This window comes from Typopeltis vanoorti, chromosome 17, assembly GCF_054136105.1.
Source record: "Typopeltis vanoorti isolate ZY-2024b chromosome 17, IOZ_Tvanoo_1.0, whole genome shotgun sequence".
In the NCBI taxonomy this organism is placed as follows: Eukaryota; Metazoa; Arthropoda; class Arachnida; order Uropygi; family Thelyphonidae; genus Typopeltis; species Typopeltis vanoorti.
This window is the reverse complement of record NC_143565.1, coordinates 3,598,067-4,730,700: the sequence shown is the minus strand read 5'-3', so window position 1 is coordinate 4,730,700 and position 1,132,634 is coordinate 3,598,067. Positions and strand designations below refer to the sequence as shown.

Here is a 1,132,634-nt window from a genome sequence, read left to right as displayed (position 1 = left end):
AAATATATTCAAGAATTTAATTTAAGAATAGTCCATCAAGCAGCGTCGCACAATATAGATTGCTTCAATGAAAGCAGTTTTTTGTAAATTATATGGGTTTAAACTGTTGATGTTTAATTCGTTTCAATTGTTAGATAGCTTCTTTGAATTGCAAAACGTACGCCGATTACAATTGAACGACCTTTGTCTGTTAAGCCACAATCAATTAACTTCGATTGCCAAATCTCGATATATCATAATTTTTTTAAGTTCTTTGTTGCTGATGTTATCACTGGGAGCTGTGATGTCAATAATTCAAACATGTCGAAATTCGATATTTGTAATGTCTGGGTCAATTGTGGTCTCAAGGAAGAACAATTTTTATTCTAAAGTCATAGAGAATTTTTGAAGATTCATTTTCACTGTTATCTCCATCTATGTTGCAAAAAGTTATCAGAAGTAGAAAACTAGATTTTTGCATACATGCAATGTATTTTGATCATTGTTTAGAATATCTGAAGGTATTTATCACGTTTTATCCAGTTTCATTCACCTGATTGCATAATCTGTATTTACTGTTATTACTGATTAGAAAATCAGGAAAAAAAATGATCTGATTTTATTAGTTTGTGACCCCTGTTCTTTAGTGGCTATAATAAAACTTTTTGTCGATTTTAATATATTCATATTCCAGCCATTGCCAGGTCTTGTCAATTTTTTCCTCATATCTCGCAGAAATCAGTCTATTTTTCCAACACACATAACTGTTATCTTGATGTTCTTTCTAGTATTTGAATACCTTCTTGTGAAATAGCTTGGAGTATTTTTTTTAAATGATGAACCAAGACATGAAATATTACAATACCTATAACATTACAGTGCCGTATGTGAGTAAGGGTTTACTGAGGAAGAAATAATCAACTGACATACTTTTTGAAGAATGGGAGGCTGTACTCAGTAGGGAAAACAGAATGGAAAAGATTGTCCAAAGAATAGATGTGGATAAAATGAAGGATGCCGATAAGATGTTTATTCAGTCTTTATGAAATCAAGCAATGCATTAGTGTTGGGAAGTGACTCTTCTAGTTATTATGTGGTTAGAATAAAGTGGCGTAATGGAAGTTGCCGAATAAGAGAAGCGATTCACACGAAGGTACCTACAGAAAAGACACATACGTGGCCTATACCTCATTGACTCCCTTCAGAGTGCTCATGATAAAGTGACTGAGGGCAGTCTGTGAGGGAAGGGTAATCTATTTAGTGGATTGCTCTCTGCTGAATATATTAAGAATTTTTTAGAAAGGACTTTGGGCTCCACCCGAAATGTGGCAACAGTGCTCCAAAGTTGTTCGAAACTGAGACGTATAAAGTATTAGCAGTGGAGAGGAACAGCAAGAGACCAGATGGTTGACTGCCAGTTGAACAACAGGCAAGTTTATTTAGTTTCATTATTATGAAGTTCTGCTTAGGAATCGTTGATAACTTTACGCGTATTTCTGTATGTTGTATAGGCTGACTGAGAAGCTGGTGCTTTTAATTTAAGTCGCTGAACAAAAGCAGCATTTTTGTCATACTGCAGAGGCACATTGAGAATGGAAGCTTCGATCAGGCCTGGGATTTGCAGGGGTGTAGGAAGACGCTGATTCCAATGAGAATTTTTTTTGGTTACTATTTCAGGTATGCAGGTGTTTGGATCGAGAGAAGGTAACCTTACAATGGAAGTGAAGAATAAAAATTCCAGAGGACATCCCAGTTGACACAGTTATAGTGCCATAGGGCAGAGCTGTCCAACCTGTGGAAATCCGGGGTCGCATTAAAAAAAAAAAGATTTTTCCTAGCCGCATTCAGAAAAATAAATACAGTACATATATTGAAGGGGTGCTTAAGGTTCAAAGCTGTATAACTGAGAGGAGACCTCCACATAGCCTTTAAAGGAATGTGGAGAACCGACCAGGGCTTCTGACCTAATGTCCAATCCTCACCTTCTCGGGGTGCACCCTGTTGGGTACCTACTTGGATACTGAACGAAAGAGGATGGGCTGGCAATTTGGGATTTAGCCGACCAAATTGTATTCTTATTGGTTAAACTAAAATAAAAAATGACGGTACAATATTACAACACTTCATGCCGGCTGCGGCGACGCCCGGTTAAACAAGGCCCCCGTTGTTTTCGCCACGGAACCAGGGCGAACAGTGAAAAGTCAGCTACTGGAACAAATCTGAACACAAACCACAACTCAACATCACCAGAGTTAAAGATCGGTACTATCAATATACGAAGCCTGAATGGCAAAGAAACGGAGCTAGCTGAGGAATTAGATAAGTACCAGATTGACATAATAGGGGTGACTGAAACAAAAAAGACTAGTATTCAACACAAAATACGAGGCTAATCTTCTTGAATGGCAGTCAGTCTCAAGTAAAGTAATGTGGGCAAATATGAGAATGGGGAGCTGGACAATGAGACTTATTTGTGCCTATGGTCCCAGAAGATTCTTCCTCCTCCACTTCTACCTTAGTAAGTAGAAGTGGAGGAATTTTTGAGGCTTTAGAAAAAGCAACTGACACAATGAAAAAGGAAAAATTGGTCCTTGTTGGGGATCTAAATAGCAGAGCAGGAAATGATTGTGAGACATACAAAAATATTTTGGGAAAATTTGGAGAAAAGAGCAAAGCTAATAATAATGGCAAATATCTGTTGGATTTCTGCTCAGGACATGGATAGGTTATTACTAACACCATGTTCCAACATACAAATGTGCACAAATTCACATGGAGAGAAGAAAAGTCTCATTGACTATGTTATTGTTGATAGTGATGTTTTCTCCCTGGTGCAGGACAACAGAGTGTACAGAGGATTTGAAATTGGAAATGATCACTATTTAATCTTGAGCAGGATAAAATTGAATTTCATCTTGAAAAGAATGACATGTAAGAAAGTTTTAAAGCGAATAAAAGTTGAGCGGCTCTCAGATGTGAACTGTAGACTAAAATATAGAAAGATTATTGAAAAAAAAATGAAAAGTTTGAGAACTGGAATCAAACCTTGGAGATTCAATGGCAAGTCTTGAAGAAAGCACTGATTGATTCAGTTAGAGAGGCATGTAGTGAAGTTGTCTGCAAGGATAGAAAAATTAGAACTCCATGGTGGACACATGAAGTTAAAGAAGAAAGCATATCAAAAGTTCTTGACAAATAAGTGAGCTTGTGCTCTTAGAGAATACTGGGACAAATGCACTATTCTAAACACCACGTAAAACTAGCTAAACAATAGCAGATGATGTTATACTTCTAAATAAATCCGCTACAAGTCTGCAAGATTCTCTGGCTAAATTGAATAGCTGTTATAATAGATATGGTATGAAGGTCAGCAATAAAAAGACAAAGACAATGAAAATAGGCAGAATCACTGAAAATATCAACTGTGTTGTGAATGGAGAACCTGTGGAACAAGTAAAACATTTCAGATACTTAGGCACGGTTTTTACTGAAGATGGTGAATTAAATATAGAAATAGACAACAGAATCAGCAAAGCTGGTATGGTGGGAAGTCAATTGAATAAATTCATATGGAATAAGAGAGAAATTAGTTGGAACACTATATTAGTTGTATACAAGACAGTGTTCAAACCAGTTTTAACTTATGGATCTGAGAGTTGGATCAGAAGTAAAACACTTGACCAAAGACTAGAGACCGCAGATATGAGAGTCCTGAGAAAGATTAGAGTCGTAAACAGATGGCATCAATGGCAATATCATATTAGAAACGAAAATATTAGAAAAGAACTTGACATTGTCAGCATCCAGGAATGCATTAGCAGAGCTAATCTCAGATGGTATGGTCACTTAAATAGAATGGGAGAGAAAAGATTAGCAAAACAAGTGTTTTCTGCCAGGTTGGCAGGAAAACGACCCAGAGGAAGACCAAGATAAAGGGGATTGACACGGTACAAAGTGCCTTAGACGATAGATATATAAGATCTGATAATGTTGGAGTCTTGACAAGTAACAGACTGATTTGGTGGAAAATTATAGATAGGAAGTTAGTAATGATGTAATTTTTTTCATAAGATAAGGAATCGTGACGTGAATGTTTGTTGTTATGAGATGTAGATAAGTGACATCATTTGTTAGTTGTAAATAAGTGACGTTATTGTTTTGAATGGAAAGGGAGATATAGTAGTGTATAAGTAATGGTGTTGTCATTGGTGGACACTTCTGACAAGATCAAGATCAAGATAAGATAAGGAATCGTGACATGAAAGTTTGTTGTTATTGATTTTGGAATTTCGCTGGGGTCCTTGTCTGTCAGAAATATCATGTAATGTTTTGGTTCGTTTATTGCCTTGTGGGTGATATTTAGAGATAAGAATCCTGACGTTATGTGTTTGGAAATTCACCGTTTCGAGGTTTTCTGAATAATTTAATCATATGCTATGTCACTCAAACATACAGTTTTTTTTTCTTCTATAGATGGTTGTACTAATTTTCCAATACATTTTGAGGTATTTCTTTCCTGTTAAGCGGTGGGATTCTTAGAGTAAGTCGCGATGGCGGCAGTGTAATAAGCTATTCGAGCTTTTCTGAATAATTAATTATATACTTAAAATACCTGTCCTTAAACACACACACACACACACACACACACTAGACATAAAAATCGCTAATGTATCCATGTTGATACTCTAATATATACCCTATGATTATTCTTATGGAAAAAACTATTCAGTATTAGAATTACGCTTACCAAACAACATGCCAGCAGTTGTTATGTTTAAGTTAAAAAAGTACTTACAGCTTTCCAGATGACTCTTCTAAATACGAATATTCCAAAATAGTTCAATTTTATATCCACAACACAACACAAACACAAAAACCACAAAGAATGAAATTTCTGTAAATACTGTAACCTGAACTACTTACTTCGTCCTTTAGATTACAGACCGTAGATGCTGTGGTTTCGTCATTTGCAATATCCCCCAGCGAGCGGTTTTCTTCAAAGGGGATGACATGAGTCACATCCGTAAATTGGGGTATTGTTCAAAAGGTAGCATTTCCTCAAGTTTGGATATTTCTCAAATAATTACATATGACTAAGGACTTAGTATCAAGATGTTTGAATAACACATATCCTAAAATTATTCATTCTTCGTTACCGTCGGAATTCATTGGTGTTGTTAATTAATGCTTACATTTAATTTTAATTTAGAGTACTATCCGATTGGTTGTCTGTATTAATTCTTTCCCACTGTTGCCCAACTTTGGTGGGAAAGTCTATGCGCCGTTTTGTTTAGAGTAAGTGTTATTTCCGGTTTCGAATTCCGATTGCTGTTAGAGTATGGAATTCAGACAAGTGAAATTTTTATTTATTTTTTTTTCAATTGATTCGTTATTTTCTGTATTTTACTTTTACAGGTCATATTCTAACAGAATAACTGAGCAGAATTAATAAATATATAAAGTATGTGAGAATTTATTTTCCAACACTGTATATTTCTCATTAAGTCGTACCTTTAAGGTATCTATCTTATCCGGTCGCCTTTTGTTGTATGTAGGTGAGAAATCGTGCGTTTTGTTTCGAACTCTTGGTTTCTGTTGGGAAATTACCAATATAACTATTAATTTTACCTTCGATTCCTTGTGCTCGTAACCTATTTCTGTAAGTAGAATTTATTTGTTTTTTTTTCCCACACTGTTAATTTTCATTCATTAACCTTGTTTGTAGATAACGAACAAATAAGACTTTTAATTCAATGAATCAAAAGAAAAAATTCTCTGGTTACTTTGTGGCATGAAATTTCACAAGGGAAAAAAAAATGTTATCTTCCTTCTTAAATTTGTATAACACATCTACGACACCCAATTTGTTCATTTAATTTACACATTTTATTGAACGAAATATTATTTACAAATTGTATTTACTGAATCTAACAATACAGAAAATAAATAAATTGAAAAATACATCAAAGGTTCTTCCATGGTTGTGGAATTGCCATCGTATGGTTTTGACAATGTGACTCTCATCTGAAAGTTAATTTTCATTTGGTGTTTGTTTGTTGGGAATTTATTACTGTAGTAGTAAAATTAAGGGTTGCATATTTATATTTTCGAATCCAATACGTATACTTCAGAGAATTATTAAAAGCACAGAATCTTTCGTTATGTTTCCAAAAGCATTTAAAAGTACACATTATGTTTTCACGTTTTGGGCATCCAATTTCATTTAAATCAAGAACAGGCCTCTCTATTAACCTCGTTAATGTTTTTGATTTTTCTCTTCCTTTGGCAATTAATATATGATATTTGCATGTTGATTCTATCATCCAATTTCTTAGTTTGTCCAGAGATAGTGAACCAATTTCCCTCTTCAGCTGACGGTTATATTTTATTAACCAAGAATTCTGTTTTTTTAACTCTTTCAGGTAATTCTTTCCAACTACAAGGTGATTTTGTCACTGCATATCTTACACTAATTCCATCAGAAATACAAATTTCTTTAGGAAATAAATTTGAACTCTTATTCAACAAATATTGTACATCAATTATCCGAATGATAACTGAAAGTTCGTATTTTTCACCCACTGTAGATTTTTCATAATCGTTTTCCTTCATTCTTCTTCTTCTTCTTCTTCTTAGATTACTTCATATGGCACCCCAAATAAATAGTTATTTATTGTTATTTCACTGATTATTAGCTCTGATCGTATACTTTATGGTAACATTCGTTTACAAAATTCTAAACAATTAGAACTTTTCACAAAGAAACTTTCAAAGAATTTGTGGCTCACCCATTATTTTTGCATTACCAAACACAAATCACAAAACTGCAGCTGCAGTGGATGAACGATTACCTTAAGTCCAAAGTCACTCGACTCTCTGGTATTTTCTTATAGTACTGTTTACACTTACCATCCCCTACCCTGACCCTTCCTTCAAAAATGAACCTTTTGCGCAGATGACTCAACGACATGTTTTCACATTCTGTTGGATATACTGTTGGTGTGTTTTTATCTTACTTTGTGTAGGGAAAGGTAAAATTTGTATATGTGTTATCTGTAGAGTACAAACATTTTCTCTATGCCAAACTTTAAAGAAGTGTTAAAGTCACGTTTTGTTGGTTTAATTAGGTGCTTCTTTCTTTCTCTCTGTAAAAATAACCAAATTCTAACAGTTCGTATTTTCGATTATGTGAACGATTTGTTTTCAGATAATTCAAATAATGTCAATAGGTAGCATTAGACAATTTCTAAAATAATCAATACATGGATATTCCTTTTCAACACTTTTTTTTCCCTGTCCTGGCATTAATTTCACAGTTGTCATGTTTTGTTTGGCTATGGAATTGTGGGTGATGTTTTTGAGATAAGATATCTTGGAATTTTCCCAGGGTGACATCTTAATGGTGAAAAGCAGAAAGAAATCCATAGTGGATCAGTCAACGCCCGCTTCATCAAGAACTGCGTCAGATGTTGGGGATCCTGGACATCAGGCGAAAAATGGGCTACAGGACCGAGCTCTCCTTGCTGGACAACCAATGCACGAAGCTGAAAAAGAACTGTAGATACTAAATGTAAAAAAAAAAAAAATGTTGAAGAAAACAGAAAAGTTATGAAATGCTTTTAGAGATCAACACCAGAAAAACGGGGTATTAGAAAGCTTATGCATTTAATTTCGAAAGAAATATTCCCAGAATCTGCAATAACAGAAGATTAAGCGCCTCCATAGCGCAATTGGAAGAACGACGGTACATTGCGCCTTCGATTGGAATAGGCCTAAGTTCGATTCTCGTCGCGACGGGAGGAATCTTTATCTGGTCGATTTCAATCGATGGTGAGTTAGCCGATCTCATACGGAGGTAGCAGGGTTTTTTCTCCCGGAAACTCGGGTTTTTCATCCCGCATACATACAAATCGGCCCTTCAGAACACACGCAATTTACAGACAAAAATTACTAGTTGTGGTGGTGTTGGAGGTGGGCGGTAGATGGCGTTGATTCGTAGTAGAGGTAAGGTGTAGAGACAGTTGAAGATGTCCTCCCGCGATGAGTCTTCGGACTCCTTGGAGGTATCAGGGATAATAATAATAATAATAATAATTTATGGATCAAAATAATTTAATTTTCCGTAACAACGTATTTACTGAAATTGAGCTGCAAGAGTTGCGTAATAAACGAGTTGTGTTTATATACAGTTATGATAGTGTTACGTTGGTGTGTTAGTGTTTCGTGTCGTGTATTATTGATGGCGAATTGTGAATTTGACTGATATGTTTTGATATTTTATGGCTGTGTATTTCTCAGTTAGGTGCTTCTTTCAAGTCAAGCATGTTTATTTTGTGTCGAGTATTTTTGCATTTGACATAATTGGTTTGTATTTGGTATCAGATTGTATGATTATGCATCATTGTAGTTAAGCCTAATCTCGCTATTGTGACAGCTTGTGGCTGTTAAATCTTCTTTTTAGCTACGTATGTAAACCCTTGTGTTAGATATTTTTGGTTATTCATATAATGATGTGTTTGATGAAACATTTTGAGAATGATATGTTATAGTGATCGCGTTCTTGTTGTTAAGCCTAATACTGCCATTCTCTGAGCATATATACTGGATGTTAAATGAAATCTGTTGATTATAAGTGTATAATACTGAGATAATTATTTCAAGCAACGTATGTAAATTTTGTTAGGTATTGTTTAATGTTGTTTAATATGAGTATTTTATTTTAAACTTAGTTCAGAACTCAATATGATAACAAGATCACAGACAATTTGTTTGAAAGGGCACAATCACACACCTAATATATTATCTGTTTTTAATAAATTACTTGCAAGTGAAAGTTTGGTGGATGTAACATTATCGTGTGAAGGAATGACCCTTAAGGCTCAGAAAATAGTACTATCTGCAAGCAGCACTCTTCTGTACAGCTTATTTTTAGAGAACCCAAGTAGTCATCCTGTTGTGACATTAAATGACATGAAGTTCAACGACTTAAGGTTGATGATCCAATATATGTACCGTGGTGAAATTAATATTTCATGGGATATGCTTCCATCATTGTTAAAATCTGCAGAGTTCCTAAAAATGAAAGATTTTTTGAAAGTTGCTAATAAGTACAATGATTCTGTGGAAGGCACAGCAGAGCGCTTTAGATTATGATCGTCACGAAGCAGGGAAACCGATCATTGTTCACTTGGTTGCTGAGGGCCAACTGTCAGGTGAAAGTGTGCATACGGGTGTATTGTCTTGTTCAGTGTCTGATGCTACAGTTGATTCTCACCTAACAGTCACAACCTTGGGTAGTGATGACAACAGTCCTTTCATCAATTCAGGTGAATGTGTGCATAACGGTGTGTTGTCGGTTTCTGATGCTGCAGTCACGGTTTTTAGCGGTGATGATGGTCCTTTCATCAATTCAGGTGAATGTGTGCATGGCAGTGTGTTGTCGGTTTCTGATGTTACGGTTGATTCCCGCCTGCCAGTCACAAACTTAGGTATGTCATCTGAGTTAGCCATTTCTTCTGTGGTTGCTGGGGATGTCAATCCAGATTACTTAACATCTTGTGTTTCTATAGTATCCCCTCTTGAATCTGATGTCAAAGTAGAAACGAAAGATTGTGCAGTCCATTCCACATCATCTAATATATCAAATGTTTTGCCTGTATTAAGTGACTCGTATGATCGCAGAAGTTTTAATGTAATATATGATGATACATCTGGTTTGACTAATATCCCAAGTTTAAGTGATCATCAAGACTTCGCAGTTAGCTACCATCAGTCACATAGGGAACATACATGTTTTATACAGCCATATCCCAATGTATCTGATAGAAGCATGTGGAGTAGACTGTGTTGTGCAAGTTCTCCTGAAACAAATGAACGGACATTTTTAAATGACTGTAATATATTTTATAATTTTGATCAGACCAAATTGTATAATCTATCTTTTAGAATTCCAATATGTTCTGATATTTTTTATGGAATAGGAAGTATGGGGGGATTAAGAATGACAAAGTATGAGAATCACAGAAGTGAATATGTGCATGGAATAAATAGTGCAGAAATAGATACACACATATTGCTGAGTGATATACTAAAGAATGTGAGAGAGGTTCAGGAACAAAAACAAGCATCAGTGGGAGTAAACGATGTCAAGTTAAGAAGAAGCAAAAAAGATGTTATACTGTATGGGAATTCTATAATTAAGGGTGTGAAGGATGGTAGAGTAATTAAAGCGTGTCATCCAGGGTCAAAGATTAAGGATATAACTGGGGCTGTGAAATTGCAGAAAGATAGAGTGAGTGAGATTATTGCAGTTATAGGGACGAATGATCTACGTAGCGAAAGATTTTCTGTAAGACGGGATTTGAAGAATTTAATGATAGCAATGAATGCAAAGAGTGAGAGTGCAAAGATCATGAGTGTGCTACCACGATTTGATTGTGATGAAATGAACAGAAGAGCAATTATAGTAAATGGAATGGTGTCCAGATTGTGTAAAAGGTTTTGCAAAGAAATGAATCTGAATATTCATTTTATGAATGTCTGGGATGAGTTTGATAAAAGGAAGGAGTATTTTAAGAGAGATGGTTTGCACTTAAATGGATTAGGAGCTTGTTATTTAGAACATTTATTGATAAAGGACAGAGTAAAGGGTCATAAACAGGGAAATGGGATTTGCTAGGGAGGCAGGTGATAGAGTCAGCTGTAAATAGTACTAAGGTCATTAATCGTTGTGAAACTGGGATTAATTGTTCGCAGAATGTTAGCAGTATACAGAGTGGGGTAATTCGCACACAGGGATATTATGGGAGGAAGGGAGTATTGCAGTTTATGTATACTAATGCTCGAAGTATTAGGAATAAGTGTGAAGAATTTTTGTCATTACTTAGTACAACATGGCCAAAAATTATAGGAATTAGCGAAACTTGGTTAACCAAGAATGATATAGTTATTGGGATTGAATGTAAGGGGTACAGTATTTTCAGGCAGGACAGAGATGACAGAATGGGGGAGAGGTTTTATTAATGATAGACGAAACATTAAAGCCAAAAAAGATAGAAGTACCTCACTGTGACAGGTATGTAGAGGGTAGTTCATTGGAGGCTGTTTGGTGCGAGACAGAGATTAACAAGGCGAAATATGTAATTGGTTGTTGCTATAATCCAAGGGGAATAAGGGAGAATGTAGATAGCATGTATTGGCAAATTAGCACGATGAGTAAAGGTCAAGTAATTATTATTGGGGATTTTAACTTTGGGGACATAGATTGGGGGAAGGAATGGTCACAAGGAACAAAGGAAATGGAGTTTATACAATTTTTAAGAGATAATTACCTGAGACAGCATGTGATGGAAGGGACAAGAGATTCTAGAGTGTTAGATCTGGTCATAACATCGGAGAACATATCAATAAGTAATTTAGTTACAATGTCTCCACTTGGGGAAAGCGATCATGTGGTCTTGACCTGCGAGATTGAAAGACGTGCTGAATATTCTATTAAGAATGGATATATGTGGAATTACAAGGCTGGTGATTATGGCAAGCTGAGAAGTCAGCTTTCAGCTGTATTATGGCATGAGAAATTCAAGGGGAGAGATGTTGATGGTGCGTGGGAGATTCTCAAGGAGTATTTGAAGAAAGCTGTATCAGACTGTATTCCCAGAGTCAGAAGGAGAAATCAAGTAGGAGTAAAATGGATGACAAATACTATTAAACAGGAGTTGCAGATAACGAAAAGGTTGAGGAAGACGTATAAAGAAAAAGGTGATGAGCGTTCCAATCAGCAATATAAGGTTCAGGCAAAGAGAGTAACCTGTATGGTAAGGAAAGCCAAAGCTAATTATGAGAGGAAGCTAGCTGATGAATCCAAAAGAAACCCTAAAGAGTTCTTTCGCTATGTGGCTAGTAAAAGGAAGAATATCCATGGAAAGATTACTTTAAAAAGTGTTTATGGTAAGGAAATTACTGAAGCTAATCAAATAGTTGAGGTGCTTAGTGATCATTTCGCAAACGTGTACCATTTTCGTAGTGATAGTGCAGTGCCAGATGTGCCATTGACTGATGAGAGTATAGAGATAGATGAAATTGAGGTGCTTAATATATTAAAGAACCTTAATGCTAACACTGCCATTGGGTTAGATGGCATATCGGCCCATGTGTTACGAGAATGTGCAACAGAATTAGCAACTCCTCTAACCAGGATGTTTAATTTAAGCCTCAGTTCTGGTAAAGTGCCAATAGAGTGGAAAGAGGGGAAAATAGTTCCATTGCACAAGGGAGGCTCTAAGACTGAGGTTGCAAATTATAGACCAATCAGTATATCTGGAGTGGTGGTTAAGATTTTGGAGAAATTAGTTAAAATTAGAATTCAGGACTGGGTGGACAGCAATATGATACTTTATAAGGGGCAACATGGTTTTGTGAAGGGTAGATCTTGCCTAAGTAATTTGCTTACGTTCTATAATAAAGTAACAGTGGAGTTGGATAAAGGAAACCCTTACTCAGTGATACTGCTTGACTTTGCAAAGGCTTTTGACAGGATTCCACATGGAACTCTGTTACATAAATTAGAGCAAATGGGTTTGGATCAGAAGATGGTGATTTGGATTAAAGGATGACTGGCAGACAGATATCAAAGAGTGGTTTACGGAGGAGCTGAGTCCAGGAAAAGGCAAGTGACTACTGGTGTACCTCAGGGCTCAGTTCTTGGTCCTCTATCGTTTAATTTGTACATCAATGATATTGGAAATACCTTGAATGGAAATATCCACTTGTTTGCTGATGATGCGAAATTGGGAAGAGCGATAATCAATTCAAATTATGTGGATATTTTACAGGATGACTTAAATAGGCTGACGCTATGGACTGAGGTAAATGGTTGTCAGTTCAACGTGGCTAAGTGTAAGGTGATGCACTTCGGGAGGATGACATCGCATGCTGTTTACTATATTAACGGAACTGAACTGCAGGAAGTTGATGAGACAAGAGACTTGGGAGTTATTGTGGACAGAGAACTTAAGTTTAAAGGGCATATTGCTAAGATTGCCAAAACATCATATCAAATTACAGTTGTTGAGGAACACACTAACAAGCAGGGATAGGGAAGTTATTGTTCCACTCTATAAGGCATTAATAAGGCCGCATTTGGACTATTGTGCACAGATCTGGTCGAAAGGATTTCTTGGTGATGCAGAAGTGGTAGAGAGGATTCAGAGGCGGGTTACAAAGATTGTTGCAGGTCTGTGGGATGTTCCCTATGAGGATAGATTGATGATCTGTGGGCTCCATAAACTAGCTGATAGACGTATGAGAGGAGATATGATAGAGGTATTTAAATTGTTAAAGGGATTTTACAGGATTGAATTTAATATCTAGAATCTAGAATGAATTTAAGGAGAGGTATGACAGGTATTGTGTAAATAATGGTTAGTGTGTTAATGTCGGGTCTCCCGCGATGAGTCTTTTGAGTCCATGGAGACACCGTTAAAATAATAATAATAATAATAATAATAAACAAAGAACTCTACTAATATCAGGAGACAGATATATCTAGCTTTGGAATTCAAAGTACATTGTACAATGTGCAATGTACTTTGGAAGATATGAATTTCATAAATGAGCATAGGAGATTACTAGAATTAAAAGTTTACATAAATCTAAGCTACAACAGCTCCTTTTAGATGCAAATGCTAAGATAAACCATCACAACGAACAGTATAAAGGAAATAAATCATCTCCTGTACAGCACAGTCTATATCATTACAGTGAAGCTTGGTTTCAAAGTGCATGAGTATGAAAGAGCTACTTAAAGAGTCTAAAAGGACCACTGAAAAATAAAAGCATCATAAACAAACTGTTAGACACATATAATTTGGCAAACAAAACAATTGTTGAAGTTACCGAAGAGTTGAAACAAAAAATTATAGCGACTGCACAGAAAAGTAAAACATATGAAGCAAGAATAAATCAGTATGTACAAAATATGTAATTTGCTTAAGCTATTCACTGCAATCACAACAAATTTTATATTCTAGTACTTTTCTGATAATCAGATTTAACCCATTAAACAAAAAGGGAACTTTCAAAATTCTAGAGGGAAACAATAGACAATATCCTTATTAATAAAATGATCATAAGAAATTCAATAGGACGAAAACTAACCTAAACATTGCATGGATCTATAAGACAGCATTCGATTTCCTCCCACTCTCCTGAATCCTAAAATAACTACAAATATTTGGAGTAAGCAAAATCATACCTTCGTTTCTGGCTGCTGCTACGATATCATAGAAAAAAATTTAATAGTCAATAGTGAACGATTCGGAGATATCAGAATAAAACGTGAAATTTTGCAAGGTGATTGTTTTCACTATTGCTCTTCACCATTACTTTGATAACTTTATCTATGATTTTGAAGAAAATAAAACTTGGATATAAAATTCTTGAATACATTATTATAATTTTCCATCTGTTGTATATGATGACTTGAATTTATATAAAAAATCGGCACAACAAATAGACACTTTACTGAACATAGTTCGTATTTTAAGTTAGGACATCAAATTTTAATTTGGGTTTAGATAAATAAGTAATTTTATTTATAAAACGAGGAAACATTAATGACACTAGCATTAATCAATTTCAGCTAACGAACACTTATATACATAGGAACATATAAGCAGTGATATTCTACACTCGGAAGTTTAATAACAGGCAGCAGCAGAATTCACCAAAAGAGTTAGAAATATTCTGAAAACAAAACGAAATGGATTAAACACAATTATAGCAATAAACTCTTTGGCTATACCATTTATCCTATACACCTAAATTAATTATTATGCATCGTGCATTACAATCACGAATTAATGTTGACTGGTTGAACCTACCAAGGAGAATTGGTGGACGGGGCCTGTTGCAAGTGAGGTAAATTGTGGAAGAAGAAGAAATTAGTTTAAAAAGTTACGTCGACAATAGTTCTGAGAAAATGCTTCAAGCCATTTCACGAGAGGGTCTTCTAGAACCAAGAGGAAACAAATCCGATTACAAAAAGTAATATCCGATTTGTGCACTGGAAAAATAAACCCTTTCAGGGCCAATGTCTGCGAGATACTGAAGAAAACGTTACGTGACCAAGACACCAAGACGTAGCAATGGCTACAATATGGATATATCAAGAAAGCAACAGAAGGATTTATTCTAGCCGCTCAAGAACAGGCATTACAAATTAAAATTTTTGAATATCAATAATAACAGCAAATGCAGATTATGCGATTAGAAATATGAAAATGCAAAATATCTAATCAGTCCAAGATAATTCGTTGACATGTATTCAAAACATATCGCTTTCCTTCTTCTGATAACTGGTGGCAGCATAAAATAGAGACATTATTGTCTGAGACTTTAGAATACAAACGGATCGGCATTTGGAACACAATAGACTTTACTTCACAATTATAGAACATCGACAGGATTGGATCGTTGATATCGCTGTTCCCAGTGATAACAACACTAACAACAAAGAACTGGAAAAAATTTCTAAATATCGAGATCTGGCAATCGAAGTTAGTCTCCTGTGGCTTAAACAAATCAGAGTCATCACAATAGTTATTGGTGCAATTTCAAAAATGCTATGCAACTATTTACAAGAATTAAATATCAACGACGTCATTCCATATGATCTACATAAAACGGCATTACTTGGAACAGTCCATATTTTACGACGCTACCTGACAGGCTATTTTTAGATTCTGAATTATTCTCTCACCAGTCAAATTGCTGTTTAAATGATATCTTGTTCTGACTGTGTATCGATTATGTGAATAAAATAATAATAAGAATAATAGAAATAATAATGTAAGAAAATTAGAAAATAAGAAAAAATAAGCAATATGTTATGGTGAGTCAATCCTGAAATTTACTTTTCTCAAGGAGTCGGTAATTCGAGCTTACCTACTCGAAGAGAAGCAAAGGAGATAGCATTGCTTGTTGGAGCTAATAATTTCAGTAGACGTAACTATATTATAAGAGAGGGTATAAAAGAGTTGTTGGAATACGGAATTAACAAAACAGGGAAAGTATAAATTGTTGAATAATTACCGAGGTACGAGGCACTGAATTAAGAGGGAAGCTTTGATACCAAACGGTTCAAACAGCAGGCTGTGTAGAAGAAATGTATATGAATTTTTGGACGTGAGGAGTGAGTTTGATAGAAAGGGAAAGTCTGCAGTTCGGTGAATTTTGCATCAGGAGCTTAAAGAAGTTATTTATTGAATTAACACCTAATGCGGAGATCTGGGGAAACATCATCACGGAAGGAATGGTGAGAATCATGTGTGCAATTTCAGTTATGGTATGCAAACGAGGCAATGATATGAATGCCATATGGCATGGTTATGAATCTATTGGAGTGGAAATGTAAACTTTGTGATCACACTTTTAAAGTTTTTGTGTGTCTGTGGACGCAAAAAGAAAGTTATCCACCTGGTCAAGCAGACTTTAGATGTAGATGTATGATTATTTGCATTTGTGAAACCTGGCTATCAGGATCAGTTGTATTAATTGTAATCGAATTTCAAAACTTATAGTATTTTCAGGAAGAACAGAGGCCATAGGAGATGACGAGTGTATTGCTAATAATGTCAAATTATTTGTTTCCACTTAGCATAGAAACTAACGAAAGCAATAACAGAAATAATGTCTCATGTAGAAGTGAGTTTGAGGCTATCTAGTGTGAAGTTGAGGCTTAAAGATTAGTATATGATGGGGTGTTGTTGATACTGGCTTGGATCTTCATCTGCAATAGACGAGGAAATGCATCGCCAAATATCTCTTGTGGGTACTAAAGGAGTAATTATTAAGGGTGAATTAAATTATCTAAATATTGACTAGTTAGAAGAGAAATCTCTTGATCAAAATGAAAGAAAGTGCTTTTGACAACTTAGTCAAGCAGCATGTGCAAAAAGGAATTGGAAATCAAGGCGCATTAGAGGGGTCTCAGTTATGAATGTTACTATTATACTACCAATTGGTGGCATGATCCTTCCATACCATCCTAAGAAGTAGCTAACTATAAGGCTGATCCGATTCAGGCTGGTTACATAATTAAATCATCATCATCATCACCAATGTTTTCACATAAGACTACAAATCTGGTTTTCCATTTGCACCTGTCCTTTGAGCTGATCTTGCTTCCACCCAGTTCGCACATCCTACCTCATAGACCAAGCTCGATAACTGTCTTCTGAGGTCTCGCAAGTCACTTCTGTTGCCAGGAGCATTTGTTCATTCTGATTTGCAGTTTGCATAATCAAATAATTTTTTTGCAGGTAGTGGTGATTACCCCTTCGCCCAATCCCCGAAGGGGAACAGGCTATATCCCGGGGATTGTGTCTCCATTAATCGCCTTAAGATAGCAGGAGTGCACTTGGTGCATTCCACTACCCGCACCAACATGGAGAACGTACTTAAGTGCAAAACTAGAAATTATGTTAAACTGAGATTGTTCTCTTTGGTCACATGGTGGTATTCAAAGAATGGAAACAAGCCGACTGAAAACTTTCAAGAGGTGCTTAACTGACGCAGCATCTTAATGTTTCCCAAGAATTCGAAGAAATAATTGTGGGAACTAAATGGATGCCCAGTATTATTAAGAGGTTCATAAGTTCGATTCCCGTCGTGAGGAAAAGACTCTTTATATGGGCTTTGTCAATGGAAGGTGAGTTATTCGATCTCATACGCAGGGAGGATTTTTTTCCCCGGAAGCACGAGTTTCTCATCCCCAGTACAGGCAAATCGGCCATTAGATCACATGCAACTTACATACAAAAAATACTGTTGTTTGTGGTGACGGTTGGTAGTTGGCATTAGTACTTGTGTTGTTGTTGTTGTTGTTGTGTTTATTCGTATAATTGAATAGTGTGTGGGGGTTGAGATGTGTGAAGCAAAGTGGATTAGAGTGTCCTCCGGCGATGAGTACTTTGATGTGTCACATAAAAATAATAACAATAATAATAAGTGATGATGTAGAACGAATATCGTGAAAATAGGAGGGAGACGAGAGATATGAAATGCACTGGGTGATCAGAATTAAAGTACCCCTGTTTAAGGTCTTGTGAATGCCTTTTAGTGATCGAAATACTGTGAAACTTTGCAGGAATGAATTGTGCGTGATGCAGTAGCGATATCTGAAAACAACTTAGTTCCAGAGTTCACTACCAAGGAGGACACTGTAAACACCAAAGGCATGATACTTGCTTATCAACACGCAACTCGGAATGGATCAGGATGGTTAAATAGATGGACACAAGATTTTTCCCCTCACTATGGTTGTTAATACCGTCCAAAATGATGGCACTAAACCTGTCCAAACATGCTCAGTTCAGCGTCATGAGCAGCTCCTGCTCGTGAAGCTGTACTACCTAAAAAAACCGCAATGCTGTTACTGCACTTCACGAATTTCGTCGCTTCAAGAAATGGCGACGAGGTCCAATATCTCCATGTGCTCTGCTGCGAATGGTTATTCGTTTTGAACGATAGTTGGGAGATAGATCTGGAAGAGGTCGCAGACTAGTCAGCTAACAAGTGAATGAAGATGCTATTGCCGTTGTGGAGTAGGCCAAGAATAACAGCGTTGGGTTTTGCAGTGCATTTGCTGTATCACGACATATGAATGTGCCTAACACGACTGTTCTGGAAAATTATACCGAATATTCTGCATTTCTACCCATTCGAAATAACCCTGACACAGGAGTTTTCACCCTGAGGAGTTTGAAAATCCACTGACATTCGGTTTAACATTCCTTACTTGAGTGGAGTTAGACACTCTGTTGGTGGTGGGTGGTTTTGTGGGACGATGAGGCTCACTTTCACCTGAACTGAGCTGTGAATGCCTATAATTATCGGTTATGGACTACAGAGCCTGAATGCAGCATTTGAACAATTTCCATTGCATTCACCGAAAGTTACTGTCTGGTGTGTGGGTTAACAGCTTCGTTTAACATTGGATCATTCCTCTCTGAGGCCATTCTCCAGTTGGGTTCTGTTATCTGCTCAGTTACTACCGAAAGGTATCGCGATATGATGAACAGTTTTGTTGTGACATTCGTATATCAGCACCTGTGCATGGATTCCGTCATTTTTATACAAGATGGGCAGGGGTGTAGTCCTAAAAGAAATAGTGCCAGGGATCTACCTGGGAAACAAAAATTCAGAGCATGAAGGTGCATTATGGATTATTATTATTATTATTATTATTATTATTATTATTGCAACTGCCATATGGCAGAGAGATTGCATTGTTTTCTAAAACGAAAATGACAAGAACGGCAATCTTCTAATTTTTGACCGAACGCTGGAAATGGATTATAAGTCTCGTTATTATAATTCTTATAATTTATCGAGCCTGTGTAGCTCAGCGGATGTGGCGTTTGCACACCGCCGCGCTTGGCCGCACGAAGGAAGACTTGGTTTCGAGTCTAGTCGGCGACTAGAGGAAATTTCCTAAGCCTTTTTTCGACCGGTTCTCGAGTTAGTCGATCTCTGGCACGGGCAAGCAGATTTTTCCTCTCGGAAACTCGGGTTTTTCGTCCTGTAAACTCAAGAAAATCGATCGTAGAACCCACATTATTTCAGACATTAAATATATTGTGTTAGGGTTAGGGACCACGAGATGGCGGCACATTTGAGCCGTCTCTCTTCACGGCGTACCGCTTAATTAGTGATAGCCTTGGGCCATCTGTCTCAGATTGGGTACCAGTGGAGATTGAACTGCCCACTCAGTCCCCAAAAGTTAGATAGGGCTAAATGGCCTCGCCTACTCCACTATACGGGAATAAAAAGGCGTTAGCTGATATAATTTATTACAATGAATTTAAAAATTTTGATTAAAGAACCTCCTGTTCTCAAAGAACAGGAGGTAATTCAGAAATAATTAGAACATTTAATATAAGTATTCGAAAAATAAAATCCTCACAGAATAACAGATAATAAATTAAATTATATAAATATAGTTGAAATTTTTTAAATTAAAATTTTAAGGTTTTTGATTTCATATTCACAAAATTAGAAATGATGGTCTTAATGTCTAATTCCGCACATATAACATTTTCAGTAGCTATTAACGCCAAACTAACAAGCCTTTTTTTGTGACATACTTGTTCTTAAGTAGGTTTTAATCAATTTCAACTTGGAAAAGCTAATTCACCGCTCGCTAAACTAACAGGTAATGTTAATAGTATTCTTAAAGCAATTGAAAAGTTAGGGAAAGGTAAATTATCGGATACAATAACATTAAGAATATCTAAAGGGTTTTGAATATTTAAATTATCCTTCCGAAAAATATCCCGGAAAGCACATAACTCGTCATATAGTTCTATTGCATTTACGTCTTTATTGTCGCCGTCCTTCAAGAGAATCTCTAATTCGTCACAATTTTTTCGTAAATCTTCGTTATTAATTTGTAGTAATCTATACTAGAAATTGAAATTATCATATGTTTTTAGTTGTTCAAAATTCTATTAACGAACACATTGCAACGTCTAGAAGTGTATAAAACACATTCACTCTAAATTTATCATCTGGCGAATGTGGCCATTCGTCATGAAGCTCGTAGTCAAGTTGTCGTGTCTTCCTTCGTCGTCAAACTTCCATACCAGTTTTAAATTCTTGTTCTCCATCCACCTCTTCACTCAGTTCTTTTGCCGTTTTTAGAAATAAAAAATAATCACCTAACGCCTTTTTATTCCCGTATATGAGAGTAGGAGAGGCCATTTAGCCCTATCTAACTTTTAGAGACTGAGTGGACAGTTCAATCTCCACTGATACCAATCAGAGATAGATGGCCCAAGGCTATCACTAATTAAGTGGTACACAGTGAAGAGAGACGGCTCAAATGTGCCGCCATCTCGTGGTCCCTAACCCTAACACAATATATTTAATGTCTGAAATAATGTGGGTTCTACGGTCGATTTTCTTGAGTTTACGGGACGAAAAACCCGAGTTTCCAGGAGGAAAAACCGCTTGCCCGTGCCAGAGATCGACTAACTCGGGAACCGGTCAAAAAAAGGCTTAGAAAAATTTCCTCTAGAACTTTTTAGCCGTTTTTAGAACTTCTTTAAAATTTGTAGCTGATCGATACTCTTGTAAGAATATTTTTAAGTTTTCGATAGTTTCTAAAGCAAGTGTAATGTTTATAGTTTTGCCTTGAAGCACTTGCCTCACAGGGTTTATTATGTTAAATCATGCCAAATTATAAGAGAGCAAATAAATTTGTAGTTGTTTATTTTAGCACATAATGTTTGTGCTTCATGCTGAGTTTATTAAAATTTCAAAAAGTTCATCGTAAATTTCTCCTAACTGATATCGTAGAGGGCGGGTTGTATTAATTTTACTTTCCCATCGCGTTTCTGATGGCTGTTTCAAGGTTACATTTTTTACGAACTTTAAAAGGATTGCCCAACGTTTGTAAGAGAACGAAAAGAAATTGTATATTTATTGAATAATTGCAAAGAAACTAATTGTATCTGCATTCACTTTGACTGCATCGTTAATGATTAAATTTAGAGTATGTGCAGCACATGGCACGTAAAACGCTCGAGGATTTTTGTTAAAAAGCAAATTTTGGAGCCCGTATTTTTTCCCTTTCATATTTGCCCCATTGTCATACCTTTGACCTCGCATGTCTTCAATGGGAATGTTCCATTTTTCCAGTTGTTCCATTATTGCACATAAACCACGTCCTGTGGAATCTGATATATCTGGAAAACCTAAAACGTTTTTCCTGATTTTGACAATTCCATTGTCACAGGAAACAAAGCGAATAATAATGGTCATTGTTCCGTTTAACTTGCAGGTGTGCAGTCTGAAATAATGGAATAATGTTTAGATTTTCGAATTGATACTAAATTTGTATACTTGATTGCGTTTATATACTTAAAGTTTCTAATAATTCATTTTGACTGTCTTTACTCAAATAGTGCCCTCTCTTGTTTCATTGTAGGGCCCTTTCAACAGGATTTTCCATAACGGGATCAAACTTCGCAAACAGTTCGACTAATTTTAAAAAAATTGCCGTTATTCCTTTCATATAATTTATCAGGTGATCCGCGAAAAGCTAAATTTTGGCTACCAAGGAATTTTATAATTTCAATCAAGCATTTTAAAACACTCGTCCAATGTTTCTTTTCCATTTCATATATGCTTTGAGTTTCGCAATCAACAGTAGTTTTATTTTTTAAATTTTTATCAAGTTCCTTCCATTTTAAGAAATTTTTCATGTGAGTTAAACTAGTCTCATGTCTATGCAAAGTTGTACTTACGTTTCTCCAATCATTATAACTTTCTACAAGACTACTTGATTCGGTAGGTGCGAATGGTTTGCAACAAAAGCAAAAAACAGAATTTAAAATTTCGGAATAAATGAGCCATGTTCTTCGCACAAGCTGCCCGTTTTCCATTGTTCTATTATTATACATGTTGCCAAATTTACGACCATATGTATTTCTGGGATATATTATATTTTTCTTTTGAACAGGTCCCATTTCAATTTAAACAACTCGTAATTTTTCATCAATATTTCCCCATTCACTTGGATCTTCGAAATTTACAGAGACTAACAATGTGTTAGTTTCGTGATCAACTACAACTAAATCTTCTCCTAACTGTTTTTCACTTAAATCATGCGTCTTGTTATCTTGTTCAATAGTTGCAATAGTACTTTCATGCAAACTTGATGATGTGCACGGTTCGTCAACTCTGATTTCTGATGTATCGAGTTGGTTACAATCTGCATCAGAATATTTTAATAGTTTAACAAATTTATTAAGAGCCCCAGTTTGTTTCTTAATATCTACTTCTTTTGCAGCATGACGCTTACGGTTTTGTGTCCGGATAACTTTTTTTAAATTTTTGATTCCATTTCTATTTTATACCCACAAGAAATTATTACACAACACGACACAGACGAAATGATTATTCGAGTTGGTTACAGTCTACATCAGAATATTTTATGAAATTTATTAAGAGCCCCCGTTTGTTTCTTAATATCTGCTTCTTTCGCAGCATGACGCTTACGATTTTCTGCACCGGATATATTTTTTTAAATTTTTGATTCCATTTCTATTATATAAAATGCGTTAGTTGATTTTTTTTATATTTTATACCGACAAGAAATTATTACACAACACGACACAGAGACGAAATAATAGTCCGCACTGCGCTACTATCAGTAACCTACTGAGATGCATACCATATGACTGGTTTACCTAGCAACAAATGTTTTGTACGAAATTTCGTTACTGCGCATCTTCATCGTTCCACTTTAGATAGATTGCAGTAGGCACAACATTCTGCAGGCAAGCGTCTGCTCTCGCTGCGAAATTGTAAACAGCTGGCAGATCAAACAGGTGGCAATATAAATTTTTTTTAATTTTTATTTTTTGTATCCGGCCTTATTTATTTTAATATTGATCATTCTAAGAATTTGTTGTTTTTATGATAAAAATTTTGTTTCTTAAAATGAACTTATGAACCGTGCCCCAGCGGCGGCGCCCCTTCGTAGCGTCGCCTGCATGCCCGCTTCGTCGGCCCTGGATATAACTTCTTCTCTTTCTGTACTGCCTACGTAGTTTCTTGACTCTACCATGAAGATCAGACTTTACGATCTTCAAACAAATTCACGCCATGCAATTCAGTCTCAGTCAACATATCCTGCAGAGTTTTTGAACGAGACTTTAACATTTCGTTGTTTTATTGCTTTCATACACTAGTTTTTTTTTCCTCCAAGAATAAATTTTTCTCTCGAATATATTTCCCAACAGTAATTTATGTATTACTGAAGAAAGAATGTATTATTTATATTATTGTAATAATTTAGGTTGCAGTTCACCTGAGAAAGCTTCTCGGTTTCGATTCTTTATGGCGCTTTTGTATATAATAAGGCCGCATTTGGACTATTGTACACAGATCTTGTCGCCAGGATTTCTTGGTGATGCTGAAGTGGTGGAGAGGATTCAGAGGTGGGTTACAAAGATTGTTGCAGGTCTGTGGGATGTTCCCTATGAGGATAGATTGATGATCTGTGGGCTCCAAAAACTAGCTGATAGACGTAGGAGATATGATAGAAGTATTTAAATTGTTAAAGGGATTTTACAGGATTGATACTGATGATATTTTTAAGACCAGTGCAGGAAGTGAGAGAACGAGGGGCTATCCCTGTAGATTGTGTAAGAGTGTGGTTAACAAGGGTGTTAGGACTAGATTTTTTACTTGGAAGGTTGTGAATGGGTGGAATGCTTTGTCAGAGGTGGATGTGAATGCTTCAACTGTGAATGAATTTAAGGAGAAGTATGACAGGTATTGTGTAAATAATGGTTAAGGTGTCAATGGCGGGTCTCCCGCGATGAGTCTTTTGACTCCATGGAGACACCGTTAAAATAATAATAATAATAATAATAATAATAATAATAATAATAATAATAATAATAATAATAATAATAATTTATGGATATGTTTTTCCTTTTCAGCATGATGCGAAATTAGAACCAGTAAGACAAAATATACAGTTGCTTGTTGCTGTAGGCCAGGAAGTTCCACAGATGATCTGGAAGACATGCATCGCCAAATTGATACAATGAGTACAGGTGTAGTTTTATTATTATTATTATTATTATTATTATTATTATTATTATTATTATTATTATTATTATTATTATTATTATTATTATTATTATTATTATTATTATTATTAGTGATTTCAACTATGGAGATATAGATTGGAAGTAAGAAACTCACATGGCAGGAAAGAAATAGAATTTACACACCTGCTGAGAGATAATTACTTAATGATGAGAGATGATTACTTACTGTGATGGAGAGGACTAAGGGTGGGAGAGCATTTGGACCCGGTCATAGGATCAGAAGAGCTATCCATAACCAAGGAGACAACATTGCCTCCAACTGGTGAAAGCTACCATGCATTCTTCGCTTGGGAAATTTTAAAACATGAAAAATATTCTATCAAGAAGGGGTATTTGTGCAACTACAAGGCTGGTGATTATGACATGCTTTGGAAGAAGCTTAAATCTGTACCATGACATAAAACATTGCAGGATAAGGATGTTAGTAGACATCTAGAAGAAGAAGTATTAAATTGTATACTTAAGTTAAGGAGGTTTATCGGGTAGGATTTAAATGGATGAGTAATATCATTAAGCACAAGTTGCAGGAAAAAATGCTGCGAGGGTATATAAAGAGATAGGTGACCAGCAAACTCTTGAACAGTACAAGGCTCAGGCAAGAAAGAGAAAATCAGATTATGAGAAGAATTTAGCCGAGCAGGCCAAAGGAAATTCCAAAAAGTTGTTCCGTTATGTGGCAAGTAAGACGAAGGGTGACTATGAAAGATTAGCATTTATAGGATGATGGTCACGAGGAGGCAGAAACGGATAAAAAATTGTTGAGTTACTGAGTGACCACTTTGCAAGCATATCTTCCTTGTGAGATCATTGCTTTAACCTATGTGACACACACTAATGTGGGACACAGAGGTGAATGAATTGGAGGTTTTAGTATATTGCCGAATCTCAATGTAAATACAGTTGTGGGATTAGATGAGATATCAGATAGGAATTTGAGAGAATGTGCACGGGAACTGGCAATGCCTTTGACTAAGCTATTTAAGTCTCAATTCTAGTAGAGTTCCAATGGAGTGAAAAGAAGGCAAAATAATTCCTTTGCAATAAGGGAAGTTCTAAGACTGCATAGCAAATTATAGACTAATCAGTATCTCAGGCTTGTTGGTAAAAGTACTAGAAAAAGTTGTAAAGATGAGAATTCAAGAATAGCTAGATAAAAATCTGATTCTGTATGAGGGTCCACATGGTTTTGTGAAGGATCGGTCGTGCCATAGTAATTTACTAACTTTTATAATAGAGTAACAGCTGAGTTGGAAAAAGGAAATGGCTACGCGATGATTTTGCGAGTACATTTGTCAGACTACCACATGGAACACTTTTACTCAAATTAGAATTAATGGGGTTGGATATTACACTGGTTAATTGGATAAGAGGGCGTCTGCTGGGCAGATATCAAAAAAGTGGTATATGAAGGGGCAGAGTCGAGGCGAAAACAGGTGACTAGTGTATGCCACAAGGTTCATTGACGGACCACTGCTGTTTAATTTGTATATAAATGATATAGAAAATAACCTGAAAGAAATTATTCAGTTGTTTGCTGATGATGCAAAATATATAATCAAGATTTTTTGCAAACAGGTTTTTGCTACAGGTTTGCAAATAATCAAGATTATTTGCAAACCTGTACATTTTGGTACTATTGTTATGGATAAGGATATGTTTTCATTTTCAGCAATGTTATATATGTACTTTTCGTATTTTTTTAAAAATCACATATTCTGGAAACTCTACTCGAGAGACCAAACTTGGAACGTTTTCAATCCACTTCAAGTTTTCTTCGTTTTTGGTACTCCAACTACTCCTTCCTCTTGATGATCGCTGTCTCCAAATATAACATTTTGCAGTTGTTATTATTTAGAAGTTGCTGTTTTAAGGATACTTGTGACATAAGACTGAATGATATATGCACGTAACCACAAGTAAGATATTTATTTAACCAAATATTTCGGTCAAATCATTACGATTCAGGTTGGGACGATGGAGCAAGGCCTCCACGCTTTCCTTGAACAAACGTTCGAACCTATAACGGGATCTATGTAAGAGGCGAGTCCTGGACAAAAAGAATTTTAAAGAAATATGATTTAACAGCTACTTATTCACCTATTAACAAATTGTCTTCTCATTTTCCTTCTCTTAAAGACAAACTCTCAACTTTATCTCTTCCTAGAGTTTATCAAATTCCTTGCAACTGTGATCTCTCCTATTTTGGACAGACTGGACGTTCTCTTGAAAAAATAATCCATGAAAATCAATCCTCCATTCTTCACAACAAACATGAAAAGTCTGGATTGGCTCAACACGGGATTGAAAGTGACCACAGCATCTTTCGGTCCAGGACTCGCCTCTTTCATAGATCCCGTTATAGGTTCGTACGTTTGTTCAAGGAAAGCGTGGAGGCCTTGCTCCATCGTCCCAACCTGAATCGTAATGACTGACTATCTATATCAAAAATCTGGGAAAGTCTAGTCAAGATTACTCATTATTTTTTTTTTTTCAATTATGTCTCTACTTCAAAATATTCCGTTTCATACTTAGTGATATAACATCACACGGCGTGTTCTATTTTCAACGATCTATTATTATTATTATTATTATTATTCCTGATACCTCCAAGGAGTCCGAAGACTCATATCAAAAATCTGGGAAAGTCTAGTCAAGATTACTCATTAATTTTTTTTTTTCAATTATGTCTCTACTTCAAAATATTCCGTTTCATACTTAGTGATATAACATCACACGGCGTGTTCTATTTTCAACGATCTATTATTATTATTATTATTATTATTATTATTATTCCTGATACCTCCAAGGAGTCCGAAGACTCATCGCGGGAGGACATCTTCAACTGTCTCTACACCTTACCTCTACTACGAATCAACGCCATCTACCGCCCACCTCCAACACCACCACAACTAGTAATTTTTGTCTGTAAATTGCGTGTGTTCTGAAGGGCCGATTTGTATGTATGCGGGATGAAAAACCCGAGTTTCCGGGAGAAAAAACCCTGCTACCTCCGTATGAGATCGGCTAACTCACCATCGATTGAAATCGACCAGATAAAGATTCCTCCCGTCGCGACGAGAATCGAACTTAGGCCTATTCCAATCGAAGGGCGCAATGTACCGTCGTTCTTCCAATTGCGCTACGGATTGTTAGTATTCTGGCTTGTATTTTTTTAAACTGTTTTGTAATACCACTGAGGATGGTCTGCTATTTCCAGACCGAAATATTTGGTTAAATAAATATCTTTCTTGTGGTTACGTGCATATATCATTCATTATTTAGAACAATCTCACCTGTTTTATCTTCTTTGTTTTGTTATCACCGCTTTTGTTGATCTGGCACCTCTTAAGTTGATTGTGCTATCTTCACCTTTGCTGATGCTGTGTTTTGAGTTGTTTTAGCAGCTGACCTTTAACTGTCTGCCCTGGTTTCCTGATGAAAACAGCATTGTCACTTTTCATGTTTCTCACATTACAGGTTTTGCATGACATATTGTACCATCGTCAGAATACCATTTAGTCAGCTAAATTCCCATTGCCATCCTCATCCTTATTCCTTTAGTATCTAAGTATATAAGTAATAATTGGGTGCATGCTAGCAAGTTGAGATTTGTACATTATTTATATAGTAGGATGCCACCACACTGAAGAAATGTGTCTCGACTTTCATTCAGTGTGGTGGTGTCCTCCGAGTTATCTAGCTTTGATCCTTAAGTGATCTAATAATAACTTCCTACTGTCATTTATACAGCAGTAATGGCACACTGTATACTCTTCACTGCCCATCACCAGGAAAACGTCAGAAGACTCCCGAACAATCTAAATACCAAAAGTTTTCCTGGTTATCATTGTATTCCATCATCTGTTATCAGACAGTTTGTGCTGTGGAAATAACTCCCATTCTATACAATGTCTATGCTCTTTCATACTAATCGGACATTTACCTTATAACATTTAAGCAAGCCTATATTCACTTCGTTACAAAAAAAAAGAAATTCTATCTTAACGTCATCTATTTATTTGTCTCTCCTCACTCCTTTATATATTAATAGAAAATATCTTTATTAATATATTAATAGAAAAAATATTAAATAATGACTATCAGGATGAATCCTGCCCTCTCTAGATTTACAGCGGATCTCCTAGACTACATCACACAAGTCATAGAAAGGTTCTTTCCATGGCCTGTGGTGAGATACTTCTGGAAGTTGTTTCACTAACTGCCATTCACCATTCCTGCACTTTTAACTAAGCCAATAATAACATGAGCAGCTGTCGTAAACAGATTCCTAAACAATCCACTAAATCTGTTACCTCTACACTTCTTTCATTTAATCTGATTCCTGATTGATATTCTTTTTGAATAGCTGTAGGATGTAATTCTTCCCAGTGGAACTACGCCCTATTTAAAAATTAACATCAATACTTTTCTTCTCTCTCTTTTAAGAAAAAACTAATGTGTTTGTACTCTTTTGTTATTTATTTCTCTATAACTAAACTGTTCGCCTTTTTATGTTTTTGATGCGATGTAATATCGTTATTTTTATTCTACCCCATTTCGCGTTTTCTTATAACACACGCTAACTTACGTTAAGGAGTGACAACAGCGTTTGTTTACACGCTTGCATTCCTGCCATATAACAAATAGTATGCCGTGATATGATTATTAAAGCTTGAAATGTATTCCAAATGGTTGATTTTAAATTATTATTTTTCTTTTTTCAATTAACAGTCGATAACGATGATGCATTTCATAGAAGCTGACACCTGCAAGTAAATTCTGAATGCTCAAGCTGCTCTACTAATCTCTTGCAAGAGATTCGTTTTAAAAAACTTTATAGTGCACTTTAAATAAAGGAAATTAGTTTCTTCACCTCTGTTGAAATGAAACAATTTCGAAGTGAAAATACCGCGAAATCTGATTTCAGCAATAGTAATTAATTCACTTTGATTTCAGTTTCCTACATAATATCCGATCATTGCCTCCAGATTAGTTAACTATAATCTGTGATCGTAGCAATAATAGTCAACGTTCCGTTATCAATACGAAATTAGGAGGATCTTGTTTTTCCAAAGTAAGATTTCTGATCAGTAATTTTTTAAAATAATTGTACAATCGGTTATTATATTACTTACTAAGTTAATTCTTAGAAATCATTACTGCTGCTTGCATGAAGACAACAGTGGTAATTTTGATTTATGTACCTTTCGTTTATAAACGACATTGTTTTTCTCTTATTTCCGGTTAGCATTTCATCATTCCATCTGGCGAGGGCACTGTACCTTAGTAATAATTGAGTTCATTTGCGAATTCCTTAAGGCCCTAGCGGCGTAAGAGCACGTGTAGTCTTGAGATTTCTATATAAATGTATGCGCATAATTTAACTATTGTGCCGTATGGCTGATTTTAAAATCAGTCATGTTATTTGAGTAATTTTAAAATAGGTTCATCAGCGTTAGATACGGATGGAGTTTAACCACCTGAAACATTGGTGGTATTAGATAATAGACTTAGTTTATAAATAGAAGATGATAGGGAGGTCTTATTTTTGTTTGAATTAACAAGACTTATGTCATTAAATATATCGTGTATTATGCAGATTTTGTTAACCAACAATTAATTTCCAGTCATTTACTGGGCAGGAGATGAGATTGGATGCAAATACCATCTGCCAGATTGTTATGGGAAGTCCCAATCAGTTCCATTGCTAACACATTAAGCTTGAAGGAATTTGAGGCTTTTTTAGAATATTAAGTCTGAAAAGTTGTAAGATTTCTTTAGTACAGTAATGTTAAAGGATATTGATACATTTTGCACCACATGATTTTATTTTATTTAATTTTTTAAAGTGGAGATAGCTTATTCCTAAAATAATAACTATTTTTGTTTTCTGTAGTAGGGGTATCAATCTGAACCCCTGGAGAGTCTGAAAGAAACCACCGAAGAAGTTTTAGGTGATATGCTGATCTATATAAATATGGTTTGGAGGTCAGAGCTTTTGTGAGATGAAAATAAGTGAGACTTGGTTGACAAAGAGAAAGTTATTAAGTCTACTTAATTTGCTTATTATTATTATTGTTCAGCTATCTCCAGGGAGTCAGAAGACTCATTGTGGGAGATCTACACTAATTTCTACACAATACCTAACATACCTCTCTTTAAACTTATTCAGTGACTGGGCACTCACCAAGGGGTGCCCAGACACTGAATTCTCCAAGCAAAAAAAATGTAGTCTCACACCCTTACTAATCACACTTTTATACAACTTCCTGACCTCTCGTTCTTTCTTTCTCTATCTCTCTCTAGTCATCATGTATTGAAAAATTTCGTGTCAATCTTATAGAACTCCTTCAATAACTTATAAGTTTATATCATGTCTCTTTTCCATCTGTCAACTAAACTTTGCAACCCATACACCTTCAACTTATGTTCAGAGAGCATTCCTTAGGAAAATTAAGCACAGAAACTTACATTAAATGAATTTATTAGCTTAAAATGTTTACCTGTCTATCATAGGAACCTCAGTATGTTGAAAATGGAACACAATATAAAATTACAATTTAAGAATTATTTTAAAAAACATTACTATAGCATTAATAGGACAACAAAGGATCAGTAAAATTTCCAGTTACTTAATATTTAATTGTTTTATTAACACTATATTGGCACTTTTTAAAAATGATTCTTTAATTGTAATTTTATATTGTGTTCCATTTTCAGTGTATTGAGGATGCCTATGATACATAGGCAAAAATTTTACAGTAATAAATTTATTTCACTTAAGTTAAAGTTTACGTGTTCAATTTTTCTAAGTATGTCAACTTACTTACCGATATTAAATCAGGGAGTATTTCACAGACTAATTACTAGCTTGGTCATTCATCTCTGAATTCTATCCTCCACTTCCTGATCTCCAATAAACCCAGGTGACTAAATCTTTGCACAGTAATCAAGGTGCAGCAAAATCAGCCTTATAAAGAGAGATAATGACCTTCCTTGCTTGTCAATGTGTTCTTCAACATCTAACTAATCCTTTCAACTATTTTACCAACTTTTGCAGTATGTCCTCTGAACTTCAACTCTCTGTTCACTATCACTCCCAGATTCCGAGCCTCGTCAATTTCCTGTAATCCAGTACCATCAATATAATACAAAGTATGTAATCTTTCATTCCAAAGTGCATTATTTTACTTTTGCAACAATAAATTGGCAGCCATTTTCCTTTGCATACACTGCCAATTTATTTAAATTATCCTGTAGGATAAATTAATGATGCTTAGAAATTATATTCTTAGTTTCATCCTTTATCCAAGTGTAAGCAAACAAAATTTGTGCATGAAGTCATTTCATGACTGGGCCACTTGTATATAGAGGCTAATGACTTCATATCAATTGCCTTAGTATCCCACAATACAATGCATATATTCTTATGGACATGCATAACGTTATACATTATGGGAAGGGCCAATGCCCAGACTAGTTTCGACCTTTATTGAGGCCTCATCAGTGGGAGCCAGATCCAGTAGCGATAACAAAGTTGAAGTAATGCAGAAGTTATATTTCCATACACAAGTAGCCAAAAGATATCACACCTTATTACTAAAATACTCTAGATTAGAGATAGATGGTGAAAGTTTTTTCACTTGGTTGTACTATAAATTAAAGATGCCAAGAAATTATATTCTTGGTTCCATCCAGTGGCAGCTTGTCCATAAGAGCTGGAGGGTTGCATTGAATGCAGCTCCAGCGTTGGGTATACTAGCTTCTCAAGTTATTGCACTGTTCCAAGATGCCTCTTAAGTATCATAATTACCAACATTATAATTTGCCATAAACCCTTTCCTGACAGAGAATTCCACATGTTTAACAACTTCCCAAAACAAGACTATGGTCACTCTCCCCCAGTTGGAGAAAGTGTCTACTTTGGGGATGCTTTTACCAGATCCAGCACTCTCTCAAACCCCTGGGTCCCCTCTATAACATGTTGTTTCAGGTAATTATCCCTTGTATGTCCTGCCTCTTTTCTTCCCTCCAATCTGTGTTCCCATAGTTTAAATTTTCTATACTATTTGCCCAGTCTGTACTCATTGTGCTAATTAAATGCATGGCATCCACATCTTCATGTAGATCCCTTGGTCTATAACAACAACCAACAATATATTTTGCCTTGTTGGTATCTATCTTGCACCACTTAATCTGCACACCATTCTTCAGCTGTCAGCAATAACCCACCTCCAGTCCTATTCGTTCTGTCCTCCCTGAAAATACAATATCCTTTACATTCTATCCCTGTTACCATCTCATTTTCTGTCAACTAGGTTTCACTGATATGTATAATTTTTAGCCAAGTTGAGTTGACCAAAGCTAAAAACTCCTCTCCTTTATTTATGACACTTCTGGCATTCGTTTACATGCATTTCAACATCCCCTTGGATCTAGTTCCTCTTGTGTGATATTATTACCATCTCATCCAGATTTTAAACCTGTGAAGCTGTTCAGCAATGCACACTTACGAGGGTGTGTTGAAAAGTTGTGATAATCACCATGAAGGAATTGAAGTAGAACTGTGTGACTTACACAATATTCTACATATTCTCCATGAAGTGTTATACACTTGTTACAACACTGCTGCATCATTTGCAATCCTCTGAGAAAAAAGGTTTCCCTTGTTGCACAAACCAGACCTTAGTTGCAAATATCACTTCATCATCTGTAAATTTTGTTCCTTTCAAGTGTTTCTTTAAATTTGGGAATAGGAAATAGTCAGATGGGGCCAGGTCCTGTGAATAGTGTGGATGAGACAGACAGATATCTGTATCCCAAAAGACAATGGCAAGAACCTTCTGCTGACTTTTGGGTTTGGAACTTCTTTTGCAAAGTTGTGTATTGTCTGTTGGGTTTCATGAGCAGTGTGAGCAGGTGCATTGTCCTGCAAAAGCAATATGCCTCTGCTCAGTTTCCAGCGGTTTTTCCTTCAGTACTTTCTTCATTTCCTTCAGAGCTGTTGAATAAACTGCTGCTATAACAGTTTGACTGTTTTTGAGGTACTTGGTAAGGATTACACCATCCATATGCCAAAAGACAATGGCAAGAACCTTCTGCTGAATTTTTGGTTTGGAACTTCCTTTACATTGGAGAACCTTTGTGTCTGCACTCCATTGACTATTGTTTTTTGTCTCTGGGTTATAGTGATGAAACCATGTTTGATCAACAGTCACAAAAAATCTGCACCTGATTTTTCAGAATGACCTAAACTTCCTTGAGATGACAGCACACGTTCTCTCTTTTGGTCCATTCAATCATTTGACGACCCACTTTGCTGAGAGCTTCTGTATGTCCAGATGTTGGTGGATAACGACCCCAACTTTTTCCCTGGATATATCCGGAGTTTTTGCAATGTTTTTGGCTGGTATTCATCAAGGATCATGGTATGCACTGCATCGATGTTTTCAGGTGCGATCACTGTGGAAGGTCTTCTTTATCTGTGAACATCAGTTGTTTCAGGATGCCCAGTTTTAAACTGAGCATCCTGAGACAACACATGTCCCCTAAAGTCTCACACAGAGTTTAGTGAATCTCAGTTGCGAACTTTTCTTGCAGCACAAAAAACTTGATGACGGCCCACACCTCTGTGTCTTCAAATTTCTTCAAAACCTCTGACCTATCTTCTAATGTATCCTACAAGAAAAAGAACAAATTATTAATTTGATGAAATATGGGGGTTAAAGGGTTTTAATATATGTTCTTTCTTGTGGTTATATCAGTTGCTTTAATATCATTTTTGTTCTAGGTGTTTATCAGAACTTTTCACCCCTCTCCCCTTGTATTTGTCTCAGGAATGGCTGAATCTCTGAATTTGTCAGTTGACTGTATAACCCCCCAAGTGCTTCTAGTTTTCCTATTTTTGCACTTCCTGTTTCTCACTGAAGAGCATTTCTTCTAAACACCTTACTCCAGAACTATTCAAATTCAGATTGTCAGGGAAACACAAGTTCTCTCAAATTAATTCCATATATATATAAACTTCACACCATTCCTCATGTACAATTTTCTCATTGATTCATTTGCCATCATAGACCTTCTTCTCAATTCAGTCTTGTCATACCAAGGTATGCAGACTCACAATCTTTACTTTTTTACTTTTCTTTATCACTTCTATCAGCAACTATTTTATATCTTCTCTCATTGCATATTTCTCACCATTCAAATCATTCATTCCAGCTAAAATTAACAGTTTCACTAATGTCCTTGATCTTTGCACTTGAGAAACATGCTTTCATCACTTTCTCATTAAGTATTTGTCTTATTACCAAATCTCTATATGATACTTTCTCCTTACTCCCAGTTTTTCACACTTTCATACTTTTCTCATTCATTTTTTTCTTTCATTCTTCCTCCTGATGTAACACACGATAATTGTTTCTCCAGTCACTCTAGCTCATGTTTTGATCTGTGAAGGATGCTGCATCAGTATGCTATTTCACTCCTTACTTTCATCCCATCATTCACCCCTATTTACTTAATTCATACTAACTAAACTTAATCTTCTGTCTGTTGGCTGGCCTGTTATATATGTTTGCTACTATATATATATATATATATATATCTTCAAATGTAGTAGATTCTTTATATATATATATATATATATATATATATATATATATATATATATATATATACAGTTCATTTCTCATGTTTGTAATGAGTCTTTGTTTGGTGAGGTGAACAATCCAGAGAGCTTGTTCTGCAGATGAAAGTAACAGTCATTTTTGTCTTCAGACAAGCAAATTGTGGTGCTTCACCAGTAAAAGTTATCTATTACATAGAATAAGGTATCTGAAATGTCTTGAAACATTTCAGATACTTTATTCTATGTTTTTTGATGTTTGCTCTCAAGATTGAGGATTGTTCAACAGGAGTGTATAAAATTGCTCTCAGAATTGCATTTGTCAGTACTGGTATGTGACATCTCTTGTAGATTCTTATTTTTGTTTCTTTACTTATGTTGTTATTTTCCCTTATGATTCTTTTGAGATATCTAGGTATTCTACTTGCTTTTATTGCCTGTTAAGTACAAGAACAAGCTATAAAAGCAAGTTGTGTTATTTAGTTCTGTTCCTAAATATTTTATCGTACTATTTATTCATTTATCCTTTTGACTTCTAATTTACATCTTGTGGTTTCTCTATCAAGTGTCATTATTTTAGTTTTTTCTGTTGATATCTTCATATTTTTCTTTTCTGCTGCATTACTGAATGTGCTTAGTAATCTTTGTAGATCATCTTAATGAATGGAATGGGTCTGCCGGCAAAGGTTGGTCAATTGGTAGAGCTTCTGCTACTAATGGCTCAGTTAAGTAAGTTTGAGTGCGGTTAGTAGTTGGAAGGGGACCAATTGTTCGATGCTGTTGGCACACTCTCCCTCGATGAGTCTTTGGACTCCCTGGAGGTGTCAAATAATAATAATAATAATAACTTAAATAAAAATAAAATGGGATTTAATGAATTACCCCCATCTAATTCCTCTGGTTATTTTAATTTTTTCCAACTCTGTCCTTGTTCTGAATTCATTATTATTATTATAACACTCTCCATGGAGTCAGCAGACTCATCGTGTGAGGTTTATTTAACTGATTACATGTTTATCATATAGAATCTTAAAACCCTTAACACTCCTTGAATTAACAACACATTCTGGTAATTTCTTCCATTCACTGACAGTTCTCCATGTAAAAAATTTGCTTTTCACACCCCTCCTCACCACACTTTTACACAACTTCCAAGAATGACCTCTGGTTCTTCCTCTCTCACTATCTATTCGTTTTATAATTCCCCCTGGATTAATCTGATAAAATCCTCTCACTAACTTTAAATGTCTCTATCATATCACCTCTCTTCCTCCTATCCACCAAACTGTGCAATCCACACTTCTTCAATTTCTCCATAGCCAGCATTTCAAAGTCCTGATATTGTCTTAGTCACTCTTCTCTGAACCCTCTACAATGTCTCCACATCACATTGAAAACCAGGTCACCAGATCTGACACAATAGTGTAGTCTGACCAGTGCCTTATATAGTGGCACAACCACTTCCTTATCCTTACATGTTAAAGTACTTATCATAGCAGCACTACAATGTGCAACCTTTGCAACACTAGCAATATGCCCTCTGAATTTCAGTCTATCAACCATCACTCCCAAATCTCTAATCTCATCCACTTCCTGCAGTACGGCACCATCAATATAGTACACAGCCTTATATTTCTGCGCTCCAAAAGAAATAACAAGCATATTAAGCATAAGAAAAACATGAAAACAAATTTCAGAAGTAATTAAGAATATATACACAAATAACAGTTTTATAAAAGAAAATGTTATGGAGGAGGTACAGGGCAGTTAATGGTGATCATATCCATGAAGAGTATAAAGTGCAGGCTAGAAAGTAACACTTTGCACTTATTGATATTAAAACTACAACCCTGCTCTTTTGTCCAAGTAAAAAAAAAAAAAGTATTCAAATCATCCTGAAGGGAATTAACATCAGCAGTGCTACTTATAATTCTTCTTAACTTTGCATCATCAGCAAATAACTGAAGATCCCCACTCAGTTTACATGATATATCATTTACAAACAAGTTAAACTGCAGTGGCCTAAGAACAGAACCCTGGGGCATATGACTGGTTACCCTTCTTTTTTGCGACACTACTCCATCATACATAACCTGCTGGTATCATTCAGAGAGCCAATCTCTGATCCATCTAACCAATATACTATCTATTCCAACTTATCATGTAGTGATCAAATGCTTTTGCAAAGTCTAAGAATATCACTGTATATTATTCTCCGTTATCTAACACACTTGGCTCCTTTTCATAAAATGCAAGTAAATCACTAAAACAGGACCTACCCTTTAGGAATCCATGATGACCATCATAAAGAATGCTATGTTCATCAACCCAATCCTGTATCCTATTCCTTATCAATCTCTCCAACACCTTGACCACAACCATAGTTATACAGACTGGCCTATAGTTGGAGACTTCTGTCTTAGAACCATGCTTATGGAGTGGTACTATTTTGCCTTCTTTCCACTCTTTAGGAACCCTACCCACTGCAAGACTCATTAAATAACCAGGTCAGGGGCATAGCCAACTGTGGTGCACATTCCTTAAGAATACGTGGTGATATGTCATCCATTCCCATAGCCTTATTCACATCTAACCCAACGAACATCTGATACACCTCTGTTTCTCTCACTTCCAGTTCTCCTAATACCTGCCTCTCTTCTATATATTCCACCACATCATTTACACCAGTATGATATACACTGATAAAGTGCTTGTTCAATAATTCCATTATATTCTTTGCAGCTGTTAGTCCGCTGCCATGACCAATGTTAATCTGCTATAATTATTCTTCCTCTTGCTTGCCATATAGCAGAAAAATTCCCTTGAGTTTACCTTGGCCTGGCCAGCCAATCTCCTCTCATACTGCAGCATTTCTTTCTTTACCATGCTCGTCACCTTTCTAGCCTTCACTTTATACCCTTCATGGGTCTGATCACCACTAACTGCCTTGTACCTCCTCCATAACATTTTCTTTTATAGCACTGTTATCTGTATATATATTCTTAATTACTTCTGAAATTGGTTTTGATATTTTTCTTATGTGTAATATGCTTATTATTTCTTTTCATCAATAAAACACGTGTAAAAAATTTATTGTTTGTATGATTATTGTATTATTTGCTTTAATATCAATAATTGCATCAAGTGCAAATCTTCGAAATTCTTGAACTAAATTGAATAACAGCTATAACAAATTTGGCATGAAAATCAGCAATCAAAAAATGAAGAGGTTAGCCTATAAAAAAAAACTTCAGCTGTATTCTCGATAGAGAATCTATAAAACAAGTAAAATATTTCGGTTATTTAGGCACAGTTTTTAGTGAAGATGGCAAATTGAACATGGAAATTGCCAACAGAATAAGCAAAGCTGGTATGAAGGAATTCATATGAAATCAGAGAGAAATTAGTCAAAATACTAAACTAGCAGTATACAAGGCAGTTTTTCACATTAGTTTTAAGTTATGGATCTGATATTTGGGTTAGAAATGAAGTACTTGATCAAAGAAACTAGAGACCACTGATATGAGAGTTCTGAGAAAAATTAGGGGAGTGAACAGATGGCATCAGTGGTAGAATCATTAAAAATGAAGATATTAGAAAGGAACATGATATTTTAGCATACAAGAATGTGGGAGCAGAGTAAATCTACTGTCTCTGGATTAGAGATAGTCAGCTATCTCTAATTCAGAGAATTTTAATAATAAGGTGTGACACCTTTTGGCAACTGGCATATGGAAATATGACTTCTCAATCACTTCCACCTTAGTATCACCACCTCTGGGTCTAACTCCCACTGCTGGCAAGTATGACAAGCTTAGGAGATTGCTTGGTTCAGTGCCATGGCATGTAAAACTGCAAGGGCTGGATGTTAATAGGGCATGGGAAGTGGTCAAGGAGCATTTGCAGGAGGTTATGGCGGACTGTATATATAGAGTCCGAATAGTAAATCAAGTAAGGGTTAAATGGATGAATAAAACCATTAAACTTGAGTTGCAAAAAAAGAAACAACAACTGTGGAAGGAATTTAAGGAGAAAGGTGACCTGTAGGCATATGAAAGGTATAAAGCGCAGGCCAGAACGAGTGTGGTGAGAAAGGCAAAAACAGATTATGAAAGAAAATTAGCCATGCAAGCTAAAGAGAATCCCAAACAGTTCTTTCAATATGCTGCTAGTAAAAGAAAAACTGTACATGGCAGAATAATTTTAAGGAACACCGATGGTAGGGAGGTCACTGAATCAGTCGATATAGTAGAATTACTGAGTGAGCACTTTGCAAGAGTATTGATGAGAGTATTGATGTACCACCTTACCCCAGTCCTGAAGATACTTTCAGGTGCAAACTTTGTTTGCTCACACTTGGATAAAGGATTAAACTAATTTTATTATACTCTAACGAAGCAAAAAATAAACTTTCAACATCTTTCTCTAAATCCAGAGTAATTTATTAAAAAAAGGGTGGCACACCATTTGGCAATTCCTATAGGTAGAGATGACCTGCTAATGCTTCTGCCTGGTATCTCCACTTGGGCCTGGCTCCCACTGAAGAGACCTCAATAAAGGTTGAAACTAGTCTGGGTAGTGGCCCTTCCCTTAATGCATAATATTAGACATATCCGCAAGGAGATGTGTTTTGCATTATAGGAGATACTGAGATAGGAGTGTTGGTATCTTGCTCCACCTTTGCAATGAGTTGTCCTGGTGCTGTACCACCTTACCCCAGTCCTGAAGATACTTTCAGGTGCAAACTTTGTTTGCTCACACTTGGATAAAGGATTAAACTAATTTTATTATATTTGCAAGAGTATATCATCCAGGTGGTGACTGGAGACTGGTGACTAAAGAGAATCCCAAACAGTTCTTTCAACATGCTGCTAGTAAAAGAAAAACTGTACATGGCAGAATGATTTTAAGGAACACCGATGGTAGGGAGGTCACTGAATCAGTCGATATAGTGGAATTACTGAGTGAGCACTTTGCAAGAGTATATCATCCAGGTGGTGATGTTGAAGGAATGAAGGAACCATTAGTTTATATGGGAATTGCGGTGAATGAAGTGGAGGTGAATAGTCTATTACAGAACCTTAATGTGAATACATCTGTGGGATTGGATGGTATATCGGTACGAGTGTTACGTGAAGCGGCTAAAGAATTGTCGGTGCTCTTGACCTTATTGTTTAATCTGAGTCTTGGGTCTAGTTTAGTCCTGAATGGGTGGAAAGAGGGGAAAATAGTTCCACTGCATAAAGGAGGATCCAAGACTACTGTTGCAAATTACCGACCGATCAGCATATCAGGAGTCGTTGTCAAGGTCTTGGAGAAAGTAGTCAAGGGTAAAATACAGGAATGGATTGATGAAAATGAGATACTGTATGGGGGACAGCATGGTTTTGTGAAGGGTAGATCATGCCTGAGTAACTTGCTCAGGTTTTATAACACAATGACGGCTGAACTGGATAAGGGTAATGGGTTTACAGTGATACTGCTGGACCTGGCTAAGGCCTTTGACAGGATACCACATGGAAGTCTAATCCGTAAACTGCAACATATGGGAATGGATATAGGATTGGTGAGATGAATAGGAGGGTGGTTGATGGAGAGATACCAGAAAGCAGTTTACTCAGGAGTAGAGTCCAAAAGATGGCCTGTGACTAGTGGGGTGCCACAGGGTTCTGTTCTTGGACCACTGCTGTTTAATTTGTTCATTAAAGATATAGGGAAGGAGCTGAGAGGAACGGTTCATTTGTTCGCTGATGATGCTAAGTTGGGTAGTGCAATAGCGAATGCAGAAGTGATCAAAATTTTGCAGGATGATTTGGATAGATTGGAGGTATGGGCTAAGGAGAATTGATGTAAATTTAATGTGGCAAAATGTAAGGTTATGCATTTTGGGGTGGAACTGTACTCAAGAAAATTGTTGAGGCCAGGGACTTGGGAGTGTTAGTGGATATGGAGTTAAAGTTTAGGGGGCACATTGCAAAAGTGGCTAAATCAGCTCATCAAATCACTTGGATGCTGAAAAATACTTTGACAAGCAGAGATAAGCAAGTTATTGTTCCTCTGTATCGAGCCTTGATAAGACCCCATCTTGATTACTGTGCCCAGATATGGTCACCTAGGTTTCTGAGAGGATCCAGAGGCGAGTGACCAAGATGATAGCAGGTCTATGGAATGAACCTTATGAAAACAGGTTGAAGATTTTTGATTTGCAGAAATTGGTTGATAGGCAGAAAAGGGGAGATATGATTGAGACATTCAAATTGCTGGAGGGTTTCTATAAGATTAATTCAGAGGATATTTTTGAGAACAGGACTGGTGGTGGGAGGACTAGGGGACATCCATGGAAGCTGGGCAAGAGTGTGGTTAGTAAGGATGTTAGAGCTGGGTTTTTTACTTTTAGAGTGGTGAATGAGTGGAATAAGCTGCCAGAGTCTGTTTGGGTGCTATGACAGTGAATTAGTTCAAGGCAAAGTATGACAGATACTGTGTGAATGTCGAATAGTTGTGATGGACATTATGTTTAGGGCCTACCTCGATGAGTCTAAGGACTCCTTGGAGTCGCCTGGAATAATAATAATATGATGATGATGAAAATATCGTGTACATAACGAAGCCAAATTTTCAGTTTTTTATGATAGTTGTTTAATGCATTATTTTCAAAATTTTCCATATATAGGTTAGCTAAAGCTGGGGATAGGGGGAGCCTATTGCCAGTCCTTTTTGTTCCCAAAATTTGTCTTGATACATGAAAAACGTATTTTTTATGCAATGTTTATATAGTTATGCAATGTCCGGTGGAAAAAGGTCTTCAAGGAGATTCACTGTTTCATTTCTGGGAACATTTATAAGACTCTTACTACATCCAAACTTGCCAAAATTTTGAAGATTCTATGTATATATCCTTTACCTTCTCAATAAAATGTGCACTGTTCTTAATGAATAATGTTGTTTTTCCTATGTGTGGTGAAATCCCACATAGGAAAATTATCCCACCTTTGCCACAAGTTGCCCCAGTCCTGAAAATACTTCTTCAGATGCAAATATTGTTTGCTTACACTTGGATTAAGGATTAAGCCAAATATATAATTGGTAGATCTGATAATATTGGAGTGCTGACAAGTAAGTTGGTGGAAGATTGTTGATAGATGAGTAATAATGTAAGCTTGATTACTACTCTCATGGTAACTCAACCCTTGAGAGGACATATCAGGAAATTGATGATAATTGAAGATACATTCATATTTACGAATTTAGGGACACAAAACACACGTGTTGAAATGATTATTTTACTTGTTATTAATAAAATAACAATTGACGTTTCGACCCCTGTATTGAGGTCATCATCAGAAAAATACATGTGTATGTATTTTTCTGATGTGTATGTATGAAAACAAGCTACATGCTCTTGCGCTCTACAAAGGTAAATTGAATCTATTCTGTTAACTGATCTTTTACTTAGCCTGACCTCTAGTGGTAAAATAAAAGAAATAAAAAAAAGCACTACACTAAACCCTGCTAAAGTGCTCGCGTATTAATTTTTTTTTTCTGGACTTGTACAGTTCAGGTTGCTATTGAAATTGAAAGCAAATTAAAACCGTTACACTCAACGACAAAGATTTATTAGTCAGCTATGACATAACTGCCCTTTTCACCAATGTCCCAATCAATGATACTATGCTCCTACAGAACATATTTCCATACGACATCACAGCCCTCTTTGCCCACGTACTCCCCTCCAGATATTTCGTGTGGCAAAACAATTTTTACCTTAAAAAAAAAAGGTACAGCCATGGATTCACCTCCCCCCCCCCAATAGCTAACTTTTATATAGAGGACTTTGAGCAATGAGCTCTAGAGTCAACGTGCCTAAAGCCCAAAATTTAGCTTGATATGTTGATAATTTCGCCTTTTGGCCCCATGGCCGCGAAGCACTAAATACATTCCTTAGCCACCTAAACAAACAGAAACATATCCAATTTACCATTGAAATTGAAAAAACAACTCTCTTCCTTTCCTAGACAAACTCATCACGTCTTCCCTCATGCTGTCTCTCCTTCTCAGTCTACCGCAAACCTACACACACAGGCCAGTGCATACACAACTATTCTTACCACCACCCAACACAAAAACCACGTGTCATGAGCACTCTTAAACACAGAGCTCAAACTATTTGTTCAAATGAGCAAGCTCTAAACCAGGAATACAAGATCATCGACCATGCATTTATAAAAAATGGATACAGTAAAAAAACTATTCACAAGATCCTCCACAAAGACACCACTAAAAACAAGAACAATTTCAAGAATGCCATTGTCATACCTTATGTTATTAGAGGCATTTTGGAAAAAATAGACAGAACATTACACAAATACAACATCAAAACACCTTCAAACCCCCGACAAAATTAAGACACCCACCCAAAGATCCTCTTCCACACTTAGCCCACCCAGGGGTTTACAGAATACAATGCACATGTAACCTACCATACATAGGGGAAACAGGGTGAACCATCCCAATTAGGAAGGACGAACACAAATGACACATTAAATACCTTCATTTTGGAAAAACTGGCTTTTCAGACCAATCACTCCAGACATACCACAGAATTGATTGGAAAGGTACCAAGTCCCTACATTGCACCAAAACCTGGTTTGAGAGGAAATTTAAAGAAGCATGTGAAATGCTCAAACACAATTCTAACCTGAACAAAAATGGTCATTTTTGTTCAGGTTAGAATTTGCAACTATTATATCAACCAGAACAAGCCAAAGAAAAATCTCAATACAAGAAGACTTGAAGTTTTTTTGTTTTTTTTTAAACATTCAATAGCAACCTGAACTGTACAAGTCCAAAAGAAAATCTTAGTATAGCAAACTGAACTGTACAAGTCCAGAAAAAAAATTTTTTTTTTTTAGGAATTTAGCAGGGTTTAGTTAGTTTTTTTTTTTTTTTTTTTTTTTTTTAACCACTAGAGGTCAGGCTAAGTAAAAGATCAGTTAGCAGCGTGGATTCAATTTACCTTTGTAGAGTGCAAGAGCATGTAGCTTGGTTCCCTATACACATGTATCCTTCTGATGATGACCTAAATACAGGGGTTGAAACGTCAAGTGTTATTTTATTAATAATTAATAAAATGATCATTTCAACATGTGTGTTTTGTGTCCCTAAATTTGTAAATATGAATGCTGATCACAGTATAACCTTAAAAGAAAGTCATAATTGATAATAAATAGTTTCATTTGTTGACCTTTTTTCCTAAAACCTTGTTTCACCTCAGATAATTCAAATTATTTATGACATTTCCAATTATTTTTGTGCATTATTTTAATAATGTGCAAAGTAGGTTTATTCCTCTGTAGTTCTCTAGATTTTTCCTCTCCTTTTTCTTAAGGATTGGTATTGTTAGGCTCTTTTGTTGATCATTTAGTTCTTTCTTTAAATACTGTATTTAGAATATCACTGTTCTTTTGGTATTTGTTTCCCTCAATATTTTAATAGTTCATTCTTATCTATTATTACGGTTTTTCATTCTTTAAGGATTTGTTCGGTATCTGTTTTTGTTTTTTCAATAGTAATATTATCCTCTCATAAACATCGTTATCTTTTTTTATGTTATCTTTACGCCTTTCTGTGTATAGATTTTAAAAATAATATTTCAATTTATTCCTTATACCTTTATTTAATTTTTGAGTTTGCATTATTTTATTCTTCAGATTCTTCTTTGAGTAGAAAAATATTATGTTCATAATTATAAAAATGATGTTCTAATTCTTTAGAGTAGTTATTCCAGTATAGTCCAATATAGAAATAGCCCAGTATTTCTGTTTAATTTTCTTTATCTCACCATTTCCATTATACTGTGTAGTTTTATATCCATTATCCTCATTCATTTGTCCACCTTTCCAGCCTATTCAAATTCTTTTGAAGAGCCAAATCGTCACTAATATTATTAATTACTCTCCCAAGCTTCACATTATCTGCAAACAGTTGTATATCTTCCTATAGTCCTGTCATGAAGATTGCTTTGCAATCTTTATGTCAATGACAGTATCATTGACATAAAGATTGCAAATCAGTGGTCCCTTTATTGAACCCTGTGGAATTCCATTGTAACCTTCCTACTTCCTGATATCTATCAGTGAGAATCACCAATCTCATCCACTAACCTAATATCTAAACTCATATGTTGCAACTTTCTTTGCATGGAGGGTTGCTGAACCATGGAACGTATTGCCCGATGGAGTGGTGATAGCAAGGACGGTCGATGAGTTCAGGGAGTTGTATGAGAGACTTTGTGTTTCCTAGGAAGGACCTCCCACAATGAATCTTTTGACTCCATAGAGGCCTGAATAATAATAATAATTTAAAAATGAACTTGTCATGTGGCACCCTGTCAAATGCCTTTAAAAAATCCCCCCCCCCCAAAAAATGAGTGTATGTAGCCTTGCCCTCATTGATTACTCTTGTTACTCTATTGTAAAAGATTACTAGTTTAAAACAGGAGTGCCTTTTAACAAATCCATGCTGGCCTGCATAAATAATAATGCCTTCATCTACCCAATTCTGTATGCAATCTCTTACCAGTTTCTCCAAAATCTTAACAACTACAGAAGAAATACAAACAGACCTATAGTTTTATGGAAAGTTTTCAGTATCAAGACCACATTGCAATATAAACATGGATTTTATTAAAAATAAGCAATTAAAACCAGAAGTTTCATGCGTCATAAGACTTGCATCATCGGGTTATGGTACATATGAGGATGTTCTGAAAAGTTCTTGGTCTAACAATGAAAAAACGGATTTATAATTTCAAATTTACTTTTATTTTTCAACATAATCTCCCTTAAGACTAATACATATATTCCAGTGATGCTCCAGCACCATTATCCCATCCCTATAATGGTTCTCAGTAAGATCTGCAAAATACCCCTCTACAGCTGCAATCACCTCTTGATTCGAAGCTGACCAGTGAGGAAGAGTTTTTGTTTTGGGAAGAGATAGAAGTCAGAGGGAGCCAAATCTGGGGAAAAGGGTGGATGTTCCAACAATTCATGCAGATCCCTTAATTTTCCCGTTGCCAAAACACTTTTGTGGACAGGTGCATTGTCCTGATGAAAGATGATTTTTTTCTTCTGCAATCCGGGTCTTTTCTCACAAATTTTTTTGTCTAGTCTAATATTCCCCGGTTATTGTTTTACCCATTTCAAGATAATTAATAAACAAAATGCCTTTAGCATCCCAAAACACCAATGCCAGATGTTTCCTGCTGATGGAACCTACTTTGTCTTCTTTGGTGCTGAACAACCGGCTTCTGTCCACTGTTTTGATTGCTGTTTGGATTCTGGTGTGTAATGGTGAATCCAAGTCTCATCCATAGTAATAAATCGATGCACAAAATCAGTTTTATTCTTGTTAAAAGTCAGGGAGCTCTAGTATGATGAACTCTTAATTTTTTAATAGCTCATCAAATTTTAATAGTTCTTGGTCTTCATTTGAGTTGGATTTCTGGAGTGGAATATAAATAAATGAAGTGAAATGATCTCAAAGTAGAAGTCAAGTTGTCTAAAATATTTATATTTATCGTGAACCATAAATCTCACGCCCTATGTCAACTTTGGTTATAACTGTACTCTTATTGTGCTTTAGCAATGACAAACAAAAACATCATTATTAGATAGATTGCTATGAAAAGGTACAAGTTTAAACAGGATATATGCTGCTCTTGAAAATGAATATTACTGGCAACAGAATAAGGGATGTTATGAAAGTCTTTTTCAATACAAAACGTAAAGTCCATGATTGGAATGATTTTTGGAGCTACAGTATAATCTAACCCTTTTGATACTACAGAGATTTCACTGCCAGATAAAGGATGCCTGAAATGTTAATGACAGTTCTTTCAGTGTCAATATTTAACTCTAAGGGGATGATGATCTTTCTTGTTTAATAGTGATTGACATTTTTGAATATGATGCTGAGTCTAAAAAAAATTTGTGGACAGTATTGTATTCTTCCATCAGTTTTTCTTCTCTCTCTCTCTCTCTCTCTCTTCCTCTCAACAAATTCACATTGGGGCAAGAAGAAACGTCTTGAAGTACCCTTGATTGTTAATGAAATGTTTTTCTCTTTTATTCTCATATTCTGTATTATCTGATCCTCGCATTCCTTTACAAGTTCTTTGAATATAACTAAATTGGTGCAGGAGGTGGGAAGGCTATTGCAGTTAAATGTTAGTCCAAGCAAAGAGATCTGATCTTGCCTGGTGATTTTTGTATTACTGAGACTAAGGATTGCTGAGCTGGGATCTCTTTTATGTGAAAAAAGGCTGTGTTTTGATAGTATTGAACATAAGGTTGTCCTCATCCCATTTAAGGATAGTATGTAGATCAATGTTTAAGACACTAGTTGTAGGTGATCGCTTAGCCCAGGTATCAGTGTATTGCATGGTTTGTCAAATGAGTAGGATGAATGGAGAGTACTATCAACTGCAAAGCTGTGGATAGGATTAGTGGTTATTGTGAGTAGGTCATTTATGTACAGGAGAAAGAGAGCATTGGTGGTGAAACTTGAAGAGAGGGAGCCATCTGCCATGACTGCAGAAAACAACTAGGTTGAATACCTAACCTAACCTTTTGCCCCATCTATATTACCTTGTGCAGAGTGGCAGAAGGGGATGGTTTATCTGATGGCCATGAGTGTGTGTGTGTATGTGAATGTCAGTTGAAAGCATGATGTTTTGAAAGAGGAAGGTGAGAGAATGGGAGAGCCAGGGGAAGAGAGGAAATTAGAGAAATTTTGAGCTTATTTGGAAGTGAGGGATAGAGACGTAATTGGAAGGAAAGTGGGAGAGCAAGGAGAGAGAGAGAGAGAGAGATATTGGAAGCAGAAAGAGTCATGGGTGCAGTGAGAAAAGAATGAATGAATCTGTTCTCAAGCATGGAGATTCAATGATTCAGGGTGTGTGCAGAGTAGAGTAGAGAATGATAGTGTGGTAGTGAAGAAAGGTGAAAATATAGAGGAGGTGATAGTACTAGAATGAATGACCTGAGAAGTAGTATGAATTGCATTGCATGAAATTTGAGATTGATGTTAGGGATAGTACAGTAGAAATGTGTTAGAGGGTAGAAATGTGTTGACCTAGTATGATAATGCGGAGTGGAGTAGCGATAAAGAATGAGATGACAGTGAGAATGTAGACAGAGAGAGAGATCTGGAATATGTGAATGCATGAAGTACATTTGCTGATAGAAGAGAGCTGTATGCAAGAGATGGATTACATTTGAATGCAGAAGGATGCAGGTATTTGGGGAGACTGTTGTTTTTTGGACAAGTATGTTAGACATGGAAACTAGAATTGTAAAGCTGGAAGGCAGCAGGGATGAACTCATAGGGATAGTGGCTTAAGGAATGAGAGGGTGTATACTATATTACCAGTTAAGTGGAGTCTATGGTGATTAATGATAGCTATGTGAATACTGCAATGCAAGGCATTGGTTTTTCTGTATACAAATGCCTAGAACAATAGAAATAACAGAAAAGAGTTGTGGCATTGATTGACTCATTCTCTTCAGAGATTATTGCTATAGTGAAATGTTTAACTGAGGAGAATGTTCTAACTGGGATAGAAATTGAAGGATATAGCATAATTTGGCAGGATAGGGAAGGTAAATATGGTGGTGGAGTGTTACTCCTAAGAGATTATTTGTGTCCTCTCAGAGTGGAGAATTATAGTGGAAATAACATTTGTTGCCTTTTGCCCCATCAGAAAAATCTCCATCTTTCTCACTTCTTCTAAGGACATGCTTCTACCGCTCATTTATCCAGGCATCTCCAGATTCCTTACTCTTGTGAGTTATCTTATTTCAGACAAACAGGAAGATCTGCTTTTATTCGGCTTGAAGAACACAAGTCTTATATTAAATACCATAAGCCTGAACGGTCTGGACTTGCATAGCATGTTATTGACACTAAACATAGCGTTCATTGGAACAAGATAAGAGTTCTTCATAAAAGTCATTTCCTCATAGAACAGTTTTATAAAGAAATGTGTGAAACTTTACTTTACTGGCCTAACTTAAACAGATCTTTTGACCTTATTCCCCTTTGTGGGGAATGGGACTTTTTAAATCAGCTAATCTTTCCTAATTTTATTTTGTCTAAACATATAATTTAAAAAAATATAATTTAGGAAATGATTGACATTTTCTTGTTATCTTACATTAGCGACTCAGGTGGTGCTTTTTAGAATTATCTGTTAATGTTTAATTGCCATTCTGTGATCTTGTACTGACAGTACCTATGATACTTAAGCAAAAATTCTATGTTAATAAAGTTTTTTATCTGATTTTTATTCCAGTTTGATAATTCTTTGGAAATAACATAAATGGCTTTGTGGATATATATTACATGAGATAGAGATGTTTATAAGACAAGATATTTAATTGGGGTGTTGCTATAGACCAGGGAATATAGATGGAGTTAACAGAAAATTTTAAGCACATTAGTTTGGCAAGTGCAAAGTGAGTGATCATTATGGGGACTTCAACTATAGCAATATAAACTGGCCAGAGGAGGCTGTATGCAATGCTAAGGGAATTTTTGGATTTCTCGAGGGACAACTGTTTTTGGCAGCATGTGGTGGAGGGAACATGAGGATCAAGAGTTTTGGATTTGGTTATAGCATCAGAGGATTTGATTATAACTAAGATGTCATACTTGTCCCTAGTTGGGAAGAGTGACCATGTAGTTCTGACTTGAGTATTGAGGCAGGAGAATTTATGTGGAGTTATAATGCAGGAGACTATCATAAACAAACTTAGAAACCAGCTTGCAGCAGTACAATGGATGAAAGAATTTGAAGGAGGAAAGATCAGTAGTGCACTGGAGATACACTGGAGAAAGTAAACAGGAATTGCAGGTGAAAACAAGATCAGACATATAAAGAGAGTGGTGAGAACAGTTGCACGAGGAATATAAGGCTCAGGTAATATAAGTGCTATGGAAAGGAGCACTGCAATCTAAAGAGAATCCCAAGGAGCTTTTTTCACTATGTGGCAAATATGAAGAAAAATGGTTGTGGATGGGTTATCTTGCTGGATGGCAATGGGACTTGGGTAACCAATGTAGATGACTTAGTTAAGATGATCACTTTATTAGATTGTTGCATTCTGGCATAGCAGGCCTTATTCCTTGAAGGATGAGTGGTGAAATGTTAGAAGTGAATGAAGAGCATGTATTCTGAATGCTGAACATCTAGTTTCCTCTGTCAGTAAGGCAGGGGAAACTAGATGGATTTTTTCCATATGTTTTAAAGGAATGTGCCATGAAACTGAACCATGCCATTAACTTAACTGTTCAAAGAAAGTCTTCTAATGGGTGAAGTTCCTGGAGGGTGAAGGTGGGTTAGATAGTGACATTGCATAAAGGTGGTGATAGAATGTATGTATCAAACTATAGTTCTGTTTGTATTTCTTCAAAGATTTTGGAGAAATTGATAAGAACTCATACAGAATCGGGCATTATTCTTTATGTAGACCAGCATCAATTTATTAATGAGTGCTGTTGTTTTACAATAGAGTAATAAAATGGATAAGGGGCATATGCTGTAATTTTTTTTGCATTTGGCAAAGGCATTTGACAGGGTGTCAAATGACACGTTTGCATTAAGTTTGCAATGTTAGTGGATTGGATTGGTAACTGGCTTTCTGATAGACATCAGAGAGTTGTATATGGAGGAGCAGTATCATTGAGTAGGAAAATTATAAGTATAGTTCTGTAGGGTTCAGTACTGGAACCATTACTAATCAATCTTTGTTAGTGATATTGATATCATAGAGTTGTATATGGAGGAGCAGTATCATTGAGTAGGATAATTAAAAGTATAGTTCTGTAGGGTTCAGTGCTGGAACCATTACTGATCAATCTTTGTTAGTGATATTGTCATGGCTACAGGAAGATATACAGTTGTTTGCAAATGATGTGAAGCTTGGGAGGATTATTAGTAATAGTACCGATGTTTTGTTTCTTAACAGGATTTTGAAGAAGTTGGAAAGGTAGGAAATTGAATGGGGGGAGGGATGTCTGTTTAACCCTACAGAGGGCACGGCTGATCTGACAGATACAAACATTGTTTAATATAAATATTCTTACACATATTTAGTATATAGCTTGGAGGGCATGACTAGCTGCGCATGCATATGATATTCCACACTGTTTATGCTGTCAATTTTGGTTTAACACGTGCTATGTAAAGGTTTGTGATATTTGATAGTAAATTGTATCTGAGAGATACCGCAAACTCTGATGTCAGTATAGTATTGGTTTAGTGTTTTTTTTTTTTTTAATTTACCATTGAAAATGGCTGAAAAAATATATCGATTGAATAATCCATCAGATGTTGAAGAGATTCAGCGAATGTTACTCGGGTCTGATGATGAGAATGATAGAGTCGAATGTGAAAGTGATATTTGATAGTAAATTGTATCTAAGAGATACCGTGAACTCCGATGACAATATAGTATTGATTTAGTTGTTTTATTTTCCTTTGTTTCTTTGTTCAATAATTTGTAGGTTGTAACTGAAAATAAATAAACCATAATGTATTATATTTGCAGTGTTGTTTTTTTTTTAAGTTTTATCATTCATTATACTAGTAATGAATGTATCTCTCAGATACACGCAAACTACGCTGTCATTTTTTCGACCGCGACCTCTGCAGGGTTAATGCAACCAAATGTAAGGTTTTTGAAATTTGGGATCCACAGATGGGATGCTTCATATTCACTTGGTTGAGTTATACTGGAGGAAACAAGGGATCTTGGGATGAGTGTAGACAGAAATTTTAAATTCAGAGAACATATTGCAAAAGTTATGAAGATAATCCAGAGAATTGCTGCAGTATCGAGGAGGATGTTGACCACGAAAGATAAATGGATGATGGTTCCATTGTATAAAGCTTTGATCAGACCATACTTAATTTCTCTACTCAGATCTTGTCACTGCAATTTGAAGAGGATGGAGTGGATACAGCAATAGATAACAGAAATGATATCAGGCCTGTACAGTGTTGATTATAAGGATAGACTGAGGGCATGCAGATTGCAGAGTTTGGTGGATAGAAGACAAGGGGGAAGTAATATGATTGAGACATTTAAGCTGTCATAGGGTTATTATCAGATTAATACTGGGAGATTTTTCATATGGTAGAACGAGGTGAAGGAACAACCCTTTTACTCAACTTCCTTCCCTGGAAGTTGAGTAAAAGGGTAATTATTATTATTATTGCACTCTCCATGGAGTCAGCAGACTCATCATGGGAGGTTCATTCAACTGACAACATATTTATCATACCGAATCTTACAATCCTTAACACTTCTTGCATTAACACATTCTGGTAATGCATTCCATTCACTGACAATTCTCCATTTAAAAAAGGTACTCCTCACACCCTTTTTCACCACACTCTTGTATAACTTCCAGGGATGACCTCTTGTTTTTCCCCATCTTGCCTTGACCTCTTTTTATAATCTCATCTGGATTAACCTGATGAAATCCTCTCAACTAACTTAAATGTCTCTATCATGTCATCTCTTTTTCCTATCCACCAAACTCTGCAATCCACATTTTTGCAATCTGTTTTTATTTATAATTTTTTTTAAAAATTTCTGTAATCATGTGTTCCAGTTATTTAAAAAACAAGCGGTCAGCTGTGCCATTGTAAATTTTCTATTAATCTCTGTAAACATTGTTTTACACCAAGTGTTAAATAATTACACAAAAGTTTAAATACAATTGGTGCAATGACTTTTAACTCTATTCCTTTCAGAATTTGGAAAATCACTGACTCAAGACCAAATATAAAATATATACATTTAATTGAACTAAAACATTATATACATTTAAATAAAATTATACAAATAACTACAAAATTAATTGGATCCAAGGCCTTCAAATCTACTTTATAGAATTTCTTATTCTAAAATATTAAAATCGTTCATTCTCTGATTCATTCTATTACTGGATTGTTTAACATATACTTATTCATGTCTACCAGACTAAACACTTTTTTTTTTTCACACAACAACAAATGTTAATCAGAGTCAGCTTTCTTGTTAGGTCCTTTCCTGAAAACATAGAACTACCTCTTCACTTCCTTCCATAGGATCCTTTTTTTAAAATTCCTTATTTAGCATGCAATTTTTTCAATCATTCCTCCCATTTCACTGGAGTATAAATATTCTTACCTCTTGCAGTTCAATTTGATGCATCAATTACCAATTTTTGCACCAGAGAAAGTTGTTTCTTCTACTACTTCATAAACAACAACATGAAGAGCTCTTCATGTTAAGCCACTTTACAGTTTCAGATTTCAGCAATTCCACTGCTTTTTTTCCCATAGAATAATAAAATATATCTGGCATCCTTAAGACGGAAGACGTAACTTTTCATTCAATGTTTCCTCAAACACTGAATTAGAACATCAACTTCAATATCTCTTTTATTTACTGAACACTTGTTGACAGTCTCAACTCTTCCAGCTTAAAGATTCACAATATTACGATTCCTTTTTCGAATTTTCTATTAATATTCTCCTGACTGTCATCCTATCCAACAAAATTCTCTGGCTGCCATTTTCAAATTATCCTTCTCTCCCTACCTGTTTTTTTTTGTTTCCCCAGATACCAAATGCTGTCTCTGTCAGCTGTCATTCACCCATCATTCTCCTTGGTGAGCATGTAAATGGCAAGCGAGAAGTTATGTATAATGGCGGACACATTTTTCTTCATTAGCGTAACAAGAATGTCTTTACAAATACCTCAACACTTAACAATTTTAAATTACAATAAAAAAAATTGAAATCATTACTACTATCAGAATATAAAAAGTGCATCAATTTTAAATGCTTTACGTTTCATTTTTACAAATCACTAATGGGCACCTTGCAAGTGATGCCCATAAGTTCTATAAAACCAAAACTAATAATATACTAACCTATATAAAGAAACAATTGTAAAAAGATTCATAATTTTAAATGATTATTTTTACACACGCATGTTAGAGTACTGTACTTCTTATCATATCAGCACTTATGATGTGCAGCCTTTACAACACTAGCAATATGCCCTCTAAACTTCAGTTTACATTCAACCATCACAAATTTCTAATGTCATCCACTTCCTGACATACTTTGCAGAAAGAATAAGCTACTCTAAACGTACTCTAGCGTTTTTTATTGTTATTTTTTCTTTCTTTTATGCGCAATTCATTAAATTAAAATTATTTTTTACAGTTTTCCTTAGTGACATAAAATTCAATTTCTGTTTATGTTTTACCACTACACTGGATGAAGAAATAGAGATGCACGAGGAGGAGGTTCTAGAGAGCTGTTACATAACCTGGATAAGAATTCAGTATTTGATACAGATGAGATATCAGCACGTGTGTTAAAGGAATGTTCAGCTGAACTAGCTAGGCCCTTGACATGTTTGTATAATTTCAGTCTTAGCTATGGAAAGAATGTATGAAATGGGTGGACAAAGAAGCTGTACTTTGCAAGGAATAGTATGGGTTTACAAAGGGAGGTCATGTCTGAGCAACTTGCTTGTATTTTATAATAATGTTTTGGCTGAGTTGAATAAAGGGAATGGATACACTATGATACTGTTGGACTTTGCTGTGGCATTTGATAGGATACCACATGAAAATCTGTTGCATAAACTAGAGAATATGGGATTGGAATATAAACATTAGTTTGGATAAATGGATGGCTGACATACAAGTATCAAGAAGTAGTATATGGGGAAAATGAATCTGCCAGATTTGTGGTGACCAATGGTGTGCTCTAGGGATCAGTCCTTGGACCATTGTTGTGTAATTTGTGCATTAATGATATTGGAAAGGGACTGACAGGAGATCATTTGTTTGCCGATGATCCAAAGTTAGGCTGGGCAATGAGATGCTACTGATATACAGCATTTACAAGGTGATTTGAATAGGCTGGAAGTGCAGGCAAACGATAATGGCACACAATTCAGTGTTAGTGAACATAAAGTTATGGACTTTGGCTTGATATGATATCCAGCAGCAGTGGTGGCTCGTGGTTTGAAATCGTGGGGGTGCTGCAACTTTAGAAATATACATACACTGTAAGTACATTGTATACGTGCTTGGATAAAATATCAAAATTATGGTAAAAATTAAAAAAAAAAATTAAACATGAAAAAATATTGTTTATTATTGATAAAATTATAGTTTGGTATAATTCAAAATTACTTAAAAATAAAATATATGCTTCTTGTTTTATTTCATGAAAAAATATTGTTTATTATCGATAAAATTATACACAAAATTATTTACAAATAAAATCCATTATCATAACCCCAATAATGTTCTAAAATAAAAACTAACAAATGTTTAATTGTAACATCCAGATATTTATAGAGACAGAGTAAACACGATAAGCACTACTAACACTCTACTACTGGTGCAAACTGCATATACTGTAAACAACAGTGGAACTGTGCGATGGACAGTGCTGCATTACGCTAATAGCTTGCATCTCACTATGACATGCATAGCAATATGGCACTGTGGTGAACACAGTGCTGCTAGCGTCCTTCGCCCTCCAGTGCTACAAGATGAATTTTTATTATTTTTTATACAAATAAGAGAATTGTATAGGATTGTTGATGATAAAATTAAATATTACAAGCAAATATAAATAAATTAATAAATATATTTATGCATAGAGAAAAATTGGGGGTGCTGCAGTTCCACAGTGCCTATGCACGAGCTGCCCCTGTCCAGCAGTATATTGTATTGGTAGGATTATGTTTAGAATAACTGATGAGGATAGAGATCATAGGGTTATAGTGGATAGAAAGTTGAAGTTCAAAGGTCATAACCAAAATTGCAAATACAAATCAGAGGATAACTGTGATGTTGAAATGAATATTAATATTTAATGATATGGAAGTCATTTTGCCTCTTTACAAGGCTTTAATACACCCACACCTTGACTACTGTGCACAAATTTGGTCTTCTTGGTTCCAAAGGAATAAAGAATCTATGGAAAGGCTGCAAAGAAGAGTTATAAAGATGATATTGGAATTGTGGAATGTAGATTACAAGAATAAATTGACTGCAGACACTAGTAGACATACGTGGAAGTGGGCATGCATGGGAGTTAAGTGTGTGTGTGTGTGCGTGCTCGCGTGTGCACAGTTAAGAAAAGGGTAAGAGCTAGATGTTTCTCTCATAGAACTGTGAGTTAGTGGAACAGTTTGCCTGTCAAAGTAGTGAGTGTATCCAGTGTGAATGAGTTCAAGGGAAAGTATGACAACTGGTGTGGCTTCCCTCTATGAGTCCTTGATTCCTTGAAGATTGAATAATAGTAATAACACTGGCAAGAGACTTAAATGCAAGGAACAGAAACATGTTAAAGATTTGATGAAACAATTGGCAACTAATGGAATAAGATTGTTTCATTGTTTTAAGGATACTTGCGACATAAGACTGAATGATATAATCACGTAATCACAAGAAAGATATTTATTTAACCAAATATTTCGGTCTGGAAATAGCAGACCATCGTCGGTGGTATTACAAGAACAGTTTAAAAAAATATACAAGCTAGAATACTAACAATAGATCGTTGAAATTAGAACATGCCGCGTGATGTTATATCACTAAGTATGAAACGAAATATTTTGAAGTAGAAACATGATTGAATTTGCTATAAAAAAAAAAAAAAAAAAAAAAAAAAAAAAAAAAAAAAAAATTAATGAGTAATCTTGATTAGGCTTTCCCAGATTTTTGATATAGATATGCAGTCATTACGATTCAGGTTGGGATGATGGAGCAAGGCCTCCACGCTTTCCTTGAACAAACGTTCGAACCTATAACGGGATCTGTGTAAGAGGCGAGTTTTGGACCAAAGGATGCTGTGGTCAGTTTCAATCCCGTGTTGAGCCAAACCAGACTTTTCAGGTTTATTGTGAAGAATGGATGATTGATGTTCTTGGATTCTTTTTTCAAGAGAACGTCCAGTCTGTCCAAAGTAAGAGAGATCACAGTTGCAAGGAATTTGATAAACTCCAGGAAGAGATAAAGTTGAGCGTTTGTCTTTAGGAGAAGGAAAATGAGAAGACAATTTGTTAATAGGAGAATACGTAGCTGTTAAATCATATTTCTTCAAAATTCTTGCGATAGGTTCTGAAATACCGGAGATATAAGGAATAGGTACTCGACGTATTGAATCTTTGTTGTTTTGTGGAGGATTATAAGATGTAAGAAGACGTTGAATACTTTTTTCAGAAAAGCCATTGAGTTTCATGTGTTGCTGGATAGTAGAAAGTTCTTTCTGTAGATAATCAAAAGTAGAACAATTAGTTTTGGCTCTTTTGATGAGACATTTTATAATTCCTGTTTTTTGACATGGATGATGGGCTGATTCTTTCAGAATATAACGACCTGTGAATGTTGGTTTCCTGTATACTGTAGTTGTAAGAATATTTGAAGATGATCGGATGAGGAGAACGTCTAAAAATGATAACTGGTTGTTTTCTTCTAATTCCATAGTAAACTTTATGCGATGATGTAAGGAATTAATACTGTTTAAAAAGGACGATAAAGTGTTTTTACTGTGAGGCCAAATAGCAAATATGTCATCTATATATCTTACCCAAAAAGATGGTAGAGGGAAACTAGATGTGAAGAGGACTTTTTCTAAATGTTCTAAATAAAAGTTGGCTAAAGCTGGAGAAAGAGGACTTCCCATGGCTGTTCCTTCTACTTGGCTATAAAATTTGTTTTGACATATGAAATAACCAGAATGTATAACGAAATCGAATAGTTTTATAATATCTTGAGGAAAGATGTCAGCAAGTAGTTTTAAAGTTTCCTTAAGAGGTACATTGGTGTATAAAGATTCTATATCAAAACTAACCATAAGATCTGTAGGTTGTAATGAGACATCTTTTAATTTTTCTAAGAAATCTGAGGAGTTTTTTAAAAAAGAACTCGAGTTGCCAATGTAAGATTTCAGTAATTTAGCTAGATATTTGGCTATACGGTAAGTAGGAGAATCAATGCAATCTACTATTGGACGAAGAGGATAGTCAATCTTATGGATTTTTGGAAGGCCATAAAATCTAGGAGGTCTTGCAAAATGAGTTTTAAGTCTTTCAATTGTGTCTTTATCCAAACTGATGACTTCATCAAGGAGAGAATTTAATTTCTTTAGTTGTCTGTTCAGAACCTATCGCAAGAATTTTGAAGAAATATGATTTAACAGCTACGTATTCTCCTATTAACAAATTGTCTTCTCATTTTCCTTCTCCTAAAGACAAACGCTCAACTTTATCTCTTCCTGGAGTTTATCAAATTCCTTGCAACTGTGATCTCTCTTACTTTGGACAGACTGGACGTTCTCTTGAAAAAAGAATCCAAGAACATCAATCATCCATTCTTCACAATAAACCTGAAAAGTCTGGTTTGGCTCAACACGGGATTGAAACTGACCACAGCATCCTTTGGTCCAAAACTCGCCTCTTACACAGATCCCGTTATAGGTTCGAACGTTTGTTCAAGGAAAGCGTGGAGGCCTTGCTCCATCATCCCAACCTGAATCGTAATGACTGCATATCTATATCAAAAATCTGGGAAAGCCTAATCAAGATTACTCATTAATTTTTTTTTTTTTTTTTTTTTTTTTTTTTTTTTTTTTTTTTATAGCAAATTCAATCATGTTTCTACTTCAAAATATTTCGTTTCATACTTAGTGATATAACATCACGCGGCATGTTCTAATTTCAACGATCTATTGTTAGTATTCTAGCTTGTATATTTTTTTAAACTGTTCTTGTAATACCACCGACGATGGTCTGCTATTTCCAGACCGAAATATTTGGTTAAATAAATATCTTTCTTGTGATTACGTGATTATATCATTAAGATTGTTTCAGTTTTTCACAGATAATGAATTTGAAATGAATAATAGTATCTTTAATCACAAGAGTCAACACAAAATAATGGACAAATAACAGAGGACAAATGTCTACCATAGGTTATATAATAACAAATAGAACAGAAAAACCAGATGAAATATTGGATATTAGAGTTCTAACTGGAAGTGATCATGGGGTATTGATCGGAAAATTTCGAATTCCAGCAAAATGTAAATAAAGGGAAGTATAACGGGGAATTATTACAAGATGATAGTATAAGAATACTTTACCAAAACAGACTAAAAATGCAATCTCAAGAAAATATCAGTAATCAAGGCAATATAGATTCTCATTGGGAAAAATTAGAAACTAAAAAAAAAATTAATAATATAATTTAATAAAAAATAATTCAGTAAAATAATATGAAATAAACAAACAACAATATAAGACTCATAAAGACTCATTAGGTGGTGAAATATCAAGAAGAGGAATAGCGTTTATTGCAGAGAAGAAAACTAATAAAAACATCCATATAATCAAAAAATCAGATAGAGTAATGGCAATTCTGGTGAAATCTAAACCTAGAGATATGCTGATCATCCAAATATATGCTCCTACAGAACAGAATGAGGAAGCAAAAATAGATATCATGTATGATGAAATAGAATGGTGTATAAAGGAAGTCGGTGGCAAGAAAGATCGAGTTATTTGTGCTATGGGTGACTGGAATGCAAAAGTTGGATCAGAGAGAACTTCTACACACGTGGGTCCAATTAGACTAGGAATTCGGAATGAGAGAGGACAAAAGCTGATTGATTTCTGTAACAAGCACAATCTCATAACTAACACTTATTTTGAGCAAAAACCAACAGCAAGATACATATGGGAAAGTCCGGATGGAAGATACAAAAATCAATTAGACTATATTGTAGTCAGTAAATGTTGCTTCAGTGGATTATGGAATTCAAAGGTGATGCCAAGTGCTGACTGTGGATCTGATCATAGACTGGTCTTAATGAAGATGAATATTCGCCTGAAAGAATAAAATTTAAAAGAAATCAATCCCTAAAATTGGATCTGCAAATGGTACAAAATCCGATTATAAAATTAAAATTTAATGAAAATATTTCAGAACTACTGTCTGCAGAGTTGCAAAACAAAAATGAACCCTCTAAGTGGAATAGACTACAAGCAGCTATCATAACATCTGCTAAAAACCACATCAATAAACAAGAAGAAAGAAAGAAAAAACCATGGATAACTCAAGAGGTAATCAACCTTATTGATGAAAGAAGAACATGGAAAAGAGGAGCAAATGAAGAAGAAAGGTTAAGATATAAAACTTTGGATAACAGAATCAAAAGTTATGTAAAAGATTGAAAGAAAACTGGATAAATAGGCAGTGCACTGAGATAGAAGAATTACAAAATAGGAACAAAACCAGAGAAGCATTACTGAAAGTGAAAGAACTCAATGGAAAAACAAAACGCACACAGTCTAATAACATCAAGGACAAAGATGGAAACATACTCATTGATAAGGAAAGTTAAATGGAAGATGGGTGGAGTACTTATCAGATCTCTATGATGATAATGGTAACATGTTAGATGATTCACGACACCTTAAGTTAAACGTAACAACAGATACCACTCTACCCACAAGAAAGGAGGTAGAATATATAATTAAGAATCTTCCTAATAATAAATCCCCTGGGCGTGATAATATTCTGGCTGAGCTGCTGAACGCTTTGACTGGCAATAATAACTATTTAGTGGAATCCATTCAGGACATCTATAAAACAATACAATTACCTGAAGTTTTTACAACATCTATCTGTATACCAATTCCAAAGAAACATGATGCACAAAATTGTGAGGATTACAGAACTGTGAGCCTAATATCCCATGCATCTAAAATTATTTTAATCTTCATTAACAAACAAATTGAAAGAGCCATAACCAGATTGAGTGAACAACAGAAATGCTTCAGAAGAGGAATGGGAACCATTAATGCTATCCTGGAACTAAAAATACTAATAGAAAGATCACTTAAAAGAAATAGGAACATTTACATATGCTTCATAGACTTTCAGAAGGCTTTTGACCGGGTAAAACATAATAAAATGTTCAATATAGTAGATAAATTAGACATAGAAGATCATGAACTTAAGATTATAAAAATGATTTACACCAAACAGAAAATGCAGCTGTTTAACTCTGAGACTTCTGAAGTGAAAATAAAAAGAGGAGTTAGACAAGGTTGTATCCTTTCACCAAATCTATTTAATATCTATAGTGAGACAGTGATGAAAAAGATCGAAAAACAAAAAAATAGGAATCAGAATCAATGATATAAAATACAATAATCTTAGATATGCTGATGATACCATTCTAATAACAGAAAGAAACTAATCAAATTACTGCAGCTACTAATTGAAGAAGGTAAAGAATTTGGATTAGATATTAATGCAAAAAAAAACAAATTTATGAAAATCTCAAAAGAAAGCAGATCCGAGCCAGAAATATTCATAAACAATATGAAAATTGAACATACAACAGAATACAAATATTTAGGCACCTACTTTACTGCAGATGGAAAGCAAGATAAAGAAATAAAAATAAGAACAGCCATAGCTAAAGATGCATTCTGGAAAAATAAAGATCTGCTCAGAACTTCTGAGCAGTTCTTTATTCACTATGGAATTTTCACTATGGAAGTGAGACCTGGATATTCAAGAGAGTAAGGCAACAGATAATGGCCTTTGAAATGTGGTGCTATAGGAGAGCTCTGAAAATCCCATGGACAGAACATGTGACAAATACAGATGTCCTACAGAGAATGAGAACACAGCAATCTTTTTTACAGGAAACGATCTAGAGAAAGATGAGATTGGCAGGATATGTACTGAGAGGATATTAACAGTTTTAGAAGGAAAAATTATGGGAAAAGGATCAAGAGGCAAAAAACGAAGGACATGGCTTGAAGATATAAGATCATGGATAGGATCACATGGCTATGCAGAAACAAAAAGGAAAGCCACCAACAGAGAGAACTGGAAGGACATGGTGCTGCACCCTCTCACTGAGGAAGCTACATGAAGAAGAAGAAAGACTCACTGCGAAGGTTACAACTGAATATGACTTTTACGAAGCACAGAAACAAGTGTAGAGAATTATCCAACATTTAAAAAAAAAAAAAAAAATGTGAATATATAAATATAGCCGCCATAGAAAGAGAACAATTGGGGGGGGGGAGGAATATTATATATACAGGGTGTTCGGGATAAATTTGACAGTTTCGTAAGGAAAAAGAAAATCTTCTTTGTATCTATTAAATTTAATGAATTGACAAAAAAACATTACAGGCAGAGTTAATTACAATACTATCAACAAGATTTACTCAAAATAACCACCATTAGCATCGATCACAGCTTCAATTCTGCTTCGGAACCTCGAACAAGCTGATGCTACAGTCTCCCTGGGAAGGGCCGCAAAAACTGTTTTAATTTTATCCATTAACTGGGCTTTTGTATTACTGGAAGTGCGATTGGTGTCTTTTTCAACTGCGCCCCATACCAAATAATCCATGGGGTTAAGGTCTGGGGAGTTTGGAGGCCAAACATTTGGACTGGTGAAGTCGTAGAAATTTTCAGACAACCATTTTTGACTTTTCCCAGAGGTGTGGCAAGGGGCCGAATCCTGCTGCCATACATACGGCCTACCATTGGCTACCCTTGTTATCCAGGGCTTGACTACAGTTAGCAACTCCACGAACAAAGCCCGAATTCCAATGCCAGGGTTCTTCAACACCTGTTCCTGCAGATTTGCGAGGAATTCTGCTGTACGAACGCAATCAGATCGTCTGCTAGGGATCTTTCTTCTTGCTACATCCTCGTAGTCACCATTGCAAGTCTCTAGTTCATGCCTGATTGTTTTTACTGTATTCAGGGAGCATTGGGCAGCAGTCGTAATATCCTTATTTTGATGGCGGGCACGAATCATCATGATACAAGTTATTCTCTTCCATGATTCAGGTGGGTTCCAGCTATCCATCCTTTCTGACATCTTGTATATGAATGAAGAAGGGTCCAAACTTTTAAATGAAGAGAAGTGTGTGTTAATACATGTAACTTACGGAAAAATATAATTAATTATAAATATGTCAAATTTATCCCGAACACCCTGTATATATATATATATATGCCATCATACTCAAAATTACCAAACGCATGAGAAATTTAAACATATCTGTCTTTTCTTACAGACAGATTCCCAATGAATGGAGAATGAATATTACAATACCAGTATTTAAAATCTGTACACAATCTATTGAGGGATAAGCTTTTTGTGCATACCTTAAAAATATATACAAATATTATCAAAGAATTAGAATCAAGACTAAATCATAAGAAGGCAAGGATTGAACATTAGGTCAGAATCCCCAGTTGATATGCATTATTCAAAAGGCTGTGTGAAGGTTTCTTCCTATTGCCTTTTAAGGAAACAATTTGTGGCATGGAATGGTAGATAATGCCATCACGTGTAAATGAATATAATGAGAGACAAGGATTCTGTAAGGGAAGATTATGTACTGATGCTATATTTGTTATAAAGCAAATAATAGAAAAAAAGCAATAGAATATAGCAAACCAATATGTTTGTGTTGTTGACTTTAAGAAGGCTTTGGATAGATTCAGATTACAGGAATTTCTGAAAGTACATTCAGTCCTCGACTTACCTTAAAAGTGTATGTTACTTATGACCACTCCTATTTGCAACAGTCATCCTGTTGTAAAAACATTCATGCCATATTTATTGCTACAATAAAACCTCTACTATACTTTGACTTTCAACTGTGTAGTATGTCTGTGGGGGGGAGAATGTTTGCTTGGGTTGGTGCAGTACAATATTCATTTTTGCGGAGGAATGGTTTTTGTTATAGAGATCATTTTCATTCCATTACTAAGCTACCGATATATACAGATGCTGTTTATTATTAGTTAGTTTAAATTACAAGGCAAGAGGAGAAGAAGCCATCCCTGAAAGTTATATAAGAGTTTGGTGAAGAGGGATGTGAGGAGCAGATATTTTACATGGAGAATTGTCTGAATGGAATGCATCACTGGAATATAATTGTTATTGGAGGGAGTTTTAGGGATTTTAAGATTCAGTATGATATGTTGTCATTTGAATGAACCTCACATGATGAGTCTGCTGACTCCATGGAAGGTATAATAATAAGAAGAAGAAATACAGAATTTCTCTTATTGCTCTTAATTATTGGTTTCTAATATGTCCTAAAACAGAATTCCCCCCCCCCATCTACATGGTTTTGATTTTGATGGAAATGCGTACCACAATTTGTGCCGTGCCCATTCCAAGAACAAGTGCTACACGAGGCAGTTTGACCATGCTTGTGGCAAACATGTTAATCTCATGTTATTTTCGACTTCATACACTTTGTCATAAAGTCTAATGGCAACCACTCCATCTTCTGTACAATAACATCTATTCATTTGTGATTTTCTTTAGTAGTTATTTCTTTGTGAAAATGGCCATCAACCACAAAAGTGATTCTTGTTGAAAAGAATCACTTTTTCATTCCTATTGAATTAGGAATGAAAGTGAAAATAACACACACACACAGGCTTTGATCACCTCCTGATCCCTATGAGGAATGTTTTCCACCAGCATGCAGAGACATCAGGTGGAATTTATTTCCATTCCTCCATCAAAGAAGCACTGAGTTCAGCAACAGGACTCTGCACAGGTCAGGATAGTCGTTTAACACCATCTCTCTATACCATTCCATAACAGCTGCAGCTTTGTAGCATGGGCATTGTTGTCTTGATAGTAACACGGGTCTGTTCCATAAAAACACCTCAGTGTAGGCAGCACCTGATTATACAGAATATCAAAGTACTGAGTTGCCTTCATGGAACAACGACCAGCGATCCCACTCCAAACCAGTTGAAAAAACCTACACCATTACTCCTCAACCACCAAACTGTACTGTGGGTACAACACACTGTGATAACACGCTTTCACCAGGCGGCCTCCACACCTGACATTAAACTGGAAACAGGTGAACCTTGATTTATCACTCCTGTTTTCCATTGGTCAATTGTCCAGCTCACATGCTCTTTGCACCAAGTCAGACAAGCCACCTTGTTCATTGTTATTGTTATTATATTCAGATTGTGTGCTGCTGCTCTTCTGTGGAAACCCAGTAAATGGAGTTCTTTTCTACACAATTAGTGCTGACCATGATGTTACCGGCACTCTGGAACTTATCATAGATGGTCTGTGTTGATTGTAGCTGGTTTTTGCTTGCCATCTGTTTTATAACACCCTCCTGTCCCTGTCAGTCATTTTTAGCTGCCACTCTGGCATCTGTTTTTGCTTGCCATTAGTGAAGAATCACAGAAAATTAAAGCAATTGATCTTGAAATGAAGTTGCAAGTTATATAAAGCAACATGAAGCTGGTAAGCCCGTTAATGTGATCGCATATGATTTCGGATGGTCTCATTCTGCAGTGACGACCATTTTGAAAAATAAGGATAAAATCATAAAGGCATGCAAAGATCTGCTTCCATTAAATCAACGATAGTGATGAAGCAACGACAAGGTTCTATCGGTGATATGGAAGAACTACTTGCATCATGGATAGACCTGAACCAAAAGCACATACTCCTTAGCACTATGACCATAACTGCTAAGGCACTAAGTCTGTTCAGCATGTTGAAGGAAAAAACAGGGCATGATTATGACTACGAATTCAACGCTGCTTCCGGTTGGTTCATGAGATCCAAGCAGCTTTTTGTGCTGCATAATGTGAAAATGTAATGGTGAATCTGCAAGTGCCAATGAGAAGGCTGCCAAAGATTGTAGCTGGTTTTTGCTTGCCATCTGTTTTAACACCATTCTGTCTCTGTCAGTCATAATAGCTGCCACCCTGGCTGTTTTCCTGCACTAGTGATGCCAGAACATCTCAATTTGTTGATTACATTGCGAACCGTTGATTTTGGATGCTCCAATTGAGTACCAATGGCATGTATGGACATACCACCAACTACTGTTCCTACTATCTGTACACCGTTTTTTTATGTTATTAACAACCTGGAATGTTCCATAACTTCAAATAACAGGGATGTCTGGACAATTATTGGTAGATTGTGTGTGCACGCGTGTGCAGTCATCTCTCTACTTACATCCATTTGAGTTATGTCCATATGAAGATACATCTGTGATCCCATAAGGGAATAACATTATCGACTATACTTCAAAAATTCTTCAAAAAAAGACGCAAGCGAGTGTAAAATAAAAAGGTTTCTATTTAGGAACAATGCACTATGTGCAGTGGCAACAGTGCATTCAGTGGCAACCTCCTTGGCAGTTGGCATGTGTCTTCAAAAACTACTTGCATCATGGATAGACCTGAACCAAAAGCACATACTCCTTAGCACTATGACCATAACTGCTAAGGCACTAAGACTGTTCAGCATGCTGAAGGAAAAAAACAGGGCATGATTACGACTGCAAATTCAACGCTTCTTCCAGTTGGTTCATGAGATCTAAGTAGTGTTTTGTGCTACATAATGTGAAAATGTAATGATGAATCTGCAAGTGCCGATGAGAAGGCTGCCAAAGAGTGTGTAGAGAAATTGAAAAAATTATTATGGAGGAAAATTATTTGCCACAGCAAATATTTAATATGAGCTACATCCAAACGGAAGCCCATACATTTTTCCTACTGCATCCCTTTGTGTAGTATGTAATGATTGAGAATGTGAAATATTTCTTCTCTGTTTTGGATGACAAAGTTCTACAAAACAGTATATCATCATGAATATTGTTATCATGTGCATATCTTACGTAGCATATTAACTGCGCATCATCTGTAACATCAGTAGTCTCGTCCATTTGTAACGCATAATAAGGACGCTTCTTAACTCTTCTGATTAATTCTGCATCTTAATTAAAAATAAAGAATTAATATGACGTAGAATCCTGAGATTCTACGTCATATTAATTCTGCGACTGACACTGTCATTTGAAAGAGGAATCAAACATCTTTTAATAACTCTTTGCCAAACATAGTTTTTACCACATCTTTTATAGCTGGAAGTAGTAAATTTTCCTTGATACAATGAGGTTTCCCTGTTTTCGCTATGTGCAAACTTAAGTGATAGGATGCTTCCAGTGCCTTGCTATTAATCTAACACATGGCTGAAACTATATCTTTCCTATGATTTAATGTCCCTAAGCATCGCTGAAAAAATTCAATTTGCTTATTTTTCACATCAATGTTTAATTTCTAAATGTTGGAGTTTCACAGGTTTCATGCACCCGTTCGACAACACTTCATAACGCAAAACACATTGAGGTTTCTGTTCACTTTCCTCTCCACACCAAATAAACCCGAATTCCAGATATGACTGTTATATTTCCTACTGTATTTTTTCTTTGAACTGCTTGTTTCTTCTACTTTAATAGTATCAGATTTACTTGCCATTACAACACGTGTATCACAGTTAGGGTTAGCATCACCTGTTCCATTTGCTCTTATTTTCAAAGTCCTAGTTCTAAGCCACTTTTCCATTATTAAAAAATGTTTCCAAAAAATATATAAATACTGGGGTTAACTCACGACACACTTTGTGTAAGTAAGTATCACTTAACACTTCTGAAGATATACCGAGCCTTGGTTGAAGGAGGGAAATCTTCAGCAATTGGTTGAAATGTGGATAACACATGTTCATTTCAAATCTGACAAAACAGCAAGGGAAGGCTTAAGCAATAAAACTATATTGTTGTTCACTTTACCCCTCTTTTATTATTCGTCATTCTGCCAATACAAAATTTAGTGGCAGAATGATGAATAATAAATGATGGGTGAAGTGAACAGCAATATAGTTTTATTGCTTCCGCCTTTTAACATTCTGACGCTATTTGTTGTTGTTTTTTTAAGTCTCCATTTGATTTCAATACTTTTTACCTACTTATTCAATTTTAATTTTTGTTTGGATAATTAAAAATACATATTTATTTAATTAATTTAAGTCTGCCTGCAGACCACCTGTGGTCCGCGAACCACAGGTTGAGAAACACTGCCCTAAACATTGATCTGAGTATGAAAGCAGTATATGAGTACTGTCTTATGAAGACTAGAGAGCGATATCACTTTCATTCTTCATACTTCATGACAAACCTTGTGGTGCTGAAACATTTCAAGCTTCAAGGTTATCAGCTATCAGTGACCTAAATACTGATCTTCGTATCCTCCTTCAGTACTGCAATAACAACCTAGTCACCTTTAATGCTTCCAAAACAGTATTTTGCAAACAACTTTGCCCCCCCCCCCAAATAAAGTGTTTACAAGGCAGATTTTTGCCTGAAGAATGACGTTTTCCAAGCAAAAAAAAAACTTGTTCTCATGCCCTTGTCAACCATACATACCCTTATACAGCTTCCAGGAATGACACCTTGTTCATTCCTCTCCTGTCATGTATTGAAAAATTTCTTCTACAGCTATTCGATAAAATCTCTATTCAACAAATTATTCAGGGGACTATTATATTATTCCTTCTTTTCCACTATCGACCAAACTCAGTAACTAACTTGCAGTTCATAAGGAACATGCCTCAGACCAGTCACCATTTTGTTCACTTGTCTCTGAATTCTCTTCAACACTTGCACATCTCCAAGAAATGCAGGTGACCAGATCTGAGTACTGTAGAACAGATGTGGCTGTATCAAACCCATATAGAGAAGAATAACCTATTTGTAACTTTCTCTGCTTGTGTGTTCAACAGACTTTTTCTGCTGTAATTTTAGTATTTTACTTATTACTGTAATTTAATCATGTTATTTGCTAGAGATGAATTTTTAGAGATTCTATAATAATGATGCCATATTTATTTCTCTTCCATTTATATAGCACTTCATGTTTTGTTTGCAAAGTGAACCTATTGATTTAATCACATGTATCATTCCTGTTTTCATTTTGTTGAGTCATTGCTGGGAAAAGGGCATAAGAAAGAGGCACAGTTGGCCAATTCTGGAATGGTACAAAACATTTATCACGAGAGACAGGTGAAGGAGTTATGTGCTTTGCATGCTCTGAATAATTTATTTCAAGATGGAAGTGCATTTACTAAACACACATTAGATACCATATGTCATAAGTAAGTTTTTATCATGTTATATTTCAGTTTTTTTTTTGCATTTACTATATCATTTTTATATTACTGAGAACATTGTGAATTACTTCCTACTGGTGAATGAAATGCCATTTTATTTATTTCAGATTTCTTATTTTTTAATTCAGTTTAAGTAACATTCGGTAATTTTTTTTGTTATTGGAAGAACAGTGTGTCACTATTCAGGCTTTAATATGACAACTGTGCATTGTCTTGGAAGTGCATTACCAACAAATGAAATCGTGGAATTAATTTTTAGTATAAAATTCAAGGAAGCAATGAGATTAAGTTCCTTGATTTTTTTTTTCTTTCTGAAAAGACTTGTGTGTGTATAAAATCTACAGGAATAAGTTTTTAACATTTTGATATAATCATGTCATGTGCACACATGGCAGTTCTTCCTTATATGTATTATCAGCTTTTCAGCGAGAGGTAGTACAACCTGTAGTACAGGCATTCCCAACCCTATTCCCACGGGCGCCATGGCGCCCATCGACCAGTTTGAAATAATCACGCAACAATTAATGGCATGCTATATAACGTATGCGTTAGTGACACATGACGACTATTAAACGCATACAATGTAAAGTAGACATGCATTCGAAGTTGTTCATTATCTGTTGCTAGTTATATGCGCATAATTTTAACGGTGTCTTGTAATTCAATTTTTAATCCTAAAATGAGTGAATCAAGTAAAAGACAACGAACCTATAATTTTAACACTGACTGGGAGGAAACACATTGTTTCGTTAATTTTAAAGATAATTGTGTTTGTTTGTTGTGCAACAGTAGCTTTGCAATTCCGAAAAAACATAATGTTGAACGTCACTTCCAGACAATGCCACTTTTAATACGAATTATCTGCTTAAATCTGAAATAAGAACGAAAAAAATAAATCAACTAAAATCGAACCTGTCTGCCCAACAGTCTGTTTTCACTAGACATGTGGTAACATCTAAAAATGCCACCATTGCTTCTTTAAAAATTTCTCACATGCTCGCAAAGAAGAAAAAACCGTTCCAAGATGGCGAGTTATTAAAAGAAGCATCTTTGATTGGTGCTGATTATTTAATTGAGGGATTTTCCAACAAATGTGAGATTATGTCAGCAATACAAGATTTACAATTGTCAAATACCACTGTCACAAGAAGAATACCTATAATTTCAATGGACATACAAACTCAGTTAAAAAGTGACTTGGAAATATGTAACTGGTTATCTTTACAATTTGACGAGTCAACAGATGTATCAGACACAGCACGGTTAGCAGTTATGGTGAGAATGGTATTTAGTAACTTCACCGTAAAAGAAGATCTACTGAAAATATTACCCATTAAAGGACAAACAACGGGTGAATATATTTATAATACATTCAGAATATACATAATAAAGTAACACATAAAAACCACAGTGAAATCTTTAATTAGTAAAAAGACAGATATTTCGTACTGAAAATAATAGTACATCTTCAGTGTCTGTAACAGTAATAGGAATGGAATACAGGCAAACGTTCAGTGGATCACCTTTTAAATTACAATTGTTACTGTATGCTAGGAAATAATAGAAATAACAAATTTCATCTATTAAGATAAATGGTTTTTTACATAAGATAAAAGTCTCCCAGATCTTTGAAAGAGACATACAGTCATTTCTATTTAAATTCGGTCGGTGTAAGATAGTTTCACAACTTTCTTTGAATAAGTGTTCATATTTGAATCTGCATCTATGGAGGAGAACTGCTTTATCCCACTGGACACTATGAGTAGAGTCAATACTGTGCTGTGCCAGACCAGACTTCAGAGGTTTATTATAATCAGTATAATATTGATGTTCTTTTATTCTTTTTTCCAAAGAACGGCCAATTTGTTCAAAATAAGAGACATGACATTCGCAAGGTACTTAGTAAACACCAGCGAAAGATAGAGAAGACAGTTTATCCTTTGTAGAAGGTAATAAAGAAGAAATTTCATTGATAGGAATATATGTTGGAATCAGTTGATACTTTTTCAGAATTCTACCTATAGGTAGAATTCTGAAAAAGAATTTAGGTAGATTCCTGGAATGTACGGAATAGGAACTTTGTGGACTGTTGAAGAAACTGTAGGTGTTGGAACATAAGAGTCAAGTATCTGTTGGATTTGATTGGAGTTGTAATCATTTGATTCCACTAACTTTTTAATGATGGAAAGTTCTTGTTGTAAGATTATTGGGGAAGAGCAAACTTTATGTGCTCTATGAATTAGAGATTTAAGAATGCCAAATTTTTGAGACATGCGGTGCACAGACTTTTTGTGAATGTATCTGCCAGTAAAAGTGGGTTTTCGAAAGCCTCTTGTAGATAAGGTACCAGAAGATGTTCTAGTAAGGAGGATGTCCAAAAATGGTAAAGTACCAGAGTTTTCTTTTGCCATAGTGAATTGGATGCATGGGTGAAGGTTATTTATCCATTATAGAAAAGTGGAAAGTTCATCTTCAGTGTGTGGCCAAACAGCAAAAACATCATCGACGTAACGGTACCAAAGAGATGGTTGAGGATGAATGGATGAGAACATAGCATCTTCGAATTGTTTCAAATAGTAGTTTGCCAAAGGTGGAGACAGAGGGCTACCCATGGCAGTACCTTCAAGTTGTTTGTAGATTTTGTTTTTCCAACTGAAATAACCTGAGTGGATGACATATTCGAATATCCTTGCGATATCTGGAGGGTAATCTTCATATAATGAATTGACTGTGTTGGTTAATGGGATATTGGTGAACAGAGAAATGATGTCAAAACTGACTAATATTTCAGAATCTGTAATTTTTATATCCTTGATTTTTTCAAGAAAATCTGAGTTTTTTATATAGGATCTGGAATGACCAGTGAGAGCACTTAAGGAATGTGATAATACTTTTGCAATCTGATAAGCTGGAGAGTCAATGCAATTTATGATGGGTCGTACAGGACAGCCTTCTTTATGGAATTTTGGGATCCATAAAGACGACGAGTTCTTCTAAAGTAGGTGCGTATTTTATCCATGTAGTTCGGATCCCAACTTATAACCTCATCAAGTAATTTATTTAGCTGTTTATTTTGCGAATTAGTAGGATTACGTGTGATCTCTTGGTAGGTCATGTTGTCTTAATAGGCTGGATACTTTTGTCTCATAGTCGGTCTTATTCATAATTACAATAGCTTTTCCTTTATCGGCCTTATAAATGGATATTGTATTATCTTTTCTTAAAGAAGTTAGACCTTTTATTTCAGCATTTGATAAATTGCATGGAGGTAATTTGCTTTTGAATAACGAAGTCGCAACTTCAAAACGTAGTTGGTTGGCATCTTCGCTAGGAAGTCCTGACAAATTGCGTTCTACATTATGTAAGATATCAAGATAAGGAATGCGTGAAGGAATAACAGCAAAATAATGGCCCTTTGCTAAAGCACTAGTTTCAGTGGTGGATAATGGTCAATCGGAAATGTTTACAATCCATTTATTTGTAGACGTACTGTCAGAGGTAAGGTTTTTCTTTTGCTTGTTATATAAAGAGTTGTATTTTTGCATAAGATTTTGAAGATTTCTCATAAGACCGGGATAGGGATTATTTTGATAAGCGAAGAACAATATCCAAATAATTCTTCATTAAGAACAGCTGAAATGTCTTCTTCGAGAACTGATATAGAATTGATATTAGAAGCTAATTCTTTTTTGGCAGTATGAAGTTGATTACGAATTAAGGAAAAACGTGTGTGTATATAAATAGAGTGGGCTCCAGGAGACAGAATTGTTTCTTTAAATCTAGCGAAAGTGGGAATAACTTGAGTATCACGTCACTTTTTGAGGAAGGCAATCCGTGCTCGAAGCATACCTTGTAGAACCGATAAATTTCCTAATTTTCTTGTTAGTTTAGTAAACTCTTCCCATTGAGGATGATGATTCTGATTTTTAATGGAACCTGTGGCATAGTAATTAAATAATAAAGTAATTAAAGATTTTCACTGTGGTAAAAACTACAGTGAAATCTTTAATTAGTAAAAAGACAGATATTTCTTACTAAAAATAATAATACATCTTCAGTGTCTGTAACAGTAATAGGAATGGAATACAGGCAAACGTTCGGTGGATCACCTATTAAAATACAATTGTTACCACGTGCTAGGAAATAATAGAAATAACAAATTTAATCTATTAAGATAAATGGTTTTTTACATAAAATAAAAGTCTCCCAGATCTTTGAGAGAGACATATAGTCGTTTCTATTTAAATTCGGTCAGTATAAGATTGCTTCACAACTTTCTTTCAATAAGTGTTCATATTTGAACCTGCATCTATGGAGGAGAACTGCTTTATCCCACTGGACTCTATGAGTAGAGTCAATACTGTGCTGCCCCAGACCAGACTTCAGAGGTTTGTTATAATCAATATATGTTATAACCGTTATGTCGATGATGTTTTTGCTGTTTGGCCACACACTGAAAATGAACTTTCCACTTTTCTACAACGGATAAATAACCTTCACCCACGCATCCAATTCACTATGGAAAAAGAAAACTCTGGTACTTTACCATTTTTGGACATCCTCCTTACTAGAATGTCTTCTGGTACCTTATCTACAAGTGTCTTTCGAAAACTCACTTTTACTGGCATGTACATTCAGAAAAAGTCTGTGCACCACATGTCTCAAAAATTTGGCATTCTTAAATCTCTAATTCATAGAGCACATAAAGTTTGCTCTTCCCCAATAATATTACAACAAGAACTTTCCATCATTAAAAAGTTAATGGAATCAAACGAATACAACTCCAATCAAATCCAACAGATACTTGACTCTTATGTTCCAACACCTACAGTTTCTTCAACAGTCCGCAGAGTTCCTATTCCATACATTCCAGGAATCTCAGAACCTATAGGTAGAATTCTGAAAAAGTATCAACTGATTCCAACATATATTCCTATCAACGACATTTCTTCTTTAAACTGTCTTCTCTATCTTTGGCTAGCATTTACCAAATACCTTGCGAATGCGATTTCTCTTATTTTGGACAAACTGGCAGATCTTTGGAAAAAAGAATAAAAGAACATCAATATTATATTGATTATAACAAACCTCTGAAGTCTGGTCTAGCGCAGCACAGTATTGACTCTACTCATAGTGTCCAGTGGGATAAAGCAGTCCTTCATAGATGCAGATTCAAATATGAACGCTTATTCAAAGAAAGTTGTGAAACTATCTTATACCGACCGGATTTAAATAGAAATGACTGTATGTCTCTCTCAAAGATCTGGGAGACTTTTATCTTATGTAAAAAACCATTTATCTTAATAGATTAAATTTGTTATTTCTATTATTTCCTAGCACGCGGTAACAATTGTATTTTAATAGGTGATCCACCGAACATTTGCCTGTATTCCATTCCTATTACTGTTACAGACACTGAAGATGTATTATTATTTTTAGTATGAAATATCTGTCGTTTTACTAATTAAAGATTTCACTGTGGTTTTTACGTGTTACTTTATTATTGAATTACTATGCCACAGGTTCCACTAAAAATCATTCAGAATATATGGCAAGTCGATAGATATGCCTTTTCAAGCTGTCTGCGATAACTACTGATGGGGCACCAGCAGTGGTTGGCAATATCAATGGATTTATTGCACTCTGCAAGAAAGATCATTCATTTCCAAACTTTATGTCCTACCACTGTGTTATCCACCAGGAAGCTTTGTGCCCTTTGGACATGTTATGAAAGTTGTTACAAAAATAATCAGCTCCATTCGAGCAGCACCGACTTTTCAAGGCTCTATTGCAAGACATTGAAGATAAAGAACCTAATCTCATCCTGCATAGTGAAGTACGTTGGCTCAGTAAAGGTAAAGTCCTTACAAGATTTTTAAGCTTAATTGAAGAAATAAAAAAAATCTTCACTTCAAAAATGAAAATTTTGATGAACTAAATGACTTTTGCTGGCTGTTGGATTTATGTTTTCTCATAGACATCATGGAAAAATTGAATTCTTTAAATTTAGAGTTGCAAGTTAAAGATAGACATGTTGCTAAAATGATAGGCTCTGTAAACTCATTTAAAGCAAAAATGGATTTGTGGATATCACATCTGCAGATGGGATCTCCCATTCATTTTACAAATATGAAAAAAATGGTAGGCGATAGTGAATTTAACTTGTCACCATTTGTTAAACATCTTCAAGTGCTTAAAGAACAGTTTGAAAAGAGATTTCAGAAATTTACTATCATCGAGCCAATGATCTCCTTTTTTATCAATCCTTTTACTTGCCAAGTAAATATAATGGAAATAGCTGCATGCATTGCAAAGCTTGTTCAAGTAAATGCTGAAGAACTGGAGCTAGAAATTTTGGATCTTCAGAATGACGTTACGCTAAAATCCCATAAAACAGATGAAACTTCTGGAATCTAGTGGATAGAAAAAAGTTTCCATTCTTAAAAAGAGCAGCATACAAGATAAAATCATTTTTCGGTTCCACATGCCTTTGCGGATCATTTTTTTCAACCATGAATATCATAAAATCAAAATATAGATCACGACTCACTGATGAGCATCTTGATGATTGTTTAAGAACTGGAATATCATCATATTCTCCTAATTATGAAGCACTGGCCAATGAAATGCAATGCCAAAGATCACACTAACTTACATATATATATTTAAATTTTTATATAATGTAAACTTTTAACTAATAAAACATTTGATTATAAATTGTATGTATTCATTTAACAAAAGAATTCAAAAAATTTGCTTGAAAAAATAGATGGTGCCCGTCGCCCTACCGGTATTTTAGAATGTGCTCTAGGAAACAAAAAGGTTGGGAACCCCTGCTGTAGTACTTCAGTGTCATATGTGGGCCACTGATTAAATAGAAAGAAGGCACCTGTTGATACTTTTCTTGATCAGCTGGAAGTTGTAGTCTTTGGGAAACAGACAAAAGCTGTTCTAGCTAGAGAATGATGAAATTTTTGTCCTTCAAAAAATGATGGAAGGAAAATAATTTGGTTCAGTAGATTTGAAGATGAACAGCATTAACCAGCATCTTTTGTATTTTTATTTGCTTAAAGGAAATTGGAGGGATAATTATTGTCCATGAAAATATCTATAGAAGAAGCATAAGGCAGAAACATTGTGTCCATGAGAAAGTGTTTGGAGTGAGTCTGTGACAAGTTTCTAGTAACTGGATTACTTCTTCTGATTAGATGCTCGTCTTGGATTTCATTTAATAAATAAAAATCTTATTTATTTAAATAATTAAATAAGATAATTTAATTATGTTAGTGCTAATATTTTGCTGGTTTATACCCAGCATATTCAGAGCACAAATAGTTAGTTGCAGTGTGCAAACAGTAGCATTTAGTTAATACTCAGAATGGTTGAAAATTGTAATGAACAATACAAAGAACTAAACATAATAGATGATGCACTAAAGTTATTTGGCATCATCTATTGTTGGATAAAAATAAGATTTACAAGTATTAACACAGTCTTAAAATGACTATCAAAGATTTTTGGCTAATCAATAAACCCATACTTGAGGATTGGGGAATGTTTCAGAGCTGCTGTGTTCCAAAATTATTTTTGGATTTTTTTTTTTTTCTTAATTTTTTCCCCATCTAATCCCATGTGAAGGGTATTTCAAAGCATGAGCTATCAGTGCCAACTTGCTGTAATGATAATAACAAATCAACAGATCTTCTTATCTACCATAGCAAGACAAGTCACAAGTACAGGCTACTTCATTAATCCTGGAGGTGTTAAGGATACAGTTTGTCCTTGAATATGGTGTGAAGATTATATTTATTAAGTATTCTGGATATCTTTTCGGATGTGCCCTGAATATATGTGGTGGTATGTTGAACTATAGTCTTATGTATTAAGGGGAGAGGAGAATTGGAGCATATCATCATCAATTCCTGCCATGTACAGGATATGATAGTACTACATGAAAAATTTACATCATTACTAACTTCCTATCTACAATTTTCCTCCAAATCAATCTGTTACTTGTCAAGACTCCAACATTATCAGATCTATTTCTATTTTCTAAGGCACTTTTTACCTTATCAATCCACCTATATCTTGGTCTTCCTCTGGGTCTTTTTCCTGCCAACCTGGCAGAGAACACTTGTTTTGCTAATTTTTCCTCTCACATTTTGTATAAGTGACCATACCACCTGAATCTAACAGATAAGCTTAGGTGTTGATGGTTATTCATGACTTATTTTTCACGGTATTAACAACACCACAAACACTTTTATCAACAAAGATGTTTTATTAACGCTTATATTTCGCTGATTTTCAGCTCAGCATCATCAGAGCACAACACACTTGTAAACGTGACAGTGAGTGAGTGAAACAATATAATTGCAAAAGACAAAAGATCTAAAGTCCTATTTTTTGGTGCCCTCTAACGAAAAAAAAAAAAAAAGCAGTTATCCAGGAGTTTTTCTTAGGATAACCGTCTCCCAAATTTTTGGCTAATTAATGCAACCATATTTGTTAAGGTTGGGAGAATTCTTCAAAGCCATTGCTGACTCAAAAAATAATCTTTCAGATCTATAACGACTCCTAAATAGCACATTCGTTTTCCTCCATCTAATCCTGTGTGAAAGAGTGTCCAAAGCGGGGTCTGCCAGTCCTGACTTGCCATGGTAATAGTAGCGAATGTATCTTTCATGTTCTTCCAGGCGGATGTTCAGTGATCTTCCTGTTTGCCCATAATAGGCCAAGTCACAGTCACACAGAACTGCATACACTCCTGGGTGTGCTAAAGGGTGAAGTTTATCCTTAGGCGAGCGGATCAGAGTTGCCAGCTTGACATGAGGTTTGAAAGTGGTGCGAAGGCCATGTTTCAACAATACTTTGGCTATCTTTTTCGATGTACCTCTGATATAGGGAATAGAAATGGTCATGTTGTATTCTTGTGTATTAGGGGAGGGCAGAGTAATGGGCCTATGTAGTATTTTATCTATTTTGTAGGGATTGTAGCCGTTGGCTAAGAACGTATGGCGCAGGTATTGGAGTTCAGTGGTCAGAGCTGTATTGTTAGAACAAATGGCTTTGGCTCTGTGTGTAAGTGTTTTTAAAATGCCGTACTGTTGGACTGGATGATGATGTGATTGTTTACGTAGGTATCTTCCTGTGTGTGTGTGTAGGCTTTCTGTAAATAGAAAAAGATAGTGATCCATCTGAAAGGCGGGTGACTAATGTGTCAAGAAATGGTAAACAGCTATTTGATTCTTTTTCTACTGTGAAGTGAATTTTGGGGTGTTGGCTGTTTAGGTAGGTGACAAAAGCATCCAAAGTGTCTTGTCCTTGTATGTAGCTGTGGTACCACAGCTACATACAAGCCACAAGTGTGGTTATGCTATGTAGATGGTGTTTGCCATCTGGCCCCATGGATAAGCCATTTGAAAGGTGTACTAGTGTGTCTCATATTAACAGACAGTTATTTGATTTTTTTTTTCTATGATAAAGTAGATTTCTTGATGTTAGCTGTTTAAATGCACTAAAAACATATCTCATGTGTCTAAACTACGTGGCTATAAAGCAAGCACATCATCTACATAGCACAGTCAAACCACTGTTTTGAGTGGTGTTCACTACTTGGTTCTCTAAGTATTCTCTACAGAATTTGGCTAAGGGAGCATTGCTCTCCCATCTAGTTGTTTGTATATTATTATTATTATTATTATTATTATGTGACACCTCCAAGGAGTCCAAAGACTCATCGAGGGAGGGCACCTACTCTATAACATCTCCACCTCTCAATCCACCAACTACAATGAACCACGTCATCTACACCAATGCTATCTGCTGTCCACCATCACCACCACTAGCATTTTCACAGACTTTCACAAACATCCATGCCACAGCAGGATTCAAACCCACAGCCTTTTGGCTGGAGAGTGGATACATTAACCATTCAACCAACCAGGCCAGCATGTATATTTTTCCTTTTAGCATGAAATAACTAGCATGTACCATAAATTTTAACAATTCAAGTATGTCTGATAAAAGAGGCATTCATGGACTTATTCTGTCGTCATGGTATTGACATGGTATACATAACTAGTCATTAAGTATTTTGTTTCTGTTAAACAATGTGGAAAAATAAACATCTTAGAGTAGAGACAAAAACTAGAATTTATAAAGCAGTAATCAGGCCTATTATGACATATAATGCAGAAACAAGACCAGATACTAGGAAAACAAGACAAATGTTAAACACAGGTGAAATGAATATATTAAGAAAAGTAGTAAATAAAACTAGATTAGATAAAATAAAAAAATACAGATATAAGAAAACAGTGTGACATATAAGCAGTAAACAATTGGGTAGCAACCCAAAGAATAAAATGAATTGAACACATAGAAAGAAGAAGTGAAGATAGAATAATAAAACAAGTAGTTTGAAACCAAAGAATAAGAGAAGAACAGGAAGACCTGGAAAAAGATTAAAAGATACTATTAAAGAAGATAAATAGCAGTGGCTCTAATCTCCCCTCTCCCCAATATCAAAGCAAAATTGTTACTATCCCATATGTTCAGGACATCCAGATATCCAGAGTGCTTAATAATTATAAGCTCCACACCATATTCAAACTTGTATCAAATTAGCAACCTTCATCAGTTCATTCATTTAAGGACAAACTCTATCATCTCCTGGTATACAGAATGCCTTGTACTTGTGACTTCGCTTATTCTGGATAGACAGGATGATCTGTTGATTTGCCACCATTGTTTTGGCAGTTAGGATAGACTGCCTTGCACACCCTTCACACAATATTAGATGGGGGGGGGCATAAAGTCATAAGTAAAAGAGACTGTTTTTTTGGAGTCAGCAATAGCTCCAACAAAACATTCCTCAAATCTCAGTAGATATGGTTATATCACTTTGCCAGAAATCTGGCAAAGTGACAGCTGTCATTTTAAGGTCAGATTAATACTTGTAAAACTTCTCTTTATCCACCATTGGATGGTACCAAATGGGCATTTCAGTTCTTTGTGCTGCTGCCCATTACAATTTTAAACAATTTCTTCTGTTAACTAATTATTGCTATTTGGGAACAATGACAAATTGTGTGCTCTGATTTTTCTGCAGTTTAATTGATAAGGAAAAATAAGATATTTAATTATTCTTATTACGATGAGACTTCCATGGAGGTCAAACGACTCATCACGGGAAGTCTTCCATCACACACACATCTTACTGTGACTTGGTTAGAATGCATTACATTCTCACCATCCATAAATCTCCATCAAAGAACCTGTTCCTCACCCCATTGCTCACATCCTCTTATACAGCTTCCATGGCTGGTGCCTCTTTTATACCCATTTTATACCTCTTTTACCCATTTTATGAAAAATCTGATCCACATTAATCCAGTAATAATCCCTTACAAAATTATGTCTCGATCATGTCCAACCCCCCTTTTGCTCTATCCACTAGACTGAAATTTGCATTCCCATAATCTGTCTTCATGCTAAACATCCCAGACCCTGACTGCCTTACGGATTTGTCTCTGAACTCTTTTCAACATCTCTTCATCCTTTGGTAAACCTGGTGACCAAAACTGTGCACAGTAATTTATATTGTTGGATTGTACATCCTGGCTCTGAATCCGCCATCTTGTTAGAGCGTAGTTCTTATTTAAATTATCTGTTTTTTATTATCTTAATTAATTGTTGGTTGATTACTAATCCAAATATAGAGAAATTTATATTATCCTGCGCCACCCTATATTCAGATTAGTCTATATAATATAGGGGAATCAATCATCAACTAACTTTAGCAATCTCACTTTTCTACAGGCTGAGTTTAAAATTAATATTTAAGGCTTCCGCAAGGTCCGATAAACTTTATGAGCGGTGCAATGAAGAAAAATCAGGCAAACAACAAATTGAATCCAATAAAATAAACATTTAATACAGGGTTATAGAACATGTACATTTAAGTAAAACTTTAAAAACGAGATAATGCAAATCATCATAGTCCAAATACTCATAACAAACATAAAACATTAGGCATCGCACATTCAGCTGTCAATACTATATTCATCCGAATAATTGAAGATGGTCCACACAGTTCAATGTTACAGAATCTCACAGTAATTATTCTTAAAGCAGAATTCTCTAATTCTCTCTTAGTCAACTAACACTTAATTTAATTATGAGGCAGTTATCACTTCAAGGGGGGGGGAGAAGTCCGACCACACCTCCTCGCGGCCCCCCCGGACCCTTGAAGCTCTTGACCAAATTTCTTATGGTCCGATTTCAAGGTGACTAACGTGGCAACGGCACCCATTTTCTAATGAAGAGTCATAAAAGGTTTTCAACCAATGCTACTGCGTCCGGGGAAGCCGACGCATCTGGGGCTGCAGTCCGGGCTCCTGATGATAAATATGCTACGAGGACTCATATTAACATTTTGCAACTCAATATCAACGGTACTCAGAGAAAAATGGATGAACTCAAATACATGCTATATAAAAATAATATCCATATAGCTTGTCTACAAGAAACAAAACTAAATAAAAATTTGAACTTCAACATCAAAGGATACACAGTTCTTAGGAAGGATAGAGAAGAAAGAACAGGTGGCGGGCTTGCTATCCTTTTGAAGACCCCAGAAATCAAATTCAAAGAAATCACCCTAAATCAATATTTAAATAATGACAGTTCAACGGAAGCTCAAGCTGTTGAAATACATCTACCAAACCATTCTATTTCAATCACAAACGTCTACCATCCTGATAATACAAATATTGATACAGACATCATTGAAAAGCTAAGCGATTCTCTAACTGATGCAACCATTATACTTGGTGACCTAAATGCAAAAAGCCCAACATGGGGCTCCCCCAATTTAGACCATAAAGGTCAACAATTGGAAGACCTCTTTACAGATTTGGAACTCACAACAATTAACAATGGACAGAGCACCTATCTTTCTAAAACTACGGGAACTGAATCTGCTATTGACATCACAGCCATTAATTATAGTATTGCATCAAGTGCACAATGGAAAATTCTGGGAAATGCCATCAGTGACCACAGACCCATAATAACAACACTAAACTTCAAGATTGAACAAGAACAGCAAACCAAAAGGACGTGGAACTTCAGAAAAGCCGACTGGACAAGGTTTACTCAAACCTTGGAGAGCCTCTGTCAAGATGAACCTGTCTCTGGAAACCTCGACAGAAAATTACAAATCCTTACTTCACACATCAGTAAAGCTGCCAAAGCAACAATACCAAGAGGCCAGCGGAAAAACACCTGGATACCATACTGGAAAGATCACAATATTGATTCAATGATCACAGAAAGAGACAATATCAATGAACAATTCAGAATTAATAAAACTGATGATTACAGAAAGAAATTAATGGACATAACACACAAAATAGAGCAGGAAATTTGGAAGTGCAAACAAGAGAAATGGGCAGAACTTTGCAGTAACCTGGATCCAAGAAAAGACAGCCAACACTGGAACATTATTAGAATCCTAGACAATATCAAAAAAGAGAACCGACAGAAAACAAACTTCATCATAAATGCTGGGAAACAAGCTATTACAGATCAAGAAATTGCAAACACACTGGCAAAAACCTATTCAAACAACTCCAAACTTCAGTATAACAGAGAGGACAAGCGCCTCAATAAACTCACAAGTAAAATGCTAAAACAAGCAAGAACATACCAAACTATTGACATCTTCTCCGAAGAATTTACACTAAGTGAACTAAATTCATCAATCGAGAAAACTGCACCTAATAAATCCCCTGGTAATGATCTTATCTTTGGTCATATGGTCAAACATCTTGGCAAAAATGCCAAAGAACAACTTCTGGACATTCTCAATACCTCTTGGCGAACAGGCAAACTTCCAAAAGAATGGAAAACATCAGTTATTGTACCCATCCTGAAACCTGACAAAAATGCTGCAGAATGTCAAAGTTACAGACCTATCGCATTAACTAGCATACTTTGTAAAATTACTGAAAGAATCATACACTCCAGGCTTATGCACTGGCTGACAAAAAATAAGAAAATCAACTACTACCAAACTGCTTATAGAACTCGTCATTCGACAACAGATCAATTATTCCATTTCTGCCAAACAATAATAGACTCATTTCAGGAAAAACCAACAAAAAAGACAACTGCCATATTCCTTGATATGACTGCTGCTTTCGATCGTGTTTGGATCAAAAAATTAATACAAACAATACATGATATTGGAATTAGAGGAAACGCTTTAATCTGGATTGCTGATTTCATCAGAGGAAGAAAGATCAAAGTCAGAATCAATGCAGCAATATCAAAAGAGCGGAGAACCTGGGCTGGTGTTCCCCAGGGCTCAGTACTCAGTCCCTTACTATTCCTTCTATATGTCAATAATATTCATCCCTACCTTACAGAAGACACAAAAGTAACTTGCTATGCAGATGATATAGCCATCTGGTACACTAGTGCTAAAATCAAAGAATCAGAGGAAATTCTAAACAAATCCATGAGAGGATTAGAAAAATGGTCAGACGAACTCAAACTCAAAATCAACCCAGACAAAACAAAACTAAGTACATTTAGTACAGACAGGAAAAATAGACATTCCTACAATCCCAAAGTCATGATCAATAACAAGCTAATTGAAAAAGTCACAAATCCAAAATACCTTGGTATTACGCTTGATCAGGAATTACGTTTTGCACAACACATCTCTAACACTTCCAACAGAGCTCTAAAAAAATTAAACATACTGAAAAGGCTTTGTGGAACAAATTGGGACGCAAAGCCAAAAATCCTCAAAACTACTTACACTACACTAATAAGGCCAATAATGGAATATGCAGCACCTATCTGGTCACCTTCGGCCTCATCGGTAAAGAAAAAACTAGACAAAATACAAGCAAAAGCATCCAAGATTATCATTGGTGCAGTCTCATCCACTAACAACATCAGAGCCCAACAGGAATGTGGGCTTGACCTGCTGGAGGACAGACGAAAATTTGCCACCATAAAATTCATAAATAATATCAGAAGCTACCAAAGTGATCATATCTCCCTAAAATCTTATGAACATTGGAACCAAATTTGCAGACTTCACAGATCATCGACTTTACAATATGATGACACTATCAGGAAAGAAATAGGTCTTGATCAGCTAAATGTCCACATAAACAAAGAACCTCTATTTTCCAGTCCTTTACCTTCAAATACCTCCATAAATCTAAACCTTACCAATCTCTGTACAAAAAAAGAACCAAAAGAAATGCTTAAAGAAAAAGGCCTAAATACCATCAACCTTCTTTCATCCTCCAAACAGGTTATTTGTTATACCGATGGATCATCAGACACCAATATGATTAATGGAGGCGCTGGTGTTCTCCTTCTACTCCCGAAAGGTGAAAAACTTGCAATAAAAGTTGGATCTGGGAGAATCGCTTCCAATTTTACCAGCGAACTCTACGCAATAATTAAAGCACTAGAAGCCTACTTAAATCTATCATCATCTCAACAATCTGAAGGAATTATAATTTACAGTGACTCAAGATCAGCTATGGAGGCAATCAAAAATGGCAATACCAAGCTCACACAAGACATCCATAAACTCTTAAATCATCTAAAGTGTTTAGGTAAAAGTTGCATTTTACAATGGATTCCTGCTCATGTAGGCATTGATCACAACGAAGCAGCTGATAAATTAGCAAAAGAGGCCAGAGAACTCAACCAAGAAACTCATATGATAACTCTTGCTGATGCCAATGCACTAGCAAAAGCTAAACTAATTCCATTGAAATCAGTGATACAACATCAAATTCCCGAGATCAATGCTGACAGAAGGACCTCCACCACGATAGCAAGACTACGAACAGGACATTATAGAGGAATGAAGATCAATACAGATGATACGAGAACATATAGAAACTGCAACAACTGCCCCAATACTGAACTGACACCCACTCACATCTTTACCTGTCCAGCAATTACAGCAGCCTTGCAAGAAATAGATCCTAATCCTGAACAACAGCTCTATACAAACAAAATCACAGACATAGCCAAAGCAGTACAAAGAGCACACGGAAACATCTAAGACTCTTCAAAGGACAAGACAACAACAACATCACTTCAAGGGGGGAAACACTTTAAAGCTCCATACTTCGGCTATTTTTAGTAGAACGCCACAGTTAATGTTAAGATATATCAGGCGGAGCTAACTCATATCTTCACGCTGAAATATAAAAAAAATGGACTGCTCTTACCGGGTTACATCTTTTACACATTGGATTCACTATAGGCACACTTAAAACTGTAGTTAACTATCACTCTGAAGCAACACTATTCAAAAGTAATCTTCACTATAATAACTGAAATGTTAAACATAGAGCTTCATAAGTCATGATGCACTCGTATTAGGTAATCAACTTATTCCTTATTTTCTTCTACGCATTAATTTCAGCTTTGCACTATTCTTCCTCAAAACAATTGGAATTCGACATAATTTTAGAATTCTGTAGAAATATTCCGAATTGCCTATTAATTTTCTGGTCCTTACATAATTTATTTACAGCATTTCTAAATCCCCATTACTGCCACCCTTTACTTTACTCCTTGCTGTCCATAAGCTTTCTCCCCTGTTTACTTTCGTTTTCCAATAAAATACCTTCATTCTTCCCACCAAAATCTGGTTCTAGCCAGTCCAGCTCATATCAACTCCTCCCTTCGAATACCGTAGCTCACGCTCCACCACGCGCTATCTAAAATTAACTCCATTTCCTTAACAGTGACCAATCAAATCTCATTAGCAGAAGTTCTTAAATTTACTTTCACTTTCATTTACAATAAATAAAATGCACATATTACAGTCCACTCAGGATACATTTACAAATTATATAATGAATTTATACAGAATAAATAACTAAAAAAATTTACAATTATTATTTCAATAAAAAAAATAACAGTATTTAAATTAGAATTTACTTAGGAGTAAAATTAGTACAGGATATGCAATTTATGTTAAATCATGAATGAAGTATTAACAATCATAAAATTCTTCATTCACAATTTAACAATATGCAGTCTGATCAAAGCCATATACAATGGAATCAACCAATAAAATAAACATTTAATTGTTAGTTTTCCTCATCATTGCCATAATGGGCTGTGCTGTCTTCACAGTTTTAGCAAATGGTCCCAAAATTCCAAGTCCCTATCCAGCACCGCTCCCAGATGTCTTATTTCCTCTATCTCCTCTAAGACATCCCCACCAGTCTTATACCCTGCATCCTGTTTGTGTTTCCTGAACGAAACAAGTGGACTTGACAAGACTTTGCTTTGTCAAACTAGTCGCTCCAGTCACAAAGTCTTGTCAAGTCCACTTGCAAGGCTACAACTTCCGTTCTGCTCCTCATAGCTCTCCTCAACTTTGCATCATCTGCAAACAGCTATATATCACTATATTCAAGCCCTTCCCAGTTTCATTTACATACAAATTAAACATTAACAGACTCCCAAGGCACACCATCAGTGACTTGCCCTTTCTGGGATATCTCCCCCCCCCCCCCCATACACAGCTTACTCATGCCTATCAGACAACCAATCTCCAATCCAGTACACTAATCTACTATTCAGCTCATCTGTTCCAGTTTAATTATCAGCTCACCATGTGGCAAATCTTATCAGAGGCTTTAGCAAAATCTAAATATATCACTGTGTATGCTTCCCCTTTATCCAATGCATCTGCCTCCTTGTTATAGTAAGTGGATTGCTAAAATGTGACCTTTTTTAGAAAATCCATGCTGTTTATCAAATAGAATGTTGTTGTTGTCAACCCCATTCTAATCCTGGTCCTCATCTAGCCTCTCTTACACCTTTAGCACAACTCCAGACATACAGATTGGCCTCATTCGAAGATTTAGTCTTATCACCTGTTTATGAAGCAGAACAATTTTGCCCTCTTTCCACTCCTTTGGAAGTTGGGAAAAGCTAAAACTTGTGTTAAAGAGGTAAGTTATAGCTGTTGCTAACTCCCTGGAACATTCTCTCAAGCCATGTGGTGATATATCATCAAGTTCTACAGCCTTATTGACATTGTTTACTCAATTCCTCATGTACACTGCTCAAAACAGTTAGAGGATATCTTAGTTTCTGTCGGATAATTATAAATTTCTGCAAATAATTATAACTATTGGGAGCTTTATACATGAATAAATATTTCTTACATATGGATAGGGTGTAATTGATGAGATATTGTTTAAATAATCAATATTTATTACAAATTTAACAAATTATACATTTTAACTTGAAATAATTTTAATAAGAATAGCCAAAAACCCTTTTGTTAATTTTTAATAGGGCATATGGTCTCCATTAACAGCCAAAACAGTGGTACATCTTGATTGCATAGACCGGATAAGATGATCAAGCAGTTCTTGTGGGATATTTCCCCACTCTTCTGTGAGAGCAATTTTGAGCTCTTGAAGCGATCATGGTGGCACCAGTCGAGCAGAAACGTGCCTACCTAAAGCATCCCAGGCATGTTCGATTGGATTACAATCCGGTGAACAGGCAGGCCAGTCCATTCGTTCAATATCTTCTTCCTCAAACCACTCTTGTATCAAATTTGCATGGTGTGGATGAGCATTGTAATCCATAAAAGCGAATTCTTGGCCAATTGCAACAGCATATGGACGAACTATAGGTTCCAAAATCTCATTGCGATACCTTTGGGCTGTTAAGGAATCATTTCTGATAAAATAGAGATCAGTATGGCCACCTATACTGTTCTCTGTTTTATCAGAAACCGTTCCTTAACAGTCCATACCATCAAACTCCACACCTCCATGTTGGGGTCTTTCATGAACAAACTGTGGATTATTTCTTGTTCTGCTTTCATGCTATATCAAGATACATCGGTTATCTGGTTGCAGACCGAACCTGGACTCGTCACTAAAAGGTACGTGAGCCCAATCATCATTTGTCCAATTGCCGTGTTCTTGTGCTCAAATTTTTTGGGTTCTTTTGTGATTTGCAGTAAGTGGAATGCAAACCATTGGTCTTCGAGCATATAAATCTATGGCATGAAGATGATTTCATGTTCTCTGTGTCGATACCAGCTTCCCTGTTGCTGCGGCAAGTTTGCTTCGAAGTTGTGTTGCGTTAAATGTTTGATTTCTTCTGGAAAGTAATGACAAATACTGATCGTCTGTTGTAGTTGTTGATAATGGGAGACCTTGACCTTGTCTTTGGCAAACATTTCCCGTCTCCAGAAAGTGATTCCAAAGTCACAAAATTATGCTTTGAGATACACGACATGCTTGAGCGACAACTTGCTGTATTTGTCGCTCAAGTTTACTGCAAACGAGTTTACAGTCGAAGTGATAATTATGCACTGTGGAAGTGAGCACAACAAGCCACGCTTTTATACCCCCCCCCCCACATGCTAATACAGTTAAGGCACGTTTCGACAAATCTTAACATGATGTTGTATGCAGTTGCGTGTTCTACACTGTTGTATATTCAGAATATTTTAAAATAAATGTGTTACATTTGTAAATTATTTTTATAACTTTATAATTTACAAGAAAACCAAACTATCCCCAGTTGTTTGGAACAGTATACTTCCTGCTCCCTCACCTCCTGTGGACTCTTCCCCCTCCTCATTGCTCTGAAATTCTGCATGATGTAACTTTCATGAAGATGAAATACCTTTATGAATTGGTCATTTAACTTCTTTCTAACATGGATTTGAGACTAGGTAGCCTGTTCTGGTCTCATATCATCTCTTTCTTGGTCTTCTGATTCTTCTTTTTCCAATTATTTTATATTTGTATAATATTTTCGGTAGTCTGCTATTGTACATCTCTACTATATCCTCCTCTCAGCCATTTCTCCAACTAGTATTATTTTTCCATAGTCATTCTTTCTTCTACTGTGACTAACCACCAAAAAAACTCCATAGGATTTCTTTTGGCCTTGTTAGCTAATGACTGCTCATGCTGTACTTTTGTTGTCTCCCCCTCCCCCACATCAAGCAAGTTACCTCTCTCTCTCTCTTGCTTACTCTTTGTACTCTTCATACCACTGTCCATTATCACCACTCATCTTATGCTACCTCTGTACCAAATTACATGCTTCATCTCATTATTCATCCATTTCTTATCCACCTTATTTAACCTCCTGATCTTTGGAATACATTCAGACATTGCCTTTGCCAGACAGTTCCCGAAAGGTCTCAAGCAGCATTGATTTCTTCTCATCACTACTTCCTTAGCAGAAATTATATTACTTCCTTAGTAGAACATTCTTTGGGACCATAGGAAGAAATAAATCGCATTGTTTGGTTTCCCCATTTTGATATTACCCAACATCGCTCTACTTGATATTGCATGCCATTCAAGATGATTATCCTTATATTTAATGTTGAATACCATAGTTTCATCTTCTTGTCCCTGACTTGCCATTGCCTGAATATAACATTTTGTATTTGTTGCTTATAAATAGCTCACCTGTTTTTGTATTCTTTGTTTCGGTGACACCTATTATGTTGATCTGGTATTTATTCAATTTTTTGCTGGTTCCATTTCTTTTCCATTGATGCTTCTCATGTTAATGGTGCCATTCTTGATCTCTGCTGATGTTGAATTGGGATTTGTTCCAATAGCTGACTTTTTGTTGTTTGCTCTGGTTCTTGATATTTAACAGGAGAGACATTTCAATATGGAATATGTCCACCCTGAACTGGAATGCAGCTCAACATCATACTGTCATTACATAATATCACCAAGTGATGCGATTCAGGAGTTCTTATTTAATTGGGCACTGCTTCAGCTGGTGTGTAATCCTGTCATCTTGTGCCATCATTTTTCAGTATGGTTTAACTCCCAAACCGACCAGGACGTCTATAGATGTCCAGCTAAATCTAGATACGATGCATGCTATCTGTTGAAAGAACATGGATAAGAAGTGCAATTCAGCCTGCATGTCCATTAGAAGGTGTAATAATCCCTCACACTGAAGAAGCACTTAATCAGATTATCTCAGGCTCATAGCTGTGACTCAGTTGCCTATAACAAGAAATGCAGTTCCTCGTTCTATGCTGGATAACTGAATCTTAGTTATATTGGATAAACTAAAAATATAGAAATTATTTTTATTTTCTCTTTTTATTGTACAATACAATTTTAATGCCTGGACAAAATAAAGATCCTTGCATAGTTTCTTCACTTAAATATTGCCTTACCTTCGAGAACCAATTTCATTTTTATTTTTATTTTTTTGCTAATTTTTTCTAATCGCTTACTCCACAAAACATTTTCTTTGTTCTCAAAGAAATTAATTAATGATAATTATTTGAAATATTATTTAAAAAAACTGGCTGCCGACATTCGAGATTGTTATATTTTTGCTCAAAATCATGTTTCGAAGAATACTTCACAGATTTCCCGAAGGAACTGCTCGAGGGACTTTGCTCTATATAGAATAATGAAATTCTTTAATCATATCACTAAATTTTTTTTCATTATATTGTAATCTACTGTTCTTTGCACTTTCACCTTCTTGGTTTCCCTGTATAATTGGTCATTACAAAATGAAATTAACAGTTATGATTTAAATTGGTATGCATATATTTTCTGCTAGTTCAGATATTATGCTCTAATTTTATAATAAGCGATACTTATATATATATATATATATATATATATATATATATATATATATATATATATATATATATATATATATATATTATTATTATTAAGAGAGACCTCCAGGGAGTCAGAGACTCATCGAGGGAGGCCACATACTACACACACCAGCTATCATGCTTATTCTTGAATTCATTCACACTGCTTGCACTCACAACATCCAACGGCAATCCATTCCAATCACGCAATACCCTCTGAGAGAAAAATCTAGCCCTTACACCCTTCTTGGCAGCCTTCATTCTTCCCAGCTTCCAAGGATGCCGTCTCATCCTTTCCCCACCCTTCATAAATTGAAAAATCCCATCAATTGAAATCTTGTATGACCCTTTCAGAAGTTTGTAAGTCTCAATCATATCACCCCTCTTTCTCCTGTTTGCTAGTGTTTGCAGTCTACAAATTCTCAACCTGTCTTCATAATCAGTATTCCACAATCCTGATATCATTTTTAACACTTGCCTTTGTACTCTCTCCAATATATCAGAATCGCGTTGGAAACCAGGAGACCAGACCTATGCACAATAGTCCAAGTGAGGTCTTATCAAGGCCCTGTAAAGAGGCAAAATAACATCCTTATCTTTATATGTGAACGTTCGTTTGAGCATTGCAATTATCTTTTGAGTTGCATTTGCAATCTTTGCCACATGGCCCCTGAACTTCAACTTCCTATCTATTAACACTCCAAGATCCCTAGCCTCATCAGTTTCTTCTAGCCTAATCCCACCAATATAATACGACATTGGATAGGTAATCATGCCGAAATGAATGACTTTACATTTACTGACATTGAACCGACACCCATTTTCCCATGCCCACAATTCTAGCTTATTCAAATCATTCTGCAAGGACTGCATATCAGCAGCATTCATGATTTCCCTGCCTATCTTTGCATCATCAGCAAATAACTGTATGTTGCTTGTCAAATCCTTCCCAATATCATTAATGTACAGATTGCATAACAGTGGACCAAGCACTGATCCTTGTGGTACACCACTTGTTACCTTAAACCTTGCAGACTCAGATCCCCTGTATACCACTTTTTGATCTCTGTCAGTCAGTCATCCTCTTATCCATGCTAATGTTGTATAACCCAAACCCATTTTCTCCAATTTATGCAGTAGTCTGTCATGTTGTATTCTGTCAAAAGCCTTAGCAAAATCCGAAAGTATCATGGTATATCCATTCCCCTTGTCTAGTTCAATGGTAACATTGTCATAGAATGTAAGCAAGTTGCTAAAACATGACCTTCCCTTAGTAAACTGTTGTTCATTGCAAAGTAGAGATTCACTGTCAACCCATTTCTGAATGCAGGCCCTAACTAATTTTTCTAAAATCTTCACCACCACTCCTGAGATACTAATTGGTTGATAATTGGATACATCGGTCTTTGCACCACCCTTATGCAATGGAATTACCATACATTCCTTCCATTCCTGCAGAATCTTCCCTGTTCTGAGACTCATATTAAACATCCTGGTCAAAGGAATGATCAATTCAGCTGAACACTCTTTTAGCACACATGCTGATATTCCATCAGTCCCTATTGCTGAATTCTTATTCAGTTTGCGCAACAGCTCTAAAACCTCGGCCTCACACACCTGCGTTTCTTCATCTAGTGAAGAGGGAAACAGTGAGCTCAATGTTGCATTCACTAGTTTGATAGCTTTTAACAAAATGGGCACTCATTAACTGAACAACCTCTTCTGCATCAGTAACCCTCACTCCATCTGGATTTAGAAGAGTTATTCTTTCATATTCATTCTTTCTTTTACTTGCAGCATATCGATAGAATTCTTGTGGGTTGTCTTTAGCATGCAGAGCCAGTTTCTTTTCATATTCAGACTTTGCTTTCCGTACAACAGTTGTGACTATTCTAGCCTGCTGCTTATAACGTTCATAAAGGACATCATCCTTATGCAAATTGTATTCCTTCCACATCGTCCTTTTCTTACGAATCTCTTGTTTAATATGATTACACATCCATTTGACTCCTACTCTATTTATTCTTTGAACTCTCGGGACACATTCTGATATTGCATCATTTAAATATTGTTTAAATGCTTCCCATACACTGTCGATATCCTTTCCATCCAGCAACCGATCCCATTCCACTGAACTCAGTATACTCCTCAGTTGGTCATAATTTCCTGCTTTGTAGTTCAACATGTAACCTTTTCTGAATGGAACATTCATAAACTCAGTCACTTCCCAAGTGAGTACTGCATGATCACTGTCACTATCTGGAGGCAGAATAGTTACGTCTTGAACTGAAATGCCCTCTGACACTATAATCAAATCCAGCACTCTTTGATGTAGAGGTCCTTCTGTCACATGCTGCATGAGGAAGTTGTCCCGCAGCAGCTCACTAAATGCATTTTCATTCTTATGAGATTCTACTGTTACCCAATCAGTATTTGTATAATTAAAGTCTCCCATTATGATTACTCTTTTTGCGCTCACCTTTTCTATTTGGTGATGCATTTCTTCATCACCAGCAACCAATCCACCAGGTCTGTAGCAACACCCCACTGTGTAATTTGTTTTATTAGATTCCACCTCACACCAGATGGCTTCAAACTTACTGCCACGTGAAATATTGTTAGCAGTATTACTACAATCATAGGTCTCAACTCTAACTGGATTTAAGTCATCCAATATCATTAGCAGCATGCCCCCTCCTCTCCTATCCACTCTATCGTTCCTAAAAATTCTGTACCCATGACACTCGATACCAGTTAATAGGCCTCTGATTCTGATAGCCAGGTCTCTCAAATTCCTACAATTTGAGGTTGCAACATATTGACTAAGGCAACAAACTCTACCCCTTTGTTTCTGATACTCCTAGCATTCATGTACAGACATAATAATCTACCTTCATGTTCTTTAGTATAATATAATCTGTCCTTTTACTGTTTGCAGTCTGCCTGACCCAATTGTACAACTTGCAGATCTCTGTTCTTCTCTAATGCCTTACACATGTAGATATCTTTACACACATATGACTGGTCCGAACCAGACGAACACAAACCTAAAATTGTTCTCACCTCGTCAACATTCCCATGACAAATCCCATTCCCATCATTAACACAGTTATGTACCATTTTCGTATATGGAATATAACAAAATAAACTATCTTACACCGACCAAATTTAAATAGAAATGACTGTCTTTCTCTCTCAAAGATCTTGGAGACTTTTATCTTATGTAAAAAACCATTTATCTTAATAGATTAATTTGTTATTTTCTATTATTTCCCACAGTGCAACAATTGTATTTTAATAGGTGATCCATCAAACATTTTGCTTGTATTCCATTCCTATTACTGTAACGGACACTGAAGATGTACTATTAATTTTAGTACGAAATATTTGTCCTTTTACTAATTAAAGATATCACTATGGTTTTTACGTGTTTCTTTATTATTTAATTTACTATGTTCCTCTAAAAATCACAACAATATTATTGTCATATTTCTTTTTCTCGTCTAGGAAAAAAACGGTAAAATGTCACTCTTATAATTGTATCAGATGTTATAATGGCAAAAATAGTAAGAAAAAAAATCATTTATACTTTATTTTCAAAACACAAAGAAAGAACATTGTAAATTCACCCAATGAAAAAGAAAACTACATATTTTTCTTGTGTTATTTGATTTTTTTTTCTTGTAGTACAAAGAAGAAATCACTGCCCCCTAAGATGGTAGAATACGAGAGGGCAAAAATCTGTAGATTGATTACGTTATAACTAATACAGAAATCATGCCAGAAAAAATGATTTATGTAAGCGTTCTAACATCAGTAGATATAACGTCATTTTCTTCTAGTTTAGATACATGGCATTGTTGAAATAGAAACCTTTGCTACTATTTACACTAAAATGAATGGACATGTTTCCCCAAGTGATTTACGTTCGTAACAGTTGTCTTGCAAACGATTTATAAAATAAATTCTCTGAAATATCTGCAGATTGAATAAGTCAATAACCTCTTCCCCCACCCCACCCCAAAAAAAAATAAGATTATGTGAAGCATATGCTCTTTTCTTTTAAAATAATTCAAGTCCTCTTTTTCAAGATAATTGTATGAAATAATTTATAATTTTTCGATAATAAAAATGAAATTGATCATTATAAATTAAGAACTTATTTTAGCATAAATACTGTATCAGCCAGAAATGTCTGAAAGAAATGTCTATTTTTTTCTATGTTAGGATGTCTACTAATCAACAATTGAAAATGAAACATGACATTCTTGATGTATCTCGCATTATAGCTTGAGGCACTTTAGTGTCCCTTCTGGCTAAGTGTTCTCTCTTTTCTTTCTCAATAGTGCTGAGAGTAATCTAAGCCTTTAACTTTTCCTCCAGCTAAGAGGATTACTATCAAGTGTTTCTAAGACATAGATTACTTCAGAAATAGCAACCAGAAGCATAAGTAGAAGTAAAAATATTTAGATTATTTTAATACTAAATAGTTTAGGAAAATAACAATGTAAACTAGGATATACATTAAAATAACTTTTTAATATAAATCCAATATTCCGGCAACGTCACGTTGCCATTTTCAACAGGAACTTGTGAGCAAGAAACGTGCACGCAGGCACAGCAAACAGTAAATGAGGACGAAGCAGGAAGCTATTCTTTCTCCTAAAGTCCTATTGGTGCCAAATTACAAATAATCATTTGTAATTTGGTTTCTTAATTGAATTTTTATGATGGTCATATTTGAAAAAGCGGATTCTGACCACGACAGAATTTTTCGCATAATATCAGATAACATTGGGAATTTTTCATGTGCATACTTACAAATGACTTCATTGTTTATTGATTTTAAATGTAAACTATTCCGAATGTTTATTATCTCAAGTTCTACTTCAGCTTGGTTTATATCAAATAGCCCACTAATTTTATTTGAAATTTCTGTAATGTTCAAGTTTTCTTGAAACGGATTATTGATAAAAGATACAATCATTTCAGTTTTATTAAAATCTTTAAATCTTGAATTTATTTCTTCCTCAACTAATTCTATTTCATGAATAAATTCTTTTAAATCATAGCGAAGCATTTCTTGATTTTGTTCAAATTTTATTAATAAATATGGGAGATGTCTAAATTCGTGGTCATTTATATTTTTCTTTAATAAAAGTAAGTATTGTTGAACTTAAGTATTGTTGAAAGTTTTTATTGAACTTCACATGTCAATTAAATTTTTATCTCTACCTTGTAACTCTAAATTTAAATTGCTTAATTTTACAGAAATCTACTAAAAATGATAAGTGTAACAACCATCTTTTATCACTCAATTGTGGATAAATATCTCCTTTTTCATTGAGAAAATTTTTTATATCGTTAATTAATACAAGAAATCTTTCTAAAAATGGACTTCTGCTGAGCCAGCGAACATTATTGTACAACAGAAGTTCCCTATCATCATCTGCCTGTAATTTAAATAACTACCGTTGCAGGGCTTTTCCTCGAACAGAATTTACAATTTTAAATGTAATATCCAAAATATCTTTTGTGTTTAATCTTTTACTACACAGTACTTGTTGGTGAATAATACAGTGGTACGTTAAAAAATCTGGATATTTGTCATCGTTTTTACATAATGAAATGAAGCCTGATTTATTACCTATCATTGCAGAAGCACCATCAGTAGTAATAGACACAAGTTTAAAAGCGGAAGTTTGTGTTGTTACACAAATTCATCAAATGTCTTCTCCCCTAGTCCTTCCCAATAATGGTATAATTTTCAAAAGTTCTTATTTACTTGAATAATCTTGAAATACCATGCAAATAAATACCATTAACTGAGCAATATCAGTGAAGTCGTTTGATTCATCAAATTGTAATGAAAACGCAACACACTGGTAAATGTCTGACATTAACCTGGCCTGGAAACTTTTCTCCAGCAATTGGAACTCTTCCTTTTGGCAATTTGAAACCTTGTCTGCGGTCTAGAAGTAGTCTCTCTCTCTCTCTCTAGCAACGACTCGAACCGAGAAGCACCTTTCTCAAGCAACGTGGATCTGGGCAGTCGCTCTATGATGGCGACCCTGGACCGGGCAGCCTCTTCTCTGAGCAATTCTGGAACCGGGACCCCTTCTGCTTGCTTCAGTCCCTTTTTATTAAGCCTCCTCTGAGACCTCGCATGAAGTTTGGCAACCCCCCAAAGAATCGATATGAGTCTTTCATTTTAAGTTTCATGTTCGGCATGCCTTTGGTTCTCCTCCGCTTTCTTTTGATTGTAAGTTGCCGGCAATCAGAAAGTTGTTTGAACTCTTTCTGACTGACTTTGGAGATGTTTACACTTAGAGCCTGCAAGCCTTTCTCATACATTCAAGTTTCAATAACAATCTTTCTAATGCTGCCATGTACAGCTTCGGCAACAAAATCATTGCCTTTGTTTTTAACACTCTAACATATTCTTATTAAAACAGCATATACAGTTAGCTTCAAAAGAGTTATTTACAAAAACATCTAATACAAACTATACAGAAACAAACAAAGTTTATTTTTTTACCATATTCACATGGGACTTAAGTAAAAAATTGATGTAATGTGCTTTGGAATATTTAATATTTAAGCTACAATCGAGTTTTTACACTTTGCTTATAATCGTATTCACTCGGCTTGCTGTTTGACTTCTACTAATCCAAATTAATTCATTTACCTGGACTTATAAGAAAATTACTGATTTGACAATTTTAATGAAAAATAAATAAACAATAGCAATACACTTAAAGCGAATTAAAAATAATGATAAATAAAATATTATGTTTTCAGTTTTAATTAAATTTGTAAGTAAATCGCTCCACGATCGACGGGTTGAACACCCCTGGCCTAGTGGTTTTGCACTTTGCAACCATATGACTGGGGAAGGATTCGATTCCCATCGACAACGTGAGGAGCTGAAGGATTTTCCTCAGCCATAGCCAAGTGAGCCAGTCTTGGGCGCGAACAGCAGGGTTTTTTCCGCCAGTTTATCTGGCGTTTTTTCATCCTGCAAGCAGGCAATCCGGCCCTGTGAACACACAGGGATACAGCCAGGAATACTTCGAGGCATAGGGGGTCACCATTCTATCCTCATATTTCGGTTATTACGAAATCCAAGCATGCTTAAAGGCCTGGTAAAGCTATTAAGATAGATGTAATTGAATTCCAGGAAAGGATAAGGAGGGTGGGGGTGTAAACATTAGAAAATCTTCAAAATGAGCATAAATTTTGAATCATTCTGTATACGATATCCTTCATATTATATTTTCGACATATCTATGCTGGTTATGCACTGGATGTTATCATAATGTGCATCCTACAAAACAAACAAACAAAAAAAGACGAAGGCAAAGAATCCCTGCTAAAACATCATTGGATATAAATTTTTGATACTGAAAAGACCTCACAATCAGAAACAGAGTTATGCAATATAACATTGTTTGTTGTTCATAAAACAAAACAAACAAACAAAAAAAAATCGCTTCTAAAACTGAAATGTGATGATCCATATAACAGTATTTTGCTAGGAAAGAAAGCAAAAGGTCATATTTATTTCAATAAATATTATTTCATCATTATCATCAAATTCCTGCCATGTACCCTCAAGAGGTGTACAGAATATGATAGTACTACATGAAAAAAATTACATCATTACTAACTTCCTATCTACAATTTTCCTCTAAATCAGTCTGTTACTTGTCAAGACTCCAACATTATCAGATGTTATATTTCTATCATCTAAGGCACTTTGTACCATATCAATCCACCTATATCTTGGTCTTCCTCTGGGTTGTTTTGCTGCCAACCTGGCAGAGAACACTTGTTTTGCTAATCTTTCCTCTCATAAGTATATATGTATAAGTGACCATACGACCTGAGATTAGTGCTGCTAACTCATTCCTGGATGCTGACACTGTCAAGTTCTTTCCTAATATCCTCATTTTTAATATGATATTGCCATTGATGTCATCTGTTCACCCTTCTAATCTTTCTCAGGACTCTCATATCTGCGGTCTCTAGTCTTTGGTCAAGTGTTTTACTTCTGATCCAGCTCTCCATAAGTTAAAACTGGTTTGAACACTGTCTTGTATACAGCTAATTTAGTGTTCCAACTAATTTCTCTCTTATTCCATATGAATTTATTCAATTGACTTCCCACCATACCAGCTTTGCTGATTCTGTTGTCTATTTCTATATTTAATTTACCATCTTCAGTAAAAACCGTGCCTAAGTAGCTGAAATGTTTTACTTGTTCCACAGGTTCTCCATTCACAACACAGTTGACGTTTTCAATGATTCTGCCTGTTTTCATTATCTTTGTCTTTTTAATGCTGACCTTCATACCATATCTATTACAACAGTTATTCAATTTAGTCAGAGAATCTTGCAGACTTGTAGCAGATTTATTTCAAAGTATAACATCATCCGCATAAAGCAAAGAGCTGACATTAACATCTCCAATTTCGACATCAGGTTTAATACTTTTCCTTCATAATGTGATCCATATAGATAATGAATAACGGAGGGGGTAATGTACATCCTTGTCTCACCCCAGATTTAACATTAAACCTCTTCCTGTACTTCCTTCAATTCTAACTGCTGACTTACAACTCAAATAAACTAAGTATTGCTTGATATAATGCCCCATTGACACCATATAACTGTAGTGTATTGAATAGCTTCTCTCTTGGCACCTTGTCATATGCCTTTTCCAAATCGACAAAACTTAAATGCAGATCTTTGTTATATTCCCATGCTTTCTTGACTATTTGTTGTAAAGTGAAGATCTGAACCTGACAGCCTCTATTTGGCCTGAATCCAACTTGTTCTTCACCAAGTTTTTCTTCCACAATTCTTCTCAACCGTTTCTCAAGCATACTTGCATAGATCTTGCCAGGAACACTCAGTAGGGAAATACCTCTGTAATTCTCACATTCAGTTTTATTTCCCTTTTTATATATGGGTACTATGAGAGCTCTATTCCAATCATCGGGAATTCGTCCCTTTGTCCAGGCTTTCTGAACTATGCAGTGCAGCCACTGTAAGACTTTTATACCACCATACTTCAGCATTTCTGGTTGAATATCATTTACTCCTGCTGTCATTCCACATTTCAAGCTTTTGATGGCTTTTTCTACTTCAAGTATGGATATGTATTCCTTACTACATGCCTGGTCAGTGTTTTTTACCACTGTGCTGTCATCACTGCTTGTTTCATTTAGCAGTTTTTCAAAGTAATTACTCCATACTTCGAGGTTATCTTTTTCTCCCATTTTCATGTCACCTTTATCATCTGTAACTCCTTTTTACAGCACTCTTTCCTCTATTCCTAAACTTCTTCAACAACCTCCAGAATATTTTGCCACCTTCTTGATATTTATTCTATATTCTTGCCAAAGTCCTCCCATGACTTTTGTTTAGCTAGTTTTACACACTGTTTAGCATTCTTGCATTTGTCTCTGTATTTTCTAAGAGCAGAAGCTGACTTATTTGCCAGGAACTTTTGATATGCTTTCTTCTTTTCCTTCACTGCCTCTTTAACTTCCTGTGTCCACCATGGAGTTTTGATTTTTCTATCTTTGCAGACAACTTCATCACATAAGTCTCTAGCTGAATCAATCAATGTTTTCTTCAGAGTTTGCCACCGAATCTCCAAGGTTTGATTCCTGTTCTCAAACTCTTTCATTTTTTTTTCAATAATCTTTGTGTATTTTAGTCTACAGTTAACATCTGAGAGCTGCTCAACTTTTATTCGCTTTAAAACTTTCTTACATGTTACTGTTTTCAATATGAAATTCAATTTTATCCTGCTCAAGACTAAATAGTGATCACTTTCAATTTCAGATCCTCTGTACACTCTGGTGTCCTGCACCAGGGACAAAACATCACTATCAACAATCACATAGCCAATGAGACTTTTCTTATTCCTTACCTCTTCTCTCCATGTGAATTTGTGCACATTTTTATGTTGGGACATGGTGTTAGTAATAACCAGTCCATGTCTTGAGCAGAAATCCAACAGATATTTGCCATTATTATTAGCTTTGCTCTTTTCTCCAAATTTTCCCCAAATATTTTTGGTATGTCTCCCAATCATTTCCTACTCTGCTATTTAGATCCCCAACAAGGACCAACTTTTCCTTTTTCATTGTGTCAGTTGCTTTTTCTAAAGCCTCAAAAAATTCCTTCACTTCTACCTTAGTAGAACCTTCTGTGGGACCATAGGCACAAATAAGTCTCATTGTCCAATTCCCCATTCTGATATTTGCCGACATCATTTTACTTGAGACTGCCTGCCATTCAAGAAGATTAGCCTCGTAATTTGTGTTGAATACTATGACTACTCCTTCTTTTCCTTGATTGTCACTGCCTGAATATAACATTTTGTATTTATTGCTCAGAAAGATCTCACCAGTTTTTGTCTTTTTTTGTTTCAGTCACCCCTATTTTGTTGATCTGGTACTTATCTAATTCCTCAACTAGCTCCATTTCTTTGCCATTCAGGCTTCTTATGTTGATAGTACCGACATTTAACTCTGGTGATGTTGAATTGGGGGGGGGGTCAGATTTGTTCCAGTAGCTGACTTTTTGCCATTCGCCCTGGTTCCCTGGTGAAAACGACGGGGACCTTGTTTAACCTGGCAACGCCCCAGCCGTCATGAAATTTTGTCATGTTGTACCATCATTTTTTATTTTGGTTTAACCAATAAGAATACAGTTTGGTCGGCTAAATCCCAAATTTCCAGCCCATCCTCGTTCGTTCAGTATCCAAGTAGATACCCAACAGGGTGCACCACGAGAAGGTGAGGATTGGACATTAGGTCAGAAGCCCTGGTTGTTCTCTGCATTCCTTTATAGGCTATGTGGAGGTCTCTTCTCAGTTATACAGCTTTGACCCTTAAGCACCCTCCCCTTTATTATTATAATAATATAATAAATAAATATTATTTAAAAATATAAATATGTGACATAATATGTTCAATGCAAACATTTGAAAATTTGCAAAAATAGTTGTTTCTATATTGTGAGTAAATTGCAAGAACAACCAGTGTAACTGTTCTGTTGCAATGATTTGAAAAATAAATTTATAATACAGTAAATTTACTATTACTAAAGAGATTCATTGCAAAAGCTGATCGATGGTCATTTCAGGAGTGATTATTTTTGCACGTGAAATTCGTTTAAATTTTTGGGAAGAAACAATAAATCATTTTAGAGGCAAAAAAAGTCAAATATCTTGGGCAGTAAAAGAAATTCCAAGTAAAACAGTGTGTGTAAAGACAGGTGACATAAAAGTCAGGCACTAACAGTTAATCCACTAATGGCTCTAAAATAGCCGTAAAGGGATTAACGGCGGAGGGAGGTAATGGCATGATAAAAGGTACAATGCCGATTAAGTTTTGATCCATGCCGATGCTATGGTGAGCTGGATATTTCAACCACCTCAGCCAGTAAGAATAGAATTTGGTTGGCTAAATCCCAAATTGCCAACCCATCCTCCTTCATTCAGTATCCCGATAACTAACAGGGTCCACGAGAAGGTGAGGATTTAGCATTAGGTCAGGAGACCTGATCGGTTCTCTGCATTCCTTAAAAGGTTATGTGGAGGTCACCTACCAATTATGAAGCTTTTGACCCTTAAGCACTCTTACTTTTAAATCACTTACAAATTCCTGCTTTAAGATTTTTTTGATCAGAATTTTATTTTAAATTGTGCACAGTGAAGGTGATTACGGGCATGTATGTGGAATTATGCAGTATGCAGTGACATAATGATCAGTTAGAACAAACCTCAGTCACTCATGAGGCTTGGCGATGTGAGTGTGTTATTCGTAGTTTTCTTCAATTACACCTGATTTTTTATTTTTTTTTATTTTTAGCTATAATCCTTTCACCTTTCCAATGATGTCAAAAAAGAAGCAACAGTGCAAAACCAGAAAATGAACAAAAGAAACAAAAAAAAAAAAAAGCAATCACGTTAGAGAAAAAATACAAAATTATTACCAGCCATTAAGCCCACACTGCTAAAGTTCTTTCTGAGAAATTTTCTCTTGCCACTTCTACAGTTTGCACCATTTTAAAGGATAAAGAAAAATATTTTAAAGAAGTAAAAACTGTGCAATCTATGCTGTCTACATGGTTGCATAATAAAGAAATAGGCAGTATAATTCCTCATATGGAAAAACTGTCAACTTCTTGGAAAAGTGACCAAACTCAAGGATTAAACATGCCTATTATCTATGCAACGATTTGTACTAAAGCATTAGCCATTTTTAAAATGCTGAAAGACCAAAAAGACGATGACTGCAAAGAGACTTTCTGCAAGTAGTGGGTGGTTTGACCACTATAAAAAGTGAACTGGTTGGCATAACATTAAAATACTTGAAGCTGCAAGCACTGATAGTGAAGCTGCAAAATCTTATCCAGAAAAATTAGAAGAAATAATTAAAGAAGGAAATTACTTGCCATTGCAGATTTTGAATTTTGATGCAACAGGCCTTTTTTGAAAATGGATGCCTGCAAGAACTTGCATTGCAAAAGAAAAATCCTCAACACCAAGTTTTGAAGGATCAAAAGATTGCATCACACTGCTATTAGGAGAAAATGCTGCTGGCAATTGCAAGTTAAAATCCTTATTTGTGCATTGATCAGAAAATCCATGCAGCTTAAAAGGAATTAATAAAGATAGTCTCCTAGTAATATGGAAGGCAAATAAGAAGGCTTGGTTCATGGGTTCCCTATTCCAAGATTGGCTTATGCATCGCTTTGTTCCTGAAGTGAAACTTTATTGTGAGAAAAAAACAAATTTCATTTAAAGTACTTCTGATAATTGACAATGCACCTATCCATCCCTCATCAGTAGCTTACATTTGTCCCATTGTAAAAATAGTCTTTTTACCTCTAAATACAACTTCTCTTTTACAACTGGATCAGGGAGTGATCGCGATGTTTAAAGCATATTATCTCAAAGAGACTTTTGAAATGTTAATAGAAGCAACTGATAAAGATGGAAACTTTTCTATCAAAGAGTTTTGGAAGAGATTCAACATTATAGATGCAATTCAGATAATGCTTGGCATAAAGTTTCCGAAAAAAAAGATGAAAGGAGTATGGCAGGGGGTCTTCAAGCTTTCAGACAGTGTGGGCCGCATTAAAAATTTCAATGAAGCATGCAGGCCACTAAGTTATACTGCAATATTTAGAATTGTAAGATACTTTCCAGAACATCGTTCCTTTTCACAAGGAATGCTGTGCATTTGATACACTACATAAAATCCTATAAAAATAAACTCAGATTTAAGAGCATAGGTAGGAGTTGGGTTCATGATAAGTAAATACAATTAATACTTGAAAAAAGATAATTTAATGAAGAAAACATTCATTTTTTACAATGCGAGTGGGTGGCAACTTAGCAATGTTTTTCCTTAACCAGCTTGTCGATGTTAGCATCAATGTTGGAAATCGCTACGCACAGAGTATTCTTGAGATGTTGGTCTGTAATCTGAGTTCTTGTCTTGGACTTCACATGCTTCATTCTGGAGAAGAATTGCTCACATAAGTATGTGCTTCCTAACAAAGTGCACATCTTCAAAGCATGCCAGCGAAGATTAGGGAATGCGTGCTCAGAAATGTAGTCTTTGTAAAATGTAAACAAGGGTACGTTGAATAATTTTTCTCTCAAAGAAGAGTTGTTTTGCAGCTCAAGCAGCTCCATTTGTACTGAACCTGGCATTTCAACAGCATTGACACTGAATGGCATTGAAAATAAATCTAAATTAGACTGTTGGTTAAAAAAATCGCTAAATCTCTCTTCGAACTCACTTTGCAGCACAGCTAATTTTGTAGCATAATCATCAAGAGACAAACAGTTGGACTCAGCGAGAAGCTGAAAATGAGTTGTCTTTTTTTTTTTGCGAGTTGTACCTCCCAAAGTTTGAGCTTGGCCACAAAAGCTTTGATGTGATCAAACAGAGTGTGCACTAGTTGATCTTTGGATTGTAGCCGCATATTTAGGTCATTCATATGCAATGAGATGTCGGTCACAAAGTCTGTCATCCACTTCTGATCGTTAAATTCTGCAATCGGATTTCCCTTGGTTTGCATGAACTGCTGTATTTCGCTCCTTAAGTCAAAGACTTTTAAGAACTTTCCCTCTGCTCAACCAACGCACATCACTATAATAAACCACATCGCCGTGATCTGCTTTGAACTTTTGGGTCAAAAACTCTTGGAATTGATGATGATTCAGTCCTCTTGCCTTAATAATGTTGACGACAGTCACAATGACTTTCATGGCATTCTCAAATCCAATAGTTTTCGTGCACAAATTCTCCTGGTGAATTAAACAGTGGTAATGGACGAAATCTTTTCCTTCTAGTTCCGGTTCCTTTCCGTAGCAGCGCAACAAAACCTTCATTCTTTCCCACCATAGCAGGGGCACCATCAGTTACCACACCCTCGAGATTGGTTAAGCTGAGGTTGAAATGCTGGAGCGTTTTCTTGGCGACATCAAGAATATCAGTGTGCTAGCAGTTCTTCTGTCACATTGAATTGTTGATCAATGCCACGGATAAAGATAGCCAGTTGAGCTGTATCCTTCACATCTGTGCTCTCATCTAAAGCAAGTGAATATGACATAAATCAGATGGCCGTTTTTTTTTAAAGTTCCTTTAATGTCATTGGCAAGTTCTTTAACACATCGTGCTACAGTTAAACCAAGGCAAACTCGGTTTTTTAAACATTTCCTTATTATTTGGGCACAAAATATCCCCAGCAGCGATGACACTCTTTCACAAACTTGCCATCCAAGAAGGCTTTTGATTTTTTAGCAATTTTTTCAGCTATTACATAACTTACTTTGATGCACACTTTGCTCTCTTCTCTCTGCCTTTCAAATGTACCCTTCTGGCATTTTAAATCAATTTGGAGACAGTTCACTTTGTCTACACAAAGCTGCCCTTGAAGATGATTAAAATTGGATGCATGCTTTGTCGCATAGTGTCATTTTATATTGTATTCTTTTGATACTGACACTGACTCACGACAAATTAAACACACTGACTTATCGTTGATCAGCACAAAAAAGTACAAATTGGTCCACTTTTCATTAAAAACCCAACAAGAATCACTTGATTTATGCTTTTTACGTGTAGATGCCATAGTGATGGAAGGTGAACCCAAAAAATGATCCAAAATGGCCGTGTAACGGTTATTATCCACTGAATATATCCTACACTAATGAAAAAAGTCTGGCAATCTAAAACCACAATAGGCTGTGGCTGACTTGACGAACCTGCATGCGCTTATACACGAATATCACACTGTTCACGACTGACTGACTGTGGATGAGATCCTCTTGTATTTATATGAAAATAACGAAGTATCGAGAACCTTTGAGATGTATCTGGAAGGCACTAGACAGCACACTAGAACGAACTACTGCTTCAGCCATCTACCTGCGACGTTAGTACTAGCACTTAAGCACTACTTGGTGCTGGTAGATGGCTAAAGAAGCATGTCTATTTAATATTTATTTTTATAGGATTCTTCATTGAAATTATTTTTTATTTAATCGTGTTTTAATGTTAAGTAGTTATTTTTTCAAAATGGCTGGTGGGGCACAGTAAAGAGCTCTGCAGGCCACCTGTGGCCCACGGGCCATGCGTTGAAGATCCCTAGAGTATGGCATAAACTTTGTCCTCAGTTTAATGTAATGATAATTTCAAAGGCTTTGAAGACCCAACAAAAGTCTGAAACTCAAACGATGTTAGGTATGGCTGGCTAATCAGTTGCAAATGGAAGTTTCAGAAGGTGATGTGATGTTAATGAGCTGCTTCAATCTCACACTGTGAAACTCTCACCCAATGACCCCTTTGAATTAGAGGAACAAGAAAGAAACGAAGAAGAAAAAGACAAAGAAGATAACGAATATGAAGCTCCAATTCGGTTTTTCACTTTTACAGGCTAGAAGAAGCATTTAAGGTTCTCGAAAAAGCTCAAGCAATCTTTCAATCACAAGATTCAGACTTTGAATGATTTAGTAAATTTTCCTGCGAAATGAATAATGCTTCTGCTTGCTGTCAAGCTATTTTAAATGAAAAAAAAGTGAAAGTCAATGAAGCAGATGACACTCAAGGCCTTCTTTGAAAAAAAATATGCACCAAAGCTTACTAATATATCTCCTACTACCTCGACAGCTGCCGATTCACCTGGTGAGATAGAAATTAGCTAATTTTTTTTTTCAAAGAATCTTTTTTAATTTAAAATTTTTCTTATGTTATTTTTGGAATATGTAAATCTTTGGCTAGTAAAGTCTTTTCTTATCATTTAAATAACACAGTGTAAAAGTAAGGCCATAAGATGGCAGTTTGTTCAGGAGACCTTGTTCCAGACACAATCAAATGCCTTAGAAATATTGAGAGTGATAACATGAGTTTTTCCAAATCTTTCCATTGCCTGAGTCCAAAGGTGGGTGGGATTAGCTAGGAGGTCAGCTGTAAAACAAGAATGGCAGAATTCATATTGGTGATTACTAATTAACTTATGAGTCTCCAAGTAATGAAGAAACTAATTGTTGATAACATTCTCCATCACTTTTATAGTACTGAGGTGAGAGCAATGAGACGATAGTTAGATGGCTGACCTTCTAACTATCGTCTTTATCTATCGTAACTTTCTTCCTTTTAGGGCACAGACTGGATGTGGGCTTGCTTCCATGCTGTTGGGTAGATGCTAGTAGAATATGATGGTTTATATAGATGGTACAGAATGGGTGTCAGTTCTGGAGCAGAGTTTTTGAGCACAACTGAAAGAATACCATCTGGACAGGAACCTTCTTAGTGTCGAGATTAAGGAGGGTTTTCTAATGTCCTTTTGGCAAAAGTTCAGTTGAGACATGCAGTGGAAGTGAGGGAGGTGATTTGCTTTGGTCTTCCAGGCTAAAGTTGAAGAAAAAAATTGATGTCAAGTAGTCCACCCTTTCCTTGGGTGAGGTTACCATAGTGCAGGAGAGGTAGCAACATGGAAGGGCAAAAGTTACAGCCAATAGCCTTAGCAAGGGACCTGAAAGTTTGACTGTCAGTGAGAGCAGGAGGTGAGTTTATTCCATTTCATTCTTACAAAGTTTGCTTTGCAATCATTAAAAACTTTTTTACACATTTTTGGTTGTTGTGTAAGCTGAATGAGAAACTGCAATGTTTAATTTAAGCAATTGAATATAAGCTGCATTTTTATCATGGATGGCAGAGGCACAATTTTTTGAGAACCAGGGCTTGGATACAGGTTGGAGGTTTGCAGTGGAGTAGGGAATGAAGGCCCTCATTCCAATGAGGATTATTTCAGTTACTAGGTCAGTGCAGATGTTTGGCTCATGAGAACAGAAGCAGTAATCTGACCATGAAAAAGCAGTATAAAAATTCTAGAGGTCACCCCCAGCTGACACATTTATAGTGCCATAGGTACAAGGCTAAGATTGGGTGAGCAGAAGATGAATTGTAGAGAAGGAGACCCACGGTATATTTGAAGGTAGAGTTGGTTAAGAAAAAGGTCAAGATCATTGGTAGAATGATGAGAATTGTCTTGTTTTCAGCCTGATAGATTAACGATTTGTGTTAGGTCATGACTAATGGCAAATGATTCAGCTTCCCTACAAGCTTGATCTATGAAGTTGGAGTAGGGGAGCCAGTTTGTGTTATGGACAGTGAAGTCCCCAAGGAGGACAATCTCACAATTTGGGTGGTTAGTTTGACTTCACATCATTGTCTTTATATCACGTAATGCATAGTTCACTTCCTTTCAGATGTGTTTATGTGCGGGTACTTTTGCATTATAGAAAGGGTTATTACTCAGACCAGTTTCAGTCTTTGTTAAGGTATCATCATCAGTGGCAACAAGATCAAGGAATATACTAAGTTTAAATAAATGCAGAAGTCATATAGTTTCCACATACAAGTCATGAAAATGGAATGTTTCAACAAAAATCCAAAACTTCTGATGCCACATCAGTTGTTTTAAATCTCTCAAAAGTTTAGCATGAATGTTTCCTGTCCAGGTTAAAATTTTTCATCTGACTGTTGTATTTAGTTACATTTCAGTTAATTCATCATATCATCATAATCAAGGGATGTCTCCGAAATTGCTAAAAAATAGTATATCTGATTTGTAGATAACCTTTTTATATTTATTAAAAATAGGAACTTATGAACATAAATATTCAACACACAGTACTTTAATGAAATTAGTCTTACAAGGCCAATCTGTTTATTTTTATTGTTTTTAATTTTCTTTTTTTCTCTCTTTTAACAGTCTTTCTCCTGATAATTTTGTAAACCCACACAAGAGCATGCTAGGGCTTGGTAATTATGATGTTAATGTACTTATGGCAGCTTTACAGCAGAAAGGATATGAAGCTGTTTGGTTTGATAAAAGAAAGTGAGTAAAACATTTCTAACTTTCACCTTATTAATATCAGGTAATAAATTTTAATGAATAACACAAAGAATCACAAAAAATTGTGCCTAAATAGTTAAAATATTTTGCTTGTTCATTCATTGAAAATACAGCTGAAGTTTTCTATGTTCCTGCCTATTTTCATAGTTTTGGTCTTTTTATTGCTGATTTACATGCCAAATTTGTTACAACTGTTATTTGGTTTTTTTAGAAAATCCTGGAGGCTTGCACTAGGAGTACACCATGATCTGCATAAAGCAAAGAGCTAAATCTGATATCTTTGATTCTAATATCAGGTTTAATGCTACTTTCAGTCATAATGCATTCCATATAGATGATGAATAACAACAGAGATAATGTGCACCCTTGTATGACACCTGATTTTATATCAAACGTCTTCTGTATGTCCATTCTTACTAATGTTGGATCCTACTTCTTAATTTATACTTTGGATCCGACATGTTAGTCACTATGATGTTCTTAAACAAAATTATAAGTTGCTAGTTGATTTCTAATTCAATATAGAGAAAATTTATATTTATAGACTGCGCCACTCTATATCTGAATTAGTTCAAGAATTGAAGAAAAACCAACTCACAACTATCCTCTTTTATATGAGTTATTATATATACTGGCCGAGTATATTTAACTTACTTAATTTTCCCCGCTTTGGTTTGAATATTTTATGAATGGTGCAGTAAAAGAGGTTCAGGCAAAATACAACTTTAGATAAACAAAAACATTTAATTTTAAAATCACAAATTATACACTTAACTTCAGATCAGTAATTAAGATATCACAAACTCTTCAGCTTCTCCGATAAGTACAATCATACAAACTCTGACAAGATAAATCTGTTATCTCTATATCACAGTCTTTCATAGTTCGTTAAGTTCCAAATATAATAAATATTGCAGTAATACCTCTTCATAAACAGACACTTTTAATTTTACGCTTCTTTTAATTCTCCGCGATAGTTACTGTTAACATCAGGGAATTCTAAGATGAAACTCGTACACTTCTCTGAACAGAAATATTAAAGTTGGAATAATCTTACCGTTAATCTTCTTCCTTCATCAACATACACAGAAACACTTTTTATAACTGTAAACACTTTTAACAATAAGCAGCACTCATTAAAATAAATCTTCTAGCATTAACTGAATTAATTTACGGGCACAATACATAAAATCAGATGTTCTTGTATGAAGCACTACTGATTACTCTTGAATTAGGGCAATACACAATAATTCTTTAACTTGGGGTTTTATATGTACAGATGTTCATTCCTCCGGCATTCAAATAATTCTTTACGCACTATAATTCTAAACACCGCTATCATTAAACACAACCCTGTTGCCTCTATTTATTCTCTAGTTACTTCTTACTATGCTTCACGTTTCAGTGTGTCCTTGAAAGGTCGGCCCTGAAAATAAATCTCAACTAAAGTATCGCTAGTCATTCAGTAGTCGCTCAGCTATCTTCCGTTGCTTTATTTGTTATTCCGAAACTTATTAGCTAACTGCTTCTCAACTTGTAGACTTTATTTAGTTGCTTGAGTGACTTGCCGACTCGCTATTATCGCACTGTGATTTTCGAATGCCCGATTCCAACCTAATGCCAATCCTTCTCTAATAAATCTCTAATGCTCCAATCTCCTAATTCCTAATTCCAGCGTTCATTGCTTATATATCTGTTTTTCCCCCTAAATTGCTCACGTCATTTGTTTCTAAAATTCTTTTCAATAAACCTCACGTGGTGTTCCAAAACGTGCTCGCTCACTTACATACATCTCCATGACAACAAAACAAAATATAATAAAATTGAGCTATTACATAACGTTAAACTTTACAAACAGGAATAAATGAGGAATATTTACATTTCAAATAATACGCAGTTAATTTATCAAATACAAATTCTTATAATATTAACATAGTAATAAATAAAATAGCTTAATAATATTTAATACAGTCTTATCACTATTAATACATATATCTTTGATTAAATAATTAGATATTAGACAAAATTAAAGTAGTCATATGAATATTAAAATGTAAAATAAGTTGTTTACATTAAATAATATTTACAAGTCTAGCCTTTGTGATGGAAGATCATGTTGGATTCTGAAGCAAATAATAATTACTCTAATCTCTACATAATCAGAATCCAACACCAACCTACATTCAAACCATAATTGACAAAATCATATGTGGGTATGATATCAAAGTGGCTTTCATCCTGCTTTACAAGATTTCCAGGTTTTTACAATCTTTGAAGTCACCGTACCCCCCCCCCCCAAAAAAAATTATATATTTACTGCTCTTATTTGCTTTATTGGCAAGACAGGACATTGCAGATATCCATTTATAGGAACATATTAAGGATGCCAAAAAGAAATGAGAACACAGATCGAGATTAGTCTTTTATATAGCCAACAACAGTCATTACTAGCTATTATGGCAAAAAATGAAATGTCTTATATCGATCACAATTGTTTTGTAAGAAAATTCAAGGCATTGTAGAAAAAAGCTCTTCACCCCAACACAGTACAACAAAAACCAAGGCTTGATATTGTACCAAGCCTTTTTGAGGGATGCTTAAGGGTCAAAGCTATATAACTGAGAGGAGACCTCCACATCACCTTTAAAGGAATTCGGAGAACTGACCAGGGCTTTTGACCTAATGTCCAATCCTCATCTTCTCGTGGTGCACCCTGTTGGGTATCTATCTGGATACTGGACGAATGAGGATGGGCTGGCAATTTGGGATTTAGCCAACCAAATTGTATTCTTATTGGCTTAAACCAAAATATGAAATGATGGTACAACACGACAGAATTTCATGTTGCTGGGGGCATCGCCCGGTTAAACAAGGCCCTCCGTTGTTTTCTCCAGGGAACCAATTCGAACAGCAAAATGTCAAGTACTGGGACAAATCTTAAAACACACCCCAACTCAACATCACCAGAGTTAAAGGTCAGTACTATCAACATAAGAAGCCTGAATGGCAAAGAAATGGAGCTAGCTGAGGAATTAGATAAGTACCAGATTGACATAATAGGGGTGACTGAAACAAAAAAGACAAAAACTGGTGAGATCTTTCTGAGCAATAAATACAAAATGTTATATTCAGGCAATGACAATCTAGGAAAAGAAGGAGTAGCCATAGTATTCAACACTAAATATGAGAATATCTTACTTAAAATTATAATAATGAATTAACTTACATAAAATATTATTTATTAGTAGAATTTTTGCCTGAGTATCACAGGCATCTTCAGTACATGTAAAAAAGGCTAATTAAACAATTGCAGATGTATGACTTGTGTTCTTCTAACCAGATAGTTGCTGATCTGCCTGTCTGTCCGAAGTAAGCTAGTTTACAGGCACAAGGTAGAGTATATACTCCAGGCACTGAGAGAGGAGGGAGCTGGTCTTTGGTAGAAAGGATAAGGGTAGCAAGTTTAGACCAGCTCCCTCATCTCTCAGTGCCTGGAGTATACTCTACCTTGTGCCTGTAAACTGGCTTACTTTGGACAGACAAGCAGATCAGCAACTATCTGGTTAGAAGAACACAAGCCATACATCTGCAATCACAATTATGGTCAATCTAGCCTTGCAGACCATGTGTTGGATACAACCCACAGGATCTCCTGGGAAAAAACCACCATGCTCCACCATAGTAAATTCAGAAAAGAAAGCCTATTCTTTGCATCTGCACTCAGGAATCAACTGAATTTAAACAAATATGGTTGCATTAAACTTCCCAAAATTTGGGAAACATTAATTATCAGAGATCCCTCTTTACATCCTAGGCCATCTGCAAATGCCTAAACACCACCTAGATAGAACTTTAGTTTCACGTACACACACACAAATATAATACTATTGTATTATATTTGTGTGTGTGTTGTTACAAAAGGTTTTTTTGTAATCCTTGAGGAAGTCTCTGTGACAGACGAAATATTGGAAGTATTAAAATTGTTTTTAATCCTTTCTTAATGCTGATAATATTCCATTAAACCTCCAACATGAAAAAATTAAAGAGTTTGAGAACAGTAATCAAACCTTGGAGATTCAGTGGCAAGCCTTGAAGAAAACTCTGATTGATTCAACCAGAGAGGCATGTGGTGAGGTTCTCTGCAAGGATAGAAAAATCAGAACTCCATGGTGGACACAGGAAGTTAAAGAGGCAGTGAAGGAAAAGAAGAAAACATATCAAAAGTTCCTGGCAAATAAGTCAACTTGTGCTCTTAGAGAATACAGAGACAAATGTAAGAAAGCTAAACAATGTGTAAAACTAGCTAAACAAAAGGGAGGACTTTGGCAAGAACATAGAAAATAAATATCAATAGGTAATCATATTAATGATACCTATTGTTGAGAAGAGGGGGGGAGATGATGGTCAAGTTTGTGAATGTATTATGTATCTGTGTGGGTGGGCTTCTTGTATACTGAAAAAAGTAAGGTTCCCATTGGATTGGCATGTTACCTTCCCCCAATCCTCAACTTTCTCTTCAGAAAGATTTTGATAATGCTATCATTATCCCCTATGTCTGAGGCACTTCAGAAAAACTAGCTAGTCTTAAAGAAATACAATCTCTGTATGGCTTTCAAGCCCCACCAAAAGCTTTAATACTCCCTGGAGTATACAAAGTGCCCTGTTCCTGCAAGTTGGTCTACTGTCGACAAACAGGAAGATCAGCCAACATCGGTGTATGGAAGAACACAAAAAGTACAAGCTCATAGAATCATTGCAAAAAGACCACCATGCTCCTGTAAATTTAGAAGAGAAAGACTATTTTTGGAATCTACAGCTGTTCTCAAAATTCATCCTAATTTAAATAAATATGGTTGCATAAAACTTCTCAAAATATGGGAAACACTAATACTTTGAGAGCCCAGTTTACATTCTACACTGCTAACAGGTGTCCACAGAGGGCACCTCACCTAGTTAGGGCTCTAGTGTTTTATCCATGTGTTTCACTTAGTGACTGAGACAAAATATTGGAAGAATTAAATAATATTTTAATCTTTTCTTAGTGTTGTTTCATCCATTAAGCTTCTAACATGAGTTTCTCCCAGTACTTAAGCCTTAACACAAGGAGTCAGAATTACTTCATTTCCTGGAAAAAAATACTCTTTTTACTCCTATATCAAGTTCACTATTGAATGTGAATCCAGTAGTCATCCACCCTTTTTTGGATACTTTAATAATTCAAAAGCCTATAGATCCTGTTGAATTTTTGGTTTATCAAAAGCCAACCTTTATTGGCAGATATATTCACTTGTCCTCACACCATCATTCATTGCAGAAGATCGGTATTATTCAGAAATTATGTACATAGAGCTCATATGAAATGTTCTTCTGATTCCCTTTTTATAGATGAATTAAATTAAAAGCAATCTGATGACTAAGGGATACAAAAAAAAATACCATTCAGAAAATTATCATCCATTGACCAGACTACAATCTGATGTGAAAAGAATTTCAATACCCTACTTTAAAGGAACCTTTGAACAAATAGCATGGATTGTTTGTAAATTCAATCTATGCACTTTCTTGCCATCTAAATAGATACATTACTACCTCTCTCCTTATTGGGTGAGGTCTCAAGCACTCATGTCATCTTTACTACTTTGAACAGACTGGCTGCTCTGCTTTGATTAGAATCTATGAAATCAATATTATATTGCATTTTTGGAATCTGACATGTCTGGCCTTGCTTCTAATGTTATCGACACTAGGCACAGATTTCTTTGAAATCAGAGAAAGATTCTTCATTCCAGCAGGCTTAAATTTAATCATCTTTTTCTTGAAACATGAAATACTACAAAATCCTCCAAACCGCAATTGTTCTGACTTGATTAGTATTAACTGTTAATAATTTTTTATACATGCATAAACTTTTACAGAGTTGCTCTTTTGAACTCTAATAGTAATCGCATTCATGTTTTCAAAGTAGTTACTGGTCTTTTTCTCTGATGATGTCCATGTTACATTAAATGAAATATATCTCTCATCTCATCTTCATTATACCTTCTTTTTCCTTGCATTGTTGAGGGTTTATGAATCATCGGACCTCAAACTGTTCACAGGATAAGGTAGTCAGTCCTACGCCCCGGTGTATCCTATGTCCTGTAGTGTTAAGTTCTCAAGGCTGGTTTGCCTGCTTTGTGGGATGAAAAACCCCAGGATAAACTGGGGGGGAAACCCTATTCTCCACGCCCAAGACTGGCTAACTTGGCTATGGCTGAGGAAGATCCTTCAGCTCCTCACGTCACCGATGAGAATCAAGGACACTCCTTCCCCGGACATATTGGTTGTGAAGTGCACAGCCACTAGACTAACCACGTGGACTATGAAATATATCAGTTTTTTAAATAATTTCTATATTTTTTCTACATGTGTAAGCTATATAAGTATCTATCATTATTATTAATTATGGCTCAGCATTCTGAGCCATAATTACTATGGCTCAGAATGCTGGATCTTAAAGGGGGGGGGGATGGATAAACTCAATGCTTTTAAAATGAAATGCCAAAGAAAAATCAATAGAACAAACTGAACAGAAAGAAGAACAAATGAAAAAGTCAGAGAAGAACTTAACTGAGCAACTGAAGAACAACTGAGCCCCAAAAGACTACCAAACATATTAAATGGTAGAATTGAAGGACAGCCTAGCAGAGGAAGACAAAGAAAGAAATGGATTGACAACATCAATAAATTCACTTAAACATCATAATAGAACTACATAAAAAGACAGCAGACAGAAAGAAATGGCAAAAATTCGTCCTTGAGGAACGCAACATGCCATGAGCAGAAGAGAAGAATTATTATTATGAATGCTCTTGCAAGGAGTTCAAGGAATATCATTGAAGGAGAATGTGTTAAGACATTTGTACTTAAATACCTATGATCTCTCTCTTGGAACATGTTTATCGAATGCACACAACATATGACAGTAGCCCATTCCCTGCACTTACCACATGCCATGAGAAAACCCTGGACCTCACATGCTCCTTAGCCAGATTCCAGTAATGATTTTCTTAGTTTTACTTCTATCATCCATAAGCTTCAAATTCTCACTTGTGTTTATCTGTGGAATCTCCCTATTCTGTCTATTATTCAAACATCAAAGATTATATTTCATCATTCTGTTAAATATGACATCATCATCCGATATGATTTTATCATTTGTGGTAAATTTTGTTCCCTTCAAGTATTTCTTTAAATTTGGGAAAATGAAATAGTCAGATGGAGCCAGGTCTGGCAAATAGGGTGGATGAGGTCGACATTGAAAGCCCAAGTTGTGTTTTGTCTGTTGGTTTCATAAGCAGGTGCATTGTCCTGCAAAAGCAGCACACTTCTGTTCAGTTCCAGCAGCGTTTTTACTTCAGTGCCTTCTTCAGTTCCTTCAGAGCTATTGAATAAACTACTGCTGTAACAATTTCACCAATTTTGAGGTGCTTGGTAAGGATTACACCATCCATATCCCAAAGGACAATGGCAAGAACCTTCCTTGCTGACTTTTGGGTTCGTAACTTCTTTGGTAATGGAGAACCTTTGTGTCTCGATAAATTAAAGGTACCAAGAAATTATATACTTGGTTTAATCCTTTATCCAAGTGTAAGCAAACAAGTTTGCACCTGAAGTATTTTCAGGACTGGGGCAACTAGTATAAAAAAGCTAATGACTTCAAATCACTTGCCTTTGTTTCTCATAATGCAAAGCACATCTTCTTGGTATATTTAATTTATACTATAACCAAGTGGAAAAACTTCCAACAACTTTCTCTAATCCAGAGTATTTTAATAATGAGGTGCGACACCTTTTGGCTACTTATGTATGAAAATATGACTTCTGCATTACTTCAGCCTTAGTATTACTTCTGTGTCTGGCTCTCACTGATGAGACCTCAATAAAGGTCAAAACCAGTCTGAGTAGTGACATCCTTCCCATAATGTATAGCATTATACATGTCTGCAAGGAAATGTGCTTTGCATTATGGGATAGTAAAGTAAGTGATGTGGAGTCATTAGCTTTTTTATGAGTCGTCCCAGTTCTGATTATAGTTCAGGCACAAACTTGTTTGTTTACACTTGGATAAAGGATTAAAACCAAGTATACTGCTCAAAACAATTAGGGGATATTCTCGTTGTTATTCTTATTAAAATTATTTCATGCTAAAATGTCATCATCATCATCATCATCATCAAATTCCTGCCATGTACCCTCAAGGGGTATACAGGATATGACAGTACTACATGAAAAAATTACATCATTACTAACTTCCTATCTACAATTTTCCTCCAAATCAGTCTGTTACTTGTCAAGACTCCAACGTTATCAGATCTTATATTTCTATCGTCTAAGGCACTTTGTACCGTATCAATTCACCTATATCTTGGTCTTCCTCTGGGTCGTTTTCCTGCCAACCTGGCAGAGAACACTTGTTTTGCTAATCTTTCCTCTCCCATTCTATTTAAGTGACCATACCACCTGAGATTAGCTCTGCTAACACATTCCTGGATGCTGACAATGTCAAGTTCTTTATTAATATCCTCATTTTTAATATGATATTGCCATTGATGCCATCTGTTCAAGCCTCTAATCTTTCTCAGGACTCTCATATCTGCGGTCTCTAGTCTTTGGTCAAGTGTTTTACTTCTGACCCAGCTCTCAGATCCATAAGTTAAAACTGGTTTGAACACTGTCTTGTATACAGCTAATTTAGTGTTCCGACTTATTCCATATGAATTTATTCAATTGACTTCCCACCATACGAGCTTCACTGATTCTGTTGTCTATTTCTATATTTAATTTACCATCTTCAGTAAAAATCGTGCCTAAGTAGCTGAAATGTTTTACTTGTTCCACAGGTTCTCCATTCACAACACAGTTGACATTTTCAATGATTCTGCCTATTTTCATTGTATTTGTCTTTTTATTGCTGACCTTCATACCATATCTATTACAACAGCTATTCAATTTAGTCAGAGAATCTTGCAGACTTGTAGCGGATTTATTTAGAAGTATAACATCATCCGCAAAAAGCAAAGAGCTGACATTAACATCTCCAATTTTGATATCAGGTTTAATACCACATTCCTTCATAATGTGATCCATATAGATAATGAATAACAGAGGGGATAATGTACATCCTTGTCTCACACCAGATTTAACATTAAACCATCTTCCTGTACTTCCTTCAATTCTAACAGCTGACTTACAACTCAAATAAAGACTAAGTATTGCTTGATATAATGCCCCATTGACGCCATATAACTAGCATATTGAATAGCTTCTCTCTTGGCACCTTGCCATATGCCTTTTCCAAATCGACAAAACTTAAATACAGATCTTTGTTATATTCCCATGATTTCTCGACTATTTGTCGTAAAGTGAAGATCTGATCCTGACAGCCTCTATTTGGCCAGAATCCAACTTGTTCTTCACCAAGCTTATCTTCCACAATTCTTCTCAACCGTTTCTCAAGTATACTTGCATAGATCTTGCCAGGAACACTCAGTAGGGAAATACCTCTGTAATTCTCACATTCAGTTTTATTTCCCTTTTTATATATGGGTACTATGAGAGCTCTGCTCCAATCATCGGGAATTTGTCCCTCTGTCCAGGCTTTCTGAACTATGCAGTGCAGCCACTGAAAGACTTTTATACCACCATACTTCAGCATTTCTGGTTGAATATCATCTACTCCTGCTGCCTTTCCACATTTAAAGTGTTTGATGGCTTTTTCTACTTCAAGTATGGATATGTATTCCTGACTGCATGCCTGGTCAGTGTTTTTTATCACTGTGCTGTCATCACTGCTTGTTTCATTTAGCAGTTTTTCAAAGTAATTACTCCATACTTCAAGGATATCTTTTTCTCATGTTTTCATGTCACCTTTATCATCTCTAACTCCTTTTACAGCACTCTTTCCTCCATTCCTAAGCTTCTTCAACAACCTCCAGAATATTTTGCCACCTTCTTGATATTTATTTTCTATATCCTTGCCAAAGTCCTCCCATGACTTTTGTTTAGCTAGTTTTACACACTGTTTAGCTTTCTTACATTTGTTTCTGTATTCTGTAAGAGTAAAAGCTGACTTATTTGCCACGAACTTTTGATATGCTTTCTTCTTTTCCTTCACTGCCTCTTTAACTTCCTGTGTCCACCAGGGAGTTCTGATTTTTTTTATCCTTGCACACAACCTCACCACATGCCTCTATGGCAGAATCAATCAATGTTTTCTTCAGAGTTTGCCACTGAATCTCCAAGGTTTGATTCCTGTTCTCAAACTCTTTCATTTCCTTTTCAATAATCTTTCTGTATTTTAGTCTACAGTTCACATCTGAGAGCTGCTCAACTTTTATTCGCTTTAAAACTTTCTTACATGTTATTCTTTTCAATATGAAATTCAATTTTATCCTGCTCAAGACTAAATAGTGATCACTTCCAATTTCAAATCCTCTGTACACTCTGGTGTCCTGCACCACGGAAAAAACATCACTATCAACAATAACATAGTCAATGAGACTTTTCTTATTCCTAGCCTCTTCTCTCCATGTGAATTTGTGCACATTTTTATGTTGGAACATGGTGTTAGTAATAACCAGTCCATGTCCTGAGAAGAAATCCAACAGATATTTGTCATTATTATTAGTTTGCTCTTTTCTCCAAATTTTCCCAAAATATTTTTGTATGTCTCACAATCATTTCCTACTCTGCTATTTAGATCCCCAACAAGGACCAACTTTTCCTTTTTCATTGTGTCAGTTGCTTTTTCTAAAGCCTCAAAAAATTCCTCCACTTCTACCTTAGTAGAACCTTCTGTGGGACCATAGGCACAAATAAGTCTCATTGTCCAGTTCCCCATTCTCATGTTTGCCCACATTACTCTACTTGAGACTGACTGCCATTCAAGAGGATTAGCCTCATATTTTGTGTTGAATACTATGGCTACTCCTTCTTTTCCTTGATTGTCATTGCCTGAATATAACATTTTGTATTTATTGCTCAGAAAGATCTCACCAGTTTTGGTCTTTTTTGTTTCAGTCACCCCTATTATGTCGATATGGTACTTATCTAATTCCTCAGCTAGCTCCATTTCTTTGCCATTCAGGCTTCTTACGTTGATAGTACCGATCTTTAACTCTGGTGATGTTGAGTTGGGGTTTGTTTTCAGATTTGTTCCAGTAGCTGACTTTTCGCTGTTCGCCCTGGTTCCCTGGCGAAAACAATGGGGGCCTTGTTTAACCGGGAGACGTCCCAGCCGGCATGAAATTTTGTCATGTTGTACCATCATTTTTTATTTTGGTTTAACCAATAAGAATACAGTTTGGTCGGCTAAATCCCAAATTGCCAGCCCATCCTCGTTCGTTCAGTAACAAAGTAGATACCCAACAGGGTGCACCACGAGAAGGTGAGGATTGGACATTAGGTCAGAAATCCTGGTCGGTTCTCTGCATTCCTTTAAAGGCTATGTGGAGGTCTCCTCTCAGTTATACACCTTTGACCCTTAAGCACCCCATGCTAAAAAATGTATAATTGCTAAAATGTATAATTTGTAATAAATATCGATTATTTAAACAATATCTCATCAATTACACCCTATCTTGTATAAAGTACCCAATAATTATAATTATTTGCATAAATTTATAATTATTATAATTATTATTATTATTATTATTACGGGTATCTCCATGGAGTCAGTAGACTCATCGTGGGAGACCCAAACTAGCAAAACAATATCTGTCATATCTCTTCTTGAATTCATTTACAGACGAAGAGCTCACAACTAAGTCAGGCAATGAATTCCACTCATTCACCACCCTCCAGGCAAAAAACCTTGTTCTGACACCTTTGTTAACCACACTCTTCTTTAATTTCCAGAGATGACCTCTTGTTCTTCCATCACTATCACACAGCTGAAACATTTCCCCTGCATCAATCCTATAAAAACCTTTTAGTAATTCGAATGTTTCTATCATATCCCCTCTTCTTCGCCTATCAACCAATCTCTGCAATCCTCAAGCTCTCAATCTATCAATGTAGGGAGCATTTTTTTATATCACTCACCAACTTGGTCACTCTTCTCTGAACCCTCTCCACAGCCTCCTCATCTCCAAGTAATCCAGGTGACCAGACCTGAGCACAGTAATCCAAATGTGGAAGTATCAATGTTTTATAAAGGGGAATAATAACCTCTTTATCTCTGGATGTCAGTGTGTTCCTCAACAACCAAGTAATCCTATGTGCAATCTTGGACACCTTAGCAATGTGTCCTCTGAACTTCATCTCCCTATCTACCAATACCCCTAAGTCCCTAGCCTCATCAATCTCTTGGAGTACCTTTCCATCGATGTAGTACACAGCTGGTAATCTTTTAATCCCAAAATGCATGACTTTACACTTTTCCACATTGAACTGACATCCATTTTCTTTTGCCCATTTTACCAGCTTATTTAAATCCTCCTGCAAACTTTCAACATCGGCTTGATTTTTTATTGCATTACACAACTTTGCATCATCAGCAAACAACTGAATATCTCCCTTTAAGCCGTTTCCTATATCATTTATATACAAATTAAACAACATTGGCCCAAGCACAGAGCCCTGAGGCACACCACTGGTCACCTGCCTCATTCTGGACTCGGCTCCTCCATACACCACCTTATGGTATCTCTCCCTGAGCCATTCTCCTATCCATATCACCAATTTAATATCCATTCCCATCTGCTCCAATTTGTGTAACAGTGTTCTATGGGGTATCCTGTCAAAAGCCTTAGCAAAATCCAGAAATACCACTGTGTAGCCAGTTCCTTTGTCCAACTCAGATGTTATTCTATTATGAATAGTTAATAGATTGCTAAGGCAGGATCTACCTTTAACAAAACCATGTTGGCCTCTATAGCGTATCATATCCTGATCCACCCATTCTTGAATTTTGTCTTTAACCAACTTTTCCAATACTTTTACCACTACTCCTGAGATGGTGATTGGTCTGTAATTCAATACCGCAGTTTTAGAGCCACCCTTATGCAAAGGAACCACTTTGCCTAACTTCCACTCCCTAGGGACCATACCAGAGTTCAAACTTAAGTTAAATATCCAGGTAAGAGGGGTTGACAATTCATTTGCACATTCACGCAACACCCGAGCTGATATTCCATCTAAGCCTACCGCAGTGTTTGCATTTAAGTTTTGCAATATATTTAATACCTCTGATTCTTTAGCTTCAATTCTCACATTAAGTATTGCTATAGGTATAGAGATATCCTCACTTGGGTGATAGACTTTTGAAAAGTGATCACTCAGTAACTCGACTATTACATCTGATTTTGTCACCTCAATACCATCAGCACCCACTAAGGTTATCCTTCCGAAGTCATTCTTCCTCTTACTTGCCACATAGCGGAAGAACTCTTTGGGATTACCCTTGATCTCTTTGGCTAAGGTCTTCTCATAATCTGATTTAGCTTTTCTTACTATGCTGGTAACCTTCCTAGCTTGAGCCTTGTACTGCTCATGGGTGTCCTGATTGCCTTTCTCCTTGTAAATTCTCCATAACATTTTCTTTTTTTGCAGTTCAAGCTTGATACTACTGCTCATCCATCTAATGCCTGCCTTGTTTGACCTCCTAACCATGGGGACACAATCTGATATTGCTTTCCTCAGATACCCGCTGATTTTATCCCAAGCACTGCTAACATCTTTCCCTTGCAATATGTTCTGCCATGGGATGGCTGCAAGCTCACTCCGAAGCTTGTTATAATTGCCTAACCTGTAGTTCCGTACATACCCCTTCTTAATAGAAAAATCCACAGATTTTGCAACCTCCCAAGTCAATACCACATGATCGCTTTCACCAACTGGAGGTAACGAGTACACCTTACTTATGCATATAACCTCTGAACCAATAACCAGGTCCAACACTCTCACACCACGTGTCCCTTCAGTTACGTGCTGTTTCAAGTAATTATCTCGTAGAAGATGTATGAACTCCATTTCCTTTTTGCTACGTGATATTTCCTCCTTCCAATTGATATCACCATAATTAAAATCCCCCATAATAATCACTAAGCCTTCACTCATTGCACTAAGTTGCTGATGCATGAATTCAATATCTCCCCCCGTACTCCCTGGCCTATAGCAGCATCCAACTGTATATTTGGTTGCGTTGGTCACTATTTCGCACCAGACTGCCTCAAATGAACTCTCATTCACATGTCTATCATCATGATATACTACTTTCTTTGGCTGCAACACATCAGCTATCATCAACAGTACTCCTCCCCCTGTTCTATCTTCTCTATCCTCCCTGAAAATACTGTACCCATCACATTCAATTCCAGTGACCACATCTTCTGCTGACAGCCAAGTTTCGCTAATGCCTACAACTTTTGGTGAGATTTCACTGACTAATGCCAAAAATTCTTCTCTCTTATTTCGAATGCTTCTAGCATTGGTATACAAAAATTGCAGATTCCCTCTAGATCTTGTACCGGCTTTAGAACTGAAATATAAGTCACTAACTACCATAGTCCTATGCCGATTTTTATCCCCTCTCTTCTGCAATTTATTCAGCCTATAAGGATCAATAAATACACGATCGGTGCTAAAGTTTCTCTCTCTTACACTCAACCTTTTCAATATTAGTTTCCCTGCCCAATAACTTCAACCTGTTCAGAAAACAATAACTTCTTCAATCGCTTATGTCCTTCCATGTTAAGATGCAGTCCATCTCTAGCATACAACTGCCTTTTTCCTTCAAACACACTCCAAACATCAACAAACACCAGACCTCTTTTTCTGCACATTCTTGCAATCATATCATTCATTATCATTGCTCGTCTACTTAACTCGTAATTGTCAAAACGAGGCAGCACACACACTATTCTCCCATTGACACTTTTCCTCTTCACAATATCTAATAATGTTCTTAAATCTTTTCCTACCCGATTTATACTACCTCTCAGGTCATTCGTACCCACCATAACTATCATCTTGTCTGCTTCATGCCCTCTCTTTATTGCTAAAGCCACTATCCTCTAATTGTTTTGAGCAGTATAATTTCTTGTATTCTTTAATTTATAGTATAACCAAGTGGGAAAACTTTCAACAACTTTGTCTCAACTGTATCGACTGTTGTTTGGTCTTTGGGTCATGTTGATGAAGCCATGTTTCATCAACAGTCACAATACAAATCAATAAAGTCTCACACAAAGTTTGGTGAATTTCAGTTGCAAACTTTTCTTACAGCATGGAAAACTTGATGATGGCCCACACTTTTGCATCTTTGAATTTCTTCAAAACCTCTGACCTGTCTTCTTATATATATATTCTAAAAGAAAAAGAACAAATTATTACAATTTGATGGAACATGGGGTTAAAGGGTTTTAAGTTCTTTTTTATGGTTATATCAGTTACTTTAATATCATTTTTGTTCTAGGTGTTTATCAGAACTTTTCTGCCCCCCCCCCCTTGTATTTCTTACAGGTACTTTATTCCAAAATTATACCTTATTGTAATGCTGAAATGTGTTGTATTTATAAATTAATTCATTATATATATATATTATTTCATTTCATTGTAGAGATCCAAGTTGTGTGGATTTTTCTAAAATTGTTGGCCTTATTCTGAACATTCCCAGTGAGATGAAGTTTGGTTTTCTTTCCTTGCCTCTTAATCGAAAACACTGGATTGCTGTTAGAGAAATTGGTGGTATGTTCTACAATCTAGATTCCAAGTTAGAGTATCCTGTTGTTATTGGCAAGGTCAGTATGTGTGTATATTTGTGTATATATATGTATATGTTACCGCTAAAGTGCAGAAATCAGTTATTCTGCAGGTTATCTAGGTATTGTGCAGATTAACTATGGTGATCCGTTAATGTGCAGAAAATTGTTTCATTTCTCAAATTACCTAGGTAATCTGCACATTACCTACTAGGCACTCGTTAAAGTGAAAATAAGATCTTTGCTGGAACAACAGCAACGTTTCTGTATGCTTAAATTAACATAATGTTATTTATTTATTTTTCGATATCTAAAGAATCAAGTTAATACAATCAAAAATCAACAAATTAGTTGATAGAATCAATCATCAATCAATTAATATAATACAAGGAATCAAACGGTTTAAAATATTATTACAATTAAGGAAAAAAACATGATAAAATTATGTTTACTTATTAAAAAACCAAACTAAAAGTGGAGGGAGAGGGGGGAAGGAGTAGGGAAAGGAAATGAGAGAAACAAACTTTTGAACTTTAACGATACGGAAGCCGTTAATGTGCACATTACCTAGGTAAAATACGGAAAACTCTTGATTCCGCACGTTAATGGAGCAAATCAGTTAATCTGCAGATTAGCTAGGTAATGTGCACATTAATGGTTTTCGCACTTTAGCGGTAACATATATATATAATTAAATGATAACTAGTTTTAATTTTTTTTTTTATGTTGACCTCACACATGAAAGGTCATAGGATTTAGAACACTGCATTGCCATGTGTGGGTAAGTGATTAAGGAGAAAATGTAGAGGCCCCCCCCCCAGTAGGTTTATAATAACCTTTCATGGGTTTGAACTACACATTAAAAAAAACGATTCTCCTGTTGATGCATTTGTACACTCCTTTAATCTTTCTGAGAACTATCATATATGTGGTCTCCAGTTTTGATCAGTTGTTTTATTTTTAACCAAACTCTCAGATCCATAAGTGAAAATTTATTTGAACCCTGTCTTGTGTACAGCTAATTTAGAGTTTTTAATAATTTCTCTTTTATTCTTTATAAATTTATTCAGCTGACTTTCTACCATTCCATCTTTGCTAATTCTGTTTAATTTGCCATCATCACTAAATTATGACTAAAGAGCTGGAAAGGTTTACTTGTTCTATAGGTTCTCCATTCAGGATGGATGCAGTGAATGTTTTCAAAGGTGTTGCCTATTTTGATAGGCTTTTTTACTACTGATATTCATATCAGATTTCTTACAGCATTTATTTATTTAGGAATCCTGAAGACTTGTACTGGATTTAGTTAGATTATATAACATCATCTGCATAAAGTAAAGAACTGAGATTATTATCTCCAATTTTGATATCGGATTTAATGCACTTTTCTCCATAGGATGATCCTTATAAATGATGAATAACAGTGGAGATAATGTTCAACCCTGTGTGTCTTGTGATTTAACATCAAACCATTTTCTGCACTTCTTCAAACTGCTCAACAACTAAAATATAGACTGTATTTTAGTTCCATTTACACATAATGTTACATTTACACCATATAATTGTATCATTTTGAGCAGCTTTTCTCTTGGTACCCATCTTTTTTTGCATATACCTTTTCAAGATCTACAAACTTTAAGTATGGATCCTTGTTTTATTCTCATGAATTCCTAATTATATGTCTTAGGAAGAAACTGGTGCATGCAGCTAAGAACCTTAGAGGTTCAGCTAGCTAAAGAAGATGTCTTAAAGTGAAAATATGATTTAACAACCTGTATTTGACATGAAGCTAACTTGTTTTTCTCCAAATTTCATTTGAATTTTCTCAGCTTCTTCTTCTCAAGTATGCTAGCATAAATCTTTCCCAGAATTCTTATTATATAAATTCCTCTGTAATTCTCACATTCAGCTTTATTCCCATTTTTCAGAGATCTACTCCAGTCATCTGGAATTCAAGGCCTTCTGAATTATGCAGTGTTGCCACCACAGAAATTTTATATCTCCTGATATAAAATATCTCCAATGGTCAAATATCTTCTGATATTTGAACAGAAATGGTCAAATATCATCTACTCCATCTTCCACATTTTAGGCCTTTGATAACCTCAAGTATTGATTTGTACTCCTGTTTGCATTCCTCTTGAATATTTTGTACTGCTGTTCTCTGTTTGTTTCATTTAACAGCCTTTCAAAGGAATTAATCCAAAGTATCTGTATCTTTAGTTTTCATGTTACCATTATCATTTTTCATTCCTTTTACAGTACTCTTTTCTTCATTTCTAAGTTATTTCAATAGCCACAAGAATTTTTTGCCACCTTCCTGATATCTATTTTTCATGTTCTTACTTATCATTTAGTGTAGGATGTTATATTCAATCAAGGAAAGGAGGGAATAGCAATAGTATTAAACACCAAACATGAAGATAAACTTCTTGATTGGAATTTGTGCCTATAGTCCCACAGAAGGTAAGGAAAAAGTGGAAGGATTTTTCGAGTCATTAGACCAGGCAGCTGACAAAGAAAATGAGGTCCTTGTTGAAGATTTCAACAGCAGAGTAGGAAATGAATCTTACCAGGTATATAGGAACGTTTAGGGAAAATTTGAAGAAAAGGACAAAGCTAATAATAATGGCAAGTATTTGCTAGACTTCTGTTCAGGACATGGACTAGTCATCACTAATACCATGTTCCAACACTAAGATGTACACAAGTTCACATGGAGAAAAGACAAGAAATAAGAAACAGACTGTCATTGTTGATAGTGATATGTTTGTGTTGATTCAAGGTACAAACAAGTGTGTAGAGAGGATTTGAAATTGGAAGTGATCATCACTTAGTTCTAAGTAGGATAAAAATAATTATCTCATTGAAAAGAACAGTAAGAAAGTTTTAAAAAGAATTAAAGTTCATCTGCTTTTACAGGTAAACTGTAGACTGAACTATACAAACATTATTGAAGAAAAGTGGAAACAGTTTGAAAACAAGAACCAAACCTTGGAGTCTCGGTGGCAAACTCTGTACAAAATTGATTGATTCAGCTAGGAAGGTATGGGGTGAAATTGTCTGTAAGGATAGAAAAATATGAACACCATGGTGGACACAAGATGTTAAAGAAGTGGTCTTGAAATGAAAGCAAAAAGTTTGTAGGAAGCAAGTGGTTCATGGGCAATTCATTGCGGGGGAAAATTCATCACAGGAACTATTCATCATGGAAAAAATTCACTGAAAACATACACTAGAAAATTGAAATGATACTGATAGCAATATATGAAAAGTAAATGCATTGCAAGATAAATTTCACAAAATATAGTTTATGTATTTATGTATTATTTGTTTAGATTTTAATTATATTTTCATTCTTATACAATGAAAGTATATGCTTCTACAGAATGTGCTCCACTAAAAGACAAAGACACCTATTATAAAGATCTTTCTGAAACTGTCATGAACATCCCAGTTCACGTCACACTCACTGGTGATGATTTTAATCCCCAAATTGGTAAAGACATTGCTAGTACTACTAAAAATGTGAATAAATATACTTATCATGAAACTACAAATAACAATGGACATGCTCTTATGAACTTCAGCAATAGCCATAACATGGTAATCACCCAAACCAAATTTCCACATCCAAAAGAAAGACTATGGACCTAGGAACATCCAAATGGTTCTCATTCCCAAATAGAACTTTTCACATCCTAATCATTGGAAAGTGGATCAGATCAATCAAGAACTGTCGAGCATATAATATGGTTGAACTAAACTCTGATCACAGAATAATCAGAAAAAACATTATTGAAAACTAAATAACCCACAAATTGTAGCATCTTTCCACAGCACATTAGAAGACAATATGAAAAACATTCTTAAAGATCCAGTTAATGAAAAGTATAAGGGTATCATTGAAGCAATAAACATAACATCCAACAAAATTCTTGGAAACAGCAACAAAAAAAAAACACTCGGGGGGGGGGGGGGGGGGGGGGGAATTATCCCTGAAACTGAAAAATATATAGATGAAAGAAATAAAGCAAGGAAACTCTACCACTTAAACAGGAATGAAATAAATGAAGATAAACCAGACATTTTAAATAACAAGGTCAATGAACTAATGATCAGAGACAAAAGAAAATCAAATAAATAAATACTGCAAGGAACTTGAAAATGATAATAAAACTGGTGTTGTGTCCCAATTTATGATTATCATTCTATCTAGTGAAATTCTGCTTATCTATAATCAGCTTTTATCTATGTACGAGATATCACCCCAAAATACAAATATTTAAGCTATTTCTCCCCTTAGTGTCCCTAATATTTATATTATACTGCGCCTTTTGGGACATTTAGTTTGAGATATTAAATACAAAAACAAGGAGCAATTACTAAAATATGTCTGAATGTGAAACAATATTGCAGTCGTGACACTTTATCTCGTTTTTTTACATATTAATTTCCCGCATGATTAGGATCATACGTTTTTCAAGTGGTGCATTGGGCAGCAATTTCAGGCAACTGTTTTTATCAAAAATTTATTATTGAATAAATAATAAATTTAATTATTATTATTAAATTTATTAAACTCATTAGTATGGTACAATTCAATTTCTAATATAATTCAATTTAATACTAAGAAAATATTTACAAAATAACATTAGCTAATCACAAGTATTTGGCTAAGATCCTATGGGTATTACGATCATGCCGCCATAACAAATTCAACACATACAATCCTATGTATAATCCCAGATCTAATTAACACCTTAGTTAACCCTGTATTAGTCTGAATATACGCTATATGTTGTAGCACATGGACATATATGATCAATTCACTCTATTCACTCAATTCACTCCAATCCCGCCACTCAGGAAAACCATGTGAATACCTATACGAAGGAGCTCGTGAAAAAACTATCCAGGAAAAAAGCCTTGTGGGGGGCATTTCTAACCTTTTTATACCTTGACTCCTAACGGCACCTTCTTTAATTTCTTTTCTCCGCCCCTTACTTGATTCGACTTTACCGACCAATTAGGGTGGCGTTTTTCTGCCAAACATCCTTTGGTCGGCGAGCCCGTGACGATGTCTCAAATCTGGGAATCGACCCTGAGTGATAGTCTATTGTTTTTCTTTTGCTAGCCTCTAAATTAATCCCCCTTCCAAAATTTTTCTATGAATTTACTTAATATTTTAATCTCTAGCCTCTCACATACAATTTCTTATGACTAATCCTTTCTGTCTTGCTTAGCTAATTTTTTTATATCACAACTGTAATACATTCCTTCTTTTATTAGTTAGTTCAACAAACACTTTTTTGTTATATATTTTACTTGGATGCAAGAATATTTTTCTTTCTTTAAATAATTTATGTATTCGCTTTTATACAGAGTTTTTATTTAATTTTCTCTTCATGTTACACCATGATAACTGAACATTCCACATAGTGAAGGTATCAGGGTGTAACACTGGGGATACTAGAAACACTTTTCAAATGATAAATTATATCTGTCACCATAAAACAAAAAAGAAGTGGAAATATTGTCACACATGACAAAAATGGTACATGGCTATCAGTAAATTTGAACTTGATGAAAGAATGGAGAGACTACTTTCAAGAATTACTCAATGTTGATAATCCCCAACATTCAAGTCGGCTAGCGGACCTGCATCTAATCACCGCTCTACCAATAAATTGTGAAGACTTCACCGAAAAGGAACTAAAAATAGCAATAGATCAAACAAAGTCCCCAGGGATTGATGGAATCAGCAGAAGCTTTTAAAAATGCTGGGTATAATATATATATTCCAATCTCCTTGCCATAATGAATCAAGCTTTAAACACTGGGATAATACTCAACAATGGAAACAAGGCCTTATTGTTCCTGTACCTAAAAAGGGCAGTCTTAATAGAATGGATAACTATAGAGGTATTACTTTGCTATCACCACAGTTAAAATATACAATAGGATGATACTCAAGGGAACAGAACCTTACTTAACACCATTTTAAGAAAAAACCAAGCTGGATTTCTAAAAAAACGACGTGCAGTAGAACAGATACATTGCATCAGAAGAATCATAGAAGGTTCATGCGATAAAAATTTATTGCTTATTTTAACCTTTATAGACTTCAAAAAAGCCTTTGACCCCATTAATAGAGAAGCAATGTTTAAAATACTCAGCTTCTATGGTGTACCCTCAAAACTCATACAAGCAATCTCAGCACCTTATAAAGATTACAATGCTACAGTAATCTTTAAAACAGAAACATCTGAATCCTTTCTGGTGACAACAGGAGTCCTGCAAGGTGATGTACTAGCACCTTATTTGTTTTTAGTATGTTTGGACTACATCTTTTGCACTATCAACACAAAAGATTTTGGTTTTAACATCAGAACATCCACCCACGCCATGCAAATAACTGATCTTAGCTTTGCTGACGATGTTGTACTTATTGATACAGAACCAAGAAATGCACAAAACATCTCAATCTACTAGAGGCACTGGCTAAACGTATTGGTCTGCAGATCAACATCCAAAAGTCCAAAGTATTCTCAATAGGTTGTGAAAACTTGATTCTTCATACCAACAATAAACCTAAACCCTTAGAAAGAGTAAAGGACTTTCAATACCTTGGATTGTACATCAGCAGTACAGAAAATAATATTAGAAAACGTAAACAGCTGGCTCTAGTCTTCCATAACAAACTCCATGCCATCTGGAAATTATCATTAATATCATTAAAGACAAAATTAAGACTATACCATGCAACCAGTAGATCCATTTTCTTGTATGGCTCTCAAACCTGGACAACAAGCACCAAAAAAACTACAGATCTAATTAACTCTTTTGGAACTACATGTCTCAGACTGATCCTTGGATACACTTAGACTGACCATGTTACTAACTCTGCTGTGCTAAACCTGGCTAAGCAAGAACCACTTGTCAATATTGTCAAAAAACTACAGCTCACACAGCTTGGGCATCAACTCAGACATACTGAAGTCTCACCCTTTTTGGAATCCCTCATCCTGTACAAACCAGAAGATGGCAATCGCAGTAGAGGAAAACCATGCAAACAATTTTGGCAATACATATGTGAAACATCAGTAGGCTGAATTGTAAAACTCCATCTGATATCTACCAGTTAGCTCAAGATAGAGAGACTTGGAAGACCATAATTTTCAATATTTAATTTTTAATATTCTTTTCCCTTTTCACATTGTGAATAAACTATGATGATGACAATGAAAGTAATATATTTATTGATCAGTGAGTTTCCTAATTTCAGTTTTCATTGTAATTTTTATTTATTTTAACCTGGTTCGGAAATCCTGTTCAAATTCCATGACCAAACATGGAAACCACTCAAGCCACTTCAGGCCTCCAATAAGCAGCGCTGTGGTCTCACATCAGATGACAAAATTCATCTCTTACCTAAAAACAATTACGAGCATCCATGCCCATTGCGAGTTTTGAATCCACAGTTCATTGGTGGGAGAGGGTATGCTATTTCATCGGTTGTTAATGACATGATAATTCTGATTACAGTTTCTTTTGGAACGTTCCATAAGAGAAGTAATTAATTACATATTTCACTTTGGGAGCATCCATCTATATATATATATATATATATATATATTTTTTTTTTTTTTTTTTTTTTTTTTTTTTTCAGTAAATAAAGAAGCTAAATATAAAATTTCTTAGTGTTATAAAATGCTAGTATTGGAGGAAAAGGTAAAGACTAATATTGCACCCTCAGATGGTAATTTAACTTATGCATCTTTACATAATGATGATAGGATTTACGTAATTTTATTATAATTTTCTTTAAAATAATTACTCAAAAGTGAACCTATGATCTTAAACTAGCTCTGTAAATGATAGTAGTGTACGACATGTCTTTCGTTATGCAGGTAAAGTGGAGTCATTTTCAAAATACACATGTATTCAATAACTGAAACATGTCACCTTCTGAATTAGTTCTGATAAAATAAAAAATAAAAATAAAAAAATCATACCTGGATGGATGTCTAAATGCGCAGAACAGAAAACTAGTCAACGGCTGGAAGAATAAATATTCTTAAATATTGTGCCTTTTCTCCTTAACTATTCCTAAATATTTTATTCTCCCTAATAACTTTTCTAATTATTAATAGAATAGTCAATAGGAATATGTAAATAGTTAACTATAAATATTAGTTGGATATAACTATTCTCCCTAAATATTCTTAAATATGGTGCTCTTTCATCCTAACCATCCTATCTCAGTTCTGTAATAATTAATATTCCATCTTCAGAGCCTATAGTAAGAAAGAATATTAATAACTTTATATGGAATAAAAATTTGCAGAAAGCTAAATTTTTTAAAATATTTCTTTTAAAAAATATATCCGCAATGAATTTTTGTGCAATTACATTTCCCCTGATGAATTATCAGCGATCAGTTTTCCTGTAATGAATTGTCCGGACATAGAAACAAGTTGGTAAATCTCCTAAAAGAATGTAGAGAAAAATGTAAAAGGGCACTAAGTTCTGTGTAAAAGTAGCTAAACAAAAGTCATGGGAAGACTTTGGCAAGAATATAGAAAATAAATGTCAGGAAGGTGGCAAAATGTACTTGAGGCTATTGGAAAGTATAGAAACAGATTAAAGATTATTGTAAGAGGATTCATTTGATAAAGGTGACATGAAAACTGAAGATAAAGATATGAGTCTTGGACTCCCTGGAGGTGTCAAATAATAATAATAATAATATTCTAGATGTCTGAAGTAATTACTTTGAGAGACTCTTAACCCTCCAACCAGCCATGACGTCTATAGACGTCCAGTTAAATCTGTATACGATGCTTTGACACGTATTGAATAACATGGATAAGAAGTGCAATTTGGTCTCACTATTTCATCCACGTCAGCCAGTAGGGAGGTTAAATGAAGCAAGCAATGACAGAACAGTAATAGAACATATTTAAGAGAAATGCAAGCAGTAGTGCATAACAATACTTAAGTAGAAATAGCGATCAAAAACTTGAAATGTGGAAAAGAAGTTAGAATATATGAGGTTTGACCAGAAATGCATAAATATGGAGGTATAAAAGTTTTGCAGTGGCTACATTGCATAATTCAGAGGGTCGATTAGATGGTTGATTTCCAGTGATTGGAGTAGAGCTCTTATTGTTCTCCATCTATATTAAAAAAATTGAACAATTCTGAATGGCTACTACAGAATGTTTCAGGTAAGATTTATGCAAGCATACTTGAAAAGAGGTTGAGAAAAATTGTGGAAGAGAAATTTGGAGAAGAATAAGCCAAATAGAGGTTCCCAAGATCAGATTTTTACTTTATATCAAATAGTTGAGAATTCATGAGAATTTTACAAGGACATACAAGGTACACAGAGAAAAGCTTTTCAAAACAATACAATTATACCAGGTAAACAGAACATTATATAGAGCAATGCATAGTCTATATTTAAGTTGTAATTCAGCAATTAATATTGAAGGAAATATAGGACAATGATTTGATGTAAAAGCAGGAGTAAGACAGGCTGCGCATTATCTACCCTCTTATTCATCATCAATATGTATTGCATTAAACCTGATATTAGAATCAGGGATATCAGACTTTGCTCTTTTGCAGTTTATGTTGTACTCCTAAACACATCCAGTGGAAGTCTCTAGGGTTCGTTAATTAAATTGCATAACAGTGGTGACAAATTTGACATGAAAATCAGCAATAAAAAGACCAAAACTATGAAAATAGGAAGGGACCTAGAAAACTTCAACTGCAATCTCAACGGAGAACCTATTAGTACACGTAAAATATTTCAGCTATTTCGGCATTTTTTTAGTGAAGATGGCAATAAAATATGAAAATAGACAACATGATAAGCAAAGCTATTATGATGGGGAGTCAGATGAATAAATTTATATGGAATAAGAGAGAAATTAGCCGAAAGCACCAAATTAGCAGTATAGAAGGCAGTGTTTTCATACAAGCTTTAAGTTAGATCTGAGAGTTGGATTAGAAGTAAAGCCCTTGATGAAAGACTGGAGACCATAGATATGACAGTTCTGAAAAAAAAATTAGGGGAGTGAACAGATGGCATCAGTGGCGGAATCATATTAAAAATGAAGATATTGGAAAGAAACTTGATATTGTTAGCATTCAAGATTGTGTGATCAGAGCTAATGTAAGGTGATATGGCCCCTTAAATAGAATGGATAAAGAAAGGTTAGCAAAACAGGTGTTTGATGCCAAGATGGCAGACTTCTGACTGGATTGATTCAGTTCAAAAGTACAATGGATACACAAAATGTTAGCTATGACAATGTTGGAATGCTGTCAAGTAACAGACTAATTTGGAGGAAAATTGTTGATAGCAGATTAATAATCGTTTAAACTTAATCATGTAACACTATCATAGTAGCCTGAACAACCCGTGATGGTATATTTCAGGACATTGATGATGCTCTAACAAAGGCTTCCCTTGATTTTTTTTTTTTTTTTACCTAGTTATTTTAGCTTTGCTTTCTTGCATTATTTTCTGTTTTCTCTCAGAGTTCTTGCTTACTACTTGCCAGGAATTTTTGACATGCTTTCTTATTTTCTTGATTGCTTCTTTAACTTCTTAAGTCTGCCATGTGCAGATTTTTCTATCTCTGTAGAACAACCTCATCACATTTCTTTCTGGCTAAATTAATCAGTATTTTTTTAAGGTTTGGCTGTCCAAATTTTCTTCTTTTATGAGACTTGAAAGCAAAGTAAGCTGTCCTACAAATTGGTTGCTGGCCAAAGTGTAAGTCCAGTGGTAGAGCTGCTACCTTTAAGTCTCTGGACCAGCTTATTGGATGAACAAACAATAATAGAATATATCCACAACTATAGATGGAAATTGAAACAGCATATTGGAAGAATGGACAATAGTAGAATCACCAAACAAATCCTTGAATACAAACCCGTGGGGAAGAGATCAGTCAGAGGACAATATAAAAGATGGAATGAGACCGTAACAGGTCCCGAGGCCTAATACAAGATAGGAAGATGATGATGATGATTTTCAAGGTTTGCAACTGAATCTCCATGCTTTGGTTCTTGTTTTCAAACTCTTTCAGTTTTTCTTCAATTATAATTGTGTATTTGGTCTACAGTTCATTTCTGAAAGCTGCCCGACTCTGACTCTTTTTTTTTAAAACTTTCTTACAACAGTTTTCTTTTCGGTATGATATTTCATCCTGCTGAAAACGAAATGATTACTTCCTGTTTCAAATCTTCTATATATATATTCTTGTATCCTGAGCAGTGTGAAGATATCACTACCTATAATAACATAGTGATTAAGACTTTTTTATTATTATTCTTGTAGAAAGGCTTATACGTTGGCAACACCTGACTATTAAATTATTTAAGGAATTTACAACGTATACTGGAATATTAATTAAAAGAAACTTTAATAAATACTTTCTGTATTTCGGTAATGTCACATTGCCATCTTCATGGGAACATACAAATATGACACCTGTACGCAGGCACTACAAAAAACAAAAAAAAATTAAAAAATAAAAAAGTATTTTATTATTTATTTTTGCTTTTTGTAGTGCCTGTGTGCACGTGTCATATTTGTATTCCCATGAAGATGGCAATGTGATGTTGCCAAAATATAGGAAGTATTTATTAAAGTTTCTTTTAATTAATATTCCAGTATATGTTATAAATTCCTTAAATAATTTAATAGTTTTTATTATTATTATTATTTCTTGTGTTTTCTCTCCATGTGAATTTGTGCATGTGTTTATGTTGGTACGTGGTGTCAGTAATGACTAATCCATGTTTTGCACGCAAGTCTATTATGCACTTTCCATTAGTATTAGTTTTGCTCTTTTCTCCAAATTTTTTCAATTCATTTCTGTATGTCTTGTAACAATTTTCTGCTCTGCTGTTTCCATCAAGAACATTCTTTTCCTTTTTTTATTTGTGTTATGTTTGTAGCATCATTTCATTTTGGTTTAAACAAATAGGAATATAATTTGAATCCCAGATTGCCAGCCTATTCCTTGTTTGTTCAGTATCCAGGTTAGTACCTAATAATGGGTTTTACCACATGTGAGGATTGGGCATTAGGTCAGAAACCTCAATTGGTTCTCTTCCTTAAAAGGCTATATGGAGCTCTACTTCCAGTAATCTGGCTTTGACTCTTAAGCAACTCCCAAATGGAAATAAACCAGCTAAAAAAAAAAAAAAAATCAATTAGAAAATGAAAGACCTCATCTTTCTGAGAAACTATGCCATGCCATATGTACTTAAAATTCCATACCCTTAAAAAACACCAACAACAATAACAAAAAAGACTAAGTGTTAATTTTAAGTTAGTCTTTTTTTTTTTTTTTTTTTTTTTTTCAAATGGAAAAGTGGCATCTGTTAGCAGAAAGCAATATAACTGGTCACTCTTGACTATCCCTAGTGGATGAAAACATGAGGACTGCTGCGAGTTTGATAGGCTTCTTTAATTGAGCTTTGTGCAAAGCTTAATGCAGTTATTAAATATGTATAAATCTCACAAATTTGAATTAATAATTATTTAAAATAAATTATGTTCAGAATTCAAAGTGACTTTTTTTAGATTCTTACTCATCTGTAGATATGATAATATAGTCCTGGCCTCTGTAACAAAAGTATTCATTAAAACCATTATGTGGCTTTACATATAAATTATATCTAAAGCGTATTTTTTTTTTTTGCATAAATTATGGAATCTTGCTGAAACATGGAAATTTTTAGAGAAAGAAAAAAGGCAGGGGAGGACTTTATATATGAAAAAAAATTTTTTTTTAAGTTTTGTTTTTCTACTTTATTCATATATAAATGTTAGATATTTTAACTTCTCAGTTTAGTATTAGCAGAATTAATGCAGTTTGTTTATTTATTAGGAACCAGAATTAATTAGTTATCTTTGTGAACAAATAAACTGCAAGGATAAGGAAATATTTGTAGTTATAAGCCAAGAAGTGGGACATAACAGAACTTGGAGGAAAGACTTAAGACAACTTGAAACCTCTACAGGATCTAAAAATTCAGGCATAGTTGGAAATATGCAAATACCCCTCTCTTCTGAGAACAGTGCTGTATCTGTTACTATACATACAGGTAATGTTATTCACAAAGAAATAAATAATGATACTGGTCGTGATCTAACAAACTGTAAAGGTGGAATGACTTCATAGCACTTGCATTTCCACTTAATTTATAGTGCAATATATATATATAAATATATAAACTTCCTCCAGAAGTTTTAATCTAACTAAAATTTTATCAAAATAAATGAGCATCATTTTTTTTTTCATTATAAAGCCCATCTCTCAGTTTTATTTACAATATGCAACAAAAATTAATGATGACGATGAATAAAAATAACAATAATGATGAAAAAATGCAATCCTTTCTTAATGAAATATCAAAAATTAATATCACTCCCATAATTAAAAGCAAGAAATTAAGCTAATTTGATGATAGGAGATTCATTCAGCTGAAAAAAAAATGCCATTTTGCTGGTGCGTCATCTACATGGAACTTGCATATCAGATAAACTGAAGTATTGGTTAGAATAATTCATAAACAAACTAGTCTTGTGAGAAGAAAAATTAAATCAGAATACCACAAAATGTGTAATCATCAAATTATAACAGAAGTGAAAAAAAAACATCATGGTAATATTTTTTTTTTTTTTGGAAAAGATTACTTTTCTGATGTCATGCATTATTGAAACTGATCAAGTTATATTGATGTTAGTTTGCTTTCATTGTTTCAGTCTAATATCTCTCTGAAATTACTGTCTACATCTTTCTAAGGAAAAGTTAATGAAATTGGATCTTTTGAAGTATGCATCCACTGTCTTTCATTTATCTAATTTGCTATCAGATGACTAAAGAAGTACTGTTTCATTCCACTAAACCAGTATGCTTAAAATGTGTGTGTGCACACGTACAGATGGAAACATCTGATCTCTAGACATCTGAAGATTTCCCAGACTTAGTGTAACGTAATGTAATGTTATTGCTTTGTTTGATTTCAGGGTCAATTTGTCTATTTTATTGGCCTACCTTAAATGGCTCAAGTTGAGATGAAGATATATCATAAGGAATTGATACATTTTAATTCTGCTTTATCTAGTATTTATTTGTTACTATTTTGTTATGACATTACCACTACAAAAGATTGGATATATATGTATAGTGTATATTGATATTGTGAATGGAATTAAGACAAAACTCTGCTCCATAATTTTTTATGTATGCAAACTTAACAGGAGAATTCCACAATATTTTTTTTTAAATGGAACAGCAATTTTTTCACTTGTAAATTGATATGATTTTCTTGACAAATTCGAATTTCTTTCTTGCTAATCATTTATCAACTTATGTCACAACTTTCTTTTAGGTTTTTGTGACTACTTGTGCGGAGTCAATATATGTATATAGGTAAATGCTGGAATCCCAATATCTTAGGATTTTTTGAGCGTAAAGAACAAAAAGCATATTGTTGAAAAACTACTTAAATTCAAAATCTAGTTTTTGTTTATATACATATATATATATATTATTAGCAGACAAAAGCTGCCTTTTGTTCAAAATTTCAGCCTCTGTAGTCCTATGGAAAGCAAGTAAATATTTTGATCTGTCAGGTTGCTAGTCACTTATCAGTGTACATATAACAAGGTTCAACTAAACCATTGTTGTAATCTCATTACAGATGCAACAGATTTTAACCATTAGCAGGTGTTTCAGAAACATCATATTCATTTTTTAATCCCAAATTTTGTATATAATAAGATATGAATAAATAACAGATATTTCATTTTAAGCAGAATAAAATTTATTCTTCATATACTAAAATGCCATTTTATTTAAAAAAAAAAAAAATTGAACAGATGAAGGGTGCTTAAGGGTCAAAGCTGTATATCTGAGAGGAGACCTTCACATAGCCTTTAAAGGAATGCGGAGAACTGACCAGGGCTTCTGACCTAATGTCCAATCCTCACCTTCTCGTGGTGCACTCTGTTGGGTATCTACCTGGATACTGAACGAACGAGGATGGGCTGGCAATTTGGGATTTAGCCGACCAAATTGTATTCTTATTGGCTTAAACCAAAATACAAAATGATGGTACAACATGACAAAATTTCATGCCGGCTGGGGCGTCGCCCGGTTAAACAAGGCCCCCGTCGTTTTCGCCAAGGAACCAGGGCGAACGGCGAAAAGTAAGCTACTGGAACAAATCTGAAACCCCCCCCCCAAATTCAACATCACCAGAGTTAAAGGTCGGTACTATCAACATAAGAAGCCTGATTGACAAAGAAATGGAGCTAGCTGAGGAATTAGATAAGTACCAGATCGACATAATAGGGGTGACTAAAACAAAAAAGACAAAAACTGGTGAGATCTTTTTGAGCAATAAATACAAAATGTTATATTCAAGCAATAACACTGCGTTGTGAACGGAGAACCTGTGGAACAAGTAAAACATTTCGGCTATTTAGGCACAATTTTTAATGAAGATGGTAAATTAAATATGGAAATAGACAACAGAATCAACAAAGCTGGTATGGTAGGAAGTCATCATCATCATCAAATTCCTGCCATGTACCCTCAAGGGGTGTACAGGATATGATAGTACTACATGAAAAAATTTACATCATTACTAACTTCCTATCTACAATTTTCCTCCAAATCAGTCTGTTACTTGTCAAGGCTTCAACATTATCAGATCTTATATTTCTATCGTCTAAGGCACTTTGTATCGTATTAATCCACCTATATCTTGGTCTTCCTCTGAGTCATTTTGCTGCCAACCTGGCAGAGAACACTTGTTTTGCTAATCTTTATTCGCCCATTCTGTTTAAGTGACCATACCACCTGAGATTAGCTCTGCTAACGCATTCCTGGATGTTGACAATGTCAAGTTTTTTCCTGATATCCTCGTTTGTAATATGATATTGCCATTGATGGCATCTGTTCATGCCTATAATCTTTCTCAGGACTCTCATATCTGCAGTTCTCTAGTCTTTGATCAAGTGTTTAACTTCTGACCCAGCTCTCAGAACCATAAGTTAAAATTGGTTTGAATACTGTCTTGTATACAGCTAATTTAATGTTCTGACTAATTTCTCTCTTTTTCCATATGAATTTATTCAATTGACTTCCTACCATACCAGCTTTGCTGATTCTGTTGTCTATTTCTATATTTAATTTACCATCTTCAGTAAAAATCTTGCCTAGGTAGCTGAAATGTTTCACTTGTTCCACAGGTTCTCCATTCACAACACAGGTGACATTTTCAATGATTCTGCCTATTTTCATTGTCTTTGTCTTTTTATTGCTGACCTTCATACCATATCTATTACAACAGCTATTCAATTTAGTCAGAGAATCTTGCAGACTTGTAGCGGATTTATTTAGAAGTATAACATCATCTGCATAAAGCAAAGAGCTGACATTAACATCTCCAATTTTGATATCATGTTTAATACCACATTCCTTCATAATGTGATCCATATAGATAATGAATAACAGAAGAGATAATGTACATCCTTGTCTCACACCAGATTTAACATTAAACCATTTTCAATTCTAACTGCTGACTTACAACTCAAATAAAGACTACTTATTGCTTGATATAATTCCCCATTGACACCATATAACTGTAGCGTATTGAATAGCTTCTCTCTTGGCACCTTGTCGTATGTCTTTTCCAAATCGACAAAACTTAAATATAGATCTCTGTTATATTCCCATGCTTTCTCGACTATTTGTCATAAAGTGAAGATCTGATCCTGACAGCCTCTATTTGGCCTGAATCCAGCTTGTTCTTCACCAAGCTTTTCTTCCACAATTCTTCTCAACCGTTTCTCAAGTATACTTGCATAGATCTTGCCAGGAACACTCAGTAGGGAAATACCTCTGTAATTCTCACATTCAGTTTTATTTCCCTTTTTATATATGGGTACTATGAGAGCTCTATTCCAATCATCGGGAATTCGTCCCTCTGTCCAGGCTTTCTGAAGTATGCAGTGCAGCCACTGTAAGACTCTTATACCACCATACTTCAGCATTTCTGGTCGAATATCATCTACTCCTGCTGTATTTCCACATTTCAAGCCTTTGATGGCTTTTTCTACTTCAAGTATGGATATGTATTCCTGATTGCATGCCTGGTCAGTGTTTTTTTACCACTGTGCTGTCATCACTGCTTGTTTCATTTAGCAGTTTTTCAAAGTAATTACTCCATACTTCAAGGTTATCTTTTTCTCCTGTTTTCATGTCACCTTTATCTTCTCTAACTCCTTTTACAGCACCCTTTCCTCCATTCCTAAGCTTCTTCAACAACCTCCAGAATATTTTGCCACCTTCTTGATATTTATCTTCTATATTCTTGCCAAAGTCCTCCCATGACTTTTGTTTAGCTAGTTTTACACAGTGCTTAGCATTCTTGCATTTGTCTCTGTATTCTCTAAGAGCACAAGCTGTCTTATTTGACAGGAACTTTTGATATGCTTTCTTCTTTTCCTTCACTGCCTCTTTAACTTCCTGTGTCCACCAGGGAGTTCTGATTTTTTTATCCTTGCAGACAACCTCACCACATGCCTCTCTGGCAGAATCAATCAATGTTTCCTTCAGAGTTTGCAACTGAATCTCCAAGGTTTGATTCCTGTTCTCAAACTCTTTCATTTTTTCTTCAATAATCTTTGTGTATTTTAGTCTATAATTCACATCTGAGAGCTGCTCAACTTTTATTCGCTTTAAAACTTTCTTAAATGTTGTTCTTTTCAATATGAAATTCAATTTTATCCTGCTCAAGACTAAATAGTTATCACTTCCAATTTCAAATCCTCTGTACACTCTAGTGTCCTGCACCAGGGAGAAAACATCACTATCAACAATAACATAGTCAATGAGACTTTTCTTATTCCTTGCCTCTTCTCTCCATGTGAATTTGTGCACATTTTTATGTTGGAACATGGTGTTAGTAATAACCAGTCCATGTCCTGAGCAGAAATCCAACAGATATTTGCCATTATTATGGCAAATATCTGTTAGTAGGAAGTCAATTGAATAAATTCATGTGAAATAAGAGAGAAATTAGTCAGAACACTAAATTAGCTGTATACAAGACAGTGTTTAAACCAATTTTAACTTATGGTTCTGAGAGCTCGGTCAGAAGTAAAACACTTGATCAAAGACTAGAGACCGCAGATATGAGGGTCCTGAGAAAGATTAGAGGCATGAACAAATGGCATCAATGGCAATATCATATTAAAAACAAGGATATTAGGAAAGAACTTGACATTGTCAGCATCCAGGAATGCGTTAGCAGAGCTGGTCTCAGGTGGTATGGTCACTTAAACAGAATGGGCGAGGAAAGATTAGCAAAACAAGTGTTCTCTGCCAGGTTGGCAGGAAAACGACCCAGAGGAAGACCAAGATATAGGTGGATTGATATGGTACAATGTACCTTAGACAATAGAAATATAAGATCTGATAATGTTGTAGTCTTGACTTATTCTTATTATTAACTGTAACATGAAGTTACAGTTAATTCATACAGATATTAACTGTAAAATTACAGTTAATATCTGTATGAATTGCTGGTTTTGGTCATTTCTTTCTGCAAACATGCTATACAATCCAACAAGTAATAGAAGAAAATTATATTAATCCATAGTTTCTGATATTGAAGAAATTTCTCTACTTGAGCTCCAAGGAGTTGAGGTCAAGAAATTTCCAGAAATACTTAATGTCAGGAAAAGTCTAAAAAAAAAGTTCTTCATGAGCAGTGATAAATCTTCACTATACTATACTATCCCAGTAATGTTTATGGCCTCCAACTTCAAGCAACAAAATTCATAAACAGTACTGTTAAATTACTCAGATATTATATTCTGTTTCCTACTTAAGAACATTACATATTTTTTCTCTCTCTCTCATACTTTATAAAATGAAAACAAAGTCACATATTCTATTAATATATCAAAACAAATATCCCGGAAATAGATCAAATAAAATGTTTCATATATATATCTGCATGATTATTGAGTTACTTCACAAAGGACATTGTGATCATTCCTACTAATTAATAGATGAAAATTTTCATTCAAGGTGATCAAAATGTTTCCTTTATACTTCATAAATTACTTCATGTTAATGGCAGTGGTAAATACTAGGAACAATAAGCTTACTCTGTGCATATTAATTTATACAACTATAGTAAACTAGCCTTTTTTACCATTTAACTTGTGCTTGATTACAAAATATTTATAAAGTTAAATTTAAAAAATTAGTGACATTTTAGTTAAATTTAAAAAAAAATTGATTGCAATCCTAAACATTTATATAAACAGTTATTCATCTATTTATATTTTTGTTTGATTTGACAGTAAATGATAGCTAATTCTTCATAGTGCCATGCCTAAGAACTAAAATAAAACAATTAATTCCCTTTACTAATGCCTTAATATATATACCTCCACTTCTTTTCTTACTGTTTGTGTCTGTGCTCAGTTCCTCACAGTTAATATATAACCTATATTTTACCCAGATTCTCCTTTTATCCGACAGCATGAATCATCCAGGCACATGTAAGACAACTCCTTCTCCTTCTTTTCACACTTATTAGTTTTGTTTTGGTGCTTAGGCTCGGTGGTCTGAGGCATTAGCTACCATATTATAAATGGAGCATTTCAAATGCATTTAAATGTCCAACAATTAATATTATGTTTGTTTAAACAAGAGCCATAAGTCAGAATTTAAGTTATTAAGGTTATATATGTATTAAAATTAATAAATTAGTAGATACATACTGAAGAAGTTATGCATGCTTAAATAAACTTCCTTCTATGTGTCATCTCCTATCTAGGAGGTTGGCTATCATGATTGACTACAGGCGTAACAACATGTGGTGAGGACCCTATCTCTTCCACATAATAAACTATTTAAACATATTTCCAATCCTAAATATTATAACAAATTTATAATAACTGAATTAAGAGCGTCACTATGAAAATGATTATTCTAATAGTTTTCTATAAAATAGCATGTTTTGCACTTAATGTTTTCATTAAAGATGGGAAATATCTGAATTAGTCAGAGCACAGTTTATTGTGCTTATTGCAAATAAGTCTTGAGAGATGATCTTTATGGTGAATGTACATTAGCTGTGAATTTGTGGATCTTTTAGGCATGAATTTGTAAAGGAACTTATGGACTGTGCATTTTAAAGGTAATAAAAGGGGGGGGGGGACTATTGGAAAATTATCATCCGTCCATACTTTCTTGGTTTCCTACTTGTGTATGAATTGATTTTTGTATTTCATTAAACTTAAACATTTATGGTTAATTTAAATGAGCCAAAATGTTTATTAATCTATGCAGTAAACCATTATAAAGTTCTATAATGTGCATACCAAGATGTTCAATATGTGCTGTGTAAATTATTTTTCAAATAACTAACAGTTTTTTAAAATATTTTATATCTAATTGTGTACAGAAATGTGTGTATACAAATTTAAATACAAATATACTATAATAAAATTTTAACTATATTAAATCATACTTAGTTTAATATATATAATGCAGAGTTATATATAAATGAAGTGTTGACAATTGATATGTTTATTATGATTCAAGAATTGTTTTAATCTTAACAAGAGATGTAATATGGAAATAAAATAACATCAGGCATTTTTAACTCTCTAATTATTTTTGCTTAATAAAATCTTATGTCAAGCTTTACAAACTGAAGTAACATACTATGAAATTTGTAACATTATTATTGACACCTTCAAGGAATCCAAGGAAAAAATTAAAGAGGGAAACTTAAACTTACATGAAATAAATTTATTAACTTTAAAATTTTTGCCTAATTGTCATAGGCATACTCCTACAATAACAACAGTGGAACAAAAAATAAAATTACAATAAAAATAGATTTCAAAAAGCACTACTATGGCATCAGTGGGAAAACAAATGGTCAGTTAATTCCCAATTATTAAAAAAAAAATAAAAAAAATCACAGTAACGTAATAATCAGGAATTTGCATAAAAATGATATAATAATATTTCCCATAAAGAAGATAACCAAAGGCCATCAGATCTGTTTAAGTTCAGTAGAAAGGCCTCGCAGCCCTCCTTATATAACCACTATAACGAATCTGCTTCTACATAAAAGTTTAGTTTTCTTCCAAAAAAACTATGTCCAGTTGAGATGTCATGTTCTGCTAGGTCAGACTGCTCATGATACTGGATAGACGATTTATGAAATGTTACAGATCTATTAGAATGTCCAAAGTAAGATAAACTACAGGAGCATAGGATCTGGTAGAAATGTGGAAGGTTGAGGGGAGAAAGCTTGTCTTTAGGTAAAGAAAGGAAAGTAGAAATCTTCCTGACAGGACAATGGATATTGCAATACTAAGAGATTTTAGAACTTTAGCTATATGTTCAGAAATCTCTTTAATATGTAAGAGTGGAATCTGAGTGATATCTTCGGGGATCTAGGGACTGGTTGTCTAAAGCTTTTAAAGGCTTTCTTGATAAAAGATTCACCAAAACCATTTTTTATAAAAGCAGATTTGATATAATTCAATTTTTGTTATTAAAAGGTCTGGCAGAACAAATATTATGAGCACCATGTAATAAGGTTTTAATGGTTCTGACCTTTTGATTAGGATGATGATGATGAGAAGTAGCATGGATGTAATGATCAGTATGAGTTTCTTTTCTGAAAACACAGAAACTTGTAACTACCATCTGGTTGAAAAAGAATTAAAATATCTGAAAGGGCTAGGTGATTTTTTTTTTATTTTTTATTTTTTTTTTTTTAAGTAATCTGAATTTTTGGATGAATCTTATTTATTTTTGAAATGAATAGTTTTAAATCTGCCTAGTAAAATCTGTCAGACACTTAGATGTCTGACAGATCTGCAGCCATCCATTGTGAAGAACATAAATCTTATATCCAGTATTATGAATCTGAGCAGTCTGGCCTAGCATAACATCCCATCTCAACTAAACATTTTTTGGAAGAAAATTTAACTTTTACATAAAAGTAATTTCGTATAGAGCGGTTATATAAGGAGATCTGTGAGGCCTTTGGTTGTCCCCTTTATGGGAAATATTATTATTATATCATTTTTATCCAAATTCCTGATAGTTATATTATTGTTTCCCCCCCCCCCCTGGGAATTTAGTGACTGTCTGTTGCCTTATTGAAGATGTAGTGGTGCTTTTTGAAATTAATTCTTTTATTGTAATTTTCTTTTGCATTCCATTATTGTTATCATACTGAGGATGCCTATGATAATCCTGCAATCCATGGACCAGGTTGTTATTGCTTCCTTCAAAGCATTTACATGCTTTTGCTGAGGGTGAGAAAACCCTCAGAGACTTTTTTTTTGGAAGGAATAATATCTTGCATGGTACAAAGAACATAGATGTAGCATGAAGTTAGGTGACAGTAGTATGAAGCGTTTGGAAGAAGCTGCTGAAAAAATATATATTCATATGTTCACAAGATTCGACAAAGACAAAGTCTTACAAGAGATTATAAGATCGTGTGCTGCTAGATAAAGAGTTGGAGGTTGATGATGAAGATATAGAGCAGTTTGTGGAAGCTGTGGAAGAAGAACTCTCAGTTGAAGACCTTATAGAACTAGAACTACAAAAGTTGCAGAAGAAGAAGAAAAGGGAAAAGCAAAAGTCAAGTCCTCAAAACAGTTTACATTAAAAAAAATTGGCTGAGACATTTACCACTGTTAATAAGGGAATTTAAGACCATTATTTTCTTATCCTTATGGTTTATATGGAGCTTCCATAGCTTAGTCAGTTTAGACAAAGCCCTTTGGTCTGAAAGACCTGGGTTCGATTCCCATCCATGACATGAGGAACCTTTATGTGGTCTCTTTCAACTAAAGATGAGTTAATTAGTCTCATATGGAGGTGTAGGGTTTTCATCTCTCAAAACAGGCAAATTGGTCCTGTGAACACACACACACACACAGCTATAGTCATGAACATTTTCGGTAACACAAGGAAGGCAATAGGAAACCACCTTGCTTCATAATCATCTCCCTAGTACAGCAGCATATTGCTATCTCACCAACCATAAGGTTGAAGGGGAAAATACTGCATAGTTCATATAGTGATTTCTAACTTATGACCTATTCTACTTATGATGGGCTTGCTGGAAAACAGAACCCAATCATAAGTTGAAGACCAGCTGTATTGATATGTTTATAATCATCCAATGCTTGGTTTAATCTTAATGTGAAATGTAATATTGAAATAAAATACAATCAAGCACTTTTAACTAATTATTTTTGCATAATAAAATTTTAGTAGTTTTATATGAACTGAAGTAACATACCTGAAATTTGTGACATTATTGTAGTTATTATGTGACACTCCAGGGAGTCCAGTGACATGACTCATTATAGGACACTCCACAACACACAACCCTTCATCTACACATATGACATCTACTACCCAGTAATGGTATTTTTGTCTGTTAATTAATTAGTCCTGATCTGCATATAAGATGAAAAACCCTGCCACCTACACATGAGACGAGCTAACTCACTTTCAACTGAAAACGCCTACCTATAGATTCTACTTGAAGAGTGCTCTGAAAACAATTTATATGAAAATAATTTTTATGATACAGTAATGAAATTAATTAAAATGAGAAGTTATTAAGAATGAGCTTCCATCATTGTCATCAAGTTCCTGATTTATACTCTCAAGGGGTGTATGGGACAGTATGATTATACCACAAGAGTTTGTTATTACTAATTTGCTATCAACAATTTTCCTACAAATTAGTCTGTTATCACTCCAATATTGTCAGAGGTGATAATCAGAATTGTCAGATCTTATACTTTAGTCTTCTAAATAATTTTTTACTGCATCAATCTATCTACATCTTTGTCTTCCTCTAGATCTCTTTCCTGCAATCCTGGCATTAAAAACCTGTTTTGCTAACCTTTCCTCTCCTGTTCTGTTTAAGTGATGTACCACCTGAACTCAGCTCTATTCACACATTCCTGCAATGTCAAGTTTCTTCCTAAATCTTCATTTTTAATATGATTCTGCCATTCATGCTCATTCCCCTGTTTTTTTCCTCAGAATTCTTATTTCTATGGTTTCCAGCCCTTGATCAACTGTTTTATTTCTAGTCCGGTTCTCAGATCCACAATTTTAAATTGGTTGAGTTCATAGTATAGCATTGTGACAAATTTCCCTCTTATGCTAATACATTTATCCATTTCACTGCCTTCCAACTTTGCTAATTCTGTTGTCTATTTCCATATGTTGTTTGCCATCTTCACTAAAAATTCTGTCTAAATAAGTTCTCCCTTTCACAATGCAGTTAATGTTTTTGAAAGTTGCTGCCTATTTTCATAGTCTTTGTCTCTTTACTGATTTATTTAGCAGTATACATTGTTTGCATAGTGTAAAGAGCTAAAATTATCACCTCCATTTTTCATATCGGGCCTAATGCCACTTTCCTTCATAATGTGATCCATGCAGATGATGAATAACAATTGGAGATAGCATGTACCCTTGTCTCACACACCTGATTTTACATCAGACTATCTTCCTGTACTTCTATCAGTTTCAACTGCTGACTTAAAACTGAGATGTAGACTATTATTGCTTAATATAATGCTCCATTTTTTTAACAATATTTCTCTTGGCATCTTGTCACTTGCCTTATCTAGATCTACAAAACTTAAATCTAGATCTTTGGTATATCCTAACAATTTCTTCACAAAGTGAAAATTGAATTGTGAACCTAACTGTAATTGTCTTGAACCCAGCTTGTTCTTCTCCAAGTTTCACTTCAACAATTTTTCTCAACTTCTTCTCAATATACTTGCATAAATATTGCTTGAAATACTCAGTAGGGATATTCCTCTCTAATTAGCACATTCAGTTTTATTTCCCTTTTCATAGATTACTATGAAAGTTTTATGGCAGTCATCTGACATTCAACTTTCTGACCAGAAATGTCCAAATATAGAAGGATAAAATTTTATACTTGTATATTTTAACATTTCTGGTCAAATATCATCTGCTCTAGCAGTCTTTCCAAATTTCAGCTTTTTGATGTCTTTTTCTGTCTCAAGCATTGATATGTACTCTTGATTGTTCTTATTTTTATTGTTACATGGTGATCAGCATTCATTTTGATAAATTATGGGGTAAGAATAATTAATATTTTGTGATCAACTTGTTGATCTTCAGCAAGTTTACTTTCATATTAAATTTTCCATCATCTGGAGTATACACATATGTATACCAGTTGGTGAGGTTTCTAGTTATTGTTTTATTATTATTTAAAATGTTAGAAGTTTCTAATTATATTTTATCAGCTGTTTTATTTGGGAGAAACCTTACACTTATCTCAGTATGGTATATAAAATTCAACTTGCTGTCTGGTGCTGCTATTTGAGCAACATGTTTTAGAGTCCATTAATTTAAAACCGAGTCTGGCTTAAGTACGGACAGATTTTGTTATCTGGCCCCATCATCACCAGACTTGAGACACCTTCCTCAGCCACAAGAACAAACAACACAAACCCATACAATTGAAATTAAAAGTCAGAACACATTTTCATTTCTGGATATACTTTTTGTGTCTTCCTTCTAGCGGACTTTGCTTCACTTACCGTAAAGGAATTACATATTCTTCTTCTTTTCAGCCATTTTCTGTCCACTACTGGATGAAGGCCTCCTGCAGTTCTTTCCACCTTTCTCTGTTCTTGGCAATGGTTCACCAATTTTCCCCAACAAAATTATGAGGAAGAATGATATCAGTGACGTGAGTCTGGCTTCTTATGTAGGTGTTTCGCTTATCTTTTAATGTGATGCTTAGCATCAACCTCTCCATTTTTCTTTGAGTTGTTAATTTATCTGCCAGTGCTTTTGTTAACGATCAAGTTTCACAACCATATGAGATGATTAGAAGTATACACTGGTTAAATGTCTTCCTTTTTAAACAGAGTGGGACATCATTGTTTTGAAAAGTGCTTTTCAATTTTCTGAATGCACCCCAGGCAAGTTGAACTCTCCTATTTATTTCCTTTTGGAGTCCACAGTTTAGATCAATGAGATGACCTAAGTATGTATATGAAGAGACTCTAAGAAATTATTTTCTATTATTATGTTTTTTGGTGTTACAAAATGATTAAACATGGTTTTAGTTTTTTCTCTGTTTATTTTTAGACCGACTTTTCTGCTTTCATGATATAGGTCTTCTATCATTATATTAAGGTCTTCTGGAGTGTTTGCAAAAATTATGATATCATCTGCATATCTCAGGTGTGTTAAGTTTCTGTTATTAATTTTTATACTAAGATTTTGTCCAGTTTATATTATTAAATATTTCTTGAAGGACTGCTGTAAAGATTTTGGGTGATAGTCTTCTTGTCTGATACCTTTTTCAGTTGATATTTTATTGCCACTCGTGTGCCTACATATATTAGCCATTATATATGCATAAACTATTACCACAAAACTAGGTGTCATTAACACATTAAAAAACAGAGAGCTTGAAAGATTTGCTTCATTGAGCAAGCACTTAAGCATGAATTAAAAATTAGCATACTTTCCTTAAAAAAGATGACTATAGCAAAAACACTATCAACAAAGTTCTTCACAGGACTACACCTAATAATTAAAATAAACTAGATTACAATTAAAACTGTAGCCATTCCATATATTAAAGGGATACGAGTTAAACAAAATACTACACAAATACAACCTTAATGGCACCTTTAAATCTCTTGCAAAATTAAAGAAGTTATTCACCTCCTCCAAGGACCCTCTGGTGCATACAGTTTTCAGTCACCTGTAACTTTCCTTATATAGGTGAAACTGGATGCACAATTCCTGTCTGGAAAAAAGGAACAAATGGCAGTTAATAACTATGGTAAATCTGGACTTGATGTTCATATCCTGGACACTCTATGTTGAATTAACCAGAAAAGCACCTGTTCATCCATGACAAAACTTGGTATTAGCTGAAATTTAATGAGGCATGTGAAATTCTAATCAACCATCCTAATTTCAGCATAATGATGATTGTCTAAAAATTCCAAGAATATGGATGGCACATGTTCTACTCATCTTTTGTTCTCAGAGGTCATTATAAATTATTAGGACTATAGTGCCCAGGATCTGAGCCTTAATATAACAAACACTTAAGTTAAATTATTGATTGGGCCAGACTATTGCTACATTAAAAAGTATTTTAAAAAAATATGAATTTGTTCTCTGGCCATGTAAAAATGGGTAATAGCTTTGATGCAGGTTTTTTTTTTCTCTCACTAGAGGTCAGGCAAGTAGAATAACAGTTGATTAAATTAGTGTCACTTTGGACTCCTGTTTGAATTGCAATGTAGCTTGTATATACACCGTGTGGAAAGAAATCAAGGGACATCCCCATGGGCAAGGTGTATTGTGCCACATAACACAGAATAGTGATAGGATGGACCACCATGGGAAAATTACAGAAAATTGGAAAAACAAACAAGATATCTAAGCAAGCCAGAATCAAATTATATGAATCAATAATTATACCAACAGTCATCTAGAGCAGAAGCATGGACAGTTAAGAAAAGAGAGGAGAAAAAACTGCTGGCATTTGAAATGAAATGCTTAAGAAAAATAAATACAACAAGTTGGATAGAAAAGAAAACAAACAGCACAGTCAGACAAGAATTATTGTATAAAAAGATAATAGAAAAAATTAGAAAACAACAACTGAGATGGTTTGGTCACGCTGTACAATGGATGCAGACAGACTTTCTAACGTCCTAATCAATACTTTTCCAACTGAAAAAAGAAGACCAAGAATTACCTGGCTGAAATTAATAAAGAACATTTCAGGATGCAGAAAGTATAAGGAACTTTTTCGAACGGCAAGGAATAGAGAAGACTCAACCCGTCTTAGACGGAAGAGAAGAAGAAGATAAATTTATTCAGTTGACTTCTCACCACACCAGCTTTACTAATTCTGTTGTCTATTTCTATATTTAATTTGCCATCTTCACTAAAAACTGTGCCTAAATAGCTGAAATAATATACTTGTTCTATAAGCTCTCCATTCAGAATGCAGTGAAGTTTTCTCTGTTTCTGCCTATTTTCATAGGTTTGGTCTTTTATATTACTGATATTCAAGCCTAATTTGTTACAATTTAGTTAGCGAATCTTGGAGATTTGCATTGGATGTGTTCAGGGATACAACATCATCTGCATAAAGCAAAGAGCTAAGTTTGATATCTCCAATTCTAATACCGGTTTTAATGCCACTTTGAATATGATCTCCACTATTATTCATCATTGAATAATAGTGGAGATAATATGCATCCTTTTCTTACCCTTGCTTTTACATCAAACCATCAATCCTTACTCTCGCACCTAAACAACAACAACCATGGGTTCAACGCCCTTAGGTATCTGATGCCATCTTGATATGATTCTTCCATTGCATTCTATTTTGTGCAAGATGACTCAGTTTGTGTATAGAGTTTCCACACCATTTGACGATATCATCGACCCATTCTCTGTTTGGTCTTCCTCTTTTGTTCTTTCCTTCAATCATCCCAAACAGCAGCGTTTTTAATTTCCTCTCATCATTCATTCTACATATATGACCAAAGAGGTAGTTTATTCTCATGCTATTTATTGAAATGCCTCCACCTTCTTCTTTAATCTTATCTAGTGTTCTTCCCAGATGTGTGATGAAGATGATTCTTATCACCTTATCATATACCTTTTCCAGATCTACAAAATGTAAATATAAATCCTTGTTCAAGAATTTGTCTTAAAGTGAAAATCTGATCCTGACAACTCTGTTTGGTCTGAATCCAGCTTGCTCTTCACCAAATTTCCCTTTCACAAATTTTTCTCATCTCATCTTCCTTTTACCCTCTTTTACATTGCGTGTCGAGGGTTTTTATTAATCATTGGACTCAAACCGTTCACAGAATAAGGTGGTCAGCCCTATTCCTCCTGGTGTATCCTATGTCCTGTAGTGTTGAGTTCCCAAGGCCAGTTTGCCTGCTTTGCAGGATGAAAAACCCCAGATAAACTGGGGAAAAAAACCTACTGTCCATGCCCAAGACCGGCTAACTTGGCTATGGCTGAGGAAGATCCTTCAGCTCCTCACATCACCAACAGGAATCGAACCTAGGACACTCCTTCCCCAGGCATATGGTTGCAAAGCGCACAGCCACTAGGCTAACTGCATGGACTTTTTATCAAATTTTTTAGCTGTTTATTTTATTTTTATTTATTTTTTAATGTGATTCTACCCACAAAAGGTTATTAGTAAACCTGTAGTATATTTGTATCATGGGTGAACTAAGGATTTTTTTTCATTTTTATCTATTTTATATACATATTTTTTGTAATTTTTTATTTATTTTTACATAATCCAGAGACCAAACAGAACTTTTTCAAGCCACTTCAGGCCTCCAATAAATGGGGCAGTGGTCTCAGACAATCAGAGACACCCATGCCCATGGTAGGATTCGAACTTGCAACTTGTTGGTTGGAGAGCGGTTACACTAACCACTCGGCCAACCAGGCTGCAAGTTTCTCGAGTATACTTGAATAGACCCTACCAGGAACAACACTCAATAGGGGAATACCTCTGTAATTCTCGTATTCAGTTTTATTTCCCTTTTTATAGATGGATACTATTCTCTAATCATCGGAAATTCAACCCTCTGACCAGACCTTCTGAATTATCCAATGCAGCCACTGTAAAACTTTTATACCCTTTTATATTTCAGCATTTCTAGTCAAATGTCATCTACTCCAGCTGCCTTTTTGCATTTCAGGTTTTTGATGATTTTTTCTGCTTCAAGTATGGATATGTATTCCTGACTGCATTCCTGTTGGGAGTTTTCTACCATCATGCTGACACTGCTTGTTTCATTTAGCAATCTTTCAAAATATTTATTCCAGACAACTAGAATATCGTTATCTTCAGTCATTATCATCTCAGATTTTTGTCCATTTATAAGCTTTTCAATAGCCTCCAAAATATTTTGCCACATTCCTGATATTTATTTTCTATGTTCTTACCAAAGTATTCCCATGGCTTTGCTAGTTTTAAACTGTGCTTCACTTTTTTTTTGCATATTTCTCTGTATTCTCTAAGAGCACAAGCTGACTTACTTGCCAGGAGCTTTCAATATGCTTTCTTCTGTTCCTTGACTGCTTCTTTAACTTCTTGAGTCTGCCATGAAGTTCTGATTTTTCTATCCTTACAGACAGCCCCACTACATGCCTCTCTGACTGAATCAGTTAATGTTTTCTTCAGGATTTGCTAGTGGATCTTGAGCTTCTGTATTTAATTAAATATCATCAGCTGATTTTTGCAGAAATTAAATTGCTGATATTGGGTTGGTTTTAACTAGTGATATCCAGCTGTTTGCAGATGATGCAAAACTGGGGATATTAATGCAGAGTTAAGCAGATATTATTGCCTTACAACAGGACCTGAATAGATTGCATGAATGGGCAGGTAAGTGGAACTATCAGTTCAATGTTGCAAAGTGTAAGGTTTTGAGATTTGGTAAACAATGATGGGTTGCAAAATATACACTTGGTGGGGAAACTTTAATGGAAGCAGAGGAGATGAGAGTAATGGTGGACAAGGACTTGAAATTCAGGACACTACATAAGTTGTAATGTAGTTGCGATGATGCGGAGGATCCTGACTTGCAGAAATAGTGAGGTTATGATACTATTGTATTAAGGCCTCATATGGATTACTGTGCCCAGATTTGGTCAGCTAGTTTTCATGGTGACAAGGATATGTTGGAAAGGGTCCAGAGAAGATTCACAAAGGTGGTCAGTGGTCTTTGGAATGTGGAGTATGAGGACAGATTGTGTGAGATTTGAGATTTGGTAAACAATGATGGGATGCAAAATATACACTTGGTGGGGAAACTTTAACGGAAGTAGAGGAGATGAGAGTAATGGTGGACAAAGACTTGAAATTCAGGGGCGACACTACATAAGTTGTAATGTAGTTGCAATGATGCGGAGGATCCTGACTTGCAGAAATAGTGAGGTTATGATACTATTGTATTAAGGCCTCATATGGATTACTGTGCACAGATTTGGTCAGCTAGTTTTCATGGTGACAAGGATATGTTGGAAAGGGTCCAGAGAAGATTCACAAAGGTGGTCAGTGGTCTTTGGAATGTGGAGTATGAGGACAAATTGTGAGAGCCTTGTGAATAGGAGGAAGACGGGGGGAGGGATATGATTGAGACATATATGCTAGTCAGGTGCTGTTATTGGGTCAACATGGAAGAGATTTTTCATAGAATGGGAGAGGGGAGTAGAACAAGAGGCCATTGCTGGAAACTGTATAAGTAGGTGTGAACAGAGGAGTGAGGAGTAGCTCCTTTGCATGGAGAGTAGTTGGTGAGTGGAATGCATTGCCTGAGTATTGTGGGTGTAGACACATTGAATCAGTTTAAAGTACGGTTGAATGAGCATTGTGTGCAATAGTGTGTACTTCCCACAACGAGTCTTTGACTCCATAGAGGTCAGATGTTAATAATAATAATAATAATGCAGGATGATCTCTGGTTCTCCCTTGATCTCCCACTGTTTTCTGTAGAACTTCTCCAATATTGATCCTATAAACCTTTACTAACTTGTAGGTCTCTATCATATCTCCCCACTTCCTTCTATCCACTACACTGTAAATTGCATCTTCTCAACCTTTCCTCATATTTGACATTCCAGAGGTCAGAAACTACCTTAGTCAGTTGCCAGGTGACCATATCTGTGCACTATGGTCCATGTGTGGCCTAATCAAAGCCTTATACAATGTAAGAAGAATCTCCCTACTTCTACAAGTCACTGTCCCTGCCCCATTCACAAGTCTTTGTGTTGTGTTCACAATTTTGGCAATGTGTCTCCAAAAATTTCAGATCCTTATCCACTAACACCCCAAGATCTCATATTTCCTCCACCTCTGACAATATATCCCCACAAAGCATAAATTCTACATCCCATCTTTGTTTCCTAACTTTTAAAATCTTAAATCTTGCAATATTGAACTCGCATCCCCATTTCTGTGCTCGATCACTCAATTTATTCAAGTCTTCTTGTAAAGCCACAACATCTGCTCTACTCTTCATAGTTCGTCCCAACTTTGTATCATCTGCAAACAACTGAATATCTCCATCTAAATCTTCACCAATATCAATATCATTAATATACAAATTAAACAGTAATGGTCCTAAAACAGACCCCTAAGGTACACCACTAATGACTTTCCTCTTCCAGGATATTGTCCCCCCCCCCATACACACCTTGCTTATACCTATCAGATAACCAGTCTCCGATCCAATGCACTAATCTAATATCCAACCCCATCTGCTCTAGTTTGACTATCAACTTATCATGTGATAATCTATCAAAAGCCTTTGTGAAATCTCAGTATATTACTGTGTATCCCTCTCCTCTGTCCAAGGAAGCAGTCACCTTATTGTAATAAGTAAGTAGATTGCTAAAACATGACCTCCCTTTAGCAAATCCATGCTGTCCATCAAAGATAATACCATTGTTGTCAATCTAATTCTGGATCCTAGTTCTCATCAGCTTCTCCAACAACTTAAGCACACCTGACACACAGATAGACCTATAATTTGATGCTTGAGTTCTATCACCTCCCTTATGAAGCTCATTTTTAAGATATGAAGTGTAAAGATAACAGAAAGTAAAATTGCTAAAATATCATTTTAAACATTTTCACTACATGGCCTTATTTTTGGTGTTTTAGTTATGCTTAGTGAATCTCACTGTGGCTGAGGGCATGTGACCTGTTACATTAGTCTTCTCCATCTGGTTCTGTTATCTCTCATTCTAAGTGCATTCTCCAACTGTAGTCAAGTAAGAGTATAAATTTGATCTAGCCATCTCCCATGGGTCCTGTCTTACTTTTAGCCCCTGCATCTTGCCCCGCATAAAGAGTTTTTGCAGTGTTCTCTCCTCTCTTATTGGGATGTGTCTACAATATCTGAGGAGGATTCTTCTCTCCACCATGCAGCAGAGACTCATTTCAAGATTCATTTGACCTCTGATATTCAGGTTGGTTCTTTTCTTTGTCCAATCCAAGGAATTTGAAGCATCCTTCTCCAGGCCCACATTTCAAAAGCATTTTGCCACATGCTGTTTCAAGTAATTATCTCTTAGAAGGTGTATAAATTCTATTTCCCTCTCAGCATGTGATCTTTCCTCTTTGTCAATATCACCTTACTTAAAATCCCCCATAATAATTACTCGACATACATTATTGCACTAATTTGCTGATGTATGTCTTCCACGTTACTCTTGTACCCCTAGGCTTATAGCAGCAACCAACTGTACATTTTGTTTCTTTGGCCACTATTTGAAACTGCATTGTCTCAAAGAAAATACCACTCACAAGCCTCTCTTTTTGATATCCTACTTATTTGGCTGTAGTTCTTCAGCTGTAATCAGCAATATCCCCCCCCGCCCCATCACCACCACACACATACGCCATTCTATCTTCCCTGATTATACTATACCCATCACATCAATTCCATGACTGCCAACAGTAACCACATCTGCTGTCAGTCAAGTTTCACCACTGCCTATAACGTTTGGTGAGATTGCACTGACTAATGCCAAAAACTCTAGATTCCCTTTAGTTCTCATACCACCTTACACCTTATATGCTTTTCAGTATTTTCAATACTCCAAAACCGATTTTTATTCACTATATTATCCAAATTTTTCAATTTTAGATTCCACGCTCAAATACTCAGAAAACAGCAACCTTTTCAAACACCTTCCACATTCAGATGCAACCCAAACCTCAAAATATTACAGACCTCTTTTTCTACACATTTTTGCAATCATATCATTCACATATTCACGATAATAAACATTGTTCTTAAATCTTTTGCTGTCCGATTATTACTACCTCTCATGTCATTTTTTTTTTTTAAATTTTCACTGAACCATGTATGGAGGCTTCAGAAATCGGAGTCCATGTTACGCTTTAAGGATGGCATGTCGCTTGATGAGAAAACTATCGCCGCGTCATCAGCATATCTGATTTGGTTCCCTTTCAATTGCATTGAACAGAGGTCGTTTATATAGATCTTATAATAATAGTAGTAATAATAATGATAATAATATTATTATTAAACACCCTAGAGTGAACCTTGGGAAACACCAGTTTTGATGATTTGGTATTCGCTGAAGATAATGTTTATTGGAACTGCTTGTTATCTGTTTTCTAAATATGATCGAAATCATAGTTGATGGAAATTCTCAGAAGGAAATTTCATTTCTAAACTAATTTTGACTTAAAAGTAACCTAAAAAAATAACAGCTATGCAGATAAATGATTTGAATTCGTACATTTAGTTTACGTAATCGGGAGTATTTAATAAAAAATAAAAAAATCCTGTAAAATTGATCATAGCAAACATATAGCACTCTGACCTTACAAATAAACTGTATAAAAAACACCACAGTAATAATACTAGTGTTACCGGCATGGGAATAAACATTTTATCCTCCGCATTTTACATAATTTATTATGTGAAATGAGGGGGATAATGCATTCAATTGCCACCGATACATTTGGATCCGTGACAATTGAAGGCTTGTATTTCGCACTTAATCGCACTTGCCAAAATTCACGGTGCTTGTACTTGCATTTAAACAAATCCAATCAGGGCCAGTTTTATTTAAAAAAAAAAAAAAATTAAAATTTTATGTTACTGTTGTCTGCCATATATCAGCACCTAATCGATGTTATTCAGAAGTGGATAAAATTTAGTTTTTAAAATGTTTTATCCGCAAAGTCATGATTTTTAAAAACTGCAGAAACGGAGAAAAGAAAAATACTACAACTCATCTAAAGAAACTGCTCAAAAGAACTACAGCGTCTTACTTTTATCTAGATTGCCAAGAGCTTTTATCAGGACTTTTCATCTGAAGTTAAGTTATCAGTCTCACACGAAGATGGAAGGATTTTCCTCCCTGAAACGTGGTTTTTTCTTGCCGGAAAACAAGCAAAGCGGATAAACACACACACATGCGCGCGCCCGCAGGTGTGTTATAACCGGTTGCTCCAGCCGTAATTGAAAACAAAATCAACCCAATCCTCTCACGCAAAAAGTTAAGCAAGTTTGAGCGCGGGTAGTAGTTGGAAGGAAATCAATCGTTCGATGAGTCTTTAGACTCCCTAGAAGTGTCACATAATAATAATTCCATTTTCCTTTAGTGCAGTGTTTACCTGCACATAGTCCTCCGACCATTGATTGACAGACTTAGACGTTCCGATGCGATCTTCCAAACGCTGCTCATCTGAATATAACAACAGATGAACATGATTCAAAAATCCAAGTTTTTCTGTTACTTTACTCATTATTTTTATTTTATTACTTTCCGAAAGAACCTTTAACTTTTCTTTTTAACAAACTACACCAATCACCTCAACCCAAAAAATACACTCATATGTATATTCAACATATGTATATTCAGAACACACGCAATTTACAGACAAAAAAAATTACTAGTTGTGGTGGTGTTGGAGGTGGGCGGCAGATGGCGTTGATAGAGATGATGATTCGTAGTAGAGGTTAGGTGCAGAGACAGTTGTAGATGTCCTCCCACGATGAGTCTTCGGACTCCTTGGAGGTATCAGGAATAATAATAATAATAATAATAATAATAATAATAACATTACTCTTAGTTGACTGCAGTTACTTGCCTTCGAGGACATTCGAGGGATAACTGCATACGGCACTGCTGTCCTTGAGGGATAGCAGAAACAGGAGTAAACAAGTGAAACATAATTCAATGATTTTTCATAAATGATTTTTGTTTCAAGCTTTTCTAATTTTTTATTTGAATCCTATATATATATATAGGATTACGTTTATCGAAATATCAGTACCAGGAGATAGTCGGATTGACAACAAAGAAAATGAAAAAATTACAAAATATCGCGATTTGCAAATCGAAGGTGAACGAATCTGGCAAAAGAAAACGAAAGTTGTTCCCATAATAATAGGTGCTTTAGGTGCATCCCTAAAACATTGAAAAAACATCTAGAAGCACTCGAGTTAGATGGATTACAAATTGGGCAGCTGCAAAAGGCCGCTTCGTTCGGCACAGCTTTCATTTTCAGAAAGTATTTCCACAACTCATAGGCCCTTGGGTAGGGCCCGAATTAGTGGAATATAACCAGCCTTTTCTTAAGACTGAGGAAGCAAATCAAGCTTTGATGAATATTATATATATATATATATATATATATATATATATATATATATATATATATAATATTTTTAGCGAACTATACAAATGGTATCCTCAAAAATCAGCAAGGTATATACTCGATAGCAGCGTTTTTCAAACAATTTTTTTTTATCTCGACCCACAATAAGAAATACGTTTTACATTGCGACGTAGTATACGCGCGCACACAGAGAAGAAATGAAACAAAAGTTTCAGTAAACTATAAGTGCCTTACATATAAAACTAAAACACAAGATGTAACAAAATATCAAATATAATTTTATTAACATTTAAATGCAATATAGAAAAATAAACACTAAAAAAACAAACCACTGTGGTTGCAGCCAGTACCCTTCCTTCACTGTATTCTCGGGATTCTTCTTGTAGTCTTTGGAATTGTCCCACAGTCTGTGAATCATGGAACGACTTGCATGCAATCATCTGGTTTCCTCTACGTGACTTTAACCGGCCTCTAGTGTTATGATGGCTCAACACCTGAATTCATTTCTTGGAGCCATATCCATGAGTTTTGCTATTGCAAATTGTCTTGCTCTTACTATAGACGAAATGAAAAACTGCTCTAAAACCTTTATGCTGTAGTTTTTGCATTTATGCTGTAGTTCCTTTGCATGTATTGCGGATAACGCCACTCGCTTGTATACGACGATCTGATTCAGTGTCACTTTCTACTAATGCACCTGACTTTCATATATATTTTTTCTTTTTCTCCCGAGTTATCGCGATTTTTCTTTGTTCCTTATGGAAACCAGTGTATGTAGCCTTCTTGAAGTTGGCAAAAAAGGTGTTCCATTGAGTCCTGTAATAGATTTCAGGGTTGTTTATTGTTTTGCACTATGAATGCAAATCTAAGCTTAATATTTAAATATTAAGTTTAGATTTGCATATTACTTATACAATTTAAATACTTAATATTCATAGATTTGCACTATGAATGCAAATCTAAGCTTAATATTTAAATCCTTAAAGTATAGTTTCATATTATGACAACTACTATTGTATTTTTGTTCATTATGAATAACAAATCCAAGGAGCCATCCGACTTGAGAGTGATCTTTCTCAATATGGAACATTCACGCTTCTGACATTCCCAACACCTTGCACTCTCACCAATCTCCATGTAAAAAATTTATTCGCAAATCCATCATCTTACTACTTGCTGGGATGGGATATCTCATCCCCCATTTTACCCTTTATATTAACATTGCAAAATTCCCTCCCCAACTTAGACTCTACCATACCATCATTTATGTCTATCCAGCTAACTCCTCAATTTACGTCTCCTCACCTCTCCCCATAACCAAAATTCTAATCTTGATATTATGTAAGGTCACTTAGCTTTGGACTCTTTCCAGAAGTTCCATATCTCACAATGGAAACCAGGTGACCAAATGTCTGTATATCCGCTGTTGTGTAATTGATGGGTCATTGCACCCTTGAATTGGAAAAGACCGGCCTGGTTTCATTTCGCGTGACGAGAGGAATCTAAATATAAACTTTTGCAATGGAAGGTGAGTTAGATTGTCTTCTAAGGAAGAAGCAAAGTTTTTCATCCCGCATATAAGCAAATCGTCCCTAGTACACATGCAGTTGATACTATTAGTGTAGGCAGATGGAGCTGTATATGTATTTGATGGATTGTGAAGTGTAGATGGAGATATTTGCAACCTAGCCTTCCATACTCTTTGGATGATGATGAACAGCCTATTTTTCTACCCACTGCAGGGTGAAGGCATCGCCCATTGAGGGAGGTTTGGGTCTAGTACTCCCATGGTGACCCAGTCCATATTGGGAGAGAGTATCTTTTCTTGGGTGAATGAATGTATGAAGGTGGAAGACAATCACAAACATCCATGCCTACGCAGGATTCGAATCCACAGCCTCTTGGCTGCAGAGTGGACACGCTAACCACTCGGCCTACCAGGCCATATGTCAAAATAAAATCTATGCACAGAGCCCTACACCTCTGCATATCATAGCACAATAACTTGCACTATGCTATCAATATTAAAATTACAAGCTAACATATATAATAAGCTAAAAGTGTAATTAAATTTTCCTGGAGGTATTTGAGATCGCATCACTCCTTATAAGTCTCACCAGTTTTCCTTCAACAACCACATATTCCTTGTACACATCTAAATATCATTAAGATACACAGTTGAATTGTAAGAATAGGACTCCACACCACACACCTGGTTGCATTCCTTTTCTGAGATACTGCCTTACTTTAGATATACTTTTCCCTTAATGATGAGAGTTGTGTACACTTAATCAATAATATATGAGTATAATTAAAACAATATAAAGAACTTCAATAAAAAAACACACTAACGCCTCTTTATTCCCATAGGGAATAGGCGAGGCTGTTATAGTCCTATCTAACTTTTAGAGACTAATGGGTGGGGGAAGTTTGGTCTCCACCATGGCCAATGAGAGAGGGCCTAAGAATATCACTAATTATTAACGGTATAGAGTAAGAGAAGCAGAGAGGTAAAGAAATAGTTGACACATATTTAAAGCTGAGAATAACATCACCTTCAGTGGTACGCGAGTTGGTACAAAGTTAAAAATGGATTACTGAAAAAAGTGAGCCGCGTGATATATCGAAAAACGTGAGACTAGATTAAAAATCTCTATATACAGAAAATCTACTCATACCAACAGATATCTGCATTATTTTTCTCATCATTTTCCACCACAAAAACGTGGAACTATATCTACCTTAGGACACAGAGCACACTCTCTCTTGAATGAACCAGATGAACTACAAAAAGTAATAAATCACCTCACTCTTATCTTTAAACAAAATGGATACTCTGAAAAAACGATTAAGAAATTTCTTCTGGATCCTCCTAGGCAGTGCACAACAGAAATTAATTTTAAAGGTAGCATCTCCATTCCATGCATTAGCACAGTCTCTAAAAAATTAGTCCTTAAAAAATACAATATCAGGACGTTCACCACACTTCCTAAAATTCGTTCTCTAATCAGCCATCCAAAGCCTACTCATCACAACCTAAAATATCCAGGTGTATATAAATTATGGTGCGATTGCAATATCCCTTATTTTGGACAAACTAACAAAGCTATTGAACAACGTACAGAAGAGCATAAGAGAGACATCTCTTACAAAAGATCTCATGCAACTGCGTTATCCAGTCATGTTCTTTTTTCAAATAATCCTAATGTCAACAAAGCCACTCCGTTTGCTGGGATAGATCAGAAAATATTTTTCGCTGTGATGATGAGTTTGAAAGAAAAATTGTAGAATCAAGGGAAATATTGCTGAACCCTGTCCACTTAAACAACAATTTGAGTTATAACATCCCAGATAGCCATGCTGCAGTTATTCAATATTAGGGTTCACGTGAGCCTTCACGCACACTTGCAATAAACAATGGCCCTGTTAGAACAACTTGAAAAAATACAACGCTTTTTATGTATCAATTATGTGGCAATTTTACCTGTAATTTCCAGTTTTTTAGATACTTCAATGTTTATTACTATTCCTTTCCTTTATGAATACCTGAAGAAGGCTGTTATAAGCCGAAACTAGTTGTATTATTCTCATTAAAATCTTTATAAGTTATCTCGGTTTTTTAAGTCATTAAATCTATGTTTTTAAAATGTATCACAACAACCGAGTAAAAGCCTATGATCACATATATATATACAGGGTGTTCGGGATAAATTTGACAGTTTCGTAAGGAAAAAGAAAATCTTCTTTGTATCTATTAAATTTAATGAATTGACAAACAAACATTACAGGCAGAGTTAATTCCAATACTATCAACAAGATTTACTCAAAATAACCACCATTAGCATCGATCACAGCTTTAATTCTGCTTCGGAACCTCGAACAAGCTGATGCTACAGTCTCCCTGGGAAGGGCCGCAAAAACTGTTTTAATTTTATCCATTAACTGGGCTTTTGTATTACTGGAAGTGCGATTGGTGTCTTTTTCAACTGCGCCCCATACAAAATAATCCATGGGGTTAAGGTCTGGGGAGTTTGGAGGCCAAACATTTGGACTGGTGAAGTCGTAGAAATTTTCAGACAACCATTTTTGACTTTTCCCAGAGGTGTGGCAAGGGGCCGAATCCTGCTGCCATACATACGGCCTACCATTGGCTACCCTTGTTATCCAGGGCTTGACTACAGTTAGCAACTCCACGAACAAAGCCCGAATTCCAATGCCAGGGTTCTTCAACACCTGTTCCTGCAGATTTGCGAGGAATTCTGCTGTACGAACGCAATCAGATCGTCTGCTAGGGATCTTTCTTCTTGCTACATCCTCGTAGTCACCATTGCAAGTCTCTAGTTCATGCCTGATTGTTTTTACTGTATTCAGGGAGCATTGGGCAGCAGTCGTAATATCCTTATTTTGATGGCGGGCACGAATCATCATGATACAAGTTATTCTCTTCCATGATTCAGGTGGGTTCCAGCTATCCATCCTTTCTGACATCTTGTATATGAATGAAGAAGGGTCCAAACTTTTAAATGAAGAGAAGTGTGTGTTAATACATGTAACTTACGGAAAAATATAATTAATTATAAATATGTCAAATTTATCCCGAACACCCTGTATATATGTTATGTATATTATAAATTAATTAATTTTGTACTAATTTTTCCTCTATTAAAAACTGTCTGGCACGTCAGCAACTGGATATGTAAACTTTTGGCACACGCACATAAAAAGGTTCGCCACCACTGACATATTAGATCTGAAATTGCTGAAATATGCAAAAGTCGAAAAGCTCAAGTATCACATTAAAATAGGCTCCATTTTTATAAAAGGCAAGTCGATCAAAAAAAAAAAAAAATCAGCTAACGCCTTTTTATTCCCGTATACGGGAGTAGGCTAGGCCATTTAGCCCTATCTAACTTTTGGAGACTGAGTGGGCAGTTCAATCTCCACTGGTACCAATCAGAGACAGATGGCCCAAGGCTATTACTAATTAAGCGGTACGCAGTGAAGAGAGACGGCTCAAATGTGCCGCCATCTCGTGGTCCCTAACCCTAACACAATATATTTAGTGTCTGAAAATAATGTGGGTTCTACGGTCGATTTTCTTGAGTTTACAGGACGAAAAACCCGAGTTTCCGGGAGGAAAAACCTGCTTGCCTGTGCCAGAGATCGACTAACTCGGGAACCGGTCGAAAAAAGGCTTAGAAAATTTCCTCTAGTCGCCGACTAGACTCGAAACCAAGTCTTCTTTCGTGCGGCCAAGCGCGGTGGTGTGCAAACGCCACATCCACTGAGCTGCATATTTTTATTGTTAGGTTTATAACCTTAATGCTTTTGGTGTTCCCTAAATTTTTCTTATAATCAGAAGTGTTCTGTGAGTTCGAAAAGGTTAAGAACCACTGCTCTAGAGGGAGTAGGAAGGGCCGCTTTAGCCACATCTAGTTTTGGAGAGTGAGTGCGCAGTTCAATCTTCAAGGGTAGCCAATCAGAGATGGTTAGCTCATGGCTATCACTGATTTAATCGGCACACAGTGAAAAAATGGCTAACAAGGGCCGCTGTCTCGTGGTCCTTAACCCTAACACAATATTTTTAATGTCTGAAAATAATGTGGGTTCGACGTCGATTTCCTTTATGGAAATAAACGGAGTTTATAGAACAAAAAAACCCGCTTGCCCATGCCAGAGATCGACTATATCAGGAACTGGTCAAAAAAAGGCTTATCAAATGTGTTTCTAGTTGGAGACTAGATTTGTACCCAAGTCTTCTTCCCTGTTGTCAGTCAGATGGGCTAGCACCTTTCATTCCCTTACAGGGAGTAGGCAAGGCCTTTTAACCCTGCCCAGCTTTTGGAGACTGAGTGGGCAGTTAACTCTCTCTAGGAAATCAACCCACACTTTCACACTCTCAAATCCTGTTTGGGTTAGGTACCAAGAGATGTCAGCAGTTGTTTGCCAGTCTCTTTATCAATTGCCGCTTATAATTAGTGATAGTCTTGGGCCTGTTATTGCTGATTGACTATTAGTAGATAGTCAATCAGCAATAACAGGCCCAAGACTATCACTAATTATAAACGGCAACCGATGAAGAGACTGGCAAACAACTGCTGACATCTCTTGGTATCTAACCCGAACAGAATTTGATAGTATGGAAGTGTGAGTTGATTTCCTTGAGTTTAAGGGACGAAAATCACGGTCCAGGGAGAAAACCCGCTGGCCCATGTCAGAGATCAACTAATTTGGGAACTGGTTGAAGAAAGATTTACAAAAAAAAGTTCCTCCATGCAGTGACTAGACCTGAACTGATATCTATCTTCGGGCAGCCCAGCACAGAGGATGCAAATGTTACTTAAACTAAGCTACACAGATCTTACTTGGTAAGAAGTCAGCAGACATTCCCATAGGCAAGGTACATCATGCCATGTAATGAACCACATGGTTGTAGCTGATCATCATAGTCCTGCAATTTTTTTCAGGACTATGATGATCCCAAGTCAATTCAACTATGCCTGGTGAAATTGCTCTGAGACGGAAACCGATTGAGTTTGAAAGAGACATTGTGAGAGGATGCCATGTTGCTGGCCAATCTGTTTGGCAAATGTTTGACAAATTGGGGAATCCCAGGTCAACAATATGTAATGCTATACTCAGAAAGAAGTACACAGAGTCAATTGCAAGTGCTACATGCAGTGTATGACTCACCTAACGTGACCGTAGTGTGCTACATTGCATATTATGCAAAAACGCCATTCCTTGGCTAACATGTTGAATGCAGACTGGAACACGAACCTGCAAAACAAAACAAACAAAACATTCAGAACCGAGGCTCACAACATGAGTTTCATTGGTAGGATCACAATATGCAAGCCCTGTCTTACCCGAACCAAGAAGCTCAGTGAATATCTCTTCTAGGAACCCCAACTGTGAAATTCAGAGGTGGTGGTATAAGAGTATGGTCCTGTGTTCTCTGAGTTATCCCCGAAACTCTGTTTGTGGTGCTATGAACGTTGAACTCCGAGAGGTATCTGAGCATTCTGGACAATGCAATACTTCCTATATTGTGACGTTTCTATGGAACTGACATTGTCTCTTTCAGCAAGACGATGCATTGTGGCTTAATTGGGGACGTTGATGTCCTCAATAAGGATGATCCTGCTATTAAGATATTTAGACTGCAGTTTTCAGAAAAATAAGTTAAAGGGATCAGAGTGATCAGAAGGTGACAGGTTACCTTCTTAAGGAAATTTTGAGCAAATGCAGATCGAATAGGGAGGTTTCGAGGTTTTGCAATCTTTGACATGGATGTTGGCTCTGATGAATACAGAAGGGTCACCCTTGTGGTGTAAGAAACTGATATATGCAGTTTGGGCAGTTGAAGTGGAGGATGGTTGTAGAGATTGCAGACTGCGGTTAGGAAGAGTACTCTGGTTTAGAAAACTGTAGGCGGTGCTGCACATCGTTAAGTTGATGTTTTGGCCACGAATTTGGTAAAGTGGATACAGATTTTTTTTGTTGTTGTTGCAGTTGCATTTTGGCTTATTTGGTAAGATTTTTCTTGTTTTTTTATGATTTTTACATGCTTCTGTGAGAAATTTTATGATTGCAGTAAAATTATGTTTCTTTGAGAAATTCGTAAACAATTCGTAAACTACTGAGATCTCCAAAAGATAACCATCCTTTCTATAAATATGCTGGAGTTTACAATATTCCATGCTCATGTGGTTCAAGTTACATCGGGCAGACATCAAGAAGCCTCGAAATTAAACAGAAGCACATTGGTTATGTCAAAAACAACAGACAAGACATATCAGGCCTGTCATCTCATTTTTCTATAACTAACCATGTCATTGAGTGGGATAAAAGCTGATCCCCTTACATAGAAGACAACCACTCCCGAATGTTTAAAGCAGCTACGGTGGCTCGCAGAGATACGGGAAAACCCTAATTAGATCTCTTAACACACAGGAAATGAACTTCAATGCAACCTACAGAACGTCCCTTAGCAACAACTAGTTAACCATGTACACGCGATACGTGTATCACTCAAGTTCAATGCTATTTTAGTTTGTAACTATATAATCGTTAGAATTTTACAGTTATTCATATTTGTGTAATGTTATTTTAACCTAAGTGCTTGTACTCCGAGATGCCAACAGCTAAAGTTTGGTGAAACTAGTAGGTTTAATGAATATTTGTTAGTTAACACTTGATCTATTTTCCAAATAATTACTCTAGTTAGATGATCAAGAAAATAAACATTTATTATGTGTTTCTTTGAGTTGCAATCCATTGCATGTGGAGAGGAAAAAATAATTAAGAAAAACGGGCATGCAACGAGAGGTGTCAGGTTCGCAAACGCACAGAGAGAGAGAATCTGGTTTTCTGTACACATGACCGCGACATTCTCCCTTTAACCACAGTACTTTGTTTCTCTCCATTCAGGAAAGCACGGACGAAGTAAGTAGCAGCAGGATTTGGTGTTAGCTGATCGCAAAGACTCCGAATTCGTTACTAAGCTATCATCTGAGTTTGGGCGGATCTGTGCGAGTGGCATTTCACTGAGGATGTCAATGATATTACATGTGGAGAAAAAGAAAGGGTGTGTGTGTGGTGGGGACCAGAACCCGGAACCCTTGCTATAGCGACCAAACATGACTGCAAGCTACTTCAGGCCTATAATATAATAAGCAAGCTGGTGGTGGCGATGAACGTCATCTGCAACATGGAGATCCAGTTGACATTTCGGTTAACTATGGAAGGTATGCGTTTTCTGCAGCAACTCTCCAGGTATGCCAAAGTTTCGACAGTACTCTCTGCTGTGGAAACAGGCTATATCGCGAGAAGGTGGGTGCGATTGACCGTGAGAAATTATGTATTGCAATTCGATACCCTTCATTAGCCATATGATAAATAGACAGGAAAAATATATTGGTGGCTGATATGGATCACACTATTCCAGATTTTTTGTCAAGGAGGGGCAGTCGTTCTGATTAGGGTGATATGTTGGGGCTTGACCACTCTCTCTAAATGAGGGTTGAATAAGAGTTAGTAAGCATACTCTATATCAGAAGATTCTGTATTTTCGATGCCAATCCCATTCTCTCTGGAACATGTCTGAAATTTATTATAATGATGTATAATGATGTATTATTGGTATTCTTGTAACCTTTTCTCTGCAGAACGCTCAGTTTGTCCAATATAGGATAGGTAGCAATCACTTGGAACTTGGTAAACTGCAGGAAGGGAAAGAGGAGATCGCTTAGCTATAGAAGATAACTATGAAGATAATTTGTTGATCGGAAAAATATAGATTCTAGTTTGTATTTTTTAATTTATTCATTTGGTTTTTTTTTTTAGGATTTTTAAAAAGGTTCAGAGATACTTGACAGCATTGAAAAAAAATTTCTGTACTCAGCGTTTTTTAGGGCGGCGTCTATTGCAGAGAAAGCAAATGTTAATTTTGTTATTATTATTACTACGTGACACCTCCTGAGTTTTATTGAGTTAAACAGGCATCTAAGAAATCTGGAGGGTTTTTTTTCTTTTTATTTATGAATGAGCGGGAATTACCAAACAGGGAGTATAACTGTCGAGATTTAAAAAAAAAAGAAGATAAATCTGGACTAATGCAGCTTGAGTATGACCCCAACCACAGAATCTTCTGGTCTAGAACTCGCTTACTCCACCAATGACACTTCAAATTCGAAAGTACGCTGCTCATTCTTTTAAATTGTCCATTGGTGACGTAACTTACAAGTACTAGTCTGCTATTTAAAGTTGGCCTGTTATTTTCTGGTTGAAATATTTGACAAATAAGTTTTTTTTTTTATTTATGTTTCAATATTCTATGTCTGTGTGTACACAGCTACCATGAGACCGCCTGCTCCTACCCCTTTTCAATTCAAATACATACATTTGGTATCATACAACCAATCTCCTATCTGACTAACCCATCCCTCCAGCTTGCATATATCAACTGGCCATTCAGTAATCCATCAAATGCTATTTCAAATTCCAAGAAAATTACCATATATGAATCTCCAACACATCTGTTACTTCATCAAAAAATAGCTTCATCTGCCTTTCGTTATTCTGACCATCACGGAGAACCATATCTCTGTTAATTCATCCACCACTCCTGTATGCTGTTATTGCTAATTGATCGTCCGATTATCCCAACTACACAAGCACATGGTCTGCAGTTAGACACAGATCTCCTAGCACTATTTCTGTACAATAATAGCAATAGTTTTGGTAATCTTTCTCCTCCTTGGTACAATAATGCAAAATTCATTATATATAAACATAAACAGCTAAGATATTACCTAGCTCACTAAGGATTGATGCTTCACATTTTACAGATTATGCAATCGTGAACAGGTTTTCTAACATTTTAATTTGCATTGAAGAATTCTCGAAACCAGAATATCAGAATCACAGTATTAAAATACTATGATTTGGTAAAGGTTGCATATGGCATATCATATACGAGGGTGTTCTGAAAAATTCTCGGCCTTGACCATAGATCGCAACACTATCGGCAAGATTTCCTTTTTCTAAGTTGGTATATCTGTCATAAGCATCCGGGTGAAACTGCAATTCATTCTATCAAGTAGTTTGTATTATACAGCTGTCTGAAACAAAAGTGTTATTTGCATGTATCCCTTGAAATGCATAAAATTGAGTATCGTGCGGTTATAAAGTTCTTTGCAAAAGGTTTAACGCCGAAAGAAACTCATTCGAAGTTCATAAAAGTTTATCGGCAGTCTTCTCCTTCGTTTTCGACGATCAAGAAATCGGCTGCCAAGGTTAAACGTGGTTGTACCTGCCTTGAAGATGATAAACGTGAAGGACGTCCAAAAAATGTAACACCAGAAATCATTGATCAAGTGCACGATATGGTATTGGATGACCGGCGAGTCAAAGTGCATGAAATTGCTGAGACTATAGGCATTTCCAAAGAACGTGTAGGAAATATTTTGCATGAAGAATTGAAAATGAAAAAGCTTTCACAAGATGAGTGCCGTGCTTGCTCACAGCAGATCAAAAACGCATTCGCATGAAAATCTCTGAACAGTGCTTGGAACGTTTTAACAAGAATTAAACTGATTTTGTGCGACAATGTTTTACTACGGATGAGAATCGGATTCACCATTACACACCAGAATTCAAACAGCAGTCAAAACAGTGGACAGAAGCCGGTTGTTTAGCACCAAAGAAGACAAATCGGTTCCATCAGCAGGAAATGTCATGGCATCGGTGTTTTTGGATGCTAAAGGCATTTTGTTTATTAATTATCTTGAAAAGGGTAAAACAATAACTGTGGAATATTATTCAGATCTTTTAACCAGCCTAGACGAAAAAATTCGTGAGAAAAGACCTGGTTTGCAGAAGATTATTATTATTACGGGCGACTCCAGGGAGTCCTCAGACTCATCGAGGGAGGCCCTACATAATGTCCACACAATTATACATTCTCACAGTATCTATCATACCTTGCCTTGAACTCACTCATCGTCATAGCACCCACAACAGACTCTGACAGCTTATTCCACTTATTTACCTCTCTAAAAGTAAAGAACCCAGCTCTAGTAACCTTGCTAACCACACTCTTGCCCAGCTTCCATACGCGTCCCCTAGTTCTCCCATCACCACCAGTCCTGTTCTCAAAAATATCCTCTGAATTAATCCTATAGAAACGCTTTAGCAATTCGAATGTCTCAATCATATCTCCCCTTTTTTGCCTATCAACTAATTTCTGTAACCCACAAATCTTCAACCTGATCTCATAAGGTTCATTCCACAAACCTGCTATCATCTTGGTCACTCGCCTCTGGATCCTAGGTGATCAAATCTGGGCACAGTAGTCAAAAGAATTGGGTCTAGTTTTATTGGACTGGCAGCCACACGATGCCTGTTCACAGACGCGATCCCACTACTGTACGACGCGGAAGCTTTTGCCTGCTACGTTTCCACCCTGGGCCGGTATGCTTTTCATTATTCAACCTGGTGACTCTAAGCTCCCTCGAAGCCACCATATTGATGTAGTACTGAGCGCAGGCATCCACTCAACACAGGATCGTTGGAAAGCAGGACTCCAGTCCTCAAACTATCCACCAATTCCAGCCTCTAATCAGCTGGATCACAAGAGCCCGCCACAACTTCCAGCTAATATCATTTATCATCAGGACAATGCACCTGCCCATAAAGATGTTTTGGCAATGGGAATATTAAGGGATCTGCACTATGAATTGTTGGAACATCCACCTTGTTCCCCAGATTTGGCTGCCTCTAACTCCTATCTTTTCCCATAACTAAAACTCTTCCTTGCTGGTCAGCGTTTTTCTTTGAATCAAGAGGTGATTGCAGCTGTAGAAGGATATTTTGCAGATCTGACTGAGAACCACTGCAATGACGGGATAATGGCGCTGGAATAAATGTATTAGTCTTAAGGGAGATTTTAGACAAGGGTCCATTCCTGAACCCTGCAAAAGAAAGTATTGGGTATGAGGTTAAGAAACAAGTTTTCTGCATGGAAAGTGGTAAGAGATTGGAAAGCGTTGTTTGAGAGGGGGCAGGGTCAAAGCAATAGCGCACTCAGGATTTAATCTTGGGGGGGGGGGCGATTGAGTAGACGATTTGAGAATACACACTACGCATCGCATACGACCTATGACTGAGCATCTGCAATGATCGCTAATTCATAAGAAGTATGGAAATAGAAGACTTGACACAACATAAATAAAAAAATGAATTTTAATTAGGAAAATATTTTTGGAAAATTTTCTAGTGTTTTTTCTTTTCTTTTTTTGGGTCGGTAGAACCCCTTGTCCCCCTCGGGTCCACGTGCAAACATTCGAAAAGTTTAAGAAATGGTACAACATATAGTATTATCTAGCACTGATCTCCAACGATGTATCTTATGACTCTGTACAGCTTTAAGTTTCATCTTGTTGCGTCTATAATACATAAATGCAAGCAGTCTGTCCATAATTTTCTTTGTCTGATGACTTGACGTTTCGTATTTGGTTTCCAGCCCCTTTTGTTAATTTAACAAATCTTTTCTGAGTCATCATTTTTTCATTCCTTCTTTTGTGGGAGCGTAACTAACATTGTTCCTAAATTATTTCATTTTTTACTATATTATTATTATTCGTGATACCTCCAAGGAGTCCGAAGACTCATTGTGGTGTCCTCGCATAATGAGTCTACAACTCTGCCTCTCCACCGATCCTCTACATCAGCGCCATCTATATAACACTTTTTTGTTTTATTAACGATTTTTCTTAATGTTTTCATTAGTAGAGCAGCGCTTCCCAAACTGTGGGCCGTCAGTTTTATCGAGGGGGGGGGGGCCGTGAAATAATCAAAAACAAATTTAAAATGTTTTAGAACTAAGTGTGCCATGTCAAATGCGTATGTAAGATGCTGAAAAGTAATATTTGCAATATTCGCCGTGTATGTTTTGTATTGAATATAAATACAACAAATATAATAACATATGTCTGTAATACGATTTTTTTTATTTTCGATGGGGACCGTGAAATATTTTAATTTTTCTAAAGGAGGGGGCTTTACATCCAAACGTTTGGAAAGCACTGTAGTACAGGATCGCTGTAGTGGTGAACAATCTAGCGATGATGGGATAAAAATCCAAGGGAATGTCCATCTCACCACAGAAGTTAACAGTGGTGGAGAGGAAGAGTTGCACAGTGGGTATCCTCCTGCAATATATACCATGGATACGAAGCTTTTGAGGGTGCTTATTTGATTTTTAATGGCTGGTGTGCATGTAGTATTTTTGATCTTTCTATTCTTGTTTCACATGCTTAAGTCAGTATTTCTCGAACTATTGTATCAGTAGCGGGTTATGTTCCTTTGAGGCTCTAGGCGCAATTTTGTAATAAGGCCCTTTATTATTATAATGATGGGCAACTCCAAGGAGTCAACAGACTCATCGAGGGAGGCCCTAACATCATGTCAAGAACAACTATTCGACATTCACATAGTATCTATCACACCTCGCCTTGAACTCATTCACAGTCATGGCACCTACAACAGACTCTAGCAGCTTATTCCACTCATTCACCACTCTCCAAATAAAATACCTAGTTCTACCACCCTTGCTGACCACACTGTTGCCCATCTTCCATGTATGGCTCCTAGTCCTCCCACCACCAGTCCTATTCTGAAAAATATCTTGTGAATTAATCTTATAGAAACCCTTCAGTAATTTGAATGTCTCAATCATATCACCCATTTTCTGCAACCCAGAAATCTTCAACCTGTTCTCATAAGGTTCATTCCATAGACCTGCTATCATCTTGGTCACTGGTCTCTGGATTCTCTCCGCCTACTCCCCATCAAGAACAAACCCTGCCATCCATATGGGGATGTGAGTTCAATGTTGCAAAATGTAAGGTTTTAAAATTTGGAAAACAAAGATGGGATGCAGAATTTATGCTTGGTGAGAATATATTGTTGGAAGTAGAGGAAATAAGAGATCTGAGGGTGATAGTGGATAAGGATCTAAAATTTAGGGGACACATCGCCAAAATTGCGAAGACAACACAAAGACTTCAGGGAATGATGCGGAGGACACTGACGTGTAGAAGTAGGGAGATTCTTGTTCCATTGTATAAGGCTTTGATTAGGCCACACATGGACTATTGTGCCCAGATTTGGTCACCTAGTTTTCAGAAGGATGAAGAGATGTTGGAAAGGGTCCAAAGGCGACTGCCTAAGGTAGTTTCTGACCTCTGGAATGTTGAGTATGAGGAAAGACTGAGAAGATGTAATTTGCAGAGTCTGGTGGAGAGAAGGAAGAGGGGAGATATGATAGAGACCTACAAGTTGGTAAGGGGTTGTTATAAGATCAGTGGTGGAGAAGTTCTACAGAGAATAGTGGGAGATCAGCGGAGAACCAGTGGTCATCCCTGGAAACTGTATAAAGAGGGTGTGAGTAGGGGAGTGAGAGGCAGGTTTTTTTCATGCAGAGTTGTGAATGATTGGAATGCTCTCCACAGTGTGGTGTCTGCAAGGAGTTTGAGTGTGTTTAAGACACGGTATGATGAGATGTGTGTGTGAAAAAAGGACCTCCCAGATGAGTCTTTGACTCCATGAGGTCTTGTTTAATAATAATATCTGGACACAGTAGTCTAGATGGGATCTTATCAAGGCTTGATACAGAGGAACAATAACCTGTTTGTCTCTGCTTGTTAAAGTGTTTTTCAGCAACCAAGTGATTTGATGAGCTGATTTAGCCACTTTTGCGATGTGCCCCCCCCCCCCCCCCCCAACTTCAACTCCCTATCCACGAACACTCCCAAATCCCTGGCCTTGTCAATCTCCTGAAGTACGGTTCCACCAATGTGATATACTGCTGCTAATCTTTTCACTCCAAAATGCATAACCTGACACTTTGCCACATTAAATTGACATCCATTCTCTTTAGCCCAGTCCTCCAAACTATCCAAATCATCTTGCAAAATTTTGATATCCTGTGCACTTACTATTGCTCTACCGAACTTTGCATCATCACCAAACAAATGAACACTTCCTCTCAAATCCTTTCCTATATCGTTAATGAACAAATTGAAAAGTAGTGGTCCAAGAACAGAACCCTGCAGCCCATCACTAGTCACAGGCCGTCTTTTGGACTCTACTCCTGAACAAACCACTTTCTGATATCTCTACATCAACCACCCTCCTATTCATCTCACAAACCCTATATCCATTCCCATATGCTGCAGTTTACTGATTAGAATTCCATGTGGTATCTTGTCAAATTCCTTAGCAAGGTCCAATAGAATCACTGTAAACCTATTACCCTTATCCAGTTCAGCCGTCACTGTTTTATAAAACTCGAGCAAGTTACTTAATCATGATCTACCCTTCACAAAACCATGCTGTCCCCATAAAAGTTTTTTTTTATATATATTAAAAAGACAATAAAATTCTTAAATAATAAGTTTTTTCTTTATAATTAATTTTTTGTTAGTTAATATTATCTTACAATGTTACCTTTCGTGCTTTTAAATATGCAAATTGATCGATACTGTTATCATAATGTAACATATTAACTACATCATTTTCTATACACATTATGGATAAATCATTTAAATGAGTCTGCCCTAAACTAGATGCTTTGAACAAACTCAAAATAATGCAGAGCAGATGAACACGATTCTGCTGCACGTGTTTTGATTACATTCAGAGAATGGCTACTATTGCTTGCACATAAGTTGCTGTTTTCGAATGATCTTTATGAAATAAAATAGAAAATAAATATTAGCTATGTAAAAAATATATTATATTACAAATTAAATAAATATAAACGTTCACGTTCACTAAATTTTTAGAGGCATATTATATTATGTGACACCTCCAGGGAGTCCAATGACTCATCGAAGGAGAGTATGCCAACAGCATCGAATGATTGATCCCCTTCCAACTACTAACCGAGCTCAACTTGCTTAACTTTTTGCATGAGCCATTAGTAGCAGAGGCTCTACCAATCAAGGAACTTTTGTAGCATTTTCTTCGACTGGTTCCAGTGTCAGTCGATCTCTAACACAGGAATTTTTTTTTTTTTTTAAATCCTTAAACTCAAACAAATCGAGTGTAAAACTCACAGTATTACACACAATATATTGTTAGGAACCATGATACGTCAGCAATTGTCTGTCATCTCTTCACCTGATGTCTTTTGCAACTAGTGATAATCTTAGGCCAGCCATCCCTTATGTGCAAACAGTGGGTTCAACTATCCCTCAGGCTCAAAAACTTACATTTTAAAATGGCCTCACCTACTCCCTGTGAGAATAAAAGGAGTTCGTGGATTTTTATTAGCCTCGAGGCATTGTTCTTCTACTTAATTCTGTCTTATACTTTCTCTGTTCACAGTTATTCCTATGTTTTTTTTTAATCTCTCTGTTGATATTTTCACTTTTAAACTGCTGCACACCTGTTCGAATTTGAATAACTGCTTTCAGACATCAAATTTTCTTTTTTGATGTATTCCCTATAGTTTCTACACTGGTTTCCATACATTAAGAAAATCACTATAACTGAAAAACTGTATGATGAATTTTTAGGCAATTCAGTGAAAAGCAGTATGATATGAGATGTGAGAGAAAATGTACAAACATTATAAATGAATAGTCGAATTCATTAACAAATGGGTACATGAAGACAGTGGTCAAAGACAATAGGTCAAAATAAGATGTTCAAGTGCCTCAATAAGGAATATGATCATAACTTACAAGTGCTCAATTGGTAATGACCACCATTGCTCCTTAAAAGTTCTCTTAAGTTCCTCAAGGTTTTGGAGGGTAGGTTGAGAACAGCAATACATGCTTAATAGAATTTAGATTAGGAGACCTGGCTGGCTAGTCCATATGTACGATAATCTGCTCTTGAAGATATTGTTCCATGAGGTCCCTCAGTGAGGACAAGCTCTATCGTCTTCCAGGACAAATGTCCTCTATTGCACCTGCATAAGGACATATAGAGGTGCAGGATCTCGCTTCTGTAAGTTGCAGATTCATAGTTCAACTAGGAAGCACATATAGGCTGGTGTGTCCACCCAATGAGATGCCTTCCCACACCACCTCCAGTGGAAATGTTCCTTTCACGGATATTAGAAGGACGATAAGCTGTTCCTGGTTCTCTTCTGATCAGAGTCTGCCTGCTATCACTTTGTACGGCTGGGATGAGGGTGTAAACAATACCGATCCCAGTAGTCTTGGGTCCAGATGAAGATGAGCCTGGCAGATTTCAAACGTTTTTCCTGTGACACAGGGATAGCAGCATACAGACCATTTTTTTGAAGCTTTCTGTGCATGGTGGAAGCAGATAACATTCCTGTGGCGAACACAATGTCAGATCGTAGCTGATTACTCCTGTTTAGCCAAGAAATCAATTGGAAATATCGGTCATCCACTGGGGTTGTAGCCGGTGGCCTTCCTTCCCTATATTTCCCAGATGCTGTTTGTGGTGGTTGGAATTGGCCCCAGTCTCTGAACCAGGTAATGACTTACATGCAACCAAATAGCTACCTCTGCCTGGCCTCTAATTTTACAATGACTCACACCTGAATTCATGGGTTAAATATCTTACAGCCATATCCACGAATTTTGCTATTACAAAGTATCTTGTTCTTAATACAGACAGGAAATGGAAAACAGCTCCAAAACATCTGCTTTTATGCAGTAGCTCATTTTGCCTATACTATTAATAGCACTATTCATTTGTACACAATAAGCAAATCTAACGTCACTTGTTTTACATAATGTACCTCACTTTCATATGTTATTATACTTTTCTGCTGCGAAAAGAGAAAAAGCGCAAGGCATCATGATTTTTCTCTTTGTTTCTTAAATAATGGAATCCAGTGCATTTTGTCAATGTTTCAAAGAAAAAGTCTTTTCCTTATAGGACTATTTTGTAATTGTGTTGTGATATCTTATTACACATTCATGTTTTTGTGTATATGCATGCAGTTTCCGACTACATAAGTTGAATTTTATGCAAGTCAGACTCTTATTATCATTAGACCATGGAGTCAAGAGACTTATCGTGGGAGTTCCCCGTCATACACACAGCTCATTATGCCTTGACTTATTTAAATGCACTTGTATCCGAACTCACCACAGTTTCAGAAAAAGCATTCCAATCAATTATCACTCTGACTCTGCAAGCAAAAAATCTACTCCTCATCTCCTTGCTCACACTCTCCTTATACAGCTTCAAGGAATGGCTGTTCTTGTTCTTCTCCATGTCTGCAGCCATTCATTCACATTATCTGGTATTAACCCATTACCAACTTATATGCCTCGATAATGTTCCTCCCCCCTTCTCCTCCTATCCATTTGGATCTGCAGTTTGTATTCTCTCATTCTGTTTTCATGCGGAACATTTTAGAGGCCTTAAACTGGCTTATTCAATCATTTCTGAACCCTCTCCAACAACTCATCATCCTTCTGGAAATCACGGGACTAAATCCGTGAACTGTAATTCGTATGCGGTCTGATAAAAGCCTTGTATAACGTAATCACAACAATTTTACTTCTGCATATCAGTGTCCTCTGTATCATTGCATAATCTGCTGTGCTATCCTCACAATTTTAGCAAAATATCTCTAAAATTTCAGGTCCTCCACCGTCATCGCCAGATCTTTAATCTCCTTCACTTTTTGTAAGATATTTTCTACCAATCTATACTTTACTTCCCAAATTATAAAACCTTACATTTTGCAATACTGAACTGGTAGCCTCACAGATTTGCCCATTCAATCAGTCTACATTCTATTTAAGTCCTATTGAAAGACTATAGCATCTGTTGTAATCCTCATAGCTCTCCGCAAGTTTGCATCATCAGCAATAAAATCTATATCAGCATCCAAGCCCTTCTCAATGTCAATTTCATACAAATTAAACAATAAGTCTCAAAGAGACTCCTGAAGCACCCAACTACTGACTTTCCTCATCTGGACTATCGCTTTCACCGTACACAACTTGCTGATCCCTATTAGACAACCAATCATAATGCAATGCACTAATTTGCCACACAACTCCATCTGCTTAGTTGCCAAATTGTCATGTGGAAATCTATTGAAGGCCTTTACAAAGTCTAAATAAACTACTGTGTATGCATCCCCCTTTGTACAATGCATTTGCCACCTCATTATAATACGTAAGTAGATTACTAAAACATTATCTTCCTTTAGCAACCCATTCTGTTGATCAGAGAGAATTCTGCTGCTCTCAATCCAGCTCAGAATATTGGTCCTCACCAGCCTCTCTAACACCTTGACCTCAATTCCAGACAAGTAGATTGGCCTATACTACTTGTCTTATCATGTACCCTTTATGAAGTGGAACAATTTATCCCTCTTTCCAGTCCTTTGTTACCTGAGTTAGTTTGACTCAGGTTAGAGAGGCAACTTAAAGCTGTTGTTAATTCCATAGAACATTCCTTCAAGACATGTGGTGATATACTATCAATTCCTATGACCTTATTGCCATCGAGTTTACACAATTCCTATACCTCCTGTTCAATTTCTATCAGTGTCCCTGTAAAAATTTGATATAGCTTCAAAATGATAAAGTATTTTCATCAATTTTTAGAGGTCAAGTCCTATAAGATTGTTACAAAAATGACCTTGTATGTCTGTATATAGTTAAAGCTAAATGTTAATGTAAATATTCCTATGGGAATTAATTGTGCTTACTGCTCTAAGCAGGAAATTTCTAGAATGTCATGAACTAAGGCAATACCTTGCCACCAGAAACGTTGTATGATAGCTCCTTATAAAGACATATGAAAGTTGTTTGCGAACTCCACTTGTAAACTCCTTCAAGGTCAGTGTCAAATGGACCAACAATTTCAGACGAGCTTCCGCTGCCCAACGAAATAGGATTAAAAGAGTGCAGTAGGAGAACAAAGAAATGGTCAGTGCAAGTGAAAGATCAAGAGATCGTGCCAAAATGTTCAGGGTCCAATATCTTTATGCAGGGATCTGAAAGAGGATGAATAAAAGGCGTTGGCCAGAAGAACGGATATCAGTTTTCCATCGGTTGTCTAGTGGAGGTCCATTGGATGTCAGCCATCGAGGATGCGACTTTCTGGAGAAGTCATGCCAGAAGTCTGAAGGGACAATGACAGGAGCCGATCCACCAGGCAGAGATTAGACCTGATGACAATCTTCGCCGGGAGCTATTTTCCGAAGAGAGGAATTTTCGGGCTCGAAGAAACTGCTCATTACATGAACGCACACACACTCCTCATGCCGAACCCTTTCGCCTGAAGTGCCGGAGAGACAGCGTCCCAGAAGCTGTCAGTGTCGAAAAATCTAATGCCGGTGTACGAAGGGAGTCAAAACCTGACATGGAAGGAAAAGTCAGAACTCCAACTCGAAGGAATAAGCCAAGGAATTCGATCCTTTTATTCTATTTTGTGAATTATAGGAGAACTTTAATAGTTGGATATTAAGGCCACAGGGGATGGAGGTATAAGTGTTTCATAGATTGATTACAATGATATGGAAGACAGGATCATGGCCTAGAGATTGGAAGAAGTCAGTTTTCATACCACTACATAAGAAAGGTGATATGAAGGCATGCAAGAATTATAGAACTATTAGTTTGATATCTCATGCAAGCAAAATTTTATTAAAGATCATGCTAAATAGGATTGAGGCAGAGATGCCCAAGAACAAGCAGGTTTTAGAAAAGATAAGGGCACCAGAGATCAGATCCTTTGCCTTAGACAGATCATAGAAAAATATAAAGAATTCAGACTCCCTCTGGTAATGTGTTTCTTAGACTACTCTAAAGCTTTTGACTGTATTGAGCATGTGAAACTGTGAGAAGTAATGAAAAGAATGGGTTTTCCTCAACACACTGTCAGGTTGATAGCCAACTTATACAGGGAGCAAGAAGCCACGGTAAGAACAGGTGTTGGACTGACTAACTTCAAGTTGAAAAAGGAGTTAGCAAGGATGTTTACTTTCTCCTCACTTGTTTAGTATATATGCAGAGGACATCATGCATGAAGCATTGGATGAGCTCAGGACAGGAATTAAGATAGGAGGTAGATTGATCAGTAATCTGAGGTATGCTGATGATACAGTACTTCTTTGTAATGACATGGAAGAACTAGGACTAATACTTGACAAAGTTAACAAGATCAGTAATAACAGAGGACTTCAACTCAATCCTAGTAAGACAAAGATTATGGTTCTCAAAGGAAATACAAACAGAGAAGCTCTTGAGAAACAAGTGTACCTTAATGGAGAAAGAATTGAGGAAGTCAACAAGTTTGAATACCTGGGATCCATTATTAATGTGAAGAATTGCTGTTCAGAAGATGTCAGAAAAAGGTTAGAAATGGCTAAAACAACAGTCAGAGAACCTGTCTAAAATCTGGAAGGATGGATCCATCTCCATGGGAACAAAGTTGAGGATTTTGGATGCAGTTGTTTTTCCAACAGCAACTTATGGATGTGAGACTTGGAACCTAAAGAAGTCAGATAAGAAACGGATAGAACTAGAGGTCGTCCCTGGAAACTGTATAAAGATGGTGTGAGTAGGGGAGTGAGAGGCAGGTTTTTTTCGTGCAGAGTTGTGAATGATTGGAATGCCTTGCCTGAGAGTGTGGTGTCTGCAAGGAGTTTGAGTGTGTTTAAGACACAGTATGATGAGATGTGTGATAAAAGGACCTCCCAGATGAGTCTTTGACTCCATGAGATCTTGGGGTAATAATATCAGAATCACAACGGAAACCAGGAGACCAAATCTGCGCACCATAGTCCAAGTGAGGTTTTATCAAGGCCTTGTAAAAAGACAAAATAACATCCTTAACTTTACATGTGAACATTCGTTTCAGCATTGCAATTATCTTTTGAGTTGTATTTGCAGTCTTTGCCACATGACCCCTGAACTTCAACTTCCTATTTATTAACACTCCAAGATCCCTAGCTTCATCAGTTTCTTGTAACCTAATCCCACCAATATAATACGACACTGGATATCTAATCACACAGAAGTGAATGACTTTACATTTATTGACATTGAACTGACACCCATTTTTCCCATGCCCACAATTCCAGCTTATTCAAATCATTCTGCAAGTACTGCATATCAGCAGCATTAATGATTACCCTACCTATCTTTTCTTTGCATCATCAGCAAATAGCTGTATGTCGCTTGTCAAATCCTTCCCGATATCATTAATGTACAGGTTGAATAACAGTGGATCAAGCACTGATCCTTATGGTACACCACTAGTTATTTATTTTATTTTATTAATCTTTGTACTGGTTATGGGCAGTACTACCCTTACATCACATCCAGACTTGATATAGGCCTAAGCCTTTACAAGTGTTTTATCCTATACCTGTTCTAGTTATCATTGTAGTCATTATCTGGTGGCAACATCATGACATCAGTGTACCCTGTAGGGCCCTCAAGGAAAGAACTTTTATATCCTTCTGCATAAGCCGAAGCTGTTTTAAGCCCTTATAACTATCTGCACTCCATACGCTATGTAAAGAGATAGTGGCGCTGGTAAACCTCGGAGTTGCCCCATGCTCCTCCCATATCTTACTAACTAGATCTTGGTTATTTTTATAATAATTTACTTTATTATTATGGCTATAGGCTAGTGGACACCCTGTTCCCACCACCTGGGCATCAATTTTTATATATTTTTTATATCTGTTACATCTTTTTTATATCTGTCAGTCAGCCATCTAGTTTCTCCAATATAAAAATATTAGAGAAACTTACTCCACACTCACAGCGATGGACTAGTGACTAAAATATGCCTGGGAAAGCTGGCCCATGATTCCAATATTTTACATTATAAAATATTTTATAAAAAATTTCTTCCTCACAATTCCATAACAGCATCTTCATTTATTGTCTTTTTTCACATGATATTATACATATAAATATTTAAACATTATTTTAAAATATTAATACACCTAAGTACATACATTAATTACTTTTCTTTAAAAATTATTTTCATGCTAGTTCGTTAAGATTATCCTCATTATTCTTTTCTTTTAGTGTTGCATGGTGATTAACATTCATTTTAGAAATTATGGAGTTTACAACCGTGTTATAAATAACTATTTTTAATTTCTCAACGTTTTGACCTTATTATCAAGGTCATCATCTGGAGTATATACAAATATACAAGGACAAGCAGAGTTACATTTCACACAGTAAGTTAAGAAACAATGATTTGATCACCGGTTATTCTACTGGCATGACCTCTAGCGAGAAAAAAAAAGATACAGATAAAATTAATTAAATATTTAGAAACTACATCAAAGCTAAATTCTATTTAAGATAATATGGGAGAAACATTCTTTCATATTGATTATTTTTCTTACAGTAACAATGATGTCCTATTTTTAACATGAGAGTTGTTATATTAGATTTAAGATTCTGGATTATCTACAGTCCTGTTTATAGTTAGCTCTTAGGAAGAAAGGTTCCGTGGGTAGAATATGTGCCTTCCCATATGCTTGAGATTTTTAGACCATCATTATTGTTCAGATTGGGGGTGGCTGATAAGAATCTCACAGGCTTCCTTAAATTTACGTTCTTACCATGCTTTCGTGTGATGTAAACAACTGGTGCTTTTTCAGTCAATTCTATGTAAAGTGTTCAAAGCATGATCAGAAAGGCCAACTTCACCACAGTTATGTTTAATGTGTCATTTATGTTCCTTTTGTCTGAGAGGAATTGTACATCCTGTTTCCCCTATATATGGTAGATTACAGGTGCAATAAATTTTGTATACTCCAGGGTGGGCCAGAGGAAGGAGTGGGTCTTTGGATGAGTTGAGTAAGCTTTTTAGTTTTGCAGGAGTTTAAAGGTGGCTTTGCAGTTGTATTTCTGTAGTATTCTGTTTATTTTATCTGCTGTCCCTTTAATGTAAGGAATGGTTATAGTTTTATTGTAGTCTGGTTTATCTTTGTTTTTTATTGAGGTTTTGTAGAGAATTTGTAGAACTTATAGAGAAATTCTTTATATTTATATATATATATATATTTTTTCCCTAGAGGTCATGCCAGTAGAATAAACGGTGATCAAATCATTGTTTCTTTAGCTTACTGTGTGAAATGTAACTCAGCTAGTCCTTGTATATATTCCAGATGATGACCTTGATATTATTATTTGACACCTCCAGGGAGTCCAAAGTCTCATCGAGGGAGGGTGTGCCAACAGCATCGAACGATTGGTCTCCTTCCAACTACTAACCACGCTCAAACTTACTTAACTGAGCCATTAGTAGCAGAGGTTCTACCAATCGACCAACATCGAAACGTTGGGAAATTAAAAAGTTATTTATAACACGGTTGTAAAATCCATAATTTCCAAAATGAATCCTCATTATTCATTTTACTGCCTTTTTTTTTTTTTTGCATGAAATTGTGAAGAATTCAAGATGTGACTGTGCAACAGTAATTTCTCAGTCTGTTGAGAATATATTTCATTTTAAGAAAGACTTCTCACAGGCTTACATGAGTTTAAGATAAGGTTAACTCATATATATTTACTAAAAATGCATCTGCATGTGCAAATCAAATTAAATTTAGTTAAAACCTGATAAAAACATGACATGCGGATTTTGGGATAGAAGTAACAGTTTCACTATATAATTCATCATGAAATTTTTATACAGTACATCTTCATGAGAGATGAATTGAATTTTCTCCATTTTCTTGCATAATACATCAGTTGTGCTTCTAATATTTCTTTTGTGATATCACTGCTAATTTTTTTAATAGCTCCGTTTTAGGTCATTTTCTGGGAAATGATTTTTAGTGTTTTCAGAATTCCTTGGATTGAAATATAATTTTTTTTTATATAAAGATTAGTGTTTTAATGAAATACCTTTCATTAAAACAGTGAAGTATTTTAATCATTGATAATTAGAAATATTGACGTGTATGCACATTTATACAATTCAACATTTCTTTTGGATTTTACTGTATTGTTATTGAAACCAATTTCTCTCTCACCATATTTTTTTTTTTGTTTAAATCTAGTCCATTTATTTTTAAATTTGTTTCAACAAATACATTGACATTTATGAATTCTAAGCCTTTCTTTGCTATTGTTACAAATTTTGATGCTGTGAGGATTTATTTAAAATTGCTGAATTTTATTATTATTTATATGGGCACTCCATGGAATCAAAAGACTCATCATGGAAGGAGCCACTCTATCCATTAACACAATACCTATCATACATCTCCTTAAACCTATTCACTGTTGGGGCACTCACAACTACCTCTGTCAATCTATTCCACTCATTCACCATTCTCCGAGTAAAGAACCTAGTCCACACACCCTTACTAACCACACTATTAGACAGATTCCAAGTGTGACCCCTTGTTTCTCTCTACTCTTCATGTATTAAAAAATTTCTTCTGTGTCAATCTTATCGAACCCTTTAGTAATTTATAAATTTCTATCATATCCCCATCTCCTTCACCTGTCAGCTAAACTCTACAATCCTCAATCTATCCTCACAGGGAACATTCCACAGACCTGTCACCAGTGTGGTCACTATACTCTGAATCCTCTCCAAAACCCCCCAATCCCTAAGAAATGCATGTGACTAAATCTGTGGACAGTAGTCAACATGTGGCCGAATTATAGCCTTATGAAGAGGGATTATAAACTTTACATGTCAATATGTTCTTCAGCATTCAAGTAATCCTCTGAGCTGTTTTGCCAACTCTCGCAATATGTCCTCTGAATTTCAAATCTCTATCCACCATCACCCCAGATCCCTAGCCACATCAATTTCCTGTAAATTAGCACTATCGATATGATACAAAGGGTGTAATCTTTTCTTCTCAAAGTGTATTACCTTACATTTCACAACATTCAATTGACAACCATTGTCCTTTTCCGGCACTGCCAATTTATTTAAATCATCGTGCAAGATAACTACATCATCTTTATCAACTATTGTCCTACCTAGTTTTGCATCATTGGCAAACAACTGAATATCTTCCCTTCAAATCTTCTGCTATATTATTAATGCAAATTAAAGAGTAGTGGTCCTAATACGCAGCTCTGGGGACACTCCACTATTTACCCTTATTCGTTTTGATTCCACTCTGCCCTACATCACCCTCTGTTTATCAGCCACCTCATTATACATGACACCAGCCTCATATCCATTCCTATTTGCTCCAACATATGTAATAGTTTTCCATGTGGTATTCAGTCAAATGCCTTTGACTGAATACCACAGCAGTACAATGGTAGTGGTCCTAATGTAGCCATTTCCTTTATCCAATTCTGTAGCCACATTATTATAAAATGTGAATAAATTACTGAGGCAGGACCTACCCTTCACAAAGCCATGCTGCCCCTTATAAAGTATCATATTCCTACCACCCATTCCTGAATTTTATTTTAACCAACTTTTCCAATACTTTAACCACCACTCCACAGATATTAACTGGTCTGTAATTTGCTACTTCTGTCTTGGAGTCACCTTTATGTAGGGGAACTACCTTATCCTCTTTCCAGTCTCTTGGAACCTTGCCAGAGCTGAGACTTAGATTAAACAACTTCATCAGAGGTACTGCCAGTTCTCCTGCACATTCTTGTAACACATGAGAAGTCATACCATCAAGACCCACTATTGTATTCACGTTAATATTTTTCAATATACTGAGTACCTCCTGTTCATTTACCTCAATGTTCACATCAGTCTCTGTCATCTCAGTAACTGCAAAGTCACCAGCTGGATAATATATCCTTGCAAAGTGATCACTTAGTAACTGAACTATGTCTCGCTTTCCTACCATGAGCACCGATTAAAGTTATTTTTACCTAATCATTCTTTCTCTAACTTGCTACGTAGCAAAAAAACTCTTTTGGATTTACTTTGGCCTGCTTAGCTAAATTTCTGAATTTTTTCTGAAATAACTAAATTCTAAATCTGATTTAGTCTTCTTTATCATACTAGTTACCTTTCTTGCTTGTGCTTTATACTGCTCATAGGTATGCTGATCACCTTGTTTATAGTCCTTCCACAATGCTTTCTTTTTTTGCAGTTCCTGCTTTGTATTGCTAGTCATTTAATTTATTCACCTGACCCTGGGCATGGTGAATTCTGCTACTGCCTCACTCAAAGAATCCTTGACCACTTCCCATGAACTAATGACATTCATTCTATGTAGTTTTTTTATTCCATGGCACCACTCCAAATTGCCTCCTAAGTTTGTCATAATCACCAGCTTTGTAGTTTTGCCTAAACCTTTCTGGACTGAAATTTCCACATGTTGAGCAACCTCCCAGTACAAGACTGCATGGTCACTTTCCCCGATCAGAGGTAGAGTCGATAATGCAGTTATATTATTATTATGTGACACCTCCAAGGAGTCCAAAGACTCATCAAGGGAGGGCAACTCCTCTACAACTCTCCGTCTCCACCATTCGATCCACTGACTACAGCAAACTGCAACTACACCAATGCCATCTACTTCCCACCACCAGCATTTTCACAGACAATCACAAACATCCATGCTCATGGCAGGATTCAAACCTGCAGCCTTTTGGCTGGAGAGTGGACATGCTAACCACTTAGCCAACCAGGCCAGCAATAGATCTTTTGATACTGTTACCAGATCCAATACTCTGAAACCCTAGGTCCATTCCATCATGTGCTGTTTCAGGTAATTATCCCTTATTAACTGTATAAATTCCATTTCGACATGTGCCCTTTCCTCCTTCCAATCTACATCCACAAAGTTGAAGTCTCCCATGATAATTGCTAGGCCTGCATGCTAATCTGCTGATGCATGTTGTTCAGATTTTTTTCTGGACCCAAGTCTATAGCAGCAACCAACAATATATTTTGTTCTATTTAGTCTTCAGCAGGATAAAATTGAATTTAATATTGAAAAGAAGAACATGTAAGAAAGTTTTAAAGCAATTAAAAGTTGAGCAGCTGTCAGATGTGAACTGTAGACTAAAATAAACAAACATTATTCAAGAAAAAATGAAACAGTTTGAGAACAGGAACCAAACCTTGGAAATTTAGTGGTAAGCCCTGAAGAAAACATTGATTCAGCCAGAGAGGTATGTGGTGAGTTTGTCTGCAAGGATAGAAAATCAGAACTCCATGGTGGAGTTCTGATTTTCAGGAAATTAAAGAGGCAGTGAAAGAAAAGAAAAAAGCATATCGAAAGTTCCTGGTGAATAAGTCAGCTTGTGCTCTCAGAGAATACAGAGAAAAATGTAAGAAAGATAAACACTGTGTAAAACTAACTAAACAAAAGTCATGGGAAGACTTTGGCAAGGACATAGAAAATAAACATTAGGAAGGCGGCGAAATATTCTGGAGGCTGTTGAAAAAGCTCAGAAATGGAGGAAAGAGTGCTGTAAAAGGAATTAGAGATGATAGAGGTGACACAAAAACTGGAGGAAAAAAAATCTTGATGTATGGAGTAATTACTTCGAAAAACTGCTAAATGAAAGAAGCAATGATAGCACAGTGGTAAAAAGCACTCAACAGGCATACAGTCAGGAATACATATTCATACTTGAAGTAGAAAAAGCCATCAAAAGTCTGAAGTGTGGAAAGGCAGCAGGAGTAGATGATATTATTATTACGTGACACCTCCAGGGAGCCCAAAGACTCATCAAGGGAAGGCACCTACTCTACAACTATCTGTCTCCACCAACTACAACAAACCTCATCATCTACTGCCCACCACCATGACTAGTATTTTCACAGACAATCACAAATATCCACGTGCATGGCGGAATCCAAACCTGCAGCCTTCTGGCTGGAGAGCAGATACGCTAACCACTCAGCCAACCAGGCCAGCATTGAAAGTGAATATTTAACCAGGAATGCCCAACTATGGATGTATACAAGAATTTATCTTATATTCTTGGTTTAATCCTTTATATAATCTTTGTGCATTGTATAGATCATAGATCACACCACATATTATGTGACTGTACCTCGTATAGCAGTAACTGGTAATTAGTTTACGGAATTATCAACGCATATAAAGCATATTAATTAAAGGTAACTTTAATAAATAACTTCTATATTTCGGCAAAGTCACGTTGCCATCTTCAGGAACATAAAGATATAGTATGTGCACGCAGGCACTAACAAAAGCAAATGAGGAAAAAAGCAAGAAACTAATATTGTTGGTGCCCTCTGGTGGGCTAATTTGGTTGACTTGGCAGTTGGGCTGAAGATCTCAAAATGTAAGTCTCCCAAATTTGGGGTAGTTTCATGCACCAAAATTTGTTGAGGTTAGGAACGTTTTTTAAGCTGATGAAGATTCCTCGAATAATCTTTCGTATTTAAACTTGCTGCGGTGTATTATTTTTGTTTTCTTCCAACGAATTCTATGGTGGGTATCTAAGACATGGTCTGCCAGCCCAGAGCGGCTGTACTGGTGAAACCGGATGTAGTCTTTGTGTTCTGAAATCCTGATATTTGTTGTTCTGCCTGTTTGGCCAAAGTAGGACAATTTGCAGCTGCAAGGGACCTGGTATATACCAGGTAGGTCTAGGGGAAGTGGTTGGTCTTTGGTAGAGCGGATAAGGGATGCCAACTTTTTATATAGTCTGTAACAAGAAGTAAGGTCATATTTCCTGAGGATATTGGTTATAGATTGGTTATAACCAATATCCTCAGAAAATATGACCTTACTTCTTGTTACAGACCATATAAAAAGTTGGCATCCCTTATCCACTCTACCAAAGACCAACCACTTCCCCTAGACCTACCTGGTGTATACCAGGTCCCTTGCAGCTGCAAATTGTCCTACTTTGGCCAAACAGGCAGAACAACAAATATCAGGATTTCATAACACAAAGACTACATCCGGTTTCACCAGTACAGCCACTCTGGGCTGGCAGACCATGCCTTAGATACCCACCATAGAATTCGTTGGCAGAAAACAAAAATAATACACCGCAGCAACTTTAAATATGAAAGATTATTCAAGGAATTCAGCTCTAAAAAACGTTTTTTTAGAGCTGAAACGTTCCCCAAATTTGGGAGACTTACATTTTGAGATCTTCAGCCCAACTGCCAAGTCAACCATATTAGCCCACCAGAGGGCACCATTAGGACTATAGGAACAATATTAGTTTCTTGCTTTCTTCCTCATTTGCTTTTGTTAGTGCCTGCGTGCACATATCATATCTTTATGTTCCTGAAGATGGCAACGTGACGTTGCCGAAATATAAAAGTTATTTATTAAAGTTACCTTTAATTAATATACTTTATATGTGTTGTTAATTCCGTAAACTAATTATCAGTTATGTATGACCAACGTATAAGCCTTGCTATTCGTATAGCAGTATAATGACCTAAAGCTGTATAATCTCTACTTGTCAGTATGTTCCTTATTTATAGCATCACTAATTATGCAATAACATTATAACTGTGTTGTCTTTTCAACAGCTGAAACGTGTGCTTTGAACTTTAGACCTCTGTTGACCAACCCTATATCCTGAAATTCTTGTCCATTCCCTCCTGCAGAACAGTTCCATAACACAGTACACAGCCATATATCTCTGCACTTAGTAATGTCAAACTGCAATCCCACACTAAGCTAAACTTATCTATATTATCATCTGTTTTTATACGTAAATCTCCATCTTAAATCATGGTGCCTGGATTTTAAAAACAAAGTTTCTATACTTCATATTGCACTGAGAGATATACTGGTCGGTGTAGATCAGTGTTTTCCCAACCTATTTTTTTCTTTTCCTGATGAAGAATTCCTAAAATAACTGAAAACTAATATTTTTTAGCTTTCTTTATAATATTAGATACTCATTCTTAATATCAAGCAAAATTCACAATAAACACAAAAACAGATAACAAGGTAGACTGACTATACCAAAGAAGCAAGTAGCAAAAACAACACACAATGGCCAGTTTGTGTATTTCCAATATACCACCACAAGCATGACCATATTTGCTCAATCAAGTGCTAGTTTCATATCAGTTCAACTGAGTCCACCGTGGATACCACAGTGCACTTTCCATCAAGACTGCTGTTTCCATCACAAAATGTCATGGTGCCAAATTATAACAATAGTATAATTTGGCATCATGTCATTTATTGTTTTCCACAACTAAATCATAATTGAAATGTGAAGCCCAAGCTGGAAAATACTAGCCTCAATAGTTTTGTTTATCAACATACCTTTAAAGATATTCTAAATTTATTTAAACAAGACTTTCTACTTGCAATTAATTGCCAGTTTGCAAAATTTTGTGAATCAACTCTGATTATTTCAATTATCAAAATAAAACTAGAAGCAAATAAGAAGTTTACATTATCTAACTATTCCATGAGAATTTGGAACATTTCTATTGATAACATTTTTTTGCTCTATGGAAAGGTTTGCTGCTGAGCTCCAAATTATGTCATTCATCCAGGAATTCAGTTTAAGTCTGAAACGCAAAATAACAATATCGTATTTCCTTCTTGGGCCCCCCCTTCATTCTTCACCAGTCAGGAGGAGTCAGGTGCTTCACTACTTAGATTTCTGGAAGAAAATAAACAAGACATTCATACATACTTTATTTTCCTGTTATCAGCATAAAAAAAATCTAGCTGTAAGAACTTCCATTGGGTTCACTTTCTTTGTTTCACAGATTCTCTGTAGCAATAAGAACAGAACACAAAATATAAGTTTTTTGATTCAGTGCTTTCAATAATAATTTTCAGACTGCTCTCTTTTGAATAGCATAAAAAAACAATCTGAGAGGAAGGTTAGTACACCACCCCACATGTGGGAACAGTATTCAATGGGTGAATAATTTGTGATTTATACAGTTTTAGCAGTTGTACAGGTGAGAAGTACTGACTTAAGTAGAATTTTATTTTATATTATTATTATTATTTTTATTGAAGAAGATCAGGAAATGATGTCATGACATATTTGCAGGATGTATTTCCAGGAAAGATGAAAAGTGCAAGTTAGCTTAAAAATAAAAATCTGATCTTGGTATTATCCTTGATGTGGACATACAGGGGTTTCATGTGGACTATATGCACAGATTTGGTTCACCAGGTTTTCATGGTGATGAGGATATATTAGAAAGGGTCCAGAGAAGGTTGATTAAGGTGGTAGCTGGTCACTGGAATGTGGAGCATGAAGGCAGATTGAGAGAAAGCAATTTGCACATTCTCACAAATTGGAGTTGGAGAGGAGATATGATCGAGACATTTAAATTAGTAAAGGGTTGTTACCAGTTAATGTGGAAGAAATTTTTTCTAGAATGTGGAAGGTAGAACAAGAGGCCATACCTGGAATCTGTATAAGATGTGAGCAAGGGAGTAAGAAGGAGGTTTCTTTGCATGGAGAGTGATTGGTTAGTGGAATGCAGTGTGGTGAATAAGTTTAAGGTATGGTTCAATGATCTTTTTGCATGAGTGTGTGTACCCCTGTGATGAGTCTTGACTCCTTGGAGGACTGATGCTAATAATAATAAACTGCATTGTCAAAGGTAATATCAATTAAGTGAGATCTGTCTTGTGAGAAATAAAACACGACCATGTTTAGTAGCACTGATGGTCACAAAGTCTCAACCCACTGTAGAATGGTAAGGAGATCAGTGTTTAAGACATTGGTTACATGTAACCAATTACATGCTACATGTAATCTGCCATGTAAATTGGTTACATGGAAGATTACAATGAATAGAAGCTTAATGATTGTTCACTACAAGATCTGTCAAAAAATCTAAAAGACTGCACTCTCATCAGCAAATTTATGGATAGGATTTGTGGCCAGGAGAGCAAGGACATTTATGTACAAGAGCACAACTGAAAGTGCAGAAAAGCCTTGGGATGCTCCAGCACTGGTGAGAAAAATTGAAGGGGAGTCACTCAATGAAAAGAGTAAAAGTTAGACATATCATGGTGGAGTTTGGTGAGCAGGTCTATGCATCAGATTCAATCAAATGCCGTGGAACTGCCAAGAGTGACAATGAGTTTCTAAACAATTCCATTGCTTGTGTCCAAAGGTTTGTTGGTAGCGGTTATGAGATTTGTGAGAGAATTCATATTGCTAATTGCTAATTAATTGGTGGGCCTCCAAGGTGGTGAAGAAGTAGACTGTGGATAGCCTGCTCCATGATTTTTGAAGAACTGAAGCAAGAGCAATGGGATGATAGTTTGATGGCATCTGAGATACTTTCAGAAAAGAGTTTACACAATCCACCTAGATCCTGGTCTTTCTCTGGGTCTTTTTTTCTTGCCATCAAATGCCTGCTTTTCTAACCTTTCTTCTTCTATTCTGTATAATCACCTACCATCTTAGCTTAACCTGGCTCACACAGTCTTGAATGCAAACAATGCCAACTTCCTTTCTAATGTCTTCATTTTTAATATGATTATGTCACTGATGCCATCTGTTCAGGATGATTTTTCTCAGAACTCACATATCTGTGGTCTCTAATCTTGATCAAGTGCTTTATTTCTAATCCAAATCTCAGACAAAATATCTCACTTTCATCAAAATCAAAAAATATACATGCAGCTTGAAATGAGCCCTTTGTAAGATCTGTGAACTAGTTATTCTAAGCCCACACCCGACCCCTCCAAATTAACTTAGTTTTTATCAACCCCTTAGAGGGTGTTTGATAAGATATCAGTTCCTTTTCAGTTACAATTCAAACTGTAACTGCTGTGTGTTTTGCACAGTTGTAGTTTATGTAATTTAAGATACTGGTTTGAAATCTAATGAAACATTAATGCCTCAATAATTTATTTATTTTAATAATCAAAAAAAGAGCTACATGCTTCATTTCAGCTATTTTAAAATAGAGAGAAATAAGGGATATTAAAGATCCATCCTTATTTCATAGCAAAATAAATACAGAAGCATTGAAAGTTTCTGTAAATTGACCAGAGAGCTTATGAGAAAACAATCCAAGGAATTGGAGTTGCCTTACTAGCACCACTTAAAGAACCCAGTGCTAACCGGGTTCTAACTGGGTTCAAGGCATCTGTTTAATCATCTTTTATTAGTGATTTTAATAAAGGTTTCACTGGCCTGACAATTATTTCAATTGGATGGTTTTAATCAGAGACCAGGAAGAAACCTTAAGATGGCAAGAATTCTCATTCAGTACCAAAGCAATCCATTACCAGAGAGTTGTATTTTTCATAACTCTTGATCAGGGCATAAATTGTAATAATCAAAAAGGAGTAAAAAGCTTCATTTCAGAAATGTTAAAATAGATATAAATAGAATATATTAAAGATCCATCCCTATGTCATAGCCAAAGAAATTGGCAACTCTGATGCCTGGGATTGAATTCTCATAAGCTCTCTAGTCAATTTTCAGATACTTTCAAAGTTTCTATTTTTTTTTTTTTTTTATATGAAATAAGCATGGAACTTTAATATCTCCTATTTTTATTTATTTATGTTTAAGAAATGTATATGCAGATCTATTATTATTATTATTAATATGATTCAGGCCTCTATGGAGTCACAAGACTCATTGTGGGATGCCCACTCTAGAAAACACAAAGTCTATCATACCACTCCTTGAACTATGTGACTGTTCATGATCTCACCACTCTATCAGGCAATGCATTACATGGTTCAACCACCTTCCATGCAAAAATAGCAAAGAAACCATTCCTCATCCTCTTGCTCACAACTTCCTTTCGTAACTTCCCCTTGTTGTTGCTCCTTCCCCATGTTCAACCAAATGAAATATCTCTCCAGTGTCAACCTTGTAACTACTTCTCAACAGTTTAAAAGTCTCAATCATATCACCTCTCCTCCTATCTATCAAACTCTACAGTCCATATTCAATCAGCCTGTCTTCATTACTAACATTGGACAGTCCTGATACCATCTTTGTTATCCACCTCTGCACTCTTTCCACGGATACTTTATCCCCTTTCAAATCCTGGGACCAAATTTGAGAACAACAGTTCAAGTGTAGTCTGATCAGGGATTTATATAATGGAATGACAACTCTAGAACATTCAAGATTTTTGAATGTTCAGGGTAACCTTCACTACATTTGCAATTTGTTCCCTGAATTTCAGGTTTCTATCAATTATCATTCCCCAGATTTCTTTTCTCCCCCATTTCCTCCAGTACATCCCTACAACAGAGTATACAGCCTCCCACTGATGTATCCCAGACTTCAAGACTTTACATTTAGCTGCATTAAACTGATATCCCCCATTCGTTTGCCCATCAGTCTGGTTTATTCAAATCCTCTTGAAGGGCTACCACATGTGCATTATTACTAATAACCCTTCCCAGTTTTACATCATCTGCAAACAAATGAATATCACTCCCTGCAATCTACTGACAATTTCATTGAAACAATACAGATTCCAGTACTGAGCCCTGTCGGATACCACCTGTAACCCTCTGCCTCCTTGATACTGCTCCCCATACACAACCCTCTGATATCCATCAGAATAGCCAATCCTGAATAAAGTTCACTAACCTGGCATCTAAACCCATATACTCAACTTTAAATATCAGTTTATCATGTGGTAATCTGTCAAATGCCTTTCTAAAATAAAATTTAAAAAAAAGAAAAAAAAAAAAGCTAAAATATGCCTTTCCCTCATCAACTGCTTTTGTCACTTTATTATAAAGCACAATCATATTACTGAAACTAGAGTGCCCTTAACAAATCCATGTTGACTCTCACAGATAACATTATCCTCATCTGCTCAATGCTGTATATGATCCCTTACTAATTTCTCCAAGATCTTAACAACTACTGATAAAACACAAACTGGTCTTTATTTTGACACTTCCAATCTGCTACCACCCTTATGTAATGACACCATCTTACCCTCCTTCCACTTCTTGGGTACCTTTCCCATAGCCAGACTTTCATTGAAAAGCCAGGTAAATGGAGTTGTCAATTCTTTAGCACATTCTCTCAAAACCTGTGGCAAAATTCCAACCAGTCCCACTGCTTTTTTGACATCTAGAGTACAGTATTTGAAACACATTCTCCTCTTGTACTGCTAAACCTCGAACCTGCTATATCACACTAGTATTAAAATCTACATCTTCAAGATGAAATACCACAATAAAGTGTTCATTGAACAACTCCACTATGTCCTTTGCATCGGTCACTCTATTCCCATTTTTATCCAACAATATCATTCTTCCACAGTCATTTCTCCTCCTACTGGTCACATAGCAAAAAAAAAAATTCCTTAGGATTTTCTTTGGATCTCAGGGCCAATCTCTTCTCATATTCCAGTTTAGCCTTCCTATCATACTAGTCACTGTCCTGGGCTGAATCTTACATTCTTCATGCATCTGCTCTCCACCCCACCCTTTATCTCTCTTCCATAACCTCTTTTTTACCTGCAGTTCCTGTTTGATATTGTTTTTCATCCACTTTACACCAAATTGTGTTCTCTTCTTCCATCACTGTATACATCTTATTATTGTTGCTAATAAATATTCTTTCATAAGTTCCCAAGCACTGATGATATCTCGCCCTTCCAATTCCTCCCTCCATGGAACCTACCCCAAGTTGATATCTAAGACTATTATAATCACCTGCTTTATAATTTCACATACTTTCTTTCTCTTTGATACTTCTGCATCTTCCAAGTCAAAACTACATGGTCACACACACTCTCTCCAACTGGGGAGCAGAGACACTATCTCAGTTATAATCAGCTCTTCTGATGCTAATGACCAAATCTAAAACGCTTGAACCTTGGGTTCCTTCTACAACATGTTGCCTAAGACATCTGTCCCTCAAGAATTCTAGAAATTTCATTCCCTTATTACTACATGCAGTTTCCTCTTATCAATTTATACTGCTGTAGTTAAATCTCCCATAATAATCATACGTCTTGCATTTGCCATGCTCAACTACCTAAACATCTCCTGCTCCTCACCCTCTATGCTCCCTGGCTTGTAGCAACACCCCACTAAATATCCTGTCTTGCCCATCTCTACCTCACCAATATGCTTTCAAAACCATTAGTGCTACTGCCTCCAAATCCTCCACTCTGAGAAGACATAAGTCATTACTTATCATAAGCAGTACTCCATCACTGCATTTTCTCTTCCAAATCCAAAGTCAAAAAATATGTACTCTTCTACTTCTGTCCCTGTTAGTTTATCATTTTTCATCAACCACGTCTCAGAGATCCCAATAATCCTGCTGACCAAATCCTGGCAGCCTGGTTGGCCGAGTGGTTAGTGTATCCACTCTCCAGCCAAAAGGTTGTGGGTTCTAATCCTGCTGTGGGCATGAATGTTTGTGATTGTCTGTGAAAACAGTAGTAGTGGTGGGCAGTAAATGGCACTGGTGTAGATGCAGTTTGCTGTAATTGGTGGATTGGTGGGAAAAGAGGGTTGTAGAGTAAGTGCCCTCCCTCGATGAGTCTTTGGACTCCTTGGAGGTATCACATAATAATAACAATCTTTGGACAGGCTGATGCTATCAGTGCCACCAATTAATCTCCTTTATTCAGGATACTTCTGGCATTAGTATAAAGAATCAGGGCATTGTCACTGTTTCTACGAGGGTGGTATGAAAAGATCTTGGCCTCGACCATAGATGACAACACTATCAGCAAGATTTTTTTTTTCTAAGTTGGTACATCTGTCATAAGCATCCATGTGAAATTGCAAGTCATTCTATCAAGTAGTTTGTTTAATACAGCTGTCTGAAGCAAAAGTGTTGACTGTATCCCTTGAAATGGATAAAATTGAGTATCGTGCGGTTATAAAATTCTTTGTAAAAGGTTTAACGGCAAAAGAAATTCATTCGAAGTTCATAAAAGTTTATGGGCACTCTTCTCCTTTGTTTTAAACAATTAAGAAATAGGCTGCCGAGTTTAAAACGTGGCCGTACCAGCCTTGAAAATGATCCATGTGAAGGACGTCCAAAAAGTGTAACAACACCAGAAATCATTGATCAAGTGAATGATATGGTATTGGATGACTGGTGAGTCAAAGGGAATGAAATTGCTAAGACTATAGGCATTTAAAAAGAAGATGTAGAATATATTTTGCATGAAGAATTGCAAATGAAAAAGCTTTGCGCAGGGTGCTGTGCTTGCTCACAGCAGATCAAAAACGGACTTGCATGGAAATCTCTAAACAGTGCTTGGAGCATTTTAACAAGAATAAAACTGATTTTGTGCATCAATTTATTACTATAGATGAGACTTGGATTCACCATTACACACCAGAATCCAAACAGCAGTGAACAGAAGTCACTTCTGTTCACTGCTGTTTCTGTTCAACTCAAAACAGTGAACAGAAGTCAGTTGTTCAGCACAAAAAAAGATGTCTGTTCCATCAGCAGGAAAGGTCATGGCATCGGCGTTTTGGGACGCTAAAGGCATTTGTTTATTAATTATCTTGAAAAGGGTAAAACAATAACCGGGGAATATTATTCTGATCTTTTAACCAGACTAGACGAAAAAATTCGTGAGAAAAGACCTGGTTTGCAGAAGGAAAAAAAAAAATCATCTTTCATCAGGACAATGTACCTGCCCACAAAGGTGTTTTGGGGATGGGAAAATTAAGGGATCTGCACTATGAATTATAATAAATTGAGTTTAATCCTTTATCCAAGTGTAAGCAAACAAAGTTTAGAGAAAGATGTTGGAAGTTTTTCCCACTTGGTTAGACTATAATAAATTTAGTTTTAATAAATATATTATTAATTTATTAATATTATTATTATTATTAATAAATTTAATAAAAAACCAAATTTATTATAGTGTAACCAAGCGGGAAAAAACTCCCAACATCTTTCTCTAAATCCAGAGTAATTTTATAATAAGGTGAGACACCTTTTGGTAACTCGTATAGGTAAATATGACTTCTCCATTGCTTCCACCTTAGTATCACCACCACTGAGTCCTCAATAAAGGTCGAAACTGGTCTGGGTGGTGGCCTTTATCTCAATGCATAGCATTATACATGTCCACAAGGAAATGTGCTTTGCATTATGGGAGATACTAAGACAAGTAGTGATGAGAGCATGGTCTGCCTTTACCACGAGTTGCCTAAGTCCCGAAGATACTTCAGGCGCAAACTTTGTTTGCTTACACTTGGATAAAGAATTTAACTAAATTTATTATAGTCTAACCAAGTGGGAAAAGACTTCATGCACTATGAATTGTTGGAAAATCCACCCTATTCCCCAAATTTGGCTCCCTCTGACTTCTATCTCTTCCCAAAACTAAAACTCTTGCTTGCTGCAAAATACCCCTCTACCCCTTTACAGCTGTAGAGGGGTATTTTGCAGATCTTACTAAGAACCACTACAGGGACGGGTTAATAGCGCCGGAATAAATGTATTAGTCTTAAGGGAGATTATGTTTGAAAGATAAAAATAATTAGAAATTATAAATTCGTTTTTTCATTGTTAGGCTGAGAACTTTTCAGACCACCCTCGTATATCTATCATTATCTCTAGACACTCTACTGGATTCAGCATTACCCAATGTATTCCCCCTTCTCCCAAGCACCTACTCCCACAAGAGGCCACCCCTTCTACCATCCACCCTGATAATTCTAGTTTCCCTGCATTGACACACTGACTCGTTCCGAGAAGAACATTCTCTCCAAATGCCTATGTCCTTCCTCATTCAAATGCAAGCCATCTCTCGCATACAGTTCCTTTCTGTCCTCAAATACCCTCCAAGCATCCACGTAATCCAAGCTTCTCTTTCTACACATTCCACCTATTAATTGTTAATTATTGATGCTTGATGCTCATCTAAGCTAAGGTGATCTGGTAACTTAAAAAAAAAAAAAAAACAGGTGAAATAGCAAAACAGGTATTGGCAGTAAAAATGACATGCACAATTGCAGAGGAAGAAAAAAATACAGATGAACTGATATTAGAATGACTGCCTTTGATGATAAGGTTCTTATATCTGACTAAGAAAGGCAACAATGGTTAATTAAAATGTACAGTAATGAAATATGGATTGTAGTGGTTTATTATATCCTCTTACATTCCTAATATATAGTATCATGTATACTCTTAGGTAGCACATGCTAAGAAATGGTGAAAAAAGTTTTAAGTTTATATAATATCTACTTCAATACAGTTCAGTATTCAAAGAATTGGTAAGAAATTTTTTCATTATTAATAAAATAACCACATTCAACTGTTTGAAATATCATAATGACTATTTCTATCATTGTCTATCAGATTGCTAATAAATTACTAATTAATAGTTTTATAACATTTTTTAATGTTCAATAGTTGCTTATATAATGTCTTTGAAATATCAAATACTTTGGTACAAAAATGTTTCATCAGCAATAGTTTACAATTACCTGTTGTATTTAACTACTAAATTATCAAAATAAAATTCTCAATGTTTCATTCTTTGTAGCCAGCTACAAAATATGACTTTTTGTAATATTATATTAACACATCAAAAAGAAATTTCAAAATGTATCAGATCCCCAAAGAATGGTATCTCTGCTATTTATTCAGTTTCAATGATATGTATTTACTGTATTATCATGACTCCAAGTCTTGTTTATAGCCGATTCATTTAGAGGCAATCTATTTACATCACATTTCACATACAGTACTTAAATATATCTGTAGATAAGATTTGATACCTACATCACTTTTCACATATTTACTTAAATATATAGATAAGATTTGTTACCTTCAAAGAGTTTGCTTTTTCTTATGTTATGGCAGTGTGCTTTTAAAATACAGTTATAATGCACTATTTAATTATCACTTTTACTAGATTTCCAACCTATAAACTTTAAGCTAAGTTTTCATGGATTATTATAATTCATAACACAAAATTATCTTTTAAGGGTTCTTTTCACACACACATATGTATGTATGTATATATATATATATATATATATATATATATATATATATATATATATGTGCTAAGGAAGTAACAGTTCATTTTATATGTACATAAAAATATTTACACAAGGAAAGATTAATGATTAACATGAAAATTCCTTTTCATAATACCATTATTGTAACAACTTTTTGAATGTGCACATACTTCCAAAAAAGCATAATTAATACTTTAATAAACATTGTTAAAAATAAACTTTAATTGCAGTTTTACATTATTTTCTAACAATATCCACAATGGCATCTTACCTACATACATATATTTTTGCTTAAAATAAATCTTCAGATTGATTGTCTTATTGTAGAAATGGATAAAATATTAACAGTTGAGATTTATATATACATATATACTTTTCTAGGTACATACATGGACTGTTAAAGAAAATTTAAGATGATGAATGACTTTAGATCTGAAGTTTAAATTATAATTAAATAATTTAAACTTAGAAATTAAAATTAGAAATTTAAGTCTAGAAATTTTACTCACATTTGTTTTAATATACCTTTCAATCATCATAATTAAGTGTGTATGCATGCACACATGCATGCATATCAGTACTTTCTGAATTTAAGAATTACATAGCTTGCCAAACACTTAATATCACAGCTACTCCAAATGATTATTATACTACTGGCCATAAGCAGTGAACTTTTCTCCTTTCACAACTTGAGAATAAAATAACTACTAATTAATTCCATTATATCTAAAACATAATATACAGGGTGTCTCAAAAAAATGTATACGCACTTCAACAGCTGATAACTCACTTAATTTTCATTATTTTGCAGGTTTAATGGATTTGAAATAATGGCTGAAACCAGACTAAGCTTTGAGAAAAGAAAATTCATCCTAAAATGCTACTGGAAGTATGAAAATGTAGTGGAAGTGCAAAGACAGTTTAGAAGAGAATTTCAACGAGATCCACCTACGAGACTTACTATCACTCGAATCAGAGATAAATTTGAAGAAGATGTAACTGTTCACAATGTCCATAAGCAATGTTCAGGAATACCACGAACAGCTACGAGGCCCACAACAGAAGAAAGGTTGATTGAAATATATCGTCAAAGTTTAAGAAAATCTGTGCAAAAAAATCTCATGAGATAGGCGTATCAAAATCAAGTGTCCATCGCATGTTGAAACGCAGTCATTGGAAAAGTTACATTCCAAGAAGAGTACACGCTCTCAACGAAGATGATCCGGATAGGAAAATGCAGTTTTGTGAGTGATACTTGGAAACCATCCGGATGTGAGGGCCTATCTTGATGAGACTCTACCCAACAGATGGATTGGAAGAAGAGGTTCTGTAGAATACCCCCCCCCTCCCCCCCCATTCACCAGATCTCAGGCCAATGGACTTCTTCTTATGGGGATTTATTAAGGATAAAGTTTACACTTCAAAACTGGCAACAGTCAACGACTTGAAAGCAGCAATCGAAATAGAAGCTACAAGATGAAATGATTCTCAGTGTTTGCAATTCCATTGCTGCATGTTATCAGCAGTGCCTGGACCAGGACGGTCATCAGTTTGAATACAGACGTTGAGGGATGAAAAGTACATTTATGTAGTGTACTTTACAATGTGAAAGTTAACTGTATTATAATAAATACCAACATTTTGATCATTCAAAGTGTGTATACCTTTTTTTGAGACACCCTGTATATATATAACATTAAAAACACTTTTCGCTGCTTACATGTTTCAAATTTTGGTAATTGTAAACCTAGCAGTATTAGATATTAATATACAAGTGGACTGCATGAAGTTCAAAATATTTTCATGCTCATTGTTTAATTATATTTGGTCATTCAAACATATAATTAAAATGAAATATATATCGATTCTTTAATTAATGATTTATAAACATCTAATACCAACAAGTTTCGCCGACGGTGCTGTCCAGCTTCTTCAGGGCTTATAACAGTAAGAGAAAAAAAATTCAAAACTAGTACAGAGAAAATGGAGTAACACTATCGTATAAATTAAAAATTAAAACAGAACGCGTAACATTACATACATGGAGTGTGTTGTGTTAGTCACTGTTATGAGAGCATGCTCTGTAGTTTTGAGTGAAATTAAATTCTGGCAGACTGAGTGATCTTATTAAGGTTTTCCATATGTCAGCTGTTATCATTCCCTGGTTTCTGTTAAGATTTTCTCCAGAACAGAGGACTTCCTTGAAATTTCTACAACGGAAATCTTCTTCTAGGTAAGGCATGGAGCTGCTGTCCCAATCAATGGAATGGTTAGTAATTGCAAAATGATGGGCTAGACCTGAGTTGTCTGTTCTGTTGTTATTAACAACAAAGAACTATATGTTCTTTTTTTCGGATTTCGAGGCTTCTCAACGTGTCCTTTGTGATCTTTGTCAAAAAAAGATAGCAAAACTTTTTAAAACTTTCAACATCAGAGTTGTGTTCAAACCGATCAAGATTGTCTGCCATGTTTTAAGATCGCCAAAAGACATTAATGCTTTTTTCAAACACGCTGGAGTGTACAACATCCCATGTGCTTGTGGTCTAAACTATATAGGACAGACGTCGAGAAGCCTCGAAATCTGAAAAAAAAAAGAACATAGTTTATACCACAAGCACATGGGATGTTGTACACTCCAGCATGTTTGAAAAAAGCATTAATGTCTTCTGGCAATCTTAAAACGTGACGGACAGTCTTGATCGGTTTGAATGCAACTCTGATGTTGAAAGTTTTAATACATATAGGAGATGTTCTATATGTTCTCTGTTCTAAGGTATTGAACAGAGAGTTTTTGATCTTTTAGGTTTCTGCCTAGTCTATGATGAGAATCCAACAGTTCGAAATGATTGTCAGGCCAGTGAAACTTAATTTAAGCATTAATAAAAGGCAAACATATGGGCTCTCAGGTAGAATTTATGTCCTTTCTTCTCCTCCTCAAGGATTAGGTATTTACCTGTTCTGGTAGCTTGTCTTCCTCTCTCTCTCCCCTTTAGTCTATATTTATCCACTTCTTTTAGTAGCCAATGTCTTTCTATCCTAAATAGATGCTCTTTCCATTTCTCTGTATATTCCTTTATCTTTTCATTTATGTTGTAAATATCTAATTCTCTTCTGATATCTTCATTTCTTATATGGTCTAATTTTGTGCATCCTTTCATTGCGCTTAAAATTCTCATTTCTTCAGCTTGTATTTCACTTTCATCTTTCTTTTTAACAATCCATATTTCTGAACCATATAATAGTGAGAGTGGCCATTACTTGAATAACATTTTAGTTAAGTTTCTTGTCTTGTTTCTTTTTTTTATTCAGTACCTTTTTAATTGTTCCAGAGATTTTCTGAATTTCTTTATTTTTTCATCTATATTTTTATCAATATATCAATATATAAATAATAATAAATATATTGATATATTTATTATTATTTATAATAATAAATATATCAATATATATTTATCAAAAACCAAACCTTGCAGATTCAGTGGCAAACCCCAAAGAAAACTTTGATTGATTCTGCCAGAGAGGCATGTGGTGAGGTATCTGCGAGGATAGAAAAATCAGAACTCCATGGTAGACTTGGGAAGTTAAAGAGGAAGTCAAGGAAAAGAAGAAAGCATATCAAAATTTCCAGGCAAGTAAGTCAGCTTGTGCTCTTAGGGAATACATTGAAAAATGTAAGAAAGCAAAGTATTGTGTAAAATTAGCTAAACAAAAGTCATGGGAAGACTTTGGTAAAAACATAGAAAATAAATATCAGGAAGGCGCTAATATATTCTGGAGAAAAATTCTATTGAAAAAGCTCCAAAAAGAAGGAAAGAGTACTGTAAAAGGAATTAGAGATGATAAAGAAGACATAAAAATTAAGTATGAAGATATTCTTGATGGGTTGTTATGTGCCATCTAGTTGTTTTTGACTCTTGGTGATCCTGTGAACAAAGGCTCTCCATCTCACTTAGCTTCTTGTCCTTTCTTTCAGTAATTCTAAGTTCAAGTTGGTAAGTTCTTTTATGTTGTCCATCCAACTCTTTTATGGTCTTCCTCTTCTTCTCATTCCCATAATCTTCCTCAACATAACAGTCTTCTCCAATGATTCATCAGCTCACATAATGTGACCAAAGTACATCGACTTCGTTTAGTGATCATCGCTTCCAAGAAACATTCTGTCTTTATATTCTTTAAAACCTTCTTATTGGTCATTCTTGCAGTCCATGGGATTCTTAATAGTCTCCTCCACACCCATAATTCAAATGAGTCAATTTGCTTTCTGTCTTTCTTCTTAATAATAATGTATTGAATCCCATTGAATAAATTCAACTGGATATAAATCTTGGCATTCACAGGCTGATGGTTTATACTACAGTCAACTTTTAATACAGCAAATTTACTTGGAATATTAGTTGATAAGGAACTTTAGAATATCTATTGCACAGGTGGCAAAGATAACTGTTTTGACGATGCGAAGGACAATGACATATAAATAGAGAAGTGGTAGTTCAGGTATGTTAGACCACTACGATTACTGGTTAGACCAGTAGTTCAGATGTTATCCACACTGCTGTACACAGTTTTGGGAAAGATGAGAAAACCTAACAGAGTTTAGAGGTAGGTAACAAAGTCAATATTGGGGCTGCAGATTGACAACTTTGAAGTTAAAGAGAAAGATGATATAACTAAGACAAATTATTGAGGGAAAATTACAAGATAAATAATGCTGAAATCTTACCAAGTACAGAAGAAGGAGCTAGAATAAGAACCTAAGAAGAACCAAATGACATCACTATGGAATTATATAAGGGTTTAATCAGAAAGGGAGGAAGAGTAGGTTTTCATGGAGACTAATAGATGAGTGGAATGCATTAACAGAGAGGGTGGTGATAAAAGAATTTATTAAAGTACAGTGTGACAGATATTGTAACAATTAGCTATGGACTGCCACAATGACTCATTTGTGGTCCCTTCCCCCTGAATGGGGGTAATACAATTAATTCTCACTATATCAAACTTTCGGTAACCACAAGAATAGATATTTAATGGACAGTTGGTTATAGTGTATTTCCATTATAATAGAACTGTGCCTATGAGACTCTGCAGAAGTTTGTTATAATGGTATTTGCTATAGTGAAAACCAACTGTAATATTAGCAGTGATAGTAATAGAAATAGTAATAAAAACCGGGATGAATTTTCATGTGTGACCTCTACATTAGTAAGCCAAATTACAGAATTTGATGGTAACCACTTACTGTTTAGAATCACCTGCACAAAAATTCAAGATAAATTCTATCTTCCACTTTATTGATTATAGATTTTGCTTTTGTACCAAAGTTTCAGAAAGAATCTATTTTAAAGATAAATGGTTGCAAGCAAGTAATCGCTGAAGGATATTATTATTATTATTATTATTATTATTATTATTCAGGCCTCCATGGAGTCAAAAGATTCATCGTGGGAGGTCCTTTCTAAGAAACACAAGTCTATCAAGACACATCGAGGGAGGTCCCTCCTAGGAAACACAAAGTCTATCATACCACTCCTTAAATGCATTGACTGTTCTCGCTCTCACCACTCCATCAGGCAATGCATTCCATGGTTGAACCCCCTCCATGCACAGAAACCACTCCTCACCCTCTTTCTCACAGTTTTCTTTCATAACTTCCACGGGATGGCCCCTTGTCATGACTCCTTTCTGCTGTTCAACTAAGCGAAAGAACTCCCCAGTGTCAACCCTGTAACCATCCCTCAACAGTTTAAAAGTCTAAATTATATCACCCCTCCTTCTTCTATCCACCAAACTCTGCAGTCCACACTCCTTCAGCCGATCCTCATAACTAACATTGTACAGTCCCGACATCATCTTTGTTATCTGCCTTTGTACCCTTTCCACAGTTAATTTATCCCCTTCAAATCCTGGGGACCAGATCTGAGAAAAATAGTCTAAGTGTGGTCTGATCAGAGTCTTATACAACGGAATTATAACCATTTTATCTCTGAAGGCCAGTGTCCTTCTCATTATTGCAGCAATCCTCTGCGTTACCTTCACTACCTTTGCAATATGTCCCCTACTTTCTCCAGTATAACTCCTCCTATAGAGTATGCAGTGTCCCATCGATGTTTCCCAAACCCCAAGACCTTACATTTTGCTGCATTAAACTGACACCCCCATTCATTTGCCCATCTATCTAGCTTATTCAAATCTTCTCGCAGGGCTACCACATCTGCACTATTACTAATAACCCTTCCCAGCTTCGCTTCATTCGCAAACAACCGAATATCCCCTTGCAACCCACGGACAATGTCATTGATATAAAGGTTAAACAATATAGGTCCCAGTACTGAGCACTGTGGAACCCCCACTTTGATATTGATATACTGCCTCTTTGATATTGCTCCACCATACACAACTCTCTGATACCTATCGGACAGCCAATCCTGAATCCAGTTGATCAATCTGAACAATATTACTATAAATAAATGCTTCACACATATTATATTTTGTTGATTTTTTATACTACAAATATGCAAGCTTAAGTCAGATTTCAAACCTTTTTTTTTTTAAATCAAGAGATAGCTGCACCATCTTTTATATGTCATTAATTTATTAATGCATTTACTCAACTTGAAAGTATAAGGACTATGTATAGCAGAACAGAACACATTTTTTTATGTTTTTTTTTGTAATAGATATACTTATTGGAGCTGCACAGTTAGGACTACAGCTGCATTTGTAAAAACTTTTTTCATTACTTATAAAATTAAATTTTTTTAAAATAAAAAAACAAAGAAAAATAAAATAAAACTTTTACTTATAAAAGTTTTATTGTTCTAAAGAAATGAAAAATTCTGTGGTCTCCATAACTGATTAATGTAGAAATATGAATATGAGGTTAAATGAAAACTAGGATATCTCACACACACACAACAATAATAAAATCAAGTACTTTGCTTAAAACATTGAATGATAACGGTTGCCTAATGAAAAATATATTAAAATAAAATTATTTTGAAGGAAATATAATAATCTTATTAATAAATTTAATATTAATAATAATAAAAATAATAATCTTATTAGAGACAAATTCTGATTATGAAATATGTATAATATATATATATATTTGATAAGCAATGTTATCAACAATAGTCAGATACACATGGAATAATCCATTGCTTTATTTACATATACAAAAATGTTATTTTTAGCACAAAATAGTGCCAATCCTCATGAGGTAATGAAATATCAAGAAATATTGAATACAAATAAAGAATATGGTTCTATTAAAATTATTGACTAAATACCAGCAGAAAATATTTTATATATCTTTAACAATCAGAAAATATGTTTAAAAAAGGTTATGTATAGTTACAAGAAATAATTTTACACTTACATTTCATTCACCAAAATACAAACAGTTATGTAACAGTGATATATTATCATTATCCAGAAATCTTCATGAAGTCCTAAGACCTTGTCTTAAAAAGAAAAGGAGTAACTCTGGTTTGCATATATCACATTTCTTAAATTCATTCATTACCTGTTCACTTGCCACAGTAGCTCTATAGCAGTTGAATCTCTGTGGGGGAGTACCTACACTAATTTGACACAATATATGTGGTGGAGTGTATAATGGATAGATGACACACAGCATATCATTTGGGTGGAAAAGACCTATGCTCAGTTTTTGTAGTGATGTGAAGAAAATTTTTTTACATAATTTTTTATCCTTAACTGGACTGAGAATGTACAGTGAAGTTGGAGAATAATACTGGGGCCTATAATGGGTTTATTATTATTATTATTATTCAGGCCTCCTGGAGTCAAAAGACTCATCATGGGAGGTCCTCCCTAGAAAAGATTGTTCTTGCTCTCACCACCACTCTATCACACAATGCATTCCACAGTTCAAACACACTCCATGCAAAGAAACCACTCCTCACCCTCTTGCTCACAGCTTCCTTTCGTAACTTCCAGGGATGGCCCCTCATTGCTCCTTCTCACAATTCCACCAAGCGAAAGAACTCCCCAGTGTCAACCTGTAACTACCTCTCAACAGTTTAAAAGTCTCAATCATATCACCTCTCCTTCTATCTATCAAACTCTGCAGTCCACATTCCCTCAGCCGATCCTCATAACCAACATTGTACAGTCCTGACACCATATTTGTTATCTGCCTCTGTACCCTTTCCACAGTTAATTTCCTTCAAATCCTGGGGACCAATTCTGAGAACAATAGTCTAAGTGTAGTCTGATCAGGGTCTTATACAATGGAACGATAACTCTTTTATCTCTGCAGGTCAGCGTCCTTCTCAGTATGGCAGCAATCCTCTGGGTTACCTTCACCACCTTTACAATATGCTCCCTGAATTTCAGTTTTCTATCAATCATTCCCCCCCCCCCCTCCCCCAGATCTCTTGTCTCCCCTACTTCTTCCAGTATAGCTCCTCCAATCGAGTATGCATCCTCTCATCGATGAATCCCAAACTTCAAGACTTTACATTTTGCTGCATTAAACTGATCCCCCCCCTCCCCCTTCATTTGCCCATCAGTTTACTTTATTCAAATCCTCTTGCAGGGCTGTCACATCTGCACTATTACTAATAACCCTTCCCAACTTCACATCATCTGCAAACAACTGAATATCCCCCTGCACACTGACAATGCCATTGATATAAAGGTTAAACAATACAGGTCCCAGTACTGAGTCCTGTGGGATGCCACTTGTAACCTTCTGCCTCCTTGATATCACCCCACCATGCACATCTCTCTCTCTGATGCCTATCAAACAGCTATCCTGAATCCAGTTGATTAACCCGACATCTAAACCCAAGTGCTGCAACTTGGTTGCCTAATTAAGGGTGTTGGTAAGAATAGTACAGAGCAATGGTTCGCGAATTGTACACCATGCTGCCCCAGGGCACTGCAGCAAACTATTACAGTATATGTTATTTTTTTAAACAGCTACTAAGTTGTTAGGACACAAATACTTAGTATATTTTATTAACTACTTAATTTTATTTATATATATTTAGTTAATATTTATTTATATAATAACTACTTAATATTAAATATTTAATAAAACTGAATAGTTAGGTATTTCTTTTGATTCAGGGGTATCATGAAAAAATTACTGAGAGACATTAAGGGCACCATGAAGCGAGAGAGATTGGAAATCTCTGGTATAGATGATAGGGAATGTAGATTTGTGCTGTGGTTGACCAGATGGAATCTGAATTATGGACTAGAATATTAAAAACTTGATCTGGGAGAAGAAAAAAAATCAGGAATCTGATTTTTTCCTCATACATAAATTTGTGTCTGAATCTGATTGTCATAAACAAGAACATGAGATATGAATGTATCTATAAGAAAGAGGAAGGCAGAATGATAGGAAGGTAATCGACATGAGATATAACCCCCTAGATTACTTCAGGCTGTTGCAACTACATTCCAATTCATGCAACAATCAACCACCACCACCACTCTTCATAAGAAAACCTACTTCCTACTCATCTCCCTTCTAACTGTATGTCAGAATTTCCAAACTGTGGAACATGACATTGTCAAAGGGGGTGGGGAGGGAAGCAAAATAATGTCCCAATACCAATTTCAATTATATAATTTCAGTATGGTACATTTTAGTTTGCTGCAGTACAACATACATTACTAACGACATCAACAATTTTCATTTGAAAAGACTATAAAGGGAGAATTGGAAATGTTAATTTCCAGTTGTATATAAATTAAGAGTTGCAATTTGTAAACACAGTAATTTCTACTTATTTAATCATGGAAAATTGATTTCTGGTAGGTAAACTAAGGATATGATTAACTCTGTGTATAGTTGCATACTGCTGTTTGGAATAATCAGCAGTGCCAGCTTAGCATGATAAGCAGGCGATGCATTGCATCAGGGTGACTTCTTCAAGGGGCGCTGAAGTGAGTAAAAAAAAATAAAATAAAAACACATTTTAATATTAGCGTTTCTTAAATGTGGATATTTACTAAATATATTGTAATAAATACTATAACTTTTAATAACAAAACATTTAGCAAAAATTGCATGTGGTTTTTTGCTACGTGTAGTATAGACCGGCAGAAGCACTAGATGAGCCAAGCACTCTCGCCTGGGGTGTTGTATTACAGGCATGCCTTACACTACCAACTTTCTCTTTAACAATTTTAAAATGTAAAAGAAATCAAGAAAAGTAAACTTTTAAATCATTTAATTTTTTCATACATTTCTTTTTCCATTAAAAATTAAATGATTCTTGTCATTGTGCAATTTTTCTAGTTTGTACGTCTCTAGTTATAATAGCTCATGGCCAGTAATTGGCAACTTATCTTTCCATAATTCTAGTCTATGTGCATTTTTATATGTTTTGTGATTTTTGCTGTTGTTAATATATGTATTTTTCAAAGCACACAATTTTACATAAAAAAATATGTGTTTTGATTTTTTAACCTTTAAATTTTAAGAACATTTAAAAGAAAAGTAAGGGGCACTCAACTTAAAATTGCATTGAGGCACCAGGATCCACCCTAGAGCTGGCACTGAAAATCAGATGACATGCTAATCTATAACAGGATTAGTTAAGTGAGAATTTGGCCATTTGAAGATTAGACAATTAAGAGATCACTGTAAAACCGGAATCTGCAGAGTTTTTATACAACAAAATAAGTACCGTTTTGTAAATTTTAATAAAATTCAGAATGGTTAAAATTTAAATTTTAGAAACAAACATAAAATAAAGATGTAGTATTTGTTATTTTAACTGTAAATTTGTAACAATTACCATTCCATTTATGTGCATTGACCCCAAACTTTCACATAACCCCATTTATGTGCATTAACCCCATCATGAACTGTAAGTTAAAAAAAGTTTTTACTGTGAACTGAAAAATAAGTCCAAATATTAATATATCTATAGATATGCTAATTTTTATGCATTATTCTTTTTTTGCATGCCATAGCAAATGCAACATCAGTTCTGAAATGCATTAATTTATTAATATATGCTGCATGTCTAAAATCACTTTCATTCTCCAATATTAATTTTGGAAACTAGTATTTATGCTTTTACTCTCCTTAAATTGGTAAGATAATATGATAATATAATATAATATACAAGCCATTAGGAAAAAGAAAACCAGGACGTCCTCTTAAACAATTCAACGATGACTTCTAAGGCCAAAACAGGCCATGCTAGGCCTAAATCCTTGATATGTATGATTATGATGACTCTCCTTAAATAAAAAGATGAACTGAAATTACATTGCATATATTTTTAATGCGATTTATCAGCCATGTCATATTTGATTGTTTCAGTTAAGAGTGATACCATACTATATATTGTCTTTGTAAGAGAAGAGAGAGGAAGAGAGGTGAGAGATTAGTGGATGTCAAAAGTGTGTCTGTGTGAGGGGAAAGAAAGTTGCAGAAGGGGGGATTTGCATCTGTAGCTGCAGAGAGAAGTGAAAGAGTTAATAAAATTCTCATAGTTACAAATGACTTGCAAGATGACATAAATGTTATTGGAAGTAGTGTGTGTGAGAGAGAGAGAGAGAGAGAGAGAAAGGAAAAAAAAAAAACTGTGTGAAAGGCACAGAAATGCAAACGTGTATCAGTGAAAGAGGAATATGAAAATGGTATTGGGATGAGACTCTCATTGTAGAATATTTGAAGGATTCCTACAGAGTGACAGGAATTATTACAGAGGTGACCTGGAAAAAAAAAAAGCATTAATCCCTGAGAGTGAAAATGAAGAAGTGAAAAAAAAAAGTGAATTTGAAAATATGAAAAAGGAAGGGAATTTGATGTCATTATGACTCAAAGTATGGCTCAATGGTTCAAAGCCTGTATGGTATAGATTTATGCATAAGCATAAAACAGGATAGCTCAAAGTAAATGACGGATTAGGCAGACATTAGTATTTGGCATATAAATCTGGACAGTACAAGTATTTTAATACTTCTACCCTTCTCTTCCATATGCTAGAAGCATTAGGAAAATAGGAGAGGCATTTGCAACATTGAGAGTATTAGATGGAATGAAAATTGTAAGCTTAAGTAATATGTGAGTACCAGTACAGGATGAGCTGATGGAAAGGAAATATGGAATTCAGCATTTTCAGGAAGGACAGAAAAAAGGGTGCATGATGTGAAGTGAACATGAAATAATATTTGGTGGATATAATCAATATAATCATTGCTATGGGTCTGACGATGAGGAAGAAACTACAAAATGGCTAAGCTGATAAGATTAATAGGAAAATGGAAGATGATCATCATGAGAGGATAAAAGAAAGCATAAGAAGGAAAAATAAGTCTCACAAGCTCAGATATTATTAAAAGGAATGTGATACAGGACGAGATGAACATGAACTCTTGACTTGGTGATAGTGTCTCAGGTTGCTGTTCAGTAAATGAGGTACCTGTGCTTCCTCTAGTGGATGAACATGAACATGCAGTTCTGACAACTGAGGAATTAGCCAGAGCACATGCTTCAGTGAAAATGGGATATGTCATACTACAAAACAGGAGATTACAATACACCGAGGAAACTATTTGAGAGAAAGAAGTAGATGACAGCCAACAACAGAATTGCCAAACATAAGGACTACATCCATTTCCACCAATAATTTCTAATCCTTAGTCCTTATCTTTCTCCACAGTACTAATGTACAATAGGTTTATAATCTTTCATAGGTAGGATGAGCACACATGCGCACGCACGCACACACACACACACACAGTGGGTGTCCACTTATTGTGACATCTGTATTACTGTGGGCATTGCTGTGATTTTCAGAATCACTTTTTTTTTTTAAAACTAGTTTAAACAAGTGAAATTTGATGAACCTATTAGCAATAAGTATATTTGGAAGTAAAGCAATGAACCCACACAATGTCATGTTACAGAATATATGGATTTTAAATAGAATGTATATTTGCATATCTAATGCAGACAATAATTCAAAGGAAAAAGGAAACAAGCTTTTTTTTTTTTTTTTTTTTTTGGGACACAGGTTGAAAACAGCAGGAAAACCAAAACCTTGATGTCTACTACAAATAAAGGCATAAACAGAAGAAGATGGCCAAAACGAGAGCAGGTAGATGATATGAAGAAGTGGTGCAGAAACAGTTTTCAGGATTGGAGTCACCTAGCAATGAACAGAGTAGAATGGCAAAGAATGGTTGAAAACTGCACTGGATGTCAATAGGCATTTCACCTATGGGCACTGATAATGATGATGACATTTGTATATTTATGTATCATTAAATGAGACAAGCTAATTCTTCTTTAACTTTTAACTGAAAAGCACTTATAAATTTTTTGCATCCAGGATGGGATCTGAAGCTACATCTTTCAGAAAAAAGGGTACTGTTGAAATGTATTGCTACAAAGGGGATTCCATGACTAACATGATTATTAAACAGATGGCCTAATCATATTCTTTCTCATTGCCATTCAATCACCATTCTTTATGAGAATATCAAGATAAGGAAGCCATGCTGGTTAAATGGATAAAAAGTCAGAATCTATACTTAGTTTGTAATGTTAAAGAAAACAAGTTTCCATTCTTCTTAAGGGAAGAGAGGGTATAATCACAACCTTTGCTTTAGCAAAGGTTAGAACTGCACCTTTGATAATGATTGCAGACAACTCATCAACAAAAAAGTACTCAATGGTCTGAAAGTTCTTAAATATAGGAAGTTGTATCCCAATTAGTACCTCTACTGACAAACTGGGATGAAATATTCACAAAACTGACTGGAGGTCCTTTGTAAAGTTAGTTGACTCTAACTTGATGTAGTTCAAACTCAATGATGGCAACTATGATTGATTTGTTATTGAGGCTACCTATTGAAAAAGACTATATCCTGGATGGAATGAGGAAAACAAAAGATTATCTCAAGAATTACAGGACTACTTTCACATCCACAGTTACCAAACCATTATCATCTCTTGACAAGGTTAGTAAAGACAACTGGATAGAGACCACGAATAACACCAGCTTCACATATTTTGTCACAAAAGCCTAGTTTTGAATAAGACATGATCAGCACAAGCACTTTAAACCCCCACCAATGTTAATAAAATTGCAAACTATATCATTTTCCTAACAACTTATCTATGTTACAAATGTACAACAAGAGTAGTGAAAGCAAGACTGAAATCAAAAAGAAATATATCCCTTATTATCAATTCTTTCACAAGCTTTCAGATATCTAGATCAGAGGATACTGAATCTTTGAAAACTAGGCAAGTGATTGGTCTGAATGGCATTCATCTAGAATTTATAAAAAAATTGCTATTTGTGGAAAAATATAAGCTGATGATATTGCAATTGTGACTCAAAGCACTTCCTTTCAACTTGCAAAGAATATATTAACAGAGGACTTATCAAAACTTGACAACTACCTTAAACAATGATGTTTTACAACTCAGTATGAAATGTACTTCTTTCCATTTAAACAACAGCCAGTCTAACTATGCACCTAGAGTATAGCATACTGAAACACAACAAAAGTCACTATCTCAAAGCGATTCTAGACAGATCCTTGATATTTATAGAGCACTTGACAAAGTTTGCTGGTAAATTAAGAACTCATAATACATCTTCCAGAAACTAACAAGCTCTTATGGGGTGCAGATACTAGCAGACCACACACACACATGCAAAGCTGCTGCTTTGTGTAGTGTGTGTGCTCACACTACACACACAGCTGACTATGTCTAACTATGCACCTAACTAAGTATTCCTCAATGAGTCCCTGACTCCCTGGAGGTCTTTCTTAATAATAATAATTCCTTTTTGGGTGATTCTGACTTCAAATAATGCATTTATCTACCTGGATTTCTGCAACATCCCCTCCCACCCGCAATGCTAATTTAATTTTATTTTTTTACTTTAACATTACTTCAGCATCAAAACCACATTATCTTTGTAGACATTTGATGTACTAATTAATACAACAGATAAAGGGGGGGGGAAATCCAACTCTTAAAGAATTTTGGAAACAATTCTATATTTTAGAGGGAATCAAAATAAATAAAATGAATCTGGGAGAAAATTACAGAGAACATGATGGGCATTTGGAATAAACTGTCTTCAGTTTATTGATAATTTTGAAGGATTTCAAGAAACAGCAGATATTGTACAAAATGAAGCAGCTGTTAACATGGCTAACCATGTTAACAGCTGTTACATGGTTAGCTTGAGGTTTTTACAAATGACATCATTGATCTGCTTCATGCATACAGTGGAAAGCTGACAAATGAAGATCTCTTTGAAATGCCAAAATGTGAAGACCCTGAGGAAGAAGATTTGATAGCTAAAACTCTTGTTCCTTCCTGCACTCTCAAGGGGCCTGAAGAAGTTTTCAAGCCAGAGAAAAAGCAATTGAGATTTTTGAATCTGAAGATTCAGATTTTGAGCACAAATTAAAAAAAAACGGTTATGTATAATATCCTGAAATTTATAAAGAAAACAGAAAACTGCCTTGGAAATAAATGATTCATAATTTTCTAGAATATTTTTTAAAATTTCTCTGGAAAAATAAATCATTGTTTAAGCATGAACATCTTGTTGTCCTTTATTTAACATTACGTGGCTAATTTTTATTGTTGAGAATGTAACTCTTGCTTTTAACATTATGTCCAGAGGAATAAATTCTCACTTTGTGAGCACATGCTAGGAATGAATTAACTCATCAGGAAAGTCAAGGACTACCTGTATTTCACAGAAGAATACTGTGCCCAAGAGTGGCTAGTTAGGTGACTTCATCTGAACCATTTATTTGTGAATAGATACTCTACAAATGGAAATGGTTTAACTCTCCAATGCTATAATCACATGACTGTGGTTATTAACAGATCATTAAAAACACTAAGTGGATGTCCTCTATATTTTGATTTCAGAACTTATATGAAGGATCTTTTTCATGTTAAAACTGAAGTTTAACCTAAAAAAAAAAATACCCTCCACTTTTGTTATATAATTCTACAGTTTATTCTTTTATCTCTTTCTATAAGTGCATTATTTGCTAAAGACAATAAATAAAGACGAAAAAAAAAAGTATCAGATCATTTACTATCTTTATTAAATGATATTAATAGGACTGGTATACATGTTGGTATATGGATATTTGTGATGGTCTGTGAAAATACTAGTGGTGGTGGTAGGCAGTAGATGATGACGGTAGTTGCAGTTTGCTGGAGTTGGTGGATTGAGTGGTGGAGATGGAGAGTAGAGTAGGTGCCATAATAATAATTTATTCATGTTATAACAGAATGACAGTAGAATTAGATAAGGGAAATTATTATTATTAGACACCTCAAGGGAGTCCAAAGACTCATCGAGGGAGGGCACCTACTCTACAACTCTCCGTCTCCACCACTCTGCAACTACCTTCATCATCTACACCAACGGCATCTACCACCGACCACCACTAGTATTTTCACAAACAAACATCCATGCCCATGGCGGGATTTGAACCAGCAGCCTTTTGGCTGGAGAGCGGATACACTAACCACTCGGCCAAAATTACTTTCTCCCTGGCGGGGAATCGAACCCCAGTCTCCCACGTGACAGGTGGGGATACTAACCACTATACTACCGAGGATTTACAAATGGCTACAATATGATACTGCTGAGACATATGACAAAGCTATGCATAAAACTATTTAATAAGCTGGAGCAAATCGAATGGATATGAAGTTGGTGACATGGAGAGGGTGATGGTGGATGACAGACAGATACCAGAGAGTAGTATGTGGTGGAGTTGAATCAAGGGTGCCCTGAACTAAGGCCACTGCTGTTTATTTTGACTATTTATGATATAGGAAATTATTTAAGTGGGAATATTCAGTTATTTGCTGATGATGCAAATCTGGGAAAGGTAATAGTTGATTAAAGTGAAGTAGACATCCTGTATGATGATTTAAATCAATTGGCAGTGTGGGCAAAGAAGAATAGTTATCCATTTAATATTGCAAAATGTAAGATTATGCTCTTTGGAATGAAAATATGGATTATGAGGCATCTCTGAATGTGAATGGTATTGGGCAAAAGGCAGAGTGGGAGACTGTGAGCATAGGTACAGAAACAAGCATGACTGATGGTCAGGCAATGTGCGAGGCTGTTGATGAAAAAGGGAATGCAAATGCAACTGGCAACGTGATAGCATAGAGCAGAGGCAGTAAGATAGTAGGCATGAAAGGCAGCAAAAAAGAAAGTACAACTAGTATTGTAGTGAGTGTGAATGCCTGCAAAAAAAAAAAAAAATAATAATAATAGTCAAAGACACAAAAGTGGAGTTGGTGAAAATGAGATGATGTAGAGTGAAATGAGAATTACAGATTTGCATGGAAGAGTGAGGAGAAATGGAAAGAAAGAAAGATGGTCATGTGAAAGAACTAACAGATGATTTGAGAGTAGCTCTGTATGGGGATTCGATTATTAGCAATATGGTGAATGAGAGGATGCACATGGATTGTTTTTCTGGAGGGAGAATGAGCAGACTGATTGAGGCAATGGATGTGAGGATGAGTTTGGATACGAGGCATAAGCAAGCAAAAGAGTTGACAGTGGTAGGAATGGATGATTTTGTTGGGAACAAAGAGAATATAAGGCTGGATATCATGAGGTTGTTTGAGGAAAGTAAAAGATAATAGTCGTAGGAAAGGGAGTCAGTGTACTGCACAAAGTATGACAGTGATGAAATGAGATGAAGATCATGCTAGCAGAGTTGTGCAAGGAGAAAGGAATGCTTTTTGTGAATGTGCAGGATGAATCTGAAGGATGGACAAACTGTATAAAAGAGATGGGCTGCATTTTCACAATTTGGTGTGAGTCAGTTGGAGAGACTGTTACTGGAAGGGAGAGTAATGACTGCAGTGAACACAAGATCAGAGGACATAATAGGTAATATGAAAGAACAGAGAAGTAAGGGGAGCTTGTGAACGGTGGTTGAGTAGCATGAATAAAGAAAATGAGAGGACAGAAACACAAGACAGACAGGGAAATGTGGGGGGGGGGGGGTTAGGGTGTACAGGGCAGCATTATGAAAGAAGCATGCATGTTGGATTTAGAAGTGATCGTCTTTGAGACATGATGTCTGTGGACTTAAAAAAAAAAAAAAAAAAAAACAGAAAACTAGTATGTTGGTATACAAATGCCAGAAGTATCTAAAATAAATAAGGGCAACAAAATTTTTGCACTGATTGAATTTGTCAGCCAAAAATTGTTGGATAAGTGATACGTGGTTGGATGAGGACGACATCCTGACAGGAATAGAGATGGAAGGATATGATGTTTTTTGAAGATAGACAGGGCAAAAAAGGAGGGATGCTGTTGATAGTGGTAGGAGTTATGTTCAACCATAGTGTATAAATATCAATAACTGTTAGTGTGTAAAAAGAACTGTCTGGGAGCTTGGAGCTAAAATATCTTAAGAACATAACGAGTGGTTGTTTTTGCATTTATACAGTAATTTTTATTCTAAGGTTTAGGTTATTTTAAGTTTATTAAAAATATACCTATTGTGTCCTAGCTGTGTGACAGTTCACTAGGCATGAAAGGTAGCAAAAAAGAAAGTACAACTAGTATTGTAGTGAGTGTGAATGCCTGCAAAAAAAAAAAAAAAGAAAGTGTCTTCACTGTTTTACAAAATGAAAACAGTGCCACACAACCACAATTAGATTGAAGAGAATATGAAGCTTAGTATTTTTTCCTCTGCCTTTGATCTGGAAGTGTATATACCGTATGTATGTATTATTATTATTATTATTATTATTCAGGCTTCGATGGAGTCAAAAGACTCATGGGAGGTGCTTTCTAAGAAACACAAGTCTATCAAGACTCATCGAGGGTCCCTCCTAGGAAACACAAAGTCTATCATACCACTCCTTAAATGCACTGACCGTTCTCGCTCTCACCACTCCATCAGGCAATGCATTCCATGGTTCAACCATCCTCCATGCAAAGAAATCACTCCTCACCCTCTTTCTCACATTTTCCTTTCATAACTTCCAGGGATGGCCCCTTGTCATGACTCTTTCCCGCTGTTCAACCAAGCGAAAGAACTCCCCAGTGTCAACCCTGTAATCACCTTTCAACAGTTTAAAAGTCTCAATCATATCACCCCCTCCTTCTTCTATCCACCAAACTCTGCAGTCCACATTACCTCAGCCGATCCTCATAACTAACATTGTACAGTTCTGAAACCATCTTTCTTATCCGCCTTTGTACCCTTTCCACAGTTAATTTATCCCCTTCAAATCCTGGGGACCAAATCTGAGAACAATAGTCTAAGTGTGGTCTGATCAGAGTCTTATACAACGGAATTATAACCATTTTATCTCTGCAGGTCAGTGTCCTTCTCATTATTTCAGCAATTCTCTGTGTTACCTTCACCACCTTTGCAATATGTCCCCCTAAATTTCAGGTTTCTATCAATCATCAACCCCAGATCTCTTGTCTCCCCTACTTCCTCCAGTATAACTCCTCCCATAGAGTATGCAGTGTCCCATCGATGTTTCCCAAACCTCAAGACCTTACATTATGCTCCATTAAACTGACACCCCCATTCATTTGCCCATCTATCTAGCTTATTCAAATCCTCTTGTAGGGCTACCATATCTGCACTATTACTAATAACCCTTCCCAGCTTCACATCACATGCAAACAACTGAATATCCCCTTGCAATCCACGGACAATGTCATTGAAAGGTTAAACAATATAGGTCCCAGTACTGAGCCCTGTGGAACCCCACTTGTAACCTTCTGCCTCTTTGATATTGCTCCACCATACACAACTCTCTGATACCTATCAGACAGCCAATCCTGAATCCAGTTGACAAATCTGACATCCAGACCCATGTGCTGCAATTTGAATATCAGCTTATCATGTGAGACCCTGTCAAATGCCTTTGCTAAGGCTAGGAAAATGGCAGTATATGCCTTTCCCTCATCTACTGCTCTTGTAACTACTAGCTAGCATATTGCAAAACAAGAGCACCCTTTCACAAATCCATGCTGACTCTCACTGATAACATTACCCTCGTCTACCCAATGCTGTATATGGTCCCTCACTACTTTCTCCAAGATCTTACTAACTACTAATGACACACAAACTGGTCTATAATTAGACACTTCCAGTCTGCTACCGCCCTTATGCAATGGCACTATCTTACCTTCCTTCCATTCCATGGGCACAAGATTATGCGAACATATATATACATTTAAGCAACTCCATATATGTGTGTTTGTGTGCGAGTTGTTTAAGGCTCGAAGCAAGATAATTGGGAGGAGAACACCACATTGCCTTTAAGGAATGTGAACTGACATGGGATTTTAACCTAATGTCCAATCTCATCTTCAAATGCCATACCCTGTTAGCAGATATCCACTGTGTACTGAATGAATGAGGATAGGCTAGTAACTTGGGACTTAGCTGACTAATTACACTTCTATTGGCTTAAATCAGAAATAAACATGGTGGTACAAAATGATATTTCATGATGTCTAGAGAGTTGCCCTGTTACACAAGCACCCCCCCCCTCCCCCATTGCTTTTTGTCAGGGAACCAGGATGAAGAGGGAAAGGTCAGCTGCTGGAAAAACTCCAATTTAACATCTAGTAGAAGAAGAAGAAGCATAAACCAGAAGGATTGAAGATAGGAATGATCAACATAATGAGTATTAATGGCAAGGAAAGCAAACTTGAAAGTACCACATGGACATAATTGGCATCACAGAAATCAAGAATACAAATGAGATCCTACTAAATAATAAGTATAGGATGTTATGTTCAGATAATACTGATCAAGGAAAGGAAGTAACAATAGATTCAACAAAAAAAAAAAAAGTTTCTCGATTGGAAGGCAATTTCAAGTACAGTTACATGGGCAAATTTCAAAATAGGGAAATGGAAAATGAAACTATTTTGTACCTATAGTCCCACAGAAAGTTCACCTAAGGAAAAATTGGAAGAATTAGAACCACTTTCTGTCAACTGCATACTCTAAAACTAGTGGTCCTTGATGGAGATCTAAACATCCCAATAGACATACAGAAACATTTTGGGAAAATTTGGAGAAAAGATGACGGAGTAAAGCTCTCCTAGTTTCCATCTATAAACAGGGGAAAAATCTGAATGTGGGAATTACAGAGGAATTTATTAAGTGTTCCAGGTAAGATTTATGCAAACATACTTGATAAGAGGCTAAGAAAAGTTGCAGAAAAGAAACTTGAAGAAGAAGCTGTGAGTTCAGGCCAAATAGAGGTTGTCAAAGAACATATTTTCACTTCATGACAAACCATGGAGAAATCATGGGAAGTATCTAACAAAGATTTGCATTTACATTTTATAGTTTGAAAACAGCTTTTCAAAATGCTACAATTATATGCAATAAATGGAAGATTACATAGAGCAATGTATTGTCTATATTTAAGTTGAAAGTCAGCAGTCAGAATTGAAAGAAATACAGGAAGATGGTTTGATGTAAAATCAGGTGTAACACAAGGGTGCATACTTATCTCTACTATAATTCATCATCTATATGTACCACATTATGAAGGAAAGTGGCATTGAACGTGATATTAGAATCAGAAATATCAAACTTAGCTCTTTGCTTTATGCAGATGATGATGTACTCCTAAAAACATCCAGTGCAAGTCTCCAGAATTCTCTAACTAAATTGAATAACATCTGTAAAAAAGGTATGAAAATCAACAACAAAAACATAAAAACTATGAAAATGGGCAAGGACATAGAAATCTTCATCTGCATTCTCAAATAAGAATCTATATAACAAGTAAAATATTTCAGCTATTTAGACACATTTTTAGTGAATATGGAAAAATAAACATGAATGTAGGCAAAATAATAAGCAAAGCTGATATAGTGGGGAGCCAGATGAATAAATTCATACATAATAAGAGAGAGAGATTAGCCTAAACACTAAACTAGCAGTATATGAAACAGGGTTCAAATCAGTTTTAAGTTATGGATCTGACAGTTTGAGAAAAATTAGGAGCCTGAACAGATGGCATCAACGGCCAAATCATATTAAAAATAAAGATATTAGGAAAGAACTTGACACAGCTAGCATTCAAGAATGTGTAAGCAGGACTAATCTAAATCGGTATGGTCACTTAAACAGAATGGGAGAGGAAAGGTTAGCAAAATACATGTTTGATAACCACATGGTAGGGGAAAAAAAACATGTTGGAAGACCAAGATCTAGGTGGATCGATTCAGTCAGAAGTGGCAACAAATAATAGACCAATTTTGAGGAAAATTGTTGATAGGAGATTAGTAATCATATAAACTTAATCATATAATAGCCTGTACCTCTTGAGAATACATATCAAGAAATTGATGTGATATATATATATATATTTATTTATTTATTTATTTTTATTTTTTATTTTTTTTAATGTGCAAAATAACCTGACTGCACTGCTAATTTAAACAGTGCACTGATGTCAGATACATTATTAATGTGCTTAAACAGCCCTTTCTACTGTAGGATTTTATTTATTATAATTTCTCAGGCATCTCCATGGAGTTAAAGACTCACTGGGAGACCTACTCTAAACAACTGTTCATGCAATAACCACTGAACTTAGTCACTGACCAAGCACTCACACCCACCCGAGGAAACTAATTCACTGCCCTCCAAGCAAATAATCTTATCCTAACACTCTTGCTAACTTGCTGCCATGTACTGGAAAGTCTTTTTGGTGTCAATACTATAAAACTCTTTTTATAACTCATATGCTCTATCATGTCCCTTCTTATTTGCTTTAGTTTTTGAAGCTCACTGGCTTTCAATCTATTTTCATAGGGGAACATTCCAGAGAACTGCCATAATGACTCACCTCTGGATCCTCTCTGCCATTTCTTCATCTCCATGGGATCAAGGTGATGAGATCTACATGCAGTTGTCTAGATATGACTTTGTTAACACCTTATACAAGAGAATAACAGTCTCTTTAACTCTGTTTGTCAGTATGTTCTTCAACAGTCACATAATCTGATGTGACTGTTTAGCCCACTTTTAAAATATCTTCTCTAAACTTCAACTCCTTGTCCTCAAGGAGTTGAAGTTTAGAGAGTCTAGACAGCAAACACTGGAAAATAAAAACACACTAACAGATCACTAAATATTTATTCATACTTACATCCTGCACAGAAATATGGCACAATAAAAATGCTAACACAGAATTTCAGCCATTTGCTCTAATAGCATCACAATAACTGGACAGTGAACACACTGAACCAACAAGGCTCAGTGGTTAGTGTGTCCACTCTCCAGTAAAGAGGATGTAGGTTTATATCCCACCATGACATGCATGTTTTCTGAATTCCTCTGTTGGTGGGAGATGAATGTCTGCCTTGTGTGGCTGATTATGTGACTGTTGAAGAACATACTGACAAGCAGGATTAAGTAGGCTAGTGTAGAGTTTGACAAAAAAGATTATTGCAGACTAAAAGGGACCATTACAGACCACTCCAAATCAGCAGTAGTTCCCTAATGCTTGAGAGACTTCTAAAAGTATCAAAAAAAAAAAAAAAAGTACAAGCAACCTAGAAACACACTAAATCTATAAACAGTCTTCAAACTAGCTTCACTTATCCACTCTTCTAAAGATGAAATCCAACCATTAACTAATATTAGTGCAAATATTAGTAATAAAGTACTTGTTTCTTTTACCTGTTGTACAGAAATGGATTGGGAGGAAAATGGCTACAATTTAACATAGATGAACTTTGTAAAGCATTTGACAGGATCTCATACAGATGCCTTTTATGTAAACTGGAGCAAATACGGATGGATAAACCTGGTGACATGGCTAGCTAATGGTAAAACATCAAAATGTGGCACACAGTGAGAACCTAATAGAAGGCAAGTGACTAGTGGTGTGTCACAGTACTGTACTTAGACTATTACTATTTAATTTTTAATGATATAGGAATAATTTGAGGAGGAGATGGAATCTCCAGTTTTTTGTAGAGCATGCAAAACTAGGAAGACAATATTTAATAAAGGATGTAGAGATGCTGCAGGATGATTTAAATAGAATGTCAGTATGGGCAAAAGATAATGCTTGCATTATCCTTTGCCCAGAAATTAATATTTACAATTTAATGTGGCAAAATGTAAGCACTTTATAAGATATGTATTACATTGATGGAAATGGATTTCAAAAAAACTGATGAAATCAAGTTATTCACCCCTCAAAGTTGTGTAAGAGTATGTTTAACAAGGACACGAGGACTAGATTTTTTGCCTTGAGAGTGATAAGAATTGGTTGATGAAATGTTTCATTATATGGACAATAGCGAGAAGACAAAGTTTGTGTACAGTTAAGAAAGGGATGAGTGCTATAGTTCTCTTACAGAGTGAGTGAGTGAGTGTAAGAGTTTGCCTGTTGAAGTGGTGAGTGCATCTAGCATGAATAAGTTTAAGAGAAGGTATGACAGTTGGTGTGGGTGATGTTTGGCATTTCTTGATGAGTCTTCGATTACTTAGAGGTTTGCTAATAATAATAATAATAATAAACAAGTGGAATGAGCTCTCAGAAGAAGCAATAAGTGTTTGGCCAAGTGGATGAAACAAAGGAGAGATGACAGGTATTGGGTACATAATGAGTCTCACAGTGGGGATTATTGGACTTCATGAAGACTTTTATCTAATAATGATGATAAATAATAATAATAATAAAAGTATTGTGATAAGCCATTAAACCTTCATGTATAACTTCATGTACTGACAGATAAGTCTAAATATGCAGTATTCTTACTACTCCATTTACAATTTTTCAAGGAAGAACATTTATATGAAAATTAATTTCTTTCATTGGTATACTATGAATATATAGCATATTTCAGACTTCTGCAATTTTTTTTTTTTTTTAAATTTTCAAGTTCCCAATTTTTAGAAACTATACTTTAATATAATTTTCTGTATACAATTTGAAATGAATATATTTTAATTTTTATTTCTTTTCCATATGTATTATATGGATGCCAAAATAATACTTACGAGTCTTTATATGTACAGTTCTAAGGCATTGTGTTTTAGGAACATAATAGAAGCAAATATGATACTTAACACCAGAAAAAAATTGCTTTATTTATTATTTATTTATTTATTACTGCTTTATTTTTCCATGATACTAAAAAGAATTTTTATTACTTTAAGAATCACTGATAAATGAAGAGTACATAAAGATCAACATTACCATTATCAACATAATCTTTATTTTGCTTCAATTAAGATCTGATTAGCAAATAAATATATCAAATATATTTTTAAAATACATGTGCATTTTTTGTTTTTAATGAAAAAAATCTAGCAAACTAAAGAACTTCTTATTAAGTACTTTATGTATTATTTTAATAATCCACATATTCATAATTTCTGTACATTGAATAAATATATTTTTGTATAATAGATATCATGTGACTATGTTTTTCTACTAGATAAAACATATGCAAAATACAATATTTACATAATTTTATTTGTAATAATACAAATCAGATGCTACAAAAAAAAAAAAAAAAAATCAGAAAGTTGGAATGCATATGCTATAATTATCTTTTTTTTTTTTTTTGAAACAAAGTATGCAGTTAATTGTCTAACTTCATGTGACAATACTTTATCCTCAATTCATACCTAGGAGTCCACTACTAAATAAATAAATAAATATACAAATGTGTTTCTAAGCATGTATTTGAGGGAGAAGATGAAAGAATAAATGAAGATTAGAAATTGTAGTATTACATATGCATGTCTGTCATGCTGATTGTATATACATTGTTAACTTATACAAATTATATAACAATATGAATCAATATATTAATCACAGATTTAGGTTCAATACACTCCTAATCCATGATTATCAGGTTCTAATTCCAGACACATTAATTTCACATTCCAACTAAATCATATTCTCAAAATGAAAACTGTTTTGAGTTATAAGAAGAAAATCATTATAGTTTAAAAATGAGTCAAATTCCTGTGTCATGATGCAAATGATCAAAATCTGCAATTTATATATTATTACACTATACATACAACAATTAACAACAAACAAGGATAAATGGTTCACACAAATCAGAAATTATACACTATATACAAATTTTAGTATTAAAAAAAATGTATACTTAACACTTTATATAATGCCTTTCATAATTGGTTTGATTGTGTATTCTGAAATATGCAATTTCAAACTACATTTCATACACCAGGAACTATAAATGTAATATAAAAGTTTATCACCTTGGTAGGAGAAAAATTCTGCCACTACTGATTACTCTCATCCATATCACAATCCTGTATAATGTTGAACAGGTCTTTCTTGGTTCTGTTGGTTGGAATTTAGACCAGGAAGTCTCAATCGATTGCCAGGTAAGACACTTGAATGCTTCTGTTTTTGTTCTGATTCCTGTTCACTAAAAAATACATTTTGAAACCTGACATTAACATTCTTTAACAAAATGTTAACTTATAAATTAAAGATGTCAAGAAATTATATTCTTGGTTTAATCCTTTATCCAAGTGTAAGCAAACAAAGTTTGCATGTGAAGTAACTTCACGACTGGGCAACTCATATATAGAGGCTAATGATTTCACATCACTTGACTTAGTATCCCATAATGTATAGCACATATCCTTACAGACATGTATAATGCTTTGCATAATGGGAAGGGTCACTACCCAGAACAGTTTTGATCTTTATTGAGGTGAAAAAGTAAGAGGTACTCATCATAGGCCTATAGTAGTTAGTATGGACCTTTACTGAGGTATGTTTAAGTGCAGGAATACCTCTTCAAAAACTCATGTGATCCCTCAGATTACAAAACAATGAGTGACCCGAAGGATCATTTAACCCAGTGGTCATTCCACTCAATGACAGGCTCACCCCACCACTGAGCAGATCCACTTATATCTCAAGAAAAGCAACCACCTCAGTACAAAAGCACATCAGTGAGAGCCAGACCCAGAAGTGATACCAAGGTTAAAGTAATACAGAAGTCATATTTTCATATACAAGTGAAAATCATTATAGTATGATTTTCAAATAGTAGCCAAAAGGCACCCCTTATTACTAAAATGCTCTGGCTTAGAGATAGAAGTTGAAAGTTTTTTCACTTGATTATACTATAAATTAAAGATGCCAAGAAATTATATTCTTGATTTAATCCTTCATCCAAGTGTAAGAAACTTTCAGCATCTATCTTTAATCCAGAGTATTTTAGTAATAAGCTGTGACACCTTTTGGCTACTTGTATATGGAAATATGACCTGTATTATTTAAACCTTGGTATCACTTCTGGGTCTGGCTCCCACTGATGAGACCTCAATAAAGGTCAAAACTGGTAGTGGTTTTGACCTTTATTGAGGTTAGTGGTAGTGACCCTTTTCATAATGAACAGAATTATACATGTCTGTAAGGATATATGCTTTGCATTATGGGATACTAAGGCAAGTGATGTGAAGTCATTAGCCTCTATATAAATATATATATATATACACACGAGTTGTCCTGTCATGAAGTTACTTCACACATAAACTTTGTTTGCTTACACTTGAATTAAGAATTAAACCAAGAATATAATTTCTTGGCATCTTTAATTTATAATACAGTATAACCAAGTGGAAAAACTTTCAACAAAATGTTGACTTTGTAAGAGAAATGTAAAGTAGCAAATTTATGTAAGCATTTTCATGAAGTTTTCAGACATGAAGCAGTCTGACTGAAAACAATCAGTTTTGTAATAAATTTATCATTACAATATTATCACTATTATTCAGGACATAGATGAAGTCACAAGACTCATTGTGAGGCCCATTTTAGATAAATTATGTTATCTAAGATGTGTCTGCTACAATGTCTTGTGACTTTCTCATGCACTCACCACCACCCTATCAGGCAATGCATTTTTAAGGGGCAACCATTATCCATAAAAAAAAAAAATACTTCTTACCACACCCATTAACAATATCTAGGTCTCTTGTTTTTGTTTCTTCCCCTTGCTCTACCATATGAAAGATCTCCCCAGTGTCAAACTACCTCTCAAAATAAATTAAAGATGCTAAGAAATTATATTCTTGGCTTCATCCTTGATCCAGGTGTAAGCAAACAAAGTTTGCACATGAAGTATCTTCATGACAGAGCAACTTGTATATAGAAGCTAATGACTTCATATCAATTGCCTTAGTATCCCATAATGCAGCACACATCTTTACAGACATGTATAATGCCATGCTACCTCTTAACAGTTTAAATGCCTCAGTCATATTACTTTCTTGTCTTCTATTCACCAAACTCTTCAGTCCACATGCCCTCAGTCTATCCTCATAACTAACATTGTACAGTATTGATATAATTTTGTTATCCACCTCTATGCTCTCTCTCTCAAAGATTATTTTATCTCTTTCAAATCCCAATTACCAGATCTAAGCACACTAATCAAGAGTTGGTCTGATCAGGTTTTTATACAATGGAACCACTACTCTTCTTTCTTTGTTGGTTAATGTCCTGTTAATATTGTAGAAATCCTCTGGATTACCTTCATCACCTCTGCAATATATGCCCTAAAATTTCAAATTTTTATTAATCATCATCCAAAGATCTCTTGCCTTCTCCATTACTTCTACTATGATTTCATCAATAGAGTATGTAACTTCCCAATCAGTAAATTTCAAATACTGATTTCAAACATCTCTCTCTCACACACACACACATTTATATCCAGCTGTTTACTAATTACAGTGTTCTTTTCTCTCACAAATACTCCAGCATGCATAATACTTCCAGTTCCGCTTCAGTCATGAAGTGAGGGGAAACCATTGCCATTACAGGTTATTTTATGGTACTTTGCTAGAAAGCGATAAAAACTCACATTTCCAGTGAATTAAGTAAGTCTTTTTAACTTATGTATTTTAAACATAGCTAAATATCAAACTGTAATTTTAAGCACAAGATTTAAAAACTCCATCAACCTCACAAGAACCAGATCATTTCTGGAGCCAACATTGGCAGTGACCACAACATGGTCATCACAACTATGAATATGGAAATGAGGGAAAGATTACCTACAAAATCAACTCGTAAAAGATATCATATAGAAAAATTAAAAGATCCCCAAATAAATATACTATACAAATACAAATTAAAACAAATTTTTGACACAAGCTTCAAGAAATATAATAGCATCGAATCTAAAACCAAATACTTCTCACAAAAGATAACTGAGACAGCTGAAGAAATCCTTGGATACAAAAGGAAAATAAATAAACCACGGATAACCAAAAATATTTTGGACCTATGCGACGAAAGAAGATATTTGAAATCTCATATCGGTGATAACAGAGAACAGTATAAAAATATTACTAAGATTATTAAAAAAGAAATCAAACATGCTACAAACTTATAGATATTGGATGAATGCAAAAATATAGAAGAGGACTTAAATAAAAATAATTCTAAAAGTGCTTTTCAAATTATCAATAAGTTAACCAAACCTTTTACCGCAATTAATTGGAGCATAGAAGATGAAGATGGAACTCCTATCATGGATAACCAGAAAATAGTTGATAGATGGAAATGTTACGCAACCAAACTTTTTCAAAAAGACCCTCAACTGACTGATGATATTTTGGACGGAATTTTGCCAGGAGGTTCGGAGGAAGGAGATTACCCGATATTAAAAGAAGAAGTTATTGCAGCAGTTAGCTCCTCAAAAATAGGAAAATCACCGGGAAGTGATAGTGTCACAGTGGAACTGATACGCAAAGGAAGTGACATCATCATAGACACCTTGCTAAATTTATTCCAGGACATATGGAACACAGAGACTTGGCATTCTGATTGGCAAACTTCTGTACTTGTACCTATTCCTAAAAAGGGAAACAGCAATAAATGTAGCAACTATAGAACAATAAACCTTATTAGTCATCCAAGCAAAATCCTGTTAAAAATACTATTGTCAAGAATCGAAAAGAAAATAGAAAGCAGACTATCAGATGAACAAGCAGGTTTCCGGAAGTCCAGAAGTACAATTGACCATATTTTTACAATACACATATTAGGCGAAAAATACATAGAACATAACAAAATAATCTGTCATAACTTTTTAGACCATCAAAAAGCTTTTGACTCAATATGGCACAAAGCATTATAGAAAATTTGAAAACATTATGGTATTGACAACAAAATCATTAGAATTATTAAATCTCTTTATTCCTCCATCTGATATGAGAATTGAAATTAAAAATTACAGCAATGAACCATTCCGGGCAGAATGGGGGGTAAGACAGGGATGCATCTTGTCCCCTCTTCTTTTTAATTGTTTTCTGGAATATGAATTCATAGATGAAGCTCTTTATGAATATGACACTGGAATAGTAGTTAGCGGACTAAGAATAAATAACTTACGTTTTGCTGACGATATCGATCTTCTGGCAAAAAGTGAAGAAGAATTACAGGAGATAACCAGACGTGTTTTCGGAACATTAAAAAAATATGGATTATACATAAACCTACAAAAAACAAAAAACAATGATAACCTCAAAATGAGACATTGAATTCTTAAAGATACAAATTGGCAATAAGTAAATTGAGAATGTAAAGAAGTTCACATATCTAGGAAGCACGCTGAGTCAAGATGGTCGTTCAAAAACCAACATTAAATACCAAATTGCTAAGGCAACCGTGGCCCTACAGAAGTTGTGGGGAGATAACAGAATAGCAATCACAACCAGACTAAGACTAATTGACACCTTGGTGAATTCTGTCCTCTTGTATGGATGTGAGGCCTGGACTTTATTGAAGGAAGATGAGAGGAGACTCCTGTCTTTCGAAAAAAACTTACAGAAGACTTTTGAGAATTCACTATACTGCTCACGAAACCAATGAAAATGTCTGAAAACTGATCGATTCAATAGATGGGAGAAAAAGGCAAAATATTCTGACAGTCATCAGAAGAAGACAGATGAAATGGTTCGGACATGTGGAGAGGGCTAATGGCATTCCAAAGGAAGCACTAGAAGGAATCATTCTGGGATCAAGGGTTAGGGGCCGACCTCGATTAAAATGGACTGATAACATCAAAAAATGGACAAATTCCTCCCTTTCTCAAATGATGACATCAAGAACAAGAGACCGAGACGACTGGAGGAGGCTAGCAAAGAGTATCACCTACCAGCCATGAATGACCCAACGATTCATTTAGGATTACGGGGGGAGAAGAAGAAGAAGAAGAAGAAGAATTATCTCAGATACAGTAAACTACAATCAAATCTTCTACTACCTTCAGTTATTAAATGTTAATGCTACATATTATGTTAACAAGTAAGTTGCAAATGTTTTTGCACCTTAAGTTTGCAAAGATCCCTTGCCTTCTCCACTACTTCGAGTATAGCTTCACCAACAGAGTATTCCGCCTCCCAATTGGTTGATTCCAAATTTCAAGACCATATTTTAGTTGTAATAAACTGATATACCCATTCATTTGCCCATCTTACCTACTTATTTAACTCCTCTTGAAGGGTCACTAACATCTTTACTATTACTAATCACCATTCTCAGTTTCACATCGTTTGCAAACACTGGATATCTCAATGCAATCCACTGAAAATGTCATTGATATAAAGGATAGAGAGGTCCCAGAACTAAACTCTGTGGAAACCCCCACTTGTGACCTTCTACTTCCTTGACAATGCTCCTTTGTACACAACTCTCTGATATTTATCATTTAGCTAATCACCAATTCAATTCACTAACCTGACATAAATACACATATGCTGTAACTTAAATATCAGTTTATCATGTCAAATGCCTTTGTAAAATTAAAAACAAAGCAAAACATAACTATATTATTATTATTACCCCATGAAATCAAAGACTCATCTAAGACATCATTTTATCATACACACAGTTCATCATACCACACCTTAAACACACACTAATTCTCTGCAGACACCACACTCTCAGGCAAGGCATTCCAATCATCCACAATTCTGCATGCAAAAAATCTGACTCTCACTTCCCTGCTCACACCCTCCTTATACAGGGATTACCTCTAGTTCTCTCCTGATCTCCCACTGTTTTCTGCAGAACCTCTCCAGCATTGATCCTATAACAATCCCTTACTAACTTGTAGGTCTCTATCATATCTCTCCTCTTCCCCCTATCCGCCAGACTCTGTAAATTGCATCTTCTCAACTTCTCCTCATATTCGACATTCCAGAGATCAGAAACTACATTAATCAGTCTCTTCTGGAACCTTTCCAACATCTCTTCGTCCTTTTGAAAACCAGGTGACCATATTTGTGCACAGTAGTCCATGTGTGGCCTAATCAAAGTCTTATAAAATGGAACAAGAATCTCCCTACTTCTACAAGTCAATATCCTCTGCATCATTCCCAGAAGTCTTTGCATTGTCTTCACAATTTTAGCAAAGAATTTCATAAAAATCAGATCCTTATCCACTATCACCACAAGATCTCTTATTTCCTCCACCTACCAACAGTATATCCTCACCAAGCATAAATTCTGCATCCCATCTTTGTTTCCCAAATTTTAAAACCTTACATTTTGCAACATTGAACTTGCATCCCCATTCCTATGCCAATTCACTCAATTTATAAGTCTTCTTGTAAGGTCACAACATCTTCTCTACTCTTCATATGAGATTGGTCTGAAAAGTTTTTGACCTAACAATGAAAAAATGAATTTATAATTTCAAAATTATTTTTGTTTTTCAACATAATCTCCCCTAAGAGTAATGCATTTATTCCAGCGATGCTCCAGAACCATTATCCCATCCCTGTAGTGGTTGCTCAGTAAGATCTGCAAAATACTCCCTCTACAGCTGCAATCACCTCTTGATTCGAAGAAAAATGCTGACCAACAAGGAAGATTTTTAGTTTTTGGGAAGAGATAGAAATCAGAGGGAGCCAAATCTGTGGAATAGGGTGGATGTTCCAACAATTCATAGTGCATATCCCTTAATTTTCCCATTACCAAAACACCTTTATGGGCAGGTGCATTGTCCTGATGAAAGATGATTTTTTTCTTCTGCAAACCGGGTCTTTTCTCACGAATTTTTTCATCTAGTCTGGTTAAAAGATTGGAATAATATTATCCAAAATGCTTTAAGCATCCCAACACCGATGACATTACCTTTCCTACTGATGGAACTGACTGTCTTCTTTGGCACTGAACAACCGGCTTTTGTCCACTGTTTTGACTGCTGTTTGGATTCTGGTGTGTAATAGTGAATCCAGGTCTCATCCATAGTAAAAAAATCGATGCACAAAATCAGTTATATTCTCATTAAAACACTCCAAGCACTGTTCAGAGATTTTCATGCGAGTGCGTTTTTGATCTGCTGTGAGCAAGCGTGGCACCCATCTTGCACAAAGCTTCCTCATTTGCAATTCTTCATGCAAAATATATCCTACACGTTCTTTTATAATGCCTATAGTCTCAACAATTTCACACACTTTGACTAGCCGGTCATTCAATACCATATCGTGAATTTGATCAATGATTTCTGGTGTTGTTACACTTTTTGGACGTCCTTCAATGGATCATCTTCAAGGCTGGTACAGCCACGTTTAAACTCGGCAGCCCATTTCTTAATTGCCAAAAACAAAGGAGAAGGGTGCCCATAAACATTTATGAACTTCGAATGAATTTCTTTTGCAGTTAAACCATCCTTTACAAAGAATTTTATAACCACACGATACTCAATTTTATCCATTTCAAGGGATACTGACAATACTTTTGTTTTAGACAGCTGTATAAAACAAACTACTTGATAGAATGACTTGCAATTTCACATGCATGCTTAGGACAGATGTACCAACTTAGAAAAAAAAATCTCTTGCCGATAGTGTTGCCATCTATGGTCGAGGCCGAGAACTTTTCAGCCCACCCTCATAGTTCATTCCAACTTTGCATCATCTGCAAACAACTGAATATCTCCATCCAAATCTTTGCCAGTATCATTAACATGCAAATTAAATAGTAATGGTTCTAAAACAGACCCATGAGGTACATCACCTTCCTTCATCAACCACTCTTGTTACTTTATTATAAAAGGCAATCAGATTATCAAAACAAGAGCTCCCCCCACCTTAAGAAATCCATGCTGACCCTTACAGAGAACATTATCATTGTATACCCAATGCTGTATACAATCTCTCATTAATTTCTTTAAAATCTTAACAACTACAGAAAAAATACAAACTGGTCTATAGTTTGACACCTCCACTCTACCACTACTACCACTGCAATGGCAGTATCTTATCTGCATCCCCCCCCTTCCCCCCACTCTTGGTACACCTTAAGCAGCCAAACTCATTAAAAAGCCAGCTTAATGGAGCTTCTAGTTCCGTAGCACTTTCTTTTAAAACACACAGAGAAACTCAATCCAGTATAGCTGCCTTATTGATATCCAGAGTACTTAGTATTTGAAACACATTCTCCTCATGCACTTTTAAAATCTTAAAAAAAAAAAAAAATATATATATATATATATATATATATATTTATGTTAAAGATACCAAGCTATTTTAAATATAAACCTGGTTTTTTACTCCATTTCCCAGGTAAGCAAACAGACAAGTCAGTCAATTTTGCACCTGCAAGTGTTGCAAGTCTAGCTGACCTTGCAGGTAGTGCAAGTCAAGGCAACTCGTGGAAAAGGTAGAATAGGCTCTGATCACTATTCTTAATATTTACCCTTAATGCAAAGCACATCTTCTGGAGGAGATGTATGATGCTATGTATTAAAAGCAAGAGGCCACTACCCAGACCGTTTTCGACCTTTATTGAGGTCTCGTCAGTGGGAGCCAGGCTAAGAAATACTAAGTTTTAAGTAATACAGAGCTTATAAATATTTTACCAAAACAAGTTACCATAAGGTGCTTTGACCTTATTAAATAAAAATCTCAGGATGAGAGATAGATGTAGAGAGTTTTTTACCTTGGGTATAACATATGTTAAAGATACCAAGCTATTTTAAATATAAACCTGGTTTTTTACTCCATTTTCCAAGTAAGCAAATAGACAAGTCAGTCAAGTTTGCACCTGCAAGTGTTGCAAAGGTAAAAAACTCTCTACATCTATCTCTCATCCTGAGATTTTTATTTAATAAGGTCAAAGCACCTTATGGTAACTTGTTTTGGAAAAATATTTATAAACTCTGTATTATTTAAAACTTAGTATTTCTTAGCTTGGCTCCCACCAACGAGACCTCAATAAAGGTTGAAACCGGTCTGGGTAGTGGCCTCTTGCTTTTAATACATAGCATCATACATCTTCTCCAGGAGATGTGCTTTGCGTTAAGGGTAAATATTAAGAATAGTGATCAGAGCTTATTCTACCTTTACCACGAGTTGCCTTGACTTGCACTACCTGCAGGGTCAGCTAGACTTGCAACACTTGCAGGTGCAAAATTGACTGACTTGTCTGTTTGCTTACTTGGGAAATGGAGTAAAAAACCAGGTTTATATTTAAAATAGCTTGGTATCTTTAACATATATTATACCCAAGGTAAAAAACTCTCTCTCTCTCTCTCTATATATATATATGATCATTAGTTACATTGACTCGGTGATTAGATATGTTCATCTTTTTTTGATTGACTGAAATCGAGAAAATAAATAACACGTTAATTTAAAATGGAGCACACAACATTTCATCAAAACGACTTCTTCAGATGTATTAACACTTAAAGCAAATTAAAAAAAAACATAAAAACACTGTGCCATTATAATAACAGACTTGTAAACAGAAGTTAAGTTTGAATTGTCGTTATAGTCCATTCTGTAGTTCTATTGTTGTGCAAATGATAGTGTATCAGTTCAAGCGTATGCCAGTATCTAATGCAGAACTATGCGAGTCAGGTAGACTATAACTGAGATTGCTGTTGATGTGAAAAGGGTCTAGGACAATTTCTTTAGATTCCACTATGCGCCATTCCACTTTGTCGTGACAAATATAAACGTTTGATGTTGTGTGACAATCTACTCCGTGTTGGCAGCCTTCATCGTTTGTGTTCACTGAAAATAAGAAGCGATTGAGAGTGTGCTTGCTCTGATTCTATTGTATGAAATGTCTCTCTGATGTTCCTCTAGCCATAGGAGGATTGACTTCTCAATCTGGCCGTAGTATAGCCTCCCACAATCACATATTATTTTATATACACCAGGGAACTGAAGATGGGTATGAGCTTGTTTTGGGTGGCTTAGAATTGACCTTAGTTTTGGAAGAGTTGAAAAACATGTTTTTATATTAGATTTTTTCCAAAATTCTTCCTAGTTTCTGGGAGAGTAAGCTGATTTGTGGTAAAGAAATATAACCCTTGGGATAGTTAGGGATTTCTGTGTTGTTTCAAGGGTGCTGGTACAGTTGCCTCTTAATGTTTTTGGAAGAGTATCCATTATTTAAGAAAGTTCTTTCTAGATATTTTAATTCTTCTTCAAAGAGCAATACTGAGCGAGTAGTGTGAGCCAATGTGGAAATGATATCTAACTTTTGTGGTTAGTGATGTGAGGATGCATGTAGGTATCTATCCATATGTGTTGATTTCCTGAAGATTGAGATCCTTAAAGAATCAGACATTTTAGTAAGCTTCATGTCTAGAAATAGAAAGGGAACCATTTCCTTCAATCTCAACGGGTAAATTTTATGTCTTGGTGGAAGACATTTGTTTAAATGATTTAGGAAGATGTGAAGATTCCCTACACCATGCTCCCAAATAAGGAATATATTGTCCACATAGCGGAGCCATGTTCTAGATTTTAATGTTGCTTTAGAGATGGCTTTTTCCAGGAAATCCTTGAAGAAAATGTTGGTCAGTATTGGAGACATAGGGCTACCCATAGCTAGTCCTTTGTTCTGTTTATAAATTTTCTCTTCGAACTTAAATACTCCAAACTAATACAATATGAGAGCAGAGCAAACATCTTTTTAGAGATCTTGTTTTTTAAAATGCTGAGAACATCTTGCATTGGAACATTTGTAAAAAAATGCCACAACATCAAAGCTCGCCCAATAATATCGGAATTCTTCAGCTTTATATCTTTGATTTTAGAAGTGAAGTCCATTGAATTTTTAATGTAAGAGGAAGATTTTCCTACTAGAACTTTTAAGGAAGATGCTAGATATTTTGATAATTTATATGTCAGTGAATCACTACTATCAACTATTGGCCTGAGCAGACAATTTGCTTTATGCACCTTTGGAAGGCCTATAATCATGGAATAAGTGGATGTAAGAACCGAAGAGAAAGACCTGTGTTTCTTGGAAGTTCCGTTGTCATCTTAAGGAGATTGTTTGTTCGATTATGTCTCTCTCTCATTGGGTCTCGGTCTAGTTCAGAGTAGGTATCTGATTCTAGTGACATCGGGATTTTTTTCCATTAAGCTGTTTTATTTAGTATGACAGTTCCATTGCCCTTGTCTGCTTGGAGGATAATAATATCTCTATTCCTTTTAAGTTTTTTGATAGCTAGTCTTTCACCAGGAGAAATGTTGTTGACTGGTGGTTTTATGTTGTTAATCACAAATATTGCCTTCATACGATGTAAATTTGTGTCTACTGTAGGAAGCAGTGAGCTAGCTTTTTCTATCTTAGTAAGAAACAATTCTCTAGGGATGGATTTTGGCGAAGGAACAAAATTGAGAACTTTTGGGAGAATATGCTCTTCTTCCGGACTAAGAGTGTAAGATGATTTGTTTATTACTAATTTTATTTCTAGACATGAAGCTTACTAAGATGTCTGATTCTTTAAGGATCTCAATCTTCAGGAAATCAACACATACGGATAGATACCTACATGCATCCTCACATCACTATCCCTCACAAAAGTTAGGTATCATTTCCACATTGGCTCACACTACTCGCTCAGTATTGTCCGATGAAGAAGAACTTTCTTAAATAATGGATGTTCTTCCAAAAACATTAAGAGGCAACTATATCAGTGCCCTCGAAACAACACAGAAATCCCTAACAATCCCAAGGGTTATATTTCTTTACCATACATCAGCTCGGTCTCCCAGAAACTAGGAAGAATTTCGGAAAAATTTAATATAAGAATGTGTTTTTTAACTCTTCCAAAACTAAGGTCAGTTCTAAGCCACCCAAAACAAGCTCATAACCATCATCAGTTCCCCGGCGTATATAAAATAATATGCAATTGTGGGAGGCTATACTATGGCTAGAGGAACATCAAAGAGATATTTCATACAACAGAATCAGAGCAAGCACACTCTCAATCACATCTTATTTTCAGTGAACACAAGCGATGAAGGCCGCCAACACGGAGTAGATTGTTACACAACATCAAACGTTTATATTTGTCACGATGAAGTGGAACGGTGCATAGTTGAATCCAAAGAAATTGTCCTAGACCCTTTTCACATCAACAGCAACCTCAGTTATAGTCTACCTGACTCGTATAGTTTTGCCATTGGACACTGGCATACACGTGAACTCATATGCTCGCATTTGCACAACAATAGAACTATAGAACGGACTATAATGATAATTCAAGCTTAACTTCAGTTTACGTCTGTTATTATAATGGCACAGTATTTTTATGTTTTTTTAATTTGCTTTAAGTGTTACCACACTTGAAGAAGTCGTTTTGACGAAGCATGTTGTGTGCTCTATTAAATTAACTTGTTATCTATTTTCTCGATTTAAGTCAGTCAAAAAAAGATGAACATGTATATATATATATATTAGAGATGTTTTTGACTTTAAAATTCCAGAAAGAATTAATTCATAATAATTACTGACAAAGAGATAGTTGTTATTGCTATCATCATCATTATAATTATTATCATATTATTGCTATCATCATCATCATCATTATTACTATTATTATCATCAAAGGACTCCATGAATCAGAGAACTGAACATTGGGTCTGTTCTATATATGATAGAGTCTATCATAAACTCTGTACACTCAGACTCTCTTAGACAATGCATTCCATGTGTCTATATTATCCATTCAAAGAACTAATTCTCACTCTCTTGTGCAACTTTCAATTAATGCTTCTTGTCCCTTCCTCTTTTCATACTCTTTGAAAAATCTTCCCAGTGTCTTCATCTCACAAATAAACCTCTCATGAGCTTAAAAGACTTAATCACATCACTAATACATCAACTATATAGTGTACTCCGGAGATTTTATGCCCTCATCTGTCATCAATATTCCACAATCCTGATATCAATATTTTTTCCTACCTTTGTATCCTCTCAAAAATTTCATCATCATCTTCAAATTTAGGTGAACAGACCTGAAAACCGTTTACCGATTTGATCAGAGCCTTAGACAATGGAATATAATAAATTTTATTATTATTACATTTATTATGACTATTTACAATAGCCACTATAAACATAAGAAGTATCGATGAAAAGAAGCAGAACTGGTAGAAGAATGAGAGAATTACTACATCAACATAATTGGTGTTACTGAAAAAAAGAGGACCAAAAACAGTGCCATTCTTGTAAATAACAACTACAAGATATTATATTCAGGCAATGATGACCAGGGAAAAGAAGAAGTAGCTATACACCAACATAAAGATATGGGCTATCAGCAATATGACAAAATTGGACAGACTTATTTGTGACTATGAACCAAAATCGTTATACTAATAAAAAAAAAAGTGGAGGAATTTTTCAAGACAATATAGAAGGTAGTGGATAAAAAAAAAAGAGGAAAAGTTGATCCCTAGGAGATAGAACAACAGAGTAGGGAATGACTACAAGACATAAAAATGTGTTAGGAAAATTGGGACAAAAGAGCAAAGCTAATAATAATGGTAAGTACCTGCTTTATTTCTGTCAGGAGATGGACAAGTCACTATCACCATATTCCAACATAAATATGTACACAAATTTACATAGAGAAGGAGATTTCATTGACTATATTATTGTGGATAACAATATCTTCATGTGATTCAGAATACTATAGTATACAGGGGATATGAGATAGGAAATGATCATCATTTAATTTTGAGCAGAATAAAACTGAATATCATATTGAAAAGAAAAATGTATAGGAAAGCTTTCAAAAGTATAAAATTTCAGCAGCTTTCAGAGATAAACTGTAGACTTAAGTATACAAATATTACTAAAATGAAAATGAAGAAGTTTGAAAACAATAATCAAACCTTGGAGACTCAATGACAGAAAACATTGATTCATTCAGTGAGATGCAAATACTGAAGTTGTCAAGGATAAGGAAGTTGTCTGTTAGGATAGAAAAATAAGAACTCCATGCTGGACTCAAGACCATTAAATAGGTAGTCATAGAAAAGAATAAAGCTAATTGAAAGTTCTTAGCAAGTAAATCAATATGTGCTCTGAGAGAATACAGAAGGGGAAAAAAAAGTAAGAAAGCAAAGTAGTGTGTCAGAGAAGCTAAACAAAAGATTTTGGTAAGAATATAGAATACAGATATCAGAAAGGCAATAAAATGTTCAGGAGGCTATTAAAAAAAAGCTTAGAAATGGAGCAAGGAGTATTGTAAAAGGAATCAGATGCGGTAAAAAAAAAAATTCAAGAGGAATGCAGTCAGAAGTACATATCAATACTTGGGGTAGAAAGGCCATCAAAAACTGGAAATAGGGGAAAGTAGCTGGAGTAGATGATATTCAACCAGAAATGCTCAAGAATGGAGGTATAAACGTTTTACAGTAGCTGCACTGAATAATTCAGAAGGCATAATCAGAAGATTAAATATCAGATGAATGGAGTAGAGTTTTCATAGTACTCATCTATAAAAAGGAGAATAAAACTGAATGTAAGAGTTAGAGTAATTTAGCTACTGAGTTCCAGGTAAGATTTATGCAAACATACTTGAGAAGAGGCTAATTGTGCAAGGAAAACTTGGAAAAGAACAAGCTAGGTTTAGGTCAAGACCATTCAGTGGAAATATAACAAGTATTTGTATTTAAGTTTTGTAGATTTGAAGAAGGCATATGACAAAATGCCAAGAGAAAAGCTGTTTCAAAACACTACAATTCATCATGTATAGGGATCATATTATGAAGAAATGTAGCATTAAACATGATATAAAATTAGAGATTATTATTATTATTATTAACATCTGATCTCCATGGAGTTAAAGGACTCAGAGGGGGAGGCCCACACTCTCTCATGCAAAAAATCACTGAACCATACCTTAAACTAATTTAAAGTTACTGCACTCACCTCACTTTCAGGCAATTCATTCCATTCATCAATCACTCTCCATGCAAAGAGTTGCTTCTCATTCCCTTGCTCATACCTTCCTTATGCACTTCCAAAGATGGCCTCTTGTTTTGACATTGTCTCCCTTTACTCTATGAAAAATCCCCTCCACATTTATCTGGTAACAGCCCCTCATCACAATTGGAGATGTTGATCTTAGTACTTTACTTTGTGCAGATAATGTTATTTTCTTGAATTAATAGCAGCTCTCTAGCTTAGCCATGACATATACTGTGTTGCTAAAAGTGTCCGGACACCCCTATAGTTCTACATTGCTTTGTCCATATGATGCATAGAGATGTCTGCAATGCTATATAAGCATAGGCACATGGGCATTAGCAATGTAGACATTCTCTGCTGCCAGGATGAGTGAACAAAAAAGAGTCGAGTCCATTTGAGCATGGTATGATAGTCATAGCCCACAAGTTCGTTCATTTGGGACAAGAGATTTCTACCACATTGCAAGCATCCCAGTCTACTATCAACTATCAGTGAGGTTATCATGCAGTGGAAATGTGATTAAACCACCAAACCCCTTCGCTGAACTGATAGGCCCAAGAAACTGACAAATCGGGACCAGTGACCTCTCAAGCATGATGCCATGGTAAATCATCAGTCAGCCTTAGCAACCATCGCAAGGAGCATCCACATGAGGTCTGGAATGGATGCCAGACATGAAGACTATTTGTCAGGAGGTGTTTGCCCTTGTTCATAGTTGTGCTGCAGCTCACAAGCCCTTGATTACAGGGTGGGATAAGAGATTTCTACCACATTGCAAGCATCCCAATATGCTCACCATAGTCTGAAATGGTGCAAACAACACTGTCACTGGACTGTGGATCAATGGAAGGGGGGTTCTGTGGAGCAGTGAATCATGGTACATGATCTGGCAATCTGATGGACGTGTCTGGACCTGGTGGATGCCTGGTGAATGATGCTTACAGGAATGTCTTGTATCGACCTTGAAAATTGGAGGTGGCAGCATAATGGTCTGGGGCTGTTTTTCCCGGGCCAATTGGTTTTTGTGTGCAGATCCTCAAATGCTGATGCCTACCACAACATTTTGGATGATTCTGTTTTTTCCTGCACTGTGGTAACAGTTTGGAAAAACTGTTATCACAAAGCAATGGCTCTAGCTCCATGGTTTGAAGACATGGAGGTGGAAGAACAAAACTGGCCAGCCCAAAGTCCCAACCTCAACCCTACTGGAGATCATTGGGATGAGATAGAGTGGAGGTCGCATGCCAGGCTTATTTGCCCAACTAACACTCATCAACTGTTCATCATACTACAGGAGGAATGGAAATGAATTCCGGTAGCAGTTTACCAGAATTTAGTGGAGAGCATTCCCTGAAGGGTAATGTCTGTGATAGCAGCAAAAGGAGGCCTGACTAGTATTGGCAGCAATGCTGTAGTGACACGAAATATAAAATGTAATCTGTTTATCCCAAAATGCATAACTTTACATTCCTCCACATTAAACTGACACCCATTAACTTTTGCCCATACTGACAGCCTATTTAAATCATCCTGCTAGTTCTCTACATAACCTTAATTAACTATTACTCTACGTAATTTTGCATCATTAGCAAATAACTGAATGTTTTCTTTCGGGTTATTTTCTATATTATTTATGTATAAATTAAACAGTAGTGGTCCCATCACTGAACCTTGCAGCACACCACTAGTCACCTGTTTTGCGTTGATTCTGCCCCTTCATTTGCCCAGCAGTCACCCTCTTATCTACATAATAAGTGTCACATCCATCCACATTTGTTCTAATTTGCACAACAGAGTTCCATGTGGTATTCCGTTATGCAAATCTCCCTTGCCCTCTTTTCACTCTCATGGAACTTTACCAGAGATGAGATTTACATTAAAGAGCCTAGTCACAGACATTGCCAGTCTTGCAAAAGTCGAGATGATATCCTATTAATTCACAGCTGTATTTACACTGAGATTCTACAATATCCTAACCTAAGAACGTCCAAATCATCCACCTCTGTTCCCACATTAGTGTCTGTCACATAAGTTAAAGCAGTAACCTCACTTGGATGATATACCCTTACAAAGGGGTTGGTTGCTCAGTAACTCAACTATTTTCTCTACATTTTGTCACCTTGTGACCATCATCACTCATTGACATTAATCTTCAATAGTTATTCTTCCTCTTATCTGCCACATGACAAAAAAACTCTTTGGGATTTCCTTTGGCTTGCTCGGCTAGACTCTTCTCGTAATCTGATTTGACCTTCCTTGCCATGCTGATCACTTTTCTTGCCTGAGCCTTGTCTGTTCATGAGTTTGCTGGTCATCTTTCTCCTTATATACTCTCCAAGGCAATTTCTTCTTCTGTAGCTCATAGTAATGATGATGATATTATTATTATTATTAACATCGGACCAAGGATTCAGAGATTCATCATGGTAGTACATACTGTTACGCACAATGTTCATCTAACCATGCTTTAACACATTCGCTGCCAAGGTCCTTGGGCATAGTTTGTTACCGCACACCAAGCAATTTCACTTCTTCAAGGTCAGTACGAGTAATCTCGTTGCCTGCAGTAATCGACATACGAGTATATTCTTAGTTGGCTTGTGAGGCTCATATAGCAACTACGAGTATACTCGTAGTTGGCAGTGAACATGTTAAACTGATTCAATGTGTGTACATTCACAACACACTCAGGCAATGCATTCCATTTATCAACCACTCTCCATGCAAAGAACCTGCTCCTCACACCCTCTTTATACAGTTTCCAGAAATGACCTCTTGTTCTAGCCCCCTCTCCCATTCTATGAAAAATCTCTTCCATGTGAACTTGATAACAACCCCTGACAAGTTTGTATGTCTCAATCATATCTCCCCCCCCCTCCACCTATTCACAAGTCTCTGCAACTTACAATCTGTCCTTTTCTCAATCCGTCCTCATACCCAACATTCGAAAGGCCACTGACCACCTTTGTGAATCGTCTCTGGACCCTTTCCAACATATCCTCATCACCATGAAAACTCGGGGAACAAATCTGTGCATAATAATCCATATAAGGCTGGTTCAAGGCCTCATACGATGGCATTATAACTTCTCTATTTCTGCATATCTGGGTCCTCTACATCATTTCCATTATCCAATGTGATGCCTTCACAACTTGTACAATGTGGTCCCTGAATTTCAGGTCCTTGTTCACCACTCCCAGATCTCACATTTCTTCTACCTCTTTTAAAGTTTTCCCACCAAGTGTATACTTTACATCCCATCATTACTTACCAAATTTCAAAACCTTACACTTCACATCATTGAACTGATAGTTCCAGTTATCTGCAAATTCATGCATTCAAGTTCTCCTTTAAGGCCATAACATCTGCATAAATCTTCATTGCTCTCCCCAGCATCATCTGCAAACAGCTGCATGTCACTAGTTAAACCCATCCCAATATCATTAATATATAAATTGAACAACAATGGCCCCAAATCTGACTCCTGTGGTACACCACGAGTGACCTTTCTCTTTTGGGATACTGCATCCCCATATACAACTTTCTGATACCTATCCAAAAGCCAGTCACTGATCCAACTCTGTTATTCAGTCTCATCCGTTTCAATTTATTTAACAGCCTGGTATGTGGCAGTCTATCAAAAGCTTTTGCAAAATCCAAATACACCACTGTATATGCATCTCCCCCTGTCCAAGGTATTTGTCACCTTGTTATAGTACATAAGTTAGTGAAACATGATCTCCTCTTAACAAACCCATGCTCATAACCACAGAGATTACTGCTGTTATCAACCCATTTCTGTATCCTACATCTCACCAATCTCTCCAGTACCTTTGCCACAACTCCAGATATACAGACCAGTCTATAATTTGAAGTTACAGCCGTATTACTACCTTATGAATTGGAACAATTTTACCCTCCTTCCACTCCCTTAGACCTGTGCTGTTGCAAGACTTTTATGAAACAGGCATGCCAATGCTACTGAAAATTCCTTGGAACATTCCCTTAAGATGCATAGTGATGTGTGTCATCAAATCCTGTCACCTTATTGACATCAAGTTTATTTATTTCCTCAATTACCTCTTGCTCACTCAATATTAAGCCATCCCCTCTATGTCCTCTACACTTAAGTTCCTCCTGATTTCGCCCTGATCAGAATGAAACACACTTATAAATTGATCACTGAATACCTCACAACAATGTCTTCTGCAGCAGTTACCATTCTACCACATTCATCCATTAACTTCATATTACTATGATCATTCTTCCTTGTACTTGCCACATATCTAAAAAAAACTCTCTAAGGTTTTTCTTTGCCTGATTTGCCAATTTCTGCTCATACTCTACTTTTGTTTTCCTTAATAATTGAGACACTCTCCTGAATTGTTCTTTATACTCTTCATGCAACAGATTATTACCATTATTCACGTCATACTTCCTCCAAGGTACCTTCTTTTTCCAGATTTCATGCTTAATTCCTCAGAATACATTCGCACATTGATGCAAGCATTTCTTTGTCAGTTCCTATGCAGCACTTATTTCCTTACCGCTCAACTCCTCTTTCCATGTTATAGCTCCAAGCTGTTTGCTAAGCTTGTCATAATCACCAGCCTTATAATTCCACATATATCCTTTCCTCACAAAAGTCCGGATATGACCAGTCACAACACAGATCACTTTCAAGAACTATGGAGGAAAGTGTGAAACTCTCTCCCAATTACATCCTCTGATGAAATTATCAGATCTAGAACTCTCATTCCTCACATGCCCTCCTTTACATGCTGCCGGAGATAGTTATCTCTCAAGAACTCGAGAAATTCATTTTCCTTATTCCAATTCATACTGCCATAATTAAAATCACCCATAATAATTATCCTTCCTTTGTTCACTAATCCAAGTTATTTATACATTTGTTCATCACCACTCTAGACATTCCCATACCTATAGCAACATCCAACTAAATATGTCTTCTTCTCAACCATCATGTACACCACACTGCCTCGTAACTATTGCCACTATTTCTCTCTTTCATGTCTACCTTATGTGGACTCAGTTTCTCTACTATCATCAGCAGCACTCTCCCTCCCTTCTTGCTCTTTCTATCCTTACAAAAAATACTGTATACTTCCATTTCTATCCCCTTTATGTCTTCATTCAACTGTGTTTTGCTTATTTCAATGATTTTGGAGCGAATAAACTCAATCACTAAAACCATTTCCTCCCTCCTTATTTCTGATACTTCTGGTATTTGTAAACAAACACAGTACTTCATTTTTAGATCTATAACCAGAGTATATATTATTCCATATATTACTCTGCATGTAACTCCTACCTGATTAACCCTCTTTACCTTATGTATACAATTTAATATTGCTTCCTCTAGATGACCCTTAGCTATCTCCTATGAACTACATCCTTATCCTGCAGTGTTTTATGCTATTGCACAGATTTAAGCTTCCTCTATGCTTGCATAATCACCTGCCTTGTGGTTCCACATATGTCCCTTCTTAACAGAATGTTCCTCATCTTTTACAATCTCTCTCCCAAGTCAAGACTGAATGGTCACTTTTGCCAATAGGACGAAATGTGGCAACCTTGGTTATGAATAGCTTTTCTGATCCTATGACCAGGTACAATACTCTCACTCCTATAGTCCTCTCCATCACATGCTGCCTCAAGTAATTATCTCTCAGTAGGTGTATAAATTCTATTTCCTCCCTGCTATATGAGCTTTCTTCCTGCTAGTCTATATCTCCATAGTTGAAGTCCCCCTACAATAATCACTCGACTTATACACATTAATTGTTCTCATCTGTACCATTAATTTTAATGGTACAGATGAGAACACAGACTGATAAGAATATAATTATTTATTAATTAATATATTGCTGTTATTTCAGTGGTTTTCTAACCAGAATCTTCAGAGCACAAAACCAGTTTGTCACAATATGCGCAACAACAATCCAGTATAACAATGGGACTAGTTTGAACAATTGTAATGTACAACACAAAGACTAAAGTCCTAATTAGGCACTATCTATGTTGAGGGGGGGAAAAAAATGAGAGAGAAAGCATGTATTAATTAGTTCTTAAGATGTCTGTCTCCCAAATTTTTGGCAAATTTATATAGCCATACTTGTTGAGGTTTGGGGAATGTTTCAAGGCTTCTGTTGATTCCAAGAACAATCTCTCTGACTTATGACTTTTGTTTTTTTCCAATTGATCCTGTGTGCAAGGGTATCCAAGGCATGGTCTGCTAGACCCACATTGCCATAGTAATGGTGCCAGATGTATTTTTTTATGTTCACTGAGGTGGATGTCTACAGTTCTTCCTGTCTGACCATAAGCTTGATTGCACATACAGGGTGCTTCATAGACTCCTGGATGTGATCAAGTAGAGATTCTGTCCTTGAGTGAATAGATGAGAGTTGCCAATTTGACATATGGTTTAAATACAGTAAGTAGTTGATGTTTAATTCAGCACTCTGGATATCTTTTTGGATGTGCCATGAACGTATGGAATGGTGACAGTTTCGTTGTAATCTTTTGTGGTAGATAGTGAGGAGGGAGGGATTTCTGGGGAGCATTTAGTATTTTGTCTATCTTGTCTAAAATTAGTCGGCATGTATGATGAACACATAATAATAATAATAATTATTATTATTATACATACCTCCATGGAATCAAAAGACTCATCGTGGGAGGTCCCTCCTAGGAAACACAAAGTCTATCATACCACTCCTTGAACTCATTGACCATTCTTGCTCTCACCACTCTATCAGGCAATGCATTCCATGGTCCACCCTCCATGCAAAGAAACCACTCCTCACTTAAAAGTCTCAATCATATCATCTCTCCTTCTATCTACCAAACTCTGCAGTCCACACTTCCTCAGCCGATCCTCATAACTAACATTGTACAGACCTGAAATGATCTTTATTATCTACCTTTGTACTCTTTCCACAGTTAATTTATCTCCTTCAAATCCTGGGGACCAAATTTGAGAACAAACAGTCTAAGTGTGGTCTGATCAGAGTCTTATACAATGGTTTGATAACCCTTTTATCTCTGCAGATCAGTGTCCTCATTATTGCAGCAATCCTCTGTGTTACCTTCACCACCTTTGCAATATGTCCCCTAAATTTCAGGTTTCTATCAATCATCAACCCCAGATCTCTTCTTTCATTTGCCCATCTGTCTAGTTTATTCAAATCCACTTGCAGGGCTACCACATCTGCACTATTATTAATAACCTTTCCCAGCTTCACATCTTCTGCAAACAATTGAATATCCCCCCTGCAATCCACTGACAATGTCATTGATATAAAGGTTAAACAATATAGGTCCCAGTACTGAGCCCCATGGGACCCCCTTGTAACCTTCTACCTTCTTAAAACTGCCCCACTATACACAACTCTCTGATACCTATTGGACAGCCAATCCTGAATCCAGTGACCAACCTGACATCAAAACCCACGTGCTGCAACTTAAATATCAGCTTATCATGTGGCACCCTGTCAAATGCCTTCACTAAATCCAAGAAAATGACAGTATATGCCTTTCCCTCATCTACTGCTCTTGTAACTTTATTATTAAAGGCTAGCATATTACTAAAACAAGAGTGCCCCTTAACAAATCCATGTTGACTCTCACAGATAACATTACCCTCATCTGCTCAATGCTGTATATGGTCTCTCACTAATTTAAGGAGACAGGTGAAGAGCAGATGCATGAAGAATATAAGACACAGGCCAGGAGAGTGACTAGTATGGTAAGGAAGGCGAAACTGAAATATGAGAAGAGATTGGCCCTAAGATCTAAAGAAAATCCTAGGGAATTTTTTTATCTATGTAGCCAGTAGGAGGAGAAATGATTGTGGAAGAATGATATTGTGGGATAAAAATGGGAATAGAGTGACTGATGCAGAGGACATAGTGGAATTGTTCAATGAACACTTTATTGGAGTATTTCATCCTGGAGGAGTAAATTTTAATACTAGAGGGTCCGGGCAGGTTCGAGGTTTAGAGGTGCAGGAGGAGAGTGTTTTCCAAATACTGAGTACTATGGATGTCAGTAAAGCTGTGGGACTGGATAATATTTCACCATAAGTTTTGAGAGAATGTGCTAAAGAACTGACAGCTTCTTTGACCTGGCTTTTCAATGGGAAAGGCTTTTACATAAGCCTTTCTACACATTTGTATGTCTTCCAGATCACCTGTTTAACTCCCTGGCCTAATTATGTATATTTTGTTTTACTGGCTTTAATCTCACACCAGGACTGCTTTCCATTCTTCCCTCCATCCTATCTTTTCTATTATCCCTGAAAATACTAAACCCATCACATTCTATCCCTGTAACTATATACATCATCTGCTGTTAGCCAAGTCTCACTAATGCCTAACGTTTGGTGAGGATGCACTAAACAATGCCAAAAACTCCTCCTTGTTCCTGATACTTCTGCATTATTATATTGAAACCATTGTGGAATCTATTTAGGCCCCTACCTACCTTTACTTACTGAAATGACTAGCCTATTCATTATTTTTACTTGAGAGAAGAGATTCAGCACTTGGTCATTCTCACACTCACTCGCCTCATGTGAAGCAAGTGAGTGCTTCACTCACTTCACACAAACTCACCTGCTTTTATCCTCTTAAGTTTTTCTGGGTTTGCACTGAATTTGAACAAAGCTCTCTCCAGACACCTAATACCAAAATCATTTAGATGCAATCCATTAGCGTTATACAATTCCTTCTTTCTGTCAAATACAGACCACAGATCAACAAATTCTACATCATTCTTTCTGCACAACCGACATATAAGCTCATTAGCTAGAAACACCCTCCTCTTCAGTTTGTCTTTATCATAGGAGACTTACAATCTTCACCTTCTCACTCTTCAGTTTTGCCTCTTCCAATTCCTTTACATCCTCCTTCAAAGAATACGTCTCATCTCTCAAATCATTTGTACCAACCAAGACAATCAGTTCCTTTGCCTCCTTATCTTTTTGCTCTGGATGGCGTGACTAATGTCGTGAATTTTTGCACCAGGGAAACACGATTTTGTCGCGCTTTCGTTAAGTACTTCCCTGATTACTGAGTCTCCATACATAATTTTCTTCTTAACTTGTTTTTCTTTTTTGTTCATCCAGTCTTTATCACTACTTTGGACTGCTTGCTTCTTTCTCTTAGCCCTGCTAGTCTTTAGCAGCTTCTGCAATTTTTCAATTTTGCACTTTGTCCTGTGAAGGATAACATTCAAGCACGCTATTTCTTTATTTATCTCCATTTTGTTCTCCTTTATTTCCATGCCACACATTTCACATTAATTTCAACATTTCCATCTTACCATCGATATTGTCCACTCTACTAATATTTACTGCATTCTGGTCACCTAATAGGCACTCACTCACTTTTGAGATATTTAATACATGCTGTTTCTCCAGTTTCAATTTCCTTCCAGATATCCTTTAATTTCCATGACAAATACATTTCACACACACTTCACTACACAAAATCTTGCAAATTCAAATTGCCCCGCAACATGGTCTTTGCAGTTATTATTGTACCATGCATTGGGGCCATGCCCACTATATCATATTTAAAGAAAAAAATACAAGGCTTTCTTACAAACTAAATAACCCAGTCAATAACACAACTGTTTAAAACAATAATATTATCCACTAAAATATGAAAAAGTTACTTATCCTTCTGGAACACTAATAATCTCTCTGCACACACAATATGTCACCTGATGGCAATTAAAATGTATGCATGGCAAAATGTGAAAGATGGGTTTGTGGAGAGACTAAACAGGAGACAACAGAAGGTATGGATTTATAGAAAGTATGATATTTTGGTAGACTATGAGTTATCAGCAAATGCGAAACAACTGAAGGAATAAAAGTTAGCATAAATGTGGGTGCAAAAGATAGTGTGAATAATAGAATAAAAACTAGCGTGATTGAGACAGTGAAAGAAAGCAAGTGAAAGAAAGTAGGAACGATGAATCAGAAGAAAGGTATGGCAGAATGAGAAGGAATAATACTACAGGAATGACAGAGAGTGAAATCACCAAAATGCAAGATTTCAAGAAAGAGCTGCTCAAAATGAAAAGATGAATATGTGGAGTGATATTACACATTTAGAGGAAATAAATGAAGGAGTACAAAATGAAATAATGAATGAAAAAAAAAAAAAAAGAGCTGCCTAATTAATGCCTCAAGAATAGCAGTGAATAGGGATTCCATTATCGGAGGATTGGTTAATAAGTCTGCTTACCAAGAAGGAAAATAAGCAAAATAATTCATCCTTTAGATATGAAGAGGAAACAAGCAAAATAATTAGTGGTGGTTGTGTGAACAAATGATTTAGTTGGACATAAGGAAAATGCAAATATCAGGGGATTATTGAGGAGAGTGAAAGATAACAGTATAGTGAGAAAGGATGTTAGTGTGTTGCCAAGGCGTGACACAATGATGAGTTGAGACGAAGAGTGAGAATCATGAATGGTATGCTGGTAGAACTGTGTGAGAAGAAGAAGAGAATGTAGTTTGTAGATCAGGCATGTATTTGAGGGAAGAATGGAATTACATTACACTGTTTGGTTGTAGCAGGATAGTTTGCAACTGTAAGGGACCTGGTATACTCCTGGTCAGTGCTTCCCAAACTGTGGGCCGCGGCCCCCTTGGGGGCCGTGAAATATAATAAAAACAAATTTAAAACAATTTAAGACTAAGTGTGCCATGTCAAATATGTATGCAAGATGTTAAAAATGAAATATTGTATTTGATTTTTGCAATATTTGCTGTGTATGTTTTGTATTGAATATAAATATAATAAATATTATAATAATATATGTCTGTATCATGAATTTGTTTTTCGATGGGGGGGGGGGCGTGAAATCTTTTAATTTTTCCAAAGGGGCCTTTACATCCATAAGTTTGGGAAGCACTGGTCTAGGGGATGTGGCTAGTCTTTGGTGGAGTGGATAAGAGATGCCTACTAGGAGTATACCAGATCCCTTGCAGTTGCAAACTGTCCTACTATGGCTAAACAGGCAGGACAGCCAATATCAGGATATCCTCACACAAGGACTAGTTCCACCAATACAGCCACTCAAGACTTGCTGACCATGCTTTCGACACCCACCACATGATATGCTGGAAGAAGGCCATTGTATTACACCACTGCAAGTAGAAGCATGAAAGACTATTCTTCGAATCTGCCTCAGCTCTGAAAAACTTTCCAAACCTCAACAAATTTGGGTGCATGAAATTGCCCCTTTCTTCAGCCTCATTTGCCCCAGTGTTAGTGCTTGCATGCACATATCATTGTTTTTTGTGATCCCTGATGATGGAAATGTAAAATTGCCAAAATATAGGAAGGCATTAATTAAAGTTTTTTTTATAATTAATATTCTAGTAGTGTATGTTGTAATTTCCTGAAAAATTAAAAGCTATGTGTAACCAACGTACAAGCTTATCTACAAGAATTAAATTCATCATTAATGCAGGCTATTTTACATGGTGTAATAAGTTGTTCACACAGATCAAAGGAACTGCAATGGGCAGTCCTATATCACAGCCTTAGCTGATTATTTTATGGAGCAGTTACACAAACAACTCATTCACACTATATTTCTCAACCCGACACATGATTACTTGATTACATATGATTAATTGGTTTCAACAATATGAATGGGTCACTTTTCTAAGTCTAAAAATATCAACATTAACTGTTTGCATAAATGAATTTATTATTGGGGTGACAAAAATTAGAGGAGATAATTATTAGATATAGGGTGAAGATTCATGGAGAGATGAATGCCAGTGGTATCCCAAGTCGACTGGTATAAGACAAGACATTAGAAAGCCTTGGTCATTGAAGCAACGGAAATTAAGCACCTCCGTAGCGCAATTGGAAGAACGACGGTACATTGCGTCCTTCGATTGGAATAAGCCTAAGTTCGATTCTCGTCACGACGGGATGAATCTTTATCTGGATGATTTTCAATCGAATGTGAGTTAGCCAATCTCATACGGAGATAGCAGGGTTTTTTCTCCCGGAAACTCGGGTTTTTCATCCCGCACACAGACAAATCAGCCCTTCAGAACACACGCAATTTACAGACATAGAATACTAGTTGTAGTGGTGGTGGGCAGTAGATGGCATTGATGGAGATGATTCGTAGTAGAGGTTTGGTGTGGTGGTTGAGACAGTTGTAGGCATCCTCCTGCGATGAGTCTTCGGACTCCTTTGGAGGTGTCAGGAATAATAATAATAATAATAATAATATTGCTTGTCGGATTATATTAAAAGTACTTCAGTGATGATTTATAAATGTGTGTTAGATATTGAATATTTAGAAGTGTTTTGGGTAAATTGACTACCTTGTGGTGAGATTGGCATTTAATAGTAATCTAAAAGATGGAAATCCAGAAAATTTGTTTAAACGGAACAATTACTAGACCAATGTATTAGCCACCTTTTAATGGTTACTTTCGAATGAAGTCCTGGTAGATGTGATATTAATGTGCGAGCGATTGAGTTTAAAGGCTCACAAAATGGTGCTATTTGCATGTAGTCCTTTCTTTCAGAGCTTAATTAGAAATATTCTTGTAAACATTCTAGTATTATCCTCAATTACATGAAATACACTAACCTGAAAACAATTGTTGACCTTCATGTACAGTGGAAGGATTAGAAGACATCACAGGGGAAGAATGTGGTGATTTGGTTATATTTTGTGTTATATTTCATGTGGCGAAAGAAGTAGAGTGTGTAAAGAGGATGCCCATTTCAGATAAGTTTTTTTGAAATAATTAAAAATATATAAGTGTGTGTTCATAAGTAAGAGTTGCTGTAAAGGTTGTGCACTTGTAGCGTTATTAGTGTGTGGGATATTTTGTTTAAATTTATTTACAAATTTGTTGATATTAGCATAGCATAGTAACTGGGAAAGGAAAGATGGGGATGGCTTTGTCCATGCAGGAATTTAACTTTGACTTCAGTCGTTTGGTGAAATGTGAGGAGTGCTATATGTACTCATTTGATTACATTGATAAATTGTGGATATTTAAGGCGGATAGAAGGAGGGTGTGTGTGAAGTGTGAGCTGAATTAGGACTTGAGTGCTAATATTTTGATGACAGAAAGTGTTAGTAGCGAGAATGCCACAAGGAGAATGAGTGCTTGTCTGATAGAGAAGGATGGTGTAAAATAGCAATGGAAAATTGTTAAAAAAGTTTTGAAAACTTTTTTAACAATTTTCCATTGTTAAAAAAGTTTCCATTCTGAAAAAGTTAATCAATGGTAAGAAAGACGAAAGTGATGCAAATGTGGCAGAAGTGTAACGCAAAGTTCGAAAGCTTGAAACATCAAAAGAATGAATGAGAGAAAAAGTGTGATGAAAGGTTCGAGAGTTCAAAAATTTGGAAGAATGAATGAGAGATGAAAGAGGCAAGAGATGAAATGGATGTGGAATGAAGTTAAGAAAATTTGAGAAAGTATGGGAGAGCGAAAATGATGAAAACAAATAATGTTGGCATAAAAGAGGTAATGAAAACCTGCGAGTGGCATTGTATGGTGATTCAATTATTAAAGGTGTGCTGGACAAGAGGATGCACAAGGTATGTTTACTGGAGTAGAATGAGTAGAGTGATTGAGGCATTGGATATCAGAAATAATCAAGCAAAAGAGTTGGTTGTTGTAATAGGCACAAATGACTTGACTGCAAACAAAGAGCACGTTAGATTGGATATCAGAAGGTTGTTGAGATGGATAAAAGAGAATAGTGTCATAGTAAGCATGTTGCCTAGGTATGACAGTAGTGAGATGAGGCAGAGAGCAAGGATTATGAATGATATGTTAGTGGAAATGTGTGAGGAGAAAGGAGTGCAGTTTGTGTGGAATAAGTTTAAAGGACGAAGTGAACTGTTGGAAGGTAGAGAAGCGAGTACAGAGAATGCATCTGATCAAGTGGAAAGTGAATGTAGAAGAGCAGAAGAGTAAGACAGAAGAGATTGAAGAGATGGTTATGAATAGAAGTGAGCAGAATGAGAGAACGTTTGTGCAAGACAGACAGGGAAACGAGGAGGCTCAGGATGGACAGGGGAACACAGTGTGAGAAAGATGGATGCTCCAAGAGGATGTGAATTCACGTGTAGACAGGAAAGGAAGGGGATCAAGAGGAAACAGTTGGATTTGAAGAGGATTCTAAAATGAATAAGAAGAAAGGGAAAAAACTTGACTCGAGCATGGAGAAATCACATCTAATGAGTGGCATCAGTGGAAAGCTATAGATCGAGGAATGAGCTGCTGTGTTTGTATACAAATGCCAGAAGTGTAAGAAACAAGGCAGATGAAATGGTTGCATTAATTGAGTCAGTTCACCCAAAAATTGTTCGAATAAGTGAAACAATGGCTGGATGAGGATGATATCCTGACAGAAATAGAGATGGAAGGGTGTGATGTGTTTTGTGAGGATAGAAAGGGTAAAAAGGGAAGGGGGGAGAATGCTCTAGATGATACAGAAAGAGCTATGTCCATACAAAGTAGAGATGCAAGAGGGAAATAGTGCCAGTGGTTTTGAGGCAGTACAGTGTGAGATTGTGAAATAGAGGTGAATAGAATGAAATAATTGATTGGATGTTGTTATAGACCTGGTAATGTGGATGGTAGTGACTATGCAATGTATAATCAAATTAGCCAAGCAAATAAGAAAAGGGTAATCATTATGGACAATTTTAATTATGGCAATATAGACTGGGATGATGAGATAGCAACTGGAAGTAAAGTGAATGAGTTTCTTGAGTTTTTGAGGGACAACGACCTTAGACAGTATGCAACAGAGAGCACACGAGGATTGAGGGTCTTGGATTTGATCATCTCATCAGAGGATGTAATTATAAATGAGGTGTCGAATCACCCACCAATTGGTGAGAGAGTGACCATGAAGTGATTACCTGAGTGGTGACCAACAGCGTGAAGACCTCTGTGAGAAAAGGGTATATGTGGAACAGGGGGGTGATTACGAAGAGCTCAGGAGACAGCTTGGGGATGTAGCATAGAATGAGGAGTTAGCTAGAAAAGAGATTAATATGCTTTGGAAGATATTCAAAAACTATCTAGTTTAACAAGGGTTAAATAAGGTAGATATGAAATGGATGAATAAAGAGATTAAGCATGCAATACAGAGAAAAAGGGCATTATGGAAGCAGTGTAAGAGAAGTGGTAATAACTAATTCCATGAAGATTACAAAGAGCAAGCAAGGTGGGTGACTTGGTTGGTAAGGGTAGCAAAAGTGAGGTATGAGCAGCAGTTAGCTAATGAAGCCAAAAATAATCCTAGGGAGTTCTTTCAATATGTAGACAGAAAAAAAAAAAGATTATGGAAGGATGATATTGATTGGAGGAAGTGGAGATACTTAAAGAGCAGTTCGTAAGGATCTTTCATTCTTGTGAATGTGACTTCATGGAGAGATTGAGAGCAGTTGATGATGGGAAGTAAAGACTGACTATAAGTGAGCAAGAGGTATTTTGGAAGTTGAGCAAACTAGATGTTAATAAATCTGTGGGGCTTGATAATATATCATCATGAATTCTGAAGGAATGTGCCAGGGAGTTGACATCTGTCTTGACATATTTTTTTAATATGAGTCTTGCACTGGGTCAAGTTCCTAAGGAGTGGAAGGAGGCATGACTGTGCTGCTTCATACGGGAAATGATAGAACTCAAGCATCAAATTATAGGCCTATCTGTGTGTCAGGTGTTGTGGTTAAGTTGTTGGAGAAATTGTGAGAACTAGGATTCAGAATTGGGTTGACAACAATGGTATTATCTTTGATGGACAGCATGGATTTGCTAAAGGGAGGTAATGTTTTAGTAATCTATTTACTTATTACAATAATGTGACAGCTTCCTTGGACAGAGGAGAGATTACTGCATGATAAGTTGATAGTCAAACTAGAGTGAACGGGGTTGGATATTAGATTAGTGAATTGGATCGGAGACTGGCTATCTGATAGGTATCAGCAAGTTGTGTATGAGGGAGCAATATCAAGGAAAGTCACTATTGTTGTACCTCAGGGGTCTGTTTTAGGACCATTACTGTTTAGCTTGTATGTTAATGATATTGGCAAAGATTTATTATTATTATTACATAGCACCTCCAGGGAGTCCAAAGACTCATCGAGGGAGGGCACCTACTTTACAACTCTCTGTCTCCACCAACTGCAACTATCTTTATCATCTACACTAACACCATCTACCACCGACTACCACCACTAGCATTTTCACAGACAATCATAAACATCAATGCTCACAGCGGGATTTGAACCCTCAGCTTTTTAGCTGGAGAGCAGATACGCTGACCACTCGGCCAAAAAAGGCCGACGATTTGGATGGAGATATTCAGTTATTTGCAAATGATGAAAAGTTAAGACGAACTATGAAGAGTAGAGAAGATGTTGTAGCCTTATAAGAAAACTTGAATAAATTGTGTGGTTGGGCATAGGAATAAGAATGTGAGTTCAATGTGGCAAAATGTAGGTTTTAAAATTTGGGAAACAAAGATGGGATGTAGAATTTATGCTTGGTGAGGATATATTGCCAGGGGTGGAAGAAATAAGAGATCTTGGGGTGATAGTGATTAAGGATCTGAAATTTAGGGGACACATCGCCAAAATTGTGAAGACAACACAAAGACTTCTGGGAATGATGCAGAGGACACTGACGTGTAGAAGTAGGGAGATTCTTGTTCCATTGTATAAGGCTTTGATTAGGCCACACATGGACTATTGTGCCCAAATTTGGTCACTTGGTTTTCAGAAGGACGAAGAGATGTCGGAAAGGGTCCAGAGGTGACTGACTAAGTTAGTTTCTGACCCCTGGAATGTTGAAAATGAGGAAAAATTGAGAAGATGCAATTTACAGAGTCTAGTGGATAGGAAGAAGGGGGGGGGGGTCACATGGTTAACAGATGTGATGTCTCGATAGGAATAGAAGTAGAAGGATATATTATTTTCCAGCAGGATAGGGGGTGGCAGGAACAGGGTAGAGGTGTATAAATTAAAGATACCAAGAAATTATACTCATGGTTTAATCCTTTATCCAATTGTAAGCAAATAAGTTTGTGCCTGAACTATTTTCAGGACTGGAGAAACTTGTACAAAGAAGCTAATGACGTCACATCACTTGCATTAGTATCCCATAATGGATAATGGATTAAACCAAGAATATAATTTCTTGGTATCTTTGATTTATAGAAGTATAACCAAGTGTAAAAACCTACAACAACAACTATCTGTAATCCAGAGTATTTTAATAATAAGATGTGACATCTTTTGGTTACTTGTATAGGAAAATATGTTTTCTGCATTACTTCAACATTAGTATCACCTCTGGGTCTGGCTCCCACTGATGAGACCTCAATAAAGGTCAAAACCAGTCTGGGTAGTGACTCTTCCCATAATGCATAGCATTATACATGTCTGCAAGGAGATGTGCTTTGCATTATGGGATACTAAGGCCAGCGATGTGAAGTCATTCGCTTCTTTGTACAAATTTCCCCAGCCCTGAAAATAGTTCAGGTGCAAAGTTGTTTGCTTACACTTGGATAAAGTATTAAACCATGAATATAATTTCTTGGTATCTTTAATGTATAGTATAACTAAGTGGAAAAACCTACAAGAGGAGTATTGCTTATGGTAGCTGATGAGATTGCACCCTCTAAGAATAGAGAGTCAGGAGGGATATAATGCACATAGCTTTGAGGGTGTGTGTGGTGTGAATTAGAGGTTGGCTGGACTACACTAGATATATAGTTGGATGTTGCTATAGGCCAGGGAATGTAGAAGGGGGAACGAACAGGAAATGTTTAGACAAATTGACTTGGTAAGTGGAAAGTGGATGTTCATTATGGATGATTTCAGTTATGGAAATATAGATTGGACAGAGGGAATAGCTTGTGGTATTAAGAAAACTCAAATTTTGGGGAGGGAATGCGAGGATCAAGAGTTTTTGGATTTGATTATAGTATCAGAAGATTTGAATATGACCAAAATGTCATATTTATCTCCACTTGGTGAAAGTGACCATGTAGTATTCATCTGAGAAGTGTACAAGAATGCAAAAGTCTTAAAGAAAAAGAAAATGGCATGGAATTATAAGGCAGGCAATTTTAATAGTCTTAGAAATCAACTTGGAGCAGTGCCATGGATGGAGGAATTAGAGGGTAAAGAGTTAGTGGTGAATGGAAGCTAGTTAAGGACCATTTGTTAAAAGTAGTAGCAAAGTGTATACCACACATGAAAAAAAATTAAAGAAATTGGGATAAAATGGATGATTACTGAGATTAAGAAAGAATTTAAGAGAAAAAAAGAGGTTATACAAAGTTCAATCAAGAAAGGTGACTAGTATAGTCAGGAAAGTAAAATTAGAATATGAGAAGAGGATGGCACTACATTCAAAGGACTAAGGAATTTTTTCATTATGTGGCTAGCAAAAGAAGGAATGATTGTAGATGAATAGTCTCGCTAGGTGGAAAAGGCGACCTAAAGACTAAGGCGAATGATATTGTAGAGCTGTTTAATGAGAGCTTTATTAGTGTTTCATTCTGGGGATGTGAGTCTTATTCCAAAGAGGGTGGTGAGGGTTGATGAATTAGAAGTAAGTGAATGTATTTACAATAATAAGTACTCTGGATGTGAACAAGGCTGTGTCAACTAGATGAAATTTCACCATGCGTCTTAAGGCAGTGTGCTAAAGAACTAAAAGTTCCCTTGTTCTTGGCTATTTAACAAAAGCCTTGCAACCAGAAAGGTCCCTGGGGAGTGAAAGGAGCGTAAGACAGCGCCCCCCCCCCCTTATGTAGTGGCGCTGTCTTATGCTCCTTTAGAATGCAGGCATCAATTTATAGACCAGTTTGTTACTTTTGTGGTTGTTTAAGTATCAGAATAATTAATTGGTAAGAGCTCGTATACAAAACTGGGCAGATAAAAATAATATTATCTGTAATGATCAGCATGGATTTGTTGAGGAGCATTCTTGTTTCAGTAATCTTGTTAACTTCTATGAGAAAATAACAAAAGTGGTTGATGAGTGAAATGCATGCACTGTAATTTTTTTAGATTTTGCAAATGCATTTGATACAGTACTACATGATAAACTGATATTTAAGCTGCAATGTATGGGTTTGGATATTAAGTTGGTGCAGTGGATGGGCAACTGGTGTCTGATAGATATCAAAAGTTTGTATATAGAGGAGCAAAATTGAAGGAAAAAATGAAAGTTACTAGTGGAGTTCCATAGAGCTCTGTACTGGGACCACTACTTTTCAACCTTTATATCAATGATATTGTCACTGAAATGTAATGAGATATTCAGCTGCTTGTGGGTGACGTGAAGCTGGGGAAGGTTATTAAGAGTAGTGCTGATGTAGTGACTCTTCAGGATGATCTGAATAAGCTGGAAACATAGGCAGATGAATAGGAGATGCTAGTTTAATGTTGCTAAATCTAAGGTTTTGAATTTTGGGAACTGCAAATGGGATACTGTATAATCTATATGTGGAAGTATGATGGAGGAAGATGAGGAAGCACGAGATCTCAGGGTTATGGTGGATCAAAATTTAAGGGACACATTACAAAGATGATTAAGACTACTCAGAGTATTGCTGCAATATTAAGATGAACAATAACCAGCAGAGATAAAATAGTAGTGATTCTATTGTATAAGGCTCTCATCAGACCACATCTGGACTATTGTGCTCAAATCTAGTTACCAGGATTTAGAAGAGATGAAGATACTTTGGAGAGGGTGCAGAGGAAGTTGACAAAAATGATTACACTGTGGAATGTTAGCTATAAGGACAGATTGAAGTTATCTGCAAAGTTTGGCTGAAAGAAGGCGAAGGGATGATATGATTGAGGCGTTTAAGCTCTTAAGAGGTATTTATCACATGGATACAAGAGAGATTTTTCAGATAGGGGAAAATAAAGAAGTGTGTGTGTGTGTTAGGGATGAGGACTAGAGGCCATTCCTGGAAACAAAGAAGTGGTGAATAAGAGGATAAGAAGTAATTTTTTTTTTCTTTTTTTATGTGGAGAGTGGTGGGTAAGTGGAATGCATTGCCTATATATGTTGTGAATGCTGAGTGTGACATGAGTTTAAGCTTCAGTGTGACAGATATGTTACAGGCAGGAGAGACTTTCTGTAAATCTGTGGACTTTTGTAATATATGTATACTTATTTCACATTGTAATGTAATATAATGCATATTTCTTATATAATGCATGTAGTTGTTAATGGTATAAACCTTTCTCTCTCCCTCTCTCAATGAGTTTTTGATTCCAGGGAAATTGATGTAATAATAATGCAAAGCACCCATTCTTAAAGACATGTACGATACTATGCAGAAGTCATATATTACCCATATACAAGTAGTCAAAATGAGTCACATATTATTATTATTATCATCACACCTTATTTAGTTATACCAGTGGTTCTCAACCTTTTATGCTTCACACACCCCTGAAAGTGTGTATGTAACTGGCGTACCCCTTATATATATATAGATAAAACTATAGTTATAGTATAAGGGGGACCGGAAAGTAATAAATTATTTTTAATAGGTCCTTTTTAGCCGATTGTTTTTTCTTAAATAACACATAAATTATTAAATTTGATTTTTATTTAATATTAGCATTACTTTTCTATTTAAAAAATCTGTTTTTTTTTTAATTTTAGATTATTATTTTTTAATATGGCAGACTTTAAAGTTGAAGAGCACCATTTACATCATTGTATGCTGTTTTTGTTTCACCAAGGAAAGAATGCTACTGAGACTACCAAAATCATTTGCTCAACTTATGGAGAGTACTGAAGGTTAACAAATGTCAGCGATGGTTTAGGAGATTTGCAGAAAATATTTTGATCTCTCTGATCATCCGTAATCTGGAAGACCTCTCACTCTAGATGACGATGCTCTTAAGACTCTCATTGAATCAGATCCAAAACAAACCATACAAGAATTAGCAGAGAAACTAAATTCATCATGGTCAACTGTCCAAGAGCACTTACATAAGAGTGGCAAGGTTCTTAAACAGGGTGTATGGGTACCGCATGAACTGTCAGAAAACAATAAAGCACAGAGACGGGTGATTTGCAATTCATTGTTGACCAGACAACAAAATGACCCCTTTTTGACGATGCTCTTAAGACTCTCATTGAATCAGATCCAAAACAAACCATACAAGAATTAGCAGAGAAACTAAATTCATCATGGTCAACTGTCCAAGAGCACTTACATAAGAGTGGCAAGGTTCTTAAACAGGGTGTATGGGTACCGCATGAACTGTCAGAAAACAATAAAGCACAGAGACGGGTGATTTGCAATTCATTGTTGACCAGACAACAAAATGACCCCTTTTTGGAACGAGTCGTAACTGGTGACGAAAAATGGGTGCTGTATAAGAATAATAAACACAAAAATCATTGGCTTTCTCCAAATCAAACTCCAATTCCAACACCTAAAGATGGACTTCATCCACAAAAAGTTCTGTTGTGCATTTGGTGAGTTATTCATGGAATTATTCATTACGAACTCAAGGAACAAGGTAAGACTATCACAGTAGCCATCTACTGTGAACAATTAGAGCGACTACATCAAGCATTGTTAATCAAACGTCCTGCACTTGTCAATCGCAAAGGGGTAATTCTGCAGCAAGATAATGCAAAACCACATTCTGCAAGAATGACTCAAGAAAAAATTAGGCAGTTAGGATGGGAACTTCTACCACATCCTCCATATTCGCCAGATATTGCCCCTAGTCCCTATCACTTATTCAGGTCCTTAGAACACAGCATAAGAAATAAAACCTTCCATTCGCAAGATGATATCCAAAGGAGTTTGATATCATTTTTTACATCCAAAGAAAAAACTTTTTTCAAAAAAGGAATTTTAAACTTAGTAGATCGTTGGAATAAGGTTATAATTAACAATGGTGATTATAGAATTGAATAATATTAATTTGTTCTTTAATAAAATTTATATTAAAAATGTAGTTCAAAAAATTGATTACTTTCCAGTCCCCCTTATATAACAATGGGAATAAAAAAAAACATATATATATATATATACATATGTGTATTACTAAAACCTTGGTATTTAGGGTCTAGCTACTCACTGAGGAGACCTCAAAAAAGGCTGAAACCGGTCTGGGTAGTGACCCCAGCCATAATGTATTGCAGTATACATCTTCTAGTAAGATGTGCTTTACATTATGGGAAATACTAACAACAGTGATCAGAGCTTTACCCACCTTTACAATGAGTTGCCCTGGTGTTGTACCATCTTTAGACTTGAACTATGTTTCAGGTGCAAACTTAACTGTTTGCTTATTTGGGATTAGGAGTTAAATAACCAAGCTTATAAAATTACTTGGTAACCCTAATATATATATATATATACATGCAATAAATTTAGTTTAATCCTTTATCCAAGTGTGAGCAAACAAAGTTTGCGCCTGAAGTATCTTCAGGACTAGGGTAAGGTGGTACAACACCAGAGCAACTCGTTGCAAAGGTGGAGCAAGATACCAACACTCCTGTCTCAGTATCTCCTATAATGCAAAACACATCTCCTTGCGGATATGTCTAATGTTATGCATTAAGGGAAGGGCCACTACCCAGACTAGTTTCGACCTTTATTGAGGTCTCTTCAGTGGGAGCCTCTAAGGCTCCCACTGAAGAGACCTCTCTTCTAAATTTATTATACTCTAACCAAGTGAAAAATAAACTTTCAACATCTTTCTCTAAATCCAGAGTAATTTATTAAAAAAAAAAGAAAAAAGGGTGACACACCATTTGGCAACTCCGATAGGTAGAGATGACCTGCTAATGCTTCTGCCTGGTATCTCAACTTGGGCCTGGCTCCCACTGAAGAGACCTCAATAAAGGTTGAAACTAGTCTGGGTAGTGGCCCTTCCCTTAATGCATAACATTAAACATATCCGCAACGAGATGTGTTTTGCATTATAGGAGATACTGAGACAGGAGTGTTGGTATCTTGCTCCACCTTTGCAACGAGTTGCCCTGGTGTTGTACCACCTTACCCTAGTCCTGAAGATATGAAGATACTTCAGGCGCAAACTTTGTTTGCTCACACTTGGATAAAGGATTAAACTAAATTTATTATACTCTAACCAAGTGAAAAATAAACTTTCATATATACATGCACATTAAGTTTTGTATTCATAAATTACATATATCAATAAACACAAAGAGTGACACAAACAATTTAACAAATCTTATAAAATTATAAACATTTTACTGGGTAATCAGAGATATGGTTACACTTATACAGTTCATCTTGCTAAGATAGAGTTGCAAGTCATCATCAACATCCAGCCTGTTCCTATATTTATTTTTTAAAGCAGTTAAAGATGAAAAACCAGTTTCACACAAACAAGTTTTGAAAGGTATAGTTCGCCCACCGATTTGAGGTCCTTCGACACTTCTGCGCATGTCAGAAAAAGGAGAATCCATTCCGATAATAGGGTAATCAATCTGTCTTCTGGGATGTAATAATAAACAAACTGAGTTTGTTTATTATTACAGGTCGGAAAATTTAGCTTTTCTTTTACGAACATTGCTGTTTTTAAAGTGTAACTATTTTGCTTGTATAACAGTTGGAAAAATGTACGTAGAGTGTTATAATACGTGCAAATACTGCGTTCTACATAAAACAATGTCACTTCGCTCCATGATAAGTTTCCTTTTATTCTGGGACTTTTTAAAACAAAATTCGATTTCATGAAGTATTTTCCTTAAAGTTTCTCATTTCCAAGGAATATTAATTTTTTCTTTAAGCACAGGAATCAATTTCGGAACAGTTGGCACTCTTTTCTCGACCACGTAAAATTCGTGAATAGCTCTTCTTATAACGTCTACATCAAAATCATTCAAAGCTACGGTTTCGATGGTTTTCTTTCTCTGGCGCTTTTTTTTAGGAGATTTAAATTTTGGCTTACCTTCACCTTTTGATTCCCTACGAATTCTTTTAAACAGTCGACCCCGATACGCCCGCAATTGCACTTGCACGTTTTATGACTTGAGAAAGAGGAACAAGAAGACGGCCTTCTGCGATTCTTTTTCGCAGAATGTCAGTACATTATTCAATATTCTTTTGCAAGAGCTACTGAAACGTGTAACAATAGAACTTGTTGACTGTACTGGATCCATCATACAAATTAATAATAAAAAAATAATGCAAAAAAGAGAACAACAAAAATCAAGCTAGTGCTAGTACAGCGACAGACAAGAAAGCATGTGATTTCGCATGTTGGCGACCAATTCGTACATCCTTCATTTCTTTCTCCCCTTCAGCATGAATCGACTATTCTTGGCACCAAGCCAAGAAGGGATCTTGAAATGGTGGGCGAACTATAACAAATATTTGACTCCAATTTTTGACAGTCAGATATTCCTCCTCCATTCCAATCCAAAAACTAATCAATGGCTTTTTGGAATGAATAATTTTTAAACTACTGTCACAAGATATCTCAATCAACTCTTCTTTATTGGAAATGTGTATGTAACTGAACAATGGAAGCTTACATTTTCCCAAGTCAAATGTAAAGGAATCTCAATTCCATTCTTGCATTTCATCAGGGGGGGGGGGGAATGAAAAATACTGCCTTGTAAGAGTTTCAAGAGTACTTAAGTGAACGATTATTTGGTGATTGACTGATGTCTTCAAAAACTGCAATCGTTTGCTCTCATTTTCTTTAAGAAATGAATCTAGTTGCTGAAATTGGTCACAGCTGTCTTTTTAATTCTGGTTTCCCAGAGATAAATTTTTTTACCATGGCCTCTGTTTTCTTCTCAGAATAGAACACAACAACGTTGTTGGTTTGCCATGATGAATTCAAAATATTCATTTTTTAAAAAATATCAGCTAAATATGCTAACTGTAGAAGTCATTCTAAGTTTTGTATTCTCAAAGAAAGTTGAAATTCGTGGCCATGAAAAAAAAGGGGTATACTTCACTGTGGAGTTCAAATAAATGACAAAGAACATTTCCTCGTGACAACCAATGTAATTCTGTTGTGAAGCAGCAATGTCTTATGAAGGCTACCCATTTCCTCAGAGATAATTGAAAAAAGTCGAAACTTCAATGGTGAGGTTTTGAGGAAATTAATCATTTGTACACTTTCATCCAGAACTCTTTTTAAATCATCAGGGATAAATTCAGCTATCACCACTTCACAGTGAAGACAATGGGTGAACTTATATTCTGGTGCAACTTGTTTCACATTAAAAATATCCTTACCCATAGTAGAAGTTTTGAGAGGCTTACAAAATAAAATATCTTCAAATATTGCATACTGGAATTTTCCACGCACAAAAACAAGTAATTGAGCTAGCTCAACTACGTCTGTCGACTCATCCACTTGAATGGCAAACCACAGGCTACATTGAATAGCTTGAATGAGTTGGTCCTTAATATTACAGGCCATATCATTAATTCTCCTGGAAACTGTGTTGTTTGACAAAGGAATGGTTCTGACAAGGTTTGCCTCTTTTTGACCAAACATAAAAGAAGCTATTTCTTCTTCTGCTGGAAGAATGAGTGACTAGCCTATTATGTGAGCCTTTCCAACTTTGGCAATTTGAAGGCTTACTTTGTAAGATGCTTTCATTTTATTCTACACCAGAAAAATGCTTAATTATGGTTGTTTTTTTTTGCTACTTGAGTAGTCTTCCAAAAGATGTTCAAAATAGCTTAAGTGCTTATTTTTTAAATGCTTTGTTTCGTTTCAAAGTGTTGCTGTAAAAGAGACGGTTTCATAGAATTTCTGACAGGACTTCAGAGCAAACAACGCACCATGGATCTGGTTCTACTAAATTTCCTGTCCATGTAAAGCTAAATGGTAAATATAATTCATGATATTTACATTTTTTAATTTTTTATCACTTGATTGTTTAACATTTAATGTTCTTTTAGTTACTGCTGAATCCACCTTTTTACTCACATGGGATGATGACATAGATGTAGAAGCAATCGGCTGCGGCTCCATATTACTTTCTTCTTGATTATCCATTTATCCATGTTTCAAGCCACTTTAGAAAAACGTTCATTTAACTGAACATTAAAAATAATTTTAAGCACAGCAAGTGAAATAAATCACAACAAATACACAGAGCAGTAAAAAGGCACATTCACTCACTTAGAATGGATGTTTTGACTGGACAATCAGCTGTTCGGGTAGGTTCAGCTTTCAGGTAAGGAAGGGGAGGGAGGATTGACAAACATATATAGACATGAACTATAGTGGTGCACTTCATCACTCAGTTTTCAGAAATTAATCAGTATCAGTGTTGCCAGTTTAGTGACTTTGTTACTAGATCTAGCGACTTTTGAGCTCTCAAGGCATCCCCCCCAAAAAAAATTTTTACCACGTACCTCCAAGGGGTATGTGTACCCCACATTGAGAACCTCCACGTTATGCTATAAATTAAAGATCCCAAGAACATTCAAGAACATTGAAACATTAGAAGATTGGAATATTGGATCACATTCCTTTTCTTCTAAAGCCACGCTACTTAAAACCATAACTTTCCCAGCTTAGTCGTACATAATACACATTACAGATATTACAGAAGCTGGAGAAAAGCAATTATATAGGAAGCTGTGCAATTTTTTTGGTCCAGCCAAGCAGTTAAAAAGGAATTTCTTCAACTACCAAAGATGCATGGAGGCTTTGGGCTTCCAGTCTTACAATTCTGGTATTTAAGAAATACAATTTCACAAATCAATAAAATGTTGCACACAAATCACACATGTGCAGACCTTCTCCAGTACTACTTGGGTTTTCATCTTTCTCTGTTTGGAGTAAATGATTATAAAGGTTCAAAAGCTGAGATCATTCCTGAATACTACAACATTATGTACTTAGCTCTAAGATTGTTACAACATTCTGGCATTGACACACTTTCCATTAATAAAAATAAAATTTGGTATAAAGAAATCATTAACCTCTTTTTTCACGAACTTCCACAGTTGGATACTGACAACACCACCTTGTATTCTAACTTACTGAAGTTACAAGGATACCCTAACAGGAGGGATCTTGCTTAGAGAATTGTACATGGTTGCCTTCCAATCAATACCATCAAATGGAGGAACTTTAACATCAGAGATCCAATCTGTGACATCTGTTACCAATTGGAAACAGTAGAACATGCATTCTACAGCTGCCCTCTTGCCCTGCATATTTGGAACAAATTATGTAATGTGTTGGGCATTCCATTACTTACAACAGAACAGGCTCTTTTTTTTTTTTTTTTTTTTTTTGCATGACCCACCTGTCAACAATGGGAAGAAATTTTGATTCTTATAATGAATGAATTAAAACACCATTTATAGAAGGTTAGAAAGAAATATGGATTTGAAAAACAACAATAAGAGATGCAAATGCTTTACAATATTGTATTGTGGAAATTTTATTGTTCAGTCAGACAATTTTTGTATTTAGAAAGAGACATTCTAGGAGATATCAAATTTTTGGCTAGGTGGCGTAGACCACCCACGTTATGCAAAATTCATCATTGGTAGATAAAATTCTGTCTATTTTTACTATGAAAGGTTTTTTAAAATGGTTTTTCCATCCTCTTAGTTCAATATCATCTTATGGTGTCAATTTCAAGGATGACAGGACAGCAACCCCAGACAGAGAAGGCCAACTCAAGGCAGTTAACTCAGATAACGCTAACTACCTGGGTATCAGCCATCTTTGCACTTGAGTTTCAACTGGTCTTTTGGTTGTTCATCTGCATATGACTGTAGAAAAAGGAAAACTGATAGTATTTGGTTATATGATGATATAAAAGAACTGACGCCTTTCTCTCTCTCTTTCTCATACTATCAATCTGTCTTTTCTTTCTCTTAATACTATCAGGATCTTGCACCCCACACTAACTACTCTAGGCCTATGATAAACACCCTTTACTTTTTTCATCACAATATAGGTCTGGCTTTCACTTATGGATCTGGCTCCATTGACAGCAGCTTGTTTAAAGGGAGGTAGAGAGGCTCTGCCTGGTGGCTGGGGTTATCCTCTCCTGGAGTGATGAGTTTAGTAGTGATCTTTTAGATCACCTAGAGTTTTTGGAGAGGTATCCTCACACTTTAGTATACCTCAATAAAGGTTGAAACCAGTCTAGGTAATGGCCCTTCCCATAATGCATAGTGTTAGACATGTCTGAAAGGATATGCACTTTGCATTATGGGATACTAAGGCAACTGGTGTGAAGTCATTAGCTCAATATATCAGTAGCCCAGTCGTGAAGATACTTGATGTAATCAAATGATGTGCAAACATCATTTGCTTACACTTGGATAAAGGATTAAACTAAGAATATAATTTCTTGCCATCTTTAATTTATAGCATAACCAAGTGAAAAAAACTTGCTGTATAACTATTATCATTACTGCTTTATCAAGTTCCAAATTGAGAGGACACAACTCTTCTGAATCAGAAGTAATATTCAGGATGACCTGGTAAATTTTTTACTGGCTTGCTTAAACAAAAAAATAAATAAATAAATAAAAATAATAAAAAGGTGGGCTAGCCCTTTGTTAGAATTATTCCCCCCCCCCCCTTCAAAAGTATAAACCAATTCCAATATCGGCAAATATTTCTGAATTTGCGTCGTTGCTTCTTCTTCTTCTTTGGGATGTTTAAGGGTCAAAGCTGTATAACTGAGAGGAGACCTCCACATACCCTTTAAAGGAATGCGGAGAACCGACCAGGGTTTCTGACCTAATGTCCAATCTTTACCTTCTCGTGGTGGACCCTGTTGGGTATCTATTTGGATACTGAACGAACGAGAATGAGCTGGCAATTTGGGATTTAGCCGACCAAATTGTATTCTTATTGGTTAAACCAAAATAAAAAAAAATGATGGTACAACATGACAAAATTTCATGACGGCTGGGGCGTCGCCCGGTTAAACAAGGCCCCCGTTGTTTTTGCCAGGGAACCAGGGCGAACAGCGAAAAGTCAGCTACTGGAACAAATCTGAAAACAAACCCCAACTCAACATCACTAGCGTTAAAGATCGGTACTATCAACGTTAGAAGCCTGAATGGCAAAGAAATGGAGCTAGCTGAGGAATTAGATAAGTACCAGATTGACATAATAGGGGTGACTGAAACAAAAAAGACCAAAACTGGTGAGATCTTTCTGAGCAATAAAAACAAAATGTTATATTCAGGCAATGATAATCGAGCAAAAGAAGGAGTAGCCATAGTATTCAACACAAAATACGAGGCTAATTTTCTTGAATGGCAGTCAGTCTCAAGTAGAGTAATGTGGGCAAATATGAGAATGGGGAACTGGACAATGAGACTTATTTGTGTCTATGGTCCCACAGAAGGTTCTACTAAGGTAGAAGTGGAGGAATTTTTTGAGGCTTTAGAAAAAGCAACTGACACAATGAAAAATGAAAAGTTGGTCCTTGTTGGGGATCTAAATAGCAGAATAGGAAATGATTGGGAGACATACAAAAATATTTTGGGAAAATTTGGAGAAAAGAGCAAAGCTAATAATAAGGACCAACTTTTCATTTTTCATTGTGTCAGTTGCTTTTTCTAAAGCCTCAAAAAATTCCTCCACTTCTACCAGATATCTGTTGGATTTCTGCTCAGGACATGGACTGGTTATTACTAACACCATGTTCCAACATAAAAATGTGCACAAATTTACATGGAGAGAAGAGGCTAGGAATAAGAAAAGCCTCATTGACTAAGTTATTGTTGATAGTGATATTTTCTCCCTGGTGCAGGACACCAGAGTGTACAGAGAATTTGAAATTGAAAGCGATCACTATTTAGTCTTGAGCAGGATAAAATTGAATTTCATATTGAAAAGAATAACATGTAAGAAAGTTTTAAAGCGAATAAAAGTTGAGCAGCACTCAGATGTGAACTGTAGACTAAAATACACAAAGATTATTGAAGAAAAAATGAAACAGTTTGAGAACAGGAATCAAACCCTGGAGATTCAGTGACAAACTCTGATTTGAAGAAAACATTGATTGATTCTGCCATAGAGGCATGTGGTGAGGTTGTCTGTAAGGATAAAAAAATCAGAACTCCCTGGTGGACACAAGAAGTTAAAGAGGCAGTGAAGGAAAAGACGAAAGCATATCAAAAGTTCCTGGCAAATAAGTCAGCTTGTGCTCTTAGAGAATATAGAGACAAATGCAAGAATGCTAAACACTGTGTAAAACTAGCTAAACAAAAGTCATGGGAGGACTTTGGCAAGAATATAGAAAGTAAATATCAAGAAGGTGGCAAAATATTCTGGAGGTTGTTGAAGAAGCTCAGGAATGGAGGAAAGAGTGCTGTAAAAGGAATTAGAGATGATAAAGATGACATGAAAACGGGAGAAAAAGATATCCTTGAAGTATGGAGTAATTACTTTGAAAAACTGCTAAATGAAACAAGCAGTGATGACAGCACAGTGGTAAAAAACACTGACCAGGCATGCAGTCAGGAATACATATCCATACTTAAAGTAGAAAAAGCCACCAAAGGCTTGAAATGTGGAAAGGCAGCAGGAGTAGATGATATTCGACTAGAAATGCTGAAGTATGGTGGTATAAGAGTTTTACAGTGGCTGCACTGCATAGTTCAGAAAGCCTGCTGGACAGAGGGACGAATTCGCGATGATTGGAGTAGAGCTCTCATAGTACCCATATATAAAAAAGGAAATAAAACTGAATGTGAGAATTACAGAGGTATTTCCCTACTGAGTGTTCCTGGCAAGATCTATGCAAGTATACTTGAGAAACGGTTGAGAAGAATTGGTGAAGAACAAGCTGGATTCAGGCCAAATAGAGGCTATCAGGATCAGATCTTCACTTTACGACAAATAGTTGAGAAAGCATGGGAATATAACAAAGATCTCTATTTAAGTTTTGTCGATTTGGAAAAGGCATATGACAAGGTGCCAAGAGAGAAGCTATTCAATATGCTGCAGTTATATGGTGTCAATGGGGCATTATATCAAGCAATACTTAGTTTTTATTTCAGTTGTAAGTCAGCAGTTAGAATTGAAGGAAGTACAGGAAGTTGGTTTAATGTTAAATCTGGTGTGAGACAAGGATGTATATTATCCCCTCTGTTATTCATTATCTATATGGATCACATTATGAAGTAAAGTGCTATTAAACATGATATCAGAATTGGAGATGTTAATGTCAGCTCTTTGCTTTATGCGGATGATGTTATAGTTCTCAATAAATCCGCTACAAGTCTGCAAGATTCTCTGACTAAATTAAATAACTGTAAATTAAATAAACTGTAATAGATATGGTATGAAGGTCAGCAATAATAAGACAAAGACAATGAAAATAGGCAGAATCATTGAAAATGTCAACTGTGTTGTGAATGGAGACCTGTGGAACAAGTAAAATATTTCAGCTACCTAGGCAAGATTTTTACTGAAGATGGTAAATTAAATATAGAAATAGACAACAGAATCAGCAAAGCTGGTATGGTAGGAAGTCAATTGAATAAATTCATATGGAATAAGAGAGAAATTAGTCGGAACACTAAGTTTGAACACCAAGACAGTGTTTAAACCAGTTTTAACTTATGGATCTGAGAGTTGGGTCAGAAGTAAAACACTTGACCAAAGACTAGAGACCACAGCTATGAGAGTCCTGAGAAAGATTAGAGGCGTGAACAGATGGCATCGATGGCAATATCATATTAAAAATGAGGATATTAGGAAAGAACTTGACATTGTCAGCATCCAGGAATGCGTTAGCAGAGCTAATCTCAGGTGGTATGGTCACTTAAACAGAATGGGCGAGGAAAGATTAGCAAAACAAGTGTTCTCTGCCAGGTTGGCAGCAAAACAACCCAGAGGAAGACCAAAATATAGGTGGATTGATACGGTACAAAGTGCTTTAGATGATAGAAATATAAGATCTGATAATGTTGGAGTCTTGACAAGTAACAGACTGATTTGGAGGAAAATTGTAGATAGGAAATTAATAATGATGTAATTTTTTTCATGTAGTACTATCATATCCTGTACACCCCTTGAGGGTACATGGCAGGAATTTGATGATGATGCTTCTTTTTGTTATGGTAAAAACCTCATTATATTCCCAACAATTCTAAAAAAAAAAAATCTTTGACAGATATCAAGCATGGGAATGCCATTACCTTAAGAAGAAGTGGCTAAGGTTAAATTATGCAGATGTTAGTTGAAAATAATACTCCTGTAAATCTGCTAGCAGATATAATCCTTACACAAGCTATTGAATAGAGAAGAGAGAAGGGAAAAGAGGCGCAAAGGGTGCCAAAAATAAGCATGTCCGGGGTAAATTTTCTTTAACACCAAATTATTATTATCACGTGATGTTTCCAAGGATTCCAAAGACTCATAGAGGGAGGGCACTACTCTCCATCTGCACCACTTAATCCACCAAATACAGTGAACTGACACTACCATCATCTACACCAATGACATCTACTGCCCACCACCACTAGTATTTTTTTTGTCTGTAAATTGTATAAATTTATCCTGAGTATTTGGGAGAAAAAAACCTGCTTCAATTGAAAAAAAACCTGCTTCAATCTCATCTTCAATTGAAAAAACTCATATGAGGATTCTTCTTGTCATGACAAGAATTGAAACTTAGACCTTTTCCAATCGAAGGGTGCAATGTACCGTTGTTCTTCCAATTTGGCTACGGAGGCCCTTCCAAGGTTATTACATAAAAAAATCTCACTAGCCATTGTGAATCAAAGGGTGTGTCACTCTACAGTTCATAACTATTGTTGGTTTAACAATCAGCTTGCAGTATGCTCAAAAATTTAACCATCAGCTCATGTGAGTTGGCTCTAGCATATCAATAGTAATACCTCACCTCTTCTTTCATCCTTTCTGTCTTTTCGAAAAATGCAATAACCATCACGTTCTATTCTGGTGTGTACATAATTATTTGTTAACCATATCTTGCTAACACCAATGGTTTGTGGACTGACTCACTGTATCAAGGCTTATGTATATAACAGGGTGGCAATTTTTTTTTACAAGAGATATGCATATACAATAGTATGCTTAGATTTGGAAAAGGTTTTTGATAGATTACCAGACCAAGTCGGTTACTAAACTGAAGCAGATAAAATCAGAAGGTAGATTAATGAGTTGGATAGGCAACTGCTCCCAGATAGGATTTGGTAAGTGATGTATGGAGTGGAGGGGGGGGGTTGCAGAATCCCAGAAGAGAAAAGCCATTAGTTGTGTGCCACAAGAATCTGTTTTGGGACAATTGTTATTTAATTTGTATATTAATGATACTGGGATGAGTTTAACTAGTAATATACAACTGTTTGCAGATGATGCAAACCTGAGGAGAGTGATGAGGAATCAAGCATATGTTGTGGTCTTATAGGAGGATGTGAATAGACTGCATGGATAGGCAAGTGTATGGAACTTTCAGTTCAATGTTGCGAAGTGTAAGGTTCTGAAATTTGGTAGGCAACAATGAGATGTAAAGTATACACTTGGTAGTGAATTTTGGAGGAAGTTGAGGAGACAAGAGACCTTGGAGTGGTAGTGGACAAGGATCTGAACTTTGGAAGTAACAATGCACAAGTAGTGAAGTCATCACTCAGATTATGGCAATGATACAGAGGACCTTAATGTGCAGAAATAGGGAGGTTCTAGTTCCACTGTATAAGACTTCAATCAGGCCTCGTATAGATTATTGTACACAGATTTGTTCCCCTGGTTTTCACGGTGATGAGGATATACTGGAAAGGATTCAAAGAAGACTGATTAAGGTGGCAACTGATCTTTGGGATGTGGGATATGAGGACAGATTGAGAGAATGCAATTTGCAAAGCCTTGTGAAAAGGAGGAAGAGAGGGATATGATTGAGACATTTAAGTTGGTAAAGGTTTGTTACTGGGTTAATGAGGAAGAAATTTTTCACAGAATGAGAGAAGGGGATAGAACAAGGGGACATCCCTGGAAGGTGAATAAGCAGGAACATAAAGAGCAAGTTCTTTGTATGAAAAGTGATTGGAATGCATTATCTGACATTGTGGTGAATGCAAATACATTGAATGAGTTTAAAGCACAGTTTGATGGGCTTTGTACGTAACAGTGTGTACCCATCACAGTGAATCTTTTGACTCCATGGATGCCTGGTGTTAATAATAATAATTACGTTCTTTCTTATCTGTTTTTTTACAGTATCTCTCTGATCACTGCCCATCAGCTCCATATAATGCACCAAATGCATGTAGCATACCTCATGACTAAAATCAATATTAACTCATGGACAGATAAAGATGCTACTATTTTGCTTTTGTTTAAAGGCACTGTATGCAAATAAGTCCACATACACACACTACAAGTGGAGTGAGTACCATCCCTAGATGAGTCCTTGAACTTCTTGGAAGTGTCACATAGTAAAATAATAACTTCTACAGTAATGCTGACAAATAAAAACATCAAAATCCACAGTTAAATAGCCAAAAAAATTATCATGGTCCTATGGTTTATCATCATTCTGGATGATCTCGTGAATCTACGGAAAAATATTGGAATGATTCTGAGTAGTCTGGACTTGGCCAGTCTGGTTGAACATGTTGTGTTGAATGTTATCTCCTTAAAAGCATAGAGTCCTTTTAGAAAAGAAAACTATGGTTCTACACACAAACTGACCATGTTGTCTACCAAAAATATATCTCCATGGATATCACAGGAAGGTGGGGGTAGAAAAGAACAAATTTCTGGATATAGTCATCATCATCATCATGCGTATCAAGAATTTAGGCCTAGCATGGCCTGTTCCAGCCTTAGAAGTCATCGCTGAATCGTTTAAGAGGATGTCCTGGTTTTCTTTTTCCTAATGGCTTGTACTTTAAGGCTTGTTTTTGGTAATCTTTCTGTTTTCATTCTTTGAACATGTTCCATCCATTTATGTTTATATTTTTTAATTTTTTCTATTACTGGTTCTTGGTTTAATTCTTTCATAATTTCTTCATTTCTTTTGTGATCAAATAGAGTATACTTTGCAGTTTTTCTCATAAACTTCATTTCTGCTGTTATTAATCTTTATTTGTCTTGTTCAGATTTCCCTTCGATACATTAAGACTGGTAAGGCTAATATATTGTATACTTTTAGTCTGGTTTGTTTTTGAACTAGGTTTGGTTTAAATATATAGTTAATTATACCTGTTATCTTTAAATATTTTGCAATTTTACGTTTATATCTTTTTCATATGTGATCATACATCCTAGGTAGTTAAATGAATTCACCTGTTCTAAGATCATGTTATCTATTACTATTTTAGTTCTTGCTAGATCTTGTCCTTTAAAGGCCAAGATGTAGTGTACAAATCAAAAGTGACTTTGCAACAAGAATTAAAATACAAAATTAGAGATGCTGTAGCAGTTACTCTGGAAGTGCTGATGATACAAAAGCAGAGCCACAGGTTAGACATCTGCTGAGATACAAAGCTGTTCATAAAGAACTCATAGGTGAGAAAAGTGAAAAGTTTACTGAAAAAATTAAGATAGAGGCAGCAGCTTAATTTTTTCACTAAATTTTTATAACAAATAAATATTTCTATTTAAAATAGCAGCATTCTTTTGTGGTAATCATAGGATGCTATATATGTATGTGTGTGTGTACACTTACACACATAAAATTAGAAAGCAGCAAACATGATGTGACTTCATACATTCATTTCAGTTAAGAGCTTTGCAATTTGATTATTCTTTAATGAGTCAATTATGATTAAATAAATTTAAAAGTAAACTAGAATAATTTATTTTTCACTTACCCAAAGAATGGCAGTACTAAAACAAAGGTTTCTCTATCTGGATTGTTCGCTAATTCACAATTAGTTTGGAGTACCCAGTTCAAAATGCATCTTAAATAGTGCTGCAGACGTCGCCTTCTTTCTTCTACTACTTTAGCATCCTTGAAACAGAATAAATGAATAAATCATCAGATCAAAAGAGTTCCATTTATAATATATATATATATATTAGGGTACTCCTTAAGTAAACAATACAGTAAAAATTTTAATAAATTTATTGAATATTTAGGGGTTGTGATAGCACTTCATCTATTGAAACAGCAGAATAAGGAAAGTATTTCATATTCACAAACCAAACAACTCTACTCTTGAATTTTCTTTATGCATATTTGCATAATCATAACAGAGCATTGTTAAAAAAGTTTTCAGTTATGTTATAAAAATGGCAGGCACATCAGCAAGAAGCACTACTATTCAGAAGACAAAGGAAATATTGCTTACTGGATAGACATCAGTCACTTTGTCCTACTGAAAACTCCCTTCCACAAAAGAAGCAATTGCATTGTTTTTTTGATTACAAAAAAAAGGCAATTAAATAAACAAGGCACAGAGCCCATTCCGCAACCAAGGATTTTTTGACAATCTGTGAAAATTCAAGAATTTTCACAGATTTGTACAATTGTGGAATTTTTCAATTTGGATTTGTGGAATTGTTCAATGAACACTTTATTGGAGTATTTCATCCTGGAGGAGTCAGTTTTAATACTAGAGGGATAGGGCAGGTTTGAGGTTTAGAGGTAAAGGAGGAGAGTGTGTTTCAAATACTAAGTACTCTGGATATCAGTAAAGCTGTGGGACTGGATGGTATTTCACCATGAGTTTTGAGAGAATGTGCTAGGGAACTGACAGTGCCTTTGACCTGGCTTTTCAATGAAAGTCTGGCTGCAGGAAAGATGCCCATGAAATGGAAGGAAGGTAAGATAGTGCCATTGCATAAGGGCAGTAGCAGACTGGAAGTGTCTAATTATAGGTCAGTTTGTGTGTCATCAGTAGTTGTTAAGATCTTGGAGAAAGTAGTGAGGGAGTTGTGTATGGTGGGACAGTTTCAAGGAGGCAGAGGGTTACAAGTTGGGTCCAACAGGGCTCAGTACTGGGACCTATATTGTTTAACCTTCATATCAGTGACATTGTCAGTGGATTGCAAGGGGATATTCAGTTGTTTGCGGATGATGCGAAGCTGGGAAGGATTATTAGTAATAGTGCAGATGTGGTAGCCCTGCAAGAGGATTTGAATAACCTAGAATGGGGAAAATGAATGGGGGTGTTGAGTCAGTTTAATGCAGCATAATGTAAGGTCTTGAGGTTTGGGAAACATCAATGGGACACTGCATACTCTATGGGAGGAGTTATACTGGAGGAAGTAGGGGGAGACAAGAGATCTGGGGGTTGATGATTGATAGAAACCTGAAATTTAGGGGACATATTGCAAAGGTGGTGAAGGTAACACAGAGAATTGCTGCAATAATGAGAAGGACACTGACCTGCAGAGATAAAAGGATTATCATTCCATTCCGTTGTATAAGACTCTGATCAGACCATACTTAAACTATTGTTCTCAGATTTGGTCCCCAGGATTTGAAGGGGATAAATTAACTGTGGAAAGAGTACAAAGGCAGATAAGAAAGATGGTTTCAGAACTGTACAATGTTAGTTATGAGGATCGGCTGAAGAAATGTGGACTCCAGAGTTTGGTGGATAGAAGAAGGAGGGGTATATGATTAAGACTTTTAAACTGTTGAAAGGTGGTTACAGGGTTGACACTGGGGAGTTCTTTCGCTTGGTTGAACAGCGGGAAGGAGTCATGACAAGAGAGTGAGGAATGGTTTCTTTGCATGGAGGGTGGTTGAACCATGGAATGCATTGTCTGATGGAGTGGTGAGAGCAAGAATGGTCAATGGGTTTAAGGAGTGGTATGATAGACTTTGTGTTTCTTAGGAGGGACCTTCCCTCGATGAGTCTTGATAGACTTTGTGTTTCTTAAGAACCTCCCACGATGAGTCTTTTGACTACATGGAGGCCTGAATAATAATAATAATAATATCAATGAAGATGAAAAAGCATGCTGTTAACAAAGTCAAAGTAATATTTAGAGAATGGGAGATTCTTGGAAAGAGCAAGAACAAGGCAAAGAATTTGGAAGTGTTAGTGAAAAAGGAAAATGAGTGAAAAGGATGTTTCAAAGATCTCTTGGACATTATAAAAATTATAGAAGATAAGCAATTCCTGTTGATAGTGAGAAAAAAAGATCACAGAGGGAAAATGGGAAGTACAGACAAAGAAAGATGTAACAGAGAAGCAAAAAAATATTTAGGAAGAGAAGGGAAGGAGAAAATGAATAGAAAGTTAACCACTTTTAACAAGTCAATTTGACATCTTCGTCATCTGAAAATGAGGGAACTGATTCTTGTAATGAACAAATCAAACCTGGAAAGCTGGAATGTGGAGAAAAAAAAAAAAATACTGTCCATGAAAGTTTGGTGACTAGCCTTGATGATGTCAAATTTAGTCCAAAAGCAACAATGGTACTAATCCCATTAATTATTATTATAAAAAAATATTATTGTTATAAAAAAAATTAGAGATCTGGGGGTGATAGTGGATAAGGATCTGAAATTTAAGGGACACAGCCAAAATTGTGAAGACAACACAAAGGCTTCTGGGAATGATGCAGAGGACACTGGCGTGTAGAAGTAGGGAGATTCTTGTTCCGTTGTATAAGGCTTTGATTAGGCCATACATGGACTATTGTGCCCAGATTTGGCCACCTGGCTTTCAGAAGGACGAAGAGATGTTGGAAAAGGTCCCGAGGCACTGACTAAAGTAGTTTCTAAACCTCTGGAATTCAAGTATGAAGAAAAATTGAGAAGATGACACTTGCAGAGTCTGGTGGACAGGAGGAATTGTTATAGGATCAATGCTGGAGAGGTTCTACAGAAAATAGTGGGAGATCAGGGGAGAACCAGAGGTCATCCCTGGAAACTGTATAAAGAGGATGTGAGTAGCGGAGTGAGAAGCAGGTTTTTTTCATGCAGAGTTGTGAATGATTGGAATGCCTTGCCTGAGAGTGTGGTTTCTGCAGAGAATTTGAGTATGTTTAAAGCATGGTATGATGAGCTGTGTGTATGATAAAAGGACCTCCTAGATGAATCTTTGACTCCAGGTCTTGGGTAATAATAATAATAAACACCAGACCTGCATGGAGTCAAAAAGACTCATGGCAGAAGGCAAACACTGCTACACACAGACACCATCAAAACCATGCTATAAATTCGTTCAATGCATCTATATTCATCACAATGCCAGGAAACACATTCCACTCACCAACCACTTTCCATACAAAGAACATGCTCTTTATGCCCCTGCTCACCCCCCTCCTTATACAGCTCCCAGGGATGTATCTTTGTTTTATTCCCTTTCTCCCATTCTATGAAAAATTTCTTCCACATCAACTCAGTAACAACCCATTACTGATTTAAATGTCTCAATCATAACTAATTTCTTTCCCATATTCACAAAGCTTTGAAAATTGCATTCCCTGATCTGTCTTGATATCTCACACCCCAAGACCAGTTGCCACCTTGGTCAGTTTTCTCTGGACCCTTTCCAATATATCCTCATCACCATGAAAACGGAGCCCAGATAAAATTTGGGGGGACTAGATGGTACTGTGAACTCCCGTAAAAAGGGGGAACGCAGTATCATCACACAAAATTTATTTATTTTGCCATGAAAACCAGGGGGACCAAATCTGTATACACAGTCCATACAAGGCCCGATTAAGGCCTCATACAATGGAACTAGAAACTTCATTATTTCTGCATATTAAGATCCTCTGCATTATTGCCATTATCCGATGTGACAACTTCACAATTTGCATAATGTAACCTCTAAACTTCAGATACTTTCAATACATGAAGTTGAGGAGACAAGAGACCTTGGAGTAGTGGAGGACAAGGATCTGAAGTTCGGAGATTATATTATGCAAATTGTGAAAGAAATTAGACATAGGAATATATCCTGTCAAGACAATGGGCCAAAGAACAGATATATCTCTAAGTATCACAGAAAACCTTTGTATAGGTGAAAAGCAGTGGCATGTATGAAAAAGTACACAATGTTTTTGGGTGGCTGCAGAAGCTGTGGGAAAGATGTGTTTGTGCCAGGAAAGGCTGAAGGTGCAGATCAGTCCAAGAAGAAAAATCTGATCATGTTTTGATATCTATGTAGTATCAAAAATAATGGGAAGACACATAAATTCTTTTTCATGAGAAATTATACAGTTCTCTGTTTTAGTAGCATTGAAGTTCAGATGGTTCCTCATTGGGTAAAAATCATTTATCTTATATATAGATTATTATGTGTGGCCAGTCTGAAAAGTTCTCGGCATAACAATGAAAACATGAATTAATAATTTCAAAATTATTTGTATTTTTCAACATAATCTCCCTTAAGACTAATACATTTATTCCAGCAATGCTCCAGCACCATTATCCCATCCCTGTAGTAGTTCTCAATAAGATCTGCAAAATACAACTCTACAGCTGCAATCACCTCTTGATTCAAAGAAAAACGCTGACCAGCGAGGAAGATTTTTAGTTTTGGGAGGAGATAGAAGTCAGAGGGAGCCAAATCTGGGGAATAGGGTGGATGTTCCAACAATTCACAGTGCAGATCCCTAAATTTTCAAATTGCCAAAACACTTTTTTGGACAGGTGCATTGTCCTGATGAAAGATGATTTTTTTCCTTCTGCAAACCGGGTCTTTTCTCACAAATTTTTTTTATCTAGTCTGGTTAAAAGATCAGAATAATATTCCATGGTTATTGTTTTACCCTTTTCAAGATAATTAATAAACAAAATGCTAGCATCCGAAAACACCGATGCCATGACCTTTCCTGCTGATGGAACCGACTTTGTCTTCTTTGGCGCTGAACAACTGGCTTCTGTCTGCTTTTTGGATTCTGGTGTGTAATGGTGAATCCAAGTCTCATCCATAGTAATAAATCGACACACAAAATCAGTTTTATTCTTGTTAAAATGCTCCAAGCACTATTCAGAGATTTTCATGCAAGTCTGTTTTTGATCAAAGTTTTTTTGCAAATCAAAGTTTTGTGCAAAGTTTTTCATTTGCAATTCTTCATGCAAAATATATCCTACATGTTCTTTTGAAATGCATATAGTCTCAGCAATTTCATGCACTTTGATTCACTGGTCATCCAATACCATATCGTTCACTTGATCAATGATTTCTGGTGTTGTCACACTTTTGGACGTCTTTCACGTGGATCATCTTCAAGGTTGGTACAACCACGTTTAAACTTGGCAGCCAATTTCTTGATTGTCGAAAACGAAGGAGAAGAGTGCCCATAAACTTTTATATACTTCGAATGAATTTCTTTTGCCGATAAACCTTCTTTTACAAAGAATTTTATAATTGCACAATACTCAATTTTATCTATTTCAAGGGATACAGGCAACACTTTTGCTTCAGAAATTTTAATACTGCCCTCATATACTATTGAATTCACTTACCTTTGCCACACATTTTTATTGAATAGCTATAACTCTCATTTTATTTTTTTCTTCATATAATTTTCATTTAAACTATATATGAAATATTAAATGTTCCCCAATAATTCTCTCCTAATAGACAAAATCACAGTAAAAAACTGTTATTATCCCCATATCAATGGTACTTCTCAAAAGAAGCCAGAGTGATTAACAAATATGAATTCCACACCATAGTCAAACCACATATCAAACAAGTAATCCTCTTCAGTTTACTTAAGAGTAAATGCCATCAATGCATGAAGCGTCCTATACTACCGAGCTTACTATAGTCAGACAAGAAATTCTGATGACATCTGCCTTCGAGAATATAAGAAATGTATTTGGCACCATTGTTACTGCAAGCTGGGACTGAGTGATGATGCTTTAGATATCCTTTTGCACAGGATGAAACAGAGGATAACCAAAATGCTACAGAAAAGTCATTTCAAGTCAGAAGAGAGAGAGGGGAAGAGCGACACTATTTTTGGAATTTAGCAGCTATGAAACATTCTTATGTTGGATTCTGATTATATAGAGATTGGAGTAATTATTTGTTTCAGAATCCAACATGATCTTCCATCACATAGGCTAGACTTGTAAATATTATTTAATGTAATTCACTTGTTTATAATTTAATATTCATATAACTACCTTTAACCTTATTTAATATTTAATTATTTAATCAAGGATATATGTATTAATAATGAAAAGACTGTATTAAATATTATTAAGCTATTTTATTTATTACTATGTTAATATTATAAGTATTATAAGAATTTGTATTTGATAATTTAACAGCACATTAATTGAAATGTAAATATTCTTTATTTATTCCTATTTGTAGAAGTTTAGTGTTATGCAATACCTCAATTTTATTATGTTTTGTTTTGTTGTCATGGAAACGTATGTTAGATAGCTTGCACGTTTTGGAACAGCACGTGGAGAGAAGGTTTATTGAAAAGAGTTTTAGAAAGAAATCACGAGAATAATTTAGGCAGGAAGAATGGATATAAAAAGGAAGAACGCTGGAAATTATTATTAATTAAGAGAGAAAGAAAGGAGAGGATTGGCATTAGGTTGGAATCGGAGCATTCGGCATTCGGGAATAACAGTGCGATAATAGCGAGTCGGCAAGTCACTCAAGCAGCTAAATAAAGTCTACTAGTCGAGAGGCGGTTAGCTAATAAGTTGTAGAATAACAATTATAGCTACGGAAGACAGCTGAGTGACTACTAAATAGACTAGCAATACTTGAGTTGAGATTTAATTTCAGGGCCGACCTGTCAAGGACACACAGAATCTTGAAATAAAGCACGGAGTTACTAGAGTAGTAGAGGCTGTAAAGTTGAAGTTTACCGTTAGCTGTGTTTAGAATTATAGTGCCTAAAGAATTATTTGAATGCAGGAGGAATGAATAACTGTGCATATAAAACCTCAAGTTAAGAATTATTGTGTGTTGCCTTGTTTCATGAGTGATCAGTAGTACTTTATGCAACAACATTTGTTTATGCGTATTGTGACCGATGATTAATTCAGTTATTGCTTCGAAGAATTTATTTAATGAGTGCCGTTTACTGTTTTAAGTGTTTACAATTATAAAAAGTGTATATGTATAAGTAGATGAAGATAGAAGATTATCGGTAAGATTATTCCAACCATTAATATTCCTATACAGAGAAGTGTGAGAGTTTCATCCTAGAATTTCCTTATACTAACAGTAACTATCGCGGAAATTAGCTAAAGTGTAAATTTATAAGTGTTTGCTTGTGAAGAGGTATTACTGCAATTTTTATTGTATTTAAAGCTTAAAGAACTATGAGATATTGATGTGAATGATCATTAAGGAACTTTATTAAATAGCTAAAAGGAACTGTGAGAAGACTGTATTACAGATAACAGAATTACCATTGTCTGAGTTTGCATGGCTATTATCAGAAAGGCTGAAGTGTTTATAATAACTTGTTTAGTATTTTGATCTTAAGTGTATAATTTGTGATTATAAAATTAAATGTTTGTTTTTGTTAATCAAAAGTTGTATTTTGCATGAATCTCTTTTACTGCACCATTCATAAAATATTCGAACCAAAGCAGGTGAATTAAGTTAGTTAAATATGCTCGGCCAGTATATATATTAAGGAGAAATAGTTGAGGGTTGATTTATCTTCAATTCTTGAACTAATTCAGATATAGAGTGGCGCAGTCTATAAATATAAATTTTCTCTATGTTTGTATTAGAAATCAACTAGCAACTATTTTTTAGGTTAAGAACATCGTAATAACTAAATGTCGGATCCAAAGTATAGATTGAGACGAAGTAGGATCCAACAGAGGGGGAGAGCGACACTATTTTTGGAATGTAGCAGCTATGAAACAGTCTTAAAACCAGTATAACTTTATTAGTTTACCTCAAATCTGATAGATGGTCATTTTAATACTAGTAGTATTCTTGTAATCAACATGGTGCCAAATTAGGACTTTTGTTCTTTGTGTTGGCAATTCTCTTTCTCCTGTTTGCTAGTGTCTGCAGTCTACAAATTTTGCTGTTAAACTTGTTTGTAAACAATATATCATGTGGACTGACTGGGAATCTTCAGGATGATGCAAAGTTGGGAAGAATTATAAGTAGCACTGCTGATGTTAATCCCTCCAAGAGGATTTGAATAGATTTTTTACTTGGACTAAAGATCGGGGTTGTAGCTTTAATATCAATAAATGCAAGATGTTGCATTTTGGAGTGCAGAAATATAAGGCTGTGTACTATATCGATAGTGCAGTACTACAGGAAGTGGATGAGATTAGAGATTTGGGAGCGATGGTCGACAGCACACTGAAGTTTAGAGGGCATACTGCTAGTGCTGCAAAGGCTGTACATCAAAGTGCTGCTATGATAAGAAGTACTCTAACATGTAAGGATAAGGAAGTGGTTGTGTCACTGTATAAGGCACACTGGTCAGACCACACTTGGACTATTGTGGTCAGATCTGGTCACCTGGTTTTCAATGTGATGTGGAAACATTGGAGAGGGTCTAGAGATGAGTGATTAAAACAATATCACTCATCTCTGGATCACTTCCTCATATCTACCAAACTCTGCAACCAAGATTTCTTCAACCTCCCTTCATAGCCACAGTTTGGAATGCTGGCTATGAAGAGAGGTTGAAGAAATCTGGGTTGCAGAGTTTGGTGAATAAGAGGATAGGTGATATGATAGAGACATTTAAGTAAGTGAAAGAATTTTATCAGATTAATCCTGAGGGGATTATAAAAAGATTAGAAGGCCAGAGGTCATTCCTGGAAGTTATGTAAAAGTGTGGTCAAGAGGGGTGGTGAGGAGTAAATTTTTTACATGGAGAATTGTCTGTGAATAGAACACATTACCAGAATGTGTTGTTTATGCAAGGAGTGTTAAGGATTTTAAGATTCTATATGATAATTATGTTATCAGTTGAATGAGCCTCACACGATGAGTCTGTCGACTCCATCGCAGGTGTAATAATAATAATAATTAATAACCAATCATTAGTGTTTGCACAGTGTAACAAACACTTTAGGTTCTGATAATGCTGGGTATAAAGTCAGTAAAATATTAGTACCTATATTTACTTTGTTCCTTTGGTATTGGAAATTAAACTTCAAATTACAAATAAACAACCACCAATTACCTAAACTTATCTACACGTCCGTCATAATTTTGCCATCTTCACTAAAAATAAAACTGTGCCTAAATAGATGAAATACTGTACTTGTTCTATAACTTCTCTAATGAGAATGCAACCGAGGTTTTCATATTTTGTTGATTTTCATAGTTTTTGTTTTCTTTGCTATTTTTCATATGAAATTTGTTACAGCAGTCATTCAATTTAGTTTAAAAGTACCTGAAGAAGTGTACTGGATTTATTATTACTATTATTATTACCACAAGACCCCATGGAGTCAAAGACTAATCTAGAAGGTCCTTTTATCATACACACAACTCATCATACTGCACTTTAAACACACTCAAATTCTCCGCAGACACCACACTCTCAGGCAAGGCATTCCAATCATTCACAACTCTGCATGCAAAAAACCTGCTTCTCACTCCCCTGCTCACACCCTCCTTATACAGCTTCCAGCTATGACCCCTGATCTCCCATTGTTTTCTGTAGAACCTCTCCAACACTGATCCTATAACAACCTCTTACTAAATTGTAGGTATCTATTATATCTCCCCTCTTCCTCCTATCTACTAGACTCTGTAAATTGCATCTTCTCAACCTTTCCTCATATTTGACATTCCAGAGGTCAGAAATTACCTTAATCAGATCTGTGGACAGTAATCCATGTGTGGATTAATCAAAGCCTTATACAAGAATTGCCTACTTCTAGAAGTCAGTGTCCTCCACATCATTCCCAGAAGTCTTTGTGTTTTTCCAATTCACAATTTTGGTAAATGTGTCTCCTAAATTTCAGACATCCCATCTTTCTTTCCCAAATTTTAAAACCTTACATTTTGTAACATTGAACTGGAATCCCCATTCCAGTACCTATTCACTCAATTTACTCATGTCTTCTTGTAATGCCACATCTTCTCTACTCCTCATAGTTTGTCCAAACTTTGCATCATCTGCAAACAACTGAATATCCCATCCAAATCTTTGCCAATATCATTAACATACAAATTAAATGGTAATGGCTCTAAAACAGACCATGAGGTACACCACTAATGACTTTCCTCTTCTGGGATATTGCTCCCCCATATACAACTTGCCGATACCTATCAGATAGCCAGTCTATCAAAAGCCTTTGTGAAATCTAAGTATATTACTGTGTATCCCTCTCCTCAAGGAAGCTGTCACCTTATTGTAATAAGTAGATTACTAAAATATGACTTCCCTTTAGCAAATCCATGCTGTCCATCAAAGATAATACCATTGTTATTTAAATTATACATTTTTGGTCGTTTTATAATAGAAATACAATTTTTATTAATACAGACCAGTTTACAATAAAAACATTTATTCAAACCTACCAGTTTCGCCAGCAAAATGTCTGGCTTTTTCAAGGCATTACGGAGATATGAAAGTTAGTAAATGCAAATTAAAAGGAACATAAAAAACGTTGTAAACTAAACTAGTAGCTATGGTTACACGTTTCGCGTGACAGAGATGACTTATTGACTTATGCGAAACATGTAACCATAGCTACTAGTTTAGTTTACAACGTTTTTTATGTTCCTTTTAATTTGCATTTACTAACTTTCATATCTCCGTAATGCCTTGAAAAAGCCAGACAGTTTGCTGGCAAAACTGGTAGGTTTGAATAAATGTTTTATTGTAAACTGGTCTGTATTAATAAAATTGTATTTCTATAATACCACTGTTGTCAACATAATTCTGGATACCAGTTCTCACAAGTTTCTCCAACAACTTCACAACACCTGACATACAGACAGGCCTACAACTGGATGCTTGAGTTTAGCACCTTCCTTATGAAACGGCACAATCTTGCCCTCCTTCCATTCCTTAGAAATTTAACCCACTGCAAGAATCATATTTAAAAAAATATGTCAAGACAGATGTCAACTCCCTGGTACATTCCTTCAGAATACATGGTGATATATTATCAAGTTTCAGAGCTTTATTAAAATCAAGTTTGCTCAACTTCACATGCACCTGTTGTTCATTCATCAACTGCTCTCAATCTCTCCATGAAGTCACATTCAGAAGAATGAAAAACCTTTATGAACTGCTCGTTAAGTATCTCCACTATATCTTCTGCAACAGTTGTCCTTATACCATTTTCTCCAATCCATGTCATCCTTCCATAATGATTCTTTTCTTTTGCTGGCTACATATCAAACAAACTTCCTAGGATTCTTTTTGGCTACATTAGCTAACTGCTGCTCATACCTTACTTTTGCTACCCTTACCAATAGTCACCTGCCTTGCCTGTTCTTTGTAATCCTTATGGAATTGGTTATTACCACTCCTCTTATGTTGCCTCCGTAATGCCATTTTTCTCTGTGTCACATGCTTAATCTCTCTCTCTCTCTCTATTCATCCATTTCACACCTTCCTTATTTAACCTTCTGACCCTTGGAATATATTTAGACATTGCTTCTACTAGATAGTTCTTGAAAATATCCCAAGATGCACTGATCTCTTTTGCAGCTAACTCCTCATTCCATGCTACACCTACAAGCTGTTCATAATCACCACCCTTGTATTTCCACATATACCTTTTTCTCACAGAGGTCCTCACACTGCTGGCAACTACAAAGATAATCACTCCATGGTCACTCTCACCAATTGGTGGGTGATTTGACACCTCATTTATAATTACATCCTCTGATGAGGTGATCAAATCCAAGACCCTCAATCCTCGTGCACCCTCTGTTACATATTATCTGAGTCGTTGTCCCTCAAAAACTCAAGAAACTCATTCAGTTTACTTCCAGTTACTATCTCATCACATCCCAGTCTATATTGCCATAATTAAAATCGTCCATAACGATCACCTTTTTCTTATTTCCTTGGCTAATTTGATTATATATTTTACAGTCACTACTATCCACATTACCAGGTCTATAACAACATCCAACCAATTATTTCATTCTATTCACCTCTATTTCACAATCTCACACTATACTGCCTCAAAACCACTGGCACTATTTCCCTCTTGTATCTCTACTTTGTATAGACATAACTCTTTTTCTATCATCAATAGCACTTCCCCCTCTCCATTTTTAATCTTTCTATCCTCACAAAACAGATCATACTCTTCCATCCCTATTCCTGTCAGGATGTCATCCTCATCCAGTCATTGTCTCACTTATTCGAACAATGTTTGGGTGAACTGACTCAATTAATGCAACTATTTCATCTGCCTTGTTTCTTACACTTGTAGCATTTGTATACAAACATAGCAGCTCATTCGATGTGATTCCTCCATGCTCAACTTAAGCCATATCCCTTTCTCCTTATTCATCTTAGAGCCCTCTTCAAATCCAACTGTTTCCTCTTGATCCCAGGTCATCTCCTTCCTTCCTGTCTACATATGCATTCACATCCTCTTGGAGCATCCACCTTTCTCACTCTTTGTTCCCCTATCCATCCTGAACCTCCCAGCTTTCCCTGTCTGTCTTGCACACCACTTCTCTCATTCTCTATACTCATGCCTTTCTCTTCTTCATTCATAACCACATCTTCTATCTCTTCTTCTTACTCTCCCACTCTTCCACATCATTTCCTACTTGATCAGATTCATTCTCTGCACTCACTGCCAGCAGCAGTCTCTCCAAGCGACTTGCACCCAACCCACTCAAATGCGGTCCATCACTCTTATACAGTTCACTTTGTCCTTCAAACTCATTCCACACATTAACAAACTGCACTCCTTTCTCCTCACACATTTCCGCTAACATATCATTCATAATCCTTGTTCTCCGCCTCATCTCACCACTATCATACCAAGGCAACACGCTTACTGCCTTTCCTATCACACTATTCTATTTTATCCGTCTAAGCAACCTCCTGATATCCAATCTCATGTGTTCTTTGTTCGCAGTCAAGTCATTTGTATACCATTACAACTACTAATTCTTTTGCTCTCTTACTTCTCACATCCAATGCCTCAATCACTCTATTCATTCTACCTCCAGTAAAACATACATTGTGCACCCTCTTGTCCAGCACACCTTTAGTAATTGAATCACCATACAATGCCACTTGTGGGTCTTTCATTATCTCTTTTATACCAACATTATTTGTTTTCATCATTTTCACTTTCCCATACATTTCTTGAATTTTCTTAACTTCATTCCACATCCATTTCATCTCTTGTCACATCCTAACCAACTCAACTTTCGAATGTTGCGTCACATTTTTGCTGTCATTCATTCTTTCAAATATCCTGAACTTTCAAACTCTGCATCACACTTTCGCTCTCATTCATTCTCTAAAGTATTTGTACTTTCGAACCTTGTGTCAAACTTTTGCTCTCATTCATTCGCTAGAATTTTCAAGCTTTCGAACCTTGTGTCACACTTTTGCTTTCATTCATTCTCTCAATTTCATTGCATTCTGCCACATTCGCATCATTTTCGTCTTTCTTACCATCAATTATATCTCTGAGATCGCTTGTTTTCTTTTTCAAAAGTTTAATATTTTTTCACCGTTCTTTTACACCCTCTTGATATCCAACACTTTCAGTCATCCACATATTAGCACTTATCAAGTCCTCATTCAGCTCACACAGCTCACACCCTCCTTTCATCCACCTTAAATATCCACAATTTATCTATGTCTATGTAATCAAACGAGGACATATAGCACATTTCACGAAGCGACTGTAGTCGAACTTAAATTCCTGCATTAACAAAGCACCCACCATTTTTCCTTTGCTGGTTACTAAACTAAGGTCTAATATCAACGAATTTGTAAATAAATTTAAACAAAATATTCCACACACTAATAATACTACAAGCGCACAACCTTTATAGCAATTCTTGCTCATGAACACACACTTATGTACTATTAATTATTTAAAAAAAAATGATCTGAAACGGGAACAGTAGCAGTGTGTAAAGAGAAATTATCTCTTTACACACTGCTACTTCTTTTGCAACATCATCGCCATTGTATAAAAGAGCTGAGTTGATTATTTCAATTTAAATATCGGGTTAATTTTAAATGCTGACCTAAGTATTAGGCTATACATTGCTTTGGATAATATTCAACTTTATACATCACATAATTGTCTTTTGTATTTTGAAAAGCTTTTCTCTTGGTACTTTATCATACGTATTTTCCATATCTACAATATTCAAATTTAGCTCCCTATTATATTTCCACGATTTCTTGACTATCTGTGTTAAGGTAAAATTAAAATAACAAATGTGAAGTGACTAGCAAAATTTTTGTTAGTCACTTCACATTTATGATTGCACATAGATATATACATACATATATATATTCATATTATTTACTGACTGAATTCCGAGAATGAGAAAAACAAATTAATTTAGTTTAACACACAACATGTTTCGTCGGAATGCTGACATCTTCAGGCGTGAGAACATTAAAAGCAAACATAAAAAACACTGTAAAGAAGCATTGTACCACTACAAAAACAGACAATGAACTGGAATTAAGTTTGAACTGAAGCTACAGTCCGGGCTAAAGTTCTATTGTTAAGCATCTGCGAGCGTGTGACTTCACGAGTGCACCAGTATCTGATAGCAGAGCTATGTGAGTCTGGCAAACTATAAGGTTACTGTTTATGTGAGAAGAGTCTAGGATAATTTCTTTGAATTCAACTATGTGGAGTTCTTCTTCATCATTGCATATATGAATGTTTGATGTTGTATTCCAGTCTATTTCGTGTTGGTGGCCTTCATTATTTATGTTCACTGAGAACAGGACATGGCTTGAGTGGGCGTTTGCTGTTTCTACTATAAGCAATGTCTCTCTGATGTTCTTCAGACGCAGGAGGATGGACTTCTCAGTTTGGCCATAATATGGCTTTCCACAGTCACGTATGATTTTATATACACCTGGAAACTAAAGATGATTATGAGCCTGTTTTGGTTGGCTTAGAATTGATTTGAGTTTAGGAAGAGTGGAAAAGCATGTTTTTATATTAAATTTTTTCAAAATTCTTTCTTCTTAGTTTCTGGGAGAGCGAGTTGATGTACAGTAAATAGGTATAACCCTTCGGGTTGTCCTATGTCTACTGTGTTGTTTTGAGGATGGTGGTATAGTTGTTTATTGATAGTTTTTGAAGAGTAGCCATTATTTATGAAGGTTCTTTTGAGATGTTGTAGTTCATTTTCAGCTCTCCTCATCTGACAATACAGACCTAGCAACATGAGCCAGAGTGGAGATGATTCCTATCTTCTGTGCTGGATAGTGGTGTGAGGATGCATGCAGAGATCTATCTGCGTGCACTGATTTTCTGAAGATCGAGATTTTTAAGGAGTCAGACATCTTAGTAAGTTTGATGACTAAAAACGACAGAGATCCATTTTCTTCAATTTCGATGGTAAACTTGATGTCTGGGTGGAAGCTGTTTAAGTGATTTAAAAAACTGTGAAGATTATCTATACCATATTCTCAAATAAGGAATATGTCATCCATGTAACAGAGCCAGATTTTAGGTTTAAGTGTAGCAGTAGAGATGGCCTTTTCTTCGAACTCCTTGAAAAAAATGTTGGCTAGGAGACAGGGGGCTGCTCATTGCTAATCCCTTATTTTGTTTATAATTTTTTTCTTCGAATTTAAAGTAGCCTGAATTAACACAATGTGACAGCAGAGCAAACATCTTTTTTGAGATCTTGTTACTTAAAATATTGAGAACCTCTTGAGTTGGAACATTTGTAAAGAGTCCACCACATCAAAGCTCACCATAATATCTGAATTCTTGAGCTTCATATTTTTAATTTTAGAGACGAAGTCCTTTGAATTTTTAATGTAAGAAGGAGATTTTCCTACTAAACCTTTTGAGGATGCTAGATATTTTGATAACTTATCTGTTATCAAAATGTAGGTGAGTCAATACTATCAACAATTGGCCTTATGTACCTTTATGTATCTTTATGTACCTTTGAAAGGCCATATAATCTGGAGATGATGGATGTAGAGAACGAAGAGAAAGGCATATGTTTCTTGGAAGTTCCATTGTCTTTTTTAGAAGGTTGTTGGTTCTGTTATGTATCTCTCTCTCTTGTTGGGACTCTTTCTAGCTCTGAGTACGTATCTGACTCACTAAGATTTTGTTAAGGTAATCTGTTTAATTTAGGACGACATGAAGTCACAAGCTCGCAGATGCCTAACAACAGAACTTTAGCCCGGACTGTAGCTTCAGTTCAAACTTAATTCCAGTTCATAGTCTGTTTTTGTAATGGTACATGTTTCTTTACGGTGTTTTTGTTTGCTTTTAATGTTCTCATGCCTGAAGAACATTAAAAGCAATGAATTTTGATTTCTTCAGAAGTCGGAATTCCAGCGAAACATGTTGTGTGTTAAATTAAATTAATTTGTTTTTCTAATTCTCGGAATTAGTATCAGTAAATAATATGAACATATCTACATACCGAGTCAATATAGATAGTCATATATATATATATATATATATATAGAACCTAGAATAATCAGTAACAAATGCCTCTATAATCCCATGTTCAGTTTTTTTCCGTTATAATAATACAGCAACATATGGCCTACTGTGCCCAGATCTGTCTGCATGAATTCAATGGAGATGATTAAGTGATGGGGAGGATCTATGAAAGATGATAAATGGAGACAAGTCTATGAAGACTAACTGAAGGTATGGGAATTACAAAGTTTAGTTCACATGCAGAAAAGAGAGGGATAATGAAAGGAACATATAAGATGAATAAGTTGGCTTCAGAACCGAGATTATTATTACCAAATTTTAACTTTACCAATCAATTGAGGAATTATGGTAAAATAAACTCTGACCTAAAGTTATAGGCACTAGTGATTGAGGATAATACATAGTGTGCCCGTTAGGTTTGTCTGTAATGAGACAAATATTATATCAAAACAAAGAAGTATATTTGGAATTGTCAATTACACAGATTCAAAGGTGTTCGAAGGCATGGTGGAAGTCCTGAAAGGGAACCTCCTTCAGTGTCTGGGTCATTCCGCGTTGGATATCCTCAAAGGCACTGAAGAGTTCCCCTTTGAAGGCATACTTCATCCTTGGGAAGAGGAAAGAGTCTGCAGGAGCGAAATCTGGCAAATGGGGAGGGGGGGGATGTTCAATCATATAGATGAACTTTGAAGCCAGAAACTACTTCACAGACAGTGCACAGGCACATTGCCATGCAACAGAAACCAACTGTTGCTGTGGAACAGTTCTTTCATGACATGTCGCATGCTCATATAATGCATAGATGTTGCATTATTCCGAAATAATACTAACCCTTCACTATGCTGCCCTGATGAGAGACCAAAAGGCATGGCTGCCATTAGGACAGGCTGCTAATTTCCTGCTTTTTGCTCTTTCGAACTCTCTTTTGGAAGCATTGATTGTTTTTTTTTTTTTTGCATTTTTTTCGGGCTTTGGTATAAGCTCTAAAGGAGGATAGAGTTCTTGATTTGAGACAGTGGTATGTTTGGTTTTTCATTTGTACTTTGGTGCATCTTTGGAAAACCAGAGTTTAGTTAGGGAATGGCAGGTCAGAGTACTGTGAGGAATCTATGTTTCCATGCCAGTGAGGATTACTTTGGTTAAAAGTTCGGTGCATTTATTTGGGTTGGAAGGTCAAAAGCAGTAGTTTAACCATAAAAATGAGGTATAGAAGTTGAGATGAGCACTAGGTTGTGGTCAGAATTGCCTGGGGGGGGGGTCCTCTACATTCACTGTGTATTTGGAAGAGTCATTGGTCAGGAAGAGATCTAGGGTATTTGGAGTGGTTTGGGTTATCAGGTAATCTGGTTGACATCTGAATTATTTGTGTAAGATCATTAGTGATGGCAAATGCTTCAGTATCTCTGTCTGCAAGATATGTACAGCTGGAGGAGGAAAGCCAGTTGGTGTTGTGGACATTAAAATCTCCTAGGAGAATGATTTCACTGTTGGGAAAGTGGGACTTTAAAAAGTCAATTTTAAGGAGAACAAATTAAAGAGCTCAGAGTGGTTGGTTGCATTAGGGAAGCGATAGAGACAGCATATGAATTTGACTGAGTTGGGAAGGGATGTTTTCACCCAAAGAAGGTCAAAGTTGGCTGATTCTAGGTTGGGTGCTCTCTGGCAAGGTATGTCAGAGCAGATGTATGTACAGACACCTCCCTTGGGACAAAAGGAGTTCAAAAGTGTGCAGTTTGGAAGGTTGAGATGAATAGTGGTGGGGGAGGTGAGATTCGAGTTTCTACCAGAAAAAGTAGGTGGGGTTTGGTAAAAAGAAGGTGATAGTGGATGCTATTAAAGTTGGAGTTTAGACCTTGGATGTTAGTGAAGTGGATATGTAGGGTTTTGTAAGTCATATGTTTGACTACAGGGGTCTTGCGCATTTCCTATGCAGTGCCTGAATATTGTTCACCACGGTGGCTGCTAGTGGCATCACTTGGTTTTTGCATCAATTTAACTTGTCTATAGTCGATGATCCAACCTGTAGTCGCCATTTTGACATTTTTCTGCAAGTTGTCTTTGAAGCAGGCATCCTCGTTTTCCCTTTGTGCAAATGTTAAATCTGGTTAAGCATGTATGCACGATTGGGGACAAGTGTCTTTGAACTTGTTGTTGATCACTATTGTTAGTTTTGACATGCTTGTCGACGAGTTAAGTCACTTTTACGAGGCGTGGAAAGTTTGTTACATCCTTTCTTTTACTTATGGGTCTGAAACGATGCACCTGACAATATTTTTAGAATCGAGATTGCACATTCATCTGCTAATTTGATGATGTCTTCTTTTAGTGCTTTTCCATTTTCCTTTGGAAAGTTCAAAATAACGGTGTTGAATTTTTTGTTTTTGGCCTCCAAGTTGTGCACCATTGATGCGATTAGGTCATGCAGTTCATTTGCAGAGAAGGGTGAACTTGCGTTGCGGCGCTGATCATCAGTTGATTAGAGGTTGGTTTCTACTGCTCGTATTTTAGAGGAAAGAGTTTTATTCATGGCAAAACTACACTAAGAGCAACCTGTACACATCACAGTGAACATGGCATCTCTGATAGTTTTTATAATATGATGGTGACATCTAGTGGTGTAAGGAATGATTATAATGATTTGGAAACAATTGGTACAAATTCAAACTTTCGGCTGCGCAACTTCAAGATCATCTTGTATGTTATGCAGAAAAAAAATTAAGTTAAACAATGCTGTGTTTACACAAAAATAGGAATTTTAATCACACATGTTTGCATAAATTAATATTTGTAAAAAGTTAAAAAATCACACAATTTGTCCAAGTCCAATAAGACTTGGACAAATGACATGTAAAAGACCAGAAGAGGACCAAGATCTAGATGATTTGTTATTAATAGTGTCTTGGCATACTTAAACATAAGATCAGAAAAGAGATTAATTTCAAAAAAAGTGTTAAGTCAGTAATCATGCAGCCTTATTACTTAATGTCTGAGTGTATATGGCTCAGCCAAATAAATAAAAATTTCATTCTTCTCATATGTGAAGTATATGACAAATAGTGAAACACATGTTGAGTTTTTCACATATTGATGTGTCATCAGTCCTCATTAAATAGGTATGCCCAGGATGACTGTAATCTATGCGGAGCCTAACAAGATCAACTTCCTCTTTTTAAATGATCTGTGTAACTTTGTATTTGAATTATAAGATATCAACTGATGAACTTTACTTCTCTTCTTGATAATACCTTTATAACACAGAAAAAATTCAAGTTAATAAACTGTGCAAATTTTGTATGTGCTAATCATTATTTAATCATAATAATGTAAGATGCAAGTCAGCAGTTACATCTGCTTGATATACAGGAAGATGATGCATACTGTCTCTTTACATTATGTGCTTTTAGGTGGGAGATGAATTTTTGTCACCTAGTGTCAGACCAGTAACTCTCTTATTGGAGGCCCGAAATTGGCAAAATCGGTGAAAAACAAAGATATTAGAAAGGATCTTAATATTATTAGAATTCAAGAATGTATGAGTAGAGCTAATGTAACACAATGGTATGGTCATTTCAACAAAATGGAGGGGGTGGAGAGAAAAGAAAGCTTAGTAAAAGTGTGTTTGTTGCCAGGATGACATGCAAAAGACCCAGAAGAGGACCAAGATCTAGTTGACCTGTTGTTAATAGTGTCTTGGCATACTTAAACATAAGATCAAAAAGAGATTAATTTCAAAGAAAAAGTGTTAATTAATAAGAAGTCAGTAATAATGCAGACTTAATTATGTAGTGCTATCATAGTACAACAGCTTGTTTAGTCTTTTGGAAATGATTTACTTCCTAGTACCAGAACACAGGAAGAAAGACAGTTGTAAGTTCAATTGTGGATGAACTTTTTCTAGGTCTTTTTTTTTTTCCCACCTGGTTAATAATTTTGTCAATCTCTGGAACAGACAAGTTTTTCTCCCTCCCAGAAACTTGGATTTTTAACCCCACTACTCAAGTCAGTCAAGAAATGATGTAATGTTGCAATTACCATAGTGGAGACTATCTAGTGATAAAAAGTTTAGAAATCCTGTTCTGTTTTAAATTTTTTTGTGTGTGAAGTTATTCTTAGTTGTTTTTTTTAAGTCTTCATAGCTCAGTTGGGTTTAATGAAGCCCCTTAGCAGGAAAGACCTGGATTCATATTCTGTCTAGGATTTGAAGAACCTGTATCAGGAATTGTCAGTTGATGGTTTGCTAGCTAGTCTCATAAGGAGGTGTAAGAATATTTTTACTGCCAGAAAAGTGGGTTATTCATCTTGTACAATATGCAAACTGGCCAGGAGAACAAATGCAACTGTAAGGCATAATGCACTATGCAGAGAGGATTCAATGCCCTATCAAGGCATTAATTAGGTTTCAAAGAAGCCAAGTTATTTGGCTTCTTTGAAACCTAATTAGTTGTTCGAAACCCATTACTTGGCCACAACAAGGCAATGAGCATAATATGGAAGAGAAAAATGTGAATGGAATTCCTTTTTCCCTATGGGAAATCAGGCAAATGCTAAGAGTAATTAATTATTTTATTTAGTCTTTATTTTTTAATTTACAATTAAAAAACAGCAACATGAAAGCTCACTATGCCTACTGTGCAAAGTAAAGATAGCAGCAACAAAGGACAACAATGAAAGATTACCTCGAGTTCCATCAGTGTAGCGGAGTCGATTGCCAATAGGAAGTGCCGAAGCTGTGAAACCGAAGTTACCGGGAAAAAAAGTATATTGTGCAATTTCTGTTGCCACTGGCAATATACTTCCTGTGCAAAAATAAATGAATCGGCGCACAAGCTTTTTACCGATCTCAACCAGCATTACTTCTGTACGATGTGCCTCCCTTCCGTAGAACAGCTGCTAAACCTAGGCGAATGAATTGAAAACCTCAAATAACACCTTAATACTATGATCAATACCTTCTCCTCCAAAATTCAAAAGTTGGAAACTAAGATTACTCTACCAGCAGCCAATAGCAAGTGTACCGTGCCCGCTAACGAACTTCGCGAACTAATCACATCAACGGTACACGAGTCACTCAAGGCCAAAAATAGGAGACTCAATGCCATTATCCTGAACTTTCCGAAGGAAAACGGTAAATCATTAAAAGAAGACGTTGGCAAACTAACAGGAGAATGCAACACTGATTCAAGAAATAGCGTCAAATGCCATCATTTCAGACCATAAACAAAAGAAAGGACAGAACGAACTTTCTACGTCTCGTGAAAGTGACCTGCGACACACTGACAAACACATCCAAATTTATAACGGCAATAAACAACAAGCTAAAGGACACCTACACCCAGTCGCACGTATGTCCTCGACCTCATTTAACTTTTGCCCAGAGAGAACAAAGACACCAACTCTGAAGACAACTAGAAGAAAAATGCCTCCAAATGGAGACAACAGTTGGATGATAGACTACAAACAAACCAAAATCATTAAAAGAAGACGTTGGCAAACTAACAGGAGAATGCAACACTGATTCAAGAAATAGCGTCAAATGCCATCATTTCAGACCCATAAACAAAAGAAAGGACAGAACGAACTTTCTACATCTCGTGAAAGTGACCTGCGACACACTGACAAACACATCCAAATTTATAACGGCAATAAACAACAAGCTAAAGGACACCTACACCCAGTCGCACGTATGTCCTCGACCTCATTTAACTTTTGCCCAGAGAGAACAAAGACACCAACTCTGAAGACAACTAGAAGAAAAATGCCTCCAAATGGAGACAACAGTTGGATGATAGACTACAAACAAACCAAACTAGTGGAAAAACCAAGTGCTGCCACTAGTAGCAACCAAAGAGACCAATATGCAGGCACTGCATAGGAAATGTGCAAGACCCTTGCGGTCAAATCCATGCCTCACAGAACCCTGCATATCCACTTCACCAACAAAAGTGGCCTCAACTCCAACTTAATAGCATCCACTACCATCTGCAGTCCACCAAACCCCACCTACTCTTTTTAACAGAAACTCAAATCTCACCTTCCCCCAGCACTATTTATCTCAACCTTCCTAACTATACACTATTAACTCCTTTCGACTCAAGGGTGGCATCTGCGCATATATCTGCTCTGACATATCCTGCCAGAGAGCAGCTAACCTAGAATCGTCCAACTTCGACCTTCTTTCGTTTAAAATATTCCTACCCCACTCAGTCAAATTGATCTGCAGTCTCTATGGCTCTCCTAATACCACCAACCACTCTGAGCTCTTTCATTTCCACTCCTTAAAAGTTGATTTTCTCCAGTCCCACTCTTCGAACAGTGAAATCATCCTCCTGGGCGATTTTAATGTCCATAACACCGATTGGCTTTCCTCTTCCAGTTGCACAGATCCTGCATGTAGAGATGCTGAAACACAGCTACATTTATACTTTTGGAGGCCCTAGGCACATCATTATGAGACCTCAAAAGAACAAGTCTATTTCAGCTGATCAAATTCATATGCATTTTTTTTGTTTATTGAAAATAAAAGTCAACATTTCCATAATAACTCATTTTAATAAAATAAAAATAACAATACTGGCATACATATATTTGCATTTAAGAAAAAGTATAAAAATAAATCATTTCAAAATTTAAATGTAAAAAAAAATAATAGCTAAGTTTTTTTTTTCTGGCTTTGGTTTTGGAAAATCTATCTATAATGTCATCATAATTAATAGAGTCCATTACATCTGATTCAATGCATAATAACAACAGGTCACTTGTTTTATTTTGGTGCAAATTGCTTTTTAAATAATTTTTTATTCGTTTCAACACTGAAAATGAGCGTTCAGCACTTGCATTTGAAATAGGTATGATCAAAAATATTTTTAAAATTGTTTCTACATTCGGAAAAGTAGACCTTAACCCATCATTTATAAATTTGTACATATTTTTAATTGAAGAATTTTCTTCCTTTATCATTATTAAAAATTGCTTAACTTCAATACATTTTTCGGAATGAATATGAGTCCCATAAGTTTGTAAAATTTTGTTAATATTAGTCATGTACTTGTCTTGATCTACGAGCACTTGCATTTGAAATAGGTATCATCAAAAATATTTTTAAAACTGTTTCTACATTCGGAAAAGTAGACCTTAACCCATCATTTATAAATTTGTACATATTTTTAATTGAAGAATTTTCTTCCTTTATCATTATTAAAAATTGCTTAACTTCAATACATTTTTCGGAATGAACATGAGTCCCATAAGTTTGTAAAATTTTGTTAATACTAGTCTTGTACTTGTCTTGATCTACGAGCATCTTTCTTCAAAAAAAACGTCGAACATATTGAATATGTCTAAATAGATTTTTGCTCTTTCATTAATTTCCAAATTAGCTTATCGCAAATGACATTAAAAGTATTAACAATCAAATTTTATTTTCCATGTAGTATAATCTCATTGTTAGACTGTGAAACTTCGTCACATTTTTTTCGTTTTTTCAATCTTTCCTTCTCATGTTTAAATTTTGTCTCATCTGTTAATAAATTCGCTTCTTCATTTAAAGCAGCAAAACTATTTCTTAGATTAAATAAAAACCAACTAAAGACTGTAACAAATTATTACTAATAACAAATCCATATCGGGATCTTGTAGAGATTCACTAGTAACATTTATTAGTTGTAAAATTTTGTCCCACACAACTGTTAAAATTGCTGTTTCTGAATTGTCCAAATGTTCAGCCAATGATGAGCTCTGCAATTTAGAAATAGGTTTTTCATGAGAAAAATGGATAGTTCAAGTCAGGGCCAGCGGAAGCGGGCATGCAGTGAATGCGGGCGCCGCTATGAAGGGGCAGCGTCACCGGGGCACATTCATAAGTTCATTTTTAACAAACAAAATTTTTATCATGAAAACAAAAAATTCTTAGAATGATCAATGTTAAAATAAATAAGGTCGGATACACCGAAAAAAAATTAAAAAAAAAATTGGATATTGCTGCCTCTTTGATCAGCTGGCTGTTTACAATTTTGCAGTGAGAGCAGGCTAAATGCTTGCCTGCAGAATGTTGTATCTACTGCAGTCTATCTAAAGTGAAATGGTGAACGGTTTTTATGTGCAGAAACGAACTTTCATACAAAACATTTGTTGCTAGCTAACCAGTCCTATGGTATGCATCTCAGAAGGCTACTGAGATGCGCAGTGTGGACTATTATTTCATCTGTGTCATGTTGTGTAATAATTTCTTGTGGAATAAAATAGAAATGGAATCAAAAATTAAAAAAAAAGTTATCCAATGCACAAAATCGTAAGCGTCATGCTGCGAAAGAAGCAGATATTAAGAAACGAACTGGGGCTCTTAATAAATTTGTTAAAATATTAAAATATTCTGATGCAGATTGTAACCAACTCGATACATCAAAAATCTGAGTTGAAGAACTGTGCACATCATCCACTTTGCATGAAAGTACTTTGCAACTATTGAATAAGATAACAAGATGCATGATTTAAGTGAAAAACAGTCAGGAGAAGATTTAGTTGTAGTTGAACATGAAACTAACACATTGTTAGTCTCTGTAAATTTAGAAGATCCAGGTTAATGGGGAAATATTGATGAAAAATTATGAGTTGTTTTACTTGAAATGGGGCCTGTTCAAAATAAAAATATAATATATCCCAGAAATACATATGGTCATAAATTTGGTGACACGTATTATAATAGAAAAGTGATAAACGGTGAGCTCATGCCAAGAACATGGCTCATTTATCTGAAATTTTAAATTCTGTTTTTTGCTTTTGTTGCAAACCTTTCGCACCTACCGAATCAAGTAGTCTTGTAGAAGGTTATAACGATTGGAGAAATGTAAGTACAACTTTGCATAGACATGAGACTAGTTTAACTCACTTGAAAAATTTCTTAAAATGGAAGGAACTTGATAAAATTTTAAAAAACAAAACTGCTATTGATTGCCAGACTCAAAGCACATATGAAATGGAAAAGAAACATTGGAAGAGTGTTTTAGAATGCTTGATTGAAATTATAAAATTCCTTGGTAGCCAAAATTTAGCTTTTCGCAGATCATCTGATAAATTATATGAAAGGAATAACGGCAATTTTTTAAAATTAGTCGAACTGCTTGCGAAGTTTGATCCCGTTATGGAAAATCATATTGAAAGAACCCTACAACGAAACAATAGATTACACTATTTAAGTAAAGACAGTCAAACTGAAATAATGGAAATTTTGAGTAACGCAATCAGGGATACAATTTTATTATCAATTCGAAAATCTAAATATTATTCCATAATTTTAGACTGTACACCTGATGCAAGTAAAACAGAACAAATGACCATTATTATTCACTTTGTTTCCTGTGACAATGGAATTGTCAAGATCAGGGAAAACTCTAGGTTTTGCAGATATATCATTTTCCACAGGACATGGTTTATGTGCAACAATAATGGAACAACTGGAAAAACGGAACATTCCCATTGAAGACATGCAAGGTCAAGGGTATGACAATGGGACAAATATGAAAGGGAAAAAAAATATGGGCTCCAAAATTTGCTTTTAAACAAAAATCCTCGAGCTTTTTATGTGCCATGTGCTGCTCATACTCTAAATTTAATCATTAACGATGCAGCCAAAGTGAATGCAGATACAATTAGTTTCTTTGCAATTATTCAAGAAATATACAATTTCTTTTCATTCTCTTACAAATGTTGAGCAATCCTTTTAAAGTTCATAAAAAAATTAACATTGAAACAGTCATCAGAAACGTGATGGGAAAGTAAAATTAATGCAATCCGCTCTCTACGATATCGGTTACGAGAAATTTACGATGCACTTTTTGAAATTTTAAATAATGAAAATTTTAATAAAGAAGCTCAGCATGAAGCACAAACATTATGTGCTAAAATAAAGGACTACAAATTTATTTGCTCACTTATAACTGGGCATGATTTACCTAACAGAATAAACCCTGTGAGTAAAATGCTTCAAGACAAAAATATGAACATTACACTTGTTTTAGAATCTATCGAAAACTTAAAAATATTCTTACAAGAGTATCAATCAGATACAAATTTTAAAGAAGTTCTAAAACGGCAAAAGAACTGAGTGAAGAGGTGGACGAAGAAAAAGAATTTAAAACTGGTATGGAAGTCCGACAACGAAAGAAGAAACGACAATCTGAATACGAGCATCATGACGAAATGTCACAATCGCCAGAATATAAATTTAGAGTGAATGTGTTTTATACACTTCGAGATGTTGCAATGTGTTCGTTAATAGAACGTTTTAAACAACTAAAAACATATGATAATTTCAATTTCTATAGATTACTACAAATTAATAATGAAGATTCATGAAAATATTGTGACGATTTAGATTCTCTTGAAGGACGGTGACAATAAAGATGTAAATGCAGAACTATATGACGAATTATGTGCTTTCCGGGATATTTTTCGGAAGGATAATTTAAATATTCAAAACTCTTTCGATATTTTTAATTTTATTATGTCCAATAATTTATCTTTCCCTAACTTTTCAATTGCTTTAAGAATACTATACTTTACCTGTTAGTGTAGCGAGCGGTGAACGTAGCTTTTCCAAGTTGAAATTGATTAAAACCTACTTAAGAACAAGTATGTCACAAAAAAAGGCTTGTCAGTTTGCCGTTAATAGCTATTGAAAATGATATATGTGTAGAATTATACGTTAAGACCATCTTTTCTAATTTTGTGAATATGAAATCAAAAATCCTAAAATTTTAATTAAAAAATTTCAACTATATTTATGTATTTTAATTTATTTTCTGTTATTCTGTAAAGATGCTATTTTTTGAATACTTATATTAAATGTTCTAATTATTTCTGAATTCATTTCTTATTTTCTCATCTATCTCGAGTTTCTTTTATTTTCCTAAAAGATAGTTCCACTTATAAAAATTGTTAAAAATTTTTACAAGTTACTAAGAATTTAGTAATTTCTAAATGCAAGAATTTTTTAAACTTTAGTTCAAATAAATTTTAACTTTAATTAAAATTCGTTTTAATTTTGTTAGCGATTTGGGTCGGTGAGAAGGCTATATTCCCTGTATCATTATATTGAACGATTAAAGTGAAGCGGCTTTATCAAAATTTGCTTTAACTTTTGAGAATTTTTTGAATATTTAGGTTTTTAACGATTATCCTGCAAGTCAACACCCCTGGTTTGTTACGTTTAGCGAACCAGCATGTGGTTGTTCTGTCAAAATTTATTTAAGAAATTTGAAATAATTTCAATTTTTATTATCGTAAAAGAACCACACACACGCCCAGATCGTTTCAGAGGTGCTTAGATAGACATTGCATGCGGGCAACAAAGACCCTAGCGCCAGCTCTGGTTCAAGTAATGCCTCTTTAATTTGTATATCTATGTTTCAAAGCCAATATAGCATCAGCTCTTTTGAATCACCTCGTTTCACTTAATCTTTTAACTGTTAAAGGTTTTTTTAAAAATATTTAAGGAGTATACCTCTTCTTGTTGAAGATGAAAAGTCATTATATACATTTTGAATAAAAAAAACACTGCACTGCCTCTGGACTAGATTCTGCAGCATAGTTGCCAAATAAATTTAAGGAATGACTAGGGCATGGTATATAATTCCACGATGAGTCTTTTGACTCCATGGAGGCCTGAATAATAATAATAATGTGCAGAGGAACTAGGTTTTTTCAACCTAGCTTATAAACCTGAATACCTTTTATATTGGCAGCATTATCATAGCTTTGTGCTCTGCACAATTTTATCTCCAAAGATAATTATTCTAATTTTTGTAACACTTCTTCTTCTAAATACAGTTATACCCCAAAGTTATGCGGTAGGTGGAACCAACAAAAAAGCATGTAAGTGGAATTCGCGTAACTTGGGTATAATTTTGCATACAAACATACAAAATATTAATTAATTGGGACCAAAGGTTTACAAAAACACCTATATTTTTTAAGAAATATAATCATAATTGTAGTTTTTCGTACATAAAAAAAAAGACAGTTATTTCGATGTCAATGGTTTCATAAAATCTAATAGATTCGTCTGACGGCATAATGTCTTTTTCTTGTCACACAAAATTTCTTCATAGCAAGCTAATGATTTTTTTATTCCTTACCTTGTGGCTACAATTCGTTCCTTGTTAGAATCTATGTCCTCCAAAATCTGTAAACCTTTTTATGATTGTTCTTACTGTGAATTCCTGTAGATCAAACTTCTTTGCTAGCTCACAAATTTTTATTCTGTCTTCAAAATCCTTAATAACGTTGAGTTTTGTTTCCAAAGTCAATGTTTTTCTTTTCTTGCTTGCTGTAGAAGAATCAGACTTGCTTCCTTTGAATGATATTATTATTTTTTATGTGATAAAATTTTTATCAAGAACATAACATTATACAATCGCAAGGTTTGTAGACTATAAAAATCGTGTATGAATGGAGACCGTACGAAACACGTCAGTGCTTGTTCACAGCATGTGCGACACTGGCGAATGCGGTCGGCACCAGAAAGATATGACTAGTGGTGAGGCGTGAAGCGGGATGGGAATACATACACATATGAAACCACGTAACTCTGGATTCGTGTAAGTCGGGGTATGACTGTATAAGGAATTATGTTGCATAATACTGATGAACTTGCTTATTGGTAATTACAGATTCTGATTGAAAAATTTCTTCAAAACCTTCTTAATTTGTTTCATTTACTTCTTTCTCTCCTGTTTTCCACGTTATTCTGATGTTCTTCATTTTTCACTTTTGTCTCCTCCTGATACTGATACCAATGTTTCACTTTCATTCCGAGAAGTTTGAGGTACAACTTCAGTTCAATGAAATTCTTCACTTCCTCTATTTTCAGAACCTAAGAAAGACAAAACTGTTCCCTTTTGACTATTTAGCTGTTATTTTTATTTCCTTTTCTCTGAGTCGTTGAGTCATTTTCTTTTACTAGCTCTGGATTTAAACTTTCTTAGCATCATTATGTGTATTATATATTATACTAAGTAAAATAAATATTTATTAAATCCAAATTAAACATATAAATAAATAAAATACAAAAATAGAAACAGTAATATCTTGGTTTTGTTAAAATAAACAAGTAACAGTAAAATAAGAATAATAAATTCATTGAAAAATATATTCTTATCAACTGCGACAATTACTTTAACCATATAATTAGCTATATACATACTGCTTTACAAATACTAGCCAAATAACGGTAACTAAATTATCAGTTGTTACGCATGTGTACGAACGACACTTAATGACCTAACTTTGATTGGTTACAGCCATGTGATAGAACCTTAGAATAGAAAACTAAGGAATAGCGATAAGCTAAAAAAAAACATTATACAATTCTATTTCTACTCTCACTCTTCTACGGTTGTGTGAAATATGTAGATATAGGGAACAAAATAACTATTACCCCGATAGTTTTTTGCCCTTTTGGTGGTACGCTCCCATACATAAATTTTATGAAATGCAACAGTTCCTATTAGTTTTATATTCTAAGGAAAGAACAATGTATTTCAAATGGAGGCAGGAGGCCTCACAAATTTTTCAGCAGCCTCTAGTATTTATATTATGAATTTAATATTTAAAATTAAGTATTTTATTTTACAACTATAACTAGGCTGTTTTTATATTGTTGTCTGTGAGGAGTAAGGTTTTAAAATGTGGCCCCATTGAGAGTGAGGCCCAGTTTGCGCCTAATGCACCTTATGGTAAATGTGGCACTGCTGAAACATTTGCCATCACTAACGACCTTACACAAATCATTCAAAAGCTGACCAGAATACCAGATAACCTGAACCACTCCTCAAATACTCTAGATCTCTTCCTTATCAATGACCCCTCCAAATATGCAGTGAATGTAGTGAGCCTCCTGGGTAATTCTGATTACAACCTAGTGCTCATCTCCTCCCCCATGCAACAAAGCTTACACAGTCACTCCCATACAAGAGTAGTTTGGCATTATAACAGTGCTAATTGGGACAGTCTCTGAGACTACTATGGTTCATTCCCATGGTTGGATTATTGTTTCCGGTCTTCCAGTCCAAACATATGCACAGAGTGTATCACCAATGAATGATCATGCCAGTAATCCTCACTGGCATGATCATACATTCCCCACACTACTCTGAACTGTCGTCTCCTATCTAAACCCTGGTTCTCCAAAAGATGTGCCAAGGCTGTACAAATGAAAAATCAGGCATACCATAACTGGCTCAAATCAAGAACCCCATCCTCCTTGAATACTTCATGTTGGAGGCTTAATGGATTTTTTACAACACTCAAAAAGAATTAAAATAGACTTTAATACTTCCTATATTTCGTCCTAGTCACTAGGACATCTATGGGGATTACAAAAAAATTAATGTAACATATGCACAAATAACAAACAATACTAAGCCCAACCACGTGGGTGACACTAAAGTCCTATCTAGGTAGAGCGCCCTCTAAGGGCAGTAGTAGGTGGCCTGGAATGTAAGGTGGGAACTCTGGTGATGAGTGTTTCCCAAATCTTCGGAAGCTTAATGCAACCATATTTATTGAGATTTGGTTGGTTTTTGAGAGCTGCTGCTGCTTCTAAGAAAAGTCTCTCTTTCTTGAATTTGCTGTGGTGGAGCATGGTGGTTTTCTTCCATGATACTCTGTGGGTGGTGTCCAAAACATGGTCAGCCAAGCCTGAATGGCCATAGTTGTGTTTGAAGATGTAAGACTTGTGTTCCTCTAGACGGATGGATGCTGATCTGCCTCTCTGTCCAAAGTACGCCAGCTTACAGGAACAGGGTACTTTGTAAACTCCAGGCAGAGAGAGAGGAGGGAGCTGATCTTTCGTAGAATGGAAAAGGGTAGCCAGTTTGCGGTGGGGCTTATATGCTGTGTGTAGATTGTATTGTTTTAGTATCATGGCTATTTTTTCAGATGTGCCACGGATGTAGGGTATGGTGATGGCATTTTTAAATTCTTGTTGACGAGAAGGAAGGGGAATGGGGGAGGAGTTGATTATTTTTTTGATACTGTGATCGCTGTAGCCATTGGAGAGGAAAGTGCTGTGTATGTGGTTAAGCTCATTAGTGAGGGCGGTTCCACTGGAACAAAGATTGTGGGCTCTCTTGGTAAGAGTTTTAATAATGCCATATTGTTGAGAGGGGTGGTGGTGGTGGGAGAGTTTGTGAATGTATCTGCCTGTGTGTGTGTGGGTTTTCTGTATACGGTGAAGGTAAGTGTATCATTAGGCAGTCGTGTGACTAAGGTGTCTAGGAAGGGTAAACAATTGTTCTTTTCCTTTTCCATAGTGAACTGGATTCTTGGATGTAGACTATTGAGATGACTGAGGAAGGAGTCTAACGTGTCTGGGCGATGAGGACAAATGAGGACTGAATGAGTTTAAGGCGAGGTATGATAGATACTGTATGAATGTCAAATAGTTGTGATGAATATGATTTGGGGCCTCCCTCGATGAGTCCAATGACTCCCTGGAGTTGCCCGTAATAATAGTAATAATAATAATAGTAATAATAGAGAACACATCATCTACATATCTTAGCCAGATAGAAGGTTTGAGTGGGGCTGAGTCTATGGCTCGTTTTTCGAAATCTTCCATAGAAATTGGCAAGGGGGGTGAGAGGGGGGAACCCATGGCAGTTCCCTCTATCTGCTTGTAGATTTTGTTGTTCCACGAGAAATATCTAGAGTTAATGGCAAAGGAAAAGAGATCTAAGATGTCAGAGGGAAAAACGTTTTCTAAGAGAGATAAGGTGTCAATTAAGGGAATATTGGTAAACAAAGAGGAGATATCAAAGCTTACCAATATGTCTGTCTTCTTCAAGGTTAAATTTTCTGTGAGGGCTTTAAAGTGGGTCGAGTTTTTTATATAGGAAGGAGACCTTCCGGTGAGGGGGATCAGAGAGTTGGCCAGCTGTTTACATAGTCTATAGCAAGGTGCATTGGTAGCATCTACTATAGGCCTGAGTGGGGAATTGGGTTTGTGGATTTTTGGTAAACCGTATATTTGGGGGGGACGGGAGCAGAAAGGTTTAAGTTTTTTCGTGACATCTGGGGGCCAGGAAGATACTTTTTTGAGTAAAATTTTAAGTTTCTTAACTTGTGTTTTTGTGGGGTCGTGTTCTAGCGGGATGTAGGTAGCGCGATCGCGGAGGATAATGTTCATTTTACGCTTATACTCACTGGTATTAAGAACAACTGTGGCATTACCCTTATCCGCTCTGGTGATGACGATACTTTTTTCTTTACGTAGTTTCAGGAGAGCTGTGCGTTGGGCATATGATAAATTACTTTTTGGCAGAGAAGAATGCGCGAGGATGTTGGCTACGTCAAGTCCGATGTTGTTAGCTATCTCCGACGGTAAGCGACCGATTCCACGTTCGATGTTCACCATTATGTCAAGCACCGGCACTTCCTTCGGAGCGACGGCAAAATTATGGCCGAGGCAAAGGGCGCTGATGGCATCGTCGTTGAGCCTTTTGGAAGAGAGGTTTATTACTGTCTGGAGAGGTTGAATTTGTGGTTGTGGTTTGTTTTTCACAAGGTTGCTAAATTTCTTGATGTGTTTATTTTTTATTTTTTGGAATTCTCTCTGTGCAGAAGTTTCCGAAATGCCAGAAAGAATCGACCAAAGTTCAGGGTTAAGAATGGTGGAGAGCTCTGAATGTAAGGAGCCAATGGCGGCATTCGTCACTGCGAGGGTAGCACGTGTAGAGGCGATTTGCTCGCGGAGTAATGCCTGGCTGGCACGGTTATATATACGAAGTGCTTTTTTAGAATGGAAATTGATCTTCATTTTAACGCAGTTTGGTATCACTCTTGTGTCCCGACATCGTTTTAAAAAGGCCAGCCTATTTAGTTGCCTAGATAGTCGTAGTTTTGACTTACCGTATTGCTTGGATTTGCGTGCTAGTTCTTCTCCATGGATGATTAGAATACGTGTGTAGAGGCTTAAGTGCTGTGAGGACATCATGTTGGAGGCTTAATGGATTTTTTACAACACTCAAAAAGAATTAAAATAGACTTTAATACTTCCTATATTTCGTCCTAGTCACTAGGACATCTACGGGGATTACAAAAAAATTAATGTAACATATGCACAAATAACAAACAATACTAAGCCCAACCACGTGGGTGACACTAAAGTCCTATCTAGGTAGAGCGCTCTCTAAGGGCAGTAGTAGGTGGCCTGGAATGTAAGGTGGGAACTCTGGTGATGAGTGTTTCCCAAATCTTCGGAAGCTTAATGCAACCATATTTATTGAGAAACCCACAGAGTATCATGGAAGAAAACCACCATGCTCCACCACAGCAAATTCAAGAAAGAGAGACTTTTCTTAGAAGCAGCAGCAGCTCTCAAAAACCAACCAAATCTCAATAAATATGGTTGCATTAAGCTTCCGAAGATTTGGGAAACACTCATCACCAGAGTTCCCACCTTACATTCCAGGCCACCTACTACTGCCCTTAGAGGGCGCTCTACCTAGATAGGACTTTAGTGTCACCCACGTGGTTGGGCTTAGTATTGTTTGTTATTTGTGCATATGTTACATTAATTTTTTTGTAATCCCCGTAGATGTCCTAGTGACTAGGACGAAATATAGGAAGTATTAAAGTCTATTTTAATTCTTTTTGAGTGTTGTAAAAAATCCATTAAGCCTCCAACATGATGTCCTCACAGCACTTAAGCCTCTACACACGTCTCCTTGAATACTGAAGCCCAAAACAGATGCAAGAAAATTATCAATGCTTCTAAAACAGAATTTGAACGGGCAAAAAGCAGGAAGCTTGCAGCCTGTCCAAATCGCAGAGCAATTGTTTGTAACTTTTGTCCTACACTATTCCCCCATCATACCCAGATGGCTCAACTACAACATCACCCACTGAAAAGGCTAACCTCCTGGCTTAACACTTTGCTTCTAAAGCACACATAACTGACAATGGCAAATGCCCTCCAGTCATTCCAACTGCCCAACATACAATGCCCCCCCTGTATCCTTTTTGTCAAAAAGAGATCACAAACCTGTCTAAATTAGACCCAAATCCTCCAATTGTCCTGAAGATCCATGCACCAGAACTGACTCCTATCCTATGCCATCTGTACGTACTCTCTTACTCCACTGGTATATAGATTCTAAAGCCTGAAAACTGGCCTATATTCAACCCATTCCTAAAAAGAGTGACAAATCACTGCCATCTAACTACTGCCCTATCTCACTCACGTCAGTCTTATCCAAGGTGATGGAGAAAACCATCAACTCTCAGCTCCTATTCTACCTTGAAGGTACCAGCTATTAAGTGAACACCAGTAAGGATTCCATTGATGCCGATCAATTGGAGATCTACTAAAATACATCAACCATCACTGTACAAATGCCATGGAGGAATTTGGCAAATCCCAAGTAGTTGCACTTGATATCTCTAAAAACTTTGACCGTGTCTGGCACAAAGGCTTACTAAGTAAACTTCCATCATTTGGACTGTCTTAGGACTTCTGCAGATGGACTGCCAGCTTCCTGTCTGGATGCACACTATGTGTGATGGTCGATGGCACCCTATCCTCTCACCATCCAACTAATGCTGGGGTCCTACAAGGTTCAGTTCTTTCACCGACCCGCTTATTTCTGAATATCAATGACCTACTTCAGTTGACCTCCAACCCAATACACAGTTTTACAGACAACAGCACATTGTACTCCTCCCTTTCATTTGACAAACCCTACTCTACACAACTCACTTAAATCAACAGGGCATCATCCATCACTGCCCTTAATTCTGACGTCCAGGCCATCCTCCAATGGGGCTCAGATAACCTCGTCAACTTCAACACTAGTAAAACCCAATTCTGTCTTATTTCTCACAAAACAGAACCATTTTCTCCCCAGCATTATTTTTGATAACACTCAAATTCCCAGACAAGATGAGATTTCTCTTCTCGGAATTACCCTGAGATGAAGCCTCTCCTAGCATATACACATCACAATCATTACATCCTCAGCTTCCAAAAAACTAGGTTTTCTCTTTCTCTCAAGTTACTTCACCTCTAAACAGCTGTTAACCTTATACAAATCACAAATCCACCCAGCTATCAAATACTGCTCTCACATTTGGAGTGGGGCTCTTAAAAGCTCCCTCAAAATGCTTGACTCAATACAGAGGAGAGGAGAGCAATTAGACTGATAAATGACCCATCTCTTACCAACTTGCTCCCCTCACTCTCACACAAACGTTTGGTCTCTGCAATTTGTATATTCTATAAATATTTCCATTGGAAATTTCCATCTGAAACAGCATCAATAATTTCCCCACTCTGTACTAAGTTCAATGGAACACGTACAGCTGCTGCCGAACATCTTTTATAGTACATCTTGAAACCGACAGAACAAGTTTCTTTTCCTACTCCTTCATCCCTGCTACTGCTGTACTGTGGAACAATTTTCCCCCTGACATATTTCCCAAGAAATATAACATACAGGCTTTTAAATCAAGTGTAAACAAGTTTCTCCTTTCCCACCCACTATCCATATACAATACTAACGTACTATAGGCCGTAAAATCTCCTGTATATGGGCCCAACATCAAAAAAAAAAATCTTAATTATTTTATTAATTAGTATTATTATTTTAGTCCTTTGGGTTTACAACAGCCATCCAGAAATGGCTAAAAGCAGGAAACTTACATCATGTCCCAAACCAGTCATGCTTTTGATGCCATAAAGTTTCTTGGTGCTCCTGATGGCATTTCTCCAATTGCATTGAAGATTGGTACTCTAGAGCTTCTCTATGTTTTGAGCATAGTATAAATCTTTTTATTCTATACTCTTTGCTTTTCCACTGGTATTTACCCTGGAAATTAGTCCAGTCCATTTTCAATCCATTCCTAAGAAGAGTGACAAATTTTTCCCATCTAACTGCCATCCAGTTTCACTCAGTTCTTTTTTAAGTAATGGAGAAAATTATTAACTCTCAATGTCTTATATTACTTTGAAACTTCTCAACTAATAAACTATTACCAGCACAGATTTGGTCACTGATCAACAGGGAGATATTCTTATTACCAACTTTTAGAGAAATGTCATGGAAAAGTTAGGGACGTGGTTGCTCTTGATATCTCTAACACATTTCATTTGGCACAAAGGCCTATTAGGCATGCTCCCATCATATAATCAAGATAAAAATGAATTAAGAAGAAGGGCTACGATAGCAAACAATTAGATGCATAGGCTGTTTAGAAGGAATGGATGCGAGTTTTTGGATGTGTGGAGTGAATTTGAGGGAAGACTGGATTTGTATAAGAGGGACGGCCTACACCTGAATGCCATTGGTAGCAGGGTCTAGAAAAAGTAATAAATGGTATGAGACCTAACACAGAGTCAAGAAAACTAAATTATTAAGGAAGCAATGGTGAGAATGTGAGTTGAATGACAATGTCATATAACTGAGTTAATGGCGGGAATAGGCTTTTCACGGAAATGCTGACAAGGAGAGAACGATTTTGACTAGGTGTGGACCCATCAAACGTATGCAAAGATGTCTACATGTATAAGTCACTAGAGAAGAATATAGACCTGCAAGTTGTTCAACTGTGTAATGCAGACTGCAGACAAGAGTAAACAAAGGAACATGCAGGTAGATTATTATGTCTGTATACGAATGCTAGGAGAATCAGAAACAAAGAGGTAGATATCTTAGTCAATATGTTGGGACCTCAGATTGTAGGCATTGATCAGAATCAGACATGTTCATATGTCTGATTCTGATAGCCATGAGACCTGGCTATCAGAATCAGACATATTAACTTGTATACAATGTAAATTGTACAGTATTTTTAGGAATGATAGACAGGTTAGGAGAGGAGGAGGCATGCTGCTAATGATGTCGGATGACTTGAATCTAGTTAGTGTTTAGACCTATGATTGTAATACTAGTAACAGTTTTTCAAGTGACAGTGAGTCTGAAGTCATCTGGTGTGAGATGGAATCTAGCAAGATAAATTACATAGTGGGGTATTGTTACAGACCTGGTGGATCAGTTGTTAGTGATGAAGAAATGCATCACAAAACAGAAAAGATGAGAACGGATCCAAATATTGACTGGGTATCACTAGAATTTAATGAGAAGAATGAAAATGAATTTATTGGACTATTGTGGGACAAGTTCCTCAAGCAGCATGTGACAGAAGGAACTCAAGGGCAAAGAGTGTTAGATTTTATTATAGTATTAGAGGGTGTTTCAGTTAAAGACGTAACTATTCTACCTCTAGTTGGTGATAGTGATCATACAGTACTCACTTGATAAGTGACTAAGTTTCTGAATGTTCCATACAGAAAACGTTACATGCTAAACTACAAAGCAGGAAATTATGACCAACTGAGGAGTATACAGAGTTCACGGAATGGTATGGGTTGCTGGATGGGAAGAATATCGACAGTGTATGGGAAGCATTTAAAAAATACTTAAATGATGTGATATTAGAGAGCGTTCCAAGAGTTCGAACAATAAATAGGGTAGAGTCAAATGGATGTGTAATCTTATTAAGCAAGAGATTGATAAGAAAAGGAGGATGTGGAAGGAATACTGTGTGCAAAAAGATGATGTCCATTATGAAAATTATAAGTAGCAGGTTAGAACACTCACAACTGTTATATGGAAAGCAAAGTCTGAGTGTGAAAAGAAACTGGCTCTGTGTGCTAAACACAACCCACAAGAATTCTATCAATAAGCTGCAAGTAAAAGAAACAATCAATATGAAAGACTAACCCTTCTAAATCCTGATGGCATGAGGGTTACAGATGCAGAAGAGGTTGTTCAGTTAATGAGTGCCCATTTTGTTAAAAACTATCAACCTGCTGTATGCAACTTTCCTCCTAATCTGAGTTTCTTCATTGGATGAAGAAACTCAGGTTAGGAGGAAAAGATATTAGAACTGTCACACAAAACTGAATAAGAATTCAGTAATAGGGACTGATGGGATATCAGAATGTGTGCTAAAAGAGTGTTCAGCTGACCTGCTACTCCTTTGACCAGGCTGTTTAATATGAGTCTCAGAACAGGGAATATTCTGCAGGAATGGAAAGAATGTATGGTAATTCCATTGCACAAGGGTGGTGCCAAAACCTATGTATACAACTATCAACCAATTAGTATCTCAGGACATGTAGAAAGGCTTATGTGTTCATCGTACATGTTGATTAATTTTAACAGTATGGGTAAGAACATAGACTGATAAGAAAATAACTATTTATTAACTTATTGCTGATATTTTGCTGGTATTCTATCCAGCATCTTCGGAGCACGAAAACAGTTTGTTACAATATGCGAAACAACAATCTGCTATAACAATGGAACTCATTTGAACAAATGTAATGTACAACACAAAGACTAAAGTCCTAATTAGGCACCATCTATGTTGGAAAACAAAATACAGAGATAAAGCAGTATTAATTTGGTCTTAAGATGACTGTCTCCCAAATCTTTGGCAAATTTATACAGCCATACTTGTTGCTATATAAAAGTTTCAGGGCTTCTGTTGATTCCAAGAACAATCTCTCTAACTTATAACTTCTGTGCAGTACTTTTGTTTTTTCCAATTGATCCTATGTGAAGGGGTATCCAAGGCATGGTCTGCTAGACTCGACTTGCCAAACTGATAGTGCCAGATGTATTTTTTATGTTCACTGAGGAGGGTGTCCACAGGTCTTCCTGTCTCTCCATAGTAGGCTCGATTACATGAACAGAACACTTCACAGACTCCTGGATTTCATAAAGAAGAGATTTCGTCCTTGGGTGAACAGATGAGAGTTGCCAATTTGACATACAGTTTAAATATGGTGCGTAGCTGATGTTTCTTAAGCACTCTAGATATCTTTTCAGATGTGCCTTCAATGTATGGGATGGTAACAGTTCTGCTGTAGTCTTCTGTGGCAGACAGTGGGGAGAATTTCTGGGGAGCACTTAAATGGCTATAATCCCATTACTTGGGATTATAGCCATTGGCTAAGAAGGTGTGATGTGAATGAGTGAGTTCAGCAGTGAGTGTATTTTCACTGGAACAAATTGCTCTAGCTCTGTGGGTTAATGTTTTTAGGATACCATACTGCTGAGATGAGTGATGGTGTGATTGTTTGTGCAAATATCTTCCTGTATGTGTGGGCTTTCTATAAACCAAAAATGACAAGGAACCATGGAATACATGCAATTAGTGAATCTAGGAAGGGCAGACGGTCATTAGCTTCCAGTTTTATTGTAAAGTTAATTTTTGGATGTGGGTTATTTAAATGAGCTAAGAATGTATCCAATGTGTTTGGGTCATGTGGACAAATAGCCAGCACATCATCAACTTAATGTAGTCAAAGCAATGGTTTGAGAGCGGCTGTGTTAATGGCCAGCTTTTCCAAGCGCTCTATGTAGAAGTTGGCTAAGGGAGGCAAAAGGGGAGAGCCCATTGCTGTCCCATATAATTGTTTGTATTATTATTATTATTATGTGACACCTCCAGGTAGTCCTAAGACTCATTGAGGAAGAGTGTGCCAACAGCAACGAACGATTGAACCCCATCCAACTACTAACCACGCTCAAACTTGCTTAAGCTATTAGTAGCAGAGGCTCTACAAATTGACCAACCTTTGCTGGCCATGTATATTTTTCCTTTCCATGTAAAATAACCTGCATGTACTGTGAATTTACTATTAATATTCCAGCCAATGAAATGGAAGAGGAAACAAATATCTTTACCAAAGAAATAATAGCACACAGCATAGATAAACTTAAAACTAGTAAAACACCTGGTATTGATCAAATACATGCAGAATTCTTAAAAGCAGAAAAGGAACAACTTTTGGAACCATTAAAAACATTATTTGAAAGGATCTACAAAAATGAAGAAATACCTACTGATTGGACCAAATCAGTTATAACTCCTATATACAAAAAAGGAGATAAAACAGAATGCAATAATTACAGAGGCATTAGCCTCCTCAGTATTCCAAGTAAGGTTTTTATGAAAGTACTCAAAAAAAAAAAAAAAAATTAAGTCATATATAGAACTAGCATTAGGAGAACAACAAGTAGGGGTCAGACCAGGACAAAGCACAATTGATCAACTATTTACCTTAAGACAGCTAATAGAAAAGACACTAGAGTACAACCAAAGTTGCTATATAAATTTCATAAACTTTTGTCAGGCATTTGATTCAATCCGTAGAAGAAAACTATGGAAAACTATGAAAGAATTTGAAATTCCCAACAAAACCATAAAAATAATAAAGAATCTATACAAGAAATCTGAAAGTGCAGTACGAGTGGAGTAAGACAGGGATGCAATCTGTCATCAGACCTGTTCAATCTTACACTGGAAGAAGCAACTGGTAAGGCCTTAAACAAAGAAGATCTCTGGAATCAAAATATATGGGAAAACTATAACAAATTTAAAAGTTGCAGATGAGATTGCATTACTTGCAAGCACGGAAGAAGATCTACAAAGAATTTCTGATAAAATAAAGGAAGAATGTATAAAATTTGGATTAAACATTAATATAGATAAAATAAAAACTATGCAAATAGGAAAAAGAAACACCAATCTGAAAATTAAAATTGATAGTAAGAATCTAGAGCAGGTAGAAAACTTCACCCTATCTTGGAAGAGTAATTGAGTACAACGATGAAATTACAAACTATATAAACAGACGAATCAGTCAAGCATTCCAAACTTTTGGATGACTTAATAAAATATGGAAGTCAAGAGACATCAAGCAAGTAACAAAAGTAAGAATATGAGACAATGGTCCTCCCAAAACTCCTCTATGGAAGTGAATGCTGGAATCTCAAAAAGGCTGAAGAGAAAAAATTATTAACTACTGAAGAATTATTAACTACACCAAACAGGACAGAATTGTTCAGACTCTCCAGGGACAGACAGAAGTGGAAAGAGTTCATTCATCCTCATCATCATTCACATACATGATGGAAGAGAGAAGACTGTGAATTTAAAAAGTTCAAATATAACGGGGGAAAGTGTGACGTTAGTCAATCAAGTAATTAACAGTACACATGTGAATAGTGAGGTGATATCAAAACTCACCATTATGTCTGAACTTTTTAAGGTATAGTTTTCTAAAATACTTTTTATTTGGGCAGAATTTTTAATAAAGGAGGGAGAATTGATTGTGAGAGTGGCTAGTAGTTTAGCTAAATGTGTAGCAAGTTTGTATGTGGGATTGTTTATGCTATCCAGGATAGGGCATAAGGGTGTGAATTTTTGAGTGAATTTTTTGTTTGTTTGTGAATTTTTGGTGCTCCATATATCCTGGGTGTTTTAACTTGAAAAGGCTTCCGTTTGTTAATCGTTTCTTTGGACCAGGAAGTGACTTTTATCAATAATTTGCACACCTTATTCTTTTGTGAGTTGGTGGGATCGGGATCCCAACTCGCTTTCACACAAAAATGTGGTACAATCAGCAACAAACAACAAATTGCCTTTTTGAATAAATTTGGATATTCTTCTTTTCAGTCACACCAAAACTCCATTTAATGAAACTTCATTAAATTTAACTTTTATTTCACTGTTTGATGTCAGGTTGATGAGATTTTCATATTCTGAAGTAGACGCAGTTCCTCTGTTTTTTTTTTAATATTGAGAGGATTGAGAACCCAATAGTTATTATCTTTTAGTAGATGAACGTATTCATTTAACATCATATTTATTTTAGATGACAAATCATTTCTTTTTGAATTTCCTTGTCAATTTCACAGTTCGATTCATGTAAAAAATCACAAAATGATTGCAGCGCAAAACACCACTGATCTATGACTGATATGCCTGCTCATATGCTGCACCCCACCTCACCTCGCTACAGATGATTTTGTAGGAGATATGACTCAACTATTGGTGGGAGAATCAAAAGTTTCAATTCATTCATCCACCACTTGACTCAATGGATTTTATTGAAATTTTTGAAACTTTATTTAAATAAATTTTTCATACATATTTTAAACTATTAATTAGAGCTAAAACTAATTTTATTGTGGAACTCCAAATTTTATCAGCAGAACCCTAGGATTTTGTAGAACACACTGCTCTAGAGCAGTGGTTCTTAATCTTTTTTTGCCTGGCACCCCCTTTCAACTATTTGTATGGCCTGGTGCCCCCTACTCAATTTTACACTTGGTTAATGACAGCCATAATAAAGACAAAAGTAGGAAAACTAAAAAATGTGTGATTGTGAGGTGTAAGACAGGGATGCTGCCTGTCACCGATGCTCTTCAATATATTTGCAGAAGAAATGATAAAAGAAGCATTTTATGAAGAGGAAGGAGGAATCACTATTGGAGGAAGAACAATACAAAATATTAGATTTGCAGATGATCAAACAATATTAGCTAATACCGAAGATGAACTACAGCACCTAATGCAAAAGTTTGAAAATATATGCAAGAAATATGGTAAGAAAATTAACGCAAAGAAAACAAAAGTGATGAGAGTCTCCAGGAAACCAGGAAGTATCAAGGTGATGATGAATGGAGAAAGTATAGAGCAAGTGAGACAATACAAATACCTTGGTAGTATAATACAAGAAAATGGAAAATGTGACATGGAAATAAAAGAAAGAATTAACAAAGGAAAATATGCCTTTTATAGCAAGAAAAATTTGTTTATTAATAAAATGCATAAAAATCTAAAGAAAAGGCTTATTAAGTGCTATATTTGGAGTATTACCTTATATGGGTCAGAAACATGGACAATTAGGAAGAAAGAAGCTAAAATATTGGAGGCATTTGAAATGTGGTTATGGAGTAAAAAGGAAAAAATAAAGTGGACTGAAAAAATCACCAATGAAGAAGTATTACAAAAAGTTGAAGAAAGGAATTTACTAAAGACCATAAGAAGAAGAAAACATAACTGGATAGGACATGTATTAAGAGGAGACAGCCTACTGAAAAGAATGATAGAAAGGAAAATTGAAGGAAAGCGACCAAGAGGAAGAAGACGTCTAACGATGCTTGATGATATAATGGGAACAAGAAGGTATCAGGAAATGGAGGAGGAAGCAAGAGACAGAGGAAATTGGGGAAAGAGAATCTGCTGAGTTATACCATTGGACCTGTCAAGAGACAGAACACTAATGATGATGATGAATGACTCAAGATAATTATAATATATTATTAGGCAAACCTAAATTATATTTGAACATATCTGAACTGATAGTTAATTAAAAATTAATGACTTTGATACAAATTAATTTTTACTCAAAAAAGATGTAAACTTACTGTATTAATAAGCCAATCATTAATAGCCAAGCTGAGCCTGATGAGATCCTGATAATTTTTCAATATCAAGTTCAATGTTCGACAAACGAAGTCTTAAATCTCCTCTTTCACTTATTTGCAATCTATTTCACTGCTTAGCTAACAATTGCAACATGATGCTAAATCCTTCCTTGACCAAGTATGAAGAAGGAAAAGCAATGAGCAGTAATTTTATTTCTTGCCAAAACTGAGGATACTTGCATTGCATGTTTGGCCAGAATCTTTCATAGCCATGCTGCTGAAATTGTATTTGAACTTCAAAATTATTTTTTAAGTCAATAAATTCTTTGCACAGATTTGGATGAACAGAAGTGGCATCAGAAAGAAAGAATATCATCAAAGTCTTTGAATCTGATCATCAAGTCTTCTTTCAATGTCAGAAGATGGGAACAATGACAATCCAAATCTGTATCTAATATTAAATCATCATCTATTATTTTTAGACTTGGGAACTGTAGAAAATCTCATCTTGTAATTAAGTCCAGGATGATTTTTAAATTTAGTCTTTAATTCACGAAAGTACTCCACATTTTTTTTTTTTTTTTGCTTTATTTGGATGCTTTGCTCTTAAATGCTCAATCATTCTTGGAGGCTTCATTCCTTCATTTGAGAAAGTTTTTTTAGATATTAAGCACATTGGTAACTGCTCATTATTTATAGATGGAATAACTCCATCTTTTAAATATTCACTTGAATATTGATGACACTTCCTTTCTTTCACACATTTTAATGGGCTACAGTGCTTCACAATATCAACCAAGTGCACCACATGATGATCACGGACTAGATGTAAACTGCAAATTTGGGTTGTAAGATAGGCATTAGGAAAAGTAACAGATAAATCTTATAAAAGTAGTGGATTCTGCTAAGAATAGCCCAAATTAATTATTTTCAATGTATAAAATTCAGACCAAAAAAGTAGCCCAAATACTTAACTTTCAATGTAAAAATTCTAAAAAATAAGTAGTGAATAAATTTGAACAGTATTGCCAGACACAGTATTCTGAACAGGGTTGCCAAACATACAATATAAATAGGGATGCTAGATTAAATACGGAATTTTTTTGCTTTTATTATATTAGCAGTCATATAATGCTTACCACCCCCCTCAGCATTCACAGCACCCCCTCAGGGGAAGCACTACCACACAGGTTAAGAACCACTGCTCTAGAGGATGAGCTTACCATAATAAAAGGGAGGGAATCTTTCATTAGCTTTTGTCTGTTGTAAGTACATACTCCCAGCAGTGGTAAGATGATCATTTTTGGTTAAACACATTTATACACATAAACAGTATGTGGTCACCCATTCTTCTTCAACTGATCTGCCTCTTAGGATGGGTCTAGTTCTCTGATTAGGAGGTAACGACAAACAAATAAAAGTCTACATAAGGTAGACATGAAAGAGGGAAATAGTGGCAATGGTTATGAGGAAGTGTGGTGTAATGTGGAAGTTGAGAAGAAGACATATTTAGTTGGATGTAACTATAGGCCTGGGAATGTGGAAGGTGGTGATGAAGAAATGTATAAACAACTTGGATTAGTGAACAAATGAAGGGTAATTATTACGGGTGATTTTAATTATGACGGTATAAATTAGAATGAAGAGAAAGCATTTGGGAATAAGGAAAGTGAATTTTTCCAGTTCTTGAGAGAGATAACTATCTCAGGTAGCATGTAAAGAAAGGCATGCGAGGATCAAGAGTTCTAGATCTCATCATTTCATCAGAGGATGTAATTGTTAGAGGGGTTTCACATTTTCCTCCAGTTGGTGAAAGTGATCATGAAGTAATCACCTGTGTTGTGGCTAGTCATATGCAGGCTTTTGCGAGGAAAGGATATATGTGGAATTATAAGGCTGGTGATTATGACAAGCTTAGGAGACAACTTCGAGCTATAACATGGAACGAGGAGTTGAGCGGTAAGGAAATAAATGATGCATGGGAAGTTACAAAGAAATACATAACAGCATCAATGTACGAATGTAACCTAAAGGCCAAAAGGATGAATAAGGTTGGTGTAAAATGGATGAATGTGGAGCTTAAGCATGAAATCTGGAAAAAGAAAGTACTTTGGAGGAAGTACAAGGGCAAAACAGCAGCTAGAGCATATGAACAAAAGTCGACTGAATGAACCAGCCAATAATAAAAAGTATGACAGGAAAAATAGACGTATGAGTGTGAACATGAACAAAATGAAGGATAGAGTGCTGTATGGACACTCGTTAGTACGAGGTGTGATAGTAGAGGATTTGACAAAATCGTACCAACCTGGTGTAACCATAAAGGATGTAACTGAGTCTATTAGAGAGCAAAAGGAAAGGGTGAAAGAAACGATTGTTGTGGCAGGTACGAATGATTTGAAAGGAGACAAAATGGAAATGATAGAAGACCTGAATGAATTGTTTGAGGTAGCAAAAGAAAAGAGTGAGAGTGTTAGAATGATTAGTCTTTTGCCACGGTATGATAGTGAAATGTTTAAAAGGAGGGCCATAATTGCGAATGACTTTATGCGTGGGCTATGTATGACGAGTGGTGTGGAATTTGTGAACGTGTGGAGTGAGTTCGATGGGCGAAAGGATCTATATAAGATGGATGGCTTGCATTTGAATGGTTACGGTGTAAGAAGACGTGAGAAAGTGTTGCTGAATGTGGTGGATGTGCAAATTCAGGGAAACTAGATTTATTAAGGGGGGGGGGGGCAGATATACAGTCAATAGGGAGGCAGTTGAATGTTAAGAATGAATATAACATGCCCGAGCAAATAAGGACAACAAATCAGAGTGAGATAGTTAATATAAGGCATCAAGGTAGGGTTGGGGCTAATGGGGATCTTAAATTCATGTACACTAATGCTAGGAGTATTAGGAACAAGAAGGAAGAGTTTCTGGCCATGGTTGGCACTTCCAGACCACAGGTTATTGGCATTAGTGAAACATGGCTGACTGTAGATGATATAGCTAGTGGGATTGAATGATCGGTATAGTGTGTTCAGGAATGACAGGGAGAATAAAATGGGAGGAGGAGTATTGTTGATGATAGCTGATGAGCTGTAGCCAAGGAGAATAGAAGTTGAATTGCAGGATAGAGAAAAGACCACATTTGAGGCCATTTGATGTGAGATTGTGGCTAGCAGAACTAAATATACAATTGGGTGCTGCTATAGACCAGGAGATGGAAAAGATGGTGGTGACAGTATGCGCAAGCAAATAGAAGAAATGAGTGGAAGGAGGGTGATTATTATGGGAGATTTCAACTATGGTCGAATTGATTGGAGTGAGGAGAGGACACACGGGAGGAAGGAATTGGATTTTATGCGGTTATTAAGGGATAACTATCTGCGACAGCATGTAATGGAAAATACTAGGGGTCAGAGAGTGCTTGACCTAGTAATTACATCTGAGGATTTGGCTGTAACAAATATGACCACATTGCCACCAATCGGTGAGAGTGATCATAGGGTCTTGACTTGGGAGGTGGCTAAAGGTGTAGAATTTTCAATTAAGACAGGGTACATGTGGAATTATCAGGCTGGAAAGTATGACAAGCTTAGGAGTTTGATTGGTTCAGTGCCATGGCATGTACAACTACAAGGACTAGAAGTCGATAGTGCATGGGAGGTAGTTAAGAAATGTTTGCATGAAACAATGGCTGACTGTATACCTAGAGTCCGAATAATAAATCAACTAGGGGTTAAATGGATGAATAACACCATTAAGCTTGAGCTGCAAAAAAAGAAACAACTATGGAGGGAATTTAAGGAGAAAGGTGACTGGCAGGCACATGAACGGTATAAAGCGCAGGCCAGAAGGGTAACGAGTGTGGTAAGAAAAGCAAAAAAGGATTAAGTTTTTGCTTTTTAGATATGTAGCAAGTAAAAGGAAAAATGTACATGGCAGAATGATTTTAAAGAATGCCGATGGTAGGGAGGTAACTGAATCAATTGATATAGTTGAGTTACTGAGTGAGCACTTTGCAAGAATATATCATCCAGGTGGTGACATTGCAGAAACGAATGTACCAGTAGATCATACAGGAATTGTGGTGAATGAAGTGGAGGTGTGTAGTCTATTGCATAACCTCAATGTCAATACATCTGTGGGATTGGATGGTATACCAGCTCGTGTTGTAAGAGAAACAGCTTAAGAATTGTCAGTACCCTTGACCATTTTGTTTAATTTGAGTCTCGGGTCTGAGTTATTCCCCAGGGGGTGGAAAGAGGGGAAAATAGTTCCACTGCATAAAGGTGGTTCAAAGACTGCTGTTGTAAATTACCGACCGATTAGCATATCAGAAATCATTGTCAAGGTCTTAGAGAAATTAGTCAAGAAAAGAATACAGGATTGGATAGATGAAAATGGGATATTGTATGGGGGACAACATGGTTTTGTGAAGGGTAGATCATGCCTCAGTAACTTGCTCACGTTTTATAACACAGTGACGGCTGAACTGGATAGGGGTAATGGGTTTACAGTAATACTACTGGACCTTGCCAAGGCTTTTGATAGGATACCACATAGAACCCTAATCAGTAAACTGGAGCAGATGGGGATAGATATAGGGTTGGTGAGATGGATAGGAGGGTGGCTGAAGGAGAGAAACCAGAGAGTGGATTATTCAGGAGTGGAGTCTAAAAGATGGCTTGTGACTAGTGGAGTGCCATAGGGCTCTGTTCTTGGACCACTGCTTTTCAATTTGTTCATCAATGATATAGGAAAGGATTTGAGAGGAAGTGTTCACTTGTTTGCTGATGATGCAAAGTTGGGTAGAGCAATTATGAGTGTACAGGATGTCAAAATTTTACAGGATGATTTGGATAGTTTGGAGGACTGGGGTAGGAAAAATGGATGTCAATTTAATGTGCCAAAGTGTAAGGTTATGCACTTTGGGGTGAAAAGAATAGCAGCAGTATATCGCATTGGTGGAACCGTACTCCAGAAGATTGATGAGGCCAGGGATTTCGGAGTGTTGGTGGATAGGGAATTGAAGTTTAGGGGGCACATTGCAAAAGTGACTAAAACAGCTCACCAAATCACTTGCCTTCTGAAAAATACTTTAACATGCAGAGACAAACAAGTTGTTGTTCCTCTGTATCGAGCCTTGATAAGTCCCCATCTGGACTACTGTGCCCAGTTATGGGCACCAGGGTTTCTTCCTGATGGGGAGGAAGTGGAGAGGATCCAGAGACGAGTGACCAAGATGATAGCAGGTCTGTGGAATGAACCTTATGAAAATAGGTTGAAGATTTGTGGGTTGCAGAAATTGGTCGATAGGCAAAAGAGGGGTGATATGATTGAGACATTCAAATTACTGAAGGGTTTCTATAAGATTGATCCAGAAGATATTTTTGAAAATATGACTGGTGGCAAGAGGACTAGGGGCCATGAATGGAAGCTGGGCAAGAGAATGGTTGACAAGGGTGTTAGAGCTAGGTTTTTTACTTGGAGAGTGAATGAGTGGAATAAGCTTCCAGAGTCTGTTGTGGGTGCTACGACTGTGAATGAGTTCAAGGCAAGGTATGATAGATACTGTGTGAATGTCGAATAATTGTTCTTGACATGATGTTAGGGCCTCCCTCGATGAGTCTGTCGACTCCTTTGAGTTGCCCAGAACAATAATAATAATAATAATGGTAATCAGTCATATGAAGAGTATAAAGAACAAGCCAGGAGAGTGACTCAGTTAGTAAGGAAAACAAAAGTAGAGTACGAGCAGAAATTGGCAAATCAGGCTAAGAAAAACCCTAGAGAGGTTTTTTTAGATATGTGGCAAGCAGAAGGAAGAATGATCATGGAAAGATGAAGTTAAGGGATGAAAGTGGTAGAATGGTAACTGATGCAGAATACATTATTGAGGTATTCAGTGATCAATTTATAAGTGTGTTTAATCCTGATCAGGGTGAAATCATGAGGAACTTGAATGTAGGGGACATAGGAGAGGATAGCTTAATTGTGAGTAAGCAGGAGGTATTTGAAGAAATAAATAACCTAGATGTTAATAAGGCGATAGGATTTGATGAAATATCACCACGCAGAATGTTCCAGGGAACTGGCAGTTGCATTGTCATGCCTGTTTAACAAGAGTTCTGCAACAGCATAGGTTTCAAGGGAGTGGAGGGAGGATAAAATTGTTCCACTGCATAAAGGTGGCGATAAGGCTGTAGCTTCAAATTATAGACTGGTCTGTATATCTGGAGCAGTATTTTCTGTGGTTATCAGCATGGGTTTTAAGGGGAGATCATGTTTCACTAACTTACTTATGTACTATAACAAGGTGACATATACCTTGGGTAGAGGAGATGCATATACAGTGGTGTACTTGGATTTTGCAAAGGCTTTTGATAGACTGCCACATGACAAGCTCTTAATTAAATTGAAAGAGATGGGACTAAATAACAGACTTCTGAGTTGGATCAGTGACTGGCTGTCAGATAGGTATCAGAAAGTTTATATGGGGGTGCAGTATCTAGAAAGAGAAAGGTCACCAGTGGTGTGCCACAGGGGTCATTTTTGGGGCCATTGTTGTTCAATTTGTATGTTAATGATATTGGGTTGGGATTAACTAGTGATATCCAGCTGTTTGCAGATGATGCAAACCTGGGGAGAGAAATGCACAGCCAGGCTGATGTTAATGCCTTACAAGAGGACTTGAATAGATTGCATGAATGGGCAGGTAAGTGGAACTTTCAGTTCAATGTTGCCAAGTGTAAGGTTTTGAGATTTGGTAAGCAACGAGGGGATGCCAAATATACACTTGGTGGGGAAACTTCAACAGAAGTAGAGGAGATTATTATTATTATTATTATTATTATTATTATTTGACACCTCCAGGGAGTCCAAAGACTCATCGAGGGAGAGTGTGCCAACAGCATCGAACGATTGGCCCCCTTTCAACTACTAACCGTGCTCAAACTTACTTAACTGAGCCATTAGTAGCAGAGGCTCTACCAATCGACCAACCTTTGCCGGCATGAGAGATCTAGATGTGATGGTGGACAAGGACTTGAAATTCAGGGGCCACATTGCACAAGTTGTGAAGACATCACATCGAATAATGGCAATGATGCGGAGAACCCTGACATGCAGAAATAGAGAGGTTATGATTCCATTACCATACAATAATCCATATCAGGCTTTGATTAGGCCTGATATGGATTGTTGTGCACAGATTTGGTCGCCGGGTTTTCATAGTGACGAGGATATGTTGGAAAGGGTACAGAGAAGATTCACAAAGGTAGTCAGTGGTCTCTTTGGAATGTGGAGTACGAGGACAGATTGAGGGAATGTAAGTTGCAGAGCCTCGTGAATAGGAGGAAGAGGGGGGGGGGATATGATTGAGACATATAAACTGGTCAAGGGGTTGTTATCAGGTAGACATGGAAGAGATTTTTCATAGAATTGGAGAGGGAAGTAGAACAAGAGGCCATTGCTGGAAACTGTATAAGGAGAGTGTGAGCAAAGGAGTGAGAATCAGGGTCTTTGCATGGAGGGTGGTTGATGAGTGGAATGCATTGCCTGAGTGTGTTGTGGATGTGGACACATTGAATCAGTTTAAGAGTGGTTGGATGAGCATTGTATGCAATAGTCAGTACCTCCCACAATGAGTCTCTGACTCCATGGAAGTCGGGTGTTGATAATAATAATAATAATAAATGCAGTTGGCATGTTACCTCTCTACTGCATCCCTAAGGGCAAGAATTTATGCCTGTAAATCTGTAAGTGTGTGTTCATGGGACCAATTAGCTGTTTTGAGGGATGAAAATTTGAGTTTCAGGGAGAAAAAGCCTTTTACCACTATATGAGACTGGCTAACTCACTACTGGATCGAAAAGACCTGATAAAAGTTCCTCACATCATAGATGGGATTTGAACCCAAGTCTTTCCAAACAAAAGGCTTGTCTATACCAGCTGAGCTACAGAGCTGACTCATGAGCTTCCATAACTCAGTTGATCTAGATCAGTGCTTCCCAAACTGTGAGCTGTGGCCCCCTTGGGGGCCGTTAATTTTGTCGAGGGGGCCGTGAACTAATGAAAACAAATTTTAAATGTTTTAAGACAAAGTCTGCCATGTCAAATGCGTATGTAAGATGCTGAAATGTAATATCTGCATTTGATTTTTTCAATATTCACTGTGCATGTTTTGTATTGAATATAAATACAATAAATATTATAATAATATATGTCTGTATTATGATTTTTTTTTTCTCGATGGGGGTCGTGAAATATTTTAATTTTTCCAAGGGGGCCTTTAAGTTTGGGAAGCATTGATCTAGATGATGCCCTTTGGTCAGAAAGACCTGGGTTCGATTCCTGTCAGTGATGCGAGGAACCTTTATCTGGTCTCTTTCGCCAAAATGTGAGTTCGCCGGTCTCATACAGAGGTAGTGGTTTTTTTCAACTGGTTTTTCATCCCCCAGAACAGGTAAACTGGATCTGTGAACACACATGGATTACAGTCATGAATAGTGCCCTTAGGGGATGCAGCAACAAGTGACGAACCAGTCACATTATATTGTTATGAACTCCCTCATTAGGGGACTTTACCTATCCTAAATGGATGGTTGAGATTAATCAATCAAACTGATAACCTCTGTAATAATTTCTGATTACAGTGATAATGAGCTGAAAATTAGCAGCTGCTGGCTCAGCTTAGTATGGACCTAAATGAATCCTAATTTACTAATGAATATAGCTTACTGCATAAGTAATGCTGCCCAATGTTTAACAGTAAATGAAAAGAGAAGACTAAACAATACAAATAACTACTTGATTCTTTGCATGCTTAAATGAGAAAAACCAAGAATAAATGTTAATACTCTAATGCAAACCAACCCGGTGAACACATACATCTACAGTCATAAAATACTTACTGGGCAAGGAAGGCAATGGGAAACCACCTTGTTCCATAATCACTTCCCTGGTTAAGTAGCATACTGATACCCTACCAACTAACAGGTTGATAAAGACAACACACCACCACCACTCACTCAAGTTTGCAAAAATAAAGAGAGAAATAATTATAAATCACTTTCCTTTCCTTCAGTGTTTCACAGTGATCATCATTCATTTTTCACAAATTATGGACTCTACAACCATGAATAAATAATTATTTTAATTTCTCGATGTTTCGACCTTCACATTGAGGTCATCATCCGATGTATACACATATATATACAGAAACAAGCTTAATTACATTTCACATAGTATGCTGAAGAGGCAATGATTTGATCAAAGGTTATCATACTGGCCTGACCTCTGGTGAAATTAAAATAAAATAAAATAAATTTACTAAAATAAAGAGCCAAAATGCTTCACTTCAGCCGCTAAGATAGTGTCCATATATTCGCCTCTTACTGGTTCATTTTGATAAAAGTTTCACTGACCTGACAGCTGTTTCAAACTGGTTGGTTTTCATCAGAGATCAGGCAGAAACTTTAACAGCTGTCAGGCCAGTGAAACTATCAAAATGGACCAATAGGAGGTGATATGGACACTGTCATAGCAGGCATGTCTCCTATAAGGTCCAGCTAGGTCAACGGGTAAATACTGGCGAGTATATTCCCGTAAGCCCTCTGGTCGAAGTAAATACTTTTACGCACTGACTGAGGGTTCGCTTATGAAAATTACCTCTCTGATGTTTCTAGTTCCTTAGTACTGAGAGTTTTTGCTCTCTTAACCTGCTGTGACCATTTTTTTAGGAAGGTATTGCTGACAACTTTTATCAGAAACCGACACATACTGGCCAATATATACACAAAAATCGGTGTACTCGATCAGTGTACTTCGTGACACATTATCTGACATTTTGAACCCGCAGCTATGGGAGATTTTGGATAGAATCTCCGACTCTACAGCCAATAAAGAATTTGCTAAAGTTAAAAACCGACACCAGAAAAAATTTGAAATCCTCCAGCAACGCAATGTTACACAGCGGCCGCATTTTCATCAAGATGGCGTTGTTGTGAACCTATCATCGACAACCTTATCCAAAGAGGCCACCAGTGCATTAAGTCTTGGACACAATTTTGCCGTTACTCCAAAAGATGTGCCTAAAACCAAAATAATGGCTTCCGTTGAACGTGGGATTCACGACTTGCCACCAGCCATAGCCAATGATATCAGGTTAGACGTGGCCTGATATTATTGGTTATGGTATAATATAATAAGCTATAATATCCTTATCCATTCTAAGCCTCCCAAAAATAATATCCCACATAAAGAAATAATAGCCCTAAAAGAACTACGCAATAATAACCACATTACAATAACCAAATCAGACAAAGGAAACGCCACTGTAGTTATTGGATACAACAGAATATGAAAGCAAAATGCATACACTGCTCCAAGACCGGTCTACATATCAAATCATAGATCGAGATCCCACCAACTCACAAAAGAAAAAGGTGTGCAAGTTATTGAACAAAATCACTTCCTGGCCTAAAGAAATTGTCAAAAAACTTAAACCCATACACGTTAAAGCACCCAGAATATATGGTGCTCCAAAAATACACAAACAAGGTACACCTTTACGTCCTATTGTAGATAGTATAAACAGTCCTACATATAAACTAGCCAAACATTTAGCAAAATTACTAACCACTTACATAAACAATTCTCCCTCTTTTGTTAAAAATTCTACCCACCTAAAAAGTATTTTAGAAAACCACACCTTAAATAGTTCAGACCTAATGGTGAGTTTTGATATCACCTCATTATTCACTAATGTACCACTGACTGAAACACTTAACTTACTAAATTCACTATTTCCCCCAGATATATACCAGCTATTTAAATTCACAGTACAGGCAGGTTATTTTACATGGAAAGGGAAAATATACAAACAGTTAGATGGGAAAGCTATGGGTTCACCTCTTTTTCCCCCCTTAGCCAACTTCTACATAGAACATCTGGAAAAATTAGCTATCAACACAGCCACTCTCAAACCTAGCCAGAGGCTAGGTTTGAGAGTGGCTATGTTGACGATGTGTTTGCCATTTGGCCACATGGCCCAGACACATTGAATACATTTTTAGTGCATCTAAATAGCCAGCATCCTAAAATCCACTTTACAATGGAACTAGAAGCCAATGACTGCCTGCCTTTCTTGGACACACTGATCACACGTCTTCCAGAAGGTTCTTTATCATTTTCTGTTTACAGAAAACCCACACATACAGGGAGATACTTACACAAACAATCACACCACCACCCTTCTCAACAATATGGTATCTTAAAAACACTAACCCATAAAGCTAGAGCAATCTGTTCCAATGATATTGCTCTCACTGCTGAATTTTCTCACCTACGTCAAACCTTCTTAAACAATGGTTATAATCCCCGTAAAATAGATAACATACTAAATGCTACCCATAAATCCCCTCTATCTACCACAGAAGACTACAACAAAACAATCACCATCCCATACATTAAAGGCACATCTGTAAAGATATCTAGGGTGCTTAACAAACACCAATTACGCACAGTATTTAAACCTTATAAAAAATTAGCAACTCTCATCCATTCACCTAAGGACAAATGCACTCCTTTATCACATCCTGGTGTCTACGAAGTGCCCTGTTCTTGCCATCAAGCATACTACGGACAGACAGGAAGAAATGTGGATATCCGCCTCAGTGAACACAAAAAATATATCTGACACTTTTGCTATGGTAAGTCGGGTCTGGCAGACCATGCTTTGGATACCCCTACACACAGGATCAATTGGAAAGAAACAAAAGTAATGCACAGAAGCTTCTACAAGTCAGAGAGGTTGTTCCTGGAAGCAACAGAAGCCTTGAAACATACCCCAAACCTTAACAAGTATGGCTGCATAAATCTACCAAAGATTTGGGAGACAGTCATCCTAAGACCAAATTAATATTTATTACTTTTATTTTTTATCATTTGGACTACTATTTCAAAACTTTGATTTTTTTTATTTATTTATTTATTTATTTTTTTTTCTTTCTTTCTTTTTTTTTTCTTTTTTTGTTTTTTATTTTATTTATTTATTTATTTTTTATTTTTAAACCTAGATGGCGCCATATTAGGACTTTAGTCTTGTGTTGCACGCTGCAATCACTTATACTGTCCCCACTGTTACACCGGATTGTGGTTGTCTTGCCTTTGTAACAAACTTTGTGTTGTGTGCTCTGAAGATGCTGGATATATTACCAGCGAAATATTAGCTTTTAAGTTAATAAATAGTTATTTTCTTAACCATCTGTGTTCTTTTTATACCGTGAAACCTATCATAACATATACACAAAAACTCCTACCACCACCCAACACAAAAACTAGAGGTCATTAATACACTTAAAAACAGGGGTTTCAAGATTTGCTCCAATGAACAAGCAGTTAAAGATGAATTAAAAGTTATCAGCAATACCTTCCTAAAAAATGGTTACAGCCAAAATACTATCAACAAAATTCTGTACAAGACCTCACTTAAAAACAAAAATAAACAAGACTATAATAAAACTGTAACCATTCCATACATTAAAGGGATATCAGACAAAATAAACAGAATACTACAAAAATACAACCTTAAAGCCATCTTTAAATCTCCTGCAAAATTAAAGAACTTACTTCAACACTTGCAAGGATCCAGTCCCTCCACTGGCCCACCCTGGAGTATACCATATTCATTGCACCTGTAATTTGTCCTATATAACTGAAACAGGAAGCACAATTTCTATCAGAAAAAAGGAACATAAACGATACATTAAATATAATAACTATGGTTAGACTGGTCTTTCTGATCATGCCCTGAACACTTTACATAGAATTAACTGGAAAAGCACCTGTTGTTTACATCACACCAAAACATGGTATGAACGTAAATTTAAGGAGCCCTGTGAGATTCTTATCAATCACCCTAATCTTAACAATAATGATGGTCTAAAAATCCCAAACATATGGAAGGCACATATTTTACCCACTTAACCTTTCTCCCTAAGAGTTAATTTTAAATAGAACTGTAGGTAATCCAGGATCCTATATCTAATATAACAATTGCCATGTTAAATTAGGACATCGTTTTCACTGTAACAAAACTATCTATATGAAAGAATGTTTCTCTGATGTTGTCTTAAATAGAATATAGCTTTGATGTAGTTTTTTTTATATTTTTATTTTTTTAAATTTTTTGATTTATTTTATTTCATTTATTTATTGTAATTTTATTTTAATTTCACTAGAGGTCAGACCTGTAGAATAACCGTTGATCAAATCATTGTCTCTTCAGCATACTATGTGAAATGTAATTTAGCTTGTCTCTCTCTCTTTCTCTCTCTCTATATATATATACTCCAGATGATGACCTTGATATGAAGATCGAAACGTCGGGAAATTAAAATAATTATTTATACCATGGTTGTTGAGTCCAAAAAATATGAAAATTATAAATCACAGTGGACTTGTGATATACTCTTCTGACATGTTACATAACATTTTTTTAAAAAAAATTCTTCTCATGGCTCATGTTGTAATAGATTTCACGGTATGATATGAACACAGATGGATAAGAAAATAACTATTTATTAACTTAGAAGCTAATATTTTGCTGATATTATATCCAGCATTTTCAGAGCACACAACACAAAGTTTGTTACAAAAGCAAGACAATCACAGTCCGGTGTAACAGTGGGGCTAGTATATGTAATTGCAGCGTGCAACACAAGACTAAAGTCCTAATATGGCGGCATCTAAGTAAAAAAAAAAAAAAATCAAAGTTTTGAAATAGTAGTCCAAATGATAGTCTTAGAAAGTTTTAAAAAATAAAATAAAATAAAAGTAATAAATATTAATTTGGTCTTAGGATGACTGTCTCCCAAATCTTTGGTAGATTTATACAGCCATACTTGTTAAGGTTTGAGCATGTTTTAAGGCTTCTGTTGATTCCAGGAACAACCTCTCTGACTTGTAGAAACTTCTGTGCATTACTTTTGTTTCTTTCCAATTGATCCTGTGTGCAGGGGTATCCAAAGCATGGTCTGCCAGACCCGACTTGCCATAGTGAAAGTGTCGGATATATTTTCTGTGTTCACTGAGGCGGATGTCCACAGTTCTCCCTGTCTGTCCATAGTAGGCTTGATGGCAAGAACAGGGCACTTCATAGACTCCTGGATGTGATAAAGGAGTGCATTTGTCCTTAGGTGAACGGATGAGAGTTGCTAATTTTACATAAGGTGTGAATACTGTGCGTAGTTGGTGTTTGTTAAGCACCCTAGATATCTTTTCAGATGTGCCTTTAATGTATGGGATGGTGATAGTTTAGTTGTAGTCTTTTGTGGTAGATAGAGGGGATTTCTGGGTAGCATTTAGTATGTTATCTATTTTATGGGGATTATAACCATTGGTTAAGAAGGTATGACATAGGTGAGAAAGTTCAGCAGTAAGAGCAACGTCATTGGAACAGATTGCTGTTGCCACGGTATGACAGAGAAGAGTTGAGAACATAATTGCAAATAACTTTTATGCGCAGGTTATGCATGAGGAGTGGTGTGGAGTTTGTGGACGTGTGGAGTGAGTTTGATGGACGAAAGGACTTATATAAGATGGATGGTTTGCATCTGAATGGATTTGGTGTGTGGAGATTGGAAAACATGTTGCTGAATGAAGTGAAAGTGGATGTGCAGAATAAGGGAAAATTGAGCTATTGGAATTTGGCTGTAATGAATATGACCATGTTGGCACCAACTGGTGAGAGTGATCATAAGGTCTTGAACTGGAATGTGGCTAAATATGTGGAATTTTCAATTAAGAAAGGGTACATATGGAATTATCGGGCTGGTAAATATGACAAGCTTAGGAGATTGCTTGGCTTAGTGCCATGGCATGTAAAACTGCAAGAGCTGGAGGTTGATAGTGCATGGTAAGCGGTAAAGGAGCATTTGAGGAGGTAATGGCTGACTGTATGCCTAGAGTCCGGATAGCAAATCAAGTAGGGGTTAAATGGATGAATAACACCATTAAGCTTGAGCTGCAAAATAAGAAACAACTGTGGAGGGAATTTAAGGAGAAAGGTGACCTGCATGCCAATGAACAGTATCAAGCACAAGCCAGAAGGGTAACGAGTGTGGTAAAAAAAGCAAAAGTGGATTATGAAAGGAAATTAGCCATGCAAGCCAAAGAAAATACCAAACAGTTTTTTTGATATGCTGCAAGCAAAAGAAAAAATGTATACGGCAGAATGATTTTAAGGAATGCCAATGGTATGGAGGTAACTGAATCAGTTGATATATAGTGGAATTACTGAGCGAGCACTTTGCAGGAGTATATCTTCCAGGTGGTGATATTGCAGGAATGAAGGAACCAACAGCTTATATGGGAATTGAGATGAACAAAATGGAGGTGAATAGTATATTACAAAACCTTAATGTGAACACATCTATGGGATTGGATGGTATACCAGCTCGGGTCTTACATGAAGCAGCTAAAGAATTGTCAGTGCTCTTGACCATTTTGTTTAATTTGCGTGTCGGGTCTGGGTTAGTCCCGAGGGGATGGAAAGAGGGGAAAATAGTTCCAATGCATAAAGGAGGTTCCAAGACTGCTGTTGCAAATTACTGACTGATCAGCATATCAGGAGTCATTGTCAAGGTTTTGGAGAAAGTAGTCAAGAGGAAAATACAGGAGTGGATAGATGAAAATGGGATACTGTAAGGGGGACAGCATGGTTTTGTGAAGGGTAGATCATGCCTCAGTAAATTGCTCGCATTTTATAACACAGTGATGGCTGAACTGGATAAGGGTAATGGCGTTACAGTGATACTGCTGGACCTTGCTAAGGCCCTTGACAGGATACCACATGGAATTCTAATTAGTAAACTGCAGCATATGGGGATAGATATAGGGTTGGTGAGATGGATAAAAGGGTGGTTGATGGAGAGATATCAGAGAGTGGTTTATTCAGGAGTAGAGTCCAAAAGACGGCCTGTGACTAGTGGTGTGCCAAGGGTTCTGTTCTTGGACCACTTCTGTTTAATTTGTTCATTAACAATATAGGAAAGGATCTGAGAGGAACTGTTCAATTGTTTGTTGATGATGCAAAGTTGGGTAGAGCAATTGTGAGTGCACAGGATGTCAAAATTTTGCAGGAGGATAATTTGGTTAGTTTGGAGGGCTGGCCTAAGGAGAATGGATGTCAATTTAATGTGACAAAGGGTAAGGTTATGCATTTTGGGATGAAAAGATTAGCAGCAGTATACCACATTGGTGGACATGTACTCCAGGAGATTGACGAGGCCAGGGATTTGGGAGTGTTGGTGGATAGGGAGTTGAAGTTAAGGGGGCACATTGCAAAAGTGACTAAATCAGCTCATCAAATCACTTGGTTACTAAAGAATACTTTGACGAGCAGAGACAAGCAAGTTATTGTTCCTCAGTATCAAGCCTTGATAAGATCTCATCTTGACTACTGTGCCTTGATGGGGAGGAGGTGGAGAGGATCCAGAGATGAGTGACTAAGATGATAGCAGGTCTGTGAAGACTAGGGGCCATCCATGGAAGCTGGGCAAGAGTGTGGTTAGCAAGGGTGTTAGAACTAGGTTTTTTACTTGGAGAATGGTGAATGAGTGGAATAAGCTGCCAGAGTATGTTGTGGGTGCCATGACTGTGAGCAAAGTATGATAGATACTTTGTGGATGTTGAATAGTTGTTCTTGACATGATGTTAGGGTCTCCCTCGATGAGTCTAAGGACTCCTTGGAGTTGCCCATAATAATAATAATAATATTTATGCCATGATAAGAAAAGGCTGTTAGCCTATAGTAAATGGATGGGCTAAAAGTAAGATAATCCAGAAACTCTGTTCTAGAAACCAAACATGGAACATTTTTGAAGCCACTTCAGGCCTCCAATAATAAGCAATGTGGTGGATTCCCACTGGACAATGAAACAGATTTCTTGTTCAGTACAATATACAGTACAATATTTTTTTGATAAAAAAATATCAAAAAATTGCTATGAGAATAAAAAATATTTTTTTAAAGAAATAAGATAAATTTTAGCAGCATAGAAGATAGAGTATGTTACCATGCAGAAAACAAGGATGGAGATTTCCACTGAAGAATATCAAAATAGTAACAAATATTCATGAAAAAGAACAAGGAGCATAATGTATTACAAGAAGAATCTCCTGTAACTTTAGTATGTCAACCTCTATGCTGCCAATTGTTAATTACTGAAGAAAAGAGCCTTCATAATGGATGGATGGAGCTAAATTCTTTTAAGGACCCACTCTTTTTATTAGTTTTTAAGATAACACTCAACCCACAAAAGGCTGTAAACCTATAGAACATAGTACTAGGAATGAAAAAAGGGTTAAAAAAGATAATCCAAAACCTTGGATTATCTTTTTTTTTTCAATATCTTTCAAGCCATTACAGATCTTTGGTAGTCTCCCAGTTTAATGATATTCACAAAAAGGAAGTTCTGTGCTACAATGGGTTTCAAAACTCATTATATGGATTAAAAGAACAGCGATGTTATCCACTTGGCAAACAAGACTAATATTTTGTATATGAAGAACTAGGCTTTATCCCAATTCTTCTTTCCTATAAATTAGCAGATTATTATCAAGCTGTTGAATAACAACAGATAAATGGCAGCAAGGTTAAAGGAATTAATTCAGCGAGTTTAATCTGAAACATATAAAACATAGTAAAATAAAAATTAATACAAAATAAAGCACGCACACACACACACACAAATATATATATACATATTTTTTAAAAAGAATTGAATGACTAGAACCCGGATTTAAGTAAAAAGGTTTTAATATTAAAGCATTACTAGTTTCGGCTTGTAACAGCCTTCTTCAGGTGACATTATAAAAGAAAGAAAAAAGAAAAAACACTGAAGCTTAAATAAACTAAGAACATCATAGAGAGTCTACTATACATAATTGACATTAAAATGTTGTGGTTGTATTTAAAGGCTGTTCTTTCATTTGTTGTATTGTTGGGAAAGTACGTGCTAGTAGCATCTTGTGAACGCCAGTACATGATTACAGCTGAATGACTATCTGGAAGGTTGTAGCTCAAGTTATTATTTAGATGAACAGGACTGAAGATGTTAGTAGATTTTTCCCAGCAGACTTTGTGACTTTGGCTTTCATCATTAGGATTAGCCGAGAAAAGGATATGACTTGATAATGCACTGGCTCGCTGTGCATTATCAAGTCAATGTCCCTCATGTGTTCTTCCATACGCAATTCGATAGATTTGTCTGTCTGCCCAAAATAAGGAATATCAGAATCACACAATATTTTATATACACAGGGTATTTTAGATGATGATGACAAGGTTTTGGGTGGCTTATTAAGAAACGGATTTTTGGAAGTGGAGTGAACAAGGTTCTGATATTGTATTTTCTTAGAACTTTGGCTAATTTATGTGAAACTGTACTTATGTAAGGAATGGATATATTACAATGGACAATTCAAAGTATTGCCTTTGAATCTATTTGTTTCTTCTGAGCGATGTCTAGGAGGATTAAGAAGGAATTTTTCAATGATTCGCTTAGAATATCCATTAACTTTGAAAGTAGTTTTGAGATGGTTTATTTCTGTAAGAAGTTCATTTGGGTCATCCAGAAGAGAATGGGCTCTATGTTCCAAGGTGGAAATTATTCCAAGCTTATGAGGAGGGAAGTGATGGGACTGACTATGCAGATATCTGTTGGTATGCGTTGGCTTTCTATACATCGATATTTTGAGTTTACCAGAAGAGCGTGTCAATTTGACATCAAGAAAAGGCAGGGAATTATCCGTTTCAAGTTCAGCAGTAAACTTAATACTTTGATGTCGGCTACTGAAATGTTCGAGGAAAATCATAAGGGAATTATGTCCATGGCTCCAAATAATGAAGACATCATCTACATAGCATTTCCAAACTTTAGGTGTTAAAATAAAGGAAGAGATAGCCTTGGTTTCAAAATGTTCACTAATGTCCCAACAGATGAAGTCCTAAGATTACTCAAGGACAAGTATTCCAAAAAAATGTTAGCCTTGCTTACACATTGCATCAAGTTCGGTTACTTCAAATTTCAAGATACTATATACAAGCAAAATTATGGACTGGCTATGGGTAATCCTTTATCCCCTGTACTCGCAAATATTTACTTAGAGGATTATGAAACCAAGGCTATCTCTTCCTTTATTTTAACACCTAAAGTTTGGAAATGCTACGTAGATGATGTCTTCATTATTTGGAGCCATGGACATGATTTCCTTATGGTTTTCCTCGAACATTTCAATAGCCGACATCAAAGTATTAAGTTTACTGTCGAGCTTGAAACGGATAATTCCCTGCCTTTTCTTGATGTCAAACTGACACGCACTTCTGGTAAACTCAAAATATCGATGTATAGAAAGCCAACGCATACCAACAGATATCTGCAAAATCAGTCCCATCACTTCCCTCCTCATAAGCTTGGAATAATTTCCACCTTGGGACATAGAGCCCATTCTCTTCTGGATGACCCAAATGAACTTCTTACAGAAACAAACCATCTCAAAACTTATTTCAAAGTTAATGGATATTCCAAGAGAATCATTGAAAAATTCCTTCTTAATCCTCCTAGACATTGCTCAGACAAATAGATTCAAAGGCAATATATCTATTCCTTACATAAGTACAGTTTCACACAAATTAGCCAAAAGTTCTAAGAAAATACAATATCAGAACCTTGTTCACTCCACTTCCAAAAATCCGTTTCTTAATAAGCCACCCGAAACCTTGTCATCATCATCTAAAATACCCTGGTGTATATAAAATATTGTGTGATTGTGATATTCCTTATTTTGGACAGACAGACAAATCTGTCGAATTGCGTATGGAAGAAAACATGAGGGACATTACTTACAAGAGACAGCGAGCCAGTGCATTATCAAGTCATATCCTTTTCTCAGCTAATCCTAATGATGAAAGCCAAAGTGTCACAAAGTCTGCTGGGAAAAATCTACTAACATCTTCCGTTGCAATGATGAACTAGAGAGAAAAATCGTAGAATCTAGGGAAATCATCTTCAATCCTGTTCATCTAAATAATAACTTGAGCTACAAACTCCTAGATAGTCATTCAGCTGTAATCATGTACTGGCGTTCACGAGATGCTACTAGCACATACTTTCCCAACAATACAACAAAAGAAAGAACAGCTTTAAATACAACCACAACATTTTAATGTCAATTATGTATAGACTCTCTATGATGTTCTTAGTTTATTTAAGCTTCAGTGTTTTTTCTTTCTTTTATAATGTCACATGAAGAAGGCTGTTACAAGCCGAAACTAGTAGTGTTTTAATATTAAAACCTTTTAACTTAAATCCCGGTTCTAGTCATTCGATTCTTTTAAAAAATATGTATGTTAACCAAGTTAATGATCATTCATTCATATATATATATATATATATATTTTAAATGTGCATTATATTACCTTGTTTCCTATTGTTTTCTTAGGAGGAAAATCAAAAGTGTTTACTATTGGATTTTTCTTTTTAAGAGTTTTGTGTAAGGCATAAAATTGAGCATATCGGCGATATATATTCCATTCATCATCCCTGATACGAATGTAAACCTAAACATAAAACAATTATAGTCTAAATATTATTATTATTTGATATTATAATTTCGAAACATGATATTGTAAAATAAAAATGCATAATTACATCTTCACTAGATTTCATTTGATCATGTCTTAATTGTAAAATCTATTGGTGTAAATATTACAATACAAGAACATAAATGATCCAAATTTATGCTCCTGATCAATGGCATGAAGATGATGAATTAGATACTTCCTACCAGCAACTACAGGACTTTAACAACAAAACATACACAAAGGGCATCCTAATAATGATGGACTAATTTGGAGTGGACAAGAGAAACAAAAGAGGCAAAGGCCTGTCGGAATTCTGTAAAACATAATCTATTCATCCTAAACACCATATTTTTCCATTGACCATAATACAATATAATACACATGGACATCTTTGGATTATTTATTATTATTATTTCGTCACACCTTCAAGGAGTCCAAAGACTCATCGAAGGAGGGCACTTGCTCTACAACTGTCTGAAATTTTTTGTTGTTTATATTGTGTTTTGCTATATGTTTGTTGTATTGTTTCAGCTTCTGAAGACGGTGTCCATAAAGAAACATACATCAGTGGCTAGGAAGGCTTCTGTACGAAAGTCTGGTTCTGCCTTGGATTTTTCGCAGTGGATGCATTGCAAAACTGCTATATTTATGCACCGAAAAATGTGAAAGACTTGTGGAATGTTTGGGTAAACGAGAAGGAAAGTGTTAATGTATGTGAAAAATGTCTGGATAGATTAGAGTGATTAGAAATGGGAGCAAACGTTGAGTCCATAGTAGAAGAGCTTTGGGGAGTTAGTGACAATGAAAAGCGAAATGATACATCTGGAAAACTAAAGGAGAGACTGGCTGATGATAAGGAGAAGGAGGAAGTTAATGTTATAAAGAAAGCGTCAAAGGACAGTGATTTATCAGTATTTGGGGATTCGATCATTAGAGGTGTGATTACTAATAAAAAACATGCTTTCCTGGTGAAACAATGAAGTAGATAACTGATGCATTGCAGAAAAGGAAATACCAGGTGTTAAAATTAGTGGTAGTCGTGGGTACAAATGACTTAGTTGGGGAGAAAAAAAAATGTTGATAGAAATTTGAGGAAATTGTTGAAACAGGAAAAGAAGAATAGTGTTGTTGGTAAAGTTGTAGGCATGTTGCCCAGATATGATAACAGTGAATTGAGAAGAAAAGCAGAGATAATGAACAGCAAGATGGCTGATTTGTGTGAGGCAAAAGGGGTTCAAATTTGTAAATCTGTGGAGTGAATTTGAAAGGAAATTCAAATGGTATAAATCTGATGGATTACATCTGAATGGGTTTGATGTTGGGCATTTGGAAACGCTATTGTTTTCTGAGAGGCACAGCATCAAGAAGTTAATGTAGCAAATGATCAGAGTCAACCTGTGAAACAGGATAGCATAAATCAACAGATTGTACTGAAGGAGGAAAATGGATATGAGATTGAAGATGTGGTAACAGCAGCACAGGATGATGGAATGCATAAAGGTGAGGATGAGACAGGTAGAAATGAAAATCACAGTCAGGATCAAGGAAACTGGAGTGGTCACACCGAAGAGAGAGGTGTAGTATAGAAGCTAGAATAGAGAATGTTGGTGCTGGTAGAATGACCTCAAACACACAGCGATAGTTATGTTTATACACAAATGTAAGGAGTATTTCAAACAAGAGAGGAGTTCGTTGCATTGATTGAGACGGTATGCCACAAAATAATTGGAATAAGTGAAACTTGGTTGTCTGAGGACAATGTGATATCAGGAATAGAATTAGAAGAATATATAATTTTCCAGAAGGATGGAAATACGAAAACAGGTGGGGGGGGGGGGAAGGGTTGTTAATGATGGAAGAGGAATTGTGTCCACAAAGTGTGGAAGTTGGTAGTGCACACACAGATTTTGAATCTTTGTGGTGCAAAGTTGAAATAAACAGGTTAATATATCTGATAGGATGCTGTTATAGGCCAGGGAATGCAGAGAATCCTGATGGGAGACTTTAATTACAGGAATATAGACTGGAAGGAGGAAATAGTATATAGAAACAAGGAGAGCGAGTTTGTAGAATTTCTGAGAGATAAATATTTTAAGCAGCATGTGATTGAAGCAACTAGAGACTTTAATGTTTTGGATTTGGTGATAACTTCACAAGCTGTAGTTGTTAATGAAGTGTTCACACTGCTGCTGGTTGGTAAGAGTGATCATGAGGTAGTTATTTGGGAAGTGATGAAACAAGAAACGATCACTGCCAAAAATGGATACATGTGGAAGCTCTGACTTCAGTTAGCATCAGTATGTTGGGTAGATGAGCTGAGTGAAAAAGATGTTGACAATGCATGGAAAGTCACAAGCAGTATCTAACAAAAGCAATGCATATCAAGGGTTAAGTGTGTAGAGTAGGAGTGAAATGGATTAACAGTGAAATCAAACAAGCTGTGTCGGAAAAGAAAATGTCATGGAGGAGGCAAGAGATGGTGGTAGTGATCAAATCTATAAAGTGCAGGCTAGAAAGGTGACATCTACAATGTAGCAGCAGCCAAAGAGCTTGAAAAAGTTAAACACCCTCACATTAAGAAACCTGAAATCTTCCAAGAGCTAAAAATGCAAGTTGCAACTATATATGGTAAATCTATCCTCACGATTTCTAACAGAAGCTATCAATGCACTGAGGTGCTGTCACACTAAGAGAGTTCCCTTTTGTGGTGGCTAATAATGTTAATTTTGAGGTGATCAGCCATCCATATATTGATTTACTGACATCATCAGATGCTGTATGGTCACTCTATTCCTCAGTCCTCACCAGGTGGTCCTGTTGTATGCTTTTCTGGAGTCTTCAACTCTCTGAAGACTGGTCACTCCAGACATACCATCCATCCATCCATCCACCCATCCCACTGAGGGTCTACCTCTTACTCTTTTTCCAGGAACTTTAACTTCTATTACTCATTTGAGAAGTCCTCCTTCCATCATTTCAATGTGTCCAAAGTATTTCAGCTTTCTTCTGTCAATCTTCTAGGCGTAAGATTCTACTGATCCTTTCTAGCAGCAATCCACTGTCTGCCTTTCAGTATGATAGCCTCAACAGCCTTCTGTAACATATCTTAAACATAGCTATCCTTTTAACTATCAGACTTCTTTAAGTTCCAAGTTTCACATCTATAAGTCACTGTTGGAAAACCAGCTGTATCCAGAATCCTCACCTTGTTTCCTGTAGAGAAAGATCCATCCTTGCAAATTTTAGACAAGTCTCTGATTGTTGTTTCAGCCATTTCCAATCTTCTTCTAACATCTTCTGAAGAGCAATTCTTCACATTAATAATGGATCCCATGTGCTCAAACTTGCTGGTTTCCTCAATTTTTTCTCCATTAAGGTAAACTTGTTTCTTAGGAGTTTCCCTGTGTGCATTTCCTTTGAGAACCATCATTTTTGTCTTGCTAGGAGTGAGATGAAATCCTTTGTTCATACTGATCTCGTTAACTTTGTCAAGGTTTTGTCCTAGTTCTTCCTTGTCATTACAAAGGAATACTGTGTCATCAGCGTGCCTCAGATTACTGGTCCATCTGCCACCTATCCTAATTCTTGTTATAAGCTCATTCAATGCTGCATTCATACTAAACAAGTGAGGAGACAGTAGGCAACCTGCCTATCTGAATCCAATCAGTTAATCCAACTCCAGTTCTTACTATGGCTTCTTGTTCACTGTACAAGTTGGCTACCAACCTGATAATAAATTAAGGAAAACCTATTATTTTCATTATTTCCATAATTTCACATGATTGTCATGTAAAAACAGTCAAAAGCTTTAGAGTAGTCTATGAAACACATTACAACAGGAAGTCTATATTCTCATACTTTTCAATGATCTGATCTCTGAATATACACTTCCCTTTCTAGAAACCTGTTTGTTCTCCAAGCAATTCTGTCGCAACATTGGCCTCAATCTTATGTAGAATAACCATTAATAAAAATTTTGCTTCCATGAGAGATTAATAGTTCTATATTCTTGCAATCCTGCACATCTCTCTTCTTGTGCAGTGGTATGGAAACCGACTTCTTCCAGTCACTAGACCAAGGGTTTTCAACCTTTCAGATGGTGCGGGCTGCATTAAAAATTTCAGTGAAGCCCGCAGGCCACTAAGCTATACTGCGGTATTTAGAATTGTAAGATACTTTCCAGATTCACAAGGAACGCTGTGCATTTGATACTTTTACATAAAATCCTATAAAAATAAACAAACTCAGTTTTAAGAGTGTAGGTAGGAGTCGGGTTCATGACAAGTAAATACAATCAATACTTGAAAAAAGATAATTTAATGAAGAAAACATTCATTTTTTACAATGTCAATGGGAAACTTGGCAATGCTTTTTCCTAGAGCAGCTTGTTGATGTTAGCATGAATGTTGGAAGTCGCTATGCACAGAGTATTCTCAAGATGTTGGTCTGTAATCTGAGCTATTGTCTTGGACTTCACATGCTATATTCTGGAAAACTGCTCACATAAGTATGTGCTTCCTATCAAAGCACACACCTGCAAAGCATGTCGGCGAAGATTAGGGAATGCGTCCTCAGAAATGTAGTCCTATAATTTTTCTCTCAAAGAAGAGCTGTTTTGAAGTTCAAACAGCTCCATATGTACTGAACCTGGCATTTCGGCAGCATTGATACTGAATGGCATTGAAAATAAATCTAAAGAAGACAGTTGGTTATGAAATTCACTAAATCTCTCTTCGAACTCACTTCGCAACACGGCTAATTTTGTAGCGCATTCATCAAGAAATGAACAGTTGGACTCAGCGAGAAGCTGAAAATAAGTTAAGTCTTTTTTTTTTTTGTGAATTGTGCATCCCAAAGTTTGAGCTTGGCCACAAAAGCTTTGATGTGATCAAACAGAGTATGCACCAGTTGATATTTGGATTGTAGCCGCGTATTTAGGTCATTCATATGTAACGAGATGTCGGTCACAAAGGCAAAGTCTGTCATCCACTTCGGATCGACGAATTCCACAATTGGCTTCCCCTTGGTTTGCATGAACTGCTGTATTTCGCTCCTTAAGTCAAAGACTCTTTTAAGAACCTTCCCTCTGCTCAACCAACGCACATCACCATAATAAACCACATCGCTATGATCCGTTTCACACTCTTGGGTCAAAAACTCTTGGAATTGACGATGATTCAATCCTCTTGCCCTAATAATGTTGACGACAGTCACAATAAATTTCATGACATTCTCAAATCCAATAGTTTTCGTGCACAAATTCTCCTAATGGATTAAACAGTGGTAATGGACGAAATCTTTTCCTTCTAGTTCCGGTTCTTTCCGTAGCAGCTCAACAACTCCTTCATTCTTTCCCACCATAGCAGGGGCATCGTCGGTTACCACACCCTCAAGGTTGGTTAAGCTGAGGTCGAAACGCTGGAGCGTTTTCTTGGTGGCTTCAAGAATATCAGTGCCTTTTGTCGTTCCCTTCATAGGTACAAGTGCTAACAGTTTTTCCGTCACATTGAAATGTTTATCAATGCCATGGATAAAGATAGCCAGTTGTGCTGTATCTTTCACATCTGTGCTCTCATCTAAAGCAAGTGAATATGATGTAAATTCGGACGGCCATTTTTTTAAAGTTACTTCAATGTCATTGGCAAGTTCTTCGACACATCGTGCTACAGTTACCCCAGACAAACTCGGTTTTTTAAACACTTCCTTATTATTTGGGCACAGAATATCCCCAGCAGCGGTGAGACACTCTTTCGCAAAGTTACTGCCCAAGAAGGCTTTTGATTTTTTAGCAATTTTTTCAGCTATTACATAACACTTACTATTACATAACTTACACATGCTTTGCTCTGCCTTTTAACCTCCCTACCGGCCAATGTAGATGAAATAGTGCACCAAATTGCACTTCTTATCCATGTTATTCAATGGGTTTTAGAGCTTCGTATCCAGATTTAGCTCGACGTCTATAGAAGTCGTGGCCGGTTGGAGGGTTAAACGTCACCTGCTGGCATTTTAAATCAATTTGGAGATGGTTCACTTTGTCCACACGAACTGCTCTTGAAGGTGATTGAAATTGGATGCATGCTTTGTCTCATAGTGTCATTTTATATTTTATTCTTTTGATACTGACACTGCCTCACGACAAATTAAACACACTGGCTTATTGTCAATCGGCACAAAAAAGTACAAATTGGTCCACTTTTCATTAAAAACCTGACCAGAATCACTTGATTTACACTTTTTACTTGTAGATGCCATAGTGATGGAAGGTGAACCCAAAAAATTATCCAAAATGGCCGTATAATGGTTATTATTCACTGAATATGTCTCACACTAATGAAAAAAGTCTGGCAAAATAAAACCACAATAGGCTATGGCTGACATGACGAACCTGCATGCACTTATACACGAATATCACACTGTTCATGACTGACTGACTGTGGATGAGATCCTCTTGTATTTATATGAAAATAACGAATTATCGAGAACCTTCAAGATGTATCTGGAAGGCACTAGACAGCGCATTAGAACAAACTACTGCTTCAGCCATCTACCTGCGATGCTAGTACTTAAGTACTGCTTGGCGCTGGTAGATGGCTGAAGAAGGATGTCTATTTAATATTTATTTTTAAAGGATTTTATGTAAAGCAGGTGTGGCCAACTTCATTCTATATGAGGGCTAATATACGATGAGTGGTAGCGTCACGGGCCGCACACTTTTCGATAGAACATAAATAAAAATAAACTCTGCATTTTTTCAGGGAAATAGTTATATGTATTGAATTACTATATTTGTATCTATATTTGATCACTGTAACCAGATCAGAGCAAGTGAGTTTCAATGATGCATTACTCTAGAGCGCATAGAAATCTACCACTCCCACGCCACTACTACAACTTGCACAGAGAAGCAGTAGATTTTATAAATTGAGTAATCCTTTTAAAGCAATTTTGATTCCGTGTTGAGAATATAAATTGTTTCCGTCATCAGAAATAATGAATATAACTAGTATATCAATTAGAAAATCTGCAGATGATACTAATAGCTAAATTGATAATACATATAATTTAATATAGTTTTTATCTTGCCGTGGGCTGCACAAATTCATGCTAGGGGCCACATGTGGCCCTCCTGTTGGCCACCTATAATGTAAAATATCAAATACACGATGTTCCTTGTGAATCTGGAGAGCATCTTACAACTCTAAATAGCGCAGTATAGTTTATTGGCCAGAAGGCTTCATTGAAATTATTTTTTATTTAATCATGTTTTAATGTTAAGTAGTTATTTTTTCAAAATGGCCGGAGGGCCACGACAAAGTGCTCCACGGGCCATAGGTGGCCCATGCTTTGAAGATGCCTGCACTAGACCATGATCCTGTCTTCTATATTCTTGTAATCAATCTATAAAACACTTAATGAAATCAATAATCAATCTTGTAATCAATCTATTCTTGAAATCTTGCAATTCCTGTAATCAATCTAAAACACAATTCCTTAATGCATAACAGTATACATATCCACAAAGAGATGTGTTTTGCATTATGGGAGATACTGGGATAGGATTGTTGGTAGCTTGCTCCACTTTGCTACGAGTTGCCTGGTGTTGTACTACTTACCCAGTATCTCCCATAATGCAAAACACATCTCCTTGTGGATATGTCTAATGTTATGCATTAAGGGAAGGGCCACAACCCAGACTAGTTTCGACCTTTATTGAGGTCTCTTCAGTGGGAGCCAGGCCCAAGTGGAGATACCAGGCAGAAGCATTAGCAGGTCATCTCTACCTATAGGAGTTGCCAAATGGTGTGCCACCCGTTTTTAATAAATTACTTTGGATTTAGAGAAAGATGTTGAAAGTTTATTTTTCACTTGGTTAGAGTATAATAAATTTAGTTTAATCCTTTATGCAAGTGTGAGCAAACAAAGTTTGTGCCTGAAAGTATCTTCAGGACTGGGGTAAGGTGGTACAACACCAGAGCACTCCTTGCAAAGGTGGAGCAAGATACCAAAACTCCTATCTCAGTATCTCCCATTGGTAGCTTGCTCCACCTTTGCAAGGAGTACCCTGGTGTTGTACCACCTTACCCCAGTCCTGAAGATACTTTCAGGCACAAACTTTGTTTGCTCACACTTGCATAAAGGATTAAACTAAATTTATTATACTCTAACCAAGTGAAAAATAAACTTTCAACTACTTACCCAGGTAAGATAGTACAACACTATATTCAGTCCTGAAGATATTTTCAGGTGCAAACTTTGTTGGCTCTCACTGGGATAAAGGATTAAACTAAATTTATCATAGTCTAACCTAGTGAAAAATAAACTTTCAACATCTTTCTCTAAATCCAGAGTAATTTAATAAAAAAAAAGGTGGCAAACCTTTTGGCAACTCCTATAGGTAAAGATGACCTTGCTACTGCTTCTGCCTGGTATCTCTAACTCTGGGCCTGTCTCCCACTGAAGAGACCTCAATAAAGGTCGAAACTAGTCTGGGTAGTGGCCAATCCCTTAATGCATAACGGTATATCCACAAGGAGATGTGTTTTGCATTATGTGAGCTACTGGGATAGGAGTGTCGGTAGCTTGCTCCACCTTTGCTATGAGTTGCCCGGTGTTGTACTCCTTACCCAGGTAAGATAGTACAACACTATATTCAGTACTGAAGATATTTTCAGGCGCAAACTTTGTTTGCTCTCACGGGATAAAGGATTAAACTAAATTTATCATAATCTATAAAACACTCTTATCCCTCTATCCCCTGTGGCCTTAATTAACTCTGCTGGGATTCTACCTGCACCTGGTGCTTTATTGTTAATAAGCTGTTTAATTGCTCTTTTATCCTCATACCTAAATGGAGGAAGCTACAAAATTTTCCTGGTGAGAGGGCTCTTCCAAATTTTTTTTATTTTTTTCTGCTGTACAGTTCCTAACAGTACTCGTCCATCTGTTTTTGATTTCCAGTTCTTCTGTTAGTACTGCTCCATTCCTGTCTTTGATGGCATTCAATTTGGGTTTAAACTTATGCTTTCCTCACAAGCTAAATGAAACATCTTTTTTTAATTGTGCCCACTCATCTGGAAATCTATTTCTTCATATATATCAGCATAATAATAATAATAATAATAATAATCATAATAATTTTCCTTGTCCTGCTTGATTTTTTGACTTCTTTATGTAATCTCTTATCTTCAGACCCTGTGTCTCTTTGTTTCTCTAACTGCCTCTTTTTCATCAGATCCCATGTCAAATCTGATATTCATGGGTCTACTGGTCTTCTAATTGGGCCTAGATACCTCTTGGCTGTATCCTATATTATAACCTTGACTCCTTCCCAAAGAATTTCAAGTGAGTTCTCCTGCCTAGTCTCCAAAAGAGCATTCAACCGTCTTCACATTTCTTCTGTGAACCTGCTAGGGATTACAGATTACTCTGAGCGGGATCTAACTTGAAAGGTTTTATAGTCTCAGTCTTACTTTGGCTGTTATTAGGTGATGGTCTGTATCAAAGTTTCAGGGAAAATATGAACATAAAAGATCCTTGTCTTCCACTGTTGGAATGCCAGGATGTAATCAATCGGATGGCTAGCTGTGTATCTGGCGTGGTTGAAATATAAAGGCATTTTTGATATGCAGTTATTGTGGGTGATTTCGTATTTTATATAGTAATATAATCATTTATTTATTTCTAAGCCAGCAGATTGTATATTTTCTATGTTATTTTATTAGTGTCCCCATTTTTAATCTGTGAATCATTTTTGATGCTTGAAATGACTTTTAATGGTACTATTTTGATCAAGTACTTATAAGAAACAACTATGTTATACCAACTAGTTTCACCAACTGAGGCTGTCAGCATCTTCAGGGTACATAACTAGTGTAAGGCACTAAAAAGTTAAAAACTGTTACAAACTATAATCAACCGATTCCAATTATATTAGACAAAGAACAGAGCGCGTACAATACATACATAGAGCGGCATGATCTCACTTGTTGTTATTTAGGAACGTTCTATAGTTGGCACTGTAATTCAATTCTGGTGAGTTTAGAGATCTAATAAGGGTCTTCCAGATAATGGGCAAGATTAGTCTTTGGTTCCTGTTAAGGTTCTGTATACAGCGGGCAACCGCTGTGGCTTCTTTAATAATTCGGGAGCAGAAGTCCTCCACTATGTAAGGAATTGTGCTTCTATCCCACTCTATGATATGGTTCGTTCTTGAGAATTGAAAAGCTAACCCCGATTTTTCTTCTCTGTTATTATTGATGTCACCAATGTGTTCTTTTTGCCTAATTTCAAGGCTCCTTGAAGTCTGGCTGATGTAATTCAAACCGCACGAACAGGGTATGTTGTAAACTCCAGCATATTTGAAGAAAGGATTGATATCTTTTGGAGATCTTAAGAATTACCTAATCGTTTCTGTAGGTTTAAAGGCCACTCTTATTTTACGTGATCTAAGGAGTCTTGCAACCTTATTCGAAACTTTCCCTAAGTATGGAATGACGATGGTAGAAATATAACGTATGTCATCTCGTTGTCTTTGTGGGGGGGGGGTGTCAGAGAAAAGTATCTTGTGGATGAGTCTTCGAGGAAATCCATTCATGGTAAGGTGGTTGTTAGATATCAGGGATAGTTCTTCCTGGAGGCCTTGTTGATCTGTTGTAGAGAGAGAGAGGTTCAGTTCTTCAGCATGTGTACAATGCTAAGTTTCTGAGAAATGTGGTGGGAGGAAGTGAAATGTAAATAACATCCTGTATTGGTAGGTTTGCAGTAAACCGAGAGGTTGATACCACCATTCGTTAGCTTCTTAATTAAAGTGTCCAGAAATGGTAATTGGTTATCTTTTTCAAGTTCTAGAGTGAATTTGATTGTGTGGTGTAAAGAGTTGATTTTGTTTAGAAAGTCTAACAGGTCTTTTTTGCTTGGTTCCAAACAATAAAGGGTGCTAGTGAGCCAAGCGCTGTAGACGTGTCTAAGAAGAGCTCCTGATTGAGATAAGTTATTATAGGAATAATTAAGTATATATTAAGTATTACATAGTAAATAGTATCGTTTCCTTTAACGTGTCTGGGTGATTTTTGTGTGTTTTTTGAATATTTTAACAGTAAACTGATAGATCGATTATCTGTGCTCATAGCTCCCATAAAGAGGAACATAAAGATGGCATCCAGGTCGCCATATTTGTCTGAAAATCTTAATTTAAAAGACTTGATTCAGTGTTCCGTTTGTGAAATGTATGCATCGAGGAGAGTAGTTGGAGTCTGGTTAAACAATGATTGTGGAGTGAATGTGTGCAAAAAGTGTAAAGAATGTGAGGATTTAAAGAATGTTTCCGGTCATGTGAGTGATATTGTTGAAAGTGAGAATCTAGATAACAGTGATATTCGAGGTATGAACGAGGATGTTTGCAAGGTAGTACCTGATAGCTGTGAGAGTGGCATTGATAGAGTGAAGGAAGTTAAGCATACAGAACGATTGAATGAATCATTGGAAAATAAAAATGACAACACTGACACAATGAGTGAAATAGCTCTATTACACGGAACGATACATAGTGTAAACCAGCAACTGGAACGTTGGCAACAATCTTTAACAAGCGTACCGACTAATAATTGGCAAAAGTATGATAGAAAAAATAAGGGTATGATAGTGAGTGTAAACAAAATGAAAGAGCGTGTACTATATGGAGATTCCCTAGTAAGAGGTTTGTTGAGAGTTTAACAAAATCGTACCAACCCAGTGGGACTGTAAAGAATGTAAGCGAGTCAATTAGGATGCAAAAACAGCAGGTGAAGGATTTGATAGTGGTAGTGGGTACAAATGATTTGAAAGGAAATAAAAAGGCTATGAGTGAGAATGTGAAGGAAATGCTTGAGGTAGCAAAAGAAAAGAGTGAGAGAGTTAGGATGATGAGTCTGTTGCCACGGCATGACAGTGAACAGTATAGAAGGAGGTCATAATTGCTAATGACTTTATGCGTGAATTATGTTTGATGAGTGGTGTGGAATTTGTGGATGTGTGGAATGAGTTTGATGGGTGAAAGGATTTATATAAAATGGATGGATTACATCTGAATGGATTTGGCGTGCGGAGACTTGAAAAGATGTTGTTGAATGTGGTGGAAGTGAAGTTACAGAACCAGGGAAACCAGAGTTATTAAGGAGGGGAGAGGATAGATTTGCAGATTTTAGGGAGACAGTTGAGTGTGTGAATGTGTGTAATATGCCCAAGCGAGTAGGAAAGACCACGAATCAGAATGGGATAGTTAGTAAAAGCCATCAAATTGGGATGGGACAAATCGGCTTCTTCAATTCATATATACAAATGCCAGAAGTATTAGGAACAAGAGGGAAGAATTTTTGGCCTTGGTTGGCACTTCCAGACCACAGGTTATTGGCATTAGTGAAACATGGCTGACAGATGATGACACAGCTAGTGGGATTGAATGTGAGGGGTATGGTGTGTTCATGAGTGACAGGGAGAATAATGGTGGGAGGAGTGTTATTGATGAAAGCTGATGAGCTACAGCCAAGAAGAATAGAAGTGGAACTGCAGGATAGAGAAAAGAGCACATTTGAGGCTATTTGGTGCGAGATTGAAATTAGCAGAACTAAATATACAGTTGGGTGCTGCTATAGACCAGGTAATGGAATAGATGGTCGAGATAGTATGCATAAGCAAATAGAAGAAATGAGTGGAAGCAGGGTAATTATTATTGGAGATTTCAACTATGGTAACATTGATTGGAAAGGATTAGAGGACGAGAAGATACATGGGAGGAAGGAATTGGATTTTATGCGGTTATTAAGGGATAACCATCTGCGACAGCATGTAATGGAAAATACTAGGTGTCAGACAGTGCTTGACCTGGTAATTGCATCTGAGAATTTGACTGTAACGAATATGACCACGTTGCCACCAATTAGTGAGAGTGATCATAGGGTCTTGACTTGGGAGGTGGCTAAAGGTGTGGATTTTACAATTAAGACGGGGGTACATGTGGAATTATCGGGCTGGTAAGTATGACAAGCTTAGGAGATTGATTGGTTCAGTGCCATGGCATGTACGACTGCAAGGGCTAGAAGTTGATAGTGCATGGGAGTCGGTAAAGAAGTGTTTGCATGAAGCAATGGCTGACTGTATATACCTAGAGTCCGAATAATGAATCAAGTAGGAGTTAAATGAATGAATAACACCATTAAGCTTGAGCTGCAAAAATAGAAACAACTATGGAGGGAATTCAAGGAGAAAGGTGACCTGCAGGCACATGAACGGTATAAAGCGCAGGGCAGACGGGTAACAAGTGTGGTAAGAAAAGCAAAAAAGGATTATGAAAGAACATTGGCCATGCAGGCTAAGAGAATCCTAAACAGTTTTTTCGACATGTTGCAAGTAAAAGAAAAAATGTATATGGCAGAATGATTTTAAAGAATGCTGATGGTAGGGAGGTAACCGAATCAGCTGATATAGTTGAATTACTAAGCGAGCACTTTGCAAGAATATATCATCCAGGTGGTGACATTGCAGAAATGAATGAACCAATAGATTATACTGGAATTGTGGTGAATGAAGTGGAGGTGAGTAGTCTATTGCAAAACCTCAATGTCAATACATCTGTGGGATTGGATGGTATACTAGCTCGTGTCGTACGTGAAGCGGCTAAAGAATTGTCAGTACTGTTGACCATTTTGTTTGAGTCTCGGGTTTGGGTTAGTCCCGAGATGGTGGAAAGAGGGGAAAATAGTTCCACTGCATAAAGGAGGTTCTAAGACTGCTGTAGTAAATTACCGACCGATTAGCATATCAGGAATCGTTATCAAGGTCTTGGAGAAATTAGTCAAGAGAAGAATACAGGACTGGATAGATGAAAATGGGATACTGTATGGGGGACAACATGGTTTTGTGAAGGGTAGATCATGCCTCAGTAACTTGCTCACGTTTTATAACACAGTGACGGCTGAACTGGATAAGGGTAATGGGTTTACAGTGATTCTACTGGACCTTGCCAAGGCCTTTGACAGGATACCACATGTTACTCTAATCAGTAAACTGGAGCAGATGGGGATGGATATAGGGTTGGTGAGATGGATAGGAGGGTGGTTGAAGGAGAGATACCAGAGAGTTTTTTATTCAGGAGTGGAGTCCAAAAGACGGCTTGTGACTAGTGGTGTGCTGCAGGGTTCTGTTCTTGGACCACTACTTTTCAATTTGTTCTTCAATGATATAGGAAAGGATTTGAGAGGAAGTGTTCACTTGTTTGCTGATGATGCAAAGTTGGGTAGAGCAATTATGAGTGCAAAGGATGTCAAAATTTTGCAGGATGATTTGGATAGTTTGGAGGACTCGGCTAAGGAAAATGGATGTCAATTTAATGTGGCAAAGTGTAAGGTTATGTATTTTGGAATGAAAAGATTAGCAGCAGTATACCACATTGGTGGAACTGTACTCCAGGAGATTGACGAGGCCAGGGATTTGGGAGTGTTGGTGGATAGGGAGTTGAAGTTTAGGGGGCACATTGCAAAAGTGGCCAAAACAGTTCATCAAATCACTTCGTTGTTGAAAAATACTTTAACAAGCAGAGACAAACAAGGTATTGTTCCTCTATATTGAGTCTTGATAAGACCCTATCTGGAACAGTAGTCTAGATGGGGTTTCTTCTTGATGGGGAGGAGGTGGAGAGGATCCAGAGACGAGTGACTAAGATGATAGCAGGTCTGTGGGATGAATCCTATGGTTGAACAGGTTGAAGATTTGTGGGTTGCAAAAATTGGTTGATAGACGGAAAAGGGGTGATATGATTGAGACATTCAAATTACTGAAGGGTTTCTATAGGATTAATCCAGAAGATATTTTTGATGGTGGGAGGACTAGGGCCATACATGGAAGCTGGGCAAGAGTGTGGTTAGCAGGGGTGTTAGAACTAGGTTTTTTGCTTGGAGAGTGGTGAATGAGTGGAATAAGCTGCCAGAGTCAGTTGTGGGCGCTATGACTGTGAATGAGTTCAAGGCGAGGTATGATAGATGCTGTGTGAATGTCAAATAGTTGCTCTCGACATGATGTTAGGGACTCCCTCGATGAATCTGTTGACTCCTTGGAGTTGCCCAAGATAATAATAATAATAATAATACTTTGGGTTTAGCGTTTACTTGAGATAAGATTTTACTTTCAAAATCCTCCATAAAGAGATCAGCACAAGATGGAGAGAGAGGGCTACCCATTGCAAGGCCAGTCAACTGCTGATATATGGTTTTATTCCATATGAAAAAGTTTGATGTTAAACAATGACGGAACAGAGAAGTAATATCTTGTGGGAGCAAACTTCATAAAGTATTGATGACTTCCTCTACAGGAATGTTAGTGAATAAAGATGTAATAACATCTAGGCTGGCGATTAGATCCATATTGGAGATTGAGATGTTGTTCAGTTTCTCTACGAAATGTTGTGATTTTTGAATATAAGTATCCGAATTATGGACATGTGGTTTGAAGAGGCCTGCCAGGTGTTTAGATAACAGATAAGTTGGCGAATTGATTCCATATAGAATTAGGCATAGTGGTATTCCATTTTTGTGTACTTTAGGAGCACCATATAGTCTTGGTGTAAGTGGATGCATAGATTTCAATCTTTGTTTTAACTCTATAGGTCAACGATTTAATATGTCACCATGTGACGTATTAAATCGTTGGTGTCATTGTGATTCTTTAGTGTTGGATCTGTGACTAGGACATGGTAGGTTGATGTATCCGATAGTAAGCTGTTAATCTTATCTTTGTAATCACTGGTGTTTAAAATCACTGTGGAATTTCCCTTATCTGCCTTTAATATGATAATGTCTTTTTTTTTCTTCAAACTATACAATGTTCTTTTTTCCAGAGGAGTGATATTTTTGTTAGGAGTTTTAGAAGATGAGAGGATGATACTACTTTTTAATCTAATATCATTAGCTATGGGTTCTGGTAACGATGAGACTGCCTTTTCTATATTACAAATGATATCCACTTTAGGAACATGATCAGGTGTTATCGCAAAATTGAATCTCCTAATTAGTAATCTCCTAATACTTGCCACTCTTCTATATATTGCACTGGATCATTTACACCAGTACGATATGCGCTGATAAAGTGCTCGTTCAATAATTCCACTATATCCTTTGCAGCTGTTAGTCTGCTGCCATGACTATCCACCAATGTCAGACTGCCATAATTATTCTTCCTCTTGCTTGCCATGTAGCAGAAAAATTCCCTAGAGTTAACCTTGGCCTGACCATCCAATCTGCTCTCATACAGCACCTTTTCTTTCTTTACCATGCTTGTTACCTTTCCAGCCTGCACCTTATACTCTTCATACCATGATCTGATCATCACCAACTGTCTTGTACCTCCTCCATTTCATTTTCATTTCCTGCACAGCTAGCTTGATTTCACTGTACATCCATTTCACTACCACTCTATTTACTCGCTTAACCCTCAGTATGCAGTCATACATTGCTTTTGTCAGATACTGCCTTATGAGTTTACATGCATTGTCAACATCTTTTCCACTGAGCTCATCTACCCATACTGATGCTAACTGACTACAGAGCTTCCTATAATCACCTGCTTTATACTTCCATATGTATCGATTTTTGGCAGTGACCTTTTCTTGTTTCATCACTTTTATTATTATTATTCAGGTCTCCATGGAGTCAAAAGACTCATCGCGGCACGTCCTTCCTAGGAAACACAAAGTCTATCATACCATTCCTTAAACTCACTAACTGATCTTGCTCTCACCACTCTATTAGGCAATGCATTCCACAGTCAACCACCCTCCATTCAAAGAAACCACTCCTCACCCTCTTACTCTCAGCTTCATTTCGTAACTCCCAAGGATAGCCCCTTGTGATCACTCCTTCCCGCTGTTCAATCAAGCGAAAGAACTCCCCAGTGTCAACCCTGTAACCACCTCTCAACAGTTTAAAAGTCTCAATCATATCACCTCTCCTTCTTCTGTCCTCAAACACTGCAGTCCACATTCCCTCAGCCAATCCTCATAACTAACATTGTACAATCCTGACACCATCTTTGTTATCCACCTTTGTACATTTTCCACAGTTAATTAATCCCCTTCAAATTCTGGGGACCAAATCTGAGAACAATAGTTTAAGTGTAGTCTGATCAGGATCTTATACAATGGAACAATAACTCTTATCTCTGCAGGTCAGCATCGCTCTCAGTATTGCAGCAATCCTCTGTGTTAACTTCACCACTTTTGTAATATGTCACCTGAATTTCAAGTTTCTATCAATCATCAATCCCAGATCTCATCTCTCCTACTTCCTCCAGTACATCTCCTGGAATCTAGTAGCACCCTCCGATTAATGTATCCCAAACTTCAAGACATTATATTTTGCTGCATTAAACTGAGACCCCCATTCATTTGCCCATCTGTCCAGTTTATTCAAATCCTCTTGAAGGGTTACCACATTCGCACTATTACTAATAACCTTTCCCAGATTCACATCCAAACAACTGAATATTCCCCTGCAATCCACTGACAATATCATTGATATAAAGGTTAAACAACACAGGTCACAGTATTGAACCCTACTTGTAATCTTCTGCCTCCTTGAAACTGCCCCACCATACCCAACTCTCTGATACCTATCGGACAGCCAATCATGAATCAAGTTGACCAACCTGATATCCAAATCCATGTGCTGAAATTTAAATATAAGCTTATCATGTGGCACCTTGACAAATGCCTTCACTAAATTCAAGAAAATGGCACTATATGCCTTTCCCTCATCAACTGCTCTTGTAACTTTATTATAAAAGGCTAGCATGAGTCTTGACAGACTTTATGTTCTTAGGAAGGACCTCCCACAATGAGTCTTTTGACTCCATGGAGGCCTGAATAATAATAATAATATTACTAAAACAAGAGCATCCCTTAACAAATCCATGTTGACTCTCACAGATAACATTATCGTCATCTGCCGAATGCTGTATCCTGGGCTGTGCTTTATATTCTTCATGCATCTGCTCTTCACCTGTCTCCTTATATGTCTTCCATAGCCTCTTTTTCACATGCAGTTCCTGTTTAATATTGTTTGTCATCCACTTTACACAAAACTATGTTTTCTTCTTCACTTGTGGAATACAGATTACTATTGCTGCTAACAAATATTCCTGCACAAATTCCCAAGCACTAATATCTCGCCCTTCCAATTCCTTCCTGCTTGAAACTTCCCTAAGTTGATATCTAAGACTATTATAATCACCAGCCTTATAATTTCACATATGTTCCCGTCTCTTTGATACTCCTGCATGTCTATTCATCTTCCAAGTTAAAACCACATGGTCACTCTCTCCAACTGGTGGGACTGATGTCATCTTAGTTATTATCAACTCTTCTGATGCTATGACCAAATCCAAAACTCTTATTCTCTCTATTACATGTTGCCTAAGACATTTGCTCCTCAAGAATTCTAGAAATTCCATTCCCTAATTGTTACATGCATCTTCCTCTCCCTAATTTATACTGCTGCAGTTAAAATCTCCCATAACAATCATTCTTCTTGCACTTGCCAAGCTCAACTTCCTAAACATCTCCTGGTCCCCATTATCCCCCACTATCTGTGCTTCTTGGTTTGTATCAACACCTTGCTACTTCTATTCCTGTTATTATATCCTCTTCTGTGAACCAAGTCTCAGTGATCCCAATAATCTTTGGCCAGGCTGATGCAATCAGCGCCACCAATTCCTCTCCTTTATTCCACATACTCCTGGCATTAGTATAAAGCATAAAAATGCCACTGTTTCTATAGCTAGCATTATCCCCTCTGGACTATATCAGGTAGCACTGGGCTCAGCGTTACCTGATATAGTCCCTCTTCTCCCAAGTACCCATTCCCACAAGAGGCCACCCCTAGTATTCTAGTTTCACTGCACTGACACACCAACTTGTTCAGAACAGCAATCTCTCCAGATGTCTACATCCCTCCTCATTTAAATGCAAGCGGTCTCTCACATACAATTCCTTTCTGTCCTCAAATGCCCTTCAAGCATCCACATATTCCAATGCTCTCTTCTGACACATTCTAGCTATTATGCTATTCAATATTACTGCTCAGCTTGTCACTATCATACCTAGGTAACACGCACACTATCTTTCCTCTCTGTGTTTTCTTTTGTACAACCTCAAGCAAGAATCTCATATCTCTCGCTGGTCCCCATTTTACATTGCTTCTCAAGTCATTCATTCCTACCATTACAATCATCTCATCCACCTTTTCACCCTTCTTAATCCATAGCCACACTTTCTATTGTTCCTCCAGTCAAACACTCCTCACCCATCCTATACTGCACACCACGGATCATTGAGTCCCTATACATTACACTTCTTACCACCCTGTTCCTCGACTGCTCACCTGCATCCCTCACCCTCTCTTCTCTAACACTTTCTGTGTTCCCCTACTTACCTGCCTTCCTGACATCACTCTATCCCTGGTTCCAGTGCTCCCTCACATTCTTCTCATTCCCGCTCTCCTACCATTTCCATTCTCTCCTCTTCTATCATTCCCATAACTCTCGCTCTCATTTCCCTCTCTTCTACTGTTCCTATTCTCTCCTCTTCTATCATTCCCATAATTCTCTCTGACTCCTACTCAGATTCACCTTGCATTCATCGCTTCCATTCATCTAATCTCATCTTACACACTTCTCATCTCATTCCCTAGACATTCCATCTGCTCTTTCATCTCATCTATCTCTCTCTATGCAAGTCAGCCACTCTTGTTTGCCATTCATCCTCCCAATCGAGACCATCTCCGAAAACTTCACAATCATTCAACCCTTCCGTTTCAATGTGTCACTCCCCACTCTCACTTTTTCATTCATATTTCTCTTGCTATTCTTGCCCTCTATCATACCACTCATCTCTCTACGTGGAGAATCTCCCGCCTCTGACTCAACGATGTCCATTATATTCTCAATGAGGTCAGTTATAGTCATTTCTAACTCACCAAGTTCCTACCATTGCCTGCATTTTGCACATATACGTATTTCCCTTCTCTCGCCTGCCACATATACAACTGCTGGGACGAATAAATTCCACAAGTCCCTAATGCCATAAAATCCTTTATTATATCATGCAAAATGGAGTCCTTAAATGGGGGAGGACTTGGTGATATGCCATTTGCAATTTTAGCTGCCGCTATTATTCAAAATAGTGTCGAAGAACTATTACAACTAAACACTAAATAAGTATAAGTGAGTATAACTATAGGTATAACTATATAAGTATAAGTTAACCATAAGTATAAAACATATTTAAGTATACTAAATATCTAAATAATGAAAACTTAAGTTATCTTCTTCTCTTCCACCGCTATGTCCAATTCAAACCCCACCTTCTCAGTAATGAAAAATATACAATATAGAGACAACAACTAACTCCAAAAACAACCACTGAAGGACACTTGTATTACAGAAAACAACGTAGCACAAATCTCCAAAGTACCTCATGATCATTCTCACCAACTGGCAGTAGTGTCAACACCTCATTAACAACTACTTCTGAAGTTATCACCAAATCCAAAACATTAAAGCCTCTAGTTGCCTCAATCACGTGCTGATACTTATCTCTCAGAAATTCCACAAACTTGCTCTCCTCATTCCCATACACTATCTCCTCCTTGCAGTCTATATTCCTGTAATTAAAGTCTCCTATCAGGATCACCTTCTTTTTACATGCCCAACTAATTTGTCTAAACATTTCACAACCAGCATTCCCTGGCCCATAACAGCATCCTATCAGATATACTAACCTGTTTATTTCAACTTTGCACCAGACACACAGATTCAAAATCTGTGCATGCACCATCAACTTCTACACTTTGCAGACACAATTCTTCTGAAAACATTATCAACACTTTCCCTCTTCTTTTCTCATCTCTATCCTTCTGGAAAATTATATATCCTTCTAATTCTATTCCTGACATCACATTCTCCTCAGACAACCATGTTTCACTTATTCCAATTACTTTTGGGCATACTGTCTCAATCAATGCAACAAACTCAGCTCTCTTGTTTCAAATACTCCTTACATTTGTGTATAAACATAACAATCGCTGTGTGTTTGAGGCTATCCTACAGCACCAACATTCTCTACTCTAGCTATCATACTACACCTCTCTCTTCGGTTTGGCCACATATCCACAACCTCATATCCATCTTCCTCTTGCTGTACAATCTGTTGATTTGTGCTATCCTGTTTCACAGGTTGACTCTGATCATTTGCAACATTAACTTCTTGACTACGTGCCTTCTCAGAAAACAATAGTCTTTCTAAATGCCACACCAAACCCATTCAAATGTAATCCATCAGATTTATACCATTTGAAATTCTCTTCAAATTCACACCACAGATTTACATATTGAACCCCTTTTGCCTCACACAACTCAGCCATCTTACTATTCATTATCTCTGCTTTTCTTCTCAATTCACTGTTATCATATCTAGGCAACATGCCTACAACTTTACCAACAACACTATTCTTCTTTTCCTGCTGCAACAATTTCCTCAAATTTCTATCAACATCTCCCCCCACCTCAACTAAGTCATTTTTGCCCATGACCACCACTAATTTTGACACTTGGTGTTTCCTTTTCTGCAATGCATCAGTTATTTGCTTTATTGTTCCACCAGGAAAGAATGTTTTGTGCACTTTATTACTAATCACACCTCTAAAGATCGAGTCCCCATACACTGATATACAACTATCCTTTGATTCTTTCTTTATGACATTAACTTCCTCCTCTTCCTCCTTATAATCAGCCAATCTCTCCTTTAGCTGTTTAATATCCTCTTCCAGATGTTTCTTTTCACTATTCATTTTCATTAACTCCTGCCGAAGCTCTTCTACTATAGTCCCAAGGTTTGCTTCCATTTCTAATCACTCTAATCCATCCAGACACTTTTCACATATGTTAACGCTTTCCTTCTTCTCGTTTACCCAAACAGTCCACAGATCTTTCACATTTTTTTCGATGCATATATATAGCAGTTTTTGCAACGCATCCACTACAAAAAATCCAAGCCAAAGCCAGACTTTTGTACATTAGCTTTCCGTGCTGCTGACATATGTTTCTTTATGGACACCATCTCAAAAGCTGAGGTAGTACAACAGCAAATTACAATATAAACAAAAGAATTCCAACAACACCACTGAAGGACATTTCTATCCACACTAAAAAATGCAGCACACTTTGCGACAAAAAGCAACACTATACACTAATGAAAAACACTTCTTTTTTTTTTTTTTTTTATCACAGCTAAAAACTACTGCTATGCTCATTTACAACACTAGCGCAAAATTAAAGAAACATTTATTCGCCATTATACTTTAAATTATCTTCTCTTATCTAAGATTTGGTTCCTTAAGAAGTGTTAAGATTGTTGTTATAAGCCTGTTGAGACCCACTGTGGGCCAAAGCTGCTCCCAAATTCCTCCACTCTCACGGGACATCCTCTTCCAGTTGTTTAATATTATTCCTATTATCTCATCTCTCAACCTCTTCCTCAGGATCTCTTACTCTCTCTCTCTGGGAATTCAAATAGAAAGGAATGCCAACCTGTCATCTTTCATCTTTGTTATACGACGAGCTCAGTTCTGCTTTAATTGTTTGGCTTTTTGAATAACATCAGCAATCTATGTAATCTGTATACTTTATGAATTTACCTTTTGTGCTTTTTTTTTAATTTCCTACACCCTTCTTTTCACTTCCTTTCACTGTAGCAGATAGGAAGGATCCCATCATGTATGGTGGGTCATCTGGATATATTTTATAAGAACCTATGACCAACAGACATGTGGATGTCTTCTTCTGCTTACTTTGAAGAAGATAAATCCCTATTTTTGTCTCCCATATTTGTAGAATCTTCAAGGGCTAAGGCATTTCCAGCTTTCATTTCTGCACAGGATAGGCATGACTCTAGCCTTGGGCACATATTAAAAAGAAGAGAAATTCTGAAATCAAACCCTGGTCCAACAAGTTTGGGATTCTGTAGATAAGCCCCCCCCCCCCCCCCGAGTAAAAATCATATTCCTGTGAATCTCAAAAAAGAGGAAATACTGTTGGATCTTCTTAGCGATAACTCAATTTCATACATTAATCAAATTCTTCATGGGGCATGGAATATACCTAGTATAAATATTAAATGAAATAATGTGATTCTGGAAACAAAAAAAAAGTAGTTGGTTGGTTGGGTTGAGAAAGTTTTAGGTTTAGTGGCACAAGGACAGTTAAGGTCATACTATGCAAACACATGTCTAAGCAGTACATAGTAAAGATGAAGGATGTCCATCTTTCCTTGATGCTTATCTTATAAGTAATGTATATGGCAGAAATATATTTATTTTTATTTTAAAGATGATTTTCAAGAACTCTGCTTCTGCTGAGATTAATGTTTGTTCTAATCTTAGGTCTGGGTCAGGATGAAGATCAGTTTGTAGCAAACATGTATGCAAACAGTTTTCTTTGGTGGAAATCTGAGAGAACTTAACAGTGTCCACTTTGAAAGATAGCAACAGCTTGCTGCAGCTGTCTTTTTTATGACCATCATATTACAAGAATTACAAAAGATGATATAGTCATCCATATAAACGGCATTTTTTGGAAGAAGTTATGTTATTAAATTAACTTTGACAGCAAAGAGCATGACAGTGTTAAATCTTGAATGAAGAGATTTCACTAAGAAATATTTCATTTGGGATTTAACAAGCTTTAACACACCAACAAGGATATACTTGTATATAAGTAGAGTTGTAAATTACTGCAAAGCTTTAAAGATATTGTATCTTGACATATTGTATCTTGAATGATTCTATGTAAAGGAATATTACCTATCTTTGTATGTTTAATAAGGGAAGAATAATTTGTGAAATATATGTTAGCGTGTAAAATTATGAGTCCAAGGTATGCGAGCGAGACACTCAGATTAGCAGCAGAGCCTACGACAGTCACACACATGAGCTTCCCGGAAGATGCTAAGAGAGAGAGAAGAACGGTGACGGGAGAAAAGGTGTGACGCAGCAGGGGTGCCGCTAAAGGTGCAATATAAAAAGGCTTGGCTCTCCTTGTTCGACCTCGACTTTTTCTCTTGGATTCCAGTTTTTCCTCATGCTCTCCTGTTCAGCATCGGTGCCCGTTCACTTGAGAGCCCCAGCTCGAGTTGTTCCCGGAGATGTGTAGGTGAACCTGGCCAACAGAACAATGTCTCGACGGAGATGTGCCCCAAGTAGCGAGCCAGGTGTGGGCAATTTCGTCAGCGTACAGAGGAAATGTACGCAAGCAGACCGTCATGCTGGACCACGTGGACCAACTTAAGCAGAGCTGTTTCTCGTCCACATCAGAGAGGATAAGTCATGATAGCGAGCTCCAAACCAGGCCCAGGTGAGACGACCGTCAGGATAAAGAATAAGTAAGCTGTAAGCTGTAAAAAGGAATCCATGAATCCTTTTGGTTCTGACAGCAAATGTACTGTGGTTGAGTCAAAACCAATTAACTTTTTTGTATTGGGATCTGCAGAAGATACTCCAAGTTTTGTTTTGGGCTTTCTTCACTGCTGCACATTCCAGAGTTGAGAATACATACCAGCCCATGTAAGAGGGTGGATATCATGGGAAAATTATTGCTCCCATACATTATCTTCTACTTCTCATTAGAACATTGGGAAGAGATATAGTAAAAAACTTGTTAGGTTGATAGCGGTGAATGTTTGGGTCGGCATGTAAAATAAGGTGTTACTTCTGTTAGGAGGGATGCTTATTGTTATTGAGCATGGATGCCATAATTCTTCCTCTAACTTCATGTATGCACTACCCCAGAGAGTACTGTTACCATCTAAATCCTCATTAAGAGGATAGAGTGGCAACTGAAACACGAGGTCATCAAGGTTATCCTGAGAAATATCTATACTGAGTAGTAGACAGATGCAGCATACTCTAATAAGATATGGTACTTGGCAGTGAATGGTAAATGCCTCTCTGTCAGTATTTTAAGTGGGACTTGCTGGAAGGGGTTATAGTTGTCAACCAGAATGGCGAATCCTCTGTTGGCAGGTCCCCCCCCCATCCTGTTATTGAGGATGACAGACGTATTTTGTAATGTAGGACCTCACCAGGTTTCCAATCTTGCAGAGAGAAACACACTAGTTTATGTCTTTCAAGAGAACCTTATTATTATTATCATCTGACCTCCATGGAGTCAGAGACTCATCATGGGGAGGTAACACACTATCAAACACAAAGCTCATCCAACAGTGCCTAAACTGATTCTACATTCATAACCCACTCAATGCACTCCAATCACCAACCACTCTCCATGCAAAGAACCCGCTCTTCACTTCTCTGCTCACACCCTAAATATACAGTTTCCAGGTACAACTTCTTGTTCTATTCCCCCTTTCCTGTTCTATGAAAAATTTTTCCATGTCAACCTGATAACGATTCCTGACTAACTTATATGTCTCAAACTCAACTTATATACTCCCTCCTCCTCCTATTCATGAGGTTTTGCAATTTATATTCTTTCAATCTGTCTTCATACTTTACATTCCAAAGACCACTGACCACCTTTATGAATCTTCTCTGGACCCTTTGTAACATATCCACTTCACTGTGAAAACCAGGTGACCAAATATCTGCACATTAATCCACATGAGGCCTGATCAATGCCTTATACAATGGAATCATAATATTTTTATTCCTACACGTCAGGGTCAATGAGAAGAATAATAGAAGGCAAAATCAAAGGAAAAAGAGAAAGAGGAAGACCAAGGAAAAGATACTTTGATCAAATAGAACAAAGCACTCGACTAAAAACATACTACAAAATAAAGAGGAAAGCAAACAGAAGAGAAGAATGGAAGGAAATGCTGCTGAGCTACCAATCATAAGACTGATGCAATAGAAGAAGAAGACATCAGGGTCCTCTGCATCATTGCTGTTATCCAATGTGATGATTTCACATGTGCAATTTGGTCCCTCAATTTCAGGTTCTTATTCACTACCACTCCTGGATTTCTCATCTTCTCTACCAATTTTAAAATTTCCTCAGCAAGTGTATACTTTGCAATCCATCACTGCTTACCAACTTTCAAAACCTTATGCTTTGCAACATTGAACTGACAATTCCACTTACCTACCCATTCATGCAATCTATTTAAGTCCCCCCTGTATGGCCATAACATTTATTTGATTGTGCATTGTTTTCCCCAATTTTGCATAATCTGAAAACAGTTGCACATCACAGTTAAACTCATCCTAATATCATTAATGTAGAAGTTCAACAACAATGACTTCAATACAGACCCTGTGGGACACCAGTGACTTTCATCATTCAGGAGGATGCACCCCATACATAACTTTCTGATACCTATTTCAGAGCCGTTCACTGATTCAACTCAGAAATTTGTTATCCAATACCATCCATTTCAATTTATTTAACAGCTTGTGTGGCAGTCAATCAAAAGCTTTTGTAAAATCTAAGTATATCATTGTATGCATCTCCCATGTCCAACGAATTTGTCACCTTGTTATAACACATGAGTAAGTTAGTAAAACATGATCTCTCTTTAACTTATTCTGACAACCACAGAGACTAGTGCTGTTATCAATCCATTTCTGTATCCTGGTTCTCATCAATCTCTCCAGTACCTTACAGTTTTTCAGAACTCTAGATATACCGATTGGCATATAATTTGCAGCCACAGCTTTATCACCTTTATTGCAGTGAAACAATTTTACCTTCTTTCCACTCTCTTAAAACCTCTGCTGTTGTAAGACTCTTCTTTGATTTCCTCTACACTTGAGCTTCTCATGATTTCACTCTGATGAGGATGAAATACCCTTATAAATTGTTTACTGAATATCTTAACTATTCCTCTGCAGCAGTTACTATTCCACTATCATCATCTTGCTACAATCATTCTTCTTTTTACTTGCCACATATCTCAAAAAACTCTCTAGGGTTTTTCTTTGCCTGAATTGCTAATTTCTGCATATATTGCACTTTTGCTGTTTTTACCAATTGAGTCCCCCTTCCTGGTCTGCTCATAAAATCTCCATACAATTGATTGCTACTATTATTCATCTTGTGCTGCCTCCACAATATCCTCTTCTTCCAAATTTCATGCTTAATCCCTTCATTCATCCATTTAATATCTATTTGATTCAGTCTTTTAACTTTCAGAATATCTTTACACATCGCTGTTGTTAAATATCTTTTGGTCACATCCCACACAGCATCATCTCCTCCTACTTAACTCCTCATCCCATGCAATAGCTCTAAGCCATATTCTAAGCTAAGCTTTTCAATAATCAACAGCCTGGTAATTCGCAATTACCAGGTGTTGATTATTGAAAAGTTGATTATTGAAAATCCTCACAATTACATTCTCTGATGAAATGATCGATCTAAAACTCTCAATCCTCACGTAACCTTCTCTACATGCTCTAAGATAGTTGTCTGTCAAGAACTGAAGAAATTTATCTTCCTTATTCCCAATGCTAGTTATCATGCAAGTTATGTTCACTCCAATCTATACTACTGTAACTAAAATCACCCTTGTCTCATTCACTAACCCAAGTTGCTTATACATTTCTCCATCACCACTGTCCAAATTCCATGGCCTACACAAGCATTCGACTAAATATTTCTTCCTATCAATCCCTACCTCACATCACATCATACTGACTCAAAACCCAGAAAAAACCCAGCAGGGTTTTTTCTGGGTTCCCGCATACAGACAAATCGGCCAGTCAGAACACATGCAATTTACAGACAAAAAAATACTAGTTGTGGTGGTGGTAGAGATGGGCGGTAGATGGCATTGATGGAGATGATTGATAGTAGAGGTTCGGTGTAGTACTAGGTTGAGACAGTTGTATAATAGTAGGTGTCCTCCCACGGTGAGTCCTTGGAGGTGTCACAAATAATAATAATAATAATAAAACAACTGCCACGATTTAGATCTCATATCTCCACTTTGTGCAGACATGATTCTGCCTGCTATCATCAACAGCACCCATCCTCTTTTCTTGTCCTTTCTATCCTCAGGAAAACTATCATACTCTTTCGTTTCTACTCCTGTCAGAATATCATCCATATCCAACCATATTTCACTTCTTGAAACAATTTTTGGGTGAGTATACTCAATGAGTGAAACCATTTCATCACCCTTATTTCTCATGCTCTTGGCATATGTAAATAAAGACAACAATTTACTTTTAGGTCTATAAGCAGTCCTGTCCATGCCATTTGTTGGTTGTGATTTATCCAAACCCAATCATTCCCAGTTATCTTTATCACTTACCCTATCTATCTCTTCCGACTAAACTACACCCTTCTCGTGGAAAGGCTTAAGCCACTAAATTTGGTCGATCTTATGCGACATCTCGTGCACTGCAGCGGAGAAAGAGTTTAGATTAGTCCGAGATCGACACATCAAAAAATTCGAAAATTTAAAAAAGGTCGCGATCTCTAAACCGCAACTTCCTACCAATACGGTAGTGAATCTGTCGTCACTAAGTGTGGAACCTGAAGCACTCGGCGCCCTCACACGTGGCCACAACTTCGCCATTGCGCCCAAAAGAATACCTGCTGAGGATATCATGATACGGATTGAACGCGGGATCCGACACCTCCCAAGCCACGTCGCCAACAATATTAGACTGGATGTAGCTTGTGTTCTGACCAAAGCCAAACCACCTAAGACCAACATGCCCAGTAAAGAAATTAAATCTCTATTAGAATTAAAGAAAAACAAGAAAATAATAATCACCAAAGCTGACAAAGGGAATGCCACAGTATTGCTGAACCAAAAAGATTACACAGGTAAGCTGAAATCTCTATTGTTAGATCGTGCCACTTACCCCCCTATCGAATACAATCCCACCAACTCACAAATTAGAAAACTCCACAGGCTCCTTAAGAAGGTCACTTCTTGGCCTGTAGAAATCACCAACAAACTAAAACCATATAACTCCATACCCCCCCGTATTTATGGACTCCCAAAAATTCACAAGGAAAATGTGCCATTACGTCCCATAGTGGATGGCATTGATTCCCCAACATACAAACTAGCTAAACATTTGGCCAAAGCTCTCTCATACTATACTGGAAACACACCTTCATACATAAAAAAACTCAGCCCACTTCAAAGCCAGCATAGAAAACCTTACACTCAAACACACTGACATAATGGTCAGTTTTGATGTCTCCTCCTTATTTACGAATGTCCCTCTCAAAGAATCCTTAGGGCTAATCCAAGCTAAATTTCCTCCCGATATCACAGCCCTATTTCAGTTCACAATGAACTCAGGCTATTTTGTTTGGCAAGGAAAATTCTACAAACAAATAGAGGGGACAGCCATGGGTTCTCCACTCTCCCCACCCTTGGCCAACTTTTATATGGAGACTTTTGAAGAGCAAGCCTTGAACTCTGCCCCACAAAAACCAACCATTTGGCTTCGCTATGTAGATGATGTATTCGCTATTTGGCCACATGGCTCCGATGCACTCCTCTCCTTCTTAACACACTTAAACAACCAACACCCCAGAATCAAATTCACCCTGGAAGAGGAAAAAAACAATTGCATTCCGTTCTTAGACACACTAGTCACCCGCCAGCCTGATGGAACCTTGGTTTTCTCAGTATATAGAAAACCCACCCATACAGGCAGATACATTCACCAACAATCCCCCTCACAACAATATGGAGTCCTTAAGACACTACACAACAGGGCTAAACTTATCTGCTCGAATGACAATGCCCTAACCACAGAACGAAACCACATCCTCAACACGTTCTCAGCCAATGGCTACACCCCCAAAAAATCCAAAAAATATTAAAACCAGTAAACGCCACCCCCTCCCCCTCACAACAAGGATTACTCTAAATCCATCACCATACCTTACATCTGAGGCAGCTCAGAAAAAATCACAAAAATCCTAAAAAAACATAACTTAACTTCTTGTTACAAACCATATAAAAAATTGGCATCCCTTATCCGCTCAACAAAAGACCCCCCCCCCCAAGACCTACCTGGTGTGTACCAGGTCCCTTGCAGCTGTAAGTTGTCCTACTTCGGCCAAACAGGCAGGACAGCAAATATCAGAATTTCAGAACACAAGGACTACATCTGGTTTCACCAATACAGCCACTCTGGTCTTGCTGACCATGCTCTGGATACCTGCCATAGAATACGATGGAAAAAAGCCAGGATAATACACCGTAGCAAATACAGATATGAAAGGCATTTCATAGAATCAGCTTCAGCCCTAAGAAACGAGCCAAACCTCAACAAATTTGGCTGCATGAGACTTCCTCAAATTTGGGAAACCTACATCAGAAGACCTTCAGCCCAATCGCCCAAGAATACCAACATCGCCCGCTAGACGGGCACCATCAGGACTTTAGGAGAAATAATAGCTTCATTCTTCTTACTCATTTATTGTTTTTGCTGTGCCTGCGTGCACGTATCTTGTACCTAAGTTATTGAAAATGGCAGCGTGATGTTGTCGAAATATAGAAATATATTAAAATTTATTTTAATGTATATCCGAGTACATTGTAATTTCCTGAAATAATATAGTGAAAATGTAAACTACACCCTGTACATCCCATTCATATACTGACCATCCACACACACACATTCACTATTATTTCCAATATCCACACTCCTTATACTGTGTCCTTGTTCAACCTGATAACCTCCCCTCCCCCATTTCCCTGTCCATGTTGCATTCTTGTTCTCTCATCATTATCTCACACTACTATTCTCATTTACACATCAGTCTCATCAGTTCTGTCATCCACATTTTAGTGGATTCCATGACAATTCTATTGTATGCATTTGTTATTTATGTTTGGTGGATGTGTCTAGCATCCAGTTTTGTTATAATTTTTTTTTTATTTTAAAATCAATATTAGGTTTTTTTCTCTCTTTTCTGGGGAAATATGTCAAAGATATCATCAAATTCTACTCCATCCAGAACACTAGGTATTGTAATAGTTTTATTTTCTTCTGGGGAAGCAGAGGTATCCATCTAGTTATTAATCATCATCATCAAATTCCTGCCAAGTACCCTCAAGGGGTGTACAGGATATGATAGTACTACGTGAAAAAAATTACACCATAACTAACTTCCTATCTACAATTTTCCTCCAAATCAGTCTGTTACTTGTTAAGACTCAAACATTATCAGATCTTATATTTCTATCGTCTAAGGCACTTTGTACCATAGCAATCCACCTATATCTCGGTCTTCCTCTGGGTCATTTTGCTGCCAACCTGGCAGAGAAAACTTGTTTTGCTAATCTTTCTTCGCCCATTCTGTTTAAGTGACCATACCACCTGAGATTAGCTTGCTAATGCATTCCTGGATGCTGATAATGTCAAGTTCTTTCCTAATATCCTCATTTTTAATATGATATTGCCATCTATTCATGCCTCTAATCTTTCTCAGGACTCTCATATCTGCGGTCTCTAGTCTTTGGTTGAGTGTTTTCCTTTTGACCCAGCTCTCAGATCCATAAATTAAAACTGATTTGAACACTGTCTTGTATACAGCTAATTTAGTGTTCTGACTAATTTCTCTCTTATTCCATATGAATGTATTCAATTGACTTCTCACCATACCAGCTTTGCTGATTTCGTTGTCTATTTCTATATTTAATTTACCATCTTCACTAAAAATCGTGCCTAAATAACTGAAATGTTTTACTTGATCCACAGGTTCCCCATTCACAACGCAGTTGACATTTTCAATGATTCTGCCTATTTTCATTGTCTTTGTCTTTTTATTGCTGACCTTCATACCATATCTATTACAAAAGTTATTCAATTTAGTCAGAGAATCTTGCAGACTCATAGCAGATTTACTAAGAAGTATAACATCATCCGCATAAACCAAAGAGCTGACATTAACATCTCCAATTTTGATATCATGTTTAATACCACTTTCCTTCATAATGTGATCCCTATAGATAATGACTAACAGAGGGGATAATGTACATCCTTGTCTCACACCAGATTTAACATTAAACCATCTTCCTGTACTTCCTTCAATTCTAACTGCTGACTTACAACTCAAATAAAGACTAAGTATTGCTTGATATAATGCCCCATTGACACCATATAACTGTAGCATATTGAATAGCTTCTCTCTTGGCACCTTGTCATATGCCTTTTCCAAATCGACAAAATTTAAATACAGATCTTTGTTATATTCCCATGCTTTCTCGACTATTTGTCGTAAAGTGAAGATCTGATCCTGACAACCTCTATTTGGCCTGAATCCAGCTTGTTCTTCACCCAGCTTTTCTTCCACAATTCTTCTCAATCATTTCTCAAGTATACTGGCATAGATGTTGCCAGGAACACTCAGTAGAGAAGGATCTGAAATTGTTTCCTTTATAATTTGTGGTACACAATTTCAACACAATTTGCGAGATTCCCTGACTAAATTGAATAACTGTTGTAATAGATATGTTATGAAGGTTAACAATAGCAAGACAAAGACAATGAAAATAGGCAGAAGCATTGAAAATATCAACTGCATTGTGAATGGAGAGCCCACAGAATAAGCAAAACATTTCAGCTACTTGGGCACAATTTTTAGTGAAGATAGTATATTAAATATGGAAATAGACAACAGAATCAACAAAGCTGGCGTGGTAGGAAGTCAAATGAATAAATTTATATGGAATAGGAGATAAATTAGTGAAAACACTAAATTAGCTGTATACAAGACAGTATTCAAACCAATTTTAACTTATGGATCTGAGAGCTGGATCAGAAGTAAAACACTTGATCAAAGACTAGAGATGCAGATATGAGAGTCCTGAGAAAGATTAGGGACATGAACAGATCACATCAATGGTAATATTATATTAAAAACGAGGATATTAGTTAAGAACTTGACATTGTCAGCATCCAGGAATGCGTTAGCAGAGCTAATCTCAGATGGTATGGTCACTTAAATAGAATGGGTAAGAAAAGATTAGCCAAACAAGTGTTCTCTGCTAGGTTGGCAGGATAAAGACCCGGAGGAAGACTAAGATGTAGGTGGATTGATACAGTAAAAAGTGCCTTAGAAGATAGAAATATAAGATCTGATAATGATGGAGTCTTGACAGATAGAAACTGATTTGGAGGAAAATTGTAGATAGGAAGTAAATAATAAAGTAAATTTTTCATGTAGTACTATCATATCCTGTACACCCCTTGAGGGTACATGTCAAGAATTTGATGATGATGACAACCCATTCACAGTTTTTCCACTCTCTCAGGCAAGGCATCCCACTCACCAACCACTGTACATTCAAACATTCCTTTGCTCAGGCCTTCCTTATTTAGGGATGGTCTCTTGTTCCAGCCTTGTCTCCTTGTACTCTATTGAAAAATCTCATCTACATTAATCTGGTATTTCAATCACAGAGATCTTACACTGACTTAGTAAATCTTTTTTTATTCTCTAAGATATCTTCATCCTAGATGAAAATCAACAGATCAGATCTGTGCACACATAAGATAAGAAGCAATAACAATATAAAAAAAATAGAAAAATATCCTTAATCCACTCACAATACTAATGTACTATAGGCTTACAACCTTTGGTAAGTATTATTATTATTATTATTATTTTTGACACCTCCAGGGAGTCCAAAGACTCATCAAGGGAGAGTGTGCCGACAGCATCGAACGATTGGCCCCCTTCCAACTACTAACCGCGCTCAAACTTACTTAACTGAGCCATTAGTAGCAGAGGCTCTACCAATCGACCAACCTTTGCGGCAAGTAGGAATCACATAATAACAAATAAAATATTTATACATAGTTCAGCTGTGAGAGATACTTCATTGGAACAGGCTGATGGCTCTAATATTGAAAGATGAAATAATACTTTCGCATCATGTCTTTTAAATTACTTTTCAGTATTAATTAAAATTCTATATTAGTCTTTTAATTTAGCCTATGGTTGGAGATACTGGGCAGCTCCATTGTCTACTAAGCTTTGCTGGTTTTTTTAATTATTTTTTTTTATCTGACATCAGGAGTGACACAAAACTTTAGTTTACAAAAATTCTGTTGGAAAAGTTTCTGATATATCTTCTTATGTGAGTTAAGTTTTCTGTTTACCATAAAACAAATGTTACTCTCTTTGTTGATCTCTTTTTTTCCATTATAACATTGATTCTTGAATTGTTAATGTGAAGTAGGAATGTGTCTAAGTATACTGGTTATGACCAAATTAAGAACACGCAATCAACATATCTTAACTAGATTGTGCACTGTCTGTCATAGTCTATGCACTGAACCATTTGCACTCCAGTCCTCCCTCTCAGCTGAATCATGTTATATATCAGCAACAAACTCTTGCTCTTGACACTTTTGACAGACTGGTAAATCAGTTAACTTTGAAGAACACAAAAATACATCTGCAGTGATCTGTATGGCAAGTTGGGATTGGCAAACCATGTCTCAGATAGTCCTTCACATAAGATTAGATGGAGGAAAAGATCTATATTACATAGAAGTTGTTATATGTCTGAGAGACTATTTTTAGAACCAGAATCAGCTATGAAGCACTCTCCCAACCTCAACAAGTATGGTTGCATTAATTTACCAAAGACTATCATTTTAAGAACTTATTGCCTGACTTCTCTAAATTAACTTTATGGTTGTCTAAACCCATAAAGGTAGACCTATAAGAATGTTAGTTCTGTTTAAAGTTTAGAATTGTTTTACATGATTACTTAGTTTAGTGCTGTGTGTGACAATTATAATTGTATTCTGATGATTCTGGGTAGAAAACTAGCAAAATATCATCAAGTTTAATAAATGTGTTTTTCCTCTTGTTGTTTAACCGTGATGCATTATTATGAATAATCAACGACACGTAAGTCTTTTTTATACAGAAACCTTTCATACCTTTTAATATATCATATTGATCTCCTTTCAAATCATTGTTCCAATCAGTATAATCATTTCTTCCATTTGATCTGCTTGCTTATGGCCTTGATAACATAATGAATCATTCGTCAATTTTTTAATTACTTCTATACCTCCTTTCTCACACTTGCTTAGCTCTTTTAAATCACTGTCACATACTTGAACAGTTTTATTCATGCTTGCAATTCATTTTGCATGTGTCACTATATGTAATATCAATGTAAAATCTCTTATGATATGTGACTTCATAACTTATGTTTGTTTTTACATGTTTTTTGTTTAGGAGAAATGTACTCAGAGAAATGTTAAATTTTGATTGAAATAATCTTTTCTGTAATAATCTTGTAATGAGCTTCAGTTAAATAATGTGGCTCATGACGTCATCATGTAATGATATTATTATTATTAAGAGAGAGACCTCCAGGGAGTCAGAGACTCATCAAGGGAGGCCACATATATAACACACCAGCTATCATACTTATTCTTGAATTCATTCACACTGCTTGCACTCAAAACATCCAATAGCAATCCACTCCGATCACAAACATCACCCTATGAGAGAAAAATCTAGCTCACGCCCTTTTAGCGGTCTTCATTCTCAGCTTCCAAAGATGCCCTCTTGTCCTTTCCCCCATCCTCCAATACATTGAAAAACTCCATCAGTTGAAACTGTATGCCCCTTACAGAAGTTAGCAAGTCTCAATCATATCACCTCTCTTTCTCCTGTTTGCTAGTGTCTGCAGTCTACAAATTCTCAATATGATTTCATAATCACTACTGCACAATTCTGATATCATTTTCTTCATACCAATATATCAGAATATGGTATGAAGGTCAGCAATAAAAAGACAAAGACAATGAAAATAGGCAGAATTCTTTGAAAATGTCAACTGCTTTGTGAACAGAGAACCGGTGGAACAAGTAAAACATTTCAGCTACTTAAGCACGATTTTTTGTGAAGATGGTAAATTAAATATGGAAATAGACAACAGAATCAACAAAGCTGGTATGGCAGGAAGTCAAATGAATAAATTTATATGGAATAAGACAGAAATTAGTCAGAACACTAAATTAGCTGTATACAAGACATTGTTCAAACCAGTTTCAACTTATAGATCTGAGAGCTGGGTCAGAAGTAAAACACTTGACCAAAGACTAGAGACTGCAGATATGAGAATCCTGAGAAAGATTAGAGGCATGAACAGATGGCATCAATGGCAATATTATATTAAAAATGAGGAGGATATTAGGAAAGAACTTGACATTGTCAGCATCCAGGAATGTGTTAGTAGAGCTAATCTCAGGTGGTATGGTCACTTAAACAGAATGAGAGAGGAAAGATTAGCAAAACAAGTGTTCTCTGCCAGGTTGGCAAGAAAACGACCCAGAGGAAGACCAAGATATAGTTGGATTGATATGGTACAAAGTGCTTTAGATGATACAAATATAAGATCTGATAATGTTGGAGTCTGACAAGTAACAGACTGATTTGGAGGAAAATTATAGATAGGAAGTTAGTAATGATGTAAATTTTTCATGTACTACTATCATATCCTGTACACCCCTTGAGGGTACATGTCAGGAATTTGATGATGATGATGTATTAGAATCACAATGGAAACCAGGGAACCAGACATGCACACAATAGTTCAAGTGAGGTCATATCAAGGCCTTGTATAAAGAGGCAAAAATGACATCCTTATCTTTACACGTGAACGTTCGTTTCAGCATTGCAATTATCTTTTGAGTTGTATTTGCAATCTTTGCCACATGGCCTCCTGAACTTTAACTTCCTATCTACTAACACTGGAAGATCCATAGCCTCATCAGTTTCTTTTAGCATAATCCCACGAATATAACATGACACTGGATATCTAATCACTCCAAAGTGAATGACTTTACATTTACTGATGTTGAACTGACATCCATTTTCCCCTGCCCATAATTCCAGCCTATTCAAATCATTCTGCAAGTACTGCATATCAGCAGCAATCCTGATTACCCGACTTATCATTGCATCATCAGCAAATAGCTGTATGTCGCTTATCAAATCCTTCCCAATATCATTAATGTACAGACTGAATAACAGTAGACCAAGAACTGATCCTTGTGGTACATCACTTGTTACTTTAAATCTTGCATACTCACATTACTCGTATACCACATTTTGATATCTGTCAGTTAGCCATCCTCTTATCCATGCTAATATTCTATACCCCAAACCCATTTTCTCCAATTTATGCAATATTCTACCATGCGGTATTCTGTTCTCCTATTTTGCCTTAGCAAAATCCAAAAGTATTTTGGTGTATCCATTCCCCTTGTCTAGTTCGATTGTAACATTGTTACAGAATGTGAGCAAGTTGCTAAAACATGACCTTCCATTAGTAAACCCATGTTGCTCGTTGCAAAGTAGAGATTCACTGTCAACCCATTTCTGAATGCGAACCCTAACCAATTTCTCCAAAATCTTCACCACCACTCCTGAGATACTAATTGGTCAATAGCTGGATCCTTGGTCTTTGCATCACCATTGTGCAATGGAATTACCATACATTTCTTCCATTCGTGCAGAATCTTCCCTGTTCTGAGACTCATATTAAACAGCCTGGTCAAAGGAATAGCCAGTTCAACTGAACACTCTTTTAGGAAATGTGCTGATATCCCATCAGTCCATACTACTGATTCTTATTCAATTTGTGCAACACTAATACCTTGTCCTCACACCTGTATTTCTTCGTCCAGTGAAGAGGTAGTAGTGAGCACAATGTTGTGTACACAAGGTTGATAGCGTTTAAAAAAATGGGCATGCATTAGCTGAACAACCTCTTCTGAATCTGCAACCCTCACACCATCTGGATTCTGAAGAGTTATTCTTTCATATTCATTCTTACTTTTACTTGCAGCATATTGATAGAATTCTTGTGGGTTGTCTTTAGCATGCAGAGCCAGTTTCTTTTCATACTCAGACTTTGCTTTCCTTACAACACTTGTGACTATTTTAGCCTGCTGCTTATAACGTTGATAACTGATGTCATCCTTATGCACACAGTATTCCTTCAACATCATCTTTTTCTTACGAATCTCTTGTTTAATAAGCATATAAGCCTTTCTACAAGAATTACTATCATTCATGGAGATTGCATTGCACACAAGGCCCACCATTACGGCAAACTGAAGCTATCTAGACAACTGAATCGTCTGACCTTCCTAAAACGCTGCTGGGATAATCAGGTAATCCCAAATTGTGTAAAATTTAAGCAAAGTTCTGTTTCACAGAAAGCTCTCCGTATCTACCACCAGGCGAGCCAGGCTTTACTTCGGGAGCAAATTATCGCTACACGTGGTTCCCTAGCCGACGTAAACAGATCTATTTTAGCGGTAGAGAATGAGTTTTCAAATACTCTAAATCACGAACTTTACTACTTCGGTCAATTCTACATGACGTCTCGTGCACTGAGGCAAACAGAGAATTTGAACGAATATGGAGTCGACATATCAACAAGTTTGATAAATTAAAGAACTCGACATCCAAACCAAAACTACAAACCAGCACTGTAGTTAACCTTTCTTCAGTCATCTTGAAGCCTGAAGCACTCAACGCTCTGTCACGTGGTCACAACTTCGCTATTGCTCCTAGGAAATTACCAACCGAGGAATTAATGATCCAGATTGAATGCGGGATTCGCCACCTTCCAAACCACATCGCCAACGATATTAGGTTGGATGTAGCCTGTGTTCTCACAAAAGCAAAACCACCAAAAACCAACATATCCATTGGTGAATACAAGTCTCTATAGGAATTGAAGAAAAACAAAGAAATAGTTATCACCAAAGCGGATAAGGGGAACACCACTGTGGTACTCAATCATAATGACCACACAGGTAAGCTCAAGGCTTTACTATTAGATCGAGCTACTTACCTCCCCATTGAATACAATCCCACCAACTCACAAATTAGAAAACTCCATAGGCTCCTTAAGAAGGTCACTTCTTGGCCTGTGGAGATTACTAACAGACTAAAACCATATAACTCTAGACCCTCCCGTATATATGGGCTCCCAAAAATATATAAAGAAAATGTGCCATTACGTCCCATAGTGGATGGCATTGATTTCCCCACTTACAAACTAGCTAAATATTTAGCCAAACCACTCTCACACCATACTGGCAACACACCATCACACATAAAAAAACTCAGACCACTTCAAAGCCAGTATAGAAAACCTTACACTCCAACATAATAACATAATGGTCAGTTTTGACATCTTCTCCTTATTCACAAATGTCCCCCTCGAAGAAACCTTAGAGGTAATCTTAGCTAAATTTCCTCCCGATATCTCAGCCCTATTTCAGTTCAGAATGAACTCAGGCTATTTTGTTTGGCAGGAAAAATTCTACAATCAGATAGCAGGGACAGCCATGGGTTCACCACTTTCCCCACCCTTGGCCAACATCTTCATAGAGACTTTTGAAGAGAAAGCCTTAATCTCTGCCCCACAAAAACCTACCATATGGCTTCGCTATGTTGATGATGTGTTCACTATTTGGCCACATGGTCCGGATACACTCCTCTCCTTCTTAACACACTTAAACCACCAACACCCTAGAAAAAGAGAAACAATAGCCTCCCCTTCCTAGACACACTAGTCACCCGCCAACCTGATGAAACCTTGGTTTTCTTAGCTTACAGAAAACCCACCCATACAGGCAGATACATTCACTAACAATCCCCCCCCCCCAACAATATGGAGTTATTAAGACACTATTCAACAGGACAAAACTAATCTGTTCAAATGACCAAGCCCTAACTACTGAACTAAATCACATCCTTAACACTTTCTCAGCCAATGACTAATCCCCCCCCCACAAAAAAAATCCAAAAAATACTAAAACCAGTTATCCACAACCTACCTCCCCCTTCACAAAAAAGATTACTCTAAATCCATCAGCATTCCCTACATCCGAGGCACCTCGGAAAAAACCAACAAAATCCGAAAAAAACATGACGTGACCTCTTCTTACAGACCATATAGAAAATTGGCATCCCTTATCTGCTCCACTAAAGACCAACCACTTCCCCTAGACCTACCTGGTGTATACCAGGTCCCTTGCAGCTGTAAATTGTCCTACTTTGTCCAAACAGGCAGGAGAGCAAATATCAGAATCTCAGAACACAAGGATTACATCCGATTTCACCAGTACAGCCACTCTGGGCTTGCAGACCATGGTCTGGATATTCGCCACAGAATAAGGTGGAAGAAAGCCACAGTAATACACTGCAGCAAGTTCAAATATGAAAGACTATTCATGGAATCAGCCTCAGCCCTTAGGAACATGCCATACTTTAACAAATTTGGATGCATGAGACTGCCCCAAATTTGGGAAACATATATCAGAAGAACTTCAACCCAAAGGCCAAGAACACCTAACATAGCCCACCAGGGGGCACCATCAGGACTTTAGGAAAACGGTAGCTTCCTCGCTTCATTTCTCATTTGCTATTATGTAGTACTTGGGTGCACGTGTCTTTATCTTAAGTTCCCATGAAGATGGCAACGTAGTGTTGCCAAAATATCGGAAAGTATATATTAAAGTTGATTTCATTTATATTTCTAGTGTATGCTGTCAATTCCTTAAGTATTTAGTTATCATGTTTAACCAGCGTATAAGCCTTTCTACAAGAATTAATGTTAAATCAATAAGCTAATTATAAAAATAGTGACAAATTCCAGGAATTGACATATCCAAATTGACATAGATGGAAACTTCCAAAGAAATGTGAAGAATGATGTCATCATGTCCAAAGGTCAATATCTGACCACAGTAAAGGATTCTAAGAATTACCATGGATAGAGAATTCCAAAGATGCCTGCATGTGCACAATGGAAGTCCAGGCCTATATAAGGCAAGTCATATAGAAGGAATTTTGTCTTAGGGTTTTCTATTTCTTCTCTTACCTGGGTCTACCGTCAAGCTAGGTTCGATGTTGGGAATCTAAAAAGAAGCAACACGAGTTCCAAGTCTTCTATCTGGGTCAGTCATCACGTGAGAAATTGTGTTGATCGTCTTGAAAAGAAAGAGCTGTGCACTGCCACCATGTTAAGGGTCGTATAGGACAAGGCATAGTCAACAACTCAGACAAGGAAGAAATTTAGCAGGAAAACAGAAATGAGTCCGCAAGCGGAAAGAAAGATAAGGACTTACGTGTGAACAAAAGGTTAATGTGAAAGACTGTGCTGAACAAGAACTGTAAGTAGTTATAATACTGAACAAGAATGTATGTCGAGTGTCTATGTTTATGGGATAATGTATATTAATGTGGAATTAAGCTTAAACAAAGAAGCATGCCTTATATTCAGTTAATGTTATGCTAGATTGTAAATTAGCATAAGAACTAAGGTTAGGTTAGAAAGAATGGAGAACAGCAAGAGAATTGTAACGACATTGTATATACTGTAAATGCCAGTATATAAGACGACTCCCAAATACTACAGAAAACCCCTCGAAATCATGGGTCAACTTATACGGCAAGTATAAAAAGGGAAGCATAATTTCTTGGATGAACATTTAGGTAGTTACAATACGTCATTATATAAGAAAATAGGCAGTGTTTATAAACAAATCAGATTAATTTTTTGTTACAGAAATTTATTCAAAATATTACAATACAGGTAAGTCTTAAAAAGCAAATAATAATTATTAACCTCAATTTTCATGTTAATTTTCTTTATCATCTGTTGTTCTTCAGATTCATTATTTAAATGTTCATCATATGGTTCCCAGTTCGAATCTGGTGAATTGATTTCGTTTTCATCGTCATTAGTATCCCACAACAGATCATCATCCATACCACACTTTTTAAATGATTTTATTACAGTCTCTACTTTTACTTTATTCAATGCTTTGATCACAAAATTGCACAACATATCAAGTGATGCAGCATGCATAGATCCACCGTTTGTAAATGATTTTTCACCAGTCAACATCCAATTATTCCACTCTTCTCTTATGTGATCTTTAAATGGTTTGTCAAAGCAGACATTTATTGGTTGCAATATAGAAGTTAAACCACCAATATAACAGCAAGTTTTGTGTTATTTTTTTCTAGAAGACTTTTCGTATTCTCAGTTAAATGACTACGAAACATATCCAATACTAATAAACTGAGTTTCTTTATTATACTGCGTGGTCCCATGTTCCACACATTATTTATAAATAATTTCACACCATCCTTTTCGTGAAAATATAAAAAACACTTGAAGGAAATTTTATCTTAGGTTTAGTTCTATGTTTGAAGATGATCATTGGTTTTAACTTGATTCCATCAGACAAACATGACAACACAACCGTAAACCTTGTTTTTTCATGACCTGTACTTCGAACTAGTACTCTTACTACCTTTAGACTCCACAGTTTTATTGCTTATCATATCAAACATATTGGAAATATGGAGTTTCATCCATATTTCCAATATTTGACAATAGAAATTTATGTTCTTGTCTCAACTTAAAAATAAATTTATGGAAACTGGTAAGTTTGTGGTCAAGATCTGCTGGTAGTTTTTAAGCAATTTTCATTTTTTGTTGTATTACCAGATTTTGTCTGTTCATAAAACGATTACATCATCCTGAAGTAGCTTGAAATTCTATACTTTCATCTGGATTCAATCTTGACCATTTTAGTACATATGCTCTAATCATATTTCTTGTAACAAGATAACCATTCTGCCTTTGTTCGAATACCCATTCTGCAACATGATTTCCCAGTTGCGGCTATCAGGTGATCCCATTCTCATCGCACATTTTTTCTTTGGCAATTTTTTAAAAAATCTTCTTTCTTCCTCCATTCTCTTACCATCTTCTCAGTTATGTCAAACTTTCTTGCAGCAGCACAGTTATTAGTTTGCTTTTTCATTTCAATTACCTTTATATTAAATCAAGCTTTATACTTTCTTCGTTTTGTTGCTGCTTCGATGATTTTAAATGATAACAATTTTAATAATCCTAAAATTTAAAAAAAAAATGCAAAAAATATAATCAATTAAAATTGGGGCTAATCACTTTTAATTAGGGTAATTCATGTAAATACTAAATCTATGCAATACAAAAAATAACGGATATGCATAGATATAAAAATAAAGGATATAACAACAATACCTAACGTTGCATTAATACAAGATAGAAAGAAGAAATTGGGGGTTCGTCTTATACAACCAACATAAGCTTAAAGCCTAAAACTAGCTTAAAATTTAGGCCTTGTCTTATATGTCAGTCATCCTATATGCTGACATATACAGTATATATATGTATATATATATATCTTCTTCTCTTCCGTCTAAGACCGGTTGAGTCTTCTCTTGAGCAGGATCTTCCTGTCTTCTCTATTCCTTGCTGTTCGAAAAAGTTCTTTATATGTTCTGCATCCCGAGATGTTCTTTATTAATTTCAGCCAGGTAATTTTTGGTCTTCCGGGTCTTTTTTCAGTTGGAAAAGTATTGATTAGGACATTAGGAAGTCTGTCTGCATCCATGTGTACAGTGTGGCCAAACCATCTTAGTTGTTGTTTTCTAATTTTTTCTATTATTGTCTTTTTATACAATAAATCTTGTCTGACTGTGCTGTTTGCTTTCTTTTCTATCCAACTTGTTCTATATATATATATAAATATGAATGTGAATCTTTCTGTAAATATTTCTCTTTGAATTTATTAAATAGTTTGTAAACAACACACTGAACTGTCAAAAAAATTTGAACCTGCATAAGATAGAAGTTTATATGATTTATATTTAAGCCACAACTAGTTTGAAGTAAGGATATATATAAGCAGGGAATATAAATGATATCTGCTTTGTCTTTACTTTAAGATCTTATAATCTCACACTTAATGTATGGTGTAACTGGTGCAGTTGTAAAAGAAATAAAAGTTTAAGATTATAGAGCATGAAAAATAAGATATAGTAAAATTTGAGGCGGTCTGGTGTGAAATAGTGACCAACACAACCAAATATACAGTTGGATGCTGCTATAGGCCAGGGGATACAGGGGGAGATACAGAATTCATGCATCAGCAAATTAGTGCAGGTTTAGTGATTATTATGGGGGATTTTAATTATGGTGATATCAATTGGAAGGAGGAAATATCATGTAGCAAAAAGGAAATGGAATTCATACATCTTCTACGAGATAATTACTTGAAACAGCACATACCGAAGGGAAAGATGTTAGCAGTGCATGGGATAAAATCTCCGGGTATCTGAGGAAAGCAATATCAGATTGAGTCACCATGGTCAGGAAGACAAACAAGGTAGGTGTTAGATGGATGAGCAGTTATAACAAGTAGTATCAAGCCTTAAAAAAAAAAAAAAAAAAAGAAAAAAGAAAAAAAAAGAAAATGTTATGGAGAATGTACAAGGAGAAATGCGATCAGTACAAGGCTCAAGCTAGGAAGGTTACCAGCATAGTAAGAAAAGCTAAATCAGATTATGAGAAGACCTTAGCCAATGAGATCAAGGGTGATCCCAAAGAGTTCTTCTGCTATGTGGCAAGTAAAAGGAAGAATGACTTTGGAAGGATAACTTTAGTGAGTGCTGATGGTATTGAGGTGACAAAATCAGATGTAATAGTCCAGTTACTGAGTGATCACTTTTCAAAAGTCTATCACCCAAGTGAGGATATCTCTGTATCTGTAGCAATAACTAAGGTGAGAATTGAAGTTAAGAAATCAGAGGTATTTAATATATTGCAAAATGTAAATGCAAACACTGCTGTAGGTTTAGATGGAATATCAGCTTGGGTGTTGTGTGAATGCGTAAAGGAATTGTCAACCCCTCTTATTTGGATATTTAACTTAAGTTTGAACTATGGTATGGTCCCTAGGGAGTGGAAGTTAGGCAAAGTGGTTCCTTTGCATAAAGGTGGCACTAAAACTGCAGTAGTTAATTACAGACCAATCACCATCTCAGGAGTAGTGGTAAAAGTATTGGAAAAGTTGGTTAAAGACAAAATTCAAGAATGGGTGGATCAGGATATGATACTCTATAGAGGCCAGCATAGTTTTGTTAAAGGTAGATCCTGCCTTAGCAATTGATTAACTTTTTATAATAGAATGACATTTGAGTTGGACAAAGGAACTGGCTACACAGTGGTACTTATGGATTTTGCTTAGGCCTTTGACAGGATACCCCCCCATGGAACACTGTTATGCAAATTGGAGCAGATGGGAATGGATATTATATTGATATGGATAGGAGAATGGCTCAGGGAGAGATACCAGAAGGTGGTGTATGGAGGAGCAGAGTCCAGGATGAGGCAGGTGACCAGTGGTGTGGCATAGGGCTCTGTGCTTGGGCCATTGTTGTTTAATTTGTACATAAATGATACAGGAAATGGCTTAAAGGGAGATATTCAGTTGTTTGCTGATGATGCAAAGTTGGGTAGCACAATAAAAAATCAAGCTGATGTTGAAAGTTTGCAGGATGATTTAAATAAGCTGGTAGAATGGGCAAAAGATAATGGATGTCAGTTTAATGTGGAAAAGTGTAAAGTTATGCATTTTGGGATAAAAGGATTACCAGCTGTGTACTACATTGATGGAACAGTACTCCAAGAGATTGATGAGGCTAGTGACTTAGGGATGTTGGTAGATAGGGAGATGAAGTTCAGGGGACATATTGCTAAGGTGTCCAAGATCGCACATAGGATTACTTGGTTATTGAGGAACACACTAACATCCAGAGATAAAGAGGTTATTATTCCTCCTTTATAAAGCGTTGATACTTTCACATTTCGATTACTGTGCTCAGGTCTGGTCACCTGGATTCCTTGGAGATGAGGAGGCTGTGGAGAGGGTTCAGAGAAGAGTGAATATGTTGGTGAGTGATGTAAAAAATGCTCCCTACATTGATAGATTGAGACCTTGTGGATTGCAGAGGTTGGTTGATAGGCAGAAAAGAGGGGATATGATAGAAACATTTAAATTATGAAAAGGTTTTTATAAGACTGATCCAGGGGAAATGTTTCAGCTGTGTGATAGTGATGGAAGAATAAGAGGTCATCTGCGGAAATTAAGGAAAAGTGTGGTTAACGAAGGTGGCAGAACAAGGTTTTTTGCCTGGAGGATGGTGAATGAGTGGAATTCATTGCCTGACTTAGTTGTGAGTTCTTCGTCTGTAAATGAATTCAAGAAGAGATATGACAGATATTGTTTTGCTAGTTTGGGTCTCCTGCGATGAGTCTACTGACTCCATTGAGATACCCGTAATAATAATAATAATAATAATAATAATAATAACATATATAAATTGAAGCTCTAATTATAGCATCCACCATTCTAGTCACACTCTTTACAAAATACCATTATAGCAAATAAACTGCCACACTGGGATCTATATCAGCCATTCTAAAATAGAAAGAAAGGTAATATAAGAGGAATTTATAATAAAAAGCCTACTACTATAAAAATTATTCATTTGGACTTCACCTGTCTACTATAGAGCTGAATGCAATACAATGAGTGGTTGTAAGAATATGTCACTATTCACATCCAGTAGTAAAATTATGGAGATAAATAGTACTCTCATTTACTACACTTTTTTTATATCTTACCTGATAGACGTGGTGAATATCAGCAGAACGACCAGTTAGGAATGCAGAAGGAATCCAAATATTAATGAGAGGTCGTAAAGCAGCTGTTTGAGATGAGCTGTAATAAATGAAAAGTTTAAAAATATACTTCAAATGATATCAAGTGATTAGAGTTATAGTTATAGTTTTTTGTTGCATTAGAAAACATATTACATGGTACTCTTTCCTTTATTCAACCACCACAGGAAATCAACATGGTGATTGGATATTTGAAGGATTGATTAACTCAAGATACAATTAAATCATACTGTACCAGAAGTGGGTTGACACACACTAACCTACTCAAGAGTTAAATAACTGAGTGATCACTGTACTAGACAAGAAGCTATATACTCATTTTCATCGTTATTTTTTTATTACTGATTATTTTGATTTTTGATTGATTATTGATTACAAACTTCATTTTTAAAGCTACTTCAGACCTCCAGTAAGCAGGTTGGTGGTCTTATACTTATAATTCAAATTGCAATGTTTAGACAGAAATTTTAACTACAGCAGTATAAATTGGGGAGAGGAAGATGCATGTAGCAATAAGGGAATGGAATTTCTAGAATTCTTGAGGGACAAATGTCTTAGGCAACATGTAATAGAGGGAACATGAGGCTGAAGAGTTTTGGATTTGGTCATAGCATCAGAAGAGTTGATATAATAACTGAGATGACATCTCTCCCATCAGTTGGAGAGAGTGACCATGCGGTTTTGACTTGGAAGATGAATAGACATGCAGGAGTATCAAAGAGACAGGAACATATGTGGAATTATAAGGCAGGTGATTATAATACTCTTCGACATCAACTTGAGGAAGTTTTGTGGAGGGAGGAATTGGAAAGCCGGGATATCATTAGTGCTTGGGAATTTGTGAAGGAATATTTGTTAGCAGCAATAGTAAGCTGTATTCCACAAGTGAAGAAGAGGACACGATCTGGAGTAAAGTGGATGACAAACAATATTAAACAGGAACTGCATGTGAAGAACAGATGCATGAAGAATATCGACTGTCCGATAGGTATTATAGAATTGTGTATGGTGGGGGAGTTTGGAGGAGGCAGAGGGTTACAAGTGGGGTCCCACAGGGCTCAGTACTCGGATCTATATAGTTTAACCTTTATATCAATGACATTATCAGTGGACTGCAGTGGGATATTCAGTTATTTGCAGATGATGTGAAACTGGGAGGGGTTATTAGTAATAGTGCAGACGTGGTGGCCCTGCAAGAGGATTTGAATAAGCTAGACATATGGGAAAATGATTGGAGTGTCGGTTTAATGCAGCAAAATGTAAGGTCTTGAGGTTTGGGATATATCGATGGGACACTTCATACTCTATTGGAGGAGTTTTACTGGAGGAAGTAGGGGAGACAAGAGATCTGGGGTTGATGATTGATAGAAACCTGAAATTCAGGGGACATATTGCAAAGTGATGAAGGTAATCCAGAGGATTGCTGCAATAATGAGAAGGACGCTGACCTGCAGAAATAAAAGAGTTATCATTCCGTTGTATAAGCCCCTGATCAGACCACACTTAGACTATTGTTCTCAGATTTGGTCCCCAGGATTTGAAGGGGATAAATTAACTGTAGAAAAGGTACAAAGGCAGATAACAAAGATGGTTTTTTTCAGGACTGCACAATGATAGTTATGAGGATCGGCTGAGGGAATGTGGACTGCAGAGTTTGGTGGATAGAAGAAGGAGAGGTAATATGATTGAGACTTTTAAACTGCTGAGAGGTGGTTACAGGGTTAACACTGGGGAGTTCTTTCGCTTGGTTGTACAGAGGGAAGGAGTGATGACAAGGGGGCCCTCTCTGGAAGTTACGAAAGGAAACTGTGAGCAAAGAGGTGAGGAGTGGTTTCTTTGCATGGAGAGTGGTTGAACCATGGAATGCATTGCCTGATAGTGGTGAGAGCGAGAACGGTCAATGAGTTTAAAGAGTGGTATGATAGACTTTGTGTTTCCTAGGAAGGACCTCCCATAATGAGTCTTTTGACTCAATGGAGGCCTGAATAATAATAATAATAATAATAAAAGATCTGAAGTCCTAATTTGATGCCCTCTAATGTTGTAAAAAAGAGAAGCATTACAGTTGTGTAGGAGTGGATCTTAAAATAACAGTTCTCCCAAATTTTTGGCAAATTAATGCAACCACACCTGTTCAGATTAGGAGAATGCTTCGTAGCCATTTTTGATGCTAAGAATAATCTTTCTGACCTAATGACTTCTATATAGTACATTGGTACTATATAGAAGTACCAAAGCACTTTGGCTATCTTTTGAAATGCACCTCAGATGCAGGGAATAGAAATAGTGGTTTTTGTTTTTGCATTGTTTGAGGAGGGGTAAGCAGTCAGGCCATGTAGTATTTAATCTATTTGGCAGCAGCTGTAGCTATTGGCCAGGAAAGTATGGTGAAGATATTTATGTTCTGTCAAAAGAGCTGCATTATTAGAACAAACAGTTCTAGCTCTATGTGTGTTTTCAGAATACCGTACTGTTGGGCTGGATGATGTGATTGTTTATGTAAATAATCTTCCTTTGTGTGCTAGCTTTCTATAAATGGAAAAAGATAGTGAATCATCTGAAAGGCAGGTGATTAATATGTCTATAAAAGGCAACAGTTATTAGATCATATTCTCTTTGTACTGTGAAGTGAATTTTGGTGTGCTGACTGTTTAGGTAGGTAACAAAAGAATCCAAAGCATTTTGTCCACGGGACCAAATGGCAAACACATCATTATCAAAGCATAACCATACAAAGGTCTTGAATGTAGTTGTAAGAAGTATTTTGCTTTCGAAGTGTTCCACGTAAAAGTTAGCTAAAGGAGGTAGATGGGAGGAACCCAGTGCAGTACCATTAGTCTGTGTATAGACTTTTTCCTCCCATGTAAAGTAGCATGCATGCATACATAGTAAATTTGAACAAATCAAAATATCACAGGGGAAATTAGGCTTTATTAAAGCAAGTGTCTATTAGTGGTATATTAGTAAATAAGGAAGTTACATCAAAATTAACCATTATATCTAAATTTTTAAGAATGTGGTTTTTAACTACTGATTTCAAATGGACAGAATTTTTTATAGAAGTAGAGGAGTTACCAGTAAGCAGGCAAGCTATTTAGCTAACTGTTGAGTAAGTTTATAAGTAGAGCTGGCTGTGCTATCAACTGTAGGGTATAGGGGAATATTAGATCTATGGATTTTAGGTACAATCTACAATCCATAAATGAACAGGTTTTATTTTGTTGATGATTTCTTTGTGCCAAGAAGTCACTTTTTTCAAAAATTCAAATTTTTTTTTTCTTCTTTTGAGACACAGCGAACAACTGTCACTTAGGAGATCTTGCATTTTTTTTGTTGAAATCCTCTTGATTCATGATAACTGTAGTGTTACCCTTATCAGCTTTAGTGATCACAATGTGTGAGCAGAGCTAATTAATCTCAGTAGTGGTCACTTATAGAGAATGGGAAAATGAAAGGTTAGAAAAATAGTTGTTTCACGCCAGGAAACCGGCCAAGATCTAGGTTGGTTAATGCAGGTTGAAGTACTTAGAAAATTGAAACATAAGATCTGATAATAAATGCCCTGATAGATAAGACAAATTTGGAGGAAAATTTCCATAATTATGTAAACTCTTCATGTAGTACTGTCTGAATATCTTGTACACTTCCTGAGGGTACATATCAGTAATACGATGAAGTTGATAAGTTTTCCATCATTTCCTTTACAAATGTACTGGGCCAGTGGGATTCCATTCAGAACTCTTTGGAGTAAGACTGTTATAATATAGTCAGAGTTATCTGGATTATTACACTGGTGTCCAAAACCTAAGGATGAACACTATTTCTGAAGATTGCAACTGCAAATTCAAATGAATCAGTTTGTAGCAATTTGTATAAATGATGATTTCGAGTAGAAAGTGGATACACATTCAATTTTTCGAATTGTGAGCAAAGGGGTCACGTAGTAGCACTCAACAGGAATAAAGGCAAAATGCTGCACTAAGTGAATTGTGTTTGAAGGAAGTTCTTTTCATGAAGAAATAAAGTTACAAACTCTGATGTCAAGTAATATCTCAAAGACATCATAAGGTGTGTGTAGAGGCATTATACTTGTTGCAACACTTGAAGAAGGTCACAGAATCCCTGATATTGCCAGAGAGTTCAGAATCTCACATAGCATTGTATCCTGGCTCTGGAAAGTGTTTCAAACCAATGAAATGTGTTCCAGACATTTGCTTCCAGAGCATGAAGACAGATTTTTGGTTATAACAGCAAAATGTAATTGACACACCACAGCATGTTAGCTTGCAAGTCGGCTCCATTCAAGCACAGTTACATGGACATTTCAATAAACTGTGGCAAGACATCTGTGACAAATAGGCTTATACATCCGAAGGCCTGTAGCCTGCATCCGTTTATCCACAGCTCATTGCAAAGCATGTTTTCAGTGGTGTTGTATCTATAAAAATTGGACAAAATACTGGGCTAATGTACTTTCTACAGGTGAGAGTCATTTTAGTCTTTCCTCCAATTCTAGACATTTGATCTGGTGTGCAAGTGGTACTGTTACCATCATGAGGATGTTCTTGAAAGAGATAGGTAGGGAGGTGCTGGGATCATGGTGTGTGGAGGCATTATGCTTAATGACAAACACTGAACTACAAGTGCTTTGAAAAAGGGAGCATGACAGGTGAAAGATATTGCAATGAAGTTCTTCAACATCATGTTCTATTGTTCCGTGGTCCTGTAGACAAAGAATTCATTTTTATGGATGACAATGCCACACCACATTATACATGAGCAGTAGATACTTCTGGAGGCCGAGGATATTAATAGAATCGAGTGGCCAGCATGCTTCCCATATCTCAACCCTATAGAACATGCCTGGAATGCAATAGGGAATTGCATCCCAAAAGAAATTAAACAATGACTTATCCTTGCTCTGAAGGAGGAGAGGGGACAGTTTGCCTTAAGATCTCTTGAATCACTCTGTGCTAAGCAAGGTATGATTTGTTGAGAGCTGCATTGTAGTTTTGGGTGGACATATTCCATACTGAAATGTCTCTCCACAGAATTTTCTGTAAGGACTCTACATTAATTCCTTAACTACATCCTTAGGAACTTTTGCAAAAAAAAAATGTATTGCAATTTAATTTGGATGAAATTTATAACAAACTTTTTTGTAATAAGTTTAGTTTAATCCTTTATCCAAGTGTGAGCAAACAAAGTTTGCGCCTGAAAGTATCTTCAGGACTGGGGTAAGGTAGTGCAACACCTTCTCCACCTTTGCAACGAGTTGCCTGGTGTTGCACTACCTTACCCCAGTCCTGAAGATACTTTAAGGTGCAAACTTTGTTTGCTCACACTTGGATAAAGGATTAAACTAAACTTATTACAGTCTAACCAAGTGAAAAATAAACTCTCAACATCTTTCTCTGAATCCGGAGTAATTTAATAATAACATTGCACACCCTTTGGCAATTCCTATAGGTTAGGATGACCTTTCATTGCTTCTGCCTTTGTATCTCCACTACTGGGCCTGGCTCCCACTGACGAGACCTCAATAAAGGTCGAAAACGGTATGGGTAGTGGCCCTTGCCTTAATGCATAGCATTAGACATATCTGCAAGGAGATGTGCTTTGCATTATGGGAGATACTGAGATAGGAGTGATGAGATCCTTCTCCACCTTTGCAACGAGTTGCCTGGTGTTGCACTACCTTACCCTAGTCCTGAAGATACTTTCAGGCGCAAACTTTGTTTGCTCACACTTCGATAAAGGATTAAACTAAACTTATTACAGTCTAACCAAGTGAAAAATAAACTCTCAAAAAACTTTTTTGTGTAATATAATTTATTAGTATGCTGCAATAAATTTATATCCACATTTGGCTGCAGTCATGAAATTTTTTTAATATACAGGCAGAAATGTAGTCCATTCTTAGCTTTTGGATGCCAGCCTATTTTTGGTATACTTCCAAAGAGTTCTAGAATGCATCATGAGAGATTTTCTCTAACCAAGATTATATTTATATACCTAGTTTTACCCCCCATGGGACTTGTGACTTGCAGGCACAGGCATGGCTAACCCAGGATCCCAGAGCTAAGTATGATCTATTTCAAAGCTTTTGGTCATACTTTTCTCTTACTCTTCCACTTCTTGCTTCTACCTTCATACTAACATTCTTCCTAATGAAAGTTCTTTACTTAAAGCTTTAATCTCTTTTCTTTCTAACTAACCCCAGGAGGGGGTCCTCCATTCTCCCCAAAGCTATCAGAGTATTCGAGGGCTAGGGGTGTTTCCTCCTCTTTAAACCTAACCACTAGCATTCCTAGTAGTGGGCAGCAGCGCTACTAGTATTAACCTCCTGTAACATACATGCTACAATACTGTGATGTGGAAGGCAAGGGGAAACCACCACATTATATTCCCAAGTAAAAGCAGCAATGGATCGGTGATGGAGCCTTCACTGAAGGAGTCATGCCTGGCAGGAGAAGTAACCAGGCTTCTCAGGTCGACAGTCAACAAAATCATTCAAAAATGATGACATGAAATAAGCTGAAAATTGGAACATGGAATGCAAGAACCTTACTAGAATCAGGTAAAATAGAAAATGGAAAAAAAGAAATGGAAAAACTTAAAATAGACATTCTGGGCATTAGTGAGACAAGATGGGAGGGACAGGATGATTTCTGGAGTGGAGAATTTCAAATAATATATTCAAGACAAAAGAAGGGAGGATCAGGTGTTGCAATAATTCTTCAGAAAAAAGCTGGAAATTTAATCACTACAATAATTAACCACAGTGACAGAATCATAGCTATAAGTATTCAAAATGACCCAGTAAACCTCAACATCACAACATGCAATGAAGAATTAGATGAAATTTATGAACAAACAGAAGAAATCTGGAACAGCTTTAAAGACAGAGACAATACAATAATAATGCGAGATTGGAATGCTATAGTGAGAGAAGAGGGCAATGATAACATTTCAGGGAGATTTGGTCTTGGACTAGGAATGAAAGAGGAAAACAATTAATAGAATTCTGTACGCAAAAACAATTAGTTATAGCAAATACATTATTTCAAGTTCCAAAAAGAAGAAGATACACCTGGAAAGTGCCTGAGGATTCAAATAGATATCAAATTGGTCAAGAAAAGATACAGAAACCAAATAAAAAATTGCAAAAGCTATCCAGATGCTGACATCAGTAGTAACCATAACCTTGTCTTAATGAAAACAGAACTGAAACACAGGAAACAAATCCAAAGAGACAAACCAATAAGATGGAACCTTGAAAAAAATTAAAGTGTAAAGAAGTAAAGACAAGATACCAAGAGGCAATTAATCACATTTCAGAAACCATAAATAGTCAGAGTAATATTGAAAACCAATGGAATATGATTAAAGAGTCTATTACAAATGCATCAAATCAATTATTGAAAAATACAGAGAAAGAAAAAACAAAACACTGCATAACAGATGAAATACTTGGCCTTATGGATGAAAGAAGAAAATATGAAGATGCTGTTAAAGAAGAAGATATGGACAAATACAAATATCTTAAAAATCAAATGAGAAGAAAATGTAGACAAGCCAAAAAAGTATATCTGGAAGAACAATGTAATAATATAGATGAATTATTTAAAAAAGAAAACATAGAGAGAGAGCCTATAAAGAAATTAACAAATTGACTTCAAATTTAATAAGAATAGAGTAGCATAAACAATGCCATCAAAGATGAAAATGGAAAATTACTCATAGAATCTGAGGGTATATTAATGGAATGGAAGAAATATCTTGAAAATCTTTATAATGGTGGCAAACTTCATGTCGATATTAGCATAGAAAATCAAAATGAAGATAATCTAGGACCCCCATTAATGCGAGAAGAATTTGATAAAGCACTATCAGAAATGATTATGGGAAAAAGTTCAGGTGTAGACAATATTCCTATAGAACTACTACAAAATTTAGGTGACGAGACAAAAACCTCTATCAATTAATAGTCCAAATCTATGATAGAGGAAAAATACCAAAGGAATTTATGAAATCAACTATAATACCAATACCAAAAAAGAATAATGCTAATAAATGCAGCCAATTTAGAACAACAGCTTTAATCCCATATGCCAGCAAAATTCTGCCAAAAATGATTCAAAGTAGAATTTATTCAAAAATAGATTGTCTACTGGATGAAGACAAATTTGGATTCAGAAAGAATAAATGAACAAGAGAGACAATACTCTGTTTAAGAACAATAATAGAGAGAAGAATAGACTTCAGTAAAAATACTTACATTTGCTTCCTTGATTTTTAGAAAGTGTTTGATAAAGTAAACCAGCAAATACTCCTAAATTGCCTAACTAATATTGGCATAGACTTGAGGGATAGGAAAATAATTTATCAAATATATCATCATCATCATACGTATCAAGGATTTAGGCCCAGCATGGCCTGTTCCGGCCTTAGAAGTCATCGTTGAATCTTTTAAGAGGACGTCCTGGCTTGTACTTTAAGGCTTGTTTTGGTAGTCTTTCTGTTTTCATTCTTTGAACGTGTTCCATCCATTTATGTTTATATTTTTTAATTTTTTCTATTACTGGTTCTTGGTTTAATTCTTTCATAATATCTTCATTTCTTTTGTGATCAAATAGGGTATACTTTGCAGTTTTTCTCATAAACTTCATTTCTGCTGTTGTTAATCTTTGTTTGTCTTTTTGTTTTATTGTCCAGATTTCGCTTCCATACATTAAGACCGGTAAGGCTAATGTATTGTATACTTTTAGCCTGATTTGTTTTTGAACTAGGTTTGGTTTAAATATAGAGTTAATTACACCTGTTATTTTTAAATATTTTGCAATTTTTACATTTATATCTTTTTCATTTTCATATATGATCATACATCCTAGGTAGTTAAATGAATTCACCTGTTCTAAGATCTTGTTATCTATTACTATTTTAGTTCTTGCTGGATCTTGTCCTTTAAAGGCCATAGTTTTTGATTTTTCTGTTGATATTATCATACCATAATCTTTGGATATCTCATTTAGATTTAAAATAGCTTTCTGTAAGTTATCTTCAGAATTTGTAATTATTATTTGGTCGTCTGCAAAGAGGAGAGTGTTTAAGTTAACTGTAGGTGAAAGTTTAATTCCTTGGTGTAAATTTTTACTCCATTTTATTATTATTTCATTTAAGTAGATATTAAAAAGAGTTGCTGAGAGGGGACATCCCTGTTAGACCCCTTGGTTTATCTCTCTTGTATATGATAGATCGTGATTTAATCTTATTTGCATTTGATTATTTTCATATATACTTGTGATAGCTTTTAGGATATTATTTGGTATTTGTCTTTCTTTTAATATGTTAAATAATTCATCAAATATATAAAAAGTAAAATGGACAGATCAAAATCAATGATAAGGAGAAAGTAATAAATATAAGGAGTGAAGCAAAACAAGGATGTATACTTTCACCACTTTTATTTAATTTATATATTGAAAATGCCATTCAGGAAACTAAAGAATGGTGAGCAAGTCATGTAGTTGAGATTTACTGATGACATAGCCCTTGCAGCAGAAAACAGGAGAATGTTAAAAGCAATACTAGAATTACTAAATAATAACCTCGAAAAATATAAAATGAAAATCAACACAGACAAGACTAAAATTACAGGTAAAAAAAACAAAAAAACTTTCAATATAGAGCATCTAGACATCAGTGGGAAACAAATAAAACAAGTAAAAAGCTTTAAATACATAGGAAACCTAATAACAGAAGATGCCAGAACAAGAGAAGACAAACGTCAAGAATAAACAATGCAAAAGCCCAATTCTCTAAGATGAAAAGCATTTCAACAGGAAACCTCAACCTGAAATTGAAAAAAAACAATTAATAGATATTGATATGGAGTATCACACTGTATGTATATGAAACCTGGATTCTAGGCAGAGAAAATGTAAGAAGATTGAAGACTTCTGAAATGTGGTGCTGGCGCAGCATGAACAAAATAAAATGGACAGAAAAAAATCAAATGAACAAGTACTGAGAGAGATAAGCAAAACACGAAGTCTAATCAGATCAATCAATATTAGAAGAGATAAGTGGTATGGACATGTGAAAAGAATAACTGAAGGCAAAATAGAGGGGAAAAGATGAAGGGGCAGACCAAGGAAAAGCTTTGTTGACCAAATCAAAGAAAGCATGGGTCTGAGGAGTTACCAGGAGATTAAGAAGAAAGCCAAAGACAGAGCAGAATGGAAGAAATTGCTGCTGAGCTACCAGTCCAGACTAATGCAACTGATGAAACCTAGTTTTAAATTCATTTAATAATGTTATACTTTATTTCTAGCTAACTATTTGCTTATTGAAATATTCACCTCGAGAGAAATCTAGTACACACATACTTAGTAAAAATACTCTTACCAAAATTCCACAGATTATTCATTGTTCTCTATCACTCTCTGTTACCTAACTAAATATATTGCTTATTTATTTATTTATAAATAAATAACCAATTTTTATTTATTTATAACACAGATAAAGCCGAGCTTTATCTATGTTATAAAATTGCTTTTCTAACTCTCATAAATATCACATTCCTCTTTTCCTTTTAGCTAACAACTGCATCCCACCTTCATTATTATATTTAGCCCATTATGGGGCACTATTTATGCTTTAGGCCTACTCTCAGTTGACATGCTTCATCTTCATTATTTAACATAGTGTGTGTGCATGCATGTATTTTATTATATTTTGTTCCCTGATGATGGCAATTTGATTTTGGTGATATATTGGAAGTAGAAATTAAATTTATTTCAGTAAATATATTAGTCTATATTGCAATTTCCTTAAAAATATGGTTAAGGTGAGTGACAGAGGCATGGAAATGAGAGAAAGTTAAAGCAAGGAGTGAAGAATAAAGATTTGGTTGTAGTGTGTGTGTGTGTGGGGGGGGGGTAGTGCTTATGAAGTCACAGCACAAGGCATGAGCTTGAAATATTGCAGAAACATCAGCGTAAGTGGTATGATTGTGAAGAGAGAAAGAAAGAAAGAAAGAAAAAGTGTAAGAAACAGGAAGGAATGCTTGGATAAGTGAGAAAAGGAGAATAAGGAGAGAGCATTGTAGGGTGATTCCACAATATAAGGAGTGCACAATTTCACCATATTTCAGAATATGATGAAATTGTGCTTCCTAGGAACAAAGATTAATGATATTAGGAAGGTTTTCTTGCATCCTAATGAATGAAGATAAGCAAAGTGAAAGAGATGGTTGTTTTGGAAGGTACAAGTGATGTGAAGGGTGAAAAGTATGGTGTGTGTGTGAGAGAGAGAGAGAGAAAGATGGGAAATGGTAAATACATGTCTTAGGAGTAGTAGCAGATTGCATACCAAGAGTAAGGAGGTTAAATCTAGTAGGAGCTAAATGGATGAGAAGTATCATTAAGGACAAACTGAAAAAAGTTCGTGTAATCAGCAAGCACATGAACAATGCAGAACAGAGGCTAGAAAGATGACAAATATAGTAAGGAAGACAAAATCAGATTTTGCAAAACTGCATGAGTCAATACATGAGTTATGCAGAAGGAATGTATAAAGGTTGTGGATGTGTGGAGTAAGTTGCATGGATGAAAGGACTTTTATAAGATGGATGGTTTGTGCTTAACGGATCTAGTGTTTGGTATCTGGAAAAAGCACTGCTAAGTTGAATGAGATTGACGATGAAAAATCAGGGAAAGTATAGCTATTTTTTTGGGGGGGGGGAAGTTAGGTAAATGAGTATGCAGGTACCAATGAGGTACTGAGTGGGAGAAAGAAAAACTGCTGAAGATAATACAGAAGGTAACAAATCAGAATGGAATAATTAATATAAAGTGTATGGTATTTTGTGTCTATAGTGCTACTACATTTTATGTACACTAATGCCAGAAAAATTTGGAAGAAGCGGGAGGAGTTTTTTGTATTGATTAACTCTTCTTGGTCAAAAGTTATTGGCATTAATGAAATATGTCTCACAGAAGATGATATAATTAGTGGGATAGAATGTAAGAGGTATAGTGTTTTCAGAGAGGATAGAGAGAAAACTGGAAGGAGCAGTATTATTGCTGATGATAGCAACAACTAAAAAAGTACAAATTCAGAAGGTCAGTGAAAACAATGCATCTGAGGATATCTAATGTGAGATAGAGGCCAAACAGGACAAAATATATATTTGGGTGCTACTATAGGCTAGTGGATGCAAAGGATAATATGTGTGGAAGGAAATCAAATTTATGCAGGAATAATAACCTAGGGTGAAATATGATGGAATACTAGTGATTTCAGAGGACTAGATTGCATCATCATCATCATGAGAGTTTCAGTTAAAAAGGAGTATATGTGAAATAAAGCTGATAATTATGACAAACTCAGGAGACTACTTGGCATAATAAACTGGGTTGGATGTTCATAATGTATGGGAAATGGTAAAGGAATGTTTGGGAGTAGTAGCAGATTGCATACCAAAAGTAAGGAGGTTAGATCTAGTAGGAGCTAAATGGATGAGAAGTATCATTAAGGAGAAACTGAAAAAAGTCCATGCAATCAGCAAACACATGAACAGTACAGAACAGAGGCCAGAAATGTGACAAATATGGTAAGAAAGGCAAAATCAGATTTTGAAAAATTTAATTTGCACAAGAAGGAGTTATTTGTGAATTACAAGGATGAATAATTACAGTACAATAATTTTGATGAATGCCAATGATAGGGTGATGACTGAAGCAGATGAAATATTTAAATTATTGAATGATCACTACAAATGGGTATCAGCCAGATGGAGTTTTACATGTTTCAAGAAACAAGATTAAATTTAAATCTATATTGGAATGAAGAATCATGATTTGATTCTAAAGAACTCTGTGTCTGGTGTCTATGACATTGTAAGCAAGATCAGACTTTTCAGATTCTAATCCAAGAGAATGGCACATCTGTTCAAAATAACAAACTGACATGAACAGGTTGCATGAGAGACACTAGGCAAAGGGGAGAGAGAGAAAGATGGCAATTTTTCTTTGGTAAATGGTAGAAAAGAAGACCATTTCCAAGCTAGTTTGATGGTGGTATATGGATCATACTTGCAAAAGAACCCATGCTATTTGTTCTCACTTTCCTTTAAGGTAGGATATGGAAATTCATTTTACATTAGATCGTAGAATGGTTGAGAGATGACATTTATTGACAAATTTCTGAATGGCAGTTTTGTTATAGCCATTAGTAGCAAAGGTGCTTTTTTTTATTTTATTTGATTCCTCCAACAGAAGAGAATCAAAAGAATAGACTGAATGAACTCTGTATGTAAGATTTTAATATCTGTTTTCTGTGATGGACAATGGAATGAGGACTAATCGGAAACTTTAATTTTCTGTGGCTGAGAAATCAGAGTCATGGAAAACAAAAAAGGCATGAAAAGGCTTCTTCAGCATAAAATAATTTAATTTTTTATTTAATAATTTAATTATTTTATGAATAATTAAAACAATTTCAATTAATCATAAATTAAAATTATTAAATTAAATATATTAATTAAAACACCATTTTAATTAATCATAAAATAATTAAAACAATTCTTCATTATAACTTTTGCTGGAAATTCAACTCTTTTATTCCTGATTGTTTCACTGTGAAATGTTCTTTTAGAGAGGTTCCACAGGAAATGCCAAACTTATATAAAAGTTATCTGCACACAAATCCATCTTTTATTAATGAGAGCATGAAGTAATTCAATAGTGAAGGAATGAGTATGGCCCTGACTATGCACCGTGCTACCTTTACTTGCATACACACAGAGGTTCTATGGGTAGCCAGCTGGTAAACAGTCTCTAAACTTTGAAGTCATATTTATGAGCTTTGCTGGGAATATATTATCAAAAGCATACATAGCACAGCTCCAATGCCATGGAATCATGCTCTTGTCAATTACAACTCTTTTTTTACAGCAAAACTGCTTTTTGAATGTTTGAAACAACTTGTTGTAGCAGTTTTTGAAGTTTATACAACTTTGAATTTTATCACTAGTTTCTACAACATTATTACAGAAATACTTTAGCAATTGCAGAAATCTGTTCCTGGGCATTGCATTCTTTATTCGCAGTCTGTATACATAGAATTTTTTGACCAGTATAAACTTATTTCAGGCACATGTATAATTCAGATAAGTAAAAGGGTTCTAAAAATTGTTTTTTTATATCTTCCTTGGATGTGGGTACCCATTTTCTGGATTTCATTTCTCTATTTGGAGTTTCACATTCCTGCGTAGTAGACAAGCACTAATCCATGCATCTGTTGGTTTTTTGTACCACGAATTCCATAAGGTCATCAGTAAGGAATGCAGAGAACATTGCAGACCAATTTTCCACATATCAAGTGGTAAAATAAGCTTATTTTCTCTACTGCTGAACTGTAATTTCCACATTGCCTACTGGATTTCATTCATTCATATTTGTGAATGTGAATATTCCAATAATGATCACAATCATTATTGGAATTAACCATCTGTTCAATCATGAGGTTTTTTTTTTTTTTTTTTTTTTTTTTTTTGTTACTGTTGTTGACGACACTTCTAGCTTATTAATGAAATCATATGGATATCCTGCATGTGTTAATATTTTGTTGGCAATCATCAGATGTAGTACTCTTCTTATAAAACATAGAGGATTCATCTATTCATCAATAGCACTAAATACAGTACAATGTAATTAGAAACAACTGGAATGACATTTTAAAATGAAAAATACCTCCCCTCCCACAGATCAAGCAAAACAAAGTTTTATTGTGGCACCACATACAATATCTAATTAAATTTAACATAGGCCCAACAATCCAAGTACTACAGCTGAAAGTGGAAGGTTTAAGCTACAGTAAGTACCAAGTTTTGTATTAAAAATGCTGGCTTGGTTGGCCAAGTGGTTAGCATATCCACTCTCCAACCAAAAGGCTGTGGGTTCGAATCCCACCGTGGACATGGATGTTTGTGATTGAATGTGAAAATATTACTAGTGGTGGTGGGCAGTAGATGCCAATGGTGTAGATGATGGTAGTTGTGGTGTGGTGTGCTGTAGTTGGTGGACTGAGTGGTAGAGATGGAGTTGTGGATTGGTTGCCCTCCCTACACTAAATGAGTTCTTGAACTCCTTGGAGGTGTCACGTAATAATTAAAAATATTAATAAGAAGAAATGCATATTGAAGAACTGTCGAATGCCAGCAGAGGATGTACTATCTTAGGATACACAATGACTCTCCTCTGCAGCCTTAAAACAGTACATGTCTACAAACCTCCTGGTATGTCTTAGTCACAGTCAATTTTACTCACATATGGCCACCCTGCAATATATGTAGTTGCAAGTGGAAATATAAGAATAGTGATGAAAATGAAAACATAAAAGCCCTGGTATAATGGGCAGATATTAATAATTTGCAACTTTTTATTTTTATATCTGATCCACACACGAAAGGCCACAAGATCTATAGCACATGTAGAAAGGCTTATGTGTTCGTCATACAATTTGTCTAATTTTGATAGTATATATCAGAACACAGAATTATAAGTAATTATTTATTGACTTATTGCTGATATTTCACTGGTATTATAATCAGCATCTTCAGAGCACAAAAACATCACAGTACGAGAGACTACAACAACATGGTGTAACAAAGAGACTAGTTTAACAAAATTGTAGTGACAACAACATAAAGACATTAAAGTCCTAATCAGGCACTCTCTATCTAAAAAAAAAAAAAAAATTGTAGTGACAACACAAAGACTCAAGTCCTAAAAAAACAGAGAGAGAGAGAGAGAAAGCAGGTAAAAGTTAGTGCTTCTAAGAACAATCTCTCTGACTTGTAAAAGCTTCTGTGCAGTACTTTTGTTTTCTTCCAGTTGATCCTGTGTGCAGGGGTATCCAAAGCATGGTCTGCTAGGCCCGACTTGCCATAGTGATAGTGCCAGATGTATCTTTTATGTTCACTGATGCGGATGTCTACAGTTCTTCCTGTTTGACCGTAGTAGGCTTGATCACACGAGCAGGGTATTTCGTAGACTCCTGGATGTGATAAAGGAGGGATGCTGTCCTTGGGTGAACAGATGAGAGTTGCTAATTTGACACACAGTCTGAATACAGTGCATAATTGATGTTTATTGAGAATTCTAGATATCTTTTCCGATGTGCCTTTAATGTATGGGATGGTGACTGTTTTGTTGAAGTTCTCCGTGGTGGAGTTTCTTAGGAGCATTTAGTATTTTGTATTTACATTTATATGTATTTATATATATCTGTATATATTTATTATATAAGTATATACTTATTTATATATTTAAAAAAAAAAAATTTTTTTTTTTTTTAAGATAGAGGAAGCCTAATTAGGACTTTAGTGTCTTTGTGTTGTTGCTACAATTTTGTTAAACTGGTCCCATCCACATCAGTATTTATATATTTAGATGTATTTTTGTATTTATATCTATTTTTTTGCTCCTAAGAAACCCCTCCCACTATCCACCATGGAGAACTACAACAAAACAGTCACCATCCCATACATTAAAGGCACATCAGAAAAGATATCTAGAATTCTCAATAAACATCAACTATGCACTGTATTCAGACAGTGTGTCAAATTAGCAACTCTCATCTGTTCACCCAAGGACAGCATTCCTCCTTTATCACATCCAGGAGTCTACGAAGTACCCTGCTCGTGTGATCAAGCCTACTACCATCAAACAGGAAGAACTGTGGACATCTGCATCAGTGAACATAAAAGATACATCTGGTACTATCACTATGACAAGTCGGGCCTAGCAGACCATGCTTTGGATACCTTTGCACACAGGATCAACTGAAAGAAAACAAAAGTACTGCACAGAAGCTTTTACAAATCAGAGAGATTGTTCTTAGAAGCAACAGAAGCCTTAAAACATGCTCTGAATCTCAACAAATATGGCTGTATAAATTTATCTAAGATTTGGGAGACAGTCATCTTAAGACATAACTAGTACCTGCTTTCTCTCTTTGTTTTTTTAGGACTTTAATCTTTGTGTTGTTGCTACAATTTTTTTTTTTTTTTTTAGATAGAGGGTGCCTAATTAGGACTTGTCTTTGTGTTCTTGTTGCTACAATTTTGTTAAACTAGTCCCTTTGTTACACCATGTTGTTGTAGTCTCGTCTACTGTAAAAAACTGTGTTTTTGTGCTCTGAAGATGCTGGTTATAACACCAGCGAAATATCAGCAATAAGTCAATAAATAATTATTTACTTATAATTCTGTGTTCTGATATACACCGTCAAAATTAAACAACAGATCTATAGTACATTAGTGCTGTGTATGGGCAACAGGAACAGAAGAAAGGAGGAATCGGTTCACATTTTGCTTGAACAACTGAGGGTTATAATCATTGGGAAGGCAGAGTTTGGGAGACTGTTCAAAAGGACAGATGTAGATGGGATGAAGGAGGAGGCAGTGAAGTTGTTTCAGTGAGTTTCAAGCCAGACTGTAAAAGGGTGTTGGCTAGTAGTGGCTCTTATTTTAATGACTTTGGAGGAGATAATAGTGGCCAATTCAGCAAAATACTGCTACGAAAAAAATATCTGTAGCAGAGGCACAAGGCAGAAACTGAACATCTGTGAGAGAGGGATTGAAGTGGGTATGTGAGAGAGGAATTATTAATTAGCCAGATTGCCCTCTTCTGGATAGAATCGAGCAATCATAGAGAGGATTTTCTTGCTTCACCTCACCTCAAATATGGGAGCATAACTGGTAATTAATTTACGGAATTGACAACGCATATGAAGTATTTAATTAAATACTTCAACAAAAATACATAAACAAAATGTACCATTGCATCCCATAGTGGATGGCATTGATTCCCCCACATATAAATTAGCCAAACATTTAGCCAAAACGCTCACACACTACACTGGCAACACACCATCACACATAAAAAAACTCAGCCCACTTTAAAGCCAGTATAGAAAACCTCACACTCCAACACACTGACATAATGGTCAGTTTTGACGTCTCCTCCCTATTCACTAATGTCCCACTCAAAGAAACCCTTGAGCTCATCCAAGCCAAGTTTCCTCCCGATATCTCAGCCCTATTTCAGTTCACAATGAACTCAGGCTATTTCGTTTGGCAAGGAAAGTTCTACAAACAGATAGAGGGGACAGCCATGGGTTCACCACTTTCCCCACCCTTGGCCAATTTCTTTATGGAGACATTTGAAGAAAAAGCCTTAAACTCCGCCCCACAAAAACCCACTATGTGGCTTCGTTATGTGGATGATGTGTTTGCTATTTGGCCACATGGCTCAGACACACTCCACTCCTTCCTAACACACTTAAACAACCAACATCCCAGAATCCAGTTCACCTTAGAAAAAGAGGAAAACAACACCCTCCCCTTCCTAGACACTTTAATCACCCGCCAGCTTGATGGATCTTTGGTTTTCTCTGTTTACAGAAAACTCACCCACACTGGCAGATACATTCACCAGCAATCCCCCCCCCCCCTCACAACAATATGGGGTGATAAAAACACTATATAACAGGGCAAAATTAATCTGCTCAGATGACAAGGCCCTGACTATGGAACTAAACCACATCCTCAACACTTTCTTAGCCAATGGCTATAACCCCAAAAAAATCCAAAAAATACTAAAACCTATAAACCACCACAACCCCCCTCCCCCCTCCACAATAAAGACTACACCAAGTCTATCACTATCCCCTACATCCAGGGCACCTCTGAAAAAATAACTAATATCCTCAAAAAATATGACCTTACTTCCTGTTACAGACCATATAAAAAGTTGGCATCCCTTATCCGCTCTACCAAAGACCAACCACTTCCCCTAGACCTACCTGGTGTATACCAGGTCCCTTGCAGCTGCAAATTGTCCTACTTTGGCCAAACAGGCAGAACAACAAATATCAGGATTTCAGAACACCAAGACTACATCCGGTTTCACCAGTACAGCCGCTCTGGGTTGGCAGACCATGCCTTAGACACCCACCATAAAATTTGTTGGAAGAAAACGAAAATAATCCATCGCAGCAAGTTTAAATATGAAAGATTATTCAAAGAATCTTCAGCAGCTCTAAAAAACGTTCCTAACCTCAACAAATTTGGGTGCATGAAACTGTCCCAAATTTGGGAGACTTTCATTATGAGAACTTCAGCCCAACTGCCAAGACTACCAAATTAGCCCGCAAGAGGGCACCATTAGGACTTTAGGAACAAAATTAGTTTCTTACTTTCTTCCTCATTTGCTTTGTTAGTTCCTTAGTGCACATACCATATCTTTATGTTCCTGAAGATGGCAATGTGACATTGCCGAAATATAGAAGTGATTCATTAAAGTTATCTTTAATTAAATACTTCATATGCGTTGTCAATTCCGTAAATTAATTACCAGTTATGTCTAACCAACGTATAAGTCTTACTACTAGAAATATGGGAGCAATATTCCATGGCTGGGTGGATTTGGGCGTTGTATAGAGTTAGCAGCTGTAAAGTAGCATCTTCTGTAAAAAAGTACACTAAGAATCAGAGGTTCAGGTCAGTCTAAGTAAAGAAATCTGATTGTTTGGATATGTCAGTATTATGAAGTTGAGGGGGGAAGGATGTGAGATCTTTCTTGCGAGAGATCAGACAGAACTGAATTTTGGTGGCATTGAAGTTTATGAGGCTGTCCTTACCTCACTAGGATATAGCTAGGAGATCTGAGTTCAGGTCACTGGTAGTGATACATCTTGAGGATTCTAATACTTCAGCACTACAAGGTTTGTCGAATGAAAAGAAGGAATGGAGTGTACCATCATCGGCAAAGCTATGGATAGGATTAGAAGTCTGTGAGTGCAGGTCATTTATATACAAGAAGAAGAGAGTGGGTGAAGGAACAGAACCCTGGGGCACTCCTGCATTGGTGGAAAATTCTGAGGAGAGGAAACCATCCCACCATGATACATAGTGAGTGACCAGTGAGAAAGTTGGTGATCCAGTTGCAAAGTGAAAAAGGCAGACCACAGGATGGCAGTTTGTTAAGCAGGCCCCTGTGCCAAATCCGATCAAATGCCTTTGAAATGTCCAGGACAACCATGCGAGTTTCTCCATGGCTTGAGTCCAGAGGTGGGTGGTGAAAGCAAGAAGATCAGCTGTAGATCGCGAGTGGTAGAATCCATACTGCTGGTCACTGATTAGTGGTATGACTCTAGGTGGTTCAAGAGTTGATTATTGATAACCTTCTCCATAATTTTAGAGAGAATAGAAGTGAGAGCAATTCAATGGTAATTCAATTTGTTCACTTTTATTACCTCTCTTTTGAATGGGCTGGATGTGGACCTGCTACCATGATGTCGGGTAGATGCCAGTTGAATAGGATAGATCGAAGAGTTGATATAAGATAGGTGTTAGTTCTGGGGCACAATTTTTTAACACAATAGGTGGGATATAATCAAGACCAGATGCCTTATCAGGTTGTTAAGGATTCTTCAGATTTCTTTTTCTCGGAAGACTATGGGAAACATGAAGGGAGCCATTCTCTGTGGAGTGGACGGAACTTTGCCTAGGTCATCAATACCAATGCAGGAATTTAAAGAGAACAGTGATGCCAATAAGTTGGCTGTGTCTTTAGGTGAGGTAACTACAGTACCATCTGGATGTGAGAGTGGTGGAAACCTGGGTGGGCAGAAGTTGCGCCTAATGGCCTTGGCAAGGGACCAAAGGAGTGACTGCCGTTTGGGCAGGAGGTGAGTGTGCAGCATTTGGTCCTTTCAAAGTCTGACTTGGACTTGGTGATGATTCATTACAACAATTGTAAGCTGCAGTGTAAGCAGAGTGGGCAGCTGGAGTTTTGGTATTGAGCCATTCATAGTCAGCAGAGGTTTTTTCTTTTACAGCATTAGCACGATTTTTAGAACCAAGAATTGGATGATGGCTGAAAATTTGGAGTGGAATAAGGGATGAGAGTCTTCATTACTGTGATGATGATTTCTGTTATTTGGTCTGAGCAGGTGTTTGGATTAGAAGCAGTCTCAGTTGGCATCCTTGTAGTGTCAAAAGACAAGAGACTGAACTAGTAGGTGATGGTAATTCTGTGGCAAAAGAGACTTCTCAGTCCATTGCTGATGGCAAACACCTCAGCATCCCTGCCTGCTTAGTTGGTGAAAAAACTGGAGAAGGGGAACCAATGTGAGTTGTGAACACTGAAGTCTCCAAAAAGGATGACCTCACTATTGGGATATTTCAACTACAGAAAGTTGAGCTTTAGAGAGAGAGAGAGAGAGAGAGAATTGAAAAGGTCAGAATTGTCGCCAAAGTTTAGAGAGCGATAGATAGGGCATATGAAAAGGGCAGGTTGGTTTGATAGAAATATTTTGAGCCAAAGCAGATCAAATAGTGGGGATTCAAGAATGTGCAGTCTCTGGCATGGTATGTTGGTTCTGATGAATGCACAAGTGTTGCTCTTGTGGCAGAAAAAGCTGTGTAATGTGTAGTTCCAGCAGCCAAGGTGGACAGTGCTATTTAGGTTGGGGTTCTGATGGGAATAATACTTCTGGTTTAGACAACTGTAGGTGGTGGTGCACATTATTTATATTGCTTTTTAGACCACGATGTTGGTGAAATGGATGTGGGAATTTATTTTTGGTAAGAATTAAATGTTGGTAGGTTGTTTGGTTGATTTTTAATGTTTTTTGTGGATGGATTTTTTGTTTTTTATAAGTTTTTTAAAACTATTTTTTTGCAGGAGAATTTTTGAGATCAGTAGTAAAATCACATTTCTTTGGGTTGTAATTTATTGTATTTTGTGAGGAAGAGATAAAGAGGAAGTGGGGCATGCAGTGAAAGGTGACAGACTCACAAACATACTACCCACACAGAGGGAACTCTGTCTGTCCATACATGGACTCGACAGTTCCACCTTACAGCCACAGTATTTGGTCTCCTTCCAGCCATGAACTGGCTGATCGAGAAACTCCAGATTCATTACTAACTGGGTTGGTCCCATGCACTATCTAGCGGCCAGCCTATGGAACTGTTTTACTGCTGTACCCTTAAATGGGGGAAGGTCCTTCTCTCCCCCAGTGAGAAGAGTGGTAGTGGTGGTGGGGGACAGAAACTGGAACCTTTGCTCTAGTGACCAAATATCAGTGCAACCACGTTCCTCATAAGCTAGGTGGTAGTATTTCACCAGGTAATGAAAGACATCTACCACGAGATCTAGTTGTTATTTCCTCCAACTAGGGAAGATATACTTATTTTGGCAGCAATGCTTAGCAGGTTTGCCAGAGTCCCTATTTGTGGAAACAGGCTACTGCTGGGATGATATGATTGTGACTTCAGAGGGATGACTTGACTGCAAGAGGCTATATATTGTGCATTGACAGCCCTTTAGCAGTCCCTTGTCTTTGATGAATGACTAGGTACCTTTCACTCTGAATGGTGAATTACCGACACTAACTCTGATTTATGCTTTGTTACTATTGACAGTGAACTGATGCCAGTACCTATAACCTGACAAGTACTTCCCAGCTTTGTCAAAACACAACACTGCCCAGTCATTCTCTAGGTACGCCTGAGAGTCCCACTAACCCGATCAATGCCGCTCCCAAGATGGAACTTACGCAAGGTAAAATGGAGCACTTTATGAGAAAACTTGTAGACATTGTATGGTTCATTAAGCCTGAGCTGAACAACTATGAAAGATTTGCAGGAGCACTCCTCTCTGCAGCCCGACATTGTATCTCATAAGGATACCAAAAACAATATATTTCCTGTTGGAACATGGATTCATAAAGGCTGTACGAAGAATTCCAAACCAAATACTCACAAGACATTACTGGGAACTTCTTAAAAGCCTGAACGCAGCAACAGAAAGACGGCACTCAACCATGAACCCATAAAGCCTGAACACTACTATGAAAACTAGGAGGTGCTTCAACTTTGAACACCAAGAAAAGTCAAATACACCTGAAGCAAATAGCAAACAATATAATTAATCTTTCAAGAACACCTACAGTCAAGAAACATGCAAGAAATGCTAAAATAGAACGGGATCAGACAAAGAATGAAGCCATCATGAAAGCAGATTTTCATATTGTAGATATGAAAAGCTTTATAAAAATCCATCTGCCTGATGCAAAAGGGACATAATATACAATAAACCAAGTTCATACATGCAGCAAAACACATGCCTGCTTAGCAGGAACAAGTTAAACTTCCAAATCAGCCTATGCTTCCATTTTAAATGAGTCCATCTAGCAGAGGATAACAAAATTCTAGATTAAATCAAAATGTTTCTGGTTAAGACTGTTTTATAAGGAGTTTTCAAGTTCTAACTCGAGCATTATTTGTAAACAGCTATTTCTTAGTTTGATGCAACTTATCTCTTAATAAAGTCTTGCTAGCTTTTTGATAAATTCTGTATGCAGTATGGGATTTGACGTTCTACTTGATATTTACACAGCTAATGAGAATTGTTACAGCCATTAAGATACACAAGTCTGTTATACGAGGGTGGTCTGAAAAGTTCTAGGCCTAACAATGAAAAAACAAATTTATAACTTCAAAATTATTTTTATTTTTCAACACAATCTCCCATAAGACTAATACATTTATTCCAGTGAAGCTCCAGTGCCATCATCCTGTACCTGTAGTGGTTCTCAATAAGATCTGCAAAATACCCCTCTATAGATGCAATCACTCTTGATTCGAAGAAAAATGCTGAACAGTAAGGAACAGTTTTAGTTTTGGGAAGAGACAGAAGTCAGAGAGAGCCAAATCAGAGGAATAGGGTGGATGTTCCAACAATTCATAGTGCAGATCCCTTAATTTTCGCATTGCCAAAACACCTCATTTGTGGGCAGGTGCATTGTCCTGATGAAAGATGATTTTTTTCTTCTGCAAACTGGATCTTTTCTCACGAATTTTTTCATCTAGTCTGGTTAAAAGATCAGAATAATATTCTCAGATTATTGTTTTACCCTTTTCAAGTTAATTAATAAACAAAAGCATCCCAAAACACCGATGGTATGACCTTTCCTGCTAATGGAACTGACTTTTTCTTCTCTGCCACTGAACAACCGGTTTCTGTCCACTGCTTTGACTACTGTTTGGATTCTGGTGTGTAATGGTGAATCCAAGTCTCATCCATAGTAATAAATCGATGCACAAAATCAGTTTTATTCTTGTTAAAACGCTCCAAGCACTGTTCAGAGATTTTCATGCGAGTGCATTTTTGATCTGCTGTGATCAACCGCAGCACCCATCTTGCGCAAAGCTTTTTCATTTACAATTCTTCATGCAAAATATATCCTATACGTTCTTTTGAAATGCCTATAGTCTCAGCAATTTCATGCACTTTGATTTGCCATTCATCCAATACCATACTGTGCACTTGATCAATGATTTCATACATTTGTCTCTGTATTCTTTGTGTTCTTACACTTTATGGACGTCCATCATGTGGATCATCTTCAAGGCTGGTACAGCCAGGTTTAAACTCAGCAGCCAATTCCTTAATTGTTGAAAATGAAAATGAATAGAAAAATCAGAACTCCATAGCGGACACAGGAAGTTAAAGAGGCAGTGAAGGAAAAGAAGAAAGTATATCAAAATTTCCTGGCAAATAAGTCAGCTTCTGCTCTTAAAGAATACAGAGACAAATGTAAGAAGGCGAAACACTGTGTAAAACTAGCTAAACAAAAGTCATGGGAGGACTTTGGCAAGAACATAGAAAATAAATATCAAGAAAGTGGTAAGATATTCTGGAGGTTGTTGAAAAGCTTAGAAATGGAGGAAAGAGTGGTGTAAAAGGAGTTAGAGATGATAAAGGTGACATGAAAACAGGAGAAAAAGATGTCCTTGAAGTATGGAGTAATTACTTTGAAAAACTGCTAAAAGAAACAAACAGTGATGATAGTACAGTGGTACTATCATCACTCAACTGGCATACAATCAGGAATATTCGACCAGAAATGCTGAAGTATGGTGGTACAAAAGTCCTACAGTGGCTGCACTGCATAGTTCAGAAAGCCTGGACAGAGGGTCAAATTCCCGATGATTGGAGTAGAGCTCTAATAGTACCCATATATAAAAAGGGAAATAAAACTGAATGTGAGAATTACAGAGGTATTTCCCTACTGTGTATGGGTACTATTAGAGCTCTACTCCAATCATCGGGAATTGGAGTAGAGCTCTATAGATCATTGGCAAGATCTATGCAAGTATACTTGAGAAACGGTTGAGTAGAATTGTGGAAGAAAAGCTTGGTGAAGAACAAGCTGGATTCAGGCCAAATAGAGGCTGTCTGGATCAGATCTTCACTTTATGACAAATAGTCGAGAAAGCATGGAAATATAACGAAGATCTGTATTTAAGTTTTGTCGACCTGGAAAAGGCATCCAAGAGAGAGGCTATTCAATACGCTACAGTTATATGGTTTCAATGGGGCATTATATCGAGCAATACTTAGTCTTTATTTGAGTTGTAAGTCAGCAGTTAGAATTGAAGGAAGTACAGGAAGATGGTTTAATGTTAAATCTGGTGTGAGACAAGGATGTACATTATCCCCTCTGTTATTCATTATCTATATGGATCACATTATGAAGGAAAGTGGTATTAAACATGATATCAAAATTGGAGATGTTAATGTCAGCTCTTTGCTTTATGCAGACGATGTTATACTTCTAAATAAATCCGCTACAAGTTTGCAAGATTCCCTGACTAAATTGAATAACTGTTGTAATAGATATGGTATGAAGATCAGCATTAAAAAGACAAAGACAATGAAAATAGGTAGAATTGTTGAAAATGTCAACTGTGTTGTGAATGGGGAACCTGTGGAATAAGTAAAACATTTCTGCTACTTAGGCACGATTTTTACTGAAGATGGTAAATTAAATATGGAAATAGACAACAGAATCAACAAAGTTGGTATGGTAGGCAGTCAAATGAATAAATCCATATGGAATAAGAGAGAAATTAGTCGGAACACTAAATTAGTTGTATACAAGATGGTGTTCAAACTAGTTTTAACTTATGGATCTGAGAGCTGGGTCAGAAGTAAAACCAAAGACCACAGATATGAGAGTCCTGAGAAAGATTAGAGGCGTGAACAGATGGCATCAATGGCAATATCATATTAAAAACGAGGATATTAGAAAAGAACTTGACATTGTCAGAATCCAGGAATGCGTTAGCAGAGCTAATCTCAGGTGGTATGGTCACTTAAACAGAATGGGCAAGGAAAGATTAGCAAAAACAAGTGTTGTCTGCCAGGTTGGCAGGAAAACAATCCAGAGGAAGATCAAGATATAGGTGGATTGATACGGTACAAAGTGCCTTAGATGATAGAAATATAAGATCTGATAATGTTGGAGTCTTGAGAAATAACAGACTGATTTGGAGGAAAATTGTAGATAGGAAGTTAGTAATGATGTAAATTTTTCATGTACATTTTTCATATTTTTCATGATGTAAATTTTTACATCCCTTGAGGGTACATGTCAGGAATTTGATGATGATGAAAATGAAGGAGAAGAGTGCCCATAAACTTTTATGAACTTTGAATGAATTTCTTTTGGCATTAAACCTTCTTTTACAAAGAATTTTATAACTGCACAATACTCAATTTTATCCATTTCAAGGGATACAGACAACACTTTTGCTTCAGATAGCTGTATAAAACAAATTTCTTGATAGAATGACTTGCAATTTCACATGAATGCTTATGACAGATGTACCAACTTTAAAAAAAAAAATCTTGCTGATAGTATTGTCATCTATGGTCAAGGCCGAAAACTTTTCAGACTACCCTTGTATAAACTAGCTTTTTTCAAATGTAGTTTACTAAACCTTCTAATAATAGCTTTCTAGCACCTCAATGTAGAGGTAACTATTTTTTAACGGAATATGTAGTAGACATATTTTTGTAATGGCTGACACATGTACAGAAAAACAGAATCTATTTAGTTTATAATATATTTCATCATATGGTACAAGGGCATCATCAGAGAGAGAGAGAGAAGCAAAAATCTTTTAATATAAAACAAAAAATTGAAAGTTAAATTAACTTACGCATCATAGTCTGAGGTAATACTGATGTCATCATCAGATGTTTGGTTATCATCTGGAAGCTGAAAAAGAAAAATGAGCATTCAATTAAAGATCATAAAGATGACAGAAAACATATCAAAGAAAAAAAATGAAATTTTATATGCCCTGTTTTATTTATCTCAATCATATTCTGAGATTGTAGTAACAGAACTGTCACATCATTGTCATTTCAAATGGGAATATTCAAAAGAGAGAGAGAGAGAGAGAGAGAGAGAGAGAGAGAGAGGTGAAAAATTGCAGTAGCTTAATTCGAAGAGTTAAGTTAGTGTGCTGAACTCTCCATCATTAAAGAATGACACAGATAAAAGAAAACGTTCAAGGGAGCATTTTCTTTGATCTTTGGGGCTCAAGGGCTCAAATATGAATGAGACTGTCATTTATAAGATGCAAGCAGTAGCAGTGGGCACAAGGAGATATTCAGTTCACATACAGTAAATTCCAGAAGCATCAAGAATAAGGATGAGGAGTTTTTACATGGTTAGTTCAGCTTGGCTCAAAATTTATAGACACTGGAAAGACTGGGGTGACAGATGATGATATAATGGATACTTTTTGGAGGGGAATACAGTGAAAACTTGATTGGGAAAGGATGGGGGGGGGATACACCTAATAAAAGCAAGAAGAATTGCAATCACAAAAGTAGAAGTTCAGTATAAATGCAAGGTAAGAGGAAGACAATGCATTTGATGTATCTGGTAAGGTTAGCACAAAATATAGAGATTGTTGCTAAAGGGCAGGAGAGATGATGCAAAGGAAGATGTAGAATGCTGTATCAGTAAATTAGCTCAATGAGCACAGAAGGGCAAACAAATCATTATAGGAAACCCACACCTAGGAGGACAAAGATTGAAAGGAGGAAAGGGTACATTGGGGAGACAAATTGGAATTAATGCAGTGACTGAGTAATAATTACCTAAAACAGCAAATGACAGAAGAGACATGGGGTTTGAGAGTACCGGATCTGGTGAGAGCATCAAAGACTGTATCTATAACCAAGATAAATATTTTGTCTCATACTACAGAGTAATCTTGCAGTCTTGCTTTAGGAGGCTAAGAAAATCTGATCTTGACAACCGCTATTTTGCAAAAAAAAAAGCATTAAGCCTGATATTAGAATTGGATATGTTACACTTAGCTCTTTGCTTTATACAAATGATATTGTACTCCTAAAAACATCCAGTGCAAGTTTCCAGGATTCTCTAACTAAACTTTTGAAAATCAGCAATAAAATGATGAAAACTATGAAAATAGGCAGAAACAATGACCACATCAACTGCATTCTGAATGGAGAGCCTATAAAACAGTAAAATACCTCAGCAATTTAGGCACAATTTTTAGTGAATATTGCAAGTTAAATCTTGAAATAGACAACAGAAGTGTATAAACAACAGAATAAAAGGGGCAATTAGCTAAAACATCAAACTACAAACCAGTTTTAATTTATGGATCTGAGAGTTGGGTTAAAAATAAAGCACTTGATCAAAGACCACAGATATCAGGGTTCTGAGAAAAATTAGGAGAAGGAACAGATGGCATTAAGAGCAGAATCATATTAAAAATGAAGATATTAGAAAGGAACTTGACATTATTAGCATTCTAGAATGTGTAAACAAAGGTAATCTAAGGTGGTATGGCCATTTAATAGAGTGGGTGAGGAAAGGTTAGTCCAACAAAGGTGTTTAATACCAAGATGGCAGGAAAGAGACCCAGAAGAAGACCAAGGTTAAGGTGGATTGATTCAGTCAGAAGTGCCTTCAAAGCATGAAATGTTAGATACAATACTGGAGTGCTGACAAGTAATAGACTAATTTTCAGGAAAGTTGTGGATATGAGATTAATAATAATGTAAACCTAATACATTTATTGTAGTGCCATCACAGTAGCCTGAAAACCCCTTGAGGGTGCATATCAGGAAATTGATGATGATTTCTCAACTATTTGTCATAAAGTGAAAATTGATCTTGACAACCTCTAAATTTTGCCTAAACCAATTTCACTCTCGAACTTACTCTTACATAATTTTTCTCAGCCTCTTCTCAGTTTGCTTGCATAAATCTTACCTGGGCCACTAGGTAATGGCCCTGGTAAATAATTCCTCTAATTCTCAAATTCAGCTTTATTATAGGTGGAAACTATGACGGCGCTACTCCAATCATCTGGAATTTGACCTATTGAATTATGCAGTGTAGCAAATGAAAACTTTTATACCTTCATATTTTTGCATTTCTGGTCAAATATCATCTACTCCAGCTACCTTTCCACATTTCAGGCTTTCTAATCCACCAGAAATATTGATGGATACTCCTGTTATCATTTCTCTTGAATATCCTAATCTTCAGTTTTTGAATCACTGTTATTATCTTTGATTACTTTCCAAGTGCTCTTTCCTCCATTTTAAGCTTTTTAAATAGCCCCAGAATATTTTGCCACTATCCTAATATTTATCTTCTATATTCTTACTGGTCTTCCCATGACTTTTTTTTTTAGCTACTTTTACATAGAGCTTAAGTCTTACATTTTTCTCTGTATTCTTTTAGAGCATCTGCCAACTTATTTGCTAGGAGCCTTCAGTATTCTTTCTTCTTTTCCAGGACTGCTCTCTAACTTCTTGTATATTACAGTGTTCTTATTTTTCTATCCTTGCAGACAACTTCACCACATCTTTGTGAATGTGGTCATTCGTCGCACCTTTAATGACAAAAGATCTATTATAATGCTATATGTTTGACCCTGGACACTCTCTTCATGTTACTAACCTCCTCCTCCTTATTCATCAACAAACTCTTTTAGATGTTGAAAGTTTTTCCACTTGGTTATATTATAAATTAAAGATGCCGGGAAATTATATTCTTGGTTTCATCCTTTATCCAAGTGTAAGCAAACAAAATTTGCACATGAAGTAACTTCATCAACCTTGGTATCATTTCTGGGTCTGGCTCCCACCAATGAGACCTCAATAAAGGTCAAAACTGGTCTGGGTAGTGGTCCTTGCCATAATGCATAGCATTATACATGTCTTAAGAAGATGTGCATTGCATTATGGGATACTAAGGTAATTAATGTGAAGTCATTAGCCTCTATATATGAGTTGCCCTGTCATGAAGTTACTTCATGTGCAAACTTTGTTTGCTTCCCCTTGGATAAATGATGAAACAAAGAATATAATTTCTTGGCATCTTTAATTTTTAACTTTTAGATGTTCTATCTCATACTCCAAAAGTTTTGTTTCTCTTTTCATTTTTCATGAGCTCTTGCCTAAACTCTTCCATTCCCTTTGCTATCATTATTATCAACTTCCATCTGATTTCTGACTATTCGACAACATTTTTTGAAATGCTCAAGTGTATCATGCAGTGGCGGCTTGTATATAAACACTGCGGCACTCCCAAGGAAAAAAACAAAAAAAATTAAATTTTGTTTGTGTTTATAAATAATAACAATGCTTACAACATTATATAAATATAATACATGTTAAAGGTTATAGCTTATGTTTCGACATTGATTGAATAGTTAATAATTGGAATTGTTCGATTAATGCTTTAGATTACGAAACAAATGCACTGCGATCTAATGCAGTGTCGGAATTATCACGTTCAGCCAATTGCAGCTAGACTCGCTGATGTTCGTTTGCACTTATCACGACACGTAACAAGTGAATCCGATACTGCTCGTTTGAGCAATGTCGCTACAGATAAAATGTATGCTTGTGCATGTTATTTCTGTGTACGAAACTTTTATTATTGGTGTGTGTGTTCGTGGTGAGGGTGAAATATTTTTAATAAAACAATTTTTTTAATATGTAAATTTATTTATTAATAAATTGGTTACTGATTAGGAAAAAATGAATTATTTTTCTTATTTTGTATATATGCAGCACCACGATTTAAAATTTTCACCTGCCGCCACAGGTATCATGATAATTCTCACACATTAATGATGTTATTTCTTTCACTCAAAGTCCACAAACGTTTAACATTTTTTAATATATAAAGTAATTCTTACAATGCATTCACTGGGAAAAATCCAGGGCAAAACTCAGTTTTCAACCTGAAGTTTTCCTTGTTGATGCATGCTTTCTCAGCGACACAATTTTCACAATGTCTAACTTCAACAAGCAGCTAGAACATCAGGATAAGAAACTGCACTGGAGAACACTTGTATCCAGCCTGATAAAAATGAATCATTATTATAAGGTAAAAATCACACCAAACTATTTATAACAGGTTTTCTTCACGGAGTTTCAAAAACTGTTATGTTCAAGCACGACTATTATTATTATGATGATACTCCATGCAGTCAGAAGACTCATTGTGGGAGATCCATTATTCACACAATACCTTCTGCGATGAGTCTGTGACTCCATGGACGTCAGATGATGATGATAATAACATCCCTGATAATCACACTCTTACACAATGTCAATGCGTGATCTTGCGTTCTTTCCCATCCTGCTATTCACTGAAAATGTCTTCAGTTTCAATCTTATATAACTCCTTTAATAACTTGCATGTTCTCCTTTTTCCCACCTAGAAGTTAGTTTTTGAAGCCCTAAAACCTTCAATCTATTCTCGTATGGATTCAATCTATTCTCATTTCAGAGACCTGCCACAATCTTTGTCACTTGCCTGTGGATCCCCTCCACCACTGCATTCCCATGGGATTCAGGTGTCCAGATCTACACGTAGTAGTCCAGATGTGGCCTTATTAAAGCCTTATAAAGGGGAGCAATAACTTCTCTATCCCTACTTAAAGCCATATAATCTGATGTGCTGTTTTGGTCACCTTTGCAACATGCCCTCTAAACTAAGTCCCTGTCCACAATCACTTCCAAGTCCCTGGACTAATCAGCTTCCTGCAGTTCAGTTCCATTTATAATGCAGTAACAGCTTGTGATAACTTCTTCCTACAGTGCATCACCTTACACTTGGCCACATTAACTGGCCGTTTACCTTTGCCCACACTGCTAGTCTATTTAAGTCATCCTACAGGATCTCTACATTACCTTCATTCAACATCACACTTCCCAGTTTTGCATCATCAGCAAATAATTGAACATATTCCATCAAATCAAATCCTATATAATTGATGTGCAAATTTGACAAATGAGGACCAAGTACTGAGTCCTGTGGTACATCGCTGGTCACCTGCCTACTCCTGGACCCAACTCCTCTACAAACCACTCTTGATATCTACCCATCTAATCCAAATCACTAGATTCATATCTATCTCCATTTGCTCCAATTTATGCAACAGAGTTCAATGTGAAATCCTGTCGGATGCCTTTGTGAAATTAAGCAGTATCGCTGAGTAGCTATTTCCCTTATCCAACTCCATTGTCACTTTATTGTAAAAAGTAAGCAAATTACAAAGGCAAGACCTATCCTCCACAAAAACCATGTTGTCCCTAATAAGGTATGATATTCCTATCCACCCAAGTGCTGAATTCTATATTTCACCAGTTTCTCCAATACCTTAACCACCACTGCTGAGATCTGACTGGCCTATAATTGCTACTTTTGTATTGGAGCTTCCTTTATGTAAGACTATTTTGCTCTCTTTCCACTTCATCAACACCTTCTGCAGTACTGAAGCTTAAATTGAACAGCTCAGTCAGAGGAGCTAATAATTCTCTTGCACATTGTTGTAATACATGTGCTGATATATGATCTAATCTCATGGCTGTGTTTACATTGAGGTTCTGAGTTTAAAATGGTACCAAAAACGCACAAGAAAAGTAATGCTAAAAAGAGCACTGCAGGAGAGAACAACAAAACTAGCCCCGCTAATGAGGTCACTGGAGTTGTGGAGGAGGTTAATGAAAATGAAATAATCTTCAAAATAGCAAAATTAAAGCACATCATCAGAGAAATGACACAGGAATTTTAAAAAGTCAAGAGGAATTTAAATGGGAAAATGAAATCAAGCAACAAAATAAGAAACAACAAAGCATGGAAACAGGTAAGTCAGGAAGTAATAGAAATCAGGTAAGTGGCATTGTTAGTAAAAAGAAAGAAGTTATTTGGTATGGTGACTCTATAATAAAACATGCTATTGATGAGCAAGTTATAACTTCGAGTTTTCCCGGAGCTCAAATTAAGAATATAAAGGAAGCAATTCAAAGATAGAAAAGAAAAGTAAAGGAGATTGTAGTAGGTGCTAAAGAGTTAACTAGCAATAAGTTCAATATGAGAGAGGACATGAAAGGGTTGTTGGAAGAGATGAGAATAAAGAGTGAGAAAGTGAAAATCGTCAGTATTTTACCTCGATATGATAAAAATAAATTAAGAAGAAGGGCTATGATGGCAAACAATTCGATGTGTAGGTTGTGTAGAAGGAATGGATGCAAGTTTTTGGATGTGTGGAGTGAGTCTGAGGGAAGATTAGATTTGTATAAGAGGGATGGCCTACACCTGAATGCGTTTCATATCAGGATCTAGAAATACTAATAACTGGTATAAGACCTAACACAGAGAGTAAGGGAAACTAAATTATAAAGGGAGGAATGGTGAGAATGTGAGTGTAAGAGTGAGAATGTTATATAACTGTGTTATGATGGGAATGGGCTTTGTGATGGAAATGTTGACGAGGAGAGAACGATTTCGACTTTGCGTTCGTTCAGTTTGGACCCATCAAAAGTGTGCAAAGATGTCTACATGTATAGGGCACTAAAGAAGAATAGAGATCTGCAAGTTGTCCAACTTCATGCAGACTGCAGGCAAGAGTATACAAAAGAACATGCAGGTAGATTATTATATCTGTACACAAATGCTAGGAGTATCAGAAACAAAGGTGGTAGAGTTTGCTGCCTTAGTCAATATGTTAGGACCTCAGATTGTAGGCATTAGTGACACATGGCTATCAGAATCAGATACTAACTGGTATCGGGTGTAAAGGATACAATATTTTAGGAAGGATAGAGAGGATAGGAGAGGAGGGGACATGCAGCTAATGATATCGGATAACTTGAATCCAGTTAGAGTTGAGACCTATGATTGTAGTACTATTACTACTAACAATATTTCATGTGGCAGTGAGTTTGAAGCCATCTGGTGTGAGGTGGAATGTAGCAATATCAATTACACAGTGAGATGTTGTTACAGACCTTTTTGGATCGGTTGCTAGTGATGAAGAAATGCATCACCAAACAGAAAAGATGAGAGCGAAAAGATCAGTCATAATGGGAGACTTTAATTATCCAAATATTGATTGGGTAACAGTAGAATCTCATAAGAATGAAAATGCATTTAGTGAGCTGTTGCGGGACAACTTCCTCAAGCAGCATGTGATAGAAGGAACTAGAGGTCAAAGAGTGTTACATTTGATTATAGTGTCAGAGGGCGTTTCAGTTAAAGATGTAATTATTTTGCCTCCGGTTGGTGACAGTGATCATGCAGTACTCGCTTGGGAAGTGACTAAGTTTATGAATGTTCCATTAAGAAAAGGTTACATGTTCAATTACAAAGCAGGAAATTATGACCAACTAAGGAGTATACTAAGTTCAGTGGAATATGATCAGTTGATTGATGGGAAGAACATCGACAGTGCATGGGAAGCATTTAAATAATACTTAAATAATGCGATATCCGAGTGTGTTCTGAGCGAACAATAAACAGCATAGGAGTCAAATGGATGTGTAATCTTATTAAGCAAGAGATTTATAAGAAAAGGATATGTGCATTATGAAAATTATAAGCAGCAGGCTAGAATAGTCACAGCTGTTGTACAGAAAGCAAAGTCTGAGTACGAAAAGAAAATGGCTCTGCATGCTAAAGACAACCCACAAGAATTCTATTATTGATATGCTGCAAGTAAAAGAAAGAATGAATATGAAAGAATAACTCTTCTAAATGCAGATTGACTGAGGGTTACAGATTCAGAAGAGGTTGTTCAACTAATGAGTGCCTATTTTGTTAAAAGCTGTCAATCTGGTGTACGTGGCATTGAACTCACTGTTACCTCTTCACTGGAAGAAGATACTCAGGTATATGAGGTTGGTGCTGTTGCAAAGAATGAGTAAGAAATCAGCAATAGGGACTAACGGGGTATCAGGGATATCAGCACATGTGCTGAAAGAGTGTTCAGCTGAACTGGCAATTCCTTTGACCAGGCTGTTTAATATGAGTCTCCGAACAGGGAATATTCTGCAGGAATGGAAAGAAATCGGCAGCCCTTTTCTTAATTGTCGTAAACAAAGGAGAAGAGGGGCCCTAAACTTTTATGAAATTGTAATGAATTTCTTTTGGCGTTAAACCTTCTTTTACAAAGAATTTTATAACCACACGATACTCAATTTTATCCATTTGAAGGGATACAGACAACACTTTTGCTTCAGACAGCTGTATAAAACAAGCTACTTGATAGAATGACTTGCAATTTCACATGGATGCTTATGACAGATGTACCAACTTAGAAAAAAAAAAATCTTGCCGATAGTATTGCCATCTATGGTCGAGGTCAAGAACTTTTCAGACCATCCTTGTATGGTGATAGTACTGATCTTGAACTCTGATATTGTGTTGGGGTGTATTTTAGGATTTGATCCAGTAGATGACTTTTGCTGTTCACCCTAGTTCCCTTGCGAAAACAACGGCGGCCTTGTTTAATCGGGCGATGCCCCATCCGGCATGAAATTGTCATGTTGTACCATCATTTTGTATTGTGGTTTAAGCCAATAAGAATTACAATTTGATCGGCTAAATCCCAAATTGCCAGCCCATCCTTGTTCATCCAGGTTCTCTGCAGTCCTTTAAAGGCTATGTGGAGAACATCTCTCAGTTATACAGTTTGACCCTTAAGCACTGTTCATGTTTATATAAGGCTCTATGTAATAGTTTAGTGTTTTGCCATTGGATCCTGTGATTAACATTTTCAACTCCATGTTGTGCAAGGCAGATTTGTGAGGTTTGATGAGACAGATGTGGTCTTGATATTCAGAGATATATTTATTTACAGATCTTCCTGTTTGTCCATAGTAAGACGAATTACAAGAATATGATACTTTGGTTTAAGTTTGTCTTTTTGAGATGGTAACAAGTTGGGAATTCGGTTGATGGGTTTATAGGTAGCAAAGAATTTGTATTTTTGCATAATTTTTGCCAAACAATCAGAAATGCCTTTAATATATGGTATAGAAGTTCTGTGGGTTTCTTGTCTGGGTTGAGTTGCAGGAGACTGGTTAATTTTTTTTTTTTGGGGGGGGGGGGGTAATTATTGGATTATATCCATTTAGTAGAGCTGTTACTTGGATAGTTTCCAATTCCTGTTTTAGAGATTCTTCAGATAAACAAATCTTGTGTGCTCTGGATAGTAGTGATTTTTTGATGCCATACTTTTGAGATGGATGGTGAGCTGATGTGTTATGGATATAATTACTTGAAAAAGTTGGCTTCTGGTAGACCGAAGGGGAAATTGAACCATCTTGTTTGCATTCGATGTGTACATCATCAAGAAAGGAAATATCTTTTCTAGAAATCTTTTTCTAGTGTTTTCTTCAGGGCATCACATTTTTTAGAAATGAGTAAAGTTCTTGTTCTGTGTGACTCCAGACAGAAAAGATGTCACAGCAACATATCATAGTCAGATTGTTGGTTGAGGATCAAGAGTGAATATAATCAGAAGTGATTGCAAATTTGAATAATTCAACAAATTAGCAATCATTTCAGGTTACTTCACAAGGAAAGAGAAAATTATTATTATTACGTGACACCTCACAAACTACAATGAACTGCAACTATCATCATCATCATCTACCAACACAATGTACCGTCCAACACAAACACTAGTATTTTCACAGATGATCACAAACATCCATGCCCATGGCAGGATTCGAACCAGCAGCGACAGAGTTCACTGGAACTAGACCAAGATACTACACTACAGTAGGTTCAAATTTGATCATCTATTTTGAATCATGTCAAGTCCTATGCCACCATTCCAATCATAACTGGACAGATTGTATGCCTATCTCTAAGTTTTGGGAAGTGATAGCTGTTAATTGTTTGTAATTTTTTTCATCATCAAATTCCTGCTATGTACCCTCAAGGAGTGTACAGGATATGATAGTACTACATGAAAAATTTACATCATTACTAACTTCCTATCTACAATTTTCCTCCAAATCACTCTGTTACTTATCAAGACTCCAACATTATCAGATCTTATATTTCTATCATCTAAGGCACTTTATACTGTATCAATCCACCTATCTCTTGGTCTTCCTCTGGGTCGTTTTCGTGCCAACCTTGGCAGAGAACACTTGTTATGCTAATCTTTCCTCGCCCATTCTGTTTAAGTGTCCATACCACCTGAGATTAGCTCTGCTAACACATTCCTGGATGCTGACAATCTCAAGTTCTTTCCTAAATATCCTCATTTTTAATATGATATTACCACTGATGCCATCTGTTCATGCCTCTAATCTTTCTCAGGACTCCCATTTCTCAGGATGACTCACAATCTTTCTCTAGTCTTTGGTCAAGTGTTTTACTTCTGACCCAGCTCTCAGATCCATAAGTTAAAACTAGTTTGAACACTGTCTTGTATACAGCTAATTTAGTGTTCCGACTAATTTCCTATCATACCAGCTTTGTTGATTCTGTTGTCTATTTCCATCTTTAATTTACCATCTTCACTAAAAATCGTGCCTAAGTAGCTGAAATATTTTACTTGTTCCACAGGTTCTCCATTCATAATGCAGTTGACATTTTCAAAGAATTCTGCCTATTTTCATTGTCTTTGTCTTTTTATTGCTGACCTTTATACCATATCTATTACAACAGTTATTCAATTTAGTCAGAGAATCTTGCAGACTTGTAGCAGATTTATTTAGAAGTATAACATCATCTGCATAAAGCAAAGCGCTGACATTAACATCTCCAATTTTGATATCATGTTTAATACCACTTTCCTTTATAATGCGATCCATATAGATAATGAATAACAGAGGGGATAATGTACATCCATGTCTCACACCAGATTTAACATTAAACCATCTTCCTGTACTTCCTTCAATTCTAACTGCTGACTTACAATTCAAATAAAGACTAAGTATTGCTTAATATAATGCCTCATTGACACCATATAACTAATTTTTTTTCTGCAATTTTTTAAATTAATTAATTATACATCTTTATCCACTTCTCTGAACTCTAATAGAATTTCCTCCTACTTGTACAGCTGTAACTGAGACATGGGATATTATACACATACTGTATGATTTGCTCTTGTATTCATAATTTCAATGTTGTTACCAATTCTTCTGCCTTCTGCCTGTTTGAAGCAGATGACAAATTGTGTGCAATATATAAGAGTAATAAATTCAATTTAGCTTTCTCTTACATGTGCAAAGCCATTATTTAAAACATTATACTACATCATAGTTGTAGAGAGAAAGTTAACTATATTTATTGGTTGGTCAGAACATTTCAGATTCATATCTGAGATGGTGCATTGACTTCAAAGTTCAACATGTGAATTCCAAAGAGTGAAGCTGTGTATAAAAAAAATGTACTGTAAACCCACACACACAAAATAGATACAATTCGGCATACTATATCATTATCCATACCCTAAAGAAACCTGACAAGTAATATTCACTACAGAATTAGTAAAAATTAATTTCTTACTATCCTGTATATCTAACTTTTAATTCTTATTAAATACAGATAACTATATGGCCAAAACATGACCTCAAAACATTCTTTTACTCTCCGAGATTTCCACAATCAAGTTTGCTTCTGAGGAATGACATCAAATACTATATGAAGAATGAACATGCATTCAGCAAACAGTTCTATAGTTTCAGATGACTATATGGGAACTTTTTTTTTAGCATTTATTCCATTAATGTCTTCTTTATCCTCCTTTATTATTCTCTTCCCTTTTTTTTTTATTGTTTCTATTCATTCAAGTCTGGTTAATCTCTCAGATTCTTTAGTTAGCCCAGGACAAGCCTCAGTAAGTGGATAGCAGAACGGCTTCCAGATATGTAAGCTAGCTGCAATGAGGCGAAACCACGAACTGAGGCGGTAGTGCTAATAGGGCATTACCAAACACTGTAACATGGTCAGGTCATCATACAATGGTCATACGACATCATCCGTTACATGGGTTACCAAGGGATGCATTCGGATTTTAGGCAGAGGGACCCATTCGAAAAATATGTTACAGTCTCCCTTAGACACCATTCATCAGCACTCTGCTAGAAGAAACTCAATAAATGGGCCCACTACCTGTTTGGGAGGTGTTCAGGTGCCAGCAAAAAGAAATGTTTCTGCAAAAGGATGGAAATGGCAACAGCACCAGACTATAGCTTTAGGCAACTGGAACATCTTTTCTCTGACAGGGATGGAAAGGGAACTGGTTGAGAAAGCCAAGCACTACCAACTAGATTTAGTCGAACTTTCTTTGACCAAGAGGAGAGACTCTGGAACTGTCAACCTGGATGAGTGGTGGAAGCTCTACTACTCTGGTGTGAGCTCGACAATGTCTACTCAGGCAGGTGTGGGGATACTCACAAGCCCCTGGCTGTTAGACGTGTGTTGCTGAGTGGATCCCATTGGGGGGGGGGGGGTATGTGTTAAGGCTCCAGATGAAAAACCACAACTTGGCTGTGGCCTATGCACCTAATCTAGAGTCAGAATACTCTGCCTTCTTACAGGAAGTGGATGCTGCTTTTGACAGGGTGGCAGACATGGAATCAGTCCTGCTAATAGGTTACTTCAATGCACATGTTGGGACAGATGACCAGACATGAAGGAGTGTGGTTGGAAGGAACTGAGACCCTGACCTTAATGCGAATGGGTTGAAATTATTGGACTTCTGCTGTACAAACAGCTTGTCCATAATGAATACCTTCTTCCAGCACCGAGAAGTTCATAAGTATACCTGGTACAGAGATACACTTGGACAAAAGTCTCTGATTGACTTCTTTATAGTCTCAACAGACCTATTTTCCTCAGTGCTGGATGTTCGTGAGACGAGATGGGCAGAATTGTCAACTGACCACCATCTTGTTGTCTGCACTCTATGGCTACAGAAACCAAATGCTACCATAAATGCTGGTAGACCTAAGCAGCTATACCATGTGAAATAGGAGGCATTGGAAAATAAGGCTGTGAGGAAGAAATTTACAGATAACATTTCCTCCAGGTTCAAAGAGATTCCCAGACATACTGCAGATGTTGAGGAGGAGTGGGAGTTCAGAACAGCTGTCACTGCCTCTGCACTATTATGCTATGGCAGAAAGCGGCTTGGTGTGGCAACGGGCAGTGAGAAAAGGACACTTTGGTGGAACCAAGAGGTCCAAAAAGCTGTCAGGGCAAAAAAGGATGCCTACCTAACATGGCTTAGAGTCAGGTCACCTGAGATGAATTTCTGGTACACTGAGGCGAGATAAGCTGCTGCTGAGGCAGTAAAGACAGCAAAGCAGAAGGCTTGGGAATCCTTTGGAGAAAGATTAGACTCTTCCTATGCAAATGCAAACAAGGTATTCTGGCAGACCATCCGCCGCCTTCGAGGGAGGAAATCGTGCACAGCAAGGGCAATTAAGGCATCTGATGGTGCACTTTTAACAACCGAGAAGGATATCTTCCAGATGGAGGGAATACTTTGAGAGCCTTCCCAACCCGGATGGCCCGGCAGCTGTGGACATCCAAGAGGTGCAGACTGAGGCAATAACTAGTCTCACAGCAGAAGAGGTCCATTTAGCAATAAAATTGCTAAAATCAGGCAGGGCTGCTGGTGATAATGAAATTCAGCCTCGAAATGCTAAACGACTTAAATCGAGATGGTGTTCTCTGGCTGACTCGAGTGTGTCAGGCTGTTTGGATATCTAGGCGCGCACCAAAGCAGTGGTAGACAGGCATAATAATACCACTCTTCAAGAAGGGAGACCAGAGAGAGAGAGAGATTGCAGCAACTATCGAGGCATCTCTCTGCTCAGCCTGCCGGGGAGAGTATATGCTAGGTGCTTGGAAAGAAAGTGTAGGAGCATAGTTGAGACAAAGTTCCAAGAAGAACAATGTGGCTTTCGTCCTGGTAGAAGTACAACTGACCAAATCTTCACTTTAAGGCAAGTCTTTGAGAAATCTTGGGAATATGCCAAGAATGTCTACATGTTTTGTGGACTTGGAGAAGGCATATGACCGGGTTCCTCGGGATAAGTTTCGGAAGATGTAGCATTGGACGTCTGCTTTTTGCAGCTGACCTAGTTCTGCTTAGCTCTTCCACAGATGACCTCCAGTGAACCCTGGATAGGTTTGTAGCTGTTTGTGCAGAAGCCAGGATGAAGATCAGTGTGGCCAAAATGAAAACATTTGTGGTCTCAAGACAACCATCCCAGTGCACTCTATATGTGAGTGGAGTCCCACTGAGGCAGGTGGAGAAGTTTAAATACCTTGGGGCCATATATTCACAAGTGATGGAAAGTGGGACGTAGCACTAGATACTCGAATCGGCTCAGCAAGTGCAATATTGTGAGAGCTTGGCCGTTTGGTAGTATTGAAGTGGTAGTTAAGCCAGAAGGCAAAGATGGCTGTTTTTTCAATTCAGTTTATGTCCCCATCCTCAACCTATGGTCATGAGAGCTGGGTAATGACCGAAAGAATGCGGACACGAATCCAAGTGGCTGGAATGAGGTTCCTTTGAGGGGGTTGCAGGGCTGACAAGACTTGACAGAGTCAGAAGCTCTGCAATTCAGGAAATCCTCAATACTCAACTGCTGCTTCTCCATGTTGAGAGATCACAGTCACAATGGTATGGGCACAAGAGAGGCTCCCCCAGCAGGCCCCCTTTGCCAAGGACTCACTGGATAGATTATATCCAAAACATTGGGTGGAGGCATCTGGGAGTCCCACTAGAACACCTGAGCTTGGTGGCGGAAGATTGTGACCATTGGAAGTCTCTCTTGCAGCTGCTGCCCCAACAAGCCAATTAGGAAAGGTGGACCTTGAAGATGGATGGATAGATTCCTTAGTTAGTTATTCACATTTGATGCCAGGCATTGTTCACAGGGTTCACAATAAAATAAGTTAAAGATCTCACTTGATTATTATGTTTGTATGTAGCATTAGTATTACTTCCAAGGCTCTACAGAGTCTGATGACTCATCATCGAAAGTCGAACACTCACCACAATAACTATCATACCTTGCCTATCATACTAGCACTGGAGCACTCACCATCCATTCTGACAAAGCATTCTCTTATTCACCTCCCACCCACCATACAAAAAATCTTTTTTACTTCCTTACTCACGACTTTTGTATAGTTTCTGGGGATGACCTCTTTGTTCTCCCAACACCCATTACTCAATACAATAATTCTCCTATATCTATCTGTGATACTCCTCTCACCAACTTATACTTCTCAAAATCATATCACCTCTCCTCTTCCTCCTATTTCCCACACTCTACAGCTACATTCCTTAATCTGTCCTCATACTCAACATTCCAGATTCCTGAAATATTTTTAATTATTTGCCTCTGCACTTTCTCTCCAATGTTTTCTAATTCCCAATATAGTCACAGTGGCCTGATCAGGACACATAAATCCAAATGTGGGCTGATTAGTGCCTAACACAGTTGAATTATCACCTCCTTATCCACACTTGAGGGTTCTTTGCATTTCAGCAGCAATTTTCTGGATAACCCTTACAACTTTTGCAATGTGTCTCCCAAACTTCAGTTCCTATCTACTAAGATCCCCTCTCTCCTCCTAAAGCAAAATTCTTCCAATTTCAGCCCAAAGCATTAACTTATTCAAAACCTCTTGCAAAACATCATCATGTTAGAATTTTTTGACATTGTTCTTCCAAATTTAACAATATTAGTAACAAATGAATATCTTCCCTCACATTCTGAATTATACTCACATATAAATTAAATATCGTCTTCCAAGATGAACCCTGTGTTACTCCAATCATCAACTTCCTTTTTCAGGACAACGCACTTTCACAACTAGCTAGCTTCTATCAATCAAACATCTTGAATTCTTGACACTGCTCTTTGTAATTTAGCATCATTAGCAAAAAAATGAATATCTTCTTTCATACACTGAATTCTATTGATATTAAAATTAAACAACTGTGATCCCAGAGCATAACTCTGTGGTACACCACTTGTCATTTCCTTTTTCAAGATGCCAGCAAGTAGAAGAAGAAAAAGGCCCCCAGTCCTGACCGGCTCTTTGCAATTCCACCAAGATGGTGGTGGTGAGAAATCTGCAAGAGCAGGGGGAGCTAAGAATCTCGCAGAGGAAGGTAGACCACCATCTGGAAATTCAACCCAATTTATTTGTTCCTTCAACACTAGAACTCTGTCTTCTGACTCCCATATTGATTTCCTGCTTCAAGAACTGCAAAATGTAAAGTTTGATGTCCTCGCTATCTGTGAAACCCGAAGAAGCTCTGAATTAACAGCAAAATGGAACAATGGCAACCCAATTTTCCTGGGAGCCTCAGATAACACTACAAGGGCTGGAGGAGTTGGCTTCATCATAAATGAAAAGCTAACTCAAAATATTATTTCTTGTACAATCCATTCTGAACGACTAGGAACACTAATATTAAAAAGTGGAGAATCCATAACAATAAAAATAATAGTAGCCTACGCACCCACCTCAACAGCAGACAAAGAAGACATAGAAAATTTCTATGAACACCTACGCGAAACATTACTGAAAAAAACAACATACACAATAGTGTGTGGAGATTTCAATGCAAAGATTGGTACAGGATTTATTGAAGAAAAATACATTGGACTGTGGGGGAAAGGGGAAAGAAATGAACGAGGTGAACTCCTGGCAGAATTTGTAGAAGCAGAAAGGCTGTACATTATGAATAGTTTCTTTAAAAAGAGAACTGAAAAAAGATGGACTTGGCAATCTCCAAATGGAGAGACAAGAAATGAAATTGATTTTCTCCTAACAGATTGCAAAAGAATAATAAAAAATGTCGAAGTCATTGGGAAAACTTACTGCGACATTAATTCAGACCACTGTCCAATAAGAGCCACTCTCAAAATACATAAAAAAAAAAAAATGAAGAATCCATACGAGCACAGTTCAACCATAAAAAACACTCAAAACAGATAAACCCAGAAGAATTTAGAAAAAAGGTGGATGAAACCAATTGGAAATTAAAAAATGACATCGACGAAGATTTAACAAACTTTAACAATAAATTAATGAACTGCAAAGAAAGAACCTCGTATAAACTTCCTCCTAAGACCAGGAAACGCCTATCAGCAAAAACAATAGAACTATTGAAGAAAAGAAGAATACTGAAAGATACAGGAAAAGATCATCTAGAATACAAAATTATATGTAAACAACTGAGGCAAAATATTAAAGACGACTATAACATATATAGAACAACAAAATTGGCAGAAGCAGCTAGGCTCTGCAGTAGCCTAAAAAAAGTAGAAAAAGAAATAAATCTAAAGCAACCACTACCGTCAGCCTTCATAGACAATCAAGGAAACAGACACACAAACAGATGTGAAATAGAAAAAATAGTAAAATCATTTTATGAGAACCTTTACTCATCTAAACAAGTAATCACAGCTCCAGTACCAGATGAAAATTTGGAAAATCTGGAAATGCCATCTGTCCTACCTGAAGAAATAAAAATGGCTATCCACCATATGAAAAATGACCAATCACAAGGAATTGACGGTATAAAATCTGATGAATTAAAAATGGGTGGGCAAATACTCTTTAAAGCTCTATCAGAAAGGTTTACCCGATATATACAATTAAGGAAAGTACCTACTGAATGGAAAACATCAAAGACCATAATTCTGCATAAAAAAGGTAATAAAGAAGACATCAGTAACTACAGACCTATCTGTCTATTAACGCGCACACACAAAATATTCGCCAGAATCATCCTAAACCAAATACAAACCTCCATCAATGAAAATAGCTGCAAAGAACAAGCTGGTTTCAAAAAAGGCTTTTCAACAATAGATCACATTCAAACTATTACTCAGCTAACAGAAAGATGCAGAGAATACCACATCCCATTTTGTCTTCTTTTTATAGATTTTAAAAAGGCATTTGACACTGTTGAGCATAGCACAGTATTCCAAGCTTTAATAGAACAAGGCATAGAAAAAGCATACATCCAACTCATAAAAGATATCTACAAAGAAAGCACAACAAATATCACCCTTTTCAATCACCCGATTAAAATTAACTTAAGTAGAGGAGTACGTCAGGGTGATGTCTTATCACCTAATCTCTTCACATCTACTCTGGACAGAATCATTCAAAAAACTGACATGAAAGATGGAATAATCATTGATGGTGAAATATTAAATATCCTATTATTCACCGATGATATGGTATTAATATCTCACTCACCCAAACTCCTAGAATCAATGTTGAATAACATAAGCCAAAACTGCCACAAAATTGGATTGGAAATACACTCTGATAAAATAAGATGGATGAAAAACAAATACTGTAAAGATCATACAATCACTCTAGAATCTCACACCATCGAAAAAGTTGAAGAATACGTCTACCTCGGCCAGTCCATAAAAATGAATAATGATATATCAAATGAAATAGCAAGGAGAAAAAGAGTTGCTTGGATAGCCTTCAACAAAATAAAATCAACAATTACCAACCAAAGCATAATATAGACATAAAGAGCCCATCTTTTCAATAGTCACATCTTACCAGCTTTAACTTGGAAACATGGAACACAACTTTAAAAGAAGAAGAAAGCTTAATAATAACTTAACGTGAAATAGAAAGAAGAATATGCAATATAAACAAAATAGACTACGTAAGACACACAGAAATCAGGAAGAAATCTGGACTCACAGATATAATAAAAACAATCTACAACAGCAAAAGAAGATGGGCAGGACATCTCGCCAGAATGAGAGACAACAGATGGACAGTCAGAGTTACAAACTGGTATCCGAGAGATACCAAAACGAAACCTGGAAGACCAGCCTTAAGGTGGGAAGATCCAATGATTAAGAAAGTTTATTTTTCACTTGGTCAGACTATAATAAATTTAGTTTAATCCTTTATCCAAGTGTGTGCAAACAAAGTTTGCGCCTGAAAGTATCTTCAGGACTGGGGTAAAGTGGTACAACACCGGGCAACTCCTTGCAAAGGTGGAGCAAGCTACCAACACTCCTATCTCAGTATCTACCATAATGCAAAACACATCTCCTTGCGGATATGTATAACGTTATGCATTAAAGGAAGGGTCACTACCTAGACTAGTTTCGACCTTTATTGAGGTCTTCAGTGGGAGCCAGGCAGAAGTGGAGATACCAGACAGAAGCATTAGCAAGGTCATCTCCTCCTATAGGAGCTGCCAAACGGTGTGCCACCTTTTTATTAAATTACTCTGGATTTAGAGAAAGATGTTGAAAGTTTATTTTCCACTTGGTCAGACTATAATAAATTTAGTTTAATCCTTTATCCAAGTGTGTGCAAACAAAGTTTGCGCTTGAAAGTATCTTCAGGACTGGGGTAAAGTGGTACAACACCGGGCAACTCCTTGCAAAGGTGGAGCAAGCTACCAACCCTCTTATCTCGGTATCCTTGGATAAAGGATTAAACTAAATTTATTATAGTCTGACCAAGTGAAAAATGGTGAGTACGTTATCCTTGGTTAACCATGTCTCACTGACACCAATGATTTGTAGATTAACTGTATCAAGGCTACTGATTATGTACCTTTATTCCTAAATACTCCTTCCATTGATGTGTAACCAAATAGCTTTCCCCTGGTCCCGTTTCCTTCCCACAACTATTTTCCTTTTATTCTGTTGTTAACATTGAGGCTATCACTATCTTGCTTTCCTTTGTCCATTATCTCACACCAATTCTGGTATCCTGGCTCACAATCGCACCATCTAGTTTTCGTTTCCCAAAGCTACACACTCTCGTTCCATCATCAACAATCTGCCCATTTATGGGCAGATTGTTGATGTTTACAAATGTAGACCATCTTTAGCAAACAACTCCTTCCTACCATCATATTTATCACATATATCCACAAATTCAAGTCCTCTCTTCCTGCACAATTTAGATGTCATGCTTATTCTATTGTATATTTTAATGATTGCTTTCCGATCCACACCAAAAATTGTGCCTCAACAGTTGAAATATTTTACTTAACTATAAAAGTCAACTATAAAATTGTAAATACCTAGTGGTAATTGGTATCCTTTCACCTTACACTGCTCTAGCGTTCCAAGCTACAAAGGCCTTCCATAATAACCAATATCTTAAGTAATCTTACTTTTTTTTTTAAAAGTAATAATAATATTTTTATTTATCTTCTAGAGTATTTTACAGATGCACATTAAGAATATATAATAGTAATAACAGTAATGGCAAGAGGACAAAAAGGGAAATTCAGAACACCATAGCACATTTGCAGTAACATTTGAATTTCTATTGAAAATTAATAAAAATTGAGAATTATACAACAAATTTTGTATGAAGGAAGCTGTGAGAAAAAGGGTGATGAGTGGTTTCTTTGCATGGAGGGTGGTTGAGAAGTGGAATTCATCACCTGAGAGTGTGGTGAGAGCAAGAACGGTCAATGAGTTCAAGGAATGGTATGACTGACTTTATGTTTCCTAAGAACCATATTCCTAAGACCTCCCATGATGAGTCTGTTGACTCCATGGAGGCCTGAATAATAATACAACAAATTTTTTAAAATGCTCAGCTAACATTACAGTATTGTCATACCATAAAAAGTATGATATAATAGGAAAATAATATTATTATTATTACAAGAGACCAAACATCACCCATACCAGATGTCATACCTTTTCATGTATCCATTTGCACTCCCTTCACTTACTACCACCAAAGGCAAGTCACTCCAATCAAGCACTGCTCTATATAAGAGAAAATTCTAGTTTTCACCCTTCTCTTGACTGAATTCAGTTACCAAAAAGCACAAAAAGGCATTTCAATGCATGCCTTTTTGTTCTCTTGCCACCCTCTATAAAATGAAAAATTCTATCTGCTGATATCTTATTTGACCCTTTCAGAAGTTTGTTCTCATTTCTCATTTAAAGATATCATGGATGACCTTCAGCAAAAAGATACATCATGCAGTTCTATGGCTCTGGAACCCATATTCACAAGAGTGTATCATATCATCATCTGATAAATTACTAAACAGCCAAAAGGCTTCATTTTGACGATGTAAAATTACATAGGCAAAGTGGATATTAAATGCAACATTATTTCAAAGCCAAATGTTTGTAGGAACTATGAAAGTTTCGTTAAGTTGACCTGAGAGCTTACGAGAATACAATCCTAGACATCCCCGAGTTGACTTAGTATGAACTACTTAAAAGGCATTCTCGTAAGCTCTCAGGTCAACTTACAAAATTCATAGTTTCTACAAACATTCAGCTTTGAAATAATGTTGGATTTAATATCCACTTTGGCTATGCAACATCGCCAAAATGAAGCCTTTTGGCTCTTTCTTTAGTAATTACTTTTATGCACTGACCAAGAGTTCACTTACAAAAAATAAATTTCTCTGACATTTCAATTCCTTAGTACTGAACGAGAATTTTTGCTCTCTTAATGTTTCTACCTGGTCTCTGAAGAGAACTAACCAGTTTAAAACAGCTGTCAAGCTAGTGAAATCTTTATCAAATGGATAAAGATTTATCCATTTGATAAAGGCGAATATATGGACGCTTGGGTAGTGACCATGTCTTTTAAGTAGTCCACACTAAGGCGTTGAGGATTGTATTCTAATAAGCTCTAAGTCAACTTACGAACTTTCATAGTTTTTACAAACATTTGGATTTCAAATAATGTGGGATTGAATATTCACTTTGCCAATGTAATCTGATAAATTGTTTCTGTTCTCTCCCCCTTCTCCATGCTGTACTGTGAAATGAAATATGTCAATGTCATCTGTCACTTGGCCTGTATATGGCATTGAATTTCTCAATCATGAGTCCACTTTCCATGTACCTTATTTTTTTGTCAAAAGGTATGACTCTTTAATGCCATTCTGTGTACACTTTAATGATCATAACTCATTAGCAGCCACAAGGTTGTATTAGCCAATGCCCAATGATTCCCCTCCCTTTTTTGAACACTGTGATGTCATTACCTTTTCTTCATGAATGAGTTTTTAAACTATCTATTGTATGGTGCAAACACATCTTACTTCTTTGGAAGACAGAATGTGTCATGATCTGAATGAAGGTAATTATAACCTAACATTGGTTATAGACATATTTGCTTAGTGTTCTCAAGTGCTGATAGCATGTACTACTGTACTATGAACATGTGTAAATGGTATTTAGTTTCAGTAACTGACCAAATGGTAATAGCAAGATTCATAGTAAAAGGATGAGACTCCAATAATGATTAATAAACAACAAATCTTCTTTTATTCAGCTAATTCCATGTTTTGTAGGATACCTTCTTCCAACTGCAGTGAAGAATGTAATTATATTATTATTATTATAATGATAATGAGACCTCCAGGGGGTCAAGGAGGGAAGCTATAAATCACCCAAACCAGATGTCATACTTTCTCTTAAATTCATTCACACTATATGCACTCACTACCCATAAAGGCAAACTATCCCACTCACTCACTGCTCTGTGAGAGAAAAACCTAGTTCTTACCCCTTTGTTGACTGTGAACAAACTTAACTTCCATGGATGCCATCATGTTCTCTTTCCACCTTCCATATAACAAAAAATTTCATCAGATGATATCCTATAACACCCATTCAAAGGTTTATAGACCTCTATCATATCACCCCTCTTTCTCCTGTTAACTAGAGTCTGTAATCCATATATTCGCAATCTGTCATCATAATCCAAATTCCATAATCCCGATATAATTTTTGTACTCTTCTTTGCACTCTTTCCACAGCTCTCAAGTTTATGCAACAGCCTTTCATGTGGCATCCTATCAAATTCCAACATTATCATAGTGTATCCATTCCCTTGATCCAACTCGGCTGTAACATTGTTATAAAATATGAGCAAATTGCTAAAACATGACCTTCATTTCGTAAACCGATGTTGCTCCTTGCAGAGTATAGCTTGTTTGTCTACCAACTTTTGTATGCCAGTTCTTACCAACTTCTATAAATTCTTCACTACCACACCAGAAATAATGACAGGTTGGTAGTTAGACATTAGACACATCATGAAAGTTTATTTTTCACTTGGTTAGAATATAATAAATTTAGTTTAATCCTTTATGCAAGTGTGAGCAAACAAAGTTTGCGCCTGAAAGTATCTTCAGGACTGGGGTAAAGTGGTACAACACCGGGCAACTCCTTGCAAAGGTGGAGCAAGCTACCAACACTCCTATCTCAGTATCTCCCTTAATGCAAAACACATCTCCTTGCGGATATGTCTAATGTTATGCATTAAGAGAAGGGCCACTACCCAGACTAGTTTCGACCTTTATTAAGGTCTCTTCAGTGGGAGCCAGGCCCAAGTGGAGATACCAGCCAGAAGCATTAGCAAGGTCATCTCTACCTATAGGAGTTGCCAAATGGTATACCACCTTTTTAATAAATTACTCTGAATTTAGAGAAAGATGTTGAAAGTTTATTTTTCACTTGGTTAGAATATTGGTTAGACCTCAATAAATTGGTTAGAATTGGTTAGACCTCAATAAATTGGTTAGACCTGACTCCCACTGAAGAGACCTCAATAAAGGTCGAAACTAGTATGGGTAGTGGCCCTTCTCTTAATGTATAACATTAGACATAATCTGCAAGGAGATGTATTTTGCATTAAGGGAGATACTGAGATAGGAATGTTGGTAAGTTGCTCCACCTTTGAAAGGAGTCACCCTGGTGTTGTACCACCTTAGCCCAGTCCTGAAGATACTTTCAGGCACAAACTTTGTTTGCTCACGCTTGGATAAAGGATTAAACTAAATTTATTATTAGACACATCAGTTTTTGCACCACTCTTGTACAATGGAACTATCATACATGTTCTTCCATTCCTGAGCTGAGACTCAAGTTATATAAACATGTGAAAGGCCTAGCCAATTCGGCTGAACATTCCTTTAGCAAACATGCTGATATTCCATCTGTCCCTATTGACAAATTCTTATCCAGGTTATGCAAGAGCTCTTTAACTTCATTTTCATGCACCTCTAACTACATCCAATGTAGTGGCAGCACTGTGCACCATGTTACATACACCTGGTAGATATATCTCAGCAAAGACTCATTAATTGAACAATCTCATTAGTTTCTGACACTAGAGCACCATCTGCATTCAATAAAGTTATTCTTTCTTCTGCTTGCATCATAATGATAAAATTCTTTTGGATTGCCTTTAGCTTGCATAGCCCATTCTTTTCATACTGAGATTTAACTTTTCGCACAATATTAGTCACTTTTGTGGCCTGAGCTTTATATAATTCATAACTCCTCTCACTCTTATTCTCACGATATTCTTTCCACATCAGCTTCTTCTTGTGGATCTCTTGCTTAATAAGGTTGCACATCCATTTCTCTCCCAACCTATTTATTCTTCGAACACTAGGGATTCATTCAGATACCACCTCATTTAAGCACTTTTTCAAAGATTCCCATGCATTGCTGACATTTTTTTCATTCAGCAACTGATATTAGAGGACTAAAATAGTATTCTCCTAAGTTGATCATAATGTCCAGCTTTGTCGTTCAGCATGTAAACAGTTCTAATGGGAACATCAATATTGGAAGAACGACGGTACATTGCGCCCTTCGATTGGAATAGGCCTAAGTTCGATTCTCGTCGCGACGGGAGGAATCTTTATCTGGTCGATTTCAATCGATGGTGAGTTAGCCGATCTCATACGGAGGTAGCAGGGTTTTTTCTCCCGGAAACTCGGGTTTTTCATCCCGCATACATACAAATCGGCCCTTCAGAACACACGCAATTTACAGACAAAAATTACTAGTTGTGGTGGTGTTGGAGGTGGGCGGTAGATGGCGTTGATTCGTAGTAGAGGTAAGGTGTAGAGATAGTTGAAGATGTCCTCCCGCGATGAGTCTTCGGACTCCTTGGAGGTATCAGAATAATAATAATAATAATAATAATATAATTAGATACTTCCCAAGAAAGCACAGCATGCTCACTGTCACCAGCTGGTGGTAAAATAGCCATATTCTTAACAGAGACCCCTTCTGACTTTTGAACAAATCCAACACTCTTTGACGTTGAGTTCCTTCTTTCACATGCTACTTGAGAAGGTTGTCTCGCAACAATTCAATAAATTCCTCTTCATTCTTATCACAAGATTTCTCTTCTACCCAATCAATGTTTGCAAAATTAGTCATCCATAATGACCACTCGTTTAGGACTGATAAGGCTAAATTGGCAATGCATCTCTTTGTCCCCTGCAAATGAGCCACCAGTTCTGTAGCAGCAACTCACCATATATTTCATTCTGTTATCCTCTGCTTCATACCAGATAGCCTCAAACTCTCTGCTACATGTGACATTGTTACCATCATTGTTTTCTTGCATTTCCACCCTAACTGGACTTAAGTCATCTATCATTAGTAGTACTCCTCCTCCTCTCCTATCTCTTCTGTCATTCCTAAAAATAGTATGCCCTTAACACTTGATCCCAGTTATCATATATGATTCTGATAGGCAGATTTCACTAATGCCAACAATAAATTAAAGGACAAAAATGTAATCATCAGTTCTAAATACACTAAGCAAGTTTTCAGATGTACAGATGTTATTCAAAGAGATATTATTTATAATAAACTAATTTGGATACTTTCAGTTGCACACACAAAAAATGCAACTTTTCAGTTGCATTTTTTGTATTTATTTTGTTGATAAATGTTGTTTATTTCTTAACGGTATATATTAGAACACAGAAAAATAAGTAAATAATTAATTTATTAACTTATTGCTGATATTTCGCTAGTGATATAACCAGCCTCTTCAGTCTTATGTGATAGCTGCAATTTTTTTTTTTTTCAGATAGAGGGCGCCAAAATCAGGACTCTAGTCTTTGTGTTGCTGCTACAATTTTCTTTAACTAGTCCGTTGATTACACCATGTTGTAATAGTCTCGCGTATTGTGACAAACTGTGTTTTGTGCTCTGAAGATGCTGGTTATATCACCAGCGAAATATCAGCAATAAGTTAATAAATTAATTATTTACTTATTTTTCTGTGTTCTAATATATACCGTTAAGAAATAAACAACATGTACGACGAACACATAAGTCTGTCCACTCGTTTGTTGATAAATGTTTGTTTTTTAAACCAACGGTTTCACATACATTATCATCATTCATATGAATTTGACATGTACGAGTATCTGTTCCAAAATTTACTTATTTTGATTTTACTTCTACATTAGTACTTACTGGTCCTCTAAGATCGACTAATTCTTCTCTGAGCCTTCTTATAGTAGCCTCTCTTTGTAATAACAGTCTGTGTAACCGTTCATTAAATTCCATTAATTCCCCATGCATTTCTGCAACCTAGAAGAGGAAGTTAATGTAAAAAAAATATACAGTAAAACCTCATGTTATGAACTTAATTCATTCCAGAATTGTTCATATAATGAAAAGTTCGCAATGCAAAACTATTTTTACCATAGTAATAAATGTAAACTAAATTAATCCGTTCCACAAATATTTTCACCTATTATTGTAATAAAAGTAATAATAATTACTTTTATTACAGTATTGTAATAATTAAAATAAAAAAATAAAATAAAAATAAGAATATAACATCAAACTCATCTTTACTGAAGATATATGGGAGGAAGAGGAGAGACGAATTATTGTTTTGAAGGCTAGTCACCCTCCATAAAAATGTCAGGTAACTTCCCCTCAGGCATCACTGCTCATTTTTGTCTTTTGGTGGCAGTCCAGATGGTGATTGTTTAGCTTTGATTAGACACTTATCTAGAGTTGTCTGGGTTTGTCTTGTTATTAAAATTTTTCTAAAATGTGCAATTATATTATCATTAAACATGTTAACACTGTCATTAACCATAGATACATCAGGGTGCCACTTTTCTACAGTGGTTTGGATTTTTCCCAGTGAAAGTAGTTCTTTAATTTCAGCAATAGAAATGGTTCCCTTACTGGGCCCCTCCTCCTCTGAGAAAAGTTCTTTAACAACTTCCTCATGGTGCTCCTTTTGCAGTTCTTTCAGCTCCTCAGCGGTAAGCTTTCTTTGATGATCTTCCACCAACTCCTCTACATCAAAATTGTCCACTTCTAATCCCATGGATCTGCCCAGACACAATTTCATCAACCACAGATTCTGCTGGTCCTGCAGAAAAAACTTTCAAAATCTGTGCCTGTCACACATTCAGGCCACAATTTTTACCAGGATGAGTTCATAGTTTTCAAAGAAACTTCCCCCATGCTTTTTTTATAAACCTTAAACAATGCAAGATGTTAAAGTGCTTTTTCCAAAAGTCCCTGAGGGCCAGTTGTGTGTGTCAGATGTCACTTCAAAGCACCTTTGAAACAAAGCCTTTGTATAAAGTTTTTTTGAACTTGGAAATGACCTGCTGATCCATGGGTTGGATAAGAGAAGTGGTATTAGGAGGTAGAAATTTGACTTTTATAAAGTTGTGCTTGCCCGAATCATCCTCCAAGTCTGGGGGGTGGGTGAGCTGGAGCATTATTCAACATGCTCAGTGTTTTCAAAGGTAGATTGTCCTTTTCAAGGTAGTTTTTAACACTGGGACCAAAAAATTCATGGATCGACTCTATAAAAAACTGCCTTGTTACCCAAGACTTACTGTTAGATCTCCACATCACATATAGTTTGCTTTTTATTACATTGAAAGTTTATTTTTCACTCGGTTAGTCTATAATAAATTTAGTTTAATCCTTTATCCAAGTGAGACCTCAATAAAGGTCGAAACTAGTCTGGGTAGTGGCCAATCCCTTAATGCAAAACAGTATACATATCCACAAGGAGATGTGTTTTGCATTATGGGAGATACTGGGATAGGAGTGTTGGTAGCTTGCTCCACCTTTGCTATGAGTTGCCTGGTGTTGTACTACTTACCCAGGTAAGATAGTAAAACACTATATTCAGTCCTGAAGATATTTTCAGGCACAAACTTTGTTTGCTCTCACTTGGATAAAGGATTACACTAAATTTATTATTATTATTTTTATTACATTGTTTGATTTAAACACTCTGGGATTTTCTGAGTGAAGCACTAGCAAAGGTTTAATTTTATAGTCACCACTAGCATTACCACACAACAAGAGAGTTAACCATTCTTTCATTGGTTTGTGTCCTGGCAATGCTTTTTCTTTCTGGAAAAAGATGCCTAAGAGAACTTAGGCATCTTTTTCCCGAAAAATCCTTTGTGTCTCATCACAATTAAACATTTGCTGAGGAATAAATCCCTTCATCCCTACATAAGCTTTAAATTCATCCACAAATTGATTAGCAGCTTCTTTGTTGGCACTAGCAGCCTCTTCATGCCTTACTACATTATGGATCTCAGTTCTCTTTTTAAAATGCTCAAACCATCCCCTACTAGCTTTAAAATCATCACTCGATCCTGGTTGAACATTTAAGGTCACTATATAGTTGCATAGTATATTAAATTATTGCCTCCAAAATACTGTCACCAGCCATTTGTTTATCGTTAATCCATACTAACAAAAGTTTCTCCATTTCCTCAACAGCCGGAGATCTTTTAGGATGCAAAGTTTTCACTCCTTTCACCACATCAGAATTTTAATCGCATTTCTGTTTTTGATAATAGTACAGATTGTCGATTTTGCCATGTTTTAATCTTTAGAAAGTTCAGAAATACAGGTTTCACTTTTCCAATTAACTATCAGTTCTTTCTTGAGTTCAATAGCTGGTTGAATGCTCTCTTTTTCTTTATTTTCATCACAGCACTTTTTAGGAGGCATATTAACTTATGATACACACTAAAGAGCAGATTCCAGCACTTGAATAGAACCTAGCGCACTGAGGTGAACCGACTGACAACTGCGGAGATAATGCTGGCTCACGTGAGCATCGGTGCATTCGTAAAACAAACAATGTTCGTTTTACGTACAATCGGTACAATTATTTTTCCATGGAAAAGTTTGTCAAATGATTAAAAGTAAGTTATACTACATTTTGATATGATTTTATCTCTGATATCATATATAATCCTGGAAATTTTTAATATTCTTAGGGCATCACTTTCTGGTCTTGGCCTCCTTCTAAAGTAGCTCTCAGCTCAATGTGTTAAAGTCAGTTTGAACACTAATTTGGCATTCATTTCTTTCTTCATGCATATGAATTTATTTCACCAACTTTCTACTATACTACAAAGAGCTTATATAGAGGAAAGCTCATCATCAAATTCTTGATTTGTAATCTCTTCATGGTGTACTACCATAGTATATTAAATAAAGAGTTTACATCACATGAACAATTTATATGAGGAATCAATTTGAAGAGTCTTGGATACAACATGAAATGTTTAAAATATTACTAATTAATTATTACTCTATTACTAATTACCAATTTTACTATTGTATTTATTACTAATTACTACTTTTATTATTGTAATTATTGCTAATTACAATATTACTAATTAATAAGCAGATATAAAACATTACTAACTTCTTACTAAAAATTTCTTCCAAATTAGTCTGTTATCTCTCAGAACTCCAATACTATCGGATCTTATATTTCTGTCTTCTAAGGTGCTTCCCACTTCATGAACCCACCTGCATCTTCATCTTTCAGGGCATCTCTTTCCTTCTTTCATGGCATTAAACACCTGTTTTGTTAATGTTTCTTTTTCCATTCTGATTAAGTAACCATACCAGTTGAGATTAACTCTGTACACATACATTCCTGAATCATAGCAATGACAAGTTCCTTCCTAATATCTTCATTTTTGATATGCTTCTGCCACTGATCATCACTCCTCTAATTTTTCACACAACTCTCATATCTGTGGTTTCCAGTCTTGGATCATCTCATATTTTCATAAAGTATATGAAAATATGACTTCATGCATTATTTCAACCTTATCACCTCTGGGTCTGGCTCCCGCTGAAGAGACTTCAATAAAGTTCAAACTGGTCTAGGTAGTTACACTTCCCATTATTTAGAGCAGGGGTTCTCAAACTTTTTAAATTTTGTACCACATAAATAAGAATCAAAAAATATATGTACCACCATAAAAGCATTTCCTGATTAAAAATCAATACATCCCAAATGGAGTGTTTATAATCAAAGAATAAAACATTTTAAATTTATATTATTTATTTATATTCGTAAATGAAACTTTTACATTATAATAAAATATAGTAAATGGTGGGTAATAATACTTGAGCAAATATCAAGGAGATTTATTATTGGTGAGGATTAATGCGACGGATGAGTCTGTTTCACTGTAACCAATTTCAATATGTCGGGCTTTATCTTCATTAATTTCAAACATAAGTCAGGTTCAAGTTGCAACCGTGTCCTATATTTATTTTTAATTAATAGCATGGCTGAAAACCCTGTTTTGCAAAGATATGATGTGTTGAAAGGCATTAAAAATTTTATCGCTTTGTCGGAAATATACTTATATTCATCTCTTCTTTTTAACCAAAAATTGCATAAGTTATCTTTTTTGAACTCATTCATGAGATTTCTGTCACATTAAATATCTATGAGTTGATCTCTTTCTTGAATTGAAAAATTATCTAGCACAGTATTAGAAAAAGAAAACGGATCTCTTATCCAACTTTCATTTTCTAAATTTTCAGTTAAGTAGGAATGAAAATTATTAACAAGTCCTATGCAGTGTTTTTCTATATCTTTAATTAGTTGTTCATTACAGTTGATCTGTGACAGATCATTTTCCTGGAGATACTCTTCTAATGTTGGTAATGTAGCAATTTTCTTCCTTTTCACGTCCTTAATTATGTATTCTAGTTTTTTCACAGCTGCATTTATTTTGTCATGTACAGTAAAGACAGTTATATTGGAACCTTGTAAACTAGAATTCAGCTCATTCAGTTTTCCAAAAATATCGGCCAAATATGCTAAATGTGATAGCCAGAGTTCATCAGTAAAACAATGGCAGAGTTCAAATTCTGACAGGAATATTTGGACCTCTGAACGTAATTCGAAGAGTCAAGTTAAAACTTTTCCCCTTGACAACCACCACACTTCTGTGTGTAAAAGGAGCTTATTGTGGTTACTGCCCATTTCATTGCACAAAATTGTAAACAGGGGTGAATTTAGGGCCCGACTTTTAATAAAATTAACTACCATCACAGATTGATCTAAAACAGTCTTTAGTTCTGTGGGCATTGCTTTGGTAGCTAGTGCTTCACGATGTATACTGCAATGTGTAAACTAGGCATCTGGTGTAACTTCTTTAATTTTGGCTAAAACACCACCAAGACAATCTGTTATTAAACGTGCACCATCAGCACATGCTCCTACACATTTTTTCCAATTTATTTCATGGTCAGTGATAAACTCATTAATTTTCTTAAAAATCTCATCCACTGTGGTATGATTTGGAAGAGGTTCAAAAAAAAAATTCTTCATCTATGACTTGTTCTCTTTCATATCGAATATTATTATTATTATTATTATTAAAACAAGACCTCATGGAGTCAAAGACTCATCTAGGAGGTCCTTTTATCTCACACACATCTCATCATACCGGGTCTTAAACACATTCAAACTCCTTGCAGACACCACACTCTCAGGCAAGGCATTCCAATCATTCACAACTCTGCACGAAAAAAACCTGCCTCTCACTCCCCTACTCACACCCTCTTTATACGGTTTCCAGGTATGACCTCTGGTTCTCCCCTCATCTCCCACTATTCTATGTAGAACTTCTCCACCATTGATCCTATAACAACCCCTCACCAACTTGTAGGTCTCTATCATATCTCCCCTCTTCCTTCTCTCCACTAGACTCTGCAAATTACATCTTTTCAATCTTTCCTCATACTCGACATTCCAGAGGTCAGAAACTACCTTAGTCAGTCGCCTTTGCACCCTTTCCAACATCTCTTCATCCTTCTGAAAACCAGGTGACCAAATCTGGGCACAATAGTCCATGTGTGGCCTAATCAAAGCCTTATACAATGGAACAAGAATCTCCCTACTTCTACACGTCAGTGTCTTCCTCATCATTCCCAGAAGTCTTTGTGTTGTCTTCACAATTTTGGCGATGTGTCCCCTAAATTTTAGATCCTTATCCACTATCACTCCCAGATCTCTTATTTCCTCTACTTCCAACAATATATTCTCACCAAGCATAAATTCTGCATCCCATCTTTGTTTTCCAAATTTTAAAACCTTACATTTTGCAACATTGAACTCGCATCCCCATTTGCTTGCCCAATCATTCAATTTATTCAAGTCTTCTTGCAAGGCCACAACATCTTCACTACTCTTTATGGTTCGTCCCAACTTTGCATCATCTGCAAACAACTGAATATCTCCATCCAAATCTTCGCCAATATCATTAATATACAAGTTAAATAGTAATGGCCCTAAAACAGATCCCTGAGGCACTCCACTAGTGACTTTCCTTTTCCTGGATATTGCACCCCCATACACAACTTGTTGATACCTATCAGATAGCCAGTCTCCAATCCAATGCACTAATCTAATATCCAACCCCATCTGCTCTAGTCTGACTGTCAACTTATCATGAGGTACTCTATCAAAAGCTTTTGCAAAATCCAAGTATATTATTATTATTATTATTATTATTACGGGCAACTCCAGGGAGTCATTAGACTCATCGAGGGAGGCCCCAAATCATTTTCATCACAACTATTCGACATTCATACAGTATCTATCATACCTCGCCTTAAACTCATTCACTGCCAAAGCATCCACCACAGACTCAGGGAGCGCATTCCACTCATTCACTACTCTAAAAGTAAAGAACCCAGCTCTAACACCTTTACTAACCACACTTTTGCCCAGTTTCCATGGATGTCCCCTAGTCCTCCCACAACCAGCCCTGTTCTCAAAAATATCTTCTGAATTAATTTTATAGAAACCCTTCAGTAATTTGAATGTCTCAATCATATCTCCCCTCCTCCGCCTATCAACCAATTTCTGCAACCCACAAATCCTCAACCTGTTCTCATACGGTTCATTCCACAGACCTGCTATCATCTTGGTCACTCGCCTCTGGATCCTCTCCACCTCCTCCCCATCAAGAAGAAACCTAGGTGACCAAATCTGAGCACAGTAGTCGAGATGAGGTCTTATCAAGGCTCGATACAGAGGAACGATAACCTGCTTGTCTCTGCTTGTCAACGTATTCTTCAACAACCAAGTGATTTGATGAGCTGATTTGGCCACTTTTGCAATGTGTCCCCTAAATTTCAATTCCTTATCCACCAACACTCCTAAATCTCGTGCCTCATCAATTTCCTGGAGCACGGTTCCACCAATGCAGTAAACTGCCTCCCATCTTTTCACCCCAAAATGCATAACCCCACACTTTGCCACATTAAACTGACATCCATTCTCCCTAGCCCAGACCTCCAATCTATCCAAATCATCCTGCAAAATTTTGACGTCATCTGCATTCACTATTGCCCTACCCAACTTCGCATCATCCGCAAACAAATGAACTGTTCCTCTCAGATCCTTTCCTATATCATTTATGAACAAATTAAACAGCAGTGGTCCAAGAACAGATCCCTGTGGTACACCACTAGTCACAGGCCGTCTTGTGGACTCTACTCCTGAGTAAACCACTCTCTGATATCTCTCCGTCAACCACCCTCCTATCCATCTCACCAACCCTATGTCCATTCCCATATGCTGCAATTTACTGATTAGAATTCCATGTGGTATCCTGTCAAAGGCCTTAGCAAGGTCCAGCAGAATCACTGTAAACCCATTACCCTTATCCAGTTCAACCGTAACTGTGTTATAATACGTGAGCAAGTTACTGAGGCATGACCTACCCTTCACAAAACCATGCTGTCCCCGATACAGTATCCCATTTTCTTCTATCCAATCTTGTATTTTCCTCTTGACTATTTTCTCTAAGACCTTGATAACGATTCCTGTTATGCTGATTGGCCGGTAATTTTCAACAGCAGCCTTGGAACCACCTTTGTGCAGTGGAACTATTTTCCCCTCTTTCCACCCCCTTGGGACTGACCCAGTCCTGAGGCTCAAATTAAACATAATGGTCAAGGGCACTGACAATTCTTTGGCCGCTTCACGTACGACACGAGCTGGTATACCATCCAATCCCACAGATGTATTGACATTGAGGTTCTGTAATAGACTAGTTACCTCTACCTCATTCATCACAATTCCAGTATAAGCTGTTGGTTCCTCCATTTCCGCAAAGCCACCACCTGGATGATATACTCTTGCAAAGTGCTCGCTCAGTAATTCCACAACATCGACTGATTCAGTTACCTCCCTACCCTCAGCATTTTTTAAGATCATTCTACCATGAGCATTTTTCCTTTTACTTGCAACATATTGAAAAAACTGTTTGGGATTCTCTTTAGCCTGCATGGCCAATTTCCTTTCGTAATCTGCTTTTGCTTTTCTTACCACCCTTGTTACCATCCTGGCCTGAGCTTTATACTGTTCATGCACCTGATGGTCACCCTTCTCCTTAAATTCCCTCCACAATTGTTTCTTTTTTTGCAGCTCAAGCTTAATAGTGTTATTCATCCATTTAACCCCTACCTGATTTATTATTCGGACTCTTGGTATACAGTCAACCATTGCCTCCTGCAAACAGTTCTTAACCACCTCCCATGCACCATCAACATCCAGCCCTTGCAGTTTTACATGCTATGGCATTGAGCCAAGCACACACCTAAGCTTGTCATACTTACCAGCCCGGTAATTCCACATATACCCTGTCTTAATTGTAAATTCGACTCCTTTAGCCACCTCCCAAGTCATGACCTTATGGTCACTCTCACCAATTGGTGGCAACATGGTCATGTTCTTTACAGCTACATTCTCAGTTGCAATTACTAGGTCCAGCACTCTCTTCCCCTGATATTTTCCAATACATGTTGCCGTAGATAGTTGTCCCTTAATAACTGCATAAAATCCAATTCCTTCCTCCCATGTGCCCTCTCCTCTTTCCAGTCAATGTTACCATAATTGAAATCACCCATAATAATTACCCTCCTTCCATTCATTTCTTCTATTTGCTTATGCATACTATTCCCACCATCCACTCCATCACCCGGTCTATAGCAGCACCCAATTGTATATTTTGTTCTGCTAGATTGTATCTCACACCAAACAGCCTCAAATGTGCTTTTTTCCCCATCCTGCAGTTCAACTTCTATACTCCTTGGCTGATGCTCATCAGCTATCATCAATAACACTCCTCCCCCCCCTTTTTATTCACCCTGTCACTCCTGAACACGCTATACCCATCGCATTCAATCCCACTAGCTTTATCATCTTCTGTCAGCCATGTTTCACTAATACCGACAACCTGTGGCCTGGAAGTGCCAACCATGGCCAAAAACTCTTCCTTCTTGTTCCTAATACTCCTGGCATTAGTGTACATGAATCGCAGAAGCCCATTTGTCCCATCCCTACTTTGATTCCTTATACTAATTATCCCATTCTGATTTGTTGTCCGTCGTACTCGCCCGGGCATAATATACTCGTTCATACACTTAACTGCCCCCCCTAAAGTCTGCATATCTACTCCCCCCCCCCTCTTAATAAATCTAGTTTCCCTGAGTCTGTACATCCACTTCCACATCATTCATCAACACTCTTTCAAGTCTCCGTACACCAACTCCATTCAAATGTAACCCATCCATCTTATATAAGTCCTTTCGCCCATCGAACTCATTCCACACATCCACAAATTCCACACCACTCTCCATGCATAACCCACGCATAAAGTGATTGGCAATTATGGCCCTCCTTCTAAACACTTCGCTGTCATACCGCGGTAAGATACTCACCATCCTAACTCTCTCACTCTTCTCTTTTGCTACCTCAAACAACTCCCTCACATCCTCTATCATTTCCATTTTGTCCTCTTTCAAATCATTCGTTCCTGCCACTATTATCATCTCTTTCACCCTCTGTTTTTGCAGCCGAATAGATTCGCTGACGTCCTTTATGTTCGCACCCGGCTGGTACGACTTCGTTAAACTCTCAATTATTACGCCTCTTAATAGCGAATCCCCATACAGCACTCGCTCCTTCATTTTATTGACGTTTACGTACATTCTATTATTTGCCGTCACAGACTTCCGCCAGTTATTTGTCGGTACGTTCAACACACATTTTTGCATACGCTCCAGTTGTCGTTTGGCTCTGTGTATCGCGCCATTTAAACGGGCAATTTCGCTACTCGCATTTATCTCACCATTTTCATTGTCGATCAAATCATCCATTCCTTCGGTGTTTCTACCTTCACTTACACTTTCAGCGACGCTCTCACACATATCTGGCACTACCACGCAATTCTCTAGTACACCGCCATTTTCTACATTCTGACTACCGTTAACGATATCAGTCTCGATACACGAAACACGCTTGAAGTCCTCATTCTCTTTACACTTTCTACACATATTAACTCCACTATCACTTTCTAACCAGACTCCTACCGCATATTACTGTGTATCCTTCTCCTCTGTCCAAGGAAGCAGTCACTTTATTGTAATAAGTAAGTAGATTACTAAAACACGACCTCCCTTTAGCAAATCCATGCTGTCCATCAAAGATTATACCATTGTTGTCAACCCAACTCTGGATCCTAGTTCTCACAAGCTTCTCCAACAACTTAACCACAACACCTGACACACAGATAGGCCTATGGTTAATAAGCCATCAACCGTGCAAAGTTGTTTACGTCTGTACTTTCATCAAACTGAATTGCAAAATATTTGCTTTGCTTTATATTTTCGATTAGTGTTTGTTTTACTTGAGCTGCCATTTCGTTAATTCGTCGTGAAACAGTGTCATTTGACAAAGAAACAACATTCAACTTGGCTGCTGCTGTAGCGCCAAGAATAGACATCACAATGTCTTTGGCTGCAGGTAATATTAAAGTTTCTCCAATAGTATGTGGTTTTGCAGTTTGAGCAATTCTCAAACTAACCAAATATGATGCTTCCTCTTCTCATTCGTTAATTGTAGTAAAAGAATGAAGTGAATGTTTGTTAGTTTTCATTTCAGTTCGTTTTTCTTTTAAAAAAGTCGAGAGGGTTACCTTTTAAACAGATGTGTTTGTTTTGAAAATGCTGTAGCAGAAGCGATGGTTTCATCAAGTGATTCAAAAATTGTTCACAAATAACGCACTGGGGCCTGGGGTCGTTTTCATCCTTGTTCCAAAAAAAATCCATATTCCAAATAATTTTCATTATACTTTCTTGCAGCAGTAGCATTTCGTATATTAATACCTTAGCAATGTGTCCTCTGAACTTCATCTCTCTCTCTCTATCCACTAACACCCCCCAAGTCCCTGCTCTCATCAATCTATTGGAGTACCAGGGATTTGAAATAGGAAATGATCAACTAGTATTGAGTAGGATGAATTGACTGTCATATTGAAAAGTATGTAAGAAGGTTTTAAAAAAGAAAGTAAGCTGCTTTCAGAGGCATAATATAGTCTCAAATATTATTCAACAAAACACAGAAGAATCGAAAAATAAGAACTAAAGCCTTGGAGATGCATTGGCAGACTCTGAAGAAAACATTGATTATTTCACCCTGAGAGATGTAGTGAAGATGTAGATATCTGCAAGGATAGAGAAATGGTGGACTAAGAAAATTAAAGAGGCAGTCATAGCATAAAGAAAGTGTAGAGAACGTTTCTAGCAAGTTAGTCAGCATATGAATAATATCAGGAATGTGCTAAAAACCTATGAGGATATTGTAAAAACCTAGAAATGAAAGACAGAAAGAATATTCCACAAGAAATTAGAGATAATAACGGTAAAGAAAATGAATATCATGGATGTCTGGAGTAATTACTTTGAAAAATTGTTAAATGAAACATGCAGCAACAAAATAGTGTTGCAAAATATTCAAGAGAAATGCAATCAAGAGAGCATATTAATACTTAAGCTAGAAAAGGCCATCAAAACCTAAAATGTGGAAATGCAGAGTAGATGATATTCGGCAAGAATATCATCTACTCTATTTACAATGGCTCCATTCCAGATGATTGGAGTAGAGCTTTCATAGTACTTGCCTGATAAAAAAGGGAAAAAAACTGAATGCGAGAATTATAGAGGAATTTCCCTATTTAGTGTTCCAGGCAAGATTTTTGTATTAATAAGAGGTTAATAAAATTTGGGAGGAGAAACTTGGAGAAGAAGCTGGGTTCATACTAATTTACTGGTTGTTAGGATCAGATTTTCACTTTAATATATATGTGTTTGAAAAACCTTAGGAATGTAAGAAGAATATCTGTATTTAAATTTTGGATGGGGAAAAGGCATATGATATGGTGCCAAGAGAAAAGCTGTTCAAAATGTTACAGTTATATGGCATAAATGGGACACTGTGTTGAGCAATACATAGTCTGTATTTGAGTTGTAAGTCTGCAATTAGAATGGAAGGAAAGTACAGGAAAATGATTTCATAAAATCAGATGTGAGACAAGGGTGCATAATATCTCCACTGATATTCATCATCTGTGAGTCACATTATTAAGAAAAGTGACATTAGGCTTTATCAAAACTGGAGGTGTTAATCTCGTTTCTTAATAAAGATATTGTGCTTCTAAACAAATCCCACACAAGACTTCACAATTTTTTTAACTAAATGAAATATATTACTTCATTCTGAATGAGGAACCTGTAGAATCAGTAAAACATTTCTTCTATTTCAGCACAATTTTAGTACAGATGGCAAATTAAATATGGCAGTAAGACAACAGAATAATCAAGCTGATATTGTCTTGAGTTATTTGAATAAATTTTGGAAGTTTTTGAAAGTTTTTCTACTTGGTTATACTACAAATTAAAGATGTAAGAAATTATATTCTTGGTTTAATCCTTTATCCAAGTGTTAGCAAATAAACTTTGTGCCTGAAGTATTTTCAGGAGTGAGCAACTGATATATAGAAGCTAATGACTTCACATCACTTGCCTTTGGGATACCATAATGCAAAGCACATATCCTTACAGGCATGTATAATGCTCTAAATCATCGTTTCTCAAACTGTGGTACATGTACCACTAATGGTACATTACGTTATTTTTGGTGGTACAATTTTTACACAAAATATTTAAATAAATGTTCAGAAAAATCATCATCATCAAATTCCTGCCATGTACCCTCAAGGGGTGTACAGGATATGACAGTACTACATGAAAAAATTACATCATTACTAAATTCCTATCTACAATTTTCCTCCAAATCAGTCTGTTACTTGTCAAGACTCCAACATTATCAGATCTTATATTTCTATCGTCTAAGGCACTTTGTACCGTATCGATCCACCTATATCTTGGTCTTCCTCTGGGTCGTTTTCCTGCCAACCTGGCAGAGAACACTTGTTTTGCTAATCTTTCCTCTCCCATTCTATTTAAGTGACCATACCACCTGAGATTAGCTCTGCTAATGCATTCCTGGATGCTGACAATGTCAAGTTCTTTCCTAATATCCTCATTTTTAATATGATATTGCCATTGATGCCATCTGTTCACGCCTCTAATCTTTCTCAGGACTCTCATATCTGTGGTCTCTAGTCTTTGGTCAAGTGTTTTACTTCTGACCCAGCTCACAGATCCATAAGTTAAAACTGGTTTGAACACTGTCTTGTATACAGCAAATTTAGTGTTCTGACTAATTTCTCTCTTATTCCATATGAATTTATTCAATTGACTTCTCACCATACCAGCTTTGCTGATTCTGTTGTCTATTTCTATATTTAATTTACCATCTTCAGTAAAAATCGTGCCTAAGTAGCTGAAATGTTTTACTTGTTCCACAGGTTCTCCATTCACGACACAGTTGACATTTTCAATGATTCTGCCTATTTTCATTGTCTTTGTCTTTTTATTGCTGACCTTCATACCATATCTATTACAACAGCTATTCAATTTAGTCAGAGAATCTTGCAGACTTGTAGCAGATTTATTTAGAAGTATAACATCATCCGCATAAAGCAAAGAGCTGACATTAACATCTCCAATTTTGATATCATGTTTAATACCACTTTCCTTCATAATGTGATCCATATAGATAATGAATAACAGAGGGGATAATGTACATCCTTGTCTCACACCAGATTTACCATTAAACCATCTTCCTGTACTTCCTTCAATTCTAACTGCTGACTTACAACTCAAATAAAGACTAAGTATTGCTTGATATAATGCCCCATTGACACCATATAACTGCAGCGTAATGAATAGCTTCTCTCTTGGCACCTTATCATATGCCTTTTCCAAATCGACAAAACTTAAATACAGATCTTTGGTATATTCCCATGCTTTCTCGACTATTTGTCGTAAAGGGAAGATCTAATCCTGACAGCCTCTGTTTGGCCTGAATGCAGCTTGTTCTTCACCAAGCTTTTCTTCCACAATTCTTCTCAACCGTTTCTCAAGTATATTTGCATAGATCTTGCCAGGAACACTCAGTAGGGAAATACCTCTGTAATTCTCACATTCAGTTTTCTTTCCCTTTTAATATATGGGTACTATGAGAGCTCTCCTCCAATCATCGGGAATTCGTCCCTCTGTCCAGGCTTTCTGAACTATGCAGTGCAGCCACTGTAAGACTTTTATACCACCATACTTCAGCATTTCTGGTCGAATATCGTCTACTCCTGCTGCGTTTCCACATTTCAAGCCTTTGATGGCTTTTTCTACTTCAAGTATGGATATGTATTCCTGACTGCATGCCTGGTCAGTGATTTTTATCACTGTGCTGTCATCACTGCTTGTTTCATTTAGCAGTTTTTCAAAGTAATTACTCCATACTTCAAGGATATCTTTTTCTCCTGTTTTCATGTCACCTTTATCATCTCTAACTCCTTTTACAGCACTCTTTCCTCCATTCCTAAGTTTCTTCAACAACCTCCAGAATATTTTGCCACCTTCCTATATTTTCTATATTCTTGCCAAAGTCCTCCCATGACTTTTGTTTAGCTAGTTTTACACACTGTTTAGCTTTCTTACATTTGTCTCTGTATTCTGTAAGAGTAAAAGCTGACTTATTTGCCAGGAACTTTTGATATGCTTTCTTCTTTTTCCTTCACTGCCTCTTTAACTTCCTGTGTCCACCAGGGAGTTCTGATTTTTTTATTCTTGCACACAACCTCACCACATGCCTCTCTGGCAGAATCAGTCAATGTTTTCTTCAGAGTTTGCCACTGAATCTCCAAGGTTTGATTCCTGTTCTCAAACTCTTTCATTTTCTTTTCAATAATCTTTCTGTATTTTAGTCTACAGTTCACATCTGAGAGCTGCTCAACTTTTATTCGCTTTAAAACTTTCTTACATGTTATTCTTTTCAATATGAAATTCAATTTTATCCTGCTCAAGACTAAATAGTGATCACTTCCAATTTCAAATCCTCTGTACACTCTGGTGTCCTGCACCAGGGAGAAAACATCACTATCAACAATAACATAGTCAATGAGACTTTTCTTATTCCTAGCCTCTTATCTCCATGTGAATTTGTGCACATTTTTATGTTGGAACATGGTGTTAATAATAACCAGTCCATGTCCTGAGCAGAAATATAACAGATATTTGCCATTATTATTAGCTTTGCTCTTTTCTCCAAATTTTCCCAAAATATTTTTGTATGTCTCCCAATCATTTCCTACTCTGCTATTTAGATCCCCAACAAGGACCAACTTTTCCTTTTTCATTGTGTCAGTTGCTTTTTCTAAAGCCTCAAAAAATTCCTCCACTTCTACCTTAGTAGAACCTTCTGTGGGACCATAGGCAGAAATAAGTCTCATTGTCCAGTTCCCCATTCTCATATTTGCCCACATTACTCTACTTGAGACTGACTGCCATTCAAGAAGATTAGCCTCGTATTTTGTGTTGAATATTATGGCTACTCCTTCTTTTCCTTGATTGTCATTGCCTGAATATAACATTTTGTATTTATTGCTCAGAAAGATCTCACCAGTTTTGGTTTTTTTTGTTTCAGTCACCCCTATTATGTCGATCTGGTACTTATCTAATTCCTCAGCTAGCTCCATTTCTTTGCCATTCAGGCTTCTTACGTTGATAGTACCGATCTTTAACTCTGGTGATGTTGAATTGGGGTTTGTTTTCAGATTTATTCCAGTAGCTGACTTTTCGCTGTTCGCCCTGGTTCCCTGGCGAAAACAACGGGGGCCTTGTTTAACCGGGCGACGCCCCAGCCGGTATGAAATTTTGTCATATTGTACCATCATTTTTTTATTTTGGTTTAACCAATAAGAATACAATTTGGTCGGCTAAATCCCAAATTGACAGCCCATCCTCGTTCGTTCAGTATCAAAGTAGATACCCAACAGGGTGCACCACGAGAAGGTGAGGATTGGACATTAGGTCAGAAGCCCTGGTCGGTTCTCCGCATTCCTTTAAAGGCTATGTGGAGGTCTCCTCTCAGTTATACAGCTTTGACCCTTAAGCACCCCGTTCGGAAAAATGTATTTTAATATTGTAACGAGTAGACTGTTCCAAGAATTTAGCTTGGTGAATCGAATAAAAGGAACAAATAAATTTTATTGCAATTTTTATGTGAATTTTGAGATGCGAAGTCTCATTAGCGTGTCATATGCTTCTGGTTTCCAGGGAATCCTCATGTTAAATAGAAAGATGTCTTCTTTGGGAGATGATGAGTTTTTTGTGAACAGAAGAGCACTGCTTTTTTGAGGGTTTACTTGCAGTCTCCAAATGGAGACAGTGTTCCAGTTTCAGCAGGTTATCGTGTAGTTTCTTTGTAACAAGGTGCAGTTTAAGAGATCTGACCAGTATTGCTGTATCGTTGGCATAGAGAACAATGATATGTGGGATGTCCGCCATGTAAATCGAGAAAAGTATCAACGCCAGGAAGGATACTTGAGGCACTCCAGCCAAGATCCGCCGCTGGGCAGATACCGCCCCATTTAGTTTAACTTGCATGCGTCTTCCAGAAAGAAAGGACTTAACGAGGTGGATCAGATCCAATGGAATGCCGGCTAAAATCAGCTTGTATAGGAGTCCAAAGTGCCATAATTTGTCAAAGGCCTTTTCTAAGTGAAGAAAGACTGCTCCGGTGTATTGATGCCAGTTGAAGCTGGTGGTAATGTATTCAACTAGTCTAAGGATCTGTTGAGTAGTGCTGTGGAGTTTGAGAAAACCAAGCTGCTCTAAAGGTAGGATATTTAGCTTGTTTACAGAAACTTGAATTTTGGAGAGGATGACTTTTTCAGTGATTTTGCCCAAATTGGAAATCAGACTGATGGGACGATAACCTTGTGGCAGCTATGGGTCCTTACCAGGTTTATAAATAGGGACCACATCTGCCAACTTCCAAGCATAGGGAAAGTATTTGAATCTAAGAGCATGGCATTTATTATTGTTGTAAGATGTACGATGGCCTTTCAGGGTAGCAGTTTAATAACTTTATTAGGGATGCTGTCAGGTCCAGGAGCTTTTTTATTTTTTAAATTTTGTATGATGTCGTAGATTTCAGCTGGAGAAGTAGGTGTGAGTTGGCTGGTACAGGTATCATACTGTTTTAGTACGTATATGATGTGGTGGTGGATTTTGTAAATATGATTGAAGTTCAGGTTATCATATGCAGGGCTGCACTGCTTTTCTAAGTTTTTGACTATAGTTTCAGCTTTTTCAGCATCTGAGTGAACTATGCATAAATCTGATTTGAGAGGAGGAAGAGTTTTTTTATTCTTGATATGTCTTAACAGTTTTCAAACGGTTTGATCACCGGGTGAAATGAAAGCTTATTTATCTTCCCATAGTTTGTTTCTGTGGGCCTTCAGTGCATCTCTCACTGCACTATTCAACCGGTTGAGTAACTTTTTATCTTGGGGAGCCCTGGTATTAAAGTATCTTTTTCTTGCTTTATTTTTCTCCCTGACAAGCTCATAATATCTTCTGGAAGTCTTTTAGGCTTAGAAGTAGGCATATTTGAGGTGATAGATGATAAGGCTGCATTGATTTGTTGAGTAAATTTATTGACTGCAGAATCAATTTCTTCTTTAGAGTTAATATGAGGAATAGGACCAAAGTAGTTTGGGAGCACATTGGATAATTTTTCCCAAGATATGAAGGTGTGAGGCGGGGGGGAACAATCTCTTCTGATTGCCTAATTGGAGCAGAATAGGGTTGTGGTCAGAGATTAATTCATCAAGTGAATCCAAGTTGTACTGCAATTTGACATTTTGGTGGACAACTATATCTAGGACGTCGAAGGAGCCAATTGGACTGAGATGAGTTGGTATTAAAGGACCAGCCACAGATATGCAATTGGAACTTGAGTAGTTAAACAGTATGCGACCATTTTTGTTGGTAGATTTACTGTTCCAAGCAGGATGTTCTGCATTGAAGTCTCCAGCGATGATGACCGGTCCTTTTACAACAAGGATGGCATCCAAATCTGAGATCAACAATGTTTTTGTTGGAAGGTTGTAAGCAGCAAAAAGGTTTCCAACTGAGTTTGTGAAGACATTAATGCCTGTGATTTCAAGGTTGGTGGTTGCAGGGTTGGTTATTGAATGATGGTTTATATAGTTTTTGATAAGGGTGGCTGTATACCCAAGTCTGTCATTTCTGTAAACCTGATACCCTCTGATTTTTAGGTTGTCAGCAGGCCTCAGATGAGTTTCATTGATTAGAAGTATATCTGGATTATATCTATTATCGAATTCATGGATTTCTAACACTTTGTTTTTGATACCGTTGGCATTCCAAGCGATCATCCTAAGCGAATCTTGAGTGATTTTTTCCCTGTGCATCAGAGAGTGCAGATAATATGGATTGAGTTTGCTGTAAAAATCTTTTTCTAACACTTAGTGATGGGTTTGTGTTGTTGAAATCCTGCAGCATATTTGCAAGAGAAGAGGTGATAATAACTGATAGATTTGAATGTGGATTAGCCAGGTTCTGGTTTTGTACTATCTGTTTGGAGCGGGCCACATTGGCATATGTTCTTGTTTGATGTTGAAGATTCATTTTCTTAAGGGGCTCAGTTAATGATGAGCAAGCATCTTTTGTCATGTTCTCACTTTTGGAGGACTGAGGATCTTGAATTTCAGGAACTCTTGCAATATATGATGAGGTAGTTGACTATTTGGATTCATCACCCCATCTGTTTTTGGGGTGATGAATACACCCTCTATAATTAGTGGGGTGAGGACTGCCACAATTAGCACACTTAGCTGAGGTGGATTTTGGCTTGGTGCAAGTGTTTGTGGGGTGATTCTTGCCACATTTTAAGCATCTGTACTGAGCTTTGCACAACTTTTGGGCATGGCCAAACTTCTGGCATCTGTGGCACTGCCCAGAAGATGCTCTTTTCCTCAATGGTTCTGGGTGATTTTAAGTCCACAGATTGACTTTAGATTGTAAATATTATGAATCTCTACTAAAACTAGAGGAATAGGTGTCTAATTTGATGTGAACATTCTACTGACCTTTATGGGAGGTAGATCCTGTAAGTTGAGGTCAGTGACTATTACATTCCTTTCAATATCCTCGGAGACTCCTTGGAGAACCACTTTCAAATTTTTTTCAGAGGTAAGTCAAAATGTATGGTATTGTATTCCTCTTGCATCCAGCTCCTTTGTAATATTTCTATAATCAGCCACCATGGCAAGCTGAATTTTTATGCCCTCATATACATTTCTGGCCAATCTATAATTTATTTGTAGGTTAGCCATAGTTGTTTTCAAGGTTGTCCATCTCAGCTTCTCTCTTAGGATAATTGGCAGAACCTTCTCATTGGGAGAGGAGTCTGAATTGGGAGAGTCTTCGTCCATACCAACTTCATTTGTTGGTTCAGAAGTGAGAGTTTTTTGCTTTTTACGAGCATGAGTTTCTTCTTGATCAGTAGGATTAGAGGCAGACACCAGTAAATTGAGCTTTTCTTCCATTTGAGGAGAGTCTTCATTTTCTTCATCATCAACTTTGGGTAAAGAATATAAGTTTAAGTAGCTGGGCCATTCTTGTTCATATTTTTTAAGAAGTTCTTTAATGAAAGTGGGTGCTAGCCCTTTTTCAAGAGAGTTGACGATGATGTTGGGATCAATCAAGTAAGCAGGGATCATTTCAGTTTGAACTTCTTTTGAAGTTTATTAATGAGTATGATAGCTGGCTCTTCTTCAAGCAAGTCAGTGACAACGTCCAAGTCAAGCATGCTCATATCGATTTAATTGCGTATGAGCACAATATAACAAGAGGTTCAAGAGTTTTGGATTTGGTTATAGCATCACAAGAGCTGATAATAACTGAGATGACATCACTCCCACCAGTTGGAGAGAGTGACCATATGGTTTTGACTTGGAAAATGAATAGACATGCAGGAGTATCAAAGAGACGGGAACGTATGTGGAATTATACGGCAGGTGATTATAATAGTCTAAGACATCAACATGGGGAAGTTTCAGGAAGGGAAGAATTTGAAGGCCGGGATATCATTAGTGCGTCGGAAATTATGAAAGAATATTTGTTAGCACCAATGGTAAGTTGTATACCACGAGTGAAGAAGAGGACACAATTTGGAGTAAAGTGGATGACAAACAATATTAAACAGGAATTGCATGCAAAAAAGAGGCTATGGAAGAGATATAAGAAGACAGGAGAAGAGAAGATGCATGAAGAGTATAAGACACAGGCCAGAAGAGTGACTAGTATGGTAAGGAAGGCAAAACTGGAATATGAGAGATTAGCCCTAAGATCCAAAGAAAATCCTAGGGAATTTTTTTAGATATGTGGCCAGTAACAGCAGAAATGACTGTGGAAGAATGATATTGTGGGATAAAAATGGGTGACTGATGCAGCGGACATAGTAAAATTGTTCAATGAACACTTTATTAAAGTATTTCATCCTGGAGGAGTCAGTTTTAATGCTAGAGGGATAGGGCAGGTTCAAGATTTAGAGGTACAGGAGGAGAGTGTGTTTCAAATACTGAGTACTCTGGATGTCAGTAAAGCTGTGGGACTGGATGGTATTTCACCACGAGTTTTGAGAGAATGTACTAGGGAACTGACAGTGCCTTTGACCTGGCTTTTCAATGAAAGTCTGGCTGTGGGAGAGGTTCCCATGGAATGGAAGGAAAGTAAGATAGCGCCATTGCATAAGGGCAGTAGCAGACTGGAAGTGTCTAATTATAGACCAGTTTGTGTGTCCTCAGTAGTTAGTAAGATCTTGGAGAAAGTAGTGAAGGACTGTATACAGCATCGGGCAGATTTAAATCATCCTGCAAACTCTCAACATCAGGTTGATTTTTTTATTGCGCTACCCAACTTTGCATCATCAGCAAACAACTAAATATCTCCCTTCAAGCAATTTCCTATGTCATTTATGTACAAATTAAACAATAATGGTCCAAACACAGAGCTCTGAGGCACACCACTGGTAACCTGCCTCATCCTGGACTCTGCTCCTAAATCCATACACCCCTTTCTGGTATCTCTCCCTGAGCTATTCTCTTATCCATATCACCAGTTTAGTATCCATCCCCATCTTTTCCAATTTCTGCAACAGTATTCCATGGGATATCCAGTCAAAAGCCTTAGCAAAATTCAGAAATACCACTGTGTAGCCATTTCCTTTGTCCAACTCAGATGTCATTCTATTATAAAAAGTTAATATTTTGATAAGGCAGTATCGACCTTTAACAAAACCATGTTGGCCTCTATGGAGTATCATATTCTGATCCACCCATTCTTGAATTCTGTCTTTAACCAACTTTTCCAATACTTTTACCACCACACCCGAGATGGTGATTGGTCAGTAATTAACTACCACAGTCTTAGAGCCACCTTTATGCAGAGGAACACTATGCCTTCCTTTCACTCCCTAGGGACCATACCAGAGTTCAAGCTTAAGTTAAATAACCAAGTAAGAGGCGTTGACAATTTCTTTGCACATTCATGCAACACCCGAGCTGATATTCCATCTAAGCCTATAGCAGTCTTTGCATTTAAATTTTGCAATATACTAAGTACCTCTGATTTCTTAACTTCAATTCTCACATTAGTTATTGCTACAGGTATAGAGATATACTCACTTGGGTGATAGACTTTTGAAAAGTGATCACTCAGTAACTCTACTATTACACTGAATTGGTCACCTCAATACCATCAGCATCCACTAAGGTTATCCTTCCAACGTCATTCTTTCTTTTACTTGCCACATAGTGGCAAGTAAAAGAAAGAATGACGAAAGAAAGAAATTCTATCACCAAGGAGATCAAGCATAGGGGACTATGCTTGATCTCCTTGGCTAAGGTCTTCTCATAATCTGATTTAGCTTTTCTTACTATGCTGGTAACCTTCCTTGCTTGAGCTTTGTACTGCTCATGGGTGTACTGATCGCCTTTCTCCTTGTAAATTTTCTATAACATTTTCTTTTTTTGCAGATCAAGCCTGATACTACTACTCATCCATCTAACGCCTACCTTGTTTGTCTTCGTGATCATGGGAATACATTCTGATATTGCCTTCCTCGGATACCCACTGATTTCATCCAATGCACTGCTAACATCTTTCCCCTGCAATATGTTCTGCCATGAGATCACTTTAAGCTTACTCCGAAGCTTGTTATAATTACCTAACCTGTAGTTCCATATATACTCTTTCTTAAGAGAGAAATCCACAAATTATGCAACCTCCCAAGTCAATACCACATGATCGCTCTCACTAATTGGAGGTAATGAGGACATCTTGCTTATGCATATGTCCTCTGAACCAATGACCAGGTCCAACACTCTCACACCACGAGTCCCTTCAGTTATGTGCTGTTTCAAGTAATTATCTTGTAGAAGATGTATGAATTCCATTTTCATTTTGCCACGTGATATTTCCTCCTCCCAATTGATATCACCATAATTAAAATCCCCCATAATAATCACTAACCCTGCACTCATTGCACTAATTTGCTGATACATGAATTCAATATCACCCCCTATACCCTCTGGCCTATAGCAACAACCAACTGTATATTTGATTTCATTGGTTACTATTTCACACCAAACCACCTCAAATGAATTATCATTCACATGTCTATCCTCTTGATATGTCACTCATTTGGCTGCAACTCATCAGCTATCATCAACAATACTTTTCTCCCTGTTCTATCCCTGAAAATACTGTACCCATCGCATTCAATTCCAGTGACCACATCTTCTGCTGATAGCCAAGTTTCACTAATGCCTACAACTTTTGGTGAGATTGCACTGACTAATGCCAAAAATTCTTCCCTCTTATTTTGAATGCAAGAAGCATTCAAAATAAGAGGGAAGAATATGCTTCTTCCCTCTGAGAATATGAGCTGCATCTGAACATGGAAGAATATGATTCTTCCATATTCAGATGCAGCTCATCTCTTGCATACAGCTGTCTTTTGCCTTCAAATACACTCCAGACATCAATAAATTCCAGACCTCTTTTTTTTGCACATTCTTGCAATCATATCATTCATTATCATCGCTCATCTACTTAACTCATAATTGTCAAAACGAGGCAGCACACACGCTATCCTCCCTTTGACACTTTTCTTCTTCACGATATCTAGCAATGGTCTTAAATCTTTTGCTACCCAATTAATACTACCACTCAGGTCATTTGTAACCACCATAACTATCATATTTTCTGCATCATCCCCTCTCTTTACTGCTAAAGTCACTCTCTCTATTGTTCCACCCACCAAGCACTCCTCAGGCATACCGCTCTCCATACCCTTAATCATAGAATCCCCATATAGTGTACCACTCATAAGTTCATTCAAATCTAAACAAGCATCACTCACGGCCTCATTTTCTAAGCTATTCAGCATGACTCTCCAGTTTCATTACTTTCCATCAACACTCTTTTACTTACTCCCTCACTTTCATGACATCTCATTTCTTCAAGAACTCTTGTACTTTTATTCTGTTGATTCCCAATCACTCCCATACTATTTATTACTTCATCATTCACCAAAGACTCTCCCTTACTTATTCCTGTTCTAGTTACTTCAACTAAAGTAATCTCCATAGTCCTAATTTCTCTATTCAACAATTTAACTCAGTTTTAATTTTCAGAACCTCCTTACTGAGTACTTCCAATTCCTCTTGCAGGAGATGAAGGTCACTTTTCATTTTCATGAACTCCAGCCGAAGTTCTTCCACTATGGTCCAGACATCCGCTTCCATTCCTAATCGCTCCAGTCTTTCACATACGTCGACGTTTTCATTCTTCTCATTTAGATCCTTCACATTCTTTGGCACATACATATAGCAGCACATCCACTGTGAAAAATCCAGGCAGGCCAGACTTTCGTATAGAAGTCCTCTGAGCCACTGACACGTCTTTTGTTGGATGTCATCATTAGACGCTGAAGTAGCGAACACACAATATATACAACAAAGTTTCAACAATAACAAAACTGAAGGACACTTGTATCCAACCGAAGCACAACTGCAGCACAATTTGAGACAAAAAGCCACATTATACTTTAATTGAAAAACACTTTTTCTAGCATAGCTCAACACAACCGTCATGTTCACAAGTGACACCCCAAATTTAACTGTATTATTTAACGAATGCTTCATTAGTGTATATTGTAACGGTGGTGTGAATGATGCTGTGCAACATGTAGAAGGGAGGCAAGAATTAGGAAAATTAAAGGTGAAAGAATCAGAGGTGTATCAAGTGTTGCTTGGTTACATGTTAATGAGACTGTGGGAATGGATGACATATCACCATGTATTTATGAAGAATGATGCCTGTGATGCCTGTCCTGGTTATTTAACCAAAGTCTGCAGTGGAGAAGGTTCCTAAGGAGTGGAAAGAAGGTGAAATAATACCTCTCCACAAGCATGGTTTTAGAACAGAAGTTTCCAATTATATATTGGTCTGCATATCTGCAGTTGTGATCAAAGTTGTAGAAAAATTAAAAATAGAATGAAGAATTATTGGGTTGATCAACATAAAATTCTCTATGATGGTCAGCACGGGTTTGTGAAGAGCAGGTCTTGTTTCAGCAATCTGCTTATGTTTTATGATAAGGTGACTAATGTGTTGGATACAGGAGAATCATATACAGTGACATTCTTAGACTTTGCAAAAGTGTTTGATAGATTACCACACAATAAGTTGGAGTACAAGCTACAGAGGATAGGAATAGATAATATACAGGTTAGATGGATCAGAAACGGTCTCTCTGAATGATACTAGCAAGTTGTGTATGATGCAGCCGTATCTCAGAAAAGGGGATCATTGGCATGCTTGAGGTTTCTGTTCTTGGCCCCCCCTCTGTTTAACTTATTTGTTAATGACATTTGGATTGATTAGGAATATTCAAATGTTTACAATGATGAAAAGTTAGATAGAATTATCAGGAGCAGTGCTAATATTAATTCTCTACAGGAAGATTTGAATAGACTTTTAGCTTGCACAAATGAGTAGGGTTGCAGTTTTAATATTAATAAATGTAAGGTGTTACAGTTTGGAATATAGAAATATAAAGCTATGTACTTTATTGGTGGAGCTGTACTTCACATTAGGAAGTGGATGAGATTTGAGGTCTCTTAGAGTGATAGTGGACTAAAGTTCTGGAGGCACATTACACATGCTGCAAAGACTGCACATCATATTGCTGTGCAGTCTTTGCAATCACCACCTCCTTATCCCTACATCGACATGCAGGGATAAGGAGGTGGTGGTGCCTCTATATAAGGCATTGGTCAGACCACACATGGACTATTGTGCTCAGATTTAGTCACCTAGTTTTCATTGTGATGTTGAAACATTAGAGATGGTCCAAAGATGAATAACCAAAGTGATATCAGGACTCTGGAGTGTTGGTTATGAAGAGTATCTTTGAGACTGTGGAATACAGAGAGTTCAAGTTAGTTAAGGGATTCTATCAGATTAATACAGAAGAAATTATAAAAAGAGTGGATGTTAAGATGGGAAGAATATATGACTTCCAGGGATGACAGGTAATCTCTGGAAGTCATATAAAGATGTGAAATGGTGTTAGGAGTAGATTTTTATGTGGGGAGTTGTTAGTCAGTGGAATACGTTGCCTGAGTATGCTGTGAGTGCAGGTAGTGTAAATATCTTCTAAGCTCATTATAATGGGCATGTTGCTGGTTGAATGGACCTTCCACAATGAGTCTGTTGACTCCATGGAGGTTGCCAAATAATAATAATCAATGACACTAAACCTTTCTATACATATTCATAGATACAGAATCCTTTTACAATGATAACACACTAATCTGCAAAAGCATTTTCAAGCAAGGCCCTATTTTATCTCCAAACTGAACATGAATGACTCGTAAAACATACCAAAGGTGGGAGATTTTCATTTTGAGCAGGTATTAAGGCTTAGGCACTTGAAGCTCAAAATTAGGTGTAACGGAATGAATACAGCCAAGAGAAAATTATTCTCTAAAAACAAGTTTAATCATTTGAATATTTCAAATAATTAAACAAGGAGTACAAAGGAGGTCTAAGAATAAACATTTTCCAAATCTTGGGAAGTTTAACATAACCAGATTTACTTAAGTTAGGTTGTTTTTCTAATTCTTCACTGTAACAAATACAAACTTGCTAGAATTTTTTTAGAGTGTTTCAGAGAAATCAGTAGAAGATATAAAAAAAATCAACCTAATATAAATAATATGGTTTATATTAAACTTACCAAGATTTGGGAAATATTAATTTTTAGATTCCATCCAACAGTCAAGGCTAACCCTCATAGGATTTTAACCTACTACTCCAACTTCTTCAACTTATTGTTTTGTGTGTGTTATTACAATTTTTATACTGCATCCCAGAAGATGAGAGATGAATTTTATCACCCCAGTGTGAGACCAACGCTCCACTTACTGGAGGCGTGAAATGGCTTGAACAAATTCCATGTCTGGTCTCTAGTGCAGGGTTTCTGAACTTTGTAAAAAATAAATTCAAAATACAAAATATATACATATATATAAAATTTACGTCATTACTAACTTCCTACCTACAATTTTGTGCCAAATCAATCTGTTACCTGTGAAAGCTACAACATTGTCAGATCTTATATTTATATATCTATCTTCTAAGGCACTTTTTACCATATCAATCCACCTATATCTTAGTCTTCCTCTGGGTCATTTTCCTCCAAACCTGGCAGAGAACACTTGTTTGGATAATCTTTACTTGCCTATTCTGTTTAAGTGACCATAGCATCTGAGATTAGCTCTGCTAACGCATTCCTGGATGCTGGCGATGTCAAGTTCTTTCTAATATATCCTCGTTTTTAATATGATATTGCCATTGATGCCATCTGTTCATGCATCTAATCTTTCTCAGGACTCACATATCTGCAGTCTATAGTCTTTGGTCAAGTGTTTTACTTCTAACCAAGCTCTTAGATTCATAAGTTAAAATTGGTTTGAACACTGTCTTGTATATAGCTAATTTAGTGTTTTGACTAATTTCTCTCTTATTCCATATAAATTTATTCAGTTGACTTCCTACCATATCAGCTTTGTTGATTCTGTTGTCTATTTCCATATTTTTATTATTATGTGACACCTCCAAGGAGTCCAAAGACTCATCGAGGATGAATGTGCCAACACCACTGAACGATTGACCGCCTTCTATCTACTAACCATGCTCAAACCTACTTAACTTTTTTGCAAGCCATTAGTAGCAGAGGCTCTACCAATCGGTAGAGCCTCTGCTACTAATGGCTTCACTCGTGCCTAAGTAGCTGAAACGTTTTACTTGATCTATAAGTTCTCCATTCTCATTGTAGCTGATATTTTCAATGCTTCTGCCTATTTTCATTATCTTTGTCTTGTTATTGCTGACCTTCATACCATATCTATTACAACAGTTATTCAATTTAGTCAAGGAATCTTGCAGACTTGTAGTGAATTTATTTAGAAGTATAACATCATCCGCATAAAGCTGACATTAACATCTCCAATTTTGATATCAGGTTTAATACCACTTTCCTTCATAATGTAATCCATATACATAATGAATAACAGAGGTGATAATGTACATCCTTGTCTGACACCAGATTTAACATTAAACCATCTCACTGTACTTCCTTCAATTCTAACTGCTGACTTGCAACTCAAATAAAGACTAAGTATTGCATGATATAATGAACCACTGACACCATACAACTGTAGCATTTTGAATAGCTTCTTTCTTTCTTGGCACCTTGTCATATGCATTTTCCAGATCAACAAAACTTAAATACAGATCTTTGTTATATTCCCATGAGTTTTCAACTATTTGTTGAAAAGTGAATATCTGATCCTGACAGCCTCTATTTGGCCTGAATCCAGCTTGTTCCTCACCAAGCTTCTCTTCCACAATCCTTCTCAACCATTTCTAAAGTATACTGGCATATATCTTACCAGGAACACTCAGTAGAGAAATACCTCTGTAAATTACACAATCAGTATTATTTCCCTTTTTATATATGGGTACTATGGGAGCTCTACTCTAATCATCTGAAATTCATCCTTCTGTCCAGGCCCTCTGAACTATGCAGTGTAGCCACTGTAAAACTTTAATACCTCCATACTTGAGCATTTCTGGTCTAATATCATCTACTCCAGTTGCCTTTCCACATTTCAGACTTTTGATGGCTTTTTTCTATTTCAAGCATGGATATTTATTCCTGATTGCATGACTGGTCAGTGTTTTTTTTATCACTGTGCTGTCATCACTGCTAGTTTCATTTAGCAGTTTTTCGAAGTAATTACTCCATACTTCAAGGATATCCTTTTCTCCAGTTTTCATATCACCTTTATCATCTCTAATTCCTTTTACAGCACTCTTTCCTCCATTTCTGAGCTAATTCAACACTCTCCACAATATCTTGCCACCTTCTTGATATTTCCTTCCTAAAAGAAAGGCTTCTTGATATTTATTTATATACGTTCTTACCAAAGTCTTCCCATGATTTCTGTTTAGCTAGTTTTACACAGTGTTTAGCTTTCTTACATTTGTCTCTGTAATCCCTAAGAGCACAAGCTCACTTATTTGCCAGGAACTTTTGATATGCTTTCTTCTTTTCCTTCACTGCCTCTTTAACTTCCTGTGTTCACCATGGAGTGTTGATTTTTCTATCCTTGCAGACAACCTCACCACATGCCTGCCTGGCAGAATCAATCAATGTTTTCTTCAGAGCTTGCCACTGAATCTCCAAGGTTTGATTTCTGTTCTTAAACTCTTTCATTTTTTCTTCAATCATGTTTGTTTATTTTAGTCTACAGTTCACATCTGAGAGCTGCTCAACTTTTATTCGTTTTAAAACTTTTTTACATGTTCTTCTTTACAATATGAAATTCAATTTTATCCTGCTTAAGACTAAATGGTGATCACTTCCAATTTCAAATCCTCTGTGCAGTCTGGAGTCCTGCACCAGGGAGAAAACATCACTATCAATAATAATATAGTCAATGAGACTTTTCTTATTCCTTGCCTAACTGGTAATTAGTTTACGGAATTAACAACGCATATAAAGTATATTAATTAAAGGTAACTTTAATGAATAACTTCTATATTTCGGCAATGTCACATTGCCATCTTCAGGAACATAAAGATATGGTATGTGCACTCAGGAACTAACACAAAGCAAATGAGGAAGAAAGCAAGAAACTAATATTGTTCCTAAGTCCTAATGGTGCCCTCTTGTGGGCTAATTTGGTAGTCTTGGCAGTTGGGCTGAAGTTCTCATAATGAAAGTCTCCCAAATTTGGGGCAGTTTCATGCACCCAAATTTGTTGAGGTTAGGAACGTTTTTTAGAGCTGCTGAAGATTCTTTGAATAATCTTTCGTATTTAAACTTGCTGCGATGGATTATTTTTGTTTTCTTCCAACGAATTTTATGGTGGGTATCTAAGGCATGGTCTGCCAGCCCAGAGCGGCTGTACTGGTGAAACCGGATGTAGTCTTGGTGTTCTGAAATCCTGATATTTGTTGTTCTGCCTGTTTGGCCAAAGTAGGACAATTTGCAGCTGCAAGGGACCTGGTATACACCAGGTAGGTCTAGGGGAAGTGGTTGGTCTTTGGTAGAGCGGATAAGGGATGCCAACTTTTTATATGGTCTGTAACAGGAAGTAAGGTCATATTTTTTTGAGGATATTGGTTATTTTTTCAGAGGAGCCCTGGATGTAGGGGATGGTGATAGACTTGGTGTAATCTTTATTGTGGAGGGGGAGAGGGGGGGGTTGTGGTTTACAGGTTTTAGTATTTTTTGGATTTTTTTGGGGTTATAGCCATTGGCTAAGAAAGTGTTGAGGATGTGGTTTAGTTCAATAGTTTAGTTCAGGGCCTTGTCATCTGAGCAGATTAATTTTGCCCTGTTATATAGTGTTTTTATCACCCCATATTGTTGTGAGAGGGGGGGGGGGAATTGCTGGTGAATCTATCTGCCAGTGTGGGTGGGTTTTCTGTAAACAGAGAAAACCAAAAATCCATCAAGCTGGCGGGTCATTAAAGTGTCTAGGAAGGGGAGGGTGTTGTTTTCCTCTTTTTCTAAGGTGAACTGGACCCTGGGATGTTGGTTGTTTAAGTGTGTTAGGAAGGAGTGGAGTGTGTCTGAGCCATGTGGCCAAATAGCAAACACATCATCCACATAACGAAGCCAAATAGTGGGTTTTTGTGGGGCGGAGTTTAAGGCTTTCTCTTCAAATGTCTCCATAAAGAAATTGGCCAAGGGTGGGGAAAGGGGTGAACCCATGGCTGTCCCCTCTATCTGTTTGTAGAACTTTCCTTGCCAAACGAAATAGCCTGAGTTCATTGTGAACTGAAATAGGGCTGAGATATCGGGAGGAAACTTGGCTTGGATGAGCTCAAGGGTTTCTTTGAGTGGGACATTAGTGAATAGGGAGGAGACGTCAAAACTGACCATTATGTCAGTGTGTTGGAGTGTGAGGTTTTCTATACTGGCTTTAAAGTGGGCCGAGTTTTTTATGTGTGATGATGTGTTGCCAGTGTAGTGTGTGAGCGTTTTGGCTAAATGTTTGGCTAATTTATATGTGGGGGAATCAATGCCATCCACTATGGGACGCAATGGCACATTTTGTTTATGTATTTTTGGGAGTCCATATAATCAGGGGGGGTCTAGAGTTATAAGGTTTAAGTTTGTTGGTGACTTCCACAGGCCAAGAAGTGACTTTCTTAAGGAGTCTGTGGATAGTTCTAATCTGAGAGCTGGTCGGATTATATTCAATGGGGAGGTAAGTAGTACGGTCTCGTACTAAAGAATTTAGCTTACCTTTGTAGTCTTTTTGATTGGGTACCTTTTTGATCATAGGACTTTAGGAACAATATTAGTTTCTTGCTTTCTTACTCATTTGCTTTGTGTTAGTTCCTGAGTGCACATACCATATCTTTATGTTTCTGAAGATGGCAATGTGACATTGCCGAAATATAGAAGTTATTCATTAAAGTTACCTTTAATTAATATACTTTATATGCGTTGTTAATTCCATAAACTAATTACCAGTTATGTCTAACCAACGTATAAGTCTTACTACTAGAATCATGATCATCCACGGAGATGCAATCGTACGAAAGGCCCGTCAATACGGCAAATTGAGGTTGAAGATATCGAGGCAAATAAATCGTCTGACGTTCCTAAAACGCTGCCGGGATAACAAAGTGATCCCTAATTGTGTCAAATTGAAGCACCGTTTTACTTCCGAGAAAGCTCTACGCATTTATAACCACACTAGCTTCGCCCTGTTAAGAGAACAAATTACCGCAACGCGCGTTCTCCTTGCCGATGAAAACAAAACCTTACGGGTGCTAGAGGTAGAGCTTTCTAATACACTCGGCCTTGATCTATGATCTATACTTCATGACATCTCATGCGCATCGGCAAGAAAGGAATTCGAAAAAATACGTAGTCGGCACGTGAAAAAATACGAAAACCTGACAAAGACTTCTACTTCTATACCCCAGCCACCACTCAACACTGTAGTCAACCTCTCGTCGGCAGTTTTAAATCCTGAAGCACTCACCGCATTTTCACGTGGTCACAATTTTGCCCTAGCTCCTAAAAGGATACCTGCTGAAGAAATCATGATCCAAATAGAGCGTGGAATTCGCAACCTGCCTAACCATATCGCCAACAACGTGAGACTAGATGTAGTCGGTGTTCTCACTAAAGCCAAACCTCCAAAATCCAACTTATCCAAAAACGAATATACAGCCCTACAAGAATTGAAAAACAACAAAAAAATAGTAATCACCAAAGCTGATAAGGGAAGCGCCACTGTGGTACTCAATCAAAAAGACTACAAAGGTAAGATAAATTCTTTAGTACGAGACCGTACTACTTACCTCCCCATTGAATATAATCCGACCAGCTCTCAGATTAGAACTATCCACAGACTCCTTAAGAAAGTCACTTCTTGGCCTGTGGAAGTCACCAACAAACTTAAACCTTATAACTCTAGACCCCCCTGATTATATGGACTCCCAAAAATACATAAACAAAATGTGCCATTGCGTCCCATAGTGGATGGCATTGATTCCCCCACATATAAATTAGCCAAACATTTAGCCAAAACGCTCACACACTACACTGGCAACACATCATCACACATAAAAAACTCGGCCCACTTTAAAGCCAGTATAGAAAACCTCACACTCCAACACACTGACATAATGGTCAGTTTTGACGTCTCCTCCCTATTCACTAATGTCCCACTCAAAGAAACCCTTGAGCTCATCCAAGCCAAGTTTCCTCCTGATATCTCAGCCCTATTTCAGTTCACAATGAACTCAGGCTATTTCGTTTGGCAAGGAAAGTTCTACAAACAGATAGAGGGGACAGCCATGGGTTCACCACTTTCCCCACCCTTGGCCAATTTCTATATGGAGACATTTCAAGAGAAAGCCTTAAACTCCGCCCCACAAAAACCCACTATTTGGCTTCGTTATGTGGATGATGTGTTTGCTATTTGGCCACATGGCTCAGACACACCCCACTCCTTCCTAACACAGTTAAACAACCAACATCCCAGAGTCCAGTTCACCTTAGAAAAAGAGGAAAACAACACCCTCCCCTTCCTAGACAATTTAATGACCCGCCAGCTTGATGGATCTTTGGTTTTCTCTGTTTACAGAAAACCTACCCACACTGGCAGATACATTCACCAGCAATCCCCCCCCCCCCCTCACAACAATATGGGGTGATAAAAACACTATATAACAGGGCAAAATTAATCTGCTCAGATGACAAGGCCCTGAACTAAACTATTGAACTAAACCACATCCTAAACACTTTCTTAGCCAATGGCTATAACCCCAAAAAAATCCAAAAAATACTAAAACCTGTAAACCACAACCCCCTCCCCCCCCTCCACAATAAAGATTACACCAAGTCTATCACCATCCCCTACATCCAGGGCTCCTCTGAAAAAATAACCAATATCCTCAAAAAAATATGACCTTACTTCCTGTTACAGACCATATAAAAAGTTGGCATCCCTTATCCGCTCTACCAAAGACCAACCACTTCCCCTAGACCTACCTGGTGTATACCAGGTCCCTTGCAGCTGCAAATTGTCCTACTTTGGCCAAACAGGCAGAACAACAAATATCAGGATTTCAGAACACCAAGACTACATCCGGTTTCACCAGTACAGCCGCTCTGGGCTGGCAGACCATGCCTTAGATACCCACCATAAAATTCGTTGGAAGAAAACAAAAATAATCCATCGCAGCAAGTTTAAATACGAAAGATTATTCAAAGAATCTTCAGCAGCTCTAAAAAACGTTCCTAACCTCAACAAATTTGGGTGCATGAAACTGCCCCAAATTTGGGAGACTTTCATTATGAGAACTTCAGCCCAACTGCCAAGACTACCAAATTAGCCTGCAAGAGGGCACCATCAGGACTTTAGGAACAATATTAGTTTCTTGCTTTCTTCCTCATTTGCTTTGTGTTAGTTCCTGAGTGCACATACTCTATCTTTATGTTCCTGAAGATGGCAATGTGACATTGCCGAAATATAGAAGTTATTCATTAAAGTTATTACCTTTAATTAATATACTTTATATGCGTTGTTAATTCAGTAAACTAATTACCAGTTATGTCTAACCAACGTATAAGTCTTACTACTATTCCTTGCCTCTTCTCGCCATGTGAATTTGTGCACATTTTTATGTTGGAACATGGTGTTAGTAATAACCAGTCCATGTCCTGAGCAGAAATCCAACAAGTATTTGCCACTATTATTAGCTTTGCTCTTTTCTCCAAATTTTCCGAAAATATTTTTGTATGTCTGACAATCATTTCCTACTCTGCTATTTAGATCCCCAACAAGGACCAACTTTTTCTTTTTCATTGTGTCAGTTGCTTTTTCTAAAGCGTCAAAAAATTCCTCCACTTCTACCTTAGTAGAACCTTCTGTGGGACCATAGGCACAAATAAGTCTCATTGTCCAGTTCCCCATTCTCATATTTGCCCACATTACTCTACTTGAGACTGACTGCCATTCAAGAAGATTATCCTCATATTTAGTGTTGAATACTATGGCTACTCCTTCTTTTCCTTGATTGTCATTGCCTGAATATAACATTTTGTATTTATTGCTCAGAAAGAGCTTGACAGTTTTGGTCTTTTTTGTTTCAGTCATCCCTATTATGTCAATCTGGTACTTATCTAATTTCTCAGCTAGCTCGATTTCTTTGCCATTCAGGCTTCTTATGCTGATAGTACTGATCTCCAATTCTGGTGATATTGAGTTGGGGTGTGTTTTAGGAGTTGTTCCAGTAGCTGACTTTTCGCTGTTCGCCTTGGTTCCCTGGCGAAAACAATGGGGGACCCTGTTTAACCGGGCGACGCCCCAGCCGGCATGAAATTCTATCATTTGTACCATCATTTAATATTGTGGTTTAAGCCAATAAGAATACAATTTGGTCAATTAAATTCCAAATTGCTAGCCCATCCTCGTTCATTCAGTATCCAGATAGATACCTAACATGGTGCACCACAAGAAGTTGAGGAATGGACATTAGGTCAGAAACCATGGTCGGTTCTACACATTCCTTTAAAAGCTATGTGGAGATCTCCTCTCAGTTATACAGCTTTGACCCCCCCTTAAGCACCTCATGAATCAGCATGGGACTACTGAAATTAGTGACATGTATATCAGTTCTAAAGCTGGTACAAGAATTAAAGGGAATCTGCAATTTTTGTATACCAATGCAAGAAGCATTCGAAATAAGAGGGAAGAATTTTTGGCATTAGTCAGTGCAATCTCACCAAAAGTTGACAGCATTAGTGAAACTTGGCTGTCAGCAGAAGATGTAGTAACTGGAATTGAATGTGAAGGGTACAGTATTTTCAGGGAGGATAGAGAAGATAGAACGGGGAGAGGAGTACTGTTGATGATAGCTGATGAGTTGCAGCCAAAAAAAAGCGCAGTATATCAAGATGATAGACATGTGAATGTTAGTTATTTGAGGCGTGTGAAATAGTGACCAATGCAACCAAATATACAGTTGGTTGCTGCTATAGGCTAGAGGGTACAAGGGGTGAAATTGAATTCATGTATCAGCAAATTAGTGCAATGAGTGCAGGGTTAGTGATTATTATGGGGGGAGGGGAGGATTTTAATTATCATCATCATCATCATACGTATCAAGGATTTAGGCCTAGTATGGCCTGTTCCGGCATTAGAAGTCATCGTTGAATTGTTTAAGAGGACGTCCTGGTTTTCTTTTTCCTAATGGCTTGTACTTTAAGGCTTGTTTTGGTAATCTTTCTGTTTTCATTCTTTGAACGTGTTCCATCCATCTATGTTTATATTTTTTAATTTTTTCAATTACTGGTTCTTGGTTTAATTCTTTCATAATATCTTCGTTTCTTTTGTGATCAAATAGGGTATACTTTGCAGTTTTTCTCATAAACTTCATTTCTGCTGTTGTTAATCTTTGTTTGTCTTTTTGTTTTATTGTCCAGATTTTGCTTCCATACATTAAGACCGGTAGGGCTAATGTATTGTATACTTTTAGCCTGGTTTGTTTTTGAACTAGGTTTGGTCTAAATATAGAGTTAATTACTCCTGTTATTTTTAAATATTTTGCAATTTTTACGTTTATATCTTTTTCATTTTCATATGTGATCATACATCCTAGGTAGTTAAATGAATTCACCTGTTCTAAGATCTTGTTATCTAATACTATTTTAGTTCTTGCTGGATCTTGTCCTTTAAAGGCCATAGTTTTTGATTTTTCTGTTGATATTATCATACCATAATCTTTGGATATCTCATTTAGATTTAAAATAGCTTTCTGTAAGTTATCTTCAGAATTTGTAATTATTATTTGGTCGTCTGCAAAGAGGAGAGTGTTTAAGTTAACTGTAGGTGAAAGTTTAATTCCTTGGTGTAAATTTTTACTCCATTTTATTATTATTTCATTTAAGTAGATATTAAAAAGAGTTGCTGAGAGGGGACATCCCTGTCAGATCCCTTGGTTTATCTCTCTTGTATATGATAGCTCATGATTTAATCTTATTTGTATTTGATTATTTTCATATATACTTGTGACAGCTTTTAGGATATTATTTGGTATTTGTCTTTCTTTTAATATGTTAAATAATATGTTTCTTTTAACTGGTAATTAATTTACGGAATTAACAACGCATATAAAGTAAATTAATTAAAGATAACTTTAATGAATCACTTCTATATTTCGACAATGTCACATTGTCATCTTCAGGAACATAAAGATATGGTATGTGCACTACAGGAACTAACAAAGCAAATGAGGCAGAAATTAAGACACTAATTTTGTTCCTAAAGTCCTAATGGTGCCCTCTTGCGGGCTAATTTGGTAGTCTTGGCCGTTGGGCTGAAGTTCTCATAATGAAAGTCTCCCAAATTTGGGGCAGTTTCATGCAAGTTTCTTGAAACTGCCCCAAATTTGGGAGACTTTCATTATGAGAACTTCAGCCCAACGGCCAAGACTACCAAATTAGCCCACAAGAGGGCACCATTAGGACTTTAGGAACAAAATTAGTGTCTTAATTTCTGCCTCATTTGCTTTGTTAGTTCCTGTAGTGCACATACCATATCTTTATGTTCCTGAAGATGACAATGTGACATTGTCGAAATATAGAAGTGATTCATTAAAGTTATCTTTAATTAATTTACTTTATATGCGTTGTTAATTCCGTAAATTAATTACCAGTTATGTCTAACCAACATATAAGTCTTACCACTAGAATCATGTTTCTTTTAACTTTGTCAAATGCTTTTTCAAAGCCAATAAATGCAATATGTGTTTCTAAATTATATTGTATTCTTTTCTTTATTATTAATTTTTGGCAGAAGGCTGGGTCTATACATGATCGTCCTTTTCTAAATCCATTTTGTACCTCTAGAATAAAGTTTTCGGAATATTTCATTAGTTTGTTATTTAAGATTCTGCTGTATATTTTGTAACATGAATTTAGTATACTGATACCTCTATAGTTTTTAGGGTCATCTCTATTACCTTTCTTAAAGATAGGAATCACAATTGCTTTTTTCCATTCTAGGGGGATGCCAGTTGAGTAAATTTTATTTAAAAATAATAAGAGTCTTCCTTTGAATCTTGTTCCTGCGTATTTATATAGTTCTGAACCTAGCTTATCTTCTCCAGGTGATTTTTTGTTTCTTGTTTCTTTCAGGCTGATTTTTTATTATTATTATTCAGGCCTCCAAGGAGTCAAAAGACTCATCGAGGGAGGTCCTTCCTAAGACATAAAGTCTGTCAAGACTCATCGAGGTGAGGTCCCCCCCTGCGTATTTATATAGTTCTGAACCTAGCTTATCTTCTCCAGGTGATTTTCCATTTCTTGTTTCTTTCAGGCTGATTTCTAATTCTTCTTCAGTTATTTCCTTTTCATTTTCGTTAATTGTTTGCCAGTTGTCTTTTTTAAAATATTTGTCTGGATTTTAATTAAGATGATATCAATTGGAAGGAGGAAATATCACGTCGCGAAAAAGGAAATGGAATTCATACATCTTCTACGAGATAATTACTTGAAACAGCACATAACTGATGGGAAAAGTGGTGGGAGTGTGTTGGACCTGGTCACTGGTTCAGAGGATATAAGTAAGTAAGTAAGGTGTTCTATTTACCTCCAATTGGTGAGAGCGATCATGTGGTATTGACTTGGGTGGTTGCAAAATTTGTTGATTTCTCTTTTATGAAAGGGATACATACAGAACTACAGGTTAGGCAATTATAACAAGCTTCAGAGTGAGCTTGCAGCCATCCCATGGCAGAACATATTGCAGGGGAAAAATATTAGCAGTGCATGGGATAAAATCAGCGGGTATCTGCCGAAGGCAATATCAGATTGTGTCCCCATGGTCAGGATGACAAACAAGGTAGGCGTTAGATGGATGAGTAGTAGTAGTAGTATCAAGCTTGATCTGCAAAAAAAGAAAATGTTATAGAGAATTTAAACAGAGAAAGCCGATCAGTACACCTATGAGCAGTACAAGGCTCAAACTACGAAGGTTACCGGCATAGTAAGAAAAGCTAAATCAGATTATGAGAAGACTTTAACCAAGGAGATCAAGGGTAATCCCAAAGAGTTCTTTCACTGTGTAGCAAGTAAAAGGAAGAATAACTTTAGTAAGTGCTGATTGTATTGAGGAGACAAATTAAGATGGAATAGTAGAGTTATTGAGTTATCAGTTTTCAAAAATCTATCACCCAAGTGAGGATATCTCTGTATCTATAGCAAAAACTAATGTGAGAATTGAAGTTTAGAAATCAGAGATACTTAGTATATTGCAAAATTTAAATGCAAACACTGCTGTAGGTTTAGATGGAATATGAGCTCGGGTGTTGATTGAATGTGCAAAGGAATTGGCAATGCCTCTTACTTGGTCATTTAACTTAACTTTGAACTCTGGTATGGTCCCTAGGTAGTGGAAGGAAGGCAAAGTAGTTCCTTTGCATAAAGGTGGCTCTAAAACTATGGCCAATTTATTGGCCTCAGTTGGTAATTGGCGTCTAATTACAGGCCAATCACCATCTCGAAAGTGGTGGTAAAAGTTGGTTAAAGACAAAATTCAAGAATGGGTGGATCATGATATGATACTGTATAGGGGTCAACATAGTTTTGTTAAAGGTTGATACTGCCTTAGCAATTTATTAACTTTTTTTTTATAATAGAATGACATCTGAGTTGGACAAAGGAAATGGCTACACAGTGGTACTTCTGGATTTTGCTAAGGCTTTTGACAGGATACCCCATGGAATACTGTTGCGCAAATTTTAGCAGATGGGGATGGATACTAAACTGGTGATATGGATAAGAGAATAGCTCAGGGAGAGAGAGATACCAGAAGGTGGTGTATGGAGGAGCAGAGTCCAGGATGAGGCAGGTGACCAGTGGTGTGGCATAGGGCTCTATGCTTGGGCCATTGTTGTTTAATTTGTACATAAATGATACAGGAAATGGCTTAAATGGAGATATTCAGTTGTTTGCTGATGATGCAAAGTTGGGTAGCACAATAAAAAATCAAGCTGATGTTGAGAGTTTGTAGGATGACTGGTTATTGAGGAACACACTTAACATCCTGAGATAAGGAGTTATTATTCCCCTTTATAAAGTGTTGATACTTCCACAATTAGATTACTGTGCTCAGATTTGGTCACCTGGATTCCTTGGAGATGAGGAGGTTGTGGAAAGGGTTCAAAGGAGAGTGACTAAGTTGGTGAGTGATGTAAAAAATGCTCCCTGTATTGACAGATTGAGACCTTGTGGATTGCAGAGGTTGGGTGATAGGCGGAGAAGAGGGGATATGATAGAAACATTTAAATTACTAAAAGGTTTTTATAAGATTGATGCAGGGGAAATGTTTCAGCTGTGTGATAGTGATGAAAGAACAAGAGGTCATATGGAAATTAAGGAAAAGTGTGATTAACAAGGGTGTGAGAACGAGGTTCTTTTGCCTGGAGGGTGGTGAATGAGTAGAATGCAATATCTGACTCAGTTGTGAGCTCTTCGTCTGTAAATGAAGTCAAGAAGAGATATGATAGATATTGTTTTGATAGTTTGAGTCTCCCATGATGAGAGTCTACTGACTCCATGGAGATACCCGTAATAATAATAATATATTGCTATGTCTGTACATAGCAATATAGAGACATAGGATATTATGTCTGTGTCTGTATATTGCTATGTTCTTCTGGCTGGTTTGCCTCTTTTGAGGAATGAAAAACTTGAGTTTCCAGGAGGGAAAAAACCCTTCATCTCCATATGAGACTGGCTAACTTGCCATGTGATTAAAAACACTTGATCCTGTCACATCATACGTGAGATTTTTGTGTCCAGGTCTTTGAAACTTAAGGTCTCATCTACACTAACTCTATGGTTGTCTGGAGAAGCTTTCTTGAAGTGCACGAATTAGTTTTTTTTTACTCCCTTTATTAATATATTTAAAATTATTCCAATCATGTGATAGCATATCTTCATGTAGAGCTTGCCCTAGAACTGTTAGCTGATCCTTGAATAATTTAAACTTAGCTGAAAGTACAGTAATCCCTAAAGTTATCCAACCACAGCAGGAAATCAATTTGCTGGTCAGATAATCAAAGGGTTAGTTAACTAAAAATCGGTATAATAACAAAGAGCTATACCAGAAGTCAGTTGACACACTAACCATTCATGAGTTGGTTAAATGAAGATTCTGTTTTTTGAAGGCTGGACAACTGAGAGATCGCTTAACATTTAATCACTTATGGTTCATTCAGTAAAGACAGAAGGAAATGAAAATACTTCTGAAATTTCTATTACTGCTATTACAGGAATCCCTCGATTAATGCATCTCCAATTAGTGTGGCATGTTTTTTTTTTTCTATACCCAAATGCAATTAGTGTGCCTATATACATCTTAAAAATAAATGTTACAGATTTTAAAAATTTTCTATCTATACATTTTTTTTATGGCTAACTTTTTAAAGATATCACTCACTAGGATGAAATAATTTAGTTAACAATACATTTTACAAGGTTATTTTTTTAATAGCATACAGTACTACGTTATGTTCCAAATTTACTGCCAAAATTTCTGTGGTCTGCTAGCACTTAGCATTTTGCTGATCATATCTCAGGCCTCCTTTGCAATTGTTTTCCTTACTTTTTTATTTTAAAGTATTTTCTCAACCTTCAATCATGAGTAAAAGAATTAGTGAGCAAAAAAGTGGAAGTGTGAAAAAGGTTTAAAAAAGTAATCTTGCTGGAAGAAAAACTTGAAATAATAAAGTAAAATGAACAAGGTGAGTCCAGAGCAAAGATAGGACAAGAACACAAAATGGGTGAATCAACTATAATTTCTTTATAAATAAAATTAAGGGTCAAAAAAAGAAATCTGAGGAATGAATTATACTTTTACCCATAGGATATTATATTTGATTAGTGCATTTTCGATTAATACGCCCATTTTAAAGAACACATTAGGTGCATTAATCGAGGGATTGCTGTATTAGTAATAAATTTAACATATTCACTGTGATAATGAATATTATGTCAGCAGCATGGATGTAATACTCATGATTACCTGAACAAGCTTCTTTTCATATTCACTAGCTTCAAATTGGTGGTCAATATAAGGCTTTGGGTCTGGTATAGCTGGATGTATATCACCAACTACGGAAGATAGTGCTGTGAAAAATAAAATATTTGTAAATCACAGCAAAGATTAAAGGTCCAACTTATAACAATAAATAAAATGATTTTCATAATCAAAAAGTACATATGATTCATGAACATATTGAAAAGTGAGATATGTGGTAGAATTTTAGCGAATGTTTATGCCATATCACTATAACAATCACAAGCAAAACAAAGAAAAAAATGTTCAAAAAACACTAACATTTTAATGACATATGTAAGTAATTTAAGAGGATTTATGAGAAACCATTCTGATGGCAGAGTACTGATCGTTAATCACTGTTATGTGCAACCTTATCATCATAAAAAACAACACAATCCAATTCATGAACATAAAAAGAAAACACAGAGAGGAAAGATTGTGTGTGTGCTGCCCAGGTATGATAATGACGAGCTGAGCAGAAGAGTAGCAATACTGAATCGCATAATAGCCAGAATGAGCGAGAAGTGAGGATTAGAATATGTGGATGATTGGAGGGCATTTGAGGACAGAAGGGAACTGTATGCGAGAGACTGCTTGCATTTGAATGAGAAAGGACGAAGGCATCTGGAAAGATTGCTGTTTTCTGAGCGAGTCAATGTGTCAATGTAGGGAAACTAGAATTCCCAGGGTGGATGGTAGAAGGGGCGGTCTCTTGTGGGAATGGGTGCTTGGGGGGGAAGGGGGATGACATCAGGTAACATTGAGCCCAGGGGGAGTCGAGAGGGGACAATGATAGGTATAGAAGCAGTGACATTTTCATGCTCTATATTAATGCCAGAAGTATCAGAAATAAAGGAGATGATTTGGTGGTGCTGATAGCATCAACCTGGCCAAAGATTATTAGGATCTCTGAGACATTGTTGACAGAGGATGATATAATAACCGGAATTGAAGTGGCAGGGTACAGCATTTTTCGGCAGGATAGGAAAGGAAAACGTGGTGGTAGAGACTGCTTATGGTAAGCGATGACTTATTTCCTCTAAGAGTGGAGGCTTTGGAAAACAGTGACACAAATGGTTTGGAAAGCATATGATGTAAAAGTGGCCAAGACAGGATATCTAGTGGGGTGTTGCTATAAACCAGGGAGCACAGAGGGTGGGGACCAGAAGATGTTTAGGCAGTTGCTTGGCAAGTGCAAGTAGAATGATTGTTATGGAGATTTTAACTACAGCAGTATAAGCTGGGAAGAGGAAAATGCAAGTAGTAAGAAGGGGATAGAATTTCTGGAATTCTTGAGGGACAAATGTCTTCGGCAGCATGTAATAGAGGGAACAAGAGGTTCAAGAGTTTTGGATTTGGTTATAGCATCAGAAGAGCTGATAATAAGTGAGATGACATCTCTCCCACCAGTTGGAGAGAGTGACAATGTGGTTTTGACTTGGAAGATGAACAGACTTGCAGGTGTATCAAAGAAAAGGGAACGTATGTGGAATTATAAGGCGGGTGATTATAATAGTCGTAGGTATCAACTAGAGGTAGTTCCATGGAGGGAAGAATTGGAAGGCTAGGATATCATTAGTGCTTGGGAAATTGTGAAAGAATATTTGTTAGCAGCAATAGTAAGCTGTATTCCATGGGTGAAGAAGCAGACACAATTTGGTGTAAAGTGGATGACAAACGATATCAAACAGGAACTGTAGTTGAAAAAGAGATTATGGAAGAGATATAAGGAGAGAGGGGTGGAGGACAGATACACGAAGAATATAAGATGCAGGCCAGGAGAGTGACTAGTATGGTCAGGATGGCAAGACTGGAATATGAGAAGAGATTGGCATTAAGATCTATGATTACAGAGCAGTTAGCTCATTATGCAATGACTTGAAATAATCTCTTATGACTGAAATTATGACTTGAAATTCTCTGTTAGAATAATATTGGACAGATGTCAAAAGGGATACATAAAATAATAATTTAAGGATTCAGACAGTGGAAAATGGATTCAGAAGTGGAAAAAGCACAAATGATTCAATATTAAACCTAGGAATGATATGCAAAAGATCAACTTTACAAAAACAGGTATATCCATACTTAATAGTTATGGAAAAAGCAGTGATACGATCTCTCATGATAAACTTACAGGAAGCTTAGAAAACAATACATTTCATAATGGAGAGATATACAAAAAAGGTGTCTGAGAGGGATGAGTATTATCATCATCAAGAAATCAAAACAATTGCACAGAGGCATTTCAATTGGTGGAAGAAACATAAATAACTTGGGATATGCAGAAGGCATTATACTAATCACTGAGAGAATGAAACGGATCTGCAGAATGTAGTTAACTAACAGAGAACTATGATAAATTTGGACAAATAAACAAAAATAAAGACATAGAAAACGAAAAAAACCCAATAATAATCACAGGTAAAGTGATGGCGCTAGGATTGCTGAAGCATGTGGCGGGTGATTTTGAGCGGTGGTAGGGAAAAGTGTTTTTTAAACGTGCATAGTATGAATTCTTTTGTGAATTGTGCTGCATTTTTTTCTCAGTAACACAAGTGTTATTTAGTGGTTCTGCTCTTTTGGAGTTTCGTTGGGTTATAGTTGGCAGCATTGCGGTGGAAGAGAAGTTTTCGCTATCTAGTATAGTTGAATATAGCGTTATATTTATGTATATATATATATATTTAGCATTTATATATATATATATATCTGTGATACAGTGTAAATATATATTTTTTAAAAATTAGCTTAGTAGTTATGCACTTGACAGTAAGGAACGAAGGAGGACGCAACTGCAATCACAAATGGCGTATCACCGAGTCCTCCACCATTTAAGAACTCTATTATACATAACATAAAAAAAGGACTTTGTGGCATGCAGTGATTGCGGCATGTATGCTTCCCGGGAGTTGGATATGTGCCGGGTGAGAGAAGGGGAAGTGTGTATATGTGCAAAATGCAGACAGTGGAAGGAAATTAATGAATTAGATATATCGATACTGATCTAATTGCTTCAGGGATGGGAAATGAATGTCGGATAGGAGAGAATTATGAATGGGAGACGAGTAGTGTGATAGGAGAGAATGACAAGTGAAGTATGAATGAGAAAAAAAGAGTAAGGAGTGTGGAAGGCTTGAATGACTGTGAAGTTTATGGAGATGATTTTGATTGGGTAAATGAATGGTGAGTAAGCATGACTAACTTGCAGAGAGGGCAGATGAGCTGAAAGAGGAGGTCGAATATCTTGTGAACGAGATGAGAAGTATGAAAGATGAGATTAGGAGAATGGAAGAGATGTATGCAAGGCAAATCAGAGTAGGAGTGAGAGAAAGTTTTGGGAATGATAGAAGAAGAGAGAATAGAAGCAGTAGGAGAGAGGGAATGAGAGAGAGGTTTGGGAATGATAGAAGAGGAGAGTATAGAAGCAGTAGGAGAGAGGGAATGAGAGAGGGGTTTGGGAATGATAGCATAGAAGAGTATAGAAACAGTAGAAGACAGGGAATGATAGAAGAGGAGAGAATGGGAACAGTAGAAGAGAGGGAATGAGAGAGTTATGTGAAAAATAGAAGAGGAGAGAATAGGATAAGTGGAAGAGAGGGAATGAGAGAGAGAAGTATGGGAATGATAGAAGAAAAGAGAATGGGAACAATAGAAGAGAGGGAATGAGAGAGAGAGAGAGAGAATGGGAATGATAGAAGAGGAGAGAATTGAAACAGTAGGAGAGAGGGAATGGTAAGAGGTGTAATGTATGGTGACTCAATGATCTGTGGTGTGCAAGATATGATGCATGAGGAGTGTTTGCCTGGAGGAACAATAGAAAGTGTGGCTATGGCAATTAAGAGGGGTGAAAGGTGGATGAGATGATTGTGATTGCAGGAACAAATGAATTCAGAGGTAATGTAAATTGGGCAGTGAGAGATATGAGATTCTTGCTTAAGGTAGCGCAAAAGAAGATGCAGAGAGGAAGGATAGTGTGCATGTTGCCTAGGTATGATTGTGATGAGCTGAGCAGAAGAGCAGTAATTTTGAATAACATAATAGCTAGAATGTGTCAGAAGAAAGAGGATTGGAATATGTGGATGCTTGGAGAGCGTTTGAGGAAAGAGAGGAATTATATGTGAGACTGCTTGCATTTGAATGAGGAAGGACATTGGCATATGGAGGGATTGATGTTCTGAATGAGTCAGTGTGTCAATGCAGGGAAACTAGAATGCCCAAGGTGGATGATAGCAGGGGTGGCCTTTTGTGGGAAAGGTTACTTGGGAGAAGGGTGACAACATCAGGTAGCGCTGAGCCCAGTGGAGTCTAGAGGGGATAATGCTGGGTATAGAAATAGTGGTATTTTTATGCTTTATACTAATGCCAGGAGTATCCAGAATAAAGGAGAGGAATTGGTGGCACTGATAGCATCAGCCTGGCCAAAGATTATTGGGATCACTGAGACGTGGTTGACGGAAGAGGATATAATAACAGGAATAGAAGTAGCAGGGTACAGCATTTTTCAGCAGGATAGAAAGGGAAAGTGTGGTGGTGGAGTACTGCTTATGATAAGTGACAACTTATGTCCTCTAAGGGTGGAGGCTTGGGAAGGCAGTGACACTAATGATTTTGAAAGCATATGGTGTGAGGTAGAGATAGGCAAGACGGGATATTTAGTGGGGTGTTGCTACAAACCAAGGAGCATAGAGGGTGGGGTCCAGGAGATTTTTAGGCAGTTCAGCTTGGCAAGTGCAAGAAGAATGATTGTTATGGGGAGATTTTACCTACAGCAGTATAAATTGGGGAGAGGAAGATGCATATAGCAATAAGGGAATGGAATTTCTAGAATTCTTGAGGAACAAATGTCTTAGGCAATATGTAATAGAGGGAACAAGAGGTTCAAGAGTTTTGGAGTTGGTCATAGCATCAGAAGAGTTGATATAATAACTGAGATGACATCTCTCCCATCAGTTGGAGAGAGTGACCATGCGGTTTTGACTTGGAAGATGAATAGACATGCAGGAGTATCAAAGAGACAGGAACATATGTGGAATTATAAGGCAGGTGATTATAATACTCTTAGACATCAACTTGAGGAAGTTTTGTGGAGGGAGGAATTGGAAAGCCGGGATATCATTAGTGCTTGGGAAATTGTGAAGGAATATTTGTTAGCATCAATAGTAAACTGTATTCCACAAGTGAAGAAGAGGACACAATTTGGTGTAAAGTGGATGACAAATAATATTAAACAGGAGCTGCATGTGCAAAATAGGCTAGGGAAGAAATATAAGGAGACAGATGAGGAGCAGCTGCATGAACAATATAGGACAACACAGGCCAGGAGACTGACTAGTATGGTAAGGAAGGCGAAACTGGAATATGAGAAGAGATTGGCCCTAAGATCCAAAGAAAATCCAAGGGAATTTTTTAGCTATGTTGCCAGTAGGAGGAGAAATGATTGTGGAAGAATGACATTGTGGTATAAAAATGGGAATAGAGTGACAGATGCAGAGGACATAGTGGAATTGTTCAATGAACTTCCAGTCTACTACAATGGTAGCAGACTGGAAGTGTCTAATTATAGGCCAGTTTGTTTGTCATCAGTAGTTGTTAAGATCTTGGAGAAATTAGTGAGGGACCGTATACAGCATTGGGCAGATGAGGGTAAGGTTATCTGTGAGAGTCAACATGGATTTGTGAAGGGTCGCTCTTGTTTTAGTAATATGCTAACCTTTTATAATAAAGTTACAAGAGCAGCAGATGAGGGAAAGGCATATACTGCCAATTTCTTGGATTTAGCGAAGGCATTTGACAGGGTGCCACATGATAAGCTTTTATTTAAGTTGCAGCACATGGGTTAGGGTGTCAGGTTTGTCAACTGGATTCAGGATTGGCTGTCTGATAGGTATCAGAGAGTTGTGTATGGTGGGACAGTTTGAAGGAGGCAGAGGGTTACAAGTGGGGGTCCCACAGGGCTCAGCACTGGGATCTATATTGTTTAACCTTTATATCAATGATATTGTCAGTGGATTGCAGGGGGATATTCAGTTATTTGTGGATGATGTGAAGCTGGGAAGGGTTATTATTAATAGAGCAGATGTGGTAGTCATGCAAGAGGATTTGAATAAGCTAGATAGATGGGCAAATGAATGGAGGTATAGGTTTAATGCAGCAAAATGTAAGGTCTTGAGATTTGGAACACATCGATGGGATGCTGCATACTCTATTGGAGGAGATATACTGGAGGAAGTAGGGGAGACAACAGATCTAAGGTTGATGATTGATAGAAACCTGAAATTCAAGGGACATATTGCAAAGGTGGTGAAGGTAACACAGAGGATTGTGCAATAATGAGAAGGACGCTGACCTGCAGAGAGATAAAAGAGTTATCATTCCATTGTATAAGACCCTGATCAGACCACATTTCGACTATTGTTCTCAGATTTGGTCCCCAGGATTTGAAGGGCATAAATTAACTGTGGAAAGGGTACAAATGCAGATAACAAAGATGGTTTCAGAACTGTACAATGTTAGTTATGAGGATCGGCTGAAGGAATGTGAACTGCATAGTTTGGTGGATAGAAGAAGGAGAGGTGATATGATTGAGACTTTTAAACTGTTGAGAGGTGGTTACAGGGTTGACACTGGGGAGTTCTTTCGCTTATTTGAACAGCAGGAAGGGTGATGACAAGGGGCCATCCCTGGCAGTTACGAAAGGAAACTGTGAGCAAGAGGGTGAGGAGTGGTTTCTTTACATGGAGGGTGGTTGAACCGTGGAATGCATTGTCTGATAGAGTGGTGAGAGCGAGAACAGTCAATGTGTTTAAGGAATGGTATGATAGACTTTGTGTTTCCTAGGAGAGACACCTCCCACGATGAGTCTTGATAGACTTGTGTTTCCTAGGAAGGACCTCCCGCGATGAGTATTTTGACTCCTTGGAGGCCTAAATAATAATAATAATAAAAACCTAACATATAATCTTAAAAGGCTATCATACAGAACAAGTCAAGTAGATGGATTTATCTGGAAAGTCTAATCACTACTGATGGAAAATTTGATAAAAAAATAAAAAGTATACTCATAGCAATACGGCCTTTCTTAACATAAAAAATACTTTCCAACAGAAAAGTCAATATAAATACAAGAATGTGACTACTGACTTGCTATATATATTCTTGTATACCTCAGAAACAGAGACTATGGGAAAAGAAATGAAAAAAAGATTAATGACTGTAGATGTGGTTACTAATTAGGATGATGCAGATTCAAATGATACTTGATAGAGCCAACCAAAACAGAAGACTACTGAATGATATCAGAAAGAAGAAAATAAAATTTTAATTACATGTGTTAAGAGGAAAATTGACAAAAGAGGACAAAGAGTTTAGTGTCCTATGACGTGATCTTAGAGTAGGGTGACCAGACGTCCTTTTTTTTTTTTAACGGAATTACTCTCTTTTTTAGTATAATAAATTTAGTTTAATCCTTTATCCAAGTGTGAGCAAACAAAGTTTGCACCTGAAAGTATCTTCAGGACTGGGGTAAAGTGGTACAACACTAGGGCACTCCTTGCAAAGGTGGAGCAAGCTACCAACACTCCTATCTCAGTATCTCCCATAATGCAAAACACATCTCCTTGCAGATATGTCTGATGTTATTTGCAAGGAGTGCCCTGGTGTTGTACCACTTTACCCCAGTCCTGAAGATACTTTCAGGTGCAAACTTTGTTTGCTCACTTGGATAAAGGATTAAACTAAATTTATTATACTCTAATCAAGTGAAAAATAAACTTTCAACATCTCTTTTTTAGGTTCTGGTGCTGTTGTCCCGACAAAACCTTGATGGGACACTAACTGTCCCATTTTATTAACTTTAATCCTGTTTTGTCCCTTTTTTGAATTCAAGGCTTGACTTCATTCTTGTATGTTCAAATATGGAAAGGATAATGTCTCTGCTGGTGATGTGATAGATTGAGATCGAAAACATGTATGCTATGATGATTATCAACTGTTATGAACGCACTCTCTCTGCGAATGGACGGAATAGCTGCAACCAGTGGCAGCACTGCTGCATCGCATCCAGGCAGTAACAAGGTTACTTTCTCTACCATACCATTGTTTTGTGTTTCTTATGCCAGTCTGTTAGTAATTGTGAAAGTTAAAGCGAGTATATATTGTGAGTGATGATATTTCATCCAGATTTTATCATGCAGAAAAAGGAAGTGTAGTTTCACTCAGAATTTAAAAGAAGAATATTCCTTCTTGAAAGACGATGAAATAACAAACAAGTTGCAATGTACTGTGTGTCGTTCAGTTTTTTTCAATTGAACATGGAGGCCTTTCTGATATAAAACAGCATTTGACGAAGCAAAAACATAAATTGGCAGCCGCTGCTTGCAGTTCAAGTCAAGATGTTACATCATTTTTCATGAAAAATTCAAAAGGGAAATTAACTGATGAAAGTAAATGTCTTGCAGCTCAAGAAGGTTTGTTTGTGTTTCATGCAGCAAAACATAACCTCTTGGAGGTCAATGGACTGCACCTCTGCAATAGTGAGAAATTTATTTCAAAAGAAATTTACATGTGGACAAACAAAGTGCCAATCAATTTTAGTGAATGTTCTGGCACCTTATGCAATGCGAGAAATAGCAACTGAATTGAAACAAGCCAAATATGTGTCAGTTATGGTAGCCACATTTAACCACAGAGATTTGAAGTTGGTGCCTGTCCTTGTTAGGGCCTTCATCCCAAATAAAGGTATTCGGGTTAAAGTGATAGATTTTCAGAACATAACAGGAGAAACAGCAGCTGACTGAGAAAATTACTGCATTTTCTGCAGATAGCTGCAACACCAACTTCAGTGGATACACACGAGGTGGTACCAACAATGTGTTTTCAAGACTCAACAAAGGGTTAAAAATGAACATTCATGCTATTGGCTGTGCTGCTCATGTAGTTCATAATGGTGTATAGACAAGTGCTGATATTTTGCCTATTGATATCGAAACAATTATAAATCAAATATTTCGGTATTTCCTAATTTACACCATGAGAGTAAAAGAATTGAAGAATTTCTGCACATTTACATAAATTGAATACAAGCATGTTCTAGGTAGTGTACAAACAAGATGGTTATCATTACCAGCTGTGAGTAGGATTATTGACATGTATAATGGACTCACATCTTACTTTTTATCACAAGATAAATGTCTTACATTGTTGAAATCATTTTTCAGTAACCAACAATCAATACAGCATGTTGACATGCTGTTTCTTCCAACACTTTTAGAAGTAATGTCTTCATATAGATATAATAATAATGCTGGTACTACATAATTATAATGCACACTTCAGTCATTTCAGATTATATGTCATTTCATTTTTATGTAGAGTGTACCAGAAGTGTTCCATTTTCGTCCCTTTTTTAATTGCTGAAAAAATGTCCCCTGTTTTTTGTTTTGAAAATCTGGTCACCTATCTTAGAGAAAAAAAGATAAATTTTGATATTAATTATTAGCAATTTATTATAATATTATTGTATTGTGATTGGGAATGGTATGTTTTCATTTGGAAGTTTTTGAGTTTGAAGTACTTTTCCAGCATACTGCTATGCATGTTGTACATTTTCCTTATGATTTATGGTGGCTGCTAGATCTCCACTTACTGATTCATTGTCATCTAGTCTACTGCCACAGAAAGAATACATTTTGCAAAGTATAATGATTTTGTAGCATACATTGGTTGCAACAAGTAAACTTCTTGGCATTTAAAAATGTGACAGGTAAGATATATAGAAACGCATGTTTGCATGAAAACACTAGATATCAATATCTCAGGTTTCAGTGGAGAGTGACTTGATATTAGTTAGTGTAACTGGAGCTATGAAAGATCTGAAGAATGGTGCCGACTACATCAGTGAATCTATAATGAGGAAAGGATGCTTGGAGGTGGGGGGGAGGTATTGAGAAAGAAATGGAAGGTGTGAAAAATTATGATCTGCTAGAGAGGAAGGTTATAGTTGGACACGTTTTGAGGTATCAGCAAAAAAACGATGTCTTGTTATCATTTATTAGAATTTTTACTTATGGGGAATCGAAACTAGATAGAAAGGTAGTTTGCACTTGGGGAATTTGTGCTTAAATGTAATATTTTAGCATAATTTGTTAAAATTCTTTGTGCAGTGTTTGATTAATGGCAGCAGCTGCAATTCAGTTTGCCAACAGTTTTCACCGAGCATTCTGCCATTTAAAGACTAAATTTTATACAGTGTATGCATCCTGGCAAGTAAAAATGTGGCAGGTGAGAGACAAGGAGTGCATGTCTACTTTAAATGTAGAAAATGGGAAGAACTTTGTGATGTAGAATTAGCATAATGGACCTTAGCAGCATTACATCAGAAACAGGTGAATACTGAACAAGAGAGATGAGTAGCATGATCAAGGGTGAGGGGAAACAAGGGCAATGTGAATGAGAATAGAAAATTAGGGAGCCTAGTAGGTAGCTTGCAGAAAGAGCAGGTGTGCTGAAAGAAGAATTGAAAGGTATGAGGAATGAGATAAGAAGTATGAAAGAAGAGATCAGGAGAATGAAAACAATGAATGCAAAGCAATTCTGAGCCATAGTGAGAGAGAGAGAGAGTTATGGAAATATATAAGGTTAGAGAATAGGAGAACCAGTAAAAGAGAGAGAGATTGAAAGAAAGGCAAGACAATATAGGAACCAGGGATAGAGAGATGACAGGATGGCAGGTAAGTGGGAGAACAAGGAGATAAGAGTGAGGGATGTAGATGAGCAAGGAAGGAACAGAGTAGTAAGCGGTGTGATGATGTAAGGAAATTCCATGATCCGAGATTTGCAAGATAGAGAGTCAGAGGAGCGTTTGCCTGGAGGAATGATAGACAGCATGATTATGGCAATTAAGCAAGGTGAAAGAGTGGCCAAGATAATCATGGTGGTGTGGGGCATAAATAACTTGAGAGGCAGAATGAATTGGGTGGCAAGAGATCTGAGGTTCATGCTTGATGTTGTACTGAAGAAGATTGAGAGAGGGAAGATAGCGAGTGTGTTGCCCAGGTATGATAATGCAGAGCTATGGAGAAGAATGTCAATAACAAAATAGTATGATAGTCAGAATGTGTCAAAAGATAAGTTTGGATTATGTGGATGTTGGAGGGCATTTGAGGACAGTAAGGAATTGTATGCAAGACACAACTTGCAATTGAATGAGAAAGGACATAGGCATCTGGAGAGAATGTTGCTCTCCGAACAAGTTGATCTGTCAAAGCAGGGAAACTGCGTTGACACATGGCAGAGTGTATGAGAGCAGGAACAGCCTTGTGTGGGAATAGTTGCTTAGGAGTATATCGTGTAATGCTGAATCTAGTGGAGTCTGAAGGGAATAATGATAGGTAAAGAAATGAAGACAATGCATAGATTATTCTTTATACTAATGCCAGGAGTATCTGGAATAAATGAGAGGAATTAGTGGTGCTGATAACCTCAGCCTGTCCAAAGATTATTGGGATTAGCATTTTTCTGCAGAATAGAAAGGGCAAACACAGTGGTGTAGTACTGCTTATGATAAATGATGAGTTGAGTCCCCTCAGAGAGGAGGATTTGGAGGACAATGGAACAAATCGTTTTGAGAGCATATGGTGTGAGGTGGAGATGGATAGGGCTGGATATTTAGTGGGATGTTGCTATAAGCCAGGGAGCAGAGAGGGTGAAGAGCAGAAGATGTTTAGACAGTTCAGCATGGCAAGTGCAAAAACAATGATTGTTATGGGATATTTTAACTACAGCAGTATAAATTGGGAAGACGAAACTGCATGTAGTAGTAATAAGGGAATGGAATTTCTGAAATTCTTGAGGAACAAATGTCTTAGGAAACATGTAGTAGAAGGAATATGAGGTTCAATAGTTTTAGATTTGATCATAGCATCAGAAGATCCGATTATAACCAAGATGGCATCTCTGCCCCAACATGGACAGTGACCATTTGGTTTTGGCTTGGAAGATGAACAGACATGAAGGAGTATCAAGAGAAAGAAATGTATGTTTAATTATAATTCAAGTGATTATAATAATCTTAGAAATCGGTTTGGGGCAGTTCCATGAATGGAGAAATCTGAAGGGTGAGATATCATCAGTGCTTAGGAACTGGTGAAGGAATATATATTAACAGCAATGGAAAGTTATATACCTTGAGTGAAATAGAGCACACAATTTGGTGTAAAGTGTATAACAAACTATATCAAGCAGGAACTACAGGTAAAAAAAAAAAAAAAAGGCCATGGAAGAGATATAAGGAGAAGGGGTGGAGAGCAGATGCATGAAGAATATAAGACTCAGACCAGGAGAATAACCAGTATGGTAAGGAAGGCAAAACAAGAATATGAGAAGAGATTCTTGCTAAGATCTACAGAAAATAATAAGGAATTTTTTTGTAATGTGGACAGTAGGAGAAAGAATGATTGTGGAAGGATGACATTGTGTATAAAAATGGAAGTAGAGTAAATGATACAAAGGACATGGTGAAGTTGTTCAATGAACACTTTAATGGGATATTTCATTCTTGAGAAATAGGTTTTAATACCAGAGGGATAGGGCAGGTTAAAGCAATGCGACTGGATGGGATTTTACTACAGGTTTTGAGAAAATGAGCAAAAGAACTGATAGTCCCATTTACCTGGCATTCAATGAGAGTCCAGCTATTGGCAAGGTGCCCAAGTAATGTAAGACAGTGGCATTGTATAAGGGTGGCAGTTGAATGGAAGTGTCAAACCATAGACTAGTTTGTATTTCATCAGTAGTTGAAAAAATTCATCAGATTTTGAAAAAATTAGTGAGGGATCATTTAAATCATTGAGCAGATGAGGATAATGTTATCTGTGAGAGTCAGCATGGATTTGTTAAGACGCACTCTTGTTTCAGTACTAAGATTGTCTTTTATAAGAAAGTAACAAGAGCAGTTGATGAAAGGCATATGCTGCCATTTTTTTTTTTTTGTTTTATTTAACAAAAGGCATTTGACAGGATGCCACAATATTTAAATTGCACCACATGGTTTGGATGTCAGCTTGGTGAACTGGATTGGCAATCTGATATGTATTGGAAAGCTGTGTATGAGGGAGTAGTATCAAAGAAGCAGAAGGTTACAAGTGGAGTCCCATAAGGCTCAGTACTGGAACCTGTATTGTTTAACTTTTATATCAATGAAATGGTCAATGGATTGGAGGGGGATATTCAGTTGTTTGCAGATGATGTGAAGCTGGGAAGGGTTATTAGTAACAGTGCCAATGTCGTAACCCTTCAAGAGGATTTGAATAAACTAAACAGATGAAACAATGAATGGGGAAAGGGTCTCAGTTTAATTCAACTAAAATGTAAAGTATTGAAGTTTGGGATACAAAGTAAGGGAAGCTGCATACTCTGTTGGCGAAACTGTAGTGGAGGAAATGGTAGAGGCAAGGGATCTGGGAATGATGATTAATAGAAATCTGAAATTCAGAGAGCATATTGCAAAGGTGGTAAAGGTAACCATGAGGATTGCTGCAATACTGAGAACTGTGACCAGAAGAGATAAAAGAGTTGTCATTCCATTGTATAAAACACTGATTAGACCATACCTGGACTAATGTGATCAAAATCAAAACCTATTAAAATCACCCATAGGAAGTATGGGCTCAGATAGTCACAAGATAAGATTATCAAGGTAAATTTAATTTAACTCAGAATCCAGTGGTAAATAAGCAGAACAGACTGTAATAAGAAATCCCATGGATATGCAAAATGCTACTGTTTCCGGAGCAGTATTAAGCTGGACCTGTTGGAAGGAAGTATGACTGTCCACTAAGATAGCTACTTCACCATAAACAGGATCATCTCCAGTTCTGTACTTACAAATAAAAGTGAAATTCTGTATAGTGGAATCCTCACTGGGTTTTGAATGTTCCTGCAAACAGAAATGCTTGTGTTTCTGCAGCAAAATTTTGATATCATCGATATGTTGGTAAAATCCATGACACCACTGTAAAAAAAAATTGCTATTGTTTTGGCCCTTTGAAGACCTGTCCGATTTATGAGAGGTTCAGGGCCTACCTTTATCAGATTTATATTTATTGATTGATTTTGGGAAGAATGGAGAATGGATGGCCAGTGTCCATTTCTTCCTCTGTAAAAATGTTCAGTGCAGCATCTGATGAGTCAGGATTATTTAGTAAATGTAATTAGTTTCAGTGGATACTGAAGTATCCATTTTTTCTGTGGGGGTGTCTGATGGTTTATCTTACAGTAATATTCTTGCCATAAATTTTTTTTTTTTTTTTAACAAGTGGGTCTCATTGATTGGGAACAATCTTGGAGTTGTTTTAGGATAATGCAAGCTAATGCATTCCACAGAGAGGCAATCACAATCACCAAGTTCAGGTATTGTGAAATTATCAGATGGTGGAATAGGCATATGAGTTTCAGATGCTACTGATATTTTCTTAAATGCCACCTGTTCAGCATAAGATTTCAGGGCAGGTGGTGGATAACTTTCTCTGGCTAACTAACTTGCTGATTGAAAAAAAAGGTTATGGAAAAAAAGATGATCATTAAACAGCTCCACTATATCATCTGCATTGATCAATTTACCTCCTTTTCCATCTAATAGAACCATTCATCAGCAGTCATTGCTCCTCCTATTGGCCACACAACAAAAGAATTCCTTAGCATTTTCCTTGGACAGTAGTGCTAATTTCTCCTCATATTTCATTTTGGTCTTTCTTACTATACCAGTTGCTTTACTGGCTTGGGTCATATATTCATCATGCATTTGCTCTCCATATCTCTCTCTATACTTTTTTCCATAACCTTCCAAGGACTCATCGTGGGAGGACACACTACTCTACTTCGCTAAATACATTCCCATCCTCTCCACTACTACTTAATTCTCCAACTACGACACTACTACCATCAACGCCATCTATCGCCCATCACCACCAACAGTATTTTTTGTCTGTAAATTGCATGTGTTCTGAAGACTGATTTGTCTGTACGTAGGATGAAAAACCCGAGTTTCCAGGAGAAAAAATCCTGCTACCACCATATGAGATCGGCTAACTCACCTTCAACTGAAAAAGCCCATATAAGGATTCCCCTCGTCATGATGAGAATCGAACCCAGGTCTTTTCCAATCAAAGGGTGAAATGTTCCACTATTGTGCTACGGTGGCTACAGAACTTGCAATGCTCTTCCTTCAGGGTCTAGCGCCATGGACAGTACACACCACTTCCATTGAGCTACACAGATGCTCAGGTGAAAGTGACGCTCACCATGGTGAAAGAGAATATTAACTTTAACACTAATGACCCTTCTAGGCAAGTCCACTAGTCAAATGATCCTGACTAGGCCATCCAGGACCACTTATCTTACTGAAACAGAGTAGGGCATGCATGCCACCAACTCTACCAGGATCTTCCTTTCTGGATTAAAGATGGTTTAATCCTTTATCCAAGCATAAGCAAACAAAGTATCTTCACTACCAGGCTGCTTGCATATATAAAGGCCAATGAGTCTATATACGAGTAGCCCAGTTGTGAAAATACTTACTTACCACTTGCCTTAGTATCCCATAATGCAAAGTGCACATCCCTCCGGTTTGTATAATACTATGCATTATGGGAAAGGACAGTACCCAGGCTGGCTCCAACCTTTACTGAGGTCATACTGGTGGGAGCCAGATCCAGAAGGGATACATAGGTTGAAGTGATGCAGAAGTCATATATTTCCCATATACAAGTAGTGAAAAGATGTATCACCTTATACTATAACAAGTGAAAAAACTTTCAACATCTATCTCTGATCCTGAGTAATTTAATAATAAGGTGTTATACTTTTCAATACATGTATATGGAAAATACTGGAGAATTGGACCACTTTCCATTTCTTCTAAAACCATAGTACTTAAAACCATAATCTTCCCTGCTCACTGTACATAATAAATATTACAGATATTACAGAAGCCAAAAAAATGGAATTACATAGTAAATCTGTGCAAATTTTTTGTTCTGGCCAATATCGTGAAGTTAAAAAGGAATTTTTTCAACTATCAAAGAAGCACGGAGACTTTGGACTTCCAGTCTTACAATTCTGCTATTTAAGCAATACAGCTTCAAAAATCCGCAAAATGTTGTAGACCAATCACACATGTTCAGGCCTTATCCAGTACTACTTGGGTTTTGATCTTCCCCTGTTTGGAGTAAATGGTTATAAAGGTTCAAAAGCTGAGATTGCTCCTGAATACTACAACATTCTATGTTTAACTCTAAGACTGCTATAACACTCTGACATTCTTTCATTAAAAAAAGTAAAATTTGGTATGAAGAAATCTTTAATCTCTTTTGTTGTGAACATATGCAGTTAGGTACTGACAAAAACACTTTGTTTCATAATTTATTGAAGTTCTAAGGATACCCTAACAGGAGGGATCTTCCTTGGAGAATTGCATATGGTTGCCTTCCAGTCAATACCATGAAATAAAAGTACTTTAACATCGGGCTGGAAACAGTAGAACATACATTCTACATTTTTTCACTAGAGATCATGCCAGTAGAATAACATGTGATCAAACATTGTTTCTCTAGCTTACTGCTTGTAATGTAACTCAGCTTGTCTTGTATATTTGAGTATGCTCCAAATGATGATCTTGATATGAAGATCGAAACATTGAGATAATAAAAAGAGTTAGTTATAACACGGTTGTAAAAATCCATAATTTTGAAAATGAATGCATTCTACAGCTGTCCTCTTGCCCTGCATATTTGGAACAGATTATATAATGTGTTGGGCATTCCATTACTTACAACAGAACAGGTTCTTTTTTTTGCAGTACCCACCACCTATCAGCAATGGGAACAGAATTTTGATTTTTATAATTAATGAATTAAAATGCCATTTATGGACGGTCAGGAAGAAATGGATTCGGAAATCAGTAATATAAGATACAAATGTTTTACCGTATTATATTGTGGAAATTTTATTGTTCAGTCAGATGATTTTTGTATTTAGAAAGAAGCATTTTAGTAGATTTCAAATTTTTGGCTAGGTGGTGTAGACCAGCCATGTTATGCAATATTCACCAGGGGTAGATAAAATTCTGTCTGTTTTAATTATAAGAAGTTTTTTTAAATGATTTCATCTCCTCTTAGTTCGATGTAGTCTTATGGTCATTTTCAGGGATGACTAAAGATCAATCCCAGACAGAGAAGGCCAACTCAAGGCAGTTAACTCAGATAAGGCTATCCACCTGGATATTAGTGACCTTTGTACTTTAGTTTCAAATGGTCTTTTCGTAGTTCATCTGCATATGACTGGTGGAAAATAGGAAAACTAATAGCCTTTGGCTATATGATGATATAAAAGAACTGAGGCGTTTTTTCTCTTTCTCTCCTACTATCCGTCTGTCTTTTCTTTCTCCTAATACTTTCAGGCTCTCTTGCACTCCTAGACTAACTATTACAGGCCTATGATTAACACCCTCTTTATATTTTTCACCTCAATAAAGGACAAAATGAGTCTAGGTAGTAGTCCTTCCCATAATGCATAGTATTACACACACCCAAAAAGATGTGTGCTTTGCATTATGGGATGCTAAGGCAATTGATGCGAAGTCATCAGCTACTATATACAAGTAGTCTAGTCATAAGATACTTCATGCACAAACTTTGCTGGCTTATACTTGAATAAAGGATTAAACTAAGAATATAATTTCTTGGCATCTTTAATTTATAGTATGAGCAAGTGAAAAAAAATGTCAACTTCTTTTCTGGATGTCTATTATCCCTTACAACATGACAAATGCAGCAACAGGATGCTGAACAGATGAACACAGGAAAAAAAAATACAGAAAAAGATGAAAAGTGTTACCACCAACATTGGAATGTTTCCCTACACAATGAACAGATTAAAGAAGATTAGCAAAAACAGGGCTTTGATGCAAGGAAAACACCACAAGGAAGACCAAGATCTATGTGGATTTATCTAAAGAGATCTAAGGGATTTATGCAATTAGAAGTGTATTAGAAGACCAAAATATGTTATCTGATAATAGTGTAAACAAATAACACACTAGAGATAAAACATACTAATATAGAGGAAAACTGTTGATAGAAAGTTAGCAATAATGTGAACTTAATCATGTAGTACCCTCACAGTATCCTCTACATCACTTGGAGGTACATATCAGGAATCTGATAATGATGATAAGGAGACTGTTTCCTTTTTCATAACATTCCAACTGCATGATACAACAGCCAGCATATTTATTATAAGTCACATTTTTATAATCCATTGTTTTCAACTTAATGTATCAGTTTATATCATTCTGTCCATGTCACTGCTTGCTGAAAAAAAAGCAGGAAAGATGTATGTCAATTAAATTAATATTAAATTTGATTCCTATTACTGTAAAGTAGTAATCTGGGTGTATAATATTTCACACAAATACCAAGCTGGTTTACTGCTTGAATGAGTTAAGTACCTGCTTTATTGCATAATACTTCTCAAGTTATCATTTTGCTCATGCTGTATAATAAAAGGAATGTCAGGCTGTACATTTCAGGTAGGATAAGTTATCAGAGTTTAAATCTTTTGCCTCATGCAGATCATCAGGAAGGAGAGAAAGAGTGTAGACCTCCTCTGCTGATATGTTTCATAGGATACTCAAAACCTTTTACTGCATCTGGAATGCAATGTTGTGAAAAGATGACTGTTAAGCTCTACAGTGAGAAAAAAAAAAGCCACTACGAAAATAGGTGTAACTGAGTGGATTTGGGTAGGCAAGGATGTCTGCTTTCTTCTCATCTGTTCAGCATATGTGTAGCAATGGATGAGCTGAAAATAGAGGTTAGGATAGGTTTCAGATGGATTTTCAACCTAAGGATAAGTCGATAACACAGAATTCCTCTGTAATGAAAGGAAAGATCTAGGCTAGAACAAATCCTTGACAAGTCTAACTTAATGGAGAAAAAAATTCAGAGGTAAAATCCTAAGCAAAGAATTGCTGTTCAGAAGATGAAGATTAGGGAACCCAGGCATCAATCAATCCATCAATCCACAATGCTAAAGAACTTGGATGGATAAAGCCGCTTTTGAAATGTGGTGTCATAGAAGACTAAGGGAGGGAGGAATCACATACAAAGATGGACAAAGATGGGTCCTAAAGAGGATCAGTAGGACTTTAAGATGTCTTAAGCACACTGACAGAAGAAAGCTGAAAGATTTTGGATATATACAAAAAATAGAAGGTGGGATGGCAGGGGGGACTACTTAAAACAGTAATGGAAGGTACAGCAGTTGGGAAAAGAGGAAGTGAGACATTTAGTGACCAAACAGTATATATTTACATGTAAAGAAATTACAGCATGGTACAGAAAAAAATAATATGTGCAGCTTGTTTAATTTTATATACAGTAAACCCTCGATTTAACGGACAAAATTTCTGATCCGTATGTCACGTGAAAATTAACACCGTTAATTTTAAAATGCTTTTAACCAAGATTTGCTTATAATTAAATTAACAGGTTATTTTTTGTTATTAATTTCCTGCTATTTTTAACAAATTTTGGCGAATAGGCCATCATATGTTGGACAAACATTGTAGTAATTTAGCCGACATAAATGAGTCACCGCTCATAAAACATGTTCGGCGAATGATTAGAACGTGATCACACTAATCGCACTGTAATTGGTTCTTTTATCACGTGGTGTGACTTTCTGTGGCAGTTTCATTACATGCATTTTCGTAATTTTAGGAAGTTATAAAAAATATTATAAAAAATTATAAAAAAACAGCAGAATTCACAAAGTTAAAAAAAAAACTTGCTAGCTTTTTCAAAGCAGTATTATCTAAACCAAGCGACTCAACATCAAACATTAACTTCACATTCACTTATCTAAAAGTGTAAAAATTGCATTAAAAATTGTATGTAAAACAATTTTTTTGTTATTATTTGTGCTAATATTGATAAAATTGCAGTATAATGTTACAGATATTTTAATTTTAAAAAATTCATGCTTTAACGGAAGCCCCTTAGCCCCTATCAGTCCATTAAATCGAGGGTTTACTGTACTTATCATTTATAATTAGCAGATCATTGTGTCAAGTCTGCTTACTATTGTTTTCAATGTCTAAATTTCATTTGATGAACAATTTTAAAACATAAGTTTATTTCAACTATAATACTTGCCATCTTGAGCTTTAGCTCCATCTCGTTTTAGCATCTGTACAGCAGCAATATATTTCTTCAGCTGGTGTTTGAGCAATTCATTTTCCCTAAAAGTACATATATAGAATTATAATAAATATAGATATCAAAATCATTCTAACTGACAGTTGACTGTTTTCCATTTCATATGATATTGGTTTAGAATGGTGTAAATTTTCAAAACTTTGTGATGTTTTTACATACCACTGAAACTGAATTCTACATACCATATATGCAGAATTCAGTTTTAATATACAGTGGAACCAGAATCTTGTTACTTCTACAAGTCAGTATCCTGCATCATTACCAGAATTCATTGTGTTGGCCTCACAATTTGGGCAACGTGTTCTCTAAATTGTAGATCTTTATCCACCATCATCCCAAGATGCATCCCCACAAGTGTAAATTCTACATCCCATCTTTGTTTTCCAAATTTTAAAACCTTACTTTAACATGGTAGTTGTTTCCATAATTAATATAATGACTTTAAAGCTTTACATTTTGCAACACTGAACTGGCATTCCCATGCACATTCACTCAGTCTATTAAAGTCCTCTTGTAAGGCCACAACATCTGCTCTGCTCCTCATAGTTATTCCCAACTTTGTATCATCAGCAAGCAACTCAATATCCCCATTCCAATCTTCCTTGATATCATTTACATACAGATTAAACAGCAATGGCCATAAAACAGCCCCTGAGACACATCACCAGTGACTTTCCTCTTCTGGGATATTGCTCTACCATACACAACTTGCTGATATCTATCTGCAAGCCAATCTCCAATCCAAAGCACTAGTCTCTAATATCCATATCCACTCTAGTTTAACTAATAACTTATCATGTGGTAATCTATCAAAAGCCTTTAACACTGTACATCCATCTCTCTAATCCAATGCAACTCTCGCCTTAATGTAATAGTAGGTAGATTACAAAAACATTACCTCCCTTTACAAATTTGTGCTGACTATCAAAAATAATATCACTGTTATTAACATAATTACCAGATTATGTTAATAACAAATATTAACAGATTGGCCTATGATTTGATGCTTGAGGCATCATAAGGGAGGTGATGCCATACAATCTTCCCAGCCTTCCACTCCTTAGGAACTCGACACAATGTAAGACTCATATTCAACAAATACTGTATATGTCGGCATATAGGAAGACCGGCATATAAGACGATGTCTAAATTTTAGGCTATTTTTAGGTTTTAAACTTATGTTGGTTGTATAAGATGACTCTCCCCCAATTTCTTCTTTCTTGTATTAATGCAACATTAGGTATTGTTGTTATATCCATTATTTTTATATCTATGCATATCCGTTATTTTTTTGCATAGCATACATTTAGTATTTACGCGAATTACTATAATTAAAAGTGATTAGCCCCAATTTTAATTAATTATAAATTTTTTTTTTTTAATTTTTAGGATTATTAAAATTGTTATCATTTAAAATCATGGAAGCAGTAACAAAACAAAGAAAGTATGGAGCTTGATTTAAAATAAGGGTAACTGAAATGGCAAAGTTTACAAATGCACCCCTTATTTCATAAACTAAAATGTTTCTGACATTAAACAAAATAAAATTGTCTTTCATGTTAAATTAATAGGTAAATTAATAGGGTTTTCTTTATTTTCTTTTTTAATTAATTTGAAAATTCTCTGTTATAATTAATTTACAAAAAAAAAAATATAAAATACCAAAATTTAATATTTTAAAATGTTAACGTTTTAAAATATTTATCTTAAATGAATTTTAATTCAGTTTCTATTTTATTATTTAACTCTTAGTTCAAATCATTTAGGTAAGGAACAAAAAATAACCAAGAGTTAAGTAGTAAAATAGCATGATGTGTGAGGGATAAGGAAAAAGAATGGATACCTAAATCATACATCACTATTTAATTTTGATATTTTAGTAAAGTGTGAATAAAGCATAGCTTGAAGTTTTGAGGCCCTTTATGGCTTGAGACCTAGGCGGCTGCCTAGTTTGCCTAAATGGTCGTGCCAGCCCTGCTAATAACTATGCTGCTGCAAGAAAGTTTGACATAACTGAGAAGATGGTAAGAGAATAGAGGAAGAAAGAAGATATTTTTAAAAAATTTCCAAGGAAAAAATGTGCGATGACAACAGGGATCACCCCATGGCCGCAGCTGGAAAATCATGTTGCAGAATGGATATTCGAACAAAGACAGAATGGTTATCTTGTTACAAGAAATATGATTAGCGCATATGCACTAAAATGATCAAGATTGAATCCGGATAAAAGTATAGAATTTCAAGCTACTTCAGGATGGTGTAATCATTTTATGAATAGACAAAATCTGGTAATATGACAAAAAACGAAAATTGCTCAAAAACTACCAGCAGATCTTGACCACAAACTTACCAGTTTCCATAAATTTATTATTCAGTTGAGACAAGAACATAAATTTCTATTGTCAAATATTGGAAATATGGATGAAACTCCTATGAGCTTTGATATGATAAGCAATAAAACAGTGGAGTCTAAATGTAGTAAGAGTGTGCTAGTTCAAAGTACAGGTCATGAAAAAACAAGGTTTACAACTGTGTTGTCATGTTTGGCTGATGGAACCAAGTTAAAACCAGTGATCATCTTCAAACGTAAAACTAAACCTAAGATAAAATTTCCTTCAGGTGTTTTTGTACATTTTCATGAAATAGGATGGATGGACGAAAATGGTGTGAAATTATGGATAAATAATGTGTGGAATACGCGACCAGGCAGTATAATAAAGAAACACAGTTTATTATTATGGGATATGTTTCGTAGTCATTTAACTGAGAATACTAAAAGTCTTCTAGAAAAAAATAACACATTAGCAACCACTAGATGTCTGCTTGAACAAACTATTTAAAGATCACATGCGAGAAGAGTGGAATAATTGAACGTTGACTGGTGAAAAATCATTTAGAAATGGTGGATCTATGCGCGCTGCATCACTTGATAGTTTGTGCAATTTTGTGATCAAAGCATTGAATAAAGTAAAGGTAGAGACTGTAATAAAATCATTTAAAAAGTGTGGTATGTCTAATTTTATGGATGGTAAGGAAGATGATCTGTTGTGGGACACTAATGACCATGAAAACGAAATCAATTCACTGAATTCGAACTGGGATCCATATGATGATCATTTAAACAATGAATCTGAAGAACTATTTTCTACAGATGATGAAGAAAATTAACATGAAAACTGAGGTTAATAATTATTGTTTCTTAAGACTTACATCTATTGAAATATTTTAAATAAATTTATGTAACAAAAAATTAATCTGATTTGTTTATAAACACTGCCTATTTTCTTATATAACGATGTATTGTAACTACCTAAATGTTCATCCAAGAAATTAAGCTTCCCTTTTTATTATTATCCCGGGCAACTCCAAGGAGTCAACAGACTCATCGAGGGAGGCCCTAACATCATGCCAAGAACAGCTATTCGACATTCACACAGTATCTATCATACCTTGCCTTGAACTCATTCACGGTTGTGGCACCCACAACAGACTCTGGAAGCTTATTCCACTCATTCACCACTCTTCAAGTAAAAAACCTAGCTCTAACACCCTTGTTAACCACATTCTTACCCAGCTTCCATGCATGGCCCCTAGTCCTCCCACCACCAGTCCTATTTTCAAAAATATCTTCTAGATTAATCTTATAGAAACCCTTCAGTAATTTGAATGTCTCAATCACATCACTCCTTTTCCGCCTATCAACCAATTTTTGCAACCCACATATCTTCAACCTATTCTCATAAGGTTCATTCCACAGACCTGCTATCATCTTGGTCACTCGTCTCTGGATCCTCTCTACTTCCTCCCCATCACGAAGAAACCCTGGCACCCATAACTGGGCACAGTAGTCCAGATGGGGTCTTATCAAGGCTCGATATATAGGAACAATAACTTGTTTGTCTCTGCATGTTAAAGTATTTTTCAGAAGCCAAGTGATTTGATGAGCTGATTTAGCCACTTTTGCAATGTGCACCCTAAACTTCAATTCCCTATCCAGCAACACTCCCAAATCCCTGGCCTCATCAATCTCCTGGAGTACAGTTCCACCAATGCGATATACTGCTGCTATTCTTTTCACCCCAAAATGCATAACCTTATACTTTGCCACATTAAAGGCATTGAGGTTATGCAATAGACTACTCACCTCCACTTCATTCACCACAATTCCCGTATAATCTACTGGTTCATTCATTTCTGCAATGTCACCACCTGGATGATATATTCTTGCAAAGTGCTCACTCAGTAACTCAACTATATCAACTGATTCAGTTACCTCCCTACCATCGGCATTCTTTAAAATCATTCTGCCATATACATTTTTCCTTTTACTTGCAACATATCGAAAAAACTGCTTAGGATTCTCTTTAGCCTGCATGGCCAATGTTCTTTCGTAATCTTTTTTTGCTTTTCTTACCACACTCGTTACCCTTCTGGCCTGCGCTTTATACCATTCATGAGCCTGCTGGTCACTTTTCTCCTTAAATTCCCTCCATAGTTGTTGTTTTTATACTCGCCATATAAGATGACCCATGATTTCGAGGGGTTTTCTGTAGTATTTGAGAGTCATCTTATACGCCGACATATATGGTATATCAAGGTAGATGTCAAGTCCCTGTCACATTCCTGCAAAATACATGTGATACATCAAGTCCCACAGCCTTATTAACTTCCAGTTTGCTCAAATCTCCACACACCTCTTGTTCACTCACAGTCAGTCTCTCCTTGTCCACTGCTTTCAGCAGATGAGGTGGAACTGCTCTTCCACTGCACTCCATAATGTCACATTCACAAGAATGAAAGACCTTTATGAACTGTTCATTTAAAAATATTATTTCTGGAAAATTTCCTATGCTATTCCTCTAAATTAATATTAATTTTTATGGCTATTTTGCTTATATTTCTTTAGGAGTACCCCCTTGTATAATGTCAGTGGCTTTTTACTCAGTTTTTTAAAGCATTATTGATACATGAAAAATATAAGGAAGGAATAATTTTGGACATACTTTGTAGAATGTTCTTCTTTTGGAGCAGCATCAGGCATATAACAATGGACATTTATGTATCACTGATGAAATATGACAGAAAGGAAAGCAGGGTGGTTGGTGGAAGTGTGGAGATAGAAAAATGTGGGAGCTAGAATTGCAGAGAAAACAAAGATATGTGGATTAACAACGGAGTTTCCAAGAATGGGTTGTAAATTCTTTGGGAAGAAGGCGAAAGATAGAACATTTTTAGGATAAAGAAAAAGGATAGAATATGATGAATCAAGGTTAGGGATGGGAGTAACAGGGTGTGAGCCTTGACTGAGTGTTGTCTTCGGAGCTCATGGGAAAAGTGGAGGCTATGTCATGCCGGCTTAGTGTTTTTGTATTGGGTTTATCTGTGTTGTTTTCTAGTGGTCAGAATCTTGACCTAATTTTCACGTTGGGGAACTTCCAACTCTCAGAGATTATATATGGGCAGTGAACGTTTATGGAGTTTTTATTGCATTTTAAGGCTATTGTTACAGATATTCTTAGCAATGTTTCGTTTGTTCATTTAATATCCCAACTATATCCTCTGCAGCAGTTATCCTTACACCATTTTATCCAATCAATGACATTTAACCATAATCGTTTTATTATTCCCCCCCCCCTCCCTCGCTAGATATTGAAAGAGCTCCATATTGTTCTTTTTTTTTTTTTTTTTTTTTTTTTGCTTCATTAGCTAACTGCTGCTCATTCTGAATTTTTTACTAACTGAATCACCTTCCTTACCTGTTCTTTGAATTCCTCATGGAATTGATTGCTACCACTCATGTTTTGTTGCCTCCATAATGCCTTCTTTCTTTGTACGGCATGCTTAATCTCTTCATTCATCCATTTCACACCTTCTAACCATTGGAATACATTTAGACATTGCTTCTATTAGGTAGTTCTTGAATATCATCCAATCAGCATTGATCTCCTTTCCACCCAGCTTTTTATTACACGTTACAACTGCAAACTGTCTCCTGAGATTCTCATAATCAACAGCATTGTAGTTCCACATATACTCTTTTCTCACTGAAGTTCTAACATGGCTGGTAACCATGCAGGTAATCATTTTATGGTCTCTCTCTCACCACTGCATGGAGATTTGATACCTCATTTATAATTAAATCCTCTGTTGAGATGGTCAAATCCAAAACCCTCAATCCTCCCATGTCCTCTGTTACATACTATCTGAGGCAGTTATCCCTCAAAATACTCAAGAAATTCATTTTCATTATTTCTGGTTGCTATTTCCTCTTCCCAATCTATATTGCCATAATTAAAATCACCCATAATGATCACTACCCTCCACATTACCATGTCTATAGCAACATCCTCATACTGCCTCAAAATTATTGCCACTATTTCCTCCTCACAGGGAATATTTCCTCTTCTACCTTGCATGGATGTAATTCCTTTTCTATCATCAAAAGCACTCAAACTCCCTTTTTACCCTTTCTATCTTCACAAAAAACCTCATACCCTTCTGTTTCTATTCCTGTCCGGATGTCATCATCATCCAGCCATGTCTCATTAATTCCAAGAATTTTTGGGTGAACAAACTCAATCAATGCAACTATTTAATTTCACTTGTTTCTGATACTTCTAGAATTCACATGCAAACATCCTTGGATCTATAAAAAGTTTCACAGATACCATTTCAGATATTAGATATGTTTTTTCTATACCTTCCTTCAGGCAAGTCCTTTTCTGCTTATTCATCTCAGAACCTTCTTCAAATCAAACTGTTCTCACTACATCAAAGGTCATCCTATTCCTTTCTTGTCTACATAAATATTTAATTCCTCTTTGAGCACTGACCTTTCTCACAGTGCATTTCCCTGTTGACTCCGAGTCTCCCCGTTCCCTGTTTGTCTTGCATACATGTTCTCTCATTCTCTATACTCATGCTTCCCACTACTCCATTCATATGCACCACTTCAATCTGTCCTAATCTTTCCTTCCTTACTCTTCTGCTCTTTCACATCACTTCTTACTTGCTCAAATTCATTCTTTTCACTCATTACTTTCCCCCTTCCAGCAGCAAACTCTCTAAATGATCCACACCAAACCCATTCAAAAGCAATCCATCACTCTTATACAGTTCAATTCATCCTTCAAACTAATTCCACACATTAAAAACTGTACTCCATTCTCTTCACACATTTCCAATAATATATCATTCATAACTCGGCAACACGCTGACTACCTTTCCGATCACACTATTATCTTTCATTCTCCTCAACAACCTCCTGATAACCAGTCTTATATTTTCCTTGTTACCAGTCAAGTCATTTGTTCCTACTACCACTACCAACTCTTATGCTTACTTGCTTACTCCTTATATCCAATGCCTCAATCACTCTATCCATTTTACCTCCAAGAAAACAAACCCTTCATGTCCTCCCATTCACCACTTCTAATAATCGAATCCCCATACAATGTCACTCATGAGTCCTTTGTAACATCTTTCACATCAACATCATTTGTTTCAGTCTTCTTCACTCTTCATACATATCTACAAATCTCTTCATTTCACTTCATATCTCTTGCTTCATCTTTACCAACTCAGCTTTTTAAACTTGCATCATTTTTTCATTAATCATTCACTGTCAGTCACAGAAGCTTGTTTGCCATCAACGTCATTTTCACACACTTTATTGGCAATCAAACTTTTTTCTTACTATCCCTTCCACAAACTTTTTCAACATTCACACAATCTTCCTCAACAACCATTTCAGTTATGATATGAGAGTGGTCTGAAACACTTTCAGCCTCGACCATAGATGGCAACACTATCACAAGATTTTTTTTTCTAAGTTGGTACATCTGTCATAAGCATCCATGTGAAACTGTAGGTCATTCTATCACGTAATTTGTTTTACACAGCTATCTGAAGCAAAAGTGTTGTCTGTATCCCTTGAAATGGATAAAATTGAGTATCGTGCGGTAATAAAATTCTTTGTAAAAGAAGGTTTAATGCCAAAAGAAATTCATTCTAAGTTCAAAAAAGTTTATGGGCACTCTTCTCCTTCGTTTTCAACAATTAAGAAATAGGCTGCCGAGTTTAAATGTGGCCATACCAGCCTTGAAGATGATCCACATGAAGGATGTCCAAAAAGTGTAACAAAACCAGAAATCATTGATCAAGTACACGATATTATTATTATTATTCGGGCCTCCATGGAGTCAAAAGAATCATCGTGGGAGGTCCTTCCTAGGAAACACAAAGTCTATCAAGATGCATTGCAGGAGGTTCCTCCTAGGAAACACAAAGTCTATCATACCACTCCTTGAACTCATTGATTGTTCTCGCTCTGACTACTCTATCAGGAAATGCATTCCACGGTTCAACCACCATCCATGAAAAGAAACCACTCCTCATCCTCTTGCTCACAGCTTCCTTTCTTAACTTCCAGAGATGGTCCCTTGTCATCACTCCTTCTTAATGTTCAATCAAGTAAAAGAACTCCCCAGTGTCAACCCTATAACCACCTCTCAACAGTTTAAAAGTTTCAATCATATCACCTCTCCTTCTATCTACCAAACTCTGAAGTCCATTCCCTCAGCCAATCCTCATAACTAACATTGTACAGTCCTGAAATCATCTTTGTTATCCACTTTTGTACCCTTTCCACAGTTAATTTATCCTCTTCAAATCCTGGGGACCAAATCTGAGCACAATAGTCTAAGTGTGGTCTGATCAGGGTCTTATACAACGGAATAATAATTATCTCTGCAGGTCAGCGTCCTTCTCAGTATTGCAGCTATCCTCTGGGTTACCTTCACCACCTCTGCAATATGTCCCCTGAATCTCTGGTTTCTATCAATTATCAACCCCAGATCTCTTATCTTCCCTACTTCCTCCAATAGAATATGAAGTGTCCCATCAATGTATGCCAAACCTCAAGACCTTACATTTTGCTGCATTAAACTGACACCCTATTCATTTGCCCATCTGTCTAGTTTATTCAAATCCTCTTGCAGGGCTACCATATCTGCACTATTACTAATAACCTTTCCCAGCTTCAAATCATCCACAAATAACTGAATATCCCCCTGCAATCCACTGACAATGTCATTGATATAAGAGTTAAACAATACAGGTCCCAGTACTGAGCCCTATGGGACCCCACTTGTAACCTTCTGCCTCGTTGATACTGCCCCACCATACACAACTCTCTGATACCTATCGCACAGCCAATCATGAATCAAGTTGACCAACCTGACATCCAAATCCATGTGCTGAAACTTAAATATCAGCTTATCATGTGGCACCCTGTCAGATGCCTTTGCTGAGTCTAAGAAAATGGCAGTATATGCCTTTCCCTCATCTACTGCTCTTGTAACTTTATTATAAAAGGTTAGCATATTACTAAAACAAGAGCACCCCTTCACAAATCCATGTTGACTCTCACAGATAACATTACTCTCATCTGCCCAATGCTGTATATGGTCCCTCACTAACTTCTCCAAGATCTTAACAACTAATGATGACAGACAAACTGGCTTATAATTAGTCACTTCCAGTCTGCTACTGCCCTTATGCAATGGCACTATTTTACCTTCTTTCCATTCCCTGGGCACCTTTCCTGTAGCTAGATATGGTATTGGACGACCGGCAAATCAAAGTGCATGAAACTGCTGAGACTATAAACATTTCAAAAGAATGTAAAGAATATATTTTGCTTGAAGAATTGTAAATGAAAAAGCTTAGCACAAGATGGGTGCCATGCTTGCTCACAGCAGATCAAAAATATTCACATGAAATTCTCTGAACAGTGCTTGGAGCATTTTAAAAAGAATAAAACTGATTTTTTGTGTCGATTTATTACTATGGATGAGACTTGGATTCACCATTACACACCAGAATCCAAACAGTAGTCAAAACAGTGGAGAGAAGCCAGTTGTTAAGCACCAAAGAAGAAAAAGTCAGTTCCATCAGCAGGAAAGGTCATGGCATCGGTGTTTTGGGATGCTAAAAGCATTTTGTTTATTAATTATCTTGAAAAGGATAAAGCAATAACCAGGGAATATTATTCCCATCTTTTAACCAGACTAGACAAAAAAATTCGTCCAGTATGGTTAAAAGATGGGAATAATTTGCATAAGATTTGCAGAAGAAAAAAATCATCTTTCATCAGGACAATGCACCTGTCCACAAAGGTGTTTTGGCAATGGGAAAATTAAGGGATATGCACTATGAATTGTTGGAACATCCACCCAATTACCCAGATTTGGCTCCCTCTGACTTCTATCTCATCCCAAAACTAAAACTCTTCCTCGCTGGTTAACGTTTTTCTTTGAATCAAGAGGGTGATTGCAGCTGTAGAGGGGTATTTTGCAAATCTTACTGAGAACCACTACAAGGATGGGATAATGGCACTGGAGCATCAGTGGAATAAATGTATTAGTCTTAAGGGAGATAATGTTGAAATATAAAAATAATTTTGAAATTATAAATTTGTTTTTTCATTGTTATGCCAAGAACTTTTCAGACCACTCTCGTACTATGTTCTCTACTCATATTTAAACAAGTCTCATAGCATATCACACTTCCTGAATATGCACACCTGCTCCTTTCTCTTATTCAGCTTCTTCAAATAAACATCTGTATCATCTTCCCAAGTATACATACTACATTCATGGCACTATAACATTTTTTAGAAATCCACATCATTCACTCTACCTGTCTTTTGTGCTGACCTATGCAACGATCTACCTTTCATTGCCATTTATTACCAGAACATTAACAAGAAACAATTAATTTAAAAATGGTATTAAATAAATTACTATTATTATTATTACATGACACCTCCAAGGAGTCCAAAGACTCATGTAGGAAGTGCACCTACTGTACAATTCTCCATCTCCACCACTCAATCCATCAACTAACTACAGTGAACTGCATCATCTACACCAACACACTATTAGTATTTTCACAGACAATTGCAAACATCCATGCCCATGGAAGGATTTGAACCTGCAGCCTTTTGGCTGGAGAGTGAATATGCTAACCACTCGACCTAAAGGCTGTTCTTCAAAATGTCTTCAAAAGTTAGTCAGTTAAAGAAGCTCTGTCTACTTTTTTTGGATAAAAGATATTAATGGAGCGAATTTATAAAATGAATTGGTCAACTACCTCCATGATGTATGCAGCAGAAGACAATCTCCTCTTTAGGGACTTCAAGGAATCTTCCAAAACCACACGCTCTCAATGCACCTTGAATAGGAACCATGGTTTCTATTCAAGGTGCTATCTTACTTTTTTTTAATATTTTTTTTTTTTTTTTGTAATTCACTCCACACAAGGCCTGATGAAAGGTCAAGAGAACCATAGCTTAAGAGTGTCATGTTTGGGCAAACTGATTAAGGAAAAAGAAGATATCTATTAATGAGTTTCTTGAAAAGCTGGTGGTTTACTCACTGTGGAAAACAGTATGGATAAAGTCGTTTCAAACAAAACATAGGTAGCCAAAATGAAGGAATCAATTGAGAAGTTGGTTTAATGGTTTTAGAGTTGTGTATGGTTGTTGACCAGTGGCTGCTCTAATTCTTATATGATCAAAGAAAAGCTTATGAATATTAGTGGCTAGTTCAGTGTAGAAATGCCCATGAAAATACCTATAAAAAAGACAATGGAAATACAGAACACCAATGAGAATGTGACTCAACAAAGTCATCTATCAGACAGGTTACCCCCTTTTTTTTTATACAATCAAGAATTTTTAGGAAGCTTTTGGGTGAATCCCAAATTATTATTATTATTATTACCTAAGGCTCCATGGAGTCAAAGACTCATCTAGGAGATCCTTTTATCATATATTGCAGTTGTATGCTAGAGATGGACTGCATCTTAACATGGAAGGACATAAGAGATTGAAGAAGTTATTGTTTTCTGAACAGGTTGAAGTTATTGGGCAGGGAAACTAATATTGAAAAGGTTGAGTGTAAGAGAGAGAAACTTTAGCACTGATTGTGTATTTATTGATCCTTATAGGCAGAATAAATTGCAGAAGAGAGGGGAAAAAAATCGGCATAGGACTACGGTAGTTAGTGACTTATATATCAGTTCTAAAGCCGGTACAAGATCTAGAGGGAATCTGCAATTTTTGTATACCAATGCTAGAAGCATTAGAAATAAGAGAGAAGAATTTTTGGCATTAGTCAGTGAAATCTCACCAAAAGTTGTAGGCATTAGTGAAACTTGGCTGTCAGCAGAAGATGTGGTCACTGGAATTGAATGTGATGGGTACAGTATTTTCAGGGAGGATAGAGAAGATAGAACAGGAGGAGGAGTACTGTTGATGATAGCTGATGTGTTGCAGCCAAAGAAAGTAGTATATCATGATGATAGACATGTGAATGAGAGTTCATTTGAGGCAGTCTGGTGCGAAATAGTGACCAACGCAACCAAATATACAGTTGGATGCTGCTATAGGCCAGGGAGTACAGGGGGAGATATTGAATTCATGCATCAGCAACTTAGTGCAATGAGTGAAGGCTTAGTGATTATTATGGGGGATTTTAATTATGGTGATATCAATTGGAAGGAGGAAATATCACGTAGCAAAAAGGAAATGGAGTTCATACATCTGCTACGAGATAATTACTTGAAACAGCACGTAACTGAAGGGACACGTGGTGTGAGAGTGTTGGACCTGGTTATTGGTTCAGAGGTTATATGCTTAAGTAAGGTGACCTCGTTACCTCCAGTTGGTGAAAGCGATCATGTGGTATTGACTTGGGAGGTTGCAAAATCTGTGGATTTTTCTATTAAGAAGGGGTATGTACGAAACTACAGGTTAGGCAATTATAACAAGCTTCGGAGTGAGCTTGCAGCCATCCCATGGCAGAACATATTGCAAGGGAAAGATGTTAGCAGTGCTTGGGATAAAATCAGCGGGTATCTGAGGAAAGCAATATCAGATTGTGTCCCCATGGTCAGGAGGTCAAACAAGGCAGGCATTAGATGGATGAGCAGTAGTATCAAGCTTGAACTACAAAAAAAGAAAATGTTATGGAGAATTTACAAGGAGAAGGGCGATCAGGACACCCATGAGCAGTACAAGGCTCAAGCTAGGAAGGTTACCAGCATAGTAAGAAAAGCTAAATCAGATTATGAGAAGACCTTAGCCAAAGAGATCAAGGGTAATCCCAAAGAGTTCTTCCGCTATGTGGCAAGTAAGAGGAAGAATGACTTCGGAAGGATAACCTTAGTGGGTGCTGATGGTATTGAGGTGACAAAATCAGATGTAATAGTCGAGTTACTGAGTGATCACTTCTCAAAAGTCTATCACCCAAGTGAGGCTATCTCTATACCTATAGCAATACCTAATGTGAGAATTGAAGCTAAAGAATCAGAGGTATTAAATATATTGCGAAACTTAAATGCAAACACTGCGGTAGGCTTAGATGGAATATCAGCTCGGGTGTTGCGTGAATGTACAAATGAATTGTCAACCCCTCTTACCTGGATATTTAATTTAAGTTTGAACTCTGGTATGGTCACTAGGGAGTGGAAGTTAGGCAAAGTGGTTCCTTTGCATAAGGGTGGCTCTAAAACTGCAGTATTGAATTACAGACCAATCACCATCTCAGGAGTAGTGGTAAAAGTATTGGAAAAGTTGGTTAAAGACAAAATTCAAGAATGGGTGGATCAGGATATGATACTCTATAGAGGCCAACATGGTTTTGTTAAAGGTAGATCCTGCCTTAGCAATCTATTAACTATCCATAATAGAATAACATCAGAGTTGGACAAAGGAACTGGCTACACAGTGGTACTTCTGGATTTTGCTAAGGCTTTTGACAGGATACCCCATAGAACACTGTTATGCAAATTGGAGCAGATGGGAATGGATATTAAATTGGTGATATGGATAGGAGAATGGCTCAGGGAGAGATACCATAAGGTGGTGTATGGAGGAGCCGAGTCCAGAATGAGGCAGGTGACCAGTGGTGTGCCTCAGGGCTCTGTGCTTGGGCCAATGTTGTTTAATTTGTATATAAATGATATAGGAAACGGCTTAAAGGGAGATATTCAGTTGTTTGCTGATGATGCAAAGTTGTGTAGTGCAATAAAAAATCAAGCTGATGTTGAAAGTTTGCAGGAGGATTTAAATAAGCTGGTAAAATGGGCAAAAGAAAATGGATGTCAGTTCAATGTGGAAAAGTGTAAAGTCTTGCATTTTGGGATTAAAAGATTACCAGCTGTGTACTACATAGATGGAAAGGTACTCCAAGAGATTGATGAGGCTAGGGACTTAGGGGTATTGGTAGATAAGGATATGAAGTTCAGAGGACACATTGCTAAGGTGTCCAAGATTGCACATAGGATTACTTGGTTGTTGAGGAACACACTGACATCCAGAGATAAAGAGGTTATTATTCCCCTTTATAAAGCATTGATACTTCCACATTTGGATTACTGTGCTCAGGTCTGGTCACCTGGATTCCTTGGAGATGAGGAGGCTGTGGAGAGGGTTCAGAGAAGAGTGACCAAGTTGGTGAGTGATATAAAAAATGCTCCCTACGTTGATAGATTGAGAGCTTGTGGATTGCAGAGATTGGTTGATAGGCGAAGAAGAGGGGATATGATAGAAACATTCAAATTACTGAAAGGTTTTTATAGGATTGATGCAGGGGAAATGTTTCAGCTGTGTGATAGTGATGGAAGAACAAGAGGTCATCTCTGGAAATTAAAGAAGAGTGTGGTTAACAAAGGTGTCAGAACAAGGTTTTTTGCCTGGAGGGTGGTGAATGAGTGGAATTCATTGCCTGACTTTGTTGTGAGCTCTTCATCTGTAAATGAATTCAAGAAGAGATATGACAGATATTGTTTTGCTAGTTTGGGTCTCCCGCGATGAGTCTACTGACTCCATGGAGATACCCGTAATAATAATAATAATAATAATAATAATATAAACAGCTCATCATACCGTGCTTTAAACATACTCAAATTCTCTGCAGACACCACACTCTCACGCAAGGCATTCCAATCATTCACAACTCTGCATGAAAAAAATCTGCTTCTCACTCCCCTACTCACACCCTCTTTATACAGTTTCCAGGGATGACTTCTGGTTCTCCACTGATCTCTCACTATTTTCTGTAGAATCTCTCCAGCATTGATCCTATAACACTCCCTTAATAACTTGTAGGTCTCTATCATATCTCCCCTCTTCCTCCTGTCCATCAGAATCTGCAAGTTGCATCTTCTCAATTTTTCCTCATACTCAACATTCCAGAGGTTAGAAACTACCTTAGTCGCCTCTGGACCCTCTCCAACATCTCTTCATTCTTCTGAAAACTAGGTGACCAAATCTGGGTACAACAGTCCATGTGTGGCCTAATCAAAGCCTTATACAATGGAACAAGAATCTCACCTTCTACAAGTCAGTGTCCTCTGCATCATTCCCAGAAGCCTTGTGTTGCCTTCACAATTTTGGCTACATGTCCCCTAAATTTCAGATCCTCATTCACTATCACCCCCAGATCTCTTATTTCCTCCACCTCTGACAATATATTCTCACCAAGCATACATTCTGTCATCTCATTTTTGTTTTCCAAATTTTAAAATCTTACATTTTGCAACATTGAACTCACATCCCCATTCCCATGTCCAATCACTCAAATTATTCAAATCTTCTTGTAAGGCCACAACATTTTCTCTACTCTTCATGGTTCATCATCTGCAAACAACTGAAATCTCCATCCAAATCTTCACCAATATCATTAATGTACAAGTTAACAGCAATGGCCCTAAAACAGATCCTCTGAGCTACACCACCAGTGACTTTCTTTTTCCTGGATATCGCCCTCCCATACAACTTGTTGATACCTATCAGATAGCCAGTCTCCAATCCAATTCACTAATCTAATATCCAACCCCATCCACTCTAGTTTGACTATCAACTTATCATGTGGTAAGCTATCAAAAGCCTTTGCACGATCTAAGTATATTACTGTGTATCCTTCTCCTCTGTCAATGGAAGCAGTCTTCTTATTATAATAATTAAGTAGATTACTAAAACATGACCCCCCCCTTTAGTAAATCCATGCTGTCCATGAAAGATAACATTGTTGTCAACCCAATTCTGGATCCTAGTTCTCACAAGCTTCTTCAACAACTTAACCACAACACCTGACACACAGATAGGCCTATAGTTTAATGCTGGAGTTCCATCACCTCCTTTATGACATGGCACAATCTTGCCCTCCTTCCACTCCTTAGGAACTTGACTGAGTGCAAGACTCATATTAAAAAAATATGTCAAGGCTGGAGTCAACTCCCTGGCACATTCCTTCAGAATACGTGGTGATATATTATCAAGTCACACAGCCTTATTTACATCTAGTTTGCTCAACTCCCCAAACACCTCATGCTCACTTACAGCCAGTCTCCCCATCATCAACTGCTCTCAATCTCTCCATGAAGTCATCACATTCACAAGATTGAAAGATCTTTATGAACTGCTCATTAAGTATCTCCACCACACATTCTGCAACAGCTGTCTTTATACTATTTTCTCCAATCACTGTCATCCTTCCATAATCATTCTTTCTTCTGCTGGCCACATATCGAAAGAAGTTCTTAGGATTCTTTTTGGCTTCATCAGCTAACTGCTGTTCATACCTCTCTTCAGGTATGAACCCTCACCAACCAAGTCACCTGCCTTGCCTGGTCTTCGTAGGCCTCATGGAATTGGTTATTTCCACTTCCCTTATGCTGCCTCCACAATGCCCTCTTTCTCTGTATCGCTTGCTTAATCTCTTTATCCATCTCACATCTACCTTATTTAACCTTCTCACCCTTGGAATACACTTAGACATTGCATCTACTAGATAGTCTTTGAAAATCCCCCAAACTGCATTGATCTCTATTCCAGCTAACTCCTCATTCCATGCTACACCTGCAAGCTGTTACCTGAGCTCTTCATAATCACCCTCCCCCCTTGTAGTTCCACATATACCCTTTTCTTACAGAGGTCTTCACACTGCTGGCAACCACCCAGGTAATCACCTCATGGTCACTCTGACCAATTGGTAGGTGATTTGACACTTCATTTATAATTACATCCTCTGACGAGATGACCAAATCTAAGACCCTCAATCCTCGTGTGCCCTCTGTTACATACTGTCTAAGGTAGTTTTCCCTCAAAAACTCAACTCATTTTCTTTACTTCCAGTTGCTATCTCATCATTCCAGTGTATATTGCCATAATTAAAATCGCCCATAATGATCACTCTTTTCTTATTTGGTTGGCTAATTTGATTATACATTTCATAGTCACTACCGTTCACATTTCCAGGTCTATAACAACATCCAACCAAGTATTTCATTCCATTCACCTCTATCTCATACTATACGCAATAAACCACGGGCACTGTTTCCCCTCTTGCATCTCTACTTTGTATGGACATAACTCTTTCTCTATCATCAATAGCACTCCCCCTCCCTTTTTACACCTTCTATCCTCGCAAAACACATCATACCCTTCCATCTCTATTCCTGTCAGGATGTCGTGCTCATCTAACCATGTCTCACTTATTCCAACAATTTTTGGGTGAACAGACTCAATTAGTGCAACCATTTCATTTGCCTTGTTTCTTACACTTTTAGCATTTGTATATAAACACAGCAGCTCATTCCTGGATATACAGCTAGTTCCACTGATACCACCCATTCAATGTGATCTCTCCATGCTCGACTGGGGTCATTTCCCTTTTTGCTTATTCATTTTAGAACCTCTTCAATTCCAACTGTTTCCTCTTGATCTCAGGTCATCCCATTCCTTTCCTGTCTACACATGCTCTCAAGAACAATATTCCAAGATTTATCATATTTGGGATTTATGAAATGTTAGGAGTTGAGCAGGAAAGATCATATTTTTAATAAAAGAAAAAAAACAAAGTCAAGCTTTTTAGAGGCTGAAGAAGTTATGGATGTAATATAAATTAAAGATGCCAAAAAACATATTCTTGGTTTAATCCTTTAATAAAGTGCAAGCAAACAATGTTTGCACATGAAGTATCTTCACGACTGGGCTACTTGTATAAAGGCTAATGACTTCAAATCAATTGCCTTAGTATCCCATACAGCAAAGCACACAAAGCATGATATGTACAATGCTATGCATTATGCAAAAGGCCATTACCAGACTGGTTTCACCCTTTATTGAAGTTAATAGTGGAAGCTAGACCCATAAGATATACACCAAGATTGAAGTAACGTAGAAGTCAATAATTTCTCACAAGTAATCAAATGATGTTGCACCTTATTAATAAATGCTCTGGATTAGAGAAAGATGTTGAAAGTGTTTTCATATAGTATAAATTAGTTTACAGTTAATAAATTTTTTCAATATACTCTAAATTATGGATGACAAGAAATTTCTTGGTATCTCTAATTTATAGTATAACCAAATGAAAAAACTTTCTACAAATATGGATGTAATATGTTTATGCCAGGATAACTTACATGTGAAAGTCAGTTCAAGAAGGGAAGAGTGATCTTGAATGGAAATCAGAATATTATCAAAAGTAAGAGGGGGGGGGGGGTAGGATCTTCATTCTAGGAAACAACTGAGTGAATTTAATAGCTTCTAAATTCACTAATTGTTTTCACTCCATTTGGGAATGGTGAATAAATCATGTTTAAGACAGGTTACAGAAGATTTTAAAGCTTCAATCATTTGAGTAGTAAAGGTTATCACTACCAGCAAGTATCACAATCACAACCAACATTATACATGTCCATAAGGATATGTGCATTGCATTATGTGATACTAAGGCAAGTGATGTGAAGTCATTAGCCTTTATGTATGAGTTGCCTAGTCGTGTAGTTACTTCACATGCAAACTTTGTTTGCTTACACTTGGATAAAGGATTAAACCAAGAATACAATTTCTTGGCATCTTTAATTTATAATATAACCAAGTGGGAAAACTTCCAACAACGTCAAGGAGAATTGAAGTTGTATTGCAGGATAGTGAAAAGAGCTCATTTGAGGCTATTTGGTATGAGAATGAGAATGGCAGAACAAAATATATAGTTAGGTGCTGCTATAGACCAGGTAATAGAATAGATGGTGGAGATAGTATGCATAAACAAATTGATGAAATGAGTGGAAGGAGGATAATTATGGGGGATTTCAACTATGGTAACATTGATTGGAAGGAGGAGAGGACACATGTGAGGAAGGAAATGGATTTTATTCAATTATTAAGAGATAACTATCTGAGACAGCATGTAATTGAAAATACTAGGGGTTTGAGAGTGCTTGACCTGGTAATAGCATCTGAGAATTTGATGTAATGAATATGACCATGTTGCCACCTTATGATCACTCTCGCACATTGGTGAGAGTGATCATAAGGTCTTGACCTGGGAGGTGGCTAAAGGTGTGGTATTTTTGATTAAGACAGGGTATATGTGGAATTACCGTGCTGGCAAGTATGACAAGCTTAGGAGATTGCTTGAATCAGTGCCATGGCATGTAAAACTGCAAGGGCTGGATGTCGATAGTGCATGGGAAGTAGTCAAGGAGCATTTACAGGAGGTAATGGCTGATTGTATACCTAGGGTTCGAATAGTAAAACAAGTAGGGGTTAAATGGATGAATAACACCATTAAGCTTGAGCTGCAAAAAAAGAAACAACTATGGAGGGAATTTAAAGAGAAAGTTGACCTGCAGGCACATGAATGGTATAAAGCACAGGCAAGAAGGGTAACGAGTGTGGTAAAAAAAGCAAAAGCTGATTATGAAAGGAAACTAACTATGCAAGCTAAAAAAAAAAAAAACTGTAAACGGAATGATGATGGTAAGAAGGTCACTGAATCAGTCGATATAGTGGAATTACTGAGCAATTTACTTTGCAAGAGTATATCATCCAGGTGGTGACATTGAAAAAATGAAGGAACCATTAGTTTATATGGGAATTGTGATGAACGAAATGGAGGTGAATAGTATATTATAAAACCTTAATGTGAACACATCAGTGGAATTGGATGGTATACCAGCTCAGGTCTTACGTGAAGCAGCTAAAGAATTGTCAGTGCCCTTGACCATTTTGTTTAATTTGAGTCTCAGGTCTGGGTTAGTCCTGAGGGGATGGAAAGAGGGGAAAATAGTTCCAATGCATAAAGGAGGTTCCAAGACTGCTATTGCAAATTACCAATCAATCAGCATATCAGGAGTCGTTGTCAAGGTTTTGGAGAAAGTAGTCAAGAGAAAAATACAGGAATGGATAGATGAAAATGGGATACTGTATAGGGGACAGCATGGCTTTGTGAAGGGTAGATCATGCCTCAGTAACTTGCTCACATTTTATAACACAGTGACGGCTGAATTGGATAAGGGTATTGGGTTTACAGTGATACTACTGGACCTGGCTAAGGCATTTGATAGGATGCCACATGGAATTCTAATCCGTAAACTACAACATATGGGAATGGATATAGGGTTGGTGAGATGGATAGCTGGGTGGTTGATGGAGAGGTATCAGAGAGTAGTTTATTCAGGCAGTAGAGTCCAAAAGACGGCCTGTGACTAGTGGTGTGCCGCAGGGTTCTGTTCTTGGACTATAGCTGTTTAATTTGTTCATTAACGATATAGGGAAGGATCTAAGAGGAACAGTTCATTTGTTCCCTGATGATGCAAAGTTAGGTAGGACAATAGTGAATGCAGGAAGATGTCAAAATCTTGCAGGAAGACTTGGATATATTGGAGTTCTGGGCTAAGGAGAATGGATGTCAATTTAATGTGACAAAATGTAAGGTTATGCATTTTGAGGTGAAAAGATTAGCAACAGTATACCACATTGGTGGAACTGTATTCCAGGAGATTGATGAGGCCAGGGACTTGGGAGTGTTGGTGGATAGGGAGATGGTTTAGGGGGCACATTGCAAAAGTGGCTAAATCAGCTCAACTCACTTGGTTGTTGAAAAATACTTTGGCGAGCAGAGACAAGCAAGTTATTGTACCTCTGTACCAAGCCTTGATAAGACCTCATCTCGACTACTGTGCCCAGATTTGGTCACCTAGGTTTCTTCTTGATGGGGGAGGAGGTGGAGAGGATCCAGAGACGAGCGACCAAGATGATAGCAGGTCTGTGGAATGAACCTTATGAGAATAGGTTGAAGATCTGTGGGTTGCAAAAATTGGTCAATAGGCGGAAAAGGGGTGATATGATTGAGACATTCAAATTGCTGAAGGGTTTCTATAGGATTAATTCAGAGGATATTTTTGAGATCAGGACTGGTGGTGGGAGAACTAGGGGACATCTATGGAAGCTGGGCAAGAGTGTGGTTAGCAAGGATGTTAGAGCTGGGTTCTTTACTTTTAGAGTGGTAAATGAGTGGAATAAGCTGCCAGAGTCTGTTGTGGGTGCTATGACGGTGAGTGATTTCAAGGCAGGAGGGTATCATAGATACTGTGAGAATGTCGTAGAGTTGTGTGGACATGATGTTTAGGGCCTTAGGGCGATTTGGACATGATGTTTAGGGCGACTCCAGGGAGTCCTTAGATGAGTCTAAGGACTCCCTGGAGTCGCCCATAATAATAATAATAATGTGATACTCTATAGTGGGCGGCATAGCTTTGTAAAAGATAGGTGATGCTTTAGTAATTTTTCTTTCATTTATAATAGACTGACAGCAGAATTAGATAAGGGAAATTGCTACATTATGATACTGCTGGTCTTCGCAAAGGCATTTGACAGAATACCACATGGAAAAACCTTTACAAAAGTTGGAGCAAATGGGGATATGAAGATGAGAATAGGGAATGATTGACAGACAGACACAAGGGAATAGCATACAGTGGAGTAGAATATAGGAGAATGAGCACAAGTAATCGAGTGACTCAGGGTTCTGTACTAGGGTCACTACTCTAATTTGTATATTAATAATATATGGAAAGATTTAACTCGGGTTGAAAATGTTACATACTGTAATATCACATTGGTAGTACTGGACTGCAGGAAATTGATTAGGCTAGGGACTTGGGATAATGGTGGAGAGAGAGTTCAAGTTCAGAGGGCATATCGCAAAATTTATTAAAATAGCTCAAAAGGATTAGCTGGATGTTGAAAAACATCCTAAGATGTTAAGATAAGGAGGTCATTATCCCTGTTTATAAGGCTATGATTCGGCTGTATCCTGACTACTGTGCACCGATTTGGTCACTTGGGTTTCTTGGAGATGAGGTGTTGGAGGATTTGAAGATGAGTGATCAAGTTGGTGATAAGTCTGTAGAATGCTCCCTAAAAGGATATGTTGAAGATGTTGGTTGTAAAGTTTAACTGGTAGGCAGAAAAAAAGAGGGGACATGATAAAAACTTACATAAGTCATAAAAGGGATTTTTCAATATATCACAAATAGGAAGAAAACTGGGGATCACCCCTGTAAGTTGTGTAAGAGTGTAAACTTTTTTTTTTTTTTTTCTACACTAGATTCTTTTTTTTTCTTGGAGATACCCACAAAATAATAATATATGGATGAAGAAGATTTTTAGAAGAACATGGAAACAATGACAAATGATTTCAACATGCCACTTAACATAAATCCATACTGGTAAATGAAGAAGAAAATAATAATAATAATTAGCTCAAAGGGTTGTCAATTACAAGTGTCTTAGCTTTTTATAGACTCAATTCTGTTAATGATAATATGCTAATCCTACTTCTATAGACCTGCTATGTATGTTAAGTTAAGTGTGTGTGTATATACATATGTTTTCTTTGACCAGGTTTATCTGTTTTATTGGGGAAACTCGCCTCCCCTGCCCTGCCCCAGAAAAACCTGAAGTTAAAAAGACATCAATATTTCCCTTGTTTCTATGACAAAGTCTGTCCAATTATAAAGGATCAATTGACACAGCAATGTTAAACAGTATGCAAAAAATACTAACCTAATACCCTTTTATTAGTGCATTTTGCTAAGGAGCACTCCTGTATTTGAATGTGCTGGCTTTGACTTTGGATTTAATTACAAACTATTATAACGTTTATAAATGCATAGATAATGCATTTATAACCCCACATTATTTATCCTTTCTGGTGTTGTAATCATTGCCCACGTATTTTAACCCTTCATTTACCACGTTTAATTCTTTTGTAATTTATTCACTTATGATCATTTGGCTTCATATGTTTTTAAACAATTTATTGCTAACAGTTTTATCTCGGTTAAGTTCCATGTTTATAAAGATGGTAACGTGAAATACTCCAGATCCACCCTAAGGTAAAACACATTATCTATGTCATAACAGTTTTAATAATTAAATCACAGGTCAAAGCCAGTGCATTCAAATATGGGGGTTCTCCTTAGCAAATAAGTATGCTAGGTTATAATGATACTTTTTTAATATAAAATAGGAGATATTAAAGATCGAACCTTGTTTCAAAACCAAATATATGTAGGAATTTTTGGAAGTCAAAAAATGTTGAATAGAGAGCTTATTGGAGTACAATCCTCAACACTGGAGTTTCCTTAGATTGTGCCACTTAAAAGAGATGAGTCATTCACATATTCACCTTTTATTAGTGCATTTGATACATTTAGTACATTTTTTTAAATAATGGAATTCATGAGTCTTGTGAATGTAAGTGTAACAAAAACGAGTGTTGTGCAGAGGTGAAATTTGAACATATTACCTAAAGTTCATGTTACCAGGTGAATTAGCTGGTCTAATACAGAGGTGGCAGAGTGCTTCCTCATGAAAATGTGTGTCATTCATCCAACAAAACAGGCATGCCAGTCAGAAGAACACACGTAAATTATAGACATAATACACTGACCTAATACCCTTAGTTACTACAGATGAAAAACAAACATCCTCAATGGTTGCTTAACAGAGTGAAACAGCACCGAATTAAAAAATACTATTTAATTCTTTCAATATTTCATCTCAGTCACAGCTTCATGGAGTATAATATGAGACTTGTAATGCACACACAAAGGAAACAAAACTAAGTGAAAGATGTGCACCAAAGACTAGAGTCCTAACTAGGTGGGGGCACCTGTAAACTAGGATCTCAAAGTAGGCCAGCTTGTAGGAACAGGTACATCAGGAATTTTAAAGAAATATAACCTTTGCACAGCTTTCATGTCCTATTTGAAAATGGCTACACTTATTTGCTCCAATAAAATCAACTCCCTTCTCTCAGTTCCTAGCGCGCGCGCGCGCACGCACGCACGCACACACACACACACACACACACACACACACACACACACACACACACACACACAGAGTATCCTGTTCCTGTAAGTTGGCCTACTATAAACAGACAAGAAGATCAGTTACCGCCCATATAGAAGAAAATTAAAAATACACCTGCTATCATGACTTTAATCAGGCCTTGCAGATCATGCTTTGGATATGGCTCATAAAATCAAATGGGAAAAGACCATTGTGCTCCATTGCAGCAAAACTTGGAAGAGAAAGATTGTTTTTAGAATCTGCGACTGCTGTGAAAAATCAGCCTAGTTTACATCCAGGGCCACCAACAGGTGCCCACAGTGAGCACCACACTTTATTATGACTTTAGTTTTCATCCATGTGTTTCACTTATTTTTGTGTTGCCTTTTTGTGTTTGTAGTCTCATACTGTACTCCCAAAAGATGTCTTTATGACTGAGATGAAACACTGGAAGAATTAAATAGCATTTTTAATCCTTTCTCAGTGTTGTTTCACTCCATGAAGTCAGCACGAGCTCTTCCCTGCATTTAAGCCTTAACACACAAAACAAGAATCATGTTATCATGCACATACTACAATTCCCGATATCATATAAACTACTGTAGTTTTCCTGGACATAATATTTCCTTATAAATTTTAGCAAATCTCATCTGTACATTTTTAAACATAAAGCAAAAAAGTGTACATAAAAAGCAGTATTATTATTATTGAAAAAGTTACAAAAAATATTATTTTTCATAATCAATAATATTACTGATATACTATCAGTTACAAAAAAATTTGTAACTGATAATCTATCAAACAGATATTTATTTACCTTGCTAAAGTGAGTACCTTGCCTTCAAGTTTCTTTACTTTTTCTTCGCTCTGTTTTTTCATTTCTTCCAATTCTGCTCTTAATCCTGCACTCATTTCCATTTCTCTGTCTAGAAGTGAACGAAGAGAGCTAGAAAACAAAACAAAAACAAAAAATATTACCATCTTTAGATAATTTGCCTTCTCTTTATATCTAATCTTTTAACTAATTACTGTGAATGAGGCATGTTTGTTTTTATATACAGCTAATTTTCTCTTTTTACACGGCCTTTTTTTACACGATTTGAAAATAGCATGGTTTAGAAAACAGAAAGCAATTGTATTTTTACATGCCATATTTTGATTTTAAATGGTTCAAATGGTGCTTATTTTTAAAATTTCTGTTTAAATTCCGTTCTGTTAAAAAGGGTATTTCCATTATAATTATCATTTCATAGAATGGTACATATGTACTTAAACTTGAATTTTGGAGAATCCCCTCAATGTTTTAAATATCAAGGATTACTCTACTCTACAGAATGTAGACAATTGTGGCAACAACAAAAAATTCAGTTTTTGTAATTATGATTCCCTGAAGTTAAGCCGACAGATGATCTGTTATATTCATATGCCGCTGGTTCAGAAGCTAAGTTGGTCCGTTAAGGGACTGCCTATATAAAGCTTCTTGGAAGGAGTTAAGCTGTTTGCTAAACAATAACTGCTTGTTTACAATTCAAAACATTGTCTTGTGTTTTGTTCATGCAATAGAGTTAAACAGGTATATTAAATTTTGAAGTTCTGTATGCGTAATATCAAATTAGTAAAATTAATAATTGATTATTTTCAGATATTTTCGTAACATTACCCCATTAATCACGGTGTTAGATAATTCAGTTAGACAGAAGAAGAAAAGAAAAGCTATTTTTTTAGAAATTAAGATCCAAATTTTAGATCGTTTAGCAGCTGGAGGGAAGTATTTTGGACTGAACAAAGCTACTGTGAAAACAATTAAGAAAAATGAAGAGGCCATTAGAAAATCTGTTCTTTATGGAACAAAATTAGGTGTCAAGTCGTCATCGCATATGAGAGACATTATAAAAGTGAAGATGGAAAAGGCCCTAGTGATATGGATAGAAGATTGCTCACAAAAAGAAAAATACCTTTAGATGGAAATGTCATCAAGGAGAAAGCATTATGGTTATACAAACAGATTCTGGAAAAGAAGCCAACAACATCAAATAACAATTGTAATTTTTTTGCAAGCACAGGTTGGCTTACAAAATTTCTCAAAAGATATGCACTTCATAATGTAAAAATAAAAGGAGAATCTGCATCTGCAGATGAGTCAGCAACTAGGGAATTTCTTTCAAAACTGTCTAAAATTACTGAAAATGGTGGCTACAGTCCTGATGAAGTCTGGAACACAGATGAGACCAGCCTTTTTTGGAAAAAAATGCTCCAAGTAGAACTTATATAGTAAAATCACAAAAACTTGTCAGTGGCTTTAAAGCAGCTAAGGACCGTGCAACTATTATTTTGCAGCAGTGCTTGAGGAAATTATATTAAAACTATATTAAATTACATTAAAAGTCATTAATTGATCCCTAAGACCATGGACAAGGAAAGGTATGGATTTTAACATGTTACCAGTGTACTGGAAAGCAAACAAAAAAGGTTGGGTTACAAAAGAAATTTTTAATGAATGGTTCCATCATTATTTTGTTCCAGAAGTTAAATGCTATTTGATGGGGGGAAAAAAAATCTGGACTTTAAAGTTTTATTGATTATAGACAATGCCCCTGGCCATCCTGTTTTAGAACACCCAAATATGAAATTTTGTTTTCTGCTGCCTAATACAACCACTAGACCAGGGTGTGATCACTACCTTCAAAACTTACTATAATACATAAGAAGAACATTCCAATACATTTTGGATAAATTAGATATGGATAATTTATTGACAGTTATTGATGTGTGGAAGAAATTTTCTATTTTGAATTGCACCAAACTTGCTAAATTGGCTTTATCAGAATTGAGACCATCAACTTTAAATGCATGCTGGAAAGCTATTTGGCCAGAATGTGTGAAAAAGAAAAACCCAGTTACCTTTGTATACAACCGAATATCCCAATATCATCAGATTAGCACATGTAGTTAGCAGAGAAGAATTTGATGATTTTTTCTGCAAATATTGAAGAATTGATGGTTGACAAGGCTATTAGTGATGACGAAATAATAGAAGCTGTCCTTAAGAATCTCGATGAAAAAGAAAAAAGTGACGATGATGAAGAGATTCCACTCACTGCGGGATTAATTAAAGAAGGGCTTCAAATGGCTAGTAAATTGCAAAGTCGTTTTCTTACACATGATCCAAATACTGCATGACCTGAACTGTTTAAATGTGAACTGAATGGCGATATGAAGAATTATACAAAGATCTAGTCAAAACAGGATCTCAACGATTAATTATAGAATTGTGGTAAAGAAACAAAATCAACCTTCAGAATTATTGGAAATTAGTACAAATTTAGTTCCTTCTACTCAAGAAAACATTTCAAAGACCAGCATTGCAGTATGAACAGGAAGGCCAAAGTGTTTCAAGTGATGAAAGTGATTTTATTCCAGTCTCACACAGAAAGCTACTGTGGCTACTGTCAGAAAGTGACAGCAAATAAAATTTAACTAATAACCATATGTACAGTGAATTTGAGCCTTTTCAAATTTCTGTTTTATTAGTGACACACTATTTTCTTTAAGAAAGATACATATGTATATACTTTAAATAAGTATTTAAAATAAAAAAATATTCCAATAAAATTAAATAGAGTTTTATTCAATGATTTTCATATATTTTGTTTAAAAATAACTTATTCTTTGTATCGGGTTTTCACATCTGGAACCATTCTTCTATTTTTTTTTTCATATGAGCCGTATCCTTTTTTACATGGTTTTTACCAGTCTACCATGTAAATGGAGAACTGGGTGTGTGTGTGTGTATTATTATTATTGCACCCTCCATGGAATCAGCAGACTCATCATGGGAGGTTCATTCAACTGACAACATATTTATCATACCAAATCTTAAAATCCTTAATACTCCTTGCATTAACAACACATTCTGGCAATGCGTTCCATTCACTGACAATTCTCCTTGTAAAAAAAAATCTACTCCTTACCACACTCTTACATAACTTCCAGGAAGTGATATAAAGGATATACCGTATTTTCCGGTGTATAAGACGCACTTTTTTACCTTAACAATTCATCTTAAAAATGGGGTGCATCTTATGGGTCAACTGCTCTCTTCAGTTGACCCATAGGATGCTTCACAAACGAGATAAAGTTTTATGGGATAAATCAGAACTATTATACCATTGCTTTGATACAACAGAAAGAAAAATACGGGAAACTTTGAAAATGAAGGTAAAGATTGTTTCCTCTTTTCAAAGTCATATGCACTCCCTTTTATATTCCAAGATCTTTGTAGGCAGTTAATGGTGCAATCAAATTGATGCGTGACCTTCACGTGACTTCTAGCGCAGCATTGGCTAAGAACGGGGAGTCCCTAATCAAGTTTCATAATATCTTATCCGAGTAATCAGTTACCGATGTTTATCAGTATTGAGTTGACGTGTTGAGATATTTTGTGTTAGGTTTTAGGATTTTTCCAGAAAATTGTATTAAATTTCTTGGGTGCGTCTTATACATAGGAGCGTTTATACACCCAAAAATATGGTGTGTATATATATATATATATTTAATGTATATATCCAGATTTTTTTGGCTATGGTGTGATGCCAGTCATCTTACCATGGACAGACAAAAAACTCAATTGAACAACACATTGAAGAACACATTCAAGATATTGAAAACCATAGAAATGAAGCCTCAGCTGCTCTCTTCAGTTGATCCATAAGATGCTTCACAAATGAGATAAAGTTTTATGGGATAAATCAGAACTATTACACCATTGCTTTGATACAACAGAAATAAAAATATGGGAAACTTTGAAAACAGCATTAGACCCTAAACATTTAACCTCCCTACTGGCCAAGGTGGATGAAATAGTGAGACAAATTGCACTTCTTATCCATGTTATTCAATAGGTGTAACAGAATCATATCCAGATTTAGCTGGACGTCTATAGACGTCATAGCCAGTTTGGTTCTAGAACGTTCATGTGAATGTGAAAACATGCAGAATGTTCGGAACAATTAGAAATAGTTTTTTAAAAATAACATCAGTCTCTTTTATAACTGCATAACAGTTGTTACTTTTATTAGTCCTACTAGTTTGTTTATTTACGCCTGAAAAAATCCTGTGCAATTGGGATGAAACATCGTGTTACTAAGTAAATAAATGTTATCAACTTATTCCGGTGTTCTGCCTTTTGCTGACAATTCGACATTTAAGAAATCTATTCCTCATACCCCTCTTCACCACACTCGTACATAACTTCCAGGAAGTTATATAAAGGATATATATAAAGGATGACTCGAATGAAGAATTCCAGCCAACCAGTCCGGAACACGGGGGGTTGGGCGGCATAGGTGCCAGGGGGGGGGGGGCATAGCCCCCCTAGTATGTATATAAATGAAACAAAATCTGAATTTTTTACCACAGATAAAAGGGGACTAGTATTAAAAATAAAGCTCTGATGAAATAATAAGATTTGTTCTCATTTGCCAATAGATATAGAACAAATCATTAGTCACTTTGAAAAAAGTATTGAAAATAATGAGTTTGCAGAGGAGAATGTATTTCTAGAAAGAATATAAGAGATGCTGTATTTTCAGAGAGGATACAGGGAGGTAATTTTCTTGATTTATATTAAATTAACTTTATTACTCTTACAGAATGAATCTCAAATAATAAGTAAAACATTTGTAAAGAATGTCTACAGTAGGAAAACAATCAACAGAATTCTCCAAAATAATGCACACTTGGGTCTACAGGCCAGCTTGGTTGGCTGAGTGGTTAGCGTTTCCTCTCTCCAGCCAAGAAGCTGTGGGTTTGAATTCCTCCAGGGGCATGGATGTTTGTGATTGTCCTACTAACTATTTATCATATGTACTGCAACCTGTGTCTTGGTGCAGAATGACCTGTGATGACTTCGTGCCACAAAAATAAAAATTTAAAAAAAACTAACTAGATGAAAACCTAAGTTTCTGTGGTTTAACAGTTCTGTGGGAAATTTTCGGTATTGAGACCACATTATGATGTAAATAAAGAGTTTATTAAAAATAAGCAATTAAACCCTGACAAGTTTCACAAGTTCAATCCAGGCTACTTATACTTAAAATATTACTGTACTTATATGCATACCCACGAGTTCCAAAGTGCATCTAGTGATGGACAAAAGCCAAAAAGGGCCAAGAAAGTGATGGCTTTAAATGAGAAAGTATGGATTCTAGATAAATAATGAGAAAGGCTCACATACACAACTATAGGTTGCATGTTTAGATCAATGAAAGTATGACACATAAGGAAACAAGAAACTGAGATCAGAGAGGCAGTGCAAACTGGTGGAATTCTTAATGCTAAATATGAAGAATGCACTGTTCATTTGGATTGAAGACCAACACAAGAAAAACTTGTCTGTGAACATTGGTATGATTTCCACTAAGAAATGTTGCATGCCTCGTTCTTAACAATAAAATTTTGATACAGTATTTTCGAAACGTGGGTCAAAAATGTTACACATTATTGTAAAACGCAATTAAAACCTTTTAAACTCATTTAAACATTTTTCTATTAATTGCAAATGGCTGTGTACACATCTAGGCATATGTAGAAAATATTTGGAGATATTCAGGTGAGAGTATGAATTTTCAAGAAATTTCACACTTCGTGGGAAGTGTTGACATGTAAACCCTGCAAGTATGGAGACCCAACTGTATATAAAAATAAAAAAACCATATCCAAGAAATATCTACAAAAATATATCATGCTTATTCTATATTTATACCATCTATAAAATTAATTAATCTTCTCGGTTCTCCTAAGGATCCCCCTTCTCCTACTCCTGGTTTAGCCAGTATATACCAAATCTAAGGTTAATTTACCAAAAAACAGTGACAATAAAAAGGGTGCACAATTCCACATCGCTTACTCTATTTTACTGTGATACATGTGTAATTGTATAATTATGGAAATTCCAGAGGTCTCACTATAAGTTTTATTTCTATATGGGAAATCTACAGCACAGAAGAGCAATCTACTAGGAAATCTATGAATGAAACAGGGTAGGCTACTTTTTTTTTTTCATATATATCATCCACACACGAAAGGCCACAAGACCTATAGCACATTAGTGCTGTGTGTATGGATAGTCTACAGCAGTCTAGAATCTCATTTTTAAAGAAATGCACTAAACTATTACCAACCTTCACTAAAATAAAACAAGTTATCAAATCACCAGATACTCATAAAATTTATCTTAAAGAAATTCTGAACTGTTTAACCAATTACGAGCATCAAAAAAGGAATTAGCTTTAAATATTATAATAACATCAGAGTTGGAAACAGATCTGTCAAGCACATTAAATCCCAACTTATTTAATTAATATCTCAAAAAAGTACTTAGAGCCTTTGAAAAAAGTACATAAATCATAGTTGGAAATATGCAACCCTATTGGAATGATCACAGAAAAAGTACCCAAATTATCTTCCGATAAATTGGTTGCTAATCTATCAGGCCACACTATAAATCTTAATTGGAAATATGCAACCCTACTGGAATGATCACAGAAAAAACACACAATTATCTTCTGACAAATTGGTTGTTAATCTATCAGGCCACCCCAAACAAATTACCTATCAAGACTTCATGCACAGCACTGAAAAGAATATCAGTCATCTTTCTAACAATTAAGCTGACAGACTTTGATTTGAGGTCACCAAAGTTATGTATAATGCTCAACCACCAAATATGAATATTCCACTGTTTCAGTTGAAAGCCCATGAGTGCTCGCAACTGAACAACATAGTTATTACAAAAAAGATAAGAAAGCAAATACCATAGTAGTCTTAGATTCAAAATCTTATAAACATAAAGTGAAATTATGGGATATAATGACATCCATAGAGATTAAGAGACTATTAAAAAAAAAATAGAACCTACCATGTAGGGAGTCCAATATATGGTGCACCAAACTACACAAAAGTAACTATCCACTCAGTTGTATTGTAGATCACACAGGCAGCTCCACTTAAATATTCTAAAGATTTCTGTCTGACCTTCTCTATCTTATCAAAGCGATCATGTGGTATTTGTTCGGGAAGAGATGAAACAAGAAAAGGTTACTGCCAAAAATGATAACAAGTGGAAGTATAAAGCATGAAGCATAGGAAGCTCTGTAGTCAGTTAGCATCAGTACATTGGGTAGAGGAGCTAAGCAGAAAATATGTTGACAATGCATGGAAACTCCCAAGACAGTATTTAACAAAAGCAATGTATAACTGCATACCAAGGGTTAAGCAAGTAAATAGAATAGGATTGAAATGGATGAACAAGGAAATCAAGCAAGCTGTGCTGGAAAAGAAAATGTTATGGAGGAGGTAGAAGACAGTTAGGTGATTGGTTTCATGAAGAGTATAAAGTGCAGGCTAGAAAGGTGACGAGCATCGTAAAGAAAGAAAAGGTCCAGTGAAAGAAAAGAAAAAATAAGAGGAGATTGGCTGGTCAGGCCAAAGTTAACTCAAGGGAATTTTTCCGCTACATGGCAAGCAAGAGGAAGAATAATTATGAAAGATTAACACTAGTGAATAGTCATGGTAGCAGACTAACAGCTGCAAAGGATATAGTGGAATTATTGAACGAGTATGATATATCAGCATATATCATACTGGTGTGTAAATGATGCTGTGTAATATATAGAAGAGAGGAAAGCATTAGGAGAATTGGAAGTGAAAGAAGCAGAGGTGTATCAGATGTTGGCTGGGTTAGATGTGGATAAAGCTGTGGGAATGGATGACATACCACCACGAATTCTTAAGGAATGTGCACCACAGTTGGCTATGCCCTTGACCTGGTTATTTAATGAAAGTCATGCAGTAGGTAGGGGGTTCCCAAGAAGTGAAAAGAAGGCAAAATAGTACCACTCCACAAGCATGGCTCTAAGAGAGAAATCTATAACTATAGGCCAGTCTCTATAACTGTGGTTGTTAGTAAGTTAGCATCATTCTTTATGATAGTCAGCATGGATTTGTAAAGGGTAGGTCCTGTTTTAGTAATTGACTTGCATTTTATGATAAGGTGACAAGAGTGTTAGATAAGGAAGAATCAGATTCAGTGATCTTCTTGGACTTTGTAAAAGCATTTAATAGATTACCACATGATAAGTTTATACAAGCTGCATAGGATGGGAACAGATAGTATATTGGTTAGATGGATCAGAGATTGGCTCTCTGAAAGATACCAGCAGGTTGTGTATGATGGAACAGCGTCTCAAAAAAGGAGGGTAACCAGAGGCATGCTCCAGGGTTCTGTTCTTGGGGCTCCTGTTGTTTAACTTGTTTGTAAATCATATATAATGTGGACTGACTGGAGATCTTCAGTTGTTTGCTGATGATGCAAAGTTGGGAAGAATTATAGTATCACTGCTGATGTTAATTCCCTTCAGGAAGATCTGAATAGACTTTTTACTTGGACAAAAGAGTGGGGTTGTAGTTTTAATATCAATAAGTGCAAGGGGTTGCATTTTGGAGTGCAGAAATATAAGGCTGTGTACTATATCGATGGTGCTGTGCTACAGGAAGTGGTTGGACCACACTTGAACTATTGTGCTCAGATCTGGTCACCTGGTTTTCAATGTGATGTGGAGACATTGGAGAGGGTTCAGAGACAAGTGAATAAGACAATATCAGGACTTTGGAATGCTAGTTATGGAGAGAGGTTGAAGAGATGTGGATTGTAGAGTTTGGTGAACAGGAAGAAGAGAGGTGATGTGATAGAGACATTTAAGTTAGTGAGAGGATTTTATTAAATTAATCCACATGGGATTATAAAAAGAGTAGAAAGTGAGGGGAAGAACCAGAGGGCATTCCTGGAAGCTATGTAAAAGTGTGGTGAAGAGAAGTGTGAGGAGTAGATTTTTTACATGGAGAATTGTTAGTAAATGGAATGCATTACCAGAACGTGTTACTAATGCAAGGAGTGTTATGGATTTTAAGATTCAATATGATAAATATGCTGTCAGTTGAATGAACCTCCCATGATAAGTCTGCCAACTCTACAGATGGTGTTATAATAATAATAATCATTGGACGCTCAGTTTCTTCGATAATTAATTCCACAGATTTTCACATATGAATACAAGACATTAAACTGACATCATCAGATATGGATAGCGAGCTTTGACACTACTTCCAGCTTCTCAAATATTCCTTATACTAAAACAATAGAAATTCTATCTCAAGAATTTCTACCAGACACAGTGGGCCTATTCAAATTTACAATCAATATAACTGGTTAGTTAGTATGGAAAGAACAACTATACCAACAAGTGGAAGGAACTGCAATGGGCTCTCTGCTATCAACGGATAATCTATGAAAAGTTTATCCGGAACATCTGGAAGAAAGAATTTCCGTTTTCAATCAAAAGTCTATTTGACTACAATCCAGAGATAATGTAATTGCAGACTGGAAGCACACAGAGCTAATTCCAGTCGTTTTTACAAAATGACATCGTTAAATTATATTCACAATGGAAAAAAAATCACCAAAAGAAATTTGCTTCCTTGGATGAATCACTTTCCACTTCTGTGTACCAAAAACCTGACCTTTACCAGATTTTATATCCGTAATACATCAGCTTACCATCGATCTCAAAATTGCAGTATCATAAAATCCCTAGCATCCAGAGCACACAAAATTTGTTCTTCGAAGGGATTGCTCAAGCAGGAATTGGAAACCATCAAATAAACAACTTCGTTCAATTGATACAATCCAAGAACATCACAAAAAATAATTAACACCATTTCTAGACAGCATCCACAAGAAGAAGCAGAACTCCACAGGACTCCTATACCTAACATTAAGGGCATCTTGGAATGAGTAGCAAAGATTATGAAAAAATAGCAACTAATCACTACCTTAAAAACTCATCAACCGAATTAAAAATCTGTTACACTCCCCAAACAACAAACGTTTACCAAATGATGTTACATTAAATATCATTGTATACACTGTGAATAAAAAACGCATTTTAGAGCAACATCAAGTACCAAGTTCGTGCAATCGGTCATACTGTGGAAAAATTAGATCAGTCAGTACATTTATCTCTGAACATCAAGACCACATCCAACTTATCAAACTGCACAAATTTGGCCTGGCACAGCATGGAATTGAAAATGTAAACCATGGGATCCAAGTGTTGCCAAATGAAAATGACTAAAAACAGCTAAATCTTAAAAAAAAAAGAGCTAGAAAGAGCTAAAAAGGAGAAAGAGCTTAAAAATAAAAATTTGAAGCTAAAATTTTAAAAGTAGTCGCTGATACTTTTAAGTTACTTACTTTATTCAAGTTGAAGTGATACTTGCATATAAGTGACTAAATACATCTTCCATGTGGTCTTCTGCACTTAATTTACCATTTTCAGTTAGATTTTCAGCTTTATTATATGTGGCCATCATTCCAATATTACTCAGTGAATGATAATCTGTACAGCACTTGTTGTTATGCCTGAGGCCATACTTAATTGACAAAATAGTCAGCATTGGCAATTCCATCTTGTTTCTTAATTTAGTTTTTAACTACATTCATGGAACTAAAAATTCGTTCAATTTCCGCATTAGAATTTGGCAGTATTAATAAATTTATTGCACACTGAGCAATTTCTTTAAATGGATTCATTCCAGATGCATCTTTATATTCTTGTACTTCAGTCCAGAATAGCTCTGTGTGTTTTCTATATTTGTCAATTTATTTAAGTGGATAGTATTCAGCAGCAGCAACATCTTTTTCTGTTTTCAGCATTATTTCTAAGATGGGAATAGCAGGTTCTTTTATATGACTGAAATATTTTAGGGTATTGTCAACAGAAAAAGAAGAAATCATTCTTAAAATATTCAAGTTTTCAGACAACCTTTGCTTAAGCTGTTTAAAGAGACCAAGAAGAAACTGTTTTACTCTACTTCTAAGATTTCGGTCATCATTTTGCATTATTTTCTTTTGTATCATCAACTCTGAAATTTTCTTTCAAATCTGTAACCAAGATTTGGATTGGGATCCAAATAGTCATCAATCTAACTCTAGATGGTCGACTGTGGATGATGGTAGCACTAACATATTAGCAATAGAGCGAATCAAAAGAGAAAGGTATTCAAATAATCTCATCTTATCTGCACTGTTAGATTCGAAAATTTTGTTAACTTGCTGAACTTGAACAGAATGCAAAAATAAGAGGTACAGCAGATTCCTTTCATCTTTGTACATCTCCCACAAAATTTGAGCTTTGTAACATTTCTCAGTCATGCTCACGACTTCGAAGTGAGTTTTAATTCCACCCACTGGCTGAGAATTCTGTCTACTGCAAGTTCAATGGAGAACTACCTTCTCTCCCAACAAAATTAGAATTTTCTTGGGAGAGATTCTGCACAAGTGTGAGACACTGCCACTTGTAATGAATGGCATACACATCTAATTAAAATTAAGGAGGGAATATATGCCTTCAGTTGTTCATAAACGCCATTATTGACACCAACCATAACACTGGCGTTGTCTGTACCAATTGCAATGAGATTTTTAATGTCCGGTTTCTTGGTCAAGAGCTCTTTTTTCAGTGCAACCACAATACCACTAGTGTCACACTTTTCTAGAACCACCATGCTCAGAAATATATGCATAATTTTGTTGAATTTCTTGCTATAATAAATGATGGCCATTCCTAAAATCTTATTCACTGTGATATCATTCGATTCATCTATTAGCAAGTTGAAATTTTCATCTCCAATGTCCACAATTAGATCTTCTTCAAAATGCTCACTTAGAATATTCTTTACAATTGCAGAGCACTTAGTTCGGTGCATTTGTACTTTTGGCATAATTTGACTGTCTGGGATAATATTTTTGCAAAGATCTACTAGATGATCGCAACTGTTGAATGATGAGTGACAACAAAGAAATAATGCTAACCTACCTTCAAAGTTTGCAGTCTCAGACTTTTTCACAAGCATATTTGTAACAGGAACAGCCTTTATATGGAACTGCAGCAAGATGTTTCTTAGTTTCGCTATGCTTTACAAGCTGACAATATTTAGCAGCTATATCACATCTGCAAAACTTACAGTGGCCTTTTGTAGCGTCACCAGGAACTTCACACAACCATTTACTAAATATTCCATTTGCAACCACTCCCTCCTAAATTTTTGCTTGTAAGCTTTATTTTTCACTTTGCTCATTTTTGAAGAAGGGTATACAACTCTTTACTGCAATGAATTATGATCAGTCTTTGAAAACTTCCCACTCGCTATCATAACTACCAACCAGAACACTGTGCAAAGACTAACTTGTAGAGGTGCTATCAACTTTAAGGCGACAAAATGGCAGACTGTTGGGCCACAAGACTGACTGGCGTCGTCATGCATTTGAAAGGTGCACGATGCTCACACCAAACGTACAATACCATTCCTTATCAAATGCGAACATCTGGAAAACTTTTAAAACAATTTCTTTAACAATAAGTTATAAAAACAACTAAAAAGAGCTGAAACTAGTTCTGAAGGAGTTAGATTTGGAGCTAGATGCTAGATTAGAATTTTTGGAGCTAAGGAAGAAAAAAAAGAGCTAGATCTAGCTCCAAAAGAGCTAAATTGGCAACACTAGATCCTATGAGTAAACACAAAAATATTATGAAGATCCATGTACAAATATGAACACTATAAGACAATGCTCCATCATACACAACTTACTGTACACATTCAGAGAGCTTATTTTTAACCCATCTAACTGGTCTGCTATCCAATCTGATCTTCTGTAGCTCATACAACAACTTGCCATGTAGTAATGTATCAAATGCTTTCAGAAAGCCCAAGAATATCACAATATATAAATCTCTCTTATGCAACACATTTGTCACCTTTTAAAATGCAAAGTGCCTAAACAAGACCTATCTTTTCACCCATGTTGACATCATAAAGAATCCTATGTCCATCAATGCAAGTAATTCTGTATTGTTTCCTAGTCAACCTCTCTAGTACCAAAATTACAACTGCAGATATATAGAATGGTCTATAATTGGAAATTTTTGTCCCTGAACCATGTGCAGTATCACCATTTTGTTTTCGTTACACTCCTCAGGAATTTTTCTTCTCTATAAGACTCTCATTGAACAACTAGACCAAGGACATAGCTACATTTTTGGCATATTTCATAAAAATATATGATAATATGTCATCCATTCCCACTGCCTTATTAATATCTAATCCAAACAACACATGATACAACTGAATTTCCTTCTTTCACTTCTAATCCCTCTATCATTTGTCTCCCTGTTAGATGCAATACAGCATCATTTACACAATAATGATAAATATAATCTTTAAAGGTACCTGTGGTATGACTATAAACAACAAATTACACCATAACCACAGTAATTAACTTTAATGAAATGAAAGTACAGATATTTAATACTGAAAATAACCGTACATCATCAGTGAATAGAAACAAGCAACGATGGGAATACAAGGTGCAGTCTGCACCTTCTGTTTCATCAGGTGTTAAGATCTTGGAGGAATTAGTGAGGGATCATTTACAGCAGTGGGAAGATGAGGGTAATGTTATCTGTGAGAGTCAACATGGATTTGTTAAGGGGTGCTCTTGTTTTAATAATGTGATTGCCTTTTATAATATAATAAAGTGACAAGAGCAGTTGATGAGGGAAAGGCATATTATGCCATTTTTCTAGATTTTACAAAGGCATTTGACAGGATACCAAATGATAAGCTGATATTTGAGTTGTAGCACATGGGTTCAGATGTCGGGGTTAATGAAATAGATTCAGTACTAGCTATCTAATAGGTATCAGAGAGTTGTGTATGGGGAAGCAGTATCAAGTAGGAAGGTTACAATTGGAGTCCCACAAGGCTCAGTACTGGGGACATGTATTGTTTAACTTTTACATCAATGACATTGTCAATGGATTGGAGTGGTATATTCAGTTGTTTGCAGATGATATGAAGGTGGGAAGAGATATTAGTAATAGTGCAGATGTGGTAGCTCTGCAAGAGGACTTCAATAAACTGGAAAGATGGGCAAATGAATTGGGGTCTCAGTTTAAATGTGAAGTCTTGAAGTTTGGGATACATCGATGTGAGGCTGCATACTCTGTTGGAGGAACCGCACTGGAGGAAATGGGGGAGGCAAGGGATCTGGGGAATGATGTTTGATAGAAACCAGATATTCAAGGAGCATATTACAAAGGTGGTAACCCTGAGGATTGCTGCAATACTGAGAAGGACTCTGACCAGCAGAGATAAAAGGGTTGTCATTTCATTGTATAAAGCCCTGATCAGACTACACTTGGACTATTGTTCTCAAATTTGGTCCCCAAGATTTGAAGGGGATAAATTAACCATGGAAAGAGAATGCAGAGATGGATAACAAAGATGGTATCTGGACTGTACAATATTAGTTATGAAGATAGGCTGAGAGAATGTGGACTGCAGAGTTTGGTAGATAGAAGAAGTGATATGATTGAGACTTTTAAACTGTTGAGAGGTAGTTATAGGGTTGACACCAGGGAGTTCTTTCGTTTGGTGGAAGAACAGGGGAAAGGAGTGAAGACAAGTGGCCATCCCTGGAAGTTATGAGCAACAGGGTAATGAGTGGTTTCTTTGCATGGTTGAACCATGGAATGCATTGTCTGATAGAGTGGTGAGAGCACAAATGGTCAATGAGTTCAAGGAGTGGTATAATAGACATTGTGTTTTCTAGCATGGGGCTCCCATGCTGAGTCTTGTGACTCCACGGAAGCCTGAATAATAATCACATATATATATATATATATATATATATGTTAAAGATACCAAGCTATTTTTATCCTGGTTTTACTCCATTTCCAAAGTAAGCAAACAGACAAACAAGTCAAGTTTGCACCTGCAAGTGTTGCAAGTCTAGCTGATCCTGCACGCAGTGCAAGATCGCAAACTTGACTTGTTTGTCTTTGGGAAATGGAATAAAACCAAGTTAAAAATAGCTTGGTATCTTTAACATTTATTATATCCAAGGTAAAATACTTTCTACATATATATATGCCTGAGACATAAAATTTATTTTTCAGTGTGAGTCATGGTCAGAAAAGTTTGAAAAACACTGTTCTAGAATACTCCATTTTCATTTGTAATTCTTTTACAGTCACATTTCTTTGGTTCTTAGCTTCAGAACATTTTGCCACCTTTCTGATGATAATTTCTATATTCTCATTTAGTGTTCCCATTAATTTTTTTAAAGCTACTTTGACACACCGCTTTGCTTCCTTAGATATTTTTCTCTGTATTCACTCAGAACATATGCTCATTTACGTGTTAGGAACTTTCAATATCCTTTCTTCTTTACCATAACTGCCCCTCTGATTTTTTTATGCTGATTTATGTAATTTTTCTATCCCTGCAAACAACTTAACTATATAGCTTAATCATATGGCTAAATCTTGAGTTTATTTTTCAGTCTTCAAGGTTTGATTCTTTGATTATTGTTATTATTATTAAGAGAGACCTCCAGGGAGTCAGGGACTCATTGAAGTAGGCTGCATACTATTCACAACAGATGTTATATCTGTTCTTGAATTCATTCATGCTACTTGCACATGCAACATCTAAAGGCAATCCATTCCAATCACATGCTACTCCATGAGAGAAAAATCTTGCTCTCTCTCACAACCTTCTTAACAGCATTCAATCTCAACTTCCAAGGATTTCCTATCATCCTTCCCCCACCCTCCATAAAATGTAAAACTCCATTTACTGAAATTCTGTATAACCCTTTCAGAAGTTTGTAAGTCTCAATCATATCACTCCTCTTTCTCCTGTTTGCTAGTGTCTACAGTCTACGAATTCGCAATGTCTTCATAATCAATATTCCATAATTCTGATATCATTTTTAACACTCTCTCCAATGTACCAGAATCATCATCATGGAAACCAGGAAACCACACCTGTCCACAATAGTCTGAATGAGGTATTATTAAGTCCTTGTAAAGAGGCAAAATGACTTCTTTATCTTTACATATCAAAGTTTGTTTCAGCATTGCAATTATCCTCTGAGTTGTATTTGGAATCTTTGCTATATGTCTCTTGAACTTCAAACTTCCTATCTACTAACACTCCAAGATCTTTGAAGATCTAAGAAGTTTTTTTTAGCATAATCTGACCAATACACTATGACACTGTATATCTAATCACACCAAAATGCATGGCTTTACATTTACTAACATTGAAATGACAGCCATTTTCACATGTCCAATTCCAGCCTATTGAAATCATCCTGCAAGTACTGCACATCAGCAAACAGCTGCATATCACCTATCAAAATCTTCCCAATGTCACAAATGTACAGACTGAATAACAACGAACCAAGGACTTCTTGTTCTACGTGCCACTGGTCATCTTAAATCTTACCAACTTATATCCCTCATATACTTCCTTTGATATCTGTTGGTCAGTCACTCATCCTCTTATTGAACCTAATAATTTATAAGTCCAATCCAATGTTCTCCATTTATGCAACAGCCTTCCATTCCCTTTGTCCAACTCAATGGTAACATTATTATAGGTGAGCATGCTGCTCAAGCATGACCTTCCCTTAGTAAATCTATGTGGTTCATTTCAAAGTAGAGATTCTCTGTCAACCCATTTCTGAATGTGAGCTCTTACCAACTTATCCAAAATATTCACCACCACTCCAGAGATACTGCTATGTCATTATTTGGATACATCAGTCTTTGCACCACCCTTGTGCAATGAGATTACCATACATTTTTCCCAATTGCGCTCTGGAATGTTTCCTGTTCTGAGATTCAAATTCTATAGTCTGGTCGAAGGAATAGCCAGGCCAGCTGAACACTCTTTTAGTATCTGTGCTGATATACCATCAGTCCATATTTTGGAATTCTTATTTAGTTTGTGCCATAGTTCTAATACCTCCTCCTCATACACCTGAGTTTCTTCATCCAGTGAAGAGGTAGCAGTGAGACCATGTTGCATACACCAGGTTGATAGCTTTTAGCAAAATGGATGCTCATTAGTTGAACAACCTCTTCTGCATCTGTCACCCTCACACCATCTGCATTCAGTAGAGTCATTCTTTCATGTTCATTCTTTCTTTTACTTGCAGCTTATTGATAGAATTCTTGTGGGTTATCTTTAGCTTGCAGAGCTAGTTTCTTTTCATACTCAAAGTTAGCTCTCCATACAACAGTTGAGTCTTCTAGCATGCTCCTTATAATTTACATAACTGATATCATCCTTATGTACACGGTACTCCTTCCACATCATCCTTTTTTTGTTACAAATCTCCAGTTTAATAAGGTTACACATCTATTTCACTCACGTACCGCATGATCACTGCCACCAACCCAAGACAGAACAGCTATGTCTTTAAATGAAACTTCCTCTGACACTATAATCAAATCTAACACTCTTTGATCTTGTGTTTCTTCTGTCACATGCTCCTTGAGGAAGTTATTTTGCATCAGCTCAATAAATTCAGTTTCATTCTTCTCATGAGATTTTACTGCTACTCAATCAATGTTTGGATAATTAAAGTCCCCCATTATGATGACTCTTTTCACAGTTGTCTTTATTTGGTGATGCATTTCTTCATCACTAGCAACTGATACACCAGGTCTGTAACATCATCCAGCTATGTATTTTTTGATCTGGTTAGACTCCACATCACACCAGATAGCTTCAAACTTGCTGCCACATGAAAAACAGTCACTAGTAATTTTTTTTTATGTTGAGCCTATACACGAGAGGTTAATTGATCAACCTATAGTACATTAGTACCATATATGGGTAGTATTACAGTCACAGGTCTCAAGTCACACAATATCATTAGTAGCACACCACAACCTATCTTATCCTGTCTATTCTTAAAAATACTGTAACCTTTATACTCGATACCAGTTAGCATAACTGCTTCTGATAACCAGATCTCACTAATGCCTACCATCTGAGGTCTCAACATAGTGACTAGGGTAACACATTCTACCCTTATGTGTCTAATGTTTCTAGCATTAGTGTATATGCATAATAAGCTACCTGCATGTTTTTTTGTATATATTTGTCTGTAGTCTGCATAGTATAGTTGAACAACTTGCAGATATCCATTGTTCTTATCTAGTGTCTTATTTTATTATTATTATTCAGGCCTCCATGGAGTCAAAAGACTCATAGTGGGAGACTCATCTTTGCACATGCTTGATACGTCCAATAGAATGATTGGCAAAGGAAACACAAAGAAGTCTATCAAGACTCATCGTGGGAGGTCACTCCTAGGAAACACAAAGCCTATCATACCACTCCTTAAACTCACTGACCGTTCTCGCTCTCACCACTCTATCAGGCAATGCATTCCATGGTTCAACCACCCTCCATGCAAAGAAACCACTCCTCAACCTCTTGCTCACAGTTTCCTTTCATAACTTCCAGGGATGGCCCCTTGTCATCACTCCTTCCCGCTGCTCAACCAAGAGAAAGAACTCCCCAATGTCAGCCCTGTAACCACCTCTCAACAGTTTAAAAGTCTCGATCATATCACCTCTCCTTCTTCTATCCACCAAACTCTGCAATCCACATTCCCTCAGTCGATCCTCATAACTAACATTGTACAGTCCTGAAACCATCTTTGTTATCTGCCTTAGTACCCTTTCCACAGTTAATTTACCCCCTTCAAATCCTGGGGACATTTATGCAGACATCTTTGCAGAAGGTGGGAGGATCAGATTAAAGAGATGATAGGAATTCAGTGGTACAGAAAGGTTCAAGACAGGAATGGATGGATGGAGGACTTTGGGGAGGCCTTCATCCAGCAGTGGGCAGAAAATGGCTCACTGCTGCTGATGATGATAATGATTAAAAATTATTTAACTTTTTTTAAAAGATCAAATCCCAAAGTTAAAGCAGACTATTAGACAGATAATGGGGGAATTGCAAAGTTGAGTGACATTTAAAAGAACAGGGAAGATAAGAAAATTAAGCAGCAAAATAAAAAACAGCAAAGTACAGAATCAGGTAGGTTAGTTTTGTAACTAAAATTAGATAAGTAATGTTGGTTGTAAAAAGAAACACATAATTTGGTATGGTGACTATCATAAAACATGTTATTGATGAGAAGGATATAACTTCAAGTTTTTATTATTTTCTTCTTCTCTTGTCTAAGACTGGTTGAGTCTTCTCTTGAGCAGGATCTTCCAGTCTTCTCTACCTTGCTGTTCTAAAACATTCCTTATATGTTCTGCATCCTGAGATGTTCTTTATTAATTTTGGCCAGGTAATTCTTGGTCTTCCGGGTCTTCTTTTTCCAGTTGGAAAAGTACTGATTAGGATGTTAGGAAGTCTGTCTGCGTCCATGTGTGGCCAAATCATCTCAGTTGTTGTTTTCTAATTGTTTCTATTACTGTCTTTTTATACAATAATTCTTGTCTGACTGTGCTGTTTGTTTTCTTTTCTATCCAACTTGTTCTATTTATTTTTCTTAAGCATTTCATTTCAAATGACTGCAGTTTTTTCTCCTCACTTTTCTTAACCGTTCATGCTTCTACTCCACAGATGACTGTTGGTATAATTATTGATTCATATGATTTGATTTTGGCTTGCTTAGATATCTTGTTTGTTTTCCAGATTTTCTGTAATTTTCCCATGGTGGTCCATCCTATTGCTATTCTATGTTTGATTGTTTTGAGTTCATCTACTGTTTCTGTTAGTTTTGATCCAAGATATATGAAGTTGTCTACTTGTTCTCCATTTAGGGTGGCTGAGATGGTAGTTCTGTTCCTCCCTATTTTCATCACTTTTGTGTTTTGTATATTTATTGTCTAGTTCATTTGGGGTTCTTGCAATAAGGACGAAATCACTGTATATTTGATATTATTTATGTTTAAACCATTGACATTGATTCCAGGCTCGCTGTCGATTGCCTTCTTTACAACTTTGTCTAGATATGTGTTGAATAGGCATGGGGATAATGGGCATCCTTGCATTACTCCTTTTTTGATCTCTATGCGTTCTGTTGTGAGTGTGTCCTTTTTAATTATTGCATTTGTTTAGAGTAATATTTTATCAGAAACTGTATTGTATATTTGTCTATTGCTTTTTCTAGTAAAACTTTAAGAAGGATTTCTCTGTTGATGCTATCGAAAGCTTGTTTAAAGTCCATAAAACAACAATATAGTTCTTTATGGTCTTCCCAGCTGAGCTCTGCTAGTTGGTGCAATGTGAAAATCTGGTCTATTGTTGAATAGTTTCCTCGGAAACCAGCTTGTTCTATGCTTATAATTTCTTCATAGATGTTTTTAATCTATTTTGTATAATTTTTATGAATATTTTATAGGTGCGGGAGAGTAAATTGATTGGTCTCTAATTTCTGCACTCTCTTTTGTCTCCTTGTATATTGGGATGATCTTTCCAGTTTTCCAGTAATCTGGGATCTCTTCTGTTTGTAGTATTTTATTGAATAGAGTTGTTAAATATTCTATTGATGTGTTGCCTCAATATGACCACAGTTCAGTAGGGATAGTATCAATGCCTGGTGTTTTATTGTTTTTCATCTGTTTTATTGTGTATCTAACTTCTTGTAAAATTTTTGGGTGGTCGTTATTTTCTTCTATTGTTGGCACTGTAGTTTTGTTTCCTTGGTGAAAAATAGTCTTAAAATGGTTTGACCAGATTTTTCTTATATTCCTGGTTTCAGTCATCTTGTGGTTTATCATTGCTACTGCTTTTGCTTTTTATTATTATTGCTATTACATGATACCTCCAAGGACTCCAAACACTCATTAAGGGATACATCATGAAAATTATGATTTTCACTCTAACATGGTAGTTGTTTCCATAATTTTCATGATGTATCATTTTCATGATACATCATGAAAGTAGATGCCCTCTCTCACTGAGAGAGGGCATCTACTCTCCATCTCCACCAACTACAGCAAACTGCATTATCTACACCAACCATCTATTGCCCACCACCACTGAGTATTTTCACAGACAATCACAAAGATCCATGCTCATGGCAGGATTCGAACCCACAGCCTTCTGGCTGGGGAGTGGATATGCTAACCACTTGGAAACCAGGCTGGCAATGCACTCCACTCATCAACCACTCTCCAGTAAAAAAAAAAAAAAAAAAAAAAAAAAAAAAAAAAAAAAAAAAAAAAACTTATGACCACTGGCTTCTCCCAATAATGCCTCCAGGGCCCTTTTTCTACTCCTCTTCTGCAGTTCTATTAAACAACTCATCACATTAATCTTGTTGGATCAATATGTGCTCACCTTTTTTCAGAAACCATCTTATTCTTTACAGAGCTATTCCTACCTATATGCACTCGATATTCCTACCAATACGAAGACAATCAAATGTGAAGAGTACAGAACAATCAGTCTGATCAGTCAGATAACAAAAGTTATGTTATATATCATCCTAGAAAGAAAGAAATATAAAATCAAATTGGAAATTAATGAAACAATCTGGTTCACAGGAAAATAAAGGAACTAGAGAAGGATTCTTCAACATTAGAACTATTACAGAAAGATATCTGGAGAAGAAGACAGAAGTTTACTTATGTTTTATTAACTACACAAAGGCTTTTGACAATATACAACATGAACAACTAATTGAATGTATCAGAAAATTAGGAGTAGATGGAAAAGATAACAGATTACTGATAAATCTATATTGGGAGCAAACTGCCCCAATAAAAATATCAGGAGAAACCTCAGAGGAATTTCCAGTAAAGAAGGGTGTCAGACAAGGCGTGTTCTTTCTCCTATATTATTTAACCTCCATACTGAAAACATCTTCCAGCAATTAGAAGAATTTAAAGGAGTCAGCATAGGAGGCAGAAATATAAAGAACTTAAGATATGCATTTTTTTTTTTTTTTTTTTTTTTTTAAATGTTGGGCCCATATACGAGAGGTTGGCTTGTCAACCTATAGTACTTTAGTACCGTATATGGGTAGCGGGATGGGAAAGGAGAAACCTGTTGACATTCAATTTAAAAGCCTGTATATTGTATTCCTTGGGAAATACATCAGGGGGAAGACTGTTCCACAGTCTTTTATCTGGGAAATAAGACAGAACTGGGTTTTACTAGCATTGAAGTTGCTGAGGTTATCTGAGCCCCATCGGAGGATGTCTTGCAGGTCCAAATTAAGGGAAGTTGTGGTTGATGTTCTGTGGGTTGAAGTGAGTTGTGTAGGGTAAGGTTTATCAAATGAAAGGGAGGAGTGCAACGTGCTGTCATCTGCAAAACTGTGTATTGGGTTGGAGGTCAACTGAAGTAGGTCATTGATATACAGAAGGAAGAGGGTCGGTGAGAGAACTGAACCTTGTGGGACCCCAGCATTAGTTGGATGGTGGGAGGATAGGGAGCCATCTACCATCACATAGTGTGTGCATCCAGACAGAAAGCTGGCAATCCTATAATAAATTTAGTTTAATCCTTTATCAAGTGTAAGCAAACAAAGTTTCCACTTGACAATATCTTCAGGACTAAGGTAAGGTGGTGCACTCCATCTGCAGGTCCCGAGACAGTCCAAATGATGGAAGTTGCTTAGTAAGCCTTTGTGCCAGACCTGGTCAATGGCTTTAGAGATATCAAGTGCAACTATTTGGGATTTGCCAAATTTTTCCATGGCATATGTCCAGAGATGGGTGATATATGAGAGAGCAGGTCACCTGTTGATCGGCATTGACAGAATCCGTACTGGTGGTCACTTAATAGCTGGGTACCTTCAATGTAGAGTAGAAGTTGAGAATTGATGGTTTTCTCCATCACTTTAGATAGGACTGAGGTGAGTGAGATAGGGTGGTAGTTAGATGGCAGCGATTTGTCACCCTTTTTGGGAATGGGTTGAATATAGGCCAATTTCCAGGCTTTGGGATATATACCAGTGGAGTAAGAGAGCATGTACAGACGGCATAGAATAGGCATCGGTTCTGCTGCACCGACAATTGGAGGAATGCCATCAGGGCCAGGAGCTTTTTTTGTATATAATTTTGACAACAGGTTTGTGATCTCTTTCTGGCAAAAGGATACAGGGGGCATTGTATGTTGGGCAGTTGGAATGACTGGGGAGGGGTATTTGCCATTGTCAGTTATGCGTGCATTGGGAGCAAAGTGTGAAGCAGGAGATAAGCTTTTTCTGTGGGTGATGCTACAATTGAACCATCTAGGTATGATAGGAGTGGGAGAAATGTAGGGCAAAAGTTGCAACCAATTGCTTTGGCAAGAGACCAAAAGGCATGGCTGTCGCTAGGACAGGCTGCAAGTTTCCTGCTTTTTTGCCCATTCAAATTCTGTTTTAGAATCATTGATATTTTTTTTTTTGCATCTGTGTCAGGCTTCAGTATAGGCACTGAAGGAGGATGGAGTTCTTAATTTGAGCCAGTTATGGTGTGCCTGATTTTTCATTTGTACAGCCTTCGTACATCTTTTGGAGAACCAGGGTTTGGATAGGGGATGATACAGTACTGCTAGCTGAAAATAAAAAGAAGGTCTTCAAAACCTGCTAGAAGACACGCTGAAACTAAGTGATAAATATAGACTTAATTTCGACTTCAAAAAAACCAAAACCAAGCTGGTAACAAGAGAAAATACCCAATATAAATATTAAGATAAGAGGAAATACCTTAGATCAAGTAAAGAGTTATATATATTTGGATCAACTAATTACAGAGAATGGAAAGTGTGATAAGGAAATATTAAGAAGAATAGAAATTGCTAGATCAACCTTCATTAGCATGATAAACATTCTAACCTCAAGGGAAATTCACACAAAAACAAGAATTAGGCTGTCCAAATGCTACGTATAGTCAACACTACAATATGGAGCAGAAACCTAGACAATATCAAAATATTGTGAAAATAAACTAAAAGCCTTTGAGATATGGATCCTCAGAAGAATTCTTAGAGTTCCATGGACTGCCAAAAAAAAAAATTTAGAAATATTAGAGATGATTGGAGACGATAGGACCTACAAAAAACACTTCTAGAAGGAATGATACAAGGAAAAAGAAGAAGAGGAAAACAAAGAACAGATTGGATGGGAAATATTAAGGACTGGACCTTTTTGTTCTATGAAGAATGTAAAAGAGAAGCATAAAACCGTATATATGGTGGAAGCTCATGGTAGTCAACTTCTTGGAAGGAGAACACATCTGACAAGACAGCAGACTGCCAATACAATACACAGTTATGCTGATAATAGCTCATTATACTCATTTTCATTTGACAGACCCTGAAAAGCACAAATCACCACAACTTCAAGAAATGTAACTTCTACTACCTTAAATTCTGATCTTCAAAGCATTTATCAATGGGGTTTGGATAACATTATCAACTTCAATGCCAGCAAAAACAGCTCTGCATTATTTCCTGCAAAAAAGAACCCTGTTCTTCCAATCTTACCCTTGACAATACTCAAATCTCTATTCAAGATGAGATGCACCTTCTCGGACTAACTCGAACCTCTAATCTTTCTTGGCACAAACATATCACAACTATTGCCTCTTCTGCATCTAAAAAAATAGGCTCTCTCTTTCTTTTCTTTGAGGCATTACTTTAACTCTAAACAGCTCTTAACCCTGTACAAATTATGAAACCATCCAGCCATTGAATATTGCTCTCATATCTGGGGGTGGTGTCCCTAAGCACTTCACGAAAATACTGGATTCTGTACAGAAAAGAGCAGTTAAATTGATTGATGACCCCTCTTTCACTAATACACTCCATTCACTTTCGCACAAGCATTCAATCTTTGCAGCCTGCATATTCCATAAATACTTCTATGCCCAATGTTCATCAGAATTGGTATCAATAATTTTCCCACCCTCTTGCAAATCCATCCACTCATGCAGCAGCTAACCAACACCCTCTCATAGTTCAACTCCAAACCTGCAGAACAAATTTCTTCTCTTCTTCATTTATCCCTTCCACTGCAGTCCTCTGAAACAGTCTTCCATTCCACCACATGTGTTTCCCAAGGAATACAATGCACAGCTTTTCAAATCAAATGTGAATAAGTTCCTTATTGCCCATCCATGGTACTAACATACTATAGGGTGACCAAACTCCCCTGGATGGACTTTCTATTTAAAAAAAAATCAACTAATATGTAAGTGGTCAAAAAATACTAGTTGTTGCTTTCAAGTTCTGAGGCAATAAAGCATGGCATATTCCAGTTCTGTGGTTATTAGATTTATGATAAATGCACATCAAACCTGGTGTAAGATTAGTTTTATTATGGAGGTATGGAGCATTTTTAAGGCTTCTTTAAATTTTCTTAAAAAACAGATCAGTTTTTGCTAAACTCATTGGTGGCTTATATATGTTGTGTGGAAGGCTAATCATGATCTGTGCTATTTTTTTTTCTCTCAATGTCCTTTATGTATTCAGATATCACATCTCTATAAAGACATTCCCAATAGCCTACAAAACCAAATGGCATGATAGCAACGAATTTTATATAATTCTGGTTTCTTTACTGGAGGATGTTAAGTTTTGGTGAATGTAAGAAGCTCAAAATCTTAAACCTTGTGAAAGAACCCACTTTAACACTGCACTTGTTCTGGAAGGTTGCTAATCATGTGGAATTCTCTATCAAGAAAGGTTTTATGTTGAAATATAAAGCTGATAATTATAAAAGACATACGAGTCATTTCTATTTGCATGACTTGAGAAGCTACGAGGAAAAAATGTCAGTAGTGTATGAGAAACAATATCAGACCAAACATCGATGGTCAGGAGAATAAACTAAATAGTCGTTAAGTGGAAGAGTACAAACATAAAGCAGGAGCTGCATAAAAAGAACATTGTGGAGGAAATATAAGTGATCAGCATACTCATGAGCAGTACAAAGTGCAAGTAAGAAGGGTGACTAGCATGACCAAATCAGATTATGAGATAAAATTAGCTAAGCAGGCCAAAGTAAATCCAAATTAGTTGTTTCATTATGTAGCAAGTAAGAGGAAAAAGGACAACGGAAGGATGACTTTAAGCAATGCTGATGGTAGGAAGGTGACAGAAGCAAATGAAATAGTTGAATTGCTGAATGATTACTTCACAAATGTGTTGTTTTAAGGATACTTGCGACATAAGACTGAATGATATAATCACGTAATCACAAGAAAGATATTTATTTAACCAAATATTTCGGTCTGGAAATAGCAGACCATCGTCGGTGGTATTACAAGAACAGTTTAAAAAATATACAAGCTAGAATACTAACAATAGATCGTTGAAATTAGAACATGCCGCGTGATGTTATATCACTAAGTATGAAACGAAATATTTTGAAGTAGAAACATGATTGAATTTGCTATTAAAAAAAAAAAAAAAAAAAAAATTAATGAGTAATCTTGATTAGGCTTTCCCAGATTTTTGATATAGATATGCAGTCATTACGATTCAGGTTGGGATGATTATACATTCTGGTTATTTCATATGTCAAAACAAATTTTATAGCCAAGTAGAAGGAACAGCCATGGGAAGTCCTCTTTCTCCAGCTTTAGCCAACTTTTATTTAGAACATTTAGAAAAAGTCCTCTTCACATCTAGTTTCCCTCTACCATCTTTTTGGGTAAGATATATAGATGACATATTTGCTATTTGGCCTCACAGTAAAAACACTTTATCTTCCTTTTTAAACAGTATTAATTCCTTACATCATCGCATAAAGTTTACTATGGAATTAGAAGAAAACAACCAGTTATCTTTTTTAGACGTTCTCCTCATCCGATCATCTTCAAATATTCTTACAACTACAGTATACAGGAAACCAACATTCACAGGTCGTTATATTCTGAAAGAATCAGCCCATCATCCATGTCATAAAACAGGAATTATAAAATGTCTCATCAAAAGAGCCAAAACTAATTGTTCTACTTTTGATTATCTACAGAAAGAACTTTCTACTATCCAGCAACACATGAAACTCAATGGCTTTTCTGAAAAAAGTATTCAACGTCTTCTTACATCTTATAATCCTCCACAAAACAACAAAGATTCAATACGTCGAGTACCTATTCCTTATATCTCCGGTATTTCAGAACCTATCGCAAGAATTTTGAAGAAATATGATTTAACAGCTACGTATTCTCCTATTAACAAATTGTCTTCTCATTTTCCTTCTCCTAAAGACAAACGCTCAACTTTATCTCTTCCTGGAGTTTATCAAATTCCTTGCAACTGTGATCTCTCTTACTTTGGACAGACTGGACGTTCTCTTGAAAAAAGAATCCAAGAACATCAATCATCCATTCTTCACAATAAACCTGAAAAGTCTGGTTTGGCTCAACATGGGATTGAAACTGACCACAGCATCCTTTGGTCCAAGACGCGCCTCTTACATAGATCCCGTTACAGGTTCGAACGTTTGTTCAAGGAAAGCGTGGAGGCCTTGCTCCATCATCCCAACCTGAATCGTAATGACTGCATATCTATATCAAAAATCTGGGAAAGCCTAATCAAGATTACTCATTAATTTTTTTTTTTTTTTTTTTTTAAATAGCAAATTCAATCATGTTTCTACTTCAAAATATTTCGTTTCATACTTAGTGATATAACATCACGCGGCATGTTCTAATTTCAACGATCTATTGTTAGTATTCTAGCTTGTATATTTTTTAAACTGTTCTTGTAATACCACCGACGATGGTCTGCTATTTCCAGACCGAAATATTTGGTTAAATAAATATCTTTCTTGTGATTACGTGATTATATCATTCACAAATGTGTATCATGCAGGTGGAGATTTTGCAACTGCTAATGTGACAGAGAATGATGTGAGAAGTGAGACAGAAGAAGAGGAGGTGCTTAACATATTTAAAAATATCAACATGAATAGAGTAGTGGAACTGGATAGCATAACATATTGTATGCTATGCAAGGGTGCAAGAGAAATGGCAGTGCCTCTGATAAAGTCGTTCACTCTAAGTCTCAGCTTTGGCAAGGTTCCAAGCGAATGGAAAGAAAGTAAGATGGCCACATTACATAAAAGTGTCTCCAAGACAGAAGTATCAAATTATAAACCAATTAATATCTCAGGAGTGATGGTTTTTTAAGTATTGCAAACATTCTTTAAAGGTAAAATCCAGTGATACTCTATGGTGGGCAGTATGGCTTTGTAAAAGTGAATCATATCTTAGTAATTTACTCACATTTTAAAAATAGAATGACCACATAATTATATAATTGAAATGGTTATACCATGACTACTGGACTTTGCAAATGGAAATGGATATGAAGCTGGTAGCATGGATAGAGGTGGCTGACTGACAGACACCAGAGAGTAGCATATGGTGGAGTGGCATCTAGGAGAGTGGAATGACTAGTGGAGTGCCTCAGGTTTCTGTACTAGGGCCACTACTCTTTAATTTGTATATAAATAATATATGGAAAGATTTAAGGAGGGGCAAGATTGCTTGCTGATAACACTGACGTGGGGAAGGCAATCATTGATAAAGGTGATGTAGATATCCTGAAGGATGATTTATATAAACTGGCACTGTTAGTGAAGCATAATGGATGTCGATTTAATGTTGCAAAAGGTAAGGTTATGCATTTCAGGTTGAAAAAAAAAGGTTACATTACTGATGGTACAGGATTCTAGGAAACTGATGAGGCTAGCAACTTGGAGGAAACAGTGGGCAGCAAGCTGAAGTTCAGAGGCCATACTGCAGAAGTTGGTAAAAGAGCACAAAGGATTACACGGGTATTGAAAAACATGATTCGGTTTTGTCTTGACTACTGTGCACAGATATAGTCACCTGCATTTCTTGGGGATCACGAGGTGGTGGGGAGGATTCAGACTAGTGAGCAAACTAGTGACAGGTTTGTGGAATATTCCCTATGAGGATAGGGTGAAGGTTTGGGTTGCAAAGTTTAGTTAATAGGTGGAAAAAGAGGGGATATGATAGAGTTATAAAAGGGGTTCTATAATATTAACACAAAATAAATTTTTCAGTACATGATGAATAGAAAGATAACTAGGAGTCACCCATCGAGGGTGTGTAAGTGTCGAGGTTTCAAGGATGTGCTGACTAGATGTTATATTTGTAGAGTGTGAAAGAATGAAATGGATTGACAGAATTAGTCTTTAGTGCTCTGACAGTTAATGAGTTTAAAGAGAGATATGACAGTATTTATAAAGGTTAGTGTGGGTCTCCAGTGATGAGTCTTCTGACTTAATGGAGATACTCATATAATAATAATAATAATGATTAAGAAGCAACATTGCAATGATGAGAAATACATTATGGGACAAAGCCTACATTTCTAGTATGTTAGAAATAAGGAATGGAGAATCGTGTTACTTTAGGCTTCTTTTTCTCTCTCAATGGGTATGAACTGGCAGAAAATTAACAAAATCCTTGATATGCCTCTAATAGTTCCTTGAAATAAATAAGATTTCAAAAATGCAATTACTTTACATCAAGAATGTTACAAAGTTGAAACATTTTTGTTTTTTTTATTTGAGATTACAATGTTAAATTGGCTTCTTTCCCAATGTATAATATTTTGAGGTTCTCATATTCACCAAAACTTTCACATTTTCCCATAAATAAACCAGGAGAATATAAAATTCATTGCTGTTGTGGCATTTACTATGTAGGCCAGATAAAAAGGTCTGGAGAGATATGTATGTCTAAACACATGAAGGATACTGAGGAAAAAAAAAAGAAAGCACAGATAGTATTAGCCTTCCACACAACAAATAGGCAACCAATTAGTTTGCTAAAAAAATAATATTGTTCATAACTGTTTTGTAAGAAAATTTAAATACATATTAGAAATACTCTGTAGCCCTACACAATGCAAAAGCCACAGTTTAATACTGTGCCAAGTTTTCTCTGCATTCATGAAAAATCTAATAACCATGCAACTGGGATACAACATGCCTTATGCCACACAACAAATACAGGTAACCAATTAGTTTCACAAAAAATAACATTGTTCATAACTGTTTTATAAGAAAATTTAAATAAGCATCAGAAATGTAGCCTCACACAATGTAACAAAAGCCCAAGGTTTAATACTGCACCAAGTTTTCTATGCATTCATGAAAAATCTAACAACCATGCAACTGGGATACAACATGCCTTATGCCACAGATCATGACATAAGGATTAGCCTTCCACACAACAAATACAGGTAACCAATTAGATGGCAAAAAAACAGACATACTGTATATTGATCATAACTGTTTTATAAGAACATTTAAATAGGCCTCAGTTGCTGCTGTCAAACCAGCATTGTTTGAATATTAGCACATTAATTACATGCCAATTTCACTATTTTCCCACTGATGCTTGTTAGTTTGACAACTTTAATCTTGAGTTCTGCTGATGGTGATTTGGAGTTTGTTAAAGTAGTTGAATTTTTCTGTTTTCTCTGGTTCCTTGATGAAAGGAGCACAAGTTTCTTTAACTGAAGGACTCTTTAGCTAGCACATAATTCCATTATGTCATACTAGCAATTTGTTTTGGTTTAAACCAATACAAATAGAGTTTGGTCAGCTAAATCCCAAACTGTCAACCGATCTTCCAATCTTATAGTGTTATACAGTGATCAGCATTCATTTTAGAAATTATGGACTTTACAACCGTGTTATAAATAACTCTTTTAATATCCCGACGTTTCGATCTTCATATTAAGATCATCATCTGGAGTATACACAAATATACAGGACAAGCTAAGTTACATTACACAGTAAGCTACAGCAACAATGAATTGATCACATGTTATTCTACTGGCATGACTTCTAGTGAAAAAAAAAATTAATTATTTATAAACTACATCAAGCTAAATTCTATTTATAACAACATGAATAAACATTCTTTCTTACAGATAGTTTTCTTTCAGTAAAAACAATGCCCTATTTTTAGCATTACAGTTGTTATTTTTGATTTAGGATCCTGGATTTTCTACAGTCCTGTTTATAGTTGCTCTTAGAGAGGAAGGTTCCGTGGGTCGAATATATGCCTTCCATATGTTTGGAATTTTTCATCATCATCAAATTCCTGCCATGTACCCTCAAGGGGTGTACAGGATATGATAGTACTACATGAAAAAAATTACATCATTATTAATTTCCTATCTACAATTTTCCTCCAAATCAGTCTGTTACTTGTCAACACTCCAACATTATCAGATCTTATATTTCTATCGTCTAAAGCACTTTGTACCGTATCAATCCACCTATATCTTGGTCTTCCTCTGGGGGTGCTTAAGGATCAAAGCTGTATAACTGAGAGGAGACCTCCACATAGCCTTTAAAGGAATACGGAGAACCGACCAGGGCTTCTGACCTAATGTCCAATCCTCACCTTCTCGTGGTGCACCCTGTTGGGTATCTACTTGGATAATGAACGGACGAGGATGGGCTGTCAATTTGGGATTTAGCCGACCAAATTGTATTCTTATTGGTTAAACCAAAATATAGAATGATGGTTTGGAATTTTTAGACCATCATTATTGTTCAGATTGGAGTGGTTGATAATAATCTCACAGGCTTCCTTAAATTTGCGTTCATACCATGTTTTGGTGTGATGCAGACAACTAGTGCTTTTCCAGTCAATATACACTAGTTGTCTACATCACACCAAAACATGGTATGAACGCAAATTTAAGGAAGCCTGTGAAATTATTATCAACCACCCCAATCTGAACAATAATGATGGTCTAAAAATTCCAAACATATTGAAGGCATATATTCGACCCACGGAACCTTCCTCTCTAAGAGTAACTATAAACAGGACTGTAGAAAATCCAGTATCCTAAATCAAAAATAACAACTGTAATGCTAAAAATAGGATATCATTGTTACTGAAAGAAAACTATCTGTAGGAAAGAATGTTTATTTATGTTATCATAAACAGAATTTAGCTTGATGTAGCTTATAAATAATTAATTAATTTTTTTTTTTCACTAGAGGTCATGCCAGTAGAATAACATGTGATCAATTCATTGTTGCTGTAGCTTACTGTATGTAATGTAACTTAGCTTGTCCTGTATATTTGTATATGCTATGATGATCTTAATATGAAGATCGAAACATCGTGATATTAAAAGAGTTATTTATAACACGGTTGTATAAAGTTCATAATTTCTGAAATGAATGTCAACCCATCTTCATTTGTTCAGTATCTGGTGCTTCTCCAATTCTATGGTCAATTGCATTTCTTTACCACTGATGTCTCTTGGGATGATGAATTCAGCTAGAATTCAATCATGAATGCAGCTGATGGTAATTTGGAGTCTGTTTCAGTAGCTGACTTATCAATTTTTGCTCTAGTTCTCCACTGAAAAGGGCAGGGGCTTTGTTTAATTCAAAAATTCCTTAGCTGGCAATGCAATTCCATCATATTGTAACATTATTATATTTTGGTTTCATCGAATAAGAATAGAATTTGATCAGCTAAATTCAAATTGTCAGCACATCCTCATTTATTCAGTATCCAGGTGGATCCTACTAATGGGGTGCACCATGAGAAGATGAGGATTGGACACTAGATCAGAAGTCCAGTCGGTTCTCAATATGTGTAAAAGGCTATGTGGAGTTCATATAATAGCTCTTATCTTTAACTGATCCCATAAAGAAATTTAGAGTCAAATAATCAACTTACTTATTTTTTTCATCAGTTTCTTCTTTCCGCTGCAAAACTGTCAGTAATGCTTCCCTGAGTTCATCTATGAAAAATTAATGAACAAATTATTGTTAAAATTGATAATTTATATTAAATAATCATAGTTTTAATCAAAGAGAAGACATTTCATAGTTTCCATAATTTACTGAAATGAATACCACAATGAAAGAGAAGACATGACAAATGATGATCATTTTTGAGAGTTTGACAGCAGTATATTCTCAATGTAATAGCATAGTCCAAAGCAGTTACCATTTTATTACTACTTTCTTATCAGAACTGCCAAATTAGTGCATTGTTTGTTGATATCCAATATGATAAGTTTGCTCTTACTTTGAAACCTACAAGAACATTATATGCATCCATTCACCCACATCTTGGTCTTCTCTTTTAGCTGTTTATATCCAAGCATCTATTTTTCTAACCTTTCATCTTCGATTGTATTTAAGTAATTACATCAGCAGCTAAGACTACCTTTGATTACATATATTGTTGAATACTAATAATGTAAATTCCTTTAATAATATATTCATTTTTGATATGCCTCTGCCAATGCTTTCTGTTCACTTCTTTGATGGGATTTAATAACAATACATTTCTAACTTACTAACTACAGTAATCTACCACTTACCCAATTTTTAAAATAATGATTCTTTAAAGTTTTGAACTATGAGTCAAATGATGCCTGAAAGCACACTTTCCTACAATACACGAGTCTTCCTGGTTTCATGTATTGTGGAAAAGTGCAGTTTGAGAATGAATTTTATCCTTTTCATATCCCCCCCCCCCGGCACTACTATTCATATGAGGTCTAGCAGAAAATAAATTAAACAGAATTCATATAAAATTGTGTATTGAATACACAATTAATTGTTGATACACTGTGGTTACCTTCACAGTAATTCACCCTACACAAAACACACTGGTTCCAATGTTCCTTCCATGCAGTATAATAGAATTGGAAGTCCTCTTCTGTTAACTTGTTTAAAGCCCCTGTCACATCTACAGTATGAAAATGGGTACTCATCTTGTTCTTGAGTTGCAGAAAAGAGGTCACAGAAATACGTTGGGAGAGTATGGTGGCTGTTCCAACATTAGAATGTATTTTTTGGCTAAATACTAGCAAATTCACAGCACAGAATGAGAAGATACACTGTCATGATGCAAGATCCAATCATTCAGTGGACTATACCAGTGAATGTTGACAATCATGGTTGACAATAACAGTCATGGTTTTTGTCAACCATGACTGTCATTGTTCACTTATATAAGTGATAAAGAATCATTACCATATGCCCAGTTAGTTTTATCGAATATTTCAGTAGCACTGGCATTCAGTTTAACACAATATTTAATTACATAATGCTGTTCAAGATTTTGCTTCTCCATTTTTGTGACAAACACACCAGACATACACTTTGATATGTCATCATTGGATTGGTAGTAATACGAATTGTTGCGATAAAAAAATCTCATTACTTCTCTGCTGGATCTTGTATATATATGCATAAATATGCTTCTTCTTGCGTTAAGCTTCAGCTTATTGCATCTCCAATATTTCAATGCAGTCAGTTTGTCCATGCCTTTCTTGGTCTACCAACTAGTATTTTTATTTGGTTTCCAGTCTCTTGCTAGTTTAGCTATTCTTTTTGGGTCCATCCTATTACATGCTGATTCCATTCCAAACATCACTTTTTTATCTATGTTGATTCTTTCTTTTAAGGTTACACGGTGATTAGCATTCATATTTATAAATTTAGGGACACAAAAACACGTGTTGAACAGATTATTTTATTAATTACTAATAAAATAAAACTTGACGTTTTGACCCCTGTATCAAGGTCATCATCGGAAGAATACAAGTGTAAAGGAACCAAGCTAAATGCTCATGCGCTGTATACCGGTAAACTAAATCTAAGTAGTTAATTAATACTTTTCCCTAGCCTGACCTCTAGTGATAAAAAAAAAATAAATAAATAATAATAATAATAATAATAAAATAAAAGTTTTATTTTATTAGTAATTAATAAAATAATCTGTTCAACACGTGTGTTTTTGTGTCCCTAAATTTATAAATATGAATTTTTATCTATGTGTTTATGGGTTGTAATTGACATTCTTCATAAATCTTTTCATTTTTTACTCTAGCAAATTTTGTTTTGTTAACTACTTCTCTTAATGATTTCAATTCACATGTAGTTATCTATTGTATTTTTGATCTTTCTATTCTTGTTTCACATGAATATATCAGTCGTAAGTTTAGAAGGTATATTGCTAAGTTTGCTCATAAGACTATTGAAGAACACATTAACAAGCAGATATAAGTATAATAAATTTAGTTTAATCCTTCATCCAAGTGTGAGCAAACAAAGTTTGCGCCTGAAAGTATCTTCAGGACTGGGGTAAGGTGGTACAACACCAGGGTAACTCATTGCAAAGGTGGAGCAAGCTACCAACACTCCTATCTCAGTATCTCCTATAATGCAAAACACATCTCCTTGCGGATATGTCTAATGTTATGCATTAAGGGAAGGGCCACTACCCAGACTAGTTTCGACCTTTATTGAGGTCTCTTCAGTGAGTTTCCCTTGTGTTGTACCACCTTACCCCAGTCCTGAAGATACTTTCAGGTGCAAACTTTGTTTGCTCACACTTGGATAAAGGATTAAACTAAATTTATTATACTCTAACCAAGTGAAAAATAAACTTTCAAGCAGATATAAGGAAGTTGTTATTTCTCTTTATAAGGCCTTGATACATCCACACCTAGATTGCTGAGCTCAGGTCTGGTCTCCTGGTTTTCTTGAGGATGAGAAAGTAGTGGAGAGAATTCAGAGGAGAGTGATCAAGATTGTGAGTGGTCTGTGGAGTGAACATTATGAGGACAGATTGAGGGTGTGCGGATTGTAGAAGTTGATTTCTTTCCTTTAGTGTTACATGGTGATCAGCATTCATTTTACGCAAATTATGGACTCTACAACTGTGATATAAATAATTATTTTCATTTCCCGACGTTTCGACCTAAATATTAAAGTCAACATTCGGAGTATACACATATATACAGAGATAAGCTAAATTATATTTCACATAGTATGCTGAAGAGACAATAGTTTGATCAACGGTTATTTTACTGGCCTGACCTCTAGTGAAATTAAAATAAAATTACTATAAATAAATGAAATAAAATAAAATAAAATATATTAACTACATCAAAGCTATATTTAAGACAACATCAGAGAAACATTCTTTCATATAGATAGTTTTGTTACAGTGAAAATAATGTCCTAATTTAACATGACAATTGTTATATTAGATTTAGGATCCTGGATTACCTATCGTTCCATTCTTGAGAGATACTTGTGACATTAAATTAAGAAAAACCTTGTAAAAATTGTTCCTATCAAGCCACTGAGGATAGTGTGTTAGTTTCAGATTGAATATTTGGTAAACATTAAAATATTCTTGTGTTAATGTGTTTATAATTCTTAATTTACCTATGGTTCTATTTATTATTATTATTATTACTACCCAAGACCCCATTGGAGTCAAAGACTCATCTGGGAGGTCCTTTTATCATACACACAGCTCATCGTACTGTGCTTTAAACACACTTAAATTTTCTGCAGACACCATACTCTCAGGTAATGCATTCCAATCATTCACGACTCTGCATGAAAAAAACCTCCTCCTCACTCCCCTACTACACTCTCTTTATACAGTTTCCAGGGATGACCTTTGGTTCTCCCCTGATCTCCCACTGTTTTCTGTAGAACCTCTCCAACATTGATCCTATAACAACCCCTTACTAACTTGTAATCATATCTCTCCTCTTCCTCCTGTCTGCCAAAATATGAAAATTGCATCTTCTCAGTCTTTTCTCACATTCAACATTCCACAGGTTAGAAACTACTTAGTCAGTTGCCTCTGGACCCTTTCCAACATATCTTCATCCTTCTGAAAACCAGGTGACCAAATCTGGGCACAACAGTCCATGTGTGGCCTAATCAAAGCCTTATACAATGGAACAAGAATCTCCCTACTTCTACAAGTCAGTGTCCTCTGCACCTAAAAGCCTTTGTGCTGTCTTCACAATTTTGGCAATGTGTCCAATAAATTTCAGATCCTTATCCACTATCATCCCCAGATCTTTTATTTCCTCCACCTCTGACAATATATCCTCACCAAGCATAAATTCTGTATCCCATCTTTGTTTCCCAAATTTTAAAACCTTACATTTTGCAACATTGAATTCACATCTCCATTCCCATGCCGATTCACTCAATTTATTCAAGTCTTCTTGTAAGGCCACAAGATCTTCACTACTCTTCATGGTTCATCCCAACGTTGCATCATCTGCAAACAACTGAATATCTCCATCCAAATCTTAACCAATATCATTAATGTACAAGTTAAACAGCAATGGCCCTAAAACAGACCCCTTGAGGGAACACTAGTGACTTTCCTTTTCCTGGATAACGCTCCCCCATACAACTTGTTGATACCTATCAGATAGCCAGTCTCCAATCCAATGCACTAATCTAATATCCAACCCCATCTGCTCTAGTTTGACTATCAACTTATTATGCAGTAATCTATCAAAAGCCTTTGCGAAATCTAAGTATGTTACTGTGTATCCTTCTCCTCTGTCCAAGGAAGCAGTCACCTTATTGTAATAAGTAAGTAGATTACTAAAACATGACCTCCCTTTAGCAAATCCATGCTGTCCACCAAAGATAATACCATTGTTGCCAACCCAATTCTGGATCCTAGTTCTCACACGCTTCTCCAACAACTTAACCACGACACCTGACACACACAGATAGGCCTATAGTTTGATGCTGGAGTTCTATCACCTCCTTTATGAAGTGGCACAATCTTGCCCTCCTTCCACTCCTTAGGAACTTGACCGATTGCAAGACTGATATTAAAAAAATATGTCAAGGCTGGAGTCAACTCCCTGGCACATTCCTTCAGAATATGTGGTGATATATTATCAAGTCACACAGCCTTATTTACATCTAGTTTGCTCAACTCGCCATACACCTCTTGCTCAGTTACAGTCAGTCTCTTCTCCCCATCATCAACTGCTCTCAATCTCTTCATGAGTGAGAGCAGTTGTCTTTCATTCACAAGATTGAAAGACCTTTATAAGAGGTTCTCACACTGCTGGCAACTATCCAGGTAATCACTTCATGGTCACTCTCACCAATTGGTGGGTGATTGGACACCTCATTTATAATTACGTCCTCTGATGAGATGATCAAATCCAAGACTTTCAATTCTCGTGTGCCCTCTGTTACATACTGTGAGATAGTTGTCCCTCTAAAATCAAAAAACTCATTTTCTTTACTTCCAGTTACTATGTCATCACTCCAGTCTATATTACCATAATTAAAATCGCTCATAATGATCACCCTTTTCTTATTTGCTTGATTAATTTGGTTATACATTTCATAGTCACTATCATCCACATTACCAGGTCTATAACAACATCCAACCAAGTATTTCATTCTATTCGCCTCTATATCACACCATACTGCCTCAAAACCACTGGCACTATTTCCCTCTTGCATCTCTACTTTGTATGGACATAACTCTTTCTTTATCATCAATAGCCCTCCCCTTCCATTTTTTTACCCATTCTATCCTAACAAAACACATCATACCCTTCCATCTCTATTCCTATCAGGATGTCGTCCTCATCTAACCATGTCTCATTTATTCCAACAATTTTGGGGTGAACAGACTCAATTGATGGTTCACTGGTGGGAACCATCAATTACCTCTAGGATACTTGGTATATTAATTGTTGTATCTTCCTGTGTGTGTGTGTGTGTATGTGTGTGGAGGAAGGGAGGGGAACAGGGGTATCATGCTACTGTTCACAGGCCATCTATTAAAGGACCTGGAGGCATGTCTTTGATCCTCTGTGGTGCACATTCTGTTATTTTTACAATAAGAAGATTTTCGTGTAATGGGACCATTTGTCATATCCTCAGGAGCATATTGATATTTCTTTTTGATTCATTCAAAGGAGATAGGAAGGAAGTCATGTCATTCAGGGATGTGGTAGTTGTGAGAAAACAAAATTGACATATATATCAGCATCCCTATTTATTTTTCTTTATAGCTGCCTTCTCGACATAAGAAGTTTTAGCAGATGTAGTTGCTACATTTGCAGTATAATGTCCCTTTGCCTCCTGATAAGGAATACATTATTCTGTATTTAATTTTTGGACCGCCTTTCCATTTTTCGCATGCTCAGAAGTTTGCTGGGTAGTTTCTCTTCCTGTTGGAGAATATCATTGTTTTGCTCCTACAGTCTTTATTCTCATGATCCTTACTACCATATCAAGCAAAGATAGCTGAGCAACAACAAGCAGTTTGAGAATGACCATATTTCTGATATTTAAAGCAGCACAAAGGGTTTGGGATACAGAGTCTTACTGGACAGTTGAGATAACCTACTTGGATGTTGATGGTTTTGGTTTCTTAAAGGTAAGAATGATGTTCCTGATGGGAACCAGATGCCCATCGCTACATATGAGGATTCTTCTTATAGCTGTCGCTCCTTGGTCCTTGAGTTCAAAGCAGATCACCTCATCAGGAACATCGAGGAAGTTCCAGTCTGATATGTCACCTCTAGAAAAGGTTTTTGCAGGAGGTAGCCATAACTGGTAATCCCTGAATAGCTGTTTTGCATGAAGTAATTTTGTAAGTAATATTGTTTCTTATTTTGATTTTTGGTTGATGTATCTACTGTTTCTGCACATGGTTGGAACTTGAATGTCCACTCTCCAGCAAGTAATGACTGTGCTCAGGAGTGGAGTGCTAAGATTACTCTGGACACTATACTGGCATCACAGTAAGCTGTAGACCTTATCCATAGAACATGGGCAAGAAAACTCACTGAGACAATGTAGATTCTTAAAAGCAAGCCTACTAGTCAACTGATCCAAGACTACTAGGATCCCCCCCTCTTTTTTGTTTTTCTGGATAGCAAAAAAAAAAAAAAGACTCAGGAGAAGTTGAGTGAAAAACATGGGAAGAAAAGCAGAGTGAAAGAATAAGAAGGAAAAATACCAGTACTTTCATTGGTGGTTCCTCCACCACAAACAGGTGCTTCACATGGAGAGGAAAGTAAAAAAGGAAGGAAAGTGAAGGTGTGGACAATTGGACTCTATACTTAAATCACTGCTACTTAATTTGTACATTAACAATACAGAGAAAGACTAGAAGGAACCAGTTGTTTACTAGTGGTGATAAAACCTATTTGCCCACATCACTCTACGTGAGGTGTGGGCAAATAGGTTTTTTCACCGCTAATAAACAACTAGCGGTGAAAACCTCAGAGAGAGAGAGAGAAATAGTTAATAAAGGAGATGTAGATATCCTGTAGCACAGACAAGAATAATGGTTGTCAGTTTAATATGAAAGGTAATGCATTTTGGGATAAAAAAAATACAACTTCGGTGTACTGATGGGAGAAGTAAATTGCAGGAAATTGATAGGGCAAAGAATTAAGGGATGATAATCATGGACAGAGCACACTAACGGATTGTTTTATCTCTCTCTCTAAGACTTTGATACAGTCACATCTAGACTACCGTGTCCATATTTGGTCATCTAGGTTTCTTAATAGGGGGTGCTTAAGGGTCAAAACTGTATAACTGAGACGAGACCTCCACATAGCCTTTAAAGAGATATGGAGAAACAACAAGGGCTTCTGATCTAATGTCCAATCTCACCTTCTCGTGGTGCACCCTGCTGGGTATCTACCTGGATACTGAACGAACGAGGATAGGCTGGCAATTTGGGATTTAGCCAACCAATTGTATTCTTATTGGCTTAAACCAATATACAAAATGATGGTAAACATGACAAAATTTCATGCTGGCGGGAAAGTCACACGGCTAAACAAGGCACCTGTTGTTTTCGCCAGGGAACCATGGCAAACAGTGAAAAGTCAGCTACTGGAACAAATCTGAAAACACACTCCAACTCAACATCACCAGAAATAAAGATCAGTACTATCAACATAAGCAGCCTGAATGGCAAAGAAATGGAGCTAACTGAGGAATTACATAAGTACCAGATCGACATAATAGGGGTGACTGAAACAAAAAAGACAAAAACTGGTGAGATCTTTCTGAGCAATAAATACAAAATGTTATATTCAGGCAATGACAATCAAGGAAAAGAAGGAGTAGCCATAGTATTCAACACAAAATATGAGGCTAATCTTCTTGAATGGCAAGCAGTCTCAAGTAGAACGATGTGGGCAAATATCAGAATGGGGAATTGGACAAAGAGACTTATTTGTAACTATGGTCCCACAGAAGGTTCTACTAAGGTAGAAGTGGAGGAATTTTTTAATACTTTAGAGAAAGCAACTGACACAATAAAAAACACAATGCCACACTAAATTGACATCCATTCTCCTTAGCCCAGTCCTCCAAACTATCCAAATCATCCTGCAAAATATTGACATCCTCTGCACTCACTATTGCTCTACCCAACTTTGCATCATCAACAAACAAATGAACACTTCCTCTCAGATCCTTTCCTATATCGTTAATGAACAAATTGAACAGTAGTGGTCCTAGAACAGAACCCTGTGGCACACCACTAGTCACAGGCCGTCTTTTGGACTCTACTCCTGAGTAAACCACTCTCTGATATCTCTCTGTCAACCACCCTCCTATCCATCGCACCAACCCTATATCCATCCCCATATGCTGCAGTTTACTGATTAGAATTCCATGTGGTATCCTGTCAAATGCCTTAGCCAGGTCCAGTAGTATCACTGTAAACCCAATACCCTTATCCAATTCAGCCGTCACTGTGTTATAAAATGTGAGCAAGTTACTGAGGCATGATCTACCCTTCACAAAACCATGCTGTCCCCCATACAGTATCCCATTTTCATCTATCCAATCCTGTATTTTCCTCTTGACTATTTTCTCCAAGACCTTGACAACGATTCCCGATATGCTGATCAGTCGGTATTATACAACAGCAGTCTTGGAACCTCCTTTATGCAGTAGAACTATTTTCCCCTCTTTCCACCCCCTCGGGACCAACCCAGATCTGAGACTCAAATTAAACAAAATGGTCAAGGGCACTGACAATTCTTTAGCCGCTTCATATAAGACCCGAGTTGGTATACCATCCAATCCCACAGATGTATCGACATTGAGGTTTTGTAATAGACTATTCACTTCCACTTCATTCACCACAATTCCCGAGATAAGCTGTGGGTTCTTTCATTCCTGCAATGTCACCACCTGGATGATATACTCTTGCAAAGTGCTTGCTCAGTAATTCCACTATATCAACTGATTCGGTTACCTCCCTACCATTGGCATTCTTTAAAATCATTCTGCAGTATAAATTTTTTCTTTTACTTGCAACATATCAAAAAAACTGTTTGGGATTCTCTTTAGCCTGCATGGCAAATGTTTTCATAATCCGCTTTTGCTTTTCTTACCACACTCATTACCCTTCTGGCCTGCGCTTTATACCGTTCGTGTGTCTGCCGGTCATCTTTCTCCTTAAATTCCCTCCACAGTTGTTTCTTTTTTTGCAGCTCAAGCTTAATGGTGTTATTAATCCATTTAACCCCTACTTGGTTTATTATTCGGACTCTGGGTATGTCAGCCATTGCCTCCTGCAAACACTTCTTAACTGCCTTCCATGCACTATCAACATCCAGCCCTTGCAGTTTTACATGCCATGGCACTGAACCAAGCAAACTCCTAAGCTTGTCATACTTACCAGCTCAATAATTCCACATGTACCCTGTCTTAATTGTAAATTCAACACATTTAGCCACCTCCCTAGTCCAACACCCTATGATCACTCTCACCAATTGGTGGCAACGTGGTCATAGTTGTTACAGCCAAATTCTCAGATGCAATTACTAGGTCAAGCACTCTCTGATCCCTAGTATTTTCCATTACATGCTGTTGCAGATAGTTATCCCTTAATAATCACATAAAATCCAATTCCTTCCTCCTGTGTGTCCTCTCCTCACTCCAATCAATGTTAGCATAGTTGAAATCTCCCATAATAATTACCCTCCTTCCACTCATTTCTTCTATTTGCTTATGCATACTATCTCCACCATCTAGTCCCTCCCCTGGTCTATAGCAGCACCCAATTGTATATTTTGTTCTGCTAGATTCAATCTAACACCAAATAACCTCAAATGTGCTCTTTTCTCTATCCTGCAGTACCACTTCTATTCTCCATGGCTGCAGCTCATCAGCTATCATCAATAACACTACTATCCCCCATTTTATTCTCCCTGTCCCTCCTGAACACACCATACCCCTCACATTCAATCCCACTAGCTATATCATCTTCTGTCAGCCATGTTTCACTAATGCCAATAACCTGTGGCCTGGAAGTGCCAACCAAGGCCAAAAATTCTTCCTTCTTGTTCCAATACTTCTGGCATTAGTATACATGAATTGCAGAAGCCCATTTGTCCCATCGCTTTTTTGATGCCTTACACTAACTATCCCATTCTGATTTGTTGTCCTTTGTACTCGCTTGGGCATATTACACACATTCCTACACTCGACTGTCTCCCTAAAGTCTGCATATCTACTCCCTCCCCTCCTTAATAACTCTAGTTTCCCTGATTCTGCACATCCACGTCATTCAACAACACCTTTTTAAGTCTCCGTAGACCAAATCCATTCAAATGCAAACCATCCATCTTATATAAATCCTTTCGCGCATCGAACTAACTTCACACATCCACAAATTCCACACCACTCTTGCTGCATAATCCGTGCATAAAGCCATTAGCAATAATGGCTCTCCTTCTATACTCTTCACTGTAATACCACGGTAACAAACTCACCATCCTAGCTCTCTCACTCTTCTCTTTTGCTACCTCAAGTAATTCCTTCAAATACTCTCTCATAGCCATTTTGTCTTCTTTCAAATCATTCGTTCCTGCTACTATCAGTTATTTCACCCTCTGCTTTTGTTTTCTAATTGACTCTCTTACATCCTTAACGCTCGCACCAGGTTGGTACGATTTTGTCAAACTTTCATCTATCACACCTCTTACTAAAGAATCTCCTTACAACACTCACTCTTTCATTTTGTTTACACCCACGATCATACTCTTATTTTTCTTATCATATCTTTGCCGTTTATCAGTTTGTACGCTTGGTAAACATTTTTACCAATGCTCCAGCTGCCGATTGGCCCTATGTATCGCTCCATGCAACTGTGCAATCTCATTCATTGCATCTGTCTCATCATTTTTATTATCCGTTAATTCATTCATTTGTTGTGTATTTTTACCTTCATTCTCACAGCTATCTGGTACTACCTCGCAAATATCACTATTCATACCTCTCATATCACTATTTTCTACATTCTGACTTTCAACAACGATATCACTCTCACGACCTGAAACACACTTTAAATCCTCACATTCCTTACACTTTCTGCACACATTTACTCCACTTTCATTGTCTAACCAGACTCCAACTGCTCTCCTCAATGCATACATCTCACAAACGGTACACTGAATAAACTCCTTTATGTTAAAATTTTTTGACAAAGATGGCAATATGGAGGCTATTGTTTCCCTTTTTATCGGCACCATGTGCACACTAATAATCGTATTTATCAAATTACTAATTCTCCATCAACCACCCTCCTCTCCAACTCACCAACCCTATATCCATTCCCATATGCTGCAGTTTACTGATTAGAATTCCATGTGGTATCCTGTCAAAAGGCCTTAGCAAGGTCCAGTAGAATCACTGTAAACCCATTACCCTTATCTAGTTCAGCCATCACTCTGTTATAAAACATGAACAAGTTACTGAGGCATAATCTACCCTTCACAAAGCCATGCTGTCCCCCATACAGTATCCCATTTTCATCTATCCAATCCTGTATTTACCTCTTGACAATTTTTCCAAGAATAAGCTCAATACTGTGTAAAACTAGCTAAACAAAAGTCACGGGAAGACTTTGGCAAGAACATAGAAAATAAATATCAAGAAGGTGGTAAGATATTCTGGAGGTTGTTGAAGAAGCTTAGAAATGGAGGAAAGACGGCTGTAAAAGGAGGTAGAGATGATAAAGGTGGCATGAAAACGGGAGAAAAAGATATCCTGGAAGTATGGAGTAATTACTTCGAAAAATTGCTAAATGAAACAAGCAGTGATAGCACAGTGGTAAAAAAACACTCAGTAGGCATACAGTCAGGAATACATATCCATACTTGAAGTAGAAATAGCCATCAAAGGCATGAAATGTGGAAATAGAGTAGATGATATTCGACCAGAAATGTTGAAGTATGGTGGTATAAAAGTCTTACAGTGGCTGCACTGCATAGTTCAAAAGGACTGAACAGAGGGAAGAATTCCTGATGAATGGAGTAGCTCTCATAGTATCCATATATAAAAAGGGAAATAAAACTGAATGTGAGAATTACAGAAGTATTTCCCTACTGAGTGTTCCTGGCAAGATTTATGCAAGTATACTTGAGAAACGGTTCAGAAGAATTGTGGAAGAAAAGCTTGGTGAAAAACAAGCTGGATTCAGGCCAAATAGAGGCTGTCATGATCAGATCTTCACTTTATGACAAATAGTTGAGAAAGCATGGAAATAAAACAAAGATCTGTATTTAAGCTTTGTCGATCTGGAAAAGGCATATGACAAGGTGCCAAGAGAGAAGCCATTCAATATGCTACAGTTAAATGGTGTGAAGGGGACATTATATCAAGCAATACTTAGTCTTTATTTGAGTTGTAAGTCAGAAGTTAGAATTGAAGGAAGTACAGGAAGATGGTTTAATGTTAAATCTGGTGTGAGACATGGATGTACATTATCCCCTCTGTTATTCATTATCTATATGGATCATATTATGAAGGAAAGTGGTATTAAACATGATATCAGAATTGGAGATGTTAATGTCAGCTCTTTGCTTTATGCGAACGATTATACTTCTAAATAAATCTGCTACAAGTTTGCAAGATTCCCTGACTAAATTGAATAACTGTTGTAATAGATATGGTATGAAGGTCAGCAGTAAAAAGACAAAGACAATGAATATAGGTAGAATTGTTGAAAATGTCAACAATTCTACCTTTCACAATTCACAACTGCGTTGTGAATGGAGAACGTGTGGAACAAGTAAAACATTTCAGCTATTTAGGCACGATTTTTAATGAAGATGGTAAATTAAATATGGAAATAGACAACAGAATCAACAAAGCTGGTTTGGTGGGAAGTCAATTGAATAAATTCATATGGAATAAAGGAGAAATTAGTTGGAACACTAAATTACCTGTATACAAGACAGTGTTCCAACCAGTTCTAACTTATGGATCTGACAGCTGGGTCAGAAGTAAAACACTTGACCAAAGACTAGAGACCACAGATATGAGAGTCCCGAGAAAGATTAGAGGTATGAACAGATGGCATCAATGGCAATATCATATTAAAAACAAGGATATTAGGAAAGAACTTGACATTGTCATCATCCAGGAATGCGTTAGCAGAGCTAATCTCAGGTGGTATGGTCACTTAAACAGAATGGGCGAGGAAAGATTAGCAAAACAAATGTTCTCTGCTAGGTTGGCAGGAAAATGACCCAGAGGAAGACCAAGATATAGGTGAATTGATACGGTACAACGTGCCTTAGACGATAGAAATATAAGATCTGATAATGTTGGAGTCTTGACAAGTAACAGACTGATTTGGAGGAAAATTGTAGATAGGAAGTTAGTAATGATGTAAATTTTTCATGTAGTACTATCATATGCTGTACACCTCTTGAATATACATGTCAGGAATTTGATGATGATGATGATGGTTTCTTAGTAATGTGAAAGTGAAGAGAAGCTAGAAGCAAAATGGTTAAAAATCACCAGTCTATGGAATATTATAAGAGGGTTACACCTAGAAGCTGTATAAGGATTTAGTCAGCAAGAAGAGCATGAAAATGAATTTTTTTTCTTGAATAAGTGGAAAATCTGTCAGAGGTGGTTGTGGGTGCACTGTTAGTGAATGAGTTTAAAGAAAGGTATGATAAAAATTATTATTACTTAATAAGAGAATATGCTTTACACCATTTAAACTAGAGTATATGTTAGAAAAGGCACTTACCGGAAGTCATGTTCATAGTATCAGATCTACTGCGAGGTTCTGAACCATTCCGGTTTATAGGAGTATTGTGAGAATTTGTACTGGATATGGACCAACTTGGAAGCCTTTGAGCTAGCACTAAAGCTGCTGCTGCTATTTCTGTGTCCTCGCCAAAACTTGGAATGGATGCAGAATCTTCTGATGAATAAAAAGTTTTTAGTCTCATGCATATTGAAAAATAATAACACTGACAAACATTATATAACATTATAAAATCATTGAATGATTTTATAATGATTCTCAAAACTAATGTGTTCTCTTTGTTTTACAATGTAAATTTAAAAAGGATATAATAACCACATGAAAATCAGAACTGTACCAAAACAAATGGTAAAAACCAATTGATTACTTTTTCTGTATTTATTATAGGGTGTGCGTGTGTATCTCTCTCTCTCTATGGATATATTTATATATTTTAAGGATATACTTATATATATATATGTGTATATATGTCCATAAGGATAAATTATTTGTTATATACAAATAACAGTTCTATAATAAATACAGAACAATGGAAAATAGAAGAAATTAAAATAGCCAAAGAATTACTCATTAATTTTTATTTTTAACAAAATACATAATAAAAATGAAAAGTCAAGAATAATTTAATATGATAATGATATTTTACTATGTGTAAATGAAGGAATGTTTGCCAAGATTAAAGACATTTAATAATCTTGGCAAATTAAATTTAATGGTAAATTAAATATGGAAATAGACAACAGCATCAACAAAGCTAGTATGGTAGGAAGTCAACTAAATAAATTTATATGGAATAAGAGAGAAAATCCATCGCAATATCATATTAAAAATAAGGATATTAGGAAAGAACTTGACATTGTCAGCATCCAGGAATGGATTAGCAGAACTAATCTCAGGTGGTATGGTCACTTAAACAGAATGGGCGAGGAAAGATTAGCAAAACAAGTGTTCTCTGCCAGGTTTGCAGAAAAAAAGACCCAGAGGAACACCAAGATACAGGTGGATTGATATGGTAAAAAGTGCCTTAGAAGATAGATATATAAATATAAGATCTGACAATTTTGTAGCTTTGACAGGTAACAGACTGATTTGGAGGAAAACTGTAGATAGGAAGTTAGTAATGATGTAAATTTTTCATGTAGTACTATCATATCCTATACACGTCTTGAGGATACATGGCAAGAATTTGATGATGATGATGATTTTCTTCCAACTAATCCTAATCTTAATATCTTAATGTCTTGACACATTAATCACCTGCTTTCAGATGGACCACTATCTTTTTCATTTACAGAAAGCCAATACACACAGGAAGATATGTACATAAACAATCACATCATTATCCAGTCCAACAGTATGGTATTTTAAAAACACTTACACACAGAGCCATAGCGATTTGTTCTAATGATACAGCTCTGTCCACAGAACTCAAATATCTGCACCATACCTTCTTGGCCAATGGCTACAATTCCTACAAAACAGATAAAGTACTACATAGCCCCATTACTCCTCCCTCCTCTAATTCACAGGAGCACAACATTACCATTCTTAATTCCTATATCAGAGGTACACCCGAAATACTAATTTTATAAAATACTAATTTTATGAAACATGGCCTTTGCACCACATTCAAACATCATGTTAAATTAGCATAGTAGGCCAAGTCAATGTGACTGTGACTTGGCCTACTATGGGCAGACAGGAAGATCTGTTAACATCTGCCTGGAAGAACATAAAAAATACATTTGCTACCATTACTATGGCAGATCAGGACTGGCAGACCGCACTTTGGACATCCCTTCACACAGGATTAGACGGAAGAAAGCTAATGTGCTATTCAGAAGTTGTTACAGATCTGAAAGATTATTTTTTGAGTCAGTCATGGCTATGAAGAAAGTTCCTAACCTGAACAAATATGGTCATATTAATTTGCCAAAAATTTAGTAGACTGTTATCTTAAGAACAACTCCCACATGGCTGTAATATAAATATATATATTTTTTTACATTAGAGGGTACCAAATTAGATCTTTTGTCTGTTACAATTATATTGTTTCACTTACTCATTGTCACGTATACATGCTTGTTGTGCTCTGATGATGCTGATTTGAAACAGCGAAATATAAGCAAGTTAATAAAACATGTTTTTTTTATAAAAGTTTGTTTGGTGTTCTTAATACCATTAAAATAAGTCATGAATTAAAATTCTCTATTCTAGTTGCTATACTACACCTCTCTCTTTGGTTTGACCACTCCCATTTCCTTGATCCTAACTCTGATTTTCATTCCTACCCATCTCATCCTCACCTGTATGCATTCCATCACCTTGTGCTGCTGCAACCACATCTTCAACCTCATATCCATCTTCCTTCTGTCATACAATCTGTTGATTTGTGCTATTCTGCTTCACAGGTAGACTTTGATCATTTACCTGTGAAGCAGAATAGCACAAATCAACAGATTGTATGACAGAAGGAAGATGGATATGAGGTTGAAGATGTGGTTGCAGCAGCACAAGGTGATGGAATGCATACAGGTGAGGATGAGATGGGTAGGAATGAAAATCAGAGTTAGGATCAAGGAAATGGGAGTGGTCATTTTTTTACATTAACTTCTTGACTCGGTGCCTTCTCAGAAAACAACAGCTTTTCTAAATGCCCATCATAAAATCCATTCAAATGCAATCCATCAATGTCAAACCATTCCAACTTTCCTTCAAATTCACTCCACAGATTTACAAATTGAACTCCCTTTGCCTCACACAACTCAGCCATCTTAGTCTTCATTATTTGTGCTCTCCTTTTCAATTCACTACACACCTATGACTTTTCCAACAACACTATTCTTCTTTCCCTGCTGTAAAAACTTGCTGAAGCCTCTATCAAAATTTTTTTTGATAGAGGCTTCAGGGTTGACACTGGGGTGTTCTTTCGCTTGGTTGAACAGCAGGAAGTTGTGATGATAAGGGGCCATCCCTGGAAATTACGAAAGGAAAATGTGAACAAGAGGGTGAGGAGTGGTTTCTTTGCATGGAGGGTGGTTGAATCATGGACTGCATTGCCTGATAGAGTGGTGAGAGAGCGAGAACGGTCAATGAGTTTAAGTAGTGGTATGATAGACTTTGTGTTTCCTAGGAGGGACCTCCCACAACGAGTCTTGATAGACTTTGTGTTTCCTAGGAAGGACCTCCCGTGATGAGTCTTTTGACTCCATAGAGGCCTGAATAATAATAATAATTATTATTATTATTTAAAATGATGGGGGTCGATGAGGAATCAAGGATTCTATGAAGGGGTCAATGGTCTAAAAAGTTTGCCGACCCCTGGTCTAGACAGTATACACGCTAAACAAATATGCCTCTACAACTTGTTGACATCAACATCAGTTCATCCATACGGCACAGGCCAAAAGTAATTAAGTGTGTTAAGTTAGAATGGGTTAGAGTAATATAGGAGGGGAGACATTGGAGAGATTACTAAATAAAATAAGTGAAAAGTATGATTTGACATATAATTTGTTTTTTAGTACGTTCAAAATTTATTGAGTGTAAATTAGATATTCTGAAAGCAAAAAATGTTGTGCACACCGTTACTAGCATGTGTGCTCCCTCTTTGATGGTGTGCATGTGAACAGCTTGGAGGGAACATTGCCTCCAACTCACCATTTTCCCTAGGTGATAACAGGAAAAAGACTAAGAAGACAAATCTAAGAGGATTGATGCAGACAGTAATATAAAATTTGACAGTTTTGAGGTGCAACAAGTGATAGACTAATGAGGAGAATGGTTGGCAGGAGATTATAATAATGTAAACTTAATGATGCATTTACTGTCATAGTGTGCTGTACAACACCTTCAGGATACATGTGAGGAATTTGCAAATCCATGCAGGAAACTGCATGGATTTGTATTAAATGAAAGAGAAATTACCAAATGCAAGTTGAAATTTGAGCTGGGTTAAAAGCAAAAAAAGTGGTTAAATACTACAGATATGAGAGTCTTGAGAAAAATTAGTTAAGTGAACAGATGACATCAATGGCAAAATCACATTTAAAATGAAGATATTTGGAAGGACTTTGATATTGTTAGCATTCAGATGTCAGCAGAGCTTATCTCAGGTAGTATGATAACTGAAACAGAATCGAAGAGGAAAGATTAGCAAAGCACATGTTTGATGCTGGGATAGTAGTAAAAAAGGATCTAGGGGAGAGCCAATCTCATTGGTTGATTGATGAATCTAGAATTCCCTCAGGATATTTAAATATAAGATCTGACAGTTTTGGGGTTCTAACAGATAACAAACAAATTTGGAGAAAAAATTCTTCATAGGAGGTTTTATAATAATGTAAGCTCTTCATGTTGTACTACCATGGTATCCTGTGTCCATCATCCCCTTGAACGCACATATCAGTTATGTGACACACTGATGATAATGATAACGGGCCTTGGCATGTTTTCCTGTTTGCCAAAATCTCAATGTGGAGTGAACTGTAGAATTGAACTAACATAATTATAACATATAGACATGTTTACACAAGAATATTATATTTTAATTTGCCAAATATTTCAGTCTGAAAATAACAGACTATCTTCAATGGCTACATAGGAACAGTTTTTAACAAGGTGGAATACCAATAATTGATCATTCAAAAGTAGAACGAGCCGCATGATGCTATATCGCTAAGCATTAAAGAGAGGAAAACATTTTTATCAGAATAATGATTAAATTAGATATATTAATTCATAAATTCATATAATAATCTTAATTTATAAATAACATTAGACTAATGTAAGAATTAAAAGTCTTAATTAAAAAAAAAGTATATATATATATATATATATATATTAATGTGTTATCCTGATTAAACTTTCCCATATTTTTGATAAAGATACAGTCATTTCGATTCAAGTTAGGGCATTGAAGAAGGACCTCACCACTTTCTTTAAATAGACATTCAAATTTATAGCAACACGTTTGTAGCCACTGAAGATAGTCTGTTATTTTCAGACTGAAATATTTGGCAAATTAAAATATAATATTCTTGTGTATAGTTGATGTGAATATATTAGTTAAAAACTCAGGTATTATCATTGTGGTATTATCTTTGATGGAGAGCACAGATTTGCTAAAGGAAAGTTATGTTTTAGTAATATAATTACTTATTACAATAAAGTAGTAGATGCATTGGATGAGGGAGATGGACAGACAGTAGTATACTTAGAATTTGCAAAGGCATTTGATAGATTACCATCATAGTTGATAGTCAAACTAGAGTGGATTGGGTTGGATATTAGACTAGCGCATTGGGTTGGAGATTGGCTATCTGATAGGTATCAACAAGTTGTGTATGGGAGAGCAATATCCTGGAAGGGAAAGTCATTGGTGGTGTGTCTCAGGGTCTGCTTTAGGGCCATGGCTATTTAATCTGTATGTTAATAACATAAAGAAAGATTTGAATGGGAATATTGAGTTGCTGGCAGATGATGGAAAGAACTAGGATTGTAGAGCAGATGTTGAGGCTTTATGAGAGGACTTTAATAGACTGAATGAATGTGCATGGAAGTGGGGATGCCAGTTCAGTGTTTTGCAAAATGTAAGGTTTTAAAATTTGGAAAACAAAGATGGAATGTAGAATTTATGCTTGGTGGGGATATATTGTTGAAGATGGAGGATATCTTGAGATGATGGTGGATAAAGAACTAAAATTTACAGGACAAAATCCAAAATTATGAGGACAACAAAACATATTCTTGTAATGATGCATAGATACTGATTTATAGAAGTAAGGAGCTCTTGTTCCATTCTATAAGACTCTGATTAGGCCACATATGAACTACTGTGCACAGATTTGGTCACCTGGTTTTCAAAAGAATGAAGAGATGTCAGAGAGGGACCAGAAGCGATTGACTAAAATAGTTTCTGATCTCTGGAATGTTGAATATGAAGAAAGGTTGAGACAATGCAATTTGCAGAGTTGAGACAATGCAATTTGCAGTGATAGAGATGTACACATTAGTAAGAGATTGTTATAGAATTAATGTTGAAGAGGTTTTTAATAACATGGTGGGAGATTTGGGGAGAACAGGAGGTCATCCCTAGAAGGTGTATAAGGAAAGTGTGGGCAAGGAACTGAGAAGCAGGTTTTTTGCATGGAGAGTTGTGAATGATGGGATGCATTGCCTGAGACCTTGGTGTCTGCAGAGAATTTGAATGTGTTTCAGGCATGGTATGATGAGCTGTGTTTATGAAAAAAAGGACCTCCTAGATGAGTCTGACTTCTATTGACTTGTAGAAGGAAAGAGATTCTGGTTCTACTGTATAAATCTTTGATTAGGCCACATATGGATTATAAATTAAAATATCAAGAAATTATATTCTTGGTTTGATCCTTTATCCAAGTGTAAGCAAACAAAGTTTGTACATGAAGTCACTTCACTACTGGGCTACTTGTATATAGAGGCTGATGACTTCACATCAATTGTCTCAGTATCCCATAATGAAACACAATAAACACATTGTGTTTCATTACTCTTCATTACCATCCTATGAGGAATGTCATCATTTGTTGAAATTTTTTGAAAAATAATTGTAATTATTAAAATCTTTGTGGGCTATCCATTGACTATCTAATTAAAATTAGATAGTCAATGGATATTGACAGGTATAGTCAATGGATATTGACAGGAATATCCATTGATATAGTCAATGGATATTCACTTATGGTGGGTGGCAAAATTCTTTGCCACCCACCATAAGTGATCTTCCTCTTGATGTGATAAAATCTAAATGGCTACCCATGCAGTTTTTTAGAGAGTATATTAAGTGGGCTGAATGTGTGTGTGTGTGTGTGTGCCATCTAAATTCTTGGGATTTTTATGCCAACAGTATTGTTAAGATTGGGGTGGTTAATCAAAATTTCACAGGCTTCTTTAAATTTCCGTTCATACCATGTTTTTGAATGATGCAAAGAACAAGTTCTTTTCCAATCAATTTGATGTAGGGTGTTAAAAGAGAGTGATCTGAGAGGCCTGCTTCACCAAAATTAATATATTTAATGTGTCGTTTTTTTTTTTTTTTTTTACGGATAGGGATTGTATGTCCAGTTTCCTCAATATAAAGTAAGTTAGAGGTGCAATAAACTCCAGGGTGTGGCAATGAGGGAAGAGGATCCTTAGAGGTGTTGAATATGTTTTTTAATTTTAAAGGTGGTTTAAAAGTGGCATTAAGATTATAATGATGTAGGATTCTATTAATTTTTTCTGATAATCCTTTAATGTATGGGAGTGGTTATGGTTTTACTGTAATCTATATTACTTTTTGATGAAGTTTTATGAAGAATTTTATTAATAGTATTTTTGCTATATCCATTATTTATAAATGTACTGCTAATAATTTTTAATTCTTGTTTAAGAGCTTGTTCATTAGAGCAAATTGTTATAGCTCTGTTTTTGAGGGTATTGATGACTCCAAATTTTTGCGAAGGGTGGTGATCCGAGTTAGCATATATATATATATTGGCCAGGGTGTATAAGCTTAGGGTAAACAGTGAAGGATACACTGCCTGAGGGAAGACGCATGACCAGTGTATCCAGAAAAGGGAGCAAGTTCTGATTTTCAATTTCAATAGTAAATTGTATGCGCTCATGTTGTTTGTTCAGGTGGCTAAGGAATGTGTTTAACGTTTGGCGGCCGTGTGGCCAGATAATGAAAACATCCTCAACGTATCTAAGCCAAACTGTAGGTTTTAGAGTAACGGAATCAAGAGCACGTTGTTCAAAAGCTTCCATATAAAAATTAGCAATTGGGGGGGGATAGTGGTGAGCCCATGGCAGCAGCTTGTTTTTGTAGGTAAAATTTATTTTGCCACACAAAGTAACCAGAACGTAATAAGTGGACAAAGAGAGCTGTAATATCAGGTGGAAATTTGTTCTATAGAAGAAGAATTGTCAAAACTGACTAAAAAATCATCTTTGCCGAGTCTCATGTTTTTAATTTTCTTTATGAAGTGTTGTGTGTTCTTTATATAAGAGGGAGAATGACCTACCAACTCCTTGAGTGTTGATGCTAATTTCTTGGCTAGGTGATAATTAGGGCTGTCTATTCCCTCAACTATTGGCCGAAGCGGAACATTATATTTGTGTACCTTGGAACACCATATATTCTGGGAGAACGCGCGTAATGAGGCATTTGTTTTTTTTAACAGTGTCTGGCAGCCAAGAGGTGACAGACTTCTTTGCATCATACAAAAACTTGGTATGAATGGAAATTTAAAGGAGCCTGTGAAATTTTGATTAACCACCCCAATCTTAACAATTTATCCAAATTCTTGGCATAAAAATCCCAAGAATTTGGATGGCACACATACACATTTTCAGCCCACTTAATTTCCAGCAAACCCTGACTGTAGGACTCTAAGCAATTTTTCATTTTTTATTGGCCACTCTTCATAGCAGTTGTAATTTATATGTATACTTATATAAGTAATTTTAATTTCTGTTTATTTATCTATTATTTTCTGTATGAACATGTTACTCTCCAGCTTAATTTAACTTTGTAACCTAATAGATAATAATAATAACAGTAAAAATAATAATAATAATAATAATAGATAATAATAATAACTCTAGTTTTGATGTGGTGAGGTTTTTTTTTTTTTTTTTTAACACCAGAGGTCAGGCAAATAGTTGTAACGGCTGATCAGTAACTTTAGCATGCCATGTAGATTGTAGTGCAGCTTGTTTCTTTGTATATATACGTATACTCCAGAAGATGACCTTAATGTGAAGGTCGAAACGTCGAGTGTATATTTTGGTTTATATTAAACTAATGTTTTACTCTAACACGGTAGTTGTAGCCATAATTTTTCATAATGTATTCTGATCACCATGTAAGCATGAAAGAAGAGAGAAAGACATGCAACATAAAATAACCAATTATATAGAAATAACAAAAACTATCAATCAGATCTGCAGCTTGTCGCACTTAAGTAGGATCGTTGTTCTCAGTGAGTCTCCTCCACATCCTCCTGTCTTGGGCTGTAACCACATCCAAGTTCTTCATTGTCAAGTCCTCCTCCAACAGCTCTCTCCATCTCTTCTTTAGCTGCCCATGCTTCCTCCTCCCCTGCACATCAATCTGCATGACCTTTCTTCCCACATACTCATCCTCCCTGCTCATCACATGACCAAACCATCCGAATCTTGCCTCCTGTATCTTTGCTCCTAAGTTCGTAACTTTCACCGTTCCCCTTACATAGTCATTTTTCATATGATCCTTTCTGGTCACAACGCACAACCACTTAAGCATTCTCATCTCTGCCACCTCCATCCTGCTGACGTTATTTTTCCTCAGGGCCACAGTTTCCATAGCTTACGTTATAGCTGGTCTCACTACTTTCCTGTAGATTTTGCCTTTTAGATTGATCAGCACCTCTTATCACATAGCACTCCAGCCATTTCTCTCTCCAGTTCCTCCATCCCACTTGTATCTTGCATCCCACTTCCTTCTCAGCCTCTCAATCATCTTTCAGTGTTGAATCTAAGTATCTAAAGTCCCTCACCTTCCTGATGACATTTCCTTCCAACTCAAGATCTGTCTTCTGGCTGCCATCCACTTTACACATACTCTGTCTTACTTCTGCTCAGTCCCATACCTCTCTTGTCCAGTACTTTCCTCCACCTTTCCAGTTTAGCTGCCACTTCTTCTCTTGATTCTGCACAAAGCATGATGTCATCTGCATACAACATTGTCCAAGGTGTGTCTTCTCTCACCTCCATCACAAAATAAACAGGAACGGACTTAATGCTGACCCCTGATGCAAGCCACCTGTCACGTGAAAACTTTCTGTCTCTCCCAGGCAGGTTCGAACTCTTGTCTTCGCATTTCTATACATCACCGGCACCAACCTGACATATTTCTCTGGTGCCTTCTTCCCCCCCTCAGACACCTCCAGACTTCTTGCCTTGCCACTCTATGGTACTTTCTCTAGATCAATAAACACCATATGTAGCTCCAGTTGTTTCTCTCGAAACTTTTCCATCATCTGCCATAACCCAAAGATACCATCTGTTGTCGATCAACCAGGCAGGAAGCCAAATTGCTCCTTTGCAATCTCCACCTCCTTCTTCAGTTTACCATCAAGAATCCTTTCTAGGATTTTCATTGTGTGGGACATCAACTTTATTCCTCTGTAATTCTTACAGTCTTGTGCATCCCCTTTACCCTTGTAGATGGGGACAAGAGTACTTTCCCTCCACTACTTGGGTATGTTTTCCTGTTGACAAACTTTTATTAAGGTCTCACAGCAGGTCAATTCCCCCTTCCCCCAGTGCCTTCCATGCCTCCACTGGGATCCTGTAAGGGCCCATTGATTTTCCATTCTTCATCCTCTTTATAGCCTCCTTCACTTCCACTCTACTAATGTTCTGCACCATCCCCTCATAAGGCTGCCCATCTTCTCTGTGAGTCCTCATTCAAAAGCCCTTCTAAGTATATTCTCTAACTGTTTCTTATATCCACATTCCTCCTTAATAGTCTTCCTCCAGTCTTTGATCTGCCTCACATGTAAGATGTCCTTTGATGCCTCTGCCCTTGCTTTGTCTCTAATTGATCATAAAGATCTTGATAAGCTATGGCCTTCGCCTGTGCAACAAATCTCTTGGCTTCTCGCTTTCTCTCTTTGTCCTCTTCCGCTCTTGACTTGTCCCACTTTTGCTTTGCCTTCCTCTTAGCCGTCACTGCTTCTTGTACATTATTATTCCACCACCAACCCTTCTTCTACTCTCTAATCTTACCAGATGTTTCACCGAGCACCTCAACTGCACAGCTCAGAATTGTTTTTGAATTATGTCTCCATCAATCTTTTACACTTTCTAGTCCATTCAAAATCCTCTCTAACAGCCTCTCCCTAAAATGGTTCTTCACACTGTCTTCTTTTAAGCTAACCCACTTAACTGTCCTCTTCCCAAGGCTTCCAAAGGTTCTTATCTTTGACCTTATTTTTAAGTCTGCACACAGCACCAGTGTTGCTGTACCACTTGATCTGTTGGAATTACCTTACAATTTGTTACTTCCTTAAGATGTTTTCTTCTAGTCAAAATATAGTCAATCTGTGAACTGTTGTTACCACTTCTAAATGTTATCAAATGTTCTTTCCTCTTACAAAAAAACAAGCTCACAATTGCCAGATCAAATACTACTGTGAAGTCCACAATCCTCTCTCCTTCCTGGTTCATCATTCCCACTCCAAGACTGCCATGCATTCTTTCATAGTCCCTAAAAACTATCAATCAGATTACCTTGATAGACCCGTGTTTCACTCAATATTTCTCCATGAGTGCAGGTCACAAAGATGCCTCCAAAAATCTCAATCTTGAGCCTCTCTCTTCCATGCTATACCCAAAGATTTCACTAGTGGATCTTCCTATCTTGTAGGTGGTCTTCCTAGTTTTCTCTTTATTCTTGGTTGCCAGTTGAGTATTGTATATGTCCATCTGTTATCTCTGAGTCTGGCTATGTGACCTGCCCATCTCATCTTGCTTTCATATACTGCAGTTACCACATCTTTTATGTCTGATCTCTTTCTTAGCTCCGTGTTTCTAACATGTTCCATTTTGCTGATGCTACAAATCCTGCATTCTATTGCACGCTGAGTTATTCTGAGAGTCTCTTCTTCTTTTCTTGTCGTGTTCCATGTTTCTGATCCATATGCGAGTGATAGAAGAATGTCACTATTAAATAGCTTTGCCTTTGCAGAGATTTCAAGATTTGGATCAGTAAGTGTTTCTTTTAGTTTGTTGAATGATAGCCATAAAGCTTTCTTTCTTTTTGCTAGTTCTTCAGATAAATCATTATTCATTTTTATTGTTTGTCCTAAGTAATTGTAGGTGTCAACTTGTTCTATAGGGATGTCATTAATACATACGTGACTGTCACTTGTGTAGATGTTATTGATCCATTTTGTTTTTTCTAAATTAATTTCTAAGCCTATCTTACTGCTGTTTGTGTATATTTTTTCACTCATTTCTTCTAAGTCTTTTGAATTGTGGGATATCAGTACTAGATCATCGGCAAACATAAGGATTTGTAGTTTTTCACCACCTATGCTTATTCCTCCGTTTAGGGCTATTTTTTTTTCAGAACGTATTCTAAAGTGCTGGTAAATGGATTTGTGGAGATCATATCGCCTTGGCAGACCTGTCTCTTTATGTCTATATTTATAGGTTGATCAAATAGGGTAATTTGTGTGGTCTGATTTTTGTTAATTTCTTTTATCATGTGGATGTAAGTAGGGTCCACATTCATTTCCAGTAAGGCACTGATGACTGCATTGTGTTCTATGGTATCAAATGCTTTTTTTAAAATCAATAAAGACAAAACATAGAGGGATTCGGTATTCTCTGCATTTTTCTGTTAGTTGTGAAATGACCTGGATATGATCTATTGTGGAGAAGCCTCTTCTGAATTCTGCCTGCTCTCTACTGGAGTTGTCTTCAAGAGTGTTTTGGATTCTGTTCAGTATTATTTTGTTCATGATTTTATATATGTGAGAGAGTAGACAGATTGGATGATAGTTTTTTATGTCTTCCTTGTTCCCTTTTTTGAAGTATGGTTTTTGAGGTCTTCCATTCCTCTGGAATCTTTCTTTCTTTGAAGTACCATGTGAATCTGGCAGCCAAGGCTTTGAAAATAATTGGTCCACCTTGTTGGATTTCTTCAGACTTAACATGATCAAGTCCTGAGGCTTTACTTTTACTCATTTTCTTAAGGATATGTTCTATTTCTTCTAGAAGTACATCTGGTATATTGCTTGGTTTTGGAATTATAGGTTCTGAAACTTGGCTCTTAGTTGCATGGAGATCATTATAAAAATTCTGCACAATTTCTTCTATCCTTTTTCTAATAATATTTTTTTCTCCATTTTGAATGGAGAAAAACATATTAGAAATGGAGAAAATGTCCCTAAAAACTATCAATCAGATATTCAATCCAAATTTAATAAGCAAGAAGACAAGAATAAGAATCCATAACTCAATAGCAAGATATAATCCTCAGACTGATAAGCTCTGAAATGAGATTAATGCACAAAACAGATGGATATAATATACTAGACTAGACTTCAAAAGAAATAGCAATACCTTAAGGGAACTTGAGGTGATATCTGTTTTAGAATACATCGATCTGTATAGAGTGAGATGGAAACAACATCCAAAAAGAATGAGTAAAGGAAGGCTCCCAAGAGATATTAACCTCAAGGGAGAACGAACAGAGAATGGCCTTTAAAAAGATGGGAAGAGACTGTAACAGGTCACTAGGCCTATTCATGGAAAGGAGGAAGAAGAAGAAGCAGATTATCTGACGTCCATGAAGTTAAAGGACTCATCATGGGAGGTCTATACTCTCTCATGCCAAAAGATCATTGAACCATGCTTTAAAACCATTCACAGTTTCTGCACTCACCACACTTATAGGCAATGCATTCCACTCACCAATTCCTCTCCATGCAAAGATCCTGCTTCTCACTCCCTGCTCACACCCTCCTTATAAAGCTTCCGTGGATGGCCACTAGTTCCATCCTTATCTGACTATACTCTGTGAAATATTATGATTATTAACATCTGACCTCCATGGAGACAGAGACTCATCATGAGAGATACATACTATTGCACACAATGCTCACACAACCATGATTTAAACTGATTCAATGTGTCTATATTCACAACACACTCAGGCAATGCATTCCACTCACCAACCACTCTATGCAAAGAACCTTCTCCTCACTCCTCTGCTCACACCCTTCTTATACAGTTTCCAGTGATGGACTCTTGTTCTACCCCACATCTCCCATTCTATGAAAAATCTCTTCCATGACAACCTGATAACAACCCCTGACTAGCTTATATATCTATATATCTCAATCATATCCCCCCCCCCTCTTCTTCCTATTCACAAGGCTTTGCAACTTATATTCTCTCAATCTGTCCTCATATTCTACATTCCAAAGATCACTGACAACCATTGTGAATCTTCTCTGGATCCTTTCCAACATGTCCATTTCACCATGAAAACCTGGCATCCAGATCCATGCACAACCATCCATATGAAGCCTGATCAAGGCCATATACAATGGCATCATAACTTCTCTATTTCTGCATATCAGGATCCACCGCATCATTGCCATTATTCGATGTGATGTCTTCACAACTTGTGCAATGTGTGAGACTCTTATTAAACATGCATATCAATTCCCTGGAACATTAACTTACAGTGTGTGGTGATATATCATCAAATCCTATTGCCTTATTGACATCAACTTTATTTATTTCCTCAAATACCTACTGTTCACTCACAATTAAGCCGCCCTCTCCTATGTCCTCTACACTTCAGCTCGTCATGATTGCACCCTGATCAGGATGAAACACCCTTATAAATTGATCACTGAATACCTGAACAATGTCTTCTGCAGCAGTTACCATTCTACCACTTTCATCCATTAACATCATCTTACCATGATTATTCTTCCTTCTACTTGCCACATATCTAAAAACTCTAGGGTTTTTCTTCACCTGATTTGCCAATTTCTGCTCATACTGCACTTTTGTTTTCCTTCCTCCAAAGTACCTTATTTGTCCAGATTTCATGCTTAAGCTCCACATTCATCCATTTTACACCTACTTTATTCAGCCTTTGGAATACATTCACACATTGATGTTACGTATTTCTTTGTCAGTTCTCATGCAGAATTTATTTTCTTAGTGCTCACAGAACTCCTTGTTCCATGTCATAGCTCCAAGCTATCTCCTGAGCTTGTCATAATCACCAGCCTTATAATTCCACATATATCCTTTCCTCACAAAAGTCTGCATATGGCTAGCCACAACCCAGGTGATCACTTTAACCAATTGAAGGAAAGTTTGAAACCCCTCTTACAATTACATCCTCTGATGAAATGATCAGATCTAGAATTCTCAATCCTTGTGTGCCCTCTTTAACATAATGCTTGAGATAGTTATCTCTCAAGAACTCGAGAAATTCATTTTCCTTATTTCTAAATGCTGTCTCTTCATTCCAATCTATACTGCCATAATTAAAATCACCTATAATAATTACCCTTCCTGTGTTCACTAATCAAAGTTGTTTATACATTTCTTCATCACCACCATCCACATTCCCAAGCCTATAGCAACATTCAACTAAATATGTCTTTCCATCAACCTCCACATTACACCACACTGCCTCATAACTGTTGCCACTATTTCCCTCTGTCATATCTTCCTTATGTGGACATAATTCCCCTGCTGTCATCAGCAGCACCCCTCCCTTCTTGTCTTTTCTATCCTCATGAAAAATACTGTATCTTTCCATTTCTATTCCTGTTAGAATATCATCTTCATTCAACCATGTTTCACTTATTCCAATGATTTTGAGACGAGTAAACTCAATCATGACTGAAACCATTTCATCTCCCTTATTTCTGATTCTTCTGGCATTTGTATACAAACATAGTAATTCATTTTTAGGTCTATAACCAGTTCTATCCAAGCCACTTGTTGATTGTGATTTCCCCATCTCACTTGCTCAATCACCTTTATCACCACATATATCTCCTCAGTCTCAACTTCCCCACCCACATCCCAATATACTCCATCTTCATACACACACATTCACTCTCCCTATGCCATTCATTTTAGAAATTATGGACTTTACAACTGTGTTATAAATAACTATTTTAATTTCTCAATGTTTCAACCTTCATATTAAGGTCATCATCTGGGGTATATACAAATATACAAGGATAAGCTGAGTTACATTTCACACAGTAAGCTAAAGAAACAATGATTTGATCACCAGATATTCTACTGGCATGACCTCTAGTACCATAATTTCTAAAATGAATGCTGATCATCGTGCAACACTAAATTCTCCCTGTCCACCCAGGTTCTCCACCCTGTTTCCCTGTTCCTTTTGCATTCCCATTCTCTCTTCACTTCTCACACTACTACTGTTTCCACTGCCAAGCGCTTGTGTCTCTTCAATACCACTCTCCTGATTTTTCCCTTCATCTCTTTGTTCTGGCCTTTTGCATGCATCACACAGACTATTTCCACACACACTGTACTTCCATCCAGCAATACCTTCTCCAATGCACTCACTCCAAAGCCATTCAAATGCAACCCATGATGCCTGTATAATTTCCTTCTTCCCTCAAACACGTCATACATCCACAAACACATATCTTCTGCAGATTAATCTGGTAACGGCTCCTCACCAAGTTATATGTCTCAATCATATCTTGTCTTCGTCGTCTATTCACAAGGCTCAGTAAATTGCATTACCTCAATCTTTCCTCATATCTGGCATTCCATAGATCTGACACTAACTTAGTAAACCTGCTCTGAACCTTCTCCAATACATTACCATTCCCCCGAAAACCTGAGGACCAATCTGTGCACAGCAGTCCATATGATTAATGCACTATACAGGGGATCCATAACTTATTTCCTCTGCATGTTATTGCCAATACTCCTCATTACTTCCCTAATCTGTTGGGATGTTCTTACAATTTCAGCAATATGACCCCTAAACTTCAAGTCTCTGTCCACCATCACTCTCAGATCTTTCATCTCCTTCAAAATTTCTCCATTAATTGTATACTCTGCGTGCCAACCTTGCTTACCAAATTTAAGACCTTGCACTTTGCAATATTTTCTGACAGTTTCAATCATTTGCCTACTCACATAGTCTATTCAGATCCTCCTGCAAGGCCACAATGTCTGATGTTCTTCTCATAGCACTTTCCAACTTTGCATCATAATCAGCAAACAGCTACACATTCCCAGTTAAGGAGGTGCCAATGTCATTGGCGTAAAAGTTAATAACAGTCCTATCTGTTTCAGTTTAGCTAACAGCATGTCATGTGGCAGTCTATCAAAGACCTTTGAAAAATCCAAGTATACCACCATATTTCTTTGGAACAGTCTCCCCAACTCTGCCGTCCCCAGATTACAACACTCAGCTGTTCAAGCAAAATGTAAAGAGATTCCTTCTTTCTTCTATTCCTCTAGCGTAGCATTTCTCAAAGTGTGGTACGCGTACCCCTGGGGGTACGTGAAGGGTATTCAGGGGGTCTGTGGCAATTTTCGGCTATGCATCATTAACGCATGGAATAAAATTTAATGTATCCATGAAGTTCAAGATCGTAAAACATTCCTATTGTATCACTGAATAAGGTACAGAGACATCTGCAGGCTGTGTAATATGTTTCTCAACAAACAGTGCAATTAGAGACAACTGGGATAAAAACGGCACTAACTAATGAATCGCATGTCCCCTCCCACAAGACTCAAGCAAAACCATATGTTGCACCAGCAATATATGGTTTTGTTTGAGTGAACGTGTTAAAACTAAGAAACATATAGTGAATGTGTTTCAGATATTATATAAGGAATTCGGTTGAAGAGAATTAGCATTTCAACTCAACTGTCGGCTTGTCTTTGTCATTTAGTAGCACGATCTTTTGTTAATACTGCACCAATCATATGAACATCTTCTAGTAGTAAGACTTATACGTTGGTTAGACATAACTGGTAATTAATTTACGGAATTGACAACGCATATAAAGTAAATAAATTAAAGATAACTTTAATGAATCACTTCTATATTTCGGCAATGTCACATTGCCATCTTCGGGAACATAAAGATATGGTATGTGCACTAAGGAACTAACAAAGCAAATGAGGAAGAAAATAAGAACTAATTTTGTTCCTAAAGTCCTAATGGTGCCCTCTTGCGGGCTAATTTGGTAGTCTTGGCAGTTGGGCTGAAGTTCTCAAAATGAAAGTCTCCCAAATTTGGGGCAGTTTCATGCACCCAAATTTGTTGAGGTTAGGAACGTTTTTTAGAGCTGCTGAAGATTCTTTGAATAGTCTTTCGTATTTAAACTTGCTGCGATGGATTATTTTTGTCTTCTTCCAACGAATTTTATGGCGGGTATCTAAGGCATGGTCTGCCAGTCCAGAGCAGCTGTACTGGTGAACTCTTCACCAGTACATAAAATTCGTTGGAAGAAGACATAAAATTCGTTGGAAGAAGACAAAAATAATCCATCGCAGCAAGTTTAAATACGAAAGACTATTCAAAGAATCTTCAGCAGCTCTAAAAAACGTTCCTAACCTCAACAAATTTGGGTGCATGAAACTGCCCCAAATTTGGGAGACTTTCATTTTGAGAACTTCAGCCCAACTGCCAAGACTACCAAATTAGCCCGCAAGAGGGCACCATTAGGACTTTAGGAACAAAATTAGTTCTTATTTTCTTCCTCATTTGCTTTGTTAGTTCCTTAGTGCACATACCATATCTTTATGTTCCCGAAGATGGCAATGTGACATTGCTGAAATATAGAAGTGATTCATTAAAGTTATCTTTAATTTATTTACTTTATATGCGTTGTCAATTCCGTAAATTAATTACCAGTTATATGAACATCTTCATAGCTGCTTTATCTCTAATGGCCTACCATTGCTGTCTGTTTCGAGCTCTGCTTTCACTAGCCATTTGTTGAAGGACTGTTTATTAAATACGGTAATTTTTTTAGCTTTCAAATTCTTAAGTATGGATCATTGGTTAAAGACTGGATTTTGAAAATGCACAAAAGAGAGGAACATAGCAGATACAAGTAGCTGTCAGCAACAAGAAAACATTGATATTGTATTTGGATCAAGTGAAATTGATAAGGGTGTGTCATCTGAGATCTCTAAAGAACCAACTAGGAAGAAGATGAGAAAACTTCATAAGTACAATCTAAATTACTGAAATGCAGATTTTCATGGTTGGGAAATGAAGAGTAACCTATTCCATTATGTGTAATTTGCGGCAAAACTTTAAAAAATGAAAGCATGAAACCATCTGATATAAATCGGCATTTTGAATCGAAACATAATGAATAAGGACAAACCTGTAGAATTTTTTCAAAATAAACTATAAAAAATTTAAAAGAATCTCAAAAAGTGATGCCGATTGTGTCAGGAGGTGAAAATATGAAGGCTTTAGAAGCTTCATATCGTGTGTCGCTATTAATAGCAAAAAGTGGTGCAGCGGAAACAATTGGGGAAACTTTGGTCAAGCCTGCAGCAAAAATCATGATCAGAGATAATGCATGTTAGATCCTAAATGAAGGAATCTTGGAAAGAAATCATTCATTTGGAATCTAACATATAAAACTTGCTGGCAAAGAGAAATACCTGCACATCAGCTGTAATTAAAAGTGAAACTTCTTCACTTTATGTAAAATTTGTATTCTTTATTTCAAGCGCCTTATATTTAAGCTGATGTGATTATATTAAGATTTCATTTTTAAGTATGTCTAAAAAAGAGAGATAATCTAATTTAAATTTAAGCCTCACTTACGCTGTGAAAAATTTACTGTGAGTCATCTAAAAAGTTGCTAAGTAATAATTTCTGGAAGGGATAAAGCTACACATGTACAGCGCAACGCTAGCGGCTATAGCTTACTCGGAAAATTACGTTGCCATGTATTCTGTGAATCCAAGTATAACAGCGTCGTAAAAGCGAAGGATGAACCCAAACAGGTGAAAAGATAAGGGCTGTGTGCAAAAAGGGGGGGGGCTGAGAAAAGAGGGCGCTCTATAGAAGAATATAAGGAGTTGAGCCCATATCGGAACACTCTCTCTGGTCATAACGTTTTCCTGTTTTGGATTGTTCGGAAGTTAGCTGGCAGTTTCGCGTAAGGGAGGGGTGAAGTCTGTGATAAGATGTTGGACTGCGAGTGTTCTTAAAATGAAGTAGGATTCTATGCAAAGCTGAAGGTAAAAATTCCAGCCCTAGCAGAATCAAGCCGTCGCTGAAAAGTCCCATCAAGCTGTTCCTGAAACGCAAAGATTTGAGTCCGTTTTCATCAGAAGGAATGAAGATAGCGTAACCCCTATTGGCGTATGGACAGCCAAATAGATGAGAAGTATCCAGACATACACGTGGTGCTGAACGATGCGAAAAAGGCTCAGTAAGGTGCAATTACTCTATTTTGTGTGAAAGTTCATTAGAAGAGAGAAAATTGTTTACGAATATGAAATTAACAACTGTATTCTAAAGAACTCTGTGGACAGTCTCAAATTAGAAAGTTAAACTCCTTTGAGAGTAAGAAGAATTGTTTGGAAGAGATCTTTTGTAAATTTTGTATATGATAGGATTAATTTAATGCGATAAGAATAGTAGAATTTAGGATCTCAGTGACATTAGAATGTTTGTGAGTTTTCTCTTACAGGTAATACTACTGAAAGGAATTTAGCTTAACTTCATATCATTTGCTATCTATATCCCAATGTGCAGTTACTGTGTATAGCATGCCTTATAAGATTTAATTAGTTTAGAATGTGTTAATCTCTTAGTTTGAGTTTTATTTAGTATTGAGCATAACTGAGTGTATGAATTTTGTATTGTGTTTTAGATATTCCAATAAACATGTCATATTTACCTAAACCTGAGTCATGCCTGATTACGATTCCAAATAACCACTTATAAAAAATAGAACCTATTTTGGCAGGAAGGATTTAGAGAGTGAATATAAATATAGATTTAGGTCACGACTGCAATAATCTGAATCTATATGGCAGTTTAAGTAAGATATTGTGTAAGTAATCTTCAGACTCTAGTATTGTCTCCCTGAGCAAGGATCTTTTCTGCTATACGATACTGGCTGGCGCAGCAAAATATAAATTTGCCAGTATCCGAAGAGGAAACAATCCTAGATATAAGAATACGATAAAAGTAAGAGAATAAGAGAATAAATCACAAAAGATAAATATTTAACAATAGAGCAGCCAGTAGGATTTTGATTGTATAAGGTTTTAGGTAAGAAAGGATAGATTTAAGTAAACAACTAATTAAGCATAAATCATATAGAAACATCGATATAACAATGCAAAAAGATCTTTTGATCAGATTTGCCTTTCAAATAGTACTGTTCATCGAAGAATCACTGAAATGGCTGAAAATATAAAACAAACATTGCTATCCGATATACGTAAGAGTCATTATTATGCATTGCAGGTAGACAAATCCACCAACATTACAAATTTTGCAAGTCTTCTAGTGTTCGTTAGGTACGAAAAAAATCAAAAAATTCATGACGACCTTTTATATTGCCAACCCTTGCCAGAACATACAACAGGAGAAGAAATATTCAACAGTATAAATACCTTTATGGATCAAAACAAGCTTGATTGGAAAAGTTGTGTTGGAATAAGCACGGGCGGAGCAAAATCCATGGTCGGATCTAAAAAAGGGATTGTTTCAAGGAGTCAAGCTGTTGACCAGATGCAAAGTCGACACACTGCTGCATACACAGGGAGGCTTTGGCTACACAAATGATGTTTACAGACCTAAGAAAAGTTCTTGATGAAGCTGTAAAAATTATAAATTATATTAAAGGCCATTCTCTAAACGCCAGACTTTTCTGTCAACTTTGCAAAGAAATGGGAAGCAACTATACACAACTGCTTTTCCATACCAATGTTCATTGGCTTTCTCGTGGAAAGTCCTTACTCTTTTATTTGAACTTCGGAATGAACTACAAGTTTTTTTTGATGCATAGTTTGAATTGAAAAAGCATCGAAATAATTGGAAATGGCTCAGTCAATTAGCATACCTGGCAGATATATTTACTGTATTAAATAGTCTTAATTTATCTTTATAAGGCAAGGATATTTCATTTCATGTCCAAGATAAAGTGAACGCCACTTGGAAAAAGCGGGTTGGTAATGGAGAATTTGACGCATTTCCATCTCTTCATGAATTGCTTGCAAGTTCAAATGAACAAATTGATGATGATGTGAAAATAACTATCATGCAGCATTTACAAAGCTTACAAATGAATCTAGAAAAGTATTTCACTGAATTGGACATTAATACTGAGCGGATAAGATACCCTTTCAATATCAACAAATCTATGCCAAAGGGTCTATTGCCAATAGAAGAAGAACAACTTTTAGAACTAGCTTCTGATGGTTTCCTAAAAAATAAATACAACGAGAATATGTTATCATCATTTTGGCCACAAATACAGAATGAATTTCCTGAATTAACAGATAAAACTCTATGGTTCATTTTCTATTTCCAAGTTCATATCTGTGCAAAGTTGGATTTTCAGCCCTTGTAGATATTAAGACGAAGAAGAGGAATCACATTATAGATGTCGAACCACATCTGAGATTGAAATTAACAACTATAGAGCCAAATTTTGCTGAAATTTTATCTCACTATAAGCAATTTCACTCCTCTCATTGATGATAAATTATTTCAAGTAAGTAAAAATTTATAATATCTTTATAAAGCTTATTCTATTAAAAATAAATCATTTTTTGTTTACATGTACATCTTAATTCAAATAAAATAGACATTTACAACAAAATATATTTTTTTTTATTTATTATTATTCTGATAAGGGGGTACTTGGTAATAATGAAAATTTAAGAAAGGGTACGACGCAGATATCTGAAGTTTGAGAAACACTGCTCTAACCCATACACGGAACTGATGTGCTATAGGTCTTGTGGCCTTTCGCGTGTGGATCACACACACACATAGATCTCCTTTACTGAGTGAGTTTGTCACCTTCTTGAAATAAATATGTAAGCAGATTGCCGAAACATGATTTCCCTAAAAAAACCATGCCCATCATAAAAAGTACTGCTATTATCAACCCACTTCTGAATCCCAGTTCTCACAAAGTTTTCTAATACCTACAACAACTCCAGACACACAAATTGGCCTATAATTTGTAGCCTTGGTATTATTCCCCCACCCCTCGTGAAGTGGAACAATTTTTCCCACTTTCCATTCCTTTGGGACTCACCCTGTTGTAAGACTCATGTTATAGTTATGCTAAAGGTGCCATTAATTCCCTCAAGATGCAGCAATATACTGTCAAATCCTATTGCCTTGTTAACATCAAGTTTACTTAATTCCTTAAAGTGCAGAATGCATGACAGAGGAGGGAACTGATAGGGAATAAGCTTTCTGCTCATATGTTTCTTTAAAGAGAGAGTGCTGAGGCCTTGTTTCATCATCCAAACTTGAATTGGAATGACTGCTTTTCCTTCCTGTAGATATAAAAGCTACCGTCTCGAGGATAAGGTGGTTAGCCCTATGCCTTCCGGAATGTCCTATGTCTGTAGATATATGTTCATGGGTCAGTTTGCCTGTTCTGAGGGACGTAAAACCTGAGTTTCCAGGTGAAAATATATAAGAGTTGCCCTGTCCTGAAAATACTTCAGGCACAAACTTTGTTTGCTTACACTTGAATAAACAATTAAACAAGAATATAATTTCTTGGCATCTTTAATTTGTAGTATTCTCGATTCCTTTCAAAAACACTATGAACATCTGTTTGAAGACAGTAGTACTGTAGTAAACTATAACTCCTATAACTCTTGGAACATTTAATGCCTTTCCTATACATATCTAAGATGGGCTCAAGAGACCCATTAGAGTAGATAAAGTTATCACAGCATATAAAGAATGATAGACAAGAAAATCACCTGGACCTGATGATCTAAGAATAAAACTTCACTGAGAGGCCTGAGATTTTATTCTTCCCATTCTAGTTAAATCTTTAATTCTTTTCTCTCTATGGGTCACATACCAAGTGAATCAATAGTAAGCCATACTGTCCTTCAAAAACCTAACAGATATCATACCTTGATCATAGCTGGAGGCCAATTTCTCTATCTACTCACTACAAGTTTTTTTTTTCTTTTTTTTTTTTTCTGAATATCAACAACAAATCTTGATGTGTGAGTACCTGGGATCCATTACTAATGTGAAGAGTTGCTGTTCAGAAGCAGATTAGAAATTGAAAAGACAACAGTCAGCGACTTGTCTAAAATCTGGAAGGATAGATCTATCTCCACAGGAACAAAGTTAAGGATTTTTGATGCAGTCGTTTTTCTAACAGCAACTTTATGAATGTGAGACTTGGAACCTAAAGGTCAGATTAGAAAAGAATAGCTGCTTTTGAGATGTGGTGTTACAGAAGGCTGTTGAGGATATTGTATACTGAAAGGTGTACAAATGAATGGGTGTTAGAAAAGATCAGTAGAACTTTAAGGCTGCTTAAAGATATTGAGAGATGAAAGTTAAAATATTTTGGACAGATTGAAAGGATGGAAAGAGAACTTCTCAGAACAGTAATAGAAGGAAAAGTTCCTGGAAAAAGATGAAGGGGTAGACCATCAATGAGATGGATGGATGTTGTGTGTGTGTGTATGAAATGACTAATCTGCAGAGAGAGTTGAAGCCTCCAGAAAAGCATACAATAGGACTACATGGTGAGAACTGGTGTGGATGGTCACTGAACAGAAGAAGAACAACAAGGAGTGGACGAAGAACTGCTATTCGTCATTAAAGAAGTCTATACCAATACAACTACCCACCTCTTAGTCAATAGTTTCCTATCATACTCAGTCAAAATTCAGAACAAAATTAAAAAAAAAAAAAAAACGGGAGTCCAGCAAGGTTGTTCTCTTAGTCCAGTGTTCTTTGCATTGATTCTAGAACCTTTTTTGCAGGAAGTTGATAATTCATATTCTATGCGAGGGATAACAGCTCCCTCCACTAGGAAGGAAAATAAAGTATCAGCATAAGCAGATAATGTAGTACGTACTTTGAAGGATAACAACTTAATATACATCTTTTTTGGAAGATGGATTTTGGAATCATTCCGTTTGGACTAACCCTTAGAGAGATAGAGAACCTCTCACCATACTTGGAATTCCTTTCTCCTACTGTTCAATATTACCAGTTCAAGAACTTATACACAAAAATATTGAAACCTCAGAAAACTTGAGTTTTGTCTCTGGGATTTTTATATTTAGACAGAAGTATCTAGGAGATACCATTTTGACCAGGTGGTGTATGCCACCCACATTATGCAATATTCATCAGGGCGAAATTCTATCTATTTTTATTATGAGAGATTTGTGACATGGATCCATCCTATTAGTTCACTATGGACTTATGGTTAACTACAGGCATGATTGGAAAGAATCACAGGTAAAGGCAGCCATATCAAGGCAGTTAACTTAGATAATGCTAACCACTTGGGTACCAGTCATCTCTGGATTTCAATTTTTGGTATTTTGGTTGTCCAGCTAAATGGGACTGGTGATAAAGGAAAAATGGATAACATTTGGCTACATGAAGATATAAAGGAGCCAAAAGTTTTTTTTTATGACTCTCCTACTATCCATCTGTCTTTCCTTTCTACTAATACTGTCAGGTCCTCTTGCACTCCTACACTACTCTAGGCCTATGATGAACACTTCCCTTTTCTTTTTACCAAGATTAAAACAGATTTGGATAGTGACTTTACCCTTAGGGCACAGCAATATCTACATCTGAAAGGAAGTGTGCTTGCATTATGGGATTTTAAGGCAACTGATGTGAGGAGAACAGTCTCTACATATAAGTAGATGCTCATGAAGATATTTCGCATGAAAACTTTGTTTGTTTATGCTCGGATAAAGATTAGATTTTTTTAATATTCTTTTTTCTGAAGTAAAATGAACTTTATTAACAAGGTGAAAAAACTTCCCAGTTCATAAGATAACTGAGCTCCACTATCTCTTCCTGTAACTTAGCTCACTTCAATCAACCAATTCCAATATTCACATGTTCTGTCATCAACATTTCTTTTCTGAAAAGGGAGAAAGCATCAAAAATAATTTTCATCCCCCCCATACAAACAAACACACACACACACACACACACACACACACACACACACACACACACACACACACACACACACACACACACACACACACACACACACACACACACACAAAAGGAAATGCTAGTTAGAGGAATGGCTGGATAAGAATAGGAATATGATACTCCCCTGTAGAGTATCATATTCCTATTCAGGAATGGCTCGAGAGGAATATGATACTCTACAGGGGAACAGGCATGGCTTTGTAAAAAGTAGATCCTACCATAATAATTTACTCACATTTTATATAGTGACAGCAGAATTAAATAAAGGAAATGGCTATACTATGATACTGTGAGTCCTGTCAAGGTATTTAACCTAATACTGTATGGAAAACTATTACATAAATGAAGCAAATGGGAATGAATATGAAACTGGTGGCTTGGATAGGAACTGACAGTCAGCCAGAAGTAGTATATATAGTGGAGAGAAATCTAAGAAAATGAGGGTGACTAGTCTAAGACTCTGTACTAAGGCTACTTTAATTTGTATATTAATGATATAGGAAATGATTTTAGGTGGAGATATTCAGTTGTTTGCTGATAATACAAAACAAGGAACGGCAATTGTTGATAAAGATAATGTAGATATCCTACAGGATGATATAAATAAATCAGCATTGTGGGTGAAGCATAATGAATATCAATTTAATGTTGCAAAATGTAAGATTATGCACTTGTGGATGAAAAATTATGTACTATGCCACATCGATGGTAATGGAGAAACTGATTAGGCAATTGATTAGGTTAGGGTGCGTGTGTGTGGGGGGGGGGGTAATGATGAGTAGAGTTGAAGTTCAGAAAGCATATTGCGATTTCAGATGGCAATTGTTCAGGAAATATACAAAATCTTCAAGGTCTTTCTGGGTATTTTTCCGAATGAAATGGGCTCCTATCACCTTATATATGGAAAAATATGAAGAAATAGCTATAGCACAGGCAACCTTAAAACCATATTTGGTGGAGATATGTCAATGTTATCCTTATCATTTGGAAACATACCCACAAACACCTTGAAGATTTTGAAAATTTCATGAATAATCGGCATCTGGAAATCAAATCCACATTATTAGTAGAACAAAAACTACCATTTCCAGACATCCTTATCAATAAAAACAATATTGGAGGATTATTAATGGAAGCCTACAGGAAAGATATCTGCACAAGCAGGAACCTATAGGCATGCCTGTTACATCACCCTCAACAAAACTTAGGTATCATTAAAACCTTAAAAAAAAAGAACTTTAAATATACTAAAAATGATGAAATTAAAACAAAATATGAAATCTTATTGAAATCGGTTCCTCCAAAGTGGCTCCTCAAGAAAGATACTAAAGAAACTTTTATTTTCTGGTGAACCATCCTGTGATAACCTAGAAATTAATTACTAAGACAAGAATATCTGTACCATATTTTGGCAAATGTACATCAATAAAAAGAGCACAAATATTAAAATTAGTCAACATCAGAACAGTCTTCAAACCAGTTAATTTCTTATGAAGTTTTCTACATTTCCCTAAAGACAAAGTTCCATTTTATAAACATCCTGGTATATACAAGATTCCATGTTCTTGTCAAACAATGTACATAGGTCAAGCTGGGATAAGTTTTGAATCCATAATAATAATAATAATAATAAAAAAAAAAAAAAAAACATGTAAGCCATGCTGAAAACAATAGGGAAGAAAAAAGTGCACTCATGGTGCACATCCTGAAAGAACATCACACAGTAAATTGGCAAGCTTCAAGACCTCTCCTAGGCCAGCAATCACATACTGAGTTTATGCAACAATGTAGAGATGCACATAATGTGCCTAGTGATACAAGTGATTAAACTATCATTCCAGTCTCTTCAATTTATAGAAATAGTGACTGTTGCAAAATATTTAGCTTTTTGTCAGTTTTTTACTTAAATAACCTCCCAAAAAAGCTGTCAGTCATATAGACAGTGAAACATATCAAGGAAATACATCTAGTGCTAATTAACATCTACAAGTTAAAACCTGGATATTTATTATTCATGCAATTTACTCATAGTGAATTACTTAAAAAAAAAAAAAAAAAAAAAGAGGTTTTGCATGTATAACGATTAGTGCAGGTGTCTCCTAATGAGTCTTCTGACTCCATGTAGATACTCATATAAATATAAAATTGACACCAGTTAGATTGCAATGAGAACACATATCTTCTTCTTCTTCAACCTACAGTCAGCAAGAGGTGTTTGGGGGAGTTGAGTAAACTAGATGTAAATAAGGCTGTGGGACTTAATAATATATCACTGCGTATTCTGAAGGAATGTGCCGTGGAGTTGACACCTGCCTTGACATATTTTTTTAATACGAGTCTTGCACTTGGTCAAGTTCCTAAGGGGTGAAAGGAGGGCAAGATTGTACCACTTCATAAAGGAGGTGATCGAACTCAAGCATCAAACTATAGGCATGTTGAAAGTTTATTTTTCACTTGGTTAGACTATAGTAAATTTCGTTTAATCCTTTATCCAAGTGTGAGCAAACAAAGTTTGTGCCTGAAAGTATCTTCAGGACTAGGGTAAGGTGGTACAACACCGGCAACTCGTTGCAAAGGTGGAGCAAGCTAACATCACTCCTATCTCAGTATCTCCCATAATGCAAAACACATCTCCTTACGGATATGTCTAATGTTATGCATTAAGGGAAGGGCCACTATTCAGACTACTTTCAACCTTTATTGAGGTCTCTTTAGTGGGAGCCAGGCCCAAGTGGAGATACCAGGCAGAAGCATTAGCAAGGTCATCTCTGCCTATAGGTCGAAACTAGTCAGTTTCGACTAAACTGGGTAGTGGCCCTTCCTTAATGCATAACATTATACATATCCGCAAGGAGATGTGCTTTGCATTACGGGAGATACTGAGATAGGAGAGATGTTAGCTTGCTCCACCTTTGCAACGAGTTTCCCAGTGTTGTACCACCTTACCCCAGTCTTAAAGATACTTTCAGATGCAAACTTTGTTTGCTCACACTTGGATAAAGGACTAAACTAAATTTATTATAAACAATAGGCCTATCTGTGTGTCAGGTGTTGTGGTTAAGTTGTTGGAGAAGCTTGTGAGAACTAGGATCCAGAGTTGGGTTGACAACAATGGTATTATCTTTAATGGACAGCATGGATTTGCTAAAGGGAGGTCATGTTTTAGTAATCTTCTTACTTATAACAATAAAGTGACTGCTTCCTTGGACAGAGGAGAAGGATACACAGTAACATACTTGGATTTTGCAAAGGCTTTTGATAGAGTACCTTATGATAAGTTGACAGTCAAACAAGAGCAGATGGGGTTGGATATAAGATTAGTGCATTGGATTGGAGACTGGCTATCTGATAGGTATCAACAAGTTGTGTATGAGGGTGCAATATCCAGGAAAAGGAAAATCACTAGAGGAGTGCCTCAGGGTTTGTTTTAGGGCCATTACTATTTAACTTGTATATTAATGATATTGGCGAAGATTTGGATGGAGATATTCAGTTGTTTGCAGATGATGCAAAGATGTGATGAACCATAAAGAGCAGTGAGGATGTTGTGGCCTTACAAGAAGACTTGAATAAATTGAGTGATTGGGCATGAAAATGGGGATGCGAGTTCAATGTTGCAAAATGTAAGGTTTTAAAATTTGGAAAACAAAGATGGGATGCAGAATTTATGCTTGGTGAGGATATATTGTTGGAGGTAAAGGAAATAAGAGATCTGAGGGTGATAGTGAATAAGGATCTAAAGTTTAGGGGACACGTTGCCAAAATTGTGAAGACAACACAAAGGCTTCTGGGAATGATGCAGAGAACACTGATGTGTAGAAGTAGGGAGATACTTGTTCCGTTGTATAAGCCTTTGATTAGGCCACACATGGACTATTGTGCCCAGATTTGGTCACCGGGTTTTCAGAAGGATGAAGAGATGTTGGAAAGGGTCCCAAAGGTGAATTACTAAGGTAGTTTCTGATCTCTGGAATGTCGAGTATGAGGAAAGATTGAGAAGATGTAATTTGCAGAGTCTGGTGGACAGGAGGAAGAGGGGAGATATGATAGAGACCTACAAGTTGGTAAGGGGTTGTTATAGGATCAATGGTGGAGAAGTTCTACAGAGAATAGTGGGAGATCAGAGGAGAACCAGAGGTCGTCCCTGGAAACTGTATAAAGAGGGTGTGAGTAGGGGAGTGAGAGGCAGGTTTTTTTCATGTAGAGTTGTGAATGATTGGAATGCCTTACCTGAGGGTGTGGTGTGTGCAAGGAGTTTGAGTGTGTTTAAGACATGGTATGATGAGATGTGTGTGTGATAAAAGGACCTCCCAGATGAGTCTTTGACTCCATGAGGTCTTGGGGTAATAATAATAACCTTTTGGTTCTGTCCACTGCTGGACGAAGGTCTCCCCCATGGTTTTCCAGACCACTCTGTTTTCTGCCTCTCCCATCCATCTCACTCCTGTAATTTGTTCCAGTTCATCCCTCCACCTTCTTCTCAGTCTTCCTCTTTGTCTTGCTCCATCCACTGGTCTCCACTCTGTTGTTTTTCTAGTCCATCTGCCGTCACTGCATCTGCAACATGGCCAGCCCATCTCCACTTAGCCTGTTTAATGTATTTTACAATATCCATGACACCTGCTTGAAATCTTATCCAGGCATTTGTCTTCCTATCTCTTAATGTTATTTTTAGCATACCTCTCTTCATGCGATGTTGTGTTGTACTCAGCTTTTTGTTTAGGGCTTCTTATGAGAACACACACACATACACATTATATATTTATGAAAAGGATTGCATGGAATTGCATTATTTTTTTCCCCCCACATACAGTTAATAAATATTAGTTATTTCATGATTCAGCTATAAAGCTGGCAGTATTTTTTTTTTCTTTGTTAAGAAAGCAAAGAGCAGGAAAAAAAACTTACCAGAAGGAATGTCATCAGATTGATTAACAGGAATAAGCTCTCCTACAGAGGTATCATCAATAGGTGTTAAAGTAGTCTGTCCCGGCAAACTAAAAAAAAAAAAAAAAATAAATATATATATATATATATATATATATATATACTGTGAAGTTCATAGAAAGACATTTTATTCCTTTGTAAGCAAGTTTCAGTTCAGGATAATCATAATTAATAATCCTTAAACTTTTACGATTTATGAATAATTATGTTATGCACTGATATATTTATTCATGCATTTATTATTATTACCAGGAAGTTTAAAACCTTATTATGGGGGTCTTGATGAGTTGCATGATGCTCTTCAATTTAATTGAAGATCATTATGTCTCACCATCTCTCTCATAGAGTTGGCGATGTTTTCTCTCCTGCTAAAGACAACTGGCAGAACAACACAGAATTTAACTCATGATATGCTGGTCTCAGCCTTAGTTGCTTCAGCCATAACATCAACAAACAGCCAACAGCCAAATAGCCTAAATATCATGAAGAAAGAATCAAAGGATAAACGTATAATATTAACGTATTGTATGGGGACCCATTCATTAGAGTGGTGATGAATAACAAAGTAAACAAAACATGCTTTCCTGGTGGAAATTGAAACAACTGATATTTTGCAGAGAAGGAAAGAACAGTCATCAGAATTAGTGGTAGTTGTGGGTATGAATGACTTAGATGATGAAACGAGGAATGTCGATAGAGACTTGAGGAAGATGTCGTGGAGATAAAAAAAAAAAAAATAGTGTTATTGGGAAACCTGTTATTGTGTTGCCCAGATATCATAACAGTGAGTTGAAAATAAGAGTAGCAATAAGAAACAGAAGGATGGTTGAGTTGTGTGAGACAAAGGGAAGGTTCAGTTTGTAAATCTGTGGAGTGAATTTTAAGGCTGATGAATTGCATTTAAATGGAAATGGCATTAGACATTTAGAGAAGTTACTGCTAATTGAGAAGGCATTGGACCAAGAAGTTAGTATAGCTAATGATCAAAGGGTGATTATAAATCAGGAATAGCACAAGAGCTTGCAAGAGAGGAGGGAGAGGGATGCAATGATGAAGATGTGATAGTAGAAGGAGATGGAATGCATAAAAGAAGACATAAGTATGAAAGTAATCAGAGTCAGGATCAGGGAAACTGGAGTAGTCAGACTGAAGAGAGAGAGATGTGGTACTTGAGGTGTGACTAACTGTATCAAGTCATAAACTCTGTGCCCATATTCTTTATACTTCTTGCATTGGTAATATAAGCACAATAACTTTTCCCTGGCCCCCTTTCCACAATTCCTCACCTCATCATTCAAGTTCTTTCACTCTGTTGCTCACATTAAGGCCATTCCTCAATCATTATTCTGTCTTCTATCATCATTTACCTCACACTTACATCTTTCTCCAGGTAGTTTACACTCAGAGTCCTGCAACTGAATTTTTGTTTTCCCAACTGGCTATATGCTCTCCTCTCATCAGCAAATTGTACAATTGTTAGCAAGGGTGCTAAGACCAGATTTCCCCTATTCATCACCCAAAGAATCACCACTAAATTCACCTAATCTGGTTGGAGAGGGGAAGTTTTCCTTTTTAAGACATTTAATGAGGATTTTTTTCTTTGTAAAAAAAAATCCTCATTAAAAAAGTGTAAGTAGAGTCTGTTCTCCCAGATGTAGTGCAGTTCCTGAGGATAAAATATGGAAATAAAACTTTTTTTTTTGTCCATCAGCCTTTTTACTACCTCCCTCCTTCACAATAAGATGATTTCATTGCATCACATCTATTGCATCCACAGAAAAAGATTATTTTCAAAAATGTCCTATTAACATTTCAAGCTTACATAATTAAAAATCTTATGTGAATTTTCATCAAGTCAAAAGCTTCTTGTACAGTTTGACTATAAAATTTTTACTTAGTGCAGACAGCATTTCTTCAACTGTTCTGAAGGTTTATTAGAGTCAATTTCTGTTCAACCTATTCCTAAGGTGAAATCTTCATAACTAAATTAGTATCCAACTGCTCTCACTTTAATTCTTTCTAAATAATGGAGACATTCATTAATAGTGAATGTCTCCGGTGAAAAGGTGAAAAAAAAAATGGTGAAAAGATTTTCATAGTCTACGTTGCAACTAATGCTCTGTGGTAGCTAGAAATTTCTCAGCTAATGAACAAAAGCCAGTGTTGATTCCAGCAGTCAAATAATGTTCAATCTTCTAGCCTATGTTACCGACCTTTAGACAAACATCACGTAAACATTTAGAGAAAATCAAGTGATTGCTCTTGATACATCTAGAATATTTGATCATTAAAGTCTAGTTTCTAACATTTGCATCTGGGTTGAAGACTTTCTATTAGTGCTTTAGAGCCTTCATAGCCCAGTTGGTTTTGATGGAGTAACTTGGCTGGAAAAATCTGGGGGTCTAATCCTGTCTAAAACCAAAAAAAAAAATTGGATTTTTTGTTCCTCAAAACAGGCAAATGTCCTGCAAACATACATAACTACAGATGTGGAACATTACTGGGCAAACTTCCATTTGTTCTATAATAATTCCTTAATAAAGTAGAACTGCAATCCCACCAACCACTAGGTTGCACGAGAGATTTATTTCACTCTTTGTTCCAGGTATTATTTCTGAACAATTATTAACTCTATATAAAATACAAATTCATTCAGTAATTGAATACTGTTTATGTACTACGTGGTCAACCTATATACTCTCTAAAAATCTTTGATTCAGTATGGAAGAAAGCAACAAAGGTTGTGTAATCACTTTTCTGCCACCAGGGTGTGATTATAGGTTTTTATTTATTTATTTCTTCCAGGCAAACAAAGGTTACAACACACCAAAACCGTGTGCTGTAGGCAGGAATCAGGAGTGGAAAACATACTGATATTCATCTTGAATAACTAAAAGGTAGTGCAGTTGTTAGATGATCTACAGACACAGGACACTATGGGAGGCATAGGGCTAACCACTCCTTATCCTTGAGTTACAGTTGAGAGGTCCAAGAATAGCTGGAAGGTCATGGGTGCTTAAGTGCTTGTTAGAACCAATGATGGATGGATGGAGTGTAGTTGTTAGAGTACACTTTGTGAGGAAGGCTGTTGCATCAAACAGAGACATGAATGAAAGAGAATAAGGAGAAGCAAGTTCTATGGGGCTATAGTCAGATCATAAAATAATGTAGAGCAGCCAATGCTCATGTTTTAACAGGCTAAGTAGAAAGCAAATGAATGATGGATGTTAGTTCAGTGGAATAGCATCCATGGAATCTTGTAGAAAAGGTAATGCAAGGTAATGAAAATGTGATTTACACAAATGGCACTGAAAAACTAATTGAAGATATGAAAACAGAGTTGGAAAAAATGATGCAAGAGATTAAATGGATGAAGAATGAACTGAAGAGAATTGTGGATTTGAATGGGAATGTGAAGAAGAATAATATGTAAGATCTGAAAGAAATATCAAATGATTTGAGAGTGGTAATGTAGAGACATTCAATGATGAGAGGTGTGGTGAGCGAAAAGGTGCACAAGGTATGTTTTCCAGGAGGTAGAATGAACAGGATGGTTGAAGCATTGGATAAGAGGAGAATGTGAGCAAAAGAGTTGGTAGTGGTAGTTGGCATGAATGATTTGACTGGTGACAAGAAGAATGTAAGTAGGGATGTCATGAATTGTTAAGGAGAGTGAAAGATAACAGTATGGTAGTTAAGGTAATCAGCATGTTCCCCAGGTATGATAATGATGAGTAGAGAAGGTGAGCAAAGATTATAAATGCATGCTATCATAGTTGTGCAAGGAGAAAGGAGTTCATTTTGTAAATGTCTGGGATGAGTTTGAGGGACAGATAGACTGGGATAAAAGAGATAGGCTACATTTTAATGGATTTGGAGTGAGTGGAGAAACTGTTGCTTCAAGAGAATGACTGAAGTGAATGTAAGACCTGAGGAAGCAAGAGGTGTTATGGAAGATCAGGAGAGTAAGATAGACAAGTTTGTGAATGAAGAGAATGAGAGAGAGAAGGAATGCAGAGTGGACAAGGATATGGGGGAGATCAGGGTGGACAGCGCATGAAAAGTGTATATGATTTCAGAAGTAGATGTGTGAGTGCACAAGAAAAGATTAAGATAGTCAAAGATATAGGGATGACATTTATGTCTGAGGAGGGGGGGGGGTGTAATATCAGTGATGATACATAGGAATAGACAGGAAGGAGTGTGGAGGAGTCATATCTGAGAAGTGGGACTTGTTACAGAAATGAGCTAGTGTGTATGTTGACTGCTGAAAGGGCTATATATGGAACTATAAGGCAAGTGATTATGGCAACCTCAGAAGGTGGCTTGCAGCAATAGCATGGAATGAAGAATTGGATGGGAAGGAAATCAATGCTGCTTGGTCTCTACTCAGAAAGTATCTGGCAGATGCAATGACTGAGTGTATTCCAAAGGTCAAGAAATTATATAAGATAGGTGTAAAATGGATGACTGAAGAAGTAAAGCATGCAATCTGAAGAAAAAGGCATTGTGGAGGCAGCATAAGATGAGTGGAGATAACCACTTACATGAGGAGTACAAAAAAGCAAGCAATGAAGATGACATCTCTTGGTAAGGGTAGCAAAAATGCAATATGAACAGCAGTCAGTAAACAAGCTGAAAGAAACCCTGGGAGATTTTTTGATATGTAGCCAGTAGAATGAAGAATGATTATGGAAGGATGATATTGGTCAGTAATAATGGGAGAATGATAATAGAAACGATAAATGAGCAGTTCAATAAAGTATTGCATCCTTGTGATTGTAACTTAATGCAGAACTTGAGAGCAGTGGGGATGGGGAGGAGTGAGGGGGACCAATGATGGTGAGTGAGCATGAGGTGTATGAGGAATTGAGTAAACTTTATGTCAATAAGGCAATGGACCTTGATGATATATTACTACATGTCTCGAGGGAATTTTTCAGTGAGTTATCAACAGTTTAATTGACATTTTGAACATGATTCTTAGATTGGACCAAGTTCCAAAGAAGTGAAAGATGGCAAAATTGTTCTGCTTCATAAAGGGGGTGATAAGACTAATGTCTTATTATTACAGGCAAATCTGCTCGTCTGGAGTTGTGATCAAGGTGATGGAGAAGCTAGCGAGGATAAGGATTCAGAACTGGGTGGACAGAAATAGAATTATCTTAAATGAACAGAATGGTTTTGCTAAAGGAAGATCATGTTTAAGCAATCTGCTTACTTATTATAACAAGGTGAGAAGTACATTGGACAAGGGATGCATATACAGTAGTATATTTAGATTTTGCAAAGGCTTTCGATAGATTGCCGCATGACAAACTAGTCATTAAATTGGAACAGATGGAGTTGGATAGTAGATTAGTGTGTTGGATTGAAGGCTGTCCAATAGGTATCAGCATGTTGTGTATGGAGCAGTGATACCCCCAGAAGAGGAAAGTCACTAGTGGCATGCCCCAGGGGTTTGTTTTGGGGACACTGTTGTTTAATTTGTATGTAAATGACATTGGAAAGGCCTTAAATGGTGATACACAGTTGTTCTCAGATGATGCAAAGTTGGGAGCATTATGAAAAGCAGAGCAGATTATTATTATTATTATTATTATTAAACAAGACCTCATGGAGTCAAAGACTCATCTAGGAGGTCCTTTTATCTTACACACACATCTCATCATACCGTGTCTTAAACACATTCAAACTACTTGCAGACACCACGCTCTCAGGCAAGGCATTCCAATCACTCACAACTCTGCACGAAAAAAACCTGCCTCTCACTCCCTTACTCACACCCTCCTTATACAGTTTCCAGGGATGACCTCTGGTTCTCCCCTGATCTCCCACTATTCTCTGTAGAACGTCTCCACCATTGATCCTATAACAACCCCTTACCAACTTGTAGGTCTCTATCATATCTCCCCTCTTCCTTCTCTCCACGAGACTCTGCAAATTACATCTTTTCAATCTTTCCTCATACTCAACATTCCAGAGGTCAGAAACTACCTTAGTCAGTCGCCTTTGGACCCTTTACAACATCTCTTCATCCTTCTGAAAACCCGGTGACCAAATCTGGGCACAATAGTCCAAGTGTGGCCTAATCAAAGCCTTATACATTGGAACAAGTATCTCCCTACTTCTACATGTCAGTGTCCTCCGCATCATTCCCAGAAGTCTTTGTGTTGTCTTCACAATTTTGGCGATGTGTCCCCTAAATTTTAGATCCTTATCCACTATCACCCCCAGATCTCTTATTTCCTCTACTTCCAACAATATATTCTCACCAAGCATAAATTCAGCATCCCATCTTTGTTTTCCAAATTTTAAAACTTTACATTTTGCAACATTGAACTCACATCCCCATTTGCTTACCCAATCACTTAATTTATTCAAGTCTTCTTGCAAGGCCACAACATCTTCACTACTCTTTATGGTTCGTCCCAACTTTGCATCATCTGCAAACAACTGAATATCTCCATCCAAATCTTCACCAATATCATTAATATATAAGTTAAATAGTAATGGCCCTAAAACAGACCCCTGAGGCACTCCACTAGTGACTTTCCTTTTCCTGGATATTGCACCCCCATACACAACTTGTTGATACCTATCAGATAGCCAGTCTCCAATCCAATGCACTAATCTAATATCCAACCCCATCTGCTCTAGTTTGACTGTCAACTTATCATGAGGTACTCTATCAAAAGCCTTTGCGAAATCCAAGTATATTACTGTGTATCCTTCTCCTCTGTCCAAGGAAGCAGTCACTTTATTGTAATAAGTAAGCAGATTACTAAAACATGACCTCCCTTTAGCAAGTCCATGCTGTCCATCAAAGATTATACCATTGTTGTCAACCCAACTCTGGATCCTAGTTCTCACAAGCTTCTCCAACAACTTAACCACAACACCTGACACACAGATAGGCCTATAGTTTGATGCTTGAGTTCGATCACCTCCTTTATGAAGTGGCACAATCTTGCCCTCCTTCCACTCTTTAGGAACTTGACCAAGTGCAAGACTCGTATTAAAAAAATATGTCAAGGCAGGTGTCAACTCTCTGGAACACTCCTTCAGAATACGTGGTGATATATTATCAAGTCCCACAGCCTTATTTACATCTAGTTTACTCAACTCCCCAAACACCTCTTGCTCACTTACAGTCAGTCTCTCCTCCCCATCATCAACTGCTCTTAATCTCTCCATGAAGTCACATTCACAAGATTGAAAGATCTTTATGAATTGCTCATTAAGTATCTCCACAACACATTCTGCAACAGCTGTCTTTATACCATTTCCTCCAATCAATGTCATCCTTCCATAATCATTCTTTCTTTTGCTGGCTACATATCGAAAGAACTCCCTAGGATTCTTTTTGGCTTCATTAGCTAACTGCTGTTCATACCTCTCTTTAGCTACTCTCACCAACCAAGTCACCCTCCTTGCCTGGTCTTTGTAGACCTCATGAAATTGGTTACTTCCACTTCTCTTATGCTGTCTCCACAATGCCTTTTTTTTCTGTATTGCATGCTTAATCTCTTTATTCATCCATCTCACACCTACCTTATTTAACCTTCTCACCCGTGGTATACATTTAGACATTGCATCTACTAAACAGTTTTTGAAAATCCCCCAAGCTGCATTGATCTCTTTTCCAGCTAACTCCTCATTCCATGCTACACCTGCAAGCTATCTCCTGAGCTCTTCATAAGTCAAGGTATGATGAGCTGTCAGAATGGGACATCACGTGATGAGTCTCTTGACTCAATGGAGGTCTAATAATAATAAAGACATAAGGTAGAGAGTCATTGTTTGTGATACCAGTTGAAGCTAGTCAGCGAGATACAAATCACTCATTAGGTGAAATGCCTTCTATGCTCAGATGAAACAAGATGAAACATAGTGTGTTAAATGAAAAAGGATGTAATGTTTTTTGGAGCATGAGAAGATATGCATGAGCTATGTTTTTGCACAAAATGCTAAAGGTAAATGTCAGACCAAGAAGAGATAGGGGTCTTGGTTGATGAGCTGGGTGTTATAAAAAGTAATGGAAGATGAAACAGGGATCTCTTTTTTTCAAGAAAAAGGTGCCTCCCTATACAATTTTAAGAATGACAGGACACTGGGCCTTTCAGTGGATAAGTTCTGGATTCAATTCTTGTCACCATGAGAGAAATCTTTGTGGACTTTTTCAACTAAAGGTATGTTAGCCAACCTCATACAGAGATAGCAGGCTTTTTTCCCTCCTGGAACTTGGGTTTATCACCCAGCACACAAGCAAATCATCCAGGGAACTCACAAATGGTTCATAGATGGCATGTTGGTAGTAAGTGCTGTTGTGTGTAGATAAAGTTTGTGTAGAGTGCCAACCTGTGATAAGTCCTTGGAGGTGATACATTACAATAATAACAAAGATAGAACTGTACATACAGTATGTTGATAGTATTAAGGTAAATCATTTATCCTTTTCTCACTGAAGAATGTATGAAGATCATTTCCAAGAAAATTCATCAAAAACAATTAATTGAAAGAAAAATCTTCAAAAGACAAACTTACTGAACAGCAATTTTTTGAAAGAACTGCAACTCAAAGAATCACAGTTCTTTGAAAGACAATTCATTGAATACACAATTTAATAAGTAGCAAGTAATCAAACAACAATTCATCATAAATCAATTCACCTACCATTTGAAATGAATTTCTTTTCAGAATTCACCCACATACTTATTTTCTTGCAAAATGTTGTTTTAATGTTCTTGTTATAATTGCATTCTCAAAGATGCAGAGAAAATTTTTAGACTAAGAAACTTTCGAACTAGAGAAATTTTTAGAACATTTTTAGACTAAGATGCAGAGAACATGATTAAAAATAAAGGATTTTAATAATTATTTTGTTCTATTTAAGAATATTATTCTGCAACATGTACATACTTCAGAGTGAGACTGGTATTTCATGTCTTAGTAACGGCTATATTTTAACTTTCACAAATAGTCAATTCTTGTGAAATTGAACGCAAGGAGTACTCATGTAAAAAGTAGTATTTAATAAAGTCGTGTGGAAAACATTCTTTACTTATTACGCAATCCATTAGATTTTCTTTCTTATAAAAATCCAAATGACTTGATACTAGTAATCATAAAGCCTACCAATTTGTCATTTTTGTTTATTTTTATACAACCTGCTCTTATATGATCAGTCAATTTTTATAATATCACACTACTTCATTTCAGCATTAGTAGTAAAGCTGAAATGATGCTGATGATCATTATTGCCAAATTCCTAATTTGTATTGTTGGGGAAGGGGAGTAGGATATCATAATAGTACGACAAGAGAAATTTACTATGAATAACAATAATTTACTATGAATTTACTATGAATAACAATTGGAGAGAGAGAGAATTTAGGGAGTATGAGTCAGAGGTATGGGGGTGCTAGAAGAGGAGAGAATGGAAACAGTAGAAGAGAGGGAATGAGAGAGAGGTATGGTAATGCTAGCAGACGAGAGGATGGAAACAGTAGGAGAGACGGAATGAGAGAGAGATATGGAAGTGCTAGAAGTGGAGAAAATGGAAACAGTAGGAGAGAGGGAATGAGAGAGATGTATGGGAGTGCTAGAAGAGGAGAGAATGGAAACAGTAGAAGAGAGAGGTATGGGAATGAAAGAAGAGGAGAGAATGGAAACAATAGGAGCGAGGGAATGGTAAGAGGTATAATGTATGGCGACTCAATGATCCGTGGTGTTCAAGATAGGATGCGGAGTGTTTGCCAGGAGGAACAATAGAAAGGGTGGCTATGGCAATTAAGAGAGGTGAAAGGGTGGAAGAGATGATTGTGATGGTAGGAACGAATGACTTGAGTGGCAGTGTAAGTCGGGCAGCGAGAGATATGAGAATTTTGCTTCAGACTGTACGGAAGAAGACAGAGAGAGGAAAAATAGTGTGCGTGTTGCCTAGGTATGATAATGATGAGCTGAGCAGAAGAGCGGTGATATTGAATGGCATAATAGCGAGAATGTGTGACAAGAGAGGACTGGTATATGTGGATGCTTGGAGTGCGTTTGAGGAAAGAGAGGAATTGTATGCGAGAGACCATTTACATTTGAATGAGGAAGGACATAGGCATCTGGAGAGATTGCTGTTCTGAACGAGTCAGTGTGTCCCAGGGAGGATGATAGCAGGGGTGGCCTCTTGTGGGAATGGATACTTGGGAGAAGGGAGACAATGTCAGGTAACACTGAGCCCAGTGGAGTCTAGAAGGGATAATGCTAGATATAGAAAAAATGGCATTTATATGCTTTATACTAATGCCAGGAGTATCCGGAATAAGGGAGAGGAATTGGTGGCGCAGATAGCATCAGCCTGGCCAAAAAGTATTGCGATCACTGAGACGTGGTTGACAGAAGGGGATATAACAACAGGAATAGAAGTCGCTGGGTATAGCATTTTTCATCAGGATAGGAGGGGAAAGCGTGGTGGTGGGGTACTGCTTATGATAAGTGATGACCTATGTCCTCTAAGAGTGGAGAATTTGGAAGGAAGTGAGACAAATGATTTTGAGAGCGTATGGTGTGAGGGAGAGGTAGGCAAGACAGGATATTTAGTGGGATGTTGCTACAGACCCAGGAGCACAGAGGATGGGGACCAGGAGATGTTTAGACAGCTAAGTTTGGCAAGTGCAAGAAGAATGATTGTTATGGGAGATTTTAACTTCAGTAGTATAAATTGGAGAGAGGAAGATGCATGTAGCAATAGGGGAATGGAATTTCTAGAATTCTTGAGGGACAAATGTCTTAGGCAACATTTAACAGAGGGAACAAGAGGTTCAAAAGTTTTGGATTTGGTTATAGCATCAGAAGAGTTGATAATAACTGAGTTGATGTCTCTCCCACCAGTTGGAGAGAGTGACCATATGGTGTTGACTTGGAAAATGAATAGACATGCAGGAGTATCAAAGAGACGGGAACTTATGTGGAATTATAAGGCAGGTGATTATAATAGTCTTAGACGTCAACTTTGGGAAGTTTCATGGAGGCAGGAATTGGAAGGCCGGGATATCAGTAGTGCGTGGGAAATTGTGAAAGAATATTTGTTATCAGCAATGGTAAGTTGTATACCACGAGTGAAGAAGAGGATGCAATTTGGAGTAAAGTGGATGACAAACAATATTAAACAGGAATTGCATGCGAAAAAGAGGCTATGGAAGAGATATAAGGAGATAGGTGAAGTGATGCATGAGGAATATAAGTAACAGGCCAGAAGAGTGACTAGTGTGGTAAGGAAAGCGAAACTGGAATACGAGAGGAGATTGGCCCTAAGATCCAAAGAAAATCCTAGGGAATTTTTTAGCTATGTGGCCAGTAGGAGGAGAAATGACTGTGGAAGAATGATATTGTGGAATAAAAATGGGAATAGAGTGATTGATGCAGAGGACATAGTGGAATTGTTCAATGAACACTTTATTGGAGTATTTCATCCTAGATGAGTCAGTTTTAATGCTAGAGGGATAGGACTGGTTCGAGGTCTGGAGGTACAGGAGGAGAGTGTGTTTCAGATACTGAGTACTCTAGATGTCAGTAAAGCTGTGGGACTGGATGGTATTTCACCACAAGTTTTGAGAGAATGTGCTAGGGAATTGACAGTGCCTTTAACGTGGCTTTTCAATGAAAGTCTGGCTTTGGCAAAGGTGCCCAGGGAATGGAAGGAAGGAAGGTAAGATAGTGCCATTGCATAAGGGTGGTAACAGACTGGAAGTGTCTAATTATAGGCCAGTCTGTGTGTCATCAGTAGTTGTTAAGATCTTGGAGAAAGTAGTGAGGGACCGTATACAGCATTGGCCAGATGAGGGTAATGTTATCTGTGAGAATCAACATGGATTTGTGAAAGGACGCTCTTGTTTTAGCAATATGCTAGCCTTTTATAATAAAGTTTCAAGAACATTAGATGAGGGAAAGGCATATACTGCAATTTTCTTAGACTTGGCGAAGGCATTTGACAGGGTGCCACATGATAAGCTGATATTTAAGTTGCAGCACATGGGTCTGGATGTCAGATTGGTCAACTGGATTCAGGATTGGCTGTCTGATAGGTATCAGAGAGTTGTGTATGGTGGAGCAGTTTCCAGGAGGCAGAGGGTTACAAGTTGGGTCCCACAGGGCTCAGTACTAGGACCTATATTGTTTAACCTTTATATCAATGACATAGCCAGTGGATTGCAGGGGGATATTCAGTTGTTTGCGGATGATGCGAAGCTGGGAAGAATTATTAGTAATAGTGCAGATGTGGTAGCCCTGCAAGAGGATTTAAATAAGCTAGATAGATGGGCAAATGAATGGGGATATCAGTTTAATGCAGCAAAATGTAAGGTCTTGAGGTTTGGGAAACATTGATGGGATGCTGCATACTCTATGGGAGGAGTTACACTGGAGGAAGTAGAGGAGACAAGAGATCTGGGGTTGATGATTGATAGAAACCTGAAGTTTAGGGGACATATTGCAAAGGTGGTGAAGGTAACACAGAGGATTGCTGCTATTATGAGAAGGACACTGACCTGCAGAGATAAGAGGGTTATCATTCCGTTGTATAAGTCTCTGATCAGACCACACTTGGACTATTGTTCTCAGATTTGGTCCCCAGGATTTAAAGGGGATAAATTAACTGTGGAAAGGATACAAAGACGGATGACAAAGATGGTTTCAGGACTGTACAAGGATAGTTATGAGGATCGGCTGAGAGAATGTGGACTGCAGAGTTTGGTGGATAGAAGAAGGAGAGGTGATATGATTGAGACTTTTAAACTGTTGAGAGGTGGTTACAGGGTTGACACTGGGGAGTTCTTTCGCTTGGTTGAACAGCGGGAGGGAGTGATGACAAGAGGCCATCCCTGGAAGTTACGAAAGGAAACTGTGAGCAAGAGGGTAAGGAGTGGTTTCTTTGTGTAGAGGGTGGTTGAGCCGTGGAATGCATTGCCTGATGGAGTGGTGGGAGCGAGAACGGTCAGTGAGTTTAAAGAGTGGTATGATAGACTTTGTGTTTCTCAGGGGGGGACCTCCCCTTGATGAGTCTTTTGACTCCTTGGAGGCCTGAATAATAATAATAATAACTATCAATAACTGATAACAGATTAATATGTTATCAGTCAGGACTCCAATTTTGTTGGATCTCATATTTAGGTCTTGTTTTTCCCCAGCTTTCCATTGCACAATATTCTTCACTTTGTTCCTGGCATATGCTTGCATATGCCAGGAACACTCAATTCCTCTAACTCACATATATCAAGTTTAATTTCCATTTTTTATAGATTGGTACTATGACAGCTTTACTCCAATAATTTGGAATTCAACCATCTGATCAGGCCTTCTGAATGATGCAGGGCAGCTCCTACAAAATTTTTATATCTCCATATTTGAGCCTTACTGGTTGAATATCATCTAGTGTAGATACCTTTCAAGTTTTGGATGACTTTTTGATCACTAGCTTATACATCTAAAAGCATATCCTCTCCTGATTACATTCCTCTTAGATGTTTTCTAAGACTGTGCTTATCACTACTAGGTTCATTCAGACCAGTCAAAGTAATCCCCTTAAAATACTGCTGTGGGAGGTACACAGAGTTACAAAAAAGCATATCAAACTGTGCTTTAAACTCATTCAATGTGTCCAATATTCATATCTGATTCTTTTTACTCTTTTTGTTTCATCCAAAGACAAAACCAGGTGAGATTTTTCTGAGCAACAAATGCAAGATGCTACATTCAGACAATGACGATGATAAGGGAAAAGGAGTACCTATAGTATTCAACACTAAATATGAGGATAATTTTCTTGAATGGCAGGCAGAAAGTAGAACAAATATCAGAAGGAAAACTAGGCAAAAGACTTATACTATGTCTGATTGCCCAGTTTTGGGAAAATCTGGAGAAAACTGCTAGGTTTCTGTTCAAGACATGGACTAATTGTTACTATGTTCTATCATAAAGTTGTGCACAGATTCACATGGAGAGAAGATGCAAGAAATAAGACAAGTCTTATTGACTATGTTTCATGATAGTGATGTGTTAATGCTAGTTCAGGACACCAGACTAGGAAGAGGATTTGAAACGGGAAGTAACCACTAGTTAGTATTACTTTCAACACTTCAAGGAGTCTGAAGACTCATCACTGGAGGTTAAACACTCAAAGACCACAATGACATTGCCTTCACCTTGAACACATTCAGTGTTGGAGTACTCACTACTCACTCTGGCAATGCATTCCACTTTAATAAATTGAGTTTAATTCTTTATCCAAGTGTAAGCAAACAAAGTTTGTGCCTGAAGTATCTTCAGGACTGAGGCAACTCTGGTAAAGGTGGACCAAGCTCTCATCACTCCTTGTCTTAGTATCTCCCATAATGCAAAGCACATCTCCTTGCGAACATGTATAATGCTATGCATTAAGGGAAGGGGTCACTACCCAGACCAGTTTATGACCTTTATTGCGGTCTTGTCCGTGGGAGCCAGACCCAGAAGTTGTGATACTCAGACAGAAGCAATGGATAAATGATTAAAAAAAAAAAAAAACTTTCCACTTGTTCACCACCTGCCAAGCAAGAAAATCTCTTTTAGACCTCTTTACTCACAGAAAAGACCTCTTGTTCTTGCACCATCCATTACTGTATGCAATAATTTCCCAGTATCTATTTGGTAGACTACTCTCACCAGCTTATACATCTCAATCATATCATCCCTCCTCCTCCTATGCACAAAGCTCTGAAGACCACATTCCCTCAATCTGTCCTCATACTCAATATTCCAGGGTCCTGAGACAGTCTAAGTTATTCTAAGTTTATATGACACTCTCCAGCATTTCCCTATCACCAATATAGCCAGGTGACCAGACCTGTGCAGAGAAATCCAAATGATGACCTAATTAACTTCTTACAGAGTGGACCTATCACCTCCTCCTCCATACATACCAGCATTCTTTACATTACAGCAGCAATTTTTTGAGTAACCCTTACAACTTTTGCAATGTATCCTCTCAATTTCAGTTCCCTATCCACCAAGATCCCCAGATCCCTTGTATCCTTTATCTCTTGAAGCAAAGTTCCTCTAATGTGGTAAACCCCATTCCATCTTCTCTGGTCAAAGTGCATAACTTTATACTTAGCAACATTGAAATGACATCTCTATTCTTCAGCCCAAGCATCAACCTATTCAAATGCTCTTGAAACAATAACACATCAGAAATTCCCAACATTGCTTTTCCCAGTTTTGCATCATCAGCAAACAACTGAATGTCTCATTTCAAGCCATGAACTTTATCACTGATATAGAAGTTAAACACTAGTGGTCCCAGAATAGAACCCTGTGCCACTCAACTTGTCAGCTTCTTTTTTTCTTACACAACTTACTGGCTTAGCCTTGTAACTGAGCTATCATATGACTATCTATCCCCATTCTGCCCAATTTCAATAGTAGTTTATAATGTGGCACTTGATAAAAAAAAAAAAGCCCTTGACAAAATTCAAATAAATCACTGCATAAGCATTCCTCACCCCCATTGAATATACTCAATTATAAAGCATAACCTCCTTTTAACACACCCATCTACTCTCTCAAAAGATTTCCATTCTCATCAACTGAGTGTGAAGTTGTGTGAAGCAACTGACTTCTGAATTACAACTGAATCCCCTTTACCTCCCATAACAACCTCTTCAAATCCCTATCCACATTTCTTTTTTTCACCATCTAAGTCATTCAAGCACACACCTGCCACTAATTCTGATGCCTGTTCTTTCCTTCTCTGCAAAGCATCAGTTATTTGTTTCAATGTTCCACCAGGAAAGCATGTTTGGTGCACTTTGCTATTCACCTTACCTCTCGATTAAGTCCCCATACAATGATATATGATAATCCTTTGACTCTTTCTTTATAATACTAACTTCCTCCTCCTCATTCACATCAGCCAACCTCTTATTTAGATGTGAAATCTCATCTTCCAGACACTTCATTTTCATCAAACTCTTGTCTAAGCTCTTTCACTCCATTCCCTTAATTATCATTACTAACACTTCCATCCATTTTTGTTTACTACCAGTGATGTTATCTCTCATTTCAAAATGCTCTACACTATCATTACACTTTTTATATCCATTAATACTTTTGTTCTTTTTGTTCACCCTGATAGCCCACAAATCTTTCATATTTTTCAATGCATACATAAAAAACAATTCTTGCAATGCATCATCAGGATGTCCTCTTAAACGATTCAATGCTGACTTCTAAGGCTGGACTGGTTTTCTTTTCCCTAATGGTTTGTACTTTAAGGCTTGTTTTGGTAATTTTTCTGTTTTCATTCTTTGAACATGTTCCATCCATTTATGTTTATATTTTTTAATTTTTTCTATTACTGATTCTTGGTTTAATTCTTTCATAATTTCTTCATTTCTTTTGTGATCAAATAGGGTATACTTTGCAGTTTTTCTCATAAACTTCATTTCTGCTGTTGTTAATCTTTGTTTGTCTTTTTGTTTTATTGTCCAGATTTTGCTTCCATACATTAAGACTGGTAGGGCTAATGTATTGTATACTTTTAGTCTGGTTTGTTTTTGAACTAGGTTTGGTTTAAATATCGAGTTAATTACACCTGTTATTTTTAAATATTTTGCAATTTTTACATTTATATCTTTTTCATTTTCATATGTGATCGTACATCCTAGGTAGTTAAATGAATTCACCTGTTCTAAGATCTTGTTATCTATTACTATTTTAGTTCTTGTTGGATCTTGTCCTTTAAAGGCCATATTTTTGATTTTTCTGTTGATATTATCATACCATAATCTTGATGTCTTGTTTAGATCTAAAATAGCTTTCTGTAAGTTATCTTCAGAATTTGTAATTATTATTTGGTCGTCGGCAAAGATGAGAGTGTTTAAGTTTACTCTAGGAGAAAGTTTAATTGCTTGATGTAGATTTTTATTCCATTTTATTATTATTTCTTGCAATGCATCCACTGATAAAAATCCAGGACAACACTCAATCTTCGTGTTGAAGGTTTCTATACTGCAGATGTGCACTTCCTTATGGATGCTGTTTTCAGAAAGCCAAATGCAAAATAGAAACTTACTGAAAATTTTTAAATCTGGCTTAATGTTATTATAGACTATGACTATAATAACATTAAGAGAGATAATAATATAATCTCTCTTCTCATGACTAGCTCACTATTATGCATATTGTTGTGGTTTCTGACTATCTATTCTACTTGATTACAGATATTAAAGTTTTGTAGTTTGTATTTAAAAATCACGAAGGAAACTTTATTGAAAAATGTCTTTTTCAGTAAAGAATTACTGAAGTTTTTGTAATGAATTTTTTATCCTAATGCCTGTCACTTTAATCTTGATATTTCATCCTATACAGTTTAATTGTACAAGTGAGAAATAATGTAATGAGCAGAAAAGATACACTTTTTTTTTTTTTTTTTTTTTGAGGCTGAGGAAACTATGTATATGTCTGTACTACCAGAAAACGTTAAGTCAGAGTGAGAAGAGAATCTTATCTTGCTTGGAAATATGGATTTTATAAATAAGGGGAGATGAAGTGATATCCTTCCAGTGAGAAATGAACATAAGACTGAGTTTTATTAGCAGAAATCTCTGCCTCACTAAATGGTGGTCAGGATATCAGCAAGGAAGGCAATGGAAGATCTTGAATATGTTGACAAAGGGATAACTGGGTATTATTTATTAGAATAGAGTTACGTGAAAACCCAATTGGATAATCATTTAACTAAGACTGGTACAGATATTTCAGTATGCATATCATGAACTATCTTTAGCATATTACAGTTGGAAATTAAAAAATCAAACAACAATGAAGGTACATAGAGAATAGAATCTTTACTTGCATGCAGTTGTGAGACAGCAGGTAATGATATTATTAGAATCAACTGAAGTGTGTGTGTGTGTGTGTGTGTGTGTGTGTGTGTGTGTGTGTGTGTGTGTGTGTGTGTGTGTGTGTGTGTGTGTGTGAGAGAGAGAGAGAGAGAGAGAGAGAGAGAGAGAGCACGCATACATGTGAGAGAGAGAATAATTATTAAAAATTTAAGTAAATAATATTTAAGCAAAATTCTTGATAATAATTTCCAAAATTTCCATGCCAGTTTGGTATGAAAAGTTGATCATTAAGCTTGAGATTAGAGTGACGTAGAAGGATCTCGGCACTTTCTTTAAAGGAACATCTGTGTACTAATTTTGTAACATTCCCAAGGATTTTGTGGCTAGTATTAGTAATCCCATGCAACGGACGGTTATTCTATGCTGGACAAACTTTGCATCTATTTCTATTCACATAATCAGTAATACCAGTCACAGGTTCCTTTGGAATGATACCAAATTGCTACACAGATATTCCCCAAAATACAAGCATCTCTTTAAAGAAATTACCAAAGTCCTTGTAAATCACCTCAATCTTAACCTTAACAAAGGATTTTCCATGCCAAAACTATGGAAAATTATTATTAATAACTACCATCATCTACTCTTGATAAGTACCCTCAGGGAGTGTACAGGATATTATGATAGTACTACATCATTGAAAGCTTCTGATCAATGACAATTAATCTGTTATTTGTCAAAACTCCAATATTATCAAATCATATATTTCTGTCTAATAAGGCATAAATCTCTATAAATCCACTTAGATCTTGGTTTTCTCCTGGATCTTTTTCCTGCCAACGTGGCAAAGAACACTGGCTTTGCTAATCTTTCCTCTCCCATCTGTTTAAGTGACCACAATACCTGAGATCAGCGCTCTGCTAGCACATTCCTGAATGCTACCAATGGCAATCTTAACAAATGTCCTGCTTTTTAATATGATTCTGCCATTGACACCATCTGTTGACTCCCCTAACTTTTTTCAGAGCTCATATATCTGTAGTGTTCAGTCTTTGATCAAATATTTCATTTCTAATCCAGTTCTCAGATTCATAAGTTAAAATTGGTTTGAATGAACAATGCCTTATATATAGCTAGTTTAGTGTTTCGACTAATTTCTCTCTTATTCCATATAAATTTATTCAGTTGACTTCCTACCATATCAGTTTTGCTAATTGTGTTGTCTATTTCCACATTAAATTTTTTGCCATCTTCATTAAAAATTGTGCCTAAATAGCTGAAAGGTTTTACTTGTTCTACAGGTTCCGCGTTCAGGATGAATTTGATGTTTTCAATGTTTCTGCCTATTTTCACTGTCTTTGCCATTTCAAGTTGATTTTCATACTAAATTTATCACAACAGTTATTCAATTTATTCAGAGAATCTTGCAGACTTGTACTGGTAGAAATATAACATCATCTGCATAAAGTAACAATATGAGATTACATCTCCAATTTTGACATCAGGTTTAATATGATTTTCATTCATAATGCAATCCATATACTGTAGATGATGAATAACAGTGGGAATCATGTGCATCCTTATCTCACATGTGATTTAGCATCAAATCATCCTCCTATAACTCTTTCAATTCTAACAGCTGACTTACAACTCAAATATAGACTAAGCATTCCTAGATATAATGTCCCATTTCCACCATAACTGTAGCATTTTGAACAGCTTTCCTCCTGGCACCTTATCATATACATTTTCCAGAGATCTACAAAACTTAAATACAGATACTTGTTATGTTCCCATGATTTTGTAACTATCTATCTTAAAGTGAAAATGTGACAATCTCTTTGATAACCTGACCTCTATTTGGTCTGAATTCAGCTTGTTCTTCACTAAGCTTCCGTTCCACAATTTTTCTTAACTGTTTCTCAATTATTCTTCTTTCATAAAGGGAATGTAGAGCATACTGATTGTGAAATGTTTAGGCAAATTAATTGGGCATGTAAATAAAAGGTGATTGTGATGAGAGACTAATTATAGGAATATAGAGTGAAAGACGGAGATAGTGTGTGGGAACAAGGAGAGCAAGTTTGTGGAATTTCTGAGAGATAAGTATCTTAAGCAGCACGTGATTGAAGCAACTGGAGGATTTAATGTTTTGGATTTGGTGATAACTTCACAAGATGTAGTTGTAATGAATTGTTGACACTGCCACTTGTTGGTGAGAGTGATCATGAGGTGCTTGTTTGGGAAGTGATGAAACAAGAAAAGGTCACTGCCAAAACTGTGGAAGTATAAAGCAGGCGTTTATAGGATGCTCTATAGTCAGTTAGCATCTGCACATTGGGTAGATGAGCTGGGCGGAAATTATGTTGAAAATACATGGAAACTCGTGTAGTAAAAGTAATTTACAAGGAAGTATCTGACAAAAGCAATGTATGACTGCATACCGAGGGTTAAGCAAGTAAATAGAATGTGAGTGGAATGGATGAACAGCGAAATCAAGTAAGCTGTGCTGGAAAAGAAAATGTTATGGAGTAGGTACAAGGCAGTTGCTGGTGATCAGATCCATGAAGAGTATAAGATGCAGGCTAGAAAGGTGACGAGCATGGTAAGGAGAGAAAAGATGAAGTATGAGAGGAGATTGGCTGGTCAGGCCAAAGTTGACTCAAAGGAATTTTTCCATTAGATGGCAAGAGGAAGAATAATTATGGCAGAATGACATTGGTGGATAGTCATTGCAGCAGACTAACAGCTGGAAAGAACATAGTGGAATTATTGTACGAGCACTTTATCAGCGTATATCATACTGGTATAAATTATCTGGTACAATATACAGAAGAGAGGCAAGTATTAGTAGAACGGGAAGTAAAAGAAACAGAGGTGTATTAGATATTGGTTGGGTTAGATGTGAATAAGGCTGTGGGAATGGATGACATATCACCATGTATGCTTAAGGAATTGCACCACAGTTAGCTATGCCTTAGACCTGGTTATTTAATGAAAGTCTTGCAGTGGCTAAGGTTCCTAAGGAGTGGAAAGAGAGCAAAATAGTACCACTCCACAAGCATGGTTCTAAGACAGAAGTCTCCAACTATAGGCCAGTCTGTATAACTGCAGTTGTGGTCAAGGTGTTGGAGAGATTGATAAGGAAGAGAATACAGAATTGAGTTGATGGAAATGACATTCTTTATGAAGGTCAGCATGGATTTGTAAAGGGTAGGTCCTGTTTCAGTAATTTACTTGCATTTTATGATAGGGTGAATAGTGTGTTAGATAAGGGGAATCATATACAGTGATATTCTTAGACTTTGCAAAAGCATTTGATAGATTACCACATGATAAGTTGGTGTACAAGCTGCAGAGGATGGGAATAGACAGAATATTGGTTAGATGGATCAGAGATTGACTCTCTGAACAATACCAGCAGGTTCTGTATGATGGAACAGTGTCTCAAAAAAGGAGGGTGACCAGCGGCGTGCCCCAGGATTTTGTTCTTGGGCCCCAGCTGTTTAACTTGTTTGTAAACGATATATCATGTGGATCAACTGGGGATCTTCAGTTATTTGCTGATGCTGAATCCCTTCAGGAAGATTTGAATAGACTTTTTACTTGGACAAAAGAGTGGGTTATAGTTTTAATATCAATAAGTGTAAAATTATAAGGCTGTGTACTATACTGATGGTGCTGTACTGCAGAAAGTGGATGAGATTAGAAATTTGGAAGTGATGGTTGATAGACTGAAGTTTAGAGGGCATATTGCTAGGGTTGCAAATGTTGCACATCATGGTACTCTAACATACAAGGATAAGGAAGTGGTTGTGCCACTGTATAAGGCACTGGTCAGTCCACACTTGGACTATTGTGCTCAGATCTGGTCACCTGGTTTTCAATGTGATGTGGAGACATTGGAGAGGGTCCAGAAGCGAGTGACTAAGACAATATCGGGACTTTGGAATGCTGGCTATGGAAAGAGATTGAAGAGATGTGGATTGAACAGTTTGGTGGATAGGAGGAAGAGAGGTGATATGATAGAGACGTTTAAATTAGTGAGAGGATTTTATTAGATTAATCCAGAGGGGATTATAAAAAGAGTAGAAGGTGAGAGGGGAAGAACCAGAGGTCATGCCTGGTTATGAAAGAGTGTGATGAAGAAGGCTGTGAGGAGTAGATTTTTTACATGAGGAATTGTCAGTGAATGGAATGCATTACCAGAATGTATTGTTAATGCAAGGAGTGTTAAGGACTTGAAGATTCTATATGATAAATATGTTTTCAGTTGAATGATCCTCCCACAATGAGTCTGTCAACTCCATGGAGGGTATGATAATAATAATAATAAATCTTACCAGGAACAATCAACAGGGAAATTCCTCTGCAATTCTCACATTCAGTTTTGATTCCCTTTTAATAAATGGGTATAGTTTGCCCACCATTTGTAGGTCTCTCCTTGGCATTTTGCCAAGAATAGTCGATTCATGCTGAAGGTGAGAAAGAAATGAAGAATGTACGAATTGGTCACCAACATGCGAAATCACGTGCTTTCTTGTCTGTCGCTGTACTAGTACTAGCTTGATTGTTGTTGTCGCTTTTTTTGCATTATTTTTTTATTATTAATTTGTATGATGGATCCAGTACAGTCAACAAGTTCCGTTGTTGAACGTTTCCGTAGCTCTTGCAAAAGAATATTGAATAAAGTGCTGACATTCTGCGAAAAAGAATCATCAGGAGGCTGTCTCCTTGTTCCCCTTTCTCAAGTCATAAAACATGCAAGTGCAATTGTGGGCATATCGGGGTCAACTGTTAAAAGAATTCGTAGGGAATCAAAAGGTGAAGGTAAGCCAAAATTTAAATCTGCTAAAAAAAGCGCCAGAGAAAGAAAAACATCGAAACCATAGCTTTGAATGATTTTGATGTACATGTTATAAGAACTATTCATGAATTTTACGTGGTCGAGAAAAGAGTGCCAACTTCCGAAATTGATTCTTGTGCTTAAAGAAAAAATTAATTTTCCTTGGAAAACAGAAATTTTAAGGAAAATACTTCATGAAATCAGATTTTGCTTTAAACAGTCCCAGAATAAAAGGAAACTTATCATGGAGCAAAGTAACATTGTTTTTTCTAGAACGCAGTATTTGAGAGCAATAAGACGTTTCAGGGAGGAGAAAAGACCGATCGTGTATCTAGATGAAACTTTGATTGATAGTAATTTAACTTATGGAAAATGTTGGCAGTCTAAAGACGAATGTGAGTGCTACAAACCGGAAATTCCTCAGGGCACATAATAATTTTGTGTGTGGGTGGAGAAATAAGTTTTTTACTGAATTCAAACTTACTATACAAAGCCAATTCAACTACTGCAGATTACCATGGGCAAATAAATTCTACGATCTCGAAAAGTGGGCAGAAGAAAAACTGATTCCAAACCTTCCTAAAAATGCTATTGTTATAATTGATAACGCTTCATATCACTCTATTCGATTACACAAAAAATTGGTCTAATTGGTCTAATAAGAAGCAAGTTCTTATGGATTGGCTCTCTGCAAATAACATTTCTCATTCCCCAGATATGTGAAAAATTGAATTGCTTAATTTGGTCAAAAGAAACTCGCCCACAACTAAACTATTTAAATTCAACACGATGCTCAAAGAGCATGGATTTCTAGCTTTGAGGCTACCACCATATCATTGCGATATTAATGCTATTGAGTATGTTTGGGCAGAAGTGAAAAGTTTCATTTGCCATTGCAACATAACTGGGGATATTGACATGTCGAAACTTTTTAAGCTTTCAGAACAGGCAATTGGAAGTATTATAGTTCAAAACTGGGGAAAATATTGCTCTCATGTCACCTCATTGGAAAATATGTATTGGGACAGAGACGGAATTATTGAAGAATTATGCAAACCTTTGGTGATCAGTTTAAGTGAAAGTGATGGCGATTCGGACACAGATTCAGATGACTCTGAAGATTAAAAAGATTTGACAATGGTATTTTTTTCCAACATTTTTTTTTGCATGGGTTTGTTAAAAGAGTCACAACAAGTCATAAATAATTAATCGGTTTAGGACATTAAAGTGTCTCAGTTCTCTCAACTGTAAGTTTAGAATATCTAAGTTCATTTGAAAAAAATTCTGTTTTTCTGTATAATTATTTTTATTTTATAGAAAACTTTCTTAAAAATAAACTTAGTTAAATTTTTGTTTTATGCTATATCTTTTTTAATTTTGTTAATACTCTACGTACATTTTTCCAACTGTTATGCAAGCAAAATAGTTACACTTTAAAAACAGCAATGTTTGTAAAAGAAAAAATAAATTTTCCGACCCGTAATAATAAACAAACTCATCCCAGAAGACAGATTGATTACCCTGTTATCGGAATAGATTCTCCTTTTTCTGACATGTGCAGAAGTGTCGAGGGATCTCTAATCAGTGGGCAAAAAAAACACTTAGCATTCCAGCTAAGTGTTTTCTACCACTCTACTATCACTGCATGTTTGATTTAACAATCTTTCAAAGTAGTAACTCCATACATCTAGAATATATCTTCAGTTTTCATGTCACCTTTATCATCTCTAATTTCCTTTTCTTCTCTTTCTAAGCTTTTTCAATAGCCAGAATATTTTGTCCTTTCTTGATATTTATTTTCTATGTTCATCTAAAGTCTAACCATGACTTTTGTTTCTCAAGAATGGTACTGTTTAAATAGTATAATTTTTTTTAAAATAATTTTTCTCACTCACTGACAAATTTCATTTGTTCCTAATAGCGTCATTTTTACCTGGCTATCTCACAGTTACATAAGGAAAGATTCTATAATTTATATACTTTCAATGTTGTTTTATTATTCAATTTCCCATTGTAATACACTGACAATGGTTCATGCATACCAAAATATCTGGATTTTAACCAATCTTAATTAAATAAATATGTAGTTGTATTTTCATACACATCTATTCCAATGACGAGAATTAAGCTACATAAGGTTTAAGCACTAACGCTTGTGAAATGAAGAAGAGGAAAATCTGAAGAGAGGAAGCAATCCACTATTGCTTGCAGTGATTGATCAGAAAGGAAACTGATAATCTCTGCATAGGATGGAAGGCAGACCTTAACATGTTAGTTTGGTAAGCAGGCTTCTATGGCAATTGGCATTTCATCTCAGGTAGCTTCTAAAATAGAAGATAAATGGGATGATTAAAAAAAAAAAATTAAGCATGACATAATATTATGTAATTTATTCATATTTTATGGATTGCAGAAACATCACAACTGTACTTTTCACTTATTATAGCTTTTTCCAACATAATATGAGTGGGAAAGTGAGTGGAACAGTGAGTCCATATTGAAAGGTGTAAGGTTTGGAAATTTGGTGGCAAGGACATTATGTGAAGCATACACTCAGTGGAAAATTCCTGAAACAGATAGTAGAGGAGATGATAGGCATAGGAATGGTAGCAGACAGGAAAGTTCAGCAGTCACAATGCACAATTTGTGTTGCCATAAGTGAGTCTATCACAGTGCAAAAGCAGAGGGTGAAAGACATGATAGTAGTAGTGGGAACGAATGACTTAAATGGAGATAAAATGGCTATGAGAGAGGATTTGAAGGAATACTTGAGGTAGCGAAAGAGAAGAGTGAGAGAGCTACGATGGTGAGTCTGTTACCGCTGTATGACAGTGAAGAGTATAGAAGGAGGGCCATAATTGCTAATGACTTTATGCACGGATTATGCAGCAGGAGTGGTGTGGAATTTGTGGATGTGTGAAGTGAGTTCGATGCGCAAAAGAATTTATATAAGATGGATGGTTTGCATTTGAATGGATTTGGTCTGCGGAGACTTGAAAAAGTGTTGTGAAATGGAAGTGCAGAATCAGGGAAACTAGAGTTATTAAGGAGGGGAGGGAGTAGATATGCAGACTTTAGGGAGACAGTTGAGTGTAGGAATGTGTGTAATATGCCCAAACGAGTACGAAGGACAACAAATCAGAATGGGATAGTTAGTATAAGGCATCAAAAAAGGGATGGGACAAATGGGCTTCTGCAATTAATGTATACTAATGCTAGAAGTATTAGGAACAAGGAAGAATTTTTAGCCTTGATTGGCTCTTCCATGCCACAGGTTATTGGCATTAGTGAAACATGGCTGACAGAAGATGATATAGCTGGTGGGATTGAATGTTAGGAGTATAGTGTGTTAAGGAGGGACAGGGAGAATAAAATGGGGGTAGGAGTGTTATTGATGATAGCTGATGAACTGCAGCCAAGGAGAATAAAAGTTGCACTGCAGGATAGAGAAAAGAGCACATTTGAGGCTATTTGGAGTGAGATTGAGACTAGCAGAACAAAATATACATTTGGGTGCTGCTATAGACCAGGGGATGGAATAGATGGTTGAGATAGTATGCATAAGCAAATAGAAGAAATGAGTGAAAGGAGGGTAATTATTATGGGGGATTTCAACTATGGTAACATTGATTGGAAAGGAGGAGAGGGCACATTTGAGGAAGGAATTGGATTTTATACGATTATTAAGGGATAACTATCTGAGACAGCATGTAATGGAAAATACTAGGTGTCAGAGAGTGCTTGACCTAGTAATTGTATCTGAGAATTTGGCTGTAACAAATATGACCACATTGCCAGCAATTGGTGAGAGTGATTATAGGGTCTTGACTTGGGAGATGGCTAAATGTGTAGAATTTTCAATTAAGACAGGGTACAGATGGAACTACCGGGCTGGTAAGTATGACAAGCTTAGGAGTTTGCTTGGTTCAGTGCCATGGCATGTAAAACTGCAAGGGCTGGATGTTGATAGTGCATGGGAGGCAGTTAAGAAGTGTTTGCAGGAGGCAATAGCTGACTGCATACCTCGAGTCCGAATAGTAAATCAAGTAGGGGTTAAATGGATGAATAACACCATTAAGCTTGAGTTGCAAAAAAAGAAACAACTGTGGAGGGAATTTAAGGAGAAGGGTGACCTGCAGGCACATGAACGGTATAAAGCGCAGGCCAGAAGGGTAATGAGTTTGGTAAGAAAAGCAAAAGCAGATTATGAAAGAAAATTAGCCATGCAGGCTAAAGAGAATCCCAAACAGTTTTTTCGATATGTTGCAAGTAAAAGAAAAAATGTATATGGCAGAATGATTTTAAAGAATGCCGACGGTAGGGAGGTAACCGAATCAGTTCATATAGTAGAATTACTGAGTGAGCATTTTGCAAGAGTATATCATCCAGGTGGTGACATTGCAGGAATGAAGGAACCAACAGCTTATACAGGAATGGTGGTGAATGAAGTGGTGGTGAATAGTCTATTACAAAACCTCAAGCTCAATACATCTGTGGGATTGGATGGTATACCAGCTCGTGTCGTACGTGAAGCGGCTAAAGAATTGTCAGTGCCCTTGACCATTTTGTTTAATTTGAGTCTCAGATCTGGGTTGGTCCCGAGGGGGTGGAAAGAAGGGAAAATAGGTCCGCTGCATAAAGGAGGTTCCAAGACTGCTGTTGTAAAATACCGACTGATCAGCATATCAGGAATCGTTGTCAAGGTCTTGGAGAAAATAGTCAAGAGGAAAATACAGGATTGGATAGATGAAAATGGGATACTGCATGAGGGACAGCATGGTTTTATGAAGGGTAGATCATGCCTCAGTAACTTGCTCACGTTTTATAACACAGTGACGGCTGAATTGGATAAGGGTATTGGGTTTACAGTGATTCTACTGGACCTTGCTAAGGCCTTTGAGAGGATACCACATGGAATTCTAATCAGTAAACTGCAGCATATGGGGATGGATATAGGGTTGGTGAGATGGATAGGAGGGTGGTTGAAGGAGAGATATCAGAGAGTGATTTATTCAGGAGTAGAGTCCAAAAGACAGCCTGTGACTAGTGGTGTGCCACAGGTTTCTGTTCTTGGATCACTACTGTTTAATTTGTTCATTAACGATATAGGAAAGGATCTGAGAGGAAGTGTTCATTTGTTTGCTGATGATGCAGAGGTGGGTAGAGCAATAGTGAATGCACAGGATGTCGAAATTTTGCAGGATCATTTGGATAGTTTGGATGGCTGGGCTAAGGAGAATAGATGTCAATTTAGTGTGGCAAAGTGTAAGGTTATGCATTTTGGGAGTGAAAAGATTAGCAGCAGTATACCACATTGGTGGAACTGTACTCCAGGAGATTGACGAGGCCAGTGTTTTGGGAGTGTTGGTGGATAGGGAGTTGAAGTTTAGGGGGCACATCGCAAAAGTGGCTAAATCAGCTCATCAAATCACTTGGTTGCTGAAAAATACTTTGGTGAGCAGAGACAAACAGGTTATTGTTCCTCTGTATCGAGCCTTGATAAGACCCCACCTAGACTACTGTGCCGAAATTTGGGCACCAGAGTTTCTACTTGATGGGAAGGAGGTGGAGAGGATCCAGAGACAAGAGACCAAGATGATAGCAGGTCTATGGAATGAACCTTATGAGAACAGGTTGAAGATTTGTGTGTTGCAGAAATTGGTTGATAGGCGGAAAAGGGGTGATATGATTGAGACATTCAAATTACTGAAGGGTTTCTACAAGATTAATTCAGAAGATATTTTTGAGAATAGGACTGGTGGTGGGAGGACTAGGGGCTATCCATGGAAGTTGGGCAAGAGTGTGGTTATCAAGGGTGTTAGAGCTAGGTTTTTTACTTGGAGAGTGGTGAATGAGTGGAATAAGCTGCCAGAGTCTGTTGTGGGTGCCATGACTGTAAATGAGTTCAAGGCAAAGTATGATAGATACTGTGTGAATGTTGAATAGTTGTTCTTGACATGATGTTAGGGCCTCCCTCGATGAGTCTAAGGACTCCTTGGAGTTGCCTGTACTACTACTACTACTACTAATAATAATAATGAACTGGTATGACAAGGATAAGGCCTCATATGGATAATTTTGAACATATCTGGTCACATGGTTTTCACAGAGAGAGAGATGAGGATATATTTAAAAAAAGAGCCTAGAGAAGACTGACCAGTGAAGTAGGGAGGAGGAGCTTGGTTTTAGAATATGAAGGTACATTAAGGGAATGCAATTTGCATATCCTTGTGAATAGGATAAGAGAGGGTATATAGGCCGAGACATTTAACTTAGTAAAGAGATTGTTATCGGGAAATGTTGAAGAAATTTTTCACAGAATGGGAGTCAGCGGTAGAACAAGAGAAGCAATCAGTAGAAACTATAAGGTACGGATATCAGCAAAGGAGCAAGGAGTAGATTCTTTGCATGGAGAATGGCTTTTGAGTGAGATTCATTACTTGAATGTGTGTGATAAATACAGATGGGTCAGAAGCACAATTTGATAAGCTTTGCATGTGACCAAATGTACCTTCCATAATGAGTCTTTTGACTCAATGAAAGTCTGGTGTTAATATTTACCTGTTTTAGTTAATTAAGTGCTGCAGAAGAAGACACAGCTGGATTTATTTTCTAAAAAAATGATTGTATCTTTTTGTGTGTGAGACTGCATATGTATACATAGATTCATTAATGCAATCATATGTGTGTGATGCCAGTTACAAAATTTTGGCCTTAAAATAATTCATATATGTGAGATAATTTTTAGCAATCAACTTTTGAATCTATATATATTATCAAGATCAAAACAAAAAAAAATGAATACAATGTATAAACTTAATTACTTACTACTCATCTAGAAAATCTGAAGTCACAGCTGTCCCTGATGGCACAACTGGAAGTGGTTTTGAATCCTCAGATTTTCCTTGGGACTGTGTGATTTCCAGAGTATCCAGCAAAAGGCCACATTGTTCATCTTTTTCTATTGAATTTTTGTTTTTTTCACCACACTCAGATATTTCATCTACATCGTGATTACTTCCTGGTGATTTTAGACTGGAATGGGAATGAAGAAAATCTTGGGACAAACAGACTGACTTGCAATTAACCTGTACCTGTTCTACTGTTGAAAAGGCAGTACTTTCATCAACATTAGCAGGTAGCACATTTATTAGCTGTTTTAGTTCAGGATTCAGAAATGTAGTAGTATCTGATCCATCATGTGATGCTGTTTGTCCTGGAATTAAGAAAGAATCGGCCGAATATATAAAATTATCAGGCACAACTGGAGAAGAGAGACAGGTTGGAGGAGCACTGTTGAAAACTTTAGATGTATCTCCTGACCTGCCAGGAGAAATTGCCAGACATGAATAGTAATATCTAAGTAATGAAAAGCTAAGCAGAGTCAATATCTTTTAAAGAATCAAAAATGAACTGATTGAACAAAACAAAGATGTAAAGGAATGCTCAAAAGAGAAATTAATAAAATAAAATGCTTAAAAACAGAATGGGCAGAAAAATTCTATACACAGACAAGTGTGAAATTAATAAAGAAGAAACTTAATCAAAAAAGTTTTGTATCTTTTGTCTGGTAATCATAAAGCAGAAAAAAAGCACAACTCAACAAAAAAAAAAAAAAAAAAAAAAAAAAAAAAAGATACTGTTCAGGATTATAAATGGAAAAAGGCAATTAAAAGAATAAACACAGTGAATGTAATAATACAGCATGATGTCTGGCAGAATTACTACCAATAACAAAGTTATATTTTTTTAAAACTAATAAAAATAGAATATGGGATTTTCACTCATGAATGCAAAAGCCTACCAAATCTTCGTGGCTTTTGGCGAATTTCCACTGTGTATCCTTCGTGAACTGAAAAGGACTAAGATAGTGCTCAATTTTAGCTAGATGTTTTGTAAAATTGCTGATGTGATGGAATAGCAACAGTAATTATTTGTCAATATAGTTCAGTTATATTTTCCCACCTCCATTTGGTATACAAGATTCATTACATAGACTACAAAAAAATCTAGAAGGCCATCCATGCAGCGAGATGCACTCTCACTATTAAAACTGCTTATTCAGAAAAGCTTTCAGTGAAGTGGCAGATATGGTGGGGTACAATCGTGCTGGATCATGTGTCATTGTGGTATCTTAGGGAATTACATAATTTTCTGTTTTACTCAGCAGATCTTGCCATTATCATAATCTAGCTCAACAGCCAATGATGTGTCGGTCCTTTCTTTCTTCATAAACTTCATCGAATCTTCCTTGTTCATTGCTAAATTCCTGTGCTTTTTCACTTCCAAACAATTAGTATCTTGAATCACTCCATCTTCCTATCTCCTTTTAAGTCTTGCCTTCCAGTTTTCCTTTTGATTTGGCACTAAACACCTTAATTAGTCTATTATTATTATCCATGCCCAGCATAACTTAATCTGCTGACTTTAATGTATCTGTTACCGCTAAAGTGCAGAAATCAGTTATTCTGCAGATTATCTAGGTATTGTGCAGATTAACTACGGTGATCTGTTAATGTGCGGAAAATTGTTTCATTTCTCAAATTACCTAGGTAATCTGCAAATTACCTACTAGGCACTCGTTAAAGTGAAAATAAGATCTTTGCTGGAACAACAGCAACGTTTCTGTATGTTTAAATTAAGATAATGTTATTTATTTATATTTTGATATCTAAAGAATCAAGTTAATACAATCAAACAATCAACAAATTAGTTGATAGAATCAATCATCAATCAATTAATATAATACAAGGAATCAAACGGTTTAAAATATTATTACAATTAAGAAAAAAAACATATGATAAAATTATGTTTACTTATTAAAAAACCAAACTAAAAGTGGAGGGAGAGGGGGAAAGGAGTAGGGAAAGGAAATGAGAGAAACAAACTTTTGAACTTTAACGATACCGAAGCCGTTAATGTGCACATTACCTAGGTAAAATGCGGAAAACTCTTGATTCCGCACGTTAACGGAGCAAATCAGTCAATCTGCAGATTAGCTAGGTAATGTGCACATTAACGGTTTTCGCACTTTAGCGGTAACATATCTAATAATATCTTGATCATTAAATAGTCTCTGTTATTCATGGTTGTATCTCTTCCTCCACAAACCATTCTCTTGTACTTCTATAAAAAAATACACCTCAGATGTATTTAATAAACCTAGTGATCTTTCATTTCTCAGATGTATTTATATAAACCTAGTGATCTTTCATTTGCCTTTGACAATACCAGAGGCATATGTTAACACTGGTCTTAAAAGTACTTTGAATATCATTATTATTGTTTACTTGAGATCAAATATTACGAAATGTTAAAAAAAATATATATATATATATATGGAGATATCTATTTGTAGAAAAAAAATTTTTTTTTTTTTTTTTTTGAATCTTGACACTGATATCATTTTTACACTTAGCCTCTGATTCCCAGTATATAAATTTCCATTTGTAAACTTCAATTCATTACAAAAAAAATTGTAATGAATTGAAATTTATAGGATGCCAATTTCAATACATTACAAATTTTTCTAGTTACTGGCATATATTTTGTTTTTTCTTTTTTAACTTGCAGACAAATCTTCACATTTTCCAAAATGATGAAAGGTTTTCTTAAATGATGAAAGAAACATTTTCTTTCACTTTTTTGTGGCTTTCCTATAATAATATCATCATCACTATGCAGCAAAATCTGTGCTGACTTGTAGAAGATAGTTTGTATTAATAAGAGCATTTCTGATAACATTTTCAAGTACTATATTAAATTGAAAGCATACCAAGGCATCCACATCCCCCCCCCCTTTGTTGAATACCATTTTTTATGTGTACTTGACCAGAAAATGTTCCAAATTTTAATCAGACAATGAGCATTTCTCACATTAGCTTCGACTAGGGCAGTGGTTCCCAATCTTTTTTAATCTCACAAACTCCTTTTAACATAAAATTTTTATTCACAAACCACTAAGCCTGTATTCTCTGAAATGAAACAATAGTTCTGAATTTTTATGATAAAATATTTCCAGTATCATGTGTTTTTATAATGCTGCCGCCTAGTAACATATATTACGTACCTATAAATTGCCTATATGTAAGCGTGATCTTTTAAAAAAAAAAAAAGTATGGAAAATATATTTATTTAACATGATATAAGACATAATAGTGAACTAATTATAAGCAATGTAAATCAAATCATTAAATAACAAATAAAGCATATATTTAATGTAATTGTTGGGCTTGTTCAACAGAAGAAAGTGTAGCAATATTTGATTTGATGGAAGACAAAGATGGTTCCGAATGAATGTTTCAGCATTTCGACTTCAACAATGTGTAAGTTGAAAAACCTCTCTTGTATATGCAGGTAGTTGAAAATGGCAGAATGGTTTCCACAGCTTTTTCACTAAGTGATGGATATTCTGCTTTAATCAAAACCAAAAATTCATTTATACAACGGAACAAGAATCTCCCTACTTCTACACGTCAGTGTCCCATTAGTTTTAATAGTTTTGACTTGAATTTTTTTAATTTCATTCTGCATCCATTTCATCTCTTTCCTCATCCAATCCAATTCAACTTCCGAATCTCGCGTCACATTTTCTCTATCATTCATTCTTTTGAATTTTCTAACTCTCGACACCCTCTTCTCACTTTCACTCTCATTCATCCTTCTGTGCTTCTGTACTTTCGGTCCAACATGCGCCTGACTTTCACTATCATTCATTCTTTCCACTTTCGATTCCTGCATCAAGCCATTTCCAGTTTCATTCGTTCTCTCAATTTCATTTCCTTCTGCCACTCTCGCCTCATAAATTATAAATTCTAGCCTTATAAATTATTAGTTTAATAATAAATGTGAAATTACTTTGCAACCTGACAGCCATTTACTATCTGTGTGAGTTACATGGTCATTGTCCATTTCCTTTAAAGAATGAACAATCTGGAATTTGTTGGACTTCATTTTATAAAGTTACTTCATGAGAATGCTTATATATTGGATATTCAAAAAATTGAATTTTTTTAAGGATATTACAATTGTAGATGAATATTAATAAATTTAATATTTCCAGTATTCTGGCAAAGTCCAATTGCCATTATCAGGGAACAGAGTGCAATATGATATGTGCATGCAGGTAATAGTCAGGGTAAATGAGGCTGAAGAATAGCAACCAAAGTGAATCTAAAATCCTAAATGACCCCCTAGTGTACTAAAATGGGTTCTTTGGCTGTTTCTTAAGATTGAGGCAAATTCAAGGAATAGTCTCTCATATCTGCTGTGGTGGAGTAGAGTGGCCTTCTTTCGGTGTATTCTATGGTGAAGCCTAAAGCATAATTAGCAAGTCTTGAGTGGCAGTAGGTGGAAATTGATGTAATCCTTCTGTTTGGTGATTCTAATGTTGGCTGTCCTGCCTGTTTGGCCACAGTAGGACAATTTATAACTGCATATAACACATTTGGCAGGTCTAGGGCCTGTGGCTGGTTGTTGATGGAACAGAGAAGAGAAGCCAAATTTTATGTCTGTAAATAGTTATAAGGTAGTAATGTTTGAGAATATTTGCTAATTTTTCAGATATGGCCCAGATATACAAAATGGTGATAGTTTGGTGTTTTTTTTTTTTTTTTTTTTTTTTTTTTTTTTTTTTTTTTTTTTACACAGTGATCAGCATTCATATTTATAGATTTAGGGACACATGTTGAAAATATTATTTTACTAATTATTAATAAAATAACATTTCACGTTTCGACTCCTGTATCGAGGTCATCATCAGAAGGATACATGCATATATGGAACCAAGCTACATGCTCTAGCCCTGTATACCGGTAAACTAAATCTATATAGTTAATTAATCTTTTTCCTAGCCTGACCTCTAGCGAAAAAAAAAAAAAAATTAAAATTAAAAAAATTAAATAAAAAATAAAATAAAATAAATAAATAAAAATTAAAAAATTAAATAAATAAAAAATACAACTACAATTAACCGCTAAAGTCCTCATGCATTAACATTCTTTTGGATTTATACGGTTCTGATTGTTATAATGATTTCCTTCAGTTGCTGTTGAATGTTACAAATACTTCGCCAAGTTGTCTTCTTGTAGTGGGATTTTTCTTTGCTTGTTTAGGTTGTTATACAGGTTGTAGATGGGTCCACCACATTCTTGGAATGGTTAGGCCATTATTTTTGTTGAGATTTGGGTTATGTTTGAGCATTTCACGACTCTTTAAATTCCCTCTCAAACCAGGTTTTGGTGCAGGGTAGGGACTTGGAATTTTTTCAATCAATTCTGTGGTATGTTTGGAGTGCATAGTCAGAAAGACCGGTTTTCCCAAAATGGAGGTATTTAATGTGTCGTTTGTGTTCGTCTTGCCTAATTGGGATAGTTCGCCCTGTTTCCCCCATGTATGGTATGTTACATGTGCATTGTATTTTGTATACCCCTGGGTGGGCTAGGTGTGGAAGAGGATCTTTAGAAGAACTGAGTAGGTGTCTTAACTTATTTGGGGGTTTAAAGGTAGTTTTAATATTGTATTTGTGTAGTGTTCTGTCTATTTTTTCAGAAATGCCTCTAACATAAGGAATGACAAGCATTCCTGAAATCTTTTTTGTTCTTACTGGTATCTTTGTGGAGGATCTTGTGAATAGTTTTTTTACTGTAACCATTTTTTATAAATGTTTGGTTGATGATCTTGTATTCCTGGTTTAGAGCTTGTTCATTAGAACAAATAGTTTGAGCTCTGTGTTTAAGGGTGCTTATGACACCTAGTTTTTGTGGGTGGTGGTAAGAATTTTTGTGTATGTATTGGCCTGTGTGTGTAGGTTTACGGTAGACTGAGAAGGAGAGAGACAGTCAGAGGGAAGACGTGCGATGATGTGTCTAGGAATGGAAGAGAGTTGTTTTTTCTATTTCAATGGTGAATTGGATACATTTGTGTTGTTTGTTTAGGTGGCTAAGGAATGAATTTAGTGCTTTGCGGCCGTGGGGCCAAATGGCAAAAATATCATCGACGTATCTGAGCCAAATTTTGGGCTTTAGACATGCTGCTTCTAGAGCATGTTGCTCAAAGTCTTCCATATAAAAGTTAGCTATTGGGAGGGGAAAGTGGTGAGCCCATGGCTGCACCCTCTTTTTGAAGGTAAAAATTGTTTTGCCACACGAAATATCCGGAGCGGAGTATGTGGGAAAGGGCCATGATGTCATGTGGAAATATGTTCTGTAAGAGCAAGATAGTGTCATTGATCGGGACATTGGTGAAAAGGGAAGTTATGTCAAAGCTAATATATCTTGGTCGTTGAGTGTAATGTTTTTAATTTTATTTATGAAATGTTGTGCATTTTTTATGTAGGAAGGGGATTGACCTACCAATTCATTGAATGTAGCCGCCAATTTTTTGGCTAAGTGATAATTTGGGCTGTCAATTCCTTCAACAATCAGACGTAATGGTGTGTCTGCTTTGTGTATTTTTGGCAGGCCATAAATTCTGGGCGCATGGGCATAATGAGGTATTAATTTTTTTGTTGTTTCTTCGGGACATGTGTAAATGGATTTGATTAATTCAGTTGTTTTCTTTTTGATACGTTTTGTGGGGGTTGTAGCTTAGCATTTGGTAGGTGTTGTGGTCCGATATCAAATGGTTCGTTTTTTCAATGTATGTTCTACGGTCTAAAAGGACAGTGGCATTACCTTTATCTGCTTTCGTGATTATAATGTCTTGGTTATTTTTTAAGGATTTAAGGGCCAGATTTCCGGTTTTTGTTTGAATTTAGTATACACGATGTTTCCATGTGTATTTTGTCAGCTAGATTGGTGGGGAGGAATCTAAAACCTCTCTCGATATGATAAATGATATCAAGTTTGTTCACTGACCTCGGAGCAATGGCGTAGTTCAAACCTTTCTTTAGCAGTGAGAGTTCACCTTGGGTGAGATTGTGGTTTGATTGGTTGATAACCAAGCTGTGGTCAGATGGTGGTTGGTTGCTCCTAACTTCGTTTGTGGGCAATTGGCCGCTCCTTGTGATGTTGGTTTGTGATTAGCTGTTCCTTTCGTTAGGGCGTCCTGATGGTCTTGTGCTTTTCTGTTGTTGTAGGGCTTGAAATTTCATTATCAATTTTTCTTTGTTTTTCAGTAATAAGTGGGCTCAGTCGTCTGTGATCCTGTCTAAAATCTCCTAAATTTCGTCACTACACCAAAGATTGGTGTAGTGTTTGTTCTGAAGGAGAAAAGCGGGAGAGAGGGGTAATTTCTTTTTTTGATATGGTGGGAATTGTAGCCACTGGCTAGAAGAGTGTTGCAAATATGGTTAAGTTCAGTGGTAACGGCACTGTTATTAGAACTAATTAATTTTGATCTGTTAGGGTTTTAATAATCTCATACTGTCTGATAGTTTACATACATGAACAGTAATACATGAATAGTAATATATGAAATCATGTATTATTGTACTACCTTTGTAATACAACACGTATTACCCTTGGTGAATGTATCTACCAGTATGTGTAAGTTTTCTGCAAATAGAGAATGCCAGGGATTCATCAGGTTGGTGTGTAATCAAAGTGTCTAAGAAGGGGAGACTATAGCTGTTTTCCTTTTCTAATGTAAACTGGAGCCTGATTGTTTAGATATGTTAAAAAATGTTGACCACATCCAGATGAGTGGAAAAATGGAGACCACACCACATCACCTACATACAAAAGCCAAACAGTGTGTGTGTGTGTGTGTGGAGGAAGGGGGAGAGAATGTGCATTAAATTTACACCATAACAGTTAGGACTTGAGATGTTAGGATAGATATTTTTGGGGTGATTACTAAAGCCCAGAATTTTCCCAAGTTTGATTTTTCTCTATTATAATTTGCACAACACAAACAACACTGAATTTCATTTTCTTCAAAGTATGAGTTAATTAAATTAAAAATGTCCACACTAGGTGTACATTCTGCTAAAGTATAATAAAATAGCATATGAGGGTGGTCTGAAAAGTTCTCGGCCTAACAATGAAAAAAAGAATTTATAATTTCAAAATTATTTTTATTTCTCAATATAATCTCCCTTAAGACTAATACATTTATTCCAGCGATGCTCCAGCGCTATTACTCCGTCCCTGCAGTGGTGGTTCTCAGTAAGATCTGCAAAATACCCCTCTACAGCTGCAATCACCTCTTGATTTGAAGAAAAATACTGACCAGCAAGGTAGAGTTTTAGTTTTAGTTTTGGGAAGAGATAGAAGTCAGAGGAAGCCAAATCTGAGGAATAGGGTGGATGTTCCAACAATTCATAGATCCCTTAATTTTCCCATTGTCAAAACACTTTTGTGGGCAGGTGCATTGTCCTGATGAAAGATGATTTTTTTCTTCTGCAAACCAGGTCTTTTCTCACAAATTTTTTCGTCAAGTCTGGTTAAAAGATCAGAATAATATTCCTCTGTTATTTTTTTTCCTTTTCAAGATAATAAATAAACAAAATGCCTTTAGAATCCCAAAACACCGATGCCATGACCTTTCCTGCTGATGGAACTGACTTTGTCTTCTTTGGGGCTGAACAACCGGCTTCTGTCCACTGTTTTGACTGCTGTTTGGATTCTGGTGTATAATGGTAAATCGAATTCTCATCCATAGTAATAAATCAATGCACAAAATCAGTTTTATTCTTGTTAAAATGCTCCAAGCACTGTTCAGAGATTTTCACGTGAGTGCATTTTTGATCTACTGTGAGCAAGCACGGCACCCATCTTGTGCAAAGCTTTTTCATTTGCTATTCTTCATGCAAAATATATCCTACACATTCTTTTGAAATGCCTATAGTCTCAGCAATTTCACACACTTTGACTCATTGGTCATCCAAAACCATATTGTGGACTTGATCAATGATTTCTGGTGTTGTTACACTTATTGAATGTCCTTCACGTGGATCATATTCAACTAGTACGCCCACGTTTAAACTAAGCAGTCCATTTCTTAATTGTTGAAAACGAAGGAGAAGGTGCCCATAAACTTTTATGAACTTCAAATGAATTTCTTTTGCTGTTAAACCTTCTTTTTCAAAGAATTTTATAACCGCACGATACTCAACTTTATCCATTTCAAGGAATACAGACAACACGTTTTCGGGCACCTGTATAAAAAAAACTACTTGATAGAATGACGCAATTTCACATGGATGCTTATGACAGATGTACCAACTTAGAAAAAAAAAATCTTGCCGCTAGTGTTCCCATCTATGGTCGAGAACTTTTCAGACCACCCTCATACAGAAGAGGGCCATCTGCTTAATAGATGACCTATCTTTCTCTCTCTTAGACTACCTTCAATCACTTTCCCATTGAATGTCTGTTTCTGCAGACATTTCTGCTTTTCTATAGATATCCTCATGGGCATTGTACCTCTGAACTGGCTGATAACACTGCCCAACTACAAACATAAAGAATAAACTTAATTTTCCCTCATTCTGTCTGCCTCAATTCTTTGGAATCCAGTGAGTTCAATCCCAATATTTTTAAGAAGCATATTATTCTTTTTAACAAAAGACCTGCATGGAGCCTAAAGACTCATCACAGGAGACAAACACTGTTACACACAAAGGCCATCAAACCGTGCTTTAAACTCATTCATATCCACATTCACCACAATGTCAGGCAAAACATTCCACTTGCCAACAACCCTCCATACAAAGAATCTACTCCTTATGCCTCTGCTTAGAACTTCCAGGTACGTCTCTTTGTTCTATCAACTTCTCCCATCGTATGAAACATTTCTTCCACATTAACTTGATACTAACTTAAATGTCTCAAATATATCCCCTCTCTTACTCCTATTCACAAGACTGTGCAAACTTCATTCCCTCAATCTGTGTTCATATCCCTCACCAAAGACCAGTTTGGTGAGGGATAAGACTGATCACCTTGATCAGTCTTCTTTGGACCTTTCAACAACATATCCTCATCACCATGAAAACCATATGAGGCCTGATAAAGGCCTTATACAATGGAACCAGAATCTCTTTATTTCTACAAGGTAAGGTCCTCTGCATCATTGACATAATATTTTTTATTTTTTTAATGTTGGACCCATATACAAGAGGTTGACTGGTCAACCTAAAGTACTTTAGTACCGTATATGGGTAGCAGGATGGCAAAAGGAGAAACTTGTTGACATTCAATTTAAAAGCCTGTATATTGTATTCCCCCTGGAGAAATACATCAGGGGCAAGCCTGTTCCACCAGCAGTAGCAGGGACGAAGGAGGAGGAAAAGAAACTTGTTCTGTGGATTTCAAGGTGTACTGTGAAAGGATGTTGGACGGTAGCTGTAAGTGTTCCAATGGGCTTAGTACAGAGTGGGGGAATTATTGATGCTGTTTCAGATGAACATTTTCCATGGAAATATTTATAGAATACACAAATTACAGAGACTAAACGTCTATGTGAAAGTGAGGGGAGTGAGATGGTAAGAGATGGATCATATTGAGTCAAGCATTTTGAGGGAACTTTTAGGAGCCCCAATCCAAATGTGAGAATAGTATTCGATAGCTGGGCAGATTTTTGATTTGTATAAGGTTAACAGCCATTTTGAGGTGAAGTTACATCTTGAGCGAAAGAGAAAGCCTAGTTTTTTGGAAGCTGAGGATGCAATGGTTGTGATGTGTTTATGCCAGGAGAGGCCTGATGTCAAGGTAATTCCGAGAAGAGAAATTTCATCTTGTCTGGGAATTTGAGTGTTATCAAAAATAATACTGGGGAAAAACGGTTCTTTTTTTGTGGGAAATAAGACAGAACTGCGTTTTACTAGAGTTGAAGCTGACAAGGTTATCTGAGCCCCATTTGAGGATGGCTTGGAGGTCTGAATTAAGGGAAGTTGTAGTTGATGTTCTGTGGGTTGAAGTGAGTTGTGTAGAGTAAGATTTATCAAATGAAAGGGAGGAGTGCAATGTGCTGTCATCTGCAAAACTGTGTATTGGGTTGGAGGTCAACTGAAGTAGGTCATTGATATATAGAAGGAAGACAGTCGGTGAAAGAACTGAACCTTGTGGGACCCCAGCATTAGTTGGATGGTGGGAGGATAGGGAGCCATCTACCATCACATATCGTGTGCGTCCAGACAGAAAGCTGGTAATCCATCTGCAGAAGTCCTGAAACAGTCCAAATGATGGAAGTTTGCTTAGTAAGCCTTTGTGCAAGACCCAGTCAAAGGCTTTAGAGATATCAAGTGCAACTACTTGGGATTTGCCAAATTTTTCCATGGCATATGTCCAGAGATGGGTGATATATGAGAGCAGTTCATCTGTTGATCGGCATCGACAGAATCAGTACTGGTGGTCGCTTAATAGCTGGCCACCTTCAAGGTAGAGCAAGAATTGAGAATTGATAGTTTTCTCCATCACTTTAGATAGGATTGAGATGAGTGAGATAGGGTGGTAGTTAGATGGTAGCGATTTGTTACCCCCCCTTTTTTTTTTGAAATGATGATGTCTTCACAATTTGTGCAATGTGACCCCTGAACTTCAGATCCTTGTTCACCACCACTTGGTCTCTAGTCTCCTCAATTTCCTCCAAAATTTTCCTGACAAGTGTATACTTTGCATTCCGTTGTTGCCTAACAAATTTCAGAACTTATGCAACAACGAAATGACAATTGCATACTGTTGTCCACTCATACAATCTGTTATGGTTGCAGATCATAATAGAATCAAGCAGATGTTCTACTCTATAAGGCCACAACATCTGCTTGATTCATCATCTCTCTCTCTCTCTGCAGTTTTGCATCATCTGCAAACAGTTGTATACCACCAGTTAACCCCATCCCAATATCATTAATATACAAATTAAATAACAATGGTCCCAAAACTGACCCTTGCAGCACACCACTAGTAACTTTTCTCTTTTGAGAAATGCCCCCCCCCCCCCCCCCCATACACAACTCGCTGATACCTATCTGAAAGCCTGTTACACTTATCCAACCCACTAGTCTGTTATCTAATTTCATCTGCTTCAGTTAGTGACCAACTTGTGGTGCGGCAATCTATCAAAAACCCTTAAAAATTAAGTATACTACTGTATATGCATCTCTCTTGTACAATACATTCAGTACCTTGTTATATTATGTAAGCGAGCGTGTAAAACACAACCTCCCATTAACAAACTCATGATGATAAACACAAGAATACTATTGTTATCAACTCACTTTTGTATCCTATATCTCACCAACACCTTTCCAATACCTTACTACAACTCCAGATATAGAGATCAGTCTATAATTTGTTGCTTTAGCCTTATTATCACTTTTGTGAAGTGGAATAATTTTACCTTCCACTCCTTTGGGAATTGTGCTGTTGTAAGACTTGTTAAACAGGCAGGCTAAGGAAGATTCCCTGGAATATTCCCTCAATATTAATAGATTACTTCTTCCTCCATCATCTGCCGACGCAAAATACTGTCGTGATATAGGTCTTGAATTTTCATGTTTGGGGTCATTATAAAAAATAAATAAATTACATGTCTATGCTATCATATGCAGCTCTAAATTCTAAGAAGAGATGGTGTGCTTCTATTTCAAATTCACTTAATTTTCAAGTATATGGAATATATTAAAAATGATTACATTTGTAGATCTTCCTTGATTGCATCTGCAATGATAATCATCAATGGCATACTCTACATAGAGGAAAAAAAAAATCTCTTGAATAGAATTTTATCGAAGATTTTATAAGTAGTACATAATAAATCCTACCATTATACCTGTCTGAATTTCCAGTATACAGTAACTGGAAACTTGAATTCAGCAAATCCAAAAAAGCACTTTGCTTTCTGCTGCTCTGTGCATGATGCCATTTTGACACTGAGTGGAAGATATTATTATTATTATTATTATTAATATTAAACAACACCTCATGGAGTCAAAGACTCATCTGGGAGGTCCTTTTATCCCACACACACACATCTCATCATACCATGTCTTAAACACACTCAAACTCCTTGCAGATACCACACTCTCAGGCAAGGCATTCCAATCATTCACAACTCTGCACGAAAACAACCTGCCTCTCACTCCCCTACTCACACCTTCTTTATACAGTTTCCAGGGATGACCTCTGGTTCTCCACTGATCTCCAACTATTCTCTGTAGAACTTCTCCACCATTGATCCTATAACAACCCCTTACCAACTTGTAGGTCTCTATCATATCTCCCCTCTTCCTTCTCTCCACTAGACTCTGCAAATTACATCTTCTCAATCTTTCCTCATACTCAACATTCCAGAGGTCAGAAACTACCTTAGTCAGTCACCTTTGGACCCTTTCCAACATCTCTTCATCCTTCTGAAAACCCGGTGACCAAATCTGGGCACAATAGTCCATGTGTGGCCTAATCAAAGCCTTATACAATGGAACAAGAATCTCCCTACTTCTACACGTCAGTGTCCTCCGCATCATTCCCAGAAGCCTTTGTGTTGTCTTCACAATTTTGGCAATGTGTCCCCTAAATTTTAGATCCTTATCCACTATCATCCCCAGATCTCTTATTTCCTCTACTTCCAACAATATATTCTCACCAAGCATAAATTCTGCATCCCATCTTTGTTTTCCAAATTTTAAAACCTTACATTTTGAACATTGAACTCGCATCCCCATTTGCTTGCCCAATCACTCAATTTATTCAAGTCTTCTTGCGAGGCCACAACATCCTCACTACTCTTTATGTTTCGTCCCAACTTTGCATCATCTGTAAACAACTGAATATCTCCATCCAAATCTTCGCCAATATCATTAATATACAAGTTAAATAGTAATGGCATTAAAACAGACCCCTGAGGCACTCTACTAGTAACTTTCCTTTTCCTTGATATTGCACCCCCATACACAACTTGTTGAAACCTATCAGATAGCCAGTCTCCAATTAAAAGCACCAATCTAATATTCAACCCCATCTGCTCTAGTTTGACTGTCAACATATCATGAGGTACTCTATCAAAAGCTTTTCTGAAATCCAAGTATATTACTGTGTATCCTTCTCCTCTGTCCAAGGAAGCAGTCACTTTATTGTAATAAGTAAGTAGATTACTAAAACATGACCTCCCTTCAGCAAATCCATGCTGTCCATCAAATATTATACCATTGTTGTCAAACCAACTCTTGATCCTAGGTCTCACAAGCTTCTCCAACAACTTAACCACAACACCTGACACACAGATGGGCTATAGTTTGATCACCTCCTTTATGAAGTGGCACAATCTTGCCCTCCCTCCACTCTTTAGGAACATGACCAAGTGCAAGACTAGTATTAAAAAAATATGTCAAGGCAGGTATCAACTCTCTGGCACATTCCTTCGGAATATGCGGTGATATATTATGAAGTCCACCAGCCTTATTTATGTCTAGTTTACTCAATTCCCCAAACACCTCTTGCTCACTTAAAGTCAGTCTCTCCTCCCCATCATCAACTGCTCTCAATTTCTCCATGAAGTCGCATTCACAAGATTGAAAGATCTTTATGAACTGCTCATTAAGTATCTCCACCCCACATTCTGCAAAAGCTGTCTTTATACCATTTCCTCCAATCAATGTCATCCTTCCATAATCATTCTTTCTTTTGCTGGCTACATATCGAAAGAACTCGCTAGGATTCTTTTCGGCTTCATTAGCTAACTGCTGTTCATACCTCTCTTTAGCTACTCTCACCAACCAAGTCACCCTCCTTGCCTGGTCTTTGTAGACCTCATGAAATTGTTTACTTCCACTTCTCTTATGCTGCCTCCACAATGCCCTTTTTCTCTGTATCGCATGCTTGATCTCTTTATTCATCCATCTCACACCTACCTTATTTAACCTTCTCACCCGTGGTATACATTTAGACATTGCATCTACTAAATAGTTTTTGAAAATCCCCCAAGCTGCATTGATCTCTTTTCCAGCTGACTCCTCATTCCATGCTACACCTGCAAGCTGTCTCCTGAGCTCTTCATAATCACCCCCCCCCCCTTGTAGTTCCACATATACCCTTTGTTCACAGGGATCCTTGCACTGCTGGCAACCACCCAGGTAATCACCTCATTGTCACTTTCACCAATTGGTGGATGATTTGACACCTCATTTATAATTACATCCTCCGATGAGATGACCAAATCCAAGACCCTTAATCCTCGTGTGCCCTCTGTTACATACTGTCTGAGGTAGTTATCCCTCAAAAACTCAAGAAACTCATTTTCTTTACTTCCAGTTGCTATCTCTTCATTCCAGTCTATATTGTCATAATTAAAATCAACCATAATGATCACCCTTTTCTTATTTGCTTGGCTTATTTGACTATACATTTCACTATTACCACCATCCACGTTACCAGGTCTATAACATCCCACCAAGTATTTGATTCTATTCACCTCTATCTCACACCATACTGCCTCAAAACCATTGGCTCTATTTCCCTCTTGCATCTCTACCTTGTATGGACATAACTCTTTCTCTATCATCAATAGCACTCCCCCTCCCTTTTTACACCTTCTATCCTCACGAAACACATCATGCCTTTCCATCTCTATTCCTGTCAGGATGTCGTCCTCATCTAACCATGTCTCACTTATTCCGACAATCTTTGGGTGCACAGACGCAATTAGTGCGACCATTTTATCTGCCTTGTTTCTTATACTTCTAGCATTGGTATACAAACACAACAGCTTATTTCTGGATTTGCAGCTAGTTCCACTGATACCACTCACTCGATGTGATCTCTCGATGCTGGACTGGAGCCATTTCCCTTTCTGCTTCTTCATTTTAGAATCCTTTGCAATTCCATCTGTTTCCTCTTGATCCCTGGTCATCCCATTTCTTTCCTGCCTACATATGCTCTCAACTCCTCCTGGAGCATCCACCTTTCTCACGCTGTGTACCTCTGTCCACCCTGAGCCTCCCTGTTTCCCTGCTCCTCTTGCACACCCATTCTCTCATTTTCTATACTCATACCACTCATTTCCCCATTCATTTCCACTTCTTCAATCTCTCCTGTCTTACTCACCTGCTCTTCCACATCACTCCCCTGTCAATCTGATTCATTCTCTCTATTCACTTCTCTACCTTCCAGCAGCAGTCTCTCCAAGCGACTTACACCATAACCACTCAAATGCAGCCCATTGCTCCCATACAGCTCACTTCGTCCCTCAAACTTATTCCACACATTAACAAACTGTACTCCCATCTCCTCACACATTTCAGCCAGAATATCATTCTTGATCCTTGCTCTCCGCCTCATTTCGCCACAGTCATACCTAGGCAATATACATAATGCAGTAGGCAGAATCATTTGCTGTGTACTGCTAAAACTGGAGGGTTTCTGTATCTGTGAGCTGCAAACTCATACTGACAGTTTACAAAATACAGCATATCATATTGTTACTGGTTAGTTGACTCTGCAAGATATGTGATTTAATATATATCCTAGGAGTTAATTTCTAATGAAAAGAAAAAAAAAGTAAACAACAAAAGGTCATAAAATATTACATTATATAAAATTAATCTGTTACAAAAAACAAGTTTACTGTACTGATATGGACAGGACATCCATTTTTTCATATGTGTACTATTTTGAAAAGCAGTATGATTGCATTATTTCAGGATTTAAAACATTTTCTTAGGCAAAAAAGAAATGTGATAATTTCATTAGAATAGAATAGAACACTTTCATTTTGAACCGTGAGTATTTAAGAATTTAGCAGTTACATCAGCTGCCTCCTTTCAACCTTTACACAAAGGTAAGAAGTTTTGTTCAGTACTATTGTTATTTATGCAGGCCAGTAGCGTTGACAGGGTGCAGCATTGAGGCAGCCTGCCTCATGGCATGGTTTAATAAGGGTGCTCATTCATCCATATTGCGGTAGGCACTGCCGCTACACTAACAATTCCTGTTAGCGTAACAAGTGCGGAAAGAAGTTTTTCCAAGCTTAAACTGATTAAATTATTTGCGAACAGCAATGATCCAACTAGCAACTATATCGATAGAGGGGGGGATATAGCTTATAATTTAAATTTAGAAGAGCTTATAAACAGTTTTATTGTGTGATATCCCCATAGAGCAAACATTTAATTAATATTATTATGTAATCGTTTTGCATTAATGTTTCTCTTCTAATAAAAACAAAATGGTAATTGGAGATTTTCTTATATTTTTGTCTTATAATTCATCAGTGGTGATAATTAATTGTTTGCCTCAGGGCACCATCTAATCTGGCGATGGCCCTAATGCAGGCTACATTAAAGCCATGAAAATTATTATTATAACAATAGACCACCATAGCATCAAAAGACTCATCACAGAAGACAAACACTGTTACGAAGACCATCAAACCATGCTTTAAACTCATTCAATATATATTGCATTCACCACAATATCAGGGAATGCATTCAGCTTGTCAACCACGCTCCATGCAAAGAACCTGCTCCTTATGCACCTGCTCACATGTTCCATAAACAGCTTCCAGGTATGTTATCCTCTTGTTCTACCCCTTTCTTATATTCTACAAAAAAATTTCTTCCACATTAACAGATAACAATCCTTTATCAACTTAAATGTCCCAATCATATCATGTCTCTTCCTCCTATTTACAAGGCTTTGCAAACAGCAGTCCCTCAATCTGTTACACATACCAAAAACTAGTTATGACCTTAGTCTTCTCTGGACCCTTTTCGATATATCCTCATCACCATGAAAACCAGGGGACTAAATCTCTGCACAATAATCCATATAAAGCCTGATAAAGACCTTATACAATGGAGCCCAGAACCTCTCTATTTCTACAAATTAAGGTCCTCTGCATTATTACCATAATTTGATGTGTGTCTTCACAACTTGTGCAATGTGACCTCTGAATGTCAGGTCCTTGTCCATCACCACTCAAAGGTCTCTAGTCTCCTCAACTTCCTCCAAAATTTCTCTGCCAAGTGTATACTTTGCATTCCGTTGGTGGCTACCAAATTTCAGAACCTTACACCTTGCAATATCAAACTGACAGTTCCATACTGTTGCCCACTTACACAAGTCCTCCTGAAAGGCCATATTATCTGCTTGATTCCTCATAACTTCCCAAGTTTTGCATTATCTGCAAACAGTTGTAAATATAAACCTATCCCAATATGATTAATATAAAATTAAATAACAATGGTCCCAAAATTTTGACCCCTGCAGCAAACCCTAGTGATTTTCATCTTTTGCTGCACACCAATACTACACCAGTAGGTGTGTTTTCCCATGATGACATAATAATAAAGATTTCATTAAAGTGTAATATATTATAATCTGTTCACAGTGAAATACCCATACATCTTATTAAAAATAAGCATCCAACAGTTGGCAAGACAAAAGAAACGTATAATGTATTTTTGTGGTTAATGTTTTTTTGTAATATCATGCAGCTAAGCACATTGAAAATATCTAGTGATACAGTAGCTCTGGCTTTTTGATTCCAACCATTTATCTATCCTCCCCTGGTATGTATCTAAAGAGGATACTATACAGCAGTACATAATTAACTTTAGTGTTATTAGCTTCCTATAAACAATTTTTTTCCATATTAATCTGTTTATCATTACTAAATCACTTAAGGAATTGACAACATGATAAGAATATAAATTAAATTACACTTTAATAAATATTTCCGATATTTCGGCAACGTCACGTTGCCATCTACAAAAGGAACTTACAAAAAAAAAACACATGCACATAGGCACTACAACACAGTAATGAGAATGAAGTGATGAAGCTATCGTTCTCCTAAAAGTCCTGATGGTCCCCCCCCCCCCCCTAGCGAGCTATGTAGGTGTTCTTGGCCGTTGGGCTGAAGGTCTGCTGATGTAAGCCTCCCAAATTTGGGGTAGTGTCATTAACTAAACATAGCTAAACATTGGGCCAAAGAGCTCACACACTATATATACTGGACACACCATCACACATAAAAAACTCAGCCCACTTCAAAGCCAGCATAGAAAACCTTACACACCAACATACTGCAGCTTTGATTTGATAATGGTCAGCTTTGACATCTCCTCCTTATTCACAAATGTCCCACTCAAGGAAACTTTAGAGCTAATCAAAGCTAATTTTTCTCCCGATATCTCAGCCCTATGGGCATCTCAGATCACCTGAGATACGTTTGCAGTATGCTGAGGTATGAAAAGCTGCTGCTGAGGCAGTAAAGACAGCAAAGCAGAAGGCTTGAGAATCCTTTGGAGAATGATTAGACTCATCCTATGCAAATGCAAACAAAGTATTCTGGCAGACCATCCGCCGCCTTCGAGGGAGGAAATCGTGCACAGCAAGTGCAATTAAGGCCTCTGATGGTGCACTTTTAACAACTGAGAAGGATATCCTCCACAGATGGAGGGAATACTTTGAGAGCCTTCTTAACCCAGGTGGCCCAGCAGTTGTGGACATCCAAGAGGTGCAGATCGGGGCAATGACTAGTCTCACAACAGAAGAGGTCCATTTAGCAATAAAATCGCTAAAATCGGACAAGGCCGCTGGCGATGATGAAATTCGGCCCGAAATGCTAAAAGTCAAATCGAGACAGTGTTCTCTGGCTGACTCAAGTGTGTCAGGCTGCTTGGATATCTGGGTGAGCACCAAAGCAATGGCAGACAGGCATAATAATACCAGTCTTCAAGAAGGGAGACCAGAAGGATTGCAGTACCTATCGTGGCATCTCTCTGTTCAACCTGTCTGGGAAAGTGTATGCTAGGTGCTTGGAAAGACGGTGCAGGAGCATAGTTGAGTCAAAGTTCCAGGAAGAACAATGTGGCTTTTGTCCTGGTAGAAGCACAACTGACCAAATCTTCCCTTTAAGGAAGGTCTTTGAGAAATCTTGGGAATATGCCAAGAATGTCTACACATGTTTTGTGGACATGGAGAAGGCATATGACCGGGTTCCTCGGGATAAGCTTTGGCAAGTAGTACAGGAGTATGGAGTGGATGGCCAACTATTAGCTGCCATCAAGTCCCTGTATGAATGCCCAGAGTTTTTGTGTCAGGATAAACAGCACAAAGTCTGAATCTTTCACAGTCTCCGTTGGCCTCATCCAAGGGTGTGTTCTGTCACCCCTCCTTTTCACAATATTTATGGACTGGATTCATAGGCACAGCCAAGGCAGTGAGTGTGTCAGAATTGGAAGATGTAGCATTGGACGTCAACTTTTTGCAGATGACCTAGTTCTGCTTAGCTCTTCCACAGGTGACCTACAGCGGACCCTGGATAGGTTTGTAGTTGTTTGCGCAGATGCTGGAATGAAAATCAGTGTGGCCAAAACTGAAACATTTGTGTCTCAAGACAACCATCCCAGTGCACTCTACATGTAAGTGGAGTCCTAATGAGGCAGGTGAAGAAGTTTAAATACCTTGGGTCCATATTCACGAATGATGGAAAGTGGTCGAATTGGCTTAGCAAGCTCAATGTTGCAGGAGCTTGGCCGTTCGGTAGTATTGAAGCGGGAGTTAAGCCAGAAGGCAAAGCTGGCTGTCTTCAATACAGTCTATGTCCCCATCCTCACCTATGGTCATGAGAGTTGGGTAATGACCGAAAGAATGCAGACACGAATCCAAGTGGCTGAAATGAGGTTCTTATAAGGGGTTGCAGGCTGACAAGACTCGACAGAGTCAGAAGCTCTGCAATTTGGGAAACCCTCAATACTCAACCACTGCTTCTCTGCGTTGAGAGATCACAGTTACATTGGTACGAGCACCTGGTCAGAATGCCACAAGAGAGGCTCCCTCAGCAGGCCCGCTTTGCCAAGCCAGAGGGTAGGAGGCCACGTGGAAGGCCAAGGACTTGCTTGATAGATTATATCCAAAACCTTGGGTGGACACGTTTGGGAATCCCACCAGAACACCTGAACTTGGTGGCAGAGGATCGTGACCATTGGAAGTTCCTCTTGCAGCTGTTGCCCTCACAACCTAATTAGGAAAGCCTGGCCTTGAAGATGTATGTATCTCAGTGCTATTTTAGTTCACAGTGAACTCAGGCTATTTCGTTTGGCAGGGAAAATTCTACAAACAAATAGAGGGGACAGCCATGGGTTCACCACTCTCCCCACCCTTGGCCAATTTCTTTATGGAGACCTTTGAAGAAAAAGCCTTAGACCCTGCCCCACAAAAACCAACCATATGGCTTTGCTACGTTGATGATGTGTTCGCTATTTGGCCACATGGCTCTGATACACTCTGCTCCTTCTTAACACACTTAAACAACCAACCACCTCAGAATCAAGTTCACTCTGGTAAAAGAGGAAAACAACAGCCTCCCTTTCCTAGATACATAAGTCACCCACCAGCCTGATGGAACCTTGGTTTTCTCAGTTTATAGAAAACCCACCCATACAGGCAGGTACATTCACCAACAATCCCCCCCCCCCCCCCGCAACAATATGGAGTGGTGAAAACACTATACAACAGGGCTAAACTAATCTGTTCTAATGACATGGCCCTAAACACTGAACTAAATCACATCCTCAACACTTTCTCAGCCAATGGCTACCCCCGAAAAAAATAATCCAAAAAATATTGAAACCAACAAACCACAACCCCCTTCACAACAAGGATTACTCTAAATCCATCACCATTCCTACATCCAAGGTGCCTCAGAAAAAATTATCAAAATCTTAAAAAAACATGACTCGACCTCCTTTTACAGACAATACAGAAAATTGGCATCCCTTATCTGCTCCACTAAAGACCAACCACTTCCTACCTGGTGTATACCAGGTCCCTTGCAGCCTGTAAACTGTCTTACTTTGGCCAAACAGGCAGAACAGTGAATATCAGAATTTCTGAACACAAGGACTACATCTGGTTTCACAAGTACAGCCACTCTGGTCTTGCAGACCATGCTCTGGATACACGCCACAGAATATGATGGAAGAAAGCTACAGTAATACACCATAGCAAGTTCAAATTAGAAAGACTATTCATGGAATCAGTCTCAGCCCTAAGAAACTTTCCAAACCTCAAAAAATTTGGTTGCATGAGATTGCCCCAAATTTGGGAGGCTTACATCAGCAGATCTCAGCCCAACAGCCAAGAACACCTACATAGCCCACTAGGGGACACCATCAGGACTTTTAGAACAATAGCTTCATCACTTCATTCTCAGTTACTGTGTTGTAGTGCCTACATGCACGTGCCTTTTTTGTAAGTTCCTTTTGAAGATGGCAACATGACGTTGCCGAAATACTGGAAATATTATATTAAAGTGTAATTTAATTTATATTCTTATCTACATTGTCAATTCCTTAAGTGATTTAGTAATGCATAACCAACGTATAAGCTTGTCTACGAGAATAATCTGTTTATCAGATAATATCAATAAAGTCTGATCTTAGGTTTTGATTTAACTCATGTACTACGATTTTAGTTTACTTACATTTTGGTTTACTACATAGCTACCCGTTACCTCTGCCCACAAAGTACTAGTAGCATCAAAACTGAAAATTTTGAAAATTATCCTGGGTCTACCTCTGGATTTTTTTCTCACCATAGTGAAATCACACACCTATATGATGACTTTTCCGCACCACCTAACCTCTGCCTACATATTATATTACTGAATGCAAATGATATTAAGTTCTTTCCTAATATTTTCATTTTTAACATGATTTTGCAATTGATGCCACCCATTAACTCAGTGAATTTTTCTAAGAACTCTCAAATCTGTGGTCACTAGTCAAATGATCATCTTTTTATTAATTTATTTTTTTTTAACATCCATAAGTTAAAATGGTTTGCACACTGTCTTGTATACAATTAGATTAGCATTCAGGCTACTTTTTTTCACTTATTCCATATAAATTCATTCGATTAATTCTCCATCCTATAAGATCTAGTTATTACTTTATTTTTAAATTAACCTGATTTGCTATTTTCACTATAACTTGTGCATAAATAGCTACAAGATAAGTATTTCATTTGGAGAATGTAATTTTTGTTTTCCCATGTTAATGCTTATTTTCATTTTTTTTTTGGGGGGGGGGTGACATTTTCGCTGATTTTTTTATCCCATATTTGTTTACATCAACTATGAATTTAGCTAATGATCTGATGATTTGAGCTGGATTTATTTAGAAATATAATTATGACATCATCTGCATAAAGTAAAGAGCTGAGGTTAACAGCTTTGCATATCAGGTTTCATTCCACTTTCTTCCTAGGAAGGACCTCCTGCAACGAGTCTCTTGACTCCATGGGGCCTGAATAATAATAATATTATTCATTAAATTGACAACATATTTATCATATAGAATCTTAAAAGCCTTAACACTCCTTGCATTAATAACACATTCTGGTAATGCATTCCATTCACTGACAATTCTCCATGTAAAAAATCTACTCCTCACACCCCTCTTCCCCACACTTTTATATAACTTCCAGGAATGACCTCTGCTTGTTCTCCTCTCATATTCTACACTTTCTATAATCCCCTCTGGATAAATCTGATAAAATCCTCTCACTAACTTAAATGACTCTATCATATCACCTCTCTTCCTCCTAGCCACCACACTGTGCAATCCACATCTCTTCAATCTCTCTCCATAGCCAGCATTCAAAAGTCCCGATGTTGTCTTAGTCACTTGCCTCTGGACCCTCTCCAACGTCTCCACATCACATTGAAAACCAGGTGACCAGATCTGAGCACAATAGTCCAAGTGTGGACTGACCAGTGCCTTATATAGTGGCACAACCACTTCCTTATCCTTGCATGTTAGAGTACTCATCATTGCAGCACTACGATAAGCAACCTTTGCAACACTAGCAATATGACCTCTAAACTTCAGTCTACTCTCAACCATCACTCCAAATTCTCTAATCTCATCCCCTTCCTGTAGTACAGCACCATCAATATAGTACACAGTCTTATATTTCTGCACTCAAAAATGCAACACCTTGCACTTATTGATATTAAAACTACAACACCACTCCTTTGTCCAAGTAAAATGTCTACTCAAATCTTCCTGAAGGGAATTAACATCAATAGTGCTACTTATAATTCTTCCCAACTTCGCATCATCAGCAAACAACTGAAGATCCCCAGTCAGTCCACATTATATACTGCTCACAAAAAAGTTAAACAGTAGGGGTCCCAAGAACAGAACCCTGTGGCATGCTACTGGTTACCCTCTTTTTTTTGCAACACTGCTCCATCATACACAACCTGCTGGTATCATTCAGAGAGCCAAAATCTCTGATCCATCTAACCAATATATTTATCTGTTCCCATCTTCTGCAGCTTGTACACCAACTTATCATGTGGTAATCTATCAAATGCTTTTGCAAAGTCCAAGAAGATCACTGAATCTGATTCTCCTTTATCTAGCACACTTGTCACCTTATCATAAAATGCAAGTCAATTACTAAAACAGGACCTACCCTTTACAAATCCACTGACCATCATAAAAAATATTACGTTGCCATCAACCCAATCCTGTATTCTATTCCTTACCAAGCTCTCCAACATCTTGCCCACAACCACAGTTATAGAGACTGGCCTACAGTTGGAGACTTCTGTTTTAGAATCATGCTTGTGGAGTGATACTATTTTGCTTTGTTTCCATGCCTTAGAAATCCTACCCACTGCAAGACTCGCATTAAATAACCAGGTCAAGGGCATAGCCAACTGTGGTGCACATTCCTTAAGAAAAAGTAGTGATATGTCATCCATTTCCACAGCCTTAATTCACATCTCACCCAACTCAATATCTGACACGCCTCTGTTTCTTTCACTTCCAATTCTCCTAATGCTTGCCACTCTTCTATATATTACACCAGTATGATATATGCCGATAAAGTGCTCATTCAATAATTCCACTATATCCTCTGCAGCTGTTAATTTGCTGCCATGACTATCAACCAGTGTTAATCTGCCATAATTATTCTTCTCTTGCTTGCCATATAATGGAAAAATTCCCTTGAGTTAACCTTGACCGGACCAGCCAATCTCCTCTGATAATGCACCTTTCTTTCTTTACCATGCTTGTCACCTTTCTAGCCTACACTTTATACTCTTCATAGATCCAATCACCACTGCAAGCTTTCATTAAATAACCAGGTCAAGGGCATAGCCAACTGCGGTGTGCATTCCTTAAGAATACATGGTGATATGTCATCCATTCCCACAGGCTTATTCACATCTCACAAAACCAGTAACTGTCTTGTACCCAACCAGTAACTGTCTTTGGCAGTAACTGTCTTCTTGTACCTTCTCCATAACATTTTCTTTTCCAGCACAGCTTGCTTGATTTCATTGTTCATCCATTTCACTCCTACTCTATTTACTCACTTAACCCTTGGTATGCAGTCATACATTGCTTTTGTCAAATACTGCCTTGGGAGTTTCCATAAACTCTCAACATCTTTTCCACTCAGCTCATCTACCCAACACTGATGCTAACTGATTACAGAGCTTCCTATAATCACCTGCTTTATACTTCCACATTTATCCATTTGCGGCAGTGACCTTTTCTTGTTTCATCACTTCCCAAACAAGTACCTCATGATCACTCTCACCAACTGACAGCAGTGTCAACACTTCATTCACAACTACATCTTGTGAAATTATCACCAAATCCAAAACATTAAAGCCTCTAGTTGCTTCAATCATGTGTGACTTAAGATACTTTTCTCTCAGAAATTCCACAAACTCGCTCTCCTTGTTCCCATAGACTATCTCCTCCTTCCATTCTATATTCCTGTAATCAAAGTCTGTCATCAGGATCAACTTCTTTTTACATGCCCAACTATTTGTCTAAACATTTCATAATCAGTCTTCTCTGCATTCCCTGGACTATAACAGCATCCTATCAGATATACTAACCTGTTTATCTCTACTTCACACCACACAGATTCAAATTCTGTGCATGCACTATCAACTTCTACACTTTGCAGACACAATTCCTGTGCAATCATTAACAGCACTACCCCCCCCCCATCTCCTCTTTTCACATTCCTATCTTTCCAGAAAATCCTATACCCTTCAATTTCTATTCCCAATATCACATCACATGATCCTCAGACAACCAAGTTTCACATATTCCGATTATCTTTCAGCATACTGACTTGATCAATGACCAATCTACTCTTATGTAGGCAGTGGCGTAGCTAGAGCTTTTGCTGCCCGGGGCGGTCCCTGAGTTTGCTGCCCCTCTCAATACACACCAAAAATACTACAAAAAGTCAAAATGACATAGGGAAAGAAATTAAAACACTATGTTTATATTTATTTTAGTTGTAAGTGTAGTTGTTGAAAATTAATTATTAATTAAGTAATAAAATTACCAAGTTAGCATAAATAGAATAATCGTCGAAAAATAAAATTGCCTCATATGAAAAGTGCTGCCCCCCTCCACCCCCCCCCCCCCAGCTATGCCACTGCATGTAGGTCATCTTACTATCTCTCTCTCTTCACACTAGTTTTTATAGTGTACCCCCCCCTCTCTCTCTCTCTCTCTCTCTACACAATGATTAATTTCCTGTTCCTTAATTTCATCCATTATCTCATGTCCTATACAGCATTGCAATATCATCGGCTAGATGACACACACACTTGCAAAAATGATCATTCAGTAACCCATCAGTACCTCTGAAAATCATCCTTCTCATTCCCCTCCACCCCCCTTTTACTTGTCACTAGCAAATGAACTCTTTGTGATTACTTTTGGCCATATCAGCTAGCTTTTTCTCAGAATTAATTTTGGCTTCCTGCCAAATTGCAAATATATGATTTGGGTTCTTGCATTACTCATCAGTGCTGATTATCTTTTTCATTATACTCTCTCCACAATCTTTTCTTTGTCTTTGACTCCAGCTCAATGATGCTAATCATTATGTTGGAGGTTTAATGGAATATTTACAGCACTAGGAAATGATTAAACTAATTTTAATGCTTCCAATATTTCTTCTCAGTGACTTAGACATCTTCAGGGATTACCAATAACTCATTTTTAATCCTTGAATCTCTTTGTAACACATACACACACACACACTAAGAAAACGCAATAATAAATGAAACATGTGGATGGCTCCAAAGACTTATCTAGGTGTTACACCTCTATGGGAATTTGTAGGTGGCCTAGGATGTAAAGTGGGACCACTGACAATTATTGTTTCGCAAATTTTGAGAAATTTTATGCATCCATATTTATTTTAATTTGGTTTATTTCTGAGTGTTGCCACAGACTCTAAAAATAGTCTTTCCTTTTTAAATTTACTATGGTCGAGCAAGGTGGTTTTTTCCTTCCAGAAGATCCTGTGGATTATATCCAATACATGGTCTGCAAGGCCAGATTGACTATAGTCATGATTGCAAATATATGATTTGTGTTCTTCTAAACAGATGGTCGCTGATCTACTTGTCTGTCTGAAATAAGCCAACTTGCAGGAACAGAGTACTTTATATACTCCAGACACTGACAAAGGAGGGAGCTGATGTTTGGCAAATTGAATAAGGGTAGCAAGTTTCTCATGGGGGCTTAAAAGCTATGTAGAAGTTGTACTTTTTTAAAGACTTTCTGATTTGCCATGGGTGTAGGGGATGGTGATGGTATTTCTGAAATCCTTCTGAAGGGATGGCCAAGGAATCGGTTATTTTTTAAATTCTGTAATCACTGTAGCCATTGGAAAGGAACATGTGGTTGAGTTCAGTTGAAAGAGAGGTTCCACTGGAACAAAAATTTTTAATCCTTTCCTAGTGCTGTAAATATTCCATTAAACCTTCGACATGATGTCCTCTCAGCACTTAAGCCTTAATAATGGATGCTATTCATTCATGCAGCTCCTACTTGATTTATCCTTCTGATTCTGGTTATATAGTCTGATACTGCTTTCCCTGACTGCTTCCCATGCACCAATGCAATCCATCCCCTCTAAATTCCCATTCCATTGCACTGATGAAAACTGACTCTCCTCAGAACTTGACTTGACTCACAATCACCTGCTGTGTAATTGCACATATATCCATAGTTTATGTCTCCATAGTTGAAATCCCCCCCCCCCTCCCATAATAATTACTCAACCTGCACTCATTGTACTAATTTGCTAATGCATGCTACATGCATTCTTCCAGGTACCCCAGGAATGCAGGTCCAACCAATTATATATTTCACCCTGTTGGCCTCAATTTCACAATAGACTCCAATGACCTGCCATCTACATCCTTGCCCTCCTACTCTTTTTGGCTTCAATTCTTCTGCTACCATTAGAAAAAATCCTTCCTCATCCTATTTCTTCTCTCCTCTCTGCAGATGCTATACCCTATTCCTATAACATCATCCTCAGCCAGCCAAGTCTTACTAATGCCTACAACTTTTGGTCAAATTGAGCTAACCAATACCAAAAACTCCTTCACCTTATTCCAAATACTTTTGACATTAGTATATATCAACTGTAATATCCCCTTAATCCCACAATCTCCTTACACCTAGTGTTGATTAGCCCACTAAAGTTATGAATCCTGGGAAGCTACATTCAGCATCATGTGAGCACACTCCCTCTTATATTAATTTTCAAATGTTTGTAAAGTGTTTGGCATACATATTAATTTATTTTTAACAGTATTCATGAGAATACAGAGAGCCTCCACAGCTCAGTCAGTATAGACGAAGCTCTTTGGTCAGAAAGACCTGTTTTCAATTCCTGTCAGGGATGTGAGGAACCTTTATCTGGTCTCTTTCAACTAAAGGTGAGTTAGCTGGTTTCATATGGAGGTATAGGGTTTTTCTCCCAGAAACTCAGGTTTTCATCCCTCAAAACAGGTAAACTGGCCAGACAAGAATACTTAGAGGCATAGGGATAAACCACCTTATCCTCGTATTATGGGTAGGAAATCCAAGATTAGTTGGAAGGCTGTGGGTGACTGTTAATGCCACTGAAGAAGAAGAATGAGAACACAGACTGTTAAAAATAATAACTATTCATTAACTTTTTGCTAATATTATATCCAGCATCTTCAGAGCACAAAGTGTCTGTCACAGTACATGAAACAACAACAATCTGGTATAACAAGTTAAGGGGATAATAAATCCATCATTATTTTAAAGCCGGATACAAAACTCAGAGATCGAAATCTAAGAGTTTCATGCCGAAGAACTCTCGGCGAGTCCAAGCATAAGTCAACACCTGGGTACTACAACACTAGGGCAACTCGGAGCAAAGGTGGAGCAAGATTATTATTATTATTACCACGGGCTACTCCAGGAGTCCTTAGACTCATCGAGGGAGGCCCTAAACATCATGTTCACGCAGCTGTTCAACATTCTCACAGTATCTATCATACCTTGCCTTGAACTCGCTCACTGTCATAGCACCCACAACAGACTCTGGCAGCTTATTCCACTCATTTACCACTCTAAAAGTAAAGAACCCAGCTCTAACACCCCTGCTAACCACGCTCTTGCCCAGCTTCCATGGGTGTCCCCTAGTTCTTCCACCACCAGTCCTGATCTCAAAAATATCATCTGAATTAATCCTATAGAATCCTTTTAGCAATTTGAATGTCTCAATCATGTCTCCCCTTTTCCGCCTATCAACTAGTTTCTGCAACCCACAAATCTTCAACCTGTTCTCATATGGTTCATTCCATAGACCTGCTATCATCTTAGTCACTCGCCTCTGGATCCTCTCAACCTCCTCCCTATCTTTAATATTTTCTCATAATGTCAAACGCAGCTCCTAGGAGATGTATTACTGTTTTACATTATGAGGAGAGATCACTACCCAGACCGGTTTCGACCTTTATTGAGGTCTCATCAGTGAGTAGGTACCTGGATAATACCAAGGTTTAAGTGAACCGAACTTACATTCACTTAAACCTTAACCCTTGGTATTATCCAGGTCAACCTACTCACTGATGAGACCTCAAGCTCATGGTCACTCTCACCAATTGGTGGGTGATTTGACACTTAATTTACAATTATATCCTCCGATGAGATGACCAAATCCAAGACCCTCAAACCTTGCGTGCCATCTGTTACATACTATCTGAGGTAGTTATCCCTCAAAAACTCAAGAAACTCATTTTCTTTACTTCCAGTTGCTATCTCATCATTCCAGTCTATATTGCCATAATTAAAATCGCCCATAATGGTCACCCTTTTCCTATTTGCTTGGCTAATTTTATTATACATTTCATTATCACCACCACCATCCACACTGCCTGGTCTATAACAACATCCCACCAAGTATTTGATTCTATTCACCTCTATCTCACACCATACTGCCTCAAAACCACTGGCCCTATTTCCCTCTTGCATCTCTACCTTGTATGGACATAACTCTTTCTCTATCATCAATAGCACTCCCCTCTCCCTTTTTACCCCTTCTATCATTACAAAACACATCATACCCTTCCATCTCTATTCCTGTCAGGATGTCATCCTCTTCCAACCATGTCTCACTTATTCCGACAATCTTTGGGTGAACAGACGCAATCAATGCAACCATTTCATCTGCCTTGTTTCTTATACTTCTAGCATTTGTATACAAACACAACAGCTCATTTCTGAATCTACAGTTCCACTGATACTACCCACTTGATGGTATCAGTTTCACTGATACCATCGAATGGGTGGTATCTCCATGCTCGACTGGGGTCATTTCCCTTTCAGCATATTCATTTTAAAACCCTTTTCAATTCCAACTATTTTCTCTTGATCCGAGGTCATCCCATTCCTTTCCTGTCTACGCATGCTCTCACCTCCTCTCGGAGCATCACTTTTCTCACTCTGTGTACCCGTCCACCCTGAGCCTTCTCGTTTCCCTGCTTCTCTTGCACACCCATTCTCTCATTTTCTATACTCATACCACTCACTTCCTCATTCATAACCACCTCTTCAATCTCTCCTGTCTTACTCTCTTGCTCTTCCACATCACTTCCTGCTTGATTTGATTCATTCTCTCTCTCACTCCACTCACTTTTCTACCTTCCAGCAGCAGTCTCTCCAAGCGACTCACACCATAACCACTCAAATTCAGTCCATCGCACCCATACAGTTCACTTCGTCCCTCGAATTCATTCCACACATTAACAAACTGTACTCCCGTCTCCTCACACATTTCAGCCAACATATCATTCATAATACTTGCTCTCCTAGTCAACATGCTGACTACCCTCCCTGTCACACTATTCTCTTTTATCCTTCTAAGCAGCCTTCTGATATCCATTCTGACATGTTCTTTGTCCTCTGTCAAATCATTCGTACCGATTAAAATCATCAACTGCTTTGCTCGCTCCCTCCTCATATCCAATGCCTTAATCACTCTACTCATTTTACTGCCTTGAAAACATATCTTGTGCATCCTATCATCCACCCCCCCTTTAATAATGGAGTCGCCATACAATGCCACTCGCTCATCTTTCTTTAATTCTTTCATGCCATCATGATTTGTTTTAATATTTTTTACCTGAATTTTCTTAATTTCCATTTCATCCATTAATCCATTTCATCTCTTTCCTCATCCAATCCAATTCAACTTCTGAATCTCACGTCATATTCTCTCTATCATTCAATCTTTCTAATTTTCGAACCCCTCTTCTCACTTTCAATCTCATTTATCCTTCTGTGCTTCTGTACTTTCTGTACGGTCCAACATTCGCTATCATTCAGTCTTTCGATTTTTTCCACTTTTGATTCCTGCGTCATCCCATGTCCAGTTTCATTTGTTCTCTCAATTTCATTTCCTTCCGCCACTCTCGCCATTTTTAAGATCCAATACGGTTTTTAAATCACTTGTTTTCTTTTTTACTGATTTTTTAACATTCTTTCGCCTCTCTTTCACACCATCCTTCTCTTTCAGACATGCACTCATTTTCCCAGCGACATTCTCGCTACTAACACTTTCTGTCATCAATTTCATATTTGCATTCATCAATTCTTCATTCAGGTCACACTTCGCACACACCCTTCTTCCATCCGCCCTAAACATCCACAAATCATTTATGTAATCGAAAGAATACATATAGCACACCTCACACTTAACGAAACGACTGAAGTCTAAATTAAATTCATGGAATGACAAAGCCACCGCCATGTTTCCTCTGCCGGTTACTGCTCTAAGGTCTAATAATAACGAATTCGTAATTAAGTTTAGGCAAATGAAAATCCCCCACACTAATAATACTGCTAACACCGAACTTTTACATCAGCTCTTACTCAAACAAATACTTATATATACTTAATTATTCCAAGAATACTTATCTCAATCCGGAGTTCTTCTTACACACGTCCACCATGCTTGACTCATGAGCGCACTCTTACATTTATTCATCACCATCTTCCACATTCCCAGGCCAATAGCATCATCCAACCAAATATGTCTTCCTCTCAACCTCCACATTACACCACACTGCCTCATAACCATTGCCACTATTTCACCCTTTCATGTCTACCACGATGAGTCTCTGACTCCATGGAGGTTGGGTGTTGATAATAATAATTAATTAAATCTTAAGATGACTGTCTCCCAAATTTTTGGCAAATTTATACAGCCATACTTCTTGAGATCTGGAGTATGTTGCAAGTTCTGTTGATTTCAAAAACAACCTCTCTGACTTATGACTTCTGTGTAGCACTTTTGTTTTTTTCCAATTGATCCTGTGTGCAGGGGTACCTAAGGCATGGTCTGCTGGATCCGACTTGCCATAACGACAGTGCCGGATGTATTTTTTATGTTCACTGAGGCGGATGTCCACAACTCTTCTTGACTGTCCGTAGTAAGCTCGATCACACAAACAAGGTAATTCATAGACTCCTTTTCTGATAAAGAAAAGATTCTGTCCTTGGGCGAATGGATGAGAGTTCCCAATTTGACATAAGGTTTATATGTTTATTAAGCACTCTAGACATCTTTTCAGATGTGCCTTGAATGGATGGGATGCTGACAGTTTTGCTGTAGTCTTCTGTAGTAGACAGTCGGGGGGGGGGATTTTTAGGGAGCATTTAGTATTTTTTCTATCCTGTGAGGATTACAGCCATTGGCTAAGAAGGTATGATGTAAGGGAGCGAGTTCAGCATGTGTGGGGTTTTCTATAAACCGAAAAAGATAAGGAACCATCTGAAAGATGTGTGATTAATGTATCCAGGAAAGGCAGACAGTCATTAGCTTCTAGTTCCATTGCAAAGTGGATTTTTAGGTGTTGGCTATTTAAATGCACTAAGAATGTATTTAATGTGTTTGGACCATGTGGCCAAAGGGGGGGGGGAGCCCATCAAATTGTTTATATATTTTCCCTTTCCATGTAAAATAACCTGCATGTGTTGTGAATTTAAATAGTTCAAATATATTGAAATCAAGGGTTACAATTAATGGTGCATTTGTGAATAGTGAAGTGATATTAAAACTCACCATTATGTCTGAACTTTTTAAGGTATGGTTTGCTAAAATACTTTTTAGGTGGACAGAATTTTTAAAAAAGGAGGGAGAATATATTGTGAGAGTGGCTAGTAGTTTAGCAAGTGTGTATGTGGGACTGTTTATACTATCCACAATAGGGAGTATAGGGTGGTGTATCTTGTTTGTGAATTTTAGGTGCTCCATACATTCTCAGTGATTTGACATGGAAGGGCTTGAGTTTGTTAACTGTTTCATTAGGCCAGAAAGTGACTTTTTTCAATAATTTGCACGTGTTATTTTTTTGCAAGCTGGTGGGATCCAGATCTATAATTTGGCATGTTGACAATCTTGTAGAAGCGTGTGCATTTTGCTTTCATATTCTGTTGAATTCATCACCACAGTTGCATTCCCTTTGTCTGCTTTAGTTATAACAATGTGGTTATTACTGTGTAGCTCCTTTAAAGCAATGATTTCCTTATGTGGAATATTGTTTTTGGGAGGCTTGAAATGGATTAGGATGTTGCATGCATAAGGTTGCATCATGTAAAAAGGCCGACCCAAAATAGATGGGATGAGGCACAAGAGGAAGAAAAAGAAGAAGAGAATAGAAGAACCAGTGAAAGAGAATTACTGAGAGAAAGGCAAGACAGTACAGGAACCAGGAATGGAGAGATGACAGGATGGCAGGTGAGTAGGAGAACAAAGAGAGAAAGGGTCAGAGAAGATAAAGTGAGTGATGCAGATCAACAAGGGAGGAAAAGAGTGGTAAGAGGAGTGATGTATGGATTTTCAATGATTCATAGTGTGCAAGATAGAATGCCAGAAGTGTGTCTGTCTGGAAGAATGATAGATAGTGTGACAATGAAAATTAAGTGAAGTGAAAGAGTGAATGAGATGGGCATGAATGACTTTAGAGACAGTCAGTGTGAAATGGGTGGTAAGAGATCTGAGATTCATACTTGAGGTTGTACAGAAGATGGAGAGAGAAAAGACAGTGAGCTTGTTGTCCAGGTATGATAATGCACAGCTAAAGAGAAGAATGATAATAATGAATAATATGATAGCCAGAATGTGTCAAAAGAGAGGCTTGGGTTACATGGAGGGAATTGCAGGACAGAAAGGAACTGTATGTGAGGGATGGCTTCCATTTGAATGAAGAAGGACATAAGCGTCTGGAGGGAATGTTGTTCTCGAAAAAAAAGTGTATCAATGCAGCAAAACTAGAATTATCAGGTTGGATGATAGCAGGGGTGGCCTTTGGTGGGAATAGTATCTTGGGAAAAGAGTGACTACATCATGTAATGCTGAATCCAGCAGACTCTGCAGGGGATAATGATAGGTATAGAAACAGCAACAGTGCCTTGATGAATCTGTACAAATGCTCAGAGTATCTGGAAAGGATATGAATTGGTGGCACTGATAGCCACAGCCTGTCCAAAGATTACTGGGTTCACTGAGACATGGTTGGCAGAAGATTATATACTGACAGGAAAAGAAGTAGCAGGATATAGCATTTTTTGGCAGAATAAGAAGAGCAAATACAGTGGTGGAGGGGCTTATGAGAAATGATTAGCTGTGTCCTCTCAAAGTAGAAGATTTGGATGGAAATGGCACTAATGGTTTTGAGAGCATATTGTGAGTACGTTGCTGTTATAAGCCAGGGAGCATAGAGGATAAAGAGCAGAAGAGATATATGCAGTTGAGCTTTACGAGTACAAAAGGAATGATTGTTATGGGAGATTTTAATTATAGCAGTATACACAGTCTTGCCATAAATACAGTTACAACTTCTGTACATCCTCACAGTGCACAGCCAAAATTTGCATGTTTATTAGTAGAGAGAGAGAGAGAGAGAGAGAGAGACTACAAAATAACAAGCATACTACAGTAAAATAAATTTATTATGTAAATATTTGATCTTATATATTGTAAGACATCATCAGTACAAACAGCAAAAACAATAGGAATTGAATAAGGAAACAGTAGAGCACATGCTTAAATTGGAATCCCTCTAGGTATACAGTCATATGTTGATGGATTAAAACTATTAAGCAGAAATTAAAATTAATTAAAAATAAAATATATAATATATGTAACAGATAAAATTTATTTAATACAATTGAGGATAACAATTTCCCAAATTTTTGGTATAGTGAGACGAATTGAGATAGTTCTCAATCGGAACAACTATGTCACTATACCAAAAGTTTGGGTAATTGTTATCCTCAATTGTATTAAATAAATTTTACCACTTATATATATATATATTATTTTTAATTAGTGACTGTATACCTAGAGGGATTCCAGTTTAAGCATGCCTGCTAGCATTTTCTTACTCAATTATTATTGTTGTTCGCTGTTTGCAATGACGATATCTACCGATACATAAGACAAAATATTTACAAAATAAATAATAAAGAAAGAAATAATAGAGAGAGTTCTCTAGCTGTGTGGATTAACATGCAGTGGGGAAATTATGAGAACTGCATAGCTGTAATAGCACTACACAAGGTTGAAATGCAGCCACCTGTTATTTTTAACATACTAAAAACTCTCAGGATCAATTGGTCACAGAGCACATGCCACAGCACCAAGATTCAGAGAGGTCACCACCCCATGTCAGTGATGGTGGGGGGAGAGACATATCAGGGATGTCCAAATTGCATTTCTGTGAGCAAGGAGTCAAAACCTTCAAAGTGTATCAAGCCACTGTGGAACCTGTAGTACACAGCCCCTGAACATCTTGTTTCACAGTAGACAGTGGACCTACTAACAGGACTCAGCCACTGCACACAAGGCAAGAAACACAAAGTATACGAAGGCAAATGTGCCCAATCACATATTGCCATCTGGAAGTCCCGATCTAAATCCATTGAGATTGGGAATTCCAATTGTGGTTTGAACTTGAGAGAGTAGTCTGCAAGAAAGCAGTCTGGCAATGCCCCAGCACTGCCAGCATGAAGGTGGATTTGGAGCAAGCAGTGGCACAATTTCTGTTGGATGTTGCATGTGCCACCATCAATATGCAGCCTCACAGACTTCTTTGGAGATGCATAAAGGCAAAAGTGAGATGTTTCAAACATTGACTGCTGCTACATGCATGATATACATGTGGTTTGTATAAGCAGAAAGCTGTAAATAATTTATTGATAGTTTAAGGTTTATATGCTGTTCAAGTTGTAACAATATTTATGGCTAGTCTAGGTAAATTGGAAAGAAGAAACTACATGTAAGAGAATGGAATTTCTGAGGGGCAAATGTCTTAGGCAACATGTAGCAGAAGGAATATCAAGTCCAGGAGTTTTGAATTTAGTCATAACCTCAGACGATCTGATTATAACTGAGATGGCATCTCTTCTCCCGTTTCGAGAGAGAGACCATGTGGTTTTGATTTGGAAGATGAATAGACACACAGGAGTATCGAAGAGAAGTAAGAGTGTGTGTGTGGAATTATAAGGCAGGTGATTATAATAATGTTAGGAATCAGCTTGGGGCAGTTTTCCATGGATGAAGGAGCAAGATATCATCAGTGTTTGGGGACTGGGTGAAGGAACATTTATTAGCAGCAATCACAAGTTGCATATCACAAGTGGAAAAAAAAAAACACCACTTGGTGTAAAGTTGGATGACAAATAATATCAAGGAGAACTGCAGGTGACAAAGAGGTTATGGAAGATATATATACCGCGTGATTATAAAATAACATCAAGTGTTCAGAGCCCTCTGGCAAGCAATGTATTGGAGAAACACACCAATATTCAGTGGACGTACACAGTGGAATGTGGGGATTCGATTTAACGAGAAAAAACAAAAGTACCAAAAGTCGCCAACAGCGGAAATTTTGGCACTGCCAAATTAATTTTAGTAGGTGTGACTAATGAATGACTAAATGGCAAATGAGAGACAGCACACATCAATTTCATAACGTTTATTGTTAATTACAAATGAGGTTCAATATGACCATCATTCTGATGTTCCAGGAACTGCATACAGTGCACAACATTTTCCACAGTGGCTCGCAACATATCGGAATTGATTTGTCTCACGTGTAACGTTATTCAATCTTTCAAAGTTGGAATATCAGGTACATGTCCTTGATACACAATGCTTTTAAGAAATCCCCACAGCCAAAAGTCACAAGGATTGAGATCAAGCAATCTTGGTGGCCATGGCGTGGGAAATGCACGACTAATGATTCTTCTGTCAGAGAAATGTTGTCGCAAAACACGCTGTACCTGAAGTCCGATGTGGGGTGGTGCACCATCCTGCATGAAGATTGTCGAATCTTCATGCATCCTGCATGAAGATTCGACATCCTCTTTGCTGCAGTTGTGAAACCACAAAGTTCTGTAGCATATTGGCATACCTGTTAGCATTGACGGAACACGTCACTGGTCCATTTTGGCAATTTTCCTCGTAAAAGTATGGACCAATGATAAAAGATGCTGTAAATCCGCACCACACTGTGACTTTGGGCGAGTGGATAGGCATCTACAGACACACGTATGGATTAGTTGCAGCCCAAATGCGACAGTTGTGTGTGTTAATATCGCCGTTCAAATAAAAGTGCGCTTCATCACTCTATAAAATCTGCCACAGCCATGCATCATTCACTTCCATGCATGCTAAGAATCTCAAAGATAAGTCGATTCGTGTGGTCGCATCACTAGGGTGCAATTCTTCAACATGACTGATTTCATAGGGGTAAAACTTTAACATCTGATGTAGGATTTTCCATACCGTTGTGTATGCGATATCCGTTTGCCGAGATATTGCTTGTGCACTGCTGGTACCCTACACATTTGTCATCTCTGGTTCCACAATAGCAGTTGCAACTTGTTGGTAATTGATTGGTTTGCATCCCCTGCCTACCTGCACTGCTAGAGTTCCAGTAGTTTCAAATCGCCAAGTCAGTTTTCATAAGTTTGTTACGCTAATCGGTCTTTTTCATAAATTTTTCATACGCCAAAAATCACGAAGACAAGTACTGGCATTATTGTTCCACTGATAATAGAGTTTGACTAACAAAGTACGCTCATGTAAGGCAAGAGGCATCGAAAAGCAGTTTGTCTATGAATGATAAGAAATCTCACAAGCATTCCTTTTATTGCATGATCACTCACAAGAAATGCGGTAATGCAAATGAATGCATTTTACTCGGTAAACAGCGTCAAAATTTCCCCTGTTGGCGACTTTTGGTACTTTTTTTTTTCGTTAAATTGAATCCCCATGTTCCACTGTATACGTCTACCGAATATTGGTGTGTGTCGTCCAATACATTACTCGCTAGCTGGCTCTGAACACTTGACATTATTTTATAATCACCCGGTATATAAGGAGAGGAGTGGAGAACAGATGCATGAAGAATATAAGACTCAGGCCAGGAATGTGACTAGTGTGGTAAGGAAAGTAAAACTGAAATATGAGAAGAGATCAGCCCTGAGATCCAAAGAAAATCATAAGGAATTCTTTTGCTATGTGGTCAATAGGAGGAAAATTGATTGCTGAAGAATGACAATGTTGTATAAAAATGGGAGTGGCTGATGCAACGGACATTCTAAAGTTGTTCAATGAACACTTTAAAGAGGTTTTTCATCCCAGAGAGGTTGCTTTTAATACTAGAGGGATGGGGCAGGTTTGAGGTTTAGAAGTGCAAGATGGGAGCGTGTTTCAAATACTGAGTATTCTGGATGTCAATAAAGCAGTGGGACTGGATGGGATTTTGCTACAAGTTTTGAGAAAATGTGCTAAAGAACTTACAGCTCCATTGACCTGACTTTTCAATGAGAATCTAACAATGGGAAAGACCCAACGAGTGGAAGGAGGGTAAGATAGTGCCATTGTATAAAGGTAGTAGTAGAATGGAAGTGCAAAACTATAGACCTGTTTATATTTCATCATTAGTTGTTAAGATTTTGCAGAAATTAGTGATGGATCATTTACAATATTGGGCAGATGACAGTAATGTTATCTGTGAGAGTAAGCATGGATTTGTTAAGGGGAGCTCTTGTTTCAGTAAACTGACTGCCTTTTATAATAAAGAGACACGAACGGTTGATGAGGGCAAAGCATTCTGCCATTTGTTTTGGATTTTACAAGGGCATTTCACAGAGTGTCCCAGGATAAGTTGTAGCATGCATTTGGATGTCAGGTTAATGAATTGGATTCAGGTTTGGCTGTCTTCTAGGTATCAAAGAGTTGTGTATGGCATCAAGGAAGCAGAAGGTTACAAGTGGGGATCCCACAGGCTCCATACTGGGACAAGTAATGTTTAACTTTTATATCAATGGCATTGTCAATGGATTTCAGGGAAAGGGGGGGGGGGGATACAGAGTTGTTTGCAGATGATGTGAAACTGTGAAGGGTTATTAGTAATAGTGCTGATGTGGTAGCCCTTCAAGAGGATTTGAATAAGCTGGACAGATGAGCAAATGAATGGGAGTCAGTTTAATTCAGCTAAATGTAAAGGGGGAGGGGGGAATGATTAGCTGTGTTCTCCTACCAGGATCATGGCTGACTAGCCATCTGTCATGCTTGTAACATGTTGAGCACAGTTAAGCCTGGGATGGATTTCTGTGGTGGGCTGGCAACCTATAACACAGTCAAAAACGTTGATGGAACTGATATAGATGGCAGTGCCAATATTTCGGTGAAGTCCAGAGGGCCACACCCAGGAACTCTTAGTATCATGCCTCCAGTTGGACCCCCCCTGGGAAACATGGTGTCATAATGAGCCATGGCAAAGTTGATACTGAGCAAAGAGCTGGCAGAAAGCTATAAAATGCGTCTCCCAAGACGTTATGTAGCCATATGTAGCCAGCGTGGGAGATTATGCCACAACCCCTCCACTACAATGCCAAGAAGAAGAAAAAAGGCTGTAAAGCCCATGGTCAGAATGGGCAAACACTGGATGTGACTAAATTTCCCCAACTATATGACTACTCTGATTAAAACCATTTATTGAGACCAGAGCATGATGCAATGGGGAAGCTTTCTCAAATAATAAGCAATACTGGAATAGCCCAAAGAATTCATAAACATAACAGTAATCAATACAATCCTCTTTCCCTCTATATAGGAACATTTAATTGTCAAACACTTAAAGAAGAGGAAGACCTTACCATCTTACAGCAAGAATTAAAACATATTAAATGGGACATCATAGGTTTTAAGTGAAGTTCGCAGACAAGAAGAACATTTAATAAAACTAAAAAAATGGAGACTACTTATACTATTATGAGAAAACTAAAGCACAATATGGAGTTGGATTTCTAATTAAGAAAAAATTATATGCCTTATAAAAGAATTTAATTATATAGATGAAAGAATAATAGAAATCACAATTAAAATAAATTCTAAACTTAAAATCAGGATCATTGAAATATATGCTCCCACCTCAACCCACACTGATGACGAGACAGCAGCATTTTGACTCGCTGCAGTACATTCTGGACAAAAAAAAAATAGCAATCAAAACTTGACTATAGTAATGGGTGATTTTAACGCCAAAGTAGGTCATCCCATTCAACAAATAGACACAATAGGATAGGACCCTACGTATATGGTACAAGCAGCAACTCAGGAATGGCTCTAACAGAATTCTCTATCAGTAGCAAGCTTTATATTATGAATACATTTTTTAAGAAAGCCCTCAAAAGAAAATGGACATGGAGAAGTCCAAATGGAGAAATAAAAAATGAAATAGATTATATACTGTGTAATACTAAAGAAACAGTTCAAGATACCTCAGTACTAAATCAATTAAAAACAGGAAGTGACCACTCACTGACTGGTGAGAGCCAAAATTAAAATAAACCCCAAATTGGAAAGAATAAAATGGCTAAACAACAAAAAATCAAGAAGTTTTAACTTAAAACCTCTTGAAAACAAGAAGATGGATTATGAAGCAAAACTCAATCAAAAACTAGACTTAATAAATATATTTGAAGAAGAAGACATAAATAAAATAAGCAAAAACCTAACAGAAGTAATAATCTCAGCAGCCAATAAATCCAAAAGCAACAAACAACAAAAAGACCATAAATTTTCAGAGGAAACCTGACAACTACTAAAAAAGAGAGATGAAATATGAAACAAGACAAAAACTTAATTTCTAAAACAGAGTATGCAGAACTATGAAAAACAATAAGGAAAAGATGAGAAATGAAATAAGATCTTATAACACTAAAAAAAAATAAAAGAAACAATTGAAAACAATAAAAATATGAAAATACTAAGAAAACATTTATCAGTTACCAAAAGTCAAATAACTGCAATAAAAGATAAAAATGGAACTAAAATAAGGAACCAAGAATACTAAGCAGGCTAGAAGATTTTCATAAAGAAGTCTATAGTGATCCTTCAATAGATAAATCAAATATAAATAACCTTTCTCCATCGCATATAGAATTCATCTCTCCACTCACTTCAGATGAAATAAAACAAGCATTAAAACAAATCAAAAATGTCCTGGTGAAGACCTAATTCACACAGAATTTATTAAATGGGGAGGAAACAATATCATTCACCATGTCACAAACTTGTGACATGGTGAATGATATTGAATGATAATGATATTGTGAACTACTGTCATCAAATTTGGTACCAGGATTGGAAGGGGATAAATTAACCTTGAAAAGGGTGCAGAGGCAGATAACAGATACGATATCAGGACTGTACAATGTTAGTCATGAGGATAAACTGAGGGAATGTGGACTGCAAAGTTTGATAGAAAAAGAAGGAGAGTTGATATGTTTGAGACATTTAAACTTTTGAGGTAGTTACAGGGTTGATAATGGGGGAGTTCTTTCATATGGTAGAACAGGAGGAAGGAGTGAGGCATCTGAGGAAGCTGCAAAAATAAGTCATAAGCAAGAGAGTGAGGAGTGGCCTCTTTGTATGGAGGGTAGTAGTTGAACCATGGAATGCACTGCCTAACAGAATGGTGAGAAAGTTGCAAAAAGAAGTCATAAGCAAGAGAGTGACGAGTGGTCTCTTTGCATGGAGGCAGTAGTGAACCATGGAATGCACTGCCTAAAAGAATGGGGAGAGCATAAACTGTGAATGAATTCAAGGAATGTAGGATAGACTGTATTTTCTAGGGTGGACCTCTGATGAATAAGGTTTGTGACTCCATGGAGGTATTGACTCCACACTATTTTACCTGTAGATTCTGCTCACTGACTAATTCACAATCATACCTCTCCATCTCAGCTCACCTCACCTCTATCATACCATGGGAATAGATTCACTAGTTTTATTTCTACTTTTTGCTAATCTTTCCTCTGTGATTCTGTTAGATTAGCCTCTGCTCATACATGCCTGAAATCTAACAATATTTCCTAATATCCTTATTTTTAATATGATTCTGCCATTGATGCTATCTGTTCACTTCTCCAATATTTCTAAGTAAGCTCATATCTATGGTCTCCAGTCTTTGATCAAGTATTTTTTTTTTCCTACCCCAGCTCTCAGATCCATAAGTTGAGGACATAGGAGTGGATGGCTTAATTGTGAGTGAACAGGAGGTATTTGAGGAAATAAATAAACTTCATGCCAATAGGGCGATAGGATTTGATGACATATCACCACGCATCTTAAGGGAATATCCCAGGGAATTGGCAGCAGCATTGGCATGCCAGTTTAATAAGAGTCTTGCAACAGCACAGGTTCCAAGAAAGTGGAAGGAGGGCAAAATTGTACCACTGCATAAAGGTGGGGATAAGGCTGTAGCTTCAAATTATAGGCCAGTCTGGGTATCTGGAGTTGTGGTGAAGGTCCTGGACAGATTGGTGAGAAGTAGGATACAGAAATGGGTGGATGACAGCAGTATTTTCTGAGGCTATCAGCATGGGTTTGTTAAGGGAGATCATGTTTCAGTAACTTACTCATGAACTACAACAAGGGGACAAATACCTTGGACAGGTGAGATGCATAAACAGTGGTGTACTTCATCATCATCAATCAAATTCCTGCCATGTACCCTCAAGGGGTGTACAGGATATGATAGCACTACATGAAAAATTTACATCATTACTAACTTCCGATCTACAATTTTCCTCCAAATCAGTTTGTTACTTGTGAAGGTTAAATAAGGTGGGTGTGAGATGGATGAATAAAGAGATTAAACATGCGATACAGAGAAAAAGGGCATTGTAGAGCATAAGAGAAGTGGAAATAACCAATTCCATGAGGTCTACAAAGACCAAGCAAGGAGGGTGACTTGGTTGGTGAGGTTGGCTAAAGAGAGGTATGAACAGCAGTTGTCTAATGAACCAAAAAGAATCCTAAGGAGTTCTTTCGATATGTAGCCAGCAAAAGAAAGAATGATTATGGAAGGATGACATTGAATGGAGAAAATGGCATAAAGATATCTGATGCAGAATGTGTGGTGGAGATACTTAATGAGCACTTTATAAAGATTTTTCAATCTTGTGAATGTGACTTCATGGAAGGGATTGAGAGTGGTTGATGATGGGAGGAGAGATTGACTGTAGGTGAGCAAGAGGTGTATGAGGAGTTGAGTAAACTAAATGTTAATAAGGCTGTGGGACTTGATAATATATCATCACGTATTATGAAAGAATGTGCCAGGGAGTTGACACCTGTGTTGACGTATTTTTTTAATATGAGTCTTGCACTCGGTCTAGTTCCTAAGGAGTGGAAGGAGGGCAAGATTCTGACACTGCATAAAGGAGGTGATCGAACTCAAGCATCAAACTATAGGCCTATCTGTGTTGTTGTGGTTAAGTTGTTGGAGAAGATTGTGAGAACTAGGATCCAGAGTTGGGTTGATAACAATGGCATTATCTTTGATGGACAGCATGGATTTGCTAAAGGGAGGTCATGTTTTAGTAATCTATTTACTTATTACAATAAAGTGACTGCTTCCTTGGACAGAGAAAAAGGATACACAGTATTATACTTGGATACTGCAAAGGCATTTGATAGAGTACCTCATGATATGTTGACAGTCAAAGTAGAGCAGATGAAATTGGATATTAGATTGGTGCATTGGATTGGAGACTGGCTATCTGATAGGTATCAACAAGTTGTGTATGGGGGAGCGATCTCCAGGAAAAGGAAAGTCACTAGTGGAGTGCCCCAGGGGTCTGTTTTAGGTCCATTACTGTTTAACTTGTATATTAATGATATAGGTGAAGATTGTGGATGGAGATATTCAATGTTGGGATGAACCACAAAGTGTAGTGAAGATGTTGTGGCCTTACAGGAAGACTTGAATAGATTGAGTGATTCGGCACGGAAATAGGGATGCGAGTTGAATGTTGCAAAATGTAAGGTTTTAAAATTTGGAAAACAAAGATGGGATGCAGAATTTATGCTTGGTGAGAATATATTGTTGAAGGTAAAGGAAATAAGAGATCTGGGGGTGATAGTGGATAAGGATCTAAAATTTAGGAGACACATCACCAAAATTATGAAGACAACACAAAGGCTTCTGGGAATGATGCGGAGGACACTGATGTGTAGAAGTAGGGAGATTCTTGTTCTGTTGTATAAGGCTTTGATTAGGCCACACATGGACTATTGTGCCCATATTTGGTCACTGGGTTTTCAGAAGGATGAAGAGATGTTGGAAAGGGTCCCAAAGGTGAATAACTAAGGTAGTTTCTGACCTCTGGAATGTCGAGTATGAGGAAAGATTGAGAAGATGCAATTTGCAGAGTCTGGTGGACAGGAGGTAGAGGGGAGATATGGTAGAGACCTACAAATTGGTAAGGGGTTGTTATAGGATCAATGGTGGAGAAGTTCTACAGAGAATAGTGGGAGATCAGGGGAGAACCAGAAGTCATCCCTGGAAACTGTATAAAGAGGGTGTGAGTAGGGAGTGAGAGGCAGGTTTTTTTCGTGTAGAGTTGTGAATGATTGGAATGCCTTGCCTGAGAGTGTGTGGTGTCTGCAAGGAGTTTGAGTGTGTTTAAGACACGGTATGATGAGATGTGTGTGTGATAAAAGGACCTCCCAGATGAGTCTTTGACTCCATGAGGTCTTTGGGTGGTAATAATAGTACCACTTTCCTTCATGTGATCCATATAGATAATGAATAACAGAGGTGATAATGTACATCATTCTCTCACACCAGATTTAACATTAAACCATCTTCCTGCACTTCCTCCAATTCTAACTGATGACTTACAACTCAAATAAAGACTAAGTATTGTTTGATATAATGTCCAATTGACACCATATAACTGTAGCGTATTGAATAGCTTCTCTCTTGGCACCTTTTCCAGATCGACAAAACTTAAATACACATCTTTGTTATATTCCCATGATTTCTCCACTATTTGTTGTAAAGTGCAGATCTGATCCTGACAGCCTCTGTTTTACCTAAATCCAGCTTGTTCTTCAACAAATTTTTCTTCCACAATTCTTCTCAACCGTTTCTCAAGTATACTTGCATATATCTCACCAGGAAAACTCAGTAGAGAAATACCTCTGTAATTATCACATTCAGTTTTTTTTTTCCCATTTTATATATGCGTACTATGAGAGCTTTACTCCAATCAACAGGAATTCGTCCCTCTGTCCAGGCATTCTGAACTATGCAGTGCAGCCATTGTAAGACTTTTATACCACCATACTTCAACATTTCTGGTCAAATATCATGTACTCCTGCTGCCTTTCCACATTTCAAGGTCTTTGATGGCTTTTTCTACTTCAAGTATGGATATGTATTCCTGACTGCATGCCTGGTCAGTGTTTTTTTACCACTGTGCTGTCATCACTGCTTGTTTCATTTAGCAGTTTTTCAAAGTAATTACTCCATACTTCAAGGATATCTTTTTCTCCCATTTTCATGTCACCTTTATCATCTCTAATTCCTTTTACAGCACTCTTTCCTCCATTTCTAAACTTCTTCAACGACCTCCAGAATATTTTGCCACCTTCTTGATATGTATTTTCTATGTTCTTGCCAAAGTCCTCCCATGACTTTTGTTTAGCTTTCTTACATTTGTCTCTGTATTCTCTAAGAGCACAAGCTGACTAATTTACCAGGAACTTTTGATATGCTTTCTTCTTTTCCTTCACTGCCTCTTTAACTTCATGTGTCCACCACAGAGTTCTCATTTTTCTATCCTTGCAGACAACTTCACCACATGCCTCTCTGGCTGAATCAATCAGGGTTTTCTTCAAGGCTTGCCACTGAATCTCCAACGTTTGGTTCCTGTTCTCAAACTCTTTCATTTTTTTTTCAATAATCTTTGTGTATTTTAGTCTACTGTTCACACCTGAGAGCTGCTCAACTTTTATTTGCTTTAAAACTTTCTTACATGTTATTCTTATTATTATTATTGTTCCGGGCAACTCCTCGATGAGTCTGTCGACTCATCGAGGGAGACCCTAACATCATGTCAAGAACAAATATTCGACATTGACACAGTATCTATCATACCTTGCCTTGAACTCATTCACGGTCGTAGCACCAACAACAGACTCTGGAAGCTTATTCCACTCATTCACCACTCTTCAAGTAAAAAACCTAGCTCTAACTCCCTTGTCAACCACGCTCTTGCCCAGCTTCCATGCATGGCCCCTAGTCCTCCCACCACTAGTCATATTTTAAAAAATATCTTCTGGATGAATCTTATAGAAACCCTTCAGTAATTTGAATGTCTCAATCATATCACCCCCTCCTTCGCCTATCGTCCAATCTCTGCAACCCACAAATCTTCAACCTATTTTCATAAGGTTCATTCCACAGACCTGCTATCATCTTGGTCACTCGTCTCTGGATCCTCTCCACTGCCTCCCGATCACGAAGAAACCCTGGTGCCCATAACTGGGCACAGTAGTCCTGATGGGGTCTTATCAAGGCTCGATACAGAGGAACAACAACTTGTTTGTCTCTGCATGTTAAAGTATTTTTCAGAAGCCAAGTGATTTGGTGAGCTGTTTTAGTCACTTTTGCAATGTGCCCCCTGAACTTCAATTCTCTATCCACCAACACTCCCAAATCCCTGACCTCATCAATCTCCTGGAGTACGGTTCCACCAATGTGATATACTGCTGCTATTCTTTTCACCCCAAAGTGCATAACCTTACACTTTGCCACAATAAATTGACATCCATTTTTCCTACCCCAGTCCTCCAAACTATCCAAATCATCCTATAAAATTTTGACATCCTGTGCACTCACAATTGCTCTACCCAACTTTGCATCATCAGCAAACAAGTGAATACTTCCTCTCAGATCCTTTCCTATATCGTTAATGAACAAATTAAACAGTAGTGATCCAAGAACAGAAACCTGTGGCACACCACTAGTCACAGGCTGTCTTTTGGACTCTACTCCTGAATAAATCACTCTCTGATATCTCTCCTTCAACCACCCTCCTATCCATCTCACCAACCCTATATCCATCCCCATATGCTGCAGTTTACTGATTAGAATTCCATGTGGTATCCTCTCAAAGGCCTTGGCAAGGTCCAGTAGTATCACTGTAAACCCATTACCCCTATCCAGTTCAGCCGTCACTGTGTTATAAACGTGAGCGAGTTACTGAGGCATGATCTACCCTTCACAAAACCATGTTGTCCCCCCATACAATATCCCATTTTCATCTATCCAATCCTGTATTCTTTTCTTGACTAATTTCTCTAAGACCTTGACAATGATGCTTGATATGCTAATCATTCGGTAATTTACAACAGCAGTCTTGGAACCACCTTTATGCAGTGGAACTATTTTCCCTTCTTTCCTCCCCCTCGGGACTAACCCAGACCCGAGACTCAAATTAAACAAAATGGTCAAGGGTACTGACAATTCTTTAGCTGCTTCTCGTACGACACAAGCTGGTATGCCATCCAATCCCACGATGTATTGACATTGAGGTTATGCAATAGACTGCTCACCTCCACTTCATTCACCACAATTCCCACATAATCTACTGGTTTATTCGTTTCTGCAATGTCACCACCTGGATGATATATACATGCAAAGTGCTCACTCAGTAACTCAAGTATATCAACTGATTCAGTTACCTCCCTACCATCGGCATTCTTTAAAATCATTCTGCCATGTACATTTTTCCTTTTACTTGTTACATATCTAAAAAACTGTTTAGGATTTTCTTTAGCCTGCATGGCCAATGTTCTTTCGGAATCCTTTTTTGCTTATCTTACCACACTTGTTACCCTTCTGGTCTGCGCTTTATACCGTTCATGTGCATGCCAGTCACCTTTCTCCTTAAATTCCCTCCATAGTTGTTTCTTTTTTTTGCAGCTCAAGCTTAAATGGATGTTATTCATCCATTTAACCCCTACTTGATTTATTATTCGGACTCTAGGTATACAGTCAACCATTGCTTCATGCAAACACTTCTTAACTGCCTCCCATGTACTATCAACTTCTAATCCTTGCGGTTGTACATACATGCCATGGGACTGAACTAATCAAACTCCTAAACTTGTCATACTTTCCAGCCCGATAATTCCACACCTTTAGCCACCTCCCAAGTCAAGACCCTATGATCACTCTCACCAATTGGTGGCAATGTGGTCATATTTGTTACAGCCAAATCCACAGATGTAATTACTAGGCCAAGCACTCTCTGACCCCTAGTATTTTCCATTACATGCTGTCGCAGATAGTTATCCCTTAATAACTGCATAAAATCCAATTCCTTCCTCCCGTGTGTCCTCTCCTCACTCCAATCAATGCGACCATAGTTGAAATCTCCCATAATAATTACCCTCCTTCCACTCATTTCTTCTATTTGCTTGTGCATACTGTCTCCACCATCTTTTCCATCACCTGGTCTACAGCAGCACCCAATTGTATATTTTGTTCTGCTATCCACAATCTCACACCAAATGGTCTCAAATGTGCTCTTTTCTCTATCCTGCAATTCAACTTCTATTCTCCTTGGCTGTAGCTCATCAGCTATCATCAACAATACTCCTCCCCCCATTTTATTCTCACTGTCATTCCTGAACACACTATACCCATTACATTCAGTCCTACTAGCTATATCATCTGCAGTCAGCCATGATTCACTAATACCAATAACCTGTGGTCTGAAGTGCCAACCATGGCCAAAAACTCTTCCTTCCTGTTCCTAATACTCCTAGCATTAGTGTACATGAATTTAAGACCCCCATTAGCCCCAACCCTACCTTGATGCCTTATATTAACTATCCCACTCTGATTTGTTGTCATTATTCGCTCGGGCATATTATATTCATTCATACATTCAACTGTACCTCCCTAAGGACTGTATATCTACCCCCCCCACTTAATAAATCTAGTTTCCCTGAATTTGCACATCCATTACATTCAGCAACACTTTCTCAAGTCTCCTTACACCGTAACCATTCAAATGCAAGCCATCCATCTTATATAGATCCTTTCGCTCATCGAACTCACTCCACACATCCACAAATTCCACACCACTCGTCATACATAACCCACGCATAAAGTCATTTGCAATTATGGCCCTCCTTTTAAACATTTCACTGTCATATCGTGGCCAAAGACTAATCATTCTAACTCTCTCACTCTTTTCTTTTGCTACCTCAAACAATTCATTCGGGTCTTCTATCATTTCCATTTTATCTCCTTTCAAATTCTCTGGTACAACCTCGCCGTTTCTTGTCATATCCCTATTTTCTTCATTCTGAAGTTTGACAAAAATATCACACTCACGATCCGAAATACACTTCATTTCCTCATTCTCCCTACATTTTCTACACACATTCACTCCTTTATTATCATCTAACCACACTCTGACCGCACTCCGCAAAGTGTACATTTCACAGATAGTACACTGAATCATCTCCTTTACATTACCGTTTTTGAAAGAAGATGGCGAACCATCATTACTGGCAGCCATTTTCCTTCGTACTGAGCCATACTTACTAGTGACGTATTTTATCAAATTATAAATTATAACACCAAAAACACACAAACAGACGCACTAAGATATGCAAAGCAAACAAAACTACGCAATATTAAAATAAATTTATCAATGATAACTGAAAATAACGCTTATCTTATCTGGAGCTTTCACGAACATTACACACTATGTATCCCTCTATCGGCGACTTCCCGACATAGATTATGTTATAAAATACTTTAGTACACTAACTACACTAATAAAACTACAATAATATACTAAAATTACACAATTAAATCTAACAAAATATTAATAAATCAACAAAAATCACAAATCTTTCAGAAGCTCCCACAGTACCTTTTGTCAATGTTATTCTTTTCAATATGAAATTCAATTTTATCCTGCTCAAGACTAAATAGTGGTCACTTCCAATTTCAAATCCTCTGTACACGCTGGTGTCCTGCACCAGGGAGAAAACATCACTATCAACAATAACATAGTCAATGAGACTTTTCTTATTCCTAGCCTCTTCTCTCCATGTGAATTTGTGCACATTTTTATGTTGAAACATGGTGTTAGTAATAACCAGTCCATGTCCTGAGCAGAAATCCAACAGATATTTGCCATTATTATTAGCTTTGCTCTTTTCTCCAAATTTTCCCAAAATATTTTTGTATGTCTGACAATCATTTCTTACTCTGCTATTTAGATCCCCAAGAAGGACCAACTTTTCCTTTTTAATTGTGTCAGTTGCTTTTTCTAAAGCCTCAAAAAATTCCTCTACTTCTACCTTAGTAGATCCTTCGGTGGGACCATAGGCACAAATAAGTCTCATTGTCCAGTTCCCCATTCTCATATTTGCCCACATTACTCGACTTGACACTGCCTGCCATTCAAGAAGATGAGCCTCGTATTTTGTGTTGAATACTATGGCCACTCCTTCTTTACCTTGATTGTCATTGCCTGAATATAACATTTTGTATTTATTGTTCAAAAAGATCTCACCAGTTTTTGTCTTTTTTGTTTCAGTCACCCCTATTATGTCGATCTGGTACTTATCTAATTCCTCAGCTGGCTCCATTTCTTTGCCATTCAGGCTTCTTATGTTGATAGTACAGATCTTTAACTCTGGTGATGTTGAGTTGGGGTTTGTTTTCAGATTTGTTCCAGTAGCTGACTTTTCGCTGTTCACCCTGGTTCCCTGGCTAAAACAACGGGGCTCTTGTTTGACCTGGCGACACCCCAGCCGGCATGAAATTTTGTCATGTTGTACCATCATTTTGTATTTTGGTGGTGTACTTAGATTTTGCAAAAGCTTTTGATAGGCTGCCACATGACAAGCTCTTAAATAAATTGAAACAGATGGGGATTGGATAACAGACTTCTGTGTTGGATCAGTGACTGGCTGTCGGATACATATAAAAAAATTGTATATGGAGGGGGGGCGGGGTTTTGCAGTATCCCGAAAGAGAAAAGTCATCAGGGGTGTGTGCCACAGGGGTCAGTTTTGGAGTTGTTCAATTTGTATGTTAATGATATTTGGTTGTGTTTAACTAGTGATATCCAGTTGTTTGCAGATGATGCAAACTGGGGAGAGCAATGGACAGTTAAGCCGATGTTAATGCTTTACAAGAGGACTTGAACAAATTGCATGAATGGGCAGATAAGTGGAACTGTGAGTTCAATGTTGCAAAGTGTAAGGTTTTGAGATTTGGTAAGCAATGATGGGATGCCAAGTATACACTGGGTGGGGAAACTTTAATGGAAGTAGAGGAGATGAGAGATATAGGAGTGATGGTGGACAACCTAAAAATCAGGGGCCACATTGCACAAGTTGTGAAGACATCACAACAAATAATGGCAATCATGCAGAGAACCCTGACATGCAGAAATAGAGTGGTTATAATTCCATTGCATAAGGCTTTGATCAGGCCTCATATGGATTATTGTGCACAGATTTGGTCGCCAGGTTTTCATGGTGACAAGGATATGTTGGAAAGGGTCCAGAGAAGATTCACAAAGGTAGTCAGTGGTCTTTGGAATGTGGAGTATGAGGACAGATTGAGGGAATGTAAGTTACAGAGCTTAGTGAATAGGAGGAAGAGTGGGAGATATGATTGAGACATATAAGCTGGTCAGGGGTTATTATCGGGTAGACACAAAAGAGATTTTTCATAGAATGGGAGAAGAGAGTAGAACAAGAGGCCATTGCTGGAAACTGTATAAGGAGGGTGTGAACAGAGGAGTGAGGAGCTGGTTCTTTGCATGGAGGGTGGTTGGTGAGTGGAACGCATTGCCTGAGTGTGTTGTGGATGTAGACACATTGAATCAGTTTAAGATGCGGTTGGATGAGCATTGTAAGCAATAGTGTGCACCTCCCACGATGAGTCTCTGACTCCATAGGGATCAAATGTTAATAATAATAATCCATTTTCGAAATTATGGATTTTAAAACCGTGTTATAACTAATTCTTTTTATTATCCCGACATTTCGATCTTCATATCAAAATCATCATCTGGAGCATACACAAATATACAAGACAAGCTGGGTTACATTACAAACCGTGAGCAAGAGAAACAATGATTTGATCACATGTTATTCTACTGGCATGACCTCTAGTGAAAAAAAAAAAAATAAATAAATAATTATTTATATACATCAAACTAGATTTAATATAAGATAACATGAATAAACATTTTTCCTTATAGATAGTTTTCTTTCAGTAACAATGTTGTCCTATTTTTAGTATTACAATTGTTATTTTTGATATAGGATTTACTATAGTCCTGCTTATAGTTGTTCTTAGAGAGGAAGGTTCCGTGGGTTGAATATATGCCTTCCATATGTATGGGATTTTTAGACCTTCATTATTGTTCAGATTGGGGTGGTTGATATTGATCTCACAGGCGTCCTTAAATTTGCATTCATACCATGTTTTGGTGTCTTATGTCCCTTTAATGTAGGGAATGGTTATAGTTTTGTTGTAGTCTGATTTGTATTTGTTTTTTATTGAGGTCTTGTAGAGAATTTTGTTAATAGTGTTTTGGCTGTACCCATTTTTTTGGGAAGTATTGCTGATCACTTTAAGTTCGTCTTTCAGTGCTGTTCACTAGAGCAGATTGTTAGAGCCCTGTTTTTTAGAGTATTGATGACACCTAATTTTTGTGTTGGGTGGTGGCAGGAGTTTATGTGTATATATTGGCCAGTATGTGTTGGTTTTCGGTAAACCGTGAAGGAAAGATTGCCAGAAGGAAGACGTGTGACAAGTGTATCTAGAAACAGAAGTGTGTTCTGTTTTTCAATCTCAATTGTGAATTGTATGCGTTTGTGTTGTTGATTTAGGTGGCTAAGGAATGTGTCTAGTGTCTGGCGACCATGGGACCAGATCGAGAAAATATCATCAACGTATTTAAGAGAGACTGTGGGTTTTAAAGGGGAAGAACCTAAAGCAAGTTACTCAAAATTTTCCATGTAAAAGTTAGAAAAAGGGGTGGGATAATGGCGAGCCCATTGCTGTGCCTTCTTTTTGTAGATAGAAAGCGTTTTGCCATACAAAATAATCAGAACGTAATACATGCACAAAGAGCACCGTGATATCTGGAGGGAATTTGTTCTGTAAAAGAAGGTTTGTGTCGTTGATTGAGACATTCGTAAAGAGGGCAGAGACATCAAAACTGACTAATAAATAAATGATCTTTTTCTAATGCAATGTCTTTGATGATGTTTATGAAGTGTTGTGTGTTTTTGATATAGGAGGGGGAATAAGCTACTAACTCCTTGAGTGTTGCCACTAATTTTTTGGCTAGGTGATAAGTCAGGCTATCTTTTCCTTCAACTATAGGCCTTAACAGTGTGTTTTCTTTGTGAATTTTTGGTAGTCTGTAAATTTTTGGGGAACAAGCGTATGTGCAGAAATAGTTTTTTGACCATATTTTGGGCCATGTGGTAATTGACTTAAGTAGTTTCTCTGTTTTATTTTTTATTCTATTGGTTGGGTTGTAGTTAACTAATTGGTATGTGTTATTGTTCAAGACCAGTAGATTCATTTTTTCTACATAAGTGGTTCGGTTTAAAATAATGGTGATATTTCCTTTATCTACTCTAGTTATTATGATGTTCGGATTTGACTTTAGTGATTTTATCGCTGTTACTTTGTGTTTGGTTTATTGTTTTGTTATGATTTAAAATGTTGGCGGTTTCTAAACGTATTATATCTGCAAATAATCTATATTATTTGGGATGAATCTTAGGCCTCTATACAAATAAATTCAGGTTTGTTTATCGATCTGGGTGGTACAGCATAATTTAAACCTTTGTTTAGTATCAAGATTTCGTCTTTGTTTAAAGCGTCGTTGGATAGGCTAACGATGTTCCTGTTATCTGTAGGTGATTGGTGGCTCCTGTTGTTTCTTGCTTCCTGGTTGGTTGTTATTGTTCACCGTGGAGGAATTTGAATATGGCGGCTGGTTCTGTCGATCTTTTAGTCTTTGGAATTTGAAAATTAGGTTTTCTTTCTTCGTTTGAAGGATGTGGTTCGTTGTGTTTTCCGTAATCTTTTCCGGGATTATCCAGATATCTGCGTTTATGTAGCTTGAAAGTTAAGTTTTTTCCTTTTGTAGCGGGTTTTGTGTAGCGGCTAAGTTCTTTCTGATAGCTTGAATCTGTTCTCTTAGTAGGGCTTTTTGGTGGAGGTATATTCATTGCACCTTCGTTGAAGTGAATTTTCTCTTTAGCTTGATGCAATTTGGAGTGATATTGCTGTCCCTACACCATTTTAAAAAAGCCAGTCGATTGATCAAATTAGAAACATGTGACATGTCTTCCTTCTGGCAATCTTTCCTTCATGGTTTACCGAAAACCTACACATACTGGCCAATATATACACATAAACTTCTACCACCACCCAACACAAAAATTAGGTGTCATCAATACTCTAAAAAACAGGGCTCTGAAAATCTGCTCCAGTAAACAGGCACTGAAAGACAAACTTAAAGTTATTAGCAATACTTTCTAAAAAAATGGGTACAGCCAAAACACTATTAACAAAATTCACAACAAGACCTCAATAAAAAACAAAGACAAACCAGACTACAACAAAACTGTAACCATTTCCTACATTAAAGGGACATCAAACAAAATAAACACAGTACTACAAAAATACAACCTCAAAGCCACCTTTAAATCCCCATGCAAAATTAAAAAGCTTACTCAACTCATCCAAAGACCCCCCCGCTTGTCCACCGTGGAGTATACTGTATTCATTGCACCTGTAACATACCATATATAGGAGAAACAGGACACACAATTCCTATCAGACAAAAAGAACATAAACAACACATTAAATATAATAATTATTGTAAAGCTTGCCTTTCTGATCATGCCCTGAACACCTTACATAGAATTGACTGGAAAAGCACTAGTTGTCTACATCACACCAAAACATGGCATAACGCAAATTTAAGGAAGCCTGTGATATCATTATCAACCACCCCAATCTGATCAATAATGAAGATCTAAAAATCCCATACATATGGAAGGCATATATTCGACCCACAGAACCTTCCTCTCTACGAACTATAAACAAGACTGTAGTAAATCCAGGATCCTATATCAAAAATAACAATTGTAATACTAAAAATAGGACATCATTGTTACTGAAAAAAACTATCTATAATAAAAAATGTTTATTCATGTTATCTTAAATTAAATCTACCTTGATAATTTATAAATATATATTTTTTTTCACTAGAGGTCAAATCATTGTTTCTCTAGCTTACGGTCTGTAATGTAACCCAGCTTGTTTTGTATATTTGTGTATGCTCCAGATGATGATCGTGATATGAAGATTGAGACATCGGGATAATAAAAGGAGTCAGTTATAACATGGTTGTAAAATCCATAATTTTGAAAATGAATGCTGATCACCGTGTAACACTAAAAGAAAGGATCAATAATAATAATAAATAATAAGGTGAGACACCTTTTGGCAACTCGTATAGGTAAATGACTTCTCCATTGTTTCTGCCTTAGTATCACCACCTTTAGGTCTGGCTCCCACTGACGAGACCTCAATAAAGGTTGAAACCGGTCTGGGTAATGGCCCTTCCCTTAATGCATAGCATTATACATGTCTGCAAGGAGATGTGCTTTACATTATGGGAGACATTAAAGATAAGGAGTGATGAGAGCATGGTCCACCTTTACCACGAGTTGCCTCAATCCTGAAGATACTTCAGGTGCAAACTTGGATTGCTTAAATTTTATAAAGGATTAAACTAAATTAATTATAAATAAATAATAAAGTTAAAATTTGTTTGACCTATCTCGTTTACTGTTTTAACTACTTGTTTTCTTATTTTATATATTCAGTTCACTTCGTATTATATTATCTCTGCTTAATTCTGTTGTTTATTTCCGTATTCAATTTGTAATCCTCACTAAAAACAATACCTAAATAGCTGAAATTGCAACACTGATGCCAGTTTACAGAATAGTAAAATATATATACATACACCTAAACCTCTTTTTATGCAAATTTTTTTTACACCAATCCAGAGTTACGCGAATTGGGATATCAAAAAAAAAAAATTTTTTTTTACGCAATTTTTATTCACTTTTACGCAACCAACCTAAAGTCTAAGTTAGGAAAAAATCCATAATTCAAGAAAATTCTGAGAATTTTGTAGACTGATTTGTATAGGATTGAATTTTGAATACAAAATTGAATTTTATATAAGATTTTGAAACACTTAAATGCAGATACCATAGAAAACATAAAATTAAACACTGAATTGAAATTAGAAGAATTTCTAAATTACTACACAAAACTGTGGACAGACAAATATTTTAAAAAAGACAACTGGCAAACAATTAACGAAAATGAAAAGGAAATAACTGAAGAAGAATTAGAAATCAGCCTGAAAGAAACAAGAAACGGAAAATCACCTGGAGAAGATAAGCTAGGTTCAAAACTATATAAATACGCAGGAACAAGATTCAAAGAAAGACTCTTATTATTTTTAAATAAAATTTACTCAACTGGTATCCCACCAATAGAATGGAAAATAACAATTGTGATTCCTATCTTTAAAAAAGGTAATAGAGATGACCCTGAAAACTATAGCGGTATCAGTATACTAAATTCCTGTTACAAAATATATAACAGAATCTTAAATAACAAACTAATGAAATATTCCGAAAACTTTATTCTAGAAGTACAGAATGGATTTAGAAAAGGATGATCATGTAGAGACCCAGCCTTTTGCCTAAAATTAATAATAGAGAAAAGAAGAGAATATAATTTGGAAACACATATTGCATTTATTGACTTTGAAAAAGCATTTGACAAAGTTAAAAGAAACATATTATTTAACATATTAAAAGAAAGACAAATACCAAATAATATCCTAAAAGCAATCACAAGTATATATGAAAATAATCAAATACAAATAAGATTAAATTACGAGCTATCATATACGAGAGAGATAAACCAAGGGGTCCGACAGGGATGTCCCCTCTCAGCAATTCTTTTTAATATCTACTTAAATGAAATAATAATAAAATGGAATAAAAATTTACATCAAGGAATTAAACTTTCTCCTACAGTTAACTTAAACACTCTCCTCTTTGCAGACGACCAAATAATAATTACAAATTCTGAAGATAACTTACAGAAAGCTATTTTAAATCTAAATGAGATATCCAAAGATTATGGTATGATAATATCAACGGAAAAATCAAAAACTATGGCCTTTAAAGGACAAGATCCAGCAAGAACTAAAATAGTAATAGATAACAAGATCTTAGAACAGGTGAATTCATTTAACTACCTAGGATGTATGATCACATATGAAAATGAAAAAGATATAAACGTAAAAATTGCAAAATATTTAAAAATAACAGGTGTAATTAACTCTATATTTAAACCAAACCTAGTTCAAAAACAAATCAGGCTAAAAGTATACAATACATTAGCCTTACCGGTCTTAATGTATGGAAGCGAAATCTGGACAATAAAACAAAAAGACAAACAAAGATTAACAACAGCAGAAATGAAGTTTATGAGAAAAACTGCAAAGTATACCCTATTTGATCACAAAAGAAATGAAGATATTTGAAAGAATTAAACCAAGAATCAGTAATAGAAAAAATTAAAAATATAAACATAAATGGATGGAACATGTTCAAAGAATGAAGACAGAAAGATTACCAAAACAAGCCTTAAAGTACAAGCCATTAGGGAAAAGAAAACCAGGACGTCCTCTTAAACGATTCAACGATGACTTCTAAGGCCGGAACAGGCCATGCTAGGCCCTAAACCCTTGATACGCATGATGATGCATTCTCGTTTCAATTAAGAAAATTCTAAATTCTTACGAATTTCATTTATTGAAAATTCCCCAAATTACATAACTGACTGCGCATAAAAAAGCAGTTCTTAGCAGTTTGAGTAGACAACACAGTTACCGCATTTTTTGCATTTGCATTTTTTAAGTGAAATCAAAATAAAAATCACGTTATAAAATTAATAATTTTGCAAAGAAATAATAAATGGTAAACTATATGTAATTTTCAAACTTTCATTTCATTAACTGAAGATTTTAATCCAGCCCTCACATGATGTTGCCGATAAAAAAAAAAAAAAAAAAAAAAAAAAAAAAAAAAAAAAAAAGGAAAGGAAAGCCGTATCCTTGGATATAAAAATTCAAATTTTAGATCGTCTTCAAACAGGGGAAGGTGCGACAGCTGTGGGTAAGCATTTTGGAGTCCGTGAATCAACTGTCAGATCTATAAAGAAAAATAAAGAGGCTATTAGAAAAGCGGTTTGTTCTGGTACAAAATCGAGTGTGAAATTATCATCGTACACAAGAGATGCTCTTCTAGAAAAGGCCGAAAAAGCTTCAGTGATGTGGATAGAAGATACATCATCATCATCATCATTATCAAATTCCTGATATATATACCCTCAAGGGGTGTACAGGATATGATAGTACTACATGAAAAATTTATATCATTACTAAATAGAAGATAATGTACAAAAAAGAATGCCGGTTGATGGAAATTCCATCAAGCAATCAGCATTGAGATTTTATGAACAGATTAGAAAACTGCAGCCAGATACTTCATCTCAAGCGAGGAAAAAATATGAATTTCATGCAAGCAATGGTTGGCTGGCTAAGTTTATTAAAAGACATGCTCTTCATAATATAAAAATTAAGGTGAAACGGCTTCTGCTGATGAAAGAGCTGCTAAAGCATTTCCACAAAAACTTGCTAAAATAATTGAAGATGGAGGGTACACTCTTGAACAAGTTTGGAATATGGATGAAATCGGCCTTTTCTGGAAAAAAAATGCCAAACAGAACTTGCGTATCAAAAATGCAAAAACTGTTGGTGGGTTCAAAGCAGCAAAGGATCACATAACACTCCTATTTTGTTCAAACGCTTTAGGAGATCGGATGTTAAAACCACTGCTCATAAATCGATCATTAAGACCACGGCCAATGAAAGGCATAGAATTTCAAAAATTGCCAGTTCATTAGATGGCTAACAAAAAAGCTTGGGTGCCCATTGATTTCACTGAGTGGTTCCACAAACATTTTGAGCCAGAAGTTAGAAACTATTTGAATGACAAGGGTTTTGAATTTAAAGTGCTTTTGATTCTTGATAATGCACTCGGTCATCCTGCCATAGAACACCCAAATGTGCAATTTTTTTTTCTGCTGCCCAATACCACATCATTGCTACAACCTCCAGATCAGGGTATAATTGTGACTTTTAAAACATATTATGTTTTAAAACATACTATGTTTTATTATATAAAACTCCAGATCAATGCAATCTATAATTTTCCATTATAGATTGTATTGATCAGGTTCAATTATCGTTATCTGAATTGAGACCAGAAACTATGAATGCATGCTGGAAAGCTATTTGGCCTGCATGTGTTAAAGGGAATGCTCCCGTTCCCATCAATCATACTGCAGAATTCCCCAATATATAATAAGTTTGGCATGTAAAATTGCCAGAGAAGGATTCGATGATCTTACTTCAGCAGATATCGAAGAATTGTTAACTGATAAACTTCTTAGTGAAGACGAAATGGTGGATATTGTATCTGAGACTCCTGAAAGCGAAGAAATTAATGATAATGATCAAGAAAATCCTACTTTTCCCCTTTTTATCTATATTCTATATTACTGAAAAAAAAACCGGGTTTTTCTAATTTAATTCTCCCAAATTGCCTACCCCCCCCCCTCCACACACTCAGTAGTTTTCGGACATCGCGAAAAGAAGAAAAGTCGCAACACCCAGAAAAAGGTATGTGCAAATTTCTCTTCCTTATGCTACATATACTTTTTGGTAAATTTACATCTACAATGCCCTAATAATCCGTGAGTAAATAGCCAATGACATTTAAACAGGGGCACTCCTAAACTGAAGCAGGCAAAATAGCCGTAATTATAATAATCCTACTTTTCCTGTTGATATAATTAAAGAAGATCTTAAACTGGCCAGTAATTTAGGCAATTATTTTGCCCGACATGATCCAAATGAAGAACATGTGGGAAGTTTTCACGTGAGCTTAAGTTGTTGATGTCTTCATACAGAGAATTATATTGCGACTTATTTAAAGCATCAACACAGTGATTAATAACTGAGTTCATGCCTGAAACTACTGAAACAACCAGTGGTACTTTTGTTCAAGACATGACAAGAAGAATTCCACAAGTTGAGGCGGAAGTCGATGACGATAATACCATATCTAGTAGTTCTGGTGATATTACAGTCTCACAAAAACGAAAGCTTTCGCGTCTATTGTCAGAAACTGATAGTGAATAACATAATTTTTTTATAGAATCCTTAGCAAACAACTGAAATGAATATGTTTTTTTTAAAGTTATTAAAATTCATTATATGTATGTGTGTTCTCCATGAAATGTAAATAAAAGTCTTATGATCCTAACGAATTTAATGTTTGTTTTTTTCATTATTTTGCGTATATTTCAGGTTTGGAACCAATCTTCACTTTTTCTATGGAGTCAATAGTTCTTTTTAGACGTAATTTTTAGAAACGTATCTATCGTGTAAAAAGAGGTTTAGGTGTGTGTGTGTGTGTATGTGTGTTTATGTGTGTATATATCATCCCCACACACACAGTCCATGACTTTTTCTTTAGACAGATTTAAGTAATACTATCCCATCTCTTACATCCGAGGCACACTGCAAAAAAAAAAAAAAAAAAAAAAAAAGAAAAGAGAATCCTAAAGGAATACCTCTACACAGATTTCTAGTCCCATTTGAAACTAGCTGCCCTTATCCACTCCATTAAAGACCAATTCCCTTCTCTCTCTCTCTCTCTGTTCCTGGTGTATATAGTTAGTTCCCTGTTCCTGCAAGTTGGCTTACTATGAACAGACTTCTATGTAGATACCATCTACATAGAAGAACATAAAAAACATACCAAATTTCTTACAGCTGTTATTTCATTTAATTAAAAAGTCTGAAACCTATTTTTTTCTTTCAAATGTTATTTCAAGTTACTATGAAGAGACAGGAAGTCATTACACTTTATACAATCCTAATGCTCTTTTTCTTCATCTTTAGCATTCATAAGTCATATTTTTCTCAGTACATGAAAGAATCTTTGATGCATATCCCAATGAGAGAAGTCATACTCAAAATTTGACATTCATGCTGAAATATTTTTTCTAGCTCACCTGTGTTGATGAATGGTTCAACTTTTAATATTGCAACTGCCAACAGCAAACCACATAAAAAAAAAGAAGTGAACCAGTAAAATTTAAACAAAAAATACCACAATTCCCATTTCCAATCAAAATAATAATGATAATGAAGCAATATTAGAGAAAGTGCTAAACAAAACACTACTAAAATGCTATTTTCTTGCACAGGTCAAAACATGTGATACCACATCCAATCATGACACTAGTAACATCTTTCATATAACAGATATGCTGTGGGTTTAGCAAGGATACAGGTTTTTTATTAATAGTAACAGTAAGGTCTTCAGAATGGTCTGAGATACAAAGGTGTATGACAGATTGGAAATCAAAAGTGATTTTTTTTTTCCTGTTGAAAATTAACAGTTAATTACATTGAAAAAGAGAACTATGTATAAAAGGTTTAAAAATAATCAGGGATAAGTAGTTTTCAAATGTGAACAGTAGCGAAGACTCAAATAAACAAATATTAATGAGTGAAAAAAAAAAGTGAAAGTCTAAAAACAAGAAGTAAATCTTATAGGTATATTGTAAAAATGTGAACAAAATAAAGATTACATAAATCATGAGCATGTGGTCAAATTTCTGCAAAGAGAGATAATCAAAATTTCATGCTAGATTCAATATAATTTCTTCTTTTCCAAGAGGTGGTCCTGATAGTTCAGGTCAGAATCAAATAAGCATACTTGAGAAGAGACTATGAAAAATAGTTAAAGAAAACTTTGATCGGTTTGCTGATCCATTATCACCTAGCCCATCATTATTTTACAGACTACATTTTGCACAATATCCTACAAGATTTTGTGGGATTTGAAATATTAGTATTTGGTGCATGTTGTACATTTGCATCCCCGCACTTAAAGGCGTGGCAGGTGAGAAAAGAGAGAGTGCATGTCTGCATAAAATGTAGATATGTAAATGAGAAATGCCAGCAGAAAGATATGAGTAGAGTGACTGAACATGATATAGGGGTGAATATAATATTAGAAATATAGCAATTTTAAGGATGGAGTTGATTGGGCGAATAAATATCAAGTGAAGGTGTTTGGTGAGAGAGAGAAAGAGAGACTGTGCTGAGAGAAGAAATGGAATAAAAGATGAGTTGAGAGGCATGAAAAAAGAGCTAAGAAGACTTAAACGGTTAACTGATGTGAGAAAGAGAGGTGATGAGGAGGAAGTCATAAGTGCAGTGCAGAATAAAGATATCAGGAGTTGGAGGGAGGCAGTTAATTGAGAAAACAAAAACAGAGAGAGAGTGTGTGTGTGTGTGTGTGTGTTGGGGGGAGTGATATAGAGAAGGAGGGAGCAGGCAAACAAGGAATGAATGAATGAATGGATCCATGAGAGGTGTGATGTACATAGATTCAATGATTCATGTGTAAAATAGAATGATAGCCTTGCCTGGAGGAATGGATGATAGACTATAGCAATCAAGCTAGGTAAATATATGGATGAGATGATAATGATGACATCAGATATGAGTGACTTGAGAGGTAGCATGAATTGGGTGGTGAGAGATCTGAGATTAACATTGCAGACAGAGAAGAGTGTATTACCAAGTTACAATAATGCAGAGTGAGAAGAGTAGCAATTATCAATGGCATGATAGTAATGTTAATAAGAATGTGTTTGAAAGAGAGGCTGGGATTATGTGTATTCCTGCAATGTGTTTGATGACAGAGTACTGTATACAAGAGATGGACTACATTTGAACATAGAAGGATACAGGCATCTGGAGAGACTGCTGTTTTCTTGATAAGTGAGAGTATTACAGCAGGGAATCTAGAATGATAAGGAAGGAAGGATGGTAGCAGGGATGACCTCCTGTATCGATAGTCACTTGGGATATAGATGGATGAATGTATGGTAGAGTCATGGTGTCTGGGGGGAATAACAATAAGAATAGGAATAATCATAATACACTGATGCTTCTCATACATATGCCAAGAATATAAGAATTAAAGGCAATGAATTCATGGTATTTAGCCTCAGCTTGTCCAAAGATTGTTGGGATCACTGAAACACTGCTCACAGCAGAGAAGTTATGAAAGGAATACAAGTACATGATGTAGCATATTTTGGCAGGATAGGAAGAGCGAAAGGGCAATGGTAAAGTATTATGTCCTCTCAGAGTGAAGAATTGGGGGGGGGGGGGTACTAATAGTTTTGAGAGTATGATATGAGATATAGTTTGATAGGACAGGATATTTAGTGGGAATGTCAGAGACCAGAGAATCCTGAAAGAGAAGAGAAAAGAAAAGCAGGTGATGTTCAGGTGGTCACATTTGGCAATTTCCAAACAAATGATCATATGGAAGATTTTAACTACAGCAGTATAAATTGGGAAAGGAAAATATCATATAGTAGTAAGGAAAATGATTTTCTAGAATTCTTGAAAAATGTCTTATGTAGCACAGATTAGAAGGAATATGAACTTCAAGAGTTTAGAATTAGGTCCTAGCGTCAGAGGAACCAACTGTAACTGAGATATCATCCTTGTCCCTGATTGGAGAGGTAGACTATGTAGTCCTGCCTTGGAGGATGAACAGACATACAGAGGAATCAAGGAGAAAATGTAAAATTATAAGGCAGGTGATTATAATTTTCCAAGAAGATTTGGATAGGTAGTCTAGGCAAAGGAGAATGAATGTCAGTTTAACGTGGCAAAGGTAAGTTATGCATTTTGGAACGAAAAGATTACCAGCTGTATACTATATTGGTAGAACTGTACCTCAGGAAATCGACAAGGTCAGAGATAGTGGATAGGGAGTTAAAATTTAGGGGACACATAGCAAATGTGACTAAAGCAGCTTATCAGATTATTTGATTACTGAAGAATACTTTACTTTAATGAGTAGAGACAAGCAAGTTACTGTTTCTCTTTAACGAGCCTTGATAAGACCCCATCTTGACTACTGCGTGCAGATCTGGGTGCCACAGTTTCTTGGTGATGAGGAAGAGGTGGAGAAGATCCAGAGGTGAGTGACCAAGATGGTAGTAGGAATATAGAATGAATCTTACAAGAACAGGCTGAAGATTTGTGGGTCACAGAAACTGGTTGATTGGCAGAAAAGGAGTGATATGATTGAGACATACAAATTACTGAAGGGTTTTTAGAAGATTAATTCAGAAGAAATTTTTCAGAACAGGTCTGGTGATGGGAGAACTAGAGAACATCCTTGGAAACTGAGTAAGAGTCAGCAAGAGTGTTAGAACTAGGTTTTTTGCTTGGAGAGCAGTGAATGAGTGGGATAGGTTGCCAGAGTCTGTTGTGGGTACCATGACTGTGAATGAGTTCAAAGCAATGTGTGATAGATACTTCTTAAATGTTGGATAGTGCTTGACATAATGTTTAGGGCCTCCATCAATGAGTATAAGGACCCCTTGCAGTAGTCCATAATAGTAATAATAATAACAATCTGAGAAATCAGTTTGAGTCAGTTCCATGGATGGAAGAAATTTCACAGTATAGGGGAAAACTAGTGAAGAAATATTTATTAGCAGCAACTGCAAGTTGTATACCTCAAGTGAAAGTGATAAAACATTTTGGTGTAAAGTGGATGACTTATGAAACCAAACAGGTAAAGATGAAAAATAGGTTATGAAAAAGTATAAAGAGAGGAGATGGAGATCAGTTCCATGAGTTATATTTGACTCAGTGTTAGCTAGCATAGTAAAGATAAAACTAGAATATAAGAAAAACTTAGCACAATAACCCAAGGAAAATCCTAAGGACTTCTTTTGTTGTGGCCAGTAGGACAAATGATTACAGAGGAATGTCACTGTAAGTTGGAAATGGAGGTCCTGAGAAATAATAACAATACATGCATCTCATCTTCCCTTTTGGGATAGGCTCAGTGACCTGTAATGTTCAAATAATTTTGGCTTCTTACAAGCATGACTCCTGCTTATAATAGCAGACAATGCACGTAAGATTAACTAAACTATGTCTGTAAATTGTGTTTGTTCTTCTGGCCAGTTTGTAGAAAAACCAGAGTTTCCAGAAGGAAAAATCCTGTCACCTCCATATGAGACTCGCTAAATGATTTAATGAAAAGTCATGATAAATATTCTTTGTGTCTACACAGCAAACCTAAATCTTCCCCAAAAGACTTTTGAATATTGACTGAGCTGAGATTTTCAATATATGCATGTATATGATAATATATGTGCATATGCAGCCAGCTGGATTGGCCAAGTGGTTAGCTTCTCCAACTGACAGGCTGCAAGTTCAAATTGTTATATCCTTAGTCTTTGGGTCTTATCTCTTATTTTGTCTTATCTTACACTTTATCTTTTATTATTATATTTTAGTACTTTACTTATTATCAGTTAATTCTTTTGCCGACAAATTTGTATTATTTAATGACTGTGCCAGCCGGCAACTAATTCTGATATACTATCCAAGATTACATAGAAAGAAAATACAGGGATCATGAGGTATGCAGTCGTGGTCCCGTTTCTTATATTATTAGTGGATTCCCCTTTTATGCACGGTTCGAAATTTTCCAAGCAGTAATTCAATCCACAGAAAACATGACGAACTCATTTGATTACTCATAAAGAAATACGTTTATTTTAGCACAAAACATAAAGATACATGTTAGTTAAACCTTTAATTAAAATTGAGTCTGGGTTCCTTCCCTTAATTTAACACATCCAAAATTTCTACACTATAATCCTTTACACTGACACAAATTCTTTCACTTATATATATATAGCTATACTCAGACTCTGACAACATATACTAAATTATCTATTCACTATTACGCATGCAAATTACATATATATACAAGTCAATTCAGCAACTCTGACATAGATTTCTTGAGGCAATGTTCCTTCTTATATTTTAGACTTAATCCTCCCCCAAAATTTTAGTTAATATTCAATTAGGTTTTAACAGTATAACATTATTATTCTTTAGACAAAAACAGTTCGCAGCCTCGGTCTCCTACTTGGCTCAAGCCTAAAATGCCTTTTCCTTAGATACAGACAAAATGTCCAAACTGCAGACAGTTCTTGTAACACTTCACGGAAATGGGCTGTGTTCTTAAAGATCAGTTCTCCTTACTCCACGGTTACTCCGATATTAATATGAAAAGATTTCTGCTTACCGTTCTTGCTTTATCTGGATATTCGGATCTCCTTACTGTACTTTCTTTAATGGCGGCTTCACTATTCCTTTGTTCCACACAAAACGAAACACTCTTACACTGAATTATATACTAACATTAACTCATCAGTGGCCCTTTCTTCTTAGGAATCTGGATGCACTATAGCTGCAGCTTTGATCCACGTAGCACACATAGCAAGGGGAGATTCTTGCTATGCATGGCGGCAAGCTTTTCACAGCTATACAGCCTTCCGCACAGGACACCAGGTACCGACGAAACGAGAAGAAAAAGAGAGCGATTCAAATCCCCGCCAAAACCTATATACTCCCGAACAGCGCCCTCACTCAGTTGTGTCGTCATACGTACGTTTGCTGCCGATTGGATACCGTTCCCACGAACTATCTTTGACATAGCCTAAAACTATTATTAGCTTGTACACATCTTTTTAGAATTTATACATTACTTTCTACCTTAATTAACTTAACAAACCTCCTCTATTTAGTTTATGGGATACTTTAACACTGCTTAGAATTTACAAATCTGAATATATACATGTTCTTGGGTTATTAAATGGCACATTTTCTGTTTGGAGGCATAAGTATGTCCTTATCCAGTCCTTCTGAGGTAACCCTATGTTGGGTCGGAAAAAGGAGATGACTCATCACATTTTCTCGACACAACAAAATCCTGTTGTGGGCAAGAATATGTGTAATTTGGGTGGGAAATGAATTTCACTGCCAAGTGTGAAGACACTACCCTGCTTATTGGAGGCCTGAAGTAGCTTGACAAAAGTTTCATGTTTGTTCTCTAAAGTAGAGTTTCTGAACTATATAAAAAATAAATAAATAATACAAAAATATATATAAAAAATCAATAAACACAAAACAAATAAATTCTTAGTCTGCCCACGCTGCAAATGTACTATAGGTTTATAAACCAATAAATAAATCAATCGAGGGTTAGATATTTTTTATTTTTATGGCGCAAAGACATCAAGGGTCATACTGCACACAGGTTACAACCATATGTATGGTAAACAGTTAGTAGGACAATCACGAACATACATGCCCCTGACAGGATTTGAACCAGCAGCATCTTGGCAGGAGAGTGGATATGCTAACCACTTGGCCAATCCAATTGTGGGTGGGAACCACATAAAGATATATATTTATATTAGTGTGGAAACCTATTACATTAGCATTGTAAATGGACTATGGTTTAGATAATACAAGAATCTTGCTCCTGACACCAAATATAGTAATTTTTGAAGTCGTTTTGACCTCCAGTGAGTAGAGTGAAAGTCTCACACCAGAAAATGAAAGTCATTTACCACATAAAGATATTCACAAACATCCATGCCACAGTGGGATATGAACCTGAAGAATGGCTGAGAAGTAGAAATACTGTACACTTAACCACATACAGCTGCAAATCTATAGCCAAGCACAGTGAAGAACTTAACTGTTTTCCTTCTCATTTGTTTATAGCTTTTTAAAGCATTTCTCTGTTCATTTATTACTACAAAAAGTGTATGTAGTTACATCTTGCTTAAGAAAGTACATGAAGAAATTTAAAGAACCAGAGTAGCCCTTTTTATTCCATTCAAAGAGGTTGCCTCAGCTAAGTAAAACTGATGGCATTTGTATCATCATACTGGATGAAACGGAAAAGACAATGTAACAGGAAGTTATATTATGCCAATAAAATATAATTATAATTATTGTTTAATACTATATGGGTATCTGAGACCACGGAATCAAAAGACATCTTGGAGACCCAGGCTAAGCATTATTAAACCATACATATTCATTCTTCTCCTTAAATTCATTCACTGGCACTCACAATTACCTCTAACAATTCATTCCACTGATTCGCTACCTTGCAATCAAAAAATGTAGTCTGCAAACCTTTATAAACAACTTATAACCTTCACTGAAAAATATTCACTGAAAAATTTCTTTTGTGTCATTCTTATAGATTCCTTTTAGTAACAAGACTTAACTAAACTGTGCAACACACACACACATGTTCAGTCTATAATTATAGGGATCATTCCATAAACCTGTTCACCAATTTGGCCATTTATCTCTGAATCCTTTGCACCACTGCCTGATCCCCAAAAAACCCAGGTGACCAAATCTATGTACAGTAGTTAATATGTAGTCGAATCAGAGCCTTATAAAGAGGGATTAATAATCCTATCTTTACTTTTCGATTAATCCTAAAGATAGGATTAATAATCCTATCTTTACTTTGACTTCTTTAATGTCAAAGCAATCCCGTGAGCTATTTTACCAACTCTTGGAATATGACCTCTGAACTTCAAATCTTTGTCCATCATTATCCCCAAATCCCTAGCCTTATCAATTTCCTGCAATACAGTACCATCAATGTGATACAGAGCATGTAACTTTTTCAACCCAAAGCGCATAAGCTTACATTTTGCAACATTAAATTCACAACCAGTTTCCATAACTCAGTCAATACAGATGAAGCCCTTTGGTCAGAAACATCCTGGTTCGATTTCCATTAGTGAGATGAGGAACCTTTATCTGGTCTCTTTCGATCAAAGGAAAGTTAACTGGTCTCATACGGGGGGGGGGGGGGTGTTAGATCCTGAATGGACGAATTTTAAGAAATTATTCATTCAGAATCTAACATAAGAATTTGGGTAACTAAGATAATACCTGGTTAACAGCGCACAGTTCTGAATTTTGCTGTATAGGAAGTTGTTAATAACATGTAAATCGCACTAGAAAAATCTTGTAGTGGAAAACTAAACTGAAGGATTATCGGATTAGTGAATTTGTAATAAGGAAATAGTAGTATAATCTTGTTCCATTAAGCTGTCCTAAACTTAATAAGTCACCAAAGAAATTAAGAGTACGAGTGCAAAGGTCGAGTTACATACGCACGTATCGGCCGTAATGCCGCAAGCTACAACATATGAGGAAGATGACGCATGCGGGATTCACTAGAATACAGCACCTAATGGCAGCTAGGACTTTGAGGATCATCATGAGGGCATGAAAACTAAGGGTCGTGTGGAAAAGAAGGGACGAAATATAAAGCAATGCACCCGATAATGCAAGGCTTTTTCCTGGTTTTCCTTGTTCCTGACTTCACCTCGAGGATTCCTGACTAGCGGACGGTGTAGGGACAAGCGAGAGGGTCCCATAATGCCGGATAGCGGACAGGCATTCTGAGTAAGCTGAACAAGAGTCCATGACGAGCAACATGTGAATCATCGGCCCACGCAGAAAGTGTGCCAGTCGCCGGATGTCCCACTCAAGTAGGAACAGAGACAACACTATATCGAGGCAGTGAGAAGTTCGAGTCCGGAAGAATGTAAAACGGACGGCATAGTCATAAGCCTATTGCAGAAGCAACCGATCGAAGGAGGACCCGAATAACACGTGACCGTTAACAGACCTTCGGAAAAAGAATGGGTAACGTAAAGACCTTTACTATATGTTTGAATGAGACAGAATTTAATGTTAGATTATATTAAGTGGACAATTCATAGTGGACTGTAATAAGGATTTGTATTTTGAGATTGAGTAATTCTGCTGAACACAGGAATGTCAGGAGTGAAATTTTAGCTGCATGTAACTGAGATTATGTGTGAATTTGTAATTTTGTAAATGATCTATACCAGAATAGTAACGGGTTGTGAAATGTCTTTAATCAAATTAATGATTAAAGTTGTGAAAAGTTGTGAAATGTCTTTAATCAAATTCTTATTGCATGCTATGTAGCATGCAATAAGAATTTGATTTAGAATAACATAGTTAGCTAGTTTTAATGTTTTATAGTTTGTGTGTGATCAAAGCAATTTGATCTGTGAGTGTTTTGTTAAATTAGCATTGAGTAACTAACTTAGCAAGATATTTTGAAAAGTTTAGTATCCTATTCCAATTATAGTTGTAAAGTGTAATTTGTTCCAATAAACATGTTTTGTTGTATATGCCTGACTCATGCCTGATTTCAAGAATTCAAATTACCACTTACAAAAATTTAGAACCACAGTGGGAGGGAACTTAATGAAAGTGTTTGAGTAATAGGTTATTGGCCACGATTGCAATTAGTACCAGTATCTATTTAGTGTATATTAGAATGAATGCCAATTAACCTAGGAATATTCCCTGAATTTAGAATAAGCTCATATTATAGGACGCTGGCTGGTGCAGCAATAAAAAATAAATTTGCCAGTGTTCGAAAAGGAATCATTCCTAGGTAGATCGTGTTAGGCTCACTTTAAGGAAGTATATTAGTATATTATATCAGAGAAGTAAGTAAGGAAAAAAAATAAATAAAATATAAAAGGAAGAGAGAAGGAAAGATACAAATAAATAGACAATATCTTAAACAATAAAGACAGATAAGAAGAGATATAACAGGTGGGTTTTCACCTGGAAACTTGGGTATTTTTGTTCCCCAGAACAGGCAAACTGGCCCTATGAGCACATGCATCTACAGACATAAGATACACCGAGAGGCATAGGGTCAACCACCTTATCCTCGACATGGTTATGGTTGCAAGAATAAGAAACCTCGACACTGTAGAAGAGGAGGATTAAGAAAGAAGAAATTCACAATCAGTATCCTTCTCCCACAATGCCAATTTATTTAAATCATCCTGCAGAATAGCTATATCACCTTTATCAACTATTGCTCTTCCCAGTTTTGCATCATCAGCAAACAACTGAATATCCCTTCCTTAAATCGTTCACTATATCAATGATATGCAAATTACAGGGGTTTGGCACAGAACTCTGAGGAACTCTACTAGTCACCCTCATTCTCCTAGATTCCACTCCACCGTATACTACTCTCTGATGACTGTCTGTGAGTCATCGCCATCCATTATCCTTGCTTCATATCTAGTCCCATTTGCTCCGATTTTTGTAATAGTTTTTCCATGTGATATTTTACAAAGCTGTACTGTCCATCATACAGTATCATATTCCTATCCATCCATTTCTTACTTTTACCTTTAACAACATTTCCCACACTTTAATCACCACTCCTGAGATACCAATTGGTCTGTGATTTGCTACTTCTGTCTTGGAGCCACCTTTATGTAATGGAAGTATCTTATCCTCATTCCACTTCCTTGGGACCGTGACAAAGCTGAGGCTTAGATTAAACAACTTCATCAGATGCACTGCCAGTTCTCATGCACATTCTAGCAGCACTATCAATTTGAATGCATTGTTGCATTTAAATTGATATTTTTCAATATGCTCAGTACCTCAATTTCATCTACCTCAATTCCCACAGCAGGCTCTGTCACATCAGCAACTGCAAATCCTTTAACTAGATGATACACTCATGCAAAGTTATTGCTTTTGCCAATTTCCTACCATTAGTATCGAGTACAGTTATTCTTCCATAATGATTCTTTCTCTTATTTGCTACATAATGAAAAAAACTCTTTTGGATTTACTTTGGTCTACTTTGCCAGTTTTCTTAGCCTTCCTTCCTGTACTAGTCACCCTTCTTGCTTGCACTTTGCATTCCTCATAAGAATGCTTACATTCCCTCTACAATACTTTTTTTTTGTAGCTCCTGCTTTATATCACTACTTATCCATTTAATTATTATTATTATTACATGACACCTCCAGGGAGTCCAAGGACTCATCAATACCTACCTACTACTCAGTTTATCCTCCTGACCATGGGTATGCAGTCCAATACTATCTCTCTCAAACAATCTCTCACCAATTCCCATCTAAGTTTGTCATAATCACCAGCTTTGTAGTTCCACATAAACCCTCTCTTGATTGAGAATTGCACATGTTAAGCAACCTACTTATTGACAGATCTTCTGAAGTTATAATCAGATCAAACACTCTCATACCCCTGGTCCCCTCTTTAACATACTGTTTCAGATAATTATCCCTTAGTAACTGCATAAATATCATTTCCATCTTGACATGTGCCGTTTCTTGCTTTGAATCTATGTCCCGATAGCTGAAGTCCTCATGATAATTGCTCAACCTACACTGATTGTGCTAATATGCCAATGCATAGTAATCCTTATCTTCCTCTGGATTCTCAAGTCGTCTATAGTAGCAATCAGCAATATATTTTCTTATATTGGCCTCAAATGTACCATTGTTAAATCTTGAATGAAGGAGAAATTTATTGTACTACATTTCATTCAGATTTAACAAGTATCAAAATTCTCGGAGAAATACTTGTATATTGGTAAAGGTGAAAATGATTGTAAAATAACGATAAAGTCCATGATTTTAAATTCTTCTCATGTATTATAATGTTAAGTGTCTTTGTAAATACAACTAAGATTGAAAATAGGTGAAAAATGTTAGTATGCAAAATTTCAGATCAAAGTTACAGACGAGATAAGCAGATTAAGAACATGTCCAAAGGCAGTCACGTACGCAAAGCCTAAAAAGGCGCATGGGAGTTTCTCGTGGACAGGCAAGGAGGAGTGACGGCACGGAGTGCAGAAGAATTAAGTGCTGGGTAAAAACAATGACGTAGTAGGGAGAATATCACAGCAGTGAATATATAGAGCTTGGCAACACCAACTTGGGGATCTTTTTCCATCTTGTTCCTGTCGTTCCCGGAAAAGGATGATGTCCATTGGCAGCTATGCGGTCAGACAGAGTTCTAGTGTGAGCATTGGCCTCGGCACAGCGATAAAAATCAACATAGACCGAGATGATATGCAGAACCACATGGACCGATCCCCACAGACTAGTTTCACCTACATCGAAGGAAGTGAATCATGAACGTATTCGATAGCCAGTCTTTTCTGAAAGCAGTAAACCGAAGAAAGAAACAATGAGCTGTAAGAATATAGCAGATGATCAAAAGAGAAAACCAGAGAGAGAGAGAGAGATCCTAATGCCCTGGTAACGTAAGAACTTTCAATCTTTTGTGTATACAGAAATGTTAGATTGTAATGAAGATAGGAACTGATAAATTATTGGACTTTCAAAGTGTAATAAGACTTTATAATCTGATCCACACGTAGAATGTTGTAGCTCTGTATATGAGGACTTGTAAAGAGTTGTGATTGAATATATAGTTTTGTTATATCAATTAGTTCCCAAGACTAAGATTTGGTAAATGATTACCCAAGAATATTAAGTAGTTAGAAGGAACTCATATTTTGTTTAGTAATAGATTTTGCTTCATGTTGAGAAGGATTAAAAATGCCCAGTTTACACCTGCAAGATTTGAATTAGATTAGTAAAGTAATTATCAGTAATTGTACAGTATTTTTTTATGAATAAATCCTTTCTTGTCAACCTAATAACCTGCCTGATCAATGTTCTCAATGCACCACTCATAAAGTAGAACCTATGCGAATCAAGATTTTGGGGATAGCCACGACTGCAGCAATAAGACACGTAAGTTTTTGATGAAATTTGGAATAATAATTGTATGAATATTGTGCCATTCTGAGTGTTTCCTCCCAGACAATGAAGCTTCTCTAGTCTAATCATTTTGGATGGCACAGCATTAACAAATAAATTTTTACAAAATTAGAAATGGGGTTAATACCAAAGATATAACAAAGGGATTGGCTCTGACCTGAGGCAGTGTCTTCGTTAACAGTGCGGTGCACTATCATTCAATATGTTTGTAGCAGCCAACAGTTAGAGAAATAATAAGATTTGTATGAGTAAGGAATTAATGAGACTTAAGAGAGAATTAAGAGTGATAAATGATTAAGTGAGGTAGATAGGTAAAGGGTATATATAACAAATAAAGTGACTTTACAAAAGGTGCAGCAGACAAAGATGTTATAAATTTAGTTTAATCCTTTATCCAAGTGTGAGCAGACAAAGTTTGGCCTGAAAGTATCTTCAGGACTGGGGTAAGGTGGTACAACACCGGACAACTCGTTGCAAAGGTGGAGCAAGCTAACATCACTCCCATCTCAGTATCTCCCATAATGCAAAACACATCTCCTTGCAGATATGTATAATATTATGCATTAAGGGAAGGGCCACTACCCAGACTAGTTTCAACCTTTATTGAGGTCTCTTCAGTGGGAGCCAGGCCCAAGTGGAGATACCAGGCAGAAGCATTAGCAAAGTCATCTCTACCTATAGGAGTTGCCAAACAGTGTGCCACCTTTTTATTAAATTACTCTGGATTTAGAGAAAGATGTTGAAAGTTTATTTTTCTCTTGGTTAGACTATAATAAATTTAGTTTAATCCTTTATCCAAGTGTGAGCAAACAAAGTTTGAGCCTGAAAGTATCAAAGGGTGGTACAACACCGGCAACTCGTTGCCCGGTGTTGTATCACCTTACCCCAGTCCTGAAGATACTTTCAGGTGCAAACTTTGTTTGTTCACACTTGGATAAAGGATTAAACTAAATTTATTATAGTCTAACCAAGTGAAAAATAAACTTTCAAGACAAAGATGTAATTGGAGATTTAGTAAGATCTAATATAGGTAATATAGGTAAGATCTAATACAGCCGTGTTTTCAGAACATTAAAAAAATATGGATTATACATAAACCTACAAAAAACAAAAACAATGATAACCTCAAAATCAGATATTGAATTCTTAAAGATACAAATTGGCAATAAGCAAATTGAGAATGTAAAGAAGTTCACTTATCTAGGAAGCACATTGAGTCAAGATGGTCGTTCAAAAACCGACATTAAATACCGAATTGCTAAGGCAACCATGGCCCTACAGAAGTTAAAACCATTGTGGGGAGATAACAGAATAGCAATCACAACCAGACTAAGAATAATTGACACCTTGGTGAATTCTGTCCTCTTGTATGATTGTGAGACCTGGACTTTACTGAAGGAAGATGAGAGGAGACTCCTATCTTTCGAAATGAAAACTTACAGAAGACTTTTGAGAATTCCCTACACCACTCACAAAGCCAATGAAAATGTCCAAAAACTGATTGATTCAATAGATGGTAGAAAAAGGGAAAATATTCTGAGTCATCAGAAGAAGACAGATGAAATGGTTTGGACATGTGGAGAGGGCTAATGGCATTCCAAAGCAAGCACTACAAGGAATCATTCCGGGATGAAGGGTTAGAGGCTGACCTCGATTAAAATGGACTGATAACATCAAAAAATGGACGAATTCCTCCCTTTCTCAACTGACATCAAGAACAAGCGACCGAGATGACTGAAGGAGGCTAGCAAAGAATATCACCTACCAGCCATGAATGACCCAACGGTTCATTTAGGACTACGGGAGAAGAAGAAGAATATAGGTAAACACAGTAAAATTAAAAGTTAATAAACATCAGTCACATAACTTTACACCATCTTCCTCAGATATAAAAACATCCTTAACATCTATTTTTGTTGAAATTCTATGTCTGTGACTACAGGTATCCCTTGATATATGCAGTTAATTAATCCTCGATGGACACTGCATATATCAAAATTGCATTATTCAATGTTAAGAATTAATGGGAATAATTATAATGAATCCTGCAAAATATAAAAATTTAAACATCATTTATTTTTTAAGGTGACATATATTTACATATTTTATTTACATATATTTGTTATATAAAAACTTATCTAAATATTTATTTTTTATAAAAAAAACTTATCTAACGTAAATTGAACAGTGGTAGCTCTTTTTTTTTCTCCTCCATGATTTTACTCGGGGTGCTTAAGGGTCAAAGCTGTATAACTGAGAGGAGACCTCCACATAGAATTTAAAGGAATGCGGAGAACTGACCAGCGCTTCTGACCTAATTATTCTAATGTCCAATCCTCACCTTCTCGTGGTGCACCCTGCTGGGTATCTACTTTGATATTGAACAAACGAGGATGGGCTGGTTGGGATTTAGCTGACCAAATTGTATTCTTATTGGTTAAACCAAAATAAAAAATGATGGTACAACATGACAAAATTTCATGTCGGCTGGGGCGTTGCCCTGTTATACAAGGCCCCCGTTGTTTTCGCCAGGGAACCAGGGCGAACAGCGAAAAGTCAGCTACTGGAACAAATCTGAAAACAAACCCCAACTCAACATCACCAGAGTTAAAGATCTGTACTATCAACATAAGAAGCCTGAATGGCAAAGAAATGGAGCTAGCGGAGGAATTAGATAAGTACCAGATCGACATAATAGGGGTGACTGAAACAAAAAAGACCAAAACTGGTGAAATCTTTCTGAGCAATAAATACAAAATGTTATATTCAGGCAATGACAATCAAGGAAAAGAAGGAGTAGCCATAGTATTCGACACAAAATATGAGGCTAATCTTCTTGAATGGCAGTAAGTCTCAAGTAGAGTAATGTGGGCAAATATGAGAATGGGAAACTGGACAATGAGACTTATTTGTACCTATGGTGCCACAGAAGGTTCTACTAAGGTAGAAGTGGAGGAATTTTTTGACGCTTTAGAAAAAGCAACTGACACAATGAAAAAGGAAAATTGGTCCTTGTTAGGGATCTAAATAGTAGAGTAGGAAATGATTGTGAGAGATATAAAAATATTTTGAGAAAATTTGGAGAAAAGAGCAAAGCTAATACTAATGGCAAATATCTATTGGATTTCTGCTCAGGACATGGACTGGTTATTACTAACACCATGTTCCAACATAAAAATGTACACAAATTCACATGGAGAGAAGAGGCTAGGAATAAGAAAAAGTCTCATTGACTATGTTATTGTTGATAGTGATGTTTTCTCCCTGGTGCAGGACACCAGAGTGTACAGAGGATTTGAAATTGGAAGTGATCACTATTTAGTCTTGAGCAGGATAAAATTGAATTTCATACTGAAAAGAATAACATGTAAGAAAGTTTTAAAGCGAATAAAAGTTGAGCAGCTCTCAGATGTGAACTGTAGACTAAAATACAGAAAGATTATTGAAAAGAAAATGAAAGAGTTTGAGAACAGGAATCAAACCTTGGAGATTCAGTGGCAAACTCTGAAGAAAACATTGATTGATTCTGCCAGAGAGGCATGTGGTGAGGTTGTGTGCAAGGATAAAAAAATCAGAACTCCCTGGTGGACACAGGAAGTTAAAGAGGCAGTGAAGGAAAAGAAGAAAGCATATCAAAAGTTCATGACAAATAAGTCGGCTTATACTCTTACAGAATACAGAGACAAATGTAAGAAAGCTAAACAGTGTGTAAAACTAGCTAAACAAAAGTCATGGGAGGACTTTGGCTAGAATATAGAAAATAAATATCAAGAAGGTGGCAAAATATTCTGGAGGTTGTTGAAGAAGCTTAGGAATGGAGGAAAGAGTGCTGTAAAAGGAGTTAGAGATGATAAAGGTGACATGAAAACAGGAGAAAAAGATATCCTTGAAGTATAGAGTAATTACTTTGAAACACTGCTAAATAAAACAAGCAGTGACGACAGCACAGTGATAAAAAACACTGACCAGGCATGCAGTCAGGAATACATATCCATACTTGAAGTAGAAAAAGCCATCAAAGGCTTGATATGTGGAAAGGCAGCAGGAGTAGATGATATTCGACCAGAAATGCTGAAGTATGGTGGTATAAAAGTCTTACAGTGGCTGCACTGCATAGTTCAGAAAGCCTGGACTGAGGGACGAATTCGCGATGATTGGAGTAGAGCTCTCATAGTACCCATATATAAAAAGGGAAATAAAACTGAATGTGAGAATTACAGAGGTATATCCCTACTGAGTGGTCCTGGTAAGATATATGCAAGTATACTTGAAAAACGGTTGAGAAGAATTGTGGAAGAAAAGCTTGGTGAAGAACAAGCTGGATTCAGGTCAAGTAGAGGCTGTCGTGATCAGATCTTCACTTTACGACAAATAGTCGAGAAAGCATGGGAATATAACAAAGATCTGTATTTAAGTTTTGTCGATTTGGAAAAGGCATATGACAAGGTGCCAAGAGAGAAGCTATTCAATATGCTGCAGTTATATGGGGTCAATGGGGCATTATATCAAGCAATACTTAGCCTGTATTTGAGTCATAAGTCAGCAGTTAGAATTGAAGGAAGTACAGGAAGATGGTTTAATGTTAAATCTGGTGTGAGACAAGGATGTATATTATCCCCTCTGTTATTCATTATCTATATGGATCACATTATGAAGGAAAGTGGTATTAAACCTGATATCAAAATTGGAGATGTTAATGTCAGCTCTTTGCTTTATGCGGATGATGTTATACTTCTAAATAAATCCACTACAAGTCTGCAAGATTCTCTGACTAAATTGAATAGCTGTTGTAATAGATATGGTATGAAGGTCAGCAATAAAAAGACAAAGACAATGAAAATAGGCAGAATCATTGAAAATGTCAACTGTGTTCTGAATGGAGAACCTGTGAAACAAGTAAAACATTTCAGCTACTTAGGCACGATTTTTACTGAAGATGGTAAATTAAATATGGAAATAGACAACAGAATCAACAAAAGCTGGTATGGTAGGAAGTCAATTGAATAAATTCATATGGAATAAGAGAGAAATTATTCGGAACACTAAATTAGCTGTATACAAGACAGTGTTCAAACCAGTTTTAACTTATGGATCTGAGAGCTGGGTCAGAAGTAAAACACTTGACCAAAGACTAGAGACCGCAGATATGAGAGTCCTGAGAAAGATTATAGGCGTGAACAGATGGCATCAAAGGCAATATCATATTAAAAACGAGGATGTTAGGAAAGAACTTGACATTGTCAGCATCCAGGAATGGGTTAGCAGAGCTTATATCAGGTGGTACGGTCACTTAAATAGAATGGGAGAGGAAAGATTAGCAAAACAAGTGTTCTCTGCCAGATTGGCAGGAAAACGACCCAGAGGAAGACCAAGATATAGGTGGATTGATACGGTACAAAGTGAATTAGACGATAGAAATATAAGATCTGATAATGTTGGAGTCTTGACAAGTAACAGACTGATTTGGAGGAAAATTGTAGATAGGAAGTTAGTAATGATGTAAATTTTTCATGTGGTACTGTCATATCCTATACACCCCTTGAGGGTACATGGCAGGAATTTGATGATGACGATGATGATTTTACTCTGCATACTCAAAGATGAAAATGCCACTTTGCCTTGTTCGCGGTACTAAGTCGCTTTATTTAAAATGGCTCGTATAGTTGATTCACCAAAGCCTAGAGCTCTTCCGATGTTTTCTTTGCTTTCTCCGTTATCAAACCTTTTAATAATGTCAATTTTAGTATCCAAAGTAATAAATTTTTGTTTATTACTCTTTTTCGAGGCCATGGTTACGGAGGGTAAGGCTTTACATAATTTGAAAATTACGTGATATGCGGATAGGCCGTAAGCATACATTGTAATACATACACACATATGTCTGAATGCACCACGCTCTGGTGATAAATTGAAGCACTGAGACTGAGACCAAGAGTGAGTTACTAACGTTGGAACACGACTCGTAACACGTGATCTGATCGGTTTCATTGCCCAAGTCTAACGCTTTGCTTATTTTGAAACTTTTTGAGCCGCACTAATCAAATTTGATACCGCATATATCAAGTTTATGGTCACAATAATTTTTTGTGCATTAATCAAAACCTCATTAATCAAAGCCACATATATCAAGGGATACCTGTATATGATTTTCTGTCAAATAGAAAAACTGGTGCCTATAATTTTTTGGCCAAGTCAAGCTGACCAATACCAATAACTTCTCTCCCATAATTATTTCTGATACTTCTAGCATTCATGTACATACATTTCAGCATGCCCCTGGACCCACAATTACTCTTGAGTATGTCATTATCAACCCACTTGAATCTGAAACCTGTGTCATCACATTCAGGATTGCACAATCATTTCTGTATGCAAACTCACTTATCCCAGGGGTGGCAAGATAGATGCTTGATTGCATTCCCCTAATATCTCTAGCTTATCTGGTTTTGCACTTGCAAACTCTTACTAAACAGCACTTTCTCTAAACCTCTAACTCCAAAACTATTCAAATGTGGTCCATCAGGCATATATAAGTCCTTTTGTCCATCAAATTCACTCCATACATCTATAAATTGGATGCCTTTTCCCTGCACAATCCTCTCATTGATTCTTTAGTTATTGAGTCATCCTCTTTAATTTTTTTGTTGGTTGTAGTTCTTCAGCTATCTTCAGCAATACCTCACCTCCTATCTGATTCTCACTATCCTCCCTGAAAGTACAGTACCCTTTACATTCTATCCTTATAACTATATTATTTTCTGTCAACCAGGTCTCATCGATGCCTATAATTTTTTGTGAAGTTGAGCTGAACAATGCCAAAAACTCCTCTCCCTTATTTCTGATACTTCTGCCATTTGTATGCATGCATCTAAACAGCCTGTTGGTTTCACCATTACTCTTGCATAATATTATTCCCAACCAATACATATTCCAAACCTGAGAAAAAAGCACCTGGCTGTTAAGGCCATTTTTATACATAATGTCACAAACAAACATGGTAATGGTAGTGTTTCTATTAAGTTTATAAAATAAGGACAAGTTTTTCTTTTATTTTTAAATCTTTTAAATTTTAATTTTAGGTAATTCTAATGTGTAAAATGAATTTTATAAAAATAAAGATTCATTTCTTTGCAGGAGGTCTCATTTGTGAGAAACATATCTCATACAGAACATAGTACAGGAAGGCATTCAAAAATCTGGTTCCTTCAGATCTCCGGCATGGATTTTGTAGCCCGCATTTTCAAATTAACCACGTTGGCGTGCCACTGTTTTCTGTTTATGTTTAGATGGTACTGTAGTCGATAAGCATTGCGATAACCTGCTTATTTCCTTCTCATTTTATCATTTATTTGCTGCTGTATAGCCCCGTTATGGATTCAGCAAAGAAAAGAGGTGGCGTAAAATGTAAACATCGTACGTTGTCGATCGCAGAGAGAGTGGAAGTGCTAAAAAAACTTGATAGCGGCGTGTCTGTGCGAACCATTTGTGAAACATATGACATTGTCTCTTTAACAGTGTATGATATTAAAAAACAGAAAAAAAACTGTTAAAGTTATTTTCTGAAAGTGTATCAAAAAAGCAAATGTTTGTAAGGAAGTCAACGATGCAGAGAAAAAGTTCGGAACTGGACCAAGTTCTCATAACCTGGTTTAATTTTCGTGTAAGTAAAGGTGTAGAAATTTCTGGTGATTTATTAAAGGAACAAGCCAAAATGTTTCATGAAGAGCTGGGATTTACACAAGTGTAAATATTCAGAAGGTTGGCTGCATCATTTCAAGTCACGACATGGCTTACAGTTTCGTGTGGCGTGTGGGGAAAAATGTTCAGCAGACAAAGATATGGCTAGTGCATATGTGGATGAATTTGCAAAGTTAGTTAGTGATGAACATTCAAGTCTTGAATAAGTGTACAATGCGGATGAGACTGCCTTGTTTTGGAGATGTATGCCAAAAAGAACTCTAACAACTTAGGATGAAGAATCGCCTTCAGGGTTTAAAGCTTCGAAGGATCGCGTCACGGTAATGTACTGCTCTAATACTGTGGGTACCCATAGATGTAAGTTGCTCGTTATCGGAAAAAGTTTACATCCGAGGGCCTTCAAGAGTATGACACAGTTTCCTGTCCATTACCATGCCAACAAGAAGGGGGTGGGTACCACTGATATTACATTGGATTGGTTTCAAAACTGTTTTGTTCCTGAGGCTAGGGCTCACTGTAACTCAGTTGGATTAGACCCTAATTGCAAGATACTTCTTATTTTAGACAATTGTTCGGCACATCCAAAAGCCGATCTTCTAGTGAAAGATAATGTTTTTGTTGTCTACCTCCCACCCAAATGCACATCACTAATTCAACCACAGGACAATGGTATTATATGTTCTATGAAGTGTAAGTAACGATCACTGTTAACGAGGCACCTGGTGAGTTCAGTTAATTCAGGCACCCCAGTACAGAAGACCGGGTTCATAAAAGAATTCAACATTAAGGATGCAGTGTACTGTGTTGCCAATGTGTGGAAGTCTGTGAAAACATCAATACTAAAAAATGGTAAATTGTAGCCAAGTTTAATGTTTACTTCTCATTCTAACGAAGCCATTGAAAATAATATTGCCGGGTTTAGGGTTCCCAAAGAAAAGCAGCTTATACAGGAACTTCTTGATTATGTTAAAGATTATGGTTAAAAGTCTGGAGAGAAATGCCTCTACAGGTACTGATGAAGATGAAAGCAGTGACGAAAATGAGGGAGATGTGAGAGAAAGAATCTCTATTGACAGATTAATTACGTTGACAACTGAACTGCTGGCTGGACTAGAGCAACAAAGTTTTGTAAGTAAACAAGAAATCATGAATGTTTACTTGCTCCAAGCTAAACTTATTAGAGAAAGACCCAAATATATGAAGCAGCAGACACTGCACAATATATATTAAAGAAAATAGCTAGGAAGCAGGAAGAAGCAACAGTGGTGTCGACACTTGATAATCCACTGCCATTAAGCGCCTCCGTAGCGCAATTGGAAGAACGACGGTACATTGCGCCCTTCGATTGGAATAGGCCTAAGTTCGATTCTCGTCGCGACGGGAGGAATCTTTATCTGGTCGATTTCAATCGATGGTGAGTTAGCCGATCTCATACGGAGGTAGCAGGGTTTTTTCTCCCGGAAACTCGGGTTTTTCATCCCGCATACATACAAATCGGCCCTTCAGAACACACGCAATTTACAGACAAAAATTACTAGTTGTGGTAGTGTTGGAGGTGGGCGGTAGATGGCGTTGATTCGTAGTAGAGGTAAGATGTAGAGACAGTTGAAGATGTCCTCCCGCGATGAGTCTTCGGACTCCTTGGAGGTATCAGGAATAATAATAATAATAATAATAATAATAATAATAATTAACTTCAAGTCAACCAAATGTGCTGTCACTACCATCAACATTTTATTAATTAAAATTCTGAGGAACTTTTTTATTCAGTTGAACTAAAATTCTGTAGAACCGTTATATTTAGTTGGTGAACATTAAAATTTCATAAGCTTTAATTTTTAATTTCATAAGGATACCCTTCCCCTTCTTTTCCTCCCCCCCTCTCCCCACAACAAAATAATATATATATATATATATATTATACAAAACTTCCTAAACCATTTAAATAACCAACATCAAAACATTAAATTCACATCTGAACTAGAGGTTAACGGCGTTCTCCCCTTCTTGGATCTAAAGATCAGTAGATTTCCTGACTGTCTTAAATTTTCAATTTTTCGAAAAACCACCCACACTGATAGATATTTACATGGTTCTTCTCATCACTTCCCACCTCAGAAACTGGGCATCATCTCCACCCTCGCCCATCGAGCAAGATGTCTCATTTCCACAGAAGAAGACCTTCAAACAGAGCTTAACTTCCTGAAAAACACCTTCTTAAATAATGGATATTCGTCTCGTAACATCACTAAACGCTTGAGACCACGCCAACATCCTCGACAAGAAGATGACTCCAACCCAATCACTCATATACAGTTGCCTTTTATCAGCACTCTTACCCCAAAACTAGCTAAGATTCTGAAAAAATTCAACATAAAGACCGACTATACTACGCTGCCAAAACTTCGTTCTTTTCTGAGTCGACCAAAACCAAAACACAACCATCTGCATTTTCCTGGTGTTTATAAAGTTTTGTGCAACTGTGGTCGACCTTATTTTGGCCAGACAGACAAATCTGTTTCACTTCGTCTTGAGGAACATAGACGTGACATCTCCTACAGTAGAGCACGAGCGAGCGCCCTTTCCAGTCATGTCCTTTTCTCGGCAAACTCTAACCTTGAAGAACAGCCACATCAAGTTGATTGGGAACGCACTACTAATTTATATATTTGCAAGGATGAATTCGAAAGAAGAATCATCGAATCAAAAGAAATAGTTCTGGACCCTTCACATTTAAACAATAATCTTAGCTACAATTTACCCGATTCCCATAGCGCAGTAATCCAGTACTGGCGCTCAAAAATTAGCTGTCGCACACATTCTACTCATGCCAACGGTAGCACGCGGTCACCTATTCAAATATGACTGTTATTATTCTGCTTTTTATTAAGCTGTAAAGTTCATTTTTTACCGTGTTATTTTATGTCTTATGTTTTTATTTCTCACCTGAAGAAGTCGGATCACCGATGAAACTAGTTGTGATGTATTAAAGGTTTTTGTTATACTTTCTCGGGTTCTAGTCAGTTAAATTTATTTTTATAAATATATATATATATATATATATATATATATTATTAATAGTAACCCGGGTTCCCAAACTTATTTCCCGTGTCTCAAGCATATCCCCATGTTCTTTCCCCCCCCCCCTCCGTTTACATACAACCTTTCAACAAGAGCTTGGATTTAAAAGGCATCTTTAAACCAAAAACAAGGTATGTACATAATTTTTCCACATTTTTTATTCTGCCATAATTGCCTTCTATACTTGCCCATAATGCCCTAAAAAATATATATATATATATATATACCCCTTTTGAGTTATGTTAGCCAATGTATTAAATATAAGGGACACTCCTAAACAAAAACAAGCTAAAATAGCCGTTAATTATATTAATAAGGTAATGTTTTTTTTTTCCCAAAAAACGAAAAAGAAGTCTGCTTTAAATTTATTGGCTAATATTATTTGAAGTAAAAGTATTCTCCTCATTTAACAAATATAGTGATTTGTCTATAACAGACAAAACAATGCCAACTATTATCATAAAGAATTATTATATAATTAAGATTATTACTAACAATCATTCACAATTTTTTTTTAAAAAAAGTCACATGGGATTTATAGCAATATAAATATCATGCGTCAAAGTGATAAACTTCATGATCAGTGTAGCAATGAAAATCAGCAATGGTTCAAAAATAAAAAATAATCATGCTTTCATTCATAACTGGAAAAAAACGAAATGACTGCAGGAGAAAATTATCTTTAAATATATGACATCCTGTTTCAGTAGTCTTAATAAATAAGTCAAAAATGATTATTTGAACATTACCTTTCTTTGTAATCAGTAATATCATCTTCATCAAAAGAAACTATACTAGTCACTGGACGCTTTTTTTTCCTCCGTTTACCTTGCAAAAAATAAAAAATAACATCTAAAACAACCATCCAAATATCTTAAGCTTGATAGAGAAATCATAACTAGTTATATCTGCTTGTTTGTTTGATTTTTTGTGTTTAATAGGTGAGAGCATCTATGGTCATGCTGCAGTAGAATATGTAATAAACAAGTGGTGTGTGTGTGTGTGTGTGTGTGTGTGTAGGTTTTTTATCTTGGGTGTAATATACTTTAAAGATACCAAGAAAATTTATATACTTGGTTTTAATCCTTTTTCATAAGTAAGCAAAACAAAGTTTTGCACATGAAATCTATTCAAGTCTGAGCTACTTGTATATAGTGAATAATGACTTCGTATCACTTGCGATAGTATGGATCCCATAATGCAAAGCACATCACCTTTTGGACGTGTATAATACAATGCATAATGGGAAGGGCCACTGCTCAGACTGGTTTCAACTTTTATTGAGGTCTCTTCAGTGGGAGTCAGACCCAGGAGAGATACTAAGGTTCAAGTAATGCAGAAGTCATATATATCTCATATAAAAGTAGATAAAAGGTGCTTGACCTTCTTAATAAAAATCTCTGGATGAGAGAAAGATGTAGAAAGTTCTTTGATATGAGATATATGGGATATATATGACTTCTGCATTACTTCAACCTTGGTATCTCCCCCGGGTCTGGCTCCCAATGAAGAGACCTCAATAAGGTCGAAACCGATCTGGGTAGTGGCCCTTCCCATTATGCATTGCATTATACACATCTGAAACAGGGTGTGCTTTGCATTATGGGATACATGCAAGTGATACAAAGTTATTAGCCTCTATATACAAGTAGCTTAGACGTGAATATATTTCACACACAAAACTTTGTTTTGATCACTTGGGAAAAGGATTAAAACCAAGTATATAAAATTTATTGGTATCTTTAACATCATCATTATCAAATTCCTGACATGTACCCTCAAGGGGTGTACAGGATATGATAGTACTACATGAAAAATTTACATCATTACTAACTTTCTATCTACCATTTTCCTCCAAATCAGTCTATTACTTGTCAAGACTCCAACATTACCAGATCTTATATTTCTATCGTCTAAGGCACTTTGTACCGTATCAATCCACCTATATACTGGTCTTCCTTTGGGTCGTTTTCCTGCCAACTTGGCAGAGAACACTTGTTTTACTAATCTTTCCTCACCCATTCTGTTTAAGTGACCATACCACCTGAGATTAGCTCTGTTAAAGCATTACTGGATACTGACAATGTCAAGTTCTTTCCTAATATCCTCGTTTTTAATATGATATTGCCATTGATGCCATCTGTTCACCCCTCTAATCTTTCTCAGGACTCTCATATCTGCGGTCTCTAGTCTTTGGTCAAGTGTTTCCCTTCTGACCCAGCTCTCAGATCCATAAGTTAAAACTGGTTTAAACACTGTCTTGTATACAGCTAATTTAGTCTTCCGACTAATTTCATTCTTATTCCATATGAATTTCTTCAATTGACTTCCTACCATACCAGCTTTTGTTGATTCTGTTGTCTATTTCCATATTTAATTTACCATCTTCAGTAAAAATCGTGCCTAAGTAGCTAAAATGTTTTACTTGTTTCACAGGTTCTCCATTCAGATCACAGTTGACATTTTCAATGATTCTGCCTATTTTCATTGTCTTTGGCTTTTTAATGCTAACCTTCATACTATATCTATTACAACAGTTATTCAATTTAGTCAGAGAATCTTGCAGACTTCTAGCAGATTTATTTAGAAGTATAACATCATCTGCATAAAGCAAAGAGCTGACATTAACATCTCCAATTTTGATATCAAGTATAATACAACTTTCCTTCATAATGTGATCCATATAGATAATGAATAACAGAGGGGATAATGTACATCCTTGTCTCACACCAGATTCAACATTAAACCATCTTCCTGTACTTCCTTCAATTCTAACTGCTGACTTACAACTCAAATAAAGACTAAGTATTGCTTGATATAATGCCCCATTGACAACATATAACTGTAGCGTATTGAATAGCTTCTCTCTTGGCACCTTGTCATATGCCTTTTCCAGATCGACAAAACTTAAATACAGATCTTTGTTATATTCCCATGATTTCTCCACTATTTGTCGTAAAGTGAAGATCTGATCACGACAGCCTCTACTTGACCTGGATCCAGCTTGTTCTTCACCAAGCTTTTCTTCCATAATTCTTCTCAACCGTTTTTCAAGTATACTTGCATATATCTTACCAGGAACACTCAGTAGGGATATACCTCTGTAATTCTCACATTCAGTTTTATTTCCCTTTTTATATATGGATACTATAAGAGCTCTATTCCAATCATCGGGAATTCGTCCCACTGTCCAGGCATTCTGAACTATGCAGTGCAGCCACTGTAAGACTTTTATACCACCATACTTCAGCATTTCTGGTCGAATAATATCTACTCCAGCTGCCTTTCCACATTTCAGACTTTTGATGGTTTTTTCTACTTCAAGTATGGATATGTATTCCTGACAGCATGCCTGGTAAGTGTTTTTTAGCACTGTGCTGTCAGCGCTGCTTGTTTCATTTAGCAAATTTTCAAAGTAATTACTCCATGCTTCAAGGATATCTTTGGCTCCCGTTTTCATGTCACCTTTATCAACTCTAACTCCTTTTACAGCACTCTTTCCTCCATTCCTAAGCTTCTTCAACAACCTCCAGAATATTTTGCCACCTTCTTGATATTTATTTTCTATATTCTTGCCAAAGTTCTCCCATGACTTTTGTTTAGCTAGTTTTACACAGTGTTTTGCATTCTTGCATTTTTCTCTGTATTCTCTAAGAGCACAAGCTGACTTATTTGCCAGGAACTTTTGATATGCTTTCTTCTTTTCCTTCACTGTCTCTTTAACTTCCTATGTCCACCATGGAGTTCTAATTTTTCTATCCTTGCAGACAACTTTACCACATGCCTCTCTAGCTGAATCAATCAGGGTTTTCTTCAAGGCTTGCCACTGAATCTCCAAGGCTCGATTTCTGTTCTCAAACTCTTTCATTTTTTCTTCAATAATCTTTGTGCATTTTAGTCTACAGCTCACATCTGAGAGTTGCTCAACTTTTATTCGCTTTAAAACTTTCTTACATGTTATTCTTTTCAATGTGAAATTCAATTTTATCCTGCTCAAGACTAAATAGTGATCACTTCCAATTTCAAATCCTCTGTACACTCTGGTGTCACTGCACCAGGGAGAAAATATCACTATCAACAATAACATAGTCAATGAGGCTTTTCTTATTCGTTGCCTCTTCTCTCGTTGTGAATTTGTCCAAATTTTTATATTGGAACATGGTGTAAGTAATAACCAGTCCATGTCCTGAGCAGAAATCCAACAGGTATTTGCCATTATTATTAGCTTTGCTCTTTTCTCCAAATTTTCCCAAAACATTTTTGTATGTCTGACAATCACTTCCTATTCTGCTATTTAGATCCCCAACAAGGATCAACTTTTCCTTTTTCATCGTGTCAGTTGCTTTTTCTAAAGCTTCAAAAAATTCCTCCACCTTCTACCTTAGTAGAACCTTCTGTCAGACCATAAGCACAAATAAGTCTCATTGTCCAGTTCCCCATTCTGATATTTGCCCAAATCACTCTACTTGATACTGCCTGCCATTCAAGAAGATGAGCCTTGTATTTTGTTTTGAATACTATGGCTACTCCTTCTTTTCCTTGATTGTCATTGCCTGAATATAACATTTTGTATTTATTGCTCAGAAAGATCTCACCAGTTTTTGTCTTTTTTGTTTTAGTCATCCCTATTATGTCGATCTGGTACTTATCTAATTCCTCCGCTAGCTCCATTTCTTTGCCATTCAGGCTTCTTATTGATAGTACAGATCTTTAACTCTGGTGATGTTGAGTTGGGGTGTGTTTTCAGATTTGTTCCAGTAGCTGACTTTTCGCTTTCGTCCTGGTTCCCTGGTGAAAACAACGGACACCTTTTATACCCAAGAAAAAATACTTTCCACATTCATATCTCCTCCAGTGATTTTTATTTAATAAGGTTAAAACACCTTATGGTAACTTGTTCTGGTAAAATACTTATAAGCGCTGTATTACTAAATCTTTGGTATTTCTAGCCTGGCTTCCACTGATGAGACCTCAATAAAGGTCGAAACCGGTCTGGGTAGTGGCCCCTTGCCTTTAATACAAAACATCATACATCCCCTTCTTGGAGATGTGTTTTGGCATTAAGGGTAAATATTAAGATTAGTGATCAGAGCTTATGCCACCTTTACCACGAGTTGCCTTGATCTTGCACTACCTGTAGGATCAGCTAGACTTGCATCACTTGCAGGCGCAAACTTGACTTGTTTGTCTGTTTACTTACTTGGGAAATGGAGTAAAACCAGGTTTAAAATTGCTTGGTGTTTTTAATAGGCGTGAAATTTTGTCATGTTGTACCATCATTTTGTATTTTGGTTTAACTAATAGGAATACAATTTGGTCGGCTAAATCCCAAATTGCCAGCCCATCCTCGTTTGTTCAGTATCCAGGTAGATACCCAGCAGGGTGCACCACGAGAAGGTGAGGATTGGACATTAGGTCAGAAGCCCTGGTCGGTTCTCCGCATTTCTTTAAAGGTTATGTGGAGGTCTCCTCTCAGTTATACAGCTTTCACCCTTAAGCACTCCAAATATATATCTTTAACATATATATATATATATATATATATATATTGGTGTACAAACTATATATAAAAGATCAGTATAACAATATTCATAAATGAAACATTTTTAAAGATATAATAGCTAATAAATAAGTAAAATGGCATAAAATCAGTGTGAAAAACCATATTTAAAAGATGGGTATAAAAAAGTATAAAAAAAAAACTATTAAGGTTCATAAAAAGCACATAAAAAACAGTTTTTAAAAGCATATTGACAATAAGTTATATGATATGACAAAAATTAATACTCTGTAAAAATTTAAAAGCCACGATGATGACTGATGAGTGATAAAATCTGACAAATCTATAATCATCCTGAGTGTACAGAGCTCAGGAAGGTTATAAAAGTCACTAGAATAATGAGTGCGCTTGTTGGCAAAATGAGAGCATTTGATTAAAATATGAGTAATGGATAGCTTGCCATCATAAAACTCACACATAGCCATGTCTTCACCTCTCAGTAAGGAATGCACAAGATGACTATGACCTTGCCAAGCAAGAACAATTTCCTCTATTCGAATCTTGTGCAGGCTAGACTGCCACAATTTAATTTCAAGCTTAATTTGATAGAGCTTATTATTAGTCTCTCTGCTCCAAAATAGTTGCCACTAGGATAGGAGTTTTTGTCTGATATCTGCCAATAATCTACGTATGGTACAGGCGGATGTGTGAGAAATGAGCTGACCCAGCTGCAGATACTTGTTTCCCTTAATCCCAATGTGATTTGCAATCCATCAGAAGCATACATTGAAGTGTAGCTTCTATAACTGAAAGAAGAGGTGCTGAATTCAAGGGAGCACTGTATGTTTCTGTAACTCTAGACTTGTTACTTCCTGAAAAGGACTTTGCGAGTCTGAATATATTACGCACCTTTGGTAGCAATGGAATCTGATGTATTTTAGTGCAAGCACTATTGCATACACCTCCACTGTAAAGTTGGAACATTCTAGTGATATTTGTGCCCATCTAATGTTGTCTGGAAAGATGGCAAAAGATCCCATTAGTTCCTTTGATTTTGAGTCATCTGTGAAGACAGGCACAAAATCAGAGAATTCAGTTCTATGAACATTGAAGAGCTGCTGGTAGATAACAGGAGGGGTGGACAATTTCAGTAGACTGCTGAAAGAAAAGCTACATACTGGCATGTATGACTGCCATAGTGTGTCGGGTGGTGTCTAAGCTTGTAGGAAAACTATTATCCACAAACCAAAGGGATTTTTGGTAGTCTGGAGAGTGTTATAGAGATTTCTCATCGTGGTCGAAAGACAGTTGGATCTGTGGAGTGCTCTGGCAGGGATATTATTTTAGTAGAAACGGAGACATTATTATGTCTCTGTCTCTTTTAGTTAAACTAAAAGAGACAGAGACAGCTGTTGGTATCGAAGCAACAAAGGTAGATCAATTGTCTTGACATACAGACTAGGAATAGGTAATGAGTGAAATTCCCCAGTTGCAATTCTGATGGTCTGATGATGAACAGGTCTAGCCATCACAGTATGCTCTCCCTGGCAAAAGAATAGAATTCAGATCCATAGTCGAGTTCTGAACATATCAATGCCCACTACAAATGAAGAAAAGAACATCTATCAGCACTCCAGCAGGTGGAAAATAAGGCACGTAGAATGTTTGTTGCTTTACAGCACTTGACATACATCAGTCTTATAACTGATGTATGTGAGGGAGGAAACGGAGTTTGCTGTCAAATATCAGTCACAAGAATTCTGGCTTGCAATGCCACTGGAATTAGTGATTGTGTTAGTCTGAGTTCTGGGTCAGGATTAAGACCATGTCTGCAGCAAAAGTGCACACAAACTGTCTTCTGCTATAAAAATCTTAACCTATTTGCAAGCACCCATTTTGAGATATAATCAATGGCATGCTGCCGCTGTATTTCTATGACCCTCATATTACATAAATCACAGAAGATGGTCAAGTCATTCACATATAAGGCATTATTTACTTCTGGAGAAAGTTGTGTTATTGAGTTTACCTTGATTGCAAAAGGTGTTACTCTTAAAACTGAGCCTTGTGAGACTTCCTCTTGTTGGTTATATGGTAAGGAGAGAGCACTGACATACCTACTATGTGCCACAGCTGCAAAACTGGTGTCACAGTCAGAAAAAAGGGCATATTCTGTGAGTTCTGTTGCTACTGATTGCACGCTTCCTGCGCGAAAATTGACGAAGTTGTGCAAAAGCTACATATCAAATTTAACCAGCCGTTCTTCTGTTGACTGTGCCTCCCTTTGGTAAAACAACTACTGAACATAGGTAAACGTGTAAAAAACCTCGAACAGCACATCAATGTTTTAAATGAAACTTTACTTCCAAAATACAGGCAGTCAAAACTAAATGAGAACAAATTGAAAACCAGCGCAACACAAGCACCACTGCGCCAGCAAAAGAACTTCACCATCTAATCACAGCAACGCTAAATGACTTGATGGAGGCTAAAAAAAAAAACTCAATGCCATCATTTTGAATTTCCCAATGGAAAAGGGAAAATCATTACAAGATGACATCAACAAACTCACTGAAGAATGCGAAATTGATTCTAAGAGTATCATCAGGTGCTACCGTTTCTGGCATATAAATAAAAGGAAGGACGTTATGAACTCACCGCACCTAGTAAAAGTGACTTGCGATATGCCGACAACCTCATCAAATAATAACAACAATCAACAACAAGTTCAAAGACACCTGCCCCTAATCACACATACGTACACAACCAGACCTATCATTTGCACAAAGGGAACAAAGACGCCAGCTTCGAAGACAACTCAAAGAAAAACATCAAAACGGTGAAAACAACTGGATCATCGACTACAGACAAGATAAACTGGTGAAAAAACCAAGTGATGCCACTAGCAGCCACCAAGGACACCAGCATACAGGCACTGCATAGGAAATGTGCAAGACCCATGCGGTCCAACATATGACACACAAAACCATACACATCCACTTCACCAATATCCGTGGCCTAAAATCCAACCTGAATAGTGTCCACTACCACCTACAGTCTACCAAACCTCACCTACTCTTCCTGACAGAAACACAAATCTCACCTCCCCATAACACCACTTATCTCAACCTTCCAAACTACTCACTCTTCAACAACTTTCGTCCCAAGGGTGGTGTCTGCACATACATCCGCTCTGACATACCTTGCCAGAGAGCATCCAACCTAGAATCACCCAACTTTGACTTCCTTTGCTTGAAAATATTCCTTCCCCACTCAGTCCAATTCATCTGCTGTCTCTATCGTTCCCCCAACATGACCAACCACTCTGAGGTTTTTAATTTCCTCTCACTAAAAATCGACTTTCTCCAATCCCACTTTCCCAACAGCGAAATCATCCTCCTAGGAGATTTTAACGTCCACAACACTAGCTGGCTTTTCTCCTCCAGCTGTACAGATCTTGCAGGGAGAGATGCCGAAACATTTGCCATCACTAATGACCTTACACAACTTGTCCAGAAAACCAACCAGAATACCAGATAACCCAAACCACTCCCCAAACACCCTAGATCTCTTCCTCACCAATGACCCCTCCAAATACACAGTGAAAGTAGTGACCCCCTTGGCAATTCTGACCACAACCTAGTGCTCATCTCCTCGCCATGCAACAACATTTACACAGACACTCCCACACAAGAGTAGTTTGGCACTATAACAGTAGCAAGTGGGACAGCCTCCGTAACTTTTATGCCACATTCCAACTATATGGAACCATGGTGCATATCTTTGGGAACAACCCAAACATATTCACTGAGCTTATTACCAAAGTAATCCTAACCGGCATGAATACATACATTCCACACAGCACCTTGAACTGCCATTCCCTAACGAAACCTTGGTTCTCCAAACGATGTGCCAAGGCTGTAGAGATGAAACACCAGACATACCACAACTGACTGAAATCAAGAACCCCATCCTCCTTCAAAGCATACACCGAAGCCCGTCAAAAATGCAAAAAAAACAATCAACACTTCCAAAACAGAGTTCGAAAGAGCAAAAAGCAGGAAACTAGCAGCCTGTCCAAACGGCAGCCGAGCCTTTTGGTCTCTCGCCAAAGAAATTGGCCGTAATTTCTGCCCAACACTATTCCCATCCCTATCACACCCCAAAGGCTCTACTGCATCATCACCCACAGAAAAAGCCAATCTTCTGGCCTCATACTTTGCTTCAAATACATGCATAACTGATAATGGTAAATGTCCCCCAACCATTCCAGACAACCAACATACAATGCCACCCATATCCTTTTGCAAGGATGAGATCAGAAAAATAGTCTCCAAATTAGACACAGAAAAAGTCTCCTGGTCCCGATGGCATTCCCCCAATTGTTCTGAAAGTTTGCGCTCCAGAACTGACCACTATCATATGTCACCTATATATACTCTCCTAATCCACCGGAATCTATCCCATAAACTGGAAATTGGCCTATATTCAGCCCATCCACAAGAAGAGTGACAAGTCATTGCCATCCAATTACTGTCCTATCTCGCTTACCTCAGTCCTGTTAAAGGTAATGGAAAAAATCATCAATTCCCAACTCCTACACCATCTTGAAGACACTCACCAAATAAATGACAACCAGTTATGGATTCCGCCACTGCTGATCAACAGATCTACTCACATACATCACCCATCTCTGGATGAAGGCTATGGAGAGGTTTTCCGAATCTCAAGTGGTTGCACTAGATATCTCCAAAGCCTTTGACCAGGTCTGGCACAAAGGCCTACTAGGCAAACTACCATCATTCGGTCTGACCCACGGCTTCTGTAGGTAAATCGCCAGTTTTCTGTCTGAACGCACACTCTGTGTGATGGTGGACGGCTCCCTATCCTCTCGCTACTCAATTAATGCTGGGGTCCCACAAGGTTCTGTCCTCTCACCAATCCTCTTCCTGCTATATATCAATGACCTACTGCAATTGACCTCCAACCCAATACACAGTTTTGCAGATGACAGCGCACTACACTCTTTGCTTGCATTTGATAAGCCTTACCCTACACAACTCACCTCAACCCACAGAACATCAACCATCGTGACCATCAACTCCGATCTCCAAGCCATCCTCCAATGGGGTTCAGATAACCTCATAAATTTCAATGCCAATAAAACCCAGTTCTGTACTATTTCCCATAAAAAAAGAACTATTTTTTTTCCAATATCCTTTTTAATGATACCCAAATCTCCAGACAGTTTAAGATCTCACTCCTTGGAATCACCCTCACATCAAACCTCTCCTGGCATAAACATATCTCAAACATTGCATCCTCAGCCTCAAAAAATCTAGGATTTCTCTTTTGCTCAAGATGTTACTTCACCCCCGAACAGCTATTAACATTATACAAGTCACAAATCCACCCAACTATTGAATACTGCTCTCACATATGGGGTGGGGCCCCAAAAAGCTCTCTCAAAATGCTCCACTCAGTGCAGAGGAGAGCAATTAGACTTATCAATGATCCATCCCTTACCAACTCCCTACCCCCTCTTTCACACAGACGTATGGTCTCTGCAGTATGTATTATTCTACAAATATTTCCATGGGAAATGCTCATCGGAAATATCATCAATAATTCCTCCGCTCAGTACTAAACTCATTAGAACACGTACAGCTGCTGCACAACATCCCTTCACAGTTCACCTAGAAACAAATAGAACAAGTTTCTTTTCCTCTTCCTTCATCCCTGCAACTGCTGCACTGTGGAACAGTCTCCCACCTGCTGTGTTTCCCAAGGAATACAATTTAAACTCATTCAAATCAAATGTAAATAAATTCCTCCCCCCCCCCCATACACGGTACTAATGTATTATAGGTTGACCAACCAACCTCCTGTGTATGTGCTCAACATAAAAATAAACAGAAAAATAATAACAGTTATCACTTGGACTTAGAAGATTAGCTAGATAAGAAACTTGATAAAATAAACAGAGGAGATATTCCCTCTAAGAACAAAATTATACAGGCTTTTCAGTATTCCCTCTCTCCAAGCAGTGTTATATGCTTTTTCCACATAAAAAAAAACTGATGTTAGATGCATGCATTTTAGGAAGGAATATCTAATGGATACCCCAGCTGGATTAGATGATCCATAGTAGAATGATATATTCAAAAGCCTGATTGTGTTCCAGAAACAAAATTGTTTCTCCCCAGAAATCATAAAAAATGAGAGTTAACCAGTGTTTCCAGAATTTTACAGAAGCAACTGATCAGAGCAATTGGAGAAAGGTATGGGGGGGGGATGGAAAGTTCTGATAAACACCTAAAACAAAAATTAATTTATTTTATGTCTTCTTATATATCCTAAAAGAAAAAGAACAAATTATTACAATTTGATGATATGTGGGGTTAAAGGATTTTAAGATATGTTCTTTCTTGTGGTTATATCAGTTGCATGAACATCATTTTTGTTCTAGGTGTTTATCAGAACTTTCCAGACTATCCCTCCCTTGTAGATGCAGGATACTGTTTTGATCATGAGTCTTACAGCAACTGCTTCCATGCTGGTGTTAATTTAGGTTTGTTGGAAAGGGGGGGATGGTTGTCCGCAAGGATAGCAACTCCTCCGTGGGTAGGTCCATTACCTGTCCTGACCTTATGAATAATGGTAACATTATGGAGAGTCAGATCATCACTTGGCTTCAGGTATGTTTCTGCAGGAAGAAGGATACTGGTTAATCCTTCTGCAAGAGAGCTTTAATGTTGTCTATGTTTTGTTGGAATCCACAATTCTATTGTAGGAATGTTTCCATTATTTCTTTTGGGTGATATTATCTGGCTTCCTATGATGAGCCATTTAGTTTTCATTAGTCCTGGATTTTTTTTTTTCTTTTTTGTGAATTGTGGATAGCCAGAATTCGCCATTTCTTCTTCTGGGAAAATATCCAAGAATTTTTTTAAAAATCAAGCAGAAAAGGAAGAATTCATCACAAAATATTATTACCAGAATCACTTACATTTAATTGTCTTTATTTGTAAAATATTTGGCTAAGTTTCATTGCTGTTGTCAATACAATTATAGGAAAACACAAAAAAGAGATTCAATTGAAAGCACATGATATTATGAGTACTATCAGCTTCAGGAGAATAGCTCCATCTATATTAATAGATATTCAGAATAAATTACAATAAAATAATTTAGTTAATGAATTGAGAAAGTTTTAGACAATTGTTTTGTTCAGGTTTGGGCTGTGAATGTGTGCTTCATAGCTTTCCTTGTACAGTCTTTCCAGAAAAGAATAAAACTTTTGTGTAACACTTTAGTATTGCTCCAGTGAATCCCATGTTTTATAGATAATGTGTGGCTTGCTAAACCAGATTTCTTGGGTTATTTAAGTGAAATGTATTCCTGATGTTCTTCAAGACAAATTTGTGCAGGATGACCAGTTTGTCCATAATAACATAGGTACAAAAGTAGGAGATTCTGTAAACTCCAGGATAAGAAAGATTAGGATATTTGTCTTTAGGTGGGATAAGGACAGTATCAAGTTTGTGAACTGGATGTAAGTTAATCTATTGAAGTAGTCTTCCTATTTTTTCTAAACATCCTTTAACATATGGAATACAAATTCTGGTAATTTCTTCTAGAAGCAGGTTAGGAAGACAGGTATAATTATTATTTTTTCAAAACAGTTTTTGCATTATAACCATTAGACATAAACAAAGCTCTGATAATAAAAAGTTCTTTGTTTAGAAGGAAATCTGTATAACATTTTATGAGCTCTGTTGACTAAAAATTTGATTACGCCACATTTCTGACAAGGGTAATGAGGGTTAGAATCAAAGTATTCACCACTATGAGTTGGTTTTCTATATGCCAAGAACTGTAGCCTGCCATTTGGTTGATGTAGAATGAAAACATACAGAAAAGGAAGACAATTGTTATCTTCTTCTTCCAGGGTAAATTTGATTCTTGAGTTTATTGAATTAATTTTTTCAAGAAATTCAAGAAGTTCGGAGAAGGAGTTCCATACAGCAAATACAACATCAGAATACCAGTACAAAACTGATGGTTTAGGTGAAAATACATCCAGAATATGTTGTTTGAAATATTCCATAAAGTAATTAGCTAGAGTTGGGGAAAGGGGAGACCCAATAGCTATTCCTTCTATCTACTTGTACAGTTTGTTCTAGCAGCTAAAATATCCCGAATTAATGACAAAATCAAATAATTTTACAATATCAGGAGGAAAGTCATTATGAAGTAATTCAATTGTGTCTGTGAGAGGGATATTTGTAAAGAGTGACACTACATCAAAACTTATCAGAAGATCTGTGGGTTGTAGAATAATCCTGAAATTTTATTCTTAAAATCTACTGAATTTTTTGATGAAGGAAGCAGAATTTCTAGTAAATGCAGAAAGAAGATTAGATAGGTATTTTGAAACTTTATACACAACATCTGATGCAGTTCACAACAGGTCTTAATGGTACATTTTCTTTAGGAAGGCAATACAGTGTTGAAGCAAAAGCATGTTGAACTTTTAGCCTTATTGCTATTCTTCATTCCAAAAATGAATTTGCAATTGAATGGTATATTTGCAATTAACCTGTCTCAAGAAGAAATTACCAGAATTTGTATTCCACATGTTAAAGGACTATCAGAAAAAAACAGCACAACTTCAAGAGATTAACTTACATGTCTCTTCCCATCCAGTTTGCAAACTTAATACCTTCCTTATCTTCACCTAAAGACAAGAGAGTTTACAGAATCTCCTGCTCTTGTGCCTTATGTTATTATGGACAAACTGGTTATTCTTCACAAATTATACTTTTCAATTTAAAGAACCCAATAATCTAGTTTAGCAAGCCATGCATTATCTACAAAACACAGGATTCAGTGGAACAAATCCAATATGTTACACAAAAGTTTTCTTCTGGAAAGACTAAACAAGGAAAGCTGTTTTTATATAATGAAACCTGAGGTGAATTCATCACTAAAAACACACGTACTAACCACAGTGATAAGTTTTAATATGTAAATATTTCATCCCAAGTATCTTGGGACATCCTCAGTACAGTGATTCAAACAATACTAGGAATAACATACAGTTAGGGTGCATGATTACAATGAAATCTCAATAAGCGTGCAGTAACGTGTTATAATAGTAAATTAAAATATAACTGAAAAAAATAAAAATAAATAAAAATAACAACATATATAAAGAGACTATTTTACACAATTTTGTATGACAATTTCCCATACTTTAGGAATAGTAAGAACATTGTTGTGGTTTAAATTTGGTCTGTGTAGTAGGGCTTCAGCACTTTCTTTATATAAACGTTCATGTTTATATAAAGATCTATGTAAAAGTTTCGCCTTTTCCCAATGGATCCTATGGTTTGGGTTTTCAACTCCATGTTGAGAGAAACTAGATTTCTGCTGTTTGAAAAAACAAATATGGTCTTGATGTTCCGAGATGCATTTCTGAACAGATCTACCTGTCTGTCCAAAGTAAGACAAATTGCAGGAGCATGGGATCTCATGAATGCCAGGTAACATCAGAGGTGAGAGTTTGTCCTTAGGAGAAGGTTGATATTGATTGATGGGTTTGTAAGTAGTGGCAAAATTGCATTTCTACATAATTTTTGAAAGACGTTCAGAGATGCCTTTGACATAAGGTATGAGAATCCTATGGGCTTCTTCTTGTCTAGATTGATGTGTGGATAAGTGACTGATGATTTTTTGAGTTGTTTTAAGATTATATCCATTTAGTATGACTGTATTTTTGATTAATTTTAGTTCTTGGTTTAGAGATTCTTCAGAGGGGCAGAATTTTTGTGCTCTGGTAACTAGTGATTTAATGATGCCAAATTGCTGAGATGGATGATGAGCGGGAGAAATGTGAATGTAGCGACCTGAAAATGTAGGCTTGCGATAGACAGACGTAGCGACGGAGCCGTCTTCTTTCCTTTGAGTGTGTAAATTCAGAAAGGGGATACCCAGTGGAGATTCTTTTTCTAGCGTAAAGTTGATGCAAGGGTGAAGAAGGTTTATTTTATTTAGAAACAGGTGTAATTCATGTTTGGGATGATCCCAGACTGCAAAGATGTCTTCGACATATCATAGCCAAATTTTTGGTTTGGGTTCAAAAGTGAAAATTTTTTCTACCAGGTGTTCTAGAAAAAGGTTTGCTAAGTTTGGTGATAAAGGATTGCTGTCCCTTCTTCTTGCCTTGTAAATTTTACCTTTCCAAGTGAAGTAACCAGATGTAATAACAAATTTGAATAATTCAACTATATCAGAACGGAAATTTTTGAATTAATAATTCTATTGTTTCTTTATGGGGAATGTTAGTGAAGAGGGAGATAATGTCAAAGCTAATTAACAAGTCAGTTTTTAACAGTTGAATGTCTTTTATTTTTGCGTGAAACTCTGTGGAATTTTTGATTGAAGAGGCTGAGTGGCCTATGTGAGGACGGAGAAGGTTAGATAAGAATCTTGATAACTTGTAAGTCAGGCTGCTAATAGAATCTACGACAGGTCCGAGTGGAACATTAACCTTGTGAAGCTTAGGTAAGCCATAAATTCTAGGTCTAGCATGGTATGTCTTGAGTGTTTTAGTTGTTTCTTCATCTAAGGAGGAGGTTTCATCAAGTAACTTATTTAATTTCCTGAGTTGACGTTTTGTAGGATCGTAATCCAGTTTGGCATAAGTATTACGATCTCAGTGCAGTAAATTCATTTTTTGAATTGAATTGGTATCAAGAACCACAGTGGTATTTCCTTTATCAGCTCTAGTAATGATTATGTTTTTATTATGTTTTAAGGAGGTAAGAGCTTTCAATTCTGATGGTGGGATATTTAAGTCCGAAGGTTTGACTTAAATATCCCACCACTGTGATTCTTGATACCAATTCATATGATCGAAAAATGAATTTACTATACCAAGATCGTAATACTTACGCCAAACTGGATTATGATCCTACAAAACGTCAACTCAGGAAATTAAGTTACTTGATGAAATGTCCTCCTAATATGAAGAAACAACTAAAAAACTCAATACATACCATGCTAGACCTCCTAGAATTTATGGCTTACCTAAGCTTCACAAGGTTAATGTTCCACTCAAACCCGTCGTAGATTCTATTTGCAGCCAGATTTACAAGTTATCAAGATTCTTATCTAACCTTTTCCATACTCAAATAGGCCACTCAGCCTCTTCAATCAAAAATTCCACAGAGTTTCACGCAAAAATAAAAGACATTCAACTGTTAAAAACTGACTTGTTAATTAGCTTCGACACTGTCTCCCTCTTCACTAACATTCCCCATAAAGAAACAATAAAATTATTAACTCAAAAATTTCTGTCTGATATAGTTGAATTATTCAAATTTGTTATTACATCCGATTACTTCATTTGGAAAGGTAAAATTTACAAGGCAAGAAGAAGGAACAGCGATCGGGTCTCCTTTATCACCAAACTTAGCAAACCTGTTTCTAGACCACCTGGAAGAAAAAATTTTCACTTCTGAACCCAAGCCAAAAATTTGGCTACGATATGTCGAAGACGTCTTTGCAGTCTGGGATCATCCCGAACATGAATTACACCTGTTTCTAAATAAAATAAACCTTTTTCACCCTCGCATCAACTTTACGCTAGAAAAAGAATATCCTCCACAGGGTATCCCCTTTCTGGATTTACACATTCAAAGAAAAGAAGATGGTTCCATCATGGCATCTGTCTATCGCAAGCCTACATTTTCAAGTCACTACATTCGCAATTCTTCCACTCTTCATCCATCTCAGAAATTCAATCATTAAATCACTAGTTACCAGAGCACACAAATTCTGCTCCTCTGAAGAATCTCTAAACCAAGAGCTAGAAATAATCAAAAATACAGCCATACTAAATGGATATAATCTTAAAACAACTCAAAAAATCATCAGTCACTTCTCCACACATCAATCTAGACAAGAAGAAGCCCATAGGATTCTCATACCTTATGTCAAAGGCATCTCCGAACGTCTTTCAAAAATTATGAAGAAATACAATTTTGCCACTACTTACACACCATCAACCAGATCTATAACTTGTTACCTTCTCCTAAGGACAAACTCTCACCTCTGATGTTACCTGGCATTTATGAGATCCCATGTTCCCAATTAGTCTTACTTTGGACAGACAGGTAGATCTGTTCAGAAACGCATCTCGGAACATCAAGACCACATTCGTCTTTTCAAACCACAGAAATCTGGTCTCTCTCAACACGGAGTTGAAAACCCAAACCATAGGATCCATTGGGAAAAGTCGAAACTTTTACGTAGAGCTTTATATAAACATGAACGTTTATATAAAGAAAGTGCTGAAGCCCTACTACACAGACCAAATTTAAACCGCAACGACGTTCTTACTATTCCTAAAGTATGGGAAATTGTCATATAAAATTGTGTAAAATAGTCTCTTTATATATGTCATTAATTTTTTTAATTTTTTTTTTTTTTCAGTTATATTTTAATTTACTTCTATATTGAGATTTCACTGTAATCGTGTGCCCTAACTGTATGTTATTCCTAGTATTGTTTGAATTACTGTACTGAGGATGTCCTAAGATACTTGGGATGAAATATTTATGTATTTATCACTGTGGTTAGTCCGTGTGTTTTTCAGTATGGAAAGCTGTGAAGCATATATTCACAGCCCAAACCTGAAAAAAAATGATTTGCCTAAAACTTTCTCAATGTTATGAAGTTATACTGACTAATACTCATCATTCATGTGTTCCTTAATTTGTAATTATTTTTTTTGTTTATATTTAAAAATCATTTAATTTGAATATCTATGACTCACTTCCATGATATTAATGTAGATGGAGCTATTCTCCTACAGCAATAGTGCTGTAGGAGAATAATATCACATGCTTTCAATTGAATTGTTTTTCCCTTTTTTGTGTTTTCCTATAACTGCAGTGACAATGGCTATGAAACTTAGCTGAAAATTTTAAGAATATAGACAATTAAACATGAGTGACTGCGGTAATAATATTTTATGATGAATCCAAGAATTCATCAAATTCCTCTCCCTCTAGAGCAATCAGTATATGAATTGTTTTAATCTTTCTGAGGGATATCCATGCTATCTGTTGTAGGGACAATCTAATAAAGGATCTGGAGGCATAGTTTTGATCCTCTGTAGTGTACATTTCTATTATTTTTTAATAAGAGGATTTTCATGTAGTGGGACCATTTTTGGCATATCTTCAGGAGCGAGTCCTCTTTCTTTCATTCAAAGGACATAGTGAGCAAATCTTATCTTTCAGGGATGTTTTAGTTGCAAGAAGGTGTGATTGACATCCTTGTCAACATCCCGACTTACATTTTCTTTACAGTTGCCTTCTCAGTGTAAACTGATTTAGCAGATGTTGAGTCTACTATTATGCTATACTCTCTCTTCACCTGGTATGTGATATATTACTGTTTTTAACGTTTGTATTTCCTTTTCGTCTTTCCACCTTTGGCATGTTCAGGAGTATGCTGGTTGGTCTCTCTCACAGTTAGAGCATTTTGGTGTTTTGCTCTTATCTTTAATACATTCTTTACTGGCACAATATACATGGATGGCAGAGCCATGAGACACAGTTTGAGAATGACCATCAAGAATGAGATATGCATCATGTAGTTCTAAAGTTGTACACTCAAACATTATTCCTCCACATGGCCTCACAACTTCATACTACTTGCCACCTTCTCTACCCTTCACTATATCTCCAAAAATAACCAATCCTGCTATCTTTCAGATAATTCCTTCAACATTATCTATCCTCACACAGGCTGTAATACTACAGTGAGGAGTCTTAATACTCCACACAATGGCCACGCTCATCAACTACCTCACTCATGCATTCTATCACTCTGTTTTACCATAATCACTCTCTCACCCTTTTATCTACCTGTCCTTATAACAACTATATATCCATACATCCATGATATAGTGTGTGTGTGTGTGGTAAATGTATGTGCACAATAGTGTAATGAGATATTCAATGAAGTATTATACTGGCAGAATTATGCTAGAAGAAACTGATCAGACTACTGATCTTGAAGTTTTAGTAGACAGGAACTTAAGTTCAGGAGCCGTATTCTGAACTTTTTCCACTTTCCAAAGCTTTAATGTGAACTTATATGGACTACTGTATGCAGATCTATTTTTGGAGGTGATGCAGATAGAGCAAAGAGGGTGCAAAGGAGATTGTTAAAGCTGTGGAATGTAGATTAAGAATTTGGGTAGTACTGGCAAACAGGAGAAAGAGGGGATGATATTATTATTATTATTATTTGAGTCCAGGGAGTCCAAGGACTCATCAAGGGAGGGCACCTGCTCTACAACTCCGTCTCCACTATTCAATCACCAACTGGCCGCAACTACACCAACACCATCTACCACCACTGGTATTTCCACAGACAATCACAAACATCCATGTCCACAGTGGGAATCGCACCTGCAGCCTTTTGGCTGGAGAGTGGGTACTATATCCACTCGGCCAACCAGGCAGTCTAGATGGAATATGATAGATGAAATTTTTGATTTTACAGAAGGTGAAGAAAGGACAAGATTATATCAATGGATGATAAGAATGAATGCAGTCAAGGAGAGAGAGCTAGATTTTTCTCTCATACAGTGCTGCATGATCGGAATGGACTGCCTTTAGAGGTAGCGAGTACAGGCAGTGTAAATGAATTCGAGATATTACAGTTGGAGTGGGTAATATGTGGCCTCCCTTAATGCATCCCTGATGTTCTGGAAGTCCTTGAAACAATGATAACAAACCTCCATACTTCTCTAGAGATGAAGTGTACTCTTCTCTATATTTCTCTCTCCACACAATGACTCATTTCCTTGTTCCTTACTTTAATCCGTTACCGCATGTCATATACAGCATTGCAATATCACTGGCTAGATGACACACACTTGCAAAATGATCACCCAGAAATTCATCTATTTGGTTTGCTTCTGTCACCTCCCTACCATCAACACCTTTTAAAGTCATCCTTCTCATTCTCCCCCCCATTCCTTGCTTTTACTTGCCACTAGCAAAAACTCTTTATGATTACCTTTGACCATATCAGCTAGCTTTTATCAGAATTAATTTTGGCTTCCTGTACCATACAGGTCACCCTTGCAGCCTGTGCCTTGCACTGCTCATGGGTGCTGATTACCATTTTCATTATACTCTCTTCGCAATTTTTTCTTTGTCTTCGATTCCAGCTCAATGACGCTATTCATTATGCTGTAGGTTTAAATGAACAGTAAACTAATTGTAATTGTAACATAAAACTAGCCATTAGGAAAAAGAAAACCAGGACGTCCTCTTAAATGATTCAACGATGACTTCTAAGGCCGGAACAGGCCACGGTAGGCCTAAATCCTCAATAAGCATGATGATGATGATGATGACATAAAACTAATAAAACTAACTGTAATACTTCCAATATTTCATTTCAGTCACTTATACATCTTCAGGGATTACAAATAACTCTTGTAACATGCACACACAAAGGCAACGCAATACCAAATGAAACATGCGAGTGATTAAGTCTTATCTAGGTGATGCACCCTTCTGTGAGTATCTGTGAGCCAATGACAATTATTGTTTCCCAAATTTTGGGAAGTTTTATGCATCCGTATTTATTTAAATTTTGTTGAATTCTGACTTTTGTCAGAGATTCTAAAAACAGTCCTTCCCTTTTGAATTTACTACGGTGGTGCATGGTGGTTTTCTTCCAGGAGATCCTGTGGGTTGTATCCAATACATGGTGTGCAAGGCCAGATTGACCTCCAGTCTGTCTGTAGTAAGCCAGTTTGCAGAAACAGAATACTTTATATACTCTAGGCACTGAGAAGAGGGAGCTGATCTTTAGGAGAACAGATAAGGGTAGCAAGTTTCCAGCAGGGCTCAAAATCTGTGAAGAAGTTGTACTCTTTTAAAGACCTGGCTATTTTTTCTGATGTGGCACAGATGTAGTGGATGGTGATGCCATTTCTGAAATCCTTCTGAAGCAATGGCTGAGAAATGGGGAAGGAACTGATTATGTTTTAAATTCTGTAGTCACTGTAGGGAAAGGAAGGTGTTGTGCATGTGGCTGAGTTCAGTTGAAAGAGAGGTTCCACTGGAACAAAAATTATAGGATTTATTGCTTATTTTTAACCAGTGGCACACTTAGGATTTAATCTTGGAGGGAGCCGAGCACTCGTGACTTAATCTTGGGGGGGGGGGGGGGGGGGGGGTTGAGTAGACGATTTGAGAATACACACTACGCATAGCATATGACCTATGACTGTGCATCTGTGGTGATCGCCAATACACGATACCCGTGATCTCTGGCCCGGCTCAGGCAAACAAAGTAGTGCCCGAGCACTACTTTGTTCACCTTGCACTTTCACAGTGACCAGGATTCCTGAGAGCTACAGGGTATGTGACCGCTAACTCATAAGTAGCATAGAAATAGAAGACATGACACAACATAAATTTTTAAAAAAAATGAATTTTAATTAGGAAAAGATTTTTGGAAATTTTTCTAGTGTTTTATTCCCTTTTTCTTTTTTTTGGGGGGGGACATATCCCCTTGCCCCCCCCCCCCTCCCTGGATGCGCCAATGGTTTTAACAATGCCATATTGTTGAGAGGGGTGGTGGTAGGAAAGTTTGTGAATGTATCCGCCTGTCTGAGTGGGTTTTCTAACAGTGAAGGAAAGGCTACCATTAGGAAGGCATATTACTAAGGTGTCCAGGAAATGTAAAGTATTTTCCTTGTCCATCATGAACTGGATTCTTGGATGTAGACTATTGAGGTGACTGAGGATGGAGTCTAAAGTGTCTGGATCATGAGGCCAAATAGAGAACATGTCATTTACATATCTTACCCAGATAGGTTTGAGGGGGAGCTGAGTCTATGGCTCATTTTTCAAAATTTTCCATGTAAAAATTGGAAGGAGGGGAAGGAGGAACCCATAGTTGTTGCCTCTATCTGTTTGTAAATTTTGTTCTAAGAAAATAACCAGAACTGATGGCAAAGGAAAAGGGATCTAAGATATCACAAGGAAAAACGTTTTTTAAGTGTTAAGGTGATATTTAAGGGAATGCTGGTAAACAGTGAGGTGATGCCAAAGCTTACCAATACAGGCAGCCCTCGATTTACGATGGTTCAATTTACACTGATTCACAATAATGCTAGATGCCTGTGCATACTTTCTTACTGTAGTCTGGCTGAGAAACGTTAGCAGGCACTCTAGTGTTTGAGTGTTTACCAAGCTACTACGGCATATATGTATCAAACCTAGTTTTAATGTTGAATCTACTTAATTGTTCTATTTAATTTTTTTACATACATACATATTTAAGTTGATAAAGTACGTAATTACATACCATGTCTGATAAAAGAAGTGCAGAAAAGTTAGCAGAACTCGGTGTTAAGAAGGCACAGAAATCAATCACACTTGAAAAGAAGATGGAGGTGATTCGAAGAATGGAAGATGGGCAGACACGTGCTAATGTCTGTAAAAGTATGAACTTACCACCATCGACTGTTACTACAATTATGAAAAATGCAGATAGAATAAAACAGTCTGCGCAACAATCTACAGCAGTACTAAATGCAAAACATGTAAGTTATAGCAGGAGTAAACTTCATGAAAAAATGGAAAAATTATCATTATTATGGGTGGATGACTTGAATCAGAAAAACATTCCTCTGATGCAGGCTGTCATAACTGAGAAAGCAAAAACAATTTTTGAGGATCTTAAAAAGACAGATGGAGGCAAAGAAACATTTTTAAGAAGCAAAGGTTGGTTCATGAGATTTAAGTCTTGAAGTAAGTGCCATAGTATCAAATTATGTGGTGAGGCAGCAAGTGCAGATGTTGCAGCCGTGGCTGCTTTTCTTAAAGAATTTCAAGACTGTGTAGAACAAGGAAGTTATCCTCCTGATCTCATTTTTAATGTTGTGAGATTGGGCTCTACTGGAAAAAATTGCCATCACACACCTTCATTTCCTGTGAAGAACGTTCCATTCCAGGTTTTAAAGCTGCAAAAGATAGACTTATGCTTTTGTTGGATGCAAATGTCTCCGGAACTTTGAAGCTTAAACCAATGTTGGAGTACCATTCACAGACACCACGCGCTTTCAAGGGTCTAAAAGCCATGCGGCCAGTCTACTGGAAATGGAACAAGAAAGCTTGGGTTACACAAGATGTTTTTATAGATTGGTACACAAATTATTTTTGTCCTACCGTGCTTCGCTTCTGTAAAGAAATGATTGGCCTGCCAAAGCATTGCTTCTCTTGGATAATGCCCCTGGACATCCTCAAAACCTTGAAGTAAGACCACCATTGGATGTCAAGGTTGTTTACATGCCCCCAAACACAACATCGATTTTGCAACTGATGGATCAGGGGGATTATATCAATCTTCAAAGCCTATTACTTCCATATAACATTCATGGAAATGGTAAAAGTCTTGGACACTTCAGGAAAAACTATTAAAGACTATTGGTTGTCATTCGATATTTTGAAGGGCATTAACAACATCAAGGCAGCTTGGAACAAAGTGTCAGCAAAGTTTTTAAAAGGAGCATGGCGAAAACTTCTTCTGGCATTTCTGCACGACTTCGAAGAATTAGAGCAAAAGGAGAATGTTATTGAAGATGTTACCAAGCTTGCGAGCAAGGTGGGATTGGACGATATTACAGCTGAAAATGTGACAGAAGTCTTAGAGAGCCATGACCCGCTTTCCAATGAAGACTTAAAAGAATTAGCTGAACAATTAAGTCAACATCCAAAGGAGGAGAAAGAAAACGAAGGTCCTCTGAGAGAGAGATAAAAACGGCCGATTTACAGCATATCCTTGCAAGCAGAGACATTGACTGATGAACTCTGTGAAATGGATCACGATTGGAAAAGGAGTGTGAACGTAAAAAGGAGTGTAATCGCATCTATTCGACCTTACACTGAGCTCCTTAAAGAAAGAAAAAGAAAATTTAGGCAGTTAATACTGGATACATTTTTCAAAAAAAATGCAGGTGATCCGAAACCAGGAACTTCAACATAGAAATATGTAATATCTTTTCGAAGTTTCATATTTTTTGTATATAATTTTGTTTTTGTTATTAATAATTTTATTTTAACAAATATATATGTATGTATTATCAAAGCTTTAAATATAATAATGTTACACATACTTCATGTGAATATTTTTTGACTGCACGGAACATAACTTTGTACTACCTCCCATTAAAATTGGAGGTAGTACAAAAAACAGACATAAACCGATTCGGTTTATGCCCGTTTTTTTTTTCAGGAACGGAAGTGAGGTGTAAACCGAGGGCTGCCTGTATATTGTATTATTTAAAGTTAGATTTTCAGTCAAGGTTTTAAAATTGGTAGAATTTTTATATAGAATGAGATAAGCCCAGTGAGAGGAACAAGAGAGTTAGTCAGCTGTTTTGACAATTTGTAGCAGGGAGCATCAGTGGCATCTACTATAGGTCTTAGGAGGGGAATTAGGTTGGGGATTTTAGGTAAACCAGATATGGGGGGGGGGGAATGAGAACCCAACGGATTGAGATTTTTTGTAACATCTGGCAGCCAGGAAGATATTTTAAGTAAGTTTTTTTTGATTTTTTAACTACCATTTTTGTGGGATTGTAATCTAGTGGGATGTTGGTAGAATGATCTCAGAGAATAATATCCATTTTTTGATTATATTTATGGCATTACCCTTATCTGCTCTGGTGATGACAATACTTTTTTCTTTCCATAACTTTTGGAGAGCAGCGAGTTGATCAGAAGATAAACTACTTTTTGGAGTCGAAGACTAGGAGAATCTACTGGTGACATCAAGTCTGATGTTGTTGGCTATTTCTGGAGCTAAATAACAGATTCCATGTTCTATGTTGTACATTATGTCTAGCAATGGCAATTCTTTCAGTGCAATGCCAAAATTGTGGCCAAGACTTAGCACGCTGTTGGCATCTTTTGTTTAGACTTTTTGAAGATAGATTCACTATGTGGAATGGTTGAATTTGTGGTTGTGATTTAGATTTACACAGAATGTTATACTTTTTGATGTGCTTATTTTTTATTTTGTGTGAAAGCTTCTGAGATGTCCAAGATAAAACATTAGAGTCAAGCATATGTTTCATTTAGTATTGTGTCGTCTTTGTGTGTGTTACAAGAGTTATTTGTAATCTCTGAAGATGGCACAGTGACTGATACAAAATATTGGAAGCATTAAAATTAGTTTTAATCCTATCCTACTGCTGTAAATATTCCATTAAACTTTAAACATGATAAGTCAAAGATGTTAGAATAGAAACCAAATTCCTAAGAGGGTGAGCTCTATGGATGTTGGCAGCTAGCCAGGGTGAGGGGGGGGGGGGGGAATATATCTAAGAATTTATGTTTCTCAAACCTTGAACAGTTTAATGCAACTACATTATTATTATTTTGGACACCTTCATGGAGTTAACAAACTCATCATCATTATGGGAGGCCACTCAACCAGCAACATGTCTATCATAATAAGCTTTGAAGTTATTTACACTACCTGCAATTCTCCAAGTAAAAAAATCTACTCCTCACATGCTTCTTCACCACATCTTTATACAACTTCTAGGGATGGCCTGTCGTTCTTCCCATCTTAACATCCACTTTTTTTTATAATTCCTTCTGCATTAATCTGATAGAATCCCTTAACTAACTTGAAAGTATCTTCCATAGATAGTTCCTCTTTTCCTCCTATCCACCAACCTCTGTAATCCACATTCTCTCAAATGCTCTTCTTAACCAACACTCCAGAGTCCTGATATCATTTTGGTTATTTGTCTTTGGACTCTCTCTAGTGTTTTCACATCACAATGAAAACAGTATGACCTAATATGAGCACAACAGTCCATATGAGGTCTGACCAATGACTTATATAAAGGCACTGCCACCTTCTTTTCCATACATGTCAATGTACTTTTACCATAGCAGCAATATGATGTGCAGTCTTTGCAACACTTGCAATGTGCCGTTGGAACTTCAGTTCACTGTCTACCATCACTCCAAGATCCCAAATTTCATCCACTTCCTGAAGTACAGCTCTACCAGTACAGTACATATTTAATCTGAATAAATATTCAGATTAAGGCTCTTTTTTTTTTAAATCTAGTTAATTTTAAATCTCAGATTCCAAAAAAAAAAAGTCTTTAGTGTTTGTATTTAATTCAAGGAATGAAGCATAGTATAGTTCGCCCACCGATTAGAGATCCTTCGACACTTCTGCGCATCTCAGAAAAAGAAGAATCCATTCCGATAATAGGGTAATCAGTCATTAGTCAGTAATCAGTTATTATTACACGCTGGAAAATTAACTTCTGTTTTATGATTATTGTAGTTAACTATGTTGCTTGTATAACAGTGGGAAAATTTTTCCTATAAAGCACGTGATTTCGCGTGTTGGCGACCAATTCGGATGCCCTTCATTTCTTTCTCCCCTTCAGCATGAATCGACTATTCTTGGAAAGACGCGAAGCAGGGACCTACAAACGGTGGGCGAACTATACTTTTTTTTTTTATTCTGTTCAATATATTCAAGAGATGGTTAGCTAGACCTGACAGACCATAAGTTAGTGATTCAGGTCTAGCTAACCTGCCAGCACCTATATTTCTTGTGTTCCTGAAGATGAATGTTGGCAGATCTATCAGTGTAACCATAATAGAGAGAGAGAGAGAGAGAATCATATAGAGTGATATTCTTGGACTTTGCAAGAGTGTTTGATAGATCACCACATGATAAGTTGGTGTACAAGCTGCAGAGGATGAGAAGAGATGGTATAGTTTACCACCAATTGGTGACAGTGATCATGCTGTGCTTTCTTGGGAAGTATCTAATTTTATTGCTGCTCTGATTAAAACAGGTTACATGCTGAACTACAAAGCTGGAAATTATGATCAACTTAGGAGAATACTATTTTGTACCCATGGTATCAGTTACTGAATGGAAAAATTGTCAGCAATGCATGGGAATCTTTGAAAAAGGGCTTAAATCATGCTGTATGTGAATGTATCCCTAGTATTCGAAGAATAAATAGGGTAAGAGCGAAATGGGTGTGTGACCTTATTAAGCAAGAGGTCCACAAGAAGAAGATGTGGAAAGAATGTTGTCAGAATAAGAGTCAAAACTAAGAGTCAAAGTAAAAAAGAGTCAGAATACGAGTGAGAGGAGTTATGAAATATAGAGCTCAGGCCACAAAAGTGACTAATATTGTGTAGAAAGCTAAATCGCAGTATGGAAAGAAATTGGCTATACAAGCTAAAGGCAACACCAAAAGAATTTTTTGTTATGCTGCAAGCAGAAGAAAGAATGAATGCAGATGGTGCTCAAGTGTCAGGAGCTAATGAGATTGTTCAATTAATGAGTGCTCACTTTGCTAAGATATGTCAACAAGGTATATGTAACATGGTGCACAGTGCTACTGCTACATTGGATGAAGATTTAGAGGTTCATGAAAATGAGGTTGAAGAGTTGTTGCATAACCTGGATAAGAATTTGTCAATAGGGACAGGTGGAATATCAGCCCGTTTGCTAAAGGAATGTTCAGCCGAATTAGCTAGGCCTTTCTCATGTTTGTATAACTTGAGTCACAGCTAAGGAACGATACCACCACAGGAATGGAAGGAATGTATGATAGTTCCATTGTACAAGGGTGGTGCAAAAACTGATGTGTCTAACTACCAACCTATCAGTATCTCTGCCGTGGTAGTGAAGATTTTAGAGAAGTTGGTAAGAATTTGCATACGAAATGGGTAGAAAAACATGCCATACTCTACAAGAAATAGCATGGGTTTACAAAAGGAAGGTCATGTTTTAGTAATTTGAACATATTTTATAACAATGTTATGGCCGAGTTGGATAAAGGGAATAGATACACTATTGTAACATTGGATTTTTCCAAGGCATTTGATAGGATACCAAACCAAAAGCTGTTGCATAAACTGGAGAATATGGGATTGGAATATAAACTCTTGACTTGGATCAGGAGATGATTGACAGACAGATATCGAAAAGTGGTATACAGTGGGTATGAATTTGCCAGATACAAGGTGACAAGTGGTGTACCTCAGGGTTCAGTCCTTGGGGCATTATTGTTCAATCTATACATTAATGACATCAGGCAGGGTTTAACATTAGATGTTAAATTGTTTGCTGATGATGTGAAGATAGGCAGGACAATCAGGGATGCTGCTGATATTAAGTACTTTCAAAATGATTTGAATAGGCTGGAAATTTGGGCAAACAAAAATGGATATCAGTATAATGTTAATAAGTGTAAACTTATTCACTTTGGTATGATTAGAGTTCCAGTGGCATATTATATTAGTTGGTTTATACTACAAGAAACTGAGTAGGCATGGGATCTTGGCATATTAGGAATTTGAAGTTCAAAGGTCACACAGCAAAAATTGCAAACACAATTCAAAGGATAATTGCGATGTTGAAGTGAACCTTGACATGTAAAGATAAGGAAATCATTTTGCCTCTTTATAAAGGCTTTGATAAGACCATACCTGGATTATTGAGATTTGGGAGTGATGGATGACAGTAGACTGAAATTCAGGGGCATACTGCCAGTATTGCAAAGGCTGCACATCTAGTGCTGCTATGATAAGAAGTACTCTAACATGTAGGGATAAGGTTGTGCCGCTGTATAAGGCACTGGTCAGGCCACACTTGGACTATTGTGCTCAGATCTGGTCATCTGGTTTTCAATGTGATATGGGACATTGGAGAGGGTTCAGGAGCGAGTGACTAAGACAATGTCAGGACTTTGGAATGATGGCTATGGAGAGAGGTTGAAGAAATGTGGATTGCAGAGTTTGGTGGATAGGAGGAAGAGAGGTGATATAGTAGAGACATTTAAGTTAGTGAGAGGATTTCATCAGATTAATCCAGAGAGTATTATAAAAAGAGTAGGCAGTCAGAGGGAAAGAACCAGAGGTCATCCCTGGAAGTTATATGAAAGTGTGGTGAAGAGGGATGTCAGGATTTGAATTTTTACATGGAGAATTGTCAGTGAATGAAACGCGTTACCAGAATGTTTTGTTAATGCAAGGAATGTAAGGATTTTAAGATTCTATATGATAAATATGTTTTCAGTTGAATGAACCTCCCACAATGAGTTTCACCGGCTCCATGGAGGGTGTAATAAAAATAATAATATGAGGATTGTTTGGTAAAAAATAAGTTAAACACATTTTATTGGAAAAAATCACCTTTATTTCTCAACATAGTCTCCATCGAGGTCTACACATTTGGTCCAGCAAGTTTCCAATTTTTTCATCCCATCTAAAAAGTAGAATTTGTCAAATTGTGCAAAATAGTCATTGATAGCCTTGATGACATCCTTGTTTGAAGAAATTTTTTCCCCCCTAAGCCAAATTTTTAAGTTTGGGAACAAGAAAAAGTCACATGGGGCCAAGTCCGGTGAATATGATGTGGAACCAATTCATGCAATTTTGCCATTGCGACAGCCAATGTGTAGGACAGTGCATTGTCTTGATGAAAGAGCACTTTTTTGTGCACCAGTCTTGGCCGTTTTTCTTCAGTTCTTCTTTTAAACAGTCCAACAATGACATATAATAGACTCCTGTTATTGTCTTACCCTTTTCCAAACAGTCTATCATGATAATTCCTTGGTAATCCCAAGATACAGTGGCCATCACCTTCCCAGCTGATAAAACAGTCTTTGCTTTTTTCGGTGCTCTTTCACCAGACATTGTCCACTGTTTTGACTGCTGCTTAAACTCAGGTGTGTAGTGGTGGATCCAAGTTTCATCTACAGTCATGAATCGGCACAAAAAAATCCTGCAAATTGCAATTAAACATTGCCAAACACTGCTATGTCTTTTCACATGCATTTTTAATCAACAGTCAACAATCGTGGCACCCATTGCGCACACAGCTTTTTCATGTGCAATTTTTCGTGCAGGATATTATACACTCATTCAGTTGAGATGCCCACAATCGCAGAAATCTTTTGCACTTTCACTTGGCGGTCTTCCATACTGATACCATGGATTCTGTCAATCATTTCCTTTGTAGTTACCTCAGTCGAACGTCCAGAGCACGCTTCATCTTCGATGGACTTACGATCACGTTTAAACTCATTTATCCAAAAATAAATAGTCTTTAATGCTGGTGCAGAGTCCCCATGAACTGCAGCTAACCCGACTTTGATCTGCACGGCCATCCACTTCTTCAAATAAAAGTGTGTTTTGTCACTACACGAAACTCATTTTTCTCCATTTTTTAAGAAAAATGCGAACAAGGTCATTTTAAATGTTTGTCAAATGAGAACTACGCATCGCACATGGCTAAAATTTTGCTAAGGGTCATGAAAAAGATGATACGTGCCAACACTGGTATGAATGAACAAATTGTGTCACCATCTATTGGAAATTTATGAAATTTTTCAACAACCCTCATAGTAATAAAATTGACATATAGGAAATTTTTCAATATACAAAAAATAGAGAGTTAACTTAGGGTCATTTGTGGCAGTTGTGTAAGAATGTAGTTAGTAAGAGCATGTGGACTGAATGAGTGGAATGCATCGCCAGAATTAGTTGTGAGTGCCTTGACAATGAATGACTTTTAGGAGAGGTATAATAGGTTGTGTGTATATAAAAACATGAGTCTCTCACAATAAGTCTCAGACTCCATGCAGATTCCTGTATAATAATAATAATAAAAAGAAAAGTCAATGAATTGTCAGTATTTCGGTACTCATTATTCACTCCTGACTTTATTTGACTCTGCAAAACACCATGCCTACCCCCCCCATCTCCTGAGTGTGTATCCTCACAAGAGGCCATCCCTTTTTCTATATACCCTAATAACTGTAGCTTTCCTGCACTAATACTCTGTTAAATTGTGACTGAAGATATTTGGGAATTATAATACTTCATTCACATTTAACATAATCTGCCATAACTTAAGCAAGACTTGTAAATATCATTTGTTGTTAGTCTCTTGCTTATAAATTATTATTCATAGAATTACTTTGAGTTTATTTATTATTGTTTAATTATATAATTTTGAATATGTATTAGTAATGAAAGGACTATGTGTTAAAATGTCATTCAATTTATTTTATTTATTCCTGTGTTAATATTATAAGAAGCTGTACATATATATTATAAGAATTTGTATTTATCATATTTAAATGTATTTTATGTGAACTACGGATTATTATTTTTATTTGTTATTTCTGAAAAAGAATGTAAATGTGTGGAATTCTGCTGATGTGATTTTATTGGTTACAGTCGGAGAACTGAGTTGTTTTTAGTTAGCGTGCTTAGAATGTGAACGGCTATGTATATGGAGTGAGGACAGTAGGATGTAAGCTGAACTGAACTGACTGGTTAGAACCAGATTTTGGGCAGGAAAGAATAAGCATATTTGATTGGAAAATGAAAGTAAAGGGTAGAAGCGTTTTTACGGCATTTCCCAATCCCCTTACTGCCACCAGTGGTGGAAGTAAAGGGATTGGGAAATGCCGTAAATCAATTAAGAAAGGGCCGGGAATTAATAGGCAATTCGGAATATTTCTAAGGAATTCTAATATTATGACGAATTCCAAATGTTTTGAGGAAGAATAGTGCAAAGCTGAATTTAATGCAAAGAAGAAAACAAGGAATTAGTAGATTACTTAAAATGAGTGCGTGAAGACTTGTATAACTCTGTGTCTATAAATTCAAATATTATAGCGAAGATTTCTTTTGAATAGTGTTACTTCAAAGTGATAGTTAACTACAGTTTTAAGTGTGCCTATAGTGAATCCAATGTGTAAAATGTATAACCCGGTAAGAGCAGTCCCTTTCATATTTCAGAATGAAGAAATAAAAGTTAGCTCCACCTGATATATCTTAACATTAACTGTACCTTCGATTAAAAATAGCCGAAGTATGGAGCTTTAAAGTGTTTCCCCCCTTGAAATGCCTCATAATTAAATTAAGTGTTTGTTGTCTAAGAATGAATTAGAGAATTCTACTTTAAGAATAATTACTGTAAAATTCTGGAACAATGAACTGTGTGAACCATTTTCAATTATTTGGAAGAATATAGAATTGACAGCTGAATGTTTGATGCCTAATGTATTATGTTTGTTATGGGTATTTGAACAAAGTTGATGTATAAAAGAATTGAATTATCTCATTGAATAGAGACAAGTTGTGATAATAGTATATAAGCGTTGAAGAATAAGATCTGTAAATTTTAACTTTAATCTTTAAACCAAACCACGTGGCTACTAGTGTCTCAGAGATATTTAATATTTAATATAAGAGATATATAATATTAATATTTTATATTGTTCAATCTAATTGAACAATATTTTGAATATTGTTCAATTAGATTATCTTGCTTAGAAAATTATGCTTAAATGTACATGTTTAAAAACCCTGTATTAAATGTTTATTTTATTGAATTCGATTTGTTGTTTGCCTGATTTTTCTTCATTGCACTGCTCATAAAATTTATTAGAACCTTGCAGAAGCCTTATATGATATTAGGAACCTCGGCCTGTAAAAGAAGATTATATAAATGTAGTTGAAGGTTGATTCCTCTATTTCACTTAGACTAATCTGAATATAGGGTGGCACAGTATAATAAAATTTCTCTATATTTGGATCAGTAATCAACCAACAATTAAATAAGAAAAAAAAAACAGATAATTTAAATAAGAATAATGTTCCAACAAAATGGCAGATTCAAAGCCAGAATGTACGATCCAACAACTCTCACTTACCCCAAGAATGATAATCTCTCTGGTGCCAACGTTCCACCTGATTCAAATGGAAGCCATCTCTCACATATATCTGTCTTCTATCCTCAAATGCACTACAAGAATCTGCATAATTCAATAACTCTGACATATTCTTGCTATCGTTCCATTCATTATTGATCCTGTTCTCATTTCTGCATTATCATAACAAAGTAACATGCTTACTACCTTCCCTCTAACACTCTTCTGGCATACAATCTCAAGCATAAACCTCAAATTTTTTGCTACTCGATTCAGAGTGTCTCTCAGAAGACATTTGTACACACTATCACAAACATGTCATTCACTCTTTCACCTCGCTTAATTGCCATAATCACACTATCTTTCCTCCAAGCATTAGTGCTTCAGCACTCCTCTAGCATTCTATTTTACACTCCATGAATTCCCATACATCACACCTCTCACTTTTGCATTAATTTCTTGCTCACCTGCATCCTCCTCTCTCTCTCCCCTTGCATTCACACTGACCTGCCTTCCTGTCAGCTCTCTATCCCCAGCTTCTGCCTTTCTTCTCTCTCTCTCTCACTCCTTGCATTCCCACCATGCCTTCCTGTTATTTCTCCATCCCTAGCTCCTCCACTATTTTTGTCTCCTCTTGTCCCATGGTACTCTGCTCTCCCTCTTTTTTGCTTCATATCACTTAGCCTTCCAATCTCATAATCTCTTCATTCACACTTCCAAACTCATTTTTCATAGGTTCCACTTCTATTGGTCTCTCTCTCTCTCTCTCTCTCTCTCTCTCTCCAAGCAACATACTCTTGCTTAATGTTCACCTATCCAAACATTGCCATCCTCTAAATCTATTATACTCATTTCCACACAAAGCTTATCTTCCTCACCCTCGATCATGCTACTTATCTCTCTCTCTCTCACTCTTTCTCATTCCAACACACCACTACTGAAGTCACTTAAATCTATACTGGCATCAATGTCATCGAACTCTTCCTATCTCCTACATTTTATGCAGACATGCACCTCAATAAGGTATCTTACCTGTCCCATGTCTAACTTGCTGAGACACAAACATTTTACAAGCACCATATGCCACAAAATCCTGTAATATGCAATGTAAGATGAATGGCAATGTGCTGTTTGACAACATATCAGCAAAAAGACTTACGGTGGCCACCATTATAATAACAACGCATAAAGACTTACGGTGGCCACCATTATAATAACGCATAACGACTCTCACAAAATATACAAAAAATATACTCTAAACAACAAAAACTTCAAAATGCAAAGTTTCCACAGCCAATTACAGTCTAACAGACAAAAGCACTGTATAAATTTAGAACAAATACTCTAATTTATATTGAAACCTGTCTTCTTTCTTAGACACCACATCAGTGTTTCAGCTCCAATCGATGCCCTCTTGTGGATCTCTACTATCAATCTGTGCAATCATACAGAAATGTTCCAAACATCCAACAAATTTGCACCAGATCACTATAATTCCAGAGAAAAGAATGAAAATTGTTTTTTTTTTTTTTTTGGCATATGATATGGTTGTATATTTTTTTACCGTTAATGATACAGTTCTTATTTTTACCAGATGACTTTTTTTTTTTCAAATTTTTATTATCTTTACTCATTTCATGATGCATCAGTATGGAATACTTCTAAAGATAAAAAACATACAATATTAAAAATAAAATGTAAAGAGAGAGATATTTTTGTAATGAAATTTGAGGGTTTGACAGACTTATCTGGCAAAAAGATGGTGAAATGGAAGTATATTTTGGCAGTATGTGTGTATGTGTGTGTGTGTAAGGGGGGGGGGGGGTATTGCACAAGAAATGGTTCATAAAAATGTCCCTGGATATCATAAAAATCACCACAGTATGTTAAAAAACATTTTTCTTTCTTTTCAAACATCAGTCTGTTCTTAACACCAATATACTAGTTTCTACAACTTTTTCTAAAATTAAAACTGAAAGACCTTACTTAAGATATATCTGTTTACCTACCTAAAGAATTTCCTACAGATTTTGTTATAACAGGTTGGGGATCATTTTTTGTGTCATCGGGTACTGAGGTAGATGGAGTTGGAGATTCTGATCTACTGCTACGGAATACATTCAAGTCTGGATTATCAATGTTAATAGCAAACAGAATAGACCCCAAACCTGAAACATACATAAAGAAGCATTATATATATATATATATTAAAAATACTTTCTACATATATATATATATATATATATATGTGTGTGTGCGTTTTACTTATTCCATATTTAATGGTATAAATTGTCTTATGGCTCATAAAAAATGAGAGGTATTCAAAACTGAAAAAAACATCCATTTTTTTTCTTTAAAATGTGTCTTTCCTTGTTTTTATTATAAACCAGTTATATGTAACACTCATTTTCCGTACACTATTTCAACATATAACATTTATAATAGGGGTGCTTAAGGGTCAAAGCTATATAACTGAGAGGAGACCTCCACATGCCTTTAAAGGAATGTAGAGAACCGACCAGGGCTTCTGACCAAATGTCCAATCCTCACCTTCTCGTGGTGCACCCTGTTGGGTATCTACCTGGATACTGAACAAACGAGGATAGGCTGACAATTTGGGATTTAGCCGACCAAATTGTATTCTTATTGGTTAAACCAAAATAAAAAATGATGGTACAACATGACAAAATTTCATGCCGGCTGGGGCGTTGCCCAATTAAACAAAGCCCCCGTTGTTTTCGCCAGGGAACCAGGGCGAACAGCGAAAAGTCAGATACTGGGACAAATCTGAAAACACACCACAACTCAACATTGCCAGAGTTAAAGATCGGTACTATCAACATAAGAAGCCTGAATGGCAAAGAAATAAAACTAGCTGAGGAATTAGATAAGTACCATATCGACATAATAGGGGTGACTGAAACAAAAAAGACAAAACCTGGTGAGATCTTTCTGAGCAATAAATACAAAATGCTATACTCAGGAAATGAAAATCAAGGAAAAGAAGGAGTAGCAATAGTATTCAACACAAAATATGAGGCTAATCTTCTTGAATGGCAGGCAGTCTCAAATAGAGTAATGTTCGCAAATATGAGAATGGGGAACTGGACAATGAGACTTATTTGTGCCTATAGTCCCCCAGAAGGTTCTACTAGGGTAGAAGGTGGAGGAATTTTTTGAAGCTTTAGAAAAAGCAACTGACACGATGAAAAAGGAAAAGTTGATCCTTGTTGGGGATCTGAATAGCAGAATAGGAAGTGATTGTCAGACATACAAAAATGTTTTGGGAAAATTTGGAGAAAAGAGCAAAGCTAATAATAATGGCAAATACCTGTTGGATTTCTGCTCAGGACATGGACTGGTTATTACTAACAACATGTTCCAACATAAAACTGTGCACAAATTTACATGGAGAGAAGAGGCAAGGAATAAGAAAAGTCTCATTGATTATGTTATTGTTGATAGTGATGTTTTCTCCCTGTTGCTGAACACCATGTACAGAGGATTTGAAATTGGTAACGATCACTATTTAGTCTTGAGCAAGATAAAATTGAATTTCATATTTAAAAGAATAACATGTAAGAAAGTTTTAAAGCGAATAAAAGTTGAGCAGCTCTCAGATGTGAACTGTAGACTAACATACACAAAGATTATTGTAGAAAAAAATGAAAGACTTTGAGAACAGGAACCAAACCTTGGAAATTCAGTGGCAAGCCTTGAAGAAAACCCTGATTGATTCAGCCAGAGAGGCATGTGGTGAGGTTGTCTGCAAGGATAGAAAAATCAGAACTTCATGGAGGACACAGGAAGTTAAAGAGGCGATGAAGGAAAAGAAGAAATCATATCAAAAGTTCCTGGCAAATAAGTCAGCTTTTGCTCTTAGAGAATACATGACAAATGTAAGAAAGCGAAACACTGTGTAAAACTAGCTAAAAAAAAAGTCATGGGAGGACTTTGGCAAGAACATAGAAAATAAATATCAAGAAGGTGGTAAGATATTCTGGAGGTTGTTGAAGAAGCTTAGAAATGGAGGAAAGAGTGCTGTAAAAGGAGTTAGAGATGATAAAGGTGACATGAAAACAGGAGAAAAAGATATCCTTGAAGTATGGAGTAATTCCTTCGAAAAATTCCTAAATGAATCACTGCTAATAGCTAAGCAGTGATAGTACAGTGGTAAAAAACACTCAACAGGCATGCAGTCAGGAATACATATCCATACTTGAAGTAGAAAAAGCCATCAAAGGCTTGAAATGTGGAAGATGATATTCGACCAGAAATGCTGAAGTATGGTGGTATAAAAGTCTTACAGTGGCTGCACTGCATAGTTCAGAAAGTCTGCACAGAGGGACAAATTCCCGATGATTGGAGTAGAGCTATCATAGCACCCATATATAAAAAGGGAAATAAAACTGAATGTGAGAATTACAGAAGTATTTAGCTACTGAGTGTTCCTGGCAAGATCTATGCAAGTATACTTGAGAAACGGTTGAGAAGAATTTTGGAAGAAAAGCTGGGTGAAGAACAAGCTGGATTCTGGCCAAATAGAGGCTGTCATAATCAGATCTTCACTTTACGACAAATAGTCGAGAACGCATGGGAATATAACAAAGGTTCTATTTAAGTTTTGTCGATTTGGAAAAGGCATATGACAAAGTGCCAAGAGAGAAGCTATTCAATATGCTACAGTTATATGGGATCAATGGGGCATTATATCAACCAATACTTAGTCTTTATTCGAGTTGCAAGTCAGCAGTTAGAATTGAAGGAAGTACAGGAAGATGGTTTAATGTTAAATCTGGTGTGAGACAAGGATGTACATTATCCCCTCTGTTATTAATTATTTATATGGATCACATTATGAAGGAAAGTGGTATTAAACATGATATCAAAATTGGAGATGTTAATGTCAGCTCTTTGCTTTATGCAGATGATGTTATACTTCTAAATAAATCTGCTACAAGTCTGCAAGATTCTCTGACTAAATTGAATAACTGTTGTAATAGATATGGTATGAAGGTCAGCAATAAAAAGATAAAGACAATGAAAATAGGCAGAATCATTGAAAATGTCAACTGTGTTGTGAATGGAGAACCTGTGAAACAATTAAAACATTTCAGCTACTTAGGCATGATTTTTAGTGAAGATGGTAAATTAAATATAGAAATAGACAACAGAATCAGCAAAGCTGGTATGGTGAAAAGTCAACTGAATAAATTCATATGGAATAAGAGATAAATTAGTCGGAACACTAAACAGTGTTCAAACCAGTTTTAACTTATGGATCTGAGAACTGGGTCAGAAGTAAAACACTTGATCAAAGACTAGAGACCGCAGATATGAGAGTCCTGAGAAAGATTATAGGTGTGAACAGATGGCATCAATGGCAATATCATATTAAAATGAGGATATTAGGAAAGAACTTGACATTGTCGGCATCCAGGAATGCATTAGCAGAGCTAATCTCAGGTGGTATGGTCACTTAAACAGAATGGGCGAGGAAAGATTAGCAAAACAAGTGTTTTCTGCCAGGTTGGCAGGAAAACGACTCAGAGGAAGACCAAGATATAGGTGAATTGATATGGTACAATGTGCCTTAGATGATAGAAATATAAGATCTGATAATGATAATATTGGAGTCTTGACAAGTAATAGACTGATTTGGAGGAAAATTGTAGATAGGAAGTTAGTAATGATGTAAATATTTTTCATGTAGTACTATCATATCCTGTACACCCTTGAGGTTACATGTCAGGAATCTGATGATGATGATAATTATAATATCAGTAACATTATTAGTAATATTATATGTTGGCTATTCAGGTTAGATGATATACAACTGTGCATCCAACATTAATACTTCTACAATAATTAACAGATAAAATTATTTCAAGTCAGAAGCCAAAAATGGTGATATATAACTCATATGAATAAATAATTTTGCAGAAGAATTTTGAGAATAATATTAAGGTTAAATGTCTGAGTATTAAGTCTGCAAAACTACATTATTTCTCATAAAACATGCTATTTTTTTTGTTTGTTTTCATTTCAAAATAAACTTAATTACTCAGAATTACAATAAACTTTGGATTGAGACTATACAGTGGAGAGTTGGTGTGTTTAACACTCCTGTGAAATAAGTGATTTTTATCTGTTTTATTGTGCTTTTTTTCCTTAGAATAATTAGTTTCCAGATGGTGAGAGGGACCATGAAGTGATTACCTGGAAGGTTGCCAATCATGTGAGGACTTCTGTAAGGAAAGGGTATATGTGGAACTACAAGGCTGATTGTGAGAAGCTCAAGAAACAGCTTGCAGCTGTAACATGTAATGAGGAGTTGGGCGGAAATTAGATCAGTGCTGCTTGGATGCTATTTAAGAACTATCTAGTAGAAGCAATGGCTAAATATATTCCAAGGGTCAGATGGTTAAATAAGGTAAGTGCAAATGGATGAATGAAGAGATTAAGCATGCAATACAAAGAAAGAAGGCATTATGGAGGCAACATAAACTGATTGGTAATAATCAATTCTATGAGGAGTACAAAAGAACAAGCAAGGAGGGTGACTTGTTTGGTAAGGGTAGCAAAAGTGCAGTATGAGCATCAGTCAGCTAAGGAAGCCAAATAATCCCTAGGGAGTTCTTTTTGCAGCCAGAAAAGAAAAAAAAAAGATTATGGTAGGATGACATTGATTGTAGAAAATGGTATAAGGACAACTGTAGTGGAAGAAATAGTTGCGATATTTAGTGAACAGTTCATAAAGGTTTTCATCCTTATGAATGTTACATTATGGAAAGTTTAAAAGCAGTGGATGATCAGGAGGAGAAACTTATTGTAAGTGAGCATGAGATATATGGGGAATTGAGCAAACATGATGTTAATAAGGCTGTGTGACTTGATGATATATATCACCACATATTTTGAAGGAATGCACCAGGGAGTTAATATCTGTCTTTGTTCACTATCACTCTTACATGGTCAAGTGATGCATCACTTGATTCAATGTAAAACTGGGTCTTACACTGAATAAAGAATAATGTTTGCCAATTCACTGGAACAGTGATTAGCAAAGCTACTGTTTGTGCCAGGAGAGGCAGGAGATAAATGCCAGAGAGAGAGAGTGAGAGATGATCCAGTCTGGTGAGATCCCTACCACAAGAGAAAAAAAGCAGGACTGCATTTTGGCAACATTGAAGGTGACTAGAATATCCTTGCCCCCATTGAAGGATGGTATAGAGACCAGTGTTTAAGGCACTGGTTGCAGATGATCTTGATGCTTGAGATGTAAGAGAATTTCTTGGTTTCTCGAAGAAATTTATCATCGGGCAGTGCTATAGATAGGTTTTAATGTGCTTGAAAGTAGGTCATTTATGTATAAGAGAAAGAGGCTATGGGAAAAACTGGCAATTCAAGCTAAAGAAATCCCAAAAGAATTCTATCATTATGCTACACATAAAAGAAAGAATATGAAAGAATAAATCTGCTGAATCTACATTCAGATGCAGAAGAGAGTGAAGAGAACTAATGAATGTCCATTTTGCTAAAAGCTACCAACCTCATGTGTGCAACATTAAGTGCACTTCTACTTCATCACTGGATGAAGAAACTAGTGTATGAGGAGGAGATACTAGAGCTGTTGCACAAAGTGAATAAAAATTTGACAACAGGGAATGATGGGAATCAGCACAGATGATAAAGGATTGTTCAGCTGATCTGGCTGTTCTTTTGACTAGGCTATAGAATTTGATTCTCAGAACAGGGAAGATTTCACAGGATTCGAAAAAATGTAACATAAGGTCATTGCACAAGGGTGGTGTAAAGACTGATGTGTCCACTACCAACCTATTAGTACATGTGGAGTGGTAGTGAAGATTTTGGAAAATTTAGTAAGATCCCATATACAGAAATGAGTTGAGATAAAATCTATACTCTGTAATGAGCAGGTTTACTAAGGGAAGGTCATGTTTCAGCAACTTGCTCACATTTTTATAATAATGTTACCATTGAGTTAGACAAGGTGAATGGTTACAGAATGATACTTTTAGAATTTGCTAAGGCTTTTTGTCTGGATACAGCATGGAAAACTGTTGCATAAATTAGAAAATATAGGATTGGATTATAAAATATTAGTGTGGATAACAGGATGGCCAACTAATAGATATGAAAAGTGGTATATAGTGAATGCACATCTGCATAATTTAAGGCGACCAGGGGTGTACCACAGGATTACCTTCAGCCAATATTATTCAATCTTTACATTATGTAAGTTAATGACATTTGTCAGAATCTGACAAGTAATACACATAGATTTTTGGTGATGGTGCAAAGATAGGTAATCTAATCAGTAATGGAAATGATATGCAGCACTTGCAGTATGATTTGAATAGGCTGGAACTGTGAGCACGTGAAAATGGCTGTAATTTCAATGTTAATAAATGTAAAGTCATGTACTTTGGAATATGACTTTACATTTATTAACATTGAAATGACAGCCATTTTCATGTGCCCACAGGTCCATGAAATATCCAATGTCATATTATATTAGTGAGATTATGAGAGAAGAAACTGGTCACGCTAGGGATCTTGGAGTTTTATTATCATCATTTATTATTATTATTTGGGTATCTCCATGGAGTCAGTAGACTCTCATCATGGGAGACCCAAACTATCAAAACAATATCTATCATATCTCTTCTTGAATTCATTTACAGACAAAGAACTCACAACTGAGACAGGCAATGCATTCCACTCATTCACCACTCTCCAGGCAAAAAACCTTGTTCTCACACCCTTGTTAACCACACTTTTCCTTAATTTCCAGGGATGACCTCTTGTTCTTCCATCACTATCACACAGCTGAAACATTTCCCCTGCATCAATCTTATAAAATCTTTGAATAATTTAAATGTTTCTATCATAACCCTCTTCTCTGCCTATCACCCAACCTCTGCAATCCACAAGTTCTCAATCTATCAACGTAGGGAGCATTTTTTACATCACTCACCAACTTAGTCACTCTCCTCTGAACCCTCTCCACAGCTTCCTTATCTCCAAGGAATCCAGGTGACCATACCTGAGCACAGTAATCCAAATGTAAAAGTATCAACACTTTATAAAGGGGAAATAATAACTCCTTATCTCAGGATGATAGTGTGTTCCTCAATAACCAAGTAATCCTATGTGCAATCTTGGACACCTTAGCAATGTGTCCCCTGAACTTCATCTCGCTATCCATCAACACCCCTAAGTCCCTGGTCTCATCAATCTCTGGGAGTACCGTTCCATCAATGTAGTACACAGTTGGTAATCTTTTAATCCTAAAATGCATAACTTTACACTCTTCCACATTGAACTGACATCCATAACCTTTTGCCCACTTTGCCAGCTTATTTAAATCATCCTGCAAACTCTCAACATCAGCTTGATTTTTTATTGCACTACCCAACTTAGCATCATCGGCAAACAACTGAGTATCTCCCTTTAAGCCATTTCCTATATATTTATGTACAAATTAAACAACAATGGCCCAAGCACAGAGCCCTGAGGCGCACCACCTTCTGGTATCTCTCCATGAGCCATTCCCCTATCCATATCACCAGTTTAGTATCCATCACTCTCCGTTCTAATTTGCGCAACAGTATTCCATGGGGTATCCTGTCAAACGCCTTAGCAAAATCCAGACTTACCTGGATCTAGCAATGGTCTAAATCCTCTGCTACCCGATTTATACTACCACTCAGGTCATTTGTACCCACCATAACCATCATCTTTTCTGCATCATGCCCTCTCTTTATTGGTAAAGCTACTCTCTCTATTGTTCCACCAGCCAAACACTCCTCAGGCATACCACTCTCCATACCTTTAATCATACAATCACCATATATCTTACCACTCTTAACTTCATTCAAGTCCACACAAGCTTCACTCACAGCCTCATTTTCTATGCTATTCAGCATGACTCTCCCAGTTTCATTACTCAATGCTCTTTTACTTACTCCCTCACTCTCACGACATCTCATTTCTTCGAGACCTCTTGTGCTTTCATTCTGTTGACTCCCAATCACTCCCATACTATTTATTACTTCATTGTTCACCAAAGACTGTCCCATACTTTATCCTGTTCTAGTTACTTCAGCTAAAGTAATCTCTATAGTCTTAATGTCTCTATTCAACACATTTAACTGTTTTAATTTCCAGAACCTCCTTACTAAGCACTTCCAATTCCTCTTGCAGAAGACAAAGGTCACTTTTCATTTTCTCCTGCCAAAGTTCTTCCGCTACAGTCATGATGTCTGCTCCATTCCTAATCGCTCCAGCCTATTCCAAAACTTCTCACATACATCGATGTTTTCATTCTTCTCATTTAGCCAAACAGTCCATGGATCCTTCACATTCTTCGGTGCATACTTGTAGCAGTTTCCGCAATGCATCCATTGAGAAAAATCCAACCCAGAACCAGACTTCATATAGAAGCTCTACGAGAGCCATTGATGTACATCTCTTGTTGGGTGCCATCTTTAGATGCTGAAGTAGTAAAACAAACAGCAGCGAAAACACAATATATACCACAGAGTTTCAAACAATAACACACCTGAAGAACATTTGTATCCAACCGAAGCACAACTGCAGCACAATTTGAGACAAAAAGCCACACTATACTTTACTTTAAAAACACGTTTTCTAGCACAACTCAATACGACTGTCACATTTTAGCAGACAGGAAGTTGAAGTTCAAGGGCCAATAGCAAAGATTGCAAAAACAACTCGAGGACAATTGTGATGATGAAACAAATCTCAGCAAGTAATGATATGGATAATTTTGCCTCTTTACAAGGCTTTGATATGATCTATTTTTTTTTTTTATGTTGCTCCCATCCACGAAAGGTTATTTGTAAACCTATAGTACATTTTGTACCTGGAAGGGCTAGAGATTTTTTTCCCCATTTTTATCAATTTTATATATATATATATATATATATATATATATATCTTTTATATTTTTCATTTAATTTTTACATAGTCTGGAAACCCTGCACTAGAGACCAAGCATGGAACTTTTTCAAGCCACTTCGGCCCTCAAATAAGTGGGGAAGTTGTCTCACAGTGAGTAATGACATTCATCTCGCACCTGTGAGTTCAAATCTTGCCCAAAGAAGAATTCAAACCCACAGGTTGTTGTTTGGAGAGTGAGTACACTAACCACTAGACTAACCAGGCTGGCAAGAACTACTGTGTGTAGGTCTGGCCTCCTAGTTTCTATGGTGATGAGGATACAGTGGAGAGAGTTAATTCCACAATCCTGATATCATCTTTAACTCTCTCAAAAAGAGAGAGTTAAAGATGATATCAGGATTGTGGAATTCAGATTATGAAAACCTATTGAGAATTTGCAGGCTTCAGACATTAGCAAACGAGAGAAAGAGGGATCATATGATCAAGACTGACAAAGTTCTGAAAGGATCATACAGGTCACCAGAAGATGGAATTTTTCATTTTATGTTGGGTGGGGACAGGAAGAGAGGGCATCCATGGAAGCTGAGAATGGATGCACTGAAGAAAGGAAGGTGAGGGGGGGGGTAGATTTTTCTCTCATAGAGTGGTGCATAATTGGAATAGATTGCCTTTAGAGGTTGTAGGTGCAGGTAATGTTAACAAATTCAAATAAGGTATGATTGCTGGTGTCAGTGATACATGGCCTTGATGAGTCCCTGATTCCTTGTATGCATCTCTTAATAACTTCAGTGCTTGATAACTCTTAACTAATATTTAATATTTGATAAATTTAAACCATCCAAATAAACAATTTGTTTTACATTGGAAAATATGTTTGACTTTATTTCATTGAATGTAAACAATAAGTATTGTCAGTATTAATTAAGCACATGAAAATAATATTATTTCAAGTGCTAATAATGGTAATTCTTTAATATATTAACAAATCCATAGAAGTTTGAGAGAAACAAGTGTCCTATCACAAAAATTTCTGTGTGGTGTGTGTGTACACGCGAGCGGGGGAGAGAGAGAGAGAGAGAGAAACACAAATATTTCGAGAAATTCAATAATAACCAGAAATATAAATGATTCACATAATAGTTTTAACCAAATTTTTAATTATTTGACTAAGTAAAATCATTTAGCAAACAAAAGCATATTCAAGCTTGCATGTAAATCATTCAGTTTCCAGAAAATAGTTTAAAAAATTAACTTTTAACATGGAATCTATTGGTAGAAGTTTGAAGTATCACCTGAATCACACAATGTTCATCGAACTTTAAATTGCAGCACATCAGTTTAGATGTCAAGGTTGGTGAACTGGATTCAGGATTGGCTTTATGATAGATATCAGAGAGTTGTGTATGGGAAGGGGGGGGGACAATATCAAGGAGGCAGAAGGATACAAGTGAGGTCCCACAGGGCTTAGTACTGGGACCTACGAGGGTAGTCTGAAAATTTCTTGGCCTCAACCATAGATGGCAGCACTATTGGGAAGATATTTTTTTTCTAAGTTGGTAGATCTGTCATAAGCATCCATGTGAAATTGCAAGTCATTCTATCGAGCAGTTTGGTTTATGCAGCTATCTGAAGCAAAAGTGTTATCTGTATCCCTTGAAATGGATAAAACTGAGTATTATCGTGCAGCTATAAAATTCTTTGTAAAAGAAGGATTTGATGCCAAAAGAAATTCATTCAAAGTTCATAAAAGTTTATCGGCACTCTTCTCCTTCGTTTTTGACAATTACGAAATGGGCTGCCGAGTTTAAACGTGGCCGTACCAGCCTTGAAGATGATCCACGTAAAGGACATCCAAAAAGTGTAACAACACCAGAAACATTGATCAAGTGCATGATATGGTATTGGATGACTGGCGAGTCAAAGTGTGTGAAATTGCTAAGACTATAGGCATTTCAAAAGAATGTGTAGGATATTTTGCACGAAGAATAGCAAATGAAACAGCTTGCTCACAGCAAATCAAAAACGCACTCACATGAAAATCTCTGAACAGTGCTTGGAGCATTTTAACAAGAATAAAACTGATTTTGTGTGTCGATTTATTACTATGGATGAGACTTGGATTCATCATTACACATCAGAATCCAAACAGCAGTCAAAACAGTGGACCGATGACAGTTGTTCAGTGCCAAAGAAGACAAAGTCAGTTTCATCAGCAGGAAAGGTCATGACATCGGTGTTTTGGGATTCTAAAGGCATTTTGTTTATGAGAAAAGATCTGGTTTGCAAAAGAAAAAATCATCTTTGATCAGGACAATGCACCTTCCCACAAAGGTGTTTTGGCAATGGGAAAATTAAGAGATCTGCACTATGAATTGTTGGAACATCCACCCTATTCCCCAGCTTTGGCTCCCTCTGACTTGTATCTCTTCCCAAAACTAAAACTCTTCCAGGTCAACGTTTTTCTTCGAATCAAGAGGTGATTGCAGCTGTAGAGGGGTATTTTGCAGAGAACCACTACAGGGATGGAATAATGACACCGGAGCATCACTGGAATAAATGTATTAGTCTTGAGGGAGATTATGTTGAAAAATAAAATTAATTTTGAAATTATAAATTCGTTTTTTCATTGTTAGGCCAAGAACTTTTCAGACCACCCTCGTTATGCAGCCTAAGGTAGTTGGTCTTCCAAATACTCAAGAAATTAAATCTCCCTCACACAGATGCCATCTCTTCATTCCAATCTATAGCATCATAATTAAAGTCAGCTATGATGATCGTTATTTTTTTATTTGCTAGGCTAATTTGTCTATACATTTCCTTCTCACTGCCCACTTCTCACTACATTATCCAGTCTATAGCAATATGCAACTAAATATTTCATCCTATCCATCTCTGCCTCATCATCATTCTGTCACAAAACCACTGCTACTATGTCTCCTCTGTATTGCCCACCTTGAATAGGCATAACTCCTGTGCTATCATTAACAACACTATTCTCCCTTTGTACCAACCATGTCTCATTTATTCCAAAAATTTTTGGATGAATGTACTCATTCAATGCAATACTTTTATATCTAGTATGTTGGATACTTCTGGCATTTGGATATGAAAACTGATCACCTCTGGCTTTTTTATAACAAGTTCTACCAACTCCACTTCTCCTCCTTACCTACCCTTGGCTATTCGTCTCTATCACCACCATCACACACCCTCTCTAGACCTAAATGCCAGACCCTACATATATCCCAGGCTATCCCATTTTTTATCTGCTCATATATTTGCCTCTGCATCCACACTTCTTATGAAATATCACCCTGTCCACCACAATCTACTCCCCATTTCCATATCTTGCATTCCTATTTTCTCATTCTACTCACTCATACTTTCACAACCACTCCTACCCTACTTTTCTCTCCCTCTACATTTCCTCTTACTTCTTCAGATCTTCAATTCACTGCAGTCATTATATTAGAGATGTCCCTCAAATATCTAATCTAATCCTGTAGCCTCCTCTTTAAGAGGGCTGCAGCTGATGGTCTGCTTCCATGCATCCCTATCTCTTGCTTCTGTAAAATTCTTGCCCATCCAATCTTTGATGTTGTCTTTCCATTGCAGTCAGGGTCTTCCTCTCCTTCCCTCCCTCCTTCCACCATCCCCTGCAATACTATTCTGGGAAGCTCTCCAGAAGAACCCCCTCTCACTCTTTCAGTCCAGCTGATACAATCCATTTTTCTCAAGCACCACATTTCAAATGCATTCAATCAGTCACTCTTGTCCTTACTGATCGTCCAGGACTCACATCCATACACCCCCACGCTTCAGATAATTGCCTTAAGAATTCTTACTTTTAACTGTTTGTCCAGATTTCTGTTTCCTAATATGTGGTATATTTGGAAAAATGCTGCTTTTACTTTTTTAATTCTATTCTTAATTTCATAATCAGATCTATTGTCTTCTGTTATCCAACTCCCAAGGCATTCAAAACTTTTTTACATTTTCTATTCTTTGTCTGTTCAAAGTGATTTCCATCCCATCATTTCCTTTCCTTGAAATCTTCATCACTTTGTATTCTGAATGTTTATTTTATATATACCACTGGATATATATATATATATATATATATACACACACACACCACTTTTATTATATACCATTTTATATATACCCTCAAATATATCACTGGAAATTCAAAAATTCTATATAAAATCTGTAACATTTTATGTTACAGATTTAATATAGAATTTGTAACATTTTTTTATGAAAATGAAATTATGAAATTAAAATAAAAATCTGTAACATTTTATGTTACAGATTTTACAAAATGCTTATTTTATATATACCACTGTACCACTGGCTATATATATATATATATATATATATATATATATATTTATATATACTTATATATATTATACTTATATAAATATATATATTTATATATATATAGTTATATATACCCTCAAATCTACCACTGGAAATTCAAAAATTTTATATAAAATCTGTGGTGCATTATATTTATATTTCAACAGGCATTAATTCACATTTTTTTAAAAAATAAGACAAAATATAAGGATGTGTGCTAGAACTCAGTCTTTTATGAACATTAGATGGGATTATATATTCTGGTGTCATCTCTGCTATGTGAAACATTATTTTTTTTTGTTAATTAACAGAAATAGAAATATCTATTTCTACAATAAAAAGATTTCTATTTATACAATAAAAAGAAGCACAGCTTACATTACCTGCTGCCATCATAGGTAGCATACTGCTTCTTTCTTGATCCATCAGAAAAGCCCAATCTTCATAGAACTGGCTAAAAGAATTTCGGATATTCTTTCAAAGTATTAACATTATCTAAAAAAACAGCTAATAGTGAAAATCAAATTTTAACCTACCTAGGAAGCTGATCTCTACCAAACATTGTAACAGTGGTTCCTAAGTTGTCTCCTTGACCCAGTGATAAACAACTATTAATTTGCATAAGTAGTTCCATAATAATTTGTATAATCTCTCAATACACCAGAAACTTCTAAAAAAAGTTGCTAGTATGTTGAATTTACTATGGAAAATAATGAACCGAGCCTCTAGAAGACCTTAATTAAAATAACTAGATAATTTATTTTAGTTACTATAGAGGTCTGTGTGACAATTCTTGTTATACAAATTTTTGAAAGTAAAGAATTAATAAGGAATCTTATAAGAAAATAGATCTAACAATTCAGATGAACTATAAAGCTTTAACCTCGACTATCATGAACAGTTCACATATTCATCACATGACATTCTTGAAAAATAAAAAGGTGATGGGAACAAACTGTGTTCTCATCATAAAACAGGAGAACGGTATTACAGCAATCCCTTGATTAATGCGCCTCTGATTAGTGCATCATTTTTTTTTTCTATGCCCAAATTCGATTAGTGCACCTATATACATCTTAAAAATAAATGTTACAGATTTTAAAAATTTTCTATCCATGCACAAACTATTTTAAAAAATCAATCACCAGGATGAAATAATTTACTTACTGATTTAAATCATTTTACAAAGTTATTTTTAATGGCATAGTACACTATTTCCATATAACAATGTTCTAAATTTACCACCAAAATTTATGATATCTGCTAATTACATAGCATTTTGACGAGCATATCTCGTGCCTCCTTTGCAATTGTTTTCCTTACTTTTTTTTATTTTAAAGTATTTTCCAAACCTTTCATCACGAGTAAAAGAATTAGTGAGCAAAAAAGTGGAAGTGTGAAAATGATTCGAAAAGTAATCTCACGAAAAGTAATCATGAAAAAATTACATCATTACTAACTTCCTATATGGAGGAAAATTGTAGATAGGAAGTTAGTAATGATGTAATTTTTTCATGTAGTACTGTCATATCCTGTACACCCCTTGAGGGTACATGGCAGGAATTTGATGATGATGATGATGAAGTAATCTCACTGGAAGAAAACCTTGAAATAATACAGAAAATGAACAAAGCAAGTCCAGAGCAAAGATAAGACAAGAACACAAAATGGTCAATCAACTATAAGAGCAATTTTAAGCAAAAGCTGCTGAATACAAAGAGAAAGATAAGGCTGCTTCAAGTTCATGATGAATACAGACTTCTCGAAATCAATGTATTATAATGACTGAATTAGACTTCTTTCTAGAGGGCTCAAAGATTGTAACAAAAAACAGATCCTGCCAAGAACTGACTTCATTAAATCGAAAGCATTAAGTCTCTTTGCAACCTTGAAAGAAAGAGCTATCGGTGATGGAAAAGAAGAAGAAGAATTCAATGCTAGTGCTGGGTGGTTTGAGCATTTCAAAAATAGAAATAGCCTACATAATGTTCTAATTACAGGCAAAACTGCAAGTGCAGATAAGGAGGTAGCCGCAAATTATCAGGAGATTTTGAAGAAAATTGTGGAAGGGGGCTATTGTGACCAACAATATTTAATTTCGATGAAACCAGCATTTTTTGGAAGCAAATGCCTTCCAAGACTTTTCTGGCCAAATCAGAGAAATCTCAGCCTAGTTGCAAAGTTGAATGAAATTACTTCCAGCAATATGAGAGCCATTTGGAAGCACATTCTTCCACATTTTGCAAATAATTTTTGAGACTTTTCAAATGAATCTAAGTTAATTAAATCTCATTCTGAGAAATTGAGTGATTCTGACCTGCTAATTTTAGATGCACAGTGGGAAGATCCTGAAGAATATGAAGAAAATTTAATCACTGACAAGCCCAAAGAGATTTCACAGAAATAATTAAAAATATTGGAAGTTTTTTTCCCACTTGGTTAGACTATAATAAATTTAGTTTAATCCTTTATCCAAGTATAAGCAAACAAAGTTTGCACCTGAAGTATCTTCAGGACTGAGGCAACTCATGGTGAAGGTGGACCAAGCTCTCATCACTCCTTGTCTTAGTATCTCCTTGCAGACATGTATGATGCTATGTATTAAGGGAAGGGCCACTACCCTGACCAGTTTTGACCTTTATTGAATGTTCAAGTACAGGTCAAACTCCAAAAACTCAGCGCTGTTTCCCTCAGTAACAGGCTCACCCTGCCACTGAGAAGAACTCTCACCGTTGGCTCTACCCCCATGGCAGGCTCACCCCACCACTGAGCAGAGCCGCTCATTTGTTCATATGTCATCTGAGGGATAACAGCAACAGCCGTGCCTCAGTTAACTTCATGGGCTACAGCACTGCCATTCATCACCCAAACTTCCAATGGTTTCAACCTTTATTAAGGCCTCGTCAGTGGGAGCCAGACCTAGAGGTGGTGATACCAAGGTGGAAACAATGGTGAAGTCATATTTACCTATATGAGTTGCCAAAAGATGTCTCACCTTATTATTAAATTACTCTGGATTTAGAGAAAGATGTTGAAGAGATGGTGTAGGTTCTTAATAGTTCTATCAAACCTATCATCTGTAATGGATAGTGATGTGAAGAAGCATACAGAAATCTCCTAGTAGAGGTGCCCTTTCTGAACATTAAGAAATTTAGCATTTTTTTCCTTCAAATACTTCCATGGAAATATCAAGGAAAGGTTTAAAGTTTAAATGTAATTTGACATTAGGGTGTGTGTTGTTCAGGTAAATTTTAAATCCTATAATTCTTTGGCTGTTCCTAACCAAAAGATAAATATAATTTTGATGTAATGAAGCCAAGTTTTAGGCTTTTTATTTATGGAAACCCTCAAGGAGAATGCAATTGAAACATATCATAAAAAGCCTAAAACTTGGATTTGTTACATCCTAATATCAAATTAAAAGCCAGCGTAGCTTAGTCAGTATAGATGAAGCCCTTTGGTCAGAAAGACCTGGGTTCGATTCGAGACTAGATTCCTTTATCTGGTCTCTTTTAACTAAAGGTGTAACTGGTCTCATACAGAGGTAGAGGGTTTTTTCCCCACCTGGAAACTCAGATTTTTCATCCTTCAGAACTGAAAAACCAGCCAAACACATGGATTACAGCCATGAATACTTACATAAGTCCTTAGATATATGCCAGTCCCAAGCCTGATAAAATTAGGGTGTGTGTGTGGGGGGGGGGGGGAAATTGATGGTGAACTACTTGTAAAAATCTCACCAGAAACACTTTGGGCTACAAAGTTACCAAGAATTGGATACAACTGAAGGGTTAAATCATCATCAATATCAAATCAGCTCTAAATCTTGACAATTACAGATTATCTTTCTTTGACATCCTGGAAGTATCTGATTTAAAAAAAAGACTACATTTCTTGGTTACAGAAAGCCAACAACTACTGGGAGATTCCTACATTGTTTTTCACATCTGTTACACAGGACAGGTATAATAATAATAACATTAACAGACAGAGCCTTCAAACATCTCCAATACCATTGATAAATGGAACAAAAAAACTTCATTACCTTAAGTACATCCTTTACCCTTAATGGGTATGGACTAAACACAATGAACAAAATTTTAGACATACCTCCCAAAGTTCCTACCAATAAGCAAGAATTCAGAAATGCTATAATCTTATCCTACATTCAAAATATAACTGGGTAGGGGGAATCACAACAGTGCTGTGCAATAATGACATTAAAGTGGTTTTTAACTTTTCAAGATTTCTAGCTTTTTATAACCTCCGAAGCTCTGCACACACCCATCCATAAAAAACCAGGAGTCTATAAAATTCACTGGTCTCACTGCTTTTTCTCCATTGGCCAGACAAGATGTTCCAGAGATATCTGCTTGTCAAATGTAAAAGATGCCTAAAAGAAATGAGAACAAAGCTTAGGATTAGCCTTCCATACGACCAACACTAGCCACGAGATAGTATGGCAGAAATGCCCTACATGGAACACAACTGTTTTGTAAAAAATTTCAAGGAAGTCTCAGAAATGCTCCATACCCAAACAGAGCATAAAATAGAAGGCCTGATACCACTAACTTTGGTCTTCATTTATTAAAAATCTGGCATCCTCAGACATGCATTATTCTAGTAGCAAGGCTTATACGTTGGTCATACATAACTGGTAATTAGTTTACGGAATTAACAACGCATATAAAGTATATTAATTAAAGATAACTTTAATAAATAACTTCTATATTTCGGCAACGTCACGTTGCCATCTTCAGGAACATAAAGATATGGTATGTGCATGCAGGCACTAACAAAAGCAAATGAGGAAGAAAGCAAGAAACTAATATTGCTCCTAAAGTCCTAATGGTGCCCTCTGGTGGGCTGATTTGGTTGACTTGGCAGTTGGGCTGAAGTTCTCAAAATGTAAGTCTCCCAAATTTGGGGTAGTTTCATGCACCCAAATTTGTTGAGGTTAGGAATGTTTTTTAGAACTGCTGAAGATTCCTTGAATAATCTCTCGTATTTAAACTTGCTGCGGTGTGTTATTTTTGTTTTCTTCCAGCGAATTCTAAGGTGGGTTTCTAAGGCATGGTCTGCCAGCCCAGAGCGGCTGTACTGGTGAAACCGGATGTAGTCTTTGTGTTCTGAAATCCTGATATTTGTTGTTCTGCCTATTTGGCCAAAGTAGGACAATTTGCAGCTGCAAGGGACCTGGTATACACCAGGTAGGTCTAGGGGTAGTGGTTGGTCTTTGGTAGAGCGGATAAGGGATGACAACTTTTTATATGGTTTGTGACAGGAAGTAAGGTCATATTTTTTGAGGATATTGGTTATTTTCTCAGAGATGCCCTGGATGTAGGGGATGGTGATAGATTTGGTGTAATCTTTATTGTGGAGGGGGGGAGGGGTGTTTTTTTGGTTTACTGGTTTGAGTATTTTTTGGATTTTTTTGGGGTTATAGCCATTGGCTAAGAAAGTGTTGTGGATGTGGTTTAGTTCAGTAGTTAGAGCCTTGTCATCTGAGCATATTAATTTTGCCCTGTTATATAGTGTTTTTATAACCCCATATTGTTGTGAGGGGGGGGGGGGATTGCTGGTGAATGTATCTGCCAGTATGGGTGGGTTTTCTGTAAACAGAGAAAACCAAAGATCCATCAAACTGGCAGGTGATTAAAGTGTCTAGGAAGGGGAGGGTGTTGTTTTCCTCTTTTTCTAAGGTGAACTGGACTCTGGGGTGTTGGTTGTTTAAGTGTGTTAGGAAGGAGTGGAGTGAGTCTGAGCCATGTGGCCAAATAGCAAACACATCATCCACGTAATGAAACCAAATAGTGGGTTTTTGTGGGGCAGAGTTTAAGGCATTCTCTTCAAAGGTCTCCATAAAGAAATTGGCCAAGGGTGGGGAAAGTGGTGAACCCATGGCTGTCCCCACTATCTGTTTGTAGAACTTTCCTTGCCAAACGAAATAGCCTGAGTTCATTGTGAACTGAAATACGGCTGAGATATCGGGAGGAAACTTGGCTTGGATGAGCGCTAGGGTTTCTTTGAGTGGGACATTAGTGAATAGGGAGGAAACATCAAAACTGACCATTATGTCAGTGTGTTGGAGCGAGAGGTTTTCTACACTGGCTTTAAAGTGGGCTGAGTTTTTTTATGTGTGATGGTGTGTTGCCAGTATAGTGTGTGAGCGTTTTGGCTAAATGTTTGGCTAATTTATATGTGGGGGAATCAATGCCATCCACTATGAGACGTAATGGCACATTTTGTTTATGTATTTTTGGGAGTCCATATAATCGGGGGGGGGGGGTCTAGAATTATAAGGTTTTAGTTTGTTAGTGACTTCCACAGGCCAAGAAGTGACTTTCTTAAGGAGTCTATGGAGAGTTCTAATCTGAGAGCTGGTAGGATTATATTCAATAGGGAGGTAAGTAGTACGGTCTAGTACTAAAGCATTAAGCTTACCTTTGTAGTCCTTTTGATTTAGCACCACAGTGGCGTTTCCCTTATCTGCTTTGGTGATTACTATTTTTTTGTTATTCTTCATTTCTTGTAGGGCTGCATATTCGTCTTTGGATAGGTTGGTTTTTGGAGGTTTGGCTTTAGTGAGAACACCGACTACATCCAGTCTGACGTTGTTGGTGATATGGTTAGGCAGGTTGCGAATTCCACATTCTATTTGAATCATGATATCTTTGGCAGGTATTCTTTTAGGAGCTAGGGCGAAATTGTGACCACGTGCAAGTGCGGTGAGTGCCTCAGGCTTTAAAACTACGGACGAGAGGTTGACTACTGTGTTGAGTGGCGGCTGTGGTAAGGAAGTAGAATTCTTTGTCAGGTTTTCGTATTTTTTCAAGTGCCGACTTCATATTTTTTCGAACTCTTTTCTTGCCGATGCGCATGAAACGTCATAAAGTGTCATCCAAAGATCATGGCCGAGTGTATTCGAAAGCTCTTCCTCTAGCGCCCGTACAGTTTTGTTTATGTTGGCAAGGAGAATGCGCGTCGCGGTAATGTGTTCTCTTAACAGGGCGAAACTAGTGAGATTATAAATGTGCAGAGCTTTCTGTGAAGTAAAATGGCACTTCAATTTGGCACAATTAGGGATTACTTTGTTATCCCGGCAGCGTTTTAGGAACGTCAGACGATTTAGTTGTCTGGATATCTTCAACCTCATTTTGCCGTATTGACGGGCCTTTCGTGCAATGGAATCTCCGTGGATGATCAAAATTCTAGTAGCAAGGCTTATACGTTGGTCATACATAACTGGTAATTAGTTTACGGAATTAACAAAGCATATAAAGTATATTAATTATAGATAACTTTAATAAATAATTAAATAAATAATAAATAAATAGAATTCGCTGGAAGAAAACAAAAATAATACGCCGCAGCAAGTTTAAATATGAGAGATTATTCAAGGAATCTTCAGCAGCTCTAAAAAACGTTCCTAACCTCAACAAATTTGGGTGCATGAAACTACCCCAAATTTGGGAAACTTACATTTTGAGAACTTCAGCCCAACTGCCAAGTCAACCAAATCAGCCCACCAGAGGGCACCATTAGGACTTTAGGAGCAATATTAGTTTCTTGCTTTCTTCCTCATTTGCTTTTGTTAGTGCCTGCATGCACATACCATATCTTTATGTTCCTGAAGATGGCAATGTGACGTTGTCGAAATATAGAAGTTATTTATTAAAGTTATCTTTAATTAATATACTTTATATGCGTTGTTAATTCCGTAAACTAATTACCAGACATGCATTATTATGCCACAGAATATGACAGTAACCTTAACTAGTTTTCTTTCCATTACTCACACAATGCTCGATTTAACTGGTTTTTCATTCTGTTATACTCATGAAGTTCATAATGTTGTGTGTAATCATATTTTTCAGTTGTTGTTTTTTTTTTTTGTTGTTGTTGTTTTTTCAACATAGCACCTTTCCCCTGATGATGGAAGTCCTATGATTTATGAATACAATCACATTTGATATTCAAATGTGATTGTATATCAAGATTTAGATAAACAGGATGAAAAACTTGGTTCAGTACGTTTGATGATGAAATACATATATTATTATTTCTATTAAAATGACAACTGCATTGTGTTCAAAAACTCATCTTGGAAGTCCCACACTATCTACTGTTCACACAGTACCTAACAGATTCTCTAGAACTTATCTTCAAATGCATATGACTGTCTTGCACAAACTGTTCTACTGGTCAATCCAGAGAAGGCTGAATGTACAACTGGCATTACCACACGTTTCTAGGAAGCAGCAATGGTCAAGAAGCATTTCCCAATGCAATCTAATATTTTTCTTATTGCTCTCTTTTGTGGCATGTCACAGAATTTCAAAAATATTCAGATCTGGGTAGCTTTCTCCATTTCAACCAATATAGAGCCAGCGATTACCAGCTATTTATATCGAAGTTACTTTTCCTTATATTGAAGTTAAACCTGCTTCCTTTGAATCTGGTTATTTTCCAAACCTGCAGTTCTAAGATCTCTTTTGGAAGCAGGTATCTGCATATAGGTGATCTACGCAAGCCAGCAAAGTTGATGACAGACAATCACTGCATCAACACTCCTGCAGCTGGTTTCAATCAAAAAGGTGATGTTAGTTCACCTGTCTTTTTGCTGAATATTAATAAATTTTCAAAGCAATATTTATAGTATTTTTCCAACTATATCAGATTGTCTGCAGTATGTGGTCCATGTTTGACAACCATACAGCAAATTGGGTACCAATATTAAGTAAAAAAGCCATCAAAATCCTGAAATATAGAAAGGTAATTAAGAATTGGTGATATATATATATGATCTAAAATGCTAATATACAGTGGCATAAAAGGCTTCAAATACCTATACTACGTAATCTTGAAGGCTGGATCTCTTATGTAAAAGTCTCCTACAAGTCTTCAAGAATTTTTAGCTAACTTAATTACTGCAACAAATTTAGCATAGAAATAATAATAATAATAGTTAGTTCTTGAAATATAATGTATACAACTTATGAATATTCCTACTTGTGATAGTTTCCCATTCAAATGTTCACTGAATACCACCATCTCAGTCCTACAACCCATGGACCAGGATGTTATTGTTATGTTCAAGGCATATTATTTAAGGAATAATTTTGCTCCAGTCATTGCTGCTACTAAAGATAATAAGTGTTTCCAGCTGATGATTTTATTGATAAATGCACAGAAGCACTGTACTTTCATGTGCTATTTATTGGAATACAGTATTGTATACAGTAATCGTATGCTATAATTTGCAAATTGTATCATTTCACTAGAAACAGAATAAAATTAGTTAAAAATATAACAAAAACAGACCCACACATTTCAGGATTCAGACAAGTTACCTGTTAACACATCCTTTTAGTTCATAGAGTGATTTCTGAATTACAATCCTTTTGACTTACAATAAGATCATCAGAAGAGTATCCTGCCATAACTCAAGGTTATGGCAGGATACATCTTACAAATTTTACGTGTACAATACGTAAAATTTGTAAGATGAGAAGTTAAACAAAATCATATGGAATGAGAGAAAGTAGCCAAAATACTAAGGTAGCAGTATATCAAGAGGGTGGTCAAACTAAGTGTATCTAATTATAACTTATGGATCTGAGTATTTGGTTAGACACAAAAGAGTTGTTCAAAGAAGAGTCATCTGGGATAGAAATAAAACAGGTGATCAAAGACCAGTCTCAACTTTTGAGACCCACTGTTATTTCTAACCAAAAGAGGAGTGAACAAACAGCATTAATGGAAAAACCATATTAAAAGTGAAAATATCAGAAAAGAACTCATTATTAATATTCAAAAATAACTGCTAATATTTAGCTGGATTTAAAATCAGTATCTTTGGAGCATAAGCATGCTTATCAATGTATACAAGTTTCCAAAAATTTTGGTGAATTAATGCAGTTATATTTACGAAGGTTAGAAAGAGTGCTTCATATCTAACATGGCTATAAAACTTGCCTCTCAGACTTGAAGCAACTTCTATGCAACACTGTAGTCTTCTTCCATTTAATCCCCCCCCCCTCTCTCTCTGTGTGTGTGTGAGAGAGAGAGAGAGAGAGAGAGAGAGAGTGTGAGTGAGTGAGTGAGTGAGAGAGAGAGAATGAGGTATCAAAAGTGTGGTGTGCCAGCCCTTACTGGCCATAATGATGATAGCAAATGTAATATTTATGTTCTGCAAGATACATTAACAGATTCCTATCGACCTACAGAGATGACAAAGCTGCAAGCATAAGGAACTTTGCACTCCTGAATGTATTAGAATGCATTAATAGATGAAGTTTATCCTAACAGAAACAGATAAAGCTTTACAGTCAGATGTGTATTTATGAGACACGCTGTTCAAAAGTATGTTTTAAAACTTAGCCTACTATGGACAGACAAGATGATCTGTTAAAATATGTCTTGAAGAACATAAAAAATGCACTTTAGGGTAAGCCCTTCACAGAAGATTAAACAGAAGAATATTACAATGCTTCAGAAAATCTGCTAAAATTCATGAGAGATTATATTTAAAATCAGCATCGGCTATGAATTACTTTCCTAACTTCAATACATACGGCTGCATTAATTTACCAAAAATTTGGGAAAGAGACATTTTAAAACCAGTGTACATAACATGTGTGAGGCAAGTTCCTGTTATCCAACTGTAGAGGTATCATGATAGGACATTTTTCTGTAACTACATAACTGAGGAGCGTCCTCTGTGGTGACAAGATTTTTCACTTGATTACAAGTAAATTATACTTATCAAGAAATTGTTTCTGTCCTCTCCCCAAGCATGAGCTTATGAAATAACTTCACAAATATGCAACTTGTATATGGAGGCAGATAACTTTGCATCAAATTGCCCTAGTATCACATAATGCATAGCAAACTTCCTTTTAGATATGTTTATTATTATTATTATCATTTAGGCCACCAAGGAGTCAAAAGACTCTTTATGGGAGGTCCTTCCTAGGAAACACAAAGTCTATCATATCACCCTTAAACTCATTGATTGTTCTCGCTCTCATCACTATCAGGCAATGCATTCCACGGATCACCCGCTCTCCATGCAAAGAAACCACTCCTCACCCTCTTTCACAGTTTGCTTTCGTAACTTCCAGGGATGGCCCCTTGTCATCATTCCTTCGCACTGTTCAACCAAGTGAAAGAACACCCCAGTGTCAATCCTGTAAACACCTCTCAACAGTTTAAAAGTCTCAATCATATTACCTCTCCTTCTTCTATCCACCAAACTCTGCAGTCCACATTCCCTCAGCTGATCCTAATTACCAACACTGTACAGTCCTGAAACTGTCTTTGTTATCCACCTCTGTACCCTTTCCACAGTTAATTTATCCCCTTCAAATTATGGAGACCAAATCTGAGAACAATAGTATAAGTGTGGCCTGATCACGGTCTTATAAAACAGAATGATAACTATTTCATCTCTGCAGGTAGCGTCCTTCTCATTATTGCAGCAATACTCTGTGTTATCTTCACTACCTTTGCAATATGTCCATTGAATTTCAGGTTTCTATCAATCATCAACCTCAGATCTCTTGTCTCCCCTACTTCAATCCAGTATATCTCTTCCAATAGAGTATGCAGCGTCCTATCGATGTTTCCCAAACCTCAAGACCTTACATTTTGCTCATTAAACCGACATCCCCATTCGTTTGCCCATCTGTATAGCTCATGCAAATCCTCTTGCATGACTACTACATCTGCACTATTACTAATAACCCTTCCCAGCTTCACATCATCTGCAAACAGAATATCCCCCCTGCAATCCACTAACAATGTCATTGATATAAAGGCTATACAATATAGGTCCCAGTACTGAGCCCTGTGGGACCCCACTTGTAACCCTCTGCCTCCTTCAAACTGTCCCACGATACACAACTCTCTGATACCTATCGGACAGCAAATCCTGAATCCAGTTGACCAACTTGACATCCAAACCCATTTGCTGCAACTTAAATATCAGTTTATCGTGTGGCACCCTGTCATATGATTTTGCTAAATCCAAGAAAATGGCAGTATATGTCTTTCCCTCATCTACTGCTCTTGTAACTTTATTATAAAAGGATAGCATATTACTAAAACAAGAGCACCTACTCACAAATCCATGTTGACTCTCACAGATAACATTACCCTCATCTGCCGAATGTTGTATATGGTCCCCCACTAATTTCTCTAAGGTCTTAACAACTACTGATGACACACAAACTGACCTATAATTAGACACTTCCAGTCTGCTACTGCCCTTATGCAATGGCACTTCTTACCTTCCTTCCTTCCTTCCATTCCTTGGGCACCTTTCCTGTAGCCAGATTTTCATTGAAAAGCCAGTTCAAAGCAGCTGTCAGTTCCTTAGTACATTCTCTCAAAACTCATTGTGAAATACCATCTAGTCCCACAGCTTTACTAACATCCAGAGTTCTCAGTATTTGGAACACGTTCTCCTCTTGCACCTCTAAACTTCTAACCTGCCTTATCCCTCTAGTATTAAAATTTACTCCTCCAGGATGAAATACACCAATAAAGTGTTCATTTAACAATTACACTATGTCCTCTGCATCAGTCACTCTATTCCCATTTTTATACCACAATGTCATTCTTCCACAATCATTTCTCCTCCTACTGGCCACATAGCTAAAAAATTCCCTAGGATTTTCTTTGGATCTTAGGGCCAAGCTCTTCTCATATTCCAGTTTTGCCTTCCTTACCACACGAGTCACTCTCCTTGCCTGTGTCTTATAATCTTCATGCATCTGCTCTTCACCTGTATCCTCTTTTTCACATGCAGCTCCTGTTTAATATTGTTTGTCATTCACTTTACACCAAAGTGTATCATCTATTTCACTTGTCGAATACAGCTTACTATTGCTGCTAACAATTTCCCAAGCACTAATGATATCCCGGACTTCCAATTCCTCCCTCCATGAAACTTCCCCAAGTTGATGTCTAATACTATTATAATCACCTGCCTTATAATTCCACATATGTTCCCATCTCTTTGATACCCCTGCATGTCTATTCATCTTCCAAGACAAAACTACATGGTCACTCTCTCCAACTGGTGGGAGAGATGTCATCTCAGTTATTATCAACTCTTCTGATGCTATGACCAAATTCAAAACTCTTGAACCTCTTGTTCCCTCTATTACATGTTGCCTAAGATATTTGTCCCTCAAGAATTCTAGAAATTCCATTCCCTTATTGCTACATGCATCTTCCTCTCCCCAATTTATACTGCTGTAGTTAAAATCTCCCATAACAATTATTCCTCTTGCACTTGCCAAGCTCAACTGTCTAAACATCTCCTGGTCCGCACCCTCTGTGCTCCTTGGTTTGTAGCAACACCCACTAAATATCCCGTCTTGCCTATCTCTACCTTTCACATATGTTTTCAAAATCATTAGTGTCACAGCCTTCCAAAGCCTCCACTCTTAGAGGACATAAGTCGTCACTTATCATAAGCAGTACTCCACCACCACACTTTCCCTTTCTATCCTGCTGAAAAATGCTGTACCCTGCTACTTCTATTCCTGTTATTATATCATCTTCTGTCAACCACGTCTCAGTGATCCCAATATTGGTAAGAGTCACTAGCCAAAATGATTTTGAACTGTACTGGGATCTCATCAATAACCCATGGAGATAGTGAAAGCTAAATCAATGATAGAGGTCATATTTCCACATATAAGTATAAGAATAATTTATCACCATATTAATTATATTCTTTGTGTTTATCCTCAATAAAGATCAAAACTAGTCTAGTGACCCTTCCATCATGCATAGCAAGATACATGTCTGAAAGGAAGCACAGTGTACATTATGGGATACTGAGACAATTTGGAGTGAAGCTAATTGCTGCCACCAATAGTAATCATGAAGTTATTTCAAATGGTCATGCTCAGGTTAAGAATAAAAAAACAATAACATAATTTCTTGTTAAGTATAATATACTTTGTAACCAAGTGCAAAATCTTGCTACAACTACTTCTCATCCAGAGTATTTTAATAATGTGGTGATGCAAAAAATTTTCTTCTATATGGAAATATCACTTCTATCATTGATTTCCTTCACAGCATCTCCACATGTTCGGCTCTTATTGATGAGACTACAATAAAGATCAAACTGAAATGAATAGTTATTCCTCCCATAATGCATGGTAAGCAAAACTTGAAAAGAGGTGATATCAAGAACTGTAGACCAGATTGTCCGAGTTCATTTGTGTTTTGATTCTGACATGTACACATAGAGTACATGTCAGAAGACACAAATCATCTGAAAGTAACACATCTGCCTCTATATATGTACACAAGTAGCCTAGTCATGATGTTACTTAATATAGCTATTTACTATATAGTGATAAGTATTTTTGAGCTCTGAAGATACTGGTGTAATCCAGGAAAATATAAACAACATAATAGATAATTTGAGTTATTTTGTTCTTTTAGTACTCTGTTCATACAGTTAAAAATAAAAAGTATATTCACCAATACTGGAACTTCTATATATAAGGAACATATATGTAAGGAAGCATCACCACTTAAACAGAATGATGAAATGAAAGATTAATCATATTTTACATATTATGATTAGTAATCATAATGCACGCTCCAAAAAAAGATTTTTTTTTTTTCATTATGAAATCTGTATTCAACTTTAACTATGATATCTGTATCCAAGTCCATCTCATATTTCCATTTAATTATGAAAATTTAATATACAAAATGGATTCCAATGATTAGTTTACCTACCTGATATTATTAGTGTCACTTAGCAACATATGTATATATCTCTCTAGTGAGTGTTCATTTAATGCTGAACGTAGCCAAGCCCTGCCTCTGCCAATATCTGTGCTGATATTCTTCAAGAGCATGTATCGTTCATATTCATGTTTGTTTAACACAGTTCGAACAAACTGCCAAAACACTAAACATCAAAAATAATCTTTAGCAAAATTCAAAATATTTAGGGCAGATCCATAAAACTGAAAGAAAACTTGTACATTATTACTATATAGTATACGTGCACAATCATTTACAGTTTAGCTACCCCGTAATACATGAGGCACAAGACCACAAGCATATTAATCCTACCAATTTAATCAATACAAATTAAGATAACTAAATTATTATTATTATGGACCTCCATAGAGTCATAACTCATCGTGAGCCTTAGATAACACAAAATCCATCATACCACTCTCAGGCAAGGCATTTTATGCTCCTTTCACTCTCCATGCAAAAAAGTCAACTTCTGACCATTTATTACTTCATGTTGCAACATCCATGGATAGTTACTTATCCTTGTTCCTTCCAACTGTTCTATCACATGAAAATTATCCCCAATATCAATCCAGTAAATACTCACTCTCCTCGAACACTTTCTCTCTGTGTTCCCCTACTCACCTGCCTTCACTCTATCCCTGGTTCCAGCACTTCCTCGTATTCTTCTCATTCCCTCTCTCCTACTGTTTCCATTCTCTCCTCTTCTATCGTTCCCATAACTCCCTCTCATTCCATCTTCCGCTGTTCTTATTCTCTCCTCTTCTATCATTCCCTCTATTCCACTGTTCCTATTCTCTCTTCTATCATTCCTATAACTCTCTCTTCTACTGTTCCTATTCTCTCCTCTTCTATCATTCCCTTAACTCTCTCACTCCTACTCTGATTCGCCTTGCATTCATCCCTTCCATTCGCCTAATCTCATCTTCCACACTTCTCATCTCATTCACTAGACTTTACACTTGCCCTTTCAGCTCATCCATCTCTCTCTCTCTCTCTCTCTGCAAGTCAGCCATTCATCCTCCCAATTGAGACCATCTCCGAAAACTTCACAATCATTCAACTTTACCACACTCCCCACTCTCATTTTTTCATTCATATTTCTCTCGCTGTTCTCACCCTCTATCATACCACTCATCTCTCTATGTGGGAATCTCCTGCTTCTGATTCAATGACATCCATTATAGTCTCAACAAGGTCAGTTATAGTCATCTCTAACTCACAAAGTTCCTCCTATTGCCTGCATTTTGCACATATACATATTTCCCCTTCTCACACCTGCCACATATACAACCGCCAGGACGCATACATTCCACAAGTCCTGCATGCCACAAAATCCCGTATTCTTCAGGGAGTCCAATGACTCATTGAAGGAGGGTACTCTCCATCTCCACCAATCCACCAACCGCAACTACCTTCATCATCTACACCAATGCTATCTACTGCTAACTACTACCACTAGTATTTTCACAATCACCAACATCATGCCCACGGCGGGATTCAAACCCACAGCCCTTTGGCTGGAGAATGGACACGCTAACCACTCCGCTAACTAGGCCGGCAGATCAAGCGAAATGGAGTCCGTAAATGGGGGAGGACTTGGTGATACGCCATTTGCAATTTTAGCTGCTGCCATTATTCAAAATAGTGTCGAGGAACTATTACAACTAAACGCTAAATAAGTATAAGTGAGTATAACTATAGGTATAACTCATCATCATCATCATGCATAACAGGCCTAGATTGCCTGTTCCGGCCTCATAAGTCATCGTTGAATCGTTTAAAAGGAAGAATGTCCTGGTTTTCTTTTTTCTAATGGCTTGTACTTTAAGGCTTGTTTTGGTAATCTTTCTGTTTTCATTCTTTGAACATGTTCCATCCATTTATGTTTATATTTTTTTAATTTTTTCTATTACTGGTTCTTGGTTTAATTCTTTCATAATTTCTTCGTTTCTTTTGTGATCAAATAGAGTATACTTTGCAGTTTTTCTCATAAACTTCATTTCAGCTGTTATTAATCTTTGTTTGTCTTTTTGTTTTATTGTCCAGATTTTGCTTCCATACATTATATATAAATTAAGTTTATATATAAGTAATATAAATTAACTATAAGTATAAAACATATTTAAGTATACTAAATATCTAAATAATGAAAACTTATGTTATCTTCTTCCACTATGCTTCCACCGCTATGCATCCGATTCCGAACCTGCCTTCTCGGTAAGCAAAAGTACACAATATAGACAACAACTAACTCCAAAAACAACCACTAAAGGACAATTGTATTACAGAAAAATAATGTAGCACAAATCTCGACAGAAGTCACACTATTCACCGACAGATGTTTTGTATTTATCTAGGCAAGTGTTCGCAGATCTCCCAGTTTGACCATAATATAAGTTGCAAGAACAAGGAACCATGTAAAAACTTAGAACAGAGAAGGGATGAAGTGGATCCTTAGGAGAACAGAGAAGGGAAGCCAGCTTAAAATGACGTTTGAAAGCAGCGCAGAAATTTTTTTTAAATTTCTGGCTATTTTCTCTGAAGCGTCCCAGATATAGGGAATAGTAATGACATTATTATAGCGTGCATATTAGGGAGGATATGAGCAGATGAGTGAAACAGATAATATGCAGATCTTTTTGGCATCACAACCATTGGATAGGAAGGTGTGGCGAATAAAGAGAAGTTCAGCTACAAAGGAGGCCTAAGTAGAACAGAGGTTGGAGACTGTTGAAATGGGTTTTGATGATACGATATTGTTAGGAAGGAGATGACATGGAAAGTTTATTTATGTATCTACTTGTGTGGGTGGGTTTTCTGTAAATTGAGAAACAGAAAGAAAGAATGCCATTGGGAAGACAAATGATTAGAGTATCTAGAAAAAGCAAGCTGTTATTTTCTTTTTCTATAGCGAACTACTCAATTTGGGATGCTGGCTGTCGAAATGGAGGACGAAGGAGTCTAATGTGTCTGAGCCATGTGGTGAAATAGAGAACACATTATCAACATATCTCAGATAGAAGATTTGGGAAAAGAAGTGCAAGAGTATGTTTTTCAAAATGTTCCATACAGAAAATGGCCAGAGGGAGAGCCCGTGTAAGTAACTTCTGTTTAAATAAGGTGTCCTTATTTAATTTTGTATAAAATATTTGAAATGTGTGATATTAAGAATTTAGCTAACTGTTTGGCTAATTTAAAGGAGGGATCAGTAGGATCTACTAGAGAAGGTGATTAGGTTTATGAATTTTGGGCCATCAGTATATGGGGGGGGGGGGGGCAGGAACAAAAAAAAGTGAGTTTTTCAACAACTTTAGGAGGTCAAGATGTGGCATTTTTAGAAGCCTTTTAACTTTTTTTTTTCCCTCTGGGACTTGGTGGGATCTAGCATGATCTCAGATTATACTAGATTATAATCTAGCATGATCTCTGAGAACCACATACATTTTTCGATTGTAATCACTGGAATTGAGGACACCAGTAGAGTTACCTTTGCCAGCCCTAGTAATGATTTTGTTGTCTTCATGGAGTTTATGTAGTGTACAGAGCTGGCTACTGGAGAGATTTCTTTTAAGATGTTAGCTACATCAAGCCTGATATTATTGATAACATTAGGAGGTAAGATGTACATGTCACACTCTACATGACAAATGATTCCTAAAGTAGTACCTTGCGAGACACTACTGCAAGATGGGAGAAAGGCTAAGAACACTAAAAGCTGTTTCACTGAGCTTTTTTGATGAAAAGATAATGACAACTTCTAGAAGCTGACTCTGCAGCTAAGAAGAAAATCTGAGAAGATTGTTATACTTTTTTAGTATTTTATCAGAATATATTCTTTCTCAGTTTTTGCAGAAAACCCACACACACACAGGTGGATTATCTGTAACCCTTTGTTCTACTTAGGCTTTCCTTATAGCTGAACTTCCCTTTATTTATCATACCTTCCTGTCCAGTGGTTGCAATGCCAAAAAGCTCTACAAATTATATGTTCCATTCATCTGCTGACATCCCACTCAACACAAACACTACAGTAATCCCATTACCATTACCATTTTTTATCCCACAAACTCATTATTTTTACTGGGGAGCTAGAAAACACTTTCAGTTAACAGGCATGAAATAATACTTTCCTTACAGTCTTACTTAAAAATCCATAAAATTAGTATGCAGTGTCTTAGAAAAATTTCTTTGTACTCTATTAGCAGTATCTCTTTTTTTTTTTTTTTTTTTTTTTTTTTTTGCACTTCACTCTGTCTTTCTTCTGTAGAAAGGAGATGGTATCTCTTCCAGATCATAAAAAATTCCATATAAAATGCTCAAATCACATGCTATTTTCTAGATCTTGCAATAATAGAGCAATAAATACTGAATAAATCAATGGCTTAACTTAGAAAAACTAAACATTACTTTAATGAAGTATTTTTCTTTTTTTTTTAATAGAAAAAATGATTTTAAAGATTACACTATGAGAATATAAAGAATTAAATGTTGGCCATCGCACTGGTAATGCAGTGTGATGGCCAACATTTTAACAAGACATCAGACTTGATTTTCCAATAATTCTGCAACATTCTCCATAATTGCTATTTAAAATGTTTATGGTTGTGAAAATCTTACTTTTTGATGTAGTTGTGCCAAACAACTTTAAATATCATTGAAAGAACCAAGTGAATTACAACCTGTTAACGTCCCTGTGTAAAACTTGCAAAAATAAATTAAATAAATAAAAATAAAAACAAAATAAAATGTTTTAAAAAAAAATTCTGTTTTCTGTAACAGCTGAAACATTTCGGAAAGCTAACTACATAAATTTGCGTTTTTCTTATATAAAAAGGTGTGTGTGTGTGGGGGGGGTCTTGGTATGTAATGGTAATTGAAAATTATTTAAACAAAAACCATGCGAAGTTGTTTAATTTGTATATAAATGATATAGGAAATGGCTTAAAGGGAGATATTCAGTTGTTTGCCGATGATGCAAAGTTGTGTAGCGCAATAAAAAATCAAGCTGATGTTGAAAGTTTGCAGGATGATTTAAATAAGCTGGTAAAATGGGCAAAAGATAATGGATGTCAGTTCAATGTGGAAAAGCATAAAGTCATGCATTTTGGGATTAAAAGATTACCAGCTGTGTACTACATTGATGGAAAGGTACTCCAAGAGATTGATGAGGCTAGGGACTTAGGGGTATTGGTAGATAGGGAGATGAAGTTCAGAGGACACATTGCTAAGGTGTCCAAGATTGCACATAGGATTACTTGGTTGTTGAGGAACAAACTGACATCCAGAGATAAAGAGGTTATTATTCCCCTTTATAAAGCATTGATACTTCCACATTTGGATTACTGTGCTCAGGTCTGGTCACCTGGATTCCTTGGAGATGAGGAGGCTGTGGAGAGGGTTCAGAGAAGAGTGACCAAGTTGGTGAGTGATATAAAAAATGCCCCCTACATTGATAGATTGAGAGCTTGTGGATTGCAGAGATTGGTTGATAGGCGAAGAAGAGGGGATATGATAGAAACATTTAAATTACTGAAAGGTTTTTATAGGATTGATGCAGGGGAAATGTTTCAGCTATGTGATAGTGATGGAAGAACAAGAGGTCATCTCTGGAAATTAAAGAAGAGTGTGGTTAACAAAGGTGTCAGAACAAGGTTTTTTGCCTGGAGGGTGGTGAACGAGTGGAATTCATTGCCTGACTTAGTTGTGAGCTCTTCGTCTGTAAATGAATTCAAGAAGAGATATGACAGATACTGTTTTGCTAGTTTGGGTCTCCCGTGTTGAGTCTACTGACTCCATGGAGATACCCGTAATAATAATAATAATAAAAATAATAATTCTCTATATCTGGGCACTTCAGAGAAAATAGCCAGAACTTTAAAGAAATATAATCTATGCTGCTTTCAAACTTCATTTTATTATTACGGGTATATCCATGGGGTCAGTAGACATATCGCGAGAGACCCAAATTATCAAAACAATATCTATCATATCTCTTCTTGAATTCATTTACAGATGAAGAACTCACAACTGAGTCAGGCAGTGCATTCCACTCATTCACCACCATCCAGGCAAAAAACCTCGTTCTCACACCCTTGTTAACCACACTTTTCCTTAATTTCCAGGGATGACCTCTTGTTCTTCCACCACTATCACACAGCTGAAATATTTCCTCTGCATCAATCTTATAAGAACCTTTTAGTAATTTAAATGTTTCTATCATAGCCCCTCTTCTCCACCTATCAACCAACTTCTGCAATCCACAAGCTCCCAATCTATAAATGTAGGGAGCATTTTTTACATCACTCTCCTCTGAACCCTCTCCACAACCTCCTCATCACCAAGGAATTCAGGTGACCAGACTTGAGCACAGTAATCCAAATGTGGAAGTATCATATCTTATAAAGGGGAATAATAACCTCTTTATCTCTGGATGTTAGTGTGTTCTTCAATAACCAAGTAATCCCATGTGCAATCTTGGACACCTTAGCAACATGTACTCTGAACTTCATCTCCCTATCCACCAACACCCTGAAGTCCCTAGTCTCATCAATCTCTTGGAGTACCATTCCATCAATGTAGTACACAGCTGGTAATCTTTTAATCCCAAAATGCATAACTTTACACTTTTCCACATTGAACTGACATCCATTAACTTTCGCCCATTTTCCCAGCTTATTTAAATCATCCTGCAAACTCTCAACATCAGTTTGATTTTTTATTGCACTACTGTTACAAATTTTTTTTTATGTTTTCTTTGGTATTATCTGATGTACATGTGAAGTATCTGAATTCTTGTTCTGTAATTATCCTTAATTGTACTTCTTTAGTTGTAATGGAAACACTACTTATACCTCTCCTTGTATGCCTATTCAGTGCTTAATCTCCTTTGTGCTCTGTAACCGTCATTTAGATTAATTGCATGTGTGAATTAGATTAACAAGGGGATTGCCTTTGGCTAGAGCTAATTCCCTTGTTACAAATATCTGGAGTTACCTCCTCGTTAGGTTCTGGAAATTTTATTTGTTATTGCTGCGCCATCTGAACCCTTAGATTAGAAAAGCTTCTTAATCAAGGAGTTAACTCTCAAACAGAGTCTGAGAGTTTTACTCCTTGATTAAGGAGGTTGGTTAATCATTCTATTATCTTGATTAAGGAGGTTGGTTAATCGTTCTATTAAAATAATTAGTTCAAATTAGCTAAATTTCCTGTACCAACTTGAGTTTGCAGTCATGGTCTCCGTTAAACAATTAAATTCTGCTCAGGTTCTAAGTAATAAGTGGTGCATTGGATTCATTTATCAGGGCAACTAGTTAGGTAAAATTAAAAAGGTTCATTTATTAAACTCATGCAATACACTTTCACCAAATATACACTCAGCTAAGATAATCACTTTCTTAAGTTACAAAACTTAATATAATAAACTATAATTTATATAGCTGAATCTTGTCATAAGACAATGCTATCAAATCAATTGATTATCCTTTTGTATTCTTTGATCTACAATTCCTTCCAGGCATTAATTCAATGAACTTTGAGTACGATTATACTATAACACACTAAACATGATCGACATTTACAATACATTAGACCAGGGTTTCTCAAACTTTTTCTATGACGGAACACTTCACAAATCCTGAAATTTTCACGGAACACCTTGGTTATTTTGTAATGTATTAATTATAATTAATTGGTAATTTAGCTGATTTTTATTATAAATTAATGATTAATTAATCATTAATCATTAATCATTATAAATTAATGATTAATTAATAAAACATCAATTAAAGTTTGATTTAATTGAGGTTTTGATTAATTTAATTGGTTTAATTAAAGCATCAATAAACCATCGTTAAATTAATTTGTGCTGATTTTCATTGACATATCCTATTCTGATCACCAAATATATTTATAATATTATTATAAGTACTTACAAGTGAATGCAGACTTTTTCTCCTGTGTGCTGGTAGTTTTCCGCTCCTTTTGTACATCCTGGAGATCTTTGTAGGCTTGAGGTGGATTACTCACTATCTGTTCCATCACAAACACCTTCAATGAGAGATTTCTTAATACCAAAATTAAACAAAGTGCCTTGTCTCTTATTCATATTAGAATTTAAATCTGTATTCCTATTACTTTAAAAAAAATCATGACACTCCGGTTTCAGAACAAGCACTTACACATTGCAATACGAACTTGCGAAGAAGGTATTCAGTATTACTAGATCTGAGAACCATATACAGACTACCCTGATCTTCAATTTCAGTGGAAAAATTCTTTATACTTCCTTGCTGATTGGTCACTAACATTTGCAACACAGATGTTATTTCCTTCAGTTTACGCTGCCCACTGTTGTAATTGGCTTGCAGGCAATTTTTATGATCGATCATAAACGGCGGTATTCTCTTTCCCGATTGTTGAAAGATTTCGATGTGTGAAAATTAATGATAATTCACAAATATTTCCATGTTTAAAAATATGCCATTTGGTCACTGACATTTACTACACAGATGTCATTTCCTTCAGTTTTTGAGAAATGAGGATATGCCACCATTATTATAATCTGCTTGTAGGCAATTTTTATGACCAGTCATAAACAGCGGTATTCCCTTTCCTAAATGTTGAAAGGTTTCGATGTGTGAAAATTAACGATACACAGATGTTAATAGGCGTTCTGGGTCTGAGCTTTTCGACATATTCACAAATATTATTCTCCTCAGAATATTTCTACTATAAAATATTTATGCACGAAAAATGCTTAGAAAACTAAAATGACAAATTCCAGAACTTCTCACAGAACACCTATTCACCTTCTGCAGAACACTGGTGTTCTGCAGAACACAGTTTGAGAAACCCTGCATTAGACTATGCTCCTGTAGCAGTAATACTTTGCTATTAGAATAAATACTAAAGTCTTGCCTCTTACATAATATGAGCTCTACTAATGAATGTTCCTGTTCACTATTATAAACTAATTCTTTCTTCCACAACAAAAGAGACTAAGGTTCGTACATTACAGGATCTTTAAGACTTCTTCAGGTCTGTCCTTCAATCTACAATTCTCTTTACAGCTTACTTATTCTTTATCCTGACGGCCGTCTCACCTGGGTCTGGTTTGGAGTTCGATATCGTGATTTGTCCTCTCCGATATGGACGAAAAACAACTCTGCTAAAGTTGGTCCACGTGGTCTAGCATGACGGTCAGCTTGTGTAGATTTCCTCTGTGCACTGACGAAATGCCCACACCTGGCTCGCTACTTGGCTACTTATCTCCGTCGAGACATCGTTCCATTGGCCGGGTTCACCTACACATCTCCGGGAACATCTCGAGATGGGCCCTCGAGTGAATGGGTGCCGATGCTGAACAGGAGAGCAAGAAGAAAAACTGGAATCAAAGAGAAAAAGTTCCCTTGAACTGGGGGAGCCAAGCCTTTTTATATTGCACCTTTAGCAGCACCCCTTCTGCATTACACCTTTTCACCCGTCACCATTCTTCTCTCTTAGCGTCTTCCTTTCTGAAAGCTCACATGTACACCGTGCTCCGTGAGTACGTGACTGCCGTAGGCTCTGTTGCTAATCCAAGTGTCTCACTTGCGTACCTTGAACTCATAATTTTACAAACTAACATATATTTCACAAATTAATCTTCCATTGTTAAACATACAAAGATAGGTAATATTCCTTTACATAGAATCATTCAATGTCAAGATACAATATCTTTAAGGCTTTCCAGTAATTTACAATTCTACTCATATACAAGTATATCCTTGTTGGTGTATTAAAGCTTGTTAAATCCCAAATGAAATATTTCTTAGTGAAATCTCTTCATTCAAGATTTAACAACTACCCAACTTTGCATCATCAGCAAACAACTGAATATCTCCCTTCAAGCCATTTCCTATATCATTCATGTACAAATTAAACAATAACAGCCCAAGCACAGAGTCCTGAGGCCCACCACTGGTCACCTCCCTCAACCTGGGCCCTGCTCTTCCATACCACTTTCTTGTATCTTTCGCTGAGCTATGCTCTTATCCATATCACCAGTTTAGTATCCATCCCCATCTGCTCCAATTTGCGCAACAGTATTCCATGGTGTATCCTGTGAAGAGCTTTAGCAAAATCCAGAAGTACAACTGTGTAACCATTTCCTTTGTCCAACTCAGATGTCATTCTATTATAAAAAGTTAATAAATTGCTAAGACAGCATCGACCTTTAACAAAACCATGTTGGCCCCCTATAGAATATTATATTCTGATCCACCCATTCTTCAATTCTGTCTTTAACCAACTTTTCCAATACTCTTACCACCACACCCAAGATGGTGATTGGTCTGTAATTAACTACCACAGTCTTAGAGCCACCTTTATGCAAAGGAACTACTTTGCCTTCCTCCACTCCCTAGGGACCATACCAGAGTTCAAACTTTAGTTAAATAACTAAGTAAGAGGCATTGACAATTCTTTGCACATTCACGCACACCCAAGCTGATATTCCATCTAAACCTATAGAAGTCTTTGTATTTAAATTTTGCAATATACTAAGTACCTCTGATTTCTTAACTTCAATTCTCACATTAGTTATTGCTACAGGTATAGAGATATACTCACTTGGGTGAGAGACTTTTGAAAAGTGATCACTCAGTAACTCTACTATTACATCTGAATTGGTCACCTCAATACCATCAGCACCCATTAAGGTTATCCTTCCAAGGTCATTCTTCTTCTACTTGCCACATAGCAGAAGAACTCTTTGGAATTACCCTTGATCTCCTTGGCTTCTTATAATCTGATTTAGCTTTTCTTACTATGCTGGTAACCATCCTAGTTTGAGCCTTGTACTGCTCATGGGTGTACTGATTGCCTTTCTCCTTGTAAATTCTCCATAACATTTTCTTTTTTTGCAGATCAAGCCTGATATCACTACTCGTCCTTCTAATGCCTGCCCCGTTTGTCTTCCTGACCATGGGAATACATTCTGATATTGCCTTCCTCAGATAATCGCTGATTTTATCCCATGCACTGCTAACATGTTTCCTCTGCAATATGTTCCACCATGGGACGGCTGTAAGTTCACTCAGAAGCATGTTATAATTACCTAACCTGTAGTTCCACATATATACCCCTTCTTGAGAGAAATCCACAAATTTCACAACCTCCCAAGTCAATATCATATGATCACTCTCACCAATTGGAGGCAACAAGGACACCTTACTTATGCATATGTCCTCTGAACCAATGACTAGGTCCAACACTCTCACACCACGAGTCCCTTCAGTAATGTGCTGTTTCAAGTAATTATCTCTTAGGAGGTGTATGAATTCCATTTCCATTTTTCCATGTGATATTTCCTCCTTTCAACTGATATCACCATAGTTAAAATCCCTCATAATAATCACCAACCCTGCACTCATTGCACTACTTTGCTGATGCATGAATTCAATAACACCCCCTGGCCTACAGCAGCAACCAACTGTACATTTGGTTGTGTTGGTCACTAATTCACACCAGACTGCCTCAAATGAACTATCATTCACATGTCTATCCTCTTGATATACTACTTTCTTTGACTGCAAGTCATCAGCTAATATCAACAGTACTCCCCCCCCCCCCATACTATCTTCTCTATCCTCCCTGAAAATATTGTACCCATCACAATCAATTCCAGTAACCACATATTCTGTTGACAGCTAAGTTTCAATAATGCCTACAACTTTTGGTGAGATTGCACTGACTAATGCCAAAAATTCTTCCCTCTTATTTCGAATGCTTCTTGCATTAGTATACAAAAATTGCAGATTCCCTTTAGTTCTTGTACCAGCTTTAGAACTGATATTTGTTGCTGTGTTCCACCGAGTCGTTTTCGACTCCTGGCAATTCCATGAACATATATTCTCCATTCAGGTCTGTCCTTGGCCATATCTTTCAGAATTTCCAAGTGCATTTCAGCTGCTTCTTTAACTTCATCCACCCGTCTAATTCTTGGTCTTCCTCTTCTCCTGCTTCCATCAACTTTAGTAAGCATCATCATCTTGCTGTCATCCAGACTGTCATTTGCTCGCATATTCGAGGTTATTCGAGGCAGAAAGTTTACAGTGAGGTTTTGGAACTGGGAGATTGCAAATTTTATTCTCTTTGGAAAGCAAAGGAAGATTTTAATAACGTATGAGCGTTTTTTAATCACCTCTGTAGCGCAATTGGAAGAATGACAGTACGTTGTGCCCTCCGAAAAGGGTGCAATGTACTGTCGCGCCCTAAGTTTGATTCCTGTCGTGACAGGAGGAATCTTTATATGGACTTTTTCATTTGAAGGTAAGTTAGCCGATCTCATATGGAGGTAGCAGGGTTTTTTTCTCAACGGAACTCGGGTTTTTAATCCTGTATACAGACAAATCGGCCCTTCAGAACACGTGCAATTTACAGACAAAAAATACTAGCTGTGGTGGTGGTGGTGGGCAGGAGATGGCGTTGATGTAGATGATTGGTAGTAGAGGTTTGGTATAGAGACGGAGCGTTGTACAGTGGTTGTCCTCCCACGATGAGTCTTCGGACTCCTTGGAGGTGTCATGAATAATAATAATATGTCCAAAGTATCACAATTTTTGCTTGATGATCATAGCTTCAAGAGAGCGATCTGGCTTTATTCTGTCTATCACTGATTTATTGGTTTGCTTTGCAGTCCATGGTATTCTTAATAAGCGCCTGAAAACCCATAATTCAAATGCATCTATTTTCCTTCTTTCACTCTTTCTCAGGGCCCAACTTTCACATTGATAGAGTACCACAGGGAATACTGTAAAACTCGATGTAGCTTAGAAATACCAAAGCGCTTTACATCGATTTTTAAAATACTAAGATCAAATCTAATGAGAACTGTTACAAAAATGGCCTTCTTTGTCTCTATGTATTTTATGTTAAATATTAATGTAAATAACCCTATGGGAATTGATTGTATTTACTGTTTTTATTAAAGTTTCTAGAATATCAAAAACAAAGGCAATGTTTTGCCATTAGAAGTTTGAATAATAATTATGTATAAGAGTACAAGAAAGTTGTTTACAATTAAGTGTGTGAGAAAGTTGTTTGCCAGCTCTGTGCATGAACAATTTCAAAGCTAGTATCAGAGATCTGCTAGTTTGAGAGAAGTTTCCGCTGCCCGACAAGACAAAGAAAAATAGAGTGCATGGAGGAGAAAAAAAGAATGGGTTGGCCTTAACAAATTGATCAAGGAGAACTGCTGATATCTTTGGGGTTTACAACCCTTGGTGCAAGGTCCTGAGAAGGCGAAAATAAAAGAGGACTGAGCCGAACAATGAGAGGAGAGTCCAGGTCCAGTTGCTGAGAGAACGCAGAGGCGATGTCCAGTTACCGAAGAAATGAGAGGCAATCCACAGTTACTAAGAGGAGAGGCAAAGCGCTGTTACTGAAGAGAGCCAGAGGCTGGCGGAGAACCAGAAGCAGTTGGACCCAGAGGACCATACTTTATGGTGAACCCACACCAGAGAAAAAATTGGGAAAATAACTGATGCTGTTCTCCCAAAAGGCATCCGGCAAAGCGACACCATATCTCCCAAATTATTTACAGCTGCACTAGAGGAAGTCTTTAGAAGCTTGATTGGGAAACAAAAGGAATAAACATAAATGGAGAAAGGCTGCATCATCTGAAATTTGCAGATGATATTGTCCTTAATAGCAGATAATCTTGAAGAAAGGCTAAATTTTCTGGAAGAAAGGCTAAATCAGCTATATGAAGCCTCCAGAGTAATTAGATTAAAAATAAATAGAGAAAAAACAAAAATAATGATGAATAAATACATAAACCATAGAACTATCAAAGTTGAAAACCATGAAATAGAACAAGTTACTTCATATGTATATTCGGGCCAATTGTTATCCTTTGAGGAGTTTGAGAGATTGAATGAAGAATTCACCTTGGATGGATGGCTTATGGGAAAATGAGAGACATATTCAGAAGTGACATCCCTATGAGTCTAAAAAGGAAAGCTTTCGACCAGTGCATACTTCCTGTTGTTGGATTGTGATAGAGTGGAATTTTATGAACTCCTATCTTATCACAATCTAACATGCTTTTCCAAACAAAAAAAAGGAGATAAATACAGTAAATTGCCTCTAAGTGAAAATTAAGTATTATGTATATATAAATCAAGTGTGTTCTGTTATGAAAAGGGTAAATAAGTATATATTTTGTGCCATTCACGAATGTGGTTAATTCAATATTGAAAGTGTAAAACATTAGCAGAGCATTATGAAATATGCATAAAAGAATTATAAAATGTAAGCACAAATTCACCAGTTGGGGGGGGGGGAGTCAAGTCCAAAGGTTACGGAGTCGTAACGTGAGGGAGCAGCTTGTCCCAAGTAAACAACGTGACATCAGCGTACGTGCGATAGCGGGGGAGAGATATGGACGCCATGACGTAGTAGCACGTCATGGCGTCCAGTTGGCTGGACATCGAAAAGGGCGAGAAACGCAGAGAAGAGGGAAATATAAGGGTCATGCGACCCTGTAACAAGGCTTTTTGTTCCTGGATCTCCTGTGTGTTCCTTTCTCTCATGGTGGCATAGGGTGCGAGTGCCCTCGGTATCAGAGGGATACCGATTAAGGCAGTTGCGGGTCTCGGCAGCCGTAATTCTCCGTGGAAAAAGCAAGTCCGGCTGTCCACAGAAGGCCAGTTTCCTGTGAACCTATGAAGCACTAAAGAACCAAAAGGGGAAGATAAGTAAACTTTGTTTGTGTTTCACAGAATATGTGCCATGTTAATATGTTATGGAAAAGGAACATTAATGATATAGGATGAGATTGTATTGCTATCAGTTTAGAGGGATATTGAATTTAATCTTACTATCTGTCGTTGTGTTTAAGTTCGCTTTTATATTGAATGAAGTTAAGGATATGTTAGAGTAAAGAATTGGCATAATATAAAGAGATTATGAAAGATATGAATGTTATCTTGTGTAGTCTGACAGAGCTACAGAGTTTTAGATTGATTGTGATAATAGTACATGACTAAAGCATTAGCGAAGGTTAATATAATTCTTACTTTAGGAAGCTACTATATAATATTTTATAAGTGTAATAGTAGTGTTTGAATATTATATACCTTGTCTGGATCTCCCTTAAGATAGGATTTTAATTTATGTTATTGTGTATCAACTTTTGAGTATAATAAAACTTGCTTTTGATTCTAACAAAGACTTTCTGTGATTTCTGGAATCCGATGAACCGCTTATAAAATATTAATGCGAACCTATGCGGGATATTAGAAAAGGGTATATTCTGGCCACGTCTGCAGAGTTGATAGGTATCATTAAGTACTGTCCTGAGATTACCTCTTGGTTGTTAACATTAATAATCTAATAGCGCTAAGTGGCGCAGCAAAACAAATAAATTTCTTGGCATTTTACGAGAGGTAAATCTCAGACACTCTGATACTCTGGTACTGCCTCGTTCTCGAGGAAATTCCATTGTCCCTCAGAGGTACCACGTGCTACCCAATAGAGTGTATTACGGAGATATAGCATAAAAGGTTAAAATAGTTGTGATAAGGAAGAAAGCGATGCAACACTGTCCTAACATACGGAGGAGAAACATGGACTTTAACAGAAGCCCTAAACAAAAAAGCTGAGAACAACACAACATCGCATGGAAAGAAGTATGCTAAAAATAACATTAAGAGATAGGAAGACAAATATCTGGATAAGATCTCAAACAGGTGTCATGGATATTGCAAAATACATTAAACAGGCTAAGTGGAGATGGGCTGGCCCTATTGCCAGATGCAGTGACAGGAGATGGACTAGAAAAACAACAAAGTGGAGACCAATGGATGGAGCAAGACAAAGAGGAAGACCAAGAAGATGGAGAAGTGAGATGGATGGGAGAAGCAGAAAACAGAGTGATCTGGAAAATCATGGGGGAGACCTTCGTCCAGCGGTGGACAGAACCTGAAGGTTGAAGAAGAAGAAGATAAGCGATTACTCTGATTTGTTGTTAACTGGAATATAAATTGTAAGATAACTTGCCATAGTTAGCTAATCTCTTTATGAGTAAATTTAGTCTTGGCAATTTGATTTTCTTTAGCACAGAAATAACAGAGTAATTATTTTGTATAGTCATTTAATATTGAAAAGGGAAAGTTTGTTTCTTTATACCAAAAGTATAAGGATAGGTAGAGAGAGAGAGAGAGTAACCTCCCTATCGCTTATTTAGTGTACTTTGTTTCTATTGTAAATAAATGTGTTTTAATTATATGTCAATAGAGTGCCGCCTGATTGTTTATTTTACAATGCACTGTTCGTAAAAAAAAATGCGAACTTAAGAGTGGGAAACCAAGGAAGATAGCTGAAGCGTATAGTTAAGTGCAAATAGACCACGACTGTTTGTGTAAAGTTTTACTGAAGGAATTTGTGTTAGAGAAAGAGAGAGAGAGAGAGAAATCAACCAGCCGTATTACTGAGTTTTATGCCAATTAAAAGATACTGGTGGCGCAGCCTTATGAAATAAATTTTCTAGTATCTATAGGCATAAAACCCGTAGTGCAAAGGGTAGATAAACTAAGTATGCAATAGTAAGAAGGAATAGTGAGAATAAGAAAGGAATAAATACAAATATAAATAACAAGAAACAGCACACAGTTTACAATACCATTGCTTTCGCGATTCTGATTTTTGTTAACGAGGCTAATATATTTATCTTTAAAGATCTTGTTTAAATTTTCCATTGCTTTTTTTCTATTAGAAGAAGAGTAATAATCTTCTTCTAACTTCTTCAGTACAATAGCCATCTTGATCAATTCGGGATTCTAGGAGCACAAAATTGTTAACTGCTTCCATTTTCTCCCCATCTATTTCAAAATCATTAAGTTCACATGTTACCATAACTTGTGCTCTTACATTCACATTCTCACCATTCTTTTCAATGGATCCCATCCCATGTGGGATTAAAGGGAAACGAAACTGCAGATGAAGTAGCAAAAATGGCTTCAACATCAAGTGATACTACAGATTTCGATCTTTTGAAAACCACCCAAAAAGAAAACATAAAAGAACAATTCTTCAGGACATGACTCACCACTGGTACTCAGCAGAAAATCCAGGAGCTACCATCAACTCCAAGTTTAATCGCAGTACTACTACCATGATCTCTTGCTTCAAGACCAGTCACACAAGACCAATCAAGTTTAGCAATGGCATAAAAGTCTTCCTCACCCTTAATTCTATAACATCGAGGAAGCATCACCAATGCATTTGCTAAACTGTATGAATATTTCCAAATGTGAACTCTATAACAACCCAGAAAAGGTGCTGTATAAAATACATGAACTTGACCTCTATAATCTGGTGTAAAAATACTAAGGAATAATAAAAAATAAAAAATAAATAATTTAGTTTCCTTGACTCTCTATGTTAGGTCTCACATACCAGTTATCAGTTTTCCAAGATGCAAGATCTTTTTTTTATAAAATAGTTTTTATAAAAGGCTCTTATATTTACATTCTCACCATTCCTTCCCTTTATAATTTAGTTTCCTTGACTCTCTATGTTAGGTCTCACATACCAGTTATCAGTTTTTCAAGACTCAAGATCTTTTTTTTATAAAATAGTTTGTTTGGCGTTGGTAATACCATTAAAATAAGTTATAAATAATGTTAAACACATAGATTATTAGATTGATAATCTATTCTATTAGATTGATATTTCGATAAGTAATGATTGTAGTACTGTGTATGAGTGGGTGATTAAGTGTGTGTTTATTTTTGATATATTTATACTGTGTACAATAGATATAATGTTATTCATGGCACCGATGCAAATGAAAACAAATGACAGCCAAGACATTATTGTGAAGGGGGTTGGACATGGGAGATTTTGCAAAATGTTGTGTGTGTGCACGCGCATGTGGGTGCATGCACTATGTATTTGTTGCTAAGAGAAAATGAATTGTGGTATGAGAATGGCAGTGGGAGAGAGAGAGAGAGAGAGAGAGAGAGAAAGAGAGTGTCATGCATGTTTTATGAGCCAGAAGTGCAAGCTGTCAGAAGTGAAAGAATGAAGTAGTGGAAATCAGTACTGAAAGCTGTTAAACCGAACATACTTGAGTGAATGGAGTTCCAGGTATAAACGATGGCGAAATAAAGTATAAATTAGGCAATTGAAAGTAGCAGTAGGATAGCATATGAGTAAGTTGCAGTGGTGGAAGTTCAGGAGAACAGAGACAATCTGAATAAAGAAATAGCTCACTTGTACATAGCCCCCCCCCCCCACACACACACAGGACAAAGCATGAAATTTAAAGGCTGCAGAATCAGCAAGAGATTAGTTAAACTAAAAACAGAAAATGCAAAAGGGCTGAAACCAAAAAGAAATTTGGAAGAATAAACAAGGGAAAGAGCATAAGCAGATATTTATTTAGGTGATTCTATGATAAGGGAAATACTTCACAAAAGTGCAACAAAATCTTGTTTCCTTGGTGTAAAAATTAATAATATTAGTAATGCTGTTAAAAAGGAGAAAGGGAAGGTGAAAGAATTGACTGTTTTTTTTTCTGGAATCGATGACCTGAGAGGTGAGAAGTATTTATGAGGAAGGATATGAAAGAGTTATTGGAAGAAGCAAAAAGAAAAGCGAGAAAGTGAAGTTTGTGAGTTGGCTGCTGCACTATGATAGAAGCAAACTGAAAAGGAGGGCAAGATAACTAATGAATCAATATGCAGGTTGTGCAGAAGGAATGATGTAGAGTTTGTGGACTTAAGGACTGAGTTTGATGGACATAAAGATTTGTACAATGCTGATAGACTGCACTTAAAGAGGATTCAGAGTTAGGTGTCTATAGAGAGCTTTGTTCATTGAAAGTATGAAGCACACAGTCAGGAAAACTAAAAAAATTAGGGTGGATGAAGGCACCCATGAAGAAAATGACTGTGAGAATGATGAAGTGCAGAATCTAGTTTCTCAAGTAAAAATACTGAATAAGGTAGTTGTCAATTTGGGAAGTAAATGTGGTTGGAGACCTACAGGGATGCTGCAGTTTCTATATACTAATCTAATGCCAGAAGAATCAGGAACAAGAGGAAGGAGTTTCTGGCATTGTTTAGTGCAACTGCACCAAATGTTACAGGTATTAGTGAGATTTGGCTAACAGCAGCTGTTGTAGTTACAGGGATAGAAATGTGATGGATTTAGTATTTTCAAGGAGGATAGAGTAGACCAGACAGGGGATATGATACTGTTGATGATAGCAGATGAATTATAGCCAATAAAAGTAGCAGTCAGTCATGTAGATGGCAGTTCTTTTGAGTCAATCTGGTATGAGTTTGAGGCTAATAGGACAAAATATAAAATTGGCTGCTGCTATAGGTCTGGATATGCCAGGGATGATGTGAAAAAATGTATCAGCAGAGTAACACAATGAGTGCAATAGAGTAATTATTATGGGGGACTTCAACTTTGGAGACAGATTGGAAGGAGGAAAGATCAAATGGCAGGAAAGAAGTGGAATTTATACATTTACTGAGAGATAATTACTTGAGTAGAATGTGACAGAGAGGACTCAGGGTACAAGAGTATTGGATCTTGTTATAAATAATGTTAAATTTAAATGAGGATTACATTGCCTCTGATTGGAGAAAGTGATCATGTGGTCTGGACTTGAGAGGTAGCAAAACGTGAAAATCCCAATTAAGAATGGGTTCTATGTGGAACTGCAAGGCAGGTGATTAGGATACACTTAGGAGGAAGATTGAAGTAGCACAATGGCATAAAGATCTACATGGGAATAATGTTCACAATGCATGAGGGATAGTCAAGGGATATTTGGAGGGAGCAAAATGAGACTGTATACCCAAGGTCAGGAGGCTAAATCAAGTAGGAGTTAGATGGATAAGTAGTATTATTAAGCATGAGCTGCAAAAAAAAAAAAATGGTGTGGAGGCTATATAAGAAGAAAGATGACTAGTTAACTCATGAACAATACAACGATCAGGCAAAAAAGGTGACCAGCATGGTAAGGAAGGAAGGTAAAATTAGATTATGAAAAGAAAGTAGCTGAACAGGAAAAAGGAAACCCCAAAGAGTTTTTTCACTATCTGGCAAGTAGGAGGAAGAATGACTATGAAATGATAACTTTATGAGGGCAGATAGTAGAGGTAATGGAGGCAAATAACATTGTTGAGCTGCTACTAATCATTTTGAAAGGGTATATCATCCAAGTGAAGATATTGTTATGACAGAGGTGACAGTATTATGAGAAAAGAGGTTGAAGATTGGAGGTACTTAGTATGTTGCAGAATATGAATGTAAATACAGCTGTGAGACAAGATGAGTTATCGGCTCGTGTTTTACAAGAGTGTGAAGGTGAACTGGCGATGCCCTCGACTAGGCTGTTTAATTTCAGTCTCGGTTCTGGCAAATTCCCGAAATAGTGGAAGGAGGGCAAAACGATTCCCTTGCATAAAGGAGAATCAAAGTCTTTGGTAGCAAATTATACACCAATCAGTATCTAAGGAGTGATGGTAAAAGTACTGGAAAAGTTGGTCAAAGAGAGAATTCGGGAATGGATGGAAAAGAACATGACTCTCTATAAGGAGAGGCATAGTTGTGTGATGGATGGCTCATTCCTTAGTAATCTATTAACACACAATAGGGTGACAGCTATGTTAGATAAAGGGAATGGCTAAACAATGATATTGCTGGATTTTGCAATGGCATTTGACAGGATAACAAATAGTACTCTATTATGCAAACTGCAACAAATGGGGGATGGATATGAAACTGGTAATATGGACAAAAGAGTGGCTGATGCACAGATACCTAAAAGTAATGTATGGTAAAACAGAATCCAAAAGAAGGCAGATGACTAGTGATATGCCTCAGGGCTCTGTATTTGGACCATTGCTGTTTAATTTGCATATAAATGATATAGTAAATAATTTGAAGGGAGGTTTTCAATGCAAAGTTGGGTAGAGAGCTTGCAGGATGATTTGAATAGGCTGACAGTATGGGCTAAACATAATGGATATTGATTTAATGGGAAAAAAGCATAAAGTTAAGCATTTTAGGAAACAGAGATTACAATCTCCTCCTTAATGGTATCTCCACCTTGATGCAATAAGGAGGCTTGCACACACCAATGACCTCAAGAGCTATGCCAGCAGTAATTAAGCTACTGGAAGGGCCTCCTCAGATAGACAGATCAAGGGGTAGAGGTCAGACTAAGAAAGATACCCTGGTCCTCCAGACTGAGGATGTTGTGTAAGGCCAGTTTATCAAGTAAAAAATTTCTGTAAGTCAGATGCTTGAACTGGAAAATTCATCATACTGAAACAATGGAAAACACCCAAGTAAGGATAAAGGTAACCAATTAGGAATCTCAGACATTTTAAATGTAGCCATGTGGAATGTGCGAAGCATAACGTGAAGCATAGTGGCGCAGTGGAAACGTGCTGGACCCATAACCCAGAGGTCCGTAGATCAAAACCACGCTCTGCTGTTTCTTTTACCGGCCTGGTTGGCCAAGTGGTTAGCGTATCTGCTCTCCAGCCAAAAGGCCATGGGTTCGAATCCCATCATGGGCATGGATGTTTGCGATTGTCTGTGAAAATACTAGTGATAGTGGTCCGGGGGAGACGGTGTTGGTGTAGATGATGAAGGTAGTTGCGGTTGATGGAGACGGAAACTCGTGGAGTAGATGCCCTCCCTCGATGAGTCTTTGGACTCCCTGGAGGTGTTACATAATAATAATAACAACAAAGGAATTAGAATTAGTAAAACAAGTAAAAACTAAAAATATTAATTTATTTAAAATAAAGAGAAAGAGCCAATAGGCTTCATTTCGGCAATGTAAACATTATTTAAATTAAGGGGATATTAAATCCCACATTGTTTTAAAACCAAATAAGAAACTCAAAGATCGAAATCAAAGAGTTTCAAGCAGAATATAGTAACTATAAAAGTATCGGCGACTACTAGCATAAACTAAAGCATGTAGTTCAAGTACGTAGTACAAACTAGGGCAACTCATAGCAAAGGTGGGGAAAGTTCTTTCTGATTGCTATTCTTAGTATTTCACATAATGTAAAACCTATCTCCTAGGAGATGTATGATGTTATACATTATGGTGGGAGGTCACTACTCAGACCGGTTTCGATCTTTATTGAGATCTATCAGTGAGTAGCTAGACCAAATATAATACTAAGGGTATAGCAAAAAGAACTTATATACTCTGCTATATGAGTTGTCAAAAAGGTGCACCCATAAATTATTTAAAATAAAGAGCCAATAGGTTTCATTTCAGCGATGAAACATTATTTAAATTAAGGGGATATTAAATCCCACATTGTTTTAAAACCGAATAAGAAACTCAAAGATCGAAATCAAAGAGTTTCATGTCGAATATAGTGACTATAAAAGTATCAGTGATTACTAGCGTAAGCTAAAGCACGTAGTACAAACTAGGGCAACTCGTAGCAAATCCCTTTGCTACGAGTTTCCCTACTTGTAACAGTGTGGGATTTAATATCCCCTTAATTTAAATAAAAATATTAATGTAGCTGTGATAATAGAAGAAAAAAAAAAAAGAAAGAAACTAAAGAGAACAAAGGCTATACATGGACCAACATATCAGAGCTTCTAGTGGCGTGGCCATTTTAATCGATAATAAATAGAAAAATAGAATATGAAAGTACAATACTGTAAATGATCGGATTATAACAACTAAATTAAAAACAAACAGAAGCTATTTAAATATCATAGGAGTATATACGAAGAAGGTAGGAAAGTGGATTCCAAGCAGTTTTATTAGGAACGAACTACAAAATCAGTTAAATAAATAATAAAAATGACTATATATTAACAGCAGAAAACTTTATACCCCAATCCCAAATGTCTTAGAAAAATTTGGAGAAATTTGCATGAATAACAATGGTCAAGAACTATTAGACTTCTGTACGTTCAATAATTTTAAAATAACAATACTTTTTTGCAAAAAAAAAATATAAATAAATATACTTTGGAATGGCAGATATAGAAGATTTATAATTGATTATATCATTACTAATCAGAAATTAGTACTGAAAATAACAGTACATCATCAGTGCGTAGAAATAAGCAAATCAAAGAAACAGGAATACATGTACGTACAGCAGTAGGCGTTTACCAATTAAAAACTGTTGCCATGCTAGAAATTAATATTAATAAATAATATTAGTAAAAACTATTTTTGATGGTTACGTAAGATAAGAATCTCCCAAAAGTTTGGGAGAGAGAGAGAGACAATTGTTCCGATTCAGATTTGGCCAATGTAAAAGGGCTTCACAACTTTCTTTGAAAAGGCATTCATATTTAAACCTGCTTCTATGGAGAAGATGAGCTTCATCCCACTGAATACTGTTTAGTGCCAATACTATGTCAAAACGTTAATGGAATTTAATGGTTACAACCCTAATCAAATCCAGCAGATAACTGACTCCTATGTTCCAACCTCAGAATTCTTCAACACACTGCAGGGGTTCCAATCCCTTATATTTCTGGCATCTCTGAACCAATTGGTAGAATTTTGAAGAAGTATCACTCATTCCCACATATTTTCCTATCAACAAAATTTCTCATCTGTTGCCATCTACAAAAGACAAACAGTCATCTCTATCATTAGCTGGCGTTTACCAGATACCTTGTGCATGTAATCTAACACTTTGGGCAGACAGGCTGTTCTGTGGAAAAAAATAATTAATGAACATCAATATTATATTGAATGCATGAAAGCTCAAAAGTCTGGTCTGGCACAACATAGTATTGATGCTAAACACAGTATCCAGTGGGATGAAGCTCGTCTTCTCCATAGTAGCAGGTTTAAATACGAATGTCTTTTCAAAGAAAGTTGCAAAGCCCTTTTACATCGGCCAAATCTGAATGGAACGATTGTCTCTCTCTCTCTCCCCCAAAATTTGGGAGATTCTTATCTTATGTAACCATCAAAAATAGTTTTTAATAATATTATTTATTAATATTAATTTCTAGCACGTGGCAACAGTTTTTAATTGGTAAACCACCGACTTCTGTATATACCTTGTATTCTCGTTTCTTTGATTTGCTCATTTTTATGCACTGATGATATACTGTTATTTTCAGTATGAAATGAAATATCTGTACTTTCATTTCATTGAAGTCAATTAATTACTGTGGTTATCGTGTAATTTATTGTTTATAGTCATGCCACAGGTACCTTTAAAGATTAGAATATTACATGGAAATCTCTTATGCAAACTGGAACAAATGGGGGAAGGCTACAAAAACTGGAGATATGCATATGAGTGTGGCTGATGGACAGATAAAGAGTAGTGTATGGAGGAACAGAATTCAAGAGAACGCAGGTGACCAGCAGAGTGCTGCAAGGATCAGTGACTGAACCACTGTTGTTTAATTTGAACATATAATGATATATGAAATTATTTCAAGGGAAATATTCAATTGTTTACAGATAATGCAAAACTGGGTAGTAACATGGTTAATTAAGGTGATGTAGAGTGCTTGGAGGATGGGTTAATCATGCTCACAGTATGGGAAAAAAAAGATAATGGATATCAGTTTAATGTGAAAAAAAAAAAAAAAAAAAAGTGTAGCTATGCATTCTGGGATGAAAAGATTACAAAATGCATATATGTACCACACTGATGGAAGTGCAATCCAGGAAAGAAACAGATGAAAACTAGGAATATGAGGGTGTTGGTGAATAGGAACTTCAAGTTCAGAGAACATACTGCAAAGGTGGCCAATGTAGCTCATAGGATTACTTGATTTGAAGCAAGTAATCAAGTGATAATAGCTGAGCACAAATATCTGGATTATTTGTGCTCGGCTATTGTCAACTGGGTTTCTTGAGGTTGTGAAAAGGATCCAAGGGTGAATAACCAACATGATAAGTGGACTGTGGCATGCTCACTATTATGATAGATCGAGGGATTTGTAGGTTAAAAAAATTAATTGATAAGCAGAGAGAGGGGATATGATAGAAGCATTTAAGTTACTAAAAGGGTTTTATAGGATTTGATGCAGAAGAAATATTTCAGCACTTGGCTGCAGAGGGCAGGACAAGGATATAATTCTGAGAATGTCTCTCTGAAAAAATTTCTACCACTGGTGAAAAAAATTTCTGTCTACTCGCTTGGAGCAGGTGATGGATAAGAAGAGTGAAAGCAATAGTATAACCAAGTGGTTACGCCCGGAAATTGAGTATGCTGCTAGCTAAGGCATGAAGATGAGATTTTAGGAACTTAGAGAGTAGTGAATGAGTGGAATGGATTTCCAGAATCTGTTTATAACCTTCTTCATTAGTTAGGAGATGAATGAGGCAAGGGAGATCAGTCAGTAGTCTGAGGATTGACTTGTATCTTCCTTTTTTTTGAAATAAGATGGATTTAATTGTTTGCTACCATGTGCACATGGTAGCAAACAATTGTGTTCATGAGCACAATCTTTAAAGTTCAACCGGAGGATAGATAACATCAAGAGACTTCATGCTTTTTTTGGCATCTAGGTTGAATATCTGGCAAGAAGCCACAAGAGGTATGCAGTAAACAGAACAGTGGAAAAGAAGAATGATGCTAGGATATCAGCTTTATCTTTAGATGCTGGAATAGTGGATATGAGAGAGAGAGAGAAAGATGAAGATACTGCATCCAGAAGATCTTTCCAAGGGACCAGAAGACATGACTGCCATCTAGACAGAAAGTAGTTTTCTGCTGTTGATCATTTCAAAGTCATATTTGGATTTGGTGATGGCTGTTTTGCATTAGTTGTATGCTTTGGTGTAAGCTGAGTATGAAGATGATATCCTTCTAACAAGTGACTTCAAGATATGCTGAATTTCATGCTTTTAATTGTTTTGGTTATTGTTAAAGCATAGTTTGGAAAGGAGAAAAAATTTCAGAGATAATATATTTCTGTGAAATGTCTCTCTGAAAAAATTTCTATCACTGGTAAAAAAAATTTCTGTCTACTCGGCAGGTGTTGGATAAGAAGAGTGAAAGCAATAGTATAACCATGAAAAGGAAGCGTATAAGTTCCAGAGGCATCCCATTAGCATCCTTGTAATACAAAAAGAACAAGAGGTTGGGAGTAGTTAAGGAAAAAGCATTGCATGGAAGGAAATTTGCACAAGATTATGAAGTGACTTAACAAGAGGACAGAGATCACCTCTGTGGTACACATGGAATGAGAACAGGGTTATAAAAAAAAAAAAAAAAAGTCATTCAGAAAACAGACTACTCAGATATTCATAGTTGATAGGTTCATAATTTCTATTTGATCACTGCTTATAGTACTTCTGCATCTCTTCAGCTTGTTCAATAGAAATGGAAAAGAGAAGTTTCAATAGTTAAGTAATTAGATTAGTGGGGTGCTTAAAGGTCAACACTGTATAATTGAGAGGGAACCAGGGCAAACAGCGAAAAGTCAGCTACTGGAACAAATCCTAAAACACACCCCAACCATAGCCTTAGGTAGCGAAAGAAAAGAGTGACAGAGTTAGAATGGTGAGTCTGTTACCGCGGTATGACAGAGAGGAATTTAGAAGGAGGGCCATAATCGCAAATGATATTATGCGCAGGTTATGCGGACGGTGTGGTGTGGAATTTGTGGACGTGTGGAATGAGTTTGATGGGCGAAAGGACTTATACAAGATGGATGGACTGCATTTGAATGGACTTGGTGTGCGGAGACTGGAAAAAGTGTTGCTGAATGAAGTGAAAATGGATGTGCAGAACCAGGGAAACTAGAACTACCAAGGAGGGGGGGAAGTGGATATCCAGACATCAGTGAGACAGTTGAGTGTAAAAATGTAAATAATGTACCTGAGCCAGCAATAAGGACAAAAAATGGGAATGGGATATTTAGAATAACGCATCAAGATAGGGGTGGGACAAAGGGAACACTGCAATTCATGTATACTAATGCCAGGAGTATTAGGAACAAGAAGGAAGAATTTTTGGCCTTGATTGGCTCTTCCTGGCCACAGGTTATTGGCATTAGTGAAACATGGCTGACAGAAGATGATATAGTTAGTGGGATAGAATGTGTAGGTTATAGTATGTTTAGGAGGGACAGAGAGAATAAAATTGGGGGAGGGGTGTTATTGATGATAGCTGACGAACTGCAGCCAAGGAGAATTGAAGTATTGCAGGATAGTGAAAGGAGCTCATTTGAGGCTATTTGGTGTGAGATTGATACTGGCAGAATAAAATATACAGTTGGGTGCTGCTATAGACCAGGTGATGGAATAGATGGTGGAGATGGTATGCATAAACAAATTGATGAAATGAGTGGAAGGAGGGTAATTATTATGGGGGATTTCAACTATGGTAACATTGATTGGAAGGAGGAGAGGACACATGTGAGGAAGGAAATGGATTTTATTCAATTATTAAGGGATAACTATCTGAAACAGCATGTAATTGAAAATACTAGGGGTGTGAGAGTGCTTGACCTGGTAATAGTATCTGAGAATTTGACTGTAATGAATATGACCATGTTGCCACCTATTGGTGAGAGTGATCATAAGGTCTTGACCTGGGAGGTGGCTAAAGGTGTGAAATTTGTGATTAAGACAGGGCATATGTGGAATTACCGTGCTGGCAAGTATGACAAGCTTAGGAGATTGCTTGGATCAGTGCCATGGCATGTACAACTGCAAGGGCTGGACGTCGATAGAGCATGGGAAGTGATCAAAGAGCATTTACAAGAGGTTATGGCTGATTGTATACCTAAGGTCCGAATAGTGAAACAAGGAGGGGTTAAATGGATGAATAACACCATTAAGCTTGAGCTGCAAAAAAAGAAACAACTATGGAGGGAATTTAAAGAAAGGGGTGACCTGCAGGCACACGAACGGTATAAAGTACAGGCTAGAATGGTAACAAGTGTGGTAAAAAGCAAAAGCCGATTATGAAAGGAAACTAGCTATGCAAGCAAAAGAGAATCCCAAACAGTTCTTTCAATATGCTGCAAGCAAGAGAAAAACTGTACATGGCAAAATGATTTTAAGGAATGACGATGGTAAAGAGTTCACTGAACCAGTCGATATAGTGGAGTTACTGAGCGCGCACTTTGCAAAAGTATATCATCCAGTTGGTGACGTTGAAAAAATGAAGGAACCATTAGTTTATATGGGAATTGTGATGAATGAAGTGGAGGTGAATAGTCTATTACAGAACCTTAATGTGAATACATCTGTGGGATTGGATGGTATACCGGCACGGGTCTTGCATGAAGCAGTTAAAGAATTATCAGTGCCCTTGACCATGTTGTTTAATCTGAGTCTCAGGTCTGGCTTAGTCCCGAAGGCGTGGAAAGAGGGGAAAATAGTTCCACTGCATAAAGGAGGATCCAAGACTATGGTTGCAAATTACCGACCGATCAGCATATCAGGAGTCGTTGTCAAGGTCTTGGAGAAAGTAGTCAAGGGAAAAATACAGGAATGGATTGATGAAAATGAGATACTGTACAGAGGACAGCATGGCTTTGTGAAGGGTAGATCATGCCTCAGTAACTTGCTCAAGTTTTATAACAGGGTGACGGCTGAACTGGATAAGGGAAATGGGTTTACAGTGATACTGCTGGACCTGGCAAAGGCGTTTGACAGGATACCACATGGAATTCTAATCCGTAAACTACAACATATGGGAATGGATATAGGGTTGGTGAGATGGATAGCTGGGTGGTTGATGGAGAGATATCAAAGAGTAGTTTATTCAGGAGTAGAGTCCAAAAAACGGCCTGTGACTAGTGGTGTGCCACAGGGTTCTGTTCTTGGACCACTGCTGTTTAATCTGTTCATTAACGATATAGGGAATGGTCTAAGTGGGACAGTTCATTTGTTCGCTGATGATGCAAAGTTGGGTAGGGCGATAGTGAATGCAGAAGATGTCAAAGTCTTGCAAGATGACTTAGATAGATTGGAGTTCTGGACTAAGGAGAATGGATGTCAATTTAATGTGACAAAATGTAAGGTTATGCATTTCGGAGTGAAAAGATTAGCAGCAGTATACCACATTGGTGGAACTGTACTCCAAGAGATTGATGAGGCCAGGGACTTGGGAGTGTTGATGGATAGGGAGATGAAGTTTAGGGGGCACATTGCGAAAGTAGCTAAATCAGCTCATCAACTCACTTGGTTGTTGAAAAATACCTTGACGAGCAGAGAAAAACAAGTTATTGTACCTCTGTACCGAGCCCTGATAAGACCTCATCTCGACTACTGTGCCCAGATTTGGTCACCTCGGTTCCTTCTTGATGGGGAGGAATGTGAGAGGATCCAGAGGCGAGTGACTAAGATGATAGCAGGTCTATGGAATGCACCATATGAGAACAGGTTGAAGATTTGTGGGTTGCAGAAACTAGTTGATAGGCGAAAAAGGGGAGATATGACTGAGACATTCAAATTGCTAAAAGGATTCTATAGGATTAATTCAGATGATATTTTTGAGATCAGGACTGGTGGTGGGAGAACTAGGGGACACCCATGGAAGCTGGGCAAGAGCGTGGTTAGCAGGGGTGTTAGAGCTGGGTTCTTTACTTTTAGAGTGGTAAATGAGTGGAATAAGCTGCCAGAGTCTGTTGTGGGTGCTATGACAGTGAGCGAGTTCAAGGCAAGGTATGATAGATACTGTGAGAATGTTGAACAGCGGTGTGAACATGATGTTCAGGGCCTCCCTCGATGAGTCTAAGGACTCCTGGAGTAGCCCGTGCTAATAATAATAATAATAATAATAATAATAATAGCCTTTAAAGGAATGTGGAAAACCGACCAATCCTGACCTTCTCGTGGTGCACCATGTTAGTTATCTAACTGGATACTGAATGAACAAGGATGGGCTAGCAATTTGGGATTTAACTGACCAAATTGTATTTTTATTGGCTTAATTAAATGATGGTACAACACAACAGAATTTCATGCTGGCTGGGGCATCGCCTGGTTAAACAAGGCCCCACGTTGCTTTCGCCAGGGAACCAGGGCGAACAGCGAAAAGTCAGCTACTGGAACAAATCCTAAAACACACCCCAAACTCAATATCACCAGAATTGAAGATCAGTACTATCAGCATAAGAAGCCTGAATGGCAAAGAAACAGAGCTAGCTCAGGAATTAGATAAGTATCATATCGACATAATAGGGGTGACTGAAACAAAAAAGACCAAAACTGGTGAGTTCGTTCTGAGCAATAAATACAAAATGTTATATTCAGACAATGACAATCAAGGAAAAGAAGGAGTAGCCATAGTATTCAACACTAAATACAAAGCTAATCTTCTTGAATGGCAGGCAATTTCAAGTAGAGTGATGTGGGCAGATATCAGAATGGGGAACTGGACAATGAGACTTATATGTGTCTAAGGTCCCACAGAAGATTCTCCTAAGGTTGAAGTGGAGGAATTTTTTGAGGCTTTAGAAAAAGCAACTGACACAATGAAAAATGAAAAGTTGGTCCTTGTTGGGGATCTAAATAGCAGAGCAGGAAGTGATTGTCAGACATACAAAAATATTTTGGGAAAATTTGGAGAAAAGAGCAAAGCTAATAATAATGGCAAATACTTTAGGATTTCTGCTCAGGACATGGACTGGTTATTACTAACACCATGTTTCAACATAAAAATGTGCACAAATTCACATGGAGAGAAGAGGCAAGGAATAAGAAAAGTCTCACTGACTATATTATTGTTGATAGTGATGTTTTCTCTCTGGTGCAGGACACTAGAGTGTACAGAGGATTTGAAATTGGAAGTGATCAATCACTATTTAGTCTTGAGCAGGATAAAATTGAATTTCATATTGAAAAGAAGAACATGTAAGAAAGTTTTAAAGTGAATAAAAGTTGAGCAGCTCTAAGATGTGAACTGTAGACTAAAATATATAAACATTATTCAAGAAAATATGAAAGAGTTTGAGAACAGGAATCAAACCTTGGAGATTAAGTGGCAAGCTCTGAAGAAAACATTGATTGATTCTGCCAGAGAGGCATGTGGTGAGGTTGTCTGCAAGGACAGAAAAATCAAAACTCCATGGTGGACACAGGAAGTTAAAGAGGTAGTGAAGGAAAAGAAGAAAGCATATCAAAAGTTCCTGGGAAATAAGTCACCTTGTGCTCTTAGAATACAGAGACCAATGTAAGAAAGCTAAACACTGTAAAACTAGCTAAACGTAAGTCATGGGAAGACGTTGGTAAGAACATTGAAATTAAATATCAAGAAGGTGGCAAAATATTTTGAAGGTTGTTGAAGAAGTTCAGAAATGGAGGAAAGAGTACTGTAAAAGGAATTAGAAATGATAAAGGTGATCAAAACAGGAGAAAAAGAAATCCTTGAAGTATGGAGTAATTACTTCGAAAAATTGCTAAATGAAACTAGCAGTGATGACAGCACAGTGATAAAAAACACTGACCAGGCATGCAATCAGGAATACATATCCATGGTTGAAGTAGAAAAAACCATCAAAAGTCTGAAATGTGGAAAGGCAGCTGGAGTAGATGATATTAGACCAGAAATGCTCAAGTATGGTGGTATAAAAGTCTTCCAGTTGCTGCACTGCATAGTTCAGAGGACCTGGACAGAAGGACAAATTCCAGATGATTGGAGTAGAGCTCTCATAGTACCCATATATAAAAAGGGAAATAAAAACTGTATTCAGTACTCAGTAGAGAATTACAGAGGTATTTCTCTACTGAGTGTTCCTGGTAAGATTTATGCAAGTATACCTGAGAAACCTTGAGAAGGATTGTGGAAGAGAAGCTTGGTGATGAACAAGCTGGATTCAGACCAAATAGAGGCTGTCAGGATCAGATCTTCACTTTACGACAAATAGTTGAGAAAGCATGGGAATATAACAAAGATCTGTATTTAAGTTTTGTTGATCTGGAAAAGACATATGACAAGGTGCCAAGAGAGAAGCTATTCAATACGCTAGAGTTATATGGTGTGAATGGGACATTATATCAACCAATACTTAGTCTTTATTCGAGTTGCAAGTCAGCAGTTAGAATTGAAGGAAGTACAGGAAGATGGTTTAATGTTAAATCTGGTTTGAGACAAGGATGTACATTATCACCTCTGTTATTCATTATCTATATGGATCACATTATGAAGGAAAGTGGTATTAAACCTGATATCAAAATTGGAGATTTTAATGTCAGCTCCTTGCTTTATGCGGATGATGTTATACTTCTAAATAAATCCGCTACAAGTCTGCAAGATTCCCTGACTAAATAGAATAACTGTTGTAATAGATATGGTATGAAGATCAGCATTAAAAAGACAAAGACAATGAAAATAGGTAGACTTGTTGAAAATGTCAACTGTGTTGTGAATGGGGAACCTATAGAACAAGAAAAACATTTCAGCTACTTAGGCACGATTTTCAATGAAGATGGTAAATTAAATATGGAAATAGACAACAGAATCAACAAAGCTGGTATGGTAGGAAGTCAATTGAATAAATTTATATGGAATAAGAGAGAAAGATGAAGAATTATCACAGCAGGTTCACACTAACCATTATTCACAACGTCCATTCGAACTCTCTTGAAACTAGACGCAATGGGTTTTAGTGACATTAGCGATGCACATTATCACTTAAGATGTATAGACCAGACTTCCAATTTGTGACAGAAACCTAAATTTCAGCTACAAGGGTGGCCTGTGCAACTCAGAATCCTCTCCACCATTTCTTCATCCCTATGGAATCCAGGTGTCCAAATTAGTGCACAGTAGTCCAAAATGTGGCCTTGTTGATGTCCCACTGCAGGGCAAAGGCCTCCCCCAACCTCTCAAATCCTGAGCCCCTCTTGTCCATGTGACACCAAGCCATTTTTCGATGTCATCTCTCCATCTTTTTCTCTCTTTCAGGTTTTCTGACTCCTCTTGGAAGCCACACTCTGTTGCTCTCCTTGGAAAAATATCAAGATGATAGATAGTCAAGTGGCCTGCACAATCCCATTTTGATTTTCTAGCTCTCCAAATGACATCTTTTAGGTCTCTTAAATCTTTGTTCCTTGTTCTATCTAATCTGGATACTCTGAGTAAACTCCTCTTCATTGCTCTTTGGCAAATTTGGAGCTTTTTTGTTTGTGTAGTGCAGGGGTGGGGAACCCCTCGCTGCGAGTCTGTTTTAATTCGTCCCTTTGCTGATGTACTCTTATGTACATGTAAATAAAATTTTATAATAATTTAAATTTTTTATAATTAAATTTAAATAATTAAATATACAAAATCAAAAATAACTATATTACATAAAAAAAGATCGTCATACGTCTGGCAACCATCAAATCGAGACTAGTCATTAAAATAAAAAGAAATCAGGAGCATTTCTCTTCTCGCAGGGAAAGTTCAGACTTTCTCTGATTGGTTGCTTCCCAATTACTGCCATGACATTTTCTCGCGTGTCAAAACATATTCACTTTTGACTTTGTGTTTCTCATGCAGTACAAATGTAAACCAGTTGACAAATTTATTCAATTTATTTTTTTAAATGACAAGTTGTAGTGAAAACTGTAAAAGTGATGGTGAATGTGCTCCGTTTTGTGAAAAATTGAGAGAACTATACTTCTTTATTGAAATTAATGACAAATGCATTTGTCTTATTTGTAATGAACATGCTGCAGTTTACAAAAAATATAATCTTGAACGACATTATTTGAGTAAGCATAAGAAATATGAAAATTTAAAAGGATCAGAATGTTTAGACAAGATAGCAACTTTGAAAGAAAATATAATCAAAAGCCAATCTCTTTTTAAAAAACTTATTCAGAAAGACTATCTGTAACTCAAGCTAGTTATGCGTTGTGTAAACAAACTGCTAAAACACTTAAAACCCATAATGAAGGTGAGTTCGTGAAAGATTGCATCCTTACTGCCGTCGAGATTTTATTTCCAGAAAAACTGAGTTTGTTTAAAAATATTAGCCTATCAAGAACTGTTGTTTTTGTTGTCTTGTCCTTTGAAGAGTCTTAGATGTTTACGTGTGCTCCTTGAACTGCTTTGACTATGACGATTTTGTTTGTATAGAGCTGTTGTTCAGGATTAGGATCTATTTCTTGAAAGGCTGCTGTAATTGCTGGACAGGTAAAGATGTGAATGGATGTCAGTTCAGTATTGGGCAGTTGTGGCAGTTTCTATATGTTCTCATATCATCTGTATTGATCTTCATTCCTCTATAATGTCCTGCTCGTAGTGTTGCTATCATGGTGGTGGTGGTCTTTTGTCAGCATTGATTTCGGGAATTTGAATTTCTTTACCAAACTAATTCCACTGATTTCAGTGGAATTAGTTTAGCTTTTGCTAGTGAGTTAGCATCAGAGAGTTATCAAGTGAGTTACTTGGTTTAGTTTTTTGGCCTCTTTTGCTAATTTATCAGCTGCTTCATTGTAATCTACGTCTACATGAGCAGGAATCCATTGTAAAATGCAACTTTTTTACCTAAACACTTTAGTTGATTTAAGAGTTTATGAGTGTCGTGTGTGAGCTTGGTATTGCCACTTTTGATTTCCTCCATAGCTGATCTTGAGTCACTATAAATTATAAGTCCCTCAGTTTGTTGAGATGATAATTTTAAGTAGGCTTCGAGTGCTTTATTTATTGTGTAAAGTTCGCTGGTAAAATTGGAAGAGATTCTCCCAGATCAAACTTTTAGTGAATGTTTTTCACCTTTCGGGAGTAGAAGGAGAATACCAGCGCCTCCATTAATCATATTGGTGTATGACGATCCATCGGTATAACAAATAACCTGTTTGGAGGATGAAAGAAGGTTGATAGTATTTAGGGCTTGTTCTTTGAGCATTTCTTTTGATTCTTTTTTTTGTACAGAGTTTGGTAAGGTTTAGATTTATGGAGGTATTTGAAGGTAAAGGACTGGAAAATAGGGGTCCTTTGTTTATGTAGGCATTTAGCTGATCAAGACCTATTTCCTTCCTAATAGTGTCATCATATTGTAAAGTTGATGATCCGTGAAGTCTGCATTTTTGATGCCAATGTTCATACGTTTTTAGGGAGATACGATCGCTTTGGTAGCTTCTGATATTATTTATGAATTTTATGGTGGGAAATTTTCGTCTGTCCTCCAGTAGGTCAAGCCCACATTCATGTTGGGCTCTGATGTTGTTAGTGGATGAGACTGCACCAATGATAATCTTGGATGCTTTTGCTTGTATTTTGTCTAATTTTTCCTTTACCAATGAGGCCGAAGGTGACCAGATAGGTGCTGCATATTTCATTATTGGTTTTATTAGTGTAGGGCAAGTAGTTTTGAGGATTTTTGGCTTTGCACCCCAATTTGTTCCACGAAGCCTTTTCAGTATATTTAATTTTTTTAGAGCTCTGTTGGAAGTGTTAGAGATGTGTTGTGCAAAACGTAATTCCTGATCAAGCGTAATACCAAGGTATTTGGATTTGTGACTTTTTCAATTAGCTTGTTGATGACAATGACGTTGGGATTGTAGGAATGTCTATTTTTCCTGTCTGTATTAAAGATGGTTAGTTTTGTTTTGTCTGGGTTGATTTTGAGTGTAACTTCATCTGACCATTTTTCTAATCCTCTCATGGATTTGTTTAGAATCTCCTCTGATTCTTTGATTTTAGCATTAGTGTGCCAGATGGCTATATCATCTGCATAGCAAGCTACTTTTGTGTCTTCTGTAAGGTAGGGATGAATGTTATTTGACATATAAAAGGAATAGTAAGGGACTGAGTACTGAGCCCTGGGTAACACCAGCCCAGGTTCTCTGCTCTCTTGATATTGTTGCATTGATTCTAATGATCTTTCTTCCTCTAATGAAATCAGCAATCCAGATTAAAGCGTTTTCTCTAATCCCAATATCATGTACTGTTTGTATTAATTTTTTGATCTAAACACAATCGAAAGCAGCAGTCATATCAAGGAATATGGCAGTTATCTTTTTTGTTGGTTTTCCTGAAATGAGTCTATTATTGTTTGGCAGAAGTGGAATAATTGATCTGTTGTCAAATAATGGGTTCTATGGGCAGTTTGGTAGTAGTTAATTTTCTTATTTTTTTGTCAGCCGGTGCATGAGCCTGGAGTGTATGATTCTTTCAGTAATTTTACAGAGTATGCTAGTTAATGCGATAGGTCTATAGCAGGGGTCGGCAACCTTTTTGGATTGAAGAGCTATTTTTAAAATTATATCTGTTAAAAAATAATTTAGGGAGCAGCACGCAGTGATGAGCAACTAATGGTCTCCGGTTGCATGCAGCCCTCTCAGGTTTTTTGTGTGGTCCATGGTGTTCGTTTTGTACGGCAGAATTAGTATATTTTAATTAAAAATCTATTTTATGAATGTTGATTTTTACATGTGGATTTATTTGTGCAGGTCAAAAAATTAAAATATAGCTAAATAATGGAAAATAAATTAATACTTTCTTATCAAAGAAAAAGAAAATATTCTTTATACTGATCAAACCGAGTATTTGATTTACTATTTAATTGCTCATCACTGCTTTAAATTTAGAAACATAATTAAATTATTTATTCAGATTTTGTTTTGTTTTTTACAGTAACACATTATCATACTTGTAAAACACAGGGGTGGCATGTCACATGAAATTATATCATCATCATACGTATCAAGGATTTAGGCCAGTTCCGGCCTTAGAAGTCATAGTTGAATCGTTTAAGAGGACGTCCTGGTTTTCTTTTTCCTAATGGCTTGTACTTTAAGGCTTGTTTTGGTAATCTTTCTGTTTTCATTCTTTGAACGTGTTCCATCCATCTATGTTTATATTTTTTAATTTTTTCAATTACTGGTTCTTGGTTTAATTCTTTCATAATATGTTCGTTTCTTTTGTGATCAAATAGGGTATACTTCGCAGTTTTTCTCATAAACTTCATTTCTGCTGTTGTTAATCTTTGTTTGTCTTTTTGTTTTATTGTCCAGATTTCGCTTCCATACATTAAGACCGGTAGGGCTAATGCATTGTATACTTTTAGCCTGGTTTGTTTTTGAACTAGGTTTGGTTTAAATATAGAGTTAATTACCCCTGTTATTTTTAAATATTTTGCAATTTTTATGTTTATATCTTTTTCATTTTCATAAGTGATCATACATCCTAGGTAGTTAAATGAATTCACCTGTTCTAAGATCTCGTTATCTAATACTATTTTAGTTCTTGCTGGATCTTGTCCTTTAAAGGCCATAGTTTTTGATTTTTCCGTTGATATTATCATACCATAATCTTTGGATATCTCATTTAGATTTAAAATAGCTTTCTGTAAGTTATCTTCAGAATTTGTAATTATTATTTGGTCATCTGCAAAGAGGAGAGTGTTTAAGTTAACTGTAGGTGAAAGTTTAATTCCTTGATGTAAATTTTTACTCCAGTTTATTATTATTTCATTTAAGTAGATATTAAAAAGAGTTGCTGAGAGGGGACATCCCTGTCGGACCCCTTGGTTTATCTCTCTTGTATATGATAGCTCATGATTTAATCTTATTTGTATTTGATTATTTTCATATATACTTGTGACAGCTTTTAGGATATTATTTGGTATTTGTCTTTCTTTTAATATGTTAAATAATATGTTTCTTTTAACTTTGTCAAATGCTTTTTCAAAGTCAATAAATGCAATATGTGTTTCTAAATTATATTCTATTCTTTTCTCTATTATTAATTTTAGGCAGAAGGCTGGGTCTATACATGATCGTCCTTTTCTAAATCCATTTTGTACCTCTAGAATAAAGTTTTCGGAATATTTCATTAGTTTGTTATTTAAGATTCTGCTGTATATTTTGTAACATGAATTTAGTATACTGATACCTCTATAGTTTTTAGGGTCATCTCTATTACCTTTCTTAAAGATAGGAATCACAATTGCTTTTTTCCATTCTATTGGGGGGATACCAGTTGAGTAAATTTTATTTAAAAATAATAAGAGTCTTCCTTTGAATCTTGTTCCTGCGTAATTATATAGTTCTGAACCTAGCTTATCTTCTCCAGGTGATTTTCCGTTTCTTGTTTCTTTCAGGCTGATTTCTAATTCTTCTTCAGTTATTTCCTTTTCATTTTCGTTAATTGTTTGCCAGTTGTCTTTTTTAAAATATTTGTCTGTCCACAGTTTTGTGTAGTAATTTAGAAATTCTTCTAATTTCAATTCAGTGTTTAATTTTATGTTTTCTTTGGTATCTGCAATTAGGTGTTTCAAAATCTTATATACATTGGGTCTTATTTTATATAAATCATGTTCTAAATTAGAAACAAATTTATTCCATGATTCTCTATGTCTTTTTCTGACTTCTCTTTTAGCTATGGCTCTTATTCTTTTATATTCTCTTTCATCTTCTAATCTTTTACTGCTTAACCATTTGTGATAGGCTTCTTTTTTCTTTTTGATTATTTCTTTGATTGTATCATCCCAGATCTTCAGTTTTTTTCTTTTATTGAATTTTTTGGTCTTTCCTAAGCTTTCATTTGCTGCTGCATTTAGTATCGTTTTTACATTAAGCCATTCTATTTCTATTTCTTCATTTTGTTTTATTTTATCTAGATACTGGTTAATTCTTTGTTCATATAGCCATTGTACATTTGTGTCATTCAATAGTCTAGTTTTATAAACAAATGTTTCAATTTTTCTTTCTGTTCTTGTTACTTGTAGCCATTTAGGTGGTAATCTTAATTTTATTTTAACAAAGGAAGTGGTCACTGCTTATTTCATATCCTCTGTGAACTCTAACATCTAGTGAAAATTTTGATGTCATTTCATTTAATATGAAGTAATCTAATATTGATTTCCATCCTATTGCTGCCCAAGTATATTTATGTATGTCTTTATGTTTATAGAAGGAATTCATTATTTTTAGGTTATTATAAACTACAAAGTCAATCAATTTTTTACCATTTCTGTTTAGAGTGTGTTCTCCATGTATTCCTATATTATTATTAATTTTCGTGTTTCCAATTCTTGCATTTAAGAATCCTGCTAAAATTATGTAATCATTTTTATTTATTTTATTATATATGTTTTGTAGCTGATTATAAAAATCAATATTATCCTGTTCTCTTCCTTCTTTTGGGGCATATAAACCAATTATTGTTAAATAGCCTCTATCTATTTTTATTCTAGCTTCTATTATTCTTTCATTCCATAATTTATAATGTTTTAACTGTTTTGAAAGGAAGTTATGAATCCAAATCATGATTCCTGCTTGTGCTCTTTGGTCTCTGTCGACTCCACTGTATATCACATTAAAATTTTCAGTTCTCATAGTTCCTTTTAATTTCTTTTTTGTTTCAGTGATTACTGCTATTTTAAAATTTCTTTCATTTAATAACTGGTCTAATTCTATTTCTTTATATGCTATTCCTCTTACATTCCAGTTTGCTATGTGTATTATATTTTGTCGTTTCCATTTTCGTTTTCCCTTTTCCATTCCAGGGTCGTTTCCCATAGATTCAATCCGATTATCTTTTTCTGTCAGCTTACAAGTATGGTTATGTTCTCCATGTCAGGGTACTAGCCTGACGATGGAATAGTTCAGTGGTAGGGCTGCTACCTTAAGGCTTCTGAACTCGCCTGAATTATATGATATTTTTAAATATTAAATAATAAAACAAAGATTTGCTCCTCGTTACAAAAACATATGTATAAAATCCAATAACATACCTATTTCTTTATTTTATTTTTTTTTAATTTAAAATATCTTCTTGATGCGACTTTTAATGCTGAACTTCTTGGGATGGTTTCTCAATATGTAGCGAATACGCCATAATTTTCATTTTAAAACATGACGAAAGACTCATGTTGTTTAGTAGGTTCTCAACTTACTTTTAATAAAATTCATATTAGAAAATATTTGCTCACAGAAATATGTCCATCCGAAAATCGATAGAAGTCCAAATGCGTATGTTTAAAATCACCGAATGTAAGTGTCAGGTAAACAATTCCATGTGTCAAATACAATCTGACCTTGCTTTTTAAGATCTTCTATTTTAGACCATTTTTTTGTATTGCATGGGTACATTTTTTGTCTTTCCAACTCCTCCAGGTCAGCTTTAAGATTTCTAAATTTTGAATTCCACAAATCTTGGGTTTTCAGGTCCTCTAACTGATGTTGAAATGCAGCCTCATCAATTTCAGCAAAAGGTGAAAAATTTAATTCGGCAGGATTAATTTCAAGTGGTCACAATAAAAATGACATAGTTGCCATGTTCTTTCTAAATTCCTCAAATATCCCATTAAATGCAGATTGCATATTTACCACAATTTCTTTGAAAAAGGTTAAATTTATGGAATTATTATCAGCTTGTTATTGTTGATATTTCTTCACCGTAGGAAAATGTAATAATGTGCTTTTCTCTAAGTCTGTCACAAACAAATATAATTTTCGTTCAAACGAAATCACTTCTAAAAGCAAAACTGCTGTATTTCCCTTTCCCTGTAGTTTCTTATTTAGTGCATTTAAATGGGAAGTCATATCTACCATAAAGTAGAATTTTTGTAAAATGAAAATAGAATGTAAAGAAGGATCATTGCGTATGATTTCAAAGAGTTTGAACATGAAAGTACTAAATTTTTCAGCATCGCATGTACTATTTTCCATTGTAAAATATCCTTTACTTAATTTAAAATTTCCTTAATTTATTGCAAATGCTAAATGTAGGGTTTTTAGTTTCTAATTTAATAAATAACATTCACTTTGCATTATTCAAAAATAGATTGTTTAATAATGAAAAGAGCTGCAATTATTTATTCAAAGAGGCTCATGCAGCTCAAGAGCCACAGGTTGCCGACCCCGGGTCTATAGCTTTGACATTCTGCAGCATTTTTGTTTCAGGATGGGTACAATAACTGATTTTTTATTCTTTTGGAAGTTTGCCTGTTCGCCAAGAGGTATTGAGAATGTCCAGAAGTTGTTCTTTGGCATTCTGACCATATGACCAAAGATAAGATCATTACCAGGAGATTTATTAGGTGCAGTTTTCTCGATTGATGAATTCACTTAGTGTAAATTCTTCGGAGAAGATGTCATGTCATTAGTTTGGTATGTTCTTGCTTGTTTTAGTATTTTACTAGCGAGTTTATTGAGGGTCTTGTCCTCTCTGTTATACTGAAGTTTGGAGTTGTTTGAATAGGTTTTTGCCAGTGTGTTTGCAATTTCTGGATCTGTAATAACTTGTTTACCAGTATTCATGATGAAGTTTGTGTTGTTGGTTCTCTTTTTTGATATTGTTGTCTAGGATTCTAATAATGTTCCAGTGTTGGCTGTCTTTTCTAAGATCCAGGTTACTGCAAAGTTCTGCCCATTGTTCTTGTTTGCACTTCCAAATTTCCTGCTCCCCTTTGTGTGTTATGTCCATTAATTTCTTTCTGTATAATCAGTTTTATTAATTCTGAATTGTTCGTTGATATTGTCTCTTTCTGTGATCATTGAATCAATACTGGAATCTTTCCAGTATAGTATCCAGGTATTTTTCCGTTTGCCTCTTGGCTTGGTATTGTTGCTTTGACAGCTTTACTGATGTGCGAAGTAAGGATTTGTAATTTTCTGTCAATGTTTCCAGAGACAGGTTCATCTTGACAGAGGCTCCAAGATTTGAGTAAACCTTGTCCAGTCAGCTTTTCTGAAGTTCCATGACCTTTTGATTTGCTGTTCTTGATCAATCTTGAAGTTTAGTGTTATTATTATGGGTCTGTGGTCACTGATGGTATTTCCCAACATTTTCCATTGTGCACTTGATGCAATGCTATAATTATTATTATTATTATTCAGGCCTCCATGGAGTCAAAAGACTCATCGTGGGAGGTCCTTCCTAAGAACATAAAGTCTGTCAAGACTCATAGAGGGGAGGTCCCCACTAAGAAACACCAAGTCTATCATACCACTCTTTAAACTCATTGACCATTCTCACTCTCACCACTCCATCAGGCAATGAATTCCATGGCTCAACCACCCTCCATGCAAAGAAACCACTCCTTACCCTCTTGCTCACAGTTTCCTTTCGTAACTTCCAGGGATGGCCTCTTGTCATCACTCCTTCCCGCTGTTCAACCAAACGAAAGAACTCCCCAGTGCCAACCCTGTAATCACCTCTCAACAGTTTAAAGGTCTCAATCATATCACCTCTCCTTCTATCCACCAAACTCTGCAGTCCACATTCCCTCGGCCGATCCTCATAACTATCCTCGTACAGTCCTGAACCATCTTTGCCATCTGTCTTTGTATCCTTGCCACAGTTAATTTATCCCCTTCAAATCCTGGGGACCAAATCTGAAAACAATAGTCCAAGTGTGGTCTGATCAGAGACTTATACAATGGAATGATAACCCTCTTATCTCTGCAGGTCAGTGTATTTCTCATAATAGCAGCAATCCTCTGTGTTACCTTCACCGCCTTTGCAATATGTCCCCTAAACTTCAGGTTTCTATCAATCATCAACCCCAGATCTCTTGTATCCCCTACTTCCTCCAGTATAACTCCTCCCATAGAGTATACAGCATCCCATCGATGTTTGCCAAACCTCAAGACCTTACATTTTCCTGCATTAAACTGACACCCACCCATTCATTTGCCCATCTATCTAGCTTATTTAAATCCTCATGCAGGGCTACCACATCTGCACTATTACTAATAATCCTTCACTGCTTCGCATCATCCGCAAACAACTGAATATCCCCTTGCAATGTCATTGATATAAAGGTTAAACAATATAGGTCCTAGTACTGATCCCTGTGGGACCCCACTTGTAACCCTCTGTCTCCTTGAAATTGCTCCACCATACACAACTCTCTGATCCCTATCAGACAGCCAATCCTGAATTCAGTTGACCAATCTGACATCCAGACCCATGTGCTGCAACTTAAATATCAGCTTATCATGTGGCACCCTATCAAATGCCTTCACTAAGTTTAAGAAATTGCAGTATATGCCTTTCCCTCATCTAATGTTCTTGTAACTTTATTATAAAAGGCTAGCATATTGCTAAAACAAGAGTGCCCTTTCACAAATCCATGTTGACTCTCACAGATAACATTACCCTCATCTGCCCAATGCTGTATACGGTCCCCCACTACTTTCTCCAAGATCTTAACAACTACTGATGACACACAGACTGGCCTATAATTAGACACTTAGAAGGTAAGATAGTGCCATTGCCCTTATGCAATGGCACTATCTAACCTTCCTTCCATTCCCTGGGCACCATTGCCAAAGCCAGACTTTCATTGAAAAGCCAGGTTAAAGGCACTGTCAGTTCCCTAGCACATTCTCTCAAAACTTGGGGTGAAACACCATCCAGTCCCACAGCTTTACTAACATCCAGAGTACTCAGTATCTGAAACACACTCTCCTCCTGTACTTCTAAACCTCGAGCCAGCCCTATCCCTCTAGCATTAAAACTGACTCCTCTAGGATGAAATACTCCAATAAAGTGTTCATTGAACAATTCCACTATGTCCTCTGCATCAGTCACTCTATTCCCATTTTTATCCCACAATATCATTCTTCCACAGTCCTTTCTCCTCCTACTGGCCACATAGCTAAAAAAAATTCCCTAGGATTTTCTTTGGATCTTAGGGCCAATCTCCTCTCATATTCCAGTTTCGCTTTCCTTACCACACTAGTCACTCTTCTGGCCTGTGTCTTATTCTTCATGCATCTTCTCTTCACCTGTCTCCTTATATCTCTTCCATAGCCTCTTTTTCGCATGCAATTCTGTTTAATATTGTTTGTCATCCACTTTACTCCAAATTGTGTCCTCTTCTTCACTCGTGGTATACAACTTACCATTGCTGCTAACAAATATTCTTTCACAATTTCCCATGCACTAATGATATCCCGGCCTTCCAATTCCTCCCTCCATGAGGGAGGAATTGGAAGGCCGGGATATCATTAGTGCATGGGAAATTATTATATATTATAATATATATTATATATTATAATATATTATAATCACCTGCATTATAATTCCACAAAAGTTCCTGTCTCTTTGATATTCCTGCATGTCTATTCATCTTCCAAGTCAAAACCATATAGTCACTCTCTCCAACTGGTGGGAGAGATGTCAACTCAACTCTTCTGATGCTATAACCAAATCCAAAACTCTTGAACCTCTTGTTCCCTCTGTTACACGTTGCCTAAGACATTTGTCCCTCAAGAATTCTAGAAATTCCATTCCCTTATTGCTACATGCATCTTCCTCTTTCCAATTTATACTACTGTAGTTAAAATCTCCCATACAAATCATTCTTCTTGCACTTGCCAAACTTAGCTGTCTAAACATCTCCTAGTCCCAATCCTCTGTGCTCCTGGGTCTGTAGCAACACCCCACTAAATATCCTGTCTTGCCTATCTCTACCTCACACCATACGCTCTCAAAATCATTTGTCTCACTTCCTTCCAAAGCCTCCACTCTTAGAGGACATAGGTCATCACTTATCATAAGCAGTACCCCACCACCACGCTTTCCCATCCTATCCTGACGAAAAATGCTATACCCAGCAACTTCTATTCCTGTTGTTATATCCCCTTCTCTCAACCATGTCTCAGTGATCGCAATAATTTTTGGACAGGCTGATGCTATCTGCACCACCAATTCCTCTCCCTTATTCCGGATACTCCTGGTATTAGTATAAAGCATATAAATGCCATTGTTTCTATATCTAGCATTATCCCTTCTAGACTCCACTGAGCCCAGTGTTACCTGACATCGTCTCCCTTCTCCCAAGTATCCATTCCCACAAGATGCGACCCCTGCTATCATCCTCCCTGGGACACACTGACTCGTTCAGAACAGCAATCTCTCCAGATGCCTACGTCCTTCCTCATTCAAATGTAAACGGTCTCTCGCATACAATTCCTCTCTTTCCTCAAACGCAATTCTTGCTATTATGCCATTCAATATCACCGCTCTTCTGCTCAGCTCATCATTATCATACCTAGGCAACACGCACACTATTTTTCCTCTCTCTGTGTTCTTCCGTATAGTCTCAAGCAAAAATCTCATATCTCTCACTGCCCGACTTACATCACCACTCAAGTCATTCGTTCCTACCATCACAATCATCTCATCCACCCTTTCACCTCTCTTAATTGCCATAGCCATCCTTTCTATTGTTCCTCCTGGCAAACACTCCTCACGCATCCTATCTTGAACACCACGGATCATTGAGTACCCATACATTATACCTCTTACCAGTCCCTCTCGTCTGTTGTTTCCATTCCATCTCCTCTACTGCTATTCTCTCTTCTAGCATTCCCATACCTCTCTCTCCTACTCTTTCCATTCTCTCCTCTTCTAGCACTCCCATACATCTCTCTCATTCCCTCTCTCCTACTGTTTCCATTTTCTCCACTTCTAGCACTTCCACATCCCTCTCTCATTCTGTCTCTCCTACTGTTTCCATCCTCTCATCTTCTAGCATTCCCATACATCTCTCTCATTCCATCTCTCCTACCATTTCCATTCTCTCCTCTTCTAGCACTTCCATATCTCTCTCTCATTCCGTCTCTCCTACTGTTTCCATCCTCTCATCTGCTAGCATTCCCATTCCTCTCTCTCATTCCCTCTCTCCTACTGTTTCCACTCTCTCCTCTTCTAGCACCCCCATACCTCTCACTCATACTCCCTAAATTCTCTCTCTCCCCCCTACTCTGATTCGCCTTGCATTTATCTCTTCCATTCTCCTAATCTTATCTTTCATACTTCTGCTCTCATTCACAAGACATTCCACCTCATCTTTCAGCTCATCTATCACCCTCTGCAGGTCGGTCACTCTTAATCTAAATTCACTCTCCCAAACAAAACCATCTCCTAAACTTTCACAGTCACTCACACCTTCCACACTATCAACTATTATTTTCTCATTCACATATATATTTTTTTCATTCTCTCCTATCACACTACTTGTCTTCCTACATTCATTCCCCGTTCCTGGAGCAACAAGGTCGGATACCGATATTTCTAATGCACTTATTTCCTCCAACTGCCTGCATTTTGCGCACATATGCTCTCCGCTCTCTTTCACAAGCCACATATCCAATTCCTGAGACGCATACCACAACGTCCCTTATGATATTACTTATAATAGAGTTCTTAAATGGCAGAGGATTTGGCGATACGCCACTTGAGACTGCAGCTGAATCCGCCATCATTCCTTACTGCCGAGTAGCATAATCTTTAATAATTATTCAATTAATAAATTCCATTAAATTAATAAGAAAAAAAGTACAAACAATTACAAGCAAAAAAACATTTAAGTACACTAAATATAATTAAATAAAATGAAATATAACTAAATATAGTAATGAACTTAGCTTCGTTTTGTCTTCCACTGTTATGCATTCGATTCCGACGGTAACCAAAATATATTATATCGTGATAGCAACTAACTTCCTAAAAACAACCACTAAAGTACACTCGTATTCAGAGAAACAATTTAGCACTCAAAAACGTAGAAAAACGGAAAAAAAACAGCCTATTCACCAATTAAAAATCACTTTCTTCTGCACAGCTCAAATTCGCCGCAATGTGCCAATTAATATGTGAATAATAGGTGTGATGTCAATAGCAGATTCAGTTCCCGTAGTTTTAGAAAGATAGGTGCTCTGTCCATTATTAATTGTTGTGAGTTCCAAAGAGGTCTTCCAATTGTTGATCTTTATGGTCTAAATCGGGGCAGCCCCACGTTGGGCTTTTTGCATTTAGGTTACCAAGTATAACAGTTGGAGATTCGAGTAGCTTTTCAGTGATGTCTGTATCAATATTTGTATTGTTCAGGGTGGTAGATGTTTGTGATTGAAATAGAATGGTTTAGTAGGTGTATTTCAACAGCTTGAGCTTCCGTCGAACTGTTATTATTTAAATATTGATTTAGAGTGATTTCTTCGAATTTGGTTTCTGGGTCTTCAAAAGGATAGCAAGCCCGCCACCTGCTCTTTCCTCTCTATCCTTCCTAAGAACTGTGTATCCTTTGATGCTGAAATTCAGGTTTTTGTTCAGTTTTGTTTCTTATAGACAAGCTATATGGATATTGTTTTTGTAAAGCATCTACAGGTAACCCTCGTATAACACGGTACTTATACAACATGGTTTTGATAAAAACACGGTCTACAAATTGTAGTAACCCTTTATCTTTTCATATATTTTTGACAGCGTGACTTAAAAATCAAATTTTATCTTTGTTAAATTTGGGCCTGCCCGTATCGCGCATGTAGTAATGCTCTATAAGTAGCGAATTTATATTAGGGGAAAGCCCTTTAGCACACATGTATGTCAATTGTTTACCATATAAAATGTTTATTGTTGAAAATTGTCTTCCTTTTTTGCCAGGAAAGCTCATTAAAATTCATGTGTGTGTTTAATCTCAAGCTGAGCACTTTATTTTCTAGTGCTCGGCTTGAGAGTTACATAATTAATATGTAATGCTTTTTTATGTAAAAAAATTATTTTTATAGTAATGGCCACAAACTGCATTGAAAGGGAAAAAATCAATATTGAAAAGAAAATTCGTCTCGAAGAAAAAAAAAATTTTCTTCATCTCGAAGAAAAAAAAAATCATGGATTGGTTGAAAAATGGAGAAAAACCAGTTGTTGCAAGGACTTTGAATTTAAATGAATCAACAGTTCGAACAATCAAACACAACGAACATAAAATCCAAGACAGTGTTTATTGCTGGGTCAACGGTAAGCGCAAAGCGCGTTGCTCGTGTATGCAATATTCTAATGAGAAAAATGGAGAAATCTCTAATGATTTGAATAGAAGATTGCACTCAAAAAAAAAAATTCCTTTAGATGGAAATATTATTAAACAAAAAAATTCTCAAAGTTTATAAATATTTATAATGCAGACCAGGTGTTCAATGTAGATGAATCCGAATTATATTGGAAAAAAATGCAAAGACATACCTATATTTTGAAAAATGAAAGATCAGTTCCTGGATTCAAAGTTTCCAAAGATAGAATTATTCTACTGTTTTGTAGTAATGCATCAGGTGATTACATGACAAAACCAATGTCTATTAACCGATCCTCAAATCCTCGTGCTTTGAAAGATTAAAATATGCACTTCATTTCATTTTGCCAAAAACATTTATCCATTGTGTGCAATGAAGCTTAATTACAATTTGTAATTTTTATAATTTTATACTATGTATTTGTGTCATAGTTTATATGTTTTCTTAACTTATATGAATTACCTGAATTAAATAAAAATATTTTTTTTTGGATATGTCATTGTTGTTTATATAATTAAAAAAAAAAACAATTTCAGAACATAAGCCTACTTTTCTATGTGATCTGAGTCTCACATAACGTGATTTATATAACACAGCATTTCCATGGAACCTAACATCTGCATTATACGAGGGTTAGCTGTATTTAAGTTCATCCATTTTTCTCTAAGTACCATTGATGAGTTGCAGAATGTTAGTACGAGTCCTCGTAGCATATTTATCATCAGGAGCCCGGACTGAAGCCCCAGATGTGTCGGCTGCCCTGGACGAGGTAGCATTGGTTGATATCTTTCTATGACTCTTCATTGGAAAATTGGATGTAGTTGCCACGCTAGTCATCTTGAAATCGGCCCTAAAGAAATTTGGTCAAGAGCTTCAATGGTCCCGGGAGGCCACGAGGAGGTGTGGTCGGACTCCCCCCCCAGAAGAACCGTTTCTGACTATATTAAAGATATCGTTGACGACATCCAAACTTCTTTGAAAGTAGATTCAGCAGAATTTGTGTTTTACTCATTTGCCATTGATGAGACTACTGATCTGTCAAATACTGCACAAATGGCTATATTTATACGGGGAATAACTACCGATTTCAATATACAAGAAGAATTTCTTGCTTTAAAATCAATGAAGGGTACAACAAAAGGTGAAGATTTATTTGAAATGGTCAATTCAGCATTAAAGGATTTCAATTTACCATATGAAAAACTGAGTGCTCTTGCTACAGATGGTGCTCCATCCATGGTAAGTCATGAAAAAGGGCTCATTGCTGTGATTAAGAATGAATGTGGGAAACGTCAATTGATCCCAAATACTTTAATTATGTGCCACTGCTTCATTCATATGGAAAATCTATGTGCAAAGTCACTCAAGATGGACAGCATCATGAATGTAGCAACAAAGACCATTCATTTGATAAAAATGAAAGGGTTGAACAACAAAGAATTTTTGCAAGATCTTGAAGCCGAATATGGGGACTTATTGTGAAGTTAATTTGCCAAGTAGAGCTCAAATGCTCAAGCAATTTTATGAACTTAAAGACAAAGTGAAAATTTTCTTGGACATTAAAGGTGTCCCTATTAAAGAATTGGAGGATGAAAAGTTTCAAACTGATTTAGCATTTTTAGTACACATAACTAGTCATTTGAATAATCTAAATTTGAAATTACAAGGTCCCAATCAACTAATGACCTCTTTGCTCACTCATATCAAGAGCTTTGAATCGATGCTTCAATTATTTCTTACCTAACTGAAAAAAAAACCACTTTACACATTTTCCAAAATTAAGAGAATACAATCCAAAATCAACAAGTGAGTATGTTGATGAGTGTCAAATTGATTTGAATCAATTTCAAAGGAGATTTAAAGATATAAAAAAATCAAAGAATTACAAATATTTGAAACATCTTTTGATATACACCCTGAGGAAGCTTCTGATTCCTTGCAATTAGAGTTGATTGATTTGCAGTGTGATAACACTTTGAGATCAAAATATAGTAATCTGCCTATATTGGACTTTAACAAATCTATTGATTCTGAGAAATTCTCTTCTTTAAAAAATAAAGAAGGGAATTTCTCAGCAATTTTTTTCAGAATTAAGTCTGGCAAAAAAATCGCCTTCATACAAGTCTCACTGACGAAAATCTCACCAATGAACCATGAGTAGCTATCTCATCAAGGGCAGCTAATATTTCTAAGCTTTCACAAAAAAAGCAATTTCAGCCTTCTCACTAAAAAGTTTAAGATAAAAGGTAAGCTTCATTAACTTTGATGAAATATTTATTATGCTATTATTGCTTTCATAAAGTTCTCAGTTAAAATAAAATAAATATCACTTTTTAAATAAATTAAATATAGCCTTTGCTTGATTGTTATAATTATATGTTTACACAATTGTAATTAAATTAAATACCATATCAGATGAGAATGTTGCACATTTACTTATTGAGATATATATTGCACACTACATACACTATATATATATATAAAAGAATTAAAATTCACCAGTTGCCCACGGAAGTTTTTAAATTAGCAATTTTCGCCCTTGATACTAAAAAGGTTCCCCACCCCTGGTGTAGTGGTTAGTGCCCAAGTCTGGGAACCATTAGTCAAAGTTGGTAGGACAATCATATCTAATAATTTTCTTTTTAGACAAATGGGTCCCCTTTTATCCAATGCTTCATTCCCCAGTAGCTCTTCCAAGCACTGTAGATTCTGCACTGAATTTCAAGGTCATAGCAATTTGACATGATCATTTGTTCTAAGCATGAGTAGTTCTCTATATATTCTATTATAGTATTTTCAACATCAATATGAATATGTTCATGGTTTGTCAATATTTCAGTTTTACGATAGTTTATTATTAGACCTATTTCCTTGCTTATTATGCATGCTTAATTCACTGATCACCACAAAACATTGATTGTTTACATCTTTCCCTGAATCTTAATACCATAATCACTCCAATCCAGGTTGCTGAAAATAACTTTGAGGGTTGCTTTAAAAAGTTTGGGAGCAATGGGATCACCTTGTCTGATGCCTCTCTCCATCCTAAAGAAGTTACTGCTTCCCACCAACCTGATAGATGCCTCACTATTTTCATAAATGGTTTAAAGTATCAGGATATATTTTTCTTCAATTCCCATGTCTTTCAAAGCAGAGAAAAGAGAGCAATATGCTCTGGAATCAAATGCTTTGTATAGTCAATGAAGGCCACCATATATAAAAGCTTATTGTATTCTAAATATTTTTCTCCTATTTCATTAACTGTGTGTAGATAGTCTACTAAATTAAATAGAAAATTTTTTTCCTGAAACCAGCTTGTTCATATGGTTGTAAATTCTTTTGAGTATTATTCTTGTAAAAATTTTATAGTTACGTGATAGTAAATTTATGAGCCGGTAGTTGTTTACATCTGATTTTACGCCTTTTTTGTGAAGAATAATTATTTCTGATTTCAGCCAATGATTAGTGAAAATCTCATCCTGTGGGATTCTATTGTACAGTTTAAATAATAATGGTAATAAGATGTCCAACCCATATTTGAAAGGCTCTGCAGGCACATAATCCGGTTCCGGGCACTTATTGTATTTCATTTCATTGATAATAGCGATAATAGCTTTAATTTCTATTTCTGTTATGGATGGAGTATTGACATTTTCTGCGTGCCTATTGTTTGTTGAGTTTGATCCAATTATATGGCTTGTATAAAGGTCTTTGTAAAAATCATTGGCGATGGCTTGAATTTCTTTTTTTTTTTTGTTTGTTATGTTTCCATTTTTATCTAAAAGATAGGGAATTCATTCTTTACCTTCACTAAAGGCCATTTTTAACTATTTTAGTGAAGTTCTATTTTCTATTCCCTTGTATATTTCACCTGTATCGAATTTTCTCAAATCATTTCGGATTTCACTTTTAACAAATTTGTTAAATTCTGCAAATTTAATCTTATCTCTCGATGAATGTAATCTGTTTTTCTTTAATATTTCTCTTTCATCTATTAGTATCTTAGTTTTTTGAGAGATCTTATCTTTCTTCCTGCCAGTAGAGTTATTTAGATATTTAATTGAAGACGTAATAATAGTTTCAATAGAGTTTCAAACATTTTGATCATCAGTTTCTGAGTGTGTCAGATTTTGAGAAGCAATTGCTTTTGTCAAATTTTGTTTGTATTTTTCTTTTTGTTGATCTATTGCAATAACATTTAGCTTGTTTGGTTTGATGCACTTAATCCTATTTTTCTGTTTTTATAATGAGATCATTCCTCTCACCATTCTATGATCTGTACTAAATCTAAAATTATCAAGCACCACTACAGAGGTAACTATTATTATTATTCGTGGCACCGCCAATTGAGTCTGAAGACTCATCGCAGGAGGACACCTACAATAAAACTGTTTCCTCTACTAATCATCTCCATCAACGCCATCTACCGCCCACCACCACAACTAGTATATTTTTGTCTGTAAATTGCGTGTGTTCTGAAGGGCCGATTTATCTGTATGTGGGATGAAAAACCAGAGTTTTTCATCCCACATACAGATAAATATACAGAACAAGGTTTTTTCCAGGAGGAAAAAACCCCGCTACCCCCATATGAGATTGGCTAACTCACCTTCAATTGAAAAAAAGTCCACATAAAGATTCCTCGCGTCACGACGAGAATCGAACTTAGGCCTTTTCCAATCGAAGGGTGCAATTATATACCGTAGTTCTTCCAATTGCTCTACGGAGGTGCTTAAAATAAAAAATCAGTGATCAGATGAGTCTTTTCATCTTCAATCACTGATAATCCTGAAGAAAACATCATAATCACTGTCAGATCACTCCAAAGAAAAAATATCTAATGGGATCAATGATCTAATCAATTCAAAATAGGCTTGTATTTAGACAGAGAATGAAGTCACTCTCCCTCTTGCTATTACCATCAGGAGAAATATGAGTCCACTATCTGTTAAACCTCTTTTTGAATACTGAATTCATTATTGTAAGATTGTGACTTGCTATGGTACCAGCACTTTGTCTTGTTGTGATGTGCTTAATCCTATTGTGGCATTGAAGTCTACTGTGACTATTAACTCTTGTGTTTTCTCTTTGGAAATTATACTTGATAGATGATTGATAACAGTTTTAATTTTTATTTCTGTTATGGATGGAGTATTGACATTTTCCGCATGCCTATTATTTGTTGAGTTTGATCCAATTATATGGCTCGTATAAAGGTCTTTGTAAAAATCATTGCGATGCCTTGAATTTCTTTTTTTGTTTGTTATGTTTCCATTTTTATCTAAAAAACAGGGAATTCATTCTTTACCTTCAGTAAAGGCTATTTTTAACTATTTTAGTGAAGTTCTACCATGGCTTGAGGTTGGGGCTTATATCTAAATGATCGAGGTGTCTTTGTTTATGAGTTTTATTTTCAGGCTTGCAATTCTTTATGAGTATCCTTTGAATTCTACTATATGTTGTTTTCATTTATTTGTTTATTATGAATCCCACACCATGAAGACCCATGGTTTTGCCTTTATGATAAAATATCATGCCAGAGTTTCTTTCATGAATCTGTTCATGGGCACCTGAATTCTGATATTCCAATTATATCCCATTTTATGAATTTAGGGGCTTCTTCCGGTTATAGCAATCTTTCCTCAGATTTAAGGGTTCTAGCATATAGAGTTGAAATGCATAAGTTGGTGGATTTCCCAGTTTTGCATCCAGTGAAGATCTTCCAGAAGGATTTGAGCCAACACTATCATTTCTCCTGGGAAGATATGCCAAGTTTAGTTTTAGCATGTTTTGGCTCAGGACAGTGCAGCTCTTCTTTTTTTCTCTGTGGCATAGATTGAGGGGATATGGTCTAATCTCCCACGTTGACCAAATGTCTTGGGAGATGCATTTTTTAACTTCCTGCCAGTTCCTAGATAGACTGCTTCTAACATGAAGAACAGATGTCTTTTGCAGTAACCATTAACCTGAAGTAATCAGACACTGCAATGTTTTTAGTAGATAGTGGAAACTACAGTTTCGAGGAAAGAGTCACTCCCTCAAATTGCTCTAATAGCACTGGGGGGGGGGTAAGAGGGAGTAGAGGAAAGAAGAGTAGATGACCCATCTACAGATACAATATACCAAGTGTATATTGTAGTAAGAAAGATCAGATCTAGCTCGGGTATCTCAGGTTTTCCATGCCCATACTCACCAATGTGAGCCCCTGAGTACTCTGAGAACCCCGAGATGTGGCCTTATTAGAGTCTTATATAGGAGAACAATGACTTCTTTATCCCTGATTGTTAGTGTTCTTCAACAACCATGTACTCTGATATGCTGTTTTCACTACCTCACATCATGCCACCCAAACTTTAACTCCCTGTCCACAATCACCCCCCATGTTCCTGACCTCATCATTTTCCTAGAGCTCAGTTCCATCAATATGGTACACAGCTTGTGATCTCTTCTTCACAAAGTACATCACCTTACACTTGGTCACATTAAACTGGCAGCCATTTACCTTTGCCCATATTGCTTAGTCAATTTAAGTCTTCCTGCAGGACCTCTACATTACCTTCATTTACCATCACTCTTCCCAATTTAGAATCATCAGCAAACAACTGAATATATTCTGTCAAATCATTTCCTATATCACTGATGTACAAATTAAACAACAGTGGATCAAGTACTAAGCCCTGTGGTACACCTCTGGTTACCTGCCTTCTCCTAGACTCAAGTTTTTCATAAGCTACTCTTTGATATTTTTCCATCAGCCATGCCCTAATCCAAATCACGAGATTCACATCCATTCCCATTTGCTTCAATTTATGCAACAGAGTTCTATGTGGAATCCTGCCAAATGCTTTTGCAAAGTCTATCAATATCACTAAGCAGTTTATCTAACCTCACTGTAACTTTACTATAAAAAGTAAGCAAATTACTTAGGCAAGACTTCCCTTTGCAAAATCATGCTTTTCCTTATAGAGTATCATATTCCTATTCACTCAGTCCTGAATCCCATCTTTCACCAATTTCTCCAATACCTTAACTGCCATTCCTCAGATGCCAATTTGCTACTTCTGTCTTGGAGCTTCCTTTATGCAGTGGGACTATTTTGCCCTCTTTCCACTCCACTAACACCTTCCCAGTAGGGAGGCTTAAATTAAATAACTTGGTCAGAATAGCTGATAATTCCTGTGCATGCCCTTGTAATACACAAGCCAATATACAATCTAATCCAGTGGCTCTGTTCACATTGAGATTCTGCAATGTTTTAAGCACCTCCATTTCTTCAACCTTTCTTCTTCAATCAGTCAATGTAACACCTGGCATTGCAACATCACCACCTAGATGGTACACCCTTGCAAAAGGCTCACTTAGTAATTCAACAATTTGGTTTGCTTCTGTTACATCCTCACCATCGGCACTTTTAAAGTCACCCTTCAATAGTGCTTCTTCTTTTACTTGCTACATAGCAAAAGAATTCTTTAGGATTTCTTCGGATCTCATCAGCTAGCTTTCTCTCAAAATTATTATTATTATCATCAACACCTGACCTCCATAGAGTCAGAGACTCATCATGGGAGGTACGCACTATTGCATACAATGCTCATTGAACCGCGTCTTAAGCTGATTCAATGTGTCCACACCCTCAGGCAATGTATTCCATTCACGAACAACTCTCCATGCAAAGAACCTGCTTCTCACTCCTTTGCTCACACCTTCCTTATACAGTTTCCAGCAATGGCCTCTTGTTGTACTTCCCTCTCCCATTCTATGAAAAATCTCTTCCATGTCTACCTGATAACAACCTCTGACCAGTTTATGTCTCAATCATATACCCCCCCCCCCCGTCTTCATCCTATTCACGAGGCTCTGCAACTTACATTCCCTCAATCTGTCCTCATACTCCACATTCCAAAGCCCACTGACTACTTTTGTGAATCTTCTCTGTACCCTTTCCACCATATCCTCATCACCATGAAAACCCAGTGACCAAATCTGTGCACAATAATCCATATGAGGCCTGATCAAGGCTTTATACAATGGAATCATAACCTCTCTATTTCTGCATGTCAGGATTCTCCGCATCATTGCCATTATTCGATGTGATGTCTTCACAACTTGTGCAATGTGGTCCCCTGAATTTCAGGTGCTTCTCCATCATCACACCTAAATCTCTCATCTCCTCTACTTCTGTTAAAGTTAAAGTGTATACTTGGCATCCCATCGTTGCTTACCAAATCTCAAAACCTTACACTTGGCAACACTGAACTGACAGTTCCACTTACCTGCCCATTCATGCAATCTATTCAAGTCCTCTTGTAAGGCATTAACATCAGCCTGACTGTGCATTGCTCTCCCAAGTTTTACATCATCTGCAAACAGCTGGATTTCACTAGTTAAACCCAACCCAATATCATTAACATACAAATTGAAACAACAATGGTCCCAAAACTGACCCCTGTGGCACACCTCTGGTGACATTTCTCTTTCGAGATACTGCACCCCCATATACAACTTTCTGATACCTATCTGACTGCCATTCACTGATCCAACACAGAAGTCTGTTATCCAATCCCATCTCTTTCAATTTAATTAAGAGCTTGTCAGGTTGCAGTCTATCAAAAGCCTTTGCAAAATCCAAGTACAACACTGTATATGCATCTCCTCTGTCCAAGGTATTTGTCACCTTGTTATAGTACATAAGTTAGTGAACCATGATCTCCCCTTAACAAACCCATGCTAAAAACCACAGAGAATATTGCTGTTATCAATCCATGTCTGTATCCTGCTTCTCATCGATCTCTCCAGGACTTTCACCACAACTCCAGATATACAGACCAGACCTGTCTATAATTTGAAGTACAGCCTTATCACCACCTTTATGTAGCAGAACAATATTACCCTCCTTCCGCTCCCTTGGAACCTGTGCTGTTGCTAAGCAGGCGTGCCAATGCTACTGCCAGTTAGTTCACAGGAACATTCTCTTAAGATGCGTGGTGATATTTCATCAAATCCTATTGCCTTATTAACATCAAGGTTATTTATTTCTTCAAATACCTCCTGCTCACTCACAATTAAGCTATCCTCTCCTATGTCCTCTACACTCAAGTTCCTAATGATTCCACCCTGATCAGGATGAAACACACTTATAAATTGATCACTGAATACCTCAACAAATGTCTTCTGCAGAAGTTACCATTCTACCACTTTCATCCATTAACATCATCTTTCCATGATCATTCTTCCTTCTACTTGGCACATATCTAAAAAGCTCTCTAGGGTTTTTCTTAGCCTGATTTGCTAATTTCTGCTCATACTCTACTTTTGTTTTCCTTACTAACTGAGTCACTCTCCTGGCTGGTTCTTTATATTCTTCATGTGACTGAGATGTACAAGATGAATAATTACCATTAATCATCTTGTACTTCCTCCAAAGGACTTTCTTTTTCCGGATTTCATGCTTAAGCTCCACATTCATCCATTTTACACCAACCTTATTCAGCCTTTTGGCCTTTGGAATGCATTCGTACATTAATGCTGTTATGTATTTCTTTGTAACTTCCCATGCAGCATTTATTTCCTTACCGCTCAACTCCTCATTCCATGTTATAGCTCAAAGTTGTCTCCTAAGCTTGTCATAATCACCAGCCTTATAATTCCACATATATCCTTTCCTCGCAAAAGCCTGCATATGACTAGCCACAACACAGGTGATTACTTCATGACCACTTTCACCAACTGGACGAAAATGTAAAACCCCTCTAACAATTACATCCTCTGATGAAATGATGATATCTAGAACTCTTGATCCTCACGTGCCTTTCTTTACATGCTGCCTGAGATAGTTATCTCTCAAGAACTCAAGAAATTCACTTTCCTTATTCCCAAATGCTATCTCTTCATTCCAATCTATACTGCCATAATTAAAATCTCCATAATAATTACCCTTCCTTTGTTCACTAATCCAAGTTGTTTATACACTTTTTCATCACCACCTGCCACATTCCCAGGCCTATAGCAACATCTAACTAAATATGTCTTCCTCTCAACCTCCATGTTACACCACACCGCCTCATAACTATTGCCACTATTTCTCTCTTTCATGTCTACCTTATGTGGACTTAACCTCCCAAACGGCCAGGACGTCTATAGATGTCCAGCTAAATCTGGATATGATTCAGCCCACCTGTTTAAAGAACCAGGATAAGAAGTGCAATTTGACCGTCCTGTCCATTAGAAGGTGTGATAAACCCTCACGCTGAAGAGAATGGTTAATCGGATTATCTCGTGTTCGTAGCTACATCTCAGTTGCCTATAACAAGAAATGCAGATCCTTGTTCTATGCTGGGTAACTGGATTTTAGTTATATAGGATAGACTAAAAATAGAGAAATTATTTATATTTTTGTTTTCTCTTTTTATTGTACAATACAATTTTAATTTCTGGACAAAATAAAGGTCTTGCATAATTTCTTCACTTAAATATTGCCTTACCTTGGAGAACCAATTTCATTTTTAATTTTTTGCGCTAATTTTTTTCTAATAGCTTTCTAGACAAAATATTTTGATTTGTTCTCGGAGAAATTAATTCACGATAATTATTTGAAACATTCTTTTAAAAAAAGAAAAGAAAACCGGCTGCCGACGTTCCAGATTATATTATTTTTATTTTTGTACAAAACGATCGAAATCGAATAATACTTCACAGATTTCCTTTAGGATACGCTGGAACAACTTTGCTTTATAGAGAATAACATGAAATTCTTTAATCATATCACTACATTTTTTCTTTATATTATATAGTAATCTACTGTTTTTGTATTTTCACTTTCTTGGTTTCCCTGTATAATCGGTCTTTATAGAATGAAATAAACAGTTATTATTTAAATTGATATGTATATATTTTCTGATAGTTTATATATTTTTTGCCAATTTTAATATAACTGATACTTTTGCGTATATTCTTTAATACAAAATATGTATATGTGCATGTATCAAATGTGAAATTTCATATTTTCACAATAGAAATGAACTTTATTTCGACTTTGATAGCATCACCCCCCCCCTTCCGTTGCAACATTACCAGACACCCGAAAGCTTTTATGAAACATAGGTACAGTTTTTATTTCATTCGTGATTTTTCCATAATAATTGTCCCACATAACATTTATTTTTTTCGACACAGAAACTAAGTTTTGATTATTATAAATTTATAAATTATAAATAAGAAAATATACAATATTATTTCCCTATTATTATAAATCAGGAAGTTATGTGACGGTGGCTAATAGGGGAAATTAATATTTAAAAACACTGTCATCCTACAAATGCAACATCAGAATATGCTTCGAACGTCTGCTAATCAATCAGAAAGATGGAAAAACAGAACAAGGAATTTCTGCCTGTAAAATATTCAGTTACTGCACGAGGTACTTCAGTGTGCTGCCTTCTGGGCATGTTCTTTTGATCTAGTTCCCAGTGTATGTGTGTGTGTGGGGGGGGGGGGGGGAGTTAGTAATCTCCCTTAGTCTACAACTTGTTACTGGGCAGAAAGGAATATTAGAAAGTATACCCAATATACAATTCATTTGTGAGATGGCAAGCAAGAGCTGCAGCAGCAATAGCAGTATTTTTCAAGATAATTATCAAATAATTTAGAATTTTTCGATAACAAAAGTGAAACTGATCACTATAAATAAAGAAATCATTTTTGGCATAAATACTTCATCAGCCTGTAAAAGAAATGTCAGTTTTACTGTGTTAGGATATCTGAACAACAGAAAACGAAACAAGACATTCTTGCTTGAGGCAATTTAGTGCGACTTCTCAGAAACTTTCTGTGTTGTGTTTCTCAAAAGAGTAATATATGACTTTTAGCTTTTCCTCTAGGTAAGAGGATTATTGCCCAGCATTTCTAAGATGTATTTCAGAAATAGCAATCAGCAGAAATAGAAGTAGTAATATTTAATTTTTTTTATAAAAAGAAATAGAAATAACACAAGTGAAATTTCTTTGTGTGGTATACAGTTTTACATGTTGAAAATACAGCATAGTATTTCTAAATCTTAGAATAATTTCAGCAGACTGCTGATTTCAGATTCAAAGAAAGAGTACAGAATTAGAAGCTTCGATTTACAACAATATTATTGCTTTATTTCTTTTGTCAAAACGGTAAACTGAAATAAGAGATTTTGAATACCGTCTGAAAGCTTTCAAAGCTGTAGAAATTTAAAGTGGTTATACAACTCAGTTCCAGGACAGGAGAGGGGGGGGGGGTTGCAGTAAACAATCCTAAAAATGAGCATACAGTTTTAATCATTCCATACAGGATATCCTTCCTATTATATTTTCAACATATCTACAGTGGTTAAGCACTGGATATTATAGTAATGTGCATCCTACAAAAAAAAAAAAAAAAAAAAAAACTGTTGCAATTTTCAGCAAAAGAAGAAGGCGAAGAGTCTCTGATAAAATACCATTAGGTATAAATTTTTGATACTAAAAAAAACAATATCGGAAACCGAGTAATGCAGTTTATAATCATTTGTTGTTCATAAAAATAAAAAAAAACAATCGTTCCTGAAATTGAAATGTGACAATCCATATAAAGTTATTTTGCAAAGAAAGAAAGCAAAATGTCATATTTATTTCACTAAATGTTATTTAAAATATAAATATTTGACAAAATATTTTAAACGTAAACAGACATTTGAAAATTCGCAAAAAAGAATCTATATTGTCAGTAAAGTGGAGCAAATTAACTATTACTAAAGTATATTCATTGCAAAAGCTGATCTATGGTCATTTCAGGATTGATTATTTATTTTGGCAAGATGTGAAACTTCTATTTTTGGAAAGAGACACAATAAATAAATTGTTTAGCAAAAAAAAAAAAAAACGATCAAATATCCAAGTACAGTGAAGAAAATTCGAAGTAACGAGTTACTTCGAATGACACAAAACTTGTCATTCGAAGTGACAAGTTTTGTGTCACTTGTCACTGTAAAGACAAGTGACACAAAAGTCGCTCAACCACAGTTAATCCGCTAATGGCTCTCAAATTGCTGTTAAGGATTAACAGCAGAGGAGGGCAAATACTTGATAAAAGATAGAATGCCGATGAAGTTTTGATCCATGAAAAAAGTCTGGGGAAATCTTGCTATTTCATTCCCCTGCTATCATCAGCAGCACTCTCTCTCCCTTCCTGTCCTTTCTATCCTCATGAAAAATACTGTATCCTTCCATTTCTATTCCCGTTAAGATATCATCTTCATTCAATCATGTTTCATTCCAATGATTTGCGGGCGAATAAACTCAATCAATGATATCATTTCATCCCCTTTATTTCTGATACTTCTGGCATTTGTAAACAAACACAACAGTTCACTTTTAGGTCTATAGCCAGTCCTATCCAAGCCATATGTTGGTTGTGATTTCCCCACTACACCTGTCAAATCACCTTTATCACCACTTACCACATATACCTCCTCAGTCTCCACTTCTCCACCCACATTGCAATATACCCCATCTTCATACACACATTCACTACCACTTTGGCCTTCCTTATCATACAAGTCACCCTTCTTGCCTGTGCCTTATATTGCTCATGGACATGCCGATCACCTTTTTCTTTATAATCCCTACACAACCTTTTCTTTATCTGCAACTATTGCTTAATAATACTATTTACCCATTTTTACTCCTAATTGATTTCTCCTGCTGACTCTGGGAATACAGCCTGATACTGCTTTCCTTAAACATTGACAATCCCCCATGCATCATCAACATCTATCCCCTTCAAATTCTCATGCAATAGAACTGCTCAAAGCCGACTTCTCAGCTTGTCATAATCACCTGTTATGACAAGGATATATGTAATTCCACATATATCCCTTCTTAACAGATAATTATACATGTCTGGCAATCTCCCAGGTCAAAACTACATCATCACTTTCCCCAAGTGGAGGCAGCATAGCTAGATTGGTTACTGTTCTCTGATGCAGTGATCAGAGAAAGCCCCTTAAACCTTGTGCCCCCCCCCCCTTACATACTGCTTCAGGTAATTATCTCACAGCAGGTGCATAAATTTGATTTCCTTCCCCTCCCTGTAACCACTCCTCCTCCCAGTCTATGTCCCCATAGTCGAAATCCATAATAATTACTTAACTTGTGCTCATCATGCTAATTTGCCAGTGCATATCATCTACATTCTATCCCCCTGGGATTATAACAGCAACTAATCAGATATTTCATCCTGTTGGCCTCTATCTCACAACAGATAGCCTCAAATGAACTGCCCTCTTAAATAAATGTCCCAATATACTTTTCTTCTTTTTTTGGCTTCAATTCATCTGCTATCATCAGCAACCCCCCCCCTCCCCACACCTGTTCCTTCTTTTCTCTCCAAAGATATTAGATATAGTGCCTCTGTAGCACAATTGGAGAAACAACGGACCATTGCATCCTTCAACTGGAAAGAACCTAAGTTCGATTCTCGTCATGATGAAAGGAATCTTCACATGGGCTTTTTCAACTGAAGATGAATTAGCCAATCTCATATGGATATAGCAGAGTTTTTTCCTCCTGAAAACAAACTCAGGTTTTTTATCCAACACACAGGGGAAATTGGCCATGAGAACACACATGCAATTTACAGGCAAAAAATTACCATTGGTGTTGGTGGGCAGTAGATGACATTGATGGTAGTAGTGTTGTGTTGTAATTGAAGAATTAAATAGTAGGGGTTTGGTGAGAGGTATGTAGCAAAGTGGAGTACAGTGCCCTCCCATGATGTGTCCTTGGACCCTTGGAAGTGTCATGTTGTAATAATAATAATACTATGTCCTTTGCATTCTATTCCAATAACTATATCATCCTCAGTCAACCAAGTCTCATTAATGCCTATAACTTTTGGTCAAACTGAGCTAACCAATGCCAAAAGCTACTCATCCTCATGTCAAATACTTCTGGTATTGGCATAAATAAACTGCAATACCTCCTTTAATCCCCTCCTCCTCCTTTACATCTTGTGTTGCTTGGCCCAATAAAGTTAAGAACCTGAGGTGCTATATTCAACCTCATGTGACCACTGTCCCACTAACTAACCTTTGGATTGCTTGAATCCCTGCTCAAATGCATCATTCTCTTAAACATTCTAGTTTCCCTGACTGCACTTCTGAACTCTCATTGAACAACACTTTCTCAAGATTCTCGAGTCCAAATCCATTGAAATGCAAGCCATCCATCTTGTATAAATCCTTCCTTCCATCAAACTCACTCCACACATCCACATACTTCACATCATTCCTCCTGCATACTGACTCATTCACAGTCATTGCTCTCCATCTCAGCTCACCTCTATCATACTGTGGCAACAGACTCACAACTTTTACTTTCTCACTCTTCTCTTTTGCATGCACTAGCAGCTCTTTTATGTCTTCTCACATACCATGTTTGTTAACCTGCTAAATCATATGCAGAAGCAAAAATAAACATCTCTCTCTCTATCACCTACACTCTCTGCATCTTTACAGCATCACTAATTTCTTTAATGTTAGCATAAGGGGGAACATGATTTCATCACACTCTCCTCTAGCACTCCTCTTATCAATGAATATCCATACAAAATCCATTCCTAATTCTCATAATTTTGATCATTCATAGTCGGCTTTCTCTTCCCTTGCATCTTCCCCTTCTTTTGCTTCTGTGTTATACCATCTTCCAGGCATTTCTCCAAACCACTCAATCCCATGTTTTGTTCTGTGGGGAACTCCACGTAAGTGTGCTATATATATATATAAGACCAATCATGAAGATACTTCATGCAGCATTACGAATTCTATTTGAGTTCAAGATGGCGGCTCGCGTGTTAGTGTTTCGTGTATTATTGTATTGTTGATGGTGAATTGCAAATTTGATTGATATGTTTTTTAGCGATTTATGATTTTGTGTTGAGTATTATGTTCACATGTATTGATCAAGCATTTTGATTACGAAAAGTTTTTGTTAAGTTGCAGGTGAGTAAATACTTTAATTTCAATTTTTAGTTCCATTGGAAACCATCTTCTAAGCCTAATTACAGGGCATACTAAACTATATATCATACTGCTGGAAAACACCAGACTGTGTCTATGGGATTTGCTATGGCAAAACCTCTGAACGAGACCATTTTTGAGGAGGTTTATAATGAATTCCTCAGATTAGGAAAACTTCTGAGTGATAGTTGGCTGTGAAAAGTTAAGCTTTTTGACTCATTCCCACCCTCTGCAGTCACAGAAGATAACTCGGATGATACAAGTGAGGAGCTCATTACTCAGTTGCAGTCTCTCCCCAGACTTTGAAGACGTACATGTGCGCAAAAAAGCGCAAAACCACTGCCACAGAACCCCCCATAGATTTTGGTATGGAAGAGGATACTTCCAGTTCCAATCCCTCGACCGCCATGAAAGAGAGGGTTCCACCGATAGTCCTCCGGGAAAAGAAAAGATGGACACAACTAAGGTCCACCGTGATAAACTCACAGATACAGTTTCTCTCGGCCAAGAACACGGATGATGGTGTAAAAATTCAGCCAGCTACTGTATCAGACTACAGGAAACTAACCAAAGTGCTAGACTCTAGCAATATTCAATACCACAACTTTTCTCTTAGTTCGGAGAAAAAAACTGAAGGTAGTACTACGGGGTGTCACGGAGGATATAACTACAGATGAAATTGAGGCTGACCTCCACCACCAGGACCTGCCACCTATTAAGATCAGCAGAATGACTAGAGCGGACAAATCCCCTATGCCTCTAGTCTTAGTGGAAATCCACAAAGCCTATAAGAACGTCTATGATTTAACATCAGTCTGTGGACTCCGGATCACCCCAGAGCGACTCCGTAAAAGGGCATCTACTGGTCAATGCCATAAATGCCAGAAATTTGGCCATGCTCAAAGACTCTGCAAGGCAGAGTACAAATGCTTGAAATGTGCTAAGAATCACCCCACTGACACCTGCACAAAGCCGAAAACCACCCCGGCTAAATGTGCCAATTGTGGTGGCCCTCATCCAGCTAACTATAAGGGATATACTCAGTACCCAAAAAACAGAGGGATGGAGATAGCTAAACCGCCCTCTTCCTCTAGTAAAAGAACACCTGAGGCCCCTGCTCCACAACCTGAGATTCAGCAGCAACAGTCAGTGACCTTCAAAGACAGTGGAAGCCAAAGGCAAACAAAAAGTTATGCTGATGTGGCCCACACAAACAAACCATCATCAGAACATAATCAGACAACAGCACCTACTAATCTGACAGCTGTTATTACGGCCTCACTAGCTAACATGCTGCAAGTTTCAGCCTGTCTATCCCTTCACCAACTTCCACTAAAAGATTCCTACGTGAAACACAGGCCATCCTCACAGCAATCATTAATGAATAAAAACAAACTCATTCCAGCCTCCCTTCAGATCATTGCATGGAATGCAAACGGCCTAAGGAACAAAATTCTGGAGCTACAACATTTCACCTACAGATACCAGCCAGATATTGTACTAATCAGTGAAACACATCTTAGACCCTCAGACAGCCCCAAAATACGGGTTATCTCATGTACAGAAATAATAGATCAAATTACAGAGATAGTGGCACTGCTGCAATCTTCATTAAAAATTATATTAAGCACCACTCTGTGAATAACCCACCAACCACTAACCTTGAAATTACAAGCGTGGAAGTTTTCACCAGCTCTGCTGGCAGATTGAAAATCTACTCAGTTTACAATCCACTCTTAAAACTCTACTGCACACTGATCTAAATGCCATTTTAGGAGTTAGAGTACCCACCATTATTGCTGGGGATTTAAACTCCGAACACCCATCTTGGAATTGTAGAACCACCAACAAGAACTGCTGCATCCTTTCCAACTACATAGGATCAAACCATGCTGTTGTGGCTGGACCTAGCGAGCCAACTCTTCTCGGTATGTCTGGCACTGCTGACATCCTGGATATAGCTATCCTGCAAGACATTAAACTACAGTACAGCCTTAAATCACTAAACGAGCTGTCATCGGATCACAATCCAATTCTACTACAACTGGGAGAACAAGACTACCTGTCTCCTCTCTCTCACTCATGCATATCATGGGACAGATTGTCTAAAGCTTAAGGATCAAATTGGACCTGTCCCTCACATATGCTCAGAAGAAGATGTGGAATCTGCAGTTACTAGCCTCACCCAACAAATTAAGTCCGCTACAACGGTTGCCACCTTCTACAAAACTGTCCCCAAGCCTGGTCGTTTGCCCGAGGAGGATATTATGGACCTGATCAGAAGAAGAACAGAGCTAGGAAGAGATTTCTTAATACTCGCGCACCTCAGGACAAAAGAGTCCTTAATAGATTGAACAGGGCAGTGAGAGATGCACTTAAAACTCATAGAAACCAAGTTTGAGATGAAAAGTTAGCCTCTATCTTACCTATTGATCACTCTATCTGGGAATTACTGAGAAGCATCAGAAATAAAAACAGATCCCTTCCCCCATAATCTCTAACCAGAGCCTAGTTCACACAGATGTAGACAAGGCAGAAGCCATAGTAAAGAATCTAGAGGAGCAGTGCAAACCTTCACAGGACAACTTAGATTTCAATCACTTATATAAAATCCACAGACAAGTCAGACACGTATTAAAACCCCCGATACCAATGCGGACCATATTGCACCCACATCACCTGCTGAAATATATGATATTATTAAAAAACTAAAGAACAATAAAGTTCCTGGACCAGATGGTATCTCAAACAGGGTGATCAAACTACTGCCTCATAAAGCTGTAGTGCACTTGACTATAATCATCAATGCCATCTTAAGGTTTCACTATTTTCCTTCTATTTGGAAACAGGCTGACGTAATCCCAATTCATAAACCAGGCAAGGACCCACACCTCCCCCACAATTATCGTCCAATCAGTTTCATCTCCAATGTGGGTAAGGTTGCAGAGAAGGTCATCCTCTCTCGACTTCAAGCCTCTGTAAACGAATTAGACATCAGAGCAGTTCAGCTTTCAGCAACACTATAGTACCACCTTACAAATCCATCGAATCATGGAATACATCACCACTAGCTTTAACTGGCACCAGTGCACAGGAGCTGTTTTTCTAGATCTATCCAAAATTTGACAAAGTATGGCATTTCGGACTGTTACACAAACTCATCTCAGCCGGTATCTCTCTGAAAACAGTACATTTAATCAGATCATATCTTTAAAATAGAACCATGCAAGTTAGAATCAACGGTATTACCTCATCTCAGCGCCATATCTTGGCCGGAGTACCACAGGGATCTCTACTGGCTCCATTGCTGTTCTCTATATACATGTCAGATATCCTGCACAACCCAATGTCATCCATCATGGCCCTATATGCAGATGACACCACATTGTTAGCCAGATCTCTCCGACCACACCTCATTACCAAAAAAGCTTCAAGAAAACTTTCTAAAGTTGGAGGGTTGGTTCTCCAAATGGAGATTGGAAGTCAACCCCCAAAAAACTCAGCCATTCTCTTCGCGAAAAGGCCAATGCCTCCTGCAGGAGACGTATTGCTGTTCAATACTAAAATTCCCGGGCAGACAGAAACAAAATACCTGGGTGTAATGCTCGACAAAAAGCTATCTTTCAACCAACACATAAAGTTTATGTGCTCAAAGGCATCTAAATCCATCGCTCAGATTTATCCGTTAATTAATAGAAATAGCAAGCTCAGCAACAGAATCAAATTGCAGCTATACCAGATGATGATTCGTCCTATAATCACCTATGCCTCTCCAGCCTGGAGCCACACCTCTAATATTAACATTATCAAAGTACGAGTACAGAACACATGTTTGAGAATGATTCTGAATGCCCCATGGTACATCAGAAACAATCAACTTCATCGAGACACAAATATTCCTTACATCTTCTCTTTCCTACAATCTGTAGCAGCTAAGTTCTTCCTAAAGACGTCCATACATTCCAACGATCTAGTTCAGCAAGCTGTAGCATACGAGACAACGGATATGTTCAAACATAACAGACCTAAAGTCATTTTAACTTCCTGTAGCAATAATCATAATGCTCATCCAAGGCGAGCAAACTGCTCATAAATTCTACTTTCACTGTAACCACAACAGATAGCAGGGAATATGAAAAGCATCTTGCTTCACCCCCTAAACACATAAATGTCAATTGTCACTTCATGCATAAACATTGTTTGCTTACAACTCGAGTAAAGGAGTAAAACAAATTTCTTGTCAAGTGTCTTTTGCTTCTTCATTTCATGGTATCAGGCTGACTGGCCTGTTCTGGCTTCACACCTTCTCTTTAAGGTCTTTCCTCTATTTCTTTTTTCTTTTGAGTTTTCAGTTTAGCATACTTCTTTGATGGTCTACTGGTGACATTCTATTCACATGTCGAAGTCATTTGTTTCTGTAATTATCTATTGTTTATGAAGATGGTTCTTGTTATAATTCTAAAATCTATGTTTTTTTATCTAGTTTAGTGTAACCTGCTATTCTTCTTAGAAACTCCATTTCTGCTGATGTTATTCTTCATTGGTTTATTTTTTTTCACTGTCCATGTTTCATTTCCAATAATATAAAACAAGTTTAGTTAAAACAGTGAACATTCTTAATCTTATATTCCTTTGCATTAAATCTGGTTTGAAGATATTGTTAATCATGTCTATAATTTTGATGAATTTGTTTCTGATCTGTTTCTTGTCCAGTACAATACACATAATATCCAGATACCCAGTACTTTTTTGGAGAATGGTACACAATGGTATGGTATGCTGGCACCTTTATTAACAGTGACACACGACATACACATGTAGTATGGTTTTAATTTTCACTTAACACTTTGACTAAACTAGACTAAACACTTTGTTTGCACAATGACAAAATGTTCATAACCAGTTTCTCTCTCTCTGTCAAGGCCCTTTTCCGAAGATATATGACTTTATTCTTCATTTTCACAGGATCCTTTTTCTTCACTTATGTAGCACACATTAATTCTTCCTAACTTAATTCTGTCTCTTTTTAGTAGAAATAACAGTTAGATCTGGCATCCTTAATACAGATGAAACTTCCTAATCAGAGTTTTCTCAAACATTCCTTTAGAACGTAAATAGCAATTTCTTCTTTTATTCACTACTAATGCTTATTGACAGTCTTAACTGTCTTATGCTTACTACGTTCAAACATTCCTTTAGAACGTAAATAGCAATTTCTTCTTTTATACACTACTAATGCTTATTGACAGTCTTCCATTTTAAAAAAACTTACAGTTCTACGATTCCCTTTTCGGAATCTCCTATAAATCTTCCAATCAGCATTTCCTCCAATATTCCTTATAAAATGCCTATAGCAATATTTCCCTTTTATTTATAAATACTTATTCCACTTTGAAACTTAATCGTTCCACAATTCCTTTTTCAGAATATACTATTAATTTTTTTTCCTCCAACTGTCACATAAAGAAAATTCAAGTTCCTCTGAATCTAAATATCTGCCGGCTTGTGTTCTAAATTCCTTCCGAACGCTATCTTGTTTATTTCTGTTACTCAGATACCGAATGCTTTCCTTGTCAGCTGTCAATCACACATCAAACTTCTCGGCGAGCATGCGCACTCCTTGAAAATGGCAAGTGAGAAACTAAATACTGTATAATGGCTGACACGGCTGTTTCCGTTAGCGACAAGAGAATGTCTTCATAAAACACAAAACTTAATATTTTAAACTACTATAAAAATTTTTAAAGTAATACAACTATTCAAATCTGGTAAGTACATAAACTTTTTAACTGCTTTACATATTACTTTTGACAAAACAATTTCCATAGGATATGATATTTTTCGTGAAGATAGACAGGGAAGAAAGGGAGGAGGAGTACTGTTAATGGTAGCAGATGAGTTGTGCCCATCTAAGGTGGAATTGCAAGGTGCAAATAGTGGTCAGGGTTTTGAGGCCGTAGGCTGTGAGGTAGAAGTAAACAGGATGAAATGTTTAGTTGGTTGTTGCTATAGACCTGGTAATGAGAAGGAAATGTATAGGCAAATTGGCCTAGCTAGCATGAAACGAGTTATCATTATGGATGACTTTAATTATGGTAATATAGACTGGAAGCAAGAGACTGCATCTGGGGGTAAAGAAAATGAATTTTTGGAGTTTTTGAAAGATAATTACCTTAGGCAGCACGTAACAGAGGGTACACGAGGATCAAGAGTATTGGATTTGATCATCTCATTAGATGATGTTATTATAAATGAGGTGTCAAATCTTCCACCATGTGAGTGTGACCACGAGGTGATCACGTGTAGGGTGACCAGTCATTCGAGGACGTCTGTTAGAAAGGGATATATGTGGAATAATAAGACTGGTAATTACGAAAAGCTCAGGAAACAGCTTGCGATAATAAATTGGAAAGAAGAACTGGATGGAAAGGATATCAATGCTGCTTGGGCCATACTCAAGAACTATTTGGTGGAGGCAATATCAGAGTGTATTCCGAGGGTCAAGAGGGTAAACAGAGTGGGTGTAAAATGGATGAATCAAGAGATAAGGTATGCAATATGGAAGAAGAAGGTATTATGGAAGAAACACAAAATGAGTATATATAACAACCAGTTGCATGAGAAGTACAAAGAACAGGCGAGGAAGGTGACTAGCTTGATAAGGGTAGCAAAAATGCAGTATGAGCAGCAGTTAGCTAAAGCGGCCAAAAAAAATCCTAAGGAGTTTTTTTGATATGTCACCAGTAGAAGAAAGAATGATTATGGTAGAATGGGATTGATTGGTGAAAACGGAGGAATGATAACCGCTGCAGAGGATATAGTTGAGATATTTAATGAGCAATTTCTAAAGGTATTTCACTCTTGCGAATGTGACATCATGCAGAACTTGAAAGTAGTGGGAGAAGAGGAGGAGGAGGAGGAACTGTTAGTAAGTGAATAGGAGGTATATGAGGAATTGAATAGACTTGATGTAAATAAGGCTGTGGGACTTGATGCTATTTCACCACGTGTCTTGAGGGAATGTGCCAGAGAGTTAACAACAGCTTTTGTATATCTTTTCAACAGGAGTCTCTCACTGGGTCAAGTTCCAAAAGAGTGGAAAGAGGGTAAAATTGTTCCAATTCATAAGGGAGGTGATAAGAGTAAGGCTTTGAATTATAGACCAGTCTGTGTGTCTGGAGTTGTGGTCAAGGTATTAGAGAAGTTAGTTAGGAATAAAGCTCAGAATTGGGTTGACAACAGAAAAATACTCTTTGGCGGCCAGCATGGATTTACTATCGTGCTTTAGCAACCTGCTTACTTTTTATAATAAAGTGACAAATGCGTTGGATAAGGGTATTGCATATACAGTGATATATTTAGATTTTGCAAAGGTGTTTGATAAATTGCCACATGACAAGCTGGTAATTAAATTGGAACGGATGGGGCTGAACAGTAGATTGGTTCACTGGATTGGAGATTGGTTGTCTGATAGGTATCAGCGAGTTGTCTATGGAGGAGCAATATCCCAGAAGAGGAAAGTTACTAGTGGTGTACCTCAAGGGTCTGTTTTGGGTCCATTGCTGTTTAATTTGTATGTAAATGATATCTGGAGAGGTCTGAATGGTGATGTCCAGTTGTTTGCAGATGATGCAAAGTTGGGCAGAGCTATCAGGAGTAGTGTGGCTGCTGTAGCTTTGCAAGAGGACTTGAATACACTGTCTGAATGGGTAAATAAGTGGGGATGTCAATTCAATGTTTCAAAGTGTAAGGTTTTGAAATTTGGGAAGCAGAAATGGGATGTAAAGTACACAATTGATACGAATTTCTTGGAAGAGGTAGAGGAAATGAGAGATCTGGGAGTGATTATAGACAAGGACCTAAAATTTCGGGGACATGTTGCTAAAATAGTGAAGACAACACAGCGGATAATGGGAATGATGCGGTGGACATTGACTTGTAGAAGTAAGGATGTTATGGTTCTTTTGTATAAGGCTTTGATCAGGCCACATATGGATTACTGTGCGCAGATCTGGTCACCTGGTTTTCAAAAAGATGAAATTGCGTTGGAAAAAGTTCAGAGGCGATTGATTAAGGTGGTTTCTGGTCTCTGGAATGCAGAGTATGAAGTCAGATTGACAAAATGCAATTTGCAGAAATTGGTGGATAGAAGGAGGAGGGGGGATATGATTGAGACATATAAGCTGTTAAGTGGTTATTACCAGATTAACGTCAGGGAGGTTTTGCACAGAATGGGTGAGGATAGCAGGAGAACAAGAGGTCATTCCTGGAAGTTGTATAAGGAGGGTGTGAGCAAGGGAGTGAGGAGCAGGTTTTTTGCATGGAGAGTGGTGAGTGATTGGAATGCTTTGCCCGAGAGTGTAGTGTGTGCAGAGACAGTGAATATATTTAAGGCACAGTATGATAAACTGTGTATATAACAGTGGACCTACCACGATGAGTCTTTGACTCCATGGAGGTTTTTATAATAATAATAACGGGCACATCGCAAGTGCCGACAATGCATGTTATGAAAACAAAACTAATAAACACACTAACATAAACAATACGTAAAAATATCCAGAATTTTAAATTATGATTATTTTTACATCAGTTTCATCTTTCTGTGAAAATTTTTTTTAAAAATAATTTTAAATATTTAACCTATATCTAACAAAACGTTTAATGCTTATTCCTAGATCTTAAAAAATAACATGATTCCTGCTGATCATTATTTACACTCTCGGAAGAATCACTAATTTCAGAATCATCTGATGCTAGAGATAATTCGGAATTTTCTTCTTCCAATTTACTATACATACAAATTCTCATTTCTATATTTCTCAAATATTTCATTTAAACCATTTGAATCATGCCCTAAATCTACAGAATCATCACTCTTACATTGTACATTATCTGAATTGTGTACCATGGGATTTCTAAAATTTCCTGCATTAGGTTTTGTTTTACCCAAATTAAATTTTCTCCTTTGCTGTGTATTTGAATTACGAGCTTTAAAACTATTCCCTTTCTTACTATTTGATTGTGAATGAGATGCACAATTAGTACTAGGAAAAGAATTCTCATCTTTCAATATTCTATTCATAATGTCTCCTAATATCACTGAATTTTTACTCCCCAAAAAAGTACTTTTTTAACCAATCAGAATGTACATTTATAATTTTACTAGGATTTTTGACATCTTGAATCCTAAAATTCACAGGAGAAAATTTTTCTAAAATTCTATATGGACCAAAAGCTTTCCTTCCTAATTTCCCAACCCTTTTTATATTAGATTTATCATCTAACAATACTAAATCTCCTGGTGCAAATAACTTATACTTTCTAAAACGATTTATATACTGCCTAGTTTTCTGAGAACTTAATTTACTTATTTCACCTACTAATCTCTGAGTAGTGGAAAATTTATCTACTACTGTTTCCAGTTACTCATTTATATCATTGTATCCTGTATTAGGAATGACTGAAACAAGTTCATTAGGAAAGTTAGATCAAAGCCATATAAAGCAAAAGATAGCTGGGATTGGAAATGGTTGTAGTGGAGCTTTTCCTCTGAAAGGGGATCTTATTTGGCACTTATCGCATGATTTGACATATGTGAGTATGTCACTCTTTATACTTTTCCAGATGTAATGATCCTTTATTCTTTCTCAAGTTCTAGAAAATTCTTGGTGTCCTGCCAAGTCAGAATCATGGAAAGTGTACATAATCCAAGGAATCATTTTAGTTGGTGCCAACATTTTCACTTTGAACCTTCCATTTTCCATTTGTCTAGATAAGAGTAATCCATCTTTATCTAAATATAAGTTTTCCAGGTTTAAAAATGTATCCAGTTGAGTCTCACCCTTCAATACTGTTTCATAAATAGCTTTAACTATGGGATCATCTTTCTGAGCTCGGACAATCTTATCCTTTTCCCAAATTTGTGAACTAGGCTCCTTATTCTTTAGAGTCTCAATATTAAACACTTGATCATTATCATCAGGGTGTTTAAAATTTTCAGGAGACTGCTCCAATTTTCTTTTGTCACCTGATTTCCTGTCCAAACAGTATTCTAGTCCACACAAGGACACTGTATTATCAACAAAATTACATGCAAAACCATGATGTTTTAGAAAATCAATTCCAAATATTATTATTATTATTATTCGTGACACCTCCAAGGAGTCCGAGGACTCATCGCAGGAGGACACCTACTATTATACAACTGTCTCAACCTAGTACTACACTGAACCTCTATTACCAATCATCTCCATCAACGCCATCTACCGCCCATCTCCACCACCACAACTAGTATTTTTTTGTCTGTAAATTGCGTGTGTTCTGAAGGACTGATTTGTCTGTATGCGGGATGATTTAAAAGTTTAAAACCACATTGAAAAGTTTGCTAACATCAGAATTTTCAAGTGTAAGAGAATTAAGGCCTAACATTTAGAAAATTTATCAGTGCATTCAAGGTTGTAATGAGTCTGTTTCAGAATATTACCACACACTTTGGAGCATTGCTCATAAATTTAATGTTTCATCTAAAGAGAAATCCTCTTTAGAATGGTTGCTGTTTAATCAATTTAGGCTTGGCCTTAGAGATAATTTGAAAGAAACAGCATACAAGAAAAAGGTTAAAAATCTTGAACAGTGTTTTGAACTTGTTAAAAAAAAAGGAAGAGAGACTTAGAGATATATTTCATTCTGAAAATAATAAGCAGGTAAATTCTTTTCAGTATAATCAAACTCATTCTCCTAGCATTGTGGCTACAGATAAAGTGAGAGAAGGAAAGTTTCATGAATTAAAAGGTACTAAGAAAAGGAAACAGTCTAAGGAAATTTCTGTGAATTTCACTGAAAATGTTCCAGAATCTGATTCCAAGGTACAATTACATGATTTGGGAAAATTAGAGGAACTGAAAACATTTCTTAGTGAAGAAATAGAAAGACAACAGAGACCAATAGTACAAGGACAGGAACTTCTGTTTAAGATGATATCGGATTTAACAATATCCAAGAATCTTACAGAAAATCAATCTTTCTCTTGTGAATCTAATGGTACTGACAGGAATAAAACATCTCAAAGGAGGTATAAGTTCCAAAATGCTTTAGATGCAATAAACTTGGTCATTTTGCTAAAGACTGTTATGTTAGGGATAAATCTTGTTTTCAACATCAGAGAATCAGAGAATAAAGAAAAATCTGGGAATAATTATTATTCCAATATCATACAAGCAAGGACAGAAATGTCAATTTCTGTCATTTTCTACTCATCAGACATGGGTAAAGTTAAAGATAGCTCCAATCCTAAAAGAGAGTTTGATGTAGCATTAGCTCTCTCCTTATGCTAATGGAGGTAATCCTTTAACAGTTCTACAAGGATTTATTGAAAATGTGCATTGTGAAATCTTGCTTGACACAGGTGCACATATTTCACTCATTTCTTATAGTTTGTTTAATAAAATTAAATCTCTAATTCCAAATGACATTTCAGTTTTAAGCTATCCAATTAAATTAAAGGGAATATTTGAATCAGAAATTTCAGCTGATAAGCAAATCAATATTTTTATTTCAATTCCTTGTTTTCCATTGAAAGTTTGTCATCCATTAATCTTCCAGAATCCTCAAATCCAAATGTACAAGTAATATTTGGAATTGATTTTCTGAAACGTCATGGTTTTGCATGCAATATTGATGATAATACAGAATCCTTGTGTGGACTAGAATGCTGTTTAGACAGGAAATCAGGTGACAACGGAAAATTAGAGCAGTCTCCTGAAGTTTTTCAAGACACTAATGATAATGATCAAGAGACTCTAAAGAATAAGGAACCTGGTTCACAAATTTGGGAAAAGGATGAGATTGTCTGAGCTCAGAAAAATGATCCTGTATTTAAAAATATTTATGAAGCAGTACTGAAGGGTGAAACTCAACTGGATGCATTTCTAAACCTGGAAAACTTATATTTAGATAAAGATGGGTTACTCTTATCTAGACAAATGGAAGATGGAGGGATGAAAGTGAAAATATTGGCACTAACTGAAATAATTCCTTAGATTATGTACACTTCCCATGATTCTGACTTGGCAGGACACCAAGGATTTTCTAGAACTTGGGAAAGAATAAAATCGTTATATCTGGAAAGGTATGAAGAGTGACATACTCACATATGTCAAATCATGCCATAAGTGCCAAATAAGATCCCCTTTTAGAGGAAAAGCTCCATTACAACCATTTCCAATTCCAACTAGACCTTTTCAGGCTGTTGCTATTGATGTGGTAGGTCCACTGCCAATTACTAAAAAAGGCAATATGACTGCTCCTAAGACCTTACTTTCAGATCAGGGACCAAATTTCACATCTGAACTGTTGTTACAATTATGTAAATTACTTAATGTTAGGAAGATTTTTACCACACCTTACCACCCACAGTGTAATGATATGTGTGAAAGGTTGAATAAAAATATAAAGCAAATACTTTCCAATCTGGCAAACACTAAAATGAATGATTGGGAGTCATATCTTTCTCAAGCATTATTTGCATGCAGATCTCCTTTCATTCTGCTATCAAAGAAAAACTATCTTTTGCTTTATATGGCTTTGATCTAATCTTTCCTAATGAACTTGTTTCAGTCATTCCTAATACAGGATACAATGATATAAATGAGTATCTGGAAACAGTAGTAGATAAATTTTCCACTACTCAGAGATTAGTAGGCGAAATAAGTAAATTAAGTTCTCAGAAAACTAGGCAGTATATAAATCGTTTTAGAAAGTATAAGTTATTTGCACCAGGAGATTTAGTATTGTTAGATGATAAATCTAGTATAAAAAGGGTTGGGAAATTAGGAAGGAAAGCTTTAGGTCCATATAGAATTTTAGAGAAATTTTCTCCTATGAATTTTAGGATGCAAGATATCAAAAATCCTAGTAAAATTATAAATGTACATTCTGATTGGTTAAAAAAGTACTTTTTGGGGAGTAAAAATTTAGTGATATTAGGAGACAATATGAATAGAATATTGAAAGATGAGAATTCTTTTCCTAGTACTAATTGTGCATCTCATTCACAATCAAATAGTAAGAAAGGGAATAGTTTTAAAGCTCATAATTCAAATACACAGCAAAGGAGAAAATTTAATTTGGGTAAAACAAAACCTAATGCAGGAAATTTTAGAAATCCCAGGGTACATAATCCAGATAATGCACAATGTAAGAGTGATGATGATCAAACTGACTCTAACATTGATGAAATAGTAGCAGAATATCATAGGTTAGTTAATTTGGAGTTAAAAAAGCCAGAGGAATGTGAAAATACCTCTAATTTAGTTAATAAGGATAAAGAATCTCAACCTGCAGAATTTGATTCTGATAGTGATGATTCTGTAGATTTAGGGCATATTTCAAATGGTTTAAATGAAATATTTGAGAAATATAGAAATGAGATTTGTAAGTATAGTAAATTGGAAGAAGAAAATTATGAATTATCTCTAGTATCCGATGATTCTGAAACTAGTGATTCTTCCGATAGTGTAAATAATGATCAGTAGAAATCATGTTATTTTTTAAGATCTGGGAATAAGCATTAAACGTTTTGTTAGATATAGGTTAAATATTTAAAATTTTTTTTTAAAAAAACATTTTCAAAGAAAGATGAAACTGATGTAAAAATAATCATAATTTAAAATTCTGAATATTTTTACGTATTGTTTATGTTAGTATGTTTATTAGTTTTGTTTTCATAACATGCATTGTCGGCACTTGCGATGTGCCCGTTATGGAAATTTTTTTGTCAAAAGTGATATGTAAAGCAGTTAAAATGTTTATGTACTTACCAGATTTGAATAGTTGTATTACTTTAAAAATTTTTATAGTAGTTTAAAATATTAAGTTTTGCATTTTATGAAGACATTCTCTTGTCGCTAATGGAAACAACCGTGTCAGCCATTATACAGTATTTAATTTCTCGCTTGCCATTTTCAAGGAGTGCGCATGCTTGCCAAGAAGTTTGATGTGTGATTGACAGCTGACAAGGAAAGCGTTGTGTATCTGAGTAACAGAGATAAACAAGATAGTGTTCGAAAAGAAATTAGAACATTAGTTTCAGAGGTTCAGAGGAAATTAGGTTCAGAGGAACTTAAATTTTTTATGTGACAGTCGGAGGAAAATCAATTGTATATTCGGAAAAAGGAATCGTGGAACTATGAAGTTTTAATGTGGAATAAGTATTGATAAATAAAAGGGAAATATTGCTATAGATCATTTTAAAAGGATTATTGGAGGAAACGCTAATTGGAAGATTTATAGTAGATTCCGAAAAGGGAATCATTGAACTGTAAGTTTTTTAAATGGAAGAGTTAAGACTGTCAATAAGCATTACTGAATAAAAGAAGAAATTGCTATTAACGTTCTAAAGGAATGTTCGAGAAAATTCTAATTGGGAAGTTTCATCTATATTAAGGACACCAGATCTAACTATTATTTCTACTAAAAAGAGACAGAATTGATTCAGGAAGATTTAATGTGTGCTACATGAGTGATGAAAAAGGATCCTGTGAAAATGAAGAAATAGAGTCATATATCTTCGGAAAAGGGCCTTAACAGAGAAAGAAACTGGCTATGAATATTTTGTGATTGTGCAAACAAAGTGTTTATTCTAGTCTTAAGTGTAAGTTTATTTTATGAAAAGGCCTTGGATCCAATTAATTCTGTAGTTAGTTATAGTTATACAATATTGTTTGAAGTGTATATATATTGTTTTTGTTTTATTAAATGTGTTTATTTTGTATTTGGGTCTTGAGTCAGTGATTATATGGATTCTGAAAGAAAGAGTTAAGGTCATTGCACCAATCGGAGTGAACCCTTGTGCAAATAAATAAATATATAGGTACACTCGGAAATAAATTAAAAATAATTGCTGAACAGAGATCATTTCTATATAAACATCATCAAATAATAATAAATTTCTTTTTATTAACAATGGCGATAAGATTTTTAATTACATACATATGTAGTATGGTTTTAATTTTCAATTTTCCTGCTAACAAAGAATGAGTAGTACCTGCACTTATTGTTTGATAAAAAAGAAGTGCTGCAGATATCTATGATCTCTGTTTGGCCACATTAAAAATAACAGAGTTGTGACTGAAAAACACTTTTACTGTTTTTAGGGCATTATGTTTCTGAAATTTCTGTAAAATGACCAGAACAAAAAAGGACACCTCAAACATGCCTACAATTAGTTTATAAGTTTTAACTTGCCTTTTGTTATAAATGTTATTACCTCTTGTTATGAAAATGAAAAATGACCTGTCTCTTTCTATGGCAGAAATGTTTGATTTTCTGCATGCAATAAAATATCACATATCAGCCTGATTTTTCTCAGTGATGACAATGACATTAATTAATTGTAAACATAATTAACAATAAACAGATAATTATTTAATCATATGGCCTCAAATATATCTATAGTGTATTAGGTTTTTATGTGCAGCAATCAGCATAGGATTTCAAGGTGTTTTTCCTCTGGATGCCTACCTGAACAAATAATGAAATGTAAAAGTTTTTTTCACGTGATTACAAATTAAATTAAACTTTTCAAGAAATTATATTCTTGTTTAATCCTTTACCCAAGTATAATTAAACAAAATTTGCAAGGAAAGTATCTTTACAAGTAGGTCACTGGTATAACAGAGGCTGATGACTTCACATCAATTGATCAATTGTCTTCATGTGAAAATACTTAATGAACATTTTGTTTCCTTATGATGATATGTTTGGATAAAGCATTAAACAAGAATGTAATTTCTTGGCAAGTTTAATTTATGGAAATTAAACTTAGTGTTTTCCAAATCAACGAAGATCGTTTTAAACATTTGACTACTGGTAGTAATCACAGCAATACCAGATTGTGATGGGTGGTATACTCTTGAAAAGGACTGCAGGCTATTGCATGACAGTATCTGTCCTGAAGGAGTTGTCATGACAACAGTAATGGAAAATATTAATGAAATATAATTTCTAATGCAATACTAAGGGATTATATAATCACGTTTTAAAATAGATTGACTGCAGAATTAGATAAGGAAAATGGTTGTGCCATGATATTACTGGACTTTGCAAAGGCATTTTGACAGAATACCACATGAAAACTATTACAAAAGTTGAAGCAAATGGGGATGGATATGAAGTTGGTACTGTGGATTGACAGACACCAGACAATAGTGTATGGAGTGGACTCTAGGAGAAGTGGGGGGGGGGGGACTAGTGGAGTGCCTCGGGGTTCTGTACTAGAGCTACTGCTCTTTAATTTGTATGTTAATGATATAGGGAAAGATTTGGTGGGGGGATAATTTTTTTGCTGATGATGCAAAACTGGGAAGAGCAATAGGTTTTTTTATATGCATCATACCTAAGAACTTTTTTTTTTCAGCACCTTTGTAGCGCAATTGGAAGAACGATGGTACATGCACCCTTCAATTAGAAAAGGCCTAAGTTCGATTCTCGTCATGATGGGAGGAATCTTTATATGGACTTGAAGTTGAAGGCGAGTATTTACAGACAAAAAATACTAGTTGTGGTGAGCAGTAGATGGCGTTGATGTAGATGATTGGTAGTAGAGGTTTGGTGTAGTGGTGGAGACGGAGAGTTGTACAGTAGGTGTCCTCCCACGATGAGTCTTCAGATTTCACCAAGTCTCCTTGAAGGTGCCACAAATTATATATATATATACACACACACACACACACACACTCTTACTCATGAAAGGCAGGAGAGCCAAAAGCAAATAAATGTATGAACATGGTCAGGAGTAGAGTAATCTGTTGATGTTCTTCTTGAACTACTGGAGATTGTAATCCTTTGGAAATGCTTCACAAGGGAAGCTGTTCCACAGAATTGAGGTGGAAAGAATGAAAAATGGTTGGAAGTAGCAAGTTTATAAGTTTTAAGTGCATACTCACTACAGATAAGTATGCAGTTTAATTGTAAATGGATGTTGAGAGCTTTTGCTTGAGTTCCTGCAGATCTGGCAGAAATGGGAGGCATAATGGATGCTGATTCTATTGAACAATGGTACTAAAAGAAACACAATGCAGAAACTGATCTTATATGGGAAAGTGGCTGAAGAGAATCTGTAAGAGATGTGTCATTAATCAGCTGAGCTGTCCTTGATAAAGTTGATAAAGGTAATGTATCTATCTTGTAGGATGATTTAAATAAATTGGCACGGTAGGGTAAAGGATAATGGTTGTCAATTTAATGCTACAAAATGTAAGGTTATGCACTCTGGGTTGAAAAGGTTACATGCTATGTATCACATTGATCACAATGGACTACAAGAAATTGATGGGAGTAATGGTGGACACAGAGTTGAAGTTAAGAGGACATATTGCAAAACTTGGTAAAAACAGCTTAAAGGATTACTTCAATGTCAAAAAAAAAAAAAAAAACACTAACAAAAGATAAGGAAGTTAGTATCCATCTTTATAAGGCAATGATTTGGCCACAGAGACAAGTGAACAAGTTGGTGACATGTCTGTGGGATGCTCCCTATGAGGATAGGTTGAAGGTGTATGGGTTGCAAAGTTTAGTTAATAGGCAGAAAAGAAGAGCCATGACAGAAACTTATAAGTTATTATTATTATTATTATTAAACAAGACCTCATGGAGTCAAAAACTCATCTAGGAGGTCCTTTTATCTTACACACACATCTCATCATACCGTGTCTTAAACACATTCAAACTACTTGCAGACACCACGCTCTCAGGCAAGGCATTCCAATCACTCACAACTCTGCACGGAAAAAACCTGCCTCTCACTCCCTTACTCACACCCTCCTTATACAGTTTCCAGGGATGACCTCTGGTTCTCCCTTGATCTCCCACTATTCTCTGTAGAACTTCTCCACCATTCATCCTATAACAACCCCTTACCAACTTGTAGGTCTCTATCATATCTCCCCTCTTCCTTCTCTCCACGAGACTCTGCAAATTACATCTTTTCAATCTTTCCTCATACTCAACATTCCAGAGGTCAGAAACTACCTTAGTCAGTCGCCTTTGGACCCTTTCCAACATCTCTTCATCCTTCTGAAAACCCGGTGACCAAATCTGGGCACAATAGTCCAAGTGTGGCCTAATCAAAGCCTTATACATTGGAACAAGTATCTCCCTACTTCTACATGTCAGTGTCCTCTGCATCATTCCCAGAAGTCTTTGTGTTGTCTTCACAATTTTGGCGATGTGTCCCCTAAATTTTAGATCCTTATCCACTATCATCCCCCAGATCTCTTATTTCCTCTACTTCCAACAATATATTCTCACCAAGCATAAATTCTGCATCCCATCTTTGTTTTCCAAATTTTAAAACTTTACATTTTGCAACATTGAACTCACATCCCCATTTGCTTGCCCAATCACTCAATTTATTCAAGTCTTCTTGCAAGGCCACAACATCTTCACTACTCTTTATGGTTCGTCCCAACTTTGCATCATCTGCAAACAAATGAATATCTCCATCCAAATCTTCACCAATATCATTAATATATAAGTTAAATAGTAATGGCCCTAAAACAGACCCCTGAAGCACTCCACTAGTGACTTTCCTTTTCCTGGATATTGCACCCCCATACACAACTTGTTGATACCTATCAGATAGCCAGTCTCCAATCCAATGCACTAATCTAATATCCAACCCCATCTGCTCTAGTTTGACTGTCACCTTATCATGAGGTACTCTATCAAAAGCTTTTGTGAAATCCAAGTATATTACTGTGTATCCTTCTCCTCTGTACAAGGAAGCAGTCACTTTATTGTAATAAGTAAGTAGATTACTAAAACATGACCTCCCTTTAGCAAATCCATGCTGTCCATCAAAGATTATACCATTGTTGTCAACCCAACTCTGGATCCTAGTTCTCACAAGCTTCTCCAACAACTTAACCACAACACCTGACACACAGATAGGCCTATAGTTTGATGCTTGAGTTCGATCACCTCCTTTATGAAGTGGCACAATCTTGCCCTCCTTCCACTCTTTAGGAACTTGACCAAGTGCAAGACTCGTATTAAAAAAATATGTCAGGCAGGTGTCAACTCTCTGGCACACTCCTTCAGAATACGTGGTGATATATTATCAAGTCCCACAGCCTTATTTACATCTAGTTTACTCAACTCCCCAAACACCTCTTGCTCACTTACAGTCAGTCTCTCCTCCCCATCATCAACTGCTCTTAATCTCTCCATGAAGTCACATTCACAAGATTGAAAGATCTTTATGAATTGCTCATTAAGTATCTCCACAACACATTCTGCAACAGCTGCCTTTATACCATTTCCTCCAATCAATGTCATCCTTCCATAATCATTCTTTCTTTTGCTGGCTACATATCGAAAGAACTCCCTAGGATTCTTTTTGGCTTCATTAGCTAACTGCTGTTCATACCTCTCTTTAGCTACTCTCACCAACCAAGTCACCCTCCTTGCCTGGTCTTTGTAGAGCTCATGAAGTTGGTTACTTCCACTTCTCTTATGCTGTCTCCACAATGCCTTTTTTTTCTGTATTGCATGCTTAATCTCTTTATTCATCCATCTCACACCTAACTTATTTAACCTTCTCACCCGTGGTATACATTTAGACATTGCATCTACTAAATAGTTTTTGAAAATCCCCCAAGCTGCATTGATCTCTTTTCCAGCTAACTCCTCATTCCATGCTACACCTGCAAGCTGTCTCCTGAGCTCTTCATAATCACCCCCCTTGTAGTTCCACATATACCCTTTTTTCACAGGGGTCCTTGCACTGCTGGCAACCACCCAGGTAATCACCTCATGGTCACTTTCACCAATTGGTGGATGATTTGACACCTCATTTATAATTACATCCTCCGATGAGATGACCAAATCCAAGACCCTTAATCCTCGTGTGCCCTCTGTTACATACTGTCTGAGGTAGTTATCCCTCAAAAACTCAAGAAACTCATTTTCTTTACTTCCAGTCGCTATCTCTTCATTCCAGTCTATATTGCCATAATTAAAATCACCCATAATGATCACCCTTTTCTTATTTGCTTGGCTTATTTGACTATACATTTCACTATCACCACCATCCACATTACCAGGTATATAACAACATCCCACCAAGTATTTGATTCTATTCACCTCTATCTCACACCATACTGCCTCAAAACCACTGGCCCTATTTCCCTCTTGCATCTCTACCTTGTATGGACATAACTCTTTCTCTATCATCAATAGCACTCCCCCTCCCTTTTTATCCCTTCTATCCTCACGAAACACATCATACCTTTCCATCTCTATTCCTATCAGGATGTCGTCCTCATCTAACCATGTCTCACTTATTCCAACAATCTCTGGGTACACAGACACAATTAGTGCAACCATTTCATCCGCCTTGTTTCTTATGCTTCTAGCATTGGTATACAAGGAGTTCTATAAGACTAATGATACAAATGAAATTTTTCAATACATGACAAATAGAAAGAGAACTAGAGATAATCCCTGGAAGTTGTGTATGAGTGTGGTTAGTAAGGGTGTGCAGATTAGATATTTTGGTTACAGAGTGATGAATCTATCCTATCCCAATGGCTTTAACAGGCCTTTAAGGCCCACAACCTTCCATGCATGCTTGGATTTCCTAACCGAAGTACGAGGATAGGATGGTCACCCCTATGACTAAGTATTCCTGGTTGTATCCCTCTGTGTTCAGGGGGGCCAGTTTGCCTGCTTACAGGATGAAAAACTCCAGATAAACTGGTGGAAAAAACCCTGCTGTCCATGCCCAAGACCGGCTAACTTGGCTATGGCTGAGGAAGATCCTTCAGCTCCTCACGTTGGCGATAGGAATCGAACCTAGGATACTCCTTCCCCAGGCATATGGTTGCGAAGCGCAAAGCCACTAGGCTAACCGACCGAACACAGAGTGATGAACGAATGGAGCAAATTGCCAGAATTAGTTGTGAGTGCCATGATAGTGAATGAGTTTAAGGAGAGGTATGATAGGTATAATGTGTATAAAAGTGCGAGTCTCCTGTAATGAATCTTCTGACCCAATGGAGATACCCCATTATTATTATGATACATCTCAAATAATCAAGTTGTAAATAAGTTCATACTACTGATTTTTTTTTTTTTTTGAAACATTTTATTTACATAGAAGTAAAAATATACTTTTGTTGCAAAGCACAAAAATTATTTTAGTAGCATTCTTTCTGAAAAATATATTTGAAATATTAAGTTACATATATTACAGCAATCACTTGACTGTACCTGTATCATCTTCAACATTCCTAATATTTAATCCTTTCATCATATCACTAACAGGTCTGGAAAAGAAAAAAGAGAGAGAGATGTAAAGATTTTATTATATTTTTTCCCATTTTTCTTTTAAATACATATAATATTGTAATATAAAAAATTTTCTGCGAAGTACTCAAAGACAGTAGTTTTATAATCTGATAGGGGATAATGATATTGTGGTCATGAATAATATAATCGGAAAATGAATGTGTTGGTCTGAGACCACACTACTTATAAACCATTGGATTATCATCCCACCAATCATCAAAAGAAAACATTAAAAAGGATTTTAAAAAATGTCACATCTTGGCCTGCTGATACATAGTATGGTGAAAAAGAAAAAAAAAAACTTACTGAATAACTACAACGATATATGTTATGGAGTAAACAGGTTTATTAACAAAGAAATATATGTTTACGCATGATGATATGGGCATCCATAACTATTAGTGGTATCTTGGTTGAATAAAGCATTAACAATGGTAGATTACATGCTCGAAATGGGCACTTTGTCTTTCAAGACAGGTTTCGTAGTGCATGCAAAGGTTCTCTGTCATCTTGAAGAACAAGGTTGGAACATTTGCTGGACATATCGTGTAATTTTATCCCTTAGTTCATCAAGGATCAAGGTTTGAAGGCAGGTCATGGTGGAATACCCATTCTTTCAATACCCCAAACGAAGACATTAAGTAATGTGAAATCAGGAGAACATGAAGGGTACAGGCATTCTGTAACCTCGAAATAAGCCTGCCAAGGAGGTACTCTGATAAATAGGATCAAGAACCACATGATGTGTGACAGGTTGCAATCCTATGTAAATTCTGGGTGAACGGAACCAACACATTCATCATGTAGCATTCACTATTCAAATTCATGATTACACCACCCTCTTCGATGAAGTAGGGCCTAATTATGCCATGGCCAGAAGCTGCACACCCTGAAGTGACCTTCTTGCTGTGAAGAGGTTTCTCTTGGACAAATTTACATCTCAAGAAACCTGTAGGTTCCTCTGTTTACATGGAAATGTACTTCATCCGAGAACCAAACATTATGGAGGAAGGATGGATCTTCATAGATATTGACTTGGGGCACACTTAAGGAAACAACAAACAAATTGCTCGTAAACATGTCATAGGCTTGGACCATTTCCTCTACCAACTCCATATGAATGAAAACAATGCTCAACAATAAACGTCTTTACTTCCAATGACAACACCACTGCTATGGATAAATGTAACGGTGTAGACTCTACATGTGCTTTTCTATTAATGTGCATGCAGTCGAATGGCGTATCTCATAGCACATGTACTGAAGGGTGTGTCGAAGTTCAGTTCTTTTTTGCACCATAGTTAAAAAATTGAAACCTTTTAGTTGCCTCCTCTGGATACAGAGATTGCCAAAAATGCATAAACATAATAACTTTCTCCATCCCGTAGTACATGCTACTGACTTCCTCCTCTTTAAGTTAGCCAAACAGTTAGCTAAATCCTTAACCCCACTTACCAGTCATTAAACTTCATCTTATATAAAAAATTCTACTCGTTTCAAATCTTTAATCCAAAATTTAGTTTTAAACAATAATGATATCATGGTGAACTTTGAAGTCACCTCTCTCTTTTTTTACCATGATCCCTCTTTCTGACACTTTAAATTTACTGAAGACTGTTTTCCCCAGATATCATTGATCTTTGCAATTTTACTATCCATCCATTCTGGTTAACTTGGAAAGATACCATTTATAAACAGATTGATGATAAAGCAATGGGCACTACTCTCTCTTTCTCCCCATCTAGCCAATTTCCATATGGAGCATTTTGAAACATGCTCTTGAACTGCTTTTCTCAAACCTTCTATCTGGCTAAGATACATGATGTGTTCTCTATTTGGCCAAATGGCTCAGACATGTTAGACTTCTTCCTCCTCCATCTCAACAGCCAACACCTCAGAATCCAGTTTACTATAGAAAAAAGAAATAACAGCTTGCGTTTTCTAGATACTCTAATAACATGTCTATCCAAATAGCACTCTTTCTTTTTTAGTACACAGAAAGCCGACACAGGTAAGCATATATACACAACCTTTCCATCCCCCCCCCCCCCAATCAGTAATATGGTGTTATCAAAATCCTTGTCAAAAGAGCATAAAATCTCTGTTCTATCCAGGCTTCTCTTGCAGCTGAACTCTCCTTCATTTGCCAGATCTTGTCCAATGGTCACAATGCCAAAAATTTCAATAGCAATGCTATCATTGTTCTATATATCCAGAGCACTTCAGAAAAAATAGATAGACCTCTAAAAAAAAAAAAGTACAATCTCTGCACTGCATTCAAAACTCATCTGAAGTTGGCTGCCCTCATCTGCTATCCCAAGGATTCTCTTCTTTCTCTCTCTCTCTGTTCCAGGTGTTTTACAAAGTTCCTTGTTCCTGCAAATTATCATATTATAGTCAAACTGGGAAATCTGCTTACATATGCCTAGAAGAACATAAAAAAAATACATCTGTCACCATCAGTATGGTGAATCAGCGCCTGCTGATCATGCCTTGGATACCTTGCACAGAATCAAATGGAAAAAAATATTATGCTTTACTGCAACAAATACAAACTTGAAAGACTCTTTTTAGAATCAGCATCAGATTTAAAAAAACCAACCAAATCTCAATAAATATGGCTGTGTTAAATTTTCCAAGATTTGGGAAACTTGAATTCTTAGGGCTCCTGCCCAACTACTATGGCTAGTAAATGGCACGCATCGAGGGCATATAGGACTTTAGGTTTCCAGTCTAATTTTTCCACTTATTGTTTTGTGCATTTTTTGTGAGTGTTTTTCAATTTTAATGTTGTTTCCCTGATGATGTCTCAGTTACTGACACAAAATGTAGGATGAGAAAGAGTGAATAGGAAAAACAAAAGTGAAAGAAACTGGGAGAAAAGATATAGTATTATATGGGGGATTCAATGATAAGAGTTGTACTTAATTAGAAAGTAATGAAAGCATGTTGTCCAGGTGCAAAAATAAAGGATGCTACAGAAGCTGTAAATTTGGAGAAGTAAGAAGCAAATGAATGAATTGTTTTGGCAAGCACAAATGATTTGAAAGGTGAGAAATGTGAGAAAAGCATGTTTTGGGGCAAAGATAAAGGATTTTGCTGATACTGTAAGTATGCAGAAGAATGGAGCAAACGAGTTGATTGTATTAGGTGTCACAAATGATTTGAAAGGTGAGAAACATGCAAAAGAGAAGATATGAAAGAGTTGTTAGTGGAAGTGAAAACGAAGAGGATTAAAGTAAGGATTGTGAGTCTGCTGCCTCAGTATGATAGTACAAAACTGAGAAGAAGGGCCATGATTGCCAATGAGTTAATGAGAAGTTTGTGCGGGAGGAATGGTGTGCAGTTTATTCATGTATGGAGTGAATTTGATGGACAAAAGGACTTGTCCGAATACATTTAAATGGTTTTGGAGTAAGATGTTTGGAGAAAGTTTAAATTGGAGACCTGTGAAATCTAGCATGTGTCTGGCCATCCGTGATAAATGAGCATGGTACAATAATGATTGTGCAATGCCGAAAGGGATTTCACAGGTCTCCAATTTAAATGGGTTGATAATGACATTACACAAGGGTAAATATGGGTACAAAGGGACACTAAAAACCATGTACATGAATGCAAGAAGTATCAGGAATAAGGTTGGGGGTTTTTGGCATTGGTAAGCTCATCTTGGCCAAAAATTATAAGCATCGCTGAGATCTAGAGAATGTAAAGGGTATTGTATTTTCAAGGAGGATAGAAGGAACAGGACAGGAGATAGGGTATTGCTGATGCTAGCTGCAGAATTACAACCAACAAAATTAGAAGTTAAAGAAGATATTAGGTCTGAGGAAGATATTAGGTCTGAGGTTCATTTGAGGCTGTCTGGTGTGAGACAGAAGCAAATAGAACAAAATACATTGGTGCTGCTATAGACCAGGTGGTCCACAGGAAGATGTAGATGCAATGTATTGACAAATCAGCAATGAATGTCGGCCAAACAATTTTTATGGGAGACTAACTATGGGAACATTGATTGAAGGAAGGAAAGGGGGCATAGCAAAATGGAAGTGGGATTTATACAGTTGCAAAGGGATAATTACATGAAACAACATGTTACAGAGGGAACAAGGGGTTTGAGTATGTTGGATCTGATAATAGCATCATAAGGTGTATCCATAACCAAGATAGACACTCTGTTTCCAATTGGGGAGAGTGACCATGCGGTCTTGTTCTAGGAAGTTGCCAAACACGTGGAGTTCTCTGTCAAGAAGGGGTTTATGTTCGATTATAAGGCTGGTGATTATGAGCAATTCAGGAATCATCTTGAAAAAGTGCCATGGTTTGAGAAGTTATAAGGAAAGAATGTCAGTAATGCATGGCAAGTGGTCAGAGATTGCTTGAGGGTAACAGTATCGGACTGCCTACCCAAGGTCAGGAAGATAAACCAAGTTAGAATTAAGTGGTTAAGTAGGGATATAAAACAAGAGCAGAGCTGCAAAAATAAGAAAACATTGTGGAGGAAATATAAAGAAAAAAGTGATCAGCATACTTATGAGCAGTACAGAGTGCAACAAGAATGTTGACTACTATGGTAAGGAAGGCCAAATCAGACTATGAGAGAGAGAATTAGCTAAACAGGTCAAAGTAAACACGAAAGAAATTTTTCATTATGTAGCAAGTAAGAGGAAAAATGACTATGGTAGAATGTCTTTAAACAATGCTCATAGTAAGAAGGTGACTGAACCAAAAGAAATAGTTCAGTTGTTGAGTGATCATTTTACAGAAGTGTATCATCCAGGTGGTGATTTTACAGTTGCTAATGTTGCAGAGATGCATATCAACATTGAGGTGGATGAACAGGAGGTGTTCTGCATATTAAAAAATATGAATGTGAACACAGCAGTGGGACTGGATGGCATATCAGCCCATGTACTATGTGAATGTGCAATGGAATTGGCATTGCCTCTGCCAAAGTTGTTCAATCTAAGTCTCATCTCTGGCAGGGATCCAGAGGGGTGGAAAGAAGGTAAGATAGTACCATTGCATAACAGTGGCTCCAAGACAGAGGTAGCAAACCACAGACCAATTAATATATCAGGAGTGGTTGTCAAAGTATTGGAAAAGTTGGTGAAAGATAAAATACAATAGTGGGTGGATAAGAACAGGATACTCTATAGTGGGCAGCAAGGCTTCATGAAGGTTAAGTCCTTTCTTAGTAATTTATTCACATTTTATAATAAAGTGACAGCAGAATTGGATAAAGATAATGGCTACACCACGATATTGATCGACTTTGCCAAGGCATTTGACAGAATATCACATGGAAAACAATTACAAAAAATGGAGAGGATGGGAAAATTGAGGTACTCCAATAAAAACAAAAAATTTGAGATGCTCCACTAGTCACTATCATTCTCCTAGAGAATGATGGTGACGAGTGGAGTACCTCAAAATACAATACTAAAACCACTACTCTTTAATTTGTATATCAATGACAGAGAAACATTTAAGAGGGGATATTCAGTTGTTTGCTAATGATACAAAACTGGGGAGAGCAATAGTTGTTAAAGGTGATGTAGATTTCCTCGCTCCTTTATAAATATGTTGGGCTTTGGCCGAGTGAAACACATGGTTTCCACACGATTAAGTATTCTTCATGGAGACGATATCATACGCAAGGCACATCACAATTCAGTAAGTGGAAAGTAAAATTGGCACGGCAACTGAACAGGTTAGCCTTCTTAAAAAGGTGCCGAGATGCCAATTTAATACCAAACTGTATAAAAATTAAGAACAAGTTTCACTCAGCCAAAGCCCAACGTATTTATAAAAGAGTGAGTTTAGCACTATTACGGGAACAGTTATATGCTACTCGCCGAGAACTATCAAAAATAGTCTTCCATCAGTGCACTACATGATATACTATCCAACATTTCGAACCCGGAACTATGGAATATCCTGGATAGCATCTCCGACAGCCAACAAAGAATTTGCCAAAGTTAAAAACTGGCACCAGAATAAATTTAATATCCTCCAACAACGCAATGCTATGCAGTAGCCGAAATTACATCAAGATGGCATTGTTGTGAACTTATCATCGGTAAGCTTAACAAAAGAAGCCGCAAGTGTGTTAAGTCGGGGACACAATTTTACCATTACTCCTAAAGAAGTTCCAAAAGCAAAATAATGGCTTTATGCCCTATTGTAGATAGTATAAACAGTCCCACATATAAACTTGCTAAACATTTAGCCAAACTACAAGCCACTTGCACAAACAATTCTCCCTCTTTTGTTAAAAAGTCTATCCACCTAAAATGTATTTTAGAAAACCATACCTTAAAGAGCTCAGACTTAATGGTGAGCTTTGATTATCACCTCATTATTCACGAATGTACCATTAACTGAAACTCTTAAATTCACAATTTCCCCCTGATATATTTCAGCTATTTCAATTCACAGTACAGGCAGGTTATTTTACATGGAAAGGGAAAATATACAAACAATTAGATGAGACAGCTATGGGATCCCCCCCCCCTTTGCCAACTTCTACATAGAACATCTGGAAAAGCTAGCTATCAACACAGCCACTCTCAAACCTAGTCTCTGGCTATGCTATGTTGATGATGTGTTTGCCATTTGGCCACATGGCCCAGACACATTAAATACATTTTTAGTGCATCTAAATAGCCAAGACCTTAAAATCCACTTTACAATGGAACTAGAAGCCAATGACTGTATACTCTTCCTGGACACACTTATCACTCGTCTTCCAGAAGATTCCTTATCATTCTCGGTTTATAGAAAACCCACACACATACAGGGAGATATTTACACAAACAATCATCACACCATCGCCCTTCTCAACAATATGGTATCTTAAAAACACTAACCCACAGAACTAGAGCAATTTGTTCCCATGACATTGCTCTCACTGCTGAACATTCTCACCTGCATCACACCTTCCTAACCAATGACTATAATCCCCATAAGATGGATAAAATACTAAATGCTCCCCAAAATATAAATCTACCAAAGATTTGGGAGCCAGTCATCCTAATCCTAATGAAAATCCCCCCCCCCACTATCTACCACAGAAGACTACAACAAAACTATCACCATCCCATACATTAAAGACACATCTGAAAAAATATCTAGGGTGCTTAACAAACACCAACTATACACTGTATTTAAACCTTATGTCAAATTGGCAACTCTCATCCATTCACCTAAGGACAGATTCTCTCCTTTATCGCATGCAGGAGTCTATGAAGTGCCCTTTTACAAGTCAGAGAGGTTGTTCCTGGAATCAACAGAAGCCCTGAAATCGAGCCTACTATAGACAGACAGGAAGAACTGTGGACATCTGCCTCGGTAAACACAAAAAATATATCCGACACTTTTGCTATGGCAAGTCAGGTCTGGCAGACCATGCTCTGGATACCCCTGCACGCAGGATCAATTGGAAAAAAACAAAGGTACTGCACAGAAGCTTTTACAAGTCAGAGCGGTTGTTCCTGGAATCAACAGAAGCCCTGAAACATACTCCAAACTTCAACAAGTATGGCTGTATAAATCTACCAAAGATTTGGGAGACAGTCATCCTAAGACCAAATTAAAATCTTTTTTTTTTTTTTTTTAAAAACTTAGATGGCGCCTAGTTAGGACTTTAGTCTTTGTGTTGCATGCTACAATTACTCATACTAATTCCACTGTTACACCGGATGGCGGTTGTCTTGCTAATATAACAAACTTTGTTTGTATGCTCTGAAGATGCTGGATATAATACCAGCGAAATATTAGTGTTTAAGTTAATAAATAGTAATTTTCTTTTCAATCTGTGTTCGCATCCACACCGTTAAAATCCAATCAACATGTGTGACGAACACATAAGCCTTTCCACACGAAAATATAAGGTTATGCACTTCGAGTTGAAAAGGCTGCATATAGTGTATCATATTGATGGTACTGGATTGCAAGAAAATGATGAGGCTAGCAACTTGGGGATACTAGCAGACAAAGAGTTAAGTTCAGAGGGCATATTGCAAAAGTTGGTAAAATAGCTCAACGAATTACCTAGATGTTGAAAAACATGCTAACAAGTAAAGATAGGGAAGATATTATCCCTCTTTATAAAGAGTGCCTTATAAAGAGGGATAATGTGGATAATGTAGTCAAGATGTGGCCAAATCACATCTTGACTACTGTCAAAATGTGATTCAGCCACATCTTGACTACTGTGCACAGATTTGGTCACATGGGTTTCTTGGGAACCAGGTGGTAGTCGAAAAGATTCAGAGATGAGTGACCAAGATGGTGACAGGTCTGTGGAAAATACTCCCTACAAGGATAGGTCAAAGCTTTGAGGTTATAAAGTTTAGTTGACAGGTCGAAAAGAGGGGACATGATAGAAACTTTTAAGATATTAAAGTGGTTTTATAAAATTGATGTAAGTGAAATTTTTCAATACATGACAAATAGTCAGAGAACTAGAGGACACCTGTGGAAGTTGTGTAAAAGCATGGTTAGTAGGGTGTGCAGACCAGATTTTTTGCATGGAGAGTGGGTAAGTAGAATAGATTCCCAGAATTGGTTGTGAGTTCATTGACAGTAAATGCATTTAATGAGAGGTAAGATAGGATTTGCATATGATAGCTGATTTGGGTCTCCTGCAATGAGTCTCCAGACTTCATGGAGATGCAATAAATAATAATAATAATATATATGTGTCAAAAAACATAAAAGTATAGATCAGTGTTTCCCAGATTTTTCCTAGAATGGAACACTTTACAAATCCTGAAATTTTCATGGAACACCTTGGTTATTTTGTAATGCATTAATAATTAATTATGGCATAATCATAAAGAGTATCAGTACACTTATGTATATGGTGTGACATGTTGACAAATGTAAAATTACATTTAAATCAGTTATCAATCACTGGACTAATGAAATCTTGTAGCATATTGTAATTTGCTCAGGCCAACATCATTAAATTAATTTGTGCTGAATTTCATTGACATATCCTATTCTGATCACCAAAAATTTATAATATTTTTATAAGTATTTACAAGTGAATGCAGACTTTTTTCCCTGTGTGCTGGTAGTTTTCCCCTCCTTTTTACATCCTAGAGATTGCTTTGTAGGCTGGAGGTGGATGAATCACTATCTGTTGTGTCACAAACACCTTCAATAAGAGATTTCTTAACATCAAAATTAAACAAAATCCTTTGTCTCTTATTCATATTAAAATTTACATCTGTAGGACTATTATTTTTAAAAAATCACGGCACTACAGTTTCAAAACAAGCAATTTCACCCTACAATACGAACTTGTGAAGAAAGTATTCAGTATTACTAGATTTGAGAACCGGATACAGATTACCTTGATCTTCAATTTCAGTGGAAAAATTTTCTTTATACCTCCTTGCTGATTAGTCACTAACATTTGCAACATAGATGCTATTTCGTTCAGTTTCGAGAACAGAGGATACGTCTGCCCATCACTGTAATCGGCTTGCAGGCAATTTTTATGACCGGTCATAAACAGTAGTATTCCCTTTCCCAAATGTTGAAAGATTTCGATGTGTGAAAATCAATGATAATTCGTGAATATTTCCATGTTTAAAAATATGCAGCTTGGTCACTGACATTTGCAACACAGTTGTTATTCTGTTCAGTTTTGAGAACAGAGGATACAACATCCATTGCTGTAATTGGCAATTTTTATGACTGGTCATAAACAATGGTATTCCCTTTTCCCAAATTACTTCCATGTTTAAAAATACACGGCTTGGTCACTGACATCATGGAACACCTATTCACTTTCCGCAGAACACTGGTGTTCCACGGAACACAATTTGGGAAACTCTAGACTGAGAATAAATGAAACAAATGTGAGTATTCGTTTATATGAGAAGTGTGATGATAGCCTGGTGCATGCAAAGAAAGAAAACATTCTGACCAAGACTAAATAAAAAATGGATGGGAGTGTTAAGTAATGGTACAGGTGAAGGAACTTAGAAGAGGGTTGGGTCAGAATGAAGAATAAAATGAAGCATACATATGGAAGATGAAATTGAATGACTCAAGAATCAAAGAAATGATGTCAGTGAGAAGAAGTTAATAATGTTAAGAAAATGTCAAATGGAGCATTGCAAAGGAGATTTAATTGTTAAAAATGTGGTGAATAACAGATTGATGCAGTCAGAAAAAATTCAGGAAAATTTACATATAAAAAAAAAATAACCTGGCAAGAGAGCTGCAGCTGTTGTGGGCAATAATGATCTGTAAGATGAAAAACAGAATGTTGAAAGGGATTTAGGAAGTTGTTGAAGCAGGTCAAGGTTAATAAAGAGGTTAACTCCTTATTGTCATACCTCTACAGTGCACAAGAACAACAGTACAAGTGCACTGTAGAGGTATGACAATAAGGAGTTAATAAAGAGAGCAGTTTATTTATTTATTTATATGGAGTTTCCTCCCTTTTCTCCCCCATCCCTATTGGGGCAAGTTGAGCCCCCTCATGGGGGGATTAAGTATTTATGGCTGTAGATCCATGTGTTCAAGGGGGACCAGTTTGCCTGCTTGTGGGATGAAAAACTGCAGATAAACTGGGGGGGGGACCCTGCTGTTCACGCCCAAGACTGGCTAACTTGGCTATGGCTGAGGAAGATCCTTAAACCTTAAACTCCTTACGTCGGCGACGGGAATCGAACCCAGGACACTCCTTCCCCAGGCATATGGTTGTGAAGCACAAAGCCACTAGGCTAACTGCACGGGCAAGAGAGCAGTGATAATTAATGACAAGATGGCTGAAACAGCAAGGTATAAAGAACAGCTTGCAAATGTATGAAGTGAATGAATTTGAAAGTAAGTTCACAAAGGTTCTACTGTTAGTTGTGAGAGTGTGAAAGTATAGAATAACAGGATAAAGTGAGTGCAACTAAGAATCAGAGAGCAAGAAATGGAGAAGCATACAAGCAGGTTGTGAAAGATTGATATATATATATATATATATGAGTAAGTGAATATGGAAAGGAAGAGTGATAGAGTGCATAAGGGTGTGAGTGAAATCAACAGGAGGAAGGAAAGAAAGAGTTGTAATATAGCACCAAGAGTGACAAGAGAATGCTGATGGAATAACTTTCAAGAGAGTAAGATTAGTCTTATCATAAGAAGTATGAAGTATAATGATGAAAGAGACACCTTGCCAACAACCTTTCCTTCCATGATAAGGGAAGGGACATCTGTGAGGATATGAATTGGATGGTGTAAAGGAATCGATATCTAGGCAGTTTGATGCCAATTAGCAGAAGTTTAGAGAAGCGAAATTTAAGACCTTATCATATTGGAGATCTGAAAAATAAAAGAATAATTCAGGGGGAAAAAAATCATTGATATGAAAATAATAACAAAAACTTAACTGCACTGGATTGTAATAGTATACCACACTTTCTGAAAATACATACCAAGAAGGGTAAAGTACCATTGGTTTTCTTAGTACATGCTCCTCAAATACATGGTAAATACCATTCTATCTCTTATTGCTTTATTATTCTTTACTTAGTATACTTTGCAAAATGAGATTAGAGATTTGGTGGAAACAAATAGAAAAGTGCAAGAGTTAGTGATGGTGATGGTAAGAACAAATATTTTGTTGGAGTAGAGAGAATGGGAGGATAGATATCAGGAGATTATTGAGGCGAGTGAAAGACAACGGTTTGATAGGAAGAGTAACTGTTCCATTACCTAGGCATTACAATGATAAGTTGAGACAGTGAGTGAAAATCATGAACAGTGTGCTAGCAGAGCTATGTAAGGAGCAAGGGATGTAATATGTTGATGTGCAGAATTCATTTGAGAATCAAAAAGAATTGTATAAAAGATATGGATTGTATTTGAATGGATTTGGCATGCATCAACTGGAGAGATTTGATAGAAAGAAGTGTCATAAGTGATGCAAACAAGGGATTAGAGCAAATCAGAGGTGAAGTGAACAAGGACAGTGGATTGGGCAAGACTAAAAGTTTCTGAATGGAGAGTAGTGTGAAAGATGAGAATGTGAGAACAAGAATGCAAGCTTGACAGGGAGACACAGTGTAAGGAGTGGATTCTGGAAGCAGTAATGAATGTAGTATTGGGATGGTCAGCATAAGAACGGGATAGCCTGATATACATGGGAAGTAGTTAAATCTGAGGATATATATGGGACAAAGGGTTAGGAAAAGGTGAGTAGACAAGAGCAGGATGGCATAGGTAGGACTCCTTATAGACCAAGTAATGAATTACTGTGCTTATTTACAAATACTAGGAGTATCAGAAATAAGAGAGATGGTCACTTAAGAAGGTCACTTCTTGGCCTGTGGAGATTACCAACAGACTAAAACCCTATAACTCCAGACCCCCCTGCATATATGGGCTCCCAAAAATACACAAAGAAAATGTGCCATTACGTCCCATAGTGGATGGCATTGATTCCCCCACTTACAAACTAGCCAAGCATTTAGCCAAAGCGCTCTCACACTATACTGGCAATACACCATCACACATAAAAAACTCAGCCCACTTCAAAGCCAGTATAGAAAACCTTACACTCCAACATAATGACATAATGGTCAGTTTTGATGTCTCCTCCCTATTCACAAATGTCCCCCTCAAAGAAACCTTAGAGCTAATCCAAGCTAAATTTCCTCCCGATATCTCAGCCCTATTTCAGTTTACAATGAACTCAGGCTATTTCGTTCGGCAGGAAAAATACTACAAACAGATAGAGGGGACAGCCATGGGTTCGCCACTTTCCCCACCCTTGGCCAACTTCTTCATGGAGATGTTTGAAGAGAAAGCCTTAAACTCAGCCCCACAAAAACCTACCATATGGCTTCGCTACGTTGATGATGTTTTCGCTATTTGGCCACATGGCCCGGATTCACTCCTCTCCTTCCTAACACACTTGAACAACCAACACCCTAGAATCAAATTCACCCTGGAAAAAGAGGAAAACAATAACCTCCCCTTCCTAGACAAACTAGTCACCCGCCAACCTGATGGAACCTTGGTTTTCTCAGTTTATAGAAAACCCACCCATACAGGCAGATACATTCACCAACAATCCCCCCCCCTCACAACAATATGGAGTTATTAAAACATTATTAAACAGGGCAAAAATAATCTGTTCTAATGATCAAGCCCTAACCACTGAACTAAATCACATCCGTGACACTTTCTCAGCCAATGGCTACCCCCTCCAAAAAATCCAAAAAATACTTAACCCAGTTATCCACAACCCACCACCCCCTCCCCTTCACAAAAAAGATTACTCTAAATCTATCACGATTCCCTACATCAGAGGCACCTCGGAAAAAATCAATAAAATCCTAAAAAAACATGACTTGACCACTTGTTACAGACCACATAGAAAACTGGCATCCCTTATCCGCTCCACCAAAGACCAACCACTTCCCCTAGACCTACCTGGTGTATACCAGGTCCCTTGCAGCTGTAAACTGTCCTACTTTGGCCAAACAGGCAGGACAGCAAATATCAGAATCTCAGAACACAAGGATTACATCCGATTTTACCAGTACAGCCACTCTGGGCTTGCAGACCACGCTCTGGATACTCGCCACAGAATAAGATGGAAGAAAGCCACAGTAATACACCGCAGCAAGTTCAAGTATGAAAGACTATTCATGGAATCAGCCTCGGCCCTTAGGAACATGCCAAACCTCAACAAATTTGGATGCATGAAACTGCCCCAAATTTGGGAAACTTTTATCAGAAGAACTTCAGCCCAAAGGCCAAGAACTACCAATACAGCCCGCCAGGGGGCACCATCAGGACTTTAGGAAACGCTAGCTTCCTAGCTTCAGTCTCATTTGCTGTTATTAGTACTTGTGTGCACGTGTCTTTTAGTAAGTTCCCAAGAAGATGGCAATGTGACGTTCGCCGAAATATCGGAAAGCATATATTAAAGTTTATTTAATCTATATTTCTAGTATACGCTGTCAATTCCTTAAATATTAGTTATCAGAAATAAGAGAGATTAAATATGTTGCATTGATTGAGTTTATCCACTTGAAAATAGTTGAAATAAGTGAAACTTAATGAATGAAAATGATATCCTGACTGGAATAAAAATGAAAGGTATGAAGTCTTTCGTGAAGATAGGAAAAGCAAAGAGGAAGGAGTGCTGATGATAACAAGAGAATTATGTCTGGAAAAGAATGAGTTAAGAGGAAAATTTTGTCAATAGTTCGGAAACAGTATGGTGTTAGGTGGAGGTTGACAGGAAATATGTAGTTGGCTGTTGCTGTAAGCCAGGAAATGTAGAATGTGGGGACAAAGAAATGTGTATAATAAGTGGCTTAGTGAGCAACAGAAGAGTGATTATTATGGGTGATTTAATTACAGTATTATTGATTGGAATGAAGAGACAGTATCAGGAATAAGGAATTTTTTGAGTTCTAAAATGACAACTATTTTAGGCAATATGTAACACAGGGTAAAAGAGGGTTGAGAATCTTAGATCTGATCATAACAGAGGATGTGATTGCAAAGTGGGCAACTAATCTTCCTCTAATTAGAGAGGATGACCATGAGGTGATCACCTTAGTTGTAGTAAGTCAGGAAAACTTTGGTGAAGGAAAGATATATGGAACTACAAGGTCAGTGATTATGAAAACTTAGGAGACAACTGGGAGCTATAGAAGAGAAAGCAGAGTTGGGTAGAAAGGAGATGGTAGCTGCTTGGGTACTGATCGAAAGATATTTAACAGTAGCAATATTTTAGTGTATTCTAAAGGTGAAAAGGCTAAATAAGGTAGGAGTAAAATGGATGAATGAAGAGATTAAGCATAAAATCTGGAAGAAAATACTGTGGAGGCAACACAAGATAAATACTAATAATAATCTGTTGCATGAAGAGCACAAAGAGCAAGCCAGGAGGTTGAGTCAGTTGGTAAAGGAAACAAAAGTACATTATGAGCAGAAATTAGTCAATAAAGCCAAGAAAAATCCCAGTGAGTGTTCTTTTGATATGTCACAATTACAAGAAAAAATTACCGTGGGAGGATGATGTCAGAGTGAATGACAATGGTAAACTGGTAATTGCTGCAGAGAATATAGTTGAGGTATTCAATGAGCAGTTTTTCAGAATATTTCATTCTCATGAATGCAACATCACATGAAGCTTGTGAAGTTATGGTGATGGAAGAATGGGTGAGCATGCAGGAGGTATATGAGAAATTAAGTAAACATGATACTAATAAGGCAGTAGGACTTCACATTATATCACCATGTGTATTGAAATGTTAAAGGGAATTAAGTGCTGTTGACACACTTGTTTAACATGAATCTTGCAACAGGACAAGCCCCAAAGGAAACAGGGTAAAATGATCCAACTCACAAAGGGGAGGAGAATAAGACTGAGACCCAGTGCCTTTTTTTTGGATGGTATACAATGGTACAAGACACTGGCACTTCAATTAACAGTGATGTGACATATGAATGCAATACTCTTAGAAATTTGTAATATTCAGTAATTTTTTTTTACATGTTTACCTATATTCAAATAAATTAGTTATTTAATGAGATTTGCAATTTTTTACTATGTATGCTGTTAAGATATTTGCTATAACTATTTTTAGAATTTTAAATTACTTTCATTTTATATATTAACACATTTGTGGAAGGCAGTGGCCAGTGCAAGTTGAACCTCAAGTGGGACTGTATTTAATGCTAGCTACAATAAAACTTTTACTTTGTTTGTTTTCAAACAAACTATGCAGTGTGGTGTTTCAAATCCAGTTTTTTTCTAATTACACTAATTACTCTACTTTAAACTAAATACTGCATACATTGACTGTGTCTGTATGAAAACAAATAAACAAAACAAGTGGCATCAGTATGGGAGATGTTTTTCAATATAGAGGGTCATTTCATTTCACTAGGTTTTATCCTACTTTTGCAGATGTTCTGTTTATCTCAGAAATAATAAATTGTATTAAACCTAGATCTAACAAAAGAAACAAAAGTAAGAATATATTATTATTATTGCACAGGTATATCCATGGAGTCCTAAGACTCATCATGAGAGACCCAAACTAATAACACAATATCATATATCTCCTTGAAACCATTAATAAACAAAGCACTCACAAATGACTCAGGAACCAATTCCATTCATTCACTGCTCTCCATGCAAAAAAAACTAGTCCTCACACCCTTGTTAACCACACTCTTACCCAATTTCTTACACTATACTTGTAGTATAGTGTAAGTAAATTAGCTTACAGTAGAGCGTATAACATAGTATTTAGCGTTTGGTTGTAGTAGTTACTCGGAACTAAGTCAGTGATGGCGGCAGCCGCAGCTTCAATTACAAATGCGTGTCACCAAGTCCTCTCTCATTCGAGGACTATTTTGTGTAACATAAAGGATTTTGTGGCATGCAGGACTTGTGGCATGCATGCATCCCAGCAGTTGGATATGTGGCAGGTGAGAGAAAGGGGGGGGGTGTATGCAAAAAATGTAGGCAATGGTAGGAATTCAGTGAGTTAGATGTTACGATATTCGATCTCATTGCGTCAGGAGCAGAATTATCTCGAGAGACAAGTAGTGTGATAGGTGAGAATAACAAGCGAAATATGAATGAAAAAATAAGAGTGGGGAGTGTGAAAGGCTTGAATGACTGTGAAGTTTTCGGAGATGGTCTTGATTGGGAGGATGAATGCTGAGTAAGAGTGACTAACTTGCAGAGAGAAATAGATGAGTTGAAAGAGGAGATGGAATATCTCGGGAATGAGATGAGATGAGAAGTATAAAAGATGAGAGTAGGCGAATGGAAGAGATGAGAAGTATGAAAGATGAGAGTAGGTGAATGGAAGAGATGAATGCAAGGCGAATCAGAGGAGGAGTGAGAGAGAGTTATGGAAATGATAGAAGAGGAGAGAATAGAAACAGTAGAAGAAAGGAAATGAGAGAGAGAGAGAGAGGTATGGGAATAATAGGCGTGTAGAGAATAGGAGCAGTAGAAGACAGGGAATGAGAGAGAGTCATGGGAATGATAAAAGATGAGAGAATGGTAACAGTAGAAGAGAGGGAATGAGAAAGAGTTAGGGGAATGATAGAAGAGGAGAGAATGAAAACAGTCAGAGAGAGAGAGAGAGAGGAATGCGAGGGAGTGCTGGAATCAGGGATAGAGTGATGTCAGGACAGCAAGTAAGTAGGACACATCTGTAGGTAGTAAGTAGGGGAATACTGAGAGAAAGGGATGCAGGTGAGCAATCAAGGAACAGAGTGGTAAGAGGTGTGATGTATGGAGACTCGATTATCTGTAGTGTGCAAGATAGGATGGAATAGCCAGAATGTGTCAGGAGAGAGGATTGGAATATGTGGATGCTTGGAGGGCATTTAAGGACAGAAAGGAACTGTATGCAAGAGACCACTTGCACTTGAATGAGGAAGGATGTAGACATCTGGAAAGATTCCTGTTTTCTGAACGAGTCGGTATGTCAATGCAGGGAATTAGAGTTCCCATGGTGGATGGTAACAGGGGTTTGGGGAAAGAGGAATGAAATCAGGTCACACTGAATCTAGTGTGGTCTGGAGGGGATAATGATAAGTATAGAAGCAGTGACATTTTTATGCTTTATACTAATGCCAGGAGTATCCAGAATAAATGAGAAAAATTGGTGGCGTTGATAGCATCAGCCTGGCCAAACATTATTGGGATCACTGAGACATGGTTGACGGAAGATGATATAATAACAGGGATAGAAGTAGCAGGGTACAGCATTTTTCGGAAGGATAGGAGGAGAAAACGTGGCGGTGGAGTACTGCTTATGATAAGTGATGACATGTTCTATAAGAGTAGGGCTTCCCGTAGTGACACTACTGTCACTACTGAAAGGCAGTGACACTAATGGTTTTGAAATCATATGGTGTAAGGTAGAGGTGGGCAAGACAGAATATTTAGTGGGGGTGTTGATACAAGCCAAGGAGTACAGAGGGTGGAGAGCAGGAGATGTTTAGGCAGTTGAGCTTGGCAAGTGCAAGAAGAATAATTGTTATGGGAGATTTTAACTACAGCAGTATAAGCTGGGAAGAGGAAAATGCATGTAGTAATAAGGAAATGAAATTTCAAGAATTCTTGAGGGACAAATGTCTTGGGCAACATATAATAGAGGGAACAAGAAGTTCAAGAGTTTTGGTTTTGACATGCAGGAGTATCAAAGAAAAGTGAACATATGTGGAATTATGAGGCAGGTGAATATAATAGTCTTAGATATCTACTTGGGGCAGTTACGTGGAGGGCAGAATTGGAAGGCCAGGATATCATCAGTGCTGGGAAATAGTGAAGGAATATTTGTTAGCAGCAATAGTAAGATGTATTGCATGAGTGAAGAAGAGGACACAATTTGGTGTAAATTGTGTCTGCTTCTTATTTAATTCTTATTAAAGTGGATGAAACAACATCAGACAGGAACAGCAGGTGAAAAAGAGATTATGGAAGAGACACAAGGAGAAGGGTGGAGAGCAGATGCTGAAGAATATAAGTATCAGGCCGGGAGAGTGACTAGTATGGTGAGGAAGGCAAAACTGGAATATGAGAAGAGATTGGCACTAAGATCCAAAGAATATCCTAGGGAATTTTTTAGTTATATGGCCAGTAGGAAGAGAATTGATTGTGGAAGAATGACACTGTGGGATAAAAATGGAAATAGAGTGAGTGATGAAGAGGACATAGTGGAGTTGTTCAATGAGCACTTTATTGAAGTATTTCATCCTGGAGAAGAACGTTTTAATACTAGAAGGGGGTAGGGCAGGTTCCAAATACTGAGTACTCTGGATGTCAGTAAAGCAGTGGGACTGGATGGTATTTCACCACAGGTTTTGAAAGAATGCGCTAAGGAACTGATAGCTCCATTGACCTTTTCAATGAAAGTCTGACTACCCTTGCCGTAGCCAGACTTTTCAATGAAAAGTCTGGCTACGGCAAGGGTACCCAAGGAATGGAAGGAAGGTAAGATAGTGCCATTCCATAAGGGTGGTAGCAAACTGGAAATGTCTAATTATAGGCCAGTTTGTGTGTCATCAGTAGTTTTAAGGTCTTGGAGAAATTAATGAGGGACTGTATACAGCGTTGGGCAGATGAGGATAATGTTATCTGTGAGAATCAACATGGATTTATTAAGGGGAGTTCTTGCTTAAGTAATATGATTGCCTTTTATAATAAAGTGACAAGAGTAGTTGAGGATAGAAAAGCATAGACTGCCATTTTTTTGAATTTTGCAAGGGCATTTGACAGGGTGCCACATGATAAGCTGATATTTAAGTTACAGCAAATGGGTTTAGATGTCAGGTTAGTCAACTGGGTACAGGATTGGCTGTCTGATAGGTATCAGAGATTGTGTATGGTGCGGCAATATCAAGGAGGCAGAAAGTTACAAGTGGAGTCCCACAAGGCTCAGTACTGCGACCTGTATTCTTTAACCTTTATATCAATGACATTGTCAATGGATTGCAAGGAGATATTCAGTTGTCTGCAGATGATGTTAAGCTGGGAAGAGTTATTAGTAATAATACAGATGTGGTGGCCCTGCAAGAGAATTTGAATAAACTAGACAGATGGGAAAATGACTGGGGATGTTAGTTTAACACAGCAAAATGTAAAGTCTTGAAGTTTGGGATACATCGATGGGAGGCTGCATACTTGATTGGAGGAGCTATACTGGAGGAAGTAGGGGAGATATGGAGGTGATGACTGACTGAAAACTGAAATTCACAGGGCATATTGCAATACTGAGAATGACACTGACTTCAGAAATAGAAGAGTTATCATTCGGTTGTATAAGGCCCTGATCAGAACACACTTAGACTATTATTCTCAGATTTGGTCCCCAGGATTTGAAGAGAATAAATTAACTGTGGAAATGGTGCAGTGGCAAATAACAAAGATGGTTTCAGGACAGTACAATAATTATGAGGATCGACTGAGGGAATGTGGATTGCAGAGTTTGGTGGATAGAAGAAGGAGAGGTGCTATGATTGAGACTTTTAAACTGTTGAGAGGCAGTTACAGGGTAGACACTGGGGAGTTATTTCACTTGGTGTAGCAGCTGGAAGGAGCGATGACAAGAGGCCATCCCTGGAAGTTACGAAAGGAAGCTGTGAGCAAGAGAGTGAGGAGTGGTTTCTTTGCGTGAAGGAACTGTGGAATGCATTGCCTGATAGTGGTGAGAGCAACAACGGTCAATGAGTTCAAGGCGTGCTATGATAGACTTTTGTGTTTCCTAGGAAGGACCTCCAGCGATGAGTCTCATGACTCCATGGAGGCCTGAATAATAATAATAATAAACAAATTAAGGACCTCAAAATATCATGAAGTTCTGGTAAGATTTCAGAACAGGTGAATTCATTCAATTACCTAGGATGTATGATTACATAAGAAAATGAAAAAGATATAAATCTAAAAATTGCAAAATATATAAAAAAACAGGTGTAATTAACTCTAAATTTAAACCAAACCTAGTACAAAAACAAACCATACTAAAAGTATACATACATTAGCCATACCAGTCCTACTGCATGAAAGTGAAATGTGGACAAAGATTAATGACAGCTGAAATGACGTTCATGAGAAAAACTGCAAAGTATAATCTATTTGATTACAAAAGAAACGAAGAAATTATGAAAGAATTAAACCAGGAATCAGTAACAGAAAAAATTAAAAAATATAAACATAAATGAATGGAAAACATTGAAAGAATGAAAACAGAAAGATTACCAAAAACAAGCCTTAAATTAAAAATCATTAGGAAAAAGAAAACCAGGACATCCTCTTAAGAGATTCAACGATGACCTCTGAGGTCGGAACAGACCACTCTAGGCCTAAATCCTTGATAGGCATGATAATAATGAGTCTGGTTTCTGTTTAAGGTACCTTAAACAGAATTCTGGAATCACTCCAGAAGATTTCTTAAGCAGCCTAATGAAAAGGTCGGGCAACCTTTCATTAGGATGAAAACCTTGTCTAGGTAAGGCACTGATGAAGATGACCAATTCATTTTATTTCGTTCAGAGAAAACATGTTCAGTGAGACCACTTTTTTCTTTCCTTTTGTGTCTATGTTGCTTGGATGTTGTTTCATACACATTTCAAACTTCTTTCAATCTGATCGACAAACCTCACTTCATGAATGTGAAAGCTTATACACCCGAGAGCAATGTTCCCTCTAAGCTAAGTGTGTGTACACAATGGTCAAAAAGCGAAAACTGTTTAATAACTGCATACAAAAAATTTTTCTTTCAGAATTTCTAATTTAAAGCCAATTTTTGAATGACCTATAAAACAATATGCTAATTCATACTTGTTACTTAGTGGAAGAAGATACTTGTTACTTAGTAATTTCTTGAATATTACTCTAACCCATTCCAACTTAATACACTGTAATAGTTACTTTTAGCTTGCACCAGGTCAGCAAACTGATGCTAATGTCAGCAAGTTGCAAAGGCATATCTGTGTAGAGAGAGAGTACAGTCCAGAGACTGCAGTTCATTCGCACTTTAACTGGTGTGAATGGTGATGGATTTTAGCTCTGCTGATTTAAGCATCATCAAGCATATCAAGGATTTAGGCCAAGCATGGCCTGTTCCGGCTTTAGAAGTCATCGTTGAATCTTTTAAGAGGACGACCTGGTTTTCTTTTTCCTAATGGCTTGTACTTTAAGGCTTGATTTGGCTCATTTAAGCAAATTAACTAATCATAATTTTATAGATATAGCTAGACAAAAAAAAATTATAACATTAATATGAGAAATACTGCATTAGTGGTTTTAGCATGCTAAACCCTCAAAATGTTGTCAAATTAAAGCAGAAAAGCAATGCAAATTCATTTAAATTTAGAATGGCCTCAAACACACAGCAATTATTATGTTTATACACAAATGTAAGGAGTATTTGAAACAACAGAGCTGAGATTGTTGCACTGATTGAGAAGGTATGCCCAAAAATAATAGGAATAAGTGAAACTTGGTTGTCTGAGGAGGATGTGATGTCGGGAATAGAATTAGAAGGATATATAATTTTCAGAGAAGGATAGAAATGTGAAAAGAGAACGGGGAGTGCTGCTAATGATTGCAGAGAAATTGTGTCTGCAAAGTGGAAGCTGATAGTTCATGTACAGATTTTGAATCTGTGTGGTGTGAAGTTGAAATAAACAGGTTGGTATATCTGACAGGGTGTTGTTTTACAAACAAGCACTTTATCACCATATATCATACTGGTGTAAATGATCTGTGCAATATATATAGAAGAGAGGCAAGTATTAGGAGAATTAGAAGTGAAAGAAACAGAGGTGAATCAGATGTTGGTTGGGTTAGATGTGAATAACTCTGTGGGAATGGATGACATATCACCATGTATTTTTAAGGAATGTGCGCCACAGTTGGCTATGCCCTTGACCTGGTTATTTAAAGAAAGACTTGCAATAGGTAGGATTCCTAAGGAGTGGAAAGAAGGCAAAATAGTACCACTCCACAAAGGCCAGAGAATGCAAAGAATACCGATTGTGAAATGTTTAAGCAAATTAGTTCGGCATGTAAAAAGAAGATGATTCTGATGAGAGACTTTACTTACAGGAACAGAGACTGGAAGGAGGAGATTGTGTATAGGAACAAAGAAAGCGAGTTTGTGGAATTTCTGAGAGAAAGTATCTTAAGTAGCATGTGACTGAAGCAACTAGAGGCTTTAATGTTTTGGATTGGTGATAACTTCACAAGATGTACTTGTTAATAGGATACCCCATAGAACACTGTTACGCAAATTGGAGCAGATGGGAATGGATATTAAATTGGTGATATGGATAGGAGAATGGCTCAGGGAGAGATACCATAAGGTGGTGTATGGAGGAGCCGAGTCCAGAATGAGGCAGGTGACCAGTGGTGTGCCTCAGGGCTCTGTGCTTGGGCCAATGTTGTTTAATTTGTATATAAATGATATAGGAAACGGCTTAAAGGGAGATATTCAGTTGTTTGCTGATGATGCAAAGTTGTGTAGTGCAATAAAAAATCAAGCTGATGTTGAAAGTTTGCAGGAGGATTTAAATAAGCTGGTAAAATGGGCAAAAGAAAATGGATGTCAGTTCAATGTGGAAAAGTGTAAAGTCTTGCATTTTGGGATTAAAAGATTACCAACTGTGTACTACATAGATGGAAAGGTACTCCAAGAGATTGATGAGGCTAGGGACTTAGGGGTATTGGTAGATAAGGAGATGAAGTTCAGAGGACACATTGCTAAGGTGTCCAAGATTGCACATAGGATTACTTGGTTGTTGAGGAACACACTGACATCCAGAGATAAAGAGGTTATTATTCCCCTTTATAAAGCATTGATACTTCCACATTTGGATTACTGTGCTCAGGTCTGGTCACCTGGATTCCTTGGAGATGAGGAGGCTGTGGAGAGGGTTCAGAGAAGAGTGACCAAGTTGGTGAGTGATATAAAAAATGCTCCCTACATTGATAGATTGAGAGCTTGTGGATTGCAGAGATTGGCTGATAGGCGAAGAAGAGGGGATATGATAGAAACATTCAAATTACTAAAAGGTTTTTATAGGATTGATGCAGGGGAAATGTTTCAGCTGTGTGATAGTGATGGAAGAACAAGAGGTCATCTCTGGAAATTAAAGAAGAGTGTGGTTAACAAAGGTGTCAGAACAAGGTTTTTTTCCTGGAGGGTGGTGAATGAGTGGAATTCATTGCCTGACTTTGTTGTGAGCTCTTCATCTGTAAATGAATTCAAGAAGAGATATGACAGATATTGTTTTGCTAGTTTGGGTCTCCCGCGATGAGTCTACTGACTCCATGGAGATACCCGTAATAATAATAATAATAATAATAATAATAATTAATAAAGTGTCGACACTGCCACCGGTTGGGGAGAGTGATCATGAGGTACTTGTTTGGAAGGGATGAAACAAGAACAGGTCACTGCCAAAAATTAATACATGTGGAAGTATAAAGCAGGTGATTATAGGAAGCTCTGTAGTCAGTTAGCATCAGTATGTTGGGTAGATTAGCTGAACAAAAAGATGTTGACCATGCATGGAAACTCACAAGGTAGTAACTGACAAAAGCAATGTATGAAAAGCAAGGGTTAAGCAAGTAAATAGAATAAGAGTGAAATGGATGAACAGTGAAATCAAGCAAGCTGTGCTAGAAAAGAAAATGTTATGGAGGCACAAGACTGCTGGTGGTGATCGAATCCATGAAGAGTATATAGTGCAGGCTAGAAAGGTGACGTGCATGGTAAAGAAAGAAAAGGTGCAGTATTAGAGGCAATTGACTGGTCAGGCCAAAGTTAACTCAAGGGAATTTTTTCACTACATGGCAAGCAAGAGGAAGAATAATTATATTAGATTAACATTGGTGGATAGTCATGGCAGCAGACTAACAGCTGCAAATGATATAGTGGAATTACAAATAAGCACTTTATCAGCATATATCATACTGGTGTAAATGATCTGGTGCAATATATATATAGGAGAGAGGCAAGTATTAGGAGAATTGGAAGTGAAAGAAACAGAGGTGAATCAGATGTTGGTTGGGTTAGATGTGAATAACTGTGGGAATGGATGACATATCACCATGTATTCTTAAAGAATGTGCACCACAGTTGGCTATGCCCTTGACCTGGTTATTTAAGGAAAGCCTTTCAATAGTTAGGATTCCTAAGGAGTGGAAAGAAGGCAAAATAGTACCACTCCACAAGCATGGTTCTAAGGCAGAAATCTCCAACTATAGGCTAGTTTGTATAACTGCAGTTGTGGTCAAGGTGTTGGAGAGATTGATAAGGAAAGAATATAGAATTGGGTTGATGAACATGGCATTCTTTATGAAGGTCAGCATGGATTTGTAATGGGTAGATCCTGTTTCACTAATTTACTTACATTTTATGATAAGGTGACAAGTGTGTTAGATAAGGGAGAATCATATACAGCGATATTCTTAGACTTTGCAAAGTGTTTGATAGATTACCACATGATAAGGATGGCAATATACAGTATATTGGTTAGATGGATCAGAGATTGGCTCTCTGAACAATACCACAAGGTTGTGTATGATGGAGCAGTGTCTCAAAAAAAGAAGGGTAACCAGTGGTATGCCCCAGGGTTCTGTTCTTGGTCCCATGCTATTTAACTTGTTTGTAAACGATATATCATGTGGACTAACTGGGGATCTTCAGTTATTTGCTAATGATGCAAAGTTTGGAAGAATTATAAGTAGCGCTGCTGATGCTGAATCCCTTTAGGAAGTTTTGAATATATTTTTTACTTGGACAAAAGAGTGGGGTTGTAGTTTTAAAATCAATAAGTGCAAGGTGTTGCATTTTGGAGTGCAGAAATATAAGGCTGTGTACTCTATCGATGGTGCTAAGGAAGTGGATAAGATTAGAGATTTGGGAATGATGGTTGACAATAGACTGAAGTTTAGGGGCATATTGCTATTGTTGCAAAGGCTGCAGATCATAGTGCCACTATAATAAATACGTGTAAGGATAAGGAAGTGGTTGTGCTACTATATAAGGCACTGGTCAGACCACATTTGGACTATTGTGCTCAGATCTGGTCACCTGGTTATCAATATGATGTGGAGACCTTGGAGAGGGTCCAGAGATGAGCGACTAAGACAATATCCGGACTTTGGAATGCTGGCTATGGACAGAGATTGAAGAAATGTGGATTGCAGAGTTTGGTGGATAGGCAGAAGAGAGATGATATGATAGAGACATTTAAGTTAGTGAGAGGATTGTATCAGATTAATCCAGAGGGGATTATAAAAAGAGTAGAAGTTGAGAGGAGAAGAACCAGAGGTCATTGGGATTAGGAGTAAAATAACCAAGTTTATAAAATTACTTGGTAACCCTAATATACATTACCCAAGTTAAAAAAAAACTTATTTACATCTATATCTCCTCCAGAGATTCTTATTCAAAATAAAAACACCTTCTAGCAACTTGTATAGGTAAAGTTGATAAGGCTCTGTATTACTAAAACCTTGGTATTTAGGGTCTAGCTATTCACTGAGGAGACTTCAAAAAAGGTTGAAACAGGTCTAGGTAGTGACCCCACCCATAATGTATGGCAGTATATATCTCTTAGTGAGATGTGCTTCACATTATGGAAAATACTAAGAATAGTGATCAGAGCTTTGCCCCCATTACAATGAGTTGCCCTGGTGTTGCACCACCTTTAGACTTGAACTACGTTCAGCCGCAAACTTAACTTTTTGCTTACTTGGGATTAGGAGTTAAATAACCAAGTTTATAAAATTACTTGGTAACCCTAATATATATATATATATATATATATATATTAAAATAGAAGAAAATAAAAATTCATACCACAGTATGAATGTACTGTAGGTTTAGAAAATCTTTGTGGGTGGTATATAAAAAAAATGTTGGGGATAAAAGGAGTGTTGGTTATATATTTGAAATGGAAACGGAAGTAGTGTCATTGCTTTTAAAGTATACTAATCACTCAAATATCCAACTACAAGGTGGAGTTGCAATTTTCTGGTCACATGAAGGGTTTGACACAACACTTCAAGGATTAATTAACTCATGCTTTATTCATTTGTAAGTTGGAAAATATTATATTATTACATAGCACCTCCAGGGAGTCCAAAGACTCATCGAGAGAGGGCACCTACTATACAACTCTCTGTCTCCATCAATCTACTACCCACAACTACCTTCATAATCTACACCATCTACCGCTGACCTGGTCCACCACCACTAGTATTTTCACAGTAGTGGTAAATAGGACAAGATATTTATAGACACTGAATTGCAAGCTGATATGGCTGTATAATTTTTTTACATAATAATTAATAGGAGGTTTGAACCAGAATTATTCATTTGCATGTTCTTAAATATAGGAAATTTGTTGTTTCCATCAGTGAATGACGCCATAGAGGCCTGGAAATAATAGTGCAGGTGTCACTACAGTTTATTATTATTATTACACCTTCCATGGAGTCAACATACTCATCATGGGAGGTTCATTCAAACTGACAACATATTTATCATATACAATCCTAAAATCCCTAACACTCCTTGCATTAACAACACATTCTGGCAATGCATTCCATTCACTGACAATCCTCCATGCAAAAAAAATCTACTCCTCACACCCTTCTTCACCACACTTTTACATAACTTCTAGGAATGACCAATTCCTGCACATCTCACTAAGAGATGTATTGCAGTATACATCTCTTAGTGAGATGTGCTTCACATTATGGAAAATACTAAGAATAGTGATCAGATCTTTACCCACCTTTACAATGAGTTGCCCTGGTGTTGCCCCACCTTTAAACTTGAACTACGTTCAGGCGCAAACGTAACTTTTTGCTTACTTGGGATTAGGAGTAAAATAACCAAGTTTATAAAATTACTTGGTAACCCTAACATACATTACCCAAGTTAAAAAAACTTATTTACATATATACAGGGTGTTCGGGATAAATTTGACATATTTATAATTAATTATATTTTTCCGTAAGTTACATGTATTAACACACACTTCTCTTCATTTAAAAGTTTGGACCCTTCTTCATTCATATACAAGATGTCAGAAAGGATGGATAGCTGGAACCCACCTGAATCATGGAAGAGAATAACTTGTATCATGATGATTCGTGCCCGCCATCAAAATAAGGATATTACGACTGCTGCCCAATGCTCCCTGAATACAGTAAAAACAATCAGGCATGAACTAGAGACTTGCAATGGTGACTACGAGGATATAGCAAGAAGAAAGATCCCTAGCAGACGATCTGATTGCGTTCGTACAGCAGAATTCCTCGCAAATCTGCAGGAACAGGTGTTGAAGAACCCTGGCATTGGAATTCGGGCTTTGTTCGTGGAGTTGCTAACTGTAGTCAAGCCCTGGATAACAAGGGTAGCCAATGGTAGGCCGTATGTATGGCAGCAGGATTCGGCCCCTTGCCACACCTCTGGGAAAAGTCAAAAATGGTTGTCTGAAAATTTCTACGACTTCACCAGTCCAAATGTTTGGCCTCCAAACTCCCCAGACCTTAACCCCATGGATTATTTTGTATGGGGCGCAGTTGAAAAAGACACCAATCGCACTTCCAGTAATACAAAAGCCCAGTTAATGGATAAAATTAAAACAGTTTTTGCGGCCCTTCCCAGGGAGACTGTAGCATCAGCTTGTTCGAGGTTCCGAAGCAGAATTGAAGCTGTGACCGATGCTAATGGTGGTTATTTTGAGTAAATCTTGTTGATAGTATTGTAATTAACTCTGCCTGTAATGTTTTTTTGTCAATTCATTAAATTTAATAGATACAAAGAAGATTTTCTTTTTCCTTACGAAACTGTCAAATTTATCCCGAACACCCTGTATATATATATATAATTTATTTGTATTTTGTATTTTTATTTATTTTTTTTACCTAGTCTAAACACCCTGCTATAGAGACCAAACCTGGAACTTTTTCAAGCTACATTAGGCCACCAATAAGCAGCATGGTGGTCTCCCACCATTCAAAGAAATTCATCTCCCACCTAAGGACTATTGCAAACATCCACACCCACAGTAGGATTCAAACCCATAGCCTACTGCTTGGAGAGCAGATATTCTGACCACTTGGCCAACTACTGTGCATTTATTTATTTTTCTTATCCTCATAGAAGTTTATACTTCTTAGAAGACTTTATCCTATGAAGAAGCAAATAATATTATTATTTTGTGTTACTATTCCATAATACTTTATTTAATATAATATTCTTCTGTGTTACTATTTCCTTAATAGTTTGCAGAATTGTAACACTATTAAATATTTGTTATTTCCAGTCTTCCATGAAGTCATTAGATTTGTTATAGAAAACAATGTTCACATATCCAAAAACATGTAAATCACTTTACTAGATCTGAGCCCACACTATTGGTAATGTGTAGATCTACTAAAGTCTGGATTCAAACTTAGTTCTAATATCTTATCCTATTCATAACAATATTTATTATTATTATAATTATTATGATTTAGGCCTCCATGGAATTACAATGGGAAGCCCATCCTAGAAAGCAAAGTCTATCATACCATGCCTTGAACCCATCCACCGTTAGTGTTCTCACCAATCTATCAAACACTGTATTCCATAGTTCAACCACCCTGTATGCAAAGAAACCATTCCTTGGTTTATTTGCATGGAGGGTGATTGTTTGGAAGTTTACAACTTCCTTTTGTAAATTCCAGGGATGGCCCCTAGTGCTGCCTCCACTAAATGAAAGAACTTCCCAATGCCAACCCTGTAACTACCTTTCAACAGTTTAAAAGTTAAGTATATTACCTCTCCTCCTATCTACCAAACTCTGTAATCCACATTACCTCAGCCTATCCTCATAACTAACATTGTACAGGCTTCATATTATCTTTGTTATCCACTTTTCACTCTTTCCATGGTTAATTTATCTCCTTCAAATTGTGGAGACCAAATATGAGGCACAACAGTCCAGGTGTGGTCTGAAGTGGACTTTATACAATGGAATGCCTACTCTCATCTCTGCAGGTCAGCATCATTCTCAGTATTGGAGCAATCCTCTGGGTTACAATCACCACCTTTGCAATATGTTCCCTGAATTTCAGGTTTCTATCAATCATTACCCCAAGATCTCCTGCCTCCTCCCCCACTTTCTCCGATACAGTTCCTCCAAAAGAGTATGCTGCCTCAAATCGATGTATCCCAAACTTCAAGACTTTACATATAGATGAATTAAAATGCAACCCCCATTCATTTGCCCATCTGTCCAGTTTATTCAAATCCTCTTGAAGGGCTATGAAATCTACACTATTACTAATAACCCTTTCCAGATTCACATCATCTGCAAACAACTGAATATTCCCCTGCAAGTCATCGGCAGTGTCACTAATATAAAGGTTAAACAATACAGGTCCCAGTACTGAGCCCTGTGGGACCCCACGTAACTTTCTGCTTCCTTGATACTGCCCCCTCATACACAACGCTGATACCTATTAGATAGATAATCCCAAATTGTTTAGATGTCACTAACCTGACATCTAAACACATGTACTGCAACTTAAATATCAGCTTATCATGTGGTATCCTATGAAATGCCTTTGTAAAATCCAAAAAGATGGCAGAATATGCCTTTACCTAAACAACACCTCTTGTCACTTTATTATAAAAGGCAATCATGCGAGGGAGGTCTGTAAAGTTCGGTGAATGGTCCGATATCTCAACGGCAACATGGGCCAGGTGTGCGCACATGCACGACTATCCAGAGACATGTCGAGAAGTGCCACCTAGCGAGGAGTACATGTGACCATCAGTGTAAACCTGCTGCAGGCAGTTCAATGTAGTCAGTGTGAGAGGTTGGGTCACAGTGCAGTGGAGCAATGAGTGAACATCACGTTCTGCTACAAATTGGGGAAAACAGTGGCGGAGACGCATGAAATGTTGGTGCAAGTGTACGGGATGGAAGCCATGAGCAGAAAATATGTTTACGACTGGTTCAAATGCTTTCACGATGGGAACGAGATGACTGAGGATGAGCCACATTCGGGTCGGCTGTCGACAAGCAGAACCCCAGCCATGATTGAGCGAGTGTGACAAATGCTGGCATGAGATCGGCGACTGACTCTACAGTTGCTGGCAGAGGAATTGGGCATTAGCAAGGACACGGTGTGCACTATCGTCCGCAAAGATTTGGGTAAGCGGAAGATCTGTTCCCGGTTTGTGCCGCACAAGCTGACAGATGAGCAGAAAGCAAAACGGATGGAAACCTCTGGAGATTTCATTACCATGTGTAACCAAGATCTATCTTTTCTGCGAATCATCATCACAGGAGATGAGACCTGGTGCTACCAGTTCGATCTGGAATCTAAGCGGCGATCGATGGAATTGCGTTCACCGTCTTCCCCACGACCCAAAAAGAGTTGCCTGCAAAAGTCCAAGGTCAAGAAGATGTTGATTGCCTTCTTTGACAACGATGGCACCATCCATAAGTAATTCATTCCTGCAGGTCAAACTGTGAACGTCGTATTCTATGAGGAAGTTTTGAAACGCTTGCTATGACGCATCCGCCGTGTCGGCCAGAGATGCACAGGACGGGACAGTGGGTGGATGTTGCTGCACGATAATGAGCCTGCACACTATGCGATCTGTGAGCACCAATTCTTGGCTCAGCATGGCATACCTGTTCTCGATCATCCACCGTACTCCCCTGATCTGGCACCTGCGGACTTCTTTCTTTTTCCCTGCCTAAAGAGTGTCATGAAAGGTGCATGTTTTGCAGACGTGGCGGCAATCCACAAACGTGTGACAGCAGTTCTGCGATCAGTTCCTAAAGAGGCCTTTGCTGACAGTTTCCAGAAGCTTTATGAACATCGCGAAAAGTGTTTTGTGAACGATGGTGATTGTTTTGAAGGCCAATAAAGGTAATGTTTTTGTATCTTCTGTTTTGTTTGTTTTCTGATACCACTCACCAAACTTTTTAGATGCACCTCGTATTACTAAAACAAAAGAACAAGAGCACCTCTTCACAAATCCATGCTGACTCACGAATAACATTATCTTAATTTCTTCAAAATCTATAAACTAAAGACATCAAGAAATTATATACAAGGTTTAATCCCATAATGCAACCCTTGGCTATTCATATATGAAAATATGACTTCTGCATTACTTCAACCTTAGTATCACCTCTAGATCTGGCTCCCACTGATTAGACCTCAGTAAAAGTCAAAACCAGTCTGAGTCTCGACCATTTCAACCCTTCCCATAATGCATAGCAGTATATATATGTTTGTAAGAATATGTGCTTGCATTTTGGGATACTAAGGCAAGTGATGTGAAGTCATCAGCTTCTATACATGAGTTGCTCCAGTCCTGAAAATACTTCAGGTGCAAACTTTGTATTAAGGATTAAGCCAAATATATAATTTCTTGGTATCTTTATTTTATAGTATAACCATGGGGAAAAACTTCCAACAACCTTCTCCAAAATCTTAACTACTGATGAAATACAAATTGGTCTATAGTTTGACACTTCTTCCAGTCTGCAATGGCACTGTCTTACCTTCCTTCCACTCCACGGACATCTTACCCATGGCCAGACTTTCATTAAAAAGCCAGTTCAATGGAGCTGTTAGTTCTTTAGCACATTCTCTCAAAACTCATGGTGAACACCCATCCAATCCCATTGCTTTATTGACATCCAGAGTACTTGGTATTTAAAACATACTCTCTTCTTTCTTCTTCTTAACCTCAAACTTATACTATCTTGTCCCTCTAATATTAAAACCTACTTCTCCAGGAAGAAATGTCCAAAAAAAAAATGTTTCTTGAACACCTCCACTATGTGGAGTTGTTCAAAAATCATTTCTTTTCCTACTGGCCACATAATGAAAGAATTCCTTAGGATTTTCTTTGGATCTCAGGGACAATCTCTTCCCATGTTCCAGTTTTGCCTTCCATACCATACTAGTCACTCTCTTAGCCTGAGTCATATTCTTCATGCATCTGCTCTCCACCCTTCTCCTTACATCTCTTCCATAGCATCTTTTTGCCTGCGATTCCCACTTCATATTGTATGTCATCCAATTTATACCAAATTGTGTTCTCTTCTTAACTCACAGTATACAACTTGCCATTGCTGCTAATAAATATCCCTTCAAAGTTCCAAGCACTGATGATATCTTATTCCTTCCAATTCCTCCATCCATTGAACCTACCCCAAGTTGATATCTATGACTAATAACCACCTGCCTTATAATTCCACATACCTTCCTTTCTCTTTGATACTCTGTCTATTCATTTTCCAAATCAAAACCACATGGTCACTCTCTCCAACTGGGTGCAGAGATGCTATCTTGGTTATAATCAGATCCCAAATCTAGAATTCTTGAACATTGTGTTCCTCCTACTACATGTTGTCTAAGATATCTGTCCCTCAAGAATTCAAGAGATTCAATTCCCTTACTACTACATGCAGTTTCTTCTTCCCAATTTAAACAGCTGTAGTTAAAATCTCTTATAATAATCATTCTTTTTGCACTTGCCAAGCTCAACTGTCCAAACTTCTCCTGCTCTTCACCTTGTATGCTTTCTGGCTTATAGCAACACCCTATGAAATATCCTATCCTACTACCTCTACTTCACCATATGCTTTCAAAACCATTAGTACCATTGCCCTCCAAATCTTCTGCTCTGAGAGGACATAAGTCATCACTTATCATTAGCAGTATGCCACCACTGCATTTGTCCTTACTATCTCTTCGAAAAATGCTACATCCTGCTACTTCTTTCCTGTCAGTATATCATCTTCTGTCAACCATGTCTCAGAGATCCCAATAATCTTTGGATATGATGATGCTAGCAACACCACCAATTCTTCTCCTTTATTCCAGATACTCCTGGCATTAATATAAAGAATCAAGGCTTTGTCACTGTTTCTATACTGATTATTATCCTATCCAGATGCCACTGGATTCAGCATCAGGCGATGTATTCCCCTTTCTCCCAAGTGACTATTCCTACCAAAGGCCATCTCTACTACAATACACCCGAACAATTCTAGTGTTTCCCTACATTGACACACTGATTTGCTCAAAAAACAACATTCTCTCCGAATGCCTACGTCTTTCCTCATTCAAATGCAAGCCATCTCTTGCAGACAGTTCCTTTCTGTACTCAAATGGCCTCCAAGCATCTATGTAATCCAAGCCTCTCTTTAGACATATTCTGCAGAGAAGAGCATTACTGATGCTCTTCTCCACAGTTCTGCATTATTAAGCTGTGCATTATTATTATTCTCCACAGCTCTACATTATAAGTCTTTAATTAACAGAGCACATAATGTGTGCTCCTCTGCTCAAGCTTACAACAAGAACTTCTCACTATCAAAACTTTAATGGAATTTTTTTTAGGTCTTTAATGATTCTCGTGACAAGCTAAAATGCAAATTTGAATCACTGGTCAGCCTACCTAGATCCAGTAATAATACTATTGATATAGATAAAGTAGTTATAAATGTTTCCGGACGTCCACTAACAGACTGTGAACGTTTTGTTTTATCAAAAGGACATGATTTCGCCGTTATGCCGAATAAGGTGCCACTTATGGTTTTTTCATAACATAGACAGGGATAGTCGATCCTTATCCCAAAAAACAGCCAACAGATTACGTTTTGAATATGCAAAAATTCTTTTTGATGCCAAGCCTCCTCGTCCTAATCTTTCTTACTCTGAATACATGTGTAGAGGCTTAAGTGCTGTGAGGACATCATGTTGGAAGCTTAATGGATTTTTTACAACACTCAAAAAGAATTAAAATAGAATTTAATACTTCCTATAGTAGATGCCACCAATGCACCTTGCTATAGACTATCTAAACAGCTGGCCAACTCTCTGATCCCCCTCACCGGAAGGTCCCCTTCCTACATAAAAAACTCGACCCACTTTAAAGCTCTCACAGAAAATTTAACCTTGAATAAGATAGACATATTGGTAAGCTTTGATATCTCCTCTTTGTTTACCAATATTCCCTTAATTGACACCTTATCTCTCTTAGAAAACGTTTTTCCCTCTGACATCTCAGATCTCTTTTCCTTTGCCATTAACTCTGGGTATTTCTCTTGGAAATACCCATGAGAAATACCCAGAAAATACCAACAAAATCTACAAGCAGATAGAGGGAACTGCCATGGATTCCCCCCCCCTCTCACCCCCCCTTGCCAATTTCTATATGGAAGATTTCGAAAAACGAGCCATAGACTCAGACCCACTCAAACCTTCTATATGGCTAAGATATGTAGATGATGTGTTCTCTATTTGGCCTCATGGCCCAGACACGTTAGACTCCTTCCTCAGTCATCTCAATAGTCTACATCCAAGAATCCAGTTCACTATGGAAAAGGAAAAGAACAATTGTTTACCCTTCCTAGACACCTTAGTCACACGCCTGCCTAATGATACACTTACCTTCACCGTATACAGAAAACCCACACACACACAGGCAGATACATTCACAAACTCTCCCACCACCACCCCTCTCAACAATATGGCATTATTAAAACTCTTACCAAGAGAGCCCACAATCTTTGTTCCAGTGGAACCGCCCTCACTACTGAGCTTAACCACATACACAGCACTTTCCTCTCCAATGGCTACAGTGATCACAGTATCAAAAAAATAATCAACTCCTCCCCCATTCCCCGTCCTTCTCGTCAACAAGATTTTAAAAATGCCATCACCATACCCTACATCTGTGGCACATCCGAAAAAATAGCCAAGATACTAAAACAGTACAACCTACACACAGCATATAAGCCCCACCGCAAACTTGCTACCCTTATCCATTCTACGAAAGATCAGCTCCTGCCTCTCTCTCTGCCTGGAGTTTACAAAGTACCCAGTTCCTGTAAGCTGGCATACTTTGGACAGACAGGCAGATCAGCATCCATCCGTCTAGAGGAACACAAGTCTTACATCTTCAAACACAACTATGGCCATTCAGGCTTGGCTGACCATGTTTTGGACACCACCCACAGGGTATCATGGAAGAAAACCACCATGCTCCACCACAGCAAATTCAAGAAAGAGAGACTTTTCTTAGAAGCAGCAGCAGCTCTCAAAAACCAACCAAATCTCAATAAATACGGTTGCATTAAACTTCCGAAGATTTGGGAAACACTCATCACCAGAGTTCCCACCTTACATTCCAGGCCACCTACTACTGCGAGGGCGCTCTACCTAGATAGGACTTTAGTGTCACCCACGTGGTTGGGCTCAGTAGTGTTTGTTATTTGTGTATATGTTACATTAATGGATTTTTAGTGACTAGGACGAAATATAGGAAGTATTAAATTCTATTTTAATTCTTTTTGAGTGTTGTAAAAAAATCCATTAAGCCTCCAACATGATTTCTTACTCTGAGTTTAAAGCATTGAAATCACTGAAGAATAACAATTTAATTATTATGAAAGCTGATAAGGGGAAGGCTGTAGTGATTCAAGATAGGAAGGAATATGAGAGAAAAATGTCTCTTTTACTTCGCGACTGTTCAACTTATAGGCCTCTTACATCAGATCCTTCCCGGAGTCATTTGAAAAGACTTAATTCTCTTATAGATAATGTATCTACATGGAATGAAGATCAAAAGAAAAAACTTAAAACCTTCTTCAGTCATCCACCTAGATTGTATGGTCTTCCAAAAGTTCATAAACCAGGCATTCCTTTAAGACCAGTCGTAGATTGTATAGGTTGCACCACTTACAAAATCTCAAAATTTTTATCCAATTTACTCTCCTCTTCAACTAGAAAAACTGATACTTATATAAAAAATACTTTGGATTTCAAAAATAAAATTTCAGATCTTCATTTGGATGTTTCTGATATAATGATCAGTTTAGATGTTTCTTTATTTACAAATGTGCCTCTTTCTGAAAGCATTGAATTATTACTACAACAAGAATTTCCTTCAGACATTGTAAACGTATTTGATTTTGTAATACATTCTGGTTATTTTTCCTTTAAAAATAAGTTGCATCAACAAATTGAAGGAACAGCAATGGGCAATCCTCTTTCTCCTGCTATCTCCAATTTCTTTATGGAACATTTTTAACAACGTATCTTTGACAACATTTCTCCCAGACCTACTCATTGGTTCAGATATGTCGATGACATTTTTGCTGTATGGAATGGCTCTTCGGATGAACTTCAACAATTTCTCACCAAGTTAAACACACTTCATCCTAGGATCAAATTTACCCTAGAAGTAGAATCAAATAAGCAGTTAGCCTTTTTAGATCTTTTAATTCTTCGCCATCCAGATGGTAACTTACATTTCTCAGTTTATAGAAAGAAGACTCATACAGGCCATTATATCCATGCGGAATCTCATCACCATCCCAGTCAAAAGGCAGGAACTATTAAAACAATGGCTCATCGGGCCCACTCCTTTTGTCCTTCAGACGATCTTTTACAGAAAGAACTACAATATATAACTTCTTCCTTTCTATCTAATGGTTATGAGAATTGCTTCATTAAAAGAACTTTGAGTAGTTTTAATATGTCTTCCTCTTCAAACACTGAAGAAATAACGTGCATTCCTATCCCTTATGTACAAGGCATCAGTGAACATATAGCAAAAGTTTTAAAACCACTGAATATTTTTGTTGCCTTTCGACCATTTAGAAAAATCTCCACCTTTCTCACTTCTCCTAAGGACAAGCTTCCACATCTTAATCATCCAGGTGTCTACCAGATTCCGTGCTCTTGTGGATTATCTTATTTTGGACAAACGGGAAGATCTGCCTCTATTCGGCTAGAAGAATGCCAATCTTATATTGAATACTTTAACCTGAAAAGTCTGGACTTGCAGAACATGCCATCTTCATTAGACATAGAGTTCACTGGAGAAAGACAAGAGTTCTTCACAAAAGTCAGTTCCTTATGGAATGCCTTTATAAAGAAAGATGTGAAACTCTACTTCATTCTCCTAACTTAAACAGATCCAATGGCTTACGTCTATCCCCTTTATGGGAGATAGTACTTTACAAATCAGCTAATCTTTCCTAACTTTTTATTGTATTGATTTTTAGGAAATTTACTGACCTTTTTAATTATCTTACACCAGCTACTTAGGTTGCGCTTTTTTGGAATTGTCAGTTATTGTTTAATTTGAGCTTAATATGTACTGAAGATGTCTGTGACACACAGGCGAAAATTATACTATTAAATAATCTTTGTACATGAGTTTTTTCTGTTATTAATTTTGTATCAAAAATATGTTGTAAAAGCGAGGTAAATAAAATAATGTTAAAATCTGAAATCTCATTTTTCTTAAAAACAACTAATCATAGAATTTCTAAGCCTGAAATGAGAGAAAAAATGCCTGTGTCATGAGCCCTCCGTAATTTTCAAATTTTATATTGCACTCTTCATATTAAAAAGGTTGCTGACCTCTGTAAGATGTGCTTTACATTTATGGAAAATACTAAGGAAAGAGGTCTGGAAGCTTGCTCCACCTTTACTATGAGTTGCCCATAAGGCACTACTTATGCTTGCATCTGCCGAACCATTTAGTTTCTATATATTCAGCAGGAAACTCTTGTAGTTTCTATATTCAGCTATGAAATAATACTGGATTCAATATTCACTTAATTTGTACCATCATGTATTATATTTGCAGTGTTTTTTCTTTATGTTTCCTTGCATTTTAGCACATACTAGTAATGAATGTATCTCTCAGATATACTGCGATCTATGCTGCAAAATTACCGCTGCGAGCTCCAAAGCAGTTAGAATAATTTCTCTGAGGGCGCACTAAAAATTCACTGCATTGCCGACCTCTGCCTTATAACACGTTTGACTATAACCTCGCCTTCATTTCATGGTATAAACAACACCAATAGAAAAAATATAGCTTATTGAACTTTACTAATACAGTATTTTTACCTAGCATCTTCAGAGTACAAATTACAATGGTGACAAGCACACAGCACTAAACTAGATAGCTGAGTCCGTGTGTTGAGGATTAAGTGCTGGGACGACATCATATTGCAAGTTTAATGGAATATGTACAGCACTAGGAAAGGATTAAAAACTAATTTTAATGCTTCCAATATTTCGTCTCAGTCGCTGAGACATCTTCAGGGAGTACAAACAACTCTTGTAACACAATCAAATACAACACAATACTAAGTGAAACACATGACTAAAGTTCTATCTAGGTGGTGCACCCTCTATGGGCATTTTTAGGTGGCCTAGGATGTAAAGTGGGATTCTAATAATTAATGTTTCCCAAACTTTGGGAAGTTTTATGCAACCGTATTTATTTAAATTAAGTTGATTTAGGCAGAGTTCTACCCCAGATTCTAAAACCAGTCATTCTTTTTTGAATTTACTATGGTGGAGGATGGTGTTTTCTCCAGGAGATCCTGTGGATGGTATCTAAAACATGGTCTGCAAGACCAGATTAACCATAGTCGTGATTGCAGATGTATGATTTATGTTCTTCTAAACGGATGGTTGCTGATCTACCTGTCTGTCCAAAACAAGCCAGCCTGCAGGAACAGGACACCTTATATACCAGAGGTCAGCTCCCTCCTCTCTCAGGCACTGAAGGAGGAGGGAGCTGAGCTCTGGTAGAATGGATAAGGTAGCAAGTTTACGGTGGGAGACTTAAAAGCTGTGTAGAGGTTGTACATTGTACTTTTAAGGACCTGGTTATTTGTTCTGATGTGCCATGGATGCAGCTGATGGTGATGGCTTTTCTGAAATCCTTGTGAAGAGATGGCTGGGGAATGAAGGAGGAAATGATTATTTTTTTGATTCTGTAATCACTGTAGCCATTGGAAAGGAAGATGTTGTGTATGTGATTGAGTTCAGTTGAAAGGGAGGTTCTACTAGAACCAAGATTGTGTGCTCTATTGATTAGAGTTTTAATAATGCCATATTGTTGAGAGGGGTAGTGGTGGGAGAGTTTGTGATTTATCTGCCTGTGTGAATTAGGTTTTCTATATACAGTCAAGGGAAGATTACTATTAGCAAGGCATGTTACTAAGGTGTCTAGGAAGGGTAAACTATTGTTATTTTCCTTTTCCATCGTAAACTGGATTCTTGGATGTAGGCTGTTGAGATGACTGAGGAAGGAGTCTAATGTGTCTGGGCCATAAGGTCAAATTGAGAACACATTATCTACATATCTTAGCCAGATACAAGGTTTGAGAGAGGCTTAGTCTATAGCTAGTTTTTCAAATTTTTCCGTGTAAAAATTGGCAAAAGGGGTGAGGGGAGACGGAAACCATAGTGGTTCCCTCCTCTGTTTGTAAATTTTGCTCTTCCAAAAAAAAATAACCAGAATTGATGGCAAAGGAAAAGAAATCTAAGACATCAGAAGGAAAAAAGTTTTTTAAGAATGTTAAGGTGTCAATACAAAAGTATTAGTAATCTGAATTATGCAGTTTAATGTAGTAGTTTCTTTTGTGGTGGCAAGTCGACTTTTTGCTGCTGGCAACACTGTCAGTTGTGACATGGATGTGTAAACGTGTGATAGAAGTGATTCTCTCTGAAGTTTTAAACAATACTAGTACAAATGCATAGAACTTAATGTTGTTAAGTGCTACTTGAGTGCAATTACTTTTTAAAACTTTCAGTGCTGTAATACTGATTTGTTATTTCTTAAAATGTATTCCCTTATAAAATGAGCAAACAAAGAACATTATTTGATTTCATAAATATAAACACACCTGGTAGCTCAAAAAGAACATATGAAAGTAGTGATAGTGATAATTCCATAGATGATATAAATACATGTGAAACAGAAAATAATGCAAGTCAATAAATGTAAAAAAAATAAAAGTAAACAAAGGAAGTATGAAACAAGTTATATAAAATTCAGATTTATTAGTGTAGAAATGGGTGAAATTCAAAAACCACAATGTGTTGTTTGAGGTGTAGTCCTCTCAAATTAATGTCTGAAACCATATAAATTAAGGAAGCATTTAGAAATGAAGCATCAGCAATATAAAGATAAACCAGGAGAGTTTTTTATAAGAAAAAAGGATGAACTGAAAAATCAGAAGTCCTTCATGAATGCAATAACTGTTAGAAATAAATCATTAGTTAAAGCTTTGTTTATAACAGCCTCGCATATTGCAAAATCAAAGAAACCGTTTACGATAGGCAAAATTTTACTGAAGCCATGCATGATTAATATTTGTGAGGAACTATTTGGAATATCAGAGGCTAATAAAATCAAAGAAATACTTATGTTGAAAGATATTTGTCATAGAACCACATTGATTGCAAACGATCTCCAAGAGCAGCTAATTCAAAATATTAAAAATTCTCCATGGTTTTCACTAAAAACAGATGAATCAACTGACATTTCTAACAAGAGTAGCTGTTTGAGATATGTGCAATACATTGACCACAATAAAGGTAGATATATTTGAAGAAATGTTTTGTTTAGAATTAGAAACTGATATAACAAGTGAAAGTATAATTAACAAAATAAATTCATTTTTCACATCCAATGACTTACAGTGGCAAAACTGTGTCGGAATCTGTACAGATGGTGCAGCCGCTATGACAGGTCATCATATCAGTGTTGTCTCTTGAATAAAACAAATTGCAAATTGTAATATAATGTTTACTCATTGTTTCATACACAGAGAACAACTAGCTTCTAAAGAAATAAGTCTGGAATTACACAAAGTAATGATGGTTGCTGTAAAAGTTATAAATTTCATAAAAGCAAATGCTCTTAATTCAAGACTGTTTTCTGCTCTTTGTGAAAAAGTTGGTGCCGATCATACATTGCTTCTACTTCATACAGAAACTAGATGCTGTCGAGAGGGAAAATTCTTACTCGTTTATTAGAATTAAAAATGGAAATCGAAATATTTTTAAATGATGAAAAATCCAGCCGGCTATTTATTTCGATGACAAAAATTGGATTGCAAAACTTTCATATTTGGCAGATATTTTCTCTATTCTAAATCCGCTAAATTTATCTTTATAAGGAAACCAGTCTAACATTTTTACTATGTTAGGTGAAATAGAAGCAATGAAAATAAAACTGCACAGATGGATTCAAAGAGTAGATTCAGATGTTTTTGAAACGTTTCCAAACTATTTGCAAATGATTTCAGACTACAATTTTAAATCTGATAAACTACACGTAAATTCTTTAATTATATATCATCTCCAGAGATTTAATTGAAAAGTTTGATAAATATTTGCCAAATAATGAACTTGATTGTAGAAAAATTGTGGATTCAAGATCCATATAATAACTGAAAAAATACAAATTTATCACCAACGGACATACTACTGGAATTGACAAAGGATTTAAGTCTGATCTCTGTTTTCAAAAAGAAAAGTATGGTCCAATTTTGGATACATATCCGGAGGTAATTCCGAACCTGTTTACCATTGCCATCCAAAATTTGTTGCCTTTTGTTTCTACATATTTGTGTGAAAAGGGATTTTTCACAATGATAAATATTAAAATGAAACAATGAAATCTACTCCAAATAGACTTCTGCATGCGAACAGCATTGAGTAACAAAATTAAAGCAAGAATAGACACATTAGTAGTGAGTGTTCAACAACAGAGGTCTCAAAGAGGTCTAAAATACATTTTGGTTGATTTCTGTTTTCTGGGTTTTTTTTTTTTTTTTTTTTTTCATTATAATCAGTAAGTAAAAACCACTATTAAAAAATAAATAAAGTTTAATTATTATTATGTTACCACAAACTAGAGAGCTGTGAAAATATTTTAGTATGCTTAGGGGGCCTCAACTACTAAAAAATTAAGAACCATTGATTTAAGGGAATATTGGTAAACAGTAAGGTGATGTCGAAGCTTACCAACATTGCGGGGAAGTTAGATTTTCAATCAAGGTTTTACAATGGGTAAATTATTTTACATAGGATATGGTAAGTCCAGTGAGGGAAGTAAGAGTTAGCCAGCTGCTTTGACAGTTTGCAGCATGGTGTATCAGTTGGAATCTACTATAGGTCTTAGGGGGAGGAATTAGGTTTGTGTATTTTATGTAAAGCGTATATCTGGGGTGAGGATTGGAACCGAAAGGTTTGAGTTTTTTTGTAATGTCCAGCAGCCAGGAGGATACTTTTTTAAATAAGTTATTTTATTTTTTAACTTGCATTTTTATGGGATCGTGCTCTAGTTGGATGTAGGCAACACAATCTCAAAGAATAATATCCATTTTTCGATTATATTCTGCCCTTAATGTCATCCTTAATACCACAACTAAACTGCAGGTAAATATTTTTTTATACATTCCTGAATGTGCACTGTTATGATTAACCAATAAAATCTGAGCATAAGATTAAGTATCTCATCCTACTAGCAAAACTTCACATCATATACTTTCAAAGAAGCACATTACTTCCTTTTCGGTTTATCCATTTTGAGTGGAAAAAATTTATCTCCCACTATAAGCAATAATTCTTTTTCTTCACATCCTCATTTACTGTTCCTACCTTCATGAAATACTTTATGACTTTTAATTTTATTTTGGTCAGAATGCTTTTTGTAAATATAACTTCCACTCACAAAAGGTTATAAGCCTATAGTACATTATTACTGTGAGTGGACAAAGGAATTTTTTTTTAAATTTTTTATTATTTTATAATTTTTTTGCATTTTTATGGATGTTTTACATACTATCATGGGATAGTGGTCTCATGCCAGGTGATGAAAGTCATCTCTCACCAAAAGACAATCAACAAATATCCTTAACCACTTGTTCTCAATCTAAAAATTCTTAGTCAACCCAATATCCATCACAGCCACAAATTATTTTTTCTTTTAACCACACACACAAAATAGTCATTCAATCTTCATACTTATGTAAAAGATAATTCTATGTGAAATTAGTTTTTCAAATATTATGATAATTTTTGAAAAAATAATTTCTAAATTAATATAATTTTTGAAATTATTTTGAAACCAAACAAATGTGTTCAATAATAAGAATTTTGGATTAGAGATTAAAAAAAGAAATAATGACATATAATACATAAGCTTTTCAATGGCAGCTACTTCATACTTCACTTCATTCCAAATAACACATTCTGTGCTAACAACTGTTAGACAGCAAAATTAGACAAATTAGTAAATACCCACCTCCCAAGTGAATAGACTCTATTCCTCCACGTTTCCAAAAAACAAGTAAGACTAAAATAAATGTAATATTTCTCTTTAGAGTGATTAAAACTAAACTTAGAAGTAGCTATCAACTTTAATTCCCTGGAATTAATATACCACTTCAGAAAGTATTACAAAGTACTGAAAGACTTTAATACATGAAAGAAAATTTATATGAACTTACCTAAATCCTAATATGCCTTTATTATTTTTTCGCATTCCATGTAAGAATACAGCTTCAAATTGAGTACATAAACAGACCACTCTGAAATAATAACAAGTAAGATATGACTACTCTATTTACAGTAATAAAATAATCAATTAAAGCATACTTATGCTTTTAACCTAGACTTGGTGATTACTTAGAGTTTGAAATATGTGATATCATGTATTCCTGGCATTCCAAAACTATACAACCATGCTCAAATGTCAGAAACAAAGTCTCTGAATTTCAGGAATGTGATTTTTGTTTACTTGTTTCTAATGATAATCATAAATGCAAAAAAAAATTGGATCTATAACACACTATGCTACCATTCAATGTATTTTCAGAGAAATGAAAAACTTATTAGCTAACTGATTAGTTTGAGTTCAGCTGTTTTTTTATGTAACTCCCACACCCATGAAAGGCTCTACACCACTAGTTCCCAACCATTTTTTGGATCATGACATGCCTCAAAGATTTTGATATCCCCTCTAGCATAATAGTCAACCAAGTTCTGAAAAAGTATAATATAAATAGCTACTTTGAATAAAAAAGGAACATAGGCAAAACTGTTTTTAATTTGACTTTCTTCAATGAATTCTATATTACACTTTGTATATTATAAAACATAAATCAAACCCAACTCGGGAAAATAAAATCCAAGTTAATGTGATCCTTGAGCTTGATGTCTGCTGCAAAGAGTTTTTATTTGAGGTACTAATTTAGGCAATTTCAATCTCAAATCCCCACGATTTGTGATAGCCAAACGATTTCAATTTTTCAGTAACAAGTCATTTACAGCACTAAAGCCACATTCAACTAAATATGACGATGAGAAGGGCAACAGTGAATTGGGATATTTCGTTTCTGTCTTGTTACAAAGCCATGCCATTTGTTCCTTTTATGTTGAGTCAAGTTCTAATAGACTCATCATTCTGCATTTCTGAGAGTTCTTCTTGATAGCCACAACAGTTAAGTCAGTTGGCTGAGTTATCCAAGATGGAAAATCAATTTCTTTTAAATCAGAAAATCTGTCATTTAAATCACAGGCCATTTTGCTCAGGTGATCTGCAATAACAAGTACAGCGGCATCAGTTACCTCACACTTATTTAGCCGATAAAATTGGTCAAATGTTTTGCCTGAAACATTCTTTTGACATAATTGCAGAAATGCAATGAAGCCAAATATTTTAGCCCTTGCATCAACAGGGGTTTCTTTGCTCCTTGCAGTTATTTATTAACATGTTCAGCTTTTCAAAGAATATTTGTTCAAATAACTCAGAAATGCTTGACCATCAACTGTTTGTAGGAGTTTCATTTCAGGTTTGTCATTCAACAACTGACTAAGAATATCAAATAGTTCCATGAATCCTCTCAAGCAGTTTCCCTGTGACAGCCATCTCACCTGGGTGTGAAGCAATAGTCTTACATAGTCAGCAGTTTTATCCTCACAAAATTGTTTGAAGAGATGCTCATATTTGGCATTACCTTTATATAGTGTTGATACATTTTATAACTGAATTTAATATCTCATTTAGAACAGCTGAAAGTTTATTGAAAATTAAATTATCTCTTTGAATAGCACAAGCAACATTTCAGGACTGTCATCGTTCATTAATTTTAAACAGCCACGTTACTCGCCGATCATAACAGGAGCACCATCAGTAGCACAAGATGTAATATTTTTCAGTGATATTTGAGCTTCATCTAAATAATTTTTGAGTTTATTGTATATATCAATGGCAGTAGTGGTGGTTTTCAATACTTCACAGAACAACATCTCTTCAGTAAATTCACTATTGTCAATATATCTTACATAGGCCATCAATACAGCCTCATTGTCTCTTATAGTTGATTCATCCATCTGTATTGAGAATTTCCTTCATTTCAACTTTTCAACAAGTTGTGTTTCCAAATCTTTGGCCATCTCATCTATTCTTTTGGTAACAGCAGCGTTATTGATCAGTGGCATTCCTTTGACATCTTTCACCAGTGTTTCGATAAAAGTTGATCTTGTTGGCTTAATTAAATCCTCCCCTATAATATGATTTTTTCCTGATTTAGCTATGAGCAGAGAAATTTCATAACTATCTTCAAGAGTATGATTTTCAGTAGCAGTTTGTACAGAGAACAATGAAACCATTGTTGTCTTTTCTCAAACTTCTCCTTTAGAGACTTAAATTGGTTCAAATCATAGTTCACATAAGCGTTATGTTTTGCCTTCAAATATGCTTTGAGATGACCTTTTTTCATTGATTTGTTGGTCAAACAGTGTTTGCACAATAGACAGAATGGTGAGCATTCATTCTGAGCAGCAGGCATGAAACTGAACTTCAAATACTCATCTGAATACTGAGAAACTTTTTCTTGCTTGCAATACTCATTTTATGTATGGCGTTAGCAATTCTAAGGAAAAAAATAGGTTTATAAAGTATGCTGTATGCATGTGTGGATTATACAAGGAAATTAATGGCATATAACATGTATTTATACTACTACAAACACATATAAATAACACATGTAATAAATAAAAAAGTAAAATTTTAAAAGTTTACCATCACAAGCAGAGAAAAAGAAACAATGAAATATGAGAGATTATGTTTTCAACTGTCAAACAAACCTAATACAGTTGTTGCAAAATGTTTATTTTTTAAATTGATTGTAGCGCAACTTTTGAGTTGCCAGAAAACTAAAAACGTGTAAAAATGTTACATAAAAAGGCACCTATTGGCATAAAAAACGCTGACAATACATAAAAAAAGTAAACAAATTTGTGTCATTGTTTCTACAACAAAAACTGCAAAAAGTTAAACTGGCACTGTTTACTTTTCAGAAGTGACAGATGTTATGATCTAACCTTAACACACTTATGCTACCAAATATATATGTTGACTGCTGTACTAGTGTGGCCAGTTTTTTTTCTCGGAATGTCAGGATTGCAACATCGATAATTTATTGCCAACAATGATGATTTTTTGACTATATAGGTGATGAGGTGACGAATGCAACATCATTTTCTAATTGTCCCCCTGTGGGGTGTATGCCCCATGCTGGGAACTACTGCTGTAAACCTATATAGAATGTCAGCACTGTGTACAGTCTAAGTATAAGTTGTTTTTTTTTTACAATTTTAATTTGTTTAAGCGCCTCCATCAGTCAGTATAAACTAAGTCCTTTGGCCAGAAAGAACTGGGTTTGATTCCTGTCAGTGATGTGAGGAACCTTTATCTGATCTCTTTTGACTAAAGGTGAGTTAGCTAGTCTCATACAGAGGCAGGGAGTTTTTTCGCCTGCCTCTGAGAAACTCAGGTTTGGCGTTCCCCAGAACAAGCAAGCCAGCCAATTGAACACACGCATCTACAACATAGGACACACCGGGAGGCATAGGGCTAACCACCTTATCCTTGAGTTATGGTTGTATAGTCCAAGAATACTTGGAAAGGTCGTGGGTGCTTAAGTGCCTGTTAGGACCACTAATAGGATAGAATTTGTTTTAACGTGGGTGAGTTAAGGATTTTTTTAAATTTCTTTTTTAAATTTTGTACTTTTTTCATTTCTTTTTTACATAATCTAGAAACCTTGCTCTAGTAACAAAAGTTGGAACTCCAGGCTACTTCACACCTGCCTTTAATAAGCAGGGAAGTGGTCTCACACCAGACAATGCGATTCACCTCCTGCCTAAAGACAATTACAACTGTCCATACTCACAGTGGGATTCAAACCTACAGCCTGTTAGTTGGAAAGCAGCTATGCAATCCACTGGATATGGTCTTAGCATCAGAGAAACTGATGCTAGGAGACCAAATGCAAAACTTTTAATAATTAAATATACCAGAATCCCAACCAAAAAAAAAAAAAAATCACTTTCACATTCACTTTATAAACATCCATGGCATAAATTCCAACATAAGCGATATTCACTATCACTTACAGGCATCATCTAGACTAGACCTCCTGCTCTTAACAGAAAACCAAATTGCAGCTACAACAATCACAATTCACCTTCAATACCTAAATTATACTCTTCATGATTTTCTGCCTATGTGACAAAAAAAATCACAATTATTATTATTACCCCCAAGACCACATGGAATCAAAGACTCCTCTAGGAGGTCCCTTTGCCATACACACAGCTCATTATACCATGCCCTTACACATGTGCAAATTCTCTGTGGACACCACACCCCCAGGCAAGGCATTCCAATCGTTCACAACTCTGCATGCAAAAAACCTGCTTCTCCTCTGCTCACACCCTCCTTATATAGCTTCCAGGGATGTCCTCTGGTCTCTCCTGTTTTAAGTAGAACCTCTCCAACATCGATCCTATAACAACCCCTACTAACTTGTAGGTCTCTATCATATCTCTCTTTTCCTCCTATTCAATAGACTCTGCAAATTGCATCTTCTCAACATTTCCTCATATTCGACATTCCAGAGGTCAGAAAGTACCTTAGTCAGTCGCCTATGGACCCTTTCCAACATCTCTTCATCCTTTTGAAAACCAGGTCACCATATCTGTGCACAGTAGTCCACGCACGGCCTAATCAAAACCTTATACAACAGAACAAGAATCTCCCAATTTTTACAAGTCAGTGTCCTCCGCATCATTCCCAGAAGTCTTTGTGTTGTCTTCACAATTTTGGCAATGTATCCCCTAAATTTCAGATCCTTATCCACTATCATCCCAAGATCTCTTATTTCCTTCACCTCCAACAATATATCCCCACGAAGCATAAATTCTACATCCCATCTTTGTTTCCCAAATTTTAAAACCTCACATTTTGCAACATTGAACTCACATCCCTCCGATTCCCGTGCCCATTCATTCAACTTCATCAAGTCTTCTTGTAAGGCTTCATAGTTCGTCCCGACTTTGCATCATCTGCAAACAACTGAATATCTCCATCCAAATCTTCGCCAATAATATTAACATTCAAGTTAAACAGTAATGGACCTAAAACCAACCCCTGAGGTACATAACTAGTGACTTTTCTCTTCTGAGATATTGCTCCACCATACACAACTTGCTGATACCTATCAGATAGCCAGTCTCCAATCCAATGCACTAATCTAATATCCAAACCCAACCGCTCTAGTTTGACAATCAACTTATCATGCGGTAATCTATCAAAAGCTTTTGCAAAATCTAAGTATACTAGTGTATCCCTCTCCTCTGTCCAAAGAAGCAGTCACCCTATTTTAATAAGTAAGTAGATTATTAAAACATGCCCCCCCCCTTTTAGTAAATCCATGCTGTCCATTAAAGATAATACCATAGTTGTCAACCCAATTCTGGATCCTAGTTCTCACCAGCTTCTCCAACAACTTAACCACAACACCTGACACACAGATAGGCCTATAATTTGATGTTGAGTTCTATCACCTCCCTTATGAAGCGGCACAATCTTGCCCTCTTTCCACTTCTTTGGAACTTGACCCAGTGCAAGACTCATATTAAAAAAATATGTCAAGGCAGATTCCAACTCCCTGGCACAATCCTTCAGAATACGTGGTGATATATTATTAAGTCCCACAGCCTTATTAACATCAAGTTTGCTCAACTCCCCATACACCTCTTACTCACTTACAGTCAGTCTCTCCTCCCCATCATGAACTGCTCTCAATCTCTCCATGACATCACATTCACAAGAGTAAAAGATCTTTATGAACTGCTCATTAAGTATCTCCACTATATTTTCTGCAGTACTTGTGCTTATACCATTTTCTCCAATCAATATCAGCCTTCCATTATCATTTCTTTTTTTTTTGCTGGCTACATATCGAAAGATCTCCCTGGTATTATTTTCGGCTTCATTATCTAACTGCTGCTCACACCTCACTTTTGCTACCCTTACCAACCAAGTCACCCGCCTTGCCTGTTCTTTGTAATCTGCATGGAATTGGTTATTTCCACTTCTCTTATGCTGCCTCCATAATACCCTTTTTCTCTGTATCGAATGCTTAATCTCTTCATTCATCCATTTCACACCTACATTATTTAACCTTCCGACTCTTGGAATACATTTAGACATTGCTTCTACTAGATAATTCTTGAATATCTCCCAAGCTGCACTGATCTCTTTTCCAGCTAACTCCTCATTCCATGCTATACCTGCAAACTGTCTCCTGGGCACTTCATAATCATGAGGATTCAGGGTCTTGGATTTATCATCTCATCCAAGGATGTAATTATAAATGTGAGGTATCCAATCACCCTCCAAATGGTGAGAGTCATGAAGTAATTACCTAGGTGGTTGGCAGCAGTGTGAGAACCTCTGTGAGAAAAGGGTATATATGGAACTACAAGGGTGGCTCCACATATATCCTTTTCTCACAGAGGTCCTCACACTGCTGGCAACCACCCAGGTAATCGCTTCATAGTCATTCTCACCAACTGGAGAGTGATTTTACACCTCATGTATGATTACATCCTCTGATGAGATGATCAAATCCAAGCAACTCAATCCTTGTGTGCCCACTGTTACATGCTGTCTGAGGTAGTTGTCCCTCAACAACTCAAGAAACTAATTTTCTTTATTTCCAGTTGCTATCTCATCATCCCAGTTTATATTGCCATAATTATCACACTTTTCTTATTTGTTTAGCTAATTTGATAACACATTTCATACTTGCTACCATCCACATTACCAAGTCTATAACAACAACATCCAACTAAGTATTTCATTCTATTCACCTCCATCTCATACCACGCTACCTTAAAACGACTGGCACTATTTCCCTCTCGCATCTCTACTTTGTATGGACATAATTTTTATCATTAATAGCACTTCTCCTCCCTTTTTACCCTTTCTATCGTCATGAAACACATCATACCCTTCCATCTCTATTCCTGTCAGGATGTTATGATCATCCAACCATGTCTAACTTATTCCAATAATTTTTGGATGAACAGATTCAATTAATGAAACCATTTCATTTGCCATGTTTCTAATACTTCTAGCATTTGTATATGAACACAGCAGTTTATTCCTGAATCTATAGCTAGTTCCACTGACACCACTTATTTGATACGACTTCTCCATGCTTAACTCGGGCCATTTCTTTTTCGCCTTATTTGTCTTCGAACCTTCATCAGATCCAAATGTTTTCCTTTGATTCCAGGTCATCCCCTTCACTTTTTTTCTACACATGCATTCACATCCTCTTGGAGTATCTACCTATCTCACGCTGTGTTCCATCCTGAGCTACCCAGTTTCCCTGTCTGTCTTGCACACCTGTTCTCTCATTCTCTATACTCATGCCACTCACTTCATCATTCCTAACCACCTCTTCAATCTCTCGAGTGTTACTCTCCTGTTCTTCCACATTGCTTACCACATGACAAAGTGAGATCTTTGTGAAATCTGGCATTGCCTACCAGAGAATCACAAATTTACAATATCCTGTAATAAATTTAGTTTCAACCTTTAATCCTTTATCCAAGTGTAAGCAAACAAAGTTTGCGCCTGAAAATATCTTCAGGACTGAGGTAAGGTAGTGCAACACCAGGCAACTCTGAGCAAAGGTGGACCAAGCTCTCATTACTCCTTGTCTCAGTATCTCCCATAATGCAAAGCACATCTCTTTGCAGACATCTCTTTCCCGTAATGTACTGCTATGCATTAAGGGAAGGGCCCACTACCCAGACCAGTTTCAACCTTTATTGAGGTCTCGTCAGTGGGAGGCAGACCCAAATGTGGAGATACTAAGGCAGAAGCAATAGGAGAGGTCATATTTACCTATAGGAGTTGCCAACAGGTGTACCACCTTATTATTGAATTACTCTGGATTTAGAGAAAGATGTTGAAAGTTTATTTTTAATTTGGTTAGACTAAAATAAATTTAGTTTAATCCTTTATCCAAGTGTGAGCAAACAAAGTTTGCACCTGAAAATATCTTCAGGACTGGGGTAAGGTAGTACAACACCAGGCAACTCGTAGCAAAGGTGGAGCAAGCTATCATCACTCCTATCCCATTCTTGTGTAGAGGCTTAAGTGCTGTGAGGACATTATGTTGGAGATTTAATGGACTTTTTACAGCACTCACAAAGAATTAAAATAGAATTTAACCTTAAATTTAACCTTAAATTCTATTTTAATTCTTTGTGAGTGCTGTAAAAAGTCCATTAAATCTCCAACATAATAATACACTCCTATCCCAGTATCTCCCATAATGCAAAGCATATCTCCTTGTGGACATGTGTACTGCTATGCATTAAGGGAAGGGCCACTACATAGACCAGTTTCAACCTTTATTGAGATCTCGTCAGTGGGAGGGAGACCCAAATGTGGAGATACCAAGGCAGAAGCAATAGGAGAGATCATATTTACCCTATAGGAGTAGCCAACAGGTGTACCACCTTATTATTGAATTACTCTGGATTTAGAGAAAGATGTTGGAAGTTTATTTTTCACTTGGTTAGACTATAATAAATTTAGTTTAATCCTTTATCCAAGTGTAAGCAAATAAGTGTTGGCTACTCCTATAGGTAAATATGACTTCTCCTATTGCTTCTCCTTTAGTATCTCTGCGTTTGGGTCTGCCACCCACTGACGAGACCTCAATAAAGGTTGAAACTGGTCTGGGTAGTGGCCCTTCCCTTAATGCATAGCAGTATACATGTCTGCAAGGAGATGTGCTTTGTTATGGGAGCTATTGAGACAAGGAATGATGAGAGCTTGGTCCACCTTTGCTCAGAGTTGCCTGGTATTGCACTACCTAACCTCAGTCCTGAAGATATTTTCAGGCACAAACTTTGTTTGCTTACACTTGGATAAAGGATTAAACTAAATTTATTATAGTCTAACCAAGTGAAAAATAAACTTCCAACAACTTACAATATCATGCTTTTGACCTCTTCTAGCTCAAGGCTTCCTTGCCCAATTTAGTAAGGGCTGTTTCATTTACCAGTCTTCGCATGCTAACAAACAAACACACAAACCTCTTCATCATCCTCTCGAAAAGCTCAACCTTCATTCAAGCTATGCAATCAGTGAAGTCATCTTCCTAGATGACCTTTGTGTCCACAACTCCAAGTGGCTCACCTTCTCCAACACTACTGATGAAGCTGAATGTAATGCAGAAGTTTTTGCTATAAGCAATGATCTAACACAAATCTTACATCTACCTACCAGAATTCCTGATCACCCCTTCCACTTTCCCAATATACTTGATCTTTTCTAATCAGTTCTCCTTCCAGATACGCTGTAGAGGTCAGTTCTCCTCTCAGAAACTCAGAGCACAATCTTGTGCATGTTTTCAGTCTGACCAAACAGCTCTCCCCTGACCACCCCCAACTTCGTATTCTTTTGCATTACAAAGGCACTAAGTGGTATGACCTCTCGAACTGCCACTCTTCCTTTCCATGGCCTGACTCCTACTTCTGCTCTTGGATGAATGTGTCACAGAAATTATCTTCACTGGCACGATAAGCTCATTCTTCATTCTACCCAAAATTCTCATCCACCTTCCAAGTACTGGTACAAAAGAAAATGTATGAAAGTAGCTGAAGAAAAAACCTCAGCATACCACTGGTGGCTTGCATCAAGAACACCAGATTCATACTTGGCCTATGCTGAAACACACAATAAATGTAAAGCTATCAATAAATCCAAATTAACTGCATAAAGACCAATAGAAGAAAAATCATCTCTTCTCTAAATGGAAGCCTTCCATTCCTTCCATTCCCTTGTAAAAGTTATCAGATAACTTTTCTCTCTCTCCCTCATCCAGAAGATACTACTGTTGCAGCACCCAAAGATAAAGCTGACCTCCTGGCATCATTCCTTTCTGGTACTTCCTGCATAAATGACAAATGCAAATCACCTCTTTCTCTGTCATCAACTGAGCACCATATGCCTCCTGTGGTCTCTTGGCAAAAAAGACATAGGAAGAATATTAAATAACCTAGACACTAATGTCTTGCAGTCCTGATGACATCTCTTCTACTGTACTCAAGCACTGTGCTTCAGTGTTAACACCTGTCCTAATGTCTCTTCAATCTTCTATACTCAACTGGTACCTATCCCAACAAAGGAAGAAAGCATATATCCAATCCAATCAAAAAAAAAAAAGGAAATAAAAGCCTACCATCTGGCTATCAACCAATTGTTATTACCTCAATCCTCTCCAAACTAATAATAATCATTATTATTACCTAAGACCTCCAGGGAGCCAAGGACTCATCGAGGAAGGCTATAAATCACCCAAACCAGCTGTCATGCCTTCCTTTAAATTCATTCACACTAGATGCACTCACTAAAGGTGAACTATTCCATTCACTCACTGCTGTCTGGAAGAAAACCGAGCTCTTACCCCTTTCTTGACTGTGAACAAACACTTAACTTCCATAGATGTTCCCATGTTCTCTCCCCACCTTCCATTTAAGTCCCAAGGGGGTGGAAAGAGGGGAAAATAGTTTCACTGCACAAAGGTGGTTCCAAGGCTGCTGTTGAAAATTACCGGCCAATCAGCATAACAGGAATCATTATCAAGGTCTTAGAGAAAATAGTCAAGAGGAAAATACAAGATTGGATAGAAGAAAATGGGATACTGTATCGGGGACAGCACGGTTTTGTGAAGGGTAGGTCATGCCTCAGTAACTTGCTCACTAATTATAACACAGTGATGGCTGAACTGGATAAGGGTAATGATTTTACAGTGATTCTACTGGACCTTGCTAAGGCCTTTGACAGGATACCACATGGAATTCTAATCAGTAAATTGCAGCATATGGAAATGGACATAGGGTTGGTGCGATGGATAGGAGGGTGGTTGACAGAGAGATATCAGAGAGTGGTTTACTCAGGAGTAGAGTCCACAAGACGGCCTGTGACTAGTGGTGTGCCACAAGGATCTGTTCTTGGACCACTGCTGTTTAATTTGTTCATAAATGATATAGGAAAGGATCTGAGAGGTACAGTTCATTTGTTTGCGGATGATGCGAAGTTGGGTAGGGCAATAGTGAATGCAGATGACGTCAAAATTTTGCAGGATGATTTGGATAGATTGGAGGTCTGGGCTAAGGAGAATGGATGTCAGTTTAATGTGGCAAAATGTAAGGTTATGCATTTTGGGTGAAAAGATTGGCGGCAGTTTACTGCATTGGTGGAACCGTGCTCCAGGAAATTGATGAGGCACGAGATTTAGGAGTGTTGGTAGATAAGGAATTGAAATTTAGGGGACACATTGCAAAAGTGGCCAAATCAGCTCATCAAATCACTTGGTTGCTGAAGAATACGTTGACAAGCAGGTTATTGTTCCGCTGTATCGAGCCTTGATAAGACCCCATCTAGACTACTGTGCTCAGATTTGGTCACCTAGGTTTCTTCTTGATGGGGAGGAGGTGGAGAGGATTCAGAGGCGAGTGACCAAGATGATAGCAGGTCTGTGGAATGAACCGTATGAGAACAGGTTGAGGATTTGTGGGTTGCAAAAACTGGTTGATAGGCGGAGGAGGGGAGATATGATTGAGACATTCAAATTACTGAAGGGGTTTCTATAAAATTAATTCAGAAGATATTTTTGAGAACAGGGCTGGTTGTGGAAGGACTAGGGGACATCCATGGAAACTGGGCAAAAGTGTAGTTAGTAAAGGTGTTAGAGCTGGGTTCTTTACTTTTAGAGTAGTGAATGAGTGGAATGCACTCCCTGAGTCTGTGGTGGATGCTGTGACAGTGAATGAGTTTAAGGCGAGGTATGATAGATACTGTATGAATGTCAAATAGTTGTGATGAATATGATTTGGGGCCTCCCTCGATGAGTCTAATGACTCCCTGGAGTTGCCCGTAATAATAGTAATAGTAATAGTAATAACACAAAAAATTTCATCACTTGATATCCTATAACACCCATTCAGAAATTGATAGACCTCTATCATATTGCCCCTCTTTCTCCTGTTAACCAGAGTCTGTAATTCACATACTCAATCTGTCCTCATAATCTAAATCTGATAATCCAGATATAATCTTTATAACTCCTCTTTGCACCCTTTCCGCAGCTTCTTTATCCCCTTGGAATCCAGGAGACCAAATCTAAACACAATAATCCAGGTGTGCTCTTATCAAAGCCTTATAAAGAGGCAAAATGACTTCCTTATTCTTACATGTCAAGGTTCGCTTCAATATCACAACTATCCTTTGAGTTGTATTTGCAACTTTTGCTATGTGACCTTTAAACTTCAAATTCCTATCCACCAATATGCCAAGATTCCTTGCCTCCTCCGTTTCTTGTAGCATAATCCTGCTAATATAATATGGTGCTGGAAATCTAATCACGCCAAAGTGCATAACTTTACACTTACTAACATTATGCTGACAGCCATTTTCATTTGTCCAAATTTCCAGCCTATTCAAATAATTTCGTAAGTGCTGAATATCAATAGCATCCCTGATTGCCAAGCTTATCTTCACATCATTGGCAAATAATTGCACATCTGATGTTATACCCTGCCTGATGTCATTAATGTATAGATTGAACAATAATGTCCCAAGGACTTAACTCTTAGGTAACCTTAAATCTGGCAGATTCACACCCACTTTTTGATATCTGTTTATCAGCCATCCTCTCATCAAAGTCAAGAGTTTATATTCCAATTCCATATTCTCCAGTTTATGCAATAGCCTTTTGATATGAGGTATCATATCAAATGCCTTAGAAAAATCCAGCATTACCATAGTGTATCCATTCCCCTTATCCACAGCTTCTTTATCCCCTTGGAATCCAGGAGACCAAATCTGAACACAATAATCCAGGTGTGCTCATTTTCATTTGCCCAAATTTCCAGCCTATTCAAATCATTTTGTAAGTGCTGAATATCAATAGCATCCCTGATTGCCCTGCCTACTTCACATCATCTGATGTTATATTGACCATAACGTTGATATAAAATATGAGCAAATTGCTAAAAACATGACCTTCCTTTAGAAAACCCATAATGCTCCTTGCAGAGTATAGTCTGCTTGTCTACCCATTTCTGTAAGCAAGTTCTTGCCAACATCTCTAAAATCTTCACTACCACACACACCAGAGATACTCATAGGTCGGTAGTTAGACATAGCAGTTTTTGCACCACCCTTGTACAATGGAACGATCATACATTCCTTCAAATCCTATGGTATCATTGCTGTGCTGAGACTCAAGTTGTACAAACATGAGAGAGGCCTAGTTAATTCGGATGAACATTCCTTTAGCAAACGGGCTGATATTCCATCTGTCCCTATTGACAAATTCTTATCCAGGTTATGCAACAACTCTTCAACCTCATTTTTATGAACCTCTAAATCTTCATCCAATGTAGCAATAGCACTGTGCACCATGTTACATACACCTTGTTGATATATCTTAGGAAACTGAGCACTCATTATTATTATTATTATGGCCAACTCCAAGGAGTCCTTAGACTCATCGAGGGAGGTCCTAAACATCATGTCAAGAATTGAATTAATTGAACAATCTTGTTAGCATCCGACACTTGAGTACCATCTGCATTCAATAAAATTATTCTTTCACATTCGTTTTTTTTTTTTGCTTGTGGCATAACAATAAAATTCTTTTGAATTGCCTTTAGCTTGCATTGCAATTTCTTTTCATACTCCAATTTAGCTTTCTGCATAATATCATTACTTTTCTGACCTGAGTTTTATATATTTCATAACTCCTCTCACTCTTGTTCTCATGATATTCCTTTCTTTTTGTGGATATCTAGCTTAATAACGTTGCACATCCGTTTCACTCACAACCTATTTATTCTTCGAACACTAGGGATATGTATTCAGATAATGCCTCATTTAAGCACTTTTTCAAAGATTCTCATGCATTGCTGACATTTTTCTCATTCAGTAACTGATACCATGGGACCAAAGATAGTATACTCCTAAGTTGATCATAATTTTCAGCTTTGTAGTTCAGCATGTAACCTGTTCTAGAGCATCAATACAATTAGATACTTCCCAAGAGAGCAAGCATGATTACTGTCACCAACTGGTGGTAAAATAGCCTTAATCTTGACCTCTTCTAACACTATAAGCAAATCCAACACCCTTTGACCTCAAGTTCTTTCTTTCACATGCTGCTTGAGAAATTTGTCTTGCAACAATTCAATAAATTCCTCTTCATTCTTATCATGAGATTTCTCTTCTACCCAATCAATGCTTAGAAAATTCAAGTCACCCATAATGTTCACTCATTTACTACACATAAGGCTAAATTGACGATGCATTTCTTTGTCCCCTGCAACTGAGCTCATTCTGTTAACCTCCACTTCACACCAGATAGAGCCAAACTCACTGCTACATGGAACACTGTTACTATCACTGTATTCTTGTGTTTCTACCATAACTGGACTTAAGTCATCTGATATCATTAGTAATACTACTCCTCCTCCTCTCCTATCTCTTCTGTCATTTCTAAAAATAGTATACCCATTACACTCAATCCCAGTTACTATATCTGATTCTGATAGCAAGGTTTCACTAATGCCAACAATCTCAGGCCACATCGTATTCAATAAAGCAACATGCTCAACCCTTTTGTTTCTAATGCTCCTGGCATTTGTGTATAAGCATAATAAATTATGACCTAGCCTATTCTTATAATTAGATATGCAATCTATTTGGTCTTGTTCTAGAACTTTCTCTTTTCTCTCCCCAGATGTACTTAAAAGGTCTGAACCCAAAGCATGTGGCAGTGAATTTGAGCTGTGCAGAAGAAAGTGATTTTTTAATTGGTGAATAGTCAGTTATTTTCCCGTTTTTCTACGTTTTCTACGTTTTGAGTGCTAAATTGTTTCTCTGAATACGAGTATACTTCAGTGGTTGTTTTTTGGAAGTTAGTTGCTGTCGCGATATAATATTTTTTCGTTACCTTTGGAATCGAATGCATAACGGTGGAAGACAAAACGAAGCTGTTTTCATTACTGTATTTAGTTATATTTCATTTTATTTAGTGTACTTAAATGTTTAGTTTTGCTTGTAATTGTTTGTACTTTTTTTTCTATTTATTTAACGGAATTCATTAATTGAATAATTAACGTTTACGCTACTCGGCAGTAAGGAATGATAACAGATTCAGCAGCAGTCGCAAGTGGCGTATCGCCAAATCCTCTGCCATTTAAGAACTCAATTATTAGCAATATCATAAGGGACTTTGCGGCATGCAGTACTTGCGGCATGTATGCGTCTCGGGAATTAGATATGTGGCTTGTGAAAGAGAGCAGAGAGCGTATATGCACAAAATGCAGGCAGTTGGAGGAAATAAGTGCATTAAAAATATCGATGTCTGACTTTGTTGCTCCAGGAACGGGGAATGAATGTAGGAAGACAAGTAGTGTGATGGGAGAGAATGAAAAAAAGATATATATGAATGAGAAAATAATAGTTGATAGTGTGAAAGGTGTGAGTGACTGTGAAAGTTTAGGAGATGGTTTTGTTTGGGAGAGAGAATTTAGATTAAGAGTGACTGACCTGCAGAGGGAGATAGATGAGTTGAAAGAGGAGGTGGAATGTCTTGTGAATGAGAGCAAAAGTATGAAAGATAAGATTAGGAGAATGGAAGAGATAAATGCAAGGAGAATCAGGGTAGGAGAGAGAGAGAGAGAATTTAGGGAGTATGAGTGAGAGGTATGGGGGTGCTAGAAGACGAGAGAATGGAAACAGTAGGAGAGATGGAATGAGAGAGATGTATGGGAATGCTAGAAGATGAGAGGATGGAAACAGTAGGAGAGACAGAATGAGAGAGGGATATCGAAGTGCTAGAAGTGTAGAAAATGGAAACAGTAAGAGAGAGGGAATGAGAGAGATGTATGGGAGTGCTAGAAGAGGAGAGAATGGAAAGAGTAGGAGAGAGAGGTATGGGAATGCTAGAAGAGAGAATAGGTAGAGGAGAGGGAATGAGAGAGACCTATGGGAATGAAAGAAGAGGAGAGAATGGAAACAATAGGAGAGAGGGAATGGTAAGAGGTGTAATGTATGGCAACTCAATGATCCGTGGTGTTCAAGATAGGATGCGTGAGGAGTGCTTGCCAGGAGGAATAATAGAAAGGGTGGCTATGGCAATTAAGAGAGGTGAAAGGGTGGATGAGATGATTGTGATGGTAGGAACGAATGACTTGAGTGGTAATGTAAGTCGGGCAACGAAAGATATGAGGATTTTGCTTGAGACTGTACGGAAGAAGATAGAGGAAAAATAGTGTGTGTGTGTGTGTGTGTGTGTGTGTGTGTGTGTGTGTGTGTGTGTGTGTGTTGCCTAGGTATGATAATGATGAGCTGAGCAGAAGAGCAGTGATATTGAATGGCATAATAGCAAGAATGTGTGACAAGAGAGGACTGGTATATGTGGATGCATGGAGTGCATTTGAGGAAAGAGAGGAATTGTATGCGAGAGACCATTTACATTTGAATGAGGAAGGACATAGGCATCTGGAGAGATTGCTGTTCTGAATGAGTCAGTGTGTCCCAGGGAGGATGATAGCAGGAGTGGCCTCTTGTGGGAATGGATACTTGGGAGAAGGGAGACGATGTCAGGTAACACTGAGCCCAGTGGAGTCTAGAAGGGATAATGCTGGGTATAGAAACAATGGCATTTATATGCTTTATACTAATGCCAGGAGTATCCGGAATAAGGGAGAGGAATTGGTGGCGTAGATAGCATCAGCCTGGCCAAAAATTATTGGGATCACTCAGACGTGGTTGACAGAAGGGGATATAATAACAGGAATAGAAGTCACTGGGTATAGCATTTTTCGTCAGGATAGGAGGGGAAAGCGTGGTGGTGGGGTACTGCTTATGATAAGTGATGATCTATGTACTCTAAGATTGGAGGCTTTGGAAGGAAGTGAGACAAATGATTTTGAGAGCATATGGGGTGAGGTAGAGGGAGGCAAGACAGGATATTTAGTGGGGTGTTGCTACAGACCCAGGAGCATGGAGGATGGGGACCAGGAGATGTTTAGACAGCTGAGTTTGGCAAGTGCAAGAAGAATGATTGTTATGGAAGATTTTAACTACAGTAGTATAAATTGGAGAGAGGAAGATGCATGTAACAGAGGGAACAAGAGGTTCAAGAGTTTTATATTTGGTTATAGCATCAGAAGAGTTGATAATAACTGAGATGACATCTCTCCCACCAGTTGGAGAGAGTGACCATATGGTTTTGACTTGGAAAATGAATAGACATGCAGGAGTATCCAAGAGACAGGAACTTAAGTGGAATTATAATGCAGGCGATTATAATAGTCTTAGACGTCAACTTCGGGAAGTTTCATGGAGGGAGGAATTGGAAGGCCGGGATATTGTTAGTGCGTCGGAAATTGTGAAAGAACATTTGTTAGCAGCAATGGTAAGTTGCATACCACGAGTGAAGAAGAGGACACAATTTGGAGAAAAGTGGATGACAAACAATATTAAACAGGAATTGAATGTGAAAAAGAGGCTATGGAAGAGATATAAGGAGACAGGTGAAGAGAGGATGCGTGAAGAATATAAGACACAGGCCAGAAGAGTGACTAGTGTGGTAAGGAAAGCGAAACTGGAATATGAGAGGAGATTGGCCCTAAGATCCAACGAAAATCCTAGGGAATTTTTTAGCTATGTGGCCAGTAGGAGGAGAAATGACTGTGGAAGAATGATATTGTGGGATAAAAATGGAAATAGAGTGACTGATGCAGAGGACATAGTGGAATTGTTCAATAACCACTTTATTGGAGTATTTCATCCTGGAGGAGTCATTTTAATGCTAGAGGGATAGGGCAGGTTCAAGGTTTAGAGGTACAGGAGGAGAGTGTGTTTCAGATACTGAGAACTCTGGATGTCAATAAAGCTTTGGGACTGGATGGTATTTCACCACGAGTTTTGAGAGAATGTGCTAGGGAACTGACAGTGTCTTTAACCTGGCTTTTCAATGAAAGTCTGGTTTCAGCAAAGGTGCCCAGGGAATGGAAGGAAGATAAGATAGTGCCATTGCATAAGGGTGGTAACAGACTGGAAGTGTCTAATTATAGACCAGTCTGTGTGTCAACAGTAGTTGTTAAGATCTTGGAGAAAGTAGTGAGGGACCGTATACAGCATTGGGCAGATGAGGGTAATGTTATCTGTGAGAGTCAACATGGATTTGTGAAAGGACGCTCTTGTTTTAGCAATATGCTAGCCTTTTATAATAAAGTTACAAGAACATTAGATGAGGGAAAGGCATATACTGCAATTTTCTTAGACTTAGCAAAGGCATTTGACAAGGTGCCACATGATAAGCTGATATTTAAGTTGCAACACATGGGTCTGGATGTCAGATTGGTCAACTGGATTCAGGATTGGCTGTCTGATAGGTATCAGAGAGTTGTGTATGGTGGAGCAGTTTCAAGGAGACAGAAGGTTACAAGAGGGGCCCTACAGGGCTCAGTACTAGGACTTATATTGTTTAACCTTTATATCAATGACATTGCCAGTGGAATGCAAGGGGATATTAAGTTGTTTGCAGATGATGCGAAGCTGGGAAGGATTATTAGTAACAGTGTAGATGTGGTAGCCCTGCAATTGAATAAGCTAGATAGATGGGCAAATGAATGGGGATGTCAGTTTAATGCAGTAAAATGTAAGGTCTTGAGGTTTGGGAAACATCGATGGGATGCTGCATACTCTATGGGAGGAGTTATACTGGAGGAAGTTGGGGAGACAAGAGATCTGGGGTTGATGATTGATAGAAACCTGAAGTTTAGGGGACATATTGCAAAGGCAGTGAAGGTAACACAGAGGATTGCTGCAATTATGACAAGGACACTGACCTGCAGAGATAAGAGGGTTATCATTCCGTTGTATAAGTCTCTAATCAGACCACACTTGGATTATTGTTCTCAGATTTGGTCCCCAGGATTTGAAGGGGATAAATTAACTGTGGAAAAGATACAAAGACGGATGACAAAGATGGTCTCAGGACTGTACAAGGATAGTTATGAGAATCGGCTGAGGGAATGTGGACTGCAGAGTTTGGCAGATAGAAGGAGAGGTGATATGATTGAGCCTTTTAAACTGTTGAGAGGTGGTTACAGAGTTGACACTGGGGAGTTCTTTCACTTGATTGAACAGCGGGAAGGAGTGATGACAAGAGGCCATCCCTGGAAATTATGAAAGGAAACTGTGAGCAAGAGGGTGAGGAGTGGTTTCTTTGCATGGAGGGTGGTTGAGTTGTGGAATGCATTGCCTGATAGAGTGGTGACGGCGAGAACGGTCAATGAGTTTAAGGAGTGGTATGATAGACTTTGTGTTTCTTTGGGGGAACCTCCCCTAGATAAGTCTTGACAGACTATGTTCTTAGGAAGGACCTCCCACGATGAGTCTTTTGACTCCATGGAGGCCTGAATAATAATAATAATAATAATAATATTTTTCCATCCTTTCACCACATACATAGCCATGTTCGATGACATTCATATCTTTATCACGTTTGCATACTATAGCTGAACTTTCACACACATTTTTCCCATTCTTCCCTTGATAACCTAGTTTCCCTGACTCTCTGCATTAGGTCTAATACCAAGAAGTAATACAGAAATAATACACAACATTATCAACAGACAACTCCTTCACTACCTAGAAGCTCACCAGCATGGACTCTGCCAATCCAGATTCACAGCTGAACTCTTAGTCTATAACATCCACTACCGGATATGTGACATGAAAAGGTTCAGAAAAATGTATGCTATTATCCTTGACATTTCCAAGGCTTTTGATTGTATTTGGTATAGAGGCCTCTTTTCAATTTGCCCTCATTTGGTCTACCTGCCACCCTAATTGGATAGCAGCTTTCTCTCTAGTTGTTCACTGCATGTCATGTTGGATGGCACCCTCTCTTCAAGTTTTGCCACCAATGCAGGAGTGCCTCAGAGTTCTGTTCCATCACCTATCCTCTTTCTCTTATACATAAATGACCTACTCTCAGTCAACACCATCCTATCCACAGCTTTGCTGACAACAGCACACACTTTATTCATCTTACTCCTTTGACAAACTATGTAGTTTTCCTACATTCCAAGCAACAAGATTCTCTGCAACCAGTGCCTTAAACACTGATCTCCATACCATCCTTAAATGAAATAAGGATAACCTGATCATTGTCAATGCTGCCAAAACACAATCCTGCCTTTTCTCTCGCAAAAGGAATCTCAGCTAACCTTCTCTTGTGCTCAATAACACACACACACACATCAGCAGAGAGACTCAGATCTCTCTCCTTAGACTGACATTTACCTCCCACCTCTCCTGGCATAAACACATCACATCAACTGCTTCCTCAACCTCTTCTTTTCTGTTCAAGAAACTATTTTACACCCACCCAGCTACTAACCCTATATAAATCCTAAATCTGCAATTTTTAGAATGTTCACATTTCAGCTGGTGTGTCTAAAATCTCGCTATAAATTCTTGATACTGTCCATAGAAGAGCAATTTGGCTCATAGATGACTCTTCCCTCATAGACTCATATTAATCTCTATCTCACAGATGATGTTTCATCTCATTGTCTTTTCTACAGGTATTTCCACAGTCATTGTTCAAGTGAATTGACAAACATCATTCCCATACTGACTGTTGGGTCTCTCAAAACAAGAATAGCACATGTCCTACCAAACAGTCCTTTTCAGTATAACTCAATACGCATCAAACTTGTTTCTCCACTTTCTAATTTATTCCTTCTACTTCCATCTTCTAAATAGCCATTCTCATTTTCTTTCATACCAGGTTTTGTTGGCATTTAAAGACTGAGTTTTCCTCCAATTAATTTTGTGCATATTTTATGATTAGAATGGCCTCTTTGACCATAATGAATTACTGTATTTTTCCGTGTATAAGACGATCCCTACTTTTTCTAACCCAAAATTAAGAAATCAATATTTTAAACATAAAACAGAACATATTTGATATTTTTTTAAATATTCAAAGTATATTTAGTAATTAGGTAATATTTTTAAGATATATACTAATATGCATTTTTAGGGATGCATTGTCTGGGCTAACTTGATTCCTGTTCTCATGGCCAACCCTTCTCTCGACATGAAGTTGAAGCACCATTTTGTCTTTCCTGTGAAATCTACAATGTTCATTTCTCTTGCAAATCTTTTTGCCTCATATTGAATAAGCTTGGTTAACACACATGTAACACTCTGGTGCAGCTCCATAATCCAAGTCTTAAGCCCTTGCTCCAAGTTTGGCCATTTTGCTGGTTTTCCTCTTAAGGTCCTCTTCTTTTTTGGCATCTTGAATAGTTGTTCTTCCTGTTTTCTCCAATATCTAATCATACACACAATGGGAGGAGGTCCAAACAACTGTCTCTCTCTGAAGCTTTATTTCCATGTTCTTTTGCGTAATTGATGACTTTTAACTTGAATTTTGAAGAATATGACAATCGTTTTTTATTTTTGGACATTTTTATGGACTAGTGCTCAAAATATTGTTAAAATATTAACTTACTCCATCAACGAGTTGCAGATGTATGAATGCTTTCAGAGTTCTGTTTAATTTATTCAGAATCAGCCGTTAATGATATCAATTGACAGAGTTAACAAAAGCTAGTGATTGGCAGAAGCCTGTTTGCGGAGACAAGGTACCGGCAATTTCACCACAGCAACCGTGGGTCTCTCAACTGCTTAACCCCCCATGTATAAGACGACCCCCAATTTTTGGTCTAGAAATTTTAGAAAAAAGTATAGTCTTATACACAGAAAAATATCATCTTTGCTCATTATAGTAAGCGTTGATGTCACCTCTATTTACCAATATCTTCTTTTCTGATCCTTTAAGTTTACCAAAAAAAAAGCTTTCCTTCCCCACCAATATTACCGATTTTTCAGTTTTGCCACAGTATCTTTCTCTTGGAAAGATACTACATATATACTATTATTGCTAATTTTCATATTAAATTTATTATAACGGTTATTCAATTTAATCAGGGAATCTTGCACACTTGTACAGGATTTATTTAAAAGTATAACGTTGTCTGCATAAAGTAAAGTGCTGAGATTAACATCTCTAATTTTGATATTTTGATATACACAGCGTGAGAAAGGTGGATGCTCCAAGAGGAGGTGAGAGAATGTGTAGGCAGGAAAGTAATGGGATGATCAGGGATCAAAAGGAAACAGATGGAATTGCAAAGGGTTCTAAAATGAAGAAGCAGAAAGGGAAATGGCCCCAGTCCAGCATGGAGAGATCACATCGAGTGAGTGGTATCAGTGGAACTAGCTGTAGATCCAGAAATGAGTTGTTGTGTTTGTATACCAATGCTAGAAGTATAAGAAACAAGGCGGATGAAATGGTTGCACTAATTGCGTCTGTGCACCCAGAGATTGTCGGAATAAGTGAGACATGGTTAGATGAGGATGACATCCTGACAGGAATAGAGATGGAAAGGTATGATGTGTTTCGTGAGGATAGAAGGGGTAAAAAGGGAGGGGGAGTGCTATTGATGATAGAGAAAGAGTTATGTCCATACAAGGTAGAGATGCAAGGGGGAAATGGGGCCAGTGGTTTTGAGGCAGTATGGTGTGAGATAGAGGTGAATAGAATCAAATACTTGGTGGGATGTTGTTATAGACCTGGTAATGTGGATGGTGGTGATAGTGAAATGTATAGTCAAATAAGCCAAGCAAATAAGAAAAGGGTGATCATTATGGGTGATTTTAATTATGGCAATATAGACTGGAATGAAGAGATAGCAACTGGAAGTAAAGAAAATGAGTTTCTTGAGTTTTTGAGGGATAACTACCTCAGACAGTATGTAACAGAGGGCACAAGAGGATTAAGGGTCTTGGATTTGGTCATCTCATCGGAGGATGTAATTATCAATGAGGTATCAAATCATCCACCAATTGGTGAAAGTGACCATGAGGTGATTACTTGGGTGGTTGCCAGCAGTGCAAGGACCCCTGTGAAAAAAGGGTATATGTGGAACTACAAGGGGGGTGATTATGAAGAGCTCAGGAGACAGCTTGCAGGTGTAGCATGGAATGAGGAGTTAGCTGGAAAAGAGATCAATGCAGCTTGGGGGATTTTCAAAAAATATTTAGTGGATGCAATGTCTAAATGTATACCACGGGTGAGAAGGTTAAATAAGTTAGGTGTGAGATGGATGAATAAAGAGATTAAGCATGCAATACAGAGAAAAAGGGCATTGTGGAGGCAGCATAAGAGAAGTGGAAGTAACCAATTTCATGAGGTCTACAAAGACCAGGCAAGGAGAGTGACTTGGTTGGTGAGAGTAGCTAAAGAGAGGTATGAACAGCAGTTAGCTAATGAAGCTAAAAAGAATCCTAGGGAGTTCTTACGATATGTAGCCAGCAAAAGAAAGAATGATTATGGAAGGATGACATTGATTGGAGGAAATATTATAAAGACAGCTGTTGCAGAATGTGTGGTGGAGATACTTAATGAGCAGTTCATAAAGATCTTTCAATCTTGTGAATGTGACTTCATGGAGAGATTAAGAGCAGTTGATGATGGGGAGGAGAGACTGACTGTAAGTGAGCAAGAGGTGTTTGGGGAGTTGAGTAACCTAGATGTAAATAAGGCTGTGGGACTTGATAATATATCACCGCGTATTCTGAAGGAATGTGCCAGAGAGTTGACACCTGCCTTGACATATTTTTTTAATATGAGTCTTGCACTTGGTCAAGTCCCTAAAGAGTGGAAGGAGGGCAAGATTGTGCCACTTCATAAAGGAGGTGATCGAACTCAAGCATCAAACTATAGGCCTATCTGTGTGTCGGGTGTTGTGGTTAAGTTGTTGGAGAAGCTTGTGAGAACTAGAATCCAGAGTTGGGTTGACAACAATGGTATAATCTTTGATGGACAGCATGGATTTGCTAAAGGGAGGTCGTGTTTTAGTAATCTACTTACTTATTACAATAAAGTGACTGCTTCCTTGGACAGAGGAGAAGGATACACAGTAATATACTTGGATTTCGCAAAAGCTTTTGATAGAGTGCCTCATGATAAGTTGACAGTCAAACTAGAGCAGATGGGGTTGGATATTAGATTAGTGCATTGGATTGGAGACTGGCTATCTGATAGGTATCAACAAGTTGTGTATGGGGGTGCAATATCCAGGAAAAGGAAAGTCACTAGTGGAGTGCCTCAGGGATCTGTTTTAGGGCCATTACTATTTAAATTGTATATTAATGATATTGGCGAAGATTTGGATGGAGATATTCAGTTGTTTGCAGATGATGCAAAGTTGGGACGAACCATAAAGAGTAGTGAAGATGTTGTGGCCTTGCAAGAAGACTTGAATAAATTGAGTGATTGGGCAAGCAAATGGGGATGTGAGTTCAATGTTGCAAAATGTAACGTTTTAAAATTTGGAAAACAAAGATGGGATGCAGAATTTATGCTTGGTAAGAATATATTGTTGGAAGTAGAGGAAATAAGAGATCTGGGAGTGATAGTGGATAAGGATCTAAAATTTAGGGGTCACATCGCCAAAATTGTGAAGACAACACAAAGACTTCTGGGAATGATGAGGAGGACACTGACGTGTAGAAGTAGGGAGATTCTTGTTCCATTGTATAAGGCTTTGATTAGGCCACACATGGACTATTGTGCCCAGATTTGGTCACCTGGTTTTCAGAAGGATGAAGAGATGTTGGAAAGGGTCCAAAGGCGACTGACTAAGGTAGTTTCTGACCTCTGGAATGTCGAGTATGAGGAAAGATTGAAAAGATGTAATTTGCAGAGACTAGTGGAGAGAAGGAAGAGGGGAGATATGATAGAGACCTACAAGTTGGTAAGAGGTTGCTATAGGATCAATGGTGGAGAAGTTCTACAGCGAATAGTGGGAGATCAGGGGAGAACCAGAGGTCATCCCTGGAAACTGTATAAAGAGGGTGTGAGTAGGGGAGTGAGAGGCAGGTTTTTTTCGTGCAGAGTTGTGAATGATTGGAATGCCTTGCCTGAGAGTGTGGTGTCTGCAAGGAGTTTGAATGTGTTTAAGACCCGGTATGATGAGATGTGTGTGAGATAAAAGGACCTCCTAGATGAGTCTTTGACTCCATGAGGTCTTGTTTAATAATAATAATAATAATATATCAGCTTTAATACCATTTTCCTTCAAATTTGATCCGTACAGATAATGAATAACAGAGGGGATGATGTACATCCTTTGCTAACACCAGATTTAACGTCACACCATCTTCCTGTACTTCCTTCATTTCTAACTGCTGACTTATAACACAAATAAAGACTAAGTATTGCTTGATATATTGTCCCATTGACACCTGTAGTGTTTTTGTCGTAAAGTGAAAATCTGATCCTGGCAGCCTCTATTTGGCCTGAATCCAGCTTGTTCTTCACCAAACTTCCCTTCCACAATCCTTCTCAACTGTTTTTCATGTATACTTTCATAAATCTTACAAGGAACACTCATTAGGGAAATACTTCTGTAATTCTCATGTTCAGTTTTATTTCCCATTTTGTATATAGGTACTATGAGAGCTCTACTCCAATCATCTGGAATTCTCCTCTCTGTCCAGGCCTTCTGAACTATGCAGCCCTTCTGGACCTTTTGAACTCTGCTCTCCATCTTCCAGATGGAGAGCAGAGTTCAGGGTTGCTTGCTGTTGTAGAGGTTCTTTACTGACATCCATCTGTCAATTGCAGGTCTGGGTTGTCATCATTATTGTATTCCCATAGCATACTATTTGAGTTGAAATCTTCAAGGATGATGATAGGATGAACTGGCTAAGCTTATATACATTGTAGATTGAGATGTCCAGCTGGATACCAATGAAAAAGTCACTTTGTAAATGGTTCAGAGATTTGGAAATTCATCATCATCATCAAATTCCTGACATGTACCCTCAAGGGGTGTACAGGATATGATAGTACTACGCGAAAAATTTACATCATTACTAACTTCTTATCTACAATTTTCCTCCAAATCAGTCTGTTACTTGTCAAGACTCTAACATTATCAGATCTTATATTTCTATCATCTAAGGCACTTTGTACCGTATCAATTCACCTATATCTTGGTCTTCCTCTGGGTCGTTTTCAGCCAACCTAGGAGAGAACACTTGTTTTGCTAATCTTTCCTCGCCTATTCTGTTTGAGTGACCATACCACCAGAGATTAGCTCTGCGAACGCAGTCCTGGATGCTGACAATGTCAGGTTCTTTCCTAATATCCTCGGTTTTAATATGATATTGCCATTGATGCCATCTGTTCATGCCTCTAATCTTTTTCAGGCCTCTCATATCTGCAGTCTCTAGTCTTCGGTCCAGTGTTTTACTTCTTACCCAGCTCTCAGATCCATAAGTTAAAACTGGTTTGAACACTGTCTTGTATACAGCTAATTTAGTGTTCCGACTAATTTCTCTCTTATTCCATATGAATTTATTCAATTGACTTCCCACCATACCAGCTTTGCTGATTCTGTTGTCTATTTCTATACTGAATTTACCATCTTCTCTAAAAATCGTGCCTAAGTAGCTGAAATGTTTTACTTGTTCCACAGGTTCCCAATTCACAACACAGTTGACATTTTCAACAATTCTACCTATTTTCATTGTCTTTGTCTTTTTAATGCTGACCTTCATACCATATCTATGACAACAGTTATTCAATTCAGTCAGAGAATCTTGCAAACTTGTAGTGGATTTATTTAGAACAGGGGTCGCCAAACTTCTTTGACAGTCGACCCCTTCAAGAGTTTCCTACTTTTTATCAGCCCCCTCTATTTTACTATTACGTAATTATAACAGGACAAACAGAAAAGACGCTTATGTGAGTTTTTAAATTGTATATTTTATAATTACAGTGTTTCTTGTATGTGTAATATAGTATATATTATTATATTGGCTTAACGTCAAACGGATACGTTTTTGTTTTTGACGTCATTCTTAACTTGATAGGAGAGATAAATAATATATAAAACATAAAATTTAATTTAGATAACTAAATAACAATAATACAATCTTCCTATAGGTATATATAGGATGTACAAAACTACCAGCCCTGCTCAACTCTTCAACATAGAGAAGTTGAAGAGCAACATGAATGAATTATAATATGTATATTGATGAATTTTAGAACATTAACACTCACTTGTATGTCGATGCACAAAAATGAGAACTGGGATCGAATACGTGTAAGTATAAGTAAATAAGCAACCACGCACGTGTTGCAATCTCTCTCTCCTGCCATGGCGAAACCACCGACATCCGTTTATTGGTAAATACGTCATTTTAACTATTTTAAGTTAGCTAACAGTTACCTCCGTAACAATTTTCATGACCTTGCTCCATCTTATAGGTCCTACTCATGTCACTGTTCCCACGATTCACTCTTAATTGCATTGTCATTCAGGATGGAGGTAATCCAAGTTAACCGAATTAAATATTACCCGTACAATGATGTCTTATATTTTTCTATCGAACCCTGAGCCCGAATCAACCCCTAACAATGTTATATCGACCCCCAGGGGTTGATATCGACCACTTTGGCGACCACTGATTTAGAAGTATAACATCGTCCGCATAAAGCAAAGAGCAGACATTAACATCTCCAATTCTGATATCATGTTTAATATCACTTTCCTTCATAATGTGATCCATATAGATAATGAATAACATTGGAAATTCTTTAATTCTAAATGGATAAAACTTTAAAAAAAATAATAAATGCAAATATATATATATATTACTTGCAGAATCTTTGGTGGGGTTGCTGAAAGGTCAAGGCTGGATAACTGAAGGAGACCTCCAAGTAGCCTTTTAAGGAATGCAGAGAACTGACCAGATTTCTAACATAATGACCAACTTCTAATGATATACCCCATTAGTAATTATCTACCAGGATACTGAACAAACAAGCATGGGCTACCAATTTTGGATTTAACCATCTATATTGTATTCTTATAGGCTTAAACTAAAATAAAATGATGGTATAACATGAGAATTTCATGTGAGCTGTGGCATTGCTCGGTTAAACAAAGTGACCATTGTTTCCATCAGGGAACTATGGAAAACAGTGAAAAGACAGCTCCAGATCTAGAGCATTGGCACCAGTATGTTCTAGATCTGCATGTTAACATAAGAAGCATCAAAAGAAATGAAATGGAACACGGGGATAATTTTCTTGAATGGCAAGCAGTATCAAGTAGAATAACATGGACAAATACCAGAATGGGGAACAAGACAATGAGACTTATTTGTGTCTATGGTCCCACAGAAGATTCTTCTGCTAAGGAAAAAGAGGAGGAATTTTTTGAAGGATCCAAGAGAACAGCTCACACAAAGAAAAGGGAAAAGTTGGTCAGTGGAGGAGATCTAAACAGCAGAGTAGGAAATGATTCCCAGACAGAGAAATGGTTAGGAAAAATTTCAGAAAATACAAAGCCAATAATAATGTTTAAACTCCTGCTGGATTTCTGTTCAGGACATAGGCTAGTCCTTACTAACACCATGTTACAACATAAACATGTGCACAAATTCACATAGAGACACACAAAAAATAAAAAAAGTCACACTGATTATGTCATTATTGATAGTGATATCTTCAATACTGCTTCAGGCCACAAAAGTATACAAAGGATTTGAAAATCAGTAATAAAAAGACAAAGACTACAACAATGGCAGGAGCATTGAAAATATCAATTGAATCCTGAATGAAGAACCTGTGGAACAAGTAAAACATTTCACCTATTTAGGCACAGTTTTTAGTAAAGATGAAAAATTAAATATGGAAATAGACAACAGAATTATTAACGCTAGTATTGGAAAGAAATTAGCCAAAAATGCTAAATTAGCTGTATATAAGACAGTGTTAAACCAATTTTAAATTATAGATCTGAGAGACAAGTTATAAATAAATGAGTTGATCAAAGAATGGAGATCACAGATATGGGAGGTTGAGAAAGATTTGGGGAGTGACAGAAAACAGATGACAATCAATGCCAGCACTACATTAAAAAGAAGGATATTGAGAAGGAACTTGATATCTTAGGATTCATGCGTGAGTGTGAGTGTGTGTGTGTGTGTGTGAGAGAGAGAGAGAGAGGGGCCTAACAGCAGGTGGTATGGTCACTTCAACAGAATGGGGAGGAAAGGATAGCAAAACAAGCTTTGCTATGTTTTAAATTAAAGGTGCCAAGAAATTATGTTCTTGGTTTCATCCTTTATCCAAGTATAAGCAAACAAAGTCTGCATGTAAAGTCACTTCACGACCAGGCTACTTCTATATATAGAGGCTGATGACTTCACATCAATTATGTATCAAACACTGCAATGCACATATACTTACAGGCATGTATAATGCATTATGGAAAGGGCCATTACCCAGACCAGTTTCAACCTTTTTTGAGGTTTCATCAGTGGGAGCCACACCCAGAAGTGATACTAAAGTTGAAGTAAGGCAAAAGTCATATTTCCATATACAAGTAGTCAAAAGGTGTCACTACACCTGGATAAAGGATGAAACCAAAAATATAATTTCTTGGCATCTTTAATTTATAGTATAACCAAGTGAAAAAACTATTAACATTTATTTCTAATCCAGAGTATTTTACTAATATGGTGTGACAACTTTTGCCTATCTCTATATGGAAATATGACTTCTGCATTACTTCAACATTAGTATCATTTGAGTATAGAATAGAATCAATCGACCGTGAGATGCGGTGATTGATTCATTCAATCCAATACCCTTGGAGTGTAATGGATGGCAATGCTGTAGCCAATGAAGTTCTAACTGAGGCTCGGCTATTGCTGTTACCCTCCTGCCATGATCAGAGCTTTAATAGCTCAATAACACCTTATCCCTACACTGTCCTCTACAGATAACGGGGAAGATGAAAAGCATTTTTGCTTCGCCCCTTTAAGCCAGTCCTTATAAGGACTATTAGTATCATTTGGGTTTGGCTCCCACTGATGAAACCTCAATAAAGGCTGAAAATTGTCTGGGTAGTGACCCTTCTCATAATACAAGGATATGTGCATTGCATTATGGGATACTAAGGCAACTGATACGAAGTCATTAGCCTCTATATACAAGTAGCCCAGTTGTGAAGTGATTTCATGTACAAACTTTGTTTGCTCACGCTTGGATAAAGGGTGAAACCAAGAATATAATTTCTTGGCATCTTTAATTTAGAGTATAAACAAGTGAAAAAAATTTTCAACAAAACAAGTGTTTATTGAATTCATGACAAGAGAAAGATCAAGATCTAGGTGGATCGATATAAGAAGTTCCTTAGTAGACCCTAATATAAGAACTAACAACATTAGAATCTTGACAGATAACAGACTAATTTGGATGAAAATTGTTGAAAGGAACTAGTTTATTTTATTCATGTGGGGTCACCCCATTCCTCTACTGCCCCTTAGGACTGGATGAGCCCTCCTAGTGAGGAATTAAGTATGTATTTTATGACTGTCGATCCATGTGTGTGTGTGTTCACGGACTGGTTTGCCTGTTTTGAGGCAAAGTCCAAAATCCAATCAGGTATTTTCATTTCAAGAATATCTTTAAATCGTTAGTTGAAATCAGAATGGAGAGCTACAAGTGCTGACAATAGCTGAGCGTCTTCATCACATTTTTCCACTGTCGATAGATTTAGAAACTGGCTGAATTCTCCTCATCCTAAGTTTCATTTGTACAGGACAAGTTTTGAAACAAACGCAGAAATAACAGCTTTTGGTTTTATTAAATTCTGCTCATCTCCTTGGAGCTTCAAATTTGTTTCATTAAATTTGTTCAACAAGTTGGTCAAATAAGCTATGTCACTTTTAAAATTAATAAAGTTGGCTTGTAAAGAATCATCTCTGTTTTTAAAAACTGTAGCAGTGAGTCGAAGAGTTTATAAAATCAATTCAAACAGGAACCCTTTGATAGCCAACGAACTTCTGTATGGAGCAGCAAGCAATTGAATTCTTCATCATTTTCAATACAAAGTTGTCCAAACAATCTGTCATTCAATGAATGACTTTTGATTTTCTTGACTACTGTAATTACATAACGTAATGACTTGTGTAGGCAATCACTCGGGTATTTGGCAACTAAATGTTGATGATGAATCACAGTGTACAATGATAGATTTGGCACCACCTCTTTGAAATATATAATAAAACTGCAATAGTGTCCTACCATCGCTGGAGCACCATCAGTAGCAACTGACAAGATATTTAGAGGGATTTCTTTTTCTTTAAAAACTCTTCCAATACATGAAATAGCGATTCTCCTTTAGTGTCAGTTAGCATATTTTTATCAAATAATAATTCTCGGCAAATTTTTTCTTCTTTTATGTACCATACATATGCTAAAAGTACAGGCTTCATTACCTGGTAAAGTACTCATGTAACGAGTCATCAACATCCTGGGCCATTTCTTCAATTCTTCGCTGCACTGAATTATTGCTCAAAGGAATTTTCTTGCTATCAGAGGCTGGATGATTATGGAAGGATGACATTGATTGAAGAAAATGGTATAAAGACAGCTGTTGCAGAATGTGTGGTGGAGATACTTAATGAGCAGTTCATAAAGATCTTTCAATCTTGCGAATGTGACTTCATGGAGAGATTAAGAGCAGTTGATGATGGGGAGGAGAGACTGACTGTAAGTGAGCAAGAGGTGTTTGGGGAGTTGAGTAAACTAGATGTAAATAAGGCTATGGGACTTGATAATATATCACCACGTATTCTGAAGGAATGTGCCAGGGAGTTGACACCAGCCTTGACATATTTTTTTTAACATGAGTCTTGCACTGGGTCAAGTTCCTAAGGAGTGGAAAGAGGGCAAGATTGTGCCACTTCACAAGGGAGGTGATAGAACTCAAGCATCAAATTAAAGGCCTGTCTGTGTGTCAGGTGTTGTAGTTAAATTGTTGGAGAAGCTGGTGAGAACTAGGATCCAGAATTGGGTTGACAACAATGGTATTATCTTTGATAGACAGCATGGATTTGCTAAAGGGGGGGGGGTCATGTTTTAATAATCTACTTACTTATTACAATAGGGTGACTGCTTCTTTGGACAGATGAGAGGGACAGAGGAGAGGGATACACTGTAGTATACTTAGATTTCACAAAGGCTTCTGATGATAAGAAGTGCCAGATGATAAGTTGTTAGTCAAACTAGAGTGGATGAGGTTGGATATTAGATTAGTGCATTGGATTGGAGACTAGCTATCTGATAGGTATCAGTAAGTTGTGTATGTGGGAACAATATCCAGGAAGAGGAAAGTCACTAGTGGAGTGCCTCAGGGGTCTGTTTTAGGTCTATTACTGTTTAACTTGTACATTAATGATATTAGTGAAGATTTGGATGGAGATATTCATTTGTTTGCAGATGATGCAAAGTTGGGATGAACTATAAAGCGTAGAGAAGACGTTGTGGCCTTATAAGAAGACTTGAATAAATTGAGTGACTGGGCATGGGAATTTGGATGCAAGTTCAATGTTGCAAAATGTAAGGTTTTAAAATTTGGGAAACAAAGATGGGATGCAGAATTTACGCTTGGTGGGGATATATTGTTGGAGGTGGAGGAAATAAGAGATCTTGGTATGTTGATGAACAAGGATCTAAAATTTAGAGAGCACATTGCGAAAATTGTGAGGACAACACAACAAATTCTGGGAATGATGCAGAGGACAGACGTAGAAGTAAGGATATTCTTGTTCTACGCCCTTTGTCCAAAAAGAAATCGATCTTTTGATAGAAAATAATACACAGGCAATTATAATTATTCAAATCATTCATTTCAATCAATATACTCTCCCTCAGCTTCAATACAGTGTTTGGTACAGTCAATTAATTCATTAAATGAGTTTTTTATATCGACTTTTGGGATGCTGTTGAGGGATCTTTGGAATCACTTGGAATTGTGGTTACTGCCACTTGAATGTGTTCAATGATGTCATATCGTTTTTCTTCCATCAGGAAATGAAGTTAGGGGAAGAGAAAGAAGTTAGAGGGTGCTAAATCAGGTGAATAAGGTGAGTGATCCAACACACAAACTTGGTTTTTGCTCAAAAACTGTCTCACAATGTTCAAACGATGAGATGGTGCATTATTGTGCAAAAGTGACCAGCTGTATGCATCACAATATTCATGCCATAAGCGACGAATTCTCGCTATCAATTGCTTCAAAACTTCAAGATAAAACTAACCATTGACCGTTTGGCCAGCCAGAACGAATTATCTGTGAATAATGCTCTTGGAATCGTAGACACAAATCAATATTGTCTTTACTTTTGACTTCTTCAAGCGAATTTTTTTTGCTTGAAAAAAAAAATGCTGAGTGGAGACCACCAGAAGAGGGGCATCTCCACTCAGCATGCTGGCATTTTGTTTCAGGCTCATATTGAAAACACCACGTTTCGTCACCACTAACGATTGTTTCAAGGATGTTTGAGTCCTTACGAGTGGTTTTAATGAGGTCTTTGCAGTGTTCAATTCGATATATTTTTTGGTCGTTGGTCAACTTGTTGGGAACAAATCGCGAATTCAATTTACGAAGGCTCAAACTCTCAGTCAAAATGTTGTGCACAGTTGACTTTGGAATCCCCAATTCATCTTCGATCAATCTCATGGGTGATTTTGGTTTTCTTTGATGAAATCATGCACATTTTGGATGTTAACTTTGCTCAGTCCAGTTTTTGGATGGTCCAGCTTTTCGTCGTCCTCAAGCGTCTCACGGCCACTTTGAAATTGCTTAAACCACTTGTAAACTTGAGTATGGGATAAGCATTCATCACCATATGCTTTTTGAAGCATTTTGGTAAAACTTTTACCAAGTTTAACACAAAAGTCAATCACAACTCTCTGTTTGAAACTCATTTTCTGACTGTTCATCAAAACACACTGTCACTCTTGGCACTATAACTTGGCTTCTAATGAAACAAATGTCATAATCAGTTAACACAACACTAATGAAGACTGCCACTTTCGACAACAAAAGATACAACAGGTGGCACCACTAGTTTCTTCTATTTTTGAAATAGTTCGGTTTCTTTTTGGACAGAGGGTGTTTCTGTCCAAAAAGAAAAGTAGTTTCTGATCCCTGGAATGTCGACTATGAGGAAAGGTTGAGAAGATGCAATTTACAGAGTCTAGTGCATAAGTTCCCAAACTTTTTCTGGCCACCGCCCACTTTGCAAGACATAAATTTTGTAACACCCCCCATTATAACAGTTTTCCACGTTCAAGCCGTTTGATATTTTTGACGTAAATAGCAACTAATGATACATTACTGCATATGCCATTATATTTTTAAAAAGAAGTGGCGAATATGTGCTTCATCTTGAACACAGTTATTGCTATACCAATTTTGGTGAAACATAGCCCATATGTAAAGATTGTAAAATGTATTCTCGAATAACATTATGCAAAGTTTCATACAATGGTTTAAATATGAAAATGTGGAATACAATTAAAAGAATGCATTGCATTAGTAGGAATCTTATTGTAATAATTAAAACACCGTTAAATATATTACAAAATTGTTTATTTCTAACTAATAAAGTAAAAATACAAAGCAAAAATAACAAATTAACGTGAAGTTTCATACAATGGTTTAAATATGAAAATTCGGAATACATATTAAGAGACTGCATTACATTAGTAAGAATCTTATTGTAATAATTAAAACACATCAAATGTATTAGATGGTTTATTTCGAACTTACAAAGTAAAAATACAAAGAAAAAATAAATTAATGTGAAGGATGAGCCTGGTGCATTTTTAAAAGTTTGTTAATATCGAGTTCAACTTTCGTTAAAAACAGTCGTAAATCGCCACGCTCAGTTATATGCAATCGGTTCCTTTTCTTAGATAGTAAATTCACTACAGCACTAAACCCATGCTCAGCCAAATAAGAAGATGGAAATGCAATTAAAAATTTCTGCACTATTTCCCATAATCCAGGTTAGAGTGTCGGTATTGATTTTTGACGCCAGACCTCTTGGTATCCAGTTTTGAATTTTATTTTTAGTTCTTCATTTGTTGTGAGTTCTATGAGTTCCACTTCTAAATTTGATGATTCTGCTGTGCTTACATGTGAGAAAGGATCTAGAACCCAATTTGGTATATTCATGTTTAGAATATCCTTGAATCACTCATTGAAATCAGCATGGAGAACCTCCAAGTGTTGGCAGATGTAAGTAAATCTTCCTTTTTGAGAGACACTGCTGATAAATTTGAAAAGTGACTATATTCCCCTCGGGCCCATATTCTGCTTGAACAGAAGAAGTTTCCCTACAAAAGCGACTTTTGTAGGGAAACGTTTTTTGTTTTAATTCAATTCAATTCATCACCTTGTAGTTGTAGATTGATTTCATTAAATATTTTATAGAGGTCTGTCAAATAAGCGATGCCATTTTTGGATATAATCAGGTTGGCCCGCAATCCGTCGTCTCTGTTTTCTAGGAACTCTAGTACTGAATCAAACAAATTGTAAAATCGATGCAGACAAATACCTTTTGAAAGCCAGCGAACTTCTGTGTGAAGCAGCAAACGACTGAAATCTTCATCGTTTTTACTACAAAGTTGGCTAAACAATCTGTCACTCAATGAATTGCTTCTAATTTTGTTGACTACTCTAATAACGTAATGGAGCGACGTGTGCAGGCGTTCACTTAAATTTTTCGCAACCAAATGTTGACGATGAACACAATGTATAGCGAGTACATTTGGTAGTGCTTGTTTCAAATGCGCTATGAAACCCTTGTGGCGCCCTGCCATTGCTGGAGCACCATCAGCAGCAGCAGACAAAATATTACGAACAGGAATGTCTTTCTCTTGAAAAAACTTATTCATGATATTAAACATAGATTCTCCCTTTGTATCCGCTTCCAAGTTTTTAGCAAATAATAATTCTTGACAAACTTTTTCCTCTTTCAAGAATCGTACGTATGATAAGAGTAGTGGTTCATTATTTGAGAGAGTTGATTCATCAAGTTGAATGGAAAATTGGCATGTCTTCAAATAATCACACAATGATTTTTCAACGTCTTCAGCCATTTCATCGATTCTTCTATGCACTGAATTATTGCTCAAAGGAATTTTCCTGATGAAATCTGATGCTAGCTTATGAAGCACAGTGTTTATTACTTCTTTTACTGCCAACAAGATTAATTCCTCACCAATTGTGTGTGGTTTTCCCACTTTTGTGATTAATAATGAAATATTATAAGAAGCTTGTAATCCATCATTATCTTGTTTAGTGGACGACGTAAAAGTTTTCATATAGTTAGACGTTTAAAATATTTTTCTTCTAGTACTTGAAAATAGGACAAATCTTTATCCTTTTTTGTCAGCATGCATTTTAGTCAAATGCTCTTGTAGCCTAGAAGGTTTCTTTGCTTCATTTGAAAACACTTTTTGCCAAATCAAACATGGGTAATAATTGGTTCATAGGAGACTGAATACTGTACTGTCAACATTTCTTCTTATATTCAGACATAATGAAGTAATAAAATTTGCAAAAATATTCACAAAATAAAAGATTTAATTTACACTTTGTATGACTCCACTTATCTATCGCACTTTCGACTGATGATTGTTGGCAAAGCACACAAAAAATAATGAAACTTATTCCTAAACCACTGGTATTTATAGATTTGAAATCTAGCCCGAATCGACTTGCATGCATTGATTTGTTTGCGATACCATCGTACTCGTGCTTTGAACAAGTCACTGCAAGCACCCATATTCCTGTCAAAGCATGCTGAATTGAGTGAATTACCTACATAATAGTTGACCGACATACTACTAGTTAAGACTCGTCTGCTGCATGGATAGACTAAAGCCTGTAAGGCACCATCAATTTTTACAATAGCAAAAAATGAATAAATTTTTTAAGTATATAAAAAAATAGAAGTTAAAATATCCTGTATGACACGTTCAATTTTTTATTTTGCACGCAAGCGCATTTTGTTTGTCCGACCATGACATTGTCCGAATAATTATAAATAATAATTAATAAATAAAATAATTACACACGATATAACCACAGAAAACAGTATAATAAGTTTCGAATAATATTTGCTTTGTTTTTTCCCTCTAGTTAGCAATATAAGTTAATACTAACTAGGCTAACTAAAATTTACAATTTTATTTCTTTCTTGCCATTGTTATTTTTACTCGTAATATTAAATTATATAAAATTTGTACAAAAAATTTATTTTTTTTCAAATCAATTAGAAAAGTGGTTTTATATATTTTATATATATTTTGAAATGAAATATAACAAATATATTTGCTACTCTAAACATAACCTATTATACACACATATATACATGCTCTATTTTCTCATTGACATAAAAAATTGACATCTATTTCTATCTGACATGGTAAATTTTCAAATAATTAAATAATTGAAATAGAAAATTGATAAAAAAATGTATCATGTAAGACGGGCATAAAGATGAATTAAAATGCAATATTTAAATTTTAAATGGTTATCTAATCGCAAAATCAAGAAAATAATTAATTTTTACATATATGTTATTAATTTCTTCTATAAAGGGCCACCGACCCCTACACCGCCTGAACGCCCCCAAATGCTTCAGATCCCACTACAGTCCCCCCTCACCCCAGAAGGCTTCAGCGCCCACTTTGGGAACCTATGGTCTAGTGCAGCGGTTCCCAAACTGTGGGCTGCGGCTCCCTTGGGGGGAGGGGGGGGGCGTAGGTTTTGTTGAGGGGGGGGCGTGAAATAATGAAAACAAATTTAAAATGTTTTAAGACTAAGTAGATTTTTTTACTTTTAAAGAAACGTATTTAACTTTTATTATTTATTATTTCTTTTTTTGTTATTTTTTATATCTTAATGGAAAAATTCACACATTAGTGTTGGTTCACAAACTTTGCTTCCTGTGTATTTTGGCACTTAATGAATATTAGTAAATATTGCTTATTCATATGTTTCATTTCAAAGCAGTGGTTAATGGTATTTACTTCGAATGCTCTCCAGAGAAGCTCCAAATCTTCCTGTCCCTTTCATCACGCGTTCTTAATCAGAGACTGTTGATATTGACTTTATATACATATCAAAACTCGTTTTATGTTATCACATGTCATTCGCATATACTTCACACATGAAAAAAAAGCTTAAACAAGTTCATGTGGGGAGATAGTAACTCGCTTGCAGTGGGTAAACAACACGCCCTCCCTAACAGCCACTATACTGCAGAGGCAATAAAAACAAGTAATTTTATTATGCCAGTGAATAAGGTATGAGGAGTCTGTGTAAATTATTTCTCAACAAATAGTGCAATTAGAGACAATGGGGATAAAAACACTAATTATTGAATCACATGTCCCCTCATACAGAAACTATGCTGTATAGACTGAAACAAAAGCCATATGTTGCATGGGCAAACACAGTATTTAACTAAAAACTATTGTTATTAATTAGATGTGTGTGAGTTAGATTTCCCAAGGCAGCAATAAAATTCAACCGAACGTGTTAAAATTCGTAAAAGTGTTAAAACTAAGTAACATATATATAATGAATGTTATGGCTGTTTCACATATGGAATTCGGTTGAAGAGAGTTAGCATTTCAACTCAATTGTCAGCTATGCTTTTATCTTTCGGTTGCGCGATCTTTTGTTAATACCGCACCAATCGTATGCATGTTTTAATACAATGCCTTTGTTGTCTGTTTCGCATTAGGCTTAATTACCTTAAAGGGAGAAAAGTCACAAAAGAGAAAAATGTTCCTGGTCCGGAGATTCCCTTATTCAGGTAATATTCACTAATTTCATGTTATCAGTCTGTAGTGTGCCAGTATCGGTAAGTGGTGATATTATTTGATCTAGTCTACGTTAATAAATTTAACCCTGAGATGGGTAAGTGGCTGATAAAAAATAAAAAAAAAATTCTCGCGAACAATCAGAAGAAGAAGAAACAGACTCAAAAAAAAAAAAAAGACAGTATTTCATATTTTACCAGAACAGCCTGCATCGTCTTCAGAACCAAACGGTAAGAGGCAAAAAATGTAATATATGCATTTGATTTTTGCAATATTTGCTGTGTATGTTTTGCATTGAATATAAATACAATAAATATAATAATAATATATCTCTCCATTATGATCTATTTTCGAGGGGGCCTGTGAAATATTTTAATTTTTGCAAAGGGGGGCCTGACATCCAGAAGTTTGGGAAGCACTGGTCTAGTGGATGGGAGGAAGAGGGGTGTATGATAGAGACCTACAAGTTAGTAAGGGGTTGTTATACGATCAATGTTGGAAAGGTTTTACAGCAAATGGTGGGAGATGAGAAGAGAACCAGAGGTCATCCCTCTAAGCTGTATAAGGAGGGTGTGAGCAGGGGAGTGAGAAGCAGGTTTTTTGCATACACAGTTGTGATTGATTGGAATGCCTTGCCAATCATTCACAACTCTGCATGCAAAAAATCCCCTTCTCACACCCTCCTTATACAGCTTCCAGTGATGAACTCTGGTTCATCACTGGAACATCTGAGAGTGTGCTATCTGCAGGGAATATGAGTGTGTTTGAGGTGTGGTATGATGAGCTGCGTGTATGACAAAAGTACCTCCTAGATGAATCTTCAACTCCACCGAGTATAATAATATTGTTGTTTAATCCTTTAAACGAAGAACAAACTGTCTTAAACTTTCCAAGTTCTGGAAAAACTAATTTTTTTAAAATACCCTCAAAATAAGTTATATCCCATTCAACACTGTAATTATCAACCTTTTCAAACTTCAACATAACATCCGAAAATGAACCTTTCCAATGTCATTATTTGCAGTTTAAACACTCATTCCCTGTGAAATGTTTAGGAAAGTCTGAAAATTTATCTTTCAAATGTGTTATTTGAAGTTTTACATTACTGAAATATCAAAATCTCCATCCTAACATCTAATATGGGTTTTTCCTAATAAAGTTGCCACTCAGTGGATATCACATGACTGTTGGCCATTTTAATATTCAACTTGTTATTCATCTCCATCACATACAGCTTAGAACCATGAGACAGCCCAAAATCCACAGGTAATAAAGTTTAATCTGTTTATATTTTTTCTACAATGCCTATCAATGATGTATCAGTTATGTTCAGAAGATAGAATGAAACTCATGATTAACTCAGCTTTAATAAGCAAATGCATCAACTAATACTTATAATGCTAATACAATTAAATAATTACCTGCTGTCATTCTCTGTAGCAAGCTCTGTCCTACCACCAAATCTGATCTGACACTAGGAAAAAAAAAAATTTTTGGTGCAAGACTTGCTACAAGCTAAGGTAAAATGTAATGTTAGTAATTTTTTTCAATTAACTTTAATTTCTTGTAAACATTATACTGCTTCAGATAATACTGTGATACTTACGAGAAGGGGGTGGCTGGAAAGTTCTAATTAACATCTACTTCAAATATTAAAGCAACTGATATACCACAAGAAAGACCATATCAAAATACAAGAATAAAAGAACATAAGTTACCTCCATAACTCTGCTACTACGAGGGTGGTATAAAAAGTTCTATGCCTAACAATGAAAAAACAAATTTATAATTTCAAAATTATTTTTATTTTTCAACATAATCTCCCTTAAGACTAATACATTTATTCCAGTGATGCTTCAGTGCCATTATCCCATCCCTGTAATGGTTCTCAGTCAGATCTGCAAAATACCCTTTTAAATCTGCAATCACCTCTTGATTCGAAGAAAAACGCTGACCAGCGAGGAAGAGTTTTAGTTTTGGGAAGAGATAGAAGTCAGAGAGAGCCAAATCTGGGGAATAGGGCGGATGTTCCAACAAGTCATAGTGCAAACCCCTTAATTTTCCCATTGCCAAAACTTCTTTGTGGGCAAGTGCATTCCTGATGAAAGATGATTTTTTTCTTCTGTAAACCAGGTCACTCACAAATTTTTTCATCTAGTCTGGATAAAAGATCAGAACAATATTCCCCAGTTATTGTTTTACCCTTTTCAAGATAATTAATAAACAAAATGCCTTCAGCATCCTAAAATACCGATGCCATGACCCTTCCTGCTGATGGAGCCGACTTGGTCTTCTTTGGCGGTGACCAACCAGCTTCTGTCCACTGTTTTGACTAATGTTTGGATTCTGGTGTGTAACGGTGAATCCAAGTCTCATCCATAGTAATAAATCGACAAACAAAATAAGTTTTATTCTTGTTAAAATGCTCCAAGCACTGTTCAGAGATTTTCATGCAGGTGCATTTTTGATCTGCTGTGAGCATGCACAGCACCCATCTTGCACGAAGCTTTTTCATTTGCAATTCTTCATGCAAAATATATCCTACACATTATTTTGAAATGCCTATAGTCTCAGCAATTCATGCATTTTGACTTGCCAGTCATCCAATACGAAATCGTGCACTTGATCAATGATATCTGGTGTTGTTACACTTTTTGGACATTCTTCATGTGGATCATCTTCAAAGATGGTATGGCCATGTTTAAATTTGGGAGATCATTTCTTAATTGTCGAAAACGAAAGAGAAGAGTGCCCATAAACTTTATCAACTTCAAATGAATTTCTTTTGGTGTTAAAACTTCTTTTACAAAGAATTTTATACCTGCAATACTCAATTTTATCCATTTCAAGGGATATAGACAACACTTTTGCTGCAGACAGCTGTATAAAACAAACTACTTGATAGAATGACTTGCAATTTCACATGGATGCTTATAATAGACGTACCAACTTAAAGAAAAAAAAAAAAATCTTGCCAATAGTGTTGCCATCTCCGGTCGAGGCCAAGAACTTTTCAGACCACCCTCGTAGGATGTTTTTTTTTTTTTTTTTTTTTTTTTTTTGTGGTTATTTCAGTTGCTTTAATATCATTTTTGTTCTAGGCGTTTATCAGCACTTTCCAGCACCCCCCCCCTTGCATATACCTACAGAATATAAATTCTTGTATTATATTATACTTAAGGTACATACATAATACTGAAAACATTTCTTAGACACACAACAGAAAAGAATATACAAAATACAGTAACACAATAGCAGACTTGATTACATGTTGATTTAAGTGATAAAAAAAAGTTTAACAAAATCTGCAAAATATTTTTAAAAAAATTGCATATTAAATCAAGAAAAGATCACCTTAAGCTTAATTAAGGTGAGGAAAATAAGCAGCATGTAAATGAGAATATAAAAGTAGAGAGTGTAGTAGGTTTGGAAAATGATGTTGATTGGAAGAATGAATCAAACGAGAGTAGGTAGCTTGCAGGCAGAGAGAGAGAGAGAGAGAGAGAAAGAAAGATGTGCTGAAAGAAGAAGTAGAATGTATCAAGAAGGGATTGGATAGTGTGAAAGAAGAGATAAGGAGGCCGGAAACAATGAATACAAAGTGAATCAGAGTAGGAATGAGGGTGTTATGTGAATGATAAAAATGGAGAGAATAAGAGAACCAGTAAAAGAGAGAGAGATTGAAAGAAAGGCAAGACAGTGCAGGAAACAGACAAGTAGGAAAACAAGGGACAAAAGTGCCAGAGGAGAGAGAACGAGGGATGCAGGTGAGCAACGAAGAAACAGAGTAGTAAGAGATGTGATGTATAGTGACTTGAAGATCTGGTGTGCAAGATTGAATACCAGAAGATCATCTGCCTGGAGGAATGATAGATAGAGTGACTATGGCAATTAAGTAAAGTGAAAGAGTAGACGAGATAATTGTATTGTTGGATACAAATGACTTGAGAGGCAGATGGCAAGAGATCTGAGGTTCATGCTTAAGTTTGTATGGCAGAAGACAGAGGGAAGCTTGTGGGGGGGGGGTAATATTGCAGAGCTGTGGAGAAGAGCATCAATAATGAATAGTATCATAGCCAGAATGTTGAAAGAGAGGCTTCGATTACATAAAACGAGGAAGAACATAGACATCTGGAGAGAATGTTGTTCTCCAAACAAGTCAATGCAGGGAAATTATAATTATCAGGAGAGATGGTAGTAGGGTGACCTCTTATGTGAATAGTTGCTTGGGAAAAGGGGGAATACATCATGTAATGAAATCCATGGAATCTGGAGGAGATAATGATAGGTACTGAAACAGTGGCAGTGCCTTGATTCTTTATTTAAATGCAAAGAGTATCCAGAATAAAGAGGATGAATTGGTGCACTCAGAGCCTTTGCCTGTCCAAAGATTATTGGGATCACAGAGACATAGTTGATGGAAGATGATATACTGACAGAAATAGAAGTAACAGGGTACAGCACTTTTTGTCAAAGGATACGAAGGGAAAACACGCAGGTGGAGTATACTTCTTATAAGTGATGAGCTATGTCCTCTCAAGTGGAGCATTTGGGTGGCAATAGCACTAAGAGTTTTGAGAGAGAGAGAGAGATGGGTAGGACAGGATATTTAGTGGGGTGTTGCTATAAGCTAGGGAGCATATGGGGGAAGCAGATGTTTAGACAGTTCAGCTTACTGTAGTGAGTGCAAGAAGAATGATTGTTATGAGAGATTTTAACTACACCAATATAAATTGGGAAGAGAAAAGTGCATGTAGTAAGAGAATGGAATTTCTGGAATTCTTGAGGGCCAAATGTCACTTGCCACCAAATATATATTATTACTATTATAGTTATTACACAGGGATCTCCATAGAGTCAGAAGACACTTTGGGGAGAATTCCACTAAACATTATTCAAGTTTCCTATCATGGATGAAAAGATCTTGAATGGGAGAATTTATTGAAAAATTAATTCATTCAAGATTTAACAAGTCTAACATATCAACAAGGGGGAAACTTGTACTTAAGCAAACAAAAGGATTGTAAATAGGGCAATAAATACCTTTAAATGTAGAATTATAAAAGAAAACTTGTTTATTCAAATCTAAATAAAGATTTCCAGTTTGTAAAATGTAACTATAAAAGGGTATTCTATGTGAAATGAAATGTTTATCAAGATGTATTCTTGATAAACAAAAGTCCAAAGTTCGCGGGCGAACCGTTCAGGTGAACGTTTGGCTTGAGGCATAAGCATTTACATGGAAAGCAGCGCTAGCTCGTTTTCCCAGAAGATGCTACACAGGGAGACCTGGTATACCGGATCATCTCGCAGGCAAAGGAGACGAGTGCCGTGAGGAAGAACGTGGCAGTAAAGAGGGTGCCAAGGGTGCAGAATAAAAGGGGTTTGCTCCCCTCTCTCAAGGCTTTTTTGTCTTGACCATTTCCGGGTGTTTTACGTGGTTGAACATTGGGCCTTTCTCTCGCCTCCTGATGGATTCTGGATCACCCAGAGATGTTAGATGTCGGCACCCACAGTTCCAGTGTCCTGACTAGCTATCTCCTCGGGACGGAATAGCTGAACCGGCAGCTCTGACGATGACTAGTGGCATCAGAACCAGACAGATGTTGGCATATCCCCAGACGTTCAGGAAAGCCAAGTACTATGATCTCTATGAGTAACCATGTGGATAAAGGCCAAGAGGAGATGTTCTGATCCCAATTCAAGGAAGAAGGATCGGGCTGTGTAAGACAAAAATGTGAATTAAGTGACGGATCTGTTAATCTTCCCAAGAGCTGGTAACATAAAGAATTTTGTTATTCCTTTCCCACTTAGAATGAAAAAATGTTATATAGTTAGTGAGCAAGGACAATGTAGTATAGAACTCTTAGGTGATTATCAATAATAGCAGTGGCTTAACTCCACTGAGCATTTTGTTAGAAAAAGTTTCTAAATGATTTGTGACAGGTATTTTATGTGAATAACTAACGTAATTTAGAAGAGAACTGAATGGATGAAATTTAAGACTTGTATAATGTGTAGTTTAATGCTTAATCTTATAGAAGGAGCTAATGATTGTATCCATTTGTGTTTTAGTTGGTTAAACTAGTTCTTTACTTTAAAATGATACAAAATTGACTGAGTGCATGAATGTAAATGCATAATCTTAAGATCTCAATAAATGTGCTTTATGTTTTGTACCTGACATTAGCCTGAGAATGAATTCAAATTACCACTCATAAAATTGGAAACTAAGCAGAGTAGAATAGATGTTTAAAAGCCACGATTGCAAACAATATTAAACATAGTTGATATTGAGAATTTCGGTATTATGAATAAGTGTTACATTCTTCACCTCTGTATGTTATCTGAGAGAGTTTCCATGGTTAAGAATTCCTTCTAAACTAAAGATATTGGCTGGCGCATCATAACAAATAAATTTGCCAGTATCTGATCGGCAGACAATCTCAGACAGTAATCACAAAGGATCCTGTCCCTAACAAAGGGTAAATCCTTTGTCCGAGTAATTGATACACGTGATTAATCTAGTAATCAGCCAAATATATAGATAGTCTTTCTATATTGTGTACTGAAGGCAAAATTTAGGTTTAGATCTTGAGAGTAATTAGGGTAAAAAGCAAATTAGATCTAAATAAGGAAAATCAAGTATAAATTAAAACAAAGCCACAAAAGTGATGATGTAACAATTGCACTCTTCAATTGGAAAAGACCTAAGTTTGATTCTTGTCATGATGAGAGGAAGGAATCTTTATATCAGTTTTTTTTCGAAGATAAGTTAGCCAATCTCATACGAAGATAGTAGGATTTTTTTCTTGCAGAAACTCAGGGTTTTCATCCTGTATACAGACAAATCAGTCTTGTGAGGCACATGCAGCTTACAGACAAAAAACACTAGTGGTGGTGGGCAGTAGATGGTGTTGGTGTAGATGATGTTTGTAGTGGCAGTTCACTATAGTTGGTGGATTAAGTGGAGATGGAGTTGTCTAGTAGGTGACCTCCCTTGATGAGTCTTTGGACTCCTTGGAGGTGTCACGTAATAATAATAATACCTCTCCTTAAACTAAATCACTGACAAAGTTTTCAGGACTGTCTGAGGCAACTCACTACATTCATTCACTCCCCCTCTCTTTCTCTCTAAGCAAACAATCTAATTCTCATACCACTGATAGCCACACTCTTACGCAATTTAAAGAAGAGATCCATTGTCCTCTCCTATCCTGTGATGTAGTAAAAAATTTATTTTACATCTATCCTTTAAAACCCCATTAGGAACTTATGTTATCATCATATTTCCTGTTTTCTGACTATCAACCAAACTTTCAAAATAAAGACATTTTTTTTTTTTTTATGATGTGGTATGACTGGTAAGGAGTACAAGAGATTTGGCTAATTGGAAAATTTATAGCAGGGAGAATCAGTAGCATCTCATAGTAAGGTTTTAGGGGGAGAACTGGATTTATGAATTTTAGGTAAGTTATCCAGGAGGAGGAAGACAGCAACCATATAGTTTATGTTTTTTTGTGAAGTCTGAATATCAGGAAGAAACTATTTTGAGAATGCTTTTACCATTTTACTCTTCCCATTTTAAAAGACCTATTGAAAATTTAATTCTTAATGATACTGATATCCTAGTGAGCCTTGACATCACCTCTTTGTTCACCAATATTCCCTTACCACCAGTGGCACACCCAGGGGGGGGGGGGGGGCAAGGGGCCCGGGCATCCCCCAAAGAAAAGGAAAAAACACTAGAAAAATTTCCAAAAATCTTTTCCTAATTAAAATTCATTTTTTTATTTATGTTGTGTGCTACCTATGAATTAGCGATCACTGCAGATGCTCAGTTATAGGTCATATGCGATGTGTAGTGTGTATTCGCAAAACATCTACTCAACTCGGCCCCCCCCACCCAAAGGTTAAATCCTAAGTGCTCGACCCCCTCCAAGATTAAATCCTGAGTGCGCCACTGCTTACCACCCAACCGGCCATAAGGATCAAATATATCAAAAACATACAATTTGTATCCATATAATTTTTTCTATAATATTCAGTGCTTATACGAGGGTGGTCTGAAAAGTTCTCGGCCTCAACTATAGATGGCAACACTATCAGCAAGATTTTCTTTTTCTAAGTTGGTATATCTGTCATAAGCATCCAGTGAAACTGCAAGTCATTCTATCAAGTAGTTTGTTTTATATAGCTGTCTGAAGTAAAAGTGTTGTTTGTATCCCTTGAAATGGATAAAATCAAGTATCGTGCGGTAATAAAATTCTTTGTAAAAGAAAGTTTAACGCCAAAAGAAATTCATTTGAAGTTGATAAAAGTTTATGGGCACCCTTCTCCTTCATTTTCGACAATTAAGAAATGGAGTGCCGAGTTTAAACATGGCTGTACCAACCTTGAAGATGATCCACATGAAAGACATCCAAAAAGTGTAACAACACCAGAAATCATGGATCAAGTGCACGATATGGTATTGGATGACTGGTGAGTCAAAGAGCATGAAATTGCTGAGACTATAGGCATTTCAAAAGAAGAATGTGTAGGATATATTTTGCATGAAGAATTGCAAATGAAAAAGCTTTGCACAAGATGGGTGCCGCGCTTGCTCACAGCAGATCAAAAACGCACTCGCATAAAAATCTCTGAACAGTGCTTGGAGCATTTTAACAAGAATAAAACTGATTTTGTGCATCGATTTATTACTGTGGATGAGGCTTGAATTCATCATTATACACCAGAATCCAAACAGCAGTCGAAACAGTGGACAGAAGCCGGTTGTTCAGTGCCAAAGAAGACAAAGTCAGTTCCATCAGCAGGAAAGGTCATGGCATCGGTATTTTTGGATGCTGAAGGCATTTTGTTTATTAATTATCTTGAAAAGGGTAAAACAATAACTGGGGAATATTGTTCTGATCTTTTAACCAGACTAGATGAAAAAATTTGTGAGTGACCTGGTTTGCAGAAGGAAAAAAAAATCATCTTTCATCAGGACAATGCACCTGCCCACAAAGGTGTTTTGGCAATGGGAAAATTAAGGGATCTGCACTACGAATTGTTAGAACATCTACCTTATTCCCCAGATTTGGCTCTCTCTGACTTCTATCTCTTCCCAAAACTAAAACTCTTCCTTGCTGGTCAGCATTTTTCTTTGAATCAAGAGCTGATTGCAGCTGTATTTTGCAGACCTTACTGAGAACCATTACCATTATATATCCAGTGCCATTACCCTGTGGGGTAATGGCATTACCCCACAGGGTAATGGCACTGGAGCATCACTGGAATAAATGTATTAGTTTTAAGGGAAATTATGTTGAAAAATAAAAATAATTTTAAAATTATAAATTATTTTTTTCTTTGTTAGGTCGAGAACATTTCAGACCACCCTTCGTAATGAATTCACATTTATGTAATTATGGACTTATATACACGTACAAGCCAGTATGGTGGTTAAATAATACCTCATTACTTTGAAAAAATATTTTTCCCTTTGATATCGTAGAACTTCTTTTCCTTTGCTATCCAATTCCAGTAATTTCTCTTGAAAAATCAAAATTTATAAACAAAGGGTGCTGCTATGGTATCTCCCCCTCTCACTTCCTTGCCAATTTTTTTTATGGAAGATTGCGAAAGACAAGCTCTTGACTCAGGCCCTCTCAAACCTTCTCTCTGGTTAAGATATGTAGATGATGTGTTTTCTATTTGGTCACATGGCCAAAACACTTTTCTCTGTCCCTTCAACAGTTTTCACCTTAGAATCCAATTTATAATGGAAAAGGCAACTAATAATGGTTTAGCCTTTCTAGACACCTTGCTTACCTAATGGTAATCCATCCTTTTCAGCATACAGGAAACCCACTCACTCAGGCAGATACATTCAAACCTTCCCATCATTACCCCTCTTCTCAATAATATGGTGTCATTAAAACACTAACCCAGATAGCCTATAACCTTTGTTACAATGAGACCTTTCTTGCAGCAGGACTGAATCATATACACCATACTTTATTTTATCTATTGGCTCTAGTTCCAAACAGTATCAAAGAAAAAATAATGCATCCTCTTTCCAATCCACAACCTTCTCTTCAGACAGATTTGGTAATGCTATCACCATCACCCATGTCTAAAGCACATCAGAAAAAAATAGCCAGAATATTAAAGAAATATGATCTTTACATTACTTTCATGCCCCCACTTAAAACTAGCTATCATTATTTGCTCCACTAAAGACAAACCACCACCTGTCTCAGCTATAGGCCTTATATGAATGATGGCGAAAGTTGGACTGAAAGTACTGAAACAAAGAAAGATGGGAGTAAAAGTGAGAAGAATGATAGTGAAAGTTGGACGCATGTTAGTCCGAAAGTACGGAAACAAAGAAAGATAAATGAGAGTGAAAGTGAGAAGAATGATAGTGAAAGTTGGACGTATGTTGGACCGAAAGTACGGAAACAAAGAAGGATGAATGAGAGGGAATGTGAGAAGAAAGGGGGGAGGGGAGAGTTAGAAAGTTAGAAAGATTTAATGATAGAGAGAATGTGTTGCAAGATTTGAAAAGTGAATTGGATTCGATGAGGCAAGAAATGAAATAGATGCGGATTGAAATTAAGAGAATTCAGGTCAAAACTATTAAAATAAATCATGATGGCATGAAAGAGTTAACGAAAGATGAGCGGGTGGCGTTGTATGGCGACTCCATTATTAAAGGTGTGCTAGAGGATAAAATGCACAAGGTATGTTTTCCAGGCGGTAAAATGAGTAGAGTGATTGAGGCATTGAATATGAGGCGGGAGCGAGCAAAAGAGTTAATGGTATTAATTGGTACAAATGATTTGAGAGAGAACAAAGAGCATGTCAGAATGAATGTCAGGAGGCTGCTTGGAAAGATAAAAGAGAATAGTGTGACAGGAAGGATAGTCAGTGTGTTGCCTAGGTATGATTGTGGTGAAATGAGGGGGAGAGCAAGGATTATGAATGATATTCTAGCTGAAATGTGTGAGGAGATGGGAGTACAGTTTGTTAATGTGTGGAATGAGTTTGAGGGACGAAGTGAGCTGTATTGGAGCGATGGACTGCACTTGAGTGGTTATGATGTGAGTCGCTTGGAGAGACTGCTGCTGGAAGGTAGAGAAGTGAACAGAGAGAATGAATCAGATCGAGAGGGCAGTGATGTGGAGGAGCAGGAGAGTAAGACAGGAGAGATTGAAGAAGTGGAAATGAATGGGGAAGTGAGTGGTATGAGTATAGAAAATGAGAGAGAATGGGTGTGCAAGAGGAGCAGGGAAACGGGGAGGCTCAGGATGGACAGGGGTACACAGCGTGAGAAAGGTGGATGCACCAAGAGGATGTGAGAGCATGTGTAGGCAGGAAAGAAATGGGATGACCAGGGATCAAGAGGGAACAGATGAAATTGAAAAGGGTTCTAAAATGAAGAAGCAGAAAGGGAAATGGCCCCAGTCTAGCATGGAGAGATCACATCGAGTGAGTGGTATCAGTGGAACTAGCTATAGATCCAGAAAGAAATGAGCTGTCGTGATTGTATACCAATGCTAGAAGTATAAGAAACAAGGCAGATGAAATGGTTGCACTAATTGCGTCTGTTCACCCAAAGATTGTCGGAATAAGTGAGACATGGTTAGATGAGATGACATCCTGACAGGAATAGAGATGGAAGGGTATGATATGTTGAGGATAGAAGGGGTAAAAAGGGAGGGGGAGTGCTATTGATGATAGAGAAAGAGTTATGTCCATACAAGGTAGAGATGCAAGAGGGAAATAGGGCCAGTGGTTTTGAGGCAGTATGGTGTGAGATAGAGGTGAATAGAATCAAATACTTGGTGGTATGTTGTTATAGACCTGGTAATGTGGATGGTGGTGGTGATAGTGAAATGTATAGTCAAATAAGCCAAGCAAATAAGAAAAGAGTGATCATTATGGGTGAGTTTAATTATGGTAATATAGACTGGAATGAAGAGATAGCAACTGTAAGTAAAGAAAATGAGTTTCTTGAGTTTTTGAGGGATAACTACCTCACACAGTATGTAACAGAGGGCACACAAGGATTGAGGGGTCTTGGATTTGGTCATCTCATCAGAGGATGTAATTATAAATGAGGTGTCAAATCATCCACCAATTGGTGAGAGCGACCATGAGGTGATTACCTGGTGGTTGCCATCAGTGTGAGGACCTCTGTGAGAAAAGGGTATATGTGGAACTACAAGGGGGGTGATTATGAAGAGCTCAGGAGACAGCTTGGGGGTGTAGCATGGAATGAGGAGTTAGATGGAAAAGAGATCAATGCAGCTTGGGGGATTTTCAAAAACTATTTAGTAGATGCAATGTCTAAATGTATCCCAAGGTTGAGAAGGTTAAATAAGGTAGGTGTGAGATGGATGAATAAAGAAATTAAGCATGCGATACACAGCAGAGAAAGAGGGCATTGTGGAGGCAGCATAAAAGAAGTGGAAGTATCCAATTTCATGAGGTCTACAAAGACCAGGCAAGGAGGGTGATTTGGTTGGTGAGAGTAGCTAAAGAGAGGTATGAACAACAGTTAGCTAATGAAGCCAAAAAGAATCCCAGGGAGTTCTTTCGATATGTAGCCAGCAAAAGAAAGAATAATTATGGAAGGATGACATTGAATGGCAGAAATGGTATAAAGACAGCTGTTGCAGAATGTGTGGTGGAGATACTTAATGAGCAGTGTTCATAAAGATCTTTCAATCTTGTGAATGTGACTTCATGGAGAGATTGAGAGCAGTTGATGATGGGGAGGAGAGCCTGACTATAAGTGAGCAAAAGGTGTTTGGGGAGTTAAGTAAACTAGATGTGAATAAGGATGTGGGACTTGATAATATATCACCGCGTATTCTGAAGGAATGTGCCAGAGAGTTCACACCTGACTTGACATATTTTTTTAATACGAGTCTTGCACTTGGTCAAGTTCCTAATGAGTGGAAGGAGGGCAAGATTGCGTCACTTCGTAAAGGAGGTGATCGAACTCAAGCATCAAACTATAGGCCTATCTCTATCAGGTGTTGTGGTTAAGTTGTTGGAGAAGCTTTGGAGAACTAAGATCCAGAGTTGGGTTGACAACTCTGGATCTTAGTTCTTATACCATTTATACCATGGTTGACAACAATGGTATAATCTTTGATGGATAGCATGGATTTGCTAAAGGGAGGTCATGTTTTAGTAATCTACTTACTTATTACAATAAAGTGACTATTTCCTTGGACAGAGGAGAAGGATACACAGTAATATACTTGGATTTCGCAAAGGCTTTTGATAGAGTACCTCATGATAAGTTGAAAGTCAAACCAGAGCAGATGAGGTTGGATATTAGATTAGTGCATTGGATTGGAGACTGGCTATCTGATAGGTATCAACAAGTTGTGTATTGGGGTGTGATATCCAGGAAAAGGAAAGTCACTAGTGGAGTGACTCAGGGGTCTGTTTTAGGGCCATTACTATTTAACTTGTATATTAATGATATTGGCGAAGATTTGGATGGAGATATTCAGTTGTTTGCAGATGATACAAAGTTGGAACGAACCATAAAGAGTAGTGAAGATGTTTTGGCCTTGCAAGAAGACTTGAATAAATTGAGTGATTGGACAAGCAAATGGGGATGTGAGTTCAATGTTGCAAAATGTAAGGCTTTAAAATTTGGGAAGCAAAGATGGGATGCAGAATTTATGCTTGGTGAGAATATATTGTTGGAGGTAGAGGAAATAAGAGATCTTGGGGTGATAGTGGATATGGATCTGAAATTTAGGGGACACATCACCAAAATTGTGAAGACAACACAAAGACTTCTGGGAATGATGCGGAGGAGACTGATGTGTAGAAGTAGGGAGATTCTTGTTCCATTGTATAAGGCTTTGATTAGGCCACACATGGACTATTGTGCCCAGATTTGGTCACTGGGTTTTCAGAAGGATGAAGAGATGTTGGAAAGGGTCCAAAGGCGACTGACTAAGGTAGGTTCTGACCTCTGGAATGGTGAGTATGAGGAAAGATTGAGAAGATGTAATTTGCAGAGTCTGGTGGAGAGAAGGAAGAGGGGAGATATGATAGAGACCTACAAGTTGGTAAGGGGTGGTTATAAGATCAATGGTGGAGAAGTTCTACAGAGAATAGTGGGAGATCAGGGGAGAACCAGAAGTCATCCCTGGAAACTGTATAAAGAGGGTGTGAGTAGGGGAGTGAGAGAGCAGGTTTTTTTCATGCAGAGTTGTGAATGATTAGAATGCCTTGCCTGAGAGTGTGGTGTCTGCAAGGAGTTTGAGTGTGTTTAAGACACGGTATGATGAGATGGGTGTGTGATAAAAGGACCTCCCAGATGAGTCTTTGATCCATGAGGTCTTGGGAAATAATAATAATAATAATATAGATAGAGTAGATATAGATATTAATTATAGATATAATTAGGCTGATATTATTTAATAGAAAGGTATAATGAAGCAAAAATACTCAAAACATTCGCTATTTTTCTATTTCATTACTCCTAATTTTATGTAAAGTTGTAGTGAGAGAACATTATTGAGATGCACTAAAGTTTTAAAAAGAACATTTTTAATATGGCTCATCATTTCCACCTCTAATTGCAAAGATTTCTATGCCCTTTGATTATTAGTGTTCATTTCTTGGTACATTTATTAGCTGACACAGAAGATAATGCTGCCTACAGTGATTCTGAAGCAACGTGATGTAGTTTTTTTTTTACAAATGTTGCGAACAGATATGCCACTGATATGTCATTTTATGATAATACTTATTTTTTATGTTCCTAAGTGGTTCTCCACATGTCAGTGACTTTGAGGTCTCTAGAGTTGAGTATACAGATGTATAATCAACTCTAGATATACATCATTATTAATAATACTGTTATTATTATTCATGGTGTCACAAAGTCATAATGGGAGTCCCACCTCAGACAATAGTTTATCAGAACAATCCTTAAAACTGTTCATCACCCTACTAAGCAATGCATTTCATGAACCAACCATGCAAAAAAAAGCTACTTCTCAGCCTCTTAACACCACCTCTTTTTGCAACTTCCAGGGATGCACCTATTCATGTTCCTTACCATTGTTCTACTATATAAGAAAACTAACCAATGTCAATCCTGTATTAACTAACAACAGTTTATGTCTAATTCATGTCACCCACTTTCATCTTCTATCCATCAAACTTCGCAGTTCGCATGCCCTCAGTTTAGCCTCATAATGGACATTATTCAGTCCAGAAATCTTTTTTATCTGCCTCTATAGATTTTGTTATCTGCCGCTGTACTCTGTTATTTCATTCACTTCAAATCCTGGTAACCACATTTGAGCACAATAATCTAGATATGGTCTGATCAAAGCTTTATACAATGAAATCACCACTTATCTCTGTTGTTCAGTCCTTAGTATTGCAGCAATCCTCTGGATTACCTTCATCACCTTTGCAATATGTCTCCTAAACTTCAAATTTTTTCTGACTATTACCACTAGATCGCTTACCTCCTCTATATTCTCCAGTATAGTTTCACCAATAGGTATGAGACCTTCCATCAGTAGATCCCAAATTTGAAGATCTTACATTTAATTGCTTTAAAACTGACATCCCATTCATTTCCCCTTTCCAGTTTTTCAAATCCTCTTGAAGGGCCACCCCACTCCTCCTATTACTAACCTTCCCAAGTTTCACATTATCTGCAAACAACCAGATATCTCCCTGCATTCCAGTGGCAATATCACTGACATAAATGATAGAGACCTACAAGTTGGTAAGGGGTTATTACAGGATTAATGCTGGAGAAATTCTACAGAAAATAGTGAGAACCAGAGGTCATCCCTGGAAACTGAATAAAGAGGGTGTGAATAGGGGAGTGAGGGGCAGATTTTTTTTCGTGCAGTTATAAGTGATTGGAATGCCTTGCCTGAGAGTGTGGTGTCTGCAAGGAGTTTGAGTGTGTTTAAGACATGGTATGATGAGCAGTGTGTGTGCATGTGTGTGATAAAAAGACCTCCCAGATGAGTCTTTGACTCCATGAGGTCTTGGGGTAATAATAATAAAGGTTAAACAGCAACGGTCCCAGTACCAAGCAATGTGAAATGCTGCATGTGACCCCTTTTCCTCTCCCTCATACAAACTGTGTGATATCTATGAGATAGTTTACTAATATGATATCTAACTCTATATGTTGCAATTTAAATATCAATTAAAGTGGCACCCTGTCAAATGCATTTGCAAAATCCAAAAAGGCAGTATATGCCGTTCTCTCATCAGTTATTCTCATTACTGTATTATAGGCAATAAAATACTGAAACAAGTGTCCCTTAAAAAATCCATGCTGACTCAGTCCCAGTGGTTACTAATATCTAGAATACTTAGTATATGAAACACATTCTCCTCATACACTTCTTAACCTTGAACCATTCCAAAACCACCAGTAACAAAAGCTACTTTTCCAGGCTGAAATCCTCAATTAAGTGACATTAAACAACTGTATGTCATCTATATTGGTCATTCAATTCCCATTTTCATTCAACAATGTCATTCTTCCACAATCATTTCTCCTTCTCAGGATGTTCCTTGGACTGTACTACTAATTTCTTCTTGTTTTCCACTTCTGTCTTCCTTACTAGTCCCTCTCCTGGTTTGAGTTATGTATAACTCATGCAACTACTCCCACCTCTCTCTATACTTTTTTCATCACTTCTTTAACATCTGCAGTTCCAATTTGATATACCAGGTGGTCCTGTTGCATGCATTTCTGACTGATCAACTCTCTGAAGATTAGTCCCTCCAGACACCCGATCCATTCACCTCACTGAGGGTCATTCTCTTTTTTCAGGAACTTGACCTTCTATTACTGTTTTAACAGGTCCTCTTTGCCTCCTTTCAATATGTTCAAAGTATTTACACTTTCTTCTGTCAAGATCCATAAGAAGCTTTACAGTTCTTCCAATCCTATCTCCCATCCATTTGTCTTTCAGTGTATGATATCCTCAATAGCCTTCTGTGACACCACATCTCAAAAGCAGTTATCCATTTCCGATCAGACTTCTTTAGGTTCAAAGTCTCACATCTCACATCATTAACTAGCTGTTAGATAGGTATCAGAAAGTTACATATGAGGATGCAGTATCTCGAAATAGAAAGGTCACCAGTGGTTTGTCACAGGGGTCAGTTTTGGGGCCATTGTTGTTCAATGTGTGTGTTAATGATATTGGGTTGGGTTTAACTAGTGATATCCAGCTGTTTGCGGATGATGCAAAACTCTGGAGAGCAATGCACAGTCAGGCTGATGTTAATGCCTTACACGAAGACTTGAATAGATTGCATGAATGGGCAGGTAAGTGAAACTAGTGATATCCAGCTGTTTGCGGATGATGCAAAACTGGGGAGAGCAATGCACAGTCAGGCTGATGCCTTACACGAGGACTTGAATAGATTGCATGAATGGGCAGGTAAGTGAAACTATCAGTTCAATGTTGCAAAGTGTACGGTTTTGAGATTTGGTAAGCAATGATGGGATGCCAAGTATACACTTAGTGGGGAAATTTTAATGGAAGTAGAGGAGATGAGAGATCTAGGAGTGATGGTGGACAAGGACCTGAAATTCAGGGGCCACATTGCACAAGTTGTGAAGACATCACATTGAATAATGGCAATGATGCGGAAAACCCTACATGCAGAAATAGAGAGGCTATGATTCCATTGTATAAGGCCTTGATCAGGCCTCATATGGATTATTGTGCACAGATTTGGTCACCAGGTTTTCATGGTGACAAGAATATGTTGGAAAGGGCACAGAGAAGATTTACAAAGGTAGTCAGTGGTCTTTGGAATGTGGAGTAAGAGGACAGATTGAGAATGTAAGTTGCAGAGCCTCGTGAATAGGAGGAAGGGGGGGGTATGATTGAGACATATAAGCTGGTCAGGGGTTGTTATCAGGTACATGGAAGAGATTTCGAGTAGAACAAGAGGCCATTGCTGGAAACTGTATAAGGAGGGTGTGAACAAAGGCATGAGAAGCAGGTTCTTTGCATGGAGGGTGGTTGGTGAGTGGAATGCCTCCATGGAGGTCAAATGCTAATAATAATAACTTTGCCAAGGATTCGTGCTGGTTCTTGCTTGTCATTACAAAGGGTACTGTGTCACCAACATACCTCAAAGTCCTGTAATGCAATGTATAATTTTTACTTTTAGTCAGTACTATAAGAAGTGATTGCTGGCCTACTAAATACTTTCATAATAGACAATACTCAAGTATGATATATTGTTAAAAATCTGTACTTAACCAGGAGAAATGTAATTTTTTTTTTATTTACTGAGCATACCTGAATTACTAAATGACAACTAAAATTTTTCAGACCCATAATTATATTCCTGAGTGTAGTGTGGTGTGATTAGTGGAATAAAAGGCTGGCTGACAAAAATAAAATCAGAGAGCTATATTTGGCAGAAAGGAACAGTGTCTAAAAAGGGATAAGTGACAATTAGCATCAAGTTCCATTTAAGTTATACTAATAGTAAAATAATATTCTATACAACAGAATTCTGATACTTGTTGCATATAATAATATTTTATTAATCAGTACTGAATGGATTCACCTTACCAATTTGAAATTATCTATTATATCAAGCATTAATTGTTATAGAAAAATTAAGTAAAATTTCCATTTTTACCTGTTTAACTGCATCAAGTAATTTTGATAACAAAGCTTGGTGTTCAGGTAAAGCTGGATCATCACCTATAACACAATATAATAACAAAAAAAAAACTAATGCAATATATATGCAACAGTTATTTCAAAAATTATGATTTTCAATCAAGTAAAAACTTCAATTGATAAATAATCAATTTACATCTTTTTAGTTCTTTGTTTTTATAAATATAATAATCATAGAAGGAATTTCTTATACAAGAAGAAAACAAGCAAGGTAGTCAAGGGTAATTTTGTAAACGAGTGATGGAATCTACTGCTCAAGGCAATGTCAATGCACCGAAATTAAAAGAAATGAAGAATAACAATTATCAGGCACAGTGGAATCCAGAAGTAACTATAATGATTTGATTTTCTAGATGATTATCTGTGTTCTGTATAATATTTTTTTTTTTACACTTTATTTCAAATTCATTTAGAGATCATCACTAAAATGATGTGGTATATTACCTATTATTTTAGGATATAATTACATTTGAAAACTTAAAAATTAAGAATGGAGTGATGCAGAAAAAGCAAAAAGTGACTGAGCAGGAGAAATTCAAAGTGTTAAGTAAACAAGATGCAAATAAGGAACTAACAGCTGTTTGAATTTATGGCCAAAGCAACTAAGACCAGTGTAATTTAAAATCTGAATTAATTTTCAAGGAGGAAAAAACCATTGTCAGAGATCAGATAACTCACCTTCAGGAATAAAACCCTAATAGAGATTCTCTACATATTTTTAAGAGTTGTAGCTTCAGAGGACATTATTATTATTAAAGACCTCCAGGGAGTCAGAGCCTCACTGAGGGAGACCACATACTACACCAAGCAGCTATCATACTTATTCTTCAATTCATTCACACTGCTTGCACTCACAACATCCAATGGCAATCCATTCCAATCACACACCACCCTCTGAGAGAAAAATCTAACCCTCACTCCCTTCTTAGTGGCTTTCATTCTTAACTTCCAAGAATGCCCTCCTGTCCTTTTTCCACCCTCCATAAATTGAAACATTCCATCAATTGAAATCCTCTATGATCCTTTCAGAAATTTGTAAGTTTCAATCATATATCACCCCTCCCACCTGTTTGCTATTGTCTGCGGTCTACAAATTCTCAATCTGTTCATAATCAGTATTCCGTGACCCTAATATCATTTTCAGCACTCTCCTTTGTACTCTTTCCAATATATCAGAATCACAATTGAAACCAGGAGACCAGACCTGCACACAATAGTCCAAGCGAGGTCTTATAATCATCATCATCAAATTCCTGCCACGTACCCTCAAGGGGTGTAGAGGATATGATAGTACTACGCGAAAAATTTACATCATTACTAACTTCCTATCTACAATTTTCCTCCAAATCAGTCTGTTACTTGTCAAGACTCCAACATTATCAGATCTTATATTTCTATCATCTAAGGCACTTTGTACTGTATCAATCCACCTATATATTGGTCTTCCTCTGGGTCGTTTTCCAGCTAACCTAGGAGAGAACACTTGTTTTGCTAATCTTTCCTCGCCTATTCTGTTTAAGTGACCATACCACCAGAGATTAGCTCTGCTAACGCAGTACTGGATGCTGACAATGTCTTCTTTCCTAATATCCTCGTTTTTAATATGATATTATGGGATGCAGAATAAAGAGATTAAGCATGCAATACAGAGAAAAAGGGCATTGTGGAGGCAGCATAAGAGAAGTGGAAGTAACCAATTTCATGAGGTCTACAAAGACCAGGCAAGGAGGGTGATTTGGTTGGTGAGAGTAGCTAAAGAGTGGTATGAACAGCAGTTAGCTAATGAAGCCAAAAGAATCCTAAAGAGTTCTTTCAATATGTGGTCAGCAAAAGAAAGAATGATTATGGAAGGATGACACTGATTGGAGGAAATGGCATAAAGACAGCTGTTGCAGAATGTGTGGTGGAGATACTTAATGAGCAGTTCATAAAGATCTTTCAATCTTGCGAATGTGACTTCATGGAGAGATTAAGAGCAGTTGATGATGGGGAGGAGAGACTGACTGTAAGTGGGCAAGAGGTGTTTGGGGAGTTGAGTAAACTAGATGTAAATAAGGCTGTGGGACTTGATAATATATCACCGCGTATTCTGAAGGAATGTGACAGAGAGTTGACACCTGCCTTGACATATTTTTTTAATACGAGTCTTGCACTTGGTCAAGTCTCTAAAGAGTGGAAGGAGGGCAAGATTGTGCCACTTCATAAAGGAGGTGATCGAACTCAAGCATCAAACTATAGGCCTATCTGTGTGTCAGGTGTTGTGGTTAAGTGGTTGGAGAAGCTTGTGAGAACTAGGATCCAGAGTTGGGTTGACAACAATGGTATAATCTTTGATGGACAGCATGGATTTGCTAAAGGGAGGTCATGTTTTAGTAATCTACTTACTTATTACAATAAAGTGACTGCTTCCTTGTACAGAGGAGAAGGATACACAGTAATATACTTGGATTTCACAAAAGCTTTTGATAGAGTACCTCATGATAAGGTGACAGTTAAACTAGAGCAGATGGGGTTGGATATTAGATTAGTGCATTGGATTGGAGACTGGCTATCTGATAGGTATCAACAAGTTGTGTATGGGGGTGCAATATCCAGGAAAAGGAAAGTCACTAGTGGAGTGCCTCAGGGATCTGTTTTAGGGCTATTACTATTTAACTTGAATATTAATGATATTGGCGAAGATTTGGATGGAGATATTCAGTTGTTTGCAGATGATGCAAAGTTGGGATGAACCATAGAGTAGTGAAGATGTTGTGGCCTTGCAAGAAGACTTGAATAAATTGAGTGATTGCGCAAGCAAATGGGGATGTGAGTTCAATGTTGCAAAATGTAAGGTTTTAAAATTTGGAAAACAAAGATGGGATGCAGAATTTATGCTTGGTGAGAATATATTGTTGGAAGTAGAGGAAATAAGAGATCTGGGAGTGATAGTGGATAAGGATCTAAAATTTAGGGGACACATCGCCAAAATTGTGAAGACAACACAAAGACTTCTGGGAATGATGCGGAGGACACTGATGTGTAGAGGTAGGGAGATTCTTGTTCCATTGTATAAGGCTTTGATTAGGCCACACATGGACTATTGTGCCCAGATTTGGTCACCTGGTTTTCAGAAGGATGAAGAGAACTTGGAAAGTGTCCAAAGGCGACTGACTAAGGCAGTTTCTGACCTCTGGAATGTCAAGTATGAGGAAAGATTTAGAAGATGTAATCTGCAGAGTCTAGTGGAGAGAAGGAAGAGGGGAGATATGAGAGAGACCTACAAGTTGGTAAGGGGTTGTTATAGGATCAATGGTGGAGAAGTTCTACAGAGAATAGTAGGAGATCAGGGGAGAACCAGAGGTCATCCCTGGAAACTGTATAAAGAGGGTTTGAGCAGGGGAGTGAGAGGCAGGTTTTTTGCGTGCAGAGTTGGGAGTGATTGGAATGCCTTGCCTGAGAGTGTGGTGTCTGCAAGTAGTTTGAATGTGTTTAAGACGCAGTATGACGAGATGTGTGTGAGATAAAATGACCTCCTAGATGAGTCTTTGACTCCAAGAGGTCTTGTTTAATAATAATAATAATAATATTGCCATTGATGCCATCTGTTCATGCCTCTAATCTTTTTCAGTACTCTCATATCTGCAGTCTCTTAGTCTTTGGTCAAGTGTTTTTCTTCTGACCCAGCTCTTAGATCCATAAGTTAAAACTGGTTTGAACACTCTCTTGTATACAGCAAATTTAGTGTTCTGACTAATTTCTCTCTTATTCCATATGAATTTATTCAATTGACTTCCCACCATACCAGCTTTGCTGATTCTGTTGTCTATTTCTATACTGAATTTACCATCTTCGCTAAAAACATGCATAAGTAGCTGAAATGTTTTACTTGTTCCACAGGTTCCCCATTCACAACACAGTTGACATTTTCAACAATTCTACCTATTTTCATTGTCTTTGTCTTTTTATTGCTGACCTTCATACCATATCTATTACAAGAGTTATTCAATTTAGTCAGAGAATCTTGCAGGCTTGTAACGGATTTATTTAGAAGTATAACATCATCCGCATAAAGCAAAGAGCTGACATTAACATCTCCAATTTTGATATCATGTTTAATACCACTTTCCTTCATAATGAGTTCCATATAGATAATGAATAACAGAGGGCATAATGTATATCCTTGTCTCACACCAGATTTAACATTAAACCATCTTCCTGTATTTCCTTCAATTCTAATTACTGACTTACAACTCAAATAAAGACTAAGTATTGCTTGATATAATGCCCCATTGACACCATATAACTGTAGCGTATTGAATAGCTTCTCTCTCTTGGCACCTTGACATATGCCTTTTCAAATCAACAAAACTTAAATACAGATCTTTGTCATATTCCTATGTTTTCTCGACTATTTGTCGTAAAGTGAAAATCTGATCCTATCAGCCTGTATTTTGCCTGAATCTAGTTTGTTTTTCACCCAGCTTTTCTTCCACAATTCTTCTCAATCGTTTCTCAAGTAAACTTGCATAGATCTTGCCAGGAACACTTAATAGGGAAATACTTCTGTAATGCTCACATTCAGTTTTATTTCCCTTTTTATATATGGTTACTATGAGAGCTCTACTCCAATCATCGGGAATTCTTCCCTCTGTCCAGGCTTTCTGAACTATGCAGTGCAGCCACTGTAAGACTTTTATACCACCATACTTCAGCATTTCTGGTCGAATATCATCTACTCCTCCTGCCTTTCCACATTTTAAGCCTTTGATGGCTTTTTCTACTTCAAGTATGGATATGTATTCCTGACTGCATGCCTGGTCAGTGTTTTTTACCACTGTGCTGTCATCACTGCTTGTTTCATTTAGCAGTTTTTCAAAGTAATTACTCCATACTTCAAGGATATCTTTTTCTCCCATTTTCATTTCAACTTTATCATCTCTAACTCCTTTTACAGCACTCTTTCCTCCATTCCTAAGCTTCATCAACAACCTCCAGAATATTTTGCCACCTTCTTGTATTTATTTTCTATATTCTTGCCAAAGTCCTCCGATTACTTTTGTTTAGCTAGTTTTACACACTGTTTAGCATTCTTGCATTTGTCTCTGTATTCTCTAAGAGCACAAGCTGACTTATTTGCCAGGAACTTTTGATATGATTTCTTCTGTTTGTTCACTGCCTCTTTAACTTCCTGTGTCCACCATGGAGTTCTAATTTTTCTATCCTTGCAGACAACTTCACCACATCCCTCTCTAGCTGAATCAATCAGGGCTTTCTTCAAGGCTTGCCACTGAATCTCCAAGGTTTGATTCCTGTTCTCAAACTCTTTCATTTCTTCTTCAATAATCTTTGTGTATTTTAGTCTACAGTTCACATCTGAGAGCTGCTCAACTTTTATTTGCTTTAAAACTTTCTTACATGTTATTCTTTTCAATATGAAATTCAATTTTATCCTGCTCAAGACTAAATAGTGATCACTTCCAATTTCAAATCCTCTGTACACTCTGGTGTCCTGAACCAGGGAGAAAACTGGTTCACTATCAACAATAACATAGTCAATGAGACTTTTCTTATTCCTAGCCTCTTCTCTCCATGTGAATTTGTGCACATTTTTATGTTGGAACATGGTGTTAGTAATAACCAGTCCATGTCCTGAGCAGAAATCCAACAGATATTTGTCATTATTATTAGTTTTGCTCTTTTCTCCAAATTTTACCAAAATATTTTTGTATGTCTCACAGTCATTTCCTACTTTGCTATTTCGATCACCAACAAGGACCAACTTTTCCTTTTTCATTGTGTCAGTTGCTTTTTTTAAAGAATCAAAATATTCCTCCACTTCTACCTAAGTAGAACCTTCTGTGGGACCATAGGCACAAATAAGTCTCATTGTCCAGTTCCCCATTCTTATATTTGCCCACATTACTCTACTTGAGACTGCCTGCCATTCAAGAAGATTAGCCTCGTATTTTGTGTTGAGTACTATGGCTACTCCTTCTTTTCCTTGATTGTCATTGTCTGAATATAACATTTTGTATTTATTGCTCAGAAAGATCTCACCAGTTTTTGTCTTCTTTGTTTCAGTCACCCCTATTATGTCGATCTGGTACTTATGTAATTCCTCAGCTAGCTCCATTTCTTTGCCATTCAGGCTTCTTACATTGATAGTAATCGATCTTTAACTCTGGTGATGTTGAGTTTCACTGTGTTTTCAGATTTGTTCCAGTAGCTGACTTTTCGCTGTTCGCCCTGGCTCCCTGGCGAAAACAACAGGGGCCTTGTTTAACTGGGCAACGCCCCAGCCGGCATGAAATTTTGTCATGTTATACCACAAGAAGGTGAGGATTGGACATTAGGTCAGAAGCCCTGGTCGGTTCTCCACATTCCTTTAAAGGCTATGTGGAGGTTATACAGCTTTGAAAAGCACCCCGAGGTCTTATCAAGGCCTGGTAAAGAAGCAAAATGGCATCCTTATCTTTACATGTGAACGTTCGTTTCAGCATGCAATTATCTTTTGAGTTGTATTAGGAATATCTTTGCCACATGTTCCCTGAATTCAACTTCCTATCTACTAACACTCCAGGATCCCTAGCCTCATCAGTTTCTTCTAGCATAATCCCACCAATATAATATGACATTGGATATCTAATCACGCCGAAACGAATGACTTGACATTTACAAACAGTGAACTAACATCCATTTTCCCCTGCCCAAAATTCAAGCCTATTCAAATGATTCTTCACGTACTGCACATCAGCAGCATTCCTGATTACCCTACCTATCTGTATGACAAGCGACATACAAATAGCTGTATGTCGCTTGTCAAATCCTTCCCAATATCATTAATGTACAGATTGAATAACAGTGCACCAAGTACTGTTATTCAATGCCACTCTTTGATATCTGTCAGTCGGCCATCCTCTTATCCATGCAAATATTTTAGAACCCAAACCCATTTTCCCCAATTTATGTAACAGTCTACCATGCTGTATTCTGTCAAAAGCATTAGCAAAATCCAAAAGTATCATAGTGTATCACATAATAAATTTAGTTTAATCCTTTATCCAAGTGTAAGCAAACAAAGTCTGCACCTGAAAATATCTTCAGGACTGAAGTAAGGTAGTGGAACACCAGGCAACTCCAAGCAAAGGTGGCCCAAGCTCTCATCACTCCTTGTCTCAGTATCTCCCATAATGCAAAGCATTATGGGAGATATAATCTTTGTATCATTAATCTTTGTATAATTAATATTTTAATTATACAAAGATATCATCTTTGTATAATAATCTTTGTATAATTAATGCATAGCAGTGTACATGTCCTTGCGGACATGTATACTGCTATGCATTAAGGGAAGGGCCACTACCCAGACCGGTTTCATCCTTTATTGAGGTCTCGTCAGTGGGAGGCAGACCCAAATGTGGATACTAAGGGAGAAGCAATAGGAGAGGTCATATTTACCTATACGAGTTGACAACAGGTGTACCACCTTATTATTGAATTACTCTGGATTTAGAGAAAGATGTTGGAAGTTTATTTTGCACTTGGTTAGACTATAATAAATTTAGTTTAATCCTTTATCTAAGTATAAGCAAACAAAGTTTGCACCCGAAAATATCTTCAGGACTGAGGTAAGGTGGTGCAACACCAGGCAACTCCGAGCAAAGGTGGACCAAGCTCTCATCACTCCTTGTCTCAGTATCTCCCATAATGCAAAGCACATCTTGCGAACATGTAGAATGCTATGCATTAATGGAAGGGCCACTACCCAGACAACATCAGGCAACACTGAGTGGTACATACACCTGTTGGCAACTTGTATAGGTAAATATGACCTCTCCTATTGCTTCTGCCTTAGTATCTCCACGTTTGGGTCTGACTCCCACCGACGAGACTTCAATAAAGGTTGAAACCGGTCCTTCCCTTAATGCATAGCAGTATACATGTCTGCAAGGAGTGATGAGAGCTTGGTCCACTTTTGCTCAGAGTTGCCTGGTGTTGCACCACCTTACCTCAATCCTGAAGATATTTTCAGGTGCAAACTTTGTTTGCTTACACTTGGATAAAGGATTAAACTAAATTTGTGAAAAGTTTTTTACCTTGGGTATAACATATGTTAAAGATACCAAGTAATTTTATATTTTATAACCTTGGTTTTAATCCTTTTCCCCAAGTAAGTCAAGTTTGCGCCTGAACGTGGTTCAAGACTTATGGTGGTGGTGGTGGTGCAACATCAAGGCAACTCGTGGTAAAGATGGATTAAGTTCTGATCACTTTCCTTAGTATTTCCCATAAATGTAAAACACATCTCCTAGGAGATGTATGATGTTATACATTATGGGTGGGGGTCACTATCCAGACCGGTTTCAACCTTTATTGAGATCTCATCAGTGAGTAGGCAGACCCTGAAATGCCAAGGTTTAAGTAATACAGAGCTTATCAATTTTACCTATGCAAGTTGCCACAAGGTGCTTTGACCTTATTAAGAATCTCTGGATGACAGAAAGATGTGAAAAGCTCTTTACCTTGGGTATAATATATGTTAAAGATACCAAGTAATTTTATATTTTATAACCTTGGTTTTAATCCTTTTTCCCAAGTAAGCAAACAGACAATTAAGTCAAGTTTGCACCTGAACGTGGTTCAAGACTTATGGTGGTAGTGCAACACCAAGGCAACTCGTGGCAAAGATGGATTAAGTTCTGATCACTTTCCTTAGTATTTCCCATAAATGTAAAATACATCTCCTAGGAGATGTATGATGTTATACATTATCGGTGGGAGTCACTACCCTGACCGGACTGGGGTAAGATCTCACTGATGAGACCTCAATAAAGGTTGAAACTGGTCTGGGTAGTGACCCCCACTCATAATGTATAACATCATACATCTCCTAGGAGATGTGTTTTACTTCTATGGGAAATACTAAGGAAAGTGATCAGAACTTAATCCATCTTTACCACGAGTTGCCTTGGTGTTGCACTACCACCATAAGTCTTGAACCACGTTCAGGTGCAAGCTTGACTTAATTGTCTGTTTGCTTACTTGGGAAAAAGGATTAAAACCAAGGTTATAAAATATAAAATTACTTGGTATCTTTAACATATATTATACCCAAGGTAAAAAACTTTTCACATCTTTCTCTCATCTAGAGATTCTTAATAAGGTCAAAGCACCTTGTGACAACTTGCATAAGTAAAATTGATAAGCTCTGTATTACTTAAACCTTAGCATTTCAGGATCTGCCTACTCATCATTTAGGAACATTCCTCACTGAGAACAACTATAAACAGGACTGTAAAAAATCCAGTATCTTAAAAACAAAAATAACAATTGTAATACTAAAAATAGGACATCATTGTTTCTGAAAGAAAACCATCTGAAAGAATGTTCATTCCTGTCATTGAACTTAGCTTGATGTAATTTGTAAAAAAATTTGTAATTTGAATTGAACTTAGCTTGATGTAATTTGTAAAAAAAAAATTTTTTTTTACTAGAGGTCATGCCAGTAGAATAACATGTGATCAAAGCATTGTTTCTTTAGCTTACAGTTAATAATGTAACTCAGCTTGTTTTGTATATTGATGTATGCTCCAAATGATGATCTTGATGTGAAGATCGAAACGTCGGGATAATAAAAAAGTTTTTTTAACACGACTGTAAATTCCATAAATTTTTAAAATGAATGCTAATCACCGTGTAACTCTAAAAGAAAGGATGACCTCCATTTAGCAAATCCATACTGTCCATCAAACATAATATCGTTGCTGGCCCAATTCTGGATTATAGTTCTTACTAGCTTCTCCAACACTGACACACAGATAGGCCAACAATTTGATGTCTGAGTTCTATTACCTCCCTTATGAAGCGGCACCATCTTGCCATCTTTCTACTCCTTTGGAACTCAACCCGCTGCAAGACTCATATTAAAAAAAATATGTCAAGGCAGATTTCAATTCAGTGGCACATTCCTTCAGAATACATGGTGATATATTATCAAGTCCTACAACCTTATTAACATCAAGTTGGCTCAATTTCCCATATACCTCTTGATGACTTCTTCAGTCTCTCATCATCACCTTTTCTCAAACTCTTTTATTCTTGTGAATGTATGTCACATTCACAAGAATAAAAGACCTTTATGAACTGCTCATTAAATATCTAACTATATCATCCACAGCAGTTGTCCTTATACCATTTTCTCCAATCAATGTCATCCTTCCATAATCATTCTTTTTCTTGCTGGCTACATATTGAAAGACCTCTCTAGGATTTGTTTTGGCTTCTATATATCCCTTTTCTTACAGTGGTCCTCATACTGATGGCAACCACCAAGGTAATCACCCTCCAGTTGGTGAGAGTGATATGACACCTCATTTATGATTACATCCTCTGATGAGATGATCAAATCCAAGAAACTCAATCCTTGTGTGCCCTCTGTTACATGCTGTCTGAGGTAGTTGTCCCTCAACAACACAAGAAACTCATTTTCTTTACTTTCAGTTGCTATCTCATCATCCCAGTCTTACATTGCCATAATTAAAATTGACCATAATGATCACACTTCTCTTATTTGTTTGGCTAATTTGATTATACATTTCATAGTCACTACCATCCACATTGCCAGGTCTATAACAACATCCAACTAAGTATTTCATTCTATTCACATCTATCTCACACCATACTGCCTCAAAACCACTGACACTATTTCCCATTTGCACCTACTTTGTATGGACATAGCTCATATGAACATGATTCCGCCCTGATCAGGGCAGAATCATGAGGAACTTAAGTGTAGTGGACATAGGAGAGGATAGTTTAATTGTGAGTGAGCAAGAGGTATTTGAGGAAATAAATAATCTTGATGTTAACATACATAACGGGACATATTTGATGACATATCACCACCCATCTTAAGGGAATGTTCCAAGGAACTGGCAGTAGCATTGGCATGCCTATTTAATAAGAGTTTATCATCAACAAGAGGTTCCAAGGGAGTGAAAGGAGGGTAAAATTGTTCCACTACATAAAGGCGGTGATAAGGCTGTAGCTTCAAATTATAGACCGGTCTGTATATCTGGAGTTGTGGTGAAGGTCCCGGAGAGATTGGTGAGAAGCAGGATACAAAAATGGGTTGATGAGAGCAGTATTCTCTGTGGTTATCAGCATGGGTTTGTTAAGGGGAGATCATATTTCACTAACTTACTTATGTACTATAACAAGGTGACAAATACCTTGGACAGAGGAGATGCATATACAGTGTTGTACTTGGATTTTGCAAAGGCTTTTGATAGACTGCCACCTGACAAGCTCTTAATTAAATTGAAAGAGATGGGATTGGATAACAGACTTCTGTGTTGGATCAGTGAATGGCAGTCAGATAGGTATCAGAAAGTTGTATATGGGGGTGCGGTATCTCGAAAGAGAAAGGTCACTAGCGGTGTGCCGCAGGGGTCAGTTTTGGGGCCCATTGTTGTTTAATTTGTATGTTAATGATATTGGGTTTAACTAGTGATATCTAGCTGTTTGAGGATGATGCAAAACTGGGAAGAGCAATGCACAGTCAGGCTGATGTTAATGCCTTACAAGAGGACTTGAATAGATTGCATGAATGGGCAGGTAAGTAGAACTATCAGTTCAATGTTGCCAAGTGTAACGTTTTGAGATTTGGTAAGCAACGATTGGATGCAAAGTATACACTTGGTGTGGAAACTTTAACAGAAGCAGAGGAGATTAGAGAGTGATGATGGACAAGAACCTGAAATTCAGGAGCTACATTGCACAAGTTGTGAAGACATCACATTGAATAATGGCAATCATGCAGAGAACCCTGACATGCAGAAATAGAGAGGTTATAATTCCATTGTATAAGTCCTTGATCAGGCCTCATATGGATTATTGTGCACAGATTTGGTCACCGGGTTTTCATGGTGACGAGATATGTTGGAAAGGTTACAGAGAAGATTCACAAAGGTAGTCAGTGGTCTTTGGAATGTGGAGTACAAGGACAGATTGTAAGTTGCAGAGCCTCGTGAATAGGAGGAAGAGGAGGGATATGATTTAGACATATAAGCTGGTCAGGGGTTGTTATCAGGTAGACATGGAAGAGATTTTTCATAGAATGGGAGAGGGGAGTAGAACAAGAGGCCGTTGCTGGAAACTTTATAAGGAGGGTGTGAACAAAGGAGTGAGAAGCAGGTTCTTTGCATGGAGGGTAGTTGGTGAGTGGAATGCATTACCTGAGTGTGTTGTGGATGTGGATACATTGAATCAGTTTAAGACACAGTTGGATGAGCATTGTATGCAATAGCGAGTATCCTCCCACGATGAGTCTCTGACTCCATGGAGGTCAAATGTTGATAATAATCACTCTTTCTCTATCATCAATAGCACTCCTCCTCCTCCCTTTTTACCCTTTCTATCTACATGAGATACATCATACCCTTCTATCTCTCTCTCTTCCTGTCAGGATGTCATGATCATCCAACCATGTCTCACTTATTCCAAGAATTTTTTGGTGAACAGACTCAATTAATGTAACCATTCCATTTGCCTTGTTTCTTATACTTCTAGCATTTGATATGTACACTGCAGCTTATTCCTGGATCTACAGCTAGTTCCACTGACATCATTTATCTGATGTGACTTCTCCATGGTTAACTCAACCCATTTCTTTTCTACTTATTCATCTTAGAATGTTCTTCAGATCCAACTGTTTTCCTTTGATCTCTTGTCATTTCCTTCCCTTTTTGTACACACATGCATTCACATCCTTTTGCAGCATTTACCTTTCTCATGCTGTGTTCCTCTATCCCCTCTGAGCCTCCCCACTTCCCAGTCAGTCTTACACACCTGTTCTCTCATTCTCTATACTCATGCTGCTCACTTCTTCATTCACAACCACCTCTTCAATCTCTCCTGTCTTACTCTCCCGTTCTTCCACATCACTTCCTGCTTTATCAGATTTATCCTCTGCACTCACTTCTCTACCTTCCAGCAGCAGTCTCTCCAAGTGACTCACACCAAAACCACTCAAATACAGTCCATCGCTCCTATACAGTTAACTTCGTCCTTCAAACGCATTTCACACATTAACAAACTGCACTCCTTTCTCCTCACACACTTCCACTAACATATCATTCAGAATCCTTGCTCTCCACTTCATTTCACCACTGTCATTCCTGGACAACATACTTACTACCTTTCCTATCACACTATTCTCTTTTATCTGTCTCAACAACCTCTTGATATCCAATATGACATGTCCTTTATTTGCAGTCAAGTCATTTGTACCTATTACAACTACCAACTCTTTTGCTCTCTTACTTCTCATATCTAATGACTCAATCACTGTACTCATTCTACTTCCAGTAAAATATACTTTATGCATCCTCTTGTTCAGCATACCTTTAATAATTGAATCACCACATAATGCAACTCATAAGTCTTTCATTACCTCTTTTATACCAACATTATTCAATGTTTCAATGTGTATACATTCAGAACACACACTCAGGAAATGCATTCCAATGACTAAACACTCCATGTAAAGAACTTTCCCCTCATTCCTCTGCTCACACCCTCCTTATACAGCTTCCAGGGATGCATCTTGTTTTACTTCTCTCCCATTCTATGAAAAATCTCTTCCAAGTCAATGATATCTCCCCCCCCCCACCTCTCCTCCTATTCACAAGGCTTTGCAATTTATCGCAATCTGTCCTAGTACTTCACATTCCAAAGACCACTAACCACCTTTGTGAATCTTCTTTGGACCCTTTCTAACATATCGTCACCATGAAAACTCAGCGACTAAATCTTCACAATAATCCAAATGAGGCCTGATCAAGGCCTTATACAATGGCATCATAACCTCTTTATTTTTGCATGTCAAGGTCCTCTGCAACATTGCCATTATTCAATGTGATGACCTCACAACTTGTGCAATGTGGCCCCTAAATTTCAGGTCCTTGTCCACCATGACTCCTATAAAATTTTCCCACCAAGTGTATGTTATGCATCACATCGTTACTTACCAAATATCAAAATCTTACACTTTGCAACATTGAACTGATAGCTCTACTTACCTACCCATTCATGCAATCTATGCAAGTCCTCCTGTAAGGCCATAACATCTGCTTGACTCTTAAATAATGTGGACTGCGCCATTTGTAATAATATGTTACATAATTCTACTACCTGCTTTGTCTTCGTTTTCTCTTTACTTAACATTCAGGAATGGTCAACTGTCAACTGCTGCCATATATATATTACTATATCTTATTTCTCACACTCTATAGTTTAACAAATTTATTTGTATTATGACTACTCCAGTTAGACTATATATTCAGTGTGAGAGTATAAGATCTTAATTCAAAGACAAAGCAGATATCGTTTAAAAAATTTGAACCTGCATAAGATAGATTTATAATTAAGCCATGACTAGTTTAATGTAAGGATTATATATATAAGTGGGGAATATATAATCCTTACATTAAACTAGTCATGGCTTAATTATAAATCTATCTTATGCAGGTTCAAATTTTTTAGGATAGTGCACTGACAGAATCAGTCCAATGTGTTGTTTACAAACCATTTAATCACAAACCATTTAGTCAGAAGGAAATATTTACACAATGATTTACACACACACACACACACACACACACACACACACACACACATATGCAATGTCATTACAATCCTCTTGCTAGTCTCAATCCTTTTCTTTCTGCTTGCTGACTTGTTCTTTTCCCACTCAATTTCTTCCTTGTCCAAGTTGTCGACTATGCCTTGCCCTATAGGACCCTTAACATGACAACAATGCGCAGCTCTTTCCTTTAGAGACGATCGACACAATTGTTTCTCACGTGGCGACAGACCCAGGTAGAAGACTCGGAACTCACAACGCTTCTGTTTAGATTCCCGACAGCAAACCGGGCATGACGGTGGACCCAGGTAAGAGAAGAAATAGAAAACCCTAAGAATCCATGGTAATTTGTAGAATTCTTCACTATGGTCACATATTGACCTTTGGACATAATGACATCATTCTTCATGCATTTTGGGAAATTTCCATCTATGACAAATCCTGCAATTCTTCACTATCTTTATAATTAAACTTACTGCTTTAACATTAGTTAGTATCGTTACATGATGACGTCATGGGCCACATTATTTTAACAAAGGCTCAATATAATATTATTACAGAAACGATTATTTCAGTCAAAATTTAACATTTCTCTGAGTACATTCTCCTAAACAAAGAAAATGTAAAAACAAACATGAAAAGTTATGGAAAAATGTTGAAAAGTTGTAAAATCTCTCATGATATGGTCACATATCATGAGAGATTTTACAACTCTGCATTACTCTCCCTAATTTTGCATCATCTGCAAACAGCTGCATATCACCAGTTAAACCCAACCCAATATCATTAACATACAAACTGAACAACAACGGTTCCAAAACTGATCACTGCAGCACACCACTAGTGACCTTCCTCTTTCAAGATACTGCACCCCATATACAACTAAAAAATAGAATACAGAAAAGAATAGATTCTAAGTTAAAAACACTGATATGGTATTATATTATTACATGACCTCCCAGGAGTCTATGGACTGGTTGCAAGAGGACACACAATCTACTATCTACATGGCTTATCCTTCCATCTACACACTATACTATCCATCATCCAACTCTGCCACATACCATCAGCTAATAGTATTTGTCTGTTAATTGAGTATTTTCTCTGGCCAATTTTCCTGTATGTATGAGATTTGCTAACTTATCTTCATTTGAAAAAGTACATATATAGATTTCTCTAACATCACGAGAATCGATCACGACAAGGTCATTTCCAGTCAAAGGGCACAATGTCCTGTTATTCTTCTAGCTGTTATGAAAGCATTAATCATAATGCTCTATCAAAGTGAACATATACAAAAATGCCACCTTCAGGGTGCAAAAAAAAAAAAGAGTATAATTGGGAAAACTTACGTGAGTAGTGCCTTGAAGAAGTTGAAATTTATGTTTCTGTTAGGAAAAGGATGTGTGATTTTACAGGCTAAAGTGGGAATGAACATTGTTAAGGATAGAACCAAGAACATAATATCTGTGAAGTGAATCTGGAAGGCTTTGAAAAGTTTGCCTTTATAGTGTAATCTATTTCTCTTTGCCTTGTCTTTATCTGGCAGTTGTTTAAGATGAATTGAAATTGGAAGGGACATGGAATATACAGTAATTGATTCCTTACTGGGTGAAATTCTCTTCACATGGGTATTTCTACTCAAGTACTCAGCAAACTGTGACATTAGCAGTGTCCCCCCCCCCCAAAAAAACACCATTATTCAGGCTTCTTCCTGTAGGTACACATAGCAGAATGGTGGCAGCAAGATTATTCACTGATATGGAAGCTGCCTAAAGCATTACCATTAGGTTTAGTCCAGTGTAGTGTGTGGAATGACCGTTTTAAAACTGTATCCTCAAAAAAAGAACTGTTAAACACTCATATTGCATACTGGAAGAAATGGAGTAGGAAAAAAAAAAAGTAAATTGAACCTTTGCTCTGGAATCCAAACATGGTTTTTACCTGCTTTAAGCTTCCAATAAACAAAGTGGTAACGTCAAACCAGCAATAAAACTTATCTATGAGCTAGATTTGTCTTGTTCATATATGCAAGAGTTAGAAGGGAAGAATGATCAGAAGCTTTAAGTATTGTTGAAGGAGTGCCATCTCAGTAAGTGAGAGAGAAAGACTTTGTGTTTTCTTCACAATTTTGGCTTGAATTGGCTTACAAGTGACTGTTATGTCTTCTGTCTTTTACAAAGGCCACTGGGAATGATGCGGAGGACACTGACTTGTAGAAGTAGGGATATTCTTGTTCAATTGTATAAAGCTTTGATTAGGCCCACATGGACTATTGTGCCCAGATTTGGTCACTTGGTTTTCAGAAGGATGAAGAGATGTTGGAAAGGGTCCAGAGATGACTGACCAGGGTAGTTTCTAACCTCTGAAATGTCTAGTATAAGGAAAGATTGAGAAGATGCAACTTGCAGAGTCTGGTGGACATGAGGAAGAGGGGAGATATGATAGAGACCTATAAGTTGGTAAGGGGTTGTTATAGGATCAATGCTGGAGAGGTTCTACAGAAAATAGGGGGGAGATTAGGGAAGAACCAGAGGTCATCCCTGGAAACTGTATAAAGAGGGTGTAAGTAGAGAAGTGAGAAGCAGGTTTTTTTTCATGCAGAGTTGTGAATGATTGAAATACCTTGCTTGAGAACATGGTGTCTGCAGAGAATATGAGTGTGTTTAAAGCATGGTATATGATGAGCTGTGTGTGTGTGATAAAAGGACCTCCCAGATGAGTCTTTTGACTCCATGGGGTCTTGGGTAATAATAATAATAGACACACATTTGGCATTTTCAAAGTCAGATTGAGATTTGTTGGCAGTCAGCTTCTATTTGTTTCATGCTTCGTTGTAGGCTAATAATGAGACTAGAGTTTGTGTTTTGACAATTGCAATATGCTGAATTTTTCTATTGAAAAATTCAACATACTCTTTCCTTGGCTTAGAGAGTGGATGTAAATTTTGAATAGAGCAGGGAATGAAGGTCTTCATTCCATCAAGGGTAATTTCAATAACTCACTAAGGGCAAATGATCAGACTGGAAGAGTGGACGTCTCAGAAATCGTGGCATGTGATGCTATTATAGTACCAAAGAACACGACAGCTGATATGACACATCTTTTGTTCGAACTATAGCTTGGAGATTGGTTGGGAATGAAGGCCTTTGCTCTAGCCATGATAATTTCAAAACATTGCTCATAGCAAATGATTTGGAGTGGAAACAGAAGTCTCAGAGGTCACCCAAGTTGACACTGTTATAGTGACAAAGAACATGAGGTTGAGAACAGCTGAATGAAGTTCATATTTAATAGGAAAGTAGCAGAAGATTATGCTGAGTTACTGAGAATAGCTATTACATGTTACTGCATATTTTGAAGGGGAACTGGGTTAAGGAAAAATTAAGCATGTTGGGAGAGTGAAGTAGGCTATTCTTGTTTGTGGAGGGGATAATTACATTAGATCACTGCTTACAGCAAACATTTCTGTATCTTCCAGCTTGGTCAGCTGAAATGAAAAAGGATAACCAACATTAAAGTCACTTAGGAAGACTTCACTGTCTGGATAGTTGGTAGTCCCAAGGTAGTGAAGCACCAAACTCGAAGACGTCAGAGTGATTTTCTGAATTTGGTTCTCCCTTGCCTACTCTGCTTCTAGTAAAACTGTACTAATAGAGCATACAACTTCCTCAGTGGAACTCAAACTTCAAGATCTTACGTTTAATTGCATTACACTGACATTCCCATTCATTCACCAACATTTCTAGTTTATACAAATCCACATGAAAGGCCACAACATTAACACTATTACTATAACCCTTCCAAGCTTCATATAATCTGAAAATAACTGAATATCATTCTGTAATCCAGTGACAATATCATTGATATAAACAGAAAAAGTCTTGGTACTGAGGCCTATGGAAGCCCACTTATCTTCCTGAATACCATACCATGCTATAATATTAATTCTATATATATATATATATATATATATATATAGAATTAATATTATATACAGTCATACCCCGACTTACGCGAATCCGGAGTTACACGGTTTCTTATATGTACGTATTCCCGTCCCGCTTCATGCCTCACCACTAGTCGTATCTTTCAGGCGCCGGCAGCATTCGCCAGTGTCGCACATGCTGTGAACAAGCACTGATGTGTTTTGCGCGGTCTCCATTCATACACGATTTTTATAGTCTACAAACCTTGCGATTGGTTACTGTTATGTTCTTGATAAAAATTTTATCACATAAAAAATAATAATGTCGTCCAAAAGAAGCAAGTCCAATTCTTCTAGCAAGAAAAGAAAAACATTGACTTTGGAAACAAAACTCAACATTATTAAGGATTTTGAAGGTGGAATGAAAATTTGTGAGCTAGCAAAGAAGTTCGATCTACAGGAATCCACAATAAGAACAATCATAAAAGAAAGGTTTACAGATTTTGGAGGACATACATTCTAACGAGGAACGAATTGTAGCCACAAGGCAAGGAATAAAAAATCATTAGCTTGCTATGACGAAATTTTGCGTGACAAGAAAAAGACATTATGCCGTCAGACGAATCTATTAAATTTTATGAAACCATCGACATCGAAATAACTTTCTTTTTTTATGTACGAAAAACTACAATTATGATTATATTTCTTAAAAAATATAGGTGTTTTTGTAAACCTTTGGTCCCAATTGTATGTTTGTATATATAAATTACATGCAAAATTAAACCCGTAGTTACACGAATTCGACTTACGCGCTTTTTGTTAGTCCTACCTACCGCGTAACTTCGGGGTTTTGCTGTGTGTGTATATATATAGCTTATTATAGCATTAATATTATATATTATATACATAACCATATATATATAATAATAATAATAATAATAATAATATATATATATATATATATATATATATATATATAATTATTATTACCTCCAAGGATTCAGTGCGGGAGGGCACTCTACTCCACTACTCATACGTCACCGTCTCTGCTGCTGCTACTTAATTCTCTAACTACACACAATGATACTTACCATCAACATCATCTACCGTCCATCACATCACCAACAGTATTTTTTTGTCTGTAAATTAAGTGTGTTCTCATGGCCAATTTGCCTGCACACAGGATGAAAAACCCTGCTACCAGTATAAGATCAGCTAACTCACCTTCAATTGAAAAGCCTATATAGATTCTTCTTGTCACGAAGATAATCGAAACCAGGTCTTTCCAATCGAAGAGTGCAATGTTCCACTGTTATTCCAAAAAAAAAAAAAAAAAAAAACGCCTCAGTTCATAAATTTTCATCTTAGCTAAAAGCTATACATCTAGACATAAAATCTGAAAAGTGACATTGCAATCACATCATACTCATTCTTATATATATAAATAACAGTTTCATGCCTTTAGACAATTTTTAAAACATTAGCAGAAAAAAGAACAAGGGAGCATATGATACAAAAATGTTAACAACCAATCAGCAGAAAAGAATATTAGAAGTCATTTGCTTACTGTATGTGTGAGTAGTTAGAATGTGTGCTGCAAAATACGCAGTTGGGGATAAAGCTGAATTCAGTGAAGTCTAATATAATCTTATATCTAATATAATGTAATTTTAGTAATCTACTTACTTATTACAATAAAGTGACTGCCTTGGACAGAGGAGAAGGATACACAGTGATAGACTTGGATTTTGCAAAGGCTTTTGATAAAGTACCTCATGATAAATTGATAGTCAAACTGGAGCGGATTGGGTTGGATATTAGATTGGTGCACTGGATTGGAGATTAGCTGTCTGATAGGTATCAACAAGTTGTGTATGGCGGAGCGATATCCAGGAAAAGGAAAGTCACTAGTAGAGTGCCTCAGGGATCTATTTTGGGGCCATTACTGTTTAACTTGTATATTAACGATATAGGTGAAGATTTGGATGGAGATATTCAGTTGTTTGCAGATGATGCAGAGTTGGAACAAACTATGAAGAGTAGAGAAGATGTCGTGGCCTTACAAGAAGAATTTAATAGATTGAGTGAATGAGCATGGGAATGGGGATGACAGTTCAATGTTGCAAAATGTAAGGTTTTAAAATTTGGGATACAAAGATGGGATGTAGAATTTATGCTTGGTGGGGATTAATTGTTAGAGGCGGAGTAAATAAGAGATCTTGAGGTGATAGTGTACAAGGATCTAAAATTTAGGGGACACATAGCCAAAATTGTGAAGACAACACAAAGGCTTCTGGGAATGATGCAAAGGACACTGACGTGTAGAAGTAGGGAGATTCTTGTTCTGCTGTATAAGGCTTTGATTAGGCCATACATGGACTATTGTGCCCAGATTTGGTCAGCTGGTTTTCAGAAGGATGAAGAGATGTTGGAAAGGGTCCAAAGGTGACTGACTAAGGTAGTTTCTGACCTCTGGAATGTCAAGTATGAGGAAAGATTGGGGAGATGCAATTTGCAGAGTCTGGTGGACAGGAGAAAGAGGGGAAATATGATCAAAACTTACAAGTTGATAAGGGGTTGTTACAGGATCAATGCTGGAGAAGTTCTACAGAAAATAGTGGGAGATTGAGGAAGAACCAGATATCATCCCTGGAAACTGTATAAAGAAGGTGTGAGTAGGGGAGTGAGAGGCAGTTTTTTTTCATGCAGAGTTGTAAATGATTGGAATGCCTTGCCTGAGAGTGTGGTGTCTGCAGGGAGTCTGAATGTGTTCAAAGCACGGTATGATGAGCTGTGTGTGTGTGATAAAAGGACCTCCCAGATGAGTCTTTGACTCCATGTGGTCTTGGGTAATAGTAATAAGTATATATATATATATATATATCAAAACCACTGTTAATATGGTGGAGTGCTACAACAACCTAGGTGGATCATCTGTTGGTGATAATGAAATGCATTGCCAAATAAATGTAATGGAAACTAAACATTTAATCATCATGAGTAACTTTAATTATCCAAACAATGACTGGGTAGCAGTAAAATCTCATAAAAAAATGAAGTTAGATTTATTAAGCTGTTGCAAGACAACTTCCTTAAACAGTATGTGGCGGAAGGAACATGAGGTCAGCATATTAGATCTAATTATACTGTCAGAGTGGGTTTCAGTTGAAGATGTGACTGTTCTGCTTCCAGTTGGTGACAGTGATAATGCTGTGCTGATCTGGAAAGCAGTTTCATGTATAGATATTCCATTCCAAAAAAAGGTTACATGCTGAATTGCATCATCAAATTCTGGACATGTACCCTCAAGGGATGTACAGGATATGATAGTCTTTCTTTTCAGCCATTTTCTGTCCACTGCTGGATGAAGGCCTCCTCCAATTCTTTCCACATTTCACTGTTCTTGGCAATGGTTGACCAATTTTCCCCAACAAAATTTGACAATTCATTGCTCCACCTTCTTATAGAACGTCCTCGGCCTCATTTCCCTTCTTCTGGAATCCAGTTCGTTAGTATGGTGGTCCATCGTTCATCTTCTCTTCTTTTCTGGATAGATGTCCAGCCCATTTCCCTTTTAGTTGCTTATGGTGAAGAATAATGTCTGTGATATGAGTCTAGCTTGTTATCTTTTAATGTGATGCCTAGCATCAGCCTCTCCATTTTTCTTTCAGTTGTTGCTAGTTTATTTGCCAGTGCTTTTGTTAAGTTTCACAACCATATATGATGACTGGAAGTATACACTTGTTAAATGTCTTCCTTTTTAAACAGAGTGGGACATCACTGTTTTGAAAAATGCTTTTCAATTTTCTGAATGCACTCCAGGCAAGTTAAACTCTTCTATTTATTTCCTTTTGGTGTCCACAGTTTAGATCGATGAGATGACCTGAGTATGTATACGAAGAGACTCTTTCCAAGAAATTATTTTCTATTATTATATTTTTTGGTGTTACAAATTAATGATTAAACATTTTAGTGTTTCCTCTGTTTATTTTTAGACAGCTGTTTCTGCTTTCATGATATAAGTCTTCTATCATTATATTAAGGTCTTCTGGAGTGTTTGAAAAAATTATCACATCATCTGCATATCTTGGGTTTGTTAAGTTTCTGTTATTAATTTTTATACCAAGGTTTGCTTTATATTATTAAATATTTCTTGAAGGATTACTGTAAAGATTTTGGGTAATAGACAGACACCTTTTTCCATTGATATTTTATCTACTCGTGTGGAGTTGGATTACTGCTGTTGCATTGTGGTATATTTCCTGGAGGAGGTCCATATATTCTCCAGGAATTACCTGATTCTGGAGTGTTTTGATTATTGCATTAGTTTTGATGGAATCAAATGCTTTTTTCATAATCAACAAAGGCTAAACAGAGAGACAATTGGTTTCCTTCTGCTTTTTCTATTATTTGTTTTACTGACTGCATGAATATGATCAACTGTGTTAAAGCTTTTATGGAATCTTGTTTGTTCTACTGATTGATTTGTGTGTAGAAGAGGAGTTAACCTGTTAGTACTTTTGTGAGAATTTTGTACAGATTAAAGAGAATGCTAATTGGTCTACAGTTCTTTACTACTTCTTTGTCTCCTTTTTTAAATAACATTATCAGAGTAGCATTTTTCCAGTTTTTTGGTATCTTCCCCTCTTCCAGGCATACATTTAATAAGTTTGTGACATGGTGAATTATGTTGTTTCCTGCCCATTTAATTAATTCTATGTGAATTCACATAGAATCAATTCATTCTATGTGAATTGCTTGATGTCATTAATGTACAGATTGAACAATAATGGCCCAAGGACTGAGCCCTGAGGTACACCACTGGATATATATATATTTTTTTTTTATTAATCTTTGTACTGGTTATGGGCAGTACTACCCTTACATCGCGTTCAGACATCTCGTCTATACTTGATATAGGCCTAAGCCTTTATCAAGTGTTTTACACTATGCCTGTTCTAGTTATCATTGTAGTCATTCTCTGGTGGCAACGTCATGCCACCAATGTGCCCTGTAGGACCCTCAAGGAAAGGACTTTTATATCCTTCTGCATAAGCCCAAGTGTTTTAAGTCCTTATAACTATCTGTGCTCCATATGGCATGTAAAGAGACGGTGGCGCTGGTAAACCTCAGAGTTGCCCCATGCTCCTCCCATATCTTACTAACTAGATCTTGGTTATTTTTATAGTAGTTCACTTTATTATTATGGCTACAGGGCGCCCACTAGCCTATAGCCATAATAATAAAGTGAACTACTATAAAAATAACCAAGATCTAGTTAGTAAGATATGGGAGGAGCATGGGGCAACTCTGAGGTTTACCAGCGCCACCATCTCTTTACATGCCATATGGAGCACAGATAGTTATAAGGACTTAAAACACTTGGGCTTATGCAGAAGGATATAAAAGTCCTTTCCTTGAGGGTCCTACAGGGCACATTGGTGGCATGACGTTGCCACCAGTGTGCATCAACTACCACCTAGGCATCAACTACCCAAACGTCACCATCTCTTTTAATCACTAAGTCTGGCTACGCAAACCTGCAGAGGTCCTATAATGTGGTTTCACTGTGGTCACCCAACCTTTGTACTTAAAGTGGTTGTTCAGAATGGGGGCCACGGCATCATGCCTCCACACGTGGACCCTATGGATGCGGAAGCAACACTGGGCTATACGAGACAATGTCTCACTGTAGTGGCAGCCAGCCCTACAGTTTGAGTCGTCACTACCCCATCGAGCTGTCTGGACTCGAGTGGGCAGGGCACTGATCCTCTTCCTGATAAGGTCAATATACTCAAACCCAGGGAGCCTGATGCCATCCCTTACCCAATCATGCTGGGGAGGCACCACATATGACTCTTTTAAAGGAACACCATCTATAGAACAGTACAACAGAAATGATTACCTCTTGTGTTCTGTGGGTGCTGACTCAATTAAGGTACCCTGATAATGGGACCAGCTTTTAGCCCGCCTAAAGTCTTCTTGTATTAATGGGCTATAGGAAGCCTCTCAGCAGATAGGGGAAGAAGATAGTTCTAACTTCGCGATTCTTGACAGCCGCAGGCGTGGGATCAGCCATCTAAGTGATGGAACCCCGAGCCCACCATCCTTCACCCTTGCGTGCAAATATGCAGTAGGGGTGTCAGGCTGCAGTCGGAGCCATGATCTCACAGCTGAACGGATAGCCCTGTCCATTCAGGACAGTACTGAGATATGTGTCTTGGTATTGTACCAATATATGTACCAAACACCAACTTGTAAAAGCGAGGTAGGAGATAGTGAGAAAGAAGAAACAGTCTTTGCTGAGGCTTAATAAAAGCTTTCCTCAAAGAAGCAATCCCAGCTTCTAGGATAGAAGACCTTCCCTTTGGGGTGAACATGATACCGAGGTATCCTCACTTTTCCAGGATGGTCAAAGCATGCAACGGCCTCCCGTGCAGGGAAAACTCTATAGTCTCGACCTTAAGCTTTGTCTCACGACCAGAGAGGACAAGAGCTAAAGAGCAGGACTTCTCTACATTAATAGAAAGGCCTCAAATACAGAAGAAGTCAACTGCCCGGTCAAGGAGTTCCTGCAAACCTATCTTAGTAGAGGCTACGAGAAAAAGATCATCCGCAAAGGCCATAGCATTAAAGGAAGAAGCACCTAGAGAGTAGCCTATATGGCTAGGAAGAGAGTGAAGAAACTCATCTATGACGCACTTAAGGAAAAGGGGAGATAGAGGATCACCCTGGCGAACACCCCGCACTCCTGGAATAGAAGTTGCACGGGACCCTGTAGTGATAGTGATGGAGCTACGCAAGTATAGCTCCATAACATAGGAAAGGGTTCTGGACATCCAGCAATAGACAGTGCTCGAAGGAGAGCAGGAAGGGAGACACTATCAAAGGCCTTTTGGAGTTCCAGCAACGCCATATATAGAGGCTTAAGATGGCGTCGAGAATCAGAGAGAAGAGAAGAAAGAAGACATATTCTAGGCACAGCCATCTGAAGGGACAAAAGCTCTCTGTCTATAATCATGCTGTATATGTTGCTGAATCTGGCAGATTCACACCCACTGTATACCACTTTTTGATATCTGTCTGTCAACCATCTCCTGATCCAAGTCAACAGATTATATTCCAATCCCATATTCTCCAATTTACGCAACAGCCTATCATGTGGTATCCTATCAAATGCCTCAGAAAAATCCAACATTATCATAGTGTATCCATTCCCTTTATCCAACTAGGCCATAACATTGGTATAAAATATGAGCAAATTGCTAAAACATGCCCTTCCTTTAGTAAACCCATGCTGTTGTTTGCAGAGTATAGAATGCTTGTCTACCCATTTCTGTATGCAAGTTCTTACCAACTTCAATAAAATAATCTTCACTACCACACCAGAGATACTAATAGGTCAGTAGTTAGACACATCAGGCTTTGCACCACCCTTGTGCAATGGAACTATCATACATTCCTTCCATTCCTGTGGTATCATTCCTGAGCTGAGAGTCAAGTTATACAAATGAATGAAGGGCCTAGCCAATTCAGCTAAACATTCCTTCAGCAAACAGGCTGATATTCCATCTGTCCCTATTGACAAATTCTTATCCAGGTTATGCAAGAGCTCTTCAACCTCATTTTCATGAACCTCTAACTCTTCATCCAATGTAGCAGTAGCAATGTGCAACATGCTACATACACCTGGTTGATATATCTTAGCAAAGTGAGCACTCATTAACTGAACAATCTCCTTAGCTTCTGGCACTCGTGTATCATCTGCATTCAATAAAGTTATTCCTCCACATTCATTCTTTCTTTCTTTTGCTTGTGGGATAACGATAAAATTCTTTTGGATTGCCTTTAGCTTGCATGGCCAATTTCTTTTCATATTCCGTTTTAGCTTTTCTCACAATACTAGTTACTTTTCTGGCCTGAGCTTTATATATTTCATAACTCCTCTCACTCTTATTCTCACGATATTCTTTCCATATCATCTTCTTCTTATAAGGCTGCACATCCATTTCACTCCAACCTATTTATCTTCGAACACTAGGGATACATTGAGATACTGCCTCATTTAAGCACTTTTTCAAAGATTCCCATGCATTGCTGACATTTTTTCCATTCAGTAACTGATACCATAGGACCAAAGATAGTATTCTTCTAAGTCGATCATAATTTCCAGCTTTGTAGTTCAGCATGTTGCCTGTTTTAATCTGAGCTTCAATACAAGTAGATACTTCCCAAGAAAGAACAGCATGATCACTGTCACCAATCAGTGGTAAAAAATAGCCATATTTTTGAGAGAGGGAGAGAGATCCCTTCTGATACTATGAGCAAATCCAACACTCTTTGACCTCAAGTTCCTTCATTCACATGCTGCTTGAGAAAGTTGTCTCGCAACAATTCAATAAATTCCCCATCTTTCTTATCATGAGATTTCTCTTCTACCTCAATCAATGTTCGGAAAATTAAAGTCACCCATAATGATCATTCACTTGGTAACCATAAGGCAAAATTGGCGATGCATTTCTTCGTTCCCCTACAACTGAGGCGCCAGGTCTGTAGCAACACTCCATCATATATTTCATTCTGTTAACCTCCACTTCACACCAGATAGACTAATACTCATCACTACATGGGACATTGTTCCCATCATTGTTTTTTTGTATTTCAACCCTAACTGGACTTAAATCATCTGATATCATTAGTAGCACTCCTCCTTCTCTCCTATCTCTTCTGTCATTCCTAAAAATAGTATATCCATTACACTCGATCCCACTTACCATATCTGATTCTGTTGGCAGTTTTCACAAATGCCAACAATCTTAGGCCACATCGTATTCATTAAAGCAACAAACACAACCCCTTTGTTTCTAGTGCTCCTGGCATTTGTGTATAGACATAATAAATTATGACCTAGCCTATTCTTATAAATAGATATGCAATCTCTTTTGTCTTGTTCTAAAATTCTCTCTTTCCCCTCCCTAGACATACTTAAAAGGTCCGAACCTAAAGCATATTTTTCCACTCCTTCACCACATACATAACCATGTTCAAAGGCATTCATATCTTTATCACATTTGTATACCATAGCTGAACTGTCACACATATTTTTCCCATTCTTCCCTTGATGATCTAGTTTCCCTGACTCTCTGCATTAGGTCTCATACCAAGAAGTAATTTCTCCAGGTTTCTGATGCCAAATGAATTCAAGTGCAGGCCATCATTCTTATACAAATCTTATCTGCCATCAAACACACCCCCACATATCTAAAAACTCACATCCATATCTTCTACACAGCCTGCATGTGAAATCATTTGCTATCATTGCCCTCCTTCTTAACTCAGTTCTATCATATCTAGGTAGTAATCCTACAATTTTTACTCTTTCACATTTCGTTTTATTATTATTATTCAGGCCTCCATGGAGTCAAAAGACTCATCGTGGGAGGTCCTTCCTAAGAACATAAAGTCTGTCAAGACTCATCAAGGGGGTCCCCCCCCCTAAGAAACACAAAGTCTTTCATCCCACTCCTTAAACTCATTGACCGTTCTCGCTCTCACCACTCCATCAGGCAATGCATTCCACGGTTCAACCACCCTCCATGCAAAGAAACCACTCCTCATCCTCTTGCTCACAGTTTCCTTTTGTAACTTCCAGGAATGGCCTCTTGTCATCATTATTATTATAATTTTTTTTAATTATTATTATTTCTCAGATAAATTACATACATTATTTGAAGACAATTATGCATAACAAATACTTTCTCGTACAAAAAAGTTTTTTTAAAATAATAATAATAACTGTTTACAACATATATTATTATAATATTCATAATGAAGATTATTACAGATGTTTCTTTGCAATTTTACACTCTAGATATATAATATCAATGATATAATCACTCTAGATTGCATATTTTTGTTATAGTTATTACCATTTGATTACATATGATACATTAGTTATATTTGTTTACATATGATGCATTACTTACATTTGTTTACATATGATACTTGCATTACATACATTTGTTTACATATAATACATACATTACATACTTTGGTTTACATGTGATACATACATTACATGCACTTGGTTACATATGATACATCTTGGATGAGAACTAATTTCTCTGCTTTCATTCTCGAAGCTTATATGTAAGCTTATCTGAAGATAGCTTATCGTGCCCTCTCACCATCCTTTAAAATAAAAAAATTCCATCTACTGGTATCCTATGACTTTCAGAAGTTGCTAGGTATCTATCATATCGCCTTTCTGGCTTCTTCCAACAGACCTTTCATATCTTCTCTCATACTATGTTTGTCACCACTTAAATTATTAGTACCTACCAACATTACTATTTCTTTTACATTTCTTTTTTTGGTTTTCAATTACATTTGTCATATTTTTAATTTTTGCTCCTGGGAAACTAGAAGTGGTGACTACCTCAGCAAGTGCAAATTTTAAAATTGAGTCACCATACCATATTACCTTTTTTTTTTTATTAGATATTAACTGACTTACCTTGTTGTTATTAATATTTTGATTTCCATGTTCAGTATTTTCCTGCCTGTTCTTGTTCTCATCCTTTTTCTTATCCTGTTGAAGTTTAGACAAATGTCTTTCCACCTTTTCCAATTCCCTGGTTGATTTCCTAATAATTTTCTTTTAACCGAGCTATTTCTAATATCAACGTATCCTCACATAAATTATTATCATCACTGCAGCAGTGCTTTTGTTCAGGACAAACACTCACCTCAGTAGCAACAACTTTAGCTTTAGTCACTGCCTTGTTACGAGAAGTTTTTGACACCATTTTTAAGAGTAGTACAAACTAATAATATTTCTGAAATTATGTTATAAAATGCTTTAGTACAATAACTACAATATATCAATGCAATATCACAGTGTGCCCCTAGAGATTGAAGAATAAACAGAATGGGAGCAAAACAGATGTGCAATCTTACTAAGCAAGAGATTATTAAGAAAAAGATTGTCGAAGGAATACTGTGTATATATATATATATATGCAGTCAGTTGTGAAAATGATAAAGTATACAGGCTAGATGAGTTAAAACTATTGTACAGAAAGTTAAATGTGAGAATGAAAATAACCTGGCTCAACAAGACAAATATAACCAAAAAGAATTCTATCATTATGTTGCAAGTAAAAAAAAGAATAAATATGAAAGAATAACTCTAGTGAATATACGTGGCAGATGCAGAAGAGATTATTATTATTATTATTAAACAAGACCTCATGGAGTCAAAGACTCATCTAGGAGGTCCTTTTATCTCACACACATCTCATCATACCGGATCTTAAACACATTCAAACTCCTTGCAGACACCACACTCTCAGGCAAGGCATTCCAATCATTCACAACTCTGCACGAAAAAAACCTGCCTCTCACTCCCCTACTCACACCCTCTTTATACAGTTTCCAGGGATGACCTCTGGTTCTCCCCTGATCTCCCACTATTCTCTGTAGAACTTCTCCACCATTGATCCTATAACAACCCCTTACCAACTTGTAGGTCTCTATCATATCTCCTCTCTTCCTTCTCTCCACTAGACTCTGCAAATTACATCTTTTCAATCTTTCCTCATACTCGACATTCCAGAGGTCAGAAACTACCTTAGTCAGTCGCCTTTGGACCCTTTCCAACATCTCTTCATCCTTCTGAAAACCAGGTGACCAAATCTGGGCACAATAGTCCATGTGTGGCCTAATCAAAGCCTTATACAATGGAACAAGAATCTCCCTACTTCTACACGTCAGTGTCCTCCTCATCATTCCCAGAAGTCTTTGTGTTGTCTTCACAATTTTGGCGATGTGTCCCCTAAATTTTAGATCCTTATCCACTATCACTCCCAGATCTCTTATTTCCTCTACTTCCAACAATATATTCTCACCAAGCATAAATTCTGCATCCCATCTTTGTTTTCCAAATTTTAAAACCTTACATTTTGCAACATTGAACTCACATCCCCATTTGCTTGCGCAATCACTCAATTTATTCAAGTCTTCTTGCAAGGCCACAACATCTTCACTACTCTTTATGGTTCGTCCCAACTTTGCATCATCTGCAAACAACTGAATATCTCCATCCAAATCTTCGCCAATATCATTAATATACAAGTTAAATAGTAATGGTCGTAAAACAGATCCCTGAGGCACTCCACTAGTGACTTTCCTTTTCCTGGATATTGCACCCCCATACACAACTTGTTGATACCTATCAGATAGCCAGTCTCCAATCCAATGCACTAATCTAATATCCAACCCCATCTGCTCTAGTTTGACTGTCAACTTATCATGAGGTACTCTATCAAAAACTTTTGCGAAATCCAAGTATATTACTGTGTATCCTTCTCCTCTGTCCAAGGAAGCAGTCACTTTATTGTAATAAGTAAGTAGATTACTAAAACACGACCTCCCTTTAGCAAATCCATGCTGTCCATCAAAGATTATACCATTGTTGTCAACCCAACTCTGGATCCTAGTTCTCACAAGCTTCTCCAACAACTTAACCAGAACACCTGACACAGAGATAGGCCTATAGTTTGATGCTTCAGTTCGATCACCTCCTTTATGAAGTGGCACTATCTTGTCCGCGCGGTTAGCCTAGTGGCTTTGCGCTTCGCAACCATATGCCTGGGGAAGGAGTGTCCTAGGTTCGATTCCCGTCGGAGACGTGAAGAGCTGAAGGATCTTCCTCAGCCATAGCCAAGTTAGCCGGTCTTGGGCGCGGGCAGTAGGGTTTTTTCCGCCAGTTTATCTGGTGTTTTTCATCCCGCAAGCAGGCAAACCGGACCATTGAACACACACGGATACAGCCAAGAATACCTTGAGGCATAGGAGTGACCATTCTATCCTCGTATTTCGGTTACGAAATCCAAGCATGCTTGGAAGGTTGTGGGCCTTAAAGGCCTGTTAAAGCCATTGGGATAGATAGATAGACAGACTATCTTGCCCTCCTTCCACTCTTTAGGAACTTGACCAAGTGCAAGACTCATATTAAAAAAATATGTCAAGGCAGGTGTCAACTCCCTGGCACATTCTTTCAGAATACATGGTGATATATTATCAAGTCCCACAGCCTTATTAACATCTAGTTTTACTCAACTCCCCAAACACCTCTTGCTCACCTACAGTCAGTCTCTCCTCCCCATCATCAACTGCTCTCAATCCCTCTATGAAGTCACATTCACAAGATTGAAAGATCCTTATGAACTGTTCATTAAGTATCTCCACCACACATTCTGCATCAGCTGTCTTTATAGCATTTTCTCCAATCGTCATCCTTCCATAATTATTCTTTCTTTTGCTGGCTACATATCGAAAGAACTCCTTAGGATTCTTTTTGGCTTCATTAGTCAACTGCTGTTCATACCTCTCTTCAGTTACCCTCACCAACCAAGTCACCCTCCTTGCTTGGTCTTTGTAGACCTCGTGGAATTGGTTATTTCCACTTCTCTTATGCTGCCTCCACAATGCCCTTTTTCTCTGTATTGCATGATTAATCTCTTTATTCATCCATCTCACACCCACCTTATTTAACCACATTCTAACCCTTCTAACTCTTGGAATACATTTAGACATTGCATCTACTAAACAGTTTTTGAAAATCCCCCAAGCTGCATTGATCTCTTTTCCAGCTAACTCCTCATTCCACACTACACCTGCAAGCTGTCTCCTGAGCTCTTCATAATCACCCCCCCCCCTTGTAGTTCCACATATACCCTTTTCTCACAGAGGTCCTCACACTGATGGCAACCACCAGGTAATCACCTCATGGTCACTCTCACCAATTGGTGGATGATTTGACTCCTCATTTATAATTACATCCTCTGATGAGATGACCAAATCCAAGACCCCTCAATCCTTGTGTGCCCTCTGTTACATACTGTGTGAGGTAGTTATCCCTCAAAAACTCAAGAAACTCATTTTCTTTACTTCCAGTTGCTATCTCATCATTCCAGTCTATACTGCCATAATTAAAATCACCCATAATGATCACCCATATTTTATAATAATATCACTGTTGAGTCAGACAAGGGGAATGGTTACTTGATACTTTTGGATTCTGCTAAAGCTTTTGACAGGATTTTGCATGGAAGGCTATTGCATGAGTTGAGAGATATGGAATTGGAGTATAAGTTACTAGTTTGGACAAGAAGGTGGCTGAGAGATTCATAAAAAATCTGTATGCAAGTACATGTGCATCTACAAGATTTAAGGTGACCAGCGGTGTACTCCAAGGTTCAATCCTTGGTCTATTGTTATTCATTCTTCACATTAATGATATTGCAAAGGATTTAACAGGTGATATTGAACTATATGCTGATGATGTAAAGATGGGCAAGGTAATCAGGAAAGCATCTAACATGAAGTGCTTGCAGAATGATTTGAAAGAGCTCAAATTTTGGGCATGTGAAAATGGTTATCAGTTCAATGTTAGAAATGTAAAATTGGACATTTTGGTATAATGAGATATGCAATGGTGTATTATACTGGGGGAGGGAGGTATGTGGATTATGCTAGAAGAAACAGAGGATGTATTAAAATTATATCGAAATTGTGGAATGTAAATAATGAAGAGTGACTAACAATATCTGTGCTATCAGCAGAAAGAAGGGCGATATGATAAATACCTAGCAACTTCTTAAAGTCATAGGATACCAGTAGATGGAATTTTTTTATTTTATGAAGGATGGTGAGAGGGCACCCATGGAAGTTGAGAATGAATATTGTCAAAAGGGATAAAAGGTAGATGCTTTCCTCAATAGAGCAGTGCATGATTGGAATAGCTTGTCACTGAAACCAGCTTGTGCAGATAGTGAATAAATTCAAGAGAAGTCATGACATGTGGTATGAGTGATATGTGCCTCCCTGGTAGTCTATTAAAATAATGATTTAATTTAAAATAACAGATTTACTGTTTTTGATTTTTACATCTTATTTTAGTTGAATTTCTCTGTTCTATAAAATATCTCTTTAACCCAAATGTTGTTGAGAGAAAGGCTTACATATATCAAGCCATTTAAATTTGAAGAATAAAAATAGCATTTCCAAAGGACATCCAATTCAAAGTTTTTATAAAAATTAAATATTTTTATGTGCTTATATTGCATATACCTACAACAACAAAATTATAATTTCCTAATCCTATACCTACCACTAGGATTAGGATTAAGAATATACCACTAATTAACTCCCTTACCTTGAAACAAGTCAGAAACCTTTTTTTTTCTTTTCCCCTTGAGGGATGAATAATGCAGTTATGTTGAGTAAAGTTTAAATATAAAAAAAAATAATAGAAAGATGCATATTTAATATTTTTAAAAAAATAAATAAAAGAGCAAAACATAAAAGTGAATTCAAGAGAACTTACTAAAAGTATCATTGCAAATGAAACAATCCCACTGAAAATCTGGCACTTTTACAGAACTGAAAATAATGACTAAATTCAAACTCAATCGTGCAACACCAGTGATGTGTTTTCTTTCTTTCTTTTGTGCTATACAATGTCAATAATTAAAAGAATTAGGCGCACGAAAACCATTTTATACATATCTAAAAATAACATTATTATTCAAGAACATTACAAAAAATTCAAGTGTTTGTGTTCATTATGCACTACTTGAAATGCGATATACTGGATGTATTTCCTCCCCATTCAAATGAATTAACACACAAGTCAGCAATCAGATAGCTTTTATAATTCTCGCTTAGTACGTAACATGCGAGTTCTTTCATATCAGCTGAGACTTATATGCATCAGCACACATATACACCCCTTTCGTCTTTCGCTGTAGAAAATCAGGCAACGATTACATAAAATGTAACTTACTGGTACTTAGCATGCTGTGTTTCCTCGATGATGAAAAGTAGCTTGACAGCAACTCGCACAGCTGTTCATCCAACAAAGCAGCGAAGATATGTTAATTCACAAATTTTCCTTTACATTTTAATTTAAAATTGAAGGTTTATTAGTAGCTTTCCAAAATGTTCTTCTCGATGTTTGTTTGTTTGTTTTTTTTTGCAATAAATTGCCACTATAAAAACTTTGATGTGAATTACATAATAAACTCAAACATTCAACAGAGTAGTATTATCACAAAACATAACCCCATAGATTCTGGAGAATGGTGTCTACCGTAACTTCATTCACGTGATCCAAGATTCTATAGCTCCCGCTAGGGGAAAACAATAACAAACATTGGTGGTCATTGATTTTGTGTGTGTGACGGTGACAGTTAGTCTGTTTGTATACTTAATGAGTATCTTACTAGGTGTTGTTGTTCTTTCGTAGAAAATTTTCTTACGATGTTTAACAGAATTTGGATAATAATTAATGTTGCCTTTGTTTTTCTTTTCTTGTCATAGATAACATGGGAAGACGACCTGCAAGGTGGTATGTAATATATACAAAATTGATTTGTTTAAATAAATTGTCTCAAAAAAAATAATAATTATCTCTTGCAGTAACAATTGTGGTCTAAAACAGGCGACAATCTTCACTAAATGAGTGTGAGATGATTCATGGAGGAACCTTCATTGAGATATTGTGATGATAAATGCTGTCACATCTGAAAATTGGCGATTGATCTATTTCCCCCTTCCCGGTGATTTTTAAAGCTGCTCTGTTTTTTAATGGAACATAAGTTCTAAAAACTTCTGTTTTCAGTATTTCTTTATCATCGTGATGCGCACACCATTCGTTTATCTAAGGAAAACAGGAATACTTTTTTATATAACACAGAGGAATTAATTATAGTTGTATATGATAGCCCAGGACTTGAGAATGTCCTTGGAAATAATGAACAGATAATCTCAGAAGGAATAACTAAAAATTAACTAAAAGAACAAGTCCATAAGACATCTTAGATTTCCTCCAGTAATAAAGTGGTTGTTATCGCCGCCTATCACACGGGAGACCAGAGTTTGATTACCCACCGTGGAGGTGATTTCTTCTCACAGTAAGTCTTCACTCCAGGAGATGTTTGTATTATAATAATAATATTTTTATATTTAGTTTAAACCGAACATTATGGATAAATAAAAATTTCAGTATTGCAATTATTTATAAAAGTATAATAAGACCAGTTTAAATCTTGAATCTGAAACAAGTCAGTTAAACATGGCTACAGAAATGAAAACTCTTATTGTGGGAAATACAAAATTTGATAACATCAGAAATGAAGAAATATGCAAAAAGTGTGCCTCACAACAATAAATGAATTAATAGTAAAAAGGAAAAGGAATTGCAAAAGCATCTCAATAGAATTCAAAAAAGATATAGCAAAATGAAAACCAAGTACTAGAAGACCAGTTGAAAGACCTGCAAAATTGAAACATGGATTGCAGTAAACATTGTTGTAATAGATCTAAGACCTAAGGCAAAAGAAAACACTGGAAAGCAGACTTGTGATGTCAAGATATGATAGCAGGTTTGCTGAGAGGAAAGGTGATATTAATGAATGGTATGATGACTTCATTGTAGCAGAAGAAGCCTGCTACAGTCAAGTTGTCACACCGTTTGAGGCCCATAATATTGTACTTAATGGTATAATCAACACAAAAAGGAAAAAATATGTTTATTAAACTCACTGATATTTTGCTGATGTTCTGTTCAGCACCGTCAGAACACAATGATAACTGTGACAGGTACACGGCACTAAACCAAGTAATTGTAGAAACAGTTTAAATTGACACCTAATGTCCTTACATGGTGCCCTCTATAAGTTGGATAACTGCAAAGTTAATGTAGGGAAGTCTGGCTATTAGGTCTTAAAATGATAGCCTCTTTGGTATCATTTTAAGACCTATTAATGATAGCCCCAGAATCTTTGGTAAATTAAGTTATTTATTTCGTGTGCAAACTACAGAAAATGTAAGATCATACATATACATATAAATTTAAATATACATTTAAAGAAATAGACATTAAAAGAATATGGATTAAAAGACAAATATGCCACTTGCATGAAATATTAATTTAAGTAAAAACATAAAATGAGAAATTTCACTCATCCAGTGACTAATATACTTTAAAGTTGTTTCATTACACTGCATTAAATCTTCTCGGGTACATATATTATTAACGTCTATTAGGCAGCATTGCAGAAGATGATCCATGGTTTGTGTTTCACCACATGAGCAGCTGTCATTGTCTGTGTAGCCCCATCTGGCCATATTCTGCTTTGATCTGCCCATTCCGGAACAAAGTCTATTCAATGTCTTCCATCTTTGCCAGTCAAGATGTAAGCCGGAAGGAAGAGATTCGTTTAAGTTCAGAGCCTCTGGAGATTGTTCTTACCACATTGTTGACCTTATAGCTTTTATGGAATCAACCAATGGTTCCACTGAATGAGTGAATAAAACTTTTCCTTTATCTTAATTAATGCAACCATACTTGTTGAGGTTGGGAGAGTGCTTCATAGCTGATGCTGATTCTAAGAATAGCCTCTTGGCCCTGTAACGACTTTTATGTAATATAGATGTTTTTCTTCATCTAATCTTATGTGAAGGAGTATCCAGAGTATGATCTGCCAATCTGACTTGCCATACAGGTGATCTCAGTTGTAATTATGTTCTTCAAGGCAGATGTTAACTGATCCACCAGTCTGTCCAAAGTAGGCAACTTGCAGGTGCAAGGAACTTTATATGCTCCCAAATGTTCAAGAGGATGCCGATCTTGAATGACAGGTTTGAAAGTGGTATGGAGATCATTTTTGTAAAGAACTTTGGCTATTTTTTTCTGATATATATATCTTTTCTTTGCATACACCTTTTGAGGGTAGGAGAGCTGTTTGCCTGAGATGGTCTGCATCAAAGTAGGAACATGAAGCTGGATCAATTACTGTCGAATGGAGGAGACTATCCAAGCAAGGATATGTGAAGTAAATGGAATAGTGGTATGTAACCTATCAAGATAGGAATAGGTTTGAAATTAGTATTATTATTACACACTTCATGGAGTCAGCGGACTCATCATGGGAGGTTCATTCAACTGACAACATATTTATCATATAGAATCTTAATACTCCTCACATTAACAACATATTCTGGTAATGCATTCCATTCACTGACAATCCTCCATGTAAAAAAAAATCTACTCTTCACAACCTTCTTCACCACACTTTTACATAACTTCTCGGAATGACCTCTGGTTCTTCCCCTCTCACCTTTTACTCTTTTTATAATCCCCTCTGGATCAATCTGATAAAATCCTCTCACTAACTTAAATGTCTCTATCATATCACCTCTCTTCTTCCTATCCACCAAACTCTGCAATCCACATTTTTTCAACCTCTTTTCATAGCCAGCATTCCAAACTCCTGATGTTATCTTATTCAGTCATCTCTGAACCCCCCCCCCTCTCCAGTGTCTTCATATCACATTGAAAACCAGGTGACCAGATCTGAGCACAATAGTCCAAGTGTATAATAAATTTAGTTTAATCCTTTATCCAAGTGTGAGAAAACAAAGTTTGCACCTGAAAGTATCTTCAGGACTGGGATAAGGTAGTACAACACAGGGCAACTCGTTGCAAAAGTGGACCAAGCTAACATCACTCCTGTCTCAGTATCTCCCATAATGCAAAACACATCTCCTTGCAGATATGTATAATGTTATGCATTAAGGGAAGGGCCACTACCCAGACTATTTTCGACCATTACTGAGGTCTCTTCGGTGGAAGCCAGGCCCAGAAGTGGAGATACCCCTAGGAAGAAGCAATAGCAAGGTCATCTTTACCTATAGGAGTTGCCAAAAGGTGTGCCACCTTTTTATTAAATTACTCTGGATTTAGAGAAAGATGTTAAATTTATTTTTCACTTAGTTAGACTATAATAAATTTAATTTAATCCTTTATCCAAGTGTGAGCAAACAAAGTTTGTGCCTGAAAGTATCTTCAGGACTGGGGTAAGGTAGTACAACACCGGGCAACTCATTACAAAGGTGGACCAAGCTAACATCACTCCTATCTCAGCATTTCCCATAATGCAAAACACATCTCCTTGCAGATATGTATAATGATATGCATTAAGGGAAGGGCCACTACCCGACCTTTATTGAGGTCTCTTCAGTGGGAGCCAGGCCCAGAAGTGGAGATACCAGGCAGAAGCAGTAGCGAGGTCATCTGTACCTACAGGAGTTGCCAAAAGGTGTGCCACCTTTTTATTAAATTACTCTGGATTTAGAGAAAGATGTTGAAGGTTTATTTTTTACTTGGTTAGACTATAATAAATTTAATTTAATCCTTTATCCAAGTGTGAGCAAACAAAGTTTGCACCTGAAAGTATCTTCATGACTTCAGGTTGGTAAGGTAGTACAACACCGGGCAACTCGTTGCAAAGGTGGACCAAGCTAACATCACTCCTATCTCAGTATCTCCCATAATGCAAAACACATCTCCTTGTGGATATTTATAATGTTATGCATTAAAGGAAGGACGATTACCCAGACTAGTTTTGACCTTTATTGAGGTCTCTTCAGTGGGAGCCAGGCCCAGAAGTGGAGATACCAAGCAGAAGTAATAGCGAGGTCATCTTTACCTATGGGGTTGCCAAAAGGTGTGCCACTGTTTTATTAAATTACTCTGGATTTAGAGAAAGATGTTGAAAGGTTATTTTTCACTTGGTTATATACTATTGCTTCTGCCTGGTATCTCTGCTTCTGGCCCTGGCTCCTACTGAAGAGACCTCAATAAAGGTCGAAACTAGTCTGGGTAGTGGCCCTTCCCTTAATGCATAACATTATGCACATCCATAAGGAGATGTGTCTTGCATTATGGGAGATACTGAGGTAGGAGTGATGTTAGTTTGGTCCACCTTTGCAACGAGTTGCCTGGTGTTTTACTACTTTACCCCAGTCCTGAAGATACTTTCAGGCAAAAACTTTGTTTGCTCACACTTGGATAAAGGATTAAACTAAATTTATTATATTCTAACCAAGTGAAGAATAAACTTTCAATATCTTTCTCTAAATCCAGAGTAATTTAATAAAAAGTTTGCACACCTTTTGACAACTCCTATAGGTAAAGGTGACCTTGCTATTGCTTCTGCCTGGTATCTCCACTTCTGGGCCAGGCTTCCTCTGAAGAGACCTCAATAAAGGTCGAAACTAGTCTGGGTAGTGGCCCTTCCCTTAATGCATAACATTATAACATTATGCATATCCGTAAGGAGATGTGTTTTGCATTATGGGAGATACTGAGATAGGAGTGATGTTAGCTTGGTCGACCTTTGCAATGAGTTGCCCGGTGTTGTACTACTTTACCCCAGTCCTGAAGATACTTTCAGCGACAAACTTTTTTTGCTCACACTTGGATAAAGGATTAAACTAAATTTATTTTAGTCTCACCAAGTGAAAAAAAAGCTTTCATCAGTCCAAGTGTAGCCTGACCAGTACAATTTGACCAATGCTTCATTTGCTCATATGACACTTTTCAGTGATGACTAATGCCCATTTACATGATACTGCATTCATTCACATGTTGGTTTCAGTGATATGATGATGAATTACAGTTTTCTTGATTGTTTTTTTTTTTTTTATATATATCTGATCCACACACGAAAAGTCACAAGACCTGTAGCAGATTCATGCTGTGTGTGGGCAATGACCTCTGGGAAATGGAATGTAAATGGGCAAGATAATAAAGAGAAAGGAGGAATCTGTTCACATTTTGTTTTGAATAGCTGCAGTTTTTATTCTTTAGAGAAGGCAGAGTGGGGAGGCTGTTCCAAAGAGCAGAAGTAGATGGAAAGAGAGAGAAGGCAGTGAACTTGGTTCTTTAAGTTTCAAAATGGACTGTAAAAGGATTTAGCAGTGGCTCTTGTTCTAATGATTTAGCAGGAAAGTGGAAAAATAATATTTGGCAATTCAGTTGAGCGTTGTCGTTAAAGTGTCTGTTGAAGAAGCAGAAATCGAATGTGAGAGGTATTGTTAATTAGCTGGATTTCCTTCTTCTGGATAGGATCAAGAGAGGATTTTAGTGCACCAAATGAAATATGTGAGCAGTGTTTCATGGCTGGATGGATTTGGGATTTGTATAGAATTAACAGCTCTTTAGGTGTGAAGTAGTGTCTTGTGCAAAAAAAGTGCACCAAATTTTTTGGCAGCTGCAGTTGTTGTTGTGCCCTGTGCAGAAACTATAGTTGAAATGTGTTTATGCCAGGAAATACCAGAGGCATAGATTAGTTCAAGAAGAGAAATCTGATCATGTGTGGATATCTAGGTATTGTTGAAGGTAAGGGGGGGGGGGTGGATGTTAGCTCTTTCTTGTGAGATATCTGACAGGACTGAGTTTTGGTTACATTGAAGTCTACAAGGTAGTCCTTGTCCCATTTGGATATAGCTAAGAGATTGAAGTTCAGGTCACTGGGTGTGATGGATCTTGAGGATTCTAATACTTCAGCCCTACAAGGTATGTCTGATAAAAATGAGGAATGGAGTGTACTGTCATTGGCAAAGCTATGAATAGGATTCGAAATCTGTAAAGCTGGTCATTTATATACAAGAGAAAGAGAGTGGGTGAAAGAATGAAACCCTGGGGTAATCCCTTCATTCGTGGGAAATCTGAGGAGAGGAAACCATGCAGTATTACAGGTAGTGAACAACTTGGAAATAGTTAGCGATTCAGTTGCAGAGTGTGGAAGGCAGATCATAGGATGGCAGTTTGATACGTAGCCCCCTATGCCAAACTCAATCAAATGCCTTTGAAATATCAAGGTTTGCTGGAGTCCACAGGTGGTTAGTGAAAGCTATAAGATCATCTATAGATCACAAGAGGCAGTATCCTTTTGGCTGGTTACTGATTAGTTGTTAGGTTTCTAGGTAGTTCAAACTAATCTCTATAATTTTAGAGAGAACAGAAGTGAGAGCAGTTGGACAGTAGTTTGCTGATTCACTTTTTTTCACCTTTCTTTGGATGGACTGAATGTGGGCCTCTTTTCGTATTGTAGGATAGATGCCATTGAATAGGATAGATTGAAGAGGCAATACAGAATAGATGTTAGTTCTGAGACACAAGTTTTTAACACAGTAGGTGGGATACCATCAGGACCAGGTGCCTTGTTTGTGCCCAGGTTTTTAAGAATCCTTAATAACCTCGTAAGGGTTCTTAAGAATCCTTACGAGTGACATGGAGTGGAGAGAGCTTTGCCCAGGTCATCAGTGCAGAAATTCAAAGAAAATAGTAATGCCAGTAAGTCAGCCTTGTCTTTTTGTGAGATAACTACAGTACCAGCTTGATGTAAGAGTGGTGAAAACCTGGGTAGGCAGTTGTGCCCAATGGCCTGTACAAGGGACCAGAAGGAGCGACTGCCATTTGGGCATTTGGCTCTGTGAGAGTCTGATTTGAATTTACTGATGATTCTTTTACAGCTGTTGTGAGCTGCAGGATAGACGGAATGAGCAGCTAGATTCTTGAGCCATTCATGATATGCAGAGGTTTTTTTCTTTTACTGCATTGCACAATTTTTTGAAAACCAAGGCTTGGATGTTGGCTGTGTGATAAAAGCCTTCATTCCTGTGAGGATGATTTCTCTTATTCGGTCTGAGCAGGTATTTGGGTCAGAACTGAAGCAGTATTCAGACCATGGGAAGGAGTAATAGAAGTCATGAAGATTGTCCCATTTTGGCACCCTTGTAAGCTCCAAATGACTGAGAACTAGAGGGTGGAGGTTGTTCTGTGGAAAAAGAATTATATGAGGTTGTGATCTGAGTTACCAAGAGAATTCACATCCACTGTATACTTGGAAGGAGGGGGGGGGGATAGTTAGGAGGAGATCAAGTGTATTAGCAAATTGGAGAGGTTGTCAGGTATTCTGGTAAGGAGATTGAGGATCTGTGACAGGTAGTTGCTAATGACAAACATGTCAGCATTCCTGCCTGCTTGTTTGGTGAAACTGGAAAAGGGAATTCAATATGAGTGTTGTTAAAGTCCCGAAGATGGGTGATCTCACTATTAGGGTATTTCAACTGTAGAAAGCTAAACTTTAGAGAATTGGTTGAAGAAGTTAGAGTAGTTAATGGAGTTTGGAGAGAGAGAGAATATGAAAAAGGCTGGTAGGTTTGTTCTGTCACAAGTGCTCTCCTTGTGACAGAACAAACTGTGTAGTTTGCCATTTGAGGTGGACAATGGTTTCTGAAGTTTCCAGTTGGGATTCTGATAAGAGTAGTATTATTATCAACAGACCTCCATGGATGCAAGCGACTCATCATAGAGGATCCCATTCTCACATGCACAGCTAATCATTATATCTAGGGCCTCCGTAGCTCAGTCGGTATAGACAAAGTCCTTTGGTCAGAAAGACCTGGGTTCGATTCCCATCCATGTGTGAGGAATCTTTATCTGATCTCTTTTGACTAAAGGTGAGTTAGCTGGTCTCAAACAGAGGTAGCAGGTTTATTCAGCCCAGAAACTCAGTTTTTATCCCTCAGAACAGGCAAAGTGGTCCGTGAACACACTAATCTACAGTCAAAAATGCATACTTAAAAATCCCTCATTGCAGGGCTCAGCCGATTCTAAGGGACAGATGAAGAAAATTGGGTGAATCCCACATGACAACAACATCATTATATCTACAATCAAATGTATTTAGTCACTGCACTCACCACACTCGCAGTCAGTTCATTCCAATCACCCACCACTTACTATGCAAAAAATCTATTCCTCATGTCCTTATTACACCCACCTTATCAGCTTCCAGAGATGGTCTCTCAGTCTCCCCATCTCCAGATGTTCTATGAAAAACATCCACATTAATCTGGTAATTACCTCTTACTAACTTATACGTGTCGATCATGTCTCCCCTCTTCTTTTTATCCACTAGGCTCTGTAATTTGCATTCTCTCCATCTGTCCTCATGTTCCAGAGACCAGAAACACTTACTCAATCATCTTCGAACCCTCTCCAACATCTCATCATCCTTTCGAAAACAAGTTGACCAAATCGGTTTACAGTAATCCATCTGTGGTTGATCAAAGCCTTGTACAATGGAATCAAAATATCCTTACCTCTACACATCATTGTTCTCTATAAGTAAACAAATTTTGCTTGTGAAGTCACTTCACAACTGGGTTACTTGTCACGTGCAAACTTTGTTTGCTTACTTGAATAAAGGATGAAACCAAGAATATAATTCCTTGGCATCTTTAACTTATAGTATAACCAAGTGAAAAAATTTTCAACATTTGTTTTGAATTGCCTGTAATTTGCTAATTTGAGTCTGCTGTGACTCCACATGGGTTAGCCATACGTCAGGACTGACCTGATCAGCATCTTGCATAGCAACAGTTTAAGTTCTGTGCTTAACCAGCTATGTCAGTTACGTAACGAGTATAGTGGTCTTATTTGCTTTTGAGTGGATATGATTGATATGGGTCATGTTAGTTGTACCCGTAAGTATTTGGCTACTAGTTACCATGGAATGGGGGTTCCAGACATGTCCACTTTGCCTTCTGGAGACACTCATCTTCTTCTGAATAACATTTCACATGCTCTTATCTGCAGTAACATCAATTTGCCCTTTTTTAAGCCATTGTTTTAGTTCTGAGACTGTATTTTGTAGTTTTTTGGTTGCTAATCTATATGTCCATGCAGTTAGCCTAGTGGCTTTGCGCTTCGCAACCATATGCCTGGGGAAGGAGAGTCCTAGGTTCGATTCCCGTCGACATCATGAGGAGCTTAAGGATCTTCCTTGGCCATAGCCAAGTTAGCCTGTCTTGGACGTGGACAGCAGGGTTTTTTCTGCCAGTTTATCTGGGATTTTTCATCCCACAAGCAGGCAAACTGGACCCTTGAACAAAACACAGGCTACAGTCATAAAATATGGCAAGGAAGGCAATGGGAAACCACCTTGCTTCACTATCTCCCTAGTAATCAGCTGCAACCTACTCAAAGACAGGAAGACACAGATCACAATCTATGTTGTAGGGAGTAGACCATTATAACAGTATTGTCTGTGTATAGGGATGTTGTGATGGCAACTGTGCATGGAATGTCAGCCACATGGATGGCAAAGAGCAGAAGTGATAGCAGGGAGCACTGGGGAATGCCTGCTATCATTTTGCATTCAGATGATATAATTCCCTGTAGCTTCACTTGAAGTTTATAATCACTGAGGTACGATTTTGTAACTTTGACCAGTTCTAGTGGGAATTTGGCCTGTAGGAGCTTGAAAAGAAGTCCCTTGTGCCATATTTTGTCGAATGCTTTGGCAACATCCAGATAGATCTCATCTGTGTTCTGCTTTTTGAACTCTATGCTGATGTTTTCCATGACTCTCAGAATCTAAATTGCTCATTGAGGATGAAATTTAATTCTTTAGTGACTTTCTGCAGAATTATTGGTATTACTATTCAGCATTTGCACCGTATCTATCATACTTTGCTTTGAACTCATTTACAGTCATGGCACCCACAACAAACTCTGGCAACTTATTCCACTCATTCACTACTCTCCAAGTAAAAAACCTAGTTCTAACACCCTTGCTAACTACACTCTTGCTCAGTTTCCATGGTTGGCCCCCCTAGTTCTCTCACCAGCAGACCTGTTATGAAATATTTCCTCTGAATTAATCTTGTAAAAACCCTTCAGTAATTTGAATGTCTCAATCATATCACTCCTTTTCCACCTATCAACCAATTTCTGTAACCCACAGATCTTCAACCTGTTCTTGTAAGGTTCATACTATAGACCAGCTATCATCTTGGTCACTTACCTCTGGATCCTCTCTACCTCCTCCCCATCAAGAAGAAACCCTGGCACCCAGATCTGGGCACAGTAGTCAAGATGGGGTCTTATCAAGGCTCAATAAAGAGGAACAATAACTTGCTTGTCTCTGCTCGTCAAAGTATCCTTCAGTAACCAAGTGATTTGATGTGCTCATTCGGCCACTTTCGCTATGTGCCCCCTAAACTTCAACTCCCTATCCCCCAACGCTCTCAAATCTCTGGCTTCGTCAATCTCCTGGAGTACAGTTACACCAATGTGGCTGCTAATCTTTTCACTCCAAAATGCATAACTTTACACTTTGCTATGTTAAACTGACATCCATTCTTCTTAGCCCAGTCTTCCAATCTATCCAAATCATCCTGCAAATTTTTACATCATCTTGTTGGCCAAGTGGTTAGTGTATCTGCTCTCCAGCCAAAAGGCTGTGGGTTTGAATCCTGCCGTGGGCATGGATGTTTGTGATTGTCCGTGAAAATATTAGTGGTGGTAATGGTTGGCAGTAGATGGCATTGGTGTATTTGTTGGTGGAAACGGAGAGTCATGGAGTAGGTGCCCTCCCCTCGATTAGTCTTTGGACTCCTTGGAGGTGTCACATATTAATAATCTGCATTCACTATTGCTCTACCCAACTTTGCATCATCAGCAAATAAATGAACAGTTCCTCTCAGATCCTTTCCTATATCATTAATGAACAAATTAAATAGCAGTGGTCCAAGAACAGAACCCTGTGGCACACTGCTAGTCACAGGCCTTCTTTTAGACTCTATTCCTGAATAAATTACTCTCTGATATCTCTCCATCAACCACCCTCCTATCCATCTCACCAACCCCATATCCATCCCCATGTGCTGCAGTTTACTGATTAGAATTCCATCTGGTATCCTGTCAAAGGCCTTAGCAAAGTCTAGCTGTATCACTGTAAACCCATTACCCCTATCCAGTTCACTGTCACTGTATTATAAAACGTGAGCAAGTTACTGAAGCATGATCTACCCTTCACAAAACCATGCTGTATCCCATTTTCATCTATCATTCCTGTATTTTGCTCTTGACCACCTTCTCCAAAACCTTGACAACGACTCCTGATATGCTGATTGGTCGGTAATTTGCGACAGCAGTCTTGGAGTCTCCTTTATGCAATGGAACTATTTTCCCCTCTTTCCACCCCCTCAGGATTAACCCAGAGCTGATACTTAAATTAAGCAATATGGTCAAGGGCACTAACAATTTCTTAATCACCTCAATCACCGAAATAGTAATTCTACTATTTCAACTGATTCAGTTACCTCCCTTCAGCATGGCTTAAAATCATTCTGCCGTATACATTTTTCTTTTACTTGCAGCATATTGGTTTAACTGTTTGGGATTCTCTTTAGCTTGCATTGCTAATTTCCTTTCGTAATCTGCATTTGCTTTTCTTACCGCACTAATTACCCTTATAGCCTGTGCTTTGTACTGTTCGTGTTCCTGCAGGTCACCTTTCTCCTTAAATTCCCTCCACAATTGTTTATTTTTTTGCAGTTCAAGCTTAATGGTGTTACTCATCCATTTAACTCCGACTTGATTTACTCACCAGACTCTAGGTATGCAATCGGCCATTACTTTCTTCAAATGCTCCTTTACCACTTCCCATGCACTATCAACATCCAGCCCTTACAGTTTTACATGCCATGGCACTGATCCAAGCAATCTCCTAAGCTTGTCATACTTACCAGCCAGTAATTCTACGTATACCTTGTCTTAAATGTACCAGTAATTCCACATGTACCTTGTCCCTAAAGAAATAAAAAAAGAATGCAGGAAAGCCAAAGAGGAATGGATTAAATATAAATGTATAGAAAACCTTGGTAAAAAACACAGAAGCAGAGAAATGCATGAAAAGATCAGAAAAATGACAAGCAGGACAGCAAACCATGCAGGTGTCATTAGACTCAAGAGACCATATTCTAATGGATAAAAAAACAAAAACATTGAAAGATGGATCGAATACAAAAGGAAATTATATGAACAACAAAGAAATGATATTCCTGAATAGACTGATTTAGAAGAACCATCCATTTTACTCTATGAAATTGAAAATGCCGTCAGAAAACTAAAACCACATAAAGCTGCAGGAATAGATAACATCTTGGCAGAATGGTTGAGTGCTCTCGATGGAGGACTGAAATTTCTAACAAAATTATGCAATAAAATATATGAGACTGGATTTCTACCCAAAGATATTAATCACTCAACTTTTATTCCAATTCCCAAAAAAAAAACAAAAGCTACAAGATGTGAAGAGTTCAGGACAATCAGTCAAGTATCAAAAGTCCTCCTATATATTATTCTTGAAAGAAATAAAAGAAAAATAAACATAGAAATGAATGATACACAAAGTGGCTTTAAGGAAAATGTAGGTACAATAAAAGGTATTTTCAACGTCAGAACTATCATAGAAAGATATCTAGAAAAACAAAAAAGATGTGTACCTCTGCTTCATAGATTACAAAAAGGCATTCGACAATGTCCAACATGAACAATTAATTGAAATGCTTTCAAAAATAGGCATGGATTGAAAAGACATTAGGCTATTAACTAATCTTGACTAGGAACAGACTGCATCTTTGAGAATAAATGGAGAAACCTCAGAAGAATTCCCAGTTCAGAAAGGTGTGAGACAAGGCTGTATCTTTTCTCTGATTCTCTTTAACCTGTACACAGAAGAAATATTTAATAAAATTAGTATTAGTAACCTCAAAGGAATCACTGTAGGGGCAGAAATATTAATAACCTAAGATATGCAGATGACACGGTTCTTCTAGCTGAAAACAAATATTACCTCAAAACTCTTATAGATGAAACCCTCAAGTATAGCGAACAGTATGGCCTCAGTTTTGTAAAAATAATCATAATTAAAATTCTGAATATTTTTACGAATTGTTTATGTTAGTATGTTTATTAGTTTTGTTTTCATAACACGCAGCATTGTCGGCACTTGCGATGTGCCCGTTATGGAATTTTTTTGTCCAAAGTGATATGTAAAGAAGTTAAAAAATTGATGTACTTACTAGATTTGATCTTTGTATTACTTAAAAGAATTTGATTGTGGTTTGAAATATTAAGTTTTGTGTATGAAGACATTCTCTTGTCGCTAACGGATACAACGTGTCAGCCATTTTACAGTACTTAGTTTCTGACTTTCGTGGATTGCGCATGCTCGCGGAGAAGTTTTATGGAGTGATTGACAGCTGACAAGAGAGCGTTCGGTATTGGGTAACGGTTGTAAACAAGATAGCGTTCGGTATCTGGGTAACGGTTGTAAACAAGATAGCGTTCGGAAGGAATTTAGAATACAGGCCGGCGGATTTTTTAGGTTCAGAGGAACTTAAGTTTTATTGTGACAGTCGGAAGAAAATTAATAATATATTCCGAAAAAGGAATCGTGGAACTATTAAGTTTTAATGTGGATAAATAAAAGGAAAATATTGCTATAGATCGTTTTAAAAGGATTATTGGAGGAAACGCTAATTGGAAGATTTTATTATGTGCACAAGGGATCACTCCAATTCCAATTGGAGTGAACCCTTGTGCACATAATAAAATATCGGTACGCTCAGAATAAAAAAATAATTGTTAGAAACAGAGATCATCTCTATGGTAGGATTAAATATTAAGATAAATATGAATATCCTCAATATAAAAATCCACCAATTATTAACAGTTTCAACTTTGATAATTTCAAGAGAAAATAAAATACCAAAAATATGCATCAATATAAAAAGAAATAAATTAGAACAGGTACAAAAATACATATACCTCGGACACTTGATCACAGAGAATGGCAGGACAGAAGATGAAATTAGAAAACGAATTGAAATTGCAAGGTCAACTTTCAACAGTATGAAAAATCTACTAACATCTAGAGAATTAAATCTGAAAACAAGACTAAGAATCTCCAAATGCTGCATATGGTCTACATTATTATATGGAGTAGAGACATGGACACGCTCCAATCTGAGTGTGAAAAAACTGGAGGCCTTTGAAATGTGGATGCTGCGAAGAATTATGAGAATATCACGGAAAGACAAAAAGACAAATGAAGAGGTACTAGAGATGGCAGGCGTAAACAGGGGCCTGATGAAAGAAATTAAAACGAGAAAAGTCAGATATTTTGGACACATTCTGAGACATAACTGCCTACAAAGGACACTTCTCGAAGGAACTGTTGAGGGAAAGAGGAAGACAAAGACTTTAGTGAATGAAAAATATAGAAGACTGGACCTATCTCTCATATGAGTAATGTAGTAGAGAGGTGCAGAATAGGACATGGTGGAGACACATGGTAGTCAATCTCCTGGAGGGAGAAGACACCTGACAGGACAGGACCTTGTCTTAATTGAAAATTGCACACATTTAACCACCTACCAAGTCAAGATCTTATGATCACTCTCACCAACTGGTAGCAACGTGGTCATATTCATTTCATACATTTAGCCACCTGGGAGATGGCTAAATGTGTGAAATTTTCGACTAAGACAGGGTACATGTGGAATTACCGTGCTGGTAAGTATGAAAAGCTTAGGAGATTGCTTGGTTCAGTGCCTTGGCATGTAAAACTGCAAGGGCTGGATGTTGATAGTGCATGGGAGGCAGTTAAGAAGTGTTTGCAGGAGGCAATGACTGACTGTATACGTAGAGTCCGAATAATAAATCAAGTAGGGATTAAATGGATGAATAACACCATTAAGCTTGAGCTGCAAAAAAAGAAACAACTGTGGAGGGAATTTAAGGAGAAAGGTGACCTGCAGGCACATGAACAATAAAAAGCCCAGGCCAGAAGAGTAACAAGTGTGGTAAGAAAAGCAGAAGCAGATTATGAAAGAACATTAGCCATGCAGGCTAAAGAGAATCCCAAACAGTTTTTTCAATATGTTGCAAATAAAAGAAAAAATGTATATGGCAGATTGATTTTAAAAATGCCGATGGTAGGGAGGTAACCAAATCAGTTGATATAGTAGAATTACTGAGTGAGCATTTTTTGCAACAGTATATCATCCAGGTGGTGACATTGCAGAAATGGAAGAACCAACAGTTTATATGGGAATTGTGGTGAATGAAGTGGAGGTGAATGTCTATTACAAAATCTCAATGTCAATTCATCTGCAGGATTGGATGGTATACCAGCTCGTGTTGTACGAGAAGCAGTTAAAGAATTGTCGGTGCCTTTGACCATTTTGTTTAATTTGAGTCTTGGGTCTGGGTTAGGATCAAAGAGGATCCAAGACAGTTGTTGCAAATTGCCGACCGATCAGCATATCAGGAGTCATTGTCAAGGTCTTGGAGAAAGTAGTCGAGAGCAAAATACAGGAATGGGTTGATGAAAATGAGATACTGTATGGGGGACAGCATGGTTTTGTGAAGGATAGATCATGTCTCAGTAACTTGCTCAAGTTTTATAACACAGTGACAGCTGAACTGGATAGGGATAATGGGTTTACAGTGATTTTGCTGGACCTGGCTAAGGCCTTTGACAGGATACCACATGGAATTCTAATCCATAAACTGCAACATATGGGAATGGATATAGGGGTGATGAGATGGATAGGTGGGTGGTTGATGAAGAGATATCAGAGAGTAGTTTATTCAGGAGTAGTAGAGTCCAAAAGACAGCCTGTGACAAGTGGTGTGCCGCAAGATTCTGTTCTTGGACCACTACTATTTAATTTGTTCATTAATGATATAGGAAAGGATCTGAGAGGAACAGTTCATTTGTTTGCTGATGATGCAAAGTTGGGTAGGGCAATAGTGAAAGCAGATGATGTAAGAATTTTGCATGATGATTTGGATAGATTGGAGGACTGAACTAAGGAGAATGGATGTCAATTTAATATGGCAAAATGTAAAGTTATGCATTTTGGGGTGAAAAGATTAGCAGCAGTATACCACATTGGTGGAACGGTAATCCAGGAGATTGATGAGGCCAGTGATTTGGGAGTGTTGGTGGATAGGGATGAAGTTTAGTGGGCACATTGCAAAAGTGGCTAAATCAGCTCATCAAATCACTTGGCTGCAAAAAAGTACATTGATGAGCAGAGACAAGCAATTTATTGTTCCTCTGTATCCCAATCTCGACTGTTGTGCCCAGATTTGGTAGCCTGGGTTTCTTCTAGATGAGGAGGAGGTGAAGAGGATCCAGAGGCGAGTGACCAAGATGATAGCAGATCTATGGGATGAACCTTATGAGAACAGGTTGAGGATTTGTGGGTTGCAGAAATTGATTGATAGGCGGAAGAGAGGGGGATATGATTGAGACATTGAAATTACTGAAGGGTTTCTATAGGATTAATTAATTCCAAGGATTATAGGATTAATTTTTTCTATAGGATTAATTCCAAGGCCATCCATGGAAGCTGGGCAAGAGTAGTTAGTAAGGGTGTTAGAGCTAGGTTTTTTACTTTTAGAGTGGTGAATGAGTGGAATAAGCTGCCCGAGTCTGTTGTGGGTGCTATGACTGTGAATGGGTTCAAGGCAAAGTATGATAGATACTGTGTGAATGTCGAATAGTCGATGAACATCATGTTCAGGGCCTCCCTCGATGAGTCTAAGGACTCCTTGGAGTTGCCCGTAATAATAATACTGGTAGCAACATGGTCATATTCATTACAGTCAAATTCTCAGATTCAGTTACTAGGTCAAGCACTCTCGAACCCCTGGTATATCTATTACATGCTGTCTCAGGTAGTTATTCCTTAGTAACTGCATAAAATTCATTTCCTTCCTTCCATGTGTCCCCTCCTCCTTCTAATTAATGTTACCATAGTTGAAATCCCCCATAATAATTACCTGTCCTCCACTCATTGAGTCTATTGCCTATGCATACTATCCCCATCATCCATTCCATTGCCTAGTCTATAGCAGCACCCAACTGTATATTTTGTTCTGCTGGCCTCAATCTCACATCAGATAGCCTCAAATGTGCTATTGTCACTATTGTGCAGTTGAACTTCAATTCTCTTTGACTGCAGTTCATCAGCTATCATCAATAACACTCCTCCCCCCATTCTTTTCTCTCTGTCATTCCTGAACACACTACCCTTCACATTCTATCCCACTAACTATATCATCTTCTGTTAGCCATGTCTCACTAATGCCAATAACCTGTGGCCAGGAAGAGCCAACCAAGTCCAAAAATTCCTCCTCCTTGTTCCTAACTGGCATTAGTATACATAAAGTACTAACGTCCCCTAGTCCCACCCGTATCTTGACACCTTATACTAAGTATCCCATTCTGGTTTGTTGTCCTTCGTACTAACTTAGGCATATTATACACGCTCTTACACTCAACAGCTTCCCCCCCCCAAAAAAAAGCTCTAGTTCCCCCGATTCTGCACATCAACTTTCACTTCATTCAGTAACACTTTTTCCAGTCCCACACACCAAATCCATTCAAATGCAAAACATCCTTCATAAGTCCTTTCACCCATCAAACTCACCCACACATCCACACCCACTCCTCCTGCATAACCTGCTCATAGAGTCATTTGCAATTATGACCCTCCTTCTTAACTCTACCCTTCTACCCTTGTCAACTCACTTCAGAAGAACAGTGCCCATGAAAGTACCATATAGAAAGTGATGGTGACTGAAGTAGTCTGTGAGGTACATGTCATCTATTAAGCAGATTCTCCTCTTCTGAATGTCATCAAGAATCCTTAGGGAATTCTTGGTGCTCCACTCCAAATGTAGGAACAGCTTTCCATGGTTGGTCAACTCCTAACACTCCCAGAAATGAGAGTGTTACGAATTGAGAAGAAGAAAAGTAATATTTAGAATGGAATCTAACACCAAGCTTTTTATATGCTAAGGTATGTAATATGTTCATGGCAGGATAAACTGGAAGTGACAGTCAATCCAAGGAAAGAAAGCTGATCTTGAAAGAAAACTAGAACATTATCAAAACAGAGGAATGAGGTAGGATTTTTCTTGCAGGTAATCAAAGCAGGCTTTTTTTTTTTTTTGGTATTTGAAATTTGCTAAGTTGTTTTCATCCCATTTGAGGATGTTGAGGAGGTCAGTGTTTAAGTCGATGATTATGGAAGATCTTGAGGCATCTAACATTAGAATATTAAGTTTTTTTGTTTTTTTTTTCACTTGGTTATACTATAAATTAAAGATGTCAAGAAATTATATTCTTGGTTTCATGTTTATCCAAGTGTAAGCAAACAAAGTTTGTGTGTGAAGTATCTTTGCGAATGGGCTACTTGTATATCAGAGCTAATGACTTCACATCAATTGCCTTAGTATCCCATAGTGCAAGACACATATCCTTATGGACATAACTTCTGCAATACCCTTCTGGGTCTGGCTCCCACTAATTAGACCTCAATAAAGGTTGAAACCAGTCTGGGCAGTGTCCCTTCCCATAATGCATAACTTTATACATGTCTGTAAGGATATGTGCCTTGCATTATGGGATACTAAGGCAGTTGATGTGAAGTCATTACCCCTATACAAGTAACCCAGTCATGAAGATACTTCAAAGACTTGGTTAAAGGATGAAACCAAGAATATAATTTCTTGGCATCTTTAAGTTATGGTATTAGAATACTACAGGGTTTCTCAAATGAACAATGCTGTCATTAGCAAAGCTGTGAATAAGATTTGAAATCAGAGATAGGAGGTCATTGATATAAAGGAGGAATAGTGTGGGTGAAAGCACAGAACCCTGGGCTCTTCAGCATTGATGGAGAAATCTGATGAGAGGAAGCCACCCACCATGAAATGCCTGCTTATTCAGTAGCCACAATGGCAGATACAATCAAATGCCTTTGAAATATTGAGAGCAGTAACATGGATTTCTCCAAATATTTCCATGTCCAAAGGTTGATGAGATTCGCTAGGATATCAACTGTTGAGTCTCCTGGTAATGAAGAAGCTGGCTGTTGATAAATTTCTCCATCACTTTTGAAAGTACTGAGTTGAGAGCAATAGGTGGCTAGTTAGATGGCTGATTTTTGTCTCCTTTTTGGGGTACAGGCTAAATGTAGGCTTGCTTCTAGGTAGATGCCAGTAGAATATGATAGTGTATGTATGTGATACAGGATGGGAATCAATTCTGGAGCATGAGTCTTGATCACAATTGGAGGAATATCATCTGGACCAGGAGCCTTATTAGTATCAAGATTAATCAGGATTTCCTGATGTCCTTTTGAAGAAAGTTCAGAGGAGATGTTCAGTGGGCAGTTTGTGGTAGTACAGAAGGTGATTTGCTTTTGTTATCCAGGCAAGAGTTGGAGTAAAAAACTGATGTCAAAATGTCTGCCTTTTTGTTGATTGAGGTTACGATGGAGCTATCAGGATACAAGAGAGTTTGGAGGGAAGGTGTGCTGCTTTCTTCATTTTGCGGTTAAGATTACATCTGCTACTTTCCATCTTGCCGGGAAGTAGTGATATCTTAATACTGCATTAATAATAGCAACAATGTGCATTATGATTTAATGTGGCAGACATTTGACGATTTTTGATAGAAATCCATCTGTACCTGGTGTTTTCTATTCCCAGTTTAGTGATGATTTCATGTTCCTCGGTAGATGATGTCAGTTAGATGGGGTATATATACTCTACACATTTTAGCATACAGCATACCGAGGCGTGTACTTTACTTAAGTCCAGATCCACATATGTGTAGTTTGGGCTACACACTGAATTTCGTTTCCCACTGTTGATTTCAACAGGTTTTAAATGCATATCGGACTTTCTTTATAGCCTGCCGAGTTCTTGCTGGAGCCAGCATTCTGTGGTATTGGTGCCTGGCTCTGTTCTTTTCACGATCAGGTTTTTAAATTCTTCTGGAAGTCAGTCAGTGTTTATGTGTGATCCATCCATCCATGGTGGCAGTTGTTAATTCAGTCATTATCTGCTATCCAAAAATCGATGAATGACTCAAAATTGAGTCATCGATTTTTTTCCTTTAAGTCAGTGGTTACAACTGGTCCAACAGGTGCGTGTAGTGATACCAAGTTGAGTTAATGCAGAAATTTTTTTCCATATACATGTAAACATTTGTCAACTCATTGGTAAAATGCTCTGGATCAAAGACAGTTTTTTACTTGTTTACAAAGTAAATTATATTACTGTTTAATCCTTTATCCAGGTGTAAGCAAACAAAGTTTGCATGTGAGGTATCTTCACAATTACAGGTTGTTGACTTAACATCAGTTACCTCAGTCTCCCATAATGCAAAACACGCTTCCCTTGGACATGTATATTGCTATGCATTATGGTAATAGGATACTTAGACAATTGATGCAAAGTCAACAGCCTCTACACTGCTTGGAAAGAAGTCAATGGACACCCCCATAGACAAGGTGCATCATGCCATGTAATGAGTCATGTGTTTGTCATCATGCCTAAATCCTTGATAGGCATGATGACAAAAAAACAAAGGCTGGAACAGGCCACATAGAGTGGCTGTTCCAGCCTTAGAAGTTATTGTTGAATCTTTTAAGAGGACATCCTGGTTTTCTTTTTCCTAATGGCTTGTACTTTAAGACTTGTTTTGGTAATCTGTCAGTTTTCATTCTTTGAACATGTTCCATCCATTTACGTTTATATTTTTTCTATTTCTGATTACTGGTTTAATTCTTTCATAATGTCCTGTGTTTCTGGCCAGTATAAATTAGAGGAATATAATGCTCTAAGTCAGTGCAAATCTGTCCTGGTGAAATGGCTGCAAGAAGGGACTTAATGGAGTTTCAAAGAGGTGTTGTGATAGGATGCCATCTTGCAGGCCTATTTGTTCAGTAAATTGTTGATAAATTAGGCCATCCTAGGTCAACAATCAATGATACCATACTGAAATGAAAATGCAGGAAGTCATTTGCAAGTGCTATCTGCAGTGGACAATTCATACACTCACTGAACGTGATCATGGAATGCTATGAAGGATAATATGTAAAAACCACCATTTGTCATTCGACACATTGAATGTATGTGGAGTTCTGGGCATTGACTGGAACACAAATCTGCACAAAAACATTCAGAACCAATGCTCACAACATGGATTTCCATCATAGGACTGCAATATGCAAGCTCCAAATCAACATACAGTATTGTCTTCAGTGATACAAAAAGCATGCATAGTAGGATGTGGAAGCTTGGAAAGTTGTGTTATGGAGTAATGAATCACGTTACATCCTCTATGAAGCAGATGGAGGGGTGTGGCAGATGCCCAGCAAACTTCTCTTCCAGAGTGTGTAATCCCAACTATGAAATTCATATGTGGTGGTTTTGATGGCATCGTCCTGTTTTCCTGGTTTAGCCTTGGGCTGCACATTGAACTCCAAGAAGTAACTGAAGATTCTGAACAATGCAGTACTTCCTACTTGGTGGTTTTCTATGGAGCTGACCATTGTCTTTTTCAGCCAGACAGTGCACGTCGTAAGGCTGCTGTAACTGCATGGTTTGTGGATATGAACATCACCACACTTGACTGGCCTACACAGAACCCTGATCTCAACCCTTTTGAACATCTGGAAGATGAACTGGCGTGTCGGGTGAGATCAAGGGATGTTCACCTTACAATAATCCAGGACCTCATTACATGCCTACAGGAAGAATGGTCAAAAATTACCATTGATTGCTATTGTATGCTGTGGAAAGTATGCCTTGTAGGATTGCTGCCAGCCATCGCAGCAAAAGGGGAGTACTACATCTTATTAAGGTAGGCACATGGCTGTTTGTTCCTCACATTGTGGTGTCTGTTGACTTCCTTCCAAGCAGTGTATGTATAAGTAGTCCAGTCATAATCAGATCATTCAGTCAATTCATACACATTTATGTAATAATATAAAACAACTTTCATAGTTTCTATTTACATTTTAAAATAACACTATATTGATAGCAATTTATTTTTCTAAAAATATGTTGCTATGTTACATATCTAATATAGCCAGCCTGGCTGGCCGAGTGGTTAGCATATCCACTCTCCAGCCAAAAAAAACCTGCGGGTTCAAATCCTGCCATGGGTATGGATGTTTGTGATTGTCTATGAAAATACTAGTGGTGGTTGTGGACATTACATGGCGGTGGTGGATTTGAGTGGTGGAGACGGAGAGTTGTAGAGTAGGTGCCCTCCCTCGATGAATCTTGGACTCCCTGGAGGTGTCAAGTAATAATAATAATAATAATGCACACAAGCAGGTCTTTGTGTGAGATTTTAAGATTTATGGTGAGGGCACTAACTTTCTGGTTGAGAGCACGTGAGTATCATGGGAACTGCCTTCAATGGTGTATGTGAGTTGTTAAAAGAACATTCAGTCTGAACATGTGATGTGCTCTTACATCAAGGAAAAAAACCTTGAAAGTACCTTCTCAAAGTTAGAGTTCTTTAAGGATTTATATAATGCTACCAGTTACAAAATGTACAGCTGAGAGAACTTTTGCATGTCTAAATTATGATAAAGTTACAAGAGCATTAGATGAGGGAAAGGCATATACTGCCATTTTCCTAGACTTAGCAAAGGCATTTGACAGGGTGCCACATGATAAGCTGGTATTCAAGTTGCAGCACATGGGTCTCGATGTCAGATTGGTCAACTGAATTCAGGATTGTCTGTCCGATAGGTATCAGAGAGTGTGTATGGTGAAGCAATATCAAAGAGGCAGAAGGTTACAAGTGGGGTTCCACAGGGCTCAGTACCGGGACCTATATTGTTTAACCTTTATATTAATGACATTGTCCGTGGATTGCAGGGGGATATTCAGTTGTTTGCGGATAATGTCATTAACATCACTGAATAAATTGTAAAAGATGATTCTCTGAGACTACTCTACCTACATCCCACTGATTATGATCCCACCAAAACATAACTTAATATATTGAAATATATTGAAAATCTAACTTTACATAATACAGATAGGAAGGTAGTAATGATGTAAATTTTTTATGTAGTACTATCATATCCTGTACACCCCTTGAATTGGCAGGAATTTTGATGATTAGATCAGATGTAGTAGCCCTGCAAGAGGGTTTGAATAAGCTAGATAGATGGGCAAATGAATGGAGGTGTCAGTTTAATGCAGCAAAATGTATGGTCTTGAGGTTTGGGACACATCGATGGGACGCTGCATACTCTATGGGAGGAGTTAAACTGGAGGAAGTAGGGGAGACAAGAGATCTGGGGTTGATGATTGATAGAAACCTGAAATTTGGGGACATTGCAAAGGCAGTGAAGGTAACACAGAGGATTGCTGCAATAATGAGAAGGACACTGACCTGCAGAGATAAAATGGTTATCATTCTGTTGTATAAGACTCTGATCAGACCACACTTAGACTATTGTTCTCAGATCTGGTCCCCAGAATTATAATGGGATAAATTAACTGTGCAAAGGGTACAAAGGCGGATAACAAAGATGGTGTCAGGACTGTCCAATGTTAATTATAAGGATCAGCTGAGGGACTGTGGACTGCAGAATTTGGTGGAAGAAGGAGAGGTAATATGATTGAGCCTTTTAAACTGTTGAGAGGTGGTTACAGGGTTGACACTGGGGAGTTCTTTCACTTGGTTGAACAGCAGGAAGGAGTCATGACAAGGGACCATCCCTGGAAGTTACGAAAGGAAGCTGTAAGAAAGGGGTGAGGAGTGGTTTCTTTGCATGGAGGGTGGTTGAACCATGGAATGCATTGCCTTTGTGTTTCCTAGGAGGGACCTCCCTCGATGAGTCTTGATAGACTAGTGTTTCTTAGAAAGGACCTCCCACAATGAGTCTTTGACTCCATGAAGGCCTGAATAATAATAATAATAAATTGAGTGTAAAATAAGATCAGTTCTTAGAGAGAAAAGGAAACTTGCTGGTTATGTGCTCTGAAAAGGACATTATTTTGAAAATGAATTTTTGATTTGATTGCTGTCTTTAGATGTACAAAATTGAGAAAGAAAAGAAACCTTTTTCGTAAAAATGCCTTTTTATGGAAATAAATTGAGATTTTATTTTACTCGTGAGGAAGGAGAGACCAACCGTTTACCTGAGATGCTGACATGAACCTGTCTTAATCTGGAGCTGAGTATACGATGTTTTGATCAACCCACTTACAATGAAGAATTGGTAATGCTTTTTCCATATATTTTAATAAGTTTTAAAAGAGGTATACCATGAGTAGACATATCAATACAAAATTAATAACGCAAAAAACTCACGTACAAAGATTATTTAATAGTATAATTATACTATTAAATAATCTTTGTACGTGAGTTTTTTGCATTATTCATTTTGTATCGATATATTTTAATATTTAGGTCACTCATGTTCTGTTCTGTGGTCATAAACAACTATAAATATATCTGTGATTTGCACAACAATATTGAAATTATGCAACTTATTAAAAATAAAATAAAGATTATTTTCATAGATAAGAACTAAAAAATTAAAATTTTTATATTTTGTGAATCCTGTTTCTGTTAATGTCAGGAAACACAGCAGCACAATTAACAGAAATCTCAGATCTTGAACCATCAGTACAAATAGCAACGAAATCAAAGTGTTCTGCTATGTGCACATTAAATAACTGCATTTATTAATGGACAATGGAGTATCAGACTTACTTAATTGGTACACTGAGAGGTTGCTTGCAGAGCGCAACCTGCTAGAGGTATGCTGTTATGTTCAGTGCAGGTAATGTTGTCAAGATTCATGCGAATGGCTTGCATAATCTCGTCAACATGCATATCAAAAGGACATATGGCAGTATGATCAAATGACATTCACCATTCAAAGCTGAGAAAAATGCTAGTCCGCGTAGGATGCTGTAGGAAAGACTTTATTTTTAGGGCATAGTTAAGAAGCAATTGTTTCCATCAAAGTGACAAAGCAGGTATGTTCACCTCAAGATAAAAACTTTGAATGAGTGATGTGTGAAAACCATATCTGTATTGATCCTGATGATGGACATGATCTGACTGTCACAGGCTACTCTGCATTGCAGAATCGTAGACTTTATGCCCATAGTTCAGTTTTGAAGAGATAAATGCATAATAAATATGAAGCATGACATAGGATGACTACTCCATCATGAGCAGGGCTATCTGGTTAAGTTGTTGGAGAAGCTTGTGAGAACTAGGATCCAGAATAGGTTGACAACAATGGTATTATCTTTGATTGACAGGATGGATTTACTAAAGGAAGGTCATGTTTTAGTAATCTACTTACTTATCACAATAAGGTGATAGCTTTCTTGGACAGATGAGAGGGATACACAGTAATATACTTAGATTTCACAAAGGCTTTTGATAGATTACTACATCATAAGTTGATAATCAAATTAGAGCAGATGGGGTTGTATATTAGATTTGAGATTGGCTATCTGATAGGTATCTACAAATTGTGTATGGAGAGCATTATCCAGAAAGAGGAAAGTCACAAGTGGTATCCCTCAGGGATCTGTTTTATGGCCATTGCTGTTTAATCTGTATGTTAATGATTTTGATGAAGATTTGGATAGGCATATTCAGTTGTTTGCAGATGATGTAAAGTGGATGAACTATAAAGAGTAGAGAAGATGTTGTGGCGTTACAAGAAGACTTGAATAAATTGAGTGAATGGGCACGGAAATGGGGATATGAATTCAATGTTGCAAAATGTACAGTTTTAAAATTTGGGAAACAGAGATGGAATGTAGAATTTATGCTTGGTGGGGATATATTGTCGGAGGTGGAGAAAATAAGAGATCTTGGGATGATAGTGAATAAGGATCTGAAATTTAAGGGACACATTGCCAAAATTGTGAAGACAACACAAAGACTTCTTGGAATGATGCAGAGCACACTGACTTGTAGAAGTAGGGAGATTCTTGTTCCATTATATAAGGCTTTGATTTTGCCACACATGGACTACTGTGACCAGATTTGGACACCTGGTTTTCAAAAGGACGAAGAGATGTTGGAGAGGGTCCCAAGGCGACTGACTAAGGTAGTTTATGACTTCTGAAATGGTGAATACGAGGAAAGATTGAGAAGATGCAATTTGCAGAGTCTAGTGGATAGGATGAAGAGGGGAGATATGATAGACACCTACAAGTTTGTAAGGGGTTGTTGTAGGATCAATGTTGGAGAGGTTCTACAGAAAACAGGGGGAGAACCAGAGGTCATCCCTGGAAGCTGTATAAAGAGGGTGTGAGCACAGGCGTGAGAAGCAGGTTTTTTGCATGCAGAGTTTTGAATGATTGGAATGCCTTGCTTGAGAGTGTGGTGTCTGCAGAGGATTTTAGTGTGTTTAAGGCGTGACATGATGAGCTGTGTGTGTGATAAAAGGACCTCCTAGATGAGTCTTTGACTCCATGGGGTGTTTGGGTAATAATAATAATAATAATAATCTCCAGTTTTGTCAATACAAACAACAGTGAAATTCCTTCAGGTGATATGCTGACTTGGTTTTAAATATGTTTCCTGCAGACCAGTGGCATAGCTATGGGGGGGGGGGGGATGGAGAGGGCGGTCCACCCCTGGTGGCACTTTGCATTTAAGAAATCTTTCTATACTGTCTATAGAACAGCAACTGAGTGATAGACTTCAACAATCTCATCGATGATTTTGCTAACAGAAAAGCAAAAAAAATAACATTTTAGAATGTTGGAATTAAAATTTCACTTCAAAAATAAACATAGTGTTTTTAATTTATTGCCCTATACATCATTTTGACTTTTTGTAGTATTTTTGGTGTGTGTTGAAAGGGGCAGCAAACTCAGGGACTGCCCCGGGTGACAAAAGCTCTAGCTACACCACTGCTGCAGCCAAAACAGAAGGATGTGTGTTTCTGCAGTGGAACCTTGATATCATCAATATTTGGTGAAACCCACCTTTATAGGCTTATATTTATCTATTGATTTAGGGAAGAATGGATGGCTGGGGTCCATCTTTTCCCCTGGGAAAAATGCTTAATATGTCATCTGATCTGTCAGTATCATTTGTCAAGTTTAATTTATTTTCGCTGGATATAGAAGTATCCATTTTGCGTGGGGGAGGGGAGGTTAGTGGTTTATCTTTCACTGCTATCCTTCCCATAAATGGGCTCTCATCAAATGGAGACATTTTTGGAGTTGTTTCAGGAGTGAGACCATAGGTCAAGCAACTGATGTGCTCCATCACAAAGTTTGGGTATGGTGAAATTATCAAATAGTGGAATAGACATATGAGTTTCAGTTGCTGTTGAGATTTTCCTAACTGTTACCTTCTTGGCATAAGAGGGTTTCAAGACAGGTGTGGTGGTGATTACTAGCTTCTTCTTTGTATCTTGATATAATATATTTTGTTCTGTTTTTATCTTTTGAATTTCTTTTTCATCCTTCCACCTTTGATATGCATGGAAGTAGTCTGGATGATCTCACTGACAGTTAACACATTTAGTTTTCTTTCCAGAGCAAGATTTATTATCATACTCTTTACTGTCACATCAGGCATGGATGGTAGAGCCATAATAGACAGTTTGGACATGCCTATTTTTCTGACATTTAAATCATTTCAGTGGCTTGGAGGGGTGATATGCAGCCTAATAGGACAGTTGAGATATGCTGATTTTAGAGATGGTGTAGTGAGATTGAACTTCCTAATCAGAAGAGGTGACATCCCTATATATCAGGGTATGCCTCATATTCACTCTCTGATCTTTAAGCTCTGAACATATCTCCTCATCTGTAAAATCAAGGAGATCCCATTCTGATATCACTCCTCTAGAAGAGTTTAGTGTTTTATGAGATGGTACTGTAATTGGTTTTACTGAAAGAATATTGCTCTGAGTAGTTTTTATGAGTTTTGCTGACATGATGTTTCCACGAGAGTATCACCAGAGCTTAGTTTCATAACTGTTTGGGAGATCCTGTCAGTCCTTTTATACCCTTTTAAATAAAGAAGAGTCACATGATCTCTGTTGGCTTTTCACCTGTTGCATGAATGATGAGAAACAATGGTACATTGATATTGTTTTCATATTTCTTTTATTTCTTACTTCTGTTATCAATTTGATGTACATATGGTATTAATACTTGGTTGGGACCTTGTGAGGGTTCCTGAAAAATATGAAGATGAAGGATTCATAGTCAAGGGATGTTTTGTTTGGTATCAGAACTCCACACCCACCATGGAACAACACATGACAGCCAATAACTGGTAAGTGATAAATTCACTTGGAAGGGAAATACGATGGAGTTGGAGGCTTATTGCATTACCACTGACACTTCCAGGCATGCCCACTATCCAGTTAATCCTGGCAGGACTACCAAGATTCTTCCCCCCCCCTGCTTTTCCGGATGTCCATCAGTTACACTGCACGGCAAACATGGTGGCAGGGCTGTTGGAAGTTTTCCCCCCTTGGTTATGCTATAAATGAAAGATACCAAGAAATTATATATTTGGTTTAATCCTTTATCCAAGTGTAAGCAAACAAAGTTGAAAACTTCCAACAACTATCCCTAATCCAGAGTATTTTAATAATAAGGTGTGACACCTTTTTGGCTACTTGTATATGAAAATAGGACTTCAGAATTACTTCAACCTTAGTATCACCTCTTGGTCTGGCTCCTACTGATGAGACCTCTATAAAGGTTGAAACCGGTCTGGGTAGTGACTCTTCCCATAATGCATAGCATTATACATACCCTTAAGGATATGTGCTTTGCATTATGGGATACTAAGGGAAGTGATGTGAAGTCATTAGCCTCTATATGTGAGTTGCCCCAATCCTAAAAATACTTCAGGTGCAATCTTTGCTTATACTTGGATAAAGGATTAAACCAAGTATATAATTTCTTGATATCTTTAATTTATGGTGGCAGGGCATTATATCTCAGTAATGGTGGTCTGAAGAAGACAGGATAGTTAAAAAAGACTCAGAAGTAGAGCAAAGAAAAAGAGAGAGAATGAAAAGGCAACCTCCCATCACTGGGAGGTTGCCTCCTCCACTGACAGGAGCACCACGAGGAGGAGGAGACGCTTTAGGTTCAGAAGAGTCCAGTGACACAGAGTTCTGTCAGTTTGATTACCATCTACATGACAAGAAAATAACCATCTTCCAAATCAAGAACAGTAGCCATGAAATTGGAATAATGGCAAGCAACAGCAAATATTTGGAAAAGAATTTCCAAGAAGCAGGATACACAATTGCTCCTTCACAAATTGAAGACCTCATCAGATTCATTTAAAATTTAGACTTTAAAAACTTACCATTACATTTTACTAGTCATATCATCATCAGCCTGGTTGACCAAGTAGTTAGTGTACCTGCTTTCCAACCTACAGGCTGCAGGTTTGAATCCCACCATGCGCATGGATGTTTGTGATTGTCTTTAGGTGGAAGATGAATGGCATCGCCTAGTGTGAGACCACCACCCATCTTATTGAAGGCCTCAAGTGGCTTGAAAAAGTTCCATGTTTAGTCTATAGAGCAGTGTTTGCAGAGCATGAAAAAAAAAATGAAAAATACAAAAAAAAATATATATATATATTAAAAAATTTATAAAAATCCAAAAAAAATCTTCAGCCCACGCATGGTACAAAATGTATATAGGTTTACAAAATAACCTTTCGTGGGTGGAAACAACATTAAAAAAAAATAAAAAAACTCATCTCCCTTCTGCATTGACTCATTAAATGTACAAGAATTCCACAGTCCAGTTAAGCAAGAAGCTGTATGGAAATTTATGCAATGCATAAGTTAGATTGTTGTGGTTCTAGGAAACATACGCCTGCAGATATAAGGATATTCAGTGCTTTGGAAAGTCTAAAAAGGCTGCAATAGGGGGTTCTTATTCTTGCCCCCACCTAATCTTTGGGTCATTCTGTAATATCCAAAGGGATGCAGAAGGGCAAACAGACTGGAAATACTGTGGATGTAGTAAAGTTTATAAATGTATATAATTACTCACCTGGTCTGGTTGGCCAAGTGGTTAGCATGTCTGCTCTCCAGCCAAGAGGCTGCAGGTTCGAATCTCACCATGGGCATGAATGTTTGATTGTCCTACTGACTGTGTGGAAAAGGAATTTGCGACCGTATCACTTATTCTAGCTGAAGACTTCACTCCCAAAACCCGGAGAGGTATGGGAGTGACCGTACAGTGTCTTCTTCTTCTTCTGCAGCTTGTCCCACTTAAGTGGGGTCGCTGTTAATGATGAGTCTCCTCCACATCCTCCTGTCTTGAGCTGTCACCACATCCAAGTTCTTCATCCTCAAGTCCTCTTCTACCAGCTTCCTCCATCTCTTCTTTGGCTGCCCACATCCTTCCTTGCACATCCATCTGCATGACCTTTCTTCCCACATATTAGTCCTCCCTCCTCATCACATGACCAAACCATCTCAACCTTGCCTCCTGTATCTTCGCTCCTAAGTTTGTAACTTTCACTGTTCCTCTCGCATAGTTATTTCTCAGACGATCCTTTCTGTTCACACCGCACATCCACCTAAGCATTCTCATCTCCGCTACCTCCATCCTGCTGATGTTATTTTTCCTCAGGGCCACAGTTTCCATAGCATACGTCATAGCTGCCTTACTACTGTCCTATAGATTTTGCCTTTCAGATTAATCAGCACCCTCTTATCGCATAGCACTCCAGCCATCTCTCTCCAGTTCCTCCAACCCGCTTGTATCCTGCATCCCACTTCCTTCTCAGTCCCTCCATCTTCTTCCACAGTTGAACCTAAGTATCTAAAGTCCCTCGCCTTCCTGATGACATTTCCTTCCAGCTCCAGATCTGTCTCCTGGCTGCCGTCCACTTTGCAACACATATACTCTGTCTTACTTCTGCTCAGTCTCATACCTCTCTCTTCCAGTACTTTCCTTCATCTTTCCAGTTTAGCTGCCACTTCTTCTCTTGAATCTGCACACAGCAAGATGTCATCCGCATACAATATTGTCCAAGGTATGTCTTCTCTCACCTCCTCCGTCACAATATTAAACAGAAATGGACTTAATGCTGACCCTTGATGCAAGCCATCTGTTTCTCGAAAACTTTATTTTATAAGCTTATATTAATCTTGACATCAATATGTCAATATAAGGCATTTGTCAGACTACATATAGACTATTGTGCTAAGATTTGGTCATCTAGTTTTCATTGTGATGTGGAAACACTAGAGAGAGTCTAAAGATGAATAACCAAAGTGATATCAGGACTCTTGGGTGTTTATGAAGAGCATTTGAGAGAATATAGATTATAGAGATTAGTGGATAGGAGGAAAAGAAGAGATATGATTGAGACCTTCAAGTTAAGGGATTCTTTCAGATTAACACAGAAGATATTATAAAAAGAGTGGATGTTAAGATGGGAAGAACAAGAGGTCATCCCTGGAAGTTGTATAAAGAAGTGCTGAAAAGGTGTGAGGAATAGATTTTTTACAGGGAGAGTTAGTGAGTGGAATGCATTGCATGTGTACATTATGAGTGCATGTAGTGTAAATAACTTCAAAGCTCATTAGATGGACATGTTGCTGGTTGAGTGGGCCTCCCATGATGAGTCTGTTGACTCCATAGAGGTTACCAAATAATAATAATAATCCATTCTTACTTAAATTCCATTGCATAGAACAAGTAGAGTACGGAGACTTCAACCAAATTCCAGACCTGTGATCAAACTGGAATAATGTTACTTGGGATTGGGATACATGGTCATAATTCAAAGAAACAGTAAAACAGAATATGATTGAATGGTGAAATGAATGGGCTTTCCTCAGAAGGAAAAAGTTAAAAGACATGAATAAAGAGAGATAGTGATACCTAGCAAGAAACATTGGCATGGAAACAGAACTGGAAAGACAGACACATGTAGAAGAAAAAAAAATATTTTAATAAGAGTACAGCAGCAGCAGATAGCCCTTCAGCTGCTTTCTTCAGTACAGTTTACTAAATTCTGTGTGAAGAAAGGACTCTCGACCAAATCTGTTTGAATGGTGAAGACATGTCCACCACAAAAGATATCCTTGACTCCTTTCAAAAACACTGATCATCTATTTGAAGACAATAGTACTTTGGGAAACTATAACTCTTGAAACATTAGTGCCTTTCCTGTCCGTATCCAAGAATGCCAGACAAAAATTCCCAGGACCTGAGAGTCTAGGATGGAACTTTACTGAGAATCCTGGGATTTTATTCTTCTAGTTCTAGTTATACTCTTTAATTCTTAATTCTTTAACTCTGTAGATCACATGCCAAGTGAATTTGCAGCAAGCCTCATTCAAAAGCCTAATAGTAATCATACCTTAATTCTCTATCTAATATTGGCTACAAGATCATTTTTTCACATTATCAACAACAGGCTCACAATTAAAAGCCGACAGGTGTATAGAATTTCATGCCAAGCAGTAGAATTTAGTGTTTATGTTACATGTTGTACACAAACTAGACTACAGGAAACTGATGATGTCATGGATTTGAGGGATGATTATGGACAGGTAAATTTTTGATGGCAAACAGCTCATCAGATTAAGTTGAAGTAGGAAGATTATTGTTCCTTTTAATAAGGTTATGTTTGGATTACTGCATACAGATCTGGTCTTCTGAATTCCTTGTAGATGAGAAGGAATTGGAGAGGATACATAAATGAGTGACCAAAATTGTGACAGGCCTGTCATGAAAGTCTGTGGGTTACAAAGGCAAGTTGATAGGCAGAAAGGAGAATATATAATGGAAACACGTGTTATTAAAATCTTATAGGATTGGCACAGAATACTTTTTTTTTTCAGTATTTGGTAGGAAGTGAAAGAACAAGACATCACTCCTGAAAATGTGTAAGAGTATGATCAAGGGTGTGTGGACCAGGTTTTTTGTTTGGAGGGTGATTATTGTGTAGATTGGGTTGCCTGAGTCAGTTGTGAGTGCTTCGTAAGTGATCATACTTCTCCTTGATCGTGTTCACTCTGATCAAGGAGAAGTATGATGTGTACTGTGTGTTAGTACAGACCTCCTGCCATGAGTCTTGGACTCCATGGAAATGCCCGAGAAAATACTAATAAAAATACAATGTAAACTGCAAGTATCATAAACATTAGTTGCAATAGTGTTCCGAAGAAACAGTTCAAGCTGGTTGTTATGAATCAGTAATGGCAAACTATCTTTGAATTGATATTTATCATCCATTATGTTTAGAGGTGCAATTCATACGTCTTTTTCATTCTTGCAGCTATCGATATTGTAAGAATAAACCATATCCAAAGTCAAGATTTTGTCGTGGTGTTCCAGGTAAGTGGATGTACATTCTTTCTGATTGTCTGGAGGTTGATAAATGTTTTCTTAAAGATACTATTTAACTAGTTCATTAACTGATGGAGGGGGGGGGGGGGAGCTGATACAAATATGTTTATTTTCTTATTCTTGTTTCATCTTATTTTCTGATGCTGGTTCTAGAAATAGTATCTCAAACATATAACAACTTTTATGTAATATAGATGTTTCGTCCATCTAATCATATGTGAAGGATCATCCATAGAGGGTCTGCCAATCCTCGCTTGCCATACAGATGATCGAAGATGTAATTTTTGTCTTCTTCAAGGTAAATGTTGACTGATCTACCATTCCATCCAAAGTAAGCTAAACTGGAGGTGCAAGGAACTTTATACATTCCAGAATGTTCAAGGGGAATGCATTTAATCTTTAGGAGAATGGATGAAGACAGCTAGTGAAATGAAAGGTTTGAAACTTGCATGGAGATCATATTTGCAGAGAACTTTGGCTATTTTTTTCTGATGTGCCCTTAACAAATATGGCAGGAATGGTTTTGCTATGATGCTGTGGGTTGCATTTAATAGGTGAGGTGGCATCCACACAGTCCTTGAAACTGAGTTCAGGACCTGCACAACATCTTTTTTAGCCCATATAAAATAGATAAAATACTGCATGCAGTACATTACTTAATGTACTATATGCTTACATACTTTCATGAGTGGAAACCATACATTAAAAAAAAAAAAGAAGAAGAAGGAGAAAGATGAGTGACCAAGGCAATATCAGAACTCTGAAATGTTGGTTTTAAAATGAGGATGTGAAAATATAAATCGCAAAGTGGTGATATAAATTAAAGATGCCAGGAAATTATGCCGGTCTGGTTGGCCGAGTAGTTAGCATATCCACACCCCAGCCTGTGGGTTCGAATCCCGCTGTGGGCATGGATGCTTGTGATTGTTTGTAAAAATACTACTAGTGGTGGTGGGCAGTAGATGATAATGGTATTTGCAGTTTGCTGTAGTTGGTGGATTGGGTGGTGGAGACTGAGTTGTAGAGTAAGTGGCCTTCCTCAGTGAGTTTTTGGACTTCTTGGAGGTGTCATGTAATAATGATACTAGTAATAAATTATATTCTTGGCTTCATCGTTTATCCAAGTGTAAGCAAACTAAGTTTATGTGTGAAGTCACTTCACGACTGGGCTACTTGTATATAGAAGGCTAATGACTTCACACGAAATGCCTTTGTATCCCACAATGCAATGCACATATCCTTACGAACATGTATAATGCAATGCACAAATACATTTGTGCATTGCATTGCATTTTATACATATCCTTACGGACATATATAATGTAATGCACTATGGGAAGGGTCACTACCCAGACTGGTATCTTTATTGAGGTCTCATTAGTGGAAGCCAGAGGTGGTGATAAATCAGTAAAGAGGTGATGTAATAGTTATTTAAGTTAGTGAAGGGATTTTACTGGATAAGTGTGGAATAGATTATTCTTATAGTGGAAAATGAGAGGAATAACAAGCAATTATCTATCTCATACTCTCACTATGAAGAGTGGATTTTGTTTATGGAGAGAGTGCTAGGAGTGTGAATACGTTTTAAAGTTCAGCATGATAAATATATCACTTACTGATTGAAACCATCCAACTAAGTCTTATTACATGGGAATTTATGATAATATTCAGGATATACTTTTTATATACTAAGCAGTTGACTGACTGTATTCAGTACTTCCTCTAGCTTATATCCCGTGCCACATATAGGGAAATATAAATTTTGCATTCCAGCCAAATGTAAAATATATATAAAGAGGATGTTGGGATAGATGTGCACATTATTTCAAAATATTTCACTTGGTTATGGAGCTGTAGATATTCCTCTTGAGAAAGCCAAATCAGAATGCTTCCCTTCTGTAGGCCTTATAAAACTAAATCTTGAAAAATGAAAATCATGTGAAGTGTGGGAGTGTGTCTGGACAGTTCATCACAGGAAAATTCTTCACGGATAATTCATCCCAAAGAAAATTAATCGTGGAGACTTTTCATCACAGGAAAATTAATCGTGGAGACTTTTCATCACAGGAAAATTCATCGCAAGAAAATATATATGGGAAAATTCTTCACAAGAAAATTTGAAATCCTATTTCTATACATATTTGAAATATGTATTCTTTATTATTTCATTTATATTTAACATTCTGAAAATTTTTATTCCATATAAAGAATATTAATATTCTTTCTTATTACAGGCTCTGTAGATAGAATATTAATTTTTACAAAACTGGGATAGGATGATGGAAGTTGTTTCCACTTGGTTATGCTACGAATTATATATTTGGTTTAATCCTTTATCCAAGTGTAAGCAAACAAAGTTTGTGCTGAAGTAATTTCAGGACTGGGGCAACTCGTGACAAGGGTGATATGACTTCACATCACTTCTCTTAATATTCCATAATGCAAAGCACATCTCCTTGTAGAAATGTATAATGCTATGCATTAAGGGAAGGGTCGCTACCCAGTTTCAACCTATATTGAGGTCTCATCAGTGGAAGCCAGACCCAGAGGTTGTGATACCAAGGTGAAACAGAAGTCATATTTCCAAATACGAGTTGCTAAAAGATGTCACACCTTATTATTAAAATTCTGTGGATTAGAGAATTTTAATAGAATACAGATAGTTGATGGAAGTTGTTTAGTACTTGGTTATGCTACAAATTATATATTTGGTTTAAAGGTCGAAATCGGTCTGGGTAGTCACCCTTCCTTTATTTTACTTTATTTTTATTTAATGTTTCCTCTTTTTCTTAATTTATATGTACTTTTTTTTCCTGCAAAGTATATAATTTCTGTACGTTGATTCTAAAAACAACCTAATTTTTTTAATGTTTTCTGAGTTGCTGTCATGTCGTGTGACATCACTGGCTCCTGTCCAATCAGAATTCAGAAAATTCACTGGTGAATTAAATATGTGTGTGTGTAGATGTGTAGGCCTAAGGATTTTATTTTATTGGATATACAGTATTGATTTTGAATGTTTTTCTCCAATTTTCTACTCAACTTTTTCATATAAATGATTGGAGACATGAGTGTTAGAATTTCAAATGTGAGTGAATATGATCATGTGCCTGATAAAATGTATGTTTTTTCTTCATGTCTCATAGACATAAACATGATGTTAATACTTAAGAAGTTGGTATATTTGTTTCAACAGTGGTTGGTTACACAGTGTAAAAATTATTCATAGCATTAATGAAAGCTTATTAACTGACAAGGTTCACGTGAACATGTGACTATGTTATATCAGGCGACCTAGTTTGATATCTCACTAGTGACATATTTACGTGACCCTGACTGGTGAAGAAGCATGCAGTTTTTCAATAACTGGAGATGCAGAATGTTGCTTCTTTATTAGAATAGTTATCATCATTATCATAAATTTCCTGATATGTATCCTTCAAGGGGTGTTCAGACTACTATGACAGCATGACATGATTAAGTTGACGTTTTTATTAATCTCCTATCAACAATTTTCCTACAAATTAGTCTTCTATTACATGTCAGCACTTCAATATTGTCAATGTCTAACATTTTGCTTTTCTAAGGCACTTCTGACTGAATCAATCGACCTAGATCTTTGTGTTTCTCTGTGTCTCCTTCCTGCCGTCTTAGCATCAAACACTTGTTTTGCTAACCTTTCCTCTCCTATTCTGTTTAACTGGCCATGCCACCTTAGATTACTTCAACTCACACATTTCTAAATACTAACAATATCAAATTCCTTTCTAATATCATTATCATTAAATTCCTGACATGTACCCTCAGGAGATGTACAGGGTTATTATGACAGTGCTACGTGAAACATTTACACCATTACTAACTTCCAATCAACAATTTTCTTCCAAATTAATCTCTTATCTGTCAAGATTATAATAGTATCAGATCTTATATTTCTGTCTTTTAACGTCCTTTTTACTGTATCAATCCATCTACATCTTGGTCTTCTGGGTCTTTTCCCTGTCAACTTGGCAAAGAGTACTTATTTTGCTAATCTTTCTTCTCCCGTACTGTTTAAGTGACCGTACTACCTGATTAGCTATACTAACACATTCCTGAATGGTAACAATGGCAAGTTCTTTCCTAATGTCCTAATTTTTTAATGCGATACTGCCATTCATACCATCTGTTCACACCACTAATCTTTCTCAGAACTCTCATATCAGAGGTCTCCAGTCTTTGATCAAGTGTTTTTCTAACCAGCTCTCAGATCCACAAGGTAAAATTAGTTTGAACACCATCTTGTATACAGCTAATTTTGTGTTTTGACTAATTTATTATTATCTCATGCAAGCAAAATTTTATTAAAGATGGTCACTCTGATGCTCGGTGATGTTCCACACCAAGCCTCGCCATGTAGTCCTGTTGTTTGCTTTTCTGGCATCCTCAATTCTCTGAAGATCAGTCACTCCACACACGCCATCCATCCATCTCATTGATGGTCTACCCCTGCCTCTTTTTCCAGGAACTTTACCTTCTATTACTGTTCTGAGAAGTCCTCCTTCCATCCTTTCTGTGTGTCCAAAATATTTTAACTTTCTTCTGTCAATATCCTTAAGGAGCCTTAAAGTTCTACTAATCTTTTCTAACACCCATTCATTTGTATGCCTTTCAGTATATGATATCCTCAACAGCCTTCTGTAACACCACATCTCAAAAACAGATATCCATTTCTTATCTGACTTCTTTAGGTTCCAAGTCTTGCATCCATAAGTCGCTGTTGGAAAAACAACTGCATCTAAAATCCTCAACTTTGTTCACATGGAGATAAATTCATCCTTCCAGATTTTAGACAGGTCTCTGACTGTTGTTTTAGCCATTCCTAACCTTTTTCTGACATCTTCTGAACAGCAATTCTTCACATTAATAATGGATCCCAGGTACTCCAACTTGCTGACTTCCTCAATTCTTTCTCCATTAAGATACACTTGTTTCTCAAGAGCTTCTCTGTTTGTTTTTCCTTTGAGAACCATGATCTTTGTCTTGCTAGAATTGAGTTGAAGTCCTCTGTTATTACTGATCTTGTTAACTTTGTCAAGAATTGGTCCTAGTTCTTCTATGTCATTACAAAGGAGTACTGTATCATCAGCGTACCTCAGATTACTGATCGATCTACCTCCTATCGTAATTCCCATCCTGAGCTCATCCAATGCTTCACGCATGATGTCCTCTGCATATATACTAAACAAGTGAGGAGAAAGTAAACATCCTTGTCTAACTCCTTTTCCAACTTGAAGCTAGTCACTCAAGCCAACACCTGTTCTTACTGTGGCTTGTTGCTCCTTATACAAGTTGGCTATCAACCTGATAGTGTGTTGAGGAGAACCCATTCTTTTCATTGCTTCCCACAGTTTTACATGCTCAACACAGTCAAAAGCTTTAGAGTAGTCTAAGAAACACATTACCAGAGGGAGTCTGAATTCTTTATATTTTTCTATGATCTGTCTAAGGCAAAGGATCTGATCTCTGGTGCCCCTACTTTTCCTAAAACCTGCTTGTTCCTCGGGCATCTCTGCTTCAACTGCCTTCAACAATTACTCTCACACCCCCAGGGGTCCGTGGACCACAGGTTGGGAAACACTGGTCTAGATAACTTGACTGCAAGCTCTGGGATTTTATTTTTCCCATTCTAGTTATACTATTTAATTCTTTTCTCTCGTCAGGACACATAACGAGTGAATTTGTAGCGAGTCATACTGTCCCCGTTCAAAAACCCAATAGAAATCACACCTTAATCAGCAGCTGGAGACCTATTTTTCTATCTAATACTGACTACAAGATATTTTTCTGTATTATCAATAACAAGCTCAAAGTGAGAATGAGAGACAATTAAAAGCACACAGATGTATGGAGTTCCAGACCAATCAGTAGAATTTACTTTGTTTCTGCTACGTGATCTTATCCACTTAGTTAATATGAAAAAGCAGTCGATGGCAGTGCTATCCGTAGACCTTACTCATACATTTGATAATGTCTGGCATCCCTTTCTGTTCCATATCCTTCCACAAATTGATATAGGTAAAAAGCTACTATAGGGTATCAAAGGAGCCTATGCCAATTCAACTACCTGCCTTCTAGTTAATGAGTTCCTGCCAGACTAGAAGGCAGTTAGGGTCAAAATTTCAAAAGGAGTCAAGCAAGGTTGCCCTCTTAGTCCATTGATTCTTGAACCTTTCTTACAGGAAGTAGACAATACACATGCTGTGCGATGAATAGCAATTCCTCAACTATGAAAGAAAATAAGGTACAGTAATACCCTGACTTACGTGAATCCGGAGTTACACGTTTTCTTATATGTACGTATTCCCATCCCGCTTCATGCCTCACCACTAGTCGTATCTTTCTGGCGCCAGCTGCATTCACCATTGTCGCACATGCTGTGAACAAGCACTGACGTGTTTCGCACGGTCTCCATTCATGCATGATTTTTATAGTCTACAAACCTTGCGATTGGTTAATGTTGTTCTTGATAAAAATTTTATTACATAAAAAATAATAATGTCATCCAAAAGAAGCAGGTCAGATTCTTCTGTAGCTAGCAAGAAAAGAAAAACATTGACTTTGAAAACAAAACTCAAGCGTATTAAGGATTTTGAAGGTGGAATGAAAATTTGTGATCTAGCAATGAAGTTCGATCTACAGGAATCCACAGTAAGAACAATCATAAATTTAAAGGAAGCATTCTTGCTGCTATGAAAAATGCCCAGTCATTGATTTCAAGCATAATTCGTAAACGTCATGGGATTATTGGTGAGATGGAAACAATGCTCCATCGTTTCCATCTCACCAATAATAAAAAATTATTTTATTATTGATGCAAAACGGAAATGTTGCCAGAAACTGATCAAGTTGCTGAGGCAATAGAAGAAGTTGTCAACCTTGCAAGGCAATTAGATTTAGAAGTCGACAGTGAAGATGTCAGCAAGCTGTTAGATTCACATAACAAGGAACTTACAATCGACGAGCTCATAGAGATGCGTGAGCAAAGCACTACTGAAGAGACCGACACCTCAGATCCAGTTTTACCAGAAAAGCACATGACAGTTGTAAAATTAACAGGTCTCAGCTTAATTAAGAATGATTTACAGATTTTGGAGGACACAGATTCTAACGAGGAACGAATTGTAGCCACAAGGCAAGGAATAAAAAAATCATTGGCTTGCTATGAAGAAATTTTGCGTGACAAGATAAAGACATTTACATCAGACGAATCTATTAGATTTTATGAAACCATCGACATCGAAATAACTTTTTTTTTTTTATGTACGAAAAACTACAATTATGTTTATGTTTCTTAAAAAATATAGGTGTTTTTGTAAACCTTTGGACCCAATTAACTAATATTTTGTATGTTTGTATATAAAAATTACATGCAAAATTATACCCCGAGTTACACGAATTCGACTTACGCGCTTTTTGTTAGTCCCACCTACCGCATAACTTCGGGGTATCACTGTATCCCATTTTCATCTATCCAATCTTGTATTTTCCTCTTGACTATTTTCTCCAAGACCTTGACAACAATTCCTGATATGCTGATCCGCTGGTAATTTTCAACAGCACTCTTGGAACCTCCTTTATGCAGTGGAACTATTTTCCCCTCTTTCCACCCCCTTGGGACTAACCCAGACCCGAGACTCAAATTAAACAAAATGGTCAAAGGCACTGATAATTCTTTAGCCGCTTCTCGTACGACACGAGCTGGTATACCATCCAATCCTGCAGATGAATTGACATCGAGGTTTTGTAATAGACTATTCACCTCCACTTCATTCACTACAATTCCAGTATAAGCTGATGGTTCTTCCATTGCTGCAATGTCACCACCTGGATGATATACTGTTGCAAAGTGCTCACTCAGTAATTCTACTATATCAACTGATTCGGTTACCTCCCTACCATCAGCATTCCTTAAAATCATTCTGCTGTATACGTTTTTTCTTTTACTTGCAACATATCGAAAAAACTGTTCAGGATTCTCTTTAGCTTGCATGGCTAATTCTCCTTCATAATCTACTTTTGCTTTTCTTACCACACTCGTTACTCTTCTGGCCTGCGCTTTATACCGTTCGTGTGCCTGCAGGTCACCTTTCTCTTTAAATTCCCTCCACAGTTTTTCTTTTTTTGTAGCTCAAGCTTAATGGTGTTATTGATCCGTTTAATCCCTACTTGATTTACTATTCGGACTCTAGATATACAGTCAGCCAATACTTCCTGCAAATGCTCCTTAACCACCTCCCATGCACTATCAACATCCAGCCCTTGCAGTTTTAAATGCCATGGCACTGAACCAAGCAATCTCCTAAGCTTGTCATACTTACCAGCGCGATAATTCCACATGTAACCTGTCTTAATTGAAAATTCAACACATTTAGCCACCTCCCAGATGAAGACCCTATGATCACTCTCACGAATTGGTGGCAACATGGTCATATTCATTACAGTCAAATTCTCAGATGCACTTACTAGGTGAAGCACTCTCTAACCCTTAGTGTTTTCCATTACATGCTGTCTCAGGTAGTAACTGCATAAAATTCATTTCCATCCTCCCATGTGTTCACTCCTCCTTCCAATCAATGTTTACCATAGTTGAAATCTCCCATAATAATTACCCTCCTTCCACTCATTGCGTCTATTTGCTTATGCATACTATCTCCACCATCTATTCCATCACTTGGTCTATAGCAGCACCCAACTTATATTTTGTTCTGCTAGTTTCAATCTCACTCCAAATAGCCTGAAATGTGCTCTTTTCACTATCCTGCAATACAACTTCTGTTCTCCTTGGTTGCAGTTCATCAGCTATCATCAATAACACTCTTCCCCCCATTTTATTTTCTCTTTCCCTCCTGAACACACTATACCCTACACATCAATCCCATTAACTATATCATCTTCTCTCAGCCATGTTCACTAATGCTAATAACCTGTGGCCGGGAAGAGCCAATCAAGGCCAAAAATTCTTCCTTCTTGTTCCTAATACTCCTGGCATTAGTATACATGAAATGCAGAGATCCATTTGTCCCACCCCTATCTTGATGCATTATACTACCTATCCCATTCTGATTTCTTGTTCTTTGTACTGGCTCGGGTACATTATAAGCATTCTTACACTCAACTGCCTCAGTGATGTCTGCATATCCACTCCCCCCCACCTCTTAATAGTTCTAGTTTCCCTGATTTTGCACATCCACTCTCACTTCTCTCAGCCAACACTTTTTCCAGTCTCCGCACACCAAATCCATTCAGATGCAAACCATCCATCTAGTATAAGTCCTTTCGCCCATCAAACTCACTCCACACGTCCACAAATTCCACACCACTCCTCCTGCATAACCTGCGCATAGAGTCATTTGCAATTATGGCCCACCTTCTCAACTCTTCTCTGTCATACTGCGGCAACAGACTCACTATCCTAACTCTCTCACTCTTTTCTTTTGCTACCTGAAGTAATTCCTTCAAGTCCTCTCTCATAGCAATTTTTTCTCCTTTTAAATCATTCGTTCCTGCCACTACTATCATTTCTTTCTCCCTCTGCTTTTGTGCTCTTATAGACTCACTTACATCCTTTATTTTCACACCTGGTAAGTACAATTTTAACAAACTCTCATCTATTATACCTCTTACTAATGAATCCCTGTACAACACTCGCTCCTTCATTTTTCTTACACTCTCGATCATACTCTTATTTTTCTTATCATAAATTTGCTTTTCATTAGCTGATGCGCTCAGTAAACAATTTTGAAATCGCTCCAGCTGCTGCTTTGCCCGTGCGATCTCACTCATTGCAACTAACTCTTCATTTGTTTTATCCAATAAACCATTCTCTCGCTCTGTATTTTTACTTTCACTCACTTTCAACACCGCTCTCAAAGCTATCTGACACTACATCGCAAATTCCTATCATATCACTATTTTCTATCACATTCTGGCTTTCATCAACGACCTGAGACACACTTCATATCCTCAATTTCGGCGCAAATTCCCACCACTATCATTATCGAACCGAACTCCAGCCGCTCTCGGCAAAATATTATCTAAGTGTAAGCAAACAAAGTTTGCACCTGAAGTATCTTCAGGACTGGGGGAAACTCGTGGCAAAAGTGGACTAAGATCTCATCGCTTTCCTTAGTATCCCATAATGGAAAGCACATCTCCTTGAGGACATGTATAGTGCTATGCATTATGGGAAGGGTCACTACCCAGACCGGTTTTGACTGTTATTGAGGTAGAGACCAGTTTTTGGGATACTGAGATTATGGGATACTAAGGAGAGTGATGAGAACTTAGTCGACCTTTGCCACGAGTTGCCCCATTCCTGAAGATACTTCAGGTGCAAACTTTGTTTGCTTACACTTGGATAAAGGATTAAACTAAATATATAATTTATAGTCTAACCAAGTGGGAAAAAATTTCCAACATCTTTCTCTAATCCAGAGTAATTTAATAATAAGATGTGGCACTTTTTGGCAACTGGCATATGGAAAATATGCGTTGCTTCAACCTTGGTCTGGGTCTGGCTCCCAATGAAGAGACCTGAATAAAGGTCGAAACCGGTCTTGGTAGTGACCCTTCCCATAATGCATTATACATCTCCACAAGGAGATGTGCTTTGCATTATGGGATACTAAGGAAAGTGAATGATAACTTAGTCCACCTTTGCCACAAGTTGCCCTAGTCCTGAAGATACTTCAGGTGCAAACTTTGTTTGCTTACACTTGGATAAGGGGTTGTTATAGGATCAATGCTGGAGAGGTTCTACAGAAAACAGTGGGAGATCAGATGAGAACCAGAGGTCATCCCTGGAAACTAGAAAGAGGGTGTGGGTAGGGGAGTGAGAAGCAGGTTTTTTTCATGCAGAGTTGTGAATGATTGGAATGCCATGCCTAAGAGTGTGGTGTCTGCAGAGAATTTGAGTGTGTTGAAAGCACGGTATGATGAGCTGTGTGTAAGATAAAAGGACCTCCTAGATGAGTCTTTGACTCCATGGGGTCTTGGGTAATAATACTAATTATAATAAAGGATTAAACTAAATATATAATTTATAACCATAATCTTTGTCTTGCTAGGATTGAGTTGAAGTCCTCTGTTATTTCTGATCTTGTTAACTTAATCAAGAATTTGCCCTAGTTCTTCCTTTTCATTACAGATGAGTACAGTATCATCAGCATACCTCAGATTACTGATCAATCTAGCACTTATCCTAGTTGCTGTCTTGAGTTTATTCAATGCTTCACACATGATGTCCTTTGCATATATACTAAACAAGCAAGGGGAAAGTAAACATCCTTGCCTATCTTCTTTTCCACCCCGAAGCCAATCAGTCAATCCAACACCTGTTCTTACCATGGCTTCTTGCTCCCTGCACAAGTTGGCTATCAACCTGATAGTGTGTTGAGGAAAACCCATTCTTTTCATTACTTCCCACAGTTTCACATGCTGAACAGTCAAAAGAATTTTGATTTTTTGACTAGATGGTGTAGACCACCCATATTATGCAATATTCACCAGGGGGAGATAAAATTCTGTCTATTTTTGAAATGGTTCCATCCTCTTAATTCAATGTGGTCTTATAGTCAATTGCAGGGATGACTGGAGAGCAATCTCAGGCAGAAAAGACCAACTCAAGGCTGTTAACTCAGATAAGGCTAATCACCTGGGTATCAGTCATCTTTGGACCTTAGTTTCTGTTTTTCTTTTGGTTGTTCATCAATGAGATTGAGATTGGTGAAAAAGAGAAACTGATAGCTGTATAATGATATAAAAGAGCTGAGGCCTTTTCTCTGTCTCTCATAATCTGTATTTTCTTTCTCCTAATATTATCAGGCTTTCTTGCACCTCTATGCTAACTACTTTAGGCCTCACCCTTTACTTTTTCACTTGAATAAAGGTCAAACCAGTCTGGGTCACGGTCCTTTCCATAATGCATAACATTATACATGTCTGTAAGGATATGTGCTTTGAATTATCTCAGGCAAGTGATGTGAAGTTATTAGCCTTGATATACAAGTTGCCCAGTCGTGAAGCTACTTCAGCACAAACTTTGTGTGCTTACACTTGGATAAAGGATTAAACCAAGAATATCTTGGCATCTTTAATTTATAGTATAACTAAGTGGAAAACTTTCAAAAAATAATTTTAGTATCTAATGTAATAGGTTTACAGGTCTTCTTTTCACTGAAAGCAAAAACACCCTTACTAAATTTTAGCTATCCTTATTAACAATAGTAAAATAAAAGGATAATTATAAACAGTTTGTAATTCACAATGAAACACCAAAACACAGAGATATAGTGAGAAACGACCACGTAAATAAACTGAGTTCACAAATACTGTGTATCAGTTGATTCTTGGAAGCATCATGTCACTAAAACCATCCTATGAGTAAATGCAGCTTAGTATAAATGGACATTGGTCATAATTGAAAAGCATCGTATTAGCAGATCGACGTAAAGCAAAGTGTTGTAAGGCAAGGTAGTGCTGTATACAGTTCTCACTATAGCAAGTACTACTATAGTAAACTTGCTCAGTATAACAAACTACTACATCATATCAATGATACACCTTAGTGAACTTGTGTCCACAGCATTCAACAACAGTTAACTGGTAGAATTTTCCACCAAGCAGCTATTTGGTGACAAAATTTACCACTATAACTAACTATTCTAAAGGACATTCACTATTTCCACTATAATATATTATTTCTTGAGTCTCTACAATTTTTTTTCAGCAAAAAATTATTTCTAATTTTTTGAATTATATTTGAATAATTTTTGCTTTCCACGTAGATCCAAAGATTCGTATTTTTGATCTTGGACGGAAAAAAGCAAAGGTTGATGAATTTCCATTGTGTGTTCATTTAGTATCAAAAGAGTTTGAACAAATTTCCTCTGAAGCACTTGAAGCAGGGCGCATCTGTGCAAACAAATATCTTGTGAAGACATGCGGTAAAGATGCCTTTCATTTGCGTATGCGCTTACATCCATTTCATGTCATCCGCATCAACAAAATGTTGTCTTGTGCTGGAGCTGATAGGTATGTTTTCAGTTATAAAGAAAAATTTATATTCTTTACTTTGTTCTGAACATGAAACTGATTATGTATATTAGTTACAGATATAATCCTACATTGAATGAATTTGTATAAAACTAATATATGTTAATATGCAAAGTCAGTATAATGGGATTTGTTTTGAAGTCTGATTTTTTGAAACTCACCAGAAACAGTAATGAATGTTTATTTTCTTGATCATCTAACTAGAGTAATTATTTGGACAATAGATCAAGTGTTAACTAATAAATATTTATTAAACCTACTAGTTTCACCAAACTTTAGCTGCTTCTTTAAACATTCTGGAGTGGTAGTCTTCTTCTATGTAAGGGGAACAGCTTTTATCAGACAAGACGTATCAGGCCTGTCATCTCATTTTTCTATAACTAACTATGTCATTGAGTGGGATAGAAGCTGTTCCCCTTACATAGAAGAAGACTACCACTCCAGAATGTTTAAAGAAGCAGCTACAGTCGCTCGCTCTGTTGATAACCTTAACAAGAACCAATGTTTAATACTCCCAGAGATATGGAAAACCCTAATTAGATCTCTTAACACATAAGAAATGAACTTCAATGCAAACTACAGAACGTTCCTTAGCAACAACTATTTAATCATGTACACGCGATACGTGTATCACTCATTCAATGCTATTTTAGTTTGTAACTATAATCGTTAGAATTTTAGTTATTCATATTTGTGTAATGTTTTTTAACCTAAGTGCTTGTACCCTGAAGATGTCAACAACTAAAGTTTGGTGAAACTAGTAGGTTTAATAAATATTTATTAGTTAACGCTTGATCTATTGTCTAAATAATTACTCTTACCAGAAACAGCTTCTAAGAATACAAACTAAGATTAAATAGATGAGAAATGAACAGTTCATGTTGTTGAGTACTGATTATATAAGAGGGATAGATGCAAACAAAAGAGATGTAATCAGAAGGATACAAGGCCTCGAATGAATGACATTGCTTCATTAATAAAATATAGTTTAAGTATTAATGAAAATTAATCTGTCATTAGAAGAAATCCTACCAAGCTGAAGCAGTCAAAAGTTTCAGTCAAATTGGATGGGTGTTGTCTTAGGAATTGATCATTAGTATAAAAGTTGCTTCATAAAAATTGCTATGATTATAAGATTCCTGAATGAGTTTAAGTGTTGTCTTCCATTATAATATATTTATGGTTTTTCCTGTCCAAACAATTATTGTCTTTAAAATCCTCATTAGAAAGTGCAAACAGTAAAGTAGATAGAACCTTTGCTCTATAACCATCAGGCCATGGATTTCATTTTTCACTCTAGCAGTGAAATTTATGAGTCTTTAGATGATAACCACCACCTCATTATTTGGTGCCTGAAATGGCTTGGGAAAAAAAAAAGTACCATATTTAGCCTCGCTGACAAACTAATCAGGTTATTTAACTTAACCCACCTATGTTATTAAATGTGAGATAGATTTGCAACCTGTCATGGTAGGATGATTGAAAAAAAAAAAAAGAGAGAGAGAGAGAGAGAGAGAGAGAGAAAGATGGGATAAGAGGAGGGGAGTATGATAAAAAGATATAATTTAATAAGGAGTAGTTGTCAGAATAATGCAGAAGTGACCTTTCATAGAAGAGAGATAGATGGGCAGTATGACAGGCCATTCATTTCTGGAAACTATATAAGGAAGATTTGAGTAGAGGGTGTAAGGAGCTAGTTATTTGCTTCTTCTTTTTCTTCTTCGTCTACGATCTCTTGTGCTTTTAAGCGTCAAGATTTTGCCAAAGAGATTTCCATGCCGTCCTGTCCAAGGCTTGTTCTTTTTGCTTCTTTCCAGTTAATTTCCTTCTTTTCCAATTTTTCTTTAATTTCCTTTTGCCAACCTTTCCTGGGTCTGCCATGTTTCTTTTTCCTATTTTCTGACTTTTGCATACAGTTTTTGCTGTTCTTCCTTTTTCCATTCAATTAAGATGTCCACACCACCTCATTTGGTCTTGTGTTATGAATTGGTTCAGAGGTGCAACTTGAAGGCTGTCCCTTTATAGTTTGATTTCTTATTCGGCCTAGTCTTGTATTTTGTGCCACTTTCCTAAGATATTTCATTTCAATTGTTTGTAGTTTGTGTTTCCTGTTGTTAAACACCAAGACTTGCAACTGTATGTCAATGTTGGTATAAACACTGAATGGTACACTGCCATTTTGGTATTCTCGGTAACTTCTTTCTTATCTAAGAGTGGGCCTTTCACTGCATAGAATAGCTTTGTTCCCCCCAGTTATCCTGTTGTTAATTTCTGTGTGTAGTCTGTCATCTCCTTGTATATATGATCCCAAGTATTTAAAGGAGTGAACTTGTTCCAGTTTATGGTTCTCTATTTTTATTATGTGTTTTGATTGGTTTCTAGATATAATCAGTTTTAGTTTTATTTATATTTATGGTCATATTCCTTTTCTTTGTTTCTGCATACCAAATGTTGATGTTGTACTGCAAATCTTCAGCTGTATTTGCTAGGATCACTACATCTGCAAAAGCCATGTGTGAAATCTTTCTGTTTCAGTGGTTTCTTTCAGTTTCCTGTATCCTAGGTGGAACTTTTTTGTTTTTGTTTGGCATGCCTTTAAAATATCATCCATTACTATAATGAAAAGAAGAGAGCTGAGGATACAGCCTTACCTCACTCCTACATTTGTTTCAAATTCTTTTGATCTGTTATTACAGGTTCTTACATAATTTCTATTACTTATGTAGAGGCTTTGTATGGCTATTCTTTAATGTTTGCCTTATTAAGTGTCTGGGTACTTGGTCAAAGGCCTTTTCGAAATCTATAAAACATGCATGTAGTTCTTTCCCATATTCCAATGTTTTCTCTGATATTTGTCTAAGACTGAAGATAAGATCCTGTGTGCCTCTGTTTTTTCGAAAGCCATATTGCATTTCGTCCAGTGTATCCTCTGTTTGGTTCCTAAGCCTCTCTTCTAAAATACAGGCATACAAGTTTCCTGGAACGCTTAAAAGTGAAAACACTCTATAGTTTCACATTTACGATTATCTCCTTTCTTAAATATAGGGATTATTATTGCTACTTCCCAGTCTTTGAGAATAATTTTCTTTTTCATACGACATTGAATAGATATAAAAGAAATTTTATGACTTTCGTTCCTAAATTCTTTACCATTTCTGATGTTATTTGGTCATGGCCTGCTGATTTGCCCAGTTTTATTTTATTTATTCCTGCTAACAGTTCATTTGCATGAATTTCCTCACTTTGATCTTCTATTTTGCTTGCATGTCTTGCTCTTAGAGTTCTATTTTTTCTGTGTCCTGCATCTTCCAATAATTCTTGGAAGTACTGTTTCCACCTATCCATGATGTCTTCGGAATTTGAGTAACTTTCAATCCTTATTTTTGATAAACTTTATGGGACATTCTTTCTCTGACCTCATTTTTCTTAAAACATTATAGAAGATTTTTTGGTTTCCTTTAAAATTTTGTTCTATAGTATGTCCGAAGTCTTCCCAGCATTTTCTTTTCTCTTCTTTCACTAAGGTTTTAACTTTATTTCTTTGGTTATTGTGCAGTTCTCTATTAACCTGCAGCTTTGATGTTATATATCTCTTCCACAATTGCTTTTTCTTTTTAATTTCTTCTTTTAGTTCTTCAGTCCACCAGGGTGTTTTATATTTCTGACGTTTATTATTTAATGATACACCACAAATTTCTTTGTTTGTTTCTAGAAGTGTTTTGAACCTGTACCATAGGCGTTCTACATCTTCGTCTTCATATATCTCTTTTTCTACTTCTTTCATCTTCTCTTCTATTTTACTTTTATACTCAATGGCTGTTTCTTCTTTCTTTAGTTCGTAGTTCTTTATCTTAACATTTATTCTCTTGCTACTTTTTCTATATTTTTCAACTTTTATTTTATGGATTGTTTCCAATACTAATAAGTAGTGGTCACTGCCTATTTCAGGACCTCTATAGACTCTTGCGTTTTTTGTATACTTCCAGTACAATCTGCTTATGATGACATAGTCAATTATAGATTTTCCATTTCTGCTGGGTTCTTCCCTGGTAAACTTAGGGATTTCTTTATGCGTGAACATAGTATTCGCAATTACTAAATTATTTATAAGACAAAGATTTATTATTCTTTCTCTATTATTATTTTCTTTTTTGTTTCTCCATTATTCTGGGTTATTTCTCCTTGTGATCCCAACACATGTTTCATTTCCTCGTCTACTTGATTCCCTACCTAGCCATTAAGGTCTCCTAGTAGTATAATATGCCCTTGAACTTCTTCAGTTGTTTTTTGTAAGAGTTCGAAGAACGCATCTTTAATTTCTTTATTAGCATTATCATTTGGGCCATATGCAATAATTACAGTGAATACTTGGTTATCTCATTTAAAATCTATAGTGATTGTCAACAACCTTTCATTTATTAGTTGCCATTTAGTATATTCTTTGAGATCTGGTTTAATTATGCATGCTACCCATGTTTTCCCCATTCTCTTGGATTTACCCCGAATAGAAAAGTATATATATCCATCTTTCATTTTCTGGCAACCTTGACCTTTCTTTTTTGTTTCTGTGACTGCTAGTAGATCCAATCTCGATTTTTTTAAATTCATCTATTAATTTTTTTCTTTTAAGGTTACACAGTGATCAGCCATATTTATAAATTTAGGGACACAAAAACACACGTGTTGAACAGATTATTTTATTAATTACTAATAAAATAAAACTTTATGTTTTGACCCCTGTATCGAAGTCATCATCGGAAGGATACAAGTGTATAAGGAACCAAGCTACATGCTCTAGCCCTGTATACCGGTAAACTAAATCTATGTACTTAATTAATCCTTTTCCCTAGCCTGACCTCTAGTGATAAAAAAAAAATATATATATATATATATATATAAAAATAAATAAATACAACTAGAATAAACTGCTAAAGTACTTATGTATTAATATTCTTCTGGATTTGTACAGTTCTGATTGTTATAATATGATTTCTTTCAGTTGCTGTTGAATGTTACAAACACTTCACTAGGTTGTCTTCTTGTAGTGGGATTTTTCTATGGCTAGTTTAGGTTGTTATACAGGTTGTAGATGGGTCCTCCACATTCTTGAAATGGTTAGGCCATCATTATTGTTGAGATTTGGATTGTGTTTGAGCATTTCACATGACTCTTTAAATTTTCTCTCAAACCAGGTTTTGGTGCAGTGTTTAAACTCCCAAATAAGTTAAGACACCTACTCAGTTCTTCTAAAGATCCTCTTCCACACTTAGCCCACCCAGGGGTATACAAAAGACACTGCACATGTAACATACCATACATAGGGGAAACAGGGCGAGATGTCAGACAAGACGAACACAAACGACACATTAAATACCTCCATTTTGGAAAAACCGGCCTTTCTGACCATGCACTCCAAACATACCGCAGAATTGATTGGAAAAATACCAAGTCTCTACACCGCACCAAAACCTGGTTTGAGAGAAAATTTAAAGAGTCATGTGAAATGCTCAAACACAATCCAAATCTCAACAATAATGATGGCCTAACCATTTCAAGAATGTGGAGGACCCATCTACAACCTGTATAACAACCTAAACTAGCCATAGAAAAATCCCACCACAAGAAGACAATCTGGTGAAGTGTTTGTAACATTCAACAGCAACTGAAAGAAATCATATTATAACAATCAGAACTGTACAAATCCAGAAGAATATTAATACATAAGGACTTTAGCAGTTTATTCTAGTTGTATTTATTTATATATATATATATATTTTTTTTTTTATCACTAGAGGTCAGGCTAGGGGAAAGGATTAATTAAGTACGTAGGTTTAGTTTACCGGTATATAGGGCTAGAGCATGGTTCCTTATACACTTGTATCCTTCCGATGATGACCAGGGGTCGAAATATAAGGTTTTATTTTATTAGTAATTAAAAAAATAATCTGTTCAATACGTGTGTTTTTGTGTCCCTAAATTTATAAATATGAATCATCTATTAATTTGTTTTCTTTTCCATGTAGACTTTTAATGTTCCATGTCTCATGTACCTTTTTCCTTGCTTTGTCGTTAACCATTTAGGCAGTCCAGCTATCTCCTTGTTATTTCTTTTAATGAGTGAATTGCCTGAAAATGTGGTGAATGTAGAAGTGTCTTTATATGGACTTTTTCAATTGAAGGTGAGTAAGCCGATCTCATACGGAGGTAGCAGGGTTTTCCCTCCTGGAAATTCAGGTTTTTCATCCTAGCTGTGGTGGTTGTAGGGAGTAGATGGCTTTGATGTAAGTGATTGGTAGTAGAAGTTCTGTGTAGTAGTGGAGACGGAGAATTGTACAGTAGGTGTCCTGTGATGAGTCTTCGGACTCCTTTGAGGTGTCACGAATAATAATAATGAATCATTGAGCTCTGTGTGTGTGTGTGTGTGCGTGTGTGAGAGAGAGACTAAGAGACTGCTTGTCCTTCCACAATGAGCCTGACTCTGTAGAGATCTGATGATTACACATTAAGGAAAACTTGAGTTATGAAGGCTCATTGATTCATTGATTCGGTATAAAAAAAATAAAATATTTCCATTATTTCAAACATCTCCATAGTGCAATTGGAAGAACAACGGAACATTGCACCCTTCAAGTGAAAAAGACCTGATTCGATTCTCATCATGACGAGAGGAATCTTTTATGTAGGCTTTTTCAAATGAAGGTGAGTTTGCACTTATCTTGTACCGAGGCAGTAGGGTATTTTTTTCCCCAGAAACCTCGGGTTTTTCATCCTACATACATGCATATCGGCCATAAATTGCATGTGTTTATGACAAGAAATACTGTTGTTGGTGGGCACAGTAGATGGCGTTGGTAGTAGTGGTAGTATCATTGGAGAATTAAGTGTTAAATAAGATGTGTGTAGTGTAGTGGAGTAGAGTAGCATGCCCTCCCACAATGAGTCCTTGGAGGTCGCAAGTAATAATAATAATAATTATTATTATTATTATTATTAGCTTTTTTTTTTTTCCAAAATTTCTTTAAACATTTTTATATGCCTAGGGTTCATTTATCAGCTGTTCAAATCTCTGTCAAGGGCTAGCTTTTCCATTTTCTTTATGTTATCTTCCTTTTCTAATGGCTAAAAAAATTTCTTCACTTCTTTTTTTAGGAGAACCTTCTGTCAGACCATAGGCAGAAATAAGTTTTAATGTACTAATCCCCATTTTTAAATTTTCTCATAACTCTACTTGAATTGCCTTGCAGTCTAGAAGTTTATCCTCATGTTTGGTATTGAATGCTATCGCTACTCCTTGATCATTATTGACTGAATATAATATCGTATATTTTTATTTATTGGGATCTCACCTGTTTTAGAAAACTGTCTTGTATACTCCTATTGTAGCATATTAGCTAATTTCCCTCTTGTTCCCTATAAATTTATTCAGCTGGCTATGCACAATATCAACGTCGCTTATTCTGTTGTCAATTTTCAGCCTGCCATCTTCGCTAAAAACTGTGCATAAATAGCTGAAATATTTTACTTGTCCTATAGGATCTCCATTCAGAATGCTGCTGAAGTTTTCTGTGCTCCTGCCTATTTTCATAGTTTTGGTCTTTTTGTTGCTAATTTTCATGCCAAATTTGTTACAGCTATTTATTCAATTTAGTTAGAGAATCCTGGAGACTTGAACTGGATATGTTTAGGAGTACAATATCATTTGTATAAAGTGAAGAGCTAAGTTTGACATCTCCAATTCTAATATCAGGTCTAATGCCACTTTCTTGCATAATGTGATCCATGTAGATGATGTACATCTTTGTATTACACCTGATTTTACAAACCATCTTCACAGACAATCGCAAACATCCATGCCCCCAGCGGGATTCGAACCCACAACCTTTTGGATAGAGAGCAGATATGCTAACCACTCAGCCAACCAGATTGCCATGATGAATAAGTGTGGAGTAATGTGCATCCTTGTCTTACCCCTGATTTTTCATCAAACCATCTTCCTGTATTTCCTGCAATTCTAACTGCTGACAAATATAGACTATGTATTGTTCTGTATAATGTTCCATTCACCCAATTTAGTTGTAGTGTTTTGAAAAACTTTTGTCTGGGTACATTATTGTCTGCCTTTTCCAGATCTACAAAACTTAAGTATACAGATGCTTGTTATATTCCCACAATTTCTCAACTATTTGTCTTAAAATGAAAATCTGATCTTGACAGCCTCTATTTGGCCTGAACTGCTTTTTCTTCTCCAAGTTTCTCTTCCACAATCTTTCTCAACCTCTTTTCAAGTATGCTTGCATAAATCTTAGCTGGCACACTTAGTAGAGGAAATCCATTGTAACTCTCACATTCAACTTTATTCTCAAAGGGTCAAAGCTGTATAACTGAGAGGAAACCTCCACATCGCCTTTAAAGGAATGCGGAGAACTGACCAGGGCTTCTGACCTAATATCCAATCCTCACCTTTACATAGTGCACCCTGTTAGGTGTCTACCTGGATACTGAATGAACAAGGATGGGCTGGCAATTTGGGATTTAGCCGACCAAATTGTATTTTAATTGGCTTAAACCAAAATATAAAAATGATAGTACAACATAGCAGAATTTCATACCGACTGGGGTGTCGCCCAGTTAAACCAAGCCTCCCGTTATTTTTGCCAGGAACCAGGGCAAGCAGTGAAATGTCAGCTACTAGAACAAATCCTAAAAGACACCCCAACTTGTCACCTGAGTTCAAGATCGATACTATCAATATAAGAAGCCTGAATGGCAAAGAAATGGAGCTAGCTGAGGAATTGGATATGTACCAGATCGACATAATAGGGGTGACTGAAACACAAAAGACAAAAACTGGTGAGATTGAGTAGCCATAGTATTCAACACTAAATATGAGGCTAATCTTCTTGAATGGCAAGCAGTATCAAGTAGAGTGATGGGTGCAAATATCAGATTGGGGAAATTGGACAATGAAACTTATTTGTGCCTATGGTCCCACAGAAGGTTCCGCTAAGGTAGAAGTTCAGGAATTTTTTGAGGCTTTAGAGAAAGCAAATGACACAATGAAAAAGGAAAAGTTGGTCCTCATTGAGGATCTAAATAGTGGAGTATTCAATGATTTTCAGACATACAACAATATTTTGTGAAAATTTGGAGAAAAGCGCAAATTTAATAATAATGGCAAATACCTGTTGGATTTCTGCTCTGGACATGGACTGGTTAAAACTAACACAATGTTCCAACATAAAAATGTGGCCAAATTTACATTTCTTATTCTTTCCATGTAAGTTTTAAAGTGAATAAAAGTTCAGCAGCTCTCAGATGTAGACTAAAATACACAAACATTATTCAAAAAAAAAAAAATGAAAGAGTTTGAGAACAGAAACCAAACCTTTGAGAGTCAATTGCAAATCCTGAAGAAAACGTTGATTGATTCAGCCAGAGAGGCATGTGGTGAGGTTGTCTGCCAGGATAGAAAAATCAGAACCCACATGGTGCACACAGGAAATTAAAGAGGCAGTGAAGGAAAAGAAGAAGAAAGTATATCACAAGTTCTAGGCAAATAAGTCAGCTTGTGCTCTCAGAGAATACAGAGACAAATATAAGAAAACTAAACACTGTGTAAAACAAATTCATGGGAAGACTTTGGTAAGAACATAGAAAATAAATTTCAAGAAGGTGGCAAAATATTCTGGTGGCAGTTGAAAAAGCTCAGAAATGGCAGAAAGAGTGCTGTAAAAGAAATTAGAGATGATAAAAGTGACATGAAAACTAGTGAAAAAGATATTCTTGCTGTATGGAGTAATTACTTCAAAAAATTGCTAAATGAAACAAGCAGTGATGACAGCACAGTAAAAAACACTCAACAGAGATGCAGTAAGGAATACATATCCATACTTGAAGTAGAAAAAGCCATCAAAAACCTGAAATGTGGAAAGGCAGCAGTAGTAGATGATATTCGACCAGATGTGCTCAAGTATGGTGGTATAAAAGTCTTCCAGTTGCTGCACTTCATAGTTCAGAAGTCCTGGACAGAGGGACGAATTCCAGATGATTGGAGTAGATCTCTCATAGTACCCATATATAAAAAGGGAAATAAAACTGAATGTGAGAATTACAGATGTATTTCTCTACTGAGTGTTCCTGGTAAGATTTATTCAAGTATACTTGAGAAACGGTTGAGAAAGATTGTGGAAAGGAAGCTTGGTGAAGAACAAGCTGGATTCAGGCCAAATAGAAGTTGTCAGATCAAATTTTCATGTTACGACAAATAATTGAGAAATTGTGGGAATATAACAAAGATCTGTATTTAAGTTTTGTAGATATGGAAAAGGCATATGACAGGGATTCAAGAGAGAGAGAAGCTGTTCAAAGTGCTACAGTTTTATGGTTTCAATGGAGCATTATATAAATTAATACTTGGTCTTTATTTGAGTTGTAAATCAGCAGTTAGAACTGAAGGAAGTACAGGAAGATGGTTTAATGTTAAATCCTACGTCAGACAAGGATGTACATTATCTCCTCTGTTATTCGTTATCTATATGGGTCACATTATGTGGTATTAAACCTGATATCAAAATTGGAAATGTTAATGTCAGCTCTTTGCTTTTATGCGGATAATGTTATACTTCTAAATAAATCTGCTACAAGTCTTCAAGATTCACTGACTAAAATGAATAACTCTTTTTATAGATTTGGCATGAAGGTTAGCAATAACAAAAAACAATGAAAATAGGTAGAAGCTTTGAAAATATCAGCTGCATTTTGAATGGATAACCTATAGAAAAAGTGAAACATTCAGCTACTTAAGCAGCATTTTTAGTGAAGATTGCAAATTAAATATGGAAATAGACAACAGAATCGACAAATCTGGTATGGTACAACGTCAACTGAATAAATTTATATGGAATAAGAGAGAAATTATTGAAAACACTTAATTAACTATATACCAGACAGTATTCAAACCAATTTTAATTTATGGATCTGAGAGCTTGGTTAGAAATAAAACACTTGACCAAAGACTACAGACCACAGATATGAGAGTCCTGAGAACAATTAGAGGGGTGAATAGGTGGCATCAGTGGTAATGTCATATTAAAAACAAGGATATTAGGAAAGAACCTAATATTGTTAGCATCCAGGAATGTGTTAGCAGAGCTAATTTCAGGTGGTATGGTCACTTAAACAAAATGGGAGAGGAATGATTAGGAAAAGGAGTGTTCTTTGCCAGATTGGCAGGAAAAAGACCCAGAGGAAGACTAAGGGAACGGATACAGTATGATACTGTTGGACTTTTGCTAAGGCATTTGATAGAAAACCACATGAAAGGCAGTTAAATAAATTGGAGAATATAGATGAATTAATACAGTAAAAGGTGACTTAGAAGATAGAAATATAAGATCTGATAATGTTGAAGTCTTGACAGGTAACAGATTGATTTGGAGGAAAAGTTGTAGATAGGAAGTTAGTAATGGTGTAAGTTTTTCATGCAGTACTATCATATCCTGTACACCCCATGAGTGTACATATCAGGAATTTGATGATGAAGAGCTGTATTCTCTATTTTTATAGATCAGTAATATGAGAGCTCTACTACAATAATTGGGAATTGGACCTTCTGACCAGGCCCTTTGAATTATGCAGTGTAGCCACTGCAAAACTTTTATACCTCCATACTTAAATATTTCTTGTCAAATATCATCTACTCCAGTTACCTTTTCACATTTCAAGTTTTTGACAGGTTTTGCTACCTCTTGTATTGATATATATGCCTCTTTGCATTCCTCTTAACATTTTCTACTACAGTTCTGTCACTGCTTGGTTCATTTAACAGTTTTTCAAAGTAATTACTCTAAACATCTAGGATATCCTTATCTTCAGTTTTCATGTTATTACGTTTATCATCTTTGATTCCTTTTACACTAGTCTTTCCTCCATTTCAAAGCTTCTTCAATAGCCTCCAGAACATTTTACCACTTTCCTGATATTATTTATTTTCGTACTGTTACCAAAGTCTTCCCATGACTTTTTGTTTAGCTACTTTTTCACATAGTTTAGGTCTCTTACATTTTTCTCTATTGTAACTTTCTATATTGTAATTTCTCTACTGTGATTATAACTATGCTACTGCGTACGGGGCAGCTGATGTGACTATTGATTTGGAAATTTTTTAACTTACCACCTTACCCCAGTCCTGAAGATACTTTCAAGCGCAAACTTTGTTTGCTCACACTTGGATAAAGGATTAAACTAAATTTATTATGATTTGGAAATAATGTCAGAGTTGAGAAATGAGCAAATCATTCCACACATTACAAGAAATATTAATATCATCCAGTGTAATTTAAATGGTATCGTTACTCCAGCAAGCAAAGAAAAACTAAATGAACTATTACTACTAGCTGACAATCATGATGCTGATATTATTTGCATCCAGGAAACCAAACTTCGACAAACCAGCAGACTCAACATTAAAAACTATGATATCATACGACAAGATAGGCCTACTGACCAAAATGGAGGAAGACTTCTGACACTAATCCAAAACTTGTCATATAAAGTTGAACTATACATAGTAGCAGAAGGAAAACTGAAATACAAGGAATCCGAATATTGGAAACAAGTAAAAGGCCATTAAACGTCTTCAATTGTTTTCATCTTCCTAACAAACCTGGACTAAATCTTTCCAGCCTATCCCATCCCATTGAAGAAAACTCCATTATCTTAGGAGACATGAATAGCAAACACCTGTTATGGGGTTCTGAGGAAATAAACTCAAGAGGAGAAAACCAGAGTAATTTCTTAGATGAAACAGGACTAATAACTCTCAACAGTGGAGAGCCCACTTATCTGTCTCATTCTTATGGTAGAAAAGATGTTCTAGATATATTATCTAGGACATCTATCTGTGGTGTCTCCAGATCTTCATGACAAAGCTATTTGGTCTGTTTTGGAACCAGTAGGAAGCGACCATACCCAATATAATTAACCTGAACCCCAAAATGACCAGACCCACCAAAAAAAGAAAATATCTTCAGAACTTCCAAAAGGCAAATTGGGAGAAATACAAGTATGAAGTAAACAAAATGCTGAAAGATCACACATACCATGATGACAAAGACTTCATAACTTGGAAGAATACTATCCTAAATACAGCAAAGAAAAGTATCCCAAAGGGCTGCAGGAGAAAAGTTATTTCAAGCTACACAAAGGTTCACCAGGAACTTGCCAGTAAAATAACTAAAAGAAATGAATTATTTAGCATCTTAAAAATTGGAATCTCTCCAGAAACCAGGATTGAGTACAACAAGACAAATGCTGAAATTAAACAAAAATATAATATATTACAAAGAACTAGGTGGCAAGAATTTTGCTACAACTTGAATCCAAACACTTATAATATCAAACTTTGAAAACTGACTGCTAATTTACAAAGAGCCCTACCAAAGGCAAGTGAGACTAACACACTAAAAGACAGGGAGATCTCAAATACCCTGGCCTTTCATTTTCAAAATATAAGCAAACTAGAGATGAATACTAGCAAAAACCATCGAATATCAAAACAGGCTCAACAGCAGAAAAATGCTGCAAATTTCCCAAAATATAAAAACAAATTATTCTGGGACCCGTTTACAATCTCTAAATTGAGAGATGCCTTGGAGAGACTAGATATAAATAAATCATGTGGACCAGATAACATACAAGGAATTATGATCAAGCATCTTCCTCCTCTAGATTGGCTACTTCACCTAAACAACTATAGGAAGACTGGAAGACAGCCACAATCATACCAATTTTGAAGCTTAACAAATCTCAAAACCAACCAGAAAGTTATTGACCAATTTCACTGACATCAATCTATATTGACAGAAAAAAAAATGATACTCCAACATTTGAATAACTATAAACAAAAATAATATACTACCACATTTTCAGGCTGCCTTCAGAAGAAATTACTCAACAACTGATCAAATTTTCTACTTAACCCAGTCAATTCAAGATAACTTCCAGATCAAACCTACCAAATCCACCATTGCAGCTTTTATTGATTTTAGCAATTCCTTTGACAAGGTATGCATATAGGCAGAAACTCTATTCCAAACTTTGTCATACTGGAATAGAAGGGAAAGTTCTAAACTGTATTTATGACTTTCTAAGAAACACAACAATTCGAGTGAGAGTAAATAATACCTTTTCCAAGAAAGTGAAAATAAGACAGGGACTTCCTCAAGGCAGCATTTTGAGCCCACTCCTTTTTTCCATCTACTTAAACGACTTAGACAAAAATATAAATGAAGAAACAAAGATAGCTATGTTTGCTGATGATTTGGTCCTATTTTCAGCTCACAACAACTAAGAAATTTCACATACTGTGAAAACCAAAAAATCAAAATTAATCCTACTAAATCAGAAATTTGTGTATTTACCATTAATATCCACCTCAGAAAGTGGAGACCAAAGATTAAACTTAACAATCAACTAATTAATTTAATGAAAACCCCAAATACCTTGGAGTTACTGGGGAGTCTGCCAGGTGGTATCGGTGAATAAGCTACTTCAAATTTGTGCTCTCCAGTTTACCGTTATTGCGAGTGTTTTTCCATCAAAATTAATCATCAAACGGAAATCCAACAGCGGAATACTTCAGTGTACAAACTGTAAGTACCTATAGTGTATTAATCCAACTATTCTTCCAATTCTTAATCAGCCACGTGTAAGCACACACGATGCCTACTGCACGCAGCAAAGATGGCGGCATCAAAAGCCAATGCTGAACAATCACTACGTGTCTCGCCAGCTCAGTGCCTTCGACCGCCGCCAACATACCTACTACGTGCCACAGCTGCAAAACTGGTGTCACAGACAGAAAAAAGGGCATATTCTGTGAGTTCTGTTGCCACTGGTTGTACGCTTCCTGCACGAAAATTGACGAAGCTGCACAAAAGCTACTTATCGAACTTAACCAGCCGTTCTTCTGATCATTGTGCCTCCCTTCGGTAAAACAACTACTGAACATAGGTAAATGTGTCGAAAACCTCGAACAGTACATCAATGCTTTAAATGAAACTTTTACCTCCACAATATGGGCAGTCGAAACTAAGCTAGAACAAATTGAAAACCAGCGCAACGCAAGCTCCACTCCACCAGCGAAAGAACTTTGCGATCTAATCGCAGCAATGGTAAATGACTTGATGGAGGCAAAAAAAAAAACTCAAAGCCATCATTTTGAATTTCCCAACAGAAAACGGAAAATCATTACAAGAGGACATCAACAAACTTGCTGAAGAATGCGACATCGATCCTAAGAATATCATCAGGTGCTATCATTTCGGGCCTATAAATAAAAGGAAGGACAGTATGTGACTTGCGACATACTGGCAACTTCATCCAAAATAATAACAGTGATCAACAACAAGTTCAAAGACACCTGCCCCAATCGCGCATACGTGCACAACCAGACCTATCATTTGCACAAAGGGAACAAAGACTCCAGCTTCGAAGACAACTCGAAGAAAAACGTCAAAACGGTGACAACAACTGGATCATCTACTACAGACAAGATAAACTGGCGAAAAACCAAGTGATGCCACTAGCAGCCACCAAGGAGACCAGCATACAGGCACTGCATAGGAAATGTGCAAGACCCATGCGGTCCAACATGCGACACACAAAACCCTACACATCCACTTCACCAACATCTGTGGCCTAAACTCCAACCTGAATAGTGTCCACTACCACTTACAGTCTACCAAACCCCACCTATTCTTCCTGGCAGAAACACAAATCTCACCTCCCTGCAACATCACTTATCTCAACCTTCCAAACTACTCACTCTTCAACAACTTTTGTCCCAAGGGTGGTGTCTGCGCATACATCCACACTAACATACCTTGCCAGAGAGCACCCAAACCTAGAATCACCCAACTTTAACCTCCTTTGGTTGAAAATATTCCTTCCCCACTCAGTCCAATTCATCTGCTGTCTCTATCGCTCCCCCAACACAACCAACCACCCTGATCTTTTTAATTTCCTCTCCCTAAAAATCGACTTTCTCCAATCCCACTTTCCCAACAGTGAAATCATCCTCCTAGGAGATTTTAATGTCCAAAACACTAGCTGGCTTTTCTCCTCCAGCTGTACAGATCTTGCAGGCAGAGATGCCAAAACATTTGCCATGACTAACGACCTTACACAACTTGTTCAGATGCCAACCAGAATACCAGATAACCCAAACCACTACCCAAACACCCTAGATCTCTTCCTCACTAATGATCCATCCAAATACACAGTGAAAGTAGTGAGCCCCCTGGACAATTCTGACCACAACCTAGTGGTCATCTCCTCCCCCATGCAACAACGTTTACACAGACACTCTCCCACACGAGTAGTTTGGCACTATAACAGTGCCAAGTGGGACAGCCTTCGCAACTTTTATGCTGCATTCCCATCGTTGGACTATTGCTTCCGGCCTTCCAACTCAAACATATGCACCAAGCTTATTACCCAAGTAATTCTCGCTGGCATAAATACAAACATTTCATACAGCACCGAATTGCCATTCCCTAACGAAACCTTGGTCCAAAAGATGTACCAAGGCTGTAGAGATGAAACACCAGACATACCACAAATGGCTGAAATCAAGAACCCCCATCCTCCTTCAAAGCTTACACCGAAGCCCATAATAAATGCAAAAAAACAATCAACACTTCCAAAACAGAGTTCGAAAGAGCAAAAAGCAGGAAACTAGCAGCCTGTCCAAACGGCATCCGAGCTTTTGGTCTTTCCCTTCCAGACACCCAACATACCCTGCCCCCCATATCTTTTTGCCAGGATGAGATCAGAAAAATACTGTCCAAATTAGACACAAAAAAGTCTCCTGGCCCCGATGGCATTCCCCTAATTGTTCTGAAAGTTTGCACTCCAGAACTGATTCTATCCTATGTCACCTATATATACTCTCCTACTCCACTGGAATCTATCCCATAAATTGGCCTATATTCAGCCCATCCCCAAGAAGGGTGACAAGTCACTGCCATCCAATTACCGCCCTATCTCACTTACTTCAGTCCTGTCGAAGACACTCGCCAAATAAATGACCGGCAGTTTGGATTCCACCACTTCCGATCAACAGGAGATCTACTCACATATGTCACTCATCTCTGGACGAAGGCTATGGAGAGGTTTGGTGAATCTCAAGTGGTTGCACTAGATATCTCCAAAGCCTTTGACCGGGTCTGGCACAAAGGCCTACTAGGCAGACTACCATCATTCGGTCTGACCCAGGGCTTCTGTAGGTGGATCGCCAGTTTTCTGTCTGGACGCACACTCTGTGTGATGGTGGACGGCTCCCTATCCTCTCACTACTCGATTAATGCTGGGGTCCCACAAGGTTCTGTCCTCTCACCAATCCTCTTCCTGCTATATATCAATGACCTATTACAATTGACCTCCAACCCAATACACAGTTTTGCAGATGACAGCACACTACACTGTTTGCTTGCATTTGATAAGCCTTACCCTACACAATTCACCTCAACCTACAGAACATCAACCATCGTGACCCTTAACTCCGATCTCCAAGCCATCCTCCAATGGGGTTCAGATAACCTCATAAATTTCGATGCCAATAAAACCCAGTTCTGTACTATTTCCCATAAAAAAGAACCATTTTTTTCCAATATCCTTTTTAATGATACCCAAATCTCCAGACAGTTTGAGATCTCACTTCTTGGAATCACCCTCTCATCAAACCTCTCCTGGCATAAACATATCTCAAACATTGCATCCTCAGCCTCAAGAAAACTAGGATTTCTCTTTTGCTCAAGACGTTACTTCACCCCCCGAACAGTTATTAACATTATACAAGTCACAAATCTGCCCAACTATTGAATACTGCTCTCAAATATAGGGTGGGGCCCCAAAAAGGCTCTCTCAAAATGTTCAACTCAATACAGAGGAGAGTAATTAGACTTATCAATGATCCATCCCTTACCAACTCCCTCCCCCTCTTTCACACAGACGTATGGTCTCTGTAGTATGTATATTCTACAAATATTTCCATGGGAAATGCTCATCGGAAATATCATCAATAATTCCTCCGCTCAGTACTAAACTCATTGGAACACATACAGCTGCTGCACAACATCCCTTTCGCTTCACAATTCACCTAGAAACAAACAGAACAAGTTTCTTTTCCTCTTCCTTCATCCCTGCAACTGCTGCACTGTGGAACAATCTCCCACCTGCTGTGTTTCCCAAGAAATACAATTTAAAGTCATTCAAATCAAATGTAAACAAATTCCTCCTTTCCCAACCCACCACCCATACGGTATAGGTTGAGCAACCAACCGCCTGTGTATGAGCTCAACATTAAAAAAAAGCAAAAAAAAAAAAAAACTCTGGATTCATCACTAAGTGTCAGTAAACATATCAACACTTGCAGTCAGAGCAAAAAGAAGACTAAATATCATGAAAAGTATCTCTGGTAGGGAGTGCAGAGCCGATGCTAAAACCTTAAAAGTCACATACACCTCTATTATCTGACCCATAATGGAATATGCTTTGCCCATCTGGATGCAAACATCACAAACTGGTTTAGACACACTTGTAAAAATTCAGAAAAATGCAGCTAGAATCATATGTGGACTAAGTGTGTTATAAGTGTGTAAGGAATACAACAACGGAAAAAATAGCAGAATTCGAATCCAATCTTGTTCCTTTAAAAATTAGGTGGCAAGAAAATCTTACTAAATTTGTAGAAAAAAGAGCCAACCTTGCACATCATAGAACAAGTGAACTTCTTAAAAAGTGGCAACAAACAAACAGAATAAAGAAAAAATCGACAATGCATAAAATCATGGAAAATAAAATTCCCTTGGTTGTCCAAATAAAATAGCCAATTACCCAGCATTTCCTCCAAATCAAAACAGGAAAAATATAGTTATTACTTATGAAATAGGAAAACACGAGAAAAAAAGCCTAGAAAGCCCTGAAATCTTGAGATCATTAACTCTTTCAAAAATAAGGAAAGATGGACCTAACTCAATAAAGATCTACACAGATGGCTCTAAAAATCCAAATGGCAATTCTGGGAGCAGCATACTCATCTATGACTCAAAATATGGAGCTAAAAATAACCAACAGTATAAGATGCAACTCATACCATGCAAAATTAATAGCCATTAACACAGCACTGCAACATTTGGATAAACAAAAACTAAAGAAACTGCACTAGCCATCAAGAAATACTTACAGACAATAGCAAAAAACATAAACAAACTTCATGAGGATTTTGAAATAATTTTCCAAAGGATTCCATCCCATGTGGGATTAAGGGAAATGAAGTAGCAAAAATGGCTGCAACATCAAGTGATACCACAGATTTTGATCTTTTTAAAATTACTCACAAAGAAAACATAAAAAGAATCATTCTCCAGGATCATGACTCCCACTGGTATTCAGCAGAAAAACCAAGAGCTACCATCGACTACAAGTTTAATTGCTGTGCCACTACTATGATCTCTTGCCTCAAAATTGAACACACAAGACCAATGAAGTTTAGCAATGGCAAAAATAGTATTTCCCCCATCTGCAAAATCAGTAACATCAAGGAAGCATCATCAGTGCATTTACTAACTTGTATGAATATTTCTAAATGTGAACTTTATAACAACCCAGAAAAGGCGCTGTATAAAATACATGAATTTGACCTGTATGATCTGGTGTAATAATATCATGGGATAATATAAATAAAATTTTTTAAAAAAAAGCATTTTTCTCTGTATTCTTTTAGGACATCTGGCAACTTAATTCACCACGGGAGTTCTTATTTTTCTATCCTTGCAGACAACTTCACCACATACCTCTCTAGATTAATCAGTCAGTGTTTTCTTCAGAGTTTAGGTTTGTTTCTTGTTTTCAAACTGCTTTAAATTTTTTTCAATAATGTTTGTATAGTTAAATCTACAGTTTACCTGCAGAAGCTGCTTAACTTAATTATTTTTAAAACTTTTTTACATACTATTCTTTTCAGTGTAATATCCATTTTTATCATGCTTAGCACTAAGTAATGGTCGCTACCAATTTGAAATCCTCTGTACACTCTTGTAACCTGAACCATAATGAAGATTATTATTATTATTATTATTATTCGTGACACCTCCAAGGAGTCCAAAGACTCATCGCGGAATGACACCTATTGTACAACGCTCCGTCTCCACCACTACACCGAACCTCTACTACCAATCATCTACATCAGCACCACCATCTCGCGATGAAAAACCAGAGTTTCTGGAAGAAAAAACCCTGCTACCTCTGTATGAGGTCGGCTAACTCACCTTCGATTGAAAAAGTCTATATAAAGATTCCTCCTGTCATGACAAGACTCTAGCTTAGGCCTTTTCCAATTGAAGGGTGCAACGACCATCGCTCTTCCAATTGCACTACGGAGGCGCTGTTAACAGTGATGTAATCAATGAAACTTTTCTTATTTCTTGTGTCTTCTGTTCACATGAACTTGTGCACATCTTTATGTTGGAACATGGTGTTAAGAATGACTAGTCCAAGTCCAGAGTAGAAGTCCTGCAAATGCTTATGATTATTATTAGCTTTGCCCTTCTCCTCCAAATTTTTCCAAAACGTTGTGCCTGGTGGGATTCACTTCCTACATTGTTGTTCAGATCTCCAACAAGGACTACTTTTTCTATTGTCTTTATGTCAGTTGCCTGTTCTAATAACTGAAAAATTCTATGGGACCATAGGCACAAATAAGTTTCATTATCCATTTCTCCCCTTTCGAAATTTGTCCACTTAACTGTACTTGAAACTGCCTTCCAATCAAGAAGTTCTTCATGTTTGGTGTTGAATGCTATCGCTACTCCTTCCTTTCCTTGATCATTATTGCCTGAATATAACATCCTATACTTATTATTTAGTAAGATCTCACCTGTTTTTGTCTTCTTTGTCTCAGTAGTGCTAATTATGTACAATTCTCCTGCAAATTCGATTTCCTTTCCATTAATACTTCTTATATTGATGGTTCCTATTTTCAGTTCTTCTGATGTTGGGTTGGGTTTATTCTTCTTCTTCTAGATATCGAGTTGGATCTTATTTCAGAAGTTGACTTTTCACTGTACGCCCTGGTTCCCTGATGAAAACAGCAGGGGGGGGGGGGGGGGCTCGTTTAACTGGACAACACCCAAGCCGGCATGGAATCACATCATGTTGTACCATCATACATATCTCTGGTTTAAATGAATAGAGAGTACAATTTGGTTGTCTAGGTCCCAAATTGCCAGCCCATTCTCATTCGTTCAGTTGGTATCTACCCAGTAATAGGGTGCACCATGAAGGTGAGGATTGGACGTTAAGTCAGAAGCTTCAGTCAGTTCTCTGTATTCCCAAAAAATGATGTGGAGGTCTCCTCCCAGTTATTTGACTTTCACCCTTAAGCGATGCTTCCTCTGTATTAATCTTCTAAAAACTCTTCAGTAATTTGTATGTCTCAATCATATCATCCCCTTTTCTGCCTGTCGACCAATTTCTGTAACCCTCAAATCTTCAATCTATCCTCATTGTTCATTCCCTAGACCTGTACCATCTTGGTCACTCGCCTCTGGATTCTCTCCATGTCCTCCTCATCCTCAAGAAATCTATACACAATAGTCAAGATGGGATCTTACCAAGGCTATGTAAAGAAATATAATAACCTGCTTGTCAGGGTATTTTTCAGTAACCAAGTAATCCAATGAGCTACTATAGCCATTTTTGCAATATGCCCTCTGAACTTTCTCTCTCTATCCACTAACACCCTCAAAATGCCTGGCTTCATCAGTTTCATCATTTGGTTTGTTTTCATTAATACTGATTTTTGACACTTGCCCTGTGTCCAGTTTAAGAATGATATATGCTTAGAGAATGCATTTCATTAAATTCCATTTACCAGAGACTGAATATTTATAATTTGTGAAGAATTTGGAGGCCAAAACTAGGCTGCAACAAAAAAAAAAAAAAAAAAAAAAAAAAAAAAAAAAAAAAGTTAACAAGATCCTCCACAATAATACCACTAGAAACAAAAAAGATTATAAGAATGCCATACATTAGGGGAATATTAGAAAAAAATAGATAGAACACTACATAAATCCAACGTTAAGGCAACCTTAAATCTCCCTCAAAATTAAAAAGTATATTCAGCTCATCCAAAGAACCTCTTTCCCTTCCTTTGCCCACAGGGGTTTACAAAATTCAGTGCTCCTGCAACCTACCATACATAGGGGAAACAGGGTGCACCATCCCAATAAGAAAAGACGAACATAAATGCCACATTAAATTCCTCCACTATGTTAAAAACAGGCCTGTCAGACCATCCACTTCAAACATGTCACAAAATCAACTGGAAAGATACCAAGTCCCTACACTGCACCAAAACCTGGTTTGAAAGAAAGTTCAATGACGATTGTGAGATGCTGAAACATCATCCTAATCGAAACAAGAATGATGGAATTTAATGTGGCATTTATGTTCGTCTTTATTGGGATAGTCTGCCCTGTTTCTCCTATGTAATGTAGGTTGCAGGTGTACTGACTTTTGTAAACTCCTGGGTGAACAAGGTAGGGAAGGGGGATCTTTGGATGAGCTGAGTATAAGTTTTAATTTTGCAGGAGGTTAAGGTTTACCTGAATGTTATATTTATATATTTATTCCAAGAATCTGGAGGACCCATCTGCAACCTATATAGCATCCAGAACATGACTGCAGAAGCCCAACACAAGAAAACCTTAATATATATAAGAGGACTGTGTTTAATGTAGTTTCACTATAAAACTTTATTTTTATTTATTTAGATTTTTTTATCATCTGTATATTATTATACTTATATGTATAATTTTTATTTATTTATTTTTTTTACCCTAGCCTGACCTTCACCAGAGGTCAGGCTAGGGTAAAAGATTATCAAAATATTTACATTTATCTTACTTTTGTGTAGTGTTATGTAGCTTGTGTCCTGTGCATATGTATGTTTTCCTGATACAGAGGGTGAAACATTGGATGTTACCTTCATAATTATAAATAAAGTAATTACTCTAACGTGTGTTTTTGTCTCCATAAATTCTTCAGAATAAAATGGTCTTTATTTAATTCAGGAAATTAATTCATTTGTCAATTGTACTTTTGTTTGTTGTAAAATACATTCTCATTTTACACATGACAATGTGGTATCAAAAAAGTGAATCCTATAAGTGATGAACTAATAATGTACTTAAAAACTCAATTCATTGCAGAACTAATTTCTTTTGCTTAACTTACTGAATCTCTATGGCTCTTTGCTGCAAGTACCAGTGTTGTCTTGAGCCCTTCCAGTCCAGGATTCCCAGCTCAGCAAAGCCTTTTTGGATGTTATCCTAATAGTGTTGCCACGGTCTTTCATTAGGTCTCATTTTGAACTCTTGTTTAGCCATTCTCTCCTCCCATTCTTTCCACATGTCCAAGCCATCTCAATCGCAAGCTTGGATTTCATCAGATTGAAGTGAGGATCTACGAGTATAGAGTTCATATAGTTCTTGATTATGTCTTCTTCTCCATTTACCAGGTGTGTTATCTCTTTCAGGTCTAAATACTTTCCTGAGGATTTTATTTTCAAAGATCTTTAAAGCTTTTGCATCTTGATCTGTTATGCTCTAGATTTCTACTCTAAAACAGTAGGTTTAATGATTATCTTGTATATTTCTATTTTAACTCTGCTTAACAGATTTGTGGAAGATATTAAATAGTGAGTGAATGATAAAATCTATTCTAGGTATGTATTCTAACGTGTATTTCTCTGCTAATTTTATCTTGAGTAATCAAATGTTCCCCCCCCCCCCTGGGAAGGGAACATTTGATTACTCAAGGAGCCTGAAAACCACTAGAGGGGAACTCTTCTCAGATATGAGTAATACAGAAATGAAATACCTTCCTTGGAAAAATAGGCAACAGCACTGTCTGATCCATAGTTGGTGGCTGAAAGAACCATTAAAGTTAGTCAGTAAATGTCAATACACTGATTGTAAAAACAAAACACAATTGAAATCTGGTGCAATAAAAGAAAAGTACAGTATACCAACTCCGACATTGTCCCTAGATAAACAAGATCTGCATGCCCAACTAGGTTCCCAGTGTTGGATTCACAAATTATTATTATTATTATTACCCTAAGACTCCATGGAATCAAAGACTCATCTAGGAGGTCCCTTTGTCATACACACAGCTCATCATACCATTCCATAAACACACTCAAATTCTCTGCAGACTCCACACTCTCAGGCAAGACATTCCAATCATTCACAACTCTGCATGCAAAAAACCTACTTCTCACTTCCCTGCTCACATCCTCCTTATACAGCTTCCAGGGATGACTTCTGGTTCTCCTCTGATCTTCCACCATTTTCTTGTAAAACCTCTTCAGCATTGATCAATCCCTTACTAACTTGGGTCTCGATCATATCACCCCTCTTCCTCATATTCAACATTCCAGAGATCAGAAACTACCTTAGTCAGTCGCCTCTGGACCCTCTCCAATATCTCTTTGTTCTTTTGAAAACCAGTTGACCAAATCTATGCATAGTAGTCCTATGTGTGGCCTAATCAGAACCTTATACCATGTAACAAGAATCTCCTTACTTCTAGAACTTGGTGTCCTCTGCATCATTCCCAGAATTTGTTGTGTTGTCCTCACAATTTTGCCAATATGACTTCTAAATTTTAGATCCTTATCCACAATCACCTCAAGATCTCTTATTTCCTCCACCTCTAACAATTAATCCCCACCAAACATAAATTCTACATCCCATCTTTGTATCCCAAATTTTAAAACCTTACATTTTGCAACATTGAACTGTCATCCCCATTCCCATGCGCATTCACTCAATCTATTAAATTCTTCTTGTAAGGCCACAACATCTTCTCTACTCTTCATAGTTCGTCCCAACTCTGCATCATCTGCAAACAGAATACCTCCATCCAAATCTTTGCTAATATCATTATAATACTGGTTAAACAGCAATGACCCTAAAGCAGACCCATGAGGCACACCACTTGTGACTTTCCTATTCTAGGCTATTGCTTCCCCATACACAATTTGATACGTCTCAGATATCCAGTGCACTATCTAATATCCAACCCCATCTGCTCTAGTTTGATTATCAACTTATAATGTGGTAATTCATCAAAAGCTTTTGCAAAATCTAAGTATACTATTGTGTGTACTTAGATTTTGCAAACTGTCCTCTGTCCAATGAAGCTGTTACCTTATTGTAATAAGTAAGTAGATTACTAAAACATGACCTCCGTTTAGCAAATCCATGCTGTCCATCAAAGATAATACCATTGTTGTCAACTCAATTATGGATTTTGGTTCTCACCAGCCTCTCCAACACCTTAATCACAACATCTGACACACAGGCCTATAATTTGAATCTTGAGTTCTATCACCTCCCTTATGAAGCGGCACAATCCCAGTGCAAGACTCATATTAAAAAAATATATCAAGACAAATGCCAACTCTCTGGCACATTCCTTCAAAATATGTGGTGATATATTATCAAGTTGCACAGCCTAATTAACATCAAGTTTGCTCAATTCCTCATATACCTCTTGCGCACTTATAATCAATCAGTCCTCTTCATCAACTGCTCTCAAACTCTCCATGATGTCACATTCACAAGAATAAAAGACCTTTACAAACTCCAACTCTCCAACACCTTAATCACAACATCTGACACACAGGCCTATAATTTGAATCTTGAGTTCTATCACCTCCCTTATGAAGCGGCACAATCCCAGTGCAAGACTCATATTAAAAAAATATATCAAGACAAATGCCAACTCTCTGGCACATTCCTTCAAAATATGTGGTGATATATTATCAAGTTGCACAGCCTAATTAACATCAAGTTTGCTCAATTCCTCATATACCTCTTGCGCACTTATAATCAATCAGTCCTCTTCATCAACTGCTCTCAAACTCTCCATGATGTCACATTCACAAGAATAAAAGACCTTTACAAACTACTCATTAAGTATCTTCACTACATCTTCTGCAGCAGTTGTTCTTATACCATTTTCTCCAATCAGTGTCATCCTTTCATAATCATTCTTTTTTTTTTTTTTTTGCTTGCTATATATCGAAAGAACTCCCTAGGATTCTTTTTTGGCTTCATTAGCTAACTGCTGCTCATACTTCACTTTTGCTACCCTTACCAACCAAGTCACCCTCCTTGCCTGTTCTTTGTAATCCTTATGGAATTGATTATTACCATTCCTCTTATGCTGCCTTCATAATCCAGCAAGAGACATACTATCAGGAATGTGAAATGTCCATACTTTATGGGCTCCCAGGAAGCTAGTCTTGTTGTGCAAGGAGTTAGAGTGTTATCTGTGCAACATCCTTGGATTAGCAAATATGTGCTGAACATTCAATAGAGATGAGAGGTGGAAGAATTATCTTGTCTGGCAATAGTATACAACATGATGCAAGAGTTGAATTTCTTCTTACAGGAATTGAAATTTTATTAGGATACAGACCAGTAAATGAAAGAATAATAATGGCAAGATTTGCAGTAAGACCATTTGACATCATAATAGTCCAGGTCTATTCATCCATTTGAGAAAGTATTGGTGAAATAACTATTCTATAGCAATTTGAAAGTAATCTTGAAATGAGTACCAAAAAAAAAAGATATACTAATCATTGGAGGAAGTTGGAATGCAAAGACTGGAAAGAACAATGAAGAATGGAAAAGAATAATGGACAAATATGAATGTTGTTAAATCAATGAAAGAGGAGAAATAATGCTTGAGTTTGCCTTGAAGAATGACACAGTAATTTGCAACACAGAATTCCAGCAAAAAAAGACTGCAGGAAGTAAATATGGTGAATATTGATGTTAAACAGGATGCTTATAAGCAAGAGATGGACCACATCATTTCAGCAGCATCAAACATTTCAAGGAGTAGACATGGATCATAACTTAGCAATCATCAATATCTAGTTGGAACTCAAGTGAAGGCATAGTTTCATAGAGAGAGACTTGCAGACACTGTGTGAGGAAATCACAGGAAAAGTGTATAGGAAGGTGCTTTAAGAAGAACTGAAATCAATTATGGAAATGTAATGGGAAGAGAGAAAAAAGAAAGTGGTGTCTGGAATCAAAAGAGTAGTGTGAACAGGAAAGCCAAAAAAAAGGAGGATCTCACAGGAGACATTAAAGATTAGGATAGAGATTTCTGTGGAAATGGAAGAACAGTATAGAACAAAATGCAATGAAGTGAAGAAGGCAGTTAGAAGAAATGGCTAGAGGAACAGTGTAATGATATCTACTATGGTGAATACAGAACAAGAGAAGTATATAAGATGATCAAATACTTCAACAAGAAAAGAATCCAAAGCAAAGACCCATAAAAGATGAAAAGGATAAAATTTTGAAGAACACAGACGAAATAGTAGAGAGATGGACAAAATACTCCGTTGAGCTATATAAGACACGGGAGATGCTGAGGTGCAATAACTAAAACTATGGATGAACTACCCCAGTTGTGTAACAAAGAGAAAACACTAAAAAAGTGGCAAGATTACTTCTAATGCCCATTCACAAAGAAGGAAGCAAAATGGACTGCAAAAACATAGAACAGTTGCTCTAACAAGTCGTTTGGGAAGAGTACTTATGATGATATTAACTGAGATAATAAGAAAAAATAATGGAAGAAAATCTGAAAAATGAGCATGCAGGATTTAGAAGAGACAGAAGTATTGTGCACCAGATATTAATGTTAAGATTGATTATAGAGAAAGCTCTTTGTGAAAATGCTTATACTTTGTTGACTTTCAGAAAGCATTCAACAGTATAGATCAGAAAGTGGCATGGACTGTACTGGAATCTTATGGATAGGAACCTGATATGTGTCTTTTGCCGAACATCAATGACAACATAGAAGCTGCAATGAGAAATTAGAAAATAGTTTCGGAAAAACAAGAGACACAAGACAAGGAGACCCAATATCCTCAAGCATCTTTACCTTTCTTTTGGAAAGAACAGTGAATGTCATAAAGCAGTAGTTCCCTAAGTGTGTGTGCCGCGTCACCCTGGGGAGCTGCGGCACAGGGGTGCCACGATTACAAAATTTTCATAATTTTATTTCCATTTTCAATTCATTGTGATAGGACGCGACATCTAGCTGACCTGGTGCAAACCAATAACTCACTTAGTAATAACTGTTTGCAGAAGCCTCTACAAATGGTTACTAGATGGCGCTCTACAATAATTAAGTTTCTCTGTTGTTTTAGTAGTTTCTCAGTACTTTGTATTCGTATATAAATAGCTGTCGGTTTCGTGTGGTCTTAGTGTTGAATTAGTTTTTGGAGATCGTATCAACTGAATATTGTTGTGATTTAGTCAAGTGAAGTTTTTGAAGTATTTCTTCTCATATGTATTTTTAAAAATGGATTGGTTTTTACTAAACAGTAATAAGCGTTGTGAGAGAGAAAATAAAGAGGTTACACCGTCAAATAGTGGCAAGAGTGTGAAGAAGCATAAATATCAAAAATATGATGACAGTTATTTGGACTTTGGTTTTACGTCGACAGTATGACATATTGACACCAGAGTGCATGCTACCAAATAAGTTGAAACGCCATTTAGAAACCAATCATCCCAGCATGGTTAGTACATCTCGTGACTACTTTACCAGAAAGTTAAAAGAGTTAAATCAACAAAAAGGTAGTTTTTATAAGCAGGCGTCAATACTAAGCAATGCTTTGCTAGCATCTTACAAGGTGGCACATAGAATCGCAAAATATAAGAAGCCTCATACCATCACAGAAGAACTCATTCTACTGGCTGCTGTAGATATGGTGAACATTATGATCAGTGAGTCTGCTGAGAAGCTGCTTTCAAAAGTGCCTTTGTCCAATAACACCATCAGTCGCAGAATACAGCACATAGTGAAGGACCTCAATGATCAATTAATTGAAAAAATAAAAGGGAAGGAATTTGGGTTGCAGCTGGATGAGGCGCAGATAATAATAATGATGCTCACTTGATTTGCTATATACGGTTTCTAGATGATAATAACATTGTAGAAAACCTTCTCTTTTGTAAAAGTATCACTGCTGGTGCTAAGGCTCAATACTTGTTCGAGATCCTTGATACTTTTATATCCAAAAATAATTTGAAGTGGACTAAGTGCATTGGTGTCTGTACTGATGGTGCTCGTTCTATGTCCGGCTGTCATGGAGGATTGCTGGCACTTATTCGAAACAAAGCCCCTGATGCACTATGGACCCATTGCATTATTCACAGGGAAGCATTCGTGTCAAAATATCTGAGTCGTAGATTGAACCAGGTCTTAGAATATGTAGTGAATGTAGTAAACTTTATAAAAACTCGGCCGTTGAAGGCAAGGTTTTTCAAAAAACTATGTGAGGATATGGGATCCAAGCACACGTTTTTGTTGTACTACAGCACTTCACGGTGGCTCTCTCGTGGTAATGTTTTGTCTCATACGTTTGAACTGCGACAGGAAATTTATATTTTTCTTAAAGAGGAAGACCACAAGTATACTGAAAATTTTGTGAATGAAGTTTTTTGGTAAAACTAGCATACTTATATGATATTTTTGAAAAAATGAATGCTCTATCTCCCTGCAGGGATGCAACATGCACCTTTTAAAGTCGATTGAGAAAATTCAGCTTTTATAAAAAAACTAAAACTATGGAAAAGAAAAATGAATGAAGATGGAGGCAAAGAATGTTTCCCCTTGTTGCAAGTTTTGACCTCCAATGGAGTTGATTTCTCTCGAGGTATGAAATCCATTTTTGAAGAGCACTTATCACCTGGTTTGAGAAATATTTTCAAAATGATAAATATCGATAAATTTGCATGGATTCAAGATCCATTTAATGCCAGTGCTCCATCTGAATTTACTGCTGCAGAAGAAGAGAATCTTATTGAGTTGTCTTGCGACAATACGTTGAAAACAAACTTTAGCAGCATGGAATTAACTGAATTTTGGATATCAGTGAAAAAGCTCAGAGAATTTTAATTCTATTTGTGACTTTTTATTTGTGCAAAGCTGGATTTTCGGCGGTCGCTGTGATAAAAACTAAGTATTGCGCGAAAATCAATGTGGAGAAGGAAATGAGGGTGGCTCTGTCCAGTTTGATTCCAAGATTTGAGAAAATGTGCAGTGATCAACAAGCTCATCGATCCCACTAATGATAATTAGTTGAATTTGTTCGATTACTTTTTTTTGTGATCTTAAATACGTTTTATTTATTTTTACCTAATCCTTTAATTAAAAAAAAAATTATTCGCTATTTCGCAAAGTGCACTTGTTAGAATTTGATATAGGGCACCTTGGGAAAACCTGGATTCAGCAAGGGCACCAAGAATTGAAAAAGTTTGGGAACCACTGTCATAAAGGATAATATAAGTGGAATTTCAATTCAAGATACAAAAATAAATAATTTATGACTTGCTGATAATGTAGTCATTATTGAAGAAGATGAAGAGGAACTATAAAGAACAGTGCTAAAGCTAAGTGAAGGTATTAAATTGTCTTTTATAATCCTGATGTATAATGTAAATACATTTTCCTCCTAACATTGCATATTCTGTCCCCAAACCTATGTATCCGGTGTTTCACTTTACTTCATACGTGAAAACTAAATTTTCTTTTTTATATATTTGGGTCATCAGAGAATTGGGGAAGCTGCTTATTTGGGACAAATCTTAAAGAACCAAATCAATATTGAGAAAATTGCCAAAGTTTTTTTTTTTTTTTTTTTTTTTTTTCACTTATTTGAGACTGGAAATACAGCACTCAAGATTATTATTATGATTCAGGACTTCCATGGAGTCACAAGACTCATCCTGGGAGGCCCACCTTAGAAAACACAGTATATCATAGCACTCCTTATACTCATTCACTATTTGTGCTCTCACCACCCTATAAAGCAATGCATTCCACAGTTTGACCACCCTCCATGCAAAGAAACTACTCCTCATCCTCTTGCTCACAACTTCCAGGGATGGCCTTTGATCCTCACTCCTTCTCCCTCTTCCACCAGTATCAATCCTATAACTGCCTCTCAACAGTTTAAATGTCTCAATCATATCACCTCTCCTTCTTCTATCTACCAAACTTTGCAGTCCACATTCCCTCAGTCTGTCCTCATGACTAATATTGTACAGTCCTGATATCATTTTTGTTATCTACCTCTGCACTCTTTCCAAAGTTAATTTATTCCCCTTTGAATCCTGGGGACCAAATTTGATCCAGATGTAGTTTGATCAGGGCTTTTATACATTGGAATGACAACTCTTTTATCTTTGCTGGGCTGGGCAGTAATTATCCCTGTAAGGTAATCGCTTGTTAATGGTTAGTTTAATGCTTATTGGCACAAGGAGTGCAAAGATGATACTGCATCAGAACCACAGCTTATAAATGACTTTATTCCTCCACATATTTTAGGTGTGACAAATATCTCATCACTCCTCTCACTTATACAGCTTATACAGCATATTACCTTCTGAGGTGGATAGTTTCTAACTTGTGTTAGTTGAGTGCACTTGTGTCACTTTTCATGCTGAGCCAATGCCTAATCATAGAGATTTTTGCATTTTTCAGTGCTCTCTTTGTAATAATTTTGTTTTCAATTTTAATTTTATAAAATTTGGACCCTTACCAAGATGCCATGTAAAGATTTATCATTAGCCAAGAAAAGTCTTAGTCGACCAAATCAAAGACCATTTGCTCAATACAATCATTTCAGTACTCTAGTTATCTCTGCCAGAGATAACTAGAGTACTGAAATCTACCAAAGGTGCCAAATTCTATTATACATATTTAGCACTTATCCCAACATATGAAAGCTATCACATATCCAGCCTATTCCAAAAAAGGAGATAAAAGTCAAAGTACTGACCAATTGCAATCACCTCAGTCCTGTCCAGAATAATGGAGAAAGTCATCAATAGCCAACTTCTCAACAACCTAGAGGCCCACCAGTTAATCAGCGACCATCAGTATGGATTCTGTTCAAGATCCACATCTGACTGCTTAGCTTACATCACCTACCACTGAATGTGTGCAATGGAAAGGTGATTTGGAGAAATGTGTTGTTACTTTTTGCATTTCCAGACCTTCGATCATGTCTGGCATCCATGCTAAATAAACTACCATCCTTTGATCTACCTACTACCCTAATTAGGTTGCTAGTTTCCTCCCTGGTCATTCACTGCATATCGTAGTTAATGCCTCCCCCCCCTCTCTCTCTTCAGGCTTCATCACCAATGTAGGAACATCTGATGAGTTTGTCCAAACATCTGCCCTCTTTCTCATGTACATACCTCACTCGCTACTAAACCTATCCAAGGTTTTGCAGATGATAGTACTCTCATCTCATTTCACAAACCATGCAGTGTGCAGATATCTCAATCTTCAAGATCATATATGACTGTGCCTTAAACATTTATCTGCATACTATCCTTCAATGGGGTGAAGACAATCTGGTCATATTCAATGTTACCAAAACACATTCTTGCCTACTTCTCTCACAAAAGAAATATCAGCTCACATTTCCTTACTCACAGTAATACAGAAATCACCAGATAAGATCATATCTTTCTGCATGGACCAACATTCACCTCCAGTCTCTCCTGGCATAAACACATCATATCAATAGTTCAAAATGCCATTTTACCCAACCAACTCTATACTATATACAAATCCTAAATCAGCTCATGCTTAGAATACTGCTCACATGTTTCTCAAACACATGGAAAGGCTTATGTGTTCACAGTACATGTTTTTTATTTTCACTGTATTGATGACAACACAGAATGATAAGAAAATAATATTTATTAACTTATTTGCTGGTATAATATCCGGCATCTTCAGAGCATAAAAACAATTTGTCACAGTATGTGAAACAACAACAATTTGGTATAACAGTGGGCTAGTTTAAAAAAATTGTATCTATGTTGGAACAACATAGATGGCACCTAATTAAAAGTTTAGTTCCTTGTGTTGTCTGTTACAATTTTTTTAAACTAGTCCAACTGTTATACCAAATTGTTGTTGTTTCGCATACTGTGACAAACTGTTTTTGTGCTCAAGATGTTGGATATAATAACAACGAAATATCAGCAAATAAGTTAATAACTATTATTTTCTTATCATTCTGTGTTATCATCAATACTGTGAAAATAAATGACATGCTCACATGTTTGGTTGGAGCACCTAAAACTTCTCTAAAAATTCTTGATGTCCAGAGGAGAGCAATTCAGCTTGTAAGTGATCCCTCTCTTAGAGATTCACTTCAACCTCTATCTCACAGGACAATGTTATGGCTTTGTGTCTGTTCTACACTTATTTCAGTGTCATTCCTCCAATTTCTATTGCACCTAATATAATAAATTTAATGCTTCTGCCTGGTATCTCCACTTGGGCCTGGCTCCCACTGAAGAGACCTCAGTAAAGGTCGAAACTAGTCTGGGTTGTGGCCCTTCCCTTAATGCATAACATTAGACATATCCGCAAGGAGATGTGTTTTGCATTATGGGAGATACTGAGATAGGAGTGTTGGTAGCTTGCCCCACCTTTGCAAGGAGTGCCTGGTGTTGTACCACCTTACCCCAGTCCTGAAGATACTTTCAGGGGCAAACTTTGTTTGCTCACACTTGGATAAAGGATTAAACTAAATTTATTATACTCTAACCAAGTGAAAAATAAACTTTCAACATTCTATTGCACCTGTTAATATAAAAAACCTGACATGCAGAAATAGAGGTTATGATGCCATAGTATAAGGCCTTGATCTGGCCTCATATGGATTATTGTGCACAGATTTGGTCACTGGGTTTTCATGGTGATAAGGATATGTTGGAAAGGTCCAGAGAATATTCACAAAGGTAGTCAGTGGTCTTTGGAATGTGAAGTACAGCAGATTGAGAGAATGTAAGTTGGAAAGCCTTGTGAATGAGAGGAGGGGGGGGGAATTATGACATGTCCTTTCATATGACATGGACATGTCATAATTTCATATGACATGTCCATGTCATATGAAATTATGTGTTGAATGTGTATGGCGGCATGATCGTAATACCCATTATAGGATCATAGCCTAATTACTTGTGATTAGCTAATGTTAGTTTGTAAATATTTAGTATAGCATTGAATTGAGTAATCACAAAAATTGAATTGTACCATGTTAAAGATTTTAATAAACCTTTGTTCAATGATAAAAAAGTTGTCTGAAATTGCTGTCTAATGCACCACTTGAAAAATACGAACCTAATCACGCGGGAAATTAATGTGTTAAGAAACGAGATAAAGTGTCACTTCTGCAACATGGTTACACTTTCTGACATATTTTAGTTCTTTCTCCTTGTTTTTGCATATAATATCTTAAACTAAATGTCCCAAAAGGCGCAGTATAATACAAATATTAGGGATACTAAGGGGAGAAATAACTTAGATATTAGTAAAAATTTTGGTGATATCTCGAACATAGATAATAGTAGAACATAGATAAGCAGAAATTATTAGATAGAATAAAAATCATAAATTGGGACACAACAGTGTGTGCCTCCCACGATGAGTATCTGACTCCATGGAGGGTGAATGTTAATAATAATATAGTTCCAGATGTTTTCAATATTGTAATTATCTTTCAGCTGTTTTCACTTTTCAATTTTTGTTTTAATTCAATCATGCATTTTCTTCTCTCGTCTGTTTTATCTAGTTTGTTAACATACTTCAGATGATTAATTGCATGTACTGAAAATTAGTTACTGTTTATTTTGATCCTAAGTATAGCACTTGTTAGAAATTGGTCACTATCACACTCATCCCCTCTAACTCTGAATATTCTTAATGCAAATCTTGTCTTTTGCTGATTATAATATGCGTATTTGATTAAATGTATATCCATCAGAAGATTTCCATGTTTGTTTGTTTGTTTGTATGTATTCTTCCTTATGAACATAGTGTTGATTGTTATTAAATTTCTAAATGTGGCCAAAATTAATCAATCCTTCTCCATTAATATTTGTTTCTTCATGAAGGCTTTTGCTTCCAATAACTTTTTTGGCATGACTAATATTGTACTTAAACACTGTATCAAGGATACAAGTAGTATGATAAAATAGCTTATTATTAGTTATTGTTATTCATAAACAGGCAAAGGAATTAATCAAACTAAACTGTAAATGAAGCATATGAAGAAGAACCAAATTTTTCTGATATGTTCAATCTCTTTGATATTAAGATTTTAGACGTTAAGATAACATTGACCAGTTAGGTATCAACAAGTTGTGTATTGGGGCACTGTATACCAAAAAATGGAAGTCACCAGAGGCATACCACAGACTTTGGAGTTTTCAATAATATCATAACTGAAAATTAAATGATTTTTAATAGAAATAGCAAAACTTATAGGCAATGGAGCCACTCCATTCTCCAGCCAAGACAAAATGAGTTCTGATATAATAGATAGTTTTACATTTCACTCTCCAACATCGTTTTCTCACAAAATGGCCAGCATACCATTATGTTCTGTATCATTATATTGCTGGTCTTGTATCAACATTAGTTTTTTTTGTTCTTTAATTTTTAGTTTTCATAATTTTAATTAAAAATCTATAGTCCATTCCATTCATCATCATCTTTGTTTACCAATTATATTCATATTTCATTTTTGACTACTGAATATACACTCATGAGCAGTTGAATTAGAGATACCTGCTGTGTTGGCGAAATGGTGCTGTGGTCGCCCCGGCGAATGGAATAGTGGCGCGTGATGGGGATGTCATCAGACCTTGTACTGACCATCTGAGTAATAGTCGAGCACAGAATGGGAAAGACTCGAGATCTCAGCGAGTTCGATTGCGGCCAGACATATGGGGCACTCCATCTCCGAAGTCATGCAGGCACTGGGCTTTTCACGGGCCACTGTGAGTACATGGAATCAGGTAAAACCACAGCTGCCAGGGAAAACTGCCGTAGTGTACAATGTGTCGATGACAGGGGATGCCGTCGGCTAGTTAAGATGGTAACAGTGGATAGACAGGCCACAGTGCCACAGATCACTCACCAATTCAGTGCTGGACAACAACGACGTGTGAGCAGCCACACCATCCAGAACTGTCTCCTCACTATGGGGTACAGAAGCCACTGCCCGACTAGGGTACCTCTGCTCACCGCATGTCACAAGGCACAATGATTAGCATGGGTGCAGGAACACCGGCATTGGCCCCTCGACGCATGGAAAAAGGTCGCCTGGACTGATGAGTCGAGGTACACATTGGTACACGCCGATGGCAGGGTACGAGTGCGTTGCCAAGCACATGAAGTGATGGATCCCTCATGCCAGCAGGGTACAGTTCAGGCCGGTGGTGGTGGTATCCTCGTATGGGGACTGTTTACGTGGGATGAAATGGATCCCCTGGTACATCTACCATCGTCCCTCATCGGCGAACGATACAGGTACCTGCTGTCAGATCATGTGCACCCATTTCTGCGCCTACAACACCCTGCAGGAGACCTGTACCTATAGCAAGACAATGCACCGGCCCACCGCTCCAGAATTGTGACTGAGTAGGTGGATGAACACTCCACGAACATGAGGATGCTTGACTGGTCCCCAAGGTCCCCTGACTTCAATCCTATTGAACACATCTGGGATGCTGTCGAAAGAGATATACGCACCCTGGACCCTGCTCCGACCAATCTCCATGCATTGTGGGAGGCTGTGCAGTGGTCATGGATCAGTTTAGCTCCCCAACGCTTCTGGTGGCTTGTGGAGTCCATGCCATGGCGCATCGCTGCCATCATCAAGGCAAAAGGGGATGCTACCTGCTACTAGACAGGTATCTCTAATTCAGCTGCTCATTAGTGTATGTATTTAAGTTTCATTCTCGAAACTCTTATTGTATGTGTTTCGGCCCACCAAGTTCCAAATATCTTGTCATCCCAACCTTTTAAAATTACATTACCAGGCATGTCTTTTAACTACCCTTTAATATAATTAAAATTTCATATTAGGTCTAATTTTGCCTTTGGTTGGAGAACAGGATAGCTCCCTCACCCAGTAAACTTTGCTATTTCTATTATTGTTTTTATTCAAGAACATGAAGCTAAGATTCAGGAAATTTCTATATGGATAATTTTTATATTGTATTTATTTTTTCCAGACTTCAGACTGGAATGAGAGGAGCATTTGGTAAACCACAAGGTACAGTAGCAAGAGTTCATATTGGTCAAGTCATCATGTCTGTACGTGCCAAAGACCAGCATAAAGAAAATGTTATTGAAGCTCTTCGAAGAGCAAAATTTAAGTTTCCTGGTCGTCAGAAGGTAAGTTGTCAATGCAAAATGATAAAATTTCATGAAATCTGCATGTCTTAAAACTGCCATATCTAATATAAATTTCTTAAGTGAAAAAATATTTTCAAGAGATGGGCTCCCAACAGGGAAAAAGAGTGTGTCAGACTTTCATCCTCAAAAACTTGAAACTGGAATTGGGGATAATTAATGCTTCTACATATGAACATCATTAGTTAATCTAATTTTGTCTGGTTACTTAGTATGTAGTATCTTACTACTTAGCACTGTAATTTAACAATCTTTCAAAGTATATAGGGTAATTCAAAAATAATTGAATTCACATTCATATATTTATTACTCAGTGAGAAGGTTTCTTATAAACTTGTGGTATGCAAAGTGCAAAATTATCCTTAAAAGTTTTGAGTTTTCTTCCAGATTTTGGCACCTGAAGTTGTACATATTACTGTCACCAGGAGAAACTTCACTGTTCATGATGTGACATGAGAGGGAAAACTCATTTATTATTGGAATTGGCTAAACTTGATTTTATAGCTGCAGTGTAAAGATCATTCCATGCATGATACAACAAACCTACACCATGTCATAATAAGATTTACCACAGGCACAAACATATAGAGCAAAAAAAGGTTGAATCTGTAATGGAGAGCACAGGGTGACCATGCATGTGCATGGGGGGAATCAGTAATGCTAACTACTCAGGAATTAGGCATCCCTCAGTCCATATTTTGGCACATTCTCCATAGGGGTGGTGGAAGATGAAACCTTATCACTTGCACCAGGTCCTGACAGAAGAAATTAAAGTGAAACAATACAACTTCTGCTGCAGTTTTCAGAATCACATGGAAAATAAAGATAACTATACAAATTGTCTCATGTTCCGTTAAGCAGAAAAGCGAATTTCATAATGTTCACATATGGGGCACTGAAAATGCACATTGTGATTGAACATACATAAATTTTAGAAAAATTTCTTTATTTTATGCCACATCATTCAGACTGTTATTTTGTCCATTCTTTTTTACAGATAACAGTGATGGATCATGTATCTAAACATACCGATGGCATGTTTTTTCCCATACTTACAGGAAGGTTTTAACTTCATTTTCCAGCAGAATGGGTCTCTGCCTCTTCCGTTGTGAAATCCAGAGGTTCCTTAATTAACAACTTCCATGGTGTTGGATTAGGTGTTCTTTTTGAAACATCGACTTACCTCTGAAGAGTCCACCCAGATATCACTCCATGTGATTTCTTCTTGTGTGTAGAACCACATGTTTGCACCATCTCTTCCATACAGGCTTGAGAAAATTAAGGAACGCATTGTTGCTGCCATTTCAACCCTCAATAGTAATATGCTACAAAAGATTTTTGAAACATTGACCTACCTCTGAAGAGTATCCACCCAGATATCACTCCATGTGATTTTTTCTTGTGTGTAGAATCATGGCATATGACCCGAGGGGCACGTATTGAGTGTTTGAAAGATTATTTGCATTTGTAACAATAACTGTGATGGTTACTTTACAAAATGGTTTAGTCTTTGTTTGAAATATGTATGTAAGAGTAAAAATGATGAAAACAAATAATGTTGGTATAAAAGAGGTAATGAAAGACTTACAAGTAGCATTATATGGTGATTCAATTATTAAAGGTGTGCTGGATGAGAGGATGCATAAAGTATGTTTTACTGGAGGTAGAATGAGTAGAGTGATTGAGGCATTAGATATGAGAAGTAAGCAAGCAAAAGAGTTGGTAGTTGTAATAGGTACAAAATGACTTGACTGAGATTGGATATCAGGAGGTTGTTGAGATCGTGATAGGAAAGGTAGTAAGCATGTTGCCCAAGGATGACAGTGGTGAGATGAGGCAGAGAGCAAGGATTATGAATGATATGTTAACTGAAATGTGTGAAGAGAAAGCAGTGCAGTTTGTTAATATGTGGAATGAGTTTGAAGAACAAAATGAACTGTATAGAAGCGATGGACTCCATTTGAGTGGTTTTGGTGTGAGTCACTTGGAGAGACTGCTGCTGGAAGATATGATGCTGTCGTTGATGTCATCTGTTCACTCTGCTAATCTTTCTCATAACTCTCATGTTAGAGGTCTCCAGTTTTTGATTGTGTTTTATTTCTAACCCAGCTCTCAGATTCCTAATTTAAAATTTATTTGAACACTGACTTAGTGTTTTGACTAATTATTTTCTTATTCCATGTAAATTTATTCAGCTGACTTCCTACCATACCAACCTTGCTAATAGCGTTATCCATTTCCATATTTAATTTGCCATCTTCACTAAAAACCGTGCTGAAATAATTGAAATGCTTTACTTATTCTATCGGTTCTCTACATCAACAAGATGTAGTTGATGTTTTCATTTTGTGCCTATCTTCATTGTCTTTGTCTTTTGATTGCAGATTTTCATACCAGATATTTTACAGCAGTTATTCAAGAAATCCTGCAGACTTGAACTGGATTTATTTAGGAGCTTAGCATCAGCATAAAGTAAAGAGCTGTTATGTCCTTTTTCTTGACCATTAATATTAATAAATTAAAGATTTAATTCTGTATGTTAGTCAAGTAAATAATAGTTTAATATCTGACGTTTCACTGACTAATATCTGTCAGCATTTTCAAAGGATACACTGGTAAGCAATAGAAAGTAACAAAAACTAGGAAACTAACCGACAATTCTAAAAATTATATAAAGTTATCACTGTGCGTGATAACAATATGACACATGATACAATACGTGTCTCGCAAGTACAACATTTTATTTATTGAGATATTTATTGTAATTTTCATGAAAGTTCATTTCTTTTTTGGTTAAATGATCTGATTAGAGTTTTCCATATATCTGGTAGGATTAGGCCTTGATTCTTATTTAAGTTACCTGTTGAACGGGCGACTGTAGCAGCTTCTTTGAATGTTCTGGAATGGTAGTTCTCTTCTATGTAGGGCATATGACTCATATCCCATTCAATATTATGGTTGGCAGAGGCAAAGCGGGAAGAAAGGCCTGATATATCTTGTCTGTTATTCCTTACATAGCCTATGTGTTCCTTCTTTCTTGTTTCAAAACTTCTAGATGTCTGTCCGATGTAATTGATACCGCATGAACAAGGTATGCTATAAACTCCAGAGTATTTGTAGAAAGGATGGCTATCTTTCGGTGATCTTATAAACTTTTGAATGGTCTCAATAGGTTTGAAGGTTACTCTGATATTATATGGTTTTAGAAGAAGAGCTAATTTTCTGGATATGGCACTAACAAATGGAATTGTTATAGAGCTGATGTATTGGGTTTCATCTCGTTGTCTTTGCGGTATGTCACTAAAGAGAATCTTGTTGATGATTATTGTAGGGTAGCCATTTAGGGATAGTTCTTTGGATATTTTCATTAATTCTTCTTGTAAGTCGCCAGGGTCTGTGGTACACTGTATAGCTCTTTTTTTGAGTATATGGATAATGCTAATATTTACTTGACTAACATACAGAATTAAGTCTTTAATTTATTAAGTATACTGTCATTTTAATTTTTAAAACTTATAAAACTGTACTGTACTATGTGTTACTGCCACTATAAAAGAGGAGAATAATTACCGAAATCTTCCTCCGCAATTATATCTTCATTTACTTCCCTATGTAAAGGACTAGGCTGCAGCTCTTCTGGTGTAACCTTTGTTTTTTTTTTGATGAAAATGTCCAGTGTGCTTTGCTTATTCCTCTTCTTCTTTTCATCATAAATTTGTTTATAGCAACCAAACGAATCATGTACTTTCCTTTCTACTAATAAGTAGCATTCAACATTGGGGTCCATGTCTTCAGCCATTTTTAGAACCTCACTAACTGCAGAGAACATTTCTGCAAGACATGAATTGTTTAACTTCCTCTTCTGCAACTCGTTCCTCCAGTTTGACCAATTCTTCGTTGGTCAACTCTACAGGGGAACTTTTTATGAGTTGAACTATGTCATCATCATTCACTTTGAGATTCAAATAGTTGGCTAGGCCCACTATTTCTTCACTCAATTTACGAAGGTCTTCATTTTTTTCAAAACTCCCAAAATCATGCACAAACCTTTTTAATGTCTTTTTCAATATGCCACTCATACATTGAGAGGTCACTTTGTCCCAAGCCACAATAATATTTTTAATAGCATGATAAATATTGAATGCGTTCCAGAATTGCATGAGAGTCTGATCATTTCCTTCAGTGGAAGAAATGGCTTGTGAAAAAGTTGTCTGTAGATAATAAGCCTTAAACTCCCTGATCCATCAGTTGGATCAATGAAGTAGTGTTTGGAGAGAGAAACATGACCTTGATCTCAGGGTGAAGATCACCGATGTAAAGTGGATTACCTTGAGCATTATCTAGAATTAATAAAATTTTAAATTCTACATTTTCTTTCACACAATAGCTTTCCATTTCATTTGCATAACAGTTGATTAAGGCATCCTCAAACAATTTTTGAGTCATCTGCAACTTCTTATTGCTCTGATAATGAACTGGAAGAATATGCTTCCTAATGTTTTTGAAGCCTTGTGGATTCTCACTGTGCCATATCACAAATGGTTTCAGTTTATATCTAGCCACATTATCCTCTAACAGAATCTTAATACGATCTTTAAGAGCTTTGAAACCAGGCATAGATTTTAGCTTTTTGGGAATGAATGTCCATTCAGGCATTTTTCCAAAACCAGGAATCTCATCCATATTAAATATTTGCTGTGTCAAATAATTTTCCTCCATAATAATTTTATCCATTTTCTCCACAAATTCCTTGGCAGCCTTCTCATCAGCACTTGCAGATTCACCATACATTTTCACATTATACAGCATAAAACACTGCTTGAATCTCATGAACCAACTGGAAGAAGCATTGAATTCGTAGTCATAATCGGGCCCTGCTTTCTCCTTCAACATGTTGAAGAGACAGTTCCTTAATGGTTGTGGTCCTAGTGCTAAGCAGAGTGTGTGTTCTTTTGGTTCAGGTCCTCTATCCATGATGCAAGTAGCTTTTCCATATCAATGATAGGACCTTGTCGTTTCTTCATCGACAAGGTCCTTTTCTTCATCGTCGATTTAGTGGAAGCAGATCCTTTCACAGCCTCTACGATTTTATCCTTATTTTTCAAAATGGTCATCACTCTGGAATGAGACCATCCAAAGTCATGTGCAATCACATTAAAAGGCTTACCAGCTTCGTGTTGCTTTAACTTGCAACTTCGTTTCAAGATCAATTGCTCACCCCTTTTTCTGTAATTCTTCTCTAGGTTTTTTGATTGGGCGTGTAGTGGCCATGTTGCACAAAATATCGCGAAACATTTAACGAATAACCTATTTCTCAAACACAAAATCAACACAGGAACTGTTGAAGACATGCTGATTGCCGACTGCCAAGGGAGGTTGCCACTGAATGTGTAGTTGCCACTGCGTATTATGCATTGTTGCAAAATATTTTATTTTTTTACTTTACGCTTGCTGGCATCTTGTTCAAAAGTATAGCCGAAAATGTTTATTCCCTTATGGGAGCATGGACATGTCTTCAAGCAGAAGTAACTCAAATAGACGTAAGTCGTGGAATGACTTTAATATAAATTACAGTAAATCCATAGCTATCTCATGCATTAAAGAGTCATCAGATAAAATAAATAGAATTCTACACCATTAGTCTTAATGTTACTTTTAAACCACCTATAAAATTAAAACACATATTCAACTCCTCCAAGGATCCTTTCTTCCCCTTGTCCCACCCTGAGATATACCTGGGATATATCAAAATGTGAACTTTAATAATCATCACTCTGTATACATGCTAACTCTTATCACCACCCTTCACAAAAACTTGAAATCATTAACACCCTCAAAAACAGAGCTACAACAATTTGCTCTAATGAACAATCTCTTTAAAAGAATTACAAATTACTAGCAATACATTTATAAATAATTGCTGTAGAAAAAATACCATCAATAAATCTTAATAAAGATTCCCTGCAGAATCTTTATTAATAATTCCATAGGCAATTACTAGAAATTAGTCTAGAATGAAAAAAAAAAAAAGTAGAAACCTTTATATATAAAGATTCACCCGCCATTGTTCTGTTATGCATTGGCATATAATACAATCTAAGTAGACAACTTTTTTCTAAACACTCTGTAAATTATGTCAACCGTGCATTCATAAAGATAATACTAAAAATGAGTCTAGAATGAAAAAAAAAGTAGATACCTTTATGTAGAAATAGGGAATATTAAAAATCCAACCTTAAGGTGTAGACACCACATCAAAGGCTGCGCAACAAGTTACCATCATTTGGACTGCCTTTGTACTTGTTTATATGGATCACCAGTTTTCTTTCAGATTGATCCCCATGTGTATTATCTCCTTAGACTTTCCTGTCAATGCTGGCTTCCCTCAGGGCTCTGTCATTTCACTCACCCTCTTCTTGATTTATATAAATGACCTGCTCACCAAAATTTGGTATTGTTTGTTTTCCTGTAAAAAAAAAAAAAAAACAAAAAAGACCTCAGTTCTTCTCTACTTATTTTTGATAATGCTGAGCTCAACAGTCAAGACCAAATCTCTCTTCTGGAAATCTCTCGTACTCCAAACCTTTCCTGATGCAATCATATCACTCGTATAGCATCAACAGCTTCCCAAAATCTTGGCATCCTTTTCCAGTCAAGACGGTACTTCTCTGCTGAACAGTTACTTACTTTGTACAATTCGCAAATCTGACCAACATTGGAATACTGCTCTCATGTATGGAGTGGTGCATCTAAGAACTCACTAAAAATTCTTGATGCTGTTCAGAAAATGGCAGTCCAGTTGATAAATGACATTTCTCTTCAATCACTATTCCCATAGAAGATCAATTCCTGCATTGTGTCTCTTTGACAGATATTTTCATCCATTAGTGTCCGTTATGCCTCATATTCTGCCAGATCTACAGGAAATTATACTACAGCTGCTCAGCATCCTTTTAGTCAAGCTACATACCCATTGAACCTACTGCTCCCAGTCATCTTTCATTCCTTCCACCTTAATTCTGTGGAACAGTCTCCCTCATGAAGCATTTCCATAGGACTACAATCTTCAACATCCAAGAAGAATATTAACAGATGACTGTATTCCTGACCCACCCTCACATGGCTCTTCTGCCTTTTGTGTGTGGGATAAATATATATATATATATATATATATATATATATATATATTTTTTTTTTTTTTTAATCATAGTTCATGACTATATGCTCTGCTGAACAAACTGGCTACAATTGGTTAAAACATAGATAATATAATAACTAAAATAATATAATTGCTATTTGTAATATTTCACCAAATTCAAATTGGCATCATCAGTGAGCAGTAAAGGTATGTGTACACATGGACTATGAATAAATAACATTAATGTGAATAAACAAAGTAAAGCCTAAAGTTCCTGTATTGTGCAGTTTTAATGGGTTTGATTGGATACTGTTAGTCTGAAGGGATACATTTCCCATTTGTGAAGCACTTTTATGCATCCAAATTTATTGAGGGTGGGAAAATTTTTCAAGACAGATCAAGTAAAGACCACCTTGCTTCAAGATGGCAATGCAAGTATGAAGAAATTTTCCTCGAGTTTGCCTTTACCTTGAAAAAACATCTTAATCTCAATAAATTTGGATGCATAAAACTGCCTTACATCTGCAAAATACTCATCTTCAGATGAGTATTTTGTTCAGTTTAAGAATTTAGTCCTTGGTTTGTTTTTGTTACCTTAGTCTCATTAGTTACTTTACTCATGTAGTGTCTGCATCAAAAATATAGTAAATAGTATTTACTAAAATAAAGAACCAAAAGGCTTTAGTTCAACAATGCAAAATTATGTAACTGGATATTAGATGCAGCATAAAAATAAGTTGATTAGAGAGCTTACGGGAATACATGGCAGCACCTATGTTTTCTCTAAGTGGTCTGTGCTAAGGCAAATCTTGAATGCCGGTGAGTGTAAATAATAATAGTAAATAGTAATTAAATTCGTTTAGTTACTATATCATTTTGATTATCATCTTCTTCCTAAAAATACCAATATGAATAACAATGTATAACTTGGAACACCAGAAATAACCTTTTTTTATATATTGCCTTTTAATTAGATTTGTGAAAGTCATCGTCGATTATATAATACAGTTTAAATTTATTACAGATTGCAGTATCAAAAAAATTTGGATTTACCAAGTGGGATTCAGAGGAATATGAGAAAATGAGAGCTGATGGCCGTCTGAAACCTGATGGTGCATACTGTCATTACCGAAATCACCATGGCCCATTTAATAATTGGGAGAAAATTCAGAAAGAGCTCCATCATGTTGTTTAATGATTTATTCAATTGGTTTTTGCAGTCATAGTTCTAAAAGATGAAATATTTTTGTTCTTATGTTTATCTCATATATGCCACATGAGTTATATACTTGTTGCATCATTACATAAGATATTCCTTGCATTCACACTAATAATCATGAAATTAGTGTAGTGCTCATAAGTAGAAAACAGTAGTTTAAGAATAATATTACATGTATAATCACAAAATGCATCGTACTAGTCATTTCATGCCTGTTGATCATATACATAGTTCCATTTTGTGTAATTTGTTTATATAATATACATTTATTTATGAATATGTTTATTTACCAATTCTTAGTCATGTATTAAATATTTCTCACATTAGAAATATTTTAATATCATTAATTTATATTTTAATATCATTTATCTCTTTTGCTGTTTTCTTTCTTAGTGACATCATCCAAGATCTTGTTAAAAAATTTTAACAGGATCTTTTAACGACAAAGAAATTACAATTAAAAGATCATATTTTCAATCTGCTTTTAGATAAGTGTATCCATACACGTATATTGTGTTATATTGAATATCTTTATGTTACGAGGACTGTGGTAAATCACTCAGTTGATCACCAGAGAATTCCATTAGGCATTGTCTGTTTTATATTAAACAAGCTCAAAGTTTTTCTCCAATGACAAAATAATCAAAGTTTTCTGAAACAAAGAAAGAAAATTTTTTTTTTTTCAGAATACAATTTAATGTCCATCTTGATGTGAACATATCATTAAACATATCATCTCTCTCTCTCTCATTTCATGAAGCATATTTAGTATGTTGTACTAAATTGTGTGTTGTACTATTAAATGCCCACAGTACAACAGTATTTAATATTCAAACCACTCTTCCACAATCCTTTATTTAGGAAATTTATCTAATAGTTCAAGTTTCTCGCTGCTCGTTTCCTTATCTGACCTTCCTTTCCTTATGAATGTTTTCTCAACAGTTCTGTGAACTGTTAAGAAAACATTCATATCCACTGATTTCATATCCACGAAGGTTTATATTCACAAAATTGTATTACAATAAACATCACTATCTGATAAGCTGAAAAACTATTCATTTTACTTTTAAGCTTTGAAGTATATTTCATATCATAACAATCTTCTCTCTCCCTCAGCTTTTTTTTTTTTTTCTGTAATTTAGACATTGTGTGTTACCTGCAGAAACTTCAAGCTTCCTACCTACACAGTTTGGTTTTTTATTGTTGCTTTGTTTTTAAACAAAACAAGAAACAAGCTTTGCATACTTTCAAATAGAGAACAAGCATTTCCTTCATAAATGCAGTGTAGTCAAAAATTCATTTCTACTCATCATAAACTTAATGAACAAAGAAATATAAATTGGCTGTGAACACCTGATGCAACATCTGTATTGTATAAACAGCTTTGTTGTCACTTATATCATATCCATTAGTGACTTAAAAAAATTAATTTTGGAAGTTAAGATGTCTGGCAATAGTTTTTCACAGTTTGTTTTAATACTGCATTGAAATTTATTGAGACGCACAAATAGGAATTGTAAGAGAACAGTATGTAAATCTTGATTCTAGTATAAATAAATAAATAAAAAGAAAGTTAGTTCTTGGCTATTTAAATTATGTTTTCAGTTATGTTATTTTAGAAAAAAATAAATAATTAAAACATCTTAGATTTGCACAAAATCATTATTTGGTCAAGATCATTTTTGTCAACTTGTTCTTCATTTACAGTCATCTCCTTCTACAAAATATGTATTAGTAAGTGTGTTTGTCATCATTTCACTTGATTGTAGCTGTAAAGCTCATTATTCATATTTTATTACTTTTTTAACAAAATTGGATTTTTAACTTACCTGTTTTTTGTTTGTTTTTTGTTATTATTCTTTCAGAGATATGTATATTTATCATCAGGAAATGAAAATAAATGTTTGTTATAGATGAAAGTTTCCTAAAGACCCATTCACTGCTTTAAATATGAAACTTTTCTTTTTATGAAAAAGATGATGTGCTATACAGAACTATGTTGTCCCTATTGAATTAAAATGGAATCAAGAGAAAATATAAAATTTATTAGTAATTTAAAAAAAAAAAAATTTTCCCAAATTAACATAATAACAAGGAAAATTATTATTATTATTATTACCCCAAGACCTCATGGAGTCAAAGACTCATCTGGGAGGTCCTTTTATCACACACACAGCTCATCATACCATGCCTTGAACACATTCAAACTCCTTGCAGACAATACTCTCAGGCAAGGTATTCCAATCATTTACAACTCTGCACAAAAAAAACCTGCCTCTCACACCCTCTTTATACAGTTACCAGGGATGACCTCTGGTTCTCCCCCGATCTCCCACTATTTTCTGTAGAACTTCTCCAGCATCGATCCTATAACAACTCCTTACCAACTTGCAGGTCTCTGTTATATCTCCCCTCTTCCTCCTGTCCACCAGACTCTGCAAATTACATCTCAATCTTTTCTCATACTCGACATTCCAGCGATCAGAAACTACCTTAGTCAATTGCCTTTGAACCCTTTCCAACATCTCTTCATCCTTCTGAAAACCAAGTGACCAAATCTGGGCACAATAGTCCATGTGTGGCTTAATCAAAGCCTTATACAGCAGAACAAGAATCTCCCTACTTCTACACGTCAGTGTCCTTTGCATCATTCCCAGAAGCCTTTGTGTTGTCTTCACAATTTTGGCTATGTGTCCCCTAAATTTTAGATCCTTGTACACTATCACCTCAAGATCTCTTATTTACTCTGCCTCTAACAATTAATCCCCACCAAGCATAAATTCTACATCCCATCTTTGTATCCCAAATTTTAAAACCTTACATTTTGCAACATTGAACTGTCATCCCCATTCCCATGCTCATTCACTCAATCTATTAAATTCTTCTTGTAAGGCCACGACATCTTCTCTACTCTTCATAGTTTGTTCCAACTCTGCATCATCTGCAAACAACTGAATATCTCTACCCAAATCTTCACCTATATCATTAATATACAAGTTAAACAGTAATGGCCCCAAAACAGACTCCTGAGACATTCCACTAGTGACTTTCCTTTTCCTGGATATCGCTCCCACATACACAACTTGTTGATACCCATCAGATAGTCAGTTTCCAATCCAATGCACTAATCTAATATCCAACCCCATCTGCTCTAGTTTGACTATCAATTTATCATGAGGTACTTTATCAAAAGCCTTTGCGAAATCTAAGTATATTACTGTGTATCCTTCTCCTCTGTCCAAGGAAGCAGTCACTTTATTGTAATAAGTAAGTAGGTTACTAAAACATGACCTCCCTTTAGCAAATCCATGCTATCCATCAAAGATAATGCCATTGTTGTCAACCCAACTCTGGATCCTAGTTCTCACAAGCTTCTCCAACAACTTAACCACAACACCTGACACACAGATAGGCCTATAGTTTGATGCTTGAGTTCGATCACCTCCTTTATGAAGTGGCACAATCTTGCCCTCCCTCCACTCCTTAGGGACTTGACCAAGTGCAAGACTCGTATTAAAAAAAATATGTCAAGACAGGTGTCAACTCCTTGGCACATTCCTTCAGAATATGTGGTGATGTATTATCAAATCCCACAGCCTTATTAACATCTAGTTTACTCAACTTTCCATACACCTCTTGCTCACTTACAGTCAGTCTCTCCTCCCCATCATCTACTGCTCTCAATCTCTGCATGAATTGCTCATTAAGTATCTCCACCACACATTCTGCAACAGCTGTCTTTATACCATTTTCTCCTATCTTTGTCAATAATCATTCTTTCTTTTGCTGGCTACATATCGAAATAAAAGCTTAGGGTTCTTTTTGGCTTCATTAGCTAACTGCTGTTCATACCTCTCTTTAGCTACCCTCACCAACCAAATCACCCTCCTTGCCTGGTCTTTGTAGACCTCATGGAAAAGAGTGAATAATATATTTAATAACCATTTAGTTCAATTTCTGAAAATTACAGGTCAGCATCAGGCAGTTTGAATACAGAATAGAACATGAACGTGATTATTTAAAATAATAAACGGTGCATAATGTTATACATAGAATAATGCAATTGGATAACAGAGGAAACAGTATTATTTAAAAAAAAAATAATAAAAAAAATTATCTGTGATTATTATTATAATGGCATCTCCATGCAGTCAAAAAACTCATCATGGGAGACCGTACATTGACACACTAACCATTATTCATGCAATACCTAATATACTTCTGCTCTTAAACTCATTCACAGATGAAGCACTCACAACTTCTGCCAAAGCCTTTCACACATTCACACTCTTCAAGCAAAAAATCTAGTCCTAACAAGCTTCTTGACCACACTCTTACACAATTTCCAGGGTGATTCCCCCCCCCTTATGCTATCCCTTCCTGCACTGTACAGGGGGGAAAAAAAAAAAAAGCCAATCTATCCTTATAGGAAGCTTTCCACAGACTCACAACAATCTTTGTCAGTTACCTCTAGATCCTCTCCACTATTTCATCACCAAGGAATCTAGGTGACCAGATCTCTGCACAGTTGGAATAAGATTCTCCTGTCTCTTTGATAGTAAGAGGCAGTCATTCCAGTTCAGGTTCTGATGGGAGCAAGGCGCTTCAGCGCTTTCTCTAAACAAACATTTCAACTTATGGTGGCAACAGTGGAATAAGCTTGTTTCAGACCATAGGATATTGTTGTCACTATCAATTCCATTTTGTGCAAGGTCAAAATTCTTCATAACAATATAAGATGGCATTCCTGCATTCTTTTCTACACTAAATGTTCAGTTTGTCCGAAGTAAGAAAGGTCACACAAAACTTTGTGTAGATGCCAGAGGTGATCATTCATCTTTAATAGATGCGAAACATGAAATTAATTTGTGGATGTAGGTTGCTTATGTCTGTTAGAAAGGCAGGTAATGTATCTTCATTTTGGGGCCAGATCACAAAAATGTCAGCCTTGTAATGTACCAAAAAGGAAGGCTGAGGATGTGTGAACAAGAAAAGGATTTCTTCTAAATACTCTAGAGTTGGTGAGAGCAGGAGAGAGAGTAGACTCCCCATCAGGGGCGGCTCGTGCATAGGCACTGCAGGACTGCAGCACCCCCAATTTTTCTCGATATATAAATATATTTATTAATATATTTATATTTGCTTGTAATATTTAATTTTATCATCAACAATCCTATACAAATCTCTTATTTTGTATAAAAAATAATAAAAATCCATCTTATATGACACTGTGCTAAACACAGTGCTGCTAGCGTCCTTTGCCCTCTTAAGTGCTACAAGATGAATTTTTATTATTTTGTAGAAAAAATAATAAAAATCCATCTTATATGATACTGTGGTAAACACGGTGCATCAAGCATACGCATGTCATAGTGAAATGCGAGCTATTAGCGTAATGCAGCACTGTCCATTGCACAGTTCCACTGTCTGTGCCAGTAGTAGAGTGTTCATAGTGCTTATCGTGTTTACTCCATCACTTTAAATATTTGGACATTACAATTAAAGACATAACATTTGTTATATTTTTATTTTAGAACATTATTGGGGTTATGATAATGGATTTTATATTTAAGTAATTTTGAATTTTACTAAACTGTATAATTTTATCGATAATAAACAATATTTTTTCATGATTTTTTTTTTTAATTTTTACCATAATTTTGATATTTTATCCAAACACGTATACACTGTACATACAGTGTGTATGTATATTTCGAGAGTTGCAGCACCCCCACAATTTCAAGCCACGAGCCGCCACTGCTTCCCATAGTGGTTCCCTCAATTTGTCTGTAAATGCTGGAAATAGAAAAGAAAAACAAACTAGCTTTCCTAGAAATCTTACTACCCTGCTCCTCATAAGGTGAACTAATTACTTCCATTTATTGAAAACTTTACATTCAGCAGCAATCTTTTCACCATTTTTCTCAGAAGATTGGAATTATAAAAGCTTTATTACATTGTGCTCATATTATGTGTCGTAAACCTCAACAGGCTACAGCAGAAACTTCTGGACATCAATTGGATATGCATCTTATTGGCATCTCAGAACAGGCTATACAATGTATTTTTGATTTCTATAAGCTTAGTTCAAACAAATATGAAAAGTTCCTATCCTATACATTTCTGGCATCTCGTACCAATCTCTAGAATGCTTAAAAGGTATAATCTAATGGCTACATTCATTCCTTTCAAACTGACATCATGTAATCAAGATACCAAGTAATTTTATATAAACTTGGTTTTAATCCTATTTCAGAAGAAAGCAAACAGACAAGAAAGTCAAGTTTGTGCTTGCACTATTGCAGGCACAAACTTGACTTTCTTGTCTGTTTGCTTACTTCGGAAATAGGATTAAAACCAAGTTTATATAAAATTACTTGGTATCTTGAATACATAATATACCCAAGTTAAAAAACTTTATACATCTATCTCTCATCCTGAGATTTTATATTTATAAGGTCAAAGCACCTTGTGGCAGCTTGTTTTGGTAAAATACATATGAGCTCTGCATTATTTCATCCTTAGCATTTTCAGGTCTGGCTCCCACTGACGAGATCTCGATAAAGGTCAAAACTGGTATGGGTAGTGACCATTGCTTTTGATGTTTAGCATTGCCTTTGTTTTAGCATCATACATCTGGCAAAGGGATGTGCTAAAGCACATTAAGGGGAAAGTACTAAGAAAAGTGATCAGAACTTTATCCACCTTTACCACGAGTTGCCTCAACTGGCACTACCATGAGTTGTCTTGGACTTGCACTATTGCAGGCGCTAACTTGACTTTCTTGTCTGTTTGCTTACTTGGAAAATAGGATTAAAACCAAGTTTATATAAAATTACTTGGTATCTTGAATACATAATATACCCAAGTTAAAAAAAACTTTCTAAGCTGACATCATGTTTCCCATCTACTAAAGATAAACAACCCCTCCTGTCTTCTATACAAATTTTGTGTGACCTTTCTTACTTTGGACAAACTGAACATTCAAAAAAGGAATGCAAGAATACCAATTTTACATTGTTAACACGAAATTTTGCCTTTGCACTACATGCAATTGATACTGACCACAATATCATATGGTCTGAAACATGCTTACTTCATCTTTGCACCATAAGTTGGAATGTTTGTTTAAAGAAAGTGCCAAATCCTTTCTCCACCATCCAAACCTTAATTCGAATGACTGCCTCTCACCATCAAAAATATGGGAGAGTCCTATTCTAATCACACATAATTAACCTTTATTTTTATTTTTTAAATAATATTATGTTTCCTCTGTTATTCATTGCCATTATTTTGTTTACAATATCGTGCGGCTTTTACTATTTTAATAGTAAATTGTGTTCTACATTATGCTCAAACTTCCCGATGACACTGATTGATGACCTGTAATTTTCATGATGAAATATGTGGCTATTAAATATCTTATTCACTCTTTTCCTTGTGTTAATTGGTGAAATTTTATGGTGCAACTATTGCTGAAACAATAAAAGGAATTTTGCTTTTTTTTTTTAATCTAAAAATGCTACTGTTTTGGATATACACCAATCAGCATTAAATCAAAAATGAAGTGGAATTCAGTAAATAATGTTTTATTAGTGTTAGTAGAATGAAAACAGGCTAACATAAATGACTTAAATATGCATAGAGCATGATTTTCATGTATTTTATATATTAGCAGCAAGCATCAGTTTGTGTTTTTTTTATTTTTTTAATGAAGGCATCCAAAGAACAACAACAAGCAGCCATGAGTTTGTTTGTCAACAAAATGGGTGGATGGGTTATACAGTTTTTGGTGGCTATCACATGTCCTTGATGCAACTAAAGGAAATAGCTCAAAGTTTTTTTGTGACAGATGTACATCACTGCAAAGGTGACCATTGGATGAATAAATACCTGTGATCATAGTTGAAATCATTCAGTTACTGGGTAGTGCTTTTAATGATGGTAAGCATCTATCATTGGTGATGCACAGTTACTGGATAATTGTCCATATCTCCATTACAGAAAGATCTGTATAATACTTGTCTAATTGTTTTGGATATCCATTACTTATTTTCAAGTAAGCAAAAGGAGGCTTGAATGGTTTGGGGATCGGACTGTTTAATGTGATACCAGTCATTTCTCAACAGATTGTAACCAGGGATTGCATGTAGAGTAAATCAGTTTATAGTTCAAGCATAAAACTTGCCAAAATATTGTAACCCTATAGCACATTAGTCCTGTGGTTTGGCCAACATTATTATTATCATCCTAAGACTTATCTATGAGGTAAGGCATCTTTTCAATATGCAAAAGGCCTGATTCCATCAGGCCTTTCAGTTTTTGTTGCATGCAATATCTATGGAGTTTATTCCTTTATAAAGCCATATAAAACTTAAAAAGCCTTATCACTTAAGACTGTTTAAGAAATTAGATATAAGAGCAACAGCTTTACAATGTATTTTAAAAGTATTAACGTATAATCTTACAATTTTCTGGAACAAAACAATCTGTTTTGATATTTACATGTGTAAAAGAATTTTTCTGCAGCCATCATGACAATTAAGAAATGTCACATCAAGATATACAGTAGCGAACAAATAATCCAAAAGCTTTACATTCTTTTGTGGATGTGATTATCATTGGGGAGGGGGGGGGATTCAAACACACTCATGAACATATTGATGTTTTTTCCATGCCAAACCTATAGCACAATTATTCTTGTGGTTGGTTATAGGTTAAATTGTTTTGTGAGCGAGATTATCATTAAAAAAAAAAAAAAATCAACGGCACTGAAATTGCAGGCAAGATCATTTTCTCATGCCAAGATGGTTATTCATAATTCTAGAACAGGGAAAAATCATTGCAGTAGCATTGCAAAAATCATTATATGCATCAGTTAAATCCAGACATCCTGATTGATCTTCAAATAAAGTGACTCTTCTCAGTAATACCCATGTTCGTGCATGCATATTGACTTATGGGGTTTGGATAGGTAGTTATATATTTTGGATATGGGTATGTAGTCCAGACACATTTCCCCTCTGACTATTCAGATGCAATGAAACAGTTAAGCTTTCATTATTTAATGATGGATCCAAACTACTATGACACTTTTTCTAATTTTTCTACTTTAAAAAAAATAAAAAAACTTTGCCTTGTATTACCAAAAGAGGTAAACAGAGCTCTTCTATCACTTAATTCTGGAAAATTAGTGGACAGCCAATCTTCACTCTTAGCCATCACTAATAGTTTAGCCCAAAACTATCAATGAAATCATAGGCATGACTAGAAAGAATATTATTGGAAGTTTTTCCACTTGGTTATACTATAAATTAAAGATGTTTAACCCTTTATCCAAGTAGGAGCAAACAAAGATTGTGTCCGAAGAATTTTCAAGACTGGGCAACTCCTATGTAGAAACTAATAACTTCACATCACTTGCCTTATTATCCCATAATGCAAAGCAGTAATCCTTACAGACATGTATAATGCTATGCATTATTGGAAGGCTCACTACCCAGACCAGTTTCAACCTTCATTGAGGTCTCATCAGTGAGCCAGACCCAGAGGTGATACCAGGGTTTTGAAGTACATATCACCTCTGGGTCTGGCTCCCACTGATAAGACCTCAATAAAGGTCTAAACTCATCTGGGTAGTGAGCCTTCCCATAATGCATAGCATTACACATGTCTGTAAGGGTGTGTGCTTTACATTATGGGGTACTAAGGCAAATGATATGAAGTTATTAGCTTCTTGTTGAAGAAGCTAAGCCCAGTCCTGAAAATACTTCAGGCACAAACTTTGTTTGCTTCCACTTGGATAAAGGATTAAACATCTTGAATTTAAAGAATACGAGGGTTGTTCGAAAAGTTTAGTAAATTTTCAATAGATGGAAGTTTATTGCTTAATTTTGCCAAATTAGTGGACAGCCAATCTTCACTCTTAGCCATCACCAATAGTTTGACACAATTCATTCATTCATACCAGTGTCAGAATGTATCATCTTTTTCATGACCCCTGGCCAGGTCCGACCATCTCGGGGATGCGTGGGTGCAATGCACCTGGGCCCCACAATCGAGTGGGCACAGTCGGTACACATTTGCAGAAACATATTTCGAATGCGTTTTTTTTTTTTTTTTTTACCTGTGCCAAAATCATTTGCAGGTAAGAGATTTTACAATACATTTATTTCTAATCCTTTAATTTTTACCTTTGAAAAATATTTTAGGGCCCCCAAAAGGTTTCTTGCACCCAGGCCCCTTTATAGAGAAGGTCGGTCCTGCCCCTGGCAAAATTTTATCTATGTGTGATGCGTAGTTCTCATTTGGCAAACATTTAAAATGACTTCGCATTTTTCATAAAAATGGAGAAAAACGAGTTTCGTGCAATGATGAAACACTTATTTGAAGAAGTGGACTGCTGAGTTAGATGCAGTTCATGGGGACTCTGCATCTAACTCAGCATTAAAGACTATTTATTTTTAGATAAATGAGTTTAAACGTGGTCATAAGTCCATCAAAGAAGTGTGCTCCAGATGCTCGACCGAGGTCACTACGAAGGCAATGATTGACAAAATCCATAATATCGTTATGGAAGACCGCCAAGTGAAAGTGCTTAGCATCTCAACTAATGGGTATATAATATCCTGCACAAAAAATTCCACATGAAATAGCTGTGTGCAAGATGAGTGGCAATCAAAAACTCATGCAAAAAGACATTGCAGTGTTTGGCGATTTACGTCGATTCGTAACTATAGACGAAACTTGGATCCACCACTACACACCTGAGTCAAAGCAGCAGTGAAAACTGGACAATGCCTAGTGAAAGAGCACCGAAAAAAGTGAAGACCGTTTTGTCAGCTGGGAAGGTGATGGCCACTGTTTATTTTTTTTTGGGGGGGGGGGGTCCCAAGGAATTATCATGATAGACTTTTTGGAAAAGGGTAAGACAACAACAGGAGTCTATTATGCGTCATTGTTGGACCATCTAAAAGACGAACTGAAGAAAAAAGGCCAAGATTGGCATACAAAAATTTGCTCTTTCATTAAGACAATGCACTATTCCACACATCGGCCGCCGCAATGGCAAAATTGCAGGAATTGAGGTTCGAATTGGTTTGACATCCACTGTATTCACCGGACTTGGCCTCATGTGATTTCTTGTTCCCAAACTTAAAAATTTCGAACAAGGATGTCATCAAGGCTGTCAATGAATATTTTGCACAATTTGACAAATCCTTTTTAGATGGAATGAAGAAATTGAAAACTTGTTGGACCAAATGTGCAGACCCCGATGGAGACTATGTTGAGAAATAAAGTTGATTTTTTCCAAAAAAAACGTGTTAAACTTGTTTTTTACCAAACGTTTCAAACCACCTTTGTGTTGTTATGTGACATCTTCAAGGAGTCCAAAGACTCATTGAGGCAGTGCACCTACCCTACAACTGTCTCCACTACTCAATCCAACTACAAAGAACTGCAATGACCATCATCATCTACACCAACAGCATCTGCTCACCACCATGCATTTTCAGAATCACAAAACATCCATACTCATGCAGGATTTGAACCTGCAGTCTTTTGGCTGGAGGCGAATATGCTAACTATTCAGCCAACCAGACTACAATTGTCTTTGGAGATACTAACAATTGTTGGCATCTCCAAAGCTCTGACACGTATATATATTATTGTCTGAATTAAGTTCTACTGTTACTTTTCTTGAATAGGAAAGAAAATCGTACTTGTCTCAAAGATTGACTGACTCAGGTACCATCTGAAAAAAAAAAGAAGTTCTTTTAGTCAACTAAAATCTAATCTGTAAGTCCTTCATTTGGTAGTCTAGCACTCAAAGAATGTCATTTCCACACTGCTATACAGGTACCCTACTTTTTTAAAATCTTTAAAATTCTCTGATATGCTTTTTTATAATGCTTGATGCACTTTGTAAAAGTTTAAAAAATTCTGTCAAATTGTTTTTATAATTGACTTGGTTGCTTGGGTAAAAAATGAAGACATTTTGTTGATGCATTTTTGCCAAATTAGCCATCTAATAATTTCATTGCTCTCAATAAAACAGCAAGGGATGTATAATCATCCCTTGTTTTATGTTGCACTGTTGAAGAAGTTTGATAATTTTAGCTAAAAATAAACACACATGAAACAAAAAACATAATCACGAATTGATGGATAAAATCTAAGCATAACCTTAGAAAACGATGCCGTTGGATTCTGATTATGTAGATATTAGAGTAATTATTATTTGCTTCAGAATCCAACATGATCTTCCATCACAAAGGCTACATTTGTAAATATTATTTAATGTAAATAACTTAAATTATAATTTGATATCATGTAATTACCTTAATTATATCTAATATTTAATTGTTTAATCAAAGATATGTGTTAATAGTAATAAGATTCTGTATTAAATATTATTAAGCTATTTTATTTATTGTTATGTCAATATTATAAGAACTTGTATTTGTAATTTAACTACGCATTTATTGAAATGCAAATATTCTATTTATTCTTGTTTGTGAAAGTTTAAAGTTATGTAATAACTGAATGTAGTGGTATAACCTTATGTAACGTTAGCGAAAATGTTTACGTTTATTTGTTGTCATGGAAACGCGTGAAATAAACGAGCACGAGTGGAACAGAGCAAGGGCTGGAAAAAGAATAATAAAAAAATATAAGAGGTAACAAGAGAGAGTTGGAACGGAAACTGGGAAGTGAAAGGAAGCAAGGGCATAAACTAGAGAAGTAGAAGTAAATGAAAGGTTGTTAAGGGCAGGAGTTAAGAGGATAATTTTTATAAGTGAGCAAGGACGAAGTGAATTTTATAGTTAGCTGAAAGTGAAGCCAGCAGTAATAATAAAAGGGAAATTGATGCTGTAATCGGATAATATAAAAAGCTGGACGTTCAAGGAAGAATTCTGAATAAACCCAGTTGGTCTAGAATTGCGGTTTATTTCCGATTTGCCCTAAGGAGAACCGCACAGTGTTTTAATTGGTTTATGAGTGGTAACAAGGATAGTTGAAGTACCCTGCAGTCGATGTCTGGATTTCTGAAGTGCGATTGATAGTGTTTTAATTATAACTGTGGATAAGTCTTGTAGATGTGTTCTTAAGTGAAATAAAAATAATTTAAAAGTTTGCTCACAACATATTTGATGTACTATGAATTATTTCCGGTAAGGACTATCTTAGTGTATTATTTCAATGCTTGAAGAATTGGGTGTTAATTACGCTACGCTTAACCTAACCTCAACTGTGGAAACTCTTCGTGATTGAGAGTTGAAGTTAAGAATTGTTAGAGAGATATTTTCAACTATTAGTGCCTGCGATATTTTGAACTTATTGCATGACTGAGAAGTGTGTGAAAACTGATTAGATAGGAAGTTCTATTATATTTATATATGTGTAGGAACTTTGTAACTCAGAAGCTGAGAAAGTGTATGTGAAGGCTTGGAAGGTTGAACTAATGTGATTGACTGCTTAATGTTTGACTTGTTTTTATTGTTTAAAATAGAAGTAGAATTTATGTGTGTTATATAGCTTATATTAAATGTTTGTTTTTGTTAATCAAAAGTTGTATTTTGCCTGAATCTCTTTTACTGCACCATTCATAAAATATTCGAACCAAAGCGGGTAAATTAAGTAAGTCAAATATACTCGGCCAGTATATATATTAAAGAGAAATAGTTGAGGGTTGATTTTTCTTCAATTCTTGAACTAATTCAGATATAGAGTGGCGCAGTCTTTAAATATAAATTTTCTCTATATTTGAATTAGAAACCAACTAGCAACTATTTTTAGGTTAAGAACATCGTAGTAAATAACATGTCGGATCCAAGGTACAGATTAAGACGAAGTAGGATCCAACAATAACCTTAGAAAACCATGCCACAGATCAAGTAGATGGGTTTATGTATCTGAGAAGTCTCATCACTGGTGAATGGGGGAATGTGAACAAGAAATAAAAACATATAGTCAAACACCCCTTCTTAACATGACACAAATACTAACCGCAAAGTCAACATAAATGCAAGAATACAACTGATGACTTGTTATTGTATATTCTTCATTACTGTGCAGAAACATGGGCTATTGGAAAAAAATACTGGTGACTGTGATGTGGTTACTAAGAGTGATGCAGACAACCAGATACGAAAGGTGACAATCAAATAGATAGTCGCGATAGCAAACCACAAAAAAAAAAAAAAAAAAAAATCTAAATGAGATTATAAAGAGGAAAATGAAATTCTTAGGACATGTGTTAAGAGTAGGAGTACTGACTAACATGAACACGGAAAAACGAGGAAAATACTGACCCAGATATCATTATTTAAAGGGCACTGAACGCTGGACAGTTAAAAATGCCATAGCGATCTTTAGAGATGCACAAGAGAGGAAGAAATGAAAGGCAGTGGTCGCTAATCTCCAGACCAGAGACTGAACTTGTATGAATGAAATGGATGAATCGTGAAGCTGTATAGAAGCTGAGAAAAAAAAAAAAAAGTTAGGGAAGAGTTATAAAGAACAGAGTACCGCACAACGTCTGACACAGGCTAGGAAAGTATATAGGGTGGAAGGAAAAACTGGCCTATGAAATAGGTACCCTTCTAGCAACATAGTGAATTCTATGTTGCCTGAAAGGTGATTATGGAGGAATGACTTTAGTTGCAGGATATGCTACATGATTGTATACACGTGCAATTTACATACAAAAAACACTAGTGGTGGGCAGTAGATGAAGTTGGTGTAGAATGATGATGATATTACCGGTTCTGCGTAGTTGGTGGATTATATCGTGGGGAAAGAGAGCTCTACAGTAGATTGCTCTCCCTCGATAAATCTTTGACTCCTTGGAGGTGTCATGGAATAATAATATACTGGAAATATTCAATACTTTTAATCTACTTCATGTGTGTGTGTGTGTGTGTGTGTGTGTGTGGTGGGGTTAGGAGTAGTAGTTGAATAACATTAGGCAGGAAGACAGTAATTATCTCTCTCCTCTCCATTCATGGAGGGAGGAAAGATCCATTAATTACATTCAAAGGATGAGTCATGCTTAACTACATGGTGTCTCGGTAAAAACTGGATCATCGGTAGGATGCGCAATTAAAGTTCAAAGGAAGAAAATGAATAGCTTCTGTAATTCAAAATTCTTAAATGAATGGATGGGTTGCCAGTGTCGGTTGTAGGGGCTTAGCCTGTTAATGGGTTCAAGGAAAAGCAAGATAGGGTGTGTTAATTTTTTGGGTTTTCTGTGATGTCTTCGAACCCTATGGTTATGCCTTACAATAATATTAATAATAATTTGTCCATTTTTTGTCTATCAACTGACTTTCGCAATTCACAAACTCTCAATGTGTCTTCATAGAGAGCACTTGACAAAACACTCACCATCTTGTTTACTCGACTTTGGATCCTTTTCATCACTTCACTTATCAGCCACAACAAACACAGGTGACCATGCCTGGGCACAATAATCCAGATGTGCTCGTGTCAAGGCTTTATAAGGAAAAATCATGACACCCTTATCTCTGCTTATTAGTAAATTCTTCAATAACCAAATAATTCTGTGAACTGCTCTCGCTTCTTTAGCAACATGTCCTCTAAACTTCAAATCTCTATCTACTACCAATCCCTGGCTTCATAATTTTCCTGGAATACAGTTCTTCCATTATGATACACAATTTGTAATCTTTGTATCTCAAAATGCAGCAATTTACAATTTTCCAAATTAATTTGACATCCACTATGTTTGTTCATACTATCAGCCTATTTAGATCATCTTGCAAATACACTACATCATCTTTATTAAATATTACCTTACCCAACTCTGCATTATTAGCAAACAACTGAACAATTCCCTTTTTGATATCTGTCCGTCAGCAGCGCTTGTATTCATATCAGCAGTTTTCTATCCATCCCCACTTGTGGAAGTTTGCAACTGCTGTTCGCCAAGTCTCACTAATGCCTGTAGCCTTTGGCGAGATTGCACTAACCAATGTTAAAAATAAACATGTAGAAAGGCTTATGTGTTCGTCGTACATGTTGTTTAATTTTGACGTATATATATATATATATATATATATATATATCAGAACACATAATATAAGTAAATAATTATTTATTGACTTATTGCTGATATTATTATTATTATTATTATTATTATTATTATTATTATTTTAACGGTGTCTCCATGGAGTCAAAAGACTCATCGCGGGAGACCCGACATTGACACACTAACCATTATTTACACAATACCTGTCATACCTCTCCTTAAATTCATTCACAGTTGAAGCATTCACAACCAGTTCTGGCAAAGCATTCCACCCATTCACAACCCTCCAAGTAAAAAATCTAGTCCTAACACCCTTGTTAACCACACTCTTACACAATCTCCAGGGATGACCCCTCGTTCTCTCACATCCTGCATTGGTCTTAAGAATATCATCAGTATCAATCCTGTAAAATCCCTTTAACAATTTAAATACCTCTATCATATCTCCTCTCCTACGTCTATCAGCTAGTTTTTGGAGCCCACAGATCATCAATCTATCCTCATAGGGAACATCCCACAGACCTGCAACAATCTTTGTAACCCTCCTCTGAATCCTTTCTACCACTTCCGCATCACCAAGAAATCCTGGCGACCAGATCTGTGCACAATAGTCCAAATGCGGCCTTATTAATGCCTTATAGAGTGGAATAATAACTTCCCTATCCCTGCTTGTTAGTGTGTTCCTCAACAACCAAGTAATTTGATGTGATGTTTTGGCAATCTTAGCAATATGCCCTTTAAACTTAACCTCTCTGTCCACAATAACTCCCAAGTCTCTTATCTCATCAACTTCCTGCAGTTCAGTTCCGTTAATATAGTAAACAGCATGCGATTTCATCCTCCCGAAGTGCATCACCTTACACTTAGCCACGTTGAACTGACAGCCATTTACCTCATTCCATAGCGTCAGCCTATTTAAGTCATCCTGTAAAATATCCACATCATTTGAATTGATTATCGCTCTTCCCAATTTTGCATCATCAGCAAACAAGTGGATATTTCCATTCAAGGTATTTCCAATATCATTGATGTACAAATTAAACAATAGAGGACCAAGAACTGAGCCCTGAGGTACACCACTAGTCACTTGCCTTTTCCTGGACTCAGCTCCTCCGTAAACCACTCTTTGATATCTGTCCGCCAGCCATCCTTTAATCCAAATCACCATCTTCGGATCCAAACCCATTTGCTCTAATTTATGTAACAGAGTTCCATGTGGAATCCTGTCAAAAGCCTTTGCAAAGTCAAGCAGTATCACTGAGTAAGGATTTCCTTTATCCAACTCCACTGTTACTTTATTATAGAACGTAAGCAAATTACTTAGGCAAGACCTACCTTTCACAAAACCATGTTGCCCCTTATAAAGTATCATATTGCTGTCCACCCAGTCCTGAATTCTAATTTTAACTAATTTCTCCAAAATCTTAATCACCACTCCAGATATATTGATTGGTCTATAATTAGCAACATCAGTCTTAGAGCCTCCCTTGTGCAATGGAACTATTTTCCCCTCTTTCCACTCTATTGGCACTTTACCAGAACTGAGGCTTAAATTAAACATCCTGGTTAGAGGAGTTGCTAATTCTCTTGCACATTCTCGTAACACATGGGCCGATATGCCATCTAACCCAATGGCAGTGTTAGCATTAAGGTTCTTTAATATATTAAGCACCTCAATTTCATCTATCTCTATACTCTCATCTGTCAATGGCACATCTGACACTGCACTATCACTACGAAGATGGTACACTTTTGCGAAATGATCACTAAGCAACTCAACTATTTGATTAGCTTCAGTAATTTCCTTACCATCAACACTTTTTAAAGTAATCTTTCCATGGATATTCTTCCTTTTACTAGCCACATAGCGAAAGAACTCTTTAGGGTTTCTTTTGGATTCATCAGCTAGTTTCCTCTCATAATTAGCTTTGGCTTTCCTTACCATACAGGTTACTCTCTTTGCCTGAACCTTATATTGCTCATTGGAACGCTCATCACCTTTTTCTTTATATGTCTTCCACAACCTTTTCTTTATCTGCAACTCTTGTTTAATAGTATTAGTCATCCATTTTACTCCTACTTGATTTCTCCTTCTGACTCTGGGAATACAGTCTGATACAGCTTTCTTCAAATACTCCTTGAGAATCTCCCACGCACCATCAACATCTCTCCCCTTGAATTTCTCATGCCATAATACAGCTGAAAGCTGACTTCTCAGCTTGCCATAATCACCAGCCTTGTAATTCCACATATACCCATTCTTATTAGAATATTCAGTACGTCTTTCAATCTCCCAGGTCAAGACCACATGATCGCTTTCCCCAAGTGGAGACATTGTAACTAAATTACTTATTGATATGTTCTCCGATGTTATGACCAGATCTAACACTCTAGAATCTCTTGTTATATTGTTATATTAATATTGTTACCAGCATCTTCAGAGCACAAAAGCACAGTTTGTCACAGTATGCGAGACTACAACAACATGGTGTAACAAAGGGACTCTTCTTCTCTTTCTTCTTCTTCTTCTTCTTCTACGCATTATTCCCGCTTCCTATGCAGGGTCCGCGTGTTACTTTAGATGCTACTTCTTGTTTGTACTACTCCCAACCGACCCGTCGCCTGGTCTGCCGCACAAAGGGACTAGTTTTACAAAATTGTAACAAACAACACAAAGACTAAAGTCCTAATTAGGCGCCCTCTATCTAAAAAAAAATAACCGAGAGTGAAAGCAGGTACTAGTTATGTCTTGAGATGACTGTCTCCCAAATCTTAGGCAAATTTATACAGCCATATTTGTTGAGATTCGGAATGTTTCAAGTCTTCTGTAGCTTCTAAGAATAATACTACACAGAAGCTTTTACAAGTCAGAGAGAATATTCTTAGAAGCAACAGAAACCTTGAAACATACTCCGAATCTCAACAAATATGGCTGTATAAATTTGCCTAAGATTTGGGAGACAGTCATCTCAAGAGATAACTAGTACCTGCCTTCAATCTCTGCTTTTTTTTTAGATTGAGGGTGCCTAATTAGGACTTTAGTCTGTGTTGTTGCTACAATTTTGTTAAACTAGTCCCTTTGTTGCACCATGTTCTTGTAGTCTCGCGTACTATTACAAACTGTGTTTTTTGCTCTGAAGATGCTGGTTATAACACCAGCGAAATATCAGCAATAAGTCAATAAATAATTATTTACTTATAATTCTGTGTTCTGATATATATCTTGAAAATTAAATGCTAAAAATTCCTTATTTCTCATGCTTCTAGCATATAGAAACTGTAGCATCCTTGTAGGCCCCAACCACCTCTACATCCTGAATTGACTACTCATTTCAGTGAACAAAGCTCTTTCTAAACACGTAACTCCGAATCCATTTAAGTGCAGTTCGTCAGCATTGTACAAATTTTTCCGTCCATCAAGCTCATACCATAGGTCCACGAACTCTATGTCATTCATACCATGGAACCTGAATATTGATTCATTAGCTATCATCGCTCTCTTCCTCATCTCAGTTCGCTTCTTCTATTATTGCATGGCAGATGTCTCGCAAAGTTCATTCTCTCTTTCATAATCGCCCTAACTCATTATCTCCTTACGCTCTTTCTTTCGTTTATTTCTTACAATTTTCTTTTCGATTCTACCTCTTGCTTTTTTTTTGTTCTCTATTCGATCCGTCTCTTGCAATTTCTGCAACCTTTCAATCTATATGTCCTGTGCTTCGTCTGGTGCTTTGTCCTGTGAAGGAGTACATGCAAGCTGCCATTTCCATATTCAGATGTGCCTTCTCCTGAAAGTTTATCCTCAAAGTTCTTCTCCTCTCTCACTTTCGACACTTTTAAAATTTAGTTAGGCAAACATATTGAAATCAGGAAACAAACTGGCTGATCATCTCATTATGGGGTTTAATGGAATAAATACAGCACATATAAATAATCACACAACACGTTTCATCACTCCTATCAAGGAAACAATATGAAAATTTTAAAATATTCACACACATTTGCACAAACCCTAACTGAGAAATATTAGAATAAAAGCCTGTAGTCCTACGAGAGCTAGAATCCTGTTATGCTCTCAGTCGAATCTTTTCCACTTAGTGTTTTTTGCAGTTTTGTACGTGTTTTCCAATTTTCGTATTGTTTCCCTGACGATGCCTCAGTTACTGAATGAAATATATTAGTGATTCTACGTGTTGTTTTATTATTTATATGTGCTGTATCTAATCCATTCAACCTCATAATGAGTTCAAACCAGCACGTAAATATAGAGTTGATAGGTGCTCACCATTCCATTATCAATTCAGGAGAAACGTATTAATGTTTTGTGAAATTGGTTCGAGATTAGACACTAATTGTTATAGTGAACCGTATCCCTGAAAGAATAAACATGCAGGCGCTGTGAATCAAAAGGATGTTTTCGAGTTAGTGTAAAGAATAAAACACTCACAGAACTTGTATCATGTAGAGCAGGGGTTCCCAACCCTATGCCCGCGGGCACCATGGCGCCCGTCGACCAATTTGTGTGTGCCGCCGCTGTTCAACCGTGTGCCCCATAGTTTGAAATAATCACGCAACAATTCATGGGATGCTATATGACGCATGCGTTAATGACACATGACGAGAATTAAACATACAATATAAAGTAGACGCGCATTCGAAGTTGTTCATTCCAGTTTAAGAACTGGAATATCATCATATTCTCCTAATTATGAAGCACTGGCCAATGAAATGCAATGCCAAAGATCACACTAACTTACATATATATATATTTAAATTTTTATACAATGTAAACTTTTAAGTAATAAAACACTTGATTATAATGTAAACTTTGTCTGTATTCATTTAACAAAAGAATTCAAAAAATTTGCTTGAAAAAATTGATGGTGCCCGTCGCCCTATCGGTATTTCAAAATGTGCTCTAGGAAACAAAATTGTTGAGAACCCCTGATGTAGAGCATAAGGCATAGGCCACAGAGTGACGAGAGTTGTAAATAACAGAAATGGAAAAAGGAGAAATTGGAGGATGTAAAATGATTAAGTGTAAGAAAGGGCAATCCCAATGATTTCTACAGTTATATGATAGTATAAAGGAGAGGTCATGGAAGACTGACTTACATGTTGGTTATGGCCATGTTTCAGCAAATATTTTTCAGGAAATATTTTGTCAGTCTTCTTTCATGCTGGGCAATTATGTGTAGCACTGAACCAATTCGAAAACCGAACAGTGAGTGGCCGTGAAAGTAACGTATTTAGAATTTTAAAGATGCGGATATTAATAAGGCTGAAGGACTAGCTAGAAATGTGTGTGTATGATGAGAATATTAAAATAAGCGATGGTGCCATTGACTTTGTTCTTTAACAAGGGTATGACAACAGGATCAACCTCAGTAGAATGTAAAGAGGGAAAAATACCAGCTCCATAAGAGAGAATCCAAGTCAGTGGTAGTGGTGGCGAATTATATGCTACTTTGTATATGAGAGGTAGATAGTGAAAATATAGGAGAGACTGACTAGAGATAGAATACACAATTGAACTGATGTAAATCGGAATCTTCCCAAAGGGCACTATGAAATTCTTAATGAGAGGGCATGTTTCAGAATATACTTTTTCTTTATAATAGGATGCCAATGCATTAGAAATGCAAATACAATGATGTTTTCTCGATTTTGAAAGGGCTTCGATAGAATACTGCATGACAGGTATTCGTGATACTGAATACAATCACGATGGATGGTCTATTCTCTCAGTCTAGATACAAAGATCGTTAACAGATAGGTGCCAGCAAGTTGTATATGGGGAAACAGTCTCAAAAGACTTGATGATATAGCCAAGGTTAAAAGTCAGTTACGCAATTACTTGCTGAAGATGCTTAATTGCAGAGAGTCGTTTCAGAGAGTTCTGATGCGTTTTTCCATCAAGAGGAGTTGAACGGGTAGGTGCTTTGAACTCATTAATGCAGAAGTGCTTTCCTCCTTGCCAAGTCATACCTTTTGGTGGAATTAGATAGGATATATTTGTGAAGATTCACTTCAACAGGTGGAAGAAATATAGGATCTGGGAGTGTTTCTGGATATTACGTTAAAGTTCAGCGGTCACATTTCAAGGGTCTTGAATGTTAGAAACAGTTGGCATAATAAGGACACTCACAAAGGAAACAATGAATTTCTCATAGCACCCAAGATATCTCCCTGAAACGTTTCTGTAGGAGAAAGATGTCTTAACCTTGATATCTAATAACAGGAGACATTGCATAGTCGAGAAGTAAGTGATTAAGATTGTCTATAATTACAAATTGTGATATGAAGATAAGTTAGTAATTAGAGTCTATCAGATGGACAGGCGAATTAATAAACTGCGGATAAATGAAGAATTATCCCTTTATATGAGAAAAGAAGTAGCACGGTTTATTGCATGGTGGAGATGACGATAAACATTCATTTTTACAATAGTTGATGTGCCAATGTTAAGTGTATCAAAGAGAAGATGTAACACACTGGAGAATTCTAGAAAACTTTGCCTCCTAGGATGAGAAAAGCAACTCACTAGATAATAATACTAATACTATATATTGGAAATTGTTTTTCTATTTCTTACATTTTTCAATGGACACGATGAACCGCTGATTCCCTTGTATTTTTATTTTTTATTTCGTATCCAAACACAAATAGTACAGTAGTAAGTAAGTGGTACAACATGATTTACAACAAATTAGGATACATTACAATGAGATTAGCTTAGATTTGGTAGGTGAATTATACAGGGAATAATAATTAAATATGAAAAAAAAAGAAACTATGCATAACTTATATACAATAAACATGGTCAGATGTTCCTCCAGTATCTTGCACAATCAACTTCTTTCAGTGCAGGATATAAGGTCCTCTTTTGCACAAGGCGATGGAAGAAAGGGACAAGAAAGAAGGTGTTACATGGATTGGATTGTCCCACACTCACAATTGTCTGGGCCAGTAAGGTAACCCTATTTGATGAGGTTTTATTTGCAGCTTCCTGTCGTCCGGAGTCTGTTTAGGCTTTACCAAGTATTCCAGTCCAATTGGGCACCACGTGGAAGATGTTCGGCTGTTGGAATACCAGTAATATTTTCAGGATATAGTGCAAGCCATTGTTGAAGTCTGGGAGGTTTTTAGGTAGTTCAACAGTTGTCAGGAAGCTATATTGCGATCTTAGTCTTTGGGGCTCTGTGGTCTGGCCAAACAGTGGGTGGCGTTCATCATTCATTTGTCTGCTTCTTTCATCAGCTGAGAATGCAGATCTTCGAATTGAAGGGGGTGCAATACCAGCCAAAGTATACAGGTCTATCCGTGGTGTTGGTTTCAGGCATCCTGTAATTAAGCGGCAGCTTTCATTCAATGTTGGGTCAAGATTTTCAGCATTGCAGGATTTGAACCATACTGGGCAGGCATATTCAGCAGAAGAATAGCAAAGGGCTAAGGCAGAAGATCTCAGTGTGCTAGGGTCTGCACCCCATTTGGAGGAAGTGAGCTTTCTTAGTATGTTCTTTCTTGCATTCACTTTTGCCTTTGTTTTTTCTATATGGGTTTCATATGAGAGGGTGCGATCGAGAGTCACACCGAGGTAGATTATGAATGTTCTATATTAGAGCCTTCCCAAGAAATCTGTAGCTTCCTGTTCGCTTCCTTATTGTTAAGGTGAAAAAGGCTATTCTGGGTTTTCAAGGGGTTTGGTTTTAGTTGATTGCTGGTATAGTATGTGGTTAGACTATTTAAGGCAAGTGATAGAGTAGTTTCAATGGACTTGAAATTTTTTGACTGAGTGGCTATGGCAAGGTCATCAGCATAGATAAAATTTCTAGTTCCTGAAAAGATGGGGAGATCATTGACAGAAGTTGAAAAGTAATGGTGATAACACACTTTCCTGGGGGATGCCATTTTTTTTTTTGGTGGTGCCAGCGGCTCTTCCTACCCACAAGATCCACGTAAAAGCGTCTGTTTTCCAAGAGTGATTGGATCAGGAGGACAAGGTGATAGTCTCTAGTTATTCTGTATATTTTATTTCTGAGAGTGAGATGGTTTATAGTATCATATGCTGCAGTTAGGTCTACAAAGACTACACCTGTGGCTAGTTTCTGCTCATAACCATTTTCTATATATTGAGTGAGGTTGAGAATTTGTGATGTGCAGGATTTGCCCTGCCTAAAGGCAGCCTGCTCAGCAATAAGATGGGGTTCGATTAGGGGTTGTAGCCTATTCAAAATTAATCGTTCATAGAGTTTAAAGAGGTTGCTGAGTAGTGATATAGGCTTGTAATTTTTTGCTTCGGTTGGGGATTTCCCTGGTTTCAGAAAAAGGCCACCACTTTAGCATGCCTCCAGATAGTTGGTATCCTTAGTGTTCTGAGGCAAGTGTTGTATAGGTTTAATAACCACTCTTTAGTCCTGGTTCGAAAATATTTAATCTGTTCATTACAGACATCATCAAGGCCTGCAGATTGTCTAGGTTTTAATAGGTTTATGGCAGCGTTGAGTTCAGTGATGGTGAAATCTGAGTTAATCATATTTTGTTCCTCACTTGGGGATCTAATTGGAAATTAAATCGTCTAAGTATCTTATTTTTTTGTGTTTTTTAGTGAATTTTCCATTAAACAGCAGCTGGTCAGCTATTTGATTAGCTGTTACCTGCAGATGCTCATATGGCTTAGTGAAATCCTTCCTAATTCTGTTGATAAAGTTCCATGCCTTTCTGCTACTATGGGTCATATCAAGGGCTTCTATTTCTTTTTTCCATGAGGAACGCCTTTCCTCTGCCATCTTGGAGCATAATTTTTCTACTGCTTGGATCGTCTCTTCTGGGAAGGGGTTGGTGTTGTAAAGTTGTAAGTAATCAGCATACTGGGCTTGTGTGTCACTGAAAAGCCTGGAATGTAGTGTGTGCGGCATCCTCGGGGGATGTGTTTGGTGGAGATTTTCCTCAGTATTTTTATGAATTCTGGATACTCTTTAAGGTTCGGAGGGACTTCTTCTATAGAGCGGTCAAGATCTTCCAATTAGCTTTTTGGAAATTAAATCGTCGTCTGTGAGGGACAGTGTTAGTCATGGGTTGAATTGAAGCATTATAGGTCTATGTTGAGTACGTGGAATCGGATTTAAAGCCTTTTTAACACAGATGTTGGATATTTTTGAGATAACGAATATAAGGTCACGGTTATAGCTTCACTTCCATCTGCCACTGTTGAAAGATGCAGGGAGTTTTGGATTATGTATCAGGTTTAGAGAAAAGTTTTCAGCCCATTTTTCAACAAGTTCTCCATCTTCGTTGTACTTTGTGTAACCCCAGTTAACATTATGGCTGTTAAAGTAACCTAATACAACATTAGGCATGAATGCATTATTATTGAGGAGGATGTCAGGGAAGGAGAAAGCTTCTTCTGGTGGTTTATAGGCTGAGGTGATAGAGATATTTTTAAATGTGATCGTAATAATCTCAATGTTTCTGTTGTTCATTAGTCAATGGACGATGGGATCAAGTTCTCTTCCGTAAATATTGCACTGCCATATTTATCGTGGGGTATTTCTTTGATGAGTTTCATGCCATGGATGTAAGGTTTTGCAGCACCTTCTCCTCTTTGAGTTTCTTACAGGCAAAGCACATCACAGTCATTATCTCTGGAAATATTTCCAATGAGATCTTGCTTGACAGTGGAGAAACCTTCAGTATTAAATGATATAATTTTGAGGCTTGGCCCCAGGTAGGATCCTTTAGGGCAGAAATTTAGGAGCATTTGAGTTCGAGTACGTGCGTTTGGTTGATAGCAGGTTTAGCTTCCCTTAATGGGTACTAACAGGGTGCAGGAACGAGAACTTAGCTGCTGCGCACCCCTGTGCGCAGCAGCTAGGTTCTTGCCGTTGACACCTCCTAACAACACTGATGGGTTTATATGTTCTTCAACCTCTCTCTATGGGATCGATACATTTCGTTGTATTGATCCCATAGAGAGAAGTCGAAGAACATATAAACCCATCAGTGCTGTTAGGAGCCTTTTTTTTTTTTTTTTTAAGATTTACTCAGCTTGCAGTCGTTTGAAAATGCTTCTTGCCGTTGACTGTTCCACGGGGATAGATAGAATGAAAGAGGAAGAATCAAAGCAAGAGTTCGGTGTGTTTTCAGGTGCAACAGAAAGTGAACGAAGGATGGTTGCCAGTTCAGTGGAGCAATGACCATTGAAGGTACCAGTGGAATAGACAGAGAACTGAAACATTGCGTCTGTTAGAGGTGGAAGTGAATCTGTAAGAGAGATATTGTCCATGAACCAAATTGCCCTCCTCTGAATAACATCATCAATTCTTTGAGAAGTTTTAAATGCTCAGCATTAAAAATGACAGTAGAATTTTAACATGAGCGAAATTGGAAGATGTAGTTGACAGCTGGTTGATTCTAAAATAGCATATTGAAGGAAAGAGAATGCCTTGTTTTTTGGATGCAGAGGAAGGAACTCATGTTTACGCCAGGAGAGACTAGATGTAAATGTTAGTCCAATTAAAGAGACCTAATCTTGCGTGGCAATGTGTGTATTACTAGGGATAATGGTAGGTGAGATCAGATATCTTTTTTCGAGAGAGAGGGAGGAGGCAAGACTGCGTTTTGTAATCATTCAATCTGACAATTTTGTCCTCTTCCCATTGAAAGACTGTACGTAGTCAGTGTTTAAGACACTGATTGTAGATGATCTTGATACTTGGTATATCTGTGAACTACTTCGTTTTTTAAATCAGTAGGATGAATATAGATTAGTATCGTCTGCAAAGCTGTGTATAGGATTAATGATGATTGAGAGTAAGTCAATAATGTACAGGAGAAGGAGAATGGGTGATAGGACTGAGTCTTGAAGTACTCGTGCATCAGTGGTGAAGCTTGAAGAGACGATGCCATCAACAGTGACATATAGTAAACTACCAGAGGGGAAGCTAGCCAGTCAGTCACAGTGGGCGGCAGTTTGTGTAACAGGCCTCAATGCCAGATATTATCTGCAAAAGTTTCATTGAATCTTTCCATTGCTCATTGTTTGTTGTGAGTTATGTGGCCACAAGATCAACTGTGGATCTTGAATGGCAGAATCCATTTGATGGTTGCTGATTAATGCTCGGTCGCCAGGAGGACTTGACTATTGATTCTTTTCTCCATTATTTGGAGAGGGCTAATGTGATGGAAGTTGCTCGATAGTTTCAAGATAGGCTTCTATCGTCTTCTGTCGGTAATTTGACAATAGACTTCTCCATTTTTTAGAGTAAGTATTTGCTTCCAATCGTTGCAATAAGTAGCGGATATGTATAATAGATTGTAGAAATGATGCAAGACTGATATTAACTCTGGAGTACAATGTTTGAGAAAGATTGATTTGTTCTCAAACACGTTTGAAATATTTTGGGACATTTGTTGCTCTTTAACTTGTATATTAATAATACCAAGGCTCTTTAGCTATGGAATATGCAGATGATGCAAAAAAAAAAAACTCACTAAAATAACGATTAGGAATCAAGCAGATGTTGGGAGTTTAGAGGACAAGCTGAATAGATTGCAGAGAGGTCAAGTAATTGGAACTTCACTGTTAATTCAACATTGAAGGTTCTGAAATTTGGTAGGTAAGAAAAAGAAGCATTGTATATATTTGGAATGGAAATTCTGAAAAAGGTAGAGTTGATGGAGGAACCTGTGCAGCCCTGTGGAAGTGTCGTTTGCACTCCACGATGCATGATTGCTCGAAGGAAAACCTAGGTTGAAATCCAGTCGTTCAGCAAGTTTATCTATGCCTTTCTTCGAATCGTTTACAAGATAGTCGATCTCTGTGAACGAGTAACTGGTTTTTTTTTCTCCCTGAAACTCGGTTTTTTTTCCCCTAAACTGAAAAAAATCGACCGTAGAACCCACACTAGTGTTAGAATTAGGGACCGCGAAATGGCGGCACTTGTCAGCCAATTTTCTTCACCGGATGGCGGATATTGTAAGTGATAGTCTTGGGCCAAATATCTCTAATTGAATATCGGTGGGGATTGGTCTACAGTCTCCAAAAAGTTAGACAGTGCTAAATTGGGCTCTCCCACCTGTAAGGGAATTAAAATTGCCTCCATAGTGCAATTGGAAGAACGACGGTACATTGCGTCCTTCGATTGGAATAGGCCTAAATTCGATGCTTGTCGCGACGGGAGGAATCTTTATCTGGACGATTTCAATCGAAGGTGAGTTAGCCGATCTCATACGGAGGTAGCAGGGTTTTTCTCCCGGAAACTCGGGTTTTTCATCCCGCAAAACAGACAAATCGGTCTTTCAGAACACACGCAATTTACAGACAAAAATTACTAGTCGTGATGGTGGTGGAGTTGGGCGGTAGATGGTGTTGATGGAGAGGATTTGTAGTAGAGGTTCGGTGTAGTGGTTGAGACTGTTGTAGGTGTCCTCCCGCGATGAGGCTTCAGATTCCTTGGAGGTGTCAGGAATAATAATAATAATAACAATAATAATAATAAAGTCGTTGTTTTTTTAAGAGTTGACGAAAGTATAGGCAGTGGTGTGCGCAATTTGTGAGGTTTTAATGACATCGGATTATAGCAATGTTGAGGATAGAGCCTATATAGTTCAGTGGGTATAGAAAGCCCCTTTAAGAATCTCGGGACTATGCCAGTCCCGAGCCCGCATGCAATTTGAAGGGATTGAGATGGTGCTCTACCTTCCCTTAAAAAAAATCTGATGGCTGTTGTATCATCATATACTAAAATAAAATAAAATAATGAGAATGACCTTGACATGCAGAAATAAAGAGGTTATGGTTCCATTATATAAACGTTTGATCAGAAGGCATATCATTAGTGTGTTCAGGTTTGTTGGCTTAGTTTTCAATCTGATGTGGATACATTAGAAGAATTCTATGGCGGTGACTGGTCTTTAGAATGTTTCATGTGAATATAAATTGAGGGAATGCAATTAGCCAATCTTCGTGAATTCTCTTCACGAATCTCAGTAGTGGTAGCAGAGATATGATTGAAACATATAATTTCAGGGTTGTTACTGGGTTAATGTGGAAGAAATATTTCATAGAAGATTGAATGGATAGAACAACCGGCATTATCAAGAAAGTGCATAAGAAGGGTGTGAAGAAGGATCTGTGCTATGTTGATGAATATAAGACATTGTTTGATGGTGTGGTTAATGCAGAAACGTTGAATGAACTACAAGCAGAATTTGATGAGTTTTGCGTGTGAGAGTGTGTTCTGCAATGAGTCTTTGATAACATTTAGGTATGTAGAATCAGTTAACGCCATTTATTCCATTCTAGGGAATAAGTGAGTTTTTATTAACCCTATCCAGATTTTGGATACAAAGAGGGCAGTTCGACCTCTACCACCGGGTAGCGAATCAGAGATTGCGGGCTCAAGACTATCACTAATTATAAGTGTCAACCCATGAAGTGATGGGCCAACAAGTGCTGCCATCAATATGATATGATATGAAGTTCATAAATAACAAGATAAAGGCAATGAAAATAGGTAGAAGCATTGAATATATCAACTGCATTGTGGTTGAAACTATAGAAGAAGTAAAACATTTCAGCTACTTAGGCACGAATTTTAGTGAAGATGGTAAATTAAATATGGAAATAGACAACAGAATCAACAAAGCTGGTTTGGTAGGAAGTCAAACTGAATAAGTATACATGTAATAAGAGAGAAATTCGTCAAAATACTTAATTAGCTGTACACAAGACAGTGTTCAATCCAATTTTGACTTATGGAGATTAGAGCTGGGTTAGAAATAAAACACTTGACCAAAGACTAGATATTTCAGATATGAGAGTCCTAGGAAAGATTAGGGGCGTGAACAGATGGCTTCAATAGGAATATCATAGTAAAAACGAGAATGTTAAGAAAGAACTTATCATTGTTATCATCTAGGAATGTATTAGCAGAACTAATCTCAGGTAGTATGGTCACTTATACACAATGGGAGATAAATGGTTAGCAAAATAATTATTCTCTGCAAGTTTGGCAGGAATAATATTCAGAGGAAGGCCAAGATATAGGTGGAATGATACGGTAAAAACTGCCTTATTAGATCGAAATATAAGATCTGATAATGTTAGTCTTGAAAGGTAACAGATTAATTGGGAGGAAAGTAGATAAGAAGTCAGCAATGATATTAGTTTTTCATGTATTACTATCATATGCTAAGGGTACCCTTGAAGGTACCTATCAGAAATTTGATGATGATGATGATAATTATTATTATTATTATTATTGTTGTTGTGGTGGTGGTGGTGGTAGCGGCGGCGGTTTTTGTTCGTAACTCCTTTAAATTTCCCCTTATTCTCTATCAATTTTTAATTAACAGTTTTCCTTATTTTATCATTCTTGAAATTGAAAAAAAAAATGGAGTTCTTGTAAATATATTAATATTAATCTATTATAATACAGCTATATTGCCTGCTTCAGTTTAGGAGTGCCCCTGTTTAAATGTCATTGGCTATTTACTCATGGGTTCTTAGGGCATTATGAGTGTAGATGTACTAAAAAGTATATGTAGCTTAAGGAATAGAAATTGCACATACCTTTTTCTGGGTGTTGTGGCTTTTCCTCTGTCTGCGATGTCGAGAACTGCAGAGTGTGTGTGTGGTGTGGGGGGGGGTAGGCAGTTTGGTAGAATAAGTTAGAAAAAACCCGGGTTTTTTCTAACTTATTCTACCAAACTGCCTACCCCCCCCACACCACACACACACTCTGCAGTTCTCGACATCGCAGACAGAGGAAAAGCCACAACACCCAGAAAAAGGTATGTGCAATTTCTATTCCTTAAGCTACATATACTTTTTAGTACATCTACACTCATAATGC

At 36.7% G+C, this 1,132,634-nt stretch overlaps 3 protein-coding genes and 1 non-coding gene across 7 annotated transcripts; 2 read left to right on the top strand and 2 right to left on the bottom strand.

The window, feature by feature from the left end:
* The first annotated feature begins 29,373 nt into the window (after positions 1–29,373).
* On the top strand, positions 29,374–146,085 carry LOC150097107 (josephin-1-like). Its single transcript, XM_090406874.1, has 5 exons — positions 29,374–29,742; positions 69,181–69,427; positions 109,458–109,583; positions 125,203–125,383; positions 138,268–146,085. The coding sequence occupies exons 2-5, from the start codon at positions 69,225–69,227 to the stop codon at positions 138,559–138,561; spliced, it is 804 nt and encodes a 267-aa protein (XP_090263000.1). The 5' UTR covers positions 29,374–29,742; positions 69,181–69,224; the 3' UTR covers positions 138,562–146,085.
* A 27,483-nt stretch (positions 146,086–173,568) lies between these two features.
* On the bottom strand, positions 173,569–173,867 carry LOC150097106 (signal recognition particle RNA). The gene has a single exon (XR_016549740.1).
* Positions 173,868–228,605: 54,738 nt separating this feature from the next.
* Positions 228,606–1,009,051, bottom strand: LOC150097105 (sorting nexin-29-like). Of its 4 annotated transcripts, none has more exons than XM_090406852.1 (22): positions 1,008,760–1,009,051; positions 974,312–974,376; positions 957,052–957,104; positions 916,886–916,966; positions 914,068–914,139; positions 872,915–872,970; positions 787,854–788,028; positions 773,462–773,532; positions 759,776–759,934; positions 725,181–725,259; positions 609,442–609,530; positions 578,727–578,903; positions 564,558–564,621; positions 531,734–531,862; positions 506,634–506,719; positions 486,385–486,488; positions 445,049–445,165; positions 418,633–418,691; positions 391,485–391,581; positions 344,717–344,857; positions 280,275–280,414; positions 228,606–229,558 (listed from the first exon to the last, which is right to left on the bottom strand). In XM_090406852.1, the coding sequence occupies exons 1-22, from the start codon at positions 1,008,770–1,008,772 to the stop codon at positions 229,432–229,434; spliced, it is 2,154 nt and encodes a 717-aa protein (XP_090262978.1). In that variant the 5' UTR covers positions 1,008,773–1,009,051; the 3' UTR covers positions 228,606–229,431. The 4 variants fall into 4 exon arrangements, with proteins under 4 accessions (XP_090262978.1, XP_090262979.1, XP_090262980.1 ...); XM_090406853.1 differs by having other exon boundaries at positions 578,727–578,900; XM_090406854.1 differs by lacking the exon at positions 914,068–914,139.
* Positions 1,009,052–1,009,144: 93 nt separating this feature from the next.
* LOC150097104 (large ribosomal subunit protein uL16-like) lies at positions 1,009,145–1,103,641 on the top strand. The gene is made up of 5 exons (XM_090406856.1): positions 1,009,145–1,009,323; positions 1,042,796–1,042,854; positions 1,055,694–1,055,940; positions 1,093,185–1,093,347; positions 1,101,528–1,103,641. The coding sequence occupies exons 1-5, from the start codon at positions 1,009,301–1,009,303 to the stop codon at positions 1,101,696–1,101,698; spliced, it is 663 nt and encodes a 220-aa protein (XP_090262982.1). The 5' UTR covers positions 1,009,145–1,009,300; the 3' UTR covers positions 1,101,699–1,103,641.
* The last annotated feature ends 28,993 nt before the right edge of the window (positions 1,103,642–1,132,634 follow it).

Excerpts from the sequence above, each read along its gene's own strand:
- LOC150097105 (XM_090406852.1), bottom strand. Across the intron at positions 957,105-974,311 it reads TACTTGATGCAGTTAAACAG|TGTCAGATCAGATTTGGTGG; the intron begins GTAAAAATGGAA and ends TTTTTTTCCTAG. Across the intron at positions 391,582-418,632 it reads ATTACCTCAGACTATGATGC|CTCATCTCAAACAGCTGCTT; the intron begins GTAAGTTAATTT and ends CATTTATTACAG.
- LOC150097107 (XM_090406874.1), top strand. The coding sequence starts at position 69,225 with ATGTATCATTCCTGTTTTCATTTTGTTGAGTCATTGCTGGGAAAAGGG. Across the intron at positions 69,428-109,457 it reads TTAGATACCATATGTCATAA|TCTTTCTCCTGATAATTTTG; the intron begins GTAAGTTTTTAT and ends CTCTTTTAACAG. Across the intron at positions 109,584-125,202 it reads GTTTGGTTTGATAAAAGAAA|AGATCCAAGTTGTGTGGATT; the intron begins GTGAGTAAAACA and ends ATTTCATTGTAG.
- LOC150097104 (XM_090406856.1), top strand. The coding sequence starts at position 1,009,301 with ATGGGAAGACGACCTGCAAGGTG. Across the intron at positions 1,009,324-1,042,795 it reads GGAAGACGACCTGCAAGGTG|CTATCGATATTGTAAGAATA; the intron begins GTATGTAATATA and ends TCATTCTTGCAG. Across the intron at positions 1,093,348-1,101,527 it reads AGTTTCCTGGTCGTCAGAAG|ATTGCAGTATCAAAAAAATT; the intron begins GTAAGTTGTCAA and ends AATTTATTACAG.